We start from the raw sequence: 895,975 nt of genomic DNA, 5'->3' as shown, positions 1-895,975 counted from the left end.
ACATAAATGACTTACTGGCACTTGATTTGTACCTATGGATCATTACCTACTTTCCATTACCCACTTTCTTGTACTGTATAAGGATCAAGGGGCACCATCCTCACACTGGCACTAGACTAGCACCAATAAACCTCTGTCTTCTCACCTGCACTGGGTTAGGACTAGTGGGCATTTTCTATATGCCAATGTGGGCTTACAAACAGTATCACTTATATGGTTAAGTATAATTGGGACAGTAAATTCATCTATTCTGGCAGAGTTGGGTTTGTTACTTTTTAAAAGTACTTAAGTAAAAAGTAAAAGAAAGTAGTGAAGTAAAAGTAGAAAGTCTTATCCAAAAAAATACTTAAAAGTAATAAAGTACAGCTCTTAAAACTACTTTTTTACTACAACGTAAAAATTATTCTTAACAAGTTGGACCACAGAATCTAGTTTGGGGGGGGGGGGGGGGGTCACACAAGGTCTTTCCTAGAAATAAATACCCTGAACATTGCAGTGGGCAGAAGAACATTAATACACCTATTGGAAAGCAAAACAAACTGAGGGCTCCTTTTTATAAAACCATGGTACATGCAACGAAGCCCATAGAAACTGAATGGGCTTTGTTGCATTTGCCGTGAGGGAATCCGTACTGCTGCTTTGTGAAAGGAGCCTTGAATTAGTACAGATCAGTCCTACACAGGCACTCAATGCTAACAAAATACCCAGCCTTTTTCACACATGAACAGAGGTTGCTCCTCATGAAGTATAAAAACTAAACTAAAAATAGAAATGTAGACAAACTAAAAATTGAAATATGTAGACAAAAATTAAACTGAACCCCAAGAAGCCATATTTTGCATACAGTACAAAACCAAAGAAACAAGCAGTGCACACTGGCAGAACTGTGGGCTGCTCAAAATGGGCCCCCCTCCTCTCTCTCTCTCTCTCTCTCTCTCTCCTTCCTTCCTTCCTTCCTTCCTTCCTTCTGTCCCTCCCCATAACATCCAACATCCCTGCCATTTCCTCCCTTTCCCAAGGTATCCTGCCACAGCCGTCTCTCATAATGTTTCAGCACCCCTTCCTACACCCACACTCCATCCACCTTTTTTTACAGCCCCCCACCATGCATCATCGATCATTTTTATAGCCCCCCCCCCCCCCCCCACTGATGGCCCTGGTTATAGCTGACTGACCCTGGGCTGACTCTTTTTTTACATCCCCCCCCCCCCCCCACCAAACACACACACACCAGCTGGGCATGACTGGCTGGACTCTTTGGGGCAGGAAGGAAGCCCACTCCTTCCTGCCCTCTATTGCTACTTTCTGCAATACTGCTGCTTTTTCAATATAGCTGCCAAGACTTTAAGCAGCGGCCTCGCAAGACTGCTGCTTGAAGTCTTAGCAGACATTTTGAACATTTGGTGGTATTGCGGAGAGCAGCGGCAGCAGGCATGAAGGAGTGGGCTTCCTTCCTGCCTGGAAGAAGCCACTAGACTACCAGGGTGTGTAAAGGTAGGCTCTAGGAGGGCACACTGAGGCCTAGGGGTGGGTGGGGGGGGAGGCAGGACAGTCTTCCTTTTATTTTCTTTGCCTCTGCTTGAGCCTGATTGGATACTGTGATCACCTTTCCCGCTTTATCCAGTCTGGTTCAAGTAGAGACGGGGAAAATAAAATTTAAAAAAAATACTTTCTTGTATTTCGTTACAAAGTACAAAAATACTGCTTATTTGTAATGTTACATTTTTTTTGCAATAACCTTTTACTTGTAACAAGTTACAAGTAAAAGTACTGAAAACTGTAATCAACTATTGTAACAAAGTACAAGTACTTCATTGCTACTGATCTCTGCATACTGGTAATGAATTACCGGCATACAGTCCTGTTTTTACAAGGATTTGGTACTGGAAGGATTGCATTGTGTTAACATCCTCATTCTAGTACCCTTTAAGGCTTATACTCTTGGCCTTTCCTATCACACTTTTGCATAATTTCCCAATAAAGTTTCCTGACTTGTGCCTGCCACTGGTTTTTGCTGCATTCTGATGAAAATTGAAATGTGTTTAGGCAGTGAAATGTGTTTAAAAATAACGTTGGTACATGCCAGTTTACTGTACAAGTATCACATATGTGTGGATGGGTCAGATCAAGATTTGTCCAGGGTATTAACTTGTTTAATGATTTGAAGGATGTCGGTTAGATGACAGTGGGTGTTTAGTGGTTTAAAAGATAGGGGCTGAAAAATCCTCCATTGGAAGCTCTGATTATGATTAGGGTATTCATCATTTGGAGTTTATGTTTCAATAATTTTTATTCAGGAGAACATATCAACAGATTTAAACAGTGCTTAATTTCTCTTGTTTTGCAAAATAAACCACATATCTTTACTAGCAAGCACCCTGCAAGATCTATACAACTGTTTATCTCCTCAGTAACCTTTTACATTTTATCCCCTGCCTTCCCTTTATCTCCCTCATCCCCTTCCCCCCCTCCCGTTATCATCACAGTCTCTTACTTCGCAGGTCCCATTTTCTAAATGTTCTTAAGCATTTTCACATGTTCATTATTTGTCCTTTAGCTCGATTGGTCAGCGTAAGCCAAAACGGAATCCAGCAAGCCCAGAAGATCCGAGCATGGAGGGGTCGTTGAGTTCTCAATCTTGTTCTCTCAGTGCGCAGCAGGTGAATCATCTGCCCTCTCCACTGAGCCACTGTAGGGCCCTCCTTAGACATCCATGTCTTCAGAATTATTCTCTTGGCCACCATCACTGTACGTAGTGTAAATGCTTGGCGGCCCCTAACTGGGGGCCCCGTGAACCGCAGGTGTCCAAAGAGGAGCCTTGCGTCCAGAATCCAATTCGACAGCCAAATAGCCCGTATCTGTCCATTCACGGCTTTCCAAAATTGTTGGATGCAGGGGCAACCCCAAAACATATGTCCCAGTGTTGCTCCCTCCGCTGCGCATTTGGGGCATGCTCCGTCCGGTGATGCCCCCATATGGAACGCCCTCCTAGGCGGTATATATGCTCTCAATACAAATTTAAATTGTAATTCCCAATAAACTGCTTGATCTGTGTTCTTGCGATATCCCAGGAGGTGTTCACGGACCACTGCAGGAGTTATTTTGGTCCCCAGTTCTGTACTCCAAAGGTTAGAAAGTCTCTCAAAGTCTGGTTCTTTAGCCATGTCCTTCAAATGTCTGTGGTGGTATGTGAGTGGCACTTTTTGTTGCGCTCCCAATGAAAGTGCCAAACCCAGTTCCTCCTGCACATCCTCCGTCAGAGCCTCCCGGGATAGGCTCAATATGTAGTGCCGTAGCTGGTAATAGTGGAACCAATCCGCTTGGTTCAGTTTAAATCGGTCCCGGAGGCTCTCCCAGGGCACAACTGTTCCATTTTCGTCTATCGCCTGAAGTACATATTCCAACCCCACACCTTCCCATCTTTTGAACACCTCATGCAATTGACCCGGTGGGAAATCCGGGTTGCCGCATATTGGGAGGTATGGGGTTGTCCCTGGCGAAAAACGATGATGTCTGCACAGCCAGCGCCAAGTTTCCTGCGCTGCTGGTAATAACTGCGCCGGGACTAATAGGCTGGCTTCTGCTTTGCTTTTCTTGTGTAATAAGTAGCCAATGTGTTTCTGTTCCGTCTCTTGTAGCTCGAGGTGGGAGGGCGTGAAATATTGTGTGCGCCACAGCCAGTCATTTAAGTGTCTCATTCCACTTGCTATAGTCATATAGCACAAGTTCAGGAGCCCTAGGCCCCCATATTCCACTGGTAAGTAAAGCTTGGACAACGCCACTCTAGGTCTTTTCTTTACCCATAGGAATGTTTGCAGTGTCTTGTTAAGTTTCTTTTCATCAGTCTTGGACAGGTATAGTGGCATGGTCTGGAACACATATAGCCACTTCGGTACAATCACCATGTTGTACAGCGCTATTCTCCCCATAAGTGACAAAGGGAGTCCCTGCCAGAGTTGCAGTCTTATCCTCGTGTCATTCAATAGCTTTCTCACATTCCATCCATACACCTGTGGGAGTTCCCGTGGTATTGTGACTCCCAGATATTTTATAGTCTCTTCTTCCCATTCTATAGGGAGTTGTAATCTTCATTTGGAGTTTATTTGAAATAATAAGATCTTCAGAATCAGGAGCAAGCAAAATAAGTCCAGTGCAGTCATAAGGGGAGAGAGTATTTTATTCTAATGAGTCCTAGACAGTGAGGGAATAAATATCAAAGGGGTTTGTATTACAAAGCTGCAATAACAGATGGCCTTAGCACACCCTTAGGCAGGTTGTTTCCACTTGCTAAGGCCATTTTTACTATGCTGGTAAAACCCCCGATTTTATATTTATTTCATTTATGCCTGTGTGCAAATGTTACCTTTAGCCTGCGGCCATTTTAAAAAATTACTGTGGGAACACTTGCTGTCAACTGTTTTGTAGGTGGTAAGAGTTCCCATGTTATCTATGCGCTAACAAGATAGCATGCAGTAATGTAGAGGTGCTAACTGGTTAGCACAGAAATGCCTGCTCTCTGTCCCTGACACACCCCCTCAAAGAATAATAATAATTACTGCATGACTAGCACATTCAAAAATTAATGCATGACGATTGTGTTTCCCACTTTAGGCCACTTTTGTTGAGTTAGGCACACGTTAGAGCCTAATGCAGCTTAGTAAAAGGACCTCAAAGCCATTTCCACACACAAAATAGATTTATGAATTTAAAAGGCTTTATGAGGATAGAAACATGCATATAATTCCATTTGTCTATACTTTTAACACATAGCTACCAGGGATGGAGCTGGGATGAGGTTTGGATAGACACTGATACTTTTGAATATTTCCTCAAATTTTGTGATATTAAATGGCAATTGTAAATATTTGCAGGTATTTTAGATAGGATAACTTTTCAGTGGCAAAGTATGCATTTTCCTTTTTAAAATTGGTATGATGTATATTTGATCCCCAAGATAGGTGGTCTGTTACAAAATTACCTTCTAAATTCTGCAAGATGGTTAGTACCTGGATTAGTTATTCATTCTCAGCACATCTCTAGTTGTATCTGCTTTCTCATAATAATTGTTTGTTGTACTGAAGGACATAATGAAAATGAGGCATGTGCTTGCTGTCAGATATAAACTGTCATCAACATTTTTGTAACTTTGTTCTTCAGCCAAAATACTTTTGTGTTTCTATTATTCTCTCCAAATAAGAATGCTAGCAGTGCAATCACTAAACTCTTCATAGAGTGTGTCCAGGTGCTATGCTTAGGACTGTGTCCAATGTCCTATCCTAGTTGTGCCTTCCTCCCTGATTTACCATGAGATATTGGATTTCAGTTCAATATCATCCTCCTCCTGAATGTGCAGACCATCTCTTTAAAAACATTTTGTCTTTCATTTTATTCTGTTATTGACAAAACAAATCCTCATGCCTTAGCTGGAGACACATGACATACGTCATCTCCTCTAAATTGAAACTGCTGCATTAGAGGGGTTTCAGCATTGCTACTTCTATTCATAATGTACAAGATTCCATTTTCATAGAATATTGTGGTGGTAAATTTTCCTGAGGACAATGTAATCCAACATAATTATTTTTATTTGAAGTATTAAAATCAGTTTTTATTAGTCTGGTTTGAGTAATATGATCTTTTTTAATACAAACATTTACTGTGCTAGTCCATGTGTATGTGTAGAAATAAGTCAAAAAGTTAATACATTTGTTTCTAACTTTTGAAAGCTAGTCTTCATTCATCTGCACTAACCAGAAAAGCAAGAGTAGCTCACAAAATCTAGTCACAATGTGTTAAATTAGTTCAGTAAAAAGGTACCACCCGTAACTTGTTCTTTGGCCTTTATTTTCAGAAATTTTCTATTGTCCTGATTAGAAACACAATGCCTTTCCATTCCTTACCACACTGTTATGCTCTTAGTTAGTCCTGTTGTGGTCCTGTTAGACAATTTCTCAAATCTTATTGTCCTTGCTATACTGTTTGATTTTTTTTAAACTCCAACTTACTTTCCCTAGTTATATTTAAAATTAGGAATGTTGTATGATGGGTAATGAAACATCTCTCTCACACATACAACTTTGGGTCTGATATTTAAAAAAACAAACAAAAAACAACTGAACCTCTAAATTTGTGTCTAAATTTTCTCCTATTTGCATTCAAACTTATAAATCAAAGTTTTCAACTGAAGATCCACCTTAATTTTAGGCCTTATTATAAACACTTCTAACCTAATTTAAGTTCCTAACACTGAAAATCAGCACATTTCTAATTTTGTTTTCCTCCTCACCTTAAATCTGCTTCATTACCACCCATGTTTTTCAGATCCTAAGTTTAGGAGCTTAGTGAAAGTAAGGGCTTAAATTTAAGCACTCAGACCTAGTAAGTTTTCAAAGAGGTCAGTTTAGGAGCCTGATTCTTAGCTTAAACCCTTTGAATACCAGCCTGCTTTTATTTATCACTTATTAAAAGCTTGATATACAGCTTAATTTGTTGAAACAAAGTGGTTTACAAAGAAACAAAAAGGAACTCCATTAAAAATTATAGGAAAACTGCAATCATATTATAATCATTCGTTATAGGGCTGCCCTGCATCCCAGAGTTGCACTCTAACCCACAATCAGGGAAACAAAAAAGAACTCCATTAAAATTTATAGGAAAACCGCAATCATATTATAATCATTCGTTATAGGGCTGCCCTGCATCCCAGAGTTGCACTCTAACCCACAAGCAGGGAAAATAATATTTTCTAAGCATTGTTAGAAGCTAATTGAAAAAGGTGAGTTTTTACAGCTGCAATCTTTTGCAGGATTGGGCACTATCAGTCTCTTATTTAGTGAAATTTCTCCATATGTACATCAATATATTTACTGTCCACAAAAAAATTAGCAGTCATATCAAAATTAACAGCTTTACAGATTCTCAAGACAAGAGGAAAAGTAGAAAAAAAAGAGGACAATAATTTTTGTCTGAACACTAACTGTAGATCACTATATGATGGCAGAAGGAAACCCATAATCATAGAGCTATATATATATATATGAATTGAATCCCAAGAGTTGGATTTACATAAAGTAAAAACCTAAGAGAATGTCTGGCATAATACTATAGCTAATCATTGCCTCTTCTCACTAGATCACATTAGACTCAATCTTCCCCTTATAAGGCAGCACTTGCAAGTAATCTATTATTAAGGAAACATGAGTGAGCTGGTTCAAAGAATACAAACTTAACATTCTGCAGTTTAATATATTTAACACAGCATAATTCTAAAAATAGCTACTTTTCTATGGAAAATCAAAATCCTTTTACCTTAGAACAATGACTGAACATTCCAGAAACAGAGCTGTTAAACTATGTTCAGATCTTGCTCAAATATTTAGCTTTAATGTATTATTCAATAGACACACCTGACATAAGTTGGAAATATGTCATAAATCACTTTGGTGACCTTTTACTAAGGCACGTGGAGGGGCATAATCGAACGCAAACGCCTATCTCCATGGATGTTTATCTCCGAGAACGGGTCCGTGAAGGGGCGGGCCAAACCGAATTTTCGAAAAATGGACGTTTTTGAGCTGGGCGTTTGTTTTTAGCGATAATGGAAACTAAAAACACCCAGCTCAAAAACGTCCTAATCTGAGCCATTTGGTCGTGGGAGGGGCCAGGATTCGTAGTACACTCGCTCCCCTGATATGCCAGGACACCAACTGGGCACCCTAGGTCAGTGCGGTGGACTTCAGAAAAAGCTCCCACATGCATAGCTCCCTTACCACGAGTGCTGAGGTCCCAATACCCCTCCCCCAAAACCCACTATCCACAAATGTACAACACTACCATAGCTCTTAGGGGTGAAGGGGGCACCTACATGTGGGTACAGTGGGTTTTGGAGGCCTCCCATTTACCAGCACAAGTGTTACAGGTGGGGGGGATGGGCCTGGGGCCACCTGGCTGAAGTGCACTGCGGGACCCACTAAAAGTGCTCCAGGGACCTGCATACACGCAGGCCTCTAGGACTAGTTGCTGCTATATAACATTGGCACACCAGTTGACACCTGAAGACTAATCTCTCCAAAAACGTCCTTTATTGGAATAACCGCCTTTACTCACAGTTAACTGCAGATCAGAGGTTGTGCCCCACTGGCAACGAGTCTCCCTGGTACTGAGATTAGCAGTAGGTCAGAGCTGGCAGAATGCTGTATTCTTTCAGCCACATTCAAGGTAAGAACTAAGTTCTGTAACGTGGCTAACACAGGAAAGGGAACTAAAACTGGCTTACAAAAATGGCCACTACCGCATGGACTAGAACAGGAAACACAACAGGGCACACTCTGACCCAGTAGGCAGGGGGGAAAGCACCATGGGAGAAGAGCCTACTAACTACCAACATCGTGAGACTGTAACACAAGCTAATGAAATCACGGAGCCCATTACCCTACACCCAGCACAATGCAATGCTGATGTGACCCTGTACTGCACCCGAGAGCCACATCTGACCCAGGGAAAGGCTGTGACAGGATCGAACACATTCTGCTGTCATGGAGGTGGGTACTGCATTTGAGGCTGGCATAGAGGCTGGAAAAAAAGTTTGTAAAGTGGGTGTTTTTTTAGTGGGAGGGGGTTAGTGACCACTGGGGGAGTCCGGGGAGGTCATCCCCGATTCCCTCCAGTGGTCACCTGGGCAGTTGGAGCACTTTTTTAGGACTTGTTTGTGAAAAAAAAAGGGTCCAAAAAAGTGACCCAAAATCACGGTAAAACCGCCTTTTTTTTTTCTATTATCAGCTAAAGACGCCCATCTCTCCTTGGCTGATAACCACGCCCCAGTTCCGCCACCACCACGCCTCCGACACGCCCCATCAACTTTATTCGTTTCCGCGATGGAGTGCAGTTGGAAACGCCCAAAATCGGCTTTTGATTATACTGATTTGGGCGCCTTTGCAAGACAAACGTCTATCTCCCGATTTAGGTCTCACTATAGGCGTTTTTCTCTTTCGAAAATAAGCTGGATAGGCACCTATGTGTATAAAACATGCGTCAAATTAGAACTATCGCCCAGCTACCTTGTGGCCCGGGTGGTAATTCTAATTGTGATGCGTGTCCAAAATGCGCAACTGAAAATAGAACTTATTTTCCGTGTGGCGCTAACTGGGCAGTAATCGCCAGTGTATGTGCGCTGACTATTTCCGCCTGGTTAATACATGAGACCTTACTGCTAAGTCAATGGGTGGCGGTAAGGTCTCAGGCCTAAAACAGATGTGCGCTGATTTTTATTTTGCAGCATGTTCATTTTCGGCCAAAAGAAAAAAGGCCTTTTTTGCAGGCGCGTTGAAAAATGACCTGTGCGCATCCAATACACACACCAACGCCAGTGCAGGCCATTTTTCAGCATGCCTTAGTAAAAGGGCCCGTGTATGTTCTACATACAGCTTTCCTGATAAAAATATTTAGCATCCACTAGACAAACAATTCCAAAGTCCTAAGTGTATCAGTTCCACCTCTAACCATGATGGTTTATTCAATTCAGGCTCCTTCAAGGAGGCTCTAAAAACAAAATCAAATATTAATGCAAAATAATGAATAGTAACAAAAACACATTGAATACAGAAAGAGATAATTTGCAGTACCTCTCAGTAGCCTACGTGAAGATAAGTGAAATAAATTTGGAGCTTGATTGGGGATGTGAAGGCAAGTCTATAATTGTGTGCCTGCATCTATGTGCACCTTGAGTGCATACATTTACAGAATGCTAGCACTTTTTTGGGTAGGTGTACGGTTAATGCGCATTAAGTGCTAGCAAAATGCCTAAGCACTATTCTATAAGGGTACACATAATGGTTTACCCCAGGATTCTATATAGGGTACCTCACTTTCTGTGTGGAACTTGAAACGTATTCTATAACAACAGGTATAACTTAATTGGTTAGCTTATCAACACTGTTAATTGGATGTTAAGCAATTAGCATTAATTGACATTGAGATTTACTTGCACAACTCATTAAGTGTATTGTGTAACATGGTGTGCCTAAATTCTAAGTCGCATAGTTGAAAGGGGAGTGGGGCATGGTGTTTCTAACATCTAAGTGCATTATTATAGAATACATCTGTTCTGCACCTAATTAAGGCGTCTGGATTTACACTAAGTAAAACGTGGCCTAAATGGACATGACCAAATTTGGAAACTTGGAGAGCCACTTGGTGTATTCTATATACTGCGCAGAATTTAAACCTATTCTATAACATTTCGGTGTACTTTCCAGAATACTGTAAGCATTTATAGGTGCATAACTCTTCTGGGCAAAGATACCCAATGAGTAATTCCCAGGTTCCGTTTACAGGAGTCTGGCTAAACCAACTTCCTAGCTCTGTCCAGGGGTTATATTATAAAGGAACCTGGCTGTTCTGGGCCTACACCAGTACTTTTCTTCTGTTAGAGAGAACTGGAATAAAAGTAAAGTCACTGCTGTGAAATATATTAATTTATTATATAGGTAAGAAAATAGAATAATACACCCTACACTACAGCTCAGCTGTACAAATGTAGCTCCCTTATGCTGATAAGCAACTGTAGAATGTATTGTCTAATTAAAACACTGATATCACTGGTTACTAGGTTATTACACAATCCTGATTAGTAATACTGACTAGGTCATGAAGTAATACAGTTAGCAGCACATCTTCCTGATCACAAAGTTCTGACTAACCCGCCTTTGCTAAGGTAAGAACCCACTGGCTAATCCCTGACTATAGGAAATAAATCCCCGTAATTCTCACCGAGCTGACTCTAGGTGGTCTCTCAGATGAAGTGGACACAAGTTTTTCCCTTTAGACTCCAGCTGTTTTCCACAGCGAGTCCCCGTTTTAGGAAACAGCACAGGCCCTCTGCAGCATGCAGGATTACAGTCTCTGTGGCCGGTAGAGCTGAACCAACAGGTACTTTCTTCAGATGGTCAGTTCACAAGGTTGTGGACCACTTCAGGTCTCGCTGGTCTTCTTGCCAGCTACCCTTCTTCCAGTAGAACCAGTCAAATTCCCCTTTCTTCTTTTCTTTCTTAACTTCTGTCTGTCTTTTCTCTCCTCTTTCTGGTCCCCGCTCTCTGGCCCCTGATTCCCAGGTGACCAGACTGCAACCAATCAGGATCTTGTCCAGCTCCTTCCCTGAGCAAGAAAACCTTTTTGATCTTCCAGTTGTTACATTGTGGTATGCATTCCTGTCTCTCATCAGACTCGCTGGCACCGTGGCCTTACCCCCTGTAGCTCATCAGGGAGGTGCAAGGGTCAGGTAGCCCACTGCATATCCTTGAGTTTTTTTTCCAGACCTGCCAGTTATTTACCACAAGCAGAGCTCTACCACAAACAGAAAGTTGAATCTGCTTGGTCACTGAAGTGCAGGGTCTTAGTTCACAGACTCCAACTTGACATAGTTGTATACACAGGCAGAGACCAGCAGAGTGAGGCTCACAGGGAAATAGCCCTACAATACGCTTAGGTGTAATTTTGTTCTGTGTGGAATTTTCAGGTGCCATATATAGAATGTAGCTTTTAGTGCATAAATGCAAGAAGGGGCATTTGGATGGGTAGAGTATGGAAGAGCAGTCACTTATACTAAATGCGGCAAAGACACACAATTTAAGAATACTGCAAGTTCTGTGCCTTTGCTTGCTTTATGCACCTGTAGTTATGCCAGGTCTGTGGCTAGTGTAATTGTAGGCACATAAATATAGGGTGTACTGATGCCACCTGTTCTACAATAGTGCTTCTGAACTGGTGTGCCTCTGAGAGTTTCCTCAGGTGCTGCATGGAATTCTACTGTTCTCCAAATGTATGCTCGACAACAGGCTTCTTTCCATGTGCTTTCTGCCATAAAGCAGCTTGTTACCAAGACTCACCTGCAGTTGTAGAGCTGCTTCTTGTGCCAATACTAATAGAAAGGCTCCATCCTTACAGCTGCTAGTACCCCTACATATCTTCTGGTGCTGCCCCAGCAACTGCCTCTGATAAAAAGACTCCTTCCTCATTATTGCTGATGGCCCCACATACTCTCCCATACTGCGCCAGCTGCAACATTTATGTCAGTCAAAAAAGTGGCATGAAGGAAGCAGCGATTTTGAAGCAAATGAGAATACCCAACACAGGCTGTGTTTTGGCAAACTAGCTTGCAGCAAGTGTTGTTTTTTAGCATAAGCAGTGATTTGCAGAGTAACACTTTGGGATGAAATGTGGACATTATAAAGGATGCAATGTATTACTTTTCTTTCCTAATTTGTCTTTAAAATCAAATGTGATGAAAGGTTGGAGGGTGGCCCTGGGAAATTATAGATTGGTGAGCCTAATGTCGGTGCCAGGCAAAATGGTAGAAACTATTATAAAGAATAAAATTACTGAACACATACATAGGCGTGGATATAGCCAAGAGAAATTGTGCTGCACCAATCTACTACATTTCTTTGAAGGGGTGAAGAAACATAGAAACATGACAGCAGATAAAGGCCATATGACCCATGCAGACTGCCCATCCTCTGTAACACCTAATTCTTCCTGTTCCTAAATGATCCCATATGCTTATCCCATGCCTTTTTAAACTCTGGAACAGTCCTCAACTCCTCCACTGGGAGGCCTTTCCGCGCCTCCACCAGCGAGTTGTTATTGTGCTTCTGGATTTTCAGAAGGTATTTGACAAGTATCTCATGAAAGTCTCCTGAGGAAATTTAAAAAAATCATAGGATAGCAGTGACCTAGCGAATTAAGAACTGGTTAAAAGATAGTGAATGGAAAGTAGGGTTAAAGGGTCAATATTCTCAATGGAGAATCATTAAATTGTGTGGTTTCCCAGGGATCTGTGCTGGGGCTGCTGCTTTTTTTTTTTTTTTTACATATTTATAAATTATCTGGAAATGGGAATAACAAGTGAGGTGAACAAATTTGCTAATGACACAAAGCAGAGGATTCTGAAAAATTGCAAGAGGACCTTACAAGACTGGGAAGCTGGGCATCCAAATGGCAGATGACATTTAATGTGAACAAATGCAAAGTGATGCATGTAGGGAAGAACCTAACTATTACCTGTTGCAAGGTTCCCCAATAGGAGTCATGGACCAGGAAAATGATTTAGGGGTTGTCAATAATGGTACCTTCAAACCATCTGCTCAGTATGCAGCAGTGGTTAAGAAAGAACAAAAATAGAATGTTAGGAATTATTAGGAAAGGAATGGAGAACAAAACTGATAATATTATGCCTTCTTATTGCTTCCATGTTTTGACTGCACCTCAAATATTGTGTGCAATTTTGGTCACTGCATCTCAAAAAAAGTATAGCGGAATTAGAAAAGGTACAGCAAAGGAGCAAAGAAAATGATAAAGGGCATGAAATGACTTATGAGGAAAGGCTAAAAAAAACTAGAACTCTTCAGTTTGAAGGAGAGACAGCTGAGGGGGAGATATGATAGAGGTCTATAAAATACTGAGTGGAGTAGAATGGGTAGGTGTGAATCACTTGTTTACTCTTTCCAAAAATGCAAGCATTAGGGGGCATGTGATGATGATGCTAAGTAGTACATTTAAAACAAATCAGTGAAAATATTTCTTCAGTCAACGTATAATTGAACTCTGGAATTTGTTGCCAGAAAATGTGGTAAAAGCAGTTTAGCAAGGTTTAAAAAATATATGAGCAAGTTCCTATAAGAAAAGTCCATAAACTATTACTAAGATGGACCTAGGAAAATCCACTTCTTATTCCTGGGATAAGCAGCATAAAATCTGTTTTACACGTTTGATATCTTGCCAGCTACTTGTGACCTGGAGTGGAAATAGGATACAGGGCTGTAGACCTTCAGTCTGTACCTGTATGGTGACGCTTAAGTATTAGGAATTGACTGAATTTCAATCTTAGGATGCCAAAACCAACCCAAAATCCTTTTTCTGACCAATTTTAGTTTGGGCTGAAAGCTTATTTATTTTTTGTATCGAAAAATGAATCTGCAATGAATATAGTAACCATATTTATTTATTTATTTTGGTACATTTATACCCAACGTTGTCCCACTATAGCGAGCACAATATACCTCATTCATTCAGATTTATTTACTGCCTTTTTGAAGGAATTCACTCAAGGTGGTGTGCAGTAAGAATAAATCAAACATGAGCAATAGACATTTATTTATTTATTACATTTGTATCCCACATTTTCCCGCATAGCAGTAGGCTCAATGTGGCTTACAGGTTCCGGAGAGGAGAGTACCAACTCCGTGAATATATACAGAGTGGAAAATAGAGTAACAGTAGGTGCAAGGAAGCTGATAAGATTCCGGAAAAGAGAATACAACTCCGGGACAAATATATAGTAGCATATAGAGAGAGAAGTAATCCCAATGAGGCTGAATAGCAGTAAAAATATTCAAACAACAATACAAAGTATGGTATAGTATACTACTTACAATGTCAACACAATACGTAATAGAACATTTTAATTGACAGTGTAGGGTATAGTTATATGGAGAAAAGACCTCCGTGAGACACATACTGGAATGAAACCCTACTTGTTTAATTATGTTTGTCTTTTTAATACAGTATATTTTAGTTTAAAGCAGTGGTTCCCAAACCTGATCCTGGAGGTACAGTGAATATTAATGAGATAGATTTGCATGAGGTGGCGATAGTACATACAGATCTCTCTCATGAATATTCATTGTGGATATTCTGAAAACCTGACTGGCTGGGGTGCCTCCAGGACTGGATTTGGGAACCGCTGGTTTAAAGTATGTTTTCTGGCATTTCACAGTCATGTGGCCAAGGACTAGCAAATATGACAATTTTGCAAAATTTGGTTAGGTGTGCCATAGAGATTAGGCAAACTTACAAGTGAAAAGTTAAGAAGCGCTACTCTATAGTTCACCATTTTTAGTTACAGTTCTCAGAGTAAAGCTGTTTCTTCCTAGAGGGATATCTGGTGTTGGAGGCTTTATCATGATTGATCTTCTGAGACTCTCCTTAGTCTCCACTTTCTCCTTCTCAGGCTGGATTATATAGTACTTCTTATTTCTATCTTCTTTCTGCTCCATGGCAGGCAGTGGTGAAACAGAAAAGCAGAAGTATCCTCTAATCAAGCAAACATGACTGGAAAAAAAAAAAGATGGGGGTAGACCAATTTAGTTTCAACAGGGGATATTTATTAACAATCAACTTTGTTTAGTAATTTAAAAATGACTTGATGCAGTCCTGCATTTCAGTGCAACAGGTGCCTGCCTCAGGAATCAAATTCAGTCAAAGTTGATGAGTTAAAATCAGCATAACAAGGCATCCAAGAAGCAAAAATATATCAAAAGAATCAAACAACCACACATGGTGCAGAATAGCGGTTAATAAATATCACCTGTTGGAACTATATTGGTCTACCCCCATCTTTTTTTTTGTTAGGCAATGTTGATAGGTTCCCTTGTTCCTGTGCTCCCTTGAAAAGACCAGCAGCTTTGCTGGCTCTGAGGCTGGTAACCACTCCTTGTTGTTTTATGGTCAGAGACTGTGCTAGTCAACACCCTTCCTTTAATAGATAAGTAGATATTGCAGTCTCAATGTTAAAAGTTAAAACACAGTCCCCGGTGTAGAAATGGTGAGGTCAGAAAAAAAGTCAAAACTGCTTTATTCTGGTAGAGCAACTAAAATTTCCTATAGTGGTCAACACTACAGGCGGAATGTTAGTTGTCTCTACATATAAGAGACAAAATGTTTTCTGGAGAAAAAACAAACCAGCTTTTCTTTAACGTCCTCTCAAACACGTCAAATGAAAAAAGTCCCAGTTACAGTATTCTCCTTTTTCATAATAAAAATGGGGAACTTTAACTTGCAAATGATTGGACGCTGAGATTTCCAATCTATGGTACCTAGTGAGACCCCTAAAATAACAAAACATTTCACACCTTTCAGCAGGCACCCTCAATTATAAGCAGAAAACTGAATAACAGATATTTGCTCTGACGTGATGTTTAATGATGACAGAAAATTAGAGGGGTACTTCAAAAAGATTCCAGTTAATATATATATACATATATATATATATATACATTTTGGTTGCGACTGCGGGCACTCCGCCTGCTGCCCATTGGCCCTGGGCTTGTTCATCATCCATTGGTTGCTGCGGCTGGGCTGTTGGGCCTTTTAGAACTATGTCGCCTGGTCTGGTGCTGGGGAGCTGGAGATGGCTGTTGAGAAGCTGCTTTCCACTACTTCTGCTGCCGGCTTTCTTGACGTGGCCTGCCTTGCTGCCAACACATCTATGGACCATTTTGGACTTTACTTTTCCCTTCCCTTCCTCTGTTCCTCTACCTCCTCTCCTGCCATTGTAATTTGTTTTCTTGGTTCATTGTAAACCGCTTTGGGGCTGCTTTTAGTGGCAAAAAGCAGGGTATAAATGTTCTAAAATAAAAATAAATATACTAGGCTTTCCTTCTGGCTCACCTCCAGATAGAAATTAAGACAGTTTTCTATTCCATTTGCCTTCAAAGTAGTTAATTATTGAGAGAAAATGTGAATGGAAGAACATGCTGGGCCTCCTCTCTTTTTCTAGCCCAGGGAAAAATCGAAAAGGGGAAATTCTATTTGGTTATCTTGCTAGCAAGAACACCCTGTCTATACATGAGTGTATACTAAAGTACTTTCTTGATTTCTCCTAGAATTACAAGCTTGGTAATAAACATAAACATCCCAAATCTCCTGTCTCCTGGATGTCCTTTCTCAGATTCTGGGGGCATGGGCCTCAGAAATGTGATGGCTATGGTGCATTAGAAGGAAATGTGTGCTCACTATCCCTGTACCCAATCACCTACTCACCTACACTGTCTTCCCAGCAGGAAGAGAGCCATAGGCGGACAGAGGTTTAGGAATATGATACTACAGGAGTGTGGTGAAGGAGATTATGGTGCTCATTTTTTAAAGCACATAGACTTACAAAGTTGCATGGAGGAGCATTTTCAATATGACATCTAATTCAGAATTTGGATGTTTTATGCTAAACGTCCCAAATTCAAATAGGAAATATGGCCATTTTTGAAACCGCAAAATGTCTATTTTGGGGTGGGGGGGGGGGGTCAAAAATACCCGTTTGTAACAAGTTTTCATTTTTCAGGCCGTTTTCAAAAATAAAAATGCACAAGTGAAAAACGTAAAAAATTAAGCCATTGGGATGTAGGGGGGGGGGGGGGGGCAGCATTTTTAGCAGACATCCCAGGAGAGCAATGGGGCATCCTAGGGGGCACTGTTGTAGACGTTCATATAAATGTTCCCAGGTACACATTTCACTATTGCTCCCTTATCTTGTCTGCTGAGCCCTAAAAAACTCACTATTCCCAACTGTACATCACTACAATAGCCCTTATGGGTGAAAGGGGGCCCCTATATGTGGAAGTACAGTGGACTTCTGGTGAGTTTTGAAGGGCTCACAGTTTCCACTACAAGTGTAACACAGAAGGGGAAGTATGGGCCTGAGTCCACCTGTCTGCAGTACACTGCACCCACCACTAGACTATTGCAGGGACATGCATGCTGCTGTAATAGACCTGAGTATAACATCTGAGGCTGGCATAGAGGCTGGTAAGTAATGTTTTTAATCACATTTTGGGGGTGGGTGGGAGGGGGTTAGTGACCATGGGGGGTGTAAGGGGAGGTCATCCCTGATTCCCTCTAGTGGTCATCTGGTCATTTAGGGCACTTTTTTATGGCTTGTTCATTAATAAAGCAGGTCTAGACCAAAACATCCAAATTATAGCTCTGGATGTTTTTGTTTTGTTACATTATGGCAGAAAAACATCCAAGTGTTAGGAATGTCTAGATCCTGCCCTTAACGTGACCCTGACATGCCCCCTTGTGGTTTGAATGCCCTTCTGATGGACAATAGAAAAACATCTAAAAATAAGTTTTGAGAATACCAATTTGGATTTTTTTTGTGAGAAAAACATCCAAATGCTGATTTATGACACTTTTTGGGCATTTTTCTCTTTTGAAAATGAGCCCTATTATATTTAATCAGAAAGATGACATCAAACAGTTTGATGGTGATGTATCAAAAATGAGCAAAGTAACATATAAAGTCATGATATAGCATTAGAGATCCTCAGAAGGAATGGTACTTGTGATGTAAATGTAGGAAAATCTGACTAGTTGTGCACAGAAAAGCTTATTGTCGATGTTCAAGTAGCATCTATTTTACTAGGAGATATCTTCCCCAAATAGTTTGCCAAAGCAGCTGGGTCAGCAAAATCTCTTGTACGATTATGGTGTCACCCACATATGAGCAGGGTAGAACAGCTGGAATTGGGCGTCGATTTCCTTAAGCTTGGGTTGGAAGGCAAGTAGCTATTTGCAAAGTTTAACTGTATTCTTATATTATGTTGCCTTAATATTTGACCGGAGACCTTAAACGAGCATGTTGTATGATTTCTACCACCTGGGAGTAGCGTAATACTTTCAAGACTACCGGTCGTGGATATTTAGCTTGAAGGCCACAATTAGAAGGCATGCAGTGGGCCCTGTCTATTTAAAAGTCTTTAGCAAATTGAATTTCCAGCAAAGAAGGAATAAGCGTCTCCATACATGTAACCATGTTGGAGCCTTCAGCATTCTCAGGTAAGCCAAGAAGTCTAATATTTCTTCGTGCTCGATTGTTGCCATCTTTGAGATCACATTCAAGTTGCACAATGCGCTTGTACTGCTTCTGAAGTTTTAATATTGTCTTCCGCCACAGATTGTTGGTTTCCAAAGTTTCTATTCTGTTTTTAAAAAGTGCCAACTCATTTTTGAATGAGGTAAGATCTTTCTTAATCTACCCGATGTCATCTTTAGTTTCAGACAAAAGCTCTTTCAGAGCACGGATCTCACTAAGTATGGCTGCCAAGCCACCATACTCGGCCTTGAATGCAGAGTCCTTCTGTGGAAAGTTGAGTTCAATCCTGTGACTTTTTCCAGTTTTTGCCATAGTCATCACAAAAGGAGGTAAAATACAGTAGAAGCTTTGGGGAAACGTGGATTGAAGTGGATATCTTACATAAAAAGGGATCAGCAGGAGCTCTGTTTCAGTGCTACTGTCTCACCTGGTGCTCAATACAAAAAATCATGTGCGGTAGGATGATGAACCCTTTCTGCCCAATATGAGCTACAGTGCCCATATCCACTTATTAATATCTTAATAAGTACGAAGCTTCCTAGATCCTTGAAACCATACAATTCAGAAATAAATGCGACACCGGCTAATGACCCTTCACACCATTCCAACTGACCACTGATGAAGCTTAGTGAACAAAATAAACTCCAGAATCCAAGATGTAGGCAAAGGAAAGCACAGCTTGTTTTTGACAAAGCACGGTACAATCTGAAATGATTCTAGCCCACACCATAACTCTTCCAGGTGTTCAGGGCTAATGCATTAATCAATAATGCTCTGAAGGGTGAAGAAAGCTGGTCCAAGGATCTGTAGGCATGGCTGTCTGTGTTCAATCCACATCTGGCGCCTATGTTCAAAATCTTGCCCACTGGAAGTGAGACAATTCATCAGCGGTATCATGTACATCTGGCACGTGTTGCACATACAACCACATGTTCAACCTTAAGCAATGTAACACAATCAAATGCAGTATCTCAACCATTAATGGGCAACATACAGACTGCTGATTATTTGCTGCTACTACTGCTGCATTGTTTGAGTGTAATGCCACATGCCGATGCATCAAGTCCTTTCCCAAAATCACAAGAGCTATCCAAACCGGGAACAGCTCCAGAAAAGAAACATTCGAACACCAACCCCTCTCTCACCACAAGCCAGGCCACTCATGCGCACACCATGCATCATGAAAATAGATCCCAAAACCTCCAGAGGCATCTGTAAACAAACTCAGATCTGCATTAGAGACTGGCGGAAGCTGCCAAAGGCTCACACCATTAAAATCAGACAAAAAAAAACGATCCATAAATTCCTGAATTCCCCTTATAATACGAATTAAGAAATCCTTCCACTGGACTCCCTTAGTTAATGCAAAGTGATGAGCAAATACTGGTCCCATCAGGAGAACCCTCGTCGCAAAATTTAAATGCCCTACCAATGACTGAATCTCCCGCAATGTCAACTTTTTCTTTCTTACTGCTACATCAATCTCAGCAAGCATTTCTTGCACCTTTTCCCTAGGAAGCCTTGATTCCATTCACACAGAATGTAATTCTATTTCTAAAAATATTAAACAGCAACTGAGCCCTTCAGATTTCTCCTTTGCCAAAGGCAGCCCCATAGCTCCAGCCACAGATTCAAATGCAGCCAATAAATCTTCACACTGGGAGCTCCTGGCCTGACCTGCAAACAAAAAATCATCCAAATAGTGTACTAATGAATCAGAACCTGAAACATGCTGTACTACCCAATGAACAAATCATGAAAATGGTTCAAAATATGCACAAGAAATCAAGCACCCTATAGGTAGACAGCGGTCAAAATAATACAATCCTTCAAAATGAAAGTCCAACAAATGAAACGAATCTGGATGTACAGGCAGCAGCATAAAGCTGATTCTATATCCACTTTTGCCATAACTACACATGGACCCAAATCACGTAACATCTGCACAACACTATCAAACGATGCATACTGAACTGTACAGAGCCTAGGGTTAATAAACGTATTCACACTCCTCCCAAGCGGATATGATTGATTGTGAATTAAACAATGTTCCTAACTCCTTGTTAGGAATTATTCCCAATGGAAAGACAGCAAAGTTTTCTAAAGGTGGTGCAAGGAATGGCCCAGCAGCGTGGCCCAACTGCAACTCGTCCTCAAGCTTCTCATAAACATTAGATTGGTTTCGATCTATTGAAGGAGCATTAAGAGGCAAGTATGACTAAGAACAGAGCCATCATAAGAAATAACAAACCCCTTAGAAAAACCTTTCCATAAAAACTTTGTTACAACACTATCTGGATAACATCGTAACCACAGCTGCAAATTAATTGGGGAACCAATTAATTATTGAAAACCTGGGGAGACAAAACCAATCCCTCATCCATTAGCACCTCTTTCTCCACTTCCAACACCTCCACGCCTAAACACGGGGTGTAAATCATTGACTGCATCTTTGGGATAATTTGCATGATATTTCCCTGAACTAAATTAGAAGCACATTTGTCTAATTGCCCCGCCTGAAGCCCCAGCCAACCCACTCTGTCCCACTCCATTAATTGGAAATTCAAACCCCCATTTCCCTAAAATTGGCGATGTTGAGGATCCCCCCCCCCCCAAATGCACCAAAAATGCTGAAGGGGGTGGCTCTATGAAAAAAGGAAGTGTGCATTGGAGTCATCTCTGATAACCAAATGTCTACATCCCTATAACCCCAGGCCTATGACTTATTATCCCTCACCAAGCCTTTACAGAATTGCTTATCATAATTGAGCCATGACCATTCCCTGTATGTCTTTAAAGCTCTCAAAATCATATCCAAATATCTCAAAAGCCCGGGTACAGGGCAGTCTTAGTCTCACCTAACACACTGGCATAAATATGAAAACCAAGCAACCAGTTAAATATAGTTTTTGGCATTCTTCCCCTCTTCTTTTTATTCTGCGCTTTTCCTTCTTTCCCTTTTTTACCTGCAGAATCCTGCTCCCATGCAATTAAAGCAAACAAATCAATAATTTTTCCCTTTAGGTGACACCATTTCTGAGAAATTGTGCAATCCAAAGGTGCAATCTCATACAAAGTGTGACCCTGACACGATATTTGTGCTAATCCACTCCCTCTGGGAACCCCCATAGACAGTTGTGTGCCCTCCGTTGCCAACACTCTGGGATCATAGTCAGATGATGAATCATCAGAAGATAAAGAAAAGTCCCAGGAATCTGACTCCCAAACCTCCATAGGAGTCCCACTTGAAACCCTGTGCTGCTTTTTCCCACATGCTTCAATCGAGACAAAAAGGTTTTGTCCTTTAACTGCTGATGCAAACTTTTATGTTTCCCTTGACTAGACCTCCCACTGCCAACCTCCCTCACATTACCCCTACTCACATCCTCACCTCTTCTCACAGTAGCAGCCAAACACACCCATGCCACTGTGACCCTCACCAGGATCCAGCAACATCCCATTTAACTCTCCGTACTCCTCAGGCTGCATGATGGACTTCGCTGCGCTCATCACTTCCCTCTGTAAGGATCCAGGTTCATGCATACCTGACATATCAGCAGCTGACCCTACAGGTAGGCCAGCATTGGAGACGCATGACCCAGCAACTGCCTCATGAGAGGAGCCCGCTGATCTACTACCCACCTGACCAGTTACTCCTGACCCTACGTTCCCTTTGACTTTCCCATTTTGGAAACACTTCTTGCTTTCTGTGTTCCTCCCTCTTAAAGCTTGCACTTTACTAATCCCCTTACTGCCAGCAGCAACTCCTTTCTCTTTTTTTGACACCTTCCCCTCAATTACTTTTTTTTCAGTGCTATACTCTCCACAAACTGCTGATCTCTCTCTCTCTTTTTTTTTTTTTTTACAAAGAAAATCAACTTCATCCCCTGACAGGAACCAACACAACAAATATACCCAGATCATGACACCGCACTACCTCCCTAGATTTGTCAATTCGTTCATTTATCTCTCTTCTCCCTCTTCATGCACCCATGACCTGTTATTGGTATATCTATGAAATAATTAGTGGAGTGGAATGGGTAGAAATGAATTGCTTGTTTACTCTTTCCAAAAAAAACTAGGAATAGGGGACAAGCAATGAAGCTACAAAGTAGTAAATTTAAATGAATCAGAGAAAATATTTCTTCACTCAACGAGTAATTAAACTCTGGAATTCATTGCCAGAAATGTAGTAAAAGCAGTTAGCTTAGAAAGGTAAAAAAAAAAAAAGGGGGTTATTTATTTATTTATTTGTGGATGGCTTCCTAAAGGAAAAGTCCATAGACCATTATTAAAACGGAATTGGGGAAAATCCACTGCTTATTTTTAGGATAAGCAGCATAAAATGTATTGTACTGTTTTGGGGTCCTGCCAGGTACTTGTAACCTGGATTGGTCACTGTTGGAAACAGGATGCTGGGCTTGAAGGACCTTCAGTCTATCCCAGTATGGCAATACTTATGTACTTATATATATCTGACCTCTATTTGTATATCTGAGTTAACTAAATGTAAGCCACACAGAACTGAGTCCCTCGACTAAGACGTGTGTGTGGTATAAATCCAATAAAGTAAAGTAACTGCCATGAACTACCAAAATCCCCGACTGCCTCTCTCACTCCGGAAGACAAAAACAGCTTACAACAGCACTGTTGGAATCAAATGACAGCGCTACAAGCACTGACTTCCAGAACAAACAGCCAGTCTTGCCCAACAAACAACCTGATAAAATTGAAACTTTTCTCTGCCTCTTGCAGTCTGCACCAACGAGAGCAAACCATAACCACCCGACTACTGAATTACTTATTCTGCAACCACCATTACCACTAAAACACAGAAATATCTTATCCTAAGGTAAGAAACAAACACACTACCACAAACCACCCTCTTATCACCTGTTCCCGTCCTCGCACTGCCTCCTTCCCATCCAAACAGAAACCCCCCCCCAACATTCCAATCCCACAAACTTACCCCCTCCCACCCCCCATTTCTCCTCTTAGCTCCCCAGATTTCCACGTAGCCACTTTACAGCCCATCCAAATCAACAATACTCAGAATAACTAGTAACAATACTTCGTCCCTCTTTAATCCCTCCCTATATTCACTCCACCCCGCAACTATTTTTCCTATACTCTAACTTACATCCCTACCAATATCTGGCTGGCTCCAGGTTGCTCAGCCAATGTTATCTTCCCCAACCATTCCCTTAAACAGAGAGTAAGTGTTGTATGAAAGAGGTTTTTTGAAGCCCTTGGGAACTCTGTCCATCAGTGCAATTTCCCCTGTATACCAACTCTCTCTCCTTTGTAGCTATGGATATGTGACTATTGTGTTAAAAAAAAAAAAAAAAAGAATTCATCCTGAATTGGTGTCTCCCTTGCCCAAGGTTTTCTATCTACCTCAGACTGAGAAGAAAGAGGCAGAAGACTCAGAACCAACAGCTGATAGACTGCAGATAGTTTGGAATTAAGAGAATTGTAGGAAACATCTGAAGGGGATAAAGTATCTATCTACTTGTACTCTATTATTAACCTGTATGCACACCTGACACATCAGCAGCAATTTAATTTAATCAAGGATCCTGTTAGGGATTGGTTACTGAGGATATTTTTTACAGCCAAGGATTCCCTCTTTATGAATTGTCATGTAAGAATTTTCCAGATGTGATTATCCACCCAGATGAGGAGGAAATAGTTTCTCCTACTCTGTTTTACATTTCTGAGGATTGTTTTTCCTTCCTTTTCATTGTAAATGTCTGATTAAATATCAAGGAGCCAGATAAATCTATTTTTGGATTCCAGTTGTCTGCTACTTAGTGCTAAATCCACTGCAGTGTCTTCTCTGAGTGTTATTGCTGCTAAACCTACTGCATCCAGTTCTTCCTTTCCATTTTCTGAGAATAGATATAACCTGCTATAATGTGTATCATTTTTTTCAGAATAGTATTTCTTTCAGCTTAGACTGCTTTCCTAAGACTAGTGAATTAGAATCCTTTTTGATAGGAGACTAATTACGATGGACATCGAATAGTTTCTTTAGTCTTTCTTTTCTCTATAAATATGAGGTACTTTATCTAATCTCATTTACTGTAACAAGCTATTTGCTTGGGATTATATTTGTAAAATTTGAGAAATATAAAATTTTAAAAATCCATTAAAGTAGATGGTTATTTCACTGATCTAGACAACACACTCTGTACTTTCTTTGTTGAAAGAACAATTACAGAAATATTTTTAAAAAGTAATTTAGAAACCCAAACTTCTTGATCACACCCCTTCACTCAATACTTGCCGGAAACCATTTTTGCAGTAACAGCCATGATTCATTTAAAGTGCCAATCTTGACCCTTTCTTGGAAGAATAGTTCAAGCTCCTTTAAGTTGTTAGGGACTTAATTGTGGATGGTAGTATTTGTTAGGCCAGGATTTCTGTTTGATTCAGGTTTGAGTTTGACTGGAACACTCAAGGACATTTACTTTCTTCTTGCTGAGTCACTCCATAGGATCACTGCCCTACTGAAAATGAATCATCTCTCCCATCTCAGGTCTATAGCAGACAGGAACAGGTTTTTTTTCCAGGATCTGCCTGTATTTTGCACCATCTTTCCTTTAATCTTCACAAGCATCCCCACAATATAAGCTGCTGCTATCATGTTTTACTGTAAGGATAATGTTACCAGATAAGTACATAAGTATTGCCACACTGGGACAGAACAAAGGTCCATCAAGCTCAGCATCCTGTTTCCAATAGTGGCCAATCCAGGTCACAAATACCTGGCAAGGTCCCCCCAAAAAGTACAAAACATTTTATGCTGCTTATCCCAGAAATAAGCAGTGGATTTTCCGCAAGTCCATTTTAATAATGGTCTTTGGACTTTTCCTTTAGGAAGCCATCCAAACCTTTTTAAAACCCCGCTAAGCTAGCCGCCTTTACCACATTCTCTGGCAATGAATTCCAGAGTTTAATTACACGTTGAGTGAAGAAACATTTTCTCCGATTCATATTAAATTTACTATTTTGTAGCTTCATCGCATACCCCCTAGCCCTAGTATTTTTGGAAAGAGTAAACAAATGATTCACGTCTACCCGTTCCACTCCACTCATTATTTTATAGACCTCTATGATATCTCCCCTTAGCCGTCTTTTCTCCAAGCTGAAGAGCCCTATCTGCTTTAGCCTTTTCTCATAAGGAAGTCGTCCCATCCCCTTTATCATTTTTGTTGCCCTTCTCTGCACCTTTTCTAATTCCACTGTATCTTTTTTTGAGATGTGGTGACCAGAATTGAACACAGTATTCGAGGTGCGGTCGCACCATGGAGCGATACAAAGGCATTATAACGTCCTCGCTTTTGTTTTCCATTCCTTTCCTAATAATACCTAACATTCTATTTGCTTTCTTAGCCAACGCAGCACACTGAACAAACAATTTCAACGTATCATCAATGATGACACCTAGATCCCTTTCTTGGTCGGTGACTCCTAACGTGGAACCTTGCATTACGTAGTGTTTGAGCCTATTGGTACTGTGTCTGGAACCAAAACTCAGCGCCTCAACACCACAAATTCCCCAACTGATTACTTAGACCCTCCGGCTTGATAAGTACCAAAAACAACTATACAAGAGAAGCTTCTCGCATTACCAAAGTTTTATTCTAATCCAAGAACATGAAAAATAAGAAATAATAAAAATTAGGAGCAACACATAAGAAACAGGGTATTGAGGAAACATAAAAAGGGAGGAGACATGGAAAATGGTCGCATATTCCTTAATTTATTGAGATAGACTGAGTAAGATTTTTATCGACCCCCTTTGTCTCCCAGACCAGGCAGTTATATAGGCTGTAGTACAATGAACTGGTTCTCAGGAACACATCATATGTCATGCAGGATATGCCATTTGTTTCTTACAATTGCTCACATAAAAATATATATTGCATTTCCTTAAAAGTTACATCTCCATCCTCCATAAAAGCAATCTGTATCTCACTTCAAAGGATTCAGGACTCAGTTCACACGACCCCCCTTGCAATAGCATTTTCTTATCCCGTCCTGTCTCTTCTCCTCTGTCAGCCCTGCCCTCTTGTCACCTGGAACTATAGTTGTGCATCCTAAAAGTCTCCAAAAGGCTAATAAACACACTCATGTAAACAGTGAATGGCCAGGGCTCATTGTCTTTCAATTATCTGCCGGAGGAAGGTAGGGAGGGGTGTGAGGCACTTGCTTGCCATCTGGCCTTGCTCAATACCATTCTAATTTACAGAAAAAAATGAGAAATTTCCACTTCTCCTCATCTGTATATTAATTCTTAGATATTGGATATTTAGCAGTACTAAAACTGCTTGGTCTAGGCCTTCATACGTACCTCCACCAACAGTAGCTATAATTTGAGTTCCTCTTTCCCACATGCATCACTTTGCACTTGCTCACATTAAACGTCATCTGCCATTTAGACACCCATTCTCCCAGTCTCGTAAGGTCCTCTTGTAATTTTTCACAACCCTCTTGTGATTTAACAACTTTGAATAACTTTCTGTCATCAGCAAATTTAATTACCTCACTAGCTACTCCCATCTCTAGGTCATTTATAAATATGTTAAAAAGCAGCAGTCCCAGCACAGACCCCTGGGGAACCCCACTAACTACCCTTCTCCATTGAGAATACTGACCATTTAACCCTACTCTCTTTCTATCTTTTAACCAGTTTTTAGTCCACAATAGGATACTACCTCCTATCCCATGACTCTCCAATTTCCTCTGGAGTCTTTCATGAGGTAGTTTGTCAAACGCCTTTTGAAAATCCAAATACACAATATCAACTGGCTCACCTTTATCCACATTTGTTCACCCCTTCAAAGAACTGTAATAGATTGGTGAGGCAAGCCTCCAAAGGGGGGAGGGGCTGGTGCTGGCAAGGTTTTGAGGAATATGAAGATAATGTGCTGTTTCTTTTATGCCACACATATCATGCAGTATTCAGACCAAAAGGTTCCACTTTTTTTTTTTTGCTTCCCCGCCCAGATGGTTAACCTTTGAACAGGCTCTTATTAACCCATTAAAACATTCCCATATCATTGGCATGCACCTCCCCAAGCGCATTGTGTCTAATCCGTTCATTCACACCACCTATAAATTAATGGTATCCTTAGATAAATTAATGGATATCCCTTGGTCTGCTACGTCACTCACCCCTATATGGCATAATCCTAACTTTAAAATTGGCAATAAACAAGTTTGGTCTCAATGGCAACGCATAGGTATTTGGGCCTTAAAAGATATGATCCATATGAGTAGGCAGACATGGAAAACCTTCTCAGAGATGAAGTCAGAATTTGCACTATCTGACATCCAATTTTACCAATGGCTTCAGATTAGCTCCATGGTAAAAAAGAATTCCAAAGATAGGTTACACGCCCGGTTCCTGGCCCAAACTCCAGAGCTTATTGATTTTAATCTGAAGCTTCAGCACATTGGTCATGCTGCATCCCACATTTACAAGTACCTTCTTAGCAACTCCCGCACTAAATGTACTGGTTTACATAGATGCTGGGAGGAAGACATACAACAACCTATGTCTGATAAGCAGTGGGAACAGCTTTGGAAGTCCCTCTTCCGGTGCTCTAACTCTTCTAATACTATAACGTCTGTGTATTTCTTTATGCATAGATCTCTTTGGACGCCATATAAGTTGCATGTTATCAATTCCTCTAACTCTAGTATATGCTGGTCTTGCCAGTCTCAAGTGGGTACTATAAAGCATCTTACCTTTGATTGTGTGTGCAGGGTCGTGCCAAGGGTCTCTGGTGCCCCCCTGCAGACTATCAGTTGGTGCCCCCCCCCGTCTCGCTTCTTCATTAGATGTTTCTCCATTGCTACCTGTCTTTCCTTTATACTGAAAACTACAGGCCCAGCCAGACCCAGTCTCATGGAGACTGCTATACATTGCAAAATAAGATAGCAGATGTAAATTCTCAAAGTGGACATATTCCAAACACTAAAATGAAAATAAAACGATTTTTTTCTACCTTTGTTGGCTGGTGACTTTCTTTTTCTGATCATGCTGGCCCAGTATCTGATTCTGTTGCTGGTATCTGTCCTCTTAACTCTGTTTCCAGGGCTTCCTTTCCACTGTATGTATCCCTCATTGATAAGTCTCTGACTCTAAAGTTTAGCAATTTCATTAAAGCAAAATGTATTTTCAAATATCACAAACTCTCCCTATCCAAGCAGAATGTTTTATATAAAAATAAACACACAAAAAAAGCAATCAGATTTTTACTTACCAGCTATTCTACACTATACGTCAGCTAAACTTCCTCTTTGAACCTCAGCCAATTAAATGGATTTTAGCTGTAGCTATGATAATTATGTACACACTAGTAAAAAAGGCCCGTTTCTGACACAAATGAAACGGGCGCTAGCAAGGTTTTCCTCGGAGTGTGTATGTTTGGGAGAGTGTATGTGAGAGTGACTGTTTGAGAGTCAGAGTGAAAGTGTGAGTGTGTGAGAGAGAGAGTGAGTCTGGATGTGAGTGTGTTTGTGAGAGAGTGTGTGTGTGAGAATGAGAGTGTGTGCAAGTGTGTATGTGAGACACAGTGTGATAGAGAGTGTGTGTGTGTGGCCATCCATGCTCCTCTGTCCCCTGCCCCCTCCATTCATCCCTTTCCAGCATTTCCCCTCTTTGCCTGAGGCCTGCCCTGCAATCCATATCCATCCATGCCCATCTGTCCCCTCCATTCATCCCTATCCAGCAATTCCCCTTTCCCTGAGCTCTGCCGTCCCAATCCATGGCCATCCATGTTACTCTGTCACCTGCCCCCTCCATTCATCCCTATCCAGCATTTCCCCTCTCTGCCTGAGGCCTGCCCTGCAATCCATGCTCCTCTGTCCCCTGCCCCCTCCATTCATCCCTTTCCAGCATTTCCCCTCTCTGCCTGAGGCCTGTCCTGCAATCCATATCCATCCATGCCCATCTGTCCCCTTCATTCATCCCTATCCAGCAATTCCCCTTTCCCTGAGCCCTGCCCTCCCAATCCATGGCCATCCATGTTACTGTGTCCCCTGCCCCCTCCATTCATCCCTTTCCAGCATTTCCCCTCTGTGCCTGAGGCCTGCCCTGCAATCCATATCCATCCATGTCCATCTGTCCCCTCCATTCATCCGTATCCAGCAATTCCCCTTTCCCTGAGCCCTGCCGTCCCAATCCATGGCCATCCATGTTACTCTGTCACCTGCCCCCTCCATTCATCCCTATCCAGCATTTCCCCTCTCTGCCTGAGGCCTGCCCTGCAATCCATGCTCCTCTGTCCCCTGCCCCCTCCATTCATCCGTTTCCAGCATTTCCCCTCTCTGCCTGAGGCCTGTCCTGCAATCCATATCCATCCATGCCCATCTGTCCCCTTCATTCATCCCTATCCAGCAATTCCCCTTTCCCTGAGCCCTGCCCTCCCAATCCATGGCCATCCATGTTACTCTGTCTCCTGCCCCCTCCATTCATCCCTTTCCAGCATTTCCCCTCTCTGCCTGAGGCCTGCCCTGCAATCCATATCCATCCATGCCCATCTGTCCCCTCCATTCATCCCTATCCAGCAATTCCCCTTTCCCTGAGCCCTGCCGTCCCAATCCATGGCCATCCATGTTACTCTGTCACCTGCCCCCTCCATTCATCCCTATCCAGCATTTCCCCTCTCTGCCTGAGGCCTGCCCTGCAATCCATGCTCCTCTGTCCCCTGCCGCCTCCATTCATCCTTTTCCAGCAAGTCCCCTCTCTCCCTTCCATGACCCCCCCCCTCGCATCCATGCTCCTCTCTCTCCCATGTCCCAGCCTGGCCCGCCCTCTTCTCCTCCCCCCCTTCGCATCCATGCCCCCCCCTTCGCATCCATGCATTGGTTTGTTTGTTTTTTTTCTTTTAAAATTTACCTCCGTGGCGGTTCCGGCAGCGAAGCGTCAGGGAAGGAGGCGGCGCTCCCGACGTCTAGGTTTCCCTTCACTGTGTTCCGCCTTCTTTTGACGTCATCCTTGACGTCAGAAGAAGGCGGAACACAGCGAAGGGAAGGCTAGACGTCGAGAGCGCCGCCTCCTTCCCTGACGCTTCGCTGCCGAGCGATGCGATTGGTTGAGTGTCATTGCTCCGCCCTCGACGTCATCACGTTTGACGCGTGGGCGGGGCAGACACAATGCGATCTCACCCCCTTCACTTTTGGCTAAAAGAGGCTTCATAGAACGTTGGAGGTGCGTTTTATATAGAGAGATCATTGCAGTCATGCCCTCCTCTCAGTGTACATGCTCAAAAAACAAAAACTTTGAACCACTTACAGATAACAATTACACTATTTATTTTTTATTTCTCCCCAGTCTCACTTGCACACCTGCCTCCAAACCTGTTCTCTTTAATTTGAATGTTGTTCCAGCTCACCCTGAATGAAAGTTGTTCACACACCAAAGCCATAAATAGCTGCTGCTTGTACTCTTTGAAGCAGCTTTAGCAGAGCAGCGTGTCTGTTTCAGCACTGCGGGGCAACCTTCACTTCCTGATGCGGGAAGGGCAGGGGAGAGAGGAGAATCACAACTTCAGGTAAAAGATTTTGCAAGTGAGTGGCGCCCTCTAGAGGTCAGCGCCCCGCTACGTTGCTTACCTCGCTTACCGTGTCAGCACGGCCCTGTGTGTGTGCCTTCGTAAGTATTGGCTGGAAATCTGGTCACAGCTGGTAGACATTTTTCACCTTCCTGGCTCACTCACTTATCAATTTGTGATTCTCAGGGATCAGTATTACAAGAGTCTGCTGACGCCTAGTGAAGGGGCTCTTGTTAGCACCATGGTTTCTTTAGCATTGAAGGTAATCTTCTCCCATTGGAAGTCTTTGCATCAGGCTACCTGCCAGGAATGGTGGAACTTAGTGCTCCAAATTTACAAATTCGAATCACACCTTGCAAAGAAATCTTCTCGTTTTGCTTCATATAGGGAAAAATGGCTACCACTTGTCTCTTATTTTGATATGGTACAAAGATAAGTAGTAAATTTGATATATTTTATGGCATATGCATGCTTTGTATTTTGATTTGTATCCTCCAGCCCCCTCCGCTTTCCCTCATCTTTTCCTCTTTCCTCCCTCTCTCTTGTTTTCACTTAATTTGATTCTGGATGTAGATTGCTACTTCTTAAATGTGAGCTCCAGTGTTGCCATACTTTGTAGCATATTGCCTGTTGTTAGGTTGTGAGCTCTTGCTTATATTTGTATTGAAAACCAATAAAAGAAATTCAATTAAAAAAAAGACAAAAGGTTTCACTTTTGTTGTAGATCACAAAACCTTCTCTCACTTGGAAGTAGTAATCCCCTGTTTTTGCAAATGCTGTGTAGCACATCAACCTCTGCATTCTATGTATGGCACTCAAAGTTGTGTGTGTGCAATTTAATTGAGTAATGAGCCAATTAGTGCCAATAATTGGATGCTAACAATTGGTGCTAATTGGCAACAATTTGGATTTACGCATACATCTTGCTAAGCTTTATTCTATAAAGAAGTGTGTATAAATCTTTTAGTGTGCAAATGAAAAGGGAATGCAGAGCCACTGAGAGACACAGCTGGGCCTGGGGTAGGACTGCCCCCCCACCTTGACTGCCACCTTGCTGTGCCCCCCTTCCTGATACCTTCCTGTGTCTGCACCTCCCTTGCTCTGTCATCTCCTGCTTCTGTGTGCCGGGACCTAGGTTATTGAGTTAACGCAGTCATCCAGGTCCCGGCACACAGGAGCAGGAGATATACAGCTATGGAAGCAGACAGGCAGGAACAAGCTTCTGCTTCCTCAAAACCTTGCTGGTGCCAGCCCCCACCCCCTTTGGAGGCTGGGCCAGGGGAATGTTTCTCCCTTACTTCCCCCTCTCTGTGGAACTAAGGGGATGTGGCCATGAGAGGGGCATGGGATGGGTGGCTTAGGGGGGGGGGTGGTCATTAAAGATGCACGCACTATTATATTTGGGGGATCTGTGCCTATTTTACACATGAGGATTTACACCAGGTTTCAGCTGGTGTAAATCCTCACTCCCAAAGTTGGGTGTGGATCCTGGCACTATGCACTATTCTATAAATGATGCCATTTATCAAATCTAGACCCATATGTCTCTTCATCAGCAGTGTCTTCCTTTTTGCTTCCCTTCCATACAGGGCATGTTTGTGCAGTAGTCTTGTAATTATTGAACCATCAACATTTACTCTAGTATCAGCCAGAGACCACTGTAGTATTTTTAATATAATCTTATGCTCTCAGTGGTTTCCTTAGCTACTGAATTTAGAGGGATGGCCTGATTGACTCTACCAAGACACTTCCTCAATCTGTTTCCACGTTACAATGTTAGACATCTCAGTGCCCATGGGATATTCAAACATTGAAATGTGCTTATATTTTATTTATTTACCTATTAAGATTTATTTACTGCCTTTTGAAGAAATTCATGCAAGATGGGGTGCAGCAAAACTATTCTGGACATAGACAACATGTGATTAAAGCAGCAAAAACTTTTTTTCAAATAAGACTATAACATAGCTTGCTAATGCCAATGTTAACACAACACAGATTAAAACATCTTAATACTCAGCACAGGGAGTAAGCAGAGGAAGAACATATAGACAAATAAGATAGAGTAATAAGATTTTGATAACTGTAACATGGAGTCATAAAAGGTGCATTGTGTTGTAAGCTAGACCTGCTGCAGTAAGTTCACTGATGCTTTAGTCCTTGTGTATGTGACTGACTAGTTAGCTGCTTCCTCCATCACAGGCTTGGGAAAAGAACCAGGCTTTCACCTCCTTCCTGGAGCACAGATAGGCTTCACCTAATGCCAAACTTTCTGGGAGTGCATTCAAGAGTGTGAATGCTACTCTGGAGAAGATTCAGCGGGTATCACATAATATGATTTCCTTTGGAGAAGGCATAATTAGGGATACTCCTTGGGACGGAGGACCTTAGCAACCTTGGAGGTGCATAGAGAGAGGTTCTGTTCTTCAAATACTTGACCCTTTTCCTCTAATGGCCTTGAAGATTAGACAGAGTTTTAAGTTTAGCCCTGTAGAGTACTGGTACATCCTGGCAGTTCTCACAAGAATTGTTTACATTCACTCTGTTGTAGTCAGCAAACTCAGCAGTTTCTTTCAAGTTTCATCTTTGTTAGCATGAGTGATTTCATCTGGTCTCGCACACCTGTTTGTCAACTTTTTCTTGTAACCCCACGCCCAAAGCAGCTCCTTTCAATAGGCATTCAACAATTGTATTTTCACATTAAAGGTAACTGAGATAACGTCAACAAAGAAATATCAACTATATTGTCTCTCTTCTCCTTTGCTTTGCAGACACCTTTTCCACTCTCCTGCTCTTTTTCCTTCCTCATTCCATCTTCTCTCTAACATTTTTTTCTTTCTGTGTATTCCCTTCCTTGACTCCCCAACACAGACCTGGTGGTTAAGTGAGAATGCTCTCCCTTCCCACAAATGTAAATCCTTGTTATTTATTTATTAGGATTTATTTACTGCCTTTTTGAAGGAATTCACTTAAGGTGGTGTACAGTAGGAATAGAACAAACATGAGCAATAGGCAATTACAGTATGATATGGTATACTACTTACAATGTCAACACAATACATAATATAACATTTTAATTGATAGTGTAAAGCAAGATGTGACACATAGGTAAAAGAGTAAGAAGAGTTATAAAGCAAGGTGACTGATTTAAAGAAAGTTGCACATGAGGTCAAGAGATAGTTAAATATTATCTCAGCTAGGGTAAGAGTGGATAAACATGTCCTGCTGCAGTATGTGCAGCCCCAGTCACTCCTTGTGTGTGTGAATGAGACTAACAAGTTAGTTACTTCTTCCGTTAAAGACCTGGTTGAAGAGTCAAGCTTTCACCTGCTTCCTGAAGTACAGATAGTTTTGTGTTAAATGGATGTTATTACTCTTTATACTACAGTGTTTATAGTGTGTAGGTACAGAGCTTTTTTTGAGGGGGTACTTGGGGGTACTGAGTACCTGCACCTTTTCCTTTGTCTGCTAAAATTGACCCATGGTCCCCAGGTTTTAATGAAAGTGCTCAGCTCTACACACCAATTCTGCCTTGTCATAGATTCTGTGACTGGTTTCAGGGGGCCTGGCTATTGTGGGATGGGTTCCTCAGTGATCACCCCCACACCTGAAGGGTGACCTGGCATTTGAGTACCGGCACCTTTTTTGCTAGAACAAATGCACTGTGTAGGTATGAACATTGGATTGAGAAGATCTAGTGCCCTACTCCTGCAATGTATTCAGGAAATCCAGTTCCTTGTCCCTTTTTAATTCTGAAGGTGAGTTGTATCTCTTTTCATCTCTCAGCTCTTCATTTTTTTCAATTTTCAAAGAGTACAAAGAGGAAGTCCATGTCTTCCACAAAAAACAAACAAAGCAAAACACACAGGAGTGGAAGTGAACCAAGTCCAAATGACCAGCCCAAACCACAGTAGTAAGAACACCAAAACAAAGTTTATTAGGACCAATTGCACACACAAAAAAAAGGTTTATTACAACCCTGCATCAAAACAAAGTTTATTAGGGCCTATTTGGGTCCTAATAAACTTTGTTTTGGTGCTCTTACTACTGTGGTTTGGGCTGGTCATTTGGACTTGGTTCACTTCCACCCCTGTGTGTTTTGCTTCAATTTTCAAAGCCATTTACATAGTAAAAAAATATTTTACTAGTGTAAACCAGCTGTCTCAAAATTGCCTACAAAGCAGCAGTTAGCCATATTAAGAGATTAGGGATGTTCACAGACAAAACAATTCAGTTTATTTCCAGATTATTTAGACTTTTGGGGTTCATGTCACAAATTAATGCAAAATTTATCATGTACATTGGAACCTTTTTACATTTGCAAATTCATAGGTTAATGTGCATTAGATTATTGGTGATAATGATCATTAATTGAAATTTGTGTGTGCATCTTTAGTTGCCGGGATCTGCGTGTAAATATTATGCGTGGATATGAAAAGGGTGCACAGCCATGAATTTATATACAATTTTATAGAATTAGAGAAATCATGCGTAATTTAGGCATGAGAATTTGCACTGTGTAAATCCTTGCAAGAAAAATTGGGTACAGATCCCAGTGTCAAATGCTATTCTATAAACAGTTTCCAACTCTGAGTCCAGAATCTGCAGTAGCAAGGCATGTCTCCCATTAAGAAGAAATAGTCCCACGGCTGTGGTTAGGTGAGGAGGAAAATAATATATTTTTTTCAATATACCAGGTACCCACAGGAAAGAAGGTTCATGTCATGAGTACACAAGTTTTAAGGCAGTGGCATGCGTGTAATTTTGCTTTGAAACTTGAGGCAGAGTCTGTGAGCAAAGTTGTTCCCATTATTCTCTGTGTATGTTAATTTTTTTAAACTACACTTGTTTCACTGCTTTTCTGTTTGTTTTATTTCTGCATTTCCTTTCTCTGTTATTTTTGTGTGCCATTTGTCTATCCCATTTCTCACCCTCTATTTTTTTTCTGTTTTTTTTGTGTGTGACCCACACCTCTCTCCCTTCTTGGCACAGGTTTTGACCAGTTCTTTAATTTTGTAAATATGCAGCTACAGCTGTTGAATTCTGTCTGACAAAATACTGGCTGATGATGCAATCGAGAAGACTCCTGCAGTACCTAATAGATAGGCAAAAGTGTGAAGAAAATAACTTATCCTTGCCACAAAAAAAAATTGATGTGAGGGAAATTGCAAGGATAATGCTGGTTTTCTTTATGTGTAGTTTTAAGTGAGGGAAGAAGCGGGCAGGAAGAAAAGATTGCCTCAACAAATTGGAAAACTCACACAGAAAATGCAATAAGGGCAATAAACAGAAGGCAAATTTATATTTAATGAAAAGAATGTCTTTTCATGTCTTACAGACTGTTCAGAAAAATGGACAAATCTGTAAGGATGCAGCAGGGCTGGAAGTAAATGGCAGTGTAGTGTAATAGATTGTGATCATCTCGGTCTCCAAGAGTGGAGCATATTAGGTTTTTACAGTTCAGGTTATTCAGGCAGAAAATGCCAGATGTGCTCTGGCAGAGTGGAGTAGCGGCCTCTCCCTCACTGGCCTGGTTCAGTTCTCTTTTGTGCCATATGTTGGTGATATAGCATGACAGGATATATAGTAGTATCAATATATCAGAATGATCTCATTGCAGGCATGGATCCATGCTAGCCCTGCTATTCAGAAATCCATATTGCAGGATCAGACCAAGTTGCTATGGCTGTTAATGCTGTTCAAACTGCTGCAGAGCTGACTCAATTGATGAGGGAAGACTTTTCCATTCCAGGTTTAAATTACAGTGAAATGTGATATTTATGACGGATATTCAAGTTTATTTCGGATTTTCTATCTTGCTCAATAAGTAAATGTCTAAGTGACTTACAATCTTAATTGAGTAAGGGAGAAGAAGGCAAAGACAACAACAGATAAGGGGAAAAAAAGAGAAATACAATATTTAATAGGAAAGTAGGGGAGGGTAAAAAGTGAGGGGAACTGTGAGATCCAGGCTTACCTCCAACCAGCCTCATCCAGCCCCATCCACCTCGGTAAACAGCAATGTTTTCAGTTCAGATTTATATTTCAGAATGGATGTTTGAGATCTAAGCTGTATTGGCAGCTGATTCCAGCGCTCCTGCCCCTGAACTGAGAAGATAGATCAACTAGCAGCCTCATGGGCTATATCCCTAAAAGAGAGAACAACCCAGCACCTATCCCTGAGGCACACCACTACTCACCTTTCGCTCGGAGGAGGGAAAGGTGAGTAGTGGTGTGCCTCAGGGATCGGTGCTGGGTCTGATTCTGTTCAATATATTTGTGAGTGACATTGCCGAAGGGTTAGAAGGTAAAGTTTGCCTATTTGCGGATGATACTAAGATCTGCAACAGAGTGGACACCCGGGAGGGAGTGGAAAACATGAAAAAGGATCTGAGGAAGCTAGAAGAATGGTCTAAGGTTTGGCAATTAAAATTCAATGCGAAGAAATGCAAAGTGATGCACTTAGGGAATAGAAACCCTCGGGAGATATATGTGTTAGGCGGGGAGAATCTGATAGGTACGGACGGGGAGAGGGATCTTGGGGTGATAGTATCTGAGGATCTGAAGGCGACGAAACAGTGTGACAAGGCGGTGGCCGTAGCTAGAAGGTTGTTAGGCTGTATAGAGAGAGGTGTGACCAGCAGAAGAAAGGAGGTGTTGATGCCCCTGTATAAGTCGTTGGTGAGGCCCCACCTAGAGTATTGTGTTCAGTTTTGGAGGCCGTACCTTGCGAAGGATGTAAAAAGAATTGAAGCGGTGCAAAGAAAAGCTTCGAGAATGGTAAGGGATTTGCGTTACAAGACGTATGAGGAGAGACTTGATGACCTGAACATGTATACTCTGGAAGAAAGGAGAAACAGGGGTGATATGATACAGACATTCAAATATTTGAGAAGTATTAATCCACAAACGAACCTTTTCCGGAGGTGCGAAGGCAGTAGAACGAGAGGACATGAAATGAGATTGAAGGGGGGCAGACTCAAGAAAAATGTCAGGAAGTATTTTTTCACGGAGAGAGTAGTGGATGCTTGGAATGCCCTCCTGCGGGAGGTGGTGGAAATGAAAACGGTAACAGAATTCAAACACGCATGGGATAAACATAAAGGAATCCTATTCAGAAGGAATGGATCCTAAGGAGCTTAGCCGAGATTGGGTGGCAGAGCCAGCCGGTGGTGGGAGGCGAGGATAGTGCTGGGCAGACTTATACGATCTGTGCCAGAGCCAGTGGTGGGAGGCGGGGATAGTGCTGGACAGACTTATACGGTCTGTGCCCTGAAGAGGACAGGTACAAATCAAAGTAGGGTATACACAAAAAGTAGCACATATGAATTTGTCTTGTTGGGCAGACTGGATGGACCATGCAGGTCTTTTTCTGCCATCATTTACTATGTTACTATGAGATAGTTCTGTGGTGATGATCAAAGAGTCCTAGATGGACAATATTGATTCAGATGGCAAGCCAAAAAAAGGAGTTTACTAGAGATCAGGCTCTTCTATACCAGCAGAAGTATTTTGTATATATTATATCGTGTTTAATTGTTGTAGAACGAGTAGAAGTAAATCGATTTTTTACTCGTTCCAAAAGTACAAAGACTAGGGGACACTCGAGGAAGTTACATGGAAATACTTTTAAAACAAGAAGAAATATTTTTTAACTCAACGAATAGTTAAGTTCTGGAATTCTTTGCCGGAGGAAGTGGTAACAGCAGTTAGCATATCTGGGTTTAAAAAAAGGTTTGAACAAATTCCTGGAGGAAAAGTCCATAGTCTGCTATTGAGACAGACATGGGAAGCGACTGCTTGCCTTGGGATTGTGTAGTATGGAATGTTGCTACTATTTGAGTTTCTGCATGGAATCTTGTCATTCTTTGGGGTTCTACATGGAATGTTGCCATGATTTGGGTTTCTGCCAGGTACTTGTGACTTGGCTTGGTCACTGTTTGGAAAACAGAATACTGGGTTAGATGGGCCATTGGTCTGACCCAGTATGGCTACTCGTATGTTCTAGCAAAAAGCCCCTTTCAACAATGGTGTTTTTCATTGATTTAAAAGCACCACTGGTGGCAAACTGCATTAAGAGGACATAAAAAAAAATCTAGGATTGGCATGTGGTCATGTGCTAGAAACTCCAAAGAGCTGTAAGCAGATATCCATGTCTCATGAGTGTAGCAGCATTCCATGCTACACCAGCTGTACTGATGTTTGAAAGCCTTGCGTGAGCTCTATATATTCCAATAAGGACCAATGTAAGAAAGCATTTAATGAAAGAAATAAACTTTATGAGGCAAAATTCTCATTTCAGGTGCCCCTGCTTCAAATCATCTCTTTTAATTTTTAATTTCATCTCCATATTCTTGAAAGTCATATAAGTGTAATTAAAATATAGAATCATTTTCAGCACTGATATGCAAACTTCTGAACAAGTTCTGTAGCCTTAGGAAAAGAATCTCAGCCTAATTTCTGGCAGTTGGATATCACCCAGAATATTAGGTCACAGAAATTACATTTACAGGGAGTTATTGATTTTGTTCTGGGTTGAAATGCAGCCTCCTACCACGTACATAATTTTAGAAAGCAGCAAATTTTTCCTAAATGTTGGACTCGGCCCTCTTCTTCTCCCACCTGAAAAAGGAAATTACTGTATTCCTCTGAAATGCAAAATTGGACTGCATCAAGTGAATGGGTATGCCCTGGATGATGGGGGGGGGGGGGGGGGGGGGGGGGGGGGAGGGTCAGCCTGCTGAAGAGCTTTACCTATGAGCCTTGGGGAACATGAAAAGCAAAGAGCCAATTCATGAAAATTCCCTAAAGAGGCCACCTAGATATAAGCCTCTTCAGAAATTCTTTCCCTTCTCCAGCAGGTCCTCCAGGCAAAAGAAACAGAACGCTGTCATCCTCCCCCAGTGAGTGAGACTCCCCCAATTCTCTCCTGCTCATTCTCCTCTGGTTTAAAAAATATGTGCTCACTTTGTGGCAGAGGTCTGTTGGCCAGAGCTGGTTAAACCTTATAATGGACCCTAAACAAATAATGCTTTGGGCTCCCTCTACTCACATTGAAATGTGAATATACTTTAAAACTCTGACAAATGGGGCTCCGCATGGTTTTTACTTCAGAGGATAACTGGCAGAAGAAGAAGCAGCAGGTAAGAAGTGCTGCTTATTGTTGACGCCTGCAAACTCTCTTTTTTTTTCTGCCAGCAGATTACTTAAGACGGCAAAAATCTGCCTTGGGAGCAGTGGCGTAGCTATGTGGGGGACAGGGGCCTGGGCCCCCCCCAAATTTCCTCTGGACCCCTAGTTTGCTGATGGGGGGTCCCCAACCCCCACCAGTTGAAGACTTCGTCCAGTGCTAGTTTGCGGCGGCGCCGCTGCATTGCTTGCCCTGCTCTCTCTTCCCCTCACGTTGGGCACGCTCCTTTTAGTGAAATTGAGCATGCTCAGTTTCAGTAAAAGGAGCATGCTGGACGTGAGGAAAAGAGAAAGCAGGGCAGACAATGCGGTGGCACTGGATACCAGCGCTGGATGAAGTCTTCAGCTGGTGGGGGTTGGGGACCCCCACTAGTCAAGATGTACAGTGGTGGCAGTGGGTGGGGAGCAGCGGGGTGGCAGTGAGGCAGTGACCAAAATGTGCCCTTCCCCCACCTTGGGCTCTGGCCCCCTCCCACCTCGAAGTCTGGTTATGCCCCTACTTGGGAGCATTGAATGAGCCTCTCCTAGGCATGTACCTAGTTTACCTATGCCTTAATCCCACCCTGCTGTTGGGTCTTCCTGATATAATATGCGGAATTTAAAAAACAAAGCTGGAACTAGTTATAGCTAACTAATGGTGCTGTGGTGGTAGCCAGAATGCCAAAGAAAGTCATCTGGAACTTCTATTTGGAAGTTCACACTACTGCATAGAACTCTTGCTAGTTCTTGGATAATTTGGGGTAAATTCAATACAAGTCACTAAAAGGCATCAAAACTGAGTGCTAAGTTATTATTCTATGACAATGGAGTTGTGCATCAAATCTGTTCTGGGATACTAAGTTGGCACTTACTTGGCAAACTGCAGGTGCGACCACTTATGCCATGTCTATGGCTGGCGTGAATGGTGATTCTTAAATGTGGTAGTTGGGTGTCTAAATGCAACTATTCCAACAGAGAAGGGTGACAAAAATGATAAAGGTGATGGGGACAAGTTCCTATGAGGAAAGGCTAAAGCAGTTAAGGCTCTTTAGTTTGGAGAAGAAAAATGCCGAGTGGAGTGGAACAGGAAGAGATGAATCGCTTGCTTACTGTTACCAAAAATGATAGGACTAGGGGGCACACAACGACGCTACTAAGCAGTAAATTTAAAACAAACCAGAGAAAATATTTCTTCACTGAGAGTGTAATGAAACTCTGGAATTCATTGCCAAAGAATGTGGTAAAAGCAGTTAGCTTAGCAAGCTTTAAAAAAGGTTTGGATAATTTCCTAAAAGAAAAGTCCAGTTGTTATTGAGATGGACTTGGGAAAATCCACTGCTTATGTCTAGAATACAAAAATACAAAAAAATGGCTACACTTAATCTCAAAAAGACTTTGTATAACTACACAACATAGGTCAGATTAAGATCTATTGCAGTAGAAAACTAGTTGGCTGCGGAGGTTATCTCATAGTATCTCGAACGTCCATATATACCATTTATTGGTCTGGTTCTAAGGACTAATGTCTAGAATAAGCAGCATAATGTTTTATTCTTCTGGTATATTGCCAGGTACATGTGACTTGGTTTGGCTACTGTTGGAAACAGGATACTGGGCTTCATGGACCTTCAATCTGTTCCAGTATGGTAACTCTTACGTTCTTAAGTGCACTGAAGGTTAGTCAGAATGCCCCCACACATCCATTTCCCTCCCATGTTAATTCCCCCTTTGCAGTTGCGCATGAAATGAGTTAGACGCTCCGTTTGCTGAAGTCAGTCATGTATGCAACTGCTAAATAGTGCTTGTTAACACCAATTATTGATACTGATCTCCAATTACTGTAAGTGCCAATTTAGCGCCAATTTTGCTACACATGTAACTGATCCTGTTCTATTACAGGTAACGTTAGGCACCACTTATAGAATTTGGGGGTTTATGATAACAGCAGGAGTCATGCCTGAGGTGTAGCTTATACTGCTGGGGTAAGTTCCATAAAAGCTCATTCTGCCCAATGTGAGTTCTGGAATGACTGTCAGCAACTCACAGTGCTAGACTCTGGCTGCTGTTAACGTCAGGTCTTTCAAAAAAGCATTTCAGCCTCATCGTTTCAAAAGGTTGCGAAGCTGGGATGTATAGCAGTAACAACAAATAATGTTATATGATGAAATAACTTTTACATTGGAAATCATTCCTCTAAGCAAGCCCAGTGCCTCAAAGGATAGCAGGATCTTGGTTCAGTTGCTGGTTCAGGTCTTCTGCTCTTTGGTTGGCTGCTGCTAAAGCATTGCTCACAGCTGTTGTGTGGCTTTCATAGTCATTGTGCAATGGTGACACCTAGTGGCTAGATTTAGTGTTCATAATTGCAAGCTATTCCATGGCATCCTGCTGAGACTTTTCCCACAAGACTACAGGTGGGAGGGAATATAAAATGGGTAATAAGACACTGACTGTGAATTAAGACATATGGCACTAGTTCTTAACTCTGATTTTGAGTGAGTTGGAAGTCCTAAAGGAGCAAGAGAAAAATGTTGGACTTAACCCTCCTCTTCTCCCACCTCCCAAAAAAAAAAAAGATTGTAAGCTCTCTTGAGCAGGGACTGTCCTCCCCATGTTTAAACTTGTACAGCGCTGCATAACCCTGGCAGCGCTATAGAAATGCTAAGTAGTAGTAGTACTCTGAAATGTAGCATTGGAGTGCATCAGGTGAAAGCATATACCCTTCTCTGATGGGGCTCCAACCTTCGATGAGCCCTGTTCACTCACAATGACCAAAGCCAGCCCTATCACTATGCAGACTAGGCACCTGCCAAGGGTGGCAGCATTTGGGAGGAGACAGTACAGTGCTGGAACAGCCAGAAAACACAGCAACAAAGCAATAGTAGTGGGTCTGCATTAAGGGCCTGCCATAACCTGCCTCCTCCAACAGGATGTTGGAGGGAGTTGGATATGACAGGCCTTGAGAGTGCATACAGATGCTCAAAAGCCTACCGTGGCACTGTATGTTCTATGTAGATTTGCTTCCATGGAGATAATGGTGGCAACAGTAGCAAGGGGAAGGGAAGGGGGGAGATTCCGGATATCTTTGAGGATAGGAAAGGAATGGAGAAGTGTAGGGAAGGTGAGGTTAGGGCAGGGGCACATGGTTGATGGTTTGCCTAGGGTATCAGATATCATTGGATGGCCCTGACAATAACTTCCTGATAGGATAAGGGGAGTTAGAGTTGTTGGGTGTGTGTACTATGAAAAAGTTCCAAAATTTGGGAGAAAATAATTTAAAACAAGGGAGCGAGAGGGTCCCGTGATGGTTTGAGGAGGAAGTCGTGTCTTCCATCTCTTCCGAGGCTACCCCCTCTCTGAGCGATAAAAACGGCTACAATAACCTGTTGAAAACAACCCTGCTGAATATTGGAGAGTAGAAGGAAGTAATGGACCCATTTGTGACTCGAGAAATGAGGGCGAGACGCCGAGCAGACTCGCACAAAAGAGTGCAGAGAAAAAAACGCGGACCCGAAGGAAAACAGAGGGATGGCGCCCGACCGGCAAGTCGGCTTGATTCCGGAATTCCACCCGAAACAGCTACAGCAACTAGTGGAGGCAGTTAAGACCGCACTAGCGCCTCAGCTAAATAAAGTATTAGAGCAGCTGGCAGCGGTGGAGTCTTCGTTGGGAGATACCACGAGACGAACGGGGGAGTTGGAGGTCCGGGTATCCGAGCTGGAGGACTCTGAAACAAATAAGGACAAGGTGATAAAGGAGCTACAACGAACAGTGAAAATGCAAGCGCAGCACCTTGATGAGATGGAGAACCGTTCCCGGCGATCGAATTTGCGTCTAATCGGTATCCCAGAGACTGTACCAGATCGTTTACTTCTGTCACAGTTGGAGAGTTGGCTAAAAACAGAGTTTGCACTCTCGGATAGTTTTGGCCCCCTATGTTTGGAGAGGGCACACAGACTGGGAAGACGGGTGGCGGCTGGAAATAGGCCCAGAGCAGTAATAATAAAAGTCCATAATTATCTCCACAAAGAGAAAATTCTGAGAGGTGCGAGGGCAAAATGGGATACCTTGGCCTATGATGGCGCAGGAGTCAAGATATTCCAAGACTACTCAGCCGCATTGCAGGAGCGCAGGAGAGCTTTTGGCCCCATTGTCGCCACCTGGCCAAGAAAATCAAAGATTTATGCTTTTTGTACCCGGCCCAGCTAAAAGTCCTAAAGGAGGGAGGGTGGCAAACTTTCCAGGCTCCAGAAGAAGCTCAAGAACTATTAGAAACAGGAAACCCCTCGGATGGGGAAAAAGACACTTGAAGAATATGGCCACCTCTAAATCGAAGCCACAAGTTTAGATGGAAAAGTTTAACCACCTGGAATGGAGGCGAAGACTGGTAATATGGTACAGAACTAACTTAATCAAAGGAACATGTATGTTTTTGAAACCACAGTTCAGTTTAATGGGGATGGAGGGGAAGGAGAAGGAGGAATGTGAGCGAAGTGTGACTGCTACACTTGGGGATCATTGGGAAGAATACACGAAGGGGGGCAAGAGCATAAGAGAAGAATAGAAGGGATACACACAGGCGGTCATGATATGGAAGGAAGACAGGTTAGGCTATGAGAGGGGGAGCCTACAATCACACGGCCTTAACCTACTATAACAGTAGGACACCTTAGGGATCTCAAAAAGAAGGGAGGAGGAAGGGGGGTCTTAAGGTAAAGGGCGGGATAGGGAGGAAAGAGTAGGAGGGAGGATGGGGGATAAAAGGGGGGGGGGGAGATAGGGAAGAGGAAATACTATAACCATGGCTTCGCAGGCCCTTTATATTTGGATGTAAGTTGCAAAGACACGAGAGTAGAGCAAATTCAGATTTGGGGGAGGGTGAGGCTGGGCACCCGAAACCCACTTAACATTCTCAAAGCCAAGCCAAGTCACACCAACTATAATAAACGCAGATGACAAAAGCAACCCGAGTGGTATCTTGGAATGTAGGGGATATAGCAACACCAATTAAGAGGACAAAAATATTACAGGCCCTAAAAAGACACAAAGCGGATGTGGCTTGCCTCCAGGAGACTAGACTAACGGAGGCTGAACACCAGAAGTTACAAAGACAGTAGGTGGGGCAGGTGTTCTCAGCCTCAGCAGAGGGAAGAAAGCGGGGCGTAGCAATATTAATACGTAAAGGGTTAGCAGCTAAAGCCGAATTGCTTAAAGCAGATCCTCTAGGGAGATATGTGATAATACACCTTTGGCTTCAACACAGAGAATTTCTGGTGATCTCGTATGGCCCGAATGAATATACGCCATCCTTTTTTCAGTCCATTATAAAACACTGCGCCTCCCATGATTCGTTGCAGTTACTGGTGTGTGGAGACTTCAATTTAGTTGCAGATCCCACGGCTGATACTACAAACCCCAGGGAGGCCCCACAAGGGGGTAGCAAACAAAAAGCACTTCCCACATTCATGCGTACCCTAAATTTAGTGGACACCTGGAGGGCCCTACACCCAGAAACCAAAGACTATACACACTTATCTAGGGCACACGGCACAAGCTCCAGAATAGACTATATACTCATAGATAGGCAGGCATTCCCATGGGTGAGTGGAGCAGGCATAGGGCCTACAGAGATATCAGATCATGCGCTTGTGTGGACAGAACTGGAGGCCCCAGAGCAATATCAACGAGCAGGGGGTTGGAGGTACCCGAGTTATCTATATGAAGACAAAGAATTTACAAGATATCTAAATGATAAATGGGAAACATATGAGAGGTTTAATAGCCAACATGCGGAAAAGCCCTAGCCTTTACTGGATGGCTTCTAAAGCGGTCATACGGGGAGATATAAGCCTATGTGCAAATGAGGAAAAAGAGACAGGCTAAGGCGATTTCTAAACTTAGAGCTTCAACTCCAGAAAGCTAAACGGAAATATAAAATCCCCAACAGCAACAAATAAGGAACAATACTTGGCAGCCCAAGTGGTCCTGAACTCATTAATTCATGGGCAAACTTTAAATGCCGGATGCAAAGATTTGGCAATAAATCAGGCACACTCTTAGCGAGGTTGATAAAATCAGAAGGTCCTGACAGGGTGATCACAACACTGCAAGATGCCCAGGGGGAGTTAAAAACAAAAAGCGGAGATATAGAGCAGATCTTTCACAATTACTTTAGGGAGCTTTACAAGGGATCACCTGCAAGGGACTTAAGCAACCTGGCCAATTACTTAGACAAGGTGGGACTCACTAAGCTTCAGCAACCACAGATAGACATGCTGAATCAGCCACTTACAGGAGAAGAACTACAGGAGGCGATAAAAGCCCTGGCTCTTAACTCAGCTCCAGGGCCAGATGGCTTTATGGGAGAATATTATAAATCTCTGCCAAGGGGAGGGATAAAGGCATTGGGGAACTATTTAGAACAAGCCATAGAAGACAAACAATTCACCATACATGCTAATGAAGCCCTAATCACGTTGCTGCCGAAACCTGGGAAAGATAAGATGCACCCAGGCTCATACCGACCCATTTCATTGATTAACGTTGATATCAAAATCTTGGCCCGGATGCTGGCTACACGCTTAGGATCATTGCTGCCAGAACTCATTGATGAGGAGCAGGTGGGCTTCATTAAGAACAGACAAGCAGGCAGTAACGTGAGGCGTCTCCTATTGGCTATGGCAAAATGTCAGAGGGAACAGAGATCTGCATTGATCCTCAGCTTGGATGCAGAAAAAGCATTTGATAAGGTGGATTGGGGGTATTTGTTTGGGCTCCTAGATTACATCGGAATCCGGGGATGGTATGGGGCTGCCGTAGAGGCCTTATACAACTCTCCCCAGGCAGCTGTGTTAGTGAATGGAGTGAGGGGAGGTAATTTCCACATTCGGCAAGGGACAAGGCAAGGCTGCCCCCTCTCGCCCCTCTTATTTGTTTTAGCAATGGAACCTTTGCTCAGAGTTTTGAAGGGAGATGAAGGGGTAAGGGGGGTGGGCCTGGAGGGAGGTACGGTTAAGGCCCTCGCGTTTGCAGATGATTTGCTGGTGGTGGTCCAGGAACCAGAACACTCAGTACCTAGGGCTTTGAAACTGATTCAGGAATATGGGGCCATGTCAGGATACACACTAAACATCAGAAATCTAGAGCTTTAGAAATAGTGCCTGGGGACAACATAAAAAGTAGATTACAACTCCCTATAGAGTGGGAAGAAGAGACTATAAAATACTTGGGAGTCACAATACCACGGGAACTCCCACAAGTGTATGGATGGAATGATGAGAAAGCTATTGAATGACACGAGGATAAGCTTACAACTCGGCAGGGACTCCCTTTATCACTTATGGGGAGAATAGCTCTGTACAATATGGTGATCGTACCGAAGTGGCTATATGTGTTCCAGACCATGCCACTATATCTGTCTAAGACTGATGAAAAGAGACTTAACAAGACTCTACAAACATTTCTATGGGTAAAGAAAAGACCTAGAGTGGCGTTGTCCACGATTTACCTACCAGTGGAATACGGGGGCTTAGGGCTCCTGAACCTGCGCTATATGACTATAGCAAGTGGGATGAGACACCTAAATGATTGGCTGCGGCGCACACAATATTTCACGCCATCCCATCTTGAACTACAGGAGACGGAGCAGAAGCACATTGGCTACTTATTACACAAGAAAAGTAAAGCAGAAACCAGCCTATTAGTCCCAGCACAACTATTACCAGCAGCGCAGGAAACCTGGCGCTGGCTATGCAGGCACCATCGTTTTTCACCTGGGACAACCCCATACCTCCCAATATGCGGCAACCCGGATTTTCCGCCGGGCCAATTGTAAGAGGTGTTCAAAAGATGGGAAGGTAAGGGGTTGGAATATGTACTTCAGGCAATAGACGAAAACGGAACAGTTGTATCCTGGGAAAGCCTCCGGGACCGATTTAAACTGAACCAAGCGGATTGGTTCCACTATTACCAACTACAACATTACATATTGTGCCTATCCCAGGAGGCTCTGACGGAGGATGTGCAGGAGGAGCTGGGTTTGGGGCTCTCATTGGGAGCACAACACAAAGTGCCACTAACATACCATCATAGACATTTAAAGGACATGGCTAAAGAACCAGACTTTGAGAGACTTTCTAACCTGTGGAGTACAGAATTGGGGATTAAAATAACTCCCACAATGATCCGGGAACACCTCCTGGGATATCGAAGGAATACAGATCAAGCAGTTTATTGGGAATTACAATTCAAGTTTGTATTGAGAGCATACATACCGCCTCGAAGGGCATTCCATATGGGGGCCTCACCGGACGGAGCATGCCCCAAATGCGCAGCGGAGGGAGCAACGCTGGGACACATGTTTTGGGGTTGCCCGTGCATCAAACAATTTTGGAAAGCTGTGAGTGGACAGATACGGGCTATTTGGCTGTCGAATTGGATTCTAGACGCAAGACTCCTCTTTGGACACCTGCGGTTTTCGGGGCCCTCAATTAGGGGACGCCAAGCATTTACTCTGCGTACAGTGATGGTGGCCAAGAGAACAATTCTGAGGGCGTGGCTGTCAGAGGAGGGCCCTACAGTGGCTCAGTGGAGAGGGCAGATGATTCATCTGTTGCGCACTGAGAGAACAAGATTGAGAACTCAACGGCCCCTCCATGCTCGGACATTCTGGGCCTGTTGGACTCCATTTTGGCTTACGCTGACCGATCGTGCTAAAGGGCAAATAATGAACATGTGAATAATGCTCAAGAACATTTAGAAAATGGGGCCTGCGAAGTAAGAGACTGTGTCAATAACGGGAAGGGGGGAAGGGGGATGAGGGAGGTAGAGGGAGGGCAGGGGATGAAAATGTAAAAAGTTATTGGGGAGATAACCAGTTACATAGAATTTTCAATGTGCTTGCTAGTAAAGATATGTGGTTTATATTGCAAGACAAAGAGGAAATTAAGCACTGTTTAGATCTGTTGATATGATCTCTCTAATAAAAATTATTGAAACATAAAACAAAGGGAGCAGATATTCACAACAGGATCATTGCAGAAATTAATCAGCTATTTTTGTTCGGTTAACTTACCTTGTATGCTCAGTGCCAGTGAATATGCTCACGTAAAATGGATGAAGGTATTGGGTTAACTTTAGGATTGTGTCTGCCAGCTACCAAAGTTATCCAGTTAATTTTAGCTGGATAGTGCTGATAACCCTAAACTGAAGTCATGCACCTGTAACAACTTCTTTTTTAACTGAAAAAAAGAAAAGAAAACAAAATGTATCTAGTAAGGTGGGAAAGAAAGGGAGGAAGAGCATAACAAAGACCATACAAATGTTCCAATTTGCCCACCCGGAACTTCTCCTCAGCTGCTTTTTTGAGGGACAAATATGTTATGCATTTTTTGAAGGAAAAAGATATAGCAACTCCTCCACAAAAATTAGTGCAAAATTCAAATGAAGATTTCACCTTTGGGTTAGTGGTGGAGATAATTGTTTGAAAATATTGCGATAGAGCATGTATTGTCTGAAATATGAGCAATTAGGCCACCAAGGAAGTAAAAGTCATTGCAGAGGGAAAATATAAAGGAAACAGGAAGTGATGTAATTTAGCCAGAAGATTGTTGGGTAAGATAAGTAGTTCTATAGGGATCACAGCTGTGGAGACAGTTGGACCGAGCAGAATGTGGTTTAGCCAAAATAAAAAGTCCTTTTGGAAATCTGGAAAGCAGCTGACAAGTGGAGGGCCAATAAAATGCCAGGAAGACTATGGAGAGAAAACAGGGAACAGTTGGAGAGAGGACCTGGTGGATAGGCTCAACACTGCTCCATCTAGTTCAAAACAGAAAAGCTAGCAAGCCGAGGCTAGGGCCCTACTTAATACCATGTTCATATACAGCTCAGAAGGGGGTTTAAGTGTTTGCACTGAGCCTGGTCCAGCTTGATGGTACCTGCCTTCTGAACATGGTGTCTCAGCGATGCACTGGTGCTATAACTGAAGTAAAGTCTTTACCAAAGAAAAGCAGTATTGCTTTATTGCCAGTGCCTGGCTGTGATCTGGCAGAAATCCAGGTTGAAACACACAGGATGCCCTGTCATCATGTACAAGAGATAATAAAATAAAAAGAAAATAAATCTAAAATCTGAGATACATAGAAGCTTGAAAGGTTGATAACTTTGCCGCTATATAAGACATGGGTTACATGCCTCCCTCTATTAAGTAAATTTGTGATCAAGTTCTAAAAGACTCAGAAACCAAGTTAATTAAATCAGAGAGGTTAGTAAAACTTGTCAGGAAATACTCAGGTTAATGCTAAGTATCATTACTGTTCATATCTTCTTTCTCAAGGAAGGCTTAAGAAAAATGTGTGCCAATGTGAGAACTTGAAGACAAAGTGTAAAACTAACAGCACACATCAGGAAACTGTGAAACAAGTAGAACTGTGATAATTAAAGATGTATGTTACTGTAAATCAGATACACAGAAATAATATGCAAATTTTCAGCAAGCTATTATGCTCAAGGAGTTCAGAGTGTGGAGATCATTTTTGAAAACTTGCTAAAAGGAATGGTGGTAATGGATACCTTTCTTCCAACCTTTTTGTACTGATTTGGCTCTCAGGTCTCCCCCCCCCCCCCCACCAATCTATGCTCCTTGAGAACCCTATTGAGTTCCCTCATTGGCCAAGTTCTTGACTTTGATGATAAATATAATATCCTTTGCCTAGAACCATCAAAAAGACCAGCTGCTTTGTAAACAGGGAAAGTGAAGTATCTGCCTCAGCTGACACATTTTGGAGGGTGAAGCAAATTTCCCTCCAAATGTGTCTGCTGTGGCTGCCATACATTGCTTTCTAGTGAGAGGAAGCTACTTTTTTTTTTTTGCTCCTCCTCTTAGATTGCTGAGTTGAAATCTGAGAAACAACACAAAACAAACAAACAAAAACTGAATAATAGAAACTGTCATCCATGCTGCTCAAGTTTCAGGACCTGCAAGTGATGTCTCAAGATGCCAACATACTTCTGACTCCTTCCTTTCCCTTACCTGTTCAGGATCCTTGAACCCATCGGGGTCATCTAAGTAGGCAATTTGGCTTCCTGACCTACCAAGTTTAGTAAGACAATTAACACAAGAACATCTTCAGCTCTGAAGTTACCCTTGACTGGCAGGACCCTGTCCCGAAGTCTAGTCACTCAAACTTCAGTTAAAGTTATAGTTTATTAAATTTGTTATGCCGCCTGGCTATATAACAAGATCACAGTGCTGTACAATTAATTTAATAAATAAGAAAAAAGGAACTTCAAAAATGATAGGAAAGTTCAATCATACAAGCCCACCCACACATAGTAAAAACATTTATTTATTATTTAGATTTTGCTCACACCTTTTTCAGTAGTAGCTCAAGGTGAGTTACATTCAGGTACACTGGATATTTCTCTGTCCCAGGAGGGCTCACAATCTAAGTTTGTACCTGAGGCAATGGAGGGTTAAGTGACTTGCCCAAGATCACAAGGAGCAGCAGTGGGATTTGAACCACCCACCTCTGGATTGCAAGACCAGTGCTCTAACCACTAGGCCACTCCTCCACAATATACAACTATATTAAACATACACTCTCCTATCAGTCTCCTACTGAGGAATTTCAAAGGTAATAACAAAATAACATGCTTTCAAAAGGTACTAAAAAATGAAGTATTGATTTCTCAGATTGCAAAGCACAAGTTTAAGTGTTCCATAAGAATGGGACTACAAGAAAATAAATGCCCCCTTCCTTGTAACCATCAACTGAGCCTCACTCACACCTGGTAACGTTAAACGAAAAGTATCCAATGAATGCAGATTCCTTGCAGGAAAATATGGGTGTAACAATTCAGCAAGCATAGGTGAAGCCTGGTCATGATATGTCCTATGTCTCAACACTAATATTTTAAATTTAATTCTATATTGGACAGGTAACCAATGATAAGACACAGAGGGGTCCTTTTACCAAGCTGCGGGGAAAAAGGCGCTAGTATTACTATGTATAAACATTTGCTTTAGACTGGCTAGAACCAGTCTAAAGCAAATGATACTGAAAAGAGTAAAACCATTCCTCCCAAAAAAAACCTTCCGCAATATGGTACAATCCACAGTACTCACTCACGCTGACTACTGCAACAGCATCTTCATTGGTTGCAAAACCCAAATCCTAAAAAAATTCAAACCGCCCAAAACACGGCAGCCAGACTCATTTTTGGTAAATCATGATTCAAAAGTGCAACACCACTCCGTGAAAAACTCCACTGGCTCCCTATCAAGGAACAAATAAACTTCAAAGTCCACACACTGATCCACAAGATACTCCACAGAGAATCTCCAAGCTACATGACCAATCTTATCGACCTTCCAGCCAGGAATGGGTCCAAATCTTCTCGAACATATCTCAATCTTCACCTACCAAATTGCAAAGGTCTCAAATACAAAACCTACTACGCATCCAACTTCTCCATTCTAGGCAGCCAACTCTGGAACACCATACCAAGATACATCCGTACAACCAACGAACATCTACCCTTCCGAAAGCTGCTGAAAACATACCTCTTCAAACAAGTCTATCCAAACAACCCAACTTAATTCACGAACCTATCCACCACTTACATTAACCATAACTCAATCCTTCCCCCACTTCTATTCCCCCCACATCTCTTCTTCTTATCCTTCTCTATACAATTGTGTTATCTCTGTGATACTTTTCACACATACATTGTGTTGCCTTTGTGATACATTGTACCCATACATTGTATTATCTCTGTGATACCGTGTACCAATACATTGTAAGCCGCTCTGAACCTGCTATCAAGCGGGAAAGAGCGGGGTATAAATGCTACAAATAAATAAACAAACAAACAAGACATTGCACATAGAATTAAGTGAGCCTACTTTCCAGAATGTGTGTATGGATGAAAAACACCCCCCATCAGGACACCACTAGACACCGTGATATGTATTAAAAATTTTGTATGGATCAGATACTAAACACATATACAGAGACATGGCAATTGCATAAGCTCGTGCTTCTTTCTTTGGACAGTAGGAGAAGCACATTTTGTAATGTTTTGTCTTTAAGCACAGAATCCCCATCTCCATACCTGTTTTCCTGGAAAATATATGCTCAGAGGAGGGGAGAGTGATCTCAGTTCTTTCTTTAGAAGAACAAAGAGAGATGAGCGGAGAACTTCAATTAATCATTGTTTTTATTTAAACCATAGTATAATAGTCCTGTAACAGCTCTGTGTATAATTATACATTTGACCGCAGCTGGAGAGTGAATGCCAATGACAGATGGCAAATGTGCAAACCCTCTGACCAGAACAATTCCCAACAATAGACAGGTGCAATCACCTTCTGAAAGAGAAGTCTAGATCAACTGAATTTTTCCCCTAATGTTGCAGAGTCAAATATATTTCTTTCCAGGTAAATATACAGAAATATAGTGTCCTCTATTTAGAAATGCTGAGTGTGCAGTAATACCATTAGCACATGCTTCGAATTAGTAAATAGGAACTTGTATATTTTAGCTGATAAGTGTAAAACCCATCTAAAACTTCTATTTTCTCTGCTTACTATGACACTGCAGACTCGACTTTAGCTCTGTTTTTGTTCTCACTTCTTAACCAGTGAGGATCCCCTTTGCTTCTCTCATGCTTTCTTGAATTCTGTTACTGTTTTTATTTTATTCGTATGGTAAATATAAAGACTGAAATGAGCATGAATGATGTGAAATCCTATGATTATAAAAGGACATACCCTTTATTTATTTTATTTTATCACATTTGTACCCCACATTTTCCCACCTATTTGCAGGCTCAATGTGGCTTACATCAAACCGTAGAGGCAATCGCCAATCCGGTAAATATACAAATACAATATAGTGTAGTGATCAGGGAGCATCAAAAGAACAGGGTATACAGGGAAAAAGGTATGAAGTATCCAAGCTATCCAGTGTATGTCATCCTAAATTTTCTAATTTTTATATCAATTATGTATGAAGTTTGTATGATATTTTAATACTTACCACATTCACTCACTGAATGCTACAGGGGATATTTTGTACACAATAAATTGTTTTTGTGCCACTATCTCAACTGGAAGGCTGTTCCATGAATTTATTACCTTTTGGGGGGGGGGGGGGGAATGTTACTTATGTCATGCCTCAGTCAAACCCCTAAAAAGTTTTATAATAAGATCCTATGTTCTGTAGTATCCTTTTCTCCAAAGAATGAATGACTTGCATAACAACTTTAACATGTTAATGCGTGCATCTGAGCAGGGTTTGATTACTGTCAATACAAATAAGTCGCTCATGCTCGAAGGTAATTTTAGAAAATTAACCTTTAAGATTTTAGTAAGTAGGTTAAAGATCTGGAACACAAGGGAGTTTGTTTTGATAAGAGAATGCCCTAGGAAGAGAAACAAGCAAGCCAGGGCACTCATTTTTGTAAGAGAAGTAAACAGGGCTATTTTGATTTAACAAGATAAAGAAAACCGCAGGCAGAAATGGAAGGCATGTAAGATTCATTTTCATGCATATGGAATCCCTAAAACAGTTCATTCAGTTCTAAGTAGCTCAACGCAGTGAGAACAGTGACATGAAATATGTTTCCAACACAATAGATGTTAGTATTAGTAAGAGCATGGATTAATGAACAGTTTCTAATGGTTTGATCAGTGGGTAGTTTTGGGAGAGAAGTAGGGGGATCATTGCCTCTCCCCCAGTCAATGCAGGATATAGGCTTGTCACAATGATGTGCCTCCCTTCCTCCTCCACAACATGATACAGCATCTCCCCTTCTTGGTCCCCTTCCCCTCCCACTGTATCACCCCTCTTGCTTCCCCCCCTATGGTCCACCCCATCTCTTCAAACTTCCATCACTCAAGCCTCCACACTCAAGCTCTCTGCAAGACTCTAAAGGGCTCTGCCCACTTCCTACTGCCATGGGAGCAGGACCTAGCACAGCCTTGTAGAGCACTTGAATGCAGAGGCACCATACCTTCCTTTTTACTGCTGACTTGTGTGGCCATGATAGGAACAATGGAGGTTGGGGGGTGAGTAAGAGGGGTAGATGTTGGATGGGGTAAGGATAAAGATGAGAAAGATGTTGGACCATGGGGAGAGGTAGAGAGAGAAGGGAAATGGGGGTGGGAGGGAAGGATTGCTGGACCATATTGAAGGAGGGTGGATGAGAGAAGGGAAATGCTGGACATGGGGAGAAAGAGGAAGATGTTGGATTGCTGGGGACAGAGAAAAGAGGCTGATGCTGGCAAATGGCAGGATGGAAAAAGGGGACATGATATTAAAAGAAATGTCTGATAAGTGGCTGTGGATGAGAGAAGGGGGCTGATGCTAGATGATGGGTTAAAAGGAAACTGATCTTGAGGAAAGGGGTCAGATGTTGGCAGGTGGCAGTGGTAGAAGGGGCTGATGGGTAAGTGAAAAGGAAGAGGACAAACTGGGGGGGGGGGGCAAACTAGGGCATATGCAGGGCAAGGTAGAGATGGTGGAGCAGAGGGTTGGATACTGAGATCAAGAAGGAGAAAAGGTAAGATAAGTAAATACAGGAGAATCAGTAGGTAGCTGAATGCTGGTGAAGACACTAAGATCTGTAACAGAGTGGACACCCGGGAGGGAGTGGAAAACATGAAAAAGGATCTGAGGAAGCTAGAAGAATGGTCTAAGGTTTGGCAATTAAATTCAATGCGAAGAAATGCAAAATGATGCACTTAGGGAATAGAAATCCTCGGGAGACGTATGTGTTAGGCGGGGAGAATCTGATAGGTACGGACAGGGAGAAGGATCTTGGGGTGATAGATCTGAGGATCTGAAGGCGACGAAACAGTGTGACAAGGCGGTGGCCATAGCTAGAAGGTTGTTAGGCTGTATAGAGAGAGGTGTGACCAGCAGAAGAAAGAGGGTGTTGATGCCCATGTATAAGTCGTTGGTGAGGCCCCACCTAGAGTATTGTGTTCAGTTTTGGAGGCCGTACCTTGCGAAGGATGTAAAAAGAATTGAAGCGGTGCAAAGAAAAGCTACGAGAATGGTAAGGGATTTGCTTTACAAGACGTATGAGGAGAGACTTGATGACCTGAACATGTATACTCTGGAAGAAAGGCGAAACAGGGGTGATATGATACAGACGTTCAAATATTTGAAAAGTATTAATCCGCAAACGAACCTTTTCCGGAGATGCGAAGGAGGTAGAACGAGAGGACATAAAATGAGATTGAAGGGGGGCAGACTCAAGAAAAATGTCAGGAAGTATTTTTTCATGGAGAGAGTAGTGGATGCTTGGAATGCCCTCCCGCGGGAGGTGATGGAAATGAAAATGGTAACGGAATTCAAACACGCGTGGGACAAACATAAAGGAATCCTGTTCAGAAGGAATGGATCCTAAGGAGCTTAGCCGAGATTGGGTGGCAGAGCCGGTGGCGGGAGGCGGGGATAGTGCTGGGCAGACTTACACGGTCTGTGCCCTGAAAAGGACAGGTACAAATCAAGGTAAGGTATACACAAAAAGTAGCACATATGAGTTTATCTTGTTGGGCAGACTGGATGGACCATGCAGGTCTTTTTCTGCCGTCATCTACTATTTTACTATGACACAGCTCATGTATATTAGAGATGGGAGACAGGCTAGGGCAATGAGTGCTATGAAATAAAAGGGGGAATGGAAGCCTGAGTCGGGGTAAGAAGGAAAAAATGAATGTAGAGAGGAGATAAGTAACAGAGAAGTAATTGAGCTTTGACGGGGAGGAAAGACAGAGGTATATGAAGAGGGGACAAGTACAGAGGATGGAAATGGGGGACTAACAAGTAGAAGAAAGACAGGCAGCAAAAGACTGAGAAACAGGTAGAAATGGGAGAACTAGAGAAGTAAGTGGAGGGAGAATGAGGACTAGAGGAATAACACCTATGTATAGATCAAAAGGCAGAGAAATGGAGAAAAAAGATAAAATAATAGAATCAATTGCAGAGATAGATGTAGTGATGGAAGGTAGAAAACATGGGGAGTGAAGAACAGAAAATGGGAATCAGATTCTGGAAAAGGACTTAAACGAAATAGAGAGAAAGTGGTAAAGAGTGACCAGGACCAAATCGAATGGAAAAACAAAATAATCAGAGAAAAATACACAATGTCCTCCATTTTTAGGGATGAAATATGCCAGCATTGAAAATGTGCATTTCTTTTATTTTGTTCCATACAGGTGGAAATGTACTTCTCTTTCATCAGCATGCCACTGCTAACAGGCTGAGATTTCTTGAGTTTTCCATTTCATTTTTTATCTACATATTTATTTATAGTCTCTTATTATTTACTAGGTGACAGTCTGTGTTTTCTTTGAGTAACCAAGGTTATGGATTCTCTTAACATATAGAATGTGTTTAGGATTCCATAGCAACCTGTCTTGTTCTTTTTTTCCAAAGTGGAGATGTATTCTTTTTCTGGAATATTTTCATAGGTAGGGCTGATGTTTGATTTCTCAGATTTGGTGATAATATGGTATGTTAATTTTTTGAGTGTCTGTTTGCAGGGTTTTGTGTTACTTTACACAACGTCTGACAGTGGAAAGAGAAAGAGTGTGTGCTAGGAGAAGGGGAGGGAGGATGTCATGTTTGTGGCCGTGACCACCCTGAGCCTTACCTTGTTTCTGGGGGTCAGCCTCTGTGCTGGCTTCTGTCTGTCTCTGTGTTAGTTTTGTCTCTAGCTCTGTGTGCTGATTACTTCACTAGACCTCACCTGTGTGGGTTATGCCTCTCTGGGGAGCCAGCATCTAAGATGGCTGCCGCCTGCTCTGTGCCAGCTTCCAAGATGGCTCCTGCTTTTCTTTCCTGTGTGTTCACTTCCTATGTGTTCCCAGCCTCCCCTTGGTGTGAGTGTGTTTCCTGCTCCTGTCCTGCGCAGGTGACATAATCAGTGAGAGCCTTCATAAGGAAGTGCTGTGCTTGCATGCAGGGCCTTTGCATGGTGTGGGTGTTACGCTATAGGTCATCAGGTTAGCGAGTGCACTGCTGCCCTGCTACTTAGCCTTTCTCTGGGACTTTTGCCCATCTGCTACTTTGTGTCTGTGGACTGCTAGTCCTTCCGTGGGGGGATCTGCCCTGCTGTTTTGTTTCTGTGGACTGCTAGTCCTTCCATGGGGGGCTCTGCCCTGCTACTTTGTGTCTGTGGACTGCTTGTCCTTCAATTACCTTGCTCTGTGTTTGGAGTTTGAAGCTTCAGCCATTTTCTCTCTGTCTGTGTTTGGTGTCTGAAGCTTCAACCCTGACCCTGTTATCCCTAGTTTATTCTTCTGTCCGCTGCCTGCCCAAAGACTCGGTTAGCTCCAGGTTTATTCTATTGTCTGCTGCCAGCCCCAAAGACTCTGCTAGTTCCTGGTTATTCTTCTGCCTACTTTGCCAAGCCTGCTGGTATTTCCTGAATCCTGTTTATGCCAGGCTTGCTTGTATTTCCTGAACCTTGCTTCTGCCTAGCTAATGTGTATATCCTGAGTGTATATCCTGAACCCTGCTTCTGCCTAGCTAGTGTGTATATCCTGAGTCCTGCTTCTGCCTAGCTAGTGTGTATACCCTGAGTGTATATCCTGAATCCTATCTCTGCCTAGCTAGTGTGTTTATCCTGAGTGTATTCCTTGCCCCTGCTGCTGCCAAGCCTTGTGTACGTCTTGTCTCCTTAGTCTGTCTGGTTTTTCTGGCTTAGTGGCTGTGTGCAGCTCTCAGTCTTAGTCTTGTGCCATGCCCAGCTGCCCTCGTGTATCCCAGACCCAGGGTGGGTCCTTTGGATCTTCAGTTCCTGCCTTATCCTGCAAGTCCTGCCGGCCACCCGCACTCCGGAGCTCAACTCCGGAGGAACGGTGGTCAAGTGCAGGTGAAGTTGTTCCTGTTCTGCCTGTTCTAGTTGCCTGCCTCAGTACTACTCCAGTCCAGAGTTCCAGTCCTGCTCTTCTGTGTATCCAGTTCCAGGGTGGTCTTGCCTGCCGCTGCCGCTCCTTGGCAGTGGCCCAAGGGCTCACGTATTCCGGTTCTGCCTCGAGTACCCGACAGAATGCAAAGGCCATGAGTCCGGCAAGATCATCTTCCAGGTGGGCTTCCTGCCCATGACTTCGTTCCCTTTTGGTGATCCGGGTTTCAACCCAGGTACAGTTCCTGATTTCTGTTCAGACCCCTATGCCAACCTAGTTAGTTTTTTGGATTCTTTTATGACGCTTCAGGTGTACCACAATAAACCTTTGTCTGACCCAGCCCTGAAGGATACTTTTGAAGCAGCAGCTGAAAGGAAGCGTCTCTGGTGGCGTCAGGTCCGCCATAGTCCAGTTTCTGATTTTGATCCTTGCATTATGCTTTTTGCATACCGCCACAGTCTTCTCGAGGACCCAGTGCTGCAGGATACTCCTGAAGCTAGGCTGAAAGAAGGCGCTGTGGAATTCCCACGCTCAAGGCTCCTCAGCAGTTTTTACAGAGCGACCTGGGTTACCGTTCCAGATTAGTTCCTGTTCAGGATCTCGGGCCCAGCCTGGGTCTGAGTCCAGACCGAGGGGAGCGTCCAACCAAGCCTTCGATTCCTGCTTGAGTGGCGCTGCCAGCTAAGCCTCTGAGTTCAGTCCGAGGGATGGTCCTGACCAGGTCTCTGAGGTCAGGTTGAGTGAGACGTCGTACCAAGCCTCTGGCTCCAGTCCAAGTAGTGCTGCCACCTAGACGCCTGAGTCCAGTCCAGGGGGTGCTTCATACTGAGCCTTCAATTCCAGTTCAAGTAACACTTCCAGTCAAGCCTGTGAGGCCAGTCCGAGGGACACTTCTAATTGAGCCTCCAAGCCCTGTTCGAGTGGCGCTCCGGGTCGAGCCTCCAGTTCTTGTCCAAGTGACCTGTTCGGTCAAGCTGGGGCAAAACTGATTTAGTCACAGCACTAGTACAGTTTGAAGTGTTGCCTGGAAAATTGTACATCACAGCATTTCTCAATAGACAATTATAGCTATCCTTTTCCTCGACTTCAGTCTTAACAATTCCTGCACCATAACCAGGGTGTGAAAATTTGAAACTAAGCACCAGCCAAATATTTAGGAGCCAGGAAAATTGTACATCAGTGAGCCTTTGCTTTCTCCTGAACTTTTTCTTGGCTATTTTTGTGCTTCTTTTGGCTTTTGTTTCCATTTTTTGCTCTATTTTGTAGGGTGATGGAAGTACTTAAGTGATATTTTTGAATTTCTGTACTTTTCATTCCAAGTCTCTTACTCTCTCACTTCTGTATTTGTTGAGAATTATTATTTTAAATACCATTTTATCTCATTGTGATGCATGTCTTCATTTAATTAGTTCATATTGTTTTAGCTAAATGACTTTATGTGTTTGCTGGCTTATTTATAGCTCATTGCATTTTTATGAAAGCGGATGCTATTTCAATTTCATATATGCAGTTCCAAGCTTTGAAGGAGATGAAAAAGTGGGATACAACAATGTTAAGTAAAGTAAATCAACCAGATGGCATCTCTGTTTCTGACAATCTAGAAGTGTTACCTTATTCCCAGCCCTTACCAGGCACCAGGCATACACCAAAGAAACATAAGCTCTCTCTTCTCCTGTAGGCTGGTATGGATGACAAAAATATCTCCTCCCCCCCCCCCCCCCATTTTTGGTAGCCTGCTAGGAGCTGCACTGCAGCACCATCTCCTCTCTGCTCTCAAGTGACCCAGGAGGGGTTATGCCATAACTATATGTTCTCTGCATCCCATCAGCCCAGCAGAGGCTGTCCCATAACCTTTCCTCCCCTCCAGCAGCATGTCCTCTATTGGCGGCCCTTGTAGATACCAAGAATTGAATTTGTCACCTGGACAACCAGCTGCCGCAGATTTTTTCATCTTTGTGGTTAGCATGACTGATGTTTCAGCTCCTTAATTTTCTCAGTATCTAAGCACTGCAACTCTTCATCTACAATACACCAGAAGACTGAAGCACTCTGGGAAAATGAGGTAACTTCTGTACCTCCATTTTATTATCCTTTCAATGCTAATTATTTTGTGAAATGAGTCATCAGAAAACTACCAATATACCCAAGAGTTTTGAAACAGAGGGTAATGATTTTTGTGTTCTGTAACTAAATATGCTTCCCCTTTAATTGAATAATGGATGGATTAAAATCTTTATTGCTATATTGGTTCCAGGAAAGACAGAATGTTTTAGAGATTCTGATTGGTCCCAGAAAACATTAGAAGGTATCAGCTCTGATGTAACTCTGTGTTAAGTGCTGAGGCTTCATGATCCCTTTGAATTCTCTAAGGTCCCAAAAGTTCACACACAAGAAAATGCTTGAACAATAGAAAATGATTTCTACCCAACAAAGGAACCTCGCAACCCACCAAGCAAACTGCAAGTCAGCATCTCCGTCCCAAATTGCAAGCTGCATTCTTTTGTAGATCTCCTCTTTCTTTTATTATATTTGATTTGTTTTAGTGGTACTGAAAGTGGCAAAGTGCAAGCAGATGCTGCTTAAGCTTTTATCCCTTTCATCTATCTCTATGTATCTGATCACGTAGATGCAAAACCCTCTACTGTTCTGCTGCCTGACCCCTCCTATGCCACAGTGAATGGAGCTTTTGTAATATGGCAGATGTTCTCCGGTGACTAAGTTAAGGTCACTAAATTCATTTTTCTCGGGACCTAAGATGAGATTTCAGCTGACGTGTCTGAAGGAGAAAAATTGGTACACAAAACGGCCTATGTGAGAAGTGCAAAAAGGCACCTAGTCGAAGCCTATGAAGACATCTAGATTGCCTTTATAAAATCTCTTTATACATTATCTCCCGGATTCAGCCCCGGTAACACACACATCACAGCATAAGCATACATCTGCTCTGAGACATGCATGTTCTCTATGCATGTACTTACTTACCCATTTCATACAGTGTGCATATCGATCACAACTCCTTCCTAGCTCTGCCCAAACTACACCACTGGGAACTCTCTTGTTGGTGTATGACTTCTGTGCACGTAGATTACCATTTTATAAAAAGGCACTTATTGCATGTAAACCTGCTTTATATTCAGGAACACCTGGATAAAATGATCCCTCTGAGAATCTATTTTTGTGGCACAGGATCATCTGTTTCTGTCCATTTGCAAAGAAAGTAGCAGTAGTAAACATCTTTTACATACACAGCAGCCAAAAATTGTGATATGTGGCATATCTGTGTGAAGGTTTAGTTAGCTATCCAGCTTATAATCGAAAGACAACAACGCCTATATTACGACCTAAATCGGGAGATAGACGTTTATCTCACAAAAACGAGTAAATCAATATAATGGAAACGAATGTTGCAGTGCGTCCGTGTCACTCGTACGTTCACGTAAAAACGTCCAAATAAGAGGCGTGTCGGGGCGTGTTAGGGGCGGTGATACGACGTGGACGTGTACAACGTATAATGAATAGCGAAATGGCTCTGGTTGAGCGGGAAGATGGGCGTAATATGATGGACCCGAAATAAAAGCGACCAGAGCAAGGGGGAAATCGTCTTTAGACCCATTAGCGATTGTGCGTAGTTGGAGAGTGGCGACATTGTTGGTGAAAGAGCTGAAGTGGTGGTTGCAGAGAGAAAGCCGAGCATGTTGAGTACCTGTGATGTTCGTCTGTGTGCCCTGCCTCTTTTTGTGTCTTACCCTTTGACCGTTCCTTACTCCTACTCCTTTGCTCCATCGCCCCCTTCCCCTCCCCCTATCCCTCCCATTCACTCTTCCCACGTGTATACTCTATTCCCTGACCTCCGTTTGTCTGTGTTCCTGTACTGTTTGGCGAGTGAGTGGCCAGAGGGCGTGGTGGCTGGAAGTGACAGATCTGTGTGTGTTGGTGTTTGACTACTAGTCCTAATACTTGCACTGGTGGTGGGGATATGGATGCACTTAATGCACTTGTGGCATGCATGCTACACGAAGAGGCCACCCACCGCAGGAGGTATTCACGGCCCCGAGTGTTTAGGCCACGCACCACCTTCCTACAACTCACTGATCAGTAGTGTCTAACAAGGTTCAGGTTTGATAGGGCCACCATTCGTCAGCTGTGTGAGCAGCTAAAACCCCTCCTTCAGCCCCAGACACGTAGGAATAACCCCATCCCTGCCCACCTCAAAATCACTTCCTCTCTCTCTGTCCTGGCCACTGGCAGTTTTCAATCCGTATTAGCTGCTAACACAGGCCTCACCCAGGCTTCTATTTCACACTGTCTCACCCAGTTCCTGGATGCCTTTATAACTCACACCTCACACTACATCACTTTCCCCACCACCCCCCAGGCCCTGCACAACAACATGGCCGCCTTCTATGCTCTTGCTAGATTCCCCTCGGTCATCGGTGTGATAGACTGCACACACGTAGCCCTCAGACCCCCTCCGGGCACACGAAGCCACCTACAGAAATAGGAAGGCATTTCATTCTATGAACATGCAAGTTGTATGTGATGCCCAGGGGGAGATATTAGACGTGTGTGCCAGGTACCCCGGCTCCACCCACGATGCCTACATCCTACAGCACTCGGGCATCTTCCGCAGGTTCGAGCGAGGGTTCATTGGTGGATGGCTACTAGGTAAGTGCAACATGCATGTACCACCCATACTATACCTCCTCCACTGGGCAACCCTCCGCCCTGGCTTCCTCCACCTCACTCCACAACCCACTATCCAAATCCCCCTGCCCCCCCTGTACCTGCTCCAAGCAATACACACTCATCTATCTCATTCTGCTTTTCTCCAAAGGTGACCGAGGCTACCCACAGAGGACATGGCTCATGACCCCCCTGATCCACTCACAGCCAGGGGCAGAAGAAACCTACAACAGGAGACATCGCAGCACCCGGGGGATCATTGAGCGAACCTTTGGTTTCTTGAAAAACCGGTTCCGCTGTCTGGACCGGTCTGGAGGAGAGCTGCTCTACAGTCCAGAAAAGGTGGCCAAGATCTTTGTGGCATGCTGCATGTTACACAATTTGGCCCAGCGCAGAGGACAGCCTCTCCCAGAGGAGCCACAGCCACCACCAGAAGAGGCCCCAGATGAGCTGGAAGAGGAGCCCCCTCCACCCCCAGCCCACAGAGCAGAGCTCAATGCCTACCAGCTTGGTTTAAGAGCAAGACAAAGACTCATTGAAACAAGTTTTAGGTGAAAGTAAGTGAACATTTATTTATTTACATTAAGTGCATGTGTTACTGTGTTCAACCCCCCCACCACCACCCCCCTCCCACCAACCCTCACCCTACAGCATGCCCCATCACTTTCCCCTTCCCTTCCCTTCCCTTCCCCCGTCCCCTCCTACCCCTCCCACGCCCTTCCTTTGCAGCTGATGCTGCACGGGAAATCTGTTCACCCTCTTCTGAGCTGCTGCTCCCAGTGTCCTCCTCCCTATCCCCACAGCAGCCTGCAGCTTCGGCTGCACCGTGGAAATCGGGCCACCTTGTTGGTTCTAGTCTGGCCACAGGACCCAGAATGGGAGCAGATTTGGTGGGTGCTGCAGGAGTGGGTGTGGAGGCCGATGATCGCAACGCCCACCTCTTAGCTGGTGGTTGGTGGTCAGTGGAGGAGGAAGTTGATGGCAGGGGCTGCTCCAGCAGCACGGGGGCTGGAGTAGGTGCTGTGCCCTGAGGGCGCAGGTGTTGGATGCTCTGCTCCAGTCGTTTCAGTTGCTGGAGCACCTCCTGGTGGCCTTCACGTTGCGCCTGGAGGAGTTCCTGGTGGGTTCGCTGCTGTGCCTCCAGTGCTTGGCGCTGCAGCTCGAGTTTCTGCTGCCGGTACTCCTCCAAGCGCACGTTGTGGCGTAGTAATTCCGTGGCCAGCCGCAGGAGTTGCCTCCTTTGGCCGGATGGCCTCTGGCAAGGAGCTGGCCCCTCCTCCTCACCAAAGTCCTCCGGTGCTGGAGGTGCGGCCTCTGCTGGTGGTGCTGGTGGAGGATGTGCCTGTGCTGCAGGTGGTGGAGGCAAAGGCTGGACTGGTGCAGGTGGTGGTGGTGTCAGAGGCTGGACTGGTGCAGGTGGTGGTGGACGCAGAGGCTGGACTGGTGCAGGTGGTGGTGGAGGCAGAGGCTGGACAGCTGGTGCAGGTGGTGGAGGCTGGACTGCTGGTGCTGCAGGGGGTGGAGGCAGAGGCTGGACTGCTGGTGCTGCAGGCTGTGGAGGTTGAGGCTGGACTGCTGGTGTAGGGCGTTGGCCTTGCAGGCCACTAGGGCCAGCCTCCTCTGAGTCATCACCTGTATAGCACAAGAGTGAGGAATAGTGTTGGTGCAAATAACCCACTTTTGTCTTTCAGCATTCATATACATTGGCATGTCCCCCAACCTGATGACCCAGCAAAGAGATGGTGAGGAGGAATGGAATTGACACGGGTGTGAAAGAGAGAGCCCCACAGGCAGCTGGGTAGAGGTGGTGGATGATCAGCCAAGAGAAGGACACCACTCACAATGTTGTGGACAAGCTGTTTGTTGTATAATTGTTAAATTGAACAACATTGCAGCATGTGTTGTGTTACTACTGACTTGCTAGACTGCATAGAACTGCTTTATGACCCCCATTACAGGCTCCTTCAGTTGAATGCATGTGGCCCACACTCAGTAGAGCACAGAGGTCACAGAAGGAACTAGGCACAGTTTGTTAATGGGGAAAATAGGAGGGAGTAGTAGGGAAGGAAGGCCCCCAAAGTTCTGACACAGTAGTAACCTACACACACCCATAGGAGCCAACTGGAAAGTATTATTGGGGGTGCTAAGCCTAGTGCACAAAACTCCTCCATGCACAGCTACATGATCTTTCCTCAATATTGGGGGTGCTCACACACCCACAGCACCCACCCAGTCTGCTCCTATAACACACTTGAACACTACCACTACTCAAATAGAGCTTACAATTCAATTAAGATGCGCACACAGGACAAGTAAGAGGAAACCCAATGACAGCGGTAGGGATAGGGAGTAAGGGTACAGAGCTAGTGAGTAGGGGTTACCAGGTCACAACAGCATCATAAAGGTGGCCTGTTAATGTACATAAAGACAGCCAGAGACACTCCCCCCCACCTCCCTCCTTCTGCCCCCCACTCCTCACCTACCTCCCCCTGGCCCCAACTTCTATAACACAAGTGTACTGCAGCACAACAGATACCCCAACTGCATAATGAAACACCTACCTGAGTCCTCAGCCTGGCCCGAGGTGTCCAGGGAGCCAATCCCGTGGATGCCCTCCTGGGGTAGGAGGGAGTGCACCATCAGCTCCATGGGGGTGAGGTTGGCTATGTCATGGCCTGGGGGATTGGCCCCCGCCTTCCTCCTAACATCCCTCCTCAGCTTCTGCCACTTCCTCTTGCAATCCTCCACGTCTCTCCCAGCATGGAACACAGCATTCAGGCTGTCCCGTACTGCCTCCCATTCGCGCTGCTTTGTGGTTGCTGCCAGCCTCTGCCCTGTGGGAGCAAACAGACTCCGGTGCCGCTGTTGTATTTCCTACACCAGGAACTCCACCTCACCTTCTGAAAAATTACCCTTCCGGGTCGGGGGCATACGCAGTGGCATTGTACCAATGGGGTTATCGAAAATACGGAGTGGGCGTTTATATAGTCGCCAAGAACGCCCATTGAGATGGGGGAATAGGCGTTTCTGATATGGGCATTTGTTTTTCAATTATACACATAATTCCTAAGCGTGCCCAGCTGAGATAGCGATTAGGAGCACATGATTTCGATTATGAGTAGATAAGTATGGGTGTCTCCACCTGCCTTCCCTTTCTTCATTGCCATTTAACCTGCCATTTCCTGCACTGAGACCTTGCCGGTTGTTCGTAATAATCATTTACAGGGTTTTACCCTCACTTATATTAAGGTTTGTGTTTAGCAATGTATGCTTGGGTACACCTGTGTATTTAGGGGGGGGGGGGGGGATTATTGTTGGCCCTCAGCCACCACGCCTTCCGTTTCCTCTCTTCCACATCCCCTGATGCTCCCTTCCTTTCTCCCATTCTCTCTGCCTGGTTGTAGCAGGCAGTGTGTGGGGGCCACGGATTTGCTACACTCGCCCCAAATCAAGCACCCCTCGGTAAGGGTCATTTCAATCAGGGAGATGTGCAGGGCCGTGCCGATGCGGTAAGCGAGGTAAGCGCCGCAGGGGGGCGCCCACCTCTGGAGGGCGCCGCCGCGGTGCTTACCCTCGCCCCGCCGAGGACTTTAAATCTTTTGGCACCAGAGAGGGGGGTGCCGCTGCTCCCGCTGCTCTTCATCCTGGCACCCCCCCCCCCTCCCGCACCAGCCCTTTAAATTTATTTGCCGAGCGAGCACAGCACCTCGTGTGCAAGTAAAAGAAGCGGATCCGATCATCTCATTGGGCCTTCCCTCACTGTCCCGCCCTCCTCTGATGCAACTTCCTATTTCCTCTAGGGCGGGACAGTGAAGGAAGGCCCAATGAGATGATCGGATTCGCTTCTTTTACTTGCACACGAGGTGCTGCGCTCGCTATCGCGTCGGCAATTTCTTTTTAAAGACGGGTGGCAGGGAGAAGACGAGGCAGGGTGAGGGTGGGGGACAGATGGGGTGACCGTGAAGGTGGGGGAGGACTCGGATAGCAGAAGGGACTGGGTGGGAGACAGATGGGGTGAGGGGGACTCGGATGGGCAGAAGGTACTGGGTGGGAGACAGGTGGGGTGAGGGTGGGGGGCACTTGGATAGCAGAAGGGACTGGGTGGGAGACAGATGGGGTGAGGGGGACTCGGATGGGCAGAAGGTACTGGGTGGTAGACAGATGGGGTGAGGGGGACTCGGATGGGCAGAAGGGACTGGGTGAGAGACAGATGGGGTGAGGGGGACTCGGATGGGCAGAAGGTACTGGGTGGGAGACAGATGGGTTGAGGGGGACTCAGATGGGCAGAAGGGACTGGATGGGAGACAGATGGGGTGAGGGGGACTTGGATGGGCAGAAGGGACTGGGTGGGAGACAGATGGGGTGAGGGTGGGGGGCACTTGGATAGCAGAAGGGACTGGGTGGGAGACAGATGGGGTGAGGGGGACTCGGATGGGCAGAAGGGACTGGGTGGGAGACAGATGGGAGAAGGGGCATGGAGCTGGAACCGGGGTCTGAAAAGTGAGCAGGAGGGAGAATGGGGTCATGCCTGGGGCAGGGGTGGATGGGAGAATCAATGGATCTGGAACTAGGGGCAGCCGCAGGTGGGAACTGGGAGCCGAAAAGAGGGGGCAGTGAGAGAGGGGGGATAGATCCTGGATGGAATGGGGAGTGAGAGGGAGGGAGGGCAGACCCTGAATGGATGGGAGGGCAGAGAGGCATGGATGGGAGGGCAGGGCCCAGGGAGAGGACAAATTGCTGGAAGGGGAGGGGAGAGAGGATTGCTGGCTATGGATGGAGGGGGAAGGGCAGAGAGGGACAAGGATGGACATGGGGGCCCAGGGAGAGGACAAATTGCTGGAAATGGAGGGGAGGGGAGAGAGGAGGATTGCTGGCTATGGATGGAGGAGGGAAGGGCAGAGAGGGACAAGAATGGACATGGATGGGAGGGCAGGACCCAGGGAGAGAGGAGAAATTGCTGGAAATGGATATAGAGCAAGAAATGAAGAAGAAAGGAGAAAAGTAAAGAAATAATGGAAAGGAAGCCCTGGAAACGGAGTTAAGAGGACAGATAGCAGCAGAATCAGATACTGGGCCAGCATGATCAGAAAAGAAAGTCACCAGACAACAAAGGTAGAAAAAAAATCATTTTATTTTCATTTTAGTGTTTGGAATATGTCCACTTTGAGAATTTACATCTGCTATCTTATTTTGCAATGTATAGCAATTTGTTTCTAAGAATATTGCTGACAATTCCTTTCAGTGTGGCAAGTGGTGAGCGATCATTTTCATGGGGGGGGGGGGGGGGGGGTGATCATTTTCACGGGGGGGGGGGGGGGGCCCAACTGATAGTCTGCAGGGGGGCGCCAGAGACCCTAGGCACGGCCCTGGAGATGTGCAGCTAATGTTCCAGAAGATAAAAGGCGCACTACACAGTCTTGAAACAGACATTCATGGTAAGCTCTCATTTGTCTGCCACCTCTACTCTTTGTGCTCATAGTCAAGGAGTGTGCATTCACTGTATGTATGTAGTCTGGAGTCAGATCTTAGGTAGCTCTCTTTTCACCAGGTTCCTGTGCACTGTACTGTGGGGTTGGCAGGTCCTCAGTGGTGTGGGCCAGCTGTTGGAACTGCTGTATTGGTTCCCGGTAGGTTCCATCTTCCTTGTTTATGTGGTGTACCCCAGTCCCCATTTATGAAGTGGCCACCCATTCTCAAGGTCCATAGGCGGGGGAGGGGAGAATGATTTATGCAATGGATGTGTTTAGGACATTATGGAACACCTTCCTAAATTCCTCCATAGGTAGTAGGGAACATGAACATTGTTTTTAATCGGTAGCCTCGACAAAATGCTCAAGGTGGCTACAGGTACTGCCACTGAGGCCTAAGACGTGGTGGTGAGGGAGAGGGGTGTGTGTACAGGTCCCAACCCAAAGTACCTGCAGGTGGCTAAAGCCTGGTGGCTGCTGTGGCCTACTGGTTAGAGCACCAGCCTTATAGTCATAAGGTTGCTGGTTCAAATCCCACCTAAGGCAAGTCACTTCAGGGACAAACTTTGACACAAACCCAGAATACCTGAATGTAACACACCTTGATCTACTACTGGAGAAAGTGTGATCACAGCTGCAAATAATGAGCACTATTTTTATTTGTGCCCTTCTCTAACACAAGTATTACATTGCAACTGTGATGAAGTAACCATCCATCTATTGGGTTTCCAATTGTTTCCCCTTTTCTCCTCAGCATTATATACCATAGCTGATGTATTGAATGTGAAAATATGAGCCAGCTGTTTGTAGGTCCTTCTTGGGGCCCCCCCCCCCCCCACCAATGTGGCTTGTGGGTAAGGATATGTGACCATCACACAGCAAACAATGTGTATGTGCTACCTGGGGTTATGTGGAAGTGTCTACTTGGCAGATTACACGTGGTACACTATTAATCTCTTATTGATGGCACTCTGTGTTGTGGGTCAGTATGGTGGAGGGGAGGGAGGGAGGGAGAGATGCTGGCTGGCCATTTGTATTCATGAACACAAATATCCATCCAGCCTCCCCGGCCCAACCCCCCTGCACATATGGCCATGCAGGTTGGAATGAACAGGTGGCCTTCTGTATGGCCATGCAGGTTGGAATGAACAGGTGGCCTTCTGTATGGCCAACATTCTCAGACATACATCACCTTCTCATTCACACAGCACATTTAATGCTATGCATATTGCTGCCTCCTTCCTCTCAACTCAACAGCACCATTTGCTGATATGTAATGCACAAGGGAGACAAACACACACACACACCCTGATAGTTATAGTGTAAGAAAAACATTTATTTCCCCCCACCCCCACCCCTACAAAATAACCCCCAACAATGCCCTCCTCCCCCCCACAACTCCCCACAACCCCACCAATTCCCTCCCCCCCCCCACAGAACCCCAACAATTCCCTCCCCCCCACACAGAACCCCAACATTTCCCTCCTCCCACACACACAACCCCAACAATTCCCTCCCCCACCCACTCCCCACACCCCCAACAGGCCCCCCCCCAATTTAAATTAAGGGTGGGCACGCCCTCTGACTAAGGCCCTCTGTAGCAGGGCAATGAGCAGGCCCAGTAGTACCCTTAGTGGGCCCTGGAGCTGCTCATTGCCCTGCCGTAGGGCTCTCACCTCCTGCAGCAGCTGCTGCTGGCCAACTACAAGCTGCTGCTGGCCATCTACCAGCTGCTGCAGGAGGCGCATCATGGCCCCTGCACCTAGGGCTGCTGGAGGTGGGGCACGGGCTGGAGCAGGCCCAGGGGACAGAGCAGACCCAGGGGACGGAGCAGACCCAGGGGAAGGCGGTGGGGCAGGTGATGGTGCTGCTGCTGCCGCAGGGGATGTGGATGGCTGAGGGGAGGGAGAGGGCTCTGCTGCTGGTACAGGTGGGGAGGGGGCCTCCATATAGTCCTCATCTATGATGAGGACCCCCTCCTCCGAGCCCAATGACTCCTCCTCCTGCGCCTCCTGTGCAGGCGCCGGCGCCTCCTCATCCTCCTCCTCCTCTTGGCTTTCCTGCTCCTCCTCCTCCTGCTCCTCCTCCTCCTCCGCCTCGTGCCTTTCCTGCTCCTCCTGCTCCTGCTCCTCCTCCTCCTCCTGGAGGTGGTGGCCCTCCTCATCTGCCCGCTCGGCTTGCTGCTGGTGGAGCCCTGTGTATGTAAAAGGAGTGTGATTGAGATCAGCGCATACAACATGGCTTGCATAGTGCAGTAGCTGGGTGGCGTGAGGCAGGGGATGGGGCAGGGTGTGGTAAGGCGTAGCCTATGCCCATGGGGAATGAGCTGCATCAGATGACATGACAAAGAACCCTGGAACCTCCTCTGACACACACCACACAGGACATGTTGCCATACCAAATTCATTGCTGACCAGCATGTTTGCATTGTGAGATGCAACGAGGGGTTGATGGGCAGTTGTTGTAGGATTTATTGGGGGGGGGGGGGGCAGTGGGAAGGGTGTTGAGCACAAAACTTTTATGTGAGTTAGGGCATGACATGCAGTAAAAGTAGGGCCTCAGGCAGGTCTACCAGGACACACTAATCAGCCACCACAGAAAGGGGAATAGTAAAGTGAGGCATATCATCTCATTCATCTCGGGGGGATGGTCGGAAGTTGCAGCCACACTCATGGGAGAACCCCTGCAACCTGCATCCTTGATCTGGGACAGATATGTTATTACTTACTAGTTGGCTATTAGGCACATGGGAATTGATATTGTACAACACATTCGCATTATTCAAGAAATGTATTTACTAATCTGTACAGGTGTCCTGTTTTTGAATACTTACGGCGAGCCCTGAGGTGCCTTCGCACCGCCCGGATGAGGTCGGGCCTCTCCCGCCTCACACGGCGGAACCGCCTCCTGAGGGACTCCAGGTCCCGGTGGACTCCAAACCGTCTGTAAGATATAAGTTTGTAGAGCAGGGGTCAGGGGGGGATGGTCCTTTTTGTCCTCTGCACACATTCATTTGCTATTCAAATACCAGAGAGAGAGGGTCAACGGTGTTGGGGGGGGGGGGGGGACCACCTCCATTGGTACTGAATCATAGGAGCCACCTTTTTACCATTTTGGGGGGTGGAACCCCCAGTGGAGATTACCCCTTCCTCCATACATACAAGGCATTTATTTTATATTGGGGGTGGTCAAGCACCCACAGCAGTCACCGAGTTGGTTCCTATGCAGATGATGCCAGAGAGGTGGGCATGAGGCCAGACAGTACCGTTTGTATACATTATAATGTATGCTTGTTAAACTACTTTATATGTGTTATCATGACCATGTTATAAAGTATGGTATACGTTTCATTGGTCTCATGTTTCCACTATTCGGATGCGTTGTAAGCCACATAGAGGCTGCAAAGAGGAGTTGGAAAATGTGGCCTTCACATAACTAACGAAATTGTCACATAACACTAATATAATTGTCACAGAACTAACGAAATACATTCTTGTAGGGATGTGGGAATGGTCGTCCTTTCAATAACATACAATTTATTAGTGATTGTGCATGTTCCTATATTACTCATGATCCTTGCATGGACACTCCAGTTACTGGTGGTAACATTGATGACGGAGCTGTTATATGTGTAGGTACAGGAGGGGAGGGGGGTTGGCCCATAACCTTACCTTTCCAGCCTGTCCCTGATGCGGGACCAGGCTCGCATGGCCTGGAGCCTGGGAGGCAGGTGGTGGTGCTGCACAAAGAGCCTGTGCCTTAGGCACAGGCGCACCAGCAACAGGCTCTCCTCCTGCCCGAAGTTCGGCTCCCGTCGCTGCGCCATTTTTCCACGTGTTGGAAAAGAAGTGCCTTATATAGACGACTTTGCATGAGGGACGTCGTTTCATGCACAGCTCCATATACGGATGACCATTCCATATATGGCCCCTATCAGCACGTAGACGCCCTCGTAAGCATAGACGTCTTTGACGTGCACATGCCTGCAGGTGTGTGGAACATGCCTTATATAGATGAGTATGACGCACCACACCCGACCCTTTTCACATATACACAATATGCATATAGCTGCATGTTCAGTAGGTGTACAGTGCATGCAGATCCGGACATGCAGATGGGCACATATGATGAAAGTATGGGTGGAGCAGCATGATATGTCTGTAGTTGACACATATACGCGTTCCTTATATTTTCCCGTACCTGGATGGCCTGAACAACATGTACTGTACTTGCGGTACACCTATGTACATTATTTTACACACTGTGATTTGGTCGTTTGCACCTGCAATAATCGACCATGTTAGGGCGCCCAATTTAGTCATGCTTATGCGCTCGTCATTTGATTGTTTTCTTACAGGGATAATCGATTATCGAAAAACGCCCACACTATTTTCCGATTATACATGTCTATTTTTGGACGTTTTCGTAAGAACGTCCTAATTTGTACTTGGACGATCTTTCAATTATGCCCCTCCACGTATTTAAAAGCAATTAATTAGCGAGATACAAACCACTGCATCAAAATACATATAAAGGGAAATTCTTTAACTGGGCATCTGCATTTTTGCACCCCCATCCACGTGCAAAATTGTAGTGTACACTTCTACAGAAAAGTGCTATCAGATGCCTAAGTGCTAACCTGTAAGGGCTTGCGTAAGTGGCATAGCATCTAAACGGAAGCCGGCTTTCACACAGAAAAACATGGGTGGGCCATGGGTGGGGCTGTCACATATAAATATAGCTTACAGAATACTTCAAGTTACATGCGCCCCTGCTGCATTTACGAGACTGGAAGTACATAAGTATTGCTATACTGGGTCAGACCAAAGGTCCATCAAGCCCAGCATCCTGTTTCCAACAGTGGCCAATCCAGGTCACAAATACCTGGCAAGGTCCCAAAAAAAGTACAAAACATTTCATGCTGCTTATCCCAGAAATATTTTCCCCAAGTCCAATTTAATAATGGTCTATGGACTTTTCCTTTAGGAAGCCGTCCAAACCTTTTAAAAACTCTGCTAAGCTAACCACCCTTACCACATTTTCTGGCATGAGTTCCAGAGTTTAATTACACGTTGAGTGAAGAAAAAAATTTTCTCCGATTTGTTTTAAGTGTATTACTTTGTAGCTTCATTGCATGCCCCCCAATCCTAGTATTTTTGGAAAGCGTAAACAGACGCTTCCCATCTACCCGTTCCACTCCACTCATTATTTTATAGACCTCTATCATATTTATTTATTTATTGCATTTGTATCCCACTTTTCCCACCTATTTGCAGACTCAATGTGGCTTACAGAGTTTTGTTATGTCATAGTCATTACACAATATCAGATATCATTGGTAGTGTACAGAGTTTTGTCAATGCATATTCATTATAGGATACTAGATACAGATGGTAATATACAAAGGTTAAGTCAGGGTTAAGTAAGAGAAAAGATAAGGAAGGTTTTAGGAAGGATAGTATAGAGGGTGGATTGTCGAAGCTGGTGGATTCATAGGTATTTTCTGGGTTATGGGTTCTCTTTGTATGCCTTGTTGAAGACATGTGTCTTCAGAGATTTATGAAAGTTCGTTATTTCGGCAGTAGTTTTCAAGGCAGTTGGTAATGCATTCCACAGCTGCGTGCTCATGTAAGAGAAGGTGGTGGAGTGTATCAGCTTGTATTTTAGTCCTTTACAGCAGGGGAAGTGTAGGTTCAGAAATTTGCGGGATGATCTTTTTGCATTTCTGGGAGGAAGGTCCACGAGATTTAGCATGTAGATTGGTGCGTCTGCGTGAATGATTTTGTGTACCATCGTGCAGATCTTGAACGCAATGCGTTCCTTGAGTGGGAGCCAGTGAAGTTTCTCTCTTAGGGGTTTTGCACTTTCATATTTAGTTTTTCCAAATATGAGTCTGGTGGCGGTGTTCTGGGCTGTTTGGAGTTTTTTAATAGTTTGTTCTTTGTAGCCCGTGTATAGTGCGTTGCAGTAGTTCAGATGACTTATTACCATTGATTGTACCAGGGTACGGAAGATGTATCTCGGGAAGAAAGATTTTACTCTTTTGAGTTTCCACATGGAGTGAAACATCTTTTTCATTGTATTCTTCACATGGGCATCGAGTGTGAGGTTTCGATCAATGGTAACTCTGAGAATTTTCAGATTTTGTGAGACAGGAAGTGAGCAGTATGGTGTGGTTATGGTGGAGTATTTGTTTGTGTTGTGTTGTGAGGTGAGTACAAGGCATTGTGTTTTTTCTGCGTTGAGTTTCCGCTGGAATGCATCAGCCCAGGAGTGCATGATTTGAAGGCTTTGGTTGATCTCGTCGGTGATTTTATTTAGATCTTGTTTGAATGGTATATAGATCGTGACATCAACTGCGTATATGTAGGGGTTGAGGTTTTGATTGGCTAGCAGTTTGGCTAGAGGTATCATCATTAGGTTGAAGAGAGTTGGAGAGAGGGGGGATCCTTGGGGAACTCCACATTCAGGTGTCCATGGGAGTGATATGTCTGCGTTTGTTGTTACTTGGTATGATCTTGTGGTTAGGAATCCTTTGAGCCATTTGAGAACTGTGCCTCCTATTCTGAAGTATTCTAGTATATGTAATAATATTTCATGACTAACCATGTTGAAGGCGCTGGACATGTCAAATTGTAGGAGTATGTTGTTGCCAGTTGCTATTGCTTGTTTGAATGAGTTCATTGTGGATACTAGTACAGTTTCGGTGCTGTGATTTGACCGAAATCCTGATTGAGACTCATGCAGAATTGAGTGTTTATTTAGGTATTCAGTGAGTTGTTTCGTTACTATGCCCTCCATGAGTTTGGTTATGAGTGGAATCGATGCTACTGGGCGATAATTAGTTAGGTCCATTGTGCTTTTCTTAGCATCTTTTGGCAATGGAGTAAGTAGGATGTTCCCTTTGTCCGTGGGATAGAGACCATTTTGAAGCCTGTGTTTACATGATTCGTGAGGTCTTTTTTAAATTGTTTGGGGGCGGATCTTATTAGGCTAGTAGGACAGATGTCTAATTTGCATTGTGACTTAGCGTATTTTCCGAGCCAATGTGAGATTTCCTTTGACGATAACGTATCAAAGTTGGTCCAAGATCGGTCTGCTGGGCATTCCCCGGGTTTTGGGTCTAGACATTCAAGGATGCTTGTGTACTCAGTACTGTTGGTAGGTATCTTGAGTCAGAGCTTTATAATTTTTTCCTTGAAGTATTTCGCCAGGTTGGTTGCGGATGGGGTGTCTGTATTATTAGAGGTAACCGGTGTAGTATTTAGGAGTTTGTTTACAAGTGAGAAGAGTTTGTGTCTATCCTTGTAATTTGGTCCTATTTTGGTTTTGTAGTACATTCTTTTAGTTTGTCTGATAGAGTATTTGTATTTTCTTTGTAGTTGTTTCCATTCTTTGAATGTGTGTTCGTCTTTATTTTGCTCCATGCTCTTTCTAGTCTTCTGACCTGTGTTTTTAGTTCTTTCAGCCCTCAGCCGTCTATTCTCCAAGCTGAATAGCCCCAGCTGCTTAAGCCTTTCCTCATAGGGAAGTTGTCCCATCCCCTTTATCATTTTCGTTGCCTTTCTCTGCACCTTCTCTAATTCCACTATCAGGCTTATTTTCAAAAGAGAAGGGTGCCCATCTTCTCCCAGAGTCACCCAAATCGGCATAATCGAAAACCAATTTTGGGCGTCCTCACCTGCTTTCTGTCGTGGGAACAACCAAAGCTTCCGGGGGCGTGTCGGCAACATAGTGAAGGCAGGACTGGGGCGTGCTTAACACATGGGCGTCCTCGGCCGATAATGGAAAAAAGAAGGGCGTCCCTGATGAGCACTTGGCCGACTTTACTTGGTACATTTTTTCTTGCGACCAAGCCTCAAAAAGGTGCCTGAACTGACCAGATGACCACCGGAGAGAATCGGGGATGACCTCCCCTTACTCCCCCCAGTGGTCACTAACCCCCTCCCACCCTAAAAAATAAAATTTAAAAATATTTCTTGCCAGCCTCTATGCCAGCCTCAAATGTCATACCCAGCTCCCTGACAGCAGTATGCAGGTCCCTGGAGCAGTTTTAGTGGGTACTGCAGTGCACTTCAGGCAGGCAGACCCAGGCCCATCCCCTCCTACCTGTTACATAGTAACATAGTAGATGATGGCAGAAAAAGACCTGCACGGTCCATCCAGTCTGCCCAACAAGACAACTCATGTGTGCTACTTTTGTGTATACCCTACTTTGATTTGTACCTACTACTACTACTACTACTATTTAACATTTCTAGAGCGCTACAAAGTGTACGCAGCGCTGTACAAACACAGAAGAAAGACAGTCCCTGCTCAAAGAGCTTACAATCTAATAGACAAAAAGTAAAGCATTTAAATTTAAAATATTTAAGCAGTCAAGCACAAGAGAACAGTCACAGAAGGACAGAAGATGTTGAAGGGTGGTCAGTGTGATTAGGTGTAACTCTGGTTGGAGTAGTGGGAGAAGGTGATAGAAGAATAGAAATGGGTGAGGTAAAGTAATGAGTGGGTTGATAGGGAGGTTATATAAGACATGTCACTCTAGGGGTGGGTGGGTAGAGGGGTAGGGTGGGTGGAAGCAGGAGAAGGTATTCTCTGCAGCCTATCTGTGAGATGGAAAATGCTCTCTGTGCTCTTCAGGGCACAGACCGTATAAGTCTGCCCAGCACTAGCCCCGCCTCCCAACCACCGGCTCTGGCATTGACCGTATAAGTCTGCCCAGCACTATCCCCGCCTCCCACCACCGGCTCTGGCACAGACCGTATAAGTCTGCCCAGCGCTATCCCTGCCTCCCAACCTCCAGTCCCGCCTCCCACCACTGGCTCTGGCACAGACCGTATAAGTCTGCCCCGCACTATCCCCACCTCCCAACCTCCAGCCCCGCCTCCCACTACTGGCTCTGCTATCCAATATCGGTTAAGCTCCTGAGGATCCTTTCCTTCTGAACAGGATTCCTTTATGTTTATCCCACGCATGTTTGAATTCTGTTACCGTTTTCCTCTCCACCACCTCCCGCGAGAGGGCATTCCAAGCATCCCCCACTCTCTCCGTGAAGAAATACTTCCTGACATTTTTCTTGAGTCTGCCCCCCTTCAATCTCATTTCATGTCCTCTCGTTCTACCGCCTTCGTATCTCCGGAAAAGGTTCGTTTGCGGATTAATACCTTTCAAATATTTGAACGTCTGTATCATATCACCCCTGTTTCTCCTTTCCTCCAGGGTATACATGTTCAGGTCAGCAAGTCTCTCCTCATACATCTTGTTACGCAAATCCCATACCATTCTCGTAGCTTTTCTTTGCACCGCTTCGATTCTTTTTACATCCTTAGCAAGATACGGCCTCCAAAACTGAACACAATACTCTAGATGGGGCCTCACCAACGACTTATACAGAGGCATCAACACCCCCTTTCTTCTGCTGGTCACACCTTTCTCTATACAGCCCAACAACCTTCTAGATACAGCCACCACCTTGTCACACTGTTTCGTCACCTTCAAATCCTCAGATACTATCACCCCAAGGTCCCTCTCCCTGTCTGAACCTATCAGACTCTCGCCACCTAACACATACGTCTCCCGTGGATTTCTATTCCCTAAGTGCATCACTTTGCATTTCTTCACATTGAATTTTAATTGCCAGACCTTAGACCATTGTTCTAGCTTCTTCAAATCCTTTTTCATGTTTTCCACTCCCTCCGGGGTGTCCACTCTGTTACAGATCTTAGTATCATCCGCAAATAGGTAAACTTTACCTTCTAACCCTTCGGCAAGGTCACTCACAAATATATTGAACAGAATCGGCCCCAGCACCGATCCTTGAGGCACTCCACTACTCACCTTTCCTTCCTCCGAGCTAACTCCATTCACCACCACCCTCTGGCGTCTGTCCGTCAACCAGTTCCTAATCCAGTTCACCACTTTAGGTCCTATCTTCAGCCCATCCAGTTTATTTAAAAGCCTCCTGTGGGGAACCGTGTCAAAAGCTTTGCTGAAATCTAAGTAGATTACGTCCATAGCTCGTCCCTGATTCAATTCTCCTGTCACCCAATCAAAAAACTCAATGAGATTCGTTTGGCACGATTTCCCTTTGGTAAAACCATGTTGTCTCGGATCTTGCAACTTATTGGCTTCCAGGAAATTCACTATCCTTTCCTTCAGCATCGCATCCATTACTTTTCCAATAACCGAAGTGAGGCTTACCGGCCTGTAGTTTCCAGCTACTTCCCTATCACCACTTTTGTGAAGAGGGACCACCTCCGCCATTCTCCAATCCCTCGGAACATCTCCCGTCTCCAAGGATTTATTAAACAAATCTTTAAGAGGACCCGCCAGGACCTCTCTGAGCTCCCTTAATAACCTGGGGTGGATCCCGTCCGGTCCCAAGGCTTTGTCCACCTTTAGCTTTACAAGTTGTTCATACACACTCTCTTCTGTAAATGATGCTGTATCCACTCCACTATCATTTGTATTTTTTCCAGTCCATCGCGGTCCTGCTCCAGGATTTTCTTCTGTGAAAACAGAACAAAAGTATCTATTTAGCAAATTTGCTTTTCCTTCATCACTATCTACATAGCGGTTCGCAGTATCTTTTAGTCTCACAATTCCTTTTTTAGTCATTCTCCTTTCACTAATATACCTGAAGACATTTTTGTCACCCCTCCCTTCAAAATCCACCAGAAACCCACTGTACCCACATGTAGGTGCCCCCCTTCACCCCTTAAAGCTATGGTAGTGTTCTACAGTTGTGGATAGTGGGTTTTGGTGGGCTCAGCACCCAAGGTAAGGGACCTATGCACCTGGGAGCAATTTGTGAAGTCCACTACAGTGCCCCTAGGGTGCCCGGTTGGTGTCCTGGCATGTAAGGGGGACCAGTGCACTATGAATGTTGGCTCCTCCCACGACCAAATGGCTTGGATTTGGTCGTTTCTGAGATAGGCGTCCTTGGTTTCCATTATCACTGAAAACCCGGGGATGACCATCTCTAAAGATGACCATCTCTAAGGTCGACCTAAATGTTAAGATTTGGGCGTCCCCGATCGTATTATCGAAACGAAAGATGGACGCCCATCTTGTTTCGATAATACGGGTTTCCCCGTCCCTTCCCGAGGACGTCCTACGAGGACGCCCTCAGGAAAACTTGAGCGCCCCATTCGATTATGCCCCTCCACATCTTTTTTAAGATGCAGCAACCAGAATTGAACACAATATTCGAGGTGCGGTTGCACCATGGAGCGATACAAAGGCAATATAACGTCCTCATTTTTGTTTTCCATTCCTTTCCTAATAATACCTTACCAGTCCATTTGCTTTCTTAGCCGCCGCCATACACTGAGCAGAAGGTTTCAACGTATCATCAACGAGACTTAGATCCCTTTCTTGGTCGGTGATTCCTAACGTGGAACCTTGCTTGACGTAGCTATAATTCAGGTTCCTCTTTCCCACGTGCATCACTTTGCACTTGCTCACATTAAACATCACCTGCCATTTAGACTCCCAGTCTTGTAAGGTCCTCTTGTAATTTTTCACAATTCTCCCGTGATTTAACTACTTTGAATAACTTTGTGTCATCAGCAAATTTAATTACCTCACTAGTAACCCCCATCTTCTCGGTCATTTATAAATATGTTAAAAATCAGCAGTTCCAGCACAGACCCCTGGGGAACCCCATTAACTACCCCTCTCCATGTACACCAGGTATGTGGCTGGTGTAACTGCAGAAGTGTAAATACCTGGTTATAACCAAATAACCACCAAAAGAGAATAAATACATTTCAAACCAAAAAACTGCTCAAGCACATTACCCAATACAATTTGACAAAAGCCTTGCACTTAGAATTACAAAGTTCCATAGTTACTATGTAACTTCGTAAGTCTAAGTGCTTTGCTTTCCATGATCATGACCACACCCCCTTTTCAACTGTGCAACTTAGAATTTTCATGCATCACATTATAGAATACGCCTAGACAGTTGTGCACGTAAATTCTAATTAATGCCAATTGCTTGCTAATTGGCAATTATCGGCACTGATTGGCTTCTTAACTAATTAAGTTGCAAGCACAAATCCAGAATGATTGCATTTGCACTCGCAACTTAAGTCGTGCTATATAGAATCTGGGGGATTCCGTTTAACCATGAGCTCAAGGCAGATCATGTAATAATAATATGAAAATTGCAATATAATTACATGACAGCATCACTAACAAAGGTCTTATGCCCCACTAGCAAATGCTCACCTTGGTTTTCTCCAGAAATTTGGATCCTTAAACGCGAAGGACGGAAGCTGGAAAGAAGATGGTGTGAATCTCACCAGGATGAAGACAGGCTAAACTGTATAAGGCACACGACAAAGTACCACCAAGCCTTAACAGCAACCAAAAAACAATGTTTCTCTCAATGCATTGCACAGGGTGCCAATTCAACCAAGCAGTTGTTCAGTATAGTAAACAACCTACTGCAACCCCCACAACAGAACCAGCCTGCCCAGTCTAAACTGAACTGCAATGATTTTGCTGCATTAAAAGTCTCTGCCAGGATTTACAGGCAATCCCACCCAGTCTCCAATCAGTTACCCAAGAGTGCACAAACTCACCCCCTCCTGACAGAGACAGATGAGACACTTTTAACCCAATGACAGAGGAGAGGTTTGACAAACTCCTAAGAGACCTTCGACCAACTACCTGCTCCCTTGACCCCTGCACATCAAAGATAGTGCAGCAGGCAAGTATGGGCCTCATAGAAGGTGCCACAAAAGTTGTGAATGCCTCTTTCGAATGGGCAACTACCAACAGCAGTGGTTCACCCTTTGCTAAAGAAAAACAACCTTGACCAGGACAAACTTGAAAGTTACTGGCCTGTATTCAACATCCCATTTCTAGGGGAAACTTATAGAACAGTCTGAGTTTAACTCAATGACTTGCTAGAAGAGAGAAACTGGCTAGATCCATGTAAATCTGATTTTAGACCTGGTTATGGAACAGAAATGGTCCTTATATCTCTAATAGATGATCGTCACAGAAACCGAGTCAGGGGATTCACCTCAGTGTTAGCACTGCTAGATTTCTCAGCAGCTTTTGACACTGTGGATCAGGATACCATGCTAGCATGACTGACAGAAACAGGTATCAATGGAACAATATTTGCTTGGTTCAGACCCTATCTATCAGACAGGCAACAATCCATAATGTTTGGCAGCAACTCATCAACACCATAGGCATTGACCTGTGGGGTACCACAAGGTTCGATACTGTCACCTATTCTGTTCAATATCTATCTCAAGTCACTAGCTGAGCTGATTCGGTCAATGGACACTCAGTTCTACATCTACACAGATGTGCAGCTACATATACCCATTGAACCTGACTTACCTATAGCCCTGTATAAACTGATTACCTGTCTAACATTAATTCAAGAATGGGCTAAACACAACAAACTTTGCCTGAACCCAAGTAAAACCGAGCTTCTCTGGGTCCCTAACACAAGTGGATACATACCTGACATCAAAATCTCTTTTGCGAAGTACAAACTCCCCCTCAAATCACAAGTCAGGAACCTTGGAATACAGTTACATTCAACACTTACTCTAATTCCCCAAATCCAAGCAACCTTCAAGAACTGCTTCTACTATTTGCGACAGCTATGCTGCCTCTCTCTTGACATCGAGAAGGTAAATCTTATCCTAGTTGTGCATGCCATGATAACATCAAGACTGGATTACTGTAATCAGTGAGTTTTTTCTAGCAAAAAAGGTGCTGGTACTCAAATGTCAGGCCACTCTTTAGGGGTGGGGTGATCACTGAGGGACCCACCCAACAATAGCCAGGCCCCCTGCAACCAGTCACAGAATCTATGACAAGGCAGAATTTGTGTGTAGAGCCTGAACTTTTTCATTAAAACTTTTGGACCATGGGCCAATTTTAGCAGACAATAGAAAAGGTGCTGGAACTCAGTACCCCCAAGTACCTCCTCAAAAAAAGCCCTGACTGTAATGTACTCTATAATGGTCTGACTCAAAAGGCCTGCACCAGCTCCAATTGATTCAGAATGCTGCAGCATGACTAATAGAAGGTTTCAAGTGATGTGACATCACGCCATAATTGCAAAAACTTAATTGGCTACCAGCACAATACAGAGTTAAATTTAAAACTATATGTCTGATCTTCAAGGCCCTTAAAGGAAATGGCCCTGCGTACCTGAAGAATAGGTTGATCCTCTACACAGCTCCAAGGACACTAAGGTCCTCTCAAAGAATATCACTAACCACACCCTCTCCAAAAGACATTACATGATGTGATACCCGCAAGCGAGCCTTCTCAGGAATAGCCCCCACACTCTGGAATGCACTGCCTGAAAGGCTCCACTTAACACAAGACTATCTCTACTTCAGGAAGCTTGGCTCTTTAACCAGGTCTTTAATGGAAGAAGTAACTAACTTGTTAGTCTGACTCACACACACAAGGAGTGATATGGCTTATGCATACTGCAGCTGGACATATTTATCCACTCCTACCCAGGTGCTTTCTGATGTGGTACTATTCTGGTAATTTGAACCCTGACCCTGAGATCTGTACAGTTCCTATCACAAGATTGGGATGCCAAAACAAAAGTTGGCTCAGGGCACCACAACCCTTGAGCTGGCAATGTTAGCAGAAAGAAGAGAGGGGCCCAAGGGGAGGATGGTACCAGAAATACACCTGATTATAGAAATCTATCTATACTCCCCACCTCCTGGGTAGGAGGAGTCAGTGATCTTAACTACTTACCTGCTGCTTCTTCATCCTCTGATGGTTTTCTTATGCAGGCAGAACCATACAGAGCTCCATTTGGTAGAATTCCAAAATGTATTTATATTATAATAGGGGTCTCAATACATTTGTCTGGCTAGGGCCCTCCAAAAGTCTGATCCTGTCCTGAATAAGCCCTATCCAAGTGGACACACAAGTTTGATTACATAAAAATACAGATGAAAATTTCAATATGACTTCAGTTAATTGAAGATGAATATTTGTCTAGTAGTTGTTGCAGTGGAGGCCTGAAAAGTGCTTCGCTACTTGTATGAAAGACCTAGGACCTAAATTCATCCTGTGCCTTTGTTACAAACCACTCAGTGAATCAGGCCCTGAACTTCTTTCTTTGCTGTTCCCATCCAGAATGTTGGCCTATTGCGGTTTTAATCCATTGAATTTTCTCTCTCTTTTCTTCCTCATAGTTCTGCATCATCAAAGACACTGTGCTGCATAGAGAGGCAGAACACAAAGTTCCAAGCATCCTGCCCTGCTTGCCAGGTTTGGATTTCAAACAATGCTTCCACTGTTCACAGTTTTTGTTTAATGCCCATCAAATATTTTGTTTCCATAATACTTTTATGTTTGTATTTCTGCTGTTTTATTGACATTTCCATCACTGTAACCATAAATCCATAAGCAATTCACGCAATCTTGTGTCTTACTGAGTACAATCATGGGGGGGGGGGGGGGGGTCACCTGACAAAATGGGAAACCTTTTACGAAACCTGACCCTGTGTGTCCTAGTACCTGAGGTGTTACTGAAACTGTCTCTAAGGACCAAGAAAGAAAACACATCAGGAGAACTGCAGCTATCAATTTCATATACATAGACACAATGATCGAAAGGCTTATATTTAATTTTTATAGGAGAAAAATACAAGATGATAAATCTCAACTCAGTCTGTGTATTATATTCTCACGAAAAAAAATCCCTTTGCAATGATACATTAAACACAAGACATTCATCTATTCAGGGAAGTAAATTGGTCATTTTGGAATAATATTATAAGTACTTATAAAATTGCCCCAGCATATACAGGCATAAATATAGGTGCTTTGAAAATACGGTGCCTCCTTTCATGTAACATACATATAGATTTTCCCAATGATTGAGAATGAATGGAGTGGAGATAGGATTGTGATTTATGGATGTATGTATTGGATCAAATACATACAGGACTAGCCAAAGGTACTTTTCCTACTTAATAAACCTCTGAGAATAATTTTATATAATACACATAAGTAAGCATAGATATGCAGAAGTGGGGTTTCAGAAAACAGCACCAGTATTTATGACAGGTACAGCGGGGATTGGGGGAAGGGGTGTCACATAATGCAGTAGGCAGGAGAGGATATACACTCTTGCTGTTCCAGGGCAATCTACTTAAGGTTTACAGCATTAATCTCCCCCCCCCCCCCCCCCCAAGGGACTGATATATACTAGTGAGCTGCTGGTTGAGCCCCTTTATTGGACTTTATGTTGTCTCAAAATATTCAAAAAAGATAGGTAAGAGGGCAATCCAGGAGCGCTCAAGATGGTGAAAATGCACAAAGTGGGGAGTACCTAGGATTGTAAGAAGCAGCAGATCAAAGCCTGGAGGAGTAGCCTAGCGGTTAGTGCAGTGGGCTTTGATCCTGGGGAAATGGGTTAATTCCCACTGCAGCTTCTTGTGACTCTGGGCAAGTAATTTAACCCTCCATTGCCCCAGGTCCAAATAAATACCTGTATTTATTATTTATTTATTTAATTATTGCATTTGTACCCCACATTTTCCCACCTATTTGCAGACTCAATGTGGCTTACAGTATATTGTTGTTGGTAAATACAGATTGAAAATAACATTTGTTGTTGCATATATACTATCAGGCTCATTTTCAAAAGAGGACGTCCATCTTTTGACATAAAACAGAAAATGGACATCCTTCTCACAGAGACGTCCACATCGGTATAATCGAAACCCGATTTTGGATGTCTCCAACTGCAGTCCATCGCAAGGACATCCAAATTTCAAGGGCGCATGTCAGAGGCGTAGTGAAGGGGGATGACCTCCCCCAGTGGTCACTAACCCCCTCCCACCCTAAAAAAACATCTTAAAAAATATTTCGATCCTAAAAGCTGTACATTTTCATTTCTTGTTAATAGATCTGTTATAACTACCACTGTATCAGCTTTCTCAATTTTGTCAAATTTTATTCCAAGATCCACAAATTGTCTCTCTGGTATTGTCTTGTGGAATAATAAGAAATTGATGATGAGAGGAAAGACCTTAAATTGATTTATATGGCAAAAATGTAATGTTTGTTTTTTGAGTCAATTGATATCTGATGTTAGTTTGAAAACTTTTGCTCAATTAAAAGTTGATTTTGATATCCCCAATTCTCAAATGTTACAGTGGTATCGAATATGTAGCATACTTAAGTCCAAAAAATGGAATTTTAGATATATTCAGACTTTAGATCTCACTAGTTTTATAACAGACCATTGTAGGCTAAATCATAAGGCCTCATTATTTTATAGATTAATACAATCATTTACTACTACTACTTGTAGATCGGCTCAACAAGTATGGGAACTAGATCTTAATGACTCACTATCAGATATACAATGGTCTCAGGTATGGTCAACTGGGCCAAGAGCCTCTTTATCAGCTGCTTTAACGCAATCTCTTTTTTTCATGTTTCAAAGAGCTCTTTGGACCCCCCCAAAAAAGTAAAGCATCTGGGTCTTCAAAATATGATCTTTGCTGGTCATGTAAAAAAAAAAGCAAAGGAAGTCTTTTACATCTCTTGGTGGAATGCCCTAATCTTATTATTGTTTGGTCGGATGTTTGGGATAAGCTAAAAGAGATATTTGGTTTCAATGCAATATTTGTACTGAAATACCTAATTTCGAAATTTGTTTGTATTCCATTTTCTCTCTCATATGATGATAAATTATTGTTTGATTTTTTTAATATCTGTAGCTTTAAAATTGATTATTTCACATTGGTACATATAACATCAAATTAGAGAGTTAAATGTGTACTGGAGACTAAAGTGTACAGGGTCTCACTTACCTAATATTTTTCAGCCTTCCTTTCTAAAGACTGTTAGCGGCAGCCATTTTTGTATAACAGTCTTTAGAAAGGAAGGCTGAAAAATATTAGGTAAGTGAGACCCCATACTCTTTAGTCTCCAGTATACATTTAACTCTCTAATTTGATGTTATATGCACAGTTACTTCTAGGGCTACACCATGGGTATGGAGTTAGCTCCTTAAGAAGCTGGTAGCGAAATGGAAATTTTCTGTAGAGCGTGCCCAGCCGTAGTGGTCTTCAAAAGCCCAGATAAGTACCATTGATACTATAGTAAAAACTTTTATATAGTTCATCAGAATAAGTATAGTAAAAACTATCGATTTATACTTGGAGGTTTTTTAAGACTTATGAGGAGCTTAAGCACGGTCTACAAGGGAGCATTTCCCTATAAATAGTGGATATAAGCTAGCAACGGTGTACTGTCCAAAGGAGCATAAACTGTTGAGCATCTGAAGTCTTTTTTCCTCTGTGACTGAGAGAGAAACTTGCTTATTTAGATATAGATTTTAATACACTGCAATTTTATGACAAATTGTTCTATTTCTGTTTCCAGTATTTGAAGGTCATTTTCCCCTGAAGCAGTGGGACAAGGCACTGAGAAATGGTGGCCAGCATCGGGTAGACCAGTTGAAGCAGAACAGGAGTTAAGTGACATTTGTCTGATGAAAATTTAAAATTTTTAACAAATATCTAAAAGGGAAGATACTTGAAATTTACAAATGTAATTAAAAATTTGGAGTTTTTTTTAAGCTGATGATTGAGAGCTGGAGGTGTGTGCAAAATCAACACCCATTAAGCTCTGAGGCTTTTTTCCTCCTTCTTCAGCAGAATGTATTAACTACAATTCAATGTCAATAAGAACTTTAAGTTTAAATAGGGTTTGTTGTAATATTTACTTCACTCCTCGTGATTGGAGATATTCAGTCTCTAACATGAGAAATCTACTAATATTCACAGGGCTAGCCCAAGGCTATTGGATGCCCTAGGTGAACCTTCAGCTGTGGCACCCCCCCCCCCCCCAGCTGACCTTCTCTCCTTCCCCTCTCTATCTCTCCCAGATGGCCAACATCCCCATCTTATCTCTTCCTCCTCCCCCAACTGGCCAGCATATCTATTTCCTTTCTAATCCCCCACCCCCAGTTGGCCAGCTTCCCAGCTTATAATCACCCCTTCCCCATTCCCACTCCACGCCTAGCATCTCCTCCATTCTCGCAGCTTGGCCTGTCACTGCTGTCCCTAACCTCCTTGGGCTGGCCCAAAGAATAAGGAAGTGTGGTTTAAAAATGATTTGGACAAGCCCTGGAGGAAAAGTCCTTAGTCTGCTATGGAGATAGATATGGGGAAAGCCGCTGCTTGTCCCTGGGATCAGTAGCATGAATCTTTTTGGGATTCTGTCAGGTACTTGTAAGCTGAATTGGCCACTGTTGGAAGCAGGATACTACTGGGCTAGATGGACCATTGGTCTGACCCAGTATGGCTATTCTTATGTTCTTATGACCTGTGCTGAAGCACTGCTTTGTCCGATCCCCCCCCCAACAGAAAGTCTACCTCGGAAAGCGGTGGCAACGGCAGGCTGAGCAGCAAGAAGGTAAGTGGGAGAAGCCTCTCACATGTGCCAGAACTATGCTGCTACCTCCCCCAATGCTGCCATTCTAGGCAGATGCCTAGTCCACCTAGTGACTGGGCTAGTCCTGAACACCCATGGAAATCTGTAGAAAGCTATAACCTCTCTGGGGAGCAGCTTTTGATTGGGTTGGCTGGGAGAATCTCTTTATGGTCTTAGGTAGATATAGAATATCAGGAAATTTCTTCACTGTGATGAAGCCCTATATTTTAAACCATAGTGTTGGTGAGCAGGTGATTTTTGGAAGAATTTGAGTTGTAGAGATGGACAAGGCAAGGATGTCCCTTGTCAACTACACTACAGTTGATGTCATTAGAGCCATTGTTGAGCATTATCCAGCTTATTGAAGGGGGGGAAATGTAGATAGGCAACTTTTGCTGATAATATTCTGTTTCACCCTACTGACTCAAGTAGATCTCTGGAGTGTCTCAAGCAACTTTTTCAGGTCTTCAGGTCCTTTCTGGACCTTAATATAGACATCAGTAAATTGGAGGTATTGGTGTCAGAGGGCTTTCAATGGGAATGAAAGGGTTTTCTACTGAAATTGGCAGGAACTGTTTTCCATTATTTGGGAATACAACATCCCTAAAATTTGGAAACGTTCTATGTATGTAACATAGCAACACTCCTAGAGTTTATTAAGATTAAGTTAACCCAGTGGCAGCCTCTGTTCTGCCCTCAGTTGTGTATACATGTTTACATTTATTGTGTTTGTATTTGTTTTATACAATTCAAGGTAGCATCAACTTCCTGGTAGGACTTACAATCTCTTTTTTTCATAGGTCACCCCTTGCATGTGACCTGCCTCCTCCAGTCATTGAGAAACCTGCCAGGGTTCAGGCTTCAACCTAAAGTACATGCTCTGATTCTATTGGCCATTTTATAAAACCCCTAGTTTTATGTGTATTCTCTGCATTCTGTCTTGCAGAGCAGAATTCTCTCATGGGCTCAAGAGCAGACAATCCACAACCTTTGTCCTTTCTCCTCCGGTGAAAGTATTCTCCTTTTCACCATAAAGGCCAACATCCTTTCACAGATGCCCTTTCACAAGACTCGACGTCCTTCCTGCATTGAACTGTACATCCATCACAACAGACAGACATCCTTTTATAACTAACGTTTAACTCCTACCACTGCAATAATTCACAGTCCATCTTAACATCCACTCCTTCAGTCTGACAGTCTGTCAATTCATGGATTAGCTTCCAGCTCCAAGGACTCATCCTGCCTGGGCAGAACACTTGTTTTTCCTCTAACTTCAGGCAGTCTGTTATCTGTTTTACTTATTAGCAATGAACAGTTGGAAGTTAAGAAAAGCAGGTCTTCCTTTGGATGTTAGCACGGGATGGGTAGTAGGGGAAATGGAAAATAGAAATGGAACAATGGATTTGCACTGGATTTAGATTTGTTGAAAGAAAAGGAAATATTATAAGGTTGTATTTTCAAAGGTTGTAACTGACATCTGTTCAAGACTCTTGGGGCTTGATAACTAGAGGCCCCGATATCTTGGAGTATAACCTTGGCACACCAATCACCCGAAGTCTCTATTATTTTTATGAAGTCTCTTTTATTGAATAAATCACAGATAATTTACTCACAGATAGATGTTCTGAGGTGCTGCTCCAGGACACAGAGACTCCTTAATCTGAGAGCTGTTAGGGGTGGAGATCTGAAGAGAAGTAGATATATTGCAGGGGGGGAGGATAGGTGAACAGGTAGAAATGGTCCAAAGCTGGGTGACTGGAATGTGCAATATCTCATTAGAGAGGAGATATTTTCAAGGTAAAAAAACTAGGTTCGTTACAGGGAGTTTCAGCAGGACATGGATCATCTCTGGATTGAGATGATCCATGCTCCATGTCTCTGGCTAGATGGTGTTGGAATGCCTCATGGCTGAAAGGACAAAGAGGTGTTGAGGCTTCACACAGGCTCAGGGAGGAGCAGATAGAGACCAATGAGGCAGAGCCTGCCATTGGGTAGCAAGGGGTTGCCCTAGAGGACTGCTCTCAATTGGGGGGAAAAGGTCATACCTGGCTGACCTCCCAGGACAGAGATAGTGAGAATGACCAGGAAATGATAGCAGGAAGACAAAAGAGCCAAGCTTGGCAGAGATAGGGAGGAGGTCTGGGCAGCCTCACAACCAGTGGTAACAGTTCTTACACAGCCAAGCAAGTGTGGTTGCACTGCCTGTGAACTACATTACCCACAGTGCATTGCTCATGTATCTTTGCAGTGAGAAAGTGCAGCAATGATAGTCCTTAGACTGAGAATAACAGTAAAAGCATTACACACATTTTAGGATCACGTTATAAACTAGTGCGAGGTTGTTGGAGGACAGAACAACATCAGTATATAGAAAGATAATTATATACTATGGGACCCTTTTACAAAGTGTCGGTAAGCCTAACAAGTGGCCGTCAGCGGTAGTTCCGGCTTGAGTGTGTGTCATTTGTAAATTCCAGGGGCCCTCTTTGCACCCCAGGAATTCTACTATGTGTTGGGCCGCCTGCCTAAATCCTTTTGATATTCCATCCCAGTGATATGTCTCTTGTGTAGATACCAGAAGGCATAAGTCTAGGATATCGTCCATGACCATAGTCTTCTATCTATCAGGATCTAGGTAGATCTTTGTCCATTTAAGTTCCCATATATATATAGTATTAGAAATCTATGTAACTTAGTGTAAAGAGGGTGTGTGAGTTGTATGTGGCTTAGTTTTAAGTTAGAATGACAGGTAAAGAATTATTGGAAATAAAGACAGAGATAAATTTCAGAAAGAAGACTTTAATCTTACCAAGTTGTTCAATTAAGTACAGACATCAAACAGACTCTGGTTTCAGTCGCACAGGGCCTTGCCGTCTGAGCAAGCGTTGGGGAGAACTCCGAAACTAAGCCAAAATTTCCCTTCTTTTATACCCACAGCTCTCAATAGAAGTCAATTGTGAAGAACATTTTTTTCTAATATTTCTCAATTTCTGAGATCATACTTTCGTATCCGGCCACATGCGCATCTGTCTTTCCGTTCTAGCTATTTCAAGAGATTGCCCCATATCCGTTAAAGTCAACATGTTTTTGGAACATTTAGTTTTTTTCGTTTACCAAAATATCTTTCTGTTAAGATACCAGTTTCACATCTTTCTTTAGTCATACCTTTCATCACATCTTATGATCTCGGTGCCATCTGATGGAAAATAAGTCCCACTTTAAAAACCTCATTTTATTCCTTTTTCCCATTTTTATTTCATTATAGGTGCTATATTCAATTAGAAAGTTGTACCTGGTTGTGTTAAGACTCTCAAATATGACATCATTAACTTGTTATTTGGCCTAGTCAGTACTTTTCAGTTGCTTTTGCCTGTGTAGCTCAGCCCACCACTATTCCAGTGGTAAGTCTGAAGCCAGGCCACATATTAACACATTTCAAGTTCTTTTCTAGCATGGTGCTAACCCAGCAGTAATCGGGCATCTCCATTTGCTGCCCGCTGGAGCCCTTACCGCCACCTTGATAGGTAGCAGTATGTGCTTCCCTCAGCATGGCCATGCAATAAGAGTTATCTTGCCACATGGCCATTTGGGGGGGGGGGGGGGGAGGCTTTTTACACGCTGTAGTAAAAAGGGCCCTGGTGCATGGAAAAACAGCCTCTGCCACTACCACAGGGCCCTTTTTCCCACAGCATAGTAAAAGGACCCCCTATATTCTTTTATTATTCTGAATTCTTCAGTTAAGAAATATTTAAACACTAAATGGTGAAGCAAGATCCATACAGTTTGTAAAACACAAATGTCTCACTCAATTGCAAAAAATAAATGCATTTAGAGTACACAGGCACTCTTATGCATTGTATGTTCTGTTTCTAATTCACATCCTTCCAGGTTTGTGCTGAAATATCAGAAAATTTCACCACAGACCTGCAAGCCAAAGTTTTCATTGAAGGATATACAGCTCCTCATAGAGCTAATCATATTCCAGGAGATGTGTTTATTTCCTATTTCCGTTTATTTTCCATTTCCAGTGTGTGGAGGGCAGGGTCAGTTGGATTGGGCCTAGCAAGCTCTCTTCTACCACTTTAACTGGCAGGCTTCTGATCAAAAGAGGCAACAGCCTGAAGGTGATTCACTTACGACCCACTGTATAGGCATTGAGAAAATGGGCACACACAATGATGCTGCAAAATAGTAAATTTAAAACAGAATGGAGAAAATATTTCTTCACTCAATATGTAATTAAACTCTAGAATTCATTGCCAAAGAATGTGCAAAAGCAGTTAGCTTAGCGGGTTTAAAAAAGGTTTGGATAACTTAGTAAAAGAAAAGTCCATAAGCAGTTATTAAGATGGACTTGGGGAAAATCCACTGCTTATTTCTAGGATAAGCAACAAATAATGTATTGTACTGTTTTGGGATCTTGTCAGGTACTTGTGACCTGGATTTGCCACTGCTGGAAACAGGATGCTGGGTTTGATGGACCTTCAGTCTGTCTCAGTATGGCAACACTTAGGTTCTTATGGTTGAAGACTGCATAATATGGGGATTTTGTAGGTTTCTCTGTAAAAGATGCTGCAGTATTAAGCAGGAAGACAAAAAGACTGTACTGGTTAAAGATCAACCTGGAAGGTGGGCACACTCAGTACTTGGCAGCTTACCCATTCGGACAAAAGAAGAGGCTAGTCATTTGCATATGTAACCCAGCTCAGGGGAAGGCTGATAAGTGTATGTATAAAGATCCTAGCGGAAGTGCTACAGGCAGAAATGGTCCCAGGGTGACAGAAGGCATGAACAAAATACAGATGATCCACAGGTGCAAAGAAGTGAAGGGAAACAAGACAGTAATAGATTTAGTACTTTCAAAATTGGATTATTGTAATTATATCTATGCAGGTTGTTCTAAAACCTCATTAAGAAATTGCAGATCATTCAGAATGCTGCAGTTAGGCTAATATTCTCTGCTCAAAGCTATGATCCTGTAACTCTTCTGCTGGCCTATTTGCACTGGTTGCCTGTTGAGGCCAGAATTAAATTTAAAATATGTATGTTGGCATTGAAAATTTATCACAGATTGACCCTACAATTGTTACATCCATCTATTAGGACCACTAATTATGGCCTTAAGAACCATTTAAAATTAAATTTCACACATGTTAAAAAAAATTCAATCCACTAAAGCACTCTCTTCCTCTTGGAGTGAAATAAATAACTACCTGATTTTTAGGAATGTGGTAAAATCAGTTTTATTTAAAGAATATTTTTTTAATCTACATTTTAATTTTCTGCTGAGACATATTCTCTTAATATGTCATATCCTGGTTTATTTCCAACCTCTTATCATTTGTTATCTGCATTGAACTGTGCAGGTATCATGCAGGCTGAAAGAACTAGATTGTTGCACTTGTTGATTTGCATATATCTCTCTGTTCCCAGTGGGCCTATTAATAACTAAGGCGTCCTTTTACTAAGGTGCACTGAAAAATGGCCTGCGGTAGTGTAGGCATTTGTTTTGGGCACACGCAGATCCATTTTTTAGCGCACCTGCAAAAATGCCTTTTTAAAAACTTTTGCCGAAAATGGATGTGCGGCAAAATCAAAATTGGCTTGCGTCCATTTTGGGTCTGAGATCTTACCGCCAGTCGTTGACCTAGTGGCAAGGTCTCATGCGGTAACTGGATGGTAATGACCTATGCATGTCAAATGCCACTTGGCACACAAACAGGCTCATTTTCAAAGCACTTAGCCTCCCAAAGTTCCATAGAAACCTATGGAACTTAGCCTCCCAAAGTGCTTTGAAAATATGCCTCATAGTGGACATGCACCAGAAAATAAAAATTGTTTTTTTGATGCGCGTATTGGATGCACACCAAAAATGAAATTACCGCAAGACCCACGCAGTAGCAACTCCATTTTGGCATGCGTTGGGTGCATGTAGACGCTTACGCGGCTTAGTAAAAGGGCCCCTAAGGGAGTAACCTAGTATTCATATGTAAAATATTGCTTCTAAAATTAACCCCATATAAGGTACATAATCGTGACAACAACCAGTAATGTAGTGAGAGCTGAATATTTTCAGAGGTCAAAGGATAACATGGGTGGGCACTAGGCACTGAGCAACACATTTCCTCTGCCTCCCCCCAGCATCTGTCTCTTGCTTTCCCTTTCCTCCCCCCACCCAAAGTTCAAATAAAAAATACTGTAGGTGGTGGGGGATCCCCAAGTCTCACTGGTGCCAGCTGAAGTAATCTGGAGCTCGAGTCAGCTGAGAAGTGAAGAAGTTCGGCAGCCTGCAGCAGCAATTTGAGCCACTGTTCGTGACACCGCTAGTGAATTGGGGACTGGTGGGCTGGAACTGAACATGCTTGTGGTACCAACATTACCAGCTTGAAGTGCTGGCACAGGCTGCTGCACTTCTGAACTGACTTGGACTCTATGTTTCTTCAGTTGGTAGAGCATTGAGTTCCTTGCCAGCTACAATAATGAGGTAAAAGTGGAGGGACCCATACCCCTGACAAGAACTTACATATTTATATACGACTCTGGTTCAGGGCATGTTCAGGGGCAGATTTTGGTGGTTCATGATTTTCATACTTATTTTATGTGCAAACCTTTACAGGTGTCACTCTATCTGAAGCTTTATTTTAGCCTTGCTTTTAACGGCTTTTGTGGGGCAATCTATTTCACCTTTCAACCTAGGCAATGTGTTATAAAATAGATTTCCACAAACATAACTCACATTAGTGTGAATTAATGTCGTGGGCATTCATTGGTAAATGAGGCCCTTGGTTTGACCTGCTTTTGTTCACTCTGTTCAGAGAATGAAGTTTACCTAAGAGGAATTAGACTTGATCGGTCTGGTGCACAACAGATATATTTTAAAAGATTTATTGAAAGAAGGCAAATTTGAGTAAGTTAATGGGGCGTAATTCTAGTTTTTATGGGGATGATTTTTGACCACATAGTAACAATATATTTCTGGAAATCATTAAAATCTTCATCAGATGAAACACCCAACACAGAGTTTGAATGTAGCCCATGAAAACTGCCATGTACACAGCCTTCCATAATGTGTCAGTACTCTGAGTTGAACCTAAACCTCTGATATTTCAGTTGTAGCTCACATGTAGTCACGTTTAAGATGATGAAGGACCTGATTCAATAAAATTTTTCTCCTTTTTTTATGTGTACCAGAAAACAAGCTTAGTAAATTGGGACCACACACGTGTATCCTGGAAAATAGGCTGCTTCATTTTTTGTGGAACTTCTTATCTTAGGGATATAGAGCCAATCCTGATCTTACTCAACTTGAGGCTCTGTAACTTATTGTCCTAGATTAGAATCAGACTATAAATATCCAAATACAATATCCCAGACCAGACATGACTTGATCTGTTCCTTACCACTGTGGCTGGATGTTAAATGATATTAAGAAGCAGCAGAATTAAAATATACTACCTCGCGGGAGGTGGTGGAGAGGAAAACGGTAACGGAATTCAAACATGCGGAGTTCAAACATGCTTGGGATAAACATAAAGGAATCCTGCTCAGAAGGAAGGGATCCCCAGAAGCTTAGCCGGTGGTGGGAGGCAGGGCTGGTGGTTGGGAGGTGGGGATAGTGCTGGGCAGACTTATACGGTCTGTGCCAGAGTCGGTGGTGGGAGGCGGGGCGGGTGGTTGGGGGGCGGGGATAGTGCTGGGCAGACTTATACGATCTGTGCCCTGAAAAAGACAGGTACAAATCAAGGTAAGGTGTACACAAAAAATGGCACATGTGAGTTTATCTTGTTGGGCAGACTCGATGGACCATGCAGGTCTTTTCTGCCATCATCTACTATGCTATGTTACTTTCCAGCTTATTTTCAAAAGAGAAAAATGCCTATAGTGTAACCTAAATCGGGAGAGAGACGTTTGTCTCGCAAAGGCGCCCAAATCGGTATAATCAAAAGTGGATTTTGGGCATTTCCAACTGCACTCCGTCGTGGAAACGAATAAAGTTGATGGGGGCGTGTTGGAGGTGTGGTGGAGGCGGAACTGGGGCGTGGTTATCAGCCAAAGAGAGATTGGCGTCTTTAGCTGATAATCAAAAAATAAAAGGCATTTTTACCGTGATTTTGGGTCACTTTTTTTGGACCCTTTTTTTTCACGAACAAGTCCCAAAAAAGTGCTCCAACTGCCCAGATGACCACTGGAGGGAATTGGGGATGACCTCCCCGGACTCCCCCAGTGGTCACTAACCCCCTCCCACCAAAAAACCCCCACTTTAAAAACTTTTTTTCCAGCCTGTATGCCAGCCTCAAATGCCGTACCCACCTCCATGACAGCAGAATGTGTTCGATCCTGTCACAGTCTTTCCCTGGGTCAGATGTGGCTCTCGGGTGCAGTACAGGGTCACATCAGCATTGAGCCGACAAGAGAAGGAAAAATACTAGACTTAGTCCTTAGTGGTGCTCATGATCTAGTGCAGGGGGTAACGATACGAGGGCCGCTTGATAACAGTGATCATAATATGATCGGTTTTGATATTGGCATTGAAGGAAGTGAAACTAGGAAATCAAGTACGCTAGCGTTTAACTATAGAAAAGGTGATTACGACAAAATGAGAAAAATGGTGAAAAAAAGACTGAAAGGAGCAGCTCGCAGAGTAAAAAACTTGCATCAGGCGTGGATGCTGTTTAAAAACACCATCCTGGAGGTTCAGGACAAATATATTCCACGTATTAGAAAAAAGGGAAAAAAGACTAAACGTCAGCCGGCGTGGCTAAACAGTAACATAAAGGAAATCATTAGAGCCAAAAAACAATCCTTCAGAAAGTGGAGAAGAGAACCAACTGAAAGTAACAGGATAGATCATAAGGAATGCCAAGCCAAATGCAAAGCGGAGATAAGGAGGGCAAAAAAGGACTTTGAGAAGAAATTAGCGTTGGAAGCAAAAATACATAGTAAAAATTTTTTAGATACATTAAAAGCAGGAAACCGGCCAAAGAGTCGGTTGGGCCGCTGGACGAAAATGGTGTTAAAGGGGCGATCAAGGAGGACAAAGCCGTAGCGGAGAAATTAAAAGAATTCTTTGCTTCGGTCTTCACCGAGGAGGATTTGGGGGGGACACCGGTGCCGGAAAGAATATTTGAAGCGGGGGAGTCGGAGAAACTAAACAAATTCTCTGTAACCTTGGAGGATGTAATGGGTCAGTTCAGCAAGCTGAAGAGTAGTAAATCACCGGGACCTGATGGTATTCATCCCAGAGTATTAATAGAACTAAAAAATGAACTTGCGGAGCTACTGTTAGAAATATGCAATCTGTCCCTAAAATCGAGTGTAGTACCGGAAGACTGGAGGGTAGCCAATGTTACTCCGATTTTTAAGAAGGGTTCCAGAGGAGATCCGGGAAATTATAGACCGGTGAGTCTGACGTCGGTGCCGGGCAAGATGGTGGAGGCTATTATTAAGAATAAAATTGCAGAGCATATACAAAAACATGGACTGATGAGACAAAGTCAGCACGGATTAGTGAAGGGAAGTCTTGCCTCACCAATCTAATGCATTTTTTTGAGGGGGTAAGCAAACATGTGGACAATGGGGAGCCGGTTGATATTGTATATCTGGATTTTCAGAAGGCGTTTGACAAAGTGCCGCACGAAAGACTCCTGAAGAAATTGCAGAGTCATGGAATCGGAGGTAGGGTATTATTATGGATTAAGAACTGGTTGAAAGATAGGAAGCAGAGAGTAGGATTGCGTGGCCAGTATTCTCAGTGGAGGAGGGTAGTTAGTGGGGTCCCGCAGGGGTCTGTGCTGGGTCCGTTGCTTTTTAATGTATTTATAAATGACCTAGAGATGGGAATAACTAGTGAGGTAATTAAATTCGCCGATGACACAAAATTATTCAGGGTCGTCAAGTCGCAGGAGGAATGTGAACGATTACAGGAGGACCTTGCGAGACTGGGAGAATGGGCGTGCAAGTGGCAGATGAAGTTCAATGTTGACAAGTGCAAAGTGATGCATGTGGGTAAGAGGAACCCGAATTATAGCTACGTCTTGCAAGGTTCCGCGTTAGGAGTTACGGATCAAGAAAGGGATCTGGGTGTCGTCGTCGATGATACGCTGAAACCTTCTGCTCAGTGTGCTGCTGCGGCTAGGAAAGCGAATAGAATGTTGGGTGTTATTAGGAAGGGTATGGAGTCCAGGTGTGCGGATGTTATAATGCCGTTGTATCGCTCCATGGTGCGACCGCACCTGGAGTATTGTGTTCAGTACTGGTCTCCGTATCTCAAAAAAGATATAGTAGAATTGGAAAAGGTACAGCGAAGGGCGACGAAAATGATAGTGGGGATGGGACGACTTTCCTATGAAGAGAGGCTGAGAAGGCTAGGGCTTTTCAGCTTGGAGAAGAGACGGCTGAGGGGAGATATGATAGAAGTGTATAAAATAATGAGTGGAATGGATCGGGTGGATGTGAAGCGACTGTTCACGCTATCCAAAAATACTAGGACTAGAGGGCATGAGTTGAAGCTACAGTGTGGTAAATTTAAAACGAATCGGAGAAAATTTTTCTTCACCCAACGTGTAATTAGACTCTGGAATTCGTTGCCGGAGAACGTGGTACGGGCGGTTAGCTTGACGGAGTTTAAAAAGGGGTTAGATAGATTCCTAAAGGACAAGTCCATAGACCGCTATTAAATGGACTTGGAAAAATTCCGCATTTTTAGGTATAACTTGTCTGGAATGTTTTTACGTTTGGGGAGCGTGCCAGGTGCCCTTGACCTGGATTGGCCACTGTCGGTGACAGGATGCTGGGCTAGATGGACCTTTGGTCTTTCCCAGTATGGCACTACTTATGTACTTATGTACTTATGGGTGTAGGGTATTGGGCTCCATGATTTCATTAGCTTGTGTTACAGTCTCACGATGTTGGTAGTTGGTAGGCTCTTCTCCCATGGTGCTTTTCCCCCTGCCTACTGGGTCAGAGTGTGCCCTGTTGTATTTCCTGTTGTAGTCCATGCAGTAGTGGCCATTTTTGTAAGCCAGTTTTAGTTCCCTTTCCTGTGTTAGCCACATTAGACAACTTAGTTCTTCCTTTGAATGTGGCTGAAAGAGGGCATTGTACACCATTCTGCCAGCTCTGACCTACTGCTCATCTCAGTACCAGGGAGACTCGTTGCCAGTGGGGCACAACCTCTGATCTGCAGTTAACTGTGAGTAAAGGCGGTTATTCCAATAAAGGACGTTTTCGGAGAGATTAGTCTTCAGGTGTCAACTGGTGTGCCAATGTTATATAGCAGCAACCAGTCCTAGAGGCCTGCGTGTATGCAGGTCCCTGGAGCACTTTTAGTGGGTACCGCAGTGCACTTCAGCCAGGTGGCCCCAGGCCCATCCCCCCCACCTGTAACACTTGTGCTGGTAAATAGGAGGCCTCCAAAACCCACTGTACCCACATGTAGGTGCCCCCTTCACCCCTAAGAGCTATGGTAGTGTTGTACATTTGTGGGTAGTGGGTTTTGGGGAGGGGGGTTGGGAGCTCAGCACCCGTGGTAAGGGAGCTATGCGTGTGGGAGCTTTTTCTGAAGTCCACCGCACTGACCTAGGGTGCCCAGTTGGTGTCCTGGCATATCAGGGGGGGGCAGTGTACTACCAATCGTGGCCCCTCCCACGACCAAATGGCTCGGATTAGGACGTTTTTGAGCTGGGCGTTTTTAGTTTCCATTATCGCTAAAAAAAAACAAACGCCCAGCTCAAAAACATTAATTTTTTGAAAATACGGTTCGGCCCGCCCCTTCATGGACCCGTTCTCGGAGATAAATGCCCATGGAGATATGCGTTTCCATTCAATTATGCCCCTCTATGTATATGAAATTTATTACTGTATCATTCCCATCATCACTGAATACTGTAGGAAGAAGGAACAGTTCTAAAAGTGAATGAAGTATGTTTACCTGTGGACTGTCTAGGTATGTCCATTTTTACATTTTATGTTGCTAAATTTATTGGCATTGATTAAAACAGAAGGCAGGGAAGTCTTCCTGTTATAATGCTTAATTATGGTAACAGAAGAGAGGGTCAGAAGTACACAAACCACAAGAGCAACGAAAAAGCAGAAGATGGCCTTCAGGACTGGAACAAACAAGAGTTCTTTATTAAGGAGACCCAACGTGGGCTGTGTTTTTGCGTATGCACGCCTGCATTGGTGGGTCAATAATGATAATAAATTCAATGAGGATTTATTGTGCTTTTTGAAGCCCTTGTTGTTGTCAGTTTCAATCAACATGTTTTCTAAACATCTTTGGCAGTGCGTGGAATATATTTTAAATAACCGGACCGTGTTTGTGTTGTATCTATATCAACAAGGGTTCTTATCATTATTGACCACTGATGCAGGTGTGCATATGTCGAAACATGGTCCTGAAGGCCCTTTTGTGCTTTTTCTTTGCTGAATGCTTAATTATGGCATGAGAAAGGAGCAGGAAGGAGGAACAATATGACCTCTCTCCAGCTTAATAGAAATGGCAACAGGGCTTAGATACCCATGTTCTTAGGATTAATGGGGAACTGGGAGAGGAGTTGACCCAAGGTTTAGTGGGAGTTTGCATGGTGGAGAAGGAATTGGAGAGGGATAAAAACGGAGCTAGAGGTAGAACTAGTGTTGGCAAGTAAAGGGAGGTTTGGGACTGCCACACAAGGTACCATGCTTAACTGAGTCAGCTTTGCAATTGGCATCTGACCAAAAGTCAAAGCTTCTTTTACTTTTCCATCTCCTTCTCTCTCCCTCCCCATTGGTAATCATGCTCTATACTCCTCCCACAGCACTGTTGGCCATATTAAAGATTTCTGACATGGGAAGCAACTGCTTCCCCTGGGATTTGTAGTATGGACTGTTGCCACGATTTGGGTTTCTGCCAGGTACTTGTGACCTGGCTTGGTCACTGTTTGGAAAATAGGATACTAGGATAGATGGACCACTGGTCTGACCCAGTATGACTACTCTTATGTTCTAATGAATAAATCCCTGACACTTCATTTGAAATCTTAAGTCCCAGGTGGGACAGAAAGGGTGCCTGTTTCTCTGTACCTTTGTTCTCCTAATCTGCTAGTCTTGTTACCTGACTACTATACATCATTCCCCCATTAGAAGTCTCATAGCTCCTTCCATTCTTCCTCAAATGCTTCATATGACAGTACTAGCAGCAGATCCTCATCAGACAACCATGGTGCCCAAATTGATCTGCACATGGTCCTGTAATTGCTAAGGCTGACCCTGGTGATAGGAGGACCTGGTAGTACTAAGGGTAAGGAAATTGGAGGAATGAAGAGTTAGCCACTTTCTAACCTGCAAGGCAAAGCAGAAGATTCAATCAGCATGTGTGTCCCTTGACAAGGGCCATTTCTGGAGATTGGTATTAAATATCCGGTTTCATTTTTGGCTGCCAGAAGTTATTCAGTGCTAACTGATCATCGGTTAGTGCATAAAGATAGGACAGCTATTTATGCACTAACTTTGCCCAGCTAGTGCTGAATATCGAGTCCTAAGTGTGACCTGCCCTCAAGATAACCGGCTCCCATTTATGTGCTAACAGCAAGTACTCAGTGAAGATAACCAGTTATTTCTTGCTGAATATTCGCAGATAGCCAGTTATGTGTGATATAGCTAGTCATCAGTTGTTGCCAACTGGTTAAATCGTTTTGAATATCGGGTCCATTGTTGCTAGTTTAGCAGTTTTCGGTCAGCCTGTCCAGCATCTACTACCATTGGAACTCCCTGCACTACTAAACTGCAAGTTCTTTACTACTTAATACATATACTTAGCTTGTTAATGATGCTTATAACCATTTCAAATGTTTTTCACATGCCATTTACATGCTCTTGAGTGTTTGATAATTATACTTAAAAAGGGTAGAGTGCATCACACAAAACTACAAGTCCATTGACTGCTCCAGTCTGTAATGTTCCATATGTAGGTCTGAATAAACAAATTCCATCATGCAGTTGTCTTTATTGTATAGTTACCAGAGTGCTGTCCTCCAAAATCTCTCTTAGCTTCCATACATTTCTTTTTCCAAAATCTCAAATAATCATCTCATGATCTTATCTTAGTAATTTATGATTATAGATATTTAGAGACTAATTATAATTTGAGGCCTTTTGTTATAGTATTTTTGCAATAAGTATTGTGGAACATCCCACTATAATTCCTTGTAAATCAATGTGGCTAACTTGAACTACAGTTGGGCTACAATTGGTAATGAAGTTCACAATAAAAAGGAGTCACATGTATGAATCTTGATACTGCATAAATTAGATGCACTGTAATGTTTTGCACGGTCTGCAGTTTTTTCAAAAGAAAAGCAGTGCAGCCCAAATAGGCTACATTACAGTAATCTAGCCTTGATAAAATCAATACTTACTTGCACTAAAAGACGGAAAATAGCTCAAATCATTTCCTAATATGTCCCAATTTCCACAGTGTCAAAAAAGAATTTCTGATCAATTCAATTGTCCGGATTAATTTTTTTCATATGGCGTCATTTAAGGTCCATTAGATCAAATTTCAGTCCTGAATATTTTATGACTATTGCTCAGGCTGTGTTATTACCACATTTTTAGATTATTGTAATTCTCTTTACTACTCTATTGCTTTACAACTTAAAAGAAAACGTCAATTCCTTTAAAATATTTCAGCCAGATTGATATAGGAGTTAGGGAGGTACTCAAAAATTTCTCCATTGCTGAATGAATTGCACTGGTTTAAAATAGAAGGACACACTTATTTTAATCTCACATGCATGGTTTATAAAAGTGTTTATGGGCATAATGTGGAAGCAGTAGGTCAAATTCTAATTTTGTCTAATTATAGATCCCAGAAAAAATTATTAGATTTACCATCTATGAAGAATAATATTACCTGTAAATCATCTAGGGCACACTCTTGATTTCCAAAGTGTTAAATTTTGGTATAGTATTCTTACTCAAATCAATTTAATTACTCCTTATATATTGTTTAGGAAGGCTCTTAAAATTTTACTTTTTTTCAGTGATTTAAATATTTTAATTATAAGTGATTTTTTATGTAGTATTAAGTTTTCATTCTATGAGTATTGTAATTTCTTCAACAGTTGAAGCTTCTTCATTGTAATCTGCCTTGTAGTGTTTGTAAAAGATGGAATAGAAGGCTGTAAATATAATACAATACAATACAATTCAATTTCCCTAGTAAGCATACACTTTCGGGCCCCTTTTACCAAGCTGTGGCAAAAGGGGGCCTGCGCTGGCATTGGCTCATTTTTTCACGTGCGCTGAGGCCCTGTTTTACCACAGCTGGTAAAAGGGAAGTCCTGCTTTCCTATAGGAAATGGCCATGCGGCAAGTGCCACATGGCCATTCAGGGGGGGAGCCCTTACAGCCACCCATTGAGGTAAGGGCTCCTGCACTAACCCGGTGGTAACCAGGCAGCATGCGGCACTGCCAGATTACCGCCAGTACACTCCAGCGCTACAAAAATAAATACATTTTTATAGCACCGGAAATGATGGTGTGCTAGGGGTTGGAAGTTCCTCTGGGCTGCTATGGTAGCCTGGCGGTACTTCCTGTATAACGAGCGATAAGCCCGCGTTGGGCTTACTGCCGCTTAGCAAAAGGAGCCCTAAATTATCAATGACAAACTTACTCCCCCCCTGTTTACTAAGCCATACGGCAATGTTGATGCATCCCATTAAGACTGAATGGGCTGTGTCGGCATTAGCACACCAGCAACCACTAGCATGGCTTTATAGCATGGCTTTATAGCTAGGGTTACCATTTTTTGTCCTCATAAAAAGAGGACACTTGCCCCGCCCCTTTCACATCCCCTGCCCAGCCCCTTTCAAGCACTCGCCCCGCCCCCTGATGCATATTCCCCTCCCCCGGTCACCCCTTCCTCCCCCCATCACCTTCCCTCCCCTGTCATTTTCACTCCCCCCCACCCGTCACCTCCCCTCCCCTTACTCTACTATCCCTGGTGGTCTAGAGGTACCTCTTTGGGGCAGGAAAGAGCCCCCTCTTTCCTGCCCGGAGCGCTGCTGCCAGCTGCCCTGCATCCTGTGAGTCCGGCTCTCGGCGTTTCAAACTGGCCGCCGAGAGTTGAAGTCTCGCGAGGCTGCTTCAACTTCAACTCTCGGCGGCCATTTTGAAACGCTGAGAGCCAGACTCACAGTATGCAGGGCAGCTAGCAGCAGCGCTCCGGGCAGGAAAGAGGGGGCTCTTTCCTGCCCCGAAGATGAAGAGGTACCTCTAGACCACCAGGGATAGTAGAGTAGAGTAGGGGAGAGGAGTCCCGCGCCCGCCAGCCAGCCCGTTTGTCCAGAAATCCGGACAAACGGGCAGGCTGGCCAAATTCCTCCGGACACCCAGACATGTCCTCAAAAAGTGGACATGTCTGGGTAAATCCGGACGTATGGTAACCCTATTTATAGCATGGCTTTGTGTCAGTGACTGTATAGGTGATCCTGTGCACAAAAATCTTGTTTTATCTTTAAGTTTCAGTTAATGGGCTCCGGCCCAGTTTTCTGCAATAGGGCAATGGAAGGCTAAGTGACTTGCCCAGGGTCACAAGGAACTGCAGTGTTCCACAGGTTCTTAACCCACTGACCAGTACAGGACAAACTGCAGCTTTATAAATTGGAGGGGGGGGGGGGGCACGTTTAGGACAAATACAGATTGATTCAAGTCAAATGTCAAACCATGGCTAGGACTAATCTAAAACACCTCATGCTGCTGGCTATGTCAGGCCCAGTTCTGGGCCTAGCTACAAAAAGGATCATGATGCACAGTCAGGGTGTCAGGTGGGGGCTGGGGGTGGGAGGAAACAGAGGACACTGGGTTTATGGCTAGTTTATTTAACTACCCAGTCCTTGCCACAAGAGTGGAGCTTGCTGAAGTTGGGAGATATCGGTTGGTTTCAATTTTTTTTTTTTTAAATTTTGTACAGCAGAATTCTGCTCTTGCTTCATGGCACTGGGAATAGTAAATTTGGATCTTACCTCTGACTCAGGTTTCCTTCCTGCTCCTCAGAGGGGGCTCACCCAGTAGCGTACCAAGGGGGGGGGCGGTCCGTCCCGGGTGCAGGCCGCTGGGGGGGGGGGGGGGTGCCGCGCGCCGGTCAGCGTCATTCATTTCCATGCTCCCTCTGCCCCGGAATAGGAAGTAACCTGTTCCAGGGCAGAGGGAGCATGGAAACGAACGACGCTGACCGGCGCGCGGCACCCCCCCATCGGCATGCACCCGGGGGGGGGGGGTTCTTTCACCGGGGTGGGGTCGCGCTGCGCGGGGGGGGGCTGCACCCGGGGGGGGCGGGCGCATCGGCGATCCGCCCTGGGTGTCAGCGCCCCTCGGAACCCACTGGGCTCACCCATTCCACCCGCCTACTCTCTGTTTTGTGTTGGTGCCCTTTTATTCACTTTTACTGGTTTTCAGCAGTTCTATCACAGCTCAGGTGTTCTAAAGGACCTTCAGAACTGGACTTCAGTATTCAACAGGTGATCAATACTGGATCCAGGGTTTTGGGATTTTGACCTGGAGCGCATGCAAGGAGGTCCATGCTTGCCCATTTTGCTCCAGCTGTTATGGCAGAGCACTTTAGGGTACTTAGTCATTTTTGTGGATTCATGACAGGCAGTGGAGGAGTGGCCTAGTGGTTAGAGTGGTGGACTTTGGTCTTGGGGAACTGGGTTCAATTCCCACTGCAGGCACAGGCAGCTCCTTGTGACTCTGGGCAAGTCACTTTAACCCTCCATTGCCCCAGGTACAAATAAGTACCTAAGCTGCATTGAGCCTGCCATGAGTGGGAAAGCACGGGGGTAAAAAAAAAAACCTCACAAATGTCTTTGTTATGCGCTAATTACTGTTAATTTTATTTAGCTTGGGATAGCACTGTATTACTTTACAAAAAACAGAGCTGCAGCCACTGTACTTCAGCATTAATGGGGTTGTTTACTAAAGCTTAGCTCGAGTTATCTGCAGCAGGGCCCATAGGAATAAAATTAACCCTGCTGCAGATAACTCGAACTAAGCTTTAGTAAATAGTGTGGGTAAGAGTCTGATATTATTATTATTATTAGCATTTGTATAGCACTACCAAATGCACACAGCGCTGAACACCTGATACAAAGAGACAGTCCCTGCTCAAAAGAGCTTACAATCTAAATAATACAGACAGACAAGACAGTTACGGGTGAGGGAAGTAATGAGAGCTAAAAAGCAGCAGTGAAAAGGTGGGTTTTCAGCATAGATTTGAAAACAGGTAGAGATGGAGCTAGACGTATAGGTCCAGGAAGTCTATTCCAGGCATAAGGTGCCGTGAGAGAAAAGGAGCGAAGCCTGGAGTTAGCAGTGGAGGAGAAGGGGGACGACAAGAGAGATTTGTCCAGTCAGCGGAGTTCACAGGGAGGAATGTAGGGAGAGATGAGAGTGGAGAGGTAATGGGGGGGGGGGGGGGCTGCAGAGTGGATGCATTTAAAGGTCAGTACAAGAAGTTTAAACTGAATACGGAAGCGGACAGGGAGCCAGTGAAGTGACTTGAGGAGTGGGCTAGTGTGGGTATAACGATTCTGGTGGAAAATAAGTCACGCATGTTAATTAGAGTGTCAAGTTGTGTTTTAAGTATTTAATAAATTTTGTATATACAGCCTAGGACAGCTTGGGTGTGACAGGTATGGCTTCTTTTCTGTGCTTGCCTTGGAGAAAATGGAGGTTCATCTCACATCCCCTGTTAGAAGGATTGCATGGTGATCATATGGCCTATGCTACTGTTGCCTGGCTGGCAAAGTTGGCGGCACATGGAGTATTGCCGTATTATTCAGCCAAAGTGGCTGGATGAGAAGAAACAGTACTGTAGCTAGTTGCGTAGTGGGGCACCAAATGGTTTGTTGGCATTAAATTTAAGTGGCTTTGGGGAGGGACCATTCTGTTTACAATATTGCAATCGACTGCACAGGCAGGCTGGCTTCATTTTACATAGCTTGGGTATGTTGTCGGGGAAGTGGTTCACCCCATCATCCCATCAACTTATGTTATGTCCATTCAGGTCCAAGAAGAAGAGGGAAAAGGAGGTGCTGTAGAGATTGTGTGTGTGTGTTGTAAGAAGCTGCTAGAGATGGGGTGTCTGTGTGTCGTAGGTGCTGGAGATTATATATATGTGTTTGTGTGTGCTATGATGTTTACCGTGGGGAAGTGACTGATATTTCAGCTTCGCTGTTAATACAATGTGGTCTGAAGAAGCTCAGTGCTGGGTTTTTTGACATTGCAAGCTGCTCGTTGTAGTTATGGATTTTGATTAATGTGCTGTTTTAAAAAAAAAAAAAAGAAACAAGCCCCGAGTGCAATAACACTTTTTCTGCCCGGAATGTCCTGTACTAAGAAAACTGATATGCTATGAGTGAAGAACATGTCAAAGCTTGTAGGTAAAAGGACATATAATACTGAGGGATGCGGTTGGGGGGGTTTCCTCTTCTGTGCACTGAAGTAAACAATCTCGGTGCCAGACTCCCCCAAACCCACTCTGCCTTGGCACCTTTAGTACAAAGCTTTAGTACACAGCAATCGTGCCCTGAATCTTAAGGGAGTTTGGAACAAACTGAAGTCAGCCTTTCTGCTGTTGATTCATCCTGAATCACAGTTCTGGCACTAGCAGCAGCTTTACTCAGAGGAAGGGGGAGGGAGACCTTTCCTGTTTAGTTTCAGTAACCACTTCCATTCCAGCACATTTTGCTGTGCATTTCTCCCTTTCTATTTCTCCCCTCCTTCCATCCTGTTCAGAGCTGGATGGGGAGACTTCCCCTCTTAATTGCTTGATCTGATCAGTTGGGCCCGGGGTCATAAGGTTGTAGGAAATGGGGCCCTCTTGCAGAGCTCCGGCTCTTTCATCTCAGCGTATTTGTAAAGTATTGTTTTCTCCAAGACATGCTTTAATTGCAGGATCTGCCACGTGTAGATCAGTGGTTTTTATTACCCTCATGCAGGCCTTAATTCAGGCCATATGGCTCCAGAGGCCTCTGTTAAGGCATTTGTGCCACAACTGCTAAGAAATAATGGATGGGGGAGGGGAGATGGCAGAGGAAGTGGTGAGAGTCAGGAATTTAAAAAAAAAAAAAACAACCCAATGATGCTAGAAAAGTGAAAAAAAAAAAAAAAACTCCATAAGGTTCAGTTTGGTAATCCTGTTGCCAGTTCCCTGCAGTTGATCTCATTATACAGGCCCCCTCTTTCTGTGTTCATTTTTGTTCTTTTAATTACAGCACTTGTAATGAATTTAAAGGCTCTCTGAATCTAACTAGATCAATAGTCTGACAACATGCTCTAGCAAATCAAACCCTTTGATCTGTGATTGTCAGCCTCCTTTTAACTGTGCACTTTTTCTATACCGTTATCTTCCCAATGTCTTTGAAGCAGGCTGCAGTACTTTCTCCTTTGTGTGGGATGAGCGTTCTGTGCAGAGTCAGTGAACTGCCAGTATATTTTTCCATTAATAACCAGTGAGTCAAGACATATCAAATTAAATATGCAATATTTAAATTGCTCATCCTACAATGATATGATTAAAGCAAAGCTATATAAACATACTTCATATTTATACTTTGTTACCTCGCAATGACACATTAATTAGAATTTTCCTTGTTAGGTTTATTACCTGAAATGTTATGAGCATTTCCACAAGGGAGCTTGGGTGCATAAGAAGAGGAATGGCCAGCAGGAAAAAGGAGGTGATAGTGCCTTTGGATAAACTGAATAATGGAGTCTTAATGTGAAAAGTCATGACTACTCTTTCCCATTTGTCCTTAAACTGAGTGGAATTAAACTTGGCTAGTTTTGTTTACTGCAGAGCACACAAAATCAGAAAACATTACTAAGCACAAATACCCAAACTATAGGTAGAACATGATGGATATAACAGGAACTTGAACTTGATAACGACTCACCATAACAGCGAAGTAGGCATGCAGCCCCACCCTGCCCTGCCATTTTAGCTAGGGCTCGTGTAACTGGCAATGCCCTCCTTGTCACAAAACCAGGTCACCTGACCCCCAATGAATGGATGAAAATGATGTATATTGACCTAAATCCAGCCTCCAAGGTCCCAAATGAGCTTGGGTGACCGCCACGCTGCAATATCCTGTGCCTTGTTCCCACTCTGTTGCAGAAGCAAATTAGGGGTTCCCTAAAACTAGGATGTAAAGGAAGAAGAGGGTGAAGGGAATGTCACCTCTGAGGAGCAGGAACCAGGCCTGCTGCTCGGGATGTTGGCTTAATAAGCTCCCAGCCTTCCAACCCCCTCATGTAATTACCCAATCCCTGGCACGGGTTATTTGCGCCACTGTGATTCAAAAATAAACCCACGAATCATCTTACAGTACTTGGTTCACCCCCCCCCCCCCCCCCCACTGTACTGGGCCTAAGTAATCAGGGCCATCTAGCCCCCCGTTAGGGTACAGTGCTGAAATTGTTGCTCTTGCCCTATCCAGAGAGCAGATACTAAAGTGGTGAATGGACTTTTTTGTCATAAACACCCTAATTCTTATCTACAGCGCTCAAAATTTGGGCACATGCCCAATTTGTATGTGCAATTTAATTTAACTGCATAATGACCCAATTAGCACTGATAATTGGGTGCTAACAATCAATTATTGGTGCCAATTGGCAATAATTAGAATTTGCATGTGCATCTTTATAGTAACTATTGTATATTTATTTATTTAGATTTTTGCTCACGCCTTTTTCAGTAGTAGCTCAAGGTGAGTTACATTCAGGTACACTGGATATTTCTCTGTCCCAGGAGGGCTCACAATCTAAGTTTGTACCTGAGGCAATGAAGAGTTAAGTGACTTGCCCAAGATCACAAGGAGCAGCAGTGGGATTTGAACTGGCCACCTCTGGATTGCAAGATCGGTGCTCTAACCACCAAGTGAACTGGATTCACATACCTGGATACTGAATGCTGGGAGCTGCGCATCCCTGGCATTGAATGTTCAGGGATAGTTCAGCCCACGGCTCTGAGGAGCTTACAAGCCACTTATCTCCAGGGGCTGAATATTATCCATATAGGGCCAAATTCTATATATTGTGCCTGAAAATTCAGCGCCGATTAAAGACAATCTTTGTGTGATTCTATAAAGAGTGCGCACAACTTAATTGAACAACATGCTAATCAGCCCTAATAATTGGGAAATAATCAATTATCAGCACTAATTGGCAATAATTAGGATTTAGGTGCATATCTGATTCTATAATGGGTGCACCTAAATCCTATCTTGCATAATAATTTGGGGGCGTGGTTAGGGGATTTTCTGGGGGCATTCCCAGATTTTATGTGCCCTGATACAGAATCACACCTAAGTGTGCCTAATTTAGGTGCCAGTATTTAGGCTTGTTTATAGCAGAACTATAGTTAGGTACACCTTAATGCTAAGTGTGGAGGAGTGGCCTAGTGGTTAGAGCACGGTCTTGCAATCCAGAGGTGGCCAGTTCAAATCCCACTGCTGCTCCTTGTGATCTTGGGCAAGTCACTTAACTCTCCATTGCCTCAGGAACAAACTTAGATTGTAGCCCTCCTGGGACACAGAAATATCCAGTGTACCTGAATGCAATTCACCTTGAGCTACTACTGAAAAAGGTGTGAGCAAAATCTAAATAAATGAAATAATAATAAGTGTGAATCTATAAAGGAAGTATGCTCATTATAGAATCATGCTAAGTGTGTCACGTAATCAGCGCTGATTTTTAGGTGCTACCACCCCATAGTCTTGTTCTGCCTTTCTGTTCTCTGTTTCACCTGAAATGTAACTATTAAACTGAAGGAAAATCTAATGAGTTGCCAGATGGCTCCATGACATCCAGCACAGACTGAATTAGTGCTACATTTTACCAAAGCACATGTTGTGATTCCCCTTGTGGACATTGAACAGAATGCTCTGCTACTTTACCCCCACCCCTCCAGATTTGGATTTTCTCCCCCCCCCCCCCCCCAAAAAAAAAAAGTATGGTTTCTCTTTTTGATTTATAGGCACTATCACCCACTTTATTTTTCTTTTGTTTATTTAGACTGGTCTTTTTCCATTCTTTCCTTCTTTCCTGTTAAACACAAGACTGCTTTTGTTCCTAGTAATGGAATCTCTGTTCTCTAAAGCCAGAAATAGACACAATTTTTCAGAGAAATGATGACAAGTCCATACATTCAGTGGGAGTAAAGCCAGCATTGTCTCAGCTTGTCCTCGTGATGATCCTGAGTCATGGTAAATCTCCAAATTCTAAATTAACTAAATCTAAAACACTACCCTGGGTCTCTCTCTCTTGCTGAAAGCTGAATATTTTTTTCTGAAATGTAGTGCAATGATTCCACAGAGCATGTGAAAGCTCTGGTGAGGATATGAGGGATGGTTCTAAAGAAGCCCCCATCCCCCTAATCAACTAAATTATATATCTTGTAGGGAGAACTTTCTAGCCATTGCCCAACAGAATCAAATACCAGTTAATCATTTGTGAATGCTTTGAATTGAAATATTTACGTTCTCAAGGCTGCAAGTCTAGAGCTAGCCTTGGACAAAAATAGACACAGTTATAAGGTACTGCCTGACTATCTCTCTGGGGAGCCAGAGATGGATGTGATGCAGGTAAGGAGGGAGAGAGAAAGACAGAGAGACTGCAGGGCTGAAAATCCATTCTGGAAAACCTGAGGATGGGAGTCAGAAACTGAGGGCACAACCTCTTTTTGCCTTAAGTCTATTTCCCTGTTATATTTGTATTCTGAAGTGACAAGCATGGAAATGGAGTTGAAAGGCAGAATGTGTTTTGCTGATGTTAGTCACAACTCACACCAAATGGGTTTGTGAGTCATGTTTTTTTTTTCCATCCTGAGAAAATAAAGCCTGTAGGTTGCATTCAAGAGCCTCCTGCACACTGAGTCTAACAATCACACGATAAATATATCAGTGAAGTTCACATCACCTCATTACACATAAGATGGTGAGAAGAGCAGCCAACTTGCTGTCTGTAGCATACAGTTAGCACTATATCACTAAAATGCTTCTCTTTCTTGTTAATTCCGGTGGGGGGGGGGGGGGGGGGGGGGGAGGTGAGAATGGGGGAGGGATACCAGAACGAATTAGGATATCAGAATGTTGATGCTGTATTCTATTCCTAAGACATTTTCAAGATAGCAAAATATAGTTCATGTGACTAAAACACATTAATCCTGGTATTTAAAGCTATTTGTCCAAGGAGCAGCACCTGCTATCCAGATAAGGAGCGCTGACCTGGGCTGTCCAGGCATTTTCAGAGGCATTATCAGTATAGACTGCCCTGGCACTATCCATATAGCATGGGGTTGGTCTGGGGTTAGAGCCAGGGTTTATGTGAAGACCAGCAATATTCAGTGCCAACATCCAGATAAGTCAAGATAGGGAAACAGCTGTCCTAGATTATCCAGATTTGTATCTGGATAGTGGCACTGAATATTGCTATTGTTGAGATATTGGTGGTGGACAGAGCTGATATGCAGATATCGACTGATGTTTACTATCCGGATCTAACTTTAAACACTGCAGCTGGCATTTACAAGAAACACTGACTGTGGAGTTTAAATATTGCCCCGATTCTTCCTCTCAGTCATCCTTCTCTGAGATCATTTTGCTCTGAGGTGATTTTACAGCAATCGTGTAGCAAGATGTTCAATTTTGGGGTTTTGTGGGCACCTGAACCCAAATTGGGTGGGGGGGAGGGGGACTCAAAATTTTACCCTGCCTTCCCACTTTCTGCCCCAGCTCTGCTCCCCAAGCCCCACCAGCAGAAGAGCTCTTCCTTTGGTAGCCAGAAACTCTCCAATGCTGGCAGTTGACGGCACTATCCATAACCTACCACTGTGTTGGCTCCCTCCCCCCTTGCCAAAACCACGTGTGTGGGGGAAGGGGGGCAGTACAACGGCAGCTCATAGAAAGTGCTGCTGACTGCCAGCGTTGGGTAATATCTGGCTGCTGGAGAAGGACTACTTCTGCTGGTGGCATTTGGGGATTCTCACCAGCCATAGCAATGGACAGTGTCTCAATTTGGGGGGGCCTGAGCCCTAAGTGGGGAGATCCCAGGACTCCTGCCCCCCCCCCCCCGGCAACACCACAGTTTTAGAGACAGCTGTAATCCTAATTTCTTGCAAATCTTTCTTTGTTACTAAATTCTTTTCATTCTTGACCATGACCTGTAGTGGTGGGTCTGTCACTATTTAAAACAATGACATTTGTGGTTAAAGCAAGGATCAGCATCTTATTTTGTCTTCCTTAGGTAAAATAAGTGTTAGTCTCATTTTGCTACCCTGCTATTATGAGCCAAAGTTAGATGTGTCATGGAGCTGTACTGTTCATAATTGGAAACCTCTGCTTCCGGTTAAAATATCTCAAGTTTTGTGTGAAAGACCACAACAGAAATAACCCCTCATGAAATAAAAATAATTTAGGATAAAAACCAAAGAAAACAAAGAATATGACTAAGAAGAGGTTAAAAAGTAAGAAAGCAAAGCCAAAATATTGAAAACCTAGAGACAATATAGCACAATAATTTAGAGGTTTTCCATTATAAGGTCCACCACAATAGCCATACAGGTAGTTCACTAGGGCTCAATTTGGGATAAAGTATCCATTATCTTAAAAGTCCAGAATATAATCTTCAGCGTTTTGAAATGCATAATTGTAGTGTTTAAAAAGCTGTCTAGATGTGTGTAGGTTTTGCAAAGTGCAGTCACGAGGTTTCTGGCACCATGAAGGATCTAATTTTACCATTCGTGGAGTTCTTGGGAAATTGTCTTGTTGGAAAAAGTTGTTTATAGCATATTTGCCTTCACATGTGTGTCCAAAACATATTTGTTTTTTCTGGAAAACTGTGCAGCAGTGTCTTAAATAAACTCGCCAAGAGATAAGTGTTCTTATGTTTCAATTAAGCAAGGAAATGAAATGTCAGAGAAACTGTCCGAACATGTATTATTACTGTGGGTATTCTAGTAGACGCATTCAGACTAGATATGATTTTCATTCTCTCCCTCTTCAGCCTGCTTTTCTCCTCTATCCAGGCAAATGGCTGTTGCTTGCCTGCGGGGAGCTCCACATATCCATGGTTACATGGGTCCCAACGGTGCTCCAGATTTTCTCACACATATACACAATGACATCCTTTTATCCATTTCCAAGTGTGCCTTAGATACAGACATGAAGTAACTTGTTTGTGGATAAGAGAATGCCATGGTCGGTGTTTTCCTGTTTGAGTGTGGCATTTCAGGGCAGATTATTTGAATATTTCATTCCATTTTTCTTGAAACAAGACAACAGTGTGCAGCTTGCAGATAGTAGTGTATAGAGAAGGCATCAGAACCTGACAAAATGGTTTCCTCTTAGAAACAGCTGCAAAGCAGCAAACTAGCTGGGCTATATCATCATTGCATTTTCCTGAACAGTTCATCTCTGTTTCTTTTTTATTTTGTTTTGGGGGGTTTTTGAAATTAGAATTTTCAAATAAATATTTGTATAAGAAATACAATAAAGAAAAAGACTAAACTGAAAAACAATATTTCAACTATTGCATACTGCCATAAATGCAGCTTAATTTTTACAATTGATGGATGCTCTCTGTTACTGTTATTGTTCTATTGTTTATTATAAAAATCTCAATAAAAATTTATGAAAAAGAAAGAAGCACAAAATAATAACCACACTCTAGTTTTAAGTCCACGTCTAGGAGAGAGTGAGTGTGGGTAATTACTTCAAATAGAAAGAAAGGTTCGTCTCTGTTTCTTCAACTTTCCTCTTCCCACTCCCAGCTGAAAATGGAAGAGGTAAATTTGCCACTAGAGAATGAAAGGCTTGTTGCTATGGCAATGTTGGTTTCGAGAACTAAACGAGTTAAGAGAAATTCTATTTTCTCCAGAATGACTCCTTAGTCTGTCTACATAATGAACAAGGGTGTTGGCCCTGACTAGTTATTCATACACTTACAAATGCTGTAACAAACCTTCCCGTTGATTAATCTTTGTGTCATAGAATATGCTTCAATGCTATTATCTAGGATATTTTCAGATTTCACAATTAAGCAATCAGTGAAACAACCATGTAGAAAAGTGAACACAACAAATGAGACTTCACTAAAAAAAAATTGCTGATTCCTGCTTATTTCTAAATAGGGCTAGTACATCCAGCCTCAGACCTGCCATTCCATGTAGGTTACACTCCTTCATGAGCTAATACTGGCATAGCAACCAGTTATATTTCACACAATCATGGAAGAATGGTTTATCAATTTGGTTGCAGCATAGTCACATGCATTGTTAATACTTAATTAAATCATCAGTCCAACAACATTGCGAACTAACATTTTATTGTCTCCCCCTCCCCATCTGAGATGCTCATAGTCTTAGCATATAACAGTGGTGTAGCCAGACCTACTATTTTGAGTGGATCCAGAGTTAACTTGTATGGGCCCTTCCAGGAAACCCCCTTCTCGTAGATACATAAAATATTTCTTTACCTTCCCCTTAGTTCCCCCTCCCCCGTTTCTAACATCTCTTCCTCTCTTCCTAATCCCGGCTTGTGGCTGGGCAACTTCTTCTGCCTCTTAACCCACTCCCTGGTGTACCTTAGAGGTGACTGCAGTGATTCATGTGGGACACGGCACACAGCGAAAATGAATTGCTGTGGTTGCCTCTGATGTACACCAGGGAGGGGGTTCAGAGACAGGGGCAGATATCAGGCCACTGGTGGAGAGGCGTGTGATGCCACTGCTGGGTGGTCTTGTGACCACCCAAGCCCACCTCTAGCTATGCCACTGACATATAATATGAATTGTAGGTGATACTTTCTTATTGGACTAACTTTATGTATATTTGACCAGCTTTTAAGAGTTATCCTCTCTTCATTAGGTCAGTGGAGCAGGGTGATCCCAGGTCAAAGCCTAGTGGAGCTCCACTGACCTGATGAAGAGAGGATAGCTCTAAAAAGCTTGTCAAAGATCCATTAAGTTAGTCCAATAAAAAGGAATCACCTACAACTTTGATCAATTTTTTTAAAAGTGTAATTGCATTGTGCATGTTTTTATGATGTATTGAAAAGATTATTCTGTTAAGTGCACAGTATGATATTAATAAACATTTAGGGTCGATACTTAAAAGGAGATATCTCAGTTGCAGCACCTTCTATTGGATAAGACCAAATGAGATATTCAGCAGCACTATCCAGAGAGTGCGTCTGAATATCTTTACAACCCACCTCAGTACTACCTGATATTGTTGGGGCAGTCTAGGGTGGTGCCAGGGTGGAGACTTTTTTTTTAAAGAAATCATTTAATAATTAAGGGGCCTTTTTACAATGCCATGGTACAGCTATCATGGCGTACAACCATGGAAGCTGACTGTAGTGCCACCACCACCTTGTGCCTTTTCCGGTTCTATGGGAAATTTATTTTTAGCACTGGGGCTTACCAGGCAGCGCTGTGTGCAGTCCCATTATCACCAGGTTAGTGCAGGAGCTCTTACTGCCTCCTTAAATAGGAGGTGGTAAGGGTTCCCCCAGGAAATGACAGTGTGTACTTACCACACAGCCATTTCCTTTTTTTCTGCCTTTTCCTGGCTGCGGTAAATGGGTCCTCGGCACACGGCAAATCCATGCGCTGATGCCACTGCAGGGCCCCTTTTACCACAGCTTGAAAAAAAGAAGTTCTAAGGCCCTATACTGCCCTATTTGTGGAATGGCTGCAGTGCCTGGACTGCGGTACTTAAGATTGTAGAACTATTCCACTAATATTTACTGTTTGCTATCTTGATAAATGATAAATGATAAATGGTCTACAACAGCTGAAATTCTAATATTTAAGAAGAAAAGAATGCCATCTTGATAAATGGCATTCTTTTCTTCTTAAATATTAGAATTTCAGCTGTTGTAGACCACATACATGATTTCAAAATGTGGTATATCATGTATAAACTTGAAACTTATCCAGGCAGCGGCAAAAAGGCAGTCTTAAATCTATCTGAATAAACTATCTTGATAGCGGCTGAATATTGATGCTCTCGGAATAGTTCCAACCCCTTACCACTCTGTCCGGATATTCAGTGGGAGCCATTATCTTTATACTGCCACTATCTTTGGGGGATGAGGAGATAGTGGATGATATTAATGCATGAGGAGAGCCTTGAGAAAACATGTATACCCTGGAGGAAATATGACATTCAAATATTTGAAAGGTATTAATTTACAAACCAATCTTTTCCAGAGACGGGAAGGTGGTAGAACTAGGGAACATGAATTGAGATTGAGGGGGTCCACTCATAATATCAGGAAGTACATTTTCATTTTCATGGAGAGGGTGGTAGATACCTGGAATGCCCTCCCGCGGGAGGTTGTGGAGATGAAAACGGTAACGGAATTAACACAAAGGAATCCTGTTTAGAAGGGGTGTAACTAAACTAGCTTAGTGGTGATTGGGAAGCAAAGCCAGTTCTGAGCAGACTTCTACAGTCTGTGCCCTGATCATGGCTGGACAGATTCAGCTTCAGTAACTGGAGAACAAGGCCAGTGCTGGGCAGACTTCTATGGTCTGTGCCCTGAAAATGGCAAGGACAAATCAAGATCAAGTATACGTATGTAGTATCACATCATACCTTCTACTTAGTTTATCTTGGGCAGACTGGATAGATCGTACAGGTCTTTATCTGGCATCATCTACTATGTTCCTATGCTACTATGAATGGGCAGACTGAATGGACCATATGGACTTTATCTGCTGTCATTTTCTATGGTTTTTGCCTGTGGTGGCCAGACTTTAAAAAATAAATTCTGACCACCAGAATCCCAATATCAGGGAGCTAAATATTTCAGGTTTTATTTATTATTATCACTGGCAATCAAATAGAGGATTTGTTCACCACAATCCTAAAATCCTAGAATTTCATGATTTACAATTCTGGGATTTTGGGATTGAAAAATCATATGTAATCCTGGGACTGGATTTAAGAGTTGGAAATAGAAGCCAAGTATTACCAGTAACAATGCACAGTGCCAATATTTCACAGCTGGACTAATCATTTCATTGTGTGGCCTCTTTATTTTCCCACCTGTAATTCTGAACTAGAACTGGGATTGTTCACTCTGCTTTGAGAAATTTGGAATACAATAGAGTCAATCACTAACTAGATTTTCAGAGAGACCTCCTTCCATTATATTTAAGTACATGACCATACTGTATGTTGTACAAGCGAGTTATGTTACACTTGCAGTCAAAATTGTCACCCAGTTCAAGAATGAGCTTCAATTTTCATTCCAGGGACCACAAAATTGTTGCTATTGCCGAGAAGCTGTGGAACTCTGATTAAACACTTCAGCGATACAGACCTACAGCCTTGCTGACTTATTACCAGCCAACATTTTTGAAGCACTTTGACGGATGCAGTGCTGCATGGTATATAAAATAGAGATAGCCCCTTCCCTATGGAGCTTACAATGTAGATTAAATATATAAGGGAAATAAGTTCTAGTACTCGCATAAGTATGACACTAAGTGGTATGTTTACTAAGGCACGTTAGCGTTTTTAATGTGCCTTTAAAGTTAAGGTGTGTTAAACGCTAATGCACCAATACTTTCCTAAAGGTGCATTAACGTTTCACACGTGTTAGCATTTAAAGCGCGTTTGTAAACACAGGCCAACAGGAAGTATGCTTTGACTGCTTCCCAGAATCTTCTGCCCCAGGCGACTGCCTAATGGTTAAGCTGGCCCTCAGAACAGATAGTCAAGTACTGCTTTTATTTATTTATGCATTCTTCTACTCCACTGTTATCCAAAAAAAGTTTCAGTTCAAAGTGGCTTACAGTTTACAATTTAGGTGTGAAATACAATAGTATATTACCGTTATGAAGAGGTTGAACGATAATTTGTGTTATTTTTAGAGGTTTAATGAAATAGGTTTGTTTATGCAGGACATTGATTGAGGTAGGACAATAATTTTTATCTGAGGATTCTTGAAAAGGTGGTTTTTGTAGGGGTGGGGCTTTATATCTTGTATGGTTAGCTGTAGAATTTTTTGAATAGGTAGGTCTTCATTCTTTCTTGAATTGTGTGATGCTTCTCGTGGCCTTTGATATTGAGTTCCACTGTTTGGAAGCTGGATAGCTAAATCCTGCTGTGTAGATGTTTTTATAGGTTATGTTTCTGCAGTTGGGTAGGTGAAGAAGTAGGTAGCCTCTGATCTCTGGACTTGTATTTCTTAGGGATAGTTCGATCATGTCCATCATATATGCAGGTGCCATTCCAAATACTATTTTGAAAATTAGGGTACTTGCTTTGAAGAGGAGTCTTGCCTTGATTGGCAGCCAGTGCAGTATTTTGAGCAGTGGAGTTGCTCTTTCATATTTCGACATCTTGAATATTAGTCTTGCTGCCGTGTTTTGGATGGTTTGCAGTGATTTGATTGTGTTCTCCTTGCACCCTATGTATGCTGCTTTGCAGTAGTCTAGTTGTGATAGTATTGTCGATTGTACTATTATTCGGAATGATTGTCTGGGGAAATAGTCTCTTATCCTTCTTAGTTTCCATTGTGTTTTGAAACATTTTGATGTTACTGCTGATATGTGATTGTCCAGTGTTAGATGTTTATTGAGAATTATTCCTAATATTTTTAGTTGTGTTTTGATTTGGTATGTTTGATGGTTGATTTTGAAACTTTGGTAGGTTGTGGGGTTATGTGGACTTAATAGAACCAGGAGTTTAGTTTTGTCTTTGCTTAGTTTGAGTTTGAAAGTTGTTGCCCAGTTCTGCATGAGGTCCAGGCCTTTTCTGATTTTCTCCATTATTTCTGTGATTCTGTTGTAAAACGTTATGTAGATGGTTACATTGTCTGCATATATGAATGGGTGGAAGCCCATCAGCTCCAGTTTTTTTTTGAGTGGCACCATCATTATGTTGAACGGTAATATTGGAGAATCCTGTGGTACCCCACCCTCATAGATCCATGAAGTTGATACCTGATTAGACATCTTTACAATATATGACCTGGTGCTTAGGAAACCATTGAACTATGCTGCTACTGTGCCACTGATTCCCATGTTGTCGAGCAGGATCACTGGTGTTGGTATGGTTTACTAAGTGGACTAAGTGGCCTACTAAGGCCACTCCTCGAGTGGAGGAGTGGACTAGTGGTTAGAGCACCAGTCTTGCAATCCAGAGGTGGCCAGTTCAAATCCCACTGTTGCTCCTTGTGATCTTGGGCAAGTCACTTAACCCTCCATTGTCTCAGGTACAAACTTAGATTGTGAGCCCTCCTGGGACAGAGAAATATCCTGAGTACCTGAATGTAACTCACCTTGAGCTACTACTAAAAAAGGTGTGAGCAAAATCTAAATAAATAAATAATTTGAATGCACTTGACATATCAAGTTGTAATAGTAGTATGTTTTGTCCTTGTCATATTAAGCTTCTGAACTTCATTATCAGGGTGGTTATGACCGTCGCTGTGCTGAGTTGTGGTTTTGAAGCCTGATTTTTGAGTTATGAAGGATTGAAAATTGTGTCAAGTATTCCATTAGTTGCTGTGCCCTCCATCGTTTTAGTTAGTAGTGGTATTGAAGCCACTATAGTTTGTGATGTCGCTGATTTTGTGTTTTGGGGATTAGTGTTAGTACTATCCAGCTTATAATCGAACGAGAAAAACGCCCAAGTTCCGACCTAAATCGGGAGATGGACGTTTATCTCACAAAAATGAATAAAGCGGTATAATCGAAAGCCGATTTTTGGACGTTTTCAACTGCACTCCGTCGCGGATGCGGACAAAGTTTATGGGGGCGTGTCAGAGGTGTGGCGAAGGCGGAACTGGGGCGTGGTTATCTGCCGAACAAAGATGGGCGCATTTCACTGATAATGGGAAGAAAGTATGCGTTTTTAGCTAGAATTTAGGACACTTTTCCTGGACCCTGTTTTTTCACGAATAAGGCCCCAAAAAGTGCCCTAAATGACCAGATGACCACTGGAGGGAATCGGGGATGACCTCCCCTGACTCCCCCAGTGGTCACTAACCCCCTCCCACCACAAAAAAATGATGTTTCACACATTTTTATTTTCACCCTCAAATGTCATACCCAGCTCCCTGGCAGCAGTATGCAGGTCACTGGAGGAGTTGTTAGGGGGTGCAGTGGACTTCAGGCAGGTGGACCCAGGCCCATCCCCCCCTACCTGTTACAATTGTGCTGCTTAATGCTTATTAGTCGTCCAACCCCCCCAAACCCACTGTACCCACATGTAGGTGCCCCCCTTCACCCCTTAGGGCTATAGTAATGGTGTAAACTTGTGGGCAGTGGGTTTTGAGGGGGATTTGGGGGGCTCAACACACAAGGGAAGGGTGCTATGCACCTGGGAGCTCTTTTACCTTTTTTTTTGTTTTTGTAAAAGTGCCCCCTAGGGTGCCCGGTTGGTGTCCTGGCATGTGAGGGGGACCAGTGCACTACGAATCCTGGCCCCTCCCACGAATAAATGTCTTGGATTTATTCGTTTTTGAGCTGGGCGCTTTCATTTTCTATTATCGCTGAAAAACAAAAACGCCCAGCTCACACATTGTTGAATAAAACATGGGCGTCTATTTTTTTCGAAAATACGGTTCGGTCCGCCCCTTCACTGACCCGTTCTCGGAGATAAACGCCCATGGAGATAGGCGTTTTCGTTCAATTATGCCCCTCTATATCTCCTTTGTTCATTGGGAATTGTCCTTTTGCTAAGATGTATGTGATGTATTTGGTGAAACAGTCGATGAACCAGTCCGGTGGATCTTTCATCATGTAGTTAGGGCAGTTGTCTATCATATAGTATGCATGTGCATATTTTGCCAGTTGTTTCTTTTCTGTGTTTAGTTTGGGTGCTTTAAATGTTGACCAGATTCTGTCTGCCACGGTGTAAATGTCATTTGTTTCGCATTCTTGTAGGAAGTCGGTGATTGATGTTTGTGATTTTGCCAAGTTTGATCTTCTGTTTTCTATTTTGTTTTTGAAATATTGTGCAAGTTCATTTGCAGTTGGTGGTGTTTCAGTTGATGCCAATATGTCTTGTGTTTTCATTAATTTGTACACTCCTTTGCAGTTGTTTTTTTTGTCTCTGCAGCTTGATTTGGTGAATCAGAAGAAGGTATTTTCTGTTCCTGGCCTTGGATCAGAAAGCAGAAAATGTCCTTGCTGTTGCAGTATCTGGGAAAACCATCAATAAAGCAAAACGAGAAGACAGAAGTGTGGAGGATGAGGTGGCAGAAATGAATTGTTTTAGCAAAATAATGCCACAGGGAAGCAATGACCAAAAAATGGCTTTTTCACAAGAGAATGCATTTATTTCATTGCTTGATGTTAAAATAGCAGAAATATGTAAGCAAGATCTATTGTTAAAAATATGCTTTGCGGTAAATTTTGCTTATAGAGACACTAAGCTGTATTACATGTATACTGCTGCTTTTAATATGCATTAACTGTTAGCATGTACCGAAAATTTGTATTAGGGAACATGGTATGGACAAAGCCTGCACTTTGCAGCTAACATAGAGGTTGATACTATTGCATTAACTGCAAATATGGCGGATAACAGTGCATTATCTACACCTCCAGAGCTGTCACTAACTATATTCTGTGTTATTGGCCATACATAGTGACAATTATTGTTTTGTGTTAACTGTACAGCAGCCAGTCCCAGTGCTTGGAGCACACCCAAGAGTTAACACCAAGGTTTTGCATTCAATGTGCCTTACCTTTGGCTGTTACTGCTCATTAGGTACAAAACCTTAACCCAAGTTAGTAAATAGGCCCCATACTGTATTAAGGGATATGGAGTTTCTTCCAACATATATCTGAGAGATTTAATTTAATTTCACTTCACACATTTATATTCCGCTGCACCAGATAGTTCAAAGTGGAGTCATAAACATATCAGGTCCTTACAAAGTATGAAACAAATATATTATCACAAATACCATGCTCATTTCAGTTTCATTTATTTCATTCTTTATATGCGATAATATCCATAGTTCTACACAGCTTACAAAAAGCATGTGTAATATGTAAACAAACATAAAGTAACATTTATCCATCATAAATATCATCTTAAAACTAAATTCAAATAATTCTCCCCTACTCAACTTCAAAAAGTATCATTGATGTTCACCAACTAAAATAGATATACTCTCATAACATGCCTCTTGAAATTGTTGCAGCTTCAATAACTTCCTAATTATAAAGTACTCAGAATAGATTTATTTATTTATTTATCTATTTATTTATTTGCTGCATTTGTACCCCACATTTTCCCACCTAACATAACATGATACACTAACTTTCATTTCCATTGGCCATAGTTAAAATTTGTAGAGAAGGACTATGCTATTATTTAATTATCAAATGACACCTGGAAGAGAAAATACATTTTGAAGTCTGCATACCACTTTCACTCTAAATTAATGTTCAGTAACTTCAAAATTGATCCTTGCTGCCTTATTAAGTGAGGGGGTGGGGAGGGGCTGAAAGTCCTACAACAATTTACAAAAGCATGCTGAAAACATTTAGAAAGTGACTTTCATTTCTGCAGTAATTTGAAAATAACCTCCTCTTTCTGATGAATACTTAGTGCAAAGTGAGTTGCTCAGATTTCCCCTCTCTGCTGAAACCCTTCTACAAATGGTCACTATATTGAGGTAATTGCAATACTGAGCTTCATAGTAAAGAGGGATTCACTTTGTTTAACTTATCTGCCCAGTGACTTTAGCAGACATGTAGACCTTAGAAGTCTGTCTTGAAAAGGCATCTGCAGGTTTCTGAAAGAGTTAGTGTTAAAAAGGAAAACAGAAAGGCCAAGCTGTAGAGTCCCCCTGCTTATGTATACTAAAGACCCATCTGCCAGTGCTAGGGAGAGCAGATGGAGGTCTGGAGTCAAGGCGAATCTTCCGATTCTCCTGGAATGTGGCTATCAGAAGCAACCCATCTGCTGCTGCTTCCATTCACGACGTGGAGAATATCATTGCTCCAGATAAGTTCTGAGAGGCACATGTGGCATGCCAGCAAGCTCTCAATAAATGCTTTGATGCATTTGCTGATTAGGGAAACAAATGTTGTCAGTCGAGGCACATTGTGATCTATTTTGAGGGATGAATATAGTCCTTGGGGACTAAATTTCAAACACAAAGACAGCATGTTCTGCTCGCTTAGCTGAGAGATTGAATTATTGGACAGTTCATTGATGTGATATGCTTGATCAGTGAAAATAAAGTAAACAGGGATTGAGCACAAGAAGAAAGGCAGACTGAAATGCGGATTTGGTTTGGTCTGATTATATAGTACTATACTTTGGAATTCATCATAAAATGGAATAAAGCAAAGACTAATTTAGTGTCAGAAAATCCCCCCCCCCCCCCCCCACACCCTCAGCCTCTAATTATATCCATGGTAACAATATAATTTATATTCACACTGAAAAAGAAAGCCAACAATGAAAATGATGTGTATGATAATGTACCTACTGACTGGAATTGCTACATCTGAGGTTTTTCTTTCCTTAGGAATCCAATTGAATACATTGTAATGCCTTGCAAATCCTGAAGACAATTCCAAATTAGCCACATTTTATGAAAGCAAACACTGGCATGGGATGCAGACACAAAACAGGATAGGCAGGGGTTTGGATGCCTCAGGAGGCTGGCATAGAGTTACAGAGCCTTTCACCTTTAGGTCACTGGCTTAAATCCGGCACAGGCTGAGAATGACAGAAAATCATTACCACATGGGGAATAAGTTGGTGGTCTTTATACAGTTCTCACTGGACAGGTTTCCACATTGCCACAAAAGACCATCCCCGTTTGGTGTTATTACTTGCAGTCTTAACAGAGTTATAAAAGCACGAAGAGGCATTGAGAATGTATTATTCTCTCACCTTACACAGTGGACCACTGAGCGGGGGTCCTCTAAGTGCATTGCTACCAGTAGGGGGTGGTGCTTCAATATTGTGTTTTCAATCACTAGACACATGCAAGTTCCCTGGAGTCCTGCAGAATTTGCCTATCCCTCACTATTGAAAATGTGATAGTGAAACAGCCCCCCCCCCCCCCCACACTGACAGGCCTGTTGGTGGAGGACTCCCACACAGCTTAGAGGGAACAGTGCAGTGGACCCCCCTGGAGTGGGGTTCAGGCAGTGGCACAGCAACAGGGTCAGTTAGGAAAACTGTGTCCCTGCTGCACCTTATCTGGGAACAAATGAGAGAACTTAGCTTTACAGTGCAGTTCATCTGGCACTGTTTATTAGCACTAAATTCCCCCCTGAAGAAAGAAAATTCAATACTTAAGCAGTTTCCCAGGTTTGATTTACATGTTACCCCTTTCCCTAACTACACATACACACACCCCATTGTCTATTTTTTTTCTACGATCAATTAATAAGTTGCTGACTTGTGACTGGGTATTAAAAATGGCTGTGATAAGAGATTCATTCTACTCATCTTTGACATTTTCCTTTGCATATCACAAAAGTTCCCATTCAAGGCTGGGACCACTTATCTGACTCTCTCCTTTTGTCTTTACTTTTTCCCTACCCCCTCTTTCACTTGTAAGTATGAGCTCAGCTTTGCATCTCACATTCGCAGTCCTCCCAGCTCCCTGCTGCAGTCTTGGCTAATTTTATGTTTTATGGTAATAAATCTGATCATGCGGTTCAAATGCAAGCACTGTCTTCTAGCAGCATGCTTAGGACCAAGGACTCACCCCACCCCCCTATCCATGGGGCTCATGGGAAATAAAAACACATTTCATCTCAAAAAAACAAACCACTCCATGCTGAAAACAAATAAACAGCCCCCTTAAGATCAAGTTTGTGAATCATCCTGGAATAAAATCACACAAAAAGAATTACCAGCATATACTAGTGTTTGGGAAAGCTAAATAAAGAGATTTCCTACAGAAAATAAAACACACAGTCATGGAAATCCATCCAGACAAACATCAGCATTCTGTCTAATGAACAGCCGTTACACTCAGGTCAGAAGAAAACATTTTATTATTTATTTTCTTAAAGAAAAAAAAAGCAATATAAATATTAGAGTATAAAACTTGCGTGTAACACAATGACATTGGCCTATATGGATATAAGAAGGATATAAGCATATATATAATATATAGGTATTAATTCAGTTTCAGACAAATGGAAATGACAGTTGAGTTTCAGCTTACATTTATATCACACACCACACACAAAAAAGATACACATCATTGAAGTACTTATGGCCACAAATTAGTTACTAAGAAAAAAAAGATCACCTCATTACTACACAACAATCTCTAATTTGCATGTCTTGTTAGAAAGGAAAGAGAGTTACTAAGGTTAATCTATTGCCCAAAGGTTCACAAAACTGCTTTATTTATAAGCCCTACAAGCCATGTAAACTGTTTCTATCAGTCACCAGAGAAAGGTGACTTGGATCAGTACAAAGTCTTCCCACAGACAGATTCTGCTTCTCTATACAGAGAGAGACAACAGTGGCATAGTGATGCAAAGATTAGTGCAGAACGCTTCAGTGAATACTTCCGTAGGTTGGGCTGCTCAAGATCAGGGCAGCTCTCTGGCAAATTGAATAGCATTAAACCCAAGGGATCCTTCTAAGCAACTTGTGTTAGAAGCTAAAACATTCATGACTTGATTATCCCTGCTCTCCCTCCTTCACATTAATAAATTCTAGGACATGGCCCATTCCTCCCTATTAAGCTGTATCTCTCTTTCTGACCAGCTTCGGAGGGCAGGCACCCACTTTCTGGAGGAATCTTAAAGAAGTTTTATCATTACTAGAATGAGTATCTGACCTGTAAGGCAGGGAACTGCAGAGTACATACACAGGTTACACCCTGCCAACCTTGTTTACTAAATGGATATCCAGTAACATATCTTTTGCTCTGAAATGTATAGTCCCTTGGTCCATTTAGTGTTAGTCCCTTGGTCCATTTAGTGTTTGAACTTAATTCATTGATCCAATAGTTTTTGTCCAGTTGTACATTCCTTAGCTGTCTCTGAGTACAGATCTTCTGCAAGCATTCAGAAACTCAGTCCAGTCTGTAGGCCCTCTAATCAATGCTCGGGTCCTGATTACGTAGTGGGCCTAGTCCTTAAATTCATGGTAATTGATTCTATCAAATCAATGGCTGACTATTCAGGAACCAGTTTTAAATAACGTGGCCTAAGGTTTACCTGAGTTCATGACTATGACACATCATAATTTTCTTTGTACCCTTTATTCCTGAACCTGCTGTTTCTAGGCTGTGCAACTCTAACCAAGAGACTCTCTTGTTTGACGTTCTATGTACAAGGTGAAAATTCCCCATGCTGGTGACATGCAGTTACACTTCTGTAATTCATGGAGTTTGCACTTTTCTGGGTGACCTCATGTGAATATCATGCATGCACTTTGATGCGCTGAGATGTGAAGTACACAGTTCCCATTCTGTACAAGTAGACTGAAACATATACCCTCCCCACACCTTTGCCCATTCCAGGAGGGACATAAAGCCATTCCATTATTCAAGAGATGCATAGCTGCTTTCTTACAATTTGGGGGGGGGGGGGGGGATAACACTTCCTACACGTTTTAAGGTTAGGGAAACACATTGAATGTATATCACTATAAACAAGTGCTGCAAAGGACTGGCTATACTTGCTCTTCAGCATTACGTAATCACTACTTACAGTTTTGTACAATCAGAACTAGGATGTCTTTTGGATTCATTTCCTCTTGGGGGGTTTTTTGTGTTTTTTTTTTTTACCATCTTTCCAGTCACACAGACAAAATATTTCTTGTTCCATGCTTCAGGCCATTGATAGTGACATTTCTAAAATGCACTTTTGCTTTGCCCCTAAAGAATTGTGCAGTACATACAACTAGCAAAAAGCAAACCATAGTTCTTGATTCTCACCTCCCCAACTCATAATAATGAAGGTGAAATAAAGAGAGGCTTAGTTTCTAAGAAAAAATCGGCAACTAAAATTTGCAATGTGGACTGTTAAATGACTGCCATTTTTTTGCATGAATGATCAAAAGCTTATAAATTATAAATATCCACCAAATAATTATTTACACTGCACAGAGGTACTATGTATGACTGTTAAATCAGTGACCGACCTGGATCAAACTCAGTCCAAATAGATTTTCAATTCATTTCACATCCTCCCACATTCAATTACTCTAGTACTAGTATAAAAGGCTAGTGAATATTAACAGGGCACTTAATTTCCTTTTGCTGGGTTCTTTATGTTTCATCATGAGGTCTAATAGTAGAATATCCACTAGTAGCTCAAATGATGATGCACATTCTTCTTTTGTTCTAACATTTTCAACATTTTTAACTTGACATTCAGCCTATGCCCTAGGGTTTGACTTGAGCGGTGGTGGTCCTGGAAGTATTCAGCCCTGTAGGTCTAAGCTACCCTAGTGCACATCCATTTTTACTTTTTCTCCTTTTTCCCAGACTTCTTCTTGTTTCCTCCGGAAGAGGTGGATCCCTTCCCATCGCGCTTCCCTGCTGAGTTGGTGAGAGTTGCTGTGTTGCCGGGAATGTAGACATTCTGCCGATAATCGGGGACATGCTGCAGTGTGAACTGGGGTCCATACCTGGTGCTAAGACCCATGGTGCCTGCACCTCCTCCCAAGGTAGAATGTCCATCTGCGGCTTCTGTATCACCAAATAGAGAAAAAAGGGAAATTAGTTTTATTGTACAGTACATTGCAACGCTTTATTCAGACAATTTGGAGACTTTGCATTTTATAAAGGCATAGAATTGATTAGTTATTGGTTTGTTAGCGATATATACACAAAAGTAATTTTATACATTGCTAAACGTAGTGAGTAATTCTATAACACAATATCCATGTAAGAATAGCTGTCCTAACTCATCCAAATAGCTATCTGGGTACTGGATCTGACTATATGCAGTATCCAGATAAACTCTGGCTCTGCCCTGGCACTTCTCAGATAGGGGGTAATTCTATGAGGAAGGTGCTGAATCTGTGCATAAATAATTGAAATACTGGCATATATACACGGATAAATGTCGAAAATCAACTTATGCACTATTCTATAAAATAGACACATATCTTACACAGTACATTTCTGACAGGTGGGGATGCTCACGCCTGTCTATTCTTATGAATACTAGCATATACACTCGGTTGTACACCCTTACGCCAAGCCCCCTCCCTACTCATCTTCAAATCTTTGTTCAAAGCCCACCTCTTCAATGTTGCTTTCGGCACCTAAACTTTATACCTTTCAGGAAATCTAGACTGCCCCTATTTGACTGACTGTACATTTGTCCTTTAGATTGTAAGCTCCTTGAGCAGGGACTGTCTACTATTTACTACTAATACTTAACATTTCTAAAGCGCTACAAGGGTTACGCAGCGCTGTACAATTTAAACATAGAGGGACGGTCCCTGCTCAAAGAGCTTACAATCTAAGAGACAAGTGAACGGTCAGTCCGATAGGGGCGGTCAAATTGGGGCAGTCTGGATTTACTGAACGGTAAGAGTTAGGTGCCGAATGCAGCATTGAAGAGGTGGGTTTTAAGCAAAGACTTGAAGATGGGCAGGGAGGGGGCTTGGCGTAAGGGCTCAGGAAGGTTGTTCCAAGCATAGGGTGAGGCGAGGCAGAATGAGCGGAGCCTGGAGTTGGCGGTGGTGGAGAAGGGTACAGAGAGGAGGGATTGGTCCTGTGAATGGAGGTTATGGGCGGGAACGTAAGGGGAGATGAGGGTAGAAAGGTAGTGAGGGGCAGCAGACTGAGTGCATTTGTAGGTAAGAAGGAGAAGCTTGAATTGAATGCGGTATCTGATTGGAAGCCAGTGAAGTGACCTGAGGAGAGGGGTGATATGAGTATATCGGTTCTGGCGGAATATGAGACGTGCAGCAGAGTTCTGAACAGATTGAAGGGGGGATAGATGGCTAAGTGGGAGGCCGGTGAGGAGTAAGTTGCAGTAGTCAAGGCAAGAGGTAATGAGAGTGTGGACGAGAGTTCGGGTGGTGTGTTCAGAGAGGAAAGGGCGAATTTTGCTGATGTTAAAGAGGAAGAAGCAGCAGGTCTTGGCTATCTGCTGGATATGCGCAGAGAAGGAGAGGGAGGAGTCAAAGATGACTCCGAGGTTGCGGGCAGATGAGACGGGGAGGATGAGGGTGTTATTAACTGAGATAGAAAGTGGAGGAAGAGGAGACATGGGTTTTGGTGGAAAGATGATGAGCTCGGTCTTGGACATGTTCAGTTTCAGGTGGCGGTTGGACATCCAGGCAGCAATTTCGGATAAGCAGGCTGATACCTTTGCCTGGGTCTCTGCGGTGATGTCTGCGGTGATGACTGTCCTTCTATGTTAAATTGTACAGCGCTACGTAACCCTAGTAGCGCTTTAGAAATGTCAAGTAGTAGTAGTAGTGGTTGTGCTAGTATTCATAAGAACATAAGAACAGCCATACTGGGTCAGATCAATGGTCCGTCATGCCCAATATCCTGCTTCCAACAGTGGCCAATCCAGGTCACAAGTACTTGGCAGAAATCTAATTAGTAGCCACATTCTATGCTACCAATCCAGGGCAAGCAATGGGTTTCTCCCATGTCCATCTCAATAACAGACTATGGACTTTTCCTCCAGGAACTTGGCCATACCTTTTTTAAACCCAGATACGATAACCGCTGTTACCATATCCTTCGGCAATGAGTTCTACAGTTTCCTCCTATTTGTTTTAAAAGTATTTCCATGTAATTTCATTTAGTGTCCCCTGGTCTTTGTACTTTTTGAAAGAGTAAAAAATTGATTCACTTTTACTGTCCTATACCTACTTTCTTATATAGAATATACTCCAATCAGGTGCCCCCCAGGCACCTTTCGAGTTACCCTCCTAGTGCCAAGGTGTCAGACATGATTATCAGTGGCAAAATCCAGATAGTGCCACTAAAAATCAGTGACTGGGCCTGGTGAGCACTAGTTATCCCGGTAGCAGGTGCTATTACCTTGATAATTCCAAAATCCCTTCCCATCCTCCCAACAGCATGAAAATGCACGCGCAGAAACTTGCACCTGCTCCAAAATAGGTGTAAATGTATATATGTAATTCTGTTCATGTTCCTGCATATTTCATAAAATACACATGTACATCACAACTTCATTTCTGATCAGCCCAAATTATGCCCATGGGAGTATATACACATGAATCATTTAAAAGTCATGTGGCAATGAGCGTGTTTTTAAATGTCAGTAGCCACAGGCAATAACATCTGGATATCCAGCAACAATAACTGGACAGTGGCTGCTGCTGAGTATTTGGGTAGATTGGCAAGTTGCCGGCATTATTCAGATAGCACTTAGGATAACTTTCATACTGTCCTATGTTAGTTATTCAGATAGCGGCATTGAAAATCATCGTTGTCCGGATAAAGTGTATCACTACCCTGGCACTGTCCGGATAATTCCCAGGCTGCCTGTAAAGATATTCAGCAACGTTATCCAGATAATGCTGTTAAATGTCTCTTAGTGGCATTTATCCTAGTAGCAGTTCTTCTACCTTGGTAAATGCTTTTAAATATTGGCCCCGGTGTGCGGGCGGAGCAAGATGGCGGCAGCAACATCATTCCGCGAGTGAGCCTTCGGATAGCGCTGTGTTAAACCTACACCTCTTGGTAGATTTTTCTTCTTTAAAGATTTATCTTACCTTTCTTTCCTCAACGATGCCGCATACCAAGAGGAAGGGGGTTTTGAGAACCGGAGCCCTGCCGGTATGAACTTCGACTCCAACACAGCTCTCTATCCAAGGATTCCTCGCGAGAACCCCTGCTACGACGCCGGGAAGCCCTGCTGAGCTCGCTGCCCGAGGAGAGGCTGAGCTTCAGGGGCAGGACGTTTCATTGTCCCCCCCGGTGCGCCCACCACCACCGCAACCGGCTGAGGTCGATGATGGAGGAGTAGCCCCTAACCGTGGTGACGAGAGAGGAGAGCTACTACTGGGTCCCCACTTCGATGCTACAGCTGAGGCCTGTATAATAGCAATGGCTGAGAATCAGATGGCACACAGACCAGGAAAATCTTTAGTCTCCTCGCCGGCGGTGACTCTTGAGGCGATATGGGAGACTCTACAGACGGTGATGGAATCAACTAGCAAGATTGAACCGTTAGTGGGTAATGTAAAGGAATTAACTATTGCATTTTCCTCTATGAAAGAAGAGGTAACTGAAAAGATCCAAAATTTGTCAATTGAAACTTCTAAATTGAAGGAAACCTCAGTTAAATTAATACAAGACAATATGCTGATACATAAAAAGTTGGAACATTTTGAAAATTATAATAGGAGGCTAAATTTACGATTTTTGAATTTCCCACGGACTTCTATATACCCTCCATTAGAAATTTTTAAAAGGTATTTGGTGGAAAATTTAAAATTTACCTTAGAAAATGTGCCTCCAGTGAATAAAATTTATTATCTCCCTATAAAGAAAGCAATACAAGTGTTGGAACAACCGGATTTAAATGTATCAGAACTACTAGAAACGTCGCTGACTGATACAACTGAGCGGCAAACTTTGCTGGTTTCATTCATATTTCCTCAAGATTTAGAATCTGTAAGGAAGATGGCTTTGAAGAACTTGCAAACCCCATTTTATGGGGGGAAAATCTGGGTATTCCCAGATGTTACTAAACAAACTCAAAGTAGAAGGAAAGACTTCTTAGCACTTCGTGCTGAAACTTTGTCTTTAGGAGCCTCATTCCACTTGAACTATCCTTGCAAATGCAATATAAAATATTTAGGGGTAAAATATGTTTTCTTTGAACCCGAACATTTAAAACAATTTATTTCTCAGAAAAAATTATTATAATGCTTCTTGAATCTAAACCGTTATGTTTCGCCTTAAGACTAGGATGTTGGGAGTGTAATTATATTTTTGGGGTTTGTAATAATCTGCTATTGCTTTATTTCAATCTTGAGATATGATGAAGTAAATTTCTTTCTCCTAAGTTAACGGCTTTTAGCCCCTGGAATTTGGTGGTCTAATACAAGTTTTGTAATATTTTCCTGATTTATTTTGTTTAATTATGTGGCAATTTCTTAACTGTATTACCTACTCAAGTAGTAAATGCTTGTAAAAATGTGAAAATGATAAATAAAAAAAATAAAATAAAATATTGGCCCCGGTGTGTGTCTACGTTTTATGTATATATGCAATCACACATTTTTTTAAAAGCCCATTTACGTATGTAAAATAGTTTGCATGCAGAAAACGCTTTATAAAATTGCTCCCATAATATTGAGATTAGATTTACTAGTTTTTATAGTTGAGTATAAGAAATATTTTAAAACATATACCCCCAAATTCTATATAGTGTGGCTTGAGTTGCATGCACAGATCTGAGCGTATTCTGATCTGCATGTACAATTCAATTGGTTAACAAGCCAATTGGCACTGATAATTGGATGTTAACAAGCAATTATCGGCACTAACTGACACTAATTAGAATTTACACGCACTACTCACTAAGCATATTCTATAAAGTTGTCTGCATAAATTCTACAATGCGGCTCTCAAAAGGGGGTATAGCCATGGGTGGAGCAAGGGCAGGTTGTGGGCATTTCTAAAGTTTATACGCAGTGTTGCACAATAACCTTTTCTGCGCCTAAAGTTAGGTGTGGGCATTTACACCAGCTTTTCATTGGTGTAAATGACTGCGCTTAAATATTAGTCACATGGACGGTGCTATGTGTATTCTGTGCCTAACTTTAGGCGCAGCATATAGAATACACATAGTCGTGTTTTCTATCTGCACTGATTTTTTTCAGCGTCAAATATATTATCTGTCCCATAGGGGGTGATATTCAGCCTGTGGCAGGCAGTAGTTTTACAGCTGCTGAAAGTCACTGGGCAAAGGCACTGAATATCGGGGTTTTCAGCGGATACTTAAGTTATGCGGGTACCAACTGATATTCAGAGCCAGTTCCCGCATATCTAATTGGGCAAATCAAAAGCAGTCCTATCTGTCCAGATAGGTATTTGGGGACCGGCACTGAATATCGCCCTGCCACTAATAAGAACATAAAACCATAGGTGGTCGGTGGCCCAACTGTTTGGGGAGGTTAAAGGGGGTGGGGTTAGGGGTGGAGCTAGGGGCGGAGCATATAGCCACAATTAACACAGAAAAAAATAAGTAAAAATAAAAGTCACAATTAATACCTTTTATTAAATTTAGATATTAGATATGTATCATATGTCAAAGAATAAAGTGGTTGCTCAAAGCATATACTAACCATAATCGCTCAACTGTATGCACAACTTTGTGCAAAAACACAGTCAGAACCTTACTGTACCATAACACTAGACAGACCCTAATACACCAATATACCACCCATATGGAAAATGCAGACCGTCAACAATATGAAACAAGGGGTCATAATATCACAATTCAAATGTAGAGCCACAAAACACTCTTTTGGGTGGATAGTGTTCACAATGAGCTCCTTTTATTAACGACTATATGTAGATCCTTCAAGAGGTAGTGTGTCATGATTTAGGATCTAAAACCCTTTCCGATGTTTTGGTGCCACCTCAGTAAAGCCAATACACAATCTCTCCACTGCAAAACACTATACACAAACTTGTGCAAAAACACACTCATAACCTTAATAGCACTAATTCCAAGGACAGGACGAGCTACAACCTTATGCGTGGAAAGGCAGCACTGTAATTACACCGGGCTCTAAAACACCAGTACACAACCTAGTGAAACAAAAAAAAAAAAAACCCAAAAAGGGCTGTAAATACTAGTAGAATACTGCACCTTGATTACACATGAAAAACACATGACACAACAGATATGAAGGCAAAACTGGAAAGTTACCTCAAGAAGTCAGACTCAGCATGCAGCAATACTAGAAAAATTGAAACTTACATGCAAAATATCACAGATCCACATTTCCAAAACCTGACATATTCCAGTTAATAAATTCTGAATAAAATACTTTTTTCTACCTTTGTTGTCTGATCATTTAGTTTTTCTATTCGCTTTGGTCCCAGTGTCTTCTTTCCATTTGATATTTTTTCTCTCAACATGTCCACCTACTACTACTACTACTACTGTTTAGCATTTATATAGCGCTACATCCCTCCATCCTTATCCAACATTTCTCCTGTCTTCCCTGCCCTCCACTCCATCCATATCCAGATTTCTCCTCTCTTCCCTCCCCTCCATCCATCCATGTCCAGCACCTTCCCTCTTTCTCTTCTACTCTTCCATCCAGTGTCATCCCTCTTTCTCTCTCCATCCTTCTACCCATTACCCTCTCCCAATCCTTCTGTCTATTGTCTCCCTCTCCTTCCATCCATTGTCTCCCTCTATCTCCCCTTCCTTCTAAACAGTTCTCTCTCTCGACCCTTTTCCATTCAGCATGTCCTCTCTATCCCCATCCTTCCAGTGTCTTTCCTCTTTCACTCCCTACCCTTACCTCCAGTGTCTTCCCTCTTTCTGCCCCCTCCTTCCAGCATTTTCCCTCTTTCTCCCTCCTTTCATTCTGCATTTCTCCGTCTGACAGCTAGGGTCTCCCCCAGTTTCTCCCCAGCAGCTTCTCTCTCTCTCTCCTACCCATGTCCCCTCTTTCTCTCCCCATCTTTCCACTAATCTCTCTCTCTGTACCCCTCTTCTATCCAGCATCTTCTCTCTGGCTCTCCCTTGCTCTTTTCCATGGCCCCTCTTTCTCTCCCCATCTCTCTCTGGCTCTTCCATGTTCTTTTCCGTGTCCCTGGCTTTCCCCTGCTCTCTTCCATGTCCCCCTTTTCTCTCCCCATCTCTCTCTGGCTCTCCCCTGCTCTTTTGCATGTCCCTGGCTCTCCCCTGCACTTTTCCACTTTCTCTCTCTCTCCTCCAGCGTCCTCATGCATCTCTCCTCTCCCTCATGCATCCCACCTTTCTCTTCCCTCCCCTTCTTGCTTCCCTTAGATCTAGACTACCATCACTCTCACTCCTTTCTCCACCCTCCCCTTTTCCCATTCCCATGCCCTGCCATTGCTTTCCTTCCTCCCTCTTCCCCTTAGATGTGGCATCACATCCTCCTACCATTTGCAAGATTAGAAATGACTTGGGGGCTCTTTCTCTGGCTGCGTGGGTAGAGCTTAAGGTTTGTCTTCTTGCAGTGCTGGAAGAAGAACAAAAACTGAAATATGGGGGCTTGATATTTTTCATTAATCTGCAAATGAAAGGAAGAAAGCCTTACCCTTTGCTTCTTTCAGGGCACAGACTGATGACATCAGAAAGAGAAAGGCAGAGCTTCACAACAAAGAGGTGTGATTGGCCCCAGCCCTAGCTCCCTCCTTCTTCCACCCTTCCTTTCCTCCATTCGTCATGCGCCTCAGGAATAAAGCTCAAACTCCTCCTCTTCCCAACCCCAAAAACATTCTGACCAATGAGTTTCCAAAGAAGGAACTAAAACTTCTCCTCTCCCCTCCCCATCAGTGTTAGGGGCGGACCCTTCTACTGCTCTTCCAGTCCCTGACCAATCAACAACATTAAAACGGATAGAGCTTAGAGCCGTGACCAGAACGGACTCTCTCAGCCAAGGAGGTTAGAAGATTAAGAGCCTCAATCAAACCTCATCTCAGTCAAAAACTTCCACCCTCTGCAGCAGCAGCAGCAGCAGCAATGATGTAAGCGCTGCTTTCAGCCTGCCCTGGAAACACTCTCTGTACAGCTTCCCACGTAGGAGGGACACTGTCCAGATAAGGCTTCCGGGGCAGGCTGAAAGCAGTGCTTACATCATTGCTGCTGCTGCTGCTACCGGAAGAAAGCCTCGAAGTTGAAAGACAACGTGACAGGAGCAGAGGGGGAGAAGCGATACCGCACTAGACGGGGGGGGGGGGGGGGGGAGAGGGTGGGTAAAGATCGCACGGTCTGCCCACCGCCCCGCCCTTGCTGCACTTCTGGCTGGGGAGGCTTAGCCTCCCCAAGCCTCTTATACCGGGCGCCTATGCATAAAACAGAAGCGTAGCCATGCTGGGTCAGACCAGTGGTCCATCTAGCCAAGCCAGGTACCTGGCAGAAACACAAATCGTTGCAACAGTCCATACTACAAATCCCAGGGCAAGAAGTTGCTTCCCATGTCTGTCTCATTAGCAGACTATGGACTTTTCCTCCAGGAATTTGTCCAAACCTTTTTTAAATCCACATATGCTAACCACTGTTACCACATCCTCCAGCAAAGAGTTCCAGAGCTTAAATATTCGTTGAGTGAAAAAATATTTCCTCCTATTTGTTTTAAAAGTATTTCCATGTAACTTCCTCAAGTGTCCCCTAGTCTTTGTACTTTTGGAACGAGTAAAAAATCGATTTACTTCTAGTCGTTCTAAACCACTCAGGATTTTGTAGACGTCAATCATAACTCCCCTCATTCGTCTCTTTTCCAAGCTTTAGATCCCTAACCTCTTTAGCCTTTCCTCATATGAGAGGAGTTCCATCCCCTTTATCATTTTGGTTGCTTTTTTTTTTAACCTTTTCTAATTCCACTATATCTTTTTTGAGATACGGTGACCATAATTGAACGCAATACTCAAGGTGTGGACGCACCATAGAGTGATACAAAGGCATTATAGTATTTCTGGTCTTATTTACCATCCCTTTCCTAACAACCTCTAGCACCCGGGTGGATAAGTTAAGTAGTAGTTTTTACTGTGCACACGTAGTTACTATGCTTTTCAGTATAGGTGTGACATTAACCTAATGGAATATTGTCCTAGCGTATGTTTGTTATACAATTTCCTCTGCTTTTTGGCTACAATAGTTTTATCTTTTTGTTGGAGTTCTTTTCTATTGTAGCTTGTTTTAGAGGATTGAGTGAAACCTGTGATAAAAGCAGTATAAGGGAAGACCATCTTTGTAGGCATCCCTGTCAGTTGAGGTTTCTATTTTTAATAGGTTACTCACGGGCAACTTCCTTGGCTACTGTCCAGAGCAAATTGAATGGAATTAGTTTCATACTAATCGGACAATGCCATGGATTAAGTGCCACTGAAAATCTGGGGATAACCTGCTCAGGGTGGCTTAGGTGGGCAGCAGCCACTCCCTAATTTTCAGATACATTTCTGTAAGATTGTTTGTTGCCAGAATGTTCACCTTGTGGAAAAGCCAACTATAAATCTGCATTATTAGATGTATATGATAAAGTTCCATTTCTGTGACATGGTAAGGGTGTTGGCAGTGACTGTGAATGTGGGTAGCACAGACACTGGTAGAGTCAGAGAAAACATCTGCTTTACATTGGTGCTCACTGATTATGAGACTATAATATATATTTTATGACAATTTGATCTTGATTGTTACCACTGCTTATTGCAATTACTGTTTATTGTGATTTTTATTCCCTTGGTATTTTTGACAGTATCTTCAGCTATTATTATCAAGTGAAGACTTTCATAGTAACATAGTAGATGATGGCAGACAAAGAACTGTACGGTCCATCTAGTCTGTCCAACAAGATAAACTCATTACATATGGTATGTGATACTTAATATATACCTGGCCTTGATTTATCCTTGCTGTTTTCAGGGCATAGACTGTAGAAGTCTGCCTGGCATTGTCCTTGTTCTAAAATTTCTGAAGTTGTTGTCGAAGCCCCTGAGAAGTTCCACCAGCCCATCCAAGTCTATTCAGCCACGATCAGGGCACAGATCATAGAAGCCTGCCCAGCACTGGCTTTGCTTCCAAATTACCAGTGTTGCTACCTAATCTCTGCTTTCTGGAGAAGATATATTGTGCAGTGACTTTATCTGGTATTTAAATGCTTTATATATATACAATATGTCATTTGTTTTAATTGTTCTGTTATATATATTATATATCTTCATGTAGACAGACATTTGAGTCAGGCATTTGCCAAAACATAGGCCATGTCGGGTCCTTCAATAAATTTGTTTCCTTCCATGATTGGCTCTGCTCTGTTCTTCCATCTGCGGCCCTCTCAACTGTTCATTTTTGGCATTGTGTTGCTGTTTCCCTCTGCTCTGCTCTGCTTTGCCTTACATTAAAAGACATCAAAAATCTCTTTCTAGTGTACAGTAACTAAAGTTTACCTTTTAAAAAGTCGATGCAGCTGCAGGAATGCCAAGCTTTGCAGTATAACCACATGAAGGAAGAAATCCCTTCTACATTTTTATTGATTCAAGAATGTTAGTCTCAAACTCAAAGCCAAAACAAGAGCTGACTTTGCAGAACAGAAGAATAAATTCATTGTGAGGACGGACACATTTTTGACTGGATACAAATGGATTTTGGAGAGGTCACAGTAGTGTAACTGTGGCATTAGTTCACTTGAATACATGGGAAAATTGCAGCATGCATTTGGTGGTAGGCCTGGGAGACGCTATTTGGCTGAGGTCTTTCCCCCTTCAACGTGACATTTGTTTTTCAAAAGCCTCTGTAATTTTGCAACTCTGTATAATTCAGCTGTGACCAGATTACATTTCATTCAGTTTTGTGAAAGATATCACGGGATCAATATTCAAAGGCTTTATGCTGACCCGCAATAACATTTACCGTGTGGTAAGATACATAAGTACCACATTGTAAAAATGTTGAGATAACTGCTTAACGCAGCAATGGGCATGACTGGAGTAGAGCATGGCAGTGGCCCATCCTAACAGCTAGCATGCTGGGTATTATAGTGTGCTAGCTGTCCCGACTGTTCATGTGGCCACAATTATATGGAAAGAATTCCCCCTAGTGGTGGTCTCATGAGACTACAGCTAGAGGGAACTATTTTGAGGGACAGTGACGACCTGGGCAGCAGCAGCAGCAGAGAAAGTTGCTGCCCACTATCAATGGAGAACATTTGAATAACTTCTGGTGAATCCTGGCGAGGGTAAGGATTAGGGGCTGGGCTTAATGGTCAAAAGGGCAGGGCATGGAAGTCAGGGGCTGGGGTTTGATTGGGGGCGAATTCAGCATGATATGAGGATGGGTGCGTGGACATGGTGGAGGGAAATTAAACATGTTTGGGGGAATCTGACATGTTTGAAGGATTGGATATGCTTGCTGAATCATACAAGGGGGGGGGGGGTATGAATACGACTTCAAAGGGAGGGAGTTAAAGAATGGGGGATATCAATGAGCTCTAAGTTCACCACCTTAGTGTCATGATCCCTCCCCCTGCTATTAGGCAGTTTACAATCCAGGGTAGTGTTTGCTTTTATGTTAAAAGCACCCCCCCCCCCACCCCGAATCAATCTATACTCTGGCTTCCAGCCAGGCTAGCCACAGGGTAGACAAGAATTTATGACAGTATATGTTCAGTGCATACATGTTGCACAACATGATTTTCATACCCCATAACTCACTCAAAATAATAATAAATCTTCCCCCTTTATCTTGTATTTGCTTATGTAAATGAAATTGCTTGTGCACTAATATAGTTACCCCCCCTCCCCAGCCACTAAAGGCCGAGAAGTAGTCCTCCCCCACCCAACTTCTCTGCAGCTTAGAATGTTCAATACTTGTTAAGTGAGTCTCTTGCACATATGCTATGTCTGCTTCCAATTTCCTCAAGCAAGTTAGTACCTGGTTACGCTTTACCAGAGATTTAATACCATCAACACTAAGCGTAACTATCTTCAGCTCAGTCATAATCAGTCTGCATGGTTGTGATTTGAAGCAACAAACAGTCATCAAAGTGCCAGAAACGGATCCCCCAGCTAGGCCCCCACCAGCATAGAACACTAGGAGACAGCCCTCAATGCAATCTAAATCTGCAAGCCCCTATACTTAGCACCTCAGGTTCACACACAACCACGCACATACACATCCTGTTACACACCTGCCCCTCCCACCCATCTCTCCCACCCATCTCCCTTCCCTTCCCTCCCACGGGCTTTGCTTCCTTCGCTCCATGGGTACCCATCACTATGCTGCCCCCATCCATCCCTCTTGTGGAACTTCCACAGAATCCCCCACTCCCCCCCCTCCGCAAAAAATGCCAGACAATAAAGTCAACATCACGGCCTATGGTAGCGACCAGAAAGGTCCAAAAAAGGTTCAAAAGCCCCCCTCCCCAAGGGGCAACAACTCAACATCCCTAACTTCCACCAAGGAGCCACAGAAGTCCCCAGAAGGTGGTACAGCTGAAGAAGTAAGGACCATGTGTCTGCCAGGGATACAGCACTGAGCAGGTCTAACCCAACAAGCAAATCACAATCCATCATCACAGGAAGAGCTGACACTCACACCAGCTGGGCTAGCAGCAGAGAGGGCCACTATGTAATCAAACTCTCAGGCTCTCCACCGCAGGTATACAGCAATCATTCCCACCGGATGCCCAGAATACTTCTGTGCACACACCTGGGGCAACAGTGTTGGCTCTGTCTGGGTGAAGGCCCAACTTGTCTGGAAGCCATTTACTAACGTTCTTACAAGGGTCAGCATCACTTACTGTCTCTGGCAGGCCAACCAAGTGCAGATTGTTGTGCCTGCTCCTATTTTGCTGTTCTTCCAACTGGGCCTGTAAATCTGATATTTCCTTGGTGAGCACCGTAATCTGCTGCTTCATGTGCGCACCTGTGTCCTCCTGGGCAGAAACCTGCTGCTCCACCTCTGTCAACTGCCTGCTCTGGGAGTCAAGTTTTCATTAAGTTCATCCACAGCAGACTGAAGTTTATTTCGGGCTATTTGCCAAGGCAGTAGAGACCGAGCGTGCTATCTCCTGAATCCACTCTTCCGTGAATACTGTGAACGAGGCCAGCTCCTCCGCCATCTTAGCTGCAGTGAGTTTCACTCTATCCTGTGATGCCTTTGGTGTTTTAATGGGCATTCCACAGCTGAAAATGGCCCATGCTTCATCCCTGCCGCTCTGCAGATCAAACGCCACTGTATACCATGGCATAAGTCACCGAAAAAGGAGGTACTGGCAGTTTTTGAGCAAGATTTCCCGGGGTTGCTGCCAGAGCTCTGTTCGAGTGCATTCACTCAGATCATTTGCATACCGTGACTCCCCCCCCCCCCCCCCCAGGAATTGTATTTTCACATTTATTTCCTACTCCTTGGTCTCCTCCTGCATTACATGTTGTGGCTGTGTTGAATGCAGAGAAGATGTTAGGCACTCCCCTTGCATTTACTGTGGTGGATTTGTACTTCCCACAATACAGTGTGGCCTCCTACCACACGGGAAGTGTAAAACCTTACTGCGTTTTAGTAAAAGAGAGTTAAGCTCATAAATTGGCCTCTTTGAAAATTTACTAGGGCTGAGTGCATAACTTTATACTCAAAATGGAGTAGCGTAGTGGTTAGAGCACCAACCTTGACCTCCAGAGGTGCTGGCTCTGCTCCTTGTGATCTTGGGCAAGTCACTTAACTCTCCATTTCCTTAGGTATAGTGTGAGCCCTCCAAGGACAGGGAAATATCCAGTGGCTTTGTAGCGCTATAGAAATGCTAAACAGTAATGTAACTCACCTTGAGTTACTACTGAAAAAAGTGTGAGCAAAATCCAAATAAATATATACATTAAACTCTTAAATGCAGGAGCATAAAAAATTGTTGGCAACAGGGGTGAATTTAGGGTGGGGAAAAAGGAGCTCAGCACTGATTTTCAGCAACAGGCTCATAAATCTTGGTATGCATAACTTTTAAGCTCCTAAATTAAGATGAATTTTCAGCTGAAAATGTATGCTCTTTATACAAAGTATTTAACTACTACCCAAACCTGACCAACACCACTGTCCTACTCACAGCATAACCCTGACATTTTACTCAGACCTAATTCACATTTCCACATCTTAACAATTGTAGGTCAGACCCATAGTCACCAACCAATCTCCAATTCAAATCTACAAATCCTTAGATCAAACTAACCAATAAAGATCTCCTAGAATAGCTATAGTCCTTTGCCATCTCTAGAAAGGCCATTTTCTGATATAGCTCCACAGGGACTGAATTCCACAAATGTGGGCAAAAAAATGAAAACGCCTATGCACTCATAGTCTGCAATTTCAACTGTGTTGGAAAATTTGAGATAATGCTGCAAACAAGATGTTTGGCAGGACTGCAAGGCATAAGCAAATTAAATAACAAACCCACAATAGTGATGTGGGTAACCATGAAGTGATTGAAGAATGGGCAACACATTATTGCTAGGTTTCTTTCCAGTTAATAATTGCCATACCAACTGTAGACACCTCATCTGTCCCTTCAGTAAGCCCACATATTGGCTATTACAATAGTCAAGATGGAAAGTCACAAGAGCTACTACTACTTCTTTTCCACCATAAGACCTGGGTATGACAGTTTAACTGACAGCTCCCTTCTCTCTGGATTAAATTTTAATCTATTTGCAATTCATCAGCACCCAACAGCGTCCAAGCTTAAATCAAGAATCTGAACATCTGCACCAACAGCTGAATATTGTCAATGCACAGACGATAACCACCAAACAGATCACAGGACTTAAAAACACATTTAAAAGTAACCGATGGAAAATGAGCACCATAGTTACAAGGTTTTTTTTTTGCATTAAAGATGGCAAGTTCATGCAACATGTAACACAAGAAATGTTCATGCGACTCAATTTGAATATCATGAAATGGACCATTATCACAATAAAAATATTGTGTGTTAAGGTTCCATTTTCACAACTTACATCCAGAGTTAGTACATCAGTCTCTTGATATAGTGATTACTTAATCTAAAGATTGGTTAGGAAGTTCTCGGAACTAAAATTAGAAAGTACAGACATGGAAAGCACAAGTGAGCCACTTAGTCTTGCCCTTTATTGCCTCTCAGTGAAAATATGATCACTAGACACCCAAAACCTAGAAAAATAATAAATAATGTGGAGGCAGATTATTTGGGGAATGGCAAAGAATGTTGATGACGGTGAAGTCATGTAAAATATCTTAGAATGGGGATTAGACAGCCTATCAATTTATTATGTAGCCTACCTCAGGGTTATTGTTCATTATCCCCTCATTTGAGGCATATTTTCAAAGCACTTAGACTTACAAAGTTATAGTAACCTAAGTTTCCTACAGAAAGGCAATTTTGCACATTTTATAACAAATATTTTTTTCTTTTTTATACAACATCTTAATGAGCAAAGATGACCTTTGCAAACATAGAGGCCCTTTTACTAAAATTTAGTGTGTGCTAATGGATATTACCATGTGATAAATGCAACGTGGCCCATAGGTATAAAATAGAAGGTGCAGCATGTAGTGCATTCTAAGCTTTAGTAAAAGAGCCCTTGAAGGGGTAATGAGCTGATTTTCATGTCTTTTCATCTACGTGGAGGGGCATAATTGAAAGGGGCGCCCAAGTTTTCCTGAGGACGTCCTCGCAGGACGTCCCGGCGAAGGGGCGGGGAAACTCGTATTGTCGTAACAAGATGGGTGTCCATCTTTCATTTCGATAATACAGTCAGGGTTGCCCAAATCACGAAATTTAGACCTTAGAGATGGTCGTCTCTGATTTTCGGCAATAATGGAAACCGAGGACGCCCATCTCAGAAACGACTAAATCCAAGCCCTTTGGTAGTGGGAGGAGCCAGCATTCGTAGTGCACTGGTCCCCCTGACATGCTAATACACCAACTGGGCACCCTAGGGGGCACTGCAGTGGACTTCAGAAATTGCTCCCAGGTGCATAGCTTCCTTATCTTACCTTGTGTGCTGAGCCTCCCAACCCCCCCCCCCAAACCCACTCCCCACAACTGTACACCACTACCACAGCCCTAAGAGGTGAAGGGGGGCACCTACATGTGGGTACAGTGGGTTTCTGGTGGTTTTGAAGGGCTCACTTTTACCACCACAAGTGTAACAGGTAGGGGGGATGGGCCTGGGCCCACCTGACTGAAGTGCACTGCACCCACTAAAACTGCTCCAGGGACCTGCATACTTCTGTCATGGAGCTGGGTATGATATTTGAGGCTGGCATAGAGGCTGGAAAAATATTTAAAAATATATTTTTGAGGGTGGGAGGGGGTTAATGACCACTGGGGGAGTAATGGGAGGTCATCCCCGATTCCCTCCGGTGGTCATCTGGTCATTTAGGGCACATTTTTGTGGCTTGGTCGTAAGAAAAAAAGGACCAGGTAAAGTCGCCCAAGTGTTCATCAGGGACGCCCTTCTTTTTTCCATTATCAGTCGAGGACGCCCATGTGTTAGGCACGCCCCAGTCCCGCCTTTGCTACGCCTCTGACACGCCCCCGTGAACGTTGGTCATCCCCGCGACGGAAAGCAGTTGAGGACACCCAAAATCGGCTTTCGATTATGCCGATTTGGGCGACCCTGTGAGAAGGATGCCCATCTTGCGATTTGTGTCAAAAGATGGGCGTCCTTCTCTTTCGAAAATAAGTCTGTTACCTATTTTAGATATAATTTTTGTTTGGTAATGCAAGATATCATGCATTCAATGTGCCCATGATGCACTTGTGTTAATTGGCATTTTTTTTTGTATATTATTGCATTTGCTAATACAGATACTGTTTAATACACTGGCCTCCGAGAACCAGAAGGACAGACAATATAAATGACCTAAGGGGGTATTTTACTAAAGCTTAGCTCGAGTTATCTGCAGTAGAGCCCATACGAATAAAATGGACCCTGCTGCAGATAACTTGAGCTAAATTTTAGTAAAAGGCCCCCTAAATGCCTAGCACCTTTTTTAGGGGATTATTTCCTATACTGCATTAAAAGTGTAGAGCAATCTGCCATTTTAAAGCATGTTACTGCTTGCATTTAAAGTGCTTTCACTAAAGCCTTTATACAAGTTAAAGTTCTGCTATCACACAGTGGCGTTCCTTGGTCGGCTGCCACCTGGGGCGGATCACCGCTGCGTACCCCCCCCCCCCGGGTGGAGTGTCATCCGTCCCCCCTGGGTGCAGCATCACCTCCAGGCCCCCTCCCCTCCCAAGGTGCATTCTTCCTACCTGTTGGGGTGCTGGGAGCAGCTGTGCGGCTGTCGGCTCCACTGGTTCTCTTCTCCTTCTGCCTCGGAACAGAAAGTAACAGCAGAGGAAGCAGGGAACCGGCGGAACCGACAGCCGTGCAGCTGCTCCCTGCACCCCTCCTGCAGCATGCACCTGGGGCGGAACACCCCCTCCGTCTTGCCTTCGGTACGCCACCGCTATCACATGCATTAAAACATGCATTGGTTTGTGTTTTAACATGAAGACCTTTTGCTACAACTCTAGAGATGTAGTCAAGGTTTTACCTTAATGGTGGCAGTAGCATGGAACGGATCTTTGTTTTAAAATTGCAGTGGACTGATTAGCATATTTTGGTGCTCATTTTCAAAGCACATAGATTTACAAAGTTCCATAGCAACATATGTAACTTTGTAAGTCTATGTGCTTAGAAAATGAGCCTCTTTGTTTATTAATCAGCTCATTTAAATTTTAATACAAACATTTATGTTGTTATGAACATATCTTAAACTTGCATTAGTGTGCGCTGGTTCCCAAATCTAGTCCTGGAGGCCCCCTAGCCACTCAGGTTTTCAGGATATCCACAATGAATATTCATGAGAGAGATTTGCATGCAGTGGAGGCAGTGTATGCAAATCTCTCTTATGAATATTTATTATGAATATCCTGAAAACCTGACTGGCTGGGGTGCCTCCAGGACTAGGTTTGGGAACCATTGCGCTAAGTGGTAACACATACATTTAATACATGTTAACTCATTAACGATATTTAGTAAACTGGTCTCTTAGTAACGTATTTTCCAATCAAGTACTGAGCAAGCACAGAAATAAATAAAAGGATGATTTGGTTTATAACAGAACTCTGTTTACATTATCAGCTCTGTTTGGTTTCAAAGATGTTTGGAATGTTTTCTGTCATTTTAAGCATAAACTGAAAGAGAGGCCTTTGATTTTATCTAAATATGAGAATACAGAACTTGTTTATTTAACACAATTTGTTCTGTGCAACAGCTTCTTTTACTGTTTCACATTGAAAGACACAATTTTCCATTAAAAAAAAGTAAAAGAAAGAAAAGAGTTGAAACTGCTTCAGAATCAAATATTTCCTTCTGCTGAAACAAGCTTCACATTCCTACTGATTGCTTACGGCAGATGTAGCATTAAAAAATTCAACGAGCAGACAGATCAATTATAATAATTGTGTGGAGATATAACATTCCTTTTGTTTTCAATGAAAGAACTCGATTGAGAACATTAGTGCCCTTAAATTTCTGAAAGGATGCAGAGGGTGGGAAAATAGTATGACCTAATATTTTCACATGAGGATTTGCAGCTGCTCCCTGACACATATAGGCTTTTTAAAAAAGTGTTTATTTCAGGCAGCCCTGTACTGGAGATTGTGGCCTTTGTATGTAATTAGCACATTCACATATGTGAGCTGTGAAATAACTTACATATACAAGAATCGAGACTTACATATGTGAGCTGCAAAATACCACCTTACACATACATGTGTCAGCACTTACACATGTGAACTGCAAAATACCACCTTACACATACATGTGTCAGCACTTACACATGTGAACTGCAAAATACCACCTTACACGTACATGTGTCAGCACTTACACATGTGAACTGCAAAATACCACCTTACACGTACATGTGTCAGCACTTGCACATGTGAACTGCAAAATACCACCTTACACATACATGTGTCAGCACTTACACATGTGAGCTGCAAAACTTCACCTTGCACTTACACATATCAGCTGCAAAACACCACCTTACAAATACATGTGTCAGCACTTGTGAGCTGCAAAACATCACCTTACATGTACATGTGTCAGTACATGCACGTGTGAGCTGCAAAAATCCACCTTATATGTACTCATGTCAGCACGTACACATGTGAGCTGCAAAACACCACCTTACACGCACACGTGTCAGCACTTACACATGTAAGCTGCAAAACACCACCTTACACATACATGTGTTAGCACTTGTGAGCTGTAAAACACCACCTTACATATACATGTGTCAGTACTTACACTTGTGAGCTGCAAAACACTACCTGACACGGGTCAGCATTTACACATGTGAGGTGCAAAATACTACCTTACATGTACACGTATCAGCATTTATATATGTGAGCTATGAAATGTCATTTTATATGTATAAGCATTGGCATTTACACATGTGAGCTGTGAAATGTCACCTTATGTTGTATACAAACACCAGTACTTACACATATGAGCTGTGAAACACCACCTTACACATGTAAGTTGTCCCAATTCCTCCGCCAATTTCCCCCATGTGTATATTTGTAAAATAGATGCTCCCATTGCACATGCTGACAAATGTATGTGCCCTCTTGCAGCCTTCTACGCTGGTTGATCCTTTTCTTAAAACACTACCGGAACTGAGCACATCCTGACCTACACGTCTCAATTCTGATGCCTCTGTTCACATTCTTAATCAGTACCAAAACTGCATCATTCAGTGGTTTTGAATGGGTTAAGACAATGGAGATGATACTCAAAGCGATTTAAGTAGGCAGGAGCCTCTCCTGCCCGTTTAAATAGCTTCCCAGTGCCTAACCAGGGATATTCAGAGGCACTTAACTGGACAGTGCTGCCGAATATCTCCTGAGACCGCCAAACAAAAAGTGGGCAGGTCAGGGGCGATGCTGTCCTAAATAAGGCCGCTTAGCTTTGTGGTTGCCGGCTCTGAATATTGGGCTGGCACCCGCATAAGGTTTTGTTCGTTGTTAAAAAAAAAAGAAAAATGCCCCCGAGTTCCCTCCGATCCCAGTGTCCCCTCTTTCCTTCCTTCCCTACCCCCCAAGCATTAAGAACCTTCCCCAGAAAGACCCTCAACCCCCTGCCTCCCCCCAATTGTGAAGGTAAGCCCCCACGGCAGCTCGTGGTACTTCATGTAGTGCCACGAGAGGTCATGACAGCCATTTTCCCGAGGTGCCACAAGAGGCAGAAGCAAGGGAGCTGCGCTCCTGCCCCAATGACCCCACTGGATCACCAGGGATGTAGGTAAGCCCAGGGGAAGGGAGCTTATCTTCACCTGTGGGGGGAGGCGGAGGAGGGTCTTAATGCTTGGGGGGTAGGGAAGGAAGGAAAGAGGGGACATTGGGATGGGAGAGGGCTTGGGGGCTTTTATATTTTGAAAAACAAATGCTATGCGGGGTGGAGCGGCCCGATATTCATTCGGCGCCACATAACTCTTATGCGGCCCCTGATGAATAATGGCCAGGCCTACATAACCTCCAGCAGCCTGCCTGCCCCAAATTATCCCCTGATATTCAGTGCTGGTGCCCAGATATGGCCCGGCACTGAATATCGAGGGATAATTTTGCTGGCGACAATCAGCATTTTTAAAAAAGCTGACTGCCGCCAGCTGAATATTGGGGGACATATGCTCTCATAAGAGACTTAAACCATAATATTATTCACCCAATGATGTCTCACTTCATGAATTTTTAAGTTAGGCTGGCCCGTGGCTAAGTGGCTGACCATTGCCATGCAGAGGACCCGGGTTTGGTTTTGCTCCTTGGTTTGGGTGGAGCTGGGGATGCAGTGATTCTTCAACTGTGACATTTGGGGCAATCTGAGAAAGCATTTTCTACAATTAAGCCTATTTTGTACTCAGAAAAGAGCTTTTATAACATTGTGTGACTACAAGCAAGCGTAAAAAGTAGGTGCACAGAAAGATGCCCCCGTTTATGCGATCTCCATGCAGATATTCCCAGGGCCATTGGTTGGGTGGTGGCAGAGTTGCAGTGCACATTCCTTCTTATAAAACGTGTGGGTACACAGAGTACATCACATATTTACACCTTTTTCATAGCACAATGAAATTTATGTGCAGACATTTGCACAATGTTGGGGCTTGTTCTGGGTGTCTATCAGGTGAATTTTCGAAAGAGAAGGGCGCCCATCTTCCGACACAAAACGGGAGATGGGCGTCTCTCTCTCAAGGTCACCCAAATCGGCATAATCGAAAGCCGATTTTGGGCGTCCTCAACCGCTTTCCGTTACGGGGACAACCAAAGTTTACGGGGGCGTGTCGGCAGTGTACCGAAGGCGAGACGGGGGCGTGGTTAAGAGATGGGCGACCTCGGACGATAATGGAAAAAAGAAGGACGTCCCTGACGAGCATTTGGCCGACTTTACTTGGTCCCTTTTTTTCATGACCAAGCCTCGAAAAGGTGCCGGAACTGACCAGATGACCACAAGAGGGAATCGGGGATCACCTCCCCTTACTCCCACAGTGGTCACCAACCCCCTCTCACTCAAAAAAGAAAATAAAAAACATTTTTTTCCAGCCTCTATGCCAGCCTCAAATGTCATACCCAGCTCCGTTACAGCAGTATGCAGGTCCCTGGAACAGTTTTTAGTGGAAGCAATGCACTTCAGGCAGGCGGACCTAGGCCAATTCCCCCACCTACCTCTTACACTTGTGGTGGTAAACGTTGAGCCCTCCAAACCCCCCCCAAAACCCACTGTACCCACATGTAGGTGCCCCCTTCACCCATAAAGGCTATGGTAGAGGTGTACAGTTGTGGGGAGTGGGTTTTGGGGGGCTCAGCACAGAAGGGAAGGGAGCTATGGACTTGGGAGCAATTTAGGAAGTCCACTGCAGTGCCCCCTAGGGACCAGTGCACTACAAATGCTGGCTCGTCCCACAACCAAATGCCTTGGATTTGGTCCTTTTTGAGATGGGCGTCCTCAGTTTCCATTATCGGTGAAAACCGAGGTCGCCCATCTTTAATGTCAGTGATCTCAATATTTAGGTCGACTATCTCTAAGGTCGACCTAAATGTTGAGATTTGGGCATCCCCGACCATATTATCGAAACGAAAGATGGACACCCATCTTGTTTCGATAATACGGGTTTCCCCGCCCCTTCGCGGTGCCGTCCTTAGAGATGGGCATCCCCATTCGATTATGCCCCTCCACGTTACCTTTACAACATGGACTTGAAATAAATGATTTTTGGACTTCTCACATAGGCGTCTTGTTATAAAATTACCCCCTTGATGACCAGAACTATGGCCCACAATTGAAGAGTTGCAGAAAGAGTCCTGGTGTGTGGCCCTCATCTGAGGAGTGTCACAACAGGTGTGGAGGAGTAGCTTAATGGTTAAAGCAGCGAGCTGAGAACCAGGGAAACCCGGCCCAAATCCCACTGCAGCTCCTTGTGATCTTGGGCAAGTCACTTAAGGGAAAGGGGATGGGATTTGAAATCCCGCCTTTCTGTGGTTACAATCAAAGTGCTTTACATATTATATACAGGTACTTATTTGTACCTGGGGCAATGGAGGCTTAAGTGTCTTGCCCAGAGTCACAAGGAACTACAGTGGGAATTGAACCCAGGTTCTCAGGCCACTGCACTAACCACTAGGCTTAACCCTACATTACCTCAGGTCCAAACTTAAAGGGTAAATCTATTAAGTCTAAATGTAGGTGCCAGTTGTGCATACCATTTTATAGGACAGGTGCACTTATTTGCATGAATGATGTCACTAATTGGCATTTACACGCTAGGTGCTCTTCTCATGGTACATACCAGCAAATGGGCTGTACCAGTGGGCAGAGCATGGGCGTGTCATGGGTGTTCCGTCTAGTGATGTACCTTGGCACAGCAGCTTCTGCCTGCCATTAACCTGGTGTAAACTGTCACACCTAAGTTCAGTACGCCAAAGCGGCTTTCTGTTACTCTTCTATAAGGGTGCGTCTTTGCTGCCCCTATATTTAGATTGCCCCCCCCTTTGATTGTGAGCCCTCTTGGGTAAAGGAAAATAACTCACCTTGAGCGAGAACTACAAAAGGTGTGAGCTATATCCAAATAAAGAAAACAGTGACTTAACTAAGTATGTCGAGGGGGGAACAGAAAATGGATGGAGGGGGAGTGAAAGCCCAATGCAGGACTAAATGAAAGCTCAAGTTGATTCTGACTAAGCTAATTAAATTTCAAAGGAGCAGGTGGAAACGTCTGAGCCAAAAACCCCATAAATAAATGAACACTTACGTAACTGCACTAATCCTTCAAATGCCCTGAATTTCCATCATCTAAAATGCACTGTACGAACATACACTGCAGACTTAACCTACTGCTAATATGCCACTGAATCTACCCTCAGCCTGCTACTGAGAAGTCATAGCTTGGGATTTTATAAACTGCATCTCTAGTTAAGAAAACAGCCTTAGAAAGATGCGTATTTTATCAACATTTTGTTACATAGGAGGATCCTCCTGTTTTAGATTTAGTTGTTTCCTAATCCTGAACTTTAATGGATGGATTTATTGCCACTGTCATTTTAACTTTAAGTATCTGTGAAGACCCAGGTATTGAGTGTCCTTGTTGGAGCCAGAACTGGATTTATGTATGAGTAAGTGGACTGTGCTGAAGAAGGATAGAAACCGCCAGAGATAGAAGGAAGTTATTGTGGTTGTTTTCCAGGGTTGAACTCAGTCTGTGAGAGGGAACAGACTGTATTGTTTTGATTACTTGTTCACAAACTGCAATCTGCCTGTGTCTGTGAGGTCCTATAGCCAACCGCAAATCACGCTACCACAGGGGATCATTAACTAAAGGTCAATGTGCAGTGACTGTGCTAGTGCATATAATCTGCTGCAAGATTCATTTTATTCCTATGGGGTAATTAGCGCATGCACTAAACATTAGTATATGACCGCCTATGCTATTTTTGCTGGTAAAGTATCTATTTTTAGCCTGTTTTATAAAGACAAATAGGTGCCTATAATATTTGGGTCTCATTTTCAAAGCACTTAGACTTACAAAGTTTCATAGGTTATTATGGAACTTTGCAAGTCTAAGTACTTTGAAAATATGTATATGTTTTATAACATTTTAGCTCATATCTTGCAGAAATCACACCTAGACTGAAGTGAAGGTGCAGACATTACAGGGGCGATGCTATGAAAACGGCACTAACATTTATACAAAACAAATAATGCTTGTAAATGACCAGAATATTGGCATATGTATGTGTGCACATACACACACAAACACTGAAATCTGAAATACATAAGCCTGGGTGGAAGATGGATCCCACCTATGCACATCACATAGAATACTGTGTTATGCGCATATCTTTGTCATTTAGGCAGGAGTATTTATACTAGCTCTATGAATGGCATATGAACTTGCACCTAACCCTATATTTATTTATTTGTAGCCCACATTTTCCCACTTATTAGCAGGATCAATGTGGCTTACATAGTACTGTAACGGCGTTTGCCAGTTCCGGTATGAACAAATACAAGGTGATATTATGGTAGAATAAGGTTCAGGTATGATGAATACTTTGGGGAAGTTTAGGGGGGGGGGGGAAAGGAAGAGTTTGGATATGTCCATTACGGTCTTTGGTTTCATTATGTTGCAGATATCCAGGTTTTTTATGTTTACCCTTATATACCTGGTTATGCTAGTATTCTGTAAAAAAAAAGTAGGTGCCCACCTTTCTATATAGAATGGGCTCCAATTAGACACCCTCTAGGTGCTGCTTGATAGAACTGCTCTCCATTCCTGCTCAAGAGCAGATGTAAATGTACCCCTGATTACACATATTTTAGAAAATACGTGTATAAATCATGCTCCACCCAAACATTGTCTCTCAGTATGCCTACTGCACCAGTCCACACTGGCTTGCAACACGTGTACTTTTCGGCATGACCTAATGTTGTAATCTTTTATGTGTGAAAGTTCCTTCTCCTGAAGCAGCAATATGTGAAATGAGAAGCTCTTGTTGAGGGTATGAAGAGGCAGTAGCGACTTCCCAGTTGTGCTTGGCTGAGCACGTTTTGCACCTGGAGTGGATTAGTTATATGAAGATGAGGATACATTGGATTTGTATTGCAAGCTAAATGCCTCTTTTATCAAACTGCACTAGCGATTCCCCCATGGCAATGCCGACGAAACCCACTGAAAGTGAATGGGCTTTGTCGGCATGACCACACCGAGGACCACTAGCGTGGCTTGATAAGAGGCCCTATAAGTGATTTGCAGACTGCTCTGGGGTTGTGAATGCTTATGTGCACAAGGGATGGTGCATTTAATGACTTTGGACGTTATAGTGTTGAAGTGCACAGTGTGTATTGGTCAGGGCTTTTTTTGAGGGGGTACTTGGGGGTACTGAGTACCGGCACATTTTCCATTGTCTACTAAAATTGACCCATGGTCCACAAGTTTTAATGAAAGAGCTCAGGCTCTACACACCAATTCTGCCTTGTCATAGATTCGGTGACTGGTTGCAGGGAGCCTGGCTATTGTGGGGTGGGTCCCTTAGTGATCACCCCACCCCTGAAGGGTGGCCTAGCATTTGAGTACTGGCACCTTTTTTGCTAGAAAAAAACATACTGGTATTGGTTGACCTTAGTTTATAGTGAGGGTGTTTATTTTTTTGTAACAGTGAGTTTTTCCTCAGAGGTTTGGAGGTTTTTCTTCTCATTGTTTGGGTCTCCTTTCTTTAAGAAGCCTATCCAGCTTATAATCGAACGAGAAAAACGCCCAAGTTCCGACCTAAATCGGGAGATGGGCGTCTTTCTCACAAAAACAAATAAAGCGGTATAATCGAAAGCCGAACTTTGGACGCTTTCAACTGCACTCCGTCGCGGATGCGGACAAAGTGGACGGGGGCGTGTCGGAGGCGTGGTGAAGGCGGAACTGGGGCGTGGTTATCACCCGAACAGAGATGGGCGCCTTTCGCCGATAATGGATGCGTTTGTAGCTAGAATTTAGGGCACTTTTCCTGGACCCTGTTTTTTCACGAATAAGGCCCCAAAAAGTGCCCTAAATGACCAGATGACCCCAGAGGGAGTCGGGGATGACCTCCCCTGACTCCCCCAGTGGTCACTAACCCCCTCCCACCACAAAAAATGATGTTTCACAACTTTTTATTTTCACCCTCAAATGTCATACCCTCCTCCCAAGCAGCAGTATGCAGGTCCCTGGAGCAGTTGTTAGGGGGTGCACTGGACGTCAGGCAGGTGGACCCAGGCCCATCCCCCCCCTACCTGTTACAATTGTGCTGCTTAATGCTTAGTCGTCCAACCCCCCCAAACCCACTGTACCCACATGTAGGTGCCCCCTTCACCCCTTAGGGCTATAGTAATGGTGTAGACTTGTGGGCAGTGGGTTTTGAGGGGGATTTGGGGGGGCTCAACACCCAAGGGAAGGGTGCTGTGCACCTGGGAGCTCTTTTACCTTTTTTTTTGTTTTTGTAAAAGTGCCCCCTAGGGTGCCCGGTTGGTGTCCTGGCATGTGAGGGGGACCAGTGCACTACGAATGCTGGCTCCTCCCATGACCAAAGGGCTTGTATTTGGTCGTTTTTGAGATGGGCGTCGTCGGTTTCCATTATCAGCGAAAACTGAGGTCGTCCATCTCTTAGGTCGACCTAAATTCTGAGATTTGGGCATCCCCGACCGTATTATCAAAACGAAAGATGGACGCCCATCTTGTTTCGATAATACGGGATACCCCGCCCCTTCGCGGGGACATCCTCAGAGATGGGCGCCCTTAGAGATGGGTGTCCCTGTTCGAAAATGCCCCTCTATGAGAGTGTTGGACTCCCTGTGGGATGGCAGCCAATTGTGTAACAGCCCTGGGGACGAGGCTTTCTTTCTTAACAATTTGTTACTGGTCATTTGCATGCTGTGTGCACTTCAAATTAAATAAAGTTTTGATTTTGTTAGTATAAAATTCCCCTCCATCCTTGTACATGTATATATTACAAAGTTGCACGTGTGCCCTGTACCACCTATTCTTCACCCCTAAGGGTGCCTACACATATGACGCATAACATCAGGTGCCATGTTGCGGTGCATCTACTTTTCACGCATGTGTAGTCCCACACAGTTTTATAACGGGTACCTTGAACAGTCACCCAGCTTAACCAGCTGATACACTGAAGGATGGCACATCTGCTTTTGATAAACTTGGAAACTCCTAATTATGATTCTCTCTCACAACACTAGAGAAAGTCACATCAAGTTTTGAAACATTTATCAACAAACCATTTGCTGATGCTAGGATCATTGCTTGAAGTCTCTCCGTCTCGATCTGGTTGTTCGGCCAAACCCCACCTTCTTCTGTATTCTGGGAACTAAAGAAAACAGAACACACAGAGCAGATAAACATGTAGCAACTGTATTTCTTTCATATGCAACTATGTATTTAACTATAGGCATTGTGCTGCTCTGAGAATAATTCTTTGAGAACAAAATTTCATTTGAATCATCACACACACACACACACACACACACACACACACACACACACACACACACACACATATATATATATATATATATATATATATATATATATATATATATATATATATATATATATATAATATAAAAATATCACAGGAGCTAACTATTCCCAGCTCTCTCTTCTTCCTCCTTTTTAACATAAAATTCTTTTTGAACATTTTCAAAAGACAAACCACAATATGCTTTATAAATTGTGACATAAGGTACAAACAGCATGGGATTGCATAAACAGCTAATCCCCACTAACTGGAACATCCTGGCCTAGGGAGCTGACCACAGCTTACACCTGCTCTCCACAGTCAGTCCATATCTTGGCTAGATGCACTAACTTCCCCTTAATTCCCACAGCGCAATGCAAGGAAGCAACATCCCGACTAACAACATGTCCTCATGTACGGAGGCGTTTGGCTTCGACTCGGGTTAGGAGCAAGAGAGAAAGAATAAAGTAAACATCTAGAGCCCCTTCTCCCAGAAACTCTCTCAATCCTCCTGCACTGTTCTGCTTCTCATTTCATCTACACGTGTTCCTTCCTAATTTTTGCCTTTCAGGGACTGCACTTCTTTCCATTTGACTGCAGTTATAACATGCACAGTTTATTGGTAGACTTCTGAAGATCTGGGAATGGACCATTCAATTCTTTCTATCTATCTATCTATCTATCTATCTATCTATCTATCTATCTATCTATCTATCTATCTATCTATCTATCGTGTTGCTTCTGGAAGCTCTCCTGTAAGACATCTTTGATAGCTAACATTTTGTGGTGTTGCGTAAAAGTCCTGATAGGGCAATGTAACAAAATATGAAGCATCAATCTTCTCCTCCTGCACCCCCCTCAAACAACCTGATGAGCAAGTTTGGGTGAATTTCATGTAAACACTGTGGAGTTAAATACCACTGACAAAGCACTTTATATCTATTATCAAAAATATATGTGAAAATGGATGCTTTCAGTTTTGTTGCTTGTTCTGGCAATGTAGAACATCCAGTTGGATGTCCAAGTCTTCCACCCAGCTCCTAATTCTGTTTATGTAACTTGCTACATCTCAGGCAAGTGTACAAGAGTGGAGGAGTAGCTTAGTGTTAGAGCACTGGGCTGGTTCAAATTCCACTGCATCTCCTTGTGATCTTGGGCAAGTCACTTAACCCTCCATTGACTTAGGTACAAACTAGATTGTGAGCTCTCTATGGATAGGGAAATACCTATTGTACCTATTGTAATTCACCTTAAGCCAGTGGGGTTCCTAGGGCGGCTGACACCTGGGGCAGATCGCCGATGCGCCCCCCCCGGGTGCATTTTTACTTGCTTGGGGGGGGGGGGGGTGCCGCGCGCCTGTCGGCTTCGCTCGTTCTATGCTCCCTCTGCCCCGGAACAGGAAGTAACCTGTTCCGGGGCAGGTGGAGCAAGGAAAGAGCGGCACCGACAGGCGCATGGCACCTCCCCAGCGGTGTGCACCCACGGCGGAATGCACCCACCGCCCCCCCCTAGGAACGCCACTGCCTTGAGCTATTATTGAAAAAGAGGTATGAGCTAAATCCCAATAAATAAAATATTAGGCCTTTATTTGTGCCTAAATTCCCTGGCAAACACAATCACTCTATTAGTACCAAGGTTTGTCTTCTCTTCTCTGTAAAGCATATGCTGTGTCTATGCAAAATAGTTCTACTTTTAGAACTGTATTTCTCCTGAGAGAAATCAAAACCCAGAAGGCAGCACTCTTACTTTAGTTAACAGACTATTTTCTCCCTTCTGTGGTATAGGACCTCCCTCATTTCCAGTTTAAACAAACAACAGAACATTCCTTATGAAAGAGGAAGCAGCTGAGAAACAGGGAAATCAGAATTCAATTTCTAATTCTGACGATGACACTGCTTGTGACCCTGGACAAGTCACTATCTTTCACTGTCTCAGATAACCATTTAGACTGCAAATACTTTGTAGCAGAGACATACTATGCTAAATACTTATCATCACTATACAGCACCACATAAGTAAGGTTACCATACGTCCGGATTTACCCGGACATGTCCTCTTTTTGAGGACATGTCCGGGTGTCCAGACGGATTTGGCCATCCTGCCTGTTTGTCCGGATTTCTGGACAAATGGGCTGGCTGGCGGGGGCGGGACTCCCCTCCCCTTACTCTACTATCCCTGGTGGTCTAGAGGTACCTCTTCGTCTTCGGGGCAGGAAAGAGCCCCCTCTTTCCTGCCCGGAGCACTGCTGCTAGCTGCCCTGCATACTGTGAGTCCGGTTCTCGGTGTTTCAAAATGGCCGCCGAGAGTTGAAGCAACCTTGCGAGACTTCAACTCTCGGTGGCCATTTTGAAACACCGAGAGCCGGACTTACAGGATGCAGGGCAGCTGAGCTGGCAGCAGCGCTCTGGGCAGCAAAGAGGGGGCTCTTTCTGCCCCGAAGAGGTACCTCTAGACCACCAGGGATAGTAGAGTAAGGGGAGGGGAGGTGACGGGGGGAGTGGAGATGACGGGGGAGGGAAGGTGATGGGGGAGGAGGGGGTGACCGGGGGAGGGGAATATGTGTCAGGGGCCAGGCGAGTGCATGAAAGGGGCGGGGCAGGGGTATGAAAGGGGCGGGGCAGGGGGGCGTGAAAGGGGTCGGGTAGGGGTGTGAAAGGGGCGGGGCAGGGGACGTGAAAGGGGCGGTGCAAGTGTCCTCTTTTATGAGGACAAAAAATGGTAACCCTACACGTAAGCATCATGATTATGGGCAAAAGATTGGATTGATTTCCTTTGTAGTCCAGTGATTCGTGAGTCCCCTCTGAAGATCTACAGAGTTGATCTAACTGAATTTTGAATCTGGGGAATCTATGGGAGGAATCCTTCCCTAATTTCGCCTGCTCCCAATGGTTCTATTTCAACCCACTGTTTCTTATTGGTTGTGTTATACAAGTCTATGAGAGTCCTCAATTAACAAACTTTAAGATACTATTACAAGGTAAGAACCCCTAAACCCCCATCTTCTTTGGCCTGCATAAAGCACCTTCTTAGATACTATGGACAGTTGTTTCTTCCAAATGAACCCCAGCAACATTTTCTGAATATAAAGCAATATTTTTTCAAGAGCCAATAACTGGTAGCACTGTGAACAAATTAGTCAACTTGGAAAGATATCAATTAGTACAGCATGGATTCTACCAAACCACAACACGTGGATTTCGTGCCAGACCTCTAAATCACTTGTTAAAGTCTGGAATAAAGGAGTGTAGTTACCCTCATAGAACACTTATTCCTAGATATTCTAAGCTTCATTTTGCTCTCTTGAAAGGGAATAGATCTTTCAATGCTCTTTCCTACACCTCAGGCAAAACACTTCAATTTTAGAATAATTCATCTTGAAAGGGAAAACCTTAATGCCACATGTTTGACAAACATATCCAAATTGGGAATTACACAGATCAGTCTAAAATACATACAAGCTGACTTTTCCAACAAGGTACGAAACTAAACCCCTTCAAATCCAAGGTGATACTGCTTAATCATGTATTAATAACATCCCAGTCATTCCATTTCCTGACTAGATGCGCGAACTTCCCCTTAACTCCCACAGCACAATGCAAGGAAGCAACATCCTGACTAACAACAACTAATACTGCTTAATCATGTATTAATAAAATCCCAGTCTCTCTTTTCAATTGCATTACAATTCACAGCTGTAAATTTGACTATTCTCTAACTTTTGATTCTCAAATTGCAGGAACTCTCAGATCCTCTTACATCACCCTTAGAACAATAAGTTCTATAAAACCATTTTTTCCCTTTAAAACCTGAAGGGCCTGAAATGCAGCCAGTGGCAATCAACCTGGTTAGCCCTGGACAGGCAATTTAAAAAGTCAGGAGCCTCTCCTAGCCATTTAAATCGTTTTAAATATCTGGTCCAAACGTTTTCAGGCCAACATCCTGCCAGAGATGGTGAGTGTTTTTTTAAACACTGCCTACTGCAGGCTAGATTAGACCCAGATATTCAGAGCATCAGCATCATTCTTTGCTGGAGGATGTGGTAACAGCGGTTAGCATATCTGGGTTTAAAAAAGGTCTGGACAAATTCCTGGAGGAAAAGTCCATAGTCTGCTGTTGAAGCAACTGCTTGCCCTGGGATTTGTAGTATGGAGTGTTGCCACGATTTGGGTTTCTGCCAGGTACTTGTGACCTGGCTTGGCCACTGTTTGGAAAACATAATACTGGGCTAGATGGACCACTGGTCTGACCCAGTATGGCTACTCTTATGTTCTATGTTTATATGGGTATGGCCGATATTCAGTGCCGTACCCTCATAGCTAACCAGGTGAAGTTAGAACTGTTGTTTAAGTGGTCCTACTTGCCCAATTAGCTGAGTACCCACCAGGGGCATGGGCCCCTGTAGATTTGGCCCTGCCCCCCCCCACTGCTGACCCCTTTGACCCCCCTCTCCCGCCGCCATTGGGTATGTTTGCTGGCGGGGGTCCCCAACCCCCGCCAGCTGAAGTCCTCTTCAGCATCGGTCTCCGGCGCGGCCGCGTTGCTGATCTGTAGTGCAAGGATTCTGTTTCTTATGCTGTTATGTTCTTAATTATTTTTAATAACTAAAATCTAAAAAGCACCCTAGTTTACTGCTTTTTATATTCTGAAGCTCTGAAACCTCCAAGTTCTCCATCTATTCTACAGTCCTTTGAGGTCTCCTTGTGTCTTTCTCTTTTATCTATAAAGTTCATTCTATTTTGTTCTTTTCCAAAACGTATTCTTTATTTTCTTCCAGTTTTTTATCTGCATTTTTCATTATCATATATTTTAGTTTAACATGTTATTCTATCTCAGGATCACCTTTTGTCCCAGTGGCTGCCTCCATCATCCTTTTCCTTTCCTGCATTTTCACAGATTCCAGCATTAGCAATCATCTCCTCTCAATCAAAATGCTCTGATTCATGTTATTGTTCTGTCTAATAGGTATCATAAAGTAATTGTTGGGTCTCACAAAAGTTGTGGCTTGTAGGTGCCAGCTTTATGCGTGAGTACCTATATTCTAGAAGTCAAAATTTCCTTTTATTTTTTGACTCAGCTTCATATACACCTAAATTTCCAGGCAAGCCAGGACCTGTCTGAACAATTCTCATAGCCATTTACAATGACTGACATATATAAATCCCTGATTGGGCCTCACCCTCTTATATAACCCATTCATTACAGCAACAGGCCTTGGTACATAAGTACATAAGTATTGCCATACTGGGACAGACCAAAGGTCCATCAAGGCCAGCATCCTGTTTCCAACAGTGGCCAATCCAGGTCACAAATACCTGGCAAGATCCTGAAAAGTTCAATACATTTTATGCTGCTTATCCCAACTCCAGAGATGCCAAGGGCGGCCCATCTAAGATTGAGATTTGCTACCCCAATGAGTGAAATTGAAGGTCAATGAGTGAGATGCTTATTGAAATACATTTGGGGTATAAATGTTGTGCAGGTGTGGAGGGACTCAGGCCTGAGGAAAGGCTGCTGGCTACTCTTATGACAAGTAATGCTTTCACGTGCACCTAAAAATGGATTTATATTTCACATTTATATTTTAAACTTAGTTATTTCAAGCACTTGCCAACACTAAACCACACAATCACCTCAACATAATTGGATCCTGCAAAATGTTCTAATCTACTGTCTGATGTCATGACAAACTGAAGCTGTATTAAACTGTATTCAAATTTGATGCTACCTCAGCATGGCCAATAAACAATCCCTCCACTGCAAAACACTATGCACAAACTTGTGCCAAAAGAAACAAACAAACAAACAAACAAACAAACAAACAAAAAAACACTTAGAACCTTACCCATACCATAACAGCACTGACTCACAGGAATCAAAGAGCAAGAATCTTATCCATGAAAAGGCAACAAGGTAAATTTTACACAGGGCTCTAAAATACCAGTACATCACCAGAACAAATGGGACTGCTACAGCTCTCTATACAGAAAATACATACTAGCAGAATACAGCACCTTGGTTACAAGCACAAAACATAGACATCTCTCAATAAATATGAAATCTTTGTTGTCTGAGCATTTTAGTTTTCCATTCACTTTAGCCTCAGTATCTTTTATCGGCCTCTGTTTTCTTTTCCCTTTCTTTCCAGGACCTCCTGTCTATTTGACATTTTTTTTCTCTGTGTTCACCATCCATCTTCCCTCTGTGTTCAGCATCACCCATCTGTGAACCTATTGCCCCTGTGTCCAGCATTGGTCTTCTCTGTTCCTATCTCCCCCTTTTCTAGCATTCCCCCTCAGTACCTATGCTTCCTCCCCATCTAGCATCTCTTCTCTGTATCTTGGTCCCTTTCCATATCCAGCTTCTCCCCTCACTTTTCCCTTTCTTCCATACTCCCACCCCAGGGACAGCAACTCTTTCGCCTTCTCCCCTGCTCCTGCCCCCACAGTCTGGCATCTCTGTGGGCCCAGCTTCTCTCCTCTTCTCCTCCTCATCCAAACTCAGTCTTTCTCTCCCCTCCTCTCCCCCCCCCCCCATGGTCCTCCAAACTTATGGGTCTTCACTGGCAGCAGCAGCAATTAAGTCAGGCTGTCTCCAACTGGTCCTGGGATCTTCTCTCTACCGATTCCTGCCCATGTGGCAATAGGAAGTTGCATTAGAGGAGGTGGGACGTGGCACAGGGAAGGCCCCTGGGCTGGCTGGATGTAGCCTGGCTTAATCACTGCTGCTGCTGACAAAGACACACAAGTTTGGAGGACCATTGCGGGGGGGGGGGGGGGGGGAGGGGAGATGCTGGAGAAGGAATGTTGAGAGGGAGAGAGAATGAGAGATGCTGATTGCAGGGGAAGGGGCAGGAGCAGAAAAACAGGAGCAGTGAGAGAATGTGTGAGAAGAGGACCTTTCCGCATATGAGCAGAGGGCCACATTTGTGTGTCACAAGACTAATATGTGTGACTTGGCATGTCTGTAACTCAATGCCACGTGTTCCCCTCCTGAACTTGCACTTGGTCCCAGTGTTTTAATTAAAAGATCTCTCCCACCCACCAGGTGGTTTTCGGTCTATGTTTATTTTCTGTTTTATTTATTATAGTGAAGCTTTAGACTGTGACTTCACTCAAGATCAATTATGCATGTATTTTAAATCCCACCTGTAGTTGTACAATGACTAAGATTCCCTTCCCACCATGAAGGCTGTAAATATTGTCTCTGTAGCAGCCTTAGCACTTGCCAGGCTGAACATCAAGTAGGCCCAGAAATTAAACCAACCTGTAGGCTACTGGGCCAGCTCTAGAATGCAAAACTTCTTTGATATAGGTGCCCCTAAAAGCTACATTTTTTTATAATACAAATTTCCTGATGGTTTTCCAAAGAATGAATGAACAGAAACACACAACTGCTTTCATTTTTGTGTTCTGAATTTTGGCTATAATACATTTTATCTTTTTCTCTTTTACAGCCTTTCCCATATATCATAAATCCACATAAGAAACTGGCACTGAACAAGCTTAAAAATGACCCTGAATTTTCGTTAGCTGCACAAATATTTAACGATCCTTAAAGGGTATGAAACATTAGCCCTTAGCAAAAAACCCATATAAGGCAACTTAATCCCTAGTGGAACTAACATGAGACTGGTGCTAGGAGAATTGGGGGTCACTTTGAACCATGGAACATGAGCGACTGAGGTTCACTTCTTTTCCCAACTAGACATATGCCAGTCGATATTCAAAGTAATTTAAGTGGGCATAAGAGGCTCCTGCCTGATTAAATCTCCTGGGGATGCCTAACCCCCGATATTCAGGGGCACTAAACCAATCAGTGCCACCAAATATTGCCTCTGACCACTGATTTTAAAAAAATTGACAGGTCATGGGCAGTATAAGGGGCATCGTTAGGGAGGAGCCCGGGGTTATGCAGGTGCCAACAATAATAAGTGCTGGCATCCATATAGCTAAGTGAGCAAATTTAGGACAGCTCAAAAGCTTTCCTAATTCTGCCCATTTAGCTATGCAGGTGGTGGCTGAATACTGGCCGGCACATAACGTTTTTGAGCCTTTTAAATCCCCTGATCCCCCTCCCAGCCCACCGACAAAGTCCTCTCCTTTCCTCACCCCTCTGCCTATCCTGCACCATGAAGAAGCCCCCCACATCCCCCTGGAATGCCTCCTGCCTTCAACCCCCCTGTCATCTAGATAGGCCCCTCTGAGCATATTTGCTGTCCCTGGTGGTCCATGTGGGTCGTTGGGGTCGTTTTGCTAAAAAAATGACTGCGTGACCTCTCACGGCAGTTTGCAGGGGTGAGAGGGGCGATTCTGCGGGGGTAGGGGTAGGGGAGTCTTCTTCATGGCAGCGAACTAGGAGGGAGGGCCAGGAGGGGGATCAGAGGGATTTAAAAGGCACAAAAAAATTATGCAGCTAATGGCCAATATTCAGCCGGCAAAACGCCCCAGAGTGATTCATCACAGAACTCACCACCCACCTAAATTTCCTACTTCAACAAGGCTCCTTCCCCTCCGAACACGGCAATATTCTACTAACACCAATACCGAACCCCCCCCAAAAAACAGCAAATGATATCACCAACTATCGACCTGTGGCCTCCATCCCTCTCCTAACCAAACTGATGGAAAATAGAGTGACCTCCCAACTTAACGAATTCATACAAAAATTCTCCATACTACATGAATCACAATCGGGTTTCCGACCTGCACACAGCACAGAAACAGTATTACTCACCCTGATAGCCAAGTTCAAACAAGAAATTTCATTTGGCAACAAAATACTTCTTCTGCAGTTCGACCTGTCCAGCGCATTTGACATGGTAGATCATGACATCCTCAAAATTACTGGACAAACTAGGGATCGGCGGAAACATCATTAAGTGGATAAAAAGTTTTATCACCACTAGATCTTATCAGGTCAAATCATCCTCATCAATATCGCCTGCGTGGTCATCAAAATGCGGAGTCCCCCAAGGCTCACCCCTATCCCCGATTCTCTTCAACCTTATGATGATTCCTCTAGCCAAATCCCTATCCAAATCTGGCCTAAATCCATTCATTTACGCTGATGACGTCACAATATTCATCCCTTTCCAATCCACCCTTACAGAAATCTCGGAGAAAATAATCACTGCCATGAACATCCTAGCATCCTGGGCCAACGCCTTCAAGATGAAAATGAATAAAGAAAAAACGCAATGCCTAATCCTTTCATCACAACATGCTACTCAGCTCACAACCACCCTAACCACCCCTGATGTCACCATCCCAATATCTGGCAATCTAAAAATCCTAGGAGTAACATTAGACAAACACCTAACTTTAGAAACTCATGCAAAAGCCACGACGAAGAAGATGTTCAACATGATGTGGGTACTGAAAAGAGTGAAACCATTCCTCCCAGAGAAAACTTTCCGCAATCTAGTACAATCCACAGTGCTCACCCATGCCGACTACTGCAACAGCATCTTCATCAGATGCAAAGCCAAAATCATGAAAAAGCTCCAAACCGCCCAAAACACAGCAGCTAGATTCATCTTTGGCAAATCACGATTCAAAAACGCAAAACACCACTATGGGAAAAACTTCATTGGCTCCCTATCAAGGAATGTATAAACTTCAAAGCCCACACAATGATCCACAAGATCCTCAATGGCGAATCTCCAAGCTACATGTCCGACCTGATCGATCTTCCAGCCAGGAACTGGTCCAAATCTTCTCGAACATATCTCAATCTTCATTTTCCTAGCTGCAAAGGCCTCAAATTCAAAACCTACTACACATCCAACTTCTCTGTCGTAGGCAGCCAACTCTGGAACGCCATACCTAGACACATTCGAAAAACCACTGAACACCTACCCTTCCGAAAACTGCTGAAGACTTACCTCTTCAAACAAGCCTATCCAAATGACCCGTCCTAACTCTCAAACCTAATTCCACACCACTAGTATTACCCGTACCCCAATCCTTTCTCCACACCTCTTACTAATGTCCTACTCTATGTAATTATGTCTTCTCTGTGATACTTTGTTCCATACTCTGTATTATCTCTGCGATACTTTGTACCATACTTTGTAAGCCGCACTGAACCTGCTATCGAGCGGGAAAGAGCGGGGTATAAATGCCACAAATAAATAAATAAATAAAAAGCAACACTGGGCCTTCAAGACTGAGACAACAGGAGTGTTTATTGGTGAATGACCCGACACGGGCTGTGTTTCGGCTTTTGCAGAACACGAGGCTAAAACAGGCGGTTTCTGTTAAATCGCTACTGTCCGTTGTGACAGGCTTTTTTGGCTGCATAGATTCTCTCCGTTCAATCTCGGAGGTAAGCACGGAATTTATTCCTGTTTGTAACATTATTACAAGCACTCATTATATTTATGGATAACGCTTTGATATTAAATCTCTACATCTCGGCGTTTTAAATATTTAAGCCATTACTGCCTCTGCACGCTGACTGTTTGTAAAAGGAGACTAGTTTATGTTTATATGGTTTTCCCCACATATCGGCTTGTCTACCTACCTACTATATGGTGGAAACTGTACAAAGCAGTTTGGAGTTTGCAGATCGTCTGCCCCTTTGTTTTCTTGTACCTACCTACTATATGCATTTTCATGTGACAATGAACCATTTTTCAAAATACAAAGTTCACATAAAATACTGTCACTATACATGACATCATCACAAACTTTTTATATATATATTTTTGTACCATTTATCTTTCTTGCTATAGGCATTGGATACACACACAATTCTCATAATTCATGCTCAAACTCTGGTAAGAATTTTAAATTCATTTTTAGATTACTTTTCATAAAATAATAAGAACAAAAAGATATTAAACATTTGCTTCATAAATAGATATAAATATATTAAATTTTATTCTAATTAAAGCTTTATGAACATATTTTATTTTTGCTCAATGTATTCCAAAAGATATTTTAATTTAATTTCATAATGTCATACATAAATCAGTAATATGCAAATTTACTATCAATAGCATTTTCATATTAATATATGAATGTTTAGTATTGAACAAGTTTTTGATATACATGTTATTATATATATATATATATATAGCATAGCATATTTTTAATGTTTATAATTATTTTTCAATATTTAAATTTTACAAATAGAAATATTCTCTCTATTGTTGATTGTTTTAGACAAAGCCTTAATGACACTACATATATATAATTAATTTATAGTGATGTCTTCCTACCATTATGTCTATTGTCTTTTTTAATTTAGTACAGAATTATTATTTTTTATTTTTTATTCTTCATTATTATTGAATTGTTTGATTAAATTTATAATTCTTAATTATTTAACCATTTCTTAAAAAGATCTGCATGTTTTAATTGTTTTGCTGTTAGACCCCTGAAGCAGGCGTTGTTTTACGCCGAAACACGGCCCATGTCGGGTCATTCACCAATATTCAGCCGGCACAGGCATAACTGTCTTATGTGGGTTCTGGTGGAATATTGGCTGGGATCCACATAAGCCTGGCGGCCAGCACTAGCCAAATTAGCCCCCAATATTCAGTGCCAGTGCCAGTGCCTGGACATGGCTCGGCACTGAATATCTGGGGCTAAACTGGTGGGATCAAAAGGTGAGGGGTCCTTATCTGTGGGGGAGATTGGAATAGTTTACTGAGTGTGTCTATGTGTTGTGGGGGGATTAGAAGCGTTTTTAATGTTGGAGGAAATTGGAAGGTGAATTGGGGCTGTTGTAGGTGGATATCAGGGGGTGATGACATAGCTGGTGTTGGGAGCAGCGGTGTCAAAAAACTGTTCCCATGTCTAAGAGGGATAGTGCAGCACAGTCGGTTTTCTCCACATCCAGCTTTTTGAAATTGCTGTTCCCACTGTATGTAGAAAGCCTTAAACGTGCAGCCCTGCAATCTGTTTTACAAGATGCTGTACTTCTATCCTCAAAGTAAAATACTAAGGGAATTCTCTGTGTCCTGACCTGGACTTGTGAAGTCCCTTTGCCATGTAAAATGTGCCTTCACATGTACATATGTTAAGGGAGAAAAACAATCACTTACCCACTTGTCCCAGGTCTCTGTGCTTGTGAGAAACGCCAGTCAGTGTTAGGTTGTGCCTGCAAAGACAAGCAAAATGCTTTTAATGATGGTCTCTCTGTCTGGATTTGGGAGTAAAATTCAGTTCATTTCAGTACTTTCATCTCAGTTTCCATCTCTAACATCCGCAGGCCCAACACTGGTGCCTAAATTATGGTAAGAACTTGATCAACTCATTGATAAAGCAGAATTAAAGGATACAAGTTCAAGCCTGTTTGTTAAACACAATCTGATTGGTGATGATTAACATATGGAAGAATAAATAACAAAGAAAAATAGGCATAGTTTACATAGGTAGGGTGGGGGTGGGGAGCAGCCTCCCAAATGTTGTAGGTGCTAATACTGAATTGGTCTCCCTTCCCTGACTGCCAATATGACATCTTTACTCTTTTCAGGGTAAGCAGGCAACCTACAGTTGTGCAGTGGGACCTGTTTTGAGATATGTTATTTATTTGTAACATTTGTACCCCGCGCTTTCCCACTCGAGGCAGGTTCAGTGCGGCTTACATAGTAATAGGGGTTACAAAGTATTGCAGAGAGAGTACAAGCTGAGGTATAACAGAATAATGATGGAGATATGCAGATAGGTGGGATGGACAAGTAAGAAGGTGGTAGAAGAGGCAGGAGGGGGAAGGTTGAAATGAGCAAGGGATAAGGGGGTGGACTGGAGGAGGGAATAGTATGAGCGATAGCATAGGGGGGAGTTGATGGAAGATGTAGTCAAGTCATAGGCGTTGTTGAGTGATTAAGTGTTGGGTAAAGGTTAATAAGATTAGGTTAGATCATTTGGGTAAGCTTGCTTGAATAGATGGGTTTTCAGCGATTTCCAGAAGGGTAGGTAATTATTGATTGAGTGAATGTTGGAAAAGAAACATGAATGCCCAGGAAGAAATGAAACATGGACAGAAAGTAAGACTATGAAACAGAAAAACATAAAATATGACAGCATAAAATGATTATATGGCCTATACAGTTTGCCCATCCAAATCAACAGCCTAATTTCTACAATCCCTTCTTCACTATAAGAACATAAGAGTAGCCATACAGAGTCAGACCAATGGTCCATCTAGCCCAATACCCTGTTTCCAAACAGTGGCCGTCAGGTCACAAGTACCTGGCAGAAACCCAATTATTAGCAATATTCCATGCTATCAATCCCGGGACAAGCAGTTGCTTCCCCATGTCTGTCTCAATAGCAAACTATGGACTTTTCCTTCAGGAACTCAAGCAAATCTTTTTTTAAACCCAGATACGCTAACGTTGTCCTATGCTTTCTTTAATTTTAATATGGTGCTTGGCTTCACCGCCTCCACCACACAAATGTTCTATGTATCCACTGCCTTTTCTGTAGAGAAATATTTCTTTACATTATTCTTGAGTTTAATCTCTTTTACCCTCATCCTATGACTCCTTGTTCCAGAGCATCCTTCTCTTTGAAAGAAGTCCACTTTATACTTTGTGTGAATTTAAATATCTCTATCATATCGCCTGTCTTCCAGATATTCATGTTTAGATCTTTATTCTATCACTATATGCTTTATGATACAGATTTTGACCACTTTAGTAATCATATCTGGTCCAGTTCCATCCTTTTGAAGGTGTAGTCCCCAGAATTGTACACAATAGTCCAAATGAGGTCTCATCAGAGATTTATACAAAGTCATTATCTCCTCCTTTTTCCTGCTGGTCATCTCTCTCCCTATTCACTCAAACATATTGCTGGCTTTTACTGTCATCTTATCTACCTGTTTAGTTACTTTAAGATCACTCCCCAGGTTCTCATCTTCTCTTATACACAGAAGAGCTTCACTCGCTGTTGCATGACCCTGCTTTTTTTGTATTAACTTAGCTGCCAAACTTAGACCATTCCGCATTCAGGATTCCAGATCCTGCAACCAGATATCATACATGTCTGGAACGATATGGGGTGAAAAATACACGGTTTCTAGGAAATTTGACCAATTGTAATACAACCCTAGAGAAAAAGACTCTACGAAATCTAAATCTCACAGACTTTTCACAAGCTAGAGCAGACATATGGTGGTACTGTGGAACCCACACTATCTACCATACACTCCACAGGAGTTGGACAGGCAGATGTGCCTTAGTCAAATTGGTAATTCCAATTATAATAGCATCTCTGCTCCCTCCTCATAGCAGCTCTTCCTCACGAGTGAAGAGAAATGCTATGCCTGGATCTTTTGATGACCGGGTCTATATAGATGCAATTGGAGTTCCAAGAGGGGTTCCTGATGAGTTCAAAGCCAGAAACCAAATAGCTGCAGGATTCGAATCAGCTTTCTTTTGGTGGGCTACTATAAATAAAAATTTAGACTGGATTAACTATATATATTACAACCAGCAGAGATTTGTGAACTACACTAGAGATGCAGTTCAAGGAATTGCAGCGCAATTAGACGCCACCAGCAGGATGACGTTGGAAAACAGATTAGTGCTTGACCAACTTCTGGCAGCAGAGGGCGGAGTGTGCCGGAAAATAGGTACACAGTGTTGCACCTTTATCCCCAACAATACTGCTCCAGATGGATCAATCACCAGAGCTTTGGAAGGCTTAACCTCACTGTCACAAGAATTGGCAGAGAACTCTGGCGTTGACACATCCTGGACTGGTTGGATGGATAGAGCTTTTGGTAAATGGAAGACATTTATCATTTCAGCAGCCACTACTATAATTATAGTGGTAGCAATTTTTGTATTAGTAGGATGTTGCATAATCCCTTGTGCTAGAGGCTTAGTAGAACGCTTAATTGAAACTGCAATAATGAAAAAGACAACAGCAGGACAATATGCCCTGTACGAAAATCTCCTTCCCAACACCACAGGAGATAACACATTGGACTATCTCCCTCTGAGAAGGACCAATCGCTATGCAAATGCTAGAGACACTAGAGAGATGTCTGCAACTGTATAATCAGGTAATAGCACACAGGGATACAATATAACCATATAAAGCTTTATAAGATGATGTGATACATGAGCAAAATGCCTACATAACCTATGCAAATCTATGCAAATGTATACTCAAGATATAATCAGTATGTAACCAAAGAATGTATGATTGATAACAATATATACTCACATAGATAAGAATAAGTTAGAACCTGCATATTAAAGGGTTGAATCAAAAATATTATTATAGTAATTATAAGTTTTTGTATAACCATAGATATAGATAAGAAGTATTGAAATAATTGAAGTGGTGCCAAGATGGTAATTTCAAACCAAAAACAAATTTGACTGTACCAGTTAACCGTAAGACTCAGAAAATTTGATGGCCTGATAGGATACCTTCTGGAATGGATGGTACCATGGTGTATTAACCCTGGTGTCACCCTATGGGATAGGGTGAAGAGGGGAATGTTAATATGTGGCCTGGCTTCAGACCTACCACTGGAATAGTGGTGGGCTAAGCTATACAGGCTAGAGCAACTGGAAAAGTACTGACTAGGCCAAATAACAAGCTAATGATATCATATTTGAGAATCTGCAAAAAGTAGGTCTGAACAATGGGTCTTAACACAACCAGGTACAACTTTCTAATTGAATATAACACCTATAATGACAGAATAATGTGTAAAAGGAATAAAATGAGGTTCTTAAAATGGGACTTATTTTCCATGAGATGGCACACAGAGATCATAAGATGTTATGAAAGGTATTGCAAAAGAAAGATGTGAAACTGGTATCTTAACATAAAGATATTTTAGTAAACGAGAAAAACAATTTGTTCTAAAAACATGTTGACTTTAACGGATATGGGGCAATCTCTTGAAATAGCTAGAACGGAAAGACAGATGGTACAGATGCGCATCTGGCCGGATACGAAAGTATGATCTCAGAAATTGTGAAATATTAGAGAAAAAAAAGGGTCCTGCCATAGACTTCTATTGAGATCTGTAGGTATAAAAGAAGGGAGAATTTGGCTTAATTTCGGAGTCCTCCCCAACGCTTCTTCTCGGACGGCAGGGCCCTGTGCTGTTGAACCCAGAATCTGTTTGATGTCTGTACTGAATTGAAAAACTTGGTAAGAATAAAGCCTTCTCTCTGAAATCTATCTCTGTCTTTATTTTCAAGTATTCTTCACCTTTCATTGATACTACAAACTAAGCCACACACACACCTAACACTCAATGTCTATATAAATTACTGTTGCATTTTAATAGAATACATGTAGCTACATAGATGACCAAGGATTCACTTAGATCCTGATAGACAAAAGGCCAGGGTCATGGACAATATCCTAGACTTACGCCTTCTGATATCTACACAACAAAAATATCACTGGGATGGAATATCCAAAGGATTTAGGCAGGCGGCCCAACACATAGTGGAAGCGCAGACCCTTTGCCCCTACAGAAGGGTATTCCTAGGGCACAAAGAGGGCCTTTAGAATTAACAATTTCTTGTCATGCTGCCTATACTTGTTCCTTTTTGCAGAATTTGGTATCATCTGCTAAATGGCAAACCTTTCCCAACAGCCTTATCGCAAAAATATTGAAAGGAACTGGACTAAAGATTGTGGCACAGCAATGGTAATGCCTCTTTCCTCATCATTAAATCCATTTATCCCTGTGCCTCCCATTCAACCAGTTTTTTGTCTAATCAGTCACTTTAGGGCTTATAATAAGAGGGTTAAGTTTATTTATTAGTCATCTATGTGTAGCCATGCCAAGGACCTTGTTGAAATCCAAGTACATCAATCACATCTAGCACTCTCACCTGATCCAACTTTCTGGTCACCTAGTCAAAGATGTTGTACATTAATCATTCATGCCTACTGAAAGAGAAGCTTTAATGTCGGTAGCTGTAACAACAATCACATTCTTTGTTTTCTGTCAGTCTGATACATTTTTATTGTTTCTGCCAAGATTTCTGTTCCCATATTATCTGGCTTTCTGTTTATTCAAACTCTTTGCCTATGACAGGAACCTAAACTATAGCTATGTGATTCAAGGTTCAACATTTATACATTGAAGCCCTTTGCTCAGTGTGTAGCAGTGGCTAAGAAAGCAAATAGAATGTTAGGAATTATTGGGAAGGAAATGGAAAACAAAACTACTAATATTATAATATCTTTATATCACTCCATGGTACAACTACACCTTAAATACTGCGTGCTATTCTGGTCACCACATCTCAAATAAGATATAGCGGAATTAGAAAAGGTACACAGGAGGGTGACGAAAATGATAAAAGGGATGGGACAACTTTCCTATGAGGAAAGCCTAGAGAGGCTAGAGCTATTCAGCTTGGAGAAAAGATGGCTGAGGGGATATATGGTAGAGATCAATAAAATACTGAGCGGAGTGGAATGGGTAGACATAAATTGCTGGTTTACTCTTGCCAAAAATACAAGGACTAGGGGGACATGCAATGAAGCTGCTAAGTAGTAAATTTAAAACAAATCAGAGAAAATATTTCTTCACTCAATGTGTAATTAAAGTTTGGACTTTGTGGCCAAAGAATGTGGTAAAAGCAGTTAGCATAGCAGGGTTTAAAAAAGGTTTAGATAAATTCCTAAAAGAAAAGTCCATAAGCCATTATTAAGATGGACGAGAAAACCCACTGCTTATTTCTAAGATAAGCAGCATAAAATCTGTTTTACTCTTGGGATTTTGCCAGATACTTGTGACTTGGATTGGCCACTGTAGGAAACAGGACACTGGGCTTGATGGATCTTCAGCCTGTTCCAGTATGGCAACACTTATGTTCTTATGACACAGAGTTAGCAACAGCATGCTAAATTAGGCTATCCCCCAGGGTCTAGGCTATAGCGTGTGCGAGCTTGCTATCCAAAGGGCTGGCTGGGTTATCTGCTCAATGCCAGGAAGCAATATTTCCTCTTAAGTTGTGTGAAGGTCTACCATCCATCTTATCTGCAGCCCTCTCAAGAGTCTGAATGCATGTGACCTGCCTGCCTGGTGTAGTACAATCTGTGGGAAGGCTACCATATGGTTAGAACATGATCTGCAGATGCCACTACAGCTTAAAGGGAGCATTGTCAGGGAGGAAAGGACGTTGTCTGCTGTTACTGTGGTAGTTCCTATTGTCTCTGTATTGGGAGTCATTTCAGAGGAGATTCTATCTGGCCTTGGAACCAGTGAGAGTTCCTGGTGCCTCTTGGAATACGACTTGATCTGGGAACCTTAGAAATGCATGGAAGGAGGAGGAAGGGAGAAAACTAGGGCATCTGTTTTCAATTTGTACTTGACTGCATCTAAAGAATAATACAGGATCAATGCAATGCTGTTCAAATTAGCTGGTGTAGTCCACAGAAGGAAATGTAACACAATGCTCATCCAGTATATTCTGCGGAAAAGAGAAGCAGATCCAGTCTTGTACACAACCCTACCATTTCAAGGCCTTCTGTTTTTAAATACCTCCTTCCTATCCCATGATTGGAATATTAACCTTCAGTCTCTGTATGCTAGCTATTGGTGAGCTGCTGATTTTCACTCTAATTTCACTAATTTCATGAGAGTGGAATTTTATTTATAACAAATAAAACAGGGTTAACTGCAAATAGATTCATGATAAGCCAATGAAAGAATGAATATTAATATAATGTTTTGTCTCTAGAGTATCTAGTCTAGTTAGATGTTTGCTAAACAGTATTATTTTGTTTTGCAGAAACTATCATGGAACAAGAAGTACATTCTAAGGTCATTAAAGGATAAGAAATTTGTACATCAGTCATTAAAAGACAAATTCACATTAAGACTATCTGGTATCGATGCAAAATTAAACTATGTGTTTCCAGTCGATTAAATCGCCTTCTGGTAAGAATCACCTATGAACAATTAGGGTCATCTGAAGAGACGGATTTGACATTAAGGAGGGACGTTATCAATGTGGGCTACTGTTCAGATTTTTTGTTTCTCCCCTAACTTAACACAGGTCTCATTTATGCAATGAGACCTAGTTACTAATTACTGGGGTTCAGTAAAATAACATGTTCTAACAGTAGCCCATGTTGATAACTTTCCTCCTATATTACCTAAGAATCAATAGAATGGAATGTAGAAAAGTGATCAGAGTTCCTCATATTACTAAGGAGGCAGTTCTGCAAGTTGACACCTCCTTTTAGGTGCTCCAATACCGCTCGGTGACAACCTATTCTATGACGGAATGTAAGTGCCTGTAATCGAATGCTCGCATAACCCCCTGCCGTACATTTAAGTGTCTTGGTGTAACTGCAGGCACCTAAATGAGTCAAAGTCAAGCGTAACTAACCATTTTCTGTGAGTTGCACATGTGACAGCCCTGGCCATGTCCCTCCCGTGCTCCGGCCATGTGAATGCCCCTGTGCTATGCCACTTACGCACACCCTAACAGAATAATGCTGCCACTGACATGCATAAGTGCCAGTTTTTTCTGTACGTTTACATGTGCAAGTGGCACATAACTCTGAATGCCCTGCTGCAGAGTTGCCCTTTAAATAGCCGGAGGACTATTCAGTCATATACTAAATTGTTTGTGGGTGGTAGTGATTCTCAACCAGGTTACAGACCTTTAGCCACCAACCTGTAACCCTTTCTTCTTTCTGTTGCAACTGGAGTGGAAGGCTGAACCCTGCTTCCCTGACCTAGTATACTTTTCCTTACGAACATTAGCACGTACATGGGTATGTGCCAAGAGACAAAGTCAAACTTGTCTGTGTCCTTGATTTTGCTGATGCTGCATTTCATTATAAAACAGGGTTTGTACTGCTAGCAATAAATACAAGAATTCTCTGTTGCCCTCTCCTGATGGTTATGAAATATTTACAGGATTTGCTGCAAAGTAAAACAAGTCAACAGGCCTCTTATTTATTTCTAGTTTCTTGCTACACCACTTCCCATGTGATATACCAGCTCAATAAATGGATAAAACAGAAGATGTGAAGAGAATGAAAATTGCACAGTAACAAAAAGGCTGTCCTAACTTTATCCGTTTGGTGGTCGGAATCAGATCTGCTGAGAGAGGAGGGATGGGGGGCAAGGTTTCTCAGTCCTGGCTTCCAAAAGGGGCCCACTGACCCAGGCATAGCCATTTGGGGGGGGGGGGGGGGAATGGCCTGGGCCCTACCACTTTGGGCTCGGGCTCCTCCCAACCGCAGTACCCTGAATGGCTGGCAGGGATGCCCAAGCTCTGCAGCCTGAATCTCCCCTGATGTGAGGAAGTCGATGACATGCTTTTTAGCAGCCTATGCCGGCACTCCACACAAGCTAAGTTCGCATGCATAAACTGAGCAGCTGCGAGGAGTGCTGGCATTGGTGGCTAGAAAGTATGTTGCCAACCTCCTCACACCAGGGGAGATTCAGGCAGTGGAGCTCTTCATCTTGCAGGCAGGGGCATAGTTACGGGGGGGGGGGGGGGGGGGGGCATGGGGGCCTGGGCCCCCACAAATTTCATCCGGCCCCCTGGTTTGGCTGGAGGGGGTCCCCAACCCCCACCAGCCGAAGCCTTCTTTAGTGCAGTTTCCGGCACAGCTGCATCCCCTCGTTACCTCTCTACCCTCATCTCCCCTTACGTTCCTACCTGAAACCTCTGCTCACAGGACAAATCCCTCCTCTCAGTACCCTTCTCCTCCACCGCCAACTCCAGGCTCCACCCTTTCTGCCTTCCCTCACCCTATGCTTGGAATAAACTCCCTGAGTCCATACGTCAAGCCCCCTCCTTGCCCATCTTCAAATCCTTGCTCAAAGCACACCTCTTCAATGTCGCATTTGGCACCTAACCATTATACCTCTATTCAGGAAATCTAGACTGCCCCAACTTGACATTTCATCCTTTAGATTGTAAGCTCCTTTGAGCAGGGACTGTCCTTCTTCGTTAAACTGTACAGCGCTACGTAACCCTAGTAGCGCTTTAGAAATGTTAAGTAGTAGTAGTAGTAGAAACCCACGCACTAATCATACAGCAGGCCACCTTTTAGTGTAGCTTAGTAAAAGGGCCCCAGAAGGTTTAGTGTCTGCTTCAACCTCCACCCCAAAAAGATTCCCTGAAGATAAAGGTCTTAAGGCCAGTTTTGTAGTTTGATTCAGTATGGAGAGATGCCAGAAGGGAATTCCAGAGAAGAGGGGTCAGGCGTCAAAGTGAATTGATGTGAAAATCACTGCCAAAGGGAAATATAAGTAATTCACATATTATCCACACAATACAACTTATAGGAAAAGTGCAGAAGAAGATCATTATTATACAGACAGGATATACTGTCTCTTGTGTATTATTAACCGCCTTTCTGGAGAGATTCCCCCAAGGTGGTGAATGTTCCTCTCGCACTTTGTACAGTGCATTAGATGTTATATAAGATAATTCACAGTCACAGTGTCTCAGTACCAAATTTCTTACACTCTAACTCTGAGCACACAGACTGCACAATGTGCTGGGAACCAGGTTCCTAGCCTGCATCTTTATGCTTTAATTACCACATTACATCAGTGTTTCCCAACCATGTCTTCGACACACACATAGCCAGTCAGGTTTTCAGGGTTGTCACAATGAATATTCATGAGATAGATCTACATACACTGGGCCTGACAACTAGACTGGTTTGTTGTGCCTCCAGAACAGGGCTGGGAAACTAGTCTGTACTACATCATGCTTCATGATCAGTATCCAAAAGCACTTACAGGACTGGCACTGGAGTGAACTGAATAAGTGCTTTAAAAGAACCAGTTTCGCTTGGATGGATAATTTTGGATGTATAAACTGTTAGACAGTCAAGATGGTAGTGGTGGTGGTGGGGGGGGGGGGGGGGGGGAATTGGAGCATTCTAGGGACAAACATCACTAGATGTATAACATATTTCTAAGGATTAATATTCAACCATCAACTCCCAGATTCTATCTAGTGCAACCAAAATTGCGTGTGCAAATCTGGTCATATTCCTGATTTGTGCACACAATTTAATTTCTTAGCAAGCCAATCAGCGCTGATAATTGCCACTTAACAAGCAATTATAGACACTAATTTCCATTAATTAAAATTTAGGTGCACAACTTGCTAAGCGCATTCTGTAAAGTGGTGTGCGTAAATTCTAATGTGCGCTGCCATAAAGAGGATAAGGCCATGGGTATGGAATGGGCGGGTCGTCGGCATGCTGAAATTTATGCACACAGTTATAGAATACACCTGCTCCTCACCTAACTTAGGCACTGGTACTTACACCAAGTTTTATTTATTTATTTATTTGTTGCATTTGAATCCCACATTTTCCCACCTTTTTGCAGGCTCAATGTGGCTTACATGGTACCGTAATCGGCGTTAACCAATTTCGGTATGAAGAAATACAAGTTGCGATTAATGTCAAGGTGATATTATGGTACAGTGAGATACATGTATGGTAAAGACAATTGGGGAGAACTTAGAGAGGGAAAGGAAGAGTTAGGATATGTCCGTTACGATCTTTTAAATGGACGCACCTAGAGTTAGGCACAGGCATGGCTGCTAGGCATATTCTATAAAACGTGCCTGAATCTAGAAGCAGTTTATAGAATATGCCCAGGCAGAAATTTTTTCAGCACCGATTTTACAGTGTCATATTTAGAATCTAGTCCCAAATGTATAAATTATGGGGTCGATATTCAAAGCGATATAACTGGGCAGGAGAGGCTCCTGGCCAGTTAAATCACTTGTGGGGTGTTACCTGCTAATATTCAGCAGCCTTTAACCATTTAGTTCCACTGGATATAAACACTAACTGTTAAAGTGATGGCCAGCAATTTTGTCGGCGGTCCGGGCACAGAATCGGCACTTAAACGGGTAAGTACCAATATTCATCATTTAACTGCCTAAGTTAACCAGACAACCTTAGGGGATGGGAAGATTTTCCTATGAGGAAAGGCTGAAGCGGCTAGGGCTCTTCAGTTTAGAGAACAGCTAAGGGGAGATATGATACAGGTCTATAAAATAATGAGTGGAGTAGAATGGTTAGATGTGAATCGCTTGGTTACTCTTTCCAAGAATACTAGGACTAGGGGGCACACAATGAGGCTTCAAAGTAGTAAATTTAAAATTAATCAGAGTAAATATTTCTTCACTCAACGTGTAATTAAACTCTGGAATTCGTTGCTAGAGAATTTAGTAAAAGCCGTTAGGTTAGCGTGTTTTAAAAAGGTTTGGATGGCTTCCTAAAGGAAAAGTTCAAAAATCATTATTAAAATGGACTTGGGGAAAATCCACTGCTTATTTCTAGGATAAGCAGCATAAAATGTATTATACTTTTTTGAGATCTTGCCAGGTACTTGTACCCTGGATTGGCTACTGTTGGAAACAGGATGCTGGGCTTGATGGACCTTCGGTCTGTCCCAGTATGGCAATACTTATGTACTTAACTTGGACTGCATAAAACTCAGTCCTATCTTTTTCCAGTTTCAGTGAATATCACACTTAACCAGATAAGGGATAGCCAGTCGTATAAACCCAGATTTTCAATGTCAGTGCCTATTGAATATTGGGGCATAAAGCTGGTGGCTGCTAAAAAAAAAATGCTTACTGCCACTGGCTGAAAATTTACCCCTATAGTGTTAATTTTTAGTGTCAGAAATCCTAAATATATGCTGCTTACAAAGGGCAGAAATCATGTCACCCCTCCGCTGCAGCAGCTTCACTGGCTTCTGGTAGAACATAGTGTGGAATTTACAATGTTGTGCTTGATTCATAGGGTTGATGAATCAGGGTTGCCCTCAGTATCTTGGTGAAAAATTGGTGCTTTATCTTCCAGTGAGGTGACTTCACATTTTCAGCCATTTGCTCTAGTTGCAGGCACCTACTTTTTTTTGTAGAATTAGCTTAAAGTAGATACCTTAACTAGCAGTTATAGTAGCCATTGTTTTATCGAATTACCCTCCATCACATAAACTGCTGTCCTAAATGTAATTGTAAGACATCTTTTAAATAAATAGATGTTTAGCTCGGCATATTCAACAGTACAAATTAACTGGATAAATCAATTGAATATCCAATTAAAGATAACCGGGGTGGGGGGGGGGGGGGTGGGGGGGGGGGGGGGGGGGGATAAATATTCAACTGGCAGTGGTGTTTCTTTAGCTGGTGGTGGATTTATGCCCTGATATTCAATGCTGACTATCTCTAATGCAGATAAGTTCCGATATTTAGCACTTAACAGCCTAAGCAGAACCAGACAGAGAAAGGACTAAGTTTTATGTGATCTGATTTGGCCACTTAGGCGGTCAAGGCCTGAATATTGGCACTTAACCTCATAAGTGCTGACTCTGCCTCCTGACCACCCACAAAATCACCAGTTTTCAGTTTAGCGGTCAGTGCTGATGTTTAGGTACCATCAAATATCAGTGGATATCCCCGGACAAGTGATTTAACCAGCCAGGAGTGGAAGAGGAGCCTAGTGGTTAGTGCAGCGGACTTTTATCCTGGGGAACTGGGGTCAGTTTCCACTGCAGCTCCTTGTGACTCTGGGCAAGTCACTTAACCCTCCATTGCCCCAGGTACAAATAAGTACCTGAATATATGTAAACCGCTTTGAATGTAGTTGCAAAAACCATTGAAAGGTAGTATATCAAGTCCCATTTCCCTTTCCCCATTTGAGATTCTACATGGAATGTTGAAACTATTTGTAGATTCTAGATGGAATGTTGCTACTATTGAGATTCTGTTGCTACTATTTGAGATTCTACATGGAATGTTAATGTTGCTATTCCACTAGCAACATTCCATGTAGAAGCCTGCCCTTGCAGATCAGCAACTCGGCCGCGCAAGCTTCTGTTTCTGTGAGTCTGACGTCCAGCACGTATGTGCAGGACATCAGACTCACAGAAACAGAAGCCTGCGTGGCCGCATTGGTGATCTGCAAGGGCAGGCTTCTACATGGAATGTTGCTAGTGGAGGAGTAGCCCAGGGGACTCTGATCCTGGGGAACTGGGTTCAATTCCCACTGCAGCTCCTTGTGACTCTGGGCAAGTCACTTAACCCTCCATTGCCCCAGGTACAAATAAGTATCTGTATATACTATGTAAACCACTTTGAACATAGTTGCAAAACCCACAGAAAGGCAGTATATGAAGTCCCATATCCCTTTCCCTTAAATCACTTTGAATATTTACTCACAGATTTCTTAACTGGATTTTCTCCTGCTGAGTATTGCTTTCAAACTCTTTGAGTTACAATGGGAAGAACATAAGGGGGACCTTGTTCAAAAAGGATTGTCTTTAATAAACAAGGCCTCAAGACTTATAAATATTCCTGCTGTGAGGAAAATAGTTCAAGAACAAGTATGGATAAACACCTACATAAATTGGAAAAAAATAATATACAAAAAAAAATCTTCAATACTAGGTCAACAGCAGTGAGCATTCTTCTAAATGCTGACCACTGCTGGCTAACATACACTTGAATGCGCCATGTCCTGCTAGCATTGAATATCCAGTTCTGTAGCACTGGCAGCATCTAACTTAATGGTTAGTGTAGCAGACTTTGATCCTGGCAACCTGGGTTTGATTCCCACTGCAGCTCCTTGTGACCTTGGTCAAGTCACTTAATTCTCCATTGCCCTAGGTACAAAAACTTAGATTGTGAGCCCTGCATATAATGTGTACAGTGCTGTGTATGTCTAGTAGCACTACAGAAATGATTAGTAGTAGTAATAATAGAAATTATGCTGGCATGGCAAACATTCAGTGCTGTACCCAACCAGGCAAAGTTAGAACTGCCTTTTCCGTGATCCAACTTGCCTGGTTAGGAATATGGGGTTTGGCGCTGAATATCACCATTTTCTGCATAATCTCAGACCCTGCTTCTGGACTGTCCAGGCACCAAGGGGTCCTTTTATCAAGCCACAATAGGGCTACCGCAGCAATGGCATGTGGCAAATCGGCGGTAGTTCCGGCTTCGCTGCATGCCATTTCCAGCACCAGGAACTTTTTTTTATTCTAGTGCTTGGGGGCTTACCTGGCAGTAATCAGGCAGCATGTGCTGCCCGGTTACCACCGGATTAGCACAGGAGCCCTTACCATCTCCTAAATAGGAGGTGGTAAGTGCTCCAGGAGTAAATGGCTGACTTAGCACACAGCCATAACACTTCCCCTTTAAAAAAAACAAACCTTTTACCTACTGTGGTAAAAGGGGGCCTTAGCACACGTCAAACCTGCATGCCGATGGCACCATGGGCCTCCTTTTACTGCAGCTTGGTAAAAGGACCCCTAAATGGACAGTGCCATGACAGTCAGGGTAAATAATCAATGGTACTGCCCAGTTAAGTGCCGCTGAATATCAGTGGCCGTCCTGGTCCAAGCACTTAGGAGTCTCTCCTGCCCTCTAAAGCCATGCTGAACATTCAGCAAGTATGAGGATAAAAAAGCAGACTCTGGGTAGCCATATTTGGGTTGGAAAACAGTTCAGCAGTTCATGGGGGTGTATATACATTTTTTTTCTAATGTTATGAAGTGGTATTTTATGCATTTCCCACCCTGACTCTCAATATTTGGAAAACTCTACAAAAGAAGAATAGGATTTATAGGCATCTTTGGTTGGAGCATTGCTTTGTAATAATGAGACTGCCGAGTTTATGAAATCTACCTGCACAATAACTTACATCTCATATCTGATTTCCTGACAGGCTGAAATCACTTTCTTTACAGACACCACTGTAAAAAATGTGGAAGTTTCATTTTAAGCTGTGCTATCGAGTCTGGTATCTTTTATCTCTTTCTTTTTCATACTCTTGATATATTACAGTATTCAATCTCTGTCTACCCACATTTTTTGACCATTCTAAATACCAGGCTGCTGCCACGTAAATGCAATTTCCCTACTTGTATGGAGAAATTCTGGCGATAGACAACACAGACAGAAGAACAGGAACCCTCGCAGTCCCCAAATCATGCCAAACACAGCAAAGATGGCAAATAAAGGAAGCTAGATGATGTTTGAGGATATAAAAATGTATTCTAAAACATCCAAGACTCAATATGAGTCGTGTTTTGGCCAAAATGGCCTGCTTCAGGAGACTTCGAGTAGATGTTTTTTTATAGAAATGCTACCTAGCCATATGATAATCAATAAAATATAGTATCCTGCTGATGCGTGATCACACAAAAATACAACGTTTACCACGCATCAGTGGCTGGCCGCAAGAGACTCTTGACTTACAAGCTGTTCGGTGACATTCCACTGCCAACTGTTTAGGTTATTACTGCTAGAAGCCACGTCAGCAGGACCCTGTATTTTATTGTTTATCATATGGATAGCTAGCATTTCTGTAAAAACATCCACTGGAAAACTTCTGAAGCAGGCCATTTTGGCTGAAACACGACTCGAATCTTGGATGCTTTAGAATACATTTTTACTCCTGGAACATTGTCTAGCTTCCTTTGGGGTCCTTTTATGAAAACACAGCAAAAAAGGGCCTGCGCTGGTGTCGGTGTGTGTTTTTGATGTGCGCCGAGGCCCCCTTTTCCTGCAGTGGGTAAAAGGCAGGTCTTTCTTTTTTTTTTTTTAAGACATGACTTGCACCCATTTTAGGTGGGAGCACTTACCTTCACCCATTGAGGTGGCAGTAAGGGCTCCCGCACTAACCCAGGTACACACAGGCACTACAAAAATTAAAATATTTTTGTAGTGTCAGAAATGGCACGCAATGGGGGTGGGAACTATTGCCTGGCAGTACCTCTTTATTTGCCACCTTCGCTGTGTTTGGCGGAATTCTGGTGATAACCTTGTAAATCACATCCCAGAAGAGGATGTAATTATATACTGATATGAGAAATCTATAATAGTAGTATTTGCAGCATTAAACATTCAGCTACCAAAAATGGTGACATGAGAGTAGGGTAATTTCATAAAGCCATTTTCATGTCTATCCAGTCAATACTCAGTCCGCAATGGTAAGCATTCTTTGAAACACTGATCTCCACAAGCATAAAATTACCCCCGGATATTTACTGCTGTGGCATATTTGGGTACCATTACTGAAAATCCGGGGGCTAATTATACATGTGTTGGCCACTGGAGCTTATGCGGGTCCCAGCTAATATTCAGCTGGCAGCCACAAAAGACACTTGTGCGGTTCCCAGCTGAATATCGGCCAAGACCTGCATAAGAGATGCCAGGGCCCTCATCGCCTCCAATTCACCCCTCCCTCTCCCCTCCCTCCCACCTCTGAAGTCATGAAAGCCTGACTGATATTCCAGCACTCACATTGAAGGTGGAAAATTTGGAAAACTCTATTCAAAATTCTAATCTTTGTTTCTTAAACTTCCCTTGAATACCTATAGGTTTTGTTAAGGAAAGTTTTAAGAGATATTTTTTGGAAGTGTTGAAAATTCTGCAGGTTAATTTACCACCTTTAACAAGAGTGTTATTTATCATTTAAAAGAGCGGAATGCTAGTCTTGTGAGATGAATTTTCCTAATGTGACTACTTTGCTAGAGACCTCAAATACTAAACATGCTGTATCAGCTACTTTGATAGTAACTTTAGCTACCAACTATGGATGCAATGGGCTGGACGCAATTAGTGAATGGGCCTACCCATACTGAAGGCCACTGGCTAGATCTGATCGTTGTATATAAATTGATGTTTTTGAATCAAATTTGTTTGGATGATTCATGTGTTTTTCTGTGGTCAGATCATGTACTACTACTTTGTACAATGAGATTAAGAAAGCTAAAGAGAGAGAGAGTAGGGGATTGTTGAATGAGCTTTCTGATTTGAAGGCAGCATTAATTGATTCTTTACCTAAAGATGACATTTTGGTTCATGAAAATGCAGAAGGATTACTTAGTTGTTGGAATAAGTCACTTGCAGATACTCTGGATATAATTGCCCCATTTAAAGAAAAGAAATCTGGTGTGCCAAATATAAAAAGCATTGAAAGATATTTCTGCTCCTATTTTTGCTCAGATGATTAATTGTTGCTTTGCTGAGGGTATTGTCTCAGATGAGATGAAGAAAGCTATAGTGAAACCTTTGTTGAAGAATCATACACTTGATATGTCGGTAGTGAGTAAATATAAACCTATATCTTCCATACCTTTTGTATCAAAAGTAATGGAGAAGATTGTGTATGATGAGTTAACTGAACGTTTGAACAAAAATAGTGTCGTGGATCCTAATCAGTTTAGATTCAAGACATAACATGATACTGAGACCTTGCTACTTTCACTATGATTAGATCTGGATTTGATGTTTTAGGGGTCCTTTATGGCCTGTGTTAGTGTAGGTGTGTGTTTTGGACGCATGCAGATCCATTTTTCAGCGCACCTGTAAACAAAAATGCCATTTTTGTGGCCAAAAATGGACACGCAGCAAAATAAAAATTGGCGCGCATCCATTTTGGGTCTCAGACCTTACCACCACCCATTCATATAGCGGTAAGATCTCACACGTTAACTGGGCGGTGATCATCAACGCACGCACTCTGCTGATTACCGCCTGGTTTGCGCCGCACATTCGAAAATAAAAGATATTTTAGACACACGTAAAAAATGGAATTACCACTTGGGCACGTGGTAGCCGAGCGGTAGTTCCAAATTAACTCATGCTGTGCACGCAGAGGCGCCAACGTGGCTTAGTAAAAGGGCACCAAAGGTCTTTAATGGTCAGGTTTCACCACTGTTGGCATCCAAGTTACATATTTATCAGCCCAGAAGATCCTTGAGGTCGGAAAACAAATGTTTGTTTTCTGTTCCCTCTTAACAATTGGTTAAGTTAGAAGTGTTAATATGTGGCCTGGCTTCAGACTTACCACTGGAATAGTGGTGGGCTAAGCTATACAGGCAAAAGCAACTGAAAAGTACTGACTAGGCCAAATAACAAGCTAATGATGTCATATTTGAGAATCTGCAAAAAGCAGGTTTGAACAATGGGTCTTAACACAACCAGGTACAACTTTCTAATTGAATATAGCACCTATAATGAAATAAAAATGGGCAAAAGGAATAAAATGAGGTTTTTAAAGTGGGACTTATTTTCCATCAGATGGCACTGAGATCATAAGATGTTATGAAAGGTATTACTAAAGAAAGATGTGAAACTGGTATCTTAACAGAAAGATATTTTGGTAAACGACAAAAACTAAATGTTCCAAAAACATGTTGACTTTAACGGATATGGGGCAATCTCTTGAAATAGCTAGAACGGAAAGACAGATGGTACAGATGCGCATGTGGCCGGATACGAAAGTATGATCTCAGAAATTGAGAAATATTAGAAAAAAAAGGTACCTCACAATAGACTTCTATTGAGATCTGTGGGTATAAAAGGGATAAGATTTTGAGAGAAAGTTGGAGTTCTCCCCAACGCTTGCTCAGACGGCAAGGCCCTGTGCGACTGAAACCAGAGTCTGTCTGATGTCTGTACTTAATTGAACAACTTGGTAAGATTAAAGTCTTCTTTCTGAAATTTATCTCTGTCTTTATTTCCAATAATTCTTTACCTGTCATTCTAACTTAAAACTAAGCCACATACAACTCACACACACTCTTTACACTAAGTGTCATAGATTTCTAATACTATATATATATGGGAACTTAAATGGACAAAGATCTACTTAGATCCTGATAGATAGAAAACTATGGTCATGGACAGTATCCTAGACTTATGCCTTCTAATATCTACACAAGAGACATATCACTGGGATGGAATATCAAAAGGAAAACATAGTGGAAGCGCAGACCCGTTGGCCCTACAGAAGGGTATTCCTAGGCCACAAAGAGGGCCCTTAGAATTTACAGAAGACTATAGGAATTTGATTTTTTTAAACAGCAGGTCTGCTTCTATAGAACACAATCTCTTTGGAATTAAGAGGAATCCAGAGTTTTAAGGATGTAAAGAAAAAAAAAAGATCTCAAAAAATAGAAGCTTTTCAAGGAGTATTCATTGTATAAATGCTTCTGTAATTAGTAACAACAGGTAGCTACGAATGTAAATTTTGATGTATTTGAGTAATATTGTTTGCTGTGTTGTGTTGTACAGTTTGCTTTTATTATGTGTGTGAAATTGTGAACTGCCTACATCGTTTGTGATAAGTGCGGAACAGAAGTTTTCAAATAAATAAAATAAATAAATACATATTGAAACTATTCTTTAAGGATCAGGATGAACTGTTTCTGAATTCTAAGATCCAGATGTATCCAGATGTATCTAAAGAGACACAGAAGAGAAAGCAATTCCTTCTAATGCGGTAAGGATAGTCCAGCTGGGAGCAGCCTTCTATCTTAAATTTCTATGCACATGTATAGTTAATTTTCAGGCTATGAAATACTGTACGTGTTGTTTGATCCTAGTCACCTAACTTCTTTTTTGGTTTCTAGCAGAGTGGCTGTGGGTACTCCTGTAACTACTTAAGGTCTAGATTGTTTTGTATGCTCTCATTGAACTAAAATGTTGGGCATGTAGGATTTTTTATGTTAAGTTTTGAAAGATTTTCTCTTGTTTTCCCTGTTTCTTCCATGTATATCTGGGATTTATCATATGTGGGGGATTTTAGACATGATCAAGAATCTATTTGTGTGTTCTTTGGGAAAGCTGTCTATGTTTCCATTTTTGCTTTCCGTTATTCAACTAGCATGGCTTATCTGTACAAGCTTATGTTGATTGACTGTATTGAACATGTGTTATAAAAATAAGTACTAAACAAAACAATCTCTCTAGTATAGATGGCAAAATACTTTTACGAATGTTATAATGCCTTTGTATCGCACCATGGTGCGACCGCACCTCGAATATTGTGTTCAATTCTGGTTGCTGTATCTCAAAAAAGATATAATGGAATTAGAAAAGGTGCAGAGAAGGGTGACAAAAATGATAAAGGGGACGGGATGACTTTCCTATGATGGAAGGCTAAAGCGGCTAGGGCTCTTCAGCTTGGAGAAAAGACGGATGAGGGGAGATATGATAGAGGTCTATAAAATAATGAATGGAGTGGAATGGGTAGATGTGAAAAATCTTCTTCACTCAACATGTAATTAAACTCTGGAATTCATTGCCAGAGAATGTAGTAAAAGCAGTTAGCTTAGCAGGGTTTAAAAAGGTTTGGATGTCTTGTTAAAGGAGAAGTCCATAGACCATTACTAAAATGGACTTGGGAAAATCCATTGCTTATTTCTAGGATAAGCAGCATAAAATGTATTGTCCTGTTTGGGATCTTGCCAGGTACGTGTGACCTGAATTGACCACTGTTGGAAATCGGATGCTGGGCTTGATGGACTTTCAGTCTGTCCCAGTATGGTAATATGTAAGTACTTATTTGTCCCCATCCCCGCGAGTTCTGTCTCTGTCCTTACCCGATCCCCTCAGGCCCTGTCTCCATCTCTGTCCAATCCCCACAGGCCCTTTCCCGTTCCTGTGGGCTTTGTTCTCATCTGCAGAAGCCTCAAACACTTTTGATTTTATATTTAAATCTTTTCCTTAAAGTATAAAAAGGAACAATATGCTGTGCAACTGTTGTTTATAAATTACAAATAGAAAACAATAATGACAATGAGCAGCTATAATAAACCCTCCCACCACCACCACCTTCTACCCTTCCAACCCCAACAACAGCTGACTTCTACTACCCCAAGGAATCCTAATCCACCCTATTAAAATGTCCAGGGGTACAAAATATAACCAGTTCTGTATGCCTTAGAGGAGAGAAATATGCACTATGAAGCACTGTTATGATTTTTCAATCTGTGGATAAAAGTCATCACCAATCTCAGGATTCAGTCTAGCTCTCCTGTCTTCCACAGTCCCTCCTGCAATAGAAGATGTCTTCTTAGAAGATGTGTTGGTAGCAGGATGTACAGGATCCCCCATGCAAATTTTGCTAGCTGTGGCCAGCATGTTTGCTTGTTTTGCCAAAAAATAAAAATAATTTTGTCTGCATCAAACATAAATAACAGTCCAGTTCATTAACAGGCTTCAAAGTAGAAAGTGATACGGGGACAAAGTTTGCCCCCATCCTCATGGGCTCTGTCCCCATCCCGCCCCATCCCCATGGGCTCTGTCCACGTTCCCCACCCCGTCCCCACAGGATCTGTCCCGTCCCCATCCCCGCGGATACTGAAGGTCTCCATCCCCGTGTCATTCTCTAGTACTTAAGTACTTAATAGCTTCCAGCACCCATGTTTGCTTCTGATCATTGGAGCCCTGGTGAGGGGGGACACGACAGGGAGTAGGGAAGATCTAGTGAACTCCGCAGTCTGATGATTATAGAAGAGGAGAGCGTGTGTCACTCAATGCTTCACATACTTCTATGCTTTCAGGAAGAGAATGCGCCTTCCTGGTTTTCAATTTCTCAGGACGAACATTTATAAAATCTTGCTCTGCCAATAACCTTGAATCTCTCATACTCAAAGCTGTGCAAAAAAAGAGCTGAATATTCTCCAAGCTGGAATCAATACCGTATGTCATAAAGACAAGAAAATGCTGCAGGCAAATTGCATCAGACATATTGGTCCATTTACATGTCAGAGGAGTTTTGCAGAACTGAGGATTTGAAAGACAAGACCCTTAATGAAACTAGCAAAGAAAAATCAAAGAAGTGTGATGGATTTCCATTTCCATCAGAGGAGCCGCAGTACTCAAGAATAATAAATCCTTCTTAACCACTAAGCCTTTTCCCTTTTGCTTTTCACAAAACATGACCTTTTTAAATTGTATTTTAAAAGCAGAAATGCAGTTAAATAAAACAGAACCCAGCTGAGTATCTGCTGAAAGCAGTAGAAAACAAGAAAGTCAAGGAGTGATGAAGGAAAAAGATGAAGCCTGGGTTAAAGGTGAAAAACAATCATTATGCAGTTGTGCACTAGACATCAGTATATAACTAAAGGTTTAATCCCAAAAAATGCAGGGTTATGCACTTGGGTATAGTATAGGGGGTGAAGTGCTTCAGTGTGTGAAGGAAGAGCGGGACTTGGGGGTGATTGTATCTGATAACCTTAAAGCTTTCAAACAGGTAGAAAAAGCGACGGCCAAAGCCAGAAGGATGCTTGGGTGCATAAAGAGAGGCATGACCAGCAGGAAAAAGGAGGTGATAGTACCATTGTATAAGTCTCTGGTGAGGCCCCATTTGGAGTACTGCGTGCAGTTCTGGAGACCGCACCTACAGAAAGATATAAACAGGATAGAGTCAGTCCAGAGAGCGGCTACGAAATTAGTAAGCGGTCTTGAATGCAAAAATTAGAGGGACAGGCTTATGAACCTCAACATGTATACGCTGGAAGAGAGGAGACATATCTCAAGGGCATTTATGTACAGGAAGCGAGCCTTTTTCAAATGAAGGAGAGCTCTGGAATGAGGGGGCATATGACAAAGTTGAGAGGGAATAGGCTTAGGAGTAACCTAAGGAAGTATTATTTCACAAAAAGGGTGGTGGAAGCGTGGAATGGCCTCCCGGTGGAGATGGTGGAGTTAAGGACTGTTCCAGAATTTAAAAGGCATCTGGGATAGCTTAGGAACAGGAAGAATTAGGGGTTACAGAGGATGGGCAGACTGGATGGGTCATATGGCTTTTATCTGCCGTCCTGTTTCTATGTTTCTAACTGAACACATTTTCCCCCACAGAGAGAAACACTGGCCTCCAAGGGCACTATCCTTTCATTACACAGCTCCAGATATTACAAATGCTCTGTCACTGATCTCTGTCCTTGGACACAGCTGTTTGTCCCTATGCACCTGGATGCCAGTCTATATTTTTATAATACAACATTTGCATAGCCACTTGATACCACAATGAATTCTGTTGTACTTCAAAATTGAAACACATTTTCTAAAGCAGAATTACTCATGTCAGTGCCTTGCTGCAGTGAGCAGACTTTATTTATGGTTTAAATAAAAGTAATGCATTAACTATACATGCAGGAAAGTGAGAAAATTCTCCATTCACTGCAGATGACTCCGTATGACCCTTACCATAAGGGAGGGCATTGCTACAATGTACTAAAGCAATTCCTTCTCATCCAAGAAATTACAATACCTAATAATGAAAAACACTCAACTGGATTCCAACACTTGCTATCAAGAAAAATGCCTCACTACAGTACCAGGGCAAAGAATGGGCAGCCGCACAAATGATCCGGATAGCGATGATATTCAACCCACTATTCGGTAATTTATCTACATAATTTAGGACAGCTAAAAGGTTGTCCAAAGTTATCCAGATAGTGGACTGAATGTCACCACTATCCAGATAATGCTGACTATTCAGGGTTTTTTAAACTGCCTCAGCTGGTATTTAAAAAACAAAACAAAACACTGACTATGGTGGCTAAATATTCACCCAGTTTTTATTTCATTAAAGGTCCTGTTTACTAAGCTGCGTTATAGGTGCATTAGCATTTTTAATGTGCGTTAACCATGTATGCGCATTAACTGTGTATGCACCTACACAGTTAACGTGCACGCTAATTGTAGGCGTGTTAAAAATGCTAATGCACCTTTGAAAACAGAGCCCTAAATTTCATTGCACTCTGTTTCCCAATTCCTTGATACTCACAACTGCATCATTGAGAACCATAAATGAGCTGCTAACACTATCCCACCTTAGTATTATACTGATGACGAAGTCACCTAAACCCTCAAGAAAAACTAAGCATTGCAAATCCAAGTCAAATGCTTTATGCAGCCTTCTACAGTATATCACTTCTTTAATGTCTATAAATGTCTGAATTGATCAGCGATAGTCTCCTTATTGTGTTCTAGGGATATGCATTCATTAGAATTCATTCAGTTTATTACTGTATCTTAAAAAATGTAGTGCACGCTAAAACTATTAAGCATGTGTTAACTTTGAAATAATGAATGTTATATTATTCTTTCTTAAAAAATGAATGTGTGAAATAAACTGAAACTTTCCCAGTTCAGTATGAAGACATATCTTAGTCAAGAGTGGCGGTAAGTAAAATATATCCAAAATCATTGAAAAATCCAATGAACTGTACATTTTTGCCCTGTGCACATCCCTATTGCCTTCTGTTACCATTTATAGATCTGACCCATTGTAGACCGCCTTGACATATATTCATTGTGAGGTAGTATAGCAAATGAGAATAAACATATGTGACCATCTCTGGGCAGGTGACTAAAGTCACCAAAAACAAAAGAAGAGGTTTTAATGAATTCTGTTAGAGGAAGCAATTTGGAATACAACAGTCCAAAAAAGAAAAAAGTAACAGAAGTGCAAACGTGGAACATTTGTAGACTGGTTATGGACCCATGACATGAAAAATCAGCCATTACTTAGTAACATTTCCCACAGACGATCACAAATTTCTTTAAAAAAACCCCAGCTTTTTACCCACTGTGGCAAAAGAGAGCCTCAGCGCGTATCAAAAACACGTGCTGACACCAGCACAGGTCCCCTTTTGCCGCAGCTTTGTAAAAGGACCCCTAATTGTATTTATGTTTATTCTTGGTTATTTATGTTTCAACATTTTTTATTGAAGGAACAACTTAGCATATACAACCAGTTAACTCAATAGAAGTATAGTAAAATATACAGCTTTCAGTAATACAAAGGAGTTAATAATTGCCATCATTTTTAATTTTTTAAGAAAATGTTTTACCCCCCCTCCCGTCTCACCCTTTACCTCCTCCCCCCAACTTTCTAAATTTACAATTCTACCAAATTAGCAGTTAACGAGAATGATCATAAGGTTGCTTAATGATTCTAATAGTGTTCTAGACCCGTATCTTAGTCTCATCTCATTTGTTCTCACTACATTTTGTGACCCAAAAAGCCACTGCAGTTCTGAAAAGGAGCCCTTACTCTTGTGGCTTCCTCTTGAGAATTCAACAAAAGTTTCTAGCTATTACATTATTGACAACCGGGTCATATATATCCATGCTATAACACATTACTTATCCTTAACACAGATTGCTATTCTTGGTTATTTTTATTATTGTTATGCTGTTAACAAAATTGTAAGTTGTTAAACTGAACCTGCTGTACACTGCCTTGGGTGAATCTCTTCAGAAAGGTAATTAATAAATCCCAATAAAAATACAAAAATTAACATGTACGCATGTAAATTTAGGCATGAGTCAAAAAAAAAGGATGTGAAAATGGGAGGGCCATGGGCTGTGACTTTTAGGTACGTGCGTAACTATAGAATAAAGGGGCTCCGCGCCTACATACATGCAGAGGCATTTGCAGTATGTTTTGGATGGTGCAAATGGTGGCCATTTTTCTTTTTTCAGACAGGAGCAAATGGACTATGCAATGAGAGCCTCTTCCCTGAGGAAGTTCTTACGAAACCTGGCCATGTTGGTGGAGGTTCTACTGCGGGTAGAAATTGCTTCCGCTCTTTAAAGATAAGTGCTATGTTGCTGTGCACATTTTTGATAACTGTTTTACTGTACCGGAAAGTTACTCTGTAATGAAAAATGTACTATTAAAAAAAAAATTGAAGGGTGATCCTATGAAGATTTGCACCACAACCATTTTGACTCAATTGAAAGAGGAACATTCAGTTTCTTATGGTGTGAGTTGCGGTAATATCTGATGGTCCCCATAAAAAATATTATACTTTTGCATTTAGTTTGATGAAAAATTGGTGCAGGATGATTGTTCGGGACATTTAGCATATCTATATTTTAGTCCCCACATATATATGGTATTACGGTCTGTCTATTGGAATGTTCCTAAATATAGGCATGAACCCTGGGCTTAAGCACTATTCTATAAACTGCTTTTTTTTTTTTTGGCACAGCTGCTTTAGGCACCACTTATAGAATTTCCCCCCTCAGCTCATAAATGTCCATTTCAGCTTGATGTCTGCAAATTCTGTTCTAACATACAGGTGAAAATTGAGATGCACTGACCTGTATGCCTCAATTCCTACTTCTATGGCACTAATACGTTATAAATACGGCGAGTGCTGCCCTGGAATGTCCTAAACGCTCCCATTGTGTTCAATGTATAAAGCCAGACACTTAGGACCAGATTCTATTTATGGTGCCTGAAAAATCAGCGCCAAACAAATGTCTGTTTAGGTGTAATCTATAAACCGTGCCTAGATCTGGGTGTGGTTTATAGACTATGCCTAAGCAGATTTATAGAATATGCCTAGTGGCCACGCCAGCACCTATCTCTAGGTACATCCATTTACGCCAAGGAAAACTTAGTGTATGCCTAAGTTAGGCATGGAGCAGGTATATTCTATAACTGTGCATGCAAAAGTTTTGGAACACCCACAAACTGCCCATTCTAAGCCCATGCTGTGCCCCCTTTTTGGCAGTGCACATTAGAATTTACACACACCATTTTACAGAATACGCTTAGCAAATAGCGTGCATAAATTCTAATTAATGCCAATTACTGCTGATAGTTGGTTGTTATCATCCAATTATCAGTGCTGATTAGCTTGTTAACCAATTAGATTATGCACATTGTTATGGAATACGCTTCAATTTTCAGGTGAAAATCTTAGCACTATATATAGAATCTGGGGGATAGAGAGAGATTTTATCACAGGGTGTTATGGATAGACATCTACTGAGACAGTTACATAGGTGCTATTTTATCACAAAAAACAGATGCCCACTTTTCTGTATAAAATACTAGCCTGATTTGACAAATGAGCACCTACACTGCAGGCACGGACATTTATGCCAGTCCTAGAGCTGGTGTAAATATCCACCCCTATATTTTTCAAGAAGATGCTTACTTGTGCATATGGTCCATGCTCTGCGCAAACTCTACCCATGCGCATGCTCACCAGCAAACTACATGTCATGATGCCAAAACACATGCTTTTATGCAGCTGGCATTTTATAAGAGGTCATTTATTTATTTATTTGTAGCATTTGTATCTCACATTTTCCCACCTATTTGCAGGCTCAATGTGGCTTACAATTGTTCTGTAATGGTGATCACCAATTCCAGAAAAGAGAAATACATAGTTAAACTATGGAGGTGACAGAGTGGAATTAGGTAGTCAAATAAATAAAGCTCATTTTCGTAATAAGAAATAAAAGGTAATTGGATAAAACTTCAATCGTAGTAGATTAGCTTGAACAATCAAGAATAAAGAGTTACGTTTTGTGTAGTTCTGGTATAAATTATGTACATATGTGGCCACATACATATGGGAATGACTATAAAATTACATCTATAGTGGATTATATGTCTGCCATTATACATATAGAACTAAGTTCTGTAAATGACACCCAAATTTGGGCACCAAAAACATGAGCACTGAGCACTATTCTATAAACGGCAGTCCAAGTTAGGTGCCATTTGTCAACTATGTGAAGAATTGTTTCAGGACCACTGACCAGAAAGTAAGTATGAATACAGTGAAATGGACCCTTGCATTTGTAAGATAGCACATTTCTGCTCTTTACATTCCCTTTTTTGTCTAAAGTGGTTTTCAAGAGACTTACAAGTGAGGTTTCAAGAGAAACAGGAATTTTAAGGTTTGTTGGCCAGGGGAGTAGCAGTTGATCACAACTAACCACCTTTTCTCTGCTTGCCGTATTCTCTTGTTTGATTCCTTGGCATTCTTTGCATTATCACATACCATGTAAATGAGTTTATCTTGTTGGACAGACTGGATGGACCGTACAGGTCTTTATCTGCCGTCATTTACTATGTTACTATGTATTTGTAGCATTGGGATCCGCGACCAACTTTGATTGCGAGGATTTACACCAACTGAAACCTGGCATAAATCCTCACATGTAAGTTAGGTGTGGATCCCCCAAATTGTATAATACTATGTGCATCTTTAGTAAATGCCCCTGACCCACCCATGCCCCCTTTTCAGTTGCACACTACAGGATTTACATACCGGCTTTATACAACAATGCCTAGCAAGATACATGCATAAATCCAAATTGTTGCCAATTAGCACCAATAATTGTTAGTGCCCAATTACTTGTGCTAATTGGCTCATTATTCAATTAAATTGTGCATGCAAATTGGGTGTGTACCCAAATTTGCATACACAATTTTGAGAGCCATATATGGAATCCAGAGGATAGGGAGTAATTCTCTATAGGTTGCCCGCGCTGAGATGCTGCCATTATAGAATACTAGCACCAATCAACAGTTACTTACCTAATTTTATGCACAAGCACTTACATTAGCCAAATGGTTAGTGTAAATGCATGCACCTAACTGCAGGCAGTTAGGCATGTAACTGCTAGTATTTTACAACATGTACCTGAAAGTCTTGGGCATGCCCCAAACCCACCGATACCCCACCCTGGTCCATACCCCACTTGTATGCTATGAATGTTGTGCACACATGTTATAGAATACCAACTTACTGCCAATTAACATGAATTAATACAAATTACAGCCAATAATTCATTGTTAATGCCAATTAGCATCTAATTAGCCTATAAAGTTATACACGCACTGAACCCATTCTATAATTTGGGACTGCAACTTTGTGTACTAAGGGCCAGATTCTATATATTGCACCTAAAAATTCCATGCTTTAAACATTTCCACCTAAGCATATTCTTTAAGCGACGCCTAGATTTAGGCATTGTATATAGGCTATGCTTAGTTGATATCCCAGTGCTTAAAACTACATGCATCCATTTACAACAATAAAAATGTGGCATAAATCCCTGCACATAGATTTACGTGCACTGAGCCATAGTCTAGAAAAACGCATTTAAATTTCAGAATGCCCACAAAATGCCCATTTCCCTGCCCACAACCACATCCCTTTTTGCCCGCGTGCATTAGAATTTAGGTGCTCTGCGTTATAGAATGCGCTTAGCAAGTTGTGCATTTAAATTCTAATTATTGATTTGAAAATTTATATTTTTTTGAGATGTGGCTCAGGCCACACATTAAAAAATACAATAGTTTTTGATTCTATGTTCCAATTGGGGCCACTTTTTACTTGACATATCCATGCAAGTGTGTAATTAAATACAAAGGTTGAAAATTTCTGTTAGTTAGTCTTATTTCTTGCTGATAGATCACCAATAGGGACATCTACTCTCCTACAGGTTGTACCAGTATCTCAATTCTTTACTCTGGAATTGCTATTAAATATTGAGTAAAGCATCGTGTTAGTCCACTTTTAAAGGTAATAAATAGACAAAACAAAATACAGAAAAGAAAAAGAGATGATACCTTTTTTATTGGTCTAACAATACATTTTTTGATTAAATGTTTCAAACGCTAATCAAAAAATATATTGTTAGTCTAATAAAAAAAGGTATCATCTTATTTTCTTCTCTGTTTTATTTCTATTTATTACCTGTTAAATATTGTAAACCGAATATTATGTTTCCCTCTTTGTTCAATATGATTTAAATGATGCTCCTAGATATACTGCTCAGCTCCCCCCTACCCACCCACACACATTTGTGGATCTTGTTAATGGAATCATATTTATGTTAATTAGATATTCTATTTTCCTTATGATGTCTTTATTTCCATTCAAGAGGATCCTTATATAATAAGTTCTAAAAATGTAATTAAAAAAAAAAAGAGAACAGAAAAGAAAGTGTATTCTGTGTGTTCTGGATGTACCTTCAAAGTGTATGTGTAAGCTGTGTTTATTTACGCTTGCTCACAGTCATGTGTGACCGTGACGAAGTAGTTTTTTTCAGTCCTGGAGCTTGAAGGACTGTTTCAGAGTGTGTAACACTCTTACAAGCAAATTTCACCACCCCTGAGACCAAATGTAGGAGGGGAAGACTCCTTAATTACTGCCTCTTCTGCATGAATATTTACAAAATTTGCTACATATACATAGAAGATGTGACATATACATGCATCTATTTCAAGATCATGGAACATATGTGTATGTGTCACCTCTTATCTCATTATATTTCCCCAGTAATGCCACTCTTTTTTTGAACGTATGTTTCTAAAATGACCCCTTGTGCTGTGCACACTTATTCAATACTCTAAATATTTTATGAAAGGAGCAGTGCTTGTTAAGCCTTTTATAAAATCCTGTCCTAGTGTTGCTGGGTTCCATTGCTTATTTAATGGTTGTCTGTGGCTGAAAAAGTACAATCACCTCAAAAACCTTTCCCCAAGCATGCAGAACAGGTATAAGAGTCTCTTGACGGCTAGCTGCTCATTGAAGATAAACTCTCCTGATAGGTACACAAATCCCAAAATGAAAAATTATTGGAAGAGAGTGATCATCATAATTAAGAAAGACATTTCCTTTATGAATCCTCCCCAACTATATAAAAATATACAACAATAGAGCAATCAAAATAATTAAGGCAAAGGAGGCATTAAGTGGTCCCAAGCTATGTGTTACTGAGAGGCCCTTTTACCGAGGTACGGGAGGGCTAACGCACGGGTAGCATGTGCCAAGTCGGCACTACCACCGGGAAAGCATGTGCACCCAGTGGTAATTCTGAGTTTGGGGTGCGCTGAATCCCACGGTAGAAAATAATTTTCTATTTTCTACTGCAGGGGCATTCCCAGTGGTAATCAGCAGTTGACACGTGATACATAGTTACCACACAGGTAGCATGTGAACTCTTACTGCTAAGTCACTGAGTGGTGGTAAGGGCTCAGAGCGTAAATACACATGTGCGAGTTTTAATTTCAGTGCACACCCATTTCCTGGCCCATTAAAAAAAAAAAGCCCTTTCTCCCAGCTGCGGTAAAAAAATAGCCCAGCACACACCCAAAACATGTGCCCACACTACCTTAGTTGGACACCCTGTCCAACGGATTTCATGACACCCCTTCTGTTTATTCATTTGTGCTGTTTTTTTTATTATATTTTGGAAGACTACTATACATTTTTTATATCTACACACATATCCACTTAATCTTGACAATAAAGGAAAACTGTGTAGCCCCTGATGCAGCGCTGCTGGGCAAAACACGGCCTGTGTCGGGCTGATCTGAATATTTGGTTTTCATTCAATTATAAATCTATGTTTATTTTGTACTGATCTGCTTTGTTGTTTTTCCATCTTGGAGCTTGCGGTTTAGTAAAAGGACCCCTGAGTGTGCAGTAAGTACAGCATTTTAAGTGCTGCAACCTCTCCACATCCCTTCCCATGCCCTGCCTAGTTATGCCTCTAAGCAAGAAACTCTATTAATGTGCAGCTTAGCACATGATAATAGCAAAATTTCCATGAAAACAGTTACCGTACTTGTGTGGTGGCTGTTATCTTGCACTAAATCACACATCAACACACTTTAGTGAAATGGCCACACAGCCAAGCTAAAGTTTTCATATATGTTGGTTTGTTATAGAAATACAAAGAAGCACCAAGGGCCTTTCAAGCATGGAATGGTCAAGAGTCCTTTATTAGTAGACCCGACACGGGCTGTGTTTTGGCATCAAGCACCCACATCAGGGATCTGATTAAAAGAAACAAAAATATAAAAAACCACTAGGCAATCACAATGCAAAAAAAAAAAAAAAAATTAAGAACAGATACATAGAATGATTATCCTTTTAGGGGCCCTGTTTACTAAGGTGCACTAGCGTTTTTAGCACATGCACAAAATTAGTGTGCGCTAACTGTGTAGGCGCCCATAGGAATATTGTGGGTGCCTACACAGTTAGTGTGCACTAATTGGTAGTGCATGCTAAAAGCACTAATGCACCTCTAGCCCCATATTTTGTATGTGATTTGTTCCCCACTTAGACTTTTATGGATATAGTGGGTTATAAATAAAGTTTTATTATTTTATTAATATAGGTTAATTATATATACATAAATTAATAGAGTCTTAGTAGCTAAAGAACCATAACTCATACAAGAAATGTGAAACTGTTTAAAAGGGACACACACATAATGAATCAAGTGTGACAAACATGAACATAGTGCATTCAATCTACAGAAATACATTTACTTTTGAAATCAGAGATGTAGATAGAAATACAGCCAAGTATTAACTGGGTGACTTTGTGTAAGAATAATTAGTGTCTTAATTGACAAATTACATGAAACAAATTAAGAATATTTGATGTTCCTACATCTTACTAATGAGATAAAACTATAAAGATTATGGTAAGATGCCCATAAGAATATAATGGGCATCTTAGCATTTAGCGCGTGCTAAATCCATTAATGCACCTTAATAAAAGGACCCCACAGTCAGCAGACCTTGAAGATAAAACATAAGAAAATGATAAAATTGCCAAGTTATATAACATCAATATACAACAGAAAAATCTCTTGCAGGTGAATGCAGCAGAATTGAAACATTGTAAAAAGAAAAAAGTCTCAGGGCTAATAGTTGAATAGAGAGGAACAAAGTGTCAAAAAAGTTCCTCTCTATTCAACTATTAGCTGTGACACTTTTTCTTGTTACAATGTTTCAATTCTGCTGCATTCACCTGCAAGAGATTTTTCTGTTGTATGTTGATGTTATATGACTTGGCAATTTTAACATTTTCTTACGTTTTATCTTCAAGGCCCACTAACTATATGAGCTGTGAGTTGTTGTTTTTTTTTTTAATCTGATACAATCTTAAAAGTATGACCATCATGTATTCTTCATTTGTTTCATATAACTTGTAAATTAAGAAACTAATTATTCTTGCACAAAGTCATCCTTAATTAATACTTGAATGTATTTCTATCCACATCACTGATTTAAAATTAATTATATAATTGATTATACTATGTTCACATTTGTCAAACTTGATTCACTATGCATGTGTCCCTTTTAAAGTGTCACATGTCTTGAATGAATTATGGTTCATTTCCTACTAAGTCCCCCTTTACAAAGCCATACAGCAATGCCAACCTGGCCCATTCACAGTGAATGTGCTGTGTCAACATTACCGTACCAACAGCCATTACTGTGGTTTTGTAAAAGGGGGGCCTAAGTCTCTATTAATTTATATATGTATAATTAATTTATATTGGATCATCATCCTATGTATCTGTTAGATTCTCACATTGTGATTGCCTAGTGGTTTTATATTTTTGTGTATTTTTGTTTCTTTTGATCAGACACAAGTGCTTGATGCTGAAACACGACCTGTGTCAGGTCTACTAATAAAGAACTCTTGAATATCCCATGCTTGAATGGCCCTTGTTGTTTCTTTGTATTTCTATTATTGTGTGTACTTGACCCTCTCTTCTGCTGTTGCACTGGGTTACAGTATAAATAAATTATAAAAGAAACCTAAAATATTAATTATAAATAATGAAAAATAAATAAAACTTACACTCATGCAAAATTTTAAATAATATGTCTCTAATAGCAAGGAGACACAACTGAAAATACTAGGAATCATTCTAGATAAACATCTATCACTGGATAATCAAATATCAGCAGTAACATAAAAATGCTTCAGAACACTATGGAAACTGAGAAGGATAAGAGGCTACTTTCCCAGAAAATCATTTTGGATAATGGTACGAGTGACAATACTATCACAACTAGACTACTGCAACGTGACATACATAGAATGTAAGGAAAACAAGTTAAAATCACTACAAACCATCCAAAACACATCAGTAAGACTTGTATTCAAAAAGTCGAAATATGAAAGAGCTACTCCACTACTCTTTACACTATACTGGCTACCACGTTTCAAAACTACTCTTTAAAGCTAGAATCCTCATCTTCATGATACTATTTGGAATGGCACCCAAACACATGCAAGACATGATCGAATTATCCCCAAGAAATGCAAGCCCAGAAACCAGAAGCTACCTGCTGCTCCACCTACCTTCCTAACTGTAGGAACATAACATACAAAACCATCTACACAGCACGTTTCAGCTACCTGGGATCCAAATGGTGGAACTCAATACCAAAAGCCACAAGAAGCATCACTAACTACCTCCAGTTCAGGAAAGAACTGAAAACATACCTCGTCAAAAAAATTCTATAGCTAATCAAACAGGATAAAGGACCTTGTCAAGTCAAAACTGTAAAACACTACTACAATTTCAATGTAAACTGTAACCTACTTTGAACAGAAACTTGTTTTTAGATAACAGTGGGATACAAGAATGAATGAATTAATAAAAATGGCCTTGCAATTACAAATGCACATCATTAGTATGATTCTTAGAGCAGTAGTGATTCCTGCATACTAAATGTGATGAAGCCCACAGGAACTGAATGGGCTTTGTCACATTTTGCGTGCTGCTAATCATTAGCATGGCTTTGTAAAAGGATCCCTTAATCTTCTGCATTAGTAAGAAAACCAAATAAGGATTTTTTTTCTTATTTCAAATGAATGAGTCATATACCATAGTACTTCCTAATCCTATCCTGGGTATACCATAACCACTTGGCTTTTCAGGGTATCCACAGTGGCGTTCCTAGGGTGGCTGACACTCGGGGCGGATCGCAGTTGCGCCCCCCAGGGTGCAGCGTGACCCCCCCCGGTGAAAGGACACCCCCGGGTACATTTTTACCTGCTGGGGGGGGGGGGGGGGTGCCGCGCGCCTGTCGGCTTCGCTTGTTCCATGCTCCCTCTGCCCCGGAACAGGAAGTAACCTGTTCCGTGGCAGAGGGAGCACGGAATGAGTGGAGCCGACAGGTGCGCGGCACCCCCCCAGCGGCGTGCACCCGGGGCAGACCGCCCCCCCCCCCTTGGTACGCCACTGGGTATCCATAATGAATAAGTATAAACTGGAAACATGTTATTTGCTACTTTATGTTATGTATATTCATTGTGGATATCTGGGAAACCTAGATTGGTAAGCCTTGTTGTAGCAGTTTAGATAGTGATGATCTATAAATTTAACCTTATATTTGTGAAATAAATTCATATATTGGATTTTCAATCAAATAATATGCTAGTGCTATGCACAAAAAACAAAGGGCCCTGTTTACTAAGGTGTGCCAGTGTTTTTAGCATGTGCATAAAATTAGCGTGGAATAGTACAGGTGCTTACACGGTTAACGTGTGCTAATGGTTTGTGCACACTAAAAACACTAACGCATCTCTAGCGCAGCTTAGTAAACGAGGCTCAAACTCTCAAAAGTTTCAGTATTCATTTGTTGAAATCTCAGAAGAATATTGTCAATCAAAAGAAAGGCCCAATCAGTAAAAGCTTTTTTACTTTGGCTACTGAAGGGGGGAAAAAATAAACATGAATAATATGTGCAAGCCCACTTGATTGTCAGGGTTTTTTTTAATTATATGAAATTGACCACTTAAAATTTCTCAATTCACTACACAGTGAACTCCAGATATATCTATCTCTTCCACTCCTGACCCCTGTTCTCAGCATGATCCAGAATCTTTCCCTCCAACCAGGATTCAACATCACCCCCTGTACGTCAGCCTACCTTAAAAGTGGTCTTCTGTTAGTCTCCAGCAGTGGCAGTGGTGCACATATGTTGCTTGCGGTGGGCTTCAAAGCTTTCCCTCTGGCCCATTCTGCCTCCTCTGATACCACTTCCTGTTTTTACATGGGCGGGATGAGTCAGACGGAAAGCTTCGGACCTAGGCAGCCACTGTCAGGGATTTACAGAAGACGACCTTGAAGGAAGCCTCTATGCCAGCCTGAAATATCATACCCAGCTCCATGACAGCAGTATGCAGGTCCCTGGAGCAATTTTAGTGGGTGCAGTGCACTTCAGGCAGGCGGACCCAGGCCTACCCCCCCTACCTGTTACACTTGTGGTGGTAAATGTGAGCCCTTCATAACCCACCAGAAACCCACTGTACCCACATGTAGGTGCCCCCTTCACACAAAAGGGCTATGGTAGTGGTGTACAGTTGTGGGAGTGGGTATTAGGGGGCTCAGTACACAAGGGAGCTATGCACCTGGGAGCAATTTCTGAAGTCCACTGCAGTGCCCCCTAGGGTGCCCGGTTGGTGTCTTGGTATTTGAAGGGGACCATTGCACTATGAATGCTGGCTCCTCCCACAACCAAATGGCTTGGATTTGGTCGTTTCTTAGATGGGCGTCCTCGGTTTCCATTATCGCCGAAAATCGGGGACGACCATCTCTAAGGTTGACCTAAATTTCGCGATTTGGGTGTCCCTGACCGTATTATCGAAATGAAATATGGATGCCCATCTTGTTTGCATAATACGGGTTTCCCCACCCCTTCACTGGGACATCCTGCGAGGACATCCTCAGGAAAACTTGGGCACCCCTTTTGATTATGCCCCTTTATGCCATACTTTGTATTGTTTATTTGAATATTTTTACTGCTGTAATTGTCTATTGATCATGTTTGATTTATTCTTATTGTACACGGCCTTGAGTGAATTCCTTCAAAAAAGCAGTAAATAAATCCTAATAATATATAATAAAGAGAAATACAAAACAAGCAATCCTCCCAGGATTCCATTAGACTACTCATTTGGAAAGAAACAGAAGTACCTTCTCATGTGAGTGAGTTTGATTTTTAAACACAGCTGAGGTATCAAAAAAAGATTTTGAAGGCTCTGTTTTCTAAATATGTTCTACTACATTCTCTAATTGAAGTAAATAAGTATATGACAAATATTTTTCAGACAAAAACATGAATCATGATCTTATATTTGTTTATGCTTATTACTTACATTGTAATCTGCATTGATCATGAATTTTGGAATTAGCAGAACAGAAGTTTTATGAAGTACAATAAAAATAGCTTACCACATCACAAGGACTGTACAATGTGCTGCCAGTCAGACCTGAAGTGTTCACACTTTCCCCAGTGGTAGAATGACTAAAAGGTTTTACAAACATGAATTCACTTTGATCAGATACTGGAGAAAAACAAGATCGATAACACTGAGCTTGAGATCCCAAGCCACTTCTGCTCACTTCTATGTACTTTGTCAACTCTTCAGGGTTGAGCTGTCCACCCAGATTAGTGACTGGATACTTGAACATATCCCTGGAATTGTTGTGTGATCTCCTACAGCAAGAAATGCACCGGTCATTGCTTTGGCTTGATCTCAGACACCTTACTAAAAGGGCTGCAAACATTAAAAATGAAACAAAAGAAATGGCTGCCAAAGAGACAATGAGATAAAGAGTTACATCAGAAGTTTTGTGAGGTGATTTGGGAAGATTTCTGGCCTTAGAGAAGTCTTGTAAAATATTATTCTCCACTGATATCTCTAGAGTTACTGAGGTTGACAGGGATGGTTTCCCATGGTCTTTCACTATAATTATCAGCCTGTATGTTAAGACTTCTAATTCTTGTAGTCTCTGTGTAACCTGAATTTCTCCTGAGCGAGGCTCTACTCTGAATGGACATGGTTCTTTGGTTTCCTGGAGGTGGTAGGAAAGCCAAGCATTGTGACCACTGTCTGCATCAATTGCAACAAGTTTGGTTACAAAGTATCCAAACTCTGCTGATGAAGGGACAGTCTGTTGGATTATAGAGTCCTTCTCAACTGGGGGATACAAAATCCTGGGGGTGTTATCATTTTGATCACACACAAATAGATGAACTGTGACAGTACTACTTAGTGGGGGAGAACCTGCATCCTTTGCTTGCACTATTATCTGAAACACTTTGTACTGTTCATAATCCAGAGATCGGAAGGTGTAGATGGTGCCATTCTCTGAGTTGATGTGAAAGAAAGATGAAAGGGGCAAGTCTTGCACAGCAGAACTCAGGAGAGTGTAAGAAATCTTAGAATTGGCACCTATATCAGGGTCAGAAGCTGACACAGAACAGATGGAAGACCCCGGTAGATTGTTTTCTTGAACATGAATTGTATAAGATGGATTGGAAAATTCTGGAACATTATCATTCACATCAGAGATCTGGAGAAAAATAGTTTCCTGGGTTGATCTTGAAGGAGACCCTGAGTCTTTAGCTATAAAGGTTATATTATAATGTGAAGATCTTTCTCGATCCAGTTCTCCATCTGTTACCAATGAATAATGATCTTTGAAAGAAGACATGAGTTTAAATGGAATTCCTGTTGGTATTTGGAGATGGATCAGTCCATTTTCACCTGAATCATTATCTTTGACACTAACAAGGGCTATGACAGTTCCAAGTGGGACATTTTCTTGGATAGGACTGGACAGAGACGTCAGTGCAATCTCAGGGCTGTTATCATTTAGATCAGTAATTTCCACTTTGATGTTGCAAAGTCCTTCGGTTGCTGGAGATCCTTTATCTCTGGCTCGAACAACAATTTCGTAGGTACTTGAATCTTCAAAATCCAGTACTCCTTTTGTTCTGATCTCTCCTGTCTTGGGGTCCAAATTAAATAGTCTAGGGATCTTTTCAAGTGCTTTATTGTTAGATTTGAGGTAATATTCTATTTCTCCATTTGGCCCATCGTCTAAGTCAGTGGCATTCAGTTTTATAACTAGAGTTCCCAGAGGAATATTCTCCTGCAGATAAACCTTTAGGAATGATGGATCACACCTAGGAGAATTGTCATTCACATCGAGGACATTAACTGCAATCCTTGCAGTGCCCGATCTAGCAGGATTCCCACCATCAATAGCTGTTAATCTTAAATGATAGGTTGATATCTGCTCTCTGTCCAGAGCCCTGTCCAATACAATCTCAGGAATTTTGACTCCATCATCCCTTGTTCTTATGCTCAGAGAAAAATAATCGTTGGAAGATAGTTCATAAGTGTGTATGGAGTTTGAGCCCACATCTGGATCCTCCGCGATCTCCAGGGCTAAACGAGTCCCGGTATTGGCTACTTCAATGATCTCAAGAGAAATATCATTCTTCAAAAAGAGTGGAGAATTATCATTTACATCCAGTATTTCCACTTCTATTCTATGTAAAATTAATGGACTTTCCAGCACTAGCTGAAGGTGTAGCAAACACGTGGAGCTCGACCCACACAGCTCTTCCCGGTCTATTCTCTCATTTACCAGCAATGCTCCGTCTGCCAAATTCACCTTGAAGTACTGTCGGCCCCCATCGATTACGACCCGTAGTTTGCGAGCAGAAAGGCTCTGCACCTCCAGCCTCAAATCTCGGGCAAGATTTCCCACAAAAGAGCCTGCTTCGGTCTCTTCCAGAATAGAATAATAGCTCTGTCCGGAAACCAGGTCCAGCAAAGAAAAGAAGGCAAAGAGAAGCCGGAGCTGCCATTGCAAGCCCCGTTTGCTTACCCAGCAGCTCATGTCGGAAACAAGCCCACAGTCTGCCGGCGCTTTGTGCTTGTCTGACAGCAGATTTAACCCCATTTAAGCTCCAAAACCCAGCTGTTCAGGGACGTAGTGAAAGAGGCGCCGCTGCTTCAGATAGCCAAACGTATTTTATTTAATTTTCTTTCGCTAATAGTCTTTCTGAGAGGGCTGAAATGCCCTGGAATTGGTGCATCGGTATGAAAGGAGAGGAAAAGCTGTGCGTTTGGGGGGGGAGGGCGAAAGGAAGTCGATCGCAAATGCATAGTTGTGAAGCTCATTGGCAAGCCGCAGCCATAAAACCGCCAATGATGGTCACAGAGACGTGCTGCAAAGAGCTGCAATGGTTATCTTTATAGTAAAGCAAGATTTATTTATTTATTTTAGTAGCGTTTATTTACCGCCATTTTGAAAGAATTCACGCAAGGCGGTGTACAATAAGAATAGATCAAACATGAGCAATAGGCAACTACAGCAGTAAAATCTTCAAACAATACAAAGTATGGCATGGAATACTACTTATTTTAAACCAATACCCTAAATCCCAGTTGCTAATTTGGCACGTATCAATTATCAATTATTTATTTTTGTATAAAAAATAGCCTCAAAAGCTCAGGGTACCTTTAAATTAGGACACCAACTGTAATGGCTATCATCATTGGCTCCTCCACCACCCGAAAACACCTACAGAGTAAAAACTTCCAGAATTTTTTAATGTTGGAAGGGAAAGTCTGAACTAAAAAACGGAAGGAGAGGTGTTGACTATGACAAATTTTTGATCTAAATGCTCAAATGTGAACCATATATTTTAATTTTGAAATTGAAAAAACTCATATCAATACCAAAGTATTAAGAATTGTATTGATATGAGCTTTCAATTTCAAAATTAAAATATATGGTTCACATTTGAGCATTTAGATCAAAAATTTGTCATAGTCAACACCTCTCCTTCCGTTTTTTAGTTCAGACTTTCCCTTCCAACATTAAAAAATTCTGGAAGTTTTACTCTGTAGGTGTTTTCGGGTGGTGGAGGAGCCAATGATGATAGCCATTATAGTTGGTGTCCTAATTTAAAGGTACCCTGGGCTTTTGAGGCTATTTTTTATATAAAAATACATAATTGATAATTGATATAAATGCCAAATTAGCAACTGAGATTCAGGGTATTGGTTTATAATCTATAGTTTCTAATTTGTGCAGTTTTTGAATTTTTTGATGGTATACTACTTACAATGTCAACACAATACCTAATAGAACATTATAATGCAACCTATTTCTGAACTCAACTCTGGTAAAAAAAAAAAAAAAAAAAAGAAAAGAAAAAGGCTGTATATTTATATACTGACATTTCAGGGGGGGGAAAATTAAATCAATCCACATTAGTTTAACATATTAAATAGCACAGAGGAATCTGGTCACATAATTCTACCTGATAAGATCTAGGTGAGCTAGGAAAATGTACTGATCCAAAAGACATGTCGGTTGTGCTTTTTCGCGGCCTAGAACTGAGAGTTATTAAATATTTTAAATACAAAAATAAATATCAATTAAAGAAATTTTATTGTCTCTTTACATCACAGCCAGATTTGCTAGGGATTGTCCCACAGACGCATAGGGGAGAAATATTCTAGCAAATGAGGTCTATAGAATAGAGATTACCACGGTATACCCTGAGTATTCTTGAAACTCACCCTATGAGAAACATTGGAGGAGCTTGAATCAGGAACCACTATGTCAAAGGAAGGAGTACCATCAAGGTTTAAGCAGGGCTTCATGAACACAAACTCGCTGACATCTGAGACTGGAGAAAAACACGATCTGTATTTCCTACTCGGGGTCATATTTTCACTAGAACCCAACTGTACATCTCTGACGCCATCCCCTAGATTAGAATGAAAATATCCGGAGAAATTTTTTCCAGTATTCATTGCTTCCTCCTGCGTTTTCCAAAGCCAGATAGGAGAAAACACTGACTGGCTGTTGTGCTGAGCGTTATGCTTTAGGCATCGGATTCCAAGAGCTACCAAACCAATCAATGAAATCAGGGAAATTATTACTAAGGAGATAATTAAGGACAAAGTTAAATGAGAGGTGCTCTCACTTTGCATTGATTGATCTATTACTGTCTGGGAGATTTCCAAAACGTCTTCCACTGATATGAGTACAGTCAAAAAGGTGGACATGGGTGGTTCTCCCGAGTCTTTGATTTCTAGGATGAGTTTGTGCATGTTATAGTCCTGCTCCTGGAGGGCACGAGTAGTCCTGATTTCTCCTGTCCTCAATGTCACACTAAATAAACTAGGATCTGTAGCGTCAATTAAGTGATATGAAAGCCAAGCATTTCGACCAGAATCAGGATCCACTGCTGAAATCTTGCTTACCAGCGAATTTGATCGGAGAGAAGAAGTGATCTTACAATGTGTAACAGTATCTTTCCCTACAGAAGGAAACAAGATAACCGGGGTATTGTCGTTCTTGTCCACAACAAAGACATGCACATTGGTTCTACTGCTGAGGGATGGAGAACCTGCGTCTGCCACTTCCACCTGAAACTGGAAATAGTTAATCCGCTCATGATCAAATGGTAATGTTGCATAGACTTGTCCGCTTGCTGAGTTCACGTAGAAAGGGAAGGTAGTAACAGACAAATCCTCTTCCAGGCTTGGAAAAACAGAATAGGAAAGAAGAGCGTTCTGTCCTGAGTCAGGATCCAAGGCCGACACAGTCAGAAGCAACTGCCCTATCTCATTATTCTCCTCCACAAAGACTTCATAAACTTGTTGAACAAATTGTGGAGGATTGTCATTTACATCTGAAACGTTACAAAGTAAAGCTTTTTGCGTAGAGAGAGGAGGGATTCCCATATCAGTTGCGGTGATAGTAATATTATACTGGGAAATAATTTCACGATCCAACGGATCACTGATAATTAGGGAATACTGGTCGTCAGATTCTTTTTGAAGTGTGAAAGGTAACTTATTCAGTACATAGCACTTAACATGACCATTTTCTTCTGAATCTTTGTCTTTTACATTTATTATTGCAACTACTGTTCCAATAGGGACATCTTCCAAGATTGAACTGAGTAAAGACGTCACAATGATTTCTGGGTTATTGTCGTTCACATCTGCAATCTCTACAATAACACTGCAATGTTCCTCCATTACAGGTGATCCTTTGTCTCTAGCCTCAACGTCAATTTCATAAACAGTCACTTCTTCAAAGTCTAGATTTTCTCCAACTCTAATTTCTCCACTTTTGGGATTAATACCAAAAACCCTGCCTACAATTTCCGAGTTGTGATTACTGAAGGAATATTCTATTTCTCCGTTGGGTCCTTCGTCCAGATCTGTAGCATTCAATTTAATCACGAGGGAACCCATGGGAGCGTTTTCCGCCAAGTGAACTGTGTATGATGGTTTATCGAAGACTGGATGATTATCATTAGCATCTAGAACTTTGATACTAATGTGGATTGTGCCGGATCTGCGAGGAACGCCACCATCCTCAGCTGTCAGAACCAGATGATGTACAGATGACTGCTCTCTGTCCAGGGCGCCTTTCAGTACCAGTTCTGGAAATTTACGACCGTCTGCGCGAGACTTTACGTTTAGAGCAAATTTCTCATTGTAATTGAGATGGTAGGTTTGCAAACCATTAGATCCTACGTCTAGATCCTGAGCAGTCTGGATAAGAAAACGGGCACCAGGAGACGCCAGCTCATTTATTTTTAACGTGATCTCGTTATCCTGGAATCGTGGAGAGTTATCATTTATATCCAATATCTCAACTTCAATATGATACACTTGCACTGGGTTTTCAATGGAAAGTTTAAGATTTAATACACATAAGGAAGTCTGTCCACAGAGCTGCTCTCTGTCGATTCTGTCATTGACCAGTATAGCTCCACTGTTCACATTTACCGAGAAATATGGGGAATATGAATTAGAAAGTACCTGGAGACTAGCAGTCTCTAGCTTTGCTAGATCTGTGCCTAGATCCTTTGTGATATTCCCCACAAAGACTCCCTTATTCAGCTCCTCTGGTATAGCGTAGCGGATTCGTGCGTAGGAAATGCTGAAGCACAGCCAGAACGGAAAGAGACGATTAATCCTGGGCAGCAAAAAAATTTCTGTTCTCGAAATCATTGTGAAATCTTCAAAAAGTCGATTTAAAGAAGCTGAAAATAAACCCGTTTAAAGTTAAAATGCTAATCTGTATGGCGGAATCGGCTGTGTGATCTCTCCCTGCTGCAAAAGAAGCGCTGGTCTCTAGCTGGCAGCAGGAAGAAGGAGTGGGTGTAACCACTGATCTGCCATCATGTTACGCCTCTTCTCATTGGCTAGCAGAGGTTTCTAGCTTGACAAATCAGTAATCACTTTCCAAGGACAGCGATTACAGCAGCCTCCTTCTTTGAGTAATACTCCGAATAGGTGCATTTAATTCAGTTAATTAGCAGAAAGTATTTGGTCACATAATCTCCATTTCTGCTTGATGACAACCAAAAAGTTGATTTTCTTACGAATTCGAGTAAAAGATTTTTTTTCCAGGATGACTAGAAGACTTTTTTTTTATAATTAGAAGACATTTCTTTCTCTCTCTCTCTCTCTCTCTCTCTCTCTCTCTCTCTCAAGAGCTGAAAGTTCAATTCATCTAAATAAAAGTGATTTTTCTTTAAAGAAAAACTAACCATGTAGTACACAGCATAGCTGGATAATGTTTAAACAATAAAAATGATGTATTTACACTTTCTGACCGCAAACGATAATTAAATAATAGTATGTCCCATGGGAACATACATTATTAAAGAGTAGGAGTACTAGATAGGCTTATTTTCATAGAAATCATAAAATAGTGATTCGATTTAGCTAGATAATAGTGTCCGTTTGGTTTGCTGGGATTGATTAAAGATTGTCTTAGCTCCCGGTTCGCTCCTGCTTCCATTACTTTTACCTTCAATCCTATATGCCACGCCCCCTTAGGCTTGGCTCGGGGCTACTATCCTTTCACCTCATTCCCTTAATCTATCACTGTACATTTGTATTTTAATTGTAATCTTTTGAATAGGAAAATGGCTACTATACTGTACCTTGAGCTACTAATGAAAACGAATGATTTAAATAAATCTACCTACCTACCTAACAACTAACTCACTAACTTTTTGGAGCACCATGGTTGTTATAACAGATTTTTCTGCTATTTCTTTATCTAAATTTTAGGGTCAAGTTTGGGAACAGGCCAAGATGACTATCTGGAATCCCCTGCCTAAAACATTCACACAACTGAACACATAAATGTACACTTGAGAAATTAAAATATGCAGAGCTTAATCCTAAAAGAATACCTTTCCAAGAAACATATTTTTTGAACCAGAAACCAAGCCAATTTTCAGAATAAGAAAATAAAAATGCTATCTTACCTGGTTGGGTTCATCCAACCCATCATTACCAGCTAGAAATGCATTTGTTTCATTCACCATGTCCCTGAGCTGATGAAAATTCAAAGGTTTCATGAAGGTGAAATCGCTTGTGTCTGACCCGGAATGCAAGCACGTCTTGTAGGTCTGGTTTTCAAAGTCTGTTGGTTTTAGGCTTAGGTCCATGAATTTCAATGTGCTATTTGCGTTCATATTAAGAATTTGATTCGATTGTTCTAAGAAATGTGAGTGTTCTGGTCTTCTTAAACAGCAAGTCAAATTGTTACTTTTGTTCCCTTTCCTGAGGCAATTAGCATATAATATAATAAAAGTAACAAGTGAAATTAAACTGATTGCCACGAGAGAGATAATTAAATAAAGGGTCAAATAAGAAGTGTCTTTGCTAGCTTTCTGGGCCTCCCGAGAGTTAGATGCTTCATTATTTTCATTTTCTTCCATGGACACAAGGATGGTGACTGTGGTTGACAAAACCGGATCTCCATTGTCCTTGATCAAAATGAGAAGCCTCTGCACGAATGAATCTGATTCTTGTATTTCTCGAGAAGTCCTGACCTCTCCCGTATATGGAGCTACTCGAAACAAAGAGAAATCTTGAGCTTGGAGTAGACTGTAGGACAGCCAGGCGTTGTGACCAGAATCTGCATCTACTGCTGTGACTTTTGTGACCAAATAATCGGCGGGTGATGATTTGGGGATCTGTTGTTCAGGTGAGCGCGTGTTGGAGGAAACTGGATACAAAACCATGGGCGAGTTATCATTTTGATCCAGAATATAGATATACACGGTGACATTGGAGCCACGTTTTGGCGAGCCTGCGTCCTCCGCCCACACTGAAATTTGCAAAACTTGGAGGTATTCATAATCGAAAGATCTTTGTGCATAAATATTACCGTTGTGCGAGCTGATGTATATAAATGAGGAGACAGGAGAATCGTGGATCTGATTTTCTGCTATGTAGTATGTGACATGGGAATTCACACCCTCATCAGGATCCGAAGCAGAGACAGTACAAAGCAATAAGCCGGGCTGATTGTTTTCCTTTATATAGGCACTGTAGAAAGGTACTGAAAACCTAGGAGAGTTGTCATTGATATCTGAAATATTGAGAATGAATGTGGCCCTTGTCTGCAAAGAGGGTGATCCTAAATCTGTGGCAGTCAATTCCAGGGTGTATTGAGAAGCCTTTTCACGGTCTATCGTACCATCCGTGACAATGGTGTAATGGTTTTCTGATGATTTCAATTTAAATGGTAGATGGGATGGTATCTGTACACGAACTTCTCCACCCTTGCCGGAATCTCGGTCTCTCACACTGAAAAAGCCAACTGCAGTTCCTACAGGAGTCGATTCTGGAATAGAGTGCACCAAAGAACTTAGCAGGATCTCTGGAGGATTATCATTAACATCTTTGATTTCCACCTGGACAACACAATGTCCTTCCATCTCTGGTACTCCCTTGTCTCTGGCTTTAACATGAATCTCATAGGAACTTGATTCTTCAAAATCTATAGGTTCTTTAATGCGAATCTCGCCCGTATGTGTATTCAGTTCAAACAGTTTATGTACTAAATTTGAAACATGGTCTTCAAAAGAATATTCAATTTCCCCATTGAGACCATCATCTAGATCGCTGGCATTAAGATGGACAAGCACAGAATTCACAGGAGCATCTTCTAATATTCTTACTTTGTAGACCGAGTGATCAAAAACGGGTGCGTTGTCGTTCAAGTCCATTACAATTACGGTGATATGGGTTGTTCCTGATCTAGCTGAATTGCCACCATCCAATGCAGTCAGGACCAATTCGTGTTTCTCTTTTTCCTCTCGATCTAGAGATTTCTCTAGAACCAGCTCTGGTGACAGCTTGCCATCTTTAAGCTGCTTTACGTTAAGGGAAAAGTATTGATTCGGATTTAAGGTGTAGAAGCTCACACCGTTGGTTCCTACATCTTGGTCTTGTGCCCTTTCCAGAGGAAACCGTACACCTGGCGTGGCCAGCAGTTCCGTAATCCTTATAACACGGTCACCGGCAAAAAACTTGGGAGAATTGTCATTGATATCCAGAACCTCAATCTCCAGACGGAACAGCTCTAAAGGATTTTCAATAACGACTTCCACAGGCAGTAAACAGCTTGAACTAGAGCCACACAGGCTTTCCCTGTCTATTTTTTTATTCACTATCAGAGCGCCGCTTGCCATACTCACTGCAAAATAGCTGCTGCCCTCGGACCCCAAACGTAACCTGCGATCAGAAATAGCAGCAACATTTAACCCCAGATCCGCACTGAGATTTCCCACTAATTTCCCCTGCTCTGATTCTTCTGCTACAGAATAGCGTAGAAGCTTCCCAGAGCTTAAGCCCCAGATACAAAGGGAAATGAAATATAGTACTTGCCCTCTCCAAGCCTGCCGGGAGCTCCGGAATTCCATCTCCTATATAATCTCTTTATGTAAAACGTTCTGTATTAAAGTTTTCAATGCAATCCCACTGGTTTTGATAGGCCTGGATCTATTCTGTAAAATGAACTCGAATCTTTCTCTTCCGTAGCATTTAATATGGCGATGATCCCTTTCATTCGGCAGCTCTCCTCAGTCTATGACTGGGAAAGGGAGGGACAAAAATTCACACAGCAACCGAGTCGCAGAAGGAGCACAAAGTAAAGCAGACTGAGAGCAGATCTACGCTCTCAATCTTAGCAGTTGATTGGCTGTGAGCCCTGCCCCCTTTCGACCAATGACGTTTACTTCTTCTACACTCTTAAAGCGACACAGACCATTCTACAACTTGTGACTGTTTATTCTTAATTTTCTGCTACTGTAAATGAATACTAAACCTTAGATTTGTAATTGTCTGGTATATAGCCCATAGATGCAAAGAGGAGATCTTGAAAACATAAGCAACTGATGGCAACATTGCTATATAGAAATATGTATGTAAATCATAGAATAATATATAAAGGGTCCCAATTATGAAGCAAGAACATTTTTAATGTCAAACCATTCAAAATATGTTTAAAAAATCTTGCTAACTCCAGTTTTCTTTCTATAATTTCTATTAAAAGTAAACAAGAGAGCTCTGTTTTGGCAACCCTGTGTATCCGCGATATACTGCATATGGAATCCAAATAATTTTTTCTGCAATACCAGCTAAATTACAAGGTGCTTTAAAAAAGGCTCGGTAGCTTTCTATTTTAAGAAAAAGAAAATAATTATATGGCTTAAGTTGACAACATCAAAAGACCGTCAACCAGAAATATTTTGAGGTGGGCCAAATAACAATAAATCTGGCCTTGAGGGAGGGACGAACAAAGTTGAGCAGGGAAGCTCCTCCCATCACCTCCTTTCCAGCAGTCTGCCATTGCTCCTTGCATGTACATGCATTCTGGCAGCCCAAGACCAGTCTGCAGTGGGGAACTGGGAAGGATCCAAAGAATTCAAGTCTTTACCCACAAACCAGAACCAAATTTTCCTTTGCCCTGGACCCACTTACCCACTCCTACAAAAATTTTTATCTCTATTCAAGTTAACATTATTAATTGTTTTTAAGATTATCAAGACTATGGTTAATGGTTGCACAAAAATTTTACTTCTCCTACAGTCATATTTGTTAAGCTATTGCTGTGCCATTATTACAATGACATTTATGTTTTCTATTTTTTTTTCAATGTTACAGCTTGGCAGAGCATTGGAGCCTTGAAAAGGTACAAAGAAGAGCAACCAAAATGATAAAGGGGATGGATTTCCTCTGGTATGAGGAAAGGCTAAAGAAATGGATGAGGGGAGATATGATTGAGGTCTACAAAATCCTGAGTGGTGTAGAACAAGTAGAAGTAAATTGATTTTTTACTTGGTTCAAAAGTACAAAGACTAGGGGGACACTCAAGGAAGTTACATGGAAATACTTTTAAAACAAATAGGAAGAAATATTTTTTCAACCAAGGAATAGTTAAGCTCTGGAACTCTTTGCCGGAGGATGTGGTAACAGCAGTTAGCGTATCTGGGTTTAAAAAAGGTTTGGACAAATTCCTGGAGGAAAAGTCCAGTCTGCTATTGAGGGTTGCACTGGGATTTGTAGTATAGACTGTTGCCATGATTTACATAGTAACATAGTAACATAGTAGATGACGGCAGAAAAAGACCTGCACGGTCCATCCAGTCTGCCCAACAAGACAACTCATGTGTGCTACTTTTGTGTATATAAGTCTGCCCAGCACTAGCCCCGCCTCCCAACCACCGGCTCTGGCATAGACCGTATAAGTCTGCCCAGCACTAACCCCGCCTCCCAACCTCCAGTCCCGCCTCCCACCACTGGCTCTGGCACAGACCGTATAAATCTGCCCCGCACTATCCCCGCCTCCCAACCTCCAGCCCCACCTCCCACTACCGGCTCTGCTATCCAATCTTGGTTAAGCTCCTGAAGATCCTTTCCTTCTGCACAGGATTCCTTTATGTTTATCCCACGCATGTTTGAATTCCGTTACCATTTTCCTCTCCACCACCTCCCGCAGGAGGGCATTCCAAGCATCCACCACTCTCTCCGTGAAGAAATACTTCCTGACATTTTTCTTGAGTCTGCCCCCCTTCAATCTCATTTCATGTCCTCTCGTTCTACCGCCTTCGTATCTCCAGAAAAGGTTCGTTTGCGGATTAATACCTTTCAAATATTTGAACGTCTGTATCATATCACCCCTGTTTCTCCTTTCCTCTAGGGTATACATGTTCAGGTCAGCAAGTCTCTCCTCATACGTCTTGTTACGCAAATCCCATACCATTCTCGTAGCTTTTCTTTGCACCGCTTCGATTCTTTTTACATCCTTAGCAAGATACGGCCTCCAAAACTGAACACAATACTCTAGATGGGGCCTCACCAACGACTTATACAGAGGCATCAACACCCCCTTTCTTCTGCTGGTCACACCTCTCTCTATACAGCCCAACAACCTTCTAGATACAGCCACCGCCTTGTCACACTGTTTCGTCACCTTCAAATCCTCAGATACTATCACCCCAAGGTCCCTCTCCCCGTCTGAACCTATCAGACTCTCGCCACCTAACACATACGTCTCCCGTGGATTTCTATTCCCTAAGTGCATCACTTTGCATTTATTCGCATTGAATTTTAATTGCCAGACCTTAGACCATTGTTCTAGCTTCTTCAAATCCTTTTTCATGTTTACCACTCCCTCCGGGGTGTCCACTCTGTTACAGATCTTAGTATAATCCGCAAATAGGCAAACTTTACCTTCTAAACCTTCAGCAAGGTCACTCACAAATATATTGAACAGAATCGGCCCCAGCACCGATCCTTGAGGCACTCCACTACTCACCTTTCCCTCCTCCGAGCTAACTCCATTCACCAGCACCCTCTGGCGTCTGTCCGTCAACCAGTTCCTGATCCAGTTCACCACTTGAGGTCCTATCTTCAGCCCATCCAGTTTATTTAAAAGCCTCCTGTGGGGAACCGTGTCAAAAGCTTTGCTGAAATCTAAGTAGATTACATCCATAGCTCGTCCCTGATTCAATTCTCCTGTCACCCAATCAAAAAACTCAATGAGATTCGTTTGGCACGATTTCCCTTTGGTAAAACCATGTTGTCTCGGATCTTGCAACTTATTGGCTTCCAGGAAATTCACTATCCTTTCCTTCAGCATCGCTTCCATTACTTTTCCAATAACCGAAGTGAGGCTTACCGGCCTGTAGTTTCCAGCTACTTCCCTATCACCACTTTTGTGAAGAGGGACCACCTCCGCCATTCTCCAATCCCTCGGAACATCTCCCGTCTCCAAGGATTTATTAAACAAATCTTTAAGAGGACCCGCCAGGACCTCTCTGAGCTCCCTTAATATCCTGGGGTGGATCCAGTCCGGTCCCATGGCTTTGTCCACCTTTAGCTTTACAAGTTGTTCATACACACTCTCTTCTGTAAATGATGCTATATCCACTCCACTATCATTTGTACTTTTTCCAGTCCATCGCGGTCCTGCTCCAGGATTTTCTTCTGTGAAAACAGAACAAAAGTATCTATTTAGCAAATTTGCTTTTCCTTCATCACTATCTACATAGCGGTTCGCAGTATCTTTTAGTCTCACAATTCCCTTTTTAGTCATTCTCCTTTCACTAATATACCTGAAGAAACTTTTGTCACCCCTCCTTACATTTCTAGCCATTTGTTCTTCCGCTTGCGCTTTTGCCAGACGTATCTCTCTCTTGGCTTCTTTCAGTTTCCTCCGGTATTCCTTCCCGTGTTCCTGTTCTTGAGTTTTTGTGTATTTCTGGAACGCCAGCTCTTTAGCCTTTATTTTCTCAGCCACTTGCTTGGAGAACCATATCGGTTTCCTTTTTCTCTTGCTTTTATTTACTTTCCTTACATAAAGGTTTGTAGCCCTATTTATAGCTTCTTTCAGCCTGGACCACTGTCCTTCCACTTCTTGTACTTCCTCCCAGCCCATCAGCTCCTTCCTCAGGTATTCCCCCATTTTAGTAAAGTCAGCACGCTTGAAATCCAGGACTTTGAGTTTTGAGTGGCTGCCCTCCACTACAGCAGTCATATCAAACCAACCCGTTTGATGGTCACTGCCGCCCAGGTGGGCACCCACTCGGACATTTGACACGCTATCCCCATTTATGAGCACCAGATCCAGCGTCGCTCCCTCCCTCATGGGTTCCGTCACCATTTGTCTGAGCAAAACACTTTGGAAAGCATCCACGATCTGTCTACTTCTCTCCGATTTCGCCGACGGAACTTTCCAATCTACATCCGGCAGATTGAAATCTCCTAGCAACAGCACCTCCCTCTTCTTTCCTAACTTTTGAATATCCGCGATCAGATCCCTATCTAGTTCTTCCAGTTGTGTCGGGGGTCTGTAGACAACACCCACATGGACTGAGGTTCTATCATCTCTTTTTAAGGTGATCCATATCGCTTCTTCTTTTCCCCAGGTCCCTGTCATTTCAGTCGCCGTGATATCATTTCTCACATACAGAGCTACTCCTCCACCTTTACGACCCTCTCTATCCTTCCTAAATAGATTATAGCCTGGTATGTTTGCATCCCATTCATGGGAACCATTTAGCCACGTCTCCGTGATTGCAACAATGTCTAAGTCTGCCTCCACCGTCAGGGCTTGAAGGTCATGAACTTTATTGCTTAGACTGTGAGCATTTGCGGTCATTGCATTCCATCTACATTTCCTGGTATGTGTTTTAGTGATTTGGGGGTGTCTTAACCCTTTGGGTACCTTCCTATCTTTTTGTTCCACCTTCATTCCTTTTTCTTCTGCATCCGTTCTATTTTCAGGAATATCAATTTAGGTTTCTGCCATGTACTTGTGACCTGGCTTGGCCACTGTTTGGAAAACAAGATACTGGGCTAGATGGACCATTGGTCTGACCCAGTATGGCTACTCTTATGTTCTTATGAAATGCTGGGGTATTGCTGTTCACTTTGGTCATAGTAGTTCTAGCTAAGAGGCAAACATAGTACAAGACAGCTGGTCATATGGCAAGCTTGCAGGACCTGGGAACCTTGAAAAAGCACTTGAGAGCCTAGCTTGAATTATGTGTGTGTGTGTGGGGGGGGGGGGGGGGGGAGGGATACCTATAAAGTTGTAATAGAATGAGCTTTTAGCTTAGTGACTGAGGCCCTGATGACAAATCTTAGTGTAACAACATCCAATTTAGACTTGTTCTACCCAGTTTAGCATGCACAGTATTCAGTGACTAATGCACAAAGAGGTTCTTTATGATTTTTACAGTTCGTGGCAGCAGCCAAAGAGAATCCTAATGCAAATATATTACAATGAGCTGATTGTATTAGAATGAGCATTCCGAGCGATGCACAGCTGTTTCTGAGTGATGCACAGAAAGGAGCACCTACCTATAATAAGCAAAATTTTACGGGAGGTCTGGAGCTGTCATAACATGATGGTGGCTTCTCGGCAGAGCAATCTGTTGTCATATTTTAATAGTATTTGCAAGTATGTGTGTGTTTCGCATGTAACAGCACTGTGAAAAAGTTGTCTTGGAACAAAAAAAAAGACTGAAGCACATTGTGGAGGCATGTCCATAGCACCCAGAGTTAGAAAAAAAAGCTAGACATGGCTTAAATACATGCACATATAAGCAATAAACCCTCCAGGGCATGAAAGTTGGTGTGAAACCCTACACAAAGAAACTGTAGGGTTCCATGACAACTTTCATGTCCTAGGTGATTTATTGTTTATATGTGTGTATGTGTTATCAATAGAAATCAAACAAAATAAAACATGGAAAAGAAAATAAGATGATACCTTTTTTATTGGACATAACTTAATACATTTCTTGATTAGCTTTCGAAGGTTGCCCTTCTTCGTCCTTCGAAAGCTAATCAAGAAATGTATTAAGTTATGTCCAATAAAAAGGTATCATCTTATTTTCTTTTCCATGTTTTATTTTGTTTGATTTCTATTGATAACCTGTAAGAGTGGACTAACATGGCTACCACATCTCTCTACTTATGTGTGTATGTAAAAACCAAGTGTAGCTGTGGAGGCACATCCACAGCACACACAGTTCTGGTCATGTGCATAGCATCAACACTTAGTGAGTGACTGCTCTACATATGCGTTGCTTAGCAAGCGACTGTTCTATGCATGCGCTAGGTGCTTTCTCTAGGAAGTTGCTTGCTGAAATTGTGTGCGGTTCATTTGCATTAGATTTCCTTTGAGCTTCACTCACTATTTTGGATCTAAATGTTTTTACGTGGATTTCTATGCATTGGCTACTGAGTCAGGAGAACAGGGTGAACAGCTATGATTAATTAGACAAGGCTCAGATCACTCTATTATAACTTGGCATAACTGAATTGTTAATAAACTGGGGCCTTTTTTAGATAACTAGTTATATTGCCTCCTATGTCCTCACTGGGAATAACTATAAATAAGTCTGATTTATAAACAGTGACATAGCGGGGGGAGGGGGGAGGCTTTGTCCCTCCAATTTGGATTTGGGACCCCAAAATCTGGGTGGCAGGGGTCCCTAAGCCTTCCTCTAGGGTTCTTGGCCATGCTGCCTGCCCTCCCCCCCTAAATGCACATGCTCAGTTTTACTGAAATTGACCATGCAAAAATTATAAGTACTACAAGGAAGAGGAAAGGACAAGAACAGCCTGATGCCAATGTTATTACTTTTGAAGCAAACATTCAATGGTCTAATGTAGCAATGCTAAAAAACAACCCCCCCCCCCCAACTGACGCATGATATTAGAAAATAGGTTTAAATTCATGATTAACTGAAATATCATATACACATTAAACAGATGATATAATTTAAGAGAAAGCTTGCAAGAGTGGAGCTGGATCAATGGTCCCACATTTTCAGTATTCATAACCCTACACAACAATTCTGAAAGCAAAAACAAAGGAAAATGGCATCTCACCTGATTACAGTCCTCCATCTCATTATTATCAGACAAGATTACAGGGGTCTCATTCACAAGGTCCCTAAGTTGAGGAAAATTCAAAGGTCTCATGAAGGTGAAGTCACTCTGGTCTGAATCAGGGAAGAAGCAGGTCCTGTAACAATGGTTCTCAGAGTCCTTTGGTATCACATTCACCTCCATGTATTTCAGCGTGCCATCCGAGCTTAGATGAGGGGTTGGGCTGGATTGTTTAATAGAGTTTCTTAACTGTGGGTCACTTAAACAGCAACAGAAAGAGCTTTCGCTGTTATTTCTGAAGCATTTTACAGATAACACAATAAAAGTAATAAAAGAGACTATACTAATTAACACAACAGAGATAATTAAATACTGGGTAAGGTTGGACTTCTCAATGGAGCTTGCTTGGAAAATGTCAGATTTAAGAGTTTCTTCATAGATTTGGTCCTCCAAAAGCACTAGGATGGTAACTGTACTTGTCAAAGGAGGATCTCCATTGTCCTTGACCAGAATGAGAAGTCTGTGTGCAGTTACATCTGTATCTTGAAGGATTCGTACAGTCCTAATTTCGCCTGTATGTTGAGCAACTCGAAACAAAGCAGCATCTGTGGCTTGAAGAAGACTGTAGGAGAGCCAGGCATTGTAGCCAGAGTCTGCGTCCACTGCGGTGACTTTGGTGACCAAGTAATTTGCCGGCACTGACCGGGGGATTCTGTGTTGAGCTGTGAGCTCTCTAGAGGCGATGGGATATAAAATGACGGGAGAGTTATCATTTTGATCCAAAATATAGAGAAAGACCGTAACATTGGAGCTCAGTTTGGGAGACCCTGCATCTTCCACCTGCACATGAATATGCAAAAGTTGAAGGAGCTCATAGTCGAAAGAACGTTGAGCGTAAATATTACCATTGTGAGAATTAATATAAACTAATGAAGATAAAGAAGACTCTTGGACCAGATTTTCTGCCATGGAGTAGGTGAGATATGAGTTACAACCATCATCAGGATCAGAAGCAGACACGGTAAATAACAAGGCACCCGGCTGGTTATTTTCTTTTACTTGGGCAGTATAAAAGGGCTGTGAGAAATTTGGCGGGTTGTCATTGATATCTGAAATATTGAGGAGGATTGTCATCTTGGTTTGTAGAGGAGGGGAGCCCAGATCTGTTGCAAGAAGTTCAACTGTGTATTGAGAAACTTTCTCTCTGTCCAAAACGTCGTCGATGACCAATGAATAGTGGTTCTGGAAACTTTTAAATTTGAAAGGCAGGTTAGGAGACATAAGCAAACGCACTTCTCCTTTCTCACCAGAATCTCGATCTTTGACATTGAGAAGTGCTATTGCAGTCCCCATTATAGTGTTTTCGGCAATAGGGTTCACTAAGGAGGTTAACATAATTTCTGGGATATTATCATTGACATCTTCTATTTTCACTTGAATTACGCAATGACCTTTCAATTCTGGTAGACCCCTATCTGTAGCTGTAATAGACAGCTCATAAAAGGCAGTTTCTTCGAAATCCAAAACTCCTTGAACTAGAATGGCACCAGACTTAGTTTCCATTTGAAATAGCTTTTTTACTGAATCCATAATATGATCTTCAAATGCATACTGAATTTCACCATTGGGGCCATCGTCTAGATCCGTAGCGTTAAGCTTAATTAGTACAGTATTTAAAGGGACATTTTCCATTAAACTTACTTTGTACACTGGTTTATCGAATCTTGGTGCATTATCATTGATATCTAGAACAATTACAGTGATACGAACGGTTCCCGATCTAGCGGGATTGCCACCATCGAAGGCAGTCAGATGCAACTCATGCTTCTCATGAACTTCCCTGTCTAGAGCTTTCTCTAGTATTAGTTCTGGAACAAGCTGGCCATCATTACGATTCTTCACAGTCACTGAAAAGAACGGATTCAGATTCAAGCTGTAGGAGCTGACGGTATTGATTCCCACATCTAGATCCTGAGCACTTTCCAGAGGGAACCGTGCACCTGGCGTGGTGACTAACTCTGTAATCCTTAAAACACGATCGTTGGTAAGAAACGTGGGGGAATTGTCATTTATATCCAGAACCTCAACTTCCAGGCGTAATAGCTCCAAAGGGTTTTCAATAACTACTTCCACAGGAAGTAAGCAGTTCGAACTGGATCCACACAGGCTTTCTCTGTCTATCTTTTCACTCACAATCAAAGTGCCGCTTGCTCGGTTTACTGCAAAATAGCGGTTACTGCTATCAGACCCCAATCGCAGCCTGCGATCGTTCATAGCTATAATGCTAATTCCCAGATCCTGAGCAAGATTCCCCACCACTGTTCCCTGTTCGGATTCTTCCGTCACGGAATAGCGAAGAAGCTGCCCAGAACCCCAGCCCCAGCTACAGATAGAAAAGAAACACAGTACTTGCCCTTTCCAAGCTTGCAGGGATCTTCGGGATGTCATGTCCGAAAATGCCTTTGTCCCTTTAAAAATTTCAAATATTAGAATATTTAGTAAAATTTCATTGCGGGGAGCGACTGAGGACTGGATCCCGACTGTAAAGAAAACTCAGCCCCTTTCCTTTGCAGCATTTAATACGGAAGATACAATATTTGCAACAGCACAGCAACTCTCCTTTGTGTGTGGGAAGAGACGGCAGAGTGACTCATAGCTACAGAGCTGACAGAAAAAAAAGAGCAGATCTACAGAATCAGTGCACGGGTTGATTGGCCGAGAGCACCGCCCTCTCTCGGCCAATGAGGGCAACTCCTTCTCTGCTCTTTAAAGCTGCAGCGTTAGCAAAGCAAGTCTGTACTACTGACTCAAAATGTATTGTTTTGTAGTCTCTAAAAGCTTAAACCTGTTGTCATCATATCTACTATATCTGTATATATTAAACGCTAGTGAAAAAATTGTATTATACCATCTCGAGGTCAAAAAGTGTCTTGAAGTATTTTTAACAGGTCACTTAAAAAAATCTTAGTGTAGTTATGTTACATTTAGGTTTTATGTATACAAAACACACACACACACACACACACACACACACACACACACACACACACACACACACACACACACACACACACACACACACACACACACACACACACACGAAAGCATTAAATTAACCAGCCGATTGTCATGAAGAGCCAACAGATGCAGAAGTGTAGCTGAAAAATGTGGTAAATGTGGGGGTCAAGAAAATAATACTCTCTCACCTTATTGGATTCATCCAGTCCATCATTACCAGATAAAAATGAAGATGTCTCATCCACCATTTTTCTGAGCTGGGTAAAAGTTAAAGGTCTAGTGAAGGTGAGATCATTTTTATCTGAATCAGGAGAGAAACTAGTCCTGTAGCACTCGTTCTTAGAGTCCGGTGGTCCCATGCACACTTCCACATATTTTAACGTGCCATCCGAGTTTATACGAAGAGTTGGATGGGATGATTGTGTCAAGTTTCCTGCTTGTAATTCACTTGAACAACAAAACAAAGAGTTGTTGTTTGTATTCTGACATTTAATAGCAAGAATAATCAGTGTAATAAAAGAAACGATACTGATTGCTGCCAGGGAGGTAATTAAATAGTAGGTCAGGTCGGATTTCGACTTGTGATTTTTAGGTAATAAATGGCCAGATTTAAGATTTTCTTCGTAATCTTGATCCTCCAAAGACATAAGGATGGTGACTGTAGTTGACAAAGAAGGTTCTCCATTATCCTTAACCAAGATGAGAAGTATTTGTTCTTGCAAGTCTGTCTCTTGAAAGTTTCGAATAGTCCTGATTTCTCCTGTGTGCGCAGAAACACGAAACAAGAAGGAATCAGTAGCTTGTAGTAGACTGTAAAAGATCCAGGCGTTGTGTCCAGAATCTCCATCCACTGCTGTAATTTTAGTGATTAAAGAATCTGCAGGAATAGATCGAGAGATCCTTTGAGGTGCCATCAACTCATCAAAACTTACTGGATACAATATTACCGGTGAATTATCATTCTGATCCAGAATAAAGAGAAAGACTGTGACATTGCTACTTAGCATTGGAGATCCTGCGTCCTTCACCCATACTGGAACTTGCAACATTTGAAGGTGTTCATAATCAAAGGAGCGCAGAGCGTATATGTCGCCATTGTGCGAGTTGATAGACACTAATGAAGAGAAGGAGGAGTCTTGACTATCTGCTATGTAGTAAGTGAGTTGGGAATTATCACCGTCATCAGGATCAGAAGCAGACACAGTACAGAGCAATGAGCCCGGTAGATTGTTTTCCTTTAGGTAGGCATTGTAAAAAGGCTGCGAGAAATTAGGAGGATTGTCATTGATATCCGAAATATTGAGATGAATTGTTCTTTGTGTCTGTAGAGGGGGAGACCCTAAATCTGTGGCAACCAGTTCAATAGTATACTGAGAATTTTTTTCTCTGTCTAAAATGGAATCTGTAATCAATGAATAGCGGTTTTGGAAGGATTTCAATACAAATGGCAGGTTGGAGGACATCTGTAAACGTACATTTCCATTTTCGCCTGAATCTTGATCTCGAACACTGAAGAATCCCACAGCAGAACCTATAGGCGTATTTTCGGAAACAGAAGACTCTAAGGAGGTCAACAGGATTTCTGGGGCATTATCATTTACGTGTTTGACTTTCACTTGAATCGTGCAGTGGCCTTCTAATTCTGGTAACCCCTTGTCTCTGGCTCTAATAAACAGCTCATAGAAAGAAGATACTTCGAAATCCAAATGTCCTCGTAGGAGAATTTCACCTTTATGAGCATCTATTTGAAATAACTTTTGTAATGAAAGGGGAGTATGATCTTCAACAGAATATTCAATTTCCCCATTGGGGCCAACATCTGGATCCGTAGCGTTGAGTACAATAAGCACAGTATTTAATGAGACATTTTCAATTATATTGACTATGTACACCGATTGATCAAATTTTGGTGCATTATCATTAGTATCAAGGACAGTTACAGTAATGTGGAGTGTTCCTGATCTGGCTGGATTGCCACCATCAAAAGCAGTGAGGATCAACTGGTGTTTTTCTCGAGACTCTCGATCCAGGGCATTCTCTAAAACCAGTGCTGGGAAAAGCTTTCCATCGTTACGATTCTCGACATTCAGGGAAAAGAAGGGATTGGAATTTAGTTTGTAAGAGCTGACAGCATTTGTGCCTACATCTGGGTCTTGGGCGCTCTCCAGAGGAAATCTTGAACCAGGAGTTGCAGACTCTGCTATTCTTATCTGGCGATCGTTTGTGTGAAAACTGGGAGAGTTGTCATTTATATCCAAAATATTTACCTCTAGGCTGAACAGCTCTAAAGGGTTTTGAATAAGGACTTCCACATGCAGTGAACAGCTTGCACTGGATTCACATAAGCTTTCTCTGTCTATTCTTTCATTCACAATCAGATCTTCGCTTACCAGATTTACTGCAAAATAGCGTTTGCTGCCATCGGATTCCAATCGCATGCTGCGATCAGAAATAGTTTCGACATTTAACCCCAGATCCTGAGCTAGGTGCCCCACCAATGTCCCCCGCCCTGACTCCTCTACCACTGAATAGCGAAGAAGCTGCCCAGAGATCAAGCCCCATATACAGAGAAAAAAGAAACACAGTACTTGCCCTTTCCAAGCCTGCAGGTGGCTCCGGCACTCCATTTCCAAAGTATCTATTTATGTAAAGTATTCTGCATTAAAGTGTCTAGTAAAGAGCAATCCAACTATTTTGATAGGGTGGAGGGGCTTGATTAAGTTCTGTGAAATAAGCTCAAATCTTTCTCTTCGATAGCATTTAATATGGCGATGATCCTTTCCGTACAGCAGCTCTCTTCGGTCTGTGACTGGAAAGGGGAGGGAGAGCGATTTACACAGCAACAAAGACGCAGGAGGAGCTAAACATTAAAAAAAAAAAAAAAAGATTGCGAGCAGATCCACAGTCGCATATTAAAGCAGCTGATTGGCTGACAGCCTCACAACCTTGCCCAATGACTTTACTCCTCCTACAATCTTAAAGCTACAGAAACCGCTATAAATCTTGTGAGTTCGTTTTTTCTGAATCTACTACTAAATGAGAACTTCGGAATCGTCCAGTGTTTAGCTCTCCCCTACAAAAAAAGAGCAAACTGTAGATCTTGAAAAAATACTAACTGACGGCAATATTAGCATACAAAAATATGTGTGTCGAATATATGAAGGAGACCAGTTGCAGAGGAAGAACACTACTCTCGTCTATTTCTTTTCAACAAGCAACTGTTCATATTTAGCCTTGGTTTTCTTCCTATAATTTCAACTCCAAGCAATCAAAGCTTTGATTTGGCAATTTCTATAACATACAGCATTCAAATCTGTTTTTCTAGAAACTCTTGGCTAACTTACAATTTACATTTTAATACAAAGTAAATAATAACATGACTTAAAGACGCAACATCAAAATTCTGTCACCTTGAAATATTGACTTTTGAAGTATTAAACTTTCTAATACAGCATTTACAATATCTTGATTTATACTGCTCCAAAAATGTATTTTCAAAGTGATGGCTAAGTGAAATATTAGAAGCAACTTATAGATATGTTAACCAAAGGATAGGATTTAAAAAATAAGGCTGCAAGATTGAAGCTCAGTAGTGGTCCTTCTAAAATCTGAAGCACATTTTTTTGCTTTCATAAAAACACACAATATTGAGTTTGAAAAGCAACGAAAATGGCATCTCACCTGGTTAGAGTCGTTCATCTCATTATTATCAGACAAGAATAGAGAGGTCTCATTCACAAAGTTCCTAAGTTGGGGAAAATTCAAAGATCTCATGATGTTAAAATCCTTCTGGTCGGAATCAGGGAAGAAGCAGGTCCTGTAGCAATGGTTCGCAGAGTCATTTGGTATCACATTGACCTCCATGTATTTCAGTGTGGCATCCGAATTTATGTGAGGGGTTGGGCTGGATTGTTTGATAGATTTTCTTGGTTGTGTACTATTTAAACAGCAACAGAAAGTGTTGTCGCTGTTATTATTTTTGAGGCATTTGACGGATAACACAATGAAAGTAACAAAGGAGACTATACTAATTGCCACGATAGAGATAATTAAATACTGGGTAAGGTCGGATTTCTCCTTGGGGTGTTTTTGGGCAGTGTCAGATTTAAGAGTTTCTTCATAAATCTGGTCCTCCAAAGACACTAGGATGGTGACTGTACTTGACAAAGGCGGCTCTCCATTGTCTTTGACTAGGATGAGAAGCCTATGTGAAGTTATGTCTGTCTCCTGAAGATCTCGTAGAGTTCTGATTTCGCCACTGTGTTGACCAACTCGAAAGAAAGAGGCATCTGTAGTTTGAAGAAGACTGTAGGAGAGCCAGGCATTGTGACCAGAGTCTGCATCCACTGCGGTGACTTTGGTGACCAAATAATGTACAGGTACCGTCCGGGGGATCTTTTGTTGCAATGTGAGCTCTCTAGACTTGACCGGATATAAGATGATGGGAGAATTATCGTTCTGGTCCAAAATGTAGAGATAGACCGTAACATTGGAGCTCAGTTTGGGAGACCCTTCATCCTCCACCCGCACTGGAATGTGCAAAAGTTGAAGGAGCTCATAGTCGAAAGAACGTTGAGCGTAAATATTACCATTGTGAGAATTAATATATACCAATGAAGATAAAGAAGACTCTTGGATCTGGTTTTCTGCGATGGAGTAGGTGAGATATGAGTTACTACCCTCATCAGGATCAGAAGCAGATACGGTACATAGCAAGGCACCGGGCTGGTTATTTTCTTTTGCTTGGGCAGTATAAAAGGGCTGTGAGAAACCTGGCGGGTTGTCATTGATATCTGAAATATTGAGGAGGATTGTCATCTTGGTTTGTAGAGGAGGGGAGCCCAGATCTGTTGCAAGAAGTTCAACTGTGTATTGAGAAACTTTCTCTCTGTCCAAAACGTCGTCGATGATCAATGAATAGTGGTTCTGGAAACTTTTAAATTTGAAAGGCAGGTTAGGCGACATATGCAAACGCACTTCTCCATTCTCACCAGAATCTCGATCTTTGACATTGAGAAGTGCTATTGTAGTCCCCACTGCAGTGTCTTCGGCTATAGGAAGCACTAGGGAGGTTAACATAATTTCTGGGATATTATCGTTAACATCTTCTATTTTTACTTGAATTACACAATGGCCTTCCAATTCTGGTACTCCCTTATCGGTTGCTCTAACAGACAGCTCAAAGAAAGTATTTATTTCGAAATCCAAATCCCCTTGCACTATAATTTCACCAGAGTGAGGGTCTACTTGGAATACCTTTTGTACTGAGTCCGAAGTAGTATCTTTAATAGTATATTGAATTTCACCGTTGGGGCCATCGTCTAGATCTGTAGCATTAAGCTTAATTAGTATAGTATTTAAAGGGACATTTTCCATTACGGTAACTTTGTACACTGATTCGTCGAACCTTGGTGCATTGTCATTGATATCTGCAACAATTACAGTGATGTGGGTTGTTCCTGATCTAGTGGGATTGCCGCCATCAAAAGCAGTAAGAAGAAGCTCGTGTTTCTGGTGAACTTCCCTGTCCAAAGCTTTCTCTAGTGTTAGTTCTGGAACAAGTTTGCCATTGTTACGATTCTTCATACTGAGTGAAAAGAATGGATTCAGATTAAGGCTGTACGAGGCGACTGTATTGGTTCCCACATCAGAATCCTGCGCACTTTCCAGAGGGAACCTTGTACCTGGCGTGGCCACTAATTCTATAATCCTTACAAGAGAAGTGCTGTTAGGAAACTTTGGAGAATTATCATTTATATCCAGAACCTCAATTTCAAGGTGTAGGAGCTCTAAAGGGTTTTCAATAACTACTTCCACAGATAACAAGCAGTTCGAACTGGATCCACACAGGCTTTCTCTATCTATTCTTTCATTCACAATCAAAGTGCCGCTTGCTCGATTCACCGTAAAATAGCGGCTGCTGCTATCAGACCCCAATCGCAGCCTGCGATCGTTAATAGCCGTAACGCTAATCCTGAGATCATGAGCCAGATTCCCCACCACACTTCCCTTCTCGGATTCTTCCATCACGGAATAGCGAAGAAGCTGCCCAGAACCCCAGCCCCAGCTACAGAAAGAAAATAAACACAGTACTTGCCCTTTCCAAGCTTGCCGGGAGCTTCGGGACTCCATGTCCTTAAACAAAGTTTTTCCTTAAAATGTCATATATTCTGAACTGTGATGCAAGCTCAGCCCCTTTTCTCTGCAGCATTTAATACGAAAATGCAAAATTTGCAGCAGTACAGCAACTCTCCTCTGTGTGTGAGTGGGAAGAGACGGCAGCAGTGACTCATTGCAACAGAGATGCAGGAAAGAGCAGATCTACAGAATCAGTGTACGGGTTGATTGGCTGAGAGCACCGCCCTCTCTCGGCCAATGAGGTCAACTTCTTCTTTGCGCGTCAAAGCTGCAGCGTTACCCAATGAAACTGCTGTACCATCTTCTGTGTTAAATTTAAGAGAATTCAAGGGAGAGCAATTTGTTTCCTATTCCTATTGAAACAATATAACGTTCCAAAAAAAACTTATCCACCCGAGAGCACATCTATTATATTTACATATGTAAACGTCAGCGATGAGCCTTAGTTATGGCTTTGAAAATATTTTCAACATTTCACTTAGAAATTCTCACTTTTCGCATTTTGTCTGCTAAATGTAACAGTGAAGGAACTATTGACTAGGTAACACTGTAAACATGATAGAGTAATTAAATCAAAAGATTTTGGTGTTATAAAGTTTTGGCAAGATTACATACTAGAATAAGCCACACTATTTTTCATTGTCAATACAGAATAATTTCATACATCATATTTTCAAAACCCCAAATCTGTCAAGTTAAAAATATATACCTGTGAAACACAAGGTAAGGGTGTTCGCTTTCATTACTTCCTTGAAATAGTTTTAGATCTGTAGACAACTGAAAATATTCGAGTTAAACAGCTCAATAGAGCCCAGGAGAAACAGCGGTGTAGATGAAACGTTCTTAATATAAACTGAGGTGCTAATTTAAACGTCTAGTAAACTTTTGGGCGAAGGACAAGAAAATAATTCTCTCTCACCTCGTTGGGTTCATCCAATCTATTATGACCAGATAGAAATGAAGACGTCTCGTTCACCATTTGCTCGAGCTGGGTAAAATTTAAAGGTCTAGCGATGGTGAAATCATTTTTAACTGAACCAGGAGAGAAACTAGTCCTGTAGCACTGGTTCTTGGAGTCTGGTGTCCCTATGGTTACTTCCATATACTTCAACGTGCCATCCGAATTTATATGAAGAGTTGGATGAGATGGTTGTGTCACCTTTCTTACTTGTGATTCACTTGAACGACAAAACAAAGAGTTGTTGTTTGTATTCTTGAGGCATTTAACAGATAGAATAATCAGAGTAATAAAAGAAACGATACTGATTGCTGCCAGGGAGATAATTAAGTAGTGGGTGAGGTCGGATTTCTCCTTGCGATTTTTAAGTAAATGGCCAGATGGCGGATTTTCTTCGTAATCTTGATCCTCCAAAGACATAAGGATGGTGACTGTAGTTGACAAAGAAGGTTCTCCATTATCCTTAACCAAGATGAGAAGGATCTGTTCTTGCAAGTCTGTCTCTTGAAAGTTTCGAATAGTCCTGATTTCTCCTGTGTGTGCAGAAACACGAAACAAGGAGGAATCAGTAGCTTGTAGTAGACTGTAAAAGATCCAGGCGTTGTGTCCAGAATCTCCATCCACTGCTGTAATTTTAGTGATTAAAGAATCTGCAGGAGTAGATCGAGAGATCCTTTGAGGTGCCATCAACTCATCGAAACTTACTGGATACAATATTACTGGTGAATTATCATTCTGATCCAGAATAAAGAGAAAGACTGTGACGTTGCTACTTAGCATTGGAGATCCTGCGTCCTTCACCCATACTGGAACTTGCAACATTTGAAGGTGTTCATAATCAAAGGAGCGCTGAGCGTATATGTCGCCATTGTGCGAGTTGATAGACACTAATGAAGAGAAGGAGGAGTCTTGACTATCTGCTATGTAGTAAGTGAGTTGGGAATTATCACCGTCATCAGGATCAGAAGCAGACACAGTACAGAGCAATGAGCCGGGCAGATTGTTTTCCTTTACGTAGGCATTGTAAAAAGGCTGCGAGAAACGAGGAGGATTGTCATTGATATCCGAAATATTGAGATGAATTGTTCTTTGTGTCTGTAGAGGGGGAGACCCTAAATCTGTGGCAACCAGTTCAATAGTATACTGAGAAATTTTTTCTCTGTCTAAAATGGCATCTGTAATCAATGAATAGTGGTTTTGTAAAGATTCCAGTACAAATGGCAGGTTGAAAGACATCTGCAAATGTACATTTCCATTTTCACCAGAATCCCGATCTCGAACACTGAAGAATCCCACAGCAGTACCTATAGGCGCATTTTCAGAAATAGAAGACTCTAAGGAGGTCAACAGGATTTCTGGGGCATTATCATTTACGTCTTTGACTTTCACTTGAATCGTGCAGTGGCCTTCTAATTCTGGTAACCCCTTGTCTCTGGCTCTAATAAACAGCTCATAGAAAGAAGATACTTCGAAATCCAAATGTCCTCGTAGGAGAATTTCACCTTTATGAGCATCTATTTGAAATAACTTTTGTAATGAAAGGGGAGTATGATCTTCAGCAGAATATTCAATTTCCCCATTGGGGCCAACATCTGGATCCGTAGCGTTGAGTACAATAAGCACAGTATTTAATGGGGCATTTTCAATTATATTGACTATGTACACCGATTGATCAAATTTTGGTGCATTATCATTAATATCAAAGACAGTTACAGTAATGTGGAGTGTTCCTGATCTGGCTGGATTGCCACCATCAAAAGCAGTGAGGATCAACTGGTGTTTTTCTCGAGACTCTCGATCCAGGGCATTCTCTAAAACCAGTGCTGGGAAAAGCTTTCCATCGTTACGATTCTCGACATTCAGGGAAAAGAAGGGATTGGAATTTAGTTTGTAAGAGCTGACAGCGTTTGTGCCTACATCTGGGTCTTGGGCGCTCTCCAAAGGAAATCTTGAACCAGGAGTTGCAGACTCTGCTATTCTTATCTGGCGTTCGTTTGTATGAAAGCTGGGAGCGTTGTCATTTACATCCAGAATAATTACCTCCAGACGGACCAGCTTTAAAGGGTTTTCAATAAGAACTTCCACATGCAGTGAACAGCTTGTACTGGATCCACAAAAGCTTTCTCTGTCTATTCTTTCATTCACAATCAGATCGCCACTTACTAGATTTAGTGCAAAATAGCGTTTGCTGCCATCGGATCCCAATCGCATGCCGCGATCAGAAAGAGCTTCGACATTTAACCCCAGATCCTGGGTGAGGTGCCCCACCAATGTCCCTCGTTCCGACTCCTCTACAACTGAATAGCGAAGAAGCTGCCCGGAGACCGAAACCCAGCCCCAGCTATAGAGAGAAAAGAAACACAGTACTTGCCCTTTCCAAGACTGCCGGGGGATCCGTGCCTCCATTTTGAAATATGCGTTTATGAAAAATGCTCTGCATTAAAGTTTCCAGTGCAGTGCAACCCTACTCTTTTCATAGGGTGGAGAGGCCTGGGTACCTTCTGTGAAACAAGCTCAAATCTTTCTCTCCGTTAGCATTTAATACGACGATGATCCTCTCCTTACAGCAGCGCTCCACAGTCTGTGACTGGGAAGGGGACGGGGAGGGAGAAAGAATTACAGCATCAGAGTCGCAGGAGGAGCTAAATACATAAAACAGACAGAGAGCAGATCTACCGTCTCAGCTTAATATTTCATTGGTTGTGAGCCCCGCCCCCTTTCTCCCAATGACATCCACCTCCTTCATTCTTAAAGCTACAGAAACCGTTCTAAATCTTGTGAGCTGGTGTCTTCCCTAATGTTCTGCTAAAAGTATTGTACTAAATATTAAATTCGGAACTGACTAGTGTTTAATTCCCCCCCCCCAAAAAAAAAAATCGCAACAACAACAGTCTGTCATCTTGAAATATTTAGAATTCAACGCTCTAATGTAACATTTATAAAATCTGACTTAAACTACTTAAAAATATTTTTTTAAATAATGGCTAAGTGAAACTTTAGAAGCACCATATAGACATTAACCAAAGGATATTATTTTTTTTTAAAGCTGCAAGATTGAAGCTGATCAGTGGTCTTTCTAAAGTCTAACAACATTCTTTCATTTCATAAAGAGACACAATATTGAGATTAAAATGCAACGAAAATGGCATCTCACCTGGTTAGAGTCGTTCATCTCGTTATTATCAGACAAGAATAGAGAGGTCTCATTCACAAAGTTCCTAAGTTGGGGAAAATTCAAAGATCTCATGATGTTAAAATCCTTCTGGTCTGAATCAGGGAAGAAGCAGGTCCTGTAGCAATGGTTCTCAGAGTCATTTGATATCACATTCACCTCCATGTATTTCAGTGTGGCATCCGAATTTATGTGAGGGGTTGGGCTGGATTGTTTGATAGATTTTCTTGGTTGTGTACTATTTAAACAGCAACATAAAGTGTTGTCGCTGTTATTATTTTTGAGGCATTTGACGGTTAGCACAATGAAAGTAACAAAGGAGACTATACTAATTGCCACGATAGAGATAATTAAATACTGGGTAAGGTCGGATTTCTCCTTGGGGTGTTTTTGGGCAGTGTCAGATTTAAGAGTTTCTTCATAGATCTGGTCCTCCAAAGACACTAGGATGGTGACGGTACTTGACAAAGGCGGCTCTCCATTGTCTTTGACTAGGATGAGAAGCCTATGTGAAGTTACGTCTGTCTCCTGAAGATCTCGTAGAGTTCTGATTTCGCCACTGTGTTGACCAACTCGAAAGAAAGAGGCATCTGTAGCTTGAAGAAGACTGTAGGAGAGCCAGGCATTGTGACCAGAGTCTGCATCCACTGCGGTGACTTTGGTGACCAAATAATGTACAGGTACCGTCCGGGGGATCTTTTGTTGCAATGTGAGCTCTCTAGACTTGACCGGATATAAGATGATGGGAGAATTATCGTTCTGGTCCAAAATGTAGAGATAGACCGTAACATTGGAGCTCAGTTTGGGAGACCCTTCATCCTCCACCCGCACTGGAATGTGCAAAAGTTGAAGGAGCTCATAGTCGAAAGAACGTTGAGCGTAAATATTACCATTGTGAGAATTAATATATACCAATGAAGATAAAGAAGACTCTTGGATCAGGTTTTCTGCGATGGAGTAGGTGAGATATGAGTTACTACCCTCATCAGGATCAGAAGCAGACACGGTAAATAACAAGGCACCGGGCTGGTTATTTTCTTTTACTTGGGCAGTATAAAAGGGCTGTGAGAAACCTGGCGGGTTGTCATTGATATCTGAAATATTGAGGAGGATTGTCATCTTGGTTTGTAGAGGAGGGGAGCCCAGATCTGTTGCAAGAAGTTCAACTGTGTATTGAGAAACTTTCTCTCTGTCCAAAACGTCGTCGATGACCAATGAATAGTGGTTCTGGAAACTTTTAAATTTGAAAGGCAGGTTAGGCGACATATGCAAACGCACTTCTCCATTCTCACCAGAATCTCGATCTTTGACATTGAGAAGTGCTATTGTAGTCCCCACTGCAGTGTCTTCGGCTATAGGAAGCACTAGGGAGGTTAACATAATTTCTGGGATATTATCGTTAACATCCTCTATTTTTACTTGAATTACACAATGGCCTTCCAATTCTGGTACTCCCTTATCTGTAGCTCGAACAAACAGTTCATAGAAAGGGGTTTCCTCGAAATCCAAATCCCCTTGCACCACAATTTCACCAGATTGAGGATCTATTTGAAATACCTTTTGTACTAAGTCCGATGTAGCATCTTCAATAGCATACTGAATTTCACCATTGGGGCCATCGTCCAGGTCCGTAGCATTAAGCTTAATTAACACAGTATTTAACGGGACATTTTCCATTAAACTAACTTTATATACTGATTCGTCAAATCTTGGTGCATTGTCATTGATATCTAGAACAATTACCGTGATGTGGGTTGTTCCTGATCTAGTGGGATTGCCGCCATCAAATGCAGTAAGAAGAAGCTCATGTTTCTGGTGAACTTCCCTGTCCAAAGCTTTCTCTAGCGTTAGTTCAGGTAGAAGTTTACCATCATTAAGATTCTTCACACTTAGTGAAAAGAATGGATTCATATTAAGGCTGTACGAGGCGACTGTATTGGTTCCCACATCTAAATCCTGCGCACTTTCCAGAAGGACCCGCGTACCTGGCGTGGCCACTAACTCTGTAATCCTTACAATACGATCGTTGGTAGGAAACCTGGGAGAATTGTCATTTATGTCCAGAACCTCAACTTCCAGGCGTAAGAGCTCTAAAGGGTTTTCGATAACAATTTGCACAGGCAATAAGCAGCTCGAACTAGATCCACACAGGCTTTCTCTGTCTATCTTTTCATTCACAATCAAAGTGCCGCTTGCTCGATTCACCGCAAAATAGCGGCTGCTGCTGTCGGACCCCAATTGCAACCTGCGATCGTTAATAGCGGTAACGCTGATCCTGAGATCCTGAGCGAGATTCCCCACCACAGTCCCCTGCTCGGATTCTTCCGTCACGGAATAGCGAAGAAGCTGCCCAGAACCCCAGCCCCAGCTACAGAAAGAAAAGAAACAGAGTACTTGCCCTTTCCAAGCTTGCCGGGAGCTTCGGGACTCCATGTCCTTAAGAAAAAGAAAGTATCTCCCTAAAATGTCACATATTCAGTGATATTCCATCATGAGGAAGGGGCTGGGGCCTGGTTTCTGAACTGTGAATCAAGCTCAGCCCTTTTCCTCTGCAGCATTTAATACGAAAGATACAAGATTTGCAGCAGTACAGTGAGTGGGAAGAGACGGCAGAAGTGACTCATAGCAACAGAGCTGCGAAAATAGAAAAGAGCAGATCTACACAATCAGTGCACGGGTTGATTGGCTGAGAGCACCGCCCTCTCTCGGCCAATGAGGTTAACTTCTTCTCCGCTCTTCAAAACTTCAACGTTACCGTCGTCTGTGTCATATGTTAAGAGAGTTCAGGGGAGAACAATCGATGTCCTATTGCAACAATAGCAATTCCACCCCCCCAAATCCCGAATCGAGCTGACAGCATATGCACCAGCTCGGTCTTAGTTTATGCATTTCTTCTGTTAATTTAAACAATTAAGGAAATGCTGACTAGGTAACAGCATAGACATAATATATTAAATAAATCCCAAAGCTTTTCTTTGTTAAATTCCTGGCAAAATTACATATTAGAATAAGGCAGACTATTTTTAGTTCCATTACAGACGGTAAAGAGAGAATAACTACTTACTTTATATTCTCAAAACCAAAGGTCTGTCAAAATAAAATATATGCTTGGGAAATATGTATCAAAGAAAGTTCATTCCTTCTTAGCAATAATTTCAGAGATTGGAAGAGTGCTGCAGCATCAGTGGTGTAGCTGAAAGGTTGTTAATACAAAAATAGATGCTAATTTCAACTTGTCTAGTAGACCTTTGTGTGGAGGGCAAAAAGAATTCTCTCTCACTTCTTTGGACTCATCCAGACCATTATTATCACATAAAAATGAAGATGTCTCCTTCAGAATTTTCCTAAGCTGGGTAAAATTTAAAGATCTAGTGAACGTGGAATACTTTGACAAAATCTGAATCAGGAGAAAAACAAGTCCCCTAGTACTGGTTCTTAGAGTCTTTTGGCTCCATGCTCATGCCTAGGGAAAAGGAATGAGATTTGATATACTGCCTTTCTGTGGTTTTTGCAGCTACAGTCAAAGTGGCTTACATAGTATATACAGGTACTTATTTATACCTGGACAATGGAGGGTTAAGTGACTTGCCCACAGTCACAAGGAGCTACAGTGGGAATTAAACCCACTTCCTGAGGATCACAGTCTGCTGAAGTAACCACTAGGCTACTCCTCCACTCTAGCATTACCACACTGGCATGTGTCATTTGAGTTTATTGGAAGAGTTGGGTGGGATGATTGCATAAAGGCTCTTGCTTGTTTAGTTGAACAGCTGTAAATGCAATTTTGCATGATCAGCTGAATCCAGGTCTATTACACTGAAAAATCCCACTATAGTGCCCAGAGGAACGTTTTCTGGAACAGAATTCAACACTGAAGACAATACGATCTCTGGCACATTATCATTGACATCTTGTATTTCTACCTGTGCCCTTCCATGTTCTGGTACCCTCTTATATCTAGTTATACCTTCAACATCCAAAACCTCCTCAACTTGAATTTCATCAATGGCAGGCTCTAAGCTAAATATCCCTTGCAATGTATTCAATGAATGACTTTCAATGGAATATGCAGTTTCACCAGATTCCAGATTCCATTAACTTCTCTTGCAGTATTTTAACCTACATTGGATATTCCAATAGATTTGAGACAGTTGTTTCATAGTTTGTCCTTAGCAATTATGGCTCTCATGCTGGATTACTTCTGAAGAGTGATGAGTAGTGTCTCAAGATCTTGTCAAGAAAAAAGTTCATACTTCCTAATGCAGCAAAGGATGTTGTAGATCAGTGGTAGGATAGCAGTGTCCTGTGCTGCTCATTGTCTGTCAAGTCACTTCCACATCCAGGGTTCAGGATGATTAAGGAGTTTCTCCCTTTCTGCAACTCTTCCTTCTTCCCTTTATCTTTCTGTTGTTTACAGCCCAACTTTTTCAGTCCTCTTGTTCTTTTTCTCTTCCCTGCAGCTGCACTTCACAATCTTCTAACAAAACCATCTACAGATGGCTTTGATGGCCAGGATTTTATGCTTGTCCTAAAGGAATGGTGTATCCCAGGTTATATTGTCACTGCCATTTGTTCTAATTAATGTGTTTTCCTATTTTCTTGTAGAAACATACAATATTTGCTTGGTAAATGTGATATTGGGTGTTAATGCAGTAAAAATACTGGGCAATGTTTTCACATATCAATGAACTTGTTAATGCAGTAATTATAGAAATCACCTATGATACTCTACTCTGGAAATTGGAAAAACAAGTGAGGTCATTAAATTTGCAGATGATTCGATACTATTCAAAATTGTCAAAGTGCAAGCAGATTGTAAAAAATTGCAGGAAGACCTTAGGAAACTGGAAAACTGGGCATCCAAAAGGCAGATGAAATTTAATGTAGACAAATGCAAAGTGATGCACATTGGGAAGAATAATTTGAATCATAGTTATCTGATGCTAAGGTCAACTTTAGGAGTCAGCACTCAAGAAAAAGACCTAGGAGTCATTATAGACAATATGCTGAAATCGTCTGCCCAGTGTGCAGTTGCAGCAAAAAAAGCAAACAGGATGCTAGGAATTATTAGATAAGACCAAAAATATTATAATGCTTCTATATCACTCTATTGTGTGACCTCACCTTGAGTATAGCATTCAATTCTGGTCATCATATCTCAAAAAAGATATAGCAGAATTAGAAAAAGTTCAAAGAAAAACGACTAAAATGATAGAGGGGATGGAACTGCTCCCATATAAGTACATAAGTATTGCCATACTGGGACAGACCGAAGCTCCATCAAGCCCAGCATCCTGTTTCCAACAGTGGCCAATCCAGGTCGCAAATACCTGGCAAGATCCAAAAACAATACATTTTATGCTGTTTATCCTAGAAATAAGCAGTGGATTTTCCCCAAGTGCAATTTAATAATGGCTTATGGACTTAGGGCTCTTCAGCTTGGAAAAGAGATGTCTGAGGGGGGTAAGTAGTATAAATAAGAGTATTTTCTTTTTATGTAGATTCCTGGATATGACTGGCTTCATTTATTGTGATCCACCTTGAACCACAAGGTATAGGTGGAATATAAGTTATATTGTTATTTTATGTTATGTTATATGATTGAGGTCTACAAAAGCTTGAATAGTGCGGAGCAGGTGGAGGTGAATCAATTTTTTACTCATTCAAAAAGTACAAAGACCAGTGGACACTCAATGAAATTGCATGGAAATACTTTTAATACAAATAGGAGGAGATATTTTTTCACTCAAAGAATAGTTAAGCTCTGGAACTCATTGCCAGAAGATGTGGTAATGGTGGTTAGCATATCTGGGTTTTTAAAAGGTTTGGATAAGTTCATGGCAGAAAAGTTCATAGTCTGTTATTGAGATGGACATGGGGAAGCAACTGCTTGCCCTGGAATTGGTAGCATGAAGAGTTGTTACTAATTGGGTTTTCTGCCAGGTACTTGTGAGCTGGAGTGGCCACTGCTGGAAGCTGAATAGTGGGCTAAATGGACCATTGGTATGACCCAGTATGGCTATTCTTATGTTTTAAATTATCTCATAGTAGTACATTGGCTCCGCAATGTCACCAAAAAGATACATGCAAGCTGATGTAGGAAGTCTTGATGCTGATGCTATGTATAGATAGGTGTGAACATGGTCAACATTTAAAATCTTCATGGGCCAGGAAAAAGAGCACACAATAAAGGGTACATTAAAACAATTAGTTGGGCTGATCCAGTAGCTCAGTGGAAGTGCTTTGCACTGTCAAGTGGAAAGTTCTTGATTTGATCCCTGAGGATAAACCTTTTGCTTTTTGGGTTGATTTGGCTGTGGATGATGTGGCAGCAGCATGAAAAATCACTGGTGAGGAGAAGGAGTGTGCTCACAGCTCATAATTACATGTAGAGACTGGATGCAAAGCCCATGATTGCAGGGTCTCAGAAGGAGCTCTGGTGCATGGCTCCCAGCTGAAGGATTTAACTCAGTATGTGTTGTAAAATAGGACAAAAAAATCTCTAAGTATATATGAATAAAGGCTTCTAGCCCTGATGTCAAGCAGGAAGAAACTGCTGGGTCAAAACATAAATGGTCAAAGAAATGTACCACAGAGAGGGGAATAGAAAAGGTGTTGTAAACAGAGAGTTGTAGAATATAAAGGCATATAAATGCCATAAAGCTCAACTAGTCTATCCAATTTATTACTTGACCTCTGTTTTTCTCATCTCCTCTTTGTCACTATGGACTCTCTGTGCATATCCCATGCATTTACATAGTGCAGCAATCAAATGATACTCTGTAACAATGCATTCAGGTATTTCATGATTTTATATACTGGAAATCTTACTTACAGTTTGAATTTAGTTCTGAAACCAAGTATTATTGCTTTACTCTATGTCAACAACAATGTAAAAGACATCATCAAAAGGCAACATTTGGTAACCAGTTTGCATAACTGTTTTACTTATTATGCTGGGCAGATGAGTTTTCTTAAACAGAAATTTCTGAACAGATTTTTGAATAAATTGAAGTGAGATTGGGCTGCTTTGAAAGGCTTTATCTTCCTAGATATGGGTCTCCATTCTCTATCCATCCTTATCCTGTGGGTCAATAGAACCTTTAGAATCCCTGTTAACCACTGTGTCCTCAGAAGGCTCTGTCCACAAACTCTACAGTCTTGCTCATGAGTGAGACCTCAGAGTGCCATTCCTCTGTGCCCTGAGCAACGAAGCTTAGAGAAAAGCTAATAAGGAAGCCTCCATCACTGTACAATATTGGGAAACACTGATAATCAATAATATCTACCATTAAAGTAAACAAATAATTAGGGATTCAGGGGGTCTGTTACTAAGGTGCGCTCACGCTTTTGGTGCATGCTAAAATTGTAGGTGTGCTAAATGTTAGAGACATCAATGCATTCCTATGGGCGTCTCTAACGTTTAGCACCCCCACAATTTTAGCGTGTGATAAAAATGTGAGCGCGTCTTAGTAAAAGACACCCTCAGATTTTAGGTTTTAACTGACAAATACCTAAAAATAGGAATTGGATAAACATTGAAAAAATACCACTTCCCATAGTATTCTCGCTCTCTTCTTCTTGCCTATCTTGAATCCTTTACTATATTTTTATGCCTTTCACATGTTGATGTCTCCTCAGCAATACATACATACATATGCACTGGATTCACTACTACTACTACTTAACATTTCTAGAGCGCTACTAGGGTTACGCAGCGCTGTACAAATTAACGAATAAGGACGGTCCCTGCTCAGAAGAGCTTACAATCTAAAGGACGAAATATCAAGTTGGGGTAGATGAGATTTCCTGAGAAGAGATGTAGTGATTAGGTGCCGAAGGCGACATTGAAGAGGTGGGCTTTGAGCAATGATTTGAAGATGGGTAGGGAGGGGGCCCGGCGTATGGGCTCAGGGAGTTTGTTCCAAGCATGGGGTGAGGCGAGGCAGAAAGGGTGAAGCCTAGAGTTGGCAGTGGTGGAGAAGGGTACTGAAAGGAGGGATTTGTCTTGAGAGCGGAGGTTACGGGTAGGGACGTAAGGGGAGATGAGGGTAGAGAGGTAAGGAGGGGCTGCAGATCGAGTGCATTTGTAGGTGAGTAGGAGAAGCTTGAACTGTATGCGGTATCTGATCGGAAGCCAGTGAAGTGACTTGAGGAGAGGGGTGATATGAGTATATTGTTTAAGGCGGAAGATAAGACGTGCGGCAGAGTTCTGAATGGACTGAAGGGGGGATAGATGGCTAAGTGGGAGGCCGGTGAAGAGTAGGTTGCAGTAGTCAAGGCGAGAGGTAATGAGAGCGTGGATGAGAGTTCGGATGGTGTGCTCGGAGAGGAAGGGGCGAATTTTGCTAATGTTATAGAGGAAGAAGCGACAGGTCTTGGCTATCTGCTGGATATGCGCAGAGAAGGAGAGGGAGGAGTCGAAGATGACACCGAGGTTGCGGGCAGATGAGACGGGGACGATGAGGGTGTTATCAACTGAGATAGAGAGTGAAGGGAGAGGAGAAGTGGGTTTGGGTGGGAAAACAATAAGTTCAGTCTTGGCCATGTTCAGTTTCAGGTGGCGGTTGGACATCCAGGCAGCAATGTTGGATAAGCAGGCCAAAAGATACCCAGCAATTGTACTTGTGCCACAAAAATACCAGTAAATACCGAATTCCTTTACCATACCTTCAAAGAATCCCCGATTAACTGAAAGTAAATGTCTAAATTGCAATTTCTAAACACCTGAACCAGAATCCCTAAATACAACACACAGCTGTGCAATCAAAATAATTTAGTGTGCTTCCCATTTAAATTATATTTAGCCATCTTATAAACCTGCAGCAGACATTGATTTTTTTTTACCCACCATTGGCATTATGCCCAATTGTTCAATGCTGGGCCATGTTCAGGCACAGGCACTGAATATCTGGGTATGTGTGGACGGACAACACTTGACTGGTAACGGGCCTATAAGCTCTTAACCAGATAAATTAAACTTGGCAGACTGGACCAATTTTTATGTGGTCCTATTTGTCCAGTTAATTTATCTGGTTAAGTGCTGAATACTGGCACTCAACCAGATAAGTGCTGACTGTGGCTCCAGATCACCCACTGAATAGCCAGTTTTGGCTTCGGCAGTAAGAGAGGATATTCAGCGGCACTAACCAGAAAAGTGACACTGAATATCCCTGGATAGGCAGCTGAGCACTATGTAACCACTCAAGAGCCTCTCCTATCTAATTAAATGGTTTTGAATATCAGGCCCTTAATTTCATGTTATCGTATACCATCTTAGTATTACAATATGATTTTCCCTTTGAAATGAAAACCCTTTACTGTACATCCTCTGCTCCAAAGAAAAGATACAAGATGACAGACAAATATACAGTGATCATTTGTGATCTGCTTCTTTATAAAGCACAAGTTTTGTGCTTACCAGAAAAGATATTCCACCAACTTTGGGAAATATTTGCTTTCTGAATTTCCCTTAAGTTTCTATAATGGCTTCAGAGCTCAGAACTTGCATGTATACCCTTCCTTGGGCTTAAAAAGTCAACTCTAGTTAGATGCTATGCCTGAATTTGTTCTGATACGATTGTCTGGCTGTCCCATTATTACCTTAAACTTAACATGGTCAAGATTAAACTTATAATTTCTCCCAAATTTACTCCCTCCACCACATTTTCCTGTCTGTGTGGAAATATTGTCATCTTCCACACCCCCTTGGTTTACAACTTTGGCATTGTCTTTGATTCATCACTCTTCTGCTCTGCTCACATTCAAAATGTTGCTAAAACATGTAATTTCTTTCTGTATAATATTACAAAAATCCTCAAGTTCCTTTCTGAGCACACTAACAATAACATTGTCCACTCTCTTGTCACCTCCCACTTGGACTACTGCAACTTCCTTCTCATGGCTTTTCCACTATTGTCTATTCAAACTTTAGCTGTCCAAACTATCTTCCTTAAATTTCATTATGACCATGTTACTCTTTTCTCACTGTTCTGCACAGAAGGATAATATCTTCTGATAACTAAAAACTGTAAGATTGCTCTCAACTAAATGTGGAAAGACTGGTAGATCAAGGACCTAATTTAAGAAGACAGATCTAGGAGTCAAATAGTTGTAAAAGACTACAATAATATACCTTAAAATAACACAAAGTTAATTGGAAGAACAATGAGGTAAAACACAAAATCACCACAAAAGATGCTCAATGGAAGAGAATATCAGACAGTTTTCAGGCAATTTAACAGAAGGCGGATTCTTTCACATTTAATTAAATATATTAAGAAGATGGCAGTGGACCCATAATACAATAGACAGGGCAGGGTTTATATGACATAGGGTGACGGAAGCGTAGAATAAACTGGCATGCTTGGATGTGTTTTTGTAAAGAGACAAAGATCTTATATCATTTTGCAGTAAATTGTGGCTCACTGTAAAGCAAACTTTAAAGGGTAAAATACTTAAGTATTACTTATATGACTTTTCTGTCATGTAAAACATGGACATGCATAATACTTGATTGCAGAAGTTGTATTAAATAGCAAAGGAATCATATAGGACTGGGATAGATCTTTCCAGATCCAGCACTGATACCTGCTATAGACAAATGGCACACATGGAGGGGCATAATCGAACGAAAATGTCTATCTCCATGGGCGTTTATCTCTGAGAACGGGTCCGTGAAGGGGCGGACCGAACCGTATTTTTGAAAAAAATAGACGTCCATGTTTTATTCGACAATTTGTGAGCTGGGCGTTTTTGCTTTTCAGCGATAATGGAAAATGAAAGCGCCCAGCTCAAAAATGAATAAATCCAAGGCATTTGTTCATGGGAGGGGCCAGGATTCGTAGTGCACTGGTCCCCCTCACATGCCAGGACACCAACCGGGCACCCTAGGGGGCACTTTTACAAAAACAAAAAAAAAGGTAAAAGAGCTCCCAGGTGCATAGCACCCTTCCCTTGTGTGTTGAGCCCCCCAAATCCCCCTCAAAATCCACTGCCCACAAGTCTACACCATTACTATAGCCCTAAGGGGTGAAGGGGGCACCTACATGTGGGTACAGTGGGTTTGTGGGGGGGGGGTTTGATGACTAAGCATTAAGCAGCACAATTGTAACAGGTAGGGGGGATGGGCCTGGGTCCACCTGCCTGAAGTCCACTGCACCCCCTAACAACTGCTCCAGGGACCTGCATATTGCTGCCAGGGAGGTGGATATGACATTTGAGGGTGAAAATAAAGAGTTGTAAAACATCATTTTTTGTGGTGGGAGGGGGTTAGTGACCACTGGGGGAGTCAGGGGAGGTCATCCCCGATTCCCTCTGGTGGTAATCTGGTCATTTAGGGCACTTTTTGGGGCCTTATTCGTGAAAAAACAGGGTCCAGGAAAAGTGCCCTAAATTCTAGCTACAAACGCATACTTTTTTTCCATTATCGGCGAAAGGCGCCCATCTCTGTTCGGGTGATAACCATGCCCCAGTCCCGCCTTCACCATGCTTCCGACATGCCCCCGTCAACTTTGTACACTTCCGCGATAAAGTGCAGTTGAAAACGTCCAAGTTCGGCTTTCGATTATACCGTGTTATTCGTTTTTGTGAGATAAACGTCCATCTCCCAATTTAGGTCGGAACTTGGGCGTTTTTCTCGTTCTATTATAAGCAGGATGGTATCCTATGAAAGACAGAGGGCCACTGATTAATGGTTAACACATGTTGTTTACCACAGGGCTCATTGCAAATAATACATTAGCACTGTCAGCATGCATTAACTATTAGTCAATGACCACTTAGAAATATGAGAATAAATTGGACATTCCAATGTATTAATTATTTGTAACAGAGTCTTGATATACATAGATAAAACATGCCGTATACTAACAACAAAACAAAAACAAATTATAGGTTCTGACCATTACATCAAAATCAAAACTGAATGCAAACAAATAATGAAAAATGTTAGAAAGGAAAAAGATGTGCTCATATAGGCGAGTAAGGATAAAAGGGGCTAAACTGCCCTCTCAGCTCACATAAACATAAGTAGTATAAGTTACACAGCTTTCATCAAACCTAATTTACATATTTTGACAGGGCTACACTCGCTTCTGTTTTTTTTTTCAGCATACCAGAACCCATAACCCCACCCATTTTTCTAATATGGTGGCTATCAGAAATCCCTGCGTGATAGGAAGTAATGTCATCAAATCCAAGATTGTGGCCACCAGAAACAACCTATAAACAGGAAGTGAAATCATCAAATCCAAGATAGTAGACTCTAGTAGCCCATCACCACAAACGCTATGTAGATGGGTCACATGATAGAAGTGACATTAACACGGCTGTCTCTATTATTCATGGTGCGTGTAAACTGCTCATATTATCTCAGTGTGAAATACACAGAGAAGCTGTTTAGCTGTTTAATACAGAGGAAAAAAATGCAAACCAGAGTGTAACTTCCATGGGGCGCAAGAGATTCTCTGAAATGTTCAAGTTCTAGGTAGGGAACAAATACATCTTTTTAGCATACTGCATCACCAAAAAGACATAATCAGCAGCAAGGCAAAACTTAACAGGGGTCTAATAAAACCCTCTAGAGTGTGTCACCTGGTTCTACTTCATTTTAAGAGGTACCTTTTTGTCCCTAAGATTCTTTACCACATGCCTTTTGACTTTTCAGAATGCTGATCTGATGTTGTGATGATGGTACGTTACCTTTCAGAGTGTTTAGTCTGATCTGTGCTATAGTTGCTACTAAATCATTCAAAGTAATGCTGATGTCATCCAACGTAATGCTGATGATGCCCTTTTACTACTAGGTTGAGGTCTGAACTAAACATTTTTAAAGTATCAGGTTCTTCTTTAGGTAGCTAGACATTTTGTTTTCTGACATACCGTGATTTGCATGTGTGGGAAAAGTGGCATATAGTTTATTTTTTTTTATTGGTGCTCATTGGTTACTTATAGTATATGGCTGTCAACACAGGGGGAAAAATAACCATCCTGGTAACATCCTCAAAGGTCCCAAGAAAGAAGCCTGACTTACTTGGGTACATTTGTCAGTGTGAACCAATATTTATTTAGAAATCTTTAAAAAAGCACCATATCTTTGGCATTTAAGGTGATAGTGTGGCTTGGTCTGCCTTGGCATGAAATGTTCTGGTCAATATAGATAATACTCAAATTCCTGTGGTACATGTATTGGTAGAAGCTTGCTCAAGTTTATCATTTTTACAAGCAAACCCCATTAAATCATCTATACTTTACACTGACCAGAAACAGTTGAGCATCATTAAAATATATGGTAATAAATCCATAAAGCATATAAAATGATTTAACATAATTCTTTATATAAAGGTTGTCAGCTACTGTGACACCAGTGGTTGGACATAAACATGAATATATGATCAGCATGTTCCAACTTTTCTTTTAAAGTAACTTTTACACTGTTAGAAGGTCTGGCTATAATACTTGAAAAGGGTGCTAGAACCATACCTTGACCTCTTCTGCACCCATAGGGTGGTATATTGAAATCCTTGCATAAAAACTCTTTTTATTGTAAGTAACCCATTGAATCCATTTTACTTTCAAGCAGGTGTCTCATCATAGACCTGTCCTTATTTCTTATTTATTCTGTATTTGGTGAGGGTCTCAATTTGCTTTTGAATGTGTATTTTAGCATATACCTCTCTCTGTCTCTCTCACTGATGAAGCCCAATGTATTTACTGATGTTTCAGACTGTGGGCATGCATAGTTGTTCATACCAAGCATGTTAAAGGCAGATATGATAATTGGGTTATTTAGTGGGAAATATTTGATCTTCTGTGTTAGTTTTGAGAAAAGTGTGATATACTCAATTCAGATTTGCATGAGGTGATGTAGAATTTGCTGTATGGAAAGGGAGATGGAATGTGAGGCTTGTCATATGCTGTGCTCTCTTTGGTATTTTTTCAGCACTAACTTAAATGACATGGACACTTTTTTTTTCAATTGCTCTAGGTTCATTCCTTCCTTCTCTTGCCTGCCCCTCTCATTGATGTAGCTAAGAGCCAAGGAAGGACAAAAGTGGGAGAGGGAGAAAGGGATTTCTTCTGCTTTGCTCCGTTTGCACAGAGAGGTAATTAGAAACCCAGGAAGAACGCAAAAGGGAAAGGGAACATTTCCCTCTCATGGACATAGCTTTAAAACCAAGAAAGGACAAAAGAGGGGGTGGGGGAGTGGTGAATGGAGGATGTTTCCTGCATTTCAGTGTCAACAAAATGGCTTTGAAACCAGCTTCTGGCTGAATCTGTTGTGATTTTCACAAAGCAAGTGAGGTAACTACACTATGGTTTGTATGTGTTCCTCTGTGTAAAACAGCTACACAGCTTCTCTGTGTATTTCACACAGGGAGCACAAAAAGAGAGAGAATTCAGAATATTAGAAAGGATGTTACAGAACTGGTTTGGAAAGTTTTAAAATTGTACATCTTTTTTTGTTTTCCCCTCAAAATGTCAGAGAAAACAGAAAAAGAGGGAAAGGGATCGTGAGAAGATTTCATCTGTGTTTGAAGACAGAGAGAGAGAGAGAGAGAGAGAGAGAGAGACAGACAGAGAGAGACAGAGAGAGACAGAGAGCAGAAAATTTAGTTTTTTGATTGCATTGCCAACAGTCCTGAGAAAAAGCAGCATGTGTAATTTGCAGAAGCTGAACAACACAGCATAGGACAGAGAGAGCAAGAGAGAGTGAAAGAGAGAGACTGGGTACACACAGAGGAAAAATCAACATATGAACATTTATTCATGCATGATAGAAATTATCATTTGATGAAGCCACTTTCTATCACATGACCCATCTGTCGGGGGTTTGTGATGGTATCCATATTGATAACATAATTTCCTGTTTGCATGGACTACTGAGGTTTGCCACCTTGGATTTGATGATGATGTCAATTCCTGATGAAAGTGTGTCCTGGTGACTGCCATCTTGGATTTCATTATATCATATTGCTAGGTTTCACCCTCTCAGGGGCTACATTAGGAAGAACTCACAATTAGGCATAGCAAACATTTCAATACAATTTTGAAATTAATATATTTTAGAACAGGAACTTGTTATATGCAATGTTTCTGTTCTAAAATATAGTTGCATTGAAGCATTTTTGAGCCTATGAGTTCTTTTGGATATAGCCCCTGCAAGGGCAAAACATGGTTTTGTCAGAATTGCAGTTGATTACTGAGAACGTTGGAGGCAGCAGTTTTGGGACTGTATATATCCGTGGAATGGATTATTTGCTATTGACAAGTTAACATTTGTGAGAATCATTATGGGTCTACAGTGCTGCTATGAAGTCGTCTGTATTTCAAGTTAAGCACATTTCTTTATTGTTTTAAGAATTCATTCAAAATATGAAAAAATCAAATTCCTTGCTAGTCAGAAAACCTCCTCATTTCCCTGTTTCTAAGACAGACAAAATATTTTTCTGTAATGGTATGGTTTTTTTTTCTAATTTCTCTTAAAATGTTTGATGATTCAGTTGCCTCATGTTCTCTGCTATATTGTCTTCTTTATGCCCTCCTCCTTTTTGTCAACCAGTATACCATTACAGAAAAAAATTATGACGATCAACCAGTTATTCTGATTATTTATTTATTCGCTCCCCAAAATGTATAAAACATTGGAATCATCACCTGTAAGACCTATTATCTCAGCTACTGGCTCCCTCTTTGAACCATTATCCATTTTCACACACAAGTTTTCAAAGCCTTTTGTTCCTCTTATACTTCTTATGTTTGAGACTAAAGGATTCTATTGGTGATATTCAATTTATACAAACATCTCCCAGACTGAAGAGAGAATATAATCAAGTGTTGGAATTCATTTAGAATTGGTCCTTCTTCATTAGTGGCAGCAGAGGAGGGGGGGGGGGGGGGGTAGGTTTCCAAGCATTACTTAAGTTATGTATGACCTGTGAATGTATACTGTTTGTTTAATATGCATATTTGTATTTATTTTATTTATTTTTTTTTTTTGCATGGTGCTTGATTCCAGTCATCTGCATTTGGATTTGTGGACATTCTTACATATTCTGGGATGGAAAGCATGCTGAGGAGTCTTGATAGGCTACACACCTTGGGCTAGATTATGCTGGTATTTTCATCCATTGGTTGGGAGTGTGGGGCATGTGCTGGGATCAGTTGCTGCCTACTTTATTTCAGGCTCAACGTTCCACTTATCCAGATTTAATTTTGGCTCATCTTGGTGGGAATGATATATGTTATGTAAAAGAGGTTGATTTAATTAGAGGAGTTTTCTGTGTCTTGAGTGTAAATTTCCTTGTATTTGCCCAATTTGGTCACAAATAATTCCTAGGTTAGTTTGGAGGGACACTGAGTTTGGGCCACTGAGTGCCTTCAGAAAAGAATGAATGGGGAGATAAATTTTTAGGTAGTGTGGTGCTCACACACAAATTATTAGCAACTGATTGCCAAGGGCTTTACCATCCTGATGGTATTCATTTATCGGAAATAAGGTTAGATATTTTTCTTAGTTCAATCCAAGATTTGTTGGAGGCAATTTTTTCAACCTCATCTGGCAGCAGCTTTAGATTTTGGGGGAAGCAATGACTAGCTGGAGGCTGTCATTGCTTTGGCAGGAAAATACAATGAACAATCGGCAAGCGGCCTGCATTTATGATTTGAGTTACTATTTTCTTTGTGGTTTGAGATACTTGTGTGTGAGACCTCCACAAGCAGAGGTAAGGCCTTGTCAACACCACAGGTTTCACTGGAAAACATATGATGAATAATTATATTTGATGCACTTTGGGCAGCTAGTTCAGCACCAACTGGCAACATAGATGATAAGGTCATTTGATGGTCACTTGTTAACTAGTAGTTTGTAATCATTTTTTGATTGGTTGAAATTGAAATAAATCTTCCTCGCCTCTCTGAACACCAACTATGTCAGCTTAATCAACCCATTTCCCAGGATGAGATCGTCTCTGCAATCAAAAAGCTATCTTCTGCAAAAACACCAGGTCCGAATGGTCTTCCAGTGGAATTTTATAAATCATTCTCCACTTCAATTTCAACTCACTTGCTGACCTATTATCAAACATTATTGGGCTCCTCATCTCCAGGTCATTTTTTGGATGCAAATATTGTAGTACTGCCAAAACCAAATAGAGACAGTACTCTTGTACAACATTACAGACCAATCTCATTACTAAATACTGATTATAAAATCTATACAAAGTTATTATGTTGTAGAATGGAAAACATTATTCAATCACTTATACACAGAAATCAAGCTGGTTTTGTAAAGCTCAGATATGGTGCTGATAACACTAGATTATTTTGTCATCTTATCCACGTCGCTTGGTCTAAAGATTGTCCTATATTATCTGTTTCCTTAGATGCTGAGAAAGCCTTTGACCGGGTGGAGTGGAAGTATTTGTTTAATGTACTTAGACATTTTGGTTTTCCTGACTATTTCATACATATGCTGCATTTACTGTATTTACTACCATCTGCTCGAATTGCAGCTAATGGTGAACTCTCCACTTCGTTCTTATTGCATAGAGGAACCAGATAAGGTTGCCCTATATCTCCTATACTGTTTAATCTGGCTTTTAGAACCTCTTTTGGCTGCTATTCGAAGCTCAAATGATATTACTGGAGTCCATATGGGTCAGGATGAGGTTAAGCTTTCAGCATATGCTGATGATATAATGTTATACCTCACTAAATCGCAGGCTTATATGGAGGCACTTATTCAGCTAATCTCCCAATTTTCAAGGCTGTCAGGATATAAAATCAACTGGGATAAAACTGAGCTAATGCCTTTAAATGATGCCTGTACTCCTTTTATCATTTCTGGTTAGCCCCTTAAGTTGGTAGTCTCCTCTATCAAATATATAGGCGTTCTTTTTGATAGAGAACTCTCTACCACTATTAAACTCAACTCTGATAAGATTATAGCTAAAGTTGAAAGCTCCCTCTCATCTTGGCCTCCACTCAATTTATCATGGTGGGGTAGGCTTGACACTATTAAGATGATGATAGTACCTAAAATTACATATATTTTAAGCATGATTCCTCTCATCTTTCCTAGCTCTTTTTATAAAAAGCTAGAAAAACTGCTCTCTAATTTTTATGGGATCTTAGGACACCCAGAATCTCCTAAGGTAAGCTAAAGCTTCCTAAATTGCAGGGTGGGGTAAGGTTTCCTGATCTCTTTACATATCATAAAGCCTTCATTATTCATCAGGGCTTTGAGTGGATCTCTCCTTCCACTACTACCTTTTTACCTAGGTGGTTAATTTTGAACAATTTATTATAGATCTGCTGGTACACTCTCATTTAATTGGCATGCACCTTCTCAAATGCATTGCCTTGAATCCCATCATTAACACTACTCATAAATTAATATCCTCTTTTGATAAGCAGATTATTGTATCCTGGGACAGCACCACATATATACCTATATGGAATAATCCCAAATTTGTAATTAATAAAAAGCAAATCTCTTGTTCACAATGGCAACACATAGGTATATGGGATCTCAATGATTTCATTGATGTAAATAATCACACTTGGAAATCATTCTCAGTTATGAAAGCTGAATTCTCTTTGTTAGATACTCACTTTTATCAGTGGTTACAGCTTAATACAATGTTGAGGAAGAGTAAATTACAAATACAAAAGTTGTCCCATATTCCTGAGATTATTCATAGTTCCAAGCAATTTCAATTCTCTGGACATGTTGCATCCCATATATACAAATTCGTCTTAAACAACTTTCCTACTAAATGTGTGGGCTTACGCAAATGTTGGGAAGGGATATTCAGCAATCTATCACTGACAAATCTTTGGAGCAGGTATGCTTTGTATAAAGAAAAAATGGGCTCCATTGATATCCTATTTTGAAGATGTGAAGTGAGAGGTGTATATTGTACTTTTTCTTTTTTCTTCATGTATGTTATTACCATCTGTGTCACATGCATGAACACAGATGGTAATAACATACATGAAGAAAAAAGAAAAAGTACAATATACACCTCTCACTTCACATCTTCAAAATAGGATATCAATGGAGCCCATTTTTTCTTTATACAAAGCATATTGAGATGTTTTCTTAGCAAAATATGTTTCATATTTATAGGTTTGGAACAATACATTCCACCATTCTTGATAAGTAGCTTGTTGTTTAAAGACTACTTTCAAAGCTAGATTCAACATGGTTATATACTTTAAGATGTCTTTTTTAATTTTATTTTAACTCAATTTAAATATCATATTGTAGTACAATTGTTATTAATGTTCTCTCTTTATTAGAATAGTAACCCATATAAAGTACCTTAAATGCTTTATACAACACCGCTGTATCATAACAGCTTTTATAACACATTCTATTAAAACTGACTAATTTCTTAACATTCCATTAGTTTTTCCATTTTATGAATAAAAGTTGTTTCATGTTGATTCCATTACCAGCATGCTGATACTGTTACCTGCAACTAAATTCCATTTTTCTTTCATACAGTTACACATTCAAGACTCTTTCAAAATTCAATATTAACTACAATGTGTGTTCTAAAAAGTAACCAAATATAATTTCCCTGTTCTCTGGTTTGGCTGAATTGTAGTGTCCAATATCCCCCAGATTCTATATAGTGTACCTAAAGATCTGTACCAACATTGGCACAGATTCTATAATAATATACACAATTTAACAAGCTTAACAAGCTAATGAGCACTGATAACAGCACTTAACAAGCAATAATGAGCACTAATTGGCACGGATTAGAATTTAGGTGCACAACTCGCTAACTGTTTTCTGTAACGATGTGCGCCAAACTTCTAACATGTGCAGTCAAAAAGGGGAATGGTTATGAGTGGGGAAATTGGCATTTTGTAGGCGTTTCAAAATGTAGGCACCAAGTTATAAAATATGCCCCAGTGACCCTACATCTACGTACTGAGAGTTATATAGGTGTGGATGCGCTTAGATTTAGGCGTTGAAATATCAACTAAGCATATTCTTAAATTGCTGCTTAAATGTAGGCACCGATTGTAGAATATGATTAGTTGGTACTGACTTCAATGCTGATTTTTAGACGCCATATATAGACTCTCCCCTTATATGAGTTCTCAATTTCATGCATGAAATTGGTGATTCCATTACAAATATATCCACCAGACAGTTCACAGGCTTAAAGTCCAATCAGAACACTGATTTGTTTTCACATATTTATGTAAAATGTATTGAAACAACATTTTGTTTCCTGTATGTGCCAATAATTTCAAAAGCAGCAGCCTCATAAGTGAGTTGTTTTGTTGATTCTGTTACTTGTGGAATTAATTGAAAATTAGATTTCATCTCATAGGCTTAAATTAAACAGGGATAAAACCAAGTTTTTGTGGTTAGGCCCAAAGACCATCCGTTGCGATTTCAATGATTTATTGTTTGTACAGACCAATTTTTTTTTAGATTTCTTTAAGAAATCTTGGAGTAGAAGTAGACAGCACTCTAACAATAAAAAATCATATTAATTTAGGGCTCCATTTACAAAGCCGCGGTAGTGATTCCTGGTGTGGCAAATGCGATGAAGTCCATTCAATTCCTGTGGGCTTTGTCACAGGAATCACTACCACAGCTGTGTAAAAGGAGCCCCTAGGGGCCCTTTTACTAAGCCACAGTGAAGCTAATTCATGAGTAGTGTAAGCCAAATCGACACTACCACCAGGATAGTGCAGGCACCTGGTGGTAATTTTGAAGTTGGCGTGTGTTGTTTCCTGCGGTAAAAATAATATTCTATTTTTATTCATAGGGGTGAGTTCCTGGGAGTAATTGGCAGTGTAGTCACACTGGCACACTAGAAGCACATGAGCCCTTTCCACCAAGTAAATAGGTGGTGTTAGGGGCTCAGGCCTTAAATAGCTGTGTGCTACTTTTCATATTAATCTTTTCATATTAATGCACAGCCAATTACTGTACCATTAAAAAAAGGCCTTTTTCCCAGCCACAGTTAAAAATGACCCAGTGCACGCCAATTTCATGTATCCAAACTAGCAAAGGTCACTTTTTACCACAGCTTAGTGATTAAGAAATATTTTTATTTACTTTAAAAAACTCCATATTATCAAAAAGTATTTTAACAAATCAGCATTTAGTGTTATAGCTCAAGCTCTAATTTTGTCCAGAATGGACTATTGTAACATTATTTATTCAGGGTGTACAAAAGCTTCTATAAATCTCCTTTACAAGTAGTTCAAAATACTGCAACCTGGCTGATTTATTCACTGGGTCGATTTGAATCCCTTTATGTTGGAATTATTTTGCTCCCAGTAGAAGTTAGGGTTCAATCAAAGTTAGGTGTGATGATTTTAAAAATACAGATGCCACATCTTACATGACTGAATTTGTTTTCATTTATCATTAGGTTATACCTCTGAGTGATTATACAAGCAAGTTCTTCTGGGTTATCCTACTATGAAAAAGGTTGTCTACAAAATTTCTGTCTTCTTCATTTTCTTACCAAGCTACATCTCTATGGAATTCTTTGCCATTAAAAATCAGAAAAAATAGAAATTATTTAGATTTTAGAAAGATGCTTAAGAGTTTTTTTTTAATTTGGAAATTTGTAATACCTGGTGGAAATTGATTTTTAGTGAGCTTCTGTTGTTTTGTTTATTTTTTGTGAGGTGTTGGATAAATGGTTCAATCATCTTTGGTTATGTAACCTGCAATGAACTATTTTTAGTATTTGTGGGCTATACGTTCTGTACAATAATAATAAATACTATTGCAATCACATTCCACTTGTCTTTTATATTTAGATATCTCTTATATTTAGATGCAATAGGCAATTTGGTGGTTTTGGAGAACTTATAATTTTGTGAGCTCATGATTCCCACCACAAATGTACTAGGTAGAGTGGGAGTTGAACCTGGATCTCCTTCTCTTGTTCACAGTCTACTGCACTGACCACTAGGCTACTCCTGGGACTTACTTACTGCACTGTTGGGTATGCTTATAATACCCGTAGCTGTCATACAGCCTGGCATCCCCTTTCAGTTTCACTTCTTATGGGGGTGGGAGGGGGACAGCATCTACTGGAGGATTAAAAAGGAGTCAAGCTTTAATCCTTCCAGTAGTCAGCTGGTCAGTCAGAGCATCTTTTTATAACTTAGACATAATTGACACATGTGTAGGTAAAAAAAGATCTTTTTTCACCTTGGACATTTCTTCCTGTTCCATTATCTTTGAAAGATGTCCTAATTTTGGACCCACCCTAGTCCTGTCCCAAAAAACACCTCCAACATGCCCCCTTACTATTTGAATGAACTGCAGTGAAAAATATCCTAATTTTGCATTTTAAAAATTCTGATTTAGACATTTTCAGCAGATGAACCTTTTTTGGCCATTTTGAGATGTTTGCTTCGAAAATGAGCACCGTAATTTTTAGCCTGCTTAAAAGACAGTGATATCTAATAGACTCTTGTGGATAAGAGTGCTGATTGAAATGTGTGCTGGTATGATGTTATTGGAATATGCTCATGGAAAAAAGCAAAGAACTGTTTGATAAGAGATATGGTATATAGTTGATTTAAGAATTTTTCTTTTAATTTAGATTTTTGTCTAGCTCAATTAAGGGATGCACCAATGAAAAATTAGATGAAGCATTATAGTTTATGATTTGTAAATTATTTTACAATAAATGATAAACCATATTGTGAGATGCAGAAAATCATGCTGTGCAGCTGAAATGAATTTTGGAATAATATGAATTTTTTTTGTTTAGCAAAATACTATTTAAAAGGCATAATGTGTGTGTGATTGAGAATGAATAAAGTTTCCCTGATTGAATAAGGGTAATAGATGATGCCTCCTGTCAATCAATTGTATACAGTAGGAATATGTGCATATAATGGTAGAATCTGGGATCTTGTTTGGCAAACAAGCATATGCAAACTGTGGTACAAGAGAATAGTAAGGAGTAATGGTCTGTAATGGTTTTCAAATAGCTTGTAATTTTATGCAGTAAGTGATGGTATATTAGGACTCGTCCTAGCACTTATATTGATGGTTGTTGACTCTACCTCTTGTAATGCAATAGAGATTGTAGGTTAAGTAAATCCTTAGAAAAAAGTTTTTGAAGTACTTTAATTTCAATAAATACCAAAACAAAAGAAAGAAGTGATATGTGTGTAAGCATATATATGTGTTATGCATCAGTAAATCATTTTTGGTAATCATTTTATATGCACTAATTGGTCATTAATTGTTATTTATGTATGATTAGTACATCTTTTTTGATAATTATTTTACATGTATTCAATTGGGTATTTATTATTTATAAATGTATGTATTCTTTGATTTTACTTATTTACTGTTACTCACTGTCACTTCTTTTTATTATCAATTATTTATTGTTTATATGCTTTTATGTCCAGAGTGAGAATATCATCTGACCCCTGATGCAGTCTTTTTAGGTGAAATGTGGCCATATTGGGCCATTCTTTCTGTGATACTCAATAAAGCCTATGGTCTGCTTTATGTGCTGTTAGATTGAAGGCATGAACATTATGCCAGTTCAAGAAAAGGTGCAAATATATGTATGACTGTGCACATTTTATAGAACATACATGTAAATTGTGACTCTGCCCAAGCTCCACTAAGCATATCTACTGTACAACTAGGTACCTGCTTCCACTGCATTCAGTTTTAGGCATGACAATTTTATGAGAGCCGTCTACATACATAAACCATCTTACATATGAAAATGGTTTATAGAATTACGTAGAATTAATTCTGTGGGATAACAATCTATCAAAAATATCAACACTTCAATAAAATAGTTTGAAATATGTACCTCATTCACTCTTTCTGGAAAAGGTTTCTTAAATAACATAAACCTCAAAGCTCAAAGTATTAGCAAACCACTATCAATTTTGGGAGTCCACTGTTATCATAGGTTCTGTATGTTTTCTCCAACACGTGAGAGTTTTTTCCTCTACAGAACCTATGATAATAATGGACTCCCAAAATTGATAATGGTTTGCTAATACTATTTGTGTATTATCCCTGTTGGGAGCTTTGAAGTTCATGATATTTTAAGAAACATTTTATAGAAAGGTTTCTTAACATGAACTTCAAAGCTCCGAAACTATTTTGGGAGTCCCAAAATTGATAGTGGTTTGCTAACACTTTGTGCATTATCCCTATCAGGAGCTTTAAGGTTCATGTTACTAAGATGCGCTAGTGTTTTTAGTGCACTGCTAAAATTAGTGCACACTAAATGCTAGAGACACCCATATATTCCTATGGGTGTCTTTAGCATTTAGTGCACACTAATGTTTAGTGCTCGCTAAAAATGCTAGTGTTATGATATCAGTTTAATTGTCAGAATTATTGAAATATGTAGCAGAACTATTGATTGTGCTGAATCAGATACAAATATATACCAATATAAAAATATAGTTTTAAAAGACTTGTTGAAACTGCAGCAGAGAAATTGATCTAAGATCCCTAGTCCCTCTTTCCCCCTCCCTCTGGGAACCCTTAACAAGACTATTCAATCACAAACAAAAAGCAATTCAAAAACAAATACAGGGACTGCTTCAAAGAGTTTTAAACTTCCTCTGCTCAAAAGCCTTCCTGAGGGTGAACAAAGGATCAAGGACAACCAGAAGACACAAGGAGACAGGAAGACTGTGGAGGTATGAATCCACATACCTATTGACAAAAAGGGAAGCATAAACAAGACCATCTGCTGGCTACCTCAGACAAATCTTATCAGATCTGCCACACAGGTACAAACAGGAAGCCTTTTCCTTCAATAGACCATTTGTCAGCAGAAGTCCAGACAGGAAGTCTTATGATGTCATAAAACATGAGACCAGGAACAATAATGCTTTGCAACTACCCAGGGTCCAGTGCAAACCAGGAAGCAAATGATCCAGGACATGCGATCATGTTTCTCTGCTATAAAAAGAGGAGCTGCTTCCCTGAAAGGCAGACTCTCGCTCCTCTGCTGCAGCTCTATCCTTCTCTCCTGACTGCTGTGAAGACATTTCCTCCTGCAACCATGTGCTCATATCTCAGCTAAATAGACAGGCATCTCCAGACAGACTACAAGACAGATTCTTCTCTTCGGCTGCAGCCCAGATCCTTCTCCTCTGCTGAAGCCCTGCTACTGCTACAGACTCTCTCTCCTCTCACCTCATGCTGCTCATCAATCAGCTGGGCCACAGCATGCTTTGTAAGGCCTTGTAAGTTAACTATAATTCATATTTAAACCAGTTGCCTTGCTTTATTTTAAGCACAAATTCTCTGTTCTAAGATTCTTAAAACTACCTCTCGCTTGCAACTTTATTATTTTAAATAAACCCCTTTACTGAAGCTAAATATATGGTCTTTTCCTGTTCTTTGCACATGTTCTTAAACCTGGCAATGAAGGTTAATGTAATCTAATAAATATAGCATTTAATTCCTCTAATTCATTGCAATTGTATATCTTATTACCGTATAGGTAATTGGTGGAGAAATAACCAAAATATATATCCTAAAACGTATAATACAGCACCTGTTCTTAAAATATAAATATTAGCAAATGCTCCAAGCTATTTCCCCAAGTTAATTATTATTTCTTGTAACACTAGCATGCCCTTGGTGCAGCTTAGTAAACAGGGCCCTAAGACAACAAAAGATTTACTTGTATCATGTTTTGTTCAACATGATGATGAATCTATTCTGTTTATTCAGTCTGCACCTGAGAGGAAAATTAAAATAAGCAAATAAATAGGACCTTATAAAAGTCAGTCCTACGTTGATGCAGTTTGCCATAGCCAGTTAAGTGCTGAATATTGCACTTAACCAGCTATGGTTTCACTGGATCTGTTAACCCAGAAATTGAATGCAAGAGCATGGACATGGCCTGGTTTTGGATTTCCAGACATAATGCAAAATGCAGAGCGCCGCTGGCTGAATATTGACCCTAATGTATGTGACAAAAACCAAATTGTGGTAATGATTAAAGAAGAGAAACGGAGGACTTACAGGAGGCAGTTCTGTAAGTGGACATCTCTGTTTAGGCGCCTAAGGCCATGTGATGGTTGCCTATTCTATAATAGAACTTAGGTGCATATGTTCTCTTACAGAATATAAGGATAACCTAGTACTGGTATGCCTAACATTTAGGTCCCACAGTTAAACCAGCCCCAGAGCTGGCGTTGTGGGCACCTAACTGTGACAGTGATGCATGTAACTTACTGTATTCTGTAAGTTATTCATATAAGTGGGAGCCCTGACCATGCCCTGTCCCCCTTGCACATATGTGCTATGTAAGTTAAGTGTATAGTTGAAGAATAATGCTTAGGTGCTCTACTAGCACTTATATGGATGGGTATGTACACACATATATGTGTAAGTGCTAATATTCTAAACATTAACCCTTGAAATGCATGTGTAAATGTGGATGCCTATGTTATCACACAACATGTGTGTGGATTCTTCTTTCTACATTAACACATTAGCAGCAGGAGCAAAGTCTGACTCCTCTTTAGAGGCAGAGTTTTCTCTGAATAATATACTTCAAATAAAGATACCCTATCAATGTTGGACTGCATGCTATTCTTTTAAATGTAATTAAAGTACAATACAAGGTTTTTAACAGTTCAGCTGGCAATTTAAACTAATGACTCCAAACCCCATCCCAAAGACATACCTAACCAGTCTGGTTTTCATGGTATCCTTAATGAATGTATGAGATAGATTTGCATACAGTGGAAACCCAGTGCATACAAATCTATCTTATACACATGCATTGTGGCAATCCTAAAAGCCTAACCTGGTTTAGTATGTCTCTAGAAGAGAATTGAACAACCAACTCATCAATTTTTCAAGGTTTTTTTCCCCTATATTTTTGTTTCACTGCTGAGCAAACATTATTGTTTAAAGATTTTCAAAGCTACTTGTACACTGCTTCATCCTCCCTTAGAATCAGGTTATTGTTGTGTTAATAAACTTTCATCTGAAATATATGAAGTCAACTGTATCCTCAGAGCTTTTAAATCAGGTAAGTAATTGTGTAAAATACCAGTTGAAAAAACATTACTACCTGATTAAAAATGTTGTAGAGATTGAAAAGCACAGTTTATATGTGTGTTCTTATTTATTCAATATATCAGTATCCTCTCACCTGGCAGAGTTCATTCAACCCATCATTACCAGATAGGGATGCGTCAGTTTCATTCAGCATGTGCTTTAGATCAGGAAAGTTCAAAGATGCCATGAATGTGAAGTCATTATTACTCTCTGAAACTGGAGAGAAACATGTCTTGTAGCACTGGTTCTGTGGTTCAGCTGAGCTCATGCTCACTTCTATATATTTCAAGGTGTTGTCTGAATTTTCATGAAGAGTTGGATTGGGTTGTTCCTTCAATTCCTTGGATCGCCATATACTCCTGTGCAAATATGATGAATTACTGCTGCTTTGCTCCTTTCTTACACATCTAACAGCCAATATGATGAAAGTAAGAAGTGAAATTATAGTGATAGCAACCAAAGCGATAATTAAATAAAGGGTCATGCCAAATCTCTTTGGGGGTTCTTTAAGAAAACTACCCAATTTTGTACTTTCCTCATGGACTTCTTTCTCTAAAGACAAGAGAATAGTGACTGTAGTTGACAGAGCTGGTTCTCCATTATCCTTGACCAAGATAAGAAGTCTCTGTGTTTGGGATTCAGTATCTTGGAAACTCTGAATAGTTCTGATTTCTCCTGTACTTGCAGTTACCCTAAAAAGTGAAGAATCTGTAGCCTGTAGAAGACTGTAAGAAAGCCAAGCATTATAACCAGAATCTGCATCCACTGCTGTAACTTTGGTAACAAAATAATCTACAGGCACAGATTGAGGGATCCTTTGATGAACTACAAGCTCTCCTGAGGTTACTGGGTACAAAATGGTTGGAGAGTTATCATTCTGATCTAAAACATAGAGATAGACTGTTGTAGTAGAGCTTAGCTTTGGGGAGCCAGCATCTTGCACCAGGATTTGAATATGCAAAACCTGAAGGAGCTCATAATCAAATGATCTTTGGGCATATATATTACCATTGTGGGAGTTAATATAAACAAAGGAGGAGACAGAAGAATCTTGGATTTGGGTTTCTACTATGGAGTAGGTGAGATATGAATTGTCACTCTCATCAGGGTCAGATGCAGACACAGTACACAGCAAAGAACCAGGCTGGTTGTTTTCCTTCATGTAGGCATTATATGAAGGCTGAGAGAAAGTTGGGAAGTTGTCATTGATATCTGAAATATTGAGAAGAATTATTGTCTCTCTCTTTAGAGGAGGAGATCCTAAATCAGTGGCAGTAAGTTCAAGAGTATACTGAGAAACTTTTTCTCTGTCTAATATTGCAGATGTCATTAGTGTGTAATGGTTTTCAAAGAATATGAATTCAAATGGCAAGTCAGGCGATATTTGTAAACGCACCTCTCCATTCTCACCAGAATCCTCATCATTGACATTGAATATTCCCACTGCAGTTCCCACAGGAGTATTTTCTGGAATTGAATTTACTAATGAGGTCACCATTAACTCTGGGGTATTATCATTGACGTCCTCTATTTCCACAAGAATTAGACAGTGTCCTTCCATTTCGGGTACACCCTTATCCCGGGCTCTAACTGATATCTCATAGAAAGCAGATTCCTCAAAATCCACAATGCCTTGAACCAGAACTTCACCTGTGTGAGAATTTAACTTAAATATCCGTTGCAACAAATCCAATGTATGATCTTCAAAAGAATATTCAATTTCTCCATTAATGCCCTCATCCATGTCGCTGGCGTTAAGATGTATTACCACGGTATTTAAAGGAGAATTTTCAATTAAACTGACTCTGTACACTGAGTGATCAAACACCGGTGCATTATCATTGATGTCCAGAACAATGACAATAATCTGGACAGTTCCCGATCTAACCGGATTGCCCCCATCAAACGCTGTCAGGATCAAGTGGTGTTTTTCAATCAGTTCTCTGTCCAGAACCTTCTCTAGCACCAGCTCAGGGAAAAGTTTATCTTTATGATTCCCTACATTAAGAGAAAAGAATGGATTTTGATTCAATCTGTAAGCACTGATGTCGTTGGTTCCCACATCTGGATCGTGTGCACTCTCCAAAGGAAACCGCGAACCTGGAGCCGCAGACTCTGCAATCCTTATTAGGCGATTAGAGGTAACAAAACTTGGAGAATTGTCATTTATGTCCAAAATCTCAACCTCCAGCCGAAACAGCTTCAACGGATTTTCAATGACTACTTCTACAGGCAGCACACAGCCCCAACTGGATCCGCACAAGCTTTCTCTGTCTAATTTTTCATTCACCGTCAGAGTTCCGCTTCCTACATTCACTGCAAAATAGCGTCTGCTGCTCTGAGAGCTCAATCGGAGCCTGCGATCAGGAATGGCTGCAACGTTCATCCCCAGATCTTGAGCGAGATTTCCTACCACTGTCCCCAGCTCGGACTCTTCCACAATTGAATATCGAATAATCTGTCCAGAGACCCAACCCATGGTATAGAGACAAAAGAAGCACAATACTTGCCCTGTCCAAGACCGCTGGGAGCTCCGGGATTCCATTTCTTATTAATCCTTCTCCTAGTAGAAGAGGTCTCCGTGAACCTGCATATAGGGGCCTGAATTTGAGCTTTCAGTCCGTCTCTGCACCGTTTAATACTGTATTTCCACCAGAGAATGCAGGGCTTAAGATTCACGCCACAGAGATACAGAAGTAGCTAAGCAGCAAGAGGGAGCAGATCTACAGCCTCAGTCTCGGCACCTGATTGGTCAAGAACTCCGCCGTCTCTCTGCCAATGGTATTAACCCCTCCCACGCTCTTAAAGCTATAAAGCACTACAACTCTGCAGTACTGAAGCTGCTCAGCCTGAATTGTACTTCTTAAACTTTAATCAGTACAAGCAACAGTTACCAGCTGAGCAATCTTACTTTCTGATATAAACGTTGAGCACTGGAGATATCCTCAGCCTACCATCTTTTTTCTTTCTCTGCAACACCTTTATTTAAACTAGTAAATATGGCAAAAAAGATTTATATATACACCACGACAATTTGTTAATAAAGGATGAAATGGAAGTTCTAAAACATTCTTAAAATACGTGACACCGCAGCCGCCTGCTACCTAATGTAGTTTATTTCTGGTCACCCTATAATATTCAGTCTATATGTCAGTCAATCTCTTGCGTTAAATTTTAAAAACAATTTTTATAACAGTTTAGTTGATTAAAGGGATAGAATAAAACCTAATTTTCTAACTTAGTCTACTTCTAAAATACAATGAAAGAACAATGTAATACAAAACTCTTCCAAATATGAAACTATTTTCAGACATATAAATTCAATATCTTTTATAAATGAAAGTATTTACTGTACTCTATATTTTTAACATTAAATTCTTTTACTAGGTTTTACCATATTTTATATATTGTAATTTTAAAAAACATGCAGTACAAGGTGATATGATTATCTTTATTACTGTTCTTATTTGGTTGAAAGGCAGAAAGGCGGACCCCTATTGTAATATTACTAAAATGGATCATTTCCATTTTATAGCACAGGTTTTACTATTAAGATATGAACGTTATCTTTTCCTCACACTAAACATTTGGGTCCCTGGACACAGAATGGAAAATATCTTTGGACTATGGGTCCCCAGCATGTAATAAGTACACAAAGTTTCTTATAAATTTCTTTCCCCGCTTCAAAATACTTTTTGAAGTGAGTGAAAGAATTCCCAGCATAACTAAGAGGTAGTTTGAGGAACAAGAATGCTATCTCACCTGGCAGTGTTCACTCAATTCGCAATCACGAGATGGAAATGAATCTATTTCATTCACCATGTCCCTAAGCTGGGGGAAATTCAGTGGTTTCGTGAAGGTGAAATCATTTCTTTCTGAAGCAGGAGAAAAGCAAGTCTGGTAGCAAAGGGTCTCAGAATCTGCCGGCCTCATGCTCACCTCCATGTATTTCAGCGTGCCATCCGAATTTATATGGAGCGATGGAGTGGATTGCTTTATACAGTGCTTGGATTGGGAGCTACTGGCACTTAGACAGTCACATAAAGAACTGCAGCTACCACTGTCTTTTCTGATGCATTTAATAGAAAGTACGATGAAAACAGCAAGTGAAAGTATACTAATTGCCACCAATGAGATTATTAAATACAGGGTCATGTCAGGTTTTTTGGAATTTGTAAGGAAATCTCTGGATTTTGGTCTTTCTTCATAAACTTGGTCATCTAAAGACATAAGGATGGTAACTGTAGTTGACAAAGCTGGATCTCCATTGTCCTGGACTAAGATAAGAATTTTCTGGGGAGAAATGTCCGTTTCTTTAAAACCTCGGATAGTTCTGATGTCTCCCGTATATTGAGCCACTCGAAACAAAGATAGATCTGTAGGTTGTATAAGACTGTAGGAGAGCCAGGCATTGTGACCGGAATCTGCATCCACTGCTGTTACTTTGGTGACCAAAAAATCTGCAGCAACTGACCTAGAGATCCTTTGTAGAGCTGAAGTTGCCGGATATAAAGTGACCGGCGAGTTATCATTCAGATCTAAGACAAAGACATACACAGTGACACTGGACCTTAGTTTTGGAGAACCAGCATCTTCCACCCATACTGGAATTTGTAAAACTTGAAGGAGCTCGTAGTCAAAAGATCGTTGAGCATATATATTACCGTTGTGTGAGTTGATGTAAACAAATGAAGAGATAGATAAATCATCGATCTGGTCTTTGCCTATAGAATAAGTGAGATGGGAATTATCTCCCTCATCAGGATCAAAGGAAGACACAGTACAGAGCAATGAGCCGGGCTTATTGTTTTCCTTTATGTAGGCATTGTAGAAAGGTTGTGAGAAACTAGGACTGTTGTCATTAACATCTGAAATCAAAAGAATGACTGTTGACTTTCTATGTAGAGAGGGTGATCCAAAATCTGTCGCAGTTAGTTCAATGGTATATTGAGCCACCTTTTCTCTGTCTAAAATGCCATCTGTGATCAAAGAATAGTGGTTATCGGATGACTTTAATTTAAATGGCAGGTTGGGTGATATATGTAAGCGTACTTCTCCATTCTCTCCTGAATCTCGATCTCTAACGCTGAAAAGTCCTACTATAGTTCCTACAGGTGTATTTTCTGGAATTGATTTTTCCAAAGAAGTCAACAGAATCTCTGGAGCATTATCATTGAGGTCTTCTATTTGCACCTGAACAATGCAATGTCCTTCCATTTCTGGCACTCCTTTGTCTTTTGCTCGTACATGGATTTCATAGAAACTCGATTCTTCAAAATCCACAAGTCCTTTTACGCGAATTTCACCTGTATGGGCATCCAGACTAAATATATTTAACACTAAATCCGGAGTGAGAGCTTCGAAAGAATATTCAATTTCACCATTGAAACCTTCATCTATATCCGTCGCGTTAAGTTTAATTAGCGCAGTATTTGGAAGAGAATTTTCCAGTAAATTGACTTTGTACATGGGATGATCAAATACTGGTGCATTGTCATTATTATCCAGAACAATTACATGAATTTGAGCTGTTCCTGATCTAGCTGGATTTCCGCCATCAAAGGCAGTCAGGATCAGCTCGTGCTGTTCATGCTCCTCTCTGTCCAAGGTTTTTTCCAGAACTATTTCTGGGAAAAGTTTGCCATCTTTAAGGACTTTCACATTTAGGGAAAAGAATGGAGTTGGACTCAGTTTGTAAGTACTAACAGCGTTGGCTCCCACATCCGGATCTTGAGCACTTTCCAGAGGGAATCGGGAACCTGGGGTCGCGGACTCTGCAATTCTTAGCTGGCGTTCAGAGGTGAGAAAACTGGGAGAATGATCATTTATATCGAGTATCTCAATCTGTAGCCGAAACAGCTCCAGTGGATTTTCAGTAACTACTTCCACAGGCAGCAAACAGCTCGAACTGGATCCACAAAGGCTTTCTCTGTCTATTTTGTCATCCACAATCATTGCACCGTTTGCCACATTAACTGCAAAGTAACGTCTGCTGCTCTCAGAACCCAATCGCAACCTGCGATGAGAAATAGCTGCAACGTTTATCCCTAGATCTTCAGCGAGATTCCCCACCAATGTCCCCAGCTCTGACTCTTCCACCACGGAATAACGAAGCTGCCCCGAGACTAAGCCCCAGATAGAGAGGGATAAGAAACACAGTACTTGCCGTTTCCAAGCCTTCCGGAAGCTCCGAGACTCCATTTCATTTAAATCCTTTTCCTGTTTTGTATTAAAGGGTTCGGTGTCCTTTTAGGGGTCCCTTTCAAAGCCAGCAAAGGAATTATTGTAGGGCCTGGATCGGAGATACTATATAAACTCAGTCCACCGTAGCAGCGATTGGTAGGCACAAAAGGATTTGCATCGGTAGATTAGCTCTTCTGTGTCTGCGGCTGAAAGGCAGAGAGAGGGTGGGTGTATCATTGTAACAAAGCAGAGGGAGGAGACAAAGAGCACAGCAGATCTACTGTCAAGGCGTAGCTGCGGATTGGTTCAGGGCTTCCTCGCTCTCGGCCAATGACTGACACGCCTTCTTTGCCTTAAAGCTACAGAAACTTAAGTCCATATCTGTCGTGCCTCTCAAAAATGTATTTTTTTTGGTCAAATAATTTAACAGCGAAATTTAATTGCAAGTAGTTAAATAACAAAATAATCCCCAAGCAATAATCAACAAGAATAGAGAGAGGTCTCTTACACTGCAATTATTAGGCACTGGTACTCCGATCAAGCATTTGTACAGTCCGAAAATATCATGCACGATAGTTATTTCACGTCAGTTTCCATTCACAAAGTTCTACTTAGAAAGGAACCATTTATGCGTAATGCGTTTTAATGTTTCATTTCTAACGTCAGATCAAAAGCACTTTCAATGTTCTTCAAACTATGCTTATTAAAAAGTATGGTCGAATAATTTATTCCTAGAGTACTTTAATGGAACAAACTTTCACCAGAAATGTGGTACCAAGGATCTGCAGAACCTCACCGTACCGCAGTTTGTAGATAAAATTGAATCAACAGAAGAAAGAAAGTCAAAAGTAAAAAAATATTAATAGATGTCTATTTTATTACAGTATTAAAATTAAAAGTATAGGACTCCATAAGAGTCATAAGAAGCTGCAGTGGGAGTCAACCCAACTTCCCTGGCACTGAAGCCAATTGCGCAATTAGGCTACTCTTCCACTCCAATAATCTTATTCTAAATTTGTGTTCCTGGAATTTGCTCAACATCATGCTTTATAGTAGACATTGGTGTTCTCTTCTATCTACTACTATAAGATAATTCTTTGAGTGGTGAAATCTTGTTGATGGAGAGTTCTAGACTAGTTTCTTATTTCTCCTTATGTGAAGACACTTGGGATGAAGTTGGACTTGTATCCTTTTTTTCTCTTGTATGACAGCCATGCATTCCTGTCTGAGTCTAGGTCTACATCTGTCAGTTTTGTAACTAAAGATCTTACCTTGGTGTGTGAAAGAATAATTTTCTCTGCAAGCATCTGTTTTCTGATAAAAGGACAATCATAGGAGGCTTGCCATTTCCAGCAAGATGAATATAGTGACCAACACATTGGTCCCTACTATTTTTGACCCATGTCCAGTACCTTTAAACTGTTTTATTTGCTGATGATCAAATGATCTATAAGAATAGATGATGCAATTCTGTGCATTGATATGCACATATGATGAAATCTGCTAAAACTGGCAAGTCTTGGAAATTTCCTTCCAAAGTGGAATAAGAAAACTGACTACTCAGGTTCAGATCAGGGACAAAACCAGAGACTGTACAGACAGGCTATTCCCAAAACATTGTTTTCCTCATGAAGGCGTCATAAGCAGGTTGAGAAAAGCTGCTGTGAAAACATTACAGTCTGCAACTTTTTTCATGATCAAATAGTGCATTTATGATCAAAGAGAAGAGATTTTTAAAGGAAGATACAACTTTGAAAAAGGAAGGTACACTCTGAAAGGCATGTTCTCAATAATAGGCAAATGGATTTCACCATTTTCACCAGACAAACTATTACTTCTACTGAAGAGAGCCACCGCTGTTCCTGGTAGAGCATCTTCTTCCATAAAGGTTGACAAGTAGATGAATAGTAGGAACTTCAAAATCCATCTTTTATATGACACTGATTTTGTCTTTTCATAAATACTGAATATTTTGAGATATTCCCTTGAAGTGTGACTTCTGAATGAATAGGTGATTTCTACATTACCTCTGCCATAGACCTATGACTTTAAATTTCAACAGGATGGTGCTGGCAGGCACTTTTTCTTGCAGTAACCTTATAGATAATTAGATCAAAGACTGACAGGTTATAATTTGCATCTAAAACTAAAACAATTATTTCTACAGTTCCTGATTTGTCAGAAAACTCAACTATGCCACTCGCACCACATTCAGACCATAAACAAACCATTAATTAACATAACAAAATCACAATACAATTCTTTAGCAGCAAAATAATGGCCACAGCTCCTTTATTCAATTAATTATTTAACAATTTGCAAAATTCTGAAATTAACTAACTACTGCAATCCCCTTAATACCAGCTGGCCCTAACCTACTCCTTAACTCTTAATTTAGAAGCTAGTTAGTGATGACCTAGCTCCAATTCATATCATAAATTCCAACAATCCAAAATAACATATATCACATTAATGAATTCCCCAACTTAACATGTATCATATTAATGAATTCCCCAATTTCAATTAAAGCAAATCTTGCGATGACACAAAGACCTCACCTTGGCTCAATGTGGTATCAAACATAAGCCTTGATTCCTCACTCGCAAACTCCATTGAATACAACCTCAAGTTCTCTCCATGCCATTGACCACCTGGCTTCACACCCTACTAAGCCTGCATAAACTGAGACCCAACCACACAACTACCCAAACATACCCCCCTCAAATAACATACCACCTTACCATTCCATCAACTTATACCGTCCTTGCCCCAGACACATTCCCTAGATCTGAGAGGGCAGCGAGGGTGTTCAGCGAACACCCTCCTTTCAGTTCCCCAACTACTGCACATCACTTCCTCAACCTCCCACCACCTGAAAACAACACCCCAACCCACTCAAGAAAGCAAACTATCTTACCACCCTTTCCTCCCAACCAATCACCTTCTTTCATGAATATTGCAATACCCATTCCCATCACAAACACCTTCCATTATCACACTCTCTGATTCCACCTCAAATTAAAATCCCAAGTTCCAACTGTAATAATTTCTTTCAGCCCCTTCCCTACCTGACTATCTTTATTCTTTATCCCCAAAATAACTTCCTTTACCCAGAATGCCACCCGGGCCAAGGTTATGCGCCCACTACTAAAATTAGTGGACTTTACTTATCTAAGATAATGGGACCAGGCAATGAAAAGCTTGCTTTTACCTGTCAAATAATTTTTTTAAAACCAGGTCAGGATGTTATTTGCCATTTTTTACACCTACAGTGAAATATTCAGATGATTTAGCCAATAGGAGCTGACCGAATTGGTCTCAATATCTAAGTCCTGTGCTATTTCCAGAGGAAACTCTGCTCCAGGGATTACTAATCCCGCTATCTCTAAATGAATGATACTACAGGAGCTTGGTTATGCACATCAAGAATCACCACTTTCACACTTTAAGAGAGCAGACATTTTGCAGCAGGATTGCTAAACAGAGTACAAAAACTGAAAGTGGGCATAGCCACCTGTTCAAAATATGCAAAGTAGGGTTGAGGAAAGCAATGTAACCTTACTACTCAGAGTTGTTCTTGGTCTAATCTCTCCTTCATGTTTAAGATGCCACTTTCAGAATCCATTTTACAATATGGCCAAGTAGCTCCTACCAAGATCTGCAACCTTGGAGAAGTGAACTACTGTGCACGAGTGAATAGTGCAAGTATGCTTGCAATATCTAGCAAATAGTGCATATGCTTTACAAGAGTGCACCATATTTGAAAATAATGTGCACTCTTTTGAAAAAACGTACGTTCAACTTCTTTGCTCTCATGACAACAAAATGGGCAAATTGAAAAGACAAAGAAAATGAAACAAAACAAAAATTATCAGCTGCTCCTCTCTAATAGACAGCTGAACAGTCACACTACTGCTAATAGATGGAAAATAGGACTTTAGGCTGTGCTAGGAATTTAAAAGGCTTGGGTTATAGTCAAATTAACATACAGTGGAAAAACAGTAAATGAATGCCAAGGTTGGCTTCAGGATAGGGTAAACAAGGTAGTCACCCAGGGAACTCTGGAAAAAGGAGCTTGACTGGGATCTCAAAGAATATACAAACCATGAGTGCCACATGACTCCCCCACCCCCAACAAATCAACCCATCCCTTTCATCTAAAACATACATGAATCTGGAGTGTCTGATGACACCTTCACTGACCACCCTGTATGTCCTTCATCCAGTAGGGGAAGGGGGCAAAGAACCATAAACAAGCCCAGAATTGACATGTTGAACTGGGGGTGGGGGGCACAGTCAATGTAGTTCAGTCCTCCACCCCCATTTTAAAGATCTAAATCGCCATAAACAATATTGAATTCATATTTTGTGGTCTAAGAAAGAGAGAGATTGTATGTCATTCATTTATCTAGTTGAGATTGTTTTCTTCTAATATTGTATTAATGTACAGTCATCTCTGTATTACTGTTTGCAAGTGACCCTTGTAAAATGAAAATTATAAATAAATGATTAAAAAAAAAAAAAGAAAAAAACCCAATATTGAATTCAAAGGCTGAGAACATTTCAGCCTGAGGGGTTAAATGAGGGAGCTGAATGGTTATCTCTCCCTTGATTGGCTTGTGCAGTATTTCAGCTGTTCTGATTGGATGATCACTATTGAATGTTTTCATACAGAGCAGGGCATCATCTTGTTTCAATTACTTGGCTGAACAACCATGGACTGATGCAGAGGATTGAATATTCTTATATAATTTTAGAAATGTATAAGTAAATCTATCTATCTATCTATCTATCTATCTATCTATCTATCTAGAGATTATACTTACAATGATACACTAATAGGAAATTTTTGTTTTCTAGAATCTTATCACCCTGAAGTACAGCACTGCTTGAAACATGATCATGTCAGTGACTCATGATCTGGGGATAGTTTGGAATGAAAGGTAACACTTTCTTTTTTGCAAATACAAACATTTTTTATAATGCATATAAAATTGATTTAACATAAGAACCCATGATTACAACTGTTGGCATCATTGGAGACTTGAGTCATCATAATCTCTGTAAACTATTAATGTGAAGGTCCAAAGAAAGAAAACAAGTACAGTAGAGTCTTGATTATCCGACATAAACAGTAGCGCTTTAGAAATGTTAAGTAGTAGTAGTAGTAGTAGATAATACGGAAAACAATGGACCCCTTAAAATGCAAAAACAAAGGCATGTTTTCATGAGCAGAAGATATATTATTTTCCAATGCAAAATCAGAGTGCATCTAGAAGAATTACAGTTTGGGCCAAACGGATATGAGCAATGTGTGGATAAAATTTCAATACATTTCTCTTTTCCCCTGCAAGATAAAGAAGCAGTAATGCAATTTATGGGGGGTGGGGTGGGGGAGAAAGACTGAGCATGCATTTCTGATGTGAAGTGGACTTAGGATAGGAGGAAGATACTTTTCTGTCAGGAAGTAACATCCCTTGGGAGAAGATTGCAACTTAAATTTCCTTGTAGCTATGTAATTTATCTTCAAAATACAGTCTATAGCTTTTGAGCCCTCCCAGTTCAGATTTTTCTTGGATGCCAAAGATATTCAAATTGCAACCATATGATGGACTTTCTGGGTTTTGAGCCCAATAGTTCTTTTTTGGAATTCTTACTCTTTCTTTTGGGTTTTGTTTAGCCCATTTCCCTGTGATTTGGTTTTGGATCCCCTACTTATTCTCGGATTTTGTATAGGTCACACAACTTTGGGCATGCAAATTTGGGTGTGTATTCCAGATCTGCATATAAACTAGGCAATTAGACATTAACAATAAATTATTGTAATTAGCAAGCACTTAATTGGCAGTAGTTAGGAGTTACCTGATGATCTGGCCTACGCCCGATTCTATAACACGCATGCCTGAATTTCATAGCATGCAACTCCAAAGGGGGTGGCCATGGGAGGGGCATGAACAGGTTAGGGACATTCCCAGAAATTTGGCTTGATGTTATAGAATACCTGGATTTGCACACCTACTGCCATCAGTTGGTTTAAATCCTTCCACCAGTCTTTAGCAGGCATAAGTTCTGGTTTACAAAGTTAGAAATGAAATGTGCACTAAGCTAGTATTCTATGCAGGACACTTTACAGAATACTAGCTTAGCATGGATCATCCTGGCACCTATCTTTGGGCACCATTTATTGGATCTAGCTCTTATTGTGAAATCAGATGGGAAGTTATCAATTTTGGCTACAGTTAAGACATATTATTTTACTGTTAACCCCAGTTATTAGTAACTAGGTCTCATTGTATAAAATTGGACTTATGTTCAAGTAGGCCAAGTTAGTGGCAAAATGATATGTCATAATGGTAGCCCACATTGCCCCCATAACTACATCCCCAAATGTTATACAGTTCCAATATTGTTTCTTGAATAATGCAATAGATAAAACTTTACTAATTGGAATGTAAGGGCACGATATTCAAAGTGACTTAATGTTAGTCGGCTGTTGATTGGTTAAATTGCTTGGTCAGGACTAGCCACTAATATTCAGTGGCACTTAACTGGCTAATTGCTGATATTTAACTCTTCAGTGGCCAGGTTTACCTCGTAAATTTGACCACATAAAAGTCTGTCCTATTTTTAATCGCTAACCCATGGCAGTTTAAGTCTGAATATCGACTTAAGCAGGTATGTTGTTAACCAGCTTAAAAACAACAGGATATTCAAAGCCAAAGCCTGCACAGTTCTCAGTTTTGAATATCCAGGAATAACATTGTTGGTGGTGAGCAAAATGCTCATCGCTAATAGCTGAATATCAGACCCAATGTTTTCTTTTCGGTTATCTTTGATGTTAATTTTTGAAATGCCAAAAAGAAAACAGAGTGAAATGCATTTTTTGAATGAATGACAGTTTAAATCCTCAAGGGCCTTAAAGTATAGCTTCCCCTACTGTTTAGGAATAGACCAGGAACCGAGCCATATGTGATCTAACGGCCCCTTATATTCTGTCATATATCAGTGAGGTGTGTAGGAGGAAGACAAGAGGCACCAGTATGCTGGGCGTAGGTGTGCTCTTTCTAACATTGTGTCTACTGACCAAAACCTGATTATATCAGATACCAAGTGGACAGAAATTCCTTGGTCTGACCACTATAAATTATACTTATCCCTATTACGGCGTAATAAGGGTTTATATCATACTCAAGAGCAATCTACCTATATCACCAGAGGCCATATAGATCCCATCACATTTTGGCAACAGATATGCCATAACGGATGGTCAGCTCAGACAAACTCCTTAAACTTCCTCTCTGAATGGGATATAAGATGCAGAAACATATTAGACATAATAGCACCCTTACGTACAAGAACTTCACATAGACATAACCCTGTACCATGGTTCAATGACAATCTGAAAAAATTAAAAACACAAACCAGAAAATTTAAATGAGCATGGACAAAAAAGAAAGATGATCAAACACTTAATGCATGGAAACAAGTTCAAAGGAAATACAAATATGCAATAAGATAAGCCAAAAGGTCCTACTATAAAACCAAAATAGATCCAGATCATAAAGACATGAAGAAAATATTCCAAATTGTACATAAACTTCTGAATACTACCTCGGTCACCACATCTAAGTCTGACATCCCATCTGCAGATGAACTTGCCAACTACTTTAATGAAAAAATTGTTAAATTACGAAAAAAAACCTTCATGAGAGCACCATCAATTTTGAAAATTTCATTACTGGTCTAGACCCATCCTCAGGAGAATACCAAGCGGATTGAGTCTGGTTAAAATTTGCTCTCCTCACTACTGATTCAATGACCATGGCGGTCAATAGAGCCTCCAACACTCATTGCACATTAGACACCTGTCCCAGTTACCTACTAAACTTCGCCCCTGATTGCTTCATAGCAGATCTCACTTCCTACGTGAATTTCATGCTCCAACTAGGTCTCTTCCCAGAGGAAAATGGCAACATCCTACTTACCCCAATTCCAAAAGATACAAAGAAAAAAAACTAGTGATCTCACCAACTACTGTCCTGTAGCATCTATTCCACTGGTAGTTAAGTTGATGGAAAGTATGGTAACCAAACAGCTTACCGATTACATATACAAATTCTCTATATTACATGAATCACAATCAGGATTTCGCCCCGCCATAGCACCGAAACAGTGTTAATCACCCTCCTGGCCAGATTCAGACAGGAAATAGCAATTGGCAACAATGTACTTCTTCTCCAATTCGATATGTCTAGTGCATTTGACATAGTAGATCATAACATTTTACTGAGACTCCTGGATTACTTCGGGATTGGTAGTAATGTACTCAGTTGGATCAAGGGTTTCCTAACCACCAGATCTTATCAAGTGAAATCAAACTCCAATCTATCACACCCTTGGAGAGCAGATTGTGGAGTACCTCAAGGATCGCCATTGTCTCCAACCCTTTTCAACCTAATGATGACTCCACTAGCCAAGGCCTTATCCATCCAGGGCCTCAACTCCTTCATCTATGCTGATGATGTTACAATATTCATCCCCTTCAAACAGGATTTGTCAGAAATCACAAATGAAATTAACCTCGGCTTGCATACCATGAACCAATGGGCAAATGCTTTCAAGCTCAAATTAAATGCAGAGAAAACTCATTGCCTCATCCTCTCATCCTGTTACAACTCAAATATTCCCTCGAACCTAATCACCTAAGACTATACTCTTCTTATTTCAGATAATTTGAAAATCCTTGGTGTTATTATTGACAAGAACCTTACATTTGAGAGCCAAGTTAATTCTACAATCAAGAAAATGTTCTACTCAATGTGGAAACTTAAAAGAGTGAAGCCGTTCTTCCTGAGGGCAATATTTTGCAATCTGGTAAAATCAATGGTCCTTAGCCATGCCAACTACTCTAACGGAATTTATGCCGGATGCAAAGAAAATCTTATAAAGAAGCTTCAGACTGCTCAAAATATGGCAGCCAGACTTGTATTTGGACAACAGCGATTTGATAGGGCCAAACCCCTTCGTGAGAAATTACATTGGCTACCAATCAGAGAACGTATTACTTTTAAAATTTGTACCCTGGTCCATAAAATTATATACGGCGATGCCCCAGGATATATGTCTGGCTTTATAGACCTATCAACCAGAAACTCAATCAGATCATCACGCTCTTATTTAAAACTCCGCCACCCTAGTTACAAAGGACTCAAATACAAATCAGTTCATGGATCCAGCTTCTCATATATAAGTACACAACTCTGGAAGGCCATGAAAACTACATATGACCACCTCAACTTCCGGAAATCACTAAAGACTTATCTGTTTGAAAAGGCATATCCTAATGATCCAACTTAATCACCTGAATCCAGAGATTCAAGTAAAACCAGGCTTATTTGGAACTTAGTGAACTTTATATAACTTCCCTCTCCATGTTTCCTATTGTGTCTGTACATATCTATTTCATTTGTAATACATTGCTCTATATTTGTTTATTGACTGGAGGAGGCTTTCGCCCCACCGCACTATGTAAGCCACATTGAGCCTGCAAATAGGTGGGAAAATGTGGGGTACAAATGTAACAAATAAATAAATGGTATTTTACTGTGTTTTTGATATATTTGCTGCAGTTGTTTTCTCTATTTTATTGTATCTTGTAGTCTATCAGATTTGTTAATAAACATAAACATAAGCCTAAAACAAACCTTCTACCAGTGTGAACTTTATGTGTAAATTTGGATTGCATCACTCAGAAATGGTATTCTAACCTAGACATCGATTTAAGCTTTGGGTAATCTGTGACTTTCTAGAATTGCAATAGTCTAGTTACTAGTAATAATACATTTTCATTAAAATATAAGTAATGATCATACTATTGTACAACACTTTATAAAAATGAAAGAGGATCTGAAATTCATATTTTGTTAATAGTTAAATTGCAGTAGTTGGCTGTCCTTGACCTCTAAGTATTGACATAATACCTTCAGATAGCCTGATAATCAGGTTACACCTAACTAGTTATAACACACTTTAATGTATTTACATTACCTCGTTAGGATCACATTGTCTGTTGTTTATGTTTGATATCTGATTATATAATCCAGGAGCACAGTTTCCCAACGTATTGTAGCAACTTCCAACTGGAGTTGATAAATTTGCCTTTTTATACAAAATGTCACTTTTGCGCGAGTCTGTAGTTAGATACACCTGATGGTAAAAGTTTTGAGGAGAAAATTCACTGCGAATTGCGTCCACATAGTTCAAAGATGGCGGTGTCCTGTAAGGAGAACTCCTGGAGGTCTTAAACGGGTCTTTCGATTGCCGCCATTTATATAATTTAACAAAGCCTACTACTAGTACCGTGATAAAAAAGGCCACGGAAACCAATATCACCGAAATAATTAAATAAAATGTTAAAGTTGCCTTTTGCTCAGATGTAGAAGAGGTGTCTGTAACATCAGTTAGCATTTCAGCAGGCGTGTCTGTAACAGATATTGTGAGTGTGGCAGTAGATGACAGTGCTGGCTCGCCATTGTCCTTTATTATGATAATTAAAATGTGTCTGATGGGATCACTTTCAACTATATCCCGAGCTGTCCTTATTTCACCACTGTGGAGGCCCACGGTGAATAGGCTAGAGTCTGTGGCCTCTAGAAGTAAATATGAGATCCAGGCGTTATGTCCTGCATCTGCGTCCCAAGCTACGATCTTGGTGACCAGGCTTCTAGCCCTTGTGGTTCGAGGAATCATATCTGCTTGTGCAGGTCTGGCATTTGGGCCTGGGTACAAGACTGAGGGAGAGTTATCATTCTGGTCTGTTACAAACACATTTATGGTGATATTAGTGGAAAGGGGTGGACGTCCTCCATCAAAAGCTTGCACAGTCATTTTAAACTCCCTGATGTCTTCATAGTCCAGGGGAACTAGAACATATATGGTGCCATTTTGATGATTGATGGAGAAATATCTGAGAGATACATCTCCTAAGGTACCGCTTTCAACAATGGAATAAGAGAGTTCACCATTTTTCCCAGAATCAGGGTCTGAAGCGCTTACGTTGAATAGGGGTGTTCCTGGAACCCCGTTTTCCATCACATAAACATTATAAGAGGACTGTAGAGATTTCGGTGCATTGTCGTTGACATCTGAGACTTGTACAGTTAGTTTTTTCTCAGTGGAGAGGGAAGGCAACCCGCTATCTGTGGCTATAATGCTAATATTGTAGACAGAGACCAGTTCTCGGTCCAGTGGTTCTTTGGTTTTCAAGGTATAATAATTTTTAATAGAGGAACTGAGACTAAAGGGGATAGTAGGTGGAATGAAACAGTTCACCAGCCCATTATCTCCTGAATCTAAATCTGTTACACTTAGTAGGGCTATTACTGTACCTGGAACAGCATCTTCAGGGACAGGGCTATAGACTGAGGTCACTGTGATCCCTGGTGCATTATCATTGACATCAACAATTTCCACAAGTACTTTGCAATGGCCCAGTCCAGGATTGGGACCCCTGTCTTTGGCTTGTATGTAAATCTCATACTTTTTACTTTCTTCAAAATCTAGCAGTCCTTTGACTCTCAGCTCTCCATTAACAGAATCCAAGAAAAACAGTTCTCGCAATTTAGCAGGTGTGTGACTACTGAACGAATAAATGATATCTCCATTGAGACCTTCATCCGGATCAAAAGCTTCTACTTTGACGACTAATGTGCCTGATGACGCGTTTTCCCATACAAGTGCAGTATATGTGGATTGGTTGAAAACTGGCTCATTGTCATTTCCGTCTAGAATATCAATAATTATAGGTACAGTCGCTGACTTGGGTGGGTTTCCCCCGTCAAGTGCCGTTAAGACTAACCTCAGTTCTGTTTGCTCTTCTCTGTCCAGTCCCTTTTCCAGCACCAGTTCAGCATATTTACTACCGTCTCCGCGTGTCTGTATATTTAATACAAAATGTTCACTGGCACTGATCTGATAAGTCTGCAAAGAGTTAACTCCCACATCAGCATCTTGCGCGCTCTCTAGTGGAAAACGGGATCCGGGCGCCACGGATTCACTGATCTCTAATTTTATTTGGCTGGTGAGAAAAATTGGCGCGTTGTCATTGATATCCTGTATTTCCACGGTAGCGCTGTATAACTCCAGTGGATTCTCCAGGACCATCTCAAAATTTATCAGGCAGGGAGTGACCAACCCGCAGAGTTCCTCTCTGTCTACCCGCTCGTTCACAAACAGCTTCCCATTTTCCAGATCTGCCTCAAAGTAGCTCTTACTTGCTCCAGAGACGACTCGGAGCCTACGATCTGAAAGTCTTTTAAGGTCCAAACCAAGGTCAGCGACAAAATTACCAACAAAAGTGCCTTTTGCTCTTTCCTCGGACATCGCATAATGAATCAAGGCAGAAGCCCAATCCAAACAGCTCAGCAATATAAAAATACTAAGTACTTGCCATTTACTTGTCCAGTTCCTTGTTCCAGCAGCGGTATTCATTTCCAGGAAAATGTGGCTTTCAATGAGACGTCTGTATCCTTGATTGTTTTCTGACAATATTCAGCTCGTTCGCTGACAAATACTATGTAGCAACAACCCAGATTGAACAATTTGGATATTTAGCTGAAAAGCTGGCATTGCTGAATTTATTTCTCCGACTCAAAAGACTCCTCTCGCTGTCTCATTCTGCTCCTGCCTCTTTCCACTCCACCGATAGACAAAGCACGCGTTGGTGGATCTCCAGCGACATCATTGGTCAACAGCGGCACACAGAGTTTCAGCCAATAACTACAGAGAATTTTCTTTCATGCAAAACAGCTACAGCAGCTTCACATAACAAAAAATAGATACAATTACTTAGAAGCAAATACTTTTCTTCCACGAGTGCTTGAATATTTTTACATCTGTGTACAATTTAACTCACCAGCTGGTGAAACCTTATGTCAATTACATAATTCAACTGCCAGAATACTTTTCTTTTTATATCTATAGCAAAAGCACAACATTGTTATGTCAATATTGCAGAAAATGTAGTACCGCCTGTTGCTAGATTAAAAGCAAGGTGGGGGGTTTTCCCCACGAAGATTTTCCTACATTTCACATTAAAATGGTCATAGTACTCAAAGTTTTTTTTTATGACGACCACCAGTATCATTAGGTCTGACGGCAGAATTGTGAAGAATTTGTAAGAGGCAGGAAGAAGATTAAGGAAAAATAACAAGAAAGCAACTTGAATGTAGAAATGACAAGTATTTCAGTATAATAAAAAGTGGATAACCTGAAAACACAACTGAGTATGGGATCATCAAGACAGGTTTGGTCTACCATTACCAGTGTGACACTAAAACTACTACTTTACCCCATAAAACCATGTGAAATATTATTCAAAGTAAAAGCATTATCAATAACATTTTCTCCTTACACATACAGCAAAATTGGCATATTGTGAGAACTATATGAAAGAAAACAAAGCATGCTGCACAAATTGTCTTCCATTTTCCTAGGCAGATCATTATCTTGGGTCCTTTTCTCTGGTCTCTAGTACTACTTTAGATTACAAGTTGTTCAAGTGGTCAAGAGAACTGGACAAGGTTGAGCTTAATTCTCTTACTACCAAATTCTCTGATTTTCCATCTGACTTTGCTGACCACTCCTTAATGGATCAGGCAACTCCCTGGAATTTGATCCTACATATTGGAGTTGATGAAGTAGCTCCCTTATATAGTCACATTATACCAACCAAGCATGTTCACCCCTTCTCTTGCTACCAAATGCTCTGCCTCCTTTATAAAAAAATAAAAATAAAAAACACAACCTAGATCCATTGTAGCCTTTGAACTATCACCCAGTGTCCAATCTTCCTTTTATCCAATGTATTACATCCACAGCATGCAGGTTCAACTAGGGCATAGTACAAAGCCTGTCTTAATTGCATTACTTACTGAAATTCATTACTACTTTGATATGGGCAAATCTGCTATTCTTGTATTGCTTAGTCTTTCAGACACTTTTGACCTTGTTGATCACCCATTATTTATTTCTTATCCTTACTAGTTGGAGGTCAGGGTCTGGAATGGTTCATCTCAGCTTTATATCTTTCTATGTACTGGCAGACAGTATTCTCTCTTCTGATCATCCTCTTGGATGTGAGGTACCCCAAGAGTCAATACCTGCTATTGATGCTCTTCAACTTGTTTCTTTGTCTGTTAGCAATTCTAATCTAAAGTCATGGATCTAGTGTATTTTACAATGCTGATGATGTTCAGTTTATATAGATCCAGTGATTCCTAAGTCTTTTGAATACAAACTTGGAGGCAGTATCCCATTCACTTTCATGCAATATGTTAAAGTTATATCCTGAAAAGTCAAAGGCAATAGAGTTTACAAGTAAATGGTCTCAGATGACTGTATCCCCTGTAATATTTGGTCATACTTAAACAGCCTGTTACAATTCTTGGCTGTTAAATCTATTCTCAACTTTCTTTTGGTAACCAACTAGAGTCTTTATTCAGGACCACTTTCCATGCCTTGAGACAAATTCATTCTATCAGATCTTATTTGTGCTTTGAAGATCTACAGACACTTGTTCATGTATTAGTTCTTAACTGCGTTGATTACTGTAATTCCCTTTATTCCAATATTGCAACTATCCTTTGTTAAAAAAAAAACTCTACAAATTCTACAGAATATGGCTGTAAAACCTTTATATCATGTACACAAATTTGCCCATGCCTCTCTCTTGTTTACAAAACAACATTTGCTACTTATCTTTTTTAGGGCTGGATTCAAAGCTCTTAATTCTTGTACACAAAACATTCTATACCAGTACTCCTAAATATCTATCTAATGTCTTTACTCCTTAGCTATCCCCTTGCCACCTATGCTCTCTCCTCCTAACCATATGATTGAAGGTTACCCACTGTACTGCTTTCTTGTACTTAACACTCTCTCTATGGAATTCATCTCCATCCCTTCTTAGGTGTGAGGCCTCCCATACAAAATTTCATGAAATCCTTAAAATTTTCTTCTTTATACAGGGTCTTGGTGAGGCAGGAAGCTAATGATTGGAATAACTACCAGTGTTAGCTAGGACTTTGTGTATTATGTGTTGCTCTATGTCTGTCTGTTACTATCTAACAATAAATACCTTCTTCTCACTGTTCTCTCTCCTATTTCTTCTTCCCTTTCTAGTTATTCAACATTGATTTTTTGTGAACCACTTTAATATATTTCCTCAAAATGTGGTCAAGAAAGTGCCTCAATAAATTAAATTTCTCCAACACCCCTCCAGATGGCTCTCATGAAGTTGTTACACAGGAGTCAGTGGACCCATCATATGCAATGGAGGCTCAGAAGAATAAACTAACTTTTTCTGTCCTCTTCCTCATAATTAGGCAATAAAGTACCAGAAAAGAAAATCTTAAGTCCCAAAACTTCATAGACTGTTTCAACAACTATTTACAGCTATCAGCTGAGTCAAGCTATGTCCTGTTGCATTTCCTCTTCCACAAGGTAAGATGGTTCACTGGTCAGTTATCATCTGGGAAGGCATGAGAACAGGCTGTAGCTTTTCAGACCATTAACTGGATCCACTGCACAGAAACACCATGAAGTGCATGGAGTTCTTTGTTGTCTCTTCTCATCTTTGAGTCCACAGCTATCCTTTTGACCTCATGCTCACTGACATCCAGCTCCAGCAGTAGGGGGTTGTAGCAGAAGGACATTACTGCTCCTGCCACCTTTCTGATATCTTGGTTGAGTACCTGGCTGTGCTGATGTCACCATGTTGTTGCTTTGCACTCCACTCAATATTCAGTTCTTCTTAGGTCATGCCCATAAGTAATTTTAAGACTCCTACCTATGATGAATTATTGTTATATGGGTGACATTAAGATTATTGATGATATTTATGCTGCTTTACTTTCTATTCTGCTCTGCTTGCAATATCTTTGGTTACAGATGCCTACCAATCTTCCTGCTGATTTGCTCTGCACTTGTCTTGTGATTTGATACTTCCATTGTTGGTGCCACTATTCCTACTTGTTTGCTTCAGTGCCTCAGTGACTTGGGGTGTTACTACCACTGCTTGTGCTGCTTTTCCAGTCTCCTTGGTGTTTTGTGGGATTTCTGCTACCTTCAGTACTGGCTTGTCCCTCTCTCAGTGCTTTGGGGTACTCATGCCACTGTTATTGCCGTGTTTGCTATGTCATGGAGCCTTGAGGTGTTTCTATCACTGTTGAGATACTCTATGCTTATCTTTGAGAAACTTGGGCTGTTCATGCCACTGTTGTGGCGCCCTTTGCCTTTCTTTTAGTGTCTTTGTGTTTTCATTTCACTGCTTGTAACATTTTGCCTATCTTTTCGTGCTATGTGGTGTTCATTCCACTAATTGTACTATCACCTCTGAATGGTGGCCTGGACTGTTCATGCTGCTGCTGTCCTTTGCCATTCCTTTGGTGCCATGGGGTATTCATGCCACTATTGGTATGTCAAGGTGCTCTTAACTCTGCTGCTTATTCATGCCAGCAACTTTCACAAAGTTTGGATGGAAAACAGTAATACTAGTGTCCAAAACAGAATGGTTTGCTTCCCCTATTGACTGTCCTGAAATGAGTGAGCTTGTGATATGAAGATACATGAAATGAATGAAAGGTGAAAGTGAAGAGGAAGCCCTTGAGTTGTAAGTCTGTGGAAACAATGACTAAATCCTTAGTACTATTAATATGTGACTCCTCTGAATGAGTGATAGCATCATCAATGACCTCTACTGTGACAAGGCTAGATCTCACAAGACATTCCTATTTTCAGCCAGGGTATAAAGCAATATGGGGATTCCATAGAGATCTCTCTCACAATGTTTACAGCCATGGCAAGCTAATTGCCCACTGAAACACTCTGCAAATAAAGTAAACACATCACAGGAGTCAGTAGCTCCTGGGCTTGAGTAACATCACCCTTCCTTGCTGTACCTCTAGCAGTAGGGAAGAATACGGAACTCTTCACCCCCATGATTGCATCTACAAGCATTATTGGAGGGCCAGGTGATCTGCTCACTTGTTTGGCTATCAACAGAGTACCTGGGCCAAGGGAGTTGCATTTATTTCAGGACTAATCCAGATGGGGAACCATTCCTAGTGTGCCAGCAATGGAAACATCTGAGATCACACCTTACCCCATACAATGAACTGTGTAATTGAGCTCTAAAGGGGAGAGCAGTTGAAACTAAGAGTTTTGAGTCTCCTCTAGGTTGATGTTAAGATTCTGGTTTAGCTCACTGCCATTCATTGTGCTGGGCATATTGAGAGGCTATTCACCTAAACTTGTAATTCATTCATCCATCTTACATTATATGAAGGCATTACATTTCAAGATTTCATTTAATGTTCTAAAACCATTAAAAAAACTAATGTGATCCATCAGGCATGGGTGTCAGAATTATGGAGTCTGAACATTTACTATGAGATCCTTCAATTACTATGAGTTTTTTTTAGCATGCTGACTACTTCAGTTTGATTTCTTCCCTCCCAATTTCTGGAATCTAGTAATGGAAGAGGTGGAGGCTATTATTAAGAATAAAATTGCAGAGCATATACAAAAACATGGACAGATGAGACAAAGTCAGCACGGATTTAGTGAAGGGAAGTCTTGCCTCACCAATCTAATGCATTTTTTTGAGGGGGTAAGCAAACATGTGGACAATGGGGAGCCGGTTGATATTGTATATCTGGATTTTCAGAAGGCGTTTGACAAAGTGCCGCACGAAAGACTCCTGAAGAAATTGCAGAGTCATGGAATCGGAGGTAGGGTATTATTATGGATTAAGAACTGGTTGAAAGATAGGAAGCAGAGAGTAGGATTGCGTGGCCAGTATTCTCAGTGGAGGAGGGTAGTTAGTGGGGTCCCGCAGGGGTCTGTGCTGGGTCCGTTGCTTTTTAATGTATTTATAAATGACCTAGAGATGGGAATAACTAGTGAGGTAATTAAATTCGCCGATGACACAAAATTATTCAGGGTCGTCAAGTCGCAGGAGGAATGTGAACGATTACAGGAGGACCTTGCGAGACTGGGAGAATGGGCGTGCAAGTGGCAGATGAAGTTCAATGTTGACAAGTGCAAAGTGATGCATGTGGGTAAGAGGAACCCGAATTATAGCTACGTCTTGCAAGGTTCCGCGTTAGGAGTTACGAATCAAGAAAGGGATCTGGGTGTCGTCGTCGATGATACGCTGAAACCTTCTGCTCAGTGTGCTGCTGCGGCTAGGAAAGCGAATAGAATGTTGGGTGTTATTAGGAAGGGTATGGAGTCCAGGTGTGCGGATGTTATAATGCCATTGTATCGCTCCATGGTGCGACCGCACCTGGAGTATTGTGTTCAGTACTGGTCTCCGTATCTCAAAAAAGATATAGTAGAATTGGAAAAGGTACAGCGAAGGGCGACGAAAATGATAGTGGGGATGGGACGACTTTCCTATGAAGAGAGGCTGAGAAGGCTAGGGCTTTTCAGCTTGGAGAAGAGACGGCTGAGGGGAGATATGATAGAAGTGTATAAAATAATGAGTGGAATGGATCGGGTGGATGTGAAGCGACTGTTCACGCTATCCAAAAATACTAGGACTAGAGGGCATGAGTTGAAGCTACAGTGTGGTAAATTTAAAACGAATCGGAGAAAATTTTTCTTCACCCAACGTGTAATTAGACTCTGGAATTCGTTGCCGGAGAACGTGGTACGGGCGGTTAGCTTGACGGAGTTTAAAAAGGGGTTAGATAGATTCCTAAAGGACAAGTCCATAGACCGCTATTAAATGGACTTGGAAAAATTCCGCATTTTTAGGTATAACTTGTCTGGAATGTTTTTATGTTTGGGGAGCGTGCCAGGTGCCCTTGACCTGGATTGGCCACTGTCGGTGACAGGATGCTGGGCTAGATGGACCTTTGGTCTTTCCCAGTATGGCACTACTTATGTACTTATGTACTTATGTAAGGAATCCTAGTTCTGTTATGATTTTGTCTTATACCAACAAAATCTGTTTAGGATTTTTTAAAAAGACATCCCTGATGCTCTCTATCAGTTGAACAACATTTTGTTTCTGGAATGGTGAAAGTGGTTTGGTATAGGGAGTTCAGTGGCTTCTGCTTGTGATATGGTGACTTGAATTTGTCTTTCTCTCCAGAGGTTCCGAAAGTTAACATAGTACACCTGATTCCCATTTTATTCAACATTCCCATTCCTTTCACCATCTGGAAGTTATAGTAGACTCTCAACTTTCTTTTCAGAAGTGGATTTCTACTCTTGTCAAACTTGGCTTTGCCTCTTTGTGTCAAATTCGCTACCTACTCAGCTTTTTTGACCTCTGTGCTTTGTTGCTTATTCACACTTTCCTGAACTCTCATTTGAATTACCGTAACTCTGGCTATGAAAGTACTTCCACCCATCAGTTAAACAACTCCAAACTCTACAAAATTCAGTTACTAGGCCGCTTTTTGAGGCTCATAAACACAAACACATCACGCCCCTTTTGCTTAGATTACATTGGCTTCTGATTCATTTTTGCTTTTCATGTAAAGTTCTATCCTTAGAACATAAGACTTACTATTTGGGTTTTCCACTATACATGTCTTCCCTGACTATCCCTTACACTCCCACATGTTCCTTTAAACCCTTGGATTCTCATCACTTTGTTCTCCTGAACCCTAAGCAGGCAATTATGACACTCAGTTTTTGTCTTCCTAGCACCCAAGCTCTGTGCTGAACAATCCTTTAAGAAATTAAAGGTTTTATTAAAAACCTACCTTTTTAACCTAGCTTTTGGTAACCAGTTATTGGGTTCATTTACTTATTGTGCATATGTATTTTTAAGGGTGGTTTTTTCTTATCACTAAGTCTTTATTACACTATACACTGCCTTGACCTGCTCATCAGATTATAAAGTATATCAAATTTGCAATAAACAATATACCTGTTCTGTATTCTTTTGTCAGGCTTACCCAATAGTTTCTATGATATGATGGCAGATGATGACCAAAAAGAGTCATCTAGTCTGCCCAGTTGAGATTTGTTCACTTTGCAAGATGTCTTTACAAATTCCCTTGCTTGACCCTACACAAATTCCTCTTCCCCTATGTCTTTTATCTGACCCCACCACTGCCCTCCACATGTACTACAATTAAGCCCAAAATCTATCACAGTAATAGCATCTACCCTATTTGTTGTCAGGCTACCACAGATCTCATCACCTGCAACCCCAATTTTCACATGGCCAACACCCAAGTTACCCAAGTAACCACCAAAGAAAAATGTAAAGAAAACATAAGAACTCAAGGAAAAATAAACATATATATCACTGAACAAAATAAATAGCTGACTCAAATACAGAACAAGTGTAAATCAGAAGTATTAGAAAGTTCTTTTGAAATGGAAAAGCCAGATTTATTACTTAATTAAAAAGCTAATTTTCTTTGTAAGTAAGATAACTGTTCCGTACTATGATTAATTTAATCATTCATCATGCTGTGCTTCATAACTTTGATTTTTGGTTCTTCAAATAGAGACTAAACTTTTACACCAGAATTCAGGTTAGATCTTATCAGAATTTCAAAGTATGACTCAGACACAGTTGATTTTTCTCTAAACGCTTTAGAATTTTCCAGTTTTGGAATCTTAGAGCTACTTTAAGTGCTATATGGTTCAGTTCTTTATCATTACAAAATAGAATGCACACAAGGGTCACTGAATATTCACTACATCTTTCCTTGGTTACCACTTCAGGGGATAAGCTACAGCAAGGTTTCTAAATGTGGGTTTTATTTCCGATCTGATGAAGAAGGGCAAGCTTCGAATGCTAATCAAGAAATGTATTAAGTTATGTCCAATAAAAAAGGTATCATCTTATTTTCTTTTCCATTTTTAATTTTGTTTGATTTCTATTGATAACCTTTAAGAGTGGACTAACACGGCTACCACACCTCTCTACTTAAATGTGAGAGAGAAGTATGCATAGATAAAACTAGAAAGCTAGTTTTAAAAACATTCTCAGTTTTAAATATTGATAAGTATTGTCTTCACATTATGCACTAGTCAAGGCTAAAAACTCATAGGAGGATTAAGACTTCATCTTCAGCTCTACAGCCATCACATCTACAACCCTTGATATGCCCACTCTGCCAATATTACTGAAGAAAAGCTAGAGAGAGAGGAGGGGGGTACCATATTCATTTCACACAAAGTAAGTCCAACTTTTAATACCTTTGGGGTCAATATTCAGCTGGCAGCACTCAGAAGTTTGCTGACTGCTGCTGGCATTATACCAAGAAATTCAATGCAGGGCCATGTCTGGGCTCTGGGAGCTGGCTACACCATAGACAGTTAAATGTAATATTCAGCACTTATCCAGATATGGGGCATTGCATAAAGATAGGATGGACTTTTATGTGATCCTATTTATGCAGTGACCTTGACCAGTTAAGTGCTGAATATTGACACTTAACCAGCTAAGTGCTGACTCTGCCCATGGAATGCTCCCAAGATAGCTTATTTTGCATTATGCACTAACCGGTCATTTTCAGAGGTACTAACCACCGAACAAATAATTTAAATGGCCTTGAACAAATAATTTAATTGGTCAGGAGCCATTTCTGGCCAGTTAATTTTCTTTGAATATCAACCCTTTTATTAATATTTATAGAATAAGTCAACAGCTCACAACCCAGTCTTCAAGACACACCCAGCCAGTCAGGTTTGAGGATACCCAGAATGAATATGCAAGATATATTTGCACACAATGGAGGTAATGCATGCAAATTTATATCTCAAGCATATTCATAGTAGATAGCCTAAAAATCTGACTGGCTGGGTGTTTTCCAAGATCAGGGTTGAGAACCTCTGGAGAAGGTCAAATAGGATCCATAGTCTTTGAATTATCAACAACTTTGAGAAAAAGATCAGGCCCTTGATCTCAGATAACTTTTACATGATTGGGATAGCTTTCATTTGTGTAATCCCAAAAGAGATCCACAGCTGGATAGTCCTTATCTAATTTATACATTACAAAAAAAAAAATCAGAACAGGATAAAGTCTTTTAAAATGGCATTGAATACAACAAATAATTATTTTCTAAACTTGTTTGTCCCTGAATACTGTGTGACTTTGGAAAGATCACATGATCTTTCTGTGTGTAAGCTTAAGTTTAAATATAAGGTGAGATAGTACATATGGACTAATTTAACAAGATTTTTCAGGTCAAGCAAGGTGTTTAAAAGTGGCATTAAATGATCAGTAGAATTTGCCACTTCAGAACTTATTTATCAATGCTGCCAAGTTACCCAGTTCTAGAAGAGAGACTAGCCAGGCCCAGTTTTAAATATATTATCTGAAGGCAGTGTGGTATTTCTAGTCCCTGATTCTATCCACTGAAATCAGTGCTGTAGGTCCCATCATGCATCAGGATAATGTTGCCAGTAATCAAGGATTGATCTAAAATATACTTGGCAGTTCTGATTTAAGGTGAATGTTAATGGTCCAAGTTTTATTATTTGTAAGAGCAATATGTACTTTTTGAAAATGTAAATCTGTATAATTCTGAAAATGATGTTATTCTAGCATTTAAAATGATCTTTACTGACAAGTTCTTAGATTATTGGAATACATATTTAATGATTCACCATGGTCAGCTTCTTTCAAGTTATTATAAATACAATATAATACACATTATCAGAATAATTTGCTATGAAGACATTTTATTTTGATCTAAAGATGTTGTTGATGGATTGAACTGAAGACAATAAGTCCAGTCTTTGAGGTCCACAACCCAGCCTGGTTTTCAGGATTTTCACAATAAGTATGTATGGGATCTATTTGCATGAATGCATATATATTCATTGTGGAAATCCTGAAAACTAGGCTGGGTTGTGTACCTCAAGGACTGGATTTAAGAACCCCTGCCATAGATGATATATTACCAAAGAAAGACAGAAGAATGAGAAATGAAGGAAAAGCAAACCCTATCTTAAGCTGTCTATAATGAAAGACAAAGAGAAACTGTTTCCTTTGCTTAAAAACAAGGCCAACACTACCATTAACCACTTAGCATGACACTGTGGACAAGGAAGGGAATAATGTAAGGAAGGAACAAAAATATCTAACATTGTAAAAAGAAGCTAACTTGCAAGTTCAAAGCTGGTAATTGACTGCTAAAGAATTGAGCAATTGCTTTTCAAATTTCACAATTATTCTGCTCTCTTTGCAAAGACATTGGAAAAATATATATGCTAAAATACATTGCCAACATTAAATTTCAATTCTTATTTTAAATAATGGTAACATAATTATTTTTCCTTCACAGTTAATCCAACAAAGTAGAAATTGCTGAAAAAACAGGCCACATGCACAGTAGAATTCTATGGCCAATTGGAAACTTAGCTTACCTGTTTTTGACTTTCAGTCCCCAGAGTTCCTCTTGACTCATTCCCTATGCCAGAATCATCACCACCAAGGAGGCTCTCTGTTGGTTGTTGCTGACATTGCTTGAGAAACGTGAAGTCATTTTCACCTGAATCTAGAGCAAGGGGGACCTCATATGGGTAGGGTAACACCAAAGTTCCATCGTTATAATTAGATTGTAATTTGGGGCTGAGATGGGAATAAAAATCAGTACTTAGTGTGTCAAAAGTTGTGGAACCTTTCCTTTTTCTGTATTTTAGAAGTACTGCTATCATCACGGTGAAAAAGAATAAACAGGAAATGAACGCTAGAGCTATTACTAAATATATGTTTAAATTTGACTGGAAGTCTAAGTCACTAGATTGATTACTTAATTCAGGAAGAGCCTCTTGTAGGGTTTCTGCAAATATAATGTTCAGAGTAACAGTAGCGGAAAGAGAAGGCTGTCCATTATCCTTCACTAAAATGACTAATCTCTGCTTTACAACATCTTTATCTACGAAGACACGGGAGGTCCTAATTTCACCACTATGAAGCCCAATAGTAAATACTGTGGGCTCGTGAATCTGGATGAGATGGTAGGAAAGCCATGCATTGTGTCCAGAATCAGCATCCACAGCTACCACTTTAGTCACCAGAAAACCTTGACCAGAAGAATGAGGAACCATCTCGAACATAGCAGACCCATCGGATCCATGTGAAGGGTAGAGGATTTGAGGGGCATTGTCATTCTGATCTAGAATAAAGACTTTTACAGTGACATTGGTACTGAGAGTTGGGGTTCCCTTGTCTTGAGCCTGTATTTGCAACTGTAACTCCCTGAACTGTTCGTAGTCAAATGAACGCTGAGCATAAATAACTCCAGTTAGAGAATTAATAGATACGTAGGAGGATACATGTATTTGATCAATATCCCGGTTAAGTATGGAGTAAGTAATTAGGGAGTTTTGATCCCGGTCCAAATCTGAAGCGTTTATGCTGTAAATGGAGGCACCAGGTGAATTATTCTCTTGAACATAAGCATTATAGGAAGTCTGAGAGAAAACAGGTGAATTGTCATTGACATCAGATATTTCTAATCGGATAGTAGTACTATTGGATAAAGCAGGAGATCCTTTGTCTGTGGCCACAACTGTAATATTATATGCCGAGTTACTTTCTCTATCTAGTGTCTCTGTTGTAAGGAGTTTGTAATACTGACTAGCAGTAGATACTAATTTAAAAGGAACGTCTTCTTTGATGTGACAATTAATCTCTTTGTTTTCCCCAGAATCTTGGTCATGGACATTGATTAGTGCTATAACTGTACCTACAGGAGAATCTTCGGGGATTGGACTTGAGACGGATGTGAGAGTTATTTCTGGAGCATTGTCATTCAAGTCAACAATCTCTATTTCAAGTTTACAGTAGGAAGCTAGACCTCCGCCATCCTTTGCTTCGACCACCATTTTATAACTTTTCACTTTCTCATAATCCAAACATTGTTTGAGTTTGATTTCACCGCTTTCAGAATTTAGACTAAACATATCATGAGCATTGCGTGGCAGGTTGCTAAAGGAGTAAGTTATTTTTGCGTTGGATCCTTCATCACTATCACTGGCTTTTAGTTGCAACACTAATGAATCTTTTGGGGTATTTTCCTTTAGGCTGATTTGGTAGACTTCATCTTTGAATATCGGTGCATTATCATTGGCATCAGTAACAATAACTTTAATCCGAATGGTGCCAATTTTAACCGGTTCTCCACCGTCAGATGCCGTCAGAAGTAGGTGATGGATATTCTGCTTTTCACGGTCTAAAGGTTTCTCCAACACCATTTCGGCATATCTGTTACCATCATTGCTCTTTTTTTCTTCCAGGACAAAATGTTGAATGGGCGTGAGCGCATAAGTCTGTAAGGAATAGATACCGACGTCTGGATCACGGGCATATCCTAAAACAAAGCGCGCACCTGGCAAAGTGGACTCACTGATTTCCAAGTCAATGGCATTTTTCAAGAAACTTGGCGGATTGTCATTAATATCCTGAACTGAAACCTTGACATGGAAAACATTCAAAGGATTTTCAACGACTGTTTCGAAATTTAGAAAACATTCGGGTGCATCTCCACACATTTCCTCCCGGTCTATCCTTTCATTTACATGCAAATTTCCAGTTTCTAAATTTACTGTGAAATATTGCTGCTTTAGAGCCGAAACAACACGGAGCTTCCGAACTGACGATTCTCGTGTGTTCAAACCCAAGTCTTTAACAATATTCCCCACAAGGGAACCTTTCTGCATCTCTTCAAATATTGAGTAAGAAATTTGTCCAGAAGCTGCCTGACACAGCCATAAGAATAAGAAGGAAAGCAGTACTTGCCGTCTCTCTCTCTGAATGTTCCTTCCTTGTCTGATTTCCATTCCAGCCCTTGTCAATTTGCTAAATCTCTCGTTTAGGTTGTTACGGATTCGTGTTGCATTCAAAAAAATTCTTCAGATAAAAGAAAGCCAGCACAATGAACTAAAAAGCATGCAATATTTCTGAGAATATAAGGATGGTGACTCTTGCTCGCTCTCTTTGCTTCCTTTTTTTGATCTGCGCTTTGTGAGTGTGCAAATAATAGCAGAGGAAGCTCCAGTGGATCTCGTGCTTCTGCTCTGGCTCCGCATTGGCCAACAGCGGCACACTGAGTCCCAGAGTAAGAACTGCAGTAGAGCTCAGATGATCTTGTGTTTAAGAATGCCAGGCGTGTGAGAATAGATTGACGTAAACTTCACGCAGAGGTACAGCGGATGCATAATTTCATCCTAATATGAAGAAAAAAATCCCAGTGTCTATTTGGAATACTGCAGGATTTCTCTCAAGAAACCAGTTGGATGTAACATATAAAAGTAGATGATGAAGTTTAATTACAAAAATATTTAGAAACTTTACTTTCGAGACCTATAGTGAATAAAGGAAAAGAACTTCTCAAATAGTTATCATGATCTCTGCCTATGTAGTCTACCCAGAGAGACTAAAGTTTTAGTAATATACATAAGCAGTTCCACAATATAAATCTATTTTCTTTTGAGATAGACAAATATTTAAATACAATTTTCACATAATTCTGGATCTGTGCAAGATTGGTAGGCGATGAGATACTTTGAATCCTGAGAAAAGACAAGGAGAATAATGAATTGGCTAAACTTTAAATGAAAATATAAAAGAACTTTCTTAGTAAAAGGAACGATTTCCATTCCCGTACAGCACAAAAATGAACGGCAATATTTTTCAAGATTTTGTTCACAGACACAGATTGAAAGAACATCTTTAGCAAATGGGCTTCATTCGTGACAAGGGGTATATTTTTTTCTCCAGGCCATTAAAGAGTATGCTTTCTAATACATGAGACTACACCGATGATCTGTTTAATTTGTATCCATCACCCTTCCTTTGAAGGCTACTTCCTTACCTTACTTCTTTATCAACCCTTTCTAGTTTTATAGTCGGACTGCTTTTCTACCAATAAACCATCAGCTAATAAAATTGAAACTTTCGAAACTTTTGCGTGTAATATAAAGCTTAGGGTTAGCACATATGACATTTCTTATAAAAGGGGCGATAGTCTAGATTTCGGTTTAACAAAGAAAATATTACAAACTCACCTGAACTAATATTTGATCCTTATTATCGAAACCATCTGAAAGTAAGAAGAAATCCTGTTGTTCAAATGTTTGGGTATTAGTGAGAGTATCTGAGTATCTTGTACTTGGACATTTGTACTGACTTTTTCCAGAATTTGAGGTTAAAGAGACTTCCTGAGAATAAGATTGAAGAAAGGCTCTGACCCCATCTATGCCCACGAACTGAGAAGTTGGATCAGCATGGAAATTAACATCGGAAGACTCATACATTCTTGACTCTTTCCATTTCTGGAGTTTGAGGGCCAACAAAACTATTATGAAGATAAAAAACAAGCAGGACACAGCAGCAACAGCAATAACCAAATACAATGTGAGGTTGGATTCCGTATCTGCAGGAGTTGAAAGACTGCTCAGCCCAGAAATCATTTCAGAGACGGTGTCTGCTACCATCACCGTGACAGTAACTGTAGCAGAGAGAGAAGGCTGACCATTGTCCTTCACTAAAATGACTAGATTTTGTCTAAGAACATCTTTGTCTAGAAATGAACGAGCTGTTCTGAGTTCTCCAGTGTGCAGCCCCACAGTGAAGAGCCCTGAGTCCGTAGATCCCAAAAGTAGGTAGGAAAGCCAGGCGTTCTGTCCGGAGTCAGCATCAACAGCCACTATTTTGGTTACTAGATAACCTGGCTCGGAGGAACGAGGTGCCAACTCTACACCAGTGGAACCATCGGTAGGAAGGGAAGGATATAAGATTTCTGGAGCATTATCATTTTGGTCGAGTATGAAGAGAGTGACAGTGACATTGCTACTGAGAAGCGGATATCCTCCATCTTCAGCCTTCACCTGAATTTGAAGTTGTTTGAATCGCTCATAGTCGAAAGACTGCAGAGCATAGATAACTCCGGTCTCCGGGTTAACTGAGATGTAGGATGATAAAGGCACTTCAAGAATGTGACCTTCCATTAAGGAGTAAGTGACTTTGGCATTTTGATCCCAGTCAGAATCTGTTGCTTTTGTGGAAAAAATGGACGTTCTTGGTGGGACATTCTCCATTACATAACCGGTGTAAGATTCTTGATCAAAAACAGGTGAATTATCATTTATATCAGAAATCAGTAGAGTTATGCTTTTGATTGTGGACAAAGGAGGTGTTCCTTTATCCGTTACTGTAATTGTTATATTGTATTCAGAGACTTGCTCTCTGTCCAATGTTTTATCCGTCTTCAAACTAAAATAACTGCCAAAGGACCTACTCAATTGGAATGGAAGATTATCTGGAATAGAACATATAACTTGGCCATTTTCTCCCGAATCTCGGTCTTCCACTTTTAGAAGAGCTATTGGTGTACCAACAGGACTGTCTTCCTTTACTGAGTTGACCAAAGATGATACTGAAATTTCAGGGATATTATCGTTTACATTAATAACTTGCAATGTAAGTTTAGAAAGGGCCATTAAACCTCCACCGTCTTCAGCTTGGACGCCAATTTCGTATAATTCAGATTCCTCAAAGTCCAGCTTTCCTACAACTGATATTTCCCCAGTCTTGGAGTTCAGCTGAAATATTTTGGAAGCTTTTTCTGTAATTTGTATAAATGAATATGTTATCTCAGAATGTGTCCCTTGATCCTGATCCGTCGCACTTATGACTAGCACTACAGTACCTTCCGGCGCGTTTTCCAAAACACCCACTTTGTATAGGGATTGAGTAAAAACTGGCGCATTGTCATTTGCATCAAGCACAATAACACGGATTTGCACTGCGCTGGATCTGACTGGATCCCCTCCATCAGTGGCTGTGAGGACCAGATGGTGAACACCCTGTTCTTCCCTGTCCAGTGATTTTTCAAGAATCAGTTTGGCAAATTTCACCCCGTCGTTTGCAGTTTGTACATCCAAAGCGAAATATTTATTCGCACTAAGTTGATAGCTTTGGAGAGAATTAATCCCCACATCTGGATCCTGCGCGCTGGGCAAAATAAATCGTGTTCCTGGCGGTGTTATTTCGCTGCATTTTAACAGTATTTCCTTGTTTAGAAAGCTGGGGGCATTATCATTTATATCTTGGATCTCAATTTCTACTGCATACAGCTTTGCAATACCATCAGCAAGAATCTCTATATGTAGCAAACATTGAATTGCATGCCCACAAAGCTGCTCTCTATCAATTTTCTCATTGATATATAGGTACCCAGTTTTCACATTGAGGGCAAAGTACTGCGTCCTACCTTTAGAAATAATACGGACTCCGCGAGCCGATAGCTCTCTTAAATCCAGTCCCAAATCCTTTGCAGCATTGCCCACAAAAGATCCTTCTTCCATTTCCTCCGGAATGGAATAACGAATTTGTCCAGAAACCATTTCCAAGGCTGTAGCGATTATCCAGCAAATTAGCACCATCTTTTCCAAGCCCCAGTTTCTTTGCATTTTTGCCTTTTTCCCTCTATCGTCTCGCCGCCGATTACAAATTGTTGAATAATCCCAATATTTCTATAATCGGTTTTATATCCTAGGTGCAACCCACTACAGAGCTCGGTGAATGAGATTCACTTTTGTACTCGGGCTCCATAAGCTAATGTCTGACTCGTTCTGAAATGTTCCTGAGCATTGTGAGGGCTGTGCAGAGGCTGCTGGATCTCTTATTGCATTTCAGCGCCTGATTGGTGAACAGCGGCGCTCAGAGTCCCAACCGGTAACTGCAACAACAAGGTTCACATTAAAGTGCACAGCATTGGCGAAATGATTTATATATTTAAACTTTTTGATTTGACATCTCCAGTTAGTGACTGGTTTATTATCCTTTTTTGCATCAACCACTTTCTTATAACAGTAGCGATATATTCTTTCAGCGGTATTGTTTCTATCTCAAACGGATCACATCCTCCGAGGCAGAAATGCTGTTATTCCATTTTGTTTCCTCTTTATGGGAGAAAGCTTAATATATAGATGACCTTAGTATGGGTACAGGAAAGTTAAACGTAGTGTCTACCTCTCTTTCTTTGTGTCTAAATCATGAGGAAACTTTGCATGTGCTAGTGCATCATGAAATATTAAAATGTTCTCCCTTCTACTATAAATATATGAGGTAGGAAATACATGCAGAGGCATTGGCTGGAGAAAGATTTCCAACACAGAGGGTTTTCTTTCATTTATTTTCATTTACAACTGTAAAAACATTGCAAATAACAGTATGCTACCTACAATGTCACCACAAAACACATTACAAACCTCTTTAGTAGCTTTAATAGACAACATGGGGGTTAAGTGGAGGCTGTACATATAGACAGGTATCATAGAGTAAGAGGAGTTAGGTAGAAGATAAGGGTGACTAACTTAAGGAACAATTGCTGGTGGAGTCAGAAAAGCTGCATACACCTAAGCAGAGCTAGAGTAAATTGATAAACAAATCCTGCTGAAGTAATTGCAGCCAATGTCAGTCCTTTTATGTGTGACTATTTGGTTAGTTGCTTTTTCCATTAAAGGCTTGGGAAAAGAGCCAGGCTTTAATCTGCTTCCTGAAGCAGAGATGGTCTTGTGTTAGGCAACCCCACCCCCATTTCAAAGTAAGGGGGGTACTTTAGAGATGGCTCATAGGTGGGTGTCACATCATGTGATTTCCTTTGGAGATGGTGTGGCTAGGGATACTCCTTGGTTGGACCTTAGAAGTGCATAGAGGAAGATTCTGTTCTTTGGCCTTTTTCCTTTAAGGATCTTGAAGGTCAGAGATAAATTGAGCCCTGTATTGCACTGGTGACCAGTGAAGTTTTTCCAGAAATGGTGTGATGTGATCACGTTACTTACATATTACAGCACTGTGAATCGATTGGCAAAGGTGCAAACCCTTTGTAGTCACATCATTGGAGGCTGCATTGCAGTAATCTAGTCTTGAAGTTATCATGGAATGACTCACTGTGACAACATACTTTTCAATGAGAAAGAGAAAGAGAGAGAGAGAGAGAGAGAGAGAGAGAGAGAGAGAGAGAGAGAGAGTGTTGCTGTTGTAGATGCTAGAGGCAGCTCTTGAAGGTTGCTCAGATTTAGGGATCAACATAAATGTATCTGTATAAGGTTCCCGCCTGTGTTTTAAGGAGGAATTTATATCTCCCAAAGAGATTTTGATATCAAGTATATGATTGTTTGTGTTAGGGACCCACAAGAGCTTTTTTACTTGGGTTCAGGCAAAATATTTGCTTTTAGCCCATACTTGAAATGTTGTTATGCAGACTATCAATTTATTCAGGGCTTTCTTAAGTCTGGTTCAATGGGTATTAGTAGATTCACATTATCCTCATAGGTGTAGAGCTAAATATCCAATGACTGAATCAACTCAGCTAGTGGCTTGAGGTAGATATTAAACAAAATAGGTGACAGTATGGATCTTTGTGATACCCTTAGGCCAGCACCCATAGTGGCAACAATGTGCTGCTGAACAGTATGTACTGCTACCTAGCTGATAGGATATGAATGAAGCAAGTATTGTGCTACTGATTCCTGTTTCTGCCATTTGTGCTAGCTTGATATTGTGGGCTACAGTGCAAAAAGCTGCTGAGAAATCCAGCAGTACTAACATCAAGGCAAATCCCTTGGTCCCTGTGAAGATCATTTAGCAGGGAGACGAGGAGCATCTCCAGTCCATAACAGAGTCAGAATCCATATTGAAGCCAGTTTCTCTCTTATCGCCAGTTGCTGAGCTAAATGCAGATTGTTTGTTCTATAAGTTTTCCTAGAGATGGGATGTTAGATGCTGGTATCTTTTGAGCTTGTCCTGGTGAACGTTGTTCTCCTTTAGCAGAAGATGCATAACTGTCCTTTTTAATGCTCTTAATTGCCAATTAGAAGAAAAGGAGTTCACAAATTTTGAGGCCCCTTCTATGAGTTCTCTGTTCTGCATACTGCATTATCTTTGATAGGCAGGGGTTGAAGCAGAAGGTGGGTTGGTCAGAGATCTCTCAGTTGTTACTGGATTAAAAGTCCCATGTGTCTCTATATGGAGAGGGAAAGTTTTTTTACTCTTGGTTAACAGACAGGAGACTCGGTAAGACTGCCTGTATATCCTGATGGAGACTTTAAGTATTGTTGGAAAAATATGCAACAAAATCATTACAGTTCAGTTGCAACTGGGCAGGCTGGTTCTGTTGTGGGGGTTGTAGAAGGGCATTCACTATGCCGAGTAGGTGCTTGGTTGAACTGGCAGCCTGTTCAATACATTGAGAGAAATATTGTTTTTGGCTGTTATTAAGACTTGGTTGTATTTTGTTGTGTCTTTCCTAAATTTAGCCTGTGCCAATCAGGTGACATTTATACCATTTCCTTTCCAGTTCCCATCATTTGAGCTTAAGTCCAAAATTCTGGAGGGAATCAGTGTTTGTGAGTATGGCATAAAACTTTATTTTAGTGCTGCAGCTTTCTGTAGGGCCTTTGCTAAGTGTGTATTCCAAATATCAAACTGCTATGACACTGTAGTTGTCGGTTCATCCACATGGGGATAAGTCTAAGTCCTCTAGGAAAGTCTCTGCACTCAGGTTTTTCTTCTCTCTGATCTCCTTTCAAATTCTGGAAGATGCCACCAGTCTCTCAGTTGTGCTGGGCACTACTTAAGCAAATTGCACTAGGTGGCACTGCAGGCTTAAAAGTCTCTGTCAGTTGGTAATCTTTCAATAGGGTTAGATGCTATTAAGCAAATCTGTGAGAACAAAGAACTATCTGACTTGTACATCTGGTCAGGCCTGAAAGATCAAAGTTTTTGTTTTTTTTTAAATTGTAAATCAAATTGCTGTATTTCGCATACCTGTGTGAATTTCCTCTAGAAGTTTAATACAGCAAGGGTTGAGATGCCTTAGTTTCAGCAGTATATCAGAATCCTAAAGTTCTCCCTTGCTAAGTAGTTAAAGATATAAATTTCAATTCACCGATTGTACTTATTGTTTCCACTTTCCAAGGAGTGATTGTGTTTCTGGAATATGTATGTATGTATGTATGTATGTATGTATGTATGTATGTATGTATGTGTGAGAAGGGTTTGTGGCAGAGTTGTGCTTGAGGACATGGGAGTACAAGTGGGATGTGAGGGAGAATGTATTAAGTGTGAAGGTGGGTGGAACTGTGGATGGATAGAGAAGGATGTGTATGTTGGGTACTGGAGTGCTTGTGTGGGTTTGGGAGTTCTTGCTGAGGTTTTTGTGTACAGGACTATATGGATTGTGGGTTTGTATAGGAGTGTTTTTTTTTTTGTTGAGTGTGTGAGTTTAGGAGTGTGTAGATTTGTGTGTGTGTTGAATGTGTAGGAATATATATATGTGTAAATGTATGTGGGTGTGAATTATAAGAAGAAAGGTGAAGGTATGTAAGTTATATGTGGTCCATATGGGGTTTGTATGCAGGTATGTATGCAACAGTTTGACTGAGTCTGTGTGTGGACATGTGTGAGGGTGTGAAAATGTGTAGGGGGTATGGGTACAGGGGTGTGTGAATTTGTATGGGGGTATACATGTGAGGAGGTAAGTGCTGGAATGTGTGTGGGTGTATAACTCTGGAAATGAGGGGCAGGTAAGTTTCAAAATGCCTTTTTGCAGGTGACCTGGAGTCATCTACATAGAATCATTGTGAGGCCTAATTTGTATAAATATTTGCATAAGTTAGTAGCAGCTAACATGTATGGTCATGTGAGAAAATTCAGCTGCCCATGGCTAGGAGTGGTCTAGCTGTGGAATTTTGATGTCATTCTTTGCCAGCTGCTTCAGTTATTTTCCCTGCCTCTCTGTGTTGCTCTGTACTAACATATGAGAAGGACAAGCATAGGGTGTTTCTTAAATAAAGTGGTGATTGGGACAAGTACATAGTATCTCTAAGGGAGAGGAATGGATAGTAGATGGAATGGATGGGCAGACTGGATAGGCCATATGGTCTTTACCTGCCTTCATGTTTCTCTGTTTGCCACTCTTAGAAATCTAACAGAATCTCATAGAAGCAATGGGGACTATCTTTTCTTTTTTTTTTTTTTTTGCGGGGGGAGGGGGGGGAGGGCGGTGTTGGTTCTCTGAAACTGTTGATTCAATATGTCTGTTTTTTACATCCTCTAAGATATTCACTTTTTCTTCTTGAGACCAAGTTTTGAGAATTTCCATCTACTTTTTGGACAGTTATTGAACCTACAGATGGATGGATGAACAACTTATGGACACAGAGAACAAAAACTGAATTCCAAAATTAATTTATCATAGAGGAAATGTACTACCAGTAGGTATAAATTATTTGCTTCTTATAGATAGGTGGTATACACTTGGATACTACTAATTAATAAATAAATAAATTAATTAATAAATAAACAAACAAACTAAAGTTCCCTAGAGTAGATGATCATCTTAGTAAGCTTACTAAATTACAAGCTCATGCCAAAACATAACAGCATTTTTTGAGATAAACTTCCTGGTATAAAGTGCACTGAGGGGTGGGAATTATTTCACACAAACAGCCATAAGCACCATCCATCCAATGGCAGGGTATGAATCAGAGAGAGAGAGAGAGAGAGAGAGAGATTTTCAACAATTAATTGATAATTTTTCCTAGAACTTTTCTCTTTTAAAAATGGTGTTTCTGTTACCAACTGATTGTTTGAAAAAGGTCTCCTAGTTTTGTGCATAAGTGTTGGGCTTCAAGTTCTCAATGATCAAAATAACCTCTAGGCAGTTTCAGTAGAGAAAGTTCATGCCAAATACCATCCCAAATATTTTAATTCCTGAATATAAACTAAAACAGCAGTGTCATATGTATTCAGGAATTTGAGTTTTCCAGATATTTCTTGTCATAGTAACTCTTCCTAAAAATTTTCATTAGTCTCGAAAACTACTGGATTTATGTACCAATTAAAGATTGTCTGGCTTTGTTTAAGTAAAGATATGTTATGTGATACATTGATTATTAGTAGGATGTTGGTTTAAATGATTGAACAATCTAAGGACACAAATAAAAGATTACTGCACACTGTCATCATGACAAAAACAAATCACTATATAACACACAATTTGACATATAGTTGGCATTGTTTCCTTACACAGTAACTGAACAAAGGGTACAATTAAACAGATAATGGAACTAGATCTCTTAGAAGAGACAGATGATGGGCAGATAATGGACCTAGGTGTCTTAGAAGAGCACTGATGGCATTCTTGATTAGATACTGTCTATTCTGGACCTTTGGTGCCAACCAAGTTATGCATTTAGACATGGGAAGGAAAAAGATGAACTAAGGGGGATCTTGTATACTCTATTAGTTGCAATGATGGAATGCAAATGAAGAAGATGAAAAACTCAGTTAAGGAAGGATATATTACAAGTAGTCATACATCCTTAGCAATATGGACAGAAACAATTGGGATGGGTCAGTTGGTCTCTTTTTTTGTCATCATGTATTAGGTTACTGCAGTCAAGAGCATCCCAATAAGGAATCACACCCTGTTTGACACATCTCCTAGTGCCCTCACCCTGTCTTTCGGACCACTGCCACTACAGCGGAGACAATGGATGGGGAGTGGTTTTCATGCCCCTGTCTCCTTTATATCCTGTGAGGCTGCACTGCCTGCATAGCCTTTGGGAAGGCCCTTATTGTATTTTTCCTGATGAGCACTAAAAACAAACCACATTGATCTCAAATAGAAAAAAATGGAGTTTATATTCCACTCTGTGCAAAACTTCTGCCTAAAGGATATTAGTGTCTTGACTTGATATGCTGCTGCTCCCTGGCACTGATCTGGCCATACGAGCCAGTTCTGTGGCTGCTTGAGCACCCCAAATATTGAGCAGACTGCTTGACTGTGTCCAGGGAGGAGTAGTTTGTGTTGGGTTTAGCAAGCACCCCCAATCATTTTGAAAAGTTAGCTCCTATGCATCTGTCTCACAATATTCTGGCCCACAGAGTGTTATATAAGAAGGATGGAAAACATGGATTAGAATAGAATCTAGTCATGTATATTAGAGCATATCCCTAATACTTTACATCAACATTATTGACAATATAATGAGTCAGCAGATAAATAGCATTTGGCCTACTTACAGCATTTTTACCTGCCTATAGTGGACTAGCTAATGTTAATCTTACTTTTTGGGGGCAGAATGTCTAAATTTGATCTTTTATTATCTGAAAAATCATGAAGTAGGAATCAGAAAAGACTTGTCCTTCCTTCTTGTTCCTCTAGGATCTGAATGACTTGCCATGTACCCCTCCTTCAAGACAGAATTCAAGATGAAACATCATGCACATCCCAAATGCAATAACATGGGTAGAAAGTAAGATTATAAAAACTTGAAAAATCTGTTTTTGTGTAAGACAGACCTGAACAGACCCCCCCCCCCCCACATACACTAAGACAGACCTGAACAGACCCCCCCCCCCCCCCACATACACACACACACACTGAAACATAGGCACATAGAAAATGACTGCAGGTAAAGACAATCAGGATTATCTAATCCTCACATATTTAAGAACTGTGATGCTTTGCTTGATCTCATTTGTAGTTCATGTTTTATTAGTTCACTGTGGTTATTCTAAATTTGATATACTTTATGTATTCTTATGAAATGGTTTCTTTGATTGGTCCATAATGAGAACATTTATCCAAAGTCACTGTTGCTGTTGGCATTTCTATGATTTTAGCATTCCCGAATCTTGTTCTTTTGGTATAACTGTTATGTAAACTAAATCATCCAACAAAAGCAAAAATATCTGACTCTTTTCTCTGTTATTTAAAAACAAAAAAACCCCCAGTCAACCACAAAAATGAAAAAGCACATGTTTAAAACCTTAGAACTACTGTAAGACAATTTTCAGCATAATATTTGTCCTGAAGCTAAGCAAAAGTAGTAACTTTTTATCACTTTTGGCATTAGTTAGAACACAAAATACTGAAGAGGGAGTAGTTGTGTTACATAACTGCATCACCCAGTGGTCAGAATTAGTGTCTCTACTTTCAGGGTTTTAGAAGAAGCCCTAATGAACAGCATCTGACCCAGAATAGTCACTATAATGACCAGACCAGGAACATTTAAGACAATATAAAAATTTGGGTAAGAATTTACAGTCAGTTGTGACTGAAGGCTCATGACATGATGTCATCCCTGATTTTGACTGGACTGGAGGCTGAAAGGAGTAGGAGGAAGCTGCCCAGTTACAGAAAAAGAGGATAATATGCTTACATCACAGAAATTTTAACAATAATGTTCTGATGTGAGCATGTTTTCACACTGTATATTGTCAGGTATGAGATACAACCTAAGTGAATCAATTGCTGGAGGCATATTGAAGTAATAGATGAATTCATATTAATTGGATTTAGCACACACCTTTTCAGTAGAAGTTAAATTATAGTTCATATTTCTCAGATGCAGGAGTGTTTACAATCTATTTTGCACTCAAGAAAATGAAGGGTTAAGGAACTTGCCCAATGTTACAAGGAGCATCAGTGAGATTCAAACCCTGACTTCCCTGATCTCATCCTACTGCTCTAACCACAAAAGCAGAACTCCTCTCCACATTAACAATAGTTTTTAAATGTTAACATTTAAAAAAATTCAACTAATTGTATTTTTACTGGCAATTAAACTACTGATATATTATCAGTAAAGATAAATGGAAGACTCATCTACTTCCATTTTTTACTGCCTTATTGAATATCCTACTTCAATAATGGATTTATTGCCACAAAGTAAAGATCATCAGTGGTTATACCTAACTTTTAATTCTATATCTATTTTTGCTTTCACCTCCTTCATTTAAAAGCTTTTTCCATTATCACCTATCCCTTTAATTGTATTTGCATGCTTTATTCCTGAGTCTACTACCTTCCAGGTTAAATGCTTAATAATTTGATTACTTGGTCAAGAACAACTTGCTGACAATTAAATGTACATCTTGGTAACATGACTTTATAATGCAGCGCTTTTCAACCCTCTCTTGGAGGCACACATAGCCTAGTCAAAGTTTTAGGATTATTGCAATGGAGAGGCATAAGATAGATTTCCCTGCAACAGGTATTCACTATACAGATTTCTCTCATGCCTATTCATAGTGGTAATCCTGAAAACATGACTGGCTAGGTGTGCCTCAAGAAAGGGTTAAACAGCACCGGTAAAATGTACAATTTATCATGTTAGCACAAATGATAGTTCTTATAGAAGGATACAAACTAAGGTTTAAGAAGAAAAGGGTTACAAACTCACCTGAACTGAGATTTGAGTCTTATTATCTAAATCTTCAGAAAGTAAGAACAAATCTTTTTCTTCAATTGTTTGAGTGTCAGTATTTGAATATCTTGAATTTGGAAATTTGTACTGACTTTTTCCAGAATCTGTGGTTAAAGAAACTTCGTGAGAGTAAGTCTGAAGAAAGGCTCTGACCCCATCTATGCCCACAAACTGAGAAGTGGGAACAGAACTGAAATTAACATCGGAAGACTCATACATTCTTGACTCTTTCCATTTCTGGAGCTTGAGGGCCAACAAAACTATTATGAAGATAAAGAACAAGCAGGACACAGCAGCAACAGCAATGACCAAATACAATGTGAGGTTGGATTCCGTATCTGCAGGAGTTGAAAGACTGCTCAACCCAGAAATCATTTCAGAGACGGTGTCTGCTACCATCACCGTGACAGTAACTGTAGCAGAGAGAGAAGGCTGACCATTGTCCTTCACCAAAATGACTAGATTTTGCCTGAGGACATCTTTGTCTAGAAAAGAACGAGCTGTTCTGATTTCTCCAGTGTGACGCCCCACAGTGAACAGCCCTGAGTCTGTAGTTCCCAGAAGTGAGTAGGAAAGCCATGAATTCTGTCCGGAGTCAGCATCAACAGCCACCACCTTAGTTACCAGATAACCTGGCTCGGAGAAACGAGGTGCCAACTCTATACCAGTCGAACCATCAATGGGAAGGGAAGGATATAAGATTTCAGGAGCATTATCATTTTGATCGACTATGAAAAGAGTAACAGTGACATTGCTACTCAGAGGCGGATACCCTCCATCTTCAGCCTTCATATGAATCTGAAGTTCTTTGAATTGCTCATAATCGAAGGAATGCAGAGCATAGATAACTCCGGTCTCCGAATTAATGGAGATGTAGGATGACAGAGGCACTTCAAGAATGTGACCTTCCAATAAGGAGTAAGTGACTTTGGCATTTTGTTCCCAGTCTAAGTCTGTTGCTTTTGTGGAAAAAATGTACGTTCTTGGTGGGACATTCTCCATTACATATCCGGTATAGGATGCCTGATCAAATACAGGTGGATTATCATTTATATCAGAAATCAGCAGAGTTATGTTTTTCATTGTAGACATAGGAGGTGTTCCTTTATCCGTTACTGTAATTGTTATATTGTATTCAGAGACTTGCTCTCTGTCCAATGTTTTATCCGTCTTCAAACTATAATAGCTGCCAAAGGACCTACTCAATTGGAATGGAAGATTATCTGGAATAGAACATATAACTTGGCCATTTTCTCCCGAATCTCGGTCTTCCACTTTTAGAAGAGCTATTGGTGTACCAACAGGACTGTCTTCCTTTATCGAGTTGACCAAAGATGATACTGAAATTTCAGGGATATTATCGTTTACATTAATAACTTGCAATATAAGTTTAGAAAGTGCTGCCAGACCTCCGCCGTCTTCAGCTTGGACTTCAATTTCGTATAATTCAGATGCTTCAAAGTCCAGCTTTCCTATAACTGATATTTCTCCAGTCTTGGAGTTCAGTTGAAATATTTTGGAAGCTTTTTCTGTAATTTTTTTAAATGAATAGCTTACCTCTGAATGTGATCCTTGGTCTAGATCTGTGGCGCTTAAGATTAACACCACAGTACCTTCCGGCACATTTTCCAAAACATCCACTTTATAATCAGATTGAGTGAAAACTGGCGCATTGTCATTTGCATCGAGAACAATGATACGGATTTGCACTGTGCTGGATCTGACTGGATCCCCTCCATCAGTGGCTGTGAGGACCAGATGGTGAACATCCTGCTCTTCTCTGTCCAGTGATTTCTCAAGAATCAATTTGGCATATTTCACGCCATCTTTTCCTGTTTGCACATCCAAAGCGAAATGTTTATTTACACTAAGGTGATAGCTCTGGAGAGAATTAATCCCCATATCTGGATCCTGTGCGTCAGGCAAAATAAACCGTGTTCCTGGTGGTGTTATTTCGCTGCATTTTAACAGTATTTCCTTGTTTAGAAAGCTGGGGGCATTATCATTTATATCTTGAATCTCAATTTCGATTGCGTACAACTTTACTGTATCTTCAACTAGAATCTCTACATTTAACAAACATTGAATTATATGCCCACATAGCTGCTCCCTATCAATTTTGTCGTTGATATATAGATATCCGTTTTTCAAATTGAGCGCAAAATACTGCGTCCTACCTTTGGAAATAATGCGAACTCCGCGAGTTGATAACGCTCTTAAATCCAGTCCTAGGTCTTTTGCAGCATTTCCCACAAATGATCCCTCATCCATTTCTTCTGGAATGGAATAACGAATTTGCCCGGAAACTACTTCCCAGGCTGCAAGGATTATCCAGCAAAACAACACTATCTCTTGTAATTCCCGGTTTCTTGGCATTTTCGCCATTTCTCTGTCTTCTCGCTTCGGATTCCAAGCTGTGAATAATCCCGGTATTCCTCTAACCGTCTTTATAACACAGACACTAGGGTCAGACTGATGTTGAGCTCTATTAGTGGGATTCCTTCTTGTATTCGGGCTCCATAAACTACAGTCTGACCATTACGTTCGTCTTCCTCTGCATTTTAAAAGCAGTAGAGAGGCTGCTGGATCCTTTATTGAGTTTCAGCGCCTGATTGGTGAACAGCGGCGCTCAGAGTCCCAACCAATAATTGCAACACCAGTACTCATGTTAAAGAACTTTGAACATTTCCCCCTTTAGTCTTTTTTATGTATGTGCAGTCAACATTTTGGCAGTTGAGCAACTGTGTTCTACTGTTGACGTGAAATATCCATCTCGTGAGGTAAAAAGATGCTGAACTGAAGATAGGTTTTTTTTTTTACAACCACATTAAAGGTATTTATTCAGCAGCATTAACTTTTCTGCCTAAAAAGAAAATGGCAACTTCAAATGTAGAATAGCTTTTTTTTTCATTTTGTGTTTATGCTTAATAAATACAAAGCCTAAAGAAAGTGACAGAGGGGAGTTAAATAGAGCTTCTTTGTTCTCTTTCTAGTAGCCCCCATTTGAATCACCTAGGCGATCCTTTATATTCAAAATAAAAAGGTAGGGTAGCATGCAAATGTATGGTTTTGAGAAACTCTCCAGCATATATTTTTTAGAAGGGGTGGGGGTGGGGTGTATTTAGAGATGAGGAGGTTGTGATGATCATGTATTCAGGGTATTGGGGAATGTAGGTCTGGTGTATGGGGGGGGGTGCATTATCTGTTGGGGTGGTGGAGCTGTGTGTGAGCAAATGTGTATGTTTGCATGGATAGTGTATGTGTTGTGATTATGTATATGGTGGTATGAGAATCTAGTAGTATGATGATGGTGGGTTTGTGTAGATATTTGTGTGTTGTTGGTTTGTTTGTGTATGTGTGGGAAAATGTGAGTATAAGAGTGAATGGATTTCTGCATGGAAGAGTGAGTGTGTGTTGGGCGTGTAGGAATATGTGGGGTGGAGATATTTTAGAGTGTATATGTGGTGCGTATTGTGTGTGAAGGTCAGAAAGTGAGAGTATATGTAGAGGTGGGATGAGTGTGTGAGTATGTGTCTGAAGCTGTGTCTGTGTGGGTGAGCATGTGTCTGTGTATGTGTGTGTAGTTCTGAAATAGTGGGAAAGGTGGCTTTCAAAGTGTCTTGGAGTACCTGTCATAGTGGTGACAGTTTCCTTCTCTGTGCTCACTTCGCCCTCTGGTGGCCTGAACCGGTGGCTGCTATGAACTGTCACATGTTCCAGATGTCAGCCCAGTCCGGTCCAGATCTTCCAGGCTGCCAGACTTGCTTTTATTGTTTGTGCCTGAACAGCACCCATAGCTGCCTTGTGATTCCTGAAGTTAACTTCAGCTGCTGATGGGCTTTATTAGCCACCTGGAAACTTCTGTGCTTGCCTTTGCATCGTCTAAGGTCCCTGGTATGTGGGTGTGCTCTGTGCACTTCTGCCTAGTCCAGTTCTAGTCTGAGTTTCTTGCCTGGTTCTAGTTTGTTTGTGTGTAGTTAGCTTTGGTTTTATTGCTTAGTTCCTAGTCTTGTTTCTGGTCTGCATTTCCTTGTCTTGTGTCTGTGTTCCTTTTTAGTGGCTGCTTGGCAGCTTTCAGTCCTGACTCTCACCTGTCTGTGTTTCTGTCTTAGTGGCTGCCTGGCAGCTTTTAGTCCTCACTCTGTTGTGTGTTTCCTGTTGGTATCCAGTTCCTGCTCTGTCCTGTAAGTCCTGCCGGCCGCCTGAACCCAGGGGCTCAACTCCTGGGGAACGGCGGTCAAGCGCAGGTGAAGTCTAGCTGTTCCTGCTCTGCCTGTCCCAGCTTGTTTGCCTCTGCTGCAACTCCAGTCTGGGGTTCCAGTCCCATTCTGCCTTGCCTCTGGTTTGGGGGTGGTTTTGCCTGCTACTGCCACTCCATGGCAGTAGTCCAAGGGCTTACAAGCCCTGTGCTTCCATGAGAAGCCTGACAGAATGCAAAGGCCATGAGCTCGGCAAGATCATCCTTCTAGCTGGGTTTTCTGCCCATGACTTTTTTCTCTGTTGACAATCCGGGGCTCAGCCCAGGTTCCGCTCCTAGTTCCAGTGTGGATTCCGGTCCCAACCCAGTTTCTGATCTTGATTGTTGGATGATACTCCAGAATTACCACTATAATCTTTGTTCTGATCTAGCCTTGAAGAATACTCCTGAAGCTGCAGCTGAGAGAAAGCATCTCTGGAGGCTTGGGTACTTTAGAAACCCAGTTTCTGCTCTTGATCCTTCTATCACACTCTTCGAGTACTGCTGCAAACTTTCCTTGAATCCAACCCTTTGGGATACTCCTGAAGCGGACGCTGAAAGAAGGCGTTGTGGAAGCCCCAAGTTCAGGGCCCATATGCAGGTTTTGTGGAGCATTCCGTGTCCCGGTCCATCTCTGGTTCAGAGTTCTGCTTCTAGTCAAGCCTCTGATTCCAGCCCGAGTGGCACTGCCAGCCAGGCTTCTGACTCCAGGCCTGACTCCAGTCCTGATTCCAGTCCCAGTCCGAGTTCCAGTTCCAGCCAAGATGCTGAGTCCAAGCCGAGTTCCAGCTCCAGCCAAGCTGCTGAGTCCATACTGAGTTCCGGTTCCAGCCGAGATGCTGGGTCCAGGCTGAGTTCCAGTTCCAGCCAAGATGCTGAGTCCACGCCAACTTCCAGTTCCAGCCAAGCTGCTGAGTCCATGCTGAGTTCCAGTTCCAGCTGAGATGCTGAGTCCAGGCCGAGTTCCAGTTCAAGCCAAGATGCTGAGTTCGAGCTGAGTTCCAGCCCTGATGCTGAGTCCACTCCGAGTTCTATTTCCAGCCAAAATGCTGAGTCCACTCTGAGGGCCAGTTCCAGCGAAGATGCTGAGTCCATGCCGAGTTCCAGTTCCAGCCAAGATGTTGAACTCAATCTGAGTTCCAGCTCTAGCCAAGAGGCAAGGTGCAGTCCTGATGCCAGTCTGAGGTCCAGTCGACTCCTGTTGAAGCTCCAGGCCAACTACCCCTGGTCATGTTTTGAAGCTCCTCTGTAGGTTTCACCATTGTTACCCATGGAGACCTGAATTCCCCGTGGAGGTCGGGGGGGCCTTGAGGGGGAGGTACTGTCATGGTGGTGACTGTTTCCTTGTCTGTGCTCACTTCACCATCTGGTGGCCTGAACCGGTGGCTGCTATGAACTGTCACACGTTCCAGATGTCAGCCCAGTCCGGTCCGGATCTTCCAGGCTGCCAGACTTGCTTTTCTTGTTTGTGACTGAACAGCACTCGTAGCTGCCTTGTGATTCCTGCAGCTTAACTTCAGCTGCTGATGGGCTTTATTAGCCACCTGGAAACATCTGTGTTTGCCTTTGCATCGTCTAAGGTCCCTGGTATGTGGGTGTGCTCTGTGCACTTCTGCCTAGTCCAGTTCTAGTCTGAATTTCTTAACTGGTTCTAGTTTGTTTGTGTATAGTTAGCTTTGGTTTTATTGCTTAGTTCCTAGTCTTGTTTCTGGTCTGCATTTCCTTGTCTTGTGTCTGTGTTCCTTTTTAGTGGCTGCTTGGCAGCTTTCAGTCCTGACTCTCACCTGTCTGTGTTTCTGTCTTAGTGGCTGCCTGGCAGCTTTTAGTCCTCACTCTGTTGTGTGTTTCCTGTTGGTATCCAGTTCCTGCTCTGTCCTGTAAGTCCTGCCGGCCGCCTGAACCCAGGGGCTCAACTCCTGGGGAACGGCAGTCAAGCGCAGGTGAAGTCTAGCTGTTCCTGCTCTGCCTGTCCCAGCTTGTTTGCCTCTGCTGCAACTCCAGTCCAGGGTTCCAGTCCCATTCTGCCTTGCCTCTGGTTTGGGGGTGGTTTTGCCTGCCAGTGCCGCTTCACGGCAGTGGTCCAAGGGCTCACAAACCCTGTGCTTCCGTGAGAAGCCTGACAGTACCATTCTTTTTTTCTTTGTGTTACTCTACACCAGAGAGTTTGAAGGAAGGTGGGGGTTTGAAATGAGGTATTACATATAATTCTAACTGTTCTAACAACTTCTATGAGTTTTAAACAGAAATCAATGGGACTTATCTCTGAAAATACATATTCAGTGTTTCAGATTCATTTGAGATATTTACATTTCTTCTTGCATACCATATTTGGTGAATTTTAATCCTTCTTTGATGTCATTTTGTTTACAAAGACAGATGGACAGATAAATATCCATTCATCCCTTTTATATAATTCTTTCCAACATTTTGAATCTAAGAAAACATAAAAAGTATATGCTAAATGTATTTTTATTTTTAGATTGTGAATATAAAGTCAGATATTAAGGACATAAGAACAGAAGATTTTTTCTATTTATCCAATTTATATATCACCCTTCCCAAAGGCTACAAGGTGGTTTAATAACAGGGCACCTACTATGGGCACTGGTTATGGTGCCTATTTTAACCCAGTTCTATAAATTAAAATAGGAGCCTACTTTTCTTTACAGAATACTAGAGCAAGTAGTAGAAAGTATGTGTACATCTAAGTGTGCACGGAGAGGATGCTGGATCCTATAGCTGGTGCAAATGCCAATGACTAGATGTACATCTCAATACATGTAAATTATAGCATTCTATAAATTACATATACAGTAATACCTCGGTTTTTGTTGACTTCGATTATCGTCGTTTTTGGTTTTCGTTGATTTTTTCCGTGAAAAATTTGTCTCGGATTTCGTTGTGTGAGCATCACCCCACGCGTCTAATGCAACAGACGGCAGATGAAGAAGTTGCTTCAGATGAGGAGGAATAGACGGGAGAGAATGTGCCTTCTTCAGAGATTAAGGACATCATCTCCATGTGGAGTAAGGTACAGGGGTTTGTGGAGAAAAATCACCCAGACAAAGCTGTTGCAGGCCGTCTGCAACTTGTTTAATGATAATGTCTTGCCCCATTTTAGGCAAATCTTAAAGAGGCAGCAGAAACAGACCTCTTTGGACAGCTTTCTTGTGTGACATGGGTCCACTGACTCTGAAGCTGGTCCTAGTGCCAAAAGACCAAGAAGGGAAGTGACCCCAGATTCTTTACATTAGTCATATTCATTTTATATTAATTTCTTATTGTTTTTAGTATTAAACACTATATTTATTCTCTAGAAAATAAGTTTTTGGTATGTATTTTGGAGTGTCTAGAACGAATTAATTGGATTTACATTGATTCATATGGAAATAATTACCTCGGTTTTCGTCGGTTTCGGATTTCGCCAATTGTTTTCGGACGGATTATCGATGAAAACCGAGGTATTACTATATATATTTTTGCTCTACCCATACTCTGCCTAGGCACACATGTACACACATAAATTATAGAATACTATAATATACACACATTTTATTTAAAAGAACATTTATTTGCTAAAAGATATATTGATGCTTTCATCAAGAGCTAAATTGTGAAACATTGATGATACTATTTCCTCCATGATATTCTGGTCAGTGCTGCTGATAATTTCAAGAAATTCAAAGGCATAAAATTTACTTGCCAACTTTCAGGTATGTGTATGTGCTTTCCCACATACTCATACATATCTTAAATAGAAAGTATGGACCTATTCATTTGCCAGTAAAACACTGTCAATAAGCATTTAAATATTTTTAGGTTTGAACGCTTGTGTTCAATATTAATTTGCCTTCCTTGCTTTTCAGCTGGACGATAAAGCATCATGCTAACCAATCCTCCCTGCATAGGGAAGGAGTTTTATTTCTAAGTCTTGTTACATTATTTGTATGAGACTTACTTGCAAGGTGATGGTTTAAGAAATCTAGCTTCCATACATTGTCCCATATTTTCCCTGTAAAAAATTCTCCAGGAATTTGGGTATCCCAACAGTATAGACAAACACATTAGTTGTTCATCATATATGAGAATTTCACAAAGTTCAACACATATTGTGGTAGATTCAAGAAAGGGCACCACAAATTAAGTGCAAAAAATATAGGAACTAAGCAACCATTCTATAATGGCAGCTATGTGTAGAATTGCTGTTACAGAATTGAGTGAAAGTTAGCATGTGTGCACCTAGCTTTAGTCATGAGCATGTCAAAGGCTGGTGTAAACAGTTGTGCCTAAAGCTGGCAGCTGTACGTGTTAAGGGCTATTACTAGTACTTAAGGCCAATTGGTGCCTAGTATAACAATTAAGTTAGGCACACAAATGGCACTAATCTAAAACTAAATATATAAAAGGAAGAGTGAAGTAAATATAACACTACTAGAAACACTTCACTATAACTGTGTTCAAAGTGTAATAGACCACATTAATTCAAATATCTTCTTCAATAGGAAGAAAAAGTCTCAGACTTGTACAGGTATAACTTCTCAAACTTGCTTATCATCTTTCACAGGCTAAACAACCTTTCACTTTCCTTTCAATTTATCACAACAGGTATTACATTACGCTGATATTCTGCAATTACCTATCAGGTTCATTGCAGATAACACCAAAACATCCAGGTGATTTAAACTGGGAAGTTACAAACAATGTGCCTCTTTTTCAAAGTTGCGCTAGCAATTCCCTCATGGCAAATGAGAGGAAGCCCATAGGAATTGAATGGGCTTCCTCTCATTTACCGTACAGGAATCACTAATGTGGCTGTGTAAAAGAGTAACTTATATAGCATGACTAACCATTCTTGATTATACAAATAGCAAGCAAATAAAAGTACTTTCAATTTCTTCCTAAACTTGCATAGTTCATTTACAACCTCATTCCATCTGGCAATGAGTTCCAAATTTTGGCTGACTGATATGAAAATGATAAATTATACACCCTTTTATATTTATATGGAATCCAAATGGAAGGGGACTGTGCTGGATCTGGTGCTCACGAATAGGGAGATTATATGGAATTCAATGATCATTGGATGGTGTGGTTCAATATTAGGACTCGTATTGAGAAGGTTGATTCAAAAGTGAGGGTCCTAACTTTACCAAGATGAGAGAATCCCTCAAGTAGTCATTAGCTGGATGAAAACATCTGGGGGAACTAGAAAAGCAGTGGGGAAAACTGAAAGGAGATATTTTAATGGAAATGAATCCTTTTTTTAATTAGAAAAGTGAATAAAAATAAGAGGAAAGGAAGCTGCTATGATTCTTAAAAGAAGTAGCTGTAAAGGTAAGGAAAAAGAAGTTAGCCTTCATGAACTACAAAAGATCACAGAAATAGGAAGTCAAGTAATAATATCTGGAAAAACTAAGAGACGCTGGTAAAGTAATCAGGAAAGTGAAGATGCAAATGGAAGAAAAAAATAGCCAATGTCATATAATAGGGAGTCAAGAACTTTTCTCTGATATGGCAGTGATAGGAGAAACAGCAAAAGTGTCATTGGTAAATGTAGTTCATGCTAAGGATAAGGGAGTTTCTAATGGTATGCTATATGGATCAATGTTTGGTCTTATTTTTTATACAAGTTTTGTAAACTATACTGTAAAAGTACTGCTGGGTAAGGTTTGCCTCCTTGCAGATGATATCAAAATCTGCAATAAGATAGACACTCTAGAAGATGTAGATAATCTTAGGAGCAGGGGCGTAGCTGCGTGGGGCAACAGGACCCCCCCCACCGCCGTCAACCCTCCCCCGCCAGCCGAGGTCCACTTGCCGCCTTTAAAGATATTTCTTCAGCTGGCGGGGGACCCCAACCCCTGCCAGCCGACCCGATGTCTTTAAAGTTTTTCGGCCTCCGTGGCCATGCTGTAGTTGATAGCTGTTCAATCCAGTTCGGAGTCTGACGTCCCAGCACATTGTCCTGCACGTACAATGTGCTGGGACGTCAGACTCTGAACTGGATTGAACAGCTATCAACTACAGCATGGCCACGGAGGCTGAAGAAGAACTTAAAAGACGTCGGGTCGGCTGGCGGGGGTTGGGGTCCCCAGCCAGCTAAAGAAATTTCTTTAAAGGCGGCAAGCGGACCTCAGCTGGCGGGGGGTTGGGGTCCCCCGCCAGCAAAGGTAAGCAACGGCAGCGGAGGAGGATTGACGGTGGGGGGGAGGGTGGAGAATCGTTGGTGAGGGGATCTGGCAATGGCGGTGGCAGTGGGGGGGTCATTGGGGGGGCTAAAATGTGCCCTCTCCCTCTGGCCCCCCCTACCGCCGGAGTCCAGATACGCCCCTGCTTAGTCGGGATCTAGTGAAACAGCTATGGGGCAGTTCAGCAAACTGATAGCGGGGATGGGACGACTTCCCTATGAAGAAAGACTAAGGAGGCTAGGGCTATACAGCTTGGAGAAGAGACGGCTGAGGGGAGACATGATAGAGGTATATAAAATAATGAATGGAGTGGAACAGGTGGATGTGAAGCGTCTGTTCACGCTTTCCAAAAATACTAGGACTAGGGGGCATGCGATGAAACTACAGTGTAGTAAATTTAAAACAAATCGGAGAAAGTTTTTCTTCACCCAACGTGTAATTAAACTCTGGAATTCGTTGCCGGAGAAAGTGGTGAAGGCGGTTAGCTTAGCAGAGTTTAAAAAGGGGTTGGACGGTTTCCTAAAGGACAAGTCCATAAACCGCTACTAAACGGACTTGGAAAAATCCAAAATTCCAGGAATAACATGTATAGAATGTTTGTACGTTTGGGAAGCTTGCCAGGTGCCCTTGGCCTGGATTGGCCGCTGTCGTGGACAGGATGCTGGGCTCGATGGACCCTTGGTCTTTTCCCAGTATGGCATTACTTATGTACTTATGCAGAGTAGGAAATCTCCTGGACTGGATGGTATTCATCCTAGAGTACTGATAGAACTGAAAAATGAGCTTATGGAGCTACTGTTAATGATATACAATTTATCCTTAAAATAGAGCATGGTACAGGAAGATTGGAAGGTGGTCAATGTAACGCCAATTTTTTAAAAAGGTTCCAGGGGGGATCCAGGAAATTATAGACTGGTGAGTCTGATGTCAGTGCCGGGGAAAATGGTAGAGGCTATTATTAAAATTACAGAGCACATCCAAGGACATGGATTACTGAGACCAAGTCAGCACGGCTTTTGTGTGGGGAAATCTTGCCTGACCAATTTACTTCAATTCCTTGAAGGAGTAAACAAACATGTGGACAAAGGAAAGCTGGTTGATATCGTGTATCTGGATTTTCAAAAGGCGTTTGACAAGGTACCTCATGAAAGGCTACAGAGGAAATTGGAGGGTCATGGGATAGGAGGAAATGTCCTATTGTGGATTAAAAACTGGTTGAAGGATAGGAAACAGAGAGTGGGTTTAAATGGGCAGTATTCACAATGGAGAAGGGTAGTTAGTGGGGTTCCTCAGGGGTCTGTGCTAGGACCGCTGCTTTTTAATATATTTATAAATGATTTAGAGATGGGAGTAACTAGCGAGGTAATTAAATTTGCTGATGACACAAAGTTATTCAAAGTCATTAACTCGCAACAGGACTGTGAAAAATTAAAGAAGGACCTTATGAGACTGGGAGACTGGGCGGCTAAATGGCAGATGACATTTAATGTGAGCAAGTGCAAGGTGATGCATGTGGGAAAAAAGAACCCGAATTATAGCTACGTCATGCAAGGTTCCACATTAGGAGTTACAGACCAAGAAAGGGATCTGGGTGTCGTCGTCGATAATACACTGAAACCTTCTTCTCAGTGTGCTGCTGTGGCTAGGAAAGTGAATAGAATGTTGGGTATTATTAGGAAAGGTATGGAAAACAGGTGTGAGGATGTTATAATGCCGTTGTATCGCTGCATGGTGTGACCGCACCTTGAGTATTGTGTTCAATTCTGGTCGCCACATCTCAAGAAAGATATAGTAGAATTGGAAAAGGTGCAGCGAAGGGCGACTAAAATGATAGCAGGGATGGGACGACTTCCCTATGAAGAAAGACTAAGGAGGCTAGGGCTTTTCAGCTTGGAGAAGAGATGGCTGAGGGGAGACATGATAGAGGCATATAAAATAATGAGTGGAGTGGAACTGGTGGATGTGAAGCGTCTGTTCATGCTTTCCAAAAATACTAGGACTAGGGGGCATGCGATGAAACTACAGTGTAGTAAATTTAAAACAAATCGGAGAAAATATTTCTTCACCCAATGTATAATTAAACTCTGGAATTCGTTGCCAGAGAACATGGTGAAGGCGGTTAGCTTAGCAGAGTTTAGAAAGTGGTTAGACGGTTTCCTAAAGAACAAGTCCATAAACTACTACTAAATGGTGTTGGGAAAAATCCACAATTCCAGGAATAACATGTATAGAATGTTTGTACGTTTGGGAAGCTTGCCAGGTGCCCTTGGCCTGGATTGATCACTGTCGTGGACAGGATGCTGGGCTTGATGGACCATTGGTCTTTTCCCAATGTGGCATTACTTATGCACTTATGTAAATGCTAAAAAAATACAAGGTCACACATTTGGACAGCAAACATCCAAAAGAGCAGTATAGTACAGTGGATAAAGAACTTCCTTCCACAAAAAGAAGACTGGGACCTGGGGGTCATCATATCTGATCTTCTTAAGATGGCCAACCAGATAGAAGAGATGACAGCAAAAGTCAGAAGGATGCTTAAGTACATAGGGAGAGGAATGGCCAGCAGGAAAAAGGAGATGATAATGCCTTCATATAAGTCTCTGTTCAGACATCATTTGGAGTACTGCTTTCAATTCTACAGTCAGCACCTTCAAAAGGATATAAGCAGGATGGAGTCTAGAGGATGGCTACCAAAATGGTCAGTAGTCTTCATCATAAAGCATATGGGGACTGAAGTAAATACCTCAGTATATATACTTTGGAGGAAAGGAAGGAGATATGATGCAGACATTTAAATGCTCTATGGAATAAAAGCACAGGAGGCAAGCCTCATTAAACTGAAAGGAAGTTCTGAAAGGAGGAGCCATTGGATGAACATGAATGGGGATAAATGCAGGAGTAATCTAAGGAAATTACTCTTTATGGAAAGAGTGAGAGATGTGTGGAATGGCCTCCCAGCAGAGGTGGTGGAGACAAGGACTACATCTGAATTCAAGAAAGCATGGTACAAGCACAAAGGATCTATAAGGGAGAGAAATATATTGTAGAACTTAGTAGTTGGCACAGATACAGACTTGATAGGCCACGGTTTATCAATCATCATTTTCTCTGTTTCTGTGGCCAGTCCTGATCTTTGGGAAAAATTGCCTCTAACTCTTCATCAGGAAAATGACACCTTAATCTTTTGTAAGAAATTTAAACCTTATTTTTAATATATGGTCCTTTTCAGAAATGCAATTTGGTTACTGTTTTAATCAGTTTTTAAAGTTTTATTGATTTAACTTTTTTTTCAACTTATCTTTATTGAGCAAGCCAAATAGGGCATAGCAAAGTAAATTTCCCCATAATATATGGCATAAAACAGATAAATAATATTCAGCTGACATACCTTGATGCCCCACCCCTTTTTGCTCCCTTTTTCACATTTTACCCTCCTTCCTCCTCCCTCCCACACCATCCTCCCCATGGATTTTGATCATGTCTTTGCCATTTTTTTAAATGTAGTGTTTTAATGTTTACCATAAGCTATAGTGGTATACAAAAGCAGTGAAATAAGTACATAAATAAATTAATATTTTATTCTATTTGCTTCCCCCCCCCCCCCCCCACTGCTGAACATATTGTGCTGAGAATTTCCAATATACTATCTCAATGATTATAATATTCTTTTCCTGGGTGACCTAGCATTGTGTTCACATAATTAGGAATATTTTTCCCGATCTGCATCACTTTGTACTTATGTAAAAGTAATATTAGATTGTCCAGTGCTCCAGTCTGGACAGGTCATAGGTCAATTTTGTAGTTCCTCATAGTTTTTTGTTTGATGTAAACATATCCACACAAGTTGTGCTGAGGTTTTAAGAACACAGGCTTCTGTTATTGAAAGCATAAGGATACAAGTTTGGTGAAACAACTGCTGTGTGAAAGGTACATAGAAACAGGAGATGTAAAGATGGATGCATTATATTACACTTACATTAACTTTTAAAATACATTAACATTGTTGAATCTATTTAATTTACATAGTTCTATAAGGAATTATACCAAATATCACACCAACAAAAGACATAAAGAACACCTACATGATGGGTCTACGCTAGACTATTTCTGCTTCCTACAGCAATAATACATATCTAACTCCATCTCTAGATTTACTTTAGCTTTGTCAAAAGTAAGGATCATCAGTGTTTAGCCCAAAGGCTCTTGAATTCTAACACTGTAATAATTTCACCTCCCTCATTGTGAAATTGTTCCATATATCCATAGCTCTTTCCAAAAATTTCTTACCTTACTCTCTCATCAATTTCATGCTATTGACTTTTTGGTCTAGACTCTAGAGCAAACTTTGTTGCCAATCAAACTGACATTTTGGAAGAATGACTGCAAGGTTTACTATGTCTGCACTGGACATATTCTTAAAGAAGGGTTCCAGTTTAGATTTCAATGTACTTAATATTGTGGTTGTATGCATGCTGTTTTGTTTTAAGTTTTACTTGATTGATTTTACATACTTAGGTTGTTTTGATTCATGATTGTTCAACTGTATATTTTGCAACTCTATAGCTGAATGCAAATGGGAAGGCTATTTTTATTACCTAACGCAGAAGAAATATACTAGGTAAGTATTTTGTATACTGTTATGATTTATATTCCATTTTAATGGCTGCCACAAACTCCCTCCACTGAATATGAGAAATGCAGTGTATAAATAATAGAACTGGAAAAAAAAAAAGAAAAGGGTGTAAAACTCACCTGAACGGAGATTTGATCCTTATTATCAAATAAGTCATCTGAAAGTAAGAAAAAATCCGGTTGTTCAGATGTGTGGGTACTGGTGACAGCAGCTGAGTATCTTGTACTTGGGAATTTGTATTGACTTTTTCCAGAATCTGTGGTTGAAGAAACTTCTTGAGAGTATGACTGAAGAAAGGCTCTGACGCCATCTATGCCAACGAACTGAGAAGTAGGAACCGCACTAAAATTAACGTCAGAAGACTCAAACATTTTTGAGTCTTTCCACTTATGAAGCTTGAGAGCCAACAACGCTATTATGAAAATGAAAAATAAGCAGGACACAGCAGCAACGGCAATAACCAAATACAATGTGATGTTCGATTCCGTATCTGCAGGAGTTGAAAGACTGCTCAACCCAGAAATCATTTCAGAGATGGAGTCTGCTACCATCACAGTGACAGTAACTGTAGCAGAGAGAGAAGGCTGACCATTGTCCTTCACCAAAATGACTAGATTTTGCCTGAGGACATCTTTATCTAGAAAAGAACGAGCCGTTTTGATTTCTCCAGTGTGACGCCCCACAGTGAAGAGCCCTGAGCCCGTAGATTCCAAAAGTAGGTAGGAAAGCCAGGCGTTCTGTCCGGAGTCAGCATCAACAGCCACTACTTTGGTTACTAGATAACCTGGCTCGGAGGAACGAGGTGCTAACTCCACACCAGTAGAACCATCGGAGGGAAGCGAAGGATATAAGATTTTAGGAGCATTATCATTCTGATCGAGTATGAAGAGAGTAACAGTGACATTGCTACTGAGAGGTGGATATCCTCCATCCTCAGCCTTCACCTGAACTTGAAGTTCTCTGAATTGCTCATAATCGAAGGACTGCAATGCATATATAACTCCTGTCTCTGGGTTAATAGAGATATAGGCGGTCAAAGGCACTTCAAGAACATGATCTTCCAATATGGAGTAAGTAATTTTGGCATTTTGATCCCAGTCTAAATCTGTTGCTTTTGTAGAAAAAATGGAAGTTCTTGGCGGTATATTTTCCATTACATAACCAGTATAAGATGCCTGATCAAATGCAGGTGGATTATCATTTATATCTGAAATTAGGAGCAATATGCTTGTGCTTGTAGATAGAGGGAGGGTCCCTTTATCAGTGGCTGTAATCGTTATATTGTATTCGGAGACCTGTTCTCTATCCAAAGCTTTATCCGTTTTCAGACTATAGTAATTGCCAAACGACCTATTCAACTGGAATGGAAGAGTACTTGGAACAGAACATATGACCTGGCCATTTTCTCCTGAATCTCGGTCTTCCACTTTTAAAAGAGCGATTACCGTACCCACAGGACTGTCTTCCTTTACCGAGCTGACAAACGATGATATGGAAATTTCGGGAATGTTATCGTTGACATTAATAACTTGCAAAATAAGTTTAGAAAGAGCCGTTAAACCACCGCCGTCTTCAGCTTGGGCTTCAATTTCGTATAATTCAGATTCTTCAAAGTCCAGCTTTCCTATAACTGATATTTCTCCAGTCTTCGAATTCAGCTGGAATATTTTGGAAGCTTCTTCTGTAATTTTTTTAAATGAGTAGATTATTTCAGAATGTGTTCCTTGGTCCTGATCTGCAGCGCGTATGATTAACACCACAGTACCTTCCGGCACGTTTTCTAAAACATCCACTTTGTATACGGATTGAGTAAAAACTGGTGCATTGTCATTTGCATCTAGAACAATGACACGGATTTGCACTGTGCTGGATCTGACTGGATCCCCTCCATCAGTGGCTGTGAGGACCAGAAGGTGAACATCTTGTTCTTCCCTGTCCAGCGATTTCTCAAGAACTAGTTTTGCATATTTCACCCCATCTGTCCCCGTTTGTACATCCAGACCGAAATGTTTATTTGCACTAAGGTGATAGCTCTGGAGAGAATTAATCCCTACATCTGGATCCTGTGCGTCAGGCAAATTAAATTGTGTCCCTGGGATTGTTGTTTCACTGCATTTTATCAGTATTTCCTGCTTAATAAAGATGGGCGAATTATCATTGATATCCTGAATCTCAATCTCGATTGCATACAGTTTTACTGTACCCTCAACAAGAATCTCAACATTTAACAAGCACTGCTTTATCTTTTTACAAAGCTGCTCTCTGTCAATTTTCTCATTGATATATAGATATCCGTTTTTCAAATTGAGAGCAAAGTATTGCGTCCTACCTCGAGAAATAATTTGGACTCCCCGAGTCGATAATTCTCTTAAATCCAATCCCAAATCCTTTGCAGCGTTTCCCACAAACGAGCCTTCTTCCATTTCTTCTGGAATGGAGTAACGAATCTGCCCAGAAACTATTTCCCAGGCTGCACCGATTACCCAGGCAAACAGCACCATCGTTTTCAATTCCCGTGATCTTTGCATTTTTGCTCTTCCCCTCTCTTTGTCGCTTCGTATCTGATTCCAAGATGTGACTGATCCCGATATTTGTATAACGCTTAGGTTCTGATCAGTAATGAGCTCCGTCTGTGAGATTCCCTCCTGTACTCGGGCTCCAGAAGCTAATGTCTGACCTTTTCTTACTTGTTCCTCAGCAGTTTAATAGCAGTGCAGAGGCTGCTGGATCTCTTAATGTCTTTCGTCGCCTGATTGGTGAACAGCGGCGCTCAGAGTCGCAACTAATAACTGCAACATCACTGGGTAAAATAAATCCTCAGTTCTTTTCCTCTTTCACTTACCTGATTTATGTGCAGTCAACATTCTACAAAATGGAACTGTAGAAATGGATTTCTCGGTTTTACTCTTCAAATATCAACTTAGTGATTGATTTATTGTTCTTTTTTGGTTGTAGCAAGATGCTGAAGTGAATCTAGTTTTTTCTGATTACTAGAATGATATTTATGTAGCAGCATTAGCTGTCTGCCTCAAAAACATCTCAACCTAAGATGCAGAAAAGGGGTGGTAGTGGTGAATATGTGTTTGGAGGCATGGGAATAGAGGTGGCATTTCTGAGACAGTGTGTGAACAAATGTGTGTGTATGGCAGGAAGGCAATGTACCCTGTTGGGTATGTGATTTATGGGTTTATTTGGGGTTACATTTGTAGGTGGTATATGCTGTATGTTGTGGGGGTGTATGTACAGTGGTCAGTGGGTGAGTGAGGGTTGTGAAGATGTATAAGGGTGTGTGAGGAGTGTATGTATTTGAGTGATTGTGTGTGTGTGTTTCTCTGTGTGTGTGTGTGTGTGTGTTAAGTGGGTAGGAATTGGTGTGGTGTCAGAGGTATGGGGAGTAAGGACTCAGCTGGGCCAAGGTAAATAGGATTGTGTGTGTGTTTGTATGGGTAAAAGGTTAGTGGGGACATATAAAGATGAACATGGGTATGTATGCGAGGCTATGTTATCATGTGTGAGCATCTGTGGAGTGCATGATTAGGGATATAAATGTGTGTGGAATGTATAGGGTTCTTGTAGGAGTCTATGGTATGTAAGTGTGGAGGTAAATGGGTGTGGTCACTGGCTGCTGGAATGTGTAAGTGTTATGTTTGTGGGTGCGTTTGTAAGTGTATATATGTATAATTGTGTGTATGTGTAAGGCATTGAATGTGTGGGGGAGATGGCATTCTCCAGCATTTATCTGCTGCTTCAGTTATTTTCCTTGCCTTTTTCAGTGTTGCTCTGGTCAAAGTGTTAAACAGATTCAGTACACATGATTGTAGGGTTTAGAAGGAGCCCTAGGAAATGGCCTCCAAATCAGATTGTCACTGCAGCAACTACATTTGGGGACAGAAAAATAGAGGAAAAAGCTACTGGTAGATGTGAAAGAAGGCTCTTGGCACCATGATCACTGCTGTGATTCTGATGGAGCTGGAGCCAAAAGGAACAGGAAGAAACTACTGGGTTAAAAAACAAGAGGTAATATATTTACATTACAGAAGTTTCATTTATCTTTAATTATACTATTCTGATGTAAAATGCTAGAATATAGGGTCTATCAATCTCTGCAAACTCTGTCTGGCAGAGACCAATACCAATTATTTGGAGCTACCCAGTGGATCCCAAACAATATGTCCATTGCTTTTTGCTCACTCTCATGGATAAGTAGAACCTTTTCCTAAGTATTCCTTCTTAATAATTGTTTATAAGCTTTTTCTTCAGGTGGCTTCTGGGTTGCACACATGCAAGACGGTGGCTTGAGTTGAATACTCAAATGCAGAGAATTGTTAACCTCCTACTCAATGGAAGAGCACTTTGGACATTGAGAATTTTCTTTTGAAGCCATTGCCCTCATGAAGTCCAATAAATCAGACATCCAATATGCTGTTGAATTGATTTCCAAATGGCATAAAGGTGATCTGCCTTCCTCCAATAAGATGGCATAGAAAGTGAGCAGGCCAAAAACATTAAAATGATAGTACTGGAGCTTCAGACCAAAAAAGATATGATGCAGCCACATATGGAGATTTCTCCTGGTATGCAAAAAGAGTTAGAAAATCTCTCAACCAGATTTACCACACTTAACAAAACTAGGAGGCTTGGAGAAGCATACTACTCACCATAGGAGCCAACTTTTCAAAATTATTGGGGGTGCTAAACCCAATGAAAATAACCGCTCCCTGGACACATACAAGGAATTTTCTCAATATTGGAGGTGCTCAAGCACCCACAGCACCCACAGAGTCGGCTCCAATGCTACTCACTTCAAGGGTAGACTTTTTCCGAGGTGTTTATTGAGCCTCCTTTTAGATTCAGCTACCTAAGTTGCCTTGATCACATATTTCAGTTAAAAATTCCACAGTTTCATATTGCACTAGGAGAAAAAAATCTTTTCTAATTTGTTATAAGTCATGCATTATCTACTAGTCCTAGTACTGTTTAAAAAATAACCATGTTCTATGTATCTATTCAACCCTACTCATAATTTTATGAATCTCTGAGATACGCATTCTCAACTGTCTCTTCTTCAAACTGAAGAACATCTAATTTGTTTAGCATTTCCTCACAAGAGAGCTGTCACATTCCTTTTTTCAGGACCAGCACTAGGGAGTACAAACAGGACAAGTGCCCTGGGCCCCCCATGGTACAGGGAGCCCCAAGCCAGCCTAAATCTGAAGGAGACACAATCTACCCTAACCCCTAGCTTGTTTAACAGTGGCCCTGCTCTTTATCATTTTTGTTGCCCTTCAATATTCTGCTTGCTGTTCTGCTGTATCATTTTTGAGATTGTGCAACCAGAACTGATTGCAATACACAAAATGTAATTGCACAAGAGGGTTATAAAGGTGCATATGAAATTATCAGTTTTATTCACTATTCAATTTGTTTCATTACCAATGCACACTGAGCTGAGGATTTCAAAACAATGTAAACAATGACTCCAAAAATCGTTTCCTGGACTGTGGATCATAATATAGAACCTAGCACTGTGTACCTAAAGATAGAATTATATTTTTTAGTTATATGCAGGACTTTGTACTTGTCCACATTACCATTTAGAGGTTCAGTACTTCAGTTTATTGCAGTTCCTCAGAGTCTGTTTTTGTCTGAAGTAAACGTTTGCATAGATGTGCATGAGACTTTGAGAACATAGGCTTGGGTTTTCTAAGATATGAGACTACAAGCCTGTAAATCATGCATTTCCATTGGATTATATTCCATCCTTCTTCAACTCTTGCCACCATGTTCTGTCATCAGTTCAGCTGCATTGGTATTACTGTACTGTTAAATAGTAATATCACCTCCCTCCCTCCCTGCTGTGTCTTAGGTAAAGTGTAGATACTTGAAAATTATAGCTTAGCCTTTATGCTATATTTATTGTTTATATATATATTGTTTATTACAATTGTAACCTAGGTAATCTGTACACCAATTTTTTTTTTTATAACTCCCCTGGTTCAAATATTATTGTATTGTACATCACTTATAAGCAACTTGATAGGTGGCATATCAAAGAGAGATAGCTATGAACTGATTATCAACTATGAATCAATTGCTGAATAATAAGCAGCTGGAAGCAATAAATGTAAATGTGGATCAATGTTATGCATTTTACTTAGAGATAATAAGGCAACAAAAGATAAGCAGCTTGTAAGGGATTGTAGATTTTCTATAGCCACTGTATGGAAGAACTTCTTCAAAATTAATGCAAAACAATATAAGAGTTCATAAATATATGGTATAAGTATAGATGACCCTTACTTATGACAAACCTAAGGTAAATCTAGAAATGAAATAGGATATGTATTATTGCAGTAGGAAAAGGAAATAACAGTGTAGATGAGTCTAGCAGCTGTTTTCTATGTCTGGTTTGTTGTATCAGATCTGTATTATAATTCTTAAAACATTATTATTAAATCAAATAGAATCAACAATATTAATTTATTTTAAAAATTAATGTTAATATAATTACATCAGTGTTTGTCCCATCTATCCACACATCCATGTAGCCACAATAGTCAAGTGAAAAATATGTTTCAGAAATCCTTGAAAAGAAAAAGAAAAACATGGAATAGCTTGGTTGGATAAGTGACCACCTACGTGTCCTTCTCTACTAGTACTAAATATTTTAAGTAAAGAGTATGAGAACATCAAAAGGAAAAGGCAAGTTGATTCAGACCGAGGTCCATGAAGCCCAAAATCCTGTCTCCGACAGTGGTCACAGCAGGTCACAAGTATCTAGCAGATCTCACAAAGTAAATCTATTTCATAGTTGATTTCCAGCAATGAATAATGGTTCTCCCAAGTCTACCTGGTTAATCATTTTTATGGACTTTTCCTCCAGAAACTTATTCAATCATCTTTTGAATCCTGCTATGGTGGTCACCAAGACCACATCATCTAGCAGCTAAATTAGGTGCTGTATGAAACAAGTAAAACTTTCTAATATTTGTTTTCAAATTTCTGATCATTAGTTTCATGGAATGTCCTCTTGTTTTTGTGTTGTTTGACAGGTTAAATAGCGATTGCATATTTAACTATTTCACCCCACTCCTAATTTTATAAATTTCTATTATATCCTTTCTCATTCATTTTTTCTCTAAGCTGAAAGCCCCTATCTGTTTAGTTTCTCTTTATGATGGAGGTGTTCCATCCCCTTTACCATTTTTAGTGCCCTTCCTTGAACCTTTTCTAGTTGCACTATATCATTTTTGAAACAGAGTGACAACTGCACGCAGTACATAAAATGCGGACACACCAGATACCTGTACAGAGACATAATGATATTCTCATTTTTGTTCTCCATCCATTTTTGGATAATCCCTAACATTCTATTTGTTGTTTTATATTTTTTAAGCAGCTGTGGTGCACTGGACTGAAAATTTCAACATGATATCCACAATGACTCCTAGATCTTTTTCTTGGATGGGTAGTTATAACTCAAAAATACCAATTCGTATGAAGGTTGAATTAAAAGTAATGCTTCCACTTCCATCATTTTTGTCTAAATGAAGACATTGTGATGAATAAAAAATGAAAAACTTGCTCTTGTATTACATGTATTTTCTTTTCTACATAGTTGCCCCCATTCACTACACATTTCTGCCAACAATGAACATGATTTTAAAAGCTGTTGCAAAAGAATTGCACATCTTGTCTCTTCAACCAGTTCTTCAGTCCTTTCCACTTCTTTATGGAAGTCAAACAAATGCCCCGAAGGTATTCTTTCAATTTTGGAAAAAGATGAAAATCACATGGCATCAAGACTGTGAGACCCATCTTCACAATTGCCTCTGCGGTATTTTGTGCTATGTGAGGTCTAGCATTCTCATGTTGCAACAAAATGTCCTTCTTGTGCTTCCAAAATCTTTTCAATATTTCTTTCAAAGTTTTCAGTGTTGCAATGTAACACTCTGAGTTGATGGTTGTACCAGGTTCGAGGAAATCCATGTGAACAACACTATCCATGTTCCAAAAGAGTGTAACCATGAGTATTCTTTTCAGAAGGCTATGTTTTAAATTGTTTTTCAGTGCAGGTGAACCTTTGAGATGATACTTCATGGATTGGTACTTTGTTTCTGGCTCATAAGAATGAGTCCATGGTTATGAGCTGTCACAGTCTTGTAAAAAAAAGTTCTCACATTCATTCTCATTTTGTGTCAATAATTGCTAACAGATTTCAAGTCTCAAAGCTTTAATTTCTATAGTCAGCATATAAGGAATTCATCTTGTACAAAGCTTTTCATATCCAAGAATATCAATAATGTAACCCATATGTTCCTGTAAAATGCCAAGTGTGTCAGCAATTTCTTCTGAGTGATCCTCCAATTATCCTTTACAAGTTCGTCAACCTTTCTCATGTGAGACTTGTTCAATGCTGTCATGGGTCATCCAGTTCATTTTTGATCACACAAATCAGTCCATCCCAATCCACAATCAACATTTTTTGGCTCATTGATGCACAGTACTCACATCAACACAGTTATCACTGTAAACAACCTGTATGCAGTGGTTAATTTGAATTGGAGGGACTCCTTCAACTGTCAGAAATTCTATCATGAGACGTTGCTCACATTGCACTGATGAGAGCTCACTGCATGCTTCCATTTCATAAGCAATAGCAAAACAGCTTTTTCATACAGACACTTCTCACCAAATGAAGGGAAGAAAGAGATTTCAAAGAACAAGTAAACACATATAGCATGCTTATTTTCGAAAGAGAAGGACGCCCATCTTTTGACACAAATTGAGAGATGGGCGTCCTTCTTGCAAGGTCGTCCAAATTGGCATAATCAAAAGCCGATTTTTTGACACCCTCGACTGCTTTCCATCACGGGGATGACCAAAGTTCACTGGAGCGTGTTGGCAGGGTAGCGAAAGCGGGACTGGGGTGTGATTAGGAGATGGTCATCCTCAGCCGATAATAGAAAGAAGAACGGCGTTCCTGACGAGCACTTGGCCAACTTTATTTGGTCCATTTTTTCACGACCAAAACTCAAAAAGGTGCCCCAACTAACCAGATGACCACCAGAGGGAATTGGGGATGACCTCCCCTTACTCCCCCAGTGGTCACTAACCCCCTCCCACCATAAAAAACAAGTTTTAAAATACTCTTTTGCCAGCCTCTATGCCAGCCTCAAATGCCATACTCAGGTCCATCGCAGCAGTATATAGGTCCCTGGAGCAGTTGTAGTGGGTGCAGTGTACTTCAGGCAGACGGACCTGTGGGGGGGGTTGGGGGGCTCAGCGCCCAAGGTAAGGGAGCTATGCACCTGGGATCAATTTCTGAAGTCCACTGCAGTGCACCCTAGGGTGCCCGGTTGGTGTCCTGGCATGTGGGGGGGGGGGGACCAGTGCACTACACATGCCGGCAACTCCCATGACCAAAGGGCTTGGATTTGGACGTTTTTGAGATAAATGTCATTGGTTTCCATTATCGCCGAAAACCGAGGACAACCATCTCAAGCATGACCTAAATGTCAAGATTTGGATGTCCCTGACTGTATTATCGAAACGAAAGATGGACGTCCATCTTGTTTCAATAATATGCTTTGCCCCACCCCTTCGCAGCACCGTCCTTAGAGATGGGCACCCTTAGAGATGGTCGTCCCCGTTCAAAAATGCCCCTCATAGAACTATATTCTAGAAATGGTGCTGAAACATTTAAGCACTGAGCACGAGTCTATAAAGAATCTACATCCTTTATAGAATAGCGCTATGCACATAAATGACACCTAACTTTAGGCGTGGATCAAGTCTATTCTGTAACAATACATGTAAATTCTGGGAACACCCCACAATGCCCCTTTCAAATTACACACTATTGGAGTTCCAGTGTTACAGAATACGATGTGTGGGTAACTCCCAATGAATGCCAATAATTGGTTGTTAGTAGCCAATTATTGATGATTGCATGAGCAAATCAGCTATGTATGCTGATTTGCACATGCAACTTTAGTCACCATCCACTAAATTCTATATAGCATGCCTAGAGTTACGCACTTCTCCATGTATAAATTCAGGTGTATTTTATAACTACGGGTGTAGATTAATTTGTTTTAACAAGTTGTTAAGCATTGTTAACAGCTCTTAACAAGTAATAAAGAGTACTAATTAGCAAAAAATAGAATTTACTTGAGTAGATTGCTAAGGCAAAAAGAGGCATGGCTATGGGCATGGAAATGGGTATTTTGTGAGTGTTCCAAAATCTACATGCATTGTTATAAAATATGGGCCAGTGCACATAAATAGATGCACGGGGATTTACAACAGCTTTTCACTGTTATAAATGGACGTGCATAGATTCAGTCACATTAAATATGCCTAAACATATTTTGAATACCACATGTAGATTATGTGCATTATTTAGAATATGCTTAGGTGTAATTGCCTAGTGTGCATTAATTTTATGTGCCATGTATAGAATCGGGCTCCATACGTAGAATCCTGGGAAAAGCACATCAGTACTGCTATCGATTGATAAATTATGGAGGTGAAGGCATTTCTTTTCATTCAACCTTTGTACTTGTAGTAGGAACTATTTCTCCAGCACACATCACTTTACATTTGTCCACATTAAATTTTATCTGCCATTTAGATGCCTAATCTAGTCAAAATTTTTCTGTAAATCATCACAGTCCTCAGCTATTTAAAAGACTGAATAATTTTTTGTCATTCACAAATGTTATCACCTTACTCATCCAGACCATTTTATATATATATATATCTTAAACTCTGGGCTTTAGGTTGAAAATAGAACTTTTTTCACACATATACATGGTATCTTATTATGTAATGCTTGTATAATATTTGAGTGGATATCACGAAAATTGTTTAGCCTGTGTCTTGTTTTTATCTTAATATATGGTTCAGATTTGTTTTTGATGTTTTTATGATTTTATATGTTTTACAACCTTAAAAAAAGACCACGATTTTCTCTTTGGTTGTTATTGGATCAGTTGCGTACTGCTAAAAAAAGATTGGTTCCTTGACAGACTGCTCTAACACAATATATTAAGAAAGATGCAACTTCAGTTTCATGCTTGTCACCCCTAATTTGTTTTGGTTATTTTAATTTTTTGTGGAAGCTGTTTGTTGGCTTATTTTCGTATCTTATGTATTTATATGTAGGGATTTGCACAATTAAAGTGTATATTATTTATGTATTGTTTTCTGATTCACTCTTTTATGTATACATTTCAAGATACTGATATTTTCTACATGTGTTTATATGTAACAGATCCCTGATACAGGCAAAGTGCCAGAATAGAGTCTGTATCAAGTTTGTTAAAGTAAAATTTCCTCCTGGTTTAACCAACATTCATCCATGGCTAACTTCTTTTTATCATGGCAAAAATACTTCTACCAAGCACTGAGTTGGGGAAGAGGGGAGGTATCTATCTAGCCGTTTCAATTTAGTATTGTTTTTCTTATATGCTTTGTCCTTCAATAAAACATTTTCCTCTGAAAAGTATGATCTTTGATATTTGAGTAATGGAAAACCTCTTCATCAATTAATTGCATAAGCATCTGATGCAATCCCACCACAAAATGTGAAAAAAACACTTCAAGGGGAATGGATTCAGTAAATGGCAACTAGATTGCCATTTATAAAATAGGCTTAGTGCATATTTTTTTTCAGTGCCCCAATTTCGGTGCTATTTACTGAATTTAGTCCAATATGTATTTGTGTTGTATTTTAATGATTGCTGTTGAATTGGAAAAGCAGTTTGAAAAAGCTTATACATAATACATTGAAAGTGAAAATCAAGAAGTTTGCAAACTTACCTGAACTGAGATTTGATCCTTATTATTGAAATCATCGGAAAGTAAGAAGAAATCCTGATGTTCAGAGATATGGCTATTGGTGGGAGTATTTGAGTACCTTGGAAATTTGTGTTGACTTTTTGCAGAATCTGTGGTTAAAGTAGCTTCCTGAGAGTAAGACTGAAGAAAGGCTCTGACCCCATCTATGCCAACAATCTGAGAAGAAGGAACAGCATGGAAATTGACATTGGAAGAGTCAAATATTTTTGAATCTTTCCATTTATGAAGTTTGAGGGCCAACAGCACAATTATGAAAATAAAGAATATGCAGGACACAGCGGCAACAGCAATAACCAAATACAATGTGAGGTTCGATTCCGTTTCTGCAGGAGCTGAAAGACTGCTCAACCCGGAAATCATTTCAGAGAAGGAATCTGCTACCATCACCGTGACAGTAACTGTAGCAGAAAGAGAAGGCTGGCCATTGTCTTTTACCAAAATGACTAGATTTTGTCTAACGGCATCTTTATCTAGAAAAGAACGAGCTGTTCTGATCTCTCCAGTGTGGAGTCCTACAGTGAACAGCCCTGAATACGTGGTTCCTAGAAGTGAGTAGGAAAGCCAGGCGTTCTGTCCGGAGTCAGCATCAACAGCCACTACCTTGGTTACCAGATAACCTGGCTCGGAGGAACGAGGTGCCAACTCTACACCAGTGGAACCGTCAGTTGGAAGGGAAGGATGCAAGATTTCAGGAGCATTATCATTCTGATCGACTATGAAAAGAGTAACAGTGACATTGCTATTGAGAGGTGGATATCCTCCATCTTCAGCTTTCACCTGAATTTGAAGTTCTTTGAACTGCTCATAATCGAAGGACTGCAATGCATATATAACTCCTGTCTCTGAGTTAATGGAGATGAAGGAGGTCAGACGCACTTCAAGAACATGATCTTCGATTATGGAGTAAGTGACTTTGGCATTCTGATCCCAATCTAAATCTGTTGCTTTTGTAGAAAAAACGGAAGTTCTTGACGGTATGTTTTCCTTTACATAACCGGTATAGGATGCCTGATCAAATACAGGTGGATTATCATTTATATCAGAAATCAGTAGAGTTATGTTTTTCATTGTAGACATAGGAGGTGATCCTTTATCGGTGACAGTAATAGTTATATTATATTCAGAGACCTGCTCTCTGTCCAAGGTTCTATCCGTCTTCAGACTGTAATAATTACCAAACGACCTATTCAACTGGAATGGAAGAGTACTTGGAACAGAACATATGACTTCGCCATTTTCTCCTGAATCTCGGTCTTCCACTTTTAAAAGAGCAATTAGAGTACCAACAGGACTGTCTTCCTTTACCGAACTGACAAACGATGATAATGAAATGTCGGGGATGTTATCGTTGACATTAATAACTTGAAATATAAGTTTAGAAAGAGCCGCTAAACCTCCACCGTCTTCTGCTCGGACTTCAATTTCGTATAATTCACATTCCTCAAAGTCCAGATTTCCTATAACTGATATTTCTCCAGTGTTCGAATTCAGCTGAAAGGTTTTGGAAGCTTCTTCTGTAATTTTTTTAAACGAATAGGTTAACTGTGAATGTATTCTTTGGTCCTGATCTGTGGCGCTTACGATTAACACTACAGTACCTTCCGGCACGTTTTCTAAAATATCCACTTTGTATATGGATTGAATAAAAACTGGCGCGTTGTCATTTGCATCGAGAACAATGACGCGGATTTGCACTGTGCTGGATCTGACTGGATCCCCTCCATCAGTGGCTGTGAGGACTAGATGGTGAACATCCTGTTCTTCCCTGTCCAGCGATTTCTCAAGAACCAATTTAGCATATTTCACCCCATCTGCTTCCGTTTGTACATCCAGAGAGAAATGTTTATTTACAGTAAGGTGATAGCTCTGGAGAGAATTAATCCCTACATCTGGATCCCGTGCGTCAGATAAAATAAATCGTGTCCCGGGTGGTGTTGCTTCACTGCATTTTATCAGTATTTCTTGGTTTGGAAAGCTGGGCGAATTATCATTGATATCCTGAATCTCAATCTCGATTGCATACAGTTTTACTGTACCCTCAACAAGAATCTCAACATTTAACAAGCACTGCTTTATCTTTTTACAAAGCTGCTCTCTGTCAATTTTCTCATTGATATATAGATATCCGTTTTTCAAATTGAGAGCAAAGTATTGCGTCCTACCTCGAGAAATAATTTGGACTCCCCGAGTCGATAATTCTCTTAAATCCAATCCCAAGTCCTTTGCAGCGTTTCCTACAAACGATCCTTCTTCCATTTCTTCTGGAATGGAATAACGAATCTGTCCAGAAACTATTTCCCAGGCAGTAACGATTATCCAGCAAAACAGCAGCATCTCCTTCGATCCCCGGTTTCTCTGCATTTTAAGGTCTTGTCCTCTCTTTATCGTCTGATTACCAGTTGTAAGGAATTCTGAGCTTTGTTAGTGAGATTCTCTCTTGTGTTCGGGCTCCAGAAGCTAAGGTCTGACCATTGCTTACATGTTCCTCAGCCGTGTAATGGCAGTGCGGAGGCTGCTGGATCTCTTATTGTATTTCAGAGCCTGATTGGTGAACAGCGGCGCTCAGAGTCGCAACCAATAACTGCAACACCACTCGGGAAACAAATCTTTCCTTTTTTCTTGTCTTATTTATCCACAATCAGGATTCTACAACATGGATTTGCAGAAGTGGATTTCTTTGTTTTAGTCTTTGTTGAAATACCCACTTAGTGACTGATTTATTATTGTTTTGGGTTTTTTTTTTTTTGTTTGTAACAAGAAGCTGAAGCAAAATACAAGAATTATTCTTATACAACAGCATTAGTTTCCCTACCTCAAAAAAAAAAAAGATGCAGAAGAGGGGCACTTATGTTGAATGTGTCTTAGGTGGCATTTGTGTGTGCAGTTGTGTGTGAGCAAATGTGTGTGCATAATCTGGAGGTTATGTTCCCTGGCGAGTATGTGGTTTATGGGTTGATGTGGGGTGCATGTTTGTAGGTGGTATAGATATGTTTTTGTCATGTATATACAGTGGGATTGTGAGAGTGTTGGAGATGTATGAGGGTGTGTGAGGAGTGTGTGTGTCCATGTGCTAGGTGTATAGTAATATGTGTGGTCTCGGGGATATGGGAATAAAGATTCAGAAGGGTGGAGGTATATAAGGTAGTATGTGTGTGTGTGTGTGTTTGTGTGAAAGGTTAGTGGGGATATATAGGACATTGGTGTGTAGCGAGGCTGTGTCAGCATGTGTGGGCATCTGTGAGAGTGCATGTTTAGGGATGTAAAAGTGTGTGGAATGGTAGCTGGCTCCTGGGATGTATAAGTGGTGTGTGTGTATGTCAGTGAAAGTATGCAGAAGAGGGCTTTAAATGTATCTTTTCACCACTGTTTCACTACTGTTTCAGTTATTTTCCCCTTTCTTTTTCAGTGTTGCTCTGTGCAATTTTAGATGTGTTGGGGGGGGGGGGGGCTTTTGGGATGGAATAGGGGTCAGCATTTTAACAGGTCTTACAGCCGTAACTAGTTTATGATAGAAAGCAATGTTTCTGGTTTTGAATGCTTCTGAGATGTTCACATTCTCTCACTGTAAGCCAAATGTGGTGAATTTTCATCCATGCTTTGAAGGGCTATTGTGCCTACAAATGGACAGACATCAATCTGCCCTTTAAATATAATGATTTCTAACATTCCATACTTAAAAAGCACGGAAAGTAGATGCTAGATATGTTTTGCTTTCAAAGTGCTAATATGAAAACCACAATAGTACCCTAGATGCCTAAGGGTGTCAGTGGGAAGGCCACATGGTGTTTCTGATTTGCTTGCACTTGTGGCAGAATGGGTTAGTGGGAAGGGCACATGGTATAGAAACTGAATTCTAGAGAGAATCCACATATGTGGAGAACTCAGTAGATCCCACGGGGCGTAAAATGAAAATAAAAGAGGTGGGAGTATGAGCCGGGCTATCCAAAGACTGAAACCAAGGTAAACTTAAAATATATGACGTTTAATAATTAAAAACAAATACTAATAAAACAATTATACATAAAAAATGACTCTACACAATGTTATGTTTCAGCCTGATGGCCTGTATCAGGAGTCTGATCACTAAGGTAAACAATGATTATCAATGGTTATAATCACAAAATCTCAATACTCAAAAAAATACCAAACGAAAGATCTGCAGACAGGATTTAAAAAAAAAGGGGGGGGGGGTCTTGAAAATGACAGTTAAATGATTGATCTGTCTGCCACTGCGTACTGCACCAATGAAAAGAAAACTGCGAATTCATGCGCTTTTTACAAAACTTCACCTAATAGGAAATGCACTGAGGCATGGGAATTATTTCACACAAAGAATCATAAGTACAATACAGAAATGGTTTGGTTTGCATTAGAGATAAATGAAAGATTTTCAGCAATTATTTGGTATTTCCTTCATGCTTTTCCTGTTTATAAGATTGATGTGACTTGTGTGTTGCTACTGTTCTCTCATGCTATGATTGTTTGAAACTTGATTACCTTTATTTAAGAGTTGGGCTCTCAATGACCAACAGAAACTCCAGTTTCAGCTGAGGAAATTTCTTCCAAATATCATTCTGAATATTTTAATTCCTCTTCCGAAAGTAAAATAGTAGTGCAATATTTCAAGTGGCAAATAGTATGTTTTTGTACAGCTTAAAACTTGTCTGACTTCACTTTTCAGTCTTAGTATCTGTGGTTTTGAATGACTTCAGGCTACTTTAATGGAAGGAGTAGTCCACATTTCTTGGGGCATTTCAGCTGTGAATTTAAGGAATTTTAGAGTATACTATCAAGGACAAACTCTGGGACAGATGGTACCCTAGGCAGGGGTGTCTATGGTACCCTCAATTACCTTTAAAGAAGGGGCTTGTCACTGATCCCTTCCCAAATATAGGTGATGGGTTTTGTCAGTGGGAAGGTCACATGGTGTTTCTGATTTGTTTGCCCTTGTGGCATGATGGGTTAGTGGTAAGCTGCATATACATAGGCTGAGCATGAGTTAGGACATAGGTGGGACTCCCATATGCATAACTTACAGAATACTGTCAGTTACAAATGTCCCTGCAGCATTTACATGACCATAGATATGTCAGGTCTATGGTTCATATACCTGCCTGTATTTAAATGTAAGGCTCACCAACAGCAGTTACGCTAGTATTCTATAATGGAATCTGGATGTCTAGTTACCATTATAAAATAGACTCTCATTGTATAGCATCAATGCTTAAATGGAGGCACCCAGTTGTAGATTGCCTCTATAATGGAGAAAAGTCCATTTTAAACAAGGCCCTAATTTTAAAAGGTTCTCTATCTGGCTTATTTTCGAAAGAGAAGGGCGCTCATCTTCCGACACAAATCAGGAGATGGGCGTCCTTCTCTCAGGGTTACCCAAATCGGCATAATTGGGCATCCTCAACTGCTTTCCGTTGCGGGGATGACCAAAGTTCACGGGGGGGGGGGGGTGTCGGCACTGTAGCGAAGGCGGGACTGGGGCATGATTAAGAGATGGGCGTCCTCGGCCAATAATGGAAAAAAGAAGGGCGTCCCTGACGAGCACTTGACCGACTTTACTTGGTCCATTTTTTCTTGCGACCAAGCCTCAAAAAGGTGCCCGAACTGACCAGATGACCACCGGAGGATGCCCAAAATCAGCTTTCGATTATGCTGATTTGGGCGACCTTAGGAGAAGGACGCCCATCTCCCGATTTGTGTCAGAAGATGGGCGCCCTTCTCCTTCGAAAATAAGCAGGCTAGTGACCAGATTCAGGATATATGATGGCAGGATTTTAAAGGGAGCCCTGTTGAATGGCCTCTGTCCAAAGAATGTCACTGCAGGGACAAAAAATAAAGGGAAAATGTTCTGGTAGGTGCCAATGATGGCTATTGGCACCCATGATCTCAACCCTGATCCTTTTACTTTACTTTAGTTTATTTCTTATTGTCACAAGCATTTCCGGACTGAGTTCAGCATGACATGCGTTAAGAGTTCAAGAACATTGTTACATTTTAGTGGCAATACATTTCAAGAAGAAAAACATTGTTTTTGCTGGAAGCAAAAGGAGCAGGTGAAAAAAATAAGAGAAAATGAATTTATATCACATAATTTTAATAAGACTATTTCAATAGTCAATCTCTGCAAACTCTGTCTGACAGTGACCAGTGCCAGTCATTTGGAACTACCTAGCAGATTCCAAACAGTAGGTCCAGTCCTTTTAGCTCATTCCCAGGGATAAGTGGGAGCTTTTCTTAAGTCTTCCTTGAAAACAATTGTTTATTGACATTTTCCCAGGAGTTTATAAGAACCCCTTTTAGATTCAGCTATCTTAGGTGCCCTTTTACAAAGGTGCAGTAGACTCTAAGCTTGTGCAGCATGTGCCAAAATGAGACTACCACCAGGCTAGCATGTCCCCTGGCAGTGATTTTGGATTTGGTGCATGCCCATACTGCCAGGACCAATGATTGTTTTTATTTCCTACCATGCAAGGTGCTTCTAGTGTTAATCGGCAGTTGGCATGCACCGACTGGTTACAGCACGTGTAGCGCGTGAGCCCTTACTGCTAGATAAATGGGTGGCATTAAGGGCTGAGGCTGTAAATAAGCACATGCTGGTTTCAGTTTTACTGCAGACCCTTTTGCCAGCCCATTGCAAAAAGCCCTTTTTCTAGATGCAGTAAATACTGGCCTGGCACGCACCAAAAACATGTACCCATACTACCGCAGGCCACTTTTTGCCACGGCTTAGTAAATGGACCCCTCAAATGCCTTGATCACAAATGTCAGTTAAAAATTCCAAGTTTAAGAGGTCATGTGATGGTCTGAGAGAGGAAGTCGCGTTTTTCTTCTCTCTGGGGCTCCCTCTTCTCCATTCCCCGTAAAACGAGCGAAAACCGGACGAAATAACTGCAAAACGTGAGCTTACCTAGCGCATGCATATGGATCCCTTTATAACAAAGGAAACCCGGGCTTCAGCGTCGAAATCGGTGAAAAAAACAGCCGAGAAGCACCGAGGGTCAGAAGAATCCAAGATGGCGCCCAGCCCGGTCCCCGATCGCCCTCCTCAATTTCACCCGCTGCAGCTTCAACAGATCACAGAAGCGGTGAGAGAGGCTTTGAAACCGGAGCTGACAAAATTATCCGACCAGATTGCGGGTGTAGAATCGCTACTGGGAGAAACAACGAGGAGGACGGGGGAGCTCGAAGTACGGGTTTCAGAGCTGGAGGATTCAAGCACGGGCAGAGGAACACAGCTGCAGGACTTACAGAATTTGCTGCGAGCCCAGGCAAAACATCTAGATGACCTGGAAAACAGGTCTCGCAGGTCTAATCTTCGCCTGATTGGAATCCCCGAATCAGTATCAGATCGAGCTCTGCCCATGCAGTTGGAGAGTTGGCTTAAATCTGAATTTGCTCTCTCTGATAGCAGTGGGCCACTATGTTTGGAGAGAGCACACCGTCTGGGCAGGAGAATTGAAGGGGGAAACAGACCGAGAGTAGTTATCATAAAAGTCCACAATTTCTTACATAAAGAAGAAATTCTGAGAGGTGCCAGATCCAAATGGGACTCACTTACATTTGATGGATCAACAGTAAAAATTTTCCAGGATTATTCCGCTGCCCCACAGGAGCGCAGGAAAGCATTTGGACCTCTTTGCCGCCATTTGGCAGCGAAAAACCAAAGATTCATGCTATTGTACCCAGCTCAGCTCAAAGTGTTAGAACAGGGGGGCTGGAAGATGTATCACTCTCCAGAAGAAGCCCAGTCCCTCCTACGGGACAATTCTGCATCCTCCCCTGGCCATAATGGCTGAAAGGGGAACACATGAGCAGGTAGCAGGTTGTGCTGGTATCAGGATGCAGGCGCGCTGCAGCTGTAACGCAGCTAGAGCAAAGCTTGCACAAAGTTGTATCATGGTTAAATGTTGTGGAGTTAACTTGGATCTGTATGTTTGCAGATTTGTTGATTTGATGTATATTAATGTAATTCTAACACAGCTAGGATGAGAAGATTGTAAAGAGGAAAAGGGGATGGGGGAGGGGGGCCCCTACCATTAATTGACCAGAGCTCTCCTAGTAGATGTTGCGAAAGGAGAGGTCAAAGGTGGTAAGGAGGGGAGGAATAAGGGGCAGGGGGGGAAGTTTGGGGGGGGGAGGGTAGAGGAGAAGGGGGAAGGGAAAGTCACAGAACAGAAGAGGGTTGGATGCACGGGGAATGTCCTTGAGATGTCCGATGATGGAGCGGGGAGACTCGGGTGGAGCTGGGCACTGGGGTCTCCCAATCTCTTAATGCAGTTTGGTAAATATGGAAGTAACTTCATTCAGGAAGGGGGGATGCCCGGACTAGATTTATAACATGGAATGGAGGGGGCATTACATCCCCAATTAAGAGGGCAAAGATTTTACAAGCCTTAAAGAGACACCATGCAGACGTGGCTTGTATCCAAGAGACGAGACTATCTCAAGAGGAGTTACAAAAGTTGAAGAGAACTTGGGTGGGTGAAGTACACGGTGCAGCGGCCGAAGGAAGGAAAAGTGGGGTTGCAATCTTAATTCGAAAGGGAGTAGTGGCAAAAACACACCTGGTGGGTAGTGACCCAGGGGGGAGATATGTGGTGGTGCGTCTTTGGTTGCACCATGTGGAGTATCTAGTAGTAGCGCTATATGGTCCGAATTTATATGACAGATCCTTTTATGACCATCTAATTCAAGTGTGCCTCCCTTATGGGTCTCTGCCGCTGCTTGTGATGGGGGATTTCAATTTAGTGGCTGACCCTACTCTCGACTGCTCGTCCCCTAGAAGGGCAGCCCGGGGAGGCCCGGAGGTGAGGGCTCTGTCACAGTTCATCCAGGCACTTGAAGTGGTGGATTCTTGGCGCACGCTACATCCAGAGGAGCGAGAATATACCCACCTATCTAGGGCCCATGGGACTCTCTCTCGCCTAGATTACATTTTGGTGGATCAGAGGGTGTTCCCTTATGTGAATAAGGTAGAGATAGGCCCGGAAGAGGTCTCGGACCACTCCATGGTGTGGTTGGATTTAGAGGATGGTGACCTGGGGGTTGGGGGAAGAGGGTGGAGATTTCCCAAGTACTTAGCATCAGACCCAACATTTAAACAGCATTTACTGAAGAGCTGGGGGGAATACTCACAATTTAACAAAGAACATAAGGACACTCCCCTACTATTCTGACAAGCGGCGAAAGCAGTTTTGAGGGGGGCGGTGATTGCGTTTACTGCACAACGGGAACGCAAAATTAATGGGGCAATTATACATCTAGAACGTAGACTTGGGAAAGCTAGGCGCCAATTTGCGGCGGTTCCATCGAGCTATAATAAGGAGCAGATGAAAATAGCTCAAATAACGTTAAATTCACTATTACATGAAAGAGCCTTGAGAACCCTAGCAGTTAGGAAATTTCGCTTCCAGAGATATGGGAACAAATCAGGTGCCATGTTAGCAAGGGTAGTTAAGGCCTGGAGTGGCCCTAGAGAGATAGTGGCGGTGAAGGACAAGAACGGACATATTCAGAATGGGAGGGAAGGAGTAAAAAAGGTATTCCAGCAATTCTATAGTGAATTATATAAAAATATATCCCCACCATCATTGGAGTCGGTGACAGACTATTTGCGGAAGGCCAGAATGCTGACACTGAAGGCAGAGGAGGTAGAGGTCCTGAATAGGCCTATCACAGGGAAGGAACTTCAGGATATAATCAGGTCGCTCCCTGCGAATTCAGCACCAGGCCCAGATGACTTCTCTAGTGAATTTTATAAAATCTTAAATCCGCACATAGTGGGCCCCCTGCACTCGTAGTTTGAGGAGGTAGTAGCTCAGGGACAGTTTCCGGCTTATGCAAATGAGGCACTAATAACATTATTGCTAAAACCAGGAAAGCCGGAGAATCAGGCTGGTTCTTTCCGGCCTATTTCCTTAATCAATGTTGATATAAAAATCCTAGCCAAACTACTAGCGAACAGAATACAGGAGTGCTTACCCAGTCTTATCGGGCAGGAACAAGTGGGCTTTATCCGCAATAGGCACTCAGGAATCAACGTGAGAAGGTTACTATTAGCTCAGGCTCAGATTCAGCGTTCAGGCGGTGAGGCGATGCTGGTCAGCCTGGACGCTGAAAAAGCATTTGATAAAGTAGGCTGGGATTATATGTTTGCGGTGTTGAGGCATGTGGGTGTGGGGGGTTGGGTATATGGGGCTATCCAGTTGCTATACTCAAATCCTCGAGCGGCTGTGCTGGTTAATGGATCTAGAACACAACAGTTTCCCATTGCGAGGGGGACTAGGCAAGGATGCCCCCTCTCTCCGCTCCTTTTTGTGCTATCCATTGAGCCATTGATTAAAACTATCCAACAGGGAGAGGGGGTGCCAGGGGTGATAGTCGGTGGAGAGAAAGTAAAGGTGTTAGCCTTTGCGGACGATCTATTGATAATATCAGAGTCCCCGAGGGAGGCACTGCCAGCACTGCTCGAGGAGATAGAATGTTTTAGTACACTGTCAGGGTTCACAATTAACTGGGAAAAATCACGCATAATGAGGTTACCCGAGCGACTGGATGGCCCCGGCCCAGATGACTTCTCTCTGCAGAGACAGAGATGAAATACTTGGGTGTATTAATTCCCAACACATTAAGTGGTTTGTATGAGATAAATATCCAAAAATTAATGAAAGATACAGCGAGGAAACTCGAGCAATGGCGGGGTCTTCCTATCTCTCTGTCAGGACGTATAGCATTGTACAATATGATGATTATCCCCTGCTGGTCATATATGTTTCAAACCTTACCCCTACACCTTACCAATAGGGACGAGAAACGAGTGAATGGAATGTTAAGGAAATTTCTGTGGCGAGGAAAAAAGCCGAGATTCCCATTGGAGAGTATGTATGTACCGAAAGAATATGGTGGGATGGGTGAGACATTTAGGGATTGCTTGTGCAATGAGGCATGTTACAGACTGGTTCCGCAACTCTGCGGATTTCTCAGCCACCACAATGGAACTACGGTTGTTTGCACCCACTCACTTTAGTAGTTGCCTGCATGGGAGTGAAGGGGCCTCTCCAATACTACGCATTTCAAACCTTCTGCCGCAAGCACAAAGAGCATGGAGCTGGATTTGTAGACTACATCAATTTTCACCAAAAGTTACCCCACTGCTGCCAATCTGCGGGAACCCTGAGTTTCAGCCTGGTTTGATATATAAAATTTTTGAGCAATGGAGAGCGCGAGGTATAATCTATATACACCAGATTTTAACGCGAGAAGGAAAGTTGCAATCGTTTCAGAGGTTGCAGGATCGAGGACTGCTCCGCCCTAAAGACTACTTTCATTATTGGCAACTATTCACTATACGAAGAGTTTGACCTGGGAGGCCTTGGCGGAGGATGTGCAGGAGGAATTACCACTGGCATTCTCGTTGGGATCACAACAAAAAGTTCCACTGAGGTTTCACCTCCGACATATCAAAGACACAGCTGCGGAGCCAGACTTTGGTAAATATGCTGAGGCCTGGAGCAGAGACCTGAAGGTAGACATTTCATCCGGCCTGCTTAAAGAACATGTGTTGGCCCTATATAGAGTGTCGCTTTTAACAGATCACTGGGAATTACAATATCGTTTTGTGTTTCGGATGCATATGCCGCTTCGACGGGCGTTTCATGTGGGGGTTTCCCCTGATGGGGCGTGCCCCAAATGCCATCTTGTGGGAGCGACCTTGGGGCACATGTACTGGACTTGCCCTGCAGTGAAGAATTTCTGGATGACTTTACTACGACAGGTTTCAACCTTGTGGAGAACTAGATGGTCTTGTTCTCCGATGCTACTGTTCGGGAAGCCCTGTCTGCGGGCCCCCCGGCCCAGAGGGCTTATTCTTTTTGTACAGCGAGCCATTATGATTGCAAAAAAGACTATTCTAGTGGATTGGTTATCCCCAAGAGGCCCCTCACTCCAGAATTGGCGAATGCGGATGGTGCAATTATTACGCTTTGAGAGAATGATGATAAAAGATGGAAATCAGATGGAGTTGGATAAATTCTGTTTGAGATGGGGTCTGTTTCTGGACTCTATGCCCCCAAGAGCTAAGAGTTCCCTTTTGAACATTTGACTGGCTCGGGGAGCCCCGGACATTCATTCCCAGATTTGAATAAACGAGGCATAGGGAGGGGAGGGAGGGATTGAGTAGATAATGATGTGCCGGTTTGGGGAGTCCTGGGGGGACATCTGAGTCCAGTCCCCTAGGGACCACCACATCCGGAATTTTGCTTTTAGACATTAAGTCTAGATATTCAAGGGAGGGGGGGGGGAAATACTAAAAATTGATGATGCTGTTTAGTGAAAGCATAACTGTGAAGTAACTATGTTATGGTTAGAATGCTACTTACCTGTTTGTGTAGACTTCTTTTATATGTCATCAATAAAAATAATTGACGATAAAAATTCCAAGTTTAATTTTGCACTGAGAGAAAAAGAAAACCTCTTTTACATTTGGTATGGGTTAGTTTCATGCAGTGTCTATTAGTCCTAGTACTTTTTTGAAGAATAGCCATTTCCTGTTTACCTATTCCACCCCACTCATGGTTTTATAAATCTGTCATACCGATTCTCAACCATTTCAGATCCAAGTTGTAGAACACCAAACATATCAATACATGTTTGAAAGAGGTCAATTTCCAACAGACAAAGGAGACATAGTACTCACACCTATCCCCAAAACCACTACCAGCAACATCAGTGATATCACAAATTATAGACCAGAAACCTCAATACCACTACTGACCAAAATGATGGAAGGTCTACTAACACAGCAACTAATGGAATACTTGACAAAATTTTCAATTCTTCATAAATCCCAATCAGGTTTCAGACCACAACACAGCACAGCACTGAGACAGTCATAACCACCATGAGAACAAAATTAAGAAGCATAATATGCCAAGGACAAAACATATTACTACTACAATTCAACATGTCAAGTGCGTTTGAATTAGTAGACCAGATCCTACATTGTAAAGATGTCCAACCAAACATCAGCCTCATGGATCCCTGAGTGTGGGGTACCACAGGGATCACCAATATCACCAATACTGATCAATGTAACAATGGCTCCACTTGGAAAAAAACTTGAATTAATGGATTTCAACCCATTTATATATGAAGTCAACATCACTATCTTCATACCTTTCCAAAACAATATCACAAACGTAGGACAAAATAAAAAAAGGACTGGACCTCATGGAAGAATGGGCAACAACTTTCAAACTCAAACTGAACAGAGACAATACTAAATTCCTAGTACTATCCAGACTATATAACCCCACTTCCTACCAAAAATTCACAATCAACCAACAAACACACCACATCAAAACACAACTGAAAATACTAGGAATGATTCTCGACAAACATCTAACACTGGAAATCAAATATCAGCAGTAACAACAAAATGTTTCTGAATGCTATGGAAATTGAGAGGAATAAGAAACTATTTCCCTAGACAATCTTTCTGGATACTGGTCCAATGAATGATACTCTCACAACTAGACTACTGCAATGCAGCATACCTAGGTTGAAAGGAAAACACACTAAAATCACTGCAAACAGTCCAAAACACAGCAGCAAGACTGATTTTCAAGAAATTAAAATATGAAAGAGAAATCCCACTGCTTGAAACACTACATTAGCTACCAGTCAAAGCAAGAATATTTTTCAAAGTGAGCACCCTAATCTTCGTGATACTATTTGGAATGGCACCCAAATATATGCTTAACATGACTGAACTATCCTCAAGAAATGCCAGCCCAGTAAACTGAAACCACCTACTCCTACATCTACCCAGCTGCAAAAACACCATCTACAAAACTATCTACACAGCAGGATTTAGCTACCTGGGTTCCAAATGGTGGAACTCGATACCAAGTCCGTTTAGTAGCGGTTTATGGACTTGTCCTTTAGGAAACCGTCCAACCCCTTTTTAAACTCTGCTAAGCTAACCGCCTTCACCACATTTTCCGACAATGAATTCCAGAGTTTAATTACACGTTGGGTGAAGAAAATTTTTCTCCGATTTGTTTTAAATTTACTACACTGTAGTTTCATCGCATGCCCTCTAGTCCTAGTATTTTTGGAAAGCGTGAACAGACGCTTCACATCCACCTGTTCCACTCCACTCATTATTTTATATACCTCTATCATGTCTCCCCTCAGCCGTCTCTTCTCCAAGCTGAATAGCCCTAGCCTCCTTAGTCTTTCTTCATAGGGAAGTCGTCCCATCCCCGCTATCATTTTAGTCGCCCTTCGCTGCACCTTTTCCAATTCTACTATATCTTTCTTGAGATGCGGCGACCAGAATTGAACACAATACTCAAGGTGCGGTCGCACCATGCAGTGATACAACGGTATTATAAAATCCTCACACCTGTTTTCCATACCTTTCCTAATAATACCCAACATTCTATTCGCTTTCCTAGCCGCAGCAGCACACTGAGCAGAAGGTTTCAGTGTGTTATCGACGACGACACTCAGATCCCTTTCTTGGTCCGTAACTCCTAACGTGGAACCTTGCATGACGTAGCTATAATTCGGGTTCTTTTTTCCCACATGCATCACCTTGCACTTGCTCACATTAAACGTCATCTGCCATTTAGCCGCCCAGTCTCCCAGTCTCTTAAGGTCCTCTTGTAATTTTTCACAATCCTGTCACGAGTTAACGACTTTGAATAACTTTGTGTCATCAGCAAATTTAATTACCTCGCTAGTTACTCCCATCTCTAAATCATTTATAAATATATTAAAAAGCAGCGGTCCTAGCACAGACCCCTGAGGAACCCCACTAACTACCCTTCTCCATTGTGAATACTGCCCATTTAACCCCACTCTCTGTTTCCTATCCTTCAACCAGTTTTTAATCCACAATAGGACATTTCCTCCTATCCCATGACCCTCCAATTTCCTCTGTAGCCTTTTATGAGGTACACAAAAGCTAACACTACCTTTTCATCTTCAAACCTGTCTCTTCAAATACTCTCTGACTAACCACATCAACTATAGATGCCCTCTCCACATTGCACAACACTATTGTAACTCCATCAAAATGTAAATTGTAAGCCACTTTGAACCAAAATTTGTTTTTGGATAATAGTGGGATACAAGAATGCATAAATACATTTAGAATTTCTTTATAAGAAAGCTGTTCCATCCCCTTTATCATTTCTGTTGCCCTTTGCCACATCTTTTCTTGATCTGCTAGATCTTTTTTTGAGGTTGGACAACCAGAACTGCATGCAATATTCAAAGTGCAGTTGCCAACAGATCTGTGTAGGTGGGTTGTAATAGTATCAGTTTTATTCTCCATGAATAATTCCTGACATTCTATCTACTTGGGTTTTTTTTACATTCAATTTTTATTGAACTTTTTCCACATACACCCCAAACAGTAGTAGGCAGCAACTCAAAATACAAAACACAATTAGAAAGATTAACAAGCATCCTTTGCATGAAGTATCACCTACTAATCCAAAGGATAATCTATCCTTCACCTCTGGAATACCACAACTCCTCCCATTCTCACCCTCCCTGAAACATACCCAGAACAAACAGAGGTGAGTTTAACTTTAGGTGAACTTATGCAGTGAACAGATAACAAAACCATTTCAGTTAAGCCAATTACTGTCCACTGCTTGGACCCAACCCCTCCCCCTACCTCCCCTCCCCCTCCTCCCACCACTCTCCTCCCCCCAAATCCTGATCACCTCTGCACACTGAGCTGAGGATTTCAACACACTGTAAACAATGATTCCAAGATTCTTTTCTTGGCATGTGGCTCCTAATATAGAACCCAAAAGAGTGATTTAGAGTTGGAATTCTTTTTATTTCTGATGTGCCTCACTTGCACCTTTTAGAGACCCAGTGCTTCAGTTTGCAAGGTCCTTCTACAGTTTCTTACCGTTTACTTCTGTCTGAAGTAAACATGTTTGCACACATGTTGTACATGAGATTTTGAGAACATAGGCTTGTGTTTTCTGAGCTTATAGACATTGTGAAATAATTGCAGACTAATAAGCAGCTGGAAGCAGTAGATGATCAACGTCATACATTAATAAATTAATATTTTAGATTATATTTGATTTAAATAATCATGTTCTTATTGAGAATTAGAACCCAGATATGATACAATAAAGCAGACATAGATAACAGCTGCATAACTCATCTAGACTGTATATGTCCTTTTCCTACTGCAGTTTCAGATTTACCTTACCTTTGTCATAGGTAAGGGTTATATATATTTATTTGATATTATTTTGCCTTCATCTAAGATGTTCTTATATGCAGCCATCACCCTTTGTTTACATTGGTTACAGAAATTTTCTATTCCCTTCCAAGTTGTTCATCTTTTATTGCCTTAATGCCTAGAAGTAAAACATATTACAACAGTTTGTCCCATGTATTCACACATCCTATGAGGAGTACAGACACCCCCCCCATCATTTAAATGAATGCAAGTCTGATGCACGCTCTCCACAAAATGTAAAAACAAACAAACAACAACATTCAAAGAATATGGACTTTCTATAACATTTTTCATGTCCTCCCCTTTCTGCTGAGTCCACCACTTTCCATTTTCGTAACCTAACTGCACAACCTAGAACAAATATAGTTGTCACTTAAACTAAAATTTTAGGAACATAACTGTATAAGATTGCCAGGTTGCCGTACTTGCACAGATGCATTTCTTACAGAAGAGTGCCAATCTAGATTTTAGTGCATGTCTCACTGGTTATTTATTATTGTGTTTGCATTGTACTGTATTCTGTTTTAACGGTTTATGTGGTTTGGTTATTTTGTAATGGTTTAATTGTATATTTTGCAATTGCATTGTTGAATGCATTCTGAAATTTTATATGTATTATGAAATGTTGATGAATTGTAATATGTAAGCATTTTGTGTGATATTATTTGTGCTGCATTTTAATGACTGTGGTTGATTAAAAATGCAGTTTATAACAGCTTATAAATAACAAATCGAAATTGAAATCGAAAACCAAGAAAAATTTGAAAAACTTACCTGAACTGAGATTTGATCCTTATTATTGAAATCATCCGACAGTATGAAGAAATCTTGTTGTTCAGATGTTTGGGTATTAGTGGGAGTATTTGAATATCTTGAATTTGGAAATTTGTACTGACTTTTTCCAGAATCTGTGGTTAAAGAAACTTCCTGAGAGTAAGTTTGAAGAAAGGCTCTGACCCCATCTATGCCCACAAACTGAGAAGTAGGAACATCATGGAAATTAACATTGGAAGACTCAAACATTTTTGAATCTTTCCATTTATGAAGCTTGAAGGTCAACAGCACAATTATGAAGATAAAGAATAAGCAGGACACAGCAGCAACAGCAATAACCAAATACAATGTGAGGTACGATCCCGTATCTGCAGGAGTTGAAAGACTGCTCAACCCAGAAATCATTTCAGAGACGGTGTCTGCTACCATCACCGTGACAGTAACTGTAGCAGAGAGAGAAGGCTGACCATTGTCCTTCACCAAAATGACTAGATTTTGCCTGAGGACATCTTTGTCTAGAAAAGAACGAGCCGTTTTGATTTCTCCAGTGTGAAGCCCCACAGTGAAAAGCCCTGAGTCTGTAGTTCCCAGAAGTAGGTAGGAAAGCCAGGCGTTCTGTCCGGAGTCAGCATCAACAGCCACCACCTTAGTTACCAGATAACCTGGCTCGGAGGAACGAGGTGCCAACTCTACACCAGTGGAACCATCAGTGGGAATGGAAGGATATAAGATTTTAGGAGCATTATCATTCTGATCGACTATGAAAAGAGTAACAGTGACATTGCTACTCAGAGGCGGATACCCTCCATCTTCAGCCTTCACTTGAATTTGAAGTTCTTTGAATTGCTCATAGTCGAAAGACTGTAATGCATAGATGACTCCAGTCTCCGAGTTAATGGAGATGTAGGAAGACAGAGGCACTTCAAGAATGTGCCCTTCCATTAAGGAGTAAGTGACTTTGGCATTTTGTTCAAAGTCTAAGTCTGTCGCTTTTATTGAAAAAATGGAAGTTCTTGGTGGTATATTTTCTATTACAAAGCCTGTATAGGACGCCTGATCAAATACAGGTGGATTATCATTTACATCAGAAATAAGTAGCGTTATGTTTTTGATTGTCGACAAAGGAGGTGTTCCTTTATCAGTGACTGTAATGGTTATATTGAATTCCGAGACCCGCTCCCTATCCAAGGTTCCATCTGTCTTCAGATTATAATAACTGCCAAACGACCTATTCAATTTGAATGGAAGATTACTTGGCATAGAACATGTCACCTGGCCATTTTCTCCGTGATCTCGATCTTCCACTTTTAAGAGTGCAATTATTGTACCAACAGGACTGTCTTCTTTTATCGAGCTCACAAGAGATGATATTGAAATTTCGGGGACGTTATCGTTGACATTAACAACTTGCAATATAAGTTTAGCACGGGATGACAGACCTCCACCATCTTCTGCTTGGACCTCGATTTCATATAATTCAGATTCCTCGAAGTCCAAATTTGCTAAAAGCGAGATTTCTCCAGTCTTCGAGTTCAGTTGAAATGTTTTGGAAGCTTTTTCTGTAATTTTTTTAAATGAATAGTTAATCTCTGAATATATTCCTTGATCTTGATCCGTAGCACTTACGATTAACACTATAGTGCCTACTGGTGAGTTTTCTAATAAGTCGACTTTGTAAACCGTTTGAGTAAATACCGGCGCATTGTCATTTGCATCCACAACAATGACACGGATTTGCACTGTGCTGGATCTGACTGGATCCCCTCCATCAATGGCTGTGAGAACTAAATGGTGAACAGCCTGTTCTTCCCTGTCTAGTGAGCTCTCAAGAATCAGTTCTGCGTATTTTAAATCATCGTCAGTTCCTGTGTGCACATCCAGAGTAAAATGTTTATTCACACTTAGGTGATAATTCTGGAGAGAATTTATTCCCACATCTGGATCCTGCGCGTTTGGCAAAACAAAACGCGTTCCTGATGTTGTCGTTTCACTGCATTTCAACTGTATTTCACTATGTAGAAAGCTGGGCGCATTGTCATTTATATCTTGAATCTCAATTTCGATGGGAAATAGCTTTACTGTATCTTCAACAAGAATCTCTAAATTCAACAAACATTGGATTATATGCCCACATAGCTGCTCTCTATCAATTTTCTCATTTATATATAGATACCCGTTTTTCAAATTAAGAGCAAAGTGCTGCGTCCTACCTGCGGAAATAATGCGGATTCTGCTAGCCCACAACTCTCTTAAATCCAGTCCCAGGTCCTTTGCAGCATTTCCCACAAAAGATCCTTTTCCCATTTCCTCTGGAATGGAGTAACGAATTTGTCCAGAAACTGCTTCCCAGGCTATGATCATTAGGTAGCAAAGCAGCATTATTTCTTTCAGTTGCCGGCTTCCTTGTATTTCTTGCATATTTTTTTCCGCTTCCTAGTTTTGAGGGATTCCGATGTCCCAGATTGACCGATTTTATAAGATAGACTCTCGTTTCAAGCCAGTATATAGCACAGCCAGTGGGATTCCCTCCTGCATGCGGTCTCCATAAGCTAATGTCTGTTTCTTCGGTTAAACTCTCGTCGCCAGCTTAAGAGCAGTAGAGAGGCTGCTGGGATCTCTTTTTGCATTTCTGCGCCTGATTGGTGAACAGCGGCGCTCAGAGTCCTAGTTAATAACTGCAACTACAGCACTTTAATCAATTCTTCCCAACTTGAATTATTTGAAGTGTATGCAGGAAGTATTGTGAAGGCAGCATTGGAGACAAGAATTTCTTAATTTTCGTGTTGACTTACACTACCCATCGAGATCGGTTTATAAATTGGTTTATTGCATGTGGCAAAGACGCCGAACTGTAATGAAATTCTATAATACAGAAACCACATCTACTTCTTTCAAATAGATTATGGTCGTATCAGTTTCAGTCAAGGGTCTTATTTGGGTTTTTCGAATTCTCTTTCCAGTAACTGCTTATTTTACTCATTATGCCACTTCCTAGTGTTTGTTTACGAGGAAAAACCAAAATGTGTTATCTAGCTCGCCCATGAAAAAGGTAGATGTAAGATGTGTTTGAGGCTGAAGATACATTTATAGTAGTACCCTGGATAAATGCCTGAGTGCACAAAAAGCAGAAACCGAACGTCTCCATTAGTTTATTCATTGAAAAATATAGTACAATGTCAGAAGTTTAAGTTTCAGAGCTTGGCTGCTTAATTAACTTCTCTTATGCATGCAGTTTTGCAAAAAAAAAAAAAAAAAAAAAAAATGCCTCTTACACACATTGGTAGCAACTTCAATGCTCATAGTGTAAGTACTGATACTTACACATGCAAAGCCCCAAGTAATGTCATTCTTTTTAGAACATTTTCTTTTGTTAAATTGGATTGAAATACACATGAAATATTGTCTCAGTGTTTGTACACCTGGATCTAAATGTATGTTTTCTGACTGAGATACCATATACAAAGTTATTCTCTCCACTTGAGGTCTATGTACAATTATATATGCCAAATATATCTGTTTCCCCCCTTGTACTCACATTCTTCCCATTCCCCCTTGGGATAATTTCATAAGGCACTTCTGCCTTTATAAATTGCCTGTGTTTTATGTGGTAAACATGTGTATTTATTTTATTTTATTATTATTATACTTGTGGTCTGCCTCACTCCACAGACCCAAGATGTTTCATAACTACTACTACTACTTATCATTTCTATAGCGCTACTAGACATATGCAGTGCTGTACACTTGAACATGAAGAGACAGAAAATCTTCAGAAATTAACATATATTTATCAGGAAATAAAATAATCAAAGCTGTGTACAAGTCATATAAGTAAAGAGATAGACTATAGCAAAAGAAAATCCCTCCTTAGTCTATAGCTTCAACAGCTCTCTAAAAGAGCATGGCAGAATAGCTATGTCTTCAGGTCCTTCTTAAAAACATGAACATCTTTGCTATCCTAGAAATCGCAAAGGATATCCTTCCACAAAACAGGGGTTATGAGATAAAAGACCCATTTGTGGGCAGTCTCTCCATCCTTTATTGACCTAATTGACTGTGTGGATACATATGGGCTCAATAATTCACTAAAGTATTTTGGACTCTAAACATGATGTTCTTTAGTGTCAGGGTTAACACTGATTTTTTTTAAATTTAAATAGGCAACCAATGGAGGACTCTGTGAGAGGGTTTATAGAACACTGCCCCTAACCCTTAAAAATAGTTCCTCAGACAGCTTGAGCCACCTTAAGGTCATGGGTCCCGCCCTGGGAGGAAGTGACCTCGTGGAGCGGAGCCAGTACCAGGGCCAGACTGAGGCTAAGGAGGCCCAGGGAGGGAACAGTTGAAGCCCCAGCATATGTTGCTGCAGTGCCTATGTAATCGTGACCTGGCTGAGGTAAGCCACTTTTTCTTCTTAACTGAGACTTACAAGCTTTGCTTTGAGGTCTGGCAGGAGCCAGACCTGGAACTTAGAAAAAACCAAGAGCTTACAGGCTGTGTTTGGGATGTGGCATTCCCAGCAGCTACAGACTTTGTTTTGGACCTGCCAGCCAGAGCCCAATTAAAACTGTGTTACTGAACCACAGAGGTTTTTCCACCTTATGTTCCTGGCCTGTGACACAATAGGCCTCAGGATTCTGTAAAATAAACACATATTTTGTTTATATCCCCTTTGTATGGCTGTATTATTTCACCGGCCCACCCGCAACCCTCACTTGGGGTATCACAGACTCATATTTTCTCTAAGATGAAGATCTCCTACAATTCTGGCTGCAGTGTTTTGAACCAATTGCAGTCTCTCAATCTCCTTTTTATGGAGACCACAATAGATTGTATTACAATAGTCCAGCCTTGTGATCACTAATGACTGACTGGTCCAATGATGCTGTATCTTTAGGAAGCATATAAGGATGAAGGTGGCAGATCTTTTGTAATTGAATAAAACACACACATACAAACAAAATGATCAGAATATATAGGGACATCAAGGAATGATAATCTTGTAACTCTAGCATGGATCCATAAGGCCGAACATGGAACACCTAACCAAAACATCTCTGATGTATTTGTATTTAAAGCCAGCCTAAGCCGATCACTCCAAACAGCCACTTCTTGGAGACATTGATTGACAGCATTCACATCCTCAATGCTTCCCTTCTGAATGGGAAACAGCAGCTGAATATAATCTGCAAATACAAAATATTGAATCCCACTGTACCACAGTGTATCTATCTATCTATCTATCTTGATAAAACCAATCCTTGGAGAATGCCATACAAAATGCACCATGGGACAGAACTAAATTTACCCAAGGAAATGGTCTGGACACAGGCTCATAAACAGGAGGCAAACTACTTCAATAGTGTCCCTCCCAATATCAACTGTTATTACCTGCTCTACCAATCTCCCAAGGTTGATCTTATCAAAGACAACTGCCATATTCAACAAAATAATAATCATCATATTATTGGCTTGATATAAAATATTGAAAATACTATCTATACAATTTAGTTATGCTGATGGCACTGCTTTCTCAACTAATTTGCCAAAATGGCACAGCAGACACAGGGCAATTTTCCTCCTTATCAATCATGTTTAGGCCTGTTTTTATTTTAAAGTAAGGGCCTAATCTACACATTTCAACTTTTCAGAAAACATACCTTCTCACAGTGAGGAATTCACTATAATCCTTAGACAACATTCCCTCCCATCTCCCCACTGCTTCTTTTGCATTCTTTAGTAGACCCTTTGGTGGGCATACATCTGATTCACAACAAGTATGTCTTAGTCTACACATCAATTGTTTTACCACAGAATTCTTGACTGGATTGAAATTTATCTATTTATTAGCTTCCCTCAAAGTATCTTTTAGCTCACTAAGAGTTGAAACATATCCAGCCCTGGCCAACATACCAGTACTTTTATGCATCTGTTCATTAATCAATGCTATCTTGTTCTGAAAAATAAAAAAGGCCAATTACTCACATAATTCAATGGAAAATTCACATTTCTTTTTAACAAATAGGTTCTTAGAATGTTAAAGGAGTTTCTGCCTCTCCAGAGAAGTAAGCTCTTTTGCTTTCCTTAATCTGATGAGAGTAAACCACCATGCACTTTTTATCTTTTCCAATTTTCTTTTGACCTAGAGCACTTGCAACAGTGCTCTAAATGATGGTCCTCACCCATTTCAATCCTAAAATCATTTGTGAGCCAAGGGACAGGCTTCTTATTCTTCAAAACTGGTAATTACTTTTGGGCAAATGTATCCACTGCATCTCCCTTTCCCATACATTAAGTACATCAGTAGAGATTTTTGATAAATATTGGTGCAGCACAGGGCTCAAGGCTCTCACAATATCTGTTGCTGATACTTATTTCCTGAAACTAATAATTTGGGGGCTATACCACTTCTTGGCACCTATAGGCAGGACTGGAGAGAGGTGGAGGAAGGGAAGGTTTCTTTCCCAGAGATGCAACCAGGATCCTAAAGTAAGCAGAATCATGCTCCTGTTTAGCCCAGGTAGTAGGTGCTTTCAGAATATGGTACTGTAGCAGTTGTCTGTACTGCCTGTGCCTAAATCAGGGCCTGAAAGGGCTAACCTGGAAACATTATACAAATGGGAAAAAGCGATATCCAGAATATGGCCCACTTAGTGGGAGAAGGTGTTCACAATCTGACAAAATCCACAACCTGCCATGTTTTTGAGAAAATAGCAAAATTAGAAAACTTCACATTGACTTACACAATATATTCATCTAAAAATACTGAAATCCCAGCTTCTAGTATCAAATCATCACTGAGCCCAACTGAATGTTAGGTTCCCCATAGCATAATAACTTGCCCATTCTATTTTTGTTTCCACAGGTTATCAGTAGTAGCTCTGCTCTGGGAAACTATAGCTGCTTTGGCATCTCAACAGAATTATATACTGAAAAATTGCAATCATGTCATCACTCCTCTCTCTCTCTATGCAGGGACATTGCAACCAACTAAATCTTGGCGGACCATCTGGATTAGAGGTATAACATCTTAGTCATCAGTCCAAGATTCCATGATAAATAGCAAATGAGCATAGTATTCAAGAATCATATCATGCAGAACTGCCACCCTACTGACTAATGACCAAGCTTTAATCAACAAATACTGTAAAAAGAATCTAATAAAAAAGAATCTTGAGTTTGGTTAACAAAATTTAATACATGCTATTTCCTACTCCTATCCATCCCACTCCTGTATCATCCTTTCTACAAAATCACCTCTATACTATGGCTGACCCAGAGTATAATTTCACCTGAACACTGTAATTGATGGCCTATTCACTTCCTGAACATCTGTAGTCCTAATAAGTCTCCTTTATACCTCCTATTAAACCAGGGCTTCATAGTTCTCTGTTTAGTACTATCATGTAGACATTTTATTCTCCTTCTACTTACTCAGAGCGCAATACAGCCAGAATAAAAGTAAGTACTCCCATGTCCACCACCATATATATAAGGATGTACCCAACTTCCATATGAAAAGAACCCACCAAACACACAGATTTTCAAATAATCTATTTTTAACTTTTATTTTTCTCTATGTATATTCTCACCTTTTATTGTGACTTATTTAAGAACAAATGTATTAACCACAGTGTAAGAAACTGGCTCACCTCTTGATATGTGTCGGGCTCTGATATCCCATTGATACCTTCTTCGCTCCTACACTGTGTTGCACAGTCGTAAGTAAACATGACATCATCCAATCTTCCAACATTTGGTTCCTGAAAAATAAACTCATTCTTCCCGGATTCTGTTGCTGTGCAAAGTTGGTAGGTATAAGGTAAAGTTCCATCATTGTAATGCGGGGGAAATTTGGGACCAGATTTTGAATGCATATCAGAACTTAAGCACTGAAGAACTGTTGGCTTTCTTGATCTTAGACATTTGTTCAGTAGCAGCAGCAAGATAGTCACAAGAAACAAAAATGAAATCAAAGCTAAAGATATTACTAAGTAAAAAGTCAATTCTGATTGACTTTCCGAATCACTGGATTCATTACTCAGATTTGGAAGAGCCTCCTGGATATTTTCAGCAAAAACCACGTCCATAGTAAGAGTTGTACTAAGAAGTGGTTTTCCATTATCATGCACCAAGATGATCAATTTTTGCTTCAGAGTGTCTCTGTCCATCAGAGTACGAGATGTTCTTATTTCGCCAGAGTGGAGACCAATACTAAACAGAGCTGGTTCTTTAGTCTGGAGCAGTTGATATGACAGCCATGCATTATGACCAGAATCAGCATCAACAGCCACCACTTTAGTAACTAGAGAACCTTTCTCTGCAGAAGAAGAAACCACCTCGAATGAGGCAGAACCTTCGGATCCAAGTGAAGGGTATAGGATTTTAGGAGCATTATCATTAAGATCCATAATAAACAGTTTCACGGTGGAATTACTATGGAGAGATGGGGAGCCATTATCTTTTGCCTTCACTTGAAATTGAAATTCCCTAAACTGTTCATAGTCGAAGGAGCGCTGAGCATAAATGATCCCAGTTTGTGAGTTGATGGAAACGTAGGAGGACACTGGTAATTTTTCAATGTTACTATTTACTATGGAATAAGTGATTCTAGAATTCTGTTCAAAATCCGGGTCTGAAGCACTTACACTGAAAATTGAGGTTCCTGATAGATTGTTCTCTTGAACATAAATAATGAAAGACATTTGCTCAAATACTGGTGCGTTATCATTTATATCAGTAATTTGTATTGGAATTATTTTACTGGTGGAAAGAGAAGGATATCCTTTGTCAGTTGCAACAATGGTAATATTGCACTCTGAGATTACCTCTCTATCTAAAGTACTGTCAGTTAAGATTTTGTAATAATTGCTAGAAGATGATGTTACTCTGGTAGAAAAATCACCTTGGACGTGACATGTGATCTCCCCATTTTCTCCATAATCTTTGTCATGAACTTTAATCAATGCAATCACTGTTCCAGGAGGAGAATCTTCAGGAATTGTGGTGGAAAGGGATGCAACTGTTATCTCAGGTGCATTATCATTCTCATCAAGAACCTCAATTAACACAGTACAGTGGGATGCCAAACCTCCTCCATCCTTTGCTTCCACATCCAATTTGAAATTCCTGATTTCTTCAAAATCTAAGTGCCCATTGACTGTTATATCTCCACTTCTAGAATCCAGACTAAACATGTGTTGAGCGCTATCTGGTATTTTTTTGTAAGAATAAGTAATTTGCGCATTTAAACCTTCATCTGGATCACTGGCTTTGAGTTGAAGTACTGTTGAGCCTGCAGGTATATTTTCTTTCAGACTTGCTGAGTAGATATTTTGACTAAAAGTGGGTAAATTATCATTTGCATCAATAACCTTAATATTAATTTGGGCAGTGCAGATTCTTACTGGATCTCCCCCATCAAAAGCAGTGAGTATAAAATGAAAAGTACTTTGGTTTTCTCTATCAAGAGGCTTTTCTAACACTAGTTCTGCATACCGTTTTCCATCCGTGTCCGCTTTCTCTTTCAAGGTAAAAAACTGATTGGGACTAAGCTGATAATTCTGCAGAGAATTGGTGCCAACATCGGGATCTTCTGCATTTCCTAAAAGGAAACGCGTATTTGGTGAAATAGATTCACTTATTTCTAGTTCAATGTTATCGTTAAAGAAGCTTGGAGCATTGTCGTTAATATCCAGGATTGTCACTTTGATGTAAAAAACATGCAGAGGATTTTCAACAATTATTTCGACGTTTAGGAAACAACTGCTGGATTCTCCACACAGTTCCTCCCTATCGATTCTGTCATTTATATACAAGTTTCCATTTTCTGCATTTACAACGAAATACTGCTTTTTGGCACTTGAAACCATACGGAATTTTCGACTTGAAAAATCTTTCAAATGCAGACCTAAGTCATTTACAAGATTTCCCACAAGTGAACCCGTTTCCATTTCTTCTGGAACAGAATAATGTACCTGTCCAGAAGCTGCCCGAGAGAGCCAAAAGAAAAAGAAATATAATACTTGCCGTCTGACTCCCCATTCAGCCTCTCTTTGCTTAATGATCAGCTGTACCATGATGCTAGATTTTCAGACGTCTCAGCAAATTCAGCATCGAAACGTTTTTCAGATAGATGAAGTCGTTATTTAAATTATAAATGAAAATCCACCTCTTTCTTTGGAAGAGTAGGCGACGCTGGTCCTTTTCCTGGTTTAACCGCGTAATGATCTCCTATCTGCACAGTCCGTCTGGAAATATACGGTAGGCGGTACTAACAGATCTTCAGCGCCCTCTCTTGTTCCGCATTGGCCAACAGCGGCACACTGAGTCTCAACCAGAGAATTGCAAGTTTGATGTTTTCAAATTTGTCTCACTCCAGGGAAAATTAAAACATAAGGAGTTTCATTCACAGAGGTGTCCAGAAACCTGCTTAAATATAAACAATATTTCAAGCGCATGGGAAAGATCATAGATGCACTATATGTGTTTCCATCTTGTTTTCATATTGATAGTCAACTTCAGTATCCTGATCCTAAACATAAAACCCAAGAATGATAAAAGAGTAGAAGCATGTTTCAAATATTAAATTATTCCGTGTGCAAACCGATTATGATCCACATTATCATGATGTCGATTATATGGTTAATATTGAATGTTACTGATATAAAGGACTACCATGGTGGCAGTAGCAAAATAAGAAACAGGAAATCCTGATAGAATTTGTGGTAGTATGTTATATTTAATTACTTTAAAGGTTAGAGTCTACTGTACTCCGACTTAGTGGCAAGTACTCTACAAGATACTATTGCTGCAGTATTTCAGACTGCATACATATATCTATGCTCTACAGGGAAAATCTAGGCAGATGAATGCTTTTGTGATCTTATGTAGCCTCCGGCTCATAGTGATTCTATCTATCTATCTATCTATCTATCTATCTATCTATCTATCTATCTATCTATCTATCTATCTATCTATCTATCTATCTACCTATAGCTAGCTATATCCATGTATTGAAAATGCTACACAAATAAACAACCTTCCTCCCTAAATCACTTGGTTCACTCCAATTTGTTCAGAAAAATAGGTAAAATTAGATATTGCTATCTTTGTGTATTACAATATTAGTTGTTGAGTAGTTTGCAACCAAAAATGACTTCTATCAAGTCAGTATCCGTACATATGATTTTAGGATTTAAGCATGACCAGACTTAAACACTAGTAATGGTCCTCTTAGACAAAGTGAAAGTGTCAATGCTAAAACACCACTAGATAAGTACCGAAGAAGTCATTTACTTGGAATTCAACTTATCTTTTCATTATCTTCCAATCCTGAAAAAAGCAGCCAATGTGTAGGCCATTTTTTCTTCGTCTTGGTGTATATTTGTCACTTCCTAAATACTGTTTCTCTTGCCTCTGTCTTCGCGTTTTATAATACATATGGAGATCTTAATTAGACTAAACTGTGGGAGACCTTAAATCAAACATTTTCAAGAGAATTTTAATTTTAAAGTTGACCGGTCCTCATAAGCTTTGACAAAAAAACTCAAATGCAAACCTTTAAATTAGTTTCAAAAAGGCCACTCACCTGAAAGTGATTTATGTCCTCATTATCTATTTGTAATGCTTCTGTAAATAAGAGTGATGCTTGTTTCTCAGATACTTCATTGAACGCCAGAGTATTGGAATGACTTGAATTAGGATTTGTAAACTGGTTCTTTCCAGAGTCTGTGGTTAAACAGAGGTCTTGAGAATAAGTCTGAAGAAATGCTCTGACACCATCTACACCTATAAACTGAGAAGTGGGGACGGCGCTGAAATTAACACCTGAAGACTCAAACAGCTGCGATTCCTTCCATTTACGGAGCTTGATGGCTAGTAGTACTATTAGGAAAATAAAGAAGAGACACGATATGGTAGCAACAGCAATTACCAAATATAGCGTCAGGTTGGACTCATCAGTGTCTGTGGGCGATGAAATGCTGCTTAGATCGGAAAGAATGTCCTGGATGCTGTCTGTCACCATGACAGTCACAGTAACTGTGGCAGACAGGGAAGGTTGACCATTGTCCCGCACTAAAATCACCAAAGTGTGTTTGACGGAGTATTTTTCCAAAAAGGAACGGGCTGTTCTGATTTCACCAGTATGAAGTCCAACCGTGAACAGACCAGGGTCAGTAGATGTAACTAGAATGTAAGATAGCCAGGCATTTTGTCCAGAATCTGCATCAACAGCTATCACCTTAGTTACCAAATAGCCTGGATCACTGGAACCAGGTGCCAATTCTACACCCGTGGAACCATCCGTAGGAAATGAAGGATATAAGATTTCAGGAGAATTGTCATTTTGATCTACAATAAAAATATTAATAGTGACATTGCTTCTAAGAGGTGGGGAACCTCCATCTTCAGCTTTCACTTGGATTTGGAAATCTCTGAACTGTTCATAATCAAATGAACGGATTGTATATAATACTCCATTCTCTGAGTTAATGGATATGTAAGAGGAGAGAGGAGCTTCATTGAGTTCAGCCTCAATTATTGAATAGGTAATTCTAGAATTCTGACCCCAGTCCAAATCTATTGCTTTTGTAGAATAAACAGAGGTTCCAGCAGGTAGATTTTCTTTCACATAAACTGTGTAAGAAGACTGACCAAAAATAGGTGCATTATCATTTTTATCGGAAATCAGCAGTAAAAGGTTTTTGGTTGTAGATAGTGGGGGTGTACCTTTATCTGTGGCTGTTACAGTTATGTTATATTCTGAGATTTCCTCTCTATCCAGATTTCTATTCGTCAGTAAACTGTAATAATTAGTAGTTGACTTCTTTAGTTCAAAGGGCAAACTGCCCTCGATGAAGCAGGTTATACGGCCATTTTCTCCAGAATCTCGGTCGTGCACATCAAGAAGCGCGACAGCTGTTCCAGGAGGACTGTCCTCTGTTATTGGACTAAATAGAGATGCGATGGTAAGTTCTGGGATGTTATCATTCAAGTTGATAACTTGGATTAAAACTTTGCATCTGGACGAGAGACCGCCACCATCATTTGCCTGAACTTCCATTTCATAGGCTTCAGACTCCTCGAAATCCAAATCTCCCACAACTATTATTATTCCAGTTTTAGAGTTAAGTTGAAATATTTGTGATCCTTTATCGGTAATTTTTCTAAATTGATAGGTTATTTCTGAATGCATTCCTTCGTCTCTGTCAGTAGCATTCAGTGTAATCACCACAGTACCTATGGGCACGTTTTCCAAAACCTCAGCCTTATATACAGATTGATTAAAAACAGGAGCATTGTCATTTGCATCCAGAACAATGACGTGAATTTGTGCAGTGCCAGATTTTACGGGATCCCCTCCATCACTGGCTGTCAGGATGAGATGGTGAACAGTCTGTTCTTCCCGGTCCAGAGATTTCTCAAGAACTAGTTCTGCATATTTCATTCCACCTACTCCAGTTTGTACATTCAGAGAAAAGTATTTGCTATTGCTGAGTTCATAACTCAGAAGAGAATTATTCCCTAAATCTGAATCTTCCGCGTCCTGTAAAAGATACCGAGCTCCAGGCATGGCCGATTCACTGATTTTTAATTCTATTTCTTCATTATGGAACGTGGGTGAATTATCGTTAATATCTTGAATCATAATTTCAACTGCATAAATTTTCACGGAATTATCTATAAGAATATTTACATTTAAAATACACTGGCTCACTTGTCTGCAAATGGCTTCTCTGTCGATCTTCTCCTTAACTACAACGTGCCCGGTATTTAAGTCGAGAGCAAAATACTGAGTCCTACCTCTGGAAGTTAAGCGGGCTGCAAGATCCGAGAGCTCCTTTATGTCCAGTTTCAGATCCTTTGCAATATTTCCCACAAAAGACCCTCTCTGCATCTCTTCAGGAATGGAATAACGAATTTGACTCCAAACCACTTTGCAAACCGCGAGCAGAAGAAAGCAAAATAGCACTGGGCATTTCAAATCCCGGTGTCTTCCCACAGCTGCCATTACCATCTAGCGTTGCGTTGTTTCTCACAACCAACAACACCAAATGTAGAGGTCTTCGGTTTATGAATTTGATTCTGCAATAATTGATTCACATGAGTAGCAAACTCGGTTCTGTACTAAACAGACGGGAGCAAGATCTCGTTCTGTGTTCGGACCCGGTGTTTAATCCTTCTCGTCAGTGTTTGTAAATGAATTCTCTGAAAAAAATCCGTGGTATTTGATGGCTCAGTTGCATTTCTCTACCTGCTTAGTGAACAGCGGCGCTCAGAGTCTGAATGAAGAACTGCAGCAGCACAACTAGAAATGATCGGCCTCCAAGTGGAAGTACGGCTTAGAAGACTGTTACTTCCTCCTGCCTTTTACTGTAACTTTAAAAGTCTGTCTAAAGTGAGGGAGTTAGAGTTTGGAGAACTGTCTTTCCCTTTTTATTTGTTGTAACTTAAGAATCTGTATAAGGAGTGCCTGACTTCAGACAATTTTATACCTAGAATGACAAAGCAGCAGCAGCACTCAAAATTGTGCAACTCGAGTAAGCAATTCTCGAACTCAAAACAGATGCACATCTATCTCAAAGTACCGTGTCAAAATTATTAGACACATAAACCTATCATTTGCATAAGAACGCCAATAAAGTAATATGATGACATTTGACATTTTTAAAAAGAAAAATCCAGATTGCTCATACCTCTGAAGGTTTACAAACCCTTGGATGGGAGATATTGGATCAACACATATTCATATTATGCAGAAGTCCAACTTATGAAATCCATTTATTAATTATATGTAAAAAAAATCTGCGAAGAATACCTAATGCATTCTGATTAGCTGTACTTATTGTTTGCTATGAATTTGTACTAATACAGGGTATAGAAATCTAAGAGCTTTATAGAAGTCTATAGACCTCAGAAACCTCTGCCTTCCTGAGAGGAGAACATCCCAAAGTGGAATATTTTTTCTGATTTTTTTCACATCACATCATCACATCATCTGCCTAATGATTTATTTTGAAAAGTTTTTTATTGTTATTTTGTATTGTTATATTTGCTATTGGGTTATTTTCTGTAGTTTTAGTAAAAGAGGATTTTTTTTTTTTTTTAGGAAGCTCCTTTGCTTGTCCTTTCTTTTTTTAATCTCCAGTTCAAAAGAGGAGGCAAGTTAATTATACTCCTTGAAGTTCCAGCACTTCTGAGGTGTTACATCCCACCTCCCAGTCCAGCTCCCATAGACCCCATCTTCCCAATCATGCTTTATAGACCCACTCATCAGTTAGCTCAATTGAGTTAGATAGCAGGGGAAATCAAGGAAGTAAATAAGTCAAATTACAGTTATCTGTTAAAGGAGTTCAATCAATGATATTGTGTATGTGTGTGTGGGGGGGGGGGAAGCTTGATTAGCAAAATCTTAAATCTATGAGGTAAACCTACAAAAGGAACATACTAGATTTGACAAATCAGATACATAAAACACATTTCTGGTTTGAATGGATAAGATAAACTATTATATACTCAAATAATAGGTGAGAAAACAAGCAGGGCTACACACACACACATGGAGGGGCATTTCCAAAGCAAAGTTCAAGTCAGAACTGGGAGATCCTGCTCATAACATCCAAAAACAAAAAAACCCCTTTCCATCTCACAGCAATTTTGAACAGGAAAGATGTCCAGATTTCTTGTTCAAAGCTATGTGAGAAGAATGTCATTATGCTGGAGACATCCATCTTGAACAACCATTTTATGGGGGAACAAGGTACAAGGATGTCTGTCTGGCAGCATTCTTATGAAAATGGCCACACAGATATCCTTTTTTTAATGGTTATTTTTTATTATTATTATTTTTTGCAAATGTGATCCCTCCAGGAACAGAAAAATGCCTACTGTACCTAACTGTGCCTCTTGAAACCTGGTATAAATGCCAGTGCCCAATTTGACAGCAGATCCTAAGAATTCTGAAATACTGTGCACATCTTTAGGGAATGTCCCTGACCTACCCATGCCCCTTCCATGACACACCTCCTTTTGAGTTGCACACCATATGAATTGCACCAATCTTTATAAAATAGCACTTAGCATGATTCACATGCATATCCAAATTGTTGCCAAATAACACCAATAATTGATTAGCACCCAATTATCGGTGCTAATTTGCTGATTAGCTAATGTAGTTGTGGATGCAACTCAGGATTGCACACAACTTTGGGCATCCAAATTTTGGTGCCCTTTAAAGAGTCCAGGGGTAGGTGCCCAAAATCTGTGCACTAAGATAGCATTCTATAACAGCATCAGGGCACCCAGATTCCATTATTTATTTATTTATAGAATAGAACCTAAGCTGGCATTTGGGTACCAACATTTAGGCACTAACCATTACTCATGTAAAAGGCAGGTACAAATGTTAGTACCTAAATGCTGGCACCTAGCCACGCAACTCACAATATTCTATAGGTTTAGTACCTAGGTGTGTGACTTGGATTAAGTGCAATTAAGTGCCTAACTTCCCTTTGAGAGCCTAAAGTTATGTGACTAACTTGTGGCATACTATACAGAATTAAGGGGTTTAGGGACATGATGCATCCATGTTCAAACTATTGCATGATGAGTTCTTTATCCATTCTCCCAAGGCTCACAAATGTAATAGTAATTATAATTTATATTAATAACAGTAATAGCAATAATTGCACAGCTTGTCTATAACAGATTCAAGTGTTGTAAAAGCACAAATATATTAGCACACAATACTTCTCATTGAACATTTAGAGGTGGCCTTTAAGAAGTTATGTCCTGTTAAGATTCTGGTAAAAATCATAAAAATTAATATTAAAACTTATGCTACTTATAGTTTCTCGCATTTGATGCTCTACAGGAAGAGGTAAGTTCTCAAATGCCACCTCTTAATTCCTCTAATAATTATAGTAATAGCAAGCAATAAGGCTAAAGGTTATAAATGATGGCAAACAGTAACATGATGTTCATGCTGTTCTCACACATCTCAAGGTCAGACAGGAAGCTATGGCTTAGTAGGCATGCATGAATTTTTATTCCAGTGAATAAAATGCTAATCCAGACTGGAGCAAAGTCACTCTGGTAAGCTGTCCCTCACAGAAAAGAATAGGACAATCAGACCCAGTATTTTCAGTCAGTGTGATCTACAGAAAGAAGTAAAAAAATGCCTGCCTGCTTGTCAATCTTAGTGTCTCCTCATTTTTATGCTCTCTGAAAAAAAATGTTCTCATTGGCTCCACAGGAATAACAGGAAAAACACCAGCATATACAGGGAAAATTCCCCCAAATTTTAAAGTCAGAAAATAGACCATAAGCACAAGTTGCAGAGTATGAAAAACTGCTGATATCTTCACCTTACACATTTTACATCACATATGCTATGAGTGCAAGTGCTGAATAGACTGTGCGGGTCTTTATCTGCCATCATTTACTATGTTACTGTGACACATTCCACAGAGTCCAATACTGCTGCAGTGCTTTCATGGGCTCCATAATTTCACAAGCTACTTTCATAGGGGTACTGGCAACTGGATTCACTTCTGTCATTCACAATGTTCCATCTCCTACAATGCATCACCAATACTCATGTAATAATCACACAAGTCTTATGCATATTGCCTGGTAAAGGGGCTTCTAGGCTGGGTGCTCCACTTACTCTCTGCTGAACATTTTAGGCTACGTTCTAGGCTCACTCACATTTCTGAACAAAGGGATGGATATCAGTACCCATGGAGGAAATCCAACCATATACAAACCAATACATGTAGCTGAAGGACAAAAAAAGAGTATTTCTATTCTCATTCCTTTCCTCCTCTCTAAAGTCAGCTGTTTAGATTCACTAAATAATACAGGATGTTTGTCTGAGGTGCTTAAAAACTTTGGCATGCTAAATAACACTAATGCTCAAACTTGGGAGTGGCACTGGACACAGTGCACAGACTCCATGTTCTTTTGTAATGACAGACAAAGAAGCAGAGTCATCAATTAGGTTGTGACTTTCAGTTAGCTCACAATTCTGCAGGTCATAGGACACTAATATTAGGACAAGGAAAAATAACCCTGATGATTCCTTCCACCAATTCCAGTAAGTCTAGCATTTCTTGACTCTCATCTTTCAAAATGAGAAGGGTAGAGATCATATACATTACTGATGAGTCCACTGTCCATTTTCCTTATGTGTCTACTTTGTTTAATCCTGCTTCTCTCTTTCTCTTTTCATTGACCCTTCCTCTTCCATTTCTTTTTTTTCCTTTCCTTCCAAGCCACTCCTTCTCCTCTGCTATCTCTTAATTCTCTTTCTTTCCATTGCCCTCATCCTTCCCTCTGTCTCATTTTTCCTTCTTATCTTCCTTTCAGGTCTCCATCCTCCTGTTTTCCCTCTCCTCCTTTTCCTCCCAAATTCTCAGTTTTTCAGGTGTCATGCTACAGTTGTGGTGTCAGGATGAGGTCTGCAATGCTACCTTCCTCTGTTCTGGAGCAACTTCCAGCAATGGTAGCAGGATGTCATCCATGATGCCACCAACTTCAGACTCAGGACAGCCTTCAGCAGTTATAGTGGGAATGGGATCCAGGATGTCACTTCTTTCCAGTGGTGGTAAAAGGATGGAGGTCAATGACATCACCTTCTTTGGACATGGGACAGCATCACATAATGGTGATGGAATGAGGTCTGTGATACAACCTCATTTTTGTGCCCATGAAAGCATCTTATAATGGTTGAAGGATGGGATTTGTGATGCTGTGTGACAGCTCCAGGGGTGGTAAGCACATGGGATCCATGATGTAATCTCTTTCTGGCTGAGGACAACCTCTGATATTGGCAATTGGATGGAGTGGGGATGACAGAAATGGTGAACACCAGTAGTACCATGGACTCTCACAAAAACACTGATTAACAAATGTCTAGAGATACTTTGAACTTTAGGCCCAGATCAAATGGCCCTCCTACTGTACCCCTTCCTTGATTAGCCATAATATCCACAATGATAGACATATTTGCCTTCTGTAAAATGCTCTTAAAAGGTGTAGCATTATACTTTGTGCAAGATTTGCCTCAGGGGATAATATGGAAACAGAGAAATAGAGGAGCTTTTTTTACTAAGCTGCATTAAGCAGCTATTGTGGGTTTACCATGTGGTAGATATTAGGGCAGACCTGTATTAACAGTTATTACATGTTAAAAATCAATCAACATGATAAAAAAATAAATAAAACTGTGCTAGCTGCTTAATGCAGGTAGGGCAGGTTGCTGGCATTACAAGGGCAGAGTGGAGGAGTGGCCAAGTGTGACAGCTAGCATTCAGGTCAGTGCTGTGTGAAAGCATAGGCAAATGTTAAATCTCGCCCCACGCTTGTATAATAATAACTTAATTTTTCAGCTGTACTGTGCTAGGTGTAAGCTGCTCAAGTGATCTGACTTTCACGCCTGCTATTACAGTTTGTGTGAGCAAGCTCAGAGAACTAGGTTTATTCTTTTGTACTGTTGGGACCATCCTCATCTTTTCTAGCTTTTTTGTTAACTGAAAAAGTGGGCTGTAATGGCTAGGTTTGACTTCAACCCTCTCTTGTGGATGAATATGGTACACACTGTTACCACTGGATGAGAACTATGTCCCACCCAATAATTCTTTTGCATAGGGTGAATTATATACATCTAATGCAGTGTAGGAAAGCTCCTATTTCAGAAGATCAATTTCTGTATTAACTGTACCTGGAGATTCTTTAGAAATCAACAGTTCCAGATCTGTGAAGAACATAATCTGAGACTACCTCAATGCTGTGGTCCAATCCCTGAACTGTTTTCAACTCCTGCAGTTCCAGGTTGAAAATGACCAACTTATCCATACGTTTCCTGGCTTTATTTTGTCAAAACACACCGTTGTGTGACAGCCATCCATACATTTAAATTAATAAAACTTTGCTGGCATAATCTGTATTTATTTTGTGCTCATATCTGGGGGAAAAAGCCATACATCCTGCCATTAAATCAATAGCTGATATGTCTCTGCAAGCACTGAATCTGTTTATTGACACCTTATTCTTTTTTAACTGTTTAATTTCCTGTTCAAGTTTCCCATTTCTCCCTTCCAGAACCACTTTGCCCTGTATTGATTTCTTGCTTGCATACTGCAAAGTTAAATGTTTCATGCACAGCTGAGTTAAGTCTGTGTGCTGCTCTCCATCCATTTCTTATCTGTATCTGAGAACTATGCAGAATTGACATCCAAAACCAACTTGCAAATTCTATACCATGCCTGCTGTTTACTTTTAAACTGTTACCTTGACTCTTGACTCAATCTCTGCAAGAAAGAGTTAAATCATTCTACAATTTCTCCACATCTTTATGGGACCGACATGCCTTCTTTAGTTTATTTTTCAGAATGAGTTGCCATAACAAAACAATCATTTTTATCAGCACATACATCCCGGATGAGCCTCCAAATTGTAGGGAGGTAAGTAGCCTAGGGAAATTATTTATATATTTTCTGACTCAGGTCCAGTATATCTGCTGGCAATAAGAATTGAATATAAGAACATAAAGTGAAACCTCGGTTTTCGTCGATAATCCATCCGAAAATAATCGGCGAAAACCGAAACTGACAAAAACCGAGGCAATAAGAAATTTTTCTTTTACATGAATAAAAAAGACTAATGTATAGAATAAATGAACATTTAACATGGCATTTACTGTACCTTTCTGAAGACTCTTCTTGGTGTTTGGAAGATGGAGAGAGAGGTGCAGATATTATTGTTTGGGAGGGGGATCCCCCTCCATAAGGACAGTAGGTATCAAGGCACTATCTGGGGGGGGGGGGGGGTCACTTCCCTTCTTGGTCTTTTGGCACTAGGACCAGCTTCAGAGTCAGTGGACCCATGTCGCACAAGAAAGCTGTCCAAAGAGGTTTGTTTCTGCTGCCTCTTTAAGATTTGCCTAAAATGAGGCACGACATTATCATTAAACAAGTTGCAGACACGGCTTTATCTGGGTGATTTTTCTCCACAAACACCTGTACTTTACTCCACATGGAGAAGATGTCCTTAATCTCTGAAGAAGGCACATTCTCCCCTGTCTCTTCCTCCTTATCCGAAGCAACTTCTTCATCTGCCGTCTGTTGCACTTCTAGTTGAAGCTCTTGCAGCTCTTCAGTGGTGAGTTCTTCACTGTGGTCATCCACCAACTCTTCCACATCCTCACCACTCACCTCCAAACCCATGGACTTCCCCAAATAAACAATTGACTGCTCAACATGTTTAAGGTCATCAGGTGAAGGCTCTAACCCCTCTAAATCTCTCTCATGCACAAATCCTGGCCATAATTTCTTCCAGCTACAGTTCATCATCCTGGATGTCACTCCCTGCTAAGCCTTATCTATGAGGCTAATGCAGTTGAGAATGTTGAAATGTTTTTTCCAGAACTCTCTTAAGGACAATTCTGTATCTGATGTCACCTCAAAGCACCTTTGAAACAATGCTTTTGTGTACAGTTTCTTGAAATTGGAAATGACATTCTGGTCCATGGGCTGGATGAGTGGTGTGGTATTAGGGGGCAAGAACTTCACAGTGATAAAACTGAACTGCTCCAACAATGCATCTTCCAAACCTGGAGGATGTGCAGGAGCATTATCCATTAACAGGAGGCACTTAAGGGGCAAATGATTATCCTGGAGGTATTTTTTCACACTCAGGCCAAACACTTCATTCATCCACTCAATGAAAATTGGCCTTGTGACTCTTGCTTTCTTGTTTGCCCTCCACATCACACACAATTTACTTTTGATCACATTGTTTATGCTAAATACTCTAGGAGTTTCTGAATGGTACACCAGTAAGGGCTTCACTTTACAATCACCACTAGCATTACCACACAACAAAAGAGTTAGCCTATCTTTCATAGGCTTATGTCCTGGCAGTGCCTTTTCCTCCTGTGTAATGAACATTCTCTTTGGCATTTTCTTCCAAAACAGGCCAGTTTCATCAGAGTTGAAGACTTGTTGAATCCTCCAGATTCTACGTAATCTTTGAATTCGGACACAAATTTGTCGGCACCAGACTTGTCCGAACTCGTACCTTCGCCATGCCTAGTAACACTGTGTATGCTACTGCGCCTCTTGAATTTTTCGAACCACCCTCTGCTGGCCTTAAAATCACTTAGTAAACTAGCACTTGTCCTAGGCATGTTCTTAATGAGATCGGCATACAACAGTCTGGCCTTTTCACTTATGATGGCCTCAGAATTGCCATCTAACTGTTTTTGATTGATTCAAATTAATAATAACTGTTCCACATCTTCAATTGATTGCGATCTCTGTTTCGTTAGCACATTCACGCCTGTTGCTACTTTTGCCTCTTTTATTGCTTCCTTTTTTGCCACAATTGAACTTATCGTGGATGGTGACTTCCTGTACATGCGGCCAATTTCAGCAATCTTAATGCCAGTCTCGTATTTTTCAATGATTTCCTTCTTCAACTTGATCATGTTCCTGTCCTTCTTTGAAGGGCTGCTGGCTCTAGAAACCTTTTTTGGTCCCCATGATGACGAAATTCTTATCATCAAGCCACAGTCATTTACGCAGAGGCACTGAACCAAAAGCAGCAGTGTGGGCAAAATGACGAAATTTGTACCATCAAGCCACAGTCATTTATGAAGAGGCACTGAACTAAAAGCGGCAGTGTGGGCAAAACAGCGAAATTTGTATCATCAAGCCACAGTCATTAATGAAGAGGCACTGAACCAAAAGCAGTAGGGTGGGCAAAACGACAAAATTTGTATCACACAACGAAAAACAACGCCCCAGAAGAATGCCGCAGGAGAATGCCCCAGAAGAACGCCGCAGGAGAACGCAAAATTACAGGCGTGGGCACGCTGACGAAAACCGAAGCAACCGACGAAAACCGAGACAAATTTTTCACTAACAAATTTGACGAAAACCGAAAACGACAAAATCTGAAGTCAACGAAAACAGAAGTTTCACAGTAATTGTTTTTTGTAGAAAAATAATTTATTGTAGCGTGGCAGGAGAAACAATGGAGGTAAAATGTAAATATCACCTAACAACAGTTGTGTTTCAAAATCCTGTCTTATCACAACTAACCACATTTTCCCTGACAACCAAAATGTCACCAGCTTGGCTCACCTTTATCAAAAGAAATTCCTGTCTCTCTCTTTCTAGTTTCAAACTGGAAAAGGTAGTAAAATAGGCTTACAATCATTGTGGTATTCACAATGTGAGATATTTTGGTTCCAGGAGGACAGCTGATCCATGTAGAAGAGGTTTATCTCCTAAGCTGGCTCAAGCTGACCTCAGTGTCCAGAGGAGGGGTGGTATGCTGAGTATACAGAAGGAAATACAGTGTCCCAAAAAGTTTCTGAGTTTTCTGCCTGGAAGCAGTGCAGAATCAGTCAATCTTGGACTTTCAGACAGAGACTTGTGGAAGAAGGATAACAAGGACAAAGTCTGGAGTAGAAAAGAAGTGAATGAAAGCTCTTCAGCCCAGCAACTAACAGTAACTGTCTCTCTCTATGTATGTTATTAGTGCTGACACACATGGCTGAACATTAAGCAGTCTCTTGTTGGAGCAGAGCTCACCAAAGGTAGCACAACAAAGAAGGTATTACATGCACAATATCCTCAGTGATGAGGGACAGCAGGCAGTTGAGAAATTCATGGGAACTATGGCAGGCTGAAGATGAGGGCAACATTGTTGCATCTTTGAGGTCTTCCTAACTGGTCTCATGGCTGAGAAGACTGGTGGTTCAGGCCTCATGACAGCAAACAATGAACAATATCTTTATTTATTCACACTCTGGGCACTGGGCAACGCTGCAACATGTTTTGGTTCTGGCATTGTAAGTGCATAAAAGACTGGTCTGGTAGTAGCCCTATACATCCACCACCCCAAATAACCCACCCACTTTAATCCCACAGCCCAATACCAACAAATTCACAGTCAGCCAGGGAGGGAAGGACAGGAAAATTACCTCATTCCCCTGCCTGCTCGCCATACTACCCACACACCCAATAATGCCTCAGCCTGCCAAAGCCCATCCCCCAGATACCCAATATTTACTCTTCCCTTTCAAACTGTTTCCTCCAATCCTGTGCCACCTGACCCTTTTTGTCCCTACCCTCCCACCCTACTTGTAACAGATTTCCTTCTCACTACTGTCTTGGAAGGAGCTTGGCCATGTTATATACAGTCCAGATTGAGGGCTGTCTTTTAACTTTGTCTGTTTCAGATTAGCCAATTGAACTCAAATTCTTTTGACCATAAATGGACTTTCTAAGATTTGTAATCTAATGTTTAGTGCATTGGGCAGAGAACCAGAGGAACTGGGTTCAATTCCCACTGGAGCTCCTTGGGACCCTGGACAAGTTTCTTAACCATTCATTGCCTCAGGGACAAAACTTAGATTGTGAGTCCACTAGGGACAGAGAAAAGTACTTGTCTACAATATATAAACCACTCTGGTTGTACCTGGTATATCAAATGCGTTACCTTTACCCTTTCTGTTTTTCTTTGACACTGAACAAAAGTATCTTCTATCTTTTTCCTGGTACACACATACCTCCCCTTTCCCATCAGCTTCACAATCTAGTCTATATGGACTTTTGAAAAGAGATCTCTCATTGTTTTATTTCTCTTTCTGTTCTTTTTTTTTTCTCCTTAGCCCTCATAAGTACCATCCTGGAAAAGTAGCACTTTCTCCAGCATAACGGTTGTTCTGGGTGCTTCATGAAAAAGAGATATTTATTTATTGATATATGTGTCCTTCATTTTTTATATGGGCATTTTTAAGGATCTTTACTCTATGTGTACAAATATTTCATCATGAGGAGGAAGGTGGTTGCATGCTGTGGCCTCTTGGTATATACAGTAAACTTCATGACAGAATTCAATAATGCCTTAAGGATACAGGAAGTAAAGGAAAGCCAGAGATCAAGGGCAGAATATGATATTGCAACAGATAGTAAATTAGACATGTACCTTACAGTGCCCATCGGTTGTCAGAATCCATGTTTTTCTATGTCTTTGCTTTAGTAGTTAAACTATCATGCTTAATTGAATTTCCTTCTGTGTTTTTGTAATATGACATTTGAATTGGCTAAGAAAACAAAATAAGTGCTGTTCTACTGAGGTACTAAAGTATTATTTTATTTGTAGTATTCTAATTTCTGATAGGGAGAAAACATTTTCATCCACAAAAATAATTTGTAACCATTGAATAGTTCTGTGTCCTAAATATATGTTTAAAAAGTTATGCAGTCCTTTAATTTCTATAGGCCGTTCAGTGATACCTGAGAGTTCTTTCAATATTTTACAATTTGACAAGATTAAACAATAGTAATAATTATTTCCCTCTATGATAGTAAATATGTCATCTCTGTTATTTTATCTTTGCTATTTAATGTTTATCTAAAACTGTTACCCTGCATTACTCAGGAGTCTGATTTAACATTTGTTCTTCACTGATGATAGTTAATTTTATTTGCCTTTGGGATAGAATCAACAACAGAAAATTAGGAAGTTGAAAGTTTATTTGCTATATTGTCCTGGATGATAATGAACAACAAAAGTATGCAAAAAAAAGGCAATTATGGGGAGGAGGAGATGTTAACCAGTTTCCAGAGTCATTTCTCTGGGAGATCATTAGCTGTATCTGAATGATCAAGCAATGAGCCTTGGGGTCAATTTTGATAATGGACTGACTATGGACTGTCAGAGTATGGTAGTGACCTGTAAATCTTATTTTTATCTAAGGTAGTGTTTCCCAAATTGGCCCTGGAATATCTCCCTGTGAATCAGGTTTCCAGGATATCCACAATGAATATGCATGAAAGAGATTTGCATACAATGGAGGCAGTCTATGCAAATCAATCTCATGTATATTAATTGTGGATATTGAAAACCTGACTGGCAAGGGGGTACTCAAGGACCAACTTGGGAAACACAGATCTAAGATCACTATCAGGGGCATTTTCGAAAGAGAAGGACGCCCATCTTCCAATACAAATTGGGAGATGGGCGTCCTTCTCTCAGGGTCGCCCAAATCGGCATAATCGAAAGCCGATTTTGTGCACCCTCAACTGCAGTCCGTCGCGGGGACAACCAAAGTTCATGGGGCCATGTCGGAGGAGTAGCGAAGGTGGGACTGGGGCGTGCTTAAGAGATGGGCATCCTCGGCCGATAATGGAAAAAAGACGGATGTCCCTGATGAGCATTTGATCGACTTTACTTGGTCCATATTTTTCACGACCAAGCCTCAAAAAGGTAACGGAACTGACCAGATGACCACCGGAGGGAATCATGGATGACCTCCACTTACTCCCCCAGTGGTCACCAACCCCCTCCCACCCTAAAAATATTTAACATTTTTTTGCCAGCCTCAATGCCAGCCTCAAATGTCATACCCAGCTCCATGACAGCAGTATGCAGGTCCCTGGAGCAGTTTTAGTGGGTGCAATGCACTTCAGCCAGGCGGACCCAGGCCCATCCCCCCTTACCTGTTACACTTGTGCTGGTAAATGTGAGCCCTTCAAAACCCACCCAAAACCCACCGTACCCACATCTAGGTGCCCCCCTTCACCCCTTAGGGCTATGGTAATGGTGTACAGTTGTGGGGAGTGGGGGTTGGGGGGGTTGGGGGGCTCAGCACCGAAGGTAAGGGAGCTATGCACATGGGAGCAATTTGTGATGTCCACTGCAGTGCCCCCTAGGGTGCCCGGTTGGTGTCCTGGCATGTGAGAGGAACCAGTGCACTACGAATGCTGGATGCTCCCACGACCAAATGGCTTGGATTTGGTCGTTTTTGAGATGGGTGTCCTCGGTTTCCATTATGGCCGAAAACCAGGGACGACCATCTCTAAGGTTGACCTAAGTGTTGAGATTTGGGCATCCCTGACCATATTATCGAAATGAAAGATGGACGCCCATCTTGTTTCGATAATAGTGGTTTCCCTGCTCATTCATGGTGCCGTCCTGCGGGGACGCCCTCAGGAAAACTTGGGCGCCCTGTTCAATTATGCGCCTCCACGACTGTTATGGGTCCGTTTGAAACCTATAATACTGCATTTTTCATCAATGCTACACTAACATCTTGCTTAGAGTACTGTAACAATAAATGTTCTCTCAGAAATTAAATACTAGTAGTTATATCATTTGAATCCATGATCTCTTTTGTTTTTGGGAAAAATACAAACTATGAAAGTAGGAGGCTTAGACACCAAATTGGTTCTTGAGATAAAAAATGGATTGTTTGCAGTTCGAGAAACCTCATTGGCCTACCATAAAAATTATTCACAGATGATACTGTACATGATCTTTTGAGACCACATATGTCTTAACTTTAGATGTTCAAAGCAGAAATGATATTCTATGTAGAAGTTTAAAATCAATTAATAATCCTCACTTGCAGGCCTTTCTAAAAAGCATGGGTTCCACAGGCACAGAATGGCAAGAAAAGCTTTTTGAAAAAGGACCTAAATCTAGGAAGAAACCTGTGTGGTATAGAAAAACATTTGTACAAAAACAGTTGTGAGTAATACTCATATTACTCTGATAAATAATACATTCAGAATGGATGACTGTGTGGAGATATATTTATAGCAGAACATTTTTCAAAATTTTGAATAATATTTATTAAATTACTTGTGTATTATGCAAGGAAATAAATGTTTGCTGAAATATTTATGTCCCATATTTGTTCTTAGCTGGAATCATTAGACTTCTATTACATAACTGACAAGGATTTTAAAACTGTTTATCAGTCTTCAAAAACAAAACATTACTTTAAAATATACTAGCTACGCCAAGCCAACATTTCAAACTAAAATGTAGTTACATTGAAGATGAAATAACTATTTTGGGAAATTAGATATTAATTATAAAAGTGTCTTCTTCATCAGTAAGACTCACAATTCCTTGCATAGCAGAACCATCAGGAGTCCTTTTACTGGGCTGCAGTAAGCACGAATGTGTGCCTACTGGAACTAAATTGGCTTACCTCAGGATGTACTGAGGCATCCTGTGGTAATTTTGCAATGTGAATGCAAACCATGCACTAAAAAAAAGTTTATCTTTTTCACCAAGGGGGCATGTCTGGGGGTGGAGAGTGGGCATTTCTATGCTAATCAGTATATTTGCATTCCTGTTTGCTAATTGATTATAAGAACATAAGAACATAAGTGTTGTTATACTGGGACAGACTGAAGGTCCATCAAGTCCAGCATCCTGTTTCCAACAGTGGCTAATCCAGGCTACAAGTACCTGGCAAGATCCCGAAACAGTACAATACATTTTATGCTACTTATCCTAGAAATAAGCAGTGAATTTTCTCAAGTCTATCTTAATAATGGCATATGGACTTTTCTATTAGGAAGTTATCCAAACCTTTTTAAAACCCCACAAAGCTAACTGCTTTCAATACATTCTCTGGCAGAATTCCAGAGTTTGATTATATGTGAAGAAATATTTTCTCCAATTTGTTTATATTTACTACTTTGTAGCTTCCTTGTGTGTCCCCAAGTCCTAGAACCTTGTTTACTAAGCTGTGCTAAGGGCACACTACCATTTTTTTATAGACCTCTATCATATCTCCCCTCAGCCATCTTTGCTCCAAGCTGTAAAAGCCCTAGCCCCTTTAGCCTTTTCTCATAGGAAAGTTGTTCCACCCCATTTGTTCCACACTCATGATAAATGTGTGAGCCCTTACCACCTACAAAATGGGTGGTGTTAAGGGCTACATGCTAATGACCACATGCTAATGGCAACATTAGCACATGGCCTTAACACACACAAAAAATAGGAAAAGTGGCCATTTTACTGCTGCAGTAAAAATGGCCTTAGTGCACAGGAAAGACCCTTATAAGGGTGCGCTAAGGCCACTTTTTACCACTGTTTGGTAAAAGGATCACTTAATTCCTTGAAGTCATTTTTAACTAAGACACTCTTAACAAATGTGGCTAATCTTTTTTCTATCCTTTCCATTGTATTATATATTTAAAAGCAAGGATGTGAGTTGTGATTTAGAAAACATCAAGCAGTTAAACTAGCAGAAATAGCCATGCACCTAGAAAACACATTCACCTGTTGATGAGTGCTAGTCTCAAATTTGTCATTGATGTCTTGTTTGCTCTCATAAGGTGTTGAGTTGTGGTCAGTAAACCTGATTCCATTCAATATTTCAGCATTCGGTTCCAGAAAAGTAAACTCATTCTTCCCGGATTCGGTTGTTGTGCAATATTGGTAGGTATAAGGTAATGTTCCATCGCTGTACTGAGGGGCAAATCTGGGATCAGTTTTGGAATAAATATCAGAACCAAAGCATTGAAAACTTGCTGGCTTCTTTGATCGTAGACATTTCTTCATTAGCAGCAGCAAAACAGTGATAAGAAACAAAAATAAGATCAAAGCTATAGATATTATTAAGTAAAAATTCAATTCAGATTCTTTTTCGGCTGGCGTTGATTGGTTTCTTAGTTTTGGGAGAGCCTCTTGGATGTTTTCTGCAAATACCACAGTGATCGTTACTGTTGTTGAAAGGGTCGGTTTTCCATTATCCTGTACCAAGATGACCAGTTTATGCTTCGTAGCTTCTCTGTCCATAAAGGAACGAGAGGCCCTTACCTCTCCAGAGTGGACACCGATGCTAAACAGCGCTGGTTCTGTTGCTTGAATTAACTGATAGGAGAGCCAAGCGTTGTGGCCAGAATCAGCATCAACAGCTACAACCTTAGTAACTAGAGAACCTTTCTCTGTCGAAGGAGAAACCATCTCAAATAATGCGGAACTATCGGATCCAGATGATGGGTACAGGATTTTAGGTGCGTTATCATTACGATCTATAATGAGAACTTTCACAGTAGAATTACTACTGAGAGGTGGGGATCCATTGTCTTCTGCTTTCACTTGGAACTGAAACTCCCTGAACTGTTCATAGTCGAAAGAGCGCTGAGCATAGATGCTACCAGTCATTGAGTTGATGGAGAGGTAGGAGGACACTGGTAATTTTTCAATGTTACTATTTACTATGGAGTAAGTGATTCTAGAATTCTGTTCAAAATCCGGATCCAAAGCCTTTACACTGAAAATAGAAGTGCCCGACAAATTATTTTCTGGAATATAAACCGTGTAAGACATTTGCTCAAAAATGGGAGCGTTATCGTTAATATCTGTAATGTGTAATGGAATTGTTTTACTGGTGGAAAGAGGAGGATAACCTTTATCTATTGCTACAATTGTAATGTTATATTCTGAGATCTGTTCTCTATCTAGGTCACTGTCCGTTATAATCTTGTAATAGTTACTCGAAGATGATGCTAATTTGACAGGAAAATTATCTTGGATATGGCAGACGACCTCTCCATTTTCTCCGTTATCTAGATCATCCACTTTGATCAACGCAATCACCGTTCCAGGAGGAGAATCTTCAGGAATTGTGGTGGAAAGGGATGTAAGTGTGATCTCAGGTGCATTATCATTCTCATCAAGAACCTCAATGATCACAGTACAGTGGGATGCCAGACCACCTCCATCCTTTGCTTCCACATCCATTTGGAATTGCCTTATTTCTTCAAAATCTATATGGCCTCTGATGACTATTTCTCCAGTTTTTGGATTCAGGCTGAATATATGGCTTGCAATGTCTGGCATATTTTTGAAAGAATAAGTAATGTGTGCATTTGATCCTTCGTCGAGATCATTGGCGTTTACTTGAAATACTGTGGCGCCTACTGGTGTATTTTCGTTCACGCTTGCTGTGTAAATACTTTGAGTAAAAGTGGGTAAATTATCATTTGCATCACTAACCTTGACATTAACCTGAGCAGTACAAGTTCTGATTGGATCTCCTCCATCAGATGCAGTGAGAAGAAAAGTAAAAGAACTTTGTTTCTCTCGATCCAGTGGTTTCTCTAGTACCAGTTCTGCGAATCTTTTCCCATCACTGTTCACTTTCTCTTCCAGGATGAAAAACGGATTGGGACTGAGCTGATAAGTCTGCAGCGAATTGGTGCCAATATCGGGATCGCGTGCATTTCCCAGAGGAAACCGCGTACCTGATGAAATAGACTCAATTATTTCTAATTCAAAATGATTGTTAAAGAAACTGGGCGGATTGTCGTTAATATCCAGGATCATTACTTTGATGTGAAAAACATTCAATGGATTTTCAACGATTGTTTCAATGTTTAGAAGACAACTAATAGATTCTCCACACAGTTCCTCCCTATCTATTCTGTCATTTACGTACAAATGCCCATTTTCTGAATTTACACTAAAATATCGCTTTTTGGCACTTGAAGCAATGCGGAGCTTCCGACTGGAAAAGTCTTGTAAATTCAGATTGAGGTCCTTTGCGAGATTTCCCACAAGTGAACCAGTTTCCATTTCTTCAGGAATGGAATAATGAATCTGCCCAACAACTCCCTGACTGAGCCAAAATAGAAAGGAAAAGAGTACTTGCCGTCTGACTCCCCATTGAGGCTCTTTGTGTTTTGTGAGCAGCTCTGCCATATTCGGATGGTAGATTTCCAGCCGTCTCAGCTAAATCAGCAGTTGAAATATTCTTCAGATAGATGAAGTCATGATTTAAAATAGAAATTAAAATCCATCTTCATCTAGGACAGTGTACGCGATGCTTTTCCTTTTGCTTAAATAAGTGCGTGAAGATCTCTGCCTGAATTCTTTCTTTTCTGAACAACGCCAGACTAGAAAATGCACAGGAGGAGGTTCCAATGGATCTCCAGCGGCTGCTCTCGTTCCGAATTGGTCAACAGCGGCACACTGAGTCTCAACCAGGGAATTACAACAATGCGATGTCTTCAAGATACTTCTATTCATCCCCATATAAATAAGTGAAAAAAATGAAAATACAGCCAGTTTCAATCACAGAGGTATCCAGAATCTTGCTTATATCCAAACAGTATTTCAGACGAATAGCAAGGATCATAATGGCACAATATGTTTCCATACTGATGTTCAACTGATCCCAAATGTTATTTTTAGGAGTAGTAACAGGCTTTACATATTTTGTCAAATTTTACAAGACATTACTGCTGCAATGTTTCAGACTGCATATATCTATCCTACAAAAGGAAAATGAAGATAGGGTGCATCATAGTAACCTTTATTGTTTACTTATAGAATTTGATTATTTTTAGATAACTGAACATCAAATAAGAAACTCTAAAATACTAAACATAATGTCCCAAAGCACCTGGTTAATTCCAGTTTGTTAAAAAAAGGTACATCAAATTAGTTATTACTGTATTTGTGTATTATGGTATTAGCTGTTGCGTGGTATGCAATCAGGAATTAATACCACTGAGTTAATATCCACACATATGATTTCAACTATGGATTTATATATGACCAGCAATAGTATTTATCCTGCAGGACAAGGTGAAAGTGTCAATGCTAAACACCATTTGTGAGAGAAGGGTAGGAGAGAGGCCTGACATTTGGATTAAGGTTTCATAAAATCTTACTTCTGTAAATAACAGTGAACTATGCACTAAATAGAAATTCTTTTAAAGAATTATTAGCATAATTCTATAAAATTTAGATTATAAACCCTCCAGGAAAAGGGAAATGCTTAACATTCCTGAATGTACTACTACTATTTAGCATTTCTATAGCGCTACAAGGCATACGCAGCACTGCACAAACATAGAAGAAAGACAGTCCCTGCTCAAAGAGCTTACAATCCAATAGACAAAAAATAAAGTAAGCAAATCAAATCAATTAATGTGTACAGGAAGGAGGAGAGGAGGGTAGGTGGAGGCGAGTGGTTGCAAGTGGTTATGAGCCAAAAGCAATGTCAAAGGGGTGGGCTTTCAGTCTAGATTTAAAGGTGGCCAAGGATGGGGCAAGACGTAGGGGCTCAGGAAGTTTATTCCAGGCGTAGGGTGCAGCGAGACAGAAGGCGCGAAGTCTGGAGTTGGCAGTAGTGGCGAAGGGAACAGATAAGAAGGATTTATCCATGGAGCAGAGTGCACGGGAAGGGGTGTAGGGAAGGACGAGTGTGGAGAGATACTGGGGAGCAGCAGAGTGAGTACATTTATAGGATAGGGAGCCAGTGAAGCGACTTGAGGAGAGGGGCAGTATGAGTAAAGCGACCCTGGCGGAAGACAAGACAGGCAGCAGAGTTTTGAACCGATTGGAGAGGGGAGAGGTGACTAAGTGGGAGGCCACTAAGAAGCATGTAAATGCAATGCAGCTCATGTTCATCTTATATTACCAACAAATAACCACAGGTTATGGACTCAGATAAAGAAAACAGTCCTCACCCATTAGACAGGGAGAGTAGAGCTTTTACTGTTGTTTCAATACATCCATCTTTGTTGTGATTTTCAAATCTTGAAAAAGTAGTCAGCATTTAGGTCACTCTTTCTTCATCATGATAAGACAACACAACAAGCTTACTCTTTCCACTTGCAAAAATGACAACTGATCTCCAACAGTGAAATCATATTATTGAGATCTTTGTCACTAACCAGCGGATCTGGGACTGGCTTACCGTTGGCTATCGGATCCCTTACTCTCTCTCCCCTTATCATCTTTCCCCTCCCCTTCAACTATCCCCTTATACATCATTGTGATCTTGGGCAAGTCACTTAACCCTCCATTGCCTCAAGTACAAAAATAGATAGTGAGCCCTCCAGGGACAGAGAAATATCCAGTGTATCTGAATGTAATTCACCTTGAGCTACTACTGAAAAAAGTGTGAGCAAAATCTAAATGAAACAAACAAACAAACAAACAAACAAATAACATTAATAATCATGGCAAATAACTTGAACAGTATACCAACTGGAAGCATAAGTAGGCCATAGAGTTGTTTATTAATTTATAAAGTCAACGAATTTAAAGCAGTTACACACCCTGAGATAGTTTGTTATGCCACCAAAACCATAAACTCCTGCACCCCCAAACTACTTGCCTTGACAGCTAAGTAACCATTCTATCCACCGCTCCTTCTATGACAATTTTCAATCCTCCAGCCCCACCTTGATAGCTAGGGCCTTGGAGCAGGCATGAACCTCCATGCCACTGCACCATGTCAAGGACCCACCATGACAACCAAGTTTTGATCCCTGTTTCATTTTGTTGCTCATCTTCTATGAGCCACAACCCATGTAGCTTGGGTGTCCCCTAGCTGTGACAACCTATAATATCAATCAAATTGTTAAAAAAAAAGATACTCCCCAGCAAAACCATTCTGAAAGACCAACACTGTATGGGAGAGTAAACCACCTCCACTAGCAGGGAAGAGCCTGAACCACAAGAGAGGCTTAATTTAAATAACTTCTGCAAACCTACCTTACTTCTTGGAAGCTATCAAATGGGAGCAAGTGAGAGGCCAGTCGGACCTGCTGCTTCATTTGAACCAGCCAATACAGCTGCCAGGTTAACACATAAACCTCACCTGCCACTCCATTATCCCCTCACTCTTCAGAAGCTTCCACCCCCCCCCCCACCCTCCCCAGCACCCAGCCACCAGGTAAATGGCCGAATTCCTGATTAATGGAGCTCATCAAGACCAGCTCTCAGGTTAGTCTCTTCCTAACTGCTGTTTATCTTGTCTCTACATCTGGCCTTTTTGCAGGTGGAAATCTTGGAATTACTCTTCCCTCCATTAGACTAAACTGCAGGAGATCTTAGATCAATTGTGCCAACATAATTTTAATTATTAAAACATGTTCATTTCTTGTAAGTTGACTGTATGTTCATAAACCTTGACAAAATGCACAAATACATCTTTAAAAAGTTTTTTTTTAAATGTCACTCACCTGAAACAGGTTTTTGTTTTCATTACCAATATGTAATTCTTCTGTAATTAAGAGCGATGCTTGTTTCTCAGATATTTGATTAACAGCAAGGGTATTTGAATGACTTGAACTAGGATATGTAAACTGGCTCTTTCCAGAGTCTGTGGTTAAACCAAGGTCTTGAGAATATGTTTGAAGAAATGCTCTGACACCATTTACACCTACATACTGAGAAGTGGGAACAGCACTGAAATTAACGCTGGAAGACTCAAAAAGCTGAGATTCTTTCCATTTATGCAGCTTGATGGCTAATAATACTATTATGAAAATAAAAAAGAGACAAGATATGATAGCAACAGAGATTACTAAATACAGTGAGACGTTGGACTCATTGTCTGTGGGTGAAGAAAGGCTGCTCAGATCGGAAAGGACGTCCTGAATGCTCTCTGTCACCATGATAGTCACAGTAACTGTGGCAGACAGGGGAGGTTGACCGTTGTCGCTCACTAAAACCACCAGAGTTTGCTTGACTGAGTGTTTGTCTAAAAAAGAACGGGCTGTTCTGATTTCTCCAGTATGAAGACCAACTGTAAATAGCCCTGGCTCCGTAGATGTGACTGGAAGATAAGAGAGCCAAGCATTTTGTCCTGAATCCGCATCAACAGCTATCACTTTAGTTACCAAATAGCCTGGATCACATGAACGAGGTGCCAACTCTACACCTGTGGAACCGTCGGTGGGAAATGTAGGGTATAAGATTTCAGGTGAATTGTCATTTTCATCTACAATAAATATCTTAAGGGTGGCATTACTTCTGAGAGATGGAGAACCTCCGTCTTCAGCCTTCACCTGGATTTGAAAATCTCTGAACTGCTCATAATCAAATGAGCGAACTGTATAGATTACTCCTGTCTCGGAGTTAACAGATACATAAGAAGATAGAGGGGTTTCGTTGAGTTCACCATCAATTACAGAATAGGTAATTCTAGAATTCTGACCCGAATCCATATCTGTTGCTTTTATAGAATAGACGGAAGTTCCAGCAGGCACATTTTCCATTATATAAAGTGTGTAAGATGATTGATCAAAGATAGGCGGATTATCATTTTTATCGTAAATCAACAGTAGAACATTTATGGTTGTAGAGAGAGGGGATGTTCCTTTGTCTGTAGCGTTTATAGTTATGTTATATTCCGAAACTTGCTCCCTGTCTAGATTTCTGTTAGTTACTAAACTGAAATAATTGCTCGATGACTTCTTTAGCTGAAATGGTAAATTTCCCGCGATGGAGCATGTTACACGCCCATTTTCACCAGAATCTCGGTCTTGCACATTTAAAAGAGCCACGACTGTCCCAGGAGGACTGTTCTCTGCTATCGGACTAAAGAGGGATGTGACGGTAAGTTCTGGAACATTATCATTTAAATTGATAACCTGGATTAAAACTTTGCAGCTGGCTGACAGACCTCCACCATCATTTGCTTGAACTTCTATTTCATATGCTTCAGACTCCTCGAAGTCCAAATTTCCTACAACTGATACTGCTCCGGTTTTAGGGTTCAGTTGAAATATTTGAGATTCTTCATCTGTCATTTTCTAAATAAATAAGTTATTTCTGAATTTATTCCCTCATCCTTGTCAGTAGCGTTCAATGTAACCACCACAGTACCTATGGGCACGTTTTCCAAAACCTCAGCCTTATATACAGATTGATTAAAAACAGGAGCATTGTCATTTGCATCCAGAACAATGACGTGAATTTGTGCAGTGCCAGATCTTACGGGATCCCCTCCATCAGTGGCTGTCAGGATGAGATGGTGATCAGCCTGTTCCTCCCGGTCCAGAGATTTCTGAAGAACTAGTTCTGCATATTTCACTCCACCTACTCCAATTTGTACATCCAAAGTAAAGTACTTAGTATTGCTGAGTTGATAGCTCTGGAGAGAGTTATTACCCTCATCTGGATCTTGCGCGCCCAGTAGGAGATACCGAGCTCCAGGCATGGCCGATTCACGGATTTTTAACTCTATTTCTTCTTTACGGAACGTAGGTGAATTATCGTTTATATCTTGAATCATAATTTCAACTGCATAAATTCTCGCCGTAGAATCCATAATAATATCTACATTTAACAGGCACTGACTAGCTTTCTTACAAATCGCTTCTCTGTCGATCTTCTCGTTTACTATAACGTATCCGGTTTTTAAATCGAGAGCAAAATATTGTGTCCTACCTCTGGAAATAATGCGGGCTGCAAGATTTGATAGCTCCTTTGTAGTCAGACTCAGATCCTTTCCAATATTCCCCACGAAAGAACCTTTCTGCATCTCTTCGGGAATAGAATAACGGATCTGCCCTAAAACCACTTTATAAGCCACCATCATAAGAAAGGAAATTACCACCAGACCTTTGGGATCCCAGTTTCTTCCTGTTGCTGCCATTACGATTTGGTTTTGGCCGTCGCGTCGTTGCTCAGAACCAGTTCAAATTTTGGACGTTTTCGGTTTAAGAATTTGATACTCCAATAATTGATTCCGATGAGCATTAAATTCAGTTCTGACCTGGTCCGATAGGATTATGATTCCCTTCTTTGTCCAGACCCTGCGTCTGAATCTTATCTTCAGTGTATGGTAATGTATTCAGTGAAAGAAATCAGTGCTATTTGTTGAATCTCTAGATGCATTTCTCTACCTGATTGGTGAACAGCGACGCTCAGAGTCTGAAATAATAACTGCAGCAGCAAAAATAAAAATTATCAGTGATTAAGCGAAATTACAGTTTTGAGCATTTCCCGTCCCCCTTTTTTTTATTTATTGTATCTTAAGGAATTTGCCTAAAGAGTAGAGGACTTATACAGCTACAAGTAGAGTGACACGTGTATGAGTTAGTACTCAAAGTTGGAACAGGTAATCTAAACTGCTTAACAAAAACAGATACCCTGTTCAAAAATAGATGGAAAAATAAATCAGTTTGCCGTCAAAAGTATTGCAAATATAAACTATTCCTATGAATTCGATACGAAAATCTCTGAAGACCTTCAACAGAGTAGCTTAGTGACATAAACTAAAGATTTGCAACTGAAACAGGGACTACCCAGTGCTCATCCTGAAGGCTCACCTGCCCTTGGGTGGGCGGCAGTGTAATAAAAATTGTTAAAGCAACATAACTTCTTCTTATAATTACAACATGTCCAGAAACTGATTTATAAGCCAAACATTACTCAAAAGTCCAACTTGTGAAATTACTCATTTATCTAACGGTTATGAGTGAGATTTGAATTACAATTGTTGTCATAGCCCATATTCATGCAAAGCATATCAACTAATTTATATTATGAAAAATGCACTTATTTGATATAAATCTAAAAAACAACATATATCATTTGTAACATTATCCATTTTATTTGGATAGATGCTGGCTTTGCATGCCAACAGTTGTACAGGTTCTGCAACTTCTACTGATGACTTATTTTCTGCTGATTTTAACATTTGTACTTTTCTTTTTTTGCACATTGTGCATATTATGAAAGATTACAGTAATTCATAGATGTAAGACTGTACCCTGCAGGGAGCAATGGTTCAACCCAAACAGTGGTGAAATGACTACATTGTGCTTTCAAGAAGGCATGCTTGTGTGATATATATTTCAGAATAAGTCATATCTTTTTGATCCTAGACAACTGATTTGTAGATTTTTTTGTGTCTAGAAAAAAAGAAAGGATCCAAGTATCTGTTCCACAACCCACTGAGGTTGTTTAGAATTAGCAAGGGAGTAAGTTGCATCTTGATGATTTGATTTAATATTTCCTTTAGTTTTGAAAGTGTAACCTTGGATCATTTATTGTAGTCAAGTTATAAATATTTGATTTCTTGCCTATATTTGTATAAATAATTGCATATTATCTCTTTTTATCACAATGAAGTAATTGTGATTTGTAATACTGAAATTATTACACCAGCTGAAAACAAGTGCTAATAACAGCACCAAAGATAGGAACTCATTGAGTGTATTCTGTAGCTATGTGCATAAATTCTGGGAAGGCCCTGGAATGCCCTCTGAAATGCCCCTGTCTATGCTGCCTTGAAATTACATGCTATAAGAGTTCCACACACAACATTACAGACTTCGATGGGGCTCATTTTCAAAGCACTTAGACTTAAAAAGTTTCATATGAATATATGCAATATTGTAAGTCTGCCTCCATGTGTGCATAGCTCCCAACTAATGCCAATAATTGGCTGTTAGAAGTGAATTATTTTTGCTGATTGGCTCATTAATCAATTAACCTGTCGTATTAAATTTACTTTGTAGCTTCATCGCATGCCCCTAGTCCTAGTATTTTTTGAAAGAGCAAACAAACGATTCATGTCTACCCGTTCCACTCCACCCATTGTTTTATAGACCTCTATCATATCTCCTCTCATCCATCTTTTCTCCAAGCTGAAGAGCCCTAGTTGCTTCAGCCTTTCCTCATAGGGAAGTTGCCCCATTCCCTTTATCATTTTCGTCGCCCTTCTTTTACCTTTTCTAATTCCACTATATCTTTTTTGACATGCGGTGACCAGAATTGAGCACAATATTCGAGGTGCGGTCATTATAACATCCTCACTTTTGTTTTCCATTCCTTACCCATATATCCCAACATTCTATTTGTTTTCTTAGCTACCACGCACACTGAGTAGAGGGTTTCATCATATCATCAACAACGGCACTGAATCCCTTTCTTGTTCAGTGACTCCTAATGTAGAACCTTGCATTACATAGCTATAGTTCGGGTTCTTCTTTCCCACATGAATCACTTTGCACTTGCTCACATTAAATGTCATCTGCCATTTAGATGCCCAGTCTCCCAGTCTCATAAGGTCCTCTTGTAATTTTTCACAATCCTCTCGTGATTTAAGAACTTTTAATAACTTGGTGTCATCAGCAAATTTAATTACCTCACTAATATGTTAAAAAGCAGCAGTCCCAGCACAGACCCTGGGGAACCTCACTATCTACCCTTCTCCATTGAGAATACTGACCATTAAACCCTACTCTCTGTTTTCTATTCTTTAACTAGTTCTTAATTCACAATAGGACACTACCTCCTATTCCAGGACTCTCCAATTTCTTCTGGAGTCTTTCATGAGGTACTTTGTCAAATGCCTTTTGAAAATCCAGATACACAATATCAACCATGGTGTACAATGCACATATGCTCAGGATTAATAAATGTGAGACAACAGGACTCAACACAGGCCATGTTTCAGCATCAACTTCATCAGGAGTCCTAGCTGAGATGTCTTATATGTTAGTAGATTTAAAAGAAGGTCTACCAAATAGACTATTAAAAAAAAAAAACAATCTGAGCTATCATTAGCACAGAGATGCCTCTTTCCCATTCTGCAGCATCAAAGAGATAATAATAGTCATACATGTTTCCATCTATAATACATGTTAATTTTGAACACAGCCTATACAGGATTTGTTCTATGTAGAAAAAATTCAAGGTTTCAAAAGAGTATTCATAGTACACTTTTCAGCACAAATTAAGGGAAGAAGGAACCCTGTGGAACCAAAACAGAATCTTTTTGCAGATTGATGAAAATCCCTAAATTCTCACCACATTTGTAGCGCTATATAAATGCTAAATAGTAGTAGTAGTAATATTTTGGTCAAATATTTCAAGGAAGATATGTGAGAGAATTGAATGCCAGTGTAAACCTTTAGTCAATTATAATTTTACATAGATATTTGAAAGTACAACCTGTAAACATAAACAGGCAAATATTCACAGGGCGTTGTACCAGCTGCTTCTAAAGAATAAGTCCCCTATGCATGAATTTTCAGTGATCCTATACAGATAGTACCATAATAAATGATGGCAAATAAAGACCATATCTGCTGCTCCCTGCAGTTTACACTCCTCTCTGCCCTTGTTTGGAGTTCTCCTGCTGCTCAATGCAGGTTACATCTCTCTCTGTTTTGTTTAAAGCACAAAGGTCATTAAGTTTTGTTTGATTCTATCCTCATTCTATATAGGTAGTACTGCCAAAAACTTCCTCTAAATGCTCTAGCACTATCCAGGTAGTTCCAGAAAGAAGCATGGATGTTCTGTTTAGCTATTAGGGATGGACAACTAGAACATTTTTGTTTTGTGTTGCTTCCTGTGGCATTTTCAGGATTTTTAAAATTAATTTCATTTGACCATTTTGTTGTCATGACAGTGAAGTTGTTCAGTGTGTGCTCTTTTGAAAGAGTACACACTATTTGAAAAGAGGGTACAATCTTTTGGAAAAAGTATATAGACTATTTGCACATACACAGTGGTTCACACATGCGTGAAGGTTCACACATGCACAATGATTTGAATGGATGTGCTATTGGGAAAAGAGTTGCACTGTTTCAAAAACGTATACCTCTTTGCAAATGCTGCACACTTTTATTGGCAAACAACATTGTTTCTGCTAATACACTTCATAGCCTTAAACTTACAGCTGTTAACGTTTGCTGACCCCCTCCTCCCTTTTTTTGCAAGCAGCTTTCCTGTAAAGACATACGTTTATAAATATATATCTATTTAACTTTTTTTAAAGTTCACATGTTTTTTTATTGATGTAATATTCTTGTGTTCAACCATGTTGTTTTGATACTGTTATGATTTTTTTAGCATTTATGATTTAAGTATACAAGTATGTTTGTTTACATGGAAAATATAATAATCACTGGTGTCTCCACTGGTTACTTATAAACAGCCTTTATTTTTCTAACTACTGGCATGTTTCATTGCATTATTTGGGGCTTTGGATTTGGATCCATAGATAAAGGGATGTCTCATTGCATATACCAGGGTACTACTTCATACTAATTTTATATTAAGAGTTACTTTCCCTAATTGTATGTCCTCTTCTGGGAGTGAAATAATCTGTGTTGTTCCTACAGATATGGAGGTTGCACTGAGATAGATTTGGAGTTATCCATCAGTAAATATACACACTAATGTATAGTTAAGTTGATACCTGTGACAGGCTACAATCCTGTCAGCACTATATTTTAAATCTTATGTTCACTTTCAGTGCTGTGTCTTTCTGCCAAAAGTGAAACAGGATTGTTTTTGTTAAAAGAGATAGAAACTGACCTTGGTGATCAGCTGTTCCTAGCTTTAATTTCACTTTCAACACTTCTGTAAGCATGGAGAGAAAACTGTTAACTCTTCCTGTTCATTGATAAAATAGTGTTTCTGATTTCTTAATTATACCATATACTGTAATTAACTTTTAATACCATACAGTCAATTCTAATTCTTAGCCTTTAGTAGCAGCATATTTGTTTATTTTAGTTGTAAACAAGTGGGCATTCAGGATGGCAGAAATTGCCTTTCAGGTTCATTATTTCCCTGCTACTTTGCTCCCTACTAATTTTCAATTATTTCAGGAAGATGTATGCAAAAATATGCAGATTTATCTCTACACAGAAGTGGTTACAGACAGCAGACATGGTCAAACTGACACAGGAGCTCATAGAACTCTATACAAAGGTTGAAGGTTTATATGAACCTGTGGAACACTTTGAGGCACTGATTTTAAAGGCCACAGTAAAAGCAGGTATCTCGAGAAGCCAGTATAAGCAATACTTAGATGAGAGGGATGCCAAGCCAATAGGCATCAAGGAGCAAGATTTATGGATCCTTGACATATGGATAGTAAACCAAATGGGTAAGCCAGATCTGGAAAGTATCTGGGATGGAGAGGGAATGTATTTCAAAACAGTTTAGTACTACTACTACTACAAATCATTTCTATAGCACTACCAGTCGTATGCAGTGCTTCACAATTGAACATGAAGAAAAGACAGTCCCTGCTCAAAGGAGCTTACAATCTAAATCAGGACAGACAGACAGACAAATAAGGGATAAGACTAGGACAGACAGATAGGACACAGTTTAGAGGGCTTAGCATTGATGCTTTTCATTTAACCACAGAGAATGTGATTTTGTGTTTCTGTTTATCATTTCCTTCTGTTTCTCTCTCCTGAGGGAGCAGTCTCCTAGTTTAGATTCTGATTAGCAAAAGGTCTCAGACTTTGCTGCCTCAATAAGAAAACTGCAATTTATCTCTGATATCTGTCCTAATAGGGAGAAAGAGCAGGGTTCAGCTTAGTTTCTTTCCATAAGGAGGGAAACACTGTATATGAGCCCAGAAGAGACACAGAGATAGGGGAATATTGTGCATTGGAGCAGAATATTACGTTAGCTTCTGTTCCCCTACTGGAGGGCAGTGCCATCATGCCACTCCCTCCTTTGATAGTGGACACAGGGAAGAGTTCATGTTTAATAGCAGAACCACTCCAAGCCTCCATCTGTGAAACCAACAGTGCTGATTTGTCTCTGGTACAGACTTATAGTATTCTAGAACAGAAGAACCATGGCATCAGGTTAAAACTAAATTCTGATGCTGATAGGACAGAATGCAGCCCTGAGGGAGAAAGAACAACTCATGATTCCCTTGCATTTAATGTAAACAGAGTCATGAAGTAGCAGGAGATTGATACTAGTTTGTGATCTTAACAAAATGGGATGCTGCTGAGCCTGTCTCTTCTATCATTAAGAACAGTAAAGAGAGTTCTTTAAACAGCGAGTCAGAGATGACTATAGCATCTCTCTCTATCAGAGAGAATGCTGTCATTACACTATCTCAGCTTAGTCCTTTCGAGGTTTTAACATAGCATGATAAGAGGAAGGAGGGGTTAAGTCAATGTCTCCTTTGCCACTGAGTTAGGGAAATATTTCCAACCTAGTAATTCTGACTTCAGTGAAGACAGTGGAATAGATTCAGACAGGGGAAGTTCTATTTTCAATTCAGATCCATTGTTGGAAACTATGGTAATTAGTTTTTTCATAGAGAAGACATATCTAAACTGTCTGCAAATAAAAAGGATAGGTCATCAGGTATTTCAATCTTTTACTTCTTCTTCTTAAGCTTGTTCTTAAAGAGCAGATTTTTAAAATCCTATTAAAAGGGGTGATAGTTTCTAATGGAAACTTAACAATGTCCTGTATCTATCTATCTATCTATCTATCTATCTATCTATCTATCTATCTATCTATCTATCTATCTATCTATCTATCTATCTATCTATCTATCTATCTATATATATATATATATATATATATATATATAAAAGGATGATAGTTAAGGATCCTAATATTAAGATACCATTGAGGGCCATAATCGAACGGGGCCGGCCATCTATAAGGGCGGCCATCTCTAACGCCTGCCCCGTCAAGCGGCGTACCCAACTGCAATATCGAAACAAGATGGCCAGCCATCTTTTGTTTTGATAATACGGTCGGGGCCTGCCAAATCTCAACATTTGGCCTGCCCTTAGAGATCGCATTAGAGATGTCCGCCATTGGTTTTCGCCGATAATGGAAATTAATGGCGGCTATCTCATACCTGGTTATATCCAAAGCATATGGTCGTGGGAGGAGCCAGCATTTGTAGTGCATTGGTTCCCCTCACATGCCAGGACACCAACTTCACAATTGATCCCAGTTACATAGCTCCCTTACCTTGTGTGCTGAGCCCCCCAAATCCCCCCCAAAACCCAGTACCCACAACTGTACACCACTACCATAGCCCTTAGGGATGAAGGGGAGCACCTACATGTGGATACAGTGGGTTTTGGGGAGGTTTTGGAGGGCTCCCATTTACCACCACAAGTGTAATAGGTAGGGGGAATGGGCCTGGGTCTGCCTGCCTGAAGTGCACTGCAGTACCCACTAAAACTACTCCAGGGACCTGCATAGTGCTGTGATGGAGCTGGGTATGACATTTGAGGCTGGCATAGAGGCTGGCAAAAAAAATGTTTTATTTTTTTCTTTTGGGTGGGAGGGGGGTTGGTGACCACTGGGGGAGTAGGGGAGGTTATCCCCAATTCACTCCAGTGGTCATCTGGTCAGTTCGGGCACCTTTTCAAGGCTTGGTTGTAAACAAAAAGGGACCAAGTAAAGTTGGCCAAATGCTCGTCAAAGCCGCCCTTCTTTTTTCCATTATTGGCTGAGGATGACCATCTCTTAACCACGCCCATCCCGCCTTCGGTACACTGCCGACACGCTCCCTTGAACTTTCGCTGGCTGTGCGACGAAAGCAGTTGAAGCTGGCCAAAATCGGTTTTCGATTATACCGATTTGGCCGGCTTTAGGAGAAGGCCGGCCATCTCCTGATTGTGTCAGAAGATGGCCAGCCTTCTTGTTCGAAAATAAGCAGGATAGTCTATTTTCCATAAGCTCCAACTTAGGATGTATAGCCCTCTATTACTTTGGAGCTAATTGATTGTATAGAATTACACTTATTCCACAGGATTTCAGTTTTCCTGTCTTTTCCTTCATAGACTCTAGCCACATAGGTTTTAATTTCTCCTTTAGAATGTTCCACACAACTCATACTGTTTACAATTCTCATCAAGGTAATTATCACTTGCCAAATTGAGTCCAAAATCATAGCCTATGGCTTCACCATCAAAGTTGGTCCTTTGGCCACTGAGGGTACAGCTAGTACCTCTTCCTGACACACACCAAAGGGACCAGCAGAGTTTAGTCCAAAAGCCACAAAGCTTTCAGCTGTGCTCCTTTACTTTAATCCTCTGTAATTTTTCATTAGTGATCTATGTTACACTAACATCATGTTTGGATTACTGTAATCTATATTTAGGGATACTAGAGAAAGGTTGCTGAGATTGCAGCTTGTCCAAAACTCTGCTGCATGGTTTTTGATAACCAATAGCTGAAGAAATCAGATCTCCCCAGTCCTGGCCAGTTTTACATTCTCTGAGGTTATGATTCGGTTTAAGTCTCTGTCATTTGCTTTTAAGATCTCACATGATTTGAGCCCAAAATGTTTAGGGCAAAAATTAAGGCCTTGAATTCCACTTTGGCCTTTGTGTTCACAAGATATAAATGTACTGGAGCTAATTACAACTAGATAAATGTTGCTGGTGATTTTTAAACCAGTGGTTTTCTTTGACTGTTCCAGGACTTTAGAACAAATTGGCTTTGGAGATTTGACTATTTTAAATGATTTTGACAATGTCTGTTGTTTCTCTGTGTTGTTTTAAAGTGGTTGATCTGTGAAGGTATTGCAGTTGTTGGTGATCTGTCTGTGGTGTAAATATAATATGAGCCCTTCAGAGCAAAAGCAGGCTATGTTCACATATTGCATTATTTCAGCTATGCACGGATTCATAGTTGGCTGAAAGACTTAGAATTAAAATCAGGCTATGTCCCTACCTAACCAAATTTTGCCATCTGGTGAGTGACGTTTTATGTACTTGCTACTTTCTTCATTGTCTTTGGAACAAAATTGGGCCATACCAATGTGTTGTAAGGTTTACAGAGCTCAGATACAATATCCCCCATATTCTACTGTATATATGATGCCCAAAGTTGAGCATCAAACTTTGGGTGTGCATTCTGAGATGTGTGCGCAAATAAATTAGATAATAAGCTCTGAACCATCAGTGATTGAGTGCTAACAACCAATTGTTGATGTTAATTGGCACCCATTGAAATTTGTATGTGCATCTGGATGTACACTATTATATAAGACACAGCACCTAACTCCCATGGCACATATCTCAAAAGGGGGTATGGCCATGGGCATGTCAGAAGCATTCCGAAAAGTTGCATAGAGAATTACAGTATACTGCCTAACCATGCCTAACTTGGATGCCAACATTTATAACAGGTTTCGGAATGCAGTAGCCTGGTGCCCAAAAGTTAAGGATGGGATTTGCACTAAATGCTATTCTATATAAGGTGCATGCCAAATATAGAATAACACTTAGCCCATAATTTTTTCAGCACCTAAGTTTCAATGCTATTTATTGAATTCTCTAGCATGTGTGTAGATTACTGACAGATTAAAGCCTATTCAGGCACTGCATGTTCTTGTACTAAAATTTGGTGATAAGTTGACTGTTTAAAATATTCTTGATTTTTCTAAAAGTGAATAAAATTCTGGTTAAAAATGCAAAGAGTGGGCATGGTCAGCTTTTGCTCTGAAGCACTCATATTGTCACATGATTACTGTGCAACCTTGTGAGTCACTTTGTTTCAGAAAGATAGTTATATCATTACAATCCTTGACTACTTTTGATATTGAATATAATCAGCATGTCATATATTTCAAAAGTGCAGGTTTTAGAAGCAAATTGTTCAGGAAAAAAGAATCTGGATCACTTCTAGCATTAGAAAATTCATATTGTCCTAACATATGGGTTATATGTAGATGCTATTTTGTAGATGAGTTGAGTTTTTGAGACCACATATTTCCCCACTTTAAGGGCCATTTTATTAAAGTACATTAAGCAATGAGAGTCCTTTTAGTAAGCTGCGGTAAAAAGTGTCCTGTGGCAGTGTAAGCACAGGTATTAGATGCACCAGGCCAGTTTTTAGCGCATCTGCAAAAAAAGGGATTTTTAAAATGTGACGGAAAAAGGCCATGTGGTAAAACTGAAATCAGCATGCATCTAAAACTGGATTGATCCCTCAATGTCACCATTGATCTAGCAGAAAGGATTCATGAGCTACAATGTGCAGTGACCAGTCAGCACATGCCAACTGCTGACTACTGCTGGAAATGGCGCATGTGGAAGGAATAAATAAATAAATCATCCAGGCATTATGGGCGTGTGCCAAATCGAATTATCACCAAGGGGATGTTCTGGCCTTGTGGAAGTCTCATTTGGGCATGTGTTCCATGTGTAAAGGAGCCTATCACAGCTTAGTAAATAAGACACTAAATTCAATAAATGGTGCCTAAAAATTAGTGCCAAAAAAAAGCGCTATTCTCTAAACGGCACTCAAAGTTAGACACCATTTACAGAATAGGGCTTAGTGCTGAGAACTGTGTCTACTTTTAGGTGTGACCATTTATACCAATGAACCCTGGTGTAAATCCTCGTGCCTAAATTAGCTGTGAATCCCCCAAATTCTATAAAATATGCAAAATGAAAGGAATGTCCCTGATCCACATGACCTTCCCATGGCTTTACCTGATTTTTTGACCCACGTGTAAATTTTACATGTGGATCCCAGGCCTAAATTTAGGTGCATAAGTTTTAATTAAAGCTAATTACCGCCAATAATTGCTTGTTAAAAATTCCAGTCATTAGTACTAATAGGCTCATTATTCAATCAAATTATACATGCAATTTTAAGCACTTTTATAGAATTCACACACTTAACAAGTGGATAATGCTCAGAAACAGGTTACTATACATCTTGAATTAACAGATATTGTGGTATTTTGCCTATTACCATGTATTAAACCACATAGTACTGAATTTTTCAGAATATTTATGTCAGGGGAAGTGGCATGAGTGCAGAGTGAAGCACTTGCCAGCTTCACTTACTTTGTGCTAACTAGCTAATGCAGAGTTAAGACAAGAGTGCTTAGTGCCTCCTAAACAGGAGATGGTAAGTGGTCCCTCATTAAATCTCAGCAAGTATTAAATGTCAATGAGAATATTAATAAATGAACTGCAAGAAAAAAATACTGGATTTGCCCTTTCTGGATGCAGCTTTAGTTTTGGGCTTGCTGCATGTTAAAAATTATGGTTTAAAATACATTAAGCCTGGGGTCCATTAATATGACTCGTAAATTTTCAATGTGCACATAGCATTATAAGTAGAAACCGAAGCTGAAATGGAAACTAACAGCTACAGCATGACATGATATGGCATGGCATGGCATGCCTTGTCCCTGAACAAGAGTATTCCCTCTCCTAGACCAATCTCCTTCACCTGTAGACCCTCCCCCAGGGCCTACTTACAAGCTTTGGAGGTTTAGTGCTGTAGTCAGGGCAGGAGTGATCCCCAGTTGCTTTTGCCCATGCTGGCTTCAATCTCCAAAATGGCTGCTGCGACTCTAACAGTAGTCCTGCAAGACTGCCACTGAGTCACAGCAGCCATTTTGACAGTAGAGACAGCATAGGTAGGAGCAACTGGGAATCACTCCTGCCCCTATGCCACTAGGCCAGTATGGCTTGTTAGTTAGGAGGGATACCTTTGATTGATGGGGGGGGGGGGGGGCAGAAGGGGGATGGAAGGTTGCTACTTGTGGGGGGGGGGCACAGCTTGTTCTTATTCTGGAGGGGTGGGGCTATGTGGACACAGCACAAAGTTTCCTTTCAGCCAAAAACCTGGCATTTTCAGCCAAACCTGGAAATGAGAATGAAATTCAGATAGCCTCTAAATGAAACAATTCTGCTTTATTTTTTCTACTCCCAAACCATTTAAAGTCATTTAGAGCATCCTTGCTACCTGCTGTCTAAAACTAATCAAACATTTGACCTAGCAGAAATACTATCATGCACCCAGAAAACAGGCTCACCTCATGATAAGTGTTCGTCTCGAATTTTCCACTGGTATCTTGTTTGCTCCAATCTTGTTGTGCACTGGGATCAGCAAATATGATGCCATCCAACATTTCAGCATTTGGTTCTAGGAAAGTGTACTCATTCTTCCCAGACTCAGTTGCAGTGCACAGTTGGTAAGTATAAGGTAAAGTCCCCTCACTGTACTGTGTAACAAATCTGGGATCAGCTTGGGAATAAATATCGGAACTGAGAAATTCAAGGCCCGTTGACTTCCTAGAACTTAGACATTTTTAATTAGCAGTAGCAAAATAGTCACAAGAAACAAAAACGAGATCAAAGCTAGAGACATTACTAAATAAAAATTCAATTCAGAGGGACTTTCCAAGTCTCTAGATTGGTTGCTTAATTCTGGACGAACCCCTTGGATGTTTTCAGCAAATATCATGTTCACAGTAACTGTTGTTGACAGAGGTGGTTTTCCATTATCATGGACCAAGATGACTAGTTTTTGCTTCACCGCGTCTCTGTCCTATAAACGAACGAGAAGTCCTTATCTCTCCAGAGTGGACACCGATACTAACAGAGCTGGTTCTGTAGCCTGGAGCAACTGATAGGAGAGCCAAGCATTGTGACCAGAATCAGCATCCACAGCCACCACTTTAGTAACTAGAGAACCTTTCTCTGTCGAAGGAGAAACCATCTCAAATAAGGCCGAACCATCTGATCCAACTGAAGGGTATAGGATTTTAGGTGCATTATCATTACGATCCATAATAAACACTTTCACGGTCGAATTACTGTAGAGAGACGGGGATCACTATCTTGAGGCCTCTACCTGGAACTGAAATTCCCGGAATTGTTCATAGTCGAAAGAGCGCTGAGCATAAATGATCCCAGTCTGTGAGTTTGATGGAGACGTAGGAGGACACTGGCAATTTTTCAATGTTACTATTTACTATGGAGTAAGTGATCCTAGAGTTCTGGTCAAAAATCGGATCTGATGCGTTTACAATGAAAATAGAAGCGCCTGACAAATTATTTTCTGAAACATAAACCGTGTAAGACATTGCTCAAAAATGGGAGCGTTATCGTTGATATCTGTAATCTTTATTGGAAGTGTTTAGCTGGTGGAAAGAGGAGGATAACCTTTGTCTGTTGCTATAATTGTAAATTATATTCCGATATTTGTTCTCTATCTAGGGCACTGTCAGTTATAATCTTGTAATAGTTACTCGAAGATGATGTTAATTTGACAGGAAAACCATCTTGGATATGGCAGACGACCTCTCCATTTTCTCCGTAATCTAGGTCATCCACTTTGATCAACGCAATCACCGTTCCAGGAGGAGAAATCTTCAGGAAATTGTGGTGGAAAGGGATGTAAGTGTGATCTCAGGTGCATTATCATTCTCATCAAGAACCTCAATGATCACAGTACAGTGGGATGCCAGACCACCTCCATCCTTTGCTTCCACATCTACTTGGAATTGCCTTTCTTTCTTCAAATCTATGTGCCCGATGATCACCATTTCCCCACTTTTAGAATCCAGGCTGAATATTTGACTAGCAAAGTCTGGCATATTTTTGAAAGAATAAGTAATTTGTGCATTTGATCCTTCATCGAGGTCGTTGGCGTTTAATTGCAATACTGTGAAGCCTATTGGCACATTTTCTTTTAAGGTTGTTGTGTAGATATTTTGAATAAATAAAGGAAAATTATCGTTTACGGTCAGTAACTTTAATATTAACCTGAGCAGTGCCTGTTCTGATTGGATCTCCCCCATCAGATGCAGTGAGAAGAAAATTAAAAATACTTTGTTTCTCCCTATCCAGAGGTTTTCTCCAGTACCAATTCTGCGTATCTTTTCCCATCACTACTCTCTTTCTCTTCCAGGATAAAAAACGGATTGGGACTCAGCTGATAATTCTGTAGCGAATTCGTTCCAATATCAGGATCGCGTGCATTTCCTAGAGAGAATCGCGCACCTGGTGAAATAGACTAAATTATTTCTAATTCAATATGATTGTTAAAGAAACTGGGCGGATTGTCGTTAATATCCAGGATCATTACTTTGATGTGAAAAACATTCAATGGATTTTCAACGATTGTTTCAATGTTTAGAGACAACTAATAGATTCTCCACACAGTTCCTCCCTATCTATTCTGTCATTTACGTACAAATGCCCATTTCTTCTGAATTACACTAAAATATCGCTTTTTGGCACTTGAAGCCAATGCGGAGCTTCCGACTGGAAAGTCTTGTAAATTCAGATTGAGGGTCCTTTGCGAGATTTCCCACAAGTGAACCAGTTTCCATTTCTTCAGGAATGGAATAATGAATCTGCCCAACAACTCCCTGACTGAGCCAAAATAGAAAGGAAAAGAGTACTTGCCGTCTGACTCACATGCAGGCTCTTGGTGTTTTGTGAGCAGCTCTGCCATATTCGGATGGTAGATTTCCAGCCGTCTCAGCTAAATCAGCAGTTGAAATATTCTCAGATAGAGGAAGTCATGATTTAAAATAGAAATTAAAATCGATGCTTTTCCTTTGCTTAAAATAAGTGCGTGAAGATCTCTGCCTCTTTTCTGAACAACGCCAGAACTAGAAAATGCACAGGAGGAGGTTCCAGTGGATCTCCAGCGGCTGCTCTCGTCCGAATTGGTCAACCGCGGCACACTGAGTCTCAACAGGGAATTACAACAATGCGATGTCTTCAAGATACTTCTATTCATCACCCATATAAATAATTGAAAAAAATGAAAATACCAGCCAGTTTCAATCACAGAGGTATCCAGAATCTTGCTTATATCCAACAGTATTTCAGACGAATAGCAAGGATCATAATGGCACAATATGTTCCCATACTGATGTTCAGCTGATCCAAATGTTATTTTTAGGAGTAGTAACAGGCTTTACATATTTTGTCAATTTTACAAGACATTACTTGCTGCAATGTTTCAGACTGCATATATCCTATCCTACAAAAGGAAAATGAGATAGGGTGCATCATAGTAACCTTTATTGTTTACTTATAGAATTTGATTATTTTTAGATAACTGAAACATCAAATAAGAAACTCTAAAATACTAAACATAATGTCCCAAAGCACCTGGTTAATTCCAGTTTGTTAAAAAAAGGTACATCAAATTAGTTATTACTGTATTTGTGTATTATGGTATTAGCTGTTGCGTGGTATGCAATCAGGAATTATACCACTGAGTAATATCCACACATATGATTTCAACTATGGATTTATATATAACCAGCAATAGTATTCAAACTGCAGGACAAGGTCAATGCTGTAACACCATTTGTGAGAGATTTGTAGGAGAGAGGGCCTGACATTTGGATTAAGGTTTCATAAAATCTTACTTCTGTAAATAACAGTGAACTATGCACTAAAATAGAAATCCTTTTAAAGAATTATTAGCATAATGCTATAAAATTTAGAATATAAACCCTCCAGGAACAGGGAAATGCTTAACATTCCTGAATGTAAATGCAATGCAGCTCATATTCATCTATATTACCAACAAATAACCACAGGTTATGGACTCAGATAAAGAAAACAGTCCTCACCCATTAGACAGGGAGAGTAGAGCTTTTACTGTTGTTTCAATACATCCATTTTGTTGTGATTTTCAAATCTTGAAAAACTAGTCAGCATTAGGTCACTCTTTCTTCATCATGATAAGACAACACAACAAGCTTACTCTTTCCACTTGCAAAAATGACAACTGATCTCCAACAGTGAAATCATATTATTGAGATCTTTGTCACTAACCAGCGGATCTGGGACTGGTTTACCGTTGGCTATCAGATCCCTTAATCTCTCTCCTCTTATCATCTTTCCCCTCCCCTTCAACTATCCCCTTATACATCATTGTGATCTTGGGCAAGTCACTTACCCTCCATTGCCTCAAGTACAAAAATAGATAATGAGCCCTGCAGGGACAGAGAAATACCCAGTGTATCTGAATGTAATTCACTTTGAGCTACTACTGAAAAAGGTGTGAGCAAAATCTAAAACATACAAATAAATAATACATTAATAATCATGGTAAATAACTTGAACAGTATACCAGCTGGAAGCATAAGTAGGCCATAGGTTTGTTTATTAATTTATAAAGTCAACTAATTCAAAGCAGTTACACACCCTGAGATAGTTTGTTATGGCACCAAACCATAACCCCCTCCACTCCAAAACTACTTGCCTTGACAGCTAAATAACCATTCTATCCAGTGCTCCATCTATGACAATCTTCAATCCTCCAGCCCCACCTTGATAGCTAGGGCCTTGGAGCAGGCATGAACCTCCATGCCACTGCACCATAGCAAGGACCCACCATGACAATCAAGTCTTGATCCCTGTTTCATGTTTGGCTCATCATCCATGAGCCACAACCCATGTAGCTTGGGTGTCCCCTAGCTGTGACAACCTATAAAATCAAAGAAATTGTTTAAATAAAAAAAGATACTCCCCAGCAAAACTATCCTGAAAGATCAACACCTATGGGAGAGTAAACCACCTCCACTAGCAGGAAGAGCCTGAACCCTAGAGAGGCTTAATTTCAAATAACTTCTGGCAACTTGCCTAACTTCTTGGGAACTATCAAATGGGGGCCAGTGAGAGGCCAGTGGGACTGCTGCTTCATTTGAACCAGGCAATACTGCTGCAGGTTAGCACATAAGCCTCATCTGCCACCCCATTATCCCTCACTCTTCAGAAGCTTCCACCCCACCCCCCCTCCCCAGCACCCAGTCACCAGGTAAATGGCCCATTCCCTGATTAATGCAGCTCATCAAGACCAGCTCTCAGGTTAGTCTCTTCCTAAACTGCTGTTTATCTTGTCTCTACATCTGGCCTTTTTGCAGGTGGAAATCTTGGAATTACTCTTCCTCATTAGACTAAACTGCAGGAGATCTTAGATCAATTGTGCCAACATAATTTTAATTATAAAACATGTTCATTTCTTGTAAGTTGACTGTATGTTCATAAACCTTGACAAAATGCACAATACATCTTTAAAATGTTTTTTTTTAAATGTCACTCACCTGAAACAGGTTTTTGTCTTCATTACCAATATGTAATTCTTCTGTAATTAAGAGCGATGCTTGTTTCTCAGATATTTGATTAACAGCAAGGGTATTTTGAATGACTTGAACTAGGATATGTAAACTGGCTCTTTCCAGAATCTGTGGTTAAACCAAGGTCTTGAGAATATGTTTGAAGAAATGCTCTGACACCATTTACACCTACATACTGAGAAGTGGGAACAGCACTGAATTAACGCTGGAAGACTCCAAAAGCTGAGATTCTTTCCATTTATGCAGCTTGATGGCTAATAATACTATTATGAAAATAAAAAAGAGACAAGATATGATAGCAACAGAGATTACCAAATACAGTGAGAGGTTGGACTCATTGTCTGTGGGTTGAAGAAAGGCTGCTCAGATCGGAAAGGAACGTCCTGAATGCTCTCTGTCACCATGATAGTCACAGTAACTGTGGCAGACAGGGGAGGTTGACCGTTGTCCCTCACTAAAACCACCAGAGTTTGCTTGACTGAGTGTTTGTCTAAAAAAGAACGGGCTGTTCTGATTTCTCAGTATGAAGACCAACTGTAAATAGCCCTGGCTCCGTAGATGTGACTGGAAGATAAGAGAGCCAAGCATTTTGTCCTGAATCCGCATCAACAGCTATCACTTTAGTTACCAAATAGCCTGGATCACATGAACGAGGTGCCAACTCTACACCTGTGGAACCGTCGGTGGGAAATGTAGGGCTATAAGATTTCAGGTGAATTGTCATTTTCATCTACAATAAATATTCTTAAGGGTGGCATTACTTCTGAGAGATGGAGAACCTCCGTCTTCAGCCTTCACCTGGATTTGAAAATCTCCTGAACTGCTCATAATCAAATGAGCGAACTGTATAGATTACTCCTGTCTCGGAGTTAACAGATACATAAGAAGATAGAGGGGTTTTCGTTGAGTTCACCATCAATTACAGAATAGGTAATTCAGAATTCTGACCCGAATCCATATCTGTTGCTTTATAGAATAGACAGAAGTTCCAGCAGGCACATTTTCCATTATATAAAGTGTGTAAGATGATTGATCAAAGATAGGCGGATTATCATTTTTATCGTAAATCAACAGTACAACATTTATGGTTGTAGAGAGAGGGGATGTTCCTTTGTCTGTAGCGTTTATAGTTATGTATATTCCGAAACTTGCTCCCTGTCTAGATTTCTGTTAGTTACTAAACTGAAATAATTGCTCGATGACTTCTTTAGCTGAAATGGTAAATTTCCCGCGATGGAGCATGTTACACGCCCATTTTTCACCAGAATCTCGGTCTTGCACGTTTAAAAGAGCCACGACTGTCCCAGGAGGACTGTCCTCTGCTATCGGACTAAAGAGGGATGTGACGGTAAGTTCTGGAACATTATCATTTAAATTGATAACCTGGAGTAAAAACTTTGCATCTGGCTGACAGACCTCCACCATCATTGCCTGAACTTCTATTTCATATGCTTCAGACTCCTCGAAGTCCAAACTTCCTACAACTGATACTGCTCCGGTTTTAGGGTTCAGTTGAAATATTTGAGATGCTTCATCTGTCATTTTTCTAAATAAATAAGTTATTTCTGAATTTATTCCCTCATCCTTGTCAGTAGCGTTCAATGTAACCACCACAGTACCTATGGGCACGTGTTTCCAAAACATCAACCTTATATACAGATTGATTAAAAACAGGAGCATTGTCATTTGCATCCAGAACAATGACGTGAATTTGTGCAGTGCCAGATCTTACGGGATCCCCTCCATCAATGGCTGTCAGGATAAGATGGTGATCAGCCTGTTCCTCCCGGTCCAGAGGTTTCTGAAGAACTAGTTCTGCATATTTCACTCCACCTACTCCAATTTGTACATCCAAAGTAAAGTATTTACTCTTGCTGAGTTGATAGCTCTGGAGAGAGTTATTTTCCACATCTGGATCTTGCGCGTCCAGTAGGAGATACCGAGCTCCAGGCATAGTCGATTCACTGATTTGAACTCTATATCTTCATTACGGAACGTTGGTGAATTATCGTTTATATCTTGAATCATAATTTCAACTGCATAAATTCTCGCCGTAGAATCCATAATAATATCTACATTTAACAGGCACTGACTAGCTTTCTTACAAATCGCTTCTCTGTCGATCTTCTCGTTTACTAAACGTATCCGGTTTTTAAATCGAGAGCAAAATATTGTGTCCTACCTCTGGAAATAATGCGGGCTGCAAGATTTGATAGCTCCTTTGTAGTCAGACTCAGATCCTTTCCAATATTCCCCACGAAAGAACCTTTCTGCATCTCTTCGGGAATAGAATAACGGATCTGCCCTAAAACCACTTTATAAGCCACTATTATAAGAAGGAAATTATCACCAGACCTTTGGGATCCCAGTTTCTTCCTGTTGCTGCCATTACGATTTGGTTTTGGCCGTCGCGTCGTTGCTCAGAACCAGTTCAAATTTTGGACGTTTTCGGTTTAAGAATTTGATACTCCAATAATTGATTCCGATGAGCATTAAATTCAGTTCTGACCTGGTCCGATAGGATTATGATTCCCTTCTGTGTCCAGACCCTGCGTCTGAATCTTATCTTCAGTGTTTGGTAATGTATTCAGTGAAAGAAATCAGTGCTATTTGTTGAATCTCTAGATGCATTTCTCTACCGATTGGTGAACAGCGACGCTCAGAGTCTGAAACAATAACTGCAGCAGCACAGATAAAAATTATCAGTGATTAAGCGAAATTACAGTTTTGAGCATTTCCCGTCTCTTTTTATTTATTGTATCTTAAGGAATTTGCCTAAAGAGTAGAGGACTTATACAGCTACAAGTAGAGTCACACGTGTATCAGTTAGTACTCAAAGTTGGAACAGGTAATCTAAACTGCTTAACAAAACAGATCCCCTCTTCAAAAATAGATAGAAAAATAAATCATAGTTTTCCGTCAAAATATTGCTAATATAAACTTCCTAAGAATTCGATACGAAAGTCTCTAAAGAACTTCAATAGAGTGGCTTAATGACACAAACTAAAGATTTGCAAGTAAAACCGAGACTACCCAGTGCTCATCCTAAAGGCTCACCAGCACTTGGGTGGGCACAGTGTAATAAAATTGTTAAGGCAACATAATTTTTTCTTATAATCATTACATGTCCAGAAACTAATTTGTAAACCAAACATTACGCAAAAGTCCAACTTGTGAAATTACTTATTTATCTAATGGTTATGAGAATTTGAATTACAATTGTTGCCATAGTCCATATTCATGCAAAGCCTATCAACTAATTTATAATATAAAAAATACACTTATTTGATACAAATCTAAAAATAAAACATCATATATCATTTATCACATTATCCATTTTATTTGGATAGATGCTGGCTTTGCATGCCAACAGTTGTACAGGTTCTGCAACTTCTACTGATGACTTATTTTCTGCTGATTTTAACATTTGTACTTTTCTTTTTTTGCACATGATGCATATTATGAAAGATTACAGTAATTCATAGAGGCAAGACTGTACCCTGCAGGGAGCAATGGTTCAACCCAAACAGTGGTGAAATGACTGCATTGTGCTTCCAAGAAGGCATGCTTGTGTGTTATATTTTTTTCAGAATAAGTCATATCTTTTTGATCCCAGACAACTGATAGATTTTCTTGTATCTAGAGGAAAGGAAAGGATCCAAGTATCTGTTCCAGAATCCACTGAGTTTGTTTAGAATTAGCAGGGAGTAGGTTGCATCTTGATGATAATATTTCCTTTAGTTTTGAAAGTGTAATCTTGGATCACTTATTGTAGTCAAATGGTATAAATATTTGATTTTGAGGGGTATAATCAAACGTGGCCGGCTATCTATAAGGGCGGCTATCACTAATGACGGTCCCATTAAGCGGTGTACCCCGACCGTATTATCGAACAAGATGGTCGGCCATCTTTCGTTTCGATAATACAGTTGGGGCCGGATGGTACCTGAAAAATCCAATGTGAAAAATAATACACCTAGCTGTATTCTCTAAGGTATGCCTAAATTTTATGGAATAAGCTTAACTTTCTGCATGGTATATAGAATACGCTGAGTGCCTCGCCATGTGACCAAATTGGTCACATCCATTTAGGCCATGTTTTACTTGGTGTAAATCCTGATGCCTACATTGGGCATAGAGTGGGTATACTCTATAATAATGCCCAGATTGTAGAAATGTCCATGCCCCACCCATGACCATGCCCTTTTTCAACTATGCAACTTAGAATTATAGTGCACCACATTAAAGAATACACTTAGCAAGTTTTGCACTTATCTCAATTAATGCCAATCAGTGATTATAATTGCTTGTTATCCAATTAACAGAGTTGATTAGCTAGTTAAACAATTAAATATGTGCGTTATTATAGAATATGCTTTGATTTCCATGCAGAAATCAAGATGCGATGTATAGAATCCTGGGGTAAGTACATAAACGACGCCTAACTTATACAATGACAATTACACCAGCTTAAAGAAAGTGTAAACGCCAGCACTTAAGTTAGCAACTCATGAGTCTATTCTGTAGCTATGTGCATAAACTCTGGGAAGGCCCTGGAATGCCCTCTGAAATGCCCCTGTCTATGCTACCTTGAAATTACATGCTTTAAGAGTTCCACACACAATATACAGAATACGATGGGGCTCATTTTCAAAGCATTTAGACTTAGAAAGTTTCATATGAATCTATGCAATGCTGTAAGTCTTACATATGCCTCCACGTGTGCATAACTCCCAATTAATGCTAATAATTGGTTGTTAGAAGTGAATTATTTTTGCTGATTGGCTCATTAATCAATTAACCTGTTGTATTAATTTACTACTTTGTAGCTTCATCGCATGACCCCTAGTCCTAGTATTTTTAGAAAGAGCAAACAAACAATTCACGTCCACCTGTTCCACTCCACTCAATATTTTATAGACCTCTATCATATCTCCCCTCAGCCATCTTTTCTCCAAGCTGAAAAGCCCTAGTCGCTTCAGCCTTTCCTAATAGGGAAGTCATCCCATTCCCTTTATCATTTTCATCGCCCTTCACTGTACCTTTTCTAATTCTACTACATCATTTTTGAGATGTGGTGACCAGAATTGAACACAATATTTGAAATGTGGTCATTATAACTTCCTCACTTTTGTTTTCCATTCCTTTCCTAATAATACCCAACATTCTATTTGCTTTCTTAGCCGCCGCCTCCGCATACTGAGCAGAGGGTTTCAACATATCATCAACAATGACACCGAAATCCTTCTTGGTCAGTGACTCTTAATGTGGAACTTGCATTACATAGCTATAGTTCGGATTCCTCTTTCCCACATGCATCACTTTGCACTTGCTCACATTAAACGTCATTTGTCATTTAGATGCCCAGTCTCCTAGTCTCTTGAGGTCCTCTTGTAATTTTTCACAATCCTCTCATAATTTAACAACTTTTAATAACTTTGTGTCATCAGCAAATTTAATTACCTCACTAATATGTTAAAAAGCAGCAGTCCCAGCACAGACCCTGGGGAACCCCACTATCTACCCTTCTACATTGAGAATACTGACCATTTAAACCTACTCTCTGTTTTCTATCCTTTAACCAGTTCTTAATTCACAATAGGACACTACCTCCTATCCCATGACTCGCCAATTTCTTCTGGAGTCTTTCATGAAGTACCTTGTCAAACATCTTTTGAAAATCCAGATACACAATATCAACCATGGTGTACAATGCACATATGCTCTGGATTAATAACTGAATTGAGACAAAAGGACTCAACACAGTCATCAGGAGTCCTAGTTGAGATGTCTTATATGTTAGTAGATTTAAAAGAAGGTCTACCAAATAGACTATTATAAAAAAAAAAAAACAATCAGAGCTATCATTAGCACAGAGATGCTTCTTCCCAATCTGCAGCATCAAATAAATAATAATAGTCATACATGTTTCCATCTATAATATATGTTAATTTTGAACACAGCCTACACATGATTTGTTCTATGTTCAACCATGATGCTTTGAAACTTATGATTTTTTACATGGAAAATATAATAATCACTGGTGTTTCCACTGGTTACTTATAAACAGCCTTTAGTTTTCTAACTACTGACATGTTTCATTGCATGTAATTATATTTGGGGCTTTGGATTTGGATCCATAGATAAAGGGATGTCTCATTGCATATACCAGGGTACTACTTCATACTAAATTTATAGTAAGAGTTACTTTCCTTAATTGCCTATCCTCTTCTGTGAGTGAGATAATCTGTATTGTTCCTACAGATTTGGAGGTTGCACTGAGATAGATGTAGAGTTATCCATCAGTAAATATACACACTAATGTATAGTTAAGTTGATACCTGTGACAGGCTGCAATCCTGTCAGCACTATATTTTAAATCTTAAGTTCACTTACAGTGCTGTGTCTTTCTGCCAAAAGTGAGACTTCATACTAATTTTCTAGTAAGAGCTACTTTCCCCAATTGTCTGTCCTCTTCTGGGAGTGAGATAATCTGTGTTGTTCCTACAGATTTGGAGGTTGCACTAAGATAGATTTAGAGTTATCCATCTGTATATATACACACTAATGTATAGTTTTTGCAAGCACCTTTCCTGTAAAGACATACATTTATAAATATATACCTTTTAAACTTTTATTCAACCATGATGTTTTGAAACTGTTATGATTTTTTTTTTAGCTTTTATGATTTAAGTATACAAGTTTTCTAACTACTGGCATGTTTCATTGCATGTAAGTACATTTGGGGCTTTGGATTTGGATCCACAGATAAAGGGATGTGTCATTGCATACACCAGGGTACTACTTCATACTAATTTTATAGTAAGAGTTACTTTCCTTAATTGCCTATCCTCTTCTGTGAGTGAGATAATCTGTATTGTTCCTACAGATTTGGAGGTTGCACTGAGATAGATTTAGAGTTATCCATCAGTAAATATACACACTAATGTATAGTTAGGTTGATACCTGTGACAGGCTGCAATCTAGTCAGCACTATATTTTAAATCTTAAGTTCACTTTCAGTGCTGTGTCTTTCTGCCAAAGTGAGACAGGATTGTTTTTGTTAACAGAGATAGAAACTGACCTTGGTGATAAGCTGTTCCTTGCTTTAATATCACTTTCAACACTTCTGTAAGCACGGGGTGAAAACTGTTAACTCTTCCTGTTCATTGATGAAATAGTGCTTCTGATTTATTAATTATACCATACAGTCAATTCTAATTCTTAGACCTGAGTAGCAGCATATTTGTTTATTTTAGTTGTAAACAAGTGGGCATTCAGGTTGGCAGAAATTGCCTTTCAGGTTCATTATTGCCCTGCTACTTTGCTCCCTACTAATGTTAATTATTTCAGGAAGATGTATGCAAAAATATTCAGATTTATCTGTACACAGAAATGGTTACAGATAGCAGACACAGGAGCTCACAGAACTCTATACAAAGGTTGTAGGTTTATTTGAACCTGTGGAACATTTGGAGGCACTGATTTTAAAGGCCATAGTAAAAGCAGGTTTCTCGAGAAACCAGTATAAGCAATACTTAGATTAGAGGGATGCCAAGCCAATAGGCATCAAGGAGAAAGACTTATGCATCTTTGATATAGGGATAGTGAACCAAATGGGTAAGCCAGATTTGGAAAGTATCTGGGAGGGAGAGGGAAATTTATCTCCAAGCAGTTTACAGAGAGTGTGATTTTGTGTTTCTGTCTGAGTATATCATTTCCTTCTGTTTTTCTCTCCTGAGGAAGCAGTCTCCTAGTTTAGATTCTGATCAGCAAAAGGTCTCAGACTTTGCTGCCTCAATAAGAAAACCTCAATTTATCTCTGATATCTGTCTTAATAGGGAGAAAGAACAGGAGTTCAGCTTAGTTTTTTTCCCTAAGGAGGGAAACACTGTATATGAGCTCACAAGAGACACAGAGATAGGGGAATATTGTGCATTAGAGCAGAATATTATGTCAGCTTCTGTTCCCCTACTGGAGGGCAGTGCCATCGTGCCACTCCCTCCTTTGATAGTGGACACAGGGAAGAGTTCATGTCTAATGCAGAACCACTCCAAGCCTACATCTGTTGATTTGTCTCTGGTACAGACTGATAGTATTCTAGAACAGGAGATCCATGGCATCAGGTTAAAACAAAACTCTGATGCTGATAGGACAGAATGCAGCCCTGAGGGAGAAAGAACAACTCATAATTCCCTTGCATTTAATGTAACCAGAGTCACGAGACAGCAGGAGATTGATACTATTTCTGTGATCTTAACAAAATGGGATGATTGATACTAGTTCTGTGATCTTAACAAAATGGGATGCTGCTGAGCCTGTCTCTCCTATCATTAAGAACAGTGAAGAGAGTTATTTAAACAGAGAGTCAGAGATGACTATAGCATCTCTCCCTATTAAAGAGAATGCTGTCATTACACTATCTGAGCTTAGCCCTTTCCAGGTTTTAACACAGCAGGAATAAGAGGAAGGAGGGGTTAAGTCAATGTCTCCTTTGCCACTGTTAGGGAAAGATTTCCAACCTAGTAATTCTGACTTCAGTGAAGACAGTGGAATAGATTTAGACAGGGGAAGTTCTATTTTAAATTCAGATCCATTGTTGGAAACTATGGTAACTATTCTTACTGGTTTTGTTTAAGTTATAGGAAAGAAATACACCATGGTTCAATATTTATTTGCTTTTGGTACATGGCCATAGTTGTCTTTCGCCCTGGGAATTTTTGTTGCCATGGTGGTCATCTAGGGTGATCGTGCTAGAAAATAAACCAAGTCATGACTTACTCTTATACCTTAAGGTCCAAAAGAAATAAAATAAAATATTTATTCTTATAAATTACGGTGCACAATCTGGAATTCAAATGCAAATTCAAAATTTTATACATGCATTCCAAATTTGATTCAGGTTTGTAGACACAGATCTATTATCATAAATGTATGTGTACATACATAGAGGGGCATAATCGAACAGAAACGCCTATCTCCATGGGCGTTTATCTCCGAGAACGGGTCCGTGAAGGGGCGGACCGAACCGTATTTTGGGAAAAAATAGACGTCCATGTTTTATTCGACAATTTGTGAGCTGGGCGTTTTTGGTTTTCAGCGATAATGGAAAATGAAAGCGCCCAGCTTAAAAACGAATAAATCCAAGGCATTTGTTCGTGGGAGGGGCCAGGATTCGTAGTGCACTGGTCCCCTCACATGCCAGGACACCAACCGAGCACCCTAGGGGGCACTTTTACAAAAACAAAAAAATGGTAAAAGAGCTCCCAGGTGCTTAGCACCCTTCCCTTGTGTGTTGAGCCCCCCAAATCCCCCTCAAAACCCACTGCCCACAATTCTACACCATTACTATAGCCCTAAGGGGTGAAGGGGGGCACCTACATGTGGGTACAGTGGGTTTGGGGGGGGGGTTGGACGACTAATAAGCATTAAGCAGCACAATTGTAACAGGTAGGGGGGATGGGCCTGGGTCCACCTGCCTGAAGTCCACTGCACCCCCTAACAACTCCTCCAGTGACCTGCATACTGCTGCCAGGGAGGTGGGTATGACATTTGAGGGTGAAAATAAAAAGTTGTGAAACATCATTTTTTGTGGTGGGAGGGGGTTAGTGACCACTGGGGGAGTCAGGGGAGGTCATCCCCGATTCCCTCCAGTGGTCATCTGGTCATTTAGGGCACTTTTTGGGGCCCTATTCGTGAAAAAACAGGGTCCAGGAAAAGTGTCCTAAATTCTAGCTAAAAACGCATACTGTTTTCCCATTATCGGTGAAATGCGCCCATCTTTGTTCGGCAGATAACCACACCCCAGTTCCGCCTTCGCCACACCTCTGACACGCCCCCATCAACTTTGTCCGCATCCGCGACGGAGTGCAGTTGAAAACGTCCAAAAATCGGCTTTCGATTATACCGCTTTATTCGTTTTTGTGAGATAAACGTCCACCTCCCGATTTAGGTCGGAACTTGGGCGTTTTTCTCGTTCGATTATAAGCAGGATAGCCTCTTAACCAAATCAAAGGAGCGCATACAACATACTGAATTTCCTTTCTTTATGAATTATGCATACCTGTCTTCATAACAGGTCTAGCTTACAAGGTACAAACAGGTTTTCTTTATTTACATTTGTATTTACCTATGTTACTCTTTGTTTATTGTTGTTGTTTTTTTCCTGATAAAGGTTTTTTTTCCTGTTAGGTCACATATAATAGTCATTACCAGTTATTAGAAAGATTTGAACTGCTTCCATAGCACCCATATATCTAACACAGAGACTTTCATATTACATATCTGAGTATTTTAATATTCCATTGCGTATGCTACTTCTTGAGTTCCTACATTGATACCAACACTTGTCTCAACATTTATGTCAACATCAGTGGCATAATCGAAAGAGAAGGATGCCCATCTTCCGACACAAATTGGGAGATGGGCGTCCATCTCTCAGGGTCGCCCAAATCAGCATAATGGAAAGCCAATTTTGGGCGTTCTCAACTGCTTTCCGTCGCGGGGACGATCAAAGTTCATGGGGGCATGGTGGCAGTGTATCGAAGGCATATTGGGGGCGTGGTTAAGAGATGGGCGTCCTCGGCCGATAATGGAAAAAAGAAGGGCATCCCTGACGAGCATTTGGCCGACTTTACTTGGTCCAATTTTTTTCACTACTAAGCCTTGAAAAGGTGCCCAAACTGATCAGATGACCACCGGAGGAAATCAGGAATGACCTCCTCTTACTCCCCCAGTGGTCACCAACCCCCTCCCAACCTCAACAAAAAATAAAAAACATTTTTTCCAGCCTCTATACCAGCCTCAAATGTCATACCCAGCTCCATCACAGCAGTATGAAGGTCCCTGAAGCAGTTTTTAGTGGGTACTGCAGTGCACTTCAGACAGGCAGACCCAGGCCTATCCCCCCCTACCTGTTACACTTGTGGTGGTAAATGTGAGCCCTTCAAAACCCACCCGAAACCCACTGTATTCACATCTAGGTGCCCCCCTTCACCCCTTAGGGTTGTGGGGACTTGGTTTTGGGGGGCTCAGCACACAAAGTACTGGAGCTATGTACCTTTGACCTTTTTCTGAAGTCCACTGCCATGCCCCCTGGGTTGCCCGGTTGGTGTCCTGGCATGTCAGGGGGGACCAGTGCACTACGAATGCTGGCTCGTCCCATGAACAAATGTCTTGGATTTGGTCGTTTTTGAGATGAACGTCCTTGGATTCTATTATTGGGGATGACCATCTCAAAAATGACCTAAGGACGACCATCTTTAAGGTCGGCCTAAATTTCATGATTTCAGCTTCCCAGACCATATTATCAAAACGAAAGGTGGACACCCATCTTGTTTCGATAATACGGGATGCCCCGCCCCTTCACAGGGACATCCTTAGAGATGGGCGTCCCCGTTTAAAAATGCCCCTCCATGAATATCAATATTTATTGCAACACTTATACATATGTTTCATGTTGATTATCATTTTATTAAGATTAGTGCAATCTAAAAGTATTATATTTTTGGTTACACAAATCATAAGAATACCAAACTATTCAACCCATAATTGTATTATTTCTAGACCTGAAGAAAAGTCACACAAATGAAGCAAAGAGAGTGGAATAGTTTCTTCATAGAGAAGCCATATCTAAACTGTCTGCAAATAAAAAGGATAGGTCATCAGATATTTCTGTCTTTTCCTCAAGCTTGTTCTTAAAGGACAGATTTTAAAAATCCTATTGAGTAGAGAGGTGTGGTAGCCATGTTAGTCCACTTTTAAAGGTAATCAATAGAAATAAAACAAAATAAAACATGGAAAAGAAGATAAGATGATACCTTTTTTATTGGACATAACAAAAATGGGCTAGAAAACCAGAAAGTCCTGTCTGATGGGTGTGAAAATATTTAATCATTTTGACTTCAAAGGTCTTAAATTCCTGTATTGTTTTAAAGTTCCGTTTTAGGATTCTTACTATGAAATTACTGGTACAGTGTTCTGGTTTTGTAAAGTGCTGCCCCACAGGCGTGACATCTTTATTGGTACTAGCATTTTTGATATGGTGTCTATGTAAATTAAATCTCTTCTTTAGCATCTGACTGGTTTCTCCAATGTAGCAGCCTTCGTTGTATTTTTTACACTGAATGATATATACCACATTGGAAGATGAGCACGTGAAAGATTCCTTAATGTTGAATATTTTTCCTTTGTGAATGACCGTGGGGTCCTGTGAAATATTTTGGCATAGTTTGCAGCTGGATATATTGCAAGGATGTGTGCCATTCTTTTCAAGTCTGTGTTGGGAGCTTACTTCTAATTAGCTTGTGTTTTAAGTTGGGTGGCTGTCGGAAGGCCAGCACTGGTGGGGATGGGAATATCTCTTTCAGTAATTCATCCTCCTGGAGTAGAGGCTGCAGATCTTTTATGATTTTTCTTAATTTTTGCAGCTCTGGGTTGTATGTCACTATAAGGGGGATTCTGTCTGTGGCTTTTTTTTCTTAGTACTGAAGCAGATTTTCCCTGTGTGGTTTGAGGGAGGAGGCAATATTCTTGGAGATTATTTTGGGTTTGTAGTCAGGATTTCAAGGTGTCTGTCTCTGTCCCCTGGGTCAGAGCAGGTACAGTGGTATCTTGTGGCTTGGTTGTAAATAATCGATCTTTTTGTATGTGAAGGGTGGAAGCTGGAGTTGTGGAGGTAGCTGCATTTGTCTGTGGGTTTCTTGTATATGGATGTTGTATATAGCCATCACTGATTGAGACTGTGGTGTCCAAAATATTGACCTATATGAGAAAATCAGGCAGAGTGTGTATTTGCTATATAGTCTTAACCCCCCCCCCCCCCCCCCCCCCACACACACACACGTGGAAGTGTTGTGGATATTTATAGATACAAAGCAGTCTCCAAAGCCAGTTTTTTTGTTTTTTGGAGATCCTCAGCTGGATCATCTGAGTGAACAAGTGATGAGCCCTCAAGTCTAAATTCATAATGCACTCACTATAAAGCGTCAAATTGTGCCAGTGGTGTATAATTCTTATTTTCAATGAGACAACTATCATTGTTATTGGGTCTTTTTGAAAGGCAAACTTTTTGATTAGTGATCCATGCTATACTAACATCATGTTTGGATTACTGTAATCTAAATTTAGGGATACTAGAGAAAGGTTTGCTGAGATTGCAGCTTGTCCAAACCTCTGCTGCATGGTTGTTGACAGCCAATAGCTGAAGAATTCAGATCACCCCAGTCCTGGCCAGTTTACATTGTCTGAGGTTAAGATTCGGTTTAAGGCTCTGTCATTTGCCTTTAAGATCTTATATGATTTGATCCCAAAATGTTTAGGGCAAAAATTAAGGCCTTGTGTTTCACTTTGGCCTTTGTGCTCACAAGACATAAAGTATTGGAGCTAATTACAACTAGATAAATGTTGCTGGTGATTTTTTAAACCAGTGGTTTTCTTTGGCTGATCCAGGACTTTAAAACAAATTGATCTTGGAGATTAGGGCTTTCACAGATTTGTTGAGTTTTGGTAGAGATTTGGAGATTTGACTTTTTTAAATTATTTTGACAATGTCTGTTGTTTCTCTGTGTTGTTTTAAAGTGGTTGATCTGTGAAGGCATTGCAGTTTTTGGTGATTGGTCTGTGGTCTAAATATAATATGAGCCCTTCAGAGCAAAAGCAGGCTATGTTCACTTTTTGCATTATTTCAGCTATGCACAGATTCATAGTTGGCTGAAAGACTTAGAATTAAAATAAGGCTATGTCCATACCTAACCAATTTTGCCATCTGGTGAGTGATACTTTCCTCATTGTCTTTGGAACAAAAATGGGCCATACCAATGTGTTGTAAGGTTTACAGAGCTGAGAGACAGTATCCCCCATATTCTATATATGATGCCCAAAGTTGTGCATCAAACTTTGGGTGTGCATTCTGAGATGTGTGCGCAAATAAATTAGATAATAAGCTCTGAACCATCAGTGATTGAGTGCTAACAACCAATTGTTGATGTTAATTGGCACCCATTGAAATTTGTATGTGCATCTGGATGTACACTATTATATAAGACACAGCACCTAACTCCCATGGCACATATCTCAAAAGGGGGTATGGCCATGGGCATGTCAGAAGCATTCCGAAAAGTTGCATAGAGAATTACAGTATACTGCCTAACCATGCCTAACTTGGATGCCAACATTTATAACAGGTTTCGGAATGCAGTAGCCTGGTGCCCAAAGTTAAGGATGGGATTTGCACTAAATGCTATTCTATATAAGGTGCATGCCAAATATAGAATAACACTTAGCCCATAATTTTTTCAGCACCTAAGTTTCAATGCTATTTATTGAATTCTCTAGCATGTGTGTAGATTACTGACAGATTAAAGCCTATTCAGGCACTGCATGTCCTTGTACTAAAATTTGGTGATAATTTGACTGTTTAAAATATTCTTGATTTTTCTAAAAGTGAATAAAATTCTGGTTAAAAATGCAAAGAGTGGGCATGGTCAGCTTTTGCTCTAAAACGCTCATATTGTCAACTATGTGAGTCACATTGTCTCAGAATCCCTGACTACTTTTGATAATGAATAGAATCTGCATGTCATATAATTCAATGTGCAGGCTTTAGAAGCCAAATTGTTCAGGATAAAAGAATCTGGATCATTTCTAGGATTAGAAAATTCATATTGCCCTAACATATGGATTATACGTAGATGATATTTTGTAGATGAATTTTTGAGACCACATATTTCCCCACTTTAAGGGGCCATTTTACTAAAGTACATTAAGCAATGAGAGTCCTTTTAGTAAGCTGCGGTAAAAAGTGTCCTGTGGCAGTGTAGGAGCGAGTATTAGATGCAGCAGGCCAGTTTTTAGTGCATCTGCAAAAAAGGGATTTTTTAAAAATGTGACGGGAAAAGGGCATGTGATAAAACTGAAATCAGCATGCATTTAAAACTGGACTGAGCCCTCAATGCCACCCATTGATCTAGCAGTAAGGATTCATGAGCTACATGCGCAGTGACCAGTCGGCACATGCCAACTGCTGACTACTGCTGGAAATGGCGCATGTGGAAGGAAATAAATAAATAAATCATCCAGGTATTATGGGCATGTACCAAATCTGAATTACTACCAAGGGGATGTGCTGGCCTTGTGGAAGTCTCATATGGGCATGTGTTCCATGTGCAAAGAACCTACCACAGCTTAGTAAATAAGACACTAAATTCAATAAATGGTGCCTAAAAAATTAGTGCCAAAAAAGCGCTATTCTATAAACGGCACTCAAAGTTAGACACCATTTACAGAATAGGGCTTAGTGCTGAGAACTGTGTCTACTTTTAGGTGTGACCATTTATACCAATGAAACCCTGGTGTAAATCCTCGTGCCTAAATTAGCTGTGAATCCCCCAAATTCTATAAAATATGCAAAAATGAAAGGAATGTCCCTGATCCACATGACCTTCCCATGGCTTTACCTGATTTTTTGACCCACGTGTAAATTTTACATGTGGATCCCAGGCCTAAATTTAGGTGCATAAGTTTTAATTAAAGCTAATTACCACCAATAATTGCTTGTTAAAAATTCCAGTCATTAGTACTAATAGGCTCATTATTCAATCAAATTGTACATGCAATTTTAAGCACTTTTATAGAATTCAAGAGGTAAGCACTTAACAAGTGGATAATGCTCAGAAACAGGTTACCACACATCTGCATTAACAGGTATTGTGGTATTTTGCCTATTACCATATATTAAACCACATGTCAGGGGAAGTGGCATGAGTGCAGAGTGAAGCATTTGCCAGCTACACTTACTTTGTGCTAACTAGCTAATGCCAGTGGCGTACCAAGGGGGGGCAGGGGGAGCGGTCCGCCCCGGGTGCATGCTGCGGGGGGGGGGGGGGGGGTGCCGCGCGCCTGTTGGCTGAGTTCCGGGGCAGAGGGAGCAGCAGGGAGGGAATGAGCAGACTCGGCCAACAGGCGCGCGGCACCCCCATAGCAGGTAAAAATGCACCCGGGGGAGGATGTAATTTTGCCGGGGGTGGGGGGTTATTTAGCCGGGGGGGGGGGGGTAATTTATCCAGGGTTGGGCCACGCTGCACCCAGGGGGGGCATCTGCGATCCGCCCCGGGTGTCAGGCAGCCTAGGAATGCCACTGGCTAATGCAGAGTTAAGACAGGAGTGCTTAGTGCCTCCTAAACAGGAGATGGTAAGTGGTCCCTCATTAAATCTCTGCAAGTATTGCATGTCAATGAGAACATTAATAAATGAACTGCAATTTTAAAAAATACTGGATTTGCCCTTTCTGGGTGCAGCTTTAGTTTTGGGCTTGCTGCATGTTAAAAATCATGCTTTAAAATGCATTAAGCCTGGGGTCCAGGAATATGACCCCTAAATTTTCAATGTGCACATGGCATTCTAAGTAGAAACTGAAGCTGAGATGGAAACTAACAGCTACAGCATGGCATGCCTTGCCCCTGAACAAGAGTATTCCCTCTCCTAGACCACTCTCCTTCACCCTTAGGACCCTCCCCCCAGGGCCTACCTTACAAACTTTGGAGGTTTAGTGGTGTAGTCAGGGCAGAAGTGATCCCAAGTTGCTTCTGCCCATGCTGGCTTCAAACTCAAAATGGCTGCTGCGACTTCTAACAGTAGTCCTGCAAGACTGCCACTGAAGTCACAGCAGCCATTTTGACAGTAGAGACAGCATAGGTAGGAGCAACTGGGAAACACTCCTGCCCCTATGCCACTAGATCAGTATGGCTTGTTAGGTAGGAGGGATACCTTTGATTGGGGGGGGGGACAGAAGGGGGAGGGAAGGTTGCTATTTTGTGTGGGGGGAGGGGGGGGAGGACACAGCTTGCTCTTATTCTGGAGGGGTGGGGCATGCACTATGTGGACACAGCACAAAGTTTCCTTTCAGCCAAAAACCTGGCATTTTCAGCCAAACCCGGAAATGAGAATGAAATTCAGATAGCCTCTAAATGAAACAATTCTGCTTTATTTTTTCTACTCCCAACCATTTAAAGTCATTTAGAGCATCCTTGCTACCTGCTGTCTAAAACTAATCAAATAATTGACCTAGCAGAAATACTATCATGCACCCAGAAAACAGGCTCACCTCATGATAAGTGTTCGTCTCGAATTTTCCACTGGTATCTTGTTTGCTCCAATCTTGTTTTGCACTGAGATCAGCAAATATGATGCCATCCAACATTTCAGCATTTGGTTCTAGGAAAGTGAACTCATTCTTTCCGGACTCAGTTGCAGTGCACAGTTGGTAAGTATAAGGTAAAGTCCCCTCACTGTACTGTGTAACAAATCTGGGATCAGCTTGGGAATAAATATCGGAACTGAGAAATTCAAGACCCGTTGACTTCCTTGAACTTAGACATTTTTTAATTAGCAGTAGCAAAATAGTCACAAGAAACAAAAACGAGATCAAAGCTAGAGACATTACTAAATAAAAATTCAATTCAGAGGGACTTTCCAAGTCTCTAGATTGGTTGCTTAATTCTGGAAGAACCCCTTGGATGTTTTCAGCAAATATCATGTTCACAGTAACTGTTGTTGACAGAGGTGGTTTTCCATTATCATGGACCAAGATGACTAGTTTTTGCTTCACAGCGTCTCTGTCTATAAACGAACGAGAAGTCCTTATCTCTCCAGAGTGGACACCGATACTAAACAGAGCTGGTTCTGTAGCCTGGAGCAACTGATAGGAGAGCCAAGCATTGTGACCAGAATCAGCATCCACAGCCACCACTTTAGTAACTAGCGAACCTTTCTCTGTCGAAGGAGAAACCATCTCAAATAAGGCCGAACCATCTGATCCAACTGAAGGATATAGGATTTTAGGTGCATTATCATTACGATCCATAATAAACACTTTCACGGTCGAATTACTGTAGAGAGACGGGGATCCACTATCTTGAGCCTCTACCTGGAACTGAAATTCCCTGAATTGTTCATAGTCGAAAGAGCGCTGAGCATAAATGATCCCAGTCTGTGAGTTGATGGAGACGTAGGAGGACACTGGCAATTTTTCAATGTTACTATTTACTATGGAGTAAGTGATCCTAGAGTTCTGGTCAAAATCAGGATCTGAAGCGTTTACAATGAAAATAGAAGCGCCTGACAAATTATTTTCTGGAACATAAACCTTGTAAGACATTTGCTCAAAAATTGGAGCGTTATCGTTGATATCTGTAATCTTTATTGGAATTGTTTTACTGGTGGAAAGAGGAGGATAACCTTTGTCTGTTGCTATAATTGTAACATTATATTCCGATATCTGTTCTCTATCTAGGGCACTGTCAGTTATAATCTTGTAATAGTTACTCGAAGATGATGTTAATTTGACAGGAAAACCATCTTGGATATGGCAGACGACCTCTCCATTTTCTCCGTAATCTAGGTCATCCACTTTGATCAACGCAATCACCGTTCCAGGAGGAGAATCTTCAGGAATTGTGGTGGAAAGGGATGTAAGTGTGATCTCAGGTGCATTATCATTCTCATCAAAAACCTCAATGATCACAGTACAGTGGGATGCCAGACCACCTCCATCCTTTGCTTCTACATCCATTTGGATTTGCCTTATTTCTTCAAAATCTATGTGCCCGATGATCACCATTTCCCCACTTTTAGAACCCAGGCTGAGTATTTGACTAGCAAAGTCTGGCATATTTTTGAAAGAATAAGTAATTTCTGCATTTGATCCTTCATCGAGATCGTTGGCGTTTAATTGCAATACTGTGAAACCTATTGGCGTATTTTCTTTTAAGTTTGTTGTGTAGATATTTTGAATAAAAATAGGAAAATTATCGTTTGCATCAGTAACTTTAATATTAACCTGAGCAGTGCCTGTTCTGATTGGATCTCCCCCATCAGATGCACTGAGAAGAAAATTAAAAGTACTTTGTTTCTCCCGATCCAGAGGTTTCTCCAGTACCAATTCTGCGTATCTTTTCCCATCACTACTCTCTTTCTCTTCCAGGGTAAAAAACGGATTGGGACTCAGCTGATAATTCTGTAGCGAATTCGTTCCAATATCAGGATCGCGTGCATTTCCTAAAGAGAATCGCGCACCTGGTGAAATAGACTCAATTATTTCTAATTCAATATTATTGTTAAAGAAACTCGGCTCATTGTCGTTAATATCCAGGATTGTAACTTGGACATGAAAGACATTCAAAGGATTTTCAACGATTGCTTCAATGCTTAGAAAACAATTGATGGATTCGCCACACATTCTTTCCCTATCTATTCTGTCATTTACATATAAGTTGCCATTTTCTGCATTTAAAGCGAAATACTGCTTTTTGGAACTTGAAGCAATGCGGAAGCTTCGACTTGAAAACTCTTTTAAATTCAGACCCAGATCATTTGCGATGTTTCCTACAGGTGAACCTATCTCCATTTCTTCTGGAATGGAATAACGAATCTGTCTAGAAGCTCCTGGACAGAGACAAAATAAAATGGAAAATAGTACTTGCCGTGTGACGCTCCATTCAGCCTCCCTCTGTTTTATGTGCAGTACTGCCATCGTCAGAAATAGGATACAAAATCCAGTCGTCTGAATAATATTCAGTATTCGAGATATAATTTTTTAAGCTGTTGGAGACCTTATCTAAAATGTAAATCTAAAATCCATAGGGTAGGGTACGCAATGCTTCTTTTTGCTAAGTACGTGAGCAACGACGCCTTCTTTTCAGATCCGCCTTCAAATACTTGGAAGGAAGCTGTAATGGATCCCCAGCTCCAGTGTTCCGCATTAGCCAACAGCGGCACACTGAGTCTCAACTAGGAATCACAGTGATTTGGTATTTTCAAGGTACTTCTTATCCAAGCCCCAGAGATTGCATTAAGAAACCTCTCACTTTGGAGGAAATAATAAACACGAGTGTTTTTTATTCACAGTGGTAGCCTGAATTCTGTTTAACTCCAAATAATATTTCAAACAGTAGGTGTTTTCTTTTTATTTTCGAATTGATGAACAACTTCATAAAATAGGATACTGGAAGCATAGTAGCAAATATGACAGCATTTCAGATTTAAATTATGAACCATGCAGAAACTAGAATGTTATCGTTTTATATATGTGGAAGATTTCAGTTATGGGTAAAGCTAATTGCTGCTGTGATACAGAACTACCATGGTGGATTGCAAAGCAATACTGAATTGCAATAGTGAAATAAGATGAAAAGTTATTTCTCACAATTTGAATCATTATTTAGGCACCAAAAGTTGCACCCCAGTGATATTTACATGTGTTGTACAAGATACTACAGTTTCAGTTTCTATCGGAACATGAACCTTGGCAACTTGGACAGAAACAAATTCATTCATAAAATAACATTTAAAAAACCCAAACAAACAACTTAGGAATTCTAGACCCTCTGTTCTCAAGCTCAACCCCTACTCCCTTACTGTTAAAACTATAAATTGAACAAAGTAGTCAAACATACCTTAGTAGGGATTAAATCAACAACACAGTAACTATACCCCAGCTTAAATTCCTTGTACTTAAATATGGTTGCCCTGGTGAATATCTGCTAAACACAGGAAGATGCCTGCAGGCGTTAGTACTCCAATTGTGCCCAGTGGATATTCCAGGCCTTCACTGCACCCCAGCAGGAAGCATTACCACCTAGCTTGATAGCACCCTATCACAACAGCACCCTACACCATGTGGGCACCTGCAGTCACCTCACAGTTTGCCTGTCCAACCAGCTACTACTAAAGAGTAAAAAATTGTCCTCAACCCCTAGGGTCAGATTTAAGTTTAAGCAACACAAGGTACAGCTTAGGGCCTGCTATTATAAAGGGCCTTATGATTATTATTATTATGTATTACTTCAATAATATTTGTATGTAATGTACCATTTTATGCATATTCTTTTATAGGCCTGGAAAACCAATAAACCTAAAATTTACTTCCTACTTAATAGGGGAAGGCTCCTAAAAGTTAGCTGAGGGTCACAATACATATAAATCCGGTTCTGCTACCCCCTCCCCCCATACTCAGAAAACTGCTATGAGAACCACATTTCTCTTGGAGGGCCAGAAGCCACATAGAAAACAAAACCAAGACAGCATGTCAGTGGCCATAGTGGGGTGAATGGAGCCAGTGCTTGTTTCCTGCTTTCCACCCCTCCAGTTTGAAAGGCTACCAACTGCTGCATCATCAAACTTCTACTACTACTACTACTACTACTACTACTATTTCTATATCACTACTAGATGCACACAGTGCTATACACATTATATGCAGGTACTTTCTCTGTCCTTAGTGGGCTCACAATCTAAAGGAAGCAGTTTTGAGTGACTGATGGTCCAGGGGGTGGAGCAGGAATGGGCTGGCCACTACATTATTGCTAGTTTTACCACTATTAGTTATGTTATGTTTAAAAAGTACATTGTATATCCCAACTTATAGTTCTTTGATTATGCAACCATCACATCAAGAGTAAGAATTCCAGAGCCAAACCAATTGGAAAAACAATGCATTACTTAATATTAATTTCTGATGGCAAAAATGGGCCATGCTAATGTGTTGTACATCTTGTGTAGTTGGGATACAAAGTCCCTTGGATTCTATATATGACGTCCAAAGTTGCACACAGAAATTTGGGTGTGCTTCTGAGATGCATGCACAAATAAACTTGATAATAAGCTCTGAATCATCAATAATTGGGTGCTAACAACTAATTATCTATGTTAATTGGCACTCACTGAAATTTGCATGTGCATCTGAATGTGCACTATTATATAAGGCATGGGGCCTAACTCCCATACTGCGTATCTCAAAAGCAGGTTTCAAATGTCAGTTGCTGAAAAACGTGGGACAACACAAAGCAAGAGCAAAATATGGTTTGACTCAGAGAACTATCTTTCCAGTTTATCTTGATTATATTCATTTTATCTAAATAACTTCAGTTTAAGTACAATTCTTTCACAGATGTCTGTATATTACTTGATTTTCATACTACATTGTATGTCTTGACCCATGCCTTATACTCACAATCTTGTGCATAGTTTTTTTTTTGCACTGTTAGTAACTATTCTTTGCATTACAGTTGCTGTTTTTTTTTTTAATAGGAAATCAATAAAAAAATTTCATGGACAAAAAAGAAAAAAGAATCACATTCTATTTTTCATATATAAGGTTCACCATACCTGGCTACCTTTATTTCTCTCTCAATTACTAATTCCTTATCAACTAACCAGAGCTCTCAGATCTTCCCAGACAAATCAGTTAATAATATCTAACTTCCACCACATCTGCTCACAACACATTAGGTATACTATCTTTAGCATGATTGGACCCACTTTATGGAATGTTCCACCACTTTCCCTGTGTTTAGAACACTCCTTGGAAAAGTTTAAGGCAAATCTCAAGGTTTATCTATTTAATAATGCATTCGACTAACCCCTCTGTCGGTGTTCCTCTAATAGATTGTCAGGCTGGATGGACTGCTCTTTGGGTCTGTGGAATACATCAGCCTTTCCTCCAATCTTTATCTCTGAGCACTGTAATTCTGTTTTTCCTGCTTCTACTTTATTTTATTAGACTGTAAGTAGCTCAGAAGTTATACTTCAATGGGTGGGTTATTAAGTACTTAATAAACCTGGGAACCTGGACAGATTAAGAAAACATCACAAAGTGGACCATGGTGCATGTCAACACAATGCAGAGACTGTGATATACACTCCATGTAATATAGGGCAGTGATGACATGTAGCTGGAGGAAATGGCCAATGTAGACTGCAGACTCAGAGTTCAAGCAGATAAATGTGTATTGTGAGCTAGCAGGGGGATAGCATGGCTTTTCTGCATTCACTTCAGTCAATAGCTGGTAAAGGCACAGTGGATAGCTAAATAGACAAGTTGAACATGACTTGAGCGCTTCCCTAGTCAGTTCATACGTGACCATTTTTCTCCGCACATGACAATTTTTTGTTTGCTGTTTCTAATGTGTTGAACGTTGGGTGTCACTGAGGTGAGCAGGTACAACCTGCTTATGTTATTAACACACCAAACAACAATCTAAACAAACAGAAAGTGAGGGTGGGATGAATCTAAGAAGCTAAGAGTGCCAGCAGCCCTTGCCTCCAGGTCCTAATATATCCCAGTGAAGGGGAAAAGGGAGCCTAGGCCCATGATTCCTGCGGCCATCCAATAAGGAGCCCTCAAATGAACATCACCAACCAAATCAATGTTAAACATATTTTTATCTCTTGCCCACCTACCTACTTCCAATGGCTGCCAGCACCTCCAGGCCTCATACCCTTCCCATTTCATGTGAGGCCTCTGGTCAGAACTCCCAATTATTCCCAGGCAATCTGGAGATTTACGTTACCTCTATTCAATTGTACAAAGTGCAAACAAATCAATGCCTCTGTTATTGCACAGTAAGTGTTCCACTGTGATGTCTATTGACTACCTTCAAATTCAATTAAAAAAAATGTAAATGCCAAACATGAAGTATTTCATATAATGTTTAACTTTGTTTCTGATAATTACATGCAGGGAGAAAAAAAGGTCGAGCTTTAAAGATGCTTATTTACAAATTCACTTGGCTCAATGCAATCTGTTTAAATTGTAAGTGAAACTTCATATTGTTTTATTAGTGCTACACTCTGTTGAGTAGTATGCAATCAGGCTATAATAGTATAAACTTAGCCAGTATCAGTATATATGACTTTAAATATGGATTCTGGAAAAGAATCACTTAGAGAACAATGACAAATTCTTAGTTGCCATGTCACCAGCTCAAATCTCTGGATATTATTGAAATCAAAATGCAATCTGTGTGTATACAACAAAAGAACCACAAGTGCAGACTTTTATATTAATAGTTCATAAAGCCTGGAAAGGAGACAACCCTTAAGAATTAGGTAAGAACAGGTTTCCTCCATGTTTCAAATTACTTCTAATATCATTTTCCAATTTGGAAATATTGTGCTCCAACCTTTATGACATTGAATCTTCCTCATGAACACCCACAAATTCTTGGTTTGTACTTTCTGCCTGGGAAAACCACATTTTATCTCTGTTTCTGAAATCGCATAATTGAAATCTTTGTTTCATTCTAACTGCTGTTTTTTTCTGCCCTCAGCAATGAAGTGTTGTACTAGTAGGCGGATATATGGAATGTATTGGCTCTGTCCAATGGCAGGCAAGCTTATTTTTCAAAAAAGAATTTGCCTTTTTTTGTGGTCACCCTGTGATATTATTTCCTGATGTCTCAAATCTATTCAAATGCACAGGAAAACTTTTTTTCAATTAAAAAGTAAGGTATTCACAATTGGTGCCACTTTCTTTTTAAAGTTTTCTTGCAAGTGTTAGGTGGATTATGAAGATAAACATTATATTATTTATTGAATAAACTGCTTAAGGATAAAGTAGATAAGGTGTAATAAGGTTTTCTTATGGAATTTCTTTAGCTGGTGGGATAAATAATAATAAAATATCAGTTCTAAGTAATTATGTGGCTTGCTGTAACCCATTGATTTTGTGGGGGTTTTTTGTTTAGTTTGCTGATTTTTACCAGCTTGTTCCCTTGATGTGGGCTAAAATGTTTTCTTTTTTTGTGGATTGATGATAATGTGATGGTTACTTCTATATTATTCCTTATTTTGTTGTAAATAAATGGTAAATGTTAAATAAAATAACGGCAGGAGACTTTGGATCAACTGATCAAGCAGACTTTTTTTTTTTTAATGAGAAAACGTTTTCCTTTCCTGAGCATGGACAAATACCTATACACTTTAGAAAAAAAGTTCTAACACAAATCTTTAAAAAAGCATCAAAAAAGTAACTCACCTGAAAGAGGCATTGGTCTTGATCACTGATATTTAAAGGTTCTGTAATCAAGAGTGATGCTTGTTTCTCAGATACGTTGTTGATTGCAAGAGTATCCGAATGATTTGAATTAAGATACTGAAACAAGTTCTTTTCAGAATTTGTGGTTAAACAAAGATCTTGAGTCTGAAGGAATTCTTTGACACCTTCTACTCCTATATATCTAGAGGTAGGAACAGCGCTAAAATTAATATTCGAAGACTCAAAGAGTTGAGATTCCCTCCATTTACGGATCTTGATGGCTAGTAGTAGTAATATGAAGATAAAGAAGAGACAAGAAATAGTAGCAATAGCGATTACCAAATACACTGTGAGGTTCGACTCAGTGTCTATGGGCGAAGACATGTTGCTCATATCGGAAAGAATGTCCTGGATGCTGTCTGTCACCATAATAGTTACAGTAACCGTGGCAGACAGGGAAGGTTGGCCATTGTCCTTTACTAACACCACGAGAGTTTGTTTCATGGCGTGTTTGTCTAAAAAGGAACTGGCTGTTCTGATTTCTCCAGTATGAAGTCCAACTGTGAATAGTCCCGGCTCTGTAGATGTGAGAAGAATGTAAGAAAGCCAGGCATTTTGTCCAGAATCGGGGTCAACAGCTATCACCTTAGTTACCAAATAGCCAGGCTCATAGGAACGAGGTGCCAACTCTACACCCGTGGAACCATCGGTGGGAAATGAAGGGTATAAGATTTCAGGAGAATTGTCATTTTGATCTACAATAAAGATGTTAATGGTGACATTGCTTCTAAGAGGTGGGGAACCTCCATCTTCAGCTTTCACCTGGATTTGGAAATCTCTGAACTGTTCATAATCAAATGAACGGATAGTATATAATACTCCAGTCTCTGAGTTAATAGATATGTAAGAGGATAGAGGGGCTTCATTGAATTGACCGTCAGCTACTGAATATGTAATTCTAGAATTCTGACCCCAATCCAAATCTGTTGCCTTTGTAGAATAAATGGAAGTTCCAGCAGGTACATTTTCTTTGACATAAACTGTGTAAGAAGACTGATCAAAAGTAGGTGGATTATCATTTTTATCAGAAACCAGTAGCAGAATGCTTTTGCTTGTAGAGAGAGGGGGTGTTCCTTTATCAGTGGCTGTTATTGTTATGTTATATTCTGAGACTTGTTCCCTATCCAACTTTCTCTTTGTCAATAAGCTGTAAAAATTGAAAGATGACTTGTTTAGTTCAAATGGTAAATTGCCCCCGATGAAACATGTTACATGACCATTTTCTCCCGAATCTCGGTCATGGACATTTAAAAGAGCGACGACTGTCCCAGCAGGACTGTTTTCTATTACTGGACTGAAGAGGGATGTCACAGTGAGTTCTGGGAGGTTATCATTCAAATTGATAACTTGGATTAAAACTTTGCATCTGGCTGACAGACCTCCACCATCGTTTGCCTGAACTTCCATTTCATAGGCTTCAGACTCCTCGAAGTCCAACTCTCCCACAACTAATATTATTCCAGTTTTGGAGTTTAGTTGAAATATTTGTGAAGCTTTATCTGTAAATTTTCTAAATAAATATGTTATTTCTGAATGTATTCCTTCGTCTTTGTCAGTTGCATTCAGTGTAGCCACCACGGTGCCTATAGGCACGTTTTCCAAAACTTCAACTTTATATACAGATTGATTAAAAACAGGCGCATTGTCATTTGCATCCAGAACAACGACGTGAATTTGTGCTGTACCAGATCTTACGGGATCCCCTCCATCAGTGGCTGTCAGGATGAGATGGTGACCAGCCTGTTCCTCCCGGTCCAGAGATTTCTCAAGAACTAGTTCCGCATATTTCACTCCACCTACTCCAGTTTGTACATCTAAAGTAAAGTATTTGTTCTTGCTGAGTTGATAGCTCAGGAGAGAATTATTCCCCACATCTAGATCTTGAGCGTCCTGTAAGAGATACCGAGTTCCAGGCGTTGTGAATTCACTGATTTTTAACTCTATTTCCTCATTAGGGAACATAGGTGAATTATCATTTACATCTTGTATCATAACTTCAACTGCATAAATTTTCACTCTGTCTTCCAAAACAATGTCTACATTTAACAGACACTGACTAGCCTGTCTACAAATCTCTTCTCTGTCTATCCTCTCCTTCACAATAAGGTGTCCGGTTTTAAAATTGAGAGCAATATACTGAGTCCTACCTCTGGAAACAATGCGGGCTGCAAGATCCGATAGCTCCTTTACATCCAGCCTCAAATCCTTTGCAATATTCCCCACGAAGGTACCTTTCCGCATTTCTTCAGGAATTGAATAACGAATCTGCCCAAACCCCACTTTACAAACCGCGAGAATAAGAAAGCAAAACAGTATTAGATATTTCGAATCACGGCGTTTTCCTGTAGCTGCCATTATCTTTTGGCTGTTGCGTTGTTTCTCACAACCAGCTCAAATTTTCAAGGTCTTCCTTTATGATTTTGATTGTGCAGTAATTGATTCCGATGAGTACCGAACTCGATTCAGTCCTAGGCAAACAGGAATAAAATTCCGGTCTGTGTCCAGAGTCTGTGCCTGCACCCTCTCGTCCTTGTTAGTGAATATATTCTCTGAAAGAAATCCGTGGTATTTGTTGGCTCTCTCTGTTGCATTTCTCTACCTGCTTGGTGAACAGCGACACTCAGAGTCTGAGCCAGTAAGTGCAGCATGACATGCAAAAAAGATCTGCCTCCAAGTCTCTTTTATTTATTGTAACTTGAGAAATCTGTTTAAAAAGTGAAGGCTTTTAGAAAATGCATTATTTTCTACGGATGATATTTATCCTACTGCTTAATATTTTTTATGTTATGAGGGCATTGTAACACGCCTTGAGTGTGATCCTTGACTGCCCAAAAGGCCTGAGTAAACTGAATTGCAATTATAATTACAGTTAGCTGAAAGCTGCAGAAGAATAGATCAAAGTAGAGGCCTGAGTCAGGGACATGATATGGCGCCTTGGGAGAGATACAGTAGAAAAGGGAGATAAAGTGCCTTCGTGAAAGTAATTGGGGTCCCTCAAGGATCTGTACTTTCTATGCTTTTCATTGAGTATTTTTCTTTCTTGGTGTGATGTCACGAGGAAGCAGACTTCACATAATCGTTTGTATGTTGATGATATAAATAGAAATCTATATTCCATTTTAACGGAAAGATGAGTTGCTCATCCCGAATCTACCTGTGTTAAGAGTTTTAAATAAACTGAATTTTAATCTGAAAAATGCCAAATAGGCATTAGTGAATAGTAAGGATGCAGTGCACGATCTGCTTCAGAGGTGGTACTAGATGCTCTAATACTGTAGCTGTGGAAGTGTGCTACCTGGGATTCATATTACACATCAACAGAGGTTACCAGAGGTTAAGATGCTTTTTCAGTTTTAATTTGGGGTCTAATGGAGCATAGATGTTATTTCTGGTTGCTGCTATTTTCATTTCCTTTTCCTTGATTTTGCTTGCTCAAATGTTTCTTTCTGCACGTTATGTTTTGCTCGTTAGAACGTTTTGAAAATTTAAATAAATTATAAAAAGATGTTTTCAGAAAATTAGCTTATTATGCAGACTACAGCCTTTGCTGGACCATGTAACTTTCATACTGTGTTGTTGCATGCAATTACATTACTGTAATTCATTGTGTTATGGATTTCCATCTTCATCTCTGAGGGTTTTATAATTTGCCCTAAATGTGCTGTAGCTCTTGACTAGCTGCTATCACAGTGATCACATTACTCCTTTTTTGTGCTTGCTACCCTGGAGTGTTTGGTGGAATTTAAATGTCTACCTCTTATATATAAGGCACTGTATCAGCATATTATTTTGAAATTGTTCTCTTTGGTCAGCTGGTCAAGGATTGTTAGTTCTGGATTGAGGGGGCATAGGATGAAGGTGAATGGAGACAAGAGTAACCTAAGGAAATACTTCTTCATGGAAAGGGTGGTGAATACATGGAACAGTATTTTGGTGGAGTTGGTGGAGATGAAGACTACCTGAATTCTGCAAAGTTTGGGATAAGTACATAGGATCTCTAAGAGAGAGGAAGGGTAGATGATGGTTTGGATGGGTAGACTGGAAAGGCCATATGGTCTTTATCTGCCTTTATTTTCTCTGTTTAATATAATGACAGTGTTGGCAGAGTTGGTACCCACAGTGGAGGACACAATTTAGATCTTATGTTCTTCTTATAAACCTCTGACTATGCTCTCAGTCTCTGAAATTTATTACTAATGCTTGCCATAAAACCTGCATTGTGTCAATGAGACCTTGCCTCAAGAGTTTGCAAATGTAACATGTATAGGCAACCTATTGAGGTATGTTTGGAAATTCTGTTCTATCAATCTGTGATCACTAGATCGGTAAAGCTTCAAAGTCATCTACAAATAACAGGTGCGATATAACCTCTGGGTCATTGCTAGTTCTAGGATTATGGCTAAATCCATAACCCAAAGACTTAGGAACTGTACTCAAAGGATAAAATGCTATACAGAACAAAAATAGTGGCAAACAGTCTCCCTGAAATATTCTTTGCTGGATCCTGATATTAGAAATGACATATTGTCCAGTTTCAAATTGTTGACGGAGTGTGGTTTGCCACATTTTCATGGTGAAGTTAATGTACTCGATCAATTTAGCCTTTATTTTGTACATTTCAAGGCAATATATTATCCAGGAGTGTGGGACAGTATCATAGTCTTTCTTATAATCAACTGTCATTGAGTCTTTGCCAGATGCTCAAGTGACCCCTTTTGTATCTACTATTACATCTTTTTGGTCTGTGTTTTAATTCAATTTTTCAGTTTATTCTGGAAAAAATTTCTTTCTATTATTAATCCAACTACTTCTGCTCTTGATCCTTTGCCCTCCAGACTGTCAAAAAATGAATTGCAGGCTTTGTACCCATTCCTTCAGCAACAGCTGTATTTGGACCATGTGCAATTTTCCCAAGGCTAAACTAGTATAGTATAGTTTAGCCTTGAGGAAATTGCACATGGTCCAAATACAGCTGCACGTTTGATTTTTTATAGGACTAAATTTGACTGTTACTTCCTTTTTCAGAGAGCTTCATTGGCTCCTATTTTACTTCTTTTAAAACAATTGGTACCAAGAAAATTTTGGAAAGTTCTTTTTTCCTATAGAACTGCACATATTTATTTATTTATTTATTTGTTGCATTTGTATCCCACATTTTCCCACATATTTGTAGGCTCAATGTGGTTTACATAGTACCGGAAGGCGTTTGCCGGCTCCGGTGAGAACAGATACAAAGTGATATAGTGGCAGGATAAAGTTCATGTTGCAAAGTCACATTTAGGGAAACGTGCAGCGGAGGAATTGAGCTATGTCCATTACGTACTTTAATTTTGTTCTGTCACAGAGATCAGGCATTTAGGTTGGATCGGTAGGGTATGCCTTTTTGAATAGGTTAGTTTTTAGTGATTTCCAGAAGTTTAGGTAGTCGTACGTCATTTTCAAGGCTTTTGGTAAAGTGTTCCAGAGTTGTGTGCTTATGTAGGAAAAGCTGGATGCGTAAGTTGATTTGTATTTGAGGCCTTTGCAGCTTGGGTAGTGCAGATTTAGGTACGTTCGTGTTGATTTTGATGTGTTTCTAGTTGGTAAGTTGATTAAGTCTGTTGTGTATCCAGGGGCTTCACCGTAGATTATTTTATGAACCATGGTGCAGGTTTTGAAGGTAATACGTTCTTTGATTGGGAGCCAGTGTAGTTTTTCGCGGAGGGGTTTTGCACTTTCATATTGCATTTTTCCAAATATAAGCCTAGCTGCCGTGTTCTGAGTGGTCTGAAGCTTCTTTAAGGTCTGTTCCTTGCATCCCACGTAAATTCCATTGCAGTAATCTAAGTGGCTTAGTACCATTGATTGTACCAGGTTGCAAAATGTATCCCATGGGAAGAATTGTTTCAGGCGTTTGAGTTTCCACATAGAGTGGAACATTTTCTTTGTTGTGGATGCCACTTGGCTCTCTAGCATTGTTACGGTCTATTGTAATGCCAAGGATTTTCAGGTTGTCTGAGATAGGAAGGGTGTAGTCTGGGGTGTTGATAGTTGTGGGGTTCTCCGCACTGTGTTGGGATGAGAGGATGAGGCAATGTGTTTTTTCTTTATTGAGTTTTAGCTGAAATGCATTTGCCCATGAGTCCATGATATTTCAGCTGAGTTTGATTTCGTTGGTGATTTCAGTCAGTTTGGATTTGTACGGAATGTATATTATGACATCGTCTGCATATATGAAAGGGTTAAGGCCTAGGGTGGATAAGGATTTGGCTAGTGGGGTCATCATTAGGTTGAAGAGGATTGGTGATAGTGGTGATCCTTGTGGAACTCCACAATCTTCTTTCCATGGTGATGATATGCTAGAGTTTGATTTTACTTGGTAGGTTCTTGTAGTTAGGAAGCCCTTGATCCAGTTAAGTATGTTTCCACCAATCCCGAAGTTATCTAATAATCTTAATAATATATTGTGATTTACCATGTCGAATGCACTAGACATGTCGAATTGGAAGCAAAGGATGTTTTTGCCTATTCACTATTTCCTGCTTGAATTTGGCTAGGAGTGTGAGCAGTACTGTTTCAGAGCTGTGGAAGGGGTGAAAACCTGACTGTGATTCGTGTATTATTGAGAATTTGTATATATAATCTGTAAGTTGTTTGGTTACCATGTTTTCCATCAGTTTGATTACTAACGGGATCAATGCTACTGGAAGGTAGTTAGTGATTTCATTTATTTTTTTCTTAGTGTCTTTTGATATCGGCATGAGTAGGATATTTCCATTTTCCTTGGGGAAGAGACCTTGCTGAAGCATGTAATTTAGGTGGGATGTGAGGTCTTCTATGAAGCGGTCAGGGGCAGATTTCATTAGGTAGCTAGGGCAGGTATCAAGCTTGCAGCGAGTGTTGGAGAACCTGCTAATCGCCTGGGTAACTGTTTCGACGGTAAGGAGGGCGAAGCTTAGCCAAGACCAGTCAGCCGGGTATGCTCCAGTGGTGGGGTCCAACTCATTAAGGAAGTGATCGATGTCAGTGGTGGCTTGAGGTAACGTATTGCGTAGGTTTATAATTTTTTTCATTGAAATACTTAGCGAGTTCATCTGCCGATGGGATGACTGTATTCGTTGTAGTGACCAGGTTGGTGTCTAGGAGTTTGTTCACGAGTTGGTATAATTTCTTTGTGTCTTTATCATCTGTCCCTATTTTAGTTTTATGATAAGATCTTTTGGTCTGCCTTATAGCGTATTTGTATTTTCTTTGTATTTGTTTCCATGTGTTGAGTGTGTGTTCATTTTTGGTTTTTCTCCATTCTCAATCAAGTTTCCTGGAGTGTGTTTTTAGTTTTTTCAGTTCATCATTGAACCATGGTATTGAGTTATGCCTGCGTGAGGTTCTTGTTCGTAAGGGTGCTATTTTATCTAGTATACTTTTGTATCTTTTGTCCCATTCTATGAGGTAGTCTGTGGAGTCTGTTTGTGCTGACCAATCGTTATTGTACATCAGTTGCCAGAATGTTTTTATGTCTACTTGACCTCTTGTGCTATAGGATGTGTATTCTTGTGTTTGTTGTGAACCCTTCTTCCTCCAATGTAGGGACAAGTTGAGTTTGTAGTGGTCAGTCCATGGTGTTTCTGTCCATTTGACATCTGTTATTATGAAATTCTGGTCTGTTGAAAGCTTGTGTGAGATGAGGTTGAGTGTTTGCTCTTTGATGTGGGTTGCTTGCAATTGTGGCCATTTAAGATCCCATAAGCGCAGGAATTCCTTACAGTCTCGTGCGTTGATAGAGTTTGGGTCTTCTAAGTGAAGGTTGATGTCTCCTAATACTAGTATGTTGGAGTTGGTTATGCACATGTTTGAAATGAAGTCCATGAAGTTAGTCTGGCCTTCGTTCCAGTTACCTGGAGGTCTGTAGAACAGGACACAATTCAGATGATCCCGTAGGGTTTTGTTGTGCAATCTGATAGAGGCAATTTGAAGTTGGGGTGTTATGGATTTGGCAGTGGTTTCAATGGTAAAATGGGATCGATAGATTAGTGCTATGCCTCCGCCTCATTTTCCTTTTCTGGTCCAGTGTGTGATTTTGTATCCTGGGGGACACAGGTCTAGGATTATAGGGTCCTTTTGGCCATGGATCCAATTAATGAAGAGTAAGTTGAGGTTATCTGACTGATCCAGTCTGTTGGTATTGCCATTTTATTTACAGCAGATCTGGTGTTGATGTAGCCCACTTATATTGTTTGGAATGGATCATCTTTGTTTGGTGTTGTGTGGATTTTTAGTAGTTGCCATTTTTTAGTTAAGTTGGGTTTGTTTGGGTCTTTCCTTCCCTTCTGTTGTGATTGTCCATGTGTTGGTGTTCTTCCTTTGTTTAAGTTATTGTCAGTTTGATGAGGTGTGGAGTATCTGATCAGTCTTTGATGATTGTGTAGTTTGGGTATGATGTTACTTTCTGTGAGTGGGTTGGTTAGTGTTGAATGGATCAGTGTTAGGGAGTAGGTTATTAGGAGTAGTTTGATGGTGTCCATTTTGGTTTCTGTTCCCTGTGGCTTCCTATAGGCTGTGTTCTGATAATTGGATGGGCGATAAGACTTTGTTCTTTGGTGTGGAGTCTGGTGTTCTGGTCTTGTTTTTGGAATATATTACTCATTCCTATCAAGCACTGTATTTCATATCTTTTGTTCAGAAAACTTTTGAAGACATATTTATTTTTAAAAGTTTATTGATATTAAATTCAATTTTTTGTTATAATTTTATGTAAACCACTTCAGGCCCTATACTTAGGGAAAAGGTGGTATAGAGATACCATGATTAGATTAAATTAGATTAGATAAGGAGTCTTTAGATGCCCAGTGATCGCATTGCATACTACAGCTTCTCCAAAAGAGGATTTAAATAAATGTTTTAAGTGTAGCCTTGAACTTGGGGAAGGAGAGTTTCAAGGAGAAGATTCACTGGAAGTGCATTACACAAGGCAGGCGCCATGCAGTAAAAGACTGTCTTTTAGAGTCCAATCTTGTGGAAAACATGGATGTCCTATGCCTTCTGATGCTAGCTTCCACCTTTGTTGGGAGGTTGCTCCTTGAACTATTACTTTTTCTATGAGGAAATTCTTAAAGATGCTCATGAGGCCTTATAATTTAGCCACATTTTAATTTTTCCATCAAAAATGTTTAGTGCATATTTATATGTTTTTAGGTGTCTAAAGAAATTGTCCTGTAGTTGCTTGCTTCTCTCGTATCCTCCTGTTATGGAGAAAGTTTACACTCTCAATGCAAATGCAGCTATCGTCAATCAGTCATAAAACATACTGGTGAGTGATGCTTCCAATACTCCTCTAATCTGCATTTATATTTAGAAGCATATCACATCTGGCTTCAATACTGTGCTCTCAACAGTGTTGACTATTCCTGAACTCTGTACCATAAATGGCTGGAGGTCCATGTTTTTCAATTTGCAGTACTTTTTCTTATTGGTGGTTCCCTGTCATTTTATTTTTATTTAAATATTGCAGACAAATACTTGTTCTGTATATTTAATTTGTTCCAGTACATACATTTCTTCTTTTTCAATTCTTAGTCTTATAATCCAATCCATTTTTTTTCAAAAATAAATGTCATCTCTTTTAAACTGCCTTAGCTATTTTGCCTTCTGCTTTCAACTTTGATCTCTTGACTGTCATCTGAGGAAAAGCAGTGGTAGTAATAATCAACTTTCAGCATCATAAACTAGAACCTTCAAAATTATCATTGAAAATAGGAAACCAAAATCCAGTTCAAAATGGAGAATTTGCTAACAAAATCAAACAACTGCTCTAGAGGTAACACTGAAAAGATTTATTTATTTACACAAAATAGCCCCAAAACTAAACTATGAATGTTCCTATTGTAATCTGCTTAGAACAATGGATAATGTGGAATATAAGCTTTTATAATAAATAATAAATAAATGAAAGAAGCCAAAAACTGCCACATCCTGTGCCCAGCCATGAATATAAACTGAACATTACTCACACCACTGCCTCCTCACAAAAACAATAACAACAAAAATCTCAGGAATTAAACCCAAAGACTAGAATTAATATTACTGCCTTTAGTTGTAGCTTAAATGCAAGTGTCTGTCATCAGCCATAGCTAGGATTCCAAATGGTTCACTTCTTAGGCCCCCATAACATAAAAATAAGCTGCAAAAATCTCATAGAAATGAATTATATGAATACCGGAAATTGTCAAGATGTAGGATCCCTCCAATTGGAGTTGTGTGGATGGCACTGTAGATCTTCAAAATGGATGTTAAATAATATGGAACTATAAATTGCAATGTCTCGTGAATCAAGAATAGAATTTTACAGTATACGAAAATGAAAATGCAGCCAATTCAACTCTGCCAAAATAGATGCAATATGATCCTGATGAAATGCCCCTGTTAAATCTAAACTCTGGAGCATGGTGCCTCTGGCATATGTCCTCCAAAGAAAAGCTAAAGCACCCCATTGATGTCACTGGGGCAGGACCAATGATGGCAAAGTCAGGGGAAAAGTGTCTGAACTGTCTGATGAATGGATGCATGGAAGTCCCGGCAAAGCTCCAGATGGTCCTAGCAGGTAATTACAGGCAGAGTAGGTATACAAAGGTGTGTGTGTATGTGGGAGGGGGGAGCACAAATAGATACTGCCTCTGATACTGGTTCCCCAAAGAAAAGCCCACGCACCCTGATGGCATCACCAGGGGTAAGACCAGCAACGGCACAGTCAAGGGGAATCTGCCTAGTGGATGGAATGCACGGTAGGTCAGACAAAGCTCCAGATGGTCCTGGCAGGTAATCATAGGCACTGCCAGGTTCACAAAGGCACGGGGGGGGGGGGGTTGCAAACAGTGTTTCTTCACTGGCATCTAATCACCTTCTATTTCTACCTTTCAATGGGTATGCTTTTATCAGGGAAACAGTTGCCAGGGATTGAGAGATTTGGTTGAAAGATTGCCCTGTGTCTGCTTCAAAGTTTTGGTTTCAGAAGAGTTTAAGTTTTGATTCATCCACCTTCCTTTAGTTTCAGAGTGGTTCATGTACTACTGCATATCCTTTTGAGACCTAGATTTTACCTTCATAAGAGCATTTATTATCCAAAATCACTGTTGACAGTATTTCTGCAATTTGCAGAATTTTGGGCCTTGTTGATTATACTTCCTATATATCCCTGTTCTTTCTACACCAAATAAATCCTCTTCTTTTCTCCAATATGTCTATCAGAAAAACAAGTAAATAAAACAAAAATGAAAACACTTTTTTCAAGTAGAACAAATATAAATGATTCCAACATAATTTCTGCCATAAACTAAGAACAAGTTGTTATAATATTGAATTCCTGATCATTTTAGAACAGGTTAGAAAACACAATACAGCATGTCATAAATTATATGGTGCAGAAATGCAGTAACATAACAGGCCCCCTCAGAAAAAGAAATGGAGTGCAGTTTGAGAAACCTTTTATTGGCATAAGAGAAAAATTGTCCATAGATGATGTAAATTGTCTTTTGAACTTGCATAGGTCCTACTTCAAGTAGTCATCAGTGCAGAACTGATATTCTGAGCATATGTTCAGAACATTGTCCTCACTGTAAAGGCCTTATTAAATAAAAGATGTTTTTATAGACTTAGAATGGGTCCAATCCTTTTTTACGTGGTCTTGGGGTCTTATTAAATAAAAGATATTTTCAAAGACATGAAGTGGGACAAATCTTTTTTTAACATGGTCTTAAATCTGAACAGTAAGATGTGGAAATTATTTGTACAACACCATTTTTAGATAATACTTATGTTGGCAGGATAAAAGGCATCATAAAATCAGAACAAGGGGCAATTATTTAGGGGCTCTTTTACTAAAGCTTAGCTTGAGTTATCTGCAGCAGGGCCCATAGGAATAAAAAGAGCCCTGCTGCAGATAACTCGAGCTAAGCTTTAGTAAAATATACCTCCTTAAGAAACCGTTAACCTAAGATAAATAATAACAAATTCACTTCCTAATTTGGTGGATTCTTCACAGAAAGTTTTGTTACATTTGTACCCTGTGCTTTCCCACTCATGGCAGGCTCAATGTGGCTTACATATACAGGTACTTATTTGTACCTGGGGCAATGGAGAGTTAAGTGACTTGCCCAGAGTCAATAGGAACTGCCTGTGCCTCAAGTGGGAATCGAACTCAGTTCCCCAGGACCAGAGTCCACCACCCTAACCAGTAGGCTACTCCTCCATTTTGCTAAAATATATTTGTATTCTTTAACATGTACCATGTTCAGTGGAATCATTTAAATGTAAACATTGTACTTATTCCAAATTCAATCAGTGAAGAATTTAGGAATCTGATTAGATAGGACACCCTTTTCTTTGACGCACACATATAAAGCTTATTCAAGTATGGAAAACTTAAGAATAGTGGCCAATGCTCTGATTTGTCTAGGCTAGATTATGGAGATACATTCTTGGCAGACCTACATCAGAAATCATTTACCACTGTTACAAAATTCAGCTGATTGGCTGAGAGGAGGTTTGAGACAAAGGGTCCATGACTCCCCTATGCTAAGGAGTCTTTAATGGATACCAGATTTACTAGATTTTTACAGCTTGTAGTTTCACTCATCAACAAATAACTTGTTGTGTGTACCTTCCTATAATGAGGCACATTTACAACTGACAAGGGCAGGATATTCTCTGTGATGGCACCATGCCTTTGGAACAGCTTGGGAGCAGGTGCTTGATGAAGATATATGAGGAGAGGGAGGATTGAAAGGGATAATTTTGGAATAGGGATGTTCAGATGAGCTTATGATTGCTTTATTGGCAGAATTGTATTTTGGAAGATTTTTAAGAATATAAATCAGCTTGAGAGTATTGTTAGGATCAATAAGTTAATATACAAATAAATAAATAGAATACCATTATATATTATTTTTTTAATGTAGGATAGATTTATAAAAAAAACAAAAACAAAACATAAACCAAATTCAGAAACCGCCAAAACACAGCATTCTATAACTTGAAGCTACAGTAATAAGCACAAAATTGGTATTTAAAGGGAAATTATGTGGTAAGGGTCATGGTATCTTCTTCTGTTGGATCTAATGATTCTCTAGATAACAGAACTCTTGATTTCTAATTTGAATATATGTCTTCCTCAAAGTACTAAACAAAAGGATGAAAAATGAAATATTATCTACAAGTGTATTCACACATATATGTTTATATTAGCCCTCTTTATGTGTACATAATTTAATTACACACACATAAACAGGACTAATATAATTAATGGAGGGATACAGACCTCCCGCCTTTTCCTCAGATATAATTATAGCATAATGTAATACCGATACATCAATGATCGAGACCAACAACTTTCTTTGGTATAAAACGCTGCAGCTTTGTTTATTGGTGACATATAGAACCTGAGCTATTAAGAACAGATACCATTATTTATTCAGCAGCAACCCTGGATTACCAGCCATTTAACAGCAAGGAGTCATAGCCAAAGCATTAAAACCCCCAAATCCTTAACCACCATATCAGCAAGGCTTAACCCTCAAAACATGAACCTCCACATCTGTATTGAGTTGGGGCCCAAAGTATACTGCTGAGTGAACCTTGAGGCCCTGCCTTGAGCATAATTAACCCCCATGCCAGCTAGGTTAAACAGACCTCCCTATCTGTAATTGCATTTTGGTCCAATGAACACCACATTAAGGCCCTATTCAGAAGGACCTCCTTCTGCCCTGACTCTAGCTAGGGTACCCCCCATAGCTGTGACTAAGCAAAACAATCCACATCTTAGAGGCTCCTCAGAAATCAAAAGAGGTGGGATGGGCAGAGGATCAAACAGCCTCTGGGAAGCAGGAAGGAGCCTAGTCCCCAGAGGGACTGGCCTTATATTAGCGCTGCCAAGTCCACCCTCCCCTTAAAAGGATTACATTCCCATTGGCTGGTGATTCCCGCCCTGAAGATTCAAATATGACCAACCAACATAGGTCAACCATGTCCCCCGCACTGAACTTAGGCCACCTTAAGGTTTACCTTCCCTTTCAGGTCCTGGAAGACCCACCTGAGCACCAGAAAACACGGTTTGGCTCCTCCCCTCATTAAGGGTGGGCACCGGACAAGCCGTCCACCCTTCTTACATATTATAACTTCATTTAATAAATATACACCAAAAAGACTTGTTCAAAACAGAACAAGCCATAAAGCTTGGTAAAAATAGACTCACCTCTTGATAAATGTCAGGCTCAGATTTACCACCGATAGCATATTTGGTATGATCCAGTTCTTCGATATTTGAATGCAGAAAGGAGAATTCATTCTTCCCAGACTCAGTTGCTGTGCAGATTTGGTAGGTATAAGGTAAAGTTCCATCACTGTAGTGTGAGGGAAATCTGGGATCAGTTTTGGAGTAAATATCAGAACCGAAACATTGAAGACCTGCTGGTTTGCTTGATCTTAGACATTTCTTCATTAGCAATAGCAAAACAGTCACAAGAAATAAAAACGAGATCAAAGCTAGAGACAGTACTAAATAAAAATTCAGTTCAGACTGATTTTCCAATTCTTTTGATTTGCTGCTTAATTCTGGAAGAACCTCTTGGATGTTTTCAGCAAATACCAAGTTCATAGAAACTGTTGTTGAAAGAGGCGGTTTTCCATTATCAGTGACCAAAATGACTAGTCTTTGCTTTAGAGCGTCTCGGTCCTTAAAAGCGCGAGATGTCCTTATTTCTCCAGTATGAAGACCGATATTAAACAGAGTTGGATCTGTAGACTGAAGCAGTTGATATGACAGCCAAGCACTGTGACCAGAATCAGCATCCACAGCAACCACTTTAGTAACTAGAGAACCTTTGTCTGTCGAAGGAGAAACCATCTCAAACGAGGCGGAGCCATCGGATCCAACTGACGGGTATAGGATTTTAGGAAAGTTGTCATTACGATCTATAATAAACACATTAACAGTGGAATTACTACAGAGAGATGGGGATCCACTATCTTGTGCCTTCACTTGGAATTGAAACTCTCTTAATTGTTCATAGTCAAAAGACCGCTGAGCATAGATAATCCCAGTCAATGAGTTGATGGAAATGTAGGAAGACAAAGGTAATGTCTCAATTTTACCGTTCATTACGGAGTAAGTGATTCTAGAATTTTGATCAGAATCGGGATCTGACGCAGTGACACGGAAAATGGAAGTACCTGATAGATTATTCTCTGAAACATAAACCGTGTAAGACATTTGCTCAAAAATGGGTGCATTATCGTTTTTATCCGTAATTTCAACCGATACTGTTTTGCTGGAAGAAAGAGGAGGATAACCTTTATCAGTTGCTACAACTGTAAAATTGTACTCCGAGACTAGTTCTCTATCAAGAGTGTCATCGCTTAAAATTTTGTAATAATTACTTGAAGATGAAACTAACAGGAACGGAAAATCATCTGGAATATGACAGGTGATCTCGCCATTTTCTCCATAATCTTTGTCATGAACTTTAATCAACGCAATCACTGTTCCAGGAGGAGAATCTTCAGGAATTGTGGTGGAAAGGGATGTAAGTGTTATCTCAGGTGCATTATCATTCTCATCAAGAACCTCAATTAACACAGTACAGTGGGATGCAAGGCCACCTCCATCCTTTGCTTCCACATCCAATTTGAAATTCCTGATTTCTTCAAAATCTAAGTGGCCACTGATGGTAATTTCTCCAGTAATGGAATCCAGGCTAAATATGTGACGAGCACGGACTGGTATATTTTTGAAAGAATAAATAATTTGTGCATTTGATCCTTCGTCTTTGTCATTGGCTTTTACTTGACGTACTAGAGAGCCTATTGGTGTATTTTCTTTCAGACTTGCTGTGTAAATATTTTGAGTAAAAGTGGGAAAATTATCGTTTGAATCAGTAACTTTAATATTAACTTGAGCAGTGCCGCTTCTGATTGGATCGCCCCCATCCGATGCAGTGAGAATAAAATTAAAAGAACTTTGTTTCTCTCGATCCAGAGGTTTCTCCAGCACCAGCTCTGCGTATCTTTTTCCATCACTGCTCTCTTTCTCTTCCAGAATAAAAAACACATTGGGGCTCAGCTGATAATTCTGCAGCGAATTGGTGCCAATATCAGGATCGTGCGCATTTCCTAGAAGGAAACGCGCACCTGGTGAAATAGACTCGATTATTTCGAGTTCAATGTTACTGTTAAAGAAACTCGGCGCATTGTCGTTAATATCCAGGACTGTCACTTGGATGTGAAAGACATTTAAAGGGTTTTCAACAATTGTTTCAATATTTAAAAAACAGCTGATGGATTCTCCACACATTTCTTCTCTGTCCATTCTGTCATTTACATATAAGTTTCCATTTTCTGTATTTACAATGAAATATTGATTTTCGGCATTTGAAACAATACGGAGGTTCCGACTTGAAAACTCTTCTATATTCAGACCCAGATCTTTTGCAATATTTCCCACAAGTGAACCCTTTTCCATTTCTTCTGGAATGGAATAATGAATGTGTCCAGAGACTACATAAGAAAGACAAATTAAAATGGAAAATAATATTACTTGCCGTTCGACGTTCCATCCAGTGTGTTTTACTTGCAGCACTGTCATGGTCAGAAACAGGATGCTTATTTCCAGATGTCTAAGCAAATTTAGGATTCGAAATATTAGTAGTAAAAATATTTATGAAAATCGATTTGTGGTAGCTATGAAGATCCTATTCCTTTGTTTTCGGTATAACTGCTTGACGATCTCCTCCTGAAAATGAGATCTACAGCGAGTGACTGCAAATACACTGGGGGAGGTTCCAACCAATCTCCTCGGCCAGCTTTTGCGCATTGGCCAACAGCGGCACACTGAGTCTCAACCAGAGAATTGCAACAACTCGATATTTCAAGATATTTTTATTCATGTTCCAAACAGTACATTGGAAGTCAGACTCTCAATCTGAATGAAATAAAAACACATAGTTTTTGTTCCCAGACTATCCAGAATGATGTTTAATTCAAACCAATATCTGAAGTCAATGCTATCTTTCATAAATTCGCAAGTGCATACTTTATTCAAGTTTTGAGGCTCAAAGTCATGTACAATATACTGATACCGAAGACGAATTTTGTAATTGAAACATCCCTTCTTTAGAGCAAAGAATAATAAAAGAAACTACATAAGAATAATAAAATAAAGAAATAAAAAAAGAAAAGGAGAAATCAGACATATTTGTATTTCCCATCTAGAGAAGAAGGATGGTAATATATCACTCTGGAGAGGTGCTAAAACAACTCAATAATATGCACACAATCTATCTGAAACACAAAGAAGTATCTACTAAGAAATAGAAAACTAGCCAGCGCCAGCTATCTACCACAATTGGAACTTTGTATTTCCGGTAATTTTCTAAACATAAAAGGTCTGCATACAAATATCTCTCCCCGCTATATCACTAAACATTTTCGAAGGAAATGCAAGAAAACAGTTGCTCCAAAAGCCAAGCCAAGGTTTCAGTTGAAAGAACAACTTCCTAGCCTGAGTAGCTCTTTGAACATCTGGGAATATTGCAACTTTTTTTGGTCCAAAAGAAGTGAATCTTTCTTAGAAAAATATGCCCTTAAGACATCAGGCTTTTAAAACCAATTCTGCAGTAAGTATAATCATTAATATTACCCTTGAAGGTACAAGATCCACAAAGGACTTAAGAAAATTAGTTAAAACTACTGTAGGTCTACTGAAACATTTTCAATCCTCTGGGTATGCTCAGTACCCACTGCAAACAGTCTTCTGGAGAGCAAATAATGCCAATATCAGTGTTAAGAAGCAATACAATTTCTTTAACAAAATAATAGGTGATAACAAGTGAGTCTTAGGAAAATTCAACATCTTTAGATCTCATAATATTTTCCAGGCACTTGTGTTGCCTATGCAAATGCAAACTTTCTTTAACAAAGGCATTCCCAACAGTTGGGGGGGGGGGGGGGGATCTGGGTTTTAATCTTTTGCAACTTCTTTCAGGCAGTCATTGATCTGGCCATCTTGCTCCTGTAATTTAATAATTGACTCCTCTGTAAAATGTCATAGGTTGTTCTAAAACAACTTGAAGAACGGAATCCCTCTGGATCACTACCATCCAAATGTCTTTTAAGGTCACATCTGCTGAAGTAATTTTAGCCATAATAATTGACCCATAGAAATATCAGTTAAAATAATATGCTTAGGTAAAGGAACAATGCTTGAGGAAATATCTTGTGAAGTATCCCAAAGGGGAGTACCAACCTCCCTTGCCTTCTCATTAAGGCCAGAAACAACAGTGCCCCCCAACTGCGGCTGACTGTTCCCAGGTGAAGGGGATAAATCCTTGCTATGGGCTGAAGGAAGCTCCAGATGAAGATGGAGAAGACCTGGCTGAGACATAACAACCAAGTCTCTTGCTTGCTTACAAAACTTATCCATAGAATCACTCATCCAAGTCTCTTCCATGCAGACAAAACATCCATAGGACCACTCATCCATGGTGTTCAGTGAGCTGAAGATGATAACTGCACCTTGCTATGATCAGCTAGGAGAGCCTAGGGAGCATGCATAGACTTCCATGTCCCATCACCGAGTCAACTGACTCAAATTATATATACCTTAATTTTAATTGCAACCAACATGTAAAAATCAGATCCAGGAAGATAAAATTGGGAGGACAGGAAGGGGTATGTCACCTCCAAGGAGTAGGAACCAAGCCTGATCCTCAGAGGGGATGGGTTAAATACAAGAAGTCTCTCTTGGCTGCCTGCCAATCCAAATGTGGGATTATCAGGCACACATTTGCTTTTGAAGGTAAGCAAAACCTGCAATTTGCTGCATTTAAAACTTTCCCCTCCCCACAAGACATCCATGTTTTTGAGGGGGGGGGGCGGTACCCAGCCCCAGTTTAATGCTGGATCCTTAGGAACAGGCCCTGGGCCGTTAGACATATTCTTTTCTTGACAGTGAACTGATTATGACCAATAAAAAGACCCCACACCAAATATTTAGTTTCAAAACAGTAACTCACCTGAAATAAGCACTGGGATTCACCACTCATACTTAAGGCTTCTGCAGTTAAGACTGATGCTTCTCAGATACTTGATTGAAAGTAAGAGTATTTGAAAGATCTGAATTAGGATATTTAAACTGATGCTTTCTAGAGCCTGTGGTTATACAAAGATCCCAAGAGTAAGTCTGAAGAAATGCTCTCACACCATCTACACCCTTATACTGATAGGTGGCATCTGCATTGAAATTAACACTGAAAGAGTCAAAGGGATGAGATTTTTTCCATTTACAGAACTTGGTAACCAGTAATGCTATTATGAAAGTGATGAAGAGACAAGAGATAGTAGCAGGATTCAGTATCTATGGACAAAGATGCTCAAATCAGAGAGAACCTTCTGAATGCTATCTGTCATATCTGTCACTATTATAGTCACAGTAACTGTGGCAGTCAGGGGAGGTCAGCCATTGTCCTTCACTAAAACCACCAGATTTAGCTTGACAGTGTATTTGTATAAAAAGGAATAGGCTGTTCTGATTTCTCCAACATGAAGTCCTACTATGAACAAACCTGGCTCTGTAGGTGTAACGAGAATATAAGAAAACCAGGCATGTTGTGCATAATCTGCATCAACAGCTACTACCTTAGTTACCAGATAGCTTGGATCACTTGAATTATATGACAACTCTACACCCATGGAACTATCAGTAGGGAATGAAGGGTATAAGATTTCAGAAGAATTGTCATATTGATTCAAGATAAAGATATTAATAGAGTCGTTACTTCTGAGAGAGGGAGATAACCTGAATTTTCAGCTTTCACCTGGATTTAAAAATCTCTGAACAATTCATAATTAAATGGTCTTAAAGTATATATTACTCCCATTTCAGAATTAATGGATACAAAAGAGGATAGAGGGAATTCACAGAGCTGACCCTTAATTATAGAATACATAGTTCTAGAATTCTGGCCCCAGTCCAAATCTGTTGCTTTTATAGAATAAATTGAAGTTCCAATTGGCTAGGTACATTTTCTCTTAGATAACTGTGTAAAATAGCTGATCAAAGAAAAGTTGATTGTCATTTTTATGGGAAATAGTTGAATATTTATGTTTGTAGACAGAGGAGGAATCCCTTTGTTACTAGCCATTACTGTTATATTATATTCCAAAATGTGTTCCCTGTTCAGATTTCTATTAGTCACTAAACTGTAAAAACTGCCAAGCGATTTCTTTAGATGAAACGGTAAATTGCCAGAGATAGAACATGTTACATGGCCATATTCTCCCTAATCTCAGTCATGTACTTCTAAAAGGGCAATATTTGTTACAGAAGGACTGTCTTCTATTACTGGACTAAAAAGGGATGTGACGGTAAGTTGTGGGATGCTATCATTTACATTTATAATATGGATTAAAATTTTGCAACTGGTTGAGAGACCTCCTTCATCATTTGCCTGAACTTCCAATTCGTATGCTTCATACTCTTTGAAATCCAAATCTCCCACAACTGACATCATTCCAGTTTTAGCATTAAGTTGGAATATTTGTGAGGCCCTGCCTGCAATCTTTTAAAAGTTAGTAGTATACCTCACTGGCTTTCATCAAAGCTAATTTGCATATTTTTGACAAGTGTCTGCACCCACTTCCAGTTGCATCAGCCAATTCGAATCAAGGATCCACTCAAGTCATGCCCACTTTCTGCCCAAGCCACACCTACCCCCCACCCCATCCTGTCCCCTTTGATGACATCAACATATGTGATGTCATAGCCTTGCCCATGCCCCTTCTGTTTGGCATAACTACACCCCTAACCTCATCTTATATGCATAACCATGCTTCTTTTTGCATAGCCCATGCCTTTCAGTGATGTCACAAGAAGTCATAACTCTGCCCAGGCAATGCCCCTTTTTCAAGATGGCTGTGAGTACTGGATGCCCCATGTCACTTCCTGTTTCACACTACTCACTGCCATCTTGAATGAGTCATATGACAGGAAGTGACATCAATTGCCTCTGACACCACTTCCCAATATTCTTGGAGGAGCATGTACAGATTGTTTTATCCCTGTCCTTAAACCATTATAAAAAATATCCATTCACTCCCTCTGCTTATTTTTTTTCAGCCCTCTGTGTTTTTTCCAAAATGTGGGAACAGAAAGAAGTCTGTTACAGCTAAAATCTTCATTCCACAGACACAAAGGGTATCACCTTCCTGTTAACTTTCACAGGGGGGTTGTCAAGCTTTCGGTGATATCTCTCAAATCATGCTGACTTTTTAAAAACTCCTTTTCTGAACATTCCAGAGCAGAAAAAAGGTACAACAAAACATTAAAAAACTTGTGCTGTCCATGTATGCATGCTGATACCCCCCCCCCAAAGCCCCCTCCACCTCCTTCTCCTCCCCCAAAACTCTAAAAAAAGGTTTTTTTTGTTAACCAAGCACTACTCCAGAGCAAGCCCTGCTGATGAAATGTGTTGTATTGTGTGAGAGAATGAGAGAATCCCCAATCTCCCCTCACTCCCTTCCTGTCCCACCTCCAAAAAAAGCTGGTTTTAGAGATGAACATTGTATCTAGCCCTGTGTCAGACAAATGCTTTTGCAAAACTCTCTAATGTCTAACAACACGCTGAAGCGCCCATGAGAGGCAAAGATATTAGTTTGAGACTCAGGCAGAATTTTGCACACCAGTATGTGCTTAGCCTACTTTTAATTTTTTTTTCAAACCCTACTTTCCCCTCTCAACTTGTAAGAGGCCACGGCAAAAGTCATGCACAACACAGACAAGCCTGCAGGTAGACCCCTTCTTACCACCATAAGGGGTGTAAAAGGACAATATGTGATAATACATGACAAACAGATATAAAAAGGCATAGCATTACCACCACTCTAAATACACAACCCAGTTACTTTCCATCTATCAGGAGGGACCAGAAAGGCACATCAGCTAAATATGAATACCTATGAAACTCCTAAAAAGGGCCAGAAGGGGCAAACAGCCTTTATTGTTAAAGAGAGGGTGACGGCTCAGTCTTTTTCTTAAAGGTTTTGATGCAAGGCTGAGGGCTACCCATCAGTAATCGATCTGATAGAATCAGAAAACATTGTTAGCAACCAGAATGAAATGGTACTGGATGACCCATTAATGCCCCAGAAAATGACCAAGTCCTTGCTGGATGAACTGGCATGTGGGCAACAGCTGTTTGACTCCCAAGAAGCCAACATTTCTCTAACAGAAGATCCAGATAGTGTCCAGAACATACCCATGACTGGTAATGCCTTGGATTTGACAGAACAAAAAAGAAAAAAGTGGAAAAACACAACTTCAAGAGATCAATCCGAGACAAGGGGTGAGATGCTCCAGGAAAACTTTATTAGGGACCCTACACGGTCCGTGTTTCGGCTTTTAAAAAAGCCTTCATCAGGGGTCGATCAGTAGTTGCACAAAATATACTGACAGACAATGCCTGCGACTTCGAACCCCCCTTTTGTGCCTGCGGTTGTTGGATTTGACAGAAGACATGTTTGAAGATGCCATTGATGATGAAGAAATGTATAAAGTGGCTGAGGATACTGAATTCATGGATCTTCTTAAACCAGAAGGAAGAGTGGTCTCCCTCAGTTTCAGAGGAATGCATGCAGTTTTGTTTTGTTTTTTTCTAACAAAATATGTTTTGGTGGGTATACATTGTGGTTATTTTTACTTGACGTTGCTATTGTGAAGAGTCCACTAGATTCGTATATGAAAATATGAATTTGTTTCAATCCAATACTTTTTTAAAAATCAAGGAAAAGACCTCAAAATGCCCTACTGCTTACTTATGATTTTCAGCGGCTTTAACTGGAGGCGTGGTGTTCATCACTGGTCATAAAAACCTCGTTTTTAAATAATTATTTGATTTTTGTTCTTTACTTGAAATATATTCAAACTTAATTTTCTTGTTTTTTTTTCAGAACTTCAATGCTTTCCCTTTTGTATGGTGTGTGTGCTGCTTGTGCTGCTGTCAATATATGCCTGAGAATGCCCAAGGTATACAGAGAATTTGCAAACAGGTCTCTAAGCTGGAGGATGTCTGGGACATTGAGAAGGTGACACAGTATCAGTCTTGTTAAACAACCGAGGATCCATGCTCTTTTACCGGAAAAGCGTCTTCAATTCACTCATATGAGTAGCAGTTTACTGTATTATACAACACTGCTGATCCTTGGCTGTGGCTAAAGACTTTCACTGTTGTGTGCTGAATATCTGGGGGCTAAGTTAGTATTCATGTCTGAAAAGGCACCCTGGTGTAAAAGCACAGAAACTATGGGCACTTTGCGAGAGAATGTGTCTGGAGTGCATTCTTGGCATAATTCTGATATTTGGGTATAAAATGGAAATACTGACGCTTTTTAATGAACACCATCATTGACCTCACTGAAAGCGCCTAATCCTTTTGAAAAACTAGATAATATGGTGAACCGTTTGAAGGAGCAAGATTATGTAAATTATATACATTGTGTCCACTTTTTGGATATTCAGATCTCCCTCCATGATGACAGGTTCATTATTGATATCTTTAGGAAGCTCACTGATGTTAACAAACTACTAGATTATTGTAGCTATCACAGTCAAGCATTAAAAAGAAATCTCTCCTACAGTCAGTTCCTTAGATGTAACAGACTACGGGGTCCTTTTACTAAGCTGCGTGGGTGCCTATGCACACCCAACATTCATCAATTTGCAGTTACCACCCAGCTACCGTGTGGCCCTTGTTGTAATTTAATTTTTGATGTGCATCCACTACATACACCGTAAAATAATTTTTATTTTCTAGCGTGCGGCACAAACCGGGCCATAATCGTCATTCTACGTGTATAGATGATTAACAAATGGTTAACATGTGAGACCTTACTGCTAAGTCAATGGCTGGCGATAAGGTCTCAGACCCAAAATGGACATGCATCAATTTTTATTTTGCCGCACATCCATTTTCGGCAAAAATTAAAAAAAAAGACTTTTTTTACAGGTATGCTGAAAAATGGATCTCTGTGTGCCCAAAACATGCACCTGCACTAGCGCAGCCCATTTTTCAGCACGCCATAGTAAAAGGACACCCTATGTTCTAACAATGTAACCTATATAAAAAGATCTAATGAAATGAAAAATAGATTCAAGGAGAAAGGATATCCATCAAAATGTATTGACATTTGCTATCAGTGGGCCTGCCATCATAGGAAAGAATTGTTGAAAAGTACAGTAAGGCAGAAATCTGACAGGACAGTGTGTCCCTTACCATTTACACATATATCAAATGATTTAGACAAAATTTGTAAAAACAACATTGGCATGTCATCCAAAATATTGATCACTTTTCAGACAAGGGGGTTATTGATTACCTACAAAAGTGAAAGAAATCTGAGGGACATGGTGGTTTCATTTTCGTTACAATCTGATTGTATTTGCCTTTTATCATTTTAAATGTGGGTCTTGTTCAGTATGTGTAGTAAATGCAAATTAAACCATTTACCCATCTAGTTACTGGTAAAGAATTCAAATTGAGACACTTGTCTAATGGTAAAACTGTTGGTGTTGTTTATGCTGCAATATGCCCCTGTAATCTCATCTACATTGATAAGACCAAAAGAAGATTTAATTTGAGAATCATTGAGCGTAAGAGCACTATGAGAAGACACACTAAGGAAAAGCTGCTTGTGGAACATATCATGCAGGCTGCGACACCTTTGAAAATGACAGATTCTTTGCTTTAGGCACTCCACAATATTCATGGAGAGAGATAAGCTTATATTACAGACAAACAAAGATTGATCTTCAAGTTCAAGACAGTCACACCCTGTGGCTTAAATATGGAAATGGACTTGTCAGTATTCCATTAATTAATTTTTTTCATCAGTTGTTGTATAGTATCTACTTATTCATGTCTCTATTTATTTGAATGTTGCAACATATATTGTAGTTTGATGTTTATTATATACTAGTAAAAAAGGCCCGTTTCTGACACAAATGAAACGGGCGCTAACAAGGTTTTCCTCGGCTCCCCTGCAGCCACCCATGTCCAGCGGCCCTCCTCTCCCCCTGAAGCCACCCATGTCCAGCGACCCTCCTCTTTCCCCTGCCCCCTCCAGCCACCCATGTCCAGCAACCCCCTGCCCCCCTGCAGCCACCCATGTCCAGTGACCCTCCTCTCTCCCCTGGCCCCCTCCAGCCACCCATGTCCAGTGACCCTCCTCTGGACATGGATCATCTGTGAGGCATAACTCTGCTGTAAACTTCTTTTCTTCTAATCCACTGCCAGAACTCCTCTTGATCTTCTACAGAAGCACTTCAAGCATTTAATTCTGATCCAGTCTTTCTATTCTTTCTTCCCACTGAGTTTAAAGACATTCTGGGGCCCTTTTACTAAGTCTTGTAGGTGCCTAGACGCACCCAACGTGTATCAATTTTGAATTATTGCCCAGCTACCATGTGGCCTTTGTGGTAATTTCATTTTTGATGCATGTCCACTACGTGCGCCAGTATTTTCTGGCGCACAGCAAAAAACGGGCAGTAATCATCAATGTGCGTAGATGACTACTGCATTGTTACTGCGCGAGACTTTACCACTAAGTCAATGGCTGGCTGTACGGTGTGCTGAAAAATGATTCTGCGCATGCCCAAAACACTCATCTACACTACAGCAGGCCATTTTTTTGGTGCGCCTTAGTAAAAGGGCCCTCTATCAAGGCTCTGTTTTTGAGATCTTCTTAGTCCTTCTTTTTATTGTCCTTTGATTGTCTGTTCCAGTCTGCCCAGGTTAGCTCACAACTGTGTAAACCAGTCTTCCATACTTCTAAGTGAAACTCTGACTCTGAGAAAGATCTAAGTGCTATATAGCGAGACCAGATTTTATACACAAATATACAACTGGACTCAAATTTTAGATAGACACAAAATACACATCAAAAGAAGAATTCTTAATTTTAAACTAATTCTAATTTTGGATCCTGTTCGTGACGCCAAGTTCTATAGCATATATAGAACTTTTGACAATCACTATGCTATTATTATTACCTAGAAGAGCAATAATGTCTGGTTGACTCAGAACATTATTTGTCAGGTGAGATTTTAAACAGTTCTGTACATACAGAATTAAATATTCAATGGTTTTGATGTACTTAAGCTGATAAATGTATTTCCATTTCGGGGTTAAATATGTGTGAGAAAACTGTTAAAGCAAATAAATTAGTTAAAACTTCTGCTTGATTCATCTATTCTTATAGATGTAGGAATAGTAATCTACTATATGCCATAGCAAAACCAAATTTTACATTTTAGAATTTTAGATAGATGCTCCAATATATTTTGATTTGGTTCTTAAATCTGCTCTTAAAATGCACAACAATGTTTATGTGCTACTTCAAGTAAAAGTTGCAGTTCATAAATACTATTCTTCTCTCCTTTAGGTTTTCATTTAGCCAAAAGAATTGGATACTGTTTTCTGCAAAAGATTACCACCATGGATTAAACATATTCAACACTTTTTGATACGTATCTCAAGTACTTTATTACAAATATTATATACTAGAACTAATTTCAGTAAGAGAGTTGTTATAAAAGTTTTTTGTTACAAATCTATTGCTAAGAAACATTGCTAGTTATGCTGTTTTCTGCATTGCCATCATATAATAAATGATTGTGTTCTCAGAACCATATTTTGCTCAGCCTTCTTATTGCCAGATAATAGCGTGAACCTAAAAACAGGATCAGGTGTAAACAATGTCCCTAGGCATTATACATCTTCCTATACTGCTCAGCAGCAATTTGTCCACTATGGATAGATATGCATGAAAATTTCCATATGGACCCCAACAATCAGACCCACTTTCCTGTGTTCATCATCAAACCTATTAAAGTAGTACCACTACCTACTGGGGTTCCAAACAGCACTCCATATAGGTTACCCTTAATACGTTTTATAGATCCAATGATTTTGATGTTAAAACTAGTGCTCTGTGCAGTTTACCCCCAATATTTTTCATAGCTCCACAGATTTTAGGTTTGAAATTGCCACTCTGTTCATGTTGTATCTGGTGTTTTCTTATAAATTACTGGATTTTAAGAATTACAATTGAGGTTCTCCTTAATATTATATCATAAATCCACTAGTATTAGGGTTGCAACTGCCACTATACATAGGGCACCCCACTTATCACCAGTGATCCTCTGTTACACCCACACATTTTGGAATACAGCTATTGTATTTGTATGCATCACTTCCTTCAAGAGAACATTCCAGCCATCCACAACCTCTATTATGAAAAACATATTTTCTGATATTATCCAGCTTATTTTCAAAAGAGAAAGATGCCCATATTTCGACCCAAATCGGGAGATGGGCGTCTTTCTTCCCATGGGCAAACAAATCGGTATAATCGAAAGCCGATTTTGGTTGCCTTCAATTGCACTCCATCACAGGAACGAACAAAGTTGACGGGGGCATGTCAGAGGCATGGTGAAGGCAGGACTGGGGCATGGCTATCGGCCGAGGAGAGATGGGCATCTTTAGCTGATAATCAAAACAAGAAGGGCATTTTGGATGAGAATTTGGTCCGCTTTATTTGGACCATTTTTTTCAGGTCCAAGTCCCAAAAAAGTGCCCCAACTGACCAGATGACCACCGGAGGGAATCAGGGGTGACCTCCCCTGACTCCCCCAGTGGTCACTAACCCCCTCCCACCAAAAAAAAAACCCACTTTACAAACTTTTTTTTCCAGTCTGTATGCCAGCCTCAAATGCCGTACCCACCTCCATGACAGCAGAATGTGTTCTATCCTCTGACAGCCTTTCCCTGGTTCTGATGTGGCTCTTGGGTGAGTGTGACACCTTTTCTGTTAAGGGCACTGCAGAGTCACATCAGCAATGCATTGTGGTGGGGGTAGGGTATTGGGCTCCGTGATTCCAGTAGCTTGTGTTACATGCTCATGATGTTGGTAGTTGGTAGGCTCTACTCCCATGGTGCTTTTCCCTCTGCTTACTGGGTCAGAGTGTGCCCTGTTTTGTTTCCAGTAGTCCATGAGGTAGTGGCCATTTTTGTAAGACAGTTTTAGATCCCTTTCATGTGTTAGCCACGTTACAGAACTTAGTTCTTACCTTAAATGTTGCTGAAAGAGGGCATTGTACAGCGTTCTGCCAGCTCTGACCTACTGCTAATCTCAGTACCAGGAAGACTCTTTGCCAGTGGGGCACAACCTCTGATCTGCAGTTAACTGTGAGTAAACATGCTTATTCCAATAAAGGACGTTTTCGGAGACATTAGTCTTCAGGTGTCAACGTGTGTGCCAAGATTATACAGCAGCAACAAGTCCTAGAGGCCTGCGTGTATGCAGGTCCCTGGAGCACTTTTAGTGGGTACCACAGTGCACTTCAGCCAGATGGACCCAGGCCCATCTTCCCTACCTGTAGCACTTGTGCTGGTAAATGGGAGGCCTCCAAAACCCACTGTACCCACATGTAGGTGCCCCCCTTCACCCCTAAGAGCTATGGTAGTGTTGTACATTTGTGGGTAGTGGGTTTGGGGGGAGGGGGGTTGGGGGCTCAGCACCCATGGTAAGGGAGCTATGCATGTGGGAGCATTGTCTGAAGTCCACCGCACTGATCTCTAGGGTGTCCAGTTGGTGTCCTGGCATGTCAGGGGGGCGAGTGTACTATGAATCCTGGCCCCTCCCACGACCAAATGGCTTGGATTGGGACGTTTCTGACCTGGGCGATTTTAGAAGACCATTATCGCTAAAAAAACAAACGCCCAGCTCGGAAACGACTAAATCCATGGCATTTTGGTCCGTACAAACCATATTTTCAAAACGGAAGATGGACGCCCATTTTTTCTCGAAAATACGGTCTGTCCCACCTCTTCACGTACCCGTTTTCGGACATAGATGCCCATGGAGATGGGCGTTCGCGTTCGATTATGCCCCTCTATGTCTACCACTTTGTGAACTTTAGTTCAAGAACTTACTTTCAATTTTAGAAAGGTTTGCTTCTTGCCCAATATTCATACCTATTAGGTACTTAAAAGTCTCTATCATTTCTCTTTGCCTCTTCTCTCTCCTACAGTAAACAAATTTAGATACCCAGGTATAATGATCACTGATGCAGACCCCACACCATTTTGATTGTCTTTCCTTGGACTGTATTTAGTCTATTTTGAGCCTTTTTGACAGATAGCTTCCAGAACTGAACACAGTATTCTAGGAGAGGCACCAGTAGTGATGTGTATGGAGGCGTCATCATTTTAAACTAATTCTAATTTTAGATCCTGTTCGTGACGCCAAGTTCTATAGCATGCATGGAACTTTGGACAATCACTATCCTATTATTACCCAGAAGAGCAATAATGTCTGGTTGACTCAGACTATTATTTACTTGAGGTAAGATTTTCAGCAATTCTGTACATCCAGAATTAAATATTCAATGACTCTGATGTAATTAAGCTGATAATTACATTTCCATTTAGGAGTTAACTATGTATGAGAAAACTGTTAAAGCAAATAATTTAGCTAAAATTTGTTTGATTTTTCTATTCTTATAGATGTTAAATAGTAATCTACTATATTCAAAAGTAAAACCAAATTTTCCAATGTATTTTGATTATATTCTGAAATCTGCTCTTAAAATGCTCAACAATGTTCATATACTACGTCAGGAAATGTTGCCATTCAGAAATACTATTCTTCTGTTCCTTAGGTTTCCATTTAGCGAAAAGCACTGAATACTTTTTTTTTTTGCAAAGAATTACCATCTTGGGTTAAAATTCCTCAACTCTTTTAGATACCTATTTCAAGTACTTTCTGACAAATATTATATACCAGTATAAAAGGCCCATTTCTGACACAAATGAAATGGGTGCTAGCAAGATTTTCCTCGGCTCTCCTACAGCCACCCATGTCCAGTGACCCTCCTCTCCCCCTGCAGCCACCCATGTCCAGCGACCCTCCTCTCTCCCCTGCCCCCCTCCAGCCACCCATGTCCAGCAACCCCCTGCCCCCCTCCAGCCACCCATGTCCAGCGACCCTCCTCTCTCCTCTGCCCCCCCTCCAGCCACCCATGTCCAGTGACCCTCCTCTCTCTCCTGCCCCCCCTCCAGTCACCCATGTCCAGCGACCCTCCTCTGGACATGGATCAGCAGTGAGGCATGTTTTTCCCCCCGGGTTCTGAAGTTGACATCATAATGGCTATGGTGATGTCAGTCTGATCTATGGAGCCTAGCAGACCAACTCAGAATGAGCCACGGCCCCAGGCAAGTCAGAACGTTGGAGGTGAGAATTATTATATAGGATTAGAACTAATTTGTTAGAATCTTGATTGAGATAGTCATGAGGGAAGCCATTGCTTGCCCCAAAATTGGTAGCATGGATTGTTTCTACTTATTAGGTTTCTGCCAGGTACCTATGAGCTGGATTGGACACTGTTAGAAGCAGAATACTGGGCTAGATGGACCTTTAGTCTTATCCAAAATGGCTGTTGCTATGCTGATTCTTTAATGATTTTCTTTTCTTTTACATATACCGACTGAAAATTATTATTCATTTTTGTTAAGAAACTTGTTAAAACCTCTTACCAAGGTATTTAAAAGAATATAGGGGGTCAGTATTCAAAGGGGTTTAGATTAAACCCCACTGAGCTGGTTGTCCACCAATAGTCAGTGAGATTTACCTGGGTAATACTGTAGAATATTGTCTGTAACTGGCCATGTGCAAACTGGCTATGTTAGAGGTGGTCTGGGGCAGAGTTTGGGCAGAGCTGCTACTAAACCAGTTAACAGCAATAACCAGTCTGCTAACCAGCCAAGTAAGTGGACAAAGTTTGTTTGTGCAGCGCTGCGTACGCCTTGTAGCGCTATAGAAATGCTAAATAGTAGTAGTAGTAGTAAAGTTACCTGTCAGAATATCAGCCAGTGCCCAGCTAACTTCCAGGTGACCACACATACCTGGATTTACAAACCAAGAACCAGACATTGTCCAGAACTGAATATCCTGTCTTAACTCCTCCTATAGATGAGTATCAGGCACTTAAGTATTTTTCAATGTATATATTTTTTAATGTATCTATCTATCTATCTATCTATCTATCTATCTATCTATCTATCTATCTATCTATCTATCTATCTATCTATCTATCTATATGTTCTGTATGTTCACTAATACCTTCAATTATGACCAGTCATTTACTGGTCCTTACTTAAATTTTTTTTCTTCCTTTCTTGCATAGAGCACCTGTAGATTTCATTGGTGACATTTATGGATACTTCTTCAGTCCAGGAGTCCTGGATCTGCCTCTTGGCCCTGATGCTACCTCCTTCCCAGGCCTTACTTTTCAAATATCACCTCTATCACACTGAAACTTCCCTTCATTAGCGCTCTACCTTCATACTTCCTCTTAATGTCAATTTTAACTCTATTTCAACCTCTTTACTCTTCTGTATTATTCATCAGGTACACTAAAGATCTGTCCTATACATGTGTCCTCTGAAACCTGAATTTTATATATGGAGCTATTAGATTGAAATTTTATACAGTACGTCCCACATAACTTTTTCTATGACCTTGTTGTTTGTTATACCTATGTAACATTTGATCTCCCCTTGAGATCAGAGCTATCTTGGTCCTTTTATCATCAGCTTTCAAGAACAGATTTCTGCACCTCCGTCATTAATTTTTTCTCTAGCATCAATATTTTTATTCTTACCTCTTCTTTACATAATAACTGTGTTTTTTTTGGAAAGAATCCTCATTTTAGCAATATATATATGATCAAGTCAGTTTCTACTGAAGTATAGAATTTCTTTTCTTTCTTTGCCTGTAGGCAAAAGTTTTTCATTTCAATATTTTGCTTTATATTCAACTTTGTGCTTTTCTCATTTCACACTCTCATGTATATAGACATCTCCAGAGCAATCTCATTCATAATAATACTTTCCAGCTCCACAAATTGTTCCCCCTCATTAATGTCATGACTGTCTATAAATTCTAATCAGTTCACCAGCTTTTAATGTAAGAACAATTTCAAAGGGGTTGGTGACATTTAATAATCCCTTTCGGTCAGAAAGTACCTGTACATAATATATGTAAACCACTTTGGTTGTATTAGAGAAAGGCAGTATATCAAATGCACTACCCATTATTATCCATCTAGTCTTGGATTATGTCAGTTAATTAAAATGAAAGCAAAAAAAATGAAAGCAATTTCTAACCCATGGGTGATCTCACTTTCTTTCTACACACTCATTTAAAGTTACATACAAACTTACCAAATCAGAATTAAAAATAGCAGTATTGTGAAAGAATCAAGCATTTTAAGTTCTTACTATCCACTCACTTCCTCAATGTTTGTCTCAGTTATATTTTGAGCACACTTTAATATGTTCATTTCCTCCTAAGAAAATTTCTACAGTAGCTTCCCTTGTCAGCCTTTATTGCTGACAGCAAAGTCTTAGGCAGGTTAGTTAACTTTCAATGTTTACCCAGTTTAATTTTATTTTGTTTTCTCTCATTCACTTTCTGCACTCACCTGATAAAATCTCCCAAACAGACACAATACTCCTCAGTTTGTCTTTCACTGGTATGTTTCTTTAACAAAGCTCAACAGGCGTTACACTGGATTATTTTTCTGCATCCAAACTTTGCACCAACAGATCAGTGATCAGCTCTCTGAAACCAGCATCCATCTGTTACTCACTGAGGAGAATAATATTTTTTTGATGGTGATCTCTTTTCCTATAGCCACCCCACAGTCTGGTCTCTGAATCCAGTCAGCTCTGCATGCATAGGCAATGATATTTGTGTGCAAAACGTATTGTACTGTTTTTGAATATAAAGTGTGTGGGCTAAGTGTTGTTTTTTTATGCTCATCATGAGCAGCCTGATGTAAATGTCTCTGGTCTCATGTGGGGCTTCAAAAAGCTACTTCACAGCAGTTGCTAGTTGCCAGAAATCACACATCCCAGATAACTCCAGAAATCTGAGAATTGATATTTAAGCAGAGTCAATGGAGATCAGAGATCAGCATTCAAGAATAAAAACAGGAGTTAAGTGAAATCTGGAGTTCTTTGCAGTCAGTATGGGAAGAAGTCACTTTTTGCAGCTGGTAAGTCTGTGCCTCAGAGGAACGAAAATGCTGCATGTATGATGCTTCTTATAGATTTATAATTAGTAAGGAAAGCTATGCACTTATGTAGGGAAGTATCATCTATGTTTGCAACTCCAGGTAAGTCTCTTTCATACTGTATTATCTCTGTTCTAAGGAATCAGCAGGAATCAGCGGGTTAATAAGCTGCGGGAAAAAGGGCCCTGTGCTGGTGGTAGGGGCCATTTTTCCTGTGCACCAGGGCCCTTTGTCCCGCAGCCAGTAAAACCTGATCTATATTGCCACTCATTGAGGTAGTGATAAGGGCTCTGGAGGTATTTTATTCAGCATATCTTCGCCGAGCTATACTATGAGATTCTGCAGCAATGGGTCCAACTGATCTCTAGCTCTATGACTCTGACTTGGCTAATAGTGGCACCCTGAGGCTGAACAGGGGAACTGACATAAAATAGAGGTCCTTGGGTTTATTATTATTATTATTACTGCTACTACTACCTGAAATTTAACTGAAAGATTCCCTCCAGAACAGTAAATAATAGATATTCAAAGATGTTATATTACTTTTATATTTTATAAAACTAATGAATAGAAAAGTTTCTCACATACAACTGTCTAGATGTGCAACTGAAAATTGAAGCTACCCCAAATCTTTAAAAAAATGTATAGTCTTGGTATACTGACTATAAGAAAGTTAATGCAGAGTATATAAAGGAATGCAACTTATGGAGGAGCTTAGATTGGTTTCATCATGGTTTTTAACACCTTTTTGTTGGTCTTATAAAAGATATCACATTCCACAAAGAACCACTATCACAGAATAAAATAGCAGGTAAAATCTTGCTGAAAGAAAACCAAAAGTTCAACTGTCTCTTAATAATCTTAAGAATGTTATTATACAATAATCTGGGGCAAAATACAATGATCATCTGTAACTAAGTGATGCACATAATGAAAAAAACAAATCCTCATCACCCAATAAAACTTTTCTTGAGTGTCTAATCTTTATTCCTTCATTTTTTGACATTATACCTTCATTATTTTGACAAGACCATCTCTCTTGTCAAAAAATTTCTTACTTTCACGCATCTTTTAATTAATATTTCATGGATTGAAAGCTGGTAAAATCTGATTTAAATGTGCTTGCATATCATACTGGAGATATAGCCTGACACAGGCAGTGTTCTGTGAAACAATGACATTTTAATCTGATTTTTTAAACTATTGAATTCATATCAACCAATATCTAGCTTTGGTTGCTACTCTGGCAGCCTTTATTCAAGCTTTTAGTTTTTCTATAATAACTAATACAGATGGATTTTTCCCCTAGCAAGCATGCCTCCTTCTTAGTACATTTGAACTGGTTGTTTTTGTCTTGCATTTTCCTGCCCACACTAAATTTCATTTACATTTCTCTTCTATTTTATACCAGATGTGTATTTTTCTCTGTAAATTCTATGAACCCTATAACTTGATTACCATGTCGTAGAATCTGATTTGATCTGGAAACATGGAATTATTTGTGCTTATTTCTGTGTGTGTATGATTAATAAAATATTTAATAACAGTTATTTAAATCCTAATGAAGCAGTAATGTATGAATTAGCCCCCCCCCCCCCCCCCCCACTTTCTATCTTTTCCTAACTGGAATATATGCATATTGCACCAGGGTTTCCCAAATTTATCTTGGGTACCACATTGCCAGACCATTTTGTGGGGATACCTATAATATTGAGTCTCTCATATATGCTGGGTTTTGGGGCAAAGATTGAAGGTACTGTATTTTAACTGGTGTTAGGTTTACTATTCTAAGTGGCTGGTATGTTTTAGATTTATTGAATGTTATATATTTACTTTACTGTTGCCTAGAATGAGCCTAAATTGGATGGGTAGATATAAATGTAAGGTATAAATAAATAAATGCAAATTTAGCACATCATATTCATAGTGAATTTACTGATGAACTGACTGTGGAGTCCCATGACAGATTTAGAAAGACCACATTATACCAAGTACATGACAACCCCATCTACAGAATGTTTACCTCAACAGTCCAGGGCCTGAAGAGCACATTTTGGTTGGAGTGGTGAAACAAACCAATCTCCAGCCCTGTCCTCAAGTTCTCTAATTCCTGATGTTGATACTGTGTCAGACAAAATATTGGTATGACCATGCTCCAGTGGCTCACCCCATTCTGCCACCTGCAGAACATTTAGAACCCCAGGCAGCCTTTACTATTTTGGGAGAGATGGAGAACAGCCTTATCTTGGTGGTTGAATCAATGTTTGTTGGTATTTTCCATGTCCAAAAAAGGTTACACCGAGGGTTAGCACATTTCTACTTTATAGAACACCATAAATCTGGAGTGGGGAGGGGGGGGGGGGGGTTCTTCATGCGTGAAAATGACAACAGATCTCTTACACTGACGGTGTATGATTAAGATCCTTGTTCCATCTGAACTGCTCATTTCCTTGTTTTTGCTTTTAAGGGGTATTGTAGTGAGCATGAAAATATTGGATTTACTGAATACCTCAAGGCTTGAATTAAGATAGTTAAACTGGTCTGTGATTACCAAATACAGTGTAAGACTCAATTACTGAAGTATCCAATGAGTCTTTGTCTAAAAGTAATGAAAACCTGCTCATGTCTAATTTGAAGGAAGATCCTGGAAGCTGTCACCATAATAGTCACAGTAACTGTGGCAAACAGGGGAGGTTGACCATTGTCCCTCACTAAAAACACCAGAGTTTGCTTGATGGAGTGTTTGTCTAAAAAAGAACAGGCAGTTCTGATTTCTCCAGTATGAAATCCAAAAATTAGCAGTCTTGGTTCAGTAGATGTGACTAGAAAGTAATTGAGAAAAGTATTTTGTCCAGAATCTGCATCAACAGCTATCACCTTAGTTACTAGATAGCCTAGATCACTGGAATGAGGTGCCAACTCTGCACCTGTGGAACCATTGATAGGAAATGAAGGGTATAATATTTCAGGAAAATTGTCATTTTGACCTACAATAAAGATCTTAATGGTGACATTACTACTGAGAGATGGGGAAACTCAATCTTCAGTCTTCACCTGGACTTTAAATTCTCTGAGGTTTTCATAATCAAATGTCATGTCATCGTCATTGTCCCCCTGATAAGTCCCTTTCATCCTTTCTCAGTGACTTTGATGCCTGGCTTGCCTTCTTCCATGATCCTTCCTCCCCCTCTCTCATCCTTGGTGACTTTAATATTCCTGCTAATGATCCTTCCAACTCTTATATTTCCAAGTTACTCGCTTTGACGTCCTCCTTTAATCTCCAACTATGCTGCACCTCCCCCACTCATCAAAATGGTCACTGTCTTGATCTCATCTTCTCCTCCAACTGTTACCCCTCTAGTTTCCTTGCCTCTGATCTTCCCTCCTCTGATCACCATCTTATAACTTTCACACTTAAATCTCCTCCCTCCCAGTCCCGTCCTATCTTATCTAATTTATCTAGGAATCTTCACCATATTGACCCTTCATCTCTATCCTCCCATGTTTCAAACCTCCTCTCTACTGTGGCACCATCCACGTCTGTCAACGAGGCTGTTTCTTCTTACAACAATACTCTATCATCTGCCTTAGACACTCTTGCACCTTTGATGACCCGCCCTGTAAGGCGTACAAAACCCCAACCTTGGCTGACTTCTAATATCCGCTACCTACGTTCCTGTACCCGCTCCACCGAACGCCTCTGGCGGAAATCTCGGGCCCTTGCTGATTTCTTACACTTTAAGTTCATGCTGACCTCCTTCCAATCTGCTCTTTTACGTGCCAAACAGGATTATTATATCCAACTGACCAACTCTCTTGGCTCTAATCCTCGACTTCTCTTCACCACATTGAACTCTCTCCTCAAGGTGCCCCCTCCCCCAACTCCCCCTTCATTATCTCCTCAGACCCTTGCTGAATTCTTTCACAACAAGGTTCAAAAGATAAACCTTGCTTTCTCTACCTCACCACCTCTCCCTGCACTAGTCCATTCCCCTCTCTCTCCTTCCCCTCATTCCCTTTCCTCCTTTCCTGAAGTTACTATTGAGGAAACTACACTTCTCCTTTCTTCCTCAAAATGTACCACCTGTTAATCTGATCCCATTCCCACCCACCTTCTTAATGCCATCTCTCCTGCTCTTATTCCTTTTATCTGTCACATTCTCAACCTCTCACTTTCCACTGCGACTGTCCCTGCTGCCTTTAAACATGCTGTGGTCACACCTCTCCTTAAGAAGCCTTCACTCGACCCTACTTGTCCCTCTAATTACCGACCCATCTCCCTCCTTCCTTTTCTCTCCAAATTACTTGGGCGTGCTGTTCACCGCCGCTGCCTTGATTTTCTCTCCTCACATGCTATTCTTGACCCACTACAATCTGGTTTTCGCCCTCTCCACTCAACCAAAACTGCGCTTACTAAAGTCTCCAATGACCTATTACTGGCTAAATCCAGAGGTCAATATTCCATCCTCATTCTTCTTGATCTTTCCGCTGCTTTTGACACTGTCGATCACAGCATACTTCTCGATACCCTGTCCTCACTTGGATTCCAGGGCTCTGTCCTTTCCTGGTTCTCTTCCTACCTCTCCCTCCGCACCTTTAGTGTTCACTCTGGTGGATCCTCTTCTACTTCTATCCCTCTGCCTGTCGGCGTACCTCAGGGTTCTGTTCTTGGTCCCCTCCTCTTTTCTATCTACACTTCTTCCCTTGGTTCATTAATCTCATCCCATGGCTTTTCCTACCATCTCTATGCTGATGATACCCAAATCTACCTTTCTACCCCTGATATCTCACCTTGCATCCAAACCAAAGTTTCAGCGTGCTTGTCTGACATTGCTGTCTGGATGTCTCAACGCCACCCGAAATTAAATATGACCAAAACCGAGCTTCTCATTTTCCCCCCCAAACCCACCTCCCCGCTCCCCCCGTTTTCAATTTCTGTTGATGGCTCTCTCATTCTCCCCGTCTCCTCAGCTCGAAACCTTGGGGTCATCTTTGACTCTTCTCTCTCCTTCTCTGCTCATATCCAGCAGATTGCCAAGACCTGTCGTTTCTTTCTTTACAACATCCGTAAAATCCGCCCCTTTCTTTCCGAGCACTCTACCAAAACCCTCATCCACACCCTTGTCACCTCTCGTTTAGACTACTGCAATCTGCTTCTTGCTGGCCTCCCACTTAGTCACCTCTCCAGTCGGTTCAAAACTCTGCTGCCCATCTCATCTTCCGCCAGGGTCGCTTTACTCATACTACCCCTCTCCTCAAGACCCTTCACTGGCTCCCTATCCGTTTTCGCATCCTGTTCAAACTTCTTCTACTAACCTATAAATGTACTCACTCTGCTGCTCCCCAGTATCTCTCCACACTCGTCCTTCCCTACACCCCTTCCCGTGCACTCCGCTCCATAGATAAATCCTTCTTATCTGTTCCCTTCTCCACTACTGCCAACTCCAGACTTCGTGCCTTCTGTCTTGCTGCACCCTACGCCTGGAATAAACTTCCTGAGCCCCTACGTCTTGCCCCATCCTTGGCCACCTTTAAATCTAGACTGAAAGCCCACCTCTTTAATATTGCTTTTGACTCGTAACCACTTGTAACCACTCGCCTCCACCTACCCTCCTCTCTTCCTTCCCGTTCACATTAATTGATTTGATTTGCTTACTTTATTTATTTTTTGTCTATTAGATTGTAAGCTCTTTGAGCAGGGACTGTCTTTCTTCTATGTTTGTGCAGCGCTGCGTACGCCTTGTAGCGCTATAGAAATGCTAAATAGTAGTAGTAGTAGTAGTAGTCTGTATTGTATATAGTATCCCATTCTCCGAGTAAATGGATATATAAAAGGACAGAAGGGCTTCATAGAGTTCAACCTCTATTATAGAATAAGTAACTCTATAATTCTGAGCCAAGTCCTAATCTGTTGCTTTAGAAGAATAAATGGAAGTTTCAGCAGGCACCTTTTCCATTATGTAAAGTGAGTTATATAAAGTGTGTAAGATTGATCAAAGGTAGGTGGAATATCATTTTTAACAGAAATCAGTAGTAGAATTTATGGTTGTATACAAAGGGGGTATTCTTTTATCTGTGACCCTTACAGTTATGTTATTTTCCAAGACTTGCTCTCTGTTCAGGTTTCTTAAGCTATAATAAATTGGCAGCTGACTTGTTTAGTTGAAATGGTTAATTGCCTGAGATGGAACATGTTACTTGGCCATTCCCACCACAATCTCCATCACAAATACTTAAAAGAGTGATAGTTGCATACAAATCTATATCATGCATATTCATTGTGGGTATCCTGAAAACCTGACTGCCTGAATGTGTCCATAGGACTGGGTTGAGAACACCTGGTCTAGACTGATAAACAGCCTGAAGAAGTCTCACCAAATAGTACAGAATCTGCTCCAAAAGCCCTCTAAAATGATACTTAAGGACCCAACTACATGTACCCTAGGAGATAAATTGGGGAGGGGGAATATAATGGAGAATATAAATATCTCAAACATCAAAGTAATGTACTAAAAGCAGACATTTTGAATGGATAGGAAGATACAATTGAAGACAATGACATGAAGCTCAAAGGGGCAGGTTCAGGAAGAATATTAGTAAATACTCTTTTTCAATCTCCCAATCAAAGTCTTGGAGGCACAATCAGTAATAGATCTCAAGGTGAACATCAAGTGAAGCCAACCATATTGCAGCAGAAAGGAAGTTGGCAGGCTATATAGGCATTGCAATCCATATCCCTTATCATCAATCTTTCCATGAATGTTGTTTAACTCAATATACAGGACCATTTTCAAATTAATAAATTAGGTTGCAAACAATACTGTAGAAATGTGAAAGTGATCACATTGTGCTACACATTTATTCAGGTGTATAATATACCTTCATTCTCTGGAATTTAATGTGAATGTATCATTATTCACTAAATTGCATTCCTAACTATATTAAAAATAAATGGATAGTAAGCACAAGATTAAAAAAAATACTGGGGTCAATATTCAGTCAGTCCTGGATATTCAATGCCGGGCCATATCTAGGCACCAGAATTGAATATCTAGGCAAACGCAGCCAGCTAAAACATATATATTCAGCAATTAACCAGCTACCATGAACTGTATAAAGATAGTACTATGTTTTATGCAGTGCTATTTATGCAGTTATCTGAGCCAGTTAAGGGCTGAATATTGACATTTAACTGGCTAAGTGCTGACTCCACACCCCAGAACACCCACAAAGTAGCCAGGTGCTAACTAGGCATTTTCAGGAGTACTATCCAGTTAAATGTTGCTGAATATGCCTGGCTAGCACTGGACAAGTGATTTAAAAAGCCAGGAGCTGTTTCTGGCCATTTAAATCATTTTGAATATCAACTTCACTTTGTTTAACAAGTTAAATGTCTTTAGAGTTCTCTCTCTTTCTCTGGCTCTCTCTTCTCCTCTCTTTTAGTAACAAAATTTTGAGAGCTCCAAAGACTTTAAATTTGTTAAAACAAAACCCCAAAACCAATTATAATTGTAATAATAATGGTAATAATAATTATACAATCTGTTTATCTTGCATTTGTGTGCTATAAAATAATAAATATATCATAAAGCACTTGTCACAGAACATTTAGGGGGCAAGTCTATAAGTGGGCGATTCCATTTAAGCATCCTGATGACACACAGCAAGAGTCTATTCTATGAAAGTGACCAGATTCTGTTACAAAATGCTAGTATAACCTCACATTTCTGTACCTTACATTTACATGCCCACAGTTATACTAGCCATAGACATGGCAATAATTGTGGGTGGGTATATGTGGCAGAGAGATGAGTAGCTTGTTGTTGATGTGGGACCCCCCCCCCCCAATGTGGACACCCCCTTGCATTCACATGCTATGCTATTTATGTGAGAGTACCATTTAATTTTCACTTATTTATGAGCAAAGCTTTTAGAAAATGTGTCTAAAAGAAGGCTTGAACAACTAGTAGAAATGTTTATTTATTTACTGGGATTTTGGGGGGCTTTATTAATCTTATGACGAAATTCACCCAATTGGAGAAATTAGCTTACCTCTAGAAAATTGTCAGTCTCAAATCTGCCAGTGATATCTTGTTTGCTCATAAACCTTGTTGCATCATTGTCAGTAATCATGATATTATCCAGTTTTTTAATATTTGGTTCCAAGAAAGAGAACTCATTCTTTCCAGATTCTGTTGCAGTGCACAGCTGGTAACTGTAAGGTAAGGTTCCATCACTGTAGTGTGGAGGAAAGCTAGAATCAGCTTTGGAGAAAATATCAGAACCCAAACATTGAAGAACTGTTGGCTTCTTTGATCTTAGGCATTTGGTCACTAGCAACAGAACAATAGTCATCAGAAACAAAAACGAGATCAAAGCTAAAGCCAAAACTAAATAAAAATTCAAGTCAGATTGATTTTTGGACTCACTGGATTGGTTGCTTAGTTCTGGAACAGCTTCCCTTATGTTTTCAGCAAAGATTATGTTCACAGTACTTGTGGTTGAGAGGGACGGTTTTCCATGATCATGAACCAAGATGATCAATTTTTGCCTCACAGTGTCTCTGTCCGTGAAGGCGCGATTTGTCCTAATTTCTCCAGACCGAAGACCGATACTAAACAGCGCTGCTTCGGTAGCCTGCACCAGCAGATAAGAGAGCCAAGCGTTGTGACCAGAATCAGCATCCACAGCCACCACTTTAGTAACTAAGGAACCTCTGTCGATAGAAGGAGAAACTATTTCAAATGAGGCCGAGCCATCGGATCCAAGTGAAGGGTACAGGATTTTAGGTGCGTTATCATTACCATCCATAACAAACACTTTCACAGTGGAATTACCACTGAGAGATGGGGATCCACTATCTTGCGCCTTCACTTGGAATTGAAACTCCCTTAAATGTTCGTAATCCAAAGAGCGCTGAGCATAGATGCTACCAGTCAATGAGTTGATGGAGACGAAGGAGGACACTGGCAAATTTTCAATGTAGCTGTTTACTATGGAGTAAGTTATTCTAGAGTTCTGTTCATAATCCGGGTCTACAGCATTTACACTGAAAATGGAGGCTCCTGATAAATTATTTTCTGGAACATAAACAGTGTAAAACATTCTCTCAAACATCGGTGCATTGTCGTTGACATCTGTAATCTGTATTCGTATTGTTTTATTGGAGGAGAGAGGAAGATTGCCTTTGTCTGTTGCTACAATTGTAATGTTGTATTCCGAGAATTGTTCTCTATCTAGGTTACTGTCAGTTAAGATTTTGTAATAATTACTTGAAGATGATATTATCTGGACAGGAAAGTCATCTTGAATGTAACAGGTGACCTCACCATTTTCTCCATAGTCTTTGTCATGGACTTTGATCAACGCAATCACCGTTCCAAGAGAAGAATCTTCAGGAATTGTGGTGGAAAGGGATGTAAGTGTGATCTCAGGTGCATTATCATTCTCATCGAGAACCTCAATGATCACAGTACAGTGGGATGCCAGACCACCTCCATCCTTTGCTTCCACATCCATCTGGAAATGTCTTATTTCTTCAAAATCGATGTGTCCAATGATTTGTATTTCTCCACTTTTAGAATCAAGACTGAATATATGACGAGCACTGTCTGGTATATTTTCAAAAGAATATATGATTTGTGCATATGAACCTTCGTCCTTATCATTGGCTTTGACTTGAAGTACTGTGGAGCCTGTAGGTATATTTTCTTTCAGTGTTGCTGTGTAGATCTTTTGAGTAAACGTGGGAATATTATCATTTGCATCAGTAACTTTAATATTAATCTGAACAGTGCAAGTTCTGATTGGATTTCCCCCATCTAATGCAGTCAAGATAAAACTAAAAATTCCTTGTTTCTCTCTATCGAGAGATTTATCTAGTACAAGTTCTGCATATCTCTTTCCGTCAGTACCCTTTTTTTCTTCCAGGATAAAAAACTGATTGGGACTGAGCTGATAATTCTGCAGCGAATTGGTGCCAATATCGGGATCTCGTGCATTTCCTAGAGAGAAACGCTCACCTGGTGAAACGGATTCACTTATTTCGAGTTCAATGTTATTCTTAGAGAAACTCGGCGCGTTATCATTAATATCTAGGATTATCACTTTGATGTGAAAAATGTTTAGAGGATTTTCAACAATTGTTTCAATGTTGACAAAACAACTGATGGATTCGCCACACAATTCCTCTCTATCTATTCTGTCATTTACATACAAGTTTCCATTTTCAGAATTTACAGTAAAATATTGTTTTTCCACACTCGAAATTATACGGAGCTTCCGAGTCTGAAAGTCTTCTAAATTCAGACTCAGGTCATTTGCTAGATTTCCCACTAATGAACCCATTTCCATTTCTTCTGGAATTGTATAATGAATCTGTCCAGAAGCTGTATGACAGAGCCAAAACAGAAAGGAAAATAGTACTTGCCGTTTGACTCCCCATTCAGCGTCTCTTTGTTTTATGAGCAGCACTGCCATGATCCGATACTAGATTTCCACACGTCTGAGCAAAGGCGACAACCGAAATATTCTTTAGATAGATGAAGTCATGATTTAAAATATAAATTAAAATCCACCTCTTCCTATGGCAGGGTAGTAGGTGATGTTTTTCTTTTTGCCAGTTCAACCGTGTGACGATCTCCTGAAGTGTTTCTTCTCTGATCTGCACTGGATGACTAAAAATACACGGGAGGAGGTTCCAATGGATCTCCAGCACTTTTTGTTCCGCATTGGCCAACAGCGGCACACTGAGTCTCAACCAGTGAACTGCAGCACCTTGATATAGTTGTTGAAGGAAACCAAAATATATTCTATTTGTGTTCGCAGATGCAACTAAAACCTAACATATTTTAAGTCAATGGTATTTTAAGTCCCAAGCATGTGTTTTCTTCCAGTTTTCATACTGAAGATCATATAGGTTATATTTATCCCAAAAGAGAAATCTGTCAATAATAGAACAGGAGCATCTGATTTCAGAAGTTTGAAGCTGTTCCAGCTAAAACTGATTAGGATACAAGCAAAACCCACAATGCTCCATGCTTTCTATAGCCTTTGAATCATAGTCTTCAAGCTAGAATCTTTAAGTTTCCTTGATTATGGGTGTGCCTGTACATATGACTCTATTCCATAGGGCTGTCTATCCAGGCCAAGCTTCCTTGAAATTAGAAGAGTGCAAAGCCTGTCCTGGATTAGCCATAAGCAGTTTCTTTGTAACACTGAGTTGCTTTACTCTCCACCATGTTAAAAATGCCATTGTATCTACTTCAAATTAATTAGAATCTTATTTTGAATGTGGGAAAATCAAGTGGAATTTCCAGGTTCTTTATTCTGAAGGACTCTGGTTTGTGCTTGAGAGGGACTGGTTCGTCTGGAGCCTGTTCTTGGCCTGGGAGGGCTATGGTGTGCTCTGATTGAAGCCTAGTTGGCAAGGCCTTTAAGGAGAAAGGGTTTTCCAGACCAGGAATGCCTGAAGGCACTGGTAAGTGCCAGGAGGAAGGGCTGGCCCCTCTGTCTGATTGGGCAGTTTACTTTTAAAACTTGCATGGTGGGAATTGCTTTCAAATGAGGGGGGCATTTCCTCCCTTACTTGGGGAGAAAATTGCTGGCTTTAATTAAGTTGAGTGCCTCTGAGTACCAGGATCCTTCTTGTTCCTAGGAGGTGGCTCAATTACCAGCCCTACCCTCCCTTAATTTCTCAAGAACTTCTTGGATAATCTACCTTGGAACCAAGAGTAGAATTGTTACTCCTTTTCATTATGGATCATCATTTGATTTTTAGAATCCTCCTCATTCCCAAGATTTCTCCCTCTCCTAAAGGCCTGAGGACTCTGTTGTTGAGCCTTAGACACCTTCTTTAGAGAAGGGCTGGGCAGAAAGAACCTTCTGGGCTCTCCTGCATTACAGAATTCTTTCTCTCTCTAAGACCACTCCCAGATGGAAGGGTCAGAACACCCTCTCCCTGGCATAAGTGTCTGTGAAAATACCTAGGTAATGGTTAACAGACAAGGGACATTTAGAACTCCCTTATGTTTCTTTTTAAAGTTTCAATAAATGTAGATTCTCTAAGCAAAAAAGGAAAAAGAATTGAGTACAACCAAGATAAACAAAGGGGAAAGTTAGAGGCCTATTTCCTAAATGATTTCTCCCATTCTTGTGTCTAAGGAGAAATTGCTTGGTGAATCAGGCCCTTAGATGGAAAGAAATGACAGAGGGAGGAGTTCAGATGGAAGTATGAACCCTGAGCATGTCTTTGCTTGCTGCCTCAAAGTTCAGATTTATTTCTGGATAGTTACCTGAATGCCTTCGAAATGCTGTGGTAAAGTGTGGGTTAATCCCTTGTTGACCCCCCGCTGGCTCCGTGGCTCAGCAGCAGTAGTTACATCAACAGGCTTCCAGACTATAAAGCCAGTGGGCTGCTGTAGGTGAAGAAGTATCTTCACAGCATGACTTGAAATGCTGCCACCACTGTTCTTAATAAGCTGAGCAAGAGTGCTTCAACTGCATTGCTGCCAGTTGGGGGTGGTGCTTCAATATTATGTTTTCAATCATTAGGGACAGGCAGGTTCCTTGGAGTCCTGCAGAACTTTCCTGTCCCTCACTATTGAAAATGTGATAGTGAAACAGCACCCCCCCCCCCCCCACACACACACACACTGGCAGGACTGTAGATGGAGGACTCCTGCCCAGCTTAGAAGGAACCTGGACTTATTCAGGTGATTCAGACTGAAATGTCTACTGAAGGTGGGTCTTTGTCCTCTTCAGATTTATCATCTGATTTGTAGCCTTCTGTGAAGATAATAATAACTGAAAACTCTGTAAATATGACCAGTCATTTGCAGTATGTTGAGGATAAGGGTCATAAAAATCCTCCAATAGTGGTGACTTTAAATGCAATTTGGAATATGCTCAATAAATTAGATAATTTTGTAACCAAATCTTCTACCGAGCTTTCACACCATCAAAACTGTTTACCCTATTGCAGATTTTGGTATCATCCGCAAAGAGGTAAACCTTACCAGTCAGCCCTTCAGCAATATTGCTTACAAAAATGTTATAAAGAACCAGTTCATGAGTCGAACCTTGCGGCACACCGCTGGTAACATCCATTTCCTCAGAATGAGTTTCATTTACCACTACCCTCTGTCACCTTCCACTCAACCAGTTCCTAACCCAGTCAGTCACTTTAGGGCCCTTACCGAGCACACTAAGGGGGCCCTTTTACAAAGCCCAATGTGGGCTTACCACACACTAATCTAGAACTACCGTTGGCCCAATGCTGGTGCCGGAGATAGTTCCAGCCCCAGCGTGTGCCATTTGCTACGCTAGGGAAAATAGCTGGCTATTTTCTTGCACGGCACTAACCTGGCAGTAATCAGACAGTACTGTGTGCTACCGAGTTACTGCCAAGTTAGCGTGGGAGCCCTTACCGCCACCTCAATTGGTAGTGCTAAGTGCTCCCCCTTGCATGACCATGCAGAAAGAGCAATTGCATCACATGGCTGTGCCTATTTTCAGGCATTTTTACCTTCTGCAATAAAAAGGGTCTCAACACATGGCAACAATGGCCCCTGCCACTTGCGCAGGGCCCTTTTTATCGCAGCTTAGTAAAAGAACTCTCAGTTTCTTTATTAATCACCTATCTCATAGTTTGCAAAGTTGCAAAAATGATAATAACTATTCAAACGAATATTATGTTTAAACTCAGCCTAAACCACATACGTTTCATGTAAGAGGGAATCAAATGAGCATTCCTGGAGCCAAGGGAAGCAGAAGAATAATCATGTATTCTTTGGAAACAAAAGCATAAAATAGACAGAAGACAATCCTTCTGAGTATCATCAATTCAAGCTCCTAAATTCTCTTTATATATTTTGATCAAAATCAAGTCTTCTTCAAAAGGGATATGTGAGAAAAACATCTTTCTTCAAACAGATCTGCTATTGTGATGGGAACAATTGTTAGGAATTTTGGATGACTACTTTCTTTTTTCTGTACAATGCATTCAGTACCCATTATCTTCCTGCAGTAGCATATATGTTTATTTCTTTTCTTTTGGTCCTGTTTACTAAGGTGTGCTAGCATTTATAGCTCACACTAAAATTAGCGTGTGCTAACGCTATAGAAACCCATATATTCCTATTGGTGTCTCTAGTGTTAGCATGCACTAATTTTTAGTACTCACTAAAAACGCTAGTATGCCTATAGCAAGGCTTAGTAAACAGGGCTTTTTCTTTCTTTCATTCTTCTTTTCTATTTTTTTTTGTATTACTCTAGGAAAATAACCAAGCTAATAGACATAATAAAATGCAAACCCCTTGTTTAAAAAATAAGGAGGTACTGTAAATGGTTTGAACAAAGAATTTTTGTCATAACCTAAGTAGTAATGGTCATAATATTTTAATTCCTGATCATGTTTGGCACTTCATTTTAAAAAAACATGTGGGAGGTAGGGAGCATTTAAGATAGGACATCCAAATTCGAATTCAGATGTACACGTTTGGATGTATCAAGTTCTGCTGATATTTTAGAACAGTATTTGCAGACATAGAGTCTGTTCTGACATACATCCATGAATATGTACATACGGGTAGCAGGAACATCCATTTTACAACATCAAAATCTAAAATATCAATGGGATCAACATGGCACATACACGTGCACGTTGGTATTTCAGAAACATACAAATCTATGTTTTTGAAGGTATCTATCACGCTTCTCCCAGACTTCTAGGTTAGTGAGCCCTTGGGCCACTGCCGAGGTGTGGCAGTGGCAGGAGAATCACACCAAACATAGGACAGGCAGAGCAGACATCCCGACAACCCCGGGCCGGAACACTTAGATGGGGGCCGCCACCGAGGCAGCTCAGGCTGGCACCAGCTGGACCGGAAATAGCCCAAACTTCACCTGCACCTGACCACCGTTCCTCAGGGGTTGAGCCCCAGAGTGCGGGCAGCCGGCAGGACTTATCGGACAGGGCAGGAAAGCAGAACTGCAGGGACCAGCAGGATAAAAGAACCAGGAACCCAGCTGGGTCAGGCAGCCAACAGCAAAACAAGCCAGGAGTCAAGCCGGGTCTGGGCAGGCAGCAGACAGTAGAGTAAGCCAGGAACCACGCCAGGTCTGGGCAGGCAGCAGACAGTAGAGTAACTCAGTAAACAAGCAGGGTCAAAACATAAAACAGGAAAACCTCAGTAGCACTGCAAATGACTTCCACCAAAGGAAACTCCTCTCAGGACCTCTGTTGCAAGGCAACTAGGGACCTTCCCAGGTGGTTAATAAACGCAGCCCACAAGGGAGTTCAGCAGGTACGGATACTGCTTAGTTCCAAAAAACTCCCAAAACAATCTGGAGGGCTGGAAGATCTGGACTGGACCGGACCGGCATATCTTCTGGAACATGGGAACTGGTAAACCATCAAGTCGCAGCATTCCCCAGGTCTAACCCCCGGGGACTGAGGTGACTGTGAGCCAGGAACCTGGGCACAACCGTGACAGTATCACAGCACTGATATTCTTTGCCAGTATCACTTTCTTGGGGTTGGGGAGCGGAAAATAGCTGGGGATTAAGAGGACTAACATCCATAATACCTCCAGTGGAGTGCTGAAGAAAACAAGCAACTGTCTCTAACCTAGATATTCCCATGAGCAGGTGTAAATCCTACTGTTTATATCAGGTAAAATAAATGTACATTTTCCTTCTGAAATGGGGAACACACATGCATCTTTTAGCCCTGCTCTAGTCCCACCCAAAACATGCCCAGATCATGCCTTCTTGCCATATGTGTGCATTCACGTTTTAGATGAGTATATCCAAGCTTTCTAAAATCAGGATTCAGACGCATATGCAATATACACATCTAAACATCAGCTTATGCAGATCCAAGCATAGATAAGACTTCTAAATTGACCACCAAAATACTTATTTACTTAGGGTCCCTTTTACTAAGCTGCGGTATAAAATGAGCTTAGCATGTGGAAAGTCCCACATTAGGATGTGCTAAGCCCATTTTTACTGTGGCTGTAAAATAGGAATTTTTCTTTTTGCTGGTGGAATGCTAATTTTTCTATAAGTGCATGGGAATAGCAAAATTATTAACTTAGCTTTTAAATGCTCCTATATTAAGTTACTGCAGCACTTCAGCAGCCATTCCATTCTCATTTGCTGCCCATGCCACGCCCCCGCCAAAAAAGAATTAGAAACAAATAGCACACGGCCAGTGGCGTAGGAAGGGGGGGCGGGAGGGGTGGTCTGCCCGGGTGCCCGCGCTCAGGGGGTGCTGGCCCGGCTGGTTCCCTGCTCCCTCTGCCCCGGAACAGGTTACTTCCTGCTCCGGGGCAGAGAGAGCAGGGAACCAGCGGGGCCGACGCAGCTCCGAGTGACGTGCACTCGGGGCGGATAGGCCCTCCCGCAGGTAAGAATGCGGTCCGGGGGGGTGCGCCGCAGGGGGGGGGGTCACACCGTGCTGTACCCGGAGGGGGGGGGTGCGTAGCAGCGACCCGCCCAGGGTGCCATTAGCCCTCGCTAAGGCACTGCACAGGGCTACTGTAAGTAAACAGGGAAATTACTGCAGGATGCTTTAGTGTGTCCTGCAGTTAGCCCTTTTCAGCATACTAAGCCCACATTAGGCCTTAGCACACCTTAGTAAAAGGGACCATAGTTCTTTAAAATTCTTATGTATTGCCTTCCTGGTTACAAGTTTCCAAATGTGGTTTACAAATTAAAATATACCTCAAAGTTCATACAACACATAAAATAAAGTATCAGACAAACATCTACTACTACTACTACTACTTAACATTTCTAAAGCGCTACTAGGGTTACGCAGCGCTGTACAATTTACATAGAGGGACAGTCCCTGCTCAAAAGAGCTTACAATCTAGTAGACAAGTGAACGGTCAAATTGGGGCAGTCTGGATTTACTGAACGGTAAGAGTTAGGTGCCGAACGCAGCAATGAAGAGGTGGGTTTTAAGCAGAGACTTGAAGATAGGCAGGGAGGGGGCTTGGCGTATGGGCTCAGGAAGGTTGTTTCAAGCATAGGGTGAGGCGAGACAGAATGAGCGGAGCCTGGAGTTGGCGGTGGTGGAGAAGGATATAGAGAGGAGGGATTTGTCCTGTGAACTGAGGTTTCGGGCGGGAACGTCACTCTAAAATACTAAAGGACTCAAATTGCAGCATGCTAGATGCAAAAATTAACATGCACACATTTGATGCACTAACTCTCAAGGCATTCCCCGCATCTTCCCATACAGTTACTGTGAAAAAAGTTCTTTACCACACAGTAAACATATTTGCAGTAAGTGGGGGGGGGGGGGGGTCCTTTAATAAGGTGTGCTAACATTTTTAGCTGGTACTAACCCCCAGATTCTATATAGCGTGCCTAGAGATCCGCATTGAAATCCAAGTGGACTCTATAACAATGTGCGTAATTTAACAAGCTTAACAAGCTGAGTGCTGATAACAGCACTTAACAAGCAATAATGACTACTAATTGGCAGTGATTAGAATTTAAGTGCACAAATCACTAAGCATATTCTGTAACGAAGTGCGCTGAACTTCTAATATGTGCAGGCAAAAAGAGGCATGGTTATGGGTGGAGAAATGGGCATTTCGTGAGTGTTCTGACATTTATGCATGTAGATATAGAATATGGCCCAGTGTGCGCAAATCTATGTGCTGGAATTTACACCACATTTTCGTTGATGTACATGGATGTGCGTAGTTTTAGGCACTGAGATATAAACTAAGCATATTGTATAATTGGCACCCCTAGGCACCAATTATAGAATAGCCTTAGTTGGCACTGATTTCAACACCAATTTTTAGGTGCCCTATATTGACTCTCCCCCTAAATGCATTTAGCACCATATGATTTAGTGCCATATGATTTTTAGGACTTCCTTAGTGCAGATGCTTTTACTGTCTCCTATTTAAGAGGCAGTAAGGGCATCCATGCAAACTCCAACAAAGGCAGCATGCAGTAAAGTAGTCCATGCTCATTTCCTATCAATAACCCACCCATTTTCTGTATCTTTAGCTCAAGAATTAGTGTGCACTATCATGCCACTATGGTAACGGTTACTTTGTGCGTGCACACTAATTCACATGCTAACTGCAAGCCCAGTTTAGTAAAAAGGCCCCTAAGATTCATTCAGTAATGTCCTCCTCTAAGATGCCATCTCACAAGCAAGACTAAAGGTGAATTAAAGAACCCAGCTGCAGCCCACCTACTCCATCATTGAGTACACCTTATCCAGGGAAAAGCCAACTTTTTCTGGAAAACTTAGAAATCCAGTTTTAACCTCAGAGCCTCTAGTATCCCATTACAGAACAAAGGGGCTGTCACTGAAAAAAATCCTGTTATAAGTCCTTGCCACTTGGGACATAACACCACATGTCACAAATAATAACGTGCAGAGATATGTCCTGAAAAAAATCATGATTGCAATTTTAACCTTTTATTAGCCCAGTTTCATTATTATCCAAGGATAATGTCATACAATAACTTTTAGGTTCACATAACATCCTAATTTAAGTGCCTGAAGCATCAATTCTGTCCCCATGGATTATGGCTGCCTAAGGATGTTTCACTATTGACATCGTCATACTTTTTGCTGGCTGTGCAATTTCCCTGGTTCAGCCCCAGAATGATACAGTCCAGATCACTATTGGCCAACCTGGGGAATGCATGAACACATTAGAGGGACAGAAAGAAAATATAGAAGGTGGCTTGACAATGCACAGCGAGCCTCTCCTCTATCTTCTGGGCAGCATCTCCACAGCTCAGCATCCCATGTGGACATCCGTGTTGCCGTCTGTAGTGATACCTCTACAAAGCAGGACTGGCATGCTGAGCACAGGTTTGAAATACATCATTCTACCTCTTAAGCCTTATTTTTTAAAAATATTTGGAAAACTTTGTTTCTTAGAAACAGATTTGAGAAAAATTCATTTATGCACTAGGCCTGTAGATTTGGACAAAAATGTTTTTGTAGATCATAATCCTTTGCTAAATTCTTATGTTGGCCCTACAATTGATTTTAACATATCTGGAACAAATAACTACTGTGTGATAATATGTGTACTTTAAAACTGCCACAATTGTTAATATTATCAGTATTAGTAATAGTAGCATTGAAGTCCTTGTATAACCAGTGCATTCGACATGGTAAACCATAAAATATTACTAAACATCCTAGAATACTTCGGGAACGGTGGAAGCGTACTTAATTGGATCAAGGGCTTCCTAACCGCAAAAACATGCCAAATGATATCAAATTCAAACACATCATTACCATGGAAACCAGAATGTGGAGTACCCCAAGGATCATCGCTTTCACCGACCCTCTTCAACCTAATGATGACACCTCTAGCCAAATCGTTATCCAACCAAGGCCTTAATCCTTACATCTATGCAGATGTCACGATCTACATCCCATTCAAACATGAACCAACAGAAATCACAAATAAAATCAAACACAGCCTCCATATCATGAATTCATGGGCGGATGCATTTCAATTAAAACTCAACGCAGAAAAAACACAATGTCTCATCCTCTCATCACAATACAACACAAACAAACCCACCACTATAAACACCCCAGACTATACCCTTCCTGTCTCAGATAGCCTGAAAATTCTCGGAGTCACAATCGACTGAAATCTCACACTAGAAAGCCAAGCGAAAAATACAACAAAGAAAATGTTCCATTCAATGTGGAAACTCAAAACAGTAAAACCTTTCTTCCCGAGATATATATTCCGCAGCCTGGTAGAATCAATGGTGCTAAGCCACCTAGACTACTGTAATGCAATCTTACCTGGATGCAAAGAACAAATCATTAAGAAATTTCAAACTGCCCAAAACACCGCAGCCAGACTCATATTTGGAAAAAATACGAAAGCGCCAAACCACTAAAAGAAAAACTACACTGGCTTCTACTCAAAGAACGTATTGCGTTCAAAATTTGCACCCTGGTTCACAAAATTATTCACGGTGAAGCCCCGGCCTACATGACAGACCTCATAGATCTACCAACCAGAAACACAAAAAGGTCAGCACGCACATTCCTGAATCTCCACTCAACATATGCATCCAGATTCTACTACATAAGCACCCAACTATGGAATGCACTACCAAACGGCATAAAAACAATGCACGACCTAACAAACTTCCGAAAATCACTAAAAACCAACCTGTTCAAAAAGGCATACCACAATGATCCATCCTAAATACCAGAAAATGAAACTTATACCACACCTGGACAAAACTGAACCCTCTATATTTGATTGCCTAACCTACTCTGTCACTAATGAACTTTTAACGCAATACCACTTTATTTCTCATTCCGGAAATGAACTCTCTATACCTGACTGCTTAAAATACTCTCAAGCTTATAATTGAAAGAGAAAAATGCCTATATTGCGACCCAAATTGGGAGATGGGCGTCTTTCTCCCATGGGCGCCCAAATCGGTATAATCAAAAGCCGATTTTGGGTGTTTCCAACTGCAATCTGTCGCGGAAACGGGTAAAGTTGATGAGGGCGTGTCAGAGGCGTGGTGAAGGCGGAACTGGGGCGTGGTTATCGGCCGAGGAGAGATGGGCGTCTTTAGCTGATAATCGAAAAAAAGGCGTTTTTACCGCGATTTTGGGTCACTTTTTTTGGACCCTTTTTTTCACGAACGAGTCCCAAAAAAGTGCCCCAACTGCCCAGATGACCACTGGAGGAAATCGGGGATGACCTCCCCGGACTCCCCCAGTGGTCACTAACCCCCTCCCACCAAACAAAAACCACTTTAAAAACTTTTATTCCAACCTCTATGCCAGCCTCAAATGCCGTACCCACCTCCATGACAGCAGAATGTGTTCTATCCTCTGACAGCCTTTCCCTGGTTCTGATGTGGCTCTCGGGTGAGCTTGACACCTTTTCTGTTATGCGCACTGCAGAGTCACATCAACAATGCATTGTGGTGGGTGTAGGGTATTGGGCTCCGTGATTCCACTAGCTTGTGGTAAATGCTCACGATGTTGGTAGTTGGTAGGCTCTACTCCCATGGTACTTTTCCCCCTGCTTACTGGGTCAGAGTGTGCCCTGTTTTGTTTCCGGTAGTCCATGAGGTAGTGGCCATTTTTGTAAGCCAGTTTTAGATCCCTTTCACGTGCTAGCCACGTTACAGAACTTAGTTCTTTCCTTGAATGTGGCTGCAAGATGGCATTGTACAGCATTCTGCCAGCTCTGACCTACTGCTCATCTCAGTACCAGGGAGACTCGTTGTCAGTGGGGCACAACCTCTGATCTGCAGTTAACTGTGAGTAAGCGTGCTTATTCCAATAAAGGACGTTTTCAGAGAGATTAGTCTTCAGGTGTCAACTGGTGTGCCAATGTTATATAGCAGCAACAAGTCCTAGAGGCCTGCGTGTATGGAGGTCCCTGAAGCACTTTTAGTGGGTACCGCAGTGCTCATCCCCCCTACCTGTAACACTTGTGCTGGTAAATGGGAGGTCTCCAAAACCCACTGTACCCACATGTAGATGCCCCCTTCACCCCTAAGAGCTATAATAGTGTTGTACATTTGTGGGTAGTGGGTTTTGGGGGAGGGGGATTGGGATTGGGTGCTCAGCACCCGTGGTAAAGGAGCTATGCATGTGGGAGCTGTTTCTGAAGTCCACCGCACTGACCTCTAGGGTGCCCAGTTGGTGTCCTGGCATATCAGGGGGGCCAGTGTACTACAAATTCTGGCCCCTCCCATGACCAAATGGCTCAGATTAGGACGTTTTTGAGCTGGGCGTTTTTAGTTTCCATTATCGCTAAAAAAAACAAATGCCCAGCTCAAAAACGTCCATTTTTTCAAAAATACGGTCTGTCCCGCCTCTTCACATACCCGTTTTCGGACATAGACACCCATGGAGATAGGCATTCACGTTCGATTATGCCCCTCCACGTCACTTATGAACTTTAATGCAATACCACTCTGTATTTCTTATTCCGGTAATGGCGATCGCCATTACAGCATACTGTAAGCCACATTGAGCTTGCAAAGAGGTGGAAAAATGTGGGATACAAATGCAACAAATAAATAAATAAATAAATGGATGGGCAATATTTGCTGAAATATTTATGTTCTTTGTTATGCTTCATGTTTAGTGGAATCATTTGAATGAGGCTATTTCACTTGAGTTATAGGAATATTGTTTTTTTTTTTATTAATGTTTAACACCACTTAAAAGTAAAGTATAAATAAGATAAAGAAACTTCAGACATCACAACATACTGTACCAGGATGATATTATACTAAAGATAAAATTATTTTGGGAAATTTTGCCTAGATGTCTTCAGTTGAATCTCACAGACCTCTAAATAGTAATGCATCCTGTTTCTAATTTAGATATCTATCTTTGGCCAATTCCAAAAATAAATTCTGAAAGACAATCACTTTATTTAATTTACTTAACACTCAGCACTTCAACACTTATTTAAGAATGATTTTAGATGTATTAGCAAAGGTCTGAGAGAGCATGTGAGCATTGCCACGTTTAACATGGTGGCAGCCAAGTGTGATGCTCGGACCAGCACTCCACCCTCCAAGGCCAAGAGTGAGTCAGTGCAGTGATAGAGTGGCTCCTTGCAGGCATCACAGATGTCACCATGACATCTTGGAGAATCATTGGTGGCTAGGGTGTTGGAGGGCGGAGCATACATGAACCAGGCTTCAAGCAATCTGCCTTTCAAGGAAGGACGGGGGAGGGCTGTAGTGTGTGCTGGCACTTGGGCAGATCCTCTGGGCCCCCTAAAGCCTCTGGGCCCTCAGACACTGCCCAGTTGCCCAAATGGTCTGTCTACCCCTGCTCCCACCTTCTCTATTTGTTGAAGCCATCTACATGTGAAGGGTATTCTTTTACTAGAAGTCACTGGGTCTCTGTTAAAGCCAGCCTTGATCACCCGGATTACTGTTCATTACTGCTTGTGCTTTGTCACAGCTGTGGAGACACCCAAGCCCAGATAAGCATGTGTATGGGAACAACAAATAGAAAATAGTTTGTGGGCCACCAAAAGATGAGAATGAGACCTATACTGGGCAGTGGCCCTGTTGCGTGCACCTAACTGAAGCATAGCGAGCATGGGAGGGCAAAGGACTGTGACCAGAAAACCAAAGAAATATGTGGCCTAGCTATAGAGGAAAGCACAAGGTGGGCCAAGGTGTACCACAACTACAGCATACCTGCCTATCTGGGCAAGGTAGGGCGTGGCTCCAATTGAGCTACTAGTTTCAAACACTTCTGTTGTTGAATTGTTTGAATAAAGCTGTGGCCAAGCACCCAACAATGTTACCATAACACCTTTGTCTGTTGTATCATTATTTGAAATGTTGATTTATTTATGCATTTATTGGGATTTATCAACCATGTTTATGTTTTGCAATGTTTCACCTGTCATGCCTGGTCTCATGCCTGCTTATGTTATAAGAAAAAATAAACAACACTTGAACAACTAAGCCAAATAGTGATGTGCATCTAAGAAACGAGCTTACCTTTTCATAAGCGTCAGAATCAGTGTTAACAGTGGTAGCTTGTTTGTTCTTATACTGTGTCTCTCTGTTGCCAGTGAACATATCTTCCAATCCTTCAATATTTGGTTCCAGGAAAGCGAATTCATTCTTTCCAGATTCTGTTGCAGTGCACAGTTGGTAATTGTAAGGTAAAGTTCCATCGCTGTAGTGTGGGGGAAACCTAGTATCAGCTCTTGAGTAAATATCAGAACCCAAGCATTGAAGAACCGTTGGCTTGTTTGATCTTAGACATTTGGTCAGCAGCAACAGGAAGATAGTCAAAAGAAACAGAAAGGAGATCAAAGCTAACGCCATTACTAAATAAAAATTCAATTCAGATTGATTTTCGGAGTCCCCGGATTGGTTGCTTAATTCTGGGAGAACTTCTTGGAAGTTTTCAGCAAATATTATGTTCATAGTAACTGTTGTTGAAAGAGATGGTTGCCCACTATCTTTCACTAAAATACACAGTTTTTGCTTCATAGCATCTCTGTCCATCAGGACTCGAGATGTCCTTATTTCTCCGGAGTGGGGACCAATACTAAACAACGCTGGTTCTGTAGCCTGGAGCAAATGATAAGAGAGCCAAGCGTTGTGGCCAGAATCAGCATCCACAGCCACCACTTTGGTAACTAAAGAACCTCTTTCAACAGAAGGAGAAATCATCTCATATAAATCCGAGCCATCAGATCCAAGTGAGGGGTACAGGATTTTAGGCGCATTGTCATTATGATCTATAATAAACACTTTCACAATGCAATTACCACTTAGAGGTGGGGATCCACTATCTTGAGCCTTCACTTGAAATTGAAACTCCCTTAATTGCTCGTAGTCGAAAGAGCGTCCAGAATAGATGATTCCAGTCTGTGAGTTGATGGAAACGTAGGAGGACACAAGCAGCTTCTCAGTGTCATTGTTCTTTATGGAATAAATGATTCTAGAGTTCTGTTCAAAATCCGGATCTGAAGCCTTTACACTGAAAATTGAGGTTCCTGATAAATTATTTTCCGTGATGTAAACCGAGTAAATCATTTGCTCAAAAACTGGTGCGTTATCGTTGATATCTGTAATCTGTATTGGAATTGTTCTTCTGGTGGAAAGCGCAGGATAACCTTTATCTGTTGCTACGATTGTAACATTGTATTCCGAGAATTCTTCTCTATTTAGGTTACTGTCAGTTAAAATCTTGTAATAATTACTTGAAGACGATACTATCTTGCCAGGAAAATCAACTTGGACATGACAGGTGACCTCACCGTTTTCTCCAGAATCTTGATCATGGACTTTGATCAACGCAATCACCGTTCCAGGAGGAGAATCTTCAGGAATTGTGGTGGAAAGGGATGTAAGTGTGATCTCAGGTGCATTATCATTCTCATCAAGAACCTCAATGATCACAGTACAGTGGGATGCCAGACCACCTCCATCCTTGGCTTCCACATCCATTTGGAACTGCTTTATTTCTTCAAAATCTAGGTGCCCATTGATTATGATTTCTCCACTTTTAGAATCTAGGCTGAATATATGACGAGCAATGTCTGGTATATTTTCGAAAGAATATATGATTTGTGCATATGAACCTTCGTCCTTATCATTGGCTTTGACTTGAAGTACTGTGGTGTCTGTAGGTATATTTTCTCTCAGTGTTGCCTTGTAAATATTTTGAGTAAAAGTGGGGAAATTATCATTTGCATCAGTAACTTTAATATTAACCTGAACAGTGCCGGTTCTGATTGGATCTCCTCCATCAGATGCAGTGAGAATACAATTTAAAATACTTTGTTTCTCCCTATCTAGTGGTTTCTCCAGCACCAGTTCGGCATATTTCTTTCCGTCAGTACCCTCCTTCTCTTCCAGAACAAAAAACTGATTGGAACTGAGCTGATAATTTTGCAATGAATTGGGGCCAACATCGGGATCTCGGGCGTTTCCAAGAGGGAAACGAGCACCTGGCGAAATAGTCTCAATTATTTCCAGTTCAATAACATTCTTAAAGAAACTCGGCGCATTATCGTTAATATCCAGAATCGTCACCGTGATGTGAAAAACATTCAAAGGGTTTTCAAGAATTGTTTCAATGTTTAGGAAACAGTGTGTAGATTCTCCACACATTTCTTCTCTATCTATTCTGTCATTCACATACAAGTTTCCATTTTCTGAATTAATACTGAAATATTGCTTTTTGGCACTTGAAACCATACGGAATTTCCGACTTGAAAAGTCTTTTGTATTGAGACTCAGGTCTTTTACAATATGTCCCACAAACGAACCTCTTTCCATTTCTTCAGGAATGGAATAATTAATCTGTCCAGAACCCGCCTGGCAGAGCCACAATAGAAATGATAAAAGTACTTGCCGTCTGACTCCATATTCAGCCTCTCTGTGTAATATAAGCAGCACTTCCATGGCCAGAAACAGATTTTCCCCTGAGCAAATTCAGCATTCGAAATATTCTTCAATTAGATGAAGTCGATATTAAAAATCCACCTCTTTCTCTGGCAGGGAAGGCGACGCTTTTCTTTTCGCCTGTAACAGTGTGATGGTCTCCTGTGGAAGTGCTTCTTCTTTGATCTGTATTGTGTCATAGAAATACATAGGAGGAGGTTCCAACGGATCTCCAGCGCCAGCTTTTGTTCCGCATTGGTCAACAGCGACACACTGAGTCTTAACAAGAAAACTGCAGTATCTCGATGACTTCAAGCTACTTCTAAGTCATCCCCCAAATAAATGAACATTTTTAGAAAACGTCTCACTTAGAAGAAAATAAAAGTACATTTTATTCTAGATGCAGTTTGAGATATTCGGATTACATTTAAATCCAAGCAATATTTTAAGTAAATGAAATCTTATTCAGATGCACAAATGTGTTCCTTTTCTACAGTTTTCATTCTGATGATCACCTATAATATCCTGATCCCAAAATTAAAATCCAAGAATACTAGAAGCCTAGTAGTCTGTTATTAAATGATGAAGTGTTCTACTTTGAACCTGATTAGGATACAAGGAGAAACAAGAACTTTCCATGTTTCACATATTTTCCGATCTTGTATAAACGGTAGGCACAGTATTCTTAAAGCTCAATATTGCTGGCATAAGATATTCTGCAGTATCAAAGTCTAAAGTTGGGTGACAGAGAATAAAATGGTTGTATTCATTGGAAGCGATTATGCAAAGCTGTTAAAGTCAGCAGCTAACATAAGTAAGATGAAGAATTGCATATTACAATTTGTGCCAGTATGTGACCATTACTACTAATCGTTTCCCCATTATTGTTTTAGGACTGTGATATTGCCAGATACTGCTCCAGTGTTTCAGTTTACAGTTGTACAGAAAATGTGTGAGTAGGTGAATGTGTTTGTGAGCTGGCAGATACCATCTACCTCATGCTATCAATTCATTATCTGTATAATTCTATACATCTGAACAGTAAATGTTAGATATTAAAATAAAATTGATATAGCATATTTGTTAAAGAGATATTCCAAATATAGCACATAAAAATTTAGATTGGATTAGAAAATGATCTCAGTGATATCAACGTTAACAATGAATTATTTCAGATAATCCTTAAATTTGTTTCAGAAACAAAACAACTTAAGAAGCAATCCAATTAGGGTGGTATTATCTTCTGAAATTCAGTCCTTAGGGATATTCACATGTTGGCAACTTTGCCTGTGTCAGAGGCTAATATACTCAAATCTTCACCTTGGAACTTCAGTACATCACCTATGAACAGGCATAGGATCAAACAAACACATACACACTCACAATGCCCACCCTAAGTGTGCAATCATCAAAAATGCATGTTACTCTATAGGACCCTTCTCATACCTATGGTTCTCTGTATAATTGTACAATCATCTGAACACTAAGAAATCAGTGATAACAGGAGATGTGAAACACCTCCCCCTCCCCCCAGATTAAGTATTAAGCATAACAAACCAATGAGTTTTAAGTAGAAATAAAGAGTCAGAAATTTGAGTGGGTATAACCAACCACAGCCTCATTTATTGGTGCTGGACAAAACTAGTAATGAAGCAGTCAAATAAAATGTAACACAACCTTGAGTGCTGACCCCCAAGGCAGACTCTAGCATCAGGTAACTATGGTTCAGATTATTCTTCCCAATGTGCATCACTTTGCATTTGTTCACATGAAATTTCATCTGCCATTGGATGCCCAGTCTTCCAATTTTCAACGGTCTTCCTGCAATTTTCCACAATCCGCATGTGTTTTGACAACTTTGAATAGTTTCATATCATCTGCAAATTTAGTCACCTCATGCATTGTTCTGTTTTCCAGATCATATATACATAGTAACATATACATAGTAACATAGTAGATGACGGCAGAAAAAGACCTGCATGGTCCATCCAGTCTGCCCAAGACAAACTCATATGTGTATACCTTACCTTGAATTTGTACCTGTCCTTTTCAGGGCACAGACCGTATAAGTCTACCCAGCAGTATTTCCCGCCTCCCAACCACCAGTCCCGCCTCCCATCACCGGCTCTGGTACAGACCGTATAAGTCTGCCCTTCCCTATCCTAGCCTCCCAACCACCAACCCCTCTTCCCCCCACCTGCTCCGCCACCCAATTTCAGCTAAGCTTCTGAGGATCCACTCCTTCTGCACAGGATTCCTTTATGCATATCCCACGCATGTTTGAACTCCGTTACCGTTTTCATCTCCACCACCCCCCCCGCGGGAGGGCATTCCAAGCGTCCACCACCCTCTCCGTGAAAAAATACTTCCTGACATCTTTCCTGAGTCTGCCCCCCTTCAATCTCATTTCATGTCCTCTCGTTCTACCGCCTTCCCATCTCTGGAAAAGATTTGTTTGTGGATTAATACCTTTCAAATATTTGAACGTCTGTATCATATCACCCCTGTTCCTCCTTTCCTCCAGGGTATACATGTTCAGGTCAGCAAGTCTCTCTTCATACGTCTTGGAATGCAAATCCCATACCATCCTCGTAGCTTTTCTTTGCACCGCTTCCATTTTTTTAACATCCTTTGCAAGATACAGCCTCCAAAACTGAACACAATACTCCAGGTGGGGCCTCACCAACGTCTTATACAGGGGCATTAAAACCTCCTTTCTTCTGCTGGTCACTCCTCTCTCTATACAGCCTAGCAATCTTCTAGCTACGGCCACCGCCTTGTCGCACTGTTTCGTCGCCTTCAGGTCCTCAGATACTATCACCCCAAGATCCCTCTCCCTGTCCGTGCCTATCAGACTCTCCCCGCCTAACACATACGTTAAATATACATATGTTAAATAGCACTGGTCCCAATACAGATCACTGTGGCACTCCACTGTTCTCCCTCCTCCATTGAGAAAAATGGCCATTTAACCAATTCCTAATCCACAGATGGACATTGCCTTCTATCAATGGCATAGCTAGGTGGGGCACCAGGGAGTGGCCGGTCCGCCAAATGGAGTTCTGCCGGCGCATATTTTTTTCTCATTGTGTTGCATTGAAAATGTGCACCAGTGCCGGCAGAAGTCCACTCTCCTGCTGTTTCACTCCTCCACACTGTCAACCTGGTTCCGCTTCTGCATCCTATCCCATGACTTTTTAATTTTCTCAGGAGTCTCTCCTGAGGAACTTTGTCAAAAGATTTCTGAAAATCTAGATACACTACATCAACTGGCTCACTTTTATCCACATGTTTATTTACACCTTCAAAGAAATTAAGCAAATTGGTGAGGCAAGACTTCCCTTGGCTGAACCCATGCTGGCTCTGTCCCATTAAACCATGTTTGTCTATGTGTTCCATAATTTTATTCTTTATAATGGTTTCCAATATTTTCCCTGGCACTGAAGTCAGGCTTACCAGTTTGTAATTTCCTGGATCACCCCTGGAACCCTTTTTAGGAATTGACATTACATTAGCCACCCTCAAATCTTCAGATACTATAGATACTTTTAACAAAAGGTTACAGATCACTAACAACAGATCAGCAATTTCATTTTTGAGCTCTTTCAGTATCCTGGGGTGTATACCATCTGGTCCAGGTGATTATCACTCTTTAACTTGTCGATTTGGCTCAGTACATCTCGAAGGTTCACCAAGATTTCTTTCAGTTCCTCCACATTATCACCTTTAAAAACCATTTCTGGTACAGGTAGATCTCTTACATCTTCTTCTGTAAAGACTGAAGCAAAACATTCAATCAATCTGTCCACTATAACCTTGTCCTCCCTGAGTGCCCCTTTTGATCCTTCATGATCTAATGGCCCCACAGATTCCCTCACAGGCTTTCTGCTTCTGATGTACACATTCATGTGTAAATTATAAATTCTTTATTTTATGCAAGGAAAATACATGCTGACATTTATACCAGCTCTCAAAGTGGTGTATATGCTAACACCTCTATGTAAATATGCTTTTTGAATATTTGATGGAAAACTATGAGGTTTTGTCTCCATGGCAAGTTTTTCTTCATGTTCTCTTTTAGCCTTCTTTATCAATGCCTTGCATCTAGCTTGACACTGCTTATGTTGCTTCTTATTGTCTTCATTTAGATCATTTTTCCATTCTTTGAAGGATGGTCATTTGGCTCTAATAGCCTCTTTCACGTCACCTTTTAAGCATGCTGGCTGTCATTCGCTCTTCTTTCCACCTTTGCTAATATGTGGAATACATCTGTCTTGTAATAAGCATTTGTATGCATACATGAATGGTGGAATTTACCACAGTGATTACTGAAGCCAGTGATTTATGGTATGCAAATGAGGTGGTATGGAGACTGAAGTATGGGCAGGATGTTTTGACCTTCTTGCTTACTGTCAGGCAGTGGCGTACCAAGGGGGGGCAGTGGGGGCGGTCCACTCCGGGTGCACGCCACTGGGGGGTGCCGCAGCGCACGCCTGTCGGCTCTGAGTTTGCTGTCTTCGCTTGTTCACTGCAGCTCCCTCTGCCTCGGAACAGGTTACTTCCGGGGCAGAGGGAGCTGCAGTGAACGAGCGAAGTTAGCAAACTCGGAGCCGGCAGGCGTGCGCCGCTGCACCCCCCCCCCCCAGCGGCGTGCACCTGGGGGGGGTCATTTTGCCAGGGGGGTGCATCGGCGATCCGCCCTGGGTGCCATCCAGGCTAGGAACGCCACTGCTATCAGGGCCTCTTAAAGTGTAGTATACTTAAGGCTTTAATATCCAAGAATGTGTAACTTCAGCACATCAGCACACCCAGAAGTCTCTTTTCTTTTTCCGAAATTTACTTTATTGAATAAATGTAGATAGTTTACTCAGTAGATGTTCAGAAGTTCATGCCCCAAGGCAAGAGGCTTCATAGCTCTGACAGCTGCAAGGGGGATGAAGGTAGAAATCTTAAGAAAGGAAGCTTGTTGCAGAGTTGGGAGGGTGATTAAATAGATGGAAGCAGTTCAGAGATGAGTTGCTGACTTTGTGCAATATCTTATGAAAAAGAAGACGTGGATACATAGCTGACATCAAAATCTCTTTTGGGAAGTATGAACTCCCCATCAAATCACAAGTCAGGAACCTTGGAATACAGTTAGATTCAACACTTACTTTGATTTCCCAAATCCAAGCAACCTTCAAGAGCCGCTTCTGCTATTTGCGACAGCTACGTTGCCTCTCTCTTTACATCGAGAAGGTAAATCTTATCCCAGTTGTGCATGCCATGATAACATCGACTTGATTACTGTAATGAACTCTACAACAGTGTGACTACAAAGGTCCTGCACCAGCTCCAATTGATTCAGAATGCTGCAGCAAGACTAACAGAAGGTTGCAAGTGACATGACCATATCACACCATTTTTGCAAAACCTTCACTGGCTACTAGTACAATACATGGCTAAATTTAAAACTCTATGTCTGATCTTCAAGGCCCTTAAAGGAAATGGCACTGAGTACCTGAAGAATAGGATGATCCTCTACACACCTCCAAGGACAACAAAGGTCCTCTCAAGGACTATCACTAACTACACCCTCTCCAAAAGACATTACATGATGTGATACCTACAAGCGAGCCTTCTCCAGAGTAGCCCCCACACTGGAATGCACTCCCTGAAAGGCTCCACTTAACACAAGACTATTTCTACTTCAGGAAGCAGGTGAAAACTTGGCTTTTCAACCAGGCCTTTAATGGAAGAAGTAACTAACTTGTTATTCTCACTCATACACACAAGGAGTGATATGGGCTGCAAATACTGCAGCTGGACATGTTTATCCACTCCTACCCTAGCTAAGATAATATTTAACCATCTCTCTTACCTCATCTGCACCTTTCTTTAGATTAGTCACCTTATTTTCTAACTCCTCTTACTCTCTTACCTATCTATATGTTCCATCTTTGCTCGTACTCTACATTGTCAATTAAAATGTTCTACTACATATTGTGTTGACATTGTAAGTAGTATACACGCCACACTTTGTATTGTTATTTGAATATTTTTACTGTTGTAATTGTCTATTGCTCATGTTTGATTTATTCTTACTGTACACTGCCTTGAGTGAATTCCTTCAAAAAGTCGGTAAATAAATCCTAATAAATAATAAAAATGTTATTAATTTGGCCTATATATACACAGTACAGTTTATCCACCTTTTGTCCCAAGCCTGCTTAAGAAGGTAATAAGGCAGCTAATCTATTCTGTATCTTAGAGCAGGGCAAACCCCAAATGCCTCACTATATGCTTATTATTGCCCAATTTGCTTCCTGCTTAGCTTCTGTACCAACTTTCAATAAAACTTATTTTATATTTTCCAGTCTTTCTGCATACGTCTTTGCCTAATTCTCTTTTATGATTTCAAACAGGATGAGTTCAACCTTACCTTATAACATTAATAACAAATTCCTAAACCAAACACAAGGTAAGTTACATTACTGATACCATAAGTACTTCCTTTCCACAGAGGATTCTGCTTACTATTATATAAATATTCTTAACTCTGTAAAAGAGGCCCTAAATGATGGAAACAAGGACTACAGTTAATCAAATAATGATAACCACTAGAAATTAATGTTCTACATGCAGGAAATTTCATCTGTTAACTTCAAACAAGAAGAAATACACCATATTCTATGGTATGACATATAGATTTAAATTGTTTTAGATCTATTGGTCACTTTTTCCAAATCAAAGCTCAAGATGAGTTAAATATTCCGGCACATGAATTATTTCCCTGCACAAAATGGCTTACAATCCAGTTGTACCTGAGGCAATGGAGTATGAAGTGGTTTCCCCCAAATCACCGAGAGTGTGAGTGTGAGAAGTGATATTTGAACCCTCTGTTTTCTTCGTTCAGAACCTACATCACTGTGCTAGTCAACCTCTTTAAAAAAGGCAACTTTCAGTTTAATTCAATTTAATATGGCACCTTAGCAAGTTACCCAGTACAAGGCAGTTTATTTATGTTTCAACGGTTTTTATTAACCAATTAGGAAATACGCTTTCACATTTCAAGGCAGTTTATTTAAAAGACAGAAACAGAACAGGGCTGGGATTCCAAGATGGCGCTTTACATATACGCACCTGTGTGAGCTCCTGGAGGACGCTGTGAATTGTAGCCTTTTGTGGCTTCCTCGTTCCGTCGTTCGCGATGGGAAAACGGAGGGGGAAGGTGAGGGAGCTTCCCTCGGTTCCTGGACCTTCGCCGGCTCTGAGGCAAACAACTCTACAGTTCCCCAGGACGCCGCCGGGACCTCTATGTACTTCGACTCCCTCTGCCACTGTCGACGTGACGGCGTCGATAGGGAGCGGAGACGGGGTTTCCCTAAGCCCCGAGAACCGCAGGGAACCTCCACAACCAGGAAGTGAACTACTCGCCGAAGTCCAGACAGTACCCGATACCGAAGTGGTGAATTCGGAGCTGCCAGAGGGGAGGACAGAGGCGTTTTTGAGTGGGACCTCGGACTTCACGTTATCAGCCGATTTGGCTTCAAAGGTATTACCTCAAGCTATTGTTAATAGACTTTCCCGAACCGAGACCCCACCACACTCCCTTATGCCAACAGCTGGAATAAGTAAGCCCTCTATTGTGACACTTGAGTCACTGTGGGACATGGTATATAACACTCACTCCTCCATGCAAAGTATGTTAAAAGAAAACTCTCAAGATATAAAAATTCTTTCAGAAGCAGTCCTGACTCAGGCACAGGTGACAGCACAACAGTCCTCCAAGATTGAAAAATTAGACACTAAGATTCAAGAAATGGGGTCTTTGGAATCCGTTTTGGTTAAGGACAATAATTTCTTACATAAACGTTTGGAATTCCTTGAAAATCAGTCTCGGAGACTTAACCTCCGGTTTCTTAATTTCCCCAAGTCTCCTTTAATTTCCTCAATAGAGATGGTGAAAAAATATATGATTGACATTCTGGGAATGGACAAAGACTCATTACCTCCCGTAACTCGAGCCCATTATATCTGGAATGTTAAGGGGACAATGGGAGATCCCCCTAGACGAGAAATGGGTGAAGAAATGAATCTTACTTCCTTCCTGGAAAGTTCACTGGATGTGATTACCTATAGGACTACAATGTTAGTCACTTTTGTGCTGGAGCCGGACCGGAATGCTGTATTAAGACTTTCCCTGAGACATTTAGATGATCTGTTTATGGGCTCCAAGATTAGGATTTTTCCTGATCTTTCCAGGCCGACACAAGTGAGACGTAGGGCCTTTTTGGAACTACGTCCCAGAGTTGAAGCCTTGAAAGCTAACTTCGTTTTGCGTTTTCCTTGTATATGTACTGTTATGCTTGAGGGTAAACAATTTCAATTCGTAGATCCTAAACAGCTTAAAGATTTTTTGGATGCTAGAGTAGAAGTGACTGTTACATGCCCTCCTACATTGCAGGCTGGAGTTTGAATCTAGAGGTAGCAATTATATAATATTCAATGTTTTCCTTTTTTTATTTTTCCTTTTCTTGGAATCCACTTTTCCCCATTTTTCCTTACTTGTGGACAAAAAAAAAAAAAAGTGTTAATTGCTTCTTTATGTTACTTTTTGTAAGGAATTTACCTTATTTTCTAATGTGAGATGTATTATCACATTATTGTGTGAATCTTTAAAAGATTAATAAAGGTTAAAAAAAAAAAAAAAAAAAAAAAAGAAACAGAACAGGGCTAATTTTCAATGACAGTGGCAAGTAGCTTAATATAAATGCCAGTGCTATTAAATGTATAATCAGTGGAGATAACTATAAATATTATACGGTCAATGACAGGGACAGCAGAACATCTCTTTTGTTGGAGGGACCAAACAAACCAATATCCAGTCCAGCTCCAAGTTTTCTAGTTGCTGTGTTGGGCAACATATTGGTAGGACCATGGCCAACCCCAATCCTCTACCTATGATCAGTGCGGCCACAGCTATCCATTTAGATTAGACCTGCTATTGAGCACACCTATTGTAAATGTATAAATTATTTGTAGAGTGGCTGAATATTGCTACTATATGGATAATTACATGCTCCTGCCCTTCCTCCACCTCCTTACTATCCCCAGGATTCTATATATTGTGCCTCGATTTCCATGCAGAAATCAAAGCATATTCATAACAATGTGCATAACTTAATTAGTTAACAAGCTAATCAGTGCTGATAATTAGATGTTATCAGCAGTAATTGGCATTAATTACAATTTACATGCACTACTTGCTAAGCGTATTCTGTAACATGGTGCAAATAAATTCTAAGTCACATAGTTGAAAAGTGGGTGTGGTTATGGGAGTAGAATGGGTGGGTCATGGGCATTTCTAAAATCTATGCATATTGTTTTAGAATACACCTTTTCCTCGCCTAATTTAGGTGTAGGGATTTACACCAGGATTTAGTTGGCCTAATTGGCCATGACTAAATTTAATCACGTGGAACAGTACTTGGAATATTCTATAACATATGCCTAAATTAAAGCAAACTTTATAGAATACGCTTTGATTTCCACATGGAAATCAAGGTGCTAGATATAGAATCTAGTCCTATATGGATAATGTATTACTGGTTAGAAAGACTTTCATCCTTATACTATCCATAGCCATTGAAATGAATGGATAGCAGACTTATACATTCACCAGCTGCTGCTGGTAAATATATAAATGTATTTGTACATTCAACCAAACCATTATAAAATCTGCCTATAACAATACATGAAAATAAGAAATATGAATTGTAAGTTCTTCCCAACTAAAATCTCATAAAAATAACATCCTAAAACAAAACATATAAAATGAAATTTGAATTACTTTCCAATTCTTTCTCTTGCACTTATTCTACTGCACCATCCATAAAGCTATTATTCCATTTAAACTTGATTTACAAAAAGATGTTTAGTTTTTTAAAAACTTTTTATAAAACTCAGTTTCATTTTGAATTGTATAAGCAGAGTTTTCCGAACTGGTAGAACAATACTGATCGCTATGTGGTTGTTCACTAAGGGCCTTATTTACTAAACCATACTACCGATTCCCAGTGTGGCAATGCTGACAAAGCCCATTCACTTTGAATGGGCTTTGTTGGCATTGCCATGCTGGAATCACTAGCACAATTTGGTAAAAGAGGCCCTTAGGCCTTTATTCTGTAGAAGTGTGTATGGGAAAAATTTTTATTTCATTATTTGAAATTTGTTGGGTTTTTTTTTTCATTTTGAGTGATGATTATTTTGGTTTGCTTCAACATCAAATTGAAAAACAACGCAAATGTTATCAACAAAGTCTCCTCCCAGGCATTCTCTATGCTTTTTCATTTCCTCTGGATACCACTTATCCCATTTGTGGGGTGTCTGTAGCAGAAATGGAGCTGGAGTGATCCCCCATCACTTCTATCATACTATTTCCTGTTTTCAATATGGCACTGGTCATCCCTGAGACTGACACAATTTTATTGTATAAGAAAATGGCACTGGTCTCATGACTGACTGCCTCTCTAGATGCCTTTGCCATATTTGGACTATGAAAACCCCACAAATGGAATAAACAGGGTCCAGGGGATGAAGTAATATATGGGAATGTCTGGGTTAAAAAAATTATTTCTAAAATGAAAATGAAGCAAAAGAAAATGCAATGAATTTCAGAGGAATATTTTTAGTTTTTATAGCTCTGCTAGAAAATGAATACACAGCCCCATTATTCTGTTTCTGTTTAGGATGATTGAATAGACAAATATCAAGAGATATAATACTAGACATCAGGAGCCTGTTTACTAAAATCTGCTAAGCAGTTAGAGTAGAATTTAGCATGTTCTAACCATTTACCATGCACCTGCAATAAGGGCTAATATATGCTAAAAACTGCCAGCACAGTAAAAATTCCCATGCTAATTGTTTAGATGAGTAGTTATCAACATTGGCTACTGTTATGCATAGAGACATTGTAACTAATAACTGGTATTATCAGTAAAATAACATATCTTAATGGTAACTCATGTTGATAACTTTCTTCCTTAGGGAGTTGAAAGCAGGAAATGAGTGGGTTATGGGCAGAGAATGGGTGTGGAGTGCACAGGGAGCACATGGTATTTAATGCCTCCTCAAGAGGCATGCACTTTCTCTATGCAGCATCCTACCCTACCCTGATCCCCAATGAACAGCCCTAATCCTTCAATCATCATCCCCATCAGCATACTCCCTACATCATCATTTCACATCAGCAGCCCCTTGATAGTCCCCACATCAGCATACCAACCATCTGCATCCTGAATTTCCCCCCCACCAACCTCAACTGATAGCAGCATGAGCCCCCTCCTCCCCCAACTTGCTGATTAGTAGCAACATTAACCACCTTTTTTCACCACCCCAATCAGCAGCAGCAGCATTAGCTCCCACCCCCCAAAACACAACCTTCCTCCCTCAGCCCCAAGACCCCACTCCACCCCACCCCAGTGGAATAGTGGCAGATAGGAGTGGCAGATACTCCTGTTTGTTGCCAAAATCATGGTTCATACCCCTTGCAGTACTCTCTCAGTATTATTGCTACACTATTTTGAACCTGGATGACAATGGAGCAGGAGTATCATGGGATCACCCCCTACCCTGCTCTGCCAGTATTCCATCAGGGAGAGGACTTTGGGGGAGATGGTCAGGCACCTCTTCTAGGGAGAAGGGTCTAGGATAGAGGTTTATGCTGCTACTGATCAGGACTGTGTGTGTGTGTGTGGGGGGGGGGGGGGTCCTCTTTTCTCTTTCTTTTCTTTCTAGTTTTTTTTCTCTCACTCATGTAGCTCCAAAGTCTAGTTTAATCTTAAACTGAATCAGACCACATAACATGAAATATTTAAACGTGTATATGTAACAAGGGCCTGCTCACCTTTTTATCTGATTCAGGCTCACACTTTAAGTTGATATCTTGATCGCTCATAAATAATATGGCAGAGTTATCAGGTGAATTTTGATTATTTCTAGTAGTTTTTTCTTCATTTGATTCAAGGAAAGTACATCCGTTCATCCCAGAGTCTGTGGCTACACAGACTTGGTAGGTATAAGGTAAAGTACGATCATTGTAATGTAGAGGGAAGTTGGGGCCAGCTTTAGAATAAACGTCAGAGGTTATGCATCCAAGAACCGTTGACTTCTTTGATCGTATACATCTTTTTACTATCATCAACAAAATGGTTATAAGAAACAAAAATGTGATCAAAGCCAAAGCCGTCACTAAATAAAAATGTAGATTAGATTGGTAATCCGAATCAGCGGATTGGTGACTTAATTCTGGAAGAACTTCCTGGACGTTTTCTGCAAATACCATGTTCAGACTAACTGTGACCGAAAGAGGAGGCTGTCCGTTGTCTTTCACCAAAATGACCAGTCTCTGTTTCAGGGAATCCTTCTCCACAAGAGCACGAGATGTCCTGATTTCTCCAGTATGGAATCCAACATTAAAAAGCGCTGGTTCTGTGCTTTGCTCTATATAGTAGGACAGCCATGCATTGTGTCCAGAATCAGCATCAACTGCTACTACTTTAGTTACCAGGAAACCAGCCTCAGCTGAAGGAGGAATCATCTCAAAGAGGGCAGAACCATCTGATCGGAGTGAAGGGTACAGGATTTTAGGCCCATTGTCATTCTGATCCAGAATAAATACATTCACAGTGGCGTTACTACTGAGGGGTGGAGTTCCATTGTCTTCAGCTTTCACTTGGAACTGAAATTCCCTAAATTGTTCATAATCGAATGAGCGTTGAGCATAGATAATTCCACTCTTCTTGTCGATGTAGATGTAGGCAGACACAGGCACTTCTTCAACGTTCGTGAAAACGATTGTGTAAGTAAGTTGAGCGTTCTGCTCCAAATCAGGATCAGAAGCTGTAACACTGAAAATGGAGACTCCTGGTGAGTTATTCTCTGGTACATAACAGTCGTAAGGTATTTGCTGAAAAGCGGGTACATTGTCGTTTACGTCTGTAATCTGTAGTTGTAAAGTTTTCTCAGTGGAGAGAGGAGGAGACCCTTTGTCAGTGGCTACAATTACGATATTGTATTCTGAAACAGATTCTCTATCTAGAAAAATTTGGGTAACTAGTTTGTAGTAATTACTAGAAGATGATATTAATTTAAGAGGAAAGCTACCTTGGATATGACATATGACTTCACCATTTGCTCCAGAATCTCGGTCTTGGATTTTGATTAAAGCTATCACTGTACCAGGAGGAGAATCTTCAGGAACTAGAGAGGAGATAGACGTAAGTGTTATTTCTGGTGCATTGTCGTTCTCATCAATGATCTCTACCAACACCTTACAGTGGGCGACCAGGCCACCGCCATCCCTCGCTTCCACTCCTATTTTTAAACTCCCTATGGCTTCAAAATCAAGTGACCCTTTAATTGTGATTTGACCACTCAAAGGATCTAGGCTGAATATATCATGAGAACTGTCTGGTATATTCGTTAAAAAGTAGGTAATTTGCGCATTTGCGCCTTCATCTTGATCATTTGCTGTCACTTGTACCACAAAGGAGTTGTTTGGTGCATTTTCCTTAAGTCTAACTTTATAGATCTCTTGACTGAAGATGGGAAAATTATCATTCACATCAATAACTTTAATCAGAATCTGGGAGGTGCCGGTTCTCACCGGATCTCCCCCATCTATTGCAGTGAGGACTAAATGATGAGTACTTTGCGTTTCTCGATCCAAAGATTTTTGGAACACTAGTTCTGCGTATTTGATACCATCAGTGCCCTCTTTCTCTTCCATGACAAAGTGCTGATTGAGTTCTAGTTGATATTTCTGCACTGCATTGGTTCCGATATCTGGATCGCGAGCGTTTTCTATAGGAAACCTCGCACCAGGCAAAACTGCCTCACTGATTTCTAGCACTTTGTTTCTGGAGAAAATTGGAGAATTGTCATTGATATCCAAAATTCTCACTTGGATATGAAAAGCATTTAGAGGATTTTCAACAACCATTTCGAAGTTAAGAGAGCAAATCTCTGTATCTGAGCAAATTTCCTCCCTGTCTATTCTGTCATTAACATATAAGTTTCCGTTCCAATTTACACTGAAATATTGTTTTCTGGCATCAGAAACAACTCGCAGTTTCCGCTCGGTTAAACCGTTTAAATTCAAGCCCAGATCCTTGGCGATATTTCCCACAATGGATCCTTTCTCCATTTCTTCGTGTATTGTGTAATGAATTTGCCCATAAACCGACTGACAGAGCCAACAAATTAGGAAAGAAAATGGTACTTGCCGTCTGACTCCCCACTCATTCTCTCTTGTTCGAATCCTCTTCACAGCCATTGTCCGCGCTGCTGAATTTTCGGTGTGTTTGAAATTAAATGTATTCAGTCTTTGCAGATTGCACCAGATAAAACGAGGCTGTAGTGAAAGTAGATTTAAATCCAATCCTCCATTTTATAAAGAACTTACAAGAGACGAATCATTTTGATGCCGGTAGAATGATTTTATCAGTGTTTCTTTTCCGATCTTCACGATGAGATGCTGCTGCTAGGAGAGGAGAGGCTTCAACAGAACTCCAGCAACCTCTGTGATGCCATATTGGCCAATAGCGGCACACCGCGGATAAAATGGATAACTGCAATACAAACTAAAGGCCTCGGTTTTTTAAAATTATTACCTGGAATTTGACTGAAAGATTCCTTCTAGAATGGTAAATAATAGAGTGCAAAAATATTTCAGTATGTTAATATAGAAAACCAATGAAGAGAAATGTCTCCAGGTGTGTAAATAAAATTCAATTAAAATGACACACAAACAGCCTTTACATTTGCTAGGTCTGGACGTCAGAATTCGTGATATTAAATTATCTGAAATCAAGGCAAAACTCATAGATAAAGAAAATTGTATATTGTACCACTGAGTTTAAAATTTCCAGAAGTGAATTTAAAGAAATATTATTATGATCTGAATTTAAAAATTTACAAAAGGCAATCCAACTTATAATGGTGTTTTGATGGCTTCCCCATGCATTCTAACACCCCCATTGTTGGTCCTATAAAATAATGACACATTTTACCAGAGATCTGTCACCATAAAATAAAATAACTGCCCAGAGGTCCACCAAATTTATCCTTCTATTAATTATCATAAAGACATTTCTATGGGTTAATCGGGGACAAATTATACTGATTTTCTGAAGCCACAAATTAACACTGGGGGGGGGGGGGAGGGAGAGTGAAAATCATAGGATGTAATTCATTAGCAGAACTAGTGAATAAATATGCCTTCCCTAGAAGAAGGAAATAAAGCTACATATATACATGCAATCAATGCTTACATGCCGCCTAACAAAACATAAGTAACGTCGTGATGATCCCATTGCATAACACCTATACCGGATGTCAGCAAGGCAACTACAACAATTTAAGTACTTCAGGAATGAAAGGAAAAACTATATACTGGCCACATATCAACCAGAATAAAAAAAGTGTCCACCATTAGCTTAAGCACTAGGGCTAAAAATGGTTGAAGCCATAATGTAGATATTTACACCACAGCAGCTATAGTCATGGTGACTTTGTTCATGAACTCATTGCAAAAGGAAAAACACCACAGCAACTAAGAACTGAGAGGACTACCTAAAGTTAAGTGGACTCCAAATGATAAAAAGAAGATAATATACTGTTCTTATTATGCTTCAAATCATGAATTTCCAAAAATAGTTGGCAAAATCTGGATGAAAGAGCAGATAAATCAAAGGAAAAGTTACTGCAGCTACTGGAAATTTATGATCTCTGATGCAACAAATCAAAGAAGAACTTGACATTAAAGCCAATGGAAGAGGATGCAATAATAGAACAGAATGTAAAATAGGGGCTCTAAAAGAAAGAAAGGCCCCAGAGCTTGTCTGGATGGGCCCAGTTAAATGAGGGCTGGGCCTATTCGGGAAGGCTCTGGGCAGGGAGGTTAGAGTGTGTGGGAGGGTCAGTGTTCTCAGCCGGTGGGCTCAGGGGCTGGAATGATTGGTTGGCTTAAAAGAGGCCAGCCAGCCCCTGAGCCCGATTCTAGCCTATAGTTGGAGGAGAGGCTGCCAGGGCGGGGCAGTAGGAAGGAATGAAGGCTGGGCTTCCTCCAAGGCTCTGGGCGTTTCCTGATCCTCGGAGACATCTTTGCCCTCCCTTCCGCCCTCACATTTAATTTGAGGGGGCGAAGCTTCCTTTGTTGTGCTGTAGAATTTTTTTAGGTGAATGATGTTGGAGTTGTCGCAGCGGCAAAAACCCGAGCTACAGGAGCAATGGCTCATGGGGATGAGCCAGGTCATTAAAGGCGGGTTTGGTGACCCGGAATAAATGTGTGTAGGTCCACACAGACCAGGGCTCTTGCTGTTAGGGCGGAGCTGGGAAGAGGAAGAGTTACAGTGACAGCAGGAAGTGGAAGTTGCTGCTTTGCTATCATGGCGAGTGGTGGGGAGAGGGCAGCTGTTGATGTTATGCTTTGACAACTGTAGCTTAGGGGGGCGGAGTTATCCTTTACTGATGTTAATAGAAAGTTTAAATGTTAATGAATCAAGCTGTGGCCTATGGTTATCCCACAATTGTGTGCAGAAGGGTTATTGATTGATGAGGTATGGGGGGGGGGGGGGGAAGCAAAGTAACTGGAAGGGGGTGGGGCATGCCTGGTAGAATGGGTCCATGCTCCAAGGGTTAAGATGCCAGAACATCTAATGAACATCAAAAATAATCATATATAAATGACAACAAGCAACTGACAGTAATACCAGGTGAAAGCCTAGTGAAGGTTAAAAGTACAAGGCAGAAAGACAACAGTAGCACAGGAGAGGCCAGGAGTCTGAGGGAAGGAGAAAGATGAGGAAATGGATGAGCTAAGGATTGATTTCCTAGTCTATATGGAGACACATACATATTCTGTGATTCAGGAGAGGGTAAGACTATGAAAGTTAAATCTGAAAATGTATGATTACTAAAGATAATAAAGCTATAACCTGAATAAGACCATTTACAGATGTCACAGAAATAAATACAGTATCGTACAGCCAGAGTCAGAACTGAGAAATTCTACCACTAATAACAAAGACCAGCAGAAATAAAAAATATTGAAGAAAATATAAAGTCACTCTGTGTAGAAGTGTCACTGGTACAGTAGAACCTCAAAGAATTTTGATTATTAAAAGTAATGAGAAAGGTTCAAAATATAAAGTTAAAACATGCTGTACTAATAGGAGACCTTAAATTTATACGTGTCGTCTTAGTTATTTCCAATATTTGATATTGTCATACCATACTGCTAGACAGGCTTGCTGAATTGGGAATTACTGCCAGGTGCTCTCTTTGTCTGTGTCTTTTGGGGAGGAAGGGTGTCAAACTGATCTGAATTGATGCTGCTATGTCAGTTGTTGTGGCAATTAATATATTGATTTTCATTTCTATGTCAATGAAATAATGTTATATTTTCCCAGTTTTTGTATCTTCTGGTTTCCAGACATCTAAATTGATGTTAGATTTCACAGTGGTGGTGGCATAGTTGGCTGAATATGGCTTTTAACCATAAATCTTCATAAAACCAATAGTTCTCAATAGCATTTCTATCCATATGCTTTCCAAAGTGCAATATTTAAGGATTGTACTCAATTCTCAGTTGACTATTTGATCTCAGATTGAGAAAGTTGAACGGTCTGTGTTTTTTTTTTTTTTGCTCCCACCTTTACATTGGCTATAGTATCTTCTTGTTCTCCTTGACTTTTGGTTTCCATTTCAAACAATGGGGTTAGATGTATTAGATTTTTGTAATTTTCTTTATTTGGGTCTCATTTCAGTTATTTTAATGTATGTTCAACTGGCTCAAAATGGTACTGTCTGAGCTATTATTGGCTGCGAGATATCCAAAAACATTACACAAAGATTTTGCCCCTACATTGGTTACCAGTTGGTTATCATGTACAGTTTAAAATTTCTTTTGTAATATTTAAGGTTCTATGACATGGTAGGCCATGCAAGCTCATCTTCTTGATGCACCCATATCAGCATATGTGTAGTGTGTGGTGCAGTCAGTAGAAATTGCTGAATGTCCATCTGCAAAGGTTCTGCTTAAGGTTTCTACATGATGTCATTTTTTTTCAGTTGCTGCACACCAGGGATGGAATGCCCACCCTTTATTATTTGTTCTGAGCATGACCTTTAGTTTTTTTTAGAAAGGCTCACAATCATGCTTCCTTATGAATGTAAAGCCCATGATCCAGTATAAAAATGTGAAGGGGGGAGGTGCTACATCAGTGAAACAAAGCAAAAATTAAGAACATATATCAGTCTTCACAGATACCATAAACTATTACAGAGAAATCAGAATGAGAGCTCAGGTGGTGAACATTTCTGAAAGGAAACTTCAGTACACAGAATGAAAACATTTGAAGTTAATCAAACACTTTGACACTTACACATGCACAAACTTTTACATGTATAAATCCTTGATTTTGTAAACAACAATCTCTGCCTTATAAATTTACCTTTCAATGTACATCTGTATAGCAATGCAAATTCTTTCTTTTTGCAAAGCTCTGTGTTTTCCCAGTCCCTTAGCCCCCACAGGGAGGGGAAACACTTCAGCCTCATAGGCTGAAAAATAAGAGAGAAAGCTTAGACTCAGTTATGAGCAACCAGTAATAAATATTTATTGGTATATCACTAAGTCAGATACAAAATAAATTGTTCTTTCTCTGGAGCAGGTTGTCACACAGAAAAGCGAGACACAAAAACTGGCTAACAAAGTCTGCTCAGCTAACACTGTCCCAGACATCACATATATGTTACAAAGATGCTAACTTGTTAGGCCAACTTGTGAGAACCAAACTGAGCAAAGTACAGGCCTTAGAAGAAGTCCTTGCCCTTAGTAACAGGCCTAGCACATGAAGGAATATACAGCTCTTTGAATATAGAATAGAAAGAAGCATTGGCATCCAATCACATATTAATGAAACTGATATCAAACTTAGGGCTCCTTTTACAAAGCTGTGGTAGTGATTCCCATGCAGCCAATGTGACCAAGTCCATAGGAACTGAATGGACTTTGTCACATGTGTTGCACCAGGAATCACTGCCACAGCTTTGTAGAAGGAGCCCGAAGTTTTTAAAAATATTTATAAGAAAATGTACTATTAGAAAACCAAGATTAATCATAAACTGGCTCCATTTCTCAGAACTACTATAGCAGAGGTTTCCTTCTACTCCAGTGTCAGAAAGTAACTCTATGGGTCCAATATTCTAAAAAAAAGCTTACGGCCCGATATTCAAAAAGAACTGAGCTCCTGAAATTGGGCTCCTATGTTAGGCTCCTAAATTTGTGGCCTATTTTCAATCAAACTTATGAACATAAGTTTTCAGTCAAAATTTAATCTTAATTCAAGAGCTTACATGTTTCTAAATTTAAGCCTGCCATTCATTTATGCAATGGCGGATTATGAAAATCAGTGTTAAGCTCCTAAATTTGTCCCCACCCTAAATCCATACCTGTTCCTACCCACTTTTTGTGCTCCTAAATTTAGGACTTTAATGAAATTATGAGTATAAAATTATGCATTCAGCACAAATAAATTTTCAAAGAGGCCAATTTATGATCCTCAAAGTGAGGAGGATAAATTCGTTGATTATCTGAATGTTGAGCCCTATATTTTTGTTTCATAAAACTGACACATTTGAGATTCTGATACTTAATTTCTGTCATATCTAGATTGAAATATTTTTACCTCTCAGTTTGTTCCAGTTGATATACATAACTGAATCTGACATGCATTATTATGTGATTATGAACAAAACACATGACTAGTATGAAACACATTTAAATAAAAATGAACCTTTATTTTAGAATGTGACTCAAAGTAGAGACCAATAGTCAATGAAAGCCATGATCATGAACTATGTCAAATAAGTTTGTAGACACTGTCCAGTTCCAAATGTACTTCCACCCACACCACTAATAGCTACCACCAGGAATAGCATCATACTAGTATACTGAATAAGCTTTGAAATTTAGGTAGCTTGTTATCCTTTATATATGATTACTCTATGGCAACATGAAGGTACACTGAGGATTCCATAGAGAAACTCTGACTGACTCTGCCTGTTCTAGGTCCTCTGCTTTTGAGCTGAGTTGTTCTTCAGCACTTTTGGTATGTGCCTGTTGATTTGATCTACCAAATCTTGTACTAAAGTTTCTCTACTTTTCACTTCACATCAACTAGAATTTATAGAAATACAGAATAAGAGGGCAGATATCAACTGCAAGGTTTATCTAATCTTTCCATTTTCTCTTCTTACTGCAATGCCTCACTGTCTGCTCAAATTTGGAATGCCAAATAATCAAGTCTAAAGCCTAAAATGCAAATCCTCAAAAATAATCTCTTTTGGAAATTCAGTGACGACCACTAAGAAGTAAAGATTCCTAAACAAAATTCAGTATAGAACTTTTGCAATCCATTTTCTGATGGTGTGATATAATTGGCAGCAGGAAGATCAGAATATACTAAAAATGAAGTAGCTTTAGGCATAAGATAAGAAAGTATTTACACATATTAGTGGTTGATGGATAGAAAAACCCAAGAACAGTTTAGATGGAGCAAAACTGTTAAATCCTGAGAGGTGGTTAAAATGTGTAGCATTTCAGCAGGTAAAGAAAATGGGCCATTTTTATGAATTTGGCACTTTTGTCTGCCATCAAAAGGATTATGATTTTCCATTCTATATATAGTGCTGCTTTCCTGTAATTTTTGAAAGGTCTAACAGATCAAGAAACACGACCCCCCCCCCCCCTTTTTTTTTCTAGGTTTGTACTTTGATTTCTAGCATACTAATTATAAAGAACATTTTGACTTATTCATCTAAATAGTGTACTAATAATATGAATCAAACTTCTCAAAGCATGCAAAGTATACACCATCTCACCTCTTGAAGTGCCCCGGGATCAGACTTAAGGTGGATTCTTTGAGTGCTCATAAGTAGCACTGATGAGTTATCAGAAGAAATCATATTATCTGTTGTTTGATTATTTGGCTTTAATAAGGTAAATTCATTCTTCTTTGACTCTGCTGCTACGCACAATTGATAGGAATAAGGTAAAGTTCCATCGCTGTAGTCTGTAGGGTACATGGGCCTCTCTTTGCCATAAAAATCTGAACTTAAACATCCAAGAACCGTTGGCTTCTTAGATCTTAAACATTTCTTCACTATCAGCAATGTAACAACCACAAGGAATAAAAATGAGATCAAAATTAAAACCACAACCAAGTACAAATTTAAATTTGATTGATTTTCCCAATTATTTGACTGGTTGCTTAATTCGGGTAGAACCTCTTGAAAGTTTTCTGCAAATACTACGTTCAAGGTGACAGTCGATGAAAGAGAAGGTTGTCCATTATCTTTCACCAATACGACTAGTCTATGCTTGGCAGCACTTGCCTTCATTAACATACGAGATGTTCTGATTTCTCCAGTGTGGAGTCCAATACTAAAAAGCTCGGGTTCTGTGCTCTGGAGCAATTGATAAGACAGCCAAGCGTCGTGCCCAGAGTCAGCATCCACAGCTACCACTTTGGTTACCAGGTAGCCAGTATCAGCTGAAGGTGGAACTATCTCAAACAAGACGGAGTTATCAACTCCAGGAGAAGGGTAAAGAATTTGAGGTGCATTATCATTCCGATCTAAAACAAATATTTTAACAGTGACATTGCTCTCGAGAGAAGGGGTTCCATTATCTCGAGCCTTCACTTGAAATTGAAATTCTCTGAGTTGTTCATAGTTGAAAGAGTGCTGAGCATAGATGCTTCCAGTCTGTGAGTTGATGGAGATGTAGGAAGAGGCATGCACTGCTTCAGTGTTATTTCTCAGAACACAGTAAGTAATTCTAGCGTTTTCGTCTAAATCCAGATCTGATGCTTTTAAGCTGTAAATAGAGATTCCCGGAGGATTGTTTTCTGGGACGTAAACGAAATAGGCAGTTTGGTCAAAGAGAGGTGGATTGTCGTTTATGTCTGAAATTTGTAGTAGGATGGTTTTGCTTGTGGTGAGAGGAGGGGATCCTTTGTCTCTGGCCGTAACTGTAATGTTATATTCAGGCTTTTTCTCTCTATCAAGGGTTGCTTCAGTAACGAGTTTGTAGAAACTATTAGAAGATGATATTAATTTCAGAGGAACGTCTTCGCCTTGCAAATGACAGCTGACTTCTCCATTTGGTCCCGAGTCCTCGTCGTGGACATTGATAAGAGCCACCACCGTATTGGGTGGCGAGTCTTCAGGCACAGGACTAGAGACAAACATAAGGGTCATATCAGGTGCATTGTCGTTTTCATCAATGACATCAATTAGAACCTTGCAGTGGGCAACCAGACCGCCTCCATCTTTGCCTTCAATGATTATCTCATAACGTTTTGCTTGTTCAAAGTCCAAAAGTTCATTAACTGTAATTACACCCGTTTTCTGATCTAGATTAAATTTTTGACGGGCAGTGTCTGGTATGTTTTTGAAAGAATAACTAATTTGTCCATATAAACCCTCGTCAACATCTCTGGCATTCAGTTGAAGCACCATCGATCCCGTTGTTATGCTTTCCTTAACGCTGACTTTGTAGGTCCCTTGAGCAAATTCAGGGACATTATCATTAACATCCGTTACTATAATCTCAATCTGAGCAGTTCCAGTTTTTGCTGGATTGCCCCCATCCACCGCGGTTAGAACTAAATGATGTGTACTCTGATTTTCTCGGTCTATGGGTTTTTCTAACACCAGTTCCGCATATTTTTTGCCATCCGAATTTTCTTTTATCAGGAGCGTAAAGTACTGACTTGAATTAAGATAGTAGTTTTGAAGAGAGTTGAAGCCCACATCTGCATCCACAGCACTTCCTATTGGAAAGCTTGCACCCGGTAGAGAGGATTCGCTTATTTCTAATTCAATGTTATTCTTGGTGAAAACTGGTGGATTGTCATTGATATCCTGGATAATGATTCTGACGGGAAAGATATTTAAAGGGCTTTCAATAAGCATTTCATAATTTAGGACGCAAAGGGTTGCTTCACCACATATTTCTTCTCTGTCTATTCTAGTATCTACATACAGGTTTCCGTTTTCTACATTTACAGTAAAATATTGTTTTTTGACACCAGAAATAATGCGCAGTTTCCGAACTGAGAGCTTCCCGATATTTAAACCTAAATCTTTCGCAACATTTCCTACAATCGAACCTTTCTCCATTTCTTCGGGAATTGAATAATGAATCGCTTCAGAAACAGCTTTGTAGAACAAACAGAAAGAACACAATACTTGCCATCTCAATCCTCGGCCGATTTGCCTGCCTGAGATTTTCATTGTGGTCACCAAAACGCAATTCTGTCAGCTTGTTATCTTAGAGTCACCATTCAGGAGTCCACAAATGAAAAATCCGCAATAATTTAGTGTGAAAAAAGTTCCCCCTGCGTTGAATTAAACCGTTCATTCACAGCCCATCCTCTCTGCAGTATTTCCTTTCTGATCTGAAAGAGAGAATCCTGGACGAGGCTCCAGTCGATCGCTTCTGTTGCAGCTCTTCCTCCTCCTATTGGCCCACAGCGACACTCTGCGTCTAAAATTAAGAACTGCAATTGGATGGTTGTTGGTATGAAATCACTGTGAAGTTAAAGAAATATAATTTAAGCCATTCCAACTGGAAACTTTGCTTGGTCTGGTTAGTAAGACTGTTTGTGGATATTGCCTTCAGCTTTATATTTTACTAATAAGTTTCTTTTCCTTTTCTTTATATGGATATATGGACGGACATTTGTTTACAACAATATGGAAATGTCAATCCCACATGTCAAAGGAAAAAAAATCTGACTCTGTAGATGGAGTTAAAACCATAAACTGGTGTCCAGCAAAATAAGATGTGAACTGAGAATAAACAGATCCAGAAATGCCAAGTGTTGCAAGGCGTGCTAAGAGAATTGAATGACTGACCAGATCGAACACAGCATTACCACAGTGAAAGGTGGCATAAATATTCAAAGAGAAGCAATGATTGTTTTAATAGAATGACCAAATCAGAACCCTGAATGTGAGGGGTGAAGAAAATTTGAGGCTTCAACATGTTGTGTTAACTGGGAGAAAACTATTCTTTCAGTGAGTTTTTAGAGAAAAAGATATTTGAAATCAGCCTATAGATAGGAAAATCAGTAGCTCAAGAGAGGCCTTCTTTAAAATAGGGCAAACAGCTGACATCTTCTAAGCATCAGGGACCATACCTAAACCAGGGCTTTTTTGAGGGGGTACTTGGGGGTACTGAGTACCAGCACATTTTCCATTGTCTGCTAAAATTGACCCATGGTACTCAAGTTTTAATGAAAGAGCTCAGGCTCTGCACACAAATTCTACCTTGTCATAGATTCTGTGACTGATTGTAGGGGGCCTGGCTATTTTGGGGTGGGTCCCTCAGTGATCACCCCACCCCCTGAAGGGTGTCCTGGCATTTGAGTACCGGCACCTTTTTCGGTAGAAAAAATGCCCCGCCTAAACCATACATATTAACACAGGAAAAAAACCATAAGTGGGAATGCTAAGCCATGAAGAAGGCAAGGGATCCAATGAACACGTCATTTTCCTAATAGAAGTGTAGGTCTTAGTAAGAATAGTCATGGAAGGCAAATGAAACTTAAACCAGGAAGGCTGCATTAAAGGTTGAGACTGGGATTGAGGCTCACAGAATAGAGATGATGGAAAATCTGGGGAGTCAGAAGAGGGAAGTGGGGAGAGTGGGAGATATGCCTTAGTAGCTTATCGCTAAAATGCATGGCAAAAGTGGTCACAGTTAATGAATGTGGAATGGACCAATATGGGTCAAGAGTAGCATACATCTAGTAGCACTATAAAGATTATAAGTAATAGTAGCAGTAGTAGTAGTAAAGATGAGACAAGACATAATGCCTCAGACTGATCTGCAGATTTATGAATGTGGTGTAGCATTTATGATGAGCAGATTTTAATTGAGACCAATAGGTGTGGAAAAGATTGGGATAATGAGCAAGAACACTATGAGAACATAAACCATGACCCTTTCAGCTTTCATAATTGTTGCTTAGTTAATCTCAGATATCCCTGATACTAGGGTTTCTGGGAAGAAGTAAGGGCAGAAAAAGGGACACACAGATCAACCATAGAGCATATGCTAGAGTCCCAAATGGACACTTGAGTGTCCATAGGTAAATCAGAAATTTCTGTTTGGAGTGCAGTAGACAGAGGGGAGATGACAGAAGCATCTGTGGTAAATAATGTGCATTCATGCTTGTTATCACATAGTAATAGAGTAGCACCTTTTAGTAAATCTGTATTGAGTAACCACAAATGCATACCACTGGTTTCCAGTAAATGTGTCAATGCAGAGCTAGTTACATTTCTGCAGACCACATCAAGGTTTCATGCTAGGATATTTAGCATAACAATTAATGTAAAGTGCAAATATTATTTTCATATTTAAAAGATAGCTATTTATCTTGTGAACTACTAATATTCATATTTGGCTGTCTTTCAATATGTGAGATCTTAATCCAAGAAAAGCAATTGGCCTCTTGCTAGAGATTCAAACAATGTTCACAGTAACTGAATACATATTGAAGATTGTCTTATGAGTATAGAATATATTTTCTTATGCATTACTGTACTTCTATTAGAAAGATATCAAATGTATTATGAAAGCATTAGAAATGTATGAATAGCACAGGTATTCTGTCAATTAAGAATAATAAGGCAGGGTACCAATGCTATACAGAACAGATTCTACAGTAGAATGTACAGTTGATCAGCAACTAGCACAGAATCTGATGGCTCCCACTTTCCTAAGACTTTTCATGAGGACAGCATGTAAAAAATATCTTTTGCATTTCAATCAGTACTGATCCAAACACAACATTTCTGCATGGCACAACACATGGAAATAAGCTCACCTGCAAAAGGCTGCTTGTTTCATTCTTTAGGTTGGATCCTTCTTTTTCAGCAAGTAATATTCCAATGCTGTCAGCAGTAGCAACTTTAGTTAGTGTGTTATTTTGACCAGTCACTTTCAGGAAACTAAACTCATTCATTCCTGGGTCTGAGGCTAACCAGGTATTATATGAGTAAGGTAAGGTCCCATCACTGTACCCTGGTGGAAATGTGGGCCCATCCTTTGAATAGCGATCAGCACTTAAACAGAGAAAATGTGATCTTCGAAACTTAATAATTACCATCAGGATACCAGTCAAAAGGAATAATGAGCAGATCAAAGCCAAAGCTATTATTAAATAAAAATTTAAATTAGGCTGAAATTTAGATTCACTGGAGAAATCACTTAAATCAGGTAAAACTTGTTGAATGTTTTCTGAAAATACTATATTGAGTGTCACTGTGGCTGAAAGACGAGGTTGCCCATTATCCTTTACTAAAATAACCAGCCTTTGCTTCGCCGAATATTTTTCCGTGAAGATGCGAGATGTTCTGATTTCCCCATTGTGGACTGCGATGTTAAAGAGTGCTGGTTCTGTGACCTGAAGCAATTGATAGGACAGCCAGGCATTGTGGCCAGAGTCAGCATCAACAGCTACCACTTTAGTTACTAAATACCCAACATCAGATGAAGGAGGAACAATCTCGAACAAGACCGACCCATCAGATCCGAGTGATGGGTAAAGAATTTCAGGAGCATTATCATTCTGATCCAAAATGAACACATTCAAAGTGACATTGTTGCTAAGTGTTGGAGATCCACTATCTTGGGCCTTCACAAGCACTCGAAAGTCCCTGAACTCTTCATAATTGAAGGAACGTTGAGCATAGATGATTCCTGTCTGTGAGTTGATGGCTACATAGGAAGAGAAGGACCCATCTGCCACTTTGTCATTTAATATGCTGTAGGTGACTTTAGCATTTTGGTCCAAATCCAGATCGGAAGCATTTATACTATAAATGGAACCCCCTGGGGGATTGTTCTCTAGAACATAGGCCATATAGGAAATACTTTCGAAAACAGGTGCATTATCGTTTATATCCGATATTTCCACATGAATTGTTTTTCTGGCAGAAATGGGAGGGGATCCCTTGTCAATGGCTATTACAGTAATATTATATTCAGCGACTTTTTCTCTATCCAATGGCCCATCTGTGAGGAGTTTGACGTAATTATTAGAAGATGACACTAATTTAAAAGGAATGTCCTCATGGAAATGACAGCTGACTTCTCCATTTAGTCCAGAATCTCTGTCGTTGATATTAATAAGTGCTATGACTGTACCAGATGGAGAGTCCTCCGGAACAGGAGTGGAGACAGACATAACTATCACTTCGGGAGCATTGTCGTTCTCATCAATGATCTCTATTAAGACCTTACAGTGGACAACCAGCCCCCCACCGTCTTTGGCTTCAATAATCATCGCATAACGTTTTACCTCTTCATAATCCAAAAGTCCCTTAACTCTAATTTCACCAGAAACAGGATCCAGACGGAATTTCTGACGGGCACTGTCTGGTATGTTTTTGAAAATGTAGGTGATTTGTCCATTTATACCTTCATCAGCATCACTGGCTTTCACCTGAACCACTGCTGAATCATTTGGCATATTTTCCTTTATGCTAATTTTGAAGACTTCTTGACTGAAAATGGGGGAATTATCATTCACATCAATAACAGTAACGTAAACTTGAACTGTTCCGGTTCTGATAGGGTCTCCTCCATCAAAAGCCGTTAGGATCAAGGGGAGAGTACTTTGCTTTTCCCGATCTAGTTGTTTTTCTAGGACAAGTTCTGCATGTTTGTTGCCATCGCTGTTCTCTTTAGTATGAAGTACAAAGAACTGATTCGCACTCAGTTTATACTTCTGAAGTGAGTTGATACCAACATCTAAATCTACTGCATTTCCTAGAAGGAAACGCGCACCTGGTAGAGTGGATTCGCTTATCTCTATATCAACATTATGTTTGTTGAAAACAGGAGGATTATCATTAATATCCTGGATTTCAATTTTCAAGTGGAAAACATTTAATGGATTTTCAATAAGCATTTCTAAATTTAAGATGCAAAGAGCTGTTTCCGCACATATTTCTTCTCTGTCTATTCTTTCATTCACATACAGATTGCCATTTTTTAAATCTACAACAAAATGTTGCCTTTTGTCGCTAGAAGCAATGCGGAGATTGCGAACTGTGAGCTGTCTGACATCCAGTCCTAAATCTTTTGCTATATTTCCTACGAAGGAGCCGCTCTCCATTTCTTCGGGAATTGAATAACGAATTTGTTCAGAAGCTACTTGGCAGAAACAAAAGAATAGGAAGAAAGCTCTTACTTGCATACTGGTTCCCGCACTGGTCTTCTTGCGATTTACTCCCATGTCCGCCCAGTAAAACGTCGTTAAAATTGTACTGAATTCTATCATCTTCATTTTCAGAAATAATTTCTTCCAGTGCTCTATAGTCTACGTTAAAGTCACTAATAAGAATAAATCTATTTCTCTAGGTATCTGAAATGTTATAATTATTTCCACACTCCTTCATTGTCTTGTTTCCCTTTCTGAACCTCACTGTATGAATGTGCAATGGAGGCTCCAATTGATCTCTTATTCCAAATTTTCTCCTCATTAGTCAACAGCGACACACTGAGTTTCAGTCTAGGAACTACAGCAAATCTGATCGCTGAAACAAATTACAGTTTTTTTAGAGATTCTTTTTAAATTTCCAGAATCCAGATATCTGAAAAAGGACAAACACTTGAAGCAGGTGTAAAATATACTTCTGGGCATTATCAGAAGCAGCTACAGAACAAATTGTTCATGAAACGAGAGCAAAGGATATTTTATTTTTTTATGACTGGGTGAAATTGTTTCTTTTCTAGCATTTCTTGCATTCACAAGATACTAATTCATTCCCAGCTATATAAAGAAAGTTACACAGCAGTTCTATGCATTTATATTGCTGCTGATCCAGAGGTACAATCTCCTAAGTGGACACCTCACTTTCTAGCATTAAAATTATAAAGGTCAGCAAACGCTTACTAAAAGTGTAGGCTTAGAGGTGTACAAACGATGGGTAAAAATAAACATGGATAGAATTTAAAGTTAAGAAAATTAATTTTAAAAAAGTTATATAACATTCACTTCACTTTCAAAGTTTTTATATTCTTATTTGTAAATCACTTTATTTAAAACAACAAACTGGATGAAAACACATTCTATACACCATATTTTATACTGTGCATATTAAAACTGTTTATTTTAGGAACATATTTAAAGCCAGATTCATAACAGAGAAATTGCACATTCTATTAAATAACATAATACAAATGCTAGACTCCAAAACTGTTGGTTTTCTGAAATGCTTGGCTTGTTTTGATTTGCAAAATGTCACAGAAAGAGGAAGATAGGATATCTCGGAAAATTGAAAGAAGCTGAGAAAACAGTCAGCAGCTTGAATATGCTAATGAAAGAAAAATTACCTGAAAAGGAAAAATAGGGGGTCAAGATTTTATTTTAGATATATTAGTGACAAGGGAAAGTGCAAAAGTGAGGAATTTGTAGAAGCTAAAGAGGAAAAAGTGGAATTATTTAAGAGATGAATTGCATATGATGGACTTGTCCTGAGTACAAACCTCTTAAGGGGGATGTGAGCCCCTTGCCAGACAGAGATGTGAGCATGGTGGGACTGATAAGGCCTAGCGTGCCTCCACAGCAATGAGTTAGACTAACAGGAAGGGGTGATCTAGCTTGTTATATGGGTCCCAAGGGTTTAGTTGGGGTGAGACCCTGCAATTGGCAGGTTATTAAACAATAATTTGGTACAAAGAAACTCAAGCTGGGATTGCATCATTCCTAGCTTGAGGGCAGGGATGATTTCATTATTAATTTATGTACCTTCTTGGTCCTCAGAGGTGGCTCTCCCATCCATCATGCTCTTTCTGTTAATGTCACAATTTTGTCTTGTTCTTTCAGTTGTTTGTTGTAGCTGTCACAGCGAAGATGGTACCCAAGCAAATGTTCATTTACAAAGCTGTTTATTTCTTGGGGCTTTAATTTTTACTAGGTGGTGATCATTAAGCCCCACTGCTGTGGGTTTTGACCTGGACATTGGCATGGAGGCCAATGCGAGGTCTGGAGGGCCCCAGTTGTCATGGCGGGGAAACCAAAGGTCAACTTAAAGTTTATCCAGATAACGTATATGGGTTGGAATTTATTATTATTTACAATGTTAACAGCTTGGGTATTAATTGCTATGCTTTTACATTTTGCACAATGAATGAAACTGTGGCCTGTTTAATACCACAAACAGTCTGGAGTTTCCTTATTAGATAACTAGAATTGGCCAGATCTTTAGGGGCTAGATTCTATATGTATGGTACCAGAAAAATTCACATGGTAAAAAAAATACACCTAGGTGTATTCTCTAAAGTACGCCTAAATTTTATAGAATAGGCATAAATTTCAACACATTATATAGAATATGCTGAATGTCTCTCCACATGACCAAATTTGGTCACATCCATTTAGGCCATGTTTTACTTGACATAAATCCCGATGCCTAAATTAGGTGCAGAGGGCCAGAGTCTATATATGGCACCTAAAATATCTGTATGGAACTAAGCATATTCTATAAGATTTAGGTGTTGGATATAGAATACACTTAGTTGATACCGTGGCACCTAAATCTACATGTGCCTATTTATGCCAATAAAAACCTGGTGTAAATCTATGCATGTAGATTAAGGTGCACTGACGTATATTCTGTAATTATGCATAGAAATTTTGGAACGCCCAGGAAACGCCCATTAACACTCCCATAAACATGCCCCTTTTAAGCTATATGCATTTATTTTGAACTGTGCGCTTTGTGATTTAGGTGCAGTTCTTTATAGATTACGCTTAGTGATTTTCACGTATAAATTGTAATTGTTCCCAATTAGTGCTCCTTACTGCTTGTTAAATGCTGTTAAAAATGCTGATTGGCTTGTTAAACCAATTAAGTTACGCGCATATCTCCGCATAGAATCTAGGTGCATATATAGAATCTGGGGGAGAGCGGCTATATTCTATAACAATGCGCATAGATTTTAGAAATGTGCCCTTTCAACTATGTGACTTGGAATTTACCTGCACCATGTTACAGAATACACTTAACGAGTTGTGTACATAAATATTAATGCCAATTAATGCTGATAATTGCTTGTTAACATCCAATTAACAGTGTAGATTAGCTAGTTAACCAATTAAGTTATATGCATTGTTATAGAATATTCTTCGATTTCCATGCAGAAATTAAAGTACGATATATAGAATTTGGGAAAAGTTTAAAGTATTTTGATATTAATTTAATTGTGCAATTGTATTTATCAACAACGAGTTTCTTAATGGTGGTATCATGCAGATAAGGTATGGTTTCTCTTTATCAAACAAAGCATCTTGGTGGCAATGGTGGTCTTACATCCCCTGTTAATTTCTGTTCAGTGTTCATTGAGGAACAGCTTAAAGAAGGATTATGGAAAACTGTCATAAATAAGAACAGAAGTTAGATAAACCTCAAATTCAGGTGGAGCTAGCTACATTAAAAGTAGATAAAACAATGGGACTGGACAGCATGCACCCAAGTGAATAAAGGACACATAGAGAAGTACTAGCAACATCACTGTTTGGCTTTTTCAATGCTACTTTAGAGTCAGGACATTAGATGGATCCCGCCAGCCCTAGATGACCTGTGTTTGGAGAATTTTGGAAAATGTTGCGTGAAGAATACTATGACTGCCGGATGAAGTGCACACACACGACAACCTTAAGATAAGTGCACCTTATATAGAAACATTGAAGAAGTGTTTGAATAGGCATTTAGTTTAGCATTTCAGTCCAGTCTAGTAGTAACAATTGCATCTTCTTCTGTATTGCACGACACATATGCGATATCTTTAAAAATATAGAACAGGTATAAGGTGTCATACACGTGTGATAAATGAAACTACTGTTTGTGAGGAGTGTGATATGAAAGATATTGAGCAAGAACAGAATTGACCATTGGAACAACAACTAATGCTGCGTTAGATGGGAAAGACAGTTGATTTGAGTTTTTTTAGCTATATAATGATGTATGAGTAAATGTGTGTATGTGTAAGTGTGCTTTTCTTAGAAGGAAGGACATAGGCAAGGTTGATTCACTTTGTGAAAATTCATATGTTTGAATTTATGTGAAGGGGCATAATCGAACGGAAACGTCTATCTGCATGGGCGTTTATCTCCGAGAACGGGTCCGTGAAGGGGTGGACCGAACTGTATTTTCGGAAAAAATAGACGTCCATGTTTTATTCGACAATTTGTGAGCTGGGCGTTTTTGTTTTTCAGCGACAACGGAAAATGAAAGCGCCCAGCTCAAAAACGAATAACTCCAAGACATTTATTCGTGGGAGGGGCCAGGATTCGTAGTGCACTGGTCCCCCTCACATGCCAGGACACCAACCGGGCACCCTAGGGGGCACTTCTACAAAAACAAAAAAAAAAGGTAAAAGAGCTCCCAGGTGCATAGCACCCTTACCTTGTGTGTTGAGCCCCCCAAATCCCCCTCAAAACCCACTGCCCACAAGTCTACACCATTACTATAGCCCTAAGGGGTGAAGAGGGGCACCTACATGTGGGTACAGTGGGTTTGGGGGGGCGGTTTGGAGGGCTCCCATTTACCAGCACAAGTGTAACAGGTGGGGGGGGATGGGCCTGGGTCCACCTGCCTGAAGTCCACTGCACCCCCTAATAACTGCTCCAGTGACCTGCATACTGCTGCCAGGGAGGTGGGTATGACATTTGAGGGTGAAAATAAAAAGTTGTGAAACTGCATATTTTGTGGTGGGAGGGGGTTTGTGACCACTGGGGGAGTCAGGGGAGGTCATCCCCGATTCCCTCCAGTGGTCATTTGGTCATTTAGGGCACTTATTTGGGCCTTATTTGTGGAAAAACAGGGTCCAGGAAAAGTGCCCTAAATTCTCGCTACAAACGCATATTTTTTTTCCATTATCGGCGAAAGGCGCCCATCTCTGATCGGCCGATAACCACGCCCCAGTTCCGGCTTCACCACGCCTTCGACACGCCCCATCAACTTTGTCCGCATCCGCGACGGAGTGCAGTTGAAAACGTCCAAATTCGGCTTTCGATTATACCGCTTTATTCGTTTTTGTGAGTTAAACGTCTATCTCCCGATTTGGGTCACAATATAGGCATTTTTCTATTTCGATTATAAGCAGGATAGTCACCTAGGTAGTGGTGATATAGATTGAATTGTGTTTTATAGTTGTTTGGTGTTGTAAACTGTGCTTGGTTTGCCACATATGGTTGCCATTGGGAGCAGAAGGTGTGTCTACATTCACACAAGGTGATTTTCAGTGATTGAGAAACTTATCCACCCTCTAGGAAGTGCCTATCACCACATGGTGACATTCCTCTTGGGTGAGTTTTTGCTCTGAGAATTTCTCCTTTACAGCCACTCACTATTTCTATTTTATTAGATACTTTATTCAGCATATTGACACCTTCCCATGTCCTTCTTGACTTTTGATACCCTGGTTTGTTGTGTTTCATTTGAGCAATATTAAGACAGGCATGGAGATGGTTCATTCAAAAGTGAGGGCTCTAGACTTTTAAAAAAACACACACACAAAAAAAACCCAATAATTTTGTTAAGATGGAATACCTCATTGCCGGAGAACGTGGTACGGGCGGTTAGCTTGACGGAGTTTAAAAAGGGGTTAGATAGATTCCTAAAGGACAAGTCCATAGACCGCTATTAAATGGACTTGGAAAAATTCCGCATTTTTAGGTATAACTTGTCTGGAATGTTTTTACGTTTGGGGAGCGTGCCAGGTGCCCTTGACCTGGATTGGCCACTGTCGGTGACAGGATGCTGGGCTAGATGGACCTTTGGTCTTTCCCAGTATGGCACTACTTATGTACTTATGTACTTAATAAGAACATCTGAGCGAAGTAGAAAAGCAGTAGGCAAAAATAAAAAAAAACTATTTTAAGGGAAACAAACTTTTTAAAAGGAAAGTAAATAAAAGAGAAAAAGAAGGCCACTTTGGTTCGCCAAAGTAGTAGTAGCTGAAAGAGTAAGGAAAAAAGAGTTTAGAATGTATAAACTACAAAAGGTTGCAGAAAGAAGAAAACAGGCAACAATATCTGGAAAAGCTATGAGAAGCTGGTAAAGTAGTCAGGAAAGCAAAGATGCAAATGGAAAAAAAATAGTCAATACAGTTAAAAAAAGGGGGAAACATTTTTTTAGATATCTTAGTGATTCATTTGTATTTTAAAAGATCTCTGGAACTGCTTTTGGACATAAAGGGGTATGTTTATTAAGGCACGTTAGCTTTTGTAACACGTTTTTAAAGTTAAGGCACATTAAACACTAACACACCAATACATTCCTATAGGCGCATTAGCATTTGACGCTCGTTAGCATTTAACATGGGTTAGCATTTAACATGCGTTAAAAACACTAACGTGCCTATAGTGTGCCTTTGTAAACACAGGCAAAAATGTGGATTTTGCCAGATATAACAAAGGTCAAATAACAGAGGAGGCATTAAAGCAACAAGCTACAGAGTTAGGAGCCTCCTTTCTATTGAGTTATCTTTGCAAATATGTAATATGTTATGTGGAGGTTAAATATGTATTTTTTGCTCCTGATCAGCTGGAGTCTTTTGTTGAGTTAATAAAGCTATGTTTGCCTTCTACTTAAGGTTGCAGAAAATTGTTGGAAGACCCATGAGTTTATCATGTTAATTGGCTTTATTGATTTTTTTTGTTTCACTTTTTTATCCTCTATATTACTGTCCTCTGCTCCTCACTTTATTGTGGTCTAATTAAAAGAGGGTTGATTTTCTTGCCATTTGTGGTGTTATTCCTTTAAAAAAATTATATGCTGTGTGTTTCTGTAGTAAGTTCTGTAGTAAGTTTATTCTTGTGAGAAATTGTTTTTGAGATTTATAAATAAAGAATTTAAAAAAAAGATATGTTAGTGATAGGAGGAGGTGCAAAAGTGATATTGTGAGTCTCAAGGGTGAAGGGATGGAGTATGTAGAAGTTGATAAGGATAAGGTAGAATTGCTTAACAAATATTTCTGTTCTGTTCTGTGTTCACAGATGAAAGTCCAGGGATAGGACCACAGAAGACAAACACAAATAGGAATGGAAGTGTGCTAGTCCTTGAACAATTTTCAAAGGACTTTGTTTGAAAGGAGCTAGATAAACTAAAGATAAACAAAGTGATGGGGCTGGATGGCAAACAGCTAAAAGAGCTTAGGGAAGTTCTGATGGCTCCAATGTCTGACATATTCAATGCTTCTTTAGAGCTGGGATTGATGTGGTCTCTCCACAAAAATGGAAGTAAGAAAGAAATTGGGAACTACAGACCAGTTAGTCAATCTCTGTGGTAAGTAAATTAATGGAAACTTCTAAAACAGAGACTAGTATGTTTCTTGAATCCTGTGGTTTTACTAGAGTTAGATCTTGCCTGACAAATCTGATTAATTTGTTTGAATGAGTGACCAGAGAATGATGAGAGAGAGAGAGAGAGAGATGGTGCACTTAGATTTTAGCAAAGCCTTTGATACAGTTCCACATAGATAACTTATAAATAAACTGAATATTCTCAGTATGGGTCCTAAAGTGACTAAGTTAGGAGCCGGTTAAGTGGAAGCAACAAAGGGTAGTGGTAAATGGCACTCAATCTGAGGAAAGGGACATGATAAGTGATATGCTGCAATGATTGGTTCTTTGTCCTGTTCTTTTTAACATTTTGGTGAGCAATATTGGAGAAAGGCTATCTGGTAAGGTTTGTCTCCTTTGCAGATGATATCCCTGATGGTGTGGATAACATGAGGAGACACCTAGCAAAGCATGAAGAATAGTCCAGAATTTGTCAGCTAAGATTTAATGCTAAAAAAAAATGCAGGGTCATGCATTTGGGCTACAAAGGCTGGAGAGAGACTACAGTTTTGGGGGTGAAGTACTTTTCAGCACAGAAGAGGAGTGTAACTTGGAGGAAATTGTATGTGATGATCTTAAGGGGGTCAAACAGGTAGAAAAGGCAATGGCAAAAGCCAGAACTATGCTTGGGTGCACGGGAGAGAAATGGACAGCAGGAAAAAGAAGATGATAATGCCTCTGTATTAATCTCTGATGAGACTTCATTTAGATTACTGTGTACAATTCTAAAGAACATACAATCAAAAAGATATAAACAGGATGGAGTCAGTCCAGAGGGTGGCTACTAAAATGGTCAGTGGTTTTCATCATAGAGAGTATGTGGCAGACTTAAATATCTCAATATGTATACTTTGGAAGAAAGGCAGGAGAGGGGAGATATGGTAAAGACATTTAAATAATTCTGTGGCATAAATGCACATGAGATGAGTTTCCTTCGATTGAAAGTAAGCTCTGGAATTAGGATGCAAAAGTTGAAGGTGAAAAGGAACAGACTGACGAGTAATACTTCTTCATGGAAAGGGTTGTAAGGGTAACACCCCATATATAACACTATATAGCACTATATATCACTGAAACATGTTGCACTACAATTCAGAATCTAGCTAGTTAAAACTTCATTGCAAAAGCCTATTGCACTACAGACTATAGACGTGGCATAAGGTCATAATGATTAGGCAAGATTTTGCGAAGGTCTGCAAGAAATTCCCCTGCCAACTTGGCTGATGAAATAGGTAGGCAGCTGTGACAACATTTGCTTGCTGTTTATTGGAACAATGTTTTTTGGTCAAGCTGACTCTCCAGAATGATGCAAAAAGGACAGTTTTGGTTCTTCAAATTATAAAATTTGAAACAAACAAGACTGTTGTGATAACCTTTGGGGTCAATTTCTCATCCATGAACTGAATATAAGAAGCCTCTTGGGAAACAATCTGGAGAGATTATCTGAAGATCTGTTGATCTGTGGATCTGATGACAACTGGACTCCCAGATATGAGCTGCCATGCCTCAGAGATCTACACAACTAGTAAAACCATGGCTCTGCCTTGCATTTTCCCCAAGAGAGACCCTCCACAGTGTGCCAGCCAGCCTGCACCTGTACCTGAATCTGCACCTGCACCAGCCTACATGTCAAGGTCCAGAGAAAGCTGCACTGTACAGGTCCTGCCAGCTCTTCCATCATCTCTTCAACTCTAGCATTTAAGGGAGGACCATGCTTCACTGGCCAGATTGTAACTGTTACTATTTTTTGTAGTTCTGGGGGAGATAGGTGATCCCAAACAATTACTGGGCCTAGGGTATAAGGTGTGCACTCTCCTTTAGCTATCTGATCAGTACTCATTGCTTTTCATAGTTTACATAGCATTTGTACATTATTTTCACATTTATATTATTTTACCTTGATGACCTGAACATGTATACTCTGGAAGAAAGGAGAAACAGGGGTGATATGATACAGACGTTCAAATATTTGAAAAGTATAAATCCGCAAACAAACCTTTTCCGGAGGTGTGAAGGCGGTAGAACGAGAGGACACGAAATGAGATTGAAGGGGGGCAGACTCAAGAAAAATGTCAGGAAGTATTTTTTCACAGAGAGAGTAGTGGATGCTTGGAATGCCCTCCCACGGGAGGTGGTGGAAATGAAAACGGTAACAGAATTCAAACATGCGTAGGATAAACATAAAGGAATCCTGTTCAGAAGGAATGGATCCTAAGGAGCTTAGCCGAGATTGGGCAGACTTATACGGTCTGTGCCAGAGCCGGTGGTGGGAGGTGGGGACAGTGCTGGGCAGACTTACATGGTCTGTGCCCTGAAAAGGACAGGTACAAATCAAGGTAAGGTATAATCAAAAAGTAGCACATATGAGTTTATCGTGTTGGGCAGACTGGATGGACCGTGCAGGTCTTTTTCTGCCGTCATTTACTATGTTACTATGTTACCTGCTGCTATTTAAATAAACAAGCTATCTATTGTTTATAATATTTCAGCCTTTTCTCTATTACTTGTCAGTATAATTAGGGCTGTGGACTTGGATCCATAGCTAAAGGAACATATAATTGTTTTCTAAATGTCAGAATGGTAATTTATACTGGCTTCCAATCAGATACCGCATTCAATTTAAGCTTCTCCTTCTTACCTACAAATGCATTCAGTCTGCTGCCCCTCACTACCTCTCCTCCCTCATCTCCCCCTATGTTCCCACCCATAACCTCCGTTCACAGGACAAATCCCTCCTCTCTGTACCCTTCTTCAACACCACCAACTCTAGGCTCCGCTCATTCTGCCTCGCCTCACCCTATGCCTGGAACAACTTTCCTGAGCCCTTACGCCAAGCCCCCTCCCTGCCCATCTTCAAGTCTTTGCTTAAAACCCAACTCTTCAATGCTGCATTCGGCACCTAACTCTTCCGTTCACTAAACCCAGACTGCCCCAATTTGACCGCCCCTATCGGACTGTCCATCCACTTGTCTCTTAGATTGTAAGCTCCTTGAGCAGGGACCGTCCCTCTATGTTAAATTGTACAGCGCTGCGTAACCCTAGTAGCACTTTAGAAATGTTAAGTAGTAGTAGTAGTAGTAGTTATACTAAAAGTTCACCTTCCTATTTGCACTGCTTTCTGGTGTGATCTGTTTTGCTCCCATAGATTTGGAGGTTCTACGAAGATACTACAAAGTAATTATAATTACTTATATTTAAATACTATACTGACACATGAGATTAATGTAGAACCTTGCATCAAGTAGCTATAGTTCAGGTTCCTCCTTCCCACATGCATTACTTTGCAATTGCTCACATTAAACATCTTCTGCCATTTGGATGCCCAGTCTCCCAGTCTCATAAGGTTCTCTTGTAATTTTTCACAATTTCACAAATGTAATTACCTCATTAGTTCTTTCCATATATAGATCACTTTTAAATATGTTAAAAAGCAGCTGTCCCAGCATAGACCCCTGAGAAACCCCACTATCAACCCTTCTCCATTGAGAATACTGATAATTTAAACCTACTCTCTGTTTTCTATCTTTTAACCAGTTTTTAATCCACAATAAAACACTACCTCCTACCCCATGACTTTCCAATTTCCTCTGCAGTCTTTCATGAGGCACTTTGTCAAATGCGTTTTGAAAATCCAGATACACAATATCGACTGGCTCATATTTATTCACATGTTTGTCACCCCTTCAAAGAAATATAGTAGACTGGTAAGGCAAGATTTCCCTTAATTAAATTCATGATGGCTTTGTCTCATTAATCCATGCTTATGCATGTGCTCTGTAATTTTGTTCTTTATAATAGTTTCTACCATTTTGCCCGGCACCAAGATCAGGCTTACCAGTCTTTAATTTCCCGGATCACCCCTGGAATCCTTTTTAACAATCAGCATTACATTGGCCACCCTCCAATCTTCTGGTAACATTCTTGATTTTAAAGATAAATTATAAATTACTAACAATAGTTCTGCAAGTTCATTTTTCAATTCTATCAATGCTCTGGGTTGTATATCATACAGTCCAGGAGATTTGCTACTCTTCAATTTGTCAAATTGCACCATTACAACCTCCAGGTTTACAGAAATTTGATTCAGTTTCTCTGACTCATTAGCATTGAATACCATGTCTGGCACCGGTATCTCTCCCAGATATTCCTCGGTGAAGACCGAAGCAAAGAATTCATTTAATCTGTCACTATGGCCTTGTCTTTCCTGAGTTCCCCCTTTATCACTTGGTCATCCAGTGGTCCAACTGATTACATTGCCAGCTTCTTGATTTTAATATACCTAAATAAGTTTTTACTATGTGTTTTTGCCTCCAATGCAATCTCTTTGCCTTCCTTATCAGCGCTTTGCATTTGACTTGCCATTCCTTAAGCTGTTTCCTATTACTTTCAGTCGGATCCTTCTTCCATATTCTGAAGGATTTTCTTTTAGCTCTAATAGTTTGTTTCACCTCACTTTTTAACCATGCTGGCTGTCATTTGGTCTTCCTTCCTCCTTTTTTTTAATACATGCAATATATTTGGCCTGGGCTTCAAGGATGGTATTTTTGAATAGCATCCATGATTAATGTAAATTTTTGACCTTTACAGCTTCTTCTCTAAGGTTTTTTTTCCACAGTTTTTTTCATTTTATCATAGTCTCCTTTTTGAAAGTTAAATGCTAATGTATTGGATTTCCTGTGTGTCCTTACTCCAGAGCTTATATGAAATCTGATCATGCTATGATCACTGTTTTCAAGTTGCCCCAGCACCATTACGTCCTATATCAGATCATATGCTCCAATAAGGACTAGGTCTAGAGTTGCTCTTCCTCTTGTTGGCTCCTGAACCAGCTGTTTCATAAAACAGTCCTTGATTTCATCAAAAAAATGTACCTCTCTAGTATGCTCTGATGTTACATTTACCCAGTCAATATTTGGGGTAATTGAAATCACCTATTATTATTATTGTGTTCCTCAGTTTATTAGCCTCCCTAATTTCTGATAAAATTTCTACATCTGTCTGTTCATCCTGACCAAGCAGATGGTTAGTACACTCCTATCACTATCATTTTCCCCTTTACACATGGAATTTCAATCCATAGGGATTCCAAGATGTGTTTCAAGTCCTGCAGAATTTTTAGTCTATTCAATTCAAGGTCCTCTTTAACATATAATGCTACCCATCAACCAATTTGATCTACCCTATCAATGTGATATAATTTATATCCTGGTATGACAGTGTCCTACTGGTTATGCTCCTTCCACCAGATCTAATGGATGCCTATTATATCTTTTTTTCATTTAGTACAATATATTCTAACTCTCCCATCTTATTTCTTAGGCTTCTGGCATTTGCATATAGACATTTCAAATTATGTTTGTTGTTCCTATTTACATCTTTCTCAGCAGTTGAAAATCTGTCTGCTATTAATTTACAGACACCTTGTCTACTATGGTCTCTATTGCAAACTCACTGTTGGGATGCCCTATCTTCCTTGTTTTGGTGATATCTGTAAAATATACCTTATTCCAAACCATGCGCATTTGAGTGACTATCGGCCTTCCCCCAGTTTCTAGTTTAAAAGCTGCTCTATCTCCTTTTTAAATACCAATGGCAGCAGCCTGGTCACACCCTGGTTAAGGTGGAGCCTATCCTTTTGGAATAGATTTCCCCTTCCCCAGAATGTTTCCCAGTTCCTAACAAATCTAAAACCCTACTTCCTACACCATCACCTCATCCACACATTGAGACTCCAGAGCTCTGATTGTCTCTTGGTCACTTGCAAATGCCCAAAAGTTTTGGGGTCCAATAAAGCATATGATTCTCCTGTATAAAACTGTCATGACATTAGAGCATCCCAGTGTTTATGTACAAAATTGAGCAAAGTTATTTACCAGTATGATCGAGTGCCAGACTATATACAGAAAGTTAAAAGAGTTGCCTTCTAATGCATTCCCCATGGCAGAGACAGATGATGTTTAATGGATACACACACATCCCCTAGATATAAACAGGACATTGTATCTCTTAGAAATTTTAAGTAAACACCCACTTGAGGGAATCAGGTTAGTGAGGCCAACAGGTGAGACAAATATCAGATCCTAGGATGAGGAATCTTCAAAGAATACAGTATATATTCCTCTAAGTTTTATGAGAATTCCCCTACTGGAGTAGTTAGGCTGTATCAGGGACCTAACAGGGATGAAAGAAGTACTGGATCCCCTCTACCAAGTAATTTGAGTGTCGAACAAAGCAGTTAATATCACAAATGTCAGTGTTTCCTAGTAATCCTTCAGTTCAAGTAAGGAAAAAGAAGGAGCATCCCCTGAATACTGAACACTGAAGAAGACCTCAGCTTGAATAGGCAATGCCATCAGCTGAGAAATTTGAATAAAACTAACAAGAAGAACCTGTACATACACCTCCACACAGCATTAAGAGAAATCTTCTAACATCAGTAGAATAAACAGTAACATAGCCAGAGTCTGGATGCCTCCAAGGTAAGAACATTTATTCATTCTTGCTTTCCCTCTGTTAGGAGATGGCCCTACTCCTGGAAGTTGAGGGAATATTTATTAAGAGATTAAATCTATACCTGTTGTTGCCTTCCCAGTTTTAACGCCATTCCAGTCTAAAAATGTAAATAGGATGAGTTCTCGTTGTACCTGACTGGAATTTTAAAAGCTTTGAGCTTAAAAGTAAAAGTTACTGAAATAAAGTTATAAGAAAGGCCCAGAGAGACTGTTGTCTTGCTTGTTATATATTGTACCTGGCCATGTTAAAGCCTCAACTCCTCTAGGGGTAATATCACTTAATGTCAGAATGGCGTTATCTTTTGACCCATTGTGTTTGTAAATTGGCAGGACTGAGATATTTTATCATGGGTAAGTTTATTTTACAACAGGTGATATAAATTGTTAGCTAGATTATAGCAACTGTTCCCCTGTTATGCATGAATGAAAGAACTCACTGATTTGAATAACAAGCCTCAGTTACATTCTATTTAGGTATAAATGTAACATCCAAATGCTGAGTTCTTGAGTTAACTAAAACAACACATATACCATAATACATTTGTCTAATTTAAATGTGTATTCTTCTGTACTGTGTGCTTTTAGTAAATAAGTTCAGCTAGAACATTTGTTATTTGATTTAAAACCATTATCTTCATAAATGTCTAGGGACTTTTTGGTTGATAAAGGCTGGACACCTTTTCTGCTATTAATAAAAAAAAAATAATAATAGCAAAATCATTAAAGGTCTGAAGCCTTACTTTGCTTTGCTAACTCTCTGAATAAATTGAAAGTCTTCCTAAGTAAAAGCATATATCAATCTGGTATCTTGGCTAGGAGAGTGTTTTATATCTGCCAAGGTGAGGAATTTGTAAAGTACCCAGTCCTAGATTCAAGAGGTTCTTATCTGTCCATGATATGTTACAAGAATGTGCTGAGTTAAAATATAACTAGATACAATATGGATAAAAATTGTGTTGTGCTATGTCACATTAGTAGTCTATTAAGACCTCACTAAGGGACCATGTTACCAAAAGGTGATAAAAGTTGGCCTGTGGTGGCAATGGTGCATGGGATTGCTGCGAGCCAAGGCCACCTTTTACCACCACTTTTTAAAAAATTGGTGAGCAGCCATTTACTGCTAGATCCCTTATTGTGATGGTAACCCAGCAGTAATCAAGCAGCGTGTGGCACTGCCTGATTACCACCGGGCATGCCCCCCAGTGCTAAAAAAATTAAAAGGTATTTTCTATTGCCAGAAATGGCAACACGGGAGACCTGGAACTACTGCCGAGCGCCTAGGTGAGCCAGGTGGTAGGGCTGATTTGCCGCAAGCCAAGCCGGCAGTAGTCCTACCGACCTTTCCTAAAAGGGCCCTAAGTTTCTCTACACAAATAATTGTTGTGTGTGTACATGTAAATCCAACATTTAAAAAGTTAAAACATTCTATAGCTCTATATATGATGCAACCATATTACTAAACTACCTTCTTAAACATCTAATGATGCCCAAGAAAATGCTTTTATAAAAAATGTTAAACAACACTGAGAAAATACCAAGGGGCTGATATTCTGACCACGAGAGGTAGCCGGGATGCTTCCCATGGTCAGCACTGCACCGGGATATTCAATGCCATTTCTGGTGACCAGCATTGAGAATATTTGGTTTATTTTTGGCCAGTTCTAACTTAACCAGTGAAGTCTATATTCAGCGCTGGCTGGCTAAGTTGAAACCGACCAAAGATAGACCTGCTATTGACGTGGCCATATTTGCCTGCCAAACTTAGCCCGAGATACGCTGAAAATCAGCAGACACCCAGTTATATCACACGATATTCAGCAGCTAACTCCTGCTGAATATCACCAGATAGCCAGATAGCCATCTATGTGCCATTTAACCAGCCAGGTACTGTTCCTGGCTGGTTGAATGGTTTTCATTATTGGGGAGGGGGGGGGGGGGATGTGCAAATCTTCACCAGAAGAAAAGATAATTAATTTTGATGTGCTATCTTTCCAAAAATGTACAGAGAAAATTCTCTACATTCGGCCACCCCCAGTTAATGTTAAAATAATATTATCATTAACCTGTGTTATTTCTAGAAGAAGACAACAAGGAGTTTATCGCAACCTTTTTCTCCTTATATTCTGTCTAGGTGACCATCAGGCTTATTTTTGAAAGAGAAGAACGCCCATCTTTTGACACAAATCGGAAGATGGGCGTCCTTCTCACTGGGTTGCCCAAATCAGCATAATCGAAAGCCGATTTTGGGCGTCCCCAACTGCTTTCCATCGCGGGGATGACCAAAGTTCACAGGGGCGTGTTGGAGGCGTAGCAAAGGCAGGACTTGGGCGTGCCTAACACATGGGCTTCCTTGACCCATAATGGAAAAAAAGGATGTCCCTGACGAGCACTTGGACAACTTTACCTGGTCCTGTTTTTCTTTCGACCAAGCCACAAAAAGGTGCCTGAACTGACCAGATGACCACTGGAGAGAATCGGGGATGGCCTCCCCTTACTCCCCCAGTGGTCACTAACCCCCTCCCACCCTCAAAAAACATCTTTAAAAATCTTTTGTGCCAGCCTGTATGCCAGCCTCAAATGTCATTCTTAGGTCCATCGCAGCACTATGCAGGTCCCTGGAGCAGTTTTAGTGGGTGCAGTGTACTTCAGGCAGGCAGACCCAGGCCCATCCCCCCTACCTGTTACACTTGTGGTGGTAAATGTGAACTCTCCAAAACCCACCAGAAACCCACTGTACCCACATATAGGTGCCCCCCGTAAGGGCTATGGTAGTGGTGTACAGTTGTGGGTAGTGGGGTTGGGGGGCTCAGCACACAAGGTAAGGGAGCAATTTCTGAAGTCCACTGCAGTGCCCCCTAGAGTGCCCGGTTGGTATCTTGGCATGTCAGGGGGACCAGTGCACTACGAATGCTGGCTCCTCCCATGACCAAATGGCTTGCATTTGGTTGTTTCTGAGATGGGCATCCTTGGTTTCCATTAGAAACGACCAAGTCTAGGGACGACCATCTCTAAGGACGACCTAAATTTCAGGATTTGGGTGTCCCCGACCGTATTATTGAAACGAAAGATGGATGTCCATCTTGTTTCGATAATATGGGTTTCCCCGCCCCTGCGCTGGGACATTTTGCGAGGACGTCCTCAGCAAAACTTGGGCGTCACTTTTGATTATGCCCCTCCACATCTGCACATTGTTATGCCACAGCCCATGGTGCTATCTTGCAAGACGGGGGTATAAACAACATTAACTTACCAATCTTTGTGAATGGAATGTGTGAGAGTTAACCCAATAATTGTTAACACATATGAGGTTTGCAAAAGTTGTTAAATGTGGCATGATTTTTAAGAACGTAAGTGTCGCCATACTGGGACACACCGAAGGTTCATCAATCCCAGTATCCTCAGTGGCCAATCCAGGTTACAAGTACCTGGCAAGATCCCAAAACAGTACAATGCATTTTATTTGTTGTCACCTTCTTTTAAACTAATAGCCACGCATTATACTATGTCTTGACCAATGTTTTCCAAAACTTGTTTTCTGTTTGTCAAGCATTTTTAAAGTATTTTATGTTACCATTGACCTGTCCAGGCCACATGTTGCCTGCTTTACCAAAGGATCCTTGACATTCCCAGACTTTTATCGGATCTATTGTTACTCGAGAATTATTATGTTTTCCCCATTTTCTGATTGAAAATGGCTAACTGGTTTTGCTATAGCAATGAAATGAAAAAGAATCATGACTCATAAATGCACATGCAATTTTAAGTTACTATTTTGCTTTTCATAGCATGCATTTTAAATCTGAATTCAGTACAAGTTGGTCACAATAATTACGAAACACTATTACAAGTGCACCATGTATTTTGAAGGATGTACCAGGCTCCTTCCTATTGTCTTATTGCATACCTCTGCTGGTCCAGGTATAGAATAAGTACTCTTGCACCAAACCTTTCTGTTGTCCTGTTGCATACCTTTAATGACCCAGGTATAGCACAGGTACCCCTGCACACTTGACACAAGTATTTTAGACAGGCTTACAAAACATATGCATATATATGACTTTGTGGGTGACTGGTTTAAAACATTTTGGGGTCCTTTTACTAAGCTGCAGTAAGTACTAATACACTCTTACCATAACTTAAAAGTACTTACCATGGGAAGTCTTGTGGTAAGTCTGGAATTAGTGCATGCAAACCGTGTGCTACGTATATTTTCAGTTTTATGGCAAAGAGAGCATGGCAGGTGTGGAGAGTGGGAATGCCAGCACTGATCAGTTAGCGCATCATACACTAACAGAGTAGCCCATGATTAGTGCATAAGCCCTTACCACCTACAAAATAGATGTCGGTAAGTGCTCATGTGCTAATTTGTTTTAATTGGTGAGTGCTAATGGCAACATTAACATGTGCATTTTCAAACTACTATAGCAATGTTCTGTCGTATGATTAAATCCAAATAATGTAAAGGCACAAGAAACTAATAACAAATCAAAGTTGATTTTTACTGAAAAAATATAGGAGGAAAAGACTTCATGTGCTCACAGTCACGTGCTATAATAGCATGGATTCAAGTTCCAATGCTGAGCTTTCTTGTCATTACTCTGAAAAACCTCCTCATTCAAACCTTTGTTTATCTGCACTTTTCTATTTACTTTTTTCAGCTTTTTTTTCTTACTATTCATAAAATGCTAGAAATAGTGAAAGGCAACTTAACTTTTTTAAAAAAGTAAATAGCAAAACGCAGATAAATAAAGGTTTGAATGAGGTTTTTAAGTTGCCTTTCAATATAGTGTAAATAGCAATAATGTAATAAAGGATAAAATTCTATAAATGGTGTCTAAAAAAATCAGTGCCAAAAAATAGCACTTAACGTTATTCTATAAATGGTGCTTAAAGTTAGGTGCCATTTATAGAATAGCACTTATGCCAGGACCCACGATTAAGTACGAGCATTTACACCAAGTGAAACATGGTGTAAATCCTTGCACCTAATTTAGACACAGATCCTCATTATTCTATAATAGGGTGCACAAGTTGAAGGAACACTCTTGATCTCCCAATGACCCTCCTCAGACCCTGTCTCCTTTTTGGAGCTGCATATAACACTTACTTCAGATCCCAGTGCCTAAATTTAGATGCCTAAATTTGAATTAAGGCTAATTAGCACTGATAGATTGTTAGGACCCAAATTTGTGTGCACAATTTATTGCACCATATATAGAATTGGAGGGAAAGTGTATAAATTAAATACTTTAAATACAATTTTGAAAAATGTGATTCTCACCTGAACTATCTGGCCATCTCCATAATTATTTAGCATATTTCCATCCCTAGTGAAGTCTTTTTTCTCACAAGTCTGCTTATCATCCAAAATATATGAAGAACTCTCCACAGGAAATTTGAACTGTCTTTCCCTAGAGTCTGTGGTTAAGTAAAAGTCCTGAGAGTAATTCTGAAGAAAATCTCGGACTCCATCTACCTCTACGTAGTGGGAGGAGGGAACAGCATTGAAGTTAACAGTGGAAGATTGAAACATATTGGAATTTCTCCATCTGCGGAGTTTTAGGGTCAGCAGTACTATTATAAAGGTAAAAAACAAACAGGATATAGCAGCAATGGCGATAACCAAATATAGAGTGAGGTTGGATTCCACTTCTGTAGGAACTGTCAGGCTTTTTAAATTCGAGAGAGTTTCGGAAATGTTGTCTGTCACTACCACAGTAAGTGTAGATGTAGCAGAGAGTGGTGGTTGGCCATTGTCTTTCACAGAAACTATCAATGTTTGCTTGAGAGTATTTTTTTCAAGAAAGAAGCGAGTTGTTCTGATTTCTCCATTGTGAAGTCCCACAGTGAACAGACCTGGCTCTGTAGCTCTCAGCAATTCATAAGAGAGCCAAGCATTCTGTCCGGAGTCAGCATCAACAGCTACCACCTTAGTTACCAAATAACCAGGCTGGGAGGAACGAGGTGCCAGCTCTATTCCAGGAGAATCATCCATGGGAAATGAAGGGTATAAAATCAGTGGTTTATTATCATTTTGGTCCACTAAAAATATATTAACAGTGACATTACTACTGAGGGATGGAGAACCTCCATCTTCAGCCTTCACTTGAATTTGAAACTCTCTGAACTGTTCATAATCGAAAGAGCGTAAAGCATAGAGGATTCCATCTTCTGAGTTAATGGAAATATACTGGGACACTGGTAATTCATATATGTGACCCTCTACAATACTATAAATTATTTTTGCATTTTGATCATGGTCTGGATCTCTAGCTTTGACAGAATAGAGTGAAAATCCTGGTGGATTATTTTCCGCTACGTACACGTTATAGGAAGTTTGATCAAAGACCGGAGGATTATCATTTATATCTGAAATCAATAGCTGAATACTTCGTGTTGTAGAGAGAGAAATATCGCCTTTGTCTGTTACTTTGATAGTTATATTATATTCCGAGATCTCTTCACTGTCCAACTCTCTGCTGGTTACTAAACTGTAATAGTTGCCGAAAGACTTCATCAATTGAAACGGAAGGTTATTTGGAATGGAACAAGATACCTCCCCATTCGCGCCAGAATCTATGTCATTTACATTGAAAAGAGCAATTGTTGTTCCAGCGGGACTATCTTCTGATACTGAGCTGAAGAGAGAGGTTACTGTAATTTCTGGGGGGTTATCATTTACGTCGGTGACCTGTACTAGAACTTTAGACCTAGAATAGAGGCCACCGCCATCTTTTGCTTGAACTTCCATTTCATAAAATTGCGATTCCTCAAAGTCCAGATTTCCCACAACTGATATTTCTCCACTCTTTGAGTTCAGTCGGAATATTTTGTTAGCTTTATCCGAAATTTTCCAAAATAAATAAGTTACCTCTGAATGTATTCCTTTGTCCATATCAGTAGCGTTTATTACAACTATCACAGTATCTTCGGGCACGTTTTCTCTTACAGTCACTTTATATACAGATTGGGTAAAAACTGGAACATTGTCATTTGCATCCAGAACATGGATGGTGATCTGAGCTGTTCCTGATCTGACCGGATTCCCTCCATCAGTCGCAGTGAGAATTAAATGGTGAACATCCTGGTCTTCTCGGTCCAGAAATTTATCGAGAGCCAGTTCAGTAGACTTAACACCATTAACCCCCATTTTAGTATCCAATGAAAAATGTTTGTTTTTGCTAAGCTGATAGCTCTGAAGAGAATTAGTACCTACGTCTGGATCTTGTGCATCCTTTAACGGAAAACGTGTTCCTAGGGCTGCTGTCTCGCTGATCTCCAATACGATTTCCTTACTGGGAAAGGAGGGTGAATTATCGTTTACGTCTTGAATTTGAACTTCAAACAAAACAATCTTCATTGTATCCTCAAAAAGAAGCTCAACATTTATGAGACACTCAGTAATCGGTCCACAAATGTCTTCTCTATCAATTTTCTCATTAATGTTAATGTTTCCGGTTTTTAAATCTAGGGCAAAATACTGCGTCTTACCGTTGTGAATAAGACGAGCTCCACGATCCATCAAACCTGCTGCATCCAATCCCAGATCCTTGGCAATATTTCCTACGAAAGAGCCCCTTTCCCTTTCCTCTGGAATCAAATACCGAATTTGTTCAAAAGCTGTACTGCATGCAATAATAACTATAAAACAGAACACCACTTGCCATTTGAAGTCACGGTATCTTTGTGTCTCGGTCATTTTAATCCAGCTTGAAAAATCTTTCAGATAGTATTTCGAGTCAAATTTCCCCGTGCTGCGTCCTACCTTACATCCAGATTCCGAGAAGAATAGCAATAAACCTAAATCAGGAGGAGACCAAGCATCCTCAAATATTCATTAAGGTTCTTTCAGCCCCAGCTCTTGAGTTTGTTTGAGTCTCGAGGTCGGTCTTCTGTGAACCTGACAGTCAGTAAGATCTATTTCCGTTTTCCTTCCAAATTGGTGAACAGCGACGCTCAGAGTTCTTATCAATAATTGCACAAGCTGAGATAAAGCGTTTAACAAATTTCATTGTTTTGGAGATGCAGTTTTCTTCTATTATGTTCATGATATGTTTGTGCATAGTATATTTCCAGAAATACTTTCACAGGTTTGCTCTTAATTACATCTTACTTATTGTGCTACATAATTCCAATTCCAATTTACTTGCTTTATTTAGAGAAAAAAATAGTTTAAAAATATATTTTGCATAGAAGTGATTTAACAGCTTGCATTTTGGGATTCGTTTTAAAAAACGATGGCATAATTTTAAATAACACCAATCAGCCTACAAAACGCACTCTGCATACTGAAACACAAGCATGAACACATCAAATTAACTTTCCCATGGCTGTAAATCTCAAGCTTCATTTTGAGGCAACGATTGATCATATATACATCAACTAGAATAAACAATATCTGATCAGGTGTCCTTTGGTTCCAGAAAAGAGATTTCATTTTTTTCCCAGACTCTGTTATCATTCACAATTGCTAAAAGTTACCATTCAGAACTAATAGAGTTCTTGTTAAGTGAACTCACTGGCATCAACTTAGAAAAAAGCTAGAGGGAGGACTTAACTAAACTGGATTAATAAACAAAATCACTAACAGGGCAGCAATTTGGGAGCCCCCCCCCCCCTCCGATCAGTTAGCAGGCTTAACAAGCAATTGTCCTTCTTGTACCCCCTAATGCAGCCCTCATCATTGAATTAGATACTTGGGAATAGTTTCTTGAAAGTTTTCAGTAAATACAAGGTACAGAGGACACTGAGGAAAGACAAAGCTGTTCACCATCCTCTCATGATCAAGCTGTGCTTTGTAGTACTTCTCCCTAGGCAGGTATGAAATATCTTGATTTCTTCATTTGAATTCCAAAGTTAAGCAATCATAGAACCATAATAGAAGTGTTCTAAATAAAACCTTTTGGACTTATTTGCTATTTTCAACCAGATTGTTCTGCTTATTCAAAACAGTATGGACCTTTGTCAGTAGCTAATGTTTGATATATTGTAATCAAATAACTTTTCTCTACCTGATAAGTTCTAGCGGTTATTGTCAGGTGATATGAACTAAATAAACAAACAAACAAACAAAACAAACCTATTCTCAATTGATTTTAAAATTTGGTTAAGAATCTCTTCATAAACATTAATGAGCTCTATGTAGTAGGAGGTGAGAAGATTTATGGATCTACTATATCAGCCACTTCAGTTTCTCTTTTCCTTTCCCTTTCACCTTCACACCACCATTGTACTGCAGTGTCATCTGTGGTTCATGGTTTACCTGCATATTTTGTTTTGACCTGATAAAGGGAATACAACTCCATAAAGTTGGTCAAGAAAACAAGTTTATCCAACAAAAAAGTTTCACCTTGCATTTGTTTGGCTGAGCTTCGTCTCTGCCCATTCAAGTGGACTAACAGGGAAACCATACAACTGTATCTATATAAACTTGTGAAACGAAGAATTTTCCACCACAAAATTCAATGAAATTCTTAATTTTACAAAAAAAAAAAGGAAATTATGAATTGTTTTGGTTTACCAAGCCCAGTTTTTCAATTTCTATATTAACCATTGCTGTATTTGACTATGACCTAGTCAAGAAGTATCTAAGAGGTCTGATATCCAGGATCCAGTTGAACTGTTTTTCATATTCTCATTAAATAGATTTTTCACAGTATTTTTTGATATTTGTTTGTTGTTGATGAAAATATATTTGGGTTGCAAATGGAAGTAGTTGTCATACATATTCATCAAATGCCCATATGTTCACATTATCTTGCCAAATTCTCAGTAGGCACATGCTTGATGTGTGGTTGCCTTTTGGTGAATTATATTTGCTTGGGGCAGTGAACTCAAATGAGCTTCTTCTGTGTATTTCTTGACAAGAATAAACTTTACTCATCAGCAGAGGCATATTGAATGTAATCTTTATCTCTGAAATTTATCCATAGTGCTCCTCTTGATAGTTGCATCTACTAAAGAAATCTTCCTTGTGAAGTTCATAGGGTATGAAGGTCTTTTTAATCAGGCTAGTGGTGCCTAAAGATAGGATTATTTCTGTATCTTGTTGCCACTTTTTCTTGGTCTCTGAATCCCTTGGAACATCATGATCTTCTCCTTTTTACATGTAGTACAGAATATTCATTTGGCTCTGTCATTTCTAATGCTGTTGTTGTGTTTTTCTGTTTTAGCACAATGTCTGGATGTCTATAAAAGCACTTTTTTAATGTGTGATCAGCTTCTATTCACCTTCAGCTCTTAGGATGTATACATTGGCATTGACTGATTCTTACAGATTAGCTGGTGGACATAGAGTTTTCTATTTATTACCATCCAGCTGGTTGAGGTCTTTTTGGGTTAGGTATATCACTGCAAGTTGGAGAGATTGCAAGTTGATGATGGCTTCTGTCTCACTACATGCTATTAAAGCATTTTTAAAAATATTAACTTCAGTCTCCTATTGTACTTTTTGCTGATCTCTTCTTTCAATGGTTTTTGATGAATTAATGTATCTTCATACACTCCTCAATATTTCTATACATCATCCTGTTTAAGTTCCTTGATATTACAGTCTTCAATCAGAGAAATATTTTCAAGTTTGGTTAGTTTTATCTGTCACAAAGTTTAGCTGGTCCCTGGTGGACTACCTGATTAGTAAGGGAACTCATAGGGCTACTGAACAATTGTATTTTGTTGGATTCAGCAACAGCAAAGATGGAGACTTTGTCTCTAAGACCCTACCTATGTATCTACTCAGTGCCCTCACTGTTACCACAATCCACTCCTCAGGGGTCTTAGAAATATCTTCTCAGAACTCGTTGGTGTCTACCTGAATTTCAATTTACTGAACAAACTTTAGTCCATCACTGTCTTCTCTGAAATAAACTCTGTACAATATTTACCCTTACATTTCACATTTGAACTTTATTTGATATACCACAGATAAAATTAGTTATCTCCTTTCCAAATGTTAAACAGTTGTTTTCCTTCCTCATAAGATCTTTCCACACAACCAATGGCACACCTATTCTCCTTCACATTCTTATAACTCCTCTCTTCATAGCAATCGGCCTTATGATTCACTTGGTAATAGGGAGAAAGTTGATCATAAATGTAAGTGGAATAGTAAATCTAAACTGATAGCCCAAATTTAACAGATCTTCTGGAACACTTAAATGGCAAAAATAATGATTCCAAAGAAACACTGAATCTTGACAGACACTGGATTTTGAAATTATATCTTGAAAATAGAAAGTGGAGGTGTGGCCTAATGGTTAGTGCAGTGGGTTGCATACCGATTCCCACTGCTGCCTAACAGTCAGCTGTGGATTGAGATCCTGGGGAACCAGGTTCATTTCCCTCTGCAGCTCTGTGTGGCCCTAAGCAAGTCACTTAGCTCTCCATTGCCCCAGGTACAATATACTACTTAGACTGTGAGCCCTTTAGGGAGAGCAAAAGTACCTGTACAATTGTATGTAAACTTCCTTGACTCATGCTCAAACAAGGCATAATATTAAATTAAAAAATGATAAGATATAATGATTTTTATGAGGCTTTTATGTTCACATCAGGAATATGCAAAGGCAAAAGGTTTAAGTTCATTTTTGGAATTTCTGGAAATTTTTTTTCAATTTTGGGGCAGTTTTCATTTTACACATTTGATTTACTAAAACATTTTTAGACATACATTTGAAGTTTTTAACACATGCAACTTGATTGCACTGAGATATGCAAACTGGTAGCATTCTTCCCATCTTGAAGGCTTTTAATGTAGCAACCTTAATAGTTTGGGATTTTTCTCTTTTTGAAATTGTTATTATTTGTGGCATGCACATGTTTTGTAAAATCTTTATATGTAAAATAAAAATTAATAGACATGGGTAAATTTCAAAAATATTTATTTATTTAGCAGCTGCCACTAACAGCCTAATTGTATAAAAAGCACTAAAAATTACCTGTGCAAATTTGGGCATTCTCCCAATTTATGTGTGCAATTTAATTGAATAAAGAGCCAAATTGAACTGTTAATTGGGATCTTAACAAGCAATTATTGGTGATAATTGGAACATGTGTATTTTTAGGCATAGGATCTGTGTCTAAATTTTACATGTGGTTCCAAAAATGGGGCATGGCCATGGGAGGGTCATGGGCAGATTGGAGGCATTCCTGCAATTTATGTGAATAGTTATAGAATAAGGGGGATCCACTCCTAATTTAGGTGTGAGGATTTACACCACGTTTCAATTGGTGTAAATGGCCGTGCCTAAAGTTAGGTGTGATTCCAGGTGCTAAGCACTATTCTATAAATGCAACTACCTTATGCTATAAGTTTATCTTGTTGGACAGACTAGATGGACTGTATAGGTCTTTATCTGCCATCATCTACGATATTACTATGAGGCCTATTTTCGAAACAGAAAAATGTACAAAAAATGCTACAAAGCCGTAAATGGATGCTTTTCTCACCAAAATGTTCAAATTGTTATTTTCAAAACTCATTATTGAAATGTCTTGATATGCAGTTCATTGGCAGGATTTGGGCATTACTAATACTTGGACATTTTTCTGCCAAAATGGAACAAAACAAAAATATTCAAGGCTATAATATAAACATTTTGGTCTAGATGTGTTTTTAGAACAAATAAGGCACAAAAAGGTGCCCTAAATGACCAGATGACTGCTGGGGAATCTCATTCGGAAGTGTTATCCCCTCCTTTACTCCCCCAGTGGTAACTTACCCCCTCCTACCCTCCCCCCAATGATGTGAAAGAAACAGTACATATGACAGCCTCAGATGTTACAGTCAGTCCTATTACAGCAGCAAACAAATCCCTGGAGTAGCCTAGTATTTGGTGCAGTATACTGCACAGAAGGGGATCCAGGCACATATCCCACTGTACCTGTTACATTTGTGGTGGAAAGTGTGAGCCCTCCAAATCTCATCAAAACCCTATTGTACCCACATATATGTGACCCCTGCAGCCATAAGGGCTACTGTAGTGGTGTACAGTTGGAGACAGTGGGGTTTTGGTGGGTTTTGGAGGGCTTAGCACACAATATAGGGAGGTAACGGTGAGATGTGTACCTGGGAGCTTCTATGTTAAGTCCACTGCAGTGCTCCCTTCGTTTCCCTGCTGCTCTGCTAGGATATCTGTGTGGCCAGTCTACTAAGAATGCTGACTCCTCCTACATCCCAATGGCTTGATTTTGAGCATTTTTCACTTGAACATTTTTTTTCAAAAATAGACCAAAAAGATAAACTCACTGAGCACAAATACATCCCACACTCCGAACTGAGAAATCCTAGCCCAGATTAAGACTTCATTTAAAACATGCTTATTTTCATTGGCTTTCAAAAGTGGCACATAGTGGCCCAATAGACATTTGCCAACAGGTTCCTCTTTCTGCCCTTCCCCTTCTTATCCTCTCTTTCCCCCTCCCTTCTTTTCCATACCCTTGCTATTTTCATTCTTCCCCTGTCCTATCCAGAAATTGCAGCCCATTTCTTACTTCTTATGATTTTAACTTTTGTAAACTGCTTTGATTTCCCTTTGAAAGGTGTTATATCAAGACTCCATAAACATAAACATAAACATCACAAGTACCTGCCAGGTAGATAAGACTCTGTTCTGCTTATGCCCAGCCATAACAAGTGGCTTTCCCACAAGATATCTGAAGAATAATGGTTCATGGACCTTTCCTCTAGCAACTTTTCCAATATTTTTTTAAACTCAGCTGTACTAATTGATGTTACAGACCATGATCCATTTCAATACAGGGTTGGACAGAAAGAGAAAGCCATATGAGTTTAGATACTTTAACTCATTTTACATAGGAATTAATCATCTATCCTCAACACGCTGTTAACTTCTCTCAAGTAACTGCAGGGGCGTAGCCAGACAACAGATTTTCAGTGGGCCTAGGCAAGAAGTGGGTGGGCATCGTGTTCTCTCCTTCACCCACCACCAAAAAAAATCTCAGCTGGTGGGAAAACGCTTCTTTCCACCTTAGTAGTCTGCAGCAGGCATGCGCTGAAAACTGAGCATGCGCAGGTGCCAGTATCATGGAGAATAGCATTTTCATTACCATCAGGGGGAAGTCTTCAGCTGGCGGAGCTTGGGATTCCCACCAGCTACTGCTAAAGGTGTGCTATTGTTGTGTGGGCCTGAGCCTTAATTGGGTGGGCTCCGGCCCACCCAGGCCCACCTGTGGCTATGCCACTGAGTAACTGTACGCTTCATTTTTCAATCTTGCAACCTTAGTATAGGTCATGACCTTGCAGATCAAACTATTGGACACAACTGTCCAAGGGATGCAGTTCCAATATCACTGAAACAGTTTGTTACAATAACTAGATCAACGTTCTTACCACAGTTCTCGGGATATACTATCTGATTGTCCATATTACATATGCACAAGAGATCTGCAAACACTACTTCCAATGTATATAAATCTATTTCATGCTTATTCAGTGTCCCGAGGATAGGATTGAGAACTGGTGAACTAGATAACACAATGCACTAGCAGAAATACATTACAAAACTTACCTCAGGAAAGGTGCTGGTCTCAGATATTATAGTGGTATCTTGTCTGCTCATTAACTGTACTGCAGCGTTGTCTGAAGAAATTATATCTGATTTTTGACAATTTAAGTCTAAAAATATAAACTCGTTCTGCTTGGATTCTGGTGCTGCACAAGGTTGGTATAAGTAAGGCAAAGTTCCCTCATTGTAGTCTGCTGAGAATCTGGGAACGGCTTTTGGGTACAGATCAGAAGGCTGAAAAACTGTTGCTTCCTCCTTGGATTCTAGGATTTTTCTCCCTATCACCAGGATAATCGTAAAAAGGAACAAAAAGGAGATCAGAACCAGAGCTATGACTAAATAAACATGTAAATTAGATTGATTTTCTGTGTCACTGGGTTGGTTGCTTAGTTCAGGCAGAGCTTCTTGAAATGTTTCTGCAAATACCACGTGCAAAGTCACTGTGGATGAAAGAGATGGTTGTCCATTATCTTTCACTAAAATGACTATTTTCTGCTTCACGGGATCTTTCTCTAGCAAAGAACGAGCTGTTCTGATTTCTCCACTATGGAACCCAATTTGAAAAAGCAACGGCTCTGTGGCCTGGATTAGTTGGTAGGACAGCCAAGCATTGTGGCCAGAGTCAGCATCTATAGCTATCACTTTAGTTACTAGGGTACCAATATTAGACGAAGGAGAAACCATCTCAAAGGAAGAAGACCCATCTGATCCGAGTGAAGGATACAGGATGCCGGGCGCGTTGTCATTTTGATCTAGAATAAAAACTCTCAGACTGGCTTTACTACTGAGAGGTGGGGAGCCGCCATCTTCGGCTTTAAGTTGCAGCTCAAAGTCCCTGAGCTGCTCATAGTCAAATGAGCGCTGAGCATAAACAATACCAGTCTGTGAATTGATGGAGATGTAGGAAGAGAAAGACACTTCTTCAATGCTCAACAGAGAGTAAGTAATTCGAGAGTTGACGTTCAAGTCCAGATCTGAGGCCTTTACGCTGTAAATTGAGGCTCCTGGAGGATTGTTCTCCAGAACATAAGCGACGTTGGAAGTTTGCTCAAAAACAGGGGCATTATCATTGATATCCGATATTACCAAAGGAATAGTTTTGTTTGTGGAGAGAGGAGGAGATCCTTCGTCAGTCGCTGTGACTGTGATATTGTACATGGAGATCTTTTCTCTGTCCAAGCTCTCTTTAGTGAGGAGTTTGTAATAGTTATTAGTGGCTGATATCAGCTGAAGAGGTAAATCACGTCGAAAATGACAGTATACTTTTCCATTCGGTCCAGAATCACGGTCATAGACATTAATCAGAGCTATTACTGTGCCGACCGGAGAGTCTTCCGGAACTGGACTGGAAACTGACATTAATTCTATTTCAGGTGCATTGTCATTCTCATCCGTAAGCTCTATTAGAACCTTGCAGGTTGCAAACAGGCCACCTCCATCTTTTGCTTCAGCGTTCATCTCAAAAAATGCTGCTTCTTCGTAATCCAGAAGTTCTTTAACTCGAATCTCACCAGTTCTAGAATCCAGACTAAATTTGTGAAGAACACTGTTCGGTACATTTGTGAATGAATAAGCAACTTCTCCATTTATGCCCTGATCAACATCAGTTGCTTTTAGTTGAATCACTAATGTGCCCACCGGTATATTTTCCTTCAGACTAATTTTGAACATTTCTTGGCTGAAGATAGGAGGATTGTCATTAGCATCAATAACACTAATATGAATATAAGTGGTTCCGGTTCTCATTGGGTTTCCACCATCTGTAGCTGTCAAAATTAAGTGATGGGTGCTCTGTTTTTCCCGGTCTACTGGTTGTTCCAGTATCAATTCTGCATGTTTATTGCCCTCAGCATTCTCCTTAGTACTGAGGATAAAATATTGGTTCTGATTGAGATGATATTTTTGTAACGAATTGATACCAACATCTGGATCCACCGCACTTTCTATAAGAATGCGAGCACCAGGTAAAGAAGACTCAGATAGTTCTAAAAAAGTGATATTTCTGACAAAAAGTGGTGAATTGTCATTAATATCTTGAATTTCAATTTTCAAAGGGAAAATATTGAGCGGATTTTCAACAAGCATTTCAAAATTTAGAACACAAATGGGTGCATTCCCACATATTTCTTCTCTATCTATTCTGGACTTTATATACAAATTCCCATCGTTTACATTGACAAGGAAGTATTGCTTTTTAACACTGGAAACAAGGCGGAGATTCCGAGCTGAAAGCTCTTTCACGTTTAATCCCAAATCCTTGCCAACATTTCCCACAATAGATCCTTTTTCCATTTCCTCAGGAAATGAATAGTGAAATTGTTCAGAAATTACAAGAGAAAACCAACAAAATAAGAATAAAAACATTATTTGCCGACTGACTACTGCACCAAGTTGCCTACCAATGATTTCCATCCTAGCCACTGCCAGCTTGTCAAATGTATTTGCGTAGAATCGGGGTTTTTTTTTAAAAGCGCTTCTACTAAAAGAGATCAGTGGACCTAAACAAACAAAAAAAAAAACAGCGAACACCCACCTCTTTAAATATTTGTAATTATTAATCCATTGGCGATTTCTCTTTCTTGCTTCCTGCGGTAGCCCCTTTCTGCTCTGCTCAGTCTGAAAACAAAGCATTGATGTGGAGGATCCAAAAGATCTCCGCCTTTAGCTGTTCCTCACACTGGCCAACAGCGGCACCCTGAGTATGTTCCCAGAATTACAATGGGATTGATTTTAGTGCCTTAGAAAAATATATTTTTAAAAAACTTCAGAAAATAGTGACAACTTTAAAACCCAGACTCTTAAATACTGACAAGAAAAAAAAGCAGCCATTAAAAACTGTATCTGGGTTTACAGAAAACAAAGCTAATACTTCTCAAAAGTAATGCTGAAATGAACTTCCATGTACGAATCTAGCTGTATATTGTTTATTGTTACATTTGCTAAACCGAACTTCCAACAGATCAGAGTCTTAGCGGAATAATTTTGGTAAGAATATTTGGTGGCTGTGAAGAGCAGCTCATGTATGTTTCTACGTTAAGATTTAATTTGTCCTGTATATACTGCATAAAGCAAAATTCCTTCCACTAAATGTTTTCTCTGGTTTTGAGACTTCAATAAAAAAAAAATTTTAATGACAAAAGAAAAAAGAATGCCATTTGCCTTCCAGTGCTCTTCTGCATATCGGTAAAACAGAAAAGTAAGAACTGAACATTTCAGCTTCGCCTTGAAAACAATTTTTAGTATTACTAAAATTTATCATCTTCTTTATCTCTTCCATCATATCAGCTTTTTTTCTTTCTCTTCTAGTGTGTTAATCTCTCTCATCTTCCTGTTCTTGTCTCTGTCCTATCTGCTAATTCTCCCCAACAAAATCTTACAGTTGTTTACATTTAAATCGGAGGGGAAATAGAGTATCGTGTCGGCTATAACATGGTCCACTCCTTGATTTGACAGGAAATAGAGGATCCCAATATTCATAGCTTCTCTCCTTGCTCGAAGGAGAGTTAGAAGAATCCTGTATATCGTATCTCTTACCCTTCGATTTCCAGGAGAGCTTGGCAAATTTGCCAGCATGACTAGATCCCATCTTTGCACCTCCGGTTTTCGACCAATGTGTGTACAGACAAGATGATGGAGTATCCTAACTGCTCCAGTGCCTCTTCTTCTCAGTCAGCAGAGATTTGAAGAACTCAAGCATCGCTGAGCTGCCCCATACTAGGTATCATAAGGCATGCAATGCAGAAAAGTCTGCATGGCCAATGGTAGAATTCTTTTTGAATGATATATTCCTTGATTCTTTAGGGTGACAATATTTTCAGAAGAGTATTCACATCATTTGTAATTTTCTTAAACTTGAAGAATTTTTAATTGTGATTTGCTTCCCAAAATACAACTGCAATGCAAAAATGGTAGAATCCTGTAATTAAAGCAAAGACAAAAGTGTAACAGGTGACCTAAGTAAACAGACAAAGTAAGTGCCTAAGTTGTCTTCATTAATTCCAGCTAGGTTACTGGAATACAATATAGGCATAATGGCAGCTAAAATGATAAAATGTAGTAGGTGCAAATGTATACAGCTGAAGTGTGTGCAGAGGTGTTTATTTTATAAAATATTCCCCGGATTCTATATATGGTAACTAAAGTTGTGTGTGCAAATCATTGCACATAGCTGACTTGCGTGCACAACCAGTGACTCTGCACTGAAAAGCCCCTTCAGAACAGTGCTAGGGGGGACCACCATTGGTAATTCATCAAAGGGCAAGAGTCTCTTGTGTGCTGTCTTATTGAAGGCTTTACAGAGACACATCCTTCTGAGTCAATTTAGTTTAATGTCTACTAGGTAGTCTTTAGCAGAAGAAAGGAGGTGTTGATGCCCCTGTACAAGTTGTTGGTGAGGTCCCAGTAGAAGTATTGTGTTCAGTTTTGGAGGCCATATAATGCTAAGGATTTAAAAAGACTTGAAGATGTACAGAGGAATGTGACAAAAAATGGTATGGGGCTTGCACCAAAAGGCATATGAGAAGAGACTGGAAGACCTGAATATGTTTACTCTAGAGGAAAGAAGAGACAGGAGAGATATAATATAGACATTTAAATACTTGAAAGGTATCAATATAGAAACAACTCTTTTCCAGAGTATGGGAAATGGTAAAACTAGAGGACATGAATTGAGGTTCTGGGGTGGTAGACTTAGGAGTAATGGCAGGAAATTTATTTTCACAGAGAGGGTGGTAAATGTGAAATGCTCACCTGAGGGAGGTGGTAGAGACAAAAACAGTGATATAATTCAAAAAAGCATGGGATGAACACAGAGGATCTCCAATTAGAAAGTGGATGGTATAAAAAGAATGGCTGCATATGTTTGGATGTGTCATATGATGAATCTCCTTTAACTAAATTTGCTTCCATCTGTAGGAAAGTAATGAAGGGGATGATTTCCAGAAGTTTTGCTAAGCCTTGTTAATTTCATCATGCCCTATTTAACGCTTATTGCTAGAAATACACAAAATAGTTGTCATTCATAATACAGTCACAATTTTTTCCCAACTGTATTAGTTTTTTTAATGTATTACTCAATGCCTTCCTTCGAAATTAGATCATTTAAAGCTATTCTCCCATTCTCACTGATGAAATTTCTTTATGAACATTCAAAATGAAAACGAGGAAACTTACCTGGTGCACTTAATCGCCCACACAACTATTAATTTCATTTTCATTAAAAATGAGTTCTTTCTTCTCAGACGTGTCATTATCAGGTAGTGTGCTTGAATAGCTTGCCTTGGAGAAGTGAAATGGATGTGTCCCACTGTCTGCTGTTAAGCAAACATCTTGAGAGTAAGTCTGCAGAAATGCTTTGACCCCATCTACACCTAAATACTGATTGCTGAAATTGTCACTGGAAGATTCAAACAGTTTATTTTATTTATTTATTTAGATTTTGCTCACACCTTTTTCAGTAGTAGCTCAAGGTGCGTTACATTCAGGTACACTGGATAAGTTTGTACCTGAGGCAATGGAGGGTTAAGTGACTTGCCCAAGATCACAAGGAGCAGCAGTGGGATTTGAACTGGCCACCTCTGGATTGCAAGACCGGTGCTCTCCAACAATGGAGCCTGGTAGCCAGCAGTATTATTAAGAAAGGAAAGAAACAGACAGGAAATTGCACCTATAGCAATCACCAAGTAGAGTGTTAGACTGGAGTCGGTGTTTGGATTTGCTGAAGGACTGTTTTAAGTTAGAAAGAATTTCAGGGATGCTGTCAGCAAACACATAGTGATGGTGACCATAGCAGAGAGAGATGGCTGCCCATTGTCCTTAACTAAAACAGTCAGAATTTGTTTGAGATCACCTTTCTATAATGAGCAGTCTTGATTTCTCGAGTATGAAGTCCTACAGTGAATAGGCCAGGGTCTGTTGCTCTCAGAAGCTGATAAGAGAGCCAGGCATTCTGTCCAGAATCAGCATCAACAGCCACCACCTTAGTTACAAGAAAATCGCCATTGACAAAGCATGGAGCCAACTCCAGTCCAGTGGAGCCGTCTGAGGAAAATGAAGGATATAATATTTCTGGCGAATTATCATTCTGATCCTGTATATAAAGAGAAATGGTGATATTGCTGCTGAGAGGTGGGGAACCTCTATCTTCATCTATGACTTAGATCTGAATCTCTTTGAACTGCTCGTAATCGAGTGAGCGTAAAGCATAGATCACGCCATCTTTAGAATTGATGGAAACAGAGGAGCTGATGGATAATTCCAGGACATGACCTTCCATAATTGAATAAGCAATCTGGCCATTCTGATCACAGTCTGGATCTCTTGCAACTGCAGAAAAGACGGAAGCTCCTGGGGGATTATTTTCCATTATATAACAGATGTGTGATGTGTGATCAAAGATAGGTGAATTGTCATTTTTGTCTGAAACCTGTAACTTGATTGTTTGGGTTGTATAAAGAGGTACATCTCCTTTATCTATAGCTGTAATGGCTACATTATACTCTGAAGACTTTTCCCTGTCTAAGGTTCTTGCAGTAACTAAATTGTAGTAGCTGCCAGACCTCTTCTTTAGCTGAAAAGGAAGGTTATCTGGAATTGAGCATGTCACCTGGCCATTCTGCCCAGAATCTCGGTCTTTCATGTTTAAAAGCGCAATTGCTGTGCCACACGGACTGTCCTTGGCAACTGGACTGAAAAGAGAGGTAACCGTAATTTCTGTAGCATTATCATTTTCATCAAGAACCTGTAGCAAAACTTTAGACCTGGAGTAGAGACCAGCACTGTCTTTCGCTTGAACCTCCATTTCATAGACTTCAAATTCTTCAAAGTCCAAATGTCCCAGAACTGATATTTTACTAGTCTTGGAGTCCAGTTGGAATATTTGGGTAGCCTTGTCAGTAATGTTTTGAATATTGGTAAACTATCTCTGAATTCATCCCTTCGTCTTTGTCTGTAGCATTCAGCGTGGCTACCACTGTACCAACAGGCATGTTTTCCCTGACAGTCACTTTATACATAGATTGATTAAAAACTGGAGCATTGTCATTTGCATCCAAAACAACGATGCGGATTTGCGCAGTTCCTGATCTGACCGGATCCACTCCATCAGTAGCCGTGAGGATTACATGGTGAGTAGCTTGACATTTCTCAATAACCAGTTCTGCAAATTTCACACCATCAGTTCCTGTTTGCACATCCAGAATGAAATAGTTATTGTTACTGAGTTGGTAACTCTGATGAGAATAAATACCTACGTCTAGATAACGTGTTCCTTGTTGAGGTAACTCACTGATTTCCAGTACTATTTCCCCATTAGGAAATGAGGGTGAATTATCATTAATATCTTGAATCTCTACTTCGATTGCATAGATTTGCATTGTATTTTCAACAAGTATCTCTACATTTAAACGACACTGAACCTGTTTTCCACAAATCGTTTCTCTATCAATTTTTTCATTAATAATCAAATGTCCATTTTTCTTATCGAGAGCAAAGTATTGTGTCTTATCTTCTGATACAATACGGGCTCCGCCGTCCACCAGTTCTCTTACATCTAAACCCAGGTCTTTTGCAATATTTCCCACAAAAGAACCTTTTTCCATTTCTTCAATAGTGGAATAGCGTTGCTGTCCAACCACGGTTATTCCTAGGATAAAGGTTAGGAAGTAAACCAGCATCCTTACTGTGGGTTCGCCGATCCTCTGTGCCGCCATGAAGTCAAACTTATATTCCATAAACTTGTTTTACAGTCTTAGCTTAGGTTGGCTTCATAGGTTGAAAAATGTTATATATTTATTATTTTTAGCCAGGCTAATAGTTATGAGTCAAATGAATATTCATCATCAAACTAAGTGCTTTTTGATATTTTATATATATCAACTTTAAATAAAATTATACAAATTGGAAAACATAAGTTTGAAAATATGCTTGAAAAAAATGAGAGGATTGAGAATAAACACATTAAATAAAGTAGAACCTATGAAGCAAGCAAGTCAAGGATAAGATTGCCTTTGTGAAACGAGTCGCCGTTGAAGTCATAACATGATACTACATGAGCCCGTTAAAGTTTGAGTATCGTTAATATATTAACTTTTGGCACTGGGTTTGTTTCATACTTAATAGTCAATTATCAACACTAATTTGCATCAATTAAAATTTATGTGCACATTTTATGCACTGGGATCTGTGTGTAAATTTTAGACATTGATCCAAAAAGGGGGCATGACCATGGGATGGGTATGGGTAGATTGGTGGGTGCTCCTAGAATATACATACAGTTTTATAGAATAAGTGCATAATAATTTGCACCAAGTTTTACTTGGCATAAATCCCAGCACCAAATGCTATTCTGTAAATAGTGCTCAACTCTGAGCACAATTTATAGATTAGCACTTAGCATGAAATTTTATCAGGTCTGATTTTTCAGCGCCATATATAGAATTTTGGCCTACACCTATATTATGCCACACCACCTCTCTCAAAAGACACCTCACTGTCTTTCAGGAGACTCATCACAGCCTAAAATAATCTTGAATCTGAGCATTTCCTTACATGTATCTGTCTGGGCTATTTAGCAGATCAGTTAGGCACAGGGCTGTAGAAGCAATTGTGTCCAGTCAAAGGCCCAGAGTACTGGCAAATGTTGAATGTAACTTGAGTAGGGTATATATAAAAGATACCTTTCCTTCTAGATAACATTGATGCAAAATTGAATGATCCAAAAGATATCTTAAAAGAAAACAGTGTGGTTAATGATGAAATTTTTATTTTTATTTTCAGTCACTTTTCTCACTCTCTAGGCATACATCATCTGCCATAAGACCTGTCCCCAGCATAGCTCTCAACTTTCCTTACTTCCTAAATAATAAAGGTTTTAGAGAGATGGATCCAAAGAACAGCATGCCCCCATCACAGTCACAAAATGAGGAAGTTGAAGCAATGCCACCATCTTTCTTTGGTGAGAGACAGGGCCTTTCATTGCACAGATCTCCACTCGCTTTTCTTATATCACCTGAGTCAGTCCAGCAATGAAGACAGTTCCTGGTTCCTGTGAGGCAGTCAACTCTAGAGTGAAATCTGAAGCAGGCAGGGCCATTGCCTTCAGCCCTATACCCCTCCCTCCAATCAACATTAGGCCCCTAATCTGCCCATGTGTGTGTGTGTGTGTGTGTGTGTGTGTGTGTGTGTATAACACACACAAATAATGAAGGCAATTGCATCTTTGAACCTTTAGCAACTGCTTGAGAAAACCAACAGGTTCTGCAGGTAACTGGATTTTCTCACATGTGCAAGGATCATATAATTCATAGTAGTCATGCAGCAAATGTTAACAGATTACTTGACTAGCAGTCTCCAAATGTAGATTGAACAATTGACACTCAGAGATCAGCATAATTCAATCTTCCTGAAGACTTATTGATGGGTTCATGCAAAGTTTCAGCATCAGCTTAGTTGTGCTACAGTATATGTCATTAATTCTTCTGTTCCAGGATGCAGAATGACTACAGGTCATGATGTAAAGAAACTAAAGACCTTCAGATGAGGGGCACCAAACTGTATCAACCCTGCTTCCTCCTTAGATTCCACATCTGGCAAAGGGAAAAATATGTACCTGTAAAAAGATGAAGGCTTTCCTACCCATAATTTTGGATCTTACCTCTACATTTCACCTGTGAGGTCCCCTGCTTTTTTTCCTTTGTTTTCTATTTAGAGCCTGGAATTTGTTGGCTTCTTTTCTGCATACTTTTGGTAGTGTCTTTGTGTCTTCTTAGAATAACAACATATGACTTGAAGACCTGTTACAATATGACTTGGTTGATCATTCATTGATTCTATACCATCTGCATTCCTTTGGTATCTCAGGTTCTGTCATCTCTTAGTTCTCCAGCTATCTCTCTGTGTCTCTCTCACACTCATTCCTTCTCACCAGACTTTGCTCTTCAATCTGGCATCCTTCATATCTCTATCATTGCCCCTACTCTTTTCAATATTTTCCTGTCTCCTCTTTTTACTGTTATCCAAGAACAAGGCTGTATCCCCTTCGGTTATGATGATGATATCCAAATCTTTAGTGTTACTGGCTTGTCCTCTCTAACTTTCCTTAACTTCTGCCTTTAATTTGTCTCCAGCTTGCTGAAAGACAATCTTCTATTTTTAAAGGGCTTCAAATGTGAGGCCATTTCTTTTCACAAATCTTATACCCATCTTCTTCCTTCTCCTTCTATTGATGGTCACTCTCTTCCCTTCAAAGACTCAGTGAAAATCCTGGGTGTCCTCTTTGATGCTAAGCTCTCTTTCTTTCTTTTTATTTTTTTTTATTTAGCATTTAATATTGTATTATAAACCATAATACAGAAAAAGAATGTAATAACTACAAAAAGTACCAATAAAGCAAGTACAATCTCTTCAAGTCCACATCAAGAGGAACACCTAAATTACACGACTGAGGCAAATAAAGTAAAATAAACAATAACAAAAGAAAAGAAAAATCTTCTACTCTTTACTTCCCTTATCTTACAGGCACAACTAAGCATAATTCAAATTTGCACACTATACTCTAGATCTATACTCCAACCTTCAACCTTAATACTAATTTATTACCCAGAAAAGTCTCCAATTGAACAGGATGCAAAAAAACATAATGGTTGTTCTAGAAGTCAATAAGGCATTTACAGGGAAATTTCAAGAAAAAGGAGGCTCCTATGGCCAAAACCTTTTGCTTTCACCATAAGAAAGCTTTCTTATGGCACTGAGTTGGTCTGGAGACATCAGGGAACAACTGTACAGTCTTTCCACAAAAAGGTAAATTCTTTTTTGGAAAACATGCTCTAAGAATTTTTAAGTTACTCTGACTGCAATACTACTAGCAGCATAGCACGCTTATAAATATTATCCTAGGAAGATTCCAAAATTTTGGATAGGTCTAAACTGTCAGGGGAATTAATTACATCCATAGAACCTAGGTAAATAATAGATATTACCTACTTCCATTGAATCAGAAACCTGTAAAATATCTCATAAATGTGTCTTAAAAAGTTCAAGTGGAGATAAGTAATGTGTAACGGGGAAATTTAACAATCTCAAATTTAGTGCACACTGAGAATTCTCAATAGCTTCAACTGTAAATGAATTAACAAATTGTCTTTAGATACTGATGTCAGAACAGTTTGAGCCATCTTGACCTGAGAATCAACCTTTGCCAATGATTGTTCAAGAGTAACTAAACGAGCCTCATGTTCAGTTAGTTTGAAGGATGCATCTACAGAAAATTTAGATAGCATCAATAAATTATCCTGCAAAGTTTTCTCTATTCAAAACAAAGCATTCCTGATATCTCTCAAAGAAAGTTCCTTACAACCTTCTGAAGGGGTAGCCAAAGAAAATAAATTATCAATGGAGAACTTGACTGGACTTGGCATAGGTAATAATTGTTGAGAAACTGTTGAGGAAACATGAGAAGGCCCTCCTATGGATGGATCTCTTTCTGGGGCTAATGCACCTTCACTCTCAGGAGGTAACGACTTCTTCACCATATAAACAGGTTGGGGTGGTGGGGTGTGAACACTAGATGAGAGAGAAGCATCAGAAGGAGATTCTGTATTAGCTATTACAGGCAAAGGAGCACTATTAATCACATGAAGGTCCATCAAGCCTCTTACTGGTACAAATGTAGTCTTCTTAATGGCTCCCTGTCCAATCTTCCACTTTCCCATATGGAGATTCAGACATATCTCCTTGCTCCTTGTTCCTCAGTGCTCCAAAGGGGTAGAACCTGCCCCTCTGGTCATGCTCCTCCAGGCATGTGCCCGCAGCCATGCGCCCATGGCTGCATACAGCGGCAAGTCTCAGTTCTTATCCTCACGGGAAAGACCCCCACGGTTGATGTCAAGTCTCACTCGTCTGGCTGTGGTTGTGCTTGCAAACAAAAGCGTACCTCCTCCATAATCACGATGTTCCCAATGCTAAGCTCTCTTTCAAGCCTCAAATTGATGCTGTCTTATGTTCATCTTTCTTTGCTATTCATTGTATCTGTGCCATCTGTTCCTTTATCTTTTCCCTTTTATTCGCTCTTTACTTCTCACCCTCATCATTTTCCATCTGGATTACCATAATTCTTTCTATTCTGGTCTCCCTCTTTATTCAATAAAGCATTGTCAGCTCTTTCAATTCACTCCACTAAAGCTCCTCCATTGTGCACATCATTTAGATCATGACACCTCTTTCCTCTGTGCCAAACATTGGTGACCTGTTTCCTCCCATATTAAGTTCAAGATCCTCCTGCTGGTTTTCAAAGGTTGCCTTCCTTCTGCCCCTGCCTATATCAACAACCTTCCCATTCCCTGTCTTCCCACCCATTCTCTCCATTCCTCCCATAATAATATTATTGTTCTCCCTTCTACTTTTTCTCTCCACTTAAATATTTCTCATCTATCTGCCTTCAGCTACCTTGGCCCCAAGCTTTGGAATTCTCTCTTCCCACATTAGATTAGAATCCTCCTTCCCTAAATTTAAGTATTTATCTCTTTCAAGAGGCCTTCAGTCTCCCCTCTGCATAACCTTTCCTCTCTGTAATGGAAAGATTTTAAAGATTGCTTTTGAACTCTGTCTGAGTGACCGACAGTGCACTCTCTCATTAAAGAGATAATTCTGTTTGTGTGAAAATGATTTGGAATGTGGAAGAAGATAAGACATGGCTCTAATTAATTTGGTATATGCAGTGGGAGGTGAAGCATGTTTCGAATTCAGGCTAGTCACCTGGACCGAGAAACATGTGACCACATTCCCACATTCTCAAGCATATTTTGTATGGCTTGTTTACCTAAACAGAGAAATTCTCAAGCATTCTGTAATTTTCCTTAACTCTGAAAATGAGTTCTAAGCCTAATAAAAAGGGACATCTCTGACAGCGAAATTGGGAGATCTTCTGTGAGTAAACGTACATACTGCACAGAGGACTGTATTTTCTGGTCTAGAGACTCCTGGCTATTGCTGTAAATGCCGCCCCCCCCCCCCCCCCAGCTGATGATAAGAGCCTGAATATAGTGATACATGACCAGTGATATATATATATATATATATTATTGCTTCTTGCCTGGTCAAGAGATTCCTAGCTTCGCTGATAAGGAAGCCTGGCTGCAGTGATGCATGACCAGTGATGTAATGATTGTTTCTTCTCAACTATAGATAAGTATTATTGTTTCTCTTCAACTATATAGCTTAATCATTTTGTATATATCTTAATCATTGTGTATCTTAGACAATAATGACTTATACACTCTCCATTTAAAGTGAACGTCTAATAAAAGTCTCATTTACCTAATATAAATCCAAAAGAATCCACAGTAATTGTTGAGCAGTCTGTGTCAGTGATTGGTTGGGCAGGCTGTAAAATCAGAGCTATATACTCTCCTCCTTTATTTTCTTTTTTCTTTTCTCCTTCTACCCCTACCTATGTTCTCCTCCATAAATCTTTCCCCCCTAGGACTTTTAATTTGTTTTAGCTGCTCAGTTGCCATGCTTTGGCCCATTTGTGGTTTATCAAGTTCTTGTAAATAAATAAATAAATAAATGTATACATACATACATAAAACATGAAAATTTGCTGTTTGCTGCTATTTGTGTCTCCTGAATACTAGAAAGTTAGATCAGTGTCCCAAGAACTGGATAAGAAGACCCTGTTTAACTAATCAGAATGAAAACATCACCCATTCACTCTCATCACCACCAACAGCTCTGCCAAGCATTCCTCACCCCCACTCCTCACTCCCCCTCTCCTTCATTTTCCTCTCTCCATATGTCTGTTATCCTATATTTTTTTTAGTTCTTTTCTCTTCTTTTGATTTTGTTTTGTTTTTAAAATTGTAAACTGCTTTGCTGTGCTGGGTCTAGAAGCAGTATATCAAATTGAATAAGCCATAAATTATATTTGTATCTTCAAAACTAAATCAATATTTTTAGACACTAAAGTTGGAAGTGAAAGAAAAGGAAAATTATTATGGTTTTCATTGTATTCCTGATTTTCTTTCATGACCAAATAGATATTAATATTTTTGAAATTTTGTAGACTCCTCCTACTTAATCACTTTCACCATTGGGTGTCTTGGTAAACTACCAGGCTGGGAGTCTCAAGTAACCTACTGGGTATACCTTATCAAACCTTATAGGAGTATCACACAGCAGATGTAAAATATACATGCAGCACAATCAATTGATCACATCAATTGATCAGAGAACACAAGAAAGGCTCCCCCGGAGTGATGGTTACCAGTTGTCAAATTAGAAACCAGTAGAGAACATATGAAAATGCTATAAATTAGATTAATTGAAGGGCCATAGAATGAAGAAACAGGAGAGATAACATTTTAAAAGTTTTCTGTTTTAGGGTAATAGATGTGTTCATAACTGCTAATACATTCATTATACCAGAAAGCTCACCTGATTGATGGTCTCCTTTTCACAACAGGTGTCCAAGACATTTCCAGACTCACTGGATCCTATCGTCTCAGAAAACTGGTTATAGGTGAGAGTGTTTGCTTCACATCCTATAGGGAAGTTAATCTGCCCTTTTTCAGAGTGTGTGGTTAAGCAAACATCATGAGAGTAGTTTTGAAGAAAAGCCCTGACGCCATCTATGCCTGAATGCTGAGAGGAAGGACGAACTGTGCTGAAGTTAACACCGGAGGAATCATACGTCTGCAAAAATTTCCACCTGCGAATCCTATGGACCACCAACACTATTATAACCGTGAAGAATAAACAGGAAACAACAGCAATAGCGATCACCAAATAAAATGTGAGGTTTGAATCGGTGTCTGTAGATGTAGATGACGAAAGAGTGCTCAGATCAGAAAGTACATCTGCAACGCTGTCTGCCACCAGTACAGTGACAGTAACTGTAGCAGAGAGAGGAGAATGGCCGTTGTCTTTCACTAAAATTGTAAGAGTTTGTTTAACTGCATCCTTCTCTTGAAAAAAGCGGGCCGTTCTGATTTCTCCTGTGTGAAGTCCCACGGTGAAAAGACCATGATCTGTGGCCTTAAGCAGTCGATAGGACAGCCATGCATTTTGTCCAGAATCTGCATCAACAGCTATTACTTTAGTTACCAGATAGCCTGGTTCGGAGGAACGGGGTGCCAACTCAACTCCTGCAGAACTATCAGTGGGGTGTGAAGGGTATAATATTTCAGGAGCATTGTCATTTTTATCTAATACAAAAATGGTTACTGTGACATTACTGCTGAGAGGTGGAAGTCCCCCATCTTCACCTTGAATTTGGAAGGGAATTTCTTTGATTTGTTCATAATCAAAAGAACGCAGGGCGTAAATAACTCCAGTCTTTGAATTCATGGAGATGTAGGACGACAAAGGCACCTTATTAATATAACTTTCCATCATAGAGTAAGTGATCCTGGCATTTTGCTCCCAGTCTGGGTCGGTGGCTTTAGCACAAAATATTGACGAGCCCGTGGGATTATTTTCCGTCAAGTAAACTGAATATGATGGTCTTTCAAAGACAGGTGGATTATCATTTACATCTGAAATCAGCAGGTCTATAGTTTGGGTTGTGGAGAGAATGTTTACCCCGTTGTCTTTAGCTGTGATACTTATGTTGTATTCTGAAATTTTCTCCCTATCCAGACTGCTCCTAGTGGCCAAATTGTAATAATTACCAAATGACTTCTTTATTTGAAATGGGAGTTTATCCAAAATAAAGCAATTCACTTGACCATTTTGCCCAGAATCTCGGTCATGCACATTTAACAGAGCGACTATTGTTCCAGGTGGACTATTTTCCGACAGAGGGCTGTACAGAGATGTGACTGTAATTTCTGGAGCATTATCGTTCACATCTATCACTTCTAATATAACTTTGGATCTAGCCGAAAGGCCTCCACCGTCCTTTGCATTAACCTCAATTTCATATAATTCGGATTGCTCAAAGTCCAGATTTCCTATAACTGATATTTTTCCGGATTTGGAATCCAGCTGGAATATCTGCAAATCTGTGTCTGTATTTTTGGTAAAGGAATAATTTAACTCGGAATATATTCCTTCGTCCCTGTCTGTAGCGCTGATAGTGACCACTTCGGTACCTACAGGCAAATTTTCTCTGACATTCACTTTATAGAGGGTTTGGTTAAAAACCGGTGCATTGTCATTTGCATCTGTGACAATGATGCGGATTTGAGCAACGCCTGATTTGACTGGAACCCCTCCGTCATTTGCTGTAAGGATAAGATGGTGCACAGCTTGTTCTTCCCGGTCCAGAGATTCCTGCAGCACCAGCTTTGCATAATTTAAACTACTAGCTCCCGTTTGGATATCTAGTGTGAAGTGCTTACTTTTACTTAGATGATAATTCAGAAGAGAATTAACTCCCACATCAAGATCCTGCGCGTTCTGCAACAGAAAGGACATTCCTGGCGCTGTATTTTCACTGATTTCTAACTCTATTTTCTCATTTGGAAAGCTGGGTGAATTGTCATTGATATCCTGGATTTCAATTTCAACTGCATAGAGTTTTACTATATCTTCAACAAGAATCTCGACGTTTAGCAAACATTGAACTATTTTACCGCATACTACTTCTCGGTCAATTTTTTGGTTGATACACAAATGTCCGCTTTTCAAATTCAGAGCAAAGTACTGAGGCTTACCTCTTGAAACAATGCGTACTCCATGCACCGGCAACTCCTTGATATTTAAATCCCTCGCAATATTTCCAACTGAAGAACCTACTTCCATTTCCTCAGGAACTGAATAGCGAATTTGTCCGAAGCCCATCTTCCACACCGAAAACATTACAAAGCAGAGCAACACTCGAGCTCTGAAATCATAAACTGTTTGCACACCTGCCATGTTTATGTTGCTGTGGAGTCTTTTCTGGTTCAGCTTTTGTATTTTGCAGTTCTCTTATGCTATTGATGAGATTTTGGTTCGTGCAGTTCTGGGCTACCTTCAGTCCAAAATGTATTCGGCGAGATTCCTCATAGCATCCTACATTCCAGTGTGCCTGAGCTTTCTGGGAAAGAAAAGGATTTATCACCTTTCTGCTCCTGCTTGGTGAACAGCGGCGCCCAGAGGTTTAAATGATAATTTCAATAGTATCCAGATTTTCATATTGTTGTATTTTGAAGATTTTCAAATATTTGATTTCCTCGTATGTTCAGGCCCATATAACCATTGAGAAACTTAATGGTGTTAAATAAAATACCCCGATGCGAGTAAATCTTATTCGCTAACTGATATTTCTTCATAGATATACTGTACATTCGTAAACCTGCAGACGGGTTCTTTGTCAGTCTCCTTGTTTCACATTACTGTTTCAAAGCTTAGGTTTAAAATTTATCGGCTCGTGTCACTTTCTTTGTTAGAAAACTGCTAGTACTGATATAACCTCTTGTTATCTATGTTAGATCTTTACTTTTTCATTGACTTATTAATACAATTTTTATAACTTATGTTCTTATGAGTATATAAAGGAATAAAAATATCTTAAAACGTTGTCTTTGTCCCATTCTGACTGTTTTGTTTTGCCCAATTCTCTCTCTCTCTCTCTCAGAGACCCTTCTACCTTTCAGTCTCTTCTCATCTTTGCTCTATCCAACAGTTGTATTATTCTAAGCCTTCCCAAGTCTAAGACTTTCTTAGTCTTGCAGCTGGACATCTTTCCCCATTCTCTAACTCCATTATCTCCATCAGTCTCTATCTCCTCGGTTTCTGTCTTCCTCTATTTCTTTTATAGCCATCTCCCTAGACTCATAGTCTTTCTCTTTTTCCCACTAGTTCTGCTTTCTTCTTCCCTCCTTCTGTTTCCCTGTTTCCTCCCCCTTTTGTCTTTTTTCTTATCCTTAGTTCAGAGCTTCCCAAAATGTGGGCCAGGAACCCAAAGGGGGATCACAAAATCCACATTTGTGGTCACAGCTTTGGTGGGATCTCCATAAGGACATTATTATTCTGCACCTTCAAGGGGGTTACTCTCTTTTATTCAGCCACTCTTATGGAGTTACAGCCACAAAACGTTTGACAAGCACTGTCTTACTTTATCTTTCTTCATCAGTCTCATGGTATATTTGTTTCTCTCCTAGGAGTCCTCTGTTTTTCCATTCCTTTGTGTTTATTCCTAACTACTCCTCAGTCTCCCCACTCACTCTCAGTTATTCATTTCTAGGCCTATCCTGCTCTGTCTACTAAGTCCCACACATCTGAATTTCAGTTCATAGCCTTCACTCTTTCTCCCTTGTTGTTTGTTGTAGAGTGAAGATAGAAAACATAAGTATATGAAGTCACCACCTCACACAACAACAGCTTCCGCAACTCTGAATCAGGGTAAATAAAAAGTTACCCATTGTGATCAACCTATTTATAAATTACCTAGCTAGCTTCTCTTGCATCTGTAATTATTGTCAGTGGCTAAGAATATATGTCTTTGATCACTATTTATTGGCAGATATCACAGTGGAACCCACCTGGTAAGATTAATCTTAAACCCAGGATTAAATGCCTGACAGTCTGAAGATTTTCTTGACTGATTTTGATGAAATGGAGACAAATTATGACTTCTTGTAATTTTTGTAAATGTTTGCTCTGGTTACAATTCATGTGAGATAAATACATTTCTTTTTCACTTCCTCTTTATTAGATCCCTCAATTAGATCTTTCTGTGGACTACTCAAAACTCATATGACTGAAACTACAAAATGATTTTTTAATTCTAAAAGTAAATAATTAATTTATTATTGATTTCAAACAAGATTCTACAGAATACCATCAATCAATAAGGGACCCTTTTACAGAGTGGTGGTAAGCCCAACAAAGGCTTACTGCTCACTCTTTGAAGACTACCACCAGCCCAATGCAGTTGCTGGTGGCAGTCCCACCCTGAGTGTGTGCCATTTCTGGGGGAAAAAGAAAACTCCCAGAAATGGCTTGCACAGTGATATCCTGGCAGTAATTAGGCATCACCGTGTGCTGCCCAGTTACCACTGGGAGAGTGCGGGAGCCCTTATTGCCACCTCAATGGGTGTTGGTAAGGGCTCCCTGTCACATGGCCATGCAGTAAGAGTTCTCTTACTGCATGGCCATGTATACCTGGGGTCTTTTTCCTTGGTAGGGTAAAAAGGGCCCTGATGTATGGGAAAAATGGCCCTCACAACCACTGCCAGACCCTTTTTCCTGCAGCTTGGTAAAAGGACCCCCTGTTTTGTCAAGAAAGGATAAAGATCCCATTCACACTTTAGAAGGTTTAAGAAATCCAGGGAAAGCAAAGAATAAATTTATATATTTTATATATATATATATATATACTATACTATAATAAAACTCACCCTCAACGTTCTGAAGACACTGACGTCACTGCAGGCACTCACACACCGGTTCGTAAGTTCATGGTGGTGAAGTCACAACACTGACCATGTCTCCATGCCCTGCCCTCACGTCACACGTGATGACGTCGAGGGCGGAACAATTACAAAAAAACAAAAAAGAATGAACGGGGAGGAGTAGGGAAAAACTCCGCGTGTTTCCCTACTCCTACCCTTCGAACGAATCGCTGCAGACTGCCAAACAAAGAAAACCGCCTGAGGACATGCCCAAAGCCATCTCTCTCTGCCCATGTCTCCTAGCCCTGCCCTCACATCTAACGTTATGATGTCGAGGGCGGAGACATGGCCAGAGAGAGATGGCTTCAACCGATGAACCCTACAGTGACCACAAAGGCCCAGCTACTCTCCAACCACCCCTCCACAAATGGCGCCGCCACAATCGCCATCGTCGTCGCCGTCAACGCCACTCCCACCCTTCACTCACCCCTCTCCGTCTGCCACCGGAACGCCGGACAAAGTGGTGAGTTACAGGGGAGTGGGAGAGGAGAGGGAGGACAGCCTGGAGGACAGGAAAGGAGAGCGTGGGACTCGGAATAAAGGGAGACAGCAATGGAGGGAGGGGGGAGCCCTTGCTAGCGCCCGTTTCATTTCAGGCAGAAACGGGCCTTTTTTACTTATATATATATATATATATATATATATATATATATATATATATATATATATATATATATATATATATATATATATATATTAGATTTACATTTATAATTTAGATCTAAGATATTCACAAATATAAATCTAATTTAAGGGTAGTGGAGGCGATGGAGCCGATGACGATGTGAGCGCATAAGACTCTGCTAAAAGTATTAAAGCAGTGCTGCATGGCTGAGGTTTATTGCCTATCACTTTAAAAAGTATAAGGTTTGTGTTAGAGCTGATTGTGCTTGTCATTCAATAAAGGAATACTGGATTCTAGTGGACAGTATTTGAAGCACCAGCAGAGAATTTTGCTATATATTTGTTGTATAAATTCTTATGCATGGATCTGAAAAGGGGGTGTGGCCATAGGAGGGGCATGGGCGGATCATGGGCATTCCAAGAATTTGCATACAGTATTACAGAGTACGTCAGATTTGTGCCTAATTTAGGCATGAAGATTTACACCATGTTTCCCAGCACTAAGCACTATTTTATAAATAGTGCCTAACTTGAAGTGTCACTTATAAATAGTGCATATTGCTCCTTATATTCCACACCGATTTTTGGAACCATATATAGAGTTTGGTCCTAACAGTGAGCAACTGGAATAACAGTAGGAAAAGAGGCTATTTAATACAACTTATTCACTCCATTAATGAAACTAATCCATATCAGAGTCCTCAGTCAAAGAAGAAGATCCCTCTTTCATTCTTTCAGATATCTTCTTTTCTAAGAATGCTTTAGCAGCATCCTATTTGAAGAAAAATTATTTGGTGCCATTAGTAATCCCATGCATTTTGACAGCAACTAATATTGATATTTCAAAACCCAAAGTATGATATTCTTGGCCAAGAAACACAAATTCCGTGAAACATGCTTGAGTAATTTGAACCAATACCTGAAATATATGAACTGCAAATTCTCTACATCTGACATCTGAACGTTGTTCTTACTGCCTTTGTATCGCTCCATGGTGTGACTGCACCTCAAATATTGTGTTCAATTCTGGTCGCCGCATTTCAAAAAACATATAGTGGAATTAGAAAAGGTGCAGAGAAGGGCGACGAAAATATTAAAGGGGATTTCCCTATGAGGAAAGGCTAAAGTGGCTAGGGTTCTCCAGCTTGGAGAAAAGGTGACTGAGGGGAGATATGATAGAGGTCTATAAAATAATGAGGAGAGTTGAACGGGTAGATGTGAAGCGTCTGTTTAAGTTTTCCAAAAATACTAGGACTAGGGGGCATGCGATGAAGCTACAATGTAGTACTTTTTTTTTTTTTAATTATTTATTTATAATTTCAAATTTACAATTCAAGCCAATAACGCTTGTTTAGAAAAGCAGTTTGAATACAGTAATCTTTTACAATAGGAAAACAATATAATAAAGAAAACATGAATACCCATTCCTAAGCATCCTTATTTATATATTCCACTGCACAAGTCCACAAATGTGATTCAAGACTTACATATATGGAGAACACAAGGAAATTACATCACTTAGATTAAAAAAAAAAAGAAAAAAGAGAATGGAACCTGTGTAGCTACTAAAATTTCCTTCCTTCAGGACTTTTGAGTCTCTTGTCCAATTCTCTTGGTAGCTAGGAATTCAGTGAGATGTGTAGGTTCAAAGAATACGTATTTAATTGCCTGATATCTAACTATACATTTACATGGATAGTGCAGAAAAAAGGAAGCTCCCAACTGTTGGACTCCAGGTCTATGCAAAAGAAATTGGCGCCTCCTTTTTTGGGTTTCTTTTGACACATCGGAGAATATCCTTCCTTTTAATCCAAAAAAGTCTTTAGTTCTATTTTTAAAGAAAAGTTTCATCATCCACCCCTTATCAGGTGCCAAAACTACAGTGGCTAACAATGTTGAGGAAATTAATTTTTCTGAGTCTGAGGACTCTAATATAGCTGACACATCCAAGGGGGAACCTGAAGACTCATGTATTTCTCCTGGCTTTCCTGGTACTTAATATACCTGTAGCAAAGGCGTAGTAGATTGTTCGGGGATTAAAAGTATGTCCTTCATATACTTCAACAACATTTCTTTTGGGGAAACTGTTTTAATCTTTGGAAAGTTAATGAAACGAAGATTATTACTTCTCTGATTATTTTCAAGCGCTTCTATTTTTCTATGCATATTTGTTAAATCTTTAACCATTATAACTTGAGTTTCTTGCACTTGTTTTCCTTTCTGATCTTGATTCATTATTTTCTCGTTTATTTGTTTAACATCCTCTGTAACTTTGGTCAAACTCAGTTAACGTTTGAGTTTTTATTCCCAATTGGTTAATTTGAGGACACAAAGCTTTACCCAAAGAGGTTATCAACGCCCACAGAGAGTCAAGAGTCACTTCAGTGAGCTTTTCCATAGAGGTAAATATTTGCAAAGGCAGAGTAGGTTGTAAGGGATTACTTATCTCACTTTCCGTGACCAAGCGATTTCCCGCCGGCAAAGATGTCTGACTCACAGCGCTTACAACATCCACCTCAGTGGATTCTCCCAAAACGAGCCCCTGCTGTTCCTGTGCCTCAAGTCGCGCCGACTTCTCCATAAGCGACACCAACAAAGGGAAACTCATTCGCTGTGGTTGCGGAGGGGGAGTCCTTCGGTCTGGGCTTAAAGTTGTTTCAAGCGTAGGCATCGACACTAGGCCTCCATTTGCACCGGTCAGTGCAATCGCGCCACTCTCAGACCGCGTTTCCTGTTGGCTCTGAATGAATGAGTCCATAGGTCCGATCGTCAGGACGACTTGTCTACCGGAGGTCACTGTGCTGGTTGATTTGCCCCTTCACTTAGGCATCGTGAAAGCTTGGATTCAAACTCAGTCAGAGCTCTGCAAACACAGGTCCACTCACGTCGGCCATCTTGAATCCGGGTGAGACATTTGGATCACAATGTAGTAAATTTAAAATGAACCAGAGAAAATTTTTCTTCACTCAATGTGTAATTAAACTCTGGAATTCATTGCCAGAGAATGTGGTAAAGGCGGTTAGCTTAGCGGAGTTTATAAAAGTTTGGACGACTTCCTAAAGGAAAAGTCCATAGACCGTTATTAAATGGACTTGGGGAAAATCCACTATTTCTGGGATAAGCAGTATAAAGTGTGTTGTACTATTGGGGTTCTTGCCAGGTATTTGTGACTTGGATTGGCCACTGTTGGAAACAGGATGCTGGGCTTGATGGACCTTTGGTCTTTCCCAGTATGGCAATATTTATGTACTTATGAGCATCGAAAGATCTTTATTAAATCTGGTATAAATATGATGTTAATAATGTAGTGCTAACTGACCAAATAGTAAGCCTGACTTTGAGTGTTGATTGGTGTTCGATTAACAAATAATCTAATTATGTTGTAGCCTAGGGATGCCATATCAGTTTTAAAAAATAGGTTGATAAAGGATGCAGAAAACATGAGTATCTCCACATATACATATTTTCATTCAAATGTAATAAAAATATACACTTCTGGCTACACAAGTTTCTTATTTTCCTCTTACCCTTCACTAATTGTTCATTAGTGACAAGAAAGAGGGCAGTGTTGAAAAAACAATAATAATTTCATACCTGTAAACTGAGTATTTCTATATATAAGTCTACTATCAATCTCCTGAGCTAGGGTTTTATTAACCATTTGTTACTAATAAAATTTTGACTTGTGTCATTTATGTATTAGGATTTATTCACTGCATTTTTGAAGGAATTCACTCAAGGCGATGTAGAGTATCTTATTTAATCTCATCCCTGAAACAACTGGAACAAATGTGAAGCTGGAGGCAACAATTCTGTGAAGCAGTTCTGCCAAATTCATAATAATGTGGATCCCATTCTAGACTTGATCTCAATATACGTTGCCATCCTTGGCTGGTAATAGTCAATACTCATAAGATCACAACCTTTTCATTTCATTCTTGCATGTTCAATTGTATGGTACTTATGTGCCTTCATTCCTGTTTTTCTTCATCGTCTTGTATTTAGTTATTCTTTCTTATTTTATTTGCCCACATTGATGCAAAGTTTGTTGGTATCTTTTAGACTAGTTTTAAAAATGAAAGAATACATGTACTTTTCCATTGAAAATTACCTAAGAACACCAACAGTGTACATTTACACCTGCTAATTCATGCAGGTAGTTTTCCAATGGAAAAATATGTGTAAATTTAGAACAGTCAAAAGTATGTGTATATATGAAAACCCTCTCCAGTTCTGTTCAAAGGAATGCCTCCATTCATGTGTGGGTCAACTTGCTTATGTAGTGACACTATGCATATATTTTTATGCACCCATGGGGCAGCCAATTTTCAAAAAAGCCATTTATTGAACATGCAGTTGAGCCCTAAGGTATCAGTCTTTCCTAGTAATATCAAAGGGCTAGAGTTGTGAAGGATGAGGCCACACTTCTTGTATTTGTGGGTCCTGAGGGAGAAGGGGAAACTTGCTTTAAGGCCCTGCTGTTGTACATTCTTTATATGGGATCAGTTTACCCCTTTCTGTACACTTGCTGTCTCTCCTCTCACTGATACCATGCTACTCAGTTTTCCTTCAGTTAAACAAGTCAATGACAAATGTTTGACTCTTCGATATAATATCAGATAATGTCGATCTGGAATTCATTACCAATATGGATCCGTGTTTTGCAAAATTATTTTATTTTTTGAAAGGAAATTAAAACCCATTTTTAAAACAAATACCTTTCTGAATGTAATTGTAATATTGTGGTAATTATATTTTATGTAAATTCCCAAATTTATTTATCTGGTTATCTTGGATTTGTAATCCACATTGAACTATATTTGGTATTGTAGAATAGAAGAATTGTATAGCATAGCATAGCACAGCATATAAGCTATTATCCTCCAATACACAAAATAAAAAAACATTGGATGGTAGACATTTGAAACTGTTTTTTCTTTTCTTCTTTAGTCTTAAGAAATCTTCTCTTCTCTTATGCAGGATCTTTAGGTTCCTTCTTTAGGAATCTTCCTCTTCTTCACTCCACTCTGAGTCGGGAAACTCCTCTTCTGACCTGAAAGACATCACATCTCAGTCTTCATTTCTCATTCATCCAGAATTTTCACTGTCTGACCTATAACACCTATAAAAAAATGTGACTTCTTTGCTCTGAACACTTCCATGCTATCTTCCTCAGTTGACTCCAACCCACTGACATTAGGACTTCAGCAACCACTCAAATTTTCCTTTGGCAAAAAGAAGGCAAAAGACAACAAACCCTCAATGTTTCCTCAGGAGCACTATGACCCTTTTGGTAGCTTTGAAGAAAGTAAGTAAACACAATTTTCATTCAAAGACATCTTTTATAGTTTAAGTGACATCACAAACTCTGTCCATGACACCAATCCCCTCAGGGAAACTAGCTACAATATTACTCCTTCATATTATCATTATACACAGTCTAGAAAAAGTGCTATCCTTCCAAAACATAATAATGTCACATAAAGACACTAGTCATCAGATTAACACTGAAGCCAATAAATTATTCATAATTTATTTCTTTATTTCACCTTTATTCCACAAAACTGATCAAAGGCCTTTCTATGTCGCATATAATCAAACTATTCACAAAATATGACTCAACAACTCACACAATAGCAAACTATTATAAAACATTAACAAAGTAGTTAAATTATTATATCACCTCAACAAACCTAAATTGAAAATAATTTGGTTCTACTCTCACATTACTTGACTGCCAGTTCCATAAACATGGTCCAGCCTCAGAAAATGCAGTGAACCATTTGACAGAAAGCTTGCAGTTCTGAGAGAATAGACCACCACCAAGTTAGTTTCAACCAACTATAAGGCTTTTGTGGCATGGATCAGAAACAAAATAACCTTAGAATTTTACATTTTTCAAAGCAATAATTAGACATATCGCATACACAATAATTACAGTTCAGCTACAGGTGCACATGTTACAGTAAGATATAGCACATTTTATTTCAGGTACAATGAACATTTGAAACACATTATAACCTATATACATTGTTCAATTACAATGCAGAAGTTATAATACAATATGGTATATGTTATTTCCAAAATAATAAGCATTTAAAATGCACTGCATAGGATAATCAAAATTCAATTACATTTTGTTTACGGTATAACGTTTAAGTATTTAAAATGCATTGCATACATTTACATATATCTGAGGTGTTGCAAGGGCACCTTCAAACTACTAGATAGACCTGGTTGGTTCCTGTAATATTTTGCCTACTGTTATTGATATAGCTATCTTGTGGATTCTATTTTCCCTCTAGGAAAGTCATAAGTCCTGTAATCTTCCTCCTGTCAGTGATATATAGTTTCTAGGAACACTACTGTTATGTTACTTATGACAGCTGTGGATGGATAATACTTCTCTCTGAAGCACAAGACAGTTTCTTGTAAAGAGGATGTGTTTGATGCTGAAGAGGAGCCTCCAAGCAATTGGATGATGTCTATGTTCCCTTGGGAATACATCATAGGGCATCAATTGGTGGATGATTTATCTCATTGGTATGTAGTCTTTGAATTCTGGGCCCATTGCCTCCAGAAATTCTGCTGTAAAGGGGGACACTCACAATAGCATGGATTGTCTCTTCTGCTATACAGTCCCCTTGGGCAGTGACTTTATTTATTTATTTATTTATTTATTTATTTATTTATTTATTGCACTTGTATCCCACATTTTAATGGAAAGTTATGTTGGCCATCTCAAACCCCGGCCAAATTCAAGGCATTTGGCCATGGGAGGAGTCAGCATGTTTAGTGCACTGGCTCCCCTGACATGCCAGGTCAGCAACCGAGCTCCCTAGGGGTCACTGCGGTGGACTTCAGAAAAGCTCCCACGTGCATAGCTCCCTTACTTTGGGAGCTGAGCCCCCCCAAACCCACTACCCACAAATGTACTGCACCCACTAAAACTGCTCCAGGGACCCGCATACAGCCTCTACGACTTATTGCTGCTGTATAACTTTGGCACACCAGTTCACACCTGAAGACTAATCTCTTTGAAAAAGTCCTTTATTTGAATACGCGCGTTTACTCACAGTTAACTGCAGATCAGAGGTTGTGCCCCACTGGCAAAGAGTCCCCTGGTACTAAGATGAGCAGTAGGTCAGAGCTGGCACAATGGTGCACAATGCCCTCTTTCAGCAACATTCAAGGTAAGAACTACGTTCTCTAACGTGGGTAACACAGGAAAAGGAACTAAAACTGGCTTACAAAAATAGCCACTACCGCATGGACTACAACAGGAAACAAAACAGGGCACACTCTTACCCAGTAAGCATGGGGAAAGCACCAGGGGAGTAGAGCCTACCAACTACCAATACCTATACCCACCACAATGCATTGCTGATGTGACTCTGCAGTGCAAATAACAGAAAAGGTGTCACACTCACCCCAGAGCCACATCACAAGCAGGAAAAGGCTGTCGTAGGATAGAACACATTCTGCTGTCATGGAGGTAGGTACGGCATTTGAGGCCGGCATGCAGGCTGGAACAAAAAATGTATAAAGTGGGGTTTTTTTGGTGGGAGGGGGTTAGTGACTACTGGGGGAGTACAGGGAGGTCATCTCCGCTTCCTTCCGATGGTCATGTGGTCAGTTTGGGCACCTTTTTGAGGCTTGGTCGTGAAAATAAAGAGACCAAGTAAACCCGGCGAAATACTGCTTAACGCCGTTTTTTTTCCATTATCGGCGAAAGCCAGCTATCTGGTAGCTACGCCCATCCCCACCCATGTCCCGCCTTCGCTTCACCGCCAACACGCCCCTTTGAACTTTCGCCGGCGAGGCAACGGGAAAGCGGAGATGCTGTCAAAAAAGGCAGCTTTCGATTATACCAATTTCGCCGCTTTTCCGAGATCGCTGGCCATCTCCTGATTTGTGCCGGGAAATGGCCGGCGATCACTTTCAATTATGAGCTGGTTAGTACCATTGACTGTACCAGGTTTCGAAATATGAATCTTGGGAAGAAAGGTTTTACTTTTTTGAGTCTCCACATGGAGTAGAACATCTTCTTAGTTGTATTCTTCACGTGGTTTTTTTTAGTGTGAGATTTCGATCAATGGTAACTCCAAGAATTTTCAGAGTGTTTGAGACGGGAAGGGAAATGTTTGGTATGGTTATGGTAGTGAATTTATTTGTATTATGTTGTGAGGTGAGTATAAGGCATTGTGTTTTTTCTGCATTGAGTTTTAGCTGAAATGCATCCGCCCAGGAGTGCATGATTTGGAAGCTTTTTTTTATATCATTGGTGACTTCCTTTAGATCATGTTTGAACGGGATGTTGATCATGACATCATCTGCATATATGTATGGATTGAGGTTTTGATTGGCTAGTAGCTCGGCTAAGGGTATCATCATTAGGTTGAAGAGGGTTGGTGAGAGGGGGGATCCTTGGGGAACTGCACATTTAGGTGTCCATGGGGCTGATATGGCCGCGTTAGCTGTTACTTGGTATGATCTTGTGGTCAGGAATCCTCTAAACCAGTTAAGAACGTTACCTCCAACTCCAAAGTACTCCAGGATATGTAGTAATATTCCATGGTTGACCATGTCGAGGGCACTGGACATGTCGAATTGTAAGAGAAGTATGTTGTTGCCAGTTGCAATTGTTTGTTTAAATTTATTCATTAAAGTCACTAGTACTGTTTCAATGCTGTGGTTTGACCGAAATCCTGATTGAGACTTGTGGAGAATTGAGTATTTATTTAGGTAGTTGGTGAGCTGTTTCGTCACTACGCCCTCCATAAGTTTGGTTATAGTGGGATAGATGCTACTGGATGATAGTTGGTTAAGTCATTTGTACTTTTCTTTGCGTCTTTAGGTAAAGGAGTAAGTAGAATGTTCCCTTTATCTTTTGGGAAGAGACCATTTTGTAGCATGTAGTTCAGGTGCCTCATGAGGTCTGTTTTGAGTTGTTGAGAGGCAGATCTTATAAGGTTGATAGGGCAGATGTCTAATTTGCATTGCGACTTGGCGTATCTTCCAAGCAATTGGGAGATGTTATCGATCGAGAGTGTATCAAAGTTGGTCCATGATTGGTCTGCTGGTTGTTCCCCAGGTATTGGATCTAAACACTCAAGGAGGTTTATATAATCAGTTGTGTTGATGGGTATCATAAGTCGTAGCTTTATAATTTTCTCATTGAAGTAGTTCGCAAGATTTTATGCTGAAGGGGTGTCTATATTGCTAGAAGTAACCAGTGTGGTATTTAGTAGTTTGTTTACGAGTTGGAAGAGTTTATGTGTGTCTTTGTAATCTGGACCGATTTTAGTTTTATAATATGATCTTTTAGTTTGCCTGATGGTGTATTTGTATTTTCTTTGTAGTTGTTTCCAGTCGTTGAGTGCAGAGTCGTCTTTTTTCTTATTCCATGCTCGTTCTAATCTTCTGACTTGTGTTTTTAATTCTTTCAATTCTTCATTAAACCATGGGATTGTGTTTTTTCTGTGTGAGGTTCTGGTTTGGTGCTATGTTGTCTAATATGATTCTGCATCTGTTGTCCCATTCATGAAGAAATTGGGGTGAGTCTGTTGGTGTTGTCCATTCATTGTTATAGAATTGTTTACAGAATATTAGCGGGTCTATTTTGCCTCTCGTGGTGTAGGTCAGCTGTTCTTGTTTATGTTGTGAATCTTATGTTCGCCAGTGAAGGGAGAGGTTTGCTTTGTAGTGATCGGACCATGGTATAGCTGTCCATTTTGTATCTGTTAGTGCGAGATTTATTTCTGATGAGAATTTGTATGTAATGATGTCTAGTGTGTGTCCTTTAGTATGGGTGGGTTGTATATTTGGCCAGTGAAGCTCTCATAGTTAGAGGAAGTCCTTGCATTCACATACGCTTGTTAGGTTAGTATCCTCAAGGTGAAGGTTGATGTCTCCTGCAATAAGAAGGTTTTGGGTGGTAACACAGGTGTTCGATATGAAGTCCATAAAATGTGTTTGGCAGTCTTGCCAGTTGCCTGGTGGCCTATAAAAGAGGAAAAGGTTTAGGTGGTCAAGTAGGGTTGGGTGGTTGATTCTAACTGAAGCTATTTCAAGTTGGGGAAGTATGGATTCGGCTATTGTTGTGCTGGTGAATTGAGATCTATAGATTATAGTTATGCCTCCTCCTCTTTTTCCATTCCTTGTCCAGTGGGTAATTTTGTACCCTGGAGGGCATAGCTCTAAAATTATGGGATCTTTGAGGTCATGGATCCAGGTTTCGCTAATAAGTAAGAAATCGAGATTGTCTGTTGTGATCCAATCGGTTATCATCGTAGTGTTGTTAACTACAGATCTGGCATTTATATAACCCATTTGTATTAGTTGGTGGGGTTCAGTTGGGGTCGAAGCTGTGATGATTTTTATTAGTTGTCTGTCCTCTTGGTTTTTGAGTTTGCTGTGTCCTTTCTTTCCTTTCTGTTGGTTGTGTCCGTAGGTTGTTGGTTGTGTCCTGCAGAGACCAGGTAGTGTTCCCTATAAGCTGTGCCTGTGTGTGTGCACAGTGGGCAAAAATGGAGCACATATACCTAACAACTGCATGCACAAAAGTTTTGCTGTTTTTTTATGTGCATATAGGCCAGCAAAAATTAGAGAGAATATTGGCAGAGACATATTTTCTGCATGCATGCCCTTGAGGGTAATCCATCCTGTGAAGCCATCCAAGCAGTTTCTCTGTGCTAACTCATCAGCTTCCTGGAGGCAATGCTTTATCACATCATAATGTAGGTGGCTTCTGATATGTTTATTATGGGTTCTGTAATATTATTTGCTTGGATCAGCTTGTAGATGTTTTTCAGCGTCCACAAGTTCGCCATAGCCTCTTGTAGTCTGAATATCTTCAATAAATGCTCTGTCTTCTTGTAGTGGGGAGGAGTTCAATTGTAGGGCAGTGAACTTTCCAAGAGTCCTTCACATAAATCCATTTACAGCAAACTTAAATAAATATACAGAGTTAAGATGCCATTTCTTAAGTTCCTATATTTTACATTGAACATCACAAATCTTCTCCGGTCTGTCAAGATACATCAAATTCTTCATTCTCCCTAAGCATTACTGGTTTTTCTTGACCTATCTTGAATTTAAAAAATCTGTGTGCCATATTCCAGATAAGGTCTCATGTTACAATTAATTCTTAAGCAGCAGCGTTTCACAAATCTGGCCTATAGTGAAGAGGTAAGTGCAACATATTCACAAATTATCCATTAGTATTTGATTTTGAAACAGTAAAAGTACTTCTTTCATAATCTGCATCAGTAAAACTTAGAATGGTTCCTGTTTTAAGTGATTCTGCATATGAAAAATTAACTATAGAATTTGTTTGCTGCAGCAGAATCATTCTAGCATTTTTATAGAACACACTGGATGGAATTTTCGAAAGACTTACAATATCAGGCTTATATTTGGAAAAACGCGGTTTGAAAGCGCCAAACCCCTCTGAGAAAAACTGCACTGGCTCCCAATCAAAGAACGTATTGCTTTCAAAATCTGCACCCTGGTTCATAAAATTATTTACGGTGAAGCCCCGGGATACATGACAGACCTCATGGACCTGCCAACCAAAAATACAATAGGATCAGCTCAAACATACCTAAATCTCCACTACCCAAGCTGCAAAGGAATCAAATACAAATCAACTTATTCATCCAGCTTTTCCTATTTAAGTGCACAACTATGGAACGCACTGCCAAAAGTCATAAAAACAACGTATGACCACCTAAATTTCTGGAAATCACAAAAAAAAAAACATGTTCAAAAAGGCATACCCCACCGACCCAACATAAAAGCCTGAATATCTGCAACACAATGAAACCAAAGCTCGTAATGGACATAACTTAACTCTTCCTCTCTAAGATCCTTGAATGTATCTGTCACACATGAACCTTATTCTACCACAATATCACATTGTATTTGTTCATACCGGAATTGGCGAACGCTGATATGGTACTATGTAAGCCACATTGAGCCTGCAAATAGGTGGGAAAATGTGGGATACAAATGTAACAAATAAATAAATAAATAAGTAAATCATTGGCTGGTAAATTTGTAAGTCCGCTATCCACTAATATTCAACCCCTATAAGGATTAAGGATAGTGACAATGAAAAACGATCTAATTTTCCTTAGACTACTTGCATAGGGTTGGGGCAGAGTTAGGGTGAAGATAGGAATCATATATTACACATATGCCTAAAAAATCCACACAGAAAACATTTGCACCCATCCCAGTGCCCTAAAACTATGCGCCTCCATTTATACCAACGAAAACATGGCATAAATCCCGGAACATAGATTTAGGCTCAGAGGGCCATATTCTATAACTTGTGTAAATTTTGGAATGCCCATGAAACACCCATACTCCCACCCATAACCACACCCTTTTTTGTCTGCACGTGTTAGAAGATAGGCGCAGTACATTATAGAATACGTTTAGTGAGTTGTGCACATAAATTCTAATTATTGCCAATTAGTGCTCATTATTTCTTGTCAAGTGCTGATGTAAACACTAATTATCTTGTTAAGTCAATTAAGTTATGCACATTGATGTAGAATCTGCCTGGAGTTTAACATGAATCTCTAGGCAGGCTACATAGAATCTGGGGGATAGCAGCAATGTTAGGCCACTAAAAAGGAAGGCTAGGCAAGGTTAAAGTAAAAAACCTAGGCTATTCTTAAAGCAGGTAAATGTTATCACTATAGTGGTCAGCAGTCATAAGTCTGGATTCAGTAAATGGTGCCCAAATTTGGGTGCCATAAAAAAATCAGTGCAGAGTTCTGTTCTATAAGAGGTGCTCTGAGTTGAGCACTCTTTATAGAAAAGCAATTAGAGCCCAAATGGCAGATGACTTTTAATGTGAACAAGTGGAAAGTGATGCATGTGGGAAAGAGGAACCCGAACTATAGCTACGTAATGGAAGGTTCCATATTAGGAGTCACTGACCAAGAAAGGGATCTCAGCGTCGTTGTTGATGATACATTGAAACCCTCTGCTCAGTGTGCTGCTGCGGCTAAGAAAGCAAATAGAACATTGGGTATTATTAGGAAAGGAATAGAAAACAAAAGTGAGGATGTTATGCCTTTGTATCAGTCCATAGTGCAACCGCACCTCAAATATTGTGTTCAATTCTGGTCGCCGCATCTCAAAAAAGATATAGTGGAATTAGAAAAGGTACAGAAAAGTGCAACAAAAATGATAAAGGAGATGGGATGAAATCCTTATGAGGAAAGGCTAAAGTGTCTAGGGCTCTTCAGCTTGAAGAAAATACAGCTGAGGGGAGATATGATAGAGGTCTATAAAATAATGAGTGGAGTGGAACGGGTAGACATGAATTGATTGTTTACTCTTTCCAGAAATACTAGGACTAGGAGGCACGTGATGAAGCTACAAAATAGTAAATTTAAAATAAATGCAGCAAGGCGATGGCCGTGGCCAGAAGGATGTTAGGCTACGTAGAGAGGGGCGCAACCAGCAGAAGAAAGGAGGTGTTGATGCCCCTCTACAAGTCGTTGGTGAGGCCTCACTTGGACTATTGTGTTCAGTTTTAGAGGCTGTATCTTGCTAAAGATGTAAAAAGACTGGAAGTGGTGCAAAGAAAAGCTACAAAAATGGTATGGGATTTGCGTTACAAATCGTACGAGGAGAGACTTGTTGACCTGAACATGTATACCTTACAGAAAAGGAGAAACAGGGGAGATATGATACAGACGTTCAAATATTTGAAAGGTATTAATCCGTAAATGAACCTTTTCCTGAGACGGGAAGGCGGTAGAGCTAGAGGACATGAATTGAGGTTGAAGGGAGGCAGACTCAGGACTAATGTCAGGAAGTATTTTTTCACGGAGAGGGTGGTGGATATGTGGAATGCCCTCCTGCAGGAGGTGGCGGAGATGAAAATGGTAATGGAGTTCAAACATGTATGGGATAAACACAAAGGAATCCTGTTTAGAAGGAATGGTTCTGTGGAATCTTAGTGGAGATTGGGTTGCAATACCGGTAATTGGGAAACAAAACGGGAGCTGGGCAGACTTCTACGGTCTATGCCCTGATCGTGACTGAATAGATAGGGATGGGCTGGAGTGTAAATTTTAAGGGGCTTCGATGTTAGCTTCAGAACTTAGTACAAGAACAGTATTCGGCAGATTTCTACGGTCTGTGCCCTGAGAAAGGCAAGGAAAATCAAACTCAGGTATACATATAAAGTATCATATACCATGTAAAATAAGTTTATCTTGTTGGGCAGACTGGATGGACCGTACAGGTCTTTATCTGCTGTCATTTACTATGTTACTATGAATCAAAAAAATATTTCTTCACTCAGCGTGCAATTAAATTCTGAAATTCGTTGCCAGAGAATGTAGTGAAAGCAGTTAGCTTAGAGGGGTTTAAAAACTTGTTTGGATGGTTTCCTAAAGGAAAAGTCCATAGACCATTATTAAATGGACTTGGGGAAAATCCACTGCTTATTTTTAGAATAAGCAGCATATAATATATTGTACTGTTTTGGGATCTTGCCTGGGCTTGATGGAACTTAGGTCTGTTCCAGTATGGCAATACTTACGTACTTCTGTACTGTTCCCTATAAGCAGAGTGGGAGTCCTGTACCTACAGTCCTACCAGTGTGTGTGTGTGTGTGTTGGGGGGGTATTGTCTGACATGAAGATCTTAGGGTACTTGAAGGAGCAATAAGGTATTGTTTATCGTGAAAAATATAAAGGAAGACTGTACTATTCAACATGCTGGACGTCGATTGGGGCGTCTCTGCCGCTCTGTCATCTGGAAGCAAAGAGATCTTGGATTCTCTACAGGAAGAATTGTTTGAGCAGTGGATAACGGAACCAGCATGAGATTTAGCTATTCTAGGCCTGGTGCTCACAAATGGGGAAAATGTTTCTGATGTTTCAGTGGGATATCATCTGGAATTTAGTGACCACCGAATGATGTGGTTCAATATTCAATGGGAGCTGGGCAGACTTCTATGATCTATGCCCCGATCGTGACTGAATAGATAGGGGTGGGCTGGAGTGTAAATTTTAAGGGGCTTCGATGGTAGCTTCAGAACTTAGTACAAGAAAAGTTCTGGGCAGACTTTTATGGTCTGTGCCCTGAGAAAGGCAAGAACAAATCAAACTCGGGTATACATATAAAGTATCACATACCATGTAAATGAGTTTATCTTGTTGGGCAGCCTGGATGGACCATACAGGTCTTTATCTGCCGTCATTTACTATGTTTCACTATCACATTTTCACTAGTGAGGGACCGGGAAGCTCTGCAGACATCCAGGGAACCTGCCTGCCAAAATGACATAAAGTGCTTTGTTTTTCTGTGCTCACTTTTGATGCTCAAGGATGCCATAAGACACTTCAAGATATCAATTGGAATTTAGTCCAAATTATAGCCAAAGTATTTTGTGTGACACTACATAGTGGCAGATCTGCAAAGCTAAAAATGCAATGATAGCTTGTAATCAAGTGTCACCCAGAGGATGCTAGGTTCTGAAATGGGCAGTGACATGGCATAAAACAGTAGGCTACTCCTGAGAATGGTAAGTTCAAAAAAGGCATGTTGGATGACATTTTGTAAAATGAACATGCCTCTCCTTGGACTACTGTTCTTAAAATGAACATGACAAGTATATGCCTGAAATACAAAAGTGGCTTGGTACATGAATCTTGGGTTTATGTACACAACTGTTACTTTCCTGTTCAAAACCATTTCAAATCTTTCTCTTGCTCATCACGTCCAACTTGTTCTTATTATTTTCAACTTCACAGTGTCTGCTTCTTTATACAGAGTCCAAGACTCGCATGCTTGTAGCAATGTAGCTATCATAGGTGCATCCAGTATTCTCATTTTGGTTACTGTGTTAATGTTTTTGCTCTTCCATATCATGGTCAGGTTCACAAAAGCACTATTTGCTATTCCAGTCCTCCTTTATATTTCTTTCCTGTAGTTTTTCTCTTTGGTTATCCTGCTTCCAGATTTATGAATTGGTTTTCACATTCCAACTTCTCATCTTCTATGAACACCTGCACCCAGGAGGGGCTGGGTCACTGACTTAGGACACAGATTAAAGACAGAAGGTTTATGCAAGTTTCCATGGTGTTAGCAGCCTGGCCAGCTGCAAGACAAACATGTAATGGGAAAAATGTGCTGAGCAAAGCAGACATGGGAACGGTCTGAAGAATGTGTCTAGGGTAATGTGTGCAAGGAGTGGTAGGTAACGTGGTTGGAAAGGAATGAGCTGAGTATGGGAAATGACACATATATATAGTGAAAAAGGGAAGTAAAATTAAATGGTGGGTGACTGACAGGGGTAGAACAGAAGAACCAACTGAAAAATTAAACAAGATAAGGAAAATGTTTAGAAATGCTTTATGTAAACTGGCAATGACGCATGTATGGTGTATATTGAATGTATAAACAATATGTTATACAGAATGGTCAGGGTCAGACTCCATCAATCCGAACATTACGGTAAATGTGAGCCTGATCAGAAGAAGGGATGATTAAAGTTGCCTTGTAAATTCCACATATAAAAATGTTTGATTGGATTGACGAGATAATAAATACAAGTTTGATTTTTGCAACAAGTGTAAAGCCTCTTCCTTTCTAAAAATAACATCAGCAGCCCTGGGGAGAAGCACCAAAGGTTTATTCTGGGACTAGTTGAAAGTCAGTACTTCGGGAATAAACACCACCACCTTTGATGGCACATAATAAAACTAAAGATATAGAAAAACATAATGTTTGTCTTATCCCTGTTGATGTAAAGTCCAGAATTTTCACCAGCCTGCTATATTTTTGTCAATTGCATTTCGAAATGGTCCTCCCCTTCCACTAAACGATCTATATCACCTGCAAATCACAAATCCTTAATGTGCCTTCACTGTGTTACCACACCTCCATGCTTTGCACTTTCATTTTTTCCATGATCTTCTTAAGAATTGTTATGAATAATAGTGGGGGCATTGGATCTCCTTGTCTATTATCTATTGTTGCTCTTGCCTATTTACTCAATCCTTTCTTGGACTTTACATCCACCTTTGATATTTCATAAAATGTATCATCAACCTGATCAATTTTTCTGGTGTTCCTATACTTGCCAGTGAGCCCCACAGTCTTCCCTGTCATGCCAAATTGAATACCTTCTTGAAGTCAATGAACCAGTAATAAAGGTTTTTTTTGAATTGCTTAGCAATTCTTCAGCAATAGTTGAAGTATCAGTATCTGTTGAATAGTATTTCTATTTTTTCTAAAGCCTCCTTATTCCTCACTCATGTTTTCTTCGAGTGCATTTCTCAATCTCTCCTGAGGAATGTTCAACATTATTTTACATAGGTGTGGGATTAGTGCAATTGTTCTGAGTTTGTAGAGTTCATCATATCTCCTTTCTTTAGTAGTACAATAGGATAGATCTATGTCAATCTTCCAGCAATTTACCATTTACCAAAATTAATTACAGATCTTCCATCCTTCCTTGACTATCCAAGATCCTCCTGTCTTAATTAATTCCACAGGAATCGCATCAGTTCTGCAACTTTTGTTGTTTTTCAACTTCTTGATTGCTTTTTCTACTAAACTTCAGTATAGCATCTTGGCTGCTCATTTCCTTTCACCTGTCCTTGCTTTTCAACAGCTACTCCAAGACACCACTGCCATAGGTGTTCATATCTATAAGGATTCAGTGTATTTGGACAATCTTTGAGATATCTTATTATCACCTGTGAGAACTTTTTCTGGTTTGTCTTTAATGGCTCTCGTGGCTGGACTGAATTATCCTTTTGAGTCTTAATCAACTGGAACATGTTGCATGTCTTAATACTTTCAATTATCTTTTCTATTGTATTACGCTGTTGTTAATCTATCTCTTCATATCTGGTCTTGCACTTTTTTATGGCTTTCCACAACTTATTGTACTTCTATGCCATTCTTGGTTCAGCAAGCCAAAGGAGTAAGGTGAAAGGGTATGCACTTCCAAAAGTCACAGGGAAGACAAAAATAACCTTGTATATAAAAATGTATTTTTGTTGTGTCCTGAGTAAAGTTTTATATACAAGATTCTTTTTGTCTTCCCTGTGGCTTTTGGAAGTGTCTACCCCCCTTCACCCTAATCCTTTTGCTTGCTTATAACAGTCATAGGGATTGTTGTTCCTCACTTTTTGTGGATTCTTCCTTTCATTGTAGGTTCAGTTCCAACTGTTCTCCTTACTTCTCTCCTTTCTTCCACCAGTCTCAGTGTTCTGCTGCTTATCCACTACTTCTTGGTTTCCTTGCTTTTCCATTCCAGTTGCCACTTCTCACAGTACCTCTGTGATCAGGCTGCCCTTTCTTCCAGACTATGTTGTCCTCCATTTCATGCTGTCTTCAACTCGCTGCCTCACCACTTGCTTTTCCTCTTGCAATTTGATCCTGTCATAAATGGTGGCTCTCACTCTGCACTTTGCTACTTTTATTTTCTCTTTGGATGCATCTTGATGTTGCCCACACATTGGTGATCAGATGCAATGCCCATATTTGGGAAGCCCATAATACACAAAACTGCACAGACAAAAACAAAACATCCAATATAAAAGCTCTCTGACAGGAATATCAAAGGTGTAAAAACCTCCTAAATGGCGGAATCAGCACTAGTTATTCACCTTATAAACATATATTTGTATATATGCATATAGGACTAGATTCTATATATGGTGCCTAAAAAATCAGCACTGACAATATTTCTGCCTAGGCATATTCTATAAACCATGCCTAGATTTAGATGCAATCTATAGAATACACCTAGCAGCCATGCCTACATCTAACTCTAAGTATGTCCATTTGCACCAAGTAAAACTTGGTGTAAATACTGACACCTAAGTTAGGCATGGAGCAAGTGTATTCTATAACCCTGCGTGTAGATTTTCATAACGCACATGGCCCACTCATTCCACACCAGTGGCCATGCCCTCTTTTTGGCAACATGTTTTAGAATTTACAAGCACTGCTTTAAAAATATGCTTAGCAAGTTGTATGCATAAATTCTAATTAATGCCGATTAATGACAATAATTGCTTAAGTGGCAATTATTGGTGCTGAATGGCTTGTTAAGTAATTACATTGCACATGCAAATCTAGAATATGAACAGATTTATGCACACAATTTTGGTCATGCTATATAGAATCCGGGGATGATGGAGAAACACATCAGTGCTGCTGCTTATTGATGAGCACCAAATAGTAACTCACATTATTAATCCATATAGCACCCCTTAAGGCTTCTATGATTACCAAAGTTCTTAAATCTACATCCTTGGGTACTCTGTTGGAGAGTTTTAACAGTGGTGATATTAACTCTAAATAAATGTCATGAATAAATAAACTCAATAAGTGCTCACCCATAAGTTCATAAGACCTACTAAGTCAGACTAAAGGTTCATATAGCCCAGTATCCTGTTTACAACAGTGAACAATCCAAGTCACATGAAACTTGGTAGAGTCCTAAAAGGTAGCAACATTCCATGCTACTTAACCCAAGGGATCATTGTTGGCTTTCCCCAGGTCTACCTTAATAAAGGGAGGCCTGAATAATTAGCTGAGGGCCATATAAATTTAGCCTCTCTACTGCAGGAGTTATGATTAATTTAAATTTGGGGGTGTGTAGGATGTGGAAATAAGGAGGGAAGGAAAATAAGTGAAAGAGTTAAGAAGTATTTGCTTGAAAGGATTATGAATAAGGAGAAGGAAGGAAAATAAATAAAAATAAAATAAAATAAAAAGTGTGACAAAGTTAGATTTAATTTGCATGAGCAGAAAACTGTGGGAAGTGGGGTATTGAAGGTTATAAGGATGATAGAGCTGGAAGAATAAGGTCTCTGTTGTTGAGGGGGCAAGGAAGATGTAATGTGGATCCATGATAGGTCAGGGTATGAGAGAAGGTCATTGATTGGTGGAGCAAGCAGTGGGCAGAAAGGTACAAGGGGAGAGAAGGATTATGGGTTTTGGTTGGTGTTATGGTTTATGGATTTTTCCTCTGGGAATTTGTCCAAACCTTTTTAAAATCCAGCTGTATTAACTGCTTTTACCATTTTCTCTAGCTATGTGTGCTGAAGGTTGTTTATGCATTGAATGACAAAAATATATTTTCTCCTATTTGTTTTAAATGTTCTACTATGCAACTTCCCCTAGACTTTGCACTTTTTTAAACAGTACATAAGTATTGCCACACTGGGACAGACCAAAGGTCCATCATGTGCAGCATCCTGCGAAAACAGTTGATTTTGCTTACCCATTCTGTAGGGCTAAAACCTTGCATAAGGCACTACGATTCAGCACTAGCCTACATCATGAACTGACATTTACAGACTTGGCCATTGTCATCCTTAATAGAGAGGCTTGGTACAAGAAGTCATCTAGTCCTACAAAGATAAAACAACTTGGACATCAATGACTTTTGTTGATGTATTGTTATCAGCATGGAAGTCATTACAGGGACATCAGGTCATCATGTTCCAGTCCATCTGACACCAAGACTTGGGGAGAAAGGTATAAAGACCCAAGTTATCAGCTGATTGGCAAGTGAGCTGTTATCTGCTGGAACCTAGATTATGGCTATCAGCTGGCTCCGAGTCTGCCATCAGAATGATGGCTTATTAATCTGGGGCACCATTGCTTGCCTGCATAGACTCTTAATTGGCTTAGAAGAGTCCACCTGCTGAATTCCTAAGTCCTGATCCCTCATCATCAGTTCCTGACCTGCCTCTGGATCCAGCGTTCCTGAGTGGTATCATCGTGTCAAGTTGTACTGATATCTCCTTAGTGCTTGTAAGTGCCTGGGATGTTAGGCATCCTAATAATTCAGGATTAGGGTGAGTGTGCACTATCCTAGTTTTCCTGACAGGTACTTGTGACCCTTTACCACCATTCTGAGTAATTTGGTATAATTCATTGTCTCTAATTACATTATTATTATTTGCTGCCAGTACTATACAATAAACAGCTTTACCTTTTATATTAACATCGGAGCCTTGTGTCTATTACTCTCAGTTAAAGTATAAGTGTGGATAAGTATAACTTTTGGACTGTAAATTAGGATCGTGGGTGAGAGGTTTTGGTTTGTAAGATATCCAGAGTGCTAAGAGATAAGTTATACCTCTCACTCACTTTTTGGGGTTTGGTAATATGTGCTTTGTCCCCACATAATTTGGAGGTTCCACCGAGATTCAGTGTGTTTCGCCCTTATTTAGGGGTTTTAGCCCAGGTAGCGTGGCGTTTTAATCTCTAATTATAAGCAGATGTTCTCCAAATGTACTATGTACACCAACTATATAACACCTTTTGAATTGATTTCCTTTTACATTACAGCATGCAGTAAAAGAAATACATAGTAGCAAATTGTTTTATTCTTCGGTTACAGCATATAATTAAATGCATGAGACATCTTTCTAGCTCATGTGCTATTCTGCAGCATAATTTAACAACAGAATGAACGATTGTTAAGCATCATAGTGTTGTTTGATGAGACTTTGCCATCCTTATAACTGAAAAAATTCTATTTATTGCTAGTATGACTGGAGCTGAGAGTCCATACCAATCTTACAAGAATCTAGAAGTTAGGAGATTTCCTGTCACCTCTGAGACAATCAAGTTGTAATTCTTTATGGCCTTAAGCTGAAACTAAGTGTGACATAGTCGAAGATATTAATGAATGAATGTGGTAACATTGGTATGTCTCATAAAGGAAAAAGCTTTGGAACAGATGCCCTCATATTTTATGTGAGAATTTATTTCAGGTTATTATCTGTATTTCCATCAAAAGAAGCTTTGAAAAACGAAATATTGTCATATTCTTAGAATTATTCCAGCGTTTCTGTAGGAAAACTATTAACCCTGATATTCATTAAGGGGGGCCTTTTACTAAGGCATGCCAAAAAATGGCCTGTGCTGGTGTAGGCACATGTATTGGATGCACGCAGGTCCATTTTAAAGCGCACCTGCAAAAAAGGCACTTGTTTTGTCCAAAAATGGACGTGTGGCAAAATAAATATTGGCGCATCCATTTTGGGCCTGAGACCTTACTCCCATCCATTGATTTAGCAGTAAGGTCTCACATGTTAACTGGATGGTAATCATCAGCATGTGTACACTGCCAATTACCACCTGGTTAGCACCATGCGGTAGAAAATAAAAAATAGAATTACCTCCTGGGGCACATGGTAGCCGGGTGGTAGTTCTAATTTTATGCATGTTGTATGTGCGTAGGTGCCTATGCACCTTAGTAAAAGGGCCCCTAAGTGACTACAGTTTCTAAAAGCTAATGAATTTATCTGGCATTACAATATAATTCCTAAGCAAGGATTTACAACTAGTCTAGTTGTCCACAAGTTATCTTAGAACCAGGGTCAAAATCCTTGAAGCTTCTACTAGTGCCAGATAAAATAAATAATATCTTGTGCTGTCTTTTCACAGGAAACCGAAGAAGAACATTATATCATTCATAACCAAGCAAATAAATGAAAATAAATTCCGTAGTCTTTACCTTGTTTGGGTTTTGTTTCAAGCAGGTTCTGGAATTCTGAAGAAGTGGCCAAAAAAACTTAGAAGAGTGAGAACGTCTAACTAAATGCCAAGTAAAAAGTAAATGTTTTGCATGTTCATTTATCTATGTAGTTCTAACAAGTTGGGTTCTTTCTTTTATGGAATGAAAATTAAGAGGGGAAGATGGTGAAGGAAGAAAGGAATGTTTTTTTTCTGGTTTTCCCTCTGTCTTGGTACAGACTTCCCTTATCAACTCATTTCCTGGCAACCAGGCATTCCTGAGCTCATCAATTTTGTAAATAAGTTTTATGCTATAGCTGAGAAAGAAACTCTGATTTAAAATCGTAAGCTTTCTACTTTTGCTATAGAATTTCTTTTGCCATAGTTCAGTTTTGTTTTTTGTACCTTGGCTATGTTGTGCACCATACACTAATTTTGATTTTAACTTTTACCTGCAGGTTCTTTTTGCGAGCAAATAAATAAATGGAAGAGAAATGGGACTTCATATACTGCCTCTGCTTTTCTGTGGTTTTTGCAACTACATTCAAAGCAGTTTAGATAGTATATACAGGTACTTATTTGTACTTGGGGCAATAAAGGTTTAAGAGACTTGTCTAGAGTCACAAGGAGCAGCAATGGCAATTGAAGCTAGTTCCCTAGGATCAAGGTCCACTGCACTAACCACTAGGCTACTCCTCCACTTATATTTTTTTATTATTTTTTTATAATGCCTTAAGGTTTACAAGCAATAACATATAATGTTTATGCTTAATACTGTGGTACACCATTTAAAATTTGAATTGAAACTTTTCAAAATTTAAAACATTTACTTTAAACAAATTCCAAATTACAATTTCAAATTATGCATGCATTGCTATGCTGTATAGAATTGCTTCTGGATTTCACCTGTTTGCCACATCATGGTTATGTCTATGAATAAACAACATTATTGGTACTTTCTCCAGTTTACCCTTTCAGCATTCCCTTGCAGAGGGGCTACAAAGGAGATCCTTATACTGATGCCTGTACAGGTTTTGACAGTTTTATTGCCAGGACATCTGTGGTCTTCCCTGTTTGCCTCTCAGGAAGGGTATTGCAATGCAACACCACCAGTTGACAGAATATCAGTGCACATACTTACATGCATAGGCGGTCGGTGGCCCAACTGTTTGGGGAGGCTAAATGGGGCGGGGTTAAGGGTGGGGCCAGGGGTGGAGCTTAAATCCATAATTGTCTGATAACACACAGAAAAAATAAATAAATAAAAATAAAAGTCACAATTAATACCTTTTATTAAATTTAGATATTAGATATGTATCATATGTCAAAGAATAAAGTGGTTGCTGAAAGCATATACTAACCACAATTGGTCAACTGCAAAACACTATGCACAACTTTGTGCAAAAACACACTCAGAACCTTACTGTACCATAAATATTATACTGGGCAGAACCTAATACACCAATATACCACCCATACGGAAAATGCTTCACATCACAGAGTTTGCGCTTTTTTTTTTTAAGAGTTCAGCAGTAGAATTTCAAAGGCTAATGATGGATAAGTTACTGAGAGAGAAATCTATCTTAACACTTCATGGAAACAAATTATTGTGCATGCCACTGAAAAACAACTGATATTTTTTAAATCAAAATGAGTATTCCTCAGTTATATGCTATCAGTTAAGGGGCTTTCCCTAAAACCAAGTTCTTACATGATGCTCTCACCAGCTCAGCACCTCTCAATAAAACATGCATTGCTTAAGGCAGGACACAATCACACCAAGTAATTTTAGTGTTCATTTTGCTCATTTTAGAGAAACTGAACAGCTCAAGTAAAGCAATTACTTCAGCAGTGAATATGCTGTAGGTATGGTGGAGAGAAAATCTATGCCTTTACAAAGCATGAGCCTTTCTAGGATTCTTCCAAAGTTTATAATGGCTGCAGTTAAATTTTGGGAAACTTTCCCATGGGGACTGATCCAGTATTCCAGCAGGGGAGGAAAGAAAGAAGGGGAGAGGAAGTACAGTGTCTACAGTTTTAATAGATGGTAGAGTTCTGAAGGTCAGTTTTGACATAAATAAATACACTCTACTGCACTGTCCAAGGTGTGTAGCTAGGCACAAGTGCTTTTCAGCTCCTCAAGGTTATTTTTTTTTCTGACAATGTCAACAAATATTTTCAAAGCCATGTCATACCAAGGACTGTAATATCTGCTTCAGGAATTGTAAAATCACAATCTCCCATTTTTCCCAGCAGGACTATATGTCTAGCATGACCTAGTTGCCTGACAGCCCCTGGCTATGCAACACAGGCAGGGCTTAGCTATTGACTCACAAATGCTTCTCCAGATAGAAGGCAATTTGCAATCTGGCAACTGCAGGAGGCTAAGAGATTTCTCATCAGTGGCAGGCCATGTCCCTACTTTCTGTCCCACATATCACGGACCCTTCCTGCCTCCATCAATAAAATCTCACAAGCATTACCTGAGTTAGTTCATTCTAATTTCACCCATTTGTATTAAAAAACAAAAAACCTTTCGCTCACTCAGCCAATATATCCCTCCAAATCAAAGGCACAGAGACACTCACCGTGAGTCTCCCCTTACTTACTAGCTGCCCCGCGCCATCTTTAATTTACCTTCGTCCCCAGCGGTGGCCGTGTCATTTCAAAGCCCGCCCTGCCCGTCTCTATTCTTCCCTCCCTTTGGGACGTGAATTTGTTCCGCAGAGTCCCGCCTTCTGACATCATTTCCTTGAGGGCGGGACTCTGCAGAACGAACTCACGTCCAGAAGGGAGGGAAGACTAGAGACGGGCAGGGCGGGCTTTGAAATGACGCGGCCGCCGCTGGGGATGAAGGTAAATTAAAGATGGCGTGGGGCAGATAGTAAGTAAGGGGAGACTCACGGCGCCGCTCGCCCGCCCAGAAATCCGGACAAACGGGCAGGCAGCCAGCCAAAACTCCCCCAGATGCCTAACCCTTTCTTGCTATGGCTGGGGAGGCTTAGCCTCCCCAAGCCTCTTATACCGGGTGCCTATGCTTACATGAAACAGTATGAGAGAGTAATTTGTAAATAGTTTCAAGCTTGAATTATATATTTAAGATTTGAGTAGCTACATATGTGAGAGTAATTTCACAGTTAGGCCTGAACCTAGTAAGGACAGAGGTCCCTGTCAATGTTACCTGTGCACTGCTTGAAAAGTCTCTACCAAAGAGTACAGTGGACCCTCTGATGCAGTCCTGACCTACAACATTATTTTGTTGGCCTAAACGCATACATATATTTGCAACTAATTTTAAGGTACCTATTATTATTTTTCACACTCACATTTTTAGAATGATTTGCACTAACACATCTGTCAAGTATTTCCAAGTGTTATGCATATGTTTACAGGCCCTAAGTCCCCTACAGCAATATAGAAAGGGTGTGCCTCAGCTTGGTAGCATGTTGTTTTAAATTGTGTCATACTATTTTTAGTGCAAATAAACACAAAGGGTTTTTCTTTACCCACAATATTTCCATCCACAACATTTCATATTCTGGGTTTTTCCCTTCTAAATAGATTTTTTAATAAGGCTGTAATCTAAATTTACTGCCTTATTATATGCACCTAAACATCCAAGTGTCAAAGAACTTTCTGTTTTTACCCCTCTGTTGTAAAGTCATCATGTATGTGATGTAATGCATTCATTATTATTGACACTTATACTATGTATGATGTAAGGTTTTGCACTATACTATGTCATTGTGTATTGTACATGTGTTATGTTCCATCACTAACTTTTGTTAACTGGACATTGATTTTATCAAAGATATTGCCAGTATTGGTTTATCGTGGCTACCCACTTTTAAGCAATCATTGACTGATCACAGCCTGGTTTTAGACATTGGGTTCGGCCATGGTTACCTGCTTTGAATAACTGGAGGACTGATTACAGTCCAGGTACCTTTTTGACAATGAATATTATTCTAATAGTGCATGGACATTCAGTAGTTTATTATTTCTTTACAAGTACCTATTGGTAGCAATTGATGCAAGCCTGAAAGAAGAACATATCTAAAATCTAGTCCACCTGGTTGACTGCCACTTTGTCAAGCTACTGTATGTATTTTTCTCATTGGAATGGAAACTATTCACTTGGTAAGTAGGAAAACTAACATTAACATAGTAAAAATGCCATGCAATAATTTTGTGTCATTAATTCAGTAAAGAGCATATTAGTCAACTGTTTTGTCATATAATAATTGTAATATACTGCCTGTGGTAGCTTATGAACATTAAAGAACTTTGAGACATTTGGCTTCTTGGTATTGTAACAAGGAAGTTGACAGTAATTAACTGTACTTTAGACATTGGAAAGACTGAAAAACACTTTTTCAAATATAACAACTATAATAACAGAAATAATCTGTACAAATTTCCCTTCCTTGAGTTGTCATGCTGTAACATTTTTCTTCTCAGGGATGCATGGCACAAAATATCATACAGATAATTTTTATTATGTCATTTGTGCACAGCAGTAACCGTGCTTAGATCAAATTTATAGTATAATGAGAACAGATGGAAGAAAAACTAAGGGCTCCTTTTACAAAGCTGCACTAGTGATTCTGGTATGGCAAATGCAATGAAGCACATTCAATTCCCATGGGCTTCGTCGCATTTGCCACACTGGAATCACTTAAGTATTATTTTTCTTATCAATATTCTCTTAGATAAATAGCTGTTATTATCTTCATCTTTATTATTTTAATGTTTATCATATGTTTTTGTATAATGAGTTGTTAATATAATGCATTTGTAGTATTTCTTATATTTTATCATAAGTCACTTACAGGCTTATTTTCAAAAGAGAAAGACGCCCATCTTTTGACACAAATCGGAAGATGGACGTCCTTCTCACAGGGTCATCCAAATCGGTATAATTGAAAGCCGATTTTGGACATCCCCAACTGCTTTCCATCGCAGGGATGGCCAAAGTTCATGGGGCATGTCGGAGGCGTACTGAATGTGGGTCTTGGGCATGCCTAACACTTGGATGTCCTCACTCATAATTGAAAGAAACAAGGACGTCCCTAACGAACACTTGGACAACTTTACCTGGTCGTGTTGTTCATACAACCAAGCCACAAAAAGGTGCCCGAACTGACCAGATGACCACTGGAGAGAACTGGGGATGACCTCCCCTTCCTCCCCCAGTGGTCACTAACCTCCTCCCACCCTCAAAAAACATCTTTATAAATATGTCCTGCCAGCCTCAGATGTCATACTCAGGTCTATGACAGCAGTATGCAGGTCCCTGGAGCAGTTTTAGTGGGTGCAGTGCACTTCAAGGAGGTGGGCCCAGCCCCATCCCCCCTCTACCTGTTACATTTGTGGAGGAAAGAGCGAGCCCTCCAAAACCCACCACAAACCCACTGTACCCACATCTAGGTGCCCTTTTTACCCGTAAGGGCTATTTTAGTGGTGTACAGTTGTGGGTAGTGGGGTTGGGGGGTTGAGGGGGGGCTCAGCACACACAGTAAGGGAGCTATGTACCTGGGAGCAATATATGAAGTCCACTGCAGTGCCCCCTAGGGTGCCCAGTTGATGTCCTGGCATCTCAGGAGGACCAGTGCACTAAAAATGCTGGCTCCTCCCACAATCAAATGGCTTGCATTTGGTCATTTCTGAGATGGACGTTTTTGGTTTCCATTATCGCAGAAAATCAGAAATGACCAAGTCTAGGGATGACCAAATTTCAGGATTTGGATGTCCCTGACCGTATTATTGAAACAAAAGATGGACGTCTATCTTGTTTCGAAAATACGAGTTTCCCTACCCCTGGATCAGGTCATTTTGCGAGGACATCCCTTTCGATTATGCCCCTCTTAGTGGCCCTTTTACTAAGCTGCAGTAAAAGAGGTCCAGTGCTAGCAGCAGCGTGTGTTTTGCCATGCGCCAAGGCCCCTTTTACCACAGAAAAAAGAAATGGCATGCAGTAAGTTCACACTTGCTGCATGGCCATTTGGGGGGGGGGTGCATTTACTGCCACCCACTGAAGTGGAGGTAAGGGCTCCCACACTAACCTGGCTGTAACCAGGCAGCACATGGTGCTGCCCAATTAAAATATGGAAATACATTTCTATAGTTCCAGAAATGGTGCATGCTGGGGGCAGAATTACCACTGGGCTGCTGCACTAGCCCAGCAATAGGTCGAGCTTGATGTGCAGCAAGCCTATTGCCACATGCCAACCATTTAGTAAAAGGTCCCCTTAGTATTGTAGATTTGCAGCATAAAAATAATTTTAAGAAAATAAGGAGGTTGGATCTTTACAGGGCATAACAATGTAAAGGCTATTGTATTGGTAATAGAGACCACTCTAGCAGAACTATTTCTTTCAGAAAAAAAATGTAAAACTCCAGAATAATTAATATCTTGCTTATCAAAAGTAATGGCTCTTGGTTATACTAAAATACAAACTAGAATCATTCTTAAGGTTGAGTTAGATTATGATCGTAAAGCATGGGTTAGTCAAGGTCAGCATTTCAATAAACATAATATAATCGCTCATGCTGTTCATGGTATATATAGCCTTAGTCATTACTCTATTCAGCTCTAGTGGTTTATGTTTATGTTGGTCTAGCTGGTCAGAATTTCAAAATGTAATCAACTAATTTTCTAACATAGTTCAACTTTTATTCACCAAATTCTCAGCCAGAGAAGATCCAGATAAGAGCAGTTAAGGTCAACATCTAGATTAAAGACTTCAGACTAGAAACTCACCTGCAAGGAGACTTCTTTCCCTTTACTGCTGTTAAATCCTTGTCCGTTAACACTGAATCCTTCCTTTCCCAAGGCCTGATTGTCCATGAGAGTATTTGAATTTTTCTCTGTTTTTAACTGAATCTTTCTAGAGTCAGTGGTCAAGTAAACTTCTTGGGAATAAGTCTGAAGAAAAGCTCTAACTCCATCTATTCCCATGTATTGAGTAGTGGGCTCAGCATTAAAATTCACACTAGAAGAATCCAGCAGCTGAGAATTTCTCCACTTACAAAGTTTAAGGGCTAATAATAATATTATAAAAGTGAAAAACAAGGCAGAAACCGAAGCTAAGGAGATCACCAAATACAAGGTGAGGCTCGAACTGGTTTCAGTATTAGCTGAAAGGCTGCTTAAGTCAGACAGCATTTCTGGAATATTCTCTGCTACAATCACAGTTAGAGTAGCTGTAGTAGAGAGAGATGGATGGCCATTGTCGTTCACTGTAATGACAAGAGTTTGTTTAAACATATCTTTCTCAAGAAAAAACCGGGTTGTTTTGATTTCTCCAGTATGAAGTCCTACAGTGAAGAGCCCAGGATCCGTAGCTCTGAGAAGTTGGTAAGAGAGCCAGGCATTCTGTCCAGAATCAGCATCAACAGCCACCACCTTGGTTACCAGATAACCTGGCTCAGAAGAACGAGGTGCCAGTTCCAATCCAGTGGAGCCATCCCTAGGGACTGAAGGGTATAATATTTCAGGAGCGTTGTCATTCTGATCCAGTATAAAGAAAATAACAGTAGCATTGCTGCTAAGTGGTGGATAACCTCCATCTTGAGCTTTTATTATGATTTGAAACTCCCTGAATTCCTCATAATTAAATGAGCGCATAGCATACAGTGCACCAGTATTAGAGTTAATGGAAATGTAGGAAGAGAGAAGGGATCCATGAGTGTGACTTCCAATAACTGAGTAAGAGAGTTTGGCATTTTGAGCCAGATCTGGATCTGTTGCTCTCACAGAACAGATCAAAACTCCAGGAGAATTGTTTTCCATTATATATCCAGTGTAGGATTCCTGGTCAAATGCAGGAGGATTGTCGTTTATATCTGAAATAATCAGCAAAATGTTTTTAGTTGTGCTAAGAGGAGGCATACCACTATCTGTGGCTGTAACAGTTATATTATATTCCGATATTTGCTCCCTATCTATCGTGCTTTCAGTCACCAAGCTGTAGTAATTATCAAATGACGTCTGGAGTAGAAAAGGAAGAGTTTCTGGAATTAAGCAAGTCACCAAGCCATTATTTTTCGAATCTGGATCCTGCACGTTTAAGAGAGCAATAACTGTACCAGATGGAGAATCTTCATCAAGAGAACTTAAAAGCGATTGAATTGTTATTTCTGGTGCATTGTCATTCACATCAATAACTTCTACTACAACTTTTGATCTACCGGAGAGACCCCCTGCGTCACTCGCTTGAATTTCTATTTCATATACACTTGCTTCTTCGAAGTCCAGGTTCCTCAAAATGGATATTTCTCCAGATTTCGAGTCTATGTGGAATAGATGGGAAACATTATTTGCCGTTTTAATAAATGAATAAGAGATGTGCGCATTTACACCTTCGTCCAGGTCCTTGGCATATGTTCTAACCACTACTGTACCTTCCGGCAAGTTTTCCAATACACTTACTTTATAAATGGACTGATTAAAAATTGGCGCATTGTCATTTACGTCTAGAACGATGACCCGGATCTGTACTGTGCCGGATCTTGTCGGATCCCCACCATCAGTGCCCGTGAGGATTAGATGGTGGACAGACTGTGCTTCTCGATCCAGAGACTTCTCTAAAACGAGCTCTGCGTATTTCTTTCCATCAACTCTGGTTCGCACATCTAGAGAAAAATGCTGATTTTTGCTAAGATTGTACGTCTGAAGAGAATTAATTCCTACGTCTGGATCTTGCGCCTCCTGCAGTAAAAAACGAGCTCCTGTTGCAGTGATCTCAATAATCTGTAATACAATTTCCTGAACCGGGAACCTGGGAATATTGTCATTTATATCTTGAATCTCCACTTCTGCTCGATAAAGTTTTATTGGATTTGCTACAAGAACTTCCAAGTATAGCACACACGGAAATTTTTGTCCACATATTTCTTCCCTATCAATTCGTTCACCGATGTGGATATGTCCATCTTGCAGATTGAGAGCAAAATATTGCGTCTTTCCTTTTGAAGCAATGCGAACTCCGCGTTCCAGGAGCTGCTTTGTGTCTAGTCCCAGATCTTTTGCAATATTTCCCACGAAAGAACCCGTCTCCATTTCCTCTGGAATAGAATAGCGAATCTGTCCAAAACCCGTATCCCAGATTATAGCTATTAAACAAACCAACAATATGCGTTTTCTCAGAGTCCCGCATCTTTGTGGCTTAGACATAGTCATATAGCTAACGAGATACATCTGTTTACAGATAAATGTTGGTTACCTCTAGGTTTACGCTATAATCTTGGTGGTAGAAACGCTTCCTGTGAGCCTTGTCCAGCATGGATTCTTGAACCGTAAGCTCTGATTTTGTGCCTGATATCTCTTGTTTGTTGTCTGACACAGTAGCAGAGTCTGCTAGATCTTTTAGCATTTTTGTGCAAATTGGTGAACAGCGACACTCAGCGTCACAACCAATAAATGCAGCAGCTCAATAAATAAGTGACCCGAAAATATTCCCTTTTATTTAAACCAGAGGTGCCTTTTTTAATATATCCATTATTACACATTCAGATACATAAATACTTTGGCAAGATGCAATTATAGCTTTATACTTGCTTTACTTTCCTTTATTATCATTGCTTGCCCTAGTTTCTATCTAGTAACTCTCTGAGTAGAAGGGGAGTGACAGAGGAAAGAGACTATTAAATTGAAGACATGTTAATGCCGATAAGAGTTTTATATTTTTAACCTTAGATATGAGCCGATTTACAATTTCTGATCATCGGTTAATTCTACGTTCACTGATTTAACATTATATTTCTGAAAACACACACTTTAGGCATCAATTGAAACTTCTAAAAGGAAGGATTACTTAGACTTAAAAGACAGGGCTGACAGTGGAACCTTTTTTTTGCATTCTTTGTATGTTTTTATTAGTAAATACATTTTTCATCCAAAGATACTCCAAGCGAAACATATGTGTATTTTAAGATTTATTTTAGAAACTTAAAACCAGAATAGTATATTAGAAACAATACATTATTATTATTTGCAAACAAATCGTTATACTGGGCACACAGGAGTTCATAGATAATAGTGAGGAACTCCGTGACCTTCAATATCCGACTTTTGTTTGGTTGTTTATCATCCGAGGTTTTCCTGCACATATTGCTATTCTTGTATTCATAATAAAATTGTTTCTTAGGCCCCCCCCCAAAAAAAACAGGTCTACACATTACCTTTTATCAGACCTGGATGTAATAAAATTGAATTTTTATTTTTTCTTTCTTTTGCCTTCTTGATAACACATCTAGAGATTTCCCAAATAAATATTTGAAGGAGATAAAACCCTACATAGCCACCAAATAATAATCAAAACAGACAATCCCATTTAAATAGTATATGTATTTACAGAAAAAAGGCTGTATTTCAAGTGTATAAACATAAAAATGTAAAACTGTAAAATCAACTCATCTGTTTTCTAGGTAAATTTATTCATTTTCTTTTCAAATCCTGCTTATATCTTTCATATTTTTTATTCGCCTAAAATCTTCCCACAAATTTGTTTCAGTCTGTTGCTCCTAGTTTATAGAATGAGCTATAGACTGAAATTATATTCATTTATGAATCATGGAAAATGTGTCAAAACCAAGTAATAACTAGCCACTGATGTAACTGGTCTAATAGATGTAAAACACTTTCAGCTAACCAATATGGAAGATTAGATAATGGACTCCTACCAAGCACTCCAGGGCATCTTTGCTGGCCCCTCCTTTAGCTAGCATTGCAGCATTAATGGAGACAACAATGGAAAAGGAGGTATTAGAATTATTTAAACAGTAGACACATACATGCTGCAGGGTATTTTAAGGAATTTAGAAGATGCCCATCCAAATCATTTGCAATTTTTTTGCAAATGTATGCTTTGTGAGACCTTTATTTGTGAAACAGGGTGATAGCTTGTCCGGAACCCACTGGATAGCAGAGGGTTGAGCTAACCCCCCCTCCCCTTTGAACAGCAGGGTTGGCTATGGCAGGCCCAATTGCCCTGAGCTTAGTTGCATGGAGATAACGGGGGATGTGCCCTAACAGCTTCCCCAGGAAGGTATTAATTTAATTGGCTGCATCTGTAAAAGATCATTCAGTGGGAAAGTACCATCCACTTATGGCTCTGCTTTGGGCTGAGGTTTTTAGGTGGGGTCTCTCAGAATGTTTCCTGCTCCTTAGAGGTGACTCACCCACCCATCCCTGCTCTGTTGATTAACTCTATATTTATTTTCTGATTTTATGCCTGCTGTCTATGGTTCATTACACTTCATTTTCACAGCATGGGTGGTTTGGGGGGGGGGGGGGGAGTGTAGCCAAGCTAAAGTTTATGTTCTAAAGGACATCCTTTGTAACATGGCCTTAATATCACCAGATGGTATACATTAGGCCCATTGGCTTTCTGATCTCTGGCATGGAGGTGCAGTAGTTATGGTGGAGTCTTGATTGGCCAATGTTCAATTTTACTATGACAATTGGGCTCCTAGCCTGGCATGGCAGGTAGTCCTTGTTTCTGTGCTTTTATATATTTATTTGTTTCCTACTTAGCTCGTATTGTTATATTATTTTACCAATATTACTGCACAAATAATCAAAGCTGCAGCCTTATTCTACACAAAACCTTGTCTGATGAATTGTTGTGAATGTGAAGTATTGAGCAATCTAATCTTGGTTGAGGGGGAGGTACGAGGGGTAACCTCTTGCTATATTACACAAAGATAATGCGAAAGGGGAGTGACATATGATTAGATCTACAATACAGAAGCACACTCACATAATTTTTATCTGTTTTGACTGCTTTGGAAAGTATCTACAATGAATCTTTATCTTTTTATTATTTCCACATAATCAGATCTGTGTTTATTTGTTTTGATCATAATGAAAATAATCGCTGACAACATTCAATAAAAAGTCTCTGGTGCCATGTAATAATCACAATTACTCAACCATTAAATTCAGATGATTCAAGGTCAGAATCAGTTCTATCTACTATTTTATATAAAATTTATGTTAAAAATCATCAATATCATCAAATTAAAATTAAGACAGACACTCTACTCACTCCAGTGAACACAAGCATACTCAAGCATACAAGCTAATACTAAAGACCTATTCTATGACTCTAGACTGATCAGCGAGACCTAGTGAATTGTTAACAGGGAAAAAATTATTTATAGTCTTGGAACAGCAGACAACCAGGATGAGAAAACATTACTTCATTTTTGAAGAGCTGCAACCAAACATAGTTAACATTTGCCAAACAATAGCCCTTAAGTTGGAGATGGTCCACTATATACTTTACAAAAAAAAGTTTTAAAAAACTCCCACTGACACAGTCCAAACATTTTTTTTAATAAAGTGGAAGATATGAAGCATGGGACAATGCCCTTACAGATAAATGTATGAATCCTACTTTTTATTCATTATCAGTTATAATATACTTTTTTAAAATCATCAGTGTAAAAAGATCAATGAACAAAGGTCATAGGACTAAAACAGAGAGCAAACCCTAACAAACCACCCAGGCCTCAAAAGAATCCATATTATCACATGCTCTTCAATTGTGTGTGCAGAATAGGACTCGTTTTCAAAACAGAAAAATGTCCAAAAAATGGTACAAAGTGGCAGATAGATTTTACTTTACAAAAACATCCAAATCACTAATTTCTAAACTCATTTTTTAAGAAGTTTTTCTATGCAGTTCATCTAAATCTCAAGGGAGCATGTTGGAGGCATGTTTTAGGCAGGACTAGGGCGGGCTTATGATTTAGATGCTTTCAGCTATAATGGAAACAACTAAGTGTTAAAAAGGTGCCCAAATTGGCCAGATGACTACTGGAGGAATAAAGGCATAACCCCCTCCTTAATCCACCAGTGGTCACTGACCCCATCCCAGCCCCATAAGAGGTGAATGTGGCTCTATGGCAGCTGCAGATATAATGGTCATTCCTCGTAAAGCAGCAAGCAGGTCCCTGGAGTAGCCTAGTGCTCATTGTAGTGGACTGTAGAGAAAGGGACCCTGGCCCATATCCCACCCTAACTGTTAAACTTGTGAACGAAAGTGTGAGGGCCCCAAAAAATACAAAATACCTACTGAACCAACATATAGGTGACACCTACAGGAATAAGGGCTGTTATAGTGGTGTACAGTTGGATACAGAACATATTTTGCTATTCTTGGAGGGCTCACCATACAATATAAGGAGGTTATGATGTGATGCTCTGCTGGGCTGTCTGTGTGGACCATCTAGTAAGACTGCTGGCCTCCAGACATCCCAATGGCTTGTTTTTATGCATTTTTGCCTTGGGCATTTTTTGTTTGACAATGGCCCTTAAAGAAAGATGCACTGAGCAAAAAAATGTCTAAAATAGGATGATTTCAAATCAAAAAGATTCTTGTTTTTTTCTGATTTGAAACTGATCATGTTTGGCATTGGGTTTTTTAAAATGTTTTTTTTGCAAAATATCCAAAATTGGATTTTGACATCATATCAAAAATGCTCTCCACATGTCAAAATTATTCAAGAGTACAAATGTATGAAATTCTTACTAAAGAGTCCAACACTTGCATGTTAGAAGTTCAGTGCACATCATTACAGAATATGCTTAGCAAGTTGTGCTCCTAAAATCTAATCAGTTGGAATTAGTGCTCATTATTGCTTGTAAAGTGCTGTTATCAGTGCTCATTAGCTTGTTAAGCTTATTAAGTTATGTGCATTGTTATAGAAGCTGCGCTGATTTTGGCGTTGATCTCTAGGCATGGTATAATCCCCAGGTATCTGAGTAATGCCAGGGCAATACGGGGGCAGAGTGATGGCGGAGCCAGAAGTTATCCAGGCTTTGTAGATATTCAGCACCAGTAGCCGGATAGCTATCTCAGCACATGATGCCAAAGAAAAAGCTGCCCTAACTTGCTTGGATAACTAGATACTGGTGCTCAATATTGGTACCAAGATAACTTCTGGCAGCTGTCAAGGAAATAGATATTCAGCACCAGTATCCGAGTATTGACCAGTGCTGAATATCTGAGCCTAGATATACCCTTGGCAGCATACATTTAAAAATATTGACCACCACAGGCTGAATACTAGGCAGAAAGAAAAAGGGCATAATTCAAAGAAATCAGGCCTCTGGTATAATACCTAGGTGACCCCCTTCCTCTGGATAGCTCATCAGTACTTAAGGTCCACACTCACTTCTAGGACTGAGTCTGCTTATTCTATAAGTCATTACTTTCTGTCCTCAAAGTGGATTCTCCCTGGGAATAGACTTTTCTTCAGGGCCCAGGCACTAAAATAATATATATAACTATAACTGGTAAAATAAACCAAAGAAAGGCTCTACTAAAAGGAGATTTAGAATGCAGCAGCCAGTTTAGTCAGTTACCATCAATTCTGTAAGTAGAAACTTAAAGGCAAAACCGATGTCTGTGATTCCTTGGAATTCAAGTAGATTCCTAAGCCTAATTTCCCTTTCTGGTTACTGAGTTCTCCTTAGGATCTGAGATGAGGGCAATCCTGTACTCCCATGTGAATTTCTTCCTCATTCCTGGGATCCAGTCATACTCCAATAAATTCCTCACTTCTTTCTCCTTTTCTTCGTTACCTTGGTATTTGGATCAGAACTCCTCCATCATATCATCTTTGTGAGTTCCTTGTAGGGAGACTCTACATCTTTCTCTTCTCTTGTAGGAACCTCTTAGACAAACAGAATTGTTTTCAAACTCCTCTCTACTATGAGGAATAGAGATATTGAAAGTACTAATTCTTAAATTTGCACCTGTGTGACCCGATTTATCAGACACAGAGATTTCTGAGTGTAAACTGGATTAGCAATAAGAGTTTAGTAGTTGAGAAAATAATGATTTGTGACACGTACAAGTCATGTTAAAATTCAGATTGTCTAAGGTTTCCACTTTAATGATGAAACTTCATTTTCTAAATAGCCCAATATAAAATAACGAATGAACCCACCATTGCTGTTTATATCACTGCCTGCTTGTCTGTCTCCCTGAGGGTGGTCTGTGTGTAGATGTGCAGCTGTTCTCATATTTCTAAGGCTATAATCCTTTAAAAGGAAATCTTTCACTGCTTTGGAGGCTCAGGTACAGAACAGCTCAGAGTATTTGTAGCTCACAGCAGTCCTATGGCAAGATGCTAAGAGATCTTCAGATTTTTTTCTCAGTGCTGTCATGAAGGGAAGGATCCACACAAGGAGCTCAGTGGTAGCAACAGCAAAGGTGCAAGTATAGTAAAAATTCAGAGCTCATAATATCAGTACAGAACTCAATGTAAAAGTCACAGTAGATGTCTCAGAACTCAACATAAAGGCCCAAGAGAGTCTTACACTTCATTTTTTAAAAAATTTGCTTTCTCTCTATATATTTTTATGTATCCAAAAGCAAACAGTATGATTGGCTGTACCACAGTGTAAGGATACTGGATTGAAAAATTGGCACACGCTGCAAATCTTTTTCTCAATTTCTCTTTATTCTGGGCTAATTTGCCCTTGAGAAGCATTTTCGTATGCCAAAATGGATGGGTAAGCTCTTACCTGCCACTTGGGTGGTTCAGAACCCTCCAATGTGACAGACAGAGATCACTGGCTATGTAAAGGCAATATCTTGGGGTGAACCAGCAGGTCTGGGTATGAAGAAGAGCCCAGACCATGGAAACAAAGTTTTGCTTATACTTTTATATCCTTCAGCTCCCCCACACAGTAGATGAATGAAACTGAGGACTATGGAAGGTGTGTTGCTGATTGTGGCAGTGGGTGTGCCTCAACTGCTTTCTCTTAAGCACAGACGTACAGCTCAAGCAGTGATGGAAGCTGAATCACTGCCCATGTGTAATAAAAAGGATTTTAGAGATTGCTTTTCAACTCTGCCTTGACCAACAAGTGCACTCGGGGTCTGTATTTGTGATTAGAAGTAATTCTGTTTAAAAATGATTGTTTAACTTTGATTGTGTGAAAATAAGTTGGAATGTAGAAGATAAGGCACATCTCTGAAACCAGCTTGTGCAGGAGGGAGGCAGGGTATGCTTGAAGTTCAGGAGATAAGACACCTGGCCAGTGGTTTGTTTACCTGAACCGAGAGCATGTGACTGCATCCTCATGTACATTCCTGTAATTTTCCTTGGCTCTGAAAATAAGCTTTAGCTTAATAAAAAGGGGGGCTTGTTGCAGCAAAGATCTGAGGCTCATCTGTGGGTGGACTCATCATGCAGAAAAGACTTGCTCCTGGTCATAAGGAGACTTCGGGCTTTCGCTGCAACGGGCCTCCCAGCTGATGAGATAAGGGCCTGAAATTCCTGATCAGTGATGTTGTATGTATAATATGTATATATCTATCTTATAGCTTTCTTTTAGTTAGATGATTTAATCATTGTTTATACAAATGTAATAAATAAATATCTTAATCATTGTAGATTTTAGAACCTCTAATAAAGGTCTAATTTACCTAATACAAATCCAAAAGAATCCACAGTAGTTATTGAGTAGTCTGTATCAGTGAGAAAGGCTGTAAATCCATAGCAGTACACCATGGAGATTATTGAAAGAGTCCCAGAGGGAGTTTTGAAAACTCTTATATCCCCCTGATCAAACCAGCAGAGGTTAATCTTGATGCAGTTTGGTCAGCCATGGACTCTCTATACAACATATGTTCTGACATAGCACCATTGCTGCAGTCAAATATTTCCAGACTCCAAAAAGTGGAAGAGGATTTAATTTCTTGTTCTGCGTAAGGTGAAGATTTTGGGAATGGAATTCAACAGGTTAAACAAACTCAAACTGTGTTGCTTCAAGACCAAATGATTCATAATCATAAAGTTGAAAAATTTGATAACTACATGAGACACTTAAACCTGAGAATACTGAACTTTCCACAAATGCTAACAGTAGAACACAAGTATCCTTTTATAGATTCTTGAAAGAGACTTTTAAATATTCAGACTCAACTTTGTCTTCTGTGCATATGATTTATTTTATGCCAATTACCAAGAAACAACCAATAAACATGGTGGAAAGTTCTATGTCAGATGTATCACTGGATAGTATAAATTTAACAAAGATTCTTGAAAGTTTAGTAGATGAGGTGATGTCAATAAATATATTTTCAGTGACATTTGTTTTCCTCTAAGATAAAGAAGCCTTACTTAGACTATTCTTTCATTTGACTAATTGCATTTTTCTTGGCGGGAAAATTTGTATTTTCGCAAATGTGTCTAGGTGGACACAAGTTAAGAGAACAAATTCTTATTTCAACAAATTTTGGATACAGGAGCTGGATTCAAATTGAGATATCCTTCTAAAAGTGTTATTTCTTTGCATAATAATTCCTATATGTTCTATGACCCACCCCATTTGCAATTTTGTTTTAGAAGGTAGAGGGATTGTAAGATAGATTGTAAGCTCTGTCGAGCAGGGACTGTCTCTTCATGTTCAAGTGTACAGCGCTGTGTACATCTAGTACCGCTATAGAAATGATAAGTAGTAGTAGTAGGGATTCCAAAAGCAGACGCATGAAAATCTAGTTGATAACCTTTTTTTAATTGTATTCTTTATTCTTGGTTTCCTTGGTTTGGGTAATCTTGTCTCTTCCCTCCCTTGTGTGGACTATTAGGTGCTCCCTTATTTTATTTTTTTGTTATGTTCCTTAAATCTATTTTTTCTCTCTCTTTTGGATTGTCAGCACCATATTCCTATTCAAAGATTTATTTTCTTTGATGTAATGTTATAAATATTGCAAAGAAAAAAAATAATGTTATTACCTAGCTCATTCCTATACAAGAAGGCTTGGCTTCAAGATGGTTTTGGAAATGATATTCTTCATTGTTCAGTTGGAACTTCATATAATGATACAATATTTAAATGATGTCATGTGAATGTTGTCACATCACTACATCAGCTTATTCAATTGCTCAAAGTAATGTATTGTTTATCAAGCATCAAGCCCTGCAAAACTCAAAGCAAGTTTGACAGTTCCACACCTCCTTGCTTGAAATCCACGTTTTAGACCTTAATGTGGCCTAGGGTGGCTCCTACATTTCCCCCTTTTAATATGAATATGCCACAAGGAACACATTACTTCTTAAATCTAACTACAAGATAAATAGCTGTGCAAGTTTGAAGCCAAGAATGAAACATGGGGAAATGATGAACAATTATACCATGATAAAACTCATGTAATGTATCAAATCATTTAATAGACCTTTCTAGTATAATAATTGGTTTCTTATACTTTGTTATCACAAATCTTAAGTACTAACAACTGATTATTATAACATCAAAACATCAAGTTATATCATCATGTACCTGTCAATTTCACCTTGCCAATCATGATCTCCTTCTAGATAAGTTGGATATGGTTAAAATTTCCAGTCCAGTAAAGAAAACATCATACTTGCTGTAAGATACAGTCATTTCTTTCAATAGTGTACTAACCATAAATCATTTATTCCAGAAACTCTTGTCTCAGAGAAATCATCATATTTGATCATTCTATTTTTACATTTTGACTGTACATTTTCAGAGGACAAACTGTGAACAGCTTTGGTGGGATCTTTAAAAAATGTCTTATTGGAACACAATCTATACATATCTTTCATTCATTCACATATCCCTAAATTGTATGACTAATATTTTTGTGGTTCATCATTTTGATATGCTAACAATGCAACTGTATCAACCTAAAGGAATAGGTTGTTAGACTATCCAGCTTATAATCGAAAGACAAAAACGCCTATATTGCGACCTAAATTGGGAGATAGACGTTTATCTCCCAAAAACGAATAATGCGGTATAATCGAAAGCCGAACTTGGACGTTTTCAACTGCACTCCATTGCGGAAGTGTACAAAGTTGATGGGGGCATGTCGGAGGCATGGTGAAGGCGGGACTGTGGCATGGTTATCACCCGAACAGAGATGGGCGCCTTTCGCCGATAATGGAAAAAAAGTATGCGTTTGTAGCTAGAATTTAGGGTACTTTTCCTGGACCCTGTTTTTTCACAAATAAGGCCCCAAAAAGTGCCCTAAATGACCAGATTACCACCAGAGGGAATCGGAGATGACCTCCCCTGACTTCCCCAGTGGTCACTAACCCCCTCCCACCACAAAAAATGATGTTTCACAACTTTTTATTTTCACCCTCAAATGTCATACCCACCTCCCTGGCAGCAGTATGCAGGTCCCTGGAGCAGTTGTTAGGGGGTGCAGTGGACTTCAGGCAGGTGGACCCAGGCCCATCCCCCCCCTACCTGTTACAATTGTGCTGCTTAATGCTTAGTCGTCCAACCCCCCCAAACCCACTGTACCCACATGTAGGTGCCCCCCTTCACCCCTTAAGGCTATAGTAATGGTGTAGACTTGTGGGCAGTGGGTTTTGAGGGGGATTTGGGGGGCTCAACACACAAGGGAAGGGTGCTATGCACCTGGGAGCTCTTTTACCTTTTTTTTTTGTTTTTGTAAAAGTGCCCCCTAGGGTGCCCGGTTGGTGTCCTGGCATGTGAGGGGGACCAGTGCACTACGACTCCTGGCCCCTCCCACGAACAAATGCCTTGCATTTATTCGTTTTTGAGCTGGGTGCTTTCATTTTCCATTATCACTGAAAAACAAAAACGCCCAGCTCACAAATTGTCGAATAAAACATGGACGTCTATTTTTTTCCAAAATACGGTTCGGTCCGCCCCTTCATGGACCCGTTCTCGGAGATAAACACCCATGGAGATAGACGTTTTCGTTCAATTATGCCCCTCTATGTGACAACATTAGTACATAAGTACATAATTATTGTCATACTGGGACAGACTGAAGGTCCATCAAGCCCAGCATCCTGTTTCCAACAGTGACCAATCCAGGTCACAAGTACCTAGCAAGATCCCAAAACAGTACAATACATTTTTATGCTGCTTATCCTAGAATTAAGCAGTGGATTTTCCCCAAGTCCATTTTAATAATGGCTTATGGACTTTTCTTTCAGGTAGCTATCCAAACCTTTTTTAAATGACGCTAAGCTAAATGCTTTTACTACATTCTCTGGCAATGAATGCCAGAGTTTAATTACACATTGAGTGAAGAAATATTTTCTCTGATTCATTTTAAATTTATTACATTGTAGCTTCATTGTGTGCCCCTTAGTCCTAGTATTTTTGTAAAAAGTAAACAATCGATTCACGTCTACCCATTCCATTCCACTCATTCAGCCATCTCTTCTCCAAGCTGAAGAGCCCTAGCTGCTTTAGCCTTTCCTCATAAGGAAGTTGACCCATCCCCTTTATCATTTTTGTCGCCCTTCTCTGAACCTTTTCTAGTTCCACTATATCTTTTTTGAGATGCGGTGACAAGAATTGTACACAATATTCGAGGTGCGGTTACACCATGGAATGATACAAAGGCATTATAACATCCTCATTTTTGTTTTCCATTCCTTTCCTAATAATACCTAACATTCTATTTTCTTTCTTAGCTGCTGCCACACACTGAGCACAGGGCTTCACTTTCAATGTATCATCAAACAATGACACCTAGATCCCTTTTCTGGTAGGTGACTCCTAACGTGAAACCTTGCATTACGTAGTTATAGTTCAGGTTCCTCTTTCCCACATGCATCACTTTGCATTTGCTCACATTAAACATAATCTGCCATTTGGATGCCCAGTCTTATAAGGTCCTCTTGTAATTTTTCACAATTCTCTTATGATTTAACAACTTTGAATAACGTCGTGTCATCAGCAAATTTAATTACCCCACTAGTTACTCCCATCTCTAGATCATTTATAAATATGTTAAAAAGCAGTGGTCCCAGCACAGACCCCTGGGGAACCCCACTATCTAGCCTTCTCCATTGAGAATACTGACCATTTAAACCTTACTCTCTGTTTCCTATCTCTTTTTTTATTTATTTATTTATTTATTTATTTATTTATTTATTTGTTTATTTATTTATTTATTTATACTTTTCAAACTTTACAATACAAGACAAACTTGCTAAGTAAATCAGACATAATATTATAAAATTATCACATTCATCTTACGAAGATACATTAATGCCCTTTTTATATCACAAAATGAGAGCAAGGCGTTACTAAGAATAAATGGGGAAAAATTATAAGTAAATATAACAAAGAACAGACTTTGCACGTAACATTCTTCCTTAATTTCTTACAGCTTTAAACATTAGTTAGAATGTAGAAAAATCATAACTTGCTAGAGTCAATGAATACTCTTAACTGCTCTGGCTGGAAAAATATATATTTTAAACCTTGATGTTTCACCACACATTTGCTTGGGTAGTTCAAGAAGAAAGAGGCTCCCAATTCCTGGGTCTCTTTCCTCATGCTCAAAAAAGATTTCCTAATATCCTGCGTTTGTTTCGTTACGTCCTGAAATATACGAACTGTTTTGCCATAAAACAAGTCTTTTATTCGACGAAAGTATAGTCTTTTTATAGCTTCAACATCTTACAAGAAAACAAATTGAACCATTAAAGTCATTCTTTCTGATTGATCCGATATAGTAGCTTCCAACAGTTCAGATACATTTAAATTTGTTTGTTCCATTAAATTTACAGGTTTATCAATTAAGGATCCTGCTTCCAAGGAGATCTTATTCATTATATAGTAAATTTTGTTAACTGGAGGTAAAGTTTCTGGGGTATATTTCAAAATTTCAATTAAATATTTTTTAAAGGCATCCAACGGTGTTACTCCTTTCTCTCTTGGAAAATTCAGAATCCTCAGATTGAGTCTTCGATTATAGTTTTCAATTTGATCAATCTTTCTTGCTATTATAATTTTGTCTTTTATCATTTCTGAAGATAGGTCTTGAAGTTTTTTAACATTTTGATTGAGCTTTAGAGTTTGAGCTGTAAACTCCTTTTTTATGCCAGTCAGAGATTCAGAAAAGTCATTCATTGTACTTACAAGAGAAGATAGTTCTTTCGTAGATTTATCCACATTCACCGCTAATTGTTGGAGAACACTCCAAATGTTCTCCAACGACACCGACCCAGGTGCAGATTTCAAAAGCTTCCCTTCTAGGCTCAGGCCCTCAGGCCTTTGCGACCCGTCTGGTATCGCCGCTCCAGCCCCTTCGATTATGGGTTCACCATCGACACCCTCTTCGAATTCGAGGGAACCTCTCTGGTTCCAGCGTCCTTCTGGGTGGGGCGGTGGTCTAAGCGCCGGAGGAGAGAGAGTGACATCAAATCCCAAGTCCTCCATAGCTCCCCCGCTATGGGGAACAGCGGGAACACTCACGGCGTCTTGGGAAGAAGTTCACGAGATGAACTGCTCGATCGAAAGCTGTTGCGGGGATGAGGTTCAGGGTATCGAAGCTTTACCCCAGACCGGACCCTTCCGTTTAGTATGAGGCATAAACAAAGAAATTTAATTTTTAAGACGCGATCAAATCGAGGAGATCAGAGCTCACTCAACTACGTGCCGCCATCTTGGAACGCCTCCCCTTATCTCTTTTAAATCCAAAATAGGACACTACCTCCTATCCCATGACTCTCCAATTTCCTCTGGAGTCCTTCATGAGGTACTTTGTGAAATGTCTTTTGAAAATCCAGATACACAATATTGACCAGCTCATCTTTATCCACATTTGTTCACCCCTTCAAAGAAATGTAATAGATTGGTGAGGCAAGATTTCCCTTCACTAAATCCATGTTGGCTTTGTCTCATTAATCCATGCTTTTGAATATGCTCTGTAATTTTGTTCTTTATAATAGTCTCTACCATTTTGCCCGGCACCGATGTCAGTCTTACTGGTCTATACTTTCCTGGATCTCCTCTGGAATCTTTTTAAACAATCAGCATTACATTGGCCATCCTCCAATCTTCCAGTACCATGCAAGTTCATTTTTCAATTCTATCAGTACTCTGGGATGAATACCATCTGGTCCAGGTGATTTGCTACTCTTCAATTTGTCAAATCGGGCCATTACATTTTCCAGATTTATAGAGATTTCATTCAGTTTCTTTGACTCAACAGCTTTGAATATCTTTTCTGGCACCAGTATTTCCCTCAAATTTTCCTCAGTGAAGACCGAAGCAAAGAATTCATTTAATTTCTTTGCTATGTCTTTGTCTTCCCCGAGTACCCCTGTTCCCCCTCAGTCATCTAGCAGTTCAACAGATTCTTTTGCTAGCTTCTTGATTTTAATGTACCTAAAAAAAGTTTTACTATATGTTTTCTCATCCAACACAATCTTTTTTGCAAAATCTCTCTTTCAATTGGTAAATATTCTCAGACAAGATAAAAAGTAAATTCAAAACATAAGAAACTTCTATTTTGTCTATATCCAAAACAGTGGATATATAAACTTCAACCTTTCACATAGATATCAAAATGTATCAAAAATATAAAGGAGGAGGAAAAAGCCTTAACAAATTCCTAGAAAAGTCTTTTCATTCCTGAACCCATCTTTCTTGCAAGTTTTAAGAATATCTCATCAATTCTAATTGTGCTCTTAAAGCTTAATAGTCTATTTTGTAAACATATAAATTACATATTGATTGTTTTAACTGAGAACCCCTGATCTACAGTGATCTGAATCTCACAGGGTACCTACTAGTTTACAAAAGAAATTTTAAATCACCTTGCAAACAGGAACAATATTGATATTTGTTAAAAAGAGATTTTCATGGGAAAAAATTAGTCAAAAAATTAATTTAACTGCAACTGTCAAAACTGAAAAAGTAAGATGCATCAAACAAAATGTAGGACAGGATATATAAAAATATGAACGGTATGCCAAATAAGATTGAAATACTAACCTCGTTTATGGTGTTCTCTTTACACTGGTTTCCGTCTTGCAAAAAAATGAGATCCAAGTCCTTTTCAATTGGGTTACTTGTAAGCGTATTTTGTTTGCTAGCAGCCTGATACATGGAATGCTTTTTCACAGAATCCGTGGTTAGAGAAAGATCTTGGAGAAAAGCTCTGACACCATCTATACCGATAAATTGAGAGGTAGGAATGCCACTGAAGTTTGCATTGGATGAATCAAACAGCTGTGCTTTCTTCCATCTATGAATTCGGAGTGCCAGCAATACTATTAAAAATACCAAGAACAGACAGGAAACACAAGCAATGGCTATGACCAAGTACAATGTGAGACTTGATCCTGTGCTTTTAGGAGATGAAAGATTGCTTAAATCTGAAAATATTTCAGGGATACTGTCAGCTACCATGACAGTGACAGTAACTGTGGCAGAGAGTTCAGGTTGGCCATTGTCCTTGACTAAAATGACTATAGTTTGTTTGCCAGCATCTTTGTTTAGAAAGAGGCGGGCTGTTCTCACTTCTCCATTGTAGAATCCTACAGTGAAAAGCCCAGGGTCTGTAGCCCTTACCAGATGGTAGGAAAGCCAGGCATTCTGACCAGAGTCTGAATCAACAGCCACAACCTTGGTTATTAGATAGCCTGGATTAGAGGAACGAAGAGCGAACTCCACTCCAGTGGAACCATCCGTGGGTACTGAAGGGTGTAATATTTCAGGTGTATTGTCATTCCTATCCAATATAAACACAGTAATAGTGACATTACTGCTAAGCGATGGGTGTCCTCCGTCTTGAGCTTCCACTGGGATCTGAAATTCCCTGAAATGTTCATAATCAAAAGATCGAAGTGCATAGATGACCCCATTGTCCCTGTTAATGGAGATATAGGAAAACAGCGGTACTTCATTTGCGTGATTGTTCATTATGGAATAAATCACTCTGGAGTTTTGACCCCAGTCAAGATCTGTAGCTTTTACTGAGAAAATTGAAGTTGCTATAGGATTGTTTTCCATTACATAAACGGAATATGATGTCTGAGAAAACACAGGAGGATTGTCATTTATATCCGAAATCAACAATAGGATAGTTTGGGTCGTAGATAGAGGAGGATTTCCTCTGTCCCTAGCTCTAATTGTTATATTGTATTCAGAAACCAGTTCCCTATCAAGAAGTTGGTCAGTTACCAAACTGTAATAATTGTCAAAAGACTCTTTCAATTGAAAGGGAAGATCTTTGGGCACTGAGCAAATCACCTGACCATTCTCTCCAGAATCCCTATCGTGCACATTGAAAATAGCAATTACTGTACCAGGAGCAGAATCCTCAGAAACTGGCGAAGACAAAGTTGTAATTGTTATTTTGGGCTCGTTGTCATTCACATCTACTACTTCTATCACTATTTTGCTTCGAGCTACCAGACCTCCACTGTCCTTTGCTTGTATTTCTACTTCATAAAATTGTGCTTCTTCAAAGTCCAATTTTTTTGTTAAATGCACGCTTCCTTTCTTCGGATCAACTTGGATTTCGGGGGAGGGGTTGACCGGAATACTACTGAATGAATAGATTACTTCAGCATTAGAGCCCTCGTCAGCATCGGTAGCTTTAACTGTAGTTAATAGTGTTCCTTCTGCCAGGTCTTCAGCCACAACCACTTTATAAACAGATTGAGTAAATACTGGAGGGTTGTCGTTTACATCCAGAACTAGTACCCTGATCCGCATTGTTCCTGATCTAACCGGATCCCCTCCATCAGTGGCAATGAGTATTAGATCGTAAGAACTCACCTCTTCTCGGTCCAGAGTCTTTATTAGCACTAATTCAGCTTGCTTATTTCGACCTGCTACATTACTGACGTGTATCTTAAAATAGTCATTGGGTGTAAGCTGATATTTTTGGAGAGAATTGAGACCAACGTCTGGGTCAATTGCTTTAGGTAAGGACAAACGAGTTCCCGGTGCACTGATCTCACTGATCTCTAACATTATTTCATCCTTTGGAAAACTGGGGGCATTGTCATTAATATCTTGTATGTCTACTTCAGCTCGGTAAAGTGCTACTGGATTTTGAGCCACGATATCAAAATGTAAAAGACATTGATCGGTTTGTCCACATATATGTTCTCTATCTATTTGTTCATTGATATGCAAATATCCGTCTTCCAGACTGAGAACAAAATACTGAGTCCTACCTCTTGAAACAATGCGAACGCTGCGTTCAGATAACTCCTTGATATCCAGTCCTAGATCGTTTGCAATATTGCCCACGAAAGAATATTTTTCCATTTCTTCTGGGATGGAATAGCGAATCTGTCCACAAGTCGTTTCTCGAACAAAAGATAAAATAACGCAAAATAGCAATCCACTTTGAAAACCGCAACGTCTATGCTTACCTGCCATTTTTATTTTAGAGGCGTTGGCTGCCACAGTACTATTCTTTTGAAGACTTTGAAGAAAAAAGATTGTTTCGAGCAGGTATTAATTGAGTGTCAGATCAAGATAGCGTAATGGTAGGAATTTCTCGCCCTTCTGTTTTTATATCTGTCTTCTGTAAAGAGACGAAAGATCCGGAGGATTTCCCTTTACAATTCTGCGACCTTCTAGGTGAGCAGCGACACCCAGAGTCCTAACTGAAAATATCACAACAAATATTGCTTTGCACAATGAGAACTTACATTTTGCAGATTATAATACCATGTTTTCCAGTGGTCCTTGTCATTTTATAATATTGGAAGCAAAAGGAAATGTATAAATATGCCTATATGCCATGAGATGATTAAGCAAGGATGGATCACAAAGACTAAGCTCGTAAAACATTGATCTAAAGGGGTCTTGTGAAACAAACATACTGAAAAAAAATCCTGTCATTGGCAATGCTAGAATCAAATTTTCTAAGTCAGTTGCTCTTATGCATAAAAGTCTTCAGAATACAGTAAGATCTTTCCTGGCCAGTTCAAATTTGTAAGGAAAGATTATTTCAGCAAAAAATAATGACGATACACCAATCACAGATTCTGAGGAAAATGGCAATTATAGAGTACAGACGGTAAGAAATCAATTAAAGCTATACTGTTACTAAAAAGTCCGTTTTTGAATGGATATACATATCAAGAAGGTGTGAATACTGTTCATGTCTACTTTAGAGATTTGAGTGTAGACGTGTTTGGATGAGTTTGCGAGGGTGAGTGGAATCATATGTGCTTGCACTGATGTGTAAATCTACAACTCTGGATCAAGCAGTAAATTTACAAGAGTACATTTACCTATGATTGTTGCACCTTTGCGGAGCTATTTTTAAAAAGACACATAGGCACCTATGTTGCTTTTATAACATAGTTCCCTTATCAGCACCTATTTGGATTTCTTATTAGGCAAGCTCTTATAAAATTACCTTCCACATGTTTAAGATTTGGGCACTGTATTATATATACCACTACCCCTGATGGTCAATTAGACTGAGATCTTATCTTTAAAGAATATGGCAGGCTAAAAAAAAAGTGAAAGTCTCACTGTCTGAGCAAGACTCACAAGGAAGCCTAGTTCAAATTCCACTGTGTTCCATGTATTATTCCGCAAGTCACTTAACCCTCCATTATCTCAGGTACAAATTTAGACTGTGAGCCCTCCAAGGAATGGTGAATTAAATCCCTCCATGACTATCAAAAGAGTCAAAAGCCCCACTAAATCACAATAACAGTAAATTAGGAACCCTAATATATGCTAGCAGGTATGTTCCAAAAGCACTGGATACAATTGCATTACCTGACAATGATAATATATATACTATGTGCTATGTTGAGGCTTTCAAGGAGTATGGTAAAATTCAAACAGTGCAACCAGAGCATCATTGTGTGGAAAGCATTAACCGTTTCTGATGGCAATGCCTGGCCCTTTTAAATATTCTTAAATAGTGGCTTCTAGATAACCCTTCTGAAATTTCATGAACTCTGAGTGCTGGAAATACAGACATCACAGGGATAAAATTTGATCCACTTGTATGTTCTCTTTTAGTTTATAGGGATAGGAACTCTCAAACCTTGAAGAACAACTACAGTTTGTGGTATATACTGAATCCTGAACTCCTAAATGATTGTTTAGAAGCAGTTGCAGAAAAAAGCAGAGGCCGTTTGGATTTCCTGGGAAAGAACTCCATCCTTCCTTGACACCACTTATCCATGATGTTACCATCCTTGTTAAAGATTTTGTCAACATTCTAGACATCAGTATTGCCATGGCATTAACCTTGGAACTTTATATTTCTCTATGGATAAAGAAATCTGTTTTTGGACTCTGTGAAAAATCTGAACCATTTAGCCTTTACTAGAGCCAAAAGATGCTCAAATCTTTATTCATGCTTTTAATTTTAATTGGCTGTATTACTGCACATGCTCCAAGGGCAAGGGCTCTGTCCCAAGCCTCCATTAACAAGGTGCAGCGCTGCCTCATCAGAGTACCCAGCTGCAGTAATAGGGGTGAGGGGCAGCGGTGTAGAGGGGATTACTTAAGAGCTGCACCTTCAGGATTGGTTGCTTATATTTGAATTGTTGACATGAAGTTTCTGGCACTGGGACTGGGCAGTTCACTGGGCAGGGAGGAGAGTGTAGCCTTCCTATAGCCAAGTCCCGAGACCCATTTCAGTTTCCTGCTCCTCAGAGGCAGTGTTCCTACCCTTCATTTTTCCTTGGGCTTTGGCTCTTAGGATAAGTGTTGACTCTACTCTTTGCCTGGAAAGTGCTCAAGGGATTCTGGTATCACAGAAGGTAGTCACCAGAGCTAATTTTATTTATTATTTGTAACATTTATATCCCACATTTTTCCACCCATTAGCAGGCTCAATGTGGCTTACATAATACCGTAAAGGCGATCGCCAAATCTGGTAGATATTAAACAAATACAATTTAAAATAGGGTTAGGAAAGGTTAGAGTAAACAGGTACAAAAAGGGACAAGGAAATAAAGAAATATATAATGTCCAATGCGATGTAAGGTATTGATGCATTGCAGAGTTGAGGCATTTAAGTAGGGCTGGTAGGGTAGGCCTTGCAAAACAGATAGGTCTTTAATGATTGCCTGAAGTTTTGATGGTCGTGAATCGCTTTCATACTCTTTGGTACTGCATTCTACATTTGTGTACTTAAGTAAGAAAAATTGGATGCATAGGTTGATTGTATTGAGTACGTGATGCTCTGGTTCTATTTTGGCTATTTGAGGGGGTATTAATTTGTGCTCCTTAATTTTCACTCAGTGGGTCATCTGACCTGGCATCTTGGCAAGGAGGTCCTTGTTGGTTCCTTAAGCCTCAGTGGGAGAACTGAGTGGGGCATTGAAAGGTGGCCATGCAGTGGTTGGGTTAGCTATTTAGCTGCCATGGTGGATAGCACAGACTGTTTGGTTCAAGTCCTGGTATTTTGCAAATTGTTTTTTCCTACCTTAGCACAGGTGCTGGTGCATTATGTCACACTGATATTTTGTTCTGGCTACAATAAATGAAACTGAGGCCAATTAATTTCCACATAATTATCTGTGTTTTCTCTGTTAACTGTTTATGGCTATAATTTCAGGATCATGTCAGGGAAGGGAAGGAGGGGGGGGGGCTATTGTAGATGGCAAAAGAGTAAAAGGGGGCCAAAAAGGGAAACCCAGAGAAAGGGCAATCACTGCTCCACATGTTATACAAGTTGCATCCATTAAACAACTACTGTTCATATAAAAGCTGTTCTATAGTGCCAAGAAGTTTGACCATGTCACATCACTGTTGATAGAGCAGCATTTGCTTCCTGTGTTGCTCCTGTGAAATTCAAAGCATTAATGATGACTCACTGGACAGTATACAATACCCCCAGAATACCTACTAGTCCTGCTTAACCCTCACCAACTAGCATGGAATTTTAGATCCTCACAGCAAATCCTACTAGTAATCCTCATGCCATGAGATACATCCTATACCAGTACAGGAAAGTAGGGGTGGACCAGAAAATCTCAACAGCTGAAGGTGGGTTGAAGCAACTTTATTCAGCACCAGATATGTATATGACCCAACATGGGGCTGTGTTCCAATGGAACAACTGTCTGCCTCAGGGGTCAAACATTTGTGATTGAAAAACACAAAGTATGGGTGTGGACTGTAGAATGATATACCTTGTAATAATAAAACCCAGAGCCACGTCAACTTTTTCAAACTCCTGCGTGTGCTAACCCAGCTTCTGGCACCTATGTACAAAAGCTCAATCTCCGAGGCAGATGGTTGTTCTGTCAAATCAAGGCCCATGTCGGGTCATATACATATCTGGTGCTGAATAAAGTTGCTTCAACCCACCTTCTTCTGATGAGATTTCCTGCTCCACTCCTACATTCCTGTACTGGTATTTGAACTATACGTGGGGGTTTTCTTACCTTTACCCTTTGGTTGGTATTTTGGTGTACAATACATCCTATCCCTTGCATGGTCTGTCTATAGATGTGGTGAGGTGAATGTCTGTTACCTTCATTATCCCTTTAAAACAGTATAGTGACTGTCCTAGTCATTTTGATGGAAGATATTGAAATGTGTCAAGGAAATCTTTCAAATAAATTAAAGAAAATCTCACTTGGCCTGATAAGACAGAAGGTGGAAGGACTGAAAGGCGAAAGCTCAGGAACCTTATAAGACTTTTTCAGATTTCATTTTCAGTCAAAGAAAGAAACCAATATCAAAATAATTATATATGGCTCCTGTTCTATTCCTGACTCTTCTTACAGATAAGCTTTTTTGCTTTACTGGAAAGCTAAAATGAAGTGTTTGTGCAGCTTCACACTTTAGATATCCCAACATCTCATATTCTTACACCAAGTTGCAAAAATATAGATTTTAATATCTGTCATATGATCTATATCTATCTACCTATATTTCAGCAAATATTGACACAGGGAATTCAGCATTATGACTGATGTAAAAACTCTCTCCCTCTCTCCCTCCACCATACTGAAATACAGTTTCTACATCAGTCATAATGATGGAGAGAGAGAGAGAGAGAGAATAAAATTCTTAGGTATACAAACTAGAAACGACATTTTAAAAAAAATGTTCTGACCTGGGAAACAGATTCAGTTTCATTCCTCGGGTTATTGTCAATGTGAAAATCTGGATCCCTCTCATTTTTCAGCTCAGTATCATCATGATGACTCCGAAGGCTTGGGGTAAGTGGTCTGAGAAAAGTAAATTCACTGTTTCCTGATCCACTTCTTAAGCAAATGTCATAGCAAAAAGACTCCGAAAGAGTTCCAGTACCAGTTACATCTACCCTTGGAAAGTTGGTATCACCAAGATAGTTACCAGGAGGAGGTTTATATGTTTTCCTGAAATTTCTTCTGTTTGCTATCTTACAAATTATGAACACCAGCACAGAAACTAAAAAAAGAAATGAAATTAAAACTAAGGAGATTACCAAGTGTATAGTTATTGTGTCATCTTGTTCTTTTTTGCTGGGTGGATCCCATAGTTCTACATATGCACCAGAAAATCCATCAACTAGAAGAACATTTAAGGTGGCCAAAGTGGAGAGACACGGTTGCCCATTATCTCTGACCAGTATGACCAGTTTTTGCTTGATAGAGTCCCTTTTCGATATTGGCTTAGTAATCCTTATTTCACCTGTCTGGTGTCCAATGCTAAACAGATCAGGATCTGAGGCCTTCAGCATTTGGTAGGTGAGCCAGGCGTTTTGACTGGTGTCCATGTCTACTGCCACTACTTTAGTGACAAGATAACCTGCATTAGCTGTTCTGGGCGCTAGCTCATTAGAGGGAGAAGAACTGTTTTGCAAAGGATATAAAATGAAAGGGGAGTTGTCATTTTCATCTGTTACACGAACACTAACGTTGACATGACTGAATAATGGAGGAGAACCGCTATCTTGAGCTCTCACAACAAACTGGAAATCTCTAATAGTTTCATAATCCAGTGATCGTAAAATATATATATTACCGTTGTCATAATTAACAGAAATATAAGAAGACATTGGAAGTTCACCTATGTGACCAGGCAATAGCGAATATTGCACTTTAGCATTTTGTACAGAATCTAAGTCAAAGGCATTCACGGATCCAATCAATAAGGACGGGCTGTTATTTTCCATCATGTAGAGTGTATAAGATGATTGATTAAACAAGGGTGGGTTATCGTTGACGTCTAAAATCTGCACTCTAATGGTCTCCTGAGAAGTTAAACGTGGAAATCCAGAATCAGTGGCCGTGATAGTTATATTATACTCTGACAATATTTCTCTGTCCAAATGACTTTGTGTCACTAACGCATAATAATCCATTAAAGTTGATTTTAAAACAAAAGGGATTTGGTCAGAGATGGAGCAAAAGGTTCTCCCATTGTGTCCAGAATCCTTGTCCCTGATACTAAAAATCGCGACCACAGTCTCAGGCTCCGAGTCTTCAGGGATGGAATGAGTAAAAGATGTTATTATCACCTCTGGAGCATTATCATTCACATCTACAACTTCAACGAGGACTTTAGAATGCGCTAATAAACCACCATCATCCATGGCTTGAATATGTATTTCAAATGATTTAATGGTTTCGAAATCCAGTGGGGTATTTAATCTTATTTCTCCATTTTCTTGGTTAATATTGAATATCTGAGGCTTTTCTGCAGGTTTCTGACTGAAAGAATACGATATTCTCCCATTAATTCCACTGTCTAAATCGGTAGCAGAAACACTAGCTACTAATCCATTCTCAGGGGTGTTTTCTGGAAGTGAAACCCTATAAAGCTCCTGAGAAAATACAGGAGGATTGTCGTTAGCATCTGTGAAAATGATGAGAATCTGAACAGTTCCAGATTTTGGTGGAGATCCACCATCCATAGCTGTGAGAAGCAAACTAATTTCTGATTGCTCCTCTCGATCCAATGGCTTCTCTACCACAAGTTCGGCATATTTACCTCCATCACTGCGGTTTATTGTTTGTAAGCGAAAGTGCTCATTAGGACTAAGTGTGCATTCTTTAAGACTGTTGCTCCCCGTATCTAAATCTCGTGCAGCCTCCAAAGGAAAGCGAGATCCAACCGCTGTTGTTTCTAGTATATTTAGAACCACCTCATCCTCTGAGAAAACTGGAGAATTATCATTCACATCATAAATCTCAATCTCCACTCGATAGAATTGTAAAGGTTTTTCCAACAGTATTTCAAAATGTGACATACATGGCTCAGTTTGTCCGCATAGCTCTTCTCGGTCTATTATTTCTTTTACTAACAAATCTCCAGATTTTGCATCGAGTTGAAAATGCTGTTTGTTTGCCTGAGACACAATATGGGCCCGGCGAAGAGACAGCTGTTCACTATCGATTCCCAAATCACTTGCAATGTTAGCTACAAAAGATCCTCTTTCTATTTCCTCCGCTACAGAATACTGAATGGTCTCACCTACTGCTTGCCATATACAAAAACAGAGAAAAAAAGACACCACTTGCCTTTTTAACGCAATTGTCTTTAGATTATGCTCCATGCTTCCCTCCAATGAAACAAACACTTAAGATATTGTCCTTCTATATTCAAGAAAATTCAGCATGACAAACACTGGTAGTATGCTTGTAATCCAATAGTTTAGCTTCACAAAACAAATGTTCTCATCTAAAATCTCGAACTGGTCCCTGTTTTCTGAACAAATGCGATAATTATTCCGGCATTCCTGAAAGAGAATCTCAGGATCTCTGTTTTCAGCAGCTCAGTGAATATTGAAATTTTACCTCTGGTTTTACTTTGTAGGCTGTTCAAGCTCGGCTCCTCATTGGTCAACAGCGCCACCAAGTGTCTAATTTCAAGTTACAGATACACGTACTTTACCAAAAGAGACTGAAAGAAGTTGAGCCCCACCCTATAATATATGGAAAGTACTTAGGAAAGTAATATTTCTTAATTCACATAAAAGTGTAAAACAATCATTTAGCTTTTCTTCTTAAGCATATTTTTGTAGTTCCCTAACCAACTTTTAGTAGATTTTGGACAAGGATTCCTGAAAATACACACTAGATGTCATTGCTTCATATTAGCAATAAGGTACAAGTGCCATTGTACAGAATCTCTACGTCTGGAATTTACCAGCTGCATAATTTTGCTAACATGAGTACTAGAAACTTAAGGCATTTGGTGGAGAAATAAAAAAAAATCATAAAAATAGGTTAAAGGTTTCTTTTAATGGTTTAAAAATGTATTTTCTCACATACCTAAAACTAAACCCAATGGCATTGATCTAGTAAGACCCTGGTGCATTATTCTTTGCTGCAAAAGCATTAAAGTTTCTGTACGAGGCTGGGTGAGACAGTCTATAAGTCCTGGTGGAGACTTTTAATTTTGTTGACAAAGTTTCCAGCAAATCACTGCAGCTCAGTTTCAAATGGACAGACTGGTTTCATTGTGGGTTGCAGTAAGCTGTTTACTATTGGATAGATGCTTGGATTACCACTGCTGTTCAATGCATTCAATAAAATAATAAAATGTTTTTTGACTTCTGTTAAGGCTTGGTGATACGCTGTCATGTGTTTCCTACACTTTAGCCTGTTTCATCCCATTGAGATTTATGCCATTTTTTTCCAGTTTCCATCCTGCTTAAGGGTTTGAAGCTCTGCAGACAATCAAGGTGAGTGTGAGTGGCACAGAGGACCATTTTTAGTTGTGCAGTTTTCTCTAAGTGTGTATTCCAAATATCAATCTGCTCCCACATTGTAGTTGTCTTTTCATCCACATCGGGATAGTCTACGGCTTCTAGGAAATTCTTAGCAATCAGATTTTTCTCATCTCTAATCTCTTTCCAAACTCTGGGAGACACCATGCTCTTCACTTAGAGACAATCTGATTAGGAAGTGGTCTGACCATGATAGAGGTGTTATTGTGACAAAACTATCTAAACACAAAGTTGCATCAGAGGGAAGGTTCAGGCCAGCGCAAGGGAATGTGTTGCTGCTTGCTGTCGATGATTTAAAGGTATTGGGGGGGGGGGGGGGCAGAAAGTGGAGTAAAGTGACTTCTCTGAAGAGAGAGAGATGTCAGGAATCTTCAGCTGCTGTACCAGTGCTGGGTGGACCTAAGTCCAAATTGAGTGGACCTGTGTCTACCTGGGCCCACCCATGGCTATGCCACTATCTCAGTTATTGAGACATGTGGTTGTATGCATTCTGGATTGTAAAGCTGTGGCCTTGTTGCACACATTATTTGTGTCTTGTGTTTAATTGACTGTGAATGGATGACTGTGTATGATCCAATATGAAAGAAATCCCAGATTACCTCTGGGGCAGACTAACTTGAAGCTGCATGTTAGTAATGCTGTAGGGGTCTTTTCCTGTTGTCTCAGCTTTACTGGTAAGGTCTGAAACATCTTTTCCTGAACCAATATGGATTCTGCAGCCCGATGCCTGAATACAATATTTACCAGCTTTCTACACAAGAAAACTACTTCTTGGCACAGCTGTGCTAGACACTATCCAAGGACATCTGTTTACATGCAATAGCCTCCAGTTGTCTCCTGGGATGGCAGAGAAGTAGTTTTCACAGAGACAGAGTCTCTGGAACATCTGGGAACCATGGAGGGGAGTTGATAGCATCAGACTTGTGTCTGATAAGACATTCTTGCTGGAAGCTCACAAGGCCTCTCGTTGTCATGGCCATGGGTAATCTCCTGGATAGAAATACACAGCTGGTGATTGGTCCATGTGTGTCACCTGACCCAGAGGAATGCAAATGCTGGGTATGAGAGAGAGAAAGAGAATCAGGAGAGAAGAAGATTGCATGGCATACAGTTCTGTCTCAGAGGAGCTAGAGACTGATTTGCCCAAAACACCTGTGAACTGTAATTCCTTGTGCTAAGAGCTGACAAGGTCAAGTTCAGCTGCAGGTCTGTGACTTCCCCAAAGACTGCATAACCAGCTGCAAACAGCAGGAACCTTGGACTATTCCTGATCTTCAAGAGCTTGCAGGTATTCTGGTGCAGCCTAAAAGAGGAGCCGATTCTTCTCATCACCTGAAGTCTGGGACCTGCAGACCGCAAGGGTGAGCTTATAGGAAATTTTCCTCTTTTGCTTGTGATTCAGGTACTTTGGTTTTGTCCATGACTGATTGGTTGTAACAGGACCTGGGGTTGTTAGCCTAATTCTGCTGCTGGATCTTTTCTCAGGATATTATAGTTGTATAGTTACTCATATATATATTTATTTATCTATTGGTGTAATATCAGTATATTTTTGGTAGTGTACATAGTTTTGTAACTTGCTTTGTATTTTGCCATATTGTTATTTCTACATTTATAATAAATAATATATTTCCATTTTGGCATCATTCCATTCATCCTTCCATTTTGGCATTATTTTATTCATTCAGACAGCCTAACAAGAGCCTAAGGGCCACATAAGGTACTGATCATATTCCTTAGCAAATGAGTCCAGAGTAATTGCTGAATAAGTAATTTTCTGTTACCCTACAGTGCCTTACAATGCCCTGCAAACTTGTGTGTTTTTGTGATGCAGCTGGATCTTTCAGTTGCTTTTGATCTGGTGGAACCATGGCACTCTGTTTACAATGCTCTCTGCAGTGGGATGTGCTGGCAGAGTTTTAACTTGGTTCACAGGATTTTTGAAACAAAGGTCTATCCAGGTGTTGTGGCAGAAGCAGCATTCATTTCCATGGTTTATGAAATGTGGAGTCCCTCATGGCTCACCATTATCCCCTATACTTTTTAATTTTATTTAAAAGATATGGGAAAAGTCTTAGAACCCTTTGAAATTAAATATTTCTCTTATATAGATGATATTGTTTTTGTGTTTCCTTGGAAGGATTTAATGTCAGTTTAAGTTTTTACGAAAGAGGTTTTTGATGTTTGAATTCGACAGTCCGCTTCTTATAAGTGCTGTCAAAATATGAACACATTACATCTTGGTTTCAGAAGTTAAACTGGTTAACTATGCATGATAGAATCAAGTACAAATTGTTCTTGCTTTTTCATTATTGTGTGCATCATGATTCATCTCAGTATTTATCAGATTGTGTTCATCTATATCATCCACAGCAGGTGCTTCATTTGGACAACATTTGTTTGTTAACAGTTCCGGACTTTCGATTGTTTCATTTGGAACAGACAAGGAGGCATATTTTTTCTATTACTTGACTGCAAGAGTGGAATAAATTGCCAGAACACCCCAACTCTATCTTCTGTTGAACTGAAGAATCAGTTCACAACCCTGGAGGTAGAAGAACTGAAAATGTCTCGGAAACAGGAGGAAGCAATGATCAAAAATCCCAAGGCACCCAGATCGGTGGCCGATATGAAGCAAAAGGTAGTGGTGGTCAGTGATTCTCCTCTGTGGGGTACTGAGGCGCTCATCTGCCAACCAGACATGATGTCCAGGGAGGTGTGCTATCTGTCTGGTGCTAAGATTTGAGATATAGTGGAAAGATTGCCTAGACTCATCAAGCCTACTGACCATTATCCCATGCTGCTAATCCATATGGGCACAAATAAAACTGCTAGGTATCCTACTGAACATATCAAACGTGACTTCATGACTCTGGGTCAGAAGGTAAAGCACCTAGGCATGCAGGCGGTGTTCTCATCGATTCTTCCTGTCAAAAGTAAAGGCCGACTGAGGGAAGTTTGCATCCTGGAGCTAAATGTGTGGTTGTGCAGATAGGGACAATGTGGGCACTTCAGTTTCCTTCCCCATGGGATGATTTTCCAAGAGCTACTGAGTGACAATGATGTTCATCTTTCAAGAAAGGGATGAAGTGTCTTCAGTAACAGAATGGCTAAAGTATTAAAGAAAGCTTTAAGATAAATTTGCTGGGGATGGGTGAGAAAAGCCACAAAGTCATAAACAATCCTCAAGAAGGTAAGACATCAAATATCCCTATAGAAATAGAAAAACAGGGTAACATCTGAAGAGTCTTACATACCAAAGCTCGTAGTATGGTAAACAAATGCCTAGATCTAGAGGCTGAAATGATAGAAGCTGACTTGGATATAGTGGCAGTCACAGAGATGTGGTTCATGGAGAACCATGACTGGGATGTAGTTATACCTGGCAATAATCTATTCAGGAAGGACAGGGTATAAAAAAAGGGTGGCGTAGCATTATATATTAAGAATAATATCCAAGTGACAGAACTGCAGGATGTATGGAGTAAGGAAGAAGTGCTGTGGGTTAAACTAGCACGAGGAAAAGGAAAATGTATTTACATTGGTGTAATATACAGGTCTTCTTCACAGTCAGGAGAAATGGACAGAGACTAAATAGAGGAAACCCATAAGATAGCTAGGAAAGGGGAAGTACTACTGAGAGGAGATTTAAATATGCCGGATGTCAATTGGGGTGTCACTGCAGTGGGATCAACTAAAAGCAAAGGGATCTTGAATTTTCTACAGGAAGAATTGTTTCAGCAGTGGGTGATGGAACCAATGTGGGATGGAGCTATTCTAGACCCCTTGCTTACAAATGAGGGCATTGTTTCTGGTATTACTGTTGGAGATCATTTGGCATCTAGTGATAACTGAATGGTATGGTTCAATATTATGACAAAGGGGGAGAGGGCTTATTCGAAATTGAAGGTCCTAGATTTCAAGACTTTGCTGAGATGGGGGAATTTCTCAAGGAAGAGTTGGTTGGACGGGAACAGCTGAAGGAAGTAGAACAGCAGTGGGTGAAACTGAATGCAGCTGTTTTAAAGGCGAGTAACCTTTATGTCAGAAAATTACATGAGTAAGAGGAAAAGAAGGCTGCTCTGGTTCTTGAATGCAGTAGCTGAAAAGGTAAGAGTAAGAAGATTAGCCTTCATGAGTTACAAGAGGACTCAGAAGACAAACAAAAATACCTGGAAAAGCTAAGAGAAGCTGGAAAAGCTATCAGGAAAGTGAAGAGACAAATGGAAGAAAAGATAGCCGATATGATAAAATTGGAGGACAAGACATTTTTCAGATATATAAGTGACATGAGGAAGTGCCAAAATAGCATTGTGAGGCTCTAAGCTGAGGGGGAGAAATATGTAGAAGCCAATAAAGATAAAGCTGAACTGCTTAACAATTATTTCTGTTCTGTGATCATGGATGAAAGGCCAGGGGTAGGACTGCAGAAAACAAATTCTAAGGGGATTGGATGTGTGGGAGACCAGGGCTGATTCTCAGAAGACTGTATTTGTGAGGAGCTAGGTAAACTAAAAGTAGACAAAGCGATGGGGCCTGATAGGATGCATCCAAGAGTACTCAAGGAACTCAGAGATGTTCTGGTGGCTTCATTGTCTGATCTCTTCAATGCATCATTAGGGTCTGGAGTGGTCCTGGAGGTCTGGAGAAGGGCGAATTTGATCCCATTGCAGAAGAGCAGAAGGAGGAGTTTGGTAATTACAGACCTGTCAGTCTGACCTCTGTGGTGAGTAAACTAATGGAAACACTTCTAAAGCAAAGGATTGTGAGGTTTCTCAAACTGAAGAACTGCAGGATTCGAGGCAGCATGGCTTCACTAGAGGCAGGTGTTGTCAGATGAATCTGATTGATTTCTTCGACTGGTGACCAAACAGTTGGATTTGGGAGGGATGCTAGATGTGGTGGATTTTAGCAAAACATTTGACATGGTTCCACACAGGTGACTGATAAATAAACTGAGTGCCCTTGGCATGGGACCTAAGTGACTGACTGGGTTAAAAACTGGTTAAATGGGAGGAAACAGAGAGTAGTGGTAAATGGAGCTTGCTCTGAGGAAAGGGATTTTATCAGTAATGTGCCGCAGGGATCGGTCCTCAGGCCAGCCCTTTTTTACATCTTTGTGAGTGATATTGTGGAAGGGCTGTCTGGTAAGGTTTGTCTCTTTGCAGATGATACCAAACTCTGTAGTAGGGTGTGGTGTACACCCTTGAGGGTGTGGATGACATAAGAAGGATCTAGTGAAGCTTGAAGACTGGTCTGAAAATTGGCAACTAAGATTTAATGCTAAGAAATGTATGGTCATGCATTTGGGTTGCAATAATCCAAGGGGGCGGTACAGTATCGGGCTGCAGTGCTTCTGTGTATGGAAGAAGAGCAGGCCTTGGGGTGATTGTGTCCAAAGACCTTAAGGTGGCCAAGCAGGTAGAAAAGGTGACAATCAAAGCCAGAAGGGTGCTTGGGCGCATAAGGAGAGGAATGACCAGCAGGAAAAAAAGAGGTGATAGTGCCCTTGTATAAGTCTCTGGTGAGGCCCCATTTGGAGTACTGTATGCAATTCTGGAGACCACACCTATAGAAAGATATAAACACAATGGAGTTGGTGCTAAGGGCGGCTACCAAACTGGTAAATGGTCTCTGTCACAAAACATATGGGGACAGGCTCATGAACCTCAACATGTACACACTGGAAGACAGGCAGGAGACAGGGAATATGATAGAGACATTTAAATACCTCAGTGGCTTTAATACAGGAGGTGAGTCTTTTTCAAATGAAGAAAAACTCTGGAATGAGAAAGCATTGGATGAAGTTAAGAGGAAATAGGCTTTGGAAGAATCTAAGAAAATTCTATTTCAAGGAAAGGGTGGTGGATGCGTGGAATGGACTCCCAGTGGAGGTCGTGGAAATGAAGATTGTATCAGAATTTAAGAAAATTGGGACTGGCACTTGAGATCCCTTAGGAAAAGGAGGAGCTATTGGTTATTGAGGAAGGGCAGACTGGATGGGTCATTTGGCCCTTTTCTGCCATCATGTTTCTGTTTCTATATAAGAAGAAATAAGAAAACCCTGGATACGTCTAGACAATTATGAATATATTACAGTAGCATTTAACCTTGCGCCTAAAACAATAACATTCACTGATCCAATTACTATCACTGGTTGATTATTTTTCTTTTGGTCTCTGGTATATGATGGTTGGTTAAAACCAAGATGGAGGTTGACATTAGCATCTGATATTTCCACCTTAATGGTCTTCCAAGTGCTTACAATGAAAGACCCTAAACCTACTACATCAAATGGCCTCCAATGGTACAGATTCAGTGAGTGGACGCACAGATAAATGAATGAAATGAACAGCTAGATTATAACCTGGCACTTTCTCTGGTCCAGAATCTGGGATGGCATGCAGTGTTCTTCCATTGTCTCCCTAACCTGATCATCGCCAGTAAATGAAGCAAGTATTGTCTCTGTCTCAGAGTCTTCAGGAACTAGGCTGGTAACAGATGTCAATGTTTGTTCAGGTGCATTGTCATTTTCATCCACAACCTCGACATGAAGTCTGGACCACCAAGAATGACCGCCACCATCTGTGGCTCTGATCTCAAAAGCTTCCAATGTTCCTGTATGCACTGCCAAACTGGCCCGTTTGCTTGAGAAAATATTGTGAGAATGGGAAGAGAGGGTTTTTATTGTCGTCCAGAATAGTAGATATGTCTGGAAGTTTACTTTGTGGAGAACGACAGCTACAGCAGTCAAAGTTAATCAAACCAACCTCTGCCTATTCTTCCTGACTGCCATTTTTGCAACACTAGCTCTGTAGTTTTAATTCCATCTGCTCTTGTCCCGACCTCTAGTTATTTGGATTAATTGTTTAGTTCTGGAAAGAATTGCTTTATATGTTAAATCGGTGGTGCCTCCTAGAGAAAACTGAAATTCCCCAGTGATTGTTTATTGAATTTCTAAAACCATTTGACTATCAGGAAAAATAGGAATGTTGTCATTTGTTATCAATCTTCTTCAGCGTGTAAGATGTTTAGTAGATTTTTCAACAATATATCATAAAATAAGGTACAAGATTCTGTCTCCTGACACAACTGTTCTGTTTTCTCTTAAATTAACGTATTTCCAATTGTTATGCTGCATTCAAAATACTGCCTACTGCGCCTTTCACGTAATTATTCGGCCCTTCCAACATCCAGCCCTTACTTTTTTGTATTATTGCCCATAAAGGATCCGCACTCCATTTCTTCGGATATAAAATATCGATTGTTTTGGAAAACCTATCCTAGTATATAATAAACAAAATGAGAACTTGCCTTGTGAAGGTCAGCTATTGTATGACGTCCGCCATTTCTACAGTCACACGGTCTTTTCTTAAAAAATAGACAGCGATTCCAAACTAGATCTTTCAGTTTCCAGGAATCTTACTGCACATGACGTTTTGTTTTACTATTTAGAATATGTATCTGAGCATCTTTAAGACTTTTTTAATGCTAATTTTTTTCTGATTGGTTTTGCTCTTCCTGCTTTGTCTCTATACTCTATACAAAATGGGTTGAAGGGGCCTTAGTTATGTATCAGTAGAATACTGATGAACAGCGCCACATAGCATCAAAATCAATCAATAGTTAAGTAAGCAACAACATTGGATTATGAAAATAAAAATGTGTGAATACAGTTTAAAATAACTTCTATTGGTGTAAAGAAACATATAGGCAGAAATTACAGTACATTCATACTGTTACGTTGTTACATGCCTCTTGTTACAGTGTTTAGTTTGAAAATCTGCATCAGTCGCTCAAACAGTGACTTTAAGACAAAATGGTCTGATTGCTTGAGAAAATATTGCGAGAAAGGGAAAAAGGGGGTTATTAGTGCCGTCCAAAACAGCACATACATCTGTGAAACATCTGCTCAGTTATCCTTTATAAGCAAAAAAAAAAAAAACAGCACGAACCTTTAAAACAAAGGGAACACAGTTCTTTCATTAGAAAAATCCTTTAATATTGAACTTTGTTTCAAGAAAGACCCGACACGGGCCGTGTTTCGGTGCTACCGCTCCTGCGTCAGGGGTCACACCAATGACAAAGGAGGTTTCAACAGACTAATTTCAAAAGTCTGATGTTTTCCAAAATTTTGTATATGTTCCTTCAGATATAATGCAGTGCAAAACTCACGCACACCGTCAGTGTAAGTCTCAAGAAGAAAAAAACACATCATACAAAATTTTGGAAAACATCAGATGCTTGAAATTAGTCTGTTGAAACCTCCTTTGTCATTGGTGTGACCCCTGATGCAGGTGCAGTAGCACCGAAACATGGCCCGTGTCGGGTCTTTCTTCAATCAAAGTTCAATATTAAAGGATTTTTCTAACGAAAGAACTGTGTTCCCTTTGTTTTTAAAGGCCCTTCGTGCTGTTTTTTTTTGTTTGTTTTTTTGCTTGGGCTTTTTTTGTACTTAGTTCCCTCTCTCTGTTACATTACAGTTATCCTTTATATTCATACATTATTGTAACACTAAATGGTAAACCCATAGAGTACTGAGAAGAACCTAGGCACACAAGGTCAATTGAAAGAGAAAAACAATGAAAAAAATAGAAACAGAAGGATGTTTCTGTGTTTCAGAATGTCTGATACTTGCTAAGTGGTTTAAGTTAATAAGTCAAATCAAATCAATGCTAATATCTGCTGAAGCTTCAGGAAGGTATCAGATTGAAGATCACCTCAACTGAAACTAGCTAGCAAGCATCACAATTACAGATTTGCAATAAAGCACTCAAAAGATTTATTGTTAACATTAAAAAAAATGCCTGCATTGTTCAAATGTTTCTTTGCAAAGTAAAATGATTGTGCAGGTACAGGGGATAGAAAGGAAGGAAAATTCTGCTTCCTCCATTCCTCAAGAAAGGAACAGGCAAAACACTAGCCCTTGGATTCTATATAGCGCGTCCAGATTTTGGTGTCCACATTTGGGTGCACTCCCGAGATGCACACACAACTTAATTGGCCAGTGAACCACTAATGAGCAATAATCGGATACTAATAACCAATTATTGAAGTTAATTGGCACCAATTGGGATTTGCACACTATTTGATAATGCCAGGTGCTCAAACTCCATCGTGCACAACAAAATAAAGGGGGCATGGCCATGGGACGGACATAGGCATGTTAGGGGCATTGTGAAAAATTGTGCATATTGGTACAGAATACTGGGTCAGGGTGTCCAACTTGGGTGCTAGCATTTATACTAGGTTTCAGCAGGCCTAAGTCTGGCGCCCAAAATTAGGGTGCAGGATTTGGCACTATGTGCGATTCTACAAAGTTGCCTTTATAGAATTACACTTAGCACCAATTTTTTCTGGCACCCATCTTTGAGCACCAGTTATAGAATCTGATCTAAATGCATTGCAGATAATGCATATTCAGGTAGCATTAATGGTGCCATATTATCTGCCATATTAACTTTCAATGCACAGTAACTACATCTGTGTTAACAGTAAGGTATATTTCCCACCAGTGTCATGTCCTCCTTCCATATTAGGTGGTTAACCAGCGTAGCAGCCCCTGCTAACTACTAGGATGGAGTAATGAAGTAGCCTAATGGGATAAGTGGGTTGAGAACTAGTTAAGCCAGGGATCAAATTCCACTGATGCTCTTGGGCACTTAACACTCAGCTTGAACTACTACTGAAAAGTAGGGGTGTGCAGCCCCAAAATGTTCATGTCATATTGTTGTTTATGGGAATGTTCTCTTTTGGGAGGAGGGTATTGGTCTTTAAAAAATTTTTATGGGAGCAATGTCATGCTCTTTCAGAAAGACCGCACACGCAGTGCAAACTCTTCTGAAACAAATAAAGAACTGCAGGATCCATTCAGTCTGCCCAACAAAGTGGTCAGAGCCGCACCTGCCACTCAGTTCAGGCCCACACTCCTTCATTAATCAAACGCTGGCATCACAAACAGGGCAGTTAGCATTTTGCCAAATTGCTAACCACATATAGGCATTACATTTGATACAATCTTGGAAGAGTGGTTTTATAATTTTGGTTTAAGCATAGTCACATTCATAGTAACATAGTAAGTGACTGCAGATAAAGACCTGAATTGTCCATCCAGTCTGCCCAACAGTCACATTCATTATCAATTCAAGATTAAGTCAACAATGAATGCGATATTATATATTTGATCATGGTCTTTCTTTGATGTTTCTGGGAAATAGACCATAGATGTCTGCCTGGCTCTGTCCTTATATTCCAAATAAAATTAATTGTCGACACTTGATTAAACCAATAATCCATCAATGTTTCTGGGCATTCCAGGCATCCATCATCCTCTTTGTGAAAGGTACTTCCTGACATTACTCCAGCATCTTTCACCTTTAACCTCAACTCATGTCCTCTAGTTCTACCATTTCCCTAGAAAACATTTGTTTGTATGTGAATACTTTTCAAGTACTTAAATGTTTGTATCATATATCGCCTATCCCTCCTTTCCTCAAGGGCAGGAGTTCTCAACCTAGTCCTCGGAACACACCAAGTCAGTCTGGTTTTCAAGATATCCACAATGAACATGCATGAGATAAATTTGCATGCACTGCTTTCATTGTATGCAAATCTATCTCATGCATATTCATTGTGGGTATCCTGCAAACCTGATTGACTTGTTGTGTCCTGAGGACTGGGTTGAGAACCCTTCTCTAGGGTACACATATTCAGGCCATAAAGTCTCTTCTCATACATCTTTTGGCACAAACCCCATACCATTTTGTCACTTTTCTCTGAACTACTTCAAATCTTTTTATGTCCTTTGTGAGATATGGCCCACTGAATACAATACTCCAAGTGGAACCTCATCAATGACTTGTATAGGGGCATTAACATCTTCTGCTGGTTATGCCACTCTCTATGCAGCCTAGCATTATTCTGGCTATGGCCACCACCTTGTCACATTATTTTACCTCCTTGAGGTCCTCAGACATTATCACCCCAAGGTCTCTCTCCTGAACTGGGCTTATCAGTCTCTCACTCCTATCTCATACATCTCCTTTGCATTTATACACCTGAAGTGCATTACTCCTTGTATTAAATTTTAACTGCAAGACCTCAGACCATCCTTTTAAATTTTATAGATTTATTCTCATATTTTCTACTCCCTCCATGGTGTCCACCCTGTTGGAAATCTTCATGTCATCCACAAAAAGGCAACTTTTCCATCTAATTCTTCAGCAATGTTGATCACAAATATATTAGAGTTGGTCCCAGTACCAATCCCTGAGGCACTCCACTATTTAACTTCCTTTTCTCTTAGCAGATTCAATTTACCACCAACTTCTGTCATCTGTCAGTCAACCAGTTTCCAATCCAGGACATCACTTTGGGTCCTAATGTCAGCCTACATAGTTTTTTCAGGAGCATCCTGTGAGGACCTGTATCAAAAGCTTTGCTGAAATCCAAGTAAATTACATCTACTGCATGTCCTTTATCCTGGTCAGCCATCAAAGAAACCAATCAGATTCAGTTGGCAGGATTGTTCTTTGGTAAAAACCATATTGCCTTAGATCTTGTAATCCACTGAATTCAGGAAGTTCGTTGAAGTGAGGCTTACTGGCCTTTAGTTTCCTACTTCTTCCCTGACCCCTCTTTTGTGAAGAGTGAACATATCTGCTCATCTCCAATCTTGTGGAACCTTTCTCATTTCCAATGATCTATTAAATAAACCCTTAAAAGGTCCTGCCAGAATTTCTCTGTTTCCTCAGTATTCTGGGATGTATCCCATCTGGACCCACTGATATGTCCACTTTCTACTTTTCTAGTTGTTCATAAATGCTTTCTTCAATAAAAGGTTGTAATGAAAGATATAAAGGTTTGCTTTTCAACCCTGCTTTGTCCGATAATACACTTTGAAATCTTCTGTCTTTGACCAAAAGTAACTTTCCTTGTAAATACAAAAATAAGTTGGAATGCAGAAGATAAGACACAGCTCTAATTAATTTGGTATGTGAAGAGGAGGATGGTGCTTGTTTTCAAAGTTCAGACTGGCCACCTGGACTTGGAAAACATGTGACAACGTTCCCACAGTATGGCTTGTTTCCCTAAACAGAGAAGCATTCTGTAATTTTCCGTAGCTCTGAACATGAGTTTTAGCTAATAAAAAGTGGGGCTTGTTGCAGCAGAGTTTGAGGTTCATCTGTGGGTAGACATATCACGCAGAGGACTTGTTCCTGGTCATAAGGAGACTTCGGGCTTTCGCTGCAACAGGCCTCCCAGCTGATGAGATAAGGGCCTGAAATTCCTGACCAGTGATGTTGTATGTATAATATGTATATATCTGTCTTATAGCTTTCTTTAGTTAGATGATTTAATCATTGTATATATATCTTAATCATTGTAGATTTTTGCACCTCTAATAAAGGTCTCATTTACCTAATACAAATCCAAAAGAATCCATGGTAATTATTGAGTAGTCTGTGTCAGTGAGACAGGCTATGAATCCATAGCAGTACAAAGGTACAGTATCTACTGCATTCTCTATATATACCCTTGGAAGTCAACAGCGTTCCTTCTCCAGGATTTTCTTCCATGAACACAGATGTATTAGTTTAGCACATTTCCTTTTTCCTCATCACTCTCCACATAGTGGGTCTCAGCATCTTTCAGTATTATAACTCCTTTTCTAGCCTCCTTCCATCATATCTGAAAAAAGTCTTGTCACCTCTCTTTATATCTTTAGCCATGTTTTCTTCTGCCTGTGCTGATTCAACAACAACAACAAAACAAACAAACAAATAAATAATAATAATAATAATAAATAAGGCTGGTGCTCATATTGCTCTGATACCCAAGGGCCTAACTTGCAAGTTTCAGCCAATATACATTGCTGTAAATCATCCATTGAAGACACTTGTTAGAATGGAGAGGGAAAGATGGACGACAACTAGCATCCACTCGGTCAGTCCTTCCAAGAAGCAACAGTGTACAACCTACGCTGAATTGCAGAAATGGGTGTTGGCTGCATGAGATGCCATCAAGCCTGAAACAATAGTTAATAGGTTCAAAAAGGCAAGGATTTTTGTTGATGATAACCCACCTTTATTGTATGAATATGAGTATGACTCAGAAGTAGAACTGTTGCAAGAAACTGATCTTGCAGTAGAAACATTTCTAGCAGAACATTTTATGGATTCGGATGTTTCTGAAGAGTATGAAGGATTTTCATCTTGTGCTGGTGATGATTCACAATATGACTATTATTTTTTTAGTAATTTACATTATTATACTTTGCAATAAATGTTTAAATTGCTTAAACTGTGCTACTGTGTTTTGCTTCATTTTTATGTTAAGTCTTTACATTGTATGGCTCACTGCACACTTAAGTAAACAGGAACATATATAAATTTCACCCATGGATAAAAGTGAGCCAGTTGATATTGTGTATCTGGATTTTCAAGTACCTTATGAAAGATTCCTGAGGAAATTAGAAAGTCACGGGATAGGAGGTAATGTTTTATTGTGGATTAAAAACTGGTTAATAGAAAACAGAGAGTACAGTTAAATGGTTAGTATTCTCAAGGGTAGATAGTGGGGTTCCCCAGGGGTCTGGGCTAAGACCACTGCTTTTTAACATATTTATAAATGATCTAGAGATGGGAATAACCAGTGAGGTAGTTAAATTTGCTGATGACACTAACACCTATGTTTACTAAGCAGTGCTATGGGAGCGTTAGCGTTTTAATGTGTGTACATGGTTTACGCTCGTTAAATGCTAATGTTCCCATAGAAATGTATAGGCGCATTAGCGTTTAACATGCCTTAAATTTACAGGTGTGTTAAAATGCTAACACACCTTAGTAATCATACCCCTAAGTCATTTAAAGTTGTTAAATCACAAGAGGATATTACAAGACTGGGAGACTGGGCATCCAAAAGGCAAGTGCATAGTGATGCATGTGGGAAAGAGGAACCCAACTATAGCTACATAATGCAAGATTCCACATTAGGAGGCATTGCCCGGAAAAAGGATCTCAGTGTCATCGTTAGTGACATGTTGAAACTCTCTGCTCAGTGTGCAGTGGTGTCTAAGAAAGCAATAGAATGTTAGGAATTACTAGGAAAGGAATGGAAAACAAAAATGAGATTGTTATAATGCCTTTGTATTGTTCCATGGTGTGACCGAACCTTGAATATTGTGTGCAATTCTGGGCACTGCATCTCAAAAAAGATATAGCAGAATTAGAAAAGGTACAGAGAAGGGTGATGAAAATGATAAAGGGAATGGGACAACTTCCCTATGAGGAAATGCTAAAGGGCTAGAATCTATGGTGCCTGAAAATTCCATGTGGAAAAAATATGCCTAGGCGTATTCTGTAAAGCATGCCTACACTTTATAGAATAGACTTAAATTTCCTACGGTATAAAGAATAATGCCAAGCACCTCTCCATGCGACCAAATGTAGTTACAGCCATTATGCTAAAATTAGGTGCATTGTTATAGAATACCCTTCAATTTCCACCTGGTAAATTAAGGCACTATATATAGAATCTCAGGGAAAGCAGCTATGGCTATTCAGCTTGAAGAGATGGATGAAGGGAGCTATGATAGAGGTCTACATAATACTGAGTGGAATGGAATGGGTAGACTTGAATTGCTTGTTACTCTTTCCAAAAAATACTTGGATTAGGGGGCACTAATGAAGCTAGCAAGTAGTAAATTTAAAACAAATCAGAGAAATATTTTCTTCACCCAACATGTAATTAAGCTCTGGAATTCATTGGCAGAGAATGTGGTAAAGCAGTTTGCTTAGCAGGATTTTAAAAAGATTGGATAATTTCCTAAAAGAAAAATCCATAAGCTATTATCAAGATGAACTTCAGAAATTCCACTGCTTATTTTCTAGGATAAGCAGCATAAAATCTGTTTTACTGTCCTGGGATCTTGCCAGGTACTTGTGACCTGGATTGGGCACATTTGGAAAGGATAATGGGTTTGATGGACCTTTGGTATGTCCCAGTATGGCAAAAACTTATGTTCTTATATAGCCACAACTGATCTCGTTAAAATGCAAAAACGATATTAGCCATGGCTTACATGAACCAAAAATACAAAAAACACATATGTGCAAAAAATGTCATAGATGAGGAAACATATCTCTTTCATACATAATATTCTTAAATTTATGTTGAAATATCATTTGATACTTCTATTGAATCTGATACTTCTATTGAGCTACAATAATTTACAGGAACTATTTGCACAGATGAAACTAAAGTATTATAATAAATATTTGCTTACCTCTGTCAAAGAGCATCATGATCCAGGGACTGGATAGCACTTGAGAGTTGTGATTGCTTCCAACGTTTACCTCATAGGTCTATTACGATCAGGAATATTGACAGTAGGGTCGAAGAAATTTAAATTCATTTAAACCCGATTCCGTAGTTAAGCACACCTCATATCCATAAGACTGAGAAGAGAATCCGGTCCGTTTAAATCTATTAAATTATTCGGCACATTGCTGTCACCATAAAAGGCTGAAACATATTTCTCTTGAGATCTTCGTGTTTTAATTATCTTGCCAATGATAATACCACCATGGAAACCAGAAAAACAAATGAATCAAAGCTAATGCAATCACTAAATACACAGTTAATTTACTATCCTTTACTTTCTTCGCTATGTAAATCCGAGAATTGCAAGTATGGTTCTGAAAATCCGTCAACAGAAGTACATTTAATATTGTAGTGGTGGAGAAAGATGGTTTCCCATTGTCTCGTACAAAGATGACAAGTTTTTGCTTCATATTGTCTCGTTCCGTTATTGGTCTGCTGGTCCTTATTTCTCCGTTATGTTCAACTATATTAATAGACTGGGATCTGTGGATTTTGTAGCTGGTAAGAGAGCAGGCGTTCTGACCCGAATCTCCATCTACCGCCACCACCTTAGTGACCAGATAGTCAGCAAGCGCTGATCTGGGTACCAGGTCACTAGAAAGAGAAGCGCCGTCCTGTACAGGATATAGAATGATGGGGGGGATTGTCATTCTCATCAATTATTTGGAACTGAAGGGTTGCATTACTGCTTAATGAAGGGGAGCCTCCAACTGTAGCTCTCACAAACCGCCCGGAAATCTCGAATCTTTTCATAATCTAAGGATTGTAGTGCGTATAACTTTCCATTCTCTGGGTTGATGGAAACGTAGGAGGCCCACAGAAATTTCACTTACTTCATCAGGCATTGGCAATAAAGAATACGTAATTTTGGCGTTTTCCGCATAGTCTATATCAACAGCATGTAATGTGCCAATCAATAAGGATGGATTATTGTTTTCATTAACATAGATGGTGTATGAATTCTGGTTAAATACAGGAGGGTTGTCATTAGTATCTGATATTTGTACCGGATTGTTTCTTGGCTAGAAAGATTGGAGACCCACAATCCCTTGCAGTAATGATTATATTATAATCTGATATTTTCTCTCGGTCTAAAGGAAGTTCCGTAACCAGAGAGTAATAATTCTTGATACTTGATTTTAAGGAGAAAGGTGTGATGCCTTCGACTGAACAAACAACCTTTCCGTTTTCTTCAGAGTCTCGGTCTCTCACACTGAAAAGGGCGATCTCTGTACCGGGCAAAGAATCTTCTGGAGCTGGACTAATAACTGATGTAATTATCACTTCTGGTGAATTGTCATTTACATCCAGAATTTCAACAAGAACCTTAGAATGGGAAGATAACCCGCCCCCATCGGTTGCTTGAATGTTTATTTCATGCATTCTTGTTTCTTCAAAATCAATGGAACCCCTGACAGTTATGTCACCCGTGGATTGGTTTAACTTAAAGAATTTAAAAACTTCTTCAGCTACCTGGCTGAATGATAGGTTATTTCTCCATATGAGCCCTGGTCCTTGTCAGTGGCTTCAACTTTGGAGACCAAGGAATTCTGAGCACTGTTGTCCTTTAACTGAACCTTATAAATTGATTGGCTGAACTGGGGAAAATTATCATTGGCATCTAGAACTAAAATCTTTATTTGGGCGGTACCCGATTTCGGTGGTAAACCTCCGTCTATAGCAGTGAGTATTAAATGTATTTCTTGTTGTTCCTCACGATCTATCTGCTTTCTCCAAAACCAGCTCGCATACTTCATGCCATCGCTGCGATTATGACATCAAGCTGAAACTATTCGTTCGGACTAATTGTGTAATTTGTACGTGGTTAACACCTACATCTGAATCCAGAGCTCTTTCCAACGGGATGCGAGTCTTGGGTTGAGAAAGTTCATGAATTTTTAAAACCAACAGTTTATTCGGGAATATGGGGGCATTGTCATTGATATCCTTTATCTGCACTTCAGCTCGGTGAATCTGGACTGGGTTTTGCAAAACAAACTCGAAATACACCAGGCAGGTGGCAATCCGCCCGCATAAATCTTCACGGTCTATTTTTCCTTTATTACTACATCGCCAGAATTTATGTTCAGCTGAAAATACTGCGTACTACTCTCAGACATTATTCGAGCCCTGCGTGTAGACAGTTTTCTAATATCCACTCTTAGATCATTTCCAATGTTAGTTACAAAGGATCCGATCTCCATTTCTTCAACTATAGAGTATTTAAGTGTTTCAGTTCCTGCGTCTGTAACACAAAGGAAAATAAGGAAAGCCACAACTTGCCTGTGTAGAGAGTTGCTCGCCATCTTGTCCTTCAGTCTCCTATGATGGCGAAAAAACAGCGGCCTCCAGATATTCCCAAGAACAGTTTAAATTACCAGAGTTGATTCAGCTGATGAATTGTTTTAGAAGAAATACAGAGTCCTATGAATTACAATATAGGTATTTATTTGAAACCTCTGTTTTGATCATTCCTCTTTCAGTAGCAATAGTGTTAGAGGACACAATTTGCCGGGAATCCAAACCAGAACAGTTTCAACATCAATTTGTCCAATAGCGCCACCATGTGTCGTATCAAACAATTTGAGAACTTCCCTTCAAGTAACCTGTTTTGCTGTAAGCCAACATTTAAAAAGTTAACCATGCATCCGACTAACTAAAAGCATAAGCATTAAAATCTGAACCTACATCTTTATTTTTAATAAAGGTAAACTGTTCCCACAAAAGGCAAAACAGGAACATATATTCTGATAAAAGAAAAGGAAAAAATGGCATTCAATTATCTATAATTTGCACAATATTTGCTAGTTCCATTCCATATATGTTAATTTTGATTCCCTGATAAACACTAGTAAAGAAAATTACTCATGTGGAAGTAGACCATACTGGTCTCAATGGGCTTCTGATGTTTTGAAGTCAGGCTTACTATTTCTAAAGCATCAGGTTGCTAACAATTTGTTTTCAACATGTGTTTTGCTTGGGAAACAGGCAGGCTGTAAGATTTTGCTTGCTATCTGTGTTTCTGGAGGTCTACCATCACTGTGGTTAAAATTGCAGAAAATAAGAACTCATAGGTTTTTTTCTGAGCACTCCAAAATATTCATAATTTGGCAGCAAGATAATAAAACGCTTTAAAAAAATCATATAATGATTATGGTCATGCAAAGGGAAAAAGTATAATCCACTTACAACTGGATTTGAGAAGTGTCCAAATGGCCTTGATCAGGGGATTAGAATACCTCTCTAAAAGTGAGGAGGGAAACACAGGTGGATACTGACAGTGGGAAGCAGATCATCTCAAATGTAGTGGAAAGTGATAGATGGTGAACAAGGTGACAGCAGTTACACAACCTGGCTTAATCTCAATCTGGATTTGAAAGGTTTCACTCTCAGATCTTTCGCTCAAGATGCTGGCCATCACATCATCATGCAAGACACATAGCAGGGTGATAAACTTCAGCAGGCTTTTGATTATGATCCACAGAGCCTCATAAATTAATGAGTTGAATCTCACTGTCTACTTCCACTTAACCAGTTTCTAATGCAGTCAGTCACTTTAGGTCCCAAACCAGACACAAGTATGAAATCCTTACAGATTTTTCATAATACTGCAGCCCATCTTGTGCCAGGCTCACATATCCAACATATCACTCCAGTTCTTGAACAATTAGGTTGGTGATTGATTGGTGAGAGAATTGATTTTAAAATATTTCTTCCTATGTACAACACTTTGCAAAGTAATCAATCATTTATCTTTCTACGTTGCTGTAAAATACCCCCAACCAAACTACTAGGATCTACAAGGACATGTAATTTGTCTGTCTCAGGTTTAAGGAAGATTCACTTTGAAGAATCCCGGAAGGATCGTTTTCTATTGCTGGATAGTTTGGTATCAACTTCCTTCACATACTAGAATAACATCAGACACTGCTGTATTTAAATTACATAAGTACATAAGTATTGCCACACTGGGACAGACCAAAGGTTCATCAAGCCCAGCATCCTGTTTCCAACAAGGGCCAATCCAGGTCACATATACCTGGCAAGATCCCAAAAACGTTCAATACATTTTATGCTGCTTATCCCAGAAATAAGCAATGGATTTTCCCCAAGTCATTTTAATAATGGTCTATGGACTTTTCCTTTAGGAAGTCGTCCAAACCTTTTTTAAACTTGACTAAGCTAACCACCTTTACCACATTCTCTGGCAACAAATTCCAGAGTTTAATTACATGTCGAGTGAAGAAACATTTTCTCCAATTCATTTTAAATTTATTACTTTGTAGCTTCATCACATGCCCCCTAGTCCTAGTATTTTTAGAAAGAGTAAACAAACAATTCACATCTACCCGTTCCACTCTACACGTTATTTTAAAGACCTCTATCATATCTCCCCTCAGCTGTCTTTTCTCCAAGCTGAAGTGCCCTAGCTGCTTCAGCCTTTCCTTATAGGGAAGTCATCCCATCTTCTTTATCATTTTCATCACCCTTCTCTGTACCTTTTCTAATTCCACTATATTCTTTTTGAGATGCGGTGACCAGAACTGAACACAATATTCGAGGTGCGGTCGCACCATGGACCAATACAAAGACATAATAACGTTCTCAATTTTGTTTTTAATTCCTTTCCTAATAATACCTAACATTCTATTTGCTTTCTTAACTGCCGCAGCACACTGAGCAGAGGGTTTCAACATATCATCAAAGACGACGCCTAGATCCCTTTCTTGGTCGGTGACTCCTTACGTGGAACTTTGCATTACATAGCTATAATTTGGGTTCCTCATCCCCACATGCATCACTTTGCACTTGCTCACATTAAACATCATCTGCCATTTAGATGCCCAGTTTCCCAGTCTCATAAGATTCTCTTGTCATTTTTTACAATCCTCTTGCGATTTAACAACTTTGAATAACTTTGTGTTGTCAGCAAATTTAATGATCTCACTAGTTACACTCATCTCTAGATCATTTATAAATATGTTAAAAAGCAGCAGTCCCAGCACAGACCCCTGGGGAACCCCATTATCTATTGAGAATGCTGACCATTTAACCCTACTCTGTTTTCTTTTAACCAGTTTTCAATCCACAATAGGACACTATCTCCTGTCCCATGACTCTCCAATTTCTTCTTGAGTCTTTCATGAGGTACTTTGTCAAATGCCTTTTGAAAATCCAGATACACAATATCAACCAGAACACCTTTATCCACATGTTTGTTCACCCCTTCAAAGAAATGTATTAGATTGGTGAGGCAAGCCGTTCACTAAATCCATCTCAGCACAAAAAGATATGTTGACATAGTTTGAGGAACAACTTGCACAGCTACACTCTGAAAATGACCAAATCCTTGAAAGCTTCAAGGTTCAAGAGAACAGGAGCCAGAGCAATAATGTCAGGCTGGTGGGTTATTGTTAGGAAACTCAAGAGAATAAAACCTTTTTTCCCAAGAAACATCTTCCGTACCCTAGTACAGTCATTTTAATAAGTCATCTGGACTATTGTAACACTTTGTATGCAGGCTGTAAAGAACAGACCATCAAAAAACTCCAGACAGCCCAGAACACCGCAGCCTGACTCATCTTTGGAAAAACTAAATACGAGAGGGCAAAACCACTAAGAGAGAAACTACATTGGCTACCACTCAAGGAACGAATCGAGTTCAAGATCTGCACAACCGTCCACAAAATCATCCACGCAGACGCCCCACTTTACATGTTAAACCTAGTGGACTTACCACTTAGAAACGCCAAAAGATCGGCCCACAAATTCCTCAATCTAAACTTCCCCAGCTGTAAAGGAATTAAATACAAACAGTCATACACTACTACTTTTGCGTATAAAAGCACACAGATCTGGAACACACTACCCACGGCCCTGAAAAATATGGACAATCTAACCAACTTTCGCAAATCTTTGAAGACACACCTCTTCAACAAAGCCTACAAAAGACTTCCTTAACAAACCATTCCTTAAATTCTCACAACATCTTTCTAGCACCTTGCATCTAATTCATCTAATTTCAGCTTATGTATTTAAAATCAAGTAATGACCTTGCATCTTATTCATTTACTTTCAGCTTAAGTATCTAAGACCATGTAATGACTACATCATAACAACACTCTGTAAGCCACATTGAGCCTGCAAAAAGGTGGGATAATGTGGGGTACAAATGCAATAAATAATAATAATAATAATAATAACATAAGAGTAGCCATACTGGGTCAGACCAGCGGTCCATCTAGTCCAGTATCCTGTTTTCCAAACAATGGTCAAGCCAGGTCACAAGTACCTGGCAAAAACCCAAATTGTGGCAACACTCCATACTACAAATCCCAGGGCAAGCAGTTGCTTCCCATGTCGGTCTCAATAGCAGACTATGCTTTTCCTCCAGTAATTTGTCCAAACCTTTATTAAACCCAGATGCACTAACTGCTGTGACCACATCCTCCTGCAAAGAGTTCCAGAGCTTAACTATTTGTTGAGTGAAAAAATATTTCCTCATATTTGTTTTAAAAGTATTTCCATGTAACTTCCTTGAGTGTCCCCTAGTCTTTGTACTTTTGGAACGAGTACAAAATCGATTTACTTCTACTCATTCTACACCACTCAGGATTTTGTAGACCTCAATCATATCTCTCCTCATCCATCTCTTTTCCAAGCTGAAGAGCCCTAACCTCTTTAGACTTTCCTCATATGAGAGGAGTTTCATCCCCTTTATCATGTTGGTCGCTCTTCTTTGAACCGTTTCTAATTTCGCTATATCTTTTTTGAGAAACGGCGACCAGAACTGAATGCAATACTCCAGGTGCAGATGCAACATGGAATGATACAAAGGCATTATAGTATTTTTGATCTTATTCACCATCCCTTTCCTAATAATTCCTAACATCCTGTTTGCTTTTTTGGTCGGCGCTGCACACTGAGCACAAGATTTTAGCATATTATCTACAACGACACCTAGAACTTTTTCTTGAGTGCTAACCCCAAGGTGGATCCTAGCATCAGGTAAGTATAATTCAGATTATTCTTTCCAATGTGCATCACTTTGCATTTGTCCACATTCAATTTGTTCTACCTTTTGGATGCCCAGTCTTCCAATTTCCTAAGGTCTTCCTGCAATATTTCACAGTCCACACGTGTTTTAACAACCTTGTATAGTTTTGTGTCATCTGCAAATTTGATCACCTCACTTATCATTCCAATTTCCATATCATTTATAAATATGATAAAATAGTAGTGGTCCCAGTACAGATCCCTGCAGCATTCCACTGTTCACCCTCCTCCATTGAAAGAAATGAGAATTTAACCCTACCCTCTGTTTTCTGTCCAATAACCAATTCCTAATCCACACCAAAACTTTGCCTCCTATTGTTCTATAATTTTCTGGCATATTTTATATTATTATTTATTGCATTTGTATCCCACATTTTCCACCTTTTTGCGGGTTCAGTGTGGCTTACAATAAGAAATGAATGATGGAAGTACAATTTGTTACAGATTGGTTATGGATTACATTGTGCAGAATTATGCGAGACAATCGAAGTGTCGTTAAGGAGAGCACAATGGAACACAAACATTGAACATTGGAAGGAGGACAATGGGAGCTTGAAGGGCAATATTAAGGCATAAAGACATATGGTATAATATTTCTGTGATTAAAGTATGAGTGACTGTGGGATATGGGGGATGAGAGTTCAGAAGTGGGATTACGGGGATGACGAGTTCAGAAGTGGATTTATAGTGCATTACTAAACAGTAAGTGTGGATTTTATGTTTTTGGCTCTTTCCGTAAATTTTTTCAAAAGATGGGTCTTCAATGATCTGCGGAAGGAAGCTTGCTCGTGGATTGTTCTAAGTTGCGCGGCAGTGTATTCCAAAACTGCGTGCTCATGTGAGAAAGGTTGACGCGTGTAGCGTCTTGTATTTCAAGCCCTTGCAATTGGGGAAGTAGAGGTTGAGGAAGGTTCGGGATGATCTTTTGGCGTTTCTGGGTGGTAAGTCTATTAGCTCAGACATGTAGGCTGGGGCTTCGCCGTGGATGATTTGTGAACTAATGGCATACTTTAAAAGTGACACGTTCCTTGAGTGGAAGCCAGTGCAGTTTCTCTCGTAATGGTTTTGCACTTTCATATTTTGGCTTTCCAAAGATGAGTCTGGCTGCTGTATTTTGGGCTGTTTGAAGTTTCCTCAGTGTATGCTCTTTGCAACCTGCGTATAGTGAGTTGCAGTAGTCCAGGTGGCTGAGTACAAGGGATTGCACTAGGCTGCGAAAGCGGATCTGGAAGAATGGTCTTATCCTTTTCAATTTCCACATGCAGTAAAACATCTTTTTAGTTGTGTTGTTTGCGTGAGTTTCGAGTGTTAGGTGGCGGTCGATAGTGACTCCAAGGAGTTTTGAGCGTTCTGAGATTGGAAGGTTTAGGTTTGGTGTGTTTATAACGGGTTGAATTCCTTTGTGTTGTATTGGAAGTGGAGTATCAGGCATTGAGTTTTTTCAGCATTTAATTTCAGACGGAATGCATCTGCCCATGTGTTCATGATGTGTAGCTTTTATTGATTTCGTTTGAAGATTCGTTAATGTCTTGTTTGAAAGGGATTATATTGTATGTCATCAGCATATACAGTATATAAGGGTTGAGGTTATGGTTTGATAGGAGTTTTGCCAGAGGATCTCATTAGGTGAAAATGGTTGGTGAAAGAGGTGATCCTTGTGAACTCCACATTCAGGTGTCCATGCCTTAGATGTGGTTGAATTTGATGTGACTTGATACGAACGTTGGGTTAGGAACCCCTTGAACCAATTTAGGACATTTCCTCCAATGCCGAAGTATTCAAGTATGTGTAATAGGATTCCGTAGTCTACCATATCGAAGGCACTTGACATGTCGAATTGTAGGAGGAGTATATTGTTGCCAGTCGTAATTATTTGTTTAAATTTAGTCATAAGGGTGACTAATACTGTTTCTGTGCTATGATTCGACCGGAATCCTGATTGGGCATCATGCAATATTGAGTGTTTGTTTAGATAGTTAGTGAGTTGTTTAGTTACCATTTCTTCGGTTATTTTGGTTATTAGTGGTATGGATGCTACTGGCCTGTAATTGGTTAATTCATTCGTGCTTTTCTTTGTATCTTTAGGTATTGGGGTGAGTAAGATTTTTCTTTTCTTTTGGGAAAGTCCGTGTTGTAGCATGAAGTTTACATGGTTCGTTAGGTCTATTTTGAATTGTTGAGGAGCAGATTTCATGAGGTTGTTTGGGCATTGTCTAGTTTGCAGTGGGATTTGGCATATCTTTTGAAAGTTTCAGAGATGAGGTCTTCTGATAGTATTTCGAATTCAGTCCAGGTTCTGACTGCTGGGTGTATTCCTTCTTCTGGATCTAGACATTCTAAGAGTGTGGCATACTCAATAGAGCTAGCGGGTATTTTGAGTCGTAGTTGTATAATTTTCTCCTTGAAGTATTTCGCAAGGTTGTCACATCTGGTAGATCTTTGCCGTTGTTTGTGACTGGTGTGGTGTCTAACAGTTTGTTCATAAGGTTGAAGAGTTTATGTGTGGCTTTGTAGTTAGGTCCTATTATTGTTTTGTAGTGTAGTCTTTTGGTCTGTTTTATGGTGTATTTGTATTTTCTCCGAAGTGATCTTTTGGCTTTGCTTTTCTGTTTGCTACAATTAGTTTCTGCTGATGTCTGCATGCAGAGATGCCTGCCTAACCACAAATACTGATAAGACGCCCCATTGCCAGGGCAACTCAACTGCCCGTTACAGATACAACTTACAGAGCGAAGATGTGGCAATGACCCTATAACAGGTTTCCTGTGTATGTGCAGGGTTTCTGATTGGTCCAGGGTAGGGAGAGGTGATTGGATAGCACAGCCGTATAAAGGTACAGTGTACACAAAGAACATTGGAATATTATTCTGGCAGGTTAGAGTTTGTATCGTTGCTCAGAACATATTCCCCGGAAATATACTTCCCCCCTCCCCGATTGTGAGGACTAAATCTTTGCAGCTAAGAATCTTTCATTCTTTTGTTTATTTGTCTCTTCTTTCTCTCAGCTTTGTGACCTTTTTATGACAGTTTCTATGTATCACATTCTGTAGAACTGCGGAAGCTCAGAGCCAGTGATATTTCCTGTCCTGTCATTGGTGAAGAACAAACTTTCCTTCCTCTTTTTCCTTTTTCTCTGAGTTCAGACTGATTCTTTTACAAATACCAAAGCTACTGTTGTTAGATTTTGTAAAACTACTAATTCTTATAACTGATACCATCTCCTGTTGTGGTGAGTAATAACATTTCCTTTCTTTCTAACTTCAGTCTAATTTTTTCTACTTCTTAGAATAGCACAAACAAAATGCAGCACTACACTATCCCATGACTCTCTAATTTTCTCAGGAGTCTCTCATAAGAATCTTTATCAAAAGCTTTCTGAAAATCTAGATATACTACATCAACAGGCTCACCTTTATCTACATGTTTATTCACGCCTTCAAAGAAATGAAGCAAATTGTTGAGGCAAGACTTCCCTCTGCTGAACCCATGCTGACTCTGTCTCATTAAATCATGTTTGTCTACGTGTTCTGTAATTTTATTCTTTATAACAGTTTCCACTATTTTGCCCAGCACTGACGTCAGGCTTACCAGTCTATAATTTCCTGGATCACCCCTTGAACCCTTTTTAAAAATCAGCATCACATTGGCCACCCTCCAATCCTCAGGTACTATGGACAATTTTAACGACAGGTTACATATTACTAACAGCAGATCAGCAATTTCATGCTTCAGTTCTTTGAGTACCTTTGGATGTATACCATCCGGTCCAGATGATTTACTACTCTTTAATTGTCAATTTGGCTCAGTACATCTTCCAGGTTCACAAAGATTTCTTCAGTTCCTCCACATCATCACCCTTGAAAACCATTTCCAGTACAGGCAGATCTCTTACATCGTCTTCCATAAGACAGAGGCAAAGAATTCATTCAGTTTCTGCGCTATGGCCTTGTCTTCCCTGAGCACCCCTTTGCTCCTTCATGATCTAACAGTCCCATGGATTCCCTCACAGGCTTTCTGCTTCTGATGTACCTGAAAAAGTTATTACAGTGAGTTTTAGCCTCTGTGGCAAGTTTCTCTTCATATTCTCTTTTAGACGTCTTTATTAATGCTTTGCATATGCTTATGTTGTTTCTTATGTTGTTTTCTCATTTGGGTCCTTTTTCCATTCTTTGAAGGACAATCTTTTGGCTGTAATGGCCTCTTTTACTTCAGCTTTTAACCATGCTGGCTGATGTTTTCTCTACTTTCCACCTTTGCAAATATGTGGAATGCATCTGAACTGGGCTTCCAAGATGGTATTTTTGAATAATGTCCACACCTGTTTTAGTGTCCTAACTTACAGCCAATACTTTTAGTTTCTTTTTAACCCATTTTCCTCATTTTATTATAGTGCCCATTCAAAAATTAAATGCAGCTACAGTAGATATCCTTTGCGAGTTCATTCCAGATAGTAGCTCAAATTTTATCATGCTATGATCACTGTTTCCCAGGGGTCCCAACATCGCCACCTCTCGCACTATGTCTTGCACACAACCAAGGACCAGATCGAAAATGTACTACTACTGCTTATCATTTCTATAGCACTACTACACATATGCAGCACTGTAAATGTCTCCCCCTCTTGTCAGTTCCTTGACCAACTACTCCAAGAAGCAGTCGTTTATTACATCTAGAAATTTTATCACCCTGGCACTACCTGATTTAACATTTATCCAGTCAATATCGGGGTAATTGAAATCACCCATTATTATAGCATTGCCCAATTTGACTTTGGTTTCTGGTTTTGTGTGTTTTTTATGGTTGTGCCTTACAAAATTCTAATAAAAATGTTTGAACTCAAATTGATGCATTTGCTGAAGCTTACATTTTCTTGGAATAAATCCATATGTCACTCTGCTATGCAAGTTATTTTTCAAACCCAAGCTTATTATTATGCTCTTAACAATAAAACAGGTAGTAGAGGCTGACTGAATTTCAGTTTTGGTTTCAGATACAATGCCGAAACTTGCCCAAAATCCTTTTCTGCCTGGTTTTAGTTTCAGCCAAAAGACTAACCCCCTTTTTACAAAGCCATGCTAGCAGCTGCTGAGCAGCAGTTCCGACACAGCCCATTCAAACTGAATGAGCTGCACTGGCATTATCACACCACCAGCCATTCCCATGGCTTTGTAAAAGGGGGCCTATGGTTGCTCAAATTTAGGTACCAAGATGCTGCACACTAAGCATGAATTCTATATCAGCAATTATGTACTGAAATGGGGAAGCTCAGCAACATTGGAGCAGTAAGCAGAGCAATGTGGGCACCTCCATGGACAGCTTACTATCTGACTGACTTGAGGACTGGTTGCCCTACTGTGAAATGCAGCTGTGAGCATGTACCCGAGGGTGCAGGCCCAAAGGGGCAGGTCCCACCCCTTTGGAGCCCTTTCAGAGCCAACTGACGAGTCGAGGCCAGGTGATTTTGGCTGTTAATATCCATGGGTAAAAGGAAGATCAAAAGGCCCGTGAAAAAGATGGCCCCAGTACAAGGACCAATGGACTAACGTGAATTCTATATATATTGTGGGCCAGAACACAGCCAATTTCCCAGTAGAGACTTCTATTTCATCAGGCGATCGAACCCTGCCCCTCAACCTGTCATAGTGATAGAAGGGTTGACTCCTACCAATTCGTAGGAGCAGTGTCTGCTGAAAAAGTGAGGTCTCTGATAGAATCTCCACCTACATCCTATTTGGGTCCTTCAGTTTCATTGCCTGTCCCAGTACAACAACCTTTTATCTTGTCGTCATTACCTGGAACTGTTTTGTCTAATTCAGGCTCAGTTGCTACATTGAATAATGTTCTGAAGACTAGAATACTTTGCAAGTTACTCTGTCAAAATTACGTACATGTACTGAGGCTTCTTCAGTGAAGTTTGCAGAACATGAACAGAAAATTACTGTTTTAGAACAGAAATTGATGAAAGCATTGTCCAGATGGCTCAAGTGCAATTAGTTACTACTTTGTCCGTTAAAGACAGTTTAATAGTGCATGCTAGATTGGAAAATTTGGAGAATAGGTCAAGGGCTAAGAATTTGAGGATTTTGAATTTTCCTGTGGTTCATTATCTTGCTCCACTTGAGTTGTTAAAGTGTATTTAAAGGATATTCTTCAATCCCCACACCCAGATTCTCTGGGTATGCTCAATATTTACCTAGGAGTAACAGATGATAAGTGAAGAGGGTTCTCATGATTTAATCTCCTCTCCTGATAGTTTGGATCTTTCTAAATTTTGGAATCTTCTCAGGATTTAATAGCTAAAAGGAGTACTTTGTTAGTTACTTTCCAAACAGAAGAACAAAGCAGGTTGTGTTTAATGCTTATTTTCCTAAAGAAACGTTTACCTTTCTGTGGACAAACAATGCAATTGTTTCCTAATGTGGCTAGAGCAGCTCAGTTACATAGGAGGGCATTTTTACAGCTGAAGCCTTAGGTTCTAGCTATGGGTGCCACCTTTTATTTGCAATTTCCAGCTAAATGCCTTGTCACATATAAAGAAAACAGAAATACCTTTTTTGGACCCATCTTATTTAGAAACGTTTTTGAAAGATAAGGTTTGATGTTTTGATTATTTTTAATTCTTTAAATCTTCAAGTTAGGATAGTTATATAGGGTTCTAGTATTTAGGCTATGCACACTCCTTAATTTGTATTTTTATTTGCTGAATTGTTAATGAACTTTCTCATGATGTGGGCATGTTGCTAGTAATGAGGTTTCATTCCTTTGTATTGATAATTATGCTTGCAATTTCTTGGTATATTATATTAAGTTGTAATATTATAATTTTCAATAAAAAAAACTTACACTTATAAAGTGGCAGTATTCTATAACTTCTGCACACAGCTTAGCATGCTAAGTGTGAAAATGTGCATGCAAGATTATAGAATTAGGGAATTATTTTCTTTATTTTTAATTTATATAAAATAACATTATAGGAGAATTTAGAAGCATTTGGAGCATTTGCATGCTACTTACTTGCTGATAGTCTACATATATGCCCCCCCCCCAACCCTTGATAAAGAAGAAGTCAAGGATGTAAGGCCTAAACTAATGTGAGGTGACAGTGATATTGTTCAAGCACAGTATGTTTTAGGGAACCAACATCTGAGAAGGTGAATGAATACCTTGCAGTTAGTGTTTCATTGTAAATGGTCCCATAACACCTAGTTCCAGCACTAAAGTGTAATAAACTTGTGCTTGGCACATATTGTTCATTAATTTGATCATAATGACTTGAAGCTCAAAATTGAGAAGGCAGAGGCTTTTGTTTGAAGAAGTCAGAGTTATATGTTTCCCTTGGATTACACATTTAAAAACAACAAGGAAAAGAAACCTTATACACGGAATCAAGAAATAAAAACAAGAATGGAAGTCATTAACAAGAAGTCCAAAATGACCAAAATGTCTAATGTATAGCCAAAAATGTCCAATAAAAATTGTATTCTTCAAATGCAGTAATAGTAAACCATTTGTCCTTCAAATGCAGTATAGAGGCGATATCCAACATGAGCCATATTTCGGCACGCAGACCTTCATCAACCTTGATATTGAAATTGTGATCCAAGCTTGGTTTACCAAAGTTTTCTTCATATGTATCTTCACGTTTGCTACACAAGTGTGCTTGACAGTATAAAATTGGCTCTCGTTCTACAGAATCCCTGATGAAGGCTTGCATGCCAAAACAAGCCTACTAATAAGTGGGAAAATGCGGGATACAAATGTTGCCAAAAAATAAAACATGCCCCATGTTGGACATTATGTTTATGCTGCATTTGAAGACGAAACAGTTTACTATTACTGTATTTGAAGAAAAAAATTAAAATTTGTATTGAACATTTTAACTATGTATTGGACATTTTTGGTCGTTTTTGGGACTTATTGGTGGTGACTTCCACTCTTTGTTTCCCCCCCCCCCCCCCCCCCCCCCCCCCCCCCCCTTTGGATTAGTCTGAATGGTTTAGATATGTAAATTCATCAGAAAAAGAGTAATACTTGTTTTGGAAATGGACTTAAATATAAATCTCATGATACAGTAATTAATATACATCATTTGTACTTTGAGATTGTGACAAAACACCTAGCCACCTGCCTGGGGCTATCCTGTGGCCACTTACAGGCTCTATCCCCAGTTCAACTCAGGTCTGCCTGCACCTGCCATTCATTGCTGTACACTAGCACCCTCCTCCCACTAATGGGTCAACAGGCTGCCTCCGAGTGAGTCTTCCGCTCTCAAATTATCCCCAGTGATTTCTAGGTTACTGAAGCCACATTCCCAGTGGTCCCACAGTTTCCAGAAAGCATTCACAGACCCAACACACAAACCACCAGGATTCTTTATCAGTCCAGACAGGCAGAGGCAACACACTAAATTGTTTATTGTCTTAAAAAGTTGAACAATGAACATTCAATTAGCAAACAATAACAGGTAACTCAAATATGGATCAATTATAAAACTATCTAAACATTTGTTTACTTTCTAAAAAGTACCTGGAAAGATCAGGAAATATGCTGCTCACAGATTATCAAATATAACTGATCACAGGGCCTTAGCAGAGAGATCTGTCTCTCTCTTCTCCCAGGCTAAGACTGGGGGAAAAGCCAGTACAATGCAAATCAGATCCCAGAACAACAAGTTTCAAAAATATACTGCTTCTTACTTCCTGTTTGTGTTAAACTAAAAGAGAACATTCATTTTTTTTTTCTGCAACAGCTTACAACAGAAAATACCAGCTTCTGGCCAATAGAAGAAATATACTTCAAGAATTAGTTAATACAAGGGCCCTTTTACAAAGGCAAATAGGCACCTATGCACATCAAATTGATACTACCGCCCGACTACTGTGTGCCCCAGGTGGTAATTCCATTTTTGGCGTGCGCTCAAAACACATGGCAGAAAATATTTTCTATTTTCCACCACATGGTGCTTACCCGGTGGTAATCGGCAGTTGACACATGCTGGATTCTTACCACCCAGTTAGCATATGAGACCTTACCAGTAAGTCAATGGCCAAAAATGGATCTGCACTGGTTTTAATTTTGCCACATGTCCATTTTCTGGCACATTAAAAAATGACTTTTTTCCAGGCACGCTGAGAAAATGGACCAGCGGGCATACAAAACACGAGCCTATACCAGTGCAGCCCACTTTTGGGCATGCCTTAATAAAAGGGCCCCACAGTTTTACAGGCTTGTTTTGTCACAGAGATCTATTAATCAAATCCATTGTTATTGTTCATCAGCTGATTTGAGTAAAAGTGTGCAAGCACTTATTATGGAATGCCTAAATTACCATAATTCAATGTTCTCTGCATTTCCCAAAGAAATTAGTGAAGAGAATTCAAATGATGCAAAATACAGCAATTAGGCTGTTGGCAGGATTCCAATGCCCTGTGACCATGATTCCCAACAATATATTGGGTTCTGATAGAAGCTGGAGTTGATTTTAAGATCATTCCTTTGATGTTTCACCTACAAAAATGGGTACTTTCATTTTCATTTTGCTATATATTTTCTGTTTAGCCTTTCAAGATCTTCTCCTTCCAAAGAGCTCCTCAAGGGTCTCAGATAGATCACAAGCTAGGTTCATTTGTATAAGAGATTGTGCTTTCTTATTTATTGCTCCTATTTATTAGAATTCTCTCCTTGTGAAGGTGTGGGTTCAGGATGATTACCTTTCGTTCAGAACATTAAAAGGACTAATTATATAGAACAATGACTTAAATAACCTACAAAGAAGGGTCCACAAGTAGATGAACAAGAAGAATAAAGCCATCCAACCAGAGCCCAGCTGCATGTACAACTGCATCAGAAACAGAACTGTAATGTCTTATTCCATTTCCATACTTTTTCTTGTCATTACTGCTTCCTTCAATTTTGTTCTCAAAGACCCTTGATTTATAAGAACATGGGGTCTGCTTAAACCAAGCCCAGAACCCTGGCCACTTAGCTATACTGCTACCAGAACTGAATATCAGTCAGCATTCACATAACTTCTAGGTTAGTAGCTGCCCCTGGATATTCAATGCTGGTGCACAGACATGGTCCAACATGGGCTTAAATCTGCTTGAGAATATCAGCGGCTTTAAAACCACTGCTGTGGACTGAACATTTGACAGTATATATTTAATTTTTGAGCTGAAGAGGCATCAAAGTTATAACTCAAAATAATCTGATGAGACAGGATTTACTGACAAAAAAATATTGTTAGTTTTCAGTTTCAATTAATTTTTCCTGAATTTCCAATGCTTTTGCAGTTGGTTTCAAATAATTGTTTTCATAGGAACTTTAAATGCTTATTAAATTAATTTAACATGCACTATCTGATGAATGGAGAACTACAACATTGATTAGTGTGCATAAATCAATTTACCGTGCACCATAAACACAAAACAAATTCACACCAAAGACTGCTGTGGCTGACTACATCCAAAATGGACCATGTATGTGATCTCTAAGTGTTCACCTATTTCTTAACATTGGTGTAGAAAAACTCAATAAAGAGAAAGCAATGACAAATTCTCTTTCATGCATATGAGTCTACTAGAGTCAAAAAGAGCTCATGCTAAACATACAAATCATGGTACCTATTTAAAGAGGAGCATCAGTGTTACTGCAAATAAACGTCTGCTCACCTCAGTTGTAGGGTCTTCCTGATCCACTGGATTACAAAGCGTTTGAGAGTGAGGGTTGATTCCAAGGTTTGCCTCAACAGTTTCATTGCGAGGAGGAAAATTCGGCAATAAGGGTCGAAGAAATTTAAATTCGCTACCACCCGATTCCGTTGTTAAACACACTTCATAACGGTAAGACTGAGAAAGAGTACCAGTTCCGTTTACATCTATTAAATTTTTCGGCATATTGCTATCATCATAGAAGTTCCCAGTGGCTGAAGCATATTTCTCTTGAGATCTTCGTGTTTTAATTATCTTGAAAACGATAAACACCACCATAGAAACAAGAAAAATAAATGAAATGAAAACTAATGCAATCACTAAATACACAGTTAGTTTACTATCCTTTCCTTCTTCGCTATGTAAATCCGAGAATTGCAAGTATGGTTCTGAAAATCCGTCAACCAGAAGTACATTTAATATTGTAGTGGTGGAGAAAGATGGTTTCCCATTGTCTCGTACAAAGATAACAAGTTTTTGCTTCATGTTGTCTCGTTCCGTTATTGGTCTGCTGGTCCTTATTTCTCCGTTATGTTCAACTATATTAAATAGACTGGGATCTGTGGATTTTTGTAGCTGGTAAGAGAGCCAGGCGTTCTGACCCGAATCTCCATCTACCGCCACCACCTTAGTGACCAGATAGTCAGCAAGCGCTGATCTGGGTACCAGGTCACTAGAAAGAGAAGCGCCGTCCTGTACAGGATATAGAATGATGGGGGGATTGTCATTCTCATCAATTATTTGGAACTGAAGGGTTGCATTACTGCTTAATGAAGGGGAGCCTCCATCTGTAGCTCTCACAACTGTCCTGAAGTCTCGAATCTTCTCATAATCTAAGGATTGTAGAGCATACATATTTCCATTTGCTGGATTGATGGAAACATAAGAAGCCACAGAAATCTCACCTACTTCATCGGGCAATAAGGAATATGTAATTTTGGCGTTTTGCTCATAGTCTATATCAACAGCATTTAAAGTGCCAACCAATAACGATGGATTGTTGTTTTCATTAACATAGATGGTGTATGAATTCTGGCTAAAGAGAGGAGGGTTGTCATTAACATCTGATACTTGCACCCTGACTGTTTCCTGACTAGTTAGACTTGGAGATCCGCAATCCATTGCAATGATGGTTATGTTGTACTCTGATACTTTCTCTCGGTCTAAAGGAATTTCCGTGACGAGAGAATAATAATTTTTGAAACTTGATTTTAAGGAGAAAGGTGTGATGCCTTCGATTGAACAAATAATTTTTCCGTTTTCTTTAGAGTCTCGATCTTTTGCATTTAGAACAGCGACCACTGTACCTGGCAAAGAATCTTCTGGAATTGGACTAACAATTGATGTGATTATCAACTCAGGTGAATTGTCATTAATATCCAGAATCTCAACAATGACTTTAGAATGAGCAGATAATCCTCCCCCATCTGTTGCTTGAATGTTTATTTCATGTATTCTTGTTTCTTCAAAATCAATGGAACCCTGGACAGTTATTTCACCAGTGGATTGATTTAATTTAAAAAGCTTCACAACTTTTTCAGATACCTGATTGAATGAATAGGTTATTTCTCCATATGAGCCCTGGTCCTTATCAGTGGCTGTAACTTTGCAGACCCAAGAATTCTGAGCACTGTTTTCCTTTAACCCAACCTTATACACTAATTGGCTAAACTGAGGAAAATTATCATTGGCATCCAGAACCAAAATCTTTATATCAGCAGTGCCGGATTTCGGGGGTAGGCCGCCATCTATAGCAGTGAGTACTACGTTGATTTCATGTTGTTCCTCGCGATCTAATTGCTTCTCCAACACCAGCTCTGCGTATTTGCTGCCATCGCTCCCACTGTGGACATCCAGTCGGAAATACTCATTCGGACTAATTGTGTAATTTTGGACACTGTTCACACCTATGTCTGAATCCTGCGCGCTTTCCAAAATGAAGGGAGTCCTTGGTGGCGACAACTCATGAATTTTTAAAACCAGCCTTTTCTTCAGAAATATGGGAGGATTGTCATTGATATCCTGTATCTGTACTTCAGCTCGGTAAAAGTGAACTGGATTTTCCAGGCGAAATTCAAAGTATAGCAAACAGGGAACAATCTGTCCACACAACATTTCACGGTCTATTCTTTCCTCTATTACTACATCACCAGAATGAATGTTCAGCTGAAAATACTGTGCGCTACCCTCAGACGTTATTCGAGCCTTGCGAATACCAAGTTTTCTATTATCCAATCCTAGATCGTTTGCAATGTTACCTACAAAGGACCCGATCTCCATTTCTTCTGATATAGAATACTGAAGCGTTTCACATACTGCATCTCTCATGCAAAGAAAAATAAGCAAAGCCACAACTTGCCTTTGTAGAGTGGAGTTCGCCATCTTGTGCGCCATTCTTTAATGCCAGACGACCAGGCAGGCCTTGCAAATATTCCCAGTAACGGCTCAGAGGAACAGAAAGTATACTTTCAGTATAAAATTGTTTTAGATTGAATGCAATGACTTAAGAAAGGGTTTTATAAATGTACGTTTCATCCAGTTATGTGTTTGGAAGCTCTACTCCTATCGTGTCTCTTTTGTTAGTGTACAATTTGCATGAAAGGAAAGTCATAGCTATTTCAACACCAACTTGTCCAATACTGCCACCTGGTGTCTCATCTAACAGCTGCAGAACAATTCGTGAAACAATTTTTTAAATTTCACTAACATTTCTATTAGTGTATTCGAGTTAGCAGTACAAAAATGTACATCTATATCTATAGTTATGGAATTAATATCGAACATAATAGATTTAAAATTTGATAGGAAAATGAAAAGCATTCAATTATACATTTCTTTTAAACATATTTACTTTTTCTTTATATAGAGAAATTGTAATGCAAATTGTTTATGTTCTCAATAGACTGCAGGTCTGATTAAAAAAAAAGCTGTCATGAGAGCCAGGTGTTCTGGACTGAATCTCCATCTACTTCCACAACATTTTCAAGCTAAGAATTTATTATTTCTGTGGTGGGGAGAGTTATTATTTCCATGATCAAAACTGCACAGGAAAGGACTTACTGGGTTTTCACATTTGAGAATCCAGAAATATTTCTAAGTTGGCAAGAAGTTAATTTAAAAAAAAAAACACCAGTAAGACAGCAGTAAGTATGCACCTATCTGGTGGTTTACTTTTATAATGCTGTGATTCCATGACCTGGAACCAATAGATTGCAGTTTGGGTGACCACCCAGTGAAGGAATATGCTAAATGTTTCAAATAGTTTGCAGGCGACAGTGCAGCCCATGGGCATACACTTGCTTAGGTAGAATGCCCTGTTAAAAGAGAAACCCAGTCATGGGAAACAGCCAGGGTGAAAGACAAGCAGGCAAAATTCAGATTCCCTATCCACCTTGGCCATGAAGCATGGAAACAGCAGCCATCATGAGACTTCATGCTCCATCAAAAGAGGTATACTGTACTGAGGTCTTGTATGGAATGGAGTTCTTGATTGAGAGACAAAAATGGTGTGACAGGTTGTGAATAAGCTGAATTTGTCAGTTTCCATCTTGGCTCCACTGTCATGGGGAAGAGATAAATGCAGGTGAAGGGAGGATCAACCAAGGGTATGGCCATCTCCAAAGCCAACTCCACATCCACTTTCTTCACTACAATGTGTGATTAACAAAAGCAATGTAGAGAGGCATGAAACCTTATCGCCAATGGTATGGGATTAGAGAAAGGAATAACAAAACTAGTTGTGAAGCCATCAAAGAGCAATTGTGCTTGTACAGCAGCATAACCAAGGCACTATCAGTTCAATACAGGTGGGAGTGGGGACCCTGAGATACAAGTTATTGCCTGAAGAAGTGGTTTTATGGTAGTCTTTCTAGAGTACCATGTTGCTGAGTAGAGAGTGGAGGTGGTGTTACAGCAATGTCTGAAAATGCACTTGATAAGGGAACACAGCTCCTTATTGTAATGCTAGCATACATCTCAGGGAACAGAATGAAGCCTCCCACCCACACCTCTAGAGGCTGCCATCTTGGAAAATAAGTAAAATAATAACATAGTATATGATGGTATATAAAATCCTGCATGGTCCATCTAATCTGCACAATAAGGTGGCCAGAGCCACACCCTTCACTCTGTGCAGGTCACACTCAATCATATTGAAATACTGGCACCACAAATAGGGTAGTTTTATAATTTTGGTTGCAGCATAGTCACCTTCATTTCCAATACTTGATTAAACCAGCAATCCAACAATTTTGCAAACTGACAACATTTTACCCTCTATCAACCTTAAGATGTCTCCCCTCCCATTCTGAGATACACTCATAGCATCATAGCATGGGATATGAATGCAACACAAAAAATGCACACTTCTTCTTGATCTGTCCCTACTATTCTTGTGCCATAGACCATAGTAGAAGGCTGCTCAGCACTGGTCCTATTTTCCAATTGTCAGAGTTGCTATCAAAGACCAAAATTATAAATCTACCCTATTTGTGGTGCCAGCTTTTGATCATCATCCAAAACCATCTTGCCATAATTGAGACACAGACAATAAAAGTCTTCCCTTGTTTTTTTACCAGATTTGGGACACAGATTGTAGAAGTCCATTGAGTACTGGCCTTACATACCTTCTACCAGAATTGCTGTCTAAACACCAACAAGTTTTGCTTATATTCCATCCTTTTGCATTTAAGCATCCTTTGTGTTTATCTCATGCATTTTTTAATTTGGTTACCATTTTTTACCACCTCCCCGGAGAGCATTCCAGACATCAACCATCCTCTCTGTGAAAAACGACTTCCTGATGTTACTCCTAAATCTACCACCCTGTAATCTCAAATCATGTCCTCTAGTTCTACCACTTCCCAGTCTCTGGAAAAAATTTGTATGTATATTGATACCTTTCAAGTATTTAAATGTCTATATCATATCTCCCCTATTCCTCCTTTCCTATTCATATTCACGTCCTCAAGTGTCTTTTCATATGTCTTTTGTCATAAACCCTATACCATTTTTGTCACTTTCTCTGGATTGCTTCAAGTTTTGTTTTATGTTCTTAGCTAGATACAGCCTTCAAAACTGAACTCAGTACTCCAAATGGGGTCTCACCAACAGCTTGTATGGGGCATTAACACCTCCTTTCTTCAGCAGGTTGTGCCTATCTCTATTCAGCTCAGCATCCTTCCAGCTTCAGCCACCACCTTGTCACATTGTTTCACCACCTTGAGATCCTCAGACACTATCACCCCAAGTCTCTCTCCTGAACTGTGCTTATCAGTTTCTCACACTCTATCTCATACATCTCCTTTTGATTTCTAAGTGCATCATTCTGCATTTTGTCCAGTGTGATCATTAGTCATGCTATGTTTCTGGTTGAAGAGGTTTATGTAGGGTTGTTGGGGTAGGCCTTTTTGAAGAGGTTGGTCTTTAGCGTTTTCCTGAAGTTCAGGTGGTCATGGATTGTTTTCACAGCTTTTGGGAGGCCATGCCATACTTGTGCACTTATGTAGGAGAAGCCGGATGCGTAAGTTGTTTTGTATTTCAGTCCTTCGCAATTTGGGTAGTGTAGGTTTAAGTATGACCTTGATGATCCGACTCTGTTTCTTGTTGGTAGATCTATAAGGTCTATCATGTATCCTGGGACTACGCCATATATAATTTTGTGGACTAAAATGCAGATTTTGAGGATGATCCATTCTTTTATTGGGATCCAATGCAGCTTTTCTCCAAGGGGTTTGGCATTTTCGAAGCGAGTTTTGCTGAATATCAACCTGGCTGCTGTATTTTGGGTGGTCTGGAGTTTTTTTGTGTTGTTCTTTGCATCCCGCATAGATGCCATTGCAGTAATCTGCATGACTTAGGACCATTGATTGTATTAGGTTTCGAGAGGTTTCCCTTGGGAAGAAAGGTTTTAATCGTTTGAGCTTCCACATTGAATAGAGCATTTTCTTTATTACAGAGTTTACTTGGTTCTCGAGAGTAAGGTTGCGGTCGAGTGTGACTCGGAGTATTTTTAAACTGTCTGAGATAGGGAGGGTGTGTCTTGGGGTGTTTATGGTCGTGGGTTTGTACTTGCTGTGTTGAGAGAAGAGAATGAGGCGTGTGCTTCTTCAGTGTTCAGTTTCAGTTGGAATGAGTTTGCCCAAGAGTCCATGATGTTCAGGCCATCGTTGATTTTATTGGTTATTTCTGTCAGATCGTGTCTGAAGGGGATGTAGATTGTGACATCATCTGCGTAAATGGGTTGAGACCTCGATTAGACAAGGACTGTGCCAGTGGGTTCATCATCATGTTGAAGAGTATTGGTGATAATGGTGATCCTTGAGGTACTGCACCGACTGCTTTCCACGGTGGTGATATGTTAGAGTTTGATTTTACTTGATAAGCTTTCTAACCACCAGAACCTTTGATACAGTTAAGTACATTTCCTTCAATCCCGAAGTGGTGAAGTAGTCTTAGTAGTATGTTGTGGTTCACCACGTCGAATGCACTCGACATGTCAAACTGGAGGAGGAGTATACTTTTACCTATGGCTATCTCCTGCTTGAATTTGGCCAGGAGGGTGACTAGGACAGTTTCGGTACTGTGGTGGGGGTGAAATCCTGATTGTGAATTATGTAATATTGAGAACTTGTCCAGATATTCCGTAAGCTGTTTGGTCACCAAACTCTCCATCATTTTTACTACTAATGGGATAGACGTAACTGGGCGGTAGTTGGTGAGATCGTTTGTGCTTTTCTTGGCGTCTTTTGGTATTGGGGTGAGTAGGATGTAGCCATATTCCTCAGGGAAGAGACCTTGTTGTAGCATGAAGTTTAGGTGGGATGTGAAGTCTGCTATGAAGCGGTCAGGGGCAGATTTTAGTAAGTGACTGGGACATGTATCCAGTTTGCAGTGGGTCTTGGCGAACTTGTGAGTCGCTTGTGTAACTGATTCGGTGTTGAGGAGATTGAATGTTGTCCAAATTCGGTCAACTGGGTATCCATCAGAGGTTCGGTCCAGATTGGTGAAGAAGTTTTCGATGTAAGTGTTGTGATGAGGAAGTGTGCTGCGTAATTTTATTATTTTTTCATTAAAGTAGTTAGCAAGTTTGTCTGCAGGTGGGATGTCTGTGTTGGTTGTGGTGATAGGGGTGGTGTCTAGTAGCTTATTTAAGAGTTGGAATAGTTTCTTCATATCTTTGTAATCTGGTCCTAATTTGGTTTTGTAGTATGACCTTTTGGTTTGTTTTATTGCGTATTTGTATTTTCTGTGTATTTGTTTCCATGCGTTGAGTGAATGTTCATCTTTCATTTTTCTCCATGTTCGTTCAAGTTTCCTGGATTGAGTTTTGAGTTTTTTTTTAGTTCGTCATTAAACCATGGTGTAGTATTCTGTGTTTTAGATATTCTTGTTTTCAAGGGTGCTATATCATTTAGTACGCTGCCACATCTGTCATCCCAGCGGTTGAGATAAAGTATGGAATTAGTTGGTGTTGGCCATTCGTTATCGTATATCTGTTACCAGAATATTTGTGGTTCTATTTGCCCTCTTGTAGTGTAAGTTGTGTGTTCTGGTGTGCGGTTTATGCCCTTCTTCTGCCAGTTTAAAGTTAGGTTCATTTTGTAATGGTTGGTCCAAGGTGTTGCTGTCTATTTAATGTCTGTTATTAATAGGTTATGATATGTGGACAGTTTATGTGATAGGAGGTCCAATGTGTGTCCCTTGATATGGGTGGCTTGTATGTGAGGCCATTTGAGATCCCAGGACTGTAGGAAGTCTTTACATTCACGCACTTTAGTGGAATTGGGGTCTTCTAGGTGAAGGTTAATGTTGCCTAGTATTAGTGTGTTGGAGTTGTTTACACAATTGTTTGATATGAAGTCCGTGAAGATGGGCTGGCTTTCGTTCCAATTGCCAGGTGGTCTGTAGAACAAGACACAATTCAGGTGATCGACCATGGAATTGTTATGTTTTCTAAATGAGGCAATTTCTAGTTGGGGTGTTATGGAGTCGGCAATGGTTTCGGTGGTGAATTGTTCTCAGTAGATTAGTGCTATGCCTCCGCCTCTCTATTCTAGTCTGGTTTGATGAGTGATTTTGTAACCTGGAGGGCACAGTTCGAGGATTATGGGGTCCTTTTGGTTGTGGATCCAAGTTTCATTGATAAAGATGAGATCGAGGTTTTCTGAGGTGATCCAGTCTGATATTGTTGTTGTTTTGTTAATTACGGACCTAGCATTGATTTAGCCCACCTGGATATTTTGGTATGGGGTTGCTAGGTTTGGTGTTATATGGATTTTTGTTCGTTGTCGTTCCATGGGTGGTGTGTGTTCGCTTTGGTCATTCCTCCCATTTTGTTGGTGATGGCCATGTTTAAATAATCTTCCTTTAGTGTGGTGAGTGTCAGTTTGGTGGAGTGTAGAATGTTTGATCAGTCTTTGGTGATTTTGTAGGATGGGTATGAAGTAATGTTCTGTTAGTGGAATGGATATTGCTAGGTGGATCAGTGAGAGGGAATAAATTACCAGAAGTATTTTGATTGTGTTCATTTTGGTGCCAGTTTAGGATCTATCAACTGCTCGGGAGTGATGTCTTGGGCACAGAACACTGTAATTCTAGATGTTGTTCTGCTGGTTGGAGGCAGGGAGGCTCCGTTAAAGGGGTCATGGGATCGCCAAACTATTCTTTATTTTGATGGCCGCCACTGTTTTATGCATTGATCAGAAGTTGTAATCCATGCTTTGGTTAGCTTCTTTCAGCTTGAATCACTGTCCTTCCGTATCTCCTCTACCTACTTATCCTGACACCTTTTTCTTCAGTTCTCCTCCATTTTACTGGTCAGCATGTTTGAAATATGCCAGTTGATAGTCAAAGCCTTTTTTGCCTTCTTAAATCGCTTACCACTGCCTAAGTGGGGATATTCAACATTACTTAACCGGACAATGCCATTGAATATCCCCACAGACCATCCAACAAAAAAGTGGGCAGGTCAGGGTCAGTGGTGGGAGCAGTATTCAGGAAGAGCCGGAGGTTATGCAGGTGCTGGAAATATTCAGTGCTGGCATCCACAATTAAAGACAGCTCCAAAGCTATCCTAATTTCACCTGCTTAGCTAAGAGAGCCCTGGCTCTGAATATCGGCCAGGACCCATATAATTATCGTTGGCCCTGAAAGCCTCCCTTATCCCCTTCCCAGCCTCCCAAAGAGATTGTGAGGAGCAAACAATAAATGTTGAAATAATTGGGAAAAAAAACTATAATCCGCCACCAGTGGTAGTAAAGCAAGGCATTTTGTGGGCTGTAGTAATTGAAGGCCAAGGGATGGCTGCAATCATTCCACTTTTTTCCCAGTGTAGTCAAGCGCCAACCCCCCCCCCCCCCCCTTTGGCCTTCAGTTGCACATCATGGCATCATTGGAACAGAAACTCCCGCCTTCCTAACCCTCAGTTAAATAAAAAAAAACTTGCAAAACAGTAGGGGAGGCCAGGATGTTTATTTATTTATTTATTTATTTATTTATTGCATTTGTATCCCACATTTTCCCACCTTTTTGCGGGTTCAGTGTGGCTTACAATACATTATGAATAATGGAAATACAATTTGTTACAATTCAGGTTATGGATTACATTGTGAAGAGTTAAACGAGTCAAAATCAAATTCGTTAAGGAGTAAATCAATTGAAAGAACATTGAGACATTGGAAGGAGACAACAGGAAATTAAGGGGCGTTATATGAAGCAAATGGTACACATTTTTCTGTGAGTAAATGTTTGGGTGTAGTGAGATTAGGGTTAAGAATTCATAAGTAGATGTATTGATGTATAACTGAACAGTGAGTGTGAGCTTTATGTGTTGTGGTTTCTTCCGTAGATTTTATCAAAAAGATGTGTCTTTAGTGATTTACGGAAGTTGGTTTGTTCGTGGATCGTTTTCAGGTTCCGCGGTAGTTAATTCCAGTACTGCGTGCTCATGTAGGTAAAGGTTGATGCGTGTAGCGTCTTGTATTTCAGGCCCTTGCAATTAAGGAAGTGGAGGTTGAGGAAGGTTCGGGATGATCTCTTGGCATTTCTGGGTGGTAAGTCGATTAATTCAGACATGTAGGCTGGGGCTTCGCCGTGAATAATTTTGTGGACTAATGTTCATACTTTGAACGTGATTCGTTCCTTGAGTGGAAGCCAGTGTAACTTCTCTCGTAAGGGTTTTGCACTTTCATATTTTGGTATTCCAAAGATGAGTCTGGCTGCTGTATTCTGGGCTGTTTGCAGTTTCCTCAAGATTTGCTCTTTGCATCCGGCGTACAGTGAGTTGCAGTAATCCAGGTGGCTGAGTACGAGGGATTGTACTAGGCTGCGGAAGACGGATCTCGGGAAGAATGGTCTTATTCTTTTCAGTTTCCACATGCAGTAGAACATCTTTTTGGTTGTGTTGTTTGCATGGGTTTTGAGTGTTAGGTGTCGGTCGATAGTAACTCCAAGGATTTTTAATGTTTCTGAGATTGGAAGGCTTAGGTTAGGTGTATTTATTGCAGTGAATTCGTTCATGTTGTATTGGGAGGTGAGTATCAGGCATTGGGTTTTTTCTGCATTTAGTTTCAAACAAAATGCATCTGCCCAGGTGTTCATGATGCGTAGACTTTGGTTGATTTCATTGAATATTTCTTTGATGTCTTGTTTGAAAGGGATGTATATTGTTACATCATCGGCATAGATATATGGGTTGAGGTTATGGTTTGATAGGAGTTTTGCCAACGGGGTCATCATTAGGTTGAAGATGGTTGGTGAGAGAGGTGATCCTTGTGGTACCCCACATTCTGGTGTCCATGCGGCAGACGTGGCTGAATTTGATGTGACTTGGTATGAACGTTGGGTTAGGAACCCCTTGAACCAGTTTAGGACATTTCCTCCTATGCCAAAGTATTCAAGTATGTGTAGTAGGATTCCGTGGTCTACCATGTCGAAGGCACTAGACATGTCAAATTGTAGGAGGAGTATGTTGTTGCCGGTTGCAATCATTTGTTTGAATTTAGTCATGAGGGTAATTAATACTGTTTCCGTGCTGTGGTTCGATCGGAATCCTGATTGGGCATCGTGTAGTATTGAGTATTTGTTTAGATAGTTTGTGAGTTGTTTAGTTACAATTCCTTCGGTTATTTTGGTTATTAGTGGTATGGATGCTACTGGTCTGTAGTTGGTTATTTCCCTCGCGCTTTTCTTTGTGTCTTTGGGTATGGGGGGGTGAGTAAAATCTTTCCTTTTTCTTTTGGGAAAAGTCCGTTTTGTAGCATGAAGTTTACGTGGTTTGTTAGGTCTATTGTGAATTGTTGAGGAGCTGATTTCATGAGGTTATTTGGGCATATGTCTAGTTTGCAGTGGGATTTGGCATATCTTCTAAGTGTTTCAGAGATGAGGTCTTCTGATAGTAGTTCAAATTCGGTCCAGGTTCTGTCTGCTGGATATATTCCGTCTTCTTGGTCTAGACAATCTAGGAGTGTGGCGTATTCAGTAGGGCTGGTAGGTATTTGGAGTCTTAATTTTATTATTTTCTCCTTGAAGTATTTCGCAAGGCTGTCCACGTCTGGTGTATCTTTGCTGTTGTTTGTGACTGGTGTGGTGTCTAATAGTTTGTTCACGAGGTAGAAGAGTTTGTGTGTGTCTTTGTAGTTTGGTCCTATCATTGTCTTGTAGTGTAGTCTTTTAGTTTGTTTTATGGTATATTTGTATTTCCTCCGGAGTAGTTTCCAGGCATTCAGTGTTTGTTCATCTCTTTTTTTGTTCCATGCACGTTCTAGTTTCCTGACTTGTGTTTTAAGCTTTTTCAGGTCTTCGGTGAACCATGGGTTAGATTTTTTTCTGCGTGATGTTCTGGTTTGGATTGGGGCGATTTTGTCTAATGTTGTTGTGCATAAATCGTCCCATTCTTGGAGGAATTAGATGGTGTCGGCATTGGTTGGCCATTCGTTCTGGTAGATCTGTTGCCAAAATGTTGTGGGGTCTTTTTTTCCTCTCGTGGTGTATGTTGTTCGCTCATGTTTATTGGTTGTGTTTATGTGTGTTTTATGCCAGTTGAGAGAGACATTTGCTTTATAGTGGTCCGACCATGGTGTGGGTGTCCATCTTGTATTGGTGATTGTGATAGTTGAGTCCGGGTCGAATTTGTGTGTTATGATGTCCAGTGTATGTCCTTTTTCATGCGTTGGTTGCGTGTAGGGTGCATGTAGATCCCAGAGTTTTAGGAATTCTTTGCATTCTCGTGTGCCTGTTGAGGTGTCATCTTCAAGGTGTAGGTTGATGTCTCCTAATATAAGGATGTTTGTGGCAGATACACATGTGTTCGAGATGAAGTCCATGAGTTGTGTTTGGGAGTCTTGCCATTTTCCTGGTGGTCTGTAGAATAGGATTGCATTGAGGTGTCCTATTAGGTTTGGGTGATTAATTCTTGTCGATGCAATTTCAAGTTGTGGTGAGGTAGATTCACCCGTGGTTGTGATGGCGAATTCGGGTTTGTAAATTATGGCTATTCCGCCCCCTCTTTTTCCACTCCTTGTCCAGTGGGTGATTTTGTATTCTGGTGGGCATGCTTCTAAGATGGCAGGGTCTGTAGGGCAGTGGAACCAGGTTTTTGTAATGAATAGAAGGTCTAAGTCGTCTGTGGTGATCCAGTCTAGTATATCTACTGAATTCCTTGCTGCTGATCTTGCATTGATGTATCCTATTTGGATTGAGCAATATGATTCTGTGGGGGGGTTCGATGTGTTTATATTTATTAGTTGCCTGTGTCTTCGGTGGTTGAGTTTGTTGTTGTTGTTTTCCTCTTTTTGTTGGTGGTGTTCCTGTTCGGAGATTTTTCCTCTTGGTTGGTTGTTGTGTCGTTGGTTTGGCGAGTTATTGGTAGGTTGTGCGTATGATTGGTGTGTTGTGGGTGAGTTATTATAGATGTTCTTTGGGGTGGGCATAGTGTGTATGTGAGTGTTGTTTGATTTGTGATTTATGGTGCTGTTGTTATCTGGGTTACCGGTTGTGTTTGTGTGTGAGAGTAGGGTGAGACAATAAATGGTTAGGAGTGTTTTGCTGATATTCATATCTGTGCTTGGTCCCTGTGGCAATATTCAGTTGGTTAGCATTCAAGTAGGTAAAGCATAATCAGCTGGTTAGCATTCAAGTAGGTAGAGCATGGTAAAAAAAAAAAAAACAAACCTGCTGTTTAAAGCAAGCAGTGCAGAGTATAAGCTTTTGAGTCGACCTGGACACAATAAAGCCTTCTATGTAAAGCAGCAATGCAAAGTACAAACTTTTAAATCGATCTGAGAGCAAATTAGTAGATACAGCCTTCTATTTAAAGCAAGCAGTGCAAAGTGTAGTTCTTAGACCGGGTTGAAAGCAATTGGATTAAAGCCTTCTATTTAAAGCAAGCAGTGCAGGGTATAAACTTTTAACCGAGCTGAAAGCAGTTAAAGCCTTCTGTTTAAGCAGGCAATGCATGGTATGAACTATTGAATCGAGCAACACAGAGTAGAACTCTTAGATATAGCTGAAAGCAATTAACGCCTTATATGTGTGGCAAACAGTGCAAAATGTAAGTTTTTAAATCAGGCTAAGAGCAGATGAAGCCTTCTATTTAAAGCAAGCAGTGCAGAATATCTGCTATTAGATCAAGTTGGAGACAATTAAGTTAGATTAAAGCATCTATTTAAAACAGGCAGTGCAGAATATCAGCTATTAGATCAGGTTGAAGACAATTAAGTTAGATTAAAGCGTCTATTAAAGCAAGCAGTGCAGAGTATAGCTTTTAGATCGCGCTGAGAGCAATTAGAGCTTTATCTGTAAGCAAGCAATGCAGGGTTTAAACTTTAAATCTAGCTAAAAGCAGTAAATGCAGATTAATCAGAGCAAACTGTTATTTTGGCTATTTTGGAGTTCACCGTGGGAGCGAGCAGGTTCTTAGCTGAATTCTATGTTAGTCCCCGATGTCGGCCATGAGGTGGTCTCCGGTATGTTCAGGCGGGTGGGTGCCAGTCGGCAGTGGCGGATGGTGAACGTGACGTGTGCCTTGATGGTTGACCGGCAGCCGTGCCTGGCCAGTTGTGACGGGGATGAGCTCGGGGGGTGAGAAGCCGTCCACGAGGGGTTCTCCGGTAAGCTCTGGAGGCCTGGTGTTGTTCGTCCATGGCGGAGGCTGGTCACGTGGTGGTCGGTTGCTGGGCATTCGGCGGTGGAGGAAGCTCAGCGCTGTGTTCTTTTGTCGCCGCCGTTCGGAGCGATGTCAGGGGCGAGCAGAGAATTCCCACCTTTAGTAGGTCTTGCGGAATTCAGCTAGTTAGTTCCTCGCTTTGTCTTCGAGCCTGCTCTTTGTCGGATCCAGCTCGGCTCCAGTCCGGTTCGGGATGTGGATGCGTCGTGGCCACGAGGCAGGCAATCACCGTTGCGATCAGCCTGTCGCGGTTCTGCGGTTTACTTGTTACTTTCGGGTCAGCTCCGGACCATTCCAGTCCGGTTGGAGATAGCGCAGCGCGACTAGGTAGGCCCAGTCTTCCGGACCTCAGGTAGACCACCGCGATCAGTTTCCACTCGCTCTTCTGTTCAGGATTGCAGCGAGATCCTCGCGGTGTTGTGGTCTCCTGTCGGTTGCGGGTAATTCCGATCCGTTCCAGATCGGTTGGAGACGGCTTAGTACGGTCCAAGTAAGTCCACTCTTCCGGACCTCAGGAGCTCCTTACCTGTCGGCCATCTGTAAATCACTTAGAAGGGTTAGGGTTAGGGTTAGTATTGCTGAATGCTGAGTCTGACTTCTTGAGGTAACTTTCCAGCTCAGTATTTTGCCTTCATATCTGTTGTGTCATGTGTTTTTCATGTGTGATCACGGTGCAGTATTCTGCTAGCGTGTAGTATTTGCAGCCCTTTTTGTTTGGGGTTTATTTTTTTCACTAGGTTGTGTACTGGTGTTTTGGAGCCCAGTGTAATTATAGTGCTGCCTCTCCACGCATAAGGTTGTAGCTCATCCTGTCCTTGGAATTAGTGCTTTTATAGTTTGGTAAGGTTCTGAGTGTGTTTTTGCACAAGTTTGTGCATAGTGTTTTGCAGTAGAGCGATTGTGTGTTGGCCTTACTGAGGTGGCACCAAAACATCAGAAAGGGTGTAGAGCCTAAATATGACACACTACCTCTTGAAGGATCTACATATGATCATTGATAAAAGGAGCTCATTGTTAACACTATCCACCCTAAAAGGGTGTTTTGTGCTCTACATGAGAATTGTGATATTATGATCCCTTGTTTCAAATTGTTGACGGTCTGCATTTTCCTTATGGGTAGTATATTGGTGTAATAGGGTCTGCCCAGTGTACTATTTATGGTACAGTAAGGTTCTGAGTGTGTTTTTGCACAAAGTTGTGCATAGTGTTTTGCAGTTGAGCGATTGTGGTTAGTATATACTTTGAGCAACCACTTTAGTCTTTGTCCGGGTTTGTTCTCTGTCTGTATGCGAAGCCTCAGCTTTTGTGGGTTCCCCAGTCGGTGTGTGGAACGGCTGTGGCTTCAGACCCATGGCCTGTTCTTCCTGGTTACTCTGTTTGCTGTGCTGCCTGCCCAAGACCCTTGGCCTGTTATTCCTGGTTTGCTGTCTTTACCCTGAACCCTGCCTTGCCTACTACTACTACTACTACTACTTAGCATTTCTATAGCGCTGCCAGGGTTACGCAGTGCTGTACAAGTTTAAACATGGGGAAGGACAGTCCCTGCTCAAGAGAGCTTACAATCTAAAGGTAAAAACTATGTAGTCAGTGTAGGTATCAGGAATGGGAAGGTGGTTAGGCACCAAAAGCAAGGGAGAAGAGATGGGCCTTGAGTAAGGACTTGAAAATGGGCAGGGAGGGCGCATGGCGTATGGGCTCAGGAAGTCTGTTCCAGGCATAAGGTGATGCGAGGCAGAAGGGGCGGAGTCTGGAGTTAGCGGTGGTGGAGAAGGGTACATAAAGGAGTGATTTGTCCTGAGAGCGGAGGTTACGGGTGGGAACATATGGGGAGAGGAGGGTAGAGAGGTAATGGGGGGCTGCAGATTGAGTGCACTTGAAGGTCAATAGGAGAAGCTTGAACTGTATACGGTAGCGGATCGGGAGCCAGTGAAGCGACTTGAGGAGAGGGGTGATATGAGAGTATTGGTTCACGTGGTAGATAAGACGTGCGGCGGAATTTTGGATTGAAGGGGGGATAGGTGGCTAAGCGGGAGGCCAGCGAGGAGAAGGTTGCAATAGTCAAGACGAGAGGTAACGAGCGAGTGGACGAGGGTTCGGGTGGTCTGTTCAGAGAGGAATGGGCGAATTTTGCTAATATTATAGAGGAAGAAGCGACAGGTCTTAGCTGTCTGCTGGATATGGGCAGAGAAGGAGAGGGAGGAGTCAAAAATGACTCCGAGATTGCGGGCTGAAGAGTCAGGGAGGATGAGGACGTTGTCAACAGAGACAGAAAGTGGGGGAAGAGGAGAAGAGGGTTTGGGTGGAAAGACAAGGAGCTCAGTCTTTGCCATGTTCAGTTTCAGATGCTGGTTGGACATCCAGGCAGCGATGTCTGAAAGGCAGGCCGAAACTTTGACCTGGGTTTCAACTGTGATGTCGGGAGTGGAGAGGTAAAGCTGGGTATCATCAGCATAGAGATGGTACTGGAAACCATGTGATGAGCTCAATGAGCCCAGGGAAGAGGTGTATATCGAGAAAAGAAGCGGTCCAAGGACAGATCCTTGAGGGACCCCAACAGAGAGCGGGACGGGGGTGGAAGAAGAGCCATTAGAAAATACTCTGAAGGTGCGTTGGGAAAGATACGAGGAGAACGAGGAGAGGACGGAGCCCTGGAACCCAAATGAGGACAGTGTGTCAAGAAGTAAATTATGATTGACGGTGTCAAAGGCGGCAGATAGGTCGAGGAGGATGAGGATGGAATAGTGACCTTTGGATTTGGCAAGGAACAGGTCATTGCAGGCTTTAGAGAGTGCTGTTTCTGTTGAGTGTAGTGGGCGAAAGCTGGATTGAAGCGGGTCAAGGACGGCCTGAGAGGAGAGGAAGTCAAGGCAGCGGCTGTGGACAGCACGTTCAAGTAATTTGGAGAGGAAGGGTAGAAGAGAGAAGGGGCGGTAGTTGGAGGGACAGGTGGGGTCAAGTGATGGTTTTTTGAGAAGTGGTGTGACTACAGCGTGCTTGAAGGTGTCAGGGACAGTGGCAGTGGAGAGAGAGAGGTTGAGGATGTGACAAATTGAGGGGTTAACTGTAGGAGAGATGTTGGTAAGCAGATTGCTGGGAATGGGATCAGAGGAACAGGTGGTGCACTTAGAGGAAGAAAGAAGGCGAGCAGATTCCTCTTCGGTGATCTCAGGGAAGGAGGAGAAGGAGGCCAGGTTAGGTTGGTTGAGGGAGTGGGTTAAGAAGTCACAGGGAGGAGAAGGCTTGGAAGTGAATTCAAGGTTTATCTTCTGCACTTTATCGCGGAAGTAGTCAGCTAGTGTTTGAGGAGAGAGGGGGGGGTGGGAGCGGAGGGTACTTTAAGTAGGGAGTTGAGGGTGGCGAAGAGGCGACGAGGGTTGGAGCCAAGAGAATTGGTTAATTGAGAATAATATTCCTGTTTGGCAAGGAATAGGGAGGACTGGAAGGAGGATAGCATGAATTTGAAATGGGTGAAGTCTGACAGGGTGCGAGATTTCCTCCAGAGTCGTTCAGCAGAGCGGGTGCAGGAGCGAAGGTAACGGATGCAAGGGGTTAACCAGGGCTGAGGATTAATGCGCTTAGTGGGGCAAGAGACAGATGGTGCTAGGGTATCCAGAGCAGTGGAGAGAATTTCATTGTAGGTAGAGACAGCCGTGTCGACAGATTCGGAAGACGAGATGGAAGGGAAGAGAGTGGAGATGTGAGAGGATAGGGTAGGGGGGTCGACAGCTTGGAGATTCCTGAAGGCAGTGGTTATAGTTGGGTGAGGTTGAGGGGGAGGGTGATGAAGAGTGAGGGTGATTAGGTGATGATCTGAAATAGGAAGGACTGAGGTGCAGAAATTGGAAGGTGAGCAGGAAGAGAAGAGAACGAGGTCGAGACAATGGCCATCACGGTGAGTAGGGGTGGTAGAGCATAGTCGGAGGTTAAAGGAGGATATCAGAGTGAGGAATTTAGAAGCGTAGGAGTTGGATGGGTTGTCAACGTGAATGTTAAAATCACCAAGAATGAGGGATGGAGATGCAGGATCAAGAAAGACGGTGAGCCAGGCGTCGAAGTCAGTAAGGAATGAAGAGAGGGGCTTATCAGGGGGGCGGTAGATGACTGCAACTCTGAGTGGTAATGGGTAGAATAGCCGGATGGAGTGAGCTTCAAAGGACGAGAAGCAGTGAGACTGCGGTAGGAGGAGGGGTTGGAAACTACAGGAGGGCGAGAGAAGTAGCCCAACGCCTCCAGCGCGGCCATCTGGGCGGGGAGTGTGGGAGAAGAGATAACCTCCATGACAAAGGGCCGCGACTGAGGCAGAGTCGTCAGGGGAGAGCCAGGTTTCAGTTAGGGCAAGCAGTTGGAGAGAACGAGAGATGAAGAGATCGTGGGTGAAGGGCAGTTTGTTGCAGATCGAGTGGGCATTCCACAAGGCGCATGAGAAGGGGAGGGAAGAGGGGGGAGGAGGGGAATAGAGACGAGGTTTGAGTCATCACGGAATCGTTTGCATGGATAGGAGGAGGATAGGTGAGGGGGGCCTGGATTAGGATTAATGTCTCCCGCGGATAGCAGGAGGAGGAGCAAGGGAGTGCGGAGGAGGGTGGGGGAGGTCGGGCGACGAAGGCGACGAAGACGGGGTGCACTTATGAGGAATGGTGAAGGGTTAATGGTAGGAAGGAGGTGTTGGAGATTAAGGGCTAGGAAGGAGGAGGGGGACAAGAGAGATGGTGAGGTGGTGAGGGATGGGGGTGAATAGGGTATTGCCGTAGCGGGCAGGACGGGAGGGAACACAGGTGGGCAATGAGTTCCAGCGGTGGACGGCGGTAAGGGGAGGGGATAAAGATTAGGAAGGGACAGGGCAAGGAAGAGGATGTGGACAGGGGCCATAGATAGTGATTGCGGTGTGACAGGTGTAAGTGTAGTGACTGAGGTGAGAAGCAGATAGATAGATAGAGCGAAGAGCCGGAGGCTTGGAATTGGAGGGATTGATGGACTGGAGAGTGGGTAAGTCAGTAGCTGGCAAGTTAGCAGGCAGGCAAGTGAGGCAGTGGCTGCCAAGCTTGCAGGCAGGGTGGAGCAAGCTGGTGTGGATGGACAGGAACGAGCAGGGAGAGGCAGGGGGGCAGGTAAGTCAATGGCTGTCAAGTTAGCAGGTTGGCAGGTAAATAAATGGTGACAAGCTAGCAGGCGGGTTGGGGCATGATGGGGCTGATGGACAGGAACGAGCAGGGAGATGCTGGAGAGCAGGTACTTCAAGGGCTGACAAGTTAGCAGGCAGATAAGCAAGTCAATGGTTGACAAGCTAGCAGGCGGGCTGGAGCATACTGATGCAGAAGGACAGGAACCAGCAGGGAGAAACTGGAGAGCAGGTAAGTCAATGGCTGATGAGTTAGCAAGCTAGTAAGCTAGTAGGCAAGCAAGTAAGTCAATGGCTGACAAGCTAGCAGGTGGGCTGGAACAAGCTGGTGCAGATGAACAGGAACGAGCAGGGAGAAGCTGGAGCAAGCAGGCTGGAGCAGATGGACTGAAACAAGCAGGGAGAAGCTGGTTCAGGTGGATTGGAACACGCTGGAGCAGATGTACTGGAGCAGGCAGGCTGGAGCAGGTACTGGAGTAAGCAGGGAGAAGCTGGTTGAGGCAGACTGGAGCAGGTGTACTGGAACAAACAGGGAGGAGCTGGATCAGGCGGACTGGAACACGCTGGAGCAGATGTACTGGAGTAGGTAGGCTGGAGCAGGTGTACCGGAGCAAGTAGGCTGGAGCAGATGGGCTCGAACAAGCAGGGAGAAGCTGGAACAGTCGGACTGGAACACTGGAGCAAGCAGGGGAAGCTGGATCGGCGGACTGGAACAAGCTGGGATCGGGCGGACTGGAACAAGATGGGATCATGCAGACTGGAACGAGCTGGAGCAGGCGGACTGGAACACACTAGAGCATTTGGACTGGAACAAGCAGGCTGGAGCAGATGGACTGGAACAAGCAAGGGGGAAGCTGGATCGGCGCACTGGAACAAGATGGGCTCAGGCGGACTGGAACAAGCTGGGATCAGGCGGACCGGAACAAGCTGGATCAGGCGGACTGGAATAAGCTGGGATCAGGCGGACTGGAGCAAGCTGGTGACAGGCAGACCGGAACAATCTGGGATCAGTCGGACCGGAACAAGCCAAGCTGGGATCAGGTGGACTGGAACACTGCCTAGCCTGTGTGCCTACCCTGCTTGTATATCCTGAGGATATATCCTGTATCTGTCTGGCTAGTGTGTTTTCCTGGGTGATTTTCCTATATCCTGTCTCCACCTAGCTAGAGGGTGTACCCTGTGGGTATTCCCGGATCCCCGTTCTGCCTAGTGTGTTGCTGCCCTAGTCCTTGCTCCTGCTAGCTTCTGAACGCCTTGTGTTCCTTGGTCTGTCTTCGGGGTCTTGCTAGTGGCTGTGCAGCAGCACACTGTCTGAGTCTAGTTCCGTGCCCTGTCGCCCTCGTGTATCTCAGACCCAGGGTGGGTCCTCTGGATCTTCAGTTCCTGCCTTATCCTGCAAGTCCTGCCGGCTGCCTGCACTTCGGAGCTCAACTCCGGAGGAATGGTGGCTAGGTGCAGGTGAAGCTGTTCCTGTCTCATCTGTTCTAGTTGCCTGCCTTGTACTACTCCAGTCCAGAGTTCCAGTACTGCTCTTCTGTGTTTCCAGTCCCGAGGTGGTCTTGCCTGCCGCTGCCGCTCCTCGGCAGTGGCCCAAGGGCTCACGAACTCCAGTCCTGCCTCGAGGACCTGACAGAATGCCAAGGCCCTCAAGAACGCAACACTACCGCTCCATCTCCCTCCTACTCTTCCTCTCCAAAATACATGAGCGCGCCATTCACAGCCGCTGTCTTGATTTTCTCTCCTCTCAGGCCATCCTCGATCCGCTTCAATCCAGTTTTCTTTTTTTTTTTAATTTTATTTTTATTGAATTTTATAATACATTTAGTCATACAACATAAATGTCGGAAGAAAAGAAATAAAAATAGTCAGAATTTTACAAATCATGAAATAATCCAAAATACATTTAGACCACAATATATCGGGCAAGAAACAAGGAAAAAAGAAAAAGAAAATATACAACATAGTCTAAAGAGCGGTGTCATGCAATTACTCACAGCCGAATATCAGCGTATCAACCCATTGAACATTCAAGGTTGAGTTTCTCTACTTTCTCTGGAACTAATAAAAACCTTCATTTTTTGTGGTTCAAGAAACATATATGTAACTGAATCAATGGATATAATGCAGCGACATGGAAATTTTAAAACAAATAAAGCACCTAGGGCAATTGCTCTAGGCCTCAAACTCATAAATTCTCGTCTCCGCAATTGAGTGTCTTTATTTAAATCCGGATATATGCGAACTTGTTCACCAAGAAATTTCTCATTTAAGTGTTTAAAATATAGTTTGAAAATATTATTTCTATCAAGTTCTATCGCAAATGATACCAAAAGGGTTGTCCTCTCTGTCACAGTGTCCAGTGAATTCTCCAAAAAAGCTGTTAAGTTTTCAAGCTGATTTTGGGCATCCAAGGGGTCTGGTTTCTTAATCCCAGTTAAATAGTGAACCTTATTAATAGGTGGAAAAGCCTCTACAGGAATTTTAAGTATTTCCTTGAAATATCTACGAAGCATGTCTATAGATGAGGTCAAAGGAGCTTTAGGAAAATTTATAAACCGTAAGTTGTTCTTCCTCCCCTGGTTGTCCAAATATTCTATTTTCCTCTTCAATATGTCCCTTTCTTTAGAGACCTCTCCTGAAAACAACTGCAAATTAGAGAGTTCAGCCTTTAAATTACCAACTTGATTATCTTGAGCTTGAATTTTCTCCACTAAATTCTGCTGAGTTTGTTTTAAATCCGAAATTTCTTTAGTAAAAGAATTAGTTACCTTTGCTAGTAAAGAGTTCATCCCCTGAAGCACGTCCCATAGGGAGTCCAAAGTTACAACAGCAGGTTTTATCATCTCCGAACCACCAATAGTAGCAGTTCCCACAAGCGTGGGGGTCGAGGTGACATTAACCCTCCAACTTTCCGTTGTTCCCTGGGCAAATGTCGCCGAGGTACCTCCTAGGAGCGCTTTGCTACTCTCCTCTCCGGGAGTCGAACGAGGCGTTCCTGCCTCGGAGAAAAAACTGCTTCCGGGTCGCGGGGGTGCTGTGTTTTCGAGCGGGCTCAACGAGACCGCTCCTTCGCTGTGACCCAGGGAAACATCCGCGGGTCCATCCGAGGTGGGTGCTTGCATGACTTGTGGGAGAATGCCAACTTGCTCCAGGGTCAACTGCCGGGGAGCGGGAATAATTCCAGGTACCGAGGAGGACGGTCCTCTGGGCTTCCCCTTCCTCTTCCCCATATCCTGGGGTAGGAATTACTCGCCCGAAGATTTCCTTGTGAAGTCAAGAGCTCTCTCTCACGCTACCGCTCTAATCCGCCATCTTGCCCTGTCGATTTCTTCAATCCAGTTTTCACCCTCTATACTGGACAGAAACAGCACTCTCTAAAGTCTGTAATGACCTGTTCCTTGCCAAATCCAAAGGCCACTACTCCATCCTCATCCTCCTCGATCTATCTGCCGCTTTTGACACTGTCAATCATGATTTACTTCTTGCCACACTGTCCTCATTTGGGTTACATGGCTCTGTCCTCTCCTGGTTCTCCTCCTATCTCTCCCACCGAACCTTCAGAGTACACTCTCATGGATCTTCCTCCACCCCCATCCTGCTCTCTGTTGGAGTTCCCCAGGGATCTGTCCTTGGACCCCTTCTTTTTTCAATCTACACTTCTTCCCTGGGCTCACTGATCTCATCTCATGGTTCCAGTATCATCTTTACGCTGATGACACCCAGCTGTATCTCTCCACATCAGACATCACCGTGGAGACCCAGGCCAAGGTATCGGCCTGCTTATCCGATATTGCTCCATGGATGTCCAACCGCCACCTGAAACTGAACATGGCCAAGACCGAGCTTATCATCTTTCCACCAAAACCCGCTTCTCCTCTTCCTCCGCTCTCGATCTCAGTTGATAACACCCTCATCCTCCCCGTCTCATCCGCCCGCAACCTTGGAGTCATCTTCGACTCCTCCCTCTCCTTCTCTGCACATATCCAACAGACAGCCAAAACCTGACGCTTCTTCCTCTTTAACATCAGCAAAATTCGCCCTTTCCTCTCTGAGCACACCACCCGAACTTTCATCCACGCTCTCATCACCTCTCGCCTTGACTACTGCAACCTACTCCTCACTGGCCTCCCACTTAACCATCTATCCCCCCTTCAAACCGTTCAGAACTCTGCTGCACATCTTATATTCCGCCAGAACCGATTTACTCATATCACCCCTCTCCTCAGGTCACTTCACTGGCTTCCGATCAAATACCGCATACAGTTCAAGCTTCTCCTTCTTACCTACGAATGCACTCAGTCTGCAGCCCCTCATTACCTCTCCACCCTCATCTCCCCTTACGTTCCCGCCTGAAACCTCCGCTCACAGGACAAATCCCTCCTCTCAGTACCCTTCTCCACCACCGCCAACTCCAGGCTCCACCCATTCTGCCTCGCCTCTCCCTATGCTTGGAATAAACTTCCTGAGCCCTTACGCCAAGCCCCCTCCCTACCCATCTTCAAATCCTTACTCAAAGCCCACCTCTTCAATGTTGCTTTCGGCACCTAACCTTTATACCTTTCACAAAATCTAGACTGCCCCAATTTGACTACCCCTACTTGACTGACTGTACATTTGTCCTTTAGATTGTAAGCTCTTTGAGCAGGGACTGTCTTTCTATGTTAAATTGTACAGCGTTGCGTAACCCTAGTAGCGCTTTATAAATGTCAAATAGTAGTAGTAGTAGTAGTAGAACACTTCTCCAGCAAGACCATGTAGTTAATGTTTTAACTGGCAACATGCAAATCTGTCTCTCTCCATTCCCTAGCCTCCTAGACATGCATACTCCCACACCAATAACTGAATTAGAACTTAAAGCCCCTTCACTATCAGAAATAGAACATGCAGTTCGTGCAGTGAGATCTAAAACAGCACCACAGGACCTTTTTCCCACAACACAAGTGAAACATAGCATATCTTTTTTTTTTCTTCCTTTTATAGCGTAGATGGTTGGTAATAGTATCACACAGGGTTTAGTCCCACCATTCTGGAAAAAGGCAATTATATGCCCAAAGCAAAAATATCTACATCAGAGTAGGGATTCAATCAACAACTATAAGCTAATTGTGCAGCTGCCATTCCTTTCAAAGGTTACAGAACAAATTATGGCAACCTACTTAACCCAGTTTCTGGAGACACATGAGGTATTACATCCTAATCAAACTGGGTTTTATCCCCTTTACCACACAGAAACAGCCCTGTTAGGCATACTTTTGGATATCCAGATGGCACTGGTTAATAAAAAAATGATCCTCTTGCTCTCGCTACATTTCACTGCTGCATTTGAAATGGTAGACCACAATCTACTGTTGCATCATTTAGCAGATGTAGGAATCTCCAGTCTGGCTCTCTGCTGGTTTCACTCATACCTTTCTGCATGATCTTAGCAGGTACTCTGGCAAGATGAATTTTCAGACCCTTTTGAACCACCATGTGGGGTACCCCAAGGTTCTTTACTTGATTTCATTTAACATCTATCTGGCCCCTTTGGCCTTCTTGAGTCAACAATTGGGATCTATATCATATCTCTATGCAGACGATGTTCAAATTCTTGTGCCGTTAGATACCCTAGATAATTCTTCTCTGGCAGAAGTTGTAGGTAAATTCAGACAGACAGAGCTGTAGTTCTTAATTTACACAAAAACACACTTTCAAATTTTTTAGTAAATCTCCTTCAGTACCTCCATTGCTTAACCTAGATTTTGGTAACATTGCTTTACAGCCTAGTGATACAGTTAAAGTTTTGGGCATATTGTTGGATTCTGCCTTATCATTTTTGGCCCATATTTCAGCAGCTGTTAAAGCATGTTTTTTCAGACTTCGTCAGCCTTGTGACTCTGGGCAAATCACTTAATCCTCCATTGCCCCAGGTACAAATAAGTACCTGTATATAATAAGTAAGCCGCATTGAACCTGCTATGAGTGGGAAAGCGCGGGGTACAACTGTAAGGAAAAAATATGCTGAGTTCAACATATGTTTGATATAAAAGCACTACATATAGTAATTCATGCTTTCATTATGCAATGTATTGATTACTGCAATGTGCTCCTCAGGGGCATTGGCCAACAGGAAATTAAACACCTACAACTAATACAAAATATAGCTGTGAAACTACTTTTTCACACTAAAAAATATGATCATGTGACCCCATTATCGAAAGCTGAAAACTGGTTGCCAGTAGAATATCATATTGTTTATAAAGTGTTACTTTTGGTGTTCAAAGTTTTCACTCAGGACTGCCCAAATTTCTGCTGCCTCATCTACAATCTCACATTCCTGGATGAGCTTTACAGTCCAACCGACAATCACTATTGTTTGTTCCAACATTATGTGCACTTCCATCCTCTGTATTTCAGAAGGTAACGTTTAACACAGTGGGACCCACACTCGAATAATTTACCAATTTCTCCACATACAGAATCCTCTCTTTCCTCATTTAAAATGTTACTTAAAACACATTTGTTTCAGTCTGCTTTTGATAGATAATTAATATTCTTTTAATTTGATTGCTCTGCTGAACCACTTTAGCCTAAGGCTCTGGGAGATGCAGTAGGTATGCAAATCTATTAATATCTACTATTGACTTAGTTGCTAATTTAATTGTATTCCTTTTTGTTTTATACTTAATTTGTAATTTATTAGTACTATGTATTGACTACTTAAATATGTAAATCGATTTTGACGGCACTGCCCTAAGAATTTCATCAAATAAAGACAACCTTCAACCTTGAATGGAGAAGAACTAAAGGGCCCCTTTTTCTAAGCTGCATTAAGAGCTAATATGTGCCTAATGCATCTTAAAATGGCATACTGGGGGATGTGCTCAGGCATCCTGTGGTAAGTGCCAAACCAGCACAAGCTAACCACACACTAATTATTATTTTTTTAAGCAACATTTAAGGGGGCAGAAAGTAAGCATTCCTGCACTAATCAGTTAGTGCAGTTACATTACCCTGTGTGATAACTGGTTAGCAGAGGATTACTGTGCTCACAGGGTAATTATTTTTAATGGCCGCATGCTACTGGCAACATTAGCACGTGGCCATTAACACAACAAATAGAAAATTGGCCATTTTACAGGCTCCAGTAAAAATGGCCTTAGTGCATGGGGATAAAAAAAAACAAGGGATGCTAAGGCCACTTCTTAACTCACCATAGTAAAAGCACCCTTAGAAACTAAGAGGTATGTTTACTAAGGCCATTAGTATTTTTAACTTGCCTATAAAGTTAAGGCATGTTAAACGTTAATGCGCCAACACATTCCTATAGTCACTTTATGTGTTTAAAATGTAAACACAGGCGTAAGTGTACATTAAATCTATGTAGCATGTACTAACATTTCTAATGCACATTAACTAAACCATTCACGGTAAAGAATGCACCGCCCCTACTGTGACTGCACCCGAAATGGATTTCCTGCATGCATATGAGTCTATAATATTCAGGTAAGAAAGTTCAGTGTTACTGCAAATAAACGCCTGCTCACCTCAGTTATAGGGTCTTCCTGATCCACTGGATTACAAAGCGTTTGAGAGTGAGGGTTGATTCCAAGGTTTGCCTCAACAGTTTCATTGCGAGGAGGAAAATTCGGCAATAAGGGTCGAAGAAATTTAAATTCGCTACCACCCGACTCCGTTGTTAAACACACTTCATAACGGTAAGACTGAGAAAGAGTACCAGTTCCGTTTACATCTATTAAATTTTTCGGCATATTGCTATCATCATAGAAGTTCCCAGTGGCTGAAGCATATTTCTCTTGAGATCGTCGTGTTTTAATTATCTTGAAAACGATAAACACCACCATAGAAACAAGAAAAATAAATGAAATGAAAACTAATGCAATCACTAAATACACAGTTAATTTACTATCCTTTCCTTCTTCGCTATGTAAATCCGAGAATTGCAAGTATGGTTCTGAAAATCCGTCAACCAGAAGTACATTTAATATTGTAGTGGTGGAGAAAGATGGTTTTCCATGATCTCGAACAACGATGACAAGTTTTTGCTTCATGTTGTCTCGTTCCGTTATTGGTCTGCTGGTCCTTATTTCTCCGTTATGTTCAACTATATTAAATAGACTGGGATCTGTGGATTTTTGTAGCTGGTAAGAGAGCCAGGCGTTCTGACCCGAATCTCCATCTACCGCCACCACCTTAGTGACCAGATAGTCAGCAAGCGCTGATCTGGGTACCAGGTCACTAGAAAGAGAAGCGCCGTCCTGTACAGGATATAGAATGATGGGGGGATTGTCATTCTCATCAATTATTTGGAACTGAAGGGTTGCATTACTGCTTAATGAAGGGGAGCCTCCATCTGTAGCTCTCACAACCGTCCTGAAGTCTCGAATCTTCTCATAATCTAAGGATTGTAGAGCATACATATTTCCATTTGCTGGATTGATGGAAACATAAGAAGCCACAGAAATCTCACCTACTTCATCGGGCAATAAGGAATATGTAATTTTGGCGTTTTGCTCATAGTCTATATCAACAGCATTTAAAGTGCCAACCAATAACGATGGATTGTTGTTTTCATTAACATAGATGGTGTATGAATTCTGGCTAAAGAGAGGAGGGTTGTCATTAACATCTGATACTTGCACCCTGACTGTTTCCTGACTAGTTAGACTTGGAGATCCGCAATCCATTGCAATGATGGTTATGTTGTACTCTGATACTTTCTCTCGGTCTAACGGAATTTCCGTGACGAGAGAATAATAATTCTTGAAACTTGATTTTAAGGAGAAAGGTGTGATGCCTTCGATTGAACAAATAGTTTTTCCATTTTCTTTAGAGTCTCGATCTTTTGCATTCAGAACAGCGACCACTGTACCTGGCAAAGAATCTTCTGGAATTGGACTAACAACTGATGTAATTATCAACTCAGGTGAATTGTCATTAATATCCAGAATCTCAACAATGACCTTAGAATGAGCAGATAACCCTCCCCCATCTGTTGCTTGAATGTCTATTTCATGCATTCTTGTTTCTTCAAAATCAATGGAACCCTGGACAGTTATTTCACCAGTGGATTGGTTTAATTTAAAGAGCTCAGTAACTTTTTCAGATACCTGATTAAAAGAATAGGTTATTTCTCCATATGAGCCCAGGTCCTTATCAGTGGCTGTAACTTCGCAGACCAAGGAATTTTGAGCGCTGTTTTCCTTTAACTCAACCTTATACACTAATTGGCTAAACTGAGGAAAATTATCATTGGCATCCAGAACCAAAATCTTTATTTCAGTAGTGCCGGATTTGGGCGGTAGACCGCCATCTACGGCAGTGAGTAATAGGTTGAGTTCATGTTGTTCCTCACGATCTAATTGCTTCTCCAACACCAGCTCTGCATATTTGCTGCCATCAATGCGACTGTGGACGTCCAGCCGAAAATGCTCATTCGGACTAATTGTGTAATTTTGGACATTGTTCACACCTATGTCTGAATCCTGAGCGCTTTCCAAAATGAAGGGAGTCCTTGGTTGCGACAATTCATGAATTTTTAAAACCAGCCTTTTCTTCAGAAATATGGGAGGATTGTCATTGATATCCTGTATCTGTACTTCAGCTCGGTAAAAGTGAACTGGATTTTTCAGGCGAAATTCAAAGTATAGCAAACAGGGAACAATCTGTCCACACAATATTTCACGGTCTATTCTTTCCTCTATTACTACATCACCAGAATGAATGTTCAGCTGAAAATACTGTGCGCTACCCTCAGACGTTATTCGAGCCTTGCGAATACCAAGTTTTCTATTATCCAATCCTAGATCGTTTGCAATGTTACCTACAAAGGACCCGATCTCCATTTCTTCTGATATAGAATACTGAAGCGTTTCACATACTGCATCTCTCATGCAAAGAAAAATAAGCAAAGCCACAACTTGCCTTTGTAGAGTGGAGTTCGCCATCTTGTGCGCCATTCTTTAATGTCAGACGACCAGGCAGGTCTTGCAAATATTCCCAGTAACGGCTCAGAGGAACAGAAAGTATACTTTCAGTATAAAATTGTTTTAGATTGAATGCAATGACTTAAGAAAGGGTTTTATAAATGTACGTTTCATCCAGTTATGTGTTTGGAAGCTCTACTCCTATCGTGTCTCTTTTGTTAGTGTATAATTTGCATGAAAGGAAAGTCATAGCTATTTCAACACCAACTTGTCCAATACTGCCACCTGGTGTCTCATCTAACAGCTGCAGAACAATTTGTGAAACAATTTTTTAAATTTCACTAACATTTCTATTAGTGTATTCGAGTTAGCAGTACAAAAATGTACATCTATATCTATAGTTATGGCATTAATATCGAACATAATAGATTTAAAATTTGATAGGAAAATGAAATGCATTCAATTATACATTCCTTTGAAACATATTTACTTTTTCTTTATATAGAGAAATTATAATGCAAATTGTTTATATTCTCAATAGACTGCAGGACTGATTAAAAAAAAAAGCTGTCATGAGAGCCAGGTGTTCTGGACTGAATCTCCATCTACTTCCACAACATTTTCAAGCTAAGAATTTATTATTTCTGTGGTGGGGAGAGTTATTATTTCCATGATCAAAACTGCACAGGAAAGGACTTACTGGGTTTTTACATTTGAGAATCCAGAAATATTTCAAAGTTGGCAAGAGGCTAATTTAAAAAAAACACCAGTAAGACAGCAGTAAGTATGCACCTATCTGGTGGTTTACTTTTTTAATGCTGTGATTCCATGACCTGGAACCAATAGATTGCAGTTTGGGTGACCACCCAGTGAAGGAATATGCTAAATGTTTCAAATAGTTTGCAGGCAACAGTGCAGCCCATGGGCATACACTTGCTGAGGTAGAATGCCCTGTTAAAAGAGAAACCCAGTCATGGGAAACAGCCAGGGTGAAAGACAAGCAGGCAAAATTCAGATTCCCTATCCACCTTTGCCATGAAGCATGGAAACAGCAGCCGTCATGAGACTTCATGCTCCATCAAAAGAGGTATACTGTACTGAGGTCTTGTATGGAATGGAGTTCTTGATTGAGAGACAAAAATGGTGTGACAGGTTGTGAATAAGCTGAATTTGTCAGTTTCCACCTTGGGCTCCACCGTCATGGGGAAGAGATAAATGCAGGTGAAGGGGGGATCAACCAAGGGTATGGCCATCTCCAAAGCCAACTCCACATCCACTTTCTTCACTACAATGTGTGATTGACATAAGCAATGTAGAGAGGCATAAAACCTTATCGCCAATGGTATGGGATTGGAGAAAGGAATAACAAAACTAGTTGTGAAGCCATCAAAGTGCAATTGTGCTTGGACAACAGCATAACCAAGGCACTATCAGTTCAATGCAGGTGGGAGTGGGGACCCTGAGATACAAGTTATTGCCTGAAGAACCTAAGTGGTTTTATGGTAGTCTTTCTAGAGTACCATGCTGCTGAGTAGAGAGTGGAGGTGGTGTTACAGCAATGTCTGAAAATGCACTTGGTAAGGGAACACAGCTCCTTATTGTAATGCTAGCATATATCTCAGGGAACAGAATGAAGCCTCCCACCAACACCTCTAGAGGCTGCCATCTTGTAAAATAAGTAAAATAATAACATAGTATATGATGGTATATGAAATCCTGCATGGTCCATCTAATCTGCCCAATAAGGTGGCCAGAGCCACACCCTTCACTCTGTGCAGGTCACACTCAATCATATTGAAATACTGGCACCACAAATAGGGTAGTTTTATAATTTTGGTTGCAGCATAGTCACCTTCATTTCCAATACTTGATTAAACCAGCAATCCAATAATGTTGCAAACTGACAACATTTTGCCCTCTATCAACCTTAAGATGTTCCCCCTCCCATTCTGAGATACACTCATAGCATCATAGCATGGGATATGAATGCAACACAAAAAATGCACACTTCTTCTTGATCTGTCCCTACTATTCTTGTGCCATAGACCATAGTAGAAGGCTGCTCAGCACTGGTCCTATTTTCCAATTGTCAGAGTTGCTATCAAAGACCAAAATTATAAATCTACCCTATTTGTGGTGCCAGCTTTTGATCATCATCCAAAACCATCTTGCCATAATTGAGACACAGACAATAAAAGTCTTCCCTTGTTTTTTTACCAGATTTGGGACACAGATTGTAGAAGTCCATTGAGTACTGGCCTTACATACCTTCTACCAGAATTGCTGTCTAAACACCAACAAGTTTTGCTTATATTCCATTCTTTTTGCATTTAAGCATCCTTTGTGTTTATCTCATGCATTTTTTAATTTGGTCACCATTTTTTACCACCTCCCCGGAGAGCATTCCAGACATCAACCATCCTCTCTGTGAAAAACGACTTCCTGATGTTACTCCTAAATCTACCACCCTGTAATCTCAAATCATGTCCTCTAGTTCTACCACTTCCCAGTCTCTGGAAAAAATTTGTATGTATATTGATACCTTTCAAGTATTTAAATGTCTATATCATATCTCCCCTATTCCTCCTTTCCTATTCATATTCACGTCCTCAAGCGTCTTTTCATATGTCTTTTGTCATAAACCCTATACCATTTTTGTCACTTTGTCTGGATTGCTTCAAGTTTTTTTATGTTCTTACCAAGATACAGCAACTCAGTACTCCAAATGGGGTCTCACCAACAGCTTGTATGGGGCATTAACACCTCCTTTCTTCAGCAGGTTGTACCTATCTCTATACAGCTCAGCATCCTTCCAGCTTCAGCCACCACCTTGTCACATTGTTTCACCACCTTGAGAACCTCAGACACTATCACCCCAAGTCTCTCTCCTGAACTGTGCTTATCAGTTTCTCACACTCTATCTCATACATCTCCTTTTGATTTCTAAGTGCATCATTCTGCATTTTGTCCAGTGTGAACATTAGTCATGCTGTGTTTCTGGTTGAAGAGATTTATGTAGGGTTGTTGGGGTAGGCCTTTTTGAAGAGGTTGGTCTTTAGCATTTTCCTGAAGTTCAGGTGGTCATGGATTGTTTTCACAGCTTTTGGGAGGCCATTCCATAGTTGTGCGCTTATGTAGGAGAAGCCGGATGCGTAAGTTGTTTTGTATTTCAATCCTTTGCAATTTGGGTAGTGCAGGTTTACGTATGATCTTGATGATCTGACTCTGTTTCTTGTTGGTAGATCTATAAGGTCTATCATGTATCCTGGGACTATGCCATATATAATTTTGTGGACTAAAGTGCAGATTTTGAAGATGATCCATTCTTTTATTGGGAACCAATGCAGCTTTTCTCCAAGGGGTTTGGCATTTTCGAAGCGAGTTTTGATGAATATCAACCTGGCTGCTTTATTTTGGGTGGTCTGGAGTTTTTTTGTGAGTTGTTCTTTGCAACCCATATAGATTCCATTGCAGTAATCTGCATGACTTAGGACCATTGATTGTATTAGGTTTCGAGAGGTTTCCCTTGGGAAAAAAGGTTTTAATCGTTTGAGCCTCCACATTGAATAGAGCATTTTCTTTATTACAGAGTTTACTTGGTTCTTTAGAGTAAGGTTGCGGTCGAGTGTGACTCTGAGTATTTTCAAACCTGTCTGAGATAGGGAGGGCGTGTCTTCAGGTGTTTATGGTCGTGGGTTTGTACTTGCTGTGTTGAGAGGAGAGAATGAGGAGTGTGTTTTTTCAGTGTTCAGTTTCAGTTGGAATGAGTTTGCCCAAGAGTCCATGATGTTCAGGCCATTGTTGATTTTATTGGTTATTTCTGTCAGATCATGTCTGAAGGGGATGTAGATTGTGACATCATCTGCGTAAATGAATGGGTTGAGACCTCAATTAGACAAGGATTGTGCCAGTGGGTTCATCATCATGTTGAAAAGTATTGGTGATAATGGTGATCCTTGAGGTACTCCACCGACTGCTTTCCACGGTGGTGATATGTTAGAGTTTGATTTTACTTGATAGGCTTTCTAACCACCAGAACCTTTGATCCAATTAAGTTCCTTTTCTTTCATTCCCGAAGTGGCGAAGTAGTCTTAGTAGTATGTTGTGGTTCACCATGTCGAATGTGCTCTACATGTCAAACTGGAGGAGGAGTATACTTTTACCTATGGCTATCTCCTGCTTGAATTTGGCCAGGAGGGTGACTAGGACAGTTTTGGTACTGTGGTGGGGGTGGAATCCTGATTGTGAATTATGTAATACTGAGAACTTGTCCAGATATTCCGTAAGCTGTTTCCAAACTCTCCATCATTTTTACTATTAATGGGATAGACGCAACTGGGCGGTAGTTGGTGAGATCGTTTGTGCTTTTCTTGGCGTCTTTTGGTATTGGGGTGAGTAGGATGTTGCCATATTCCTCAGGGAAGAGACCTTGTTGTAGCATGAAGTTTAGGTGGGATGTGAGGTCTGCTATGAAGCGGTCAGGGGCAGATTTTAGTAAGTGACTGGGACATGTATCCAGTTTGCAGTGGGTCTTGGCGAACCTGTGAGTCGCTTGTGTAACTGATTCGGTGTTGAGGAGATTGAATGTTGTCCAAATACGGTCAGCTGGGTATCCATCGGAGGTTTGGTCCAGATTGTTAAAGAAGTTTTCAATGTCGGTGTTGTGATGAGGAAGTGTGCTGCGTAATTTTATTATTTTTTCGTTAAAGTAGTTAGCAAGTTTGTCTGCAGGTGGGATGTCTGTGTTGGTTGTGGTGATAGGGGTGGTGTCTAGTAGCTTATTTAGGAGTTGGAATAGTTTCTTCATATCTTTGTAATCTGGTCCTAATTTGGTTTTGTAGTATGACCTTTTGGTTTGTTTTATTGCGTATTTGTATTTTCTGTGTATTTGTTTCCATGCGTTGAGTGTATGTTTATCCTTTATTTTTCTCCATGTTCGTTCAAGTTTCCTGGATTGAGTTTTGAGGCTTTTTTAGTTCGTCATTGAACCATAGTATAGTATTCTGTGTTTTAGATATTCTTGTTTTCAAGGGTGCTATATCATTTAGTACGCTGCCACATCTGTCATCCCAGCGGTTGAGATAAAGTATGAAATTAGTTGGTGTTGACCATTCGTTATCGTATATCTGTTGCCAGAATATTTGTGGGTCTATTTGCCCTCTTGTAGTGTAAGTTGTGTGTTCTGGTGTGCGGTTTATGCCCTTCTTCCGCCAGTTTAAAGTTAGGTTCAATTTGTAATGGTTGGTCCAAGGTGTTGCTGTCTATTTAATGTCTGTTAGTAATAGGTTATGATATGTGGACAGTTTATGTGATAGGAGGTCCAATGTGTGTCCCTTGATATGGGTGGCTTGTATGTGAGGCCATTTGAGATCCCAGGACTGTAGGAAGTCTTTACATTCACGCATGTTAGTGGAATTGGGGTCTTCTAGGTGAAGGTTAATGTTGCCTAGTATTAGTGTGTTGGAGTTGTTTACACAATTGTTTGATATGAAGTCCGTGAAGATGGGCTGGCTTTCGTTCCAATTGCCGGGTGGTCTGTAGAACAAGACGCAATTCAGGTGATTGACCAGGGAATTGTTAAGTATTCTAAATGAGGCAATTTCTGGTTGGGGTGTTATGGAGTCGACCATAGGAGCCAACTTTTCAAATTTTTTGGAGGTGCTAAGCTCAATGAAAATAACCCCTCCCTGGACACATACAAGGAATTTTCTCAATATTGGGGGTGCTCAAGCACCCACAGCACCCACAGAGTCAGCTCCAATGGAGTCGGCAATGGTTTCGGTGGAGAATTGTTCTCGGTACATTAGTGCTATGCCTCCGCCTCTCTTTTCTAGTCTGGTTTGATGAGTGATTTTGTAACCTGGAGGGCATAGTTTGAGGATTATGGGGTCCTTTTGGTTGTGGATCCAAGTTTCATTGATAAAAATGAGATCGACGTTTTCTGAGGTGATCCAGTCTGATATTGTTGTTGTTTTGTTAAATACGGACCTAGCATTGATTTAGCCCACCTGGATATTTTGGTATGGGGCTGCTAGGTTTGATGTTATATGGATTTTTGTTAGTTGTCGTTCCGTGGGTGGTGTGTGTTTGTTTTGGTCATTCCTCCCGGTTTGTTGGTGATGGCCATGTTTAAATAATCTTCCTTTAGTGTGGTGAGTGTCAGTTTGGTGGATTGTAGAATGTTTGATCAGTCTTTGGTGATTTTGTAGGTTGGGTATGAAGTAATGTTCTGTTAGTGGAATGGATATTGTAGGTGGATCAGTGAGAGGGAATAAATTACCAGAAGTATTTTGATTGTGTTCATTTTGGTGCCAGTTTAGGATTGACAGGTTACTCACAGTCAGATGCTCGGAAGTGATGTCTTGGGCACAGAACACTGTAATTCTAGATGTTGTTCTGCTGGTTGGAGGGGTCATGGGATCGCCAAACTACTCTTTATTTTGATGGCCGCCACTGTTTTATGCAGTGATCAGAAGTTGTAATCCGTGCTTTGGTTAGCTTCTTTCAGCTTGGATCACTGTCCTTCCGTATCTCCTCTACCTATTTATCCTGACACCTTTTTCTTCAGGTTCTCCTCCATTTTATTGGTCAGCATGTTTGAAATATGCCAGTTGATAGTCAAACCCTTTTTTGCCCTCTTAAATCACTTACCACTGCCTAAGTGGGGATATTCAACATTACTTAATCGGACAATGCCATTGAATAGCCCACAGACCACCCAACAAAAAAGTGGGCAGGTCAGGGGCAGTGCTGGGAGCAGTATTCAGGAGCAGCCGGGGGTTATGCAGGTGCTGGAAATATTCAGTGCTGGCATCCACAAAGCTAAGTGGGTGAATTTAAGCCAGCTCAAAAGCTATCCTAATTTCACCTGCTTAGCTAAGCGAGCCCTGGCACTGAATATCGGCCAGGACCCATATAATTATCATTGGCCCTGAAAGCCTCCCTTATCCCCTTCCCAGCCTCCCAAAGAGATTGTGAGGAGCAAACAATAAATGTTGAAATAATTGGGAAAAAAAACTATAATCCGCCACCAGTGGTAGTAAAGCAAGGCATTTTGTGGGCTGTAGTAATTGAAGGCCAAGGGATGGCTGCAATCATTCCACTTTTTTCCCAGTGTAGTCAAGCGCCAACCCCCCCCCCCCCCCCCCCCCCTTTGGCCTTCAGTTGCACATCATGGCATCATTGGAACAGAAACTCCCGCCTTCCTAACCCTCAGTTAAATAAAAAAAAACTTGCAAAACAGTAAGGAGGCCAGGATGTTTATTGGAGTCCTAGACCCCTTATCAGGATGCCTTAAGAAAGATCAACCACTGGTAGATGAGAATGGGGGACAGAACCACCAGGGAATCATGGCACTCCATTTCCAGGAGTTGATGAACAAGAAGCAAAGTCCATCCACCCAGAGCTCTTTTACATGTGTTACTACATCAGAAACTACTACTACTACTACTATTTAGCATTTCTATAGCGCTACAAGGCATACGCAGCGCTGCACAAACATAGAAGAAAGACAGTCCCTGTTCAAAGAGCTTACAATCTAATAGACAAAAAATAAATAAAGTAAGCAAATCAAATCAATTAATGTGAACGGGAAGGAAGAGAGGAGGGTAGGTGGAGGCGAGTGGTTACAAGTAGTTACGAGTCAAAAGCAATGTTAAAGAGGTGGGCTTTCAGTCTAGATTTAAAGGTGGCCAAGGATGGGGCAAGACGTAGGGGCTCAGGAAGTTTATTCCAGGCGTAGGGTGCAGCGAGACAGAAGGCGCGAAGTCTGGAGTTGGCAGTAGTGGAGAAGGGAACAGATAAGAAGGATTTATCCATGGAGCGGAGTGCATGGGAAGGGGTGTAGGGAAGGACGAGTGTGGAGAGATACTGGGGAGCAGCAGAGTGAGTACATTTATAGGTTAGTAGAAGAAGTTTGAACAGGATGCGAAAACGGATAGGGAGCCAGTGAAGGGTCTTGAGGAGAGGGGTAGTATGAGTAAAGCGACCTGGCGGAAGATGAGCCGGGCAGCAGAGTTTTGAACCGACTGGAGAGGGGAGAGGTGACTAAGTGGGAGGCCAGCAAGAAGCAGATTGCAGTAGTCTAAACGAGAGGTGACAAGGACATTAACATCTATATTCCATTTCTCTACTTTTTCTTGCTGTGCAGCTACTGTTTCCTTCAATTTAATCTTAAAAGTCCTTCACTACACCTTAGAGTTGTGAATTTTGCATCATCTTCCAATAACAAACATTGAATTAATGTGAAATGCCCATCAGAATGGAAAATCATATGTACTCCAATAAAAAAATTAACTGAACCAATGACAGGAGGAATGATTATTCCTAGTGTATACATTTTGTTGTATGAGTGTGTAGAGCATTCCTTTCCTTCTGGGCTCCTGCTAGCTTAGTGTTCCAAAATTGGTTTAGAAGTGTAGGGTAAATATAAAAATTTGAACAAAAATGGGTTATGGTAAATCATGCTCACAGTTTGGCTGCTGATGTTCAATGACACTTAACTGGGAGTGCCACTGAATATAGGGTCATAGGGATCTTGGATTTGATATACCGTCTTTCTGTGGTACAACCAAAGCAGTTTACATTTCTTCTATGCAGATACTTTCACTGTCCCTAGAGGGCTCACAACGAAGTCTCAGTGAACATGGGATCTTAATGTCAACTCTGACCCAATAGAGATACACGTGCTATAACATGCTTCGCATTTGACTAAATGAGACAATGTTATAGAGGGTGGATCTTTCAATAAAGTGAGTCACTTATTGTGGCTACTGGCTTGTAGTGAGGTCCTTTCTTGCATATGGTAATATTCAGCTATTTGTTTATTTATGTATTTATTTTATTACATTTGATGTGCCGCTAATCACCAAATGGCAGCTAGGCAGTTAATAATAAAAGAAAAAGTCAAAAGAGCAAAAGAGAAGAGAGAAAAAGAGGGAGATAAATAGTATAGTATGAAAGTCCAGAGGGAAAAGCTTGAATAAAAAGCCAGGACTTGATAAGTTTCTTAAAAGTAGGATATGAAGACTTAGATTTAATATGGGGTGAGGGCAGGATGTTCCAAAGCTTTGGGCCCACATATTCAAAGGTTGATACTCGAGTACTATCAAGATTTATAGCAGTGGGAGGGGGAAGGTGAAGAACAGACTGCTGGGATGAATGCAAGGGTCAGGGAGAGGACTGTGGTATAAGCAGCTTAGAAATACAGTCAAGAGCTCATTGTAGAAGACCTTTGTATACCAACAGAAGCAATTTGTAAGTGATCCAATAAGAAACAGGTAGCCAATGTTCTTGTTTATGTTTCAAAGTTTTTATTGATGACAACAGAAAAATACAAGTGCCGCACAGAAATGAAATAGCCAACACCAAAAATAAAGGTCACAACAACTGAAACAAGATACATCATCAAACATTTAACAATGGTATACCCTACCCACCCACCCGGCTCCATCCAACTAAACCACCCATCCACCCCCACCTACCTCCCACCCAAAACCCTACCTATCACCTATATGGAACACTCAAGGCCACAGTCTATTAAGCAGCAGGCTCCAGCCCAAGGGGAAAACAACTGAATGTAAGAATCCCTAGTGGTCAGAAATTTCTAGGCACATTCGTGGGAAGTAGAAGCATCCCTAGCCTACAGGATGGCCAAAGGATGGACCTGAGTCCTCCAACCCCAAAAGGAAGGAGGGTCTGCTGAAACCTAAACCTGAAGGACATATTTAAGAGCCACTCAGCTTAATTTCTGAAACAGGGAGAGCTTCCCCATTTCCTGAAAAAGCTCAGGCAGCCAACCTACCCAAAGACAAACCTGGGGAGTCAGAAGAAATGGAAGATGCAAAAAAAAAAAAAAGGAGTAAAAAATTGTCCCACTGTAGTCCAAAAGGACTGCATCCAAGGGCAGCTCCAAAGGGAATGGTAAAAGGAAATTTATCTCACCAGACATTTAGAGCACTGGGCAGAAGGCAGGACCCCGGCCCAAGCAAGCTGCTTCTGGGATTTGATAAGCATGATGTAAAATTCTGAAATGTGGTTCTTGCAAAGTGGCAGTGGTGACAATCCTAGGAAGGTTAATAAGGACTACATGTAAATCCCTAGCAGGCAAAGGGGAGTCCAAATCCCTTTCCCATCTCTCTGGCACTAACCCAAGATCCTTCCTCAGCTCCCACCCGCAAAGCGCCCAATGAAGGCCTGAGATAGTTAACTTCTCCTCTGATACAGAGGGGAAAAAGGCTCTCAGACGATCTCCCATCTGCACTCACAACACTTCTCCAGCAAGACCATGTAGTTAATGTTTTAACTGGCAACATGCAAATTTGTCTCTCTTCATTCTCTAGCCTCCTAGACATGCATACAGTTATGTCTCTGCCTCGGTGGCATGCTCTCATTCAGCTCGCCCTCTAGTGGTCAGACCTGGTGGGTGCAATGGACTGTCTGTTTGTGGCTTTCCCTGTTTCAGAAGTTATGCCGGTCCGGTCCGGATTTTCTAGCCTGCCAGTTGGTCTTGAGACTTTTTGGAACTGAGCTGTTTCCATACCTGGTGTACTCCCTGGCTGTTGGCCTTTTTAACCTCCTGGAGCTTCCCTAGTTTGCCTGCAACAGAGGTCTTCAGAGGTGTTCTTCTGAGTGTTTATTGCTTTGCGCTCCCCTTTTGCTACCCTCAGTATTCTCGCTTTTGGAACTTTGCCTGGACTTGGACTTAGACTTTGCTTGCCGCCTGCCTTTGGAAACTTTTTGCCTGGATCTGACTTTGCTTTTGCTCGCTGCCTGCCTTTGAACTTTTGTCTGGACCTGACTACTGCTTTTGCTTGCCGCCTGCATAGAGACTTCTGCCTGGACCTGACTTTGCTTTTGTTTGCTGCCTGCCTTTTGAACTTTTGCCTGGACCTGACTTCTGCTTCGTCTTGCTGCCTGCCTTAGAGACCTTGCTAAATCCAGGTACGTCAGCTCTGCCTGTGCTGGTGTGGGGTGAGTGTTCCTCCTGCTGCTGCTGTCCCTCGGCAGTGGCCCAAGGGCTCACTATCCAGTGTTTTGTGTGAAGCGTGACAGATTGCAAGGCCATGAGCTCGGAGGAACCACCCATCCTGATGACGCTCCAGGATCATACCCGGCAGCTTTCAAACATAGGCACAGCCATCCAGTCCCTGGGGGCTCGGATACAACAGTTGGAGAACCTTATGACGGCGTCTATGAGATCAGCCGCTGCTCAAGCCCCAAGTCCAGATTCCAGACTGGCCGGAGCTGCTGATATGTCAGGGATCCGTCATAAGTCTCCCCCAAGATATGATGGTAATCCTAAGGATTGTAGGGGCTTTCTTAACCAGTGTGCCATAATCTTTGAACTTCAAGCTCAAAAACTTCCCTACTGAAAGAACTCAGATAGCCTATATTATGTCGCTATTGTCTGGACAAGCTTTAGCCTGGGCGGTCCCCTTTGTGGGAGAAGAATGACCCATGGACGCCTGACATCTGCAGTTTCCTGGGCCAGTTTAGACGAGGTTTGAGGAGCCTTGGAAAGTCACCTCCGAAACGTCAGCACTGTTGAGATTAAAGCAGGGCACGCAAACCTATGGGTGACTATGCCATCCGGTTCTGCACTCTGGCTTCTGAGTTAGCCTGGAATATGAGAAGCCTGTTGCATCCTTCTGCAGGGGTTGCGCCCCAAATTAAGGATGAGCTAGCTGGACATGATCTTCTATGGAACTGGGTGACCTGATTAAACTCTGCACTACAATTGTTATTCGGTTCCAGGAGCGTAGCCGAGAACGGCGCTCCACAGAAAGGGTGGATAACCAAAATGCCAAGTCTTCAGGCTGTGCCCCCGAGGTCTAGGGGCCAGGAGGCTTCTCCGCTACCACCCGCGGAACCCATGCAACTAGGACACACGTGCCTCACCATGCAGGAGAAACAGAGACGTCGGAGTCTCAACCTTTGTCTGTATTGTGGTGATACTGGACATTATGTGGCCAGGTGCCCTCTTAAACTGGCATCTCTGGATCAGGGTCAGTGATGGCAGGCACTATAGTAAGTCTATCTACTGGCATTCTTTGTACTCAGTTCTTTGTGCCAGCTATGCTCGATCTTGGTCACAAGAGGGAACAGACTGAAGTTTTTCTGGACTCCGGGGCCGGTGGACACTTTATCGCCCAGGCCCTGGTCCATTAATTAAACATTCCTATACAAGACCTCCCTAAGACCATGCCACTTTTTTCAGTTTATGGATGCATTCAAGGTTATGTTAATACCCAGATAGGTCCAGTGAGTTTATGCATTGGAGATCACAGAGAAGACATTTCCTTTTACGTCCTCCAGTCAGCCGTGCAACCCATTGTGTTGGGTCTACCGTGGTTACAGAGACACAACCCGATCCTAGACTGGGAAAAGGGAGAGATTTTGGACTGGGGTGAGTCTTGCAGGAAGGATTGCCTCATGTCGGACCATGGTGAGAGAGACAGCGAACAGCAAGACCAAGAATCAGATGCCTGCACTGACATTAGTGACTCACAGTCCCAGGACTTGGAGGTTGCTGCAATGAATCTGAACTGTTTCTATCTGGCACCCCCGATCAGTCAGTTCCAAACTGAAGTTGGCTCAGCGTCCAAACCCCAGAGTTCCGCCATCAGGGACTCTAAGAAGATCCCTCGAGGTGGTTATCCTGCATTTCCCCTCGAAGACTGGATTCAGGTCGTGAGGCTCCGGAACGGCATGAATGTTCGGTGGGTCTCAAGGGCTCGCCTGAGGGTCCCCCATGCAAATCAATGGTGGGTAGCCCTGCTGCGGCGCTGGGCACTCGGCCCCAACTGGGGTACAAGCCTCAGCCCCGTCCACAAGCGACTGCCTCACGGACCCATGCCTAGTACGGGGATTATCGGAGCACTCGCTTTAAACCCACCAACAGATTCCATCAGACTTATCCCATGGAGAACTAGATCACTCAAGAGGTCCGGGGGGGGGGGGGGGGCCTTGAGAGGGAGGTACTGTTATGTCTCTACCTCGGTGGCATGCTCTCATTCAGCTCACCCTCTAGTGGTCAGACCTGATGGGTGCAATGGACTGTCTGTTTGTGGCTTTCCCGGTTTCAGAAGTTATGCCGGTCCGGTCCGGATTTTCTAGCCTGCCAGTTGGTCTTGAGACTTTTTGGAACTGAGCTGTTTCCGTACCTGGTGTACTCCCTGGCTGTTGGGCTTTATTAACCTCCTTGAAGCTTCCCTAGTTTGCCTTGCAACAGAGGTCTTCAGAGGTGTTTCTTCTGCGAGTGTTTATTGCTGCGCTCCCTTTGCTACCCTCAGTATTCTGCTTTTGGAACTTTGCCTGGACTTGGACTGACTTTGCTTTTGCTCGCTGCCTGCCTTTTGAACTTTTGTCTGGACCTGACTATTGCTTTTGCTTGCCGCCTGCATAGAGACTTCTGCCTGGACCTGACTTTGCTTTTGCTTGCCACCTGCATAGAGACTTCTGCCTGGACCTGACTTTGCTTTTGTTTGCCGTCTGCCTTTTGAAATTTGCTTGGACCTGACTTCTGCTTCGTCTTGCTGCCTGCCTAAAAGACCTTGCCCAAATCCAGGTACATCACCTCTGCCTGTGCTGGTGTGGGGTGAGTGTTCCTCCTGCCACTGCCGTCCCTCGGCAGTGGCCCAAGGGCTCACTATCCAGTGTTTTGTGTGAAGCTTGACACATACTCCCACACCAATAACTGAATTAGAACTTAAAGCCCCTTCACTATCAGAAACAGAACATGCAGTTCGTGCAGTGAGATCTAAAACAGCACCACAGGACCCTTTTCCCACAACACAAGTGAAACATAGCATATCTTTTTTTCTTCCTTTTATAGCGTAGATGGTTGGTAATAGTATCACACAGGGTCTAGTCCCACCATTCTGGAAAAAGGCAATTATATGCCCAAAGCAAAAATATCTACATCAGAGTAGGGATTCAATCAACAACTATAGGCTAATTGTGCAGCTGCCATCCATTTCAAAGGTTACAGAACAAATTATGGCAATCTACTTAACCCAGTTTCTGGAGACACATGAGGTATTACATCCTAATCAAACCGGGTTTCATCCCCTTCACAACACAGAAACAGCCCTGTTAGGCATACTTTTGGATATCCAGATGGCACTGGTTAATAAAAAAAATGATCCTCTTGCTTTCACTAGATTTCACTGCTTCATTTGAAATGGTAGACCACAATCTACTGTTGCATCATTTAGCAGATGTAGGAATCTCCAGTCTGGCTCTCTACTGGTTTCACTCATACCTTTCTGAATGATCTTAGCAGGTTCTCTGGCAAGATTTATTTATTTATTTATTTATTTATTGCATTTGTATCCCACATTTTCCCACCTTTTTGTGGGTTCAGTGTGGCTTACAATATGGGTTGAATGTTGGAAATACAATTTGTTACAGATAGTTATGGATTACATTGTGCAGGGTTAAGCGAAACAATTGAGGTGTCGTTAAGGAATGTAATAATGGAACATAGGCATTGCAACTTTGGAAGGAAACAATGGGAGCTTAGAGGGTGATAAAAAGGCATGAAGGCCTATGGTATATATCTTTCTGTGAGTAAAGGTATGAGTGATGTGATAATACGGGAATGGGAGTTCAGAGGTGAATGTATGATGCATTAGTGAACAGTAAGTGTGGACTTTATGTGTTTTGTTTCTTTCCGTAAATTTTTTCGAAAAGATGGGTCTTCAATAATCTGTGGAAGGAAGCTTGCTCGTTGGTTGTTCTTAGGTTGCGCGGCAGTGTATTCCAAAACTGCGTGCTCATGTGAGAAAAGGTTGACACGTGTAGCGCTTTGTATTTCACGCCTTTGCTATTGGGGAAGTGGAGGTTAAGGAAGGTTCGGGATGATCTTTTGGCATTTCTGGGTGGTAAGTCTATCAACTCAGACATATAGGCTGGGGCTTCGCCGTGAATGATTTTGTGGACTAATGTGCATACTTTAAAAGTGACGCGTTCCTTGAGTGGAAGCCAGTGCAGTTTCTCTCTTAATGGTTTTGCACTTTCATATTTTGGCTTTCCAAAGATGAGTCTGGCTGCCGTATTCTGGGCTGTTTGAAGTTTCCTCAGTGTTTGTTCTTTGCAACCTGCATATAGTGAGTTGCAATAATCCAAATGGCTGAGCACAAGGGATTGCACTAGGCTGCGAAAGACGGATCTTGGGAAGTATGGTCTTATCCTTTTTAGTTTCCACATGCTGTAAAACATCTTTTTTGTTGTGTTGTTAGCGTGAGTTTCAAGCGTTAGGTGGCGGTCGATAGTGATTCCAAGGATTTTTAGCGTTTCTGAGATTTGAAGGTTCAGGTTTGGTGTGTTTATGGTTGTGAAATCTTTTGTGTTGTATTGAGAGGTGAGAATCAGGCATTGAGTTTTTTCTGCATTTAATTTCAGTCGAAATGCATCCGCCCATGTGTTCATGATGTGTAGGCTTTGATCAATTTCATTGAAGATTTCGTTAATGTCTTGTTTGAAGGGGATGTATATTGTCACATCATCAGCCTAGATATATGGGTTAAGGTTATGGTTTGATAGGAGTTTTGCCAAAGGGATCATCATTAAGTTGAAAATGGTTGGTGAGAGAGGTGATCCTTGAATTTTCAGACCGTTTTGAACCACCATGTGGGGTACCCCAAGGTTCTTTACTTGCACCAGTTTCATTTAACATCTATCTGGCCCCTTTGGCCTTCTTGATTCAACAATTGGGATCTATATCATATCTCTATGCAGACGATGTTCAAATTCTTGTGCCGTTAGATACCCTAGATAATTCTTCTCTGGCAGAAGTTGTAGGTAAATTCAGACAGACAGAGCTGTAGTTCTTAATTTACACAAAAACACACTTTCAAATTTTTTAGTAAATCTCCTTCAGTACCTCCATCACTTAAACTACATTTTGGTAACATTGCTTTATAGCCTAGTGATACAGTTAAAGTTTTGGGCATATTGTTGGATTCTGCCTTATCTTTTATGGTCCATATTTCAGCAGATGTTAAAGCATGTTTTTTCAGACTTCATCAGATATGCTCAGTTCAACATATGTTTGATATAAAAGCACTACATATAGTAATTCATGCTTTCATTATGCAATGTATTGATTACTGCAATGTGCTCCTCAGGGGCATTGGCTAGTGGGAAATCAGACACCTACAACTAATACAAAATATACCTGTGAAATTATTTTTTCACATTAAAAAAATATGTTCATGTGACCCCCCATTATCGAAAGCTGAACACTGGTTGCCAGTAGAATATCATATTGTTTATAAAGTGTTTTGGTGTTCAAAGTTTTCACTTAGGCAGGACTGCCCAAATTTCTGCTGCCTCATCTACAATCTCACATTCCCGGATGAGCTTTACAGTCCAACCGACAATCACTATTGTTTGTTCCAACATTATGTGCACTTCCATCCTCTGTATTTCAGAAGGTAACGTTTAACACAGTGGGACCCACACTCGAATAATTTACCAATTTCTCCACATACAGAATCCTCTCTTTCCTCATTTAAAATGTTACTTAAAACACATTTGTTTCAGTCTGCTTTTGATAGATAATTAATATTCTTTTAATTTGATTGCTCTGCTGAACCACTTTAGCCTAAGGCTCTGGGAGATGCAGTAGGTATGCAAATCTATTAATATCTACTATTGACTTAGTTGCTAATTTAATTGTATTCCTTTTTGTTTTATACTTAATTTGTAATTTATTAGTACTATGTATTGACTACTTAAATATGTAAATCGATTTTGACGGCACTGCCCTAAGAATTTCATCAAATAAAGACAACCTTCAACCTTGAATGGAGAAGAACTAAAGGGCCCCTTTTTCTAAGCTGCATTAAGAGCTAATATGTGCCTAATGCATCTTAAAATGGCATACTGGGGGATGTGCTCAGGCATCCTGTGGTAAGTGCCAAACCAGCACAAGCTAACCACACACTAATTATTATTTTTTTAAGCAGCATTTAAGGGGGCAGAAAGTAAGCATTCCTGCACTAATCAGTTAGTGCAGTTACATTACCCTGTGTGATAACTGGTTAGCAGAGGATTACTGTGCTCACAGGGTAATTATTTTTAATGGCCGCATGCTACTGGCAACATTAGCACGTGGCCATTAACACAACAAATAGAAAATTGGCCATTTTACAGGCTCCAGTAAAAGTGGCCTTAGTGCATGGGGATAAAAAAAACAAGGGATGCTAAAGCCACTTCTTAACTCACCATAGTAAAAGCACCCTTAGAAACTAAGAGGTATGTTTACTAAGCCCATTAGTATTTTTAACTTGCCTATAAAGTTAAGGCATGTTAAACGTTAATGCGCCAACACATTCCTATAGTCACTTTATGTGTTTAAAATGTAAACACAGGCGTAAGTGTACATTAAATCTATGTAGCATGTACTAACATTTCTAATGCACATTAACTAAACCATTCACGGTAAAGAATGCACCGCCCCTACTGTGACTGCACCCGAAATGGATTTCCTGCATGCATATGAGTCTATAATATTCAGGTAAGAAAGTTCAGTGTTACTGCAAATAAACGCCTGCTCACCTCAGTTATAGGGTCTTCCTGATCCACTGGATTACAAAGCGTTTGAGAGTGAGGGTTGATTCCAAGGTTTGCCTCAACAGTTTCATTGCGAGGAGGAAAATTCGGCAATAAGGGTCGAAGAAATTTAAATTCGCTACCACCCGACTCCGTTGTTAAACACACTTCATAACGGTAAGACTGAGAAAGAGTACCAGTTCCGTTTACATCTATTAAATTTTTCGGCATATTGCTATCATCATAGAAGTTCCCAGTGGCTGAAGCATATTTCTCTTGAGATCTTCGTGTTTTAATTATCTTGAAAACGATAAACACCACCATAGAAACAAGAAAAATAAATGAAATGAAAACTAATGCAATCACTAAATACACAGTTAGTTTACTATCCTTTCCTTCTTCGCTATGTAAATCCGAGAATTGCAAGTATGGTTCTGAAAATCCGTCAACCAGAAGTACATTTAATATTGTTGTGGTGGATAAAGATGGTTTTCCATGATCTCGAACAACGATGACAAGTTTTTGCTTCATGTTGTCTCGTTCCGTTATTGGTCTGCTGGTCCTTATTTCTCCGTTATGTTCAACTATGTTAAATAGACTGGGATCTGTGGATTTTTGTAGCTGGTAAGAGAGCCAGGCGTTCTGACCCGAATCTCCATCTACCGCCACCACCTTAGTGACCAGATAGTCAGCAAGCGCTGATCTGGGTACCAGGTCACTAGAAAGAGAAGCGCCGTCCTGTACAGGATATAGAATGATGGGGGGATTGTCATTCTCATCAATTATTTGGAACTGAAGGGTTGCATTACTGCTTAATGAAGGGGAGCCTCCATCTGTAGCTCTCACAACCGCCCTGAACTCTCGAATCTTTTCATAATCTAGGGATTGTAGAGCATACATATTTCCATCTGCTGGATTGATGGAAACGTAGGAAGCCACAGAAATTTCACTTACTTCATCAGGCAATGGCAATAAAGAATAGGTAATTTTGGCGTTTTCCGCATTATCTATATCAACAGCATGTAATGTGCCGATCAATAAGGATGGATTGTTGTTTTCATTAACATAGATGGTGTATGAATTCTGGCTAAACAGAGGAGGGTTGTCATTAACATCTGATACTTGCACCCTGACTGTTTCCTGACTAGTTAGACTTGGAGATCCGCAATCCATTGCAATGATGGTTATGTTGTACTCTGATACTTTCTCTCGGTCTAAAGGAATTTCCGTGACGAGAGAATAATAATTCTTGAAACTTGATTTTAAGGAGAAAGGTGTGATGCCTTCGATCGAACAAATAGTTTTTCCGTTTTCTTTAGAGTCTCGATCTTTTGCATTTAGAACAGCGACCACTGTACCTGGCAAAGAATCTTCTGGAATTGGACTAACAATTGATGTGATTATCAACTCAGGTGAATTGTCATTAACATCCAGAATCTCAACAAGAACTTTAGAATGGGCAGGTAATCCGCCCCCATCTGTTGCTTGAATGTCTATTTCATGCATTCTTGTTTCTTCAAAATCAATGGAACCCTGGACAGTTATTTCACCAGTGGATTGGTTTAATTTAAAGAGCTCAGTAACTTTTTCAGATACCTGATTGAATGAATAGGTTATTTCTCCATATGAGCCCAGGTCCTTATCAGTGGCTGTAACTTTGCAGACCAAGGAATTTTGAGCGCTGTTTTCCTTTAACTCAACCTTATACACTAATTGGCTAAACTGAGGAAAATTATCATTGGCATCCAGAACCAAAATCTTTATTTCAGCAGTGCCGGATTTCGGCGGTACACCGCCATCTACAGCAGTGAGTATTAGGTTGAGTTCATGTTGTTCCTCACGATCTAATTGCTTCTCCAACACCAGCTCTGCGTATTTGCTGCCATCAGTGCGACTGTGGACGTCCAGCCGAAAATGCTCATTCGGACTAATTGCGTAATTTTGGACGCTGTTTACGCCTATGTCTGCATCCTGCGCGCTTTCCAAAATGAAGGGAGTCTTTGGTTGCAACAATTCATAAATTTTTAAAACCATTCGTTTCTTCAGAAATATGGGAGGATTGTCATTGATATCCTGTATCTGTACTTCAGCACGGTGAAAAAGAACTGGATTTTCCAGGCGAAATTCAAAATATAGTAAACAGGGAACAATCTGTCCACACAGCATTTCACGGTCTATTCTTTCCTCTATTACTACCTCTCCAGAATGTATCTTCAACTGAAAATACTGGGTGCTACTCTCAGATGTTATTCGAGCCTTACGCATAGCTAGTTTTCTATTATCCAATCCTAGATCATTTGCAATGTTACCTACAAAGGACCCGATCTCCATTTCTTCTGATATAGAATACTGAAGCGTTTCAGGTACTGCATCTCTCATGCAAAGGAAAATAAGCAAAGTCACAACTTGCCTTTGTAGAGTGGGATTCGCCATCTTCAGCGCCGTTCCTTAACGTCAGTCGACCAGGCAGGCCTTGCAAATATTCCCAGCAACAGCTCAGAGGAACAGAATATATACTTTCAGTACATAAAATTGTTTTAGATTGAATGCAATGACTTAAGAAAGGGTTTTAGAAATGTACATTTCTCCCAGTTATGTGTTCGGAAGCTCTACTGCTATCGTGTCTCTTTTGTTCGAGATGCAGGTTTAGGGTGCAATTTGCATGAAAGCAAAGTCATAGCTATTTCAACACCAACTTGTCCAATACTGCCACCTGGTGTTTCATCTAACAGCTGCAGAACCATTCTTGGAAACATTTTTAAATTTCACTAACATTTCAATTAGAGTATCCTAATTAGCAGTGTTATATTTACATCTATATCTATGTTAATATCGAACTAACAGATGAAATCTCTGAAAGGAAAAAATAGCGTTCTGTTATACATTTATTTGAAACATGTTCACTTAGGAATATAGATAAGAGGTAATTATGGAGCAAATTGTTAATGCTCTCACTGGGCTGCTGGAGTGACTTTTTTAAAGTTATGGTGGCCAGTTTTTCTGGCCCGAATCTGCATCTACTGTCTCTGCATTTTGAAGCCAAGGCTTTACTATTTCTGTAAAATTAGGTTGCTAAACTATGACCTTTCAGAAACTGGTGATTTGTGTAATATCTTCTTTGTATTCTATGGGGGGCGGGGTCTTTTCTGTGGGGTGGAGGTTATTATTTTGGTGATCAAAACTGTACAGAATAGGACTTAACATAAGAACATAAGAATAGCCATACTGGGTCAGACCAATGTTCCATCTAGCCAGTATCCTGTTTCCAATAGTGGCCAAACCGATCACAAGTATCTGGCAGAAACCCAAATAGGTGACATTAGGTTCTTCATTTAAGCATTCAGAAATATTCCATCAATTAGCAAGATACTAATAACAGGAATCTTTTAGTAATCTGCGTTAGGTTGCGAATGTGCACCTCATGCAGCAAAAATAGCCCAACATGGGATGTGCTAAAGTGTCATGCCTTAGTTTTTGCATGTGCTACATGGTAAATTTATTTATTTATTTTCGTTAGTTTGCATGTCAGGATAGAGAATGTGTGTTCCTGCACTAACTAGTTCATGCATCTACATTACAGCGCGATAACTGGTTAGTGCATGGATAACACGAGAGTCCATATCACACTACAAAATAGTGGAGGTAAGAGCTCACGCAGTAATTGTTTTTAAATTGCTGCATGTTAATGGTAATATTGACCCTAAATGAAATAAATAGAACATCAGGGGGTTATGGCCATGGTACAAATAGCCTTAGGTGCACAGGAATGACATGTTTATAGGCACGCTAGGGACATTTGTTACCAGCATTCATATCTCAATAGGTGATATTTTGCATCTTTCTTCTTTAATTTCTCCTAAATATACTTGTAACTCTTCTTATTTTATTGGACATTGGGAAACGTTTTAATTAATTATTTTTGCATAATTTTCCTTTTTAGTACCAGTGTATTTCTTGGATGTAAATGTGAAAGTTGCAAAAATAAGCAATTGTTTACAATCTTACACATGTGTGATTATTTAAGTGAATAAAATACATCATACTTGGTCAGACCAGAGGTCCATTAAGCCCAACATCTTATCTCCAACAGCTGGCCAACCTAAAGTGCAAAAGCTGCGCTCTGTCCAAATAAGCAAACCTGGTCGACACTTATTCTGAACACCCACCCCCGATATTCAGTCACCAGTGGGACAGCGTTTTTTAAAATGCCTGTCTCAAGGCTATATTCAGCACTGAATATTGGGGGCTATATTTTGTGGGGATGGCTGCTGAAGCTTATGCAGATCCCTGCAGATATTCAGCCAGGACCTACACAAAACAGTTATGTAACCCTGGTTGAATATCAGCTGGAACCTGCATAAATATTATTAGTTTAGATTTGCTCACAATTTTTTCTGTAGTGGCTCAAGGGTGAATTACATTCAGGTACACCTGGGTATTTCTCGGTTGCGGTAGGGCTCACAATCTAAGTTTGTACCTGAGACAATGGAGAGTTAAGTGGTGGGATTTTGAACTGGCCATCTCTGTATTCAGACAGGTGCTCTAACAACTAGGCCACTTCTCCACTCCATGATTTACCTTTAAAAGCCCCACCACAACCTCTTCAACAGTTTCCAAAATAGCCACCTCCCTCCTCTCTTCTCCTCTCAGACCGCAGGGAATCAAAGATCCTCCCCACCTCCCAAATGAGACCCCACCAAGGTTCTAGGTAGCCCCCTCCAGCCCACCTGATATCCCTAGTGGTTCCGAGGGGGACTTGTTTTAGGGGGAGGGATGTGTCTTTTGATTCCCACAGGCTGGGGGGAGAGTGTAGGAGGGAGGGGGATACTTTGGGGCAGGGCTGTTTTGAGGGGGTATTGTGAGTACTGAGTACCGGCACCGTTTCCATTGTCTGCTAAAATTGACCCATGGTCCCTAAGTGTTAATGAAAGAGCTCAGGCTCTACACACCTGCCTTTTCATAGACTCTGTGACTTGTTGCAGAGGGCTTGGCTATTGTGGAGTGGGTCCCTCAGTGATCATCCCATCCCTGAAGGATGACCTGGCGTCTGAGTACCAGCAACGTTTTTGCTAGAAAAAAATGCACTGCTTTAGAGGCAGGGTTAGTTATGTGAGGTCCCTGACCAATATTCAGTGCAATGGCCCGTATAGCTAAGTGGATTAATTTAGGACAGCTTTTACTGTCCTTAATTAACCCACTTAGCTATGTGGGTCCCAGCATTGCATATTTGCCAGCACATGCATAACCCCTCTCCCCCCTCGCACCTCCCCAATACTGCCCCCAAGCAGGTCCCAGCCAATATTCAGGTGCGGGGCCCGCATAGCTAAGTGGGCTAATTTAGGACAGCTTTGAGTCCATGTTTGACATACTAAAATAATGTACTAATGTGTATAGGGAGTCAAATTTTCATTAGTCAGCAGCATAAGTACAAAAGTATTTCCATACTTCAACCAGACTGAATGTCCATGAAACTCAGTATTCTGTTTCCACAGGGGCCAACCCAGGTCACAATTATGCAGTGCTAATGTGTGGTCTACTAATCCGAACCTTAATACACAGGGTGGACACATGAAATGAAATAAATATTCAGTTTGCCATATAATGCAATAAGCTTCAGGTTTTTATTTGTCCTGCGACTCAATGAGAGTTTAACTTGACAGCAACACACCAAAGTCAATCGCAAATATAGTCTATGTCTTTCAATATGCTTGTAAACCTTTTGTATATGGGACATACCTCTAGATGGTTTAACCCTAGAACGCATGACGTTAAAAATATACATATTAACGTTATGGGGGCCTTTTAGGCCCCCATGCACATAATGTAGAAAAACACACTTAAATACTTTCACAAGTTTATTTCAAATTGCTCAATAAAATATGAATAGTGGACCAACATTTTAATTATAATTTTTCACAGAAAACACCAAAAAAATCTTTTTTTTTTCCCAAATTTCACGCAAAGACATGAAAACACACAAAAATGCATAGAAATCTATAGCAAACTAGCTGCAGCTACATTTTATTCTAACTTTCTTTCTATTATATTAGTCTTCCAAACAATTCTGACATGTTATTTTTTCAGAAGAGGTGTTCTTTGCAAACAGTTTCCTTACAAGTGGAACAATATCGCTCAGTTTCCTCTCTATGTTTCTTGGACACATGAAACAACGCTTTCGTTTTCTTTCTCCTGGCTCTGGAGTAATCTGAAACTGTACGCCACAACCGTTTCATTGCTTCTTTAGTTTTCTTTGGCAAGCATTTCAAGTCGCTTCGCTCTATCATGTGAGGTATTACAAGTTCATGACAAAGGTCCTTCAAGAATAAGCGTCTCCTGTCCTTCCCCTGTGCATGAAATTCAGGATGAGTTTCTGTATAAATAATGAATGAATTTAGGGCTGCTACATCAAGCATATTTGAAAATAGTACTACAGGCCATCGTTTGTTTGCCTCTTACACGAATATTCTCCCACCATCTCATCCATTTTATCTACACCTCCTTTTGTTGCATTGTAATGCAGGATGATTTCTGGTTTCAATTTTTGGTTATTGCTGTCAACACTGCAATCGTGATGCATGGTACTGAGTAAAATTACAGATTTCTCCTTCTTTGCCTTGTAAGATACCAAAGTCGCTTTGTTATTGAATCCAAAGACACTCTCATAAAGTGCTCGCTGACGATTGTGTTTGAGTGCTGCTGGAATTTCTCGTCTGTTTTGCTTTATAGTACCAACAAGTGTAATAGCTTTTGCAAGCAGAAAATTGCCTAGTTCAACATTGGTGAAATAATTGTCCATGGTGATGTTTCTACCTGAATTGAATATTGGAACAGCAAGAGTTTTGACTATTTCAGACCCCAGATCCTTCTGTACTGGTGCACCAACCTCTTTGCCACAGTAGATTACGCCATTTATGCCATAATAATTTGCAGAATCACACATCCAGAAGATTTTTATACCGTACTTGGCTGGCTTGCTGGGCATGTATTGTATGAATTTGCAGCGTCCTCTGAACGGTACAAGTTGCTCATCTACAGTAACATTAGTACTAGGATTGTAAAGTTTTGTGCAATTTTTGATAAATATGTTCCAGATATAACTGATAGGGGCTAATTTGTCTGTTTCAAACCTCGCTGCACGAGTTCGCTTATCATCAAAGCGAATGATCCTTCTAATTTCCTCATATCTGCCCACTGACATTGTCGCCTTATAGTGTGGATCAGAAAGTGGGTCCAGAAATAATTCTCGTATTGGGACATCATACGATTTTTGACTCCCTGCCAGCAGGAAAAGTCCAATATATGCATAAAGTTCCTCTTTTGAGATATTTTTCCAGGACTTATTTTTTGCTGAAGCGATACGTCTTCCTTCTAGGTTTGAACATAATAGGACCTCTTCTGCAATATTGTCAGAAAAATAAGTACAGAATACATCTTTAGGGGTAAAGTAACTGGGACTTCCCACAGCTCCTTGAGCCTGTCTCACAATATTGTGTATTGGAGTACGTCCGACTAATGTAGGATTACTGTCCCAAAAAACATTCGTTTTGGATGTTCTACTTATCACTTCTTGAGGATCCACTAGATTCACTTCTTCATCATCAGAAGATCACTGGATGAGGATGTTTGATTAGCTGGTGGCAGATATTCTTCATCAGACAAAGATAGTTCACTTTCATCATCGCTTTGAACATAATCGCTTCAATCTCTTGGTCAGTCAGACACCTTGGAGGAAGACTGTGCCATTGCTGACTAGATGTTAGAAAATGAAACAGATTTCCTCTCAACAGCTTATCTTATCACAGGTCCTTCAGCAATTAGCTCACAGTGTATACTGTCCTCAGTGTTCAGAGGACCTGAGGTGATGTCATGGCCTTATCACTCCCTCCAAAAATCACATGACATCCTCACATGTTATTATCCACACCCTGGCCCCTCCACCAGCATTACTGAGTACAAATAAAGTAACTTGAGACACAAACACTTCTGAGAACATGATAAAAACAGCGGGGGCCTAAAAGGCCCCCAATTCGTACAGATGTAGTTTTCACCAAACAAGCATTGTTACACCATAATGCCTATGAAAAAAAATTATATGAACAACTGGATATTATCAACAATGACATACTTGAGTAATACCTTGAGTTTCAAAATTCTAACTAAAGTAATTTTGCAGATAATAGCAAAAATGTAAGCATGGGGGCCTAAAAGGCCCCCAATTTGCGTTCTAGGGTTAAAAACTCATCTTATAGAACACATACATTGCATTTTCTTTTGAAAAGTATTGAATGCTTTAGTAAATCACTGCTTGAATGTGGTACATTATTTAAATTTTTTTTCATGCATGGTTTTGGAGTGATGATATTAAGGATGTACTATGGAAATGATAACACCTCCGCTCAGAAGGGAATAGCAAGAGTTAAACATTCAAAATGTGAAACTGAGATAATTTTAAGATAGAGCAGGACAGATGCATTTAACCTAGTTACAGATTGCTGACACTTGTTGAATTAACAGTTTTGTTCAGATTCTGGGAAGTCACTAAGAACACCCATGTTTGAAAGGGAATAGGGAAGTAAGAGAGAAATATGCAGATGTCTGAGCATGCAGATGTAATATGGAAAAATGTATGATAGTTCTGCATTTCTATAAATGTTTGATTTTTACTGGAACCATTAGCAGTTTGGGAAAGTACCCTGAACCCCTGAACTTGCAGATGTAAGCAGAATATAATCTAGCCAATGATTTTTTCAAAGTTTATATCCCATGATTTGTATCCCATGATTTGTGATGTAACCAGTTAATTTATGACTTAATGCATTCTTAATAAAAGAGCAGAGTACCTGAGAAATTGTGAGACAGTTCTGAGTGGCCTCAATACTATTATGTGAGACCCTCAGTTCTCTCTCCCAAAAGGCCTTTGATCTGTTTATATTTATCTTGTGTGTGTGTGTGTGTGTTTTATTTCCCTTGACCTCTCCGGGGACAAGGATAAAGAACTGGTAGGTCCCCTACTTAGTGGGAGAGGGCATAAGAAAGATCAGTGTTCTCAAAATGCTTTCAGGAGCAACTCCCAGCTTTTAAGTGCCATGGCAATATTCATCAGATTTTGTGACAACCAGAGCAGAAGTAAATTTTCAGACTGAATATGGTGGAACCATATGGTTTGAATCGCAAAAAGAATACAATCTTTTTTTCAAAGTCCCTCTTTGCCTTCCTTATCAGTGCTTTGCATTTCACTTTCCTTATGCTGTTGTTTATTATTATTTTCAGTTTTCTTTTAGCTCTAATAGCTTCCTTCCCTTCACTTTTTAACCATGCCGGCTGTCATTTGATTTTCCTTCCTCCCATAGGCGCCCGGTATAAGAGGCTTGGGGAGGCTAAGCCTCCCCAGCCGAAGCAGGAAAGGGTTAGGCGTCTGGGGGGGGGTTTGGGTGAGCGGCGCCATGAGCCTCCTCTTCCCTCACCTTCCTTACTATCTGCCTTGCACCACCCTTAATCTTTAATGTACCTCCGTCCCATTTCTTCTCTCCCTTCGTTCCGCAGAGTCCTGCCTTCTGACATCATTTCCTCCAGTGCGGGACTCTGAGGGAACAAACTCAGAGTCCCGCCCTAGAGGAAATGATGTCAGAAGGCGGGACTCTGCAGAACGAAGGGAAAGAAGAATAGAGACGGGCAGGGCGTGCTTCAAAATGACGCGGTCGGCGCTGGGATGGAGGTACATTAAAGATTAAGGGCGGTACGGGGCAGATAGTAAGGAAGGGGAGGGAAGGGGAGACTCATGGTGCCGCTCCAAATGGATGGAGGCAGGGGCAGGGGAGAGGAGAATCATGCTGGGTATGGATGGAGGGGGGCAGGGGACAAAATGGAGGGCAGGGGATAGGAGGGTTGCTGGACATGGGTGAATAGAGGGGATGGCAGGGGAGAGAGAGGAGGGTTGCTGGACATGGATGGAGGGGAGGTCAGGGGAGAGGAGATTTGCTGGACATAGGTGGATGGAGGGGAGAGTAGAGTTGCTGGACATGGGTGGGTGGCTAGAGGGGAGAGGAGGGTTGCTGGACATGGGTGGATGGAGGGGAGAGGAGGGTTGCTGGACATGGGTGGATGGAGGGGAGAGAGGAGGGTTGCTGGACATGGCTAGAGGGGAGAGGAGGGTTGCTGGGCATGGGTGGATGGAGGGCAGGGGAGAGAAGAGGGTTGCTGGACATGGATGGATGGAGGGCAGGGGAGAGAGGAGGGTTGCTGGACAGGGAGAGAGGAGAATTGTTGGACATGGATGAAGGGAAGGGAAGACAGGAAGGAGATGCACATGGATGAAGGGGAGAAATTCTGGACATGCATGGAGGGGAGGGAAGACAGAGGAAGGAGATGCACATGGATGGAGGGGAAGGGAGAGAGAAGAAATGCTGGACATGGATAGAGGGGAGGGAAGAGAGAGGAAGGAGATGAGATGAGGGAAAAGGGAGAAAACCTGCACATCGATGGAGAAAATAGGCAGAAGCTGGATCCACTGGACAGTCATGCCTGCAGAGGACCCAGCTTTTACTTACGGATGTAAGGCAAGAAATGAAGAAGAAGGCAGAAAGTAAAGAAATAAATGGAAATGAAGCCCTGGAATGGAGTTTAAGAGGACAGATAGCAGCAGAATCAGATACTGGGCCAGCATGATCAGAAAAACAAAGTCACCAGACACAAAGGTAGAAAAAGATCATTTTATTTTCATTATAGTGTTTGGAATATGTCCACTTGAGAATCAGGTGCTCAACATTAAAAGTTTATATTTATTTACTTATTTATGGCATTTTATCCCACATTAAACATGATTAGGGTGTTTTGTGGCTGTACATGAGACTGTGATATTATGATCCCTTGTTTCATATTGTTGACGGTTTGCATTTTCCGTATGGGTGGTATATTAGGTTCTGCTCAGTGTAATATTTATGGTACAGTAAGGTTCTGAGTGTGTTTTTGCACAAAGTTGTGCATAGTGTTTTGCAATTGAGCAATTGTGGTTAGTATATGCTTTGAGCAACCACTTTATTCTTTGACATATGATACATATCTAATATCTAAATTTAATAAAAGGTATTAATTGTGACTTTTATTTTTATTTTTTTTCTGTGTGTTATCAGACAATTATGGATTTAAGCTCCACCCCTGGCCCCACCCCTAACCCCACCCCCTTTAGCCTCCCCAAACAGTTGGGCCACCGACCGCCTATGCTTCCTCCTTTTTTAATACACGGAATATATTTGGTCTGGGCTTCCAGAATGGTATTTTTGAACAGCATCCACACCTGATGTAAATTTTTGACCTTCGCAGCTGCTCCTTTAAATTTCTTTTCACTGTTTTTCTCATTTTTCATAGACTCCTTTATGAAAATTAAATGCTAACGTATTGAATTTCCTGTGTGTACTTACTCCAAACTCGATATCAAACCTGATCATATTATGATCACTGTTATCAAGCAGCCCCAGCACCATTACCTCCTGCACTAGATCATGCACTCCACTAAAGCTAGGTCTAGAATTTTTCCTTCTCTTGCTGGCTCCTGTACCAGCTGCTCATAAGGCAATCCTTGATTTCGTCAAGGAATTTTACCTCCCTAGCATGCCCCTGATGATACATTTATCCATTATTATTGTGTTGCCCTGTTTAGTAGCCTTCCTAATTTCTGATAACATTTTTACATCCGTCTGTTCAACCATGGCCATGTGGGTGATAGTACACTCCTTTTACTATCCATTCCCCTTTACACATGGAATTTCAGTCCATAGGGATTCCACGATGTGTTGCTTCCTGCAGAATTTTCAATCTATTTGATTCAAGGCCCTACTTAACATACAATGCTACCCCTCCACCAATTTGATCCACCCTATCACTACAATATAATTTGTACCCTGGTATGACAGTTTCCCACTGGTTATCGTCCTTCCACCAGGTCTCAGAGATGCCTATTATATCTAATTTTTCATTTAGTGCGATATATTCTAATAATCCCATCTTATTTCTTAGGCTTCTGGCATTCGCATATAGACATTTCAAACTATGTTTGTTGTTCCTATTTACATCTTGCTCAGTAGTTGACAGTGTTAATTTGCAAACTTTTGTCTGATTTTTATTTAAAGACACCTGATCTACTATGGTTTGTTTTGCAACCCTTCCTATCAGGATACCCTATCTTCCCTGTTTTGGTGATATCTTTGAAAAATACTTTTTCAGAACCATGCATTTTTGAACAACTGTTAGCCTTCCCACAGGTTCTAGTTTATAAGCTGCTTTATTCCAGCCTGATCCCACCCTGGTTAAGGTGGAGCCCATCCTTCCGGAATAGGCTCCCCCTTCCCCAGAATGTTGCCCAGTTCCTTACAATCTAAAACCCTCCTCTCTGCACCATCGACTCATCAATGCATTGCGACTCCAGAGCTCTGCCTGTCTCTTGGGCCCTGCTCGTGGAATGGTAACACTTCAGAAATGCTACCATAGAGGTTTTAGATTGAACTTTCTACCTAAGAGCCTAAATTTGGCTTCCAGAAACCTCCTCTCCCACATTTTCCTAAGTCATGGTACCCACTGTACCAAGACAGCCAGCTCCTCCCCAAGCACTATCTAAAATCCTATCTAGGTGATGCATGAGGTCCTTCACCTTCACACTAGGAGGCAAGTGACCAGGCAATCCTCACGTCCCACCAGACACCCGCTATCTACATGCATAATAATCGAATCACCAACTACAACAGCTATCCTAACCTCTCTCCTGGACAGTAGCTCCTGGAGACACATTCTCGGTGTGAGAGGATATTGCATCCCCCGGTCTGCTGTCCTGTCTACAGGATTGCTTCCAGCTTGCACCAGGGTGATGCTCTCCTTTTAGAAGACTTCCCTCCTCCAACATAGCACAGGGGCTGCCAGATTAGAGGTGGGACTTCCGTACAATGTGCTGTAGGCTCTCCTCTATGTAACCTCTCTGTCTGCCTCAGCTCCTCCAAGTCTGCTACTCTAGCCTCAGAAAACAGACTCATTCTCTGAGAGCTAGAGCTCTTTGCATCCAGCACACACATATGACCTCTCACCAACTGGAAGATAATCATACATGTGAACACTCAATGCAAAAGACTGGATATACCTCTCTCACTGCTGGATACTGTCTGCATCTTAGTACTATAGAGTTGTTTAATTAAAACTTCTTAAGGTACGGACTTCCGGTGACGTCATCGCCTTGATGGCAGCCTAAGCTTGCAGCTCCCGATTAACCCCGCTAATAAGCGAACATTAGCGAAATTTCTTACCGGAATTCCTCCTATTTCGCATGCTGGTGGTGTATAATAGCTGGAGCATTACCCAATGTCGCAAAAATTGAAAGCTTTACGGCTAAAGGGGGAGCCAGGAGCAGCCAGCGTGCTTCCAAGACAGGAGTGCGCCATGTGTCCCCGCAAACGTGGTGAGGCCTCTGATTCTGAATCGGTGCGCTCGGAGGAAGATTGTGGTGGAGATCTGGAGGTTGCGTTTACCAAAGTATTGAAAGAGTTGCGGAAAGACCCTTGCTCATATGAAAGCGGACATTGTGGAATGCATTGACCACTTAAGAGGAGACTAAAGGAGGTGGGGGCCCGTATTGACGACCCTCGAGTTCGCGTCAAGGAACAGGGAGAAGCGATGTCCCAATTACGTCGGAAAGACGAGGGATTTGAAAACCAACTGACAGAGTTGCAATATAGGTAGATGATATGGAGAATCGGGGACGTCGGAACAATCTGCGTTTCGAGGGGTTCCGGAGGCGGAGAACAGCAACGAAGATGTTAAAAATAATTGTACAAGAACTGTGTAAGCAGCTGCAGGCTGAAAAGCCGGATAGTTCCATGCCCGAAATTGAGCGGGCTCATAGAGCTCTGGGGGCGCCTCCACCGAATAAACCTAGAGATATAGTGGTGAGATTTTTGAAGTATACAGACAAAGAACAGCTTTTTACGTTAGCAAGACAATGCAAGGATTTACAGTTTAATGACACTCCCGGTGCATGTGTATCAGGACTTGTCGGCCTTACATTACAACAGCGGAAGCTTATGAAACCTATATTGGAAAGCGCTAGGCCGCCAGAATGTGAAATACCGTTGGGCCTTCCCATTCGCCCTGTGTTTTACTATTGCTGGAAAACATCATAAGGTGCGTACACTGGAGCACGCGCAGAATACCTTACAGAAGGCGGGAATCATGGTGCAGGAGAGTGAGTCACCTATGGAGTTGACTGCAGCTCAGGATAAAGTACGTCAGTGGCAACAAGTCTTTAACAAAGCAAAGAAGCCGCGGCTGAACACCTGAATTTTTTGGGACGGCAGAAAACTGTTAAGATTGGTAACTACCAGAGCATAGAGTTCGGTGTGAGTGTTGCATGAGGACACACGAAGGATATGTGTGCGTGAATTAAGGAAGGGGTCGGGGTTGTTTGCTGTTGGGTGCTAGGGGTTGGGTGAGATGTTCATTTCTGGGGGTTATGCGGAGGGTGGGGGGATGGTTCCTCTGTGCCTTACGCAAAGAATGTTAGATGGGTAGAAGGGAGGGGGAGGGGGGGTTGGGAGTGTTAGAGTTTTCTCCAGGGATGATTGTTCTATACAAGAGAGCGTTATGTTGATGTATGATTGCCATTATTAAATGACTTCTCAAATGAGGATTGTTACCTTTAATGTAAAAGGACTTAATGTGCCAAGAAAGAGACAATTGATATGGCAAGAAATACTCAGACTGAAACCCAGGTTGTGATGCTACAAGAAACCATTTGAAGCGGGTTCATGAGAAACTGTTTCGGCATGCATCTTATTCCAAGAGTTTTTTGCATCTGATACCTCAAATAAGAAACAGCGAGGAGTTGCGTTGCTTTTCCATTCAGATTTCCCATTACAGGTGCAACAGGTGAAGAGGGACCCGAAGGGCCGCTATGTGCTGGTCAGAGGATCTGTGGACAATAAGGAGATAACTTGGGGTGTGTATATTGCTCCCATTCGGGGCAATCCTCCTTTCTCATGTCACTACAAAAGCAAATAAGCCTGCTAGCTGGGGGCCAGCTTATCCTAGGAGGTGATTTTAACGCTACTATGAACCCTGTTGTGGATAAATCTGGTCTGGTATCTAAGGGGGATAAAATTCTTGCAAAAGTGTTGAATAGGGTTACTGGTGAACTAGGTTTGTTTGATTCATGGAGGGATTGCCATATTTCAGAGAGAGATTACACCTTCTATTCTCGTTGCATGATATCTATACTCGTAGTGACTACCTTTTTGTGATAAGACTCTGGGGGGAGTGATTCAAGATACCAAGATAGGTAACATAACATATCTGATCATGCCCCCTGCTGGGTGGATATTCAATGGAACACGGAGAGCTCTATGGGGGTAGATGGACTTTTAACAATACCTTGCTGACACACAAGGGGGTTTGGGTCGGAGTATTTGAGGTGCTTAAAGAATCTTTACATTTTAAATGTGGATTCCGGGCCCTCTATAGCAGTGGTATGGGATGCCCTTAAAGCAGTGTAACGAGGCCATTTTATGAAGGTGGCGGGGGAGGTTAAAAAGAGAGAGGGAAAAGGAAAAGCACTATTGGAGGGGTCAGATCAGAGAGTTGGAACTTAAGCATAAGCATACTGGTTCCCATAGGATATATAAATCTCTACAGATGGCTAGATTAAAATTAGACACCTTGCTTACGAGGGATCTTGAGTTTATTAATGATAAGTTACGACTCTATGTATACACTACTCGCAACAAGATTGGGAGGCAATTAGCATTTAAATTACGCAAGTTGCGAGCAGAGAGAACAATCTTTCGAATTAAAGGGCCTAGGGGTGAGATTAGGAAACATCTAAAGATATTAGAGAACAATTTTGTAAGTTCTATGCTGACCTCTACACTAGAGATTCAGCGATACAGATGGATGATATTCGGTCATACTTAGATACCTTGGAGTTACCAGTTATGGCCTTGGAACATAGGGCTCGACTGGAGGCTCCGATTGAGGTGAAGGAAGTGATCCAAGCTATTAAAACCTTGAAATCTGGAAAGTCGCCAGGGATATGACGGCTATACTGGTGAATTTTATAAAGCATTTGACCTCAATTAGCACCAGTGCTTGCTGAAGTATTTAATTTTATACGTGAGGGGGGGTCCCCTTCCATCAACTATGGCACAGGCTGGATAGCTGTTATCCTAAACCTAATAAAGATGTGACCGAATGTGCATTCCTATAGACCTATATCTGTACGAACGTGGATGGTGAGAATAATGGCTAAGGTTTTGGCTGTTAGGCTTAATGTGGTGTTGCAGACCCTCATTCATCCAGATCAAGTAGGGTTGTCTTGAACAGGCAGGCCTCAGATAATATCAGGCGTACTCTTGATATTATGTATGTAGCGAAACAACAAAGGACACACCTATTGCTTGCTAAGTATTGATGCAGAGAAAAGCATTTGATCGTGTTCATTGGCAGTTTCTTTATCAGGTCTTAGAGAGATATGGATTTGGGACCAAGTTTCAGAGTTGGATTCGGCACTTTATGAATCTCCCAAAGCATGTGTCAGGATTAATGGACAGGTTTCCCCTTTTTTTGACCTACACGGGGTACCCGGCAGGGGAGTCCCTGTCGCCTCTCCTTTTTGCCCTTGTAATGGAACCTTTAGCCGTCACTATTAGGGAAAACCTTAGAATAAGGGGGAATTGTGGTTGGACAACTGGAATCCAAAATTGCACTTTTTGCAGATGATATTCTGCCTAACTCTCTCTTCCCCTATGGAATCATTGTCGGAGGTCTTTCAGGAGATAGACCGTTATGGGCGGGTATCAGGGTTTAAAATTAACGTTAATAAGACGGAGGCCATGGCAATGGGGTTGACTGAAGAAGAATACAGTAGATGTAAACAAGAGTATCCCCTAGCTTGGGTGACGGAGAGTATGAATTATTTAGGGATCCGCCTTACAAAGAGCTTTGATTGTTTGAGTGATGCCAATTATGTTCCATTGTTGAATAGGATTAGGATTGACCTGGAACATTGGGAGCACTTGTCCTTGTCATGGTTTGGGCGTATAGCCTCCGTTAAAATGAATAGTCTACCTCGCTTGCTATATCTTTTTCAAGCGCTACCCATACCAATCAAGGGACAATTAATCCAGTCGATGCAGAATGGATTACATAAATTTATTTGGCAGGGAGGTAAATCTAGACTTCCCCGGGCTATTATGTATAGGGCACGCAGGACAAAGGGGGGACTGGGTGTTCCTAAATTGGATCTTTATCATTTGGCTGCTCAAGCCAAAGCTGCTGTAGAGTGGTTCCAGGAACCGTTGCATAAGTTATGGGTGCAGATGGAGCAGAGTTTGGTTAGAAGCCCATTGAAATTGGGACATTTGATTTGGCTGGCCCATGAAGACGATATCTGGGAACTAATCTGCCTCCTATTATTCAGTATACATTCATATGTTGGGATAAATTGGAACGTAAAAAAGGGTTTTATATTCTCGATTGTCTCCTATAGCATATCATTCAGCTTTCCCACCGGGATGTGTTCCTTCAGCTTTCACAAGGATGGCAGCGACAGGAATTAGATTTATGGGGACAATTAGTGGAGGGTAAGGGATTTGTTCGGTTTGCTGACTTGGCGGATACCTATAGTTACCACACAGGGATCAATATGCTTATAACAATTATGGCATTTTTTACAATCTCCTGGTATCAAGGAGAAATTATTCGCGGAAGTGACCTTTTAGAGGAAATCTGTGTTCGGCAAGAAGGCACTAGGGGGCTGATAACGTTGTTGTATGGATACTTGAGGGATGCAATGCCTGAGGTTAGTCATTACCGGGTTAGATGGGAGAAGGAATTAGGAGTGTGTTATGAGGAAGCTGAATGGCAGAAAATGGAGAGAGGAACCGTTAATTGCTCCCAGCAGTTAATATTCAAGAGAATAGCACTAAAGTTTTATATCGTTGGTACCTCACACCATCCCGTTTTGAGTCACATGTTTAGGGGGGTTTCCTCCCTTTGTTGGCGGAACTGTGGACAGAGAGGTACTCATGGTCATATTTGGTGGTCATGTCGGAAGATGCAGGCCTACTGGAAGGCGATTCAGTGGAAGGTGCAGAGGTGGGTGGCTCACCCTATTCCTTGGGACCCAGCTATATTTTTGTTTAACAGACATGTTCCTGGGGTGCTGGGAGCGAAACAGATTCTGGTTAGACATTGCTTCAGTGCAGGGCGGTTAGTAATTGCTCGATCATGGAAGCAACCTGGGTGTCCTTCAGTGAGTAAGTGGAAGGCTCTTCTTGAGTACATTGCTGAAAGAGAGCGACTGTGGGCTAAAGAGAAAAACACTTTGGCTAAATGGAAACAGGTATGGGCAGTTATGGGTATTTCTTAGGTTATTTTGGATATGAGGAATGGCAGGGGATAATAGTGGGGGGGTCCCTGGGAGGAAGAGTTGGGGGGGAGGGAATTAGGGTATTATGTTTTGGCGGAGGTATTGGTGTTGTTCATTTGTTAAAAAGGTTAAAATGTAAACTAGGACTAGCTTTGTATTATGTGAAGCAGAGACCTTCGGAGAACTGACTTTGTCTAATGGAAATGAGTAGATGTGTTTATGTCAACATGTATGAATGATAAAGTCTTTCAATAAAGCTCCTGGTTAAAAATTAAAAAAAAAAAAAAACTTCTTAAGGTACTAGGGATATCAGATGAATATAAAGAGCCTTAAGATTGGTTTAATTTGTAATTTATTTAGTGTTTGCTTCTCAAAAATGAGTTAAATGTAATTAAAACTCTAATGAAAATGCCCCTCTTGTTGTCCTAATTAGAATAATTGACTATACATGAAGATTTGAGCAAGGGGTGGGTGGGAGTTGGGGAGGGTGGGTGGGAATGAAGACTGAACTAGGCCCTACTGTGCCTTCTACAGACTATCTGTTAATGCTGTGGCAGAAAATTCAAATTTAAAACTATGGGGGAAAAGGTATGGAGACCAGTTAATAAAGTTTGCTTCTTCTTTTTTTAAATTCTGGGCTTATCAATATCCTACAATTGCTCTTTTTAAAACCCAATCTTAAGTTACCAAGCACAGAATAAAATAATGTCACTTCCCTGCAGAAATGTCCACTTCTCTCAGAACTTCTCAGAAAGAAAGTTAAGTGGGACCTTTCCTCTCTATATAGTTTAGATAGACTATTTTAAATAACCCTTTGAAGCTAGCCCAGCAATCAGATTGCCCTTAGTAACCTTTGCAAATATTCTACCTCCTCACACCTTAATTAACACTATGTCAGGTCAGTAGCAGTGCTACCTCTCCAACATGCATGAACAGAAAATAACTTTCTTTAGGACACTTTAAGCCTTGCTACTATCCTTTTTATACTCTTGGCTATTATGTTTCTACCTCTAGAGAAAGTTTCAGTTTAAAACTATGGCGAAAAGAGTTGTACACTATGGAGACTAGTTAATAGTGCTTGCTTCTCTCTCTCTTTTTTTTTTTTTTCTAAGAGTGAACTAGGCCCTACTGTGCTAAGCAGTATACTGAACAGATGCAACATTTTCTTCATCATTCTGCTCTGCTATTCTTAACTTTAGGCTGCAGAAACAACTGCAGCTGTTGAAGCTGGCATTTTCAGATATAAAGAAGTAAAAGAAAACGTAGTATAATAAAAGTATACATAAAGAAAATTACAGCAAACGTTCAGGAAGAGAAAAGACCAGTAGTGTGACTCTTATTACTCCTTTTTGTCTACTGACTTCCCTGCCCATTCTTCTTCTTCATTGTCCTAAACTGGAGATTGAGCTTCCTGCAGCAGACTCTGTACCCAGATTCTATAAAAGGAGCTCAAATATCTGTGCCTAAATTTGGGTGTGATCCCAAGATGGTCACACAATCTTTAATTAACAAGCCAATGAACATCAATTATTGGATGCTATTAAGGCCCAATTATCAGCACTAATTAGCTTGGTATTCAACTAAATTACTTGCACAAATTGGACATATGCCCAAATTTGCACACAGAATTTTAAGTGCCATTTATAGAATTTTAGGGGTTGTTGTAATAAGAAGAATACCAATATTAATTCAACTTATTTCATTTAACAAAAATGTATATGGTAGGTAACAGAAAATGCTATAAATCCTGATTTCTCCAAGTTATATCTCTTCAATAGTTAACATGAATTTGGCATTCATAAACTAGAATCAATTTTGAAAAAGTATGATAATTTTTCTGGAGTAAGGTATAATTTCAGAAAAGCTTTTTCGGTATGTATGAGCCTTTTATAAAATTGTGTGGCATCATAGATGTATAAATGATACACAAAAAGAAAGTTTGTGCCTACTTTTACCCAACCTGCATGTAGACAGTATTCCTTAGTTTGGATGGAATAGAAGTAGAATGTAATGTATGTGCATATTTTATTAAGTGCTCTTTATGTATATGAATCATAACAAGAGTATATGATTCCCTCTTCAGATGCATAACATTGAACTTAAAGTTGTAGCAGACTTGAAATCACCTTATGAAAAGTTGCTTTAGGAAGACTTCAGCTTGTTAAACACATACGACAAAATCACACACTCTTCATTAAGATATGCATCCACACATGTAGAGTAAATGCACAATTTTACACAACTTTTGGAGGAGGTGTGTAATTAGTGCATCAGCAGTTGTGTACTATTGGGGATGAATCTGGGTGCCTAGTTTATAAAGTCACAGAGGTGCCTATGTTCTTTATGAACTAGTGTTAAAATAGGCACCTTCTGGATGTCTCAGGTGAATCTGGGTGTCTATTTTTAAAGTCACAGAGATGCTAATGTTTCTTTATAAAGTAGACTTAAATAGGTGCCTTTCTGAATTTTTTACATAGGTGAGAAGCCCAGAAAACTATGATTCATATTCTTGACTGGAAAGTCATCCTAGCACAGTGAAGAAACTATGTAAGACAGGTAACTCATTCTTTAATGGTCATATCCCCAAGAGATTTTCTTAATGTAAAATAAATATTAATTTATTTCATAACTTTTGTGTACAACTAAATATTCTTTTTCACACCTTAGTACATCAAATTAACTTTAAAAGGTCACCTCATCCTTTACTATAGCCTAATTACAGAATCTCTTTAAAGAGGTGCACCAAAGTACGGTCAATCTAAACAAATGTTTGCTCACCTCAATGGAAGAATCTTGATGATCCAGTGGATTAGAAAGAGGTTGAGCGTTTAGGGTTGCTTCCCAGCGTTTACCTCAACAGTTCCTCTGTGATTAGGAAAATTTGGTAATAAGGGTCGAAGAAATTTAAATTCGCTACCACCCGATTCTGTTGTTAAGCACACCTCATAACGGTAAGACTGAGAGAGAGTACCAGTTCCACTTAAATCAATTAAATTATTGGGTGTATCGCTATCCCCGTAGAAGTTCCCAGTGGCTGGAATATATTTCTCTTGCGATCTTCGTTTTGTAATTATCTGAGAACGATAAACCACGTCACCGAAAACAAGGAAAAATAACTGAAATCAAAACTAATGCGATCACCAATACAAAGTTAGATATACCTTTTGCATCGTCACTATGTAAATCCGGGAATTGCATGTATGGTCTGAAAATCCATCAACCAGAAGTATATTTACTATTGTAGTGGAGGATAAAGATGGTTTCCCATTATCTCGAACAAGGATGACAAGTTTTTGCTTCGTATTTCTCGTTCGTTATTGGTCTGCTGGTCCTTATTTCTCCGTTATGTTCAACTATATTAAATAGACTGGGATCTGTGGATTTTTTGTAGCTGGTAAGAGAGCCAGGCGTTCTGACCCCGAATCTCCATCTACCGCCACCACCTAGTGACCAGATAGTCAGCAAGCGCTGATCTGGGTACCAGGTCACTAGAAAGAGAAGCGCCGTCCTGTACAGGATATAGAATGATGGGGGGATTGTCATTCTCATCAATTACATGAAATTGAACGGTAACATTACTGCTTAATGAAGGGGAGCCTCCATCTGTGGCTTTCACAATCATCCGAAAATCTTGGATCTTTTCATAGTCTAAAGACTGTAGAGCATATAGGTTTCCATTTTCGGGATTGATAGAAACAAAAGAGGTCACGGGAATCTCACCTATTTGATCGGGGTGTAAAAAATAGGTAACTTTTGCGTTTTGTTCGTAGTCTAAATCGACAGCATTTAAAGTGCCAACCAACAACGATGGATTGTTGTTTTCATTAACATAGATGGTGTACGAATTCTGGCTAAACAGAGGAGGGTTGTCATTAACATCTGACACTTGCACCCTGACTGTTTCCTGGCTAGTTAGACTTGGAGATCCGCAATCCATTGCAATGATGGTTATGATGTACTCTGATACTTTCTCTCGGTCTAAAGGAATTTCCGTGACCAGAGAATAATAATTCTTGAAACTTGATTTTAAGGAGAAAGGTGTGATGCCTTCGATTGAAACAAACAGTTTTTCCATTTCTTTAGAGTCTCGATCTCTTACATTTAGAACAGCGATCACTGTTCCTGGCAAAGAATCTTCTGAAATTGGACTAACAACTGATGTAATTGTCACTTCAGGTGAATTGTCATTAACATCCAGAATTTCAACAATGACTTTAGAATGGGCAGATAACCCTCCCCCATCTGTTGCTTGAATGTTTATCTCGTGTGCTCTTGTTTCTTCAAAATCAATGGAACCCTGGACAGTGATTTCACCAGTAGATTGGTTTAATTTAAAGAGTTTAAGAACTTTTTCAGATACCTGGCTGAATGAATAGGTTATTTCTCCAAGTGAGCCCTGATCCAGGTCACTAGCTTCAGTTTTGAACATCAAAGTATTCCGAGCAGTGTTTTCCTTTAACTGAACCTTATACACTGATTGGCTGAACTGAGGGAAATTATCATTTGCGTCCTGAACTAAAATCTTTATCTGAGCGGTGCCGGATTTCGGGGGCTGACCTCCATCTATTGCAAAGAGTACTAAATTAACTTCATGCTGTTCCTCATGATCTAACTGCTTCTCCAGCACAAGCTCTGCATACTTGCTACCATCACTGCCATTGTGAACATCCAGCTGAAAATGTTTGTTTGCAGCGATTATGTAATTTTGGACACTGTTAATTCCTACATCTGGATCCAGCGCTCTTTCCAGCGTAAAGCGAGTGTTTGGTTGAGACAATTCTTGAATTTTTAAAACCATCTGTTTATTAGAGAAAATGGGGGGATTGTCGTTGATATCCTGTATATGCACCTCAGCTCGGTGAAACTGGACGGGGTTTTCTAAAAGAAATTCGAAGTTTAGCACACAAGGAATAAGACGTCCGCATAACTCGTCCCGGTCTATTCTTTCCTTAATTGCTAAATCTCCAGAATTTATATTCAACTGAAAATACTGCGTGCTACTTTCCGACATTATTCGAGCCTTGCGACTAGCTAGTTTTCTGAAATCCAATTTTAGATCATTTGCTATGTTAGTCACAAAGGACCCGATCTCCATTTCTTCAGTTATAGAATACTTGAATGATGCAGAAACTGTACCTTGTCCAACACAAAGAAAAATAAAGACAATCACAACTTGCCTTTCGGCGAGGTTGGTCTCCATTTTGTACGCCATTCTCAAATACCAGACAAACCTACGGGCCTGCAAAAAATCCCGGCTACAGCTCATATCACCAAAGGAGGGCTGTTGAATTCTTTTGCATGAAATATAATAATTCTAAGAATTTTTAAGTTTATCTTAATTTTAGCTGAGTATTTGAACGCTCGACTATTCCAATTCTTCCTCTTAGAGCAAGTAAGGATGAAGATAGAGTTTTGGGACGTTTCAATAGCAGCTTGTCCAATAGCGCCACCCAGTGTCTCAACAGACAGGAACAGAACAATTCTGAAAACTGGCTTTCAGTCATTCTGTTACAATATTGCTGCACTTCAGAGCATTGTTTTACTTTTATTGGCAGTACAGGAGCTGTTAAACTAATGCAGGTGTATAAAGAATAATTCAAACAGTTGCAACAGAGTTTCTAATCTGTGCAAAAGAAAGGGTGACAGAAGATTACAACAGTGCTTTCATGGCCTGAATACTTTTCCATAGAAGTATATGTTCAGAAATGTCTTGAAGATTCAGAGAAATGTGTCTGGCAATAGTATATTACAAAGTAGAAGATTTTCAAGAAATACGAAGTGCAATTAATTAAACTTGAAACCTCTCAAATTCTGTTAGCATTTTACAACTGGATCTGCTGATGTAGAGTCTGTTCTAAAATACATGTAAAAATGCACATTTACGAGCCAATTATGTGTGGCAGGGGCATCCATTTTGGAACTATAAATATCTAAAATATCAATAGGGACTGGAGGAGTAGCCTAGTGGTTAGAGCACCAGTCTTGACATCTAGATGTGGCTGGTTCAAATACCACTGCTGCTCCTTGTAATCTTGGGCAAGTCACCTAACCCTCAGGTACAAAGTTAGATTGTGAGCCCTCAAGGGACAGAGAAATACCCAGTGTACCTGAATGTAACTCACCATGAGCTACTACTGAAAAAGGTGTGAGCAAAATCCAAATAAATAAATATGCCATATGCACACTTTTCTTTTTTTCACATTTTTCTATTTTAAAACGTTCAAGTATCTATATTAAGATGTCCTTGTACCAAATTGCAGTAAAAAGTCACCTTACAGCTTCCTTACATGGGTCATTTGTATCACCAGAGTAAAATGACCAATTTTTCTATTTCTTTATTAATGGTCAATACACTAATTTTCCCATTAGCATGTAAGCCCTTAACACCACCCATTATGTAGGCAGTAAGGGCTCGTGCGAAAATTGGTTAGCACACAGCAGTGTAGCTGTGCTAACTGATTAGTGCAGAACACATCAACTCTCTACCTCCAGACTTGCCCCCCAGTGCTAAAAAATTAATTTTATTGCTTAGCGCACAGGTAGCATATGCACATTCAAAATTTACCATGAGATACCTCAGATCACCCTGCAGTAAGCCATTTTTGCTGCAGTAAGCACCTAAATGTCCAAAACTACAGAGCAACATAAACACATATCCATCAACTCTAAAGCACCTGCAGTTTTAAACATACAACCTCATTACAGTTCTTGAACAAATTGGCCCAGGGAGGATCAAATTGGTTACATTTCGTCTCTTCTCAGCATCTGCCAGTTCATATTTATGAGTGCCATACACAAGATTCCACCACGCATGGATGTCTAGTCTTAACCTAGTCACATAGTAGATGATGGCAGATAAAGACCTGTAAGGTTCATCCAGCCTGCCCAACAAGATAAACTTATAGCATAAGGTATGATGTGATACTACATATGTAGTCTTATATTATCCTTGTAGTTTAGCAAAATAATTTTTAAGGCAAGGGACATTAATATGTAAATAAATAGTATTAAATTTGGTCAATGGGGTTTGCAAGGCAAAGGTCTTCCATATGACAATTGTATATGTTAAGGGTTCTTGAATGTGGAAAATGGCACAGAGTTGTTTCCATACCCCCCCCCCCCCCCCCCCCCCCCATACACACACACACACACACACAAAATAAAATCACTATATTAGGGTTAAAAACCCACTAAATGGGATAATATATTTAGGTCATCAGAAAGGACAGCAATTGCTAGACACTGTGCAATCACAACTAGAAATCTTAACAAGAGGTCCACAATGCATGATGCACTATAAAATAAAGTTAAGATGCAGATAGCAAAATCTGTATGTGAGAGTTTCAGAATTGTTTCTCAGTCCTTACTAGGTAATTGGTGCCCTCAAGTTCTTTTCTCATAACAACTGAACCCCAAGCCCAATTTATCTTTAAACATGGAAGAACGTTTTCAGGCTACCTTCCTGACTTCAGGCATTCGTTCATTAGTTCCCGATTTCCCTTTATATTCACCAACAGTAACCTGTTTAGCCTTCAAGCTAAGTATTGATAAAGGGCTTCCCAAGGGAAAAGAACATTCCTTTTGAGGTTAATCATATTTCCCTCCAATTATGTTGTCCAATTAGTTGTTCTAGACTCCATATTCCTGCTGCCTCCATTTTGTCCTGTCTCTATTCTAGGAATAAACCATATTGGCATGCTTTTGAATAAGCTAGAGGAAGAATCTACAGCCTTGGCATGTATCATCAAAGCACTTGTGGTTATTTAAAGCACCATATAATCTATATATACCCAGGGAAGACAAATTTCTGATGCTAGTGAGAGCAGAATTAGTGATATCAAGTCATTTTCCATCCTCAGTCATATTGGACTATCCTGCATTTTATGCTTAAAAAAAAGTATTCATAGCCACAAATTATGCAGAATGTTTGATAATTTTCAAAATCCAGGAAGTTCATCCTCCTCCCCCCACACACACCAACACAATTCTGGGGGCTTATTAGTCCACAAGAACATCACAAAAATTCAGTGGTTCAAGCACAGTATTAAAAAGGAGCAGGGATGAGGGCAGCACTACAAGGTTAGAAAGGAGATATTAGCCATATATAAGGTGCAGTAGTTGCAGGTACAGTAAACAAATGTTTTCAATAATGTCAAAACCCAATCCAAACTAAAAGTCCCAGTCAATCTCATCAAAGACCCTTCTTCACATATAAGATTATGCTACTAGTGGTTGAGAGGTGTTATTCATCAGGCCCAGAATATCACAAAAAGACTTCCCATTACTGTATGTCATAATGTATAATCAAAGCCATCACCTCTCTGAAAGGCCAGAACGTTAACATATATTTGACAATCAATGTTAATAAAGGAAATGGGGTGATAATTACTGACCAGGGTATCTTCCCAACTTCTCAATTACAACAATCTGAACTTCCACAAATGAGCCTAACCCTCATATTCATATTCAAAAGCAAATTGTATAATTCTACTAATTTTGGTGCCAGCCATGCTGAAAACATAAAATTCTGCACAATATCCATCTAGTCCAGGGGTCTTCCCATGCTTGGCATAGATTAAAGACCCACTGGATCTCATCCTCCATTAAGTCTTTCTCTTGTTTTGCCTGTTGGGCTTCCATTATGCGAGGGTGAAATACTATTCCATCAGACATTACTGTCCAGAGATCTTTGCATTATATAGAGCTCTTCATAGAATTTTTGAAACATACCAACTATATCTATATTCATCACCAACCTACTTCCATCTTTGAGTGAAATTGAGCAAATCTGCTTGCTTTTATTACGTGTATTCTTAAGATACTGGGCTATGTGGCATTCTGGTTAAAAAGTGCCATGCATTCTTGTTGATGTAAGATGAAGTTACATTTATACTTTGCCTTAAGCAGCTGCAGCGGTACTGTTCCAAATCATTCAGATCCCTTTCTAACCTATCAAATTCTTGTTTTGTTTCTTTCTGTTTCAATTTGAAGGACTCCTTATAATTAAGGCGTGTTTCCCACAACAATAATATATAGGCTTCTCTTTCTGCAAAAAAAATCCAGATTCTTCTTCATTTTAATGGGATTACTGAAGACATTAATATCTAGAAAGTAGGGAGATCACCTCTTTGTTAGATTAAATAGTTTTGTACCATTACTGAGACATTGACATTTAAAGAAATAAGTCATCATAAATCAATGTCTTGTCCCATCAGACTCCCTTCATATTTGTTAACAAGAGCCTCTCAATTGTCAAAGCAAGACAAAATTTCAAAAGGGTAGGGTGACACTGTGAAAAACTGAAAATTCAAAAAATGGGAGCAGCAACATTCAGCACAACACACAGCTTTCGTCTATGCTTCCAGAAAATTCTTAAATTGTCAAGGTCCAAAAATACAAAACTCTTAGCCTCAGTCTTTACAAAATCTTTACATGGAAACTTTACGAAAAATGACCCTCCCATTGCAAAAACTGCATCTTAAGAGGCCTTTCACCTAAGCAGAGTAGCTTTGCAGAGGTCAGAAAATATCAAACCTTCCGGCCCAGGAAAACATTGTCCTTATAATAAAAATGCAGTTTTAAGATCCAGTTTCTATCTGGTGTGAAGGCAAAAGAAGCATTTAAAGTAGCTTTAGATATCACAGGACTCTGGCTTGTCCAGAAAGCCAGAAAGGTCAAAACTATCCCTAGTTTTCTTGCTTCTTGTTGGTCAGAAACTGTGCCAGTCCACATAATATGTTCTTAAAATAGGTGGCAAAGGTTCTCTGGAGATCTGCAGTATCTTCATTAAATATGTTCTATACATATTTATAGGTGTCAAGACTGGAAATTTTGGGAAATTAAGGCAACACAGATTTAAATCACATTCATAATTCTCCAAGGCTTCCAATGTTTGATGCATAATCAGCCTATCCTTAATCAAAACAGCATGACCTAATTTTTGAACTGCGTTTTCCTTATGTTTAAAAGTTCCCCATGATGTTCCAGGAGGGAGTGAAGTGAGTGCTGGCAAAGCCCAAATGTATCAAATCTGTTCAGCAAGTAATGCTTCTATAGTAACCCCTGGTCTAGCTCTAAATAGCTGATCATCATCTAAACTAAAGTTTAGATAACAACAGTTGTCTTCTCCCTTTTAATGCCAATTAAATTTTTGTTTTTGCTTCTGTACATGATATTTATCTGTCTCTGTTCATAATCTGTTGGCCCAATTCATTTCATGTTACCACATTATAGATAGTCCTTTATTTTCAAAACCTTTCACTTTTCACACTTCTTCTACCTTATCTTCTTTTTTCTATAGTCTCTTCCATGCCCCTTTTCATTCGTTTAACCCTCTTTGCCTTGTCCTTCCAGTTCTATTTAGACCTTTAATCTTATTTCCCGGAATTGTCTCTTCTTTCAGTGGCTTCTGTACTGTCCACCATTCATACTTATTGGATTGTTCCTCCAATCAATTTAATTTCCTTGATACTTTCCACCAGTTGCTGTTTCCTGACTTCTTGGCTTTGACCATAGTTACACTTATCCTTTTTATTTTCTGTAACTGTTTGTTACTTGTGGTTTGCTAATGCAATTTCAAATAAATCCTAAATCTTTCAATCAATCATTCCTCCATCCGTTTCATATATATAAACAGCCAATAAATTTCTAATTTCTCTTAAACCTATCTACCTTCTTAGATTTTCGTTTTTCAATTGAAGTGTTACCTTTACATTTCTAGAACATTTTAGCTATGGAAATATGCCACTTCGTCATTTTAAGCCTTATCCAGATGAGTAGGGTTGACCACAAACCCTATATAGCATCTTGAGATGCATATTCTTTCAAGAATATTCTGTAGACAACTGAACAAAAGTAGGAACGTTTTCTAGCGACTGTCCATCAAATTTCTCGTTGGGTCACAAAGTGCTACTCTGCAAAATTTGGCAGTCGGAGATAACTCCAGAACCTATAATACCGTCTCTTCCAGGGCCACGTGTCCCGTTTCCCCATCCATTAAGGGCCGATTAGCTGACGTCGGTGTCAGTTGAAAAAACAATTTTTGCAGTTCAAGGTAAATGTAGATTTCCACCTTCAAACGCTGTAATTGTATAAATTCCACATTCTGAGACATTTTCATTACTCATATACTAACCGACCTTTAAGCGAAACGGGCTCATAGCCAATCTACAAAAACATCATAAAAGGTCTTGTAGTATCAGCCTCCTGATCGCCCTCGAGGGAGCAGCAAGAATCCGGCTTTACAGACAATCAAGCTGTTTTGACCCTTAGAAAAAAAAAATAAAGAAAACGAACACTAACATCCCGAATTTCCATCGGTATTACAAATACAATTAATAGGGTCTTTGGTAACAGCCAGGACGCTGAGCAGGCAAAGAGTAGTTTGCCTTCAGGTTTTATCTTATCTATTTTTTCCAATTATATTGTTGTTTTTGATACCGAAGTACTGTATATTGGACCTGAAAACAGCACGTTTCAACCTATTTGACAGCTTCTTGACGTCTAGGCTCAGATCTTCAGACAGAATTTTCCCCAAAATTCCAGTTGCATGTTCTCAAGGACTGAAATGTACCTGATTACAAAGAAAAAATAAAACACATCAAAGACAGAGGTGCAGATAGCAAAATAGTACCTTTCGTGTGGTAAATATTCCTGTCCTTAGACTCAAATATTTCCTTTTGAAGCGATGACGTTTCATTATGCTTTCATCCAGCGAGGAAAACAGAAAGATTCTTTACATGGTCTGAAACAAAAGGGTTGAGAATGAATTCCAAAATGAATTACAGCCATGAACTAAAAATGTCAGCATGGCGGCTGGCTCTTAGCTGTTTGCCCATCATCCTTTGTTCTGTAAAAGATTCCATAAATCTCAGCATGAAACAATGAAACACATCTACGGCCAACAGCGACACACAGCGTTCCAGCCAGAATGTACATCTCTGATACCAAAAGAAAACGAGAAAGAACGAGTTAGGCAATCCGATCCAGTAACTTACTGAATGGGTTCCAAAGCTTATTAATACCTTGGTGATTCAAAAATATTTGAAAAGCAAACAGTGAGCTAGAATGTCTAGATATAGAGGGAATTATCTGTCAAGGTTCTGCTTTTGTATAAAATGTTGTTAAACCAGTGTCCTGCAGCAACGTGGCGTACAATCCAATATCTTTTATGAAGCATTTTGTGATAGAGTAGTAACTATAACTTCTCAGATGTTTTATGAACCTAAAACAAGAAAACACGTTAATGCTTACTTTGACGATAACATCTGCCTCTTCAATGCGCGAGAAAGAAGCCGTTGTAGCCCTGAAAGCTTGCACCTGTATTATCTCTACATAGCTACAAGGTAACTAATATTATCTTCCTGCCACCATATTTTAGAATACAACAATTACTTAGTGAATATAAATACAAAAATGGCCCCATCTAGTCTGCCCATCAAGGTAGTTAAAGTTATAAACTGCCACTCTGTGTATATTATCTCATGCCTTCTGCCCTTTAATCCCAATGCCTTCTTAGAGGCACAGTGCATGCCTTGCAGTGTAGGTTGGGCTGAACCTCTGCTTCTTGCAGGTTATCCTAGTGCTGCCTCATTATCATTCTCTTTTTGCTGGGTCTTCTTTGTTTATCCCTTACTTTTTTGAATTCTGCTACTTTTATCACCTCTTCTGGGAGTGAGGGGTATTTCAGGCATTTATTACCCTTTAAAGGTTAAGGGCATTAGGAAGTATTTTTTCATGGAGAGGGTGGTGGATATGTGGAATGCCCTCCTGCCGGGAGGTGGTGGAGGAGAAAACAGAAATGGAATTCAAACATGTGTGGGATAAACACAAAGGAATCCTGTTTAGAAGGAATGGTTCCATGGAATCTTAGCGGAGATTGGGTGGCGATGCTGGTAATTGGAAACAAAACAGGAGCTGGCAGACTGATCGTGACTGAATAGATAGGGATGGGCTGGAGTGTAAATTTTAAGGGGCTTCGATGTTAACTTTGGAACTTAGTACAAAAATAGTACTGGGCAGACTTCTATGGTCTGTGCCCTGAGAAAGGCAAAAACAAATCAAACTCGGGTATACATATAAAGTATCACATACCATGTAAAATGAGTTTATCTTGTGGGCAGACTGGCTGGACCGTACAGGTTTTTATCTGCCGTCATTTACTATGTTTGTGAAAAAATATTTCTTCCCCACAAAATAGGGGCAAAATATTTACACATTATAGCCAGTAAAATAATCCCAGCTCATGAGCTGCATCTTAAAGAGATCAGTGCTAAACAAAGCTAGGGTTAGCTTTGTTTAGCACTGATCATACCATGACCATACAGCACCCCGAGGACAAGACCCCCGATTACAAACCCCACTGTCAAGATCCCCCATCACAACCCCCTAAACACACACAGAAAGCTGCACCCAATCACTAAGGACCCTCCAACATCCTACAAGATCATCCCCCCCCCCCCTCAGGCCTATCACCAACATCCCTGCTGTCTAGTGGAGTAGGCTGGCACCAGATTCAAAATGGCACCAGTGACCCCCTAGCGGTAGTCTCTTGGTAGTACTGCTAGGGGTCATGTTTCTGGGTCTGTAGAATAATACTGTTGGCTCACAAGCAGTGTTTTTCATCTACTATGTGAGTCAGTAACCTTCAATGTTGGGCTACTGCAGGTTGATGACCCCTGTGGTAAAACAACTAATCCCCTAATTAGATATGAGTTTAAGATTTACCTTAGGAATAGAACAACAGAAAGGCTAAAAACATAAACATATAAGCATATATCTGGTGCCATTCAATCTGGCCCCAACCATTGGACCAACAAACCATTGGAGCACAAGCAAATGTAAAACTTAAGTTTCAAAACCTATGACTCAGTTTAATATGATGAGTAATTATGTTCATTACATATGTGGGCACTTCCCTTGTTTAGCCACTACTTGCACATTTGCAACCAGTAAACCAGCTGATACGTCACCCCTCTTGTGGAAGACCCTCCCACATTGCTTATAGGAAATTTTGCAATCCACTGACACACTCCTTTTATCACTTTTTCTGACCTGGGAGGTATAATGATCTTCCAGGTACCAACCAGCTTCACAAATCTCAGATGTCCTTGTTTATTTTCATGTTTCATGTTCTTATAACTAAGCACTAATCCTTCTCACATCAACACTCTTCCAAAGCCCATAAATTCTATCTAATACATCTATTTCTTCATTTTATTTATTTCACAATTGATCCTTTATTATGAATATGCCTCTCTTTAGGATTCTTTGTCCAAGACAATCAATATCAGCTTCCATTCACATTATCACTGGCATCTCCGATCCATTATCTGCCTTTTCCATAAGAGCATAAAGAGTTGCCTTCCTGGGTCAGACCAAAGGTCCACCTAGCTCAGTATCCTATTTACAACAATGGCCATTGCAGGTCACAAGTACCCGGTAGAGTCCCAAAACTTAAAATTAATAACGGTCAAAAGGAATATCCAAACTGAGCAAAAGTGGTGAAAATATCTGGGGCTATACAAACAAAACTGCCCAACAAAACTTACCAAACTAAATCCAGATAGGAGACATCATCAAGCAAATAAGACAGCTATGTGATCTCCTATAGCACACAGCTATTCCAGATCTGCAGCACCTCATACATACTAATCGTTTGCCTCCTACAATTGGATTAATCTTTTAATTTTATTTAAATGATAATCAACATTTTTAGGAAACAAAAACTTTAGAAACAAAATGTATGCTCATTTAAAGTTCAAAATCAGCAACCCCAGTACTTAAATGAATGCCCAAAAGGGCACAGCACTGAAGGTAGCAGAGTTTCCAAAGCCAACTACAAGGAGAGCTTCTGGGCCCAATTTTTAAACCAGGTCACTGAACATTAAACTATAAGAAAGAAAAAATAAGCAAGACTCCTTACAACAGCAGGAAAATCCTCAATGTTAACAAAAAATCTAAATCACTACTAGTGCTCAAGATTAGTTCATGAAATGTAAAAAAAGTCCTGCAACTTAGTACAAGTACTTACAACTTCAAGCCGCAACACTTGTCAGAAAGATGTGGAGGATTGAAAGGACAGGAAGCCACACCTCTTGACATTTAAAGAAAACACAATGATGTACTGACATCATGAAGGAAAATGTAAAATACTTATATGTTAATGAACAGAACAATCCATCCAATTCAGTGCCACACCATGTCAAACAACATCTGTCAAAGACTGAGAAGAGAGTTGCAAACTAGTCGGAGGGGGTGAAAACAAAAAAATAAATAAAATTTCTGAAAACATAATGCAAAAACACACAGGAAAACAAAAATAAAAAAAGGTAACAGAATGAAAAAATTCAGCATGAAAAAAATACTGAACCAACTATACCAAAACACAGTGGAAAAGGGATCAAAACCAACAAGCTCAAACACAAAAAAACCCACAAAAAAGATCCCTTATGCAAAAAAGAAGAAAGCTTAGATGTCCCACACTAACAGTGCCAAATAATTTAGATATTGGAAGGAAAAAACCTCAAAGAGCTCCAGATTGGGAGATCGTATAGAACTGAAAGGATTGTGAACGATCTGCAATTCATCATTGGCTGAAAAAACCTTCGGTAGATAAAGATAGAAAGCACATCACATTACCAATATTCATAAGTGCATCAAAATGCACTTACGAATATTGGTAATGTGATTTCAACCTAACACAGTTCTATGAAGAAGGTACTTAGATTTCAAGAAACTCCAAAGCACCTCTTCTGACAGCTCAAGTGGTGTTTTATTTTGCAGCAAATACAGCCTCTCAAAAGAGGGGGGGACATTCGAAAATTGTTGTTACAAAAAGAGCAGCATTGGATTTACACGCTGCATTCACTGGAGCCTGAGGGTTTAAACTCTCAAATTGAATGGTTTCACTTTTTTTGACTCCATTCCCCTGATTGGCTGAGCACGTATTGGCATTTGACGTCACATACTTTTAAGAAGCCTGTCATTTTTTGATTTGCCTGAAAGCATTCCAGGTTTAAGTGGCCGTTTCCGTTTAGTAAGACTTGAGCTGTCAGAAGAAATGCTTTGGAGTTTCTTGAAAGTACTTCAACTTAAATTTTTGACCAGTACCTGGATACACAAAATATACAAATAAATCCACCGTTATTTCATATGTTTTACATTTGTCACACTTGTGATGTCTACCAGAGAATGGTGATCTATCATTGTCCAAACTATAGTCTGCTGGACTTAAAATTTCTTTGAAATTACAATTCCTACTGTAAGCAATACTTAGATCTTTTGCTCAAAAACCTCATGTATTTTGAAAAGTTCCCAATGTTTCCTGAGAGCAGTGACAGTTTTGCCAATCCCAGTAGAATATCTTAGAATACATGTTGGTGTCCACTCATGTTCTGAGGCTTGATGTTCTTGGAACAAAAGATCTCTGTCCAAATATCATGCTTGTTAACGACTCTGTCTGGATAACCCCTTTGTAACAGTCTCTCATTTTGGAGATCAAACAGAACTCGGATATGACAATGGGTGCCACAATGGCTCTATCGGTAGTGAATTTGTTTATGAAGACCTTTTAAGATAGATGGCTTAAAACTTATACCCGTGCCTGTTATATTACATTAAATTTGTGCTAACCTGTCATCCTGTGGAGACTGCTTTTCTGTACACCCTAATGTGAGCTTTGAGACTAAGAATGAAATGGATCAGAACACCTTTTTGGATTTTAAGAGCTGTCACCCACCAGCCTTAAAAAAGAGTCTACCTTTTTCTCAGTTTCTCTACTTTGGGAAGACCTGTTCAGATTTGGAAGACTAGCCAGCTTATAATCGAACGAGAAAAACGCCCATGTTCCGACCTAAATCGGGAGATGGGCGTTTTTCTCACAAAAACAAATAAAGCGGTATAATCGAAAGCCGAACTTTGGACGCTTTCAACTGCACTCCGTCGCGGATGCGGACAAAGTTGACGGGGGCGTGTCGGAGGCGTGGTGAAGGCGGAACTGGGGCGTGATTATCACCCGAACAGAGATGGGCGCCTTTCGCCGATAATGGATGCGTTTGTAGCTAGAATTTAGGGCACTTTTCCTGGACCCTGTTTTTTCACGAATAAGGCCCCAAAAAGTGCCCTAAATGACCAGATGACCCCCAGAGGGAGTCGGGGATGACCTCCCCTGACTCCCCCAGTGGTCACTAACCCCCTCCCACCACAAAAAAATGATGTTTCACAACTTTTTACTTTCACCCTCAAATGTCATACCCTCCTCCCAAGCAGCAGTATGCAGGTCCCTGGAGCAGTTGTTAGGGGGTGCAGTGGACATCAGGCAGGTGGACCCAGGCCCATCCCCCCCCTACCTGTTACAATTGTGCTGCTTAATGCTACTAGTCGTCCAACCCCCCCAAACCCACTGTACCCACATGTAGGTGCCCCCCTTCACCTCTTAGGGCTATAGTAATGGTGTAGACTTGTGGGCAGTGGGTTTTGAGGGGGATTTGGGGGGCTCAACACCAAGGGAAGGGTGCTATGCACCTGGGAGCTCTTTACCTTTTTTTTTGTTTTTGTAAAAGTGCCCCCTAGGGTGCCCGGTTGGTGTCCTGGCATGTGAGGGGGACCAGTGCACTATGAATCCTGGCCCCTCCCACGAACAAATGCCTTGGATTTATTCGTTTTTGAGCTGGGCGATTTCATTTTCCATTATCGGTGAAAAGCAAAAACGCCCAGCTCACACCTTGGCGAATAAAACATGGGCGTCTATTTTGTTTTGAACATACGGTTCACTCCGCCCCTTCACGGACCCGTTCTCGGAGATAAACGCCCATGGAGATAGGCGTTTCTGTTCGATTATGCCCCTCTATAAGTTGCAATATCAAGCACTGAGATCCAGACTGTATTGTCCTTGTGACCCATCCATAACAATGTGTACCTTATCAGTACTTCTGAAAGACTTCAAAGACAATAACAATTTACATAAAGGAGATTTATTGGACTAAGACCAAAGAAATAGCCTAATCCCTACTAGCCTTTGAAACCCATGTAACAATATTAAATCTATAAAAATAAAGTTCTTCCTGAAAATAAGTCCTTGCGACCAATATATCAGTGACTTAATGGTCTTATGTCCAATAGTAGATGTGTCCAGCATACATATGACCACAAAATCCTTGGACCAAAAGGCACTGTGATTGAAGACCCTATGACCAACTGTCCTTTGGCCAAGCAGGTATGACCAATTGTCCTATGATCAGTGTTCCATATACCATCTAAATGTTGGGACCCTAAGGAGGAGGGGAAGAAATGGATCTGGATATTTTAATGACTCGGGAGATTGTGAATCTTGCAGAATTTCTGGCAGATTCAGAGGATTCTGTTTCAGCTAAAGGAACCCTATATGTTAGGTTGACATCTGATAAAGATAAAATTCTACTACTACTACTTATCATTTCTATAGCGCTATCGGACATACGCAGCGCTTCACACTTGAACATGGAGAGACAGTCCCTGCTCAATAGAGCTTACAATCTAATTATGACAGACAGACAGGACAAGTAAGGGATAAGGGTTAGGACAGACAGGACATATCAGGGATAGGGGACAGTTGAAGGTTTAGGTTTAGGAGTTAAAAGCAGCATCGAAGAGGTGGGTTTTTAGCCTAGATTTGAAGATGGCCAGAGATGAGGCTTGGTGTACCGGCTCAGGAAGTTTATTCCAAGCATACGGTGCAGCAAGATAGAAGGAATGGAGTCTGGAGTTAGTGGTGGAGAAGAAGGGTGCAGATAAGAGAGATTTGCCCAGTGAACGGAGTTCCCAGGGAGGAGTGTAGGGAGAGATGAGAGTGGAGAGGTACTGAGGAGCTGCAGAGTGAATGCATTTGTAAGTCAGTAAGAGGAGTTTGAACTGAATGCGGAAACGGATAGGGAGCCAATAAAGTGACTTGAGGAGAGGGCTATTATGAGCATAACAACACTGGCAGAATATTAGTCGTGCAGCAAAATTTTGAACAGATTGAAGAGGAGAGAGATGGCTCAGTGGGAGACCTGTGAGAAGAAAGTTGCAGTAGTCTAAGCGGGAGGTGATAAGAGTGTGGATGGGGGTTCTGGTTTCATACTCAGAAAAGAAATGGCAAATTTTGGTGATGTTATAGAGGAAGAAACGACAGGTTTTAGCAGTCTGTTGAATATGTGAAGCGAAGGAGAGGGAGGAGTCGAAGATGACCCCAAAGTTACATGCTGATGAGACGGGAAGGATGAGTGTATTATCCACAGAAATAGAGAAAGGGGGGAGAGGAGAGGTCGGTTTAGGTGGAAAGATAAGAAGCTCAGTCTTGGTCATGTTTAGCTTCATTTGGCGGTGAAACATCCAGGCAGCAATGTCAGACAGGCATGCTGAAACTTTGGCCTCGATGCCTGCTGAGATTTCTGGTGTAGAGAGGTAGATCTGGGAGTCATCGGCGTAAAGATGATACTGAAAACCATGGGATGAGATCAGAGTACCAAGTGAAGAAGTATAGATGGAGAAGAGTAGAGGTCCCAGGACAGATCCCTGAGGTACACCAACTGACAGCGGGATAGAAGATGAGGAGGATCCACCAGAGAATATGCTAAAAGTACGTTTGGAGAGATAAGAAGAAAATCAAGAAAGAACAGAGCCTTGAAAACCAAGCGAGGATAGCGTATCAAGGAGTAAGCTGTGATCGACTGTGTCAAAAGCAGCAGATAGATCAAGCAGGAAGAGGATAGAATAAAACCCTTTGGATCTGGCCTGGAGCAGGTTGTTGGAGACTTTAGTAAGCGTTGTTTCAGTTGACTGACGGGGGCGAAAGCCAGATTGAAGTGGATCAAGAATTGATTTAGATGATAGGAAGTCCAGGCAATGATGGTGAACAGCACGTTCAAGCATCTTGGTTAGGAAAGGGAGGAGGGAGATGGGGCAATAGTTGGAGGGACAGGTAGGGTCCAATGAAGGTTTCTTTAGGAGTGGTGTTACTATGGCATATTTGAAGGCATCGGGAGCAGTCGCAGTGGAAAGTGAAAGATTGAGGATATGACAGATGAAAGGGATGACAGTGGGTGAGATAGTGTTGAGTAGATGAGTGGGAATAGGGTCAGAGTAGCAGTTTTGAGGAGGAGAGAAGGAGTGTAGTTTTGTCTTCAGTGATTTCAGGAAAGGAAGAAAAGGAGGTGGGGGTTGGGGGGTTGAGAGAATGGACTAAGGGAGGGAGAGGTGGGGGTGAACTAGTTGAGAATTCAAGTTTAATCTTGTGGACCTTATTGTGGAAGTACTCAGCTAGAGTCTTGGGAGAAAGTGAGGGGGGAGTTGGAGGAGAAGGCACTTTGAGGAGAGAGTTGAGAGTAGTGAAGAGGCGTCGAGGGTTTGAGCCAAGAGAGTTTGTCAACTGGATGTCCTGTTTGGCAAGGAAAAGAGCAGACTGGAAGGAGGTCAGTAAGAATTTGAAATGTATGAGGTCAGCATGGGCACGAGATTTTACCCAGAGGCGTTTGGCAGAGCGGGCGCAGGAACGTAAGTAGCGGATTGTAGAGGTTAGCCAAGGCTGGGGTTTGGTACGTTTTACAGGATGAGGCCTGCTTTAAAAAAGAAAGATGCAATGATTTGTTGCGCTGGAAGCAAAATTGTCCTAGATGTTATGAGAGCTACACAAATGTTTTGTGTTTTTGCTTTTGAAACCTTGAGTTGTTGACCCTGGAGCCACATCTTTCCTTGATTTTCTCAGTAAATGTAGTATTGTTCTTTCTGATAAAAATATATATTTTCTTACCGATTTTGCATAATCTGAACAGCTCTTGTTGCATTCTGAGAAAACTGAGGTAACTGAAGCCTCTTGAACTGGGGATTATGACTGTGACAGGTGTTTGTGGGTGGAGCACATACCATTATCCATGAAGCTCTAGTCTTTGCTGTCATGCCCAGCTGAAATCATCTGCTGGTACCATAGGAAACTCAGAGCCACCACAATCTTTACATGCCAGTCTAGGAGGGGTTTATGCTTCTCAGAGCTAAATGAACTGCCAAAAGCAAGGTCATCTCACCCCTTTCTGTCCTATATCCAGCTGGAACCTTACTTGAGCCACTCTGGAGAATTGACACGACACCATGGACCATATTGGCATCCACTGGCTTACCTATTAGTTATCCATTTCAGGGCAAAGCACTAAAAGTAAAATAACATGGAGGGGCATAATCGAACGTCGCCGGCCAAATAGATCGCCGGCGATCTATGTTGGCGGCGGCGCTACAGCTGGCCAGAACTGTATTATCGAAAAAGATGGCCGGCCATCTTTTTTTTCGATAATACGGTTTAGCCCGGCCAAATGCCATGGAGTTCGCCAGGTTTGAGATGGCTGGGTTTGTTTTTCAGCGATAATGGAAAGTTATGTCGGCCATCTCAAACCCCGGGCAAATTCAAGGCATTTGGCCGTGGGAAGAGCCAGCATTTTTAGTGCATTGGCCCCCCTGACATGCCAGGACACCAACCAGCCACCCTAGGGGTCACTGCGGTGGACTTCAGGAATGCTCCCACGTGCATAGCTCCCTTACTTTGGGAGCTGAGCCCCCAACCCCCCCCCCCCCCCCAAACCCACTACCCACAAATGTACTGCACCCACTAAAATTGTTCCAGGGACCTGCATACAGCCTCTAGGACTTATTGCTGCTGTATAACTTTGGCACACCAGTTCACACCTGAAGACTAAGCTCTCTGAAAAAGTCCTTTCTTGAAATAAGCTCGTTTACTCACAGTTAACTGCAGATCAGAGGTTGTGCCCCACTGGCAAAGAGTCCCCTGGTACTAAGAATAGCAGTAGGTCAGAGCTGGCACAATGGTGTACAATGCCCTCTTTCAGCACCATGCAAGTAAGATCTACGTTCTCTAACGTGGGTAACACAGGAAAGGGAACTAAAACTGGCTTACAAAAATGGCCACTACCGCATGGACTACAACAGGAAACAAAACAGGGCACACTCTGACCCAGTTAGCAGGGGGGGAAAGCACCATGGGAGTAGAGCCCAGTACCCTACACCCACACAATGCATTGCTAATGTGACTCTGCAGGGCACCTAACAGAAAAGGTGTCACACTCACCCGAGAGCCACATCGCAACCAGGGAAAGGCTGTCGGAGGATACAACACATTCTGCTGTCATGGAGGTGGGTACGGCATTTGAGGCTGGCATACAGGCTGGCAAAAAAGGTTTTTAGTTTTATTTTTTTAGTTTGGAAGGGGATTGGTGACCACTGGGGGAGTATGGGGAGGTCATCCCCCATTCGCTTCAGTGGTCATCTGGTCAGTTGGGGCACCTTTTTGAGGTTTGGTCGTAAAAATAAAAGGACCAAGTAAAGCCGGCGAAATACTGCTTAACGACGCTTTTTTTTCCATTATCGGCGAAAGCCGGACATCTGGTAGCCACGTCCATGCCCCCATGTCCCGCCTTCGGTAATCTACCAGCACGCCCCCTTGAACTTTCGCCGGCGAAGCAACGGGAAAGCGGCGATGCTGTCAAAAATGCCGCTTTCGATTATACTGATTTCGCCGCTTTTAAGAAATTGCCGGCCATCTCCCGATTTGTGTCGGAAGATGGCCGGCAATCACTTTCGATTATAAGCTGGATAATGCACCTGAGATGCTGCTATCTGGATAAACCCTTCTGAATACCAGGCTGTGAGCATACATCAATTAGGGGAAAAAATCAAGATGCAGAACACCACTTCAGAGCATCCTAGTTTCCTTCTCCTTTCCTAAATACTTAAAAAGATTACCTGTGGTGATATTTACCAATAATGAGCATACATTTTACCTAATTTTAGAAACAGATTCAAGAAGTGTATATCAACTTTTATACAAGTCTGCAAATAGATGTTTCCAGGGACATAGTTTGGGCAGAGCGGATATGAAGCTGCAACGAATGTACATGTTTGTTTGTTTTTTTAAATATACAGGTGCATGTGCTCAGTTTTGTCATCTTAGGAGCAGATGTAAATTCAGGCACTTGCCCAGTATTGAGGCTGATTCTAGGAACTTGTTATATAAAGGCAGCATAGATTGTTACCTTTATATAATAGACTGAAATAGGTAACTTCTTGGACTTCTGACATAGGTGTCCCCTTACAGAGTTACCCCCATGTGGGTAAATGTATATGCACACAATATATATGCATGTAAGTTTAACTAGACTAACAAAGAGAGATTTACAGGGTTGGGGTTGGGGAGGAGATTGCATTTATTTACATACTTTTGAAAATTCAAGCATATGCACCTTTATTAAACTTGACTGCTTGTGTATGCCACAGATCATGTGTCAACGTAATCACATATGTCATAATTTTCAAAGCAGAATTATGCACATAGTTTCACTTTGAAAATCTAGAAAGTTGCTCAGACAAAACTATCCATATGGGGGGAGATTCTATATATGGCGCCTAACAAATTGGAGCTGAAATCAGTGCCAACTAAGCGTATTCTATAATTAGTGCCTAGACTTAGGCACTGATTATAGAATACTGTATGCTTAGTTATTTCAGCACTTAAATCTATGCACATCCATTTACACCAACGGAAATGTAGCATAAATCCAGGCACGTAGATTTAGGTGCAGTGCACCAGATTCTATAAATAGGCACATAAATTTTGAAACAGCCATGAAATGCCCATTTCCCTGCCCATAGCCATGCTCCTTTTGCCTGCGCACGTTAGAAGTTCGGCACACATCATTACAGAATATGCTTAGCGAGCTGCGTGCCTAAATTCTAATCAGTGCCAATTAGTGCTCATTATTGCTTGTTAAGTGCTTTCATCAGCGCTCATTAGCTTGTTAAGCTACATACATTGTTATAGAATCTGCACCTATTTCAGCAAAGATCTCTAGGCATACTATATAGAATCCAGGAGATGTTGTTTACACTTGTGCATAGTTATAAAATTATCCCAGGGTGTTTTATCTTAATTAGTCATTTTTTGCAAGAAAAATTACTTTATATGATATGCTGATATCACTTCATGGCAGTTGCAATGCAAAAGAATGCCAAAATGGACACTAGTAAAGCCTAAAATGTTTTGTGCAGTTAGTAGGCTGTCTTGTTTTTGAGCATTAGAACTTCCATTTCAGTCATTTCTTTTCTCTGTAATAATTTTCAGCCATTTAATACAGCCACAAAGGCTATCTTCACAAAAGCATAATAACTGAAAGGAAATTAAAAAGGAACCTTGCACCATGTGAGAGATCAAAGATAGGGAGTCACCTGCAAACTGTTTGTAATTCTTTCTGCACTACTGCAGAATTCTCTGAATCTTCCTTAAGGTACTGAGACAACAATGTGCTCTCCTTTTCATATGCTGATATAAATAATTTCTTCATAAATGAGATATACAGTGGTAAATGAACACGAAGGGGTACTTTTATAAAGCATTTTCTACCTCTATTGTATGCTTTACATGCAGAAAATGACTGTTACAAAATTGTGCACCAACATACATGAATGAATGGTAGGCACAGTGCAATGTGTGCCCAAGTGGAGCTGGGGAAGAGTTGTGAAGTGCATATTTTATAAAATATGGGCCAGATTCTGTAAATAACGTCTAAAATCTAGATGCATCTGGTTAATACGCCTTGCTCTATTCTATATAACACACCTAAAGTTAGGCACGGTGTATAGAATAGTGCATAGGACCGGGGAATGCGCCTTCATTTAGGTGCGGCCATTTATGCGACTGAAAACCTGGTGTAAATACCTGCACCTAAATGTAGGTACGTTCCCCCCCCGAATTCTATAACAATGCGTGTAAATTGAGTAACACCCCTCCTAAAATGGGCATGCCCTTTTCAGCTACACACGTGCCTCTTTTTAGAATATGCCTAAAAGAAGCATATGTACATTCCAATTATTGCCAATTAGTGATGATAATTGGTTGTTATCAGCCAAGTATCATCACTGATTGGCTTGTTACTCTATTGAGTAGCATGTTTAAGTTGGCCACGCACACAATTTAATGCATGCTACTCATCACGCCTTATATAGAATCTGGCCCTATGGAGGAGATTCTATATATGGTGCCTAAAAGAAATCGGCACTGGACTAAGCATATTCTATAATCGGCGCCTAGATTAGGCACTGATTATAGAATATGCTTAGTTATTTCAGTGCCTAAAACTACACACATCCATTTAAACCAATGAAAACATGGTGTAAATCCCGGCACACAGATTTATGTGCACTGGCCATATTCTATAACTACACACGTAAATTTCAGAATGCCCATGAAACACCCATTTCCCTGCCCATAACTATGCTCCTTTTTGCCTGCGCACGTTAGAAGTTTGACACGCTTCGCTACAGAATACACTTAGCGAGTTGTGCATGTGAATCCTTATCAGTGCCAACTAGTGTGTCACGACTGTGGCCATGATTCCTCTTTGACTCACCTTATTTCCCAATGGTCAGCTTCTGAGCCGGCTCCTGTCTGTTCTATTCCCTTGCATTGTTGCTTCTTTTCTGTAGTGCTTCTACCTCCTGTGTGTTCCAAGCCTCACTGTGGTGTTCAGTGTGTTTCCTGCCTCTGTCCTGTAGTTGTGACATCATCAGTGAAGGCCTGTAAAAGGAAGTTGTGGACCTTCATTCAGGGCCTTTGCAAAGCCCTTAGCACTTCTGCCCTGTTTCCCAGTTAGTGTGCTTGTTTAGAACTTCTGTCCTGTTTCCTAGGAGTGTGCCTATGTGGCACTTCTGTTTTTCTTTTTTGTCTGTGGGCTAGGATTAGCCTTTCTGCTTAGTTCTCCTGTCTGTCTGTGTGCTAGGGTTAGCACTTCTGCTTTGGTTCTCCTGTTTGTTTGTGTCTAGGCTTAGCTCTTCTGCTTAGTTCCCCAGCTTGTCTTTGAGTGGCTTCCCTTTTTCCTTGAGTGCCATGTGGCACAGCCTTGAGTGAGCTTCAGCTCCAGTCCTGTTGCTTCAGTCCTGTCTGTTCCAGCACTGCCTGCCTACAGCTTCAGCTCCAGTCCTGTTGTTCCAGTCCTGTCTGTTCCAGCCCTTCCTGCCTACAGCTTCAGCTCCAGTCCTGTTGTTCCAGTCCTGCTTGCTCCAGTCCTGTCTGCCTACAGCTTCAGCTCCAGTCCTGTTGTTCCAGTCTTGTCTGTTCCAGCACTGCCTGCCTATAGCTTCAGCTCCAGTCTTGTTGTTTCAGTCCTGTCTGTTCCAGCACTGCCTGCCTATAGCTTCAGCTCCAGTCCTGTTGTTCCAGTCCTGTCTCTTACAGCCCTGCCTGCCTACAGCTTCAGCTCCAGTCTTGTTGTTCCAGTCTTGCTTGGTTAGTCCAGTCCTGGTTGGAGGGTTTTGCCTGCTGCTGCTGCTTGTTGACAGTAGCCCAACGGCTCACATTGTTTCAGAGTCCATAACTGTTTGTTTAGAGCCTGAGACCGTGACAGAGTGCTCATTATTGCTTGTTATGAGCTGTTATCAACACTGATTAACTTGTTAAGCCAATTAAGTTATGCGTGTTGGATCTCTTGGTGCACTATATAGAATCCGGGGGGTATTTGTATACATGTGTAGAGTACATGCATATATTTAAACTTTCTTCAGAGCAAGTATAAATTTCTGTGACAGAATGTATGTGCTACTGAAGGTCATTGTGGAAGCCTATTTTCTAAAAGCACATAGGCACTTATATTACCTGTATAAAGCAGGCACAAATTACTCCTCTCCCCCATTTACTTTATGCAACATAGTAAGTAGCAAGTCTTCATTCTAATTCAAGCAAACCTCTTTTCTTTATGTTGAAATAGAGATAGTATCCAGGCTTGCTCTCCCTTCAGATTAGTGTATAGCAGAACTGCTGTCCAGTACAACAGTAGTTCTTGATAGTTTCCTCATAATATAGTTAATTTATGGGGCACTTTTATAAAGTGATTGGCTCGTTACTCAATTAAATCAAATCAATTCTTGTATACCTCTAATATCCACTTTCCAGGGTTCAGTGCTGTTTACATTCTAGGTGAGACAAAAGCCTATAATGTTAGTGTGAGGTTTGAGAACAATTATAGACCATTGGTGTAATGCATGAGACCAAAAACATTAAAGGAAAGGATAATAGATGATACTAGGAGGTAGAAGTCAATGGATTGTTATGAAGCAGTCTTTGGGAAGAGAAAGGTTTTTAGCCTCTTCAGCTGTTCTTTCAGTCTGTTAGACTGGACCAAACATAGCTAAGTGGTCTTAGTCAGCAGTTCAGAGGTGAAAACCTGTAAGATTTGAAAAACTAAGCAAGCAGCTTTGAACCTTTCTGCTACGGGAAGCCAACGCAGTTTGTTATTATGCATTGAAACACTAGTATATCTATTCATCTGTACATTAGTCTAGCAGCTGTATTCTGTATGATTTACAGTTTTTTCTGATATTGACACCTAATACCAAGAAATAGAACATTACAGTAATCCAAGTGAGGTAGGACTAACATTTGGACTAGTAATGTGAAGGCATTTTGGTCAAAGAATTATCTAACTAGACATAGCTTCTGTCACGCCACTGCGGGTGATCCGGAGTAGTGAGCCCTTGGGCTGCAGCCAGAGACCAGCAACAGCAGGAGAACCACCCAAGCGGGAAGTGAGGCCAAGCACCAACAGGCTGGTACCAGGTACAGGAGTCTCAAACAGGTTTGGCTGGACAGAATGTTGAAGTAAACTAGGCTTTGGCTGGACTGGAACCAAAAGCTGGAACAGACTCGGCTTGGCTGGACTGAAACCAAATGCTGGGACGAACTTGGCTTGGCTGGACTGGAACCAAATGCTGGAACAGACTTGGCTTGGCTGGACTGTACTGGAACCAAATGCTGGAACGGGCTTGGCTTGACTGGACTGGAACTGGATTCAGGTTGTTCACACAAGGCAGACACAAGCAGGGTAGGGCAGAAGCTAAGGACAAACAGGGTGATACAACCAGGAAGGGAACTAAAACTGAAGACAGACAAAGCAGAGGCACACAGTAAGGAACTGAAGCTAAGCAAGGCAGATACAGCAGTAAGGGACTGAAGCTAAAGATACACAGGGCAGAAACAATAGTAAGGAAGCTAGAACTGGAGACAAACAAGGCAGCTACAAACAGTAAGGAACTGAAGCTAAAGACACACAAGAAAAGAACTAGCAGAGCTAGAGCTGCAACAAGAACTCACAGACGAAAGCACATCTGAAGACTTCTGTTGCAAAGACAAATCTGAAACTTCTCAGGAGCTTAATAAAGGTAATTACAGAAGAGGTCACAGGTGAGGCTTGGCAGCAGAAACACCGGAGAAGTCTGGAGTGCTGGAACATCAGGACCGGAATGGAACCTGAAAGATGTCTGGGAAACAGGAAAAAACAGTCCACAGCAATCACAGGGCCCAGTCACCCGGGGGCAAGGTGAGTGTAGGCATGGAATACAGTCACAATCGTGACAGCTTCTCATTTTGAATAATGTTTTCTTCCATAGCTGGTTAATATGGGAAGAGAAGGTGAATGAAGAATCAAGCAAGACCCCTAGTACTCTGGTTTCAGACTCAACTATACAACTTTGACCATTGGATAAGGATATTGATGATGGGACCTCAACTCCCTGATTTTGGAACCACAGGACCTTGTTTTTTTGTGCATTCAGTTTCAGTTTATTGGTCAGAGCCCAGGTGCTAATAGCAGTCATGCCATTCACTACAGACTGAGTTGTATCTTTGTTTGATGCTGTCACTGGTAAGAGAAGCAGGATTCCATTTGCATAGGATAATAGTAGTTCATTAAGACCCAGGTGTATTGAGGCAAGGGATGACATAAAGGGATTGAACAGGATGGGTAAGAGGGGAGATACCTGCAGGACCCCACAGTTAGAAGACCATAAGTTGGAAAGTTGGTTGTTTTGCTTGACAGAATAGCTTTGATTTGAAAGGAATTCACTGAACTATTTGATCAAAGTCCCTGTTATTCCTATCTGGTCCAGGTGTTCGAGTAGCAATGTGTGGTCAACCACATTGAACACTGCCGATATATCGAATTGGAGAAGAATTACTTGGTTACCTTTGCATAGGTGTTGTTTGACATATGTAGTTAGCACTATCAGTAGTGTTTACTATGTGATGATCTGAAACCAAATTGTACCAGTGTAATATAGAAAATATTTTCCAGATATAATGAGAGTTGTTTGCTGATGTAGGTTTCTATTACTTCAGTAAAAAGGGGTATGCTTGCCACTGGATGGTAGTTTGCAGGTGATGTTACATCTATCCCAGATCCTTCAACAGCAGAGTGAGAACAATTTTGCCCATATCAGGAGGAAGAGAGCCTGTCTTTAACAGCTCATTGAGATCATCGAGTAACCAGCTTACTGCTTCCATAGGGATGGATTTCAGTAGGTATTTTGGGCATTGATCCAGGGAGCAGTTGGCTCAGGAGCATTTCAACAGCAGTAATCTTTCATCCTCAACTGTTAGCGGTTTTTGTCAGTTTTGAGTCCTTGGATTGTAGGATCTCCAGCGATTGAGGCTGAATTACAAGTTAAACGATTTTCCTCTGTTGGAGTAGCTTTAGATAGTTCAGACCTAATTTGGAGGATCTTATTGGCAAAATGATCAGCTAAGTCTTGGGCGGTGGGACATGTTTTCTGTGAATGTTCATCATCATTAGTGGAAGCTAGTTTTTTAACTAAGGAGAAATCTTTTTGTTGTCAAGATCATCTTGACTTATTAGGCTGCTTTAGTACTGATGTTTTGAATCAGCTACCTTTTTTTTGTAGCGTTGGAAGGCTGACTTCCATTTAGATTTATCAGTAGTATCTTTGTTCTTTCTCCATTGATTTTCAAGTAGTTCCTCTGTAAACAATGGTGAATTTCTGGATGTCTTGACTTTGTTAGTGGTAAAGGAAACATCCTACTGAAATGGTCCTAGTGTCCGCAATGAACTCATTCAAACAAGCAATTGCAACTGGTAACAACATACTCCTCCTACAATTCGATATGTCTAGTGCCTTTGACATGGTTAATCATGGAATACTACTACATATACTAGAATACTTCGGAATATGAGGCACAGTTCTCAAATGGTTCAAAGGATTCCTGACCACTAGATCTTACCAAGTAACTACGAACGTGGACAGATCACCCCCATGAATACCTGAATGTGGAGTTCCCCAAGGGTCCCCCCTCTCGCCATCCTTATTTAACCTAATGATGATACCTTTAGCCAAACTTCTAGCCAATCAAAACCTCAGCCCCTACATATATGCAGACGATGTCACAATTTACAGTATATCCCATTCAAACATAATCTAAATGAAATCACCAACGAGATCAACCAAAGCCTCCAAATCATGCACAACTAGGCAGATGCATTCCAACTAAAACTTAACGCAGAAAAAACACAATGTCTTGTACTCACCTCACAACACAACACAAAAAACGTCTCCACCATAATCACACCATACTGCGCGCTCCCTGTCTCACAAAACTTGAAAATTCTTGGAGTTACCATTGATTGAAACCTTACTCTCGATACCCACGTGAAGAACATGACGAAAAAGATGTTCCACGCCATGTGGAAACTCAAACGAGTAAAACCCTTCTTCCTGAGATACATCTTCCGTACCCTGGTACAATCAATGGTAATAAGCCATCTGGACTACTGCAACACACTGTACACTGGATGCAAAGAACAGACCATCAAAAAACTCCAAACAGCCCAGAATACTGCTGCCAGACTCATATTTGGAAAAACTAAATATGAAAGTGCAAAACCCCTAAGAGAGAAACTTCACTGGCTCCCACTTAAGGAATGCATTGCGTTCAAGATCTGCACGATTGTACACAAAATCATTCACGCAGACGCCCCAACCTACATGCAAAACCTCGTGGACCTACCTCCCAGAAACGCCACAAGATCATCCCGCAAATTTCTCAATCTGCACTTCCCCAGCTGTAAAGGACTAAAATACAAGCTGATGCATGCCACTACCTTCTCATACACGAGCACGCAGTTATGGAATGCACTACCTACAGACCTGAAATCAATCGACGAAATAATCAACTTCCGCAAATCTCTGAAGACATACTTCTTCAACAAGGCCTACAAAGAGAACCTATAACCTCACTAATCCACTTCACCAACACACCCAGCTATGAAAGTCCACCTTCTATACTTAACCCTATCACTTCCTTCTTTCTTCCCTTACTTAATCTCTGCCCATCACTAATTGTTCTGATACCCTGTAATGACAATGTCATAACAAAACTATCCTGCTTATAATCGAACAAGAATAACGCCCAAGTTCCGACCTAAATCGGGAGATGGGCGTTCTTCTCACAAAAACAAATAAAGCGGCATAATCGAAAGCCGAACTTTGGACGCTTTCAACTGCACTCCGTCGCGGATGCGGACAAAGTTGACGGGGGAGTGTCGGAGGCGTGGTGAAGGCGGAACTGGGGCGTGGTTATCACCCGAACAGAGATGGGCGCCCTTCGCCGATAATGGATGCGTTTGTAGCTAGAATTTAGGGCACTTTTCCTGGACCCTGTTTTTTGACGAATAAGGCCCCAAAAGTGCCCTAAATGACCAGATGACCCCCAGAGGGAGTCGGGGATGACCTCCCCTGACTCCCCCAGTGGTCACTAACCCCCTCCCACCACAACAAATGATGTTTCACAACTTTTTACTTTCACCCTCAAATGTCATACCCTCCTCCCAAGCAGCAGTATGCAGGTCCCTGGAACAGTTGTTAGGGGGTGCAGTGGACGTCAGGCAGGTGGACCCAGGCCCATCCCCCCCCTACCTGTTACAATTGTGCTGCTTAATGCTACTAGTCGTCCAACCCCCCCCAAACCCCCTGTACCCACATGTAGGTGCCCCCCTTCACCGCTTAGGGCTATAGTACTGGTGTAGACTTGTGGGCAGTGGGTTTTGAGGGGATTTGGGGGGCTCAACACCCAAGGGAAGGGTGCTATGCACCTGGGAGCTCTTTTACCTTTTTTTTTGTTTTGTAAAAGTGCCCCCTAGGGTGCCCGGTTGGTGTCCTGGCATGTGAGGGGGACCAGTGCACTATGAATCCTGGCCCCTCCCACGAACAAATGCCTTGCATTTATTCGTTTTTGAGCTGGGCGATTTCATTTTCCATTATCGGTGAAAAGCAAAAACGCCCAGCTCACACCTTGGCGAATAAAGCATGGGCGTCTATTTTTTTTTAAAAAATACGGTTCACTCCGCCCCTTCACGGACCCGTTCTCGGAGATTAACGCCCATGGAGATAGGCGTTTCTGGTCGATTATGCCCCTCCATGTAAGCCACATTGAGCCTGCAAATAGGTGGGAAAATGTGGGATACAAATGCAATAAATAAATGGAACAATTTTGTCTAGTATGGCTTTCACCTTGGTATCCCAGTGGGATTTGATCAAACCATGTATAGGAAATGAAGTAGTGAGGGAATCTGTTAGCTCAGACCAGAAAGTGACCTTGATGATTTTACCTTTGGTGGAGATGAGTTTGGAGGACTTATGACATACAGATATCAATGGTGAAATCCATTTGGAAGTGGTCAGACCATGGTATTGGCTTCCATTTGAATGAATTGATCAAGCTATTAGGACAGGAAGTCATGAAGTCTAAGTTTGGCCTTTTTCATGAGTTGCACCCTCGGCGAATGTAGTTAGTTTGCAGTCCTCCAGGAATGATTTGAAGTTGTGGACATTGGTGTCCATATCATTTTCAAAGTGTATGTTTAAGTCTTCCAGGAAGATAATCATAGAAAATTGGGACATGGCAGAGGAAGTAATCTCTACATGCTGAGGTTCTGTCTTGAACCAAGCTCCCAGAGGACGGTAAATGAGGAGTAGGGCAATTTGATTTGCCTCTTTTGAATCATCACAGAATTAGCACAGCATATATTCTAGTTCAGGGAAAACCTCAGAACTAAAGACAGGTGGAAAATACTCTTAAATAGAAGAGCAAGTCCACTGCCCTTTTCACCCTTCTTGGAGAGTGAAGAATACCATAACCAGGTGGATAGATTTGAGGCAATATCAGACTACCAACTTCTGTGAGCCATGCTTCTGAGATAAACAGAAAGCCCAGATCTGAAGATTCTAGCAGATCCGTCAGTAAGAGAGCCTTGTTCTCTACAGACCTGGTGTTGCTATAAATGACGGGAAAAGGAGCTGAGTCTTGTGTTCTAAAGGGGAGACTTGTTTGGGTAATTTCAAAAGCTAACGAGTTTTTATAAGCCATCGAATGTTTATTTGGTTGTGGTCTGAAACCATAGTAGTGTTTTGATGGTATATATTGGCATTGTCTAGCAGGTATCTGACATTACAGTTAGGGTGTTTCTTAGTACAGATGTATTATAGATTACGGGGATAGGATTAGGCACTAAAATATCTGGTAGGTTGCTGCCCGATGTACTCAAAAGGGCTACGCAAATCCATGTGAGCCACTTCATGGTGATAGCTTTTGGAGCTAACTTAAGTCAGTCGGGTTTAGCGCTTATTATTCCTAAATGTGCGCTGTTAAAGACTTCAGAACAAAGTCCTCCCTAAGATTAGAAACCACCAATGGTGAGGGGAGGTCATTGTGTCTCAGGAGCTCATAAGGTAGGGAGGTATGAATGTGCCATTGTGGCAGACTCCAAAATGATGCTATGACTCACTGTTATTAGGTAGGGTTTCTCTTTCAAGCTGCCATTCTTAACCATAATCAGTTGTGCAACAGTAAGGGAGACATTAGAGTGTGTGAGAGGCCACAGTGTAGCTCTCATGTTTGCAATTGTCAATTTCCTTTGTTTGCTGTTTGAATTATGGTTACAAGTACAGAGCTGAGCAGGACAGGTATTTGTATGACAGAGGAGAGTTATTGACCTTAAGCACTCCTTGGGTTCCTCTTTCAAGCTGCCGTTCTTCCATAGCAGGGGCGTAGTCAGACAGCAGAGTTTGGGTGGACCTAGTCAAGAAGTGGATGGGCATCAAGTGTTCTCCTCCCCCCCCCCCCCCCCCCCCCCCCCCACCAATGTGATGAGGCCAGTGTCAGCAGCTTAGGAAGCTTAGACTGCTGAAGTGGAAAGCAGTGTTTTCAGCACCTTGAGGGGGAGGTCTTCAGCTGGCAAAACCTGGGATCCCCACTAGTTAGCACTAAATATGTGCTGCTGTTGGGTGGGCCTGAGCCCTACGTGGACGGGCCCCGGCCCACCCAGGCCCACCTGTGGCTACGCCACTGTTCCATAGCCAGTTGTACAGCAGTAAAAGGAGTGTTAAGGGCAGGTGACACGCCACAGTGTAGCTCTCATGGTTACAAATCCAGATAATTCTCTTTATTCAAGTTGCAGGCTTGGAATTACTGCAGGCAATGGAAAGGGGAAGAGAAGGGGAGATGAGCAGTTCAGGAAATTGAAAGACAAAAGAAAGTAATTGACCTTAAGCACTCCTTGGAATGCAGCTAAAAGCAATGCTAACGCAGTACTGTTACATGCTCAAATCAGCTACGCATGCCAATTTGCGTGCATAACTCAAGGCATTAACCAGGGGTTAATGCACACTAAATACAATGTGCTAGCTGAGACCATGCCCACTCTCCACCCATGCCAAGCCCCCTTAGAGAAAAGTTCAGAAAATATAATAATACATGGTTTTTAACACAACCTCTTAAAGCGTTTGTACGGTAGCATGTTACTGCGCACTGTGTTACATGCTTTAAAAGGGGCAACATATAAACACCAAAATGACCATCTAGTGTGTTCAGTAATGTGATTAGAATTGTAACTGCCGTTCTTTGAAGATTATACCCCCTCAACCCCCCATCCCTCCATCCCTTCATTTGAGGTTGTACATGTTACCTCCATGTCTTCTTGGAAGTGTAAAAACAATTTCACAGCTGTTTTACTGGAGCACCCAAATTTGTTTCCATCCTCTTGCCATTGAGGGATCCTCTATATAGATTAGATTCCAGTTAATTGGGACACCGGTTAATCGGGGCGGCAGCTTATTTGGTCCAAATTTGTGTGAAGAAAAACAAAAGCATATTTTTAAGGTGGAAAGGTTTTGCTTATGTGGGACACCACACTGTTTAATTGGCCAATAGCATCCGCATTTGCACGCTCTAGTCTGTTATTCTCCAGACCAGTGTGGATTTTTCTGACCTCCCCCCTTCTCCATACCATTACCATGCCCTACTCCCAAATGAGACATGAGGCTTGTGCTCTCATTAGTACTCTTCCACGATCTTAATGTTATTCCCCACATCTATCTCTGTGCAGTCAGCTGATGAAATAACGTGCATAGAAAGCAGGGCAAGCTGGTGTTCTTTTTATAACCCAAAACAACCACTTCCACCCCATAGTGTCAATTCCTTCCATGTGGTCTTTAACTTCCATCCTGGAGTGAGCGCAAACCGGATTCAATTCCTACTGTATCTGTTTGTAATTCTGGGCAAGTTCATTTTTTAAGGGCAGTGGCTTAATGGGGACAAAGTACTGTGGTCCTGATGTGTTCCAATTAACCAGAATCTAATGTATTTTCTTTGCCTTTTTAGGCATGTTTGCGCATAGGCTGCATAGGGGAGCAAACAGCACAAGCAGCCACCCAAATAGCAGAATTGGTGATGATGGGAATGGCAGAGCCTCTCCCCCCCCCCCCCCCCCCCCCCCACTGCACCATAGAGGATAGTAGGTGTCTACTTTCCTTTATAGAATACTAGTGTAACTATGTATATACATATATCTATAGATATGCATATGCTGTTAAGCATAAGCACTTACACCAGACATAGAAATGGAGACTTAATGCTGGCGATACACATGTAGCTTATCGTATTCTATACATTTATGTAGCGCCCCCTAGGTTTCTGCATTGCCTTGTCCCAAAGTAGTAGCAAAGCTACTGGTGTCACAATGGTTGGTAGCAAAAGGGCTCCCCTGGGTCAAGACACACATCCACCCAAAACCGCTTCAGAAGTTCATAAAAAAAAACTGCATTAAAAATAATTGAAGAATGTGTGATAACTCCTGAGAAACTCGCACTCAGACTTTTTCAATAAAAAAATTATACATGCAACGCTTGATCTCCTTCAGATGCTGTCTAGTGTTGACTTTCCTCTCACACTCACTCTGGAACCGCTTCATCTTGGCACCAACACTGGAACACTGCTGTGGCACTGGTACTGCAGCATTGCTGTGGCACTGGTACTGTCACTGTGGCACTGGTACTGCAACACTGATACTGTGATACTGGAGCTGTAATGCTGGCGCTGGCACTGGTATCTGACTCACCAATCAAGAAGAAATTTGACTCCCATACATATGCACTCGAATATTCTATCAGGAAACTATCTTTAACACATGGTTTTTAATACATGGTTTTGTGATTGATGAGAATAAGAGGGGTAATATGGTACTGTGATATTGGGTCTGAGTGGTCTAACACATGCAGTTTATCTGGATTATTTTCTGGAAGGTGTTATAATGCAAGATGAAACCAGAGCAATACTGTGATATGGTATCGAGCAATCACAATGGAAAAATCACATCAATTTGAATATATTTGTTGTTGAAAAACAGTGACAGAAAAGCAGAGACTTGGAACTATTGAGAGTGACTTACACAACCGGGGTTGTTACAATGGTGGTGTCATCATTTGCGACGAATATGAGACTCCACGGGAGACCGTGATCCACGGACTTGGTTTATTTACAAGTGTCAACACTGCTTAAAGAATTGTTGAGTTTACTGATGTGTTTGCACGGTGTAAGAATTATGTAATCTTGTTGATTGGAGATTAGTGTTCTCCCTGTTTTTGCAGTCTGTACCATCCAGTATCTTACTAGGTGAATTGAAGGGGGATAGATGTGTATCTGTTTGGGTAATTGTTGATTGAATGCATGTGTTGTGTTGGGGGAGTACGAGTGGTGGTAACGGTATGTAAGGTGTATGAGGTTTGTATGGATGTAACGGATCATTATCGTTAATGCATAACTCACAAAAAATAAATAATAGAGAAATAGTTGTTAGAGATTCTGTAGTTGTGTATACTGTTAGTTGCAGCTATTTGAAAAAATATTTATCCCGGTGTTTATAGTTGTTATTCCATAACAACACATCTTAATTTTAGGAGCGCCTCCGTTCCACCCATGACTCTCCCATTTCTGTATCCTCTTTTTCAAATCGAGCGTAAATTTTCAGCATGGATCCCGTGCCTAAATGTACATACATAATATTCTGTTGAATTTAATTAGTGCCAATAATTGCTTGTTAAAAAACAAGTATTGGCACTAATTAGCTTGTTATTTAATTAAATTTCACATGCAATTTTTGTAAACTTTTACAGATTTAGAATACTGTAAATTGTGTGCACCCCTGCCACATTTAGGTACATACACTTATACCAGCTCTATAAGTGAGCATCTAAATGTTAGACAAGTCACTTAACCCTCCATTGCCCCATGTAAGCCGCATTGAGTCTGTCATGAGTGGGAAAGTGCAGGGTACAAATGTAACAAAATAAATACATAAAATAATGGAAGTAGGCACTTACTTTCCATTGCAGAATAGACTTCTACTGTATACCCTCTAGGGACGTAACTGGAAGCATCCAGATATAAAATTGCCCCATAAAAGATAATTCTGTAAATAGGCACCTTCATTTGCATGCCCCTTGCATACATGAATGTATATAATACTGGTACTTATGTGCACAAGTGCACATTCAGCCAGGAATATGTCAGCTGGATGTCTAAGCACTATTCTGCACATAAATAGCATAGTGTGTAAATGCAAGGAGGCCTACACATGGGTGGGACATAGGTCAGTCTCCCACTTATGCACCTGACTCACAGAATACTGTAAGTTATGTGTCCCTGCTGAATGTATGGCTGATTTAACTTCAGGTGTATAAATGTAAGGTGTGCTAACCCTATAATGAAATTTGGGTGCCCAGATTCCATTATAGAATAAGTTCTTACCATGCGACATCATGGAGGCACAGCCTTATAGACCTGCCCCAACTGTTGGATTCTATATAGTGTGCCTAGAAATCTATACGGAAATCCACGCGAATTCCATAACAATGTGTATAACTTAATTGGCTTAAGCTAATCAGCATTGATATCAGCACTTAACAAGCAATAATGAGCACTAATTGGCAATATTTAGAATTTACGTGCACAATTCACTAAGTGTATTCTGTAATGACTTACTTGTGTCTAAATTCTAATGTGCGCAGTTCAAAAGGGGTGTGGCTATGGGTGGGGAAATTGTCCATTTCATGGGCGCTGCAAAATTTACACACATATATATAGAATGTGGCCCAGTGCACATAAATCTACATGCAGGGATTTACACCTTGTTTTCATTGGTATAAATGGACCAACGTAGTTTTAGGCGCTAGGATATCAACTAAGTGAATTCTATATATTGTGCCTAAATCTAGGCGCCGCTTATAGAATATGCTTAGGTGGAAATGTTTACTGCGTGGATTTTTTAGGCACCATATATAGAATCTGGCCCATGGAGGGGCATAATCGAACGGCGCCGGCCAAATAACTGGCTGGCCATTTTCGGGGCCGGCGCCACAAGGGGGCGGAGCGAACCGTATTTTCAAAATACGGTTGGAGCCGGCTAAATCAATCACTGGGTGTAGAGCAGATGGCTGGCTTCGTTTTTTAGCCATAATGGAAACCGGGCCCGGCCATCTCAAACCAGGCGAAATGCAAGGCATTTGGTTGTGGGAGGAGCCAGCATTTGTAGTGCACTGGCCCCCCTCACATGCCAGGACACCAACCGGGCACCCTAGGGGGCACTTCTAAAAATTAAAAAAAAAAATAACAATAGCTCCCATGTACATAGCTCCCTTACCTTGGGTGCTGAGCCCCCCAAATCCCCACTAAAACCCACTACCCACAACTTTACAACACTACCATAGCCCTAAGGGGTGAAGGGGCACATAGATGTGGGTACAGTGGGTTTTGGGGGGGGTTGGAGGGCACCCATTGACCACCACAAGTGTAACAGGAAGGGGGGATGGGCCTGGGTCCACCTGCCTGAAGTGCACTGCACCCACTAAAAACTGCTCCAGGGATTTGCATACTGCTGTCAGGGAGCTGGGTATGACATTTCAGGCTGGCATAGAGACTCGAAAAAAAGTTGTTGGGTTTTTTTTTGGGGGTGGGAGGGGGTTGGTGACCACTGGGGGAGTAAGGAGAGGTGATCCCCGATTCCCTCCGGTGGTAATTTGGTCAGTTGGGGCTCCTTTGTGAAGCTTGGTCGTGAAAAAAAAGGGACCAAGTAAAGCCGGCGAAATGCTCATCAAGCCTGGCTTTTTTTTCCATTATCGGGCGAAGTCAGCCATCTCGTGAGTACGCCCCTGTCCCGCCCCCATCCTGCCTTCACTACCCTACTGACATGCCCACTTGAAGTTTCGCCGGCTCCGCAATGGAAACCTGTTGGCGCCGGCCAAAATCGGCTTTCGATTATACCGATTTGGCCGGGTTGAGGAGATCACCGGCCATCTCCCGATTTGTGTCAGAAGATGACCGGGGATCTCTTTGTTTTCCTACTTTTATGTACACATGTAAGCACACAATTTAATAAAAGCTCTTTCCACATGTGAAATGGGTTTTGCATGTGGAAAAAGCTTTATAAAATTCCACCCTATGTTTTGTATTAAGAACATAAGAATAGCCATACTGGGTCAGACCAGTGGTCCATCCATCCCAGTATCCTGCTTCCAGCAGTGGCTAATCCAGGTCACAAGTACCTGGCAGAAACCCAATTAGTAGCAGCATTCCATGCTACCTATCCCAGGGCAAGCAGTGACTTCCCCCATGTCTATCTCAATAATAGACTATGGACTTTTTCTCCAGGAACTCTTCCAAACCCAGATATGCTAACCGTTGTTACCACACCCTCTCATATCGAGTTTCAGAGCTTAAATATTCTTTGAGTGAAAAAATATTTCCTCCTAATACTTTTGTTCTAAAAGTATTTCCATACAATCTCATTGCTGCATCGCAGTTTATCAATAAGATTTTTATTAATGTGTATGTCCATTTTCCTTTAGGTTACTGCATGCCTTCTAGCATAAAAATCTGATCAAATTCAACAACTATAAAATAAAGCATAATACAGCAGAGAGGTTATATACCACTGTTTTTTGCATTTTAGTGCAATAACCATTACTATTGTCAAAAATTGTAATCCTTGGTGTCTCATAATGTCTTTGTTTTATATATGAAAGGATGTTGTGCTGGATGTGCAATTTATTTAAACAAATATCCTTTCTTGAGTTGTGAAATAGATATTGGTAGGATAATGATAATTACTATGCTGATGCTCAACCTGAAAAAGTAATCTGACAATTAAGTTGAGTTCCAGCAACATAAATATAATTATAAATAATGAATCTGAATTCATATACATCCCGATTTAAGAAAGGTATTTTACTGTGTGTTTCATAAACAAAAAGAATTGATCATCAACAGTAATTTAAAAAATCAACAATGCCACTTTTTCTACAAGTGTACAAATAATGAAAGATAACATGGATTTACATTCAACAGTAAAGCTTACAGTCAACTATAGGTAATAGTTGCATTTGCATTCACATATATGAGCAGAGAATAAATACATTTGGGGGTTTATAAGAGCATAGGGCATACATACAGTACTTTATTTTCACATCATGGGTGTTAGTAGGATCTGTAGGTCATAATCTTAGCAGGAAAAGCAAAATCAAGTCAAAAGGGATTATGAAAGGGAACACTATGGCATTGCACATAACTAAGAACTTAGTTTATTTTTTATTATGTATAGGAGAAATATTTTGAACTGGCATCTGTATATGTGGACAGGTTGTTGGAATATACCTTGTGTATCCAAAGTGTAGATAACGGCAAAAATGATGTTGTTGCAATTGTTAATAATACATGCAAGAGACACCCAGACTGACCTGAGCGGAGAAATCCATGATTGGCAGATGGCTGACATAATACAGATGTTTTAGGCAATTTCTCTAAAGCACTTAATAGCAGCACCAGCAATTATAGTTCATAATGGCTGTAGGTTATGTTACGTTTGATAGGCAAAAGGGCACAATATTTGTTTGTATCAATAAACCTTTCTGTCAACCAACATATATCTTAAGTGATGAAAGATTTTCTACTTGTGGATGTGATGTGGAGAATTTCCTGAATATTTCAGAGAAAATTATGCAGAAGAGAAAATGTTAAATAATGTGGAACAAGGACTTTTAACAGGAAAAATTCACAATTTGTCACATTTTTCTTGCTAATCCATCTTATATTGAACCTTAAACAATATTCTTTCTGATGCAGAGAAGAATACGTTCAAAATGTGTTGCCTTTGGTTTGCTGTAAAACATACTTGTTGGTATCTAAAAGGGCTGTAAATGAATGCTTCGCTTTTAATTTAAATATTGGACAATACACATACAGAAGATAAGAACTCATATGAAGGTTCAAGAAAGAAAATGTCCAGCCCTCACCTTTCTCGGATTTTTCTTGCCCATTTTGAAAATCTGAGAACTTGTTTAACATCATGCTTCTCTTTTGTTCGTTTTGTCCATATATTTTTCATATTTTTCTAGCCCTTCTTGCCTTTTGCAATTTTTCTTTCCATTATGTAACTTCTACCTGCACACAAGTATTTCCAATCAGATACGAGATTCCCTTAATCAAATGAAAATCTGTCCTGCAAATGTCATCAGTACAGAAAAACATACACTACAAAACCATTGCAAACACTGCAACCTATTATTGGAAGCTATAAGATTTTCCCTTTTTTCGGGGATAAAAACCAATTTGCTATCTGTTAGATGTTGTAAACTAGTGAAAGAAAATGGTTCATGTCTTACATAAGAAAGCCTGTAAGACAAACCTTTTAAGAATGGATTTCTGAAGTCTGTGCACACAGAGATGTGTGTTAACAGTAGGAAGAAGTTGGGAGATGCTACATAAGAAATATTTGCCATTGATACAAAAATTTCTATTTCCGTTAATTCCCTCACGGGTCACTGTTGTCAGTAGTACTGTTTCCCTTCTCTTTTTTCTCTTGATTTTTGTTCCCCTTCTTCTTTTTCTTCCTTTTCTTGGTTTCCTCCTTTTTGCCAAAGGTTATGAAGTTACCTTTGTTTCCTTGATTGGCTTGCTGATCCTGTCGAATGGAAATGATGGCTGGGGACCCCGGGATGATAAAGCTGTCAGGGAAGTCAGGTGGAATAGGTGGAACAGGTTGTTTTGGGTTGCCAGGTCCATATTTGAAGGTCCAGCTGTTGCTGTTCACACCTGCTCCCACTGGAGGAGACACCTCCCCTGCTTCAGGTTCTGAAAATGAAAAACAGTATTAGGAGATATTACATTTAAAAAAAGAACTACACCATATTACCACAAAAATATAACTTCCATTTTTCAGAATTAGGAAAATATTTTAGATATTTACAAAATAAGGAAACACCTATCTGGCCAGATTCTATATATGGCGTTCAAAATGTCACACACAAATTTGGGCACGCGCCCAATCTGTGTTCACAGTTTAATTCTTAATGAGCCAATTAGTACTAATAATTGGGTCCTAACAACCAATTATTGGCGTTAATTGGCAAAATTTTGGATTTACACGTGCATCTTGCTAAGCACTATTCTATAAAGATGCACATGTAAATCCTTTAGGGCTCTGTTTACTAAGGTGCGCTAGTGTTTTTAACGCACGCATAAAATTAGGGTGCACTGTGTAAGCACCCATAGGAATATTGTGGATGCCTACACAGTTAGTGCGCGCTAATGGTTAGTGCACAATAAAAGCACTAACTTGCCTCCAGTGCGGCTTAGTAAACAGGGCCCTTAGTGTACAACTCAAAAGGGGCATGACCATGGGCGGGTCCGGGCTGTTCACTAGAGATGCACACATATTATGACATTTATGGGATCTGCACCTAATTTACAGAACAGTATTTAAACCAGTGATGTAAATGCTTGTGCCTAAAAGTTGGGCGGATCCCAGAGGTACACGCTTTTCCATAAATGACACCTAACTCACAATTATGATTGAGCACTATTGGCCTCTAAGTTTTTATGCTTATAACAAGTTTTATATCATGTTTTTATAGGAGCTTGTGAAAAACACAGAAGCACCAAGAGCCTTCGGAAATGGGACACGATTCTTTATTAACAACTGTCAATATTCCAAGATAGACCCGACACGGGCCGTGTTTTGGCGCATAGCGCCTGCATCAGGGGTCTGTATTAAACATACATAAACATATCAATCGGAACGACAATACTGAGATACAGACAAAAACATAAAATGAAAACATGTAGATTTAAATTGTTTAAAACAGTAATTAAAAAACAATAATTAAAGAACAATAATTGAGAAACAACAATTAAGAAATTATAATTTTAAATTTTAAATCATAATAGCCATTCTGTTATGAAATTGTGTCAAAGATATGAATTACATGTTTGCACAGAATATAGTTATATATGTGATCAATTATATTGATATTATAGAATTATTAATTCTGTATGTTGCACGTAATAATACATGTATAAAAGCATAGAATGATGATATTACAAAACTATAACCAAGGAATGTCTTTAAAAATCCTTTTGAAAATAATCATTATCTGCGCAGCAAAGATGGTTGTAATGGCAAATCACAGTTTCTATCATGGCACAAGTAATTCTCCTAGATAAGTGATGTAAAACTTTGTAATAATAAAACCATATAACTTGTAGCTGCATCAACATTGGTACAATAGGAACCTTGTAAAATGTAACTGCTCACCTGGGGTGTTCAAAGACCAAAACTTCTTTCCTATAAAGTTGGATAGCAATCTAAAAAAGTAACAAAATTGATACTTATTCTTTAAGTGTGCTAAATGTGCTGTATTGGAGATATTGGTATAAAAAAATGGCTGCCTATGATGCAACAGCAATGTCAACTGGTGAATCATGGGTAAGAGATATATAAAATTAAATAAATAATAAACGCTAATGCTTTCAAATGCTTAATCGTGGTGCAGTGCGTCTCTTAGCTTACTGACTAAATGTGAACAGCAAAAAGAAACTATGTTCATAGGGTGTAAGGTTGTATAGATTGTGTTTACCAGTGATAAATGCATCCCTTTGTCAAAGCGATATTCTAGACTTTTCTTTTGATTAAGGTGTTACCTATGTCTAGGAAAGCGCGGGAAAACACAAGGGCATCGGGGATCAGGAAACAATTATAAAGCTGCGCAGCAATATAGACTGTAAATTAAACGTTTCCAAAATACTATGGTCTTAAGTATGTAGTCAATGTTGCGACAATCCCTTCCACTTGATTGTTAAAAAACATATTTTTACATTTGATTGTGTTTTTGAAGAAATGTAATGCTCAAACACGAATGTTAAATGAGATGTGCTGGAAGCCAGCAGGCTTAAACTCACCCATATGATTCGAGGAAAGTTGTATTCAATATGTCAGGAATGTCAAGTCCCTTCGTATCTTGTTCAGAAAGCAAATGGATGTACCATCGAGTCATGCAGTTTAGATTTGTTAATCAGAATGACGTATCGATCAACATCACGAATGATGTCTTATCTTAGTTGTTTTGCGTGTAAACAGCTGACAGTGAGAAATAAACCCGAACCCATATTACTTAAACTCTTATTCCCTTATTTTGTTTCTGGCAGTGTATAACGATAAGGTATTTCTTAAGCCAAGGAATAGTATTGTTTATGTGAGAATAATATATATTTCTATTCTGTACCAATTACCTATAAGGTAATATGATAAGCATAAGAATATATAAGAAAAGGGGAATTAAATATTATATTTGTTAAATTACATTAACCTGCATTGCAAGGTTTAAAGACATGTGCTCAGAACATAAAGACCATATATTTAACCTTAAAAAAGGTTTATTTACAATACAGGTAATGTAATAATGTTACAAGAGAGATGCAGTTTTTAAGAATCTTATCACAAGTGGTAATGTGCTTTTCAAGATATCAAGTCTGAATTATAAATTATGCTGGATATGGTAACTCACTTTGATAGAGGCTGCTGGTAGCTGGTGGAAGTGATGAAGGAGATCCTCTCTGCTATAGAAGTCTTTTCTTGCAAAGTTGTTGCTGGAGCCTGGAGAAGAGTCTTGTCAGGGTGTGTGTAATGTCCAGCAGAGAGGCAGGAGGCAGATCCAAAGAGAGAGACCAGTCAGGAATCCATGAGCCAAGTGTCCAGAGGAAGAGATGCCAGCAGAGATTATTCAAGCCCCTTTTTGTAGTCACTGGTCCCATCCACCTCTAGGAACTGGTTTCACCTATTTGTAGTCATCTATTTTTAGCAACTGGTCTCGTCTATTTGTAGTCATCTATTTTTAGTAACGGGTCACATGTTTAATGACATCATCTGGACATCTGCTGGTCCATTGTCTGAGAGTAATTGGGTTTCTTTTGTCTGATAGATGGGCTTTTCAGTCTGAGTAATAGGTGGAGTTTCACTGTCTTTTGTTAGGTGTAGTAGATGTGTTGATGGGCTTAGGTAACCACCCAGCTAGTTTTTCTTGTCAGTAGTTTTCCAGGGGGAAGGGGGAAGTGAAAGCCAGACCAGTTTATCTGATTCTGTCCCAATAAGTCTTATATATATACATTTGTATCTGATCCAGCAAAATCAATAACTCTGACAATTAAACTCATATCATGCTACATTTACAGTGCCTGAAATAAATAGTTGTCAATAAAGTATTTTTTACAGTGTCTCTGACAGTGACTAGTTGAAACGATATGGTATTTCTAAAACCAAAGAAACAATCAAAATTGGTTGTGCTGCCTGAAATAAGTCATTATGATAAAAACAGCATCAGAAACAATAATGGTAACATCTGAAAATGTTTCTAAATATGATAAAATAATCTTTTAAACTGAAAAATGATGTTTAAAAAAACAGTGCTAATGTTACATCTATGTTTGTTATTTTTCAGTAGTGGATTTTTGATTGAATTTGCATTTAACCTGAAGAGGACCATAAAAATATGCAGTGGCATTTTAGAAAGGATTTGAATTTAGACATGCAAGTTGGACGCCTGAAGTTCTGCTAGTATCATCGAACAGGATCTGCCAATGTGGAACCTGTTCTAAAATACATGGTGAAATGGGCATTCATACACTATGACATGCCGCATGAACATTCATTTTAGAAAAATAGACATCTAAAATATCAATTGGGCAATACAGGAACTTAAATGTCTCTGTGGAATCATATGACCAAATGGCAACATGGATGTTTATGTGCTGGAACATAAATGATTATCCAGCTTATAATTGAAAAAGAAAAACGCCTATATTGCGACCCAAATCGGGAGATAGACGTTTATCTCACAAAAACGAATAAAGCGGTATAATCGAAAGCCGAATTTGGACGTTTTCAACTGCACTCCATCGCGGATGCGGACAAAGTTGATGGGGGCGTGTCAAAGGCGTGGTGAAGGCGGAACTGGGGCGTGGTTATTGGCTGATCAGAGATAGGCGCCTTTCGCCGATAATGGAAAAAAAATATGCGTTTTTAGCGAGAATTTAGGGCACTTTTCCTGGACCCTGTTTTTCCACGAATAGGGCCCCAAAAAGTGCCCTAAATGACCAGATGACCACTGGAGGGAGTCGGGGATGACCTCCCCTGACTCCCCCAGTGGTCACAAACCTCCTCCCACCACAAAAATATGCCGTTTCACAACTTTTTATGTTCACCCTCAAATGTCATACCCACCTCCCTGGCAGCAGTATGCAGGTCACTGGAGCAGTTATTAGGGGGTGCAGTGGACTTTAGGCAGGTAGACCCAGGTCCATCCCCCCCCACCTGTTACACTTGTGCTGGTAAATGGGAGCCCTCCAAACCACCCCCCAAACCCACTGTACCCACATGTAGGTGCCCCCCTTCACCCCTTAGGGCTATAATAATGGTGTAGACTTGTGGGCAGTGGGTTTTGAGTAGGATTTGGGGGGCTCAACACCCAAGGGAAGGGTGCTATGCACCTGGGAGCTCTTTTACCTTTTTTTTTGTTTTTGTAAAAGTGCCCCCTAGGGTGCCTGGTTGGTGTCCTGGCATGTGAGGGGGACCAGTGTACTACGACTCCTGGCCCCTCCCACAAACAAATGCCTTGGATTTATCCGTTTTTGAGCTGGGCGCTTTCATTTTCCATTATCGCTGAAAAACAAAAACGCCCAGCTCACAAATTGTCCAATAAAACATGGACGTCTATTTTTTTCGAAAATACTGTTCGGTCCGCCCCTTCACGGACCCGTTCTCGGAGATAAACGCCCATGGAGATAGACGTTTTTGTTTGATTATGCCTCTCTATGTCAGCCATTTTAGAAATATAGAAATCTATTTCTTTTGAAGCTGTGATTGAGCAAAGTACTTATTACCAGTTTTGCTGGGGGGCGGGAGGACACCAATCAAGGAGGGATGAAGGGGATGACCTCCCCTAATCCCTCCAGTGGAATGCTGCTCAATAGGAGCCCTTTTCTAAAACTGGATGTCCTAGGTAGCAGTTCTAACTCCCAACAGCCAGTCTTTTTGGACATAGAACTTCATTCCTCTTCTGAAATGAGGAGTAAATATCAGTTTTTTGGAGGCCTACTATAGTCCTGCCCAAAACACATCTATATCACTCTCCCTTATCTTTTGGACATTCTTCAGTTTTAGAAGTCCATATTACAGCATTGTAAAATCAGAATTTAGATGCCTATGCATGATAAAATTATTACCCAGCATTCAAGTGAAACTCTGGAACAGCAATCTACCAAATATCAAAGGAGAAAAAGAAAAATATGATCTTACTCAAATAGATCCTAAAATATATACATACAAATTCACAAGCATGGGGGTCAACACTGAAAGACTAGGAAGTTATCATTATAAAAGTAACTCATAAAGGAAGAAATCTACAGAGAAATGTAACCCCATTAAAACAATAAACAGGATCAATATTATAACCCATACTCTCCTCCGGGTTATTTCCAGGCCCTAACTTATAGGAATCGAAAATTTTACGTAATTGAATTGGTTCAAAAGAACACATACCGAATATTTTGATTTTTAAGCAAACATTTACATGGAAACTGCAAAAGAAATGTAGTGTGAAGAGCCAAAGCCTGTTGATACAAAGTAAGAAAACTCTTTCTCCATTTCTGGGAGGAACAGTAAAGATCAGAAAAAAAAACCATGGGCCCGATATTCAGCCAGCGGTGATCAACATTTCGCTAACCACCACCAGTGTTAAACCTGGAAATTCAATGCATTGAATTTCTAGGTTTCTGGAGAGGCTAACACATAAGTACATAATAAGTACATAAGTAATGCCACACTGGGAAAAGACCAAGGGTCCATCGAGCCCAGCATCCTGTCCACAACAGCGGCCAATCCAGGCCAAGGGCACCTGGCGAGCTTCCCAAACGTACAAACATTCTATACATGTTATTCCTGGAATTGTGGATTTTTCCCCAAGTCCATTTAGTAGTGGTTTATGGACTTGTTCTTTAGGAAACCATCTGACCCCTTTTTAAACTCTGCTAAGCTAACTGCCTTTACCACGTTCTCCGGCAACGAATTCCAGAGTTTAATTATGCGTTGGTTGAAGAAAACCTTTCTCCGATTTGTTTTAAATTTACTACACTGTAGTTTCATCGCATGCCCCCTAGTCCTAGTATTTTTGGAAAGCGTTAACCAACGCTTTACATCCACCTGTTCCACTCCACTCATTATTTTATATACCTCTATCATGTCTCCCCTCAGCCGTCTCTTCTCCAAGCTGAAAAGCCCTAGCCTCCTTAGTCTTTCTTCATAGCTGGTTCAGAGCAATATTAACTAGCTATTACCACATAGAGACAGGACTGACTTTTATGCAGTCCTATTTATGCAGTTAACCTGGCCAGTTAAATGCTGAATATCGGCACTTAACCAGCCAAGTGCCAACTCCACCCCCAGAATGCCCTCAAAATAGCCCGTTTTCATTTTGGCACTAACCAGTTATATCCAGCAGCACTAACCAGTTAAGTGCCACCGATAATAAGCAGTTAGCCCTAAACAGGTAATCTAACTGGCCAGGAGCCATTTCTGGATGATTAAATCGCTTTGAATATTGGCCCCCATATCTTTTATCCAAGAAACAAAATAAATCATCTTTGATGGTTCTACTTAAGAGCAGTATATCAGATAATGAATAAATATGGAAACCTGGAAATCTGAAAGTAAAGCCTCAAGGTATGATTTCTATCCAATGGAAACATGAAGGTCACAAGGAGCTCTTCACTACCAGACTCTTCAAAAAAACAGAGCGGTCCTAACTGTCCACAGAAATATCTTCCATTGGAGTTGTACCAATATCTGGAGTCCTTTTTCAAGTAGGTAAATACAAATCTTTACTAATAGGTGGCATACGCTCCTGCTTCATCTCCAAAACTTTGTGCATATATATATTTTTTAAGTAGCAATTGGTTGTGGCAAGGGGTCCTTAGAAAAGTTAATAACTTTCAAATTCAAAGCCACAGACAATTTTCCATCAGCCCCAACTTCCTATGGACCACTAATCTATTCTGGACAGGACCACTTGGGTAAATGAAACCATATTTTCTGATCCAAAACTTGAACTGTACTTCTGCCTTACAGTTCATTAAATATTTTTCTTGAGACTGCAAGCCTTGCAAGAGAGTGTCCAGATGATGGAAATTGAATCATATTGCTCTGATTCATAAACACTGGCTTGTGACCCCTCATCGAGTTCTTACACTATCTCCATGTTTTCAATTTTTACTTCTAGCCCTTATGTGTTTTGCATTCACTAAGGGCCAGATTCTGTAAATGGCGTCTAAACTCTAGACATGTCCAGAAAAAGCACTTAGCATTATTCTATAAACCACATGTAAAGTTAGGCACAGTTTAAAGAATAGCACATAGGACCAGGGAATGCACCTATATTTAGGTGCAGCCATTTATGCCACTGAAAACCTGGAGTAAATACCTGTCCTTAAATGTAGGTGCATTCCCCTGAATTCTATAACAATGCATGTAAATTTGAGTCTCACCCCAACACGTCTACGCTTCTCCCATGGCCATGCCTCTTTTCAGCTACGTGCATTGGAATTTACATGCACCTCTTTTTAGAATACGTCTAAAAAGAAGAATGTGTACATTCCTATTATTGCCAATTAGTGATGATAATTGGTTATCGGCCAATTATCACCACTAATTGGGTCATTACTCAATTAGGTGCATCCCAAAATGTGGTGCATGCCTCATTTAACTCGTGCTATTTGCTACACCTTATATAGAATCCGGGGGTAAGTGTGAATTATCAGATTTTTCCTTATGATATACAATTTTGGTTCCATTTTAAGCCATGGACAAATGTGAAGATAAATGAAATTCAATCCATCATGGACATTTTTTCCTGATGGTTTCAAGACTATAGATTATGACTTAATAGAATGATAACCAAGGCATTATTTTGGGTAAGGCTGAGTTAGTTTCATTTATGTACACTCCACCTAAACATCCACATATTGGCTATTAGGCTTTCCACGGTAATTTAATTTGTATGTAAATATGGTATTTCAGATCCCTGCTATCACATGTTCTTGTCTTGAAGCCCCATAGATCTTATGTCTAATTTGTCCATAAGTTTTTATTTTGAATTTGATTAAATTAATATAGGCTTTCTTTGTTTCAAGGCTTGATTATTGTAATGATATTCTAATAGTCTTGCTGAAAAGATCCTTAAAGTATGTTCTAGTCTCTCAAATATGGCTACTAGGCTGGTTTCAGGCTTGGAATCATGTAACCATGTTTAATGTTTAATCATAAGTACATAAGTGTTACCACACTGGGACAGACCAAAGGTCCTTCAAGCCCAGCATCCTGTTTCCAACAGTGGCCAATTCAGGTCACAAATACCTGGCAAGATCCTGAAAATGTTCAATATATTTTATGCTACATGGATTCTTACAACAAATTACTTTCTTATGCATTACTCTTTGTTATGTATCCTATACTGTAAGATAAATTGAACTCAAACTTGTTTTGAATAATGTGTGATATAAATGTAACAAATAAATACATAAACCCTAATATTAAAAATACTGCATTCGATGCCAGCTGAGGTTGCAGATTAGATGTAAAATTAATGTACTGACCTTCAAAATATTCAGTGGGATGAGTCCTTCTTATTTATTTGACAAACTTCATAAGTATGTGCTCTACTGGTTCTTGGTTGTTGGAAATTTCTCATAACACTACTGTTAGATTACTACCTCTCCTTCTCAGTTATTGCATCTGGGTTCTGCAACCATTTGTCATATGTGGTGCATTGACAGTTTAATTACTTCATGTTAGAAAAGAAGCAAAATCTTGGTTCTTCCAACAATGTTATGATGCTTAAAATGTTTTATTTATCAATCAGCTTTCTTTATTAAATTTAAATTTCATTTTATTTTATTCTTAATCATATTTCTATGTGTCATAATTTTACATTGTTATGCATTGCTTTGGGATTTCTGAGTAGAACTGATTAACACACTTTACTACGTAAATAAACAGCTTTTCAGGGACTGGATATTATGGGGTCTTTTTACCATGCTGTAGTAAAAAGGGCCCTGCGGTAGCAGTGTGACCGTTTTTGCTGCAGTGTGACCGTTTTTGCTGCGCACCAGGGCCCTTTTTACCATAGCGGGTAAAAAGCCCCTAAAAAAAGACAAGATTATTCTTAATGTGTGGCCATGTGGGGCAGAGCACTTACCACCACCCATTAGGTGGTGGTAAGGGCTCCCGAAGTAACCCCATGGTACCTACCGCTGACTTAGCACCACGCTAGAAATTAGAGAATTATTTTCTGCTAGAAATGGCAAGCACTCAAGGCAAAACTACCACCAATGGCCTCATTGTGCCAGTGGTAGTTCCAGGTTGCAGCGTGGCAAGCCCATTGCCACACGGCAACCCTTTAGTAAAGGGGCCCCTATATTATTTCAGTGAACCTGCTAAAATCTAATTAGCATCTGACTTTCCTTTATTTGCATTTGTATACATGCTAATTTCAGCAACATACAAAGTTTTCTGGAACCATAAGAGGATGAGCATTAAGCCATAGTACATAGCATGCTATTCTGCATACAAACTAAACAGTCCTAGCACTTTTATTAATATTCAACTAGTGGTGGTCATTATTTCTTTAACTGCTGATCACTGCTGGCTAAATTAGACCAAACATAACCTGGCATTGAATATCCAGGTCATCAGCTGTCCTAGAAGTTATGCAGGCGCTGGTCAATATTCAGTACTGATATCTGTATAACTAATTTGGCAATTATAGGACTGCTTTTTATGCGGCCCAGTTAGGTATTCAATTTCTGGCACTTCTAGATCTGCCATAGCTCCAGCAAGCCACCTCGGCACTGCCTGGATTGTGACAGGGCCATATTCAGCAGTGCTACCCAGTTAAGTCTAGTTTAAGGAAAAAGGAGCCTCTCCTGCCCACTTAAACCATGCTAAATATTGACTCCTAAGTATTTGTGCATAGGTCTTCTTTAAGGGGAAAGGGAATGGGACTTGTTATACCGCCTTTCTATGACTTCTGCAACTACATTCAAAGCAGTTTACATACTATATACAGATACATATTTGTACCTGGGGCAATGGAGGGTTAAGTGCACAGAGTCATAAGGAGCTGCAGTGGGAATCAAGCCCAGTTCCCCAGGATCAAAGGAGCCATTTTGCTAAGCCGCATAGGCAAGTATGCTCACCCTACATGCGTCAATTTTGAACTACCGCGTGGCCCGGGCAGTAATTTCATTTTTGCGTGCATCCACTACACGTGCTGCAAAAGTTTCTGGTGCACGGCACTAACCGGGTGGCAATCGACATTCTATGCATGCTGATGATCACCACCCAGTTAACGCGTGAGACCTTACCGCTAAGTCAATGGGTGGCGGTAAGATCTCAGGCCCAAAATGGAAACGCGCCAATTTTCATTTTCCTGCATGTCCATTTTCAGCCCCAGAAAAGGCTTTTTGTGCAGGTACGTTGAAAAATGGACCTGCACACATCCAATACATATGTCTACACCAGCGCAGGCCATTTTTCGGTGCACCTTAGTATAAGGACCCCAAAGTTCATTGCACTAACCACTAGGCTACACCTGCACAACTAGATGTATAGCTGCTTTGCAGAGGTAACATTTCAAAAACCAAAGATCTAACCACTTAAAGTAGTTGGCTTGCTAGATTGAAAAGTACACTTCAAAGTTTTCCAAAAATAAATAGGTCAATAGTGAGAAGAATTTATATTTTTAGCAGCAGCCAGTAAATATATAAGCCCCTTTGCTCCAGCACTATCCAGATAGTGCCAGAAAGTACTAGGGCGGGGGTGAGGGCATTTCACCCAGCTTACAGATAGCAACTTAGCCATAAGGATAGCAGAGTAATGGCATTTGCCTAACTATATGAATAGTGATGATGTTCATCTACTGTCCATACATCTAAGCCCCTAGGACTGGATTATATATAAGGTGCAGCAAGTAGCACACATTAAATTGTGCACATAACCAATTTACGCATGCTAACTCAATAGAGTAACAAGCCATTTAGTCATGATAATTGCTGATAACCAATTATCATCACTAATTAACAATAATTGGAATTTAAGTGCACTTCCTATTAGGCATATTCTAGAAAGAGACATGCGTAAATTTCAATGAGCATAGCTGAAAAGGGGGCATAGCATGAGAAGAGTATAGGCATCTTGGGGCATCAATCACATTTGCATGCATTGTTATAGAATTCAGGGGAATGCAATACATTGAGTCATGGGTATTTATACACCTAAATGTACATGCATTTCCCTGGCCTATGTGCTATTCTATAAATCACATCTTCCTGTAGATGTTGTTTATTAAATAGCACAATGTGTGTCATTCCAACGTGCCTACATTTAAGATGCCTTATATAGAATCTGGCCTTAATGTGCAGTTAGCACATGCAAACTGGATAACATAGAAATGTGTTAAAGCAATTTGTGGTATTTTGCCTGTTTATATGTGCATTACTGATTTTAAAGAATATTTTTGGGATGGGGCATGTCATGGGCCGAGAGTGCCATGGACGTGTTAAACAGCTTAATGTATGCTAATTGGCTAACACAGAGTTAATGCGAGAGCACATATCGCATGACCTGCAATAAAATATATTTTAAAAATCCCCCAAAAGTGCTATGTTAAATCTGGGCTTAGCATACAGTAAACTCTCACTTTACCACATACTAAGCACAGATTCTAGCACATTTGAGTAAAAGGGCTCCTTAATTTAGGCCAGTAAAAGGCTGATTTAAATTGAATTTTTTAATATCACTGAATATCACTGCTATCCATAGTTTCTGTCAGTGAGCACTCTCCACTCATAATCAACACTGCTGTCTTTGATAGTGGCACTGAACATATGTATTTTTTAAATGGCATCTCAGGCCTTAAAAAAAAAGGCTCAGTGCCCAGACTGAATAGTGACCCAAAAATATTTAATCTAGATTCTGAATTTAAACAGTATTGACCACAAAATATTTAGATTCTGAATTTAAACAGTTAAACTGAATTTCATAACTGAAGAATTCCCATTGTACATCAGGAAATTACACTTTTGCCAGCCTTATCAAAGAATGTGTCTTTTATCAGTAAAATGAAGCAAAAAGGTCCCAGTTCATTTGTATCTGGGGCAAGCATCTAGGTCTTTCTGAAACAGTGTAATGTCTGACTCTCAGCGACATCCAAGCCTTGCTATGTTTTAGTCATGATTTTAAAAGTTTAAAATTAAAATTCTTTAATGAAGTATATACAGAAGTTAGCTTTACTAGTCTATGCATAATTGTAAGCTCACAGTTCAGGGTTGTGGGCATGCATTACAACTTTCTAAATACTTGTATCTAGTTACAGCTCTTTCATGCTTGCCAGTGCCACACAATCTTGACAGCTCTAAAAGGCTAACACTATATGTTTATATTCGGAATATATATAAATTCCAGAAGCTATTTAAACTGTAGACTAATTGCAGGGTGTGCGCTCATCATATTCAAAGCATTGCCTCATTGAACTGGGAAATCTATCCAGCCAAAATAGTCTGTCTGCTTTATTTTTTTTCCTCATGCTATAAATGATCATTGCTTTTACTGATGTATTGTGCCACACTGTTTTTGAGACCATAATCCATAAAGCGCCCCGGTGTTTAATAGAAGCAGGTGGCATTCATGCCACATAAGGAAAATATCAGACATGTTCTGTAATTTGTCTCTTTGTCTGTCCCTCCTGTCTCAATGTTGCTTTCTTAGAAATCATTTTCAGCAGAAAGCCGACTGTGAGAAGCAGATGTGCTCTTTCAGAAAGAAGACTTTGGTTTCCCCCACAGAGAAATTAAACTACCCAGGTCCTGACGTGCTCAAAAAGATCTCCTCCTCCTCCCATTCAGCATTTTGCCCCTTTATGGCAGAACAGAGTCATTTCACTAAAAGCTTTTGACAATTTCAATTACGTGGAATGCTTCAATGAAAAGTCATTGAAAACATTTTATTTTTTAAAACAGAACATCTGAGCTCTTCTTCCTTGGTCGGTATAATTACAGTGTCTCACTTTGCAAAATACAGCAGTCTATTAAAACTAAAAATGGCATAAAAGCAAGAGGTGAATCACGGAGAGTCTGCACTTAATCTGATTAATCTTTGTGCTTGGTTATTTTATTGCTATCTCCACACTGACACTGCAGCTCCTTCTGGCATAACTAATGAATATTCTGTAATATAAAAAATTTGATATTCCCAGACTTGATTCATATCTGTAGACTGAGTGCAAACATTCATTGAGACTGATTCATATCGGCAAATATGGAATGGCTCCAAATAAGAGATTTTTTAAAAAACAAAATTCTCTGTTTTGTTCTTAGTTAGCGTTTAACTTTAAAAAAGGAGACCATGATAAAATGAGAAGAACAGTGAAAAAAAACTTGCAGGAGCGACTACGAGGGTCAAAAATTTACATCAGGCGTGGATGCTGTTCAAAAACACCATCCTGGAAGCCCAGGCCAAATATACTCCACGTATTAAAAAAAGGAGAATGGAAGACCAAACGACAGCCGGCGTGGTTAAAAAGTGAGGTGAAGGAAGCTATTAGAGCTAAAAGAAAATCCTTCAGAAAATGGAAGAGGGAACCGACTGAAATTTATTTATTTATTTATTTGTTACATTTTTATCCCACATTTTCCCACCTATTTGTAGGCTCAATGTGGCTTACATAGTACCGGAGAGGCATTTGCAGACTCCGGTGAGAACAAATACAAAGTGATGTAGTGGTAAGATAAAGTTCATGTGGCATAACCACATTAGGGAAACGTACAACGGAAGAGTTGAGTTTTGTCCATTACGTACTTTAGTTTTGTTGTGTTGCAGGGATTAGGCATCTAAATTGGATCGGTGGTGTATGCCTTTTTGAAAAGGTTGGTTTTTAGTGATTTCCAGAAGTTTAGGTGGTCATACGTCATTTTCAAGGCTTTTGGTAATGCGTTCCACAGTTGTGTGCTTATATAGGAAAAGCTGGATGCGTAAGTCAATTTGTATTTAAGTCCTTTACAGCTTGGGTAGTACAGATTTAGATGTGATCGTGTTGATTCTGATGTATTTCTAGTTGGTAGGTCGATCAAGTCTGTCATGTATCCTGGGGCTTCACCGTAGATAATTTTGTGGACCAGGGTGCAGATTTTGAAGGCAATGCGTTCTTTGATTAGGAGCCAATGTAGTTTTTCGTGGAGGGGTTCTGCGCTTTCAAATCGCGTTTTTCCAAATATAAGCCTAGCTGCCATGTCTTGAGCGGTCTGGAGTTTCTTTAAGGTTTGTTCTTTGTATCCTGCATATATTCCATTGCAGTAGTCTACATGCCTAAGCACCATTGATTGTATCAAGTTGCAAAATGTTTCCCTCAGGAAGAATTGTTTCAAGCGTTTGAGTTTCCACATTGAGTGGAACATTTTCTTTGTTTTGGATGCCACTTGGTTCTCTAGTGTTAAGTTGCGGTCTATTGTAACGCCGAGGATTTTCAGGCTGTCTGATATAGGAAGGGTGTAGTCTGGGTTGTTGATACTTGTGGGGTTGTCCGCGCTGTGTTGGGACGAGAGGATGAGGCAATGGGTTTTTTCTTTATTGAGTTTTAATTGAAATGCATTTGCCCATGAGTCCATGATGTTCAAGCTGAGCTTGATTTCGTTGGTGATTTCTGTCAGTTTGGTGTTGTAAGGGATGTATATTATAACATCGTCTGCATATATGGAAGGGTTAAGGCCTTGGTTGGATAAGGTCTTGGCTAGTGGGGTCATCATTAGGTAGAAGAGTATTGGTGATAGCGGTGATCCTTGCGGTACTCCACAGTCTGCTTTCCACGGTGGTGATATGTTTGAGATGGCATAAGGAATGTCAAGTCAAATGCAAAGCGCTGATAAGGAAGGCTAAGAGGGACTTAGAAAAAAAGATTGCATTGGAGGCAAAAACACATAGTAAATTTCTTTTTAGGTATATTAAAAGCAGGAAGCCGGCAAAAGAATTGGTTGGACCGCTAGATGACCGAGGAGTTAAAGGGGAGATCAGGTAAGACAAAGCCGTAGCGGAGACATTAAATGAATTCTTTGCTTCAGTCTTCACCAAGGAAGGTTTGGGAGGGATACCGGTGCTGGAAATGATATTTGAAGCTGATGAGTCGGAGAAACAATGAATTCTCTGTAAACTTGGAGGATGTAATGGGGCAGTTCTACAAACTGAAGAGTAGCAAATCTCCTGGACCGGATGGTATTCATCTCAGAGTACAGATAGAACTGAAAAATGAGCTTGCAGAGCTATTGTTAGTATTATGTAATTTATTCTTAAAATCGAGCGTGGTACCGGAAGATTGGAGGGTGGCCTTTGAGGAGGGGGCGGTGGCGGTGGCGGCAGACCGAGGGGGGGGGGTGGCTATGGCTCAAGTGAGGAGGGAGCGATGATGGTGGAGCAAACCGAGTAGGAGATGGTGGCTGTGGCCCGAGTAGGGAGATGGCCCTGCCCTGAGCCCAGCTCTGTCTTGGCAGTCCAGCTCATCAGTTTTGATTCTTTTATGTAGGGGGCGTGTTTTTATTTTGTAGTTTACATCTCCTCCTAGGATTACTATGAAGTGTATAGAATACCACTGTGCATGCATCTGACATGCATTTAATGACTCTATATGCTTGCTTCCGTCTATAGAAAATTGTTACATAAAGAGACCTATTTTCAAAGTACTTAGACTTACAAAGTTATATCTTCCATGGACACAGAGTAGGAGGAAACCTTCAGTAGAAAGTCTTGAAACACAGTCCACCCATATTCAAAGCAATATGACCTAGCAGGAGAGCATCCTGTCCAGATAAATTGCTTGTGGCTACCTAGCAGCTCTTTTAACCAGACAATGCCACAGAATATCACCACAAACCACCTCTACACTGTTCAGTTAGTGCAGGAGAGGGACAGAACTTGGCAGAGCCTCGGAAGAGCCGGTACTTAATCTGTTAACAATGATATTCACTCTGCTAACCAGTTAAGAAAGCAGTTAAATTTAAGACAACAAAAATACTATCCTAACTTTAGCCACCGAGTTAACCAGGCACTGGTCTGAATATTCACCAATGCCTGGTCATCTTCCAGGTAGCAGCATCAAGGCTTCTGGATGCCCCCCCCCCCCCAGTCACAATTCCTCATCCCTCCCCTCCGAAGAAAGGCCTACCTGAAAACTCCCTGGTGGTCTAAGGGTTTGTATGGGCAGAAGTGATGCCCTCTTGTTCCTGCCCGTTATGGGTCGAGCCTCAAAATAGCTGCCATAACTCCTAGCAGCAGTCTCGCTAGGGGAGCCTAGAGGATTAGGGGTGGGGGCTGGGGCTTGATTTTTCTTTGAGGGAGAGGGGGAGGAGGAGGGATCAGTACTGAAGGGAGGGATGGAGAAAAATCAGAATACCTATATGTCCTTTTGCGGGTCCCTGCAGATATTCAGCCAGGACCCACATAATTGTCTTATGTGGGTCCCAGTTGAATCTCAGCTGGGACCCACATAAGAGCTGGCAGCTAGCACATTTTGAGTTACCACCAAAGGGCCTGGCATTGAATGTCTGGTGCTAATTCTGCCCACAGCGGTCAGCATTTTAAAAAAAGCTGACCACCATGGGCTGAATATTGATCAGAATATTTTTGTTTGATTACAGACATTATTGTTGCTTTCTGTACTACATATGTTAGTGGCAATTTTTCTTCAGATAATTACTGCACATATAAAAGCTGATTGGAGCTGTGTCTCTCATTTCTGTGCTGCAGCACCAGCCTGACCACTGTTCAGTGGCACAGGTGGACTAAGCCTTCAGGTTCTGCATGTTAAGTTAAAAAGGAGCACTGAGCATCCTGGACCAGAGAACAGCTGGAGTAGCAGCAACAGAGCAGGTCAGGAGCTGTTTCAACCAATCCTTTGTCAAAGGCCTTTTCCACCCATCATGGATAATATTTGCTTTCATTTCAGTTAATTCAATTGTTTGCTGGCTTTATACATTAGGTATGTACTGTATTTGTGCTACGACAGTCTTAGGATGTTAGGAAAATAATGGACTAAGAAAGAAAATGTATTTCAGTTTACTCAATCTAAAACCACATTCTTGCATTTCTTGATATTTATACTGCATAATGATTAGGGAGCCTGTTAAATGGTGTTTCCAATTCATTATTACATAAGACTATACATACTTCATGAATGGCTTAGATCTTAGAGTACAAATCTGACAGCAACTCCATTATTATAGCCAACTATTAGTCAATAAGGTTAAATGTTAAAGTTAGTAAACAGAAACAGCATCACAGAAGCACTGTATATGAGGAGAGATGACCCAGTTCAGTTCTGGCTGCCGTATCTCAAAAAAGATATAGCAGAATTAGAAAAGGTTCAAAAAAGAGCGACCAGAGTGATAAAGGAGATGGAACTCCTCTTGTATGAGGTTAGGGCTCTTCGAGATATGATTGAGGTCTACAAAATCTTGAGTGGTTTAGAATGAGTAGAATTAAATCGATTTTTTACTCATTCCAAAAGTACAAAGACTAGGGGACATTCAAGAAAGTTACACTGAAATACTTTTAAAACAAATAGAAGGAAATATTTTTTCACTTAACATATAGTTAAGCTCTGGAACTCTGCCAAAGGATGTGGTAACAGCAGTTAATGTATCTGGGTTTAAACAAGGTTTGAACAAATTCCTGGAGGGAAAGTCCATAGTCTGCTATTGAGACAGACATGGGAAGCAGCTGCTTGCCCTTGGATTTGTAGTATGGAGTGTTGCCACGATTTGGGTTTCTGCCAGGTTCTTGTGACCTGGCTTGGCCACTGTTTGGAAAACAGGATACTGGGCTAGATGGACCATTGGTCTGACCCAGTATGGCTACTCTTATATTCTTATGTTATGTAAAGCTTACACAATAGCATAGCATCATTGTAAATGACAGCAGGTGAGGACCAGCATGGCCCATCAAGTATGCCCAGAAACATGATCAAGGTTGTACCTGCAACTCTATGCAGGATATCCCCCCCCCCCCCTTACCTTTATGGTTGTAACTACTCCCCTCTATGCCTCTTTTTTTTAATTATTCTTTAAAGTGTGTGAAAGTTAAGTTTTTCTGTGAGTGGAAATGTTATATAACTTTATTCCATCTTCATTCCATATAGGATATCTCTGTATTTATCAGGCTCAGGTGCAGTGGAGGAGTGGCCTAATGGTTAGTGTAGGGTTGCAGTCCTGGGGAACTGGGTTCTAGTCCCACTGCTACCTGTCAGCTGGCAGTGGGTTGAGATCCTTGGGAACCAGGTTCAATTCTCTCTACAGCTCCACATGATCCTAGGTAAGTCACCCCTGCATTGCCCACTATGGCTACTCTTATGTTCTAATGTTATGTAAAGCGGACTTTGATCCTGGCAACCTGAGTTCGATTCCCACTGCAGCTACTTGTGACCTTGGGCAAGTCACTTAACCCTCCATTGCCCCAGGTACAAAAAACAAATTTGATTGTGAAACCCCTAGGGACAGACAGAGTATCTGTATATAATGTGTACAGTGTTGCATATGTCTAGAAGCGCTATAGAAATGAGTAGTAGTAGTAGTAGTAGTAATTTGATTAACCATTTAGGGAAAATTATCAAAGCAGAGTACAATATATTATAAAAGTCAGGACTGTTATCCAAAAGGAACTCCATCAACATAAAGGAAAGAAACTGTAAAAACAAAAGTGCTGCTGAGATCTCATGTCCCCAGGCCCCAGCACACAATTCCCCCTCTACTGCTTATACCATAATACCATAAAAAAAGACCAGGCTAAATATCTACATTAAATGCTTCTTGAAATAGATGAGCTTTCAGAAACCGCTTAAAGAAGTTTCCATTTACAGGAAACCCTGTAACTGGTTTCAGAGCATAGGGCCTACCACAGTAAACATAAAGTTCCAAAGTGAACTTAGGGAAGCTTGGCGATGAGACGGCACCGCTAATTGACAATGTTGAGCTGATTGCAAAGCACGAGCAGGAATGCAGGGTATCAAAAACTGAGACATAAACAAAGTGGAGTCCACCTGGCAAATTTTATGTATCAGTACCAATATCTTAAAGGTCACTTGAAAAGTAGTCAACAACCAATTCTCAGGAGTCAATGCAAGTCCTCCCAAAAAACCTGTTGCTTGTAGATCCCTGGTATGTAGGGGTATATCCCTTGTATCTCACCTTTGCTGATCTAAGGTCTGTTTAGGCGTGAACCATCTTTTCTGCAAGAAAACCAACATGGATTCTGCAGTTCTACCTGGCATTATTTTGCTGGCTGGCATCTTTCAAGGACATGATGTTTACTTGCTTTGGCCTGCTACTTATCTTCTGGGCAGCTGTATAGAAGAGAGAACTTCACAGAGACAGTGTCTCCAGTATCTTGTGTAAAACTGTGCAGGAGACTTTTCCACTGCAAGATATGAATGAAGTAATGTTAGTTGTTTACCTCTTTAACGAGTCTACTACTGAAGCCCAAAGCCCAATTGTGATGATTCTATGTAACTACTGGACAAATGGACAGATGGTTCGTGATTAATATGAACATTGCGTTGGAGGTAAAACACATAGCAAAAATTATTTTAGGTATATTAAAATCAAGAAGCCAGCAAAATAATCAATTGGACCACTAGATGACTGAGGGGTAAAGGGGGCACTCAGGGAAGACAAAGCCATAGCAGAGAGATTAAATGAATTCTTTGCTTTGGTCTTCACTGAGGAAGATTTGGCAGAGATATTGCTACCGGAAATGGTATTCAAAGCTGACAAGTCAGAGAAACTGAATGAAATCTCTATAAACCTGGAGGATGTAATGGCGCAATTTGACAAATTGAAGAGTAGCAAATTGTCTAGACCGGTTGCTATTCATCCCAGAGTACTGATAGAATTGAAAAGTGAACTTGCAGAATTATTGTTAGTAATATGTAATTTATCTTTAAAATCAAGCATGGTACCAGAAGATTGGAGGGTGGCCAATGTAATTCCAATTTTTTTAAAAGATTCCAGAGGTGATCTGGGAAATTATAGACCGGTGAGCCTGACGTTGGTGCCGGGCAACATGGTAGAGACTATTATAAAGAACAAAATTACAGAGTATATTCAAAAGCATGGATTAATGAGACAAAATCAACATGGATTTAATGAAGGGAAACCTTGCCTCACCAATCTATTACATTTCTTTGAAGGAGTGAACAAACATGTGGATAAAGGTGAGCCGGTCGATATTGTGTATCTGGATTTTCAAAAGGCATTTGACAAAGTACCTCATGAAAGACTCCAGAAGAAATTGGAGAGTCAAGGGATAGGAGGTGGTGTTCTATTGTGGATTAAAAACTGGTTAAAAAAAATAGAAAAGAAAGTAGGATTAAATGGTCAGTATTCTCAATGGAAAAAAGTAGATAGTGGGGTTCCCCAGGGGTCTGTGCTGGGACCGCTGCTTTTTAACATATTTTGTAAATGATCTAAAGATGGGAGTAACTAGTGAGGTAATTAAATTTGCTGATGACACAAAGTTATTCAAAGTTGTTAAATCGCAAGAGGATAGTGAAAACTTACAAGAGGACCTTACTGTCACGATTGTGACTGTATTCCATGCCTACACTCACCTTGACCCGGGTGACAGGGCCCTGTGGTTGCTGTGGACTGTTTTTCCCTGTATCTCAGACATCTTCCAGGTTCCATTCTGGTCCTGATGTTCCAGCTCTCCAGACTTACCCCAGTGTTTCTGCTGCCAAGCCTCACCTGTGACCTCATCTGTAATTGCCTTTATCAAGCCCCTGAGAATTGTCAGATTTGCCTTTGCAACAGAGGTCTTCAGATGTGCTTTTGTCTGTGAGTGCTTGTTGCAGCCCTAGCTTTGCTAGCTCTTTTCTTGTGTGTCTTTAGCTTTAGTTCCTTACTGTTTGTATCTGCCTTGTTTGTCTTCAGTCCTAGCTTCCTTGCTGTTGTATCTGCCCTGTGTGCCTTTAGCTTTAGTTCCTTACTGTTTGTATCTGCCCTGTCTGTCTTCTGCTTTAGTCCCTGCCTGCTTGTACCACCCTGTTTGTCCTTTACTTCTGACTACCCTGCTTGTGTCTGCCTTGTCTGAAAATCCTGAATCCTGTTCAGCCAAGTCCCTTCCAGCTTTTGGTTCCAGTCCAGTCAAGCCAAGCTTGTTCCAGTATCCGGTTCCAGTCCAGCCAATCCCAGTCTGTTCCAGTTCTTGGTTCCAGTCCAGTCAAGGCAAGCTTGTTCCAGTATCCGGTTCCAGTCCAGCCAAGCCAAGTCCATTCCAGCAGTTTGGATGGTTTTCCTGGTGTTGCTGGTCTCTGGCAGCAGTCCAAGGGCTCACTACTCTGGATCACCTGCATCAGCATGACACTTACAAGACTGGGAGACTAGGCAACTAAATGGCAGATGACGTTTAATGTAAGCAAGTGCAAAGTGATGCATGTGGGAAAGAGGAACCGGAACTATAGCTACGTAATATAAGGTTCCACTTTAGGAGTCACCAACCAGGAAAGGGATCTAGGCGTTATTGTTGATGATACGTTGAAACCTTCTGCTCAGTGTGCGGCGGCTAAGAAAGCAAATGGAATGTTAGGTATTATTAGGAAAGGAATGGAAAACACAAATGAGGATGTTATAATGCTTTTGCATCACTCCATGGTGTAACCACACCTCGAATATTGTCTGCAATTCTGGTCACCGCATCTCAAAAAAGATACAGTAGAGTCAGAAATGGTACAGAGAAGGGCAACAAAAATGATAAAGTGGACCGGGCGACTTCCCTATGAGGAAAGGCTAAAGTGGCTAGGGCTCTTCATCTTGGAGAAAAGACGGCTGAGGGGAGATATGATAGAGGTATATAAAATAATGAATGGAGTGGAATTGTAGCTTTGCCCCACTCACACCTGTGGATGATGTTATGTAGGAGCAGGATTCCGGGAAGCCAGATGTTAGCAGTCGTGGCAACTTCTCGGAAACCAGCACACAGGAATGAAGAGCAAGCAACAAAAACTAACCACGTCACCTACCCTCAAAGGATAGATGAGGAAAATAATCTAATTGTAGGGATTTTACCTGATTTTGGAATAGACACGCTAGATTCTTTCTCAATTAAATGATAAAACTTTTAATAGTAATACACTTGACTTCATGTAACAGGAAACAAACAGTTATACCCTACTAGTTGTGTGGTTTGTACCAATGACTAACAACCTGGTTACTACTCAGTGCTTAACAATACAGTCTCTGTTATCTTTGGTGTGTTCCACGTTACTTAGCTGTGATGGTATCTGCAGCACAGTAGACTTTCTTGCGTGGGGGCCCTTAGATGAATTGAGTTCTCACCGGTACAACTTGGCGGTTCTTCTCTTCTTCCTACACCTCTCTAATAATAAAATCAAACTAGGAAGCAAAACCCTGCCTTCCTTTCACACTTCAGGAATCTTAACTGAGGGACTTTAGGGATATTATATTACTGTGGCCAGATAAATAACTTAAACAAAATTAAATAAAGCATTTATATCTTACAAATCTAATTCTCACTGAATGTCCCTATTCTGGTAAAGCTGAAGGAAGTGTTTCCCGACTTCACAATCTATTCATTCAGAACCAGTCGGTCTTGCAGCATTCACTTCCTCAATTACTCACCCAATCATTTTAAACCCCACCTTCCCTTCAGAACTCTTTACTTCCCACTTTCATTAATACCAGGTTTGTATCTGTTTCTTTTCACTAAAACCCACTTCCACTTCTTTGCCAAAATCATTCACAACCTCACTTCTCTCTTATCCCAAGCACACACCCCTATTTCACATACCCTTCCCTCACAACAATCTCTTTTCTCTATATCCACTCTCCACTCATCCCAAAGGTAGGTCTCACCTATCCACTTTCACCCAAAACTTCCCCAAAATACTTTAAAACAGTTTTCACTCTTTCATGCACAGAGCTTGCAAACATGCATCCTCACTCCCTCAGCGCAAAGCTTCCTCTCCCAACTGCCAGCCAGAAAGCCTCTCTGTAACAGTAAGCCAAGCTGTTGCTAAGCCAACAGAAGCTCAGCTCTCAGCTAATTCTAAGACCTGTGCTGCTGGCCACAATGGAACCCTGGGACAACTTGAGTAATTTTACTTATTTTATTAACCCCTTGGGTTACAGAATGGGTAGATGTGAATCAGTTGTTTACTCTTTCCAAAAATACTAGCACTAGGGGGCACACAATGAAGCTACAAAGTAGTAAATTTAAAACAAATTGAAAAAATATTTCTTCACTCAACGTGTAATTAAACTCTGGAATTTGTTGCCAGAGAATGTAGTAAAAGCAGTTAGCTTGGTGGGGTTTAAAAAAGGTTTGGATAGCTTCCTAAAAGAAAAGTTCATGAGCTATTCTTAAAATAGACTTGGGGAAAGTCCACTGCTTATTTCTACGAAAAGCAGCATAAAATGTATTGTACTGTTTTGGGATCTTTCCAGGTACCTGTAGCCTGGATTGGCCACTATTGGAAACAGGATGCTGGGCTTGATGGACCTTCAGTCTGTCCCATTATGGCAATACTTATGTACTTAACATAAGAAAATAAGAATAGCTATAATGGATCAGACCAATTGATTGTGGTTGGTCATTTATGTATATTGCCATTGAGGCGCTCCACAGCTGACTTCTCCATTCTTGTGTTCTAAGGAAGTCTTAAAGCCATATTTTCCTTGGTTTTTTATCGAGTGACAACCTAAAAAGATTTGTTTGACCCCTGATGCAGGCTTTGATGCCGAAACACGGCCGTGTCGTGTCGTCATTTTATTACCAATAAAGTTTTTTTGATTTCCTCTTCAACTCGTCCTCACTTTTTGTGTTCATTGGTTTACCCTGGCTTCAGGTTTTGCTCTAGCTATTACAAGTTACTTTCACTTTTTCATTTTCAAGAATGTTGTTCAAGAATGTTGTGCTCTCTTCATTTAAAAATAAATCACTTGTGTTAGATGAGTTCATAAAGGTCACAATTCTCTGTCTTTTGAAATACCAATGGAAATACTTGCAGAAGACTGGTCCACTGAGAAGCGACCATTATACTATGACAGCTCCTGAGCTTCCATAAAAATGTCCTCATAAAAGATAGAGACTGCATTCTGTGCATCACTTCTTTTACAAAGCCACGCAAATGAATGGGTTTCCTCTCATTTGCCGTGAAATTGACCTGAGTGAAATATGTTTTATTTGACCCAGCTCATTTAAGACCTTTTTTGGAATCTACGACTATTGTAACTCTATCCCTGCAGCCGGTTGTGGTTACTACATCTACTCCATAATCATTTATGATCTATGCTAACTCTCTTTTGTCTCTTTATAATGTATAGTGGGGAAATTTTCTTCTAAGTACTGTCTTTTTGCTCTCTCCCCTTTTTTGTAGACTAGAGATTGAATAATAGTGTGCATTTCTTACACTACTTTGTTTTAGTTTATTCTTATAAATTGTTTCTATATTATCCATCTTTTCTGTCTCAAGAATTGTTCTTGAAAATATTTTTTAAACTATTTTAAAAAATAAAATTTTAAAAAACTAGTACTTTTTCTAAATCCAACCATAATTATGGAGCCAACATTGGCAGCAAGAAAACTGCTTATAGCTAATCTGATCACTTTTCCACTTAAACTGTAAACAAATATTTAGCCAACTTATAAGGTTAGACTGCTGAGTATGTATGTTATCTCATGCAGTTACGTGACTGGTTAGCTTTAGGGCAGTTATTTGTGCAATCTAAGGGGTCTTTTTATCAAGTCGTGCTAGAAAGTGGCCAGCACTAAGATTAGTGTATGAGTTTGCCACACGCTCTGGCCACTTTTTAGCATGGTTGAAGAATGGCCACTGCTGAGGTGTTTTTATTGGTCAAATGCTAATTTTCCTGTTAGTATGTGATTACTGCCAGGAGCCCTTACCGCCACCTATTTAGGAGACGGTAAGGGCAACCATGCTAGTTCTGCAATAATTGGGTAGTGAGCGGTAATGTGCCCACACTACCCAATTAGAGCAGGCATGCCTATCTCTGCCCCAGACACACTTCCCACATCAAAAAATTAAAAATATTTTTTACCATGGGAGTAGTGCGCACTACTGGCCAAAGTACCACTGGATGCCTCTGCGTGTCCTGCAGTAGTGCGTTTTACCACATGGTAGGCCCACGTTAGGCCTACTGCAGCTTAGTAAAAGGGCCCCTAAGTTAATTGTTTAATATGAACTAGACTAGTAAAAAAGGCCCGTTTCTGAGACCAATGAAAAGGGCGCTAGCAAGGTTTTCATCATAGTGTGTATGTTTGAGCGAGTGACTGTGTGAGAGAGAGAGAGACAGAGTGAATGTGCGAGTGTGTGTGTGACACAGAGTGAGGCTGTGTGTGAGAGAATGAGAGTGTGTGTGAGAGAAAGAATGAGAGAGTGCGGCAGGGGCGCCCCCTCCGTCTCCCGCCCTCCTTCCCCCTCCCCTGTGTTCCCTCCCCACCCCCTCTTTTTCCTCCCCTTACTCTCCCAGCTTCAGGGTCGTGGCCCCCCTCCCACTACCACATTCCAGCTGGCTCCCTCCCTCCCACGTTCAGGCTGGCTGGCTGGCTGGCTCCCTCCCTCCCACTTTCAGGCTGCCTGCCTGCCTCCCTTCCTCCCACGTTCAGGCTTGCTCACTCCGTCCCTCCTTCTTTCAGGCTGCTTTTCCTCCTTTTCCCAATGGCCCTGCAGCCCTCTCCTCCAAACCGCCTCCCCAACGCGGCTGCTGAATCGCCGCTCCGGTCTCGCTGGGCCCCTCAAGAGTCGCCAACCCCCTTCCAGCTGAAGGGCTGACTCCCTCTTCCCCGACGGCCCTGCAGCCCTCTCCTCCGAACCGCCTCCCCAACGCATCCGCTGAAATCGCCACGCCGGTCTCGCTGGGCCCCTCAACAGTCGCCAACCCCCTTCCAGCTGAAGGGCTGACTCCCTCTTCGCCAACGACCCTGCAGCCCTCCAGTGTCTGTCTCTCCTCCCCTCTCCCACTCGCGCAGCGCTGCAGCTCCCCACATGGCTGCCAGCGATGTGATTCGTTGTCAGTGCTCCGCCCACGACATCATCACATTGGACGCGAGAGCGGGCAAACACTCATAGGCAAAATATGATCTACACCAGCACGGATTTAGAACATTGGGACTTGTGGAGGCTTCAATAGAACGTTGGAGGTGCGTTTTTGTATACATATATACATATACAAACATATATATACATATGTATACATATATATACATACATATGGCCAAATGAGGGCTGCCATCCAGGAAACCTAAGTGGCTTGAGATGCTGCTGTGGATTAGTTATTCCCAGATGCAAATATACATTGGCCTGTGGTATATTATCTGTGTCTAGTTTGCCACTCCAGTAATAAAGAGCATGCAATGTGTAAAACCGGGCAAATAATTGCCAGAAGAGTGAACGGATCTAACATCGGCGGCCTGGCCTTCATAGACCACCGTGACCAACTGCCACCCCTCGCTACAACTGCGGTGTGGTTAACAGGTTTTCGCAATACCTACTGCCGATGAAGCCGTTACTGCAGACTGAGACTCCCACCTTTACCTTGCGGAGCGTGAACGGACCTAACATTGGCGGCCTGGCCTTCATAGACCACCGTGACCAACTGCCACCCCGCGCTACAACTGCGGTGTGGTTAACGGGTTTTCGCAATACCTACTGACGCTGAAGCACTTACTGCAGACCGAGACTCCCACCTTATTCACTTGCGGAGAATACGTCCTGATTGCCAGGCCCCACAGATTACAGCGCTCAACAGCCGCCCTCTACAATTTGACCAAAAACACCCAACGTGGTGGTTTACTTCTCCTCCGATGCTGTATTAATATTTCATTGCGCTTCTGTCAGCCTTTAAGGGCATTGATAATTGTTTGTCATACATAACAATAAGTGCATCATTTTATAACATGGCACTTGTAACATTTTAGATATTTTATTATTATATCGCACTTAGTGTTTATATATGTGACATTGCTGTGCCATGATGTTGTTTTGATTTGAAGACGTTTTGTATATAGTATTTTTTATAAACACATTGCACTAGTCATGTCAATACACAATGTAGTGTCAATACACCCTATGATACCTAAACTAATGTCATATTATTAGTCTTGATCCGCTCTAATTTTATTTTTTGCTTTTTATTCTTTTTGATTTATGATTATAGGGATTCCCGTTTGAGCTGGTTTTTTCTTGACTTTTATGCACCATATGTGAGTAATATTTTTATTGTTCCCATACATACTACCCCATTTCTCATTTTTGGTAACATAGAATATTATTTGATTGTGTCCATGTTCACTTTTTTATAGTTGCCCCTTTACGAAGGTTTCAAATTAGGTATGTGCCTTTTATTATCTCATTTATAAATTTTTTTATACATATTTGTATTGAAGTTCGTAACCTATGCCAGTGCCCTTGCTTTGCTGTTATGTGATGTCAGATTTTATTATGCTTTTATATATATGTTTATATGCACTGTCATATAATTGTTGCATTATATACTCTTCTTTTATATATATATTTTCTTATATATGCTCTTTTATGTACATGTATATATATATTATTTATATTGGACAGTGCGTAGCGATATGTTTATTCATGTAATTATTCTAGTATACTCTCTATGTATACCTAGTAATGTTCCATATTTTATTAATTCTTTTTTGTCAATTTATATATTTGATGGTGCCAAATATCAGTACTATCCAGTTAACTTTAAGTCAAACTCTCAGCATACTTCCAAGCCCCCTCCCCCTACACATTTTTAACTGGATTACTTTTGGCTGGCCATACACTGAATAGGCAATGGTTTTCTGACAAGATAAAAAAGGATCTGAATCTATGAAAGAGATAGAAAATGATCCCTTCAGCAGTTACTCAAGTAAACATTTCATAAGACACTGTGATTGGGAATTGTAAGAGCTCTTTTTAGTGAATCATTAAAACCTGAAATTGCACCTCGCCTGAGCAGCTAAATGAATTCAGTGTTGAATGGATATGTGTTGAGTGAACATATAACATTATTCACTGGCACAGCTATAAGCTGAAAATAACATTCTGACTTCTAGGACTGTTCTTCATTGTTTCTTTCTAGTGTTTAGATCTTTTCCACTAAAGTGTTACACTGACAGTGAAGAATTACTGGTGTTCAAAACCTTGCCATAATAGAACCACAAACTATAGAACCCAGTTAAATTCAAACATAAACCATTTGTACTTACTACTACTACTACTATTTATCATTTATATAGTGCTACTAGACGTACGCAGCGCTGTACACTTGAATATGAAAAGACAGTCCCTGCTCAACAGAGCTTACAATCTAATTAGGACAAACAGGACAAATAAGAGATAAGGGAATATTAAAAGTGAGGATGATAAAATAAGGGTTCTGAACATGTGAATAAGGATTAGGAGTTAAAAGCAGCATCAAAAAGGTGGGCTTTTAGCCTAGATTTGAAGATGGGCAGAGATGGAGCTTGACATACCGGCTCAGGAAGTCTATTCCAGGCATATGGTGCAGCAAGATAAAAGGAACAGAGTCTGGAGTTAGCAGTGGAGGAAAGGGTGCAGATAAGAGAGATTTACCCAGTGAACGGAGTTCCCAGGGAGGAGTGTAGGGAGAGATGAGAGTGGAGAGGTACTGAGGAGCTGCAGAGTGAATGCACATATAAGTCAATAAGAGGAGTTTGAACTGTATGCGGAAACGGATAGGGAGCCAGTGAAGTGACTTGAGGAGAGGGCTAATATGAGCATAGCAACACTGGCGGAATATTAGTCGTGCAGCAAAATTTTGAACAGATTGAAGAGGAGAGAGATGGCTAAGTGGGAGACCTGTGAGAAGCAAGTTGCAATTGTTTAAGCGAAAGGTGATAAGAGTGTGGATGAGGGTTCTGGTAGTGTGCTCAGAAAGGAAAGGGCGAATTTTGGTGATATTATAGAGAAAGAAATGACAGGTTTTAGCAGTCTGCTGAATATGTGCAGAGAAGGAGAGGGAGGAGTTGAAGATGACACCAAGGTTACGAGCTGATGAGACAGGAAGGATGAGAGTGTTATCCACAGAAATAGAGAATGGGGAAAGAGGAGAGGTTGGTTTAGGGGGAAAGATAAGAAGCTCAGTCTTGGTCATGGTTAGTTTCAAATGGTGGTGAGACATCCATGCAGCAATGTCAGACAGGCAGGCTGATACTTTGGCCTGGATTCCTGCTGAGATTTCTGGTGTGGAGAGGTAGATCTGGGAATCATCAGCGTAAAGATGATATTGAAAACCATGGGATGAGATCAGAGTACCAAGGGAAGAAGTATACATGGAGAAAAGAAGAGGTCCCAGGACAGATCCCTGAGGTACACCAACCGACAGTGGGATAGAAGTAGAGGAGGATCCACCAGAGTATACACTAAAAGTACGCTGGGAGAGATAAGAAGAAAACCAGGAAAGAACAGAGGACAGCGTATCAAGGAGTAGGCTGTGATCAACAGTGTCAAAAGCAGCAGATAGATCGAGAAGGATGAGGATAGAATAGAGACCTTTGGATCTGGCCAGGAACAGGTCATTGGAGACTTTAGCAAGTGCTGTTTCAGTTGAATGAAGGGGGTGAAAGCCAGATTAAAGAGGATCAAGAATAGCTTGAGATGAAAGAAAGTCAAGACAACGGCGGTGAACAGCACATTCAAGTATCTTGGATAGGAAAGGGAGGAGGGAGATGGGGCGATAGTTGGAAGGACAGGTAGGGACCAATGAAGGTTTTTTAAGGAGTGGTGTGACTACGGCATGTTTGAAGGCATCAGGAACAGTCACAGTGGAAAGTGAAAGATTGAGGATATGACAGATAAAAGGGATGACAGTAGGAGAGATAGTGTTAACTAGATGGGTGGGAATAGGATCAGAGGAACAGGTAGTTAGTTTCGAGGAGGAAAGAAGATGTGTAGTTTCCTCTTCAGTGATTTCAAAAAAGGAGGCAGGGGTTGGAGGGTTGAGAGAATGGACTAAGGGAAGGAGAGGTGGAGGTGACTTGGTTGAGAATTCAAGTTTAATCTTGTGAACCTTATCATGAAAGTACTCAGCCAGAGTCTGGGGAGAAAGTGAAGGGGGAGATGGAGGTGAAGGCACTTTGAGGAGAGATTTCAGTGTGGCAAAGAGACATCGAGGGTTTGAGCCAAGAGAATTTGTCAACTGGATGTAATAGTCCTGGTTGGCAAGTAAAAGAGCAGACTGGAAGGAGGTCAGCAAGAATTTGAAATGTATGAAATCAGGATGGGCATGGGATTTCAGCCAAAGGCATTCGGCAGAGCTAGCACAGGAACGTGGGTAGCGGATTCTAGACGTCATCCAACGCTGGGGTTTGGTACATTTTACAGGACGGGGAATTGGAGGAGCGAGAGTATCCAGAGCAGAGGAGAGAATAGTATTACAGGAAGAGAGAGCCTCATTGTATTTAGACAAAGAAAAAGACCTCAAACACCTACTCATTTTTTATAACGTGTTATTATACACTTGAATTGATGTAGTTGAAAAGACTAATAAAAAAACCACAAGGGCAGTGGTGTAGGAAGGGGAGGCGGTGGGGCGGTCCACCCCGGGTGCACGCCGCTGGGGGGTGTCGGCGCCTCGCTGGTTCCTTGCTCTCTCTGCCCCGGAACAGGTTACTTCCTGTTCCGGGGCAGAGAGAGCAAGGAACCAGCGAGGCGCCAACACCGCCCAGCGGCGTGCACTCGGCGGATTGGCCCTCCCCTCACCGCCTTCCAGGTATGTTCTCGCGGGGGGGGGGGTTGCGCTACGGAGGGGGGAGGGTGCGTCGCGCTGCACCCAGGGGGGGGTGCGCAGCGGCAACCCGCCCCGGGTGTCAGCTGCCCTCACGACGCCACTGCACAAGAGCCCTGATATTCAGACCAGAGGAGATAGCCGGGCTGATCCCTGTGGACCGTGCTGAACCCATATATTCAATGTTGGGGCCATTTCCAATGACTGGCATTAAATATCTGGGGGGGTTTCGGTTTGAAGATAACCAGATATGTCAATATTCAGACATAGCCGGTTATCTTTAAACTAGCCAAAGGTATACCAAATATGACTGCCAAACCCAGTTTAAAAACCAATGGATAGCTGGATATATCACGTGATATAACCGGTTATCCGCCAGCCGCTAGCCACAGATATTCACCAGAGGATAATCAGTTATCCCTTGCTGAATATCAGCAGATAGCCAGATAAGCACTATTTAACTGGTCAGCGTCAATTCTAGCCGGTTAAATAGCGCTAAATATCAGGAAGGTATTTTTGACCAATGATAATATTCATTATCCCAGCAAAAGATGCTGAATAATGAATAGGCATTTAGATTTTGAGGTCTTTTCCCTTGTGATTTTATCTAGATAAAAATGGTTTACGTTTATATTTAACTGGGCTCTATAGTTTGAGGTTCTATTATATCTTTTACACTGCCATTTCACACCATTATTAATATACTTTGGGCTAGATTTATTAATGTATATTAACATATATTATTGTGGGCTTTATGATTCTTGTGATCTTGGGCAAGTCACTCTACTTTCCATTACCTCCAGTATAAAGTTAGTGGCAGGGCCGGTCTTAGCAAGTGCGGGGCCCTATGCAGACCAATTTGACGGGGCCCCACCCTAGCCCCGCCCCACCCTAGCTCTGCCCCCACCCTAGCTCCACCCCCACCCTAGCTCCAGAGCCGGCCACCCCTCCCTCCGAGCTCCAAGGCCCCCAGGTCCAGGGCTTGTCGATCCTGCACAGTCAATGCCAACTGAAAACCATGTCTTTTTCACAAACACAGATACACCCTAATCCACTATAGAATAAGTAGTAATATTTAAACTTTCTATTTAGACAAAAATTAAACTTAACCCCCAAGATGCCAGACTCTGCATACAATACAACACCACAGAAACAGAAAATGTCCCCTAGTACTGTGCAAAATATAAAGACAACAGATGTAAATTTGAAAAAAAAAACTAACAAATACCAATCACCACTTTACAAATTAACAAATAGAAATAAAACAAATATAGAAAATAAAATAATACCATTTTATTGGACTAATACATTTAGCTTTCAGAGGCCAAAACCTCCGTCCTCAGGTCAATACAGTGTAGAGCTGTTACAGTATCCTATCCTGACCTGAGGAAGGGGGCATTGTTCTCCGAAAGTTTGTCAAAATGTATTAAAATTAGTCCAATAAAAAGATTACCTTATTTACATGTTCTATTATAAACATTTATTAACACAGCTACAATAGTATATCCTAAAGCAAAAAAATAAAAATATATATTTTATTTACAGTTTGTCGTCTCTGGTTTCTGCTTTCCTCATCTTCTTTTCACTGTCTTCCTTCCATCCAGCATCTGTCTTCGCTCTCTCTCTGCCATTCAGTGTCTGCCCTCTCTGCTGTCCCCTCCATCCAATGTGTCTGCCCTCTCCCCCTGCCCCTTCCGTGCACATCTGCCCTCTATCTCTGCCCCTTCCATTCACTGTCTGCCCTTTCTATCCCTTCCATCCACTGTCTGCCCTTTCTCTCTGCCCCTTCAATCCACCATTTGCCCTCCCTCTCCCATCCATCCGGGTCTGCCCTCCCTCTCGCTCCCCCTTCCATCCAGGATCTGCCCCTCTCTCTGCCCCTTTTTTTCAGCCCCCAGTTCCAGCCCCACTATCCCACTAGTCCCCCGTTTCAGCCCCAGCCCTTTTCTCCCACCAGTTCCGAGCTTCAGCCCCCAGTCACTCCTCCCTGTCCCCTTTTCAGCCCCCAGTTTCAACCCCAGTCCCCAGCCCTTTTCTCTCACCAGTCCCAAGCTTCAGCCCCAGCCACTTCTCCCTATCTCCTTTTCAACCCCCAGTACCCACAGTTTCAGCCCCTGACCCTTTTCAGCCACCAGTCCCAGTACTAGCCCCCTTATCCCACCTACCCTCCTTTTCAGCCCCCAGTTCCAGCCCCCTTTATCCACATGCCTTGTATTAGAGCCCCCCTTTTCAGCCCCAGAACCATTCTCCCACCTGACCCACGCATGCCCCATTTTCCCACCAGTCCCATGCATGGCCCCCATTTCCCATATGGCCCCTTCTCAAACCCCAGTTCCAGCCCCCCTTCTCCCATCTGAGAACCCCCATCCCACACCCTTCTCCCATCTGAGTCCCCCTTACCCCTCCCCCCAACTGAGAACCCCATCCCACACCCTTCTCCCATCTGAGTCCCCCTTACCCCCTCCCCCAACTGAGAACCCCCATCCCACACCCTTCTCCCATCTGAGTCCCCCCCCGACCTGACCCGACCCACCTACCAACTCTGTTCTCCTGCTGCACCCACTAACTTAAAAAAAAAATTGAGAAGCGCCGAGTAGCAGGCAGCGCCTCGCGTCTGCCCTGCTAGTAAAAATCTCCTGCACGTTGTCGGGCCGGCCTTCCCGCATTAAGTCCCGCCCTCCTCTGAGGTAATAGGCTCTTCACGCATTAAGTCCCGCCCTCCTCTGAGGTAATAGCCTATTACCTCTGGGGAGGGCGGGACTTAATGCGGGAAGAGCCTATTACCTCAGAGGAGGGCGGGACTTAATGCGGGAAGGCCGGCCCGACGACGTGCAGGAGATTTTTACTAGCAGGGCAGACGCAAGGCGCTGCCTGCTACTCGGCGCTTCTCAATTTTTTTTTACAGAACAGCGATTGATCGTCGGGGGGGTGGGACCGGCGGCTGGGGCAACCCCAGGTGCGCCACGCGGGGCCCCCTTGAGCGCGGGGCCCTATGCGGCCGCCTCGGTCGCCTCGCCCTAAGACCAGCCCTGGTTAGTGGCCAATATTCAAAATTGTTTAACCAGCCAAGAAGAGCTCCTGATTGGTTAAATAGTATTTTAGCACCTAACTACAGATATTCAGCGAGAGATAACTGGTTATCTCCACAGAATATTCACAGTATGCGGCTAGCCGCTAACCAGCTATATCATATGACATAGCCAGTTAGGCACGGATATACAGCACCACACCAGTTATGTTTATTTGGTTAAAATATAAATAGCAATCCTACCTTTAACCACTAATCCCAGAATTATATGTATTGTGCCACGTTTTGTGTATGGAAATCAAAGCATATTCCTTAACAATGCACATAACTTAATTAATTGACAAGCTAGTCAGTGCTGATTTTAACAAGCAATTATCAGCACTAACTGGCATTAATTATAAGCGTATTCCATAACATAGTGCTCATAAATTCTAAGTCTCATAGTTTTAAACTGGGCGTAGCTATGGGCGTGGAAGGGGCAGGTCATGGGCATTTCTAAAATCTCTGTGCGTTGTTGTAGAATTCACCCACTCTACACCAAAGTTAAGTGTTAGGATTTACAGCAGGTTTTAGTTGGCTTAATTCACTGTGACTAAATTTAGACGTGTGAACCGGTACTCAGCATATTCTATATACTGCACAGAAATTTAAGCCTATTCTATACAATTTAGACATACTTTAGAGAAAACACCTACACATGTTTTTTTTCCATGTGAATTTTTCAGGCGCCATATATAGAATCTAGACCAAAGCACTTAACCAACTAGCGCTGAATATTGGCTTAACCAGTTAAGTTGCTGCAATCAAAAATGAAACCAGTTATTCAATACAGGTCACCAGATACGGCCCAGCATTGAATATGAAGTCTGACCGCCAGTGTCAGGCAGTCACTGTGCAGCTCAATGCTGGAGGAATATCAGAGGATTAGATTTTGAGCCTTCTGGGGACAGGAATGTAACTCATCTTAAGTTACTACTAAAAAAGATTGAGCTAATTTCAAATAAATGAATACATAAATAGTTAATAGGTCCCATTGTTAGTAACAGGACCCATTTTAAGTAATATACATTAATGTGCAATATATCTAGCCCTTTGGGGTAATTCTAGAAAGATGGCACCAATATTTAGCCAGCAGGAATGTGCACAACTGAACAGAATGCCGGCATATACACTCATATATGTGCACATATGCACATGCATGGCAATATTCTGGCTACACACAATTCTATAAAAAGGCACCTTAATCTGATTTAGTGTACACCTGGGTGGAGCATGGACGGGGCATAAGATTATACAGCAATCTAGGCTTGAGCATTTACATCAGGACACTATGACCAACTCTTCTCATAAGTATTGCTGAATTAGAGAATAGACTGTCAGTTTCATGGCCTCTTTTAAACATTTTAATCTGAAATAAACTGTAGTCACTCTCAGCAGAGATACAATTAGTCTTGTTTTCTTACCTAGTGTTGCACTGGAAACAGTGGGCCACTGTTGTTCTGGTCCCCCTGGTCCTCCTCTTAGGACTCCAGACTCTTCCATGTGGACAGCGCTAGATAAATCATATACAGATTAGAATGGTATGTTTCTAGAACCCACAAAGGAATTTCATCTTTTCTCTTACTTTAATCTTGGTATCTTTCCAAACCAAAAAGCAATATGTGCCTTAAAGCAGCTATTAATTGGGTCACCATTCCAAACTTTAGTTAGACATTATTAAGGCAACCCAAACACCTGCTGTATTACAGCTGTATTTGCTGTAAATGTGTAGCTCAGTTATTGTTAATACTGTTTTCCAGTTCCCCTGTAATTCAGAGAATATTAAGGGGCTTGTTTACTAAAGCTTAGCTTGAGTTATCTGCAGCAGGGCCCATAGGAATAAAATGGGCCCTGCTGCAGATAACTCAAGCTAAGCTTTAGTAAACAACCCCCCAAAGGTTTTGGAATACAACGGATTTTCACTAGAGGCAGGTCTCGTCAGACAATCTGATCAATTTCTTTGACTAGGTGACCAGAGAGTTGAATTGAGGGAGAGCACTGCATGTGGTGTATTTAGATTTTAGCAAAACCTTTGACATGGTTCCGCATACACTATTAATAAATAAACTGAGTGCCCTCAGTATGAGCCCTAAAGTGACTCACTGGGTTAGGAACTGGTTGAGTGGAAGGCAACAGAGGGTAGTGGTAAAAGGAGCTCATTCGGAGGAAAAGGATACTACCAGTGGTGTGCCTCAAGGTTCAGTTCTTGGGCTGGTTCTTTATAAAAGTTTTCTAAGCGATATTGCTGAAGGGCTGTCTGATAAGGTTTGCAGGTGATATCAAAGTCTGCAGGGTAGATACCCCAGATGGTGTGGATAACATAAGGAAGGACTTAGAAAAGCTAGAAGAATGGCCTGTAATTTGGCACCTTAGATTTAATGCAAAAAAATGCAGGGTCACACATTTGAGCTGCAAAAATCAAAGGGAACAGTGCAGTTTATGGGGTGAAGAACTTTTGTGCATGAAACAGGAGTGGGACTTGGGTGTGATCGTGTATGGGTCCAGAAGAGCTGCTGTAAGGACTTCCAGAGCAGGACAAAACTTCAGTGGTAAATTATTTGCTAGGAAATTGCTTTTAAACTTGGTAAAGGTAGACTTAGAGTTAAATAGATAATCTCAGTGTCTTTATTTTTAAGTTACTCATCTAGTAAAGGTAGTTTAAGGAATAGCTTTTGTTTGTTTGTTTGTTTGTTTGTTTGTTTGTTTAGCATTTAAAGACTCTATTACAGTTCCATAGGTGTGTTTTATTTTTAAGTTACTTTACTTATTTAGCAAAGGCAGTTTAAGGAATAGGGTTTTGTTTGTTTGTTTGTTTAGCATTTAAAGACTCTATTATGGTTCCATAGGCTAGCAGCTAATGGACTATTCTAGGTGCAGCGACTGAGCTTGGAGCCTGAGCCAGGCAGATTCAATGAGTCTATGTACCAGGGGCGTATCTGCGTGGGGCCACAGGGGCCTGGGCCCCCGCAGATTTTGCCCTGGCCCCCCTCCCCGCCGTCAACCCTCCCCCGCTGCTTACTTTTGCTGGCGGGGGGCCCCAACCCCCGCCAGCCGAGGTCCGACCCGCAATCTGCATAGTTCGTCTTCCTCCGTGGCCATGTGCTTCAAGGAAGTAACGCTGCAGTGCTGATTCGTTGAATCCAGTTCGGCGTCTGACGTCGCAGCAGGGGGGTCGAGAGAGGCGGCGGTGGCGGCGGGGGGTGGGGGAGGGAGGCCAAAATGTGCCCCCCCTTTCTGGCTCTGGCCCCCCCTACCGCCGGATTCCAGATACGCCCCTGCTATGTACACACCCACTGGAGCAGTGATTGTCAGCCTGGAGGCAACGTCCTTAGCCCCTGAAGAAGCCCCTCGATGAAATGGGTCCGTCGGGTGCGGATGCGTGTCCTAGACGCTGCAGCCAGCTAAGTGTTTTTTTCTTTTTCTCTAGACCTTACAACTTGGTTGTGTAAGCAAATTTGAGCAAATTTCGAAAAACAAATAAATTCTATGCACAGGTAGGATGGGAGGGGTTTGAGACCAATGATTAAAGAAGTGATGGTGACGTCTCTTTTTTGACCTAACTCCAGCAGTTTTGCTGTGTGTCACCTTTTCTGAGAACTTTTTCCCCCGTTTTCTTCTGGTGGTTGGGAGGCTGGGATAGTGCTGGGCAGACTTATATGATCTGTGCCAGAACCGGTGGTGGGAGGCGGGGCTGGTGGTTGGGAGGCAGGGATAGTGCTGGGCAGACTTATACGGTCTGTGCCCTGAAAATGACAGGTACAAATCAAGGTAAGGTATACACAAAAAGTAGCACATGTGAGTTTATCTTGTTGGGCAGACTGGATGGACCGTGCAGGTCTTTTTCTGCCATCATCTACTATGTTACTATGTTCCTTCCCTGCTGACTATGTAGTGTGAACAGACACGTTTCTGTATTATTGTTCTATTCTAGAGTTTACCATAGCAGCAGTGTAGAGCAGAGCTGAAAGTCCCAAGATACCCCATTTAAAACAGTACACTTAGCCAGTTTAAATAAAGGAATACAGAGTTGATAATCACAGGAAACCCCAGTTTTTGTTTTTAATTTGGTTTACCTCATAGTTTAGTTTCCATAGTGTAAAATCCTTTTCTCCATAGTTTTAAAACTTGAACTTTCTGCTGCAGCCTACAGCATTAACAAGTAGCCTCTAGAAGGCAAAGCAGGCCTACTTTATCTTCATTCCCACCTACCCTCCTCATCTCCCGCCCACCCCTAGCACAACTCTTCATTTATAGTCTTAATTTATAGTCAGTTATTCTAATTAGGATAACAAGAGAGGAGTCCTCATCACTAAATAAATCACACAATATACCAAATAATCTAAAGGCTCTTTTATATGTCTAATATCCCTAGTACCAAGTTTTAAATTATTAAACAACTCAGTAATACTAAGATGCAGACAGCAGTCCATCAGCAAGAGGGGTGCTATCCAATCTTTTGCACTGAGTATCACATATATGATTATCTCCAAGTTGGTGAGAGGTTATATGTGTGCGCCCGATGCAAAGAGCTCCTACCTCTCAGAGAACGAGTCCATTGAGGCTAGAGTAGCAAATTTTGAGGAGATGAGGGAGACAGAGACGTACATAGAGGAGACCTACAGGGATGTTACTGGCCTTCCGACAGCCACCCAATTTAAAACACAAGCTAATCAGAAGTAAACTTCCATCACAGACTGAAAAGGAACAGAAGGGCACACTTCCCTGTAATTTATCCAGTTGCAAACTATGCCAAAATATTTCACAGGACCCCAAAGTCATCCACAAAGGAAAGATATTCAACATAAAGGGATCTTTCACTTGCTCATCTTCCAATGTGGTATATATCATTCAGTGTAAAAAATGTAACGAAGGATGCTATATTGGAGAAACAGGCCAGATGCTTAAGACAAGATTCAATTTACATAGACATCACATGAACAATACTGGTGCCAGCAGGGTTCCCATGCCTGTTGGTCAACATTTTACAGGACCAGGACACTGTACCAGTGACTTCACAGTGAGAATCCTGAAAGGTAACTTTAAAACCATACAAAACGTAAGACCTTTGAAGTCAGAATGATTGAATATTTTAACACCCAACAGAAAGAACTTAACAAGGATCTGGGGTTCCTAGCCCATTATAAACCATAAAGCTGTATGTCTCTGTTGATCACCCTCCCCTCACCTATCCACACCCATCCTGTTAGAATATCAATGATATGCTTTGATGTCCCCATGCATACTTCCTACCCACCCCCCTCCTCCCACCCTGTCAGACTGTCATAGTAATGCTTGAATGTTTTCACTTATATACACTGTCAGCTAGCACATTTGCTTATTTCCGATCTGAGGAAGAAGGGCAACCTTCGAAAGCTAATCAAGAAATGTATTAAGTTATGTCCAATAAAAAAGGTATCACCTTATTTTCTTTTCCATGTTTTATTTTGTTTGATTTCTATTGATAACCTTAAGAGTGGACTAGCACGGCTACCACACTCCTCTACTTAACAATGGTGAAAGAAAGTCAGGAGAGTTTAAGAAGAGAGCAGGGTAAAGGATGTGTATTATCCCTGTCAACTTGTAAGCAGCTTGTATATGCAAGGGAAAAACACAATTTGAAGTGCCTGTAAACAATTGCTAGAAGCCTAAAAAAATAAGATGGGAAAGTTAGAGTATATGGCACTAAAAGATGAGGTAGATATAATAGTCATCTCAGAGACTTGGTGGAAAGAGGACATTCAATGGGACACTGTGTTAACAGGTTACAAATTGTAGTCCTTAGTAGAATGCAGGGCATAGTATGACAGGTAACAGTGTTCAATCCACTGGGAAACAGTGATCATAACATGATCAAGTCTGAGCTAATATCTGGAGTGAAGCCACATAGGAAATCTACTGTAGCAGCATTACATTTTTGAGTGTGATTACGATAAAATGAAGAAAATGGTTAAAAGAAGCTAAAAGGATCAGCTGCGAAGGTTAGGACTTTAAATCAGGCATGTATGCTGTTTACAATACCATCTCAGAAGCCCAGACCAGATGCTTTCCACATATTTACAAAGGTGGAAAGAAGAGAAAACGACAGCCTGCATGGTTAAAAAGTGAAGTGAAAGAGGCTATTAGAGCCAAAAGAACATCCTTCAAAGAATGGAAAAAGGGCCCAAATGAAGAGAATAAGAAGCAACATAAGTATTGGTGAGTTAGATGCAAAGCACTGATAAAGAAGGCTAAAAAAGATATGAAGAGAAACTTGCCGCAGAGGCAAAAACTCACAGTAAAATGTTTTTCAGGTACATCAGAAGCAGAAAGCCTGTGAGGAAATGCATGGGACTGTTAGTTCATGAAGGAGTAAAAGGAATACTCAGGGAGGAAAAGGCCATAGTGGACAGACTGAATGAATTCTTTGTTTCAGACTTTAGAAAAGAAAATGTAAGAGATCTACCTGTAACAGGATTGGTTTTCAATGGTGATGTTATGGAGGAACTGAAAGAAATCTCAGTGAACCTGGAGGACATATTAAGCCAAATCAACAAATTAAAGAGTAGTAAATCACCTAGACCAGATGGCATGCATCCAAAGGTACTGAAAGAACTGAAACATGAAATTGCTGATCTGCTGTTAGTAATCTGCAACCTGTCATTAAAATCATTCGTAGTACCTGTAATGACAATTTTTTAAAGGGTTCTAGGGTTATTCCAGGAAATTACAGATAAACTTTGTTTTCTTGGATAGAGTCAGTATGGTTTCAGCCAAGGGAAGTTTTGCCTCACCGATTTATTTCATTTCTTTGAAAGCGTGAATAAACATATCCATAAAAGTGAGCCGGTTCAAGTAGTATATCTAGATTTTCAAAATTCCTTTGACAAAGTTTCTCATGAGAGACTCCTGAGAAAATTAAAGAGTCATGGGGTAGGAGGCAATGTTCTGTTTTGGAATTGGTTATTGGACAGAAAACAGAGGGTAGGATTAAATGGCCATTTGAGTATTGTTTTCAGTTCTGGTCTCTGTATCTCAAAACAGATATAGCAGAAATAGAAAAGGTTCAAAGAAGAGCAACCAAAATGATAAAGGGGATAGACCTCCTCTCATATGAGTAAAGGCTAAAGAGGTTAGGGCTCTTCAATTTAGAAAAGAGAAGGATGAGGGGAGATATGATTGAGGTCTACAAAATCCTGAGTGGTGTACGTATGATGAGTAGAAGTGAATCAATTTTGTTTACTCTTTCAAAAAGTACAAAGACCAGGGGACACTCAATGAAGTTACATTGAAATACTTTTAAAACAAATAGGAGGAAATATTTTTTCACTGAATGAATTGTTAAGCTCTAGAGCTCTTTACCAGATGTGGTAACAGCAGTTAGCATATCTGGGTTTTAAAAGGTTTTGACAATTTCCTGGAGGAAAAGTGTATAGTCTGCTACTGATACAGACATGGGGATGCCACTGCTTACCCTGGGATTGGTAGCATGGAGGGGCATAATCGAAAGGGACGTCCTCGCAAAACGTCCCGATGCAGGGGCGGGGAAACCCATATTATCAAAACAAGATGGACGTCCATCTTTTGTTTCGATAATATGGTCGGAGACGCCCAAATCTTGAAATTTAGGTCGTCCTTAGAGATGGTCATCCCTAGACTTGGTCGTTTCTGATTTTCGGCAATAATGGAAACCAAGGACGCCCATCTCAGAAACAATAGAATGCAAGCCCTTTGGTCATGGGAGGAGCCAGCATTTCTAGTGCATTGGTCCCCCTCACATGCCAGGACACCAACCGGGCACCCCAGGGGGCACTGCAGTGGACTTCATAAAATGCTCCCAGGAACATAGCTCCCTTACCTTGTGTGCTGAGCCCCCCAAAACCCTCCTAAAACCCACTACCCACAACTGTACACCACTACCATAGCCCTTACAGGTGAAGGGGGCACCTAGATGTGGGTACAGTGGGTTTGTAGTGGGTTTTGGAGGGCTCACTGTTTCCTCCACAAACATAACAGGAAGGGAGGGGATGGGACCTGGGTCCGCCTACCTGAAGTGCACTGCACCCACTAAAACTGCTCCAGGGACCTGCATACTGCTGTCATGGACCTGAGTATGACATCTGAGGCTGGCAAAAAATATTTTGAAAGATGTTTTTTGAGGGTGGGAGGGATTAGGTACCACTGGGAGAGTAAGGGGAGGTCATTCCCGATTCTCTTCAGTGGTCATCTGGTCATTTTGGCCACCTTTCTGTGCCTTGGTCGTAAAAAAAACAGGACCAGGTAAAGCCGTCCAAGTGCTCATCAGGGACGCCCTTTTTCCCATTATGGGTCGAGGACGTCCATGTGTTAGGCACGCCCAAGTCCCGCCTTCGCTACACTTCCAATACACCCTCTTGAACTTTGGCCGTCCCTGTGATGGAAAGCAGTTGGGGACATCCAAAATCAGCTTTCTATTATACCAATTAGGACGACCCTGTGAGAAGGATGCCCATCTTCCGATTTGTGTCGAAAGATGGGCGTCCTTCTCTTTCAAAAATGAACCTGATAGTATGTTATTACTCTTTGGGATTGTGTCAGGTACTTGTGACCTGGACTGGCCACTGTTAAAAACAGAATACTGGGCTAGATGGACTAGTGGTCTGACCCAGTATGGCTATTCTTATCATATGGTAGCCAAACAGGTAGAAAAGTTGACAGTGAAAGCTAAAAGGATGCCTGAGTGCATAGCTTCTGGTGATCACCAAAGACCCAGATATTCGGTGCCAGTATCCACATATATACCTGGCATTGAATATCTGGGTCTATTTTAACCAGTAGCATTTTGAAAAAAATCTGACTGCTGTCGGCTGAATATTAACCCGTAAGTTGTTATGCTGCTCTCACTGAATGCAATTTCTGAGGCATATGGGTACTGAGTTGAATAGAATTATATAAGGATTGCAAACCTGCCCCACTAACTACATCAAAAGAGTTCACAAAAAATGGAAATTTGGAAGTATCCAAAAGCACTACAAACTCAAACTTAGAAAAGATCAGATATGGTCTGCATTTTATTATTAGGAAATCACTGTAATAGGATTTATTTACCATCCTTTGAAGAAATTTATCCAAGGTGGTATACAGCACGTATAACTTGGGTATAGGCAATAAAGTTTAGTCTTCCTAAAGGGGTACTGGTATTACATAACCATTGATTAGTCAATCCAGTCAGCTGTTTGGATTTCTCCAAGCCACCTTATGTTCATTCCTTTTAGTTTGTTTTTGCACATACACTCACTGAAAGAATCTCATTTAGAAACCCACTCTCTCTGAAAGACTTGCTGTGGCTAACCAGCTCCCACTGAATATAGTCAGCAGTACTTTACTTACAGCAATTGCTTACTTTGCAAACAGAAAATAAAATCATTACAGCAGACTGTCTTTAGGTTTTTCAGAATAATAGCATTCCAGTTACTCAGATGTGCTTTACAGTTTACTGACATTGCAGAATCCCAGAGTGTCAATTTAGGGCAGACAGACCATCTATAAGAAGTCTAAATGGTCTATGTATGGCTCAAGAAATTCTTTCCAGTCCCTTAGCATGTGAACTGTTTCTCTTGGGGGGGGGGGGGGTGAGGAAGGAGAGTGCATTGTCTCCAAATGGGTGTTGCTGTGTGTGTGTGTGTGTGTGTGTGTGTGTGTGTATACATGCATGCACATGTGTGTGTCTGTTGTCTCTGTGTGTATGTCTGACCTGGAAGAGAGTGGTCAAGGGGAGTTTGATAGGAGCAGTTGTTAAGCATAACTGTTGGTTTCGAAAGAATAAGGTAATAAACCAACTGTGATAATATATTCAACCACTAGGTGTCACTACCAACAAATTTCAAAGGATGCATTTAATATTTTAACTAAGGAGGTTTAGCTAAAGGATGCCATGCTTCTCTCCCTCTAAAATGCCATACACAGAGCAGACTGCATTGTTCAGTCATTAAAGATCAATTCTATAACTGCATACTTGGTGCATGTAGATGCACCAAGGGTAGATGGTAGGACCCTGTCCTAAAACAGAACCTAGGTGCCCAAGCTCCATTATAGAATGTTAGTATGTGGCCCTGTATTGGCATGCCTAACATTTAGATGCCCACATTTACACCAGTCATAGAACTGGTATAAATGCAGGCATCTAAATATTAAGCATGCCAATACAAGGTTACACATTAGTATTCTATATGGAACCTAGGTGCCTAGGTTACATTACATAATAGACTCTACCACCCGGTGGGGACCTAAATCAACCATTCCCAACCCAGTCCTTGGGGCACACCTAGTCCCATTAGGTATTCAGGAAATCCAGAATGAATATGCATGAGATAGATTGCATGCACTGCCCCAACTGTATACAAATCTAACTCATGAATATTTATTGTGGATATCCTGAAAACTCAATGGGACTAGGTGTGCCCCAAGGACTGGATTGGGACTGGCCCATTTAGGTACCCAGTTATAGAATCTTCCAAAGAGCTGGCTTACATGTGGGTGCCTAAATGAGGCAGGGAATATGCACAACTTATAGTATTCTGTAAGGAACACACATAAGTGGGAGCCCTGCCTATGTCCTATCCATGCCCCAATATATATGCCCCCCTTGCAAATATATGCAATATAAAATAGTTGCATATTTACAGACTAGTGCTTAGACAGCATATTGGCTTATATAAGCATAGGTATGCATCTGTGCAGGTATATGCTATTAGTCCAAACATTTATATATGGAATGGGTACATAAATGTTAGCACCCAGTTTATAGAATTAACCTCTAGGTGTCACCAAACATAGCATCAATGATGAAAGATATATGGTTCAGTCAATAGGTTTCAAACTAGAATTTCAACAAGGAAAATGAAACACACATCAGATCAAGCAAAATCCAGCCCAGCAGGGATAGGTGTGTGGCAATAGGGGTGGAGAGGGTGGGGAACGCATAACTCATGGAGGTAGGGTATATCTTTGTGTTTATGTATACGTGTGTGTCTCTGCAAGTGTCTGTTTATATGTGTCTCCATGCATGTGTCTGTGTACATGCTTGCATGTGTGTATGCTGGTGTAGGTATGTATGTGCATGTATAGAAGTATATGATTCTACTCATCAATCTACTTTTTCCTTTCTAGCACCTAAACTCTGGAATGATCTGCCAGGTAAAATATGAAGTGACGAGTCTTTCCTCAAGCTCAAGTCCCTTTTAAAAACATATTTTAACCAGCAGGCATTTGGTGAAGTTTGTAGTAGCTCTGAATCGGAGCCTAGTGTGCGGGGATTGTTTTGCTCTGTCTACTCTCTCGAATGCTTAACTGTCATCTTTCCTATATTTAAGGACATTCTTTTCCTATATGATTTTATGTGTACACCGCTTCTATCCTGTTGTGCTGGAATTGGCGGTATATCACATTCTTAATAAACATAAACATGTTCTCTATACCTGTGTGTCTTTGCATGTATGTTAGAGGATAAGAGAAGGAAGGGGCAGATTGAAAGGAACAGTTCCCTAACAGCCATGTTACTTGCTGCAGGTATTAGAACTCCCTCTGACATAGGAATTCATTGGGACATTGGGGGGATTTTATTTCCCCTGAACCCGCAATCTGATCTTGCCCATTTTCATGCTCAGTGTATTTTTTCCCTGCTTATTCCCCCATGCCAAATTTGGGCCTGTTCCATTAAGCTTTCAGAGCTCTACTTTGCCACACACACTGACAGATGGCAGACAATTTTATTTTGGCTGCTATAGTGACTGATAGACAGATGGACAACCATTTTTGACAACTTATATATAATTTCCTTCCAACATTCAACTGGGCTGGAAAGAATAAGATCAGCATGAAAGGATAATTTCTAAACTGTGTGTAAAAATAGTGTTCACAGTACATTGGGAGTTTAATTGATCCACATTGTGGTTCTCACAGTCTGTTCTATTGCCTACACTGATCTAGGAATGGAACTGTAGAAATAATAAGGGTGAAGAGAGTAATTCCATAATGAGGTGCTTATTAAAATAGTTATTTAAGGTGCCTATCATATGCCCATTTTATAAAGAAAACTAGGCACCTACTTTTCTTTGTGAAATACTAGTGTGACCGGCCAAAATCATGCACTGTGCATTCCTGTGCCTAGATGTTAGCAAGAACATTCTGTAGTTTTTTTTATAATGTATGCATATGATTGTATACTCTACACAAACTCTACCAATGCACAAGCCCACCATCAAAGTACCCATCATGCGAATATCATGCATAATTATACAATGGTCGGTATTTTATAAGAGGTCGTTTAGGTAGGAGAGGCTGAGGGGAGAAAATTCAAGATGGCCGCTACACCGGGTGGATATGAAAACGCTCCATGAAAATTGTGCCTAACGACTTTCTTTTTTCCTGCTTTACAATGCCCCATAAGCGTAAGGGGGTTTTGCGGGTAGTGCCTCCACCTACCTCAACTCCTGTAACGGGTCAAACTTCGTTGGAGCGTTTTTTCCCCGGTACCTCCAGGACACGGGGAGAGGATCCCGTTGAGGGGAAAACCGGAGAAGCGGTAAACCCTCTGGGAGAGGAAATCTCCCTTTCACCTCCATCGTTTTCGCAGATTCCACCTAGCCCGATGTCGAAACTGCCCCTGGTGGGAAACCCCGTCGTCTCGGAAGTCGGGCCGAAAGAAGTTTCCAGTGAGGACCCAGGAGCACAATTATCGACTCGGGGAGCCACGGGGAATTTACACCCTATGGCACAAACTACGGAGGTGACTCTACAAACATTGAAGGTGATTTTGGACCAAATCACCACAACAATTCAGCAGACTGCAGGTGACGTACTATCTTTAAATACTAAGTTTGCGGAATTAAAACAGACTGTAGACTCTGTCAAAGAGGATACAACCACACAAGTAAAATCGTTACAAAAAGAGGTTGAAGTATTGAATGCTTTTAAAAATACAACGGTGAAAGATTCAATAAATATGAGGCAAAAAATTGAGCAAATTGAAAATTTTAATCGGCGCCTTAATCTCCGACTCTTAAATTTTCCACTGATAGCGGGGATAACACTACTAGATACCTTCAAGAAATACCTAATAGAAATACTTCATTTTTCCCCTGAGGCTATACCCCCGCTAAATAAAATATATTATATTCCCAAGAACAGAGAAGGAACGCAAGGTCCCGAAGCAGCAAACCTGAACTTACAAAATATATCTGATTTACTGGAACAATCTACAGATATTATAACTGACAGAGTCACAATGATTATATCCCTGGTATTTGAGCAAGATTATAATGCCATTCTAAAGCTCTACTTTAGAAATATGAATGCTCAATTCCATGGCTCCAAAATATGGATCTACCCCGATATCACCAAAGCTACACAACAAAAAAGGAAATTATTTTTGATGTTAAAACAAAAGACTATGGATATAGGAGCTTCCTTTTTCCTTGCTTACCCATGCAAATGTGTGGTGAAATTGGGACAAACTAAATACATCTTTTTTGCACCGGAACAACTGAAATTGTTTGTAGAGACGAAACAAGTGAAATGAATACTGGAGGAAATGTAGCCTGAAATTCTATATTTTATTTTGTAAATTGCTTCTATATAATCTTCTCTAACTCTTTTTTTCTCCCCATTTGCCTTTGTTTTTGGTTGAGGTCTAAGAAAGGTTGTAATTTGTTAATCTACATTTTTATATTTTCTTAATTATTCCATTTTTTCTTTTGTTAAATATTCTTTTTGAAAAATAGAATAATGTGAAATTTTTTTGGGATATAAAGATTTGATTTCTACCTGAATTTCTGTACAAGGTTTACCCTTGAATGTATAATAAATTTAAAACTATAAATAAAAAAAAAAATAAAAAAATAAAAAAAAGAGGTCGTTTAGGCACATAAGTGACTACTTGCCCCGTGTAAATTACTAAAATACCAACATTTATTTAAGTTGTTAGAGCTTGCAACTACCTTATAGAATTACACTCTAAAATGCTTTAACTGTCTGCTTACCTTTGCATTCCAGCTCGTAGAGATGCAGAATAACGCCAGTCAGGATTAGGATGTTTTGGCTGCAGAAGCAAATGGAAACAAACAAATATTTTGTTTAATATTAGAAAGTAATTTTCCTAAATTCTAGAAAACAAAAACTCTGTAATCAAACACTTAGGCTTCACTAGAATTTCTATACAGTTTTAACAATGAGTAAAAGAAATCAACAGACATCTGGCTTGTTTATTCTTCTTAAACTGCTAGTAATCTGCAGCAGATTTCACAGAGACATGTACTTGTCACAGCAGATAACAACAGAAAGAAAAATTAAAGCTCAAAGATTGCACACATTATTCATGTTCAGACTGATTTATCAGTGAGTTCAGTCTCACATGTCATGAAAATCACTGTTGAGAAAAAGGGGAACTGGAAAGAAAACTACTAAACAAATCAGTTTGCTTAATTGCTTAGTATTATTTTTAAGTATAATTTCTAGTACGGAAAAACTCCCTGTTTCCAATGAGATGCAGTAGAAGACTCCAACTGTGGACAATAATGGAGCATTTTATTTTTCTACAGATGATTACACTGGATTGTACGTGGAGAAGAATTTTATAACAGGACGCTTTGGCAGGGATGAAACATACATACATAGGCCTATGTGCTGTGGCTAAGAAAGCAAATAGAAAGAACCAGGCACACCCGTTAAAGGGGGGCCGACCACAACATGGCTGAAGGCCAGCGAAGACAGAAGTGTGGGGGAGGGTACAGGGAGGGCCAGCTAGAGAGCAGAGGTAGTAGTGGGAGGGAAACAAGGGGTAGCAAGGGGAGGGGGCAGGAAAGAAGGGGAGGAGCAAGGGAGGAGGAGAGAGGAATTCGAACTGCACAGGAAGTCCTTTTGAATTTGGAGACAGAAAAGCGAGGCGTTAGACTACAATGTTTACGCACAGCCAGCAATGGGTACACAGCAGCTTGACACATAACAGTTACAAGTTTGGGGTAACTACTGCTGCAGAAAGTGTTGTGTGGAAAGTTATCAAGTTGATGCAAATGGTAGGCTTGCATGTGAGCAGTCTTGTTATAAGGAAACAACGTGTATACAGCTTGTCTCCTGGCTTCGACGGCCGGGAGGCCTAGAACGTCATTTTGTAAATGTGGTAGGTGCCTCCTTCAACGGGAGACACCAAGTGATGTCAGGTGCATGGAAAACAGCCCAGGGGGCCACAGGGGCTTGGTACGGCTTGGCCTGTGGCCCAGAATATGCAACTACGTGTAGAAGCTGTGTACCCGGGTAGAAATGCAAATGCTGGCATAATGATTATTAGAAGATGTAATGTAATTTGTTTAAGTTGTAACAATTTCGATGTTATTTCTGGCTGCGGCCAAAATAAATCCAATTCTATCGAAGATACGGCTTGTAGTGTGGTATTGAAGGGGGCGGGTGTTGATACGTCTGAGTGTGTGCCGAATGCCCGAGTTGTGTTAGGTATTAGTAGGAAAGGAATGGAAAACAAAAATAAGGATGTTATAATGCCTTTGTATTGTTCCATGGTGAGACCACACCTCGAATACTGAGTGCAATTCTGGTCAGCGCATCTCAAAAAAGATATGGTAGAGTTAGAAAAGGTACACAACGAAAATGATAAACGAGATGGGATGACTTCCCTATGAGGAAAGGCTGAAGCAGCTATGGCTCTTCAGCTTGGAGAAAATATGACTTAGGGGAGATATGATAGAGGTCTATAAAATAATGAGTGGAGTGGAATGGGTAGACGTGAATCGCTTGTTTACTGTTTCCAAAAATACTAGCATTGAAGCTGCAAAGTAGTACATTTAAAATGAATCAGAAAAATTTTTCTTCACTCAACGTGTAATTAAACTTTGGAGTTCTTTGCCAGAGAATATAGTAAAAGCAGTTAGCTTAGCGGTGTTTAAAAAAGGCTTGGAGAACTTCCTGAAAGAAAAGTCCATAAGCCATTATTAAAATGAACTTGGGGGAAATCTTCTGCTTAATTGTAGGATAAGCAGCATAAAATGTATTGTACTGTTTTGGGATCTTGCCAGGTACTTATAACCTGGATTGGCCACTGTTAGAAACAGGATGCTGGGCTTGATGGACATTTGTCTGTCCCAGTATGGCAATACTGTTAATATATGCACATATGTGTCTTTACAAAATAGCCTACCCAAAAAGATTTATGCAAAGTTTCACCTGCTCTGATACAAGGATAAGTTTATGCAGCTATATGCTGGTAGAAGTCAGCACATATATATTATTTTAACCTTGCTCTGCTCTACCCATCTTTCGCTCACAGGAACACCTATCACATCAAAGTAGATACTATATTTTCTGAGTGAATATTTTTATTTATGTATACACTGGGGCAATTCTATAAGGGCTGGATTTAGTAAACGGCGTTCAAAATTTGACACGGACAAAATCTGGCACTGAACGGTATTCTATAACAGGCATTCTGGGATTGGTGCACTTTATGGAATAGTGTGTAGCACTGGGATCCACACTCAACTTTGGGGATGAGGAGCCACACTAACTTAAATCATGTGTAAATCTAAATTAGGAGCATAATCTATTTTGGAGCATAGAGTATGCTCCTAATTTAGGAGCATATATTTAGGAGCATAACCTTTATAGAATAAGGACCTAAATGTGCGAATTACTGTAAGCTTCAAGTGTGTGCTCACTTGTTCTTTTAAAATAGACAAATGCCTAGAGTAGGATTATTTAAATTTCTTATCACAGCAGTTATTGGAAAACCTTTAAAAGTCAAATATATTCATTGTTAACAAAGGACCACTTTTACTAAGCTGCAAGACTTCAAATAATGAAAACCCCTTATGGGAGAAGTAAATCATAAAACAACAAACAACAAAACACAATCCCCACATACAATAATAATAATAGTGTTTGAAAGATGGTAGTTCAGTATAAGATGTCTCTGCAGCTTAGCCAATTTTCAATGTAACAGTCACTGTTTCATGGTCAGGCATGAATGCTCAGTACATCACTACCTACCCTCGTCAATGTGGTGAAGCAAATTTTTACTCAAAAAAACTTTCCCCGCTTATCACCATACCAGACCTGTGTCCATAAAAAGGTCCTTGGACATCCATCTCACAGAGACGTCCAAATCGGTATAATCGAAACTACATTTCGGACGTCTTTCTCAGAAGTCCGTTGCAAGGACATCCAAATCTCATGGGGGCATATCGGAGGTGTGTTTAAGGTGGGACTTGGGCATTCCTAAGACTTGGATGTCTTTGAGCCATAATGGAACAAAGCAAAGATGCCCAGGACTAAAACTTGGACGTTTTCAGCTAGACCTGTTTTTATTATGAATAAGGCACAAAAAGGTGCCCCAAATGACCAGATGACCACCGGAGAGAATCGGGGATGACCTCCCCTTACTCCCCCAGTGGTCACTAACCCCCTCCCAACCCCAAAAATTGTGATGAAGAACATTATTTGCCAGCCTCTATGCCAGCCTCAGATGTCATACTTAAGTCCATTACAGCGCAAGCAGGTCCCTTGAGTAGTTTAGTAGTAGGTGCAGTGCACTTCAGACAGGTGGACCCAGGCCCATACTCCCCTACCTGTTACACTTGTGGAGGAAACAGCGAGCCCTCCAAAACCCATCAGAAACCCTCTGTAACCACATATAAGTGCCCCTTCACCTGTAAGAGCTATAGTAGTGGTGGATAGTGGGATTTTGTTCTGGGGGGGGGGTTGGGGGGATCAGCACTCAAGGTAAGGGAGCTATGTACCTGGGAGCATTTTATGAAGTCCACTGCAGTGCCCTCTAGGGTGCCCGATTGCTGTCCTGGCATGTGAGCGGGACCAGTCTACTAAAAATGCTGGCTCCTCCCACGTCCAAATGGCTTGAATTTGGATGTTTTAGACTTGGACGTTTTTGTTTTCGAAAATGGCCGAAAATCAAAGATGTCCAAATCGCAAGACATCCAAATCCAAGGACGTCCATGGTATTTTCGAACACAAAAGATGGACGTCCATCTTTTTCGAAAATAACCTTCTCCCCGCCTCAGAATTTGGACGTCTTTGTAAAACGTCCAAATTCACACTTATATGTTTCTTTCGAAAATGTCCCTCATTGTCACTCACATTCACCCTTTTGCCTCTCACAAATAACAAGTTATCACTCCAAACAAACATAAAGTGGTAACACATTGGCCGCAGCTTTATTAACCACTTAACACCACTTATGAAAATCATAACAGCAACATTTGTTACTCATTCTCAACCTTCTCAGATAGACGAGTCCCTGTATGGGAACTAAATAGAAAAGATAAGTGTATCTCTACAGGGATGCATACTTTTAGTAGCGCTCTAAGAAGTCTCTGTAAAAGGATTTTCCTCATTGACAGAAATGGGGAAACTCTAATACATTAAGCCCTAGAAATAAGTGGTAATACATGCTTTTTTAAAGTGCCCCAACGCAAATGAATGTCCAATAGATGAGCTTGATGATGAGGGTACAGTGGCCAAATCAGAGGCAGGCTACTGAAGTCATAGTAAGTATTTCCAGGAATAGTGATGGGCTAACTTTGGCCTTACTGCTCAGGACAGAAATAAAGTGTATGGCTGCTGATTTGGAATGTATATTTTTGGATGGGCTACATCCCACTGGGGGAGTTAGGGTAGAGCTGATGCCTAACTGCAGGGATAGATGGTGGGGAAGGGAAGGGTAAGGATTATGCCGGGCTATGGGGATGGATTGGGGGGTAGGGAAGGGCAGAGAAGAGATGATGCCGGGCTACAGAACAAATCTTAATTTTTGGTCCTCTGTTCTGTAATTGATGAGGGTTGGTATGTGTTCTGCATGTGACCAAGGTGAGAGATTCTGCTGGCATGTGGTTTGTGTGGTATGAGTCTGACTTGTCTGAATTTTCCAACGGAATGTGTATTGCTTCTATATATATTCACGTCTGCCTTTATAAAAGTACTGTTGTTGGTATTCATGTTGAATTCCTGTTAAGGAGCTTCTTTGCAGGCTTTAGTGTTACTTCACAAAGTACCTGGCAGTGAAGGGATTTTGTATTGCTATTATTGAGGTACTGCCAGAATTTAAATACATTTTTCCTATGTAATTATATTGCAGCATCCTGTCATGTGGGTTGAGAGGTTTGTCATTGTAGTAGACTTATATATGGTCAATTTTAAGATATGGGATAATGTAATTATATCAAAAATATCAATTTTTCCATTAAATATGTATGTGGGTATGTTGATCAAGGCAGCTTTTTGGCAGACTACTTAGAAATCCATTATCAAGTGCATTCTAAGACATTATTTTGTAATATCACAAGAAACACTGCTATATATACAGTGCCCACCCATATTAGCTCTGGGCCCACCCAAAATCTCAGGTCTGGCTACACCACTGCTGAGCACCGGTCTATGTGACTAAACTTAGTCATGGTCAGTTACGCCAAGTAAAATCTGACCTAAATTAGGCGTAGAACAGGTGTATTTTATAACCATGTGCATAGATTTTAGAAATGCCCATGACCTTCCCATTCTACGCCCATAACCATGTCCACTTTTCCACCACGCGACTTACATTTACACGCACCATGTTACAGAATACACTTAGCAAGTAACGCGCGTAACTTCTAATTAATATCAATTAGTGCTGATTGGTTGTTGACATCTGATTACCAGTGCTGATTAGCTTGTTAAGTAATTAGGTTATGCACATTGTTATGGAATACGCTTTGATTTCCATGCATTTGCTTAAAGTGATGCACAAAGTATGCTTTGCACAAAAGCTTACTACTGCAAAAGTTACTTAAGTGATTTTTCAGAAGTGCACTTTGTATTTAAAAGAGCATAAAACACCTGCATTTTGGCATTTTTTGAGCATTTAAGCATTTTGAGCTATTTTTCATGTGAACTGCTTGACACATTGCATTTTAGTACAAAGGCCTCTTAATATGTGGAATCTCTTTCATCATGCTCTTTGCTAACCACATTTATTTGTTACAGGAATTGTGTAAAATAAAGTTAGTATTTTTTAAGTATATAACTAAAATATTTAATTTTTATTACAGATTTTCTTTTGTCTTGATTAAGGGTGTTTACATTTTTAACATGGTAGGGATTAAGTTGAAATAAAATGCTAAATGTTATTTTAATCCTTTTGATGAGAAACTTCCCTGTGAGAACTGCTTTATTTGCTTATAATAGCATTACAAACTTTGCCAGCACAGCAGTTCAACATCAGGAAACAGTTTCACTTCCCTGGTACATGAATCACTGCATAATAAGAAAAGGGTCTGATACTGCCTCTAAACATAACAAATATATAGCTTACAAAGTGCAAGAATCTACCATCTTTGAACCAGATAGAACCATATTTTGCATATATTTTTCCGCCACATGGATGAGCTATGTTTGGTTGTAAGATTCATGTATTTCCTGATTTAATTGAAGATACTGTGTATGAACAAATCGCCCGACACAGGCCGTGTTTTGCCCACCTAGGGCTGCGTCAGGGGCTACAATGAACAAATATTTAATAATTATCATAGATCATAATAAATAAATTATAACACACATACGAGCATAATATATCAAATATATAAATTGACAAAAAACAATTAATAAAATATGGAATATTACTAGGTATACATAGAGAGTATACTAGAATAATTACATGAATAAACATATCGCTACGCACTGTCCAATATAAATAATATATATATACATGTACATAAAAGAGCATATATAAGAAAATATATATAAAAGAAGTGTATATAATGCAACAATTATATGACAGTGCATATAAACATATATATAAAAGCATAATAAAATCTGACATCATATAACAGCAAAGCAAGGGCACTGGTATTGGTCGGGCGATTTGTTCATACACGGTATCTTCAATAAAATCTTTTTGTTGTGACATTGATCTGCTGGCTTTCTTTCTCATATTGGATTTTGCAGATCGTTTGCCTTGTTGTTTTTTGGGACCTTTCCTGATTTAATGACAGACACGCAGAGGAGATGTCAGGAATTTCTAGCTTTGCAGCTTAGAGCTTTGTCTCTAAGCATGACCTTTGTGCTGTTTTCCTTGTCAATGTATTGTTAGTTTTGAGTCTAAGAATTATTTGTTTTTTGAACCACAACAGTTTTTGGACATTTTAATAAATTTATGTCGCTCCTGCTCACTGTAATACAATCATTAGATTTAACTTCCTATGTCTATGCAAATGACATACAAATTTTGGGCACTCTTGATCAAGACTCACCTCAAGATATTACTACACAACATACTAAGGAGCCTTTTTACTAAGCCGCATAAGCGTCTACGCGTGACAAACACGTGACAAAATGGAGTTGCCGCACAGCTACCGCATGGCTCTTGTGGTAATTTCATTTTTGCCATGCATCCGATATGCACAACCAAAAAACAATTTGTATTTTCTGCCACACGTATTGGACGTGCACCAAGTGGAATTTGACATGCATAGAACTACTTAAATTTCAGAAAATTATTGAAGTCCGTCTTGTTCAAGAAGGCTTATTCTACAGGTTCAACATAATTCTGATTAACTCCTAGTTTAATCAAGACTCTTGGACACTAATTATCTTTATTATCTCCATTATCTTTTACACATTGTTGTTTAAATGATGTTTACTATCTTACTTTTACACTGTTTAATTGTACTTTCTGTACTGTAGCCTTCTTACAGATTAATGTAAGGCCACATTGAGCCTGCATCTAGCAGGAAAATGTGGGGTATAAATGTATTAAATAAATAAATTAATAGGTCATTACCGCCCATTATCACATGAAACGTTATCGCTAGGTCAATGGCTGGCGGTAAGGTCTCAGACCCAAAATGGGCATGCATCAATTTTGATTTTGCCGCACGTCCATTTGGGCAAAATTTAAAAAGGCCTTTTTTTACAGGTGTGCTGAAAAATGATTCTGCATGCACCCAAAACCCACGCTTACACTACCACATGCCATATTTTCAGCACACCTTAGTAAAAGGACCTCTAAATTAGATCTTATTTAATCTGATAAAACCCAAGGCATTCTGTTCTCCTGGAAGGGTGGTGTAAAACCAATTATTCCTATCAATATAACTGGTTTCCACTGTGACACTTCAGCCCACCATTAGAGTCTTAGGTGTAAATGCTGATCAACACCTTACATTAGGCCACAAATTTCTACCACCATTGCTCTTAGCTTTTTTAGGCTCCATGTGCTGTATTCTGACAAATATCTATTTTCACAAACAGCTGTTCTGGTGCTAGTACATGCAGACAGTATCAGGTAGAATTGTCAAGAGCTCCAACTGTGAACACCAATCATCAATGGGAAATCTTACACTAACCTTAATAGTCTGATATTATAGCGTACTAAGATCTATATTTCAAAGCTAGCAATTATTGCACTAATTAGATTATAATCGTTATATACATATGTAAATTTAGGCTGGGATCCTTGCCTAAATTTACACACAGTCCAAAAAATGTGGGCACATGATAAATCAGAAGGTCCTGGGCATTTTGGGGTGGAATGTAGGCATGGTTTTGAGTTATGCGGTAATTGGGGCACTGCATGTAAATTTAGGCATGGTCATTTGCACCACATTTTCATTGGTGCAAATGGTGGTACCTAAATTTATGCATGAGCCTTGTGCTTAAGCGGTATTCTATAAACCATGCCTAACTTTAAACGCAGCTTATAGAATAGCACTTTTTTTGCAGCTGATTTTTTTAGGCACCATATATAGAATTATCCCCACAGTTTTCATAGAAGCATGTTTTGGTTGTAAGTTTGGCTTGTATTTCTTATTTTGCAACATAAGCATGCTTCAAAAGTTTGCACATCAGCATTATGCCTTCTCCAAATCATGTGTGACAGCTAACTGCTCATTTGGTTCTAGGTTTCATTGACTCCCCTTGAACATTCAGTTTATAACATCTGGCACTTATATGCATAGGCTGCAAAATCGCTACTTACATATGTGTCACCACTTATAAGTTGAAAGCCCTGAACAAAGGAGCCCTTTTTTAATGCATTTCTTTATAAGATTGTTGTTCCCACTGTAACTGTTCTGTACTCTTTGGTGTGTTAGCAGTTAATTAATCTTAAAAATCCTTGAAATGACTGCAGCTGCAATTCATGCTTCATATGTAAGATGCTAATACATTATTTGGCCTGGTAGTTCCTCCTTTCTCTTTTTCCTTTCTTCCACCTCAACTGGAATAGAATTTGGATTCCGGCATCATGAGCTTACACTTACAACTACCTGGGGAACTTTCTCCTATTTTTGATGGGTACAATCATCCAAATCTTGTTATCATGGCAGTGCTCCTGAGGCTCAGAGCCATGTTCCAGTCCTCCTTCCAGGACTCTGAATCTAGCACTCGTTGTCTCCCTTAATGAGGGCCATAACTGCATCCCCCTGGAGCTGTGAATGCTACCTCTTCTGCATCCTTAGCTTCAGACAACCTGGGATATAGAAAACACAACTGGGCACTGAACTAGTGCCTGTTCCCCTGCAGCCACTTTAGTGACGTCACGCACACTCCTCACATACTAATGTCTGGGGCGGATTGTTCCTTCCCGTTCAAGCCAAGGTCCAAACAAAGTTAGCGAAACAAAGCATCAAAGGGCCTCCAAGGTTGGATCAATGGTACAATCTTTAATAAAAGGGACCTGACACGGGCCGTGTTTCGGTGCAACATGCGCCTTCCTCAGTGGTCAAAAGCCAATAACCTTGAGAAAGAACAGATGTCTCAAAACATCCTTTGTAGACTTTCCACCAGCGGTTCATTGGAATCATCTACTAAACTCAGAAGCATCTGGTACGATCTGCTGTGGAAAGTCTACAAAGGACGTTTTTGAGATATCCGTTCTTTCTCAAGGACATTTGGCTTTTGACCCCAAAGGCAGGCGCACCTTGTGCTGAAACGTGGCCCATGTCGGGTCACTTTTATTAAAGATTCTACCATTGTTCCAACCTTGGAGGCCCTTTGGTGCTTTGTTTCGCTAACTGTGTTTGGATCTCAGCTTGAAAGAAGAACACTGAAAATTTTAGAGAACAGTCCCTTAACAAGTTTCCCGTAGACCAAGGGTTCTCAACTCAGTCCTTGGGACACACCTAGCTAGCCAAGTTTTCAGGATACTCACAATGAGTATGCATGAGATAGATTTGCATGCCCTATCTCCATTATACGCAACTTTATCTCATGCATGTTCATTGTGGGTATCCTGAAAACTTGACTGGCTAGGTGTGTCCTGAGGACTAGGTTGAGAACCCTTGCTGTAGACATATGGGTTTCCCAAATCCCCATTTACATGCTGCCTGATTACTGCTGGGTTAGCACAGGAGCCCTTTCCATCACCTAAATAGGTGGCAGTAAGGACTCCCACAGGAATGGCCACACAGCAATCCCTGTGATTAGCGCATGGCCATTTCCTTTTTTAAAAAAACAGCCTTTTACCTGCTGCAGTACAAGGGGCCTCAACGTACATCAAAAATATGCACCAACACTAATGCAGGCCCCCTTTTACCATAGTTTGGTAAAAGGGACCCTTGGATTTCTAACACGTATGCAACATTTCTGAATTTCTTGAGAAGCAAAATTCAGCTGTAAATTCTGTCAAAACTAAATACAGCAGGTTCTTCATGTGATATTAGTGTTAGCATTCCATTGTATAGTGGAAATGTATTATAACATCACATAAATCATTTATAAATTATAAATTGCAAATATATAACCCAGGGGAAACAATAGTGCTTTGATAATATTTTTGTACAGGGATCCACTTCAATCTCTATGCCAAATGAGGATTGTAATAATAAACAGTATGTGTGTATTTTTGTGTAGGTTGTAGACTGCAATAGAGCCATATGTCACCTTATAATGTAAAAGCAGTTTTACACATGTTAATGTACAAACTGGCTATATGCCTAGCTAAACGTCTTTATGTGAGCTACTTCCTGTTAAGAGCATACTAAATTTTACTTACAGATCAAAATAAAAACCCACTCGGCTGTACAGAGAGCTCAGAAACATTACACTCAATGACAAAAAATTTGCAGAAGAAGGAGAAAGGTTTTGCACAGAAGGTAGGAATCAATAACATGACAATCATGAAGATCTAGAAACTATAAGCAAAATCAGTAAAATGTTGGTTCAAAGCACAGGCACATCATAGTTTCTCACTGTAGGAAGACACAGAAGACATCAGCAGGATACAAGTGGTAGCACTGTAAAGAGCAGTTAGGGGGAAGTTCTATATACTATGCCTAAAGTTAGGTGCAGTTTATAGATTATGCTCATGCACTATTCTTACAACTAAAACTTAGGGGGCCCTTTTACAAAGGCATGCTGAAAAATGGCCTGCGGTAGTGTAGATGTGTGTTTTGGGCGCACGCAGAATCATTTTTCAACATGCCTGTAAAAAACGCCTTTTTAAATTTTTGCCAAAAATGGACGTGCGACAAAATGAAAACTGCCGCACATCCATTTTGGATCTGAGACCTTACCACCAGCCATTGACCAAGCAGTAAGTCTCATGCGGTAACTGGAAGGTAATGACATGCATGTGTCGAATGCCACTTGGCATGCGTCCAATATGCGCATCTGAAAATATTATTTTTTGATGCGCATATTGGATGTGTGCCAAAAATGAAATTACCAGAAGAGCCACATGGTAGCTGGGCTGTAACTCCATTTTGGCACGCATTGGGCACACGTAGACATTTACGCAGCTTAGTAAAAGGGCCCCTCAGTGCATCCACTTAGGCCACCTGTACATTCAGGCCTAAATACCTGCATCTAGGTTAGACACAGATTGGGATTGGGGGTATTCAATAATAGTGTGTAAAGTACTTTGAAAAGCCCACAACCCACCCATTCCATGTCCATGGCCATGCCCCCTTTTCGACTGTGCGCATTAGAATTTACATGCACCACATTATAGAATGCGCCTAGAAAGCTGTGCACATAAATTCTAATTAAAGTCAATTAGTACCGCTGATTGGTTATTAAGTACCAATTATCAGCACTGATTGGCTCGTTAATCAATTAATTTGTGCACGTAATTTGGCTGTACAGCCAAATTAGAACACACAACCTATGACATCATATATAAATTTGAGGGGGGGGGGGGTTAGTAAACAGGCCAACAGTATAGAAGCATGTCATTAGACTGCCATCAAAGTTTTTTAAATACTTTGAATATGCCATCCATATGCCAGTACCTTAGCTGGCTTTATTGTGTCTAGGCAATTAACTGTCAATAGCCCAAGCATTGGTTTCCATAAAATACATTTAAGCAAACTATTGTTCTTTGCCATAAAATGTTTTACTATGTCATGTTATGATACTGTAACTATAACCTGCAACATATTAGTTTCAATTAAGGAAGCATTAAAAGGTCATATAACATTTTGCTATGTTTAGAATTCTTGATGATTTAATAACATCTCACCTCATTAGGAGTTGTGGTCTCACTTTTTAAAATAATGAGATTTTGCGCACTCTGCCCACTCTGTCCTGTCAGGTGTCTGTCTGCTATCACTGCATGAGGACCAGATCCAGCAGGGCCACCAGTGTTGTAAAACATGAAAGTGTCACTTCCTGACCCTGCTGTCAGGCAGGCTTTATAACAGTATGTCTTAGTAAGAGAGCCATTCCCCCTCACTTCGATAAAATGTGGTTGTACCTTTAAACCATGTGGTAGTCTAGGTTCAATGTTATTATTGGCCTGTTTATATGTTTCTGGTGAACATCTGTCTCTAAAGCCACAGGAACCTACACAACAGGAGTCACCATACACACTGTATCTGTAGCATTTGATGACTGTTAAAACAATGATAGTCAATAAGAATATGAAAGAAACTAAGCTCAGAGCAATGATTAGATAAAGAGTTATCTCTGAATAATTTTTTGTACTCCTCACATGTTTTCTTGAGTCAGGAATGATTTTAGAAACCCTGTCCACAACAGCTACAGTTATAGTGATTGAAGCAGAAAGAGCAGGTTGGCCATTGTCTCTCACAAGAACTGTCAAATTGTAGGTAGCAATACTGTCATCCCCTACTTTGCGTGTAGTCCTTATTTCCCCTGAGTGTAGCTCCATTTTAAACATATTTGGATCTGAAACTTGGGAGAGATAGTAAAACAGCCATGCATTTTGTCCAGAGTCAGCATCGATGGCTATTACTTTGGTAACTAAGTATCCTGCATTGGCTGTTCGAGGAATCATCTCTGTTGCAGCTGAGCCATTATTTGACACAGGGTACAGTATCTCAGGGGAATGGTCATTTTGATCTACAACATATATGTTAACCACAACAGTGCTGCTGAGTGGTGGGTTCCCAGTATCCAGTGCTTGAACAACAATTTGAAATTCCCGTAACTTTTCATAGTCAAAAGAATTCACAGCATAAATGTCACCATTATCAGATTTAATTGAAATGTAAGATGTTACAGGTAGCCCTTGAATTTCTTTTCCAAGCAGTGAATAGGACACAAAAGAGTTTTCCTTAGTGTCAGGATCATAGGCTTTCACAGTGCATAATGAAACCCCAGGTGTATTATTTTCTGTTACATAAACTGCATATGAAGATTTTTCAAACTGTGGTGCATTATCATTTACATCTGATACATCAACTTGAATTGTTTTCTGAGATGATAAGGATGGAGTGCCAGCATCTGTAGCTGTCAAAGTAATATTGTAGGAGGGAACTCTTTCTCGATCAAGTTGTCCATCAGTGACCAAAGTATAAGAATTTTTAAAGGAATTTAATTTAAAGGGAAGGTTCGGGGGTATCTTAAGGCTGACTTGTTTATTCAAACCGGAATCATTATCAGTTACGCTCATCAAAGCTATTACAGTTTCTGATTGAGCATTTTCAGGCACAGGTGTATATAATGAAGTCACTACCACTTCCGGAGCATTGTCATTTGCATCAATTACATCTACTAATACCTTACAATGACCTAACATGGAGACTGGGCCTTTATCAGTGGCCTGTATGTAGATCTCATAGGAAGATGCTTCTTCATAATCTACTGACCCATTAACTCGTATTTCTCCAGTGTTAGGGTTTATATGAAATAGCTGTTTAACCTTCTCTGGAGTGTAACTACTAAACGAATACATTACTTCTCCGTTGGACCCTTCATCAGGATCAGTAGCGTTCAATTTAATAACCAAGGTACCCGGACTTGCATTTTCTAACAAACTAACTTTGTACGTTGATTTATCAAAAACGGGAGAATTGTCATTAGTGTCCATGACTCGTACTGATATTTGTGCTGTACCTGATCTTGCAGGGCTGCCGCCATCAACTGCAGTTAAAAACAGCTGATGAAGGGCTTTTTGTTCACGATCCAAAGCTTTTTTCAGAACAATCTCTATTAATTTACTGTTTTCATTAAAGGTTTTCAAGTCAAGGGTAAAATGATCATTTGTGCTGAGTTTGTAAGTCTGAACAGAATTGGTTCCCACATCAGGATCCTGCGCGCTCTCGAGAGGAAAGCGCGCTCCAGGAACAGCTGATTCACTGATCTCCCAGTAATAGCCATTTCTTGGAAATCTTGGCGTATTATCATTAATGTCTATTATTTCTACTTCAATATTATGTACCTCTACAGGGTTCCCAATAACGACCCCTAGATTTAGAAAACAAGTAGTTTTGAGTTCACAGAGGGTTTCACGATCTATCTTTTCATTCACGAATAAGATTCCATTCCCCAGATTCACATCGAAATACTGCTTACTGTTTTCAGACGTGATTCGAAACCCTCGAGTGGATAATTGTCTAAGGTCGAGCCCCAGATCGTTAACTATATTTCCAACATAAGCTCCGTGATTGAGCTCCTCCCGGACGGAGTACCGGATCTGCCCGACCGCTAGGCCTAGCAGGTGAAATACCATAACGGAAAAAGCCTGCAAAATAAGCCTCCTGCATCTCCTGAGAAAAGCCATCGCAATAGCTGAAAAAGACAAACAGCCTTCCGCAGACTCCCAAGCGTGAAAGTCACATCCTTAAATATCCGACCATATGTCCAACATTGCAAGCAAGGGTTACCGTTTAGGGCCATCCCGCATAGCTGAAACAGCTCCGACGGGGTCGCAAAATCGGTTGCCTCCCCAATAAATCCATGCTTTCTCCATGCTGGATCGTAGCACGGGTTTTCATTTCTTGATCGGGCCTGTATTATTCTCTCGCTTCTGCTTCACTTCCTACTGCCGTGCGAGAGGCTGCAGTTGTAAGCTGGAGAAGGGGCGGGCGCTTGTCTTCGACTGGTTCAGATTCAGCACCAAGGAGGTGAACAGCGACACCGAGGCGTGCAGCCAAGGGCAGCAGCAGGAACACAGGTCTGCGCCGGTAGAAGCCTGTGGCTACATCGTAAATGCTCCGGTCTAAACACACCCTTTCGGTGAAAGCTGGTAGGATTATAGCCCGACAGCGTCATTTTTAGGCTACCGCGTTTGAACAGCATTGAAATTCTGCCTCATTTTCAATTGCAATCTACACATTAAAGGAGGCGTTACACAAATATTGCAATGTTGCTTCCAATCAGAAATCTGGACTAAATATTTTTTAAATCAGGTTTGAAAGATTATTTCATGAATGTTATATTTAACTGTGAACGCTATTAAAACTATAACAAGTGAAGTTTTCTTTGTCCCAATATTATATATAACTTCTTTTTCCATTTATATACCTATAAATTCAGGCAGTCAGAAGTTCAACAATAGTTATGTTGGTATAGGAAAAAGATGAATTTCAAAAGCGAACTACACAGGCATGGTAGTACTTTTATTTAATAATGCATTGACAATTTTATGTGTTAGGAATTTAATTAGCTCCATTAAAATCATTTGACTAAATTAATGACCTGATGGATGACTGCAAGCAGAAAATGTTCTAATAAATCTTGACCACTGCATTAGCCATAAAATAACTATGCAGTCGTTATAAGACTTAAGTACTTGACAGGAACAAAATCCATATATATTTGGATGCTTTTTCATGTCATCATTTTATTTTGTACACTACCCAGAACTTTGCAGACAATGCAATATAAAAATGGAGTGTATAAATAAATAATTATCAAGAAATGGCCAACATATTTCTTATTTGCTTCTTATTGTATTACTAATTTTATATGCTGACTATTAAAGAACTCTGTACTGTATAATAATCCACATAAATGGATCATTCTTCTTTAGTGTGTATGGGGAGGGGGGAATCTCAAATCTAGTACAGTTTTAAAGTTAAATAGGTATATGGGCCATAAATAAAATGGATTCTGACATCCACAGAATACGAATGTGGCTCCAGTAGAGGTATAGAGGGACACAGTGTCCTTTAGAAATGCCAATGATGATAAAGCAAATATTCTGGTTTTATTGTTATTTTAATTTTAAATTGACAAGAATTTATATAAATTAACAAGAATTTTGCATTCTTTGAAATCAAAGTCATTGTGACATAAACATAAATTGTAGCAACATAAGTTAAATGAAAGGCTACATCAATGATATAATATTCACTAAACTTATTCTGATTCATATGGCAGTGGGGTAATTTCAACACCAATTACAGAACACTGCAACTGTGGCCAAGCATAAAGCAATACCTTCACAACCATTGCAGTACCTTCTGACTTGAACCTATCATCAGCCAAAATCCTCTCTCTCTTCTATTTTAATGCCCTTTTCAGTCTTTAAAAAATACCACTGTCATGGCAAAAACTTGATTTAGAAATGATTAGCTGTCGATAGCTCATGATAACTCACAGAACATCCAATGGGGACCCGTTTCACTGTCCACTAGGTTTTGTCAGGGAAAACATTTCATAATTCAAATAATTTCAGTATTTCATACTCCTCATGCTGCTCTGCATACTGTCAAGTTTTTGCAATGACAGAGGTATTTTTTTGTATATTGAAAAGGATATTAAAATAAAAAAGTGAGAGGTTTTTGGCTGATGATTGGTCCAAGTCAGAAGGTATTGCAACAGTTGTGAAGATGGTGAAGGTATTGCTTTATGCTTGGCCACAGTTGCAGTGTTAACCTTTGACTGCTGAAGCCTTTTTTTCTCTCTAGTGATTAATTATAAAAATGCACATGTATGTATGTTGAGAGATCATTTAAAATAATAATTCTCTATTGAATAGTGTTTGCAGTATACACATCTAACTTTTCTCATGTTTGTTGTGGTTAAACTGATCTTAATGATGCTGCCCACACTCCTTCCAAAATTCTCCCTCAAACACGCCTACTTGACATAGTCCATCCTTGCGGTAATTTTATAAGAACCTTTTATGTGCATACAACAGTGTTTACACATAAGAAAAACATTTTTAAAATTCAAAGTTCAAGCTTCAATTTTATTTGCTATACCCCATATTCTAATTAAATCATAGCTGTGACAAAATTCAAATTAGGGAGAAAGTACTACCTAACAAATAAAAGACATAACCATACAGGCACACAAGAGAAAGTAAAAGTACAAGAAAATCATCAAATATAAAGGAAGACAAACAAACTCAAAAAACAATAGTAAAAGAAAAGGCCCCCCCCCCTACCCTATGGATAGTGTCAGAGTGGTTACAGCAATTTATGGATGGCACTATTCATGGAGTGCCTTTGAATATCAGTGGTCTGAGGAGTTATACATTTACCCAAATAGATTTAGACATTAACATCAGGTAAAATAATTTTTTTGCTCCCAATCTATCCTCCTCATTCTTCCCTTTCTTCCCACTTTGTTTCCTTTAACCTCACATCTTTTATTTATCCCAAGTTTTTGCCTCACCACCTACTGCACCTAAATGGATGTACCCACTTATAGAATTGCCTCCATATGGGACAATTCTATAATAGGGTGCCTAGATTTAGGTATCCAGAATGCATGTATTAGAAGTCTATTCTATAAGGGAACAGATATGCTTACATTCATTTATATAATACTGGCATAACCAGGTATTTGCATGCCTAAAATTTAGGCAGATCACTGTGAAAGTACCTAAGTGTAACATGCATAACTTACACTATTCTATAAATGGCAGCCCCACCTGCTTCCCATCCATGCTCTGCCCCTGGGTACAGCGCCTTCTGCTTATGCACTATGCAGTTTACATATGGTAAACAGTAAGGCTTAGGCAGCATTCTAACATTTATGCACCTAAGTGCATACAAATATGCATATATGGTAGCATTCTCAGCATTTACATATGTAATGTGCACGTAAATATTAACACCTGTTGTATAGCACTGCCCCCTATTGAGCAATTCTATATCCTAGATACTAAAATATACTGGCACACTACACAAGTAAATGTTTACAATACTAGCGTTTACATGCATATGTGCACACTTATTCATGTATATGCCAGCATGCCACTTAAGTGCTATTCTAGAAATGCCCACTTAAGTTATGCAACATGTATTTGCAAAGGGGCATACACAGGGGCAGAGCATGGGCATGACATATATGGGGCTTGCACTTCCAGATGTAACTTATGGAATACCTTACGTTATATGGGTATCTGCAGCACTTAGGCAATTTCACTTACACCAGCTCTATGGTTCCATAAATGGTCACACCTAAGTGCTTACTGTCCTTTACAGAATTGGCTCCTATCATGTGCCCTCTGGATGCCTATGCTAGGCACCCTGTATCAAATTTCCCCATAGGCCTTGATTCTATAGGTACTTGATCTGAGTGGGTGATTGTGGGTGATTATTATTTTTTGTTGATTTATGTGCATTTAATTGTTCACCACCTAGGCCTCTGCATAGTGGCTTTATAAATTCTTGTAAAAAAAATTTTTTTTATTAAAAAAATGCCTATGTAAGAAGTCCAAAAAGGCTCCTTTTTTAAGGTGCCCATTTGCCTTTTATAAAATAGGCTCCTAAATCCACCCCAATAGCAGTTACAAATGTTGAGCACAGATTTACACCTACTGCAGAGATGTACATTTGGGCATGTACTCTACACATATATATTTGTATTTTATTAAAACCATATGTACATTGCAACTCTACCTCTACTTTGCCCAAACTATGCACTGAGGAACGTCTACATGCAGATCATGTAAGAGAGGGTGAACACTTTCTGCATGGGTACTTTTCACGTGAACATATAGTCATGGAATTTTATCAAAGCCTTTTTCTGCATGAGAAATAAGTTTATACCCCATAGATGATCATATTTAAAAGCACTTCTATGAGTAACTAGGCTTTTCCCAAACTGTGTGCCCAATACATGCATAACGTTATACATGTATAAACTGTACATGAATATTTTTACCCCGAATGAGTGGCAGAATTCCTGAGCATGGGACTGGACAGTGATGTGCAGTTACATGCATAGTTTTTAAAGTTTAGTTGTATGCATATAAAATTCTGTGCATGCTACAGAGAAACGTGTAAGCCCATAGATTACTTGAGCTGAGTATCAAAGCCAAGTACATACATACTTGTGTTTTGAAAATTCACCAAAGCATGCACAAGGAAAAATATGTGTGTACTTTCTACACATGCATGAAGTTATAAAATTATCCCCATAGTTAAACTATATTAATATACTTATCTGTGCATCAGCAGGGCAAATTTAAAAAGGGAATATACATCAGCCCAGCTCCATGTCTAGCTGGCCAAACCTCCTGGAAAACTGCTGTATTTCTTTCATATTGCAGTCTGTTTACCATTCTATGAATTCCTGAACCTAAAATATCCTCTTTTTCTGCTCTGCCTACAGGATTGCCAATGAGAAGACATTGGAAGAGTCTTGAACACATCATCTATGCTTTAAGAACTCCATACATTGTTTTGTAGATCAGTAAAGCAATATCAAAGATATTGCTTGTGTCCCATTACAAACCACTCGTACATAAGGTGAATATGAAAGCTACTATATATGAAGTCAATATTGGAACTTTCATTAAGGCCTCTATTTACTCCTGAACAGTGGTGTAGCTATGGGGGGGCCATGAGGGCTTTGACCCCCTCAAACTGTTTCCGGAACCCCCAGTTTGGCTGGTGGGGGTCCTCAACCCTCGCCAGCTAAGGCATCTGTCCCGCGCTGGTCTTACATTGCTGGCGCCCCGTCCTGTTTATCAGTGCCGTGCATGCTTGTTTTATTGAAACTGAGCATGTGCATGCTCAGTTTCATTAAAACAAGCATGCATGGTGCTGAAAGCAGGACAGGGTGCTAGCAATGTAAGACCAGTGTGGGACAAACACTTTAGCTGGCGAGGGTTGGGGACCCCCGCCAGTCAAGATACCTTCTAGCGGCAGCAGCAGGGGGAGGGGTGGCAGGGAAGCAGAGGCGGTACCTTCCAGCGGTGGCAGTGGGGGGGAGCAGCGGTGGCAGACAGGGAGGCAGAAGCGGTGGGGGGGCAGAGGTGGCAGCGGGAGGGTGGCAGCAGGGAGGTGGGTCAAAATGTGACCCCCCCACCTTGGGCTCTGGTCCCCCCTCCCGTCGAGGTCTAGCTATGTCCCTGCTCCTGAACAACCATTTTACAAATTGAAATGTTTAAATTGTAAACATGGGAAAACAAAGACACAGAGATGGATGTCTGGCAGCAATCTTATAAAATTTCCCAAACAGGCTTCCTTTCCAAACAGAGTAACCTTCTGGGTAGTACAGTGGACTGTAAACCAAGGAACATATATATATATATATATATATATTTTTTTTTTTTTTTTTTTTGTAAACGTGATCCTTCCAGGAACAGAAGAATACCTACTATACCTGAATGTATACCACTTCAATAGCTTTCGAACTTTCAAGTGTCATATCTTTAGGAACAGTATCTTTCTACTTTTGGAGGGAGCCCCAGAAAAAAATTAATAAAGCTACAGTACAAATTGAACTTGTGTCCCTTGGTTTACAGTCCACTGCACTAACCACTAGGCTACTCCTCTGACCTACTTGCTGCTTTTCAAGAATACCCATAATATACATCTGACATAGAGCTTGGTTTTCCATTCTGGTTTCACTTTCAAGGGAGAGGGAGGGGGATGGCAACCACTAGGGGATTAACGTGGGGTCCTGCCTTAATCCCTCCAGTGATCAGCTGCTCAATCAGAGCAACTTTTTGTAACCTGGATGTAACTGAAACAGGTCTATATTTTAAAAAATAAACGTCCTTCCTTTTAAACATGGACATTTCTCCCCATTTGAAAATCACTGTTGGATGTCTTACTTTTGGGCCTTCACCAATCCCACCCAAAACACACCCACAACATGCCGCATATTTGGATGATCTGCAGTACATAGGCGCCGACTCCATGGGTGCTGTGGGTGCTCGAGCACCCCCAATATTTCACCCACCAGAAGTTTGTTCCCTCCCTCCCTCCCTCCTCCCTTCGAGTTCCAGGCCCCCTCCCTCCGAATTTTAAAAGTCATCTTGACTTACCTCGTCAGGGTTACGGCGGCAGCAGCAGTAAAAAGCGTGCAGGCTCGGCGCTTAGTTCAGTTTTCCCATTCTCTCTCGCTCAGCTCTGGTCCCGCCCTCATTTCCTGTTTCCACAAGGGCGGGACCAGAGCTGAGAGAGAAAGAGAAGGGAAAACTGAACTAAGCGCCAAGCCTTCACGCTTTTTACTGCTGCTGCCGCCGTAACCCTGACGAGGTAAGTCAAGATGACTTTTAAAATTCGGAGGGAGGGGGCCTGGAACTCGAAGGGAGGAGGGAGGGAGGGAGGGAGGGGGGACCCTGGAATTCGGAGGGAGGGAGGAAGGACCCTGGAACTCGGAGGGGGGGAGGACCCTGGAACTCAGAGGGAGGGGACCCTGGGAGGGAGGGAGGGGGATCCTGGAACTGGGAGGGAGGACCCTGGAACTCAGAGGGAGGGAGGGGGACCCTGGAACTTGGAGGGATTGAGGGAGGGGGGCCCTGGAACTCGGAGGGAGGGGGCCTGGAACTTGGAGGGAGGTGGAGGGGGGATGAGGGAGGGGGACGGGGAGGGGGAGAGGAAGGGGAGGGGAGGGGGAGGGGGAGGGGGATGGGGAAAGGGAGGGGGAGGGGGAGGGGGGAATGCACCACCCGTAAAAAAAATTTCAGCACCCCCAATCATTTTGAAAAGTTGACTCCTCTACTGCAGTATGCAATAAAAAAGACCCCCTAAGTGAGTTACTGCTGCTATCATTACAGCTTACACTTATGTCATAACCTTATTTAAAAAATCAGTTATGTTTAAACTAGCAATCTCGACATCCATTTAAATAGCAATATTAATGGGTAACGGATTTGATATACCACATTTCTGTGGTACAACCAATACAGTTTAGATATTATTTTTAGGTACTTTCTCTGTCCCTAGTGAGCTAACAATCTAGGGGTGTAACATAGTAACATAGTAACATAGTAGATGACGGCAGAAAAAGACCTGCACGGTCCATCCAGTCTGCCCAACAAGACAACTCATGTGTGCTACTTTTGTGTATACCCTACTTTGATTTGTACCTGTGCTCTTCAGGGCACAGACCGTATAAGTCTGCCCAGCACTAGCCCCGCCTCCCAACCACCGGCTCTGGCATAGACCGTATAAGTCTGCCCAGCACTATCCCCGCCTCCCACCACCGGCTCTGGCACAGACGTATAAGTCTGCCCAGCGCCATCCCTGCCTCCCAACCTCCAGTCCTGCCTCCCACCACTGGCTCTGGCACAGACCGTATAAGTCTGCCCCGCCTCCCACTACCGGCTCTGCTATCCAATCTCGGTTAAGCTCCTGAGGATCCTTTCCTTCTGAACAGGATTCCTTTATGTTTATCCCACGCATGTTTGAATTCCGTTACCGTTTTCATCTCCACCACCTCCCGCGGGAGGGCATTCCAAGCATCCACCACTCTCTCCGTGAAGAAATACTTCCTGACATTTTTCTTGAGTCTGCCCCCCTTCAATCTCATTTCATGTCCTCTCGTTCTACCGCCTTCGTATCTCCGGAAAAGGTTCGTTTGCGGATTAATACCTTTCAAATATTTGAACGTCTGTATCATATCACCCCTGTTTCTCCTTTCCTCCAGGGTATACATGTTCAGGTCAGCAAGTCTCTCCTCATACGTCTTGTTACGCAAATCCCATACCATTCTCGTAACTTTTCTTTGCACTGCTTCGATTCTTTTTACATCCTTAGCAAGATACGGCCTCCAAAACTGAACACAATACTCTAGATGGGGCCCCACCAACGACTTATACAGAGGCATCAACACCCCCTTTCTTCTGCTGGTCACACCTCTCTCTATACAGCCCAACAACCTTCTAGATAAAGCCACCGCCTTGTCACACTGTTTCGTCACCTTCAAATCCTCAGATACTATCACCCCAAGGTCCCTCTCCCCGTCCGAACCTATCAGACTCTCGCCACCTAACACATACGTCTCCCGTGGATTTCTATTCCCTAAGTGCATCACTTTGCATTTTTTCACATTGAATTTTAATTGCCAGACCTTAGACCATTGTTCTAGCTTCTTCAAATCCTTTTTCATGTTTTCCACTCCCTCCGGGGTGTCCACTCTGTTACAGATCTTAGTATCATCCGCAAATAGGCAAACTTTACCTTCTAACCCTTCGGCAAGGTCACTCACAAATATATTGAACAGAATCGGCCCCAGCACCGATCCTTGAGGCACTCCACTACTCACCTTTCCCTCCTCCGAGCTAACTCCATTCACCACCACCCTCTGGCGTCTGTCCGTCAACCAGTTCCTAATCCAGTTCACCACTTTAGGTCCTATCTTCAGCCCATCCAGTTTATTTAAAAGCCTCCTGTGGGGAACCGTGTCAAAAGCTTTGCTGAAATCTAAGTAGATTACGTCCATAGCTCGTCCCTGATTCAATTCTCCTGTCACCCAATCAAAAAACTCAATGAGATTCGTTTGGCATGATTTCCCTTTGGTAAAACCATGTTGTCTCGGATCTTGCAACTTATTGGCTTCCAGGAAATTCACTATCCTTTCCTTCAGCATCGCTTCCATTACTTTTCCAATAACCAAAGTGAGGCTTACCGGCCTGTAGTTTCCAGCTACTTCCCTATCACCACTTTTGTGAAGAGGGACCACCTCCGCCATTCTCCAATCCCTCGGAACATCTCCCGTCTCCAAAGATTTATTAAACAAATCTTTAAGAGGACCCGCCAGGACCTCTCTGAGCTCCCTTAATATCCTGGGGTGGATCCCGTCCGGTCCCATGGCTTCGTCCACCTTTAGCTTTACAAGTTGTTCATACACACTCTCTTCTGTAAATGATGCTGTATCCACTCCACTATCATTTGTACTTTTTCCAGTCCATCGCGGTCCTGCTCCAGGATTTTCTTCTGTGAAAACAGAACAAAAGTATCTATTTAGCAAATTTGCTTTTCCTTCATCATTATCTACATAGTGGTTCGCAGTATCTTTTAGTCTCACAATTCCCTTTTTAGTCATTCTCCTTTCACTAATATACCTGAAGAAATTTTTGTCACCCCTCCTTACATTTCTAGCCATTTGTTCTTCCGCTTGCGCTTTCGCCAGACGTATCTCTCTCTTGGCTTCTTTCAGTTTCCTCCGGTATTCCTTCCCGTGTTCCTGTTCTTGAGTTTTTGTGTATTTCTGGAACGCCAACTCTTTAGCCTTTATTTTCTCAGCCACTTGCTTGGAGAACCATATTGGTTTCCTTTTTCTCTTGCTTTTATTTACTTTCCTTACATAAAGGTTTGTAGCCCTATTTATAGCTTCTTTCAGCCTGGACCACTGTCCTTCCACTTCTTGTACTTCCTCCCAGCCCATCAGCTCCTTCCTCAGGTATTCCCCCATTTTAGTAAAGTCAGCACGCTTGAAATCCAGGACTTTGAGTTTTGAGTGGCTGCCCTCCACTACAGCAGTCATATCAAACCAAACTGTTTGATGGTCACTGCCGCCCAGGTGGGCACCCACTCGGACATTTGACACGCTATCCCCATTTGTGAGCACCAGATCCAGCGTCGCTCCCTCCCTCGTGGGTTCCGTCACCATTTGTCTGAGCAAAACACTTTGGAAAGCATCCACGATCTGTCTACTTCTCTCCGATTTCGCCGACGGAATCTTCCAATCTACATCCGGCAGATTGAAATCTCCCAGCAACAGCACCTCCCTCTTCTTTCCTAACTTTTGAATATCCACGATCAGATCCCTATCTAGTTCTTCCAGTTGTGTCGGGGGTCTGTAGACAACACCCACATGGACTGAGGTTCTATCATCTCTTTTTAAGGTGATCCATATTGCTTCTTCTTTTCCCCAGGTCCCTGTCATTTCAGTCGCCGTGATATCATTTCTCACATACAGAGCTACTCCTCCACCTTTACGACCCTCTCTATCCTTCCTAAATAGATTATAGCCTGGTATGTTTGCATCCCATTCATGGGAACCATTTAGCCACGTCTCCGTGATTGCAACAATGTCTAAGTCTGCCTCCACCATCAGGGCTTGAAGGTCATGAACTTTATTGCTTAGACTGTGAGCATTTGCGGTCATTGCATTCCATCTACATTTCCTGGTATGTGTTTTAGTGATTTGGGGGTGTCTTAACCCTTTGGGTACCTTCCTATCTTTTTGTTCCAGCTTCATTCCTTTTTCTTCTGCATCCGTTCTATTTTCAGGAATATCACAGTGCTGTAATGGTGCAAAAGAATTCTGTAGGGGCATCACTTGTGAGGGCGGATGCTTGTGTGTCACATAACGAACTCTGCCTGAGCCTACTGTGAACCATCTATTTTTAGGTGGTTTTATCCTTTGAGGCAGTGGTGTGAATTTGGTTTGATTCTGAGCAGTATGATTTTGTGGAGTCTTTGAAGCTGCTTTAAGTGTATCTAATTCCTCCTTTAGTTTACTAAGCTCCTTTTTTAAACTAGCGAGCTGATGACATATAGGACAAGCTTTTAGTGTCCAGATGATTGGCCTTGAAACTAAAGCACCACAATTATTACAGAGAATAAGAGTCATGCTGATGTATTTGGTATGAATAGGTATGCTATGATGGGGTTAAGAGTATGCAAGATTTACCTTACTCTTAAGCCACACAGGCAGAGAGATTTGTATTTGGGTGGAGTTAATTTGTGATAAGTAGTGTATGTAGGAAAGCTATTTAGAAGTGGAAGTTTTGGGGTGGGGGGGGGGGGGTTAAAATGTAAAACGTGTGGATTGTGTTTGTTGTAAAACCTATCTCTAGAATTGTATTAAGCCACTTATCTACACAGCTGGTTAGGATAAGGGGAAGACAAGGTTACAAAATGCACCAGAAATGTCGAAAAGCACAGTTTTAGAGTAGGAAATTCCTGGAAGAAAGCCAGCACAAAAGTCTTATCTGAGTGAGTTTCCTTGAGGCAGGAGACAAGTGAGGCCCTTGAAGTTGCCCAGCTCTGAACAGAAACTAGCCCCTCCTAATCGTTTTAGATTGTCTGCAGAAAGCCAGGTGGGATGAGGATGGGGGATGGGAAAGAGTTCAGTACAATTACAGTCAAGGAAAGAGAGTTTTAATACTATCTGGCAGTTTTGAAATCCAAAATCTAGTTTTCCAGATTTGCAGATATCAATAAAGCAGTTTGAAAACAATCAGGTTGAGGCAGCCTGGACAGAGAAATCATATTAATTTGTTAATTCTGTTTAATTTTGGTTCAGTCCTGCAAGTGGTAGAATGCCATCTGGTTTTAATTACTCAAATGTCTAGCTTTTGCTAGACTAGAGGTTAAAAAGGTCAGAGAGAAGTAAAACTTTCTTTGTCCCTTTTTGAGGGATGGATTGTTAATGCTAGTTCATAGGAATAATAAACCACATCTGGATGCCATTCTAAGTAAGGCATATTGGACAGTCTCGAGGGGATTAGCAAGCAGGCAGTTTTAAAAGATTAGGCTGAATGCTGTTTAGAGAGAAGGAAATAGGTGATAATTTAGATTTTGTCTTATAAGGAATTCTGATTTCTGCTTATTTTAAAATATGTTTTATTCTGTTTAATTAATAAGTTCTATTTCTCCCTGTAAAATATCTTTTCAATTCAGTGTTACATCTTTGTCTGACTTTTCAAGTGAGATTTGTCTGCAGTTTAAGAGGTCATCATCTGGTTTGAATTATCCACAGTCCTAGCTAGGTGAAAGAGGTCAGGAAAAGTCAACTCTTCTCCTTGATTGATTATAGCTAAGTGTAGGACTGGACTCCTGAAAGTAATAACAAACCATGTCTGTGTGCCATTAAGCAAGATTAGCCCCTTAATGAACCCAGCTCAAGTTATGAAGTTAACCGGGAATCTGATTATGTGAATAATAATAAAATGCAGGAGATAGGTGCCACATTGTCTAGTTTGAGAGGCCCCAGGTCATAGGTCAGTTTAGGAAATATCTCAAACCTATGTAACTGATATTTTGAGTAAATGTGTAGAGATAATTAGTTCAAGACAGGGTAATCAATCTATTCTTTACCATCTGGTGAGAAAGGGGGGCTAGAAGGGTTTAGGACCATATATAAATGAGAACAGAAGCAGCTTACGTTAGAGAAGGAGCAGAGACGAGAGAGGACAGACAGGAGACGCAGGATCCAGAGAGACAAGACACAGAGAGTCAAGAGAAGAAGAGACCTAGTGCTGATATCCTACTTTGTTTGCTGGCAAATAAAGAAGACTTCTCTCTCATTCTGGTGAGTGGTATTTGACTCCTGAAGTATCACAGATTCTGCTAACAATAGTGGTAATTCCTGCATCAAGGTCACACACAGTCAAAATCACAATATTTGCAGAGCAGTTTAAAACCCTTGTTTTCTCTTTTTAGGAAAGATTTAAGTGCAAAGACAAGGGCAGACAAAAGAGATAACCAAAAGCACAGTTTTAGAGTAGGAAATTCCTGGAAGAAAGCCAGCACAAAAGTCTTATCTGAGTGAGTTTCCTTGAGGCAGGAGACAAGTGAGGCCCTTGAAGTTGCCCAGCTCTGAACAGAAACTAGCCCCTCCTAATCATTTTAGATTGTCTGCAGAAAGCCAGGTGGGATGAGGATGGGGGATGGGAAAGAGTTCAGTACAATTACAGTCAAGGAAAGAGAGTTTTAATACTATCTGGGTGTCTTTTACTAAAGATTATTGTGCATTATCTGCAGCAGGGCCCATAGAAATAAAACTAGTCCTGTGGCAGATAACATGAGATAATCTTTAGTAAAAGACCCCCAAAGTTTTGTACCTGGAGCAATGGAAGGTTAAGTGATTTGTCCAGGGTAACAAGGAGCTACAGTGGGAATTGAACCCAGGTCCCCAGCTCACTGCACGAACCATTAGGCTAGGAAACATTAAGAAGAGATGATTGTGCATTTAAAAAACAAGCATCCATGGGCAATGGAAAACTTTCTTGGTTAGAGGGGCCAGACAAATGAACCTCTGACCCTGTTCCCACGCTCTGTGCTGTGCTGGGTAAAATACTGATAAGTCCATAGCTCAGTGGCTCATCTGATTCCGCTGTCTAGGCAAGCAGCCAATCTGCAACAGTCAACCCTGGTTCCGAATACACATCCCCTATGAAACATAATTATCTGAGCAGATCTTGGAATATAAGGGAAAAACAGGATTTGTTTTTATTCTTGTTAATTCTTTTACAAAGTACCATTGAAAAGGTTGTGATACAGAGTAGAAAGGAAGGCAGGCGAGGAGCACACCAAGCTGCCATACATAACATGACGGCTACCACACGGTAGCTCCCCGGCCTGAACTACACTCTGCTTCTGGCTTCCCCACCAGTCAGGAGTGACGTCACGGGGAATCCTAAAGGGCATTGATGGGATGCTGGAAGGGGGCGGGATTGAGGCGCTGCAGCGCAAAAAAAGAAAATTAAAAGCCGCAGAGGAGGGAGGGGAGCCTCTTCAGCGGAAAACAGTTTCCTAGCCCTCCCTTCCTTCACACCCCCTGGGGTTGCAGGGGCACATGGTTAACCTCTAGTTAGTTGAACTGTTAATCAGACTTGTCATAGGTATACAATACCAACCACATTTACCTTTACCGTTATGTTATGATACCAATTGTTTATACCAATCGTTGATTCTTTATGTTGTTATGTTACTGCTGCAGCTAAGAAAGCAAATAGAATGTTAGGTATTAGGAAAGGAGTGGAAAACAAAAATGAGGATGTTATAATGCCTTTGTATCGCACCATGGTGTGACTGCACCTCGAATATTGTGTTCAATTCTGGTCGCTGCATCTCAAAAAAGATATAGTGGAACTAGAAAAGGTGCAGAGAAGGGCGACGAAAATGATAAAGGGGATGGGACGACTTCCCTATGAGAAAAGGCTAAAGTGGCTAGGGCTCTTCAGCTTAGAGAAAAGGCAGCTGAGGGGAGATATGATACAGTTCTATAAAATAATGAGTGGAGTGGAACAGGTAGATGTGAAGCGTCTGTTCACAGTTTCCAAAAATACTAGGGGGCATGCGATGAAGCTACAATGTAGTAAATTTAAAACGAATCAGAGAAAATATTTCTTCACTCAATGTGTAATTAAACTCTGGAATTCATTGCCAGAGAATGTGGTAAAAGCGGTTAGCTTAGCAGAGTTTTAAAAGGTTTGGACGGCTTCCTAAAGAAAAGTCCATAGACCATTATTAAATGGACTTGGGGAGAAGCCACTATTTCTGGGATTAGCAGTATAGAATGTTTTGTACTTTTTGGGGATTTTGCCAGGTATTTGTGACCTGGATTGGCCACTGTTGGAAACAGGATGCTGAGCATGATGGACCTTTGGTCTTTCCCAGTATGGCAATACTTATGTATGTACTTATGTACTTAGTAATTGCTGATGTTCTTATGTTATAGTAGGGAAGGGGTAGGCCAAGTGGAATCATTGTTAGTTATCTCCCTCTGTGATTGGTGTACATAATTCTTGAACATTGTCACAGCAGGGGAGGCACCCGAGCCTAGGAATTGATGGAGGTGCTGGAACAGCAAGCGAAAGGGAGCTTGGTCGCTCCAGGCAAAGGACACTCACTGGCGACAGACTAATCACCTAGCTGGCTTAACATGGTGGGTGGAATGCTGGTCGAGGGTGCAGTCTGAAGCAGATGGATACTCAGCCACGCTGGGGGTGAGTTATGGCTGGCTGCCATGTGGAACACTGAGTCATGCTCCCTAGCTGGTAAGGCATGGCGGGGAGCGGAAACCTCTACAACATACAATCCTAGGCTCGGGTGCTTCCTAGGGTTTGTTTAACGTTGTTTCAATAAAGCTGTGGCCATATATTCCCAAAGAAAATTTGTTTCGTGCTTATTATTGTGTGCTTTAAGTGTGTGGTTCGGGGAGAGGGTGAGAATGTGTGCAGCCTGCCTATGTTATAGAGACTGGAAATGCCATTTGTCTTTGTGTCAAAAAACAGTTAGAGCATATTGTTCTAACCCAGTGTTTTTCATTGTAAGGCAAGTGTGGCCCCTGGACTCTTTCCTCCTCTCCAGATTCTTACTAGTGACACTATATCCATTTCAGCTGTTCTGTTTTCTGTCCGTACCATTCAGATCTCCATAAAGTTTCCTAAACTCCTTTGCCATTCTCACAAGACAGCAGTATGTGAAAATGGGCACTTGAGAAGCTCAAACTTGTTGAGAGTCATATGGTGCTAGAAGAAAACAGAATAACGTTTCCAGAATTTGTACTATCAACATATCTATGGAACAAATTATAGAAGAATTTTAAAAAACACGGAGTAGAGCTAGCTTGAATAGGTTGGAAATGGAGACAGGATGGTGAAGGCTGACTGGTAGGGTTGGGATGAGGAGGAGGATTGGGACTAGCTGAGATAGAGCTAGAGTGTGCTGAAAAGAGGCACTGAGGAACAGGGATAGAGAATATGTGGGGGAACTGGGCTTGCGGAAAGAGAATATTTGTTGGGAGGGTAGACTTTATTTTAGTTACACAAACTACTCCAAGTGCACCTGAGCAGCCAGAAAGGATCAGGTGGGTCATTGGAGAATGACTCCCTACCTCCACTTGCCTCTCAACGCTCTGTCTAATATAACCAGCAATGATCTTGGCTCTCACACTAAAGATTTACTGCCAACATGGCCTCCACTGGCAAAATAGTGAAGATCACTGCTCTAGCCAGTATTAATCAGAACTATAAAAACAGTAAAATTCATGTGGATGGTAATGGTGTGCCTGTTTCTATTTAATCTTTCTATAATTAAACAGAAGAGGAGATCAACAATGTTCTGGCCTTCTCTGATTATTAAACCAAGTTATGTGGGAATGCCAATACTGATGAAGGTTTAGTCACCAATATAAGTATCTGGACTTGTTGAAGGAATGAGCAGATCAGTAGCAGATGAGGTTTGGTGTGGAAAAGAGTATAGACCTCTTAATCCATGCTCTCTCTGTATTTTGAAATACAGAGAGAGCACGGATATGTTTTCAGCTTTGATTGAGGAGACATGCCTTGATACAGCATTAAATGCGAAACATGAGTTCATGTCGGATTAAGAGGTCTCCGAGATGACTGATTTTTAAAGTAGAAAAAAAGAAAGAAGAAAATATAGAGATACTGCATTTAAAGCTAAGTGCATATTTGACTAATAGATTAAGTTAAAACAATGAATGAAAAATTTAATAATATTTAAAAATATGGATCAATGAGGAGTACACGCCCACCATAAAAAGTGCCTGGCTCACACTATAGCCTGAATGGTGGTGACATGGGTATCTGATAGATCCGATACTGAAATACTCGGTAAGCCTATATAAAGTAGGTGATAAGATCATTTGAGAGTTGGGTAATAATAGAAGAACTGTATATGAGAAACCGCCTCTGATAAATATAATACTGATACCGTGCAAATTGGATTGTTATCACAGGAGCATTATTCTTTACTCCAATAATTTCCACCAGCACCTTGGCAGTGCTGAACATTCCAAATGCACCTTTATCTCTCGCTTCTATGTACATCTGTACTACAGACTTTTCAGCATCTAAAATTCCATTTACTTTAATTTCTCCAGTTTCATATACTGAACATGTCTTGCAGCTCCTGAGGGGTGCTGCTTCTGGAGAAGTATTGAATCTCTCCATTTTGACCCTCGTCTAAATCGGTAGCATGCACCTGCGTTACCAGGGTACCTTTCGAGGAGTTTTCTACTACCATTGCCGTGTACACTGAATTGTCAAACACTGGAGCGTTGTCATTGGTATCCAGGACCGTAATAATCATCTGGGCGTTGCCGCTTCTCTGTGGTTGCCCACCATCTGTGGGGGTGACCACGAGTCAACGAATAGACTGTACCTCCCTATCCAATGCTTTATTTAGTACCAGTTCTGGATATTTGCTCCCATCCCCGAGCGTCTATATTTCCAACTGGAAGTGATCATTGGAACTAAGGGTATACGTTTGAACACTGTTAGTGCCTTCATCTGGGTCCTGGGCGTCTGGAAGCATAAACCGAGCGCCAGCAGATAACAATTCTGCTGTGCTTAAGTTATACTCCTTCAAAGAGAAACGGGGGGGGGGGGGGGCGGTGTTATCATTTATATCCAGTATTTTAACTCTCAGTTTGTGCAACTCAAGAGGATTTTCTAGCACAAGTTCATAACTGAGAAAACATGAACTTTTTGAAGCACATATCTCTTCTCTGTCGATGAGTTCATTAACAGATAAAATTCCAGTGTTTTTATCCACATTAAAATGATGATTCAGAACTTCTGCAAGGTCAATTCAGCAGCATCAATTCCTAAGTCTTTTGCTATATTCCCAACAAATACACCATTTGCAGTCTCTTCTGGAACAGTATACTCTATTTGTCCATTCACAGTGTACAATAAAAAGCAGAACAGTAAAATGACAACCATTCTTCGTTCTCCCCGACTCGCTTGCCAAGAATATTCCGACAGAAGAATCTAGTGTTTGAGCAAAAATCACTGGCTATTGTCAATTCAGCTTTTTAAAATATATATCTAAGCGGTTACTTACTATTATCTGTTTTTGTTCATTCTGCATACAATCTATACTCCATCTGACACTGGCTGCAGATCGGTTCGCCCTGGATTCTCTCTTAAACAGCAAAAAGCTAGTTCAGTAAATGACCATCCAGTATGTAGCAGAGACCTACTGAGACACTTCCTGTAGAGGACAGTGCCACATAGAGTTCGAGCAATGAATTCCGAGGTTGAATTTTGAAAATTGTTTCTATAAAATATTGAAGTTGAAAATTATTAATGTGGGTAATACCAGAAAAATATTGTCTATAACTATGCTATATATTGACTGATAAGAAGTAATTCATCAGGTCCAGAAACTTTGCTCTGTGTAGTAAATCAAATAGATCTGCCAGGTATTTGTGACCTGGATTGGCCACTGTTGGAAACAGGATGCTGGGCTTGATGGACCTTTGGTCTTTCCCAGTATGGCAATACTTAAGTACTTATGTAAGCAGGAACATGCTTAATATTATTATGAGCCCCCGAGTTTAATATTAAACCTTTTTTTCAAACTTGTTTTATAACAGACATGAAGCAAGTACAGTAAGAATTTCCAATGCAGAACTGACTTCTCACACATACACACTCTCATGAATGGAACACAGCTACAGTGAAAAACTTTGTCTGCTACAAAGGTTATCTTCCTTCATATTATGAGTTTATCTTTTAACTTTTACTATTCTACACCGAGACCAGTTCTCATTTGCTTCCATCAACATTCCTTCACCATGTCGTCCTCAGTCACTCCTTCAGGGACAGTTCACAACTGTCCCTAAAGTTAGTAAAATGTACTGTCTTTTATTTCTTAAACTGGAGTCATGACTGTTTCTATACCAGTGTGAAGGTCAATGTTCATCTTTTACCAGGTGGAATTTAAAAGGTGTCATTTTGTACATCATCTTCACTTATCCATATTTTTATTGCCTTTTTAATTACCAAGATCACTATGTTTATGATAGTTTCCCTTGGCTTTGAGTAGTTAATGCTCAAAGTTTCAAGTTTCACATTTATGAAACCTCCTGTATCCTCTAACTGCAAAAACTGTAAGTCCAGTTCATTTGCAATTTTGAGCTTTGCTCAATATCTGTCAGTGCCTTTGACCATGGTCCTTTCAATTTGCCCTGCATGTCAAAAAAGGAGTGTAATGATCTTCCCACTTTGGTTTTGCATTTTATATGTGTAATACAGTTCCACATTTTCATCTTTGCTCTGCTCTCTGTTGTGATATTCTATGCTGCAGTAATTTAAATGAGAAATTTTTAAGCAGCCTTCATTTAAGGACAATGAATTTACTGGCTGTACAGTGTAATCTGCTTATGTGCAAAACTGCCAGAAGCAGAAGTGAGGCCTTGACATCACACCCAGGTCTCACTTTACAAGGTGGTTCATGGAGTATTTGATGGAATAAATATGTGCAGCTAGTTCGACACTATGGGAATAAGGAAAATGAAGGTTGCATTGAAATTTTGATAAAAACTTTTTTATTGTATTGGTTATGAATTTTTGATTGGTTAATAATGCTGCGGCTAAAATTATTTCTCCAATTTATAAGGTTGTCATGGAGGGGCATAATTGAACAAAAACGTCTATCTCCATGGGCGTTTATCTCCGAGAACGGGTCCGTGAAGGGGCGGACCAAACCGTATTTTCGAAAAAAATAGACGTCCATGTTTTATTCGACAAGTTGTGAGCTGGGCGTTTTTGTTTTTCAGTGATAATGGAAAATGAAAGCGCCCAGCTCAAAAACGAATAAATCCAAGGCATTTGTTCGTGGGAGGGGCCAGGAGTCGTAGTGCACTGGTCCACCTCACATGCCAGGACACCAACCGGGCACCCTAGGGAGCACTTTTACAAAAACAAAAAAAAAGGTAAAAGAGCTCCCAGGTGCACAGCACCCTTCCCTTGGGTGTTGAGCTCCCCAAATCCCCCTCAAAACCCACTGCCCACAAGTCTACACCATTACTATAGCCCTAAGGGGTGAAGGGGGGCACCTACATGTGGGTACAGTGGGTTTGGGGGGCGGTTTGGAGGGCTCCCATTTACCAGCACAAGTGTAACAGGTGGGGGGGGATGGGCCTGGGTCCACCTGCCTGAAGTCCACTGCACCCCCTAATAACTGCTCCAGTGACCTGCATACTGCTGCCAGGGAGGTGGGTATGACATTTGAGGGTGAAAATAAAAAGTTGTGAAACGGCATATTTTGTGGTGGGAGGGGGTTTGTGACCACTGGGGGAGTCAGGGGAGGTCATCCCCGATTCCCTCCAGTGGTCATCTGGTCATTTAGGGCACTTTTTGGGGCCTTATTCGTGGAAAAACAGGGTCCAGGAAAAGTGCCCTAAATTCTCGCTAAAAACGCATATTTTTCTTCCATTATCGGCGAAAGGCGCCCATCTCTGATCGCCCGATAACCACGCCCCAGTTCTGCCTTCACCACACCTTCGACACGCCCCCATCAACTTTGTCCGCATCCGCGATGGAGTGCAGTTGAAAACGTCCAAATTCGGCTTTCGATTATACCGCTTTATTCGTTTTTGTGAGATAAACGTCCATCTCCCGATTTAGGTCAGAACTTGGGCGTTTTTCTCGTTCGATTATAAGCAGGATGGTATTCTTTGTTCATGTGTGAGTCAGGAACGGATGCAATGCAAGTGCCAATATTATATGGGGTATAAACGTCAAAATAACTAAATAAATAAACTGTGATTCAAACTTGATGACTGATATACTAAAATGAAATTTATTTTCACAGAAATACAGAAACAAATTTCAGTATTTTGCATTTTACAAACACTCCAACTGTGAAAAAATTGCAAATGTTCCCTTTCTTTAAAAGTAAACTTTCATGCTTATTCTGCTACACTTAAAAGAGTTTGTGTGGTGCAAGAGCATGCAAAGCAGTTCACTATTTACGAATATTTTGAAAACTATCATATGGAAATATTTTCACAGTGAAAGATAACTATATCCTCAGACTCCAGCAAGCACTCCCACTTCTCTCAAACCCCAGATCCCAATAAGCATTCTCCCCACGTTCTAAAGCTCTCAGGCCCTGTTAACCACTTCCTGTTCCTGAACCTTCGGGTGCTGTAAGTTTGCTTTGGGGACTGAAAACTCTAATGTGTCAATGGGGGCCTGAACACACCCAGAGGAGGGGAGGGCAGGACAATACACAGCAACAAATGACACTACCTCTTCTTGATTGTCATGCCAGCCTAATGACTCCAGGGTGTCAACACATGGCACTGACTGATGGCACCACCTCTTGTCCTATGTGGACTGATGCAGCAGCCACTGCAACTAATTACATCATCTGTTTCCTGCAGAGAGCCCAGGCAGGGCCTGATTAAGACATATCTGATAGGGTCTTCCCAAACCTTCAAGCCCTAGGCACATATCTAGTTTGCCTATGCTTTAATCCTGCTCTTTTTCTTTTAATTCTCTTTTTATTAGTCACAATGCAAGAGTAACGATTAAAAAATGACGGTGAATTCTATATATGGCACCAAAAAATTGGCACTGAAAAAGGCACTATTTTACAAACCTCACGTAAAATTAGGCATGGTATATAGATTAACACTTACACCCTGGAATTACAGCTAACTTTTGTCATGGCCAGTTACACTAACTGAAATGAGGTGCAAATGTACATGCCTAAATTAAATATGCATCCCCCTTATTCTATAATAACACGTTTAAATGTTAGGAATGCCCTCTTTCCACACATGACCCTCCCATTTCCATGCTTCCTTTTTGAACTCACGTGTACAATTTAGGTGTGGATCTCATACCTAAATTTACACCTGTATATTTCAATTTAATCTAATTTGCGCCGATAATTGATTAACAAGCCAATTATCAGTGCTAATTAGTTCATTATTTAATTAAATTGCGTGCATAAATTAGGCATGTGCCTAAATTTGCATATGCTATTTTTAGCGACGTTAATAAAATTTGGGGCATGGTGCTTCTCACAATTATCCATTCTACAAAAGTGTGAACCCCCACCCAAAAAAAAAAATTCCAATACAAATCTCCATCAATTCTGCCAGCAGCATCTCCCATACAATACTAACCTTCCCAGAGAACTTTTCATTTTACTGTCCTCTTCATCTGGAGAGTTCACCATACTGCAGAAAGACTTCTTTCCAATCTTTCTGCAAAATCACTTAAACAAATTCTGGACATTACTGACCCCCAAAATTGATTCCTGAGGCACTTCTTTGGAAAGAACTGCATTTTCCATTACCCTCTGTTGACTGTCTCTCAGCTAATTCCTAACCCAATTTACCACCGTAGGGCTCACTGCCAGATTGCTCATCTTAAATATGAGCAGCCTCAGTGGAACAGTATCAAGATCTAGAATTCATTTTTGACCATTAATCACCAAATCAAAGGAGCTAATCAATGGTTTTGATGGTCCTAGTAAAACCATGCTGCCTTGGTTTTTCTATTTTGAAGAAATAAAAATGTTCCACTATCCTTTCCTTTAATAGTTACTACACTAATTGACCCACCACACAAGTCATATTGATTGGTCTAATATTGCCTATCTTTTCCCTAATTTCTTTTATAGCAAAAAGATGCTGCCTTCCAGAATCCTTAGTACTGCTTGATTTCATTATAATAGGAGACACAAGGGCAAGTTTTACAATATGTTTGTAGTAACTAATCCTATCAGTTACCGCAGAATAAATGTTTGTGAAAGGAATTTGAAATACATTCTTAGGGGCCTGTTTACTAAAGGTTTTCTCCCATTTTGTGTCTATGAGGAAAATGCTTAGTAAACAGGGTCCTCAGTATTAAGTGTGAACACAATATGAAACATATCGACATTAAATAGGTAGCTCATTCCTTAGTGTAACATAACTGAAAAGAAAGTCTACTTAACTAAAACAGACTGGTGCAGCTAAGCCAGAAAGAGTATAATTGCTTTAAAACAGTACTACAGTCTCTTGATAAAGATTTTCATCTGTAGCTGCTTAAGGTAGCCATTACAGGCCATCAATAGTAGAGAAGCTGGTGATAGCCATACTTTGCCCTTTGTTATCAAGGGCAACAAGCTCATACAGAGCCTGCCTTTAACGGGGAGGGAAAGTAATCCTCAACCTGATGCGGCATTGAGCGCCATGGTGGACCCTGGCTGGGTCTTGCTTGCTGGGTTTGCATTGGGGGTGAAGGATGGGGTCTGTTTCAGTGCAAGTGAAGGCTCAGGAAGATTCCCTTGCCCAAACCTGCTCTGTCAGGATTGTAAAATTTTGAATCACCGCAGGAAGGTCTCCTCCAATAGGAGCCTTCCCTTGGCTCTCTAGGAGGGTTGAGGGTGAGAAGTTCTTAAATTTGGGTTCTTCTGAGGCTAAGGAACTTTCCTTCCTGCTCCTCAGAGGCATCTCGCTTACCGTACTTTAACTTCTTTGCGGCAATGGCAGAAAGAGGTGTTGTGGAGGACTCCATTGAGCTCTCCTTTCTTGCTGGGGATTCCTTTCAAGAGTCGTCAGACCAGGTATGAGAATCTAGTATTCCTGATCCAGCTTCAGGTGCTGCTCAGGCCCTCGGGCATGTCTCCAAAGAGGTTGCCCGTGCGGTTATCACTGCCGATGCTGCCCCACAATCAAAAAAGAAAAAAGTTTAAAAGGCCCTCAATCCTGCCACTGGCCCTGGTCCATGACAGCCCTGACAATGTCTCCCACTTTGGGGCCTTCCCTTTCTTCTGGTCTTAGGTTTGCTGTGGGCATGTCTCAAAGTTTGAGCTGTGGGGTGCTTGTAGGCCACTTGTTTCTGTTCAGGATGGTGTTGGGCCATCTCCCTCTACCCAGCCCAAGTATAATTAGGAGGAGGAAGGGGAGGGAAAAGATTACTGGGATTATCCACCTGGTTCTTGGGGACATGGGTGGGGTCCTTGTTCCAGGGGTCCCCCACCTTATGGTCAGACCACCCCAGTGTGCCCCAGTCATGAGATTGGAGTTTTGGGGATTACCCCCTCTCTTGCTGGAAGAGTTATGTGCCTCATGAGCAGGACTAGATGCCTAGGATCCTGCTCCCATTTCTTCTCTTTCTTCATAGGCTCCATCTGACACTGCGGGCCGGAAGATACCTGCACAGTGATCCTGCAGAACATGACATCACCATGACCAAAGGAACTCCTTAGTGCATGGAAGGCCTTCAATCCCAGTTGAGCATACTCCAGCAGTTGATTCTTCATCTGCAAGTATGACTCCTGCTGTTACTGATAATCCAGGTCAGCTGAGGGTAGCATGCATGGCTGCCCCTATGAGTTCCAATCCCTTGGCATTGTCTACTATTAAAGCCAAAGCTAGGAAGACTAAGGTTTCTTCTAGGTTTAAAAGGAAAACAGCAACAAAGAGCAGAGTATCTTCTTCCTAATCCTCTGGTTCTTCTTCATCTTCCTTCTCCACCTCTTCTTCCTCCTCTTCCTCTGACTCTGGAGTGGCTTCTGAGTGTCTATGGCTTCTAGAGTCTCTGTAAAGGTCCTCTAACCCTAGTGGCATTTCCCAAGTCAAATCACAAAAAAATTAAGAAACACATTTGCATTGATATTTTTAAGTTGATTGAGGGGAGGCAGAAGTCTAGGCTAGAAGACAAAGGCTGACTCAGTCTCTGAGAGCAAGAAAGTGTCAAAAAATATTGTGAACTGGGTTTGCTCATTCCTCCGCCTTGCGAGTGTATGTGAACATGGTTTGCTGCTTCGTTATGCCAATACAATTTTGGTTGCCTACCAGCACTATGGTGGTTGTTGATGGCTGAATTATGACAAAAAGTTTAGGCACAAAATGAAAGAAAATCTTCACATGTCCTGGTTACCCAGGACATCAACTTATGGCTCACCCATATGCAGAAATTTTCAGGTACATCCTTGTCCTTGAAGGCCTTGGGTAATTTAGCTGCATTCCTTTCAATTCACTGGCACTTCTCAGGTTGCCTCTGGAAGCGCAATGCTGCCTGACCTCTGTTGGCATTATAATAAATCTTCCTGCCTCTTTACAGACTGCAAATTCAAGCACATCTACGCCAGCTATGGTCCAGCCCTCCAAGAATCCAAATGCCCTATAAGTGGGATTTTGCCAACATCCCAACCTAGCAAGCAATTGTTCTTTTGTGTGAGATTCCACCTCAGTCAATATCCTGGCCATGAAACCTTGGCTTCTGCATTACCCTGCTGTGGTAGCTGCACATATCTTGCTATATGTTTTTTTTTCTGGTTTTCCTATTCCCTTACAAGGCTCTACTGGTTTGCAATGCATCGTCCATTGCAAAATTGATGGAGGTAGTCATCAGTAAATTGTCTGAGAAGATTGGGTTCGGTCCTTTTTCTGTCCGAACTTTTCCTGTCATATTGCTTTCTCCCCTAGCTGTCATTCCCATGAAATAAACTAGAAAGTTTCACCTTATCCATGATCTGAGCTATCCACCTAATGCTTACGTCAACAACCACATCCTGCGTGAATATTGAGTGGTGCAATATGCTTCCTTTGACTAGGCAGCTCATCCGCAGATGTGGTCAGGGAGCCTTGTTGGCCAAAGTTGATGTTGAGTCTGCCTATACACCCAGTTGTTTTCCCCTCTGTTAGGCTTTCAGTTCCAGGACTTCACTTATTTTTATAAATGCATGTCAATGGGCTGCTCGATATCCTAAACTAATTTTTGACTGTTTTAACACATCCTGCATTGGGTAGTAGAGAATTGGTCAAGTCCTTCCACCTTACTTCATTACCTTAATGACTTTCTCTTTGTTGGCCTGGCAGCGATGAAGGATTGCCATAGATGTTGATTTTCTTGACTGTTCCCCAAGATTTTGGTGTCCTGCTCTTGAAGGAGAAGACAGAAGGCTCCAGGTTTGTGTTAACTTTCTTGGATATTGAAATTAGCATGGTGCATATGGTGATTAGATTGCATCAGGAGAAGGTCTCGGGCCTACTGGACCTTGTCTCCAGTGTTCATGCAGTCAAGAAGGTCCCTTTGTGCACTGTGCAATCCTTGATTGGTAGCTTGAAATTTGCTTGTCAAGTAGTCCCCGTTGTCTCGCCTTTATCCGTCATCTATTAGATGCTACTAAGAAGGTCTGTAGATCTCATCACCATGTCCATTTGTCTATGGGTATTTGCAGGGATTTAGATACTTAGGCTTTATTTCTATGCAATTGCAATGGCATCCAACCTTTACAAGGAACTGAAATCACTAACGTGGATCTAGAACTGCTCTTGGATGCCGCTGGTGGTATTCACTTTGGTGTTTCTGCCAAGGCTCATGGTGTGCTGTGCAGTGACCAAGGGGTTGTGGAGGTGATAAAAAGGCAAGTGGCCCATTGTTTAAAGGTGAATTCTTTAATGCTGGAAATTATACTTAATGTCTGACTCTGAATGTTTCAGTTAGAGGTTGTCATGTTCCAGGCTTCCAGAATTGTATCCTTACCATATAAGAGCCTTATCTTATTTTCAATTCCAGCACTTTTGATTGTTGGTCCCAGCACCCTGATGCTGTCTCGCTTGTGGCACTTGGGACCGGAGCAGTCCAACAGATGCTGAAACAGTCTTTGGCACCATCTACCTGGAGGGCTTACGTTTCTGGCTGTGGGAGAGTTGAAGCCTTTTTGCGTCAGCTGGGGACAACTTCCTTTGAATCCTTGGACTCTTAATTAATGTGTTATCCCAGGGCCTTTCTAGGGGGGCAGTGATTCAACACAACATAATCTAACAGGAGGGTTTCTGGTGCAGTGGATTTTAGGGGAGCCACCATTGTAGGATTCCCATCTCCCTATTATGCACGATATATTGGCAGTGTTGTGGGAGAGACTCCCAGCAGTTGCCTCTTCTCAATTTGAAGCTTCACTCTTCCGGGCTGCCTTCACTTTGGCCTTCTTTGTGGCTCTTCGCATTGGCAAAAATGTTCCTTGTTCTGCTTTTTCCCCTGGAATGATCTCTTGGTTAATCACATACAGTTTTTGACTGATTTAGTTTGCATTATGGCGGTCAGATCCAAAACAGACCAAATGGTTCAGGGTCAGGTGCATGTCTTGTGACAACTGGATAGACTGGTTCAGTGGCGTTCCTAGGGGGGCTGACACCTGGGGCGGGTCGCCGATGCACCCCGCCCCCCCCGGGTGCAGCGCCCCCCAGAACAGTGTGACGCCCCCCCCCCCCCCGGCGAAAGAACCCCCGATCCCCCAGTGAAAGACCCCTCCTGGGTGCACGCCACTGGGGGGGGTGCCGCGCGCCTGCCGACTCTTCGTTTTCATGCTCCCTCTGCCCCGGAACAGGACGTAACCTGTTCCGGGCAAAGGGAGCATGAAAACAAAGAGCCAACAGGCGCATGGCACCCCCCCCAGCGGCGTGCACCCGGGGCAGACCGCCCCCACTGCTCCCCCCTTGGTACGCCACTGGACTGGTTACCTGCCCACACACCAGCTTGTTGCACTATTCATGTTTTCAGACCTCAGCCCTCTGGCTTATTCTTCCTTCATCATGATGGCTTGCACCTTGCCACATTTCCGTTTGCTGAGGTATGGTGACCAGTTGTCCGCCAGCTGAGTCTGGATGTTGCAAGGTTCGGTCCCCACTACTTCCACATTGGGGTGGCCACCAGTGCCCAGGCTGCAGGACTTGGGGATGAGGTGATCCAGCAAATTGGCAGGTGGAAGTCTGGTGGCTTCAGGGGTTACATCAGGAGACAGGACTAGGCTGACTGAGACTCACAATTCCTTTCTTCTGACTGGTAGTTTACTCGGCTATTTTTTCTTTGCTTTCTGTTTTTTCTTTCTCATTCTCTTGCAAGTCCTGATGCTCTTCTTTGGTATGGATAGTGAGCCACTCATTCATGTTGGATTATTTGTAGTAAATAATTAGCAGATTTTTATACACACAGCTTCAGCTTTAGAAATGTTAATTTCTTTTCTTCATCTCTCTCATACACCCCAGAATAATTCACTGCTGAGTCACTTTAAAGTTGAAGTAACAAAACATCTGTTTACTCACAGTTTGTAGTTAGATTATATTCAGACAGGCTTATATATACATAATACTATACATTTGGATTATCAGCTCTTTCCATGTGCTTAGATGGTAATGGATGCTCACACCACCATAGATCCTCTCAGCTAGGAGAGATCATGAGCTCCAGGTGCTGTGTCTAACCCCCACAGGAAGTTGCATAGCTGTGACCTCTCTAAGTAATTCACATCAGAGGTCACAGAGTAATCACAGAGAAAAAATTGGTGACAGGCAATGCATGTAAAATACAATACATTATTCCAACAAACCCCTTCTCATGCATAACTGTCATGCAATTATTAATTCACACAAAGTCCAAGCTTTATACGCAGATTCTCAAAACGTTGTCTGGGTAACGGTTTGGTCATGATGTCAGCTGTCATCTCACTGGTGTGACAATAGTGTAGACTGATGACCCCTTCTTTCGCCAACTCTCGCACGTTGTGGTATTTCGTTGCGATGTGCTTGGTGCGTGACTGAACCTTGTCATTCTGTGACAGTCGGATGCAGCTCTGATTATCTTCCATTATCTGGATTGGTCTCTGTTCAGCTATTCCAAAATCCAGCAAAAGTTTTTCAATCCACATCAGTTCTCTGCATGCTTCTGATACGGCCACATATTCAGCTTCTGTAGAAGACAGACTCACAATACTTTGTTTATGACTGGCCCATGAAATTTGTACATTTCCATACATAAACACATATCCACTTGTGGATTTATAATCAGAATGATCCCCTGCCCAATCTGAATCACAGTAACATATTAGTTTTGGATTACTATTGGCTGAAATCTTTAATTTACAATCAATGGTACCTTTTAAATACCTTACCATCCTTTTAACTGCAGTCCAATCTGATTTGGTAGGTGAGCTGACCCTTCTGCTCAAAATTCCTACTGCATTTGCTATATCAGCCCTGTATGTGGTAGTCAGATATAAAAGCTTACCTATGGCTGATCTATATTGGATGTTATCTGGTAAAGGTTCTCTTACTGTTTCATCCTTCAGAAAATCAGTGATCATGGGAGTGCTTACAACTTGGGCATCTTGCATACCTAAACTTTCAATAAGCTCATTTATTTTCTGCTTCTGGCTTAGAAGATAAGAACCATCATTTTGTTTCTCAATTTCTATACCAAGATAGTATGACACATTACCAAGTTCTTTTATCTCAACATTCAGGTTTAAATATTTTACAATGTCCTTGTACTCTTGCTCACTTTCGCTTGCAATGAGCAGATCATCAACAAAAGCTAAAATGTATGCATATTGTCCATTTCTGCACCTAGTGTACAAGCATTTATCTGCTTCACCTTGCTTAAATCCTAAATTTGTCAATATTTCATGCAATTTGTCATTCCAACATTTTGCACTTTGCTTTAATCCATAAAGACCTTTGTTTAATTTACACACTAGCTGTCTTTGTTTTGTATTTATGAAACCTGTTGGCTGTTCCATGTACAAGTCTTCAGTTATATCTCCATGAAGAAGTGCTGTTTTCACATCAATGTGGTTGACTTGCATGCCTTTTGAGACTGCAATGCTCAGAAGTGTTCTAATTGTCGTGTGTTTCACTACAGGTGCAAACACTTCATCAAAATCTTCTCCATATTTTTGAAGATATCCCTTTGCCACTAATCTGGCTTTATACCTTTCCACTTTTCCTTGTGCATTCCTTTTTAACTTGAATACCCATTTGCATCCTATAGCTTTCTTGCCAGGAGGTAATTTTGTAAGAATCCAAGTATTATTTTTATGCAATGCATCAATTTCTTCCTGTGCTGCTTTATGCCATTCAGCAGCTTCTTCTGCTGGCATTTTCTCAATCTCATCCCATGTTAAGGGCTCTTGAGCTTCTGCTGACTTTGTTAGGTAAGACAGTCTTGGGGGTGGAACACCTTTGTTTTCCCTGGATGAGCGTCTGACAACAGGTTGGTCTGACCTTTCCGCATCCTCTAAATCTGAGAGTACTTCTCCAATTGATTCCCCTTCTCCAACTGTACTGTCTCCTGCGATGATCCTTTCTGTGTCTGCTTCCTCTGCCTGTTCCTCGTTAGATACAGATGAGTTGCTTTCAGACATCTGCCTTGGTATGGCATTTATATACACTGGCATGTCTATTATGGTTCTAGTTTCATATTCTGGATGATAAGGCTCATCTGGGATAATCCAGCCTTTATCAACCCTTTTGTTTTCATCAAAATATGTAACATGTCTTATGCCAACAATGCCAGTTTTCAGATTCAAAATTCTATATCCTTTGTGTCCTGGAGCATAGCCAACTAAAATGCCCCTTTCTGTTGTGGAATCCAGCTTATTCCTTCTTTGCTTTGGTACATGAGCATATGCTGTACTTCCAAATGTTCTTATGTGTGACAGGTTTGGCTTCCTACCATGCCATGTCTCATGTGGTGTGCGCTCAGCGCCTTTAGTTGGCATTCTGTTTTGTAGGTACACTGCTGTGAGAATGGCTTCCCCCCATAGTCTTTTAGGGAGATTGCTATCTGACAGCATACATCTGGTCATTTCCACAAGTGACCTAAATTTTCTCTCTGCAACAGAATTTTGCTCTGGTGTATAAGCTACTGTTGTGATATGCTGAATGCCTTCTTGTTCTAGAAATGTGCGCATGCTTTGTGAAGTGAACTCACCACCATTGTCGGTCTGAAGAACCTTTGGTTTTCTTTCAAATTTATTGCTCACCATGGCTACGTATTTCTTCAGCATGTCTGTGACTTGACTTTTTTCTTTCAGCAAATAGGCCACACAATATCTAGAGAAATCATCCAAGAATATTAGCACAAATCTGTTATTTCCCAATGATGGGATATTAAACGGTCCACATAAGTCACTGTGTATTAAGTCCAGTACTTTATTACTCCTATTTCCTGTGTATGCAGGAAATGAGGGTCTCACACCTTTTTGAGTAACACAGTCTATGCATTTCTCCATTTTACCAGTATCTGCACTGATCTGAATGCCAGTGGCTAGTTGCTTACTGTAAAGATCCTGGATCACCTTAAAATCACGATGTCCCAGGCGGCGATGCCATATTTCCAGACTACATTTACCATCATTCTTCCTTACTTGCGCCAGATGTGAGGCTTCACCTGAAATGCTCAGTTTATAAATATCATTATGCATAAAAGCTTCAGCATACACTTCATCATTTTTAGAGATTGTGCACTTACTGTTTTCAAAATGAATCACAAATCCCTTCTTATCTAATGTAGATACACTAAGCATATTGCAAACTGCTTGGGGAATATACAAGACATCACTTACAGGAATTTCTTTAACTTCATTAGACACTTTGCATTTTAAGAATCCAATGCCTTTTGCTTGGATCTGAGTAGTCCCTGCGTTTGCAGTTTTAAGAATACCTTCTTCTGGACACATTTCCTGAAAGAAATCCTTAGAATTGGTTAAATGGCATGTGCTCCCCGAATCCAAAATCCAAGTACTTTCATTTGAATTATTATTTACCATAGTCAAAGATTTTTCTGCCATTAGAAAGCTCTTATGTTTATTATTGTCCTTCATACATTTTCTGCTAGGAAAATTCTTTTGTTCCATTGGCTTAGGTGAGCTAGAGGGAGTGTTTTGTGTTTCCTTACACCATTTAGATACATGTCCCTCCTTTCCACATGAGTAGCAAATCAGCTTGCCCTTGGGTGGAGTTTTCCCATAGCTCCGCCTTCCTCTGTTCTTTGCCAAGAAATTTGTTTCATTTCTCTCTGACTGACTTTGAGAACACTTCTCCTCAGAATCATTAATTATGCATTCCTGCCTCAGTTTTGATGCTGCCTGTTCAAAAGATTGCCCTTCAATGGCTTCATTTACAGACCTAAAAACATCAAACTTCTTTGATAGTGAGGTAAAAAGAAATGCTCTTTTCAATGCATCACACATGGGAATTCCAGAAAGTTCTAACTTTTGAAATGAAGACATAAGATGCATAATGTGATCATTACACTTACTTTTATCCCTTAATTTGGTTTCATTCAACTCTGCCAACCAAATTGGTTGCTGTTTTGCATATGTAGTTGCATACATAGTTCTCAGTTTATATAAAATGTCCTTTGGTGTATCTTTTCCCTCCACTAATATGGCTTGTTTCTCTGAGAGAGCTTCCAAAAACATGCACTTCACATAATAGTTTGCATTGTCCCATTCAGCCATATTTTCAGCTGTTCTGTTTTGGTCTAAGCATATATTTAATTTCTTTGCTTGAAGGAGACATATGAATCTTAGTTCCCACTGCTGATAATTAAATTCAGTTAATTTAGGCACCTTGAGAGAGTAGAAAAATGGTGAATTTCCTCCCTCAGCCATTTTCTTAGCCTTGCCTGCTGTATGGTGTGTGGGGGGAGAGAGAGACAGACTGAATCTTTCTTTTAAAACCTAAGAGAAAAATGTGGCTTTTTTACTGCCTGGTAATATTTCTCTTCCTTTTTCAATTCCTGGCCCTGGGCCCATAACCCTTTTGTTGGATTATTTGTAGTAAATAATTAGCAGATTTTTATACACACAGCTTCAGCTTTAGAAATGTTAATTTCTTTTCTTCATCTCTCTCATACACCCCAGAATAATTCACTGCTGAGTCACTTTAAAGTTGAAGTAACAAAACATCTGTTTACTCACAGTTTGTAGTTAGATTATATTCAGACAGGCTTATATATACATAATACTATACATTTGGATTATCAGCTCTTTCCATGTGCTTAGATGGTAATGGATGCTCACACCACCATAGATCCTCTCAGCTAGGAGAGATCATGAGCTCCAGGTGCTGTGTCTAACCCCCACAGGAAGTTGCATAGCTGTGACCTCTCTAAGTAATTCACATCAGAGGTCACAGAGTAATCACAGAGAAAAAATTGGTGACAGGCAATGCATGTAAAATACAATACATTATTCCAACAATTCATACACTGGGCTGGTTGATGGACAGTGGTTCACCTTAACAGGCTTCATCTTGGTTTGGTTTCTCATGGGGCATGCTTATCATGGTGGAGTGACCAGAGAATATGTTGACAGGACCCGGTCCCCTTACTTTGGAGTTTCAAGTGACATGGAAAATATCCTGACCTGCTAATCGTGCACCTTGGTGGAATGATGACAGCTCTTATGCAGTGAAACTGCTGATCAGTATCATAAAGGATGATTTTAAAACAGTGAGTTCCTTTCAACTCAGTTTTGTGGTCAGAGATTATCCTGTGCCCACAATGTCTTGGTGGCATAAGGTCCAACATGTCTGGGCAGACATCTCATGTCCTGGCCACAATGACCACGATGGCATCAGTTGAGGGCCTTGATTTGGTCTTAAATGATTTCCAGGAGGCCTTGGAAGCTATTTTGTGGGCTGCAGCTTCATTTTCTAGTAGTAGTGGTGGTGGGGTGATACTACTTTTCCAGTAGTTCTTCCGGTGGGGGTACCCAAGTAAGGATGCATTCAAAGGAGGTCCTTTGAATAGGTCCACGATTGTCCTTGCTCTTGCTGTTTATGGTGGTGCACATCTGTACCTTTGTCTGGTTTGTTATAATGGGGCTACTTGCTGTTTAAGGCAGTAGCCCTCTTTTCTTTGTTAATTTAAATATATTTTAATATTGCTGGGGTATAGATTAATGGTCTTTCACCGATAAACAAAGGTGCAGCCTATTTTATAGCACTCTGTTGTCTGACTGGTTCTTAAGCTAAGCATGTCTTACAGTGCTAATAATTTGACCAGAGGAGAAAAATCTCTACACTTAAACTGAAAGTTTTCTTTGACTAAAAACCTCGATCTTTACTACTCAGCTATAAAAATAGCTGTCCTAGGTGAGCTAGAAATAAAATAATGTTTTAGTCAAATTGTTCATATCTCTTCTATTTGTATCTTGCCTGGCAACAAACCCATATTTCCAAAATGGAAAAGGATATAGTATGCTACAATACTACAACACAAAACAAATGTTTCTAGTACTAACAGGATGCCATATTCCAGGATAAATTTGATAAGGATCTTTTAAAACTACAGTTTCACCAGGAGGTGCTTTTGTCTTAGTTTAAACCTTGCCGTTTTCTTACAGTGCATAGTCATGGTAGATGTAAAGCTTAAACTGAACTGACATATGCTGATAGTTTTAGCAATCACCTAGTTATTGTAATTATGGCCTTCATAAAATAGTTTCTAAAACTTGAATGTGCTATTCACTAGTTTTCACTGAATGCCCTAACTAAACAGTGTAAACATTCACTTTTATAGAAAGTCAAAAGACTTACCTTTCCAAGTTGATTTTCCATACCACTGACATTTGCTTCATTCTCTGAAGAATGAGGAACGTTTGGACTGAAGATTATTAAATCATTTTTGGAATTTACTCCACTTAAGCGCAAATTATAGCAACGTTGCAAAGAATAAGACCAACTTCCAACTGTGCTGGAACAAACAAGGGTAGGTTTGCCAGGATCCACCATGCTTTGACTCTCTCTATGACATTTTAAAACAATATATAAGATTATGAAAATTAAAAATATGCTTGAGATGGAACCTATGGCTATAATCAAATAAATATTTATATCAGTCAAATAATTTGTATTATCTTTGCCGGCGTCATTTAATTTTGCGTCTTGATTACTTTCCAATAATGAAAACATTAGGGTCGTTGTTGCAGACAGTGGTGGTTCGCCATGATCTTTCACCAAAATGACTAATTTTTGTTTATTGATATACAACTCTTGAAAAAGGCGTGTGGTACGAATTTCTCCCGTGTTCAGTCCCACCTTGAAAGGTGCATTCATTGGTTCCTTAATTTGGTAAGAAAGCCATGCATTGTATCCTGAATCGGCATCCATAGCCCTTATTTTAAAAACCACGTGCTCTCCTTTTGCAGATTGAGGGGCCAGTTCTATGACTGAGGCGTCAGCCCCAGAAAAAGGCGACAGAATTACAGGTGCGTTGTCATTTTCATCCAGTACAAATAAATAAAAAATTGCAATACTGGACAAGGAAGGCGACCCAGAATCTTTGGCTTCAATTTTAAACTGGATCAGATTCACTTCTTCATGATCAAAAGATTGCAAAGAATAGATGCTGCCACTTTGGGGATTAACTGAAATATAACTTGAGATGTGTGTCCCTTGGCTGATGTTCTGCACAAGAGAATAAGTAATAAAGGCATTCTCATTTAAATCGGGATCCAAAGCTGACACGCTAAATATAAGAGAACCCGGTAGGCTGTTTTCCTTTACAGACAATGAATAAAAAGGTTGGGGAAAGGTTGGTGCGTTGTCATTCACATCTGTGATTTCTACTGGAATGTTAACTGTTGTTGAAAGAGAAGGGGAACCTTCATCCCTGGCTATGATGATGATTTCATATTCAGAATTTCTTTCACGATCGATTGGTCCATCCAACACCAGTGAATAATAATCCTTAAAAGTAGACTTCATCTTAAAAGGAATACTAGTTTGAGCAACGTAACATCTGACCTTACCATTAACATCAGAGTCTTTATCAGATACGCTGAAGATCCCGATCACTGTCCCAAGGGGTGAGTCCTCCGGAATAAGCAGAGATAGGGAGTTTACTGTCAGCTCAGGAGGGTTGTCATTAACGTCCAAAACTTCCACCAAAATGTTGCAGTGTCCAGCTAGGGCGTAGTGACCTTTATCAGTAGCATCAACTCGAATTTCATAGGAAGCGGTGTCTTCAAAATCCAGCTCTTTTTGCAATCGGACTTCGCCACTATTTGAATCTATATTAAAATGTGACCTGATGTGTGATGGAACAAGATTGCTAAATGAATATAAGATGTCACCGTTAGTGCCTTCGTCCAAATCAGTGGCATTGAGCTTCAGGACTAAAGTACCATTAACCGCATTTTCAAATACACGTATTTTGTAGTCTGGTTGGTCAAATTTAGGGCTGTTATCATTTACATCTTGAACAGTAATAACAAGTTGCACAGTACCAGTTAAGGGTGGTTTTCCACCATCAAAAGCGGTAAGGGTTAAGAAATGCACCGGAATGTGTTCTCTATCTAGCTGCTTCTTTAACACAAGTTCTACATATTTACTTCTGACATTGCTTGTCTGAGCATTTAAAAGAAAATACTCGTTTGGGCTGAGCACATACTTTTGAACTGAGTTTATTCCAACGTCGGAGTCAAGGGCGCCCTCTAGTGAAAAACGGGATCCCGGAAGCCTTGATTCTAAGATAAACAGATTGAATTCGTTTGCAGGGAATACCGGACTATTATCATTTACATCTTCAATATCTACTTCCAGACGATATATAGTTACAGGTTTATCTATCATGACTTCAAGATGTAGCTGGCAAGCAGGTTTTTGTGCGCATAGTTCTTCTCTGTCTATTCTCCTATTTACAAACAAAATTCCATTTTGCAAATTTACCTTGAAATGGGCATTTCCCTCTTTGGAGGTTATCCGGAACATTCGCAAGACCAGCTCCTCAGTTTCTAAACCCAAATCTTGAGCTATCCGTCCAACAAAAGTACCGCGTTCGGATTCCTCCGGAACAGTATAATGTATCTGACTGAAGATGAGATCCCAAACCGAATGAAGCAGAATGAAATATATTTCCCTTCTTACCACAGAATGTCTGGGTAAAACAAGCATTTCTATTTCACCAAAGATCAATAAACGCGTTCAAAAATTGGAAATTATCTAGGTTTCTTTGTGGATGTTCATGTAAATTCACTCTCCTTAAATGTCGGCTGCCAATTCTGATGCGTTCAGGGACTGACACCAATTTAGAAATGATGCGTCTCAGATGGTTCAGCATTTCCTCTTACTGAATTTCAGTGAAGCGCGACACCCTGTGGTTTGATGTGTAAGTGTAAGAATAAAATATATTTGCGGTATTCTATATTTGCCTGCGTTTTCTAACACTATAACATTTGAATTTGATTAATAAGTATAATTCTTTGATTCCAAAAATTTATTTGATTACAAACTCACTAGTCTGAACTGTAAGTTGAAATGTAACAGTAACTAAGCCGATTGTTGCTACACCCTATTTAAAAAAATGCAAATATAATTACAAAATTACAAACGTATAAACAGAAAAGGAAAGGGGATGGGATTTGATTATGTGGTTACAATCAAAGCGGTTTACATAAACAGAAAAGATCACAATAACTGATTACAAATACTTTGAAAATGATGTTTTGATGTGCAGTTTATATAACAATTGAACTACCTCAGAAATGTAAGTCTGCCTGATGTGCAGGTAAATTAGAACAATGTGTCATTTTCCGTGGACAAGCAGCATTGAATGGGACACATAAAAATGTGTGATGTCATCCAAAAGCTCACAGAGCTCAGAACTTAGTGTAACGTTCTAAGCATGTGGGGGCCTTCCACCATGCAGCAGTCTCCTCAGATCCTACATTTTTTATTCTCTGCTCTGTCAAAGTTTATTGATATGGTTAGTCCTTTCCATACAGTGGATAATTTTTCTTCTGTTTTATGAATGTCATCTATGTGGTTGTGCCTAGTTTGTGTGGCAGACTTCTATCCTGATGGTCTCCATCTATTGGCTGTAGAGGTCCTTCCTAGTTATGACCTACAAAATTGCATGTCAAGTCAATGGCCCAATAAAATAATAAAATTCTAATTTCACTGTATCTTTTTTTGAGCTGCAGTGACCAGAATTGCACACAGTATTCAGGGTACAGTTGCACCATGGAGTGATTCTCAGTTTTGTTTTCCATTCCTTTCCTAACGATTCCTAACATTCTCTTTGCTTTCTTAGCTACTGCTGCACACTGAGTTGAGGGTTTCAATGTATCTTCAACAGTGAAACCTAGATCTTTTTTTTCTGGGCAGTGACTCCTAGTGTGGAACCTTGCATCACATAGCTATAATTTGGCTTCCTCTTTCCTACAGGCATCACTTTGTCTTTGCTCACATTAAATGTCATCTGCCAGTTGGATGCCCAGTCTCTCAGTCTTGTAAGGTCCTCTTGTAATTTTTCACAATCCTCTTGTAATTTAACAACTTTGAATAACTTTGTGTCATCAGCAAATTTAATTACCTCACTAGTTAGTCCCATCTCTAGATCATTTATAAATGAGCTAAAAAGCAGTGGTCCCAGCACAGACTCCTGAGAGCTCCATTATCTACCCTTCTACCATTGAGAATACTGACCATTTAACCATACTCTCTGATTTCTATTTTTTTAACCAGTTCTTAATCCACTGTCTCCTAGCCTATGACTTTCTAATTTCCTCAGGAGTCATTCATCAGGTACTTTGTCAAATGCCTATTGAAAAGCCAGGTACACAATAGTGGAGGAGTGGCCTAGTGGTTAGGGTGGTGGACTTTGGTCCTGAGGAACTGAGTTTGATTCTGGCACAGGCAACTCCTTGTGACTCTGGGCAAGTCACTTAACCCTCCACTGCCTGCTGCATTGAGCCGGTCATGAGTGGGAAAGCACGGGGTACAAATGTAACAAAACAAACAATATCAACTGGCTCACCTTTATCCACATATTTATTCACCCCTTCAAAGAAATGTAAAAGATTGGTGAGGCAAGTTTGCCCTGCACTAAATCAGTACTGAAATCAGGCTTACTGGTCTATAATTTCCCAGATCACCTCTGGAATCCTTTAGCCACCCTCCAATCTTCTGGCGCCACGTTTGATTTTACTAACATATTAATAACAGTTCATTTTTCAGTTCTGTCAGTTCTCTGGGATATATACCATCTGGTTCAGGTGATTTGCTACTCTTTAATTAATTAAATTGCCGCATTACGTCCTCCAGGTTTACAGAGATTTGCTTCAGTTTCCCTGACTCATCAGCATTGAGTACCATTTCTGGCAATGTTATCTCCCCCACATCTTCCGTGGTGAAGACCGAAGAAAAGAAATCATTTAGTCTCTCCGCTATGATGTTATCTTCCCTGAGTGCCCCTTTTACTCCTTGATCATCTAGCAGTCAAACTGATTATTTCACCAGATTCTTGCTTCTAATATACCAAAAAAAAGTTTTTATTATGTGTTTTTGCCTTCAATGCAATTTTCTTTTCAAAGTCTGTCTTTATCTTCCTTATCAGTGCTCTGCACTTGACTTGCCATTCTTTATGCTGTTTTCTATTAACTTCGGTTGGATCCTTTTCCCATTTCTGAATTATATTCTTTAGCTCTAATAGCTTCCTTCACCTCATTTTTTACCATGCTGACTGTAGTTTGGCCTTCCTTCCACCTTGTTTAATACATGGAATATATTTTGTCTCCAATTATATTCTTTTATGGCTAACAATGTGGCTTGAAAACTCATTTAGTATTGGCATCTTTCCATCTGCAACTGTGACATAAAATTGAGCCCGATTTTGAAGAACCCTAAATTGGATCAGAGTGACACATCCAACTATATGCCAGTTACTAATATTCCTATATTTGTAAAAATAATGGAAACCCTAGTTGCTGGACAATTATCTGATTATTTAGATCTTTAAAATATACTTCATCTCAATCAGGCTTCTGAAAGGGCTATAGCACAGAAACTTTACTGGGAATACTATCGTCAGAAATTAGGAGTTTAGTATCTAAAGGCATTAAGGTGCTGTTAGTACAGTTTAATCTTTCTTCAGCATTTGATCTGGTTGATCATGATGTTTGATTGATGATATTGGATGAGATTGGCTTGACTGGACCAATTCATTCCTGGTTCCATCTGTTCTTGAGATTTAAAACATATAGGGTGAAGATAATGAATAGAGAGTCAAAATCTTGGTGTTCTCCCTGCGGAGTTCTGCAGGGTTCACCATTGTCACTGATTAATTTTAATATTTTGATGAATACACTTGGGAGGGTTCAATTCCCACCAGAGAAGCAGGCTCTTTATGTATGCTGATGATATCATTATGTTGTTGCCAGCCCCTCAGGGATGAGGAAAGGTGGAAACTTTAGTTCAAACATGTCTGACGCAATTATAAAATTGAGCTATTTTGAATTCTTTGCCTCCAGATGTTAAATCAGAAATAAGACTAATCATCAAATGGTTAAAAAAAAAATTGTGATCAAGATTAAAACAAATACATAACATAAAATGTAATACATATTTGTATGTAAAACAACTAGGTGTTAAAAAAAGAGAGACACCACAGGGTTATCATGATGTAAGTAATATATGCAAATAAATAAACAAGTAATGATATACTCTAAGTAGCCTTAAAAATGGCAATGTATCAAAGCAACTAAAAATAAACATTACATATAAAGCGTCACTCAGAGCACGCAAAATACAAGATTATGAAGCAATAAATGAGAAGAGAACAGGAATTTAATAAAACATATCTGCACCAAGAGAAACCAACAAACTGAGGTAGGAGGACATTAATGGATAATAAATAAAAACATAAAAGAAAAAATAAAAAGTACAAATAATAAAAAACAAAAAATGGATAGAAAAATGAATAAAAAGCAAATAGAAATGATAGAGGATAAATGTGATGAAGGATGTATCATATAAAAATTAAAAAATATAAAATAAAGAGAGGAAAACCTATTGCTAGAAACTATTGCTGCACACTATAAAACACTGCAACGAGCAATGCTACATATTATAAAAGAAAATAAATACTACTGTGGCAGAACAAAAATATTTAAACTTATCATGGTGCTGGGTAAAAGGAGATCATTTAAAAGACAAAAACGACGAACATTGCAGAGATCAATACTGCATAATGTAACTGTTGAAAGACAGCTTATGTAGAGGTGCACGGATACATAGGTCCATAAATTATCTAATATAATAATTTGCCCCTCCAACATTCCAATGTGTCTCACTGGGATCGTAACCACCTGATGACATCACTCCTCCAACGTTCCAATGTGTGTCACTGGGATTGTAACCACCTGCTGACATCACTCCTCCAACATTCTCTGTCCTCCCTCCCTCCCTACCAGTTCCCTGGAACCCTGGAGCTGGGAGGGAGGGACAGAGGGAGGGGGGACCCTGGAAATGGGAGGGAGGGAGGGGGACACTGGAACTCAGAGGGGGGGAGGGGGCAGGGGAGAGATGCTGCACATGGATGGATGGAGGGGGCAGGGCACAGAGGACGTTGCCTGCATATGGATGAATGCAGGGGAGAGAGCATAATGCAGGGGAGGGAGGGGACCATGAAACTCGGAGGGAGGCAGGGAGGGGATGACCCTGGAACTCAGAAGCAGGGAGGGGATGACCCTGGAACTCGGAGGAAGGGAGGGGACGACCCTGGAACTCGGAGGGAGGGAGGGAGGGGGACAACAACCCTGGAACTCGGAGGGAGGGAGGAGGGGACCTGGCACACACTCTCATGCTAACACACATACTCTCTATCTCTCACACAGACACACTCGCACCCAGTCTCACTCTCTCTCTGTCACACACACACACACGCACATTCACTCTCTCTCTCTCACACAGTCACTCTCACACACACTCTCTCAAACATACACACTCTGAGGAAAACCTTGCTAGCGCCCGTTTCATTTGTGGCAGAAACAGGCCTTTTTTACTAGTATGTATGTATATATATATATATATCCACAAATTGCACAGAAACAAAAACAAAAGGAGCGTATTGTATTAAGAAAATGTATGTCGGCAAACCAAACCACTAGATGTTAAATTAAAAATAAAAATGGAACGACTACATAGGAAAGTCAAACAAGACAAAGTCAAAGACTTACTGTTCCAACTGATTACTCAACACGGGTATAGCGATGAACTATATCTGTTCACAAAAAGAGAAACACTCGTTCTTGCTATCCTATTTGAATAACATCATCTTGAGTGAAGTCACTAGAAAAAGTGCGCCAAATTTTCAAACAATATATAAAAACATAACAATAAAAAAGCAGATATCAAATGAAAATGTATAATCAAAAAATAAGAATAAAAAATGTGAGCAAGATAAAATGATAAAATGAAAAAACATGGCATGAAATAAAACAAGATGTGACTTAATCAAAATGCAAATGTGAACTGCATATTTAAAAGCAATGATAAAAATTACACAATAAGTGGTTTACATGAATATGTTGAAAATCAATAATAGGAAGTATATTAAAATAGAAATATAAACAATAAAATGTACCTATATATATATATATATATATATATATATATATATAGTAAAAACTATAAAAATAGAAAGATCACCATGAGTGTAAAAGGAGTTAAAAATAAGTGTCATATAAGATAACTTGCAAGCAAACAAAACCTAAAACAAGTATCTCCGAAAAATGGAATATATTTACAAAAAAGGTGCAAACTCAATCTTAGTATTTAAGCCACAATAGTGCAAGAGTACCCAAGTTATATATCATTTTCTGCTCTTCACATATTTAATATCGATATCTCCTCCACGCCAAGTAGTTGGTATTCTCTTAGCTACAAAAAACTTCAAATCATCAGTAGTGTAACCAATGGGGCGCTTTGGACATTTCTTCCAATGCAACTTCTATGTTCAATAATTCTAGTTTTAATGGCTCTTTTAGTTTTACCCATACAGAAGTTTGCACGGACACATAATTATATATCTTACGCCTATCGTGTTACAATCTGAGAAGTGGTTTAATTGAAAAATCTTATTGGTTTTAGGGAATATGAAAGATGCTAGAGTCAACGAGTGTCTACATACTGAACAGCGGCCACAGGATGTATGTCCACCATATTATTGTCTGTTACTGTCAAGTTGTGGAAGAGTGGAGGGAACCAAATGCTGTCTGAAATTGCGATTCCATGAATAGGCAACAATTGGACACTTATCTTTAAAATACTCATACATACCAATAATATGCCAATTTTTTCTAATAATATTGCTAATGCCACTCGCTACACTTGAAAACTTCAATGTGCACACTAAATCTGGTTTATGTTTATTATTCGTATTGGTCAGGAGGTTTTGTCTATCCATCTCTATTGCTCTTGATAAGCTCTTGCCTATGCATTTCTGGGGATAACCTCTATGGGCGAATCTGCTAGACATGTGTTTAGATTTGACTTGAAAGTCATCGAAATTGGTACATAATCTTCATAATCTCAAGAATTGTGAATACGGCAGGTTCTCCTTAAGTGACCGGTTATGGAAACTGGTGAAGTGCAGGTAGTTGTTTCTATCGGTTGGTTTTCTATATATAGTTGTTTTGAAGCAGTACTAGGTTTTCTGAATAAGGATATCTAAAATGGTATTTGTTTATCATGGTGCTGCATCTTAAAATGCAGAATTTGGGTCTCTGGTGTTCAGCCAATTGTAAATTGGCCTTGTGGTTAGGGTGGTGGACTTTGGTCCTGGGGAACTGAGGAACTGAGTTTGATTCCCACTTCAGGCACAGGCAGCTCCTTGTGACTCTGCGCAAGTCACTTAACCCTCCATTGCCCCATGTAAGCCACATTGAGCCTGCCATGAGTGGGAAAGCGCGGGATACAAATGTAACAAAAATAAACAAAATAAAAAAAATAATAAATCTCCCTTCCATAACAAAACTATATCATCTATGTAATGCTTGTAAAAGATCACCACTGCTTTATATGGGTGTTCACTCAAAACTCTATCCTCATGTTCAGCTAGGTACAGGTTGGTAATGTTGGGAGCCATGGCTGATCCCATTGCCGTGCCCCTAATTTGATTGGGGAAAGGAACATAATGCCAGAACAAAACATAACTATGCGACCATTATACTTAATCTTTGTTTTTCACTGGGATCATGAAATATATTTTATAAATCAAAAATTCCCTGGGAAAAAGCATATATGTGAGCTGTTAAGCCATTAATCAGTAACATCAGTTATTTTGAGCCATACAGGTGAATGTTGGAATTTTCAGGATTATTGACTTTTATTAATGTGGAGTTTTGATTGGCTGATTTTCAGACTTAAAAGCATTAGTGCATGGATTTCCTTGATAAAGCCTGAAGTTTTGGATGGGCAAAATGGGAGCCCATCAGATAAAGAAGATAAAAAAGATAATATATGCTATAAAAAATAAAAAAAACAAAAATTAAAATTAGAACTGAAATATCACAAATTTAGAGGATAGTAAAGAAATGTATAAAATGGAGGTTTTTAAGTTCTGTGAGTCATGAAGTGAAACTAAATCTTGATCGCAGACGCACAGAGGCTTTTTTCCTCCATAATACTTTACTTCCTCTTGTAACATATGGATAACTATATGAAGTAAGATCAGTTATCACAACAGTTTGGGTAACCACGTGTATATTTAGCAAATTGTCTTCACTAAATGGTGGTTAAGTTCTTTATGACTAGAAGTGATTTTTGTATTATTAGATTGACATGGCCAATTCTTGGAAAACCGAATTCAGATTTTCAGCTGAAACAGCAGCAACTTTATTGAAGAGTTCTGAAGAGTTTAATTCACCTATGTTGGTTCAGCTAGGTGCAGATGTTTGAAAGGGATATACATATACACAAGCCCATCTTACAGCTGAAAGTGAAACTTGTAGATAGTCATATTTGTAAACTTTTCTTACCTCAGTGGCTTTCATGACATCATTCTCCCCATTGTGCAATTGTAAGAGATCGCCAGTGGGTGTCGTATGATTTTCATTGTTCCAGGCATAGTGCGAAGACTGAGATTTTAACATTCTATTGCCTTTGGATTCTCCACATAAGTATAGGTAGTATTGTTGGCTTTGGGTGTATGACCATTTTCCAGCTGTATCTGGACATACCTCTGTTTTCCTAGACATTTTTGCCTCTGTTCGTGCTTTCTGATATCTTAGAATTGTATAAACAAAAATGAAAAGCAAAAATATAGCTAAAATAGAAGCGATGGAAATGATCAAATACACGTTCAGATCTGTAAGATAATTATCATTATTTTGAACATGTCTGTAATCTAATATCTTTTCCTGATTGCTTTTCTCCAGTAAAACATTCATAGTTACTGTTGCGGATAGAGATGGATTTCCATGATCTTTTACCAGAATGATGAGTGTCTTTCTTCCTTCATCTGTCTCTTTAAGGGAACGGACGGTCCTAATTTCTCCCGTATAAAGACCAATCCTGAATGGGTCTGCGTTTGTAGGTTCCTTAAACTCATAAGACAGCCATGCATTATATCCAGAATCGGCATCCATTGCTCTTATTTTAGCCACCAGGTATCCTACATTAGATGAAAGAGACACAACTTCTGACGCTGAGGAACCATGGCTAGGAAATGGAGTTAAGATCATAGGATGGTTGTCGTTTTGGTCTTGAATGAATAGGGTTATTTCGGTAGTACTACTCAGAGAAGGGGAACCAGAATCTCTCGCTTTAATGCGCAAGCTGTACACTTGATTATGCTCATAATCAAATGACAGCAAGGCGAAGATTTGACCCGTGTCAGACTGAACAGAAAAGATGCTCGAAACTGGTACTCCTTCAGTACTTTCTATGATAGAATACTTGACCTCTGCATTTTCATTCAAATCGGGGTCTAGAGCTGATATTTGGAAAATGGGAGACCATGGAACATTGTTTTCAACAATACTCACTATGTAAGGGATTTCTAAAAACGTGGGTGGATTGTCATTGACATCAGTAACCAATATCACAATAGTCTTAACAGCAGATAAAGGAGGAGATCCCCCATCTGTTGCAAAGATAGTTACATTGTAGTCTGCAGCGACTTCACGGTCCAGGGGTTTCTTAAGGACCAAAGCATAATAGTTTTCGAATCTTGCCTCAATCTGGAAAGGAAGAGAGAGGGGCACTTCACAGCTCACTTTGCCGTTCATCCCCGAATCCTTGTCCGTCACCGTCAACAGAGCTATGACAAGTCCAGGGAGGGCGTCTTCTTGGACTGGGTTTGAAAACGAAGTTACTTTTATTTCAGGACTATTGTCATTTACATCGACTATCTCAACTATTACATTACAGCGTCCTGTCAGCTCCAGAAGGCCTCTATCCTTTGCTTGCACGCGAATTTCAAACATATTCGATTTTTCAAAATCTAGAACACCTTGAATTCGAATTTCGCCGCTATTTTGGTCAATGATGAATAGCTGTTTTGCAACAGATAGAGTTAAATTAGAAAACGAATATACAAGGTCTCCATTTTCACCTTCATCTAAATCCGTAGCATTCAGTTTGATTACCAAGCTCCCAAGGGGCGTGTTTTCTAACATCTTCACTTTGTATACAGAATGGTCAAATACGGGAGGATTATCATTAGCGTCCCGGACTTGAATTGTAATCTGAGTTGTACCAGATCTCTTTGGGGTCCCCCCATCCGTTGCTGTCAATGTTAAACGATGCACAGGCTGGTGTTCCCGATCTAAAGCTTTCAACAATAGGAGTTCCAAAGAATAACTTTTTCCATCGCTAATTTGATGCTTCAGGGCAAAAAAATCGTTTGAGCTGAGATGATAGGAAAGGAGAGCGTTTTCCCCCTCGTCTTTGTCAAAGGCGCCCTCTAGTGGAAAATGCGTTCCTGGACGAGTGTACTCTGATACCGCTACAGTGTTTTCACTGGAAAAAAAATAAGGGGAATTATCATTTATATCCAGAATTTCTATTTGTATTCTGTATACTTCCAAAGGATTGTCCATAACAGCTTCTAAATTTATTAAACAACTAGTGCTACTGGCACATAAATGGTCTCTGTCTATTTTGTGTTTAATAAACAAGATGCCATTTTTAATATTTATGCCGAAATACTGAATGCTGGTTTCGTAAGCTATCCGAAAGTTGCGATTATACAGCTTTGCATTATCCACTTTCAAATCCACAGCAACGTTTCCTACTGACGTACCTTCTTCCAGTTCTTCTAAAACAGAGTAGCGAATCTGGCCCAGGCTTCGTCCAGAGAAATACAGGAACAAAAGCACCTGAACAGTCCGCCATTGAACAATCCAGCTTTTAACTGTCAACCTCATCCCGGAGATTCAAAACAAAAATTAATTCCCTGATAAATTCATCCAATTATAAACGCCATTTCACACGGTTAGATTCGTATGCTGGACATCCGTTCCGATTCTATCCTCCAAAGATTGAGATGTTCAAAAGCAAAGCATGAACAAATGTGGCACAGAAGCAAAGCAGAAGACTAAATATATAGTCTTTAGGTTCATTTCTTAAAGGAGGAGCACCGAGTATATATGTTTTCCTCCTCTCCGGTGTACAGCGACACCCAGTGTCTCTATTAGCAAATGCAGAACTTCAAAGTTTCAAAAGACAAGTAAGCATTGTGCTGGTTTAATCAAATAAAAGCAACACTATTTTCTAAACCAGTATAGTCATGGTTATTTTAAAATAAGTCAAGTAATTTGATGAAATAAGCTACTCTTTAGTTTTTAGGTTTAATTTATAATAATCTGTTAATAACAAGATTAAAAATTAGTTGTCTTCATGATAAGTACAATTAACATTAAATTAATTCTAATAAGACTGCAGATATAAACTATAGATAACACAAAGTCTTCTAACACCGTTTAATACACTTTTTTTTTAAAAAGACATCAATGTCATATGTGTATTATGTGGTTAGACATTTTCTCTGTACAAAATTGCAATAGGTTCCTAATGCAGTCTTTCTACTAGTGAAAAATATTTTCTGTCCCTGTTTATTTTAGAGCTCTGAAACAAATCCTTGAAGAAAATAAAAGATTCATAATAGTTTAATGCATGGGGTATAACTGCAGTCACATAAATGCAGCAAGGGCACATGAAATCTACATTACTCTATAAGTTGAGTTCATAAGTGCCAGGGGACACTCGATGAAACTACATGGAAATACTTTTAAAACAAATAGGAGGAAATATTTTTCACTCAAAGAATAGTTCATCTCTGGAACGTGCTGCTGGAGGATGTGGTAACTGCAGTTAGCATACCTGGGTTTTAAAAAGGTTTGGACAAGTTCCTGGAGGAAAAGTCCAGTCTGCTATTGAGATAGACATGGGGGAAGCCACTGCTTGCCTTGGGATTGGTAGCATTGAATCTTGCTACTATTTGGGCTTCTGCCAGGTGTTGAAAGCAGGATACTAGGCTAGATGGACCATTGGTCTGACCTAGTATAGCTATTCTTTTGTTCTTATGCCCATGCTCCTCCCATTCTCCACCCATGTGAATGCCTCCCTTGCGTTTACATGCTATGTCATGTGAGTCACTTTGCTGCAACTTATGTATACACTTACCAGTACATTTACATGCATAAATGGCACATAAATATGGGTGTCCATTTTGTGACTACGTTATTGCTAGTTTGGATTACTTATAAATTATATGTGATGGTAATTCAGTAAGAGCTCCTGTTGACTCAGAGGACCTTGATGGTAAGCTGTCTTTACAGTAACTGTGAACAGTTACTTTAAATTGTTACTCTACCTGGTGCCCTATAAATGAAAGGGGCAACCTTACCAACCTATCATCACACATTAACCCCCAAATTCTATATATGGTGCTTTAAGTTGTGTGCAGTAATTTGGCTACATGGTCACATTGCATGCACAACTTAATTAACAAGCCAATCAGCACTGATACTGGTACTTAAAACCAATTAGAGGCACTAATTGGCTATAATTGGAATTTACTCACACAACGTTCTAGCCATATTCTATAACAAGGTGCACATAAATTCTAATGTGCTCAGTTGTAAGGGAGGTGTGGCCATGGTGGGTTCTGGGCATTGACAACCACTATGCACACTATTATAGAATACACCCAATTTGCACCTAACTTAAGTGCACATATTTAGGCCAGGTTTAGGGTGGCCTAAATGGATGCACCTAACATTTAGGCACAAGAACAGTATGTGAGTGTACTCTATAAATTATGCCTAACTTTAGGCATAGTTTATAGAATCATGCTAAACGCGTGGTTTTACGGCATGGATTTTTAAGGCACCATATATAGAATTTCCCCCAAGTCCTTTTTACAAATATCCAGAACAATATTTATTGACCATTGTAGTCTTATCTTAGTCTTTCACCACTTATCTCCACTTGTCACCTCTTTGCAAAGTGGACCTTTTTTAATATATATATATTTATTTATTTATTTGTTACATTTGTATCCCACATTTTCCCACCTATTTGCAGGCTCAATGTGGCTTACATAGTGCCGTAAAGGCGTTCGTCAAGTCCGGTAGAGAAACAAATACATGGTGATGTTTTGATAGATTAAGGTTCAGGCACAATGGGGATCAAAGAGAGGAGGGGTTATGTGGAGAGGCATACTCGAACGGCGCTGGCCAAATAGATGGCTGGCCATCTATTTGGCCGCCGCCGCAAACAGCAGTCCCGAACTGTATTATCAAAAAGGATGGCCAACCATCTTTCATTTTGATAATATGGTTGGGGCCGGCCAAATGTCAGAGATCGCTGGATTTGAGATGGCCGGCATCGGTTTTCGCCGATAATGGAAACTAATGCAGGTGATCTCAAACCCAGCCACATCCAAGGCATTTGGTCATGGGAGGAGCCAGCATTTGTAGTGCACTGGTCCCCCTGACATGCCAGGACACCAACCGGGCACCCTAGGGGGCACTGCAGTGGACTTCAAAAATAGCTCCCAGGTGCATACCTCCCTTACCTTGGGTGCTGAGCCCCCCCCCCCAAAACCACCCCAAGACCCACTTCCCACAACTCTACACCACTTCCATAGCCCTTATGGGTGAAGGGGGGCACGTACATGTGGGTACAGTGGGTTTTGGGGGGGGTTGGAGAGCTTCCATTTACCACCACAAGTGTAACAGGTAGGGGGGATGGGCCTGGGCCCACCTACCTGAAGTGCACTGCACCCACAAAAAACTGCTCCATGGACCTGCATTCTGCTGTCAGGGAACTGGGTATGACATTTCAGGATGGCATAGTGGCTGGCAAAAAAATACATACTTTTTGGGGGGTGGGAAGGGGTTGATGAACACTGGAGGAGTAAGGGGAGGTCATCCCTGATTCCTTCCAGTGGTCATCTGGTCAGTTGGGGCACCTTTTTGAAGCTTGGTCCTGAAAAAAAAGGAACCAAGTGAAGCCGGCGAAATGCTCGTCAAGGCCGACTTTCTTTTTTCCATTATCGGGTGAAGCCGGCCATCTCATACCATACCCCCGTCCTGCCCCGTCCCACCTTCGCTACCCTACCGACACGCCCCCTTGAAGTTTGGCCAGCTCCGCGACAGAAAGCAGTTGGCGCCGGCCAAAATAGGCTTTCAATTATACCGATTTGGCCGGGTTCAGGAGATCGCCGGCCATCTCCTGATTTGTGTCGGAAGATGGCCAGCGATCTCCTTCGAAAATAAGCTGGATAGTGTCCATTACTAGCTTTGGTTTTGCTGTGTTGCGAGTATGCCTTTTTGAACAGGTTGGTTTTTAGTGATTTCCTGAAGTTTAGATGGTCGTAGGTTGTTTTCACAGCTTTTGGCAGTGAGTTCCATAGTTGTGTGCTTATATAGGAGAAGCTGGATGCTTAGGTTGCTTTGTATTTGAGTCCTTTGCAGTTTGGGTAGTGGAGGTTTAAGTATGTTCGTGATGATCTGGTTGTGTTTCTGGTTGGTAGATCTATGAGGTCTGTCATGTAGCCTGGGACTTCACCATAGATAATTTTGTGGTGCAGATTTTGAAGGTAATACGTTCTTTGATTGGGAGCCAATGCAGTTTTTCTCGGAGGGTTTTGGCACTTTCGAATCGTGTTTTACCAATTATCAGCCTGGCTGCTGTGTTTTGAGTGGTCTGGAGTTTCTTTGTGAGTTGTTCTTTACATCCCGCATAGATTCCGTTGCAATAGTCTGCATGACTTAGTACCATTGATTGTATAAGGTTACGGAATATTTCCCTCGGGAATAAAGGTTTTATGCATTTAAGTTTCCACATTGAGTGAAACATTTTCTTTATTGTGGAGTTCACTTGCGGTCGATTGTAATGCCAAGTATTTTCAGGCTATCTGAGATAGGGAGGATGTGGTCTGGGTTGTTTATGGTTGTGGGTTTGTACGTATTGTATTGTGTTGAGATGAGAGGATGAGGCAGTGTGTTTTGTCAGTATTCAGTCTCAGTTGAAATGAGTTTGCCCATGAGTCCATAGTGTTCAGACCAAGCTTGATTTCATTGGTGATTTCTGTCAGATCATGTCTGAAGGGAATGTATATTGTGACATTGTCTGCGTAGATGAATGGGTTGAGACCTTGATTGGATAAGGATTTAGCCAGCGGGATCATCATTATGTTGAAAAGTATTGGTGATAGTGGTGATCCTTGAGGTACTCCGCAGTCTGCTTGCCATGGTGGTGATATGTTTGAATTTGATTTCACTTGGTATGTTCTGGTGGTTAGAAAACCCTTGATCCAGCTGAGTATATTTCCACCAATCCTGATATAGTCTAGGAATCTTAGTAGTATATTGTGGTTTACCATGTCGAATGCACTTGACATGTCGAATTGGAGGAGAAGTATGCTTTTACCTGTAGCTATTTCCTGCTTGAATTTGGCCAGGAGAGTGACTAGCACAGTTTTGGTACTATGGAGGGGGCGAAATCCTGATTGTGATTCATGTAGTATTGAGAACTTGTCCATGTAATCAGTAAGCTGTTTGGTCACCATGATCGCATCTATCCCACTAGCAGTCAAACTGATGGAGATCATGGTGACCAAACAGCTTACTGATTACATGGACAAGTTCTCAATACTACATGAATCACAATCAGGATTTCGCCCCCTCCATAGTACCGAAATTGGGCGGTAGCTGGCGAGTTTGTTTGTTTTTTTCTTGGTGTCTTTTGGAATTGGGGTGAGTAGGATGTTGCCATATTCCTCAGGGAAGAGACCTTGTTGGAGCATGTAGTTTAGGTGGGATGTGAGGTCTGCTATGAAGTTGGACTTATCTGATAAATGTAAACTCCAAAATTAATGGTGCTGTCCTTCCCAGTATGGTTGTCCTTTTCTTCCCATGCTTAACAGTGATTAGAAAACTCACTGATGCTTCTTCGGGGGGATTAATTCTAAACTTTTCTCATTCTTTACAGCTACTCACTGACTGAGAATTTGTGCCAGATTCCTCATTGAGAGATAGGTAATCAATAGAAATAAAACAAAATAAAACATGGAAAAGAAAATAAGATGATACCTTTGTTATTGGACATAATATATTTCTTGATTGTAAGCTCTCTGGAGCAGGGACTGTCCTTCCCCATGTTTAAACTTGTACAGCGCTGCATAACCCTGGCAGCGCTATAGAAATGCTAAGTAGTAGTAGTAGTAGTGATTAGCTTTCGAAGCTAGCCCTTCTTCATCAGATTGGAAATAAGCAAATGTTGGTAGATGACAGTATATATAAGTGAAACATCAAAGTATTTCAGTGACATCTTACTTCTATTAGAAGTAAGCTCCCAACACAAACCCAAAAAGAAGAGAATGGCACACATCCTTGCAATATATCCAGCTGCAAACTATGCCAAAACATTTCACAGGACCCCATGGTCATTCACAAAGGAAAATTATTCAACATTAAGGAGTCTTTCACGTGCTCATCTTCCCATGTGGTATATATCATTCAGTGTAAAAAAAATGCAGTGAAGGGTGCTACATTGGAGAAACAAGTCAGATGCTAAAGAAGAGATTTAATTTACATAGGCACCATATGAAAAATGTTAGTAGCAACCAGGATGTCACCTCTGTGGGGCAACACTTTACAAAACCAGAACACTGTACCAGTGATTTTATGGTAAGAGTCCTAAAAGGGAACTTTAAAACAATACAGGAAAGTAAGACCTTTGAAGTCAGAATGATTAAACATTTTGACACCCACCAGAAAGGACTTAACAAAGATCTGGGTTTTCTAGCCCATTATAAACCATAAAATTGTACTGCTTTGTCACCTTCTTATCTCCATGCATATCTCCCTGTCCCTCATCCACCCAGCTCTCCCTGTCTCTCACCTAACCCACCCTCATCCTGTTAGACTGTCATTGAAATGCTTTGATGTTTCACATATATACTGTCATCTACCAACATTTGCTTATTTCCAATTTGACAAAAAGGGCTACCTTCGAAAGCTCATAAAGAAATATATTATGTCCAATAAAAAAGGTATCATCTTATTTTCTTTTCCATGTTTTATTTTGTTTTATTTCTACTGATTACCTTTAAAAGTGGACTAACACGGCTACCACACCTCTCTAATCATTGACAGAGAGATCAGAAGGGGCCTGCTCATTGGGAGTGGGATCATAGGGCCTGGGGGAGATTTTTAAGCTATGCAGGTGCTGGCCCTGTATTCAGCCAGGACCCACATAACTGTCTTATTTGGGCCTGGCAGAATATCGGCCAGGATCCGCATAAGCTCTGTCAGCCAGCACCACTGAAATTAGCACCCAATATTCAGTGCTGATACCTGGACATGGCCAGACACTGAATATCTGGGGCTAACCTAGCCAGTGATGGTTAGCGTTTTTAAAAATGCTGGACACCGCTGGCTGAATATCAGCTGGAATATTTTTATTTCAGAAGTTAATGGTTAATGGTTAACAAAAATGTTTAATGAACCCTGTAATTTAGACAGATCACATTTATCTATTTATTTACAAAATGTATAACCGGCACTATCCATAATTCTAGGCAGGGTACAAAAAAACTAAATAATAAAATGTGAACAAACAATAGAAAAAAACACATAATTAAACATTTTTGGCCTTAATGTAAATATCATATACCTATTGGTGAATAAGTATGCTAAATACCACCAAAGGTTTGCTGAAATAACAAATTCTAAATATTTTCTGAGGTTTCTAGATTTTTAATAGATCTCATGTTAGCTGATAAACAGTTTCACAATTTTGGCACAGAGATATACAATATGGATGACCTAAATTTATAATTAGTTAGTTAGTTAGTTAGTTAGTTAGTTAGTTAGTTAGTTAGTTCCACAATTTATATACTGCACTAGCCAAAGTACTAGATGACTTACAAGTCAACATCCATAATTAAAATCACATAAAAGTACAATAAAACAACTTCACAAAAACAATCATCAATATGTTCTCCCTCTCTATAACTCTCTGTCCTGTTCACAATTACAATTAAACACTCATTTAAATACCAGTGCCTTTAAACGTTTTCAAAACTGAACATAATTAAAATTTTGCAAGCTCTCAGAATGTGCATTCCACATTTTAGCCCCTTCAATATCCAGTTTTTTTGACCCTCTAATTATTTTATTTTTATTTATTGATTTATTTATTTGTAACACTTGTATCCAAGTAACAGGAAAATTAGGGGGACCCGTCTCAGCAGTTGAGCTCGGAGCCTGTAGCCAGGTCTTCACAGAGACCCACTGGAGTAGGGATTACCAGTTTAGAAGCGGCATCTTCAACCCCTGAAGAAGCCCTTAGGTGAAACGGGTCCGTCGGGTGTGAATGCTTGTCCTGGACGCTGCAGCCAGCTAAGTGGTTTTTCTCTTTTTTTTTTGAGCCTTGAAGACATTGTTTAAGCACATTTGAGTGAACTGCATAAAAACAAAAAATAAAATAAATTATATATCAGAAGGATCGGGGGGTTTTTCAGACCAATGATTAAAGAATTGATGTTGAAGTCTCCTTTTTGAATATTTCAGCAAGTTTTGTTGGGAGTCACCCTTTTTGAGGTCTTTCCCCCCGTTTTTTCTTCTTTCTTCCTTCCCTGTTGATCATATTTTGTGAAGAGACCCGTTTTTGACTATTGTTGTTAAACACTTGTATCCACATTTTCCCACCTATTTGCAGGCTCAATGTGGCTTACATAGTAAAGCATCGCCAATATCGGTATGAACAAACACAAAGTGAAGTTGTGGTAGAGTAAAGTTCGTGTGTGACAGACAGATTTAGGAATCATAAGGAGGAAGAGGTGATTTATGTCCAAACGAGCTTTGGTTTTGTTATGTTGCAGAGTTGAGGCATTTAAGTTGGGTCATTCGGGTTTTTGAACAGGTAAGTTTTTAGTACTTTCCGGAAGTTTAGGTGATCATATGTTGTTTTCACGGCATTTGGTAGTACGTTCCATAGTTGTGTCTTATATAGGAGAAGCCGGATGCGTAGGTTGATTAGTATTTGAGTCTTTTGCAGCTTGGGTAGTGGAGATTTAGGTATGTTCATGTTGATCTTGATGTGTTTCTGATTGGGAGGTCTATGAGGTCTGACATGTATCCCGGGGCTTCAGCGTTGATGATTTTGTGAACGAGGGTGCAGATTTTGAACAAAATACGTTCTTCAATTGGGAGCCAGTGTAGTTTTTCTTGTAAGGGTTTTGCGCTTTCGAATCTTGTTTTTCCATATATGAGTCTGGCTGCTGTGCTTTGGGCAGTTTGGAGTTTCTTTATGATTTGTTCTTTGCATCCCGCATAAATTCCATTGCAGTGGTCTAGATGGCTTAGTACCATTGATTCTACCAATTTGTAAAATATTTCCATCGGGAAGAATGGTTTCACTCTTTTGAGTTTCCACATAGAGTGGAACATTTTCTTTGTTGTAGCTTTCGCTTAGCTCTCTAGTGTGAGATTTCGATCGATTGTAACTCCGAGTATTTTCAGGCTATCTGAGATAGGGAGGGTGTAGTCTGGGATGGTTATGTTGGTGGGTTTGTTCATGTTATATTGGGATGAGAGGATTAGACAGTGTGTTTTTTCAATGTTTAGTTTTAGTTGAAATGCGTTCACCCATGACTTCATGATGTTCAAGCTGAGTATGATTTCTTTGGTGATTTCTGTTAGGTCATGTCTGTAAGGGATGTATAATGTGACATCATCTGCGAATATTAAAGAGTTAAGACCTTGATTGGATAAGGATTTGGCTAGTGGGATCATCATTAGGTTGAAAAGGAGCGGTGAAAGTGGTGATTCCTGAGGTAGTCCACAGTCATGGTGATGATATATTCGAGTTTGATTTCACTTGATATGTTCTAGTTGTTAGGAAACCCTTGATCCAGCTAAGTACACTTCCACCAATCCCAAAGTATTCTAGAATGCTTAGTAATATATTGTGGTTTACCATGTCGAACACACTAGACATGTTGAATTGTAGGAGAAGTATGCTTTTGCCTGTTGCTATTTGTTGTTTGAATTTGGTTAGTAGAGTGATTAGTATTGTTTCAGTACTGTGGTTGGAGCGGAATCCTGATTGTGATTCGTGTAGTATTCGTGTAGTATTGTGAATTTGTTTATGTAGTCAGTAAGTTGTTTGGTTACTATGCTTTCCATCAGTTTGACTACCAGTGGAATTGATGCTACTGGTCAGTAGTTGGTGATATCGTCTGTTTTTTCTTGGTATCTTTTGGTATTGGGGTAAGTATGATGTTGCTGTTTTCCTTTGGGAAGAGACCATGTTGAAGCCTGTAGTTTAAGTGGGATGTGAGGTCTACTATGAAGCAGTGGGGAGCGGATTTTAATAGGCAACTGGGGCGGACATCCAATTTACAATGAGTCTTGGAGGACCTATTAGTCGCTTGGTTGACTGTTTCAGTAGTGAGGGGAGCGAAGGTTGTCCAGAGTCTGTCCGCTGGGTATTCACCGGGGATTGAGTCCATACACTCGAAAAAGTTATCGATGTCGGTGGTGTTCTGAAGTAGCGTGTTGCGTAGATTTACAATTTTTTCATTGAAGTATTTGGCAAGTGCGTTTGCAGATGGGGTGTTTGTGTTCATTGTGGTGACCACAATATTATATTATATAGATGAATATGCCTAAAAGAGGAAATATCTAATTAAAGTTTGTTTGCTGATTTTAATAAACGTTGAGGACAATAAATTCTCAAGAAGGATGTCATTGCAATAGGAAAATCATTATTTAAAGATTCATAGATGAGTGTCAAAATCTTAAATTGTATACACCATTTTACTGGCAGCTGATTTAATTTTTCTAAAACTGGAGTAATATGATTAAACCTTGAAGTATTCAAGTATTGGTCATGATTCTAGCCATGTCATTCTGTACTAATTATAATGAGTAACAAAGAATTGCAATAATCAAACAGAGTCATCATCAATGCATGTATCACCACCCTGTAATTATCTTCTGATAATATTCCTTTTTGTTGTTTTCAAATTAACAATATCATGCAAGCAAAACACTTGCGGAAAGATAAGAATCAATTGCTAAACATATTAAAGCCAAAGAAAATTTAAACAAAAGCAAAGGTTTTTTTTAGCAATATACATCAAGATATCTACTACTAGGTGATAGAAAAGAAAATGAAATGTATGAAATGATATCTGGAGAAAATTATCATTCCTATAACAGGCAATAATAATCTAATGTAATACAAGCTTTATAGGACTCAAAAAGCCTCTTGAGTTCTATGCGGATTACATAAAGACAACCATGCAGACCAGGGAAACTATATAAGTTATAAATTACATAATGTTTACAAACTAAACATCCAACCTAAAACTTAAGATAGATATGTCCTGAACAGCCATGCTTTTTAAAGATTTTCAAAACAACAAATAGCAGTTAAATTGCCCAGTAGTTGAAGCTAAAGTATTTCATATCTTAACTCCTACAAATGAGAAGGCTGATTGTTTTAACAGAAGGTAAATGAAGTATCAAAATATCTAAAGAAAGCAGTTAAGTGCTTTATCTATTATGGGGCATCTTTGTCTATACCTATAGGAAAAGAGATGGCTATTGGCCTAAGGTTCCATAAACACAAAATATAACAGTCCCTTTTAATCATCTTAGCAACCTCAATTTTAAAAAAAATCTTTTTCTCCAGGACACTTAGATGACTGAAATGGAAATGTAGAATCTAAAATAATTCCAAGATATTATTTCCATAGTATAGGAATATTTGAGTCTCCCATTTTAAGCTGAGTTGGAAAAATCATATTAGGCTGATATGATAGAATTAAAATTTGAGTTTTAGTCATATTCAGCTTCATTCTATTAACTAACATCCAACTTTTAATTGATCAGAGGCACAAAGTCAAAAAAATCCAATGCATTGTTGATGGTTCCTGTAATGGAAAGTAAAAACTGTGTGTCATCTTCATACAACCTATAAGAAACTCCCAGTCCCCTAAGGAGCTTCCAGAGAGACAGAAGTAAAAGGAGTGGGAAAAGTGAATCAGGCTTGTCCAAATAACTGGAACCAAACAAATAATGAATGATAAAATCAACACAGTTTATTAATATTTCATTAGGAATGACTCGATACAACGCTGTATTTTGGCCTGATGGACTACATCAGGAGTCTTATGTCTTAAGGAAAGACTAATGGTCTAATCTTGCATTTAGGTTGAAAAACAGAAGGCTTGAAATGGCAACATAAAGTTGGTCTTAAAAAAGACCGTTGTGTCAAAAGGTGAGGCACTTGAGTAAGCACAGACGCAATAGTGTTGTGTCGAATCATTCCTAAGGAAATATTAATAAACTGTGTTGATTTTTTTAAATCATTTATTTATAATTTTTTCATTTTACAAGGATCACTTGCAAAACAGTAAAACAGAGATGATTGTACATTAAAACAATATTAGAAGAAAACAATCTCAACAAGATAAATGGATTTTATACAATCTTTCACTTTCTTAGACCACAAAATAAATAGGGAGAGTGAAACAAGACAAGGAGATCAATTTAAACAACAGCAAACAAAGAAAACGTGGTATTAACCTGATTATCCCCAGTTATTATTTATCTAAATCATTATTCCACATTGATCATCTGGTTGGTTTCTTCAAGACCATAATGGTGCATAGTCCATCAATTTCATTGGAAACATACTTATTGTCCATTATTAGTGAAAGTAATACACCTGATTTCATTTTTTTTCCCTTTTAAAACCAGAAATTGTTTAACAATACAAACCCTTGAATCTCCAATCCAATTCCCGCTGATTAAAGTAATCCCAGTTTCACAGGCTTCACTCCTTTTGAATTAATATATTAAGAGGAATCATTTCAGAGGAAAAAAATCATTAGGAGTCATACCCGGAACTCTGGGAAAACAACAATCTCGATATTAATCATCTGTAACAATATTCATTTTGTTCAAATTTTTCTGGTCTTTTATCATTTTCAAATCTTAACCGTTTCCTACTTCAGTAGAACTTCATTTGCTGTATATTCTCAAAGGATTTGATTAAATTATCCATGTGAATCATTAACAAGACTATATCTGAAGCAAAGTCATTCTCTACCACCGTCAGGTCCTGGAGCACCCTCCAGATGACATTCAATGCAACCTCCACGGGAGCCAAAAACTCCAAGCTGATAACTCTTAAGGGTTTAGGAGTAGCACCGCCAACACGGGTTCAGCTGTAAACGACTTCTGTTTCAGCATACACTCCTGACTCACTCCTCCACTCCTTTGGGCATGGTGGTTAAATGATTTTTGAGTGATGAATTTCTTTCCAGGTCCAAGAGCATCAACGCTCCTTCGTCGGCACTAATCAAAGGACTCATCAACCCAGTCATCTATGGGCAGGTCGTCACACAGCGGTCCCACACTTGCTGCACAGGGGACAAAACGCTTGTCATCGGCGGCTGACCCCCCATTGTCCCCTTCCTCTGTTAAGGCAACTGCAATGCAGAGAGGAAATTTCAAGTGAACAAAAACTGAACTTCAGAGGACAGCTGGGCTGTTGAGTGTACGAGCTTCAGGTCACCATCTTTCCCCTCTCCCTAATTTGGGACACTCTTTGTCTGGTTTCTCCTCAGAGGCCTGTCTGATATGGGTAACCCTTCAGCATAGCCCTCTGAGTCATTGAAACACGGAAGCCCCTCCACCACTTACAAGGTGGTGTCCCTTCGGAGGGGAAACTGTGTTGATTTTATCATTAATTATTTGTTTGGTTCCAGTTATTTGGACAAGACTGGTTCACTTTTCCCACTCCTTTTACTTCTGTTTGCTGCCCCATGGGATCTATTGAGTTCTCCACGGACGTGGATTCTCTTTAGCTTCCAGAGAGACAACATATAGATATTGAACAATACTGGGGAAAGTGCTGAACCTTGAGGAACACCTGAAACTACTTTCATCCAATCTGAAGTATCCTGAAAAGTTTTACTTGAAATGCTCTGAGAGAAATTATTTGAACCAAGCTGATACTTTTCCCCCCATACCTATTCCTGCTCACTGCTCCAGTAATACTATATCAAAACAGCGGTTATGTCTCATGTAACCATAATGAAAATAAATCCCCTGTCAAATCCTGCTCTAATTCTGTCACAAACTGAAATTAGAAATATTTCTGTAGAATATTTTGGACAAAAAACAAATTGAAAACCGTCTAATATATGAAATTCTTCTAGAAAGTCCTGAAACTAATATAATACTACTTTTTCAAGAACTTTAGCCAAGTAACAAATAGAAAAGACTGGTCTATATAGCTAACATACAACAGAAAAGTTTACAAATACATAAGTACATGCAAATGTGATGACTCAACCTCAGTTTTAAAATTGATTTTCTTACCAATGTAGACCTGTTACAGGTTAAAAGGTCAAAATGTTAGTCCTTTTAAGAAAAATTTCAAAATTACTGTTCTTGCAAAAATCTATTGCTGATATTCATATTAATTTAGTATTAGGGCCAGTGCATGGGTATTAGGTCCCTAGGCAAACTTTTAGTCTTGTGTCCCTTCCAATTAAGTTGTAGGCCCTTTGTCCCTCCTTCCAACACATAAACAACACTTGCAGACAACATTAAATAATTCCTGGGTCTCTACCTCCACCTACATCTCCACTTCAGCTATTAGATATTTCTATTACCCCTTCTCAAACATTCCATTATCTAAACATCACACTTACATTTCAAGAACAGATTGCAGAGGTACTAAAAAAGGATATGTCTCTTTATGGCAGATAAGGTACCTCCATAGTTTCCTTGATTTTCCATCCGTTCATATTCATTCACATTCTTGTCTATTCAAGACTGGATTACTACAATAATATCTGTGCAGGTTTACCTGCTTCCTAATTGAAAAGGTTTCAAATGCTACAAAACTCTGCAGCTAGACTACTCTTTAAGGCACACAAGTCTGATCATGTTTTACCTTTATTCATCTATTCACATTGGCTTCCAATATTAGTTTGTATCTCCTTCACAGTGCTCTGTTTTGCGCACAAAGGGCCGGATTCTATATAAGGCATGTCAAGTAGCATGCATTAAACTGTGCATGAGGCTGATTTATGTGTGCTACTCAATTTTGTAACAAGTCAATTAGTGATGATATTTGGCCGATAACCAATTATCATCACTAATTGGCAATAATTGGAATTTACACACACTTCTTTTTAGGCGTATTCTAAAAGAAAGGCATGCATAAATTCCAAAGCACATAGCTCAAAAGGGGGCACTGCATGCATGTCAGGGGCATCAATCAAAGTTACACATGTTGTTATAGAATTTAGAGGAATGCGATTATATCTAGGCATGGGTATTTATACCAGGTTTTCAGTAGCAGAAATGACTGCACCTGGATTTATGCACATTCCCCCAGCCTATGTGCTATTCTATAAATTGCAACTTACTGTAGATGCGGTCTATAGAATGGTGCTATGCACATTATTCCTACGGACCTACATTTTAAATGCCATTTACAGAATCTGGCCTAAAGTGTATTATTTAGGTTTCTCATCCTACCTTCCATCACTGACTATACCATATACTCCATCTTGTTTCTTAAGGTCCCTAGATTCTCATTGGCTGGTTCTCCCTAATCCTAAACTAGATTTGAATCCACTTGACATACCGCTTTCTTTCTTTCTTGTTCTTTTTTTGTTTTGACTCCAAGGTTATGAAACAAACTCCTACCCCTAATCCATAGAGAATCATCTTTCGAAAAATTCAAAATTTTGTTGAAAACATATTTTTTCAAATTTGCTTATGGTGATCAGGCGGGATGTTAGACACCCGGCAGGTACCGGATTGTCAATGTCCAGCTTTAGTCTCTTTAAGTGTGTTTGTATCTTTCCTTTAATTTAATGGAGCTCCCTTCTTTATTTTATACTGTATTTTATTTTGTTCACTGCTGCGATCTGCTCGACAGTCCAGGCAGTATTTCAAGATCTTAATAAGCATAAACATCTAAGTATTCTAATAAAAGGGAAAACACAATTTGATTCTTACCAAGAAAAGACAGTGTGATCGCACTTCACATCTCTTCAAACTACTTAGAATTTACACAAATCTTTGATTGCTTATAGCGATGATGGTAGTTTATTCCACAACCTTGAAATAACATAAGAGAAGGTACTAGATCGAGCTCATAGTTCAAGTTTATTATTTTTGATATTCTGCAGATTGGGTACCCTCCTCAGCAGTTTGCATTTAAACGTAATAATAGAGCAGAAAGAGGGAAGAAAGCCTACAAAGTTATATTGGTATTAAAGAAGAAATAATACTAATAGTAATAGGTCATAATTTTCAGGACCTACACCAGCTCCAGTGCCCTCACCCTGCCTGCATGATCATAAGAAAATAACTTAGGTTTTATATATTTTTTTGAAACAAGTGTGTTGTTATGCTATTCTTGAAGTGAGCGAATGAAGTGCCCTGTCTTATGTACAGAGAAAGTGCATTCCAGAATGCTAGTCCAACTACACTAAAAATTGCCTGATGTATGGTATTCTTTGTAATTAATCTGAAAGAGGGCATTCCAGATGATTCAGGTCAAATGATCGGAGGTTCCTAGTAGGAGTGTATAGCCTTTAAAAAACGTACTAGAAAACAAGTTATTCCTGTATTATAAATGTTATGAACTAAACTCAAGATTTTTATCCTAAACCAAGATAGGTAATCAATGTGCATTACAAAGAAGTAGGGTTACGTGATCATACTTTTTGGTGTAACTTATTGGTTTAAGTGTTGTATATATGTGTAAGAACAAGGGCTATGATCACAGTCTTCAAGAGGCTCTGCTTGAATAAATAAGAGAGAGAATGAATTAACTTAATTTTGAAGAAACATTTTTGAAGTTAACTGTGCTTGGAATGTGCTTGGAAGTTAACTGTGCTTGGAATGTTAGCTCTGAGTCTAGGATGACTCCAAGTATCTTGATTGAGGGTACCAGTGACAATTAGTTTCCATTAATAGCTAAGGTATTTGGTAACTTACTGGATCTTTATTATTGGAAAAGATCATTGCTTTACTATGGCTGAGCTGAGCTTCAATTTCTGTGATAGAAACCAGTTAGCTATTATTGTCAGTCTCTCATTAACAGAATGTATATTTTGAGAATCAGATGGGTCAAAGATAGCAGATAAATGTCATCTACATATAATAAAGGTGTAAAGTCTATTGACTGAATCAGGTTAGCAAATGGTGATATGACGATAGTAAAAAGAATTGGTGCCAGAAAGGGACTCTGAGGCAGGCAACCACATGGTTGAAGAAAGACAAACATGCATTCTGCTTAAGAGCACAGCTTATGAAAATAGCATTCAGCCCCTACCATTCAGTACACTACCATGTAAAGATTTAAAGACCACAACTAAGACTTTCAATTGCATCCTTTGTACCAAGGGAGGGTAATGAAAGTAATGTAAAATAAGATCACAAAACCAGACTACAAGGCATAACAATAGTCTAAATAAGATAACAGTAATGACTGAATAATAGTTACAGAATTCTGTTGGGCAAAAAAAAGGATGAATATTATATAAATGTTGAAGATAGAGAAAAAAACTTACCTTAACCACCCTAGAAACCTCAGTAGTCATAGTAGAGCCAGCAACTAATTTTACCCTAAATTACCAACACAATCCTTAATTTCTTATCAGTTGCCTTCCCATCACAATAGTGGATGCAAGGAAAGGCAAAATTTGTGATGTACTAAAAGAACTTCAGACATTAATTGCTAACAGTTGACCATGAAATATATGAGTGCTTTCAAGCCCTTCCTAACTTGGCTAAAGAAGCTGAAAGACAATGACAAAGTCAACAGCCTTCATTTAATCCAGATAGGCATTGCAAGTGCTACTTTTCTCACTAGTCTTATTTGGTTTGCAAGGTGACTGCATCAACTCATTACCTACAAATAACTGTTAAACTGCATAGATTTTAAATATGCAGATGTTGGCATTTCTTCCAATGTGGTTGGTTTTAGCATTGCTTCCTGTATAATTCTACCATGAATAAAGCTCTTGGAAAGCCATCATATAAAATTACCCAAATATTCAAAGAAACAAGTGCTCAGAACAAACTTTATGGGAACTGTGGAGTCACAAACTTCAAGAAATGTATTACAAAGAAAACTATTAAGAGGATCAAAATATCAAGAAAACCAAGTAAATTTATCATAAAAAGAATTCTTGCATGATGAAAATATCATGAATCTTAAGTATTCAAGAATTCATACCTCAGCATCTTTTTTCACTGATAATTCATCATGAATTGCATTAGAAATGATTTCAGTGATACGATTAAAAGAAGAATAAATTTGTAATGGAATTCATATAGGGATAGATTTACTCTGCCACTGTGGTAGTGCACACTAATCAACATTAATGCACATTAACATGTTATTTGGAAGTGCTTATCCCACTGCCTCTGCATGTGTCTCCACTGTTGGAAGCGCATCAATCAAGAGACATTTTGGACACATTCCCCTTCCCTCCAGGTTTCCCTAATCCTTCCTGTCCATTCCTACTCTTCCCCAATATCTCTTGTAGGTTTTTCTGCTGTATTAGCTTCATTTTACTGCTTTGGCGTCTGCCTCTGTGGTCTGTTGTAAGCCACATTGAGCCAGACACTGTTGGGAAACTGTGGGGTACAAATGAGATAAATAAATAAATTATTACAGGTCCTATTTTATGTAATGAGACCTATTTGCTAATAAAAGTGTACTATGTGTCGCTTTTACTAATTTTCAGTTACCACTGCTTAATATGGGACTTTACCATGTGGTAGCTGCATATTTAACACAGCAACTATTGAGGGCTTTCCCAGCATATGTCCTTATAGTTGCCAAGTTAAATTTACCAATAGCATGTGATACTGTGCTTGGATTTCTCGTGGAAGCACTTAGCACTTCCTATTTAGGAGGTGGTGAGTGCTCCCACTCTAACTGCAAAGTTGACAATTAGCCCCATGGTATGTGCAGTGTGCTAATTGCAAAATGCCTTCCACACCCATTCTCTACCCATGACGCACCCTCTAACACAAAAAGCACTTAATACCTGGTTTACTGCAAAAATACTGCAAAGCTTCTTAATGTGGCTCTGCATTAACACATGTGGTAAACTGTGTGTTAAGTGCTTAATGCAGTTTACTAGAAGGGCTTCTAAGGCAGTACATGAGTGTAGTAACTTTCTGCATTGCCATGATAGTTAGCATGCACTAATTTATGCACTAAGGACTAGATTCTATATATGGCTGCCGAAAAAAATGGCACCAAAAAAGGTCATGCTTAGCCCCATTCTATAACCCCCACCTAACATTAGGCATAGTTTATAGAATATGCGTAGTGCCCAGACCTGTGTCTAAATTTGGGCGTGGCCATTTATGCCAACTAAAGCCTGGTATAAATGCCTGCACCTAACTTAGGTGCAGATCGGGCATATTCTATAACCGTACCGCATAGTTTATAGGAATACCCATTACCCGGCCATGCCCCTCCCATGGCCATGCCCCCTTTTGAGATCCTCACATTAATATTTACATGCATCACTTTATATAATACACTTAGAAAGTTGCACAGGTATATTCTAATTAGTACTGGTTAGTGCTGAGAATTGCTCATTATTGGCCAATTAACTGCACTGATTGACTTGTTAAGCAATTAAGCTGCCCATGCAATTTGACTTCAGTGCCAAATTTGCACATGCAACTTTAGTTCCATATACAGAATTTGGGGGTAACTGCTAAGTTATGGGGTGGGAACTGTGCAGAGAATGGCATGGACTACACATTGTGTCAGCAGGGGAAGATTAAATAAACAGTACAAATTAATCTTTGTTGTGCAATGACACTGAAAAGTAATGCTTCATTATGGGCCTACAAGTGCCCACATTTCTGACTCTCCTTACTTTTAAGGACTTATCTGCTAAAGTTGCTCTAATGGTTTTTCATTCTGAATTCTTCAATTGCAATGTAGCAGCCCCTATTCTCCAAAAAGACCCATTACTCCATAACTAAATGATAACAAAGGCCTTAACTTCTTACCTGACTGATTCCTGTACCGATGTCCAAAACATCTCCAGTTTTCACGCCATCATACTTTTCATTATTCCATATTGGGTATGAAAAACGTGATTTTTGTGCATTATTACTTGATTCGACGGATGAAAACAAATTAATCTGTTGACTTTGAGAGGACGAGTAGTTCACAATTATACCAGGACATAGCTCTGGTTTTCCAAATGAACTTGGTTTCATATTTCTTAGGGTTGTATAAACTATAACAGTAAATAAAAATACGCTTGAAATGGAAGCAATTGAAATGATTAAATAAACGTTTAGCTCGGTAAGGTAGTTCTCATTTCTGGGCATGTCCCTATAATCCGATTTAACTTCTTCATTACGCTCCACCAAAGAAATGGTTAGGGTTACTGTCGCTGAAAAAGAAGGTTTTCCATGATCTTTCACCAGAATGAAAAGCCTCTGTTTGTCTTCATTGATGTCTTGTAAAACACGAGTTGTTCTAATTTCTCCAGTATACTGCCCAATCTTGAAAGGTTCTGCGTTTGCAAGTTCCAGAAATTCATAGGAAAGCCAGGCGTTATAACCAGAGTCTGCATCTGTTGCCCTTATTTTAGTTACAATGTATCCCATCTTTAAAGAACGAGGAACAAATTCAGTTGCTACTGAATTATGGCCAGGAAATGGAAGTAAAATCACTGGAGGATTGTCGTTTTGATCTTGAACATACACAATTATACTAGTATTACTGCTCAACGAAGGAGATCCTGAATCCCTTGCTTCAACCTGGAACTGGAACATTTGAACGTTTTCATAATCTAGGGATTGCAGGGCAAAGATGTGGCCGGTGTCAGAATGAACAGAAATGAACCTGGAAGCAGAGGCTTCTTTGACGGTGGTTTCCAAAAGTGAATATTTAATTTTAGCATTTTCAGGGGAATCGGGGTCTTGCGCAGACAGTACGAAAATAGCAGACCCTGGCACGTTGTTTTCAGCAATAGTGACTACATAAGATGACTTTGAAAACGCTGGTGAATTATCATTCACATCGGCCACAAAAACAGTCAAGGTTTTAAAACTGGTTAAAGGTGGAAATCCGCGGTCTGTTGCACGGATGGTAATACTGTATTCTTGGACTACTTCACGATCTAGATGCTTCTTAAGAGACACAGAGTAGTAGTTCTCGAACTTTTGCACAATCTGAAATGGAAGGTTCGGGGATATCTCACAAAACACTTGACCATTTAGGCCAGAATCTTTGTCATCTACCGTAACCAGAGCTAGAACATATCCAGGTTGCGCGTCCTCTCTGATTGGACTCGCAAAGGAAGTTATTTTTATTTCTGGACTGTTGTCATTTACGTCAGCTACGTCCACCAGCACTTTGCAATGTCCTGTCATCTCCAACTGACCTCCGTCCTTGGCTTGGACACGGATTTCATAAGTGTTCGTTTCTTCAAAATCCAGAATTTCCCGAGTTCGTATTTCACCGCTGTTTCGGTCAATGCTGAACAGTCGCTTTATGTTAGATGGGACTAATTTACTAAATGAATACAAAACGTCTGCATTTGCACCTTCATCTAGGTCTGTGGCGTTAAGTTTAATTACCAAGCTACCTACCGGAATGTTTTCTGACAGCTGCACTTTGTACATAGCATTATCAAAGACAGGAGGGTTGTCATTAGCGTCACAAACTATAATTGTAATCTGAGTTGAACCTGATCTCTCTGGATCGCCACCATCCAGTGCCGTTAAGATCAGCTGGTGTACAGACTGCTGCTCACGATCTAAAGTTTTTGTTAAAACTAGCTCTACAGATAAACTTTGTTCTTTACCAACGTGCGTTTCCAAATTGAAAAAGTCGTTTAAACTGAGATGGTAAGATCTCAACGAGTTTTTCCCAACATCTGGGTCAAAAGCATTCTCCAGCGGAAAATGTGTCCCCGGGAGAGTCGATTCATGTATTGGCATAGTGTTTTCAGATGCAGGGAAAAGAGGAGAATTGTCATTTATATCCACAATTTCGATTTTTATTCGAAACAATTCCAAAGGGTTATCCATAACAGCCTCCATAATTATGAAGCAAGTAAAGCTGCTACCACACAGCTCCTCTCTGTCTATCTTGTGTTTGATAAACACTACGCCGGTCTTTACATTTATATCGAAATACTGCATGCTAGTTCTATAAGCCATCCGAAATTTACGATTAAATAGGTTTACAGCATCTATTCCCAAATCAAAAGCGATGTTGCCTACCGGAATACCCTCCTCCGACTCTTCTAAGACGGAGTAGCGAATTTCTTCCAGGGCAAGCCCTCTCGAACAAAGAAGCACAAACACCTGAATTGTCCGCCATTGAAGAACCCAGTTTTTGCTATTAAACCTCATGACGGACACAGACGTAGATATTCCACTCATATGAATGTGGGTGTATCGAGATGCAATTCTGGCGCTTACATTTCTATCCTGAAAAGCACAGTCTGTGCTCATCAACGGTGAAAAACCGAGTTTATGGTGCAAAATAATAGCACTGAGAGTCAAAATAGAGGATTGCCTGTTAGTTTTAGGTGCATAGTGAAAAGGAAGTGGGTTTTACTACATACATTCTCTCCTGGCTGGTCTGGAGTGACACCCAGTGTCTCTGTGAAGACATTGCAAATTTTCTTGA

General features: G+C 40.6%; 12 protein-coding genes, 1 long non-coding RNA gene and 5 pseudogenes across 14 annotated transcripts; all 18 read right to left on the bottom strand.

Annotated features, from left to right (window-relative positions):
• Positions 1-127,909: 127,909 nt before the first annotated feature.
• LOC115476840 lies at positions 127,910-539,818 on the bottom strand. The gene is made up of 9 exons (XM_030213413.1): positions 537,330-539,818; positions 516,009-518,507; positions 510,988-513,426; positions 501,947-504,286; positions 487,654-490,101; positions 472,177-474,612; positions 169,212-169,267; positions 156,921-157,009; positions 127,910-129,626 (listed from the first exon to the last, which is right to left on the bottom strand). Exons 1-9 carry the CDS (start codon positions 539,745-539,747, stop codon positions 129,400-129,402), a joined length of 14,952 nt encoding a protein of 4,983 aa, XP_030069273.1. The 5' UTR covers positions 539,748-539,818; the 3' UTR covers positions 127,910-129,399.
• On the bottom strand, positions 169,218-727,080 carry LOC115476834 (annotated as a pseudogene).
• Positions 296,645-299,191, bottom strand: LOC115476708 (protocadherin gamma-A11-like). The gene has a single exon (XM_030213242.1). It carries the CDS (start codon positions 299,060-299,062, stop codon positions 296,645-296,647), a length of 2,418 nt encoding a protein of 805 aa, XP_030069102.1. The 5' UTR covers positions 299,063-299,191.
• LOC115475902 (protocadherin gamma-B6-like) lies at positions 380,914-383,573 on the bottom strand. Its single transcript, XM_030211970.1, has one exon. It carries the CDS (start codon positions 383,389-383,391, stop codon positions 380,914-380,916), a length of 2,478 nt encoding a protein of 825 aa, XP_030067830.1. The 5' UTR covers positions 383,392-383,573.
• On the bottom strand, positions 401,290-406,089 carry LOC115475901 (annotated as a pseudogene).
• Positions 406,146-409,665, bottom strand: LOC115475900 (annotated as a pseudogene).
• LOC115475899 (protocadherin Fat 3-like) lies at positions 414,926-433,458 on the bottom strand. The gene is made up of 3 exons (XM_030211969.1): positions 430,911-433,458; positions 423,201-425,684; positions 414,926-414,946 (listed from the first exon to the last, which is right to left on the bottom strand). Exons 1-3 carry the CDS (start codon positions 433,323-433,325, stop codon positions 414,926-414,928), a joined length of 4,920 nt encoding a protein of 1,639 aa, XP_030067829.1. The 5' UTR covers positions 433,326-433,458.
• LOC115476839 (protocadherin gamma-B2-like) lies at positions 539,886-549,083 on the bottom strand. Its single transcript, XM_030213412.1, has 2 exons — positions 546,577-549,083; positions 539,886-540,032 (listed from the first exon to the last, which is right to left on the bottom strand). The coding sequence occupies exons 1-2, from the start codon at positions 548,983-548,985 to the stop codon at positions 539,886-539,888; spliced, it is 2,556 nt and encodes an 851-aa protein (XP_030069272.1). The 5' UTR covers positions 548,986-549,083.
• On the bottom strand, positions 551,755-554,282 carry LOC115476838 (annotated as a pseudogene).
• On the bottom strand, positions 560,986-563,479 carry LOC115476837 (protocadherin gamma-A10-like). The gene has a single exon (XM_030213411.1). The coding sequence runs from the start codon at positions 563,425-563,427 to the stop codon at positions 560,986-560,988; it is 2,442 nt and encodes an 813-aa protein (XP_030069271.1). The 5' UTR covers positions 563,428-563,479.
• LOC115476707 (protocadherin gamma-A12-like) lies at positions 569,772-659,252 on the bottom strand. 2 transcript variants are annotated; one of them, XM_030213241.1, is made up of 2 exons: positions 656,662-659,252; positions 569,772-571,626 (listed from the first exon to the last, which is right to left on the bottom strand). In XM_030213241.1, the coding sequence occupies exons 1-2, from the start codon at positions 659,092-659,094 to the stop codon at positions 571,591-571,593; spliced, it is 2,469 nt and encodes an 822-aa protein (XP_030069101.1). In that variant the 5' UTR covers positions 659,095-659,252; the 3' UTR covers positions 569,772-571,590. The 2 variants fall into 2 exon arrangements, with proteins under 2 accessions (XP_030069101.1, XP_030069100.1); XM_030213240.1 differs by lacking the exon at positions 656,662-659,252 and adding an exon at positions 595,867-598,344.
• On the bottom strand, positions 629,907-641,241 carry LOC115475896 (annotated as a pseudogene).
• On the bottom strand, positions 683,465-685,942 carry LOC115476836 (protocadherin beta-1-like). The gene has a single exon (XM_030213409.1). It carries the CDS (start codon positions 685,940-685,942, stop codon positions 683,465-683,467), a length of 2,478 nt encoding a protein of 825 aa, XP_030069269.1.
• On the bottom strand, positions 686,088-706,032 carry LOC115476835 (protocadherin beta-1-like). Its single transcript, XM_030213408.1, has 2 exons — positions 703,475-706,032; positions 686,088-686,213 (listed from the first exon to the last, which is right to left on the bottom strand). Exons 1-2 carry the CDS (start codon positions 705,899-705,901, stop codon positions 686,088-686,090), a joined length of 2,553 nt encoding a protein of 850 aa, XP_030069268.1. The 5' UTR covers positions 705,902-706,032.
• A 35,215-nt stretch (positions 727,081-762,295) lies between the features above and the next one.
• LOC115475451 (protocadherin alpha-5-like) lies at positions 762,296-863,896 on the bottom strand. The gene is made up of 4 exons (XM_030211181.1): positions 861,539-863,896; positions 812,326-812,384; positions 799,756-799,844; positions 762,296-764,184 (listed from the first exon to the last, which is right to left on the bottom strand). Exons 1-4 carry the CDS (start codon positions 863,894-863,896, stop codon positions 763,865-763,867), a joined length of 2,826 nt encoding a protein of 941 aa, XP_030067041.1. The 3' UTR covers positions 762,296-763,864.
• On the bottom strand, positions 839,483-842,880 carry LOC115475452. The gene is made up of 3 exons (XR_003943033.1): positions 842,868-842,880; positions 839,966-839,967; positions 839,483-839,569 (listed from the first exon to the last, which is right to left on the bottom strand). It is a non-coding gene; the product is annotated as an uncharacterized LOC115475452 (long non-coding RNA).
• A 7,763-nt stretch (positions 863,897-871,659) lies between the features above and the next one.
• LOC115476833 (protocadherin alpha-4-like) lies at positions 871,660-874,152 on the bottom strand. Its single transcript, XM_030213407.1, has one exon. The coding sequence runs from the start codon at positions 874,150-874,152 to the stop codon at positions 871,660-871,662; it is 2,493 nt and encodes an 830-aa protein (XP_030069267.1).
• Positions 874,153-893,319: 19,167 nt separating this feature from the next.
• LOC115476832 (protocadherin alpha-8-like) lies at positions 893,320-895,695 on the bottom strand. Its single transcript, XM_030213406.1, has one exon. It carries the CDS (start codon positions 895,693-895,695, stop codon positions 893,320-893,322), a length of 2,376 nt encoding a protein of 791 aa, XP_030069266.1.
• Positions 895,696-895,975: the final 280 nt, after the last annotated feature.

Source organism: Microcaecilia unicolor, chromosome 8, assembly GCF_901765095.1.
Source record: "Microcaecilia unicolor chromosome 8, aMicUni1.1, whole genome shotgun sequence".
Lineage (NCBI taxonomy): Eukaryota > Metazoa > Chordata > Amphibia > Gymnophiona > Siphonopidae > Microcaecilia > Microcaecilia unicolor.
Note: the sequence above shows the minus strand (reverse complement) of the source record. Positions and strands in the feature narration are given on the sequence as shown.

What these genes read in the sequence shown, in the direction of transcription:
- LOC115476708 (XM_030213242.1), bottom strand. Translation starts at nt 299,062, where the DNA reads ATGCAAAGAAACTGGGGCTTGGAAAAGATGGTGCTAATTTGCTGGATA.
- LOC115475902 (XM_030211970.1), bottom strand. Translation starts at nt 383,391, where the DNA reads ATGGCAGAGCTGCTCACAAAACACAAAGAGCCTCAATGGGGAGTCAGA.
- LOC115475899 (XM_030211969.1), bottom strand. Translation starts at nt 433,325, where the DNA reads ATGGCAGCTACAGGAAAACGCCGTGATTCGAAATATCTAATACTGTTT. An exon ending in AAGACCAATGCCTCTTTCAG is followed by an intron (nt 425,685 to 430,910) that starts GTGAGTTACTTT and finishes GCTTAAAAAATT; the next exon opens with ATATCTCGAATACTGAATAT. An exon ending in AGACGAACACTTATCATGAG is followed by an intron (nt 414,947 to 423,200) that starts GTGAGCCTGTTT and finishes TTTGAATTCCAG; the next exon opens with ATTGTGCACCGTAATTTATA.
- LOC115476840 (XM_030213413.1), bottom strand. Translation starts at nt 539,747, where the DNA reads ATGACCGAGACACAAAGATACCGTGACTTCAAATGGCAAGTGGTGTTC. An exon ending in ATTCTGACGCTTATGAAAAG is followed by an intron (nt 474,613 to 487,653) that starts GTAAGCTCGTTT and finishes GTGGAAATCTAG; the next exon opens with TATCGGATCATGGCAGTGCT. An exon ending in GATCCTAGCATCAGCAAATG is followed by an intron (nt 129,627 to 156,920) that starts GTTTGTTGATAA and finishes TTGGTGATACAG; the next exon opens with AAGCCGCAGATGGACATTCT.
- LOC115476839 (XM_030213412.1), bottom strand. Translation starts at nt 548,985, where the DNA reads ATGGAAATCATTGGTAGGCAACTTGGTGCAGTAGTCAGTCGGCAAATA. An exon ending in AGACCAGCACCTTTCCTGAG is followed by an intron (nt 540,033 to 546,576) that starts GTAAGTTTTGTA and finishes GCTTTATCTCAG; the next exon opens with CTTGTGCAATTATTGATAAG.
- LOC115476837 (XM_030213411.1), bottom strand. Translation starts at nt 563,427, where the DNA reads ATGGCAGGTGTGCAAACAGTTTATGATTTCAGAGCTCGAGTGTTGCTC.
- LOC115476707 (XM_030213240.1), bottom strand. Translation starts at nt 598,305, where the DNA reads ATGTATCTCGTTAGCTATATGACTATGTCTAAGCCACAAAGATGCGGG. An exon ending in GGAAAGAAGTCTCCTTGCAG is followed by an intron (nt 571,627 to 595,866) that starts GTGAGTTTCTAG and finishes GATGTCTTTCAG; the next exon opens with GTCAGAAGAGGAGTTTCCCG.
- LOC115476836 (XM_030213409.1), bottom strand. Translation starts at nt 685,942, where the DNA reads ATGGCGCACAAGATGGCGAACTCCACTCTACAAAGGCAAGTTGTGGCT.
- LOC115476835 (XM_030213408.1), bottom strand. Translation starts at nt 705,901, where the DNA reads ATGGCGAATCCCACTCTACAAAGGCAAGTTGTGACTTTGCTTATTTTC. An exon ending in AGGAAGACCCTATAACTGAG is followed by an intron (nt 686,214 to 703,474) that starts GTGAGCAGGCGT and finishes ATTGTTCTGCAG; the next exon opens with CTGTTAGATGAGACACCAGG.
- LOC115475451 (XM_030211181.1), bottom strand. Translation starts at nt 863,896, where the DNA reads ATGCTTGTTTTACCCAGACATTCTGTGGTAAGAAGGGAAATATATTTC. An exon ending in TGGAAAATCAACTTGGAAAG is followed by an intron (nt 812,385 to 861,538) that starts GTAAGTCTTTTG and finishes TTGCTTCTGCAG; the next exon opens with CCAAAACATCCTAATCCTGA. An exon ending in TGTTTCCAGTGCAACACTAG is followed by an intron (nt 764,185 to 799,755) that starts GTAAGAAAACAA and finishes TTTCATTTTCAG; the next exon opens with AACCTGAAGCAGGGGAGGTG.
- LOC115476833 (XM_030213407.1), bottom strand. Translation starts at nt 874,152, where the DNA reads ATGAGGTTGACAGTTAAAAGCTGGATTGTTCAATGGCGGACTGTTCAG.
- LOC115476832 (XM_030213406.1), bottom strand. Translation starts at nt 895,695, where the DNA reads ATGAGGTTTAATAGCAAAAACTGGGTTCTTCAATGGCGGACAATTCAG.